Below are 1,124,974 nucleotides of genomic sequence, written 5' to 3' on the forward strand. Positions count from 1 at the left end.
AACCTAAGGACATCGCACACATCCATGCCCAAGGCAGGATTCGAACCTGCGACCGTAGCGGTCGCGCGGTTCCAGACTGTAGCGCCTAGAACCGCTCGCCCACCCCGGCCGGCTGGTTTTCCAGTCGTTAGGGTTCAACCGATGTCACGAGCCAAGCAGAGGCGCTGCAGGCGATGTCGTGCTGTTAGCAAAGGCACTCGCGTCGGTCGTCTGCTGTAATTGCTCATTAACGCCACATTTCGCCGCACTGTCCTAACGGATAAGTTCGTCGTGCGTATCACACTGACTTCTGCGGTTATTTCACGCAGTGTTGCTTTTCTGTTAGCGCTGACAACTCTACGCAAACGCCGCTGCTATCTACATCTATATACATTCTCCGCAAGCCACCGCACGGTGAGTGGCGGAGGGTACCCTGTACCACTACTTGTCATTTACTTTCCTGTTCCACTCGCAGATAGAGGGAGGGAAAAACGACTGTCTATATGATGTCTCCGTATGAGCCCTAATTTCTCGGATCTTATCTTCGCGGTCCCTACGTACAATGTAAAGGTGATTACAATTAAAGTTAAACTTTCAAACCGCTCTAGAAATAACACCACTGGTCAGAATGACGTCAAATTGCAACCGGAATATTATCGGAGAAGGGGGAAAACGTATGGCAGAAGAAAAATAAATAGTTATAAATTGTAGCAATATGTGGCGCTGTAAGCATCATAATTTAATAGTGGCTGACTACAAATGACAAACGAATCATACAACAATGCCTAAGGTTTACGTTTGACGTTAGACAAACTGTACTACTCAGTGTGCATGGGTGTTCAGGTGTGATACTGTTAGTACGTTAGCCCATCCACCACAGCAAGGTCATGTCACATCATATGGGAAAAATCGGTTTTTAATTGTCCTGAGGCCAAAAACCGCATAAAAAGCATCATTCACATCGGCTTTTAATTGTCCTGAGGCTAAAAACCGCATAAAAATCATCAATAACATCGGTTTTTAATTATTCTGATGCCAAAAACCACATAAAAAGCATCACTCAAAATCAAATCGGATTATTAATTTCCGTGTGACTGGCGCAAAATATGTTCAATATACTGCCTACCGTTTTCTGCAACAAGTTGAAATCGAGAAACATCATGTTCCACAACTCATCAAAGTGTTTCCGGGGTCATGTTCAGAATGTGTTGCGCAATGCGTGCCTTCAATGCAGATAAATTTGCAATCAGAACACTGAACACAACACCTTTCAGATAGCCCCACAGCCAGAAGTCACACGGATTAAGATCAGGTGGTCGGGACGGCCAGGCTGTAGGGAAATGGCGGCTGATGATTCTAGCATTTCCGAAATGGAGCTTCAGCAGCTGCTTAACTGTGTTTACAATGTGCGGAGGTGCGCCATCTTGCATAAAAATTATCCCATCCACACATTCACGCTGTTGGACATCTGAAATGACGTGGTTGTGCAAAAGATACTCAAAGCGTTTACGAGTGACAGTGCAGGTATCAGAACCGGTAACACCTGTCTCTTCGAAAAAAATATGGCCCTATGATAAATGATGCCATGAACCCCAACCACACAGTGACCTTTTCAGGACGAAGTGGTGTTGGTTGATTTGCGTTTGGATTTTCCGTAGCCCATATTCGACAATTCTGTGTATTGACATATCTTGTCAGATAGAAGTGGGCTTCGTCTGTCCACAAAATCTTCCACAGCCAATCATTGTCCACTACCATGCGAGCAAGAAATTCTAAATCAAAGGTCTCTCTTGCTGGCAGGTGAACAGGAAGCAACTCGTGCACATGGATGATTTTGAACAGATAGCAAAGAAGGATGTTTCGTAGGATCTTACACACCATGTTCATGGGTACGAACCATGTTCGGGCAGTTCTACATGCACAATATGTTTGTACACCACCACTCGTCTCCTCCTGCACAGCTGTGGCCACTGCTTCCACTGGCGTCGAGTCAATTCGTTTCCTCCCTCTACCATGTTGCACAACAAAAGAACCCGTCTTTTCGAACTTTCGAATCATTTTATCCAGACCCAAGGCAGTCATCGGACCAACGCCTTTTTTCAAACCGTTCAATGTCCGGAACTCCTGCAGAGCGAAGTGTGCACAGTCATCATTCTTGTATACAGCTTTACAAGCAGAGCGCGATCCTGCTTTGAGACAGTCACGGCGAACGTCGCAGACGCGAAAGGAGGGAAAGCCGTGTACCCGGCGTGTTTATACTAACTTCAATGGATCGTGCGCATGACAGGTATTTTCATTTACGTATTCTGACACATACAGCGCCATCTGTTGATCAGTTTTCACACTATTTTGTTTTCTTCTGTCATACATTTACCCCCTTCTCCGGTAATATTCCGTAGCAATTTGACGTCATTCTGACCAGTGGTGTTATTTCTACAGCGTTTTGAAAGTTTAATTATAATCACCCTGTATGTTGGTGGCAGTAGAATCGTTCAGCAGTCAGCTTCAAATACACTTTCTCTAAATTTCCCAATAGTGTTTGTCTAAAAGAACGTCACCTTCGCTCCCGGGATTACCATTTGATTTCCCGAAGCAACTCCATAACACATGTGTTGTTCAAACCTACAGGTAACAAATCTAGCAGCCCACCTCTGAATTGCTCCTATGTCTTCCTTCAATCCGACTTGGCACGCACCCAAACACTCGAGCAGTACTCAATAACAGGTCGCTCCAGCATCCTGTATGCGTTTCCTTTACAGGTGAACCACTCTTTCCTAAAATTCTCCCAATAAACCGACGTCGACCATTCGCTTTCTCTCCCATAGTTCTCACATGCTCGTTCAACCTCATATCGCTTTGCAACGTTACGTCCTTATATCTAAACGACTTGACTGTGTCAAACGGGTCACTAGCAATGTTGTATCCGAACATTACAGGTTTGATCTTCCTACTGATCCGCGTTAACATGGTCGTTATGTAAAGGCCGACGGCCACTGCGTTGTTCATGGTGAGATGTAATGCCTGAAATGTGGCATTCGTGACACACTCTTGACACAGAGGATCTCTGAATATTGAAGTCCCATCGATTCCCGAAATGGAATGCCACTTGCGTCTAGCTCCAGCTACCATTCCGCGTTGAAAGTCTGTTAATTCGCGTCGTGCGGTCATAATCGTGTAGGAAACCTTTTCACATGAATCACCTGAGTACAAATAACAGCTCCGCCAATGCACTGCCCTTTTATACATTCCGCACGCGGTGCTACCGCCATTTGTATACAGGGTGTTACAAAAAGGTAGGGCCAAACTTTCAGGAAACATTCCTCACACACAAATAAAGAAAAGATGTTAAGTGAACATGCGTCCGGAAACGCTTAATTTCCATGTTAGAGCTCATTTTAGTTTCGTCAGTATGTACGGTACTTCCTCGATTCACCGCCAGTTGGCCCAATTGAAGGAAGGTAATGTTGACTTCGGTGCTTGTGTTGACATGCGACTCATTGCTCTACAGTACTAGCATCAAGCACATCAGTACGTAGCATCAACAGGTTAGTGTTCATCACGAACGTGATTTTGCAGTCAGTGCAATGTTTACAAATGCGGAGTTGGCAGATGCCCATTTGATGCATGGATTAGCACGGGGCAATAGCCGTGGCGCGGTACGTTTGTATCGAGACAGATTTCCAGAACGAAGGTGTCCCGACAGGAAGACGTTCGAAGCAATTGAGCGGCGTCTTAGGGAGCACGGAACATTCCAGCCTATGACTCGCGACTGGGGAAGACCTAGAACGACGAGAACACCTGCAATGGACGTGGCAATTCTTCGTGCAGTTGACGATAACCGTAATGTCAGCGTCAGAGAAGTTGCTGCTGTACAAGGTAACGTTGACCACGTCACTGTATGGACAGTGCCACGGGAGAACCAGTTGTTTCCGCACCATGTACAGCGTGTGCAGGCACTATCAGCAGCTGATTGGCCTCCACGGGTACACTTCTGCGAATGGTTCATCTAACAATGTGTCAATCCTCATTTCAGTGCAAATGTTCTCTTTACGGATGAGGCTTCATTCCAACGTGATCAAACTGTAAATTTTCACAATCAACATGTGTGGGCTGACGAGAATCCGCACGCAATTGTGCAATCACGTCATCAACACAGATTTTCTGTGAACGTTTGGGAAGGCATTGTTGGTGATGTCTTGATTGGGACCCATGTTCTTCCACCTACGCTCAATGGAGCACGTTACCATGATTTCATACGGGATACTCTACCTGTGCTGCTAGAACATGTACCTTTACAAGTACGACACAACATGTGGTTCATGCACGATGGAGCTCCTGCGTCCGCAGCTCGTGGTCGTGCGGTAGCGTTCTCGCTTCCCGCGCCCGGGTTCCCGGGTTCGATTCCCGGCGGGGTCGAGGATTTTCTCTGCCTCGTGAGAACTGGGTGTTGTGTGATGTCCTTAGGTTAGTTAGGTTTAAGTAGTTGTAAGTTCTAGGGGACTGATGACCATGGCTGTCAAGTCCCATAGTGCTCAGAGCCATTTGAATAATTTTTTTGGAGCTCCTGCACATTTCAGTCGAAGTGTTCGTACGCTTCTCAACAACAGATTCGGTGACCGATGGATTGGTAGAGGCGGACCAATTCCATGGCCTCCACGCTCTCCTCACCTAAACCCTCTTGACTTTCATTTATGGGGGCATTTGAAAGCTCTTGTCTACGCAACCCTGGTACCAAATGTAGAGACTCTTCGTGCTCTTATTGTGGACGGCTGTGATACAATACGCCATTCTCCAGGGCTGCATCAGCGCGTCAGGGATTCCATGCTACGAAGGGTGGATGCATGTATCCTCGCTAACGGAGGACATTTTGAACATTTCCTGTGACAAAGTGTTTGAAGTCACGCTGTACGTTCTGTTGCTGTGTGTTTCCATTCCATGATTAATGTGATTTGAGGAGAAGTAATAAAATGAGCTCTAACATGGAAAGTAAGCGTTTCCGGACACATGTCCACATAACATATTTTCTTTCTTTGTGAGTGAGGAATGTTTCCTGAAAGTTTGGCCGTACCTTTTTGTAACACCCTGTATATTCATATCGCTATGCCATGACTTTTGTTACCTCAATGTATAATGTTTTAAACAAAATGTATAGGAAAACAAAATAAACACTTATTGCAACGACGCTCTTCTTACACATAGTAAGTGTTATATATATTCCAGGAGAACATGAAAGAAAGTGATAGTATGCGATTTCGTGGAAGAGAGAAAGAGAGAGAGAGAGAGAGAGAGAGACAGAGGGGGGGGGGGGGGAGAGAGAGAGATAGTGGTTGCTTTAACTATGTTTTTCTCATGTCTACATGAGAAATAAAACGTAACAGTAGCTGCGAAAATCTCTCTCGCACAATCAAATGTACGCGCACTCGCACATACCGACAGCGCAATTCTTCACTGCTCACAGGGTATGTGCTGACAGTTCTACGTGACAGTCTTAAGAGGGAGTGTTTTGTTGTATGGTTGCGTAATAGACTGGTGGTGGTCGGGTCTCAACTGCCCCGTTTACAACACTGCCAACATCGGCAAATAATTACGCGTCGCCGTTACTGAATGCTTTGTGTACTCCACTTTACTTTGTGCTGTGCATGCTTCTGGTTTCTTTTCTTATTTTGAAATGAATGCAGAGACCAATCTTGGTCTGTCACAAGGTTCGAATACGGCTCTCACAATACCAGATGGGATCCGCGATCCATATGATCATTACGTCAGTTCTGCTTTTGCAGCAGCACAGATCACAGACATGGGCTATCAGCCTTGAGAGAGAGAGAGAGAGAGAGAGAGAGAGAGAGAGATGGGCGCCATGGCTTGTCCTCCCGCACCACTCTTCACCCCTCGAACGGCCAGAGTCGTCGTTCGTTTACGTTCGCGGCGTATTGCCAGAATAGTGTTCGATATAACATGACTGCCATTATACGAGAAATAACAGAGCGTGCATAATTATTCGAACTTGTAATCTGGATTTCAGGAAGCTGGATTTTAGGAAGCAAATCTATTCAAATTAACAATATTTAAAACTAAAAGCGTTGTACGCACTAAAAGCAGCAATTCCATGACTTTGGGAAGAGAGCTTCAAAACAATTAGTAGGAATGGCACTGGAAATTCATTCGTCACTCCTTCTTGTTGGTAAATAAATCTGTCGCTCCTGAATTGAAATTTCAATTTTGCACACGAAAGACTTTTTACAGCATAGCAATCCTAAGGCAGTGAGTCGTTATTTTTTCGTAGAGTTTCGTAGAAACGTTTTAATTCTCTTGAGCATAGAAAAGCACCGCTGTGCTTCTGATGTCGATACAGGCATCGTGATTAGCAGTTTCAAAACTTTAACAGTCTCTTCGAAAGTATCGCAAAGCTCATCCTCTAGAATCAGCGAAAGAAAATGAACTGCTGCGGAAACTGCTCTCAACTCAGGCCTAGCATAGAAGACGTCAAGTTCTCCCTTCAACTTTCTTTTCCCCAGAAATTAATATCTGTCCGTAATTTCAAGGGATTTGTCTGAAAAATATGTGATGTATTTGTGAAACTGATTTACGTCAAATAAGTTGGCTGCAATGAGATGTCCACTGAACTGAAAACGTAATTTTATTTCAGAAAGGATGGCGTCGCACACCTCCAAAGCATCTCAACTATTACAATCATCAACAATCCATGGTTTCTTGGCACGCATTGTTTCGTCATTTTCGAAACTAATCCTGTTAATGATAGAGTCAATGTCATCTTTGATGTATTAAAAAGTGTGTCCGCACGTGGCATTATGGTACAGAAAAATGATAGCGAGGAAATTACTTCCTTATACTGCAGTCTTCGTTTATATGAACCAACTTTCACAATAGTAGAGTACAGTTTTATGCTCTCACTTCTTTCAGTGCTTCCATGACACTAAGAAGTTCTTTCCTGTTTTCATAGACTTCATTTACCACTCGCTATTGGTATTTCCACCTCGTGACAGACAGGCAGGGCAAGCTTTTCTGAATAATGATATACAACACTTCTGATCTCTGTGGCCTATTTGAAAAGAAAGAAGAAATAACTGGAATATGTGCAAAAAAGATGCGAGCTTTGCGATTGACAGAGGCTGCTGTGTAGACATAATAAGATTGAACCAGGTGCGCTGACTTATAAAAAATATTGGGGGGGGGGGGGGGGGTGGCATACTGGGTGTATTGCCCGGGAAATTTTCTAAATTTTAAATGAAAAATAGTGAGTTTTAAAGTTTTTGAAAGCATTTTAAAGATCGACATTAGAACCCCGAAAACTGGACTCTCGATAACTCGACACTCTGGGAAACTCGAAAAGCCTAATACATTTTACGGCTTTGAAAAAAGAAACAAAACATAAACACTCACGGTACTCTCGTAAAAAGCTAATTTAATTTACAGTAATAATCATGCTTAAAGATTATTACAGAGCAGTGAATATATAGCTGTGAAAAGACTGAAATTATATTTAAATAAATCCTAATCTATCATTAACAGAATAAAACAAAATATTGCTGTTGCACAGTAATAGCACTTTGATTAATAAGTGAAATAGCTAATTTAAGCTTACTTTGAATAAGGCTCAGGGTTCATTAAATAAAAACAATATCTCAAAGTTAATGCTTTAGTACAGTTAATAAAGTTAATACAGTGTGCTAATACTTTCAGTCAAAAAGTATGTAAATAGCGGGTTTTAATTGGGTCTTCAAAATGGTTCAAATGGCTCTGAGCACTATGGGACTCAACATCTTAGGTCATAAGTCCCCTAGAACTTAGAACTACTTAAACCTAACTAACCTAAGGACATCACACACACCCATGCCCGAGGCAGGATTCGAACCTGCGACCGTAGCAGACCCGCGGCTCCGGACTGCAGCGCCAGAACCGCTAGACCACCGCGGCCGGCAATTGGGTCTTACACCCTAAAAATATTTAATTATTTGAAAATAACTAATACAGCACTATAGTAATATAGTAATACAGTATTAAACTAGTACTAATATTTCGAAACTGAAAATTTAACATTATGTATGTATTTAATTCTCTAATGCCATTATTAGGGCTAGAGTGTCTTTAGAAAGGTGCAAATGTCGACCGTCTGACTGGATTACTGAATATGAAGTCGCTGATGACTGGTCGGATATCCAATTCATCCAAAACATCTCGGTGGGCTTGAAGAACAGCCAAGTTGCTCAATCGCTTCTGTCCCATTGGTGATCGGGGATATGACTTCAGACGTCTAAGGGCGCTAAAAGACCGTTCTGCTGTTGCTGTCGTGATTGGAACTACTTGGAGAAGCTTAATGCACTTCACTACTTCACATAATATTTCTCCAACTGCAGGCTCCTGTGTAATGTACTTTCTTACATCAGGCATGTTTTTTAAGACCAGTTGTTTTTTTATTAACGATATCGGCTAACATATTCATGTGTAAGCGCAGTCTCTCAATGTAGAGGTCATTTTTGAAAAACTCAGTTGATTTTTAGAAATTTGTTTCAGCTCTGTTTACTAAAATCAAGCACTCTTGTTCAACTGCAATGACCTGTTACTGCAAGACTGCACCGTTTCACAAACTTCGATGTAAGTAGCTTTGCAGTATTCTTTTGGGGTTTTGAAAACGTGCGGTGAGCTGGCTTCGTTGTTTTCATACTTCTTTGCTATACTTCGATGCCGAGGATGCGAAGGATCATCAACTTGTGAAGGTTTTTCTTTTAAACACAATTCCCAAAGGTGTTCAAAATTTTCACGCCTTCCATTCAATATACAAATCAAGCCCTCATATATGTTTTTCCAAATCAGCAACACTTAGATGAGGGCATTGGATTTTTTCATTAACATCCTCTACTGAGTTCATTGCATGGCAATAAAGACGTAAAAAGAAATAAGTCTTGAATTGTAACATTGACTCGAGGTAGCCTGCACATTTGTAACCTGCCTCTGTTTTGTCCTCTGCAGAAAATATTTCAAAAAAACTAGAATTTCTTCAAAGTTTTTCAATATTCTCAAGATACTAGAAGCTCGCATAGTCTATCGAGTCGGGCAAAGGGGTCGTAGACAAGCTCGGTCGTTGGTGCTCTCAGAGCGTATCCTTCTGAAAAGTCCCATTCTTTTGTTGGATTCCCTTACGGTGTTTATTAAGTCCTTGGGTAAAGCCGTAATATCCCTCATAGACTTAAGCTGGTGGAGACTGCCTAGAACTGCCAAGTCTAAACTGTGTGCTTTTGGTTGTACATCCAAAACTAACTTCTTTAGTCCTTTGAACTTACCTCTCATATTCGAGGTAGCATCATAGCACTGTCCTCTTAAGTTATCCATTGACAAATCAAGACAAGCAAAAATATCTTTTAAAATACTAAACAGAGTTTGTGATTCAGTGTTGGGGTCTCGCATAAGCCAATAAAGTCTTCATTGATGATTAAGGAATCATCGACAGTATGAATACAAAATGAAACTTGTTCGTGAATCGAAGAATCACTTGTTTCGGCAACCATAATAGAAAAATCTCCAGTCTTCTTGATCTAAGCCAATACCTTTCTCAACACAGACTTTCCTAGTAGATCAATGATCTCGTTTTGAATATCGTGGGAAATCCACTTATACCCTGACCACCCTAAACAATCTTTAAACTTAGGTATGTCATTCTTTCGGAGGTTTACATCTTCGTGGCCTCTAATTGCTAGTCCTTGTCGGCATAGAAATTGCACGGTAGTAAAAATTGTCTCAAGAGCTAAAAGGCCTGTCCTCATATCACTATCTAACTGTTCATTTAATTGGGAGGCCACACTTCGGTTACTGATAGAATTTAGTTTCAGAACACCTTCTTTATGCGTAAACGTATTTTCATGAAGATGGAATTTTCCCACAAGCCTTTTTCCAGTAAGAAAACCCTATAGAAGAAAATGCATTTTCTTTTTTTGAAGAAAATTGTAGGAGATTTTTAGCATCTGCCTCTTTGCAGGTTTTGCAAAAAACTTTTTCGGTAGATGCTTCATATTCTAGCCATGTATATTTGATCAACCAAGACTTCTAAAATGATCTTCCCTTACTGGTTTGTCCAGGTTTCGGCTGTGAACGGTTCTCGCCTGAAGACGACGAAGCAATTGACGACACAATAATTGTTGGAGGTTGACTTGCAGTATCGTCAGCTTCCAAGCGCACCTTTTTGGTGACAAATTTATCCATTGCAAACTTAATTCACAATACACTAAGAGACTAATGTAAACGAATAAGATATAGTCATATAAAATTGCCCACTAGACACTAAAGTCAGAACACTAAACACGTCTGCAGCATGCATTGAACGAAACTATCCACACTGAATGACTGCGACAGCAGGGTGGGCTTTATACAGCTGTGGCGTTGTAATGTCTCGAAGCGTCAAGGCGACGCAAGGTGGAGGGTTCTAGGCACTTTTGCACCAGTCTTTTTAATATCGCCGCGGCCGCAGCGCTGGCCCGCCGGCACCAGACTTTACCTGAGGGTTCGGGTACCGGGACATATTCTGTGTGCCCACAACACCGTAACGCTATCATGATTCACACCACTCGTTTTCAGTTAACCTGCTTAGGCTACTACCATAATAATTATTTGTTTTAACTCATTATTGAATGTATTTTAAAAGGTAACTATCGTCAAAAAGGAAAATGAAAAATTCGAACATAATTTTGTGATTTTACAAAGCATAAAATAAATAATAATTTTGTTAAATTATTCTGGAGGGGGGGGGGGCGGGAGCTCTGCCCCGCCAAACGAATTTTGGAGGTGGCTCAGGCTCCCTCAGGCCCCATGGAGTCGGCGTCTGTGGACTGAACTGATATGTACAACAATGAATGTAGTCTGTATTTGGATATTTATCTGTAATTAAATTTCTGTACCCCATTTGACTTGCCACTCGTAATGTTTGCACAGTCATAACTCTGAGCTATTAGTTTTCCTCGGTCATCGATTAATTAAGGGTTCAGTTTCTTTCAGAATATTCTCTGATATAGTATGAGCATTCTGACTTTCTAGACTAACAATGTTCCAAAATCTTTCAGTAGGTTTTCCCTCGACAATATATCGCAAAACACTAACCAACTGAAATTAGCAAGACACGTGTATGGTTTCATCTGCGATTACTGCAACACAATCCGCACCTTTTACTTCTTTACGAACTTCCTCATGGTACACTTGCAACATGAGCTGCCACAGTTTGTTCCGAACATTTTTAGAAATATCTTTGAACACTGGTGCTTGATTGAGATGAACCTGAAGATCTTTATCCAGTTACGCACTATACTGAACTAGCTCTCGGAAAACCCCATTAATTTGGGAAGCATCAAATGAATCTCGGTCCCTGAGAACCAGTTCCAAAGCGCCACAGAACCGACTACATTTAACAAGTAAATTCAGTATATATCTGTTCTTTTCTACTTGTTAGTAGTGGCTGTCAGTTGTTTGTTTATATTGCGAATCTACTTTCTGCTGAATGTTGGTTTTGCATAGAAGGGAAAGACTCAGAGCATTATTCACGTGCCGCTTTGACGTTTCATTTACTTTCAATTTAGACCAAAGGAAAACAAAAGACAGCACAGTTTTTTTCACAGCCACAAATCCATTTGTTCCTTTGGCAAAATTTTCTGATTGAACATACGGCATCGGCGCAGATTGAGATTCGGTAGAGACCTACCAAATGTTTTTAGTTGAAGTTTTTTACTGAAAGTCCTGTCGCTAAATGGCTTTTTTAATAATTTACTTAGTTTATTCATATTTGTAACTTTCACAGTGAACTCAGTTTTCCCATAAAGAAAACACCCTGCAGACAGCTGTTTTAATTAACTGACCCCACAATGAACTCCAACGGCTTCCGACAGAACTGTATCACAAGAACGTGACGAACATAAACACTGTACTTTTAAAACAGGTGCTCAAGACGTGGTGAATACGTTAGGTTTCTGTTCTGTACCAATAGTCCTGCTGTCGTAAAAGATACAATTATTGAAATAATGCCTCATAGTTTTAGAATCTAACGGCAAAATTACATTCAAATTATATATAACCATTTATAATGATATTTAAGTGTATTATTTTTGTATTCGATTTAATTAAGCATTAATTTACGTTTCCGAATACATTAGCATTAACTTGTAGAGCCGGCCGGGGTGGCCAAGCGGTTAAAGGCGCTACAGTCTGGAGCCGCGCGACCGCTACGGTCGCAGGTTCGAATCCTGCCTCGGGCATGGATGTGTGTGATGTCCTTAGGTTAGTTAGGTTTAAGTAGTTCTAAGTTCTAGGGGACTGATGACCTTAGAAGTTAAGTCCCATAGTGCTCAGAGCCATTTGAACCATTTTTGAACTTGCAGAAAGAACACTGTGTTACAGAAAGTTTGAGCCCCGAAAGCATTCAAACATTGTCGCTAGATGCCAGAAACATGCTTCTGTAGGTCAAGGTCAGTTGTCCTATATACACCTTGTTGTAGGTTCCTGCACTTTACTGCTGTCAGACGGAAGGATCGTAAAGCTCTGAGCCAGAGCAACCTTGGCTCTACCCCTGTCATAGAAGCATGCAGAAACCGACAGTCCAGCGGTTCATACAGTGCTTATGGGCGCAGAATGTGTAAATCTGGAATTGGCTCCAAGTTTCAGAAAACTACCGCGAGAGCGCGCTCGGCTTAACGAACCTCTTCAAATCAAAGAACACATACTTAGGAACAATGTTTTATGCTCAGCTCGTATAGATTTCTCTTTCTTTCTTTTTCATACAAATGGTGCCACGGAACAGCGGCAGAATCCCAGGAGCTGCCCCTGCCGTATGTAGACAATCCCAGGCGTGTCGCTCACAAGACGCATTCCCCATCCTTCAACCCATCCAGTATGTAGGCACGGAAATTGCCAAGGTGCAGTCTGGACCAGTGACAACGAGGAGGAACCGCTGAGGTACACATCAGAGGCAGATTGTGATGTAGGCTGTTGTGAGCCCCCTGCAAGGGCTCGGGAAGAGCCGGTAGACCGGCGCAACAGCCCACAGCTTGTTGGACTGCGTCGCTGAAGGCTTAGCGCGCAGGACGTCTCGTAGGAAGCAATGGCGACGGTTGAGGAGAAATTGGGCTGACTTGCACCTACTGACGAGGGTAGACCTGAAGGCGGCCAATAAGTTTATCAAGAATTCATCCTTTGTTGTCGTCGTTTGTAGCTTCCTTATCGTCTACCACTTATAGGTCCTCGCAGACAACTCAGATATGAGTTTGACGTCGGGTGGAATGGCTCTGTCTTGAGGTGCTGAATTCCGCACCTGCGACACAAAGATTCGAGTTAGGTCGATCCAGTTTGTGGACAGTTATCAGACACAGTGGTGTTAGGTAAACCGTGAGTGACGAAAATGGCTACCAGAAATTTGACGGCCACAGCAGTTTTTATAGACGTCATGCTGGCCAATATGGAAAGGCACCCATCACAGGAGCCACATGGAGCCCAAGATGTTGTCCGAGTAATCTACGTGAACACACTTGCACGGTTGTGACATTAAATTGTAGCGTGGAAGCGTTGACTGGTTCCACACACAGGCTGCACATTCATAGAATGTCTTATAAATTTTTGCATCTGTCGGCGGCCAACGCCTGCACTGTGCCCCAATGCGACTCCTGAAGCAGCTGCTCTGGAAAGATTACCTTGTAGTCTGCCGACACAGTAGCCAAAAGGACTATGTCATTCGGCACAATCAGGCGTTTCTAGGTAGGTGATCCAGCCACCATTCCTGTATTTACGTGAGGACCTGTCGGTGCATTGGATCCTTAGTAGTAGTGGCTCAGAGGAAAACCAAACAGTGACTGCTGTAAAGCTGGGTCTAGCTCAAGGCAAAGTGCTTCTTTAGAGTTTAAATGTTTAAATCAGCATATGGGCCCACTGAAAACCGCGATAAATCATCAGCATTAGAGAACTGCACAATGAAGTAATTACCATCTCAATATTGGAAACTGCTCACGTGGAGCACCCATCTTTGTAACTGTTGTGCAGGTTTTTTTTTTCGGCAGATGGGCACACTGGTCACTGAGGATGAATAGGAGATTTGTTAACAGATGAAATTTTGTGCCTTATAAGAAAACCTTGAATTTTTGAAAACCATAAATGATAATTAAAACATCTTTCTTGAATTGAAAACAATTAATTTGTAGTGTCATTTTTATGCACATGCTATCCGCTACCTCGAGCCATCCTCAGTTTTGTGTGAAAGCACTACTCCAATCTAGTGGTGGCGCTCATCTGCCACCAGCAACAATAGTTTCTTTGTGTTATTCGTGGCCAGACGAGAGGCTTACTTCAAACAATTTTATTCATGAAAAATGTCTTCTACATCTACATCTACATCCATACTCCGCAAGCCACCTGACGGTGTGTGGCAGAGGGTACTTTGAGTACCTCTATCGGTTCTCCCTTCTATTCCAGTCTCGTATTGTTCGTGGAAAGAAGGATTGTCGGTATGCCTCTGTGTGGGCTCTAATCTCTCTGATTTTATCCTCATGGTCTCTTTGCGAGATATACGTAGGAGGGAGCAACATACTGCTTGACTCCTCGGTGAAGGTATGTTCTCGAAACTTCAACAAAAGCCCGTACCGAGCTACTGAGCGTCTCTCTTGCAGAGTCTTCCACTGGAGTTTATCATCCCCATAACGCTTTCGCGATTAAAAATGATCCTGCAAAGAAAGGCGCTGCTCTCCGTTGGATCTTCTCTATCTCTTCTATCAACCCTATCTGGTACGGATCCCACACTGGTGAGAAATATTCAAGCAATGGGCGAACAAGTTTACTGGAACCTACTTCCTTTGTTTTCGGATTGCTTTTCCTTACGATTCTTCCAATGAATCTCAGTCTGGCATCTGCTTTACCGACGATCAACTTTATATGATCATTCCATTTTAAATCACTCCTAATGCCTAATGCCTACTCCCAGATTATTTATGAAATTAACTGCTTCCAGTTGCTGACCTGCTATATTGTATCTAAATGATAAAGGATCTTTCTTTCTATGTATTCGCAGCACATTACACTTGTCTACATTGAGATTCAATTGCCATTCCCTGCACCATGCGTCAATTTGCTGCAGATCCTCCTGCATTTCAGTACAATTTTCCATTGTTACAACCTCTCGATATACCACAGCATCATCTGCAAAAAGCCTCAGTGAACTTCCGATGTTATCCACAAGGTCATTTATGTATATTGTGAATAGCAACGGTCCTTAGACACTCGCCTGAGGCAGACCTGAAATCACTCTCACTTCGGAAGACTTCTCTCCATTGAAAATGACATGCTGCGTTCTGTTATCTAGGAACTCGTCATCCAATCACACAATTGGTCTGATAGTCCATATGCTCTTACTTTGTTCATTAAACGACTGTGGGGAACTGTATCGAAGGCCTTGCGGAAGTCAAGAAACACAGCATCTACCTGTGAACCCGTGTCAATGGCCCTCTGAGTCTCGTGGACGAATAGCGCGAGCTGGGTTTCACACGATCGTCTTTTTCGAAACCCATGCTGATTCCTACAGAGTAGATTTCTAGTCTCCAGAAAAGTCATTATACTCGAACATAATGTGTGTTCCAAAATTCTACAACAGATCGACGTTAGAGGTATAGGTCTATAGTTCTGCACATCTGTTCGACGTCTCTTCTTGAAAACTGGGATGACCTGTGCTCTTTTCCAATCCTAAGAACGCTACGCTCTTCTAGAGGCCTACGGTACACCGCTGTAAGGAGGGGGCCAAGTTCCTTCGCGTACTCAGTGTAAAATCGAACTGGTATCCCATCAGGTCCAGCGGCCTTTCCTCTTTTGAGCGATTTTAATTGTTTTTCTATCCCTCTGTCATCTATTTTGATTCTACCATTTTGTTATCTGTGCGACAATCTAGAGAAGGAACCACAGCGTAGTTTTCCTCTGTGAAACAGCATTGGAAAAAGACATTTAGAATTTCGGCCTTTAGTCTGTCACCCTCCGTTTCAGTACCATTTTGGTCACAGAGTGTCGGGACATTTTGGTTTGATCCACCTACCGCTTTGACATAAGACCAATATTTATTAGGATTTTCTGCCAAGTCAGTACATAGAACTTCACTTTAGAATTCATTGAACGCCTCTCGCATAGCCCTCCTCACACTACATTTCGCTTCGCGTAATTTTTGTTTGCCTGCAAGGCTTTGGTTATGTTTATGTTTGCTGTGAAGTTCCCTTTGCTTCTGCAGCAGTTTTCTAATTCTGTTGTTGTACCACGGTGGCTCTTTTCCATCTCTTACGATCTTGCTTGGCGCATACTCATCTAATGCATATTGTACGATGGTTTTGAATTTTGTCCACTGATCGTCAACACTATCTGTACTTGAGACAAAACTTTTGTGTTGAGCCGTCAAGTACTCTGAAATCTGCTTTTTGTCACTTTTGCTAAACAGAAAAATCTTCCTATCTTTTTTAATATTTTTATTTATGGCTGACATCATCGATACAGAAACCGCTTTATGATCGCTGACACTCAAGCTCCGTATAAATGTTGCACCTTACTTTCTTAGAAAATTTAATGAATGACAAATCTGGATAATTTTAGGAATGAATTTACCATAAGATTGACCTTACTTTAAAATGAGATTTTTAGCTATAGGAAGTTTGACGATTGCCTCAACATATTGTTACGTCGGTTTCTGCCTGATCTCGCTATATATGTGACTCAAGTATTTTACAGTGACGTAAAAGAAGTCTTGAGCTTATAATGACCAGTGTTTTGCAGTTTGTCATCATCTTCTGACTAATGCGGTCCTGTGCCACCCTCTTCATCTCTCAGTTGCAATTGCACACCATGTCCTCAATTATTTATATTCCATTCTCTGCCTTCCCTTATAGTTTTTATCCTCTACAGTTCCCTCAGGTACCATGGAAGTTATTGCTTGATGTCCTAATACATGTCCTGTCATCCTATCCCTCCTTCTTGCCATTGTTTTACACACATTCCTCTCCTTGAAGATTCTTGTCAGCCCACCTAATTTTCAACATCCTTATGTAGCGCCACATCTCAAACGCCTTAACTCTCTTATTTACTGTTTTTCCCACAGATCATGATTCACTTCCACAAAATGCATTGCTTCAAACATCGATTCTCAGAAATTTCTTGTTATAATTAAGTCTGGTATGTGATATTAGTCGACTTCTTTTTGCCGGCAATGCCCTCTTTGCCTGTGCTAGTATGCTCTTCATATCCTCCTCATTTCATCTGTCACACAAAATTTTGCTTTGAGGGTAGGAGAATTCCTCCATTACGTGTACTTCGTGGTCCCCAATCTCGATGTTAACTTTATTGCTTGTATCATTTCTGTCACTCCTCATTGTTTTCGTTTTTATTTGGTTTATTCTCAATCCATAGTGTGTGCACATTGCACTACTCACTCCATTCAACAGGTTCTATAATTTTTAATTTTTCCTCATATTCACTGAGAACAGAATAGTAGTGTCATCAGTGAATCACATCATTATCCTTTCACCGGAATTTTAATCCCATTTCTGAACCTTTATTTTGATTCTGCCATTGCTTATTACACGTATAGATGGACCAGTAGCGGCAAAAGACTGCATCCTTGCCTTCTTGTTATTGTGGTCTTCAGTCCAGAGACTGGTTTGATGCAACTCTTCATGCTACTCTATCCTGTGCAAGCTTGTTCATCTCCCAGTACCTACTGCAGCCTACATCCTTCTGAATCTGCTTAGTGTATTCATCTCTTGGTCTCCCTCTACGATTTTTACCCTCCACGCTGCCCTCCAATACTAAATTGGTGATCCCTTGATGCCTCACAATATGCCCTACCAGCCGATCCCTCCTTCTAGTCAAGTTGTGCCACAAATTTCTCTTCTCTCCTTGCCTTATTCCTTTCTTACTCCACGCACTTCAGTCTTGTCCTTCCATTCTTATTGTTCCACCTTTGTACTTGTACTGGATTGGTGCGTAAGTTGGTAGCGTTTTTCCATGTATTTAATAAACACAACAGATGCACGTAACACAAACTTTAATCATCAGTGCCGGCCGATGTGGCCGAGCGGTTCTAGGAGCTTCAGTCTGGAACCACGCGTCTGCTACGGTCGCAGGTTCGAATCCTGCCTCGGGCATGAATGTGTGTGATGCCTTTAGGTTAGTTAGGTTTAAGTAATTCTAAGTTCTAGGGGACTGATGAGCTCAGATGTTAAGTCCCATAATGCTCAGAGCCATTTCAGCCATTTAGTTATCAGTAATACATCCTCCTTCACTATTTACAACAATCTGCCAACGCTGGGATAAATGTTCGATTCCACAACTGAAGAAATCACGTGTTTTTGAGACGAAAAATTCGTCAAACCATGTTGGGAGCGCCTTTTCAACCAGAACGGAAGTTCTCTGAAGGTTTTTCAAAATGGTTCAAATGGCTCTGAGCACTATGGGACTCAACTGCTGAGGTCATTAGTCCCCTAGAACTTAGAACTAGTTAAACCTAACTAACCTAAGGACATCACAAACATCCATGCCCGAGGCAGGATTCGAACCTGCGACCGTAGCGGTCTTGCGGTTCCAGACTGCAGCGCCTTTAACCGCACGGCTACTTCGGCCGGCGAAGGTTTTTCGATGGAGAGCGGAAAAGGTGAAAATCTGAGGGCTCAAGATCAGGTGACTAAGGTGGATGCGGATTGACTTCCCAACGCAACTCCTGTGTAGTATTTATTTATTTATATTTTTTTTCAGTCTAGTAGAATGCGGACGGGCGTTCTCATGGAGTAGCATCACTGCATGCAGTCTTCCTGGTCGTTGGCATTATCCCATATAAGGCGCAAATGTTTCTGGCTGCCTCCGCTACTGTCACCACTCTATCGAACTCAAACAGAAAAATATGTCGGAAATGTTCCGATTTCTCCATTTGACATTTCATTTTCTAGCGTCTACAGCTCCACTCACTACCTCCAAATGACAAAATGACAATCTGTAAACTCAAATAGCATAAAAGAACTTCAAATGGAACATGACAATCGATAAATAAACCCGTAGCAACGGGAATATCAACATGCAAAACAAAATCTCTGAGAATTCATGCACCAACCTAACATTAACTGTGTGGTACCCATCTTTCCCTATAGCTTAAACCTATTTTCCTAAGAATTTCGAACATATTGCACTATTTTACACTATAGGATGATTTTCCTAGGTCGTTAAATCCTATGAACATGTCTTGATTTTTCTCATCTTGCTTCTGTTATGAAGTGCAACGTCAGAACATCCTCCCTGGTACTTCCACCCTTCCTAACAGACATCTCATGGTCTAGTGGATAGCATTGCTGCGTATAGATCGCGAGGTTCTGAGTTAGATTCCCCCCCCCCCCCCCTGGATCGAAGATTTTCTTCAATCAGAACTGACTGGACAGCTCCAGACGGTGTCTTCCAGCCAATAAAACCACGCCACTTGATTTTCACCCTTCCTAAGGAGAAACTGATCATCAATTTTCTTTTCCATTATTCTTAATATTATTTTTGGCAGCAATTTGGATGCATGAGTTGTGAAGTTGATTGTGCAATGGTTCGTGTATACATTTGCTCTTGCTATCTTCAAAATTGTAAGGATTATATTTTTCCATCTGATGCTATGGTGCCAAACTCATGGATTCTACAAACAAACGTGAATGATCGTTTGGTTGCCAGATCCCCCAATGATTTTAGAATTTATGAAAAAATCCCCCACTGATTTTAGAAATTCTGAAAGAATATTACCCACCTTATTTGACAGCAAGTATTCCAGATTTCTAAAATGGCTCTGAGCACTATGGGACTTAACAGCTATGGTCATCAGTCCCCTAGAACTTAACACTACTTAAACCTAACTAACCTAATTACACCACATAACACCCAGTCATCACGAGGCAGAGAAAATCCCTGACCCCACCGGGAATCGAACACGGGAACCCTGGCGCGGGAAGCGAGAACTTTACCACACGACCACGAGCTGCGGCCTTTCAAGAGTTCTGTTAAACACTAACTCTAATACTGGATTCCCTATTTGAGTCAAATAGACGCTCACTTCTTCTGTCACGTCATCGGAGACTTCCTCTCCCACGTAGAAGCCTTCAATGTACTGTTTCCACCTATCCGCTCTCTCCTTTGCACTTAACAGTGAATTCTTTTTACACTCTTAATGTTGACACTATGTTTACCAGACACTTCTCTAGTAACAGATTCCATTTTTTTCGCCCAAATTGTCTTCCTCTGTTTATTTGTTACCTGGCGTGATTAATTTTCTGTTTATCTGTTCAGGTCTATTACAACTTGCGTTTTATGGACTGAATATAATCTTAAAACTTATCTCCTTGAAAAATGACTTTGTTATAGTTTCTTTAGTTATTTTGAATTTCATGAATGTTGGCATCGCCTGAGCTTCAAAACCGAAACAAAAACCAGCAATAGTAATTTATATTGCTCTTTCTAGCGTCCCCAGTCTGATTCAAGCAGGGTTCAGAGTGTGTTCTTAATCTGTTATAGTTGAATTCTTTTATCTTGGCGGCTCGCGCATGCTCGCCCAGACGCGGGAGATTGCTGCGTTGCCAGTTGCAAACGACGCACGCTCCATGAGAAGCAGCGCCATAGTATATCATATAGTTCGCAAGCTTACGTTTAGGGGGGAGCGCGCAGTTTATGAAGTAAAGCCACCACGGCCGCATTAACCCTTTCGCTGCTACAGAGACGTGCTCCCCGCATTCCGCGCTGTGCGCGATTTTGTCACTGCACTGCTCGCCTGTGCAGACACATGTTGTTCCGACTGCTTTGACACTCTTATCATTCGATTCCACAAAACCTATTTGGCCCAAAAATTAGGGCCGGCCGCGGTGGCCGTGCGTTTCTAGGCGCTCCAGTCCGGAACCGCGCTGCTGCTACGGTCGCAGGTTCGAATCCTGCCTCGGTCATGGGTGTGTGTGATGTCCTTAGGTTAGTTAGGTTTAAGTAGTTCTAAGTTCTAGGGGACTGATGACCACAGCAGTTGAGTCCCATAGTGCTCAGAGCCATTTGAACCAAAAATTAGATTTTTACACATCTTCTTGACTGATACCTTCCCCCCATAAATGACTTAATTTTGTTGCGATGTTCAACGCAGTTATTATGCAGCATTAAATGTAGTAAACCATTGCACGAAATTTTGAAGAGTTTGCAGAGGTAAAAAGTCCATAGAGTATACTTTCCGTATGGTCGATTTTAGTTGCCACAATGTTGAGAATGAAATGTGGACAAGATACCTAAATTTCATATAAAATTTACTGTATAACAATGTCTCATTTAATTTAAGTACCACATAGGTGTCGTATGTAATATTGAGAAATATTCCGTCTTTCGTGAGTGTAACAAAAGTTTTATTTACATCGGGCACGTATGGCTTTATTATAAAGCACTTCAATCAATAAAAAGGAAGTAGACAAAATACATTAAACAAAACTGTGGACTTAGAAAAACATTAGGACTTCAATATACCGTCTATCAGTGAAGTGCTCTGAGCTATGTCAAATGTAATTTTTGTGTGTGGCACACACAAACAGCATTTATTTGCTAAAACACTGATCAGCCGATACAAACGTTGAATATTGTGTTACCGCAGCACAAAACTACGAAAGGTGACTTGGCAATGGAGGATACAAAATACTGTCCACTGAAGATGCTTCAAAAGAGAGAAACGCGTTTGGTCTAAATAAGTCACTTATTACAGTTGCAGAAGTGGAATATGTTTCAATACCATTGGTAAAACTGCGACTGTGGAACAAAAACAAGAAAGAGAACATGAGTACCATTGTGCATGTGCCATAGCTTTCATTGATTGAAGTGCTTTAAAATAAAGCCAAACGCGCCCGGTGTAAATAAAACTTTTATTACAGTCACGAAAGACGGAATATTTCTCAATATTACATACGACACCTATGTGGTAGTTAAATTAAATGAGATATTGTTATACAGTAAATTTTATATGAAATTTAGGTATCTTGTCCACATTTCATTCTCAACATTGTGGCAACTAAAATCGACCATACGGAAAGTATATGCTATGGACTTTTACCTCTGCAAACTCTTCAAAGTTTCGTTCAATGGTTTACTACATTTAATGCTGCACAATAACTGGGTTGAACATCGAAACAAAATTAAGTCATTTATGGGGGGGGGGGAGGGAAGGTATCAGTTAAGAAGATGTGTAAAAATCTAATTTTTGGGCCAAATAGTTTTTGTGAAATCGAATAATAAGTGTGTCAAAGCAGTGGGAACACCATTTGTCTGCACCGGCGAGCAGTCCAGTGATGTCAAAATCGCGCACAGCGCGGAATGCGAGGAGCACGTGACTGCAGCAGCGAAAGGGTCAACGAAGAGACAAAGCACTAGAAATTTCAAAAAATTGCATTCAAACGAATAAAATTCGTGAAGTAAGACACTTCGATATTGTTTTTAAATAAATAAAATATTTAGCATCGCACAAGGTTTGAACTCGTTACCCGTTGCTTATTAACCCAACGCCTTAACCATTACGCAAGCACAGCTCGTTTTGCTATGTACCTCCACAAGGACTGTAACAGGTCACGCAAAATTCCGACAAACACTGTTGGTATGCCTATGAATTACTCGCACTTCGTCGAAGTACAATAGGAAATAAACAATTACCGCTGTTCTTTATTGCAAAAAAGCGGTTCGTGAAATTTATACAAACACCTTTCCTTGCTATCGCCTGAATTAGGAGTATTATTGCTTGTTTGGTTTAATTAATTAATAGAATATGAAGCAATTTGTATAAAGAATGGTTTTTCCAAACTTTCTATAAAACAAAGTTTGCTATCAAGACATTGCTTTTGTTCTATTACTTTATTTATGACTGAACGTTTCTAAAACTGAAGACAGTCGTCCGTGCTCTGCTCTGCAGTCGAGATCTGGCAATGTCGTTCACTGTTCATTGGCTGACTGTATTTTTTGACGTCAGATGCGCAGAACGAACCTAAACTCGGCCGCCAACATAAATGACGCGCACTTTAGTCTTCTCTAGAAAATTGGGTTCAAAATAAAAATGTTTGGTGGTGAAGAAGATCCATTAAAAACTCCTCCATGAAAGATCCATATTCAATTATTAAAAAGTGCTGAAAGTTTAGTGAAATAAATTAGAATCAATCTGAATCTGACTGACCAGTCCTTGAAAATGATGCATATGTACTTTTGGTGTTTTTACATGTGTACTTACACACTATTAATATTTAATGCAGTCTGTTAAATATGTGGAATAGTTATGTACATTTTTGTGTGCTGTATATGTGTATTTTAGTTTTGAAAATATTGTTATAAACGAATAATGAGTCGCCACTCCGGTTTTTACTTTACAAAATCCGGCAACCCTTGGCGACCATTTCTTTTTCAATTTCTTTAAACTTATCTTGCAGACATTTCGCCTTGGCTTCTCTGTCTGCATCGATTACATGAATGTTTAACTGAGATGCTCTGGGAACTTGGAAGGGAATCTAGAACAAAAGCAACGTCATTCTCATGTTATTCTGTTGACTAAACTTGAACAATCAGTGTTTGAGGAATTCTGCTGTCTCCAGCCTATCACTTGCGTAATGATCATTAGACTAATATAATAAATACTGGAATGAGCATCGAAGCAAATGTGCAGTCATTTCACCCTTGCTCATCTATGAAAGTGGCATAGATCTGGTTGGGGAACTTAAAAAACAATCTCTAGGAGAAATTCAACATCATTCTCGTGACACTCTGTTGGGTAAACTTATAGAACAAGTACTCAACGAATACTATGTGACAGTTCTGCTGTCTCCAGAGAATAACTTGCATAATGATTACTAGAAAAGATAATAAATACTGTTCTTTTGTATTGAAGCATATGTCCATTGATTTTCTCCTTTCTCAAAGTACAAATTGAATAGAGCAGATAATTCCTAAAATTAGTATGAAGTATCCTCCATCACACACGTATCTGGGGCTTCCGTAATATATATGTAGATTATACATATGGCAGCTGGCGCAAAAAATAATAATCTATAAGTGTATGAAATATTTGTTTGAGAGGCTATGGTTGCCATCTATTCGCCACTATTCTGTGATGAAAACCCAATTTGCACAGTGCATGAAACTCCTCCAAGTGCATAGAAAAAGAAAAATGAAGGATATAATAGAAGGAAATGAAGATCATACTAGAATAAAATCCGTCTTATACTTTTTCATACTAATATAAAATATAATCTTATTGAAAATCTTTTCTCTTATTCACACACAAGAAAAGAAACTGAATATCTTCAGTGAGCTCACTTATGGGAGAAATTTGCAACAGCTGAAATTGTTGCAGTGGGGCCAATATCATATCAATAATCATATAGTTATAGAGTTGTCTAAATAATATTTTTAAATGTAGGATGTTTCTTGTGATGAGGGAAACTGCAAAAAAAATTGGAGTCATTGTGATTTGGCTTGGCTAAATAAACTTTTCTCCATCGGCAGAACCCATCGCTTTATACAGACAAAAATTGCAGTTTCAAAAAAAAAATAAATAGCACCACTGTTGGAGAGACTGTTATAATTGTGAACACTTTTATGTGTGAAGGCATTTCCAGATGGAGATTAGAATGTGTTGACAACAAAATATAAGGGGCATTCAAATGAAACCCAGTCACTAGTATAAAGCAACGGTAACGATTTTATTAACTCAAAAATGTAGTTATACTGAGAACACATACTCAAAAATTGTCGCCAAAACAGTTGGCACATTTATCCCATTTCGACACTAGCCGGTCGATTCCATCCTTGAAGGAGCTAGTAGGCTGCTGTCGGATCCAGGCCTGGACCCAGTCACACACTTTGTCGTCCATTGCGAATCATCGATGTCCGCGAATAGCTTGTTTTAGAGGTCCAAATACAAGAAAGTCACATGGTGAAAGGTCGGGACTGTACAGTGGATGTTCCAGCGTTTCCCACCGAAACTGCTGCAATGTCGTCTTCATCTCATTGGCTGTGTGTGGGCGAGCAATATCATGCAGGAAGATAACACCATTGGACAACATGCCTCGGCGTTTCGACTTGTGGCTTGATAACGCTGTGCATTGATGGTGGTTCCCCATTCCAGGAACTCGACAAGCAGTGGGCCCTTGTGGCCAAAAAAGGACATCATGACCTTACCAGAACTGGTGTGCATGGCCTTTGATTTCTTTGGAGGTAGTGAAGTCGCATGTTTCCACTGCTTGCTCTGACGCTTGCTTTCCAGTTCAAAATGGTGACACAATGTTTCGTCACCTGTGACAATATGCGACAGAAAGCCGCATTCCTCCTCATGATAACGTTGCAGATGACACAAAGACAGAGCCATTCGACTATTGTGCTGTTCAGTGGTCAGATTTTTCGAAAGTTCAAGTGTTGATGCATTACGGTGTTGAGCGGTGCCCACGCTAATACCCATTAACCGATGGATCTCGTCCACAGTGATTCTGCTGTTGTCCAAGACTAAAGCATTCACTTCTGCAACCAGTTCTGGTGTGATGACACGATGAGCCTGTCCAGGACGAGCATCGTCTTCCAGTGACTCGCGCCCCTCATGGAATCGTTTGCGACATTCCACAACACTTGAACGATTCAGACCGTACTCTCCGTACACAGCCTTCATTCGTCGATACATTTCACGGCCTCCAACTCCCTCCGATGCCAAAAATCGAATCACTCCTCGTTGCTCCTGCTAGCCGACCGCTGGTGGCCGAGCGGTTCTGGCGCTACAGTCTGGAACCGCGCGACCGCTACGGTCGCAGGTTCGAATCCTGCCTCGGGCATGGATGTGTGTGTTGTCCTTAGGTTAGTTAGGTTTAAGTAGTTCTAAGTTCTAGGGGACTTATGACCTCAGCAGTTGAGTCCCATAGTGCTCAGAGCCATTTTGCTCCTGCTAGTTCGGTAGTGGACGATAACTTGTGTGACCACCGTCTTTTCGGCGTAACACCACACTGGCGTTATTCAACGTCAAACGGTGTGCACGTGTCACTCTATCTACTAATATATGGCACCACCATACCCAGCGTTACGTGGTGAACAACTTATGTGTAAGGCAAAGGTAGACGTACTGACAGATTTCATTTGAATTAACCTCATATATTAGATGAGTCATCATTATTGCTCCTTGGTGCTGTTTAATCTTTACAAGTTTTGACGATTTGTTGTATGAAATGGCTAGGTCACATTATATAGAATACATTCACACAGCATTGAAAAATTGTTGTATAGCAGCAGACACAAGTATCTTCGATCAAACTCATAAATGCGATATCTCTACTGGTTGTTGGGTGATTAAAGACCAGTATGACCTGGGAACGTGAATATTACTGAGCTGAGGTTTTCACGGGCATTTTTTGCTACATCTGGTTTAGATTATATTAGATTAGATTTACTTTCATTCCAATTGATCCGTAGTGAGGAGGTCCTCCAGGATGTGGAACATGTCAGAAAAACAACAGTACATGAGAAATATTTACAACTAAAACAAATAAGCTAATGTACCATTCCACAGGTCCCAAGTGGAACGATCGTCATTTTTTAATGAACAGTATATGAAAGTCATTTTACAAATACTAATGCACTGAATTTAAAATAAAAAAGTTTTTTATTTATTTATAAGGTAATAAACATGTAACACAACTACTATAATACTTATTTACAATGTACAATGAACACATTACTGCACTGAAATGGTGCAGAAGTTAGATTGTACTTACACACACACACACACACACACAGACACACTTACAATGAACACACACACACACACACACACACACACACACACACACACACACACACACACACATATATATATATATATATATATATATATATATATATATATATATATATATATATATATATATACAAATCAGTTGGTTTTACTGAGAAATTCATCAATGGAGTAGAAGGAGTCGGCCACGAATAAATCCTTTAGGCTTCTTTAAAACTGAATTTCATTGGTTGTTAAGCTTTTTATGGCTGCTGGCAAGTTATTGAAAATGTGTGTTCCTGAATAATGCACACCTTTTTGTACAAGACTAAGTGACTTTAAATCCTTGTGAAGATTATTCTTATTTCAAGTATTGATTCCATGAATTGAGCTGTTGGTTCGAAAAAGTGATATATTTTTAATGAAAAATTTAATTAAGGAATAAATATATTGGGAAGCAGTAGTTAGTATCCCTAGTTCCCTAAACAGGCTTCTGTAGTATGTTCTTGAGTTCACACCACACATAACTCTTACTGCACGTTTTTGTGCGCGGAAAACTTTAGCTTGGCTTGATGAATTACCACAAAAAATAATCCCATATGACATTATGGAATGAAAGTAAGCATAGTATGCGAGCTTTTTCAGTTTTATATCCCCTTTGTCTGACAAAATTCGCATTGCAAACAGAGATTTGTTAAGACGCTTCAGCAGTTCTGTGGTGTGCTCCGCCCAGTTGAATTTATTATCAAGCTGTAATCCTAAGAATTTAACACTGTCCGCTTCTTCTATCTTCATGTCATCGTATGTTAGACATATACTCGTGGGACACCCTTTACAAGTTCTGAACTGCATGTAGTGTGTTTTTTCAAAGATTAGTGACAAAGAATTGGCTAGGAACCAGTGATTAATGTCCACAAATATTTTATTAGCTGATCTTTCTAAGACTACACTTGATTTGCTATTTATTGCAATGTTTGTATCATCGGTAAACAAAACGAACTTGGCATCTGGTAATGTTACTGATGAAAGGTCATTGATATACTCAAGAAAAAGTATGGTCCCCAAAATGAAACCTTGTGGGACCCCTCATATAATTAGTTCCCAGTTGGATGATGCCTGATAGCTTGATACATGTCTCTTTCCTAATAACACCCTTTGTTTCCTGCCAGAGATATATGATTTGAACCATTTTGCAGCATTTCCTGTTACACTATAATACTCTAATTTACTTAAAAGGATATTGTGATTTATACAGTCAAATGCCTTTGACAGATCACAAAATATACCAGTTGCCTGCAATTTCTTGTTTAATGAATTAAGCACATTTTCACTGTAAGTGTAGATAGCCTTCTCAATATCAGAACCTTTTAGAAATCCAAACTGTGACGTTGGCAGTATGTTATTTGAGATAAGATGGTTATAAAGCCGACTGTACATTACTTTTTCGAAAATTTTTGAGAATGCTGGCAACAGTGAAACTGGATGGAAATTTGATGCTATTTCTTTATCTCCCTTCTTAAACAGTGGCTTTAACTTCAGCATATTTAAGCCATTCAGGAAATATTCCACTAATAAATGACTGTTTACACAGATAGTTTAATATGTTACTTAGCTCAGAATCACATTCTTTAATTAACTTTGTTGATATTTCATCATACCCACTAGATGTTTTTGATTTTAAAGATTTTATGATGGACAGTATTTCTGTTGGCGTAGTGAGGGTCAAATTCATATCATGGAAGTTGCTTGAAATTTCTGATCTGAGGTATTCCATAGCAGCATCTATCGAACCTGATAACCCCATCTTTTCGGTAACATTTATAAAATGTTTATTAAAAAGTTCTGCAACACTATACACATCTGTCACCAATGTAGTGGCTGAGTCTAGTGATTAGTATAAAAATCCAGTGATAAGTTTTATTCTGAGTCTTACTCAAACAAGCTCACATGCAACTTCAGTTTCTACCAGAGGATTTGAGTTTCTTTTCTTCTGTGACAAATATACCACCTCTACTTTCCATTAGATTATCCTTTTGATATAACTTAGATTTACCACAAGAATCTCACTGCTGTCAATCTCAGAAGCACATAGTATTGTGTGAGCTCCATTCTGACACATTAGCATCCAGCATAAAACATTTGTTTACAGAGATAGAAATCCAAAATATAATTTATTTTCTACATCTATATCTTTATTCTGCAAACCATCTTCAGGTGCATGGCAATGGGTATGTCTCATTGTACCTTTTATTTGGACTTTTTCCCATTCCATTCACATATGAAGTGTGGGAAGAATTATCGCATAGAAATTTCTTGGATGACTTGCCATCTCAAATGCAGACAAAATTCCAAACTTTCGATGATATTCGTCATAATATTCAGAAGGGACTAAAACTTCCTGTCGTGAGCTGGCATGTTTTTCCCTTGTATACCCACAGAAGGCCATCTGATTGGGTGGATTACATCATGATGGCGCATCCAGAGGTGGCACACTCTACATCCATAGATTTTGCTTGCACTCTCTATCTAACGTTGTTTGCAGTGCCATCCATCACATCAGGCAGCGAACTGCGAGAAGTATTCCTCCGCGTTTTTTCCTTGTCAAGTGCATGCTTCCATGCATTGCTAAGTGCACAGCTGATGTCTTTATTGAAGTTGTTAACAAAAATTCTAACGCCAAAAACTTCTCTGATCACAGAGTTTTTTCAAACAAAATCTTATGTTTATTTAAAAGGCTGTGTTCTGCAGCCATTGACACTATCTGTTCCACAGGCTACAATACCAACGTGTAGAAAACCTCGAAAATCCTGCTTTTTCTCAAACAAAACAACCTTCTTCACCCCTCTGACACCTCCTCATATCACCCTATCTGCCTTACCTCAGTGTTTAGCAAGGTCTTTTAATCCATCCTCTTCCATCACATCCACCGTCATCTGCATCAATGTCATCTACTTCCTATTACCCAATGTGGGTTCCATCCATCCTTCACTACTGATGATCAACTCTGATATGCACAAACCACCTCCTCCCATACACCTCCTTCAGTATGCTGGTGTCACCAGTTTCCTCACCCTCTGTTCTACACTCCACAAATCCCAACAATCCCTCCAAATCCACCTCAATCACTTTACCAATTTAACCAATGGCTCCTTAAGATCAACTCCTCCAAAGCTCAGGCAATAATTATAGGATGCACTACCTGCACCTTCCATCGCCATGACTTCTACCTTACCACTTATGACCGTACCATCCAGTTAACTAATACACTAAAATACCTCGATTGAAAACTAACGTGAACACACCACCTACAAACCATCCAACAAAAAGTCCCCAATAGACTAAAAGTACTAATCAGCCAAACATGAGGACTACAATTTACGACTGTCCTTCACATGTTCAAATCCCTAAGCTGCACCATCCTTTGCTATGCAAATGTTGCATGGATATCTGCTACTTCCAAGTTCTATAGGTCCCACCAGATCTTTGAATACCATACACTCCACCTCACTTTCCACATCCATTTACCTTTCCCCACAACGATCCTTTACCAGCTCGTCACATTCCCACCTCTCCTCACAATCTACACCATCCACAAACTCGACTCTAATAATCCTGTCGTTCCCCCACTACTTTTCAATCCTCATATGCTGCTGCATGTTTACCAAAGACATATTCCTCCAATCCTCCACTTATACAACCTCCACATTCTCTCCCAAAGAAACTTCAGCCATCCCCCACTCCCAGATCATAAACTCTGCCTTGATATTTACCCATCCTACCAGCTATAGGTCCATCCCACCCAGTCCTTCTCATCAGGGTTTCCTCTCCCTCCCCTTCCCACATTTCCTTACCCCCTTTTTTTCACTTCTGTCTTTCTTTCTCATCCACCTTTTCCCAACAAGTATCAGTGTCACCAATTCCCCCCCTCTACTGCAATCTCTCTTCTGTCTCAACAGCCACTTATATCCCATCGTTGCAATGGATCAGTCCTTCAGCCTTATATCACATCATTCCTACCCTCTCCACCACTCAATCTGTTCCTCTTCAACAACTGACTCCCTATCCCATGCCAGATCCTTCCAATTTCTAGTGATAGGGAAGTGCTTCTTTTATACATGAGTGTTTTGGCAACATGTTGTAAATGTTTTAACGGCGTGCTTATTGTATTTCATTTTATTGTTATTCATTTTATTGTTATTGTTTTAACTACCAGTGCAAAACGTCATCCATCATATATCTCAAAACCTCCCATTTTTTCATCTTTAAATAGTTTTAAATCCTGTGTAGATATCTCTGCTATTTGTTTCTTGTTTTTTCATCTACTTTACAATTTTAATTGCTCCATGATTGAAGCGCAGGTTGTCTGTACCATTGAAATAACACCAATGAAAATAAAAGCCACTGCTGATTTATACAAATACTCTGTGTTTAAAGTGGCATTGATGCTTGACACAATGATTGGAAACTGCCCATACACACTAACCCAAGTAAGTCTTGCCACACTCACAACGAATGTTATTAATTCCTGGTACTCTCAGGTCGAGATTATCTTTAACCGGTCGCAATATTTCTCTAATTTTTCTGGGTGGCCAGAAGATCGGTCTGATCCGTTGCCTGTTTAGGACTCCAACTATCTTGCTAGTTGTTACACTGCAGAACTGAAACCACACTATGTGTTGGTCCTCTTGGCTTGTTTGACTGGCATCACGTCTTGGTTTTCTCAATATTGTTGATCTCATGTCATGGACAGAATACATGTTCCTTCTGAACACTGTCTTCAGATGCTTAATCCCAGAACCCCGTTGGTCCATGTCCGAAATATTTCTGGCCCTGTGTACTAAGGAGTTCAGCACAGGACTCTTCTGAGCTGGATGGTGAAATTTGCACTGGTTGAGATACAGATCTGTATGTGTATGTTTCCTGTACACAGAATGCCTGAGTCGTCCATCTGATTTCTGTTTGACCAACACATCTAAGAAAAGTAACTTCCCATCCTCAACCTCCACTGTAAATCTTATGTTGGGATGCATACCATTAGCTGGCCGGTGTGGCCGAGCGGTTCTTGGCGCTTCAGTCTGGAACCGCGAGACTGCTATGGTCGCAGGTTCGAATCCAGCCTCGGGCATGGATGTGTGTGATGTCCTTAGGTTAGTTAGGTTTAAGTAGTTCTGAGTTCTAGGGGACTGATGACCTCAGATGTTAAGTCACATAGTTCTCAGAGCCATTTGAACCATTTTTCGTAGACCATTCAAATGATCTATGAACTGCTGCAGTTCCTCACTGCCATGTGACCAGATTAAAAATGTATTATCAGCGTATCTGAAGAAGCAAGATGGCTGGAAGGGAGAACTGTTCAACACTCGTTCTTTGAAATGTTCAATGAAAAATTTAGCTACAGCTGGTGACAGTGGCGAACCCATTGCTGTTCCATTAGCCATTTCATTATAATTTCCACCAAGGTGTGCCAAAATAATTTCAAAATTTCTGTGGAGAAATGAGTGACCAACAGTTTTAATGTGTCTTCCACTGGTATCCCCGAAAATGGGGAAACCACATCTAGACTAACCATGATTTCTTTTGGGCCTATCCACATCCGCTTTATGATATCAACAAACGATTGTGAGTTCGTAATATGATGTCTATAGGTGCCAATAGTTTCGTCAGATACTTTGCCAGCCTGTATGTAGGAGAGCCGGTAGCACTAATAATCGGTCATAATAAGATGCTGTCTTTGCATATTTTAGGCAGACTGTACAACCTGCATGGCCTTGGTGCTCTTGGTCTTACATTACTCACTAGTTTATCAGAGAAGCCAGAATTCTTACGTGGCTCCCCTGTCTTTCTGCAGAGTGCTGATGTGGGATCCCATTCAAGAATTCGATATGTACTGTCTACCAATAATAAACCCACTTTATTATGATAATTCTTAGCATTGAGGATAACTGTAGCCTTCTGCTTCTCAGATAGTGAGACAACTAACTCTTCATTCTTCTCCGACGATTTCAGTCCTTGTTTTTCCACTCTGATACTATAGGACTTAGACGACTTGACTGTCGCTAAAATCTGGTTAGTAGCAAGGCTTACCTCATCTGCCGCTTCCTCAGGAAGATACCGAATCGCTTGTTCTACTCCGCTAGTAATCTTGGTCATTGGTAGCTTTTATGGAACTGGAGCAAAGGTCAGCCCTTAACTGATAGGCGAGATGGTTTCCTTGTCAAGATCCTTGTCATAAATGATTGTTTGAATCCGTCTGTGTGCAGTAATTATTCTAATCTTATTCTCATGATCCCTATTTGAGCGATATATAGGGGATTGCAGTATCCTAGAGTCATCATTTAAAGCTGGTCCTTGAAACTTTGTTAATAGACTTTATTGGGACAGTTTATGTCTATCTTCAAGAGTCTTCTAGGTCAGTTCCTTCAGTATCTCTGTGACATTCTCCCACTAATCAAACAAACCTGTGACCATTTGTGCTGTCGCTCTCTATATACCTTCAATATCTCCTGTTAGACCTATTTGGTATAGGTCTCACACACTTGAGCATTATTCTAGAACTGATCACACTAGTGATTTGTAAGCAATCTCCTTTATAGACTGATTGCACTTCCCCAGTATTCTATCAATAAACCGAAATCTATCACTTGCTTTACCCATGACTAAGCCTGTATGGTCATTCCATTTCATATCCCTAACAAAGTGTTGCACCCAAGTATTTGTATGAGTTGGCCAATTCCAACAGTGACTCATTGATATTATAGTCATAGGATACTACAATTTTTTGTTTTGTGAAGTGCAAAATTTTACATTTCTGAACATTTAAAGCAAGTTGTCAATCTTTGTACCACTTTGGAATCTTATCAAGATCTGGCTGATTTTTTGTGGAGCTTCTTCAGATAGTGCTTCATTATAGATAACTGCATCATCTGCAAAAAGTCTGGGGTTACTACTAATATTGTCTGCAAGGTCATTACCATACAACATGAACAGTTTGAATGAGCAGTCTGCTGTTGAAAATCATGCAGTTATGACATGAACAAAAGACATATGAAAGTCATATGCCATAGCTTCCCACAGCTTGTTATGACAAATACTTTGAAATATCTCTGACAAAGATAGGCATTTATAAAAAAAAGGAATCATTCTGTGTGTATACCAATCACTTTCTTATAGTGCAGATACATTTTTAGTAAGTTAAGTATAGACTCACCTCACAAAAATAAGATATTATGTGAATATGCACAAAAAAATCTCTGATGAAATCCCTATCAAAAATATAAACCCCCTTTACAGTTTCTGTATCACAAAGCTGGTCAATATTTCGAGTAGGATAACTAAAAATGCACCATAAGGAGTAGATCATTCACTTACAGAGATAGACATGGGAGCTGTAATGTTTCTGTAAAATGCCTTCTTCTCTCTCAGAATGTTAATCAAATAATAAGAGTAAAACCTGGTTTGAAATAGTTAACCAAACTGCACATCTACAAAAGAGCTTTTTTGAATCAGAAAATATTGGAATTTTTCAAAGACATGTAAACCCATAGTGTGGAAGAAGTACATATGAGGCACAGTGTAGATTCCAAACTCCCTGTGTTCCCCATATCATTTAAGGGGATACGGAATCGGATTTTGGGTTAAAAAATCGAATTTTTTTTTATTAGCGTATTATATTCTGCCATGTTTCCTCTTTAAAATGACGTATCATACATAGCTCTACTACAATTATAACTATTTTATTTTTATATATTTGTGAGATCGGGTATTGCGCTTTAGTTATACACGTCTCTCGTGGCTGACCATGAACTTTTTGGCAGTACCTTTAAAGTGACATGAATTCAAATATCCCGGTTTCCAGCGACTATTTATACACTAGTTGCCCGAAAATGTTTCTCTCTGGTTTCCTCAAGTTACTCTTTGACTTTGTGGCGGGACTGTTTTGTAAACAGTGTGATATAAGAAAGTAGTTGTTGTTGAGTTATTTCGTATTTAGTGCTTCATTTTTCGCAGTGAAAATGCCTAGAGCTAAAGCAAAAGTATTTAAAAAGCGTGTGAACTGGCAAAAGAAAAGAAATAATGATTCATTAGCAAAGCAAAGCAGTTCATCATCATCACTGTTGGAAAATGTGAATCCACTTATTACTGATTTGCCGAACGAACTTACACCAAATGAAAACAGTGCTTCTCATAAAAAACTAAGAGATTTGGAAGAGAAATATAATTTACTTGATAGAGGGAATGAAGTTTTTGAACTCATTGATACGAATATATTGTGTGAAGCTCTTGAAAACAGTTTGTGCTGCAAAAAATGTCATGGAAACGTTTCTCTGAAAGTAGAATCCCATGTTGGCCTGGCTGCCCAGTTTAATTTAATATGCAGTGTTTGTAAATACAGCTGTAAGTTTCCAAGTTCGGTTTCAGTAACTGTAAATAATGGATACATGAAAACTGAACTTTATAGTGTAAATATTAGGTTAGTTTATGGATTGCGAGCAATTGGTAAGGGCAAAGCAGCTGGTGATATGCTATGTGGTGTTCTAAATCTTCCAAGTGCACCTTCAAAGTTTGAAGCTTACAATTATGTACTAGGATCTGCAGTTGAAGATGTAGCACAGAAGTCAATGCAGGTTGCTGTGGAAGAAGCAGTGGAAGAAAATGACGGCAGTCGTGACCTCACAGTGGCGTTTGATGGCACGTGGCAGAAAAGGGGCCACACCTCCAACAATGGTGTTGTAACAGCAACTAGTGTTGATACTGGCAAGGTTATTGATGTTGCAATAATGTCTAAATACTGTAGGTGCACAGGCAGGCTGAAAAATGAACACAGTGATGACTGTATTGCTAATTATTATGGTAGTAGTGGTGGCATGGAGGTTGCTGGGGTGAAGAAAATTTTTCATCGCTCTTCACAGTGGTATAATGTTCGCTATGTCAAATATCTGGGAGATGGTGACTCTAAAGCATTCAAAGAAGTTTTGGAAAGCAAACCATATGGGAACAGTGTAAATATAAGCAAACTTGAATGTATAGGACATGTGCAGAAGAGAATGGGTGCCAGGCTGAGAAGGTTAAAATCAGTTATGAAAGGGAAAAAACTAGATGATGGGAAAACCTTGGATGGCAGAGGAAGATTGACTGATTCCATAATAGACCACATTCAGAACTGCTATGGCCTTGCAATCAGGCAAAATACAGGCAATCTTGAAGAAATGAGGAGAGCTATATGGGCTTTATATTTCCACACCGCATCCACGGATGAGCATCCACAACATGGTTTGTGCCCCAAAGGTGAAAACAGCTGGTGTAAATACAATAGGGGACTAACAACAGGAGAGAAATACATTCACCACCACAGTCTACCATCAGCCATCATGGCAGAAATAAAGCCCATTTTCAGAGATCTGGCTGACAGAAGTCTTCTGATGAAATGTCTTCACGGAAAAACGCAGAACCCCAACGAGTGCTTGAATAGTGTGATATGGCATCGTCTCCCAAAAACAGTGTTTGTCGGAATTAATACACTACATTTTGGTGTGTATGATGCTGTGGCAACCTTCAATCTTGGAAATATAACTAAATGCCAGGTCCTTCAAAAGTTGGGTATGTGTGTTGGTTCCCGTACGGTACGTGCTATGTTCTTTTTAGATCAGCACAGACTAAGGCATGCTGATAATATAATCAAGACATTAGTGAAAAAAGCAAGACAGGTGCAGAGGGGTGCCAAAAGAAGACTTGAAGATGATTATGAAGACTGTGAAGGGGGTATTAGCTACGGATCAGGAATGTTTTAATCTTCTTTCTCCGTTTCCCGTAAGTTTACTTTTTACTTCATCTAGGAACATTATCTCAGGTACTGGTCAACCTAGAAGTCTGAAATTTTTATGACGTAGTGACATAGGTCCCTATTACATACTGCAACAACGATTTTTTAATTACTTGATTTACAAAAGACTTAGGGGTGATAGTCTAGTAAAAAGCGATGGAAAAAATTTACTTAAAAATAAATGTACAATATCTCTGTAAGAAAATACTTTGACAATAAACTGTTGTTTCAGTATTGTTGTAACATATGAATGCACATACAGTAAAATTTTTACCTCTCTGTCTCCAGTAGTTTGTGAGAAAATGTTCCCTATAGTAGGCATATATTAACATTGCGGGGATAGGTGATTCCGTATCCCCTTAAACTGAAAACTGAGCAGATATTTCTAAATGTACTCACATCAGTAACCATGTCCAATAAAACCAAATACGTAACAGTAGATACTATTAAATCTTCTTGTACATTTAAACGTCTCAAATTCATACAAAAATCCCTAGCAAGACAGTATTTCTAAAACTTTATCACAGTTACAAAATAATTACAGGAACGTACTACTTAACACAAATAAGATGTTAAATGGCATAATAAAATTAATAATAAAATAAAGCCAAAGCAATTTGCGAAACCATAAAATAAGAAATAAGGAAAAACAAACAGAAACATAACAACTTCTTAGAAGGAAAGTCTGCATTGGCCATAATTTTGATGGTTTATTGTCAGCAAAATCGATTTTCGATCACATAATGATCATCTTCATTGCTGTAATGTACAAATTAAAGATCATAGGCACTGGTGTCAAGTTATTATCAGTAACCAAAACTATGAAACCATCACAATCAAAGTTATTGTGATCGTTTCATAGCTTTGGTTACTGATAATAACTTGACACCAGTGCCTATGCTATGAAGCTGTGAAACGATCACAATAACTTTGATTGTGATTGTTTCATAGCTTTGGTTACTGATAATAACTTGACACCAGTGCCTATGAGCTTTAATTTGTACACTACAGCACTGAAGATGATCATTATGTGATTGAAAAACGATTTTGCGGTCAATCAACCATGAAAATTTTGGCCAACGCTCACCTTCCTTCTAATTTCACGTATATGGTCGTTGTGCACACAACACTCTAAAGAATATGAACAGGTTAATAAAATATCCATAGGAATGAGCAGATTTTGTGATTGAGTATTTTTCCATTATTGTATGAAAAATATAATAAAAATTCTCAACTACTGTTATAGCTTCTGTAGAAAAAATATTCAGCAACTATGTTGTTGGTATTGACCACTACAGAGCATGTGGCTGGACAGTTACATTGAAAATGAATTAGTCTATCATATATGTAAATTTTATTTAAACCAGGCAAGAGTCATAGCTCCATCAAAGAAAGGTGATACAGAAGAAATAGAAAGTTACAAGCTTGACTATTTCCTGTCACCATCCTCAAAAATAATGGAACCAGTTATGGAAGACAGCCTACTGAGTAACTTGAACAGATACATCCTCCTCCTGAGAGATTTCTTTGGTTTCCTAAGTGGTGAAAGTACCACATCAGCCATAGTACAGTTTACAAATGTGGTATGTTATGGGCTAGACCATAATAACTCCATCACAGGAAAAAATTTAAAACTTTGTGAGGCTCTGGCACCGTTGACCATGAAATTGTACTAAGTAAACTAAAATCAAAAGAAATAAGGTGAATAGGAAATGAGTAGTTCCAATAGTATCTAGAAAATGGGATATAAAGCATAAAAATACCACAGTCCTGAAATAATCCATTTTTGTGAACCTTGTTTTCAAGCCAAGTACACATTAAATTTGTAGTTTCTTATAGTAGTATCTTAAAACCATTATTACTTTTGGTATATCTCAGTTAGGTTTCACACATTGTTACATATGTAGAAAATCGTGATAGAGTAAATGAAACCATTAGCGGTGTATACATTTGGTGCTTACACTATGTATTAAAATTAAATCTAAAGAAAATAGTATTAATTTCAGTTGACAGGGGAAAATAATATTGACAAATTTAAAGCAGCTAATAATCACATAACTTCTATGGAAAACATTAAAATTTTGAGGATACATATTGACTTTTAGTTCAACTGAAATGATTGCTGAAACACAATAGGAAATTTAATACTACTGGAATCCTGTCAGGAAATTGTAGCAGATGTGCTACATACTCACTTATTGCTCTTATGTGGACTTATTCCATAGCTATGTCATAGTTTTATGAGGCAGGGGCAGAACATGCAGAAAACATGGACACAGTTTCCATTGTACAGGAAGAGTTGTAAATATAGTAACTACCTAATACTTTATGAAGTCACTTGCTACAGTTATCAAGAACTTGAAGAACTGTGTAGTAGCCAACAGCTGTAGGAATTATTCTTTATTCTTTACCGATCTCGGTCGTGGCGACTATTGTCAGAGGAAGAACATCAGATTGTTAATCAGTTCAAGTTTCCTTTAGATCAACTTGAAGTCCTCAAAGTTTCGAAACGTTTACGTAACTTTACGTAATACGCCATGACTCTAAATAGCATGAAATTGGTTTCACAATAGCTCGCAACAGTGTATAAAAGAAACAGTTTAATTGAGATCAATCCTCACACTATTTCTTTCCATAACTTGGTGTCTCAGATGGCTTGGTGTGGCCTAGGAATCTCTTTTTCGTCACACTCGTGGGGCTAACTCCATAGTATGACGTAGTTATGCCTGTAACCAAGTAAAAGCTGACAGCAGCAACTGATTCTCCCCCTCTGTGTCGCTGGACCTTGTAAGATAGGTTATTTATCATGAGTTTGAATTTGCCAAATGTGGCTTCTAACCTCCGAATTTCGTTCTCTAGTGCCAATATATTGTAATTTAATCTTAGGGTCCACTGATGGTTTGACATTATCGCATCTGACTGTCGCGGAACAAGACATCACCTGTTGGTGGACGTACCTTGAAGGCTTCCATCACGCTGCAACAGGATTGTTGGCTCATTTTGACGAAACGTCTCGTGTACCTTTTCCCTTTCGTCCTGAACTTGATGCTTTGATCTGGAAATGCTTCTTTTCGCCATGGAATAGGACCATGTGCCTTACACAAGAGGAAGACCTCTTGTTAGTTTGTTATTCTTACTCATAAAGTAAGTGCGTAGTGATGTGTTGGTATAGCAGCAATCATATCTTGTGTTCTTTGCCTTTTTCTCCAGTCCACATTCCTCTTCTGAAGACGTTGCTGACAGCAGAGACATCGTGGGGTGAGTTGGAATCTGCTTTTTGGCGCTGTGACATCATTTCTATCACCTGAAACGGGTCCTGATAACACGTCACAAAGTTCTTTGCCTCTCGTTTTGGTACATATGGCTTGGTGATCATAGCTCATCAGCCTATGTGATACTTAGGTAACACTGCTTTTTTATTATGGGCTCTGAATTGTCGTTCCAAAGCTTTACTGTTCGTGTTTTTCACCTGCCACCAAATAGTTTTTCAGCTTTTAGAGAAATTTTTCACTAACGAAGTATCACTATTGGGGGAGACTTACAAATTTCAGAAGGGGAAGGCATAGTCTGGCCAAAAACCACCTTGTATAGCGATAGCTGTATGCTTCTGTGGATTTTCGAATTATATTCTCTTGTGACGTATGCAACTGAAGTGTCCCAGTTATTGTAATTCATGTTAACGTAGTAGCTTAACATTTTCCAATCGTGTGATGGACACTTGCTGCTCGATCCTTGCACTGTTGGTGCAAAGCACTGGTCCAAAGTTCCTTAATGTTCAGTAATCTGCATAACTGATTCATTAAATCAGGCGTAAAATTTGTTTGTTGGTCAGTTATTATTGTTTCAGTCATTACGAATTTTCGTATCTACAGGTTCACCATTGCATGTGTTTGTTTCTGCGTGTTGGTTTGGTGTAGCTGTCATAGAAACGAAACATAAAAATGATACATTATTGTCAACACATGTTTGTTCAAATGTTTGTTCACATGTTTGGTCAAATGTAGTGCGAGTATCTTTCCCAATCGTTTAAAATTGTTTATCTGGCTTGTGTGATTTATGTAGCATAATTCTGTGGTGACTGAGCTACTGCTGCACAGAATACAATCCTTCACATAATGCATGACATCTTGTCTGTGTGTTATCCACCAGTAATTTTGCGCTACTCTGCATTCCGTTGCCCTGCGATTAGTGCGTCCTGCTTCATTCAGATCGTGGCCTGCCTCAATACCTCATTTCATAGTTTCCCTGATACTACTATGCATAGCCTGCATCTAGTCTTTCTGTACAACACGCCATCTTCCTTGCTGTCTGGCGAACTGCTGACAATCTAGGACATTGCCCTGCACTTCCTTCCAAACATCCTTGTCTATGCCAGTGCATTCCATGGCGCATACCCTGCGACTCAAACTGTTTGCATTTGTGTACCGCTTTCCTGGACAATGTTTACTTCGAAATCAAACTCACTGAGATGCAACACCCATATAGTCAACCTACTAGTTGGATCGTAATGTCCTAATAACCACTTGATTGTTGGATTATCGGTTATTACTTGAAAACATCGTTCGTATAAATAACATCGGAAATACATTATTATAAATATTAAAGGTAGCATTTCTTTCTCAGTTGTTGAACAATTCCTCTACCAAATTAAACTGTCTGGACGCATTCACTATGCAGTTTTCCTGCCCATCTACATCCTTACTCAAAACACAACTTATTGCTAGATTGCTGGAATCACACGACAGTATACATTGTTTCTGGTAATTTCGAAAGGCAAGAACTGGGCTAGACATTATTGAATCTTTCCTTTTTAGGAATTCTACTTCACAATATGGTGACCAATGACACTTTATTCCTTTCCTTAATCGCTGCATGAGTTTTCTTCCAATTTCAGCGAATTTTGGAACATATTTTAGATGAAAAGTGGCGATGCCTAGATATGACTGCAATTCCTTTATTATAGTAGGTGTCGGAAAATGTTTTAAGGGGGCAATAATTCATAGATCGACACAGGCACTGTTTTGGCTTATAATGTGCCCCAAGCAATGAACTTCTTATAAGATGAAATGGCATAGGACCAGGCTAAGGGTTAAATATGTTGCATGTATACTTCAAAAACTTTGCAAAAATGCACCATTTTCTTGTGAATCTCTTTGGAGGACACATCTATATCATCTAAAAAGACCATGATTGATTCATTTTTAATCCCCACAGCATATCACCAAATAATCTCTGGAAAGTAGGTGGTCCCTCTTTCAGCCCAAAAGACATGTTGATAATAACCAGACGGAGTTGAAAATACTGTCTTCAGACGATTTTCAGGCACTACATCTATCTGATGGTACCCACTTTGTAGGTCCATAGCTATGTAATACCAACACTGGTCCACATTATTTTAGATTTGTGTTAAATTTGACATTGGCTAGGCATCTGAAATTTTATTTTTATTTATTTAAGTAACAGTAGTCACAACAGAACTGGTATTATTTCCTGTTGTCTGCTGATGTTTTGGGCATGATGCCAATGGGTGCTGATCAGGGCTATTGCTTGTTGCTATGATTCCATTTTGAAATTATTGACTCATGAAGTCCTCCACAACAGGCTGTAGTTGTTGAAGAACTCGACACAGTTTCTTACAAACCACTGCATAATTTCCAGTAGGTATATGCTGTTGGACTAGAGGCATAGCAGGCAATGGCTGAAGAGGATTAAACAACCTCATGTATTCCTATAAAAGCCTTTCCATGAACTTCTTGTCCTGTCGCTCTAGATGTGCTACTTCCTTTCTTAGAGTGGTCAAATTGACAGACTATTCCGATGTTGTGTAATTTAATATGAAAATCCTGCCCAACTCACCTTCAATTAGTGTTTCTAAATTACGTATTGGTGAACCAAGCGATAGCTGTCCTTCCTCAGGACTAAAATTATCAATACTGAGAGGCACTACTTTGCTGCCTTCACTTTACGTTATGTAAGAAAAACTATAAAATGCAAAACATTTTATCTTATCTGATTCTTCATTTTCAGATAAAAGTTCAATGCAGATTAACTTTTCAATGTCCTCTGGTGTGATATCCCATGAGAAAGGGACCCTGTATATAGTTTAGGTGCCAACTGCTGGCCTAGAGTTGAACCTCACGTCAGTAACGATTATTTATTTTTTTGCCATAAAACAAAGGTGGAACATTGCTTGATTTGATTTGATTTATTGAGCACCCGTTTTATCATGTACAATGATATGGGATTTGTCATATGTTACATACAGAAAAAATGTGAATAACAACATATGATGTAAAAAAATATCATTGAACAATCTGAATTAAATATATGGGCAAAAACAATTATAGCTTACATGATATAAATTTGTAGCAATATAGGACACAAATAAGTTACATATATCTGTGTATAATGGACAGCAACAAGAAACAATGATTATAACACTCTATATTGACAAATTAATTAATTTTTGTGTGTAAATAAAAGAGTCTACCCCATGACACAAGTTTGTATATGAGTGACTGATAAGATAGGTGAAGGCATGCTGTCTTTCTAAAGAATTCATGTATTCATTAACACTGTAAAAACTATTACTAATTAACATTCTTTTGGTTTCACTCTTAAAACTGCTCAGCTTCTGAATCCTTTAAATTTTTAAGGGAAGAGCACTATAGAGAATTTTTGGGTGGTATATTGCACTCTTGATGTACTGGGCTTTCTTAAGCACTTCTCTGTGAAAGTCATTACTCTGTCCTGTTGTACAGTCATGGAACTCACTGTTTAAAGAAGAAAACTGGGGGTGAGACTTCAGAAATCATATACTTTCATAGATGTAAATGGATGGAAGAGTCATGATTTTATATTCCTTGAAAAATTCCCTATGTGTATAGGTGCAGCTCTTTTTTGATCCTTATCGCTCGTCTTTGAATAATAAAAGTGTGTTTTGCCTGACTTGAATTGCCCCAAAATATGACACCATATCGCAAAAGGCTATGCATAAATGCATAATATGCACACAGTACTGTTTGATCACTGCAGCAATTTTTGAGCATTCTAAATACATAGCAACATTTACTTAACTTTTTATTGAGCACATCTATATGCTTGCCCCACTTTAGGTGCTCCTCTAACCAAATTCCTAAGAATTTTGTATTTGGCGTTTGTAGTGTATTCTGTTGGCCCAGCTTCACAGTTATATTGGGCTTCACATTATTTGAAACGTGTCTGTAATTCATCCATAATGTTTTTTTTTTCTCATTCACAAATAAACTGTTGCCCCTGAACCATTTACCTGCTCCAACTGTTGTTGTTTCAGTTTTCCTGTTAAGGTCAGTCTCATTCTGAGCTTTAATAAAGAGACTTGTATCATCAGCAAAAAGTACACAATCAGCTTGTGTTAAATAGTTTGGCAAGTCATTTATAAAGATCAAGAACAACAGGGGTCCCAACACTGAACCTCGGGGCACCCCATAACTAACTTCCTTATAACTGGAAAAGTATAACTTTCCATCATGAACTATTTCTACTTTCTGGCATCTGCCAGATAAGTATGACTTAAACCATGCATGAGCAGTACCACGGACTCCATAGAAACTAAGTTTTTCGAGCAGATGGGCATGTTGTGGTTAGTTTAAATGCTGCTGCTGCTTGCTGATTTTTCGGGTGTCACGGCGTTAGTGTATCACTCTGCATTATCTGGAATCAAGGCAATGACAGGCTGGTGTAAACTGCAATGAGTATGGTGGTAGTTCGTTCTGGTGACTGGTCTGGTTTCATTACATGGAGGGCTGTGAACACAGGAGAGTTACTGCTCCACTCACCATGAGGGTCGCTAACTGATGCCTGGCTGATTCCAGTATGGCCTGATTACTATCCTGGGGCTCCATTTCTGTCTCAGATACACTGCAACATTTTCTGTTGATATTACATACTCAGCATGATGTGTTACATGTGGATATATAACCATCTTGTAACTTTGAAGACTTTCAGTTCATCTAAAGGAAAGATGAACTGCTTATCCTTCTGATGTGCTGCTTTTCCTCTCTGTCATGATCGCCACTATGATCGAAACAAATAAAGAGTATAGAATAATTTGCACATCTGATGGCTAAAATTATAGTAACTATAATAATAATAATAATAATAACAATCATTGGAATAATTTGTTTAAATAGCTGAGGATTCTGACAGCACCATCCGCAAACATCCTAAACTATTATTAATTCTAATACAAGTATTTTTATCTATGTCCTTGGAGCAAGAGATGTATTTAACATACTTTTGCAAAGAAAAATAATGAGCAAATCAAAACAATATTTTCTACCTGAAAACCAAATTGTCCATGGAGATTAAAGAAATAAGTGAAACCCTTCCTGCGTGTATTTTTAAAAAGCCATTTAAAGTAATTCTCTGAAATAATGCTTATTCTATTGCAAAGATTTATTTAGATATCAAAAGGTTGGTACTTGTAAAGAGCAATATGAATGAGTAAGAAAATATATTATACATCAACAGTATAGTACACCATACTGGAGAATTTTAGGGCTAAGATCTGTCTTGGATAGTGCCAAACTTCTTTTGCCTTCGTGAGTGCCTCATCTCCTTCTCTGTAGAGGGAAACTAGTACAATATTATGAACCGACTAAACAAGAAACCACGAAAAAACTAATAGGAAGGGTTTGTGCGAAGTGCACACGGTGTATCCAATGGTCTGCCCTTTGTGCAGCAACTGAGGGAGATTACGCAATGATTCGCGCACATGACTTGTAATCGGGAGGATGGCAGTTAAAATCCGTGTCCAGCCATCGTGATTTAGATTTTCCATTGGTTTTCCTGAAACACCTTAGGTTAATGTTACGATGGTTCCTTTGAAAAGACATGGCTAATTCTCTTCCCTAAAGTATGTTTGTACTCAGTCTGTAATGACTTTTCAGGTCTAATATCATATTATTCTAAAACTAACTGCGGACAAATAAACTACTAAGTTATATTCCTCTGATACCAGGACCTCTTCACTATCTTCACAAGGCATTTTACTTTGGTGTACTGACGCTGTATGCCTCGTACAAACCCACATTAATTTACAGTTAAATTAGCTTCCACTGTCTGCACTACACCCTACAATAAAATCAAGGCCATGTCAAAATCAATAAAAGAATACCAAGAGAACAAGGGTATCAATTATGGGGATTAAACAGGCATTTTTGGTATAATACAGGAAGTAAACGTACCTCTAGTTATAAAATATGTTATTCTACAAATGTGTGAATAAATATGAAACTAGAATAACTTTATACATGAATGGTAGCAGATAGTAACATTCTTGAGGATATTTTAGTAAGAGTAGCATCATCCTGCAGGTACAGTGACCTTATATCGTGAAAAAAGAAACCAGAATGCTAGTTACTGAGTTACCATTGTGGAATACCATTCAAACTCAACCCATTTCGTGAACACTTGAATAAAATATAGATACTCCCTCAAACAAATTTTAATTTCATTAAGTTTCAGGTCTTCACATTTGATTTAAATTTGTGTTTCTCGACATCTAACTTTTTGCTCATTTATCTCAGTTAGATATGTATATTTTATTATAAGACATGACCTAAGAAATTGATATTTGGCACTTTTAAGAATTATTTTCTCTTACGCAAGAATATCCAGAGCTATTAACAATGTATGCGTTAAACTGGTATATCTGCATCAACTTCGCTGATCAGCGATTATAGCTGTTATGTCAATATTTTGTTTGTAGTTTTTCTGCTGGTTGATGTGTTTATTAATATTTGTTTTTGTTAATTGACATTTACTCGCTACTAAAATGGGAACAAGAGCTGCCGCCTGTAAGTGGCGTGGGTAACGTCTTTGTAAGCGCTGTCACCTCCAATGCAGCTTTTAATTAAAAAATAAAACACGCTGTTTGTAAAATCGTCAACTTTAATATTGTTATTAAAATACCTTATTATGTAGCGGCTGAAATTTATGTAGTATTATGTTCAAAATATTGTGATAATTTTGTGTAGTTTATGCGGAGCGCACAATCTGCGTAAAGTTTCTAAAGTAGCGTCTGTACCACCTGGACGTCAATTTCAAATTGATATTTATACGGATTACTGTTTCAGTACTCATACAATGCAGAAGTGCTCTAATATTATTACGTGCCGAGACTCATAAAATTCTAAGACGCCGGGGAAAGACTGTACTTGTTCAGATAAAGTCATAAGCGTATAATAAATACTATTCTATGTGTAGTTCACATTAATGTAAATTAGTGCATATGATGTAAATCAGTGTGGGGTACACATTCACCTATCTTGAGGAACAGTTGTATTTGAAAATAAAAAATTCCCAATATTATCAGTTGTAATATTTCGCATTTATCTCAGTAATCACGTGTGTTAATTACAAATATCTTCGTTATTCATGTGTTTTTTATGGTTCACGTAATTCTAAAGCAGTTATGTCTCATGATTGTAGGAGCCATGTTGTAATTAACTCATGTATTTATGAAATGTATGTTACTTGAGCCATTTCAGTCGATTGAGACAAAACTGTATTTGCCAATCATATGCGATAACATTTTGCAGTTTGGCCGTTCACACTCGTTTTACATTTTATTGTTTTTATGGTATACAGGTGCAGTTTTCCAGTCACTAATAATTGTACAAGAAGTTGGCTTGTAATAGTCATGTTCTCAAAGTGTTCGATAGGTTGGAGGTGCAGTTGTAAAATGTATGAATAAAACTGTTTTTCTTGAAGTTAGATGCAATCTTATATTGTATGAGCTACAAACCCTCTATTATGTATTAAGTGATGCATGTGAGGAGCTATGCTGTGATATACTGTGTATTTGTATTTGCAATCATTTTTTACTAATGCCATAAGGCATCTCTGTGTTCTCCGTCTTGTTTTGTTAGTAAATTTAAACCAAATATGGTTGAGTACTCAGTAAATGTATAGAATCTAGTCATAAAGCTATGCATATGAATTGTGTACCAGTACTTGTTGCTTGGAAATTCACTTTTGCGACACCAGTTTAGGTCATGTTTTGGAAAACCTATTGAATTGAAAATACTGATTATTCTGCAATAGTTGATGCTGTTGTGAGCTTCATTCTGAAGACAGGTTGAATGCAACTCACTACTCTATCCTGCACAAACCTCTTCATGTCTGAATAACTACTGCAACCTGGAGCCATTTATGCATTTGAGCCCGCTTACTGCATTTGTCTCCTAACTTGCTGCTATAATTACACTCTCTCTCTCTCTCTCTCTCTCTCTCTCTCTCTCTCTCTCTTTCCCTCCCTTCCTCTTCCCCCTCTCTCCGTCCTCCATCCATATTTCCATATTTTCACTCCCATAAAATGAGGCACTCCAGGAAAATAGGACTACCTTCAGAAAGACTTTCTAACTCTTAAATTTAACAAATTTCTGTACTTCATAAATGTTTTTCTTGCCATTCCCTGTCTACATTTGATATCCTCTTTACTTTGGGCATCATCATTTATTTTGGTGCCCAAGTAACAACTTTCTGTGATATAAATAACCTAGGTTTGTGTTTATGCAACATTTATGTTTTATGTTGATGATATGACTTATTTTCACTTAAAGAAATGTAGGCTACTATTACTGTTTAAAGATTTTAGAGAAGTTACAAACTCTTTGTGCTTTTCTTAAGTAATTTTCAATCTAGCTCTTTATGTTAGCACTATATTACTGGTTTTATCCAGCTATCACCAGTATGTTGCTGGCTTTCTATAAATCAGTTATATGTGAATGTACTCCAGCCAGACAATTTACTTCAGCTTGTTAAAAGACGATAGGGTGAAGGCTCTAGTTTTGGCCACTACCCCACTTATGGCCACCTTGATGACAAAGGTTAATTTTTAAGCTTCTCTGGAATACCAGCCAGTTCTACTATAGATTATTATAAACTTTGTGAAAGGCTCTATTCATTTGTCTACATAATCATTCTTGTGTCTGTTTTTGTTTGGAGACACCATTTTGTGAAATGATCAGTGTTGCAGAAGCTGGGTTTTGCATAAGTTTTCTTTAAGCAACACATGATCTGTTCTTTTGTATTTTACATGTTTAAATAAAACATCAGAAGAAACTTAATCTGTTCAGAGGTAAGATAAGACATTATATTTTCATTTCTTTTAAGTTTTATATTGCTCAGCCTAAAAACATGTTATCAAAAGTATGTGGCCATTAACAGATCCACATTTAGCCCTGGTTCCGTGTTATGGCCATGCATGTGGCCATAAGTGGAGACATATATGTATCCTGTTTTGGCCACTTCTAAAAACTGATGCAAAAACATCAATATTAGTGTTGTGTCCTACATTACACTAGGCTAATTTTATTTAAATAGGCTTATTAAAATATTTTTGGTAATTTTATATCAATATATACCTCATTGTTAGTATTGTCTTGGCATATCATACTAATTTACCTATGCTTGTAAGATAAAAAATATGCAATAGGCACTATTCAAATATGCAACATTCTTTAACTCCATCTTTGTGCATTATTTATAGGAAAAATGAGTCAACCAAAGAATAAGAAGTTTCAGTATTCTCCCAGCAAAGTTAAAGATGCTCTAAAGGCTATTGATGAGGGAATGAATGTTGCTACTGCAAGCAAGTTGTACAAAGTTCCAAGGACGACATTAAGAAACAAAATTTATGGCGTATCTCCAAAAGAATCTACAGGGCACTGTGGTCCACATTCTGTCTTAGGAGAACAAATTGAAAAAAAATTGGTGGACTGGGTTTTGGACTGTTCTAGCATGGGATTCCCAGTTACTAAAGAAAATCTCTGTGCATCTGTGCAAAAACTTATTGAGAGTGCAGATATGGAAAGTTGTAAGGCTACATTTACCAACAATCGACCTGGAAAAAAGTGGTATTATGGATTTCTTAAGAGACACAAGGTTCTGTCACAAAAACATGCAGAATATGTCAATAGGGCTAGAGGTTCTGTTACAGAAGAGAAAATTAGAAACTGGTTTCACGAAGTGTCCATCACTTTAAATGATATGGATGTCTTAAATGACCCAAATAGAATTTTTAATATGGATGAAACTTCTTTTTTTCTGGCTCCTAAAGGGGAATTAATCATAGGTCCTCGTGGCCGTCATGTTTATGAAGAGTCATGTAACTCTGACAAAGATAACGTTACTACATTGTTTGCAGTGAATGCTACTGGAAAATTTGCTCCTCCCTTAACACTGTTCAAATACGCAAGGATTCCAGCATCATTGGTGAAAGCAGCTCCTCCAAACTGGGGCATTGGAAAAACAGAAAATGGGTGGATGGCAGGTGAAAGTTTTTTTGAGTATATAACAAATGTATTTGATCCGTTCTTGAAAGAAGCTGAAATTCCCCGGCCTGTAGTAATATTTTTAGATGGACACTGCTCTCATTTGACACTTCATTTGAGCAGATATTGTAGGGAAAATCAGATCATTCTAGTTGCTCTCCATCCCAATTCTACACACGTCTTGCAACCATTAGATGTAGCTGTTTTTGGACCTATGAAAAAAATGTGGAAGAAGATTGTTCAGAAATGGCGTTTTGAAAATAATGGCTCTGAAATTTCAAAATCTGATGTACCTTCTGTTCTGTCACAAATTATTACAGAACCTAAAATGGTGGCAAATATTCGTGCTGGTTTCAGGGCAACTGGTCTGTTTCCATTTAATGTGAACAATGTAGATTACAGCAAGATAGTTGTTCGTAGTATACCAGCCTCAACCACAGTTCAGACAAATGAGGAACTTCAGACACATTTCTCATATATAGAAAAGCAAATTGATCCTGTCCTTCTAGATGAGTTCAGAGCAACCAAAAGAAGGAATCATGAGTGGGAAGGAAATCAAGAAGCATTATTACTTTTCAAGTTCTGGAGAAAAATAGCTGATGAGGTTGAAATGCATGGTGCTAGTGGTAACACTGATGACACTCTGACAGATAGCACAGCGCCTCCCTCTGAAGATAATCAAACAGAGAATATTTCACAAAACACAGACAGACTTAATCCTTCATCCATTCAAAATGTTGATAATATTGACATATCATCAACATGCAGCAGCATTTTACAGAATTCAGATATTCCTTCAACGCTCACCAACAGTCTTATTCCTGCAGATATATCAACAACCCCCAATAGTATTTCACATAATTCAGGTACTCCAACATCCAACCACAGTCCATCTTCAGTGTGTATCCAAGTGACACCACCAAAATCATTAGCAACAGTTTTTGAAAGTGTCATCGCTTGGCCAGAACCCAAACAACGAGGCGCAAAGAGAAAGAAAAAACATACACCCACTGTTGTGACTAGTGACAAGTGGGTGGAATATCACGAACTGAAGGAAAAAGAGAAGCAGGAGAAGGAGCAGGAAAAAAGGAAGAGAAAAGCTATGAAGGAGTTAAAGTCCAAAGAGCAGCACTTGGCATTATCTCATGTAAAAAAGGGGAAAACAAGAAACAGACGAGAGTTAAATGATAGGCCAACAAGTTCTTCCGAGGAAGAAGAATGGATGGACAGTGGAAGCAGTTTAGATGACTACGTAGAAGGAGATGAAGATGAAATACCAGAAAATGTGAAACTATCTTCGAGTGAGAATTTGAAAGTAGGGGACTTTATTTTGGCAAAATTTAATTTAACCGGGAATAGAAGAACAAGACCTGCAATTTTAAGTATGTATCTGTTATTTTGAAAGTGCTTTCTGACTCTGAATATGAAATTCAGTGCCTAAAAAGTTCTAATGTTCAGAAAACGTGTTTCGAATACATTGAAAATGATGTTTCGACTATAACAGGTGAAGATATTATAGGGAAACTGCCAGATCCGGTCTTAATGCAAGAAGGACGTTCATTAAAAACAAAGTTCCCTGGTTCCATTGATACTCGTGAGAAATAAACTTGTCTGGAAATTGATTTAAGTAATTACTGGGACAATACTTTGCCTAATGATTATTTTTTCCTGTTCATTCAGTTTCTGTACCTTTTACCTATTTGATGTATGGTTGTTGTCTGTTGTCTTATATACTTGTATAAAGCACAAATTACTTTCTGGCACATGGATTGACAATTATTTTAGCCATAGTTTTATTATAATATGAAGTGGCCATAAGTGGGGAAACAACTGGCCATAGGTAGGGTTAACATGGCCAAAACTGGGGAAATGAGCCATTTATTTTTAAATATTTTTTTCTGCTTTTGTTATACAACTTAGAATATTTGTTTTTACATGGTTGTAATGTGTAGACTTTGAAGCAATAGATACAATTTTTTGAAGTAATTTCTATACTTTTTTCCTATACTAAAAATGTGATGTATCTCGAATTGCCCTTAATGTGGCCATAACTGGGGCCTCGACCCTATTGCATGTAAACTTGGTCAAGAAAACATTCCATTGCCTTACAGTTAGGCCTACGTAGATATTTGTTCGTAATGATAATTTTTAGTCAGTAATAGCAGCTGCTATATTAAAGAACAAAATTTTGGCTGTCAGGTAGTTCTAGAAATTTTCAGATTGGACATATATTGAATATAGGCATCATGAGTTTCCAATGATTCTAGGCTTTCTGTAGTCTGTATTCTACTGTGATACATATTAATAACCAAAAAGGTATAAGTTGCTGTTTAATTTTTAAAGGTTCATTTCTTTGTTGTTATCCAAACAAAATTATTTTACAACATAGGAACCACATATTCAAAAGTTACAATTTCTATGAATAAATATACAGTTGACAACAATCCTATTGATGCTGTCTTCTAACATTTGTTATTATATTGGAATTAATATTAATATTTATTGATCAACCATTGATCATGTACATCGTCTGGGTGTCATCAGGTTTGTACATAATAAGTAAATACGTGTAACTACACACACAAATGATATGCATATACAGTATATAACACAACAAATAACTTGATAGAGAAATCAAGGGAATAAAAATATCTGATGTACTATAGTACTTATACTATTATACAGCTTCCCATTTAACTACAAAAACTGTCAGTAGGCATACATACATTTTGAACATTGGTGTTAATTGCTACCTATTTTGCATTTAGTTTAAATAATCTTTAACTGTATAGCAACGTTTTTGAGGAGATAACCAGGTGATTGCTGTGATGTTTTACAGGTTACTCCTACAAGTCCATTAATTCACACATCTGTTATCGTAGTATATTATCAAATACTTTGCAATAATTTAGGTGACATTTTGTCAGTTATGCCAACATATAATTAGAAAATCGTACTGCATAGTTAGATAAAAAACTTTTATATTTATTTTCTCACTCATCTCTTCTGTTACAGTTACTGCAAAAATTCGGAATCTTCACGATTATCAACTTCGACTTCTGCATGGAATTATGCCTGTGCCATCTGGTGTAGATATTGCCAACACACTGAAATATTTTTCTCAGACATTATTGAGTATGTACCATACTGCATATCATGGAATTTCTTATATGTCAGTGCTTTTGTTGAGTATTAGTAATAAGATGTTAGTGAGCTTACAGTAAAATCTGTCTGTATTGTATGGGTATTATAGAATGAAATGGCAATGATAGCTTTTGGCAATCAGGGATTGAACTTGAAATACAGATATGCTGTGAAAAATTTAACTGCCATTGGCAAGACTTTTGCAGTTACATGTTCGATAGGTTGAAGAGCTGTAGAGGTTATGTCAGTATTTTAAAATAGTCATAAATTACATATAATAATGAATAGATGCTTCTCTGTACAGAATTGAAAGGATAGTATAAATGTGGAAAAGGGGGGAGGAGGAGGGATGAGAATGAGTTATCATGTAGGGAAAAAATGTGACTTTAGATTTGGTTCAATAACAGCCAATTTTATAAGCGTGTAGTGAGTGTTTCGATGTTTTATCTGGATAATATATTCTAGATAACAGTTGGTTTGCTAAATTTAATTACAAAAGACAAAGTGTTTAAAATGAACCATGCTGTTGGTACCCCTACATTGCGGGAGTGGACAGAGGTATTGTTTGCATTTAAAAACTCGTGCAAGAAGTCTTACATACTTATGATAAAACAATCATAACACTTCAAAAAGCAAAAAAATCCTTTTCTAATCATGTTACAGATGAAATTTAGGTATGTAACTGTGTTCCAGTAACAGTCCAGCAGCTCCTAATATCAAGTTGTCAAAGTAGCCACAGGTATGAAATGCAACATAGGAGGTCAGAGTGTAGGGGATCCCTTGATTCTATTTTTTTTTTTCCTTTACAAGTAGTAACTCACTATGACTGTGCCTTCCAAAGGTCCCTGAAACATAGACCTATACCCACCTGTTATTAGCCATCCAGTGTACACAGTAGTACAAGTTCTGATGTAATGGCAAGATCTTTGAAGTTGTTACTAGTTCAACAACAATTTATATGCTCAGGTATGACTTTATATAGCTCCTAAACATTTTGGGAATTAACCTGAGACATAAAAAGAGGTACTTGTAACTTCCAGTGATGAACAGCCAGTGAATAAAATGTCTATACTGGAATCACTGGCCTTTGAAAATCTACAATTGTTTTTGTGGACACGAAGAGCATTTTCAAAAAGTGTGGGAGTTATTGAAGTAACAGTGATGATGATGATGATGATGATGATGATGGACAACAACATCTACATATATAATCCACAAGCCACCGTACGGTGCATGGCAGATGGTATCATGTACCACTACTAGTCATTTCCTTTCCTGTTCCACTCACAAATAGAGCAAGGGAAAAATGACTGTCTGTACGTCTGCATACATGCACAAATGTATTTAATCTTATCTTCATGGTCCTTACACAAAACGTACATTGGAGGCAGTAGAATCAATCTGCAGTCAGCCTCAAATGTTAGGTCTCTAAATTTCTGCAATAGTGCCTCACAAAAAGACCATCGTCTTCTCTCCAGGGATTCCTTTTATACTTCATGAAGCATTTCCATGTTACTTGTGTGCTGATTGAACCTACTGATAACACATCTATCAGCACACCTCTGAATTGCTTCATTGTCTCCCTTTAATCTGCCCTGGTGGGATCCCAAATAATAGAGCAGTACTCAATAATTGGGTACACTAGTGTTCTGTATGCTACCTTCTTTATAAATGAGCCACACTTTCCCAAAATTCTCCCAATAAAACAAAGTTTAACATTCGCCTTCCTAATTACCAGCCTTATGTGCTCATTACATTTCATATCACTTTGCCGCATTATGCCTTGATATTTAATCTATGTGCCTGTGTCAAGCAGCACATTACTAATTCTGTATTCATATTTTACAGGATTGGTTTTCCTACTCATCCACATTAACTTACATTTTCAACATTTAGAAGAAGCTGCCATTGATCACACCCACTAGAAATTCTGTCTAAATCGGATTGTATCCCCCTACAGTCACTAAAGGATGACACCTTCCCATACACCACAGCACCGTCAGCTGTAAATTGCTGTTCACCCTGTCTGCCAGATTGTTTATGTATGTAGAGAACAGGAGTGTTCCTATCACACTTCTTTGTACACTCCTGCTAACACTCTTGTCTCTGATAAACACTTGCTGTCGAGACCAGTGTACTGGGTTCTATTACTTAAAAAAAATATTCAAGCCACTTATGGAAGTGGAAACCTAATCCATATGCACAATCCTTTGTCAGCAGTGTGCAGTGGTGCACCATGTCAAATGCTTTCTGGAAATCAAGGACTATGGAATCTGCCTGTTGCCCTCCATCCATGCTTTGTAGGATATCATGTGAGAAAACGGCAAGCTGATTTTCAAACAAGCAGTGCTGTCTTGATCATCATCATTATCAAAAGAAATTCCACGTACTGCAGCACCATAGATCTGATACAACTTTAACAGGATGTGTGTTGATATCGCAGCTTTTTTATTTACACAGATTGTCAATTGACCTTTCAGTTGAGAATGGATCTGGGTCACATATTTCCATCATACAAAATTGAGATTGTTATTAACCAATGCACCATAAATGTGGCTTTATTCAGTTGTTTTACGCTGATTTTTCAGAACAACTACAAAGTCTTTCAAATATAGCAGAAGGTAATCATCTACCAAATCTAGTGCTACAAATAAGTAATTGTGGGACATAACTTGGAAACAGGTGATAGAGAATATGGCTGCAAGCACCAATAGTAAAAAAGTAAGACTTGATGATAGGGTGGTTCAGAATTAGATGTGGCAAAATAAGCAGATATAAGATATCTGACCAATTTTAAGTATGGACAGGTATTATGTTATCATGCAGGACTCACTGTTCTGTTGTGAAATCTGTGCATGAAAATTGTCAGTACTTAATGACGAAGAGAAAAAAGTGAGAGGGGTCAATTTCATTCACTTCAGTTTTTTTGTAATTTTCGAGTAGTTGAGAAAAAAACTTTAATGGTTAAAGTTTCTGTGGAGTAGTATATCTTGTTAAGTACTATCTGTAGAGATTGTGAAAAATTACATACATAATTATCATTTTACTCAGTGTCCAGTTACAGTGTAGTATGAAACATAAAATAATTTGTTCATAGCACTGCATGCCATTAGTAATCAATTTGTCTATAATCAAATCATCATTGTGGCTTCATTTATTTTGTTTGCAGAGCTGTCTCTTAATTTTGTATCAATTGTATTTAATCTGTTTTTCTTTCAAATAACAGCTGTATTGAAAGATGTGCCTGACTCACCACTTGAGATGTTGAAATGTCAAGAAAAGGATGGGATTCGAATGAGCCTTTATCCCAATCTTGATTATAGGGGTCTCTTTAATGCTGTTGTTCAGCTCGTTGATATTGCACCACTCATACAGTTTGGTCTGCATGGTATGCTACACAAACTCTACATATTCATATTTTTAAATGAGTTTTGATTTTCAAATAGTGAAACAGAACTTATTTCTTTGTGTATTTCAGCATTTGGGCAGGCAATTCTACAGTGTGTGGGCTGTATTTTACCATTTTTGGAACAAGATATGATTGATGCTTTGCCCTATACAGCAGCTTCAACAATTGCTGTTCTCCCATCTACTCTGCATCAAGAGATTGTTAATTCACTATGCTTTTATATACTGCCATTTACAATAAGTAAGTATGTAAAAAAATTTGCTTAAGCTAAAATAAAGACCTGAAGGAAACAGTACATAATTTTCTTTCGTTTAAGTGCCTGTCCAGACTGTACTGTCCCAATTTTAGCAAAGTTATTGCTTTGTGTAATTTGTTAATATGTTGAGAAACAATCTTTTTAATTGTGATTTTTAGTAGTAAAATAATTAGAATAGAAGTTGCTGGATAGGTAATATGCAATTCTTGTACTCGCATTTGCTTGCCTGTGGTATTACTGGGCACTGTACAAATATTTTACTGAGTGAAGATATCTCTCTGCATCCATTAAATTCCTTTTTTTCTTTCTTCATAATACGCTTTTAAGTTAGTTACCTCTCTCTTGACATGAGGGGGAAGGAATAATCACAAGTCTGCTGAATTTAATAAACTTAATGACCATCGAGGTTCTTGTCAAATGGTGTATTGAGTTAAATGGTGCAGTGGTGAGACACTGAACTCATATTATGTAGGAAGGCAACTGAAATCCTTATTTGGCCATCCTGAGTTGGGATGTCCATGATTTCCTGAAATCTTTGTAAGGTGTCTGCCAGGATTGTTTGTTTGAAATGGCCCACTGAATTCCCTTCCTCATGCTACTCTAATCTGAACTTGTGCTCTGTCTCTAAAACCTCAGTGCTGACATGACATTAAATTCTGATCAATTTTCCTTATTTTGCCAAATGATGAACATTTCAGCACCCCCCCCCCCCCCACACACACACACACACATTGCAACACCGTGAAGGTGGCATGGGACAAACATCAGATTAGTATGAAGCATGCTTAGATATGCAAATGATTAGCATTTCCTACAAAGTAGGTGGTAGTAATGCCACCTACATTCTGTCTTTAAGAAAAGATTAAGCTATGGGTTTGTCACTCAGAAGTTGCATTTGAGAGTTGTCTGTTTGTGAGAAGATATTGTAAGTTACTAACAATGTGGTTTATTGTTACACAATAATGCTGCTTATGTTAATCAGGATCCTAGGACTCCTGGAAATGTGGAACCCATCAGTTCAGGAGGGCTCTACTTAAAGCCATGCAGAATCTCAGTAGTCCCATGTGACTAGCACCAGGGAGGACAGATGTTTGTGTGTTCAGCCATGCAGAATTGTGCAACCATGTCACGTACACTGGTATCCAAAATTAAAGCAAAAAATTGCTGTTTCCCTGTCCTGTGTCTAATTCGTGATATAATCATACAAACTCTCAACAGATGTCTGTATGTATGATCCTGTTCTGCATGAAAGACAGCATTCTCGTCAATGGACAATCACACAAACGATAATGTCAGGACACGTATCAAATGAATTAGTGTTTGCCGAGTAGTCCCACATCCACAATCGCTGTGTACACAGTCACAGACAGTGTAGTATGGCACAGAGAAGACACCTACCAGACTCTCTGAGGTAAAGGGCCAGAGGAAGAATGGAAGCAGGCCAGTCACAAACTGATGCGGCCAGATGGCTTAATGTGAATTGTTCTGTTGTTTCTCGGAAGTGGCGATAGTTTATAGAGACCGCAACTTTATCCCAAAGACCAACACAGGGCCAACCATGTACGACATCAGAATGGACCGTTACATGGCTGTAAGGGCATGACAGGTACCTATTATTATTGGCATCTGACCTCATATCATTCACTAGATGTATTATATGGAGGCAAGCGATGCACAGAAGACTTTGGCAGAGTGGCCTTTATTGTTAGGGTACTGCTGTATATGTACCTCTGACATGACTTCACAGAAGCAAGCGTCTAGAGTGGAGTTGTCAACGTGCCTCCTTAACAGTTGAACAGTAGGCCAATGTTCTTTTCACAGGTGAGCCACGATTTGGTCTGAAGAGTGATTCTTGATGGATTCGTATCTGAAGGGAACGTGCAACATGATTTTGGGACCCAAACACTGTGGAAAGAGACCAGTATCAAGGAGAATCCCTAATGGTGTGTGCAGTGATTATGTTGACCACCCAGACACCTCTTTGTGAAATTGTATGGGTGAATCAACAAGATTTAACTGCAGTTGTTGTGATGTGCTGTGGGCCCAGTCTTTGTACTGACGGACTATAATGCCCGAGCTCATAGACCGTGGGCAATTGATGTTTTCTTGGAAACAGAAGATATTTCATACATGGGATGTCCTGCTTGATCTCCCAATATGAATCCAGTAGAGCATGTATGGGATGCACTAGGAAGATGGGTTAAATCGCATCAGCATCTGCCAGTGACTTTCCAAGACTTGCTAGGAGCTCTCCAAGAAGAATGGGCGTTATTGCCTCAACATGAGATTTATGACATCATTCACAGCATTTTCCATCGTTGTCAGGCCTGTATTGCTGCCACAGGTGGTCACACCTCATACTGAGCACAGTAACCAGTTATCGGAATGTCTGTGCAAATCCGTTAAGTTGGGAGAAACAAAGAACATTTTTGTCTACCATTATGCATGTTGTGGTTGCTTACGTTCTTTGTTCTTTACATTGTTTCTGCTTTACTGTTACCTGTTTATATTTTCTGTGGCAAAATAAATGTAACCTTGAAAAATTTCTGTTTGTTTCTTTAATTTTGGACACCAGTATATATTGAGTCAGGAAATGGACTTGTTCACAGCAAGACAAATATCCATTTGTACTGCCAGCAAGGCATCTATTTGTGCCACTTCACTTGTGGTAGCAGAGAGATATGCACCAACAATGGTGCACCGAGCAATAACCCGACAATGGTGCGCCCACCAGTAATACTGGGCACAGTAGTGGCACCATGTCAACTTTTCTGGCAAGTTCCAGTTCTGCATACAGAATCATGATGGTGTGTGGAGACACAAAGGAATATGAATATTCCCAGACGGCATTCTTTATTGTCATATGCCACAGAGTTGAAGTAGCATGAAATGAGATATCTGTATTTGTCATTCAAGCTCAGTTCGACTCCATGCCCAGCTGGCTTAGAGCCATTGTTGGTGATAGTGGTGACAGCTCTGTGTACTAAATTCCACACCTTGTATTATTTTTTAGTTTAGTTTTTTTGTATGTTTAGTTGATTGTATTTGTGACTGCTTGCCATGATGTGGTACATGTCAGTTCCCCATAATCATATACAAGTAAAATTTCATCATTTGCTACCCTTTTTGGCCTTGCAATTTTAGTGGCCAGCATTGTGTGTTCATTGGGACAGTGGGGGGAGGGGTTTGTAATGCATCCACAGCTAAATTTGGCAGACCCCCCCCCCCCTCCTCCTACCTCTTAAATATGTGCTCCCCAACTTTTACAAATGATCTGTGGCAAGTAGTGAATGTTTTACTTTCTAGTGCCCCTTTTTTTAAAATCTTAATCCATCTGGCAGAGAGAGCTGTATCTGAATGATTGTCTTAAGATAGGTACAGTATGAAAACCAAAGTTGAATGTTCTCTATTTGTGAATTATTTTTCAGTTTCCTGTTTTTCTTCAGCTTCAGCAGGACAGCACATCAGTCTACAATTAAGAACTCCTACAATTAAGAGTTTGAAATAGTACACTGAAAGGACATATGTGAAATATTTATTACTGAAAGTCCTTTGTTTAGATTTTAATCATTCATTTCATTTTTTCGCTCGAGATCTTAAAAGTGTGTTCAACCCATCCAGCAATCCCTGACTGTTAGTGTAGATCTGTAACTTTCATATCCTTCTAGAATGTCAGTGATTTTGCAACCCCCTGAAATGAAGAGTTTATGTTGATTTTTAGTAAGGTTATTGTTAATAGTACAGGTACCCTTACATCAGCCCTCTAACTCAGTAATACTTTGAAAATCTTACATGAATCTTTTACAATGTAGACTTGGATTGTTTGATCTACTAACATCCAAGCAGATGTGCGATTATTAGAGACATCACTAATGTTAAATGATTGTAAACAGAAGTAAATATCAAACAAAATAAATCACAATGTCAAGCAAAGTGTAGAGATTTCAATCAGCCAATGATTTAAGCATGAATCCATATTAGATATCTTATATACACATAGCATATCAAGTTCAATCAGTCCAAATGTTCAAATATTGTTCAGTAAAACATCAAAAGCATGAAATGTAAAGTGTGTGGTGTTGTTTGTTGTTGTGGTCTTCAGCCGTGAGACTGGTTTGATGCAGCTCTCCATGCTACTCTATCCTGTGCAAGCTCCTTCATCTCCCAGTACCTACTGCAACCTACATCCTTCTGAATCTGCTTAGTGTATTCATCTCTTGGTCTCCCTCTACGATTTTTACCCTCCACGCTGCCCTCCAATGCTAAATTTGTGATCCCTTGATGCCTCAGGACATGTCCTACCAACCGATTCCTTCTTCTAGTCAATTTGTGCCACAAACTTCTCTTCTCCCCAATCCTATTCAATACCTCCTCATTAGTTACGTGATCTACCCACCTAACCTTCAACATTCTTCTGTAGCACCACATTTCGAAAGCTTCTATTCTCTTCTTGTCCAAACTATTTATTGTCCATGTTTCAAATGATCTGTGGCAAGTAGTGAATGTTTTACTTTCTAGTGCCCCTTTTTTTTAAAATCTTAATCCATCTGGCAGAGAGAGCTGTATCTGAATGATTGTCTTAAGATAGGTAATCACCAGTGTTGTGTAGAACCTGTTGTCAGTGATGTGGAAGGCATATTATACCGTTAGCAGAACCTGTTCTGTTGATGGTGCGAATGGAGCGGTATAAAGTTATGGTGATTCTCGTGTACGACTGTGATGGTCCTATCCTGATGCATTACATTCCTTCACGGCAGACCGTCAGTGCACAGTATTACTGTTCGTTTTTGGAGCATCATCTGTGACCAGCTTTGCAAAAGAAGCGGCGACACTTTCTGCTCAACAGTCAAATGTACACTCCATGCAAATACTTTCAGAAACAACTTCCTGACACTTAAATCTATACTCGATGTTAACAAATTTCTCTTCTTCAGAAACGCTTTCCTTGCCATTGCCAGTCTACATTTTATATCCTCTCTACTTCGACCATCATCAGTTATTTTGCTCCCTAAATAACAAAACTCCTTTACTACCTTAAGTGTCTCATTTCCTAATCTAATTTCCTCAGCATCACCCGACTTAATTCGTCTACATTCCATTATCCTCGTTTGGCTTTTGTTGATGTTCATCTTATATCCTCCTTTCAAGACACTGTCCATTTTGTTCAACTGCTCTTCCAAGTCCTTTGCTGTCTCTGACAGAATTACAATGTCATCGGCGAACCAAAAAGTTTTTATTTCTTCTCCCTGGATTTTAATACCTACTCCAAATTTTTCTTTTGATTCCTTTACTGCTTGCTCAATATACAGATTGAATAACATCGGGGAGAGGCTACAACCATGTCTCACTCCCTTCCCAACCACTGCTTCCCTTTCATGCCCCTCGACTCTTATAACTGCCATCTGGTTTCTGTACAAATTGTAAATAGCCTTTCGCTCCCTGTGTTTTGCCCCTGCCACCTTCAGTGATTATAAAATCATAATTATGGTGTCACAATGTAAATGCACCAACACTTGTTAAAATGTTTACAGAGGTCACACTTCAGAAATATAATGGAACAAGACAGATATGAGATCATATTAATTTCAAGATTTTCTTTTTTTTTCTTTTGAATTGAAAGTTAATGGCTTCAACTACCAATTAAATAATCATGAAAACATATATATTCTGATAAACCTCTCAACAGTCAAATTGTCAAAAAATAACACAAGTAAATAAACCATAACTTCTTTACATGTGATAAATTAAAGTCCCCCACTGCTTTTTTTCTGTCTGTATGTAAAGGCTAATCTCAGGAATGACTGTAGGGATTTTGATATGGTTTTCATTAATGGGTAGACTGCTTTACAAGGAAGGTTTGCATACATAATTTATTACTGCTACACCAGACAAATCTTCCCGCAATAAATAACTTTGTGAAGCCAGGATTCATCACTAGTTTAATATAAATTAAAAACTTCATGCAATTATTTACTACTGTAACCACTTCCTTTGTCTGCAGTCCATTAGTGTGTTCGAGGGCAAATTACAAAGTCTAAACAAAAAATCGTTAACACAGCAGGAATATATTCCTGACAGTTGTTTCAGTGAAATGTAAAACAGTGCAGCTGCTGTTGTATCACTTTTGTTCCTCTGCAACTCACCAGCTGATAGCATCAGGGTGTTGACCTTGTTACTCCTGCTGGTTGAGTGCTTTGCACAGCTCACTATCCATGCGCTGAAGGTAGCAGTGCTCTGGACAACTGCTTTCTGTGACAGTGACACTCACCATCGCACCTGCGACAGACTTGTATCAATATAGTCTCTTGCCAAGAATCTCTTGGGGCACATGCACAGACATTTCTCAGAAAAGACTGTAGTGTTGCACTCTACAATTTATTCTAGTAGCCTCTAGATAAGCCTTATGATGTTACCTTTGGTACTCTACCTAGACATTCTTGCTTAAAAACTAAATAAAATATTATCAAGGTTCAGTACCACTGTACTTGAATATTCATGACTCAAAATATATATACGAGGGTTGGAACTTAAATAGTGGCAACTATTTATTCACAACTGATACAAAAGAGTTACATGTTTGCACGTGCTACTGTCATTCAAAATAATTACCAGTGTTGTGTAGAACCTGTTGTCAGTGATGTGGAAGGCATATTATACCGTTAGCAGAACCTGTTCTGTTGATGGTGCGAATGGAGCAGTATAAAGTTATGGTGATTCTCGTGTACGACTGTGATGGTCCTATCCTGATGCATTACATTCCTTCACGGCAGACCATCAGTGCACAGTATTACTGTTCGTTTTTGGGGCATGATCTGTGACCAGCTTTGCAAAAGAAGCAGCGACACTTTCTGCGCAACCCACCCATCATTTTGCATGACAATATGTGGGCGCATACAGCGCAAGCTGTGGCTGCTCTGTTTGGTCGATGGGACTGGGAAGTACTGTACCATCCACCATACTCCCTGGACCTAAGTCCTTGTGACTCTAATTTGATTCCAAAGATGAAGGAACCACTTCGTGACATTCGCTTCAGAACTGTTCCAGAGATTCAACAGGCAGTAGACTGCCCCATTCTCACCTTCAACAGAACAGGCTCTGCTAACGGTATACTATGCCTTCCATATCGCTGGCAATGTGTTCTACACAACGCTGGTGACTACTTTGAAGGACAGTAACAGGTGCAAACATGTAACTCTTTTGTATTGGTTGTGAATAAATAGTTGCTACTATTTATCCTCAGCAGTTCTCTCCCATTTCTCCTCTTTTAATACTGAGAATGATTCTATTTATTAAAACCAGATGTTAACAACTTATGTAGCTTTCTTTCTGTGACTTCATTCTTTACTTGTTCTGGTTGCAGATGGCTAGAGAGAGTTTTGTCTAACCTGATTTTTATTTTGTGCAGTGGCTCTTTAATTTTGCATAGTAACTTTGAAAACAGCTTCATATTTGAACAGCATATTGCGGAGTTTGTCTTTCAGATCAGCCCCTACTCCAATTTTATGGATTGTGTTAATGATTTCATCTTTCTTACTTAACACGGTTTCTTCTGAACGCTCTTGTACATGGTGTCTTCATGCATTACATCTTGAACCATGTCTTCAGCAATTTGCAGAGTTTGTTTTATTACTTCAGATATTCTGGCAAAGTTGGCATCTCTCATAGCAGTCATCATTCCACAACATGGGATTAGCTCCATAGTCTCATCAGTGTTCATCTCTGGGGCTTCATTAACAAATTTCAAATTTACTCCACACTCTGACATTAAGTCAGCAACTGTAATCGCAGGCTCACAAAGTTGCAAAATCACTATTGTGTCAGCACTGTATTTAGACTTGCCAGTATCAGCTTCCAGTAACACTTATTTCTTAATGGGCTTACATCGTGCTCTATAGCTCGTACAATTTTGAATCCAGAAGTTTATTATAAAAGTTCTTCAAAATTACACTCATTTGACTTCCAAAATCCAGGAGAATACTACTTCTTCTCCATACACCTTTGCTCTACTGATAATGATGACATCCTCTCTTCTCCATAAAATAATTCTTCTTGCTTTCTACTCAGATCTCCTGTCTTGATCACAGTAACTTACTTCTGCTCTGGCATCACCTCTTTGTTTACATGATTTTGATTGTCATAATTTGTTGAAAGTGATTACCCTTTTTGCCAGTTTCTGAAGCTGGTCCTTTTCTGAGTCTAATAATATGTTCTCCAGATTCAATATTTTATCATTATTATTCTCTTGCCAAGGTCTTTGCTGAAATTTGCTTTCTCTGTGGTCATCAAATCTTTCTTGAAGGCGTGCTCAGTGATTCCACTTCTGTCTCTGGTCCTGCTTATGCATTTTTCTGTTATCTCATTTCCAGTTCCATTCTGGAAAATTCTATAATAATAATATTTCTGCTGTGAGTCCCTGACTTTCTCTTCTGTCCTCATTTTCTGTGTATCCAAAAAATTGTCTTGTCTGATCTGCTGTATTGATAATTTTCACACTAACAGTCTTCTTATATCGGAAGATAAACACCTCACAACCCACATCATGACATCATCTTGCTTAAATGATTTATCTAAATACCAGTTCTTGCCTTGACCATCCCAGCAAGCCACATGCATTAGCATGCCCCTTCCAGTATTCAGGGAGGTGCACTGGCCATAGATCGAATCCGCTGAGATGGCTAACAATGAGGTTCGATGTGCCACTCTGCCTCAATATGATTTTTGGGTGGTTTTTCACATCTGACTAGATTTTTTGGTTGGTTGGTTGATTGATTTGGGGGAGTGGACGAAACAGCAAAGTCACCGGTCCCAGTGGATTAGGGAAGGATGTGGAAGGAAGTTGGCCATGCCCTTTCAAAAGAACCATCCCGGCATTTGCTTGAAGCAATGTAGAGAAATCACGGGAAACTAAATCCGGATGGCCTGATGCATGTTTGAACCATCATCCTCCCAAATGTGGGTCCAGTGTGCTAACCACTGACCATCTTGCTCGGTGTGACTAGGTGAATACTGGGCAGGTACCCATGTCCTGCCTCAGTTTCATAATTCATGAACACTTCAAAAACATTAACACACTTTTGCATGGGACAACACTAGACGCGGACTGATGGGGTACACAAAAGCCTGTCTTGGGAGGGTGGAGGGTGGTGACAGAAAGTGCATCTAGCTCCCCTCCACCACTAAAACTTCCAAATACAAATTAACATGCTGAAGCTGTGAAGACATGGGATAAGGGTGGGAAAAAGAAGGAAGACCAGTTCCTGTCTAATTCTGTTTCCAAGGAATCTGTTGATGTTCCAGCAGCTTCTGATCAGTATTCTTTATTATACAGTGAACTGATAATGCTTGTCCTATATGCATCTTGACCATTAATTCATCAAAATTACTGTCTCCAATTCCATGTATGTCATGGTACCATCATCTGTTGCAGTCCAAAGTTGCACACATCTCTAACTGTGCGATTAGCAACATAAGAAATCGTCTGCACCTCTGTTCACAATGGCAGCAACACACTTCTAAAAGTTACAATAAATGCAACAGGATTTACATATACGTGGGACTCGAATCTGTTAAACTGTGTATTCTGTAGGAAGTATGTCTGCCTTTGCTCATCACTGCTTACATCATGGCTGTACATGCACAGCACTGTGATGCACTTCGTCAGCTTTGGTGGTATACTTTGTAATACCTTGGTTCATAGCCAACCACACACACATCTTTTGGTGCACTACACTTGCTCAAGTTCAGACACTGCTTCCTTTTTTCCAGCTCTTTAATCTGTGTATCATTTGTCATTAGCTCACTCTGTTTAGTGACCACTTCCTGCACTTTCAAATTTAGGTTAGTAATCCTTACACCCTCATCTGCACTAGTTTCTTACATTGCTTCAGTATGTTTCACAATTTCAGATTTTATGTTGTTTATTTTGGTAGCTAACTTAGTATGTTTAGCACTCTAGTCAGCCTTGAAATTTGTGAGACCTTATTTCACTTTATCAGCAAAAGTATTTTGGGTTTTTAAAATCACTCTTCTTGGCTTATTAACACATGTTTCCTGGAATAATGATCTCTCTTTCCTTTTTTAAATGCTTAGCTGTGCTTTCCTGAATGCCTTCAAACTGTTCATTGGTACCCTGTTGACTATCCTTGATTTTATTGGAAGACACTCTTGATTGTTAACAATGATGTTCTGAATTTATTTAAACTGTTCATGTGTACTTTTTTGACTTCCTTTCCTAAGACAGTTTAGATTACACAAAAGTACTTGCATCATACTAGAGAAAACATCTAGCACCTGACCGTTCAGTTTTCAGTTTCTATTGCCAAATGTTTGGTAGCAGTGTGGATATCTATTGATCTACTGCTTCCAGCATACTATTCATACAAAAACTAGTGTCATCACTACTATATTCCCCATAATCTGAATGCCTGACTTTTACTTACTTATGTCCTCAACCGAAATTAATTCAACATTTGCAGTATTCACCATCTTGCATTCATCATCCATCTCAGATTTTCTAGAGCGAGACACACAAAGGGGTTCTAGTGTAGCACAACACTTAATCTCTCACAATACTGTTTCAAATAAATACAGCACACTAATGACACTGTACATCACACTTAGCACCAATGCAATGGCATGAAATATTACTCTTTGCCCAAATAAATGTGACACTTAATCTGTCAGCCCATGGGGATGTTCTGGTTATTATTACATAGTAATGTAGGCGTGATGTGGTACAGCATGAAGATTCTGCAATTTTCCTTTCTTCAATACATCCAGATGTGATGAACTAATTCCACATGTACAGTTACTGTTCATGTCTATTGCTTGTTGCTCAATGTCTATTGTTTGTTGCTCACTGTTGGTGTGTAACATCTCTGTTCATTGTTTTCTTCTATTTCATCACTGAAAATTATGGCCCTGGCATGGTCACCACATGTAACCCACCTGTACACCTTTAATCAATTATTTATTTTAAATATAAATGTTCACTCAAGTTTTGCAGCAGTATTGGGCAAGTGAAAGTGGTTCACCACATTAGGTATGCAGTCAGCTATTGGGCTGAACCGTGTGTGTAAATCAACCTGGACACTGCACCGTATGCATATACAGAGCTATATTTAACTATTATTCTCAAATGATAAAAGTCGCTCAAAATTAGTTTCTTATTTCACTCTCTCAGTCCAGCGTCACTCATCCTGCTTAGCCACATAACTCAGTTTCTTTCATATAGTTTCCTTTAAGACTATTTCAGTTATTTAGTTACTTCATCCGAAATTGTTCCAATTTTTATATACTGTTGCCTGTAATCAATTTAGTTTGCAGTGCGCTACCAATGGCTGCCATACTCTTATCTCTCCAAAATCTTGACACTGCTCACAACTTATGATTATTCACAACTAACTTCACATAATTATTTCCCATGAATAGTTAATCACTATCATGATTCAAATACTTCTCCGTACCACTTTTAAGCTATTCATATTTCAAAATTAATCTGCTGTTCACTTCTCCGATCAACAGCCTGATCATCTCCCTTGACCACTAGCCACTGACTGACTTAATCAGGTGTCTTGAAAATGCACACATTCTATCAGAGATTTCCCAACGATTGCCATGAAACTGTAACTTCCAGAACATAAATAATACAGTATGTGATCAAAAGCATCCAGACACCTCCAGAAACATACATTTTTCACATTAGGTGCATTGTGCTGCCACCTACTGCCAGGTACTCCGTATCAGCGACCTCTGTAGTCATTAGACATTGTGAGAGAGCTGAATGGGGTGCTCCGCGGAACTCATGGACTTCGAACATCGTCACGTGATTGGGTGTCACTTGTGTCATACGTCTGCATGCGAAATTTCCACACTCCTTAACATCCCTAGGCCCACTGTTTCCAATGTGAAAGTGAAGTGGAAATGTGAAGGGACACATTTAGCACAAAAGTGTACAGGCCAACCTCGTCTGTTGACTGACAGAGACCGCCAGCAGTTGAAGAGGGTCATAATGTGTAATAGGCAGACATCTATCCAGACCATCACACAGGAATTCCAAACTGCATCGGGATCCACTGCAAGTACTTATCAGTTAGGCAGGAGGTGAGAAAACTGGGATTTCATGGTTGAGCAGCTGCTTATAAGCCACACATCACGCCGGTAAATGCCAAACGATGCCTCACTTGGTGTAAGGAGCATAAACATTGTATGATTGGAGAGTGGAAAAACATTGTGTGGAGTGACGAAGCATGGTACACAATGCGGCGATCCGATGGCAGGGTGTGGGTATGGCGAGTGTCTGGTGAACATCATCTGCCAGCGTGTGTAATGCCAACAATAAAATTCGGAGGCAGTGGTGTTATGATGTGGTCGTATTTTTCATTTGGGGGGGGGGGGGGGGGGCTTGCATGGCACTATCACAGCACAGGCCTACATTGATGTTTTAAGTGCCTTCTTGCTTCCCACTGTTGAAGAGCAATTTGGGGATGGCGATTGCATCTTTCAACACGATCGAACACCTGTTCATAATGCACAGCCTGTGGCGGAGTGATTTCATGTCAATAACATCCCTGTAATGGACTGGCGTGCACAGAGCCCTGACCTGAATCCTATAGAACACCTTTGGGATGTTTTGGAACACCGACTTCGTGCCAGGCCTCACCAACCGGCATCAATACCTCTCCTCAGTGCAGCACTCCATGAAGAATGGGCTGCCATTTCCCAAGAAACCTTCCAGCACATGAATGAACGTAAGCCTGTGAGAATGGAAGGTTTCATTAAGGCTAAGGGTGGGCCAACACCATATTGAATTCCAGCATTACCAGTGGAGGGCACCACTAACTTGTAAGTCATTTTCAGCCAGGTGTCTGGATACTTTTGTTCACATAGTATATCAAAGTCAGCTTAAATGAGTTTCTAACATCTATCATTAGTAAGGATGTCGATGCTGTTACCTGTACATACTGTAGAACTGATTGAAAGTACAAGGTCTCAGGACTTCAAGATAGCTCATGTTAGGGCAATGTCATGTTGTAGTAGAATGGCACAGTACCCTGAAGTTAAGAAAGGATGTTACAACATGCAAGCATCTGATCCAGATACCAATGTCAGAACTGAAAGAAGATATGGAAGGAAGAGCCACAGATACACACATCATCAAAAAGAATGAATTGGGGAGGAATCCAAAGAGTAGCTTTCCTTTGTATGTTTAATACTCTGACCCTGCTTGAATGTATTAAAATAGCATTTATGCTTCTCAACTTTGAACATTATATTCCAAAATCCATGCATATCTGTAAAAGAATGCCTTTGTAGGAGCTCACATAAACTGGAAACATTATGTGATTAAACACCCCACACCTTCTCCAAGAAAATGAATGAGAGTAGCCAATGCAAAACCTCCATTAATGAAGCAAGTCTCCAAATTACCAGACAAGAAAACTCTTTTGATGTCTATGACTCATAAATGGAACTTTTAGTGTAACATGACACTTTGTTAAGATATGCCACTGTGCATTCTTAGGCTCTTCAAGAAATTGAAGATATTCATGTGAATGTAAAGAGGAAAACTATGATTTTAAATTAATTGAACTACAGTGGAACAAAGCACTGTCGCTGGGCTTTTGTTTATGCAAAGCCAAGATATACTCAGGAGCTGCACCTCCCATGGGCATTAGTGGTGAATAGAAATCATCACTTGCTTTGGTGGATGTGTTATTCCATGCAGCCACTGAGGTAAGGTGTTATGGTGGACTGCCAAGGATTAACCAAAGATCCTGCATTAGCAATGAATCTTATGTAAAATGGAATGTAATTGACTTACTCTGTTGTATGCAGACCAAAGAAATGGAGGAGCATGGTGCTCGTTGTAAAGTATGTTGTATTAATTATTAATCAGACAACATATGGTTGGAATGATGGAACTCTGGTTACGGATGCTTTACATTGTCTGAGGAGAAAAACTAGCTCTTTTTCTAGATAATTCATGAAATATCCTGGGAAGAGGATCCAAGCACAGTGAAGAAGATTATTAGCTAGTTGGACCAGCTCATCAAGATAAAGCTACTGCAGTATCAAGAAGATATTAGCAAACAAATTGTGCTCTATTCCAGGAGGATATATGCAACTATATGTTCAATGTCTCCCTTTGAGCACGAGGACTCTACAAGCTTAACACCTGTAACAAGGAACCATCAAGTCTTAAGAGGATTTCACCCATATTTTTGCACTAACTACCAAGATGAGAGGGAAACAGGCTTACACGATTCAGTAAAATATGATCATGGTCAGGACTCATTTTGAAGACATTGCAGCTGTTTGCACAAGGAAGACACCTTTGTGTGTTTCTATAGGAGGCACATTTTTGTGAAATTAGCACATTAGTATCAGAGAAATGACCTTCATAGTGACAGGGTCAAAGATTGGTGGAGTGATTAGTGTAGGAGGGGGAGAGGAGAGGAGTAGTTTTCAAAATTTGAATTTTTTCATGGTTTCCCCAAACCACTCAGATTAATGCCCAGTTTGCTCTTTGAAAAAGACACATCTAGTTTCCTTTCCCATCCTTATCCTGCCCAAGCATGTAATCCATTTCTAATGATATTACTGATGACAGTATGTTATACCAATCTGCCAATCTCCCCCTCCCCCTTTCAGCTCTCTTCCCAAAGACTTGATGTCTGCATTTCATAATGCTACGTCTCTCTTTTCATTAGTACAGTTGCTCACTGTATTATAAGCAGCTGACTTGAGAGTATGTGTCACTGAAGATAATGGTGAGCTCCTTATACTTGCCAACACAATCCTGTAGACATTCATTTATTCATTCGTTCCTTGGAGTTAAACTCTTAAGAACTAAAGAGGGAGCATTGAAGTTCACAGGTACAATAGTCATTAAGTTAATATAACTTTTTCAGTTTGGTTGATTTCCATCATCATCATCAGCAGCAGTAGCTGCTGCTGCTGCTGCTGCTGCTGCTGCTGCTGCTGCTATTTGACATGCACTGCTGAATGAAGATGTCCTCCAGACTTTCCCATATGTTATGACCTGCAGCTACATGCATGCATGTTCCTTTTGCATATTTTCTGATGCAATCTACTGACCTTTCATTAGGTCTTCATCTCAGTCGTTTCTTATCTGTTGATACTGATCAAAGAATTCCTCATTTTGAAGAAAACTGGAATGGAATATTGCACTGCTGGGAAATATAGATTAGTATATCACTGCATTAAAGATGTGACACAATATTCTACTTATTTCAGTAGTGCAGATTTCACTAACTTACTTGAGATACTGTCAGCACCAGTTGAATGTTTACTGTTTAATAAGATAATAATTGTCTTGAGTTTTCCAATAGTCAAAGGAGGGAAGTTCTTTGATCACAAATAAATGTAACTTACTGGTTGAGCATATATATTGTCTTGTGCACAACTGTTGTTTGTATAGTCTGTTTGTACAGTAACAGCTATAACCTCTAATAAACATTTAGCACCCCCTCCTTATAATTAATTTTATCGCTGTTAACATAAAGGAGTATATTGTAGTGACAGTGAACAACTCTCCATTATAGTTGCAATGGCCATTTGTAACTTGCCTTAATAGACACATGGAGTTTACATAAATCCCTCCTCCCATATTATTTTCACAGTATAAAGGTGCTAGGGCATAGCTATAATCTTGGAGAAAGCTGACGGTGGTTGTGGCTTAGGGTTTTGTATAGCATAAAACATACGGATCATTTATCCATTGTAAACTTGCTGCTAGAACTGTAATTTGTTTGTTTTACTTGCCAATCCTCTTATGTTGTGATGAAACATTGTCACAGATTTACTATCCAGCAAATTTCTTCTTCTATTTCCCTAAGAAAGGACACACAAGCTTTGTGTCAGTACTCTTTATTGTTAGCTGCTTTGCTTTTGACAGCTGAGCATGTAAGTTATGTAAATTACCACTTTCAGACTGCTAAAGCCATCAGAGTGCAATAGGTTTCAAGTTTAAAAGGCTTTTGTCATGCTTTTCCTTAATTACTAAATTTAACAGTGCATCTGATACTTATTTACCTGACTTGTGTAGTAATAGGTCATAGTTACTAAACAGATGTGTATGGAAATTGCTGATATCTATTACATATGTATTCTACATCTGCTTTCTGCAAGCCATCTTATGGTGTTTTTCAGAAGGTACTTCTGGTGCCATTTCCTTTTCTACCTATGATGATCAGTTTACAGGTGGTATGTGGGAAGAAGGTTGTAATAAACCTCCATATGAGCTCTAATTTCTCTGATTTTCTTGTGGTCATTTTACAAGACGTATTTGGGAGGAAATAATATGATGCCTAACTCTTCTTAGAATTTCAGCAGTAACTCTCCACCCCATGGGGTACAATGCTTCTTTTATAGTTACTGCCACTGAAGTTCGTTGAGCATTTCTGTAATGCTCCCACTTTGACTAAACAATCCTGTGATGTAAAATACTGCTCATCATTGGTCTTCTGTATCTCATATAGTATTCCAAATCACTACGGGTCTCAACCTGATGAACAGTACTCAAGGACTGGTTGAACAAATGTACTATAATACACATCTTTTCTAAACGAATTACTTTTCCTTTAGATGTTCCCATTGACCAAGGTCTTTTATCTCATTTTCCTGTTTGTTTTATTTGGTCAATCCACTTTATGTTACTCTGGATGGTTACTTCTAGATATTTTATGGTAGTTATTGTTTTTAACCTTATTTTTTTTTTGCCAATAGTCCACTCTAACAGTAGTGGATCACTTGGCTTATGTATGCACTGTACCTTATATTTATGTTCATTGCCAACTCCCTGTCACTGCACCAACTATTGATCCTCTGTAGATCTTCCTGAATATCACTACAATGTTCCGTATATACAACAGCATTGTCCATGAATAGCTCATGAAGCCTCCAGTGTTATCCACTAGATCATTTACATAAACTGTAAACAGTAACAGCCTTGTCACACTTCCTTGGGGTGCTTCCAAAATTACCTTTACATACACCAGTTTTATTCTGTTAAGAATTTCATTTTGAATTCTATCAGTAAGGAAGTCCGGAATCCCATCGCAAATCTGGTATGATACTCAGTAAGCTCATATTTTGTTCACATTCCTCAAATGTTGTTTCTTTAAGTATTTTGAATTTTATAGTTTATTTGAGTGATGGCCTAACTTACAAGGGATTTTTTTTATCAAGTTGTGTCATTTTTGAACATTCACAATAAATATGTTTCTGTAATATTGTAACATTCATTGCATACTACATTGTTTGTGCCACATATCAGTATCATAAATACTTTACATGTTCTGAATTGCAGCCTGTTACATTACTAGTTCATGTAACTTTACACTGGGTTTCGCATTTTCACAAATTTTAACACTATTCAATTTTTTAAATTATTTCTGCCATGTTTCTCCCATAACTATAAAAAAATTAACACGTTTCCATTTTCTGTAGAGTAAATTTTGCTTCTGCAGTGGACAGTGCATTGTTTTAAAACTTCCTAGCAGATTAAAATTGTCATGTATAGATAGCTCAATCAGTAGAGCATTTGCCTGTAAAAGGCAAAGTTTCCTGATTCATGGTCTGGCACATGGCTGTAATCTGCTATGAAGTTTCAAGTCATGCTTGTTTTGTATTTTCATGTTTAAAAGTTGTTAAACTCTTTCCATAGTATGTTGACTATAAGTAACTGAAATGTATTTTCGCAAATTTGAAAATTCAGTGCTGTGGCTTTACACAAATTTTATTTTTAACTGAATCAATGCACCTCAGTCTTGCAGCAATGTTACACAATTCTATACAAGCCATCATCTTCAACTATCACATCCAATGTCAAAGGCCTTGAGTCATTTCCTCTTGTGGTATCTTTCTGGTTTATATTTATCTTTTGTCACTCCCTTCTCAGCATAGCCTATATTCCACACTTTCCTATTTATCCATTTTTCTGTGTTCTGTATTAGAACAACAATGTCGTATTGATTCAAACATCCCTCTAAAGGTTTGCTTGTGTCCTGTATTTTTCTTTCTCTTTCGTTTTAGTTCCCATGGTTAAAAATATGAAAATCCTAACTAATAATCTCACTCCCTTCTTAATATACCATTAACTTCCATGAATTTATGTATTATGTATTTCTGAGTCTCTACAAAGTTGATATGAGGTAATTAACATCTCATCTTTCTCTATTTTCTGTATTTTTCTGAACATCTTTTGCTGTTTTATGTCCTTAGAAGTCCTCTCAATGCACTGAAGTGGCATCTGGTTGTAAGATTTGCACCAGACTGGGAGGTGTATTATTCTTTTTTGATACAAAATTGATCACCAATTAGCATTTCATTTCTCTTTTTTTCTGTGTGTTGTGTTGTTATGTGGCATTCTAAACTAATTTTGTGATGGGTTTTGCATTTATTATTTCCTATCTTCTCAGAACATTTGACAAGTAGGCTGCTTTAATAAAGCTGGTGGCTTGTGTTATGTCATAGACTTGAAATTCCAGAATGAATGAATTTCAAGTTTGTTAATAAATTATTAAATCTCTGTCAATAAATTATTAAATCTCTATCACATAAAAGGGATTGTGAAATGCCTAAGGCAACATATGCATTTGTAGGCTTTCTTTTAACTTACTAGATTTTCGTGGTACAGTATGTGTATGTATTTGGCAGTATGATGTGAAAGAAATCAAATTCATTCAACATCTTTGTTCCAGCAAGAGGAGATGATAACAATGGTGAACAAGAAACATTTGCTCGCCAGTCTGTTGCTGCAATAGTTATGATGATCTTCCAGTACTCAGATAATCCAGGTATGTTTCTTCACTATTACATAATTTATATAATTAAGTAATTAATGAAACTCCTGTAGTTAATGGATACTTGGGTTGCATTTACAGACTTCCTTGAATCACTTGTTGTTAATATTGCACTACTTTTGTCCTCTACCGAGCGAGGTGGCGCAGTGGTTAGCACACTGGACTCGCATTCGGGAGGACGACGGTTCAATCCCGTCTCCGACCATCCTGATTTAGGTTTTCCGTGATTTCCCTAAATCGTTTCAGGCAAATGCCGGGATGGTTCCTTTGAAAGGGCACGGCCGATTTCCTTCCCAATCCTTCCCTAACCCGAGCTTGCGCTCCGTCTCTAATGACCTCGTTGTCGACGGGACGTTAAACACTAACCACCACCTTTTGTCCTCCTCCTGGCAACATTGTAGCATAAATTCAATTTATTGTCACTTGGAAGCTAAATACCAATGGAATAATGCCTATCACAAGAGATATTCATATGCAGAGTATCTTATCTTAAGCTTTTATAAATAAATAAAGCTGAGTATATATATTTACTCTATTGACTTTTGCAATGGAGTCAGTGGTCAACAGGTACATAATTTGGAATCAATCTCTAAAACATATTTCTGCATTCATATTTTTTCTGTGTTTTGGTATGATGCTTTTTGAACAGTCACTTATCTGATGAATGATACTCCATATGCAAGTATCTCATGTATGAAAAGGAAAGTGTGAGACATTGAATATTGCAACTTAAATTTTAAATGGAATCTGCAGCAACATGAACTGAATTTAAAGAAGTAAAAACTATGTTTGAAGGGCCTCAAAATGAATAAGGGCAATGAAAACAATCATTGGATGTAAAGAAGAATGGTTTACCAAATATTTTCACCCCAGGGGGCTCACATCTCTCTTGTGAGCATGGGCTTGGGCACCACGGGGCCCCAGCGCATCCAACTCTACCTCCTCTTCCGTGCTGCAAATCTATACTTCTACTGTTTGTTTCTCCTTTGTGCCTTTCTATTGTATGGTCTTCTTGTTGCTGATCATGCTTGCATTTGGTTTATGATTTTGGACACAATTTTTTTTTTCCAGCACTTCATATAACTTTTCATACTTCACTACATGGTCCCCATTCCTCTTCCAAATTTTATGGAAGTGCAGATAGTGCAGGAAAGGTCACCCAATGCAGTGAACAGTCCACCTTTTGTCCCTTCCTGTCTTCATACCTTTCCTTTCTGGCAAAAGTAATATACCCAAAACCCAACATTGTAGCCATCTCATTGTGGGGTGAGTTGTCACAAGTACCTACACAGTTGCAGTCCCCTGACTACACAGGGATTACCGTATTGGTGTCAGAGCTCGGAAGTCCCCACTTATGCCAAAGAGTATGTGCTCATCATGACTGGGACACAGGGATTCTGGGCAACGGTTAACTGGCCAGGTTGCCGTTGTGTGGGTGGGTGGCACCCATGGGGAGAGCCCCCATTCAGAATGGGTGGCACCAAGGCAGATCACTCGCAAATTAAGCAGCTCAAACTTGGCCTGAGAAGTCTTCTCTGAAGAAAAGGATTACCAGAATGTGGGAATACATGACCCAACAACATTTCTTTCCCTGGCTACGCCATGGGAGGAATGTAGGGCCAAGAGACAAGGGGAGAGATAGTTCCCACAATACTTTGTTTGCTCTAGAACTGACAGGAATTCTGTTTTGGCCACAAAGTCATTATTCTTTGTTGAACATGTTCAGGAAAGGTTTGGAAAAGTAGCAGTAGTTTTGAAAAAGTGGTTCAGTTCTGATTAAACAGCATCCCCCACTCATTTCTGTAACTATCACATCCCATAACAGTCTCAGTGCTGTACAGGGTATCATTTTCCCCCACAACTTCATTTTACAGACCGATGACAAGCTTTGTGGCAATTTACCAATTTAGAGTGACCTGGTGTGCATTTTGTTTGTTGTGTCCAGTAGGGACCAAAGAACAATAAGGTTGATATTGGGGGTCTACATTTTGGGCCATGAAGATGACTAATTGCTTGTAAAGGTCAAAGTGATGGTATATCAGTGCAATGTGAAACCATATGCTCCCCCTCCCATGTGGTGCTAAAAATTCATGAAACTTAGGCACACGTTTTGCTTTGTAATGTCAGCCTCCTCTGTAGGGATTGTGGAAGTCAGTATCGCACAAACACTCCTCGTGCCCCTCCCTCCATCTGTGTCAGCTGTGGGGAGCACCATTTCCCCTGTTCACCGGGCTGACTCATATTTCAGGAGGCCAAGAAGACATATGGTCTTTTATATCCCGTAAATATGACAATGACTTTTGCTGTGGCTACAATGACAACATCCAATCTAGTCACAGAAACCTAGCACAACATGCTTACTACGTCAGGCCCTCATGGCCGCTTGACTGTACCCACTCCGCTGGTGGTTGAGGCCCCTCTCCTAATGTTTCCCCCACACCCACTTTGGGGGCATTGACTCCGCACTCACTGTGAACTTGGATTCCCAACTCCCAGCTGGAGAAGCAACACCCTCTTCCCATGTCTCTCACCAGGAAAGGGTCCCTCGGGATGCTCCCCTCCAAGGATTCTGCTGATCTGCAACCTGATACCAGCCGGTGACTAAAGGAGCCACAGGTTGATGATCATAGGCCTTTGTGTCCCTCCTCTGTCCCTGAAACTAGGACAGACAAGCCCTCTCAGACATCAAAATCTTGAAAGGAGAAGAAGACGAAGTAAGTTCTAGTGGTCCATGCCACAGGAGCCTGCATGTTCTGGTTGTGTACCTGAGACAAAAACTTCCTTGTGGCCCCTTTGGCACTGGATCCCCACCCCCCATACAGCCTGCTTCACAAATGATGTGGATGGATGCTGTATCCTTGCAGCCAGTGTCAGCAGGCAACCATGGGGCATGACCTGCCTCCACAGGATACTGATAGCATGATCCTCCACTAGAAATGTAGTGATTTTTTTCCACCAGCTGGTCAAGCTAAAACTTCTCTCTGTGTTGCCCTCCGGGAAACTTTGTTCTCACCATTGCAAACTGTTACGCTCTATCCTTGATGACCTGTGTGACAGTGGTGGTTTTCCAGTTATCCTCTCCCTTCCTCAGCATCACTCACCTGGACGTCCACCCAGATGGACTCTCAACAATGCTGACTAGGATGACTTTGTCTCTGCTATCACCCGTAGCACCCCATCATGTGGAGGTACTGATGTGATGGTCCAGAGTCCAGTCACAACCATTCTATTGGCAATAGACCTAGCGATCCCCTATTCCACCAGATCCCCCTGTTGGAAGATAGTACCTCAGTGGACTTTAGAAATCACCATGGCCAGTAGAGATCACAGATGGACTCTCCAATGCTATAAGTAGCATCCATGACTGGAGCACTCCATTCCCTTTAAATAGCTTTATTCCCAGGTCCATCACCTAATAAAATGACAGAAACAAGAATGCTGGGAATGGTATGTTACTACCACTGGACAGCATTTGCCTTCTTCCCAGGTTTTGGCAAAGGTTTGACACCTGTAGGGTCACAACTCCCCCACAGGTGTACCTGGCATCTCCCTAAATAGTGTTGTGTATACTAACCCATATGCTGTTGCCAAACATTTTCCTCTGCATTATGCTCGAACCTCTATGTCAGAGAATTACCAGCCTGCATTTTGTATTCTCAAACAGCAGTTGGAGCAGATTCACTTACCTTTCACTACACATTACCTGGAGCCATACAGTGCTCCACTGAGTGAATGCCAATTCCTCAAAGCCCTAGACTTATGCCCTGACATGGACCCAGGGCCAGACCACATCCAGAGCCACATGCTAAAACACCTATCAGTGGGTTGCCAATGACACATCCTTGCCATTTTCAACCATATCTGGAGTGAGTTCCCATCTCAAGCAAGCATGATCATCTTGACACTGAAACTGGGTACACACACTCCTGAGATGGGTGATCAACACCCAGTTAGTCTCACTAATGTTCTCTGCAAATTGCTGGAATGTGTGGTGAGCTGGCAGTGGTGTTGGTACCCTGAGTCTTGGGGTCTTTTTGCTTTTTCCCAAGGCTTTTCATGAAGGCAGTTCTACTGCTGACAGTTTTGTCTGTCTGGAGTCTACTATCTGATCAGCTTTTGCCTAGCATCAACACCTTTTCACGGTGTTCTTCAACTTGCAACAGTATTATGACACTACGTGACGTCATCACGTGAGTGGTGTCTCTGCGGCAGGCTCCCAATTTTTCTCCAGAACTTTTTGTCACACCATACTTTCTGGTTTAAAGTTGGTGCTTCCCACAAAACACCCCATATACAAGAAAATGAGATCCCACAGGGCTCTGTATTGAGAGTGCCCCTTTTTCTAGTGGCTATAATTAGTCTAGCTGCAGCTATGGGGTCTACAGTGTCACCCTCCCTGTATGCTGTTTTGCATTTACTATTGCTCCTCCACTGTAGGTGTTGTTGAACACCAGCTGCAGAGTGCCATATGAAACATGCAATCTTGGGCTCTCAGCCATGGCTCCTGGTTTACAGCTGCCAAGACATGCATCATGCATCATGCATTTCTGTTGCCATAGTACAGTCCATCCACAACCAGAACTCTACCTCAGCAATCAGTTGCTCAGTGTGGTGGAGTCTCATCAGTTTCTGGGGCTGTTCTTCGATGCCTGGTTGACATGACTTACCCATCTTCAAAAACTTAGGCAAATGTCACGGTCACACCTTAATATTCTTTGCTGCCTCAGTGATACCAGCTAGGGAACAGGCCATTCAACAGTTATGCAGCTGCCCGCATCTCATGGTCGTGCGGTAGCGTTCTCGCTTCCCACGCCCGGGTTCCCGGGTTCGATTCCCGGCGGGGTCAGGGATTTTCTCTGCCTTGTGATGGCTGGGTGTTGTGTGCTGTCCTTAGGTTAGTTAGGTTTAAGTAGTTCTAAGTTCTAGGGGACTTATGACCACAGCAGTTGAGTCCCATAGTGCTCAGAGCCATTTGAACCATTTTGAGTTATGCAGCTTTACAGAGCTCTGATTCTGTTCTGTCTAGATTATGGGAGAGTGGCTTATGCCTCATCATCACCTTCAGCATTGCACGTGCTGGACCCGATACATCATTGTGGGGTCTGACTTGCGATAGGTGCTTTTCAGACCAGTCCCATGAACAGCCTACTGGTGGAGGCTGAGGTCCATCCATTATAGATCAGATGCCAAAAAATGCTACTCAACTATGCAATATACATTTGCTGCTCCCCTGAGTGTCTGAACTGTCATGTCCTTTTTCCTGATAGGGGGATCCACCTCCCACAGTAGTGGCCCAGGACTGACGTCATGATCTCAGTTCGTATAGTGTGTCTCATCTAAACTCCAACTTCCCCTACTCTCATCTCTTGTCAGTGAGCAATCATGTACAACCTCATAGTGTATACCCCATCCTCGAATATGTCTCAACCTATCCTTTGGACTGAAAGACTCTGTTGACCCCTTGGTTTTTCACCATTTGTTTCTGGCCATCATTAATGGATTTCCAGGTTCAGAAGTGATATACAGTGACAACTCTATGTTCAGTGGATGAACTGATTTTGCCTACCACACTCAAGATTCATTGAGCTGCACACCCTGCTAAGAAGATGCAGTGTATTCACTGCAGCATTGGTGGCCATCGCTCGAGCCTTCAGTCACATTCATTCTTGCACTGGCGACACTTTCTTAATTGACAGTGACTCCCTTAGTAATCTTCTGGCTATCAACCACTGCTACCCTCAACACCCATTGGTTGTGACTATCCAGGATCTCCTTCCTGACCTCTGTCAAGCTTGATGGTCAGTCGCCTTTGGTCATGTTGGCATCCCATGGAACAAACATGCTGTCTGGCTGGTCAAGTTGGTTACCAGAATACCAACTTTGAAGATTGTGGTACTAGAACTGGCCCTTTACTCAACTCTACTCCACCAATTGTTGGAGGCTTGTAACATAGAATGGTGTGCTCTGATTTATCCAAAACTGTGAGCAACAAAGGGGACCATATCCACGTGGCAGTCTTCCTTCAAACTTCTCTCATGGAATGTGCCATTCTCTGTTGGCTTCACATTGGCCACACTTGGCTGACCAATTGCCATATCCTACAGTGTGAGGACTCAACCCCTGTGTTGGTGTGGTGTCCATAGTCTCCACACAACAATGACAGACAGCTTCAAAACCCCTGCCCCATTTGTTTACTTCTGTACTTTTTTGTCACTGGTACTTTCATTTTGGATGATACGTGGGAAATGTCACTCAGATACCCAAAGCATTTCTTGGTTTCCTGAAAACTTCTTTGGCAGTTTCGTATTGTTTTCTAGTATACAAAGTGTTTAGGAATCTGAAAAATCTATCTCCCTGTGGACATTGAAAAACTGTGACATTCTCCACTGCAATCAAAGTTGAGTAATATTTCTGTAGATCACTAACAATCAACTGCCATCCACAAGTATTAATGACTACTTTAAAATTGTTGCAAAGAGTAACATCAAACACCCAAATACAGAGCATGCTGTTTAGCAGAACAAAGGTTATTATAAAAAATCTGATTCAGTACTTATGCTATATAAGTTCTGTCATCTAAAGCCATCCCATATAAACAGTAAGGGTAAGAACACTCTCTTCTGCAGTTATTACTGTCATGCAATCCATTTGGGTCGGCTCTCCTCTAGTTCCACTGCTTCTCTTGTCTCTGTCCACTTTTCATTTCACTAATCGTTCTCCTTTCTTCATTCCTTCATTCTTCAGGACTTTGTACACCTGCAGTATTATTTGTTTGTTTTATATTCTCTTTGTTTGTTCCTTTACCTTCTTCTTCAGCCTTTTTCCTGGTTTGTCCATTGCTATTTTTCCTGTACCCATATTTTTTGTTTGCTTCCGCTCTTCTGTCTTGGAATCTGCCCCTCCCTTCTCTTTCCTGTAAGAGTTGTCCTTGTATTTGCTTCCATCTGTTCTGCTTTCCACCCCTCTCCATACTCAACACAGCCTTCTGCCATAATCAGATCCCCACCTTTCTTGCCACCTCACTCTCGTCAGCCTACAGTGCCATCTTAACCAGTAACATTGTTACATCAGAAGCCCATGCATGGTCTTTTTGTGAAGAGCAACTATAGTTGAGAAACACACGCAAACAGTTGTGTACTTTTTGTGTGTCTATTCATCCATCATTCAGCCTTTCTTATGATGAGGTGTGGCTTTTCCTCCCAATCATTCTTTGAATTGTCATTAGAGGCATATATAATGTCATCATAAAATAAATCTGCTTGACATTAAAACTTTGTCAGACTATGACTTGAACCTGGAAATTTCATGGCATGTCATTCTTTTATTTGCTCAACAGTAGATTGGTAATTTGTTTGAAATAGAGCATTTTTTAGCATTTAAAGAAACATCTATTTATGTAAAATTTTTCGTTTTCCCCTTGAGTATATATCTTCCTCGATTATGAATTATTATTGTGAGTTGTTTGATTGGAAGTTGAATTGGGCAGTGTTTTTGGATTATTCTAACATAAAAAAAAACTGAAATGACACTTGTGAACTACACTACTGGCCATTAAAATTGCTACACCATGAAGATGATGTGCTACAGACGCGAAATTTAACCAGTAGGAAGAAGGTGCTGTGATATGCAAATGATTAGCTTTTCAGAGCATTCACAGAAGGTTGGCGCCAGTGGCGACACCTACAACGTGCTGACATGAGGAAAGTTTCCAACCAATTTCTGATACACAAACAGCAGTTGACCGGCGTTGCCTGGTGAAACATTGTTGTGATGCCTCATGTAAGGAGGAGAAATGCGTACCATCACATTTCCGACTTTGATAAAAGTCAGATTGTAGCCTATCGCGATTGCGGTTTATCATATCGTGACATTGCTGCTCGCGTTGGTCGACATCCAATGACTGTTAGCAGAATACGGAATCGGTGGGTTCAGGAGGGTAATACGGAATGCCATGCTGGATCCCAACGGCCTTGTATCACTAGCAGGCTAGATGACAGGCATCTTATCCACATAGCTGTAACGGATTGTGCAGCCACGTCTCGATCCCTGAGTCAACAGATGGGGACATTTGCAAGACAACAAACATCTGCACGAACAGTTCGACGTTTGCAGCAACATGGACTATGAGCTCGGAGATCATGGCTGCAGTTACCCTTGATGCTGCATCACAGACAGGAGCACCTGTGATGGTATACTCAATGACAAACCTCGGTGCACGAATGGCAAAACATCATTTTTTCTAATGAATCCAGGCTCTGTTTACAGCATCATGATGTTCACATCCATGTTTGGTAACATCGCGGTGAACGCACATTGGAAGCGTGTATTCGTCGTCACCATACTGGCGTATCACCTGGCATGATGGTATGGAGTGGCATTAGTTACACGTCTCGGACACCTCTTGTTCACATTGACGGCACTTTGAACAGTGGACGTGTTACGACCTGTGGCTCTACCCTTCATTCGATCCCTGTGAAACCCTACATTTCAGCAGGATAATGCACGACCGCATGTTGCAGGTCCTGTACAGAAAATGTTCGACTGCTGCCTTGACCAGCACATTCTCCAGATCTCTCATCAATTTAAAACGTCTGGTCAATGGTGGCTGAGCAACTGGCTTCTCACGATACGCCAGTCACTACTCTTGATGAACTGTGGTATCGTGTTGAAGCTACATGGGCAGCTGTACCTGTACACGCTATCCAAGCTCTGTTTGACTCAATGCCCAGGCGTATCGAGGCCATTATAATGGCCAAAGGTGGTTGTTCTGGGTTCTGATTTCTCAGGATCTATGCTCCCAAATTGCGTCAAAATGTAATCACATGTCAGTTCTGGTATAATATATTTGTCCAATGAATACCTGTTTATCATCTGCACTTCTTCTTGTTGTAGCAATTTTAATGACCAGTAGTGTAAGTAACCAATTCAGGATTTTATGGCAATGCATGGCAAATTATAAGAGGCTTGTGATGAATTCTCTGCTGTACGTAGCCCGCTCAAGGGTTAACACAATGGTGCTTATCCATTAATGTGAAACTTTCACATTATACTGTTTAATACATCATGAAAAACTAACTGGTCATCATGAATATTGTCACATACTAATTTACGCATTATCTCAGAGAAATGCAGCAGTGGCAACATTATGCAGTAACTTGCTTACATGTGGACAGATACTACATAAGAGATGATGTTTCCCTGTCATGGTCATCAGTCCAATGAATTGCATCACTGAAAATGATGAGATCAAAAAATTGTGGCAAGAACCCAGTCAAGATTCATTGCTATGCCAGTGGTTTAAATGGATCCACCATACTTGCTACGTGTGTGACTGACATTCTGTTGGTGAAAGAATCACTGTGATGCGTTAGATTTTCAACAATATGCTCCTTCATACATTTCACAGATTTGCCTTTTGTTGACATCAACAAAAGGCAAACAATGCAGTACCATTCAGTGATTAAAACAAATTATATAATTTATGTTCTATGTTTATTTTGAATAAAAGTAATACACACAGAATAACTATGTTGCAACTTCTTTCTTTGTAACCCTTTTAGAAGTATTTTGGAAAACCCAGAATAACATGATACCATGCAGAAATTCACCTTTTCCAGTGTTTTTATATTTACACAAATGAAGAGAAATGTGGAACAGTGCACACAAATGTCAAAATGCACAGTGGTACTGTTACATTGATCAGTTGAATCCTGTGGCCACTAGAAATGATGGGAAGTGAAATGGCTATAAACTGCAGAGAAAATAAGTAAGGTACTGAGGTTAATCATGAGGATACACATTTGTAGAGGAGGACACTTGTCTTAGAAGACCATTCTAATCTTTATAAAGAACACTGTAATATATGTAAATGAGGTTAATCATAAGGAAACAAGTGAGAGTTTAGGGGACAGCTAAAGATGTCAGCCACAATAAGAATGAAAGTAACCATCCTTTGGCTAACTAACTTGTTTAACAATTGTGTAATACAAGGTGGAATTGCTCGTATATGATGAGGATCTGAGATTATTATTATTAAAAAAGGCAAATATAAATATTCAACTCAAATTTATAGGCTGATTTGTTTGTTAAATACCCGAGGAAAGCTGCTGATATGACTTACATAAGAGACTTACAGCACATAGGTCACTGAAAAGAATGAACGAAAACCAATAGTTTTCTGTAATGGAAAATTGATTTAACTGCACATTTCATATATTATAAGATGCCCAGAGTAAATATGTGATTGGAATGATGATTGATATTAATGCCACATACTATGGAACATAGTGGCCCACTCATTTCTCAGTGTGCACTGGAAGTGCCAAAACAGCTTGAGGGATCGCTGTCATAGTTGAGTAGTGCATTAAACTTCGCTGAAAGCTTTTATAGCTGACAGTGTAACGAAAGGGTTCCATGAAAGTCAAATTATGGTCAGATTTTCTGAAACATGATGACTTAACTGCTTCTGGATGCCATAAGAAATAGCTGTTTTGTTGTCAGAGTCGCCACATACAGAGACAGTCTTACTTTAATAACATCTAGGCAGGTGTGTCAGTTGACACAGTATACTGTGGAATAAATACAGAGGTGGTGCTCTAAAAATAAATTATAAGTAGAAAATATCAAGACATTGTAACTAATGTGGAAAGACAATGTATCCAGAACCAGAAACTCCACTGTAAGACTACATAACAAACTTTATTCAAGCACTGCCTGACAAAAAAGTACCAAAAAGTGGAGAAGGAAACAAAACGAAACATCACAGGTTGAGAGGCAATGTGATGATATTGTAGTGATTAGAAAATTGAGTTAAATTTACAAAGAACTCGGCAGTATGAGCTCGCGTATCAGTATGACATCACACCCTCTGGACTGCGTGAATGCACACACTGATTCCATTGGGAAGAGTGTCAGAAAGCTGTTGTATCCACTCCTGAGGCAAGCTGGTCCACAACAGTTGTAACTGGTCCTTGATATCCGGGGTATTGGCATTGGGACATAATTAACATCCAAGCTACATTTTCTTTTGGGGCAGATCTGGGGTGTCTTGTTGGCCACTGGAATAGCACATCACAGCACAGACAGTTCACAGAGACATGTGTCATATGTGGATGAGAATTGTCATGTTGGAAATGCTGTCACATGAGAGTTAATAAATGAGAACACAGGATGGCTGTACTGTACCATTTTGTTTTCAGAGTTCCCCTCAGCCACTACCAGCCATGACTTGAAGTCATGCCCAATCACTCCCCACACCATGACATCAATAACACTGCTGTGCCTCTCCAAAACGTTGTAATAACAGGATCTCTCACTAGATTGCTGCCATATTTCTCACTAGGTTGCCACCATATTCCATGACAATAATCATCTGGCATAGTGCAGAACCACAAGTCATCACAGAACACAATGCATCACCATCCATCAGTGGTCTGTGCTTTTTGATCGTGGAACCACTCCAAATGCAGCATTGTCTGGTGTTAATGGCAGCCTACACATGGGACAGTAATTCCATAGTCCAGCTGCTGCTATTTTCCGATCAGTGGTGTAGGATGACACAGAATTTTGCAGGGAGTCCATTACTTGTTCTCAGATGGCAGGTGTAGATGTGAAGGGGCCACGATGTACTTGGTGCACAATATGGTGACTCTCCTTTGTGGTGGTCATACAGAACCTTGACAATACCTATGCTTGCCCTCATGTTCCCATGCAGTCTACTATCGGACTATTGCCACATCCAAATGCCACACAAATCTGGATATTGCATGATTTTACCAGTCGGCCAAATGAAGACTCACATTGAATCCACTTTCAAATTCTGTCAGCTGCTGATAATACTGTCTCATATGGGCACGCAGCTTCTCCATGTCCATTGCACTGATCACCCTTCGTCTGAAGTGTTCATGCTCCTTATATGCCCTTGCCGGCCTGGTAACAACACTTTGCGCTGTTGATGTTTTTCCTGTCACAGAGAAATGCAACACCAATCATTTATACTCTTTGCCAATGGTGTGTATGTGTACAAATTTATGTTGACATCAGACCATATCTTCTGGGTGTTTCACTCTTTTTGTCAAGCTGTGTATATTGGGTCTATCTCAATGAAAATTCTCATATAACCACTGAAGTGAAGCAAGTAAAAAACTCTCCCCTGATTTGTGAAAACTATTCATAAAGTAACTTCTGATTTGATATAGCTTTTGTAATAGGAGAGATAGTGGCGCTGCTCTTGTGGTGGAATACACCCCAGACCAGCACGCTGTGACCAGTGGAGAATCAAAGCCATGTCTTTGTCCCTTGCCGAGCCACATGCTTTCAAAATTTGTGTTGCTATCACTGAGTGGAGGTGGTGGAAGACAATGGTGTCATATATTCAAAACTGGGCAAATCATTGTCCAAGATGAAGAGAAAAGTAGTTGACTAAGTATCTTAAATGCAAACCTTATTTGTTTAGTTGATGAAAGGGTTAGAGAAAACCGAAGATTCACAGTCTTTGAGCTTTGTATCCATTTTTTAAGATTAGACATACTCTTCTGCACAAAATGATTACTGAATATTTGGCTACTGGAAATTTAATACCAGGAGGGTGCCTTAACTAATTTCTGATGAACAAAATCCTCAGTGTATGACAACAGCACTGTCCTCTCTTGTGTGTTGCAAAAACTTTCCTCGGCAAAATTGTACAGGAGATGAGAAATGTGTCTAGTATGTGAATGCAGAAACAAAACTTCAGTGAGTGCAGTGGGGCCATACTTGATCACCAGAAAAACCTACAGTGTGTCTTAAAACAATTTCCAGCCTGAAACTCATGGCAGCTGTCTTCTGGGACAGAAGAGGAATTTTGTTAGTAGAGTTATTGGAGAGAAATGCCACAATTATGGCTGAAAGTTACTGTGACACACTAACAAACTTGAGAAGGGCCAGTCAAACAAAACATTGCGTCTTCAGCATGATTTTCCTTCACGACAGCCTCACCCGCATACAGTATGACTTACTGCAACCAAACTGCAAGAGTTCAAATTAGATGGATCACCCTCCCTACAGCACTGATTTGGTGCCTAGTGATTATTATCTCTTCATGCATGTGAGGGAATGACATGGCTCAAAGCATCTGAACATCATTGTTATATGTTGGTTTCAATTGCAATGGCAGAATTCTACAATTGTGGAATTCCAAAGCACATAAAATTCTGTTAAGTATATCTCAGTATCACTGGAAACTATGTGGAAAAATAAATTAGTGTGTGTACTTTCACAGTATCATAAAATAAATCCTGTAATTTCATTTTTTTAAAACTAAACGGAAATTCCTTTATAAATAACCCTCAAACTTTATTGCTACAATAGCAACTGACATTTCTGTTCTCCAGCGCATACAGTTAAAATATTTCATGATGTGATACTGATGGTCATAGCTAGCTTCAGAACAAGCAGCATTTTCAGGGAACCACAATAGAATACAGTAAATCATTAGGAAAATGGCATTCACCAAATGGGAATTTGCAACTGACTGGTGGCCTAATATGATGAAATGCAGGCATATACATTAATTGCTGCTAAGTGTGACAAAGAAAAAAGATTGGCCATCCCACACTAACAAAAGCCATAGTGTACTTTTTGATCAGACATGTGTCTGATCCATATTTTATGTTTAGGGTGTTTGGGCAAAACAAAAACCTATGTCAATGTGGGGCTGGTAAAAACTGCTGAACATATGAAACTTCCTGGCAGATTAAAACTGTGTGCCGGACCGAGACTCGAACTCAGGACCTTTGCCTTTCGCGTGCAAGTGCTCTACCCAAGTTTTAGTCTCAGTCCGGCACACAGTTTTGAAATGTGCCACGAAGTTTCATATCAGTTCACACTCTGCTGCAGAGTGAAAATCTCATTCTGCTGAACATATGGTTTTAAAATGTAGCAACTCAAAAGTAGCCAAAAATCTGCAGAATATTTTGATTTAAGAAAGCATGAGACAATTAAATAGGCAAAAAGCCAAGGTCTTGTAAAAATCCTTGGATAACATGCAAGATATTGAATTTAACTTACGATAGAATAAAATATAAAAGTGAAGCAGGCAAAAGGAATACAGACATAGAAAAATGAGATTAACAGAAAGTGAAAAGTAGGAATGACTAAAGGAGAATTGCAAAGCTGTAGAAGAATGTATGACTGTGTGAAAGATAGATGCTGTCTATATGGGAATAAAAGAGTCTTTTGGAGAAAAGTAAGGTACCTGTATGAATATTAAATAGCTCAGATGGCAAGCCAGTACTAAGTAAAGAAAGGATACTGAACAGTGGAAGGAATATGTCAGAGAGCAACACCAAGGAAATGAAATTGAAATCAATATTATGGAAAGGAACGAAGAAGTAGATGAAGATGAGATAGGAGATTTGATTGTGCAAGAAGAATTTAATGGAGCACTGAGGGACCTAAGATGAACAAGGCACGTGGAAAAAGACAACATTCTCTCATAATTATTGAAATGTTTGAGGGAACATACCATAACAGAGTTATTCCACCTAATATGCAAGATATATGAGACAGGTGAAATAACCTGAGACTTCAAGAAAACTGTAACAATTGCAGTTCCAATGAAGGCAGATGCTAATAGAAGTGAATATTTCTGAACCAACAGTTCAACTATTGCAGGATATTATATGAGAATGGAATGGCAGATAGAAGCTGAACTTGGAAAAGATCAGTTTTGTTTCCGGAGAAATGTAAAAACACACAAGGCAATGCAGACAACTTCTTTCAGGAGAAAAAAATGCAAATCTTCTATTAGCATTTGTAGATCTAGGGAAAGCTTTTGATGATATTGACTGGGATACACTCTTTGAAATGCTGAAAGTAGTAAGAAAAAACTGCAGGGAATGAAAGTTGTTCTGCAACTTGTACAGAAACCAGACTGCAGGTATAAGATGTGAAGGACTTCAAGGGGAAGCAGTAACTTAGAGGAGAGTGTAGCACAGTTGTAGCCTATCCACAATGTTATTCAGTCTGTAAATTGAACAAGCAGTAAAGGTTGTAGATGGTTCCCAGGAAACAGCAAAAGGTAGTGAAGATGTAAAACAAGGAATGATGAAAATGAGAGTACCTTGCAGAAGTAACTTCATTCATGGATAAGTTAAAACTTTAGCTATAAGTCAGGTCAAGTATTAATTTAATGTCTGAATTCTAGATGTATGTTTGCTGTAAATCGTGAGCAAATTTTGTAGTTGCTACAAAAGTTGACAACCTTGTGTAATTATAAATCACCATATAAATCTAGAGGATGAGTCCTCGGAGTTCTCTGCAATAAATAAATAAATTTCTTTCAGATTTTCCATCACTAATGATCACATCATTTATCAGATGTTATACATTTTCTTCATGTCTGCCTCCATCTCTTCCTGGTGAACCAGGAGACTTTTAACACTAACAAACATAGGGGAAAAAATGCTTCATCTACAACTACATGGCTAATCTGCAAATCACACTTAAGTGTCTGGCAGAAGGTTCGTCAAACTACATTAACACTAATTATCTATTATTTCACTCTCGAACAGAGTACAGAAACAAAAAAAACAAACAAACACCTACCTTTTTCAGTGCAAGCTCTGATTTCCCTTATTTTTTATGATTGTCGGTGTCAAAAAATATTTTCCAATTTGGAGGACATAACTGGTGATTTAAATGTAATGAGAAGATTCTGCTACAACACCTTTATTTTAATGATTTCCATCCCAAACCTTGAATTCTATCCATGATGCTCTCTCCCCTATTTCTCAATAATGCAAAACGTACTGCCTTTCTTTGAACTTTCTCAATGTACTCCATTAATCCTATCTGGTAAGGATCCCACACCATGCAGCAGTACTCCAAAAGAGGACAGACAAGAGTAGTGTAAGGCAGTCTCTTTAACTGATCTGTTGCATCTCATAAGTGTGCTGCCAATAAAATGCAGTATTTAGTTTGCCTTCCCCACAACATTTTCTATGTTTTCTTTCCAGTTTAAGTTATTTGCAGTTGTAATTCCAAGGTATTTAGTTGAATTTACAACCTTTAGATTTGATTGATTTATCATGTAACTGAAGTTTAACAGATTCCGTTTAGCACTCATGTGGATGGCCTCACTCTTTTCATTATTTAGGGTCAACTGCCAATTTTTGCACCATATGTGTATCTTATCTAAATCATTTTGCAATTGGTTTTGATCTTCTGATGACTTTACTAGATGATAAATGCTTGCATCATCTGCAAACAATCTAAGACGGCTACTCAGATTGTGTCTTAAATCATATAAGGAACAGCAGAGGGCCTATAACACTACCTTGGGGAACGTCGGAAATCACTTCTGTTTTTCTTGATGACATTCCATCAGTTGCTATGAACTGTGACCTCTCTAACAGGAAATCAGTAATCTAGTTGCATAACTGAGACGATACTCCATAAGCATGCAATTTGATTACTATCCGCTTGTGATGTATGGTGTCAAAAGCCTTCTGGAAATCTAAAAATATGGAATCAGTGTTAAATCCTTTGTCATTAGGATTCAACTCTTTGTATGAGAAATGAACTAGTTGTGTTTCACAAGAATGCTGTTTTCTAAATCTGTGTTGACTGTGTGTGAACAGACTGCTGTCTTTGAGATAATTCGTAATGTTTGAACATGCTATATGTTCCAAAATCCTGCTGCATGTCAGCGTTAATGATATGGGGTGTAATGTAGTGGATTACTCCTGTTGCCTTTCTTGAATATTGATGTGCAACTTCCAGTCTTTGGGTATGGATCTTTTGTTGAGTGACCAGTTGTATATCGTTTTTAAATATGGAGCTATTTCATCAGCATACTCTGAAAGTAAGGTAATTGGTAGACAGTCTCAACCAGAAGACTTGCTTTCATTAAGTGATTCAAGTGGCTTCACTACTCTGAGGTTATCTACTTCTAAGTTACTCATGTTGGCAGCTGTTCTTGATTCGAATTCTGAAATATTTATTTTGTCTTCTTCGGTGGAGGAATTTTGGAAGGCTGTGTCTAATATCGCTGCTTTTGCAGCAGTGTCATCAATAGTACGAGGGTTGTTTTTTAAGTAAGGGCCGTTCGCATGTATAGTCCCGTAGTTCGCGCGGACACCGCAACAAGCCACCGCGCCACTTGCCGGCATCCTTCCCGTCCACACTGATGCAAGTTGCAGCTCTGTAGCTGACGTGTATGCATCGCTGTGCTACTTTATAATGTTTACGATTATTGAATCGCCCGCCGCGTGTGAGATACGGTCAGTGATACGTTTTTTGACCACGAGAAGCCTATCAGCTGCAGAAATTCATCGTCAGTTAACAGAAGTTTATGGCTTGAATGCAATGAGTGAAGGCAAAGTGCGTCAATGGGTTAGAGAGTTTAAAAATGGCCATCAAAACGTCCCTGACGAAGAACGCTTAGGCCGGCCCTTTGTGATCACTGATGATTTGGTGGCTGCAGTCGAAACAAATATTAGTGAGGACAGAAGATTCACAATTTCCACTCTTTCTTTGGAATTTCTACAAGTTTCAAGATCGGTTTTGTACAAAATTGTGTCTGAAAACCTAAACTTTAAGAAACTGTGTTCTCGGTGGGTACCCAGACTCCTCACAGAGGACCACAAAGGGAAGAGATTTGCCACTTCATTGGACTTTTTGATTCGTTACGAGGAAGAAGGGGATGACATGTTGAGTCAAATTGTCACTGGAGATGAAACATGGGTATCCCATATCACTCCCGAAAGCAAGCGACAATCTATGGAATGGCGACACACAACCTCACCCGTCAAGGTCAAAGCCAAACAGACGCTGTCAAAGCGCAAGATTATGGCAACTGTGTTCTGGGACCAGCGCGGTGTTTTGCTAGTGGACTTTATGCCACGAGGAACGACAATCAACTCAGATGCCTACTGTGCAACTCTAAAGAAGCTCCGCAGAGCAATTCAAAGCAAAAGGCGCGGCATGCTGACAAAAGGAGTTTTGCTCCTGCACGATAATGCTAGGGCTCACACCTCTCAAAAGACTCGAGATTTGATTGATTCTTTTGACTGGGAAGTTTTGGACCATGCACCATACAGCCCCGACCTTGCACCAAGCGATTTTCACCTTTTCCGGTACCTGAAACACCATCTTGGCGGGCGGCGTTTCAATGATGACGATGAAGTGAAAGCGGCCATGAACTCTTGGCTGTTGGAGCAGGTAGCCGAATTCTTTGAAGAGGGAATTAAAAACTTTGTTGAACGGTATGACAAGTGCTTAAATAAACAAGGCAACTATGTAGAAAAATAGGTAAAAGTGTGTAGTATCAGAAAATAAAAGTTTTTTTTACAAAAGTATTTGTATCTTTTTTTAAAAATAAAAACGGCCCTTACTTAAAAAACAACCCTCGTATTTCCATTGTTTTTGTGCAGAGAAGGCGTTGACTGTGTCCTGCCACTAGCATACTTTACATATGACCAAAATCTCTTTGGATTTTCTGCCAGGTTTCAAGACAAAGTTTCATTGTGGAAACTATTATAAGCATCTTGCCTTGAAGTCTGTGCAGATTTAGAGTTTCTGTAAAAGATAGCCAATCTAGGGGATTTTACATTCATTTGAATTTGACATTCTTTTTTATTGTTTCTGCAACAGTGTTCTGACCTGTTTTGTGTACCATGGGAGATCAGCTCTGTCGTTTGTTAATTTATTTGGCATAAATCTCTCAATTTCTGTCGATACCATTTCTTCGAATTCAAGCCACATCTGGTCTACACTTGCATTGTTCAGTTGGAAGGAATGGGGATTGTCTCTCAGGAAGGCATTAAGTGAATTTTTATCTTATTTTTTGAATAGATATATTTTTCGTTTATTTTTCATGGCTTTGGGAGTTACGGTATTCAGTCTCACTTAGACAACGCTGTGTTCACTAATCCATGTATCCATTTTGAGGCTCATTATTAGCTTAGGATTCCATTATAATGTCAATTCTTTGCAAGTGTGATAGTTTATGTTCACTGAACATATAGTTTATGTTGATTGAACATATATTTCCATCTCTTAAAATTCTTCCTCATCTACAATACATGATGCAACATTTTATGTAATTTATTAACTCTCTTAATACTTATTATCTTTTCATAAATCATTAGTCATATGCATACAATTATCTTTTCATAAATCATTAGTCATATGCATACAGTCTTCCTGTCTTTTTATTTCTCATTATATGGAAGTCCCTAGATTTGTTCAAGAAAGTTTTAAAATAAAGCAACAATTTTTCTGTGAAATGTGACTTGACTGTTAATTTACAGCATGCCTCCTGTCACTGTTTCATGGATGAGTTTCACTTCAAAAACGAATTTACAAGAGACAATCAAGTTTGTAAAAGACATTTGCATACTGAAAGAAGGTGCGGTTGTTGACATTTACTGTAATGTGAAAATGTTGACTGTTTACTTGATGGACGATCTACTTGATGTTTATTGTTCAACATGTGCTGCTATTCTTAACCTTTTGACTGAGATGAGTAAGACATGGGAGCATTGCCGTGGTGGTGCATTATCATGAGGCTTGGTGTACCCCAGAGTGTGGATACTTTCGAAGCACTTGACATTTGTATTGTCTCTATTTATTTCAGAGTTTGAACAGGCTCTGAGCACTATGGGACTTAACAGCGATGGTCATCAGTCCCCAGAGTTTGAACAGGCACAGGGATAGTTTGGAGTATTTGTTTACACTGCGTACATTCATTTATGATGCATTTTTATTGACCAGCCATTTAAACATGTTTTCATCTAGGATATATCTCTACATCCTGTCAATACTCACTTAAACTAGATTGACCAGGCAGTTAAACATGTTTTCAGCTAGGGTATATCTCTACATCCTGTCAGTACTTGCTTAAACTAGATTATTTACTGCTACTGTTTTTTTTTCTTTCTTTTTCTTTTTGTTAAGTTTCAAAATAAGGAGATGCAAAGGGAGGTTTTTTTTTTTTTTCATTCATTCATTAGAACACTATTTAGTGTCAAGTGCCACCTGTTGGTTTTACAGTAAAGCATTAAATGTGGCAAGTGTCTGCTGATAGAATTGACGTTGACATGGCAGTGAAGCCATGTACTGTAAACTGATGTGTCATTAGTTAGATTTAAAGCAAGTGGTGAAGCACAGGTTTTTTCCGGAAAGTAATACATTGCATTTATTTTTTTTTATTATTTCTCAGATAGGTTCAATAACTTAAAATTCTTTGAAGTATGACCATTCTGCGTCAATACATTTTTTCCAGAGCAATTTCCATGCATCATAAGTTTTCTGGAACTCCTCAATTGGGATGCTGTTCAGGGAAGCCATCAATGTAGCCCGCACATTGTCCACCAACTCGAGATGCTTTCCTTTGAGGTCCGTTATCAGCTGAGGAAACAGAAAAAGTCCTCCAGGGCAAAGTCAGGAGTATAGAGTGGCTGTGGCACTGTTGTCATATTATAGGTCAGGTCGGCCATGAAGAGAAAGCTGGTGTGAGCCTGTGCACTGTTGTGCAGTTTCCACAATGCGCGAAACTCCTTTCAGATGTGAGCAACCCTATGATTCAGTCTCTGGAGCACTGCCTTGTAGAATTGAGGATTGATGGCCTGTTCAGGGGGGTACAAACTCGTGGTGCACTATCCCCTTTGCATTAAAAAAAACAATAAGCATGGACTTGACCCGCCACTTGCTCATGTGAGCCTTTTTCTGGCACTGCGACAATGTCACGTGCCATTCCACACACTACCTCTGTGACTCCAGGTTGTACAGAAAGACCCATGACTCATCCCCAGTGATCACATTGTCCAGGAAATTGAGATCGACTTCACAGAGTTGCATGAGTTCTTCACACACTTCCACTCAGTGTTGCTATTGCATGTCAATCAGAAGTCTGGGCACAAGTTTTGTGCAAATCTTCCGCAAGGCCAAGTCTTCCGATAGTCTCATGAACAACTATTTTCAGCAAGTCAAATATTTTGAACATCAAGTGAACACTCATTCAGTGGTCTGAATTCAGGAACTGGTGCACACGAGACACATGGTTAGCACACTGGACTCGCATTCGGGAGGACGATGGTTCAATCCCGTCTCCAGCCATCCTGATTTAGGTTTTCCGTGATTTCCCTAAATCGTTTCAGGCAAATGCCGGGATGGTTCCATTGAAAGGGCACGGCCGAATTGCTTCCCCCATCCTTCCCTAACCCGAGCTTGCGCTGCATCTCTAATGACCTCGTTGTCGACGGGACGTTAAACACTAACCACCACCACCACCACCACCACCACCACCACCACAACCACACAAGACACATGGTTGTCGGTTCACAATGTTGATGGGCCTCCCAAGGGGTCTCATTGGCAACCTCCTCCAAACATCATGTGACTCCTGTTTGACTGTGACCTGTAAAGGCAATCACCCCCAAAGGCTTGCTTAAGCATTCCAAAAGTTTACAGTGGTGTCTTGTTGAGCTTCATGCAAAAGTATCTAGCATAGCATTGCTCTAAAGCTATCTCCATAATAAATTCAACACAACCACTACATAGAGATTCATGGAAGAAGCCATCCTAACCCTTCAAGAGTACAGAGGCAATTGAGTCACTTACAGCTCAAAAGTTAGTGTGTCCCCCCCTCCCCCACCCCCCCCCCCACCCTCCCCAACTGGTCCAACTGCTTTGCAGCGTATAGTCGCATAACAAAAAATTGCATCACATTACTTTCCGGACACATCCTGTATAATGAGAGTTTACTAGAAGTGCCTCTGTCTAACCATCAAAGAAGTCAATCACAGCTAAGCAGTTAGCAAAGGCGATTCTCAAAACATCTACAGCAGCTAAGTACACTACAGTAATGTAGAAATGAACCACAACTGGGACTCATCACATTTCAGCTGGTGTGCAATTCACTACAGCCATGGTGTTATCTGCATGTAGATACATTCACTGATATGGACTCATGTTTTATAGTTTCTTTGAAATGAATATATCAAAACTTTTTTAAAAAAGGGGAAAGAATTAACTATGTCATTACTTACATAATCTATTTTAATGAAGACAATGGCACTACAAAGTTCCAGTGGAATCTCAAGTCTTCAAACCTAGATGTTTAATCTCAGAACCTAATGGAAAAATGATAGCATGTGAAGAATGTAATGTATTATGGCAGTGCTTAATTCTTGGAGCATATTCTAAGTTCAAACACAATAAATTTCCTTGAGATGTAAAACCTTCTGTCCACAAATCAGCATGAATTTAGAAAGCATTACTCATGCAAAACTCAGCTTGCCATTTTCTCACACAATCTTCTTCAAACCATGGATGAAGGGCAGCAAATTGCATATTTGTAGATTTTTGAAAACTGTTTCGCACAGTGCCCACAGCAGACTGTTAATCAAGGTCTGAGCAGGTGGAATAGGTTCCCAAATATATGAGTGACTTGAAGACTTCTGAAGTAATAGAATCCAGTACATTATTCTGTATGGGGAATGTTTATGAGATACAAGGGTATCATCAGGAGTGGTTCAAGGAAGTGTGATAGGACCACTCTTGTTTCCTATACACGTAAACAATCTGACATATAAGGCAAGCAGCAATCTGTGACTGCTGATGACACTGTAGTGTATGGCAAAGTGTCATTGTTGTGGGACTGCAGGAAGACACAAGATGACTCAGACAGAATTTGTATGTGGTGTAATCAATGCCAGCTTGCCCTAAATGTAGAAAAATTTGAGCTAATTCAGATAAGTAGGAGAAATTATTCTGTAATGTTTGAATATGAGACTAGTGGTGTTGTGCTTGACACAGCTCGATTAAATATCTAGACATAATATTGCAAAGCAATATGAAATGGAATGTGCATGTAATGTCGTGAGTAGATAAGGCAAAGGTCTTTCTATGGTTTATTGGAAGAGTCCTGGGGATGGCTTTGTATGGTTTATTGGAAGAATCCTGGGAAAGTGTAGCTAATATATAAAGGATACTGCATATGCACTGAGGTGACAAAAGTCATGGCACATCAATATACACCTGTACAGATGGTGGTAGTATCGTATACACAAGGTATAAAAGGGCAGTGCATTGGTAGAGCTGTCATTTGTACTAAGGTGATTCATGTGAAAAGGTTTCCAGTGTGATTATGGCTGCATGACAGAAATTAATAGACTTTGAATGCAGAATGATAGTTGGAGCTGGATGCATGGGACATTACATTTCAAAAATCAGTAGAAAATACAATATTCCAAGATCCACAATGTCAAGAGTGTGCCGAGAATACCAAATTTCAGGTATTATCTTTCACCCTGGACAATGCAGTAGCTGGCAATGTGCGACGTACAACCAATGTTGCTTTTAGGACAGTGCAGCGAAATTTAGCGTTAATTGGCTATGGCAGCAGACGATGGATATGAGTGCCTTTGTTAACAAGATGACGACATTTTCAACACCTCTTTCGGGATCATGACCATATCGGTTGTACCTTAGGCGACTGGAAAACTATGGTCTGGTCAGATCAGTACCGATTTCAGTTGGTGAGAGCTGATGGTAGGGTTCAAGTGTGGTGCAGACCCCACGAAGTCATGGACCCAAGTTGTCAAAAAGGCATACAAGCTGGTGGTGGCTCCACTATGGTGTGGGCTGTGGTTACATGGAATGGACTAGATTCTCTGATCCAACTGAACTGATCATTGGCTGGAAATGGTAATGTTTGGCTACTTGGAGACCATTTGCAGCCATTCAACAATTTCTTGTTCCCATGACAATGTGACATGTCTGTGGGCCACAATTGTTCACAGCAGAGTTAAGATCATTCTGGTCAGTTCAAGCAAATGATTTGGCCATCCAGGTCACCAGACACGAATCCCGTCAAAAATTTATGGAAAATTATTGAGAGGTTAGTTAGTGCACAAAGTCCTGCACCAGCAACAATTTCGCAGTTACGGATAGCTATAGAGGCAGCACAGTTCAATATTTCCATAGGGGAGTTCCAACAACTTGTCAAGCCCTTGCCATGTCGAGTTGCTGCACAACACCAGGCAAAAGGAGGTCTGGCACAATATTAAGAGGTATCCTGTGACTTTTGTCACTCAGTGTACAGGCTGTCCCAGAAGGAATGGTCAATGTCAAGGGTATGACAGGGATGATCATTCGGAATGAAAAACTTCATATGGACATAAGCCCTATTTCAAATGGTTTCAGAGCTATAATGCATTTAATGTACTTTGTGTGTCAGGTTTACACATGTAGATATGTACAACCATTAGTAAACATTACAACGTGTATGTTACAAAGTATCAGTTGAAAAATACATGTTTTTAACACATTAACCTCTAAGCATTATCATACATGTCACATTGCAGTTGTTGTACAGTTCATAATAAAAGTTCAAATACCTGCCATCAACTTCAGTGGATCTGTGCACTCGTAGGAGACCACATTGTGTTTCTTGTTGGAATGCCTCTGCACAGTCCCTAATGAAATCAGTAGGGTTCATTACAGGACCTCACATGTTAAGGTTTCATTTGTACATGTCAGACTTCATCCTGCCACATAGAGAGAAGTCTAATGGCATAAGGTCTGGCAATCTTGGCAGCCAATTAATTGTTGGGTGGATAAGGCACATACATGCACACCACTAACCCAAAAGCAAATCTACATTAATGTGTTCTGCCTTGGAAACCATTTGGAATAGGGCATATGCCCATATGAAGTTTTTGCTTGAAATATGCATCCCTATCATATCCCTGAATACTGACCATTCCTCCTGGGACTCCCTGTAGAATACTAATGTGACCCATTCTTGAGTACTGCTTGAGAGTTTGGGATCTCCTCAAGGTCAGTTTAAAAGCAGACGTTGAAGCAGTTCAGAGGTGTGCTGTTAGATTTGTTATCGGTAGGGATGCTTTGTGAACTAAAATGGGGTGCCTGGAGGGAAGACAGTGTTCTTTTCTTGAAATACTGTTAAGGAAATATGGAGAAGCAGCATTTGAGGCTGACTAGAAAATGATTCTCTGGCTGCCAAAATATATTTTGTGTAAGGAATATTTCTACATTGTTTCCCTGTATTTTCTTTGTGATTAATAAGCCTTTGGTCTACAGATGTAGCATAAATGTATGTGTTTCAGTATCTGGGACATGTGTAATTCGTACATCATAAGAGCATGTGACTGAGATCACAGCATATTATCTCAAGTCTTCTCCAATTTCTGTGTTGCTTTGCATATGTGTAATACAGGCAGGCATGAGAAAGATTTTCTAAGTGGACTTAAATGGTTGTAGTCTCTTCTACAACCATGAGTTCATAGTCTCAAACTGAAAAAAATAGTTTTGATATTCTAACCACATTTAACAATAATGAATGCGACACCATAGATTTTCAGATTCACTAATATGCACATTTATTTTCCCCTCAACACAGTATCAAGAAATGACCGGTCTCTAACAATAAATCTTGAAAAATCTGCCCCATTAGCTTTTATCCAAAACAATGCCATTAACCAGCCAAGTACAATACCCTTATATCTTGACATTAGAAACAAAACTCACTTTCAGTGGTAGCTTGTATAACTAGTTCCGTACTGTTGCCGTTACTAAGTTTGTGTTCACAGAACACTGCTGTACAGTTCACGTAGCTCTGTCTAACATAGTTTGATTAATTGTCTGCTAAATGACATTCAATAATTAATGACAGAGATCATATTGAGTCATTCAAAACTGAACAATAGTAGCATGGCACATTAGTGGAATGGATTTTCTGCCTCTGCAGCATAGTGTGCATTGTATGAAACTTCCTGGCATATTAAAACTGGGTACTAGACCAAGACTCAAACTCAGGACCTTTGGCTTTTGCGGGCAAGTACTCTACCTACTGAGCTACCCAAGCATGACTCAAACCCCTCCTAACAGCTTTACCTCCACCACTACCTCATCTCCTAACTTCCAAACTTCACAGAAGTTCTCCTGAATTCATTCTGGAAACATCCTTCCACGCTGTGGATAAGCCACGTCTCCACAATATCCTTTCTTCCAGGATCCAGGAGTGCTAGTCTTGAAAGTTTTGCAGAAGAGTTCATGTGAAGTTTGAAAGGTAGAAGATGTGGCATTGATGGAAAGAAAGCTGTAAAGACAGCTCATGAGTTGTGCTTGGATGGCCCAGTCAGTTGAGCACTTGCCTGCCAAAGGCAAAGGTTGCCAGTTTGAGTCTTGGTCCAGAACACAGTTTTAGTCTACCAGGAAGTTTCACAACACATTAGTTGTTTGTGCACATACATGTCACAAAGAAAACATGCTAATTATTGAACAATTTTCCAAGGCAATACTTTTTATTTTTATTTATTTATTGTTCCGTGGGACCACATTAAGGAGAAGTCTCCATGGTCATGGAATGAGTCAATACATGAAATTATAACACGATTGTAGAAACAGATAAAATGAAATATAACAAATATATTCAGTTGTAGATTGTAGAAACAGATAAAATGAAATATTCAGGTGACAAGTTGTTGGTTTAAATAAAGAAAATCAAGAATGTAACACTGGAATTTGTTTAATTTTTTAGCTCTTCCAGGAGCTCCTCGACAGAATAGAAGGAGTGAGCCATGAGGAAACTCTTCAGTTTAGACTTAAAAGTGTTTGGGCTACTGCTAAGATTTTTGAGTTCTTGTGGTTGCTTATTGAAAATGGATGCAGCAGAATACTGCGCTCCTTTCTGCACAAGAGTCAAGGAAGTGCATTCCACATGCAGATTTGATTTCTGCCTAGTATTAACTGAGTGAAAGCTGCTAACTCTTGGGAATAAGCTAATATTGCTAACAACAAACGACATTAAAGAAAATATATACTGTGAGGGCAATGTCAAAATTCCCAGACTATTGAATTGGGGTCGACAAGAGGTTTTCGAACTTACACCACACATAGCTCGAACGGCCCGTTTTTGAGCCAAAAATATCCTTTTTGAATCAGAAGAATTACCCCAAAAAATAATACCATATGACATAAGCGTATGAAAATATGCGAAGTAGACTACTTTTCGTGTTGAAATGTCACTTATTTCAGATACTGTTCTAATGGTAAATAAAGTGGCATTTAGTTTCTGAACAAGATCCTGAACATGGGCTTTCCACAACAGCTTACTATCTATCCGTACGCCTAGGAACTTGAACTGTTCCGTCTCGCTTATAACATGCCCATTCTGCCTGATTAAAATATCAGTTCTTGTTGAATTGTGAGTTAGAAACTGTAAAAACTGAGTCTTACTGTGATTTAGCATCAAATTATTTTCCACAAGCCACGAACTTATTTTATGAACTACATTATTTGATAATGTTTCAATATTACACACAAGATCCTTCACTACCAAGCTGATGTCATCAGCAAACAGAAATATTTTTGAATCACCTGTAATACTAAAAGGCATATCATTTATATAAATAAGAAACAGCAGTGGCCCCAGCACCGACCCTTGGGGAACGCCCCATTTAACAGTGCCCCATTGGGACTGAACATCATTACCACTCTCAATATTGCGGAGAATTACCTTCTGCTTTCTGTTCTTAAAGTAAAAGGCGAACCAATTGTAAGCTACTCCCCTTACTCCATAATGTTCCAACTTCTGCAATAATATTTTGTGGTCAACACAGTCAAAAGCCTTCGTTAAATCAAAGAAAACACCTAATGTTCGCAACCTTTTATTTAATCCGTCCAAAACCTCACAGAGAAAAGAGACTATAGCATTTTCAGTTGCTAAGCCATTTCTAAAACCAAACTGTACATTTGACAGCAAATTATGTGAATTTAAATGCTCCAGTAACCTTGTATATACAACCCTCTCGATAACTTTAGCAAACACCGATGGCATAGAAATAGGTCTATAATTGTCAACATTATTCCTGTCTCCCTTTTTATAAAGTGGCTTCACTACCGAGTACTTTAATCAGTCAGGGAACCGACCACTCCTAAAGGAAAAGTTACAGATATGGCCAAGTACTGGGCTAACATACATGGAACACTACTTTAGTATTCTGCTAGATACCCCGTCATATCCATGAGAGTTCTTGGTCTTTAGTGATTTAATTATTAACTCAATCTCCCTCTTGTCAGTATCATGGAGGAGCATTTCAGTTAATAGTCTCGGAACACTTTTTTCTAAGAGCGCTATATGATTCCCTGTTGGGACTAGGTTTCTATTTAGTTCATCTGCTATATTCAGAAAGTGATTATTAAATACTGTACATATATGCGACTTATCAGTAACACGGACATTCCCACTACGCACTGTTTCTATATCCTCGACCTGTCTCTGCAGACCAGCCAATTCCTTTACGACTGACCATATGGTTTTAATTTTATCCTGAGACTTAGCTATTCTTGCCATGTGTCAATATTTCCTGATTTTTAAGTATAGCTATAAATGTTCCTATATAGTGAATGGTTTTTCTCTCTCTCTCTCACACACACACACACACACACACACACACTCATGAAAGAGAGCACTGGAGACTATGTACATAGATGTTACTTGTATGAATATGACCTGCAGAGCATTACATAATACACTCATGAAAATTGAAATAAGAACACCGTGAATTCATTGTCCCAGGAAGGGGAAACTTTATTGACACATTCCTGGGGTCAGATACATCACATGATCACACTGACAGAACCACAGGCACATAGACACAGGCAACAGAGCATGCACAATGTCGGCACTAGTACAGTGTATATCCACCTTTCGCAGCAATGCAGGCTGCTATTCTCCCATGGAGATGATCGTAGAGATGCTAGATGTAGTCCTGTGGAACGGCTTGCCATGCCATTTCCACCTGGCGCCTCAGTTGGACCAGCGTTCGTGCTGGACGTGCAGACCGCGTGAGACGACGCTTCATCCAGTCCCAAACATGCTCAATGGGGGACAGATCCGGAGATCTTGCTGGCCAGGGTAGTTGACTTACACCTTCTAGAGCACGTTGGGTGGCACAGGATACATGCGGACGTGCATTGTCCTGTTGGAACAGCAAGTTCCCTTGCCGGTCTAGGAATGGTAGAACGATGGGTTTGATGACGGTTTGGATGTACCGTGCACTATTCAGTGTCCCCTCGACGATCACCAGTGGTGTACGGCCAGTGTAGGAGATCGCTCCCCACACCATGATGCCGGGTGTTGGCCCTGTGTGCCTCAGTCGTATGCAGTCCTGATTGTGGCGCTCACCTGCACGGCGCCAAACACGCATACGACCATCATTGGCACCAAGGCAGAAGCGACTCTCATCGCTGAAGACGACACGTCTCCATTCGTCCCTCCATTCACGCCTGTCGCGACACCACTGGAGGCGGGCTGCACGATGTTGGGGCGTGAGCGGAAGACGGCCTAACGGTGTGCGGGACCGTAGCCCAGCTTCATGGAGATGGTTGCGAATGGTCCTCGCCGATACCCCAGGAGCAACAGTGTCTCTAATTTGCTGGGAAGTGGCGGTGCGGTCCCCTACGGCACTGCGTAGGATCCTACGGCCTTGGCGTGCATCCGTGCGTCGCTGCGGTCCGGTCCCAGGTCGACGGGCACGTGCACCTTCCGCCGACCACTGGCGACAACATCGATGTACTGTGGAGACCTCACGCCCCACGTGTTGAGCAATTCGGCAGTACGTCCACCCGGCCTCCCACATGCCCACTATACGCCCTCGCTCAAAGTCCGTCAACTGCACATACGGTTCACGTCCACGCTGTCGCGGCATGCTACCAGTGTTAAAGACTGCGATGGAGCTCCGTATGCCACGGCAAACTGGCTGACACTGACGGCGGCGGTGCACAAATGCTGCGCAGCTAGCGCCATTCGACGGCCAACACCGCGGTTCCTGGTGTGTCCGCTGTGCCGTGCGTGTGATCATTGCTTGTACAGCCCTCTCGCAGTGTCCGGAGCAAGTATGGTGGGTCTGACACACCGGTGTCAATGTGTTCTTTTTTCCATTTCCAGGAGTGTATATACCGAATGGATGCAAACTTTCATAGAGACTGAGTATTTTTCGGTGGAGGGTAATATTTATAGACTGATGTACAGATATTTTGTGATCTCAGTTAGTTTATAAAACTGCAGAGGAAAAATTTACTAATGTAGATGATGTAATAGATTCCAATAATTATTTGCCTTAACTAAAGGATAGCTGATGAGAAAAGTATAAAAGTTCACAGTACTATTTGATTATCACACTGGAGGCCTCCACGATGGACATCCTATTTACACATACCGTTTTCATGTTCAAAATTTTTCTGATTTACGCAAATTCTTAATTGGAGGTTTAACTGCATGATGAAGAATATTATCTGGTTCAGATAAACTGGGGCAGCAGAGGTATACTGTTGTATCCTGGAATCTAACAGTCATAATGGCTCACTTGGCAGATTTCAATTGTGAATATTATTTAAGTTAATTATTTTTTAGAAAAATGAAACAAATTACCATAAAGAATGAAATCGGGACATTCTAACGAGTGTTGTCAATTCTCTCTGAACTGTTGATAGCTCGTATTAATTTTCATAAAGCATACTGTTGTAATGAGTTTGTTTACTAATTTCTCTTAATTAAAAAGGTTTCAAACAAAGCTAAATGCACCTCTAGTATCAGCAGTTGGTAAATTCTGATGTGAGTAATGAGATTACATAAAATACTTTGTAAATAAGAACTTGATCATTTCGTGTATATGTGATATATGCCATACTTGTACAAGTATAATCAGCTGAATGACAAAGGGGGGGGGGGGGGGGGGGGAATATTAAAGAAGGAGCCGAATGATAGCAAATGGGGTAATTCCACCTTGCCATGTGTCAATAGTTCCTGATTTTTAAGTATAGTTATAAATGTTCCTATATGGTGAATGGTTTTTCTCAGTGTTTTTAATAAGATAATTCACACACACACACACACACACACACACACATGAAAGAGAGCACTGTAGACTATTTCTTAATTGTGTTTCATAATGAGTAGTTAATCATCACATAAATATACTTGTTTTCAGTTTTGTAAAGAAAAAAGAACTAATATTGTTTCTGTAATTAAGTTATGCACAATAAAGTTCACAAATTTGCAGCTCATCATTGCCAGTTGTTGGAATGTTTGATGGCAACAAAGAAGAATGTAGTGAAAGATCTGCTTTGTGTAATAGCATATGGAACTTCAAGTGCTAGGTCATCAGCAGCAAAACTATTATTTTATTATTGGCCAACGTTCAACCCTGTCTTGTTTGATCGAAGAGTTGTTTTGCAGAAAGTTGCAAGTAAGTAATATGGATTTTTACTATCAGATTTAAAACCTGAACTCAAAGAATCTTATTCAAGGCACCTAAGACATGGCATCATTAATGTGTACAAAAACACTTATTGCATGTGCACTTGTGATTTCTCTTTCAGTCTGCATGATATTTTAGCAAATAACTGTTCCATCCATCACAGTTAGACCAGTGCTGTTGAATTGTATCATCTAAGATGCCATTGTTTCTCTTGCTACTTTCCTTTCATTTTCACCACCACCACCACCACCACCACCACCACCACTGCCCTCTTCACCACAGCTGTGACTGCATTTACTATTTGTTTGGCAATTGTTGGCACCAGGTTGATGTTTGTGAAGATTTTGGGCTAGATCTTGGACATGAACTCATTTAAGTTTCTATAGCACTAGTCAGGACACTTTTGAGTGTTTCTCAGGCCCAGAGTCATGTGTAATATGGCTGAAAACAACTATAATATTGTCTGCTATGTATACTTATACAGCTACCATGTTGTGGTCCAAGAAATCTGTTGCTGAATTAAGGATCTCCTAGTTGTCATTTCTGCTAAATAGCCATTGTCATTATTGTGTAACACAATGGTGGATATTGTGGGCTGTAAGAAATGTGTGGCATTTTTAGTCTTCAGATTGGTCTTTGATGTGCAAACCATCTACCTATCTGTGCATTACATACACATACAACATGGTATGTGTCTATTTTCTTAGGGTGTATGTCTTCTTCAAGTACTTGATCATCTGGACGACCCTTTGTCACAAATGCTTCCACTATATTGGGAACTGCTGCCTGGTGCAGACATTCTCATTGGGTTTTTGTATAGATTTCCCAAAATCATTTTAAGCAACTGCTAAGATGATTCATTATAGCAAATGCTAAGATAATTCATAATAATACACCATGGTGATGTATTTGATTATTATTCATATAGTAAGATGACATTTCCATGCCATGTTATGACCCGTTGGAATAAAAATAATATATGCTCTCTCAAAAGTTGTAGCAATTGAATTAATTTATCAAATTTTATATTCCTATGCTAAAGGTCATAATAATGCTGCAAGATGTTTGTCCACTACATATAAACACACTCATTTACTGCTAGCATCATGAAACGACACCAAATAATTTTGATGAGACTGTATAATCTTGGCATTTCAGCAGTGCTTTGGGTTTTTATTCTCATATAATTTGCAAGAGCTTCCTTACAATGGTAAGTTTTTGCTCTTGCTGCACGTAGCTCGTGAGATCAGCAAGTTGGAAGCAAAGATGTTACTGAGGGTACTGGAAAGAATTCAGATTAAAAACTCTTGCAGTTCGCTGATTATGTCACATATTTGTCACCAAACATTTATGTGGCATTCAGAAATATTAATACAAAGCACAATGAGTTAAACAGGAGCAATGCCAGAAGACAGTCTAGTGCTATTGTGAAGCACGTCTACAGCAAGGTTACTGCTGTTCTAGAGACTATCCTTGCAACTGTCCATTAAGTGCAAGATGCATCTGTGGAGTTTCAGTTAACAGAGCCGTGATTATTCTATAGATGATACCAAAAAAGGGCTGTGACTGGTCTGTGCTCTGTACTTTATGGGACACAGGCTACTACCGAAGGCTTGTGGTTTGTAAATAAGTGATACTATACACTGTAAAGAAAAACGTGAAACTTCTTCATAGTACATATGTAATTGACAGTGCCTCTGGGTCTATTTGGGAGGAGGTAGTTGGAGCCTAATTGAGTGTTTTTACTGCATACATGAACAGTCATTAACTACTTCCAAATTTCTTATGCACCAAAATGACACTTGTTCCACATTGGGATGCATCTACTGTAAAAATCATTAGTTTGCATGGTATAAATATTAGTAGACATGGACCAGACTGGAGCGTACTCTTAAACATAAAGTGTGTTTTGTTGCAGTCCATAGACTGTACAGTACACCCCCAAGGTAATTGAGTGGGCAAATGATTTCAGCCATGTTCAGAATGAACTTCTTCATAGTAGCTAATTTTTCCTAGGAGCTCTTGTAAATCTGTGGTACTCTTTTGGTTATGGTAATATGTCTACAGCTTCTAAATAGAACAGTATGAGTGATATGCTCATTGAATTAAGAATATGACGTAGATGTTCTAGTTGTTCTTTAAAGAATGTACATTTTCGGACTGCCTCATGCAGCTTGGAGAAGCTGATTTGCAAATTATTCAAGTGATCATGCTGGTCCTTGCCCATAATAATAATGTTAGGAAGGTAGTTTGCACACTCCAGTTTTTTTACTCCAAAAATTTTTGAAAATGATGGCCGCAGTTGCTATTCTGAAATACAGTATTTTATATCTATATAGGCCAAAGTATGTATTAATAACTGTGAGGTCACAAGAAAGCATCAGGGTAAGAGAAATTGCGAGTAAATTTTGATTTTTAAAAATGTCCACCAGTTGCTAACTCACAGAGCAGATTGTACAGATATGTAATGGGGTATGAATCTACCACTGATGGTGCATTAAGTGGGCAGATACAGCTTAAGATCTTCAAAAACTCGATTTTTCAAAAGTATTATTTTTTATTATGCTTCATACTTCATATTATGGAACTGCAATCAGAGAAAATTCTGATACTAACATGAGAACAGCTATATTGGCTATATGGTGTCATGAATTCTGATTCTGACTCAGTGCATCATTTTTGTCCCAAGGGAAATCATAATGATGTCCATATCATGTGCAATGTCTGGACAAAATGTTGATAGCTATGGGCACAAAAAATACTTGACCAGTTGCAGTGATGGGATCTATCAAGTGTGTGCTTAAAAATTTAGTGGCCACAGAGCTCTTAAAAGATGGTTTGGAGCTAATACACAAAATGTGAATGAGTCACTGAACAGCAAAATTTGGAAAGTTTGTCCCAAGTTTGTTTAATGAACAAAGTAAGAGCATATGGACTATCAGACCAATTGTGTGATTGGATTGAAGAGTTCCTAGATAACAGAACACAGCATGTCGTTCTCAATGGAGAGAAGTCTTCTGAAGTAAAAGTGATTTCAGGTGTGCCACAGGGGAGTGTCGTAGGACCGTCTGCTGTGACAGAGAAAATTCTGATCTGTTTTATTTTGTCTTAGAATCCACTTAAATTCTTACCTTTGTTTATTTCAAATGACTGTGTATTTCCAACAAACAGGGCAAAAAAGTTATGGTGTGATAGATAAAACATGTATATTCATGAAAGCAGAATCAATCAGTAAATATTATTGTGAGTAAAAAATCTTTTGATCTTTTCCTTGAAGTATGTGAATGCTATTATTACTGCTCATATGGACAAGTGACCAGCAGACTGCAGCAGTTAAATATAGAGACTGCATTTCCCAAAGTATTGGCGGGCATAATATTTTTGGCAGATATATATTTCTCTCTGGAGCCACTCCCCGAAGAAATGATGTTGCATCAATAAGTGACTTGGAAATTTACAGTTTCTTTGAAGGATTAAATTTACTATGAGATTTGTTTAAACATCTGTTTTGTGTGTGATTTTAAAATTTGAGGTCTTACAGCAGTTATCGTTGTCTAAAACTGATCTTTCTTTTTCATATTTAGATGACTTTGTTCCATTTGTTTGCCAGCGAGATATGTGTCCCAGTGCAGGGAACGCTGAAGCAGCGAAAGTTTGTTTTGATCATTGCATTTCAATCACGTTTGCCAGTGATAGTCCTCCACCTTTGTATCTTTGCATAGAATGTGCAAATGAAATACACAGGGAACATCCAAATCAAATGTTCTTTGACATATTACATCCAATGCAACAAGTATCAATGACTTGTGAAAACAAGGTAATTTCTGCAAGTGATCTTAAGAACTCTGTACTGTTTTGAAACTCTTAAAATTAATGTTTCTTCCTACAGCTCTCTTTATTCTAGTGCATTAATCAAGCTCTATATTTTAGAATTGCAGAGGTACTGACAAGTATGCTATCTCAATTTGCTTTTCAACTGAATGTGCAAGCTACAATGGAAACCACCCTATAAGATATTGTCAACAGTGCCACAGCATCAGACATAATAATCGCCGAGGAATGGATCATATTGTGCACAAGAGTTTGCCATACATTTGGGATATGGATACCAAAATGAAATCCTATTTGGTGGAAGCAATAGTCAGGTTAGTAACATTATTTTAGTCCTCCCAGAAATTCATTTTAAAACATAAACAATATTTGTGCCATATATTTGTTTACATCTAGTTTGGTTTAATTGTTTGTATGTTCCGTGGATCATACATAATTTTGAGCTTTGCTATGATGAGGAATGAGTCAGTTTTATAATAATAGTACACTTTTCCAATGAAAAATAAATATGACAGTATTCTGACCATTTACAAAAGTGTCTGAAGCTACCTTTTTTTAATTTTTTTTTCTGCATTGAGTGATTTATACATAACTGTGTTCAATTTCTCTCTCTCTCTCTCTCTCTCTCTCTCTCTCTCTCTCTCTCTCTCTCTCTCACACACACACACACACACACACACACACACACACATGCACACACACACACAGTATTGTTGATTGCATAAGCATAACGGTTTCAGAGGCCTTTTTTTTTCACTAAAAACAACAGATCCACTGTCATGGTATGAATAATTCTCAGTAGACCCTTTAGATATAGTTGACATGCTTGCACTCCTGATTGAAAATCTGACCCTGTGTTGCACTATGAAATTTAGAACTAAATTACTTGGTCAATATTGAGTAACTTCCTCAACTGAACTGAATTAGGGACTTATCAAATATACTCAAAGATGTTGCTCAAGGAAACATAGAGTTTCACACTGAAATGTGAGAAGACCTGGATGTACATACCTACAAAATGTTGTTGCCCAAGAACTAAGTGAGAATGGAAAACACGCAGGCCTTTGGTAAGAAATCCAACTTCATGTCTCTCATTTAACTGTATCATTTATCGAGCATGAATTTCTTTCCATATGTAAGACATCATACAGAAACCAATCTTTTGGTACTGGCCAGTAGACAACTCTAGTAAACTTTATGAACATTTGTTGCATAGGCTCATGTAACGTTCTAGCAGATTATATTGGAATTTGATATGCAAGATTTTGTTCCATTAAGAGTGAGGTGTTGCGACCTCGTTGCGGACAGAACTCAAAATATTGCTGTTAATGGAACAAAATCAACAGCTGGAAAGGTAATTTGTGGAGTACCCGAAGGAAGTGTGATAGGACTGTTGTTATTGTGGTCTTCAGTCCAAAGACTGGTTTGATGCAGCTCTCCATGCTACTCTATCCTATGCAAGTCTGTTCATCTCTGAGTGACTACTACAACCTACATCCCTCTGAATCTGCATACTGTATTTATCTCTTGGTATCCCTCTATGATTTTTTGCCTTTCCACACTTCCATCCAATACCAAACTGGTGATCCCTTGATGTCTCAGGATGTGTCCTATCAATCGATCCCTTCTTCTAGTCAGGTTATGCCACAAATTTCTTTTCTCCCAATTCAATTCAGTGCCTCCTCATTAGTTTCGAGGTCTACCCATCTTGACTGTTACTGTATACAGCGTATGTAAATGATCTAGTAGAAAGTGTTGGATGCTATTTAAGACTGTTCACAGATGATACAGTTGTCTGTAACAAAGCAGCAATGCCAGAAGACAGTATTCATTTGCAGAATGACCTGCAGACAATTGATGAATGCTGCTGTCTCTGACCATTGACCCTGAACACAAATAAACAAAACATACTGCACATAAATAAGAAAAAAAAATCCATTCCTGTATAACTACATTATTGATGAGAAACTGCTGGAAACAGTATCTACTGCAAAATATCTAGGAGTAACTATACAGAGTATGGCCACATAAAAGAAATATTAGGAAAAGCAGAGGCTGGAAAAGATTCATAGGAAGAATGTAAGGAAGCGTAACTCATCCACAAAGGAAATGGCATATAAGGTGCTTGTTCAACAAATTCTTGAGTACTGTCAATCAATGGGATCCTTACCAGGTAGGACTGATAGAAGAGATAGACAAGATCCAATGAGGAGCAACACATTTCATCATGGGATCATTTAGTCAGTGTGAGAGCACTATCAAGATGCTCAACAAACTCCATTGGCAGACATTACATCTACATCTACATCCATACTCTGCAAGCCACCTGACGGTGTATGGCGGAGGGTACTTTGAGTACCTCTATCGGTTCTCCCTTCTATTCCAGTCTCGTATTGTTTGTGGAAAGAAAGATTGTTGGTATGCCTCTGTGTGCGCTCTAATCTCTCTCATTTTTATCCTCATGGTCTCTTTGCGAGATATACATAGGAGAGAGCAATATACTGCTTGATTCCTCGGTGAAGGTATGTTCTCGAAACTTCAACAAAAGCCCATACCAAGCTACTGAGCGTCTCTCCTGCAGAGTCTTCCACTGGAGTTTATCTATCATGTCCATAACGCTTTCGCGATTACTAAATGATCCTGTAATGAAGCGCGCTGCTCTCCGTTGGATCTTCTATATCTCTTGTATCAACCCTATCTGGTACAGATCCCACACTGGTGAACAATATTCAAGCAGTGGGCAAACAAGTGTACTGTAACCTACTTCCTTTGTTTTCGGATTGCATTTCCTTAGGATTCTTCCAGTGAATCTCAGTCTGGCATCTGCTTTACCGACGATCAGCTTTATATGATCATTCCATTTTAAATCACTCCTAATGCGTACTCCCAGATAATTTATGGAATTAACTGCTTCCAGTTGCTGACCTGCTATATTGTAGATAAATGATAAGGGATCTTCCTTTCTATGTATTCGCAGCACATTAAACTTGTCTACATTGAGATTCAGTTGCCATTCCCTGCACCATGTGGCAATACGTTGCAGATCCTCCTGCATTTCAGTACAATTTTCCATTGTTATAACCTCTCAATATACCACAGCATCATCCGCAAAAAGCCTCAGTGAACTTCCGATGTTATCCACAAGGTCGTTTATGTATATTGTGAATAGCGACGGTCCTACGACACTCCCCTGCGGCACACCTGAAATCACTTTTACTTCGGAAGACTTCTCTCCATTGAGAATGACATGCTGTGTTCTGTTATCTAGGAACTCTTCAATCCAATCACACAATTGGTCTTATAGTCCATATGCTCTTACTTTGTTCATTAAACGACTGTGGGGAACTGTATCGAACGGCTTTCGGAAGTCAAGAAACACGGCATCTACCTGGGAACCCATGTCTATGGCTCTCTGAGTCTCGTGGACGAATAGTACAAGCTGGGTTTCACACTAGCGTCTTTTTTGAAACCCATGCTGATTCCTACAGAGTAGATTTCTAGTCTCCAGAAAAGTCATTATACTCGAACATAATACGTGTTCCCAAATTCTACAACTGATCGACATTAGAGATATAGGTCTATAGTTCTGCACATCTGTTTGACATCCTTTCTTGAAAACAGGGATGACCTGTGCCCTTTTCCAATCCTTTGGAACGCTATGCTCTTCTAGAGAACTATGGTACACCACTGCAAGAAGGGGGGCAAGTTCCTTCGCATACTCTGTGTAAAATCGAACTGGTATCCCATCAGGTCCAACGGTCTTTCCTCTTTTGAGCGATTTTAATTGTTTCTCTGTCCCTCTGTCATCTATTTCGATATCTACCATTTTGTCATCTGTGTGACAATCAAGAGAAGGAACTACAGTGCGGTCTTCCTCTGTGAAACAGCTTTGGAAAAAGACATTTAGTATCTCGGTCTTTAGTCTGTCATCCTCTGTTTCAGTACCATTTTGGTCAAGAGTGTCTGGACATTTTGTTTTGATCCACCTACCACTTTGACATAAGACCAAAATTTATTAGGATTTTCTGCCTAGTCAGTATATAGAACTTTACTTTTGAATTCATTGAACGCCTCTCGCATAGCACTCCTCACACTACATTTCGCTTCGCGTAATTTTTGTTTGTCTGCAAGGCTTTGGCTATGTTTATGTTTTCTGTGAAGTTCCCCTTGCTTCCGCAGCAGTTTTCTAACTCTTTTGTTGTACCACGGTGGCCCTTTTCCATCTCTTACGATCTTGCTTGGCACATACTAATCTAATGCATATTGTTCGATGGTTTTGAACTTTGTCCACTGATTCTCAACACTATCTGTACTTGAGACAAAACTTTTGTGTTGTGCCATGAAGTACTCTGAAATCTGCTTTTTATCACTTTTGCTAAACAGAAAAATCTTCCTACCTTTTTTAAAATTTCTATTTACGGCTGAAATCATTGATGCAGCAACCGCTTTATGATCGCTGATTCCAATAGTTCGGTTATGTTTGTCACCAGAATGTCTAATATGTTATCACCACAAGTCGGTTCTCTGTTTAACTCCTCATGGTAGTTTTCAGATAATGCACTTAAAAAAAATTTCACTGGATTCTTTGGCCCTGCCAGCCGTTATAAACGTTTGAGTCTCCCAGTCTATATCCGGCAAATTAAAATCTCCACCCAGAACTATAACATGGTCGGGAAATCTACTCAAAATATTTTCCAAATTTTCCTTCAGGTGCTCTGCCACAACAGCTGCTGAGCCAGGGGGCCTATAGAGACATCCAATTACCATGTTTGAGCCTGCTTTAACCATGACCTTCACCCAAATTATTTCACATTTCGGATCTCTGTCAATTTTCTTCGATATTGTTACACTTCTTATCACTATAAACACGCCTCCCCTTTCACTGTCCAGCCTGTCTCTGCGGTATACATTCCAATCTGAGTTTAGAATTTCATTACTGTTTGCATCTGGTTTCAGCCAACTTTCTGTCCCTAGTACTATGTGGGCATTGTGACTTTCTATAGATGCTCCTGCAGTTTACTATTACCACATTAATATTGTTATTCCCTGTTGCGTTTTGCCTACTACTACCTTGTCACGTCTCAGGAGGCATCTTGTTGGGCCTAGGGAGGGAATTCTCTAACCTAAAAGACCCATATGGGCACTCCACATGTACTCTGCTACCCTTGTAGCCACTTCCTGCGTGTAGTGCACTCCTGACATATTCAGGGGGACCCTACATTTCTCCACCCGATAGCAAAGTTCGAGAAATTTGCACCGCACATCTCCACAGAATCATCCAAGCCTTTGGTTTAAGCCTTCCACTCAGCTCCTAACCAGAGGACCGCGATCGGTTCTGGGAACGATACTACAAATAGTTAGCTCAGATTCCACCCTGCGAGTGAGGCTTTCCACCTTCACCAACTGCGCAAACCACCTGTATGAACTGAGGATGACCTCTGAACCCAGAAAACAGGAGTCATTAGTGCCAACATGAGCAACAATTTGCAGTCAGGTGCACCCAGTGCTCTCTATCGCTGCCGGCAGGGCCTCCTCTACATCTCAGATGTGGCAGACAGAGTGAACACTGGCCTTTTTCCCCGACCTTTCCTCTATTTCCCTAAGGGGCTTCATCACCCGCCCAACGTTGGAGCTCCCAATCACTAATAAACCCCTCCCCCCATGTGCCTGCTCAGACCTTGCTGAAGGAGTGGCCACATGTCCACGCACAGGCACAGCGGGCGATGCCACACGGCCAGCCACCACATTGACCCTCCGCCTCGTGTGCCGCCAACGCCACTGAATGCGCCACTTCCCTTGGGGAGAGGGTGGCCCAACCGCGCCCGGTACCCGCGAAGATGTCTCGACAGCAGGGGATGTTGGTGAAGCTTGTAACACCTGGGGTGTACTATGCGACGCACCAGACTCCGCACTGCCGCGACACTCCGAGGCAGCAGCCTGAAGACGACTGTTCGCGGCCGTCAACACATTCAGCTGTTCGCGAACAGTGGCCTGCTCCTCCTGCGTCCATACATAGCAGTCACACATCTTATCCATCCTAAGAAATCAATTTACTGTAGAGAGTTAATCAACATTTAACTAGACTGCTAATTCACTAAAGGCAGCTAATAGCTGACTAAACTGTGATTACTAGACACTTCTTGTTGGAAATAATGAAAATAAGCACTAACTGTCTCTGGACTGTATTCAAAACAAACACTAGCACTACTGGCACTACAGCTGACTAAAGGGACTCTCTCTGACTGTATTCAAAAACAAACTCAAAATCTATGGAACACTATTACTAGCTGAAAAGCAAATATATTTTATCACAGCTATCAACCACTAGTTTCATGGTATGTAGAATAAACTCAAATGTGACAAACTGTGGATCATTATCTATCACTATTCTGAGAAGTAACCCCAGTGTCAAAGATGTTGGTCAAGACCCAGAATGACACATGTGGACCTTATTATCCAGGACACATGTGAGAAGTGGGAGAGAGAGAGCATCCAGCACTACCAGCCACACTGGCATTGTGAATGGTCTAGCATAATTAATGTGCATCTTCTTCCAAGGATGTTCAAATTTTGACCAAGGCAGTAAATGCTACTTGGTTCTCTCTATGTACTTAACCAGATAAGATTTGGAGCACCAACTCCCCTCTTACGCCAGACCCGGGTTTTACAGATCCAGTACTTTTTATCTCACAGTGAAACAAGATTTGATTTTATGTAATGCCATTTGAAATAATAGTACTCATTAATAATTATAAGGGGATGTTCAAAAGATTTCCATTTGAAGTCCGTACACTCCACAATCGGTATGCCAATCAGGCAAAATCACCAAGAGCATTGAGACAATCATCCCACCAATACCACAAAACTAGAAGATAGCCGTTCATTAACACACCTTGTCCTGTTGCATGAAGAGATCCATAACTACCTGCTGCATGTCATCTTCCGACAGGAATTGTCAATGCTTAATGGCCTTTTTTAAGGGACAGAAGTCGTGATAATCACATGGGGACAGATCAGGGCGTTAGGGGGGATGCTCAAGTGTTTCCCTCTTGTATTGACATAACTTCTGCATCATGACATTTGAGATTTGGGGATTGCATTACCATGAAGCTGCATCATCTCTTGGCACACCACTCCACAACAGTGGTTTTTGACTGACATGCTGCCCCATACACATTCCTCATTCTCTGATGGGTGTCTATCGGTGTTTTTCCTTTGGCAGCCAAGAAAAGAATAACAGCATATTGGTCCTGTTTCTACACAATTGGGAATAACATCGCCATAGTTCATGTTTCTTCACTTACTGCACACAATCGCAAAGACACGAATGCCCACTAATCCCTTGCCTACACGGCAGTGCTTATATACCAGCAATAATAATAATAATAATAATAATAATAATAATAATAATACCACACAATATCCACCAGTACATCAATGCAATAGAGCTACATCCAAACATATATATACAACTACAGAAATCAGTAATTATTGATACATGTTCAATTACCCGAAAGTTCCTAAATGCAATATAACACATACCATACAGTTAAAATGAAGTGACGCCTGATCAAGGTCCGCGTCATTTTTCATTTTTTAACCAGACTTAACGTCTGAGAAAGTAAAGAATAATAATAATAATAATAATAATAAAACCCGTGGAGGCCCGGGAAAAGAATAAGCCTCAGGTATGTTCTGCCAGTCGTAAAAGGCGACAAAAAGAACAAAACACTAAAAGGGCTAAGCCCCCTTTTAGTGTGATTAGTTGGTTCAGGACAGAACTAATGAAGCCTCGGACAAGCCCTGTCATGCTCGGGGACGACGCTTGAACCCTATGCCCGTCCACAATGGTAACAACACTGCTAGCCACACGGAAAATGATTTAAATCCAAATAGAGGTGATTTGCAAGATATGCTTCCTGCAACCACCCTAGAAGAAAAACAAAGACAGAGGATGAGATGGTCAGATGAAGTTAACCGTCACCTCATGTTCTGTTATTACCAAGCAACAAACCTAGGAACCAACACAACTGGATACAGATCACAAGTATACACAACATTTATTACCAGATACCCAGAATTAAAATTTTTAACAGAACAATGACTAGCTGATCAGATCCGTGTAATAATAAAAAATAACAGGATACCCCAGTCAGAATTAGAAAACATCAAACAACAAGCAAAACAAATACGGGAAAAAAATAATGTGTAATCAGAAGAAGAAGAAGAAGAAGAAGAAGAAGAAAATACAGTAATGGACTCGAACATCCCAGAGCAAACAAACAAAGAACAACACGCATCAATTAAACAATCAGAGGAAAATGAAATCTTTAGACAGCCACCAGAACAAGCACAAATAGAACACGAAGTGACACACATGTTAGATATAGAAGAAAAATTTCAGCTGACATATATAGAATACAAAGACACAAATAAAGACATTAGACCATTCTTGCATAGACCACCAAATAACCCACAAGTTGAAACAACAGTAACAACTATCAACACAATCATACACAACAAAATAAATGAAAATACAACTATGGAAGTGTTACAACTACTGGTTTATATAGGAGCACTCACTACACTAAATATACCCACTAGGCAGAGATCAGAACCAACCAACAAACAGAAGAAACCCACAAAACCAGCATGGCAACACAGGTTACAGATCAGAATAGAGAAACTGAGAAAAGACATCGGACAGCTAACACAATTTATAAGAAATGAAATATCAGACAAAAAACGAAAAAGGTTAGGTAGAATCTCACAACAAGAAGCGATAGAGCAATTATATGAGAAGAAGCAGAAATTACAAGCATTAGCTAAACGACTTAGAAAATACAAAAAAAGTGAAAATAGAAGGAAACAAAACCAAACATTCAACACAAACCAAAAGAAATTTTACCAGACAATAGATAACACACACATTAAAATAGACAATCCACCAAACATAACAGACATGCGTGGTGGATACAAGCAGAAACAGACACATACAAGATGATACCACAAATTCCTGAAGTGATAATTTAACAACATGAAGTCACCCGAGCAATTAATTCTACGCACAATTGGAAAGCCCCTGGAAAAGATAAAATAGCAAATTTCTGTCTAAAGAAGTTCACCTCAACACATTCACATTTAACTAAATTATTTAACAGTTACATTGCAGACCCATACACAGTCCCTGATACACTTACACAAGGAATAACTTATCTGAAACCTAAAGATCAAGCAGACACAGCAAACCCAGCAAAATATCGCCCCATAACATGCCTACCAACAATATACAAAATATTAACTTCAGTCATTACACAGAAATTAATGACACATACAACACAGAACAAAATTATAAATGAAGAACAAAAAGGCTGCTGCAAAGGAGCATGAGGATGTAAAGAGCAACTAATAATAGATGCAGAAGTGACATATCAAGCTAAAACTAAACAAAGGTCGCTGCACTACGCATATATTGACTACCAAAAAGCTTTTGATAGCGTACCCCACTCATGGTTACTACAGATATTGAAAATATACAAAGTAGATCCTAAATTGATACAGTTCCTAAACATAGTAATGAAAAATTGGAAAACCACACTTAATATCCAAACAAATTCAAATAATATCACATCACAGCCAATACAGATTAAGCGTGGAATATACCAAGGAGACTCATTAAGTCCTTTCTGGTTCTGCCTTGCTCTGAACCCACTATCCAACATGCTAAATAATACAAATTATGGCTATAATATTACTGGAACATACCAACACAAAATCACACATTTGCTATACATGGATGATCTAAAACTACTGGCAGCAACAAATCAACAACTCAACCAATTACTAAAGATAACAGAAGTATTCAGCATTGATATAAATATGGCTTTTGGAACAGACAAATGTAAGAAAAATAGCATAGTCAAGGGAAAATACACTAAACAAGAAGATTACATATTGGTTAACCACAGTGACTGCATAGAAGCGATGGAAAAAACAGATGCCTATAAATATCTAGGATACAGACAAAAAATAGGAATAGATAATACAAATATTAAAGAAGAACTAAAAGAAAAATATAGACAAAGACTAACAAAAATACTGAAAACAGAATTGACAGCAAGAAAAAAGACAAAAGCTATAAATACTTATGCTATACCAATATTAATTCCTACTCATTTGGAGTAGGGAAAAGGAGTAACACAGACCTAGAAGCACTCAATACACTTACACGATCACAATGCCACAAATATAGCATACATCACATACATTCAACAACAGAAAGATTCACATTAAGCAGAAAGGAAGGAGGAAGGGGATTTATTGACATAAAAAAACCTACATTATGGACAGGTAGACAATTTAAGAAAATTCTTTATAGAACGAGCAGAAACTAGCAAAATACACAAAGCAATCACTCATATAAATACATTGGCTACACCATTGCAATTTCATAACTAGTTCTACAACCCTTTAGATCACATAACATCAACAGATACAAAGAAAGTAAATTGGTAAAAGAAAACACTACATGGCAAGCACCCGTATCATCTAACACAGCCACACATCGATCAAGATGCATCCAACACATGGCTAAGAAAAGGCAATATATACAGTGAGACGGAAGGATTCATGATTGCAATACAGGATCAAACAATAAACACCAGATATTACAGCAAGCATATTATTAAAGATCCCAATACCACAACAGATAAATGCAGACTTTGCAAACAATAAATAGAAACAGTAGATCACATCACGAGCAGATGTACAATACTAGCAAATACAGAATACACCAGAAGACATGACAATGTAGCAAAAATAATACATCAACAACTTGCCATACAACATAAGCTAATAAAACAATTCCCACATACAAGTATGCACCACAAAATGTACTGGAGAATGATGAATACAAATTATACTGGAACAGAACCATTATAACAGATAAAACAACACCACATAACTAACCTGACATCATACTCACCAATATACAGAAGAAAACAGGAGAAAAAATTTAAAAATACATCCAACTGGCTGAGGAAGTCAAGGACATTTGGCATCAGGATAAAGTTGACATTATACCAATTATACTATCAACTACAGGAGTCATACCACACAATATCGACCAGTACATCAACGCAATACAGCTACATCCAAACATATATATGCAACTACAGAAATCTGTAATTATTGATACATGTTCAATTACGCAAACGTTCCTAAATGCAATGTAACATATACCGTACAGTTAAAAGGAAGTCATGCTTGATCAAGGTCCGCGTCACTTTCCAGTTTTAACCAGACATACCGTCTGAGAAAGAAAAGAAAGAAATAATAATAATAATAATAATAATAGTAATAGTAGTAGTAGTAGTAGTAGTAGTAGTAGTAGATATATAATGTATTTATGTGTGTACGAAGGTGAGATTTTCTCATGTAACATGTTATAATATTCATTACTTCATCTGTGTTGATACTGCTACTTCGTTTATTCTTTCTGTAAATAGTTCGAAGCATTAGGCAATTCATAACATTCCTTCATCCAATAGCAAGTCATCAGTTTTATAGTTTTCATAAAATAATTTGTTTACATATTTAAAATATGCTTAGGTATTTAAATACTGCATGTCATTAAACTGAACTGATAGCAGCCCACAAAGAACATGCTGACTTGAGTTCTGCCAAGTCTCACTAAGCTATTGGTCTTCATGCGGACAGTAGAAAAACATGTTCTGGGAATCCCGGGTGTTGTGCCAATACAAGTGTATCTGTAGCTGGCGTAGAACAGGTACATAGTTGTGTTTTAATTCGTTAGAGCTACCTGCCTTGAGGAGAATCTCTCATTAATGACACAACAAATGTGGAGGAGGGCGGGGGGCACCCAGAAGGGGAGGAGCACCCAGAAGGGGGGGCACCTTCCACCTCCCCTCACCTACCGCTACCAGAAAGTTTTAAAAATTAGAAGCCTGATTTAGGCCTTTAAACACTATATTTTAAACATTTTCTGACCCTAAATAAAGATGGTATATGTAATTGTTCATATATTTATTTTTATTTTTGTATTAAAATTAATCCAAAATATCATTTTCAATAAGGAAAATTACGTCAGCCTCAACATCACTCACATTTTGAATGAAGTGATGGGCGAATCTGCAGTTGATGACCCTCTGCAGGTCCGCATTTACTAGTGACTGCTGCTTTCTTCATACATTCATTTCTGCCCCATAGAAAGCATCGCCTTTTTGTATTTTTTTAAATTTTTGTTTCACTGCCCTTTTTTATGGTGGCAGCTCATATAACTTGTTGATGACAAACTTTCCAAAAATCAGATAACAAATCTTGTCAGTGTTTTTGTTGTTGTTGCTGTTGTGGAATTGGGAAATGACTTTTTTTTTAATCTATGTCATTGCTTCTGGTGCCAAGCATCAGAGCAATTTTTTGTAGCGCGTTCTGCTTTTGTGTAATATTTTGATAACTATGACTCCAGACATTCCAGAGGCACTTCACTGCCTCACAGAATGTGGCGAATTCATAAATTTTGCTTCTTGTCCATTCTGTTTCACAAATGAACACACATAAAGACAAATTGCAACACTACAGGCAGAGCAAAAACAAACACTACCACTGCATAGTAATGTATGGTGATTGTAGGCCATTGTTCCTTTCTCCTGTACTGATACAGCCATGGAACACTGGTTTTGTGTTGCCAAGATGTTGACAACACGCAAACATTAGTAATCCAGTACTAGCCATGACCAATGTTGCAGGACATGTTTTAAACTCAGTGTAAACGTGCCTTTAGCAAGACATGGTGACAAAATAATTTGTAGACAAGTTCACCGCATACTCGGGAAGCAACTCATTACAGTCTTTAAAACATTTTAGTAGCGTATGATTAGAGTAATGTAAACAGTACTTGTTTGATTTTCGTAATACATCAAATTGTAAAATGTCTATTTCCATAATTTTTAATAAACCCCCTTAACACTGTAAATAAGGCAATAAATCTGTAATAATTGTGGATAGTCCATAATAGTTGGCAGCCATGATTCATATTTAATTTTGAGAGTGGTAATGACTTTTAATATTAACTCACTCCATTGTTCAGAAGTAATTCTGAAGTCCAATTTTCACTGTGTGGGCAGCTTAGCTCCATATAGTCATTTTGGTATGCAACGTACAGTTATAGTAATATATATTTGAGAGTTGAATTGGCTGGCTGCTGAAACTGCTGATCTGGTTCTCACTCATTTGGGTTTCAACAGCCTGTATGCAAACTATCTACTATCTGTGTAGTATATCTATGTCAGTTACATGTTCAGCAGACTGACATTGGTCACATACTACTATTTGTATGCCTTTTCCCTGCAGTTCTCTGGAATTATCCAGTACATATTTCCTCAAGACTCTCAGCTGTCTGCTCAAGTTCATTTATTCCTGCTCGCTGCACCTGACATACATGAGTTTCAAAGTGGCTTTTATTAGTAGCATGATTTGTTCTTCCACATTGCTACATTGCTTACACTGCATGAATGAACTCATAGCATGTTATTCTCTGTGGTGGCCTATAGGATGCTTCTACACAGGGCGGAAATAATGGCACTCTTTTCTGCCATAGTTACAGCTGTTGCCTCTTATCTGTATGTATCAACCCATGGTTCCATCCAAAAATAGAGTGTGATTAAGTTTATGTTGCCAGTAAGCTTGCTTGTTTCTATAAGTCTGAAGATATATTCCTGAAACTGGTGTTGCATATTACACCTTCACACCTTCACTGTGCACTGAGAGATTTCCTTGTTATGTTGTTAGATGGTGCTGAACATAAGACAGGCATAATAGTTTATGCTCCGACATCTATCACGAATTCGGGAGGACGACGGTTCAATCCCGTGTCCGGCCATCCTGATTTAGGTTTTCCGTGATTTCCCTAAATCGCTCCAGGCAAATGCCGGGATGGTTCCTTTCAAAGGGCACGGCCGACTTCCTTCCCTGTCCTTCCCTAATTCGATGAGACCGATGACCGCGCTGTCTGGTCTCCTTCCCCAAACCAACCAATCACGACTTTAGTATAAGGTTTATAATGTGAATTTGGCTCCTGATTAAATCCCTCATTAGTATCTCCACTCCTACAATTCTTGTTTTAATTAATTTCAAGAGTACACAATGATCAAAGTCATTGTTTTTCTGTTTGGCCAAATCACAATTTTTGAAGAAATCATTTGATGTGCTCCATGACTCATGCTCATCAATTACACAGTCTCTCTGAAATTTACGCAGTGGCTTACCACAATTTTTTTCTCAGTGCTTTTTCAGCAGCTTAGGTTTGCAGCATTCTGTTACTAAACTGAATGTAAGGCAGTCTTCCAGATGCCAAATGTTCTGGTATGTCTGGTGTCTCAAGACTATTGGCATGTGGTCCTTCGGTGATCTTGCTGCATCACTCACGTTTTTCTGCTTGGCCTGTTTATCTAGTTTGACTTTGGGCTGAACTATCAGAAACTATCATTATCCTATGCTAGCACTAATAATGCTCTCATGTTTTACACCATTCTTGTTTGATGCAGTCACACACAAAGATTGTGGTGTGAGAGATGAAATATCATCTGTCAGCAAGATACCATTGTATTCGCAGGATATGTAGATGAGCTTTTTTCCAGATAAGATACAGTAGCCCAACAGAAAATGAGAAAGCTGGTTGATGAGAGAAGTTTTAATTGCTATATCCATTTGCTGATGAGCCAGGTGTATGTGATTACTGATGTCACAATTATTGACAAGTGATGTTAGCACACCTACTAAGCCATTGTCACTGTAGATGTACTGGAATCTGTGCAATTCCTGCAAGGCACCTATCTTCCTCCTGGTATAATTGTCTCTTCCTGATCTGAAGGTTACTCCTTCTGAAGTTTCTGGACTGGTCTTTCCGGAGCACTGAGTCAGTCTCCCTGAACTAGCCTAAGTAGCCACTGAATATTCTTCCAGTGGCCAGTACATAGTTTGGTAATTATTTCAATAAAGAGGAAAGTGTTAACAGATGCTATGTAGTCCAGTTCTAACAGTGGTACTGTGTAATTATGGTGTGGAAAAATACCTGACTCAGTGTTTCCAATTTTTGTGGCATTAAGAAATGTAGTGGTTTTGTAAGTAGCACATTATGTGACAACATTCATAGTGCGTTAGGTAGTTGTAATAGTTAAACAACTGGTTAACCTGAACCACACAGATGGGTGGAAACTTTCATCATCTTGGCTGTCAATGGTAAACAGATTGACTTCCCTTGCATAGTTCTCCGATTAGGTAATGATTGCAGGCATTTTAACTGAAGGAGCATGACACAGTGACATGTCTCATCTTCCATTAGGCACTTTGAGACGGCTCCACACCATAGCAGCAGGTTCCACCCTATTCACTGATGTTTCCCAATGTAGATAAAATTGTCATCTAGAAAACACCTTGATGATTACCATTGTGCTCCCATAGTCCAGTCAAAACACTTATCCATGTTGTTCTAGCCATGTGGTAACACAGGCAGACTGGAGCAGCAATATATAGTGCTGTACAGGCAGTAGTTTCACTGTATCATGTAGTAAGTTGTATGGTTTTTAATAGAAATTGCCACATCAGATGAAACAAAACATGCTGAAATTTGAGGCATATCACTGACTATGTTATTTCACTGATTTTGCAGCACTGCATATGCATTTGATGGTGAGTACTTTTTATGATTTTCTATCCACATAGGTGAATTCATAGATAAAACTAAATAAGACTACAGGGATGTCACAAAAATGTTTGAGTGTTTTCCCCTAGGGCTCATTCAAACATACACAATTTTTATTAAAACTTCCTTCATCTGGAGAAACCTAGGATTATATAGAACTACCTAATGATGTTCCAACACAGAAAATTGGTAAAGTTGCTCAGTGATTATCACAGCACACTAGCATTTGGTAGTAACTTGGTTTACCATCCAACCACTCTCATTTGGATTTTCTCGTGGTTTTCATCAACTGTTCGTTTGAAATAGGACTCTGCTGATTTGTTTTCCCATGTCTTGTCCTACCTGACATTGCCTCTAATAATCCTATCATCAGTGAGATGTAAAATCATAATCTTCCTTCATTCTATTCCTGCACAGAAGCTGCTGGGGGACGAATCTCCAGTTTAGGTCTATGAGCTATTTTTATTTTAAGCCAAATGAAATCTTTGTTCAAGTGAATTATAGCTTAAAATGTGTGAAATTTGTCTTTGAGTACAAATTTTATTTTTGGATTCTTAATTTCAGAAATTTATTACCCTTCACTTTTTTTCCTCCAGTTTGTTGAAAGAAGCAAAACCCTTAAGTGTTGAAGTGAACAGAGAAACTTCAGATATCCACACAAAGGCAACATTGTTAAATGTTCTGAATGTAGCAGACAACATACCAGTTGAAGAGAGGCAATTACTTGGACGTTATGGTGTATGGCTTTTAGTGGGACTTTGCACACCAAATGAAACAAAACCTGTTGAGATTCTTGGCAGATTGCTGGCCATGTTATTCCACTGGTTTGATATTACTGCATACTCATTTGATGGTGAGTACTGTTTATGATTTATATTTGTGTATATATGAATTCACAGGTACAAACTGTATACAACTGTAGGACATCAGCTTACCATTCATTTTGAAAATGATTTCATGAGGGACACTTCAAGATGAACAAAGCACCATTTAATCAAGTTAATGGTTACTCTGTGTTGTATAAATGTTCAAACTACAGCTTGATGATTTTGGTGCAGTAGATAAATGATGTAGTAGCTTGTAGGATTGCAGGTAGTATTTGTAGCACTGGTAGATAAAAAAATCTAGATAATTAATGTTGTTATTTTGTACTCAGCAAAATGTTCTTTATCAAAGGCAAGAGTCTCCTGTTATTATTGATAAGTGTGTAAGTTGTTTGTGAATAACAGAAACATGTTTTACATAAGCTCAACAAAGTATTGAAGCAATGTCTGATAGGATATTTGAGGAACTGCATTTTCTTGCACTCCGTGATAAATTTGGTTTCTCTCTTTATATGTAACAGCCCTTTGTTTCATGTAACAATTCAACAATTTTTCAATAAAACCTGAATTAAACACTGGCATTTTGAATTCTGCTATAAATAGTGTTTATTTTCAAGAAACAGACAAGAGGATAACTATGTATAACAAAAATGTCCCATAGGTTATCCAGCCCTCTATATAACCTCACTCAGTTTCTAGACAGTTCACTGCTTCCAGTTCCTGGGGGAATCTAGTAAGACACTGATTGCATACACAATCAAAGGGATCGAAATGAGGTAACACCCGATAGGTATGCAATACACCGAAAGTGCAAGTAATGTGGTGTAAGTCTTAACTGACCAAGGGTACTAGGAAAACTATCATAATCTTTACTTACTTTTCATAGTCAATGACAGTTTTACAACTCTATTTCAGACAGAATAAGATGATAGATTATAATTATAAACAAAGGTTTAATACATATTAGAAAAACAAATTCATTAAAAACAAAATTTAAAGGAAATTTAAGTTAAGAAGATATGTACTTTATGTTCGTTAATGAGATGGTAGTGTGTTGACAGATAACTCATATGCAGTAACTTAATATTCTGTCAAAATAAGTTGTGGATATAGTCAGTAGTAGTGGTCACCTAATGCTTTGCATAGTTATCTAGTTTCAGCATTTCTCCTGACCAACAATTGGAGCATATGGGAAAGTAGGAATTTACTATACTTGCCATATTACAAACTACCATAACAGTGTCAAAAAGTATTTAATGAGTTCTCTGTGAAGACTGATGATTTAAAGGGAGAGTAGCTCAACAATCAGAAAGCTGTACACCATTCGCATGTTCCTTCATTGCATGTTTGCTTAGTGTCATGTGGCTGTGAAAAAAAGTAGAATAACACTAAATATTTAATCCATTCTATTTGTAAATATATCTGGATAATTTTACAGTGTTGACCCATGTTTTTGTTCATTGTGTGAATAATGCATGTGAGAATGAAAAAAGAAACGGTGTTGAAAACAAAACTACTTCCCGATGAAACTTCAGAAGCACAAAGGCAGAGCTTGGACACATTCCAATTAGTGTCCACTAATAGGTGTCCAGATACTGTTGATCAGACAATGTATGAAGCAAATGACAGCAACTTTTTTGCCACCAGCATCCAACGACGACTTACTTTGTGGACTTGCATACATCCTACAGAGAGGAGATTTCCTTGGAATGTATTCAGGCCATCTATTATGATTTCATGTCATGATGTTTAGAGGAGGAGGAGGAGGAGATCAGTGTTTAACGTCCCGTCGACGAGGTCATTAGAGATGGAGCGCAAGCTCAGGTTAGGGAAGGATGGGGAAGGAAATTGGCCGTGCCCTTTCAAAGGATCCATCCCGGCATTTTCCTGAAGCAATTTAGGGAAATCACGGAAAACCTAAATCAGGATGGCCGGAGATGGGATTGAACTGTCGTCCTCCCGAATGCGAGTTCAGTGTGCTAACCACTGCGCCACCTCGCTCAGTCTCATGATGTTTAGAGGCACTGATTTAATCATGTGGGATTTTACACTACACTGACTTCTCAGAGTCTGAGATTTTGTACAATTCTGTAATTATAAATATTTGTATGTTGTCATATACCCTGTCAGTCCAAACAGCTTTGAGACTGGAATAATAAAAAACTAGAGAAACGTTAAGGTTGTGGTTTTGATGGTTCAGTTGTTCTACATATTCTCCACCACTTGTGTAGAATGCGCAGTGTTCATATAACTGTGTAAAACTGTCAGAAAAGTCCTTCTTTAAGATGTTATTCCACTAAGGTGTCATATTGCCTTGAATGTCATTTAACTCATCAAAGAATTGACCCTTCATGTGAATTTCTGCACTTCCATCATTTTGTGGTAGGTTTGTATTGAAAATACCGAGTCTCATCATCCTTGATGATTTTTTTCTATAAAAGAGTTGTCCACATTTTGCATTTCAGTCAAGTCACCGCAGGTGTTCATGCATCATCATTTTTACTCAGGAATCAGTGTGTGTGGAACAAACTTTGCACACACATTTCTCTTCTTTAAAATGTTCTGGGGGTATCTTGAACACCTGATTTAGAGATGTCGCCCCATTGCAATTTGTCACACAATAACATTGACACACTACAGTTGCACGTTGTCAACTGCTCAGCACTGTCAGGAATAAAATCACTGAACTTTTTGGACAGGTGGTGTACACATTCTGTTCATACAAATTGCATGTTTCATTCTTGGTGTTGCAGTTATCACAAACTCTTTTATATAAACCTGTCAATCTTATTCAGGAAGTATGACCAATAAGTGCGTATATTGTAAAAATATCTTGTGTAGCTTGGTTTTGTTACCAACTAACATGCTCAGCTTGTACATAGTTATACAATAAGTAACACACATTAAAGAAAAAAAGAAACTGGTAGTGTCCTCTTTAAATTGTCTCTAATACTGTGTGACACTTGCAATTTTCAGATGCAGCTCTTGGTCTTGATACCTGAACATTTGGAATTCAGTGTTCTGTGGAATTAATGAAGTTGTTTTACCTTTCCTGAAGACAGCTGGAATGCAGTCTTCGGAAGTATCTTCTGTTGCAGGAAACAAGAATATGAAAATGCAGCTTGTTTTGTGACTTACATGTGCAAAATATTGATTCAAACATTAAGTGTTTCAAAGTGTTTTATTATGTTTTCATGGATCACACATTTACCATATCACAGCTTTTCAGGAAGACATATCTCTGTACATTGATAAGTTCAAGTTTGTTAAATCTCTTGTGCTCTGTTAATAATAGAAATGACGTTACTTTTGATGTGTTGCAAAATTCTTGTTATTTGCTTAATTACTATGTGCCAAATAAATTTCCAACGGTGTAGCACTAGAACAGTTTAATAGTGATGTTAGTCAGTACAAGTGTGCTACAACATTGCATGATATTGGCAAATTTGACAAATGTTAGATTATAGATTGTCCTTAGCAGATAACTGCATGATTGTGGAAGTAGTAGCCTGCAAATGTAAATTTATTTTGATATGCAATTTGCTGCAGAAATGAGTCAGTGCATGTGCTATTTGTTGAATATGGATATGAAGGCCATACTGAAAGTCATGAGCAACCAATTGGTAAAATTCCAAGTCCAACAATGTAACAAAAATGACTGCAGGATCCCAATCTACAGACTGTACATCACATGTTGCCATATTACAATATTTAGTGTCTGTCACATGACCACAGGCAGTACTTCTGAAATGGCGTGTTTCGACAGCCAGCTGTCATTGAATTCCTTGTTAAATAGGGAAAATGTGCTGCCGAAATTCACCTCAGACAACAACGTGCCTGTAGAGATGTCTTCTTGGCACCAGCAGTGTTAGGAGTTGAATGAAACATTTCAAAGATGAAAACATGAATATCCAATATAAGCCATATAGTAGTCATCCTTGAACTGCCTTCACAGATTGTAGTAATGGAAGAGTTGATAAGCTCATTGGAGAAGACAGGACGTCACAGTGAATGAAGTAACTGGAAAGAGTTTATGAGCTCATTAGAGAAGATGGTCATGCCACAGTTAATGAAATCACTGCAAAGCTTGCAGTTGGACATGCTACAGTGCAGTGAAATGATTCAAAGCTTATTCTATGGAAAAGTTAGTGCTCAATGGGGCCTTCGTTTATTGACCAAAGACCACAAATGTCAGAGATTTCAAAATGAAGGTGATGATTTTTTGATGAGATTGTGACAGGTCATGAAAGCTGGTTCCATCTTTACAAACCTGATTGAAAATGCCAGAGTATGGAATGACACCACTCGGATTTGCCATTGAAGAAGAAAGCAAAGACAATGCTGTCTGCTGGGAAAGGTATGGGCACTTTCTTCTGAGATGCACTTGATTGTTTTCTGATTGTTTCTCCTGAACCTTGGTGTCCACAGTATCCAGACCATTTTGAAGTTCTGTTGTGCACTGCATGATATATGCCCTGGAAAGAAGATAATCTTGCAACAGAATGACATCCTTCCTCACAGTGCCCGTGTCACTGTGGATAAAGTCAGGACATTTGGGTGGGAAACTCTTCCGTATCCCCCCTACAATCCACTTGGCACTGTGTGACTACCATCTTTTTGGATCTTTGTTAAGGAACAGATGTGAAGCCAACATTATGAGACAGTGTAGTCAAGCAGCACATCAGTGTCTTCAGGAAACTGGAATGGAGTTCTGTTGTAAGTGTATTTTCAAACTTGCAGAACAATGGGGAAAATGAGTGCAAAGAAATGAAGACTGTGTTGAAAAGTGACAGAGAGTACTGTATGTAGATTAAGATGATGATCTTAGTTCGCAAAAAAAAAAAAAAAAAAAAAAAGTGTTGCTCATTACTTTCAGTTTAGCCCTCACACAAGTTGTCACTTTTGTTCAATAAAAAAGCAGTATTAAAAAAATAAATATGTATCTGTCATTAAACTGAAGCCACAGATCCATTCCTTTATGTTTGTCTGTTCATTATAATAATACTATCAAAGCCACAGCAGTAATCCATGTGTGTTTTTTAGAACAGATTTTAATTATTGAAGTTGTCAAAGAAGGCTTATGGTATATGTCAAGGTGACTAAATCTTATGAAAAATGTTTGAAGTCTCAAGTGAACTTCAAGACATGTAATGTGTTTGCTGTGCCATTCACACTTAACAGATTCATGTACAAAGTACAGTTCAGTTTAATGCTTTTTACACAAATTCATATGTAGTATTAATTAGTAGCATGTCATTCATAATGGGCAGCTGTCCAAAGATGCTTGCTTTCCATTTGCTCACTTTTTTGTTGTTGTGAATACATTCAGGCTACAGATTAACCTGACATTTAAAAAATTATGGAAACGCTTTGCGATTTGATACCAATGGGCATATATTTTGATTTTGTACACCACTATAGTGACTAATGACTGGATTAAGGTATTCAGGAGATACTATGTATCAGGCTGTTAACTGTTGGACTAATGGCAAAGTGCCCCCCCCCCTTCCCCCCCCCCTCTCTCTCTCTCTCTCTCTGACACACACACATAGATACTGGGTATCTGGCTGTTAACTGTTGCACTAGCAGCCAAGTGGTCTCCCTCTTTCCCTCCCTCCCTTCCTCCCTCTCTGCCTACAACACCCAACATCCTCCAACATAACTATTTCTTTATGCCATAGCAAATGGACCATTAATCTGCTCCTTCTCATTGTATGAGGTTCCATAAATTTCTGTCTACTTCTGTTATGTGTATTACTTTTCCATTTCATATTTTATATGACACCTTAATTTGTAATATATACCTGTAACACCACATTCCAATTACCTCTCTGAATTTTCAATCAGCTGTACTTCAGTGCTTTGTTCCAGATGTACACTTTCAGATATTTCTCCCCCTCACATACGTCACTGTTTGATTGCAGTACTGATTTTTTTTCTTTTTTTATAGAAGAAGACATTCTTCACTTGTCCCCATCTATGTATGATATTATCCTTGCTTTTGCCACCATAAGTAATCTTGTTTCCCTGATAGGAGACTTTTCAATTATTTTACCACTTTGTATTTCCCAATTTTAAACAAGTTTCTATTCTCCTTTCCACTACTTTCAGTTGATTTTGTTTTGTTTATCCTTAACTCATTATGCACACTATGTGTGTTGTCTGTATTGTCAATGAGATTCTACTGGACTTCTAAACCAGAAAGACAATGACATCTGTTACTTTTAGACATCTGTTTTTGTTTCCTTTACACCTTTTTTTTGTCTTTTATTTATTTATTTATTTATTAATTATTATTATTATTATCTTCTTTCCTTTCGCAGACCTTAGGTCTGGTTAAAAATGCAAAGTGACGTGGACCTTGATCAAGTGTGACTTCCTTTATTATTATTATTATTATTATTATTATTATTATTATTATTCATTCCCTTCATTACTGACTGGATGTACAAATTAAACACCAGTGACAATAACATCCGGCTCTACCTAACTCTTTGTCTTAATATGGTCTTCACTTCCTTGATCTTCCACATTTATTACTCTCACTTCCTTTTTTTAGCTACTGTCTTCTGTTTCTGTTTCTGTATTTATCTTTATAACATTCTGAACATCGTATTCCACTCATAGTACTGGTGGGTTTTACTAGGTTGACAAATGTTCTGACAGTCTCCAGATTTTTCTTTATTGTTTCTTTAAGCACAAAGTAAGTATAATTTTTCTGGTACCTAAAGCTTAACTGAAGTCACATTAATCTTTGTCCAGTATCTCATCAGTTTTCCGTTCTTCTGTATATTGTTTAGTTTGCAGCCTGTGTGTATCGTCACACTATTTCTTTGATATCTCGACATTTGTGTGTTTGTTTCTCCTTTGGAACCATGATGATCATGTTTTCTTGTGAATTTGATGGTAGGTATTCAGTTTCATTAATTTGTAACACTAGATTAAATAACTTCCTAGTTTTTACCCTAAAAATATATCAGAAACTCTTACTACCATGTTTGAAGTCATACCATTCAATACTCATCAGAATTCTGGCTGCTTTATTGTGTCACCATCAATGTCCGCCTCCTCCTCCTCCTCCTCCTCCTCCACCACCACTCTTCAAGACAGCGCTTCTCCATCAGTAACAATATACTTTTTATGTACTCATTCCTTGTATGTGCCATTTTCTGTTTACTTAATAGGTGTTTCCCACCTACATATTTTAGCTTAACATTTTTTTTATTGAGGTAGTGTAGTGCTTAAAATACAGGACTCATGTTTTGAAGAACTAAGAGTTAAATCCTATCTCTGTTATTGATTTAGGTTTTATGCAGTTTCCTTAGATCACTTGAGGTAAATAACAGAGTAGTTCCAAAAAAAAGTTCTGCTTGATTTTATTCTCATCTCATGTCCTATCTGAGCTTGTGCTCTATCTACACTGATGTTACTGTTGATGGTACATTGCAAGATTAACCTTCATAATTTATGATTCTCTAAAATTTCATTTTACCTTCATGCATCCTCGGACAAATGTTCCTTCAACTACCTCACTCTCAGTAGATTTGTGTGTGTTTGCCATCTATTCTGATGTAACCTCTTTGCTTTTATTGTTAATATTATTGTAGACTTCCTACATCATCCTTTGTGTATATCATTATTTTCATCATCATCATCATCAGCAGCAGCAGCAGCAGCCATTTAACATCCTCCACCGGATAAAGGCCTCTTCTGAACATTTCCTTGCATTTTGGGATTTGGTTATAGGCATCCATATTGCTCACGAGTGGCATCTGACCTTTCATTAGTCCATAATGTCTGTATTTTCTTATATCTTGCAATCTGGAAACAAATTCCTTTGGTCCATCTACCATCCATTTGCCTAGCTATATTTGATGCCCACATATTCATTATAGTTATAATTACACCTTCTTCTGCAATTTGTTTCCTAATCCATTTATTTATTTTCTGTCTCTCATACTAATTTCCATCATACATCTCCCATTGCCCGTTGGGCAACTCTCAGTTTTTTTTTTAAAGGATTTCAGTCTAAAAATCCATGACTCACTTTTATGTTTGTTAGCCCCACATTGGGAAGATATTACATTTTGTGCTGGAATTTGTTCTGGTATCCATCTTGGGGAAGTAATTTATGTCAATTAAATTTGTAAAATACAGATAATGTGTTGAAGTGCCCCAAATTGCAGTAAAATTGAAAAATTAAAGTAATGCAATTACATGCAACATTTGTAACAAATAAAATAAAAACATTAGGTGCATCTGCTACAGGAATGTAATGAAGGTACATTAGAATTTCTTTTATTTCCACAAAATGTTTCTATTTTGTACCACAGCTGAACAGCAAATTCTGACTTTTCTATGGACTTGCAATAGTGAGTGGAGGAAGATGGTTTTTCACAGAAGTTAGTTTTCCATGACAAAGCCATATGTCATGTATCAGGAAAGGTGGATTGTCATTATGTGCATGCTTGTGGCACAGAATGTCTACACAGGATTGTGCAACACATTCATGATCTACCTAAAGTTTTACGTAAAATTTTGTGGTATGCTCACTCTGAAAGTTTATAGATATTGTCTCCCTGTTCCCTCAAGAAAACTTGGACTGATTTTGCAGATCTGGACATGCTGCAGCAGTGGCTTATGCCACAATTACAGCAAGACAATGGTGAGTTTATTTTGCAACAAGACGGTGCTCCAACAAACTTTCATTTGTCAATGCCTCAATGGTGAACTGCTTTAACATTGAATTGGACGATTATCCCATCGTGACTTCTCTTCTTCGGTGGCCTCCACAGTCACCTCACCTTACTCCATTAACTTATGGGGTTAAGTAAAAGATCATGTGTTCCTTTGTCCATTGTCACTTATCTGCAAGAAATGCAAGGAAGCATAATTAGTTTGGTTACAGACCTTGACCATGACATTTTGGAACATTTATGCCCGAGTTTGACTATCATTTTGATATTTTCCACATCACTTACAGTGAGTTAAAAACTGGGGGAGATGTTTTAGCCATTGAGATGTGTCTACTTTTTGTAGTTTTTCTGCAGTCATCTTTTGAAACAACGTAGTTACTTATGAATAACACTGCATGAAGGGAACCAACAAAATTATTTATACAGTGTCAGCTGTGGAAGACAATTCCCCATAATTGGAACAAATATTTTGAAGTGGATATAATACAAATGACCATTTGCAAGTCATGAATAAACTAACAAATTGATTTCTCCCCAGTCACTAAAATTATCTCCCTTAACAGAATTAGTAAACAGCATCTTTTGTGAGGAATAATGGTCACTGCATCCATGGCATGATATGGATACATCCTGAGTGGTGCCAAATAGTGAGCATCTCAAGGAATGTGATCAGAAATGACCAGGTTCAGGTGTGGCAAACCTGAGATGTTTCAGCTTTGGGCAGGTCAGCACCATCAGTTTTATATTACCATAAACTATGGGTATACTTAACTAACAACTGTCTGATCTGGCAGTACAACATTGTGTGTGTCAGGGAATGGGGATCTTGTGAGAATGGTAGAAACCTCTATTAAAAATTTTCTCTGTGTCAAGATGTGTTACATGCTGATGAGTTGAACAGCAGTTGAGGCAAATCAGTCATTAACTGGCAACCCCTTGGGCACATGACACACCTCAGTTGTATGAAGGGCAATCATAAAGTTTAAATTTTCACCTCAAAAAATTAAAATTACACAACAAATTTGTTTCTTTGCAGAGACATATCTGCAGTCTCAGTACACATTGAAATCCCACACCACAGTACCATAACATGGCCCTAGAGGAGCAAAAACAAAATGAACCAGCTCATCTCCACTTACCCAGTGGCAATGTCATTTTGTTTAGACCCCTGCAGCAGCATGCTATGGTACTGTGGTGCTGATATTTTATTGTATATGAGGACTGCAGACACATACATACATACATACATACAAATAAAAAATTAATTACATAACTTCATGACTACCCTTAGTATAAGGCTTCCCAGGCAAGCAGGTATTTAGCTGGGTGGACTTTCAATTGCCTTCTGCTCATGAGACATCTATGGAGCATACCAATTTTAAGAACAACATGCCCAGACAAACTGGTGAACTACTGGTCAGCACTCTCACCCATCTCAACAAGAGGTGTTCTGAGGATGACCCTACTGAACACACACATATGATAATAAGGAACAGTTATCATAACAGGATACAGTTGTGTCAAAATGTTTTCCATTATTGTTAAAAGGAAAGAGAATACCTTTGAAAACATGTCCCCATTTTATATACAAAAGTATCTAGATGGTATTATAAGTGGCCTGAAATCAGTTATGAGACTTCTAAATCATACAATGTTGATATAAAATGCCACTTTTCAGCAAGTAAGAAACCTAAAATTTAAGAAACTTAGTGAATATGTCATTGTATGTGGACTGCATAAAACACTTAAATTCCAGGAATGGGGTGGTGAAATATAAGGGACTAATGAACAAAGATTTTGTCAAGTTACCAAAATAATAAGTAGACAAAGATGTTACAAGCATTTGGAACACACTGAAGAAAGTGAATGGCACCCTTGAGAAATCACGTGCTCTCATTTTGAATTCAGTATGCCAGTCATACCGTATTACATTAAAGCTTTTCTTCTCCTTTTCTTTTCCTTTCTTCTTTTTTCCTTTTTTTTTCTTTTGCTGTGAATCTTTATATGCCAAATCCATTGCAATGTTTCAAGTTGCAAAGATTTGGTCATTTCATAGTTGCTTGTAAAGATCATGCAAGTTGGTGGAACTGTGGTCAAGAAGCTCCTGAACCAAGTATAGGATGCACATCTTCACCAGTCTGTGTTAACTGCTAAAACAAACATTCACACTCTAATAATGAGTCCCATCTTCACAGAAGAAAATAAAGTACAAAAAATCAAGGTTGTAAGATGTATGCCATGTGCTGAAGTAAAGAAATAATTTAAAGCCATACAGTCTCCATCATTTCTTACCTCATTTGCATCAGCCTTAATAAAGTCCAATGTTAGTGTATCAACACAGACATGAGCAGTAAATCCCACTGACAGTTGTTGCTGCACAGCCAAACTGCACATTTCTCTAAGCACCAGAGAAGTAGTTACAAAGACTTGAAAGGCTTACAATGGGACACCAATACCCCGAAAAACAAAGATCTCACCTGCAGTGATTGGTCTGATATATAATATCTGCATGTCTGAGTGATGTAGTTGCACACAGGAATAATAGCAAAGTAATTGTTTTTCAAATAAAAAACACCTTCACGACAATACAGCTCTGATGTGAGTTACAGGAAAAGATAACTTGGGCTCAGATTTTTAAGCACCAAACTTGGGGAAATTATTTATTTTTTATGTTCTAAAATACTCAAAATATGTGACAACAAAGTAAAAATACTGAATTATAATTCAGTTTATTTATGTGAACATGAACAATCTGCAATACTCACGAATGCAATTTATGCTACACTTCACTGATAGTGCTGAAGAACTACAATACACAGTGAGATTCATCCTCAAGTTCGCCATCACAAATGATTGGTTATTATCCTGAAACACTGCCTTTTACTGTGAAAATCAATGCTCCGCATCACAAGTTGTCAGTCTGGTAAATTTATAGGTCATATCTCTCTCACTCGCAGCGATATCATCCTTGAGATGACCATCTAACATATTTGAAAATTTTGCACTTAGTTTGAAACCCACTATTGTTTTCAAACACATAATGGAATTAATTTTTAACATCTGTACTGCAAATCAACAAAGATGGTTAAGTTTTTATTCAGTATCAGGAACATCCTGAACTGTTCCTGAAAGAAGGTCCCCCCCCCCCTTTTCAAGTTTGTCAATGGTGCTGCTAAATTAAGACAAGTTTGTGGATGTGTATGCGAAGTTATTTTCTTAACACTGTGTCACTTAACATTTACTGAAGGATTCCAACCAAAGTTACATCATCATTGTCCAGTACGTTGACTACCGAGGCAAAATTTTCTTCATAACACTGGACTACAATAAGCCAAGATCCCCATTGCATTGTTACTGGGGTGGGTGGCAATGGTACATTGGGATTTTTAGTCTTACATACGTGAATCGTTCTTGGCAACTTAATGAACAATCATATCCCATTAGCTACAAATTTATCCTCACTGGGACATACTGCTCTAGTTTCCTTACATAGTCTGTGCAATGCATGTAACGTGGATCATTTTAGAATAACCAACAACAAAACCTGCCTTCTTTATACATCTACATAGCTATCTGCAAGCCACTGTATGGTGTGTGGTGGAGGGTACCCTTTACCACTACTTTCATTTCCTGTCCTATTCCACTTGCAAATAGGGTGAGGAAAAAACAACTCTCTGTATGCCTCTATATGAGCCCTAATTTCTCATATCGTATCTTCATGCTCCTTACGCGCAATTTATGTTGGCGGCAGTAGAATCGTTTGGCATTCAGCTTCAAATGCTGATTCTCTAAATTATCTCAATAGTGTTTTTCGTAAAGAACATTGCCTTCCCTCCAGGGATTCCCATTTGAGATCCCGAAGCAACTCCATAAAACTTAAGTGTTGTTCAGACCCACTGGTAACAAATCTAGAAGCCTGCCTCTGAATTGCTTCAATGTCTTCCTTCAGTCCGACCTTGTATTAATCCCAAACACTCAAGTAGTGCTCAAGAATAGGTCACACCAGCAACCTATATGCTATATCCTTTACAAGTGAACCACTCTTTCCTAAAATTCTCCCAATAAACTGAAATTGACTATTTGTCTTCCCTATCACAGATGTCACATGCTGGTTCTGCCTTATATCATGCTGCAGTATCTGTTATTAACAGTAAAACATTGTTGAACTTCATGCTACATGGTTAAAACTTTGTGTTGCTTAATTAAATAATCTTGCAACTTCTTCGTGGCTCGCTTCAGTCATTTCTTGGCTAGTTAGTGGAAAACACTTCTTTGAAATCACTTCATTACTTTTTTAATACCCCAACAATGACATTTTGAACTTCACTGCCACTAGAGGTCTGAAGTTTCGTCTGACATAACACAGATTTTCTCATTTTGACACATCAACTAACAGACCTGAACTATTTGAAACAGTTAACGCAGAACAGGGAATCAGTGATCGTAAAGCAGTTACTGCATCGATGATTTCAGCTGTAAATAGAAATATTAAAAAGGTAGGAAGATTTTTCTGTTTAGCAAAAGTGACAAAAAGTAGATTTCAGAGTACTTCATGGCTCAACACAAGTTTTATCTCAAGTGCAGTTAGTATTGAGGATCAGTGGACAAAGTTCAAAACCATCATACAATATGCATTAGATGAGTATGTGCCAAGCAAGATCGTAAGAGATGGAAAAGAGCCACCGTGGTACAACAAAAGAGTTAGAAAACTGCTGCGGAAGCAAAGGGAACTTCACAGCAAACATAAACATACCAAAGCCTTGCAGACAAACAAAATTTACGCAAAGTGAAATGTAGTGTGAGGAGTGCTATGCGAGAGGTGTTCAATGAATTCAAAAGTAAAGTTCTATGTACTGACTTGGCAGAAAATCCTAATAAATTTTGGTCTTATGTCAAGGTGGTAGGTAGATCAAAACAAAATGTCCAGACACTCTGTGACCAAAATGGTACTGAAACGGAGGATGACAGACTAAAGGCCGAGATACTAAATGTCTTTTTCCAAAGCCATTTCACAGAGGAAGACTACACTGTAGTTCCTTCTCTAGATTGTTGCACAGATGACAAAATGGTAGATATCAAAATAGATGACAGAGGGATAGAGAAACAATTAAAATCACTCAAAAGAGGAAATGCTGCTGGACCTGTTGGGATACCAGTTCGATTTTACACAGAGTATGCGAAGGAACTTGCCCCCCTTCTTGCAGCAATGTACTGTAAGTCTCTAGAAAAGCATAGCATTCCAAAAGATTGGATAAGGGCACAGGTCATCCCCGTTTTCAAGAAGGAAAGTCAGACAGATGTGCAGAACTGTAGATCTATATCTCTAACGTTGATCAGTTGTAGAATTTTGTAACACGTATTATATTCGAGTATAATGACTTTTCTGGATACTAGAAATCTACTCTGTAGGAATCAGCATGGGTTTCAAAAAAGACAATTGTATGAAACCTAGCTCGCGGTATTCGTCCACAAGACTCAGAGGGCCATAGACACGGGTTCCCAGGTAGATGCCGTGTTTCTTGACATCCGCAAGGCATTTGATACAGTTCCTCACAGTTGTTTAATGAACAAAGTAAGAGCATATGGACTATCAAACCAATTGTGTGATTGGATTGAAGAGTTCCTAGATAACAGAACGCAGCATGTCATTCTCAATGGAGAGAAGTCTTCCAAAGTAAAAGTGATTTCAGGTGTGCCGCAGGAGAGTGTCATAGGACTGTTTCTATTCACAATATATATAAATGACCTTGTGGATAACATCGGAAGTTCACTGAGGCTTTTTGCGGATGGTGCTTTGGTATATCGAGAGATTGTAACAATGGAAAATTGTACTGAAATGCAGGAGGATCTGCAACGAATTGACGTATGGTGCAGGGGATGACAATTGAATCTCAATTTAGACAAGTGTAATGTGCTGCGAATACATAGAAAGAAAGATCCTTTATCATTTAGCTACAATATAGCAGGTCAGCAACTGGAAGCAGTAATTCCATAAATTATCTGGGATTGGGCATTAGGGGTGATTTAAAATGGAATGACCATATAAAATTAATCATCGGTAAAGCAGATGCCAGACTGAGATTCATTGGAATAATCCTAAGGAAATTAAGTCTGAAAGCAAAGGAAGTAGGTTACAGTACACTTTTTCGCCCACTGCCTGAATACTGCTCACCGGTGTGGAATCCGTACCAGATAGGGTTGATAGATGAGATAGAGAAGATCCAATGGAGAGCAGCATGCTTTGTTACAGGATCATTTAGTAATCGCGAAAGCGTTACGGAGATAATAGATAAACCACAGTGGAAGACTCTGCAAGAGAGACGCTCAGTAGCTCAGTACGTGGTTTTGTTGAAATTTCGAGGACATACTTTCACCGAGGAGTCAAGCAATATATTGCTCCCTCCTACGTATATCTGGCGAAGAGACCATGAGGATAAGATCAGAGAGATTAGAGCCCACACAGGGGCATACAGACTGGAATAGAAGGGAGAACCGATAGAGGTACTCAAAGTACCCTCCGCCATACACCGTCAGGTGGCTTGCAGAGTATGGATGTAGATGTAGAAATGAATTTGTTGTAGAGTCCACTGATAAAACTTCCGAAGGTAATTTTTCTTAACATTAAAATGTGATGGTTTGAATATATGTAGAGTAACTTTCTTGACATTGGATTATTTACCTTAGACAGAGGCATGTCATTTAACAAAATGTCCTACATAAATATCCACAATAAACTGAAAATGTATCAGGTGCTGCAGGAGAAAGGAGAACCTGGAACTGTATCACTAATTAGACGTGCCTCCCCCCCCCCCCCCCAAAAAAAAAATGCATTATTCTATGAACCTGCTGCAAGCCAGATAACCAAATGATGATGGTTTCATCAGCTGTGAAATTGAAAGAATATGTTTTTTGCCCTACAGATGTTGTGTAACTTGAGAGTGCTTTTCAGCAGCTGATAAGATGATAAACACACAGCAGCAAGCTGATATGCAGATATGGAATACCATAAACTCTGCATTTAGGGCAGCAGATGTTTATAGATTAGATTCGATTAGATTACATTAATACTTGTTCCATAGATCATGACTACAACACTTTTTAATGATGTGGAACATGTCAGGTTAATAAAAGATGTCTGCACAAGATATTACATTAGACAAAATATTGCATGACACTAATGTTTAAGTTGGTTTTTTCCCCCTCCCTTAATTTACATCTAAAAATTCAGCCAATGTGTAGAATGAGTTGTCATCTAGAAATTCTTTTAATTTATTTTTAAATGTTGGTTGGCTATCTGTCAGGCTTTGATGCTGTTTGGTAGGTGACCAAAGACTTTTGTGGCAGCATAATTTACCCCTTTCTGTGCCAAAGTCAGATTTAACCCTGCATAGTGAAGATCATCCTTTCTCCTGGTGTTATAGCTATGCACACTGCTATTACTTTTGAACTGGGTTGGATTATTAACAACAAATTTCATAAGTGAATATATATACAGTGAGGATTCCTAGATCCTTAAATAGATGTCTGCAGGATGACCGTGGGTGGGATCCAGCAATTATTCTGATTACACGTTTTTGAGCAATGAATACTTTTCTACTCAACGATGAATTACCCCAGAATATGATGCCATATGAAAGCAGTGAATGAAAGTAGGAATAGTAAGCTAATTTACTGAGATTCTTATCACCAAAATTTGCAATAACCCTAATAGCATACGTAGCTGAACTCAGACGTTTCAGCAGACCATCAATGTGTTGCTTCCAGTTTAACCTGTCATCAATGGACACACCTAAAAAGTTTAGAAAATTCTACCTTAGCTACAGACTTCTGTTAAAATTCTATATTTATTACTGGAGTTGTGCCATTTACTGTACGGAACTGTATATACTGTGTTTTATCAAAATTTAAAGAGAGTCCATTTGCTGAGAACCACTTAATAATTTTGTGAAAAACATCATTTACAATTACATCACTTAGTTCTTGGTTTTTGGATGTTATTACTATACTTGTATCATCAGCAAAAAGAACTAACTTTGCATCTTCATCAATGTGGAATGGTAAGTCATTAATGTATATGAAGAACAGTAAAGGACCTAAGACTGAACCCTGTGTGACCCCCGTACTTGATTAGCCCCCAGTTTGAGGAATCAGCTGTTGTTTTAACATTACATGAACCACTTGTTTTAACTTTCTGCATTCTTCCAGTTAATTATGAATTAAACCATTTGTGCACTGCCCTCCTCAAACCATAATGATTTAGCTTATCTAAAAGAATTCCATGATTTACACAATCAAAGGCCTTTGAGAGATCACAAAAAATACCAATGGGTGATGTCCAGTTATTCAGAGCATTTAATATTTGATCAGTGAAAGCGTATATAGCATTTTCTGTTGAAAAGCCTTTCTGAAAACCAAACTGACGTTTTGTTAGTATATTATTAAAACAGTTTCTTCCTTATTCATGTAACATGAAACAGAAATGAAAGAAACTGAAAGACCTAGTATATTTATAAAAAATAATGTGAATGTTATGGGCTTATAACTGAAAAGCAGGTTATTATGGAATTATAGCAAAAATTTTCAAAATATTTATTTGCATTAAAAACTATTCATTTGTCTAAAATAATTGAAATAATTGTGGTGGAAGGTGTGTGATGAAATCCTAGTACACTGCTGCATAATACAAAGCCTGGGTCTACAAGTCAGTGTGTGCCTTAACTGAGGTTTTCAAACCTAGTGCTGGACGGAGGCAGGTTACAGAGGATTTAGGTTCACTATGTAGAGGCTTTACTAAGGAAGATTCCGTGGTTATTGTGGGTGGGCCGGCCAACAGTAATGACATAGATCCGGGATACAGCATAGAGTGTGACCTGGGAAAGATTGCATCAACATCGAGTCATACCATTGTTGGGTTTGTGTCGGTTCTGGAGCTCCACGACCGACCTCATTTGAGCTCTTCCGTCAAGAGAGTTCATTTGGAGTTGGAATGGCTACTTGGATCTGGTGCAGGGTCAAACATTGGTGTGGTTCCTGTTGATTCACTCTGTAGGAGGGACTATACTAGACATGGCCTACACCTCAACAAGAAAGGGAAGGGTAAACTGGCTGGGCTGATAGCAGGAAACTTAAATGGGGGAGGAACTACATCTCATGGTGGAAACTCTTTTTTAGTGTAAGATCAGTGTCCAGTGGGAAACTCAGCCAGGCAAGTACTAAAGATGTTAAAAAAGTTAAAGACACTCACAAAAGTAAAGTGAAAAATAATGTTAGTATATTTCATCAAAATATTGGGGGATTGAAGAATAAAATTGATGAACTTCTGCTTTGTTTAGAAGATATAGAAACTGAGAATGTAATAGTTGTACTATGCCTGTCTGAGCATCACATTGTCACTGATATGCAAAAGGTTAGCATCAATGGGTACAAATTAGCTGCACATGTAAGTAGAGATAATATGATGAGAGGAGGAGTTGCCATATATGTCAAAAGCTTCCACAGTGTAAAAAATTTAGAAACTAAAAAATTTTGTGTAGAGCAACATATGAAAGCATGTGGCACTGAACTTAAACTAAATGATGGCACTTTTATAATTGTAACAGTGTATAGGCCACCCTCAGGGAACTTCCAGCTATTTCTAGAAAACTTGGATGCTTTGTTGTGCTATCTGTCAGACAGGGGGAAGCAAATTATCATTTGACAAACTGCCTATTGGCTTCGGTCTCGGGTTCTTCGGCCGACGTTCATCTAATGATTTTTCTGACGTTTCGCCAGCACGAGTGGCTGGCATTGTCAAAGCTTCACCCTCCATTGCCGGTGGTGAACTGGCCTCAACAATTTTGTAAATTATCATTTGTTGGAATTTCAATGTTGACGCCCTGAAAGAGTGTAATAGGAAGAATGACCTTGTAGTATTACTCAGTTCTTTCAATTTGAGCTCCGTCATTGATTTTCCTACTCGGATAACAAAGAACATCAGTACATTAATAGATAACTTTTTTATAGACCAAGATAAGTTTAAGGACATAAATGCTTATCCTGTTGAGAATGGTCTTTCAGATCATGGTGCACAGCTAGTTACAGTACATGACATAGCTCCATGCAGTATATCAAATCAGACTTTCAAAGCAGTGCATTCAATTAACAATATAAATATTGCAAACTTTAGGGAAAGCCTACAGTAACTAGACTGGGATGAAGTGTATAAGGAACCTGATGCAAACTTTAAATATAACTTATTTCACGATACATTTTTAAGGGTATTTGAAAATTGTTTTCCCAAGAAAATAGTTAAACATAATTCAAAGGAAACATATAAAAAACCATGGCTAACTAAAGGAATAAGAATATCTTGCAACCGTAAAAGAGAACTGTATCTAACAGCAAGAGGGAGTACTGACCCCGAAATTGTTCAATATTATAAAAACTATTGTGCGGTACTAAGAAAAGTTATTAAAACATCCAGAAGCATGTGTATCATGTCTGAGATCAGTAACTCTGATAATAAAATTAAAGCAATTTGGAATATTATTGAAAGGGAAACAGGGCAACCAAGAGCACAGGAAGACTTTAGTGTCATAAACTGAATGACAAGTGTACTAACAAACAATCAGAAATTGAAAATATTTTCAATAATCATTTTTTAAATGTTGTGGAGAAAATAGGATCTAGATCTTCACTAGAAGAGGCAAGGCTACTAATAGAAGAGGCCATACCTGTGCAGTTTGCAACAACTGTAATTCCACCAACGTCTCCCTCTGAAATCAGTAAAATAATAAACTCACTGAAAAGTAAAATCTCTTACAGAATTGATGGCATTTCCAGCAAAGTACTTAAAGCTTGTTCCCCACAGATAAGTAGGATTCTCAGCCACATATGTAATGGCTCTTTGGAGCATGGTGTTTTCCCTGATAGACTGAAATATGCCATTGTAAAACCATTGCATAAAATGGGGGATACGTAGGATGTGAACAACTACCACCCAATCTCTCTTCTGACAGCTCTATCAAAAATTTTTGAGAAAGTAATGTATTCAAGAGTAGCCTCCCATATTTGTAAAAATAAAGTACTAACAAAATGTCAGTTCGGTTTTCAGAAAGGCTTTTCAACAGAAAATGCTATATACGCTTTCACTGATCAAATATTAAATGCTCTGAATAACCGGACATCACCCATTGGTATTTTTTGTGATCTCTCAAAGACCTTTGATTGTGTAAATCATGGAATTCTTTTAGATAAGCTAAATCATTATGGTTTGAGGGGGGCAGTGCACAAATGGTTTAATTCATAATTAACTGGAAGAATGCAGAAAGTTGAAATAAGTGGTTCATGTAATGTTAAAACAACAGCTGATTCCTCAAACTGGGGGAGGCTATCAAGTACGGGGTCCCACAGGGTTCGGTCTTAGGTCCTTTACTGTTCTTCATATACATTAATGACTTACCATTCCACATTGATGAAGATGCAGAGTTAGTTCTTTTTGCTGATGATACAAGTATAGTAATAACATCCAAAAACCAAGAACTAAGTGATGTAATTGTAAATGATGTTTTTCACAAAATTATTAAGTGGTTCTCAGCAAATGGACTCTCTTTAAATTTTGATAAAACACAGTATATACAGTTCCGTACAATAAATGGCACAACTCCAGAAATAAAATAGACTTTGAACAGAAGTTTGTAGCTAAGGTAGAATTTTCTAAACTTTTTAGGTGTGTCCATTGATGACAGGTTAAACTGGAAGCAACACATTGATGGTCTGCTGAAACGTCTGAGTTCAGCTACGTATGCTATTAGGGTTATTGCAAATTTTGGTGATAAGAATCTCAGTAAATTAGCTTACTATTCCTACTTTCATTCACTGCTTTCATATGGCATCATATTCTGGGGTAATTCATCGTTGAGTAGAAAAGTATTCATTGCTCAAAAACGTGTAATCAGAATAATTGCTGGATCCCACCCACGGTCATCCTGCAGACATCTATTTAAGGATCTAGGGATCCTCACTGTATATATATTCACTTATGAAATTTGTTGTTAATAATCCAGCCCAGTTCAAAAGTAATAGCAGTGTGCATAGCTATAACACCAGGAGAAAGGATGATCTTCACTATGCAGGGTTAAATCTGACTTTGGCACAGAAAGGGGTAAATTATGCTGCCACAAAAGTCTTTGGTCATCTACCAAACAGCATCAAAAGCCTGACAGATAGCCAAGTATTAATCTAATCTAATCTAATCTAAAGTCTATCCAGGATTAGTAGCGTTGTCACTGATCAGGAGTAACTCCAAATGAGGAGCCGTGGAGCAGTCAGCACAATAGTACAATGTAACTCTGCATTATGACTGGTCTCTTGGAGGCCGTTCACCCACCTAATTACTGCTGAGGCAGAGGTATATAGCATGGACTATTATTGGCACACGACTTATGTAGGAAACGAGCTTTGTGCTGGCTGTGCCTCATGTCATCGATCAGAATACTGCCAGATGGAAAGAGTAGTGCCTGGTGTGGTGGAAATCTGGGTCCCCAACAGTAATAAGCCACCTTGTCTTTGTTGTTGTGCTGGCTTGGTACCAAGAACTGTTATCCTTGAGCTGGCTTGCTGACATCTGCACAGGAAGTGGGGCATGATGCTAGGGCACCTGCTAGATGCGGGTGTGCTGTGGTTGCTGTCTGATCAGAGTTTAGGTGTGGATACCTCACTTTCAGTGTCAGATCTTCCCCTACCTCTGACCAGAATGGAAAAACTACACCAAAAAGCAAATAAAATGGTTTTAGAGAAGAGACTAAAGCATCAAAGACTAAATAAGCAGCCATTGTCTAGAAATGTACATTGTCAGTAGTTTAAAGGAACTACCAAGACCCCTCTACTCAACCTCTAATGGCCTTGAACTCTTCACTAAGGTGCGAGAGAGAGACAAATGTCTTCAAGAGAAAAATTTTAAAGCTTCTGCTACCCCTATACTATGGAACGGTCACCTACATAGACAAGTGTGAAAAGGCAAATAGGGGAGTGTCAGTAATGTTGTCACAGTATATGTTGTGTCATTTGAGATAACAGTGTGTTTCATTTACTTCCGTGTTTGGGAACTACTGTATAGTGCATTCTTGGGGTCTATCAACCACTTCTCACCACTATTCCTCCTTTTGGGACATATCAGTGCATGTAGTGTCCATTGATACTGTAACTCTATCTGTACAAGAGCTCAAGAGGTAGAGAATCTCCTCAGTTCAGAAAACATTTGCCTCGTCAATACAGGGAAAATAGCACATTGTTGCTCAACAACTCAGCCATTCTCTGCTACTGATCTCTCTCACTTGATCTAAGACCTAGGGACAGTGTTTTAAGGATTGAGTGAGGATACTGGGCTTTTATTTTATAAAAAACTGATTTGTTTGCCATGTCTAAGGGATTTAAAAACACAAGCCCTCAAAGCACTTGACATCACGAAGTGTGTGATTGGGAAGCACTTGGGGACAGGCAATCCTGCTTGCACCAATTTTATAAAAGTTTTATGTCCTTTTGTTTAGCCTGTGTTTGCAAGGTCTGTGAGTCAACACGACTACCACACTTAAGAATACTGGATTCAGTACATCATGAGGGCACCAGGTTGGCTACAGGGTCATACAGGACAAGCCATATACCAATCTTTTATATATAAGCAGGAGAGCCACCAGGCTTGACAAAGGCTGTATGTGGTCCAAACAAGCATTCAAGCTCTTGTCCATTCCAATTTCTTTGGCATTTTATGCAACAATTATCACCAGTGTGATAAACAAAAGCAGCTATAAGATAGCAGCAGTTAAACTTCTAGCAAATTAAATGTGATGAAGTCTGCTTAAAATGTCTTTGGAAAGGATGTGACTCCCTGACGTATAGCTTCCTCCTGAGACATAAAAAAATACTACACTCCTGGAAATTGAAATAAGAACACCGTGAATTCATTGTCCCAGGAAGGGGAAACTTTATTGACACATTCCTGGGGTCAGATACATCACATGATCACACTGACAGAACCACAGGCACATAGACATAGGCAACAGAGCATGCACAATGTCGGCACTAGTACAGTGTATATCCACCTTTTGCAGCAATGCAGGCTGCTATTCTCCCATGGAGACGATCGTAGAGATGCTGGATGTAGTCCTGTGGAACGGCTTGCCATGCCATTTCCACCTGGCGCCTCAGTTGGACCAGCGTTCGTGCCGGACGTGCAGACCGCGTGAGACGACGCTTCATCCAGTCCCAAACATGCGCAATGGGGGACAGATCCGGAGATCTTGCTGGCCAGGGTAGTTGACTTACACCTTCTAGAGCACGTTGGGTGGCACGGGATACATGCGGACGTGCATTGTCCTGTTGGAACAGCAAGTTCCCTTGCCGGTCTAGGAATGGTAGAACGATGAGTTCGATGACGGTTTGGATGTACCGTGCACTATTCAGTGTCCCCTCGACGATCACCAGTGGTGTACGGCCAGTGTAGGAGATCGCTCCCCACACCATGATGCCGGGTGTTGGCCCTGTGTGCCTCGGTCGTATGCAGTCCTGATTGTGGCGCTCACCTGCATGGCGCCAAACACGCATACGACCATCATTGGCACCAAGGCAGAAGCGACTCTCATCGCTGAAGATGACACGTCTCCATTCGTCCCTCCATTCACGCCTGTCGCGACACCACTGGAGGCGGGCTGCACGATGTTGGGGCGTGAGCGGAAGACGGCCTAATGGTGTGCGGGACCATAGCCCAGCTTCATGGAGACGGTTGCGAATGGTCCTCGCCGATACCCCAGGAGCAACAGTGTCCCTAATTTGCTGGGAAGTGGCGGTGCGGTCCCCTACGGCACTGCGTAGGATCCTACGGTCTTGGCATGCATCCGTGCGTCACTGCGGTCCGGTCCCAGGTCGACGGGCACGTGCACCATCCGCCGACCACTGGCGACAACATCGATGTACTGTGGAGACCTCACGCCCCACGTGTTGAGCAATTCGGCGGTACGTCCACCCGGCCTCCTGCATGCCCACTATACGCCCTCGCTCAAAGTCCGTCAACTGCACATACGGTTCACGTCCACGCTGCCGCGGCATGCTACCAGTGTTAAAGACTGCGATGGAGCTCCGTATGCCACGGCAAACTGGCTGACACTGACGGCGGCGGTGCACAAATGCTGCGCAGCTAGCGCCATTCGACGGCCAACACTGCGGTTCCTGGTGTGTCCGCTGTGCCGTGCGTGTGATCATTGCTTGTACAGCCCTCTCGCAGTGTCCGGAGCAAGTATGGTGGGTCTGACACACCGGAGTCAATGTGTTCTTTTTTCCATTTCCAGGAGTGTAGTTTATGATGAATACAGTTCACCATATTCCAACTGATTTTATTTTATATCATAAAAGGAGAGCAGCAGCCAATTTATTAGCGGAACTGCCCACAGTTTTTTGTGATGATGCAATGAGTATGATTCATGTTTTAAGATTTTGCATTGTGTCAGACCTGTCTAAACTGTTAAATAGGAGATTGACAATCTATCTAAAACTTTTAGGTAAGAGAGTTAAGTGCATGCATAGGATGACTGGCTCACCCAGCTATTATGTAAGTGATCAACCAATTGCAATTTCTGCACATGATGTTTTGTGTATTTCTTGTCCCTATATTCATTTTACATCTTAAGGCACAGGCTGTGCCAAGTTGCGAGTGACTATGAGTGTTAATGTGAGAAAGAATGTAAGAAAGTAAATGGGATTTTACCTAGTTTTGAATTGTCTACATTATATAATTTGTAATCAAATGCATCTCATAAAGTATTTTTAAGTGTACTGATAATCATGGTGCCCTAAAATAAAAAGTCAGACATGCTTTTTATTCTCTTTGTTGAATGTGATTCAGAATAGTTGTTTGCAACACCATTATTTCCATAAACCCTATGCCTTTCTAAAAGTGTATCATAATCTGCACAATCTAATGCCTTTGACAGTATGCAGAATACCAGCTGATGATATTTATTTTTTAAGACTGTGATATTTCTTGGGTCAATGTACATATAGCATTTTCAACTAAGCAACCCTTCTGGTTTAGAAACTAAGATGTATTTAGTAAACTCTTTCTGGATCCACCTGATAGATCTAAATTGTACACCAAAATGGAATTAAAAATCAGAACTTTGCCTGTTGCAAACAATGCTTTTACCAACTGAGATATCAGAGTATCAAATCTGTAAGTACATTTCTCTTACTTTCCAGATCTCACAGGAGCTCTCCATCAAACCTTGCTGCACTAGTATTAACAGAGATGTTGTTTCAAAAATGAATGTTTTTGCACACTGCATTGCAGAGTGTTAAAAAATGTTGTTATTCTAGACATCATCTACAACGTGTGAATAATTTCTCCTGCAGACACAGAGTTACTGAATCTATTGAAAAACCTGTGGAAAAAATAGCAATATCAGTATACACTGATGTGCCAAAAGTTGTGGAATATCTCCTAATATCATGCCGGACCTACTTTTTCCAGGTGTAGTGAAGTATTTTGACATGTATGGACTCAACAAGTCGTTGGAAATTCTTTGCAGAAATATTGAGCCATACTGCTTCTATAAATGTCCATAATTGTGGAAGTGTTGCCAGTACAGAATTTTTTGCAAGACCTGACCTCTCAATTACGTCCCATAAATGCTCAAAGAGAATCATGTTGGGCGATCTGGGTGGCAAAATCATTCACTTGAATTGACCAGAATGTACTTCAGACTAATCATGAGCAATTGTGGCCTGCTTATATGGTGCATTGTCATGGGAACAGGAATTTGATGAATGGTTGCAAATGATCTCCAGGTAGCCAAACATAACGATTTCCAGTCAATGATCAGTTCAGTTGGATCCATTTAAACACAACCCACATCATTATGGAGCCATCACCAGCATGCTCAGTGCCTTGGGTCGATGGCTTCATGGTGTGTGCACCAATCTCAAACTTCAGCTGTTACCAACTTAAATCAGGATTTCTCTGACCAGGCTACAGTTTTCTAGTCATCCAGGTTCCAAACAATATGGCCACAATCCTACGAAATACATTGCAGGCAATGTCATGCTGTTAGCAAAGACACTCGCATTGGTCATCTGCTGCCATAGCCCATTAACACCAGATTTCACCACACTTTCCTAAGGGATATATTTGTCATATACCCCACATTGATTTATGTGGTTATCTCATGCAGTGTTGCTGTTCTATGACAGTAATTGATTTTTGAAAACATATTGTAATTGGATAGATAAAAAACCTACTTAAAAGCAGAGACAGGAGAATGCATATATAAAATGTCACAGCTTGCAAGCTTTTGGAGGCAGTGGCTCCTTCTTCTGGCAGAAAGGTTGAAGGGGAAGGAAGAGGAATAAAGGGAAAGGACTGCTGACATTTAGAAAAGGGGTTAGAGTTCAGAAAAGTCACCCAGGTTGGGGTAGACTTACTGAGCTGGGTGAGAAGGGAATTGTTTCCTTCTCATCCCATCTGGTAAGTCTCCCCTGACCCAGAGTTGTGGGTGAACTCTGCCTCTTTTCCTAAACCTTACCAGTCCTTCTCCTTCACCACTCTTCCTTCTCCTTCAACCCTTCAGCAACAAGGAGGAGCCACTGGCTCTGAAAGTTTTGCAAACTGTAACACGTTTTATATGTGTGTTTTCCTGTTGCCACTTGGTGAGTAGATTCTTTATGTATCCAGTTACATTATAGTGTTACTTATTTGTTAGCACTAACAATTCTATGCAAATTTCACTGCTCTTCGTCATTAAGTGAAGGCAGTCATCAACTGTATTGTCCTTGGTGAGAGGTAATTTTGGCATTATTGGCTCGCTCTTGATGCTATGGATCTCAGAATATCGAATTCCCTAACAATTTGCAAAATGGAATGGCCCAGTTGTTTAGCTTCAACAACCAAAAGTGTGTTAATTCTCATTGTGTGGCCATAATCATGTTGGAAACCTTTTTTCATGAATCACCTGAGTTCAAATGACAGCTCCGCCAATGCACTGCCTTTTTATACCTTGTGCACACAATACTACCACCATCTGCATATTATTATCTCATGACTTTTGTCACCTCAGTGTATCCAATGGCATAACACTAACGTTGTTGATGGTATATAGCAGCAACCAGCCACAAATTGGTTTTAGGTTACTTTGTTGAAAAAGTACCATTGCCGGTTTCAAATTGATACAGTTTGTTATGCTTACATACTTTCATCAAAACATGTTACATCATTTTACAAGTGAGTTGCTGTGTGAAATGTGTACCAAGAACATTTATTCTTACAATTTTTCTTGAATGAATCATATGCACAGTTTTTGTACACACACACACACACACACACAGAGAGAGAGAGAGAGAGAGAGAGAAGCACAGAGGCACACATACCTGCCCCCCCCTCTCCCCCCCTCCCTGACACACACATTGGTTGCTGCTGTACACAACCAACAATTTGTATCACGTAACAACCATAGTATTCAATCATACCTTTTTTGACAAAATTGCAATAGCCCTAATGTGTTTATGAATCAGAGTTATCATCAAAATAGATGCTGAAAACTGCATAAACTCACACTCCAAGTGGTTGACCTCCTTTTGTTGAACTCTTTTTTTTTTTCTCTTTATTATAGTTGTTGAGTTCAGGATTCCAGCTTAACTGATGATTTGAACTGGAAATCCATATAACTAGAAATTGAGCTAGAGGACATCATTTGTTATTATGACTCTACTTTGTAAGGCTTAATTATGAATCCCCCCCCCCCCCCCCCCCCCATGAACCATGGACCTTGCCGTTGGTGGGGAGGCTTGCGTGCCTCAGCGATACAGATAGCCGTACCGTAGGTACAACCACAACGGAGGGGTATCTGTTGAGAGGCCAGACAAACGTGTGGTTCCTGAAGAGGGGCAGCAGCCTTTTCAGTAGTTGCAAGGGCAACAGTCTGGATGATTGACTGATCTGGCCTTGTAACAATAACCAAAACGGCCTTGCTGTGCTGGTACTGCGAACGGCTGAAAGCAAGGGGAAACTACGGCCGTAATTTTTCCCGAGGGCATGCAGCTTTACTGTATGATTAAATGATGATGGCGTCCTCTTGGGTAAAATATTCCGGAGGTAAAATAGTCCCCCATTCGGATCTCCGGGCGGGGACTACTCAAGAGGATGTCGTTATCAGGAGGATTAGATGGGTAGATCACGTAACTAATGAGGAGGTATTGAATAGGATTGGGGAGAAGAGAAGTTTGTGGCACAACTTGACCAGAAGAAGGGATCGGTTGGTAGGACATGTTCTGAGGCATCAAGGGATCACCAATTTAGTATTGGAGGGCAGCGTGGAGGGTAAAAATCGTAGGGGGAGACCAAGAGATGAATACACTAAGCAGATTCAGAAGGATGTAGGTTGCAGTAGGTACTGGGAGATGAAGAAGCTTGCACAGGATAGAGTACCATGGAGAGCTGCATCAAACCAGTCTCAGGACTGAAGACCACAACAACAACAACAATTATGAATCAGTCAATGAACCTGTTGTATTAATTAATAGTTACTTTTCACAGCATATTATCAGTGCAGTTATCATAAAATCATGTGTCAACCAGTTATTTCTCACAAGCAGGGCACACTAACATAACTATGTGTTTAAACTTTCATATTTCATGGGGTAGGTGTACATCTACATTTAAACTCTGTAAGGTGCTTTACAGTATGTAACTGAAGTAGATGGTGTACAGGAATCACCCCCCCCCCCACCCCATTCCCCACAGATTATCTAATTTTACCAATTATTTGAGCAGGGTCATTAGTTTCACACTGGAAGCAGTTTTATGAAGCACACCTGAAAGTACGCACACAGCTGAACTTTCTTACCTCAGTAGTGGGTGCTCCTGTTTGTACATACATGTAATGTTCTCACAAATTTCAAAATTTCATAAATAAGTAAGTCTCAGAACCTTTATGATGTTGAAAATTTAAATTATGAATAAGTACAAGTGGTAGGCATGGAACCAGACAGCTGCACATCACTAAAAAATGACTGCAACTACTACACTATGATAGGCAATGGACAGTGTGAGGCATTGCCTCACAAAGCAGTTACCTGCTGTTTTGGAATAGGATGTAGCATTCTGGATATGGATCTAGTCAGTAGCCCTTCGTATGGCAGCTTTGGTGGATCCTCACATTCTGATCACGTTGTCATGTCCTGATCATCAGTGTGATGTTCAAATATAGTTACTTCCAACAAGGCAGCACAACTGTGAGGCAGTTCTCCATGTTCCTTGTGTCAGAAGCCTCTATTGTTGATTTGTGTGTCAGGGCTATGTTAGAAATTCACACAAAGGAAATGGATGACATCTTTGCACTTTATCTCCTCAGTGTTAAGATCATCATCCTCTACTTCATAGGTAATGTCTGACAAGTGATGTAGGATTTAGTACAGTCCAAAGTTTGCTTTAATAATTTTTGGACATCCCAAACTTCCACACAGTCATAAAAATTCAAACTAGGTTGCTTGTGTTCTAACTTACAGGTAGGTGTTTGGCATTATAATGTTTATCATCCTTATCCTAGGCATCCAAGGCCCATAAGTGTGCTAGACATCTTTCTCCTTCACTTCTGTTGATGAGTTATTTGAGGTCATCATTTCCAGCATCATCTGTTGAAATGGAAGCAAAATATGTGTTGTTGATTCAGCCTCTGGAAAAATTGCACGAAACCTGTAGTGTCATGCATTCTTGTGATGTATGTTAATTTCATGACAGACAGTATTTTATCACAGTCTCTCTGTCTGACATCAAGAGAATATCAGCCATCGTATTGTTAAAACATTCTGTGGGGTCATTCATCTACTGATGGTAGGCAGCTGCCATCTGTGAAAAACATTGCATAATGAAATTACTTTTGAACCCAGTATTGACTGAAACACTTTTCCATGATCTGGGATCATTATACATGGAGCTCTATGCTTCAAAATTACGTCTTCTGTAAGAGGCCAGGCAAGTCCCATACCTTTGGCAGTCAGTACAGCCTTCGTGAAGTGTAGTGGGTGAAGTAGTCAGTGAACACTGCTATCCACCTAACAGAGACATAGCCAATGATACCTGCTCCGGATTCTGTTGTGTGTTCACAGAACCCACAAGACCTGATGGTTTAAGTATGATGAAAATACTTCAGTATGAAAACCTATAAATGAGCTGGGAAGAAAAATAACCATTTCCATCCCATTGGTTTATGTTTCTTTTAATGCAATATTTCATGTATTATTCTGAGTTCTTCTCTGATAACTTATTCATTTTCTGAGGCCCCTATGGTCTTCTGTAATACTGAATCTTCCCTTTGTTCAGCTATGATGGTCATTAATTTTGTAATGACTGGGATATCACCAGTGCTGTAAAGTTGTTCCAATGGATTCTGCAATAAGCAATTGGTATCCCTGTGTTTGTATACCACTGTGGCATTGTATTCCCAAAGTTTCAGGGCCCATCTTGCCAGTCATCCTGATGAATCACTCAAACTTGTCAATAAGCATAATGAAGGGCCTGCTATCTAAATAGGTTTGGAACCTATTGGTTGTGGAAACAAATGCAAGGCACTCTTTCTCAGTCATGTAGTAATTCTTCCTGATCTCTGAAAGTATTTTGGATTCCTAAGTACTCACTCATTCACTGTCTTCCTAGATTTGCATGAGAATTGCAACTAACCCATAACCTCTACAATCAGTGTTTATTTCTGTCTCAGTATTCTCATAAAAAAAGTCCCACAGCTGGTAACCATGTCAGCACCCCCTTAAGGGCAGTGGAAAATATTTCTTGTTCCTGCTCCAGAATAAATTGACACCTTCCTGTGGCAGTTCTTGTATTGGTAATACTTTACAACTGAAATCACTCATGAAATGTTTCATCTTGGAGGAAGTCTCTCCCATCATGAATGTACTAAAGAGTTGGAAAAGGTATTATTGCTTGTGCTTTTTCCGGGTCAGAATGGACTGCATTCCTCTTAGCTAGTATCCCAAGATGTTTATTTCATGGACAATGAAGAGGCACTTTCCTGGCTTCAGGCAAAGCTCTATGTCATGGACACAGTTCAGCACAGTTGCCAAGTGCTTTAGATGCTCTTCAAATGTCTTGAGAAAAAAATAATGCCATCCAAATAGTCAAGGCACATTGTCTATTTAAGATGTTGAAACAAGTTGTCCATCATGTATTCAAAGGTGGCTGGAGACCTACACAGATCAATAGAAGCCTTCAGGTCTTATGAAAACAGTCTTCTCCCAAACAGCCTCTTCATATCTGATCTGCCAGTAGCCACACTCCATATCAATATTGGGAGATTCTTCACTCTCATCAGACAGTCTGAGATACCATCAATTCATGACAGTGAGTATACATTATTAGTTATTTTGCTCAGCCACCAATAATCAATGTGTAAATGGTATGTGCCACCTTTCTACTTAATGAGGACACCATGAGGGTACCAAGGCCCCTCTGATGATTTAATAATGTCTTCCATCATATTCCCAACTTTCTCCTGAATTATCTGTTGTTGAGTTGGAGATACCCTATATGATCACTGACTTGTTTTTTTTTTTTTCTTTGTAAGGGGGGGGGGGAGGAGGGACCTCCAGAATTGCTATGGTGTTTGACACTGGATTATGTGGTCTGTTTTGCCCCAAGATCAGGCCTGAATGCACTTGAAAATTGATGCAGAATGGCTAATAGCCTCCAAGACTTTTCATCAGTCAAGCCAGGACCTACTGGCAGGGCATGGTAGAGTCCACCAGTAAGTAGTAGGTAGTGACATTATAAGAAGATTATCCATGAGTAGCACTGAGCTGTTTCTGGACTGTGCGGGTATGCTGAAAAGTAATAGCTCTGAATTTTTTATGTGAAAACTATTAAAGCTTTTCAAATAAAACAAATGTTAATGATGTTATACTTTGTTCTTCGTGTTTACATATTTGTAGCCCTCTGCTGCTAAAGGGCTTTGAATTACAGCATGTAACATGGTGGTGTGTAACATAATTATGTCGGTGAATGAGTAACAGTGTTCTGTAATCGAGTTTTTAATTCAAAGTGTTTATCCACATATGGAGCACCCTCTCCTTCAGTATGAAAATGCCAGACCACAAGCAAGAACTGTGACATCTGCAATAATTTGATGTCGTGGGTTCACTGTCATCGATCATGCTCCATACCGTACTGACTTGGCCCCATCTACTTTTCATCTGTTTCCAAAACTTAAAGAACACAGTCAAGGACTTCAGTTTGATATTAATGAAGTGGTGCAAGCAGTGGCGAGGTTGCCACCATACTGATTATGTTGAGAAATAAAGTAATAGACATGAAGAATAATTATGTAGAATGTTAATGATGTTTGTTTTATGTAAACAACTGTAAAAGCTTTCTCCTAAAAAATTTTGGAGGCATTACTTTTCAGCACATCCTCATAGTTCAGCCATCCCTGTGTACATATCCTTGAGGAGGAATTGTAGTTGTTGGTGGCAGTTGATGACTTAAAGATTTCCTTGACCACCCTTGATGATTATGATCATGACTGCCATATACATTTCTTTTGTGAGGCTGAGTTCTTTTTAACACTCAGTTAGAATTTCACAGTTAATTGAACATCCAGCTGTTGACTAAAACTTTGATTGGTGATGACACTGAGGCAAGTGAATTTTCAATGATAGACAATCACCCAGAACATTCATTGTTGTAGGAGCTTGTTGGAGCAGCTTAATCAGTCTGGAGTTACAATCTTCCACGGCCTGTGACTCTTTCTCATAACCACGAGCAGTCCTACCCAAAGATAACATTGCGAAGATGATGATGTTCGGTTTGTGGGGTGCTCAACTGCGTGATCATCTGTGCTCATACAAAGTCCTAATTTTCACACAGTCCAATTTTTTCGCATTCCAATCTAACCACTGTCACGAGTGATGATAATGATGATGAAATGATGATGACACAAACACCCAGTCCCAGGGCAGAGAAAATCTCCAACCCAGCCAGGAATCGAACCTGAGAGATAACATTGTGGCTTGCTTTCTGGTAAAATGACAAATTCTAATGGCAATGTTCTGTCAGTGATATCTCTTCTTGCAACACAGGTTCCTGTTAGCTGGGCATATTTTCTGTTTGTAGCCTTCAAGGAAAGAAGGAAGGAATATTGGGTTTAATGTTCTGTCGACATTGAGGTCATTAGAGATGGAGCACAAGCTCAGATTTTGTCAAGGATAGGGAAGGAAATAGGCCATGCCCTTTCAAAGGAACCGTCCCAGCATTTTTATGGAGGGATTTAAGGAAATCACAGAAAACCTGAATCTGGATGGCTGGATACAGGTTTGAATTGTTGTCATCCTGAATGTGAGTCCAGTGTGCTAACCATTGTGCCACCTTACAAGGTTTGTAGCTTTCAGCACAATGTCCTTTGAATCATGAAACATATTATTTAATGATTATAAGCATCCAATGTCACAGAAATTGATGTCTGAGAACTGACTAGTGCCTAGACAGATTGGTCATTTATGGTGATGTCAGCAATGGGTGATCTTTATCTGTGGTGGCCTCACCTCCATAGGTGGTCACCACATTTAGTTTTACTGTTTTCAATAACTTTTCAAGTGGCTGGAATCTCTATATGGTGACAGATAACGATTGTGGAACACTGGACACTGATCTTGACCACTGATGGGCTTTTTCCTACAGTTCAGTGACAGTCATCTGCAGTTGTGTGGCATTCATAGAACTGCTATTGTTTGGTATCTTGTAGTGTAATGGGTTGTCAAACACCCTTCTTCCTTCTTTCCTGTAGAATGTGTTATGACCAGGGCATCCATTGAGGAAACATACAATTGTGTGTCCTGTGTTCTCCTAATGCCAATTTTTCCATTAGGCAATAACACTGGTGAGGAAGCTGGTTGTATTATATGTGCCATCAAGATCATTAGATGTTGTCTGACAGTTGCAACATTAGTGTTAGGTTTCCAACTCCATTTCTCCATGTTTTCATCTGCCTTCAAGAGACCAGTGCCAGTGTTCAGTGAACCTGTTATTCAATTAATAATGCTAGTCTCCTCTCACAGAGTTTGTCATTCAGTGTGCTAGTCTTTATCATTTATGTTCCACGTTAGTTATCTCTCCTCTTACTTTTTGCTGTGTTGGTGATACAATGTCTGGATGGTCTTCAATGACTGCAATTGGTACAGCACTCTGAAACCGAACGGTTTAATGAGGTGACTCAATACAGCTGTGAAGACTTTGAAGAACTGCATGTTTGCCATCAGCCGTATGAATTTATTATTTATTTTCTATCAGTTCAACCATAGCAACCAACTCCACAGGAAGAAAAAAAGAGCTATTCATTGAATTGCATATTAATATAATGTACAGCTTTACTTCTCCATGTGAAGATGCTCACTATAACCAAAACTGATAGAAAGTAAATAATAAATGTGTACAGCTGATGGAAAACATGCAATTCTCTTCAAATTTCAAAGTCTGTTGAAAGTCCGTCGGTGTACTCTGTTACATTGACTCAATGTAAAATACACAATTGTCTCTGTAAATTTCAGTCTAACATCTGTCTTTTCCACCACAATATATTTGGAGTCACTCCACCTTCAATCACTCTCTGCAATATTGTCTGAAAGAAACCAAGTTGACACCCAGTTCATAGGGTAATGGGAATGACTGTAAACACATTTCCCATTTACAGTCACTCCCATTAGTTACCACACTGAGTATCAACTTGATTTGGATGGATATTACTCACACAAACTTGATGGTTGTGATGTAAAATGTTAACAGTCCATCCTCTGTGTAGTCAAATAATACTGAGATTTCACATATTAATTCATTTATATCTATGATCAGCTGTCAATCTTTTATCCAATACTGATCGTCTAAAAGTCTTTCTCTATTTTGGAACAATTTCATAGTGCTATATCTTCCGTTTATATTATAACATCATTATAAAACAGCCTCAGAGAGTTATAAACACTGTCATCCATGTCATTTATGTATTTGGTAGATAATATTGGTCCTATTGCCAGTCCCAGAGATACACCAGATGCTATTTTCATTTCTAATGGTATCTTTGCATTCTGTATCTACTTGTACTTACAAAACCCACAAGCCATCATATGGTGCATGGGGAAGGGTATCTTGTGCCACTACTAGTCATTTCAATTTTAGGTTATGCACATATTATTGGTTTGTGGTTGGCAGAACAGGAAGTTGTTCGACTAACTGGCATACACCACACCAACACCATTCAATGATCACCCACAGTCAACAACACCAACTGATAACTACTAACTACAAATTATGGCTCATATGAATGTTGAGAGAGCGCTACAGAACTTTATGTTGCTTTTTTTAGAAGCACCTTGGAATAATATGCAACCATCTTCAGATGATCAGTGCTTCCTCTAGGTATCCATTATGAGCAGTAGTATCAACCTGCACCACCATGATGACAAACAAAATGGCACAGGAAATACCTGGAATGGAACCTGGATCAGTGGCACCAATGAATGCAGGGATTTGTCTGACTCCTGATGATGATTATAAAATATTCCGTGGTATCTGCTGATGTCAACCTGATTTACAATGCTTTGGAATAGTTTAAAACTGGCAACATGTCACCACAGGAACCCTCCTCACACCCTGTATAACCTCGAGGTCCGCTATCAATGAATGAGACAATCATGAGCACCAGCATCTCACAAACCTTATGTCAAGGGGGATCCAAGCACATTAATAATGTGTGAGCTGGAGTAACAGGGTACTGAACATTACAGAGAAGCAGATTTTTGTTTCACAAATGTACAAAGGTGTGCACTTTCAAATTGCTTTGTTACTGTGGATATTGTTTTGCTATTATTTCACAGTAAATATATTTTTTGGTTCCAGAAAGCTTATACTTTCACATGCTCCCCTTGAGTCAAAGTACATACACTTTCACAGAGCTACAGGTGGTGCGATACTTTTTTTTTTTTTTTTGAGTAGTTTTTATTTATGGCTTTCACAGAGTCAGGGAACACAAAATCAACCAGAACTTCACTGTCTATAGCCATATTGATCACATGAATAAATGGACTGAGATTTACATGAATAGTGTTTTCAGATTTTCAGGTTCCTTCCTGCAGAGTTATTGTTTGGCCTTCAAAAATGTCACCATAGGTTGTGTTCCAATGAACTGATATCAGTGAAAGAAGCCTTTAGTTCTGTGTATATGTACAGTGAGCCTTCTTCAAGACTTAAAGAGTCATTATACAATCACATGCAACTTGTCATAAATCCTCTTCCCCACAGTAAACTGTCGCCATAAAAGTCCCAAGTGTTCCATGTGTTCAATATAGAAAATAATGTTTATCCCATCAGTTCCAAAGGCCTTCTTCTATTAAATGACCATAAATTTTTCAGTTCTGCACTTATTTATTACTATAGCTATTGTTTTTGTGCCTGAGCAACATCCCGAGTAAGAACTGTGCTTTTATTTTTTGTGGAGTTCCAGAAGACATAATTTTAATTTTAATATCTCATTTTATCATTGTTGTTTTGGTGACATCATGAACAATGAGTGTTTCGGTCAACAATTTTGATCTGTTGATTAATTTTACTTATAATTTAAACTATTACATTTTGCAATTTGGTGGTGAAGTACTCAGTTTTCAAGTCATTTAACATTTCTTACATATCATTCACCTCTTCTTTCTTGTACTTTGTTCAGCTTTTGTTCAGTGATAAATAATTGATTTTCTTTGAATCTTTCATGACTCTCTCTCTGCTTTTATGGTGACTATCTAACTTTGTTATTTAACCATGGTATGACTTCCCAACCACATGCCATCTTCCAGGGCACAAAGTTACCCAGAACCTAGCCTACAATATTTTCTGAATTTGTGCCACAGATCCCCTGAATTCTACTCCACATGACTAAATATCCACTGCTGGTTTGTCAGGGAGTTTGTAATCATTCTCTTCACACTTATTAAGCTGAAAAATTACCTACCTATCTTAACTTTTCATTCTGCACCAGTGATTGTTGATACTACAAAGAGCTTGAGGTTGCTGTTTCTTATCTATGGGCCTGTTTTTTGCAAGCATGTTTAAACATTTTTCTTAGCTCATCTAACCAACCACTCAAAGTAGTTTTCAGAAGAGAGTTTTAGTACAATGTCACATGATATCATCCCTATAAGTCTATTTAGATGGATGTATCTCTTTGTCTATAGGACGGAAATTGAAGTGTGTTCCTATTGCCCTAACATGATATCAGAATTTGTGTGTGATATTTTTGTGCTTTCCATGCCACTGGTAGCCTGTAGAATCATTCAATTATTACATCTGGCTGATCTTTGACACCCGTATCATCTCACATTCTGATTATTTCTTCCATTGGTCATTTCTGAATGCTTTGTGGTCTCGTGCCAATCTTTCCAGTGAGTATTATATGAGGGTTGGAACTTAAATAGTGGCAACTATTTTTTCACAACTGATACAAAAGAGTTACATGCTTGTACCTGTTACTGTCCTTCATAGTAGTCACCAGCATTGTGTAGAACCCATTGCCAGCGATGTGGAAGGCATAGTATACCATTAGCAGAGCCTGTTCTGTTGATGGTGCGAATGCCACAAAGTGGTTCCTTCATCTTTGGAATCAAATCAAAGTCAGAAGGCCTTAAGTCCAGGGAGTATGGTGGATGGTAAAGTACTTCCCAGTCCCATCAACCGAACAGAGCAGCCACAGCTTGCACTGTATGCTCCCGCGCATTGTCATGCAAAATGATGGATGGGTTGCACAGAAAGTGACGCTGCTTCTTTTGCAAAATGGTCGCAGGTGGTGCTCCAAAAATGAACAGTAATACTGTGCATTGATGGACTGCCATGGAGGAATGTAATACATTAGGATAACACCATCACAGTTGTACAACTTTAGACCACTCCATTTGCACCATCAACAGAACAGGCTCTGCTAACGGTATACTTCACTCTCCACATCATAGGCAATCAGTTCTACACAACGCTAGTGATTACTTTGAAGGACAGTAGAAGGTGCAAACATGTAACTCTTTTGTATCAGTTGTGACTAAATAGTTGCCACTATTTAAGTTCCAACCCTCATATACAAATTTAAAAATTTCTCAGTTATTTACCACCAACTGTAGTTACCTTTCACGTTCTTATATTATGTGTGCATTACTATCTTAAGTGAGGCTACTTCTGGGATGTATCCTGAAGGCTTCTGCAGTTTACTAAAATTAGAACTGTGTTTTTGTTTTCTGCCCTACAAGTACATGCTGTCCCATGTGTAACAAATATAGGCAACCAATTCATGGTACCATGTTGTACTACACCTAACTGTTCATGGGTCTTCAAAGCTGTTTTTCCAACTTAAGAAACACCTTCTCCTGCATGTACACATATTATGCTCTCAAAGTAGCTGCTTGTTTTATATGAAAGGTGGACAAGCTTTCCTGTTTATGAGCCCATACAAGAGTTTGTCACCGTATGGCAGCCAGGGAACCAAGCCAGAGCCAGAATGTAAACTACATAGCAACTCAAGCTGGAAGCTTCCTCACACCCCCTCCCTCCTCCCAGAAAAAAATTCACATTTTTTAATAAAGATTCTCAGGAAAAGCTCAAAATTTTGGCTTTTAGGAGATGTAATCTGACCTAGAGATGGAAGAGTGGCGGTGGTGGTGGCGGGGTGGGGGAAGGTGGGGGTGCTGCTTCTCACAGTATACTCCCTTGAAGATTGTTCTCAGCCATATGTCTGTTCTGCAAGCCTCTTCCCTTCCCTTCTACTCATTCGTTGGATGCCTATTCAGTATTAATATTCATCTTTCCTACATCATCCTGAATATTTCCTGCCAATTGCTCCTTAGTCCTCTTCTTCCATATATTCATCTGTTTTTATAGGGAATATTATCTTAGGTGTCTATTCTTCAAAATTGTTACTGTATGACCAACTCATCCCAGCCTTCTCTTTTTAACATTGTGACAGAATTATAGTGTTTGTTCAGCTCCATAGTTCTTAATTTTTTCTGATCCTCCATTCTGTAGTATCTTCATCAATAATGTTTCCAAAATGGTTCTTAATGTTTTCATTTTGAATAACTATAGCTTTTCTTCATGTTTATTTTTCCCTAAACTTTCAAGATTAAGATCCATATAATATTACCTTTATTATTATAAACTGATATAAGTGAATTTTGAAATAGGGCTGAACATTATTTTTCCTAATTTTGAAATAAGTACAATATGTTTTGTTTGCAGCTGTTAGACAGTCCTATCTCTATATCTCTTCTGTTGTCCATACTGAAGAGACCCATTAAGTTTTTGAAATGGTCAAATATCTTAATGGTTAGTCTGTCTACAGCCAAGGATGAATCAGTTAGCTTCTTCTTACTTATCATCAGCTATTCTGCCATTTTCTTGTTAACATTTAGTCCTATATTTTCAACAATTTTATAGTAGTTTTCCATTACACTGATTAATTTAACACTAGAATTGCTTATCAATGCCACATCATATGGACAGGCAAGTCTAATAATGTTTACACTTTCAAATTGAAACCCACCCAGGTAGCCACACGTGTTAACGCAACTACTTCCTGGACTGTGAGGTATGCCATCCCCAGACCAAATATGCCCAGTAGATTTATGGAGGGGGACTGGTGTGCCAGTCAGCATGGGTGTGGTTTCCGCACAGGCAGAATGGGTAAACTGCTTCTGTCCTGAGGAGGGATGGGGAATAGAAGACTAATGACCTTAACTGTTTGATTTCCTTAAACAAGTACTTTTAATCAGCATCAAATTGAATTTCTTTGGGGTAAATTTTAGTAAAGACAAGGTTAAATTATAAAGGTGAGATGGTTTCTCCTAGTTTCACTCCAATCTGAACATTACAATTTTCAGTGTATCTTACTGGTGTCTTTATTGGACAGAAATTTTCTTCCATACACATTTCAGCTAATGTGATTAATTTTGATGGTATTTCAAATTATCTCATGATCTTTGTCTGTCAGTGTATGCTGCCTTGGTTGAGCTGCACACCATCTGCTTTATGCCTCAATATGGTAGTGACCAGCCAAACCTCTACACTAGTGATACTTTGGTCAAACGACTGAGGACAGACAGACATAAAAGAGCAGGGAAATCATAGTAATAAACTATGGTACACTACAGATTTTATTTTACATAACTGATTTATTCAGCAACATAGAGCTTCCTGCAGAATGGCAGTCCTTAATAAAATAAAATAAAAGTTGATCTGGTAACAATGTCCCATTTGCAATTTAACTAGCACCACATGAGTGATAGTAGTCTCCACTTAATATGTTCAAATTACTAAGTTTGTCTGTATGCCACTTATTCTAACCGCCATCCTCAAATGCATAAACCAAAATACACAGTCTCATGCCCCAACAGCCAAAGTCGTGATTGCAAGCCTATACTCAGAACCTATCACTTGGCTGACCTCCCGATCATGGAAAATACAGGTCTCCTATGGTTGTAACTGAACAGCCACTCTCACATCAGAAAACCAAAATCAGCCCTCTTTCTCAAAGGACCATTACAGAACCTCCATTCTCCCTGCATTATCCAGCAGCTCCCCAGAGCACATCGCCCACCATCATGTCCACCGACGTCACCAAACTTTTGCCAATGGCATCTCAAGTAGCTCCCCACCACATAATGCACTTCTTACAACACTTTGACACATTGTGTTTCATTGAAGTGGAATGAAAATTAACTGGAAATGTAAATGGAATTGGACCACCATTCCTACAGTAATAATAATTCTGTAATTAATTTGTGTATGTTACATGAAACATTATTTGATAGAATGTCTACTAACACTAATTACTATTCATTTAAACATAGATGTATCATTTACATTGACAAGGACATGTGTTTATCACATTTTCAATGAGATACTGGCAAAACAAGGTCAATACACTAAATTAATCTGATGTACTAATAAAAATGTACTGCTTCATTTATATAAGTGTATGTATAGAGTACTTTCTGGTATGACACATTTAATGTACACACTTACTTCTTAACATATTTAATAATGATGTAATTTGCATTGTTACTCATGAAAATCGCTGCTGTGCAATACCATTATCTGATACTATGTCTACCTTGTATGACAGTCTTGCTTGTTATTATAGTGTGTAACCATTTATAGTGTAGAGTCTAGTTATGGCTGTAATTACAGTTGATGTTTGTGTACATAGCGCTGCATTTCTTGGACTCACATATAAACCTTAAACTTACTGAATCAGTATTCCTTGGTTTATTTTAAGTTATTAGAGTGTTTGTTCTGTTCTGAGTCTTGATATTTCCAAACAACATTTAGCTTCAGAAATCTGTTGCTGTTAGTGGTTTTCTTGCCTTTTACCTTTAAGTGCCAACTACTTTACATCAGATGCTTACTCCTCTTAATCCCTCCTTTGTTCACAGGGGCTCATCATGCCTACTTTGGTGGAACCCATTATCATTTACCTAGCCTCCATTCTTGTACACACAGCACAATGAACAGTTTTCTGTAGTAATTCCATGTTGAACACGTTTCCCAAAAGGGAACCATCCCTGGCATTGTTCAACAGCTTAAACTAATGCTTATGCTCCTCCGCTGTCCCACAATTTCCACAACACTTGTTATGGACTGCCTGTTATTGTTCACATTCTGGACATTCCCATAGTAGTGGCCGGCCGTTGTGGCCGAGCGGTTCTAGGCACTTCAGTCCGGAGCCGCGCCGCTGGTACAGTCGCAGGTTCGAATCCTGCCTCGGGCATGTATGTGTGTGATGTCCTTAGGTTAGTTAGGTTTAAGTAGTTATAAGTCTAGGGGACTGATGACCTCAGATGTTAAGTCCCATAGTGCTCAGAGCCATTTGAACCCACAGTAGTGGAATCTTACCTGGATTCTTCAGCTATAAAAAATTACATCCAAAGGCAGCCTGAGGCTATCTCTCCACCCTTGTCATGTTAAAAAACCTCCATTCAGTAGCACCTAGCATACCATTGATGTCAGCATAATTTCTGTCTGTGCCTGACTGGTAGTGTAAATACCTTAAAGTAATGAATAAAGCAGAACTACTAACTATAGACTTATAAAGATCCAGTGCATATAAATATACTATCCTATAATTTAAAGTTAAGTTAATTTGCAATCTACATCTACATCTATATGGATACTCTGCAAATCACATTTAAATGCCTGGCAGAGGGTTCTTCGAACCACCTTCACAATTCTCTATGATTCGAATCTCGTATAGTGCGCATAAAGAATATCTTTCCTGTACGAGGTCTGATTTCCCTTATTTTATCGTGGTGATCACTACTCCCTATGTAGGTCAGTGTCAACAAAATAATTTTGCATTTTGAGGAGAAAGTTGGTGATTGGAATTTTGTGAGAAGATTCCAGCGCATCGAAAAACACCTTTCTTTTAATGATTTCCTGCCCAAATCCTGTACCATTTCTGTGACACTCTCTCCCATATTTCGCAATAATACAAAACATGCTGCTTTCTTTGAACTTTTTCGATGCACTCCGTCAGTCCTACCTGGTAAGGATCCCACACCGCGCAGAAGTATTCTAAAAAAAATGGACAAGCGTAGTGTAGGCAGTCTACTTAGTAAGTCTGTTACATTTTCTAAGTGTCCTGCCAATAAAACGCAGTCTTTGGTTAGCCTTCCCCACAACATTTTCTATGTGTTCCTTCCAATTTAAGTTGTTCGTAATTGTAATATCTAGGTATTTTTGAATTTATGGCTTTTATATTAGACTGATTTATTGTGTAACTGAAGTTTAATGAGTTCCTTTTAGCACTCATGTGGCTGACCTCACTCTTTTTGTTATTTAGGGTCAACTCCCACTTTTCACACCATTCAGATATCTTTTCTAAATCATTTTACAGTTTGTTTTGATCTTATGATGACTTTATTAGGTGATAAACGACAGTGCCATCTGCAAAAAACTGAAGACAGCTGCTCAGACTGTCTCCCAAATCATTTATATAGATAAGGAACAGCAAAGGGCCTATAATACTACCTTGGGAAATGCCAGAATCTTTTGCCTAAAGAGGTGGTAATTTTAGATATTATCATGAAATGTCTTTTATGAAGTCGTGTTTATTTACCCAAATCATTGCTGACTCCCAGATTTTTTAACCTGCACAACACTGAATTCATTGTAGCACTTCACTTATAGCAGCAAATTGGTCACAGCACCTTATTTTGCACCCTCTACTCTTTCCATTTGCACATTTATGGTACTGAATCTGGTACCTGATCTTAAGTACTGTAACCACACATGTGTCACTCTGCACCCAATATCAGCACAAAAGATGTGGCACCTGTCAATACTGAATGACAAAATAGCTACAGAATATTAAGTCTGAATGAATCTCCAAATTTCACACTCTGAACACTTTCCTTAGTGGATCTGACACACATCTTTGATCAGAGGCAATGCAAACCAGCTAATTCTTTGGCAGAACTGCACTTTCATTTATTTTAAATAACCATTTATACCCCTTGGTAACTTTAAACCCAACAAAATGACACTTATAGTTACACACACATATAAACAATTTAATTACATTATCTCTTAATCATGTCTATGTAAATTGATGAATATCTTACTCTTCTCTGACCTCCACATACCTACAATTATGCCATCTGTTTTTAACTACCTCTTGGCACCAAATATTAAGTGCCTCCTCATTCTTCACATACCTTTTAGTGCCATTAAATTCACCATAACACAAAACATTAACATCCCATCACAGTTTTTACTATATTAAACATTTAATACTTAATAATTTTACACATAATTGTATACACATTACATACACCTATGGCCAGTGAAACAGGTCTCCTGTTATTGCCACTAGGGTAATTGTAACATCCAAATGGACCATTTGCTCTTTGCCACTGAGCACCCTGTTGAATTTTATTCTTCCTTTCTACCCTCTTGTTCAAATTTTATCCATTTTTATTATAATTTAGCACTGTTTTATTCTTCATCATAAAAATCTACACCCAGCACAAAACCTTTTATTAACCCTTTCATAATAAAGCAGCTCACTCTGAAATGAAATCAGTTACTTTGAAATTCTACTAATATTTTTTCTGTTACAAGCTTGCTCAACCCAAATGTTGCAGTTCTAATTTTCTACCAGTGACAGAAAAAATTACAAATTTCTTTTTCTTATGCCTATTTTAAAAAAATTCTGACGTGGCTGACACATTGCTCGCAGAATTGATGATCGCATATATTTTCTTGCCACAAACATCAATTTCTGTGACTGGCTGTACATTTTGAGTTTCTTTCTTTCTCCAAACATTTTTCCCTTAATAGATTATTTTCTATCTCTCTTCCACTTTCCATCACTTCCAGTACATTCATCTCATTTGTTCATCTGTCAAACAATCTTCAGCCTTGTTATCTCCCCATTAATTCATTAAGTAATTCCTTCCCTCTTGGTTAACCTTTTCTTGTATCAAGTTCCCTACCTATCTCAGACTTTTCAAAATCCCACATGTGTATATGATGTCCAGTTTTGACTGTATAATCTTCATTCCTCTATAGTGTAATCATCCAGATCTTTTGTACTCCATTCTAATCTGATTTTTCATTCAAAGCCAGCAGTTTGATGACCTCAACAGAATTTAATGTACTTATCTTTTTCTCTGCCATATTAATCTCCATAGCTTTACCCTCTGCACTTAAAATATAATTATTTACCTCACTCTTTTTGTCTTCCTCCAACAACACTTCATTTGATTCCTCTTACCTATCACTTTGAGTATCTCCAGTTGATGACACAAATGCAACATTGCTTTCACCAACATTATTTGTTGTTAAATCTCTATTTATGCTTAAATCTTTGTTGCTACCACAGAGTGTTCCCTCCATTTTAATCAAATTAGGACCTGTTCTCCCCACTTGCTCTAAGGCCTGACACCCAGTATTCATGTCATAGGCATTAACCATGGACATCTCTCCAACTTCACAATTTCTTATAAACAATTCATCATATGTTTCTCTTGCACCTAGCTCCTCTCTCCTTCCATCAAGCACTCTTGCCACCTTAAACTTTTTATTCTCCAAGAATTTTAGTAACATAAGTTTTAAAATTTTCCCATATAACCTCCAATCATTAACGCTGTATTCTGCTTCCTCCTTCATATACCACTCAATATTAATTCTGGGATACATGTCAATAGTTTCCCCATAACTTCTTACTATGTTCTCTGTATCTGACTCAGAACCATTCATTAGTATCTTATCATCATCTCACCTTGCTCTATAGAAATGAATGCTTTGATACCCTCGTTTGATACAGCCTCACCAACCTCATCCACTACTTTATTTTCTGAAATCTCTTCATCACTTTCCTTTGACAATGAATTAATTACATCTGCCAACATACATTCAGTATACATATAGTTGAATCAGCATATGAGTTACTATAACTATCTACTTCAACCTCCCTGGCTACATTACCTGGAACAAAATGGTTCAAATGGCTCTAAGCACTATGGGACTTAACATCTAAGGTCATCAGTCCCCTAGACTTAGAACTACTTAAACCTAACTAACCTAAGGACATCACACACAGCCATGCCCGAGGCAGGATTCGAACCTGCGACCATAGCAGCAGCGCGGTTCTGGACTGAAGCACCTAGAACTGCTCAGCCACAGTGGCCGGCACTGCCTATGTCACAATGAATACTACTATTGGATTTTATGTCAGTTGAGATCATGCTACATTCGATCTCTGCCAAGTTTGTACTGACTTATGGTTTCAAACCTTATACCAAATTTTTCCCCAAAAGTTTTCTACCATTAACCTCTTCTCCCCTAAATTAAACAACTGTTTTTTCCTATTTCCTAGTACATCTTTCACATATATTTCTCTCCCTTTACTCTTACTCTGCTTACAATTTCTCTCTACTTTCATATATTCTTTTAAAATCTCCATCTCCACTACTTCAACTCTGCTTTCTAATTCCTTACATCTGTTTGGATTTGCTGCCCATTAATTCCTTTTCTACACCAGTCTAGATTTCCATCTTCAGACCTCAAATTTGGCAAAATTTAGTTTTCTGGCATCCTGTTGTGGTTATTCTGTTCTTGCATTGTTGCTCCTTCAAACCTTCACTCCCTATTATGATTTATAAAATTTACTTCATGGTTATTCCACTCTGACAGTAGTTTCCATTATTGTTGCTATACCTGTGAAACTGAGTGGACTGATTCCTTTTGACTGGTTAAAATTTCCGTTGTAGTTCTCCTTGCCTTGCCTGCTGCAAAATCCTAGAATTTAACTGTCGAATGTGTTGGACTATGTACTAGGTACCACTGCAACAATTCTGGCAATAATCACTTGAGCACTGTAATTTCAGTTGGAACACCAAGTGATTGAGTTATGTGCATCAGTTTAATCAACTTGTGTACCCAAAGCTCTTTCATTGTTTTACTGCAGTACCTATAAGTCGGTCTATTGAAGAAATCATTTTTGAGTCTTGTCTGTTTCACCACCTCCAGAATTTATTTACAAAACACATCATAGCCATTAAACAAATTTTTCCACAATTGTGCATCTCCTTCTAACTGTCTTTTCACTAGTTTTATTTTTCTCACATCAGGCTTTCTGGTGTGAAACTGTCTTAATATATGGCAAGAAGGTCTATTGGATCAAACTTTCCAGTGTTGGAAAAGCATTTTGAAGTCCCCAGTTCACCTCATGGTACATTTATTACGTGGTTGCCTGATCTGTTGCTAACATATCTAATTTCAGGCTCATCTCCTCCCCACTGATTTTTTCTAATGACCCTTTAGACATCTGCAATTTTTCAGACACATTCTAGAGTGCCACTCATGTTTCCCAACAAGTACTTTCTGCCTCAGCAAACATTTATCTACAACACTTCTCAATTCATCGTGCACCTTTTCCACCTTTAGACCCAGTAACTTTTAACATTGATTTATTTTTTCATCCATGTGCCTACTTTGTCTGTGATTTTGTCCATTTCATTTCTAATTTCTTTTAACTTCCCCTCAATCAAACCCTCTATGCCTGCTTTAATTTTTCCAACTTCAGCTTTTAGCTTATTTTTTAATTTAGTGTTTCCAGCATCTATCTTTGAATTTAGTTCAGTTTTAATTTTTGATATTTCCTCTTTAACTACAGAAATTTCATTTGAAAGATCTGTTTTCATCCCACCATATTAAGTTGTATAGCCCTCATTATTCACAACATCTTATTAATTGAATCTTCCAAATCTAAACTTTCCTGCTATGACTTCAGGTTATCTGACTGACTATTATTCTCCAAATCACAAGTGCTTGATGACTGTTTGAACATGACATCTTCAATTCCAGTCAGTAGGCCTGCGAAGCTAGACACATTGACACTTTTATTACCAGTACCCGTCTTTTATGCCATGATGACTGCCTCTGCTGTGTTGTAAAGGTGCTGCTGACGCTGTCTGCTGCTGATTCTGACGGTGAAGCTCCTGTAGTTGTAGCTGACATCTGGAATATTGGTCTCCACTGCTGAAAAACCATTTCCATCTTCTTCCCTCTTGCACTGTTTCATATTTATGTCAATTTCGTGCACTCCTGCTGTGAGCCCCCATACAAAACTGCCTACACCACTCAGGACCTGGATCGCTGATTCTTGCTTGTAAATTCATTCAGAACTGAATCAATTTAAGACCATATACCAGACAAAGAATACTCCATTTGCAACTTAACTTCCTTGGACTAATGTATGACTCTGTTAGTTAAAACTTGGCTCATAGCTGTCTCAGGGTTGAGTTTTACCCCATCTGCTTTATGCCCCAATATGGCAGTGACCAGCCAAACCACTACACTGGTGATCCCATGGTCATATGGTTAAGGGCTGACATATAACACAATTTGAAAACTATTGAACATAAAAGATCAGGGAAATCACAGGAATAATGTATGCTAGAATCCAGCAAGATAAAGCTTCTTCTGAATGGTGGTCTTTAATGAAATATAATATAAGTTCATCTGGTAAGAATGTCCCATTTGCAATTTAACTGGCACTATATGAGTGATGGTAGTCTCCATTAATATGTTCATACTAAGTGCATTTTTATACCAGTTCTTCCACCACATGCTAAGATGCATAAACCAAAGCCCATGTATAAGGAAACTCAGTCTCATGCTCCAATAGCTGAAGCCACAGTTGCAAGTCTCTGTTCAAAATCTGTCACTTGGCTGCACTTCTGATTGCAAAAACCACAAGTCTCTTATTGCCATAACCAAACATTCACTCTCACAGCCCTCTCTCTTTGGTGGTCATAACATAGTCTCCATTTTCCTTGCATTTTTCAGCAGCTCCCCAGAGCACAACCTTCCGCCACCATGTCCACGAACATCACCAGTGAGCGAATCGCAAGTAGCTCCTTACCATACGATGCACTTTATACAACACTTTGTCACATAGTGTGCAAGCTAAATGGAATGAAAATGAACTGGAAATATAAATGCAAATGGAACTGAACCACTATTCCTCCACTAATAATTTACATATGTTATTAGGAGATTATTTGATACCATGGCTACTGACACTAATTACAATGCCTTTAAACATTGATGTATGAGTTACATAGACAAGGATGTACATTTATTGCATTCTCAATCAAATGCTGTCAACAAAGATAACATGTTAAATTAGTTAGATATACTAATAACTATATACTGCTTCATTTACATGTGTATGTGTGGAGTATTTTCTAGTATGACACACGTAATGTAGACACATCATCATAGCATATTTAATAAGAATGTAATTTTCATTGTTACTCATGATAATGGCTACTGTACAATGCCATTATTCATATTATTTCTACCTTCTGAGGCAGCCTTGTTTGCTAATTAGTGTGTAAATGTTTACAGTGTAGAGTCTAGCTATGCTTGTAATCACAGTTGGTGCTTGTGTACATAACATTGCATTTCTTGGATTCACATATAACTCTTAAGCTTACTACATCAATATTCCTGTTTTATTCTAACTTATTGGAATGTTCATTCTGTTCAGAGTCTTGGTATTTCCAAACAACACTTAGCTCCAGACATCTGTAACTGTTAGTGGCCCTCTAGGGCGGTACTACTTAAGGCCAGACACTCACTCCTGTTAATCCCTCCTTTGTCCATAGCCCCTCATCATGCCTGCCTCAGCAGAACCCATTACTGTTTGCCCAGCCTTCATTCATGTACACAAAGCACAATGAACAGTTTTCTATAGCAATTCCATGGTCAACACATTTCCCAAAAGGAAATCATTCTTGGTGTTCTTCAACAGCTTAAACTAATGATTGTAGTCCTCTGCTTCTCTGGCATTTCCATAACACTTGTTATGAACTGTCTATTATTGTTCACACTTCTAGGCATTCCAACAGCAGAACCTTACGTGTTTTCTCCAGCTTTAACAAATAACTCTCAGCGGAAGCCGAAGGCTTTCTCTCCAGCCTTGCCACGTTACATCAGCATGTGGAAATCCATATTAAATTCCCATGTCTTCTCTGTTATTTGTCTCAGAATGACTAGGTGGTCCAATTGTGTTTTTTAGGAGCAACACTGTTAGTCCCAAATCATTTCTCCAGTCATGGGGGTCAGTATATTTAAAAGTAAAGCTGATATAATTTAATAAGTAACATCAAGTGATGTGATTCTTTTTTAGTTATGGAACTGGTATGGACAGCTGCTATGTAGAGTGCTTTATGTTTCCAACCATTTTTTATCTTTCAGACATCTGTAGGTATAAAACCAACACCACATTATTCTGACTGAAGAGAAATCATGTATGGTGTTCTCAAAGGCTCAGTCTTAGGTCTGTTGTCCTTCCTCACATATGAAAATGATCTTCTGTCTAATATACAACAAGTAGAATTAGTTCCTTTTACAGATGACACTAACATAGTGATCAATCAAGGCATACACACGGCAACAGAAGAAATGGTAAACAAGTTTCTTAAAAGTATCATTGACTGATTTTCTGCAAATGGTCTCACCCTCAATTTTTAAAAGACACCGTATATTCAGTTCTGCACATGTAGGGGTATTACAATGATGATAAGAGTAACATGTTGTGGGGAAATAATAAAAAGAGTGGAAACTTTAAAATTCTTAGGTGTGCACATTGATGAGAATGTAAACTTGCAAAAGCACATTCTGGAACTCCTAAAGCAACTTAGTTCAGCCACATTTGCACTTAGAATGATTACAAATCCAGGCAAAAGACAAAGCAGTAAGTTGATATATTTTGCATATTTTCATTCAATAATGTCATATGGAATATCATTCTTGGGTAACTTATCTTTAAGAAAGAAAGTCTTCATTGCTCAAACACTTGTGAGAATGATATGTCATGTTCGCCTACCCGACAGAAGGCCCTAGCCACACGGCATTTCCATTTTTACCCATGATCATCTTGTAGACACCTGTTTAAGGAATTGGGTTTTCTGACTACTGCCTCACAGTATATTTATTCCCTCATGAAGTTTGTCACAAATAATCCACTACAATCCACAAGGAACAATGATATCCATAATTAAAATACCATAAGGAAAAATGACATTCATAACTCCACATTAAGGTTGTCTTTAGTGCAAAAATGGGTGCACAGTGCTGCAACTTGAAATTTTGATAACTTTCTTAGTGATGTAAATTGTCGGGCAGGCAGCAAAGTAAAATATAAAAAGAAACTGAAAAAGTTTCTTCTTGACATCTCCTATTCCTTACAAGAATTTTTATCATCATGGCATGTTAAAGGTGGTGGTTAGGTATTACTAACTCACATATGTATAATAATAATAATAATAATAATAATAATAATAATTATTATTATTATTATAACAACAAAATCAAAAAGCTTATAAATGTACAGCATATAGCCATATTTACAAATAAATTTGCAACATGAATATAAAATGACTCATTCCACATAATTATGATCTATTATGTAACACGAAACTTGAAACTAACTAACCAACAAACTAACCACAGTGTACACATGTTCACTTTATGATTTTCTAACAGGTCTATGAAGTCAATCAGCATCAAAAGTTTATTAAAATCCAATTTGAAGGGAAATCTCATGCTGGATATTTTAAAGGATGACATTAAGTGCTCTTATACATTTGACAGTACCTTCAGAATTGTCTCACATGGCATATATTGTAGGAAAGTCTTGCCATTTAGTCTCTTATTATGAATGACTTAAGTTATCTCACTCCCCATGAACAGTTTACATCTTACCAATAGTCAGTAAAGTCATCAGGATGATACAACACAATTTGTCCATAATAACAGTCAAAATGATTCAGAATCTTCCTGGGTGATTAACACTGTGTGCTGGACCAAGACTTGAATGCAAGAACTTTGCCTTTCATGGGCAAGTGCTCTACCATCTGAGCTATGCAATCACAACTCACACCCAATCCTCACAGCTTTAGTTCTACCAGTATCTCATCTTCTACTTTCCAAACATCACAGAAGCTCTCCTGCGGACCTTGCAGAAGTAGCACTCCTGGACTGCAGAGTGGAAATCTCATTCTGAAAACACCCCCAGGCTGTGGCTAAGCCATGCCTCCGCAATATCCTTTCTTCTGGGAGTGCTACTTCTGCAAGGTTCACAGGAGAGCTTCTGTGAAGTTTGTAAAGTAGGAGATGATGTACTGGCAGAACTAAAGCTGTGAGGACAGGGTGTGAGTCATGCTTAGGTAGCTCAGATGGTAGAGCACTTGCCCATGAAAGGCAAAGGTCCTGAGTTTGAGTCTCGGTCTGGCACACAGTTTTAATGTGCCAGGAAGTTTCATATCTGTGCACACTCTGCTGCAGAGTGAAAATCTCATTCTAGAAAATGATACCGTTTTTTGACAGTGTAAGTTATGTGAGACAATTAAGAAGGAATTGTCAATTTTATATGAGCAGTTCATGTTACCCATACAAATATTCAGTTTGAGGGTTTCGTTCAAATGGGAACTTTTGACACAGATTTTCTTGATTAGGTATGTATTTTTTCTATTGGATTATTTCTGTTGGAAATGATTTCTGATTCTAGTTGTGATCCTTATTTTTTTACTAGCTCTGCTTAAACAAGGAGATGACTTCTATATTTGTTGTATCATATTTTTTGAATTTAGAGTAGGGTGTCAGAGCATTCAAATTGAGTAGTTGTAAAAAATTTAATGACCATTTATTTTCTGTATCATTTTTCCCCGATTGTTGCTTATAAAATCTTCTCTTTCAGCAAATTTGCTGGAAGTTTTTTCAGTTTTCAGAATCATCTTCATCTTACGAAGATTAAAATTTTTATTTGATTCATCTGTAATACATTTATACTATTGTCTTTTCTTTTATCTCACAATTCATTATGTTTCATGACAAATTTTAACTTATTTTCTGATTGGTGTGATATTATTTCACTATTGGAGTCCTGCTTCCCTTTCATTTCACCTCTCCAACCGTTTTTCTTGACAATTTTGGATAAATTAAACTTTTTTAAGGGCGTTTATATACCCAGTCATATCAGAAGTAATTTCATGTGTATTGTTCTTTAAGTGTCTCCATCTAGTTTCCATATCCCATTATTCATTATGAGATGGTCTCATTGTTATAAGCTTACACTCTAGTTCCTTTGTAAAATTTGCTTTTTCCCCCTTCATCGTGGTTCTATGAGTTATACCTGCTAGCTTTCACACCATTTTTATGTTCTTTCTTTTTCAATCTTACTTTCATTTGTGAAATGATTAAGAGATGGTACAGCCAGTGTCACAATCTGGTCTTCTATAAATTCTCACATAGTTTATACTGTTTTGGGACCTTGTTTGGATAGCTGATTTAACCCTTATCCATTGTGTCATATCCAAGTCCTCCTACATGAATGTGTTTGTGCTGAAATTTTGTGCTGCATAGTGTGAGCTTATTCTTCAAATTTTTAAATAATAGATTATTACTTGAACTTTCCTCATATAATGTAAAATTTTCATAGTAATAATTTATTTCTTGGCAGCCTCACTCTCTGCAAATACCCTGTTCTCTTTTACAATCTTATGTGATAAAACAAAACAAACTGGTCCTATAAATGGAGTCATCACACCTGCTCTGACCAGCCTATCAGCTTGTTCACTACTGTTAAGTCCTAAGTGGCCAGGGACTCACCAGAGGTTTACCCTGTTGCTTTCCCTAGCCTCTCAAGGTTCATGCCATTCTGCAGTGATCTTTGATTTCATTGCAAGGACTGATAGAAATTGAAGAGCTGCTTGGCTGTGTGAATGGATGTAGATGTTATGATCCTTGTAACACTTATGTAAATTCACCTCTGTGCATACTGTGAAAAGAAATATCTCTGCTTAGAATAACATAGCCAGTTTTCCTAGAGAGAGTGCACTCTCCAATTGAGCCTGTGCCCTGTCTACCACAGTTCCAGTACCCTTGTCTGTTTTTTAGGCCACCAGTAACCCAGACTATGACACATGAATGGAATTATGGTTCTTTATTCCACTGCTTCCTGCCTCCTATGGCTATGCAGGAATGTTTATTGAAGCAATTGCAAAGTATTATATGGTCAAACAACACTTCCCTGACCATTCTTATGTTTGCCACATTCATTACATTAATGTGGGATTCTGGAAATCCTAAAGATTTTGAGTTTTTTTCAGTTTTTAACCTGTATGCCTCTGCTGCAGCCTTTACTGTAAGCCAAATATGTAATTGGGGCAAGTCAAGCACAGTCTACTATACTGAAGTGGGAGTACTGCTCAATACATCTGTTATGACTACACAAGCCAATCTCTGCACCTCCTCTATCTCCTAAGCAGCCATCTTAAGAGAAATATGCTAGAATAAAATATAATAGCTATTCTATTACAACACAATGTAGCCCAATAAATTATAAAACGTTTTATTACAGAGGTGTAGATCCAGTGCATGTTGCTGGGACTAAGACCTCATTTTTTCCACAGGCCTTCTGAGGGCACATACAAAGATCTTATGCATTGTGAAATATGTTTTTCATGTGTGGAGTCCATGATAGTTTCACATCCAGGTTTACCCCTAGGTACTTCACTACTACCTTTACTAACAGAATTTTATTGAAGAGCTTAAGATTCCAATATATGTCCTGGATATGTCTCCTTGTGAACAGTACTGCAACAGTTTTCCTGGGATGACTCTTAGATAACATTTGCTATAGCAGTTTTTTTACAATGTTCTGGGTGTATTGTGCCATTGTTATAAGGGTACTTGCAAATGTGCACTGTGTTATTCTGATTAAATCTTCTGTGTATCCCTAGCAAAAGTGGCATCTAGCATTTAACTTTTAAATGAGTTTGTGTACCACTAAGTTCCACAGAAGCAGAGACAAAACCCCACCTTTGGACACTCTCTGGTGGTGTTGATCACCATTTTCACATACATCATGGCAGCTTGTACTCTTTGTCTACTCAGACTAGTCTCAATTCATCTACATATAGTGGTCTTAATGTAATGCTCTTCTGCACCTCTGATCATGGATTTGAAGGTCATATTGCTTAAAACCCCCTCAATACTTGTGTCTTCCTCAATCTTTTCAAAGAGAGCCTTCTCGGCTAGTTGTCCCTGCTGCAAGGTATTGTTAACAAGTTGATATCCTTGTTGGACTACTGCCATCCTGGAAACTGAGACTGCAGTGCTATAGGTCTGCTTCCCTGTTTCCTGACTTGGCTATTTCTGGATATGGGTATCCTAGGAATTGGGAGTAACAGCCACGTCCCTCATTCTCTTATTCCCTGCCTTGGAAGTGGGACTGGTCTGCCAACCCCCTTATGTCTAAAACAGCCGTTTTTGGAGATCTTACATTCAAATCCTTTTAATTCCCTCCATTTGCTCTTACAAAGCTGTTCGTTGTCACCCTATTCTTTTTGTTTGCTTCAAGTTTTCTCCTCTGTGCCCCAGACAAGGCTTTGATATTGATCTGTTCCAACTTCTCTGTGATGTTTTCCACTTCTTGGACTAAGGTGCTACCTGATCTAGTTGCAGAAACAGCCTCCATCATTACTCCACCCAATGTCTGAGTATTTGAGGTATCATCAAGTTCCTCGGTTTTTAAGTTTGTTTCTGTGTTATCCATCTTGATCCCATGACAAATGGTGATATACTAGTTGTCCACACCAGCAGAGCCCCATGCATTGTGTAAGGCTAATAACTCAGGAAGGTTGCCCAGTATCCCTGAGGCACCTTTCATCATGTCTTCCCAAGTACCACACACTGCTGGGCACAGATCATGTCATATCTTGGGTTGGATGAGTACTTTCATTTTGTCCAATTTGTTTGATTTGACACATATGTTCACATGAATTGGATGGCCAAAGAAGGAGTACTTACATCCCCCTCATCTCTAAAAGGATCTACTCTTGCATTGGCAAGCTCCCCAGACAAAAGTACATGCACACATGAGGGGGATTAATATTAAACTGTATAATTAAAAAGTAAAAGTACACTAACTAAAATTCAGAAATTCAAATATAGTAGAATTAAATAAAAATTTATTGAACAAACTAAAGGTTGAAAGAAATGTTTCTTAAAAACTGAAAACTAACAACACCTATTAAGGACCAGAGTTTCATGAGACTCCAATTAAATGATTTTAGTTAGTGAAGTTGCAGGAAAAGGAGCTCAGGCTAAACAATCTAAATGTTTGTTGCAATTTATATAAAGAAACTAGTTTACATGAAATTATAAAGAGAATAGAATTGTTAAATCATTCAAATTCAGACTGTTATGGATATGCATCCATGCACTAGTGTGCAAAACTTAAGGATGAAAGTAACTTTGCATGATGTGTCAATGTGTCACTACTAAGTAATGTAACTTGATGAAACTTCAAACATGCATAGAAAGAAGTGTTATATTATATTACAGTACACTGCAGTACACTACACTAAACTACACTACACTACGCTACAGACGGTAACCGAAAGATATACGCAATGAGACAAAAAGAAAAGACACTTCTGTTCAAAGACAATAATTAAACTAAAGTCACCATGATTTATGAGGGTCTCCTGGACATTACAAAAGGCAAGACATGGCTAATAGGGTGTGTGATCACTACGGCTGGCAATGCGTGCTTGGCAATGTGTTCCCATGCTGACTACAAGGTTCGTAAGGATTTCTTGTGTTAGGCCATTCCATTCCTCCACCAGAATGGTTGGCAACTGCTGGATGGTCATTAGTGAATGTGACTGTGCAGCAATACATCTTCCCAATGCAACCCACACATGTTTGATGGGCTTTAAGTTGGGGGAATGGGCAGGCCAGTCCATTTGCTGAATATACTCTTATTCTAAGAGCTTCTCTACCTGTGCTGTCCAATGTGGTCACGCATCATCATCCATAAAAATGAAGTCAGGGCTGCATGTACCTGTGAAAAGATGCACATCAGGGAAGGAGTACAGTGTCACAATAATGTTGACTAGTGAGTTTACCGCACTCAAATATTTGTAGGTCAGTGGACCTATGGAATATTATGCCTCCCCATGCCATAACACCTGGGCCACCAAAACGATCATGTTCAACAGTGTTACTGAGTGCACTATGTATTCTCACCTCTCACAAGATGAAAGTATTCCAGAAACTATACTCAGACTGGATCTGCTCTCATTTAAGGAAAGCCCACAACTCCATGCCTTGTTGGTCCAGTCTCTATGCTCTTGGCACCAACGCGAAAGGCACCACTGAAGTGCAGGTGTCAATGGAATACAGTATGATGATTGGTGAGAAGAGATACTAGCTCAATGCAGTATCTGTGCCATTATGGTGCATGAGGTTGTGTGTCTTGGAGTCCTGTTAAATACAGTTGCAGTTGCACCCTCTGTTGGACGTGGATTCCTTCTTGCCTGTTCCACAATGTAGCCATCATTTACTGTTGTAGTTGTCTATTGTTTACCACCTCCTCTCTTTCAAGCAGCAGCAGCAGTGCCTGTGCTTTAGAACAATTGCCTTGTGCATTGTACATGAAACAATGTGCGTGTGTTTGTTTTTCTGTTCCATCAACAACCTCATATTGTGGGGCCAGCCCTATTTGGTGCTATAGTCACACTGACTGCACACCATGTGACATCCAACTTTCTGTGCATGAGTGGGAGACCTCTGGTAACATGTTTCTACACTTCATTCATTTCCATCACATAGTTAACATGTTATGGTAGCTTGTCTAGCTCATCCTTAAGTTTTGTAGATCAGTGTGTAACAACTATTATAGAAATCACAGTTAGACAAAGTCATTTATATCTTATGTTCTCCTTGTAGACAATCCATAAAAGCTTTTAGTCCAAAATAAAGTTTGGAGTATATCTCTGAACCAGTTCAGTACCTACACATGATAGATTATTTTTTAAATAAAATTCAGTTGCACAAAATTGAAATTAAAATTGCTATTTACACCTCAGCAACTAAACTACATTCAAATGCTTTGCCTGATATAGTGCCCAGAGAAATCATGCACATATTATTTATTAATTCCAACATATTTGAAAGGTTATTTCTTTTCCGTATGCCATATATTGCACACTTGATATAAAACTTATTCCTTTGCTCATTAACTGTTCATGACAATGTTTCCTTATTCATTTCTGATATGCTTGGTCATAGGATTCAGGATGATAAGGTATACACAAGGTTCACTTTGTGTACTGTATGGCAACACTATGTAAATAACTTATTCAGAAACAGTATTTTGCAAAAACAGAAACTTACTAACTCATTTAACTTAAAAACCATGTAATTTTCTCTGCATTGTATAATGGAATACCAAAACAAACATCAGTGACATAGCACACATAAATGCAGAGAAGAGGAGGACATTTAACCACTGACTCGTGTCACTAGTGCCATTTTTTTTTCTCAAAACAAATCTAACTGATAGTACCTTAATAATATTGTATTCCAGAATTCATACTAACACAAATATGGGTATGCAACTTAAAAAATAGCTCATAGAAGGCTAAGAATGTTTCCCTACAACAATCGCAGCAGTTCTTTGAGTGTTCCTATGATTGCAAAAGGCCGTTCAGTCTGAACTTCATTTCTGTCCTTGTCTGCTCTTTTACTTCTGGAGTGATGCTCATGGCATAAATAATTTGTGTCCCAGAGTCTTGAAGATCCTGCCATAAAATCTGTCACTAACATTTCTCAATAAGAAGAAAGCGAGGGCCATTATGTCTAGCTAATGTGTTAGCCTCCCAAAAGAGTATTAAAAAGTGTGTTCTCAAACATCCAGTGCCTAGTGGGATGGAGTACTATCTTACTGAGATGGAATACATGAGTGCAGATGATGATGATGATGTTTGGTTTGTGGGGCACTCAACTGCTCGATCATCAGTACCCGTACAAAGTCCAAATTTTCACACAGTCCAATTTTTTCACATTCCAATCTAACTGCTGTCGTGAATGATGATGATCAGTATAAAATGATGAGGACAACACAAACACCCAGTCCCTGGGCAGAAAAAATCACCAACCCGGCCGGAATCGAACCCAAGACCCTGTGATCCAGATGCAGCAACGCTAGCCACTAGACCATGAGCTGCAGATGTGAGTGCAGATACATGAGTGCGGATATGTGAGTGCAGATATGTGTGAAGTGGAAAAACATATTCTGTTAGCATATCTAGGTACTTTTAAGCTGCACTAGTCTTTTTTGTAAAGAAATAGGCTTAATTTTAGTTCATATATCAGACAGAAAACTTGATGCTACCCCATGAGTGTTCCCAAATATCATGTGCTTATTACGCCTATTTAATACTGTTGGAATATGAACTGTGGCCTCACTGGTGAACACAATATTTTTCACAAAATCATTGTGTCTGTAAATGTGGTTTACTATGCTGTATGCATACTTGTATCACTATGACTCATCTGTTGTCAGTATCTTCTGCAAGATTTGATCTTATACCATTGCCAGTATCTTATGCTAGGGGTGATATACTGCAGCAACCAGGCAGACTGTCCATTAGAAATATACTATGTGATCATAAGTATCCACACACCTAGCTGAAAATTACTTACAAGTTCATGGAGCCCTCCATCGGTAATGCTGGCATTCAATATGGTGTTGGCCCACCCTTAGCCTTGATGGCAGCTTCTACTCTCACAGGCATACATTCAATCAGGAGCTGTAAGGTTTGTTGGGGAATGGCAGCCCATTCTTCATGGAGTGCTGCCCTGAGAAGAGGTATTGATGTCAGTTGGTGAGGCCTGGCACAAAGTCAGCGTTTCAAAACATCCCAAAAGTGTTCTATAGGATTCAGGTCAGGACTCTGTGCAGACCAGTCCATTACAGGGATGTTACTGTCATGTAACCACTCTGCCACATGTCATGCATTATGAACAGGTGCTCAATTGTGTCGAAAGATGTAGTTACCACCCCCGAATTGCTGTTCAACAGTGGGAAGCAAGAAGGTGCTTAAAACGTCAATGTAGGCCCGTGCTGTGATAGTGCCACATGAAACAACAAGGGGTGCAAGCCCACTCCATGAAAAACATGACCACACCATAACACCGTTGCCTCCAAATTTTACTGTTGGCACTACACACACTGGCATATAACATTCATGGGGCATTCACCATATCCCCACTCTGCCATCAGATTGCCACATTGTGTATCGTGATTTGCCAGTCCACACAATGTTTTTCAACTGTTAAATCATCCAATGTTTATGCTCCTTACACCAAGCAAGGCACCTTTTGGCATTTACCAGTGTGATTTGTGGTTTATGAGCAGCTGCTCTACCATGAAATCCAAGTTTTCTCACCTCCCACCAAACTGTCATAGCACTTAAAGTAGATCCTCATGCAGTTTGGAATTCCTGTGCGATGGTCTGGAGACAAGGTTGGCCTGTTTGCTTCTGTGCTGTACATATCCCTTCACATTTCCACTTCACTATCACATCAGATACAGTGGACCTCAGGATCTTTAGGAGTGTGGAAATCTCGTGTACGGGCCTATGACACAAGTGACACCCAATCACCTGACCATGTTCGAAGTCTGTGAGTTCCGCAGAGTTCCCCATTCTGCTCTCTCACAATGTCTAATGCCTACTGAGGTTGCTGATATGGAGTACCTGGCAGAAGGTGACAGCACAGTGCACTCGATATGAAAAACGTACGTTTTTGGGGGTGTCTGGATACTTTTGCTCACATAGTGTAGGTGATCCTCCTCCTCCTTGCTCTTTTTCCACGCAGTGAAGCACAGTGATTAAGTTACTGGACTAGATCAAAACAGCCTCCCTCTCAGTACAGTAAAATAATACATGTACAATGCAACAAGTTATGAACACGAGACCGAGCGAGGTGGCGCAGTGGTAAGACACTGGACTCGCATTCGGGAGGACGACGGTTCAATCCCGCGTCCGGCCATCCTGATTTAGGTTTTCCGTGATTTCCCTAAATCACTCCAGGCAAATGCCGGGATGGTTCCTCTGAAAGGGCACGGCCGACTTCCTTCCCCATCCTTCCCTACTCCGATGAGACCGATGACCACGCTGTCTGGTCTCCTTCCCCAAACCAACCAACCAACCAACCTATGAACACGATCTGCTGTGCTACTATTCTACAAGGTTTTCAGAAATCCCCATAACTAACTTCTAGGGCTTGGAGAGGGAAGTGAGTAGATAATATTATGAATTGAAACCCAGGTCTGGAAACATACTACCATTTGAAAATATGTTGGTAATTCAACCAGTTTTACAAGTAATTGATTAGGTGTGTGCCAGTACATCACTTGTTTTACAGTTCCACTTGTTAATAGACAAAGAAATTGCCCATGTACTCATTGATGGGTTCTCTTCAATGTGATACAGTACAGACTCTTCCAATGCTGATGGTAAAGGTACACATTCTCAAATCCACTGTGCAATTGTGGCAAAGAGGGTATGGCATGGAGTGGGACATTGTGGAAAATGATCCTACAGGGTGACAATTATTGAACTACACTCCTGGAAATGGAAAAAAGAACACATTGACACCGGTGTGTCAGACCCACCATACTTGCTCCGGACACTGTGAGATGGCTGTACAAGCAATGATCACACGCACGGCACAGCGGACACATCAGGAACCGCAGTGTTGGCCGTCGAATGGCGCTAGCTGCGCAGCATTTGTGCACCGCCACCGTCAGTGTCAGCCAGTTTGCCGTGGCATACGGAGCTCCATCGCAGTCTTTAACACTGGTAGCATGCCGCGACAGCGTGGACGTGAACCGTATGTGCAGTTGACGGACTTTGAGCGAGGGCGTATAGTGGGCATGCGGGAGGCCGGGTGGACGTACCGCCGAATTGCTCAACACGTGGGGCGTGAGGTCTCCACAGTACATCGATGTTGTCGCCAGTGGTCGGCGGAAGGTGCACGTGCCCGTCGACCTGGGACCGGACCACAGCAATGCATGGATGCACGCCAAGACCGTAGGATCCTACGCAGTGCCGTAGGGGACCGCACCGCCACTTCCCAGCAAATTAGGGACACTGTTGCTCCTGGGGTATCGGCGAGGACCATTCGCAACTGTCTCCATGAAGCTGGGCTACGGTCCCGCACACCGTTAGGCCGTCTTCCGCTCACGCCGCAACATCGTGCAGCCCGCCTCCAGTGGTGTCGCGACAGGCGTGAATGGAGGGACGAATGGAGACGTGTCGTCTTCAGCGATGAGAGTCGCTTCTGCCTTGGTGCCAATGATGGTCGTATGCGTGTTTGGCGCCGTGCAGGTGAGCGCCACAATCAGGGCTGCATACGACCGAGGCACACAGGGCCAACACCCGGCATCATGGTGTGGGGAGCGATCTCCTACACTGGCCGTACACCACTGGTGATCGTCGAGGGGACACTGAATAGTGCACGGTACATCCAAACCGTCATCGAACCCATCGTTCTACCATTCCTAGACCGGCAAGGGAACTTGCTGTTCCAACAGGACAATGCACGTATGCATGTATCCCGTGCCACCCAACATGCTCTAGAAGGTGTAAGTCAACTACCCTGGCCAGCAAGATCTCCGGATCTGTCCCCCATTGAGCATGTTTGGGACTGGATGAAGCGTCGTCTCACGCGGTCTGCACGTCCAGCACGAACGCTGGTCCAACTGAGGCGCCAGGTAGAAATGGCATGGCAAGCCGTTCCACAGGACTACATCCAGCATCTCTACGATCGTCTCCATGGGAGAATAGCAGCCTGCATTGCTGCGAAAGGTGGATATACACTGTACTAGTGCCGACATTGTGCATGCTCTGTTGCCTATGTCTATCTGCTGTGGTTCTGTCAGTGTGATCATGTGATGTATCTGACCCCAGGAATGTGTCAATAAAGTTTCCCCTTCCTGGGACAATGAATTCACGGTGTTCTTATTTCAATTTCCAGGAGTGTATATGAAAAAAACATAAATTAGTTACAAACTATTGCGTGTACCTACTTCATTCAACATGTAGACATCACTACATATATTTGGATTTAGATTATGACATATTTGATAGGTCAGCTATCATTGGCAATGATGTGGCACAGACAAATAGTGAAATTCTGCATGACCCGCTGAAGTGTGGAACATCGATGCTGTTGATGACCTCCTGAATGGCTGTTTTCATCTCAGAAATGGTTTTGGGGTTATTGCTGTACACATTGTCTTTAATATAGCCCAACAAAAAGAAGTCACATGTGTTCAGATCTGGATAATATGGTGGCCAATTGAGGCCCATGCAAGTAGTCTCTGGGTACCCCAGGACCAGAATGCAGACCCCAAAGTGCTCCTCCAGGACATCAAACACTCTAGTGCTTTGATGGGGTCAAGCTCCATTTTCCATGAACCACATCTTGACACAATCATGGTCACTTTGGATAATGGGGATGAAATCATCTTCCAAAACCTTCACGTACCATTCAGTAGTCACCATGCCGTCAAGGCACATTGTATCGATTATTCTGTGACTGGACATTGTACGCCATGCAGTCACCTGTTGAGAGTGAAGAGACTTCTCAATCACAAAATGTGAATTCTCAGTCCCCCAAATGTGCCACTTTTTGCTTATTGATGAACCCATCCAAATGAAAGTGGGCTTCATCGCTAAACCAAACCACACATGTGCATACTAATTCCCATCATGCCATGTGACCAACTGTGCAGTTTGAACATCCTAACACAGACCATTCAGAAGTTATTATGATTTTATTTCTTATAGTTCAATAATTGTCCCCCTGTGTCTTCATAAATGTAATGAGCAGCTCTTCCATTACTGTAAATGTCACCATTCAGAAGAATCGTGCCGGTGTATTCTGCAAATGTGTACACAACCATGTTGCTGTAATACTCACAGACATTTGAATGAGGCTTGAACCTAGTCAGAGAGGTAGGCTACATGTCAAATGACATCCATCAATCCGATGTAACCATCCCCCCACCATGACTACCCCATTGCATACATACTTAGCAAACATGTTTTCAAACAGCTGTAGCATGGAAATGATACACTTCCGGACATGGATTCCCATACAAAATTTTATGTGCTCACTCTCCTCTACTTTTTTCTCAAAAAAAGGATGTCAAGGTTTTCTCGATTTTTGTGGTGTGGTCTCAGCTTACATCTTTAGGGAGTAGTACACTGTGTGGCTGACTATGGTTATGAAGTATTTCAATACTTAACTAACTTCATTCTCATAAACAAGAAGAAAATGAACTTAATGACTCTTTTTTTTTAAGGGGGGAGGGGGATATGTTTAAATAAGCGACAAGATGCATTTGGCATTTTTGCTAGTACAGAATTTTGTGTAATTTCTGTTAACAGCTTAAACTCTCCCATATTCTTACTCTTTAATTTTAACAGTTATATAAATTTTAAATCAGTTAAACAATCTCAGAGGCATGTGAGCCAATGAATATATCATGTTTAAAAATCAAAAATAATGCAAACAGGCCCATTATTTAACTGTGATACCATCCTATTACAGAAATGGATGATGACTGACAAAGCTACACACCATGTGCAAGGGAATGAAATCTGTAACAAAGAAATATTCTTAATTGAATCCTTACATCTGACTACAAGTAAGCATGGTGGTTTAGATGTTTAAGAAAAGTCTTTGGGTGGATAAACTTAAAAACACAGATAGTTTAAGTAATATACTAAGATGGGTTTACTGTAAGTCATAATGGGAGGCACCCTACATGGTATACAGTTACTATAAAGAAACTTCTAAAGAAGCAGAGACTACTGCATAACAGGTGTAAAACAAAGCACAGGATTATAGACAGAGATATTGTGAATGAAACACATTTGGCTGTCAATACAGCAATGCGTGAAAGCCTTCAATGACTATCATAGCAGAATATTGTCAAATGATCTTTCACAAAAACCAAAGAAATTCTGGTTGAATGTAAAGGTTGTTAGTGGCACCCAAGTTAGTATCCAGTGCCTAACGATAGATAGAGGAACTGAAATGAAAGATAGCAAAGCAAATCTGAAATGCATAACTCTGCTTTCAAATACTCCTTTACAAAAGAAAGCCCAGGAAATTACCCCAGTTTAATCCTCATATCACTGAAAAGATGAGTGAAACATGTGGTAGTGTCAATGGTGTTGAGAAACAGCTAAAATCATTAAAACTGAACAAAGCTTCAGGACCTGACTGAATCCCTGTCCCATTCTATACTGAATTTCTGGGCGAGTTAGCCCCTCTTCTAACTATAATCTGTCATAGATCCCTTGAATGAAAAACCATGCCAAGTAGTTGGAAGAAAGCACAAGTCACACCAATCTTCAAAAAGGGTAGTAGAAGTCATCCACAAAACAACCATCCAGTATACCAGGTGATAAAAATGTCAGTATAAATTTGAAAACTTAATAAACCACTGAATAATGTAGATTGAGAGGTAAAAATTGACACACATGCTTGGAATGACATGGGGTTTTATTAGAACCAAAAAAAAAAAAAAAAAAAAAAAAAAAGTGTTCACAAAATGTCCAACAGATGGCACTGGACACAAAACGTCAGTGACTGCACATGACAATCGTGTATAAAAGGAGCTGTAATGAGAGAGAGAGAATCAGATGCACCAGCAGTCATAGCATGTTGACGTTACCTGAAATGGCACTTTTAGTGAAGCTGTATTATGAGAATGGGGAATGTGCTAGTTCAGTGTTATGATCCTATCACCATAGGAAGGGGATTCCAATGGGTAAAGGTCCGTTGACAAATGCAGCTGTGGTGAGAATGATTTTGAAGTTCGAAGCCATGGGTGGTTTAGATGATAGACCCCGTAGTGGCTGACCGAGCACAAGGTGCAATACTGCTGAGACAGTTCAGGAAGGAATGGAGACTGTAGCGGGTTTGTCTATGCATGGGGAAGCCAGCACTCATGCAGTCGCATGTCACACCGGCATTCCATACACTACAGTTTGGTTGGCACGTAGGCGTACCCTCCGATGCTATCCGTACAAAATCCATCAGCATCATGAACTGTTACCTGGCGATTTAGTGAAGCGGAGGGCATTTGCAGTGTGGGCATTTGAAAAGATGGCGGAAGATGACGATTGGTTGAGTAACGTGTTGTGGACCAACGAAGCTCATTTCACGCTCCGAGGGTCTGTCAATGCCCAAACTGCAGAATTTTGGCTACCGAAACTCCATTTCAGGATGAGAAAGTCACAGTATGGGTTGTATTTACCACATCTACACTTCTTCGAGGAAATGCATGATTCTAGTTTTGTAACTGCTACCATGACAGGCGAGAGGTATGCCGATGTGTTACAGAATCGCATCATCCCCAGCCTGGCTGAGAAACACCTGCTGGAACGTATGTTGTTTATGTAGGATGGTGCTCCACCCCATATTGCTAGATGCGTGAAAGATCTCTTGCATGCATCGTTTGGTGATGATCATGTGCTCAGCCACCAATTTCGTCATGCTTGTCCGCCCAGGTCCCCAGATCTCAGTCCGTGTGATTATTGGCTTTGGGGTTACCTGAAGTCGAAGGTGTATCGTGATCGACCGACATCTTTAGGGATGCTGAAAGACAAAATCAGATGCCAATGCCTCACCATATCTCCGGACATGCTTTACAGTGCTGTTCGCAACATTATTCCTCGACTACACCTATTGTTGAGGAATGATGTTGGACATATTGAGCATTTCCTGTAAGGAACATCATCTTTGTTTTGCCTTACTTTGTTATGCTAATTATTGCTATTCTGATCAGATGAAGCGCCATTTGTCGGACATTTTTTGAACTTTTGTAATTTTTTGGTAATAAAAACCCATGTCATTGCAAGCATGTGTGTCAATTTGTACCTCTCTATGTACATTATTCCGTGATTTATTCAGTTTGCAAATTTATACTGACTTTTTGATCACCCGGTACTTGACATCAATTTGTTGCAGAATCTTAGAACATAATCTAAGCTCAAATATAATGAGGTATCTTGAACAAAATGGCCTCCTCCATGCCAACCAGTATCGATTATGTAGACATTGATCATGTGTAATGCAACTCAAACTTTTCTCACAAGGGTTCTGGTATAGAGAAAGCTATTTGCGCTTACAGTGAGAATGTACTTAATTCATTAGATAATAAATTAGAGGCTATTGGCATTTTCTGTTACCTGTCAAAAGCCTTTGACTGTGTCAACCACATCATTCTCTTAAGTAAATTAGAATATTATGGTGCCACCGGCAATGCTGCAAAATGGTTTGAGTCTTATCTATCTAACAGGAAACAAAGGGTGTCGTTGCGAAATACCTGTGCAGTAAGCAATCAGTCTTCATCTGACTGGGAATTAATTACATGTGGGGTTCCTCACAGTTCCATCTTGTGTCCATTGCTTTTTCTTGTGTACATTAATGACCTCTCAACTGTTACATTGCCAGATGCTAAGTTTGTTTTGTTTGCAGATGATACAAATATTGCAATAAGTAGCAAGTTAAGTACAGATTTAGAAATAGCTGCTAATAAAATTTTCACTGACATTAATAAGTGGATTAAAGCTAATTCACTGTCATTAAACTTTGAGAAGACCCACTACATGCAGTTCAGAACCTGTAAGAGATTTTCTTCCAGCATGTGAATAACATATGAAGACATGCAGATCGAAGAGGTTGACAGTTTTAAATTTCTGGGATTACTACTCAATAATTTGAAAGTTGTGCAGCATTAGTTGAATTTAGTGAAACTAAACTTCTAATTGCTGTTGTTTATAGGTCCCCTAACTCCGACTTCAGAGCATTTTTGCTTAAGCTAAAGAGGGTTCTTGATTCACTTTGTAGGAAGTACCAGGAAGTAGTTATATGTGGTGACTTCAATATTAATTTTGTACATGATTATGCAAGAAAAAGGATGTTGGTAGATCTCCTAAATTCATATGATCTGATGCAAACTGTGTTTTTTCCAACTAGGGTGCAGGGGAACAGTAGCACAGTCATAGACAATATTTTTATTCATTCTTCATTACTAGATGGGCATTCTGTTAGTAAAAGGGTGAATGGCCTTTCAGACCATGATGCACAAATTTTAACACTAAAAGGTTTTTGTACTCTAACCAATGTCGTATTTATTTACAAACTACATAGGAAAGTTAATCCAACAGCAATAGAGAGTTTTTCAAAACTTGTCAAGGAACAAGAGTGGCATGATGTTTATAGTGCCGATAAAATAGATGATAAATACAATGCTTTCCATAACACATTTCTCATGCTCTTTGAGAGTTGCTTTCCATTAGAACATTCCAAACGGGGTACTAGCAGTAATGGACAGCCCGGTTGGCTGAGTAGTGTGATAAGGATATCATGTAGAATAAAGTGAGAATTATATCAAAATGTTAGAAGTAGTCACAATCAAGCTACAGTAGCCCATTACAAACAGTATTGTAAAGCGCTTAAAAATGTTATTAGCAAGGCAAAAAGTATGTGGTATGCAAATAGAATAGTTAATTCACAGGATAAAATTAAAGCCATATGGTCAGTTGTGAAGGAAGTGTCTGATCAGCAGCACAAGGTTGATGATATAAAGTCAGTTTGCAGTAATAATATTTCTGTTACTGATAAATCAGATATATGTACAGTATTTAACAACCATTTTCTGAGCATTGCTGGTGAATTAAAAAAAAACTTAGTATCTACAGGAAATCATATAAATTTCTTAGCAAATGCCTTTTCGTTATTGCCGTCTGAAATACTAATCTGTGATACAGACAAGAGGGAGATTGAGACTATAATCAAATCACTGAAGACTAAGGACTCTCATGGTTATGAAGGAGTGTCTAGTAGAATATTTAAGTACTGTGCTGCACATGTTAGCCCTGTATTTAGCCATATTTGTAATTTTTCCTTTAGGAATGGTCAGTTTCTTGAGCGATTAAAGTACTCCGTAGTAAAGCCGCTTTATAAAAAGGGAGAAAGGGATAATGTAGATAATTTTAGACCTATTTCTATGCCATCAGTGTTTCCAAAAGTTATCGAAAAGGCTGTGTATGTAAGGTTAATTGATCATTTTATATCACACGATTTGATATCAAATGTACAGTTCGGCTTTAGAAGTCGTTTGACAACTGAAAATGCTATATTCTCTTTTCTCTGTGAGGTACTGGATGGGCTAAACAAATTGTTTCGAACGCTTGGCGTATTTTTTGATTTAACAAAGGCATTTGACTGTGTTGAACACACAGTATTGCTCCAGAAGTTGGACCATTACGGAATAAGGGGAGTAGCTCACAATTGGTTCACCTCTTACTTTATCAACAGGCAGCAAAAGGTCATTATTCACAATGTTGATAATGGCTGTGATGTGGGATCTGAGTGGGGTACTGTCAAGTGGGAGGTGCCCCAGGGATCAGTGTTGGGGCCGCTCCTGTTCCTTATTTACACTCCTGGAAATGGAAAAAAGAACACATTGACACCGGTGTGTCAGACCCACCATACTTGCTCCGGACACTGCGAGAGGGCTGTACAAGCAATGATCACACGCACGGCACAGCGGACACACCAGGAACCGCGGTGTTGGCCGTCGAATGGCGCTAGCTGCGCAGCATTTGTGCACCGCCGCCGTCAGTGTCAGCCAGTTTGCCGTGGCATACAGAGCTCCATCGCAGTCTTTAACAATGGTAGCATGCCGCGACAGCGTGGACGTGAACCGTATGTGCAGTTGACGGACTTTGAGCGAGGGCGTATAGTGGGCATGCGGGAGGCCGGGTGGACGCACCGCCGAATTGCTCAACACGTGGGGCGTGAGGTCTCCACAGTACATCGATGTTGTCGCCAGTGGTCGGCAGAAGGTGCACGTGCCTGTCAACCTGGGACCGGACCGCAGCGACGCACGGATGCACGCCAAGACCGTAGGATCCTACGCAGTGCCGTAGGGGACCACACCGCCACTTCCCAGCAAATTAGGGACACTGTTGCTCCTGGGGTATCGGCGAGGACCATTCGCAACCGTCTCCATGAAGTTGGGCTACGGTCCCGCACACCGTTAGGCCGTCTTCCGCTCACACCCCAACATCGTGCAGCCCGCCTCCAGTGGTGTCGCGACAGGCGTGAATGGAGGGACGAATGGAGACGTGTCATCTTCAGCGATGAGAGTCGCTTCTGCCTTGGTGCCAATGATGGTCGTATGCGTGTTTGGCGCCGTGCAGGTGAGCGCCACAATCAGGACTGCATACGACCGAGGCACACAGGGCCAACACCCGGCATCATGGTGTGGGGAGCGATCTCCTACACTGGCCGTACACCACTGGTGATCGTCGAGGGGACACTGAATAGTGCACGGTACATCCAAACCGTCATCGAACCCATCGTTCTACCATTCCTAGACCGGCAAGGGAACTTGCTGTTCCAACAGGACAATGCACGTCCGCATGTATCCCGTGCCACCCAACGTGCTCTAGAAGGTGTAAGTCAACTACCCTGGCCAGCAAGATCTCCGGATCTGTCCCCCATTGAGCATGTTTGGGACTGGATGAAGCGTCGTCTCACGCGGTCTGCACGTCCAGCACGAAAGCTGGTCCAACTGAGGTGCCAGGTGGAAATGGCATGGCAAGCCGTTTCACAGGACTACATCCAGCATCTCTACGATCGTCTCCATGGGAGAATAGCAGCCTGCATTGCTGCGAAAGGTGGATATACACTGTACTAGTGCCGACATTGTGCATGCTCTGTTGCCTGTGTCTATGTGCCTGTGGTTCTGTCAGTGTGATCATGTGATGTATCTGACCCCAGGAATGTGTCAATAAAGTTTCCCCTTCCTGGGACAATGAATTCACGGTGTTCTTATTTCTATTTCCAGGAGTGTATATAAATGATATGCCCTCTAGTATTATGGGTAACTCTAAAATATTTCTGTTTGCTGATGACACTAGCTTGGTAGTAATGGATGTTGTGTGCAACATTGATTTGGTTTCAAGTAGAGCAGTACATGACCTCAGTTCCTGGCTTGTAGAAAATAAACTAACGTTAAATCACAGTAAGACTCAGTTTTTACAGTTCCTAATACACAATTCAACAAAACCTGACGTTTTAATCTCACAGAACGGGCATATGATTAGTGAAACTGAACAGTTCAAATTCCTAGGTGTTCAGATAGATAGTAAGCTGTCGTGGAAAGCCCACATTCAGGATCTTGTTCAAAGACTTAATACTGCCATTTTCACTATTCAAACGGTATCGAAAGTGAGTGATATTTCGACACGAATGTTAGTCTACTTTGCTTATTTTCATTCACTTATGTCATATGGTATTATGTTTTGGGGTAACTCTTCCCATTCTAGAAGGATATTTTTTGCTCAGAAACGGGTGGTTTGGGCAATAAGAGGTGTAAGTTCACGAACCTCTTGTCGGCCTCTTTTCACGAGTCTGGATATTTTGACATTGGCCTCTCAATATGTATATTCCTTATTGTCGTTTCTTGTTACCAATATTAGTTTATTTCCAAGAATAAGGAGCTTTCACTCAGTTAATACTCGGCAGAAATCAAACCTCCATTTGGATTGGACTTCCTTAACTCTTGTGCAAAAAGGTGTGCAGTATACTGCTGCATCCATTTCAATAAACTGCCACTCGAATTCAAAAATCTTAGCAGTAATCCACGCGCTTTCAAATCGAAACTGAGGAGTTTCCTCATGGGTCACTCCTTCTATTCTGTTGAGGAGTTCTTTGAAAAATTAAGATGATTCTCATTGTATTGCTGATAGCGTTTGCTTAAACTTATGGACTGATTTTCTTTCAGCTTCATGAACATTTATTTTTATCTGTTATTACTTTTTATGTTGTAAGTTCATGTACTGACACGTTCCATGACCTTGGAGATTTGCTCCTCTATTTGGTCCTACGGAACTTGACATTTAAATAAATAAATAACAAATTCAGTTGGGTAGAGTATACTATAGAATTGCTTAAGTGTCTAAATAAGTCTGTACAGGGTTATTACAAATGATTGAAGCGATTTCACAGCTCTACAATAACTTTATTATTTGAGATATTTTAAAAATGCTTTGCACACACATACAAAAACTCAAAAAGTTTTTTTAGGCATTCACAAATGTTTGATATGTGCCCCTTTAGTGATTCGGCAGACATCAAGCCGATAATCAAGTTCCTCGCACACTCGGCGCAGCATGTCCCCATCAATGAGTTCGAAAGCATCGTTGATGTGAGCTTGCAGTTCTGGCATGTTTGTTGGTAGAGGAGGTTTAAATGCTGAATCTTTCACATAACCCCACAGAAAGAAATCGCATGGGGTTAAGTCGGGAGAGCGTGGAGGCCATAACATGATTTGCTGATCATGATCTCCACCATGACCGATCCATCGGTTTTCCAATCTCCTGTTTAAGAAATGCCGAACATCATGATGGAAGTGCGGTGGAGCACCATCCTGTTGAAAGATGAAGTCAGGGCTGTCGGTCTCCAGTTGTGGCATGAGCCAATTTTCCGCGGGCTTCGCGTGAAACTTGCCCGCACGCGTTCAACCGTTTCTTCGCTCACTGCAGGCCAACCCGTTGATTTCCCTTTACAGAGGCATCCAGAAGCTTTAAACTGCACATACCATCGCCAAATGGAGTTAGCAGTTGGTGGATCTTTGTTGAACTTCATCCTGAAGTGTCGTTGCACTGTTATGACTGACTGATGTGAGTGCATTTCAAGCACGACATACGCTTTCTCGGCTCCTGTCGACATTTTGTCTCACTGCGCTCTCGAGCGCTCTGACGACAGAAACCTGAAGTGCGGCTTCAGCCGAACAAAACTTTATGAGTTTTTCTACGTATCTGTAGTGTGTCGTGACCATATGTCAATGAATGGAGCTACAGTGAACTTATGAAATCGCTTCAATCATTTGTAATAGCCCTGTATATGCTGTGAGAATGATGTCAAATGTAGGAGACATAAATATAAAAAAAACTTGCATACTTTACTTACTTTCATTCTATTATGTCATATGGGATCATATTCTGGGGTAACTCATCGAACCGAGCAAAAGTTTTTAGGGTGGAAAATTATGTGATAAGAATCATTTGTGGTGCAAATTCAAGGAACTTTGTAGTCTAACCACTGCTTATCAGTATATTTATTCCTTAATGAAATTTGTTGCAAGTAATTCATCTCTATTTCCAACCAATAGCTCAATACATAGTATCAATACTAGGAATAAGAACAATCTACATAAAGACCTAAAATCACTTACCTTGGTCCAAAAAGGGCTCCAATATTCAGGAACACACAATTTCAATAAATTCCCAGCAACCATTAAAAACTTGGTTTCAGATAAAGTATGGTTTAAGCAGAGTTTGAAAGACTTTTTGATAGGCAACTCCTTCTACTCCATGGATGAATATCTTAACAGAGACTGTTAAGTCAGCTTAAGTAAAAATCTCTGTTAGATTTAATTTTTGACTGCGCTTGGTCACAACAGTCAAGATTAGGTATTTTGTGTATGATAAATTTATTAATAGTGCATAACAGTGTTTCATTCTGACAGCATGTTAATTCTGTAAAAACCAGCTCTTCCAGTTTACTACAATGTATTCACCTATTTTGACAATCTCCTGGCAAATGATCAGGGTAGTAAGTATTATACTCAAATGTTTCTTGTCTTTATGTTGTACTTTCTGACATGTTCCACACCCATGGAAATCATCTCATTTTATGGGTCTAAGGAATGAAAACTGAATCTAATGTAATCTACTCTACATACTAAAAGCTTTGAAAGAAGGCAGTCAGGTAAACACAGTATTTCTTGATTTCTGAAAAGTATTTGACTCAGTACCACACCTACACTTATTGTCAAAAGTTTGATCATATTGGTTATCAAGAGGAGTTTGCAACTGGATTGGGGACTATTTCATAGTGAGGACACAGCGTGTTATCTTGGAGAGTCATCATCAGATGTAGAAGCAACTTTTTATGTGCACAGGGAGGTGTGTTGACCTTGTAGAAAATATTAATAGTAACCTCAGAGTTTTTCCAGTGATGCAGTTACCTGTAATGAATAGACAGAATCATTGAAAGAAACATCTTTTTAGACTAAAAAGTATCCTTATTGTAACACATCTTATTTTTAATTGTTGAGTTATGAGACACTCTTTAGGTTAAAATTACATTTACTCATAATTCTGCATTTCATGTGCAGTGTTTCATTAGACCCTAAAGTGAGAGGGGGTTGCAGTGCTTGACTGATTCCATATTATATTCATGAAGGACACTCATTGTTAGAAGGACCTTTTAAACTGGCTTCTTAACTTGTAGCACAAAGAATAGTGGCAAAATTACATCTGTTGATGTGATGAATGAAGGGCTGAAATTATTTACATGCAGTTTGTACATACATACATTAATACTTATTCCATAGATCATGAATACAACATTTTGTAATGATGTGGAACATCTCACTTTACCATAAGTTTTTATTTACACAAAATAATTAATTTTTTTAGATCACTCTTTCTTCTAGTGTTGTAGCTATGCACTTCACTGTTATTTTTCAATTGGGATGGGTTATTAATAACAAATTTCATAAGTGAATATATGTATTGAAAAGGTGCTGTGAATATCCTGAGTTCCTTAAATAAATGTCAGCAAGGTGATCTTGGGTGGACTCCAGCTATTATTCTGATTACATGCTTTTGTGCAATGAATACTTTCTCTTTTAATGATGAATTGCCCCAAAATATGATGTCATATGAAAGCAGTGAATGGAAATAGCCATAGTAGGCTAATCTACTGATATGTTCATCACCAAAATTTGCAATAACCCTAACAGCATAAGTAGCTGAACCTAACCGTTTCAGCAGATCATCGATGTGTTTCTTCCAGTTCAATTTCTCATCAATGCACACACCCAGAAAGTTTGAATATTCTACCTTAGCAACAGACTTCTGTTCACAATCTATATTTACCAATGGTGTTATGCTATTTACTGTACAGAATTGTATAAACTGTGTTTTCTCAAAATTTAGTCAGAGTCCATTTGCAGACAACCATTTAATAATTCTCTGAAAGACATTATTTACAATTTCCTCAGCTGATTCTTGTTTGTTGGGTGTGATTACTATACTTGTATCATCAGAAAAAAGAACTAGCTTTGCATCTTCATGAATATAGAGTGGCAAGTCATTAATATATATTAAGAACAATGTGGGACCCAAGACTGAACTCTGTGGGACACCATTCTAGGTTCCTCCCCAGTTAGAGGACTCTGCTGATTTTTGCAGACTATCTGTACTGTTAATTTCAACCTTCTGCATTCTTCCAGTTAATTATGAATTAAACTATTTGTGCACTGTCCCACTCATACCACAATACTTAACCTTATCTAGAAGAATTTTATGATTCACACAATCAAAAGCCTTTGAGAGATCACAAAATATTCCAGTTGGTGATGTTTGGTTATTCAATGCATTTAATATTTGATCAGTGAAAGCATATATAGAATTTCTGTTGAAAAGCCTTTCTGAAAATGAAATTGACGTTTTTACAAATATGTGATGCTACTCTCACATACATTACTTTTTCAAGAATTTTGGACAAAGCTGTCAAAAAAAGAGATTGGGCGGTAGTTGTTAGCATCACACTTATCCCCTTTTCTATACAATGGTTTAATAATACCATCTATTTATATGTGTGTGTGATGCCTTCTTGATGTAGAAATATTGTAATTATTCCTTCTTATAATTAACATTTCTTCTGCAACAGAAATCTCTGCATTATACGATGCATGAAATTTGTTTGTATGAACTCTAAAAAATTATGATTAGATTCTCTCAGATTTTATATGAAGAATTACAGTTCTAATCCACTATCACATAGTAAATCTTTCCCATCCCTAAATATTTGTAGATTTTTTATATATGTGTGGTGACCATTGACTACGAAAACAGTAACTTTGAGTTTTGATTTGCACAATTTTTGCCATATATTATTCAATGTCTTTGTTTTTGTGCTGGTTTTTGATTTTGTTTGCATTTCTTGTGATTGTTCTGTAGTTATGTAGTTAAAGTTGTTCTACAGTGTATCTCACATTGGTAATTCCTTCATCATACAACAGAGAGGTAGAATTTATGACATTGGTGAGCCCTATACTAAAACAACTGTCACCAAACTACTTGGTGCAGGCATTATACACCCATCAGATAACAATTGGTTTCCCCCATGCACTTTGTCCAGAGGAAAGGTGGTTCATTTTGTCTGTTCAGTTACTATATATTTCTGAATTCTCACACTATTATAGACAATTGTGTGATCCCACGTATTCAGTGCTCTGCCCAACTGATCAACTGTACTTGAGTGTTCAGTGTCCTGTGAGCTTACCACCGAACACCCATGTTCAAGAGCAACATCTTCATGACTACTGTAATTACTCCTTTTGGACTTTCTGAGTACTGTTTCATGACATACAACCTCAAAAATGCAGCCCAGACTTGGCAGCAGTTTATTGATTATTTATTGTTCAACCTCCAGTTTGCATATGCCTGTTTGGATGATGTCCTGAGGAACGCAAACTGCAGCTAGCTCAAATCCAGGCCACACTAAATAATAATGATGTCAAAATCAACTACAAGAAGTCACAACTAACTCACAACAGTTTTGCTTTCCTAGGCTATACTGTGTCGACTGAGGGCATCCAACCAACATCTGACCATGTTGAGTGCATCCATAACCTTCCTAGACCCACAAACTACCATGAAGTGACAAAATTCCTGGGCATTACAAACTTGTACCATCATGACCTTCCTTATGTTACCTCCATCCAGGCATTGCTTGCTGATATCCTGATTGGAAAAAAATACCTCAGGTGTGAGGGAAGCTCTGTGGACTGATGACATGATCCAAGCATTTAAAGCCCTCAAGTCTGCTCTCAGCCACGCTGTCATGCTGGCACCCCCAGTACCTGATGCCCCCATCTACATCATGGCTGATGTGAGAAATACATCAATAGGTTCAGTTTTTCAATAGCACATTGGTGATGCCATCAAGCCTCTCAGATGTTTCTTCAAAAAAGCTTTTGCCTGCCCAGTTCAAGTGGTCTACATTTGACTGCAAATTCCTCACTGTTTGTGAAGCAGTCAGACACTTCTGTGACAATACTGATTTACTAGCTTTACCAACCATTGGCTACTTACAGGTGCCATCCACAATCCTAGTAAAAGTGCTCCTCCTCAGCATCTGAGGCACATGGAACCAATCAGCCAATATTCTACAGATGTATGCTATATATGCAGTTTTGACAATGTTATTGCTGACTACCTGTCCAGTGTGAACATTACCACATCCCCTATTGAGATTGGCAAGTTGGGCTGCCTGCAAACAGATGACATCAATCTTGCAGACATGCAGACATGCTACAGGACGCAAAATATGCAGACCAGTTGTACTTCTCCCCCTCCAACAAGTGGTATTCAACTCTCTGCATGATCTTGCTCACCAGGCATCAAGGCCACTATGAAACTGGTTACTGAATGATTCATCTGGTCCGAAATTAAGAACAACTGTTGTGACTGGATGCAGGCCTGTATACCTTGCCCGAGAAGTAAATTGGATGTCATGCACAGCCCCCCTAGGACTATCCAGCATCTCCAAAGGACGCCTACATCATGTACACAATGACATTGTCAGCCCCTGCCTTCCTGCAAGGACTTTCAATATATACTCTCATTCATTGACTGAGTAACAAGGTCGGTCAAAGCCATCCCTCTATCCAACATTATGGCTGAGTCATTTGACCATGCTTTTGTCAACTCCTAGATTTTTCACTTTGGTTGCCCCTCATCTATACCACTAGTCAGGGTCACCAATTCAAATGCTCACTATTCACCAAACTATGCAAGTTGTGCAGTGTTGACAAGTTCCACACTACTGTCTACCACGTGCAGAGCAACAGCCTCATGGAGTATTGGCACTGCATCAAAAGGTGACACTCATGTGTCATGGTGGTTTGTGGTGGTCAGTGACACCCCCATGGATCCTCCTAAGAATACATGCCACTCACAAAGAGAACCTACAAGCCTCGCTTGTTGATACCCTCTATGGTGAACTGCTCATCCTTCCTGCCAAGTTCATTGAACATTATAACCTCCCAAACAATGATGGGCTTCCCACTCTAGTTGATCAAGTATGTGAACACATTTTCCACATCCATACTCCTTTGCTGCATTCAGTACCATGAGTGTTTTTCACAAAGGACTCCCCCTCCATTATGCTTCATGACAAACCTGTCTGTGTGTCTCTTCAGCCCCCATACTTACTCCCTCACAAGGTTCTTGACCATGGACAGAACACATTGGACATACTACTAAATGACGGATGCCAGACAGTCCCAGTGAGTAGGGAAAAGCCAGCCTGGTTCTTAACACATGACCTACAGTCACCTGTTTCCTTACATTCACTGGCCATAGTCAACAACACACCCCCATGAGACACAACACTTGAAGTGTATGATGATTTTACCACTCAAAGTGTTGCTCTCCTTCACACCATCCCAAAACATGTCTACTGTCAATGTCGTGTTTACCTGGACGACGTCTCCATCAAGCATCAAGACAGCACTATCTTCATTTCCGCCCTTCTTCTGCCTATGCAAGGCGATGCCTCAACAACTCACATACAGCTATTGAACTCCTCCAAGCTCCCTCCAGACACTGAGCAGGACCTCATAGCAGCCAAAATCTTGGGCGATAGCATCCTGTCTACTGTCATCCCTCTCTGCTGTCCACCACAATAGCTGAATGGTCAGTGTGACAGACTGCCGTCCTAAGTGGCCCGGGTTCGATTCCCGGCTTGGTTGGGGATTTTCTCCACTCGGGGACTGGGTGTTGTCTTCATCATCATTTCATCCCCATCTAGCATGCAGGTCACCCAATGTGGCATCGAATGTAATAAGACCTGCACCAAGGTGGCCGGAACTGCCCTATAAGGGGCTTCCCGGCCAATGATGCCAAACGCTTATTTCCATTTCCATCCCTCTCTGCCGACAGCTCATGGACATACGTCTTGTTGATGAACCTCCTAACTCCCATGTGGGATGGCACATTTGACCACCTACATGGCTTTAAGATTTCACTGAGGACAGCATCTCCAATCCAGTTCCTCCCCCTTTGCTTCAGACCACTTGTGGCGGAGGGGGGGGAGGGGGGCGGGGGAGGCTCTGTGGTGACTACAGGCTGCAACAACAGCAACTTAGATTTTCGACTTGCACACTCTTTGATCTACTTTCTTTGACATCTTTGTCTTTGCACAGGTTTGCTGATTTTTTTACTTCTTGTGCTTGTCCTGCAGTTGCGTGATTAAAGTTATTCTACAGCATATTTTGTGGTGGTGATTTCTACTCCTTGATCATACGACAAAGTAGCAGAATTTACCACATGTAGTTTAGTATTTTGTCATAGCAGAAAAACGTCTGCAGCAATAAATAATAATTGTGAATTGTATATCTAAAATAAAATGAAAGAATCTCTCATTGCCCTTTTATCTAAATTATCAAAATATCTGTATTCTAGAAGCACAAACCTCTTACTATCACTATAAGGGACAATATAAAGAGTAAAATTAGACTTCATTCTTGCAGTACATAAATTAATTTGAATTATAACATTATAGCTTAAGTGTGTGATGAATGTTATGAATATCAAGAGTATCACAGAAAAGCCCTGTAACCAACAGCACCATCAAAATAGTCATATAATTATGAAATATTGAAAGTCTCTTCAGGTTTGCTGCCAGATCCTAAAATCAACTTGACTCAATATTTTGGTGATCCAACTGGTTGCCATCTTCATGGAGAATGCTGCTTCTGCTGATGAGTCCCGCTGAGAACTGATGCCAGGCTGCAAATTGACGTCCTAAATAGGCCACCGTTCAGTACACGACGCATGCGCCACCCATCACAGTTGCTGCCCTCCAAGACTGGGAAGTGGTGCCACCCTTAGTAGAACACTAGCAGCAATGATATATTGCACTCAGGGCCACACCCAAGAGCATTCAATTTTGATGTGAGATAGTACAGGATTCCACGTTCTGCTAAGAGGAAACCCATTGTCTCTGTTGATTAAATTATCCGCCAACCTTATGTCAATCGTCTCTTTATAGACATTGTTCCAAAAACCAGAAATGTTTGCAACTACCACAGTTTCCTCAAATTTCGTACCATGTCCCTCATTGAAACAGTGTTCTGCTACTGCCGATTTTTTTCTGGCTGTTGTAGCCTCGTATGACAGCGATGTTCCACACACCTATCATCAACTGTGCGAATCGAACGGCCAATGTAATCCTTCCCATATTGACACAGAATTTCTTATACACTGGGTTTCCTAAGCCCCAAATCATCTTTGACAGAGCCAAGTTGTGCCCTAATCTTAGAAGGTGGACAGAACACACTCTTAATGTTAAATTTCCTCAAAATTTGTCCAATCTTAAATGATAGGCCTCCAGCATAAGGAAGAAAGGCCACTGATCTATGTTCCTCTTCATGCACCTCTAGAGGTGGTCCAAACTCCATATCCCAATGAATATGCTTCTGGGAGAACCCATTTTCCTTAGAAACAGCCATCAAATGTGCAATTTCTAGGGTTAAGCTGTCCGTGTCAGAAATGACCTATGCTCATCCACCACACCAATGCATTGGCATCCTTAGGACTTTGGTATGCAGAGCATATGCCATTTCTGACACTGACAGGATTTCAACTGCTCCATTTCACCCACTATTCCCAATAGTCCAGATATTTTCTATAAGATTAAGAGTGGATAATTTAGCACACCTGCCATGGTGCAGTCATGTGCCTCAGTGTTTGTCAAACCAGGAATGCACGTAAGCAGCCCTCTGAATATTGCTGTTGTCATAGTGAGGGGAGTATTCACACCACATTCATGAAGATATAGAAGAAAGGACAGCACTTGCTCACCAAAAATGTTGCAATAAAAATCCTGAATCATGTTCATGATAATCTGAATGTGTGGGCCCAAGTCATGGTACAAAAAGCACCGCAAAAAATTGCAGAATTACTTCAGCCTGAACTACAATCTCCACATACAGTGGGTTAAATGCCTCAATGGGCCATTGGTGAACTTTATCTTCTTCTTTTTTATAGTTTTATCCATATTTTCACATTATTGGTATGTTAATGTATGAACTTGGCAATGTTAGTGAAAGAAGGTGGCAAGATACCCCTTTTCCAATTCTCCAAAGTGCCCAGTGTGCTCTTTTAAGAAGATGACATCCCAAAGTCCTTGTTAGCAAACTCACCATTATGATTGGTGAATCAGAACTCTCCAATCAAACAGCAGCAGGAGCACTACCACCAACTTGAACAACGGCAACAATAAACCAGCTGTTACCATGACTGAAGCTTTGATTATTAACAAAATTAAAATTGCATCTCACAATTACACATGGTCTGTCGAGAATAGAAGTATTGGTAACTCCTTTCAGTTTGTTTTTTGTGACACCCACTCCAGTGCCACTCTTTGTTTCTTTGTTAGTAACACTCTTGATAACAGTAGCATGATGACATGCACATCAGCAGCATCCATGGTGTGACGTGGCTCAGTGAAGTTGCCTGTGCAGCAGCCCAGTCCAATCCAGCTTCACATCACATATCACTCTCTCCAATCAGCAAAGCTAGATTAGATTAGATTAGCACTTGTTCGATAGATCATGAGTACGACACTTCGTAATGATGTGGAACATTTCAGGTTAATAAAAGGTGTCTATACAAGATATTACATTAGACAAAATATTACATGACACTCATTTTTTTTGGGAGGGGGTTAGGAAATTACCCACTTACTATATCCAAAAAATTCATCTAATGAGTAGAAGGAGTTGCCATTAAGAAATTATTTTAATTGCCTTTTAAATGCTATATGGCTATCTGTCAGACTTTTGATGCTATTAGGTAAGTGACCAAAGACTTTTGTGGCAGCATAATTTACCCCCTTCTGAGCTGAAGTTAGATTTAACCTTGAGCAGTGAAGATCATCCTTTCTCCTAGTGTTGTAGCCGTGTACACTGCTATTACTTTTGAATTCATTCGGATTGTTAATAACAAATTTCATAAGTGAATATATATATTGTGAGGCTACAGTGAAGATTTCTAGCTCTTTAAATAAGTGTCTGCAGGATGATCTTGGATGAGCTCCAGCAATTATTCTGATTACACACTTTTGTGCAATGATAACTCTTTTACTCAATGATGAGCTACCCCAGAATATGATACCATATGAAAGCATAGAATGAAAATAGGCGTGGTAAGCTGATTTACTCAGATGTATATCGCCAAAATTTGGAATGACCCTAATAGTATAAGTAGCTGAACTCAAACGTTTCAACAGTTCCTCAGTGTGTTTTTTCCAGTTCAACCCCTCATCAATGCATACCCCTAGAAATTTTGAATATTCTACCTTAGCTACCGATTTCTGATCAAAGTCTATATTTATTAATGGGGTCATTCCATTTACTGTGTGGAACTGTATATACTTGTTTTGTCAAAGTTTAATGAGAGCCCATTTGCAGAGAACCACTTAATGATTTTCTGAAAAACATCATTTACAATTTCATCTGTTAATTCTTGTCTGTCGGGTGTGATAGCTATACTTGTTTCATCGGCAAATAGTACCAGATTTGCATCTTCGTGAATATCGAATGGCAAGTCATTAATATATATTAAGAACAGCAGAGGACCCAAGACCGAACCTTGAGGCCCCCCATTCTTGATTGTTCCCCTGTTTGAGAAATCACCAGATTTTGCATATTATGCAAACTGTTTATTTCAACTTTCTGCACTCTTCCAGTTAGGTATGATTTAAACCATTTAAGCACTGTCCCATTCATACCATAGTACTTGAGCTTATCTAGAAGTATTCCATGATTTACACAATCAAAAAACTTTGATACATCACAAAAAATCTCAACGGGTGACTTCCGGTTACTCAGAGCATTTAATATTTCATCAGTGAAAGTATATGTAGCATTTTCCATTGAAAAACCCTTCTGTAAACCAAACTGACATTTTGTTAAAACTTTATTTTTACAAAGGTGTGAAGCCACTCTACAATACATTACTTTTTCAAGAATTTTGGATAAGGCAGTAAGAAGAGAGATTGGGCGGTAGTTGTTGACATCAGACATATCCCCTTTTTTATGCAGTGGTTTAACAATGGCATACTTCAGTCTATCTGGGAAAATACCCTGCTTCAGAGAGCTATTACATATGTGGCTAAGAATCCCACTTATTTCTTGGGAACAAGCTTTTATTATCCTGCTGGAAATGCCATCAATTCCATGTGAGCTTTTATTCTTCAGAGAGTTTATTATCTTCCTAATTTCAGAAGGAGAGGTGGAAGGAATTTCAATTGTATCAAATGGTGTGTGTAAGGCCCCTTCCATTAACTGCCTTGCTTCTTCTAATGAACATTTAGATCCTATTTTCTCTACAACATTTAAAAAATGATTATTCAAAATTTTTTCAGCTTTTGGCTGGTTGTTTATCAAGTTTCCATTTGCTTTGATGGTGATGCCATCATCCTGTACTCTTGGTTGTCCTGTCTCCCTTGTAATAATATTCCGAATTGTTTTGATTTTGTTATCAGAGGTATTAATCTCAGATATGATGCACCTATTTCTGGACTTTTTAATAAGCTTTCTTAATGTAGCACAGTAGTTTTTATAATATTTGGCTGTTTCTGGGTCATTACTCTTTCTTGTTGTTAGATACAGTTCCCTTATGTGGTTACTCTGCTGAGGAGGGCAAGGCCCTGTGTAGGTAACCTGCAAAGAACCATGTTATGTCATTACAGCTCCGTGTTGCGCTATATGCAGTTGAGCCAGTAACCTTATAATACAATGTGACAATTTCAGTGAAACCATTAGCACGAATGAATTCCAGTGTACAAAACCAAAATAAATGTTAAATAGTAACTTGTTTTAAAAGAAAGGCTTCTCCTGAAAATTTATATCACTGAAACTGAAAAACATTTTTGGGTACATAATACGAACTAGATACATTTTTGGAATGCTTATTAATTTGTTCATTTAGTAGATCTATCATGTGAATTAACCAAATGCATCAGCAATTTGTTAGCCTTATGAGAAGAACAGAACATGTACTGCAATTTTTCACTATATGATCAGTCTTATGGAATTGGTATAAATAGAGAAGATACTTGTAACAAATGTTGATCAGCATTAGATTGCAATGAAAAAGAAATGTCTCAGGAAATTCAGTGAAACGGAATGAAAAGGGGTGAATATTTCAGAAGCAAGCTGTCAAAAATGGACAGGCCTACAGCACATGCAACATTTATAGAATTACCACACTCACTACTGATTGGCACACACAAAACAACACATTGTAAAATATTCAGAGTCCATTGATATGTTGATAAAGCAATTAACTGCATATTGTATAATCCACAGTGTTCAAAATTAGTTTATTCCAATGCTAGAACCAAAATAGACCTGTTGGCTGAGCACAGAACATTATTTCTGTAAGTATGTTTATAACCTAAATGAACTACGCCAGTGATTAAATGTTACGCTGTAAAAGAGGGAAAGCAGGAGAATTCAACACTTCAGTTTATTGGACAAGGCTATTCTATTTAACTGTATTTGTTATAGCTGATGTAAAAATATTCCAACACACATGTAAGTAATACCTCTCTTTCCTGTGCCTATATGATTTCAGATCAAATTGAAAGCACATTGGAACGCCTCAAAGTGGACTTTGTTTGTGACTGGTTGTCCCAGCTTCGTACAAGTCACTTCAAAATTTTTGTGTCCTGTCTGTTACCACATCCAGCAGATTATGCAAGAGTTGGTGGTCACTGGTATGTGTAGCAGAAATGGATTATCTGTCATGAATGTCAGAACATTTGGTGTTAAATATCTTATGAAATTACCCTTAATAGCATACTGACATATTATGCTTATGTAGCTACATTTCATGTTCCTGAAAAATATTCTGCCTTGCATTAATTTTCCACAGCATTATTTTAAGTCTCATACATTGGTTTAACTCATTTCTGCTTAAGTATAAGAAATAGAAGTTACATTCTTTAAAATGGTAAGTTTTTGCTCATATTATAGGTAATGTATATTAAATTTATATTTCATTGTGTGAAAAATAGTGTTGTGTGGTTTGAACTAAATGGCCCACCCCAGGTTCACACAAGTAGGGCTAAATATTTGCAGCTGGACAACTTGTCTGTTGCAGTGTTAATTTTAGTGATGAGCCACTATATAGCATTTTGATAAAAACACAGGATAAAAACACGGAATATCAACACTTTCATATAACTTAAATTAATAAAGCAGCAATAAACAGAAAAATTCTCAGAAGGCATGAATGTTATGTGTTCCATATTTGGTGTTTGCAGTAACATCTTGTGTCAATGATAGTCATTACTACAGTCCAATTATAGTGAAGAGCCACCTAATATCATGTAGGGCCCCCATAAGCACACAGAAGTGCAGCAATACAATGTGGCATGGACTCAACTAATGTTTGAAATAGTGCTGGAGGAAACTGACACCATGAATCCTGCAGGGGGTAGAGATCTCTTCTGAACAGCACACTGCAAGGCATCCCAGATATGCTCAATAACATTCATGTCTGGGGAGTTTGGTGGCAAGCAGAAGTGTTTAAGCTCGGAAGAGCGTTCCTTGAGCAATTCTGAGCTTGTGGGGTGTTGCATTGTCCTTCTGAAATTTCCCAAGTCTGTCAGAACACACAATGGACATGAATGGATGTAGATGATCAGACAGGATGCTTACGTATGTGTCATCTGTCAGAGTCGTATCTAGACATATCAGGGGGTCCCACATAACTCCAACTGCACATGCCCCACATCATTACAGAGCCTCCACCAGCTTGAACAGTCCATGCTGACATGCAGGGTCCATAGATTCACAAGGTTGTCTCCATACCGGTACACATTTATCTGCTCAATACAACTTGAAACAAGACTCTTCCAACCAGGCAACATGTTTCCTGTTATCAATAGTCCAATGTTGGTCAAGGGTATATGAGTGGACCTTCTCCAAAAGCCCATACTGATGATGGCTCATTGAATGGTTTAAATGCTGACACTTGTTGATGGCACAGAATTGAAATCTACCGTGATTTGTGGAAAGATTGTACATCTGTCACATTGAAAGATTCTCTTTAGTCTCTTTGGTCCCATTCTTGCAGGATCTTTTTCTGGCTGCAGGGATATTGGAAATTTGAAGTTTTACCAGATTCCTGATATTCACGGTACACTCATGAAATAGTCATATGGGAAAATCCCTACTTCATTGCTACCTGGGAGATGCTGTGCCCCATCACTCAAGTGCTGACTATAACACGACATTCAAACTTACTTAAATCATGATAACCTGCCATTGTAGGAGCAGTAACCAATCTAACAACTGTGCCAGACACTTGTTGACTTATATAGGCATTGCTGAGTGCAGAGTGGTACTGCCTGTTTACATATGTCTGTATTTGAATATTCTTGCCTATACCAGTTTCTTTGATGATTCCCTGTAATATTACTTGACAGCTGAATCTTGACGTGTTGGAGCTGGTTTCTTTCAGTTAGCATATTTAACATCATGCTTGATCTACTTGCCATTGCCAAACTACCACAAAAATTGGTCAGTTCACTTCCAATTGCTTGTCGAGCATGATGTGTTTGGATCCCAAATCATGGTTCTGGAACTTTTATTTTGTATTTCATCACATGTGATAACCACATCAACAACAATGCTCATACACAATGATGCTAATGAAATAAACATATTTCATACACAGCACTAACTAAACACTATTGGATACTTCTGCAGAAGGCGTGATTCAGAGTCACATATAAAATTATCACAATCACAGAGATCAGCTTACATTAGATAAGGTTGGACTGGCGTTGCATGAGGCTGAATTTTTGAAGACTCCAATTCATCATTGAAACTGCATCACCACAACCATAAATATAAATACTGAACCCAGTGTGATGGTGTAGCACAATGGTTAGCATACAAACCTGTCTTGTAGAAGATTGTAGGTTCAAAGGTCATCAAACACAACCTTTTTTTTTTTTTTTAATTTGTAAATCTTGTCAAAAGAGTTTGATTGTTATTTTTATTTAGTTACTTAGTTTAAATGTATTTTTTTATTTGTAAATCACTGAGGTCACGGCTCACACAGAGTGCATCACAGAGTGCAGAGTGCCCCAGAGAGCTACAACACTAAGAAGAATGGCTTCTCCGCTTTTGGCAAGATCAATGTGTAGTTGTTTGGTAAGGATAAGGAAAAGGGAAATATTTTATTTAATTTCTGTAATAATGGGTGAGATCACCCACAATTTTAATTCCTTTTATTTTCTTCCTATCATTCTTTTCTCATTTGAAATCTGCCAGTGTTACCTATAATCTGCAAACAAGTACCAACAAATATTGCTCATTGGTTAGTAACATGACAGCTCATGTAGCCATGGTCAACATAGTTTCAGGTAACCAAAGATTTACAGTTTGCTTTTACCCCTGCAACTGAATTTTTTCTGTCTTGAATTTGGTCATAGAAGTTAGCCTTAATCACCATGACTTTAGTTCTACCACAGATTGTTGACTGTCATTCTCTCAAATACATTCCACATCATGATGTCCTGGTTAGCTTAGGGCATGAATTTAAATTCAGGGCTGCAAAACACTTTGTCTGCATCAGTTTAGTCATTGGTCACTTAAAATCAGCTGTCGGCAGAGTATCTCGCATTTCCAACATACCTTGCTGCAGCCACTTCCAACATTGATCTGTGTTACACATCAACAGAATTTGTGAAGTGATCCACCATGTTTGTGTGTCACGTATAACTGAGCAGTAGCCAGCAGCCAATGAGGCCACACTGTAGCAACAAGTAACAGACATCAAATATCAAGAAATTTTAATCAGACTCTTGCTGCCATGCCAACAGATACACCACACTGCTGTGCCAGTTCAGAGTGAAATTCAAACACTTACCAAACACTCCACTGCAGTGCCAGTATGGTTGGGTCCATTTGACCACAACAGAGTATGGCATGAGCTACAGTCACTTTTTGCTCCATCAGATCCTACACATACCCAACTCAAGACAAGTCCAGAGATTGTGCTGTCCAGGGAAGTTGCTGCACATCTTGTAGAGCCTGTTACATTTCATGGGCAGTGTGGGAGTGAGCATTGTCTTATTGGAACAACACGTCACATACCTGTTGCAAGAATGGTAAAAGAACAGGTCTAACAACATCCTGCACATACTGAGCACTGGTCAGAATCACCTACAGAAGCACCATAGCTGAACAAGAGCTGTAGTTTATTGCACTCTACACCATAAGGCCTGAGTGGGGCCATTGTGTCTTGGCTGCATTCACTCTATGAGACAGCACTCACCAAGTCTATGCTGTACAGGCAAACGACAATGAATTCCATGTTGCCAGAATCTGTTTTCATGATGGAAGACCATGTGGCACCATTCCATCTTCCAAGTGTTCCTCTGATGGCACCAGTTGAGCCATGCATGTTGATGCTGTGGAATGAGTTGAAGATCAGCTAGAAGTGTTGTGTGCCCATAGTCTCACTGCTAATAATTGGTTCACAACAGTTCATGTTGACACATCTGGGTTTAGAAGCCCTCTTATCTGTGACGTGGCAGCTGTATGATCTGCCACTGTTGCCCTTACAGTACGATGATCCCTGTGGGCATCTGTGCAGTGTAGACAGAACCTTGCCTACAGGTGTAATAATCTAACATGATCTCTGATACCAGCATTGTTGCACAACTGGCATAGCATGTCCAACTTGGTGACAATTCTCCAAAATGACCATCCTGCCACTCAGAAGGCTGCTATTTGATCCCTTTCAAACTTACTCAGTCAGCTGTAGGAATCACAGGTGTATCTCCATGGCATGGGTACCTGCTTGCTTCACATGTTTGCACCAGTCAGCCTTCTGCCTGTGACCATTCCCTATTACAAAGTAGATACAGATTGTGTCCAGGTAGCTATGCCATTATGCTATCTGTTGGTGGATGATACTGAAAACATTATCTGTACATTTACTATCCTCCAGGGGGCATCAAAATCAACATATACTGAAAACGTTATCTGTACATTTACTATCCTCCAGGTGGCATCAAAATCAACATATATTTCCAGGTATACAATTTTTTTTCTGGCAGTGTATCTTCTTAAAAATTTCTTCCTCAAATTAAACCCATTGTTAGATACTAGTAGACTTCTTTTCACCAGGAATGCCATCTTCCTACTAGTCTGCTTTTTATGTCCCCCTTGTTTCACCATCAAGTGTCTCATGTGTAATACAGTGTCTTAAAACTGAGAAGTTTTACAACAAGTATCAGTGTTTGATTAAATTGAACAGATTGCTTAACTCATTCTTGTGAGGTGTTATTTAATTTGTTTGTACTGCTATGAAGTATAGCTAACAAGTAAAATTTGAGATTTTAGACTTTCCATTCTTGCTGTTCCTCTTGTATGGTATCCAGATCATTTGAAACTACCAGATCTGGTATCCCAGCCTGGCATGTTTGAAGACCCACTGGGCAGTATGGACATCAATGATTGCCACTCTGCAGCATTGAAGTCATTGGTGTAAGTGCTGCCATAAGCCATGTCTGTCTGGTTGGCCTGTGAGGGCTCATGGCTGGCCTTTAAGGCTAGCAGTGCAGCCTCTCCATCTGTTAGTTGTAATTTCTCTTCATTACCATATAGAGCTTGCTAAACCTTGTTGCCTTTGTTCTAAATTTATTGCAACCTAGTGTTAAATCTTGATTTCCCATTTGGACTTGTTATTCCGCTGTGCTATCTCCACTGTCTGTCGTTCCCTCGTGCTGCCAACCTGTTATTTGCTGGTGACTCACTGGCGATGCTCTTGGCCAATCAGCCAGCCACCATTAGTTCTGAAGTTGACCTCAGAATTGTCCAATTCCAGTCACTATAACTGGTGACAAGGTAAAATTTTATCAGTGTTCCATGGATGCCAAGCTTATGCAACTTGTGGAACAGCAGCAGTAGCAGCAGCTTCTCCTGCAGTATGAACTCCTACATTGGGTGCCAATTAGACCACAACATATCAGATCAATAACTCTGCATATAAAATTTTGTAAACTGTGTATGTACAAGTGAAATCGCAAATACATCACTCACAAGCAGCATGACTGACCAGCAGCAGTTTCAGTAATGGCAGTTCCAACATCAATTTCAACTTTTGTTGGATTGCTTATAGGTTCAGGGTTCCCAACCCATGTAGTCTGGCATCACTTCCCATGTGGACACATATTTTCAGAAGCTGAAACAACACTTCACTGCTTTTCGGTTTTAAAATGACACTTTCCAATATTGCTCTTCCTATCTTGGGCTTCCCCAGAGATATGTTTCTTGCTAAAGAAGTTTGCTACACTCTTGAATCTGGTTGCATTCAGTTTCAAGAAGATGTGTTCACTGCTGTCCAGTTATTATTCTTGATTACATGTGGTCCCATCATACCTCCAGTTCCATTACTACCACAAGAAACCTGATCAGTCATACTGCATGTGAGTGACGTATTTGCGATTTCACTTGTCCAAAAAACATGGTTTCCAAAACTTCATATGCAGATTCACTGATCTAAGATGTGCTCAAATTGGCACCCAGTGTAGAAGTTTGTACTGCAGCTCAAACTGGTCACTCATTTCTTAGACAATGTTTTGAAAATCACACACTCTTTTGAGATCACACAGTCAGAAAATGAACACCTTGTGGCTCAGCCTTTTTCCCACCATCAGCATCATGAGTCATTGACTTCAGATGTCTCCATGGCCTCTGAACAGCTTGTTACACCCTGTTGACATAAGCAGCAGGGTCTCCTGACACGTCCTGACTGCTTCATGGCATACCTGCATGTGGACTGGCCAGATTTATGGACACACTGTGGGAAAGATAGGCCTCTTCACACTGTTCATTTTCATTGTCAATTGTCATTATAGTCGGATGCCTCTGCCACATGCATAATGGGATTGTGCGTGAACTTCAGGCACTTGTTTCTCAGGGTGATCCTTCCACCTCTAAGTTGTTTATCACCCTCATTACTGCAAACCAGGCTGTATGCTTCCAGGTTGACACAAGGGCTACAGTTTCTTTGATGAACCTCCACATGTATGCTTGTCTTGGTTCTCCTGACTTGGTCCTGCCCCCCTGCATGTTGGTTACCTTTTGTGACAATTCGATTCCCCTCCAGGGTCAGTTCTCTGCCACAAACAGGTTTTCCAGTTGATAACTCTATTTGCTGTTGATAGCCACTCTGCTGGTAAAATATTTGGTTTGATACCTTCTCACTGTTTGGATTCTTCATCACTGACAACATTCAACTTGTCCCTTCTAGGGGCTCATTGATTTCTGTACCAACTTTCATGCCTCTGTCTGAACTCAGCCTAGGGTGCACCATGGATTTCCAGGCCCACATCTCCTTACATCATGATGCTGTGCCCCATTTCTGCCATGCGCGACCTCTTCCTCTCTATTTACAGGTGGCCATTAAGCAAGAACTTGATCATCTCCATACTGCTGTAGTAACTGAACCTGTCAAAACTAGTGCTTGGGCCACATTCATGGTGGTAGTCAAGAAACGCAATGGCCCTCCCCATCTGTGCGGAGATTTTAAATCAACTATCATTGCCCAGGTACAAATGGAAACCTCCCCCATCACAGGTCCAGAGGACCTCCTCATGAAGTTTGTTGGAGTTGAATATTTCTGTAAGATAGACAAAGTTGAAGCATATTTGCAGATCCCCCTGGATGAAGAATGCAATGCATTATGGTCATCAATACTCCCTTTGGCTTATAGAATGTAGGTCATTCCCATTTGGTATCACTTCCACTCCAGCAATTTTCCAGAGATATCTGGAGTATTTCACTATGTCCATTTCTGCTTGTACTATTTAGAAAACATAACTGTCAAGGGCACTATGCATCAGGACCACCTGCACAACCTTTGTACCCTCTGAATTACATTGCATGATACAGGACTCAAGTGTCACTTACACAAATGCCAGGTTCTTCAGGGGTAAGTGGAACACCTTGGTCAGTTGCTCAACAGAGATGGTAGTCAGCCCACTGGGCATGACGCTTCTGTCATTGATTGTCTACCCTGCCACCAAAAAACCACAGGAGCTGCAGGCTTTTTTGGGGAAGGTAAATTATTATTCTAAGTCCCTGCTACAGGCAGCCCACATTATGCATCTGCTCAACCATTTACATAAGAAGGATGTCCAGTATAGGTGGACAGCTGTTTGTGAGGATGCTTTCACACAGATGAAGCACCTGTTGTGCTTAGCACCCTGCCTTATGCTATTTACTCCATCATGTCCACTGGTTTTGGCCATGGATGTTTCTCCATATGGTACTGGTGCAATACTGGCACATAGGAATGATGATGGTAGGGAGCAGCTATCTGCCTGTCTGTCAAAGAAGCTGACACCTGCTCAAAAGAACAACTCACAGATTGGGAAAGAGGCTTTGGTGATCGTCTTTGCCATTAAGAAGCTCCACTTTTTTCCTTTTTGTCGCCAAGTTTACCCTCATTGTAGATCACATGCCACTTAGTGGCTCTCCTTGGGCCGCACTCTTGGCTTCTGGAGCAGGTTCCACATTGCCTCCAGTTTCCACATCAGTGAGGAACAATGGTGCACCTTGGATGTGTTTCCAATTATGGCTAATCTCATCACTGTACACATTCTCCACAACCCCATCTTGTGGCATGTGGTGCACTATGTGCTCCATGGGTGGCCCACTTCTATTTCAAAGTCTGCCAATCTCACGCTCCAGGTCTGGGCTCACCTCTCTCACCATATATCTGTCTTCTCCAATGTTCTCCTACTAGATGCAGAGGCAGATAAACACTGTGGCCACACATTCTGCACCTCCTCCATCATGGGCACTGGGATATGTCATGGATGAAGGCAGTTGTGAGACACCATACCTACTGGCTGGGACTGAAAGAGACATGAAGGCCATGGTCTACACCTCTTCTGCTTGTGACTGGCATCAGGCAGCTCCACCCCAGTCTTTCTCCCCCTGACCCACCCTCCATCACCACTGGGATTGCATTCACCTGGGCTTTGTGGACCACTTCCTGGATCTATGTGGTTCATTGTAATGGATGCTCATTTTAACTACCCATACATGGTCATCATGGTGCTCACCACAACTGACACCACTCTCACTGCTAGCATCCAGATTCTTGCCACCAACGGGCTTCCTTGCACCATCAGGTTGAATAATGGGCACCAATTCACAGTGGCAGCATCCAAATGGTTCTGCACTTCCAATGGCAGCCAGCACCTGTTTATTGCACCATTTCACCCCTTCTCCTATAGTGAAATGGAGCATATCATGCATATGTTTAAACAACAGAAGTTGAAAGCAGTGGGCACTTCTATCACCACAGCTGGGCTCACACTGTTTCTCAGCACCTAATGGTCTGTCTTGTTCATGACTGAAGGAGCTCCTCCATGGGCAGCATCCATGTACTCTCCTCCTCCTCCTCCTCGTCCCACAGCTGATGCAATCCCAGACCTGGCATCCCTGTCACTTTCTGCCAGACGCAGCTGTTTATGCACACTTATATGAGTCAAAACCTTCATGGATGCTGGCCACAGTTGTTGCCATCCACAGTCAGTGTCCTATGGTGGTGGAGACTCTGAGGGGTTTGGAGTGCTGGCACACCAACCATCTCCATCCATGCCTACCATCTGTCCCACTGCCACCATGTCAGTCAGTCCAGAAATGCCCATTTTAGCCACGCCCACCAAGGCACAACCTGTGTTCTTGACACCCAGCAGCAGTGCCCAAGCATGTGGGCTTGGAAGTGAAGGCCTCAGAGAAATCTCTGTCCTCTGGACTGTCAGACAAATTACCAAATTGGGCTCTTTAAAGAGCCAAATGACATTTGTATACCTCTGCTCTCATCTTTGTCCTCTCTGTGTCAGATAGCGTTGCTGAGGTTATGGGAGACATCTGCGAAGTGATCACCCGTGTTACTGGAAATACTATTCCTCTTTCTACAGGCCCCCTCCACCATCATCCAGGGTCATGGTGACCAAAGATATTGCAACAGCTAATCAGGGTCATTGAGGGACCCTGCACCATCTCAAGTGACATCCTTCACACACCACCTTCCTCACTTTTAATTGGCTCCACCCTAAGGCTCACTATCTAATTAAACATAATACGAAGGAACACTGTGAATGCTACACCTCCTCCATGAGAACATATGCATCTTCACCCCAAGTGTTGACTAAGCTCTGTAGTCTGCTCAGTTGCTAAAGATCAATAATTGTTCTGAGTCTCTTTCTTCATGGTGTTATTTTCACCATTGCATGAGTCCTTACTGAGCACCTTGCAGTCCACTTTGCAACAGTATTGGCATCCTCTTTTTGGCCATGCATAAAGAAGAATTTGAAAATATCTCCCTATCTTTCAGCCCCATCATGTCCAATTATACACTACTGGCCATTAAAATTGCTACACTAAGACAAAATGCAGATGATAAACAGGTATTCATTGGACAAATATATTATAGTAGAACTGACATGTGATTACATTTTCATGCAATCTGGGTGCATAGATCCTGAGAAATCAGTGCCCAGAACAACCACCTCTGGCCATAATAACGGCCTTGATATGCCTGGGCATTGAGTCAAACAGAGCTTGGATGGCATGTACAGGTACAGCTGCCCGTGCAGCTTCAACACGATACCACAGTTCATCAAGAGTAGTGACTGGCGTATTGTGACAAGCCAGTTGCTCGGCCACCATTGACCAGATGTTTTCAATTGGTGAGAGATCTGGAGAATGTGCTGGCCTGGGCAGCAGTCGAACATTTTCTGTATCCAAAAAGGCCCATACAGGACCTGGAACATGCAGTCTTGCATTATCCTGCTGAAATGTAGGGTTTCACAGGGATCGAATGAAGGGTAGAGCCACAGGTCGTAACACATCTGAAATGTAACATCCACTGTTCAAAGTGTAGTCAATGCGAACAAGAGGTGACCGAGACGTGTAACCAATGGCACCCCATACCATCATGCCGGGTGATACGCCAGTATGGCAATGACAAATACATGCTTCCAATGTGCGTTCACTGCGATGTCGCCAAACACGGATGTGACCATCATGATGCTGTAAACAGAACCTGGATTCATCCAAAAAAATGACTTTTTGCCATTCGTGCACCCAGGTTTGTCATTGAGTACACCATTGCGGGTGCTTCTGTCTGTGATGCAGTGTCAAGGGTAACCACAGCCATGGTCTCTGAGCTGATAGTCCATGCTGCTGCAAACATCATCGAATTGTTCGTGCAGATGGTTGTTGTCTTGCAAACATCCCCATCTGTTGAGTCAGGGATCAAGACGTGGCTGCACAATCCATAACAGTCATGCAGATTAGATGCCTCTCATCTCGACTGCTAGTGATACGAGGCCGTTGGAATCCAGCACAGTGTTCCGTATTACCCTCCTGAACCCACCGATTCCATATTCTGCTAACAGTCATTGGATCTCGACCAATGCGAGCAGCAATGTCACGATACCATAAACCACAATCACAATAGGCTACAATCCGATCTTTATCAAAGTCGGGAAGGTGATGGTACGCATTTCTCCTCCTTACACGAGGCATCACAGCAACGTTTTACCAGGCAATGCTGGTCAACTGCTGTTTGTGTATGAGAAATCAGTTGGAAACTTTCCTTATGTCAGCACGTTGTAGGTGTTGCCACTGGCACCAGCCTAGTGTGAATGGTCTAAAAAGCTAATCATTTGCATATCACAGCATCTTCTTCCTGTCAGTTAAATTTCGCATCTGTAGCATGTCATCTTTGTGGTGTAGCAATTTTAATGGCCAGTTGGCCAGTAGTGTATAATGAAACTTTTAGTGACTGGGAACTGTGGCAGGCTCTCAACCTATTATGTGATATGGCCCCAACTGGACATTTGATTCATAATCAGATAATTCAACACCTACAACAACTCAAAGGCTCAGTCTCTGCAGGGTCTTCAAGTGTCTTTAGCTAGATGGTGTTTTCCCGTCACAACAGTGAGATAGTATCATTGTTTCAATCCTTAAAACAGGCAAAAACCCAACATCCATCACAAGCTACTGACCAGTTTGCCTTACCAACATGGTCTGCAAAGTGCCTGAAAGGACCAACGATTCTTCTGGGGTCTTCAATTTCCAAGGCCTTTTGTTCCCCTGTCAGTGTGGTTCCCAAGAGGTAAATCATATCTCACAATCTGGTTAAGTTAGAACCAGCAATCTGACGGGCTTTTCCTAAACATAACATCTCATTGCAGTCTTTTATGACTATACTCCTATGTAATGCAGAACTGACCACTAGATGTTATGAGAGACTGACCTGCCATTATAAAAGGAGGTAAGGAGTATTATTCTGTCAGTAGAGAAGCAGTAACAGCAGAATGGGTCAATTAACCCTTTGACTGCTATGCGCAACACTGGCGGTCACGCCTCGTGTGCTGCATTTTCGCGCCGCTCACTGTGTGCTGCGTGCTGAATGCTTCTGACGTGCTCGCCACACACAATGCTTCCAACATGCTTTCTGTTTTATGGCTTTCTATTTTGTTCTGGTCTTTGGACTGGCTTTGGAAGAATTGGAGGTATTTATTTACAATATTTAGACTTCATTTTCATGTGAGATGCATTTTTATTATAATGTATATACAAATAAAGATGTTTACAATAGTGATATATTCTACATTCTCTCAAAACAAGGTTTAACAGTTTTTTGTTACTGAAATTGTTTGTGATAAGTTTTGAATCGCGGATAAGCACAAAGAGTTATATTGCATTCCTCACATCACAACTTACTTTGTTTTCTAACACCATTTAGAGCACAGACTATGCATATCTTGTACTTTTCTCTCTGATCTGGTAAATGTGTTGACACGTTTAGTCTTTTAGGGTACTCTGGACATTTAGCACCACCTGATCTCTTGCAATTGACCTAAAAAGTTGCAAAACTTTCTCTAATTACATTGAGATGAAACTTTTTGTACTTCATTTTCGTCCAATATTTCTGGTATAAGCAAAAGGCATTGAACATTGCCATGTCCAAAATATGGGAAAACAATTTCCTGTACCACTACCATGTACTTTCCACTGTTTTTATTAGCATGTCACTTTGGTCAACTAATTCCACTGATACATTTTATTCTATTACCACACTTGGTTTCATTTTCAGATCACCACTCCTCTGACCTCTTTTTGAAGTCAGGTGCATTTCAGCTTTGTGGTACATTGATAGCATCCAGACTTCCTTCTCGCCCTGCCACTTCAGAGCAATTAGCTTCCCTGATTCTGAAGATCAGAAAGTTATTTCTTCTTTCTTCAGTTTCTCCTCCATTACTGGCATTTCCTTCCATGTTCACCTAACAGTACCACATGCGTTTGTCGCTCTATCATACAACCAACAAAATAGGTCTGGACTGATATACCAGTTGTTGACAAACATCATATGTCCTTTCTCCAAATAAGATTGGAGTAATGTGGCTGCTGTATTTCCAGACACTCCCATACCATGATTATCAATCTCTCTCTGTGCCAACATAAATGATAAAAACCAGTGTATAATTTGTCTCACAATCACAAATTACAAAAATTTTAATTTCAAATCTATTTCTCTTTGCTGAAATATATTGCTTTACTTTCAGATGACCTTTGAACAGCATCAGAGATTCGTCTATACACAGTTTATCATAAGGATAGAAAGTTTCCTTGAACATTTTCCAAAAATGTTCTAAAATAGGCTGAATTTTCGACAAGTAATCCCCATTTAGGGGCAAAGTGTTGTTGTGGAAATGTAGTAAATTCAACAGCAAAAACTATCGGTCTCTGGATATTACTTTGGAAAAAATTTGTGCTTCCAACAAGGGATCTGTCAGCTAATATTCACTTAGTTTTAACTTTTTCACTCTAGCCATCAGAAAGAAAGACATTATAAAAACATACATTTCTGACACATTTGTGTCACTCCACTTGTTTATTCTAGAATTTGTCTTTGGTTTGCAATTGTCTGATCGATACATATAATACATACTTGTTTCCTGGCAGATCACTTCAACAATGTCTGTAGTTACAAAATGTCTAAAGAAACAGAGGCAGCTTTCATTTTCACTTACATGAGCTTTCATTCCTGATGAGGATTCATTGAACTGATGCTTCTTTGGATTTATATTTTCACATCTCCATTTGTTTTCTATCATCCTTGTGGGTCACTGTGCATCTTCATTTGAAGATGATGAGCGTTGAATAGAAGTACCCAGCTGCAGAATTCCTCTCAATGTTTTAGGCTTTGCACTAGTAATTACAGATGGAGATGAATGAGAATCAACAATGTCTGTAGATTGTAAACTATTTATAAGAGAATCTTTTTATCTGAATCACTGTCTATTGATGAGCACAGTGATTCTTCAGAGTCACTCTCCGTCAACATCTGTATTATTTCTTCAGAGGTGAGGAGCTTTTTATATGTTATCACAACACATAAATTCACTATGCAAACAGAAGCGAATAATAGGCAACTGATATCTGAACCAAGAATAGAGTCTCGGAGAAAGGCATGAAACAACAGTTCAACAGAAATCACAGTAGCATTATCTGTTGTGTCTACATCAACATCTATATCCATACTCCGCAAGCTACCTGACGGTGTGTGGCGGAGGGTACCCTGAGTACCTCTATCCGTTCTCCCTTCTGTTCCAGTCTCATATTGTTCGTAGAAAGAACGATTGTCGGTATGCTTCTGTGTGGGCTCTAATCTCTCTGATTTTATCCTCATGGTCTCTTCAGGAGATATACATAGGAGGGAGCAATATATTGCTTGACTCTTCGGTGAAGGTATGTTCTCGAAACTTTAACAAAAGCCCGTACCGAGCTACTGAGCGTCTCTCCTGCAGAGTCTTCCACTGGAGTTTATCTATCATCTCTGTAATGCTTTCGCAATTACTAAATGATCCTGTAACGAAGCACACTGCCGTCCGTTGGATCCTCTCTATCTCTTCTATCAATCCTATCTGGTACGGATCCCACACTGCTGATCAGTATTCAAGCAGTGGGCGAACAAGCGTACTGTAACTTACTTCCTTTGCTTTCGGATTGCATTTCCTTAGGATTCTTCCAATGAATCTCAGTCTGGCATCTGCTTTACCGATGATCAACTTTATATGATCATTCCATTTTAAATCGCTCCTAATGCGTACTCCCAGATAATTTATGGAATTAACTGCTTCCAGTTGCTGACCTGCTATTTTGTAGCTAAATGATAAGGGATCTATCTTTCTATGTATTCACAGCACATTACACTTTTCTACATTGAGATTCAATTGCCATTCCCTGCACCATGCGTCAATTCGCTGCAGATCCTCCTGCATTTTAGTACTATTTTCCATTGTTACAACCTCTCGATACACCACAGCATCATCTGCAAAAAGCCTCAGTGAACTTCCGATGTCATCCATAAGGTCATTTATGTATATTCTGAATAGCAAGGGTCCTATGACACTCCCCTGCGGCACACCTGAAATCACTCTTACTTCGGAAGACTTCTCTCCATTGAGAATGACATGCTGCGTTCTGTTATCTAGGAACTCTTCAATCCAATCACACAATTGGTCTGATAGTCCATATTAATCGTACAAGTGCTGTGAGAGTCCAACAAAAGCGCTGACATTGACTTCAATGTAGTCATGTTCTGCATATTGAAATGCCATCTGTTGCAGTTACAGCAAATGATAAGATGTGGTGCTGAAAACAGACAGACATCTTATTCAAGCACAGCTAAAAAATAGGCAAGCGAATGTCTCAGAACTTCTACAGCAGTTGGAAGCACCTGGGGCACAGCAGCGCTCAACTGCTGTGACAGTCAGCCATGCCCAGGGCATGGCACGCTCGGACTGCTGTAGCAGTCAGCCATAATCAAAGGGTTAAGAGAGCTGACTGACTTTGTATATGGACTAGTCACTGGATGTCATCTGAGTAACATATCCATCACAGACAGATCAGCCCTTTTAAAGATGCCCGAGTTGACTGTTTCTCTTGTGACTGTGAAGTGTAAAAGTGAAGGAACAACCACAGATAAACCAAGATTTGATAGAACTCATGTACTGGTGGATACGGTCTCTGAATATTGTGGAGGATGGTTGTAAAATATCACTTGAAATCAGGAGAAGAAATCATGCATTAGTTTCAGAGTTGTTGTTGTTGTTGTGGTCTTCAGTCCTGAGACTGGTTTGATGCAGCTCTCCATGCTACTCTATCCTGTTCAAGCTTCTTTATCTCCCAGTACCTACTGCAACCTCCATCCTTCTGAATCTGCTTAGTGTATTCATCTCTTGGTCTCAGAGTACTTCCAGCAATCCAGCTAGCACAACAACCATGCATAGGGAGTTTTAAAAAAATGGGGTACAGTGCTCGATTAGCCCATTATCACCTACATTTCTGTACTCAATGCTAAATGATACCTGAGGTGGACTGTGAATGACTGGGTGATTTGTAGTGATGAATCACATGATATATCATGGCAGTCTGATGGGAGGGCTTGGGTTTGGTGAATGTCTGAAGAATTTTCTTATCTTTCACATAACCCCACAGCCAGAAGTTACAGGATTAAGATCAGGTGATCTGGATGGCCATGCTGTAGGAAAACAATGGCTGATATTTCTAGAATTTCTGAAATGCCTTTGCAGCAGCTGCTTCACTGGTTGTGCAATGTACAGGGGAGCACCATTTAGCATAAAAAGTATCCTACCCATTCTTCTACGACATGAAGGGTTGGAATGACATTGGTGTGTAAAAGACTCTCACAGCATTTACCAGTGACAATACAGGTGGGTCCTGTTACCCATGAGACTCATCTCCTTGAAAAAATATGGTCCTATGATAAACGATGCCTTCAACCTACATCATACTGTCATCTTTGCAGAATGAAGTGGTATCAAATGATGTGCATGTGGATTTTCCATTGTGCATATTCTGCTATTCTACATATTGACATGTCCTTGGAGATGAAAATTGGCTTTGTCTGTCCACAGAATATTCAATTGCCATTCGTTCTTCACTTCCATGCAAGCAAGAAATTCCAGAGCATATGTTTGTGTTGCTGGCAGTTCAGCAGGAAGTAACTCCTCAATATTGGTGATTTTGTATGGATAGCAATCCAGGATGTTTCATAGAGTTTTATGCACCATGCTTGCAGGTATATCCAATGTTCAGACAATTACCCATGCACTACATGTTTTCACACCATCTTTCATCCCCTCCTGCAATGTTGTGTGGCCACATCTTCAACAGACATTGGATCAACTTCTTCCCGCTTACAGCACCACTATTGGTCAAATTTTCATTGAATATTTTTGTTTCACAACATTTCCTCGTACATCAATAATATGCTGTTTAAATTTCTGATCAGTAGTCCTCTTTCTACAGCATTTTGAAACTGGAACTTTAATAATGGACACCCTGCACTTTCAGCCATTTCTTGGGTTGTTACCAGCATCTTCAGAAAACACTGATGAATGCCTGATGTGCAGCTGACTTACTTTTGTTTTTGAATTCATTGGTCTTCTGCATATGTGGATCTTGGGACTGACAAACTACTTGCATTCCAGTTCCTGTCCATGTAGATGACAGCATTTACATTGCCTAATTGGAGCCACAGTCATGTAAGTGTTTTGAAGTACCAAGTGTCTTAACAAAACAATGTCATGTTGTAACCACAGTCAAGTCCAAATTCAAATACAGACTCATCAGTCAAGTACAACACTTAGCATGGAAATCACATTTATTATGAATACTCACATACAGTCAGAATAATGCAGAACTTACTTCCTGGGCGAAAAGTGTTGCTCCATGTACAAACATGGAATATTCTATAAAATACAAACATTACAAACATAACAAATTTTGAAAGCCTTTGAGAAATGATAAATACTAATTAAAAATGGCTGGTGGTTGGGTTTGGGCTGGTATCCATTAGTATGCCAACCAGCAGTAGTAACGACTGTGCCACACTTGATGTTCACCAACTCACAGAATTTTATTTGCCCTGGATGCATATACGGACTAGTGTTTCCCATCAAACACAGTCCAGACAATCAAGAATAGTGTTCCATGTGCAGAGGTTTGTTCTTTGTAGGTCCAGTATGCCTGTTTCTCTTCTGGAGTCCTGGGAATGGCTTACAATTTTTTGTCTGCATTACAATAGGAGAATCAACATTACAAAAATTTTTCAGTTAGGCCAACACCCTTAGTCTTGCAGGATGACATAAAAGTAGAACTGGATCACCTAAAGGAGTTAAAATTGCTATTCTAAATTCTTTACAACAGACTGGCACCCCCTGTAGTCATTTTCTTGGAAATTAAGTGTAGCATTACATCTTTGTGGGGTCTTCAAATATATGGTAAATACTCAGTCAATTATGGACTCATCCCCTCAAAAATACTGATGAATTATTTTCAAAATTAGCAGAAGTCAGTATCTGTTTAAGGTTGATTTTTTGGAAGCCTGTTTTCAATTTCCTTTGGAGGAAGCTTCCAAAACCATCCCCATATTTATTTAAATACTCCTTATGACCTCTGTCAATATAACATGTTACCTTTTCAGTGCACTAGCAGTCTTTCAGAAATTTCTAGAATGAACTATTGGCAACATTACAAAATGCGTCAACTATTTGGATGATATAGCAGTGACAGCTTAAAGTCAGGAGCATATACTGAGTCTCTAGAAAGTATTTTTATTCCTTTTGAAAGCTGGGTTGAAATGTAGCTTTTAAAAATGCACCTTCTTTCCACCTTGTATTAAGTATGCAGGATATATCCCTAGCTGGGAAGCCCTTAAAACAATACCAGAGAATGTGAGAGCCATTTCACATATTCTAATATCAAACAAAGTACAAGACCTATGGGTTTTTGTTGACAGGACTAAATATTATGTTCAATTTAGTTCCCAAATTGCAGTGGTAGTCTTATTCCCCAAATCGCAATGATTCTCCTAACTGATAACTGTTTGTAGAAAAAAGGAGTCCATTACCAGCTGTCCTCAGATTTTTACTAAGCATTTCTTAAGCTGAAGAAATGTGTCCATACTGCTCATTGCCTGACCTTGTACCAGCTTCTTTTACATCTTTTATTGGCCACAGATGCATCACCGTAGGGCATTGGGGCTGTTCTGTCACTTAAGTACACAAGTGATTCAGCACAACGTATTATGTTCACTTCTGAGTCACTCATCATGACACAAAAATATTATTCCCAATCAGAAAACAGGCTATGGGAACAGGATCAGTAATCAGGATATAGAAAACTTAATTCCCATATATGTCGTAGCTCATATATATTTACACCTGTCACTGCGTCCGTACAGAATGATGTATAACAAAGAACTGAGTAAAGTAAAGTTAAGATGGAGACTCGACAGAGCACTTAGAGTTCACAGATATTAAGTTTCATGGTCAATACAAACTATCAATGCCACACAGCCCCCCCCTCCCCCCCCCCCCCCCCCCCAGTATGGAGTACTACAGACTACAGATGTCCAACGTTGAGGGCGTGCGGGTGTCAACATCAGTGGAAATCGTGAGCATAGGCAGGCCCACCAAGAAATGAAAGCACATAGAGATGCTCGGTCACACTCACACGAGAGTGTGAGGTTGTGTACAATGTTGAGGTGTAAGGGACCGTCCGATGGTGGGACCTCGATATCTGTCAAAAGAATGAGCACTCGGTTATCGAACGTCACTATAGAAACAGCGTTAACTCGGTGCAGCGGCACACTGCAGGAAAAACTGATAGTAGGTGTGCATGTCTCCAACACTGGACGTGAGGGCACAAAACCTGTGCAGGGTGAAACAGGGGGTGGGGTCAGGAAACCAGTGAACGGTGGCAAACAGTCTTCAGCAGAAGAGGTGTGCGGTGAGGCTGATGGAAGCACATCTTCATTCTTGATCAGGGATGGATCTTCTGCAGAGTCTGACTGCAGTGTTGTGAGACCATCAAGGGTCAACAAAAGCACATGCAGAGAAACTGTCTGTGTGCGGTCTTTAATCATGATATCAAAAGTTATGTCCCCCTACCGCAGGACACTGTAGGGGCCAAGATAAGGAGGCTGAAGAGGCTGCCTAACAATATCATCACACAGCATGATGTGTGAGCAGTCAGAGAGTGCGGTGGGAACATAAGTCTTGGGCAGTGAGTGACTGATGGGCGGGTGCAAACACATTTGTTGAAAATGTGTGTGCATCCAGCTAATGAAATTTGGCGAGGGGGGAAGATCATCACTAACCTGTTGAAGAATAAGCTCCCCCAGTAGGACCGGATTCTCACTGAAAACAAATTCAGATATAGTCCCCTGTAGTTCAGGTTTATAGGTCGAGTGTAGACCAAGTATCACCAATGGGAAAGCTTCTGACCAGAGACAATCATGGCATCGAAGGGCTGTCTTGAGGGTGTTGTGCCATCTCTCCACCAACCCATTGCTTTGTGGGTGATACGCGGTAGTGTGTATTTTTTTAATATCGCAAGTATTGCAGAGGATGGTGAAAAGGTAGGATTCAAACTGTCGACCCTGATCGGTGGTGATAGTGGTCGGGCACCCGAAACGAGCGATCCATGAGCCAATGAAAGCCTTGGCTACCATCTTGGCAGTAATGTTAGGGAGAGGGACAGCCTCGACCCAGTGAGGCAAATGGTCGATAGTTGATAAGATATATCTATGGCCCTCTAAAGGAGGAAGAGGCCCAATTAGATCAATATGTATGTGACAGAATCATGCTGCGGGAATGTCGAACTTGCCCAGAGGCGGGGAGGTGTGGCGGCTGACCTTGTTGCGCTGGAAAGCGACGCAGCTGCGTGCCCAGGTTTGACAATCCTGTTTGATATTCTTCCAAACAAAATGTTCTCACCTGAGAAGTGTGGTGGCTCGAACGCCCAGATGGGCTAGGTTATTCAGGGCGTCAAAAACCTGTTGGCGCAGCCCGGGTGGGGGCAAAGGATGTAGGGTGCCGGTGGAAGACTCACACCACACCTCGTCGGAAACGCCAGGAAATTTAGCCTTTGTGGAAACAAGTGACGTTTGTGGGTCTCATAGGAGAGCCTGAGAATCTTCATCAGAAGCTTGGAGGGAGGCCAGATTGGAAAGATCAACAATGCAGGAAACAGCACTGATCCATGAGAAGAAATCCACAGCAACGTTATCTGCACCCTTGATGTAACAGACGTCCATTGTGAATTGAGAAACCAGGTCAAAGTGGCGGTAACGTTGAGGGGGTGGGTCCTCAGGTGGGTTGCAGAACGCTTCTACCAGTGGTTTGTGATCAATGAGGACGAAAAACGAACGCCCCTTGATGTTGGGACGGAAATGTTTGATTGCCTTTTAAACAGCTCTCTATCAAATGCAGAATATTTTCTTTGTGCTGCAGATAGTTTCTTGGAGAAGAAATGAAGGGGAGAAATCATGTCGCCCTTGTGTTGTAGCAACACCGCCCCCACCGCGATGTTGCTGGCGTCCATAGTAATGAATAACTCAGCCGAGGGGTCAAGGGTGGGCAAGTGTCACAGCGTGAGCTAAAGAAGTCTTCAGAGCCTTGAAGGCCTCAAGCATCAGAGCAGTCCAAGAGACGGGTTTGATACCGGAAGTTTGTTTGCCTGATAGCGCATCCGTCAGGGGTGCCTGAACAGCGCTGGTGGAAAGCAGATGGCGACAATAGTAATTGATGGTGCCGAGGAAACGGCATAGCTCTTTGTAAGTAACTGGGGCCGGCAGAGATGTGATAGCCTGCACACGAGATTTGGGAGGCTGTATTCTGTCAGCGAAGAAGGTGTAACCTAGGAAGGAGACTGATGCCTGGCGCAACTGAAACTTGTCTTTGTTGACCCTGACACTGTTGGAGTTCTAGGTCTGGAGGACCACAGACAGATGATTTTCATGTTCCTCCGCTGAGCTGCTGAAAACGAGAATGTCGTCCAGATAAGCATAGTAAAACTCGAACTGTCGCAAGATAGAGTCAATGAAGTGTTGCCACGTTTGTACTGCATTCTGTAGGCCGAACGGCATGAAGTGGAATAAACTGAGTGGCATGATAATAGCCATCTTAGGAATGTCTTCTGGCGCTATGGGAATCTGGTGATAGGCACGTTTATGGTCAGTAACACTGAAAATTGTGACGCCCGACATCATATGAGTGAAGTTATTGATGTTCGGCACTGATGGTACGAGTGTTTAAGCATCTGTAATCGCCGCACATTCAAAAAGATCAGTTGTGTTTGGGGACGAGATGGATTGGTGAAGACCAGTTGCTGTCTGAAGGTTGCAGAACACTTGCTGCCAAAAGTTCATTAATCCACTGCTGGGCTGTGCGCAACTTGACAGGTTTGAGGCATCAGACCTTATGCCAAATAGGAGGGCCAGCAGTGGTAACTATCTTGTGTGTCATTCTATCAGTGACGGAAGAAACTGAGAACTGCACATGAGATTGGTTAACGTCCTGGTGCTAAGTCTTCGGATGAGTAGGGCGCAATGAGGTGTAGTTGTTAGCGCAAGTGGAGAAAGGTAGCACGAAAGTCACATGCATCTTACGGGAGTGCGGCGTAGGCTTGTGTGGAGGGGGTGGGTGTGCGCACAGTGCTGAGCAAAGGAGAACGGGTGGTGACTGTCCACTTTTAACCTTGCACTGGACATCTGGAGCGGACAAGAGCAGCACTGGCGTTGCACATGTGTGCTGCGTCATGTGGCTGGTGAGTGAGAGAGGGGGAATGTTTATCAACACATGCAGTAGCTGTCTGAGAGGTGGGCATGGTCGCAATGCGCATGCGACTGTAATTAGCAGCACTCTTTGAAACACATGGCACTGGATGAGGGGAGCGCAATGAGGGGTTGGAACGTCACACGCAAGTAAAGTTTGTGGAGTAACATGGTGAGAGTTCGAGCTAGGCTCAGCCAAGCAGTCTTGTTTAAGTGGCAGCGCTATGGATTGTAGTTGCAGAAGTGAGGTATGAGCCATGACAAGCTCACTGTAAGTGGATGCGATGCATTGTTTCAGCTTCTCATTATACTAGTGGAGTTGCATCGCCAAGTTGTATTCTGACAGTAGGTCGGTAACGCAGGTCACAATGTTGCCTGTGAGGGCAGAGCACTCAAGTATGATATCGTATGCTGTGGTGGAAACAGGGCAATGAAAATAGGTGCAGGTGCACGGTTTGTGAGTGTTTGTAGGATGGTGGAGCACTGAACCCTGTACAATGTTCAGAGATAGTTCATAATGAGACAAAAATTCCATACTGAGGATAAAAAAAATGTGTGTGAAATCTTATGGGACTCAGTCCCTAAGCTTACACACTACTTAACCTAAATTATCCCAAGCACAAACATACACACACATGCCCGAGGGAGGACTCGAACCCCTGCTGGGACCAGCCGCACAGTCCATGACTGCAGTGTCTTAGACCGCTCGGCTAATCCCACGTGGCTACCGAGGATTGGTTCACCAATGTTGGCAATGTAGAATGTCCACAGAAAATGTAGAGAAGGAGATGGGCTCACCGTAACCTTTACTGAGTCTGAGTTAGGTAACGACGATGCATTGACAGCTCGTAGAAGTGGCTTCGTCTGCGAAGAAGCAGATGGAGCCATTGAAGTAGGTATGATTGACACGTCAGCACCAATGTCGACCAGAAACGCTATACCTGATGCAATGTCAGTCACTTAGAGACGACCACCTGGCCGGTCGGACGAGTGAACGGAGTGTAATGTAAGAGGATGCCTGTTAGGTTCCCTGCAGGTCTCAGCATCTCTTAGTTCCTGCGGTCAGCGTTTGGGTGTTGTAATGGCAACCAACACTTCTTGGCGTCATCGCTGAACACTTTGTGGTACCAGCGGAAAGGGTGAGCAGGGTGAGGAGGAGGTGGAGATTGTGACAGTGGGGGCAGCTTGTCCTCCTTGATTTGTTCTGATAAATAGACTGGTACATAAGGTGCATGCTCGATCCTGGAGTGCTTGGACAGCAGAGAGAGTGAGCCGACGCAGCCAGGTGAAGTAGATGAGGTGATGGCAGAGCGAGCCCTGCCTCTGATGGCCGAAGGTCGGTATGCAGGGGCAGCTGTGCCAACAGACAGTGTGGAATGAACTGGCTGATGTTGCCGCAGCATCAAATACAACTGGTCAGTGATACATAGGTGGGAGCCAATGGACTCAAATGAGTGTGGTAACAGATGGATCTGTAGCTCAAAAGGTAGTTTGGCAGACCACACAGCCCATAGCATGGTGTCAGGCATGGTATGCTTGTTCATGAGCAATTGAAGGCAGCGCCAGAGTTGTGAGGGGGTGCATTCCCCCTGGTGCTCTTCATAGAAAATCTTGATTATTAACTCTTGTGGCGAGCAGGCAAGTAGTTCCATTATAGTCTTCTTTGCAAACTCATATTTTGGTGCAGGCAGCGATGAAAGGAGCAGGTCACAAATCAAATCCAAGTGGTTGTGGAGGTGTGTGATAAGGCAGAGAAACTTTGAGTTGTCGTCAGACACATGATGTAACTCGAACAGATGCTCGACGAGTGCGAATCACGAAGCCGAGTTGTCCTCATATAAGGGTGGTAGCTTTGACAGGCGGCAAGGAGGGGGTAACGATGACACCTTCAGTGCCTCCTGGGGTCTTCTGGGGTAGCAGCTGAACTGAGGTTAAAACAGAGGCCGGCGTGGTAGGTCCAAATTTAAACCAGGTGGGCGAATCTGTAGAGGCAGCAGCTGGCATAGTTGACTGTGTGTCACGAAAACGTAGCGCGGCAAGCACAGACGGAATCATGGAAACGGGCGGATGGATGGCACACGAGGGGGGCGCAGAAACTGGACCGTGAGTGATGAGTGCTGGATGGAAACGACCTGCATCTGGAACAGGCTGAGAGACCGGTGCGGCAGACACAGGTGGTGCTGTGGGAGCAGCAGGCAGTTTGTCGACCGGAAATGGGGACCCCCCAAATGAGGGGAGGGGGGGCAGTGGGGGGGGATTGAGAATGACACCCGTGTGGAAACTATCTGATGCATAATATGCCTGTAGTGCACGTGCCGGGCCACAGAATTTCCTGTCTCTTCGTACTTTCCGTGTCCAAGTTGTTGCCTTCCATAGTTCCCCCCATACCCAGGAGAACGGGGTCCCACAGGACTGTATTGAGTGTATCTCTATTCTTAGTGGCCATTAATGGTCTAGCAGCAGCTGTAGGGCTGGCCGTCTCACCCTCTCTGTATGGAGAAGACTTCAGCATTTCGTACTGCTCCACCAGTAATGGTGTTGCTGAGCGGCGCTTACAGGGAGCCATCTACGAGGCACAGTCATGGGCTCCAGCACACAGTTTCCAGTTTTCGGCCACAAAGTCATGAGTTAAGCACTTCTGTATGAAGTGCTCAATCAGTATTGTGTAATCTGTGTAAACATAAATTAGCTCAAACCATTTCAGATGAGAATAGTTCGAGGTTTTACCGAAGCATTCTCATCTGATATTGGGAGAAATAGGCCATTATCAACTAACACGCTACTTAGACTGTATTACACATCCAAATACAGTATATCACTTCCCTCTACATACTGCAAATTATTTTCACCATGATCATTGTATTAGTTTTCTTTATTTTACTTTGACTTTTGCATTGTATAAATTAAATTCTCATCAACTAGGTAGTAACAAATTATACGGAACCATTTTAACAATTATTAAGCATTCAATTTGCTGTTACCTCAGAGAAATCTTTATATATTATGTGCTTCATATTATTTAAAAAAGCATTAACAACTGTATACCAATAAGATTGTAACAATGAGAAGTCTTTGCTGTTAGATTCAGAAGCATCTGACCCACCTAACATTTCAAGGCGGTGGGTTACTCTGTACTGTTAATGAAACAATATTACAACAAGAATGTGGGCCAGTGAGGCGAGGTAAGGCGTCCATGTTATGTGAAACACTGAATTGGGCATGTAAATTGGACACAACTGGAACAGCATGTGTGCGGAATAGATCTGGCATGGTTTGTAGTAATGGTGGCATTGCACATGGCCCAACAGTAACTGACGTAGCATGCTGGTGGGTGGCTAAACACATGTTCGAAAGGAGATCACTTTGTTCTTGAAACACTCAATTTGAAGAGACACAATTCAAAATATTGTTCAGTTCACATTTCACTGTCAGATGGGCATAATCTGGCGTTGCTAAGGCTGAGTCCATTATTTGCTCTAACAGCAAAGTTGTCAACCATTTCTTTTTATGACACCATGGCCTTCATCTTTTCTAAAGTGTCCCATTATAGAATCAAGATTACAGTCAGTGTTGAGTCATGATTTTGAAGGTTCTGTGCTTCTGTATATTGCAAGCCCTACAGACTGGGAAATTTCTAGAACACAGAACTTGGCCCAGCTACATAGTCAGTGGTCATGGATTGATGAGACTACTGTGCATGTGGCTCAACAACACCAAGCTTGTGAGATGCAGCAACCTGCATTGTCTCAAGTCTATCAGCCCTGTCCTATGCCTAATCAAATGTGGGTTCACACAGATTTTGCAGGTCCTTTAAGTGAAGCCATGTTTTTGATGTTATTAGATGCATGTTTTAATTTCCCATACATCATCAAAATGCAACAGATCACAATGGAGATTATCATTAAGGCGCTGGCCACTATTTATTATGTTCAAGGTGTCCACTATCTCTTGTCACTGATAATGGATGGCAGGTTGCATCTGCTGGTTTTCAGTGGTTTTATACCTAGAATGGAATAAAATAATACTGCACATCTGTTTCACCTTGTTTCTAATGGCATGGCTGAATGTTCTGTATGAACATTTAATATACAGATTGGAGAACTATTAACATTCAGGCCTATTGATTCTGCACTGGTTTCCTTTCCATCCTTTTACCAGGTGATACTGATCCATGATGGAAACCCAGTGGAACTCTTGCATAGATGCCTTCATTATTCCTTCTTATATATTTATTGCAGCCTCCATCAGTACAAGAAGAAGAATCAGCCACACCTTTTAAGGTTGGCATCTCCACTGGACAAATGCCTGGCTGGATAAGTTGCTCTATCACAACCCAGCAAGACTGCCAGCTGGTCCTTGTGGCCACACCTTGAGGCATCCTTAACCAGCATCAGAACTACCTCCATTTCTGTCTTCTGACACAAGACCCATGTCCATATTTGCCATACTGTTGGTAGTAGCCTACATTGACTGCCCAGAGGGCCAACAACAGCTGATTTGGGGTTTGGTTCCAGGAGGACAACCCAGGCAGTGGGTGGCTAACGTTATCAGTTCTCCACCTTTTGTCCATCACCCCTCTTGATGTGGACTTGGACAATAAGCAGGAGGTCCCCTGGTCTGCACTGAATTTGATTTCAGACCCATAGCTTTCTTTGGAATGGGCAGCAAGCTGCAGGCCCAAACAAACATTGCTCCCTGTCTAACTGACACTGGAAATGGGAATGGATTCTTTACTGCAGGCAACATCTGAAGTTAGCAGTGTTTGCAGCACACTACATTCTTCTTCACACTAGCCATGATGGTTCTGGCCCTATGACCTGATTCAAGGGAGAAAGGAACATGTAATCCCTCTGGATGTATTGAAGGATCACTAGATATAATTATGCATACGTCTGGTGATGTTGCTAGGGGTGACACAGTTGATACACCTGCCAGTGCCAGTTTATGTGGAAATACACTTACAGCAGATCTAGTGTTTCTATGAACTGCCACATTCTCATTTGTCAATCAGCCAATGCTTTCAACAAACTCTCCTGTATATCTATTGACAATGACCTTGTGCTACATTGTTTTTTCCCTGACTGTGATATGGACTTTGTTGATACCTAACAACATTCGACTAATGCAGAGATATATCTGTTTACCTAATGCAGACTGTCTTTGTTTGCTATTCAGCTGACAATTGCAATTGTAATGAACAAACCAGCAGCATATGGGTGCACTGTGAGCATGGTTCTTACATGAGTGTTTCCTAGTTAAACCTACCAACAGTGTTCTCCAGCACTGATGTGTGAGTTGTTCAACAAGCATTTAGAGTTCCATATTGACCATGAGGTAACCACTTCCAGAAATCTTATTTGGTGTGTTTCTAGAAGAGTCAGGATCTATTACTTTCTGTCATGTAATCATACATAACAAATATGTGTTGCTGAAAAAGCAGTCTTACAACAGTCAGCAGTGCTCCCTTAGCCATAGACAGCTTGTGGTATCTCCCAGCTTAACAGCACCTGATGGTAGTGCAATCTTTTCCTGGCTTAGGATTTAACTTTAATCTTGAAGACTTTAGGAAATGCCATATTTTTACAATCTTCCTTCTTTTGTCACTTCTATCCACAGTGTGATGAAAATGTGTTTGTTTACTTACAGTAGTTGGGAGTATAGCTGTAATTTCTGCATTTCATGTAAGGTGTCAATAATATGATTTCACAATCATGAATCTGAATCCAATACACACTTGTCACCTCTCCACCAATAGTTACCATATAGCAGAGCTGACCTCTGTCACATGGAGTACTGCAGGATTTTCTTTGGGCCTTGCTTGTAATTTGGTCTTAATCTTTTGATAAAATTCTTCTCTTTTTAGATCACTTTCTAAATTATGTTTGTACATTTTGTCAAGTAAGTCCTTTTCCCCAATATTTCATTCCATGTGAAACAGCAAAAGTAAATGTCATTTCGGTTTTGGGAGGAATAAAATTTTAAAACTTTATTCAGTTTGGCATTTTTCAAAATTTTCTTGAAGTCTAGCCCACTCTTTGTTGCAACTACTAAAATATTGTTAATATATATCATGTTCTCAATTTTAATTTTTTGCTGTCTCGAATCAAATAGATCAGTAAATCATTTCTTTGTCTCATTTCTCTTTTTAGTGTCTCTAGGCCCACAAACATAGTGCTGCTCTGAATTTCTGGTGTACCTTTAATCTGTCCTGGTTGTTGCCTTGGAAGAAGATTCTGGTACTACTTCTTAAAAAGATGGAGAAACATATCCCACTGTTTTCTTAAAAGCTTCTTTTCTCAGTCAAGAGTTTTCCTTCTCCAGTTCTAATTTTTAGTGAAACACTTCTTCTGTTTTTTCAATCCCACCATCCACCTGCAGCTACTTTTTGAAAGTAGCTAAGTTCTCCTCAATAAATTGTATCAGATTATCATAATAGCACTGTGTTGTGTAAATAGTTCCACGCAGTCAGTGCGTACACAACTTTCCCACTAGAGCAGGCCCCGCGAAGCACAACAGCACAGCCGCAGCACTCATCCGTCTCCACACTACGAGATGGCGCTGCCATAGAGCTGGACCAAATTCTGCTTCCACCAATCCGCATATTAATATGTAATGCAGTCAATGAGATTGCTGCTAATGTAGAACCTTTTCTCCTCGCGGATCACACTCGCGCAGTGATATGTGAACATGCGAGGTACTATAACGAGTGTAAAGACCTCAGATTAGTCAGTCTGCATTTGTCTGCACCAGTTTGTACCAGTCTGCATTAGTCTGTACCAGTCTGTACGAGTTCTACATTTGTCTGTACCAGTCTATAGTCAAGTTTCAGTCTGCGCCTAATCAGATTACCATATTCCTGTATATAGCCATGAAGATAAATGTATAGACACTTTTATCAAGTATCAGAGATATATGTGAGAATAAGATTAACGTACCAATACCAAAGGAACTTCAGATTGTCAATTGTAAATAGCATCCAGAACCAAGTTAAGTAATTTTTATGCTTGTTATTATTTTAATAAATGTGTGTGAAAATTAATCAAGTTCTGTTTAAATTTGCTTAGCGTCAATCTGCTGCTCTAAGCGTGCAACTGACATTTCTATCATCTGACCTAATGGCAGAAGATAAACATGCCACGATAAGACCACGAGACATATTGCTGACACTCGCCTACTTCGTTAGAGTGACAAGTCAAATAATCTGATGGTGTGTGTACTGAAGGTCTTACAGTATGCACACCACACACTGTATGCAGTCTCCAGTTATAAGGGTAATAGGAAGTTCTCATACTTCACTACCACCACTGACTTCTTGATTAGACATACTAGCAAATGGCAAAATTCACTCAAAAGAAGAAGCATAGTTGGAATTTACAGATCTCATTGTTGGGAGTACCCCTAAAACAGCTTCTCAGAAACTACACTGAAGAGTAGTTTTGCAGATCTTCAGACAGTTTTTAGAATTATATCTGCAGAGGGGCCAAAACTGTCTGAAACAGCTGGGCAGCTGATAATGCCTGATGCATTGCTTAAGTCCACATACTCCTCCCTCAGCTCACCTGATGTAGCATGAGCTCTGGCTCATGCTCGATACCACAGTGGAGTGATGATATCTCCACACTAGTGGCAACCAATCTCATTTTATACCTTTAATTACTCACACTATATTATTCACTTTTAATAGTGTTTTTAGATAATACACACTAGGATAAATGACACTTCTTGTATTTGTAAGTTCAATCACCAAATGTGAAAAGCTGTATTTGTCAAAGAAAATGTAATTTCAACAGAGAGCCTCTGGTGCCGTGTGCTGCGGAATTTGAATCCCCGCCATACGTCATGGACGTTGAAGACCCCTAGAGGTCTCTGCACCATCACGCTGTAAGCTGTGGCGGCGCACACCTCCTGGCCCACTTTTAGTGTGAAGGCACCAGAGTGGAACACATGGTTCCAGTGGCCAATAGCAGCGCCCCTGATAGACAACTTAAGCCCCTGCCTCTTGCTCAGCCAGCCAATCTAACCTCGCATACTTCTGTGGACACATCGCCTCACATTATACAGCTTACTTACTTTCTTGTTCTGTGTATGAGTGGACATGTTTGTTAGGTTTCTGTGACTCTGTTGTTCAATCTTGTTGTTGTTCGTTCTGTCCTTCGTTGGTCGTGTCCGTCCTCTCCCGTTGTGTTGTTGTTCGCGGGCCTCTCCGCAGGTCCCGCCGCGCTTTCTGTCATTTCAACCCTGCGACCGTCCCAGTTGCTGTTACAACAGAGCCAATAGTAAATCATGACGAACCCAATGGTCGTCTTGCATCCAGTTACCTTGCCATTTCAATACTCAACACACTGTCCACTGAACAGCTGTGATCTAGTGCCACTGTTGTTGTACTAATTAATCTTGATGAACAAGCTGAAATGAGCATACAATCCCTACAAATTGGGAAAAAATTAAGTGATTTCCAGTTTTCACACTATGTTGGGAGGCCTGTAATAAAAATATATTCGCTTGCCATCAGTATACGCAATTTTTGCCACCAGTACTTGTGTGCTTCTGCAACTTTGTGTGAAAGAATGAACAGTATTAAACAGCCATATTGGACATACAGACAAATGAAGTACAACAATTTTTTATTTAACTAAGATCCTCCAAATTAGAGTAGAATTTGCAGATCCCAAAATTTTTTCCATGCTCATTTGTCTAACTGGCTCACCAATCTGCATTCATTGTTTCACATACACTTGTAGAAGCCCATGACTGTTGGTGAACATAGTAAAATAGGCTGACTCAGAATATTTTTTTGACTGCAGCTCTCTCAATTCAATGAGATCTTCTTGGTTTACAAGCCATCTCATTCGAATGATGCAGCTTGTAAACTGAGAAGGTTTTATTGAAGCATGGCAGACAAAAGACTCCAAGGACACAGCTCTCTCAGTTCCCTGATTTTGTCCCTGCTACACTCTTTTATATATTGCTCATAGTGTCATTGGCTCCACCCAGGTGACATTCTTCATCCACCTCTGGTAGGTTTCATGGGATGACTCTGTCATTGGAGATTCTTAGGATCTCTGACAATCACTGATATCAATATTGGCCTTAAACAGAGATACCAAATGCCTCCCCACCTGTAATTAGTGTGTAGAGCCAAAAATGGCCAGGTTTGAATATGGACTGGTGTGATAGAGGGAATATTGGTGCCAGTAACTTAGTGATTGTGTCCACAAGCACCCTGTGTGAGCCTCATTTTACTTCTACTTAATATATGAGCATGATACTTTATACTGGGAACAAATAAACTGTATTTAACAAACTGAAAATGCAAGGTGTTTCCCTGGAGCCTTTCAAAAAGTTTCAGCAATATTTTTAGGTCTTACTCACATGTTGTCCTCTTTACTATGATGCCATATAGATACATTTGCACATTACATTATTCCATGAAGTAACAGCTCCAGATATTTCTGAAATATTGCTGAGAAGATACCACTTCAGATTGGTAGCCTCTTATATTGACATATATTGAGCAGTGTATTAAGAACTAACAACTATTGCAATTCCACATCCAGATGCTGTTGTAAGTCTCTTAAATCTCTTTTAGAAAATCAGCGACTTCCAGTGAGCTTAGTTAGTAAGTACTCTCCATAAAGAATTGGATATAACTCTATGTTAGAGTATGCATTTATCATGGACTTGAAATTGCCACCATTTGGTTTTTTAATAAAAACCATGAGTTTCATCCACTGGCTTGCAATGACCCTCTTATCATGAAGCCTATCTAATTCTGTCTTCGTAGCACCCCCCTTGGTGAAAGGCATTGATTGAGCTCTACAAAACTTAGGAACTGCAGACAGTTTTATAGATATGTGAACAAAAATTCTTTGCTCAGCCTAATGATGCTTCAAACATTTGTTTACAATTAGTGCATAATGACTGTAGATTTTGAAATGGAATTGCTTCTGACATTAGGTATACAAAGCACACAATTTTGAATTCAGCCAAGGTGAAAATGACTAGTCCAAAAATGTTAGTAGCTTTAGACATATCTACTACTAAAAACTTCAGTACACACACTACATTTTTGTACATAGCTGTTTCTGCTAACTGATATCACAGAGAAATATTCTGTTTGCAGCTGAACACTACTTGCCTATGTGTCTCTGCATTTATGGTGACTCAGGCTACCTGTATGTGTGTCTATTGAGCAGTGACAATACAGCTCCCATATCCACTTGAAATAAAACCAACTGACTGTTTATGGTGAGTGTAAGCATCAGCCTATTAAGATTTTCTTGGACTGCTTTCTCCGTTGATGAAATGGCATTGTGATGACGAGCATCAACATGATGTTTTCTGACACACAAAATGCAAGTGTCAATCATTGTTGCAGTAAACACCCACTGCATCTCTGTGGGAGCAGTGACTTTTTTGTGGTCCCTGTCACATTTTAAATATGACTATAGGACTGTCCCTTTATGGATATTTTCATGCAATGCCATGGTCTGGGAGATGCTATGACCAAGGGTATGCAACTGATTCTTGCTCAGTGATGGGAGAGATGAATCAGTAACTACAGTCTTACATCTGTCACAATATAGAAGATGATGGCAACAGAATGTCATTAGATGAGTGATTGATGAAGTGAGGTACTTCACTTACTTCTAACTCATTACTTAATGTATGCTAGGTTGTGACAACTCTCTCAAATGATTTAGAAAATTTGAACATGTCAGCAAAGCTTGGGTCTCAAGTACCCAGTGCTCTAGATGTCACTTCTTTGTCATGAGCTAACCACATAACTGTATCATTAATTAGCAATTCAACATAGAAAATGCTGCACTGTTTACACACAAAGTTATGGCAATGCACTAAACCTTGCAGCCTGCAACCCAAGCTGTTTGTAACATTGGTTAAACTTCAACCTAGATGCCACAATGTGTGTTTGATGACCATAATATTTGGCCAGCTGTTCACAAGGTTCTTGAAATATTAATGAACTGGGTTTGAGAGCAGTCACATATTTGAGACAACTAATCAAAGACAAAAGCAATGAACTTTACTGTTTAGTATGAGGAGTTTTACTTGCAATACAATGGAATTCAGAACATAGTAAATACAACTCCCAGCTCTAGTTAGCTTCATCAAAACAAATGACTGGAGATGTTGCTGTAACCAAAACCACTTAGTTTTGCAGACAAAACAGCCACGCTGAATCAGCATGTAACTCCAGCAGTTGTTGGAGCTGCTGGTGATGCTGCTCCTGCTGTTGCTGGGTCTATTGTCACATTATTTGTTGCTGATGTTGTTGTTGACATTGTTGATGCAGCAAAAGTTGCTGCTGTCAAAGCTCAAGACCTTTGGATGCATGAGTGCAAATGACTGGGAATGAAAATCCTTGTCCCCACTTTTCTATCCATCATTAAGGATGAAATATGTACATCATGCTCAGATTTACTCTATGGTGACTGAGAACCACACCCTTGTGGAACAGAACAATGAAGTTTGGCAATTGTAGAGCGTGAGAGGCAACACACATTGAAGCTTTTGACAAAGCAGAAATCATTGTGAATATATCTTAACATAACCAGAGAAAGATAGTCAAAACAACCCAACTTAATAACCTAAACAAAACCTGTATGTATGTTGTGTACAAGACAGTTTTTTTTGGACCAGCACTATCTGCAGCTCCTGTGCCCTCCTATATACTGGTAACTGCATCACAGGCTTTTTCCAGGTGACATGCTATATCCACCTCTGTCAGGCAGCAATGGTAACTGTCACTGAAAATTATTGGGATCTCTGACAGGATGCTGCACTCAGAATTATCCTTGGGCAGGGATACCAAACCTATCCCCTCTGGAATGAAAATGTAACTTCAGTAGGATGACAAATCTGAGAAGACTGTGTTTCCAAAAATATCTTGTGAAACATTATCTTTATCATTGTTACCTCATGAAATGGCACTAAAATCTTTGACTTGGATGCCTTCATGACTTTCATTCCTCAAACACATAATTCTGTAAACTTAGTATCAATCACTATTAAAAGTATGCCTCACTATTCATCTCTAGGTCTGCTTATGCAGCTCACCTTAAAACCCACATCACATTGAGGCTGTCTAAATTTTTCTAGACAAAACCCTTGCACTTTACTATCCATGATTATCTGAAGCAGGAACTCTTAGATTACACTGTATGGGGGCTATAGAGCTTATCACAGCCAGCAGCTTGGCTGTGCCAATTATTACAGTGGAAAAATCAAATGGATATTCTATCAGTGCATAATCCTACCCAATCACTCATCCAGATGAACTTCAACAGTGGGGAAACAATTCTTCTAAGTAGACTTAGCAGACAGGTATCAGGATGTGATAATTAAACCAACAGTGTTGCGAGTGGTGCAGTACAGGCTGTGTCCATTGCAAGATGCTGAAACATCATAGGTAAGTTCATTAATCGGGGTGCTTACAGAATACACTGAAAAAAATAGTAGTTCCACTTTCTGCAGCCAGATGAAAATATGCTGCTGTAAGCAGTCAGAATGTGAAATGTTTCCTGCTTTGACACCAGTATGCTGTTAATCGCTTGAAGATGCATGTTTATTTCATTTGTGAATTGATCATTGGTGTAAAGGATTAAGAAGGTTAAGTTTTTTGTGGAAAGCACAATGGCTGTTGAGAAGAAACTGGTGCACTGCTGGTAACAGCAGCACAGAATTGTGGGAATATCACTGATAGAAACGGCTACAAAGAGGTCCAATGTGAATAAATGTGCTAAAGAATATGATCAAGAAATTTGAAGAAACAGGCGAATTAGGTGGTGCAGCAGGGAGAGGGAGAGGGCGCATTCCCATTGCAGTTGTTGATGAAGTTACTTTAGCTGTAGTGGATCGTGCAGCATCTGCCTCAAATTCTGCTGCCAGTGCTCAGCCCATGTCATGAGAATTTCTTCCCCCTGGTCAACAATTCAAAAGATTTTGAGGCACATTTACTCTGGTATCCCTAAAAGATTCAGAATGTGCACCATATGAAGCCCCAAGAAAAGCTACAACACTCTGATATTGCCTTTCATTTTTTTTTTGGTGGACATGAAAATTGATAATGTGTGGTTTGGGAACATTCTTTGGATGGACAAGGCACATTTTACTCTGCATAGTGATGTGAAGGCACAGAATTGTTACATATGGGGTTCTACTCCACCATGAGTTGTGCAGGAAAATCCATTGCACCCATCTTATGTGGCTGTGTGATGTGGTTTCACAAGATCCTTCATTCTTAGCCCATTTTTCTTTGAGGTGATGACAGCGAGATGGTAAGTCAGGAGACCATGTTGAACTCATGTTGTAACTTGTAACCGTGTACTAATAAATGTACCAGAACCACTGCTATCATGTGTTTGATCATTCCTTCCCTTTTCTTGCACCCACCCTCCTTCTGACTGCTTACAGTGCCATATTTTCATCTGGGGGCAGAAAGTGGATCTATTATTTTTTTCAACATACTTCGCAAACACACCAATTAATGAATGTACCTATGGGGTTTCAGCACCTGCGATGTATACAGCCTGCACTGCAGCACTCAGAGCACTGTCAGTTTAATTATAATTACCTGGTACATTGAGCTCCTGGTAGACACATTTTTGTGGTACATCACTTTAATAAACACATTATTTGGCCACTATGGATACAAGCTGCTACCTGTTGGGTTTAGATGTTTGTCCCCAATTTTTCAATGCTCTTTGGAGCAACTGTGCCAGGATAGTTAAAATAGTTTAAATTGCCTGGACAAAATCATTGAGACTGGGAAACCTCAATAGGAGCATCTAAAGGACATACAAATGATTTCACAAGAAATAGGTTTGAAACTAAAATAAATGCAGCATTTTGTACCCCTAAAACAGTCAGTTTAATTCACCTACTAAATCAATTATGACATAAATATGTTACATTCAGAATATCTAAAGAATAGAACCCCACTTTTCAGGTACTGAAGCAAAGCTTTCAAACATCACCGTATCTAGCTATGATGCATCCTAAGACAGATGCCATGAGAACACATACGAATTTTGGTACTAATTTGATAAATATCTTGGTTCTATGTAGATAATTTTTGCATAATGCCACAAACCATCCCAGGGGCTACAAATTGTGACCCTATGTGTACAGAAAAACTTTACTGACAGAATTGTGCCCACCAGGGCCCTGCATTGTGGACCTTTTTCACTCAGAAATACCTCACTAATAAGTTGCCCAACAGGCTGGCAACAGGTTATCACTACACGCTCCTCAAGACTACATATACAGGGAATTTCACAAAAGGGTCTTTGGATGATAACCAGGATAAGTAATATTACCTATTGGCATGTCATTACTTGGGGTTTTCAGCTGGTTTAGAAAATTTAATGCTCACTTGCAGCCATGCCCTTAGAACCACAACTTTCTCAATTCAGTCTTCACCCCTTCACCTTCGTGGCACACTACATTGATTCTGATTATGCAGAATCATTCCTCAAATCATTGTACCTTCTTGTCATGGATACACTGTTTAGTTTTCCATATGTGATCAACATGAGACTATACACTACAACAGATCTGTGATCAAGGAATTATCCAAGATTTTTGTAATTAATGGACCACTGCAGACACTTGTGTCTGGTAATGGACTTCTGTTTATTTGTGAGACCTGATATCATCAGATGAGAGGAACACAGTGACTTATATTATTTATCATAAATTTTGAATCATCTTGATCACAATATTGTGATCATGGCAGTTTAAATTTGTAACAGGTCTCAGTTTGTATCACAACAGTTCAAAAACTTTCTAGGACAAAGTAAAATAATCCACTCAAGATCAACTCAGTTTCATCTTCAAACTAATGATGAGGCAGAATGACTTGTCTGCATTATATAAATTTATATGTCTAAAATAATATCCAACTTCATTTCCTCACAATCAGAGCTCAAGATATTTTTATGTACCGGGTGATCAAAAAGTCAGTATAAATTTGAAAACTGAATAAATCACAGAATAATGTAGATAGAGAGGTACAAATTGACACACATGCTTGGAATGACATGGGGTTTTATTAGAACCAAAAAAATACAAAAGTTCACAAAATGTCCGACAGATGGCTCTTCATCTGATCAGAATAGCAATAATTAGCATAACAAAGTAAGACAAAGCAAAGATGTTGTTATTCACAGGAAATGCTCAATATGTCCACCACCATTCCTCAACAATAGCTGTAGTCGAGGAATAATGTTGTGAACAGCACTGTAAAGCACGACCGGAGTTATGGTGAGGCATTGGCGTCGGATGTTGTCTTTCAGCATCCCTAGAGATGTCGGTGGATCACAATACACTTGCGACTTCAGGTAACCCCAAAGCCAATAATCATACAGACTGAGGTCTGGGGACCTGGGAGGCCATGCATGACGAAAGTGGCGGCTGAGCACACGATCATCACCAAACGACGCCATCTGTTGGACATTTTGTGAACTTTGTTTTTGTTTGGTTCTAATAAAACTCCATGTCATTCCAAGCATGTGTGTCAATTTTTACCTCTCTATCTACATTATTCCATGGTTTGTTATGTTTTCAAATTTATACTGACTTTTTGATCACCTGATACATACATTTGTGCATTAGCCAGTGACAGAAGCTAAGCAGAGAGCCTTCATAGCTGGTATCCTTTACACTGCTATTCCTGCTACCTATGTCATCATCATGCTGGTACCTACATTGCCTATTAGCCTTTCACCTGGCTCAGCAGAATGGTATAGATTCTTTGGGAAGTGCCTAGGGTCATCTGCAGTCACAGTAAATGCCTTAGAAGACAGCCTCGTGCATACAGGGCTCAGCAGTGTGCACTGTTTGCAATGCCCCACTGTGGTTATATCAACCACCAATTCCTCCATCTCACATCAAGAACATATGAAAGTTGTCTGTACCTTCTTAGCCATTATGAAAATTGTACCCCTGACATATGTCAGTACCAGACTGCCCTGCACCATTACCAATCAGAGGCATACTCTGCTTGCACACCACTCATACTAGAATCGACCAACACATTTTCAGGTGTTACCTCATTCATTGCTACTCATTCACATGGCACATGAGACATGGACACTCAGCAGATCCCCTAAGACAATGTCATCAATTTGGCCATCGACCTCCCACATTAAGTTAATAGCAATACTGAGATACCATTAGCCGTTACCAATGAAACAAATATCAAGAGAATACTGTCAGTGCACAACAAAGGTCCACACCAGCTGAACAATAATGGGGCTCCATCATCCCTCCCTATGAGCCTATGAAAACTGCTCAACTCCAAATGTCATGAGCACACCACTTAGCTGATGCCAATGGTATTGTTTCTGATGACTCATACAGTTTCATGGTATGACTAAAATGGAGATAGTGCAAATCAATTCTTTGCTGGGCAGTATTGCCAGAACATTATGCACACTACTGGTCTAAATATTCCTGTTTCAGTGAGTGGTATTTCCTGCTGGGCTTTGCCTCTGGGTATTATTCAGTGTTATTTTGTCAAGAGTAATCTGTAGTCACGTGCACACCACTGTAACTGTCACAAGGAACTGTAGGTTATGGAAAGAGTGAGTTGCTGTGGCTGTGTTTGTTCTCCATTTACACCTTTATGGCTATGTCTGTGCTATAACCAAGTGATTGTGTATTTATAATAAATCTTTGGTTCTTCAAACATGATACTGTTTATTTTTATTTTTTATTTTATAAAAAAATTCATAGGGACAGAGCAACTACAGCACCATACTGATTCCATTCTAGTGCTATGAATTTACATGAGGCATATATTATATACTGCTAAGTTATATACTGACGATCTTAATGTTGAGGATCTATATCGAACAAGAATATTTTGTTTTCATTTAAAGTAAAATTAAGTTACTCCATTTTAGCTTTACAGTATATAGTTATTTACCTTTTTTTGTCATTTACATGTATTTTACAGGGACACGCTTGTGTCACGTACAGCTCATCTGAAGGATGGTTTAAATAGGTTATTCTGTCTTGTACCATATGAAGTTATTACCATAGAAATTTGGGATTATATTATGCCACACTGGATGGAAGCTATGGTAAATGATGTCCCAGGAAAAGAACTACCAGAATTAAAAATGCTGCTAAGGTAACTTTTTAAACATTTTATTACACATACCATGCTAGAGAGACAAACATCATAGTAAGTTGGATATTTTTGGGATGTACTGCTTGTTAAATATAACTGAAGAAATTTATCATTCATTATTTTGAGTAATAAATGACTCCTATGAAAGAGGAATCAAACCAGAAGACTTCACACAATGCAGAACCATTACTATACCTAAGCTAGGAAAGGCACCTGACTGCACCAATTATACAAGGTGGTCAGAAACGGTCTGGAAAGCTAGTAATGGTGTTGCAGTGTAGTTGTCCTGAGAAATAATTGTTAAGAAAAGAATTCAATACGTTGTCCTGTTTCCGAGTTAATTAGCATGGAAGTTAGCCACCCAGGCCATTGCATGCGCAAATTCAAGTGGCCTGCCAGAGATTGTGTTGCCAAATTTCTTCTTTGTTTGGTTTCCTGAAACTGAACAAAAGACCAATACAAAAATTGGACGTGGGATACTAGCAAGTCTCAAACCCAAGCCAACGGCTGAGCAGTCTCGTGTGCTGTCATCTACACTAAGAGAACAACAGACACTAATAAATTGAATCTTCAATTTGCATATTCAATGGCCTGATTGGCTAACTTTGATGCTACATAACTCAGAAACAGCACAACATATTCAATTTTTTTCTTGACAGTTATTTATCAGCACAACCTACTCTGCAACACCATTAACAGCTTTTCAGACCGCTTCTGACCACCTTGTCGTATACTGTTGTTGTTATTCCATGCCTCCAAAACACTCTGCATCAGCATCTACATCTATACTCTGCAAACTACGATGAGGTGCATAGCAGAGGGTATGTCCCATTATACCAGTTATTAGGGTATCTTCACATTCCATTCACATATGGAGCATGGGAAGAATGCTTGTTTGAATGCCTCTGTGCATGCAGTAATTATTGTAATCTTATCCTCACAATCCTTATGTGAGCAATATGTAAGGTTTTTAGTACATTCCTAGTGTCATAAGTAATGCCATTTCTTGAAACTTCATTAATAGAATTTCTAGGGATGGGTTATGTCTGTCTTCAAAAATTGTCCACTTCAAGTTGGGACAAGTTGGGATGGAAGGGGATGGATGCAAATGCAGTGTGCAGCTTTTGTAAATTGATAAAAGGAAATGTCTGTAAATATCTGAGAGAAGACCAATTTGGATTTAGAGAAGGCAGAGGAATAAGACAAGCAATTTTGGTCTTGCACATGCTATTGCAGGGAAGGATGGATGTGAATATATGGACTTATTTTACCTTCAATGGCACAGAAAAAACTTTTGACTATGCGAACTGTGAGCAACTCTTTAGATCTATGAAGAAAGTAGGGCTGCACTAGAAGGGTAGAAGAATGATTAAACAAATTTATCAGAACCAAAGCACAAAAATAAACATCAATAAGGTAGAGGAAGTTGCCAGAATTAGAAAAATAGTTGGATAATGATATCCCCTATCTTTGTATAAGGAGTGTTGAAAAGAAAGGTTACAAAACATTCTAACAACCAGATCAATTGAAATTTGCATATCCTATTTTGGGATAATGTAGTGAGACATCTAGTGATGCAAATGTAGTGTCTACCATAGTTGTGTACATGCATGGGCTCATGGGACAGATGAAAAATAGGAACTGTGTGTTCTGTCTGTTTGATGTGTCAGTGCACGTGAGGACATCATGGCATTCACATCGCAAAATTCAATGACTGAGGAGCAGTGAGGTGTTATCCAATTTCTGACTGTGGAAGAAGTTAAACCAACCAATATTCATCACCAGATGGTGGTTGTATACTGGGGAGACTATGCGTCTGACAAGTCAGTGAGAAAGTGGAGTGCCCATCTTCATGAAGGCAAGGAGTGTCTGAGCGATGACCTGAGACTAAGTCATGCAAGCATGGTAACCACGGCTGAACTCATCAATAAGGTGAATGACTTGGTGAGAAGTGATCAGCGTGTCACAATGCTAATGCTGACAGTGATAGTGGGGACCAGTGTTGGAACAAAGTGGTCAATTATGTATGACAAAAAGGGTTCACTGAAGATGTGCACACAGTGGGCTCCAAAGAAGCTCAGTAAACCACAAAAGGAACTGCATATGGCACTAGCACTGTAACACCTGTTCTGGTATCATGAAGACCTGCATTACTGGAGCAGATTGTCACTGGTGATGGGAGCTGTGTCATCACTGTAAGCTAGATCCAAACAGAACAGCATGCGATGGAAGCATGCATCATCACCTCCTCCTAAAAAATTGAAAGCTGTGCCCTCAGCAGGTAAGGTGATGCTCACCATCTTTTTCAACACCCGATGTCCAATATTCATTGAATTCCTTGAGCATGGAAATACCATTAACAGTGACGTATATTGTGAGACACTCCAGAGCCTACAAATGTCCATCAAGAGCAAACAGCCTGGGCTGTTCATGGAGGGAGTCCACAATAATGTGTGTCCACAGATCTCCAAGGCCACATAAAGTGTAATGGGCCAAGTTCAAGTGGGAGCAGCTTAAGCATCACACTCCACAGCCTGGACATGTCACCCTGTGTGTTTGGTCTACTATAAAAACATCTTGAAGTGAAGAAATTCGACTCAGATGACAAACTGAAGGATACAGAAGAAGACTGGCTCCTGTAACAGCCACATGAATTCTGTGAACATGTGATCCTTCATCTTATGAAACAGTGGGATAGTTGCGATCAGACTTTGGTGATCAATTCTGTATAAAGACTTCAAATATACTCACAGTGTTTTTCATCCCTTTTGTTTTGAACACCTCCTCATACTCATTGAGGAAGCTACTCATATCATGAAGGGGAATAAAATTCAGTGGTGGAAGGATACATTGTATCAGATTTGCTGATGACATCATAATAGTTTCAGAGTCCAAAAAAGACATGAATGGAATGCTGTACATCCTACCAGATACTCTTAAATTAAGTGAACAAATGGAAAATGAAAGTAATGGTAGTATAAAAAATATGTAAGAAGTTCAAACCAATTGAAAATTGATGAGGTCAGAACTAATCAGGTGAAACAACAGTTATCTTGGTAGTGTACTGACAGAGGACAATAGGTCCTTAATGGAACTGGAGAGAAGGACTGCATTGGTGAAATAGGCATTTATGAGTAAGAAAACATTTTAACTAGTAAAAACATGAATAAAGACTCACCAAATCCTTTGCAAAATCATCTGTATGGAGTACACTGCTATTTGGGAGTGAAAGTAGAACTCTGAGTAAACTGGAAAGGAACTGACTTGAAGTTGCTGAAATATGGATATGGTGGAAAATGACAACAATTAGCTGGATGGAAAGAAAAACCAACCTAGAAGTCTTAAGGGAAGTCAATGAGGAGAGTAGATTATTCAAGGAGATGGTAAAGAGAAAAATAAAATTTGCTGGACATGTCATACAATACTTCAGTCAATAACATTCTTGAAGGGAAAGTGTTAGGAAAGAAAGTAAGAGGATGGGCTAGAAAGAAGTATTTGGAAGACATGGACAAGAGGATAGGCTGTGACAATTACATGGCACTGAAATGAATGGCCAATGACAGAAGAGAATGGCTGCATCAGCAAGGCATTAGCCTTTATAATATGTATGTATGTACAGATATCTGCTGTTCAAAATATTAGGACACAATGAGAAATACTATCAGAAAAACTAACAAGTGCATTTGTATCCTCATTTATCAATTATACAATGGGTTACACATAAACATGTGACCTAGGTAAACCACATTAATCTATGTCACTCTCCTAACTATAGAGTAATTTTCCTAAAATTACTCTATAACCTACATTCAGTTGCTTAAGAGAATGAATCTTGACCTAGTGATTCTGTCATCTGTATCCCACATGGACACTAGATCTTGAAAGCATTATTCTAGTACTACCTTCATTTGGGAAACTATTGTCAGCATTGTCAAACAAAAGCCATCTCACTTTCACTGCAGACTGTAGATCTGCACTATGGGAACATGCTTGGTGTAAGTGAATGCTGGTGACAGCATGCTTTGGATGTGTAAATACTAGTGGTAGCATATTGCACTGCTCCAGGTGATGCACACACTTTCCTTCAGCAGATGCCATGTGCTCATTTCTGTGTAAGCATTGTGCATGTTCTAGTGCTCTTCGTGGCAAAATTATTTCTTTGCAAATAACTGCATATTGGGAACAAATAAGAATAGTGAATATATTTATGTGATGTTTCTGTTTTGGAATTATTTGCACTATTGCCTGTTGTTTTAAGGTCTTTAACTGCTTAAATGTCCTGTAAAATCAAACTAAAAAATGGTATACCTGTCTGTGAGGAAATCACTCAGTAATATTGTGTTTTTGAGGAGAAACAGGCAAAGCTGTTCCTGTACTCAGGCCTAATGAAACAATAGTATACTATAAATAACATTTTACAGTCCATGTCACCCTCTTATAGATGGATATAAAACAATATAATATGAAACAAAGGTGCCTCAAGCATCCTCAACTACAGGTATTTAAGAATGCTGCCAGTCTCCTTACAAACAGATCCTCTATTCTGTCCTAATTGTAATTGCTTATACTGAGATTTCTCCTGCTGCCATAGTCATATGATATCTAACAGAATTTCAGAAGAGAATGAAAGTGTAAAAAGCTCATATTTCTATGAATAAATAGTATTTATTACTGTATTTCATTTCTAGCAAGTTGGGAGTATTTGGAGTTCTTTCTAATTTGTTTAGAAATAGAGACTTAACAGTTGGACAAACATTTGTATTTATTAACAATTTGTTGAATGAAAAATTTATTATTAATATGTCAATAATGTATTTGAAATATGGTACTTATCATGACAACCAAAAGGGCAACCACATCATTATTCATGATTCTATATCAAGGTTCTACAATGTATAATGATATTACAGTTTCAAAATGAAAAAAATGCTATACCATTTGTAGAGTAAGTGGATCTTAGATTCATGAATTTTCTGCAAAAAAACTAATGTTCATAATTTTGTCTCCATTAAAGGTGGAAAAAACACTATGAATTGCTAAGCCCACATACAGGAGACCCTAATATGCCACTCAACCCTAGTGTTGAACCTATGTCATAGATTCAAAATGAGTGAAATAAGAAACACTCAAGATAAAATCTGTAGCCCTCATGGACCTAGTAAGTGATTTTAGGTGCTGTTTTTGATAGGTTATACAGAAAGCGCAAAGGTTGGTTTTTAATCATTGAATATCAATCATTTCATTGAAATCCACATAGTAAAAATTTTATCCTGAAACCTAAATGACATTCATTTGGTTTCCAGTACATAACCACTACAGCAGGCCCAGTTTAATGGCATCCCATAGCTACACTATTCATAAACACTTGTAATAAACATTCCATTGCAACATAACATAAAAAATAACAACTGTAATCTGCCATAGGCTTTAGAGCTTGTACATGCTGAAGTTAGTATGGATACAGTAATTGTTCATGAAGTACTGGCAAGAAAGAGGGTGACAAATTTTTCACTGGTGCTAATCATAAATTACTGATTCCAGGATTTTTTCAGTAAATGTGGCACATGTGACTCCATTTCAAGCATGAAAATTGAGTAAGGTGTTGCACTGTTCACATATTGGTGTGCTAAGGAATCTCTCATCCTAAGACATGGTAAAAGAAGGCTGAATAGTTTATCAGATGGTATACTGCACATCAATATTTTACAGGATAGAAGGCATGAACTTACAAACTACTTTAATATGCTAATCCATAGCAGAAAATCATATCCACCATATCAGTGAAGTAGTTGACTTCCACTGGAAACAAGTGATGTAAAAGGGAAAGGAAGATGCATTGAACTATTTTTATGTAAAGAGAGAACAGTAACAGTAAGCATAAACATAAAGTCATTTACGTAAATAGATCAGACACAGTGATACATACCCACAGTTGTGGGTAATTTTACTGTGCAGTAACACACACTAATATGACATATTACAATACCACACTAGTGACTGCAGACTACCTAATGATCACAAGGGAAGAAGACACCGATCACTGTAACATGTATCTAGATGTAATGCACAATGCTCTAGTATGATGCACCCAACAAGCATTTTCAAGAAATCAGCAAGTCAGACTCTTATGAGCATGCTGAGTATCATATGAGAACATCAGATGTCAAGCAGCAGCATTACTATAACTGGCTAATCCATTAGACTAAACATCTTCATGTACTATATTTGAATATCATCTCTATCTTTTTCCAAATTTCTAATCTTCTACCAAACTCTTGTATCAATACAATGAATCACATTTCTTCAGAAAGAAACAATAATAATAATGATAGTGACTCTGGAACATTTGTCATGGAGTGTAATAAGGAACCAAGGTGATATGAACATTTAATTATCAATACATTCATGCACACATTACAAATATGGTGTATGTCTATAGCTAAATCTACATCTACATCCATGTCTATAATCTGGTAACCACCTTGAGGTGCATGGCAGAGTGTAGATCCCATTGTACCAGTTATTAGGGTTTCTTCCTGTTCCATTCACGTATGTCGTGCAGGAAAAATGATTGTGTGAATGCCTCAGTGCATATAGTAACTATTCTAATCTTATCTTCATGATTCCTGTGAGAGTGATAAGTAGGGGGTTGTAGTATATTCCTAGAGTAATCATTTAAAACTGGTTCTTGAGACTTTGTTAATAGACTTTCTCAGAATAGTTTACACCAGTCTTCAAGAGTCTTCCAGTTCAGTCCCTTCAGTATCTCTGTGACACTCTTCCACAGATTAACTGGTCACACAAGTGATTTTTAAGCAATCTCCTTTGGTGGCTGAGTGCAAATCTACCAATAAACTGAAGTCTACCACCTGCTTCACCCACAACTGAGCATATGTGATCATTCCATTTCATATCCCTAAAAAATGTTACATCCAGGTATTTGTATGATTTGGCCAATTCCAATAGTGACTCATTGATATTATAGTCATAGGGTACTAAGTTTTTTCATTTTGTGAAGTGCAAAATTTTATATTTCTGAACATTTAAAGCAAATTGGCAATTTCTCACCACTTTGAAATCTTATCAAGATCTGACTGAATATTTATGCAGCTACTTTCAGTTATTACTTCATTATACATAACTGCATCATCTGCAAAAAGCCTGATTTTGCTATTAATATTGTCTGCAAGATCAGTTATATACAACATGAACAGCAAGGGTCCCAACACACTTCCCTGGGGCACACCCAAAGTTACTTCTGCATCTGATAATGATTCTCCATCCAAGATAACATGTTGCGTCCTCCCTGCAAAAAGTTTTTCAATCCAGTCAAAAATTTCAGTTGGCACCCCATATGATCATACTTTTCACAATAAGCATAAGTGTTGTACTGAGCCAAATGCTTTTCAGAAATCAAGAAATACAGCATTTACCTGATTGCCTTGATCTGAAGCTTTCAGTATGTCATGTGAGAAAAGTGTGAGTTGGGTTTCACATGATTGATGTTTTCGAAATCCATGCTGGTTGGCATTGAGGGTGTCATTCTGTTCAAAATACCTCATTATGTTTGAGCTCAGAATATGTTCTAAGACTCTGCAACAAGTCAGTGTCAAATATATTGGACAGTAGTTTTGTGGATCACTTCTACTACCCTTCTCGTAGACAGGTGTGACCTGTGACTTTTTGCAGTAACTGGGCACAGTTCTTTGTTTGACAGATTTATGATAGATTACAGCAATAAAAATGGCTAATCAGCACAAATTCAGCATATAATCTCACAGGGACTCCATTGGGTCATGGAGACTTGTTCACTTTTAACGAATGTTCCTCAACACCACTGACACTAATAGTTATTTCATTTACCTTTTCAGTGCTATGAGGATTAAATTGGAGGAATTATCCTGTGTTTTCCTTTGTAAAGGAACATTTGAAAATTGAGTTAAGCATTTAAGCTTTTGCTTTGCTACCCTCAATTTCAGTTCCTGTCTCACTCACTAGGGACTGCACACTGACTTTCGTACCACTAACAGCCTTTACATATAACCAGACTTTCTTTGGATTCTGTGAAAGATCACTTGACAAACAGATCGAAACAAGATCATTAAAAGCAGGTATAGCATCATATGACTACATCCTGATATGCACTTAAATGTACTGATAAACTACTATTTTTCCCACAGCTTCATCCTCATGTTCATTTGACACTTATACAGAACACACCTCCTTGTCCTCCTCCTCCTCCTTTCTGCACCAACCTCTTTCTAACTCTGTCCATCCATCTCATCCTCCTATTTCTATCTGTCTATCTCCTCCTCCCAACTTTCTCTGTCTTTTCATCTCCTCCTCCCCCTCTCTTTGTCTATTTTATTGACCCACTCTCCCTGACTATGTCTTCCTTTGACAAGCCAACACTGTTCCCACACAATCAATATACTTGTTGTACTGGGCATCCTATGTGCCAGGGGCTGGAAAAGAAAATGTTTTTGCCTCACACACACACACACACACACACACACACACACACACACACACACACAGATATATCTGTGCGTGTGTGTGTATGTTCATTTCATAATGATTTCTTGTTAAACCTTGCATCATATGTACCACTACAATTATCATCATTATTGTACCTTTCTGAAGAAACATGAATTGTTGTATTAACAAGGTGTTTCATCTAATTGTAGAAAAAAAGTGAGTGGAGAGACTTTAACACCATGGGCAGATTTTTTGTCTGCAACATTGACCAGTTGGGCTAATGTCACAAGTTGATGGTCAATGCTCTTGTACGATACTCAACAGGCTCATAAGGCTTTGAATCTCAGTTTCTTTCAAACATTTGAGAACAGCATTGTACTACAGCATCATTTCTTCCATCTCAGTATGTACTACAACTGTGAAAAAATGAGCAAATTCAGTAACCCTTTAGGTGTACGTGTCCCTTGCGAGACTGATGTGTGCTGATTGTACTGTGATGCAGAAAGTCATCAAAACACACTGTTCAAACTGATGATAAATGAATAATGAGATGACTGTGCTCACTACCTCAACCAAATGTCTTTCAGCTCCTAATATAGACAAGTGTTTGAATCACAAATAGTGTGAATTCCTGGACATGTTTTTATTGGAGTTGTTTTTCTTGTTTCAGTGAATACTACAATCCCTCAAAATAACTGATGTTTTTGATTCAACACCCTGTATAAATAATTCTTAAATTAGAGACTGATTTTGAACAATGTATGAAACAATAACCCCCCTCCCATGAACTACGGACCTCGCCATTGGTGGGGAGGCTTGTCTGCCTCAGCGATACAGGTAGCCGTACCATAGGTGCAAACACAATGGAGGGGTATATGTTGAGAGGCCAGGCAAACATGTGGTTCCTGAAGAGAGGCAGCAGCCTTTTCAGTTGTTGCAGGGGCAAAAGTCTGGATGATTAACTGATCTGGCCTTGTAACATTAACCAAAACGGCTTTGCTGTGCTGGTACTGCGAACAGCTGAAAGCAAGGGGAAACTACAACTGTAATTTTTTCTGAGGGCATGCAGCTTTACTGTATGGTTAAATGGTGATTGCATCCTCTTGCGTAAAATATTCTGGAAATAAAATAGTGCCCCATTCGGAACTCCACGTGGGACTACTCAGGAGGACGTCGTTATCAGTAGAAACAAAACTGGTGTTCTACGGATCAGAGTGTCGAATGTCAGAACCCTTAATTGGGTAGGTAGGTTAAAAAAATTTAAAAAGGGAAATGGATAGGTTAAAGTTAGATATAGTGGGAATTAGTGAAGTTCAGTGGCTGGAGGAGCAAGGCTTCTGGTCAGGTGAATACAGGGTTATAAATACAAAATCAAATAGGGATAATGCAGGAGTAGGTTTAATAATGAATAAAAAAAAATAGGAGCACGGGTAAGCTACTACAAACAGCATAGTGGTTGTGTTATTGTAGCCAAGATAGACATGAAGCCCATGCCTACCACAGTAGTACAAGTTTATATGCCAACTAGATCTGCAGATGATGAAGAGATTGAAGAAATGTATGATGAGATGAAAGAAATTATTCAGAGTGTGAAGAGAGCAAAAAATTAATAGTCATTGGGGTCTGGAATTTAATAGTAGGAAAAAGAAAAGAAGAGAAAGTAGTAGGGACTATGGAATGCGGGTAAGGAATGAAAGACGAAGCTGTCTGGTAGAATTTTGTATAGAGCATAACTTATCATAGATAACACTTGGTTCAAGAATCATGAAGGAACGTTGTATACATGGAAAAGGCCCGGAGGCAGTGGAACGTTCCAGATTGATTATATAATGGTAAGACAGAGATTTAGGAACCAGGTTTTAAATTGTAAGACATTTCCAGGCTCAGATGTGGACTCTGATCACAATCTATTGGTTATGAACTTTAGATTAAAACTGAAGAAACTGCAAAAAGGTGGGAATTTAAGGAGATGGGACCTGGATAAAATGAAAGAAGCAGAGGATGTAGAGAGTTTTAGAGAGAGCATTAGGGAACAATTGACAAGAATGGGGGAAAGAAATACACTAGAAGAAGAATGGGTAGCTTTGAGAGATGAAATAGTGAAGGCAACAGAGAGAGGATCAAGTACGTAAAAAGATGAGGGCTAATACAAATCCTTGAGATACAGAAGAGATATTGAATTTAGCTGATAAAATGAGAAAATATAAAAATGCAGTAAAGGAAGCAGGAAAAAAGGAATACAAGCATCTCAGAAATGAGATTGATAGGAAGTGCAAAATGGCTAAGCAGGGATGGCTAGAGGACAAATTTAAGGATGTAGAGGCATATATCAGTAGCGGTAAGATGGATACTGCCTACAGGAAAATTAAAGAGACCTTTGGAGAAAAGAGAAACACTTGCAAGTGTAACAAGAGCTCAGATGGAAAACCAGTTCTAAGCAAAGAAGGGAAAGCAGAAAGGTGGAAGGAATGTATAGAGGTGAATGTATGGTTTCTCGGTGTATACAGCTGGCGAAAAGATCTCGGGCTTCCAGCCACCCGGCTGGAAGCCCGAGAACTCTTCGCCGAGTGTATACATAGGTGATGTACTGGAGGGCAATATTATGGAAATGGAAGAGGTCATAGATGACGATGAAATGGGATATATGATACTGTGTGAAGAGTTTGACAGAGCACTGAAAGACCTAAGTCGAAACAAGGCCCCGGGAGTAGACAACATTCCATTAGAATTACTGATAGCCTTGGGAGAGCAAACACTGAAAAAGCTATACCATTTGGCGAGGAAGATGTATGAGACAGCTGAAATACCCTGAGACTGCAAGGAGAATATAATAATTCCAATCCCAAAGAAAGCAGATGTTGACAGATGTGAAAATTACTGAACGACCAGTTTAATACATCCCAACTACAAAATACTAACATGGAACTCTTTACAGATGAATGGAAGAACTGATAGAAGCTGACCTCATGGAAGATCAGTTTCAATTCTGTAGAAATGTTGGAACACGTGAGGCAATACTGACCCTATGACTTATCTTAGAAGATAGATTAAGAAAAGACAAACCTATGTTTCTAGCATTTGTAGACTTAGAGAAAGCTTCTGATAATGTTGACTGGAATACTCTCTTTCAAATTCTGAAGGTGGCAGGGGTCATATACAGGGAGTGAAAGGCTATTTACAATTTTTACAGAAACCAAACGGCAGTCATAAGAGTCAAGGGGCATGAAAGGGAAGCAGTGGTTGGGAAGGGAGTGAGACAGAGTTGTAGCCTATCCCCGATGTTATTCAATCTGTATATTGAGCAAGCAGTAAAGGAAAGAAAAGAAAAATTTGGAGTAGGAATTAAAAACCATGGAGAAGAAATAAAAATTTTGAGGTTTGCCAATGACATTGTAATTGTCAGAGACAGCAAATGACCTGGAAGAGCAGTTGAATGGAATGGACAGTTTTTGAAAGGAGGGTGTAAGATGAGCATCAACAAAAGCAAAATGAGGATAATGGCATGTAGTCAAATTAAATCAGGTGATGTGAGGGAATTAGAATAGGAAATGAGACACTTAAAGTTGTACATGAGTTTTGCTATCTGGGGAGCAAAATAACTGGTGATGGTCAAAGTAGAGAGTATATAAAATGTAGATTGGCAATGGCAAGGAAAGCATTTCTGAAGAAGAGAAATTAGTTAACACCAAGTATAGATTTAAGTGTGAGGAAGTCTTTTCTCAAAGTATTTGTATGGAGTGTAGCCAGATACAGAAGTGAAACATCGACGATAAGTAGTTTAGACAAGAAGAGAATAGAAGCTTTCAAATTGTGGTGCTACAGAAGAATGCTGAAGATTATATGGGTGGATCACATAACTAATGAGGAGCTACTGAACAGAATTGGGAAGAAGAGGAATTTGTGGAACAACTTGACTGGAAGTAAGGATCGGTTGATAGGACATGTTATGAGGCATCAAGGGATCACCAATTTTGTATTGGATGGCAGCAGGAAGGGTAAAAATCATAGAGGAAGACCAAGACATGAATACACTAAGCAGATTCAGAAGGATGTAGGTTGCACTAGGTACTTGGAGATGAAAAAGCTTGCACAGAATAGAGTAGCACAGAGAGCTGAATCAAACCAATCTCTGGACTGAAGACCACAACAACAACAACATGAAACAATAAGTAACTTATACAAATATATTAATGCTAGCATTCAGATTAATTTAGTCAGAAACATAAACAATAAGTTACATGCTACAACATCTTATGTGTTTAATGTACATGAAAAAATTACATTTCCATCATTATTTTCATTTTCAGCAAAATGCTGGATGCTGATATGAGTCCTCTGGGATTTGATACTAAGAAATTATACCGATTTGTATCAGTTAGATTTAAGAAAACATCAACTCAGGTTCAAGAGCAAGCATTGAACTGGCTGCAGGTAATTATTTTTCATTGGTATTATGTGCAAAATATATTTAAATAATTTTGTTTGTAATGTTTTCTGTCTTACAATTCAGGTTCTAACAATGCTAGAAATAGTGATACCTCTGCATCTTCTGTTCTCAATGTTTTCTGATGGAGTAAGGGTCATGAAGGGAGGAACTAAAGAAGAATCTGACAAACAGATGAAATCATACAAAAATGGAGATACAGGCCGTCACAGTAGCATTTGTAAGTTGTAGCCAGAGATAAACTTAAACACTTATTACATCTTTAATAAATGCCTCTTTTCAGTATCGATATTTTTATATTAAACATGATTATCAAGCTGTGTACTTTCTATGTAATTAGTGGTCTGTATATTTTGTTTTTAAAATTTCTGCGTAGATTTTTCTGTGACTTTTAGTGGTTGCTGCATCTTTTAAGTTCTGTACCTTGTCTGTGAAAACATGGACTTTGATGTGGTGTGGTGGCTTGAATGCCTCAATAATATTGGCAATCCTACAGGAGGTTAAACCACATTGGTTGAGGGTGGGGGGGCTATCTGCAGAGAGACCAGACTAAGCTATAGTTCCTAAAGAGTTGCGTTAGCAACAATCTGGATGGCTGACTGATTTGACCTTGTAACATTAATACATGCAGCCTCGCTATGTTGGTACTGTGAATGGATAAAATCAAGGACAACTACAGTCATTATATTTACCAAGGACATACAGCTCATTAGGAGAAACACATGTAGCATTCTACAGATCAGAGCATAAACTATGATATAAGAGAAACTTTCAGATAGTTAAGGTAGACAAAATGTAATTGTGGTTGGAAACTGGAACTTGATAGTAGGAAAATTAAGAGAAGATAAGTAATTGGAGTAGATGTACTGGCGGAAATGAATGAAAGGAGAAGCTGCTGAGTAGAATTTTACACTGAGCATAATTGAATCACTGCAAAATGAAAGAAACTTCTATATGTGAAGGGACCTGAAGACACCAGTAGGTTTCAGACAAATTATGTAGTGGTAAGACAAAGATTTTGAAATGAGATTATGACCTGCAAAACATTTACAGGGATATATGTGGACTCAGGCCATAATTTATTAGTAGCAAGCTGCATATTGAAACTGATGATATTGCAAAATTTGTTAGAATTAAAAGAGATGGTAACTGGATAACATGAAAGAACCACTAGTTATTGAGATATTGAAAGGGAGCAGTAGGCAACAACTGACTGAAACAGGGGAAAGAATACAATAGAAGATAATTGGATGGCTTTGAGAGATGAAATAGTGAAGACTGTAGAACATAAAATAAGCAATATGGTAATTCCCAGGGCAAATCCTTGGATAACACCTGAGATACTGAGTTTGATTGACAAAAGGAGGAAAATGTATTACAGATAACTAAAAACTAATATTGACAGAAAGCATAAAATTTCATAGGCATATACGTCTATGCTACCTATAGCAAAACTGAAGACATCTTTGGTGTAAAGAGAAGCAACTGTATGAATATCAACAGCTCAAATGCAAGACCAGTACTATGAAAGGGAAGAAGAAAAAAAAAGAAGATGAAGAAGAAGAAGACAGAGATGAAATGGGAGATATGACACCACAAGAAGAATTTTACAGAGCACTGAAAGAAGCACTGTTGGAGAAGACATGATTGCCTCTGAATTATTAAGAACCTTGAGAGAACGTATCATGACAAAACTATTTCACCTAGCATGAAGGCAAAATACCCTGCCCAGCTTCAGTACAGCCACCAGTCAGCTTGTGGTGCAAACTCTGTCTCATGAAATTCTGCTAGACAAGTTCAAGTATTGTGGCATGAGTGGGACAGTGCACAAATGGTTTAATTCATACCTAACTGGAAGAGTGCAGAAAGTTGAAATAAGTAGTTCTCATAACATGCACAGATCAGCACATTCCTCAAACTGGGGAACTATCAAGAATGGGGTTCCACAAGGGTCAGTCTTGGGTCCTTTGTTGTTCTTATTATATATTAATGACGTGCCATTCTATATTCATGAAGAGGCAAAGTTAGTTCTCTTTGCTGATGATACAAGTATAGTAATCACATCTGACAAACAAGAATTAACTGATGAAATTGTCAATGCTGTCTTTCAGAAAATTACTAAGTGGTTCCTTGTAAACGGACTCTCACTGAATTTTGATAAGACACAGTACATACAGTTCCGTACAGTGAATGGTATGACGCCATTAATAAATATAGACCTTAATCAGAAGCATATAGCTAAGGTAGAATATTCCAAATTTTTAGGTGTGTCCATTGATGAGAGATTAATTGGAAGAAACACATTGATGATCTGCTGAAACGTTTGAGTTCAGCTACTTATGCAATAAGGGTCATTGCAAATTTTGGTGATAAACATCTTAGTAAATTAGCTTACTATGCCTATTTTCACTCATTGCTTTCATATGGCATCATATTTTGGGGTAATTCATCACTGAGGAATAATGTATTTATTGCACAAAAGCGTGTAATCAGAATAATAGCTGGAGTCCACCCAAGATCATCCTGCAGACATTTATTTAAGGATCTAGGGATATTCACAGTAGCTTCTCAGTATATATACTCTCTTATGAAATTTGTTATTAACAACCAAACCCAATTCAAAAGTAATAGCAGTGTGCATAACTACAATACTAGGAGAAAGGATGATCTTCACTATTCAAGATTATATCTAACTTTGGCACAGAAAGGGGTGAATTATACTGGCACTAAAGTCTTTGGTCACTTACCAAATAGTATCAAAAGTCTGACAGATGACCAACAAGTATTTAAGAAGAAATTAAAAGAATTTCTGAATGACAACTCCTTCTACTCCATAGAGGAATTTTTAGATATAAATTAAGAAAAAAAATATAAAAAAAATAAAAATAAAAATAAAAAAATAAAGAAAAACAAAAAAACACAAAAAATAAAGTTGTTATATGAACTTAAGTATGTTGTTAAATTAACCTAATTATGTCATGTATTGGAAAATTCGACTCGTTCCACATCATTACGAAATATCATATTCATGATCCATGGAACTTGTATTAATCTAATCTAATCTAATCTAATCACTGTACATGCATGACTTAAAACACTGCACTCAACAAAACATAATCCCAACATGCAAATATAACTTGACATGTTACAATACCTCCATTCAACTCACTCTCATTTAGTGAACAAGATAAGTTAAGAAGCACCAAACTTGATTTGACCCACCAGGAGAGACTTATAAAATTTTGACTAATGAGAATATATACAAATAAAAGTGTAACTTTTTGTGTATTGGCAAGGTCAGCATATGCAGTACATTCTTGTCATCTTAAAACTAACACACATAAATTATGCTTGTGTAACACTTCATAAATTAATGAAATGACAGGTTCTCACACCAAAACTTACATAATACATAAAAATTAATCTAAACTTGAATGTGCCTGTTTTTGTATGATAATGTAACTTTTATATGCAAAAATAACACATTTTAATAAATGGACACTGCATTAAAATTGAGACTCAGTAACTGTACTCCAAATGAGCTTATAAAACACACAAAACAATGAATTTAACAAATATGTTGACACAATGTGCCCTTTTCAGGTCTTAAAATAATCTTTAGCGGTACTCTGCAGCTTGTTCACAATTGACAACTTACATAACATGATCAAAGCACTTCACAAATTTGAATCATTTGAGGTCACAAACAACTTGCTGTGATAGGCAGGCATGTAATTCTTCTGGCAATAGTGAATGTCTTAGTGGAACCAACATTGCTGCTTGCCAGCCAGACCATATTCTATCATAGAAACAATTGAAACCCAATGAGACATTTGATCAAATAATCTAACTGTGTCCCCCATAGATGAGGCTACTAAAAGCCACCCTTGGCAGGCCAAACCCATACAACACAAAATTCATTGTGAGACAGTAGCAGATAGTTGTGCCAAAAACAAAACACTTGGCTACAGTTTTTTTATTTCAAAGCTGTGAGCTGTCTCTGTACTATGATAGAACACCAACCACAACAATGCACACATAAGAAACTTCATTTCACTTGAAACAGTACCTATTAAATGCAAACAAATGACTGAAACAACATATCAGCTGTCTTTTAACATAAATACAATAAAGCATAACTAACTATTGCACAATAAACTGTCAAGGTTAATTAAAAACCACCTCTGCACACCAAAATTAATTCAGAAAATTAATCATGTCAAATTTACACACACTGAATGAACACATAAAAATTTAACACTTTCCCCGCCACCAAAAATTGCTGTCCACAGATGAACAACATCAATATCCACCACACAAACATACCATAGGCTGTTGCTTGTTACTGGATATACAATATCAGTTCCATTACATTTCTGTCGGACCCTTGATGTCCATCTTCTACTTAATCTTATTATTATTATTTATTTATTTATTTATTTATTGTTCCATGGGACCAAATTAAGAAGAAGTCTCCATGGTCATGGAACGAGTCAATACATGAAATTATAACACGATATTAGAAACAGATAAAATGAAATATAAAAAAAAAAACATACTCAGGTGACAAGTCATAAGTTTAAATAAAGAAAATCAACAATGTAACACTGGAATTTGCTTAATTTTTTAGCTCTTCCAGGAGCTCCTCAACAGAATAGAAGGAGTGAGCCATGAGGAAACTCTTCAGTTTAGACTTAAAAGAGTTTGGGCTACTGCTAAGATTTTTGAATTCTTGTGGTAGCTTATTGAAAATGGATGCAGCAAATACTGCACTCCTTTCTGCACAAGAGTCAAGGAAGTGCATTCCACATGCAGATTTGATTTCTGCCTAGTATTAACTGAGTGAAAGCTGCTAACTCTTGGGAATAAGCTAATATTGCTAACAACAAACGACATTAAAGAAAATATATACTGTGAGGGCAATGTCAAAATTCCCAGACTATTGAATTGGGGTCGACAAGAGGTTTTCGAACTTACATCACACATAGCTCGAACAGCCCGTTTTTGAGCCAAAAATATCCTTTTTGAATCAGAAGAATTACCCCAAAAAATAATACCATACGACATAAGCGTATGAAAATATGCGAAGCAGACTACTTTCCGTATTGAAGTGTCACTTATTTCAGATACTGTTCTAATGGTAAATAAAGCAGAATTTAGTTTCTGAACAAGATCCTGGACATGGGCTTTCCACAACAGCTTACTATCTATCCAAATGCCTAGGAACTTGAACTGTTCCGTCTCGCTTATAATATGCCCATTCTGTCTGATCAAAATATCGCATCTTGTTGAATTGTGAGTTAGAAACTGTAGAAACTGAGTCTTACTGTGATTTAGCATCAAATTATTTTCCACAAGCCACGAACTTATTTCATGAACTACATTATTTGATACTGTTTCAATATTACACACAAGATCCTTCACTATCAAGCTGGTGTCATCAGCAAACAGAAATATTTTTGAATCACCTGTAATACTAGAAGGCATATCATTTATATAAATAAGAAACAGCAGTGGCCCCAGCACCGACCCTTGGGGAACGCCCCACTCAACAGTGCCCCATTGGGACTGAACATCACTACCACTCTCAATATTGCGGAGAATTACCTTCTGCTTTCTGTTCTTAAAGTAAAAGGCAAACCAATTGTAAGCTACTCCCCTTACTCCGTAATGGTCCAACTTCTGCAGTAATATTTTTTGGTCAACGCAGTCAAAAGCACGGACATTCCCACTATGCACTGATTCTATATCCTCGACCTGTCTCTGCAGACCAGCCACTTCCTTTACGACTGACCATATGGTTTTAATTTTATCCTGAGACTTAGCTATTCTATCTGCATACCACATACTTTTTGCCTTCCTAATATCATTTTTAGGCACCTTACAATACTATTAGTAATGGGCTGCTGCATTTAGATTTTGACTGTTTCTGACGTTTTGATATAATTGCCACTTTGTTCTACAAGATATTCTTATCCCTCTAGTCAGCCATCCAGGCTGCCTGTTTGTGCTAGTACCCTGTTTTGGACGTTCTAACGGAAAGCAACTTTCAAAGGGCACGAGAAAAGTCTTGAGAAAAGCATTATATTTATCATCTACTCTATCAGTGCTATAAACATCTTGACACTCTTGTTCCTTGATAAGGTTTACAAAGGTCTCTACAGCAAATGGATCAGCTTTCCTAAACAGCTGATGACTATATTTAACACGTGTTGCAGCACAAAAATCTTTTAGAGTTAAAATTTGTGCTTCATGATCTGAAAGGCCATTCAACTTTTTTGCTAACGGATTGCCCTTCTAGTAATGAGTAATGAACAAAAATGTTGTCTATGGTTGTTCTACTGTTCCCTTGCACTCTCGCTGGAAAGAATACGGTTTGCATAAGATTATATGAATTAAGGAGATCTACCAGCATCCTCTTCTTTGCACAATCACCTATACAATTAATATTGAAGTCACCACATATAACTAACTTTTTGTATTTCCTATAAAGTGAACCAAGAACCTCCTCTACCTTTAGCAAAAATGTTGTGAAATCAGAGTCTGGGGATCTATAAATAACAACAGTTAGAAGTTTAGATCCGTTAAATTTAACCATACCTGCACAACATTCAAACACCTTTTCAGTGCAGTACTTTGAAACATCAATTGACTCAAATGGGATGCCGCTTTTCACATACATGGCTACTCCCCCACACCACAAAGAGCTCCTCAAAAAGCTGCCAGCCAACCTGTATCCTGGTAAAGGAAGCCTCTGAATTATCTCCTTATTTAAGAAGTGTTCAGATATACCAATAATTTCAGAGTCAACATCTATAAGCAGTTCACTAAATTTATCTCTAATAGCTTGTATATTTTGATGAAATATACTAATTCCCTCATTACTCGGATACCTAAGCTTTGTCAAAAGTGGTTCCTTTGTTAGAGAGACTTCCCTTAAGCAGGAATGCCTATCAGCTGACTTCAATCTAAAAAAGGTGCAGCTCTAACACCCACTACTGCAGGAATTTTCCCATGAGTGATCCCACCAACCCCACCTATGCTGTCACCTATAAGCTTTGCCAACCTCCTCTTCCCATACCTGTTGAGGTGCAGGCCATGTCTAGTGAAACCCGTCCTGCTGATAGAGTCCACTGACACCATTGAAATGTGACCCATGCTTTCTGTCATCAGTGCACCCCCAAGTCTCATGTTATTACACCTGACGGCAGTATTAAGATGAGGCCAATCATGACGCTGAAACAGTTCCACGAAATGCACATTCGTGTTGCCAGTCTGAGTGGCTATCTTTTCAGGTCACCATCTATGTCATACTCCCCATCCCTATCAATACTATTACCAGCCCCACCCACAATCACTACCTGACCCTAATACTAAAATCCCTACACAACCCCCCTATGTTAACAGTCACATGAGCCAATCCTGCATTAGGCTTCACAATGCTGGTGACCCGGTACTCACTCCCCAGCACTTCCTGCAACTGCTGGCCTACACCTCTGCCATGAGAACTACCTAACAGCAGATCCTTCTTCTTCCTCTTCGACTTTGCAACTGTTCTAGCCACTGTAACTACTGTGGTCTGCTGCATACTTCCTACATCTACAGCTACCAGAGAGTCCTCTCCACTAGACTATGACAGTTGGTCATATCTATTGTAAACACCAATAGTAAAACTATCTGAAAATCTTTTTCTCCCAGCAGATCTCTTGCCAACAGCCAGCTCCCATTCCCCAACCCCCTTCTCCCTCCTCATCCTATCTAGCTCTTCCTGTGTGTTTTTCAACTGCACCTGAAGGGCACAGATCTTACACTCCTGCTCCTCTATCAACTTACTCTTGCTACATAACCTGCAGTTACAGGAGAGGATCTCACCAGAATGCTCACTGGCTTCCCCACTGCATTCCCCCCAGTGAAAATACTTCGAACAAGTCTCACACCACAATCCACTATTCACGAACCTATGGCAAAGCCCACACTTCTCACTCATAGTAAAATTTTACTTTTTCTAGGTTCCGATACTACAATAAGAAGATGTTAAAAACCTGACTACAATAATCACAAACTTACTCTACAAGGGAAGTAACTACTATTATTAACAGTATTAATAAACAACAAATGTGAATATAACAAAAGACTAATACAGAAAGAGAATCAAACGTCTAATGACACAGTAACGAAGCTGAAAACAGTTCCCAAAAGGTTCTTCTGAAATTATTTCACCAGAAAACACAAAAAACTCTTGTTGAAGAATACTTAAGTTCCTAAATAAACCACTATACACAAACAATTAATTAGTACTTAGTTTTCGATGCAATGCTATAGCTGCAACTGGTCAGCGTGGAATGTAAACATAGGTAAGAGGTTACGTTGCTCGATACGAAACACTCACAAATATCAGATCACAACACGTATGTTTCACCAACTGTGTTATCTATATTTAAACTTGCCGCCAATTTCTTCCATGCTTTCTGTTTATCCCATTGTTCAGTCCAATAAACCTTTGGTGAAAACAAACATTGCATGAATATTTGACAAGGAAATATGCTGCCACCAAAATATTCATACACTGCGCAGTGGTGCTGCCGACGTCATCACATCCACCAGCTGCCTAGTGTACAAACTCTGCCTACTCTCACTGCTCGCACACTACTTAAGTGCCGCACTCAGCCTAACAGAACCCCAGAATGCAGATATAACTTGGAATGTCACAACTCCCATAAGGAAACTGGAAATGTATAAATCTTTATCCATACGTGAAGTACCATGAGGTCTATTTAGACGTTTTCCTCTACAGTTCGTAAGACCAAATGACTTTGGATTGCTCTGGAGAGACTTTATTTGTTTCTGTGTAGTAGGAAATGTGTTTAATAAAGTCTTCCAACAAGACCTCTTTTGATGAACAACATTGTATCTGCTGATTGCGTGTCTCCAAGAAGCTGCACCAGTTTCTAGTTTCTTCCAATTGGATTGCTCATTTGGTTCATGGCACTTCATTAAGTACACAGACTGCTCATCATAAGTCAAACAATGATGTTACTTCCACTTTTAAACTAGTTAGTAGGATTACAGATTCAATTCTGGAAACAGACATGAAATAAGATATCCTCAAAATTTTGAATCAGATGCAAGTTATTTCACTCATTGTAATGCACAAAGAGAAGTTAATGCAATCTTATACCATGTGTTGTTGTCAGCATAAAACATTAGTTTCATTTACATCTATTTTATTCCAGTTCCTTTTTATGGGTAGGTCAAGGTAGTGACAGTGCTGTACTCTTCACAAGAAATATAGTATCATTCTATTGCATTACACTAATAAATCAGTCACACAACAGCATTACAGCAATCATATGCAGCATTATTCCACTCATTTCTGTTGGTGTTATTTCAATGTAGCAAACTTCCCCTCTTTTTGGCATGTGTTCCAAACCAGCTTCCTAGAGTCTTTTCCTTTTAGTGTTTTTCCACTAGCAACTGATAATTTTCCTTTTATTTGTATTATTTACATACTTTATTATACTGAGAGTGAGAATTGTGTTTTTGGAGTGAGCCATGTCTGTGGCATACAGCAATGCTCCATTAGACAGTGTGCAAACCATCTGAGTGTGGTTGCTTGTGGTGCTGCACATGGATGGATACCATAAGAACTATTATCACTTGGGCAAAGGAATGAAATAAACAGAACTGTTACACCAGAAACCAAATGTCCAAAAAAATTTGCCACACTTCAAGCTTCAGTGTACTTTTTCCTGCTTCATTGCCTCATTGTGCTGGCACCACTTGATAAAGTAATTTGTTGTGGTGGCATGCTTAAATAGACTGGTTGTCATTTGTCTTATTTTTCCCCTACCTGAATTTTTTTCCAGCTCTTGAGCTTTGCTGTGTTGTTTTCAAGCCACTGATGACTTACAATATCTAAGTATAAGTAGACATTGGTAAGACATGATATATCGTTCCACCAGTAGTATTTAACAGCTTGGTAAAATCGCTTTGGACATTTCTTCAGATCTTCGTCAACATCTCCCAAAAACACTGTTGGATACCTCATGTCCATCTGACTCACTGCCACCTTTTTTAATCCATTACTACCTTGACAATGTGAACCACAGGAGGAATGTACTATTCACACTTGGGTTCCTACCAGTCAAGGTAGTAGGTCATTATAGTCAAAATGGAGGCATGCTAAAGTTCACACCCAGTTTATCCACCAAACTATATCACATAGAATCCAGAATAAAACGCCAGCAATGAGATCAGGGTCACTAACAACAACTGACACTTCACACTGAAAGCATGTTTATTGAGCACACATGTAACTTCAGATGAAACTTAACTGCCTTCCTCAGCAGAGATTGCTCCTATTAATATACACATACGTAGTTATAGCAAATTCCAGTATTATATCAGTAATTAAGTGTTAGAACCTTCAAAAAATTACACATGTTAAATGATAAATATCTGCAGGAGATGGGAAGTTAACTAATAACCTGCATGTCACTAGCCGTCAATTATAACTGCTGTAAAACAGTATACAAAACAAACAGAGCTCAACAATATTACTAGTGTAGTTCAAGGCACATTGACAAGTATTTGAGAACCATTCACTTTTTGTTGTGTAAGTCTGTCACATCAAGGATGAAACCAACATATGACACAGTAACACCATTTTATTCACTTTCTAGCATTTATTCTACATGAACATAAAACAGAATTGACACACATTAGCCACCATAAAATAATACACCTTATTTTTTTATTTTGCAGTGAGTGCCTTCCTTGTCTCAAACCATCCACAGCAATAATCTGCCAACATAGAAGGTAGTCGTTTCCTTTCATATGACACTTCTGTAGTCAAAATGACATTAGAGAACATATCACCAACTTCACCCAGTATGTCACTACAGCATTCTGTAAAGCCTTCCAGAAGTGAGTTAATCAAATGTACCTTCAAAGAAATGTTGCACCATACAGTCTGATATTCTTTTGTCTGTCAATCACCTTTCATTTGTAGTATTTCTATTTTGATAAACTTTTCCATTACCTTCTTGAGACATACCAAAACCCTCTTCCCTTCTGTAGTGAAGTGTATTCCAACCTGTTCATGTTCCAGAATATCTCTGCATTTTGAGTCTACAAATACACATTCCTTTATCTTCCGAGATAAAATGAAAGGGAATTGTTCAGTCAAATATGCAAACCCTGGCTTGATTGATGCATAACATTTCAGAATTGTTTTATTAAGCCAAGTGTGAAGTGGTGGAAGTAGTATATCTTCATGAGCATCCAGAATTTCATGTTGCACTTTTATTTGCCACTTTCCACCCACACTCAGGCCATTCCTTTTTCAGATATTAAGAGTTATGGTACTGACTATTCCACTCACAAAGAAAACATGCTTACTTCATGTATCCCAGTTGTGTTCCCAATAATAAAGCTATTATTTTGAAGTTGCCACATATCTCCATTTTATTTTCATTGTAGTACAATTAATTTAACATATTTTTTGACCTCCAACTCTATTGAAGTTGATGTATGCAACAGGAAGAGAGGACTTTTGTTTTTATTGTGGAGCACACCCCCCTTGAGACATGTTTTCAGCACATCTATAAAATGTCTGTACTCCTGTGCCATAGCCTTAACAATGAAATTTTGTTCAGATTTTATTTTCCCGTGATAACTATTGTTACCCTTGCAGCACAGTTCTACTGAAAAGTATACACTTTAGATGAAGGAAACAAGGTAAATTGCAACTATAATTAATTAAGAATAAATAGTTAACAAATATCAAGAAAACAAACAATTTAGACATAAAAATTAGTTTCATTTCATTTATTTAATGGTATTTAGCTTTTATCACATTCATACAAAATTGATCCACAATTCCAGCTGCTATTTCCATTTTTGCTATTGAATAGCACTTCCAGTGTGTGAGATGTTGCATTACCAAAGTCGAATTTTCATGCGCAAGTTGTGCATGCATTCCCATTGATACTGTCTATCCAGCCATGGCTGCTGAACAACATAGAATTGATAATGAAGGTAATACAGTAATCAGGTCTGCAGTATTTTACTAAATCTATCTATCTGTATTTTTAATTGCTTGAAACTGGTACTGACAATTTATTCAGATAAATTAACATCAGTTTCCCTTAAACCAGAACACCTTTAAATTAACATCAGTTTCCCTTAAACCAGAACACCTTCTCCTAAATCCCAACCATTAGTTAACTTTCCTTCCTTTGCTCTTTTCCTTACTTTCCTTTTTATAGAGAGAGAAGGACAAAAACCATCAAAAGATGATATTAGTTAACATTTTTAATGTATAGTTCTTTTAACAGCTCCAGTTGTGGAAGATGAGTCTGGAAATACATCTGGATTTTCTGATGAAGAATTACCTGCTATGAGACACATTCATTTTGAGACTGATGCAGAACGAAATTTGTCGTGCTGTATTCTGATGCTAGATATCCTCCTTAACCAGGTGAGGATAAACCAATGTTAACAGCACTAATTATTCAAAGGTGGTTTTATCGTAAGCTATTAGCCCAAGAGCATTTAAATATCTTTGACTTGTCATTTTTCATGACAGCTATGCTTGAAAACAATATTTTGATCTTACTTTCATCAATAAATGACCATGACAGTAAAATCAAGGAAATTTGAACTCATATTGAGACAAATGGAAAAATCTTTCTTTCTGAACAATGTATAGATGTATGCTGGTGTCCAAAATTAAAGCAACAAATGGATATTTTGAAAGGTTGCATTTATTTTGTCTCAAAACAAAATAAATATGTGACAGTAATGCAGAACCACTGTAAAGAATACAGAATGTAAAAAACTGCAACATGCATAACAGTATACAAAAATGTTCTTCACTTTTTCCAACTTAACGGATTTGCACGCACATTCCAACAACTGGGTTCTGTGCTCAGTATGGGGTGCAACCACCTCTGGCAGGAACGCAAGCCTGATGATGATGGGGCATGCAGTGAATGATGTTACCAATCTTATGTTGAGGCAATAACTCCTATTCTCCCTGCAGTGCTGCTCACCATCTTGGAGAGGGGTTGATGAATGCTGATGTGATGCAAGCCATCTCCCTAGTGCATCCCAGACATGCTCTATGGGATTCAAATCTGGAGAGCAAGCAGGACACACTATGTGTGCAATATCTTCCATTTCCAAGAAAACACCAAGCACTCATGCTCTATAAAGTGGAGCATTATCATCAATCAATACAAAGCCAGGGCTCACAGCATCTTGCAACAACCACAAATGATGTCCCAATATCTTGTCACAATACATAACAGCAGTTAAACCTTGCCGATTCATCTGTACAGTTTCATTAAGACGGGTTCATGTGGTCAACATAATCCCTGCCAACACCACTAGAGATCCTTCTCAGTATTGGTCTCTTCCCACAATGTTTGGGCCCTGAAATCATGTTCCACATACCCTCCAGATGTTAATCCATTGAGAATCACTCTCCAAACTAAATCGGGTCTCATATGTGAAAACAACATAGTCCCACTGAAACTTCCTGGCAGATTAAAACTGTGTGCCTGACCGAGACTCGAACTCGGGACCTTTGCCTTTCGCGGGCAAGTGCTCTACCAACTGAGCTACCGAAGCACGACTCACGCCCGGTACTCACAGCTTTACTTCCGCCAGTACCTCATCTCCTACCTTCCAAACTTTACAGAAGCTCTCCTGCGAACCATGCAGAACTAGCACTCCTGAAAGAAAGGAGTGCTAGTTCTGCATGGTTCGCAGGAGAGCTTCTGTAAAGTTTGGAAGGTAGGAGACGAGGTACTGGCGGAAGTAAAGCTGTGAGTACCGGGCGTGAGTCGTGCTTCGGTAGCTCAGTTGGTAGAGCACTTGCCCGCGAAAGGCAAAGGTCCCGAGTTCGAGTCTCGGTCGGGCACACAGTTTTAATCTGCCAGGAAGTTTCATATCAGCGCACACTCCGCTGCAGAGTGAAAATCTCATTCTGGAAACATAGTCCCACTGTTTGACCACCCAAGTGGCATGTTGATAACCCCACTCCAGACGTTCCTTCTGTGGAGATGGGTCAGAGGTAGACATACAGCAGGTCTCTGACAATAAAGGCCACTCTGCCAAAGTCTTCTGCACACCATTTGCCTTGATACAGCATGTCCAGTGGATGCTATGAGCTCACATGCCAGTTGCTGTACATTACTAAGGCAGTACTGTCATGACCTTACACCTAAATAATGGTCCTCTCTTCTGAAGTCACAAGTGGTTGGCTGTGCCCTGGTCTTCTGGATACAGTTTCAGTCTGTATAGACTGTTGTCACATCTGAGAAACAACAAACAATTCACACTAAGCCATTGGGCCACATCAGTTTTTGACTGTCCTGCCTCCTTTCTTTTTCTGGCCCTCCACCTCAGACAGTCTGGTAGGCATCTTCTCTGTGCCATACAGCAACGTCTGTGACTGTATACACAGTGATTGTGGATGGGGGGCTATGCAGCAAACACTACCTTGTTACAGAAGTGCCATGACGTCATCATTGGCATGGTTGTCCATTGACCAGAATGTCATCTTCCATGCAGAATATGACCGTACAAACATCTGGTTGACAGTTTGTATGATTATATCATGAGTTAGACATAGGACAGGGAAAGAGCAGTTTATTGCTTTAATTTTGGATGCCAGCATAGATGATTAGGTTTAGTGTGGTAAGCACAGTATAAGGTAAGGTTAAGATATAAGTTCTCCTACTTTATTTATGAGCAGCTACTTACATTTAAACTATGTCTCCATTGCTGCTACGAAATGCTACAGAAATTTATGCTGGGTGTTGCATCTTGCAATACAATAAATTGAAGGGTTAGTAATTATAATAACAATTCTGTCTTGATATTTTGTAAAATCATATAAACAATTAAAACTTTTTCACACCCCCATCTCCCTCTCTCCTTCTACAACCATCATTTGGGAAAATGTGTATCTACATGGAATGCTCTATAGACATGGTGCTATATAGCTTGCATAGGTCTCTGGATCCTTATGATGCCTTAAAGTCAAAAACAGGAGCATTGGATTTACTTCTAAAATTTATTATGTTCAACTAGTATGAGACAGGTCTAATGTCCATCTTTGATGACACTGTAAGTATCCTTATGTCACATGGACAATTCTAGTAGGCCCTGAGTTTACTAAATACTGCTGATGTGACATAAGGATATTTAGAGGGTGCCACTGGAGATAGCCATGAAGCCCAATACCAGTCTATGAAGGCATAGTCAAAAATAATGCCTCAGAATTTTTTATGTGAAAGCTCTTAAACATTTTTAAATAAAACAAATGTTATTAATGTTCTACATCTTTAATCTTCATATTTATGTATTTATTCCTCAACATAGTCACCCTGGCAATGCACACATTCTCCCAAAAAACACTAGTTTGTTGATACCATCACTGTAAAATGTTTGACTTTGCTGATGGAGCCACACCCTCATCTCTGCTTCCACTGCTTAATTACTACCAAATTAAAGGCCTAGAAGCTTTTATTTACGTTTTGGAAACAGATAAAAATTGGATGGATCCAAGTTAGGACTGTATGGAAGATGATTGATGACAGTGAACCCAAAGCATCAGATTGTTGCAGATGCCGCAGCACTCATGTGTGGTCTGGCATTGCCATGCTGATGGAGAGAGTGTCCAGGCATGGACAAACTCCTCAAATTCAAAACTCGATTACATCATGCTGTCTCTCACACACCGATATACGAGGGTTGACTGAAAAGTAATGCCTCCACCTTCCTAACTCTTTAACAGTTGGTAGCATTGGTATGTGGCAGGTACTGGCTTGTTCCCTAGTCTCTTCTCTGCAGCTTCAGTTGGCAGGAAGCCTTAGTATTAACGGTTGTATTGTTACAGTGTAAAATATGGAAACCTGCATGTACGGTTGGTCAATGTGATTTAAGCAATGTGCAGTCATTGAATTCATCAGAGAATGAAAGCAGTTTATGGTGATTGTGGTGATGTGAGTACTGTGCATCTTCATTTTTGTAACATGAGAGGAGTTCCTCACAAATTTCAAGTCTATGTGCATTGATTTCAGGAGTCAGGATCTGGGGTACCCATCATGCACAGGTCTTCCGATAGCCAAGGAAAGCAATAATGTGACCCACACATTTATGTGAAATGCCGATTGTGCTAGCAATTTCTCTCTGAGTGATATGACAACCATCCTGAATCAATCTGTCAACATTTTGCTTGTGAAACTCGGTGGTTGCTGTCACAGGATGTCCAACTCTTTGTTTGTCATGCAGGTCAGATGTTCCTGCCTCAACATCTTTAAGCTTTCTCGCCCAGTGATGCACAGTACTCACATCAACACAATCACCATAAACTGCTTCCATTGTCTGATGAATCTCCTTTGGGGTGACACCGTCTCCTGTCAAGAATTTAATGACTGCATGTTGCTTAAATCGCATTGAGCAACCGTCTGCACAGGGTTCCGTACTTTACACTATAACAACACAACCGTTCAGTGCTAAGGCTTCCTGCCAACTGGAGCTGTAGAGAGGAGCCTACGGAACAAGCCAGTACCTGCCACATACCAATGCTGCCAACTGTTGAAGAGTTACGAAGGTGGAGGCATTACTTTTCAGTCAACCCTCGTAGTTATATTACACACTGCCATGTTGCACACTACAATTCAGAGCCCTCTAGTGGCAGAGGGCTGCAAATATGTAGACATGAAGAATAAAGATGTTTTATTAAAATAGCTTTAAGAGTTTTCACATAAAATATTATGAGACCTTATGTCTCATCAAGCCCTTGTAGCATAATAAATTTTAAAAATAAATCCTATGCAGCTAATGGCAACTTTTAATCATCACAAAGTTCTTGAGATACATGGAATATCTTATTTTCAAAACAACTAACAAGGACAACTTTGGAGTAAGTAGCATGATGATAACTTAACCATAAAACAAATTTGTAATCATATTTTCTAATGATTATTTACATTTATGAAAAGGATAGATTCCTGTTCACCATATAGATGAAATGTTAAGGTGGAGACAGGCATAACAAAAAGACTGTTTCAGCCAAATTCTTCTTCAGAAGACAAACAAAAACACACAAACATTCACACTTTATGCACACAAGACTGCTATCTCTGGCCCCTCTGGCCAGGCTGCAACTGTTGCGTGGAATGAAAGCACCAATCAGGAGTGGGGCAGGGCAGGGAGAGGGATATCAAGAGTATGGGGGCATAAAGAGTAGAGCACTTTCTGGTGGAGCAAGCAGGGACAAGAAGGTGGCAGGACAAGGCTACCAGGGGCAGCATTGGGAGGCTGTGGGGTCCGGGGAGTTGGGACAGAGATGGGGGAGTCGAAGGAAGAGAAGTAACAGAGAGTAGAAAAGACTGGTGAATTCATTGACAAAGAGTGGCACACAGTGAGGGTGAGGGGATATAAATTAGGAGGAGGTCGTAGGACGAAGGGGGCAGAAACTATTGGTTGGGTACAAAAGGTTATTGTAAGCTAAGGCTAGATAATTTCAAGAATGGAGAATGTGTTGGAAGGATAACTCCAGCTGCGCAGTTCATAAAAACTGGCAGTAGAGGGGAGGATCCAGATGGCCCCAGTTGTGAGGCAGCCATTAAAATCAACCATGTTATGTTCTGCTGAATGTTGTGCCACAGGGTGGTCCACTTTGCTCCTTGCCACAGCTTGTTTGTGACATTCATCCTGGTGGACAGATGGTTGGTAACCATCACAATATAAAAGCTGTGCAATGATTGAAGCAGAGCTGATATATGACATGGCTGCTTTTTTGGTGTGGAAGGAATGGAAGCTGTCAAAATGCAGGTAATCTGGGTTTAATGCGACAGAGGAGCAGATGGAGCCATCAGAGAGGAGGAGGTCAGCATCTAGGAAGTGCACACTGTGTAGAGGAGGACCATGTTAAGTGGATGGGAGAGATGGTGTTGAGGTTTTGAAGGTACAAAGATAGGGTGTCTTGGTCCTGAGTCCAGATAATGAAGATATCATCAATTAACTGCGGTTTGTGGTTTTGGGAAGCTACAAAGCTTTCCTTTACATTTTGGGCAGTTGGTTGGAGCTGTTGGCCAATGAGAGCCAAAATTCTTTCAGTGGGGGACACAATAACCAGTTATAATGGGGCATGCACAATTAATGAGTTTGTGGATTTTGGGGGACATGTATAGAAGTTGGGTGTGTGGGGTGTCATGGATGTGAGGAGGGAAATGGATTCAGGTGAGAGATTCTGGAAAGGACCTAAGGCTTTAAGCAGGGATTTGAGGTTATGCTGGACTTCCGGTGAGAGATTCTGAAAAGGGCCTAAAGCATTAAGCAGGGACTGGAGGTTACGTTGGACTTCAGGGTTGGGATTACTCTGGCAGAGTTTATAGGTGGAGGAGTCAGACAATGGCAGAGGCCATCCACCAGGCAGTCACTGCAGTTCGAAATGTCTGTGGTGAGACCCTTGTCTGCAGTTAGGGTGATTGAGTGAGGATGTATTTTGAGGTTGTGTATGATTGTCCTTTTCTCTGTTAACAAGTCGGTGTCCTTTGGAAGGCACTTGGGGAAGGATGGAGAGGCTAAGTGTCAGGTGTAAGGAATTCCTGGAAGGTGACTAGATAACAGTTAGGTGGGAGTGTGGAGGGGTGGAGGATCAAGGTTAGATGGTAGTATGAACTGGGAGATGCAGGGTTCAGTGTTGGGAACAGGTTGTCTCTAGTTGAAGGGATTGGTGACAAAGAAGTGTTTCCATTGCAGCGATTGGGAGAAGGAGAGTAGATCTTTGACAAGTGCAATATGGTTAAAGCTGGGTATAGGGCTGAAACTGCAGCCTTTGAGTAGGGCTGAAATTTCTGTGGGGCTGATGATTTTGGTAGAAAGATTAACAACAGTGTTCCTGAATTGTTTTGGCTCAAGTTTTGGTGGTGTGTTGATAGGGAGTTTCGAGAGATGTGGTAAGGTGAAAATGTCAGCTAGGCATGGTCTGGGTGCTGTGTGGGGTTGAAAAGGAGGAATGCTGTGAGTAGGACAGTGGTTGAATAGTGGTGCCCCAACCCAGCATTATAAACTCAGTACGTTGGATAACTTATGAAGGTAGTGCCTAGAATTCTCTTCTGGGTGCTGGAAAGCAAGGGATATAGTTTCAGAGATGTGATGCCTGTAGTAGGGAATGCATAGTAGCTGTCTCTCTTGCAGGGAGAGTAGAGATGGTTCTTACTTCCTTGTACCATGGATATATGTTTTTGCAATATGATGTTGGTGAGGTGCAGGCATTAGGAAGGGTATTTCCAAAGGAAGAAATTTTTGCTTAGGCAACATTTGAGTAACAGTATGTGAACCTGGGTTCAGCCAGTGAAAGGGATACTTTTATGAATTGGTGCAGAAAACTAGAGCAGGGGTCATTGTGACAAGGACTGTGTTGGGGAAATGGGAGGTGAAGGCATTAGGTGGTTGTGAGAGGACCTGGATAACAGAAAACAATGCGTAAAAATACATACAGACACGCAAAATTACCCACAAACACATAAAAATATTCCAAAATTCGCACCAATACTTGAGAATACACATAAATATACGCAAGAAGATGTGTAAGAAATGTAAAAAGAGATGGAGGGATGGGGGATACGTTAGGTCGAGTTTCACAAGTTTATATGGCACAGGTAAGTGTGGAAAATAACATGTGAAAATATGCAAGAATGATGGCAGAAATGAGATAAGTAGCAATCATTTAATTATCAATAGGAAGAATTTGGGGTATGAGAAGCTGCACCAACAACCCATATGGTCACATAGCCATGTGTTGTGCTTGGATAAAACCATTGATATGGCATGGCTCAGCACAATGAGTAGAGTGATACTTTAGATAATAATAACAAAGAAAAACATCACCAGATTGTGGGATGGAAGGAAAGCTGTTAGGCAAAATCAAACAATTAAAGTCCAGTTTGAAATATCACCAATTATGAGAAGGATATTCACCTTAAAGATGACATGTTGAGTTGCATACTGGCACAACAAGACAGACTGTTGCACACTAAGCTTTCAGCCAAAGCCTTCTTCAAAAAAGAAAGGAAAACACACACATACACACACAGTCACACAAGCTGGCACACCTCACACACACAACATAACAACTATTGCCAGTTGTTCTGGGAAAACTGTGACTATTGTATCAAAATAAAGCAGCAATTGGGAGTAGAGGAAGGAAGAGTGAGCGATAGCAGAGTACGGGTGGGGAAAGAGGAGAGCACTGTCTAGCAGAGCATTCAGCAAATATAAATCTGCAGGACAAGGTTCTTAGGGGCACTATTGGGTGGCTGTGTGGGAGGGGGGGAGGAGGAGGGAGAGAACAGCAAGTGGAGAACGAAAGGAACAGAGAGGGGAAAAGATTGGTGGGTACACAGACAGAGAGCAGTCCTCAGTGAGGATGAGGGGACATGATTTGGTCTATAGGACGAAAAGGGCAGAAACTGTTGGTTGGAAGGTGTAGGGACAGTAAGTTATCCTATCTTCAGGCCACAGTATTTTCACTAGCATAGAATGTGTCATAAGGACACCTTCCATTTGTATAGTTCAGGAAAGCTGGTCATGGGGGGAAGGAGCCAAATGTCTCAGGTTGTGAAGCAGCCATTATAATCAAGCTTGCTATGTTCAGCTGCATGTTGTGCCACAGGGTTGTCCACTTTGCTCTTGGCCACAGTATGGTAGTGACCATTCATCCTGGTGGACAGATCGATGGTGCCGGCCGGAGTGGCCGTGGGGTTTTAGGCGCTACAGTCTGGAACCGAGCGACCGCTACAGTTGCAGGTTTGAATCCTGCCTCAGGCATGGATGTGTGTGATGTCCTTAGGTTAGTTAGGTTTAATTAGTTCTAAGTTCTAGGTGACTAATGACCTCAGAAGTTAAGTTGCATAGTGCTCAGAGCCATTTGAACCATTTGAACAGATCGTTGGTAGTTATAACAATATAAAAAGCTGTGGTATATGACATGGCTGCTTTTACATATGACCCAGCCTCTGGTGGGGAAGGATAAGCCTGTGACAGGACTGGGTGGGTGGATTGGGCAGGTCTTGCACCTAGGTCTTCCACAGGGATATGATACCTGTGCAAGAGGTTGGGTTTGCAAGTAGCGTAGGTACGGACTAGGATGTTGTGGAGGTTGGGTGGGCGACAGATCAGTTCTTCCAGTCCAGGATGGTATTAGGTTATGAAGGGGGCACTCTTTTGAAGCTGGTTCTTGAGGCTGATGGGAGGATTGGGGTTGTGTGGGAATATGAAGTGTGAAATCTGTCTGAGGACTAAGTCTGGGGGATAGTGCCTTATTAGAGATAATCAAAGCCCTGACAAAGAATGTGGTTCAGTTGTTCCAGTTTGGGCCAATATTGGATAATGAGGAGGGCACTCTTATGTAACTGATTCTTGGAGGGTGGGGAATGGAGAAGGATTTGGGGGGGGGGGGGGGGGAGGACTGGGGTGGAGGATGTGGCACAGGAAATCTGTTGGTGTACTAGGTTTGGAGATTAGTGCCTATCTGTGAAAGCCTTCGTGAGACCTTCAACATACTGGGCAAGGGAGTTCTTATCACTACAAATATGACATCCAAGGGTGGCCAGGGGCTGTATGGGAGGGATTCTTTGGTGTGGAAGGGATGGCTGCTGTCGAAATGCAGACACAGAGGTGTGGATGGAGCCATCAGAGGGTTGGAGGTCAACATCCAGGAAGGTGGCCCACTAGATTGAGGAGGAGCAAGTGAAGCATATGGGAGAGAAGATGTTGAGGTTGTGAAGGAGTGATGATGTGGTGTCTTGGCCCTCAGTTGAAATATGTCCCCCATAAGTTATCCAACCTGCTGACATTCTTGTCAACCCCTCATAGTACACAGGCCATACCTAGCTTACCTTTTCACCTTACCACTTCCCTCAAAACTCCCTATCAACACTCCACAGTCAAAACAATCCCAGAGCATTTTTGTTAACCTATCCACCAAATTCCTCAGCCCTACACCAAAATTTAACCACGTTGCATTTTTCATAGCTCTACTCTCCTCCCAACCCGTGAAATGCAGACACTTCTTTGACTCCAGTCCCTCCACCCAGAGCCAACCTAATACCAACACTGAACCCAACCTCTCCTCATCCAGCCATGACCCTATCCTCCCATTCCACCTAACCACCCCTTTGTCTCTTCCATGAATTCCGTATCTGCAACTTCCAAAGAACAATAACCTATCAGCAGAAGAAAGGAAAGCCATACAGTCTCAAAACAGATCCTCACCTAATCATCCTATATGCAGATGTAGGTTCCATCACAGTCGCTATGAATGGCAGTGACTGACTGGCAGAAGGCCTCTGCCAGTTGTCTGACTCCACCTATAAACTCTGCCAGACTGATCCCATCCCAGAAGTCCAACATAACCAACATACCTGTTTAAAGTCTTAGGCCCTCCCCAGAACCACTCTGCTGAATTCATTTCCCTCCTCAACTGCATGACACCTCCCACAGCTACCTCCTACTTGCTCCTAAAAATCCGCAAACCCAACAATTCTGGATGCCCCATTGTGGCTGGTTATTGCACCTCCACTGAAAGAATTTCTGCCCTCATTGACTAGCCTCCAACATCAAGGATACCAACCACTTCCTCCATTCCTGGGTATTGACCACCTCCTTCCTGATGGCTCCATCCAGGTACAAGGGGGACCTCCTTCATCACCTAATACCACCCTGGGCTGGTTCAACTGTTCTGTCATCCACCCAACCTCTAACTTCTACAACATTGTAGGCCATATGTATGCCACTTCCTATCCTAGTCCCTTGCCCAGGTGCAAGACGTGCCTAATCCACCCACTCAGCACGTCCTATTCTAGTCCTGTGATAAGCTTATCCTACCCTATCAGAGGCTAGGCCACCCGTGAAAGTGGCCATTTATTATACCAGCTCTGCTGCAATCATTGCACAGCTTTTTATATTGATGACTACAATCAGCTGTCTGCCATGATGAATGGCAACTGCCAAACTGTGGCCAAGACCAAGTGGACCACCTTGTGGAAAAAATTGTAGCTGAACATAACATGCTTAATTCTAATGGCTGGTTCACAACCTGCACCATTTGGATTCTTTCTTTCCCACCAGCTTTTCTGAACTTTTCAGATGGGAGTTATCCTCAGACCACAGTCTTGAATGTCAAAATTATTTGGCCCCAACTTATGATAACCTACTGTCCACGCACCCTCCATCCAACAGTTTCTGACCCTCTGTCCTATAACCTCCTCTCAGATCATTTTGCCTCATCCTCATTGTGCTCCGCTCTGTGCCAGTGTACCATCCAGTCTTTTCCTCTCTCTGGTCCTATTCTGCTCTCATTCCCCTCCACCACGGCCTCCCAAAGCTGCCCTTCTGCCATTTTGGGCTTATCCTGTCACCTTCTAGTCCCTGCACACTCCACCAGTCAGTGCTCTTCTTTCCCCCCCACACACAACGCACTCTGCTAGTCGTCCACCTTCCCTGCCCCACTCTCAATTGCTGCTTTAGTTCATCAAAATAGTTGCAGTGTATCCAGAATGGCTGGAGATAGCATTGTCATATATGCATCAAGTGTACCTGTTTGTGTGAATGCGTGTGTTTTCCTTTCTTTTCAGAAGAAGCTCTGGCTGAAAGCTTAGTGTGCAACAGTCTCTTTGTTATTCCTGTCTGCAACTAAGTGTGTCATCTTCATGGTGAATAGCAATCTATTCTTTCATAATTGTTGGTATTCCAAACTGGATTTTCAGTTGTTTGACTTTTACATGTAAGAGTCCTTTTAAGATAATATTAAACAACAAAGCTCTGGAAAACATCCTTCATTGTCAACTTTTCTTATGAGTAGACCCACAAGAAAAATTTTATCCAAAGACACACATATTTGGTTAGAATGAGGAGGAAATGAGCTAGAGTTTAAAATATCGTTATCACAAAACACATGATCTACTAGATAAGATAAAGAAATTAAGCTGTAATTATATTGCAGACCAAATCATTTTTGCAGTTACCCACATCATTTACATTTTGAGCAATCGTATGATGTATTGATTTGCAAACACTCACATTGTGCCAGTTTGACTCAAGTATAAAGCATGAGATAGTACTCATGATTCTAAAAGCAATAAAATATTCATTCTTTGTTGTCTTCTTCACAGAATGTGCAGATCATGCTAGCAACATTTTCACATATAAGCTTGCAATTGATCATGTGCCACGTGCACACACACACACACACACACACACACACACACACACACACACACACACAGACTGTGAAACATACATTTTCATGCTTACACCAATACTTCTGCCTGCCAGATAAGGCTTTATTTTGTTATAGATTTTTCATATGTATAACTTTTTATCCATATTCTTCAGAAATTCTTGTCTTGTAATTTTGTTGCGTGAACTAAGTGCGTAAAGAACATGTGAATTTAGAGGACACATTTACCAAATGGAACAATGCTGCTAATTTCAATCTTCTTTTTCTTCTATTAACACCAGAGTTTCTAATTAAATAATCATTAGTGTGAACATCATATTTTACATGGTTATAAAATGTTCCAACTTCTGAATTTTTCTTTCCTTTATCAGGCATTATTGAGATGAGTAGAAGAAATCAGAATTTGTCTGGAATATACTGGGTAAGTCACTAACTTTTACCACCAAGAATAACTCTGAAAGTATGATAGGAGCTGAAAAATGTGTGGAACAAAAGTTGCATGGGACAATGGGGGCCATAATATGACGGTTTTCTGTTGCTAAGTAGGGTAATGTCAGAGGTATGAAGGTCATCTTTGTTTTTTTTTAAATGGGATGCTATAGTTTGGTACTTATTTTCTGACATCAGCTATTGAGACAAATCCAGTGATGTGTAACAGTAAGGTCTTTGAAGGTCAACGAAGGTCAAAAAGGTGGCATGAACGTCCATTTACAGAAAGTGTTCGAAGTGATGACCATTGGTATCAATGCAGTGCTGCAATCTTATTATCATGGATTGAGTGGTATTCCTTATCACATTGGCACTTATTGAAGCACATGTTCTGACAATTCTGTCTCGCATATATTCAGGTGTAGTGGAATGTCTTTATAAACAATGTATTTTATGAATACACACAAGAAAAAATCCAGAGGTTTCAAGTCTGGCAAATGAGCTGGCCATGATACATCTCCTCCATGTCCAATCCAACAATTTGGGAATTGTTTCCGCAACTCATTTCTAGCCATCAGTGAAAAATGTGTCAGACACCCATCGTGTTGATACCACAGTGTGTTCTTTGTTCCTAAAGGTATTTATTCCAATAACAGTCCTAATGTTTCTTGCAGGAATGTGGTGTACTTCCTGCCATTAAGATTTCCTTAGATGAAATAGGGGCCTATAATTCTGTCCTCCAGAATCCCACACCATACATTCACCGACCGTGGTTTCTGGTGTGCAACTTGCCTTAGCCAACATGGATTTTCAGTTGCCCAATAATGCATGTTATGCAAATTAACATTTACATGCTTTGTGAATGTAGCATCATCAGTAAATAGAATCAAATTAATAAATGTGTCATTCCTCTGAATCTGAAATTGAACCCATTGGCAAAATTCAATGCAACGCATACAATCCGTACTAGTTAATTCTTGGTGGAGACTGATATGGTAAGGATGATATTTATGATGATGCAGAACATGAACACTACTACTCTGGCTCATGCCAGATTCCCTTGCAATTTGCCGTGAACTAAAACAAGGATCTCAAACCACAGTGACATAAGTACCAATTTCCGTTTCCTCATTAGTAACTTTCCTTTGCCAGATATGTTTCCCAAATGTTAAAGATCCAGTTGTTCTCAATTTATCATACACATATTTAAATGTATGATGTGTAGGGTGAGTATGTTGAGGATATCTTTCAGCATATAAGTCTCTAGCTCTCACTGAATTTCATTGGCATTCTCCATAAATGAGAAGCATATCCACTTGTTCTTTGAAGGAGTACATCATTCACTTTCACTTGATTCAGTGGTACTAGTCTTACCATTCCTACTAGTGTTGTATTGGGAAACCATTGAATGGTGTTTACCTGTCAATGGCACGTTAGATGGATACGGCGTATTCGCAAATATTACTATTTGCACAATATACGAGAGAGAATTGTCAGAGCATGTGCTTCGATAAGTGCCAATGTGATAAGGAATACCACTCAATCCATGATAAGAAGATTGCAGCACTGCATTAGTGCCAATGGATATCACTTCAAACACTTTCTGTAAATGGACATTCATGCCATCTTTTCAACCTTCGCTGACTTTCAAAGACCTTACTGTTACACATCACCGGATTCATCTCAATACCTGGTATCAGAAAATAAGTACCAAATTATAGCATCCCATTTAAAAAAACAAGGTTGACCTTCATATCTCTGACATGACCCCACCTAGCAACAAAAAACCAACGTCATATTGTGGCCCCCATTGTACCATGCAACATTTGTCCCACAAACTTTTCAGCTACTGTCATACTTTCAGAGTTATTCTAGGTGGCAATAGTTAGTGTCTCACCCTGTATAACATGATTGCTACATCTTCTATAAAACCAAATAGCCTTGAAACGGTGCATCATTGTTTGTTAGACAAATTCTGGAAGAATATGTTTGCAGGAAAAGACCAAACTACGATGTCATCAGTCTCATCAAATTAGGGAAGGACAGGGAAGGAAGTCAGCCATGCCCTTTCAAATGAACCATCCCATATGTGATTTACTCATATATAATGTTCCATGTAATATCAATGTGTTTCTTGCAAGTGGCCCACTGGTGCAACAGTTGTCAATAGTTTCATTGCTTTTAGTACTTTCTATTACAATTGTTTGTTGAAAGGGTCATCTGAATGTATGCCTGTACAAATAACAAATTCCATAAGATAAAATGTTCTGGGTGTACCAAAGCAACTGGCTTTATGCCTATATGGCTGATATTATTGGAATGAACATCGATCTCATTTGCTAGATGGAATGAGATGCTTGTCAGTTGTTATGCACTTTCCAAGAGAATACACCTTCAAATGTTTGTCTTTCAATGCTATGACAAATTCACAGATGTCAGGCCCTTCTACATCCTAAAGATATTTGTAATGGAGATAGGAATCTTTGTAAGTTTTTGTGCATAACAGAAAGCCTACAAATTTTGTAGGAAAGTTCTGGTAGAATATAGATACTTAAGGAATAAAGGAGTCTACTCACCAAGAAGCAGCAGCATTGAGTTGTCAACAGGCATGCATAAAAAATGAAGACAACTTGGTAACTTTCAGAGTAATCCTTTCTAGAGGACACACACACACATACACACACACACACACACACACACACACACACACACACACACACACACATGTCCCTATGCCTATGCCTGCTGCACCCCTAAATGGTGCCTCTGGATGCACAATGCTTGTGCTGCATTGCAGCAGGTGGATTAGATTACGGAGGGGTTGTCAGGTTGGGGTGGGTACGGGGAAAGAGAGAGGTGGGAGGCAGGAAGATGAGTTTGTTGTGAGTGGCTAGTGGGTGAGGGTGGCAGCTGGTTTGCCAATAAATAATGCTAGGCACGTGATGCACAACTGTCAGAGCCAGTGGGGAGAAATGCATGCTGAAGGTGATGTGTGGACATGAATTGAAAGGGGGTGATAGGGTTGAGGAATGGGAAACTGTTGGGTGGAGGATGTGTGGACAGTATGTTACCAGAGACTGAGGTGAGGACAGTTATGTAAGCCAACGATGTGTTGCAAGGACAGTTCCCATCTGTATACTTCAGAGATGTTGGTGGGGGAGGGAAGGATCCAGGGGGTCCGGACAGTGAAGCAACCATTGAAACTGAGAATGATGGCCTCAACTGCATGTTGTGCCACCAGTTGGTCAATTTTATTCTTGGTAACAGTTAGGTGGTGGCCATTCATCCTGTTGGACACCTGGTTGGTAGAGATACTGGCATAAAAAGCTGTGCAGTGTTTGCAGCAGAGTTGGTATGCTTTGACAGGTAGCCTGGCCTCTGATGGTTGGATAAGCCTCTGACAGAACTGGAGTAGGAAGTGTGGTATCGATAGCTAGGATGCCATGGCGTAGCTGCCAGTTTAGTTGGCACTATGATAGACAATGATGACAGTGCCCTCTAGCAGGCGCAGTTCAGCTCTACGAGCACCACTGTAGATTCTCCCGATTTTGATCAAGAGCAGACGGCTGGGACACTTCACATCTCATTGCATCTTTTTGTATCCTGCCTGGAAGGTGGCGTGTGGGTCTGGTCTTGTAAACAGAAAAGTTGGCCGAATGAAGGAAGTGAGTTGGAGCAGGCTAAGGTAATACATGTCGATACTGCAGTATGAACTTAAATCACCTTTATGCTAGCAAGAAGAATACATTACTTTGCAATAAGGTGTGAAGTGTCCCAGCCATCTACTCTTGATCAAAATGGGGAGAATCTACAGTGGTGCTCGTAGAGCTGAACTGTGCCTGCTAGAGGGCGCTGTCGTCGTTGCCTGTCGTAGTGGCAACTTAACTGGCAGCTACGCCATGGCATCCTAGCTATCGATACCACAGGAAGAACTTGGTGGGTGGATTGGGCAGGTCATGCACTGTGTCTTCCACAGGGATATGATCCTTGTGGCAAGTAATTGGTACAGGGATGGACTAGAAAGTTGAATAGGTTGGGTGGAAGATGGAACACCACTTTAGGAGGCATGGGAGGACCTTGGGTAGTATGTACATCATTTCAGGTCCTGTTGATAGATAATCAAAGCCCTGACAAATGATATGGTTCAGTGTTACAGTCCGGGGTGATATTGGGTGAAGAAGGGGCACACACTGCTTTATAGGTGATTCTTGGGGGTTGTGGGAAGATTAGGAGTGCGTAAGATCCTTCCCAACCCTCCTAAAGTGATGTTCCATCACCACTTGCTCACCCTCAACCACTCTTCCCACCTCCCGTCTCTCTCTCCCTCTACCCACACAACCCAAAATAACCCCCACCCCAGTCTAGTCCACCTGTCGAAATGCAGCACTGGCACTGTGCATCCAGACAACATCATGGAAGGGCATAGGCATGCCTGTAAATGTCTGTATGTACATGTGTGTGTGTGTGTTTTCTGTGTGGATTTGTACTCTAGCTCAAGAAAGAGTCAGTCCAGAAGCTAGCAAGTTTGCTAACTTTTCTGTGTGGGCCTGTCAATAACTCATTTTGTTTCAGTCAACGATAGCTTCCATGCTTATTGAGTCCTAATCTGTTTCTACTGTGCCATAATGTTTCACATTAACATAGTGTATTAACAACCAACCAAGAGAGTTTGGAAGGTAAGGCCTCCTAATCAGCCCTCAAATAAAATAAATGCAGTGAGCAATAACATCACACAACTGTATCAAAAGCAAGTTACTATTGTTTACTGAGAAAAGTGCTTATCTCCATATCTACCCACCAGTCCCTTTCACGGATGTCAGATGCTTTGATATTTCCCAGTCCTTCCACGGAGTTTACATAAGCATGAACCTCTCCTTGCAACATCAGGCTGGTGACTCCTACCAACACCTCATCTACCTATGTGAACATTTTCCCTAAACCAGTTGAATTCTGTATGAAAGTGTGGATATTTTTGCTTCCTTTATATGAGAAGGTGGGATCCATTGAATCCATTGCAACATCAATTACAATCTTGGATGGAACCATTTGAGGGAACCCAAGAAATGGGGAAGTGAAGCTAGTTTTGGACACAGTGCTGCTTAGGAGTATCACATTCAGTAATGCCTCATTATGGTGCCTCAGCAGATTTCCATTCCCCATCCAGAGTTGCTCCATCGTAGCTTGCAGCTCTGAATCCATCTCTAGCTGTTCCTGTGACTTGGTGATGGGCATCCCTTTAAATTACACACACCAAACAAACAGAGTGCTTAGAGTGCTTGTTGATTATGCTAATGAATACTTACAGATCGTCATCTGCATATGATATGTGGATTTGATGTGTTATTATGTTTCTGATCTCAGTTTCATGTACTGACCCATTCTGTGATGATAGAGATTTGATCCTCCATTTGGTCATACAGAGCTAAAATAAGAAAAAGGTCTCACTGATATCTCTGGCAGCACTGTGCCCTGGCAGCGACTTCTCCTAAAAAGCAAAGCTCGCAACTTACATCATCTGACTGACAAACAGTGTGACAGCATCAGGCACTGACATGGCAGTGGTACTGCAGGCAGGATGGCACTGGGTCATTATACCCTTAATGTGACCTTGTTCAAAGGAGATAGAGGTGGTGGCCAACTTTGGATGGTCTTGTGCAACTGCAACAGCAGTGGTGGAAGTGGTGGTAGCGACAGCAGCACTGGTTAGCCTGCAGTAGGCAGTTTGGGCCGATGGCACAAAGCGTTCATCCACTGTGCCACATCACAGAGTCAGACGGCCCCGAATGATGGTTTCAAGCACACACGCGTGGATAGTAATATATATGTGGCATCTCAAAGCCAGGAACAGTGTGAATTTGGCATCTCACTTCTGATGCCAGTTTTTGCACCTGCTTGGGGGTGTAGTCAGGATCAGAAAGTGAAGTGAGCTTGTAAGAAGTATACACTACTCACTGCCTTGGTGATGAGAGAAGGTAGCTCTAGTAGCCTCAGACCATTGTTGAAAGAGAAGCGAAATGCAAAGGTAAAGAAGATTAAGCAACATTTAGCATCTGCTCTGACATCAGCTTGGAAGAGAAGAGAAAGCCTTTTTTCACCATTGCTCCAAGAGCCCTCTGTCTCACAGGTCAGGTGATCCTGCAGCATGATTTGACTGGCAGGGTGGCTTTGCTGATGACTATTCAGCCTATTCCACCATGAACTGGTCAATTCTTGTCACATTCACTGAAGGGCGACTGACAAAAAAAGGTGGCCTCTTTGGAAACTTTAAACAAAAGAAAATTTTGTGGTGCCTGGGAAAATACAGCATGAAGGGGAGAAAGAGGAAAATAAAACCCTTATTAATAAATGGCTTCCATCAGCATGAAGGCAGTGAAAAAGAGGAAAGAAGTCCTCATTGATAAATAGCTTCAATCCCACAATGACGTGTGAACTGATTAACAGCTCATGCGAAGAGGCAAAAACGCCTAGCTCAGGAAAGACCATTAGGCAGCTTTTCACAGGAAACATATTTTGAAAATTAATTTAAATATAAACTGCCATAGATCACACATTATTTGATTTGCAGATGCTCACATATGATGAGGAATAATAGTAATAAATCAAATAATATATGACGTGTTCCACTTTATCTGTACATAAATAAGTAATTGTAAGTGTATCTCCCACAGGTAAGGTTTGATTCCTTTTATTTTAAATAATCTGACACTTCTGAGGTAAGAGACTATTCCCTCTACAGGAAATGTGACCTTGATGGTGAGAGCAATAGACAGTCATTAATGGGACATATCACACCTGCCCTATCACCCTCAACACTCACTTATAAGCAGTCACCATGGCTAGTCACGTATGGTCTAATATTACAGTATACTTTATTTATTTAGTATCATATAACAAGCTTAACATCTGTTCACCTGCCCTTACACTGCGCACACTCCGCTGCAGAGTGAAAATCTCATTCAAGCTTAACAGAGAGTTTCTCAGAGATTCAATAAAAGAATTTCCTCATCTATTCCTTGTCAGAGATTTTAATGCCCCCAGCTGTCTCAGGGCTTCACAGACAGGACACAAATATCTTAAACACAGTCCAAGAGACACAGCTCAATTGGACCACATAATCCTTCTCTCCCATAGCCTTCCCATCTGTTCACCTGCCCTTACAGACACTACTCTATGGGAAGTTGGTACTAATCTTTGTTTGAGCAACCACTTTCCAATTTCATTGCACTTCGCAGAAATGGCAGGCCTTGACAGGAAACCTTCAAACTGGGCATTGAGCAGAACAAATTGAACATTGTACAGCCTACTAGTGATATGTGAATGCCCAGATAACATCTGGGAGTGGGCTGATGACATCACAAACGTGATTCACTACACTGCTGGAGCATTCATCCCATAGATCTCAGGAAAAGAAAACAGTCTTCACAATTACGCACACACATGTGTCACCACTGGGGCTCATGTTGAGACCATCAGGTGACAACCTAGCATTATTTTGGATAGAAAAGGCAAAGACTCAACAAACAATTAAAGAAAGTAGATGGAGGTCATAACAAACATTTATAAGTTAAATAAATCATCCCACTCTGGCAACTGGGCATGGGAGTAATTTAGGAAAATATCTGGAAGGAAGGATAGAGATACAGGTGGCAGAAGTACAGCAAAATTATACTGTTTTGGTATCACAATGGCTCATTGTGCAGACAGTGGCAGATTATAACATATAATGTGATACATGGTTACACATTCAAACATGGAGAATGGAAGACTGATTTTTGAATCCACTAACACAGAGATGAAGAATGCATTTCAGGTCCTCTAGTCACTAACAAAGAGATCACTCATTCTCCATGTGACAGAATCTGCCTTCTCGATAGCAAAGAGGACAGTTGTTGGCCCTTAGGAATCCACTATGGAATGCTGCTCCACTATATCCCCACTTCAAAGATATCCTCCTGAAACTTTTTAATAAGATCTCATTTAAGTGAGATTATAACAGCTCTTGGAGGGAAGCTACCATGATCTCTCTCCTAAATACAGGGAAGGATCACAAAACTCCAACTAGTTATCAGAATGTTGCTCTGACCAGCTATATAGGAAAGACTCTTCAACTGATGACCATCAGCCACCTTGTGTAATTCTGAATAAAAGAATCTCTTGTCTTCCTTTCAGTATGGGTTTAGGAGGTAGAATTCCACTCTTGAAAACCTTATTCATGTGGAAACAGCAATGCATGAGAGTTTTCTTTGCAAGCAGTAATTGTCAAATATATTTTTTAGCTAGAAGAGTTTTGTGATATAACATGAAGTCTTATTATCTTACATCAACTCCATGAGCGGGGCTTTTTTTGGCTATCTCCAATTTTTATTGCCATTCTTCCTACAAATTCAATATTTTACATACTGAGAAGTATCTGCCTTCTCATATCATTTTATTTGGGTAGGTGGTGATCCTCAGGGAAGTATTTTAAGTGTTTCCCCCTTCCTTGTTTCTTGAAACAACATTTTGTCCACCACAAAATGTCCTGTAGAACACTTTTTTTCTGTTTTATGTACATCCTCTAATCTTGTAACCACATGTCTCAACTTCAGACAATATTCAAAACGCTGGAGAAATGGGTAAAGAATACTGCTTTTAGGTTTTCATAGACAAAACACTGTGCATTACTTTTAATAGCTCACACCATGACTGTAGCGTGCCTGACAGGCATCTGAGGAACAGCCCTTAATCTTTTGAAAATTTGGTGGTGCCTGGGCCTTACATTTGATGACAGACTTACTTGACACCTGAAAGATCTTAAAGCTAATTCAGTGAGATGATTTGGAATATTAAAATGCTGGAATGGCTAAACTAAGGGGCAGACAGAATGTACTTGCTGCAATTTTATAGAAGTTTTATACATTCTCTTCTCAATTATGGCTGCAGCATATACAGATCTACATACCTAAAATGTTAGATGCATATCATCACAATGGCACTGATTTGGGTACTAAGACTTACCAAAAAAGCACCATTCCCAGCATATTTTCTGAAAAGGGGTGGGGAGTCACATTATCCACCTGGCGGCAGCTCCTCATTCTGCTACATCGCTAAAAATATTGCTCCATTGGCTAGTCATCTGTATACACTCCAGCTGCCCATCTGCATATGGAGCACTCACATATATGATACTCAAACACCACCAACCACTTCAAGATTTGAGCAAAGTAGCTTCTGATAGATTTGGAAATATCATTCATAAGGACTCAGTTGGCCTCCTCTCTAGTTACTGCAAAATCCCAGGATGTTTTTAAAATTAATGGGGTATATTAAGTCCACATTGAAACTCATATTTTAAAAATATATCTATATCAGCTTTTAAATGAGAACAACAATTTTAAAGCTATGCACACAGGTTAGTCTGTGCAGGGGATAATCTAACACATGCAATCATGTTCCCTGACTATGTTTTCAGAATTCATCTTCTGAATGAGTGAGTGCTCTAACTATCACACCAAAATTCATATAAACCTGGAGGTGCTGATCAAGACATTATGTTCTTTACCAGCTCCATTTCCCTGAGTGCTGCACAGTTCAATTAAGACTGGTACATAATAGGCAAAACTGTCTATTGAATCTATGACACTGTTTACCAGGCACAGAGACAATGGAAGGTAGTGGAATTTTACTTGATACATCATTGACATTCAGGGAAATTAAATCTCTGAGAAAGTAGTGAAAGAGCTTTCAGAGGAGGCCATCATAAAGTTTTGTGCCATTCCCCTGTACACAGTTATCACACTGTAAATCCATAAACTGATTTGCTAGTGGGAAAACATATAGCTGGGTAAGAGTTACAATAAGCTGTAACATGTGAAGCTACCTCCATCCCGCAATGAAGCAGAGATGATGATATTATACCCTTGTATGCTGGATACATTCCATTAATGCATGGTTTTCTGCTACAGCATGAGGACCTGCCTGTCTGTCTACATCTACATCTACATCTACATGGTTACTCTGCAATTCACACTTAAGTGCCTGGCAGAGGGTTTATCAAATCATTTTCATACTACTTCTCTACCATTCCTATCTTGAATGGCGAGTAGGAAAAAGGAACACCTAAAACTTTCTGTTCGAGCTCTGATTTCTCTTATTTTATTATGATGATCATTTCTCCCTATGTATGTGGGCGTCAACAAAATATTTTCGCATTCGGAAGAGAAAGTTGGTGACTGAAATTTCGTGAATAGATCTCACTGCAAAGAAAACTGCCTTTGTTTCAGTGACTGCCACTCCAACTTGCATATCATATTAGTGACACTCTCACCCATATTGCACGATAACATTAAACAAGCTGCCCTTCTTTGCACTTTTTCGATGTCCTCCATCAACCCTACCTGGTAAGGATCCCATACCACGCAGAAATATTCCAGCAGAGGATGGACAAATGTAATGTAGGCTGTCTCTTTAGTGGGTATATCGCATATTCTAAGTATTCTGCCAACAAAGCACAGTCTTTGTTTCATCTTCCGCACAATATTATCAATGTGGTCTTTCCAATTTGAGTTGCTCATAATTGTAATTCCTAGGTATTTAGTCCAATTGACAGCCCTTAAATTTGTGCGATTTATCGTATACCCAAAATTTATTAGATTTCTTTTATTACCCATGTGGATGACCTCACACTTTTTTTTGTTTAGTGCCAATTGCCACTTTTCGCACCATACAGAAATTCTCTCTAGATCATTTTGTAATTGGAATTGATCATCTGATGATTCTACTAGACAGTAAATTACAGTGCCATCTGCAAACAATCAAAGGGGGCTGCTCAGATTATCACCTAGATCATTTATGTAAATCACAAACAGCAGAGGGCCTATGACACTATCTTACAGAATGTCAGATATCACTTCTGTTCTACTCGATGATTTACCATCTATCACTACGAACTGTGACCTCTCTGAGAGGAAATCACGAATCCAGTCACACAACTGAGATGATACTCCATATGCACGTAATTTGATTAATAGTCCCTTGTGGGGAATGGTATCGAAAGCCTTCTGGAAATCTAGGAATATGGAATCAATCTGAGATCCCTTGTCGACAGCACCCATTACTTCATGGGAATAAAGAGCTAGCTGTGTTGCACAAGAATAATATTTTCTGAATCCGTGTTGGTAATGTATGAATAAGTCATTTTCTTCAAGGTGATTCATAATGTATATGTACAGTATATGCTCCAAAATCCTACTGCAAATTGAGGTCAGTGATATGGGTCTGTAATTCAATGGGTTACTTCTATTTCCTTTCTTGAATATTGGAGTGACCTGATCTATTTTCCAGTCTTTAGGAATAGACCTTTTGTCAAATGAGTGGTTATTTATGGTTGCTAAGAAAGGCGCTGTTGTGTCTGCATACTCTGAAAGGAATCTGACTGGTATACCATCTGGACCGGAAGACTTTCCTTTCTTAAGTGATTTGAGTTGTTTCGCAACACCTAACATATCTACTTTTATGTCTCTCAGGCTAACAGCTGTTCTGGTTTTGAATTCTGGAATATTTACTTTGTCTTCTTTTGTGAAGGAATTATGGAAAACTGTATTTAGTAACTCTGCTATAGTGACACCATCATCGGTAACATTTCCATTGCTTTCACACAGTGAAAGTATTGACTGTAGTGCTTTTAATGTACTCATTTCAGTGAATTATATTTTAACCTATTGCATATCATATACTGACAAAATAATGGTCCTTGGTATAAATGAGGATCTCTCTCTCAGAGTTAGATGTTGTCAGGCTGAGCAGAGCACATATTTTCAACTTTTGTGGATCACCACTTTCCTTCACTAAAACATTAAGTAAGAGATTTTAGGTGTTGCATAGAGGCTAGCTTATCGTGTCCATTATGTGATTAATGTACATTATAGATTTTATTTTACTCTATGTCAGTAAGTAGTTTTCTTTGTTAATCACAAAGTAAAGGGCCCTAAAGCAAACATCAACAACATTAACACACAGTTTATGCCTCAGATACTGATTGCCTGACTGTTTAGTCCCAAAATACAAATCCACACAGCAAAATTGAACTACAAAATTTGGGGAAAGAGCTCTTGATTGAGGGAACCTAACTGTCTAGATCCCCTTGTCCAATCCATGTGTGCATACCACACAGTTGTTAATACCCCTAAGATAACAGTCATAATAAAAGGTCTGTTCAAAAAATTCTGGAACATTCATAATTTCACACCAGTGGTATGTTGGAGGGAAATGTAGTTGGCATCCCTGCACACACCTGTGTTTAATGTGTAGCTGCTGGAAGTTTCATTGTTGTTTGTCTGTTAGTTATTGTTGAGTGCCATATTGAGTACAACGTTGTGTCACACAGTTTGCGAATTTCGAGGTGGCAGAATTAGAGGAGCATCGTGTCTGCATTAAATTTTGTGTGAAACTCAAGAAAACCTTTACAGAGATACACCAAATGATGCAGAAAGCAAACAGTGATGAGTGCTTAAGCCATACTCAGTGTTACAAATGGTTCACACAGTTTAAAAATGGCCAGATGGAAGTTAAAGATGACCCTCATTCAGGTTGCCCTTCAATGTCTACCAACAATGCTCATGTAATGAATGTCAATGAAATTTTGCACGCTAATTGAAGACAGACTGTCTTTGAGATTGCAGAACAATGTAACAATTAAGTATGATCATTTCATGAAATCCTGACACAGCATCTTGGACTGCATAATTCTGCTGCCAAGTTCATCCCACGGCTGCTGCCAAGTTCATCCCACGAGTCATGAGTCAAGACCAAAAATACCATCACCTTGCAATCTGTGAAGAGGTTTTGGATTGTGCAAATGAGAATGAGATGTTTCTTAAGAGAATTATAACTGGTGATGAGATGTTGGTCTATGGTTATGATGTTGAGACCAAGGTTCACTCTTGACAATGGGTCAGGAAAGGTTCTCTCAAGACCAGAAAAAGGTCATGAGGTCAGGTCAAATGTCAAACCCATGCCGATAGTTTTCTTTGATGTTCAAGGATTAGTTCATCATGAATTCATGCCACAGGAGAAATTGTTAACCAATGGTACTATTGGTTCATGTTGCAACACCTTTGAGAAAGTGTGAGAAGGAAATGGCCTGAATTGTGGCAAGAAAACTCATGGCTCTTGCATCATGATGATGCATGCACACATTCATCCCTGTTAGTGCATGACTATTGCACAAAAAACAAATTACTGTGCTGCCTCATCCTCCATACACACCAAACCTGGCCCCTGTGGACTCTTTTTTTATTTGCAAAGCTGAAACCCCCATTGAAAGTGTGAAGCCTGCAGTGATAGAGGAGATAGAAGAAAAGTCACGGACAGCACTTGACATGATCCAGCAAGAGGCATACCAGGACTGATTCTGGAAGTGGAAATGGCATTGGAAGTGGTGTAACAGTTGTGGAGGAGAGTATTTTGAAGATCATGCACAGTAAGTAAAAGGTAATAGCAGAAATATTGAATAGACATTATATGTCACTTTACAGGGACGAAATATGGGAAGCCTTCTCACAAGCCCTCAATGCAAACTGTGTGAATATTCGAAGTTTTCCACCCTGTGGACCACATGTAAATTGAGTAATTCCACAGTTTTGCCCAAAATAGAATGGGATGCCAACAAGCTATGATGTCATCTTTTGCCATAGAGCTCAATTTTTGTGCATCATAGAGTGGCTTGGGGTAAAAAAACTGTTCTCCCAGCTGTTGTCAGCTTTCCAGACTATGGAACTGCTACTACTAATTCAAATAGCTCCTCAACTGGCTTCATGAGGCTGAGTGCACTCCATTCCAGTCCTCCCATGAAAGAAAAATCTTTGGCAGCACCAGGGATTGAATGTGGGTCCTCAACATGGCAGTAGATCACTCAACTACACAGGTGAACTACCAAATGTAACACTATACATTAAATAGTCATTTGTAAGTGGTATATTCTTTGTGAACTGTCCAGTGTTATGGGTGACACAATGACAAAATGACTGTTATATGATGTTATTTATTAACTGGAAACTTGTAGGCTCTGTTCACACATGATATAAAGACTGATTGTATTGATGTTACGCATTGAGATTCTGAAGCATGCATGTGAGACTACTATGAGCATAACTCTAATGAGCTTTAGCTCTATTCACATGTCTAACAAAACTCTTCAGCCTCCAACAGACTAGCATACCAATTTATGGGATGTCAGATATGCTACTGGAAAATGTGAATTCTCGGACTTTTGGTATTTAGCCTCAGAAGAACTGTGAGTAGTTGACTAAGATTAGGCAAAGCTTCATTTGCTACAGATGTGTAAAGAGAACAGAAGCTTCAAAGTAAAATAAGGCAACACAGTTAATTATTTTATATCCTTAAAATTATGCAAAATTCACAACTACTGTTTATAAAATACTGACTATTGTTACTACAGTAGTACAAGTTTATATGCCAACTAGCTCTGCAGATGATGAAGAAATTGATGAAATGTATGACGAGATAAAAGAAATTATTCAGGTAGTGAAGGGAGACGAAAATTTAATAGTCATGGGTGACTGGAATTCGTCAGTAGGAAAAGGGAGACAAGGAAACGTAGTAGGTGAATATGGATTGGGGGGAAGAAATGAAAGAGGAAGCCACCTTGTAGAATTTTGCACAGAGCATAACTTAATCATAGCTAACACTTGGTTCAAGAATCATAAAAGAAGGTTGTATACCTGGAAAAATCCTGGAGATACTAATAGGTATCAGATAGATTATATAATGGTAAGACAGAGATTTAGGACCCAGGTTTGAAATTGTAAGACATTTCCAGGGGCAGATGTGGATTCTGACCACAATCTATTGATTATGAACTGCAGATTGAAACTGAAGAAACTGCAAAAAGGTGGGAATTTAAGGAGATGGGACCTGGATAAACTGAAAGAACCAGAGGTTGTAGAGAGTTTCAGGGAGAGCATAAGGGAACAATTGACAGGAATGTGGGAAAGAAATACAGTAGAAGAAGAATGGGTAGCTCTGAGGGATGAAGTAGTGAAGGCAGCAGAGGATCAAGTAGGTAAAAAGACGAGGGCTAATAGAAATCCTTGGGTAACAGAAGAAATATTGAATTTAATTGATGAAAGGAGAAAATACAAAAATGCAGTAAATGAAGCAGGCAAAAGGGAATACAAACGTCTCAAAAATGAGATCGACAGAAAGTGCAAAATGGCTAAGCAGGGTTGGCTAGAGGACAAATGTAAGGATGTAGAGGCTTGTCTCACTAGGGGTAAGATAGATACTGCCTACAGGAAAATTAAAGAGAGCTTTGGAGAGAAGAGAACCACTTGTATGAATATCAAGAGCTCAGATGGCAACCCAGTTCTAAGCAAAGAAGGGAAGGCAGAAAGGTGGAAGGAGTATATAGAGGGTTTATACAAGGGTGATGTACTTGAGGACAATATTATGGAAATGGAAGAGGATGTAGATGAAGATGAAATGGGAGATAAGATACTGCGTGAAGAGTTTGACAGAGCACTGAAAGACCTGAGTCGAAACAAGGCCCCGGGAGTAGACAACATTTCATTAGAACTACTGATGGCCTTCGGAGAGCCAGTCATGACAAAACTCTACCATCTGGTGAGCAAGATGTATGAGACAGGCGGAATACCCACAGACTTCAAGAAGAATATAATAATTCCAATCCCAAAGAAGGCAGGTGTTGACAGATGTGAAAATTACCGAACTATCAGTTTAATAAGTCACAGCTGCAAAATACTAACGCGAATTCTTTACAGACGAATGGAAAAACTGGTAGAAGCGGACCTCGGGGAAGATCAGTTTGGATTCCGTAGAAATGTTGGAACACGAGAGGCAATACTAACCTTACGACTTATCTTAGAAGAAAGATTAAGAAAAGGCAAACCTACATTTCTAGCATTTGTAGACTTAGAGAAAGCTTTTGACAACGTTAACTGGAATACTCTCTTTCAAATTCTGAAGGTGGCAGGGGTAAAACACAGGGAGCGAAAGGCTATTTACAATTTGTACAGAAACCAGATGGCAGTTATAAGAGTCGAGGGGCATGAAAGGGAAGCAGTGGTTGGGAAAGGAGTGAGACAGGGTTGCAGCCTCTCCCCGATGTTATTCAATCTGTATATTGAGCAAGCAGTAAAGGAAACAAAAGAAAAATTCGGAGTAGGTATTAAAATTCATGGAGAAGAAGTAAAAACTTTGAGGTTCGCCGATGACATTGTAATTCTGTCAGAGACAGCAAAGGACTTGGAAGAGCAGTTGAACGGAATGGACAGTGTCTTGAAAGGAGGATATAAGATGAATATCAACAAAAGCAAAACGAGGATAATGGAATGTAGTCAAATTAAATCGGGTGATGCTGAGGGAATTAGATTAGGAAATGAGACACTTAAAGTAGTAAAGGAGTTTTGCTATTTAGGGAGTAAAATAACTGATGATGGTCGAAGTAGAGAGGATATAAAATGTAGACTGGCAATGGCAAGGAAATCGTTTCTGAAGAAGAGAAATTTGTTAACATCGAGTATTGATTTAAGTGTCAGGAAGTCGTTTCTAAAAATATTTGTATGGAGTGTAGCCATGTATGGAAGTGAAACATGGACGATAACCAGTTTGGACAAGAAGAGAATAGAAGCTTTCGAAATGTGGTGCTACAGAAGAATGCTGAAGATAAGGTGGGTAGACCACGTAACTAATGAGGAGGTATTGAATAGGATTGGGGAGAAGAGAAGTTTGTGGCACAACTTGACTAGAAGAAGGGATCGGTTGGTAGGACATGTTTTAAGGCATCAAGGGATCACAAATTTAGCATTGGAGGGCAGCGTGGAGGGTAAAAATCGTAGAGGGAGACCAAGAGATCAATACACTAAGCAGATTCATAAGGATGTAGGTTGCAGTAGGTACTGGGAGATGAAGAAGCTTGCACAGGATAGAGTAACATGGAGAGCTGCATCAAACCAGTCTCAGGACTGAAGACCACAACAACAACAACATTGTTACTTCAGTACTTGGCTTTGTTCTCTTTTATAACAATATTTGTTATTACTATTTGACACTTAATTGCAGCAAATATACACATGTTGTCACCTCTGCAGCAGTAGATGCACTAAAAGTGAACTTCTAATTAGCTGTTACTTATACAGCAGCTTTCTATCACTTGAATGATTAAATTTAGTATTGCTTTAAAATATCAATGATCTTTACCTATTTTTATTAATGGATATTTGCATTTGTGTAATATGGCTAGTCAAAAGCTTTGCATCCAGTTTTATTTTCAACCGGAGCCCCATATTCTGTGATATTAATTATCGTTTCTAATATTTGTTTGTAGAAGCTTGTGTCTTAGCATTTTGTCAATAGAAGACAGGTCAATCTAGGTTTCTATGGAATGATAGTTGTGATCATGGAAAGTGGTAAACACACAAATAGCCATTTTAGAAAACATAACAAAAACCTAATTTTATTTGTCATTTTTTTAAATGTTTGATTGTTCTTATGCTGATTTTCAGTTTCCAGAGAATGATATCTTTCACCATTTAATGATGTAATTTAATCAGTATACATTTTATGATGAAAATTTGTTTAAATAAAAAGTGGCTTTTAAAAAAATTTATTTTCAGGTTAATTTATTGACCTCTTTTTGAACTTGTTAGTAAAAATTTATAATTTGTGGAGCTCGATGTTAACAATTTTTTTTAAATTCTCAGTTTCAGAACTCTTTAGTGTGCACTATTTGTATGCTCACAGATGTTTCTAATAGTTGATGAAAGATAGATTACAAGTCTATGAGTTGTTTATCTTAAATATGTTTTAACAGTGAAATTCAAAGTTTTTACAAAGAGGGAGATACGTGTTTCATTATATGAATCCAATAACTATTGACACTATCCTCAATAATATGTAAAGGCAAATATTAATAGGACCATGTTAACAGCTGGAGCTACAGAAGATAGAGCGGCATACAGGAGTGACTGGTGTTCTGTCACAAGATGTGTGCCAACTGCTGAGAGCAATGGTTGCTGTTTCATGGCGTGCTGGTCACACATGTCGTATTGATGATAATGATCAGTGTGTCTTCTGTGAATCATGTGTAATGTGGTACCAACTGGCATTGGAATTAGTCAAGCTGTTTGCACCACAACAGCCTGCCCATCTACCAGATGTGAGTTTTGTTAAATGACCGCAGACTACATAAATCTGTACCTTTAATATATCTGCACTGTATCTGATAAGTGTGATACTGAAATGAAATGGTGTTTTAAACTGTAATCAGTATTTAACAATGGCAAGTCATTTAACTTGTAATAATATCATTGCATGTATTTAATACATCATACAACTAAAGGAAACAGTTTCCATGGCATGGAAAGTTTCTAGGGTAATAGTTATTAATAAACATTTGTTAGAACTTTGTAAGAAATGGTACTATATTGTCAGTTATGTTGTCAAACTCCTGGTATTCTTCATTGGAGGAGGAGAATATTTTTATTATATGTTGAAAATAAATAGTGCTACAGCCTAAGCTTTGTCCAGTATGGAGCAGAAGATACAGCCACCATTGGTTTAGCTGTGAAGTATTTCTCCACTATGTATATACAGATAAACTACTGGAAAAGCAAGGATTACAAAGCTTGCTGGGAAAACTCTGTCTTCATAATACTTGATGCCCTTTATCAGTTAAACTGTATGGAACATAAACTGTGCAACACTCCAATTTTCTTCTAATGTTTGATGGACCACCTGTTTGAGTTTTTCATATCCATTATGTGTCTTTGCTTTCTGAAAGACATGTCATGTTTTCAAAGACATACGAGGAGCATCTAAAGTAGTAAATAACTATGCTGAAATGTATTTAAGCAACAGGCCTTCATTTGCACGAGACATTGTACTCTTTATCACCCAATAAAGAAACGTCTTGGAGCACCTAGTTAATGGAGCTGTAGTCCATAACAATATATAGAAATAAAAACCTTAGTAGGTTTTCCAACTCCTCAGTATATTCATAGTTTCAGAAGTTTACACAAAATGTGCTCCTAATACAGGTACTTCATGAAACATTAGAGTACCAAGGCACAACCACTGCTAGAAATCTACATCTACATCTATATCCATACTCCACAAGCCACCTGACGGGATGTGGCAGAGGGTACCTTGAGTACCTCTATCGGTTCTCCCTTCTATTCCAGTCTTGTATTGTTTGTGGAAAGAAAGATTATTGATATCCCTCTGTGTGGGCTCTAATCTCTCTGATTTTATCCTCATGGTCTCTTCTCAAGATATACATACGAGGGAGCAATATACTGCTTGAGTCCTTGGTGAAGGCATGTTCTTGAAACTTCAACAAAAGCCCGTACCGAGCTACTGAGCATCTCTCTTGCAGAGTCTTCCACTGGAGTTTATCTATCATCTCTGTAACGCTTTTGTGATTACTAAATGATCCTGTAACGAAGTGTGCTGCTCTCCATTGGATCTTCTCTATCTCTTCTATCAACCCTATCTGGTACAGATCCCACACCAGTGAGCAGTATTCAAGCAGTGGGCATCAACTCGTTGCAGATCCTCCTGCATTTCAGTACAATTTTACATTATTACAACCTCTCAATATACTACAGCATCATCCAAAAAAAGCCTCAGTGAACTTCTGATGTTATTTACAAGGTCATTTATATATATTGTGAATAGCAACAGTCCTGTGACACTCCCCAGTGGCACACCTGAAATCACTCTTACTTCAGAAGACTTCTCTCCATTGAGAATGACATGCTGCGTTCTGTTATCTAGGAACTCCTCAATCCAATCACATGATCGGTCTGATAGTCCATATGCTCTTACTTTGTTCATTAAACAACTGTGGGGAACTGTATCAAATGCCTTGCAGAAGTCAAGAAACATGGCATCTACCTGGGAACCCGTGTCCATGGCTCTTTGAGTCTCGTGGGTGAATAGCGCGAGCTGGGTTTCACACTATCATCTTTTTCAAAACCCATGCTGATTCCTACAGAGTAGATTTCTAGTCTCCAGAAAAGTCATTAGACTCAAAGACAATACGTGTCCCGAAATTCTACAACTGATCGATGTTAGAGGTATAGGTCTACAGTTCTGAACATCTGTTCGACATCCCTTCTTGAAAACAGGGATGACATGTGCCCTTTACTAATCTTTTGGAATGCTACGCTCTCCTAGAGACCTATGGTACACCGATGCAAGAAGGGGGGCAAGTTCCTTTGCATACTCTGTGTAAAATTGAACTGGTATCCCATCAGGTCCATCTGCCTTTCCTCTTTTGAATGAGTTTAATTGTTTTTCTAACCCTCTGTCATCTATTTTGATATCTACCATTTTGTCATCTGTGTGACAATCTAGAGAAGGAACTACAGTGCAGTCTTCCTCTGTGAAACAGCTTTGGAAAAAGACATTTAGTATTTCGGCCTTTAGTCTGTCATCCTCTATTTCAGTACCATTTTGGTCACAATGAAATGCTACAAGGGGCATTAGGTTTTGTTGGAACAAGGATCCATAATAATCTTTCTCAGTCCTCAAGGATGTGCTATTATCGTCTGTCATACAGACAAAAATGCCAAGTTAGATCTTCACAGTGTTGCTAGTGGTTATAGGAAAGGTGCAGCTCTAGTGTAAATCATCACACAAACTAAAAACATTATTTGTAACTTTTATGAAATATTCTGTATTTGGAGGAACATAGATGAATTATAAACTTAAATACACAGTATTGATGTCTGGAACATCAGTACTGTGTGTTTAAGTATTTAAGATTATTTATGTTTTCCTCCAAAGTGCTTTCTATAGTTTAGAAGAATTACTATGCAACAGAAAAGGTGGCCTTGAAATTGTCTGAAGGGTTGGTATGTTTCAATCTTAGGAATTCAGTATAGCATTCACCAAGTTAAAAGAAAGAGTTGTGTGGGATTGTTGGCTACGAGGCCCTCAGGGTTAGGTTCAGCTGCCAATCAGAAATGATTTCCTCCTTCATGCACAATGCCTTCTTTCTTTTCAGTGTGTAAGACTGTGGCTTATGTGTGTCTGTTGGGTGTTGATGATTGAGATGGATGTGTATATAGTGGGTGTCATGTTAATGCTGAGGGAAAAGAGACAAGGAAACCTGGTGCCAGAACATTTCCTGGTCATCTCAAACAGCACCAAGAAGATAGCAGAACTTCATGTCCCATCTGACCAATAGCTCACCATCTACAGTGACATACCCTCTCTCCATGAGATGCTGCAGATTGGTGTTGAGTTTACCACAGAACATTTATGCCAAGTCTGATGGTTAGGTACTATACTCCACCACCTCTCCTCCCCTTGTAGATGAATACTGGTGGAGAAAATTTCTTCCACTATGAGAATCTGAACTGGCTAACTTAGGGTTGAGTGCCATCACAAGAAACAAAAAACCTTGGCTGTGAGGGCAGATATTCACTATGGTAATGGATTATGGTTTCTTATGTGCTCAACAAGCCCTAAGGATCAGTTAGGTTAATAGGCAAGATGGACACTAAGGGTTCAGTGAATACACAGAAACTGTCTTTTGAGAAATTATCTAGCCATGGATAATATCCCATCAGTGAAGCTGAGGACCATGAATGAGTTACAGAGAGAAGCAGCTCTCAAAGGAGAATACCAATTAAGGTACTGAGCATTTTGCACACTGAATTACAGTGGAGTAGGCTAGAAATGCATTCTTTATTGTAACATCTACTTTACAGCTAGCCAGCCTGAAGTATTTTAATGATTCACAAATGTTTGATCATTTGGAACTTCTGAAGAAGAGTGACAGAGTTGGACACAGCTCTGATTTATCACAGTTGTAATGATCCATCAACCACTATATAAGCCACTGTATGGAATAACAGAAACAGAAATATGATTTTCAACTAAACTACTCCAATGATATCTCCACTCTTCTGCTTGTAGGTGTCTAGTTTCACTATATTGCAGTTGTCCTGTTAAGGAGGTTTCCGAAGTCAACAACTGGGAATAAGAGGTTAATAGTGTCCACTGCCTACCTTACCCAGTACTCTGTTAGCCACATTGCATCAGCTGCTGATATGCCATAAACTGCATATTTCCATGTGAATGATGTAATTATGAATCACATAGCAATTTGTTCTATGATCTTTGATTATTAGCAAGTTTTTTTACAGTCTACCTTAGCATTAGAGACAATGTTGTGCTGCAACATTTTCCACAGGATTATAGGTGTCTACCAGCTACAAATTAATCCCCTTATGGAACATTTAATTGGATTTTAATGATACACTTTCCATCTACATTGATATCAATGTTAATGTACATGGGAGTCATATTTGTCAAAAGATCTTCCCAGGAAGAATGGGCTACGATACTCCTTGTCATGACATATCTCTACAATAGAGGAAAGTAAATTGCATCATGGTCCATGCCATGGCTGCAAGTACAAACTTACAAGGCCAAAATACAATGGCTGTCTTCTGCCCATTTAAATCTATTTTATCACAGACTAACAAGTTCACCTTGTGGTGTGTTACATTAGGTTTAATGCCTATTCAATAAAGTCCATTGTAAGATAAATTACTAATAACCTATTTTGCCCTATATCAAGTACTGTACTTCTTACTGGATGTTATGTACACAATTGGAATTATGATTATACTAAAAAGACAGAAGCATAGAGACACTGCCCATGTTCTCTAAAAGATGCCGTGTGGCAATCCTCCAGCAGAGACTGGTAACAGCAATCTCAAATGTAGATAACGTGAAGATACAAGTGAGCATATTGACACATCAATGAGAAGGGCTAAGAGTGAACATTGGAATGATGAGGAGAATGTGACTACACAACAAGGGTATATAGGTGCTCATGTACTACCACACAAGCAGATTTGACATGATCCAGAGCCAGGATACTGGAGGCAGGTTTGAAATCATCTCTGAAATTGGAAATAGCTGCTTTCCCAAGACACAGAGCAGTGTTGTAAACCTGCATTATCCACCACAGTTGAGCAGTTATAGTAAAAAGATGGCAACTTGCAGCTTCCAGGATAGATACCAGCCTCCTGCCAGAAGTACTATTTAAACTGTTCTGAAGTATATGAGAATCATCTTGTTGTCATATGTTTGAATGATTCAGGACAAACTTTTGCTGTGTATGAACTAGAGCACTTCCTATTCAAGATGTGCTTGATCTGGAGAAACTTCAGGCAATACCTTTTAAATATGGGAGGTGTCTCACTATTTCTTTATTTATACTTGCTATATAAAGTTTGGTTAAAATAAAATATTATGGAACATAAAAGTATAGTTGCTTCTGCTTCACTTCACATTGAAGCTAAATCATGTAGAAACCTAAGTTTTGAGGATAGGCTGCTGAAACTAGAAGTTGAATCAGTTAATACCAAATGAGACATCAGCAGGCCTTAAAAAGTCTTTAACCATATAAAACTGCAACAGAGACACATGTTTTACATCAGCATTACAAGAAAACAAATTTTTCTGGAGTGGATATTGCTATTTGTTATTAATAAGACAATGAAATACCAAATTATTAACAAAAATATATCCTATAATGTAAGTAAGGTGGTAAAATATTTTTGAAAATAAATGTAATATACTCCTTGGAAATAATACAAAATGATGTCTGCAAACCATTAAAAAACTCAATCATATATAATGACCATTGATTTTAGGCCAGAGGTAAGGACAAAGTTAAAAATAGCTTTTTGAAGGTAATTTTAAATTAAATAGCAAAAGATACAAGGGAGGCTCATTACTGTAAATCTCCATCAAGAAGAAATGTCCATGTGAAAAAATCTCAATAAATATCTTATAAGAGAATGAATATCAAAAGCAACATATAGAATTAAAATGAGATTGATTTTATTCTGCCAAACAGTAAGGAAGGTGTACATGGTGTATGAGTCACAAAACAATTCAGCATAATTAGTATCCTCTGGCTAATTTGATATAGAATATATTACAAACTGAGTTACAAAGAGCACAACCCATGAAAAGAAATTCATAGTCAAACAATGGAAAATCGCAGATGAAATAATGGCAATATTACCAAAGGGATATATTGCAACTCATTGTATGGGAGAGATGCTGAGTCACAGACAGGCACACAAAAAGACTGATATACATGTGAGCTTTCGACCAAAAGACCTTCTTCTAATATAGAAAACACATACACATTCACACTGAAATAAAACTAACAATCAAGTTTAGGTCTCTAGCAAATTAAGGCACTATAAACTAATATCCTCTCCCAGAAATCATTGACCTGCCACTGGGTGGTAGGTTACATGCCTCAAAGATACAGGTGGGAACCATGTCAGAGGGATAACTGTGGGGCGATCAGATTAATTTATGGTTTCTAAAGAGAGGCAGTGGTTTTTCTGGAGTTTGGAACTTCCAGAGGTGGCTCTTCTGATGTATTATTTACTCATCTTGACATGTGTTAGGATATGCTTTTATTTTGACCAGGTTTGAATATCCTATGCTTTTGCTTCAGCCACAAAAATTATATTGTTTCTCCACCTCACTCTGATGCACATTATTTACTGACTAATCTTGCACATAGTTTTATAGGAGTTGCATTGTGATTTGTCACTATCATCACATAGATTTAAGAGCCTGACAAAGTTGTCATGATTTAATGACCACTCATCATTTAATGACATAAGTTGTTACATTTGTGTCACAATGCTAGAAAACAAAAATTTTATCATGCTCAACTAGATTTCATAACCTGACTTACTACACTGGTGATTTCCATTCAGAAACTGCCTGGAGGCATATTTTCTAATACATGAATGAGAGGATGGTGAAATTTTTGGTAAACAGTCAAGAAATCCCAATTTAGACGGTGAAAATTGCATGCAGAAAACATCAATAGTCACAGACATTAATTAACTAAGTTTTATAATTGATTTTTCACAATATAAATTTGTCTCTGTGGGCTGTTGGCTGATTTTATGTGAATTAGACAGTTTGGTCTCAAGATGCCCCTAAGGTATGTTTATTTTTATGTCTAAATATAATACTTGTCAAATATCACAACACTATTGCATTTATACCCCACCGACAAAGAGTTACTGTTAACACATGTTTTGGGGCTTTACCATTTCATCATTTTGCAGAATACCAGTACTATTATCATATACCTCCTCTTCACATTTTGCTTATGCATTACAGAAATTTATAAATTAGGATAGCAGAGAAATATATACTCATTTGTAACAGTTAACATGGTTTCCAATGCTCTCCTGTGGAATGCATTTAACAAGATTATTAATTTTTTTTTCATCTAGCAAGTGGAATGGTACACACCCTGTGTCACTGCTATATCCATTACGCTGTGCTGGTTTGCAGTCTCCTCAAGAGCTTGCAAGTTTCTCAGCCATTATTGCTAAAGCATCTTCTCATTGTTCTCTAGTATGAGTCATATCATTAAATCAAAATTTTTTGCACCATCACTCAGTAATTCTAGCTTTAAATGTTCTTTTTATGTTACTTATGGGCTGTGTCACATTTTGACCAAGATTGTATTTTAGTACAGTATCGATACAGGGTGACGCACCCAACTGTTGCTATGATATTAACACAGAACAGGGTGTTTGTATTTAAATAACAGCACCGTTTGCCCCATCATGATTTTGGTAATAATCAAGCTGTGAAAGGCATAGATAGCATGAATATAGTTGTTGAAATAGGTGCCAGTGTAATCTCACAACATGAAAATCTGAGCTTGCAACAAAGAGTTACGCAGTAGAATTCCAAGCATACAATCAAACTTTGATTACTATAAATACTGTAATTAATTTACAATAAAAGGTTGTTTTTGCTGAACTTACAGAACTGGTAAAATTTAATCATAGTGTATGGTACTACTAATGTCTCTTTCATTGAATAGTGTTCCTAGTAACTGTCTCACGCTAAGTTGATGAGAAATGTCAGCCAATGCATAATGACTTTTTTAAAACAAAAACTAAAAAACATATAGTGGTTTAGAACCTGATATTGAAAGGATACTTATTTATTGGCAGTTCTATAAGGTGCCAGACTTACATGAAATGAAACAAACACAAGAGATTGAAAACAGAGTTGCTCTGACCGAAGTTAAATGTTAACAAGCAAACAGTCTTATGAATATGTTGATTGCTCTCACTTTAAATCACAAACATTTTCCTCTGATAACCTATCAGGAAATATTCTATAAGTAAGCCCTTAAGATATGAAATATAATCTGAAAGTTCTTATGTGTTTTGTATTGATTTACACTTTATTTTTTCCCATCAATCATGGTGCACCATTTGACTCGTTATTATATTTGGTTTGACCACAGGTGGCAGGCTAATCACTAGATATGTAATCCCTGAACAGTATAGCCCATTTTCCTAACTGCTTTCATTGCGTGAGTGGACAACATGTACTGTGATCACCAAGGGCAGTGCAGGCAACATGGTTTCTGTGGAAGAAGGGTGTAAACACTGCAGATATTCACAGTCTATTGGTGGCAGTGTGTGTAGAGTGTGTATGGTTACCAAAAGTCCTCTTTCAAAATGATAATGCTTGTGTTCACAAAAGTTGAAAAACCATGGCTGCCCTTGCTGAAATAGCATTCAAGGTACTGCCAGACCCACTGCATTCACCTGTTATGGTCCCTTCTGGTCACCATCTGTTCAGGGCTATGAAGATTAGATTAGATTAGATTGGTTTTTGTTCCATAGATCCGTGCTGAGGAGATCCTCGTGGAGGTGGAACATGTCAATTTTTTTTTTAAGCTGAACTAACAATACTAATAGTATGAATATATACAATACATCGTTTGTTTCTATTAAAAAATTCGTCAATGGAGTAGAAGGAACCTCAGAGCAGACTTCTCTTCGCAGACTTCAAGGAAATGCAAACAGCTGTTTGCTGTGGTTATGACAGACTCTACAAAATTGGTTCAAGGAGGGCCTATATAAGTTACAGGGGCCAAGTCAATAGAATACGCCAGTTGTGGCACTGCCTGGAATGCTATTTCAGTGATGGCAGCCAGTTTTTTCTGATTCATATGAGGATGAGCACTGACACATTGCAAGAGCACTTTTCATGATGGTGCACACTCTCATCACACTCCCTTCAACTGCCTGTGAATACATGCAGTATTTACACCTGCCTTCCACAGAAACCATGTTGTCAGTGTTGTCCTTGATGATCACACTCCTTGTTGTCCAATATGTAATGACATCAGTTGGGAAATAGGCTATACTGTGCAGGGATTACAGTCCAGTGATTGATTGTCTTGTCACCTATGATTTGATGAAAGTAGTACATACTTGCAACTGTAATGATGAATCAAATGGGACACCATGAATGTTATGAAAAAACAAAGTGTAAGTCAATACTGAATGGCCCTTGTATACACCAGGCAACTTTTTTATTGTTTATTTATATGATTGAACCAGTATCAGGCTACACAACCATATCCAGCTTTTGTGCCATCATAGAATTTCTGTAAATTGTTTGGAAGCTTTGCTTTAACTTGATATGAAGTACTAAAAGCTACAACCTGTGAGGGGACGAAAGTAAATTATACCACTACTGAAGATGGAAATGTAGCCTGATACCAGTCCAGTTCACATAAATAAATTATGAAATAAGCAGCCATATACATTTCATCACCTACTTATGTGCTTAGTGAGAAGACTGTCACATCTTCATAATTAGTCAATAGTCAAGAGATGGCAAACTCATATGAAAATTCATTTTTACTATAGAAGAAAACACTCTTTATGCCTATGCCCCACTACTATTTATTTTACATGTCCTAAGCTTCATGTTACAACTTCATTTTCTAATGTTACTCTATCAGACATGTTACACATATCTTCTGGAACGCTATCAAACAGAAAATCTTCAACCACCAAAGAAATTAAATGGTAATACAAAATATATCAATATCTTATAACATATAACAAAGAAATTAAATGATGATATGGGACACTGATGGTATAACCTGTGATTATATGTTAGTATCTATGAAACAATAACTCTAAAATTGGCATTTCAACATGAAACATAGATAATGTAAAATAAAAAGTTATGAAGCATAGACAAACTCTCTGTTTTCTTATGAATCATTATTATATTTTCCCAGGGACACACAGTCACTATAGTTAAGATGAAAACTCTTCATGTACACACATAAATGAACGTTTTGCATCACCCCTCTCTTTTGAAATTGATAGCATGGAAACCAAAAATTGGCTCTGAGGCATGTATATACACTGAAGAGGCAAAGAAACTAGTACACTCACCTAATATAATGTAGGGTTCCCATGAGCATGCAGGAGTGGAGCAATACAATGTGGCACGGACTCGACCAATGTCTGAAGTAGTGCTGGAGGGAACTGACACCATGAATCCTGCAGCACTGTCCATAAATCTGTAAGAGTATGAGGGGGAGGAGATGTCCTTTGAACTGCACATTGCAAGGCATCGCAGATATGCTCAATAATGTTCATGTCTTGGGAGTCTGGTGGCCAGTGGAAGTTTTTGAGCTTGGAAGAGTGTTCCTGGAGCAATTCTGGATGTGTGGGGCCTCACATTGTCCTCCTGGAATTGCCCAAGTCTGTTGGAACACACAATAGTCATGAATGGATGCTGATGATTGGACAGGATGCTTAAGTATGTGTCACCAGTCAGAATCATATTTAGACATATCAGGGATCTCATATCACTCCAACTGCACATGGCCCACACCACTACAGAGCTTCCACCAACTTCAACAGTCCCGTGCTGACATGCAGGGTCCATGGATTCATGAGGTTGCCTCCATACTCATACATGTCCACCCGCTTGATACAATTTTGAATGAGACTTGTCCAACCAGACAACATGTTTCCAGTCATCAACAGTTCAATGTTGGTGTTGATGGACAGGCATAAAGCTTTGTATCACGCAGTCATCAAGTGTACAAGGGTGGGCCTTTGGCTTCAAAAGCCCATATCAATGATGTTTCATTGAATAGTTGACATGCTGACACTTTTTGATGGCCCAGAATTGAAATCTGCAGCAATTTGCAGAAGGGTTGCACTTCTGTCATGCTGAAAAATTCTCTTCAGTCATTGTTGGTCTCGATCTTGTAAGATCTTTTTCCAGTTGTAACAATGTCAGAGATTTGATGTTTTACCAGATTACTGATATTCATGGTACACTTGTGAAATGGTCATATGGGAAAATCCCCACTACATCACTACCTCAGAGATGCTGTGTCCCATTGCTCATGTGCTGACTACAACACCACATTCAAACTCACTTAAATCTTGATAACCTGCCATTGTAGCAGCAGTAATCAGTCTAACAACTGTGCTAGACACTTGTTGTCATATATAGGTGTTGCCGATGGCAGTGCCATGTTCTGCCTGTTTACATATCTCTGTATCTGAATACACATGCCTATACCAGTTTCTTTGGTGCTTCATTTGCAATGTCTCCAGATCATCAAATCAAATAACAAACTTGTGTAACAACAAAATTCTTTCTTTTGCAATGAGGGTTTTTCATAGCCCTCCTGATCAGTGTCAATACATGGTAAAAAATCACCTTGCACAGATGCAGGCCTGATCCATAATAGTATACCATCAATGAGATTATCAAGCCAGTCCAGGTCCAAACTGTTCCACTCTCCAATAGTGATTGTGTGTGAGTCACACAGAGTATTTGGTCATTGTTCATCTCCAAAAACAGCTTGTTTCAATCAATCTCATAAGTTTGACTGGATTCATTTCCAGGGAACGGGCAGTGCACTCCATTCAGGTGATCCTAGTATGCTGGAGGAATGTGTTCCTGAGAACAGAATGATGAGCAGTCCAGTCATCATCAATAAACATCATCACCAAGATGTTGGCAATATGGTCCCACTATTGGCTACAGAATATCGACCCTGTATTATAGAGCCATGAGATTGGCCTCAGCAACCTCAATCAGTATCTGCTGGCTTCATGTAATTCCACCCCCAAACATCACTCCATCATCTTGTTGCACACATGGTATACAGTGTTTGTACAACATTGTGTTCACCATGGTCATTGGGCCTGGGAATTCCCTTCATGCACTCATCTCCTAACAGTTTGAAGTGATGTATTCAGTCAGTGGTTCCTTTGACTCAAAAATTTTGTGTACCCATTGAACACAGATAGTCCATGTGCAGTAAGTCCTCAGTACTGACTGTCAATCAGAACAGATTACATGTCCACACTGTACCACTTTGACCCCAATGCAAGTGTCAGGCAACTTTCCTGTTAGACTAGCCCTCTGTACATAACATGATGGCATGAACCTGATCATCAGTTGCATGATGTATGTTCAGTCCACTGTTCCACATGATGGCGTGGACCTGATCATCGGTTGCATGATGTATGTTCAGTCTACTGTTCCACATATATTTCTAATGCATACATACTGGTGCTTTACTTTCAACTAAAGCACTGCAATCCATTTGAGTGTGGCATTCTACTCACAGGTAGTGCTCATGGTAACTGTGTGTAGGTTTACAAATAACATCAGGGGTGACCATCTGATTGGCACAGGTGTAGTATGCATGACATACTGGAGTGATGCAATGCTTTTGCTAATATATTTGGTTAAAAATTGATAAAGTCCTTTGATTTGTATATACATTTATTATTTTAATAGAAAGTATTTGTATTCATTTGGTTTTAAATCATAACTGTACATGTTTTAACAGAAAACAAAATAACAATAAAAATGGGCACAGACTGTCTAGAGTAGCTCAAAAAATGAAATAAATTACTTGTGAGTGTTGTAACAGTCAGTGAAGGATGAACTTGTAACAACATTTTTAAATTATTATATTCATAGCTGTCTGAGAGAAGTACAGAAATAAAACATCACTGCAACAACTTTCATATATGCCATTATCACATCTAAACTCACAGAATAAACCATTATTCAGTTGTTTTGTTTCACTGCCAGCTATAAACTGTGGAATACATCAAAACTGAGAGGGTAATGTTGGTTTCTACGATCTTTATTACAGTTTCCAATTGACGAGCAGAATGAAGACTCAAATCAACAACGCAAGAGTCCCCCAGAATTAGAGAAAAAGGCAGAGCCAAAACCTGATGTTGTAATCAATATGCCTATTCCTGACATTCCCAGTGTAGGAGGTGTCCTGGTTCATATGCCACATGTAAGTCAGAAGTCTGCTTTATAGTAATCATTCAAAATATTACTTTAACTTTACGTAACTTTAATCTGGAAGGTGTAAAATATTTCTCTGACTTTATCATATTTTCATATGCACAGTTTAAGTAATTTTTCTAAGTATTAGTTGTATTAAATAAGTTAGTTCTGCATGATTACATCAGTTTCCTTTCTAGTAGAGCAGTCGAGTATTTTATTTCCTAATTTGCATTTTAATTGTTTTAGGTATAATCTCTATTACATATATGTGTCACCATTATAAATATTGGTACAATATGGTTCTATAAATTTCTACACAATTGCATTTTATTTTTATTTTATTTATTTATTTTGTAAATTAACTTATTCTATACATAGCTTTCCCTACAATGTAAGTGACTTCTGTGATTTGTAATAAATATAAGACTTTTTTTTTTTTTACATTTGACCAAGTCTCCCTTATTGTTTGTCTGCAATCAGGAGTATGAAGAGTTTGAGTTACCACAGGAAAATTTGTTCTAGGGTGCTGTGCAGCTATTGTGATATACTGTTTATTTAGGAGATTATAGAAGTACAAAAACTAGTGAACTAATTAAGATCATTATTTAGTATAACAGAACCTGTGCACAGCGAAATTGCTGAAAGAGGGATATGATTAGGGGCCTGAAGCCTGAACTGTATAGACCTATGGACAAAATGGAAACAAGCGTGGATTAATAAAGAGAAATGTTGGAAGTAGAATCAGGAAATAGTGGTTGCTGAAAGAAACCTATTTTTTGCATTGGGCACAAAAAATAGGTGTTCTGATAGTTTAGGAAATGCCTCAGGTAGATGTATCTGTAGCTAATGTTTAGCAGACTGTCGTAAGGAAACTAGTTATGCCAGAGAAACTAGGCAAGAGAAAAAACAATCTGCTGTTAGACAGCATCTAGAAAAGAGCTTTGTACTAGCTGTTGAATGAAATGTTAGGTAAAAAGTACCAGGCCTTTTCTGGCCAAGTGCATACCTTAGCCATGGAACACAGGATGCAGGATGCCAGAAGAATGTTTCTCAAAGGAGGATCATCTTGTGGTAGAGAAGAGGGAAGGGGATTGTATTGGCCAAGTCCAAGGCTACAGTAATGAGGGTGATATAATAAAATTAGCTTTGGAAATAAACTACACAAACGTTAAGTTAATTCTCTTTGTAAGGCGGTATGATTAGAAGTATTTCAACAGCTCTCTGAGAAATGTCTGCTACTGGATCAAATAATGATTTGGGTCCTATCAATACCAATAGCAGGTGGGACTCTACATGCCCAGGCCTTCATCTCAGTGGGAAAGGGTAGGGGAAATTATCTGGACTGATAGGTGAATATGTAAAGGTACTGGCAATCATGGCACTATCCCTATAGTTGTTGCTGTGAGGTAAGCACCATTTTGGAATAAACTCAGAACTACTCAGACCAGCAGTATTAAAATAATTTAGAGCTTTTGATGTTACTGTAAAATTAAAAAGAAAATTAATTTTTTACACCAATATAATAGAGGCTAAAAATAAGATCACGAACATATGATTTGTCTGGGGAAAGTATAACCTAAAATATTTATCTTTCTGAATACCATTGAACAACTGAAGCAAAAATGTGGAATCTTCTTTTGTCTTGGCCTTTACCCTGTATGTTCAGACAGCTGGCATGCACATTTTTAAGATTTGTCATTGTTAGTAGCAGAGGGTGGCTGGATGCTCTTCCTGTCGCCAATCCCTGCCCCTCCCTGTCGGAATTTGTGTACCCCACCTGCCTGCATCTAGCGTTGTCCTACATGAAAGGGTGTGAATGTTTTCTAAATGATTTTGTATCATGTAACTGAAGTGAAACGTGGGTACCAGCCTTGTATTCAAATAGTCAGTTGTAGGAAACCACCTAGAAACCATATCCAGTCAGGCTGCCACAATGGCTCTCTTTATTTATCTACTGGGCAGATTCTATCTGGGGCCAGTGTGCCTCTCTGAATTCCAGAAGTTATGCACTAATGCATGGGGCACACTATGTGGGCCAAAAAGGAATACTGAATATGAATAAATATTTTTGTTAAAATCTGTTAAAATATAAATAAAAATACTTGTTAAAATCCAGTTACTGTATATCAAATATGCAGGAAGTAGGAGTTATTACTTAAACAAATATATGAAAACATTGATATTTTTAGACACAGAACATCTGGCTGGATACAACAGGACATCAGGAGCTTGGAAATTTATACATCAAGTGAGAGCTCCTGCTAAAATTAGAAGAGAAGCTAGAATGACTGCCATTTCAGAGTGTACAATACATTTTAAAGATCTTCTTACAGTGGATAGTGAAGAGTTCTGAGAAAAGTGAAATGGAGATTTATCTTCCGGAAGAGGTGGCTGTCAATGACAGGTCCTTACTATTAATTATTTTAATAAAGTGGTTCAAGAAGATGAAGTACTTGAAGAATGTTAAAATCCAGTTACTGTTTATCTGATATGCAGAAAGTAGGAGTTATTACTTAAACAAATATAGAAAACATTGATATTTTTAGACACAGAACATCTGGTTGGATGCAACAGGACATCAGGAGCTAGACAATTTATACATCATGTGAGAGCTCCTGTATCACCACGATATATAAGACAGGGAACAGGAGAGATCCAACTTATCACAGGGGAATGAGTATAATGGCTTCATTGAGTAGGTTGTTCGGTAGTATAGTAAAGAACAGATTGGGAAATGTTGCACATGTTGTGTCACAGGAACAGTTGACTTTCACTGCTGGGAAAAACTGTGTTGATAACATCTTTTGTATATGCCAGATGTGTCAGAAAATGATCACAAAAATCAAGATCATCATTTGGTTTTGTTGATTCAGATAAAGCCTATGATTCTGTGCCAAGGAAGTTACTATGGACAACACTGGAAAGGTTGGAGTGGATGGTGCATTAATAGAGTTGGTGAAAAGGATGTAGGCCTACCATTAATGCAAGACCATTGTGAAGATAGGTTGTAAGATATCGGAAAGTTTTAAAATGCGTAAAGGATTAAGCCAAGGATGTTCCATGTCACCAATTGTATTTAAGTTGTATTTAGAAGTTTTTCTTGGTTACTGGAATACACAGTGCAGAAGTTTGAATGTGACAATACAGCATCAGAATTTACATTCATTACTATTTGCTGATGATTAAGTGGTTATGGCTCTGGATAATGATGATACCATGTATCAAATGAGAAAGTTAATTGATATATATATAAACAATGAGGATTAACAGTCAATATGGATAAAACAGAATATGTTGTTGTTCAATGTGGGGCAGGTGAGGATTTGTATTTTGAGTTTGGCTGGGTAAGAAATTTGGAAGTGTTCAAAGGATTCTGACATATGGCTCAGAGTGTTGGACATTGAAAGAGAGACAAAGGGGGAAAATTCAGGCTGTTAAAATGGGCAGATTATGGCAGAGCATGAGAGCAAGCTGCTTGGGTTGACTGAGGAATGAAAGTGTAAGAATGAAGTTGGTTAGAGTAGAAGCAGACACAGATAGGACTGATGCTCAAACACTGAGGTGGTATGGACATGTCAGACAGATGGAGATGAATCTACACATGAACACAGTAAATACAAACTTATACAAAGAGGAATGTATCATACTGGAAGTATGTAAGATAACCATTTGCTTTCTTACCTAAAATGCATACCAACATTAAATGCATTTAAAATAAAGTTAGAACAGTTCTTGCTTGAACACTGCTTCTATTCTTTGTCTGAATTTATGGAACATCGTAATAAGTAAACCTCATGTCCCAAATTTCACTACTTGTCAATTCAAAATATAGTTTACGTTGTGCTTATCATGTCATTTGACTTAATAATTGCTATTATCACATGTAGAAGCAATGTAGTACACCAACCTACATTATTATGCATTTTTATTATGTCAACAATGCAGCCAAAATGACTACTGTATTGTAAATTAACTAGATTTACCACTGTCCTATAGCACATGTACAAACAATGTAGGGATGAATTGGTTAAAACAGGGTACTTAATAAAGAAAGTGGCATATGTAATGAACTATGGGTACCAACCCATTGCGTTTTTAATGACTAATTGTCCAAGCTGTCTACTTACAATTGGGCATCAAAAAAATGCATCACAGAAAGAATTTTTTACACTTGTGTCAACTACCCAGCTTCATCAGACTAGTTGTATAAAACAGGGTACTACATTGTAATAAAATAAAAAAAATAAAAAAAAAACTCCATTTACAAACCCTGACAATCACTTCATGTACAAAAATCGCATTTATATGGTTCATCATCATTATCATTAATGCCAGCACACTGTTCATGAGCCCATTCACTATACTTATAATATTTCACCCAGCCTTCTTCAGACTTAGAGTTGGGGAAAAATTCATTACAATAAGTGCAAGCTGTATTATTATCTTCTCCTTCCTCTTCTGACAATGTACTATACTTCCATAATTTTCCAACTTTCCTTGCTTTCTTCTGTCCAACTTTTCTAACTTCAGTAGGCCTAGAACTGTTAGAATGTGGCCCTATTTGAAGTTTCCTTTTGGGAGTCTTCCCCTTTTTCATAGAAGAGTTTAATTCTTCCTTATAAGGTGAACTTGTAATAACAGCTGTCTTTTCTTTTCTTCCTCTTCTTCTATCAGATTTTTGTTCCTTTCTTTAAGCTATCGGCACTGATTTTATGATTTATGGACAGACATGGAAAGCTGAAGTTGAAGGCTTAGGCCTATCCGACTGGGGAGACCCTGGTGTGGTTGGAAAAGATGTTTCTCTGTTTAATGACTCTGAAGTAGGTTCTGGGGGTGGGACATCACCTTTCTCCAATGATGAGTCAGTGTCTGTTGTTTCAGCAGGCTGATACATCCAATCAGGGAAAGTATCTGCATCCAGTGTGAAGACTCCAGTTTTATGGAATGCATTTACAGCAGTCTCAATAGAAGCAGCTTTCATGAATGCTGTCCCATACAGCCCTGCAACTTGACTGATGGTTATCATTCATCCAGGATGACACTGAAGCCATTTTCAAAACTCTTGAGAGTAATAATTACTCAGTGGGGCCATGAATGCAACATCCAGGGGCTGCATTCGGTGGGTGCAGTGTGGGGGGAAGCATAAGATATGAACGTGGTTTTCTCTAGCCATATCAATAAGTTCAATACTCTTTGTGTGTGTTGAATGACCATCCAAGAGTAGAAGAATAGGTTTCTCTGCTGTTGGTTTAGAAAATTCAACAAATCGTTGAAACCACTTCAGGAAAATTTCTTTCTGCATCCATCTGCCAGGGCGATACTCTGCAGTAGATCCTGGCGGAGCATTATGCAGCACTTCAGGCTTGGCTCTTTCTCTAGGGAACACAAACATTGTAGGCATATAAATTCTAGAAGCGCTCATACAGGCTACAGCAGTCACTAAGAAGCCTCTCTCCACAGAAATCAAACCGCCAACTTGACGTTTTCCCCTCAAAGCAAGCACCTTTGATTGCTTATTAGGGACTGTTGTTATTCCTGTCTCATCCATATTATAGACTCTATTGGCTGTAAACTTGTACCTATTATAAAGTTCTAACAGCAAACCAAAGAACTGCTTCACCTCTGCACGGTTAAAGCCCATTGCTCTGGCAAGAGATGTTGGCTCGGCAGAATGCAGGCTTATTTCCAGATTCCTCTTCAAAAATGAATAGAACCAGAATTTACCTGCATCTTCTTCGTCTTGCTGAAATTATGTGGCAAGTTATTTTTCTCTGCCAGTTTGAAAGCAACTCTCTGCACATCATCGATGGTCAATCAAAACAATTTGCTTTCCATTAACAGGATATAGTCATCCAGTTCATTTTCCTGCTCATGATTAAATACAAGTTTGTAACAGCCTAGACCTAAAACAACAACAACAACAATAATAATAACTGCAACAGTTTAATTAATTTCTTCTAAAATAATAAATAGGCCTACCTTTCTTGGTAGCATCCTCTAAACACAGTACACTCTGGGCCTTTTTTACACATGCTTCCAGAGTACTCTGAGGAACCTCAAAGCACTTTGATGATTTCAAATAGCCCATTGTTTGGGCCAAAACTGCCACTACAGCTTCTTTCATACTCTCTTGACTCCATGACTGTCTGTCAGTTTTCCTTTAATAAGACGCCATAATTATGGCATAATTTAAGTTAGAGCCTGTGAATAATAATAATAAAAATAATAACAAATTTTCTAACTGAACAAGCTAAATAAACAATTTGAAAATCGCAAACAACGATTTTTAAATCAGTTCGATAAAACGGGGTACTACCCTGTTTTATCAAACTTAGTCGCACCCTATTTTATCCGACAACGCCATGCTAAGAACAAGTTGATTTCAACAGCCCTTGAGCGGGACAAATGTTTTGAAACACTCAACAATCTGTAGTGCAGGCAAGGTTTAACTTATATCATATTTACTTTATAGTCTTCAAAATAGTGTCTTGCAAATATAAACACACAATTCACAGTTGAATATTACAACATAACACTGTAAAGATATATTTTTTGACTGAGAGAACTCACGGTTGCTTTCATGGACTGCAGCTACTCTGATGAAGGTCATCGAGTGGGGAAGAGGTTACTATGTTTACCGGGAGACGGCAGCACATATCAGACGAGAGGAGTACGATACCCTGTTTCATCAGACCACCCTGTTTTATTAGACTCTCCCCTACTAAAATGATTCTTGGACAAATAAACAAATAATAATGGCTGCAGGGATACTGAGGGCAATTTTGAATAAATATGCTCTGTTTCTCAAACCCAAGAGGTGTAGTTTTTTTAGTGCACAGTTGTTTCATAGGTATACTGATGCAGAATATACACTACCACTATACTGGTAAGCAAACTTGAGTTACAAAAGAGCACTTTTATTTGTCATGTATAACCAATAAAATGTTCAATTTTACACAGTTTAATGCCAGTTGTTTGTGTTCTTAGCCCATTTACCTCTTGGCCGTTAGTGCCAGCTTTTCCGAACTGGATCCTGTACCTTTCATTCAAGTAGCAACTCCTTTTCGCCATGAGGCTGAGTGAACTATTAATTTGCGGTAGGCTACAGGGGACAACATGACAGAAAGTTTTGTCTCTTTTATAACAATAAATAATTTCATTTTCTCAACCTTTTGTTGGAAGGCAAAAATCCCACAATAAGCAACTTTTGTAACACAAAATTCAGAACTTGTGCTACAAAAGTTGCTTCTAACCTCAAAAGCAAGAGTAAAACATTACAAAATGTAATATGGCAGCATATTATATCTATCACATAATATGTTTAGTGTATGTATAAAAAGAAACATGTATTTCAGGACACTGATGATGCTTCCCAAATAAGCGAAATGCATATGGCAATAAACATAGTGCCTTCATTTAGTTGCATAGACGGTACACATCTCCACGAAACTCACACTTGTTTTAGGGTTTCACTATTATCTCCTTTAAACCATTTGATGACACTGGGCCTCTCCTCAGACCTTTCAGTCAGCGACTCTTACTCAGTGCAGCACTGTAATTCTTACCATTCACATACAATAGTTTCAATAACAGCACATGGCTTCTTGATAGCCATACCATTCACTCAAGTTATGGCTTGTCAAATAACAGTAATGTCATACAAACAGTGCACAGAGTCAGATTTGCACCTAGTGGCCACAATTGGAAATAATGTTTTTCTCCAGTGTAAATTGGTGCCATATTAACACATTAGCACATCTATGAAGTTATGCAGCCTTACAATAATTACAACCCACACTGGACCTCCATCAGTAGCTGCACTTTAATTATAACCAATAGGTACTTCTGCTGCCAGACTCAGCTGAAAGACCTAACTGTAAGTCTTAACACTCACTTGATAATTAATGTTGATGGAATCATTTTGGTATGAACTTTGCTTTGTCCAAAAGCACTTATTATTATCAGTTTTTAAATACAACTAAACATTAGGTACTGTATATTCTGTGTATTCTGCATGTTTGAAGGGAATAAAATTATTCTAGCTGTTCATGTTAGCTTAAAAAAGCAGAGCTACAATATGTGGTTATCCTCACATGCCTGAGAGAACACTGTCCCATTCTGTGTGACATATTTTATTTACACCTCATAAAATTATAAGTCAGTTTTCTGTCACCCATATGGCCTCATTTGCATGGAAATAAAATTCAGAAATCAGCACTCATGTGAAAATTTGGAAGACCATTGATTTCTCATGCCACACATAACTTGTACTCAGCGCAGCTAAAGTTACATTGCTTTTTTAAATTTTTAATGAAAGGTACTACATCTTTTTCTTGTCTCATTTATTTCACTGAATTTTAGTTATATTTAGAGAGTTTAACAATTCTGAAGCTCCCCTGGAGTGTGTGAAAATATACATTTATGTTTTTTCTTGAAAATAAGATAGTTGTCACTGATGCATTGTAACTGATCTGAGAGCCCATTGGAACACTTGTTACAGATAATGTCACACTTATCTGAACAGTTATTTTGGATGTGTCTCATAATGTATACCTTTCCTCTGCCTTGTGATTGTTGATGAATACAAGAATTTCTGTTACACACATTCTTGTTGTCAATAATCCTGCTGAATACAGTAAATACAATGTAATCTCAGTGTAATAATTCATGAAATTGTGTAATTAAATATTGTGGGAAACCTTTTGCAGAGACAAATATAATGTTAACAGAGTAACACTGCACAAACTCTATGGCTAAGTTCCTTCAAGTTAATTGTGTCATGTGATTAAAATGGAAATTCTAGACTTTTTTTAAAAAGGTTTTCAAGCGTAACAAATTTGCTGATGGAGGATTTTATTCAGATTTTACAATGAAGTTCAGCTAAAATCTGCTGAAATTCATTGATATGTACTTTCAGTGTGACATTAACAGTCATCAACAGTGTCAGTTTCACTTTTATGGAAACAGAATATCACTCTTATCTAGGCTCATTGGCATCCTTGCTTGTACACATGTAAGTAGAAGGCTTCTGAGTTTCTTATCACTGTTACTGGCTATTCCTTTTGTGTGTTAATGAAAGTAAAACATTAAAGTATTGGACCTGAAAGTATAATGCATGTAGCAGTACTGAACTTTACAGTTCTTTATGGTGTAGCAACTGCATAAATAGAATCTTATAATGTAGTACAACTGTCACACTTTCCACAGATTTAAGACATGGAATGAAAAGAATCATAATTTTCCATGCTTATGATACTTCCAATTTATATCACTTACAGATAATGACAGCAACAGTTGAGACTGTTACAGAACAGCTTGACCTGGCACCAATAATACCGACTGAGAGGGTAGTGGCTGCTGTAGCCAGAGCTGTTACTCTCACTGATACAGATGTTGGTAAGCTTTTAATGTTCTTCAGTGCTTGATATTATGATAAATGTTTCATGTATTTCTAGACTTCTATGTATTATGAGGTAACCTCCACTGAATAAAATATTCTTGGTGAATGTGTCATGTGAAACCTGTATAAAATTCCTGTGTTTTGATAATATCCACCATTGTCTTCATCAGCAAAGAACTGACTGTCAAAGAAGTAACAGAATTCCATAGATATAAATAATGTAGTGGTGCCACCTAAAACCAAAAATTACACCAGTACCAATGATGACATGTCGTCTGCAGGAGGACTGTTCTCATCGCATTGGACAATGTGACACATATTCATCTATAGTCTCTTAGTATCAATCTCTGGGTTCCACACATTACTGACTGTGCTGCCTGTATCTCTTTTAAGGTTATTGATACCTACCCAATATACATAGACTCTTTCATTATGTCAGGCACAGCATTTTAAAGACTAGAGTGGAATTTGTGCCTGGTCAAATGACACTTTTGTGTTAGTTAATAAGGCTATCCTTAGCCTGATTCTTCTACATTTCTATATTTGAAATACTGTGTATATGTGTGTGATGATTTTTTATTCTGTGTATGTGTTATGTTAAATGTAAGTTGTACAATCTTAAATTGTTTGCCTGTTGTGTATTTGAAACAGAGAACTAACAAACAATATTCAGATGTATCTGAAAAAAAAAGCCTAAAACCCACACGCAGGTTGACTGATGTGTATTATAATGCTCATTACTATTCAGCAATCTGAAATGTGTATTCACTGTAGTGTGGGTAAAATCCTAACCTCAAAAGAAACTGCTTGAATCACAGTACTGTCTGAGCTTATTCTGCAGTCTCTTTTCTATAAAGCAGCCTGTCAGGTGTAAGCAAGTCTTCATGTTATTATAATACACACATCACATTCCGAGAGTTCTGAAACCTGTAGAGAAAACTGGAATAGAGATCAACATAAACATCATTTCTGTCCTTTTTATTGCTCATTAAAACCATACATTGCATGTTGTACCACCATACAGCGACACCTTCAGAGGTGGTGGTTCAAACTGCTGTACACACCAGTACCTGTAATACCCAGTAGCATGTCCTCTTGCATTGATGCAGGCCTGTATTCGTCGTGGCATACTATCCACAAGTTCATCAAGGCACTGTTGGTCCAGACAGTTCCACTGCTCAATGGTGATTCATCGTGGATCCCTCAGAGTGGTTGGTGGGTCACATCATCCATAAACAGACCTTTTCAATCTATCCCAGGCATGTTTGATAGGGTTCATGTCTGGAGAACATGCTGGCCACTTTAGTCAAGTGATATCGTTATCCTGAAGGAAGTCATTTGCAAGATTTGCACGATGGGGGCGCAAATTGTCATCCATGATGACAAATGCCTTGCCAAAATGCCAGTGATATGGTTGCACTGTCAGTCAGAGGATGGCATTCATGTATCGTACAGCCATTACAGTGCCTTCCATGACCACCAGCACTGTACGTTGTCCCCACATAATGACACCCCAAAACATCAGGGAACCTCCACCTTGCTGCACTTGCTGGACAGTGAGTCTAAGTGATTCAGCCTGACCGGGTTGCCTCCAAACATGTCTCTGACGATTGTCTGGTTGAAGGCATATGCGACACTCATTGGTGAAGAGAACGTGATGCCAATCCTGAATGGACCATTTGGCGTGTTGTTGGGCCCATCTATACCATGCTTCATGGTGTCGTGATTGCAAAGATGAACCTCGCCATAGACGTCAGGAGTGAAGCTGCGCATCATGTAGCCTATTGCACACAGTTTGAGTCGTAACACGACATCTTGTGGCTGCACAAAAGGCATTATTCAACATGGTGGCATTGCTGTCAGGGTTCCTCCAAGCCATAATTCGTAGGTAGTGGTCATCCACTGCAGAAGTAGCCCTTGAGGGCCTGAGCAAGGCATGTCATCAACAGTTCCTGTCTCTCTGTATCTCCTCCATTTACAAACAACATCGCTTTTGTGCACTCCGAGACGCCTGGACACTTCCCTTGTTGAGAGGCTTTCCTGGCACAAAGTAACAATGCAGATGTGATAAAACCATGGTACTGACCATCTATGCATGGCTGAACTACAGACAACACGAGCTGTGTACCTCCTTCCTGGTGGAATGACTGGAAATGATCAGCTGCTGGACCTCTTCTGTCTAATAGGCACTGCTCATACGTGGTTCTTTACATCTTTGGGCTGGTTTAGTGACATATCTGAATAGTCAAAGGGACTGTGGCTGTGATAAAATATCCACAGTCAATGTCTGTCTTCAGGAGTTCTTCGAACTGGGGTGATATAAAACTTTTTCAATGTGTGTAAATTAAAAATTTAGTGTGCTTTGATCCAGTTAATCACATCTGAAAAATACTATTTCTATGTAATACTACATTTGACAACATGTATGCAGCTTATTTGGTGTGTATGTCTAAATTTTTATTTATTATACAAAAGCCCTAAATTTCTGCCTTTACATTCTTTCATTGTGCTGCATGATAATATATAAAATTTTCATACACACTTCTGTCTTAAATATGATTTCTACTACTCACAATTGTCTCCCAACTTAGCTGTCTTAACACACAGTCTTCATGAAGATATTAATTTCTGACAATCCTTTGCATTTTTGTTAGGTTATGCAAAGTTTGAAGGAAAGTTTCAAAAACTCTTAATCTGGTGTGCCTCTTGTCTTTGTCATGCTGCCTGCTATCATTAAAGCCAGAATGTGACACATGCAAGAGCATTAGGCCTGTCATGAGTAGATACTTTTAGATACACATAAACATTCAGAAAATTGTAATAGCTTTTAAAAATTCACTTTTTTTAAACTGCCTCTCTTAGTTGCATATACACAGACACACAAAGAGCCATTTGTATGGCTACAGAAATACTTGCCATTATTCCAAGCAGAAGGGTGTAGGTAAGAGGAAATGATTGTGGCAACTGGAAAGTGAAGGGGTGATGTTCAGGAGCAAACGGGTGATGTTCAGGAGCAGAGGAGCAGGGAGTAGAAGTCTGTATCTTCAAGGAGGGGGGGGGGGGGGGGGGGGGGAAGGCAGCAGGTGTTCACTAAACTTAAACTCACTCAAGTGTGCCACACTCAGGCATGGTGTCCTCAATGCCTGGAACAAGATCATTGTCATTGAATGAGCCATCAGAGACAGGGCAGTGACTAGACGCTCTGGAGCATTTGCTGCTGTTTTGTTGTGACTATGTTAATCCTGCATTTATAACATGGTGCTGCTTCTAATTTTCCACCAGCCACCAGAATTGTACTGAGATCAATTTAATTATATACACAGATACTCATTGACTACAGTCTGATCACCACCTCTTTGTGACTGATAGGAGAAAAAATGCTTGTGTAAACAGCAACAAAAATTTGGAAACAATTAGTGTCACAGATAAATGAAGTAACCAACATGTTTATACTGATTGTTGATCTCAGAATGAAACCATTAATTCAAATTTATATGCTAAAATCTGCCAACACTGACATGTATGTTGCAACTTAAGAGATTAAACACCTGACTGTCAGAAAACTGTTTCAAAAATTCCTAAATTAAGTGACATTCCAACAGTGTGATTCTTAATCAATTTTCCAGTTACTTTCTTCTAAAAGAAGTGAGTAGTCATCAGCATCATACTTCTCAGTGTCCAGTCAGTGTCAACAAAGTGTAAATCTATCAATATGCAACAGCGTTTTTTTTATTTATTTATTGTTTTTTTTATTGTACTTGTCCACATATCTGCTGCACATGATCAGGTATTCACTCCTACAGGCTCGACACTGGCAGACATCATATCTGCTCTCATTTAATTGTCCTATCTTTCACTGTTGTGTTCTACTGATGTATGATGAGCAGAATGTTGGAGACATTCATCCACTGCAGTTGCAAACTTTTGTCTAATAGCTGGTGAAATCAAGTGGGAAATCTCCTAAATGTTGTAATGTCTCTTGCAGAGGTGCAGCGGTCTCTCCGTGATATTTACAGAAATTTTATAAATCATATAACTCAGTACATATCTCGAAATATCTCTTTATCTTACCGATTATCAAGGCAAAGTAGTTTCAAGCCCAATTATTCCTTGGAGCGTCCATTTACTCCATGGAATAGCTTCTCTGCTATCTATGTTTTCTCTTAGGAAAAAGAATAGAGGACTTCTTGCCGATTAGTCGTAAAAGAACGATGTATATGTATGTATTGTTGAGCTAGTTGCCATCTTGATGAGATTCTGTATGAGAAGGAATTTAATACATGAACTAAACTAAAGTAAGTGTGTTCGCGTATTATTTAACGGATTACTATTATTGACAGTGTCTGCTTACTACGCTGTGTTGCACGGGATCAGTGGGGAATGTCTGATTTACACTGGACGAACCTGCCATTTTGTATGCTCAAGATATCCAGTTACTTTAAATAAATAGGCTAACATGGTCTTACCAGCAGATCTCCGGTCTTCCCCATGTGATCACCGAAAGTAAATAATTATTACAAATGTTTCCAGGAGATCGGTTGACAATTTTCATCGCACCGAGACTTCGAAATTGCTTCACTGCCTTATGGAATTTAAGTTAAGCTTAATTTAATCAGGATAGAACAGTATTGAACTGTGTGAATGTGATAAGCCTGCTTTGTCAATGAAAATTCCCTTAATATACGCATGTTTTTACTATCCTGATCAGTGAAGCTAAATCAGGCCGGTGTGAGAGAGGTTTTTAAATTTTAGATCCCATACAAAATATATTAAAATGTGATACTGGTGTTTATTTGATTTTCTTTCACTGAAACTGGTTATGCTTCAGAACTCAGATTCTGGCATATTGTAAAGACATGTGCCTTCAGATGGCTCATAGTGGAACAGAAAGATAGGAGAGCAGAGCACCTGCAAGGGTACATATAACCAACATGACTTCCATCCTGTTTAGTCACTAGCAAAAATCTTTCCCAAACACTATTAGCATCACCACCTTCCAGATTCGAGGCATATGTTTCAGGACTCTAGCATCAATTTTGCATTTTATTTAGGCTCTAGTTCACACACCATGAAACTGTTGGGGCGGCTGAGCTGTGGTGACATATTCAGACAGCCAGGCCATTCAAACAGAAGATGCCTGATGGAGTGTGAACGAAGCCAAATGCAGCTGTCACCTGTTATTTATTCATATGTTCCATCAGCCATAATTGCAACCTGTCACTGTGGTGTGGAAAAAGTCACTATTACAATTGCACAATGCTTTGTTAGCAAAAAATATGGCAACATACAAACCATTCAAATGATTTTTTAATTTACATGTTGGCCTCCTCCCCCTCCTCCCCACATGCATCCAGTAGTTTGAGGTTGTATATGTCAAATCTCTCTCTCCCTCTCTCTCCTTTTTTTTCTTTCTTTTTTTCTTTTTTTTTTCTTTTTACCACACCACACACACACACACACACACACACACACACACACACACTCACACGCACGCACGCACACATGTGTACACGCGTGCGCACACACACACAAACAAACACACACACACACACACACACACACACACACACACACACACACACACCATACTAAAACATTGAAGTAATCCTTCTAGGGATTAGAATGAAATGTCAAGCAAATATGATTTCATTTTGTGTTTGTAGTTAATTTTATTATCTGTTAAATTTCTTACATTGCTGAGTAGATGATGAAAAAAAAGCAGTAAGCAGCAATGCAACTGAAACAGCTGTTTGTTCTGGTTCACTCAGACACCTGCTGACACTGGTACTCAGGCACCATGAAACAATTCAGTGACAAAGAGCAATCCATCACCCACTGAAGGCTTATGGTTCAATCCACAGAAAACAATAAACACTACACATAATATGTAAATTTATACTTTATTTTTCAAGAAAGTATCTACTGTTAAATAAGTATTGCACTCTTTACTTTGCATTATAGATACACACTGCTTAAAAGTCACATCAACAACACAGAATTTATAGTGGAAAGTTAATGGAAAGTGCATACAAAAACTAGCAGAAAACAAAAACCAACCCTCCAGCTGCCTCTGCCACAAATGATTCCAATTTGGCATTGTCCTCTCATGCTGCCATGATATGCTTCTCTGCCAATGGCTCAACTGTGATTATTTCTTTCCAGTTTTATATATTCACATTATTTACATCTCTTGACTGATCATCAGCCCATACATGCACATAATGAATCAACAATAGTGTCTTTTAATAAACAGAACATCAAAATTCTGACTTACATATCTGTTGTCACAATAACAAAGTTTAAATTCAAAGTTGCCTCTCCAAAGTTTCCACTTATCAGAGGTCAAAATTTCCTTCCCTTTTTTTTTTTTTTTTTTTTTTTTTACCTTGCAAGGTAAAAAAACCTTATCTCTGTCACCCAATACATCTAAAAATAAAACTCATGGTTTTATCGAGAATGTAACACATAGATGTAAAAACCATTACAGTATCTTTGTTGGCTTCCAAAAGCCTGTGTGTCAGTGGACAAACATTTCCTCTGCCAGACACGAACTAACCTGGGCTTAGACAACAAGCCCTTGAACCTTGTGAAAGCAAAACTTGCCATTACATCAACCATTTTAATATTCAGAAGAGAACTCTCAAGAAACTTCAAGATCAGAAATAGCTTTAGACAAACACATGGCCTACTCACATTTGTCTTCAACTACCTACTGGAGCAAGTTATTTGTGAATTGGAGAATTGATTAAGACACTTACAGATGACTATAGACTGAGAGATGGTTACAAGAACAAGTTAGTGTTCAATTGCCTATTCTTTGTAGATGACTTCACACTTTTAGCATCCATGTAAATGAAGCTACCTGCCATCTCTCCTCCCTCAACTATACTGGATCTAAGACAGATTTCATCACAAACATCAGAGCCCTAACATGATCCTGTTTGGTAACACATTAATGCAGAAGACAATTTCCCTCATGTATGTCAGGTAATGGATACCCACAAAAGTCAGTGAAGATATGGCCATGAAGAATAGGTACACAAAAATGGAAACAGGATCCATCTCTGTAAGAACACTTACAAAACTAAATCCCATTCCCTCAAATTAAAACTCTGACATTACAACACCATAGTGTGACCTTCAGAACAGTATGCTTCAGAATGCCTGAACATGGTCTGGAAAAGATTGCTGAGGACACTAAAACTAAAAGATATAAAGACTCTGAGAAAAATCATATCCCAATCAAAGAAGATAGCATATAAAGAATTAGAGGTAACAAGGAACCCTACTGATATCTAGAGTGAACTACAACAGCAATTAGATAGGAAAGAAATTTTCAGTGGTCATAGAGTCAGATTGACAACTGGAGATACAGATCAACCGTAAAAGTGTGCTTGGAAACTGGAATGAAATGGACTCAGGAATGGAAATAAACATCAAGAGTGAGAGGATACTGAGTTAACAGAAAACTTCACTGGAATTAAGAACAATGTGTTCCAATGTAGACCTAAATGGAATATAAAATTAACTAACACAAGTAAGTTGGATTTAAGGTCACAATTAATTACAGTTTTTTTAAATCAGTGGTGACAAATATATTTAAACATCTCAGTCAAACACTGAGTATGCAACAAAATGCCTGTATACTTCAATGACTCACCAACTGCATGACTCATACAGTGAATACCACAACTTCTGTTGTGGGACAGAAGCCTCTCAACAGCCATACTTGTTGGTTGCCCCATAGTGGCTAATAATTTAGTCCCACAACTGTCATGCATGAAGTGCAAGAAGGTTGTTTATGGATCTCTCAAGAGTTGGGACATTTTAATACTTATAAGAATTTTCGTGACTGACAGCAGGCCATGTGGCAGAAAGAATGACACTGCATCACACGGAAACTTGCGGAAAATTTAAAATATGAGGTCTGTTCAAAAAATTCCTGAACTTTGTCCACAAATTTTTTATATGCATGCCTTTTACTTATTGTGCATGGTCATGTCTGAAATATCCTCCTCCACAATTGATACATCCCTCCCAATGCTGTTTCCACTTCCAGAAGCAGTCTTGGTATGCCACTTGCTGGACCATGTGAAGTGCCATCTGCAAATTTTTTTTATCTCATCTATCACTGCAAATCTTCGTCCTTTCAATTGGGTTATCAACATTGGAAATAAAAAAGGAAAGCGCACAATGGCCAAGTCAGGAGGTTACGGATAATGAGGCAGCATGGTGATTTTTTTGTACAATAGTCATGCACCAGCAGGTATGAATGTGCAGGTGCAGTATTGTGATGCAAGAGCCACAAATTGTCCCACCACATTTCAGGCTACTTCCTCCTCACATTTTCTCACAGGCATCGCAACACATTCCAATAGAATCATTGATTAACAGTTTGTCCTAGTGGCATGAATTCAGGATGAACTAGTCTTTCAAACTCTAAGAATACTATCATCACGGCTTTGACAGATGAACTGGACAAGCTATTTTTTAGTCTTGGAAAACCTTTCCTGATCCATTGTGAAGACTGAATATTTGTCTCAACATCATTACCCATCATGACTCACATGTCATCAACATTTATGATTCTCTTAAGGAACATCTTGTTCTCATTTGCACAATCCGAAAGTTCTTCACAGACTGTGAGGCATAGGTCATTTTGGCCTTGACTCAGGAGTGGTGGGATGAACTCGGCAGCAACACGATTACTTTCAGGATGCTGCGTCAGGATTTCGTCACAAGATACAACTTAAATGTTACATTCTTTTGCCCTCTCAGACAGTCAACCTTTGACTGGCATGCACAATTTCATTGACGTTCCTGACTGACTTGGCAGACGTCGAACGGCATTCTGAACGAGGTTCATATTTATATCTGTCTGGTCGTTTTTAAACTGTGTGAACCACTCATAACACTGAGTAGGGCTTAAGTACTGATCACTGTAGGCTTCCTGCATCATTTAGTGTGTCTCTGTAAAGGTTTTCTTGAGTTTCATGCAAAATTTAATTCTGACACTCATTGGTCATTTAATTCTGCCATCTTGAAATTCACAAACTTTGTGACACAACATTCTAATCAGTACAGCACTGAACAATAACTAACAGACATACAGCAATGAAACTATTGTCAGTTATGCATTAAACGCAGGTATGTGCAGGGATGCCAACTGCATTTCACTCCAACACACCATTGGTGTGAAAGTATGAATGTTCCGGAATTTTTTGAACATACCTTGCATACTGGTTTAAACCACAATGTAAGCTGAGAAACAGTGTTTAATAAGTGCAAGTGAATTGAATACAAGGCAGCCTGTAATATTTGACAAGTGATATAATGTGTTTTAATATCAGCATTCACAATATTTTTGGGTCCACTTGTGCACTGTGTGCACTATCTAGATTAGGAAGGCAGGAACTGTTACAGAAAATTTGACAATGATGTACACTGTGAGTGGTGCCATCTATTACATGTTGTTGTAATTAAGGAGATTTCAGCAGTATAACTATGGAAGATCTTAACATGTCCTAATTTTTCTCTTAACATGCATCAACTCTCACTTTGATAGTTTTATGTCTTAATTTGGTGCTAACTCCAAAACATTCACCCTATTCTATGTGATAAATAATGACATGAAATGAAAAAGATATAACTTTTTTTTATTTATGGCATAATTATTTCTTACTGCTTGTTGCTTGCAGTCTTTTTTGGATGGCAGTTTTAGTTTTCTACAAAATTTTTACCCAGGTTTCTGTAGTTTGCAGGAAGCAGCTTTCAATAACATCTCTAAGTTTTTATTGACCTAGAGGTTTTCCGAATTCTGCAAAGAAGGATTTCATTAGTTTGTCACAGGGACAATTGACAATCTAGACATACAAAACATTATTGTATCTAAAAAGAAATTTTATTGACTGCCGAATGTAAATTCTTCCCCTCCAGGTATACATCACAGTTGCACACAGTTTGTTGATGGTGACTACATTCTCAAATCATTGTCTGCATTTACATGGTCCAAGCAATGACATGATAATGAACATTAACATTCAAAACTAATCAAAACCAAGAAATTTTACACAGCTATGACAGGAACCTGAATAAATAATAATGAAATTTGAGTTGCTGGTCTTTTTACCAACAAAATGTTTGAATTACATTAATTTTTATTTTTTTGTATTACCATTTTTCACCTGAGTAAATGTTAGATATTGATTAAGTGCAATGTATGTTAGTTTCCCTACAATACCTGAAATGTAGGAGTTATGGAATTACGTAATATTGTAAATGAAAATGAAATGCCAGTTGTCACAATGAAAGCATCAGAATCTCTCAAAACTGGAAACGCAATACAGCTATGGAGGAAGATGTAGATATATTTGGTTGTTATTAAAAAAAAAAAAAACCTATCTCTCTTTTATTTGTCATGGGTACACACTAGAGGTTGAGACCATCAGTTCTGAGCATATCAATAGTTCATCTGATGTGTTTCTTGCATGTCAGTGCAATGCTGTGGAACTATGGGACACAAGAAATTTTGACACATGCACAGTGAAATTATTCTTACCTATCTAACACATTTTGTCAAAAATTTCAGAATAAGCATCTCAATCAAAATTTTATTATCTAATTTACACAAAAATTTAAATTGTAAAATAAATATATGGGAGATTTTCTAAGCTGAAGCATGTCTCTCTGCAAGTCTGCCATGCTTCATTCCTGCCTGATGTGGTCACGTGCTTTTGATCATTTCTGACAAATTAGATAACAATAAAAGAACGCCATTCGTCAAGGAAACACTTCAGACTCTACTAGTGCCTGCAAATTTCACTCTATAAAAAAACTTTCAGAGTAGTTTGCAGTGATGAAATGGGGAATGTTAATTGTAACAATTAGGTATAGAACATTTTTTTTTGTTAACCTAGGTCAAATACAATTTTTACAGGATTTGTATGTATTTATTATACTTGAATTTCAAAGAAAAACTTTGTAATGAATTTAAAATTTGTGGCAAATGGAAGTATAGTAAACACATGATTTTCTTTGAAATTTGTCATAGATGGTAAATGATGAAATACCAGTAGATTCATTAATTAATTGGGAGGCATGAAGATAGATACTATGATAATGAAAATTCCAGGATGGAATTAATAAATACAAATGAGTTTAGGCAATGACTCACATGCAATTATTTAATGCTTGAGACATAGACAAATGTAATAACACAAAAAATTAGACTATATTTCAAGCTACAGCTTTTGATTTTAAGTATGTACATATGCATACATGTATGTGCATTCCCCCCCTCCCCTACACCCACACACCTGCTTCTGTGACAACACCGTATGTGCGTTTGTGTATGTGTGTGTGCGCGCGCACGTGTGTGCATATGTGTGTGCATATGTGAGTGTGGGAAAGGGGGGGGGGGAGGGGCGCATGTGCATATGCATGCCTGTGTGTGTGTGTGTGTGTGTGTGTGTGCGTGTGTGTGTGTGTGTGTGTGTGTGTGTGTGTGTGTGTGTGTGTGTGAAGTCAATGTAAGCTATGACATTGTGTTATTTCTGACAGAACATTAGAACATTTTCATATTTTTAAATTAGTATAACATGTAGGCCTACATACAACAGATTTTAAGGTACAGTAGTTCTTAAATTTTATAATTTCTAATTCTATTTCACAGCCACAGCCACAGTTCAGGTTGCAAAGCCAACATTGGTTGGAGAAAATGACGAGCCCATTGATACGGGTAAAGAGGAAGAACTATCAGACTTCTGGCACACATCTGTAGGGAAATTTCGTTTTTCTCTTGAAGAACTTCCACAGCAGCTACAGTTTATACATCAATTGTTACAGGTACCACTTATATTAAAATGTGAAACTTTGAACAGATATTTGCACACTGTACATACTTTTAATAATTAAATTTATTCAATTAAACATTTATACAGATCTTCATTATAAAACTATGATATAATAAAGATAGGAATAAATTGTGTTTGCCAAGTAGCATATGATAAGGCAGAAACAAAAGATGACAAAAACACGAGAATTGATGCCAGAGTCTTCTCATCCAGGATAGTGCTAAAAAACCTTGGAGGGTACAAATCTGTTTGATAATTATGAAGTATGCACACTAAATAACAAATGTTGTATTGAAAACAAAATAAATGCAAGGAGGGTCCTAAAAATATACAAACATCCATGATCATGAATTACCTGCGTTCTACAAATGATATAATGAAATTTAGTGTTGGCCCAGTTAAATCCTCCACAGCCATTATGAATGGATGTATCCCCATACTTGAATGCAATTGGTAGTGAGGAAGAAAATTTCATAAGCCAATAAACACTGTATCAGTAACTATAGGCATAAATAATTGTTTATTTTCCTCACTTAATTGTCTTACAGTGAACTTAAAATAATCTTCCTTAAAATGAGTGCTGTTGGTATAAAAATGATTTTCAATATATATTTTTAGTGTCAAATTCAAATGTACATACAACAATATTTTGATTCCAGAATTAAATTTTAACTCTACCATGGAGTGTGCACTGATATGAAACTTCCAGGCAGATTAAAACTGCGTGCTGTACCATGACTCAAACTTGGGATTTTTGCCTCTCACGGGCAAGTGCTCTACCAACTGAGCTACTTAAGTATGACTCATGACCCATCCTCACAGCTTTACTTCTGCCAGTACCTCATCTCCTATCTTCCAGATTTCACTGAAGGTCTCCTGCGAACCTTGCAAGATGAGGACTCTTGGAAGAAAGGATATTGTGGAGACATGGCTTAGCCACAACCTGTGGGATGTTTCCAGAATGAAATTTTCACTCTACAGCGGAGTGTGCACTGATATGAAACTTCCTGGCAGATTAAAATTGTGTACTGGACCCACACACCATTGGGTGGCTTGCGGAGTATAGATGTAGATGTAGACTCCAACTTGGGACATTTGCTTTTTGTGAGCAAGTGCTCTGCTAACAGAGCTACCCAAGCATGGTTCACAACCCGTCCTCTCAGCTTTGCTTCCACCAATACCTCATCTTCTACCTTCCAAACTTCAAAGAAGCTCTCCGGCAAATCTTGCAAACCTAGTACTTCTGGAAGAATGGATATTGTGGATACATGGCTTAGCTGCAGCCTCAGACATGTTTCCAGATAGAAATATTCACACTGCAGTGGAGTGTGCACTGATATGAAACTTCCTGGCAGGATTGCTTCTGTGAAATTTGTAAGGCAGGAGATGAGGTATTTGTGGATGTAAAGCTATGAGGATGGGTTATGAGACATGTTTGGGTAGCTCAGTTGGTAGAGTACATGCCCGTGAAAGACAAAGGTCCAGAGTTTGAGTCTCACTCTGGCACACAGCTTTAATCTGCCAGGAAGTTAAATATTTTGATAACCATACCATTGTAGTGTGAATGATAATAAAATGTTTGAAACTGTTAGAGGAATTTTTGTAATGTGAAGTAATGATATTTGTGCCATATTTCTTCTTATTCCAATTTATTTTCAGTTGTTTTTTGTATATTGTGGAACATAAGTTGCACTTGAGTCAAAACATTAAAATTTACTTTAAATCTTATGTCCAAAGTAATTTTTTCACACACACATTTTGTAGCTTTTTTCGTCTCAATGTTTTGAATTTCTATATTTGATTCATAATCTGTATTGAAAAGCTTCTTATCAGTTAGTTTCTACACCTATATAAACTATCTAATCAAAAGCATCTGGACACCCCTATATAATATGGAATTGACCATCAGTTGGGACCGATGACCTAGTAGTTTGGTCCTTCCCCCCCCCCCCCCCCGCCCCCTCTTTTAAACCAACCAACCAATCATCAGAAGTCATGTGATGTGAAACCACCATTATAAAAGATGGTGGGAAATACTGTGCTGTCAGTAGAGAAGCAGTAACAGCATAATCGGCCAGTCAAGAGAGCTCATGACTTTGAACATGAACTAGTCATTGGATGTCATCTGAGTAACAGATCTATCAGTGGCATTTCAATCCTTCTAAAGTTGCCCAAGTTCACTATTGGTGACGTTACTGTGAAGTGAGAACATGAAGGAGCAACCATAGCTAAACCAAGACCGGACAGATCGCATGTATTGATGGACAGGGCCTGCTGAACATTGGGAGAGTATCAGTAAAAGGGTCCTTTAAATCAGTGGAAGGGATGAATCATGAGTTACAAAGTACTACCAGCATTTCAGCTAGTGCAGTGACTATGCATAGGGAATTAAAAAACATGGGATACAATGGTCGAGCAGTTCTTCATAAACCACACATTTCTGTAGTCAATGTTATGCAGCGTTTTAGGTGGTGTAACAAACAACACCACTGGACAGTGGATGATGGAAATGAGTGATTTGAAGTGATGAATCATGCTATACCTCGTGGCAATACCATAAAAGGGTGTGGGTTTGCGAATACCTGGAGAATTTAATATGCCAGTGTGTGTAGTGCCAACATTGGAGCACAGAAAACTGGTGTTATGGTTTGGGGGTGTTTTTCATGGTTAGGATGCGGCCGCCTTATTGTGCTTAAATAAACACTAAATGTGGAAGGATATGAAAATGTTTTACAACATTGTGCACTATGTACAATATAGGTAAATTTCGAAGACAGTGACTGTATTAGCATGACAATGCATCGTGTTACAAAACACCATCTGTGAAGGAATGTTTTGTGGACGATAACATATCTGAAATGGACAGGCCTGCCCAGAGTTCTGTCCTGAACTCAGTGGAACATCTTTGGGATAGACTGTCAACTTCTGCTGTAAACCCCAGGATCTAACATTGGTACCTTCTCTGGTTTGGGTTCTTAAGGAAGAATGTGCTTTCACTCCTCCACAGACATTCAGACACCTCACTGAAAATGCCCCAGGAGAATTCAAGAAGTCATAAAGGTGAAGTGTGGACACACCCCATTTTAATGTACTCTAATATGTGTCTGGATACTTTTGATCAGATAGTGGGCAGAGGAACAAAAAAGAACAGAAGCATCTGAGATGTGGTGCTACAGAAGAGTGTTGAAAATCAGGTAGACTGGTAAGATAAGGAATGAGGAAGTTCTCTACAGAATCAGCAAAGAAAGGAACAAATGGAAAACATTTGACAGTAAGAAGGGAGTGGATGATAGTAAATGTATTAGTGCATTGGGTAGTAACTGCCTTGGTTAGAGGGAACTGTAGAGTGTAAAAATTCTAGGGGAAGACATGAATACATCCAACAAATAATTGGAGACATAGGGTGCAAGTGCTACTCTGAAATGGAGAGATCAGTGCAGGAGATGAATTCATGGGAGGCCATGTCAAAGCTGACAGAAGACTGGTGACCCAAAAAAGTGTGCATGTAATTTGCATACCACTGTGGATTGTGTGACAGCCAGTGCTTAGCACTGTACCACAAATATTTTTGTCTACTTTTTTATTTTCTATAATCATGATAAGGTTCTGCAGTTTATTTTTAAATTTCTTGTTTTATGCCATCACAGATGTATAATACAGATACAGTCAATATATTACAATATATGTATTTACGTCTGGAGGGCTTCCCTAAGAGCACAGAGACAATACATCTACATTCTTTCTTTTTTAGAGTTAGTATCATGTGAGTTTGTAAATCTGTACTGCTGTGTCTCTAATAAACCATACAAGAAATATGGCTACTTTTGTAAATCTGCACTGCTGTGTGTCTAATAAACCATACAAGAAATATGGCTACTTTATTCGTTCGTTGGTGGAAAACAACATAACAAACTCTGATGTATTTATATTGCACTTTAAGCTAAAATGATCTCCAGTCTAGTGAATCATTTTTGTATCATCCAGTATTGATTACTTATGAGGCATTTTGCAGTTCAACCTCTACAAAGCTATCCCTATTTTACCACTTTTCTGAACCTTTTCGATGGAAGCTGGATTTGTATTTCCCTCTTTAGTTGGGAAACTGTTTGATTCCCACTTAGTTCTAGGTTTCTTCTGTCAGGTGTAACTTTTTTTATCTCGTGCAGTGGTTTCCACATGTAAAAAATGGCAGTTTGCATTGTGATTCTTGCTGCCTTGTATATTTCTGCTTCTCTCTGTCCAAAAAACCACACTTTTCACAACCTGACTCTCTACATCTTACCACTGTACATCTGAAGTGGTATATGTGCTCAACTTATCGAATAACATATAAATCAAATCACTATTGGAATCCAGCACATTTCATTCAGCTTAAATGACTACCTGTCTGAGACAAGATCTACCTCAGATGAAGCCTCCAAATTATTCAACAAAGCAGCAGAGAGATAATGTAGCATTTTTAGACTCATGTGATGTCTATTTCTGGTGCCTTTGATGAGAGGGCTTATTTTAATGACACACCAACCCTGAAGTATTTGGATTTACATAAATAATTAAGGTACTCCATCTCCCATGACAAGAATATATTTATTTCACACTTGCTTATAATTCAGATAGAGATACAGGTTTGGGTCTTTGGATGATTTTGTTTTATTTGATTCTCCTTGTCATATATTTTGAGCTGTTCAAAAACAAAAGTGCTGCTGTGAGCCATCTGTCTCACTCTTTATTACCTGCCAGTTCCTTATCCTCTCTCCTTCCCATACAACTTCCTCCCTCTATGTGGCAATCAGTAACAACTGAGATCCATTCACTGTCTTATTAACTGTTCAGTCTCCAATGGACCCTAAATTTTTATGTATGTTTCTGCTTCTTTGACTTTATGAAATGATTTATTTTTATGAAAAAAAAATGCTATGCTTTGAAGTAGTTTGGATTCAACATGGAACTGAAGGCCCTCCATAAAAGGCTGGGTCAACCTGTTCATATGTCAGCAGAAGGCAAACCACCTTCAATAGGAAGAGGCCTAGAAAAGCATTGTAATGCTGAAGCAATCCTTGAAGTTGAGGAGGGCTGTAGCTTTGTTTTAAGTCTGTCCAATCCATAAACACCTCTCTCAGAACATTTAAACATGTAATTTTAAGAGCATGTCAAAAAACTTCAAAAGCAATAAACCCATACTTTTGAATGCTAATAATATAATAATGCTTAGTATTCATTTTATAGAGCCATGGCAATTATACTCCAGATTGAATGTTTAGATTTTAAAATGTTGTTGACAGTGAGGTAAGTGGAAATGGAGCTGGTTGAAAGTGAGATAAGTAGAAATGGAACAGTATTTCAATTTCAGCAAGGATCAGGTTAAGGATCAACTATGTTCCTGTAGAATGACCCATCTAAGTACATTTAGAGAACTGACAGAATATCTGAATTAGTGTGACTAGGTAGAAATTTGAACCCTCCATAAAATCTGAGTCAGTATTTTAACGTTTATGCTATCTCACATGATGGTCATTATATGGTACCTAGACATCAATGAAATGTGCAAGCAGTTCATTGTCTGACATGGGACACTTTCTTTTATACATGTCAACATTGAGATGAAAACTTATATAAACCCATATCATCTACTGAATGCATAATAATAATAATAATAATAATAATAATAATAATAATAATTAATAAAAGACCAAAAAACTTCTTCACAACTGATATAAAGTTTGGAGCATTCTATTAAAACATGAAATAAGTAAATCAACAGAAGAGAAAAGTGTAATGTTGTATAATTACAGGAAGATACTTGAGACCAGAACCTACGCAAACCACATTAATATATACATATGTAAAATAATCACTAAACTATAATGCTATTGTGTGATGAAACATACCACAAGCATTGGAATTATTCATTCTTTATGGTAATCATACATAGAAAACATTTATTTTCAAAGAAATACAGGAGATCATCCTCTTTGCTGCACCGACACATGAGAACAAGCTGATAATTGGTCCCTTGTGCTAGTAATGTTAATATGCCCTATGGCAAAATTGTGCTATGGTATCCACTGATCCTAAGAGTAGTTACAAATTTAAAGTCCAAGTTAAAGGTTCTATATAAAACCTTATTCAAAGATGTGTCTGTGTGAGGTAGCTTGCAATTATACCTTAGTGAGAAGCTAGTGCATGACTCATAGTAAGCAGGTGATGAAATGGCTTGGGGAGAGAGGAAAGGATGAGTTGTGTGCAAAGACTGGTTATCAATAAGTGTATCATAGACCACCGATATCAGCCCTTCTGTTGCATGCAGCCTTAAAATAAGTAATGCCATTTCATGCAAAGTTACTGCTGACATCTACTATGTTTGGCATCAGTGTTAATGGTCTCTGCAAAAACAGTTAAGAAGGAATGCTGCATTGTCAACTCGGTTGAATGCGCTGGGACATCAGATACATTAGTAGCCAAATTTCAATTTACCTCACTATTCTCTAGTTCATGATGCACTACAAATGTGATAAAATTATTGAGTGTACCTAATAAGTGTAAGATACACATTATAGAATGGAATGTGCATTCAATCTTCCCCAGTCATAATAACATGAAGAAAAATCAGTGATACAGATTCTCACACTGCATAGTGAATTTTATAATAAATTGCACCTTAAAGAATGGATTACACTTTCTACTGCATCTTACTTTATTGACAAAATGACAAAAGAATCAAACATAAAATATCCACAGCAGGATGTACAACATTTTAAACAACATTATATTGTCATCAGAATAGTGAGATAAGTAAAATAAAATTTCCATTACAAAACATATTATGCTCTGAACTTCTTTCTACTTCATAGACCACTTGACAACAAAGTAAATGTTCCATGACAATTACAAACTAATTTTACATTCCATCGCATACCATTTTATTCAGATTTTTCACTGTCACTATTTTCAGAACTGGAATTGCTGGATGTGGGTGCCAGACTGACAATAAATGAATCAATTATTTCATCTCAAACAACTCCTTTCTGGTAATCTTCTTGCACTTTGTCAATGTGACATATGTAATTTTCCTAATCAACAACAGTGATTTTGTTTATTGCTTCATGTACCAGCCTTTCAGTGTCTGCTAGTTTAAATGTAATATTTTTACCTGTCACATATCTCTTCAGTTGTGATCACACCAGTTCTTTGGGATTATAATGGCACCAATAAAGAGGTGACCATGTTGCAGAGCTGGAGAATCAATTCTATATTTTTTACTGCTGCCTTTCGAAATGTTAATGAGCTTCAACAGGTCTGCTCTTGTTTGTTTCAGTATGTCGTATATGGTTACTTTTCAGCCATGAAAGTATATCACTTTTCTCATGTTTCTAGTGAGAGGTATAGCTTGCATTGTCCATAACAATGGCAGGGCATGGATGCAAATAAGGTAACAGCTGATTCTGAAAACATTCTCAAAATGTTTCTGCATTCATTTCAGAATGGTAGTTGAAGTTGGTTTCTGATTTAATTTGGTATGCAAGTTTACTTTGAGACAGAAATCCAGTAACAGCATAACTGTCATGACATATTATAAGATGCCCTCCTTTTCCCACTACAGCTGCGCGGGATTAGCCGAGCGGTCTAATACGCTGCAGTCATGGACTGTGCGGCTGGTCTTGGCGGAGGTTCAAGTCCTCCCTCGGGCATGGGTGTGTTGTTTGTCCTTAGGATAATTTAGGTTAAGGAGTGTGTAAGCTTAGGGACTGATGACCTTAGCAGTTAAGTCCCATAAGATTTCACATACACTTTTTTCACCACTACAACTTTCAAACCATCTTGTCCCTCTGATGTTTGCCAGATAAAATTTGTAGTGTGCTTTTGTAAAAGTAAAGCACAGTTGATGTTTCTTCTGATCTGAGTTCATGCCTTGTTCTTAGAAACATCATTCTAGCAACAACAATATCGCTATGCTCCATTAAAAATTTCTGTCTGTCATTAGATTTTACATGTTTAAATCTGATATTCTTCAATATTCTTTGCATTGACCTAGCCATTCCTTCAAACTCAGTAGCTTCACATATGATGGTGAGCAATTTCGCTGTTGTGGAGAACTCACCTCTTTAATAAAATTCAAAAACTTTTAATCATAAATCATCTTGATCAAAGTTGTCAATTCCTGTCACCCATTTTGGCACACTATGTTTATTCCCTGGAGACCTAAATTCTACTTTTCCACTTGCCTGCTGAAACAGCTTGGCCTCCTGCACAATTCATTTATCAGTTCATACACCAATATCACCACAGGCTGCTGCAATGCATTCCTGCCCTTTTACAATGCCACTGACTGGCTTGCTTGAACTTGCATGTTTGAAGAATGAGTATACTTTAAAAATAAAGTCCCTTGGCTGTTTCTGAAAGATTTGTCACCTTCTGGATGTTTTAGCCATTAGGAGAGAACTCAGAGAACACACACAAAACCAAATCAATAAATCAATCAATCAATCACCAATTTGCATGAAAACATGGTGTAATGCTCAAATATGATGGAAGTTTATACAGTACAGAACGTGGAAACCACTTATGTAACTGACTGGCTAGCTACAAAATTGTCTATTGCACATCTCTGGCCCAGAGGCCATCAATGCTGTTGGGGACTATAGTATTTCTAGTCATTGTATTTGAACATTAAATATAAATCATTAATTGTTAGTGAATATGTTTTATTGTTTCTTTTGGCAAAGCATGAATGTTGGTTGGTTGGTTAGTTTAGGGGGAGGGACCAAACAAGCATGAATGTCTGGAATGACGTACATACAAAAAAGTAAATCAGTCATTAACCTGAAAGTTGGTTTGGACACGAAAGTGCTTCCCTCCAAACTTTGAGTTGACTTACTCAGACAATTAGTGGTGGCCCTAAAGATTAACATTGCCTCTTAATTGCAATTGAACTTGTATTCCTCACATCAGAAAAACATTGCCATTGGTGAAGGAAAGGATAACTGACATAAATAGTTCTTGCACTAGCCAGAGATAAAACCTTCCACATTTGGATTAATAGTCTAGCACTTAGCACTGATCCACCAGACCACACAGAAAAGGTATATTTCTCTTAATTTTGATAAGAAATTGCACCCACAGGTACATGATTCCAAACATAAGAGTTATATTAAGTGTGAATTTAAGGAAATATCATCTGAAACAGATACTTATAGAAATATATGAAAATATATCTGATACAAAATTTATCAAATGACTGAGTGTCCCACCACCTTCCCCTCCCCCACCCCTTGCAGATCTCCCAATCGTAATTCAGTTACAATACTGTCCATTTCAGTAGACCAGATGAGTAAAAATACATTAATTGTTTCATCTTACTTGTGGAGTGGTTGAGATGCATAACTCATACTTGCTAACAGTGAGCTTAAATCACTGCCCACCCATCTCATAATTAAGTTTTCTGTTGTTTCCCTAAATTGCTTAAGGTAAATGCTGTAAAGATTCATTTCAATAGGCAACAGATGATTTCCTTCCACATCCTTATATAGTGGTCAAGCTCCAGGCACCACACTGTCAATGAGACCTTAAATTGTAATACTCCTTTCTATCTTCTGGCCCACCATGAGTCATAGACCAGGATAAGGCATCTCAGTGGTACAGAAAGCTGTACCATAAGTGCAATCACAATGGGGGGAATCTGCAGAGATGCCAGATAAACCTCTACTTCCTGAAGAGGAGCAGCAGCCTTTTCAGTATTTGAAGGGGAAACAATATGTGTGATGGACTGATCTGGTTTTTGTAACATTTAGCAAACATAGACTTGCTATGCTGGACCTGTGAATGGCTGAAAGCAAGGGGAAACTAGAGCTACAATTTTTCTTGACGGTGTGCAGCTCTACTGTATGGCTTAATGATGATGGCATCTTCTTGGATAAAATATTCCAGAGGTAAAATAGTCGCCCATTAGATTTTGATGGTGGGGACTATTTGGGAGGATGTTGTCATTTGAAGTTAGAGTAAATGGGAATTAGTGAAGTGTTGTGACAGGAAGAACATGACTTATGGTTGGGTGAGTATAGAGGTATCAACACAAAATCAAATAGCAGTGTTGCAGGAGTGGGTCTAATAAAGTATAAGAAAATGCTAATGCAGGTAAGCTATGAACAGCATAGTGAATGCATTGTGATAGCCAAGGAAGGAATAAAATCAGTACAGAAAAGTGGCACAAGTTCTGTAGATGATGATGAAATTAAAAGAATGTTTGATGAGATAAATGTAATTATTGACAGAGTTAAAAGAGCAAAAAAAAAAAAAAAATATTGTTAGGGGAGCCTGTAATTCAATAGAAGGAAATTGAAGGAAAGGAAAAAATAATACTGGGTAAACAGCAGAAAAAAATGGTTCAAATGGCTCTGAGCACTATGGGACTTAACATCTATGGTCATCAGTCCCCTAGAACTTAGAACTACTTAAACCTAACTAACCTAAGGACATCACACAACACCCAGTCATCACGAAACAGCAGAAAGGTAGGAACTTAAGGAGGTGGTACCTGGATAAACTAACAGTACCAGAGGTTACAGAGAGTTTCAGATGGTATGATTGACAAGAACAGGGGACAGAAATGCAGTAGAAGAAGAATGGGTAGCTTCGAGAGAAACAATAGTGAAGGCAGCAGAGGATGAAGTAGGTGAAAAGACACAATCCTTAGGTAATACAAGAGATATTGGATTTACTTGATGAAAAAAGAAAATACAAAAATGCAGTAAATGAAGCAGGTGAAAAGGAACACAAACGTCTCAAAAATGAGATCAATAGGAAGTGAAAAATGGCTAAGCAGGGATGGCTAGAGGACAAATGTAAGGATGTAGAAGCATCTATCACTAGGGGTAAGATAGATACTGCCTACAGGAACATTAAAGAGACCTTTGGAGAAAAGAGAATCACCTGTATGAATATCAAGAGCTCAGGTTGAAAATCCCTCCTAAGCAAAGAAGGGAAAGGCAGAATGGTGGAAGGAGTATATAGAGGGTCTATACAAGATTGATGTACTTGAGGGCAATATTATGGAAATGGAAGAGGATGTAGATTAACATCAAATGAGAGATATGATACTGCGTGGAGAATTGGAGAGAGCACTAAAAGTCCTAAGTTAAAACAAGGCCCTGGGAGTAGACAACATTCCAGTAGTACTACTGTTCAGCCTTGCAAGAGCCAGCCATGACAAAACTCTTCCATCTCGTGAACCAGATGTATGAGACAGGCAAAAACCCTCAGACTTCAAGAAAAATGTAATAATTCCAATCCCAATGAAAGCAGGTATTGACAGATGTGAAAATTATTGAAATGTCAGTTTAATAAGTCATGGTTGCAAAACAGTAACACAAATTCTTTACAGAAAAATGGAAAAACTGGTAGAGGTGACCTCAGGAAGAATCAGTTTGGATTCCGTAGAAATGTTGGAACACATGAGGCAATACTGATCCTATGGCTTATCTTAGAAGACAGGCTAAGGAAAGGAATACCTACGTTTCTAGCATTTGTAGTCTTAGAGAAAGCTTTTGTCAATGTTGACTGGAATACTCTCTTTCAAATTCTGAAGATGGAAGGGATAAAATACAGGGAGCAAGAGGTGATTTACAATTTGTACAGAAACCAGATGGCAGTCATAAGAGTCAAGGGCCATGAAAGGGATGCAGTGGTTCAGAAGGGAGTGAGACAGGGCTGTAGCCTATCCTCAATGTTATTCAATCTGCATATTGAGCAAGCAGCAAAGGAAAAGAAAAATTTGGAGTAGGAATTAAAATCCATGGAGAAGAAATAAAAACTTTGAGATTTGCTGACGACTTTGTAATTCTGTCAGAGGCAGCAAAGGACTGGAAGGGCAGATGAATGGGATGAACAGTGTCTTGAAACAAGAATATAAGATGAACATCAACAAAAGCAGAATGAGGATAATGGAATGTAGATGAATTAAATCTGTGCTGTGGGAATTAGATTAGGAAATGAGACACTTAAAGTTGTAGATGAGTTTTGCTATTTGGGGAGCAAAATAACTGACAATATTCAGAGTAGAAAGGATATAAAATGCAGACTATGGCAAGGAAAGTGTTTCTGAAGAAAAGAAATTTGTTAACACCAAGTGTAGATTTAAGTGTCAGAAAGTCTTTTCTGAAAGTATTTATATGGAGTGTAGCCACATATGGAAGTGAAACATGGACAATAAATGGTTTAGACAAGAAGAGAATATAAGCTTTCAAAATGTGGTGCTACAGAAGAATACTGAAGATTAGATGCATAGGTCATGCAACTAATGAGGAGGTACTGAATAGAATTGGAGAGAAGAGGAATTTGTGGCACGACTAGAAGAAGGGATTGGTTGATATTACACATTCTGAGGCACCAAGGGGTCACCAGTTTAGTACTGGAGAGAAGCATGGAGGGTAAAAATTGTAGAGGGAGACCAAGGGATGAATACGCTAGGCAGATTCAGGAGGCTGTAGATTGCAGTAGTTATTTGGAGATGAAGAGTCTTGCGCAGGATAGAGTAGCATGGAGAGCTGCATAAAACCAGTCTCTGGACTGAAGACAACAACAACAACAACAATTGACTGGCATTGTGAACACTTGATTTAAGAATCATACAAGCAGGGTGCATATATGCAAGAGACCTAGAGGCACTTGAAGGTTTCAGACAGGTTATAGGATGGTAAAACAGAGATTTTGAAATGAAATTTTAAACTGCAAAAGAATTCCATGGGTAGATGTAGGCTCTATGATTTATGTGTTATGAACTGCAGATTAAAACTGAAGACATTTCAGAAAATTAGGAAACTAAAGAGATGAGACCTGTTTAAACCGAATGGACCACAGGTTATCTAGAGTTTCACAGTGAGCATTAGGCAATAATTGATGGAAACAGAGAAAAAGAATACAATTGAAGATGAATGGGTACCTCTGTGAGTTTAAATAGTCAAGGCAGCAGAGGGGCAAATAGGTAAAATGAAAATGCCCATTAGTAATCCATGCATAATGTAGGTGATGTAGAATTTAATTCATAAAAGGAGAAAAACAAAATGCACCAAATGAAGTAGGCAAATGAAAATAGATACATATAAAAGTGAGATTGACAGAAAGTGTAAAAGTGGCTTATTGGGTATGACTAGAGTTCATGCTAAGCTATAGAAGCAATAATAACTACGAAAAGATAGAGCCTACCTAGTGAAATATTGAACAGACCTTGTAATATCACTGACCAGGATTTTATCCCAGAAGTCTTGCAGTCTTTTTTTCTGTCCTCCTGGGATTATTTGATTTGATGACAAGTTGTTAAACAGCAAACTCAGCACCACATAAAAAACTTGAGATCTTCTCATATTTATTAACACAAGTAATATTATGATAATCAACTTGTATTCAAGCATTTATACAGGTCATAAGTGAGCACTTCCTCTACATTATGATTGTTTAACAAAGTGATAACAAATTTGCTCTACACTTAAATCATCAAGTTTTTTCGGGAAAATAAAATGCAATTTGATTTGGTTATATAATTACTGCACAGTTTTACTGTTCAGCCCCAGCTTTAACAATCACAGCTACTGTACTGAATCACATTGATAAATACATTGTGATTATTCAACACAAATCGACTTACTTACACATAGTAACTAACTGAATAATGTTAATGAAATAAGTGTGACAAAGATGTTTACTGAATGTGGTCTAAAATGTAATGAAATAAACTGTTATAAACTAGATTGTCATATACTGGTAAACAGTTACTATAGGAAACAGCATAAGGATGGAGGTGTGGCAATCTTTGTGAGAGAACATATTACATGTAATAAACTTGCATTTATTGAGCAGTACAGTGAAGAGGGGATATTAGAAATAAGTGGTATTGCAATTCATCTAAAAGAGATGGAGTCAATATTGTAAAACACAAGTAATACAAATATACAGACACCTTGTACAGATGTAATCCATTTTCTCAACAGCATCAATACCATAATTAGGCAAACTTGTCCCAATGACCTTACTATACGTGGAGACCTTAACATTGATGCAAACTCCGACAGCATGGCTAACATGAAACTTTATTAACTTCATGCAATCTTAGAAATATTGTTACTATGGATACCAAAATCTCAGATTCTAGTTCTACCAGGAAAGATTATGCAATAATTAACAAAACTGCTGAAGACACTGCTAAGCTTAGCAACAGACTTTCATTACTCAGACCACCCTGCACAACAGATAGAATATAGAAAAACAGCTCCTAAAATAATACCAAAAACATTTGAAACAAAACGAGTTATGAGCAATAGTAACATGAACTCTCTGAAAATTAAACTAGCTGAGGAGAAGTGTGATCAAATCTATGATGTGGAAGGATCAGATAACAAAATGGGATGAGTTTTGTAACATCCTATTGAGACACTTTGATTCCTGTTGTCCCATTAAAGACATGCAGACAAGACCAATACACTGTCAGAGTGGAAGAAATAACAAACACAGACTTCCATCCAACCTTGTTAAGCTCAGGTAAAATATTCATGACCTGGATGTCCTGTACAAATTAACAATACTGTAAATTTAAAAAACAAAAATATAACTCAACTAAGAAACCTTTAAAGCAGAACATTCAAACCTTGGAAGACAAGTCCACAGTAATGAAATCTCTTAATCTACAAATGTAAGCAAGATGTTGTGGAAATTGATCAATAAGTATCAAAAAATCTCCACAACTAGGGACACTAAACCCTTATGCATTATACAGGATGGTAATATTATAAAAGAACCCAAAGCATTATGTAACCTTTTTCCTAAACATTTCATAGCTACACTCCTGGAAATTGAAATAAGAACACCGTGAATTCATTGTCCCAGGAAGGGGAAACTTTATTGACACATTCCTGGGGTCAGATACATCACATGATCACACTGACAGAACCACAGGCAACAGAGCATGCACAATGTCGGCACTAGTACAGTGTATATCCACCTTTCGCAGCAATGCAGGCTGCTATTCTCCCATGGAGACGATCGTAGAGATGCTGGATGTAGTCCTGTGGAACGGCTTGCCATGCCATTTCCACCTGGCGCCTCAGTTGGACCAGCGTTCGTGCTGGACGTGCAGACCGCGTGAGACGACGCTTCATCCAGTCCCAAACATGCTCAATGGGGGACAGATCCGGAGATCTTGCTGGCCAGGGTAGTTGACTTACACCTTCTAGAGCACGTTGGGTGGCACGGGATACATGCGGACGTGCATTGTCCTGTTGGAACAGCAAGTTACCTTGCCGGTCTAGGAATGGTAGAACGATGGGTTCGATGACGGTTTGGATGTACCGTGCACTATTCAGTGTCCCCTCGACGATCACCAGTGGTGTACGGCCAGTGTAGGAGATCGCTCCCCACACCATGATGCCGGGTGTTGGCCCTGTGTGCCTCGGTCGTATGCAGTCCTGATTGTGGCGCTCACCTGCACGGCGCCAAACACGCATACGACCATCATTGGCACCAAGGCAGAAGCGACTCTCATCGCTGAAGACGACACATCTCCATTCGTCCCTCCATTCACGCCTGTCGCGACACCACTGGAGGCGGGCTGCATGATGTTGGGGCGTGAGCGGAAGACGGCCTAACGGTGTGCGGGACCGTAGCCCAGCTTCATGGAGACGGTTGCGAATGGTCCTCGCCGATACCCCAGGAGCAACAGTGTCCCTAATTTGCTGGGAAGTGGCGGTGCGGTCCCCTACGGCACTGCGTAGGATCCTACGGTCTTGGCGTGCATCCGTGCGTCGCTGCGGTCCGGTCCCAGGTCGACGGGCACGTGCACCATCCGCCGACCACTGGCGACAACATCGATGTACTGTGGAGACCTCACGCCCCACGTGTTGAGCAATTCGGCGGTACGTCCACCCGGCCTCCCGCATGCCCACTATACGCCCTCGCTCAAAGTCCGTCAACTGCACATACGGTTCACGTCCACGCTGCCGCGGCATGCTACCAGTGTTAAAGACTGCGATGGAGCTCCGTATGCCACGGCAAACTGGCTGACACTGACGGCGGCGGTGCACAAATGCTGCGCAGCTAGCGCCATTCGACGGCCAACACCGCGGTTCCTGGTGTGTCCGCTGTGCCGTGCGTGTGATCATTGCTTGTACAGCCCTCTCGCAGTGTCCGGAGCAAGTATGGTGGGTCTGACACACCGGTGTCAATGTGTTCTTTTTCCATTTCCAGGAGTGTAGAACAGGAAATTCAACACACACTTTATAAATGTACCAAGAAATGCCAAAGCACACCCCTCAAGCAGAATGTAATGAGGTTAAAGAAAATGATATTTCAAAGATAATCCTCATATTAAAGAGCAAGTTATCAGCTGGATGGATGACACATCGAATGTTGTAGTTAAAAAATTCATGTTTGTGATCGCTACCTTTAGTAAGGATTTTGAAATGGTTATCTTTTCTCAGCTCTCTGCTCTTTTTACAAAGAACAAATGTCTAAAAAAACACAGCATCGCTTCAGGAAAGATTTTTGCACAACTACTGCAGTTGCTGAATTTCTCTGTAAAGTGTACACTCTCCTAGACCAAGGTATGAAGACAGTTGGCATATTCTTAGATCTTTCCAAAGCCTTTGACCCAGTCAAGCATTGGTTGCTCATTAAGAAACTGAAGGCTTGCAACATCAAAGACTCATCTATGCAGTTACTGACCATATACTTGACAAATTGCAAACAATGTACTAAACTTTTATCTAAAATGGATAAGAAGGTAATAGATTTCCAATCTTCTATATATAGAGTAATCCAGGGAGTACTGCAGAGATCGATCCTTGGTCCCTTTCTCTTCTTGGTTTATATCAGTGACTTGACACAACCATTCAACTCATATCTAGTAACCTATGCTGATGACATATACCTCTTATTTTATGAAAAAGACTTGGAGACATTACACTCAGTTACAACTAAGAGTGTGGCAGAAATAACCACTTATTTTCTACATCAGGGTCTAAACACCAATGTCAGTAAATCCCAGCTACTAACATTTAAAACAATTGTTTCTCATGAGGCTGAAATAAACAATATTTGTGGTGTTACATCAGCAGAAACCAATAACATTAAATTTAATGGTGTCTATCTGGACAAAAATCTCTGTTGGGTAAACCACATTACTTCTGTGTGTGAGAAAATCCGCAGTAGCTTGTATCTTATGAGCCAGTTGGCAAAAATAGTGCCAGTCCAAACACAAAAAACTGTTAACTATGTAACAATTTATCCATTTCTTAATTATGGTATTGAACTGTGGGGATTGTGTGACAGACCTGCACCTGAACAGAATATTAGTGTTACGGAAAAGTGTGTGAGAAAATCCACAGTAGCTTGTATCTTATGAGCCAGTTGGCAAAAATAGTGCCAGTCCAAACACAAAAAACCATTTAACTATGTAACAATTTATCCATTTCTTAATTATGGTATTGAACTGTGGGGGTTGTGTGACAGACTTGCACCTGAACAGAATATTAGTGTTACGGAAAAGAGCCATTAGGTTAATACATGGACCAAAGTCAGGAGAGTCCTGTCATGAAACCTTTGTACACATAAATGTCTAACAGTATATTCCTGGTATTTGTATTAACTTATTATACTTTTTCAGAATAGTAAAAACAAACCAAATAAGTGCAGTGATACACATAATTATGATACTAGAAGTAAGCGAAATACTTCAGACAGAGGACAAAATTAGAAATAGCTGACAATAGTACATATATTAATGGGCAGATATGGTTCAACAAGCTGCCACAAGCTTTGGAAACTTGTGTTCCAAAGCAGTTTCAAAAGAAGTTAAAAGCATTCTTAGTAAATAAATGTTTATATTCACTCAGTGAATTCTAAGCTATGTGCCCTCTCTTGTAACACATAATATAATTAGAATAGTAAGACAAATGTATGTACCACTACTGTATGTTAGTGCCATCTATAGTAATCTACTCAACCTGTGTATGACGTTTGCAAAAGACATCAGTTTGATGGCCTACACACAAAAAAGTAAATAAATAAATAAATGTCTGCAATTTAGCTGTTTGACATGAACTGAGAACACACTTGCTCACTGAAATTTCATGTTTATGTGGTTTCTACCTATAGCTGATAACTAATATTTCTTTAAAGAGAAATTTTCTGTATAAAATAATGGTTGTACTGTTATCAGCAAGTAAGAAGGTACACAGTGAGTAATAAAGTTTAGGTGGTTGCTGCTTCAATAGAAAATTGAACATTTTAAGTAACTTTTGTAGATGCTCTACATGTAAAACGTAAAACAGAAAATAACATAATCTATTTAAGGAGAGAATTGTAGCAAGTGGGGCTACCGCACCTTTCTACATCTCAATCTTTGGACAGAAGAGAAGCAGCTGTAGAGATATCAAGAGCTTAGATGGCAATCCAGTACCAAGAAAAAGTGTGAAGGCTGAAAGCTGGAAAGAATATATAGAAGAATTTGGAGATTCAGAGGAAGCTTGTTAAAGTGTTGACTTGACTAAACTCTTTGAAATTTTGAAGGTAGGAGGGATAAAATACATAAAGTGAAAGGTTATCTGCAACTTGTACAAAAACCAGACTTCAGTTATAAGGGTTGAAAGATATGAAAGGGAAGTAGTAGTTGAGAAGTGAGTGAGACAGGGCTGTAGCCTGTCCCCATTGTTATTTACTCTGTACATTGAGCAAGGTCTATAGGAAACCAAGAAGAGATTTGGAAAGACAATTAAAGTTCAGAGAAAAGATATAGAATCCTGTACAAACAGAAGAACATGTGACCACGTTGTAATTTCTGTTGGAACCAAGTCCACTAACTTGTCTGAGATAATAAGACTGCTACTGTCCACTAACTCATCTAAGATAATAAGACTGCTACTAAGTCCATGAATATAAATTGTAATATTAGAAAGGTGGTATATTCTTCAGGTGGAGGGATATGCGGTAAGAGTTTGTACAAGAATCACAATCATCATGCTAATTTTATAGAACATTTCTTGAATCCTGTGCTGTACAGTTGAACAAAATAGACTAGCAATCTTAAATTATCCAATTTTTACAGGATCTATTTCCTAAGTTGTAGATTCAAGTGTTAACAAATTCTCTTTGAGTTAAAGTACATAATGTAAATTTTTCTTTATTCTGTGCCATTTATTAGAGATGAAAGTAATAACTTTTGCTTCAGGAATGTTTAATAATGTCAAAAGAATATATGTAATTTTAGACGCGAGGGAGACCTCTCACCAAACAGCCTGGAATCATCAACAGGCACACATAAAAGAGAAAGAAGAAAATGTGCTATCTTTCAAAATCATTCCTTTTTCAAGGTAGAGTGCACACACACACACACACACACACACACACACACACACACACACACACACACACACACACACACCTGTGCCCCTACCTAGACGTCCAATGCCATGATTGTAGTTTGGCAGGTTGGGGGGATGGGATAAGTGTTATGTCAGATAGGGTAGGTAGAGGGAAAGAGAGGCAGGAGAAAGGCAAAGTGATTGGGGGTGGGTAGCTGGTGCTTGAGAGGGGCTAGCCAGATTTCTGGCTAGGTATGCAGGAGGGAGGGCTGGCATCTGTATGGGCTAGGCACATGATGCACAGGTATTGAAGCCAGTGGGGAGCTGTGCATGATGAAGGTGATGTGCACATGTGAATTGGAATGTGATGATAGGGCAGAGTGGGGGGAAACTGTTGTGTGGAAGGTGTAGAGACAGTGGGTTTGTACTCTAGCTCAAGAAAGGATTGATTCTGGAAGCTAACTTCACTATTTGACGAGTGGTCACCTTTACTCCTAACATAACCGCAGTCTACCAGTACTTTCCAAAATAATAAATATGACTGATATGCCAGTTGATGTGCTGTAATACATTCTGTTATAAGATGATATAAATAGGACTGAAGTGTGTGCTCATATACACTTGGATATGCAAGAGTGCAGGACCCAGTTTAAAGTAGGAAAAGTACCTGATCGTGAAACATATTAGGTTTGACACTGATTATATATATATTTTACATTAATAAATAGTGCTGAAAGAAGAATCATTTTTTAAATCTTTTGGCAGAGCAAAAACTAATATGTTAACTTACTCAAATTGCCAGTGAACTGATGAGTATTAGTTTTGTGTTAACTTCTCATTCTAATAGTCCATGTCATTGCATGGGTGACATTTAAATGCCATTGAAAATTAAATGTTTTCACTGTATTTCAAATTCTAAATTATATTAAGAGCCTTCAAAGTCAACTCTATACTGTGCCCCACTCTGAAACTTGCTTATAGACTGACTGATAAACCAGAACATTATGACCGATGACCTACTATTGACATATAGCCGTCGAGATGATAGCAGCGTCACCTGGTGAGCAATGACCGCTAGTCAGACACACAGACAGTGTTCTGTTTATGTGCAGAATGGGAAAGGCGTGCAGTCTATCAGAGTTTGACTGAGGGCAGATTGCAATGGCCTAAAGGCTAACATGATTTCTCAGGGGTTCTAGGAGTGCTGTGATGGGTGCCTTCAAACCAGGGTGAAACCACATCCAGATGTTGTGGGGTTGGGCAGCCACCCCTCATTACAGATGTCAGACATCATAGGCTGAGCATACTGGTCAAACAGGGAAGACTTTAATGGTGGGCAGAGGACAAGTGTGTCTGAACATTCCTAACAATGGGGCTCGGCAGCCATTGACCCATGCATGTGCCAATGTTAATACTTTTACAGTGGAAACTATGACTGAAATTGACATATGACCATCAGCACTGGACATTGGTGCAGTATCTGAGCATTGCATGGTCTTATGAATGCCAATACCTTCTTCATCTACTGCAGAATGGAGAGAAGCAGGTGGCAGCTCCACTATTCTCTGGGGAAAATACATGTGGGCATCCATGGGACCAGTGGAGCTTGTGGAAGGCCCAATGACAGTCAAGGAGTATTGTACACTATTTATAGACCACATACTTCCCTTCATGGTGAACATATTTCCTGACAGTAGCAGCATTTTTCAACAAGATAATGTTCCATGTCACAAGGCCAGGAGTGAGATGGAGTGGTTCGAGGAATATAATGGCAGGCTGCAATTGATATGCTGGTGCCCCACTTGCCAGACCAAAACCTAATCGAACACATCTGGGATGTGAGCTAATTGCCCCTCTCAACAGAATTTAAGGGTGTTAGGTGACTTGTGTGTGCAGATGTGGTGCCAACTCCCTCCAGTGAACTAACAAGGTCTCATTGCCTCCTTGGCACAACGCATTGCTGCTGTTATCCATGCCATAGGTGGACACACCAGCTATTAGGTAGGTGGTAAATAATGTTCTCGCTGATCAGTGTATATATTCTAAAGTGATTATGGGTTGTCTTGCATTTGCCTAGAAGTTTCTTTCCATGTACTGCATAACCTCCTCTACTAATTTCATTTTAGTGTCAGGACTCATTTCTAAATAATCAAGGGTGCCACCATGCACAATCTTGCCAAGCTGCTCTTGGGCAGGGCTCATACACTGGTGATTGGAAACATTATGATCATGTGGTTTATGATATGTTGGTCCAATTTAGGGATCCAGTACAGCAGCAGTTCAGCGTGGCATGGGTTTCACAAGCTCTTTTTGAATATCTGGAAGTATGTGGGATCAGTTGTCTATGCACACACTGTGCAGTTCCCATAAATTATGGGATGGTGGTTTGTGGATACAGAGCTAGTGCCATGTGTTACTATGAGTTCTGATCAGGCAAATTTTATGGCAAAGCTATCAATGTTTTTTCACTATCACACTCCTCAAACCACTGTGAAATGATTCTAGACTTGCAACATGGACAGTTATTCTGTTAGAGGATGTCATCACTGCTGGGGAAGACATCAAGCATGACTGGGTTTGGGTGGTTCACAATAGCATTCACATAGTCCAGAGCTGTAATGGTGCTTTCAGTTACTACCACAGATCACATGGAAGCCCGTATCAATATCCCCATAGCTTAATACTGCCCCTACCAGTTTCGAGCAACCGTCCACCTGGGCTACAGTGTAGCTGGATTTGATCACAGACTTGGTGTAATAAGAAACATGATTCATCTGACTGGGCAACACATTTCCATTTATTCATGGTACAATCTTGATGATCTCATGTCCAATGAAATTGTAACTGACAGTGTCATTGTGTCAATATGGAAACATATAGGGGGCATTCACTGCTGAGCCACATTCAAAGCGGGCCGGAGGGGCCGTACGGTTCTGGGCGCTACAGTCTGGAACCGAGCGACCGCTACGGTCGCAGGTTCGAATCCTGCCTCGGGCATGGATGTGTGTGATGTCCTTAGGTTAGTTAGGTTTAATTAGTTCTAAGTTCCAGGCGACTGATGACCTCAGAAGCTGAGTCGCATAGTGCTCAGAGCCATTTGAACCACATTCAAAAATGTACTCTGAATGGCATATTCTGAAACACTTGTGCCTGCACAAGCATTGTACTTTGTCATCAGATCTATCAGAGATTACTGCCTTTCCTCAATTACATGGCAGGCAAGCCTCTACCCTCCCCATTTTGTGCTTTCATTGTGCTTCAACCACTCTCCACAGATGCTGGTGACAGTAGCACACAAACAGCTGACTAACTGTGTCATTTCAAAGATGCTCATTGCCAAGTGCTGAGGCATAACAATCTGCTGTTTGTTAAAGTCTCATGTCAGTGGATTTCCCCATTAACAGCCTGTGTCATCACTAGAATGATGACCCATTCATGTCTACTCCATTCCTGTATTTTTATTACCTGTCAACATAATGTTTTGGCTCATCAGTGTATTTACAACACTCAGGAATGCATATTTATAATAATTATTTTTGGCAACATAGGAGTTTACCACTGGTGACCCCAATGTAATTGATACCTTTTCTCCAATTGACAGGCATATAGAATGAAATGTCAAATATGGCATTATACTGCTTCCAAATAAATAGGAAATGAATGTTAACATCACATAAAATATCCTGCAAGCACTATTTAAAATAAGATCTGGTTAATACAATAACATTATAAGTAATTTTAAATATGAGTGGACATTTGAGATTGATGCAAAGACCTAAACAAATCATCCAGAAGATCCACCGAATTGGCCATCCAGTACTGTTCCCAAAGAGGCGCATCCTAGGGAAGTTCCTACTAACAGACATGGTCAACACATTTCCCTTCCTTTGTTCATTATTAAGACATATAAAATTAAGAATTTTTTATTGTTTATTTCTTACAGTTATTGTTGTTTTTGTTTTCAATGTAACTTTTATATTGTGGTTTCATAGATTGTCAAGTTTTTATTTTTATTTATTTATTTATTTATTTTTTTGTTTGGTGAATGTTATGATGTGTACCTATGGAGATGCCAAATCCCATCAAATTTTAATAAACAAGTAAAAGAAACCATTGTGAAATAATCATGTAGTGCTGATGAAGATTTCATAAAGCTGAAATGAAGTTGCTGAACTTCAGATTACACCTTATTTAATACCAAATGATGTAAGGCTCCAACTTCATGACAGAGATGGGTAGAATTTCCCAGTAAGCTTGTCAACAGGCATCCATGTGTTCATCTGAATGATAGTTGGCCCTTCCTGGTCCCTACACATTTGGTCTGTACCAGTGAAACTAGGGTCATATGCAAAGTATTTGGGAAATACATAATTTGACTAATAAGTGGAACATGCTGTGAACAAATGAACCATCAAGAGTTAGTTTTGCCCAGTTCACAGAGTCCATTGTCACACATTGCTAAACCATCAAAAGTATAATATTTTATGTTTAACAAGTTTTCAAGTTTGTTGCCATATACTCAGTATTATGTCTTTAGTTGTTTAGCAGTCTTTGTTGAGAAACACTGTGCACTATACAAATCCATCTGAAAAAGGAGGGCACAACCTACAAATTATAAAGTTTTTGCCCAAAAGAGACACTATATATGCATTAACTAATAAAAATTATTGCTCAATTTATCGAAGAACAATATAAAAATGGGAGCTATTTAAATCTATATGTAACATTCCAGGAACTCTTGTTTGAATCCTTTGGTAGTTTAGAACTAACTGTGTGTTTCAGGAAAATTGGTATTATAAGACTTTGTTGCATGCATTACATTCAACTTACAATTACAAGTCATGCATCAAATAAAAGAGCAGTTCCAACAGTTTTGTTTGTATACTTTTGTACATGCACATGCATTGTTTCCTGTGCATCCCATTAGAAAGTGCTAGTAACAATAATGGCTACTAGCGGCCAGATAGCTTGTTGTGTTTTATAGTTTGAAAGGACTCAGTCTGTTTTAGAGTGCTACATGCATTCTGTATTAAGTTCCACAGTAATCCTCCATGTCGTAATAATACCCATAGATGGTATCATCAGTTTGAAAACACTGACTCTCTCTGCAAAGGGAGTAGTACATGACAACAAAGGGTGACTGAAGAACATGTTGAATGAGTCAGAGAGGCTTTCGTGCATAGCCACAGGAAATCAGTTCTGTAGGGTAGTCATGAATTAGCAGTTCCAGTATGTCTATGTGGAGAGAAAAGAGACACCTAGAACTATGTCCTTATCATCTGCAGTTGTTACCCACTCTAAAGCTTACTCCAACTTTGTAAACAATATGTTGCTAAACAAAGACAAGGTATTCTGGATTGTGTCATCTTCAGTGATGAATGAGGACACTCATGAATTTGATTTCAGAATTTCAGAATTCTGAAATGTAGTATAGAGGGTGTAGCAGAAAGCTGACAAAGGCTCAGGAGACAAATACAAGATGAGATGTCAATGACTAACAGGAATGCATGATGTACTCACACTTGCAGACAAAATAGTCTCATATCAATAATTTCAATCAGAAGGGACCTTTGTTTACCCAGAGCTGTACTTCAAGTCAATTCAGCAGCCCTTATTTGTCTGTTGAGAGAATTAGGGTGGCCTACAATCACATGTGATTAATTTCCTGCAATTACACATGTGAAAATTCCTCTTCTTTTAGGTGAACCTCTCCATCCAGGTGGGCAGTTCAGGAATAGATTAAAATAATTTAAATTTCAAATACTGTAAGAATAGGGAAATTGGATAGTGCATTTAGTATCATGCACTAAAATATTAAGGCTTGGGAAACAATGTTAATAATCATAGTATTTACTTAAATGAATGAGGAAGTGGGAATTCAGTTTATGCACTTTGTCTGAGCATCATGCAAAAACAGAAATAGAAATGTTAGATGGTGAAGATTATTAGTTATCAGTTACCTTTTGCAAAAGTAAAATGAGTAGTTTACAACTAGCATTCCACAGGTTCAAAACTGGTACTACTCCTGTGTCTGCTCTGTATAAATAATCTCCCATTTTACACTGATGAGCATAAACATCACTCTTTGCTGATAATGCAACCATCATAATCAAGCACAGTTCATTCAATTCTATAGAAGTGAACAACACCAGTAATGGTACAGCATGGGTAATAAGAAAGACATAAAATTGATTGTTCAAAATTTCTGGGTGTGTATATTTGTCAAAAACTGAATTGAAAATCACTTATTACACATCAGCTCAAATGCTCCAGGTCATCCACATTTTCTCTTTAAGAATTTACTGAGTTTAGTGATGAAAGCATTAGAAAATTAACTTACTCTCTATACTCCCATTCATTTATGTAATATGGAGTAACTTTCTGACACAATTCCATATATAGGCACTAGGTATTCATTGCACAGAAATATACTGAAAAGATAATATCTGATATCTTTCCTTAGACTTAATATAGGCAACTGTTTAAAAAAAATTATGCATATTATAACAGCCTCATAATACAGTTACTTGATTTTGTTGTGAATAATCTGCCAAAATTTCAAAATTAACAATAGCATTTATAAATATCAAATTCACAATTTGGCCTAAATCTTGCACACAAAAGAGGAAGGTATGCACTCATAAAACTGCTGATCGATGGTGAAGTCGTATAGGCTTAAATAGGATTGTAAAAGTATAACCCTTTATTTCTTGAAAATACTTGTGAAGTACATCCTAATGGCTCAGAATTTGTTACATTTAAATATGTACTAAAGTCATGCAAAAATTGGTGACCTCTTAGGTGTATGCTTCCCTTGTTAGTGAAATTTAAATGTTAATGAGAAATTTTTTAGACTACAGTTAAGCTAATATTTAGTTTGTTCTTGGTATGAACTGTTGTTAGATGCAGGCTTTATCAATGACTTGCATTATAAGTATTTCCTTGCATCATGGCTGCTTTAGTATGGCTCAGTGATAGGTACAGATAAAACAAGTTAGTTTGTTTATCATAGCTGTACCATTTACAGCAAGAATTAGGATGGTAAATCCTATGATAAAAATTTGATTGACAGAAGGGATCTACATTGAAGTCACCCAGGGGAAATCTACCTGCCCAATATATCAGCTTCATAGGAGAAGACTTAACTTTAAAAGTTGGAAAAGGTAGTACATTAAAGATTGACAGAAATGTTTAAAGAAAAACATAAGTCAGCAATGCCGATTATTTATTCCTCACTTTCATCTAATCTGTTTACTCAACAACCTTGATTGTGGCACATGAGCTTTCTTTGCAGGGGGGGGGGGGGGGGGGGGAGAAAAAGAAAGAAAGAAATGGAAAATTATAAAGGAGCTGATGACTTTGGCTGTACAGCTTGTGTGAATGAAATTTTGTTATGATGTTCAACACATACTATAAAATCAGTGCAACTTTCAAATGCTTCTATGGCTATCTATATACATTTTTATGAATGTGTTTGTTTGTTCGACAGTTATGCATGTTTCTACATTATACTTCCCAGGCAGAGTACTGGTCACCTTGTTATATACTTATGATTAGCTCAATGGATACTTCAAGTGAGTGCTAAAGAAATTTAATGCACTACATCAGTCTGCAATATTTGTATGTTTATTATCCACCAAGGAAGTGTTATAGACTCCTTGCTGTTCCTAATCAATATAAATGATTTAGGAAAGAATCTGAGCAGCTCTCTTAGATTGTTTACAGATGTTGCTTTCATTAGCCATATTGTAAAGTCATCAGAAGATCAGAACAAATTACAGAATGATTTAGACAAGATATCTGGAAGGTGTGACAAGACACAACTATGAGAAGTGTGATGTTCTCCACATGAGTACCACATTTAAAAATCTTTTGAATTTTGGTTACATGATAAATCATACAAATTTAAAGGCTTTCAGTTTAAGTTAATACACAGACATTATAATTACTAAAAACTTAAACTGGAATCATCACATAGAAAATGTTGTGGAAAGGTGAACCAAAGACTACATTTTACTGTCAGAACACTAAGAACATGCAACAGATCTTCTAAAAATACTACTTTTTAACTATGTTAGTCCATTTTCTACTGGAGTACGTCTGCATGATATGGAGCTCTCACCATATATGATTGCTGGAGGACGTTGCAAAACTTCAAAGAATAGTAGCTCCTTCTGTATTATCATGAAATAGGGATGTCACAGATATTAAATGCAAGTTTATGTGCCAATAATTAAAACAAAGGTGTTTTTCATTGAAGTGAGATCTTCTCACATAATTTCAATCAGCTATGTACACTTTAAAATGCAAAAATAAATTGTTGACTTCCATTTACATAGAGAGAAATGACCTTCATAATAAAATAAGGAAAATCAGCACTTGCATGGAGGGATTTAGATCTTCACTTTCCCGTGTGTTGTTCAAGAGTGGAAAGTTGAGAAATACTGTGAAAGTGGTTCTACGAATCCTCTACCAAGCACTTAAGTGTGAATTGCAGAGTAGTCATGGAGATGTAGATAATTAAAATACATAGTTGAAAACAAATGTATTAAAAGATGATCAGTACTCTGTCCAAAAAGTGTCATGTACATACTTGTGATAATATTTTGTTCTGAAACACAGTCTTCTAATTTCATTGTGATGAAAAATGAATTTAGCTTTATAACCAAGTATAACATGAATTCTTGCAGGAACTTCCAAATACAGAGGAACCAAATATTTTGTATTATATGCTCCAATGTTTGCACATTTTGTGCTTGCACGGTGATGCTTTAACCAAAGCAGCAAAGGACCAGCCAGGTTTCCTCATATGGTGCCAAGAAAATCTTACAATAAAAAAGTAAGTTTAGTAATAAATTTATCAGTGGCCAAGTCAATGCAGCTGATATGGTGACTATGTCAAATTATACATATATACTGTAGATATCAGCTGCTCCAGATATGATGATACATCTCCATGTATAACTGTGGTATGGTTGTCTCTATTGACAAAGCTACACTCATCTCCATAAATTAAGGAATATTTTACAGCTGTGTAAAACATGGTCTGTGGTGACACTGTGTGAACTTAGCTTGGTTGGTAATATATAAATATGTGACATAGTTGACATACCTGTACGAGTTTACTTGTTGTGCCTGCAACTGTTCATTTTCAGCTTAGAAAAGTTGTTCTGTGTGCTCAGCAACCCACTGGTTGCAGTTTCTTCATGTAAATGCTCAGTGTGGCTCAAAAATCTATGAATGGATCCAGGAACAGTGTACTGTTCACATATGGGTTACAGTTTAGTACAATGACTAATTCTAACTGTCTATTCTGCTGTCATGCTACATTAGTAGGGCCCTAATGCCAGTCCAGAACAAATCTTCCAACTTGCCCCATTGTTATAAGTCAATGCCCACTGGCAGCCAATCTTTAATTCTTTTGCATCTTGGTCAATGGAGAAGTTTTAACTCTAACATAAAATCATTTCTCCTTGACAATTCCTTCTATTGCGTGCATGAATTTCTGTTTAAAACCTGTCAGGCCTTAAAAAATTAAAAAAATTAAAAAAAAACTATTTTTAAGTGTAGTGTCTTGTATAGGACTAAAAAAATTAAATGATCACTTGTATTAACACTAAAGATTTTTACATATTTCATAAACTGACTCATTCCATATCATTGCAGTAAAGGTGTCCTTCAAAAGTCTCTGGATCATTAACGAACTAACTGTGAGGTCAATGGAGAATGGTGCTTAATGGAGATTGATAGTCAGTGGAGAGAATGATGGTCAGTGGAGAATGATGATCAATGGAGAGAATGATGGTCAATGGAGAGAATGATTTCAATAGAGAATGATGGTCAATCGAGAAGTTTTAAATCTAACATAAAATCATTTGTCCTGGACAACTCCTTCTACTCCATGAACAAATTCCTTTTTGAAAACTAGTATCCTGTAAAAAATGTAAAAAATTATAAAAAAATAATTTTTAAGTGTTGTGGGTTGAGTATAACTAAAAAATAATACATTCATTTCCATTAACAATTACCATTTATGCATATTTTATAAACTGACTCATTCCACACCACAGGAGCTCAGTATATCAGTTCACCTGATGATGGCGACATGTATGATCGCCGAAATATTGTGCCCGTTGGACACAGTAGACCGGCAGTACACCCGTGGATATTTTGAATACACCAATTAATTGGTTATTGGATAGTGATTGCACAGATCATGTTGTTAATAATGAAAATTATTTTTCTGAGTGCATAAATTTAAATGAGCCCTTGAATGAAAAAATGAAGACGGCAAACTTTTTGCAAGCTATAGAAACAGGAAATATAATTAGTTATTTTCTAGTTTATGATTACATGATTCCAACTGAAATTAAAAATGCATTTCATGTAAAGGACATGAGCATGAATTTGATTAGTTGTGTTAAAATAACAGAAAACACAAAATTATATCCATCAGCTATATCTCTAAGCTAACTACAATAATTTAATTGTGATTGTTTTGAAATAAGGTAGGCTGCATAAAATGACTAATAGACTTTTTAACAAAGAGATTAATTTCAATAGTGTGACTAGTGAGGATAATAAGTCACTAAAGGAGAAGTGGCATTATACACTGGAATATGTATATTTTAACAGTTTGATTATGTTGTGTAAACATCAGTTATCAGATGAATGCCAACAAAATTAGAATCAGATTTTATGAATGTAAATGTCATATTGAAAATGAAATGCGCAATTTACCTTTTGAAAACAACAGAAGCAAAGTGAAAGAAATGGTGGTGGTTAATCATACAGATTTAAATTGGTCTCACTCATTTCACAGTTTGCTTGAAGAAATTTATTTTCCTACTTTTAATTGATGATTATAGTAAAGCAGCTAGCGTCTTCACTATAAAATTTAAAACTCAAGTTTGTGATTGATTTGTGGAATATGTCAATGAAACTGAAACATTAACCAGTAAAATTATGAAGATACTGAAATGTGACAGTAGTAAAGAATATTTAAATTCAGAAGTTTATCAGTTTATAAGATGGCAAGGAATGACTTTAAATATGTTTCCTCCCTATGTACTTGAATTAAATGGTGGAGCTGTAAGATACTACATATCAGTTATTGATATGTCATGATGCTTGTTAGCTGAAGTGAGAGTAGACAGAAGATTTTGGCCTCAAGCAGTTTTCACAGCTATGTAACTTAAAAACAGAACTTTAGCTATTACTGTTGAAAGTATAACTTCTTATGAGATTTTCTTTCAGAGGAAACCTGATTTTAAATATTTAAAGTTGGATAGAAATAGGATATTTGTATGTTTACCAGAACATTTGAGAAAGTCAGACTGGGACTGTAAAGCAGACTTGGGAATGTTGATAAGCTAGAGTGAAGTTGGATACAGAATACTGATTAACAATAGAGTTATCATTGCCAGACATGTTGATTTTACAGAAGAGAATATCAGGTTTATTGATCTAAAGGACCCTGATTAAGGGATCAAACATGGAGTGATTCTGAGTGCAGTGAATCTGTAAATGAGGAAGTGGGAGAAACATGTACTGAAGGGAGTTCAAGCAATGATAAACAAGTATGTGAGTTGAGAAGGTCAACTAGTGTGTCCAAAGATATAAAGATTTTCTCATGAATAACTTCACTTCCATAAAATTGTGTAGTGCTCAGAGACTAGAAATTATGAGGAGGTGATGACTAATAATGAGTCAAAACCTTGGAAATAAGCAATGGATAAAAAAACTGAAAATTTTAATAAAAATAAAATCCTTAAATTTATAACTCAACTAGTAAATGTAAGTGTTCTTGATGTAAAGTGTGTTTTTACAAAGAAATCAGATACTGAAATCTGTAAACTGATATTAGAAAACAGAAAAAAATTGTGAATGATATTTATTCATTAGTTACTGTGATGCACATTTAAACTTTTGTTGTTATATTGTTGTCAAAATGGCTTAATTGTAAAACAAATGGTTGTACATACTGAATTTCTAAAAGGAAAAGTTTTCTCAGAAATTCATGTAAAGCAACCCCCAGAATACAAAGATCAAACAGGCAGAGTTTTAAGTTTTTTAGGCTATTATTTGCTCTGAAAGAAAGTCCTCAAGCATGGTATGATTATTTTAGATGCTAATCTTTCTTGAAAGTAAAGGGAAACTTAAGAAATTAACCTCTGTTGTCCAACTGATTTCAAATGAAATAGTTAGATGAAATAAAGAATTCTCTTAAGGATAAATATTGACTATAATTATGTAAAGAATGTAATGACTCTTAGCCAGGAAAGCTAGATTGAGTCTCAAGCTAAGAAACATAATATTGAGCACTACAATTTTTACAATACACTAATGGAAGTTAACTTAAAATCAGCACCAACACAAGATGCAAGTCATTATATTAAGTACAGGAACTTGGAAGATTTTCTCCTGTACATCAGCTCAGGAACACAGTCAGATATAACCTGGAGGGTAAACTATTTGAGTAGGATTCAAAATTGTTACAATTACACTCACTTTAATTACACTTTGCAAGTACTGAAATATTTGTATCAAATAAGAGGTTTGAAGTTAACACATGGAAGGACTGAAGATATTGATCTCTTAGAGTGTTTTGTAGATGTGGATTTGACAGGTGATTGTTTAGATTATAAGTCTACATCAAGCTATTTGATTTGATTATTTGGAAATCTAAGAAATGAGGAAGTGTTACAAAATCTTCTATTTTTGCTGAGTAGGTAGTATTGTCAGAAGATGTCACTGAGATTAAGTTAATTCTGGATATTTTAAATATTTCCAATGTGAAGTCTGATGAACTTGTTCATGTATATGAAGACAACTCAGGGGCAGTCAGTATTGCTAGATATGGTAAATTTACTAAAATTTCAAAGTATATGGAAGTACACTACCATTTTGTGAATGAATATTATAGGAATGGAATTATAGATATTTGTAAAATAAATTCAGAAAACTATGTAGCAGACATTTTTACTAGATCTTTGAGCAAGAATAAATTTGTAAAATTTCAAGAACTGTAGACTGTAATTTGATTGTGATATAAATAGAAGGAGGCATGTTGGAATATGGTACACTTCCATCAGTGGTATTGACAGTGTTGAGAGGACTCTTAGTAATAATAATAATAATAATATTGTCGTGTGACGAGGGCCTCCCGTCGGGTAGACCGCTTGCCTGGTGCAAGTCTTTCGATTTGACACCACCTTGGCGACTTGCACATCGATGGGCATGAAATGATGATGATTAGGACAAAACAACACCCAGTCCCTGAGTGGAGAAAATCTCTGACCCAGCCGGGAATTGAACCGGGCCCTTAGGATTGACAGTCTGTCACACTGACCACTCTGTAGTAAGTAGATATGTGTATACAACAGTTAGCCAGTTCCGTGCCTTGAGAGTGTTCACAGTGTACAGACCTTCTGTTAACACATATTCCTAACAATTTTAATCGTTTCTTCAATTCAGTCATTACTGTAATGTTCATGATAATAAAATGCATATCATAATTTGGTAAATTGGGTAACTTAACAGGCACCATAAAATTAAGTCTATAATTGAGGACCATTTTAACAAAAATCAATAAATGCAAGATACAGAATGTTACAGGAGAGGTATTTTTTAATTGTCCTCAATATCATGGATTTAATAAATTTCGAAACTATCATACTGTTCTTATGTAGATAGTGGTTCATGAAAGAATAATTTAAGTTCATCACTAATCTCCTTTATTCAGAAAAAATATAGAAATTACAAATTTTTACAAAACTCAAGGTATCCATGTTTTTATGTGTTTTTCTTCTTTAGAGGTACAAATACTTTTACATTTTTATTTGTATCTTTGCAAATGAGTGAGTGAATTTCAAATTTAGGAGCTGTTTTTATGCAGAAACTGATGCTCTATAACTTTCATGAGTTAAGTTACAGGCATTGGAATATGAACGTCACTCACTTTTTGCCCGAACTGGTAAAAATTGGTAGGTAATTCTATGCAAAATTTTATGCTCTATCATTAGGGCGTTTTGGAAATTTTCTGCAGGATATATTGTTTTAGCATTATAAGTGAAAAACTGAAAAAAAGTACTAATACTTCATGGTTTTTTGATCCGCAAAAGTTTAACACTAACCAAAAATCATTGCAAACTCATTTAACTTTTATGTGGGATGCCCAATGTTGATTAAAATTAGTTTCACGTTGTGCATATTTATTGGCCAGCAAAAGTCCAATTTGCCTACAGTAACCATAGTACAGAATTATCCTGGTCAGCTTTTATTTTATTAATATACATGCTGTCCCTAAAATGAAAAAGTTCATTGAGACACAAACAGCCTGTTTTGCTTGTTGTTTCCTTTGTTCTTTCAATATGGTTACAAATTGTATTCAGATATTCGTTTGAGGGTATAGTCATGAAGTTCTCACTCTTTTGACATTTATCTTACACTTTTCAGTACCTGAATTGTTTCAGAATATTCTGAATCTTCTAATGTCCTAATAAGAGCATACTACAACAGCTACTAATCTTGTAGTGAAACAGTATCTGAACATGAAAGAGAATTAAATGGGACAGTATGCATTGTTGTCCAACAAACATTTAATAAGCAGATGTCACATGATTGCCTGACAATAAAAACATTTGAACACCAAGGCTATTAAACTTAAATTTTAAATTTTATGCTCTAAAATTCAAGGGTTGGTTTTGTAGAATCTTGAAAAATGAAGATGTTCAGTTTTGTGAAAGTTGCTACATTCAGGCTGCTTGTAAAACAGCAAATATTCAGTTTTATTATATTTTCTTTTAGCCATTGTGTGAGGCTCATATTAAAGTATCAGAATCTGTTAAGTAACACATTTTGAAAAAAAATGGCGTTTGTTGAATTTTGTTAAAACAGTCCAGAATTTAAACTGCAGCTCTCATGTGTGGCTCTATAAAATCTGACTTTAAAATGCTGATCACTGTATTTCACACTTATTTGCTTGACGCATTCTTTGAAATGCCTCTCCCCTTTTGGCACTAATAATTATCTCATTACTGTGCAACAAGTAATTTTGTATTCGATCAGCAAACAAATACAGCTGTTTGCTAAACCATTCCATGTAATCTGCACTTCAGTACAGTTGAAAACCTGCATATTCATCGCTGTAACTGCAGTGCACGTAAAAAGCTATACTACATGGTTTATGCACAATTTTTGTACTAACCCCCAGTTTCAGTAAGAATTCAGTGTCTGCTTATGTGACAACTACTAGTTTTAATCATGACTTAGATATTATGAAATGATTTTCTGCTTGGAGCATGATACTTCTGACCAGTTTGAACTGTGAACAATCAACTAAATGAGCAACCAGCATGTCTTTAGAATAAAAAGATCATAAACAGCATTCATATTCTTCAATTTGATGCTGATGAGCAGTAATAATATTATGTGCTAGTTTTGAAAGGTTTTTAATCTAGCAGAAATGGTAAATTTCTGTGTTTGCTGCAGGAAGCATTAAGGGAATGAGATGCTTCTCACATTTATCATGTTTCAAAAAATACATCAGAAGCACTGTAAACTTTTCTTCTTTGTTTTCCTCTTCTGTCCATCCTGTAACATCCACTTATGCTGAGAGTACTCAAGACGTAGTAACAGATATATTTACATTGTTTCTCTCAAATATTCTTACATGATTCAATTCATCAGGAAACGATATATTAGCAAAGTTAAATACATCAGAATAAGGAATATAATTAGATGCATTGTCCAGTTTTCTGTGCATTCCCCAATAAAATCGCTTATTTATATTAATGTTAGTGAAAAATTTCATGATTTCTTTTAATGCCCATCTGGAAACTTGAACCTGGAATGTTTTCAGTTTTTCTAAAAGTTGGTCTTTGATTTTGGTTGAATACCATTCACTGATATCATCAGACAGTGATAGAGGCATGTTCTTGGTCTTCATTTACGTTTCCCTATCTTCACCTGGCTTGAGCAGTAGGAATTAACAGACAAGTGAGACGTTCATAGTAAGTGGTCAATTCTACTCCCACACTCTGTTGTTAAAAGCTGGGAGGCATGCAGTAAGAAATGGTTTGGGATCCTTAAACCCATCATGGTTGCCTATTATGCCAGTACATATTTGATTTTTAAGAGCTGAATCCACACTAACCCATTCTAGACTGTCATAATTGATTTTCACGTCATTTGTAGGTGGCTCACACATCATTTATAATTATATCAAGTACTACTTTACTTAGTATCAGTTTGATGCTGACAAAGAATGGTGGCAATGATAACAATAATAATGGCAGTGCTGATGTCCACACAGTTCAGCCTAACAAGGTCATCTTCTCCTTGTGTGGATTGTCAACTGCCATGGCTGCTTGCAGAGTTTCTGCTGCTCAGTCAGGAGGAGGAGTGTGCTAGACTGCAGATTCTCCACTGCTGTCCACAGATTCTTGACTGCTGCTTGCAAATTCTGTAGCAATGAATGAGAAAAATTATGTCTGAGATTAATTCATAGATAAGAAACATATTGTAATGATATATTGTGTAAGCAGAAGATTACTTACTCCCCCCTCCCCCATGTGTCAAATTTCAACTCTTTTATCTCCCTCCATCTGCTGCATATATGAGTTATTGGAGTGTTAATAGTGAAATATATATTTGTCAGACTTACATATTTCAGTTACAAAGGAGCTCACCACATTGTTGATAGCTATGATGATGATGAAGGTGGCAGGTGTGGCAGAGCAGCATCAATGGATAAGCTACAAGTCTTCGTAGTTTGCCACAGTGCTGAGTCAGGAGGCAAAAGTGTGATTACTAAGTAAAAAATGTGATTACTATCCATTATTCTGCAAGTTTTCTATCTCTTTGTTGTGTTGACATTTGCAAGGAACATGATCTCCAAGGCGCAAGCTATCCCAGAAACTCAGTTTCATGGATGTGTACATTGAGTCTCATGCAATGGCAGGGGGAGCTGATGAACAGAACTTGCATCGGTTTTCACCAACAGAGTACAGGAGCTGAATTGGTCAGTTAAAATGAATGTCTCACTTATCTGTTAATTCCTACTGCTCAAGTCAGGTGATGTTAGGACAATGTATATGAAGACAAAGAACATGCCTCTATCTCTGTCTGGTGATATTAGTGAATAGTATTCAACTTCCAAGCCATATCTTATGAGCTGCAACACACTTACCAGCAATTGCTTGTCACCTCCATCTATAAGATAAGTCACCTGGGCACTACTTGCTGCAGTGCCCAGGTGACTCTTCTCTTATAGACTGCTTGCTGCAGTCTTCCAATGTAATACTGCCTTGGCCTATATTTTCAATTATTCTGCAGAAGCAAATACAAATACGATACCCAGAAATAATAAAACATCGCATAAATGGATTTGGTCTCTCTGATCTTGATTCACATGTGTATATGCTACTTGTCTATGATTAATTGTGCCAAACTGATGCAAGCAGATGACAAACTCCAAGGATGAAGCTCTGATACATTTTATAAACATTTTGAATTCAGGGAATAATTTTTTCATTACATTACTTTAAAATTTGTGCGTAATCTCAGACCAATGGTACAGGATGAAACAGAATTTTGCAGAGACTCCATTACTTGTTCTCAGATGATGGCAGGCACAGATGTGAAGGGGTTACAATGTGCTTGGTGTGCAATGTGCAAGGTGTGAACCTTCCTTGTGATGATCAAATTTGGTCAACCAGAACCTTGACAAAATGTTTTCCTGCAATCACACTCCCATGCAATGCAATATTAGGCCTCTGTCACGTCCAGATGCCTCTAAAATCTGGATATTGCACAATTCATTCAGCGAGCCAAATGGAGACACCCTTCAAAATTCTGTCAGGTGCTGATATTGCTGTCTCACACAACTACAAAGAATCTCTATGTCCTTCACAGTGATCATTCAACATCTGACACAGTTCACACCCTTTATATCCAATGCAATCAGAAATTCGTGCATATGAAAAGAAGTGTTTGTGTAAATAGGAATTGCATAGCATTCATGTGATGAGACACCTCAAGGTAGCACTACAGGTATTATTAGCAACAAATTAAGATGCCATTGTACTGGGTAGTAGTCCCATGACAACTGTAGTATTGTGCTGTTTGTTACTTGGTAAACATGTCGTTTTTCAAGAGCAACAACTTTTCGTTGTTCAACAGTTCAACAGTACTTTACCGGTTGTTTATATGCACGTGTTGTAGACACATTATCTAGGAAATGTCCAGATAACACTGTGCCAAACAATTCAACAATACCAAGGTTAATTACCCATGCCCAGGAATGCAGATCAGTTTCAGACATGAAGACGAACAGGAAGCCAACCATTTTAATGATGTTAAACTAGCTGAGGTGAGGAATATGATGCTGCATTGGCTTCCAAAAAGTTCGGAGGGATTGTCAGGCCAATCTCAGATTTCATATGGCAGTGCTCACAAAGCGTTTGAAATATAAAATTTGAGGTATATCATGTTCATAGTATGCAGGAATTGACACCAGAGAAAGAAAAGCATGTAGCTTACTATACATGGTCTCAGTCATATGTTGACATCTATGGAATTGCTGAACTGGCCCAGGTTTTCTTTACTGATGAGGATGATTTAGCCTTATTGGATATATGAATACTCAGAATCCAATGATTAGGTCAACTGGAAATTTACTTACCTTTCACGAAAAACACTTACACTCTCAGAAAATTGGAGTGTGGTTTGCTGCATCACATTGTTGAATTCTGAGCCTATTTTATTTGAACATACAGTGAACTGTGTTGTGTACCACTGCATCATTAGACAGTTTATTTTGCTTCTTGAAGCAGATGTGCATGACTTTTCAATAACCTCGTATCTTATCATGCCCGGTAATAACACCTATGCACTCTGGTGATCTTTCTAACTGTCACATAAAATTATAGCTCTGTCATTTACATACAGACATGAAGTTACATTTACATCAGACCATGTCTTGTGGGTGTTTCACTTTTTTTTGTCAAGCTTTGTATTTTTATGGATTTCTGTCATTTGGTATTTTGAGTTGTATGCCCTAAAGATAAATGCTGGCAAATCCTTTTGTTGCTTTATGAACTGAATAATGTTTTAATTCATTAACCTCCAGATTGATAGAAATAACACAGAGGAGCTTATAGACTATCTTTTTGGGAATTGTAGGCATTAGGGACTAGGTGCCTATCTGCCTACTAATCTGCTAGTGGTGATAGATGTAAGGAAAAGTGAAAAAGTAGCCGAACCTATCTTGTATGTTTCATGTTCTTGTAGTGCTAATATAGATATATATTGTAATTTTAAAATGTGTTTCTTTTGTAGCCTCTGGGACCTCTGCAGTGCTGAACACTCACATATATGTCAAGTATGTGTACCACTTCTACTTCATTGTGTTACACTACCTTCTGGATCTGATGTTTTCTGGCCAATAGTTCAAAGGGAATTCCAAAGTACTGACTGGAGAGTGAGATTTGTGGCAGGTATGTTGAATTCCCTTTTTAAAATATGTGAATTACACTGATAACTACAAATATTCTACATATGTGAGTCTTCTAAAAAGAATAATGTGTATTGTATAACATTATGACAATTCCAAACATACCTTGTGTCAGCATGTTAACTTATTATTCCTAAAAGTGTTCCAACTCAGAAAATCGTATTGTTTTATCTTTCAAGCTCAATATATGTATTCTTAATTTGCTTTAGGGTAGTGAATCTTGGACACCACTTATGGTACAGATGGCTTCTGGTTTTACATACCACTTATGGCTTACCTCAATTCTGAAACCTCAGCACTGTAAAGTCTTCTTATCCACTTCTCAGTGAAGATCTTCTCCCATATGACTTGACACATCAATTCAGAGTAGTTATAGCTTCCCACTTCAACATGTAATACTCTTGAGCCTGGTAGCTACTAGGTGTTCTTTGGATATAGCTCCCAGGCAAAGAGTTATGTCCAGTCATTACTGCTGGTGTATGTATTTGGTTCTAACAGTTATTACAAGCTGCAGCATAGTTGTGTTTACATACACTGCATTACAGGGAGTATACAAATATCTTTTTTTTCTATTTTCAGTCTATGATTATAAAATATAGCATTCATACTATCAATTTTAGTCAATACTAATCATCCTCAGACCACATAAGGATATTTTGCATGACTCTCGGTCTGTACCCCCACAGTGAAACCCTGGACACCCCAGTCTTTACTCAGTAGGTTAAAGTCACATTCAACTAGTATTACATAGGCTGATTATTTACACACTGCTGACCATAGACTCTCTTTGAATGACTCTAGAACTGTCAAAACTGAATTGGGAAGTTGTTAAAAACATGCAAAAACATGCATTTAACTTGGCTTCACCTACACATGTTATATGTGACCACATAACTTCACTGGCACACTTAACTTTGACCTCAATAGAGACAATATATTTGCCAATTGCAATGAACATTCCCCTTCTTATGGCCTCTAATCTGTCTTTTATTATACATTCCATGACTCGCTAAATATCTCAGACCTTTCCACTTCCCGGGTTCCCGGGTTCGATTCCCGGCGGGGTCAGGGATTTTCTCTGCCTCGTGATGACTGGGTGTTGTGTGATGTCCTTAGGTTAGTTAGCTTTAAGTAGTTCTAATTTCTAGGAGACTGATGACCATAGATGTTAAGTCCCATATTGCTCAGAGCCATTTTGAACCTTTCCACTTGAGGTTTCAGCCAGCTTTTGGTTCCAAGAAAAATTTGAGCACGGGAACATTCCTGGGGGAGAGGGGGGGGGGGGAGGCAGTAAATGGGGGCTGTATTATGAATACTTCAACAATTTACTGCTAAAATTATGACAGTTGAAGTGTCTTTATTCTGAATGCCATTTGACTTCCCTTTCTGCATATTGACTGGTGAGTGTTCAACAGAGTACCTCAAACTACTGCGTAGCCAAAAAAACTCTCATGTGCACTCCACAAGTACTCTGCTACCTGAGTAGCTGCCTCCTGTGTGTAGTGCACCCCTGACCTATCAAGGGGAGTCCTACAAATCCCCACACAGTAACACAGGTCTAGAATTCCGCAGCCAAGACCATTAAAGAGTTAATGAAGCCTTTGGTTGAGACCCTCCACCCTGTTCCAAACCAAAGGATCCCAATCAACTCTAGGAACAATACTGCAAATTGTGAGCTGTGCTTGCACCCTCCACGTAAGGCTAGCAGTCATCACCATCACTGCCAGCTGCATGTATGAACTGAGGATATCCTCAGAACCCATGTGACATGCATCGTTGGTGCTGATGTGAGCCACAACTTGCAGATAACTGCACCCTGCACCCTCAATAGCCACAGCCAAGGCCACCTCCATGTCTCAGATGAGGCCCCCTGACAGACATACTGAGTGCACATTGGCTATCTTTCCAGCCATAAATGCTATCTGCCTAAGGAGCTCCACAACTTGCCTAATGTTGGCGCTCCCAGTAACAAGTAAACCCCTCCCTCCGTGTGCCTGCTTGTACCCTGCTGCAGCAGCGGCCACCTATCTACTCACAGGGTGAATGGGTGAGGCTAGGCAGCCAGTCTCCACATTTTCCCCCACCTCGAGCAATGCGAACACATTACCCCACGCCACTCACCCTGCTCTGAGGGTGGATCCACAGTGTCAGGTTCACTAGAAGGTGCCTCAGAAGCAGAGCACATGGACAAAACAAGCCACACCTGAGGTACCCTATGTCACAAGCCAGATTTTTCACCTCACCTACAGCCTTAGGCAGGAGCCTGAAGATGACTGACCATAGACAAAAGCACGTTCAGCTGTTCACAAACTCCTGCATCCGTACACAGCATGCATACATCCTAACCATCCTAGCAAGACCAACTGAAGACGTAAACTACAGAAGCAGACAGAATCCTAGATACACAGTTTGCTGCCCTCCTGATGTCACCAATGGATACTGATGCATTAAGGAGCTATGTACCTGGCTGTTCAGCAAGCAATTATTTTGCTACAGACTTAATGAATTCACCCTTACAAAAACGTGAGATTGAACATCTTAAACAGAATAACATGCACAAAATTTAATAAATGTACTGTGAGGAACAAAAAGAAAAGGATAAACACTTAACTTGCCATCCTGTAGATGTATATCAGCCATGAGCTGTGACTTCATTGACTGCCTTAATAAATGAACGGACAATTGCCTTCAAAACGAAATAAATGAGGAATTATTGCACTACGGTTGGTTGGTTTTGGGGAAGGAGACCAGACAGCGTGGTCATCGGTCTCATCGGATTAGGGAAGGATGGGGAAGGAAGTCGGCCGTGCCCTTTCAGAGGAACCATCCCGGCATTTGCCTGGAGTGATTTAGGGAAATCACTATTGCACTACGACTGAATGACTTTTACACTTACAAAAATGTGAGATTGCACCTCTTAAACAGAAAAACATGGACAAAATTTAATAAATAAAATATGCTATGAAGAAGAAACAGAAAACATAAACACTTAATTTACCACACTGTAAATGTATACCAGCTGAGAACTGTGGCCTTGCTGACTGCCTTACTAAATGAATGAACAGATGCATTCTAAACAAAAAATACAAGCAACTACTGCACTACAGACTGACTGAATTTACACTTTCAAAAACATGATTTAGTTTCTTAAAATGTAAAGAATGAGCATTTTAAGCTGACTGATGAACAATTCTACTACTGCCAACACATATTGCACATTAGAACCACAAAGATAAGATATGAGTAATTAGGGCTCATAAGGAGGCATATAGATAGTTGTTTATCCCTTGATCTATTTGTGAGTGGAACAGGAAGGGAAATGACTAGTAGTTAATCTCCACCATGCTCTGTACAGTGGCTTGCAGAGTACCTATTTAGATGTAGATGAAGATAAAGCTATAGGAGAAGACCAACACAATTATGGACAACAATTTCAAGTACAGATAAGCAGTTTATTCACTGAAATAATTTTTTCATAAATTTTTTCATAAATATGAAAATTGAGACACAAAAGCATGAATGCAGACAGGTGGAATAACATTTAAATAAAATCCAAAATTAAGCTAAAGTTGCATCATCATACAGCATATTTGAGGTCAGCTAGGCTTCATTGAAGAATTTTCCGAATACAGTGCAACCAAAGCCCCTGTATAATAGGAAGCATGATGTGGATGGTGGGCTAAACATAACAGACTATGGCACAGTTATGGTACAGATATCATGTAAGAGTCTCTTTTAAAATGTAAATAAGTGTGTGGCCAGACAGATACTCCTGCAAAAACATGATGCCACATCTTAACACACTATATATTAGAGCACAATGGGAACATAACAGTGCATCTGTACTATAGAACATTTTAAGGATTCTAAGATCACAACAGTACTGACTTAGCTTTTTGCTTAGCAGTTCCATATGTTTCTCCCACCTTAAATGCTTCATCTTGCCATTCTCCTAAAAATTTGTTCTGATGTGTTTAGTGTGTCTGCTGCTATGTTGGTTTATTGTTTGTTTGTCATATAGCTGAAGTTTTTCCAAACTTTTTTTTCTTCACAATTAATCTGTTATCCATAAAATATGTGTTTGCTTCTTCTGTGACTATTGTGACTTTCACCTGTAGGTGACTTTCATTCATAGCTTCAACAAACAGACTTGTGTCATCAGCAAACAATATCGTATTTGCTGCTGATATGCTGCTTGGCATATCATTTATAAATAATAACAATAACAGTGGTCCCAGTATGGGCCCCCATGGTAACATGTACTTGACTCTCTGGTATGCTGATGAGTAATCTCTGCCTGTATCTTGTAGCTCCATCCTTCAACACCTCTTAGAAAAATATGATTTGAACCAGTTGTATGCTACTCCAAAAATCCCTATATGGAATCTATTAATTTTGTCACTAGATAGTATAGGTTACATAGTTTTTGTAAAAAACAGGAATAGCAGTGGGTGTAATGTGTGAGAAGTCACTGAATAATTTTTTCATTTTCAGTTGAGAGAGTTACAGTTATAGCTCGCTTCATGGATTCAACACCTCTACGAAACATTCAGCCACTGCAGTCAGCTCTGGCAAATGCTTTCTGTTACCTTATTTCCAGTATGGATGACGCAAATGTGGAGGTAGCGCAGAGAGCTACTCTATACCTTGGAACTCTTCATGATACTGCTATCAAGGTGAGCTATAGCTGTATCTGACAAGGTACAGTGTAACATTTTCAAAATATAGTGCTTCCATCACATCCATTTCTGACAGCTAGCATAGAACTGACAAAGTATCTTATCTTCAAGCTGTGTAGGTTAATTGCAATCTTATCAAGACCAGATGCATTTTGCTTTATTTTAAGCGTCTTCAAGTGGTCAGGTTTTTTTGTTGTTTATTGCATTATTATTTGTCCTCCATGTGTATGTGTTGAGTTTTGCACACAGCACTTTCACTCCCCTTAACACATTTACACTTTTGTGTTGAGAAGTACCCCCGTCGTCTCCCCATTTTGTGAGGACAGTGATACTTCCCAACATGAAAGTATAAATGTATTTAGTGCAGTGAAAGGGCTGTGTGTAAAAACTCAACACATGCACATGGAAGATGAAGACAAATGCAAAAAACCTGACCATTTCAAGATGCTCTAAAATAAATCAAAACATGTCTGGTCTTAATAAGACTTTTATTACAATTGCTAAATATGGCAGTTAACCTACACAACTTGTATATGTGCAACTGTGGAAAAAAGGTCAAAAAACAAAGAAGACAACATTAGCTTATCTTCACTTCAGATAATCTGAAATCTGTCCCATTAAATTATTGCCTGCTGTCAACATGATAGTTGAATTCAAATTATCTACCCATTACATAATATATACACTGAAAAGTCAAAGAAACTGACACACCTGCCTAATATTGTGTAGGGTTCCTGCGAGCACACGGAAATGCCACAACACAATGTGCCATGGGCTTGACTAATGTCTGAAGTAGTGCTGGTGGGAATTGACACCATGAATCCTGCAGGACTGTCCATAAACCCATAAGAGTATGAGGGAGTAGAGATTTTTTCTGAACAGAAAGTTGCAAGGCAGCCCACATATGCTCAATAATGTTCATGTATGGCAAGATTGGTGGCCAGCAGAAGTGTTTAAATTCAGAAGAGTGTTCCTGGAGTCCTCTGTAGCAATTCTGGAAATAGTGCATGTCACATTGCCCTGCTGGAATTGCCCAAGTCCATCGGAATGCACAATGGACATGAATGGATGCAGGTGATCAGACAGGATGCTTACGTGCCTGTCACCTATCAGAGTCATATCTAGACATATCAGGGATCCCATATCACTCCAACTGCACACACCCCACACCATTACAGTGTCTCCACCAGCTTGAACAGTCCCCTGCTGAAATGCAGGGTCCATGGATTCACGAGGTTGTCTCCATACCTGTACATGTCAGTGTTGACGGGCCCAGGCAAGACATAAAGCTTCATGTCGTGCAGTCATCAAGGGTACACGAGTGGGTCTTCATCTCCAAAAGCCCATATTGATAATGTTTCATTGAATGGTTCACACACTGACTCTTGTTGATGGTCCAGCATTGAGATCTGCAGCATTTGTGGAAGGGTTGCATTTCAGTCACATTGAACGATTCTCTTCAGTCATCGTTGCCCCCATTCTTGCAAGTTCTTTTTCCAGCTGCAGCAATATCAAAGATTTGATGTTTCACGGGAGTCCTGATATTCACAGTACACCTGTGAAATGATCCTATGGGGAAATCCCCACTTCATCGCTACCTTGGAGATGCTGTGTCCCATTGCTCATGCACCGACTATAACACCACTTTCAAACTCACTTAAATCTTGTTAACCTACCATTGTAGCATCAGTAACTGATCTAACAACTATGCCAGACACTTTTTGTCTTATATAGGTTTTGCTGACTACAGGAACCTATTCTGCCTGTTTACATACCTCAGTATTTGAATAACCATGCCCTTAGCAGTTTCTTTGGCACTTCAGTGTATTATTATCTACCATATCAGCAGACAACTTCTCTTCACATTAACATTCAACAGTTCCTGCAAACAGTGTAACAATCAAGAAAACTTCAGAAATAAAATGAGATCTGGAATCCAAATGGTACTGTCATTACAATATAATACAATGATCTTTGATTGAAATGCCTATTATTCAAATCAGTTAAGAGTTCCAGTGTGTTCAAGTTTAAATTGCCTGTTTGGAGAATGTTATCCCTTTTCAGGGCATGTGTTTAACATCATGGGCAAAGTAAATAATTCTGTGAACATCTCAATGAAATGATACAGTGTTGCTTGCAATCTCCTGATTTTCTTATTTCACATTCTGAAAGTCAGGTCTTAGTGTATATTTTCAAACAAATTATTTGAAAATGGATCCTAATACATAAAGTGAATCATACATGTAATTCTACAAATAGAGAATTTCTAGCTGAATATGCAGTTAAAATGCACTCCTTCAATTTTCTGACAATTTTTTTTAAAAAAAAACTTAATTTGCATGTCCCTTACCCTATTACAATCCAAGTAAGTGTACCTTTCCTGTTTATTTATTTATTGGATACACTTTTCATGCTATAATATGAATAACGAAGTACTTTGTTGACTCATAAATTTAGCCAATATAAAAATCATGTTTTCTGTTGAAACATGAAGCAAACATTATTTACATTTTGAAAACAGTGATGTCATTAAAAGCCTTCTAGTTCTTATTGTTACAGTGATTGCCTACTGGATAACACACACTAATTGTAGGTACAACAGGTGACAGGCTTCAGTTCATGGTATGTTACTATGAAAATGCAATCAGTCTACAACAAAGATCGCCTACAAAATACTTGACCCATCCTAGAATACTAGAGTATTAGAATATTGTTCATGTGTGTGTGTGACCCATACCAAACACAACTAACAGGAGACATTGAAAACATACAATAAAGGACAGCACAAATGCTTATAAGTATGTCTGACCAATGGGACAGCATCAAGGAGATGTTGCAATAAATCAGCTGGCATATCTTCAAGAAAGACACAGAATATTCTGTGAAAGTCTACTTACAAAGTTCCAAGAACTATCTGTAAGTGTTGAATCTAGGAGTGTTAAGATTATTTATTTAAGACTACAAAAGACTTATGGAACCTGGTTCACCAGGGATGGACACACCACATCTTACAGCAAATACACTTTCAGTTTTATCAGTCTACAGGTTGAACTGCACTTGCATAACAAAGATAAAATGTATTACATTATACAGATATGACAAAACACTTTGTATATTTATGTTCAGTGTTAACAGAGAATGTACTACAACCCTTTATATACCATTCCCCAAATCACAAAGAGACATTTAGACCAATTACAGCATTCACAGAGTTGTGTAAGCAATCATCCTTGCCACACTTCTTACACAAATGTGTGACTGGAATGAGAAGAGATCCTAATAGTTGATATAATGAGAAATACACTCTGCCATGTACTTCACCTTGGTTTGGAGAGTATAGATGTAGAACTAGATTTAAAAATGAAAGTTGCTCGATGATGTATTTACAACATACATTTTCATAATAAAAATAAAAATATTACATATATTAGTGTTTTCCCATCCAAGAAGAGCATAAGTGATGATCAACATTTATTGTAAAGTACACTCCTGGAAATTGAAATAAGAACACCGTGAATTCATTGTCCCAGGAAGGGGAAACTTTATTGACACATTCCTGGGGTCAGATACATCACATGATCACACTGACAGAACCACAGGCACATAGACACAGGCAACAGAGCATGCACAATGTCGGCACTAGTACAGTGTATATCCACCTTTTGCAGCAATGCAGGCTGCTATTCTCCCATGGAGACGATCGTAGAGATGCTGGATGTAGTCCTGTGGAACGGCTTGCCATGCCATTTCCACCTGGCGCCTCAGTTGGACCAGTGTTCGTGCTGGACGTGCAGACCGCGTGAGACGACGCTTCATCCAGTCCCAAACATGCTCAATGGGGGACAGATCCGGAGATCTTGCTGGCCAGGGTAGTTGACTTACACCTTCTAGAGCATGTTGGGTGGCACGGGATACATGCGGACGTGCATTGTCCTGTTGGAACAGCAAGTTCCCTTGCCGGTCTAGGAATGGTAGAACGATGGGTTCGATGACGGTTTGGATGTACCGTGCACTATTCAGTGTCCCCTCGACGATCACCAGTGGTGTACGGCCAGTGTAGGAGATCGCTCCCCACACCATGATGCCGGGTGTTGGCCCTGTGTGCCTCGGTCGTATGCAGTCCTGATTGTGGCGCTCACCTGCACGGCGCCAAACACGCATACGACCATCATTGGCACCAAGGCAGAAGCGACTCTCATCGCTGAAGACGACACGTCTCCATTCGTCCCTCCATTCACGCCTGTCGCGACACCACTGGAGGCGGGCTGCACGATGTTGGGGTGTGCGGGACCGTAGCCCAGCTTCATGGAGACGGTTGCGAATGGTCCTCGCCGATACCCCAGGAGCAACAGTGTCCCTAATTTGCTGGGAAGTGGCGGTGCGGTCCCCTACGGCACTGCGTAGGATCCTACGGTCTTGGCGTGCATCCGTGCGTCGCTGCGGTCCGGTCCCAGGTCGACGGGCACGTGCACCTTCCGCCGACCACTGGCGACAACATCGATGTACTGTGGAGACCTCACGCCCCAAGTGTTGAGCAATTCGGCGGTACGTCCACCTGGCCTCCCGCATGCCCACTATACGCCCTCGCTCAAAGTCCGTCAACTGCACATACGGTTCACGTCCACGCTGTCGCGGCATGCTACCAGTGTTAAAGACTGCGATGGAGCTCCGTATGCCACGGAAAACTGGCTGACACTGACGGCGGCGGTACACAAATGCTGCGCAGCTAGCGCCATTCGACGGCCAACACCGCGGTTCCTGGTGTGTCCGCTGTGCCGTGCGTGTGATCATTGCTTGTACAGCCCTCTCGCAGTGTCCGGAGCAAGTATGGTGGGTCTGACACACCGGTGTCAATGTGTTCTTTTTTCCATTTCCAGGAGTGTATATGAATGCAGGTACCCATACTGATAGTTTAATTATATGGTTGGAATGAGTCAAGTATTCACAGCTATAGCAAGTGGCACATTTCTCTATTTTCCTTTACAACTTTAAAGATAGAGATACTAACTGAAAATTGTCTGTGGAAGAACATTACATTTGGTCATTTTTTTCTTATAATTTTTTAGAAAATGTTTTTCATGTAGTTAGTTTCTTATGAAGAAAAGTGCTCTCTTAATAAATTTATTGTGTTAAAAATTGGACAGTTGCCTTAAATGTATTCAAATCAAAGCTCATTATTAAATTATAGCAAGAAATATTTCAATATATACACAAATTTTAGATCAATAGGTCTTTCAGTGTAAAACAATTGGCTTAGGCTGTCGTGTATCAATATGTAAACTATTTTATAAATGGTATCAATGTCATTCCATTGTGTGTCACCTACATGTCCTTGATGTAAATCCTCACAGATGTGAAAAGAATGCTACTGAGAATCACTATTATTCAGCATATTTTGATGGTTGTTATTTAATATTGATATCAGATTATAACAATTATAGGATTCAATAACTGTACATTTGAGGACTTCCCCTTGAAAATGAAATATTTTTCTTTGTGAAACAATATTATTTTACCAAAACTAAAACTGCTATTGAAAATATGAATATTTCATAGCACTGTCACAATGAAGGGAATTCTAGTAAACCTCTTGACACCAAGCTCTGTAAATAAATCAGGAACACATAAATCAACTAATGACTGTATAAAATTCTACTATGACTGTACATGCACCCATATACAGAAACAACTTCTATTGTAGAACTTAATCAAAAATACAGATGCACAATGTGTTAATGTAAACAGAAAAATTCAATTTTTTCTGACTATGTTGTTTATTAGACATCTGAAATATATCTGAAGAGGCTAGTGGTGTAATAAAACAGAACTGATTAAACATTCAAACTACCCACCATGTAAAAATTTTGAAGAAATATTTGACCAAGTTTATAACTCATCATCTTCAGATAATGAGTTAAAGTCCTTTAGTAAGTTACCTTTTATAAATTCTGGACTTAACCCCTCCCTTGCCATGGGAACATCAGATGATCGACTTACGTATCTCAATAGCAGTGAGTTCCATGTGGTGGAGTTAGATATAGTAATGAAGATTTTTGGACATTAAGCCCTTGTGGTGCACATCTATTTCATTATTGTTAAATAGGTAGATGAAACTTGGGGCTACAGTGCAATGTTTTAAAATTTGCATGCATCAATGCAACCTGGTGCTGGGCAAAGTAAAAGTGGTCCACAAAAATGACAAAGAGAGACCATCTTTGTTGTTTGTGCAGGCCCCTTTTACTTTACATAACACTCAGTTGCCCTGCTGTCATGCTGCTGCAGGCAAATTTTAAAACATGGTTCTGTAACCACAATTTTATGTATCAGCAATTTTCTTTAAATGAGTAGAGCACACCTTCATTACCTATTGCTTGGCATAGTATTGACAATATTCACTGAATAGTAAATTTTGACTAGGAGTGATGGGTATGCCTATGATCTTTTAATGCTGTAGCACCTGATGATGCAGTCTTAGACTTTGACACTGGTTGTGTTTTAATAAATAACAATTTTACCAGCTAGTAGTGGAATTCTTCCTAACACCGTGACTGTCATCCAGGTTGGAGTCAGAGTCTTTTGAGCTAGAGGTGTCATTCCTACTCCTCTTCTTTGCTGGTGGAACTTTTATCTTCTTTACTTTTTGCCTGCTCAATTCCTTGTGTTTCTGTTGGGCCTATTGCTTTATCAGTTTGAATTTGAATTTTTTCCCTAGAATTTCAGATTCTAGCAACACTTGTAGCAGCACCTTGTTTTGTGATTTTCTTTTCCACCTCCACAATCAGAGAGATTTTATCTAGGTCTTTTGTTGGTGATTGAGCTACCTCTGCACCCATTAGCTCCCCTGGATGTCTTGAAAACTGTTTGAAGGAACACTTCTAAGTTCTCCTCTGGTGGCAGGAGATGCTTGTTTCACTGTTTGCTGTGCTGATTCTGTGGTGATGAGGTAGACATGCTCTGGAAAAGCTGTCATACCAAATGGTATGATCCCAGTTGTCCTAAATCCAGATAAGGTGTTCACTACAGTTGCTGCTTTTGCCCAAGCAGATCCCAACAGTTTGCTGAATTACAGCCTAGTTATTTGTCTGCCAGGGTTATTGTAGATGAAACTGTTAGAAGCAGAGTAGTAAAATGTCTTCAATAATTTGAAGGAACAGTGGACAGGAGGCTGCAGGAAGTGGGTTATATGACCTTGTCAGACTTGACAATATAATATCGTTAGCATCTGCACACTGTGTACACTGACTATGTGGGTATGCCAGGGCTCAAGCACCCACATACATAATCTTGTGGGTGTGTCACACCCACAAAATTTTTAGTATCGAGCAATTACAACACTGAGCTGTAAGTTAAAATTTTTAACATCTGAGACATATCAGTTTGTTTCGGATGTCTTTGTGCAAAGGCAAACAAGCAACACACTACCCTGCTCTTTGCCTGTCTCTGGACAAGTCAGAGGCACTCCCCAGAATAACAATCACACTATACTGTGAATGGGATCCTGTCTTTTCTGCTTGCTTCCATGTTCCCTTACAAATGACACACTACTGTATGCACATTCCACTAATCAGCAATTGTTTTAAAATATCTGCTTAGCAATACTGAGCAATAATAAAGAATAATCCAAGATATAAGGAAGCTGATTGTTGCAGACTACCTCAATAGTTTTTTTTTCCTCCCAACATAAATGCTGTGAGGTTTAAGATTTCAGAGAAATTGTTTTCATGTAATCTGGATTGCTATCATTTTGTTTGTTGAGACAATGGCTTTGAAGGTTGAGGGAGCTTATATTGTAGACTGAAGGGGTATTACCGCAATCATAGCTAGTACAAAGAAGAGAGTCCCCTGACAGTATGTGAGGAGCAAAAACTCTTTGCTCGGCAAAAATTTTCACAGTTTTCAAACATTACAACATTACTGGATACATGTGGAAAGCTGAAACACAATACTGAGTATTGCTCCTATACATTGAATTCAAACAGTTTTCTAGTCACTATGGATATGAAAGAAGGTTGTATACATGGAAGAACCCTGGAGATACTAAAAGGTATCAGATAGATTATATAATGATAAGACAGAGATTTAGGAATCAGGTTTTAAGTTGTAAGACATTTCCAGGGGCAGATGTGGATTCTGATCACAATCTATTGGTTATGAACTGTAGATTAAAACTCAAGAAACTGCAAAAAAAGGGGAATTTAAGGAGATGGGACCTGGATAAACTGAAAGAACCAGAGGTTCTACAGAGTGTCAGGGAGAGCATAAGGGAACAATTGACAGGAATGGGGGAAAGAAATACAGTAGAAGAAGAATGGGTAGCTTTGAGGAACGAAATAGTGAAGGCAGCAGAGGATCAAATAGATAAAAGACGAGGGATAGTAGAAACCCTTAGGTAACAGAAGAAATATTGAATTTAATTGATGAAAGGAGAAAATATAAAAATGCAGTAAATGAAGCAGGCAAAAAGGAATACAAACGTCTCAAAAATGATATCGACAGGCAGTGCAAAATGGCTAAGCAGGGATGGCTAGAGGACAAATGTAAGGATGTAGAGACTTATCTCACTAGGGGTAAGATAGATACTGCCTACAGGGAAATTAAAGAGACCTTCGGAGAAAGGAGAACCACTTGCATGAATATCAAGAGCTTTGGTGGAAACCCAGTTCTAAGCAAAGAAGGGAAAGCAGAAAGGTGGAAGGAGTATATAGATGGTCTATACAAGGGCTATGTACTTGAGGACAATGTTATGGAAATGGAATAGGATGTAGATGAAGATGAAATGGGAGATGTGATACTGCGTGAAGAGTTTGACAGAGCACTGAAAGACCTGAGTCAAAACAAGGCCCCTGGAGTAGACAACATTCCATTAGAACTACCGACAGCCTTGGGAGAGCCAGTCCTGACAAAACCTACCATCTGGTGAGCAAGATGTATGAGACAGGTGAAATACCCTCAGACTTCAAGAAAAATATAATAATTCCAATCCCAAAGAAAGCAGGTGTTGACAGAAGTGAAAATTACCGAACTATCAGTTTAATAAGTCACAGCTGCAAAATACTAACATGAATTCTTTACAGATGAATGGAAAACCTGATAGAAGCCGACCTCGGGGAAGATCAGTTTGCATTCTGTAGAAATGTTGGAACACGTGAGGCAATACTGACCCTACGACTTATCTTAGAAGAAAGAGTAAGGAAAGGCAAACCTAAGTTTCTAGCATTTGTAGACTTAGAGAAAGCTTTTGACAATGTTGATTGGAATACTCTCTTTCAAATTCTGAAGGTGGCAGGTGTCATATACAGGGATAAAAATGCTATTTACAATTTGTACAGAATCCAGTTGGCAGTTATAATAGTCGAGGGGTATGAAAGGGAAGAAGTGGTTGGGAAAGGAGTGAGGCAGGGTTGTAGCCTATCCCCGATGTTATTCAATCTGTATATTGAGCAAGCAGTGAAGGAAACAAAAGAAAAATTCAGAGTAGGTATTAAAATCCATGGAGAAGAAATAAAAACTTTGGGGTTTTGCTGATGACATTGTAATTCTGTCAGAGACAGCAAAAGACTTGGAAGAGCAGTTGAACGGAATGGACAGTGTCTTGAAAGGAGGGTATAAGATTAACATGAACAAAAGTGAAACAAGGATAATGGAATGTAGTCGAATTAAGTCGGGTGATGCTGAGAGAATTAGATTAGGAAATGAGACACTTAAAGTAGTAAAGGAGTTTTGCTATTTGTGGAGCAAAATAACTGATGATGGTCAAAGTAGAGGGGATATAAAATGTAGACTGGCAATGGCAAGGAAAGCGTTTCTGAAGAAGAAAAATTTGTTAACATTGAGTATAGATTTAAATGTCAGGAAGTCGTTTCTGAAAGTATTTGTATGGAGTGTAGCCATGTATGGAACTGAAACGTGGACAATAAATAGTTTAGACAAGAAGACAATAGAAACTTTTGAAATGTGGTGCTACAGAAGAATGCTGAAGATTAGATGGGTAGATCACATAACTGATGAGGAGGTATTGAATAGAATTGGGGAGAAGAGGAGCTTGTGGCACAACTTTACTAGAAGAAGGGATCGGTTGGTAGGACATGTTCTGAGACATCAAGGGATCACCAATTTAGTATTGGAGGGCAGTGTGGAGGGTAAAAATCGTAGAGGGAGACCAAGAGATGAATACACTAAGCAGATTCAGAAGGATGTAGGCTGCAGTAGGTACTGGGAGATGAAGAAGCTTGCACAGGATAGAGTAGCATGGAGAGCTGCACCAAACCAGTCTCAGGACTGAAGACCACAACAACAACATGGGTATGTTCATCATTTGTTTGTTGTCATCATCACAGATGGATTTTAGTAACACCGACAATCTAAAAAGCATGTTCAGTCAAAAAATAAGGAACCTGAGAATGAGTCTTCTGCCAGTTCCTGTACTAAATCAGCAACAAGTGTCAAGAAACTGTCAGGCAGGTCGTACCATGAAGGATGGAAAAACACATTTACTTGGTTTTAATATGACAAAGAATTGAACAAAGTGTTCAGCAGAGTGTGTAAAAACACTTTTGATTCCAGTGTAGTGCTTCTGTCAGCTACTGCTACTTCTGCAGAAAGGGATTCATGTAATGCATTTTTTCAAAATGGATTTTCCCAGTGGCAAAAGCAATTGACCGTTTCAGATTTCATGAAAAATGTAAACTTTACCATTTGCCTGTGACTGCTCTGGCAACTATGAAACAAAGTACTAATGTGTCATTCCTGATCTCAACACATAAATTAGATGGAATGAAAAATGCAGGAAAGGTGATTATAAAGATAATAAGGTCCCTCCAGTTTTTAAGTCATCAAGGAATAGCAATTTCTATTTCTACCTGCTTTAATGAAAGATATGTCAGTTAATGATACACTATACATTTTATGTTAGAGGGTCAGGATTTTTATTATTGCAGGAGGTGGGCCCGTATCATGTAAATTAAGATTTTTGGTCTGTGGGTGTGTCTAAGTACATTTGAACCTGAGTTTGATCTCATTTTTGTTGCTTTTAAGTCATCTGTGTTACCAACTGAACTAGGGAAGTCTCTACATATGCTTATAGTACCGATATATTTTACTTTATCACAGCACAGATTTTTATGACACTCTCAGTGTTCATAAAAGATTATAAATAAAAGGTAAGCGATTTAAAATATATCGAGTGTCCCCAGAAAATATATATTACATTTTGCCATTGATGTGCACCAACAGAAATTTTGGAAGGTTGACGCCTTTGCTGCACACTTGAACATGTACACAATTGTGCAGTGGCAGCCATGCCCATTCAAAATAAGGGGGACCTCCAGCTGTTCTCCTTGGAAGAAAATGATCTCTGAGACAAGCATAAAATATGTCAGAAGTCACGTAGGCAGACTTCTCATTTATCACAACTTGTGATCCAGGTGGCATTCCGTCAGTAAATTCTTGTTTTGTATTTTTCCATTTAAAAATGCAGTAGGGAGGAATGTAAATCTCTTCAGCACTGAAACATGCAGCAGCTGAAATTGTTTTACCTTTTTCAGAACTAGTAATAGTGCTCACACTTTTTTAGCCTCTCTTTTCAGTCCAAGTTTATTATTCAGATGTAAATCACAAAAATGTGACTTGGTTTCCACATTAAATATGATTCTCTCCAACATGGTGAAATAGTTTTCTACTGTTTCCTTATTAATCCTTGCAGATCTGTTTAGTGACACTCCTTCAGGTTTTCTAACTAATAACTTGGGGCTCCATGCCAAGAAACTATCAAGTCATAACCTACTTTATGGTGTTCCTTATGAAAATTATTGAGAATTTTGAGGTTTTCAGCTAATCTTAAAGCCATCAATCAGACTGTCTCTCTATTAGGAGAAAAACTGCTAGACTGCAATATTGTTATGTGCTGCTCCATTTTTCACGGCATCTTCCCCAAGAACAGGTGGTGTCCCAAGATGAACTTTTGACACGTTGCTGGATTCTAATCTTCTTTTTAATTTGGTTGGTGGTACCTGGTATTGTCTGGCAGCTATATTGACAAAAATTGTATGGTTCTTTACAGCACTGTAGGCCTTCTGCAGAGTTTATTCACTTGAACATCCTCTTATGGGACTTGCCTTTCTTTCGTAATGTGTCAGCATTTTTCTGCACAAATAAGAATGCAATATATTTAGCAAGAACCTGTGCTGACATTTAGGTAATTTCAGTGGAAGTTCAGGAGGATGACTGTACATTATAATACTAGCTTGTACCAAACTGTAATAATTAACTGTCTAATGTCAAAAATAAAAGATTATGTAATACAATTAAAAATAAAATCAAAATTTAAAATAAAAGACTAATTATCAATAGAAACTGTCAAAATAATAACCAACATTAAAGGACTAAATTTAGTTATGTCTTCTGTAGTTTTTATTTTTGAAATTATAACAGTTAAAGATCGTGCTCAAAGCCACAATTTTGCTTAAAAGCACTGAACAGATTGTTCAGTCTAGCAGCCCATCTCTACTGAGTTCCCTAGAGAGATGGATCAGGCACTCTTCACATCCCTATTATTAGCAGACACTTCTAACCTCACATCTAGGTTTCTAAGATATGTGACTGAATGAATACTGGATGCTAGTGAGGCTAAACAGGATGATGGGATGGAAAACATTTATTGGAGGGGGAGAGGAACTTTCATGTACCTGAATTCACATTTACATAGTTTATCAATGGAAAAATTGCAAAAAGACATAAGACACACTCAGTTCATCCACTATATTGCTGCAAGACCGCCAGTGGTGCAATCAAGCAGGTTAATTAGAAACTGACAAGCTGGTCCATCTCACCCAGTACTCCATCTCTCCCAGAATTATCCTCCATAACAATCCTACATAACAAATGGCCATCACCAGCAACAGAAACTTTATAAATGTCCCCTGGACTAGATTATCCAAGACCAAAAACAATTTTCACGCATTGGAAAGGTGTTTTTGAGCAAAACACCACAAAGTATAAAGGTACTACCAGACAATAAATTCAAAATTGCGATATAATCCTGGCTATAAATAAAGGCCTTCTACCATGTTGAGGAATTCATATGCAATAGTATAAGATTTAGTTATTTAATTATAATGCAAACTCAGTGCTGTACAGTATAAGCTATGTAATTTTCAAGTGTAAACTGACATTTATAAAAGTTAAATCTATAATATTAAATACTGCTATCTGTGAAGACATAACTTATGCTTGATAATGTCTCATGCAACAGCAGAGTTGTTCAGACTAATAAAAGGATTGTATTTGATTTGATAACCAAACATGAGCTCCTCATTGATCTTTGTTATGCCACTGGAAACATGTTTGTGTAGCTGAGGCTTGAACTTCTTACATATTCTGTTGTTGTTGTGGTCTTCACTCCAAAGACTGGCTTGATGCAGCTCTCCATGCTACTCTGTCCTGTGCAAGCCTCTTCATCTTCAAATAAATGCTTCAACTTACACCTTTTGAACTTGTTTAATGTATCCACCTCTTAGTCTCTATCTACAGCTTTTACCCCCCGCCCCCCACTTTCCCGCAGTACTAAATTGGTGGACCCTACACACCTCAGAATGTGTCCTGTCAACTGATCCCTCCTTTTAGTCAAGTTGTGCCACAAATATTTTTCCTCCCCAATTTGGTTCAGTACCTACTCATTAGTTACATGATCTACCCATATAACCTTCAACATTCTTCTGTAGCACCACAGTTCAAAAGCTTGTATTACATTCTTGTCTGAACAGTTTATTGTTAATGTTCCACTTCCAGACAAGGCTTCACTCCCAACAAATACCTTCCAAATGAGGCTTCCTAATACTGGAATCTACATTTGATGCTAACAAATTTCTCTTCTTTAGAAATGCTTATCTTGCCATTGCCAGTCTTCTTGCTACATCCTCTTTACTTCAACCATCATTAGTTATTTTTCTGCCCAAATAGCAAAACATGTTTACTGCTTTTAGAGTCTTTAATGTTTATCTTTTGTCCTTCTTTCAACACATTTGTCCATTCCATTCAACTGCTCTTCCAGTTCTTTGCTGCCTCTGATAGAATTACAATGTCAATGGCAAACCTTAAACTTTTTATTTCTTCTCTTTGAACTTTAATTCCCAACCCAAATTTTTTCTTTGGTTTCCTTCACTGATTGCTCAATGTACAGACTGAATTACATCAGGAATAAGGCTACAACCCTGTGTCACTCCCTTCTCAACCAGTGCTTCCACTCATGCCCAATGACACTTATAACTGCTGTCTAGTTTCTGTACAAGTTGTTATTCACCCTTTGCTCCCTGTGTATACCCCTGCTGCCTTCAGCATTTTGAAGAGTGTATTAGAGTCAGCATTGTCATAACCTTACTCTAAGTCTAAAAATGCTACAAATGTAGGTTTTGCCTCTCCTAAACCTACCTTCTAAGATAAATTATAGGGTCAGTTCTTCTGTAGAGGATTCATGTTGGTATTTTACAACCATGACTTATTCACACTTGTCAGTACCTGCTCCCTCTGGAATTTGATTTATTATGCTCATTCCTGAAGTCTGATGGTATTCTGCCCATCCCATAAATCTTGCACACTGGGTGGAATAGTTTTGTCATAGCTGGCTCTCCTAAAACTATTAGTAGTTCCAATGGAATGTTGTCTACTCCAGGGGCCTTCATTTGACTTAGATCTTTCAGTGTTCTGTGAAATTCTATTCAATGTCTCATCGTCATCTATGTCCTCTTCCCTTTTTAGAATATTGGCTTAATGTCCTTTTCCGTTGTACAGTCCCCTTATGTACTCCTTTCACTTCTTTGCATAGTACTGGTTTTCCATATGAGGTCTTAATGTTCATACAGCTGCTTCTCTGACCTCCAGAGGCCTCTTTAATTTTCCCACAGACAGTAAAATAGACAGTATCTATCTTTCCCTAATGATATATGCTTCTATATCATTACATTTGTCCTCTAGCCATTTCTATGTAGCCATTTTGAACTTCCTATCAAAATCAGTTTTTAGATATTTGTATCCCCTTTTGCCTGCTTCATTTGCTGCATGTTTATACACACACACACACACACACACACACACACACACACACACACACACACACACACACACACACACACACACACACACACACAAAAAAGTTTTGCATTACCTCGGTTCCGAGAGTTATGGAACCTGTACAGTAAACTGGAACAGAGATCAACATAAACATCATTTCTGCCCTTTTTATTGCTCATAAAAACCATGCATTGCATGTTGTACCACCATACAGCAAGACCTTTAGAGGTGGTGGGCCAGATTGCTGTACACACCAGTACCTTGAACAGGCATTGATGCATGCCTGTATTCATCATGGCATACTATCCACAAGTTCATCAAGGCACTGTTGGTCCAGATTGTCCCACTCCATAATGACAATTCGTGGTAGATCCCTCAGAGTGGTTGGTGGGTTACGTCATCCATAAACAGCCCTTTTCAATCTATCCCAGACATGTTCAATAGGGTTTACATCTAGAGAACATACTGATGACTCTAGTTGAGTGATGTCATTTTCCTGAAGGAAGACATTCACAACATGTGCATGATGGGGGCGTGAATTGTCATCCATGAAGACAAATGCCTCGCCAATATGCTGCTGATATGGTTACACTATTAGTCGGAGGATGGCATTCATGTATTGTACAGCCATTATGGCAACTTCCATGACCACCAGTGGCGTACATCAAACCTACATAATGCCACCCCAAAACAGCAGGGAATCTCCACCTTGCTGCACTTGCTGGACAGTGTGTCTAAGTGGTGCAACCTGACCGTGTTGCCTCCAAACTCGTCTCCAACAATTGTGTGGTTGAAAGCATATGCAACACTTGTCGGTGAAGAAAATGTGATGCCAATCCTGAGTGGTCCATTCAGCATGTTATTGGGCCCATCTGTACCACGCTGCATGATGTCATGGTTGCCAAGATGGACCTCGTTATGGACATCGGGAGTGCAGTTGTGCATCATGCAGCCTATTGTGCACAGTTTGAGTCATAACATGATGTCCTGTGGCTGCACAGAAAGCATTATTCAACATGGTGGCACTGCCATCAGGGTTTCTCCAAGCCATAATCCATAGACAGTGGTGATCCACTGCAGTAGTAGCCCTTGAGTGGCCTGAGCAAGGCATGTCATCAACAGTTCCCGTCTCTCTGTATCCCCTCCATGTCCAAACAACATTCCTTCGGTTCACTCCAAGATGCCTGGACACTTCCCTTGTTGAGGGCCCTTCCTGACACAAAACAATGCGGACATGATCTAACTGTGGTATTGACCATCTAGGCATAGTTTAACTACAGACAACACATGCCGTGTAACTCCTTCCCAGTGGAATGACTGGAACTGATCAGCTGTCAGTCCACCTCTGTCTAATAGGTGCTGCTAAAGGACGGTTGTTTACGTCTTTGGGCGGGTTTAGTGACATCTCTGAACAGTCAAAGCGACTGTGTTTGTGATACAATATCTACAGTCAGCACCTATCTTCAGGAGCTCTGGGAACCAGGGCGATGAAAAATGTTTTTGGTGTGTGTATTTTATCCTTTTATAAGTTAAAATCAGTATCTCCTGTGGTATCCAAGTCCTTCTACTAGGTTTTGTCTTTTTACCTATTTGCTCCTCTGCTGCCTTCACTACTCCATCTCTCAAAGCTACTTATTCGTCTTCTCTGGTATTCGTTTCCCTTACTAAGTTCAGTTCTTTCCTAGTGCTCCCTCTGAAGCTCTCAATAAACTCTGGTGCTTTCAACTTACCCAGTTCCCATCTCCTTAATTCAATACCATTTTGCAATTTTTCAGTGTTTGTCTACAGTTCATAACCAACTAATTGTGGTCAAGATCACATCTGCCCCTGGAAATGAATCAGTTTACAATCTGCTTTCAAAACTTCTGTCTTACCAATACAAAATCAGTCTGAAACCTTTCAATGTCTCCTTGTTTCTTCCACATATACAACTTTCTTTTACTATTCTTGAACCAAGTGACTGCTGGTTAAATTGTGCTCTGTGCAAAATTCGATTACATGGCTTCCATTTTCATTTCTTCCCTCCATTCCATACTCACCTGCTATTTTTCTCTCTCTTTCTTTCCTACTCTAAAATTCCAGTCCCTCATCATAATTAAATTTTTGTCCCCCTAACCACCTGAATAATTTTTTTAATCTCATAATACATTTCTTCAGTCTCTCCATCACGTGCAGAGCTAGTTGGCATACAACCTTCTACTACTATAGTGGGTGTTGGCCTCATGACTGTCTTGGCTAAAATAATGGAATAACTATGCTGTTCATAGTACCTTATCCACATTTCTGTTTTCTTATTCATTATTAAATCTACTCTTGCATTAGCAGTATTTAATTTTGTATTTGTAACCATGCACTCATCTGACCAGAAGTCCTGCTCATCCTATGCCACTGAACTTCACTAGTTCTCACTATATCTATATTCGTCCAATTCATTTCCATTTTTAAGTTTTCTACTCTTCATATCCAATTAAGGGATCTAATGTTCTATACTCCCATCTATAGAATGCAATTTTATTTTTTCTGGTGACTACCCTCTGCTTGGAGATCCAAATGGTGAACTATTTTACCTCCAGAATGTTTTAGCCAAGAGGATGTTATGATCATTTAGCTATACAGTACAGCTACATGTCCTCAGGAAAAGGAATGGCTTTAGTTTCCTCCCAATTTTGCTGTTCACAGTACGAGTACAGAAAGGCTATGTTGGCTGATGTTACTGAATCAGTAAGTCATACAGACTGTTGGCCCTGTAATTCCTGAAACCAGTTTCAGAAATTTTGGGAACCACATGTTTGTCTGGACTTTCAACAGATACCCCTTTATTGTGGTTGCACCTAGTTTACAGCCATCTGTATAGTTGAGGCACACAAGCCTCTCCACCAAGACAAGGTCCCTCATTCATGGGCCATACAGTATTGCAAATTACAACACTCTGATAGAGCCAGATATGCCCGTAATTTTGTGCTGGATAGAATGAGATCTGTTTGTGGTATTTTTTCAGGATCCTACCAATCATTATGATGGATAACACAGAATATGGTAGGAAGATTATACACAATACATCTTCTACCACCAGTTTCTTCTTCTTTTTCTTCATCGTAATCATCTTCATGTTCTATTTCTTGGTGTTTGTTTATTTGTTTGAAAAGCAAATGTTATTTTATTATTTGCACATGTGGACTATCTGTCCGGGCAGTAGGTTTTCACAGGTGCTGCAGCTCATTGGAAAGGCTCTGTTCACTACAAATGGCTTGTGCTCTGTGCACCAGGGTGATGTGGACAGTAAAGTGCTACATGAGATGGTGGGACTTCCAAGCATGGTCAGTTATGAATTAGATTTGTAACAGTGATGTTAGTCCAACAATTCACAAGCATCCATACATTGGATCCTGTCATATTTTATTAGTCATAGTGAATTGCCAAAACAATATGTAATATAATGTATTGAGTTCTGTTGCTCTTTGTGTGTTTTTCATGTTATGATGAGTGAAGTACAACCTCATGTATATAGCTACACAGATGTAATTGAAAAAGTCTTGTGTCTGATGATGAATAGTAACAATCAAAACTGGTAGCAATAATAAAGAAAACAGCTAATGATGGTTCAACATCATTTGCAGTAAATTTTTAGCATTTAGGGAAAAGACTTTTTAGGCAGAAAGCCCTATTATGCCGTCTGCATTCTGGTTTATCAGTATACCCAAATTGGTAGAAGTTCATTTCCTTCCTTCATGCATTCCCTCATTACATGCTGATCAATTCTTGATTTTTTAAAAGGTTTTTATATTAAAACTCCATGTCTCATAGTCATAAATCAAAATAGGTAATACACACTGATTGTAAACATTCAGTTTGCACATATGAAGACATGGAAAAAAAGTATGGTGTTTTTGCAATATCAGTTTCTTCAATGAACTAGTATTTAGATGACAAATCCAGCTTCAGATAATAACTGCCATCATCAAAGAGGATATAATACTGATAGATGGCTTTGAAAAAGATATTATACATAGACAGCGCAATGAAAAAAGAGAGTAGATGCTACTTGTGAAAGTGAAATTGTAGTATACGTGAAAATATATAAGCTTAAGAGTAAATAAATGTAAAAGGGGCTTACCAGAAAATGTTAAGACTCAACACTGAGAAACTTGTGTTGTGTGTGTGTGTGTGTGTGTGTGTGTGTGTGTGTGTGTGTGTGTGTGTGTATGTGTGTGTGTGTGTGTGTGTGCACGCGCACACATGCGCATGTGTATGTGAGTGTGTGTAACTGTTGTGTGTTGTGTATGTTGAGGGGGAGGGACAATGTCAGCCATCAGTTAGAGTTACTGCAGCTGATGCCTGAGTCAGTCTGGCAGGGCCAGAGTCAAACAAATAATAAATATTGCCTGCCATTTCATGTGTGTTGCAAGTGATCTGTTGTCAGAAAACTGGCCACATACCAACTAGTAACTACATTTTATTGTCATGTCTTTCAGTTGAAGAATATCTTATTGAATTTCTGTGCAGTTCTATTATACCAAACTCAACCTAACTTAAATTTGTTAGCTCTGCACAAAAGAAAAGTTCAAAAGGACACTATAACAAGTAAAACTAGTAGAAAATGTTGTGTATTAGGCACATGCTGATTAGTGGACACATTAAACTGCTGAAAAAAAGAACAGTGTTTTGCAGGATGTAGAATTTCTTCAAACAAGAATAACAGTGCCCAAGTATTACCAGGGACGGACAGCTGGCTGAAACCAGATGTCAATAGCTATGAAATTCTAAATTCTGACTGAAATATAAATCACAGTAAGGTGGAACATTGTTGGTAGAGGCATTTTATAGCATTTTTACAAAACATAACAAAAAGATAATATCTAGTGATATTACAACAGGTTCTGAATGCAAAATAATTTGGTGAAAACAAGTGTTAAAGGTGGATCAAATGTGGCCAATGAATGCTTTTATAGACCTTTTGCCTTGGCATCATTAGTGACAGAACAGTTGAGGGAAACTTGGAGAATGAGAGTATTTTACATGATTGTCCTGGTCATATTATAAATCTATGTGAAGATTTTAACTTACCTGCCATAGACTGTGAGACTGAAGTGATTGAGTTGGGTAGTAAATACAGAGAATCATGTGAAATTGTTCTAAGAGCTTTATCTGAAATTACCACGATCAGTTAATCAGAGAACTGACTCATGAAGAAAACATCTTAGACCTGCTGGAGACAAACAGATCCAGAATTTTTGACTCATCATAGAGCATGGAGTCAGTCACCATAAGATTGTTACAGCACCACAAATATGGCTGTAAATAGGAGTAAAAAGAAAGGCAGCAAGATCTTTGTGATTAACAAGAATTACAAGCACTGAGTCCAGATCACCTCAGTGGTCAGCATGAAAATTTCATCTTCAGCACTAACAACATTGAGCGTCAATGGACACAGTTCAAGAGCATTGTACAATATGTATTAGACAGGTATGTACTGAGCAAAATTGTGAGGGAGGAAAAGACATGCTGCGTTTCAACAGCCATGCTAGAAAACTGCTATGAAAGCAAAGAGAGCAACACTGCAAATTTAAATGTAGCCAAACCCTCACTCACAAATACAAACTAAACAAAACCAAAATCATGGTGAGACATGAAGCATTTAATGAGTTTGAAAGTAAAATTCAGTCTAGTGACTTGATAGAAATTCTTAGACATTTTAATGTTATGTTAAAACAGTAAACAGGTCGAAGTCATCTGTCCAGACACTCTGTGACCATAATGACACTGAAATGGAGAATGACAAAGAAAAGGCTAAAGTACTAAACATCTTTTCCCAAAACGGTTTCACAGCTAAAGATTGAACTGTAGTGCCACACAAATGACAAAATGGCTGATATTGAAATAAATGACCACAGGATAGAAAAGCAATTGACATTGCTCAACGGAGGAAAGGCCACTGTACCTAACAGGATATCAGTATGATTTTCCGTAGAGTACAGCAAAGAACTTACTCCTCTTCTAGCAGCAGTGTAGGAGTCTTTGTAGGAGTGAAGTGTTCCTGATGATTGGAGAAAAGCACAGATCATTCCTGTTTTCAAGAAGGGCCATCAAACAGACTCACAAGGTCTATTTCTCTGGCATTGACCAGTTGTAGAAGTTTGGATCACGTCTTATGTTCACATATTATGGCATTCCTGGATGCTCTAAATCTCTATAGTGTCCAAAATGATTTCCAAAAACAATGATCATGTGAAACCCAGCTCACTCTGTTCATCCACAAGAATCAGAAAGCAGTAGATATAGGTTCCCAGGTATATGCTGTGTTCCTTGACTTCTGGAAGGCATTTGATACAATTTTGTACTGCTGCCTAGTGAAAAAAATAGGAGAATATGGTATCTGAGACCAACTATGTGATTGGAGTGAAAAGTTTCTAGCAAAAGAAACACTGAATATCATTTTGAATCAAGAGAAGTCATCAGACATAAAAGTAACTTGAAGCATGTCACAGGGGAGTGATGGGACCACTGTTTTTCACAATATTTATAAATGACCTGGCAGATAACTCTAGAAATTCCATGAGGCTTTTTGCGGATGATGCTGCTGTATATAGGAAAGTCATGATGCTAGAAAATTGAAGTAAAATACAGGAAAAACTGCAGAGGATTGATGCACAAGGAGTGGCAATTGACTTTCAACATAAACGAATGTAACATATTGCAAATACATAAATAGAAAGACCCTTTATTGCATGATAACACAATTGCAGAACAATCACTGGACTCAGTTACCTCCATAAAATATCTAGGAGTATGCGTATGAAGCAGTTTGAAGTGGAACAACCTCACAAAATTAACCATGAGTAAGGCAGATGCCAGACTGAGATTCATTGGAAAAATCCTCAGTAAAAGTAGTCCCTAAAAAAGTAAGTAGCTTACAAAACCCTTATTTGACCAATATTTGAATATTGCTCTTCAGTATGAGATATGTAACAGATAGGGCTGATATAGGAAATAGAGAAGATCCAAAGAAGAGCAGCATCCTTTGTTACAGGTTCATTTGGTAAGCACAAAAGTGTCACAGAAATTATAAATGAATTTCAGTGGCAAATGCTGCAAGAGAGGTGTTCTACATCACTGTGTGGTTTATTGTCAAAAGTTCCAAATGTGTACATTCCTAGAAGACCCAACAAATGTATTGCTTATGCCTCTGGATATCTTGCAAAAAGATCATGAAGATAAAAATCAGAGAAATTCAAACTCATGTGGAGGCTTACCAGCAATTGTTATCCCTGTAAATTATTTGCTACTGGAACAGGAATGAGGGGAAAGTGATGATGGTACACAACACACCCTCTGTGACACACTGCAAAGTGGATTGATAAGAACAAATGTAAATTTAGAAAAGGGGATTTAATAATAGAGGTAATTGTGGTGATTGTTAAGTTTCCTTTCAACTGTGTTACCCAGGATATATCATGATATTCATCTTCAGTTCTTTTAAAATGCCATTTTCTTCAAATACTTACACAAAAAAGAAATACCAAGTTCTGAAAATGAGTATGTTTCTGTCAATCCAATACCACATGGCAGGAAAATAATTTGTGTATCATTATTTGAATAAATATTAATTACAATAAAATTAATGTAATGTGAGAATCCATTAAGATGCATTTTTGTAACAGTTAGCTAATGGTAAATAAAATTGTAGCCATTTAAAATAATTTTTTCAGGCACTTATTTTCTGCCTGGAAGCACAGTTTGACTCTGTGATAGTGGACCGTCCTGTTGTACTGCAGTCTTTATACCAACTTCATAATACACTTAGTGACAGAAGAATCTTAACATGGGAATTTTTCTTAAATCGATTTGATGCTTTATTTTTGGAAGCACAGATCAATCTTGAGAAATCAGGAGACATTTCTTATCTTCGAGGTACGTTTTTCAATCATATTGCTATCTTACAAATGAGTTTAAGGTAGCTCTTTAAAAAAGTCTTTTTGAAGTAAAAGTGTCAGAATGGGAGAGCATTCTGATAAGCTTCCCATACACGGGCCCCAGGTTAAGTAATACTAGGTGTTCCTACAATAAAACACATTTATGTGTAGAAATGTTTTTTAATTACCACCTTCATTACCCATCAACTATTTGCTTATGCTACATTAATGTTGACAAGTGAATGAGTGAAACTGTCCACTCACAATATAGTGAAAGTACAATATAGTGAAAGTGCTCATTAGTTGATAAACACATAAACAAGAACCTGAACACAATAGCTCAGCATACAATCTTTCATTAACATCACCATATTGTGTTTATATTAATTTTTTATAAACAAATTTGACAGAAACATTTATGTTCTGAACCATAAAAAAAAATTTTATTCACATGATGCTTACAGTTAGATGAGTCTCATATATTCTCTTTCATTAACACTATTGTATTATGTTTACATTAATTTTTATATACATTGTTATACAAACATTTATGTTCTGAGCCATAATAGAAAATTCTATCTGCATGATGCTTACAGTTACACCAGTCCCACATATTCTCTTTGATGAAAGTTCAAACACATTGCTGTCCAATAGATAACACCAATAAATATCTAAAAAAGTAGTGTAGCTGAGAAACAATGTAAGAGTTGTTTGGATACTGTGTTCTATATTACAACAGTGAATAAATATTGAATGGTGAATATCAGCTATATGAAACCACAATTACCACATTATATGATAGTCAGATCTTAACGTTGCCTGTTAAATGTTTTCTGGTTACATTACTCATTGGACAGATTCATCATACATTATAACAACCTTTGCTGCATTGTGACTTTGATTTTTATCATCCATTCACTACATAAACTCTTTCATTACAAACCACATAGAAGTGCTTATTTGTTCCAATAATCTCTGTATCATTATCTTTGCAGGTGATCACTAACTGTGCGTATTACCAGCTCATGAGTAGTGTAGAAAGGTGGTGAGAAAGTTGATTCTGACCATGCAACAACCTAATGTTTAGCATGGAACCTGATTTTAAGACGATGTGGAAGTAACATCCTCAGGGTCCTTCATGGTGGCATGTCGGAATAAAATCTTCTCAGTTTTCCATCCATGTCAATTTCAATAAAATTCTCAAGCTTTTGATGGCTATCAATGCCATTGTCATCAGGAGTAAAACTACTGACTACGGGAACTGGCACTATTTTCCACAATTAAGACTGCTGGCACCAATCAGACAGGGCCAAATTGATGTGTGGATGGATGGTGAGTTGTGCAGCTCATAGCAGCTCATACCGAGTGATGACAGGTAGCGCGAGGGAACAGCACCACATCTGAAACTGCTGATCCTGCCTCCCTACAAGCGTTAAGCATCCATTGTTGATTCCTTTCAACATCCAAAGCCCACCCCATGCCCTACTCAGTGTGTACCCCTGGTCTCTGTTAAAATTGTCGAAGTTCATTCTGATCTCAAGTGCCTCTTTTATAATGGAATCTTAGTATGTTGACGCATCAGCCAAGACTCTTGTGTTCTCAAACTGTATTTTGTATCTGTTCTCCAGACAATGTTCAGCTATGAGCTGCACAACTCGCCTTTCAAGAACACTTGATTTTGGCCCTCTCTGATTGGTGCAAGCAGCCATAACCATGGCTATATAAGCAGGAAATCCTGACAGCACTGGCAGTCAGTAGTTTTACTCCTGATAATGATGGCTGAGATAGTCACCAACAGCTTGAGAATTTTATTAAAATTGGCATGGCTTGAAAACCAAAAAGATTTTGTTCATGTGGAAGTAGCATTTGGAACTGCAGTTGCAACAGCAGTAAATGTTGCAACATTTAGCCAGCTGCCAGCCAACAGCAACAACAGTAACAACATCATAAACTGTTGCAGTAGCACTTAGCCAGCCAATAGCATCAGATATTACAACGGCTGCAACAAAAAGAATACAGATAGCTTGTAGGAGTCATATCACCTCCCACTTGCCCTCTTTTTTTTCTTTTCTTCTTTTTTTTCCTCAAAATGGAAAAATTAGGAAACTGACTTACATTATTTTGTTTTTCATTTTGAGGCAAATTCTACAAAATGAAGTAGAAATAATGGTCATGTTCAGGAATTAAAGTTTTTTTAATGGGGATTTTGATTAATATGCTCACAGAACACACATAGTATCATCTAGATTCAAGTTTAGTTAGTGTATCAAGCAGCAGAAGCAAATTTAAGCAGCATGGGCTGCACATCTTGAGGGCTTAGCACACATTTTCCATATAAGTAGTGCGGTACATCTTGCAGGCAAAAGGTAAAATACCATATTCTTGCCCTAGATGGGCCAATCAAGCCCAACTGACCACTGTGTTATCATCTGCCAGTAGTGTCATTGGATGCAGTATGGAGGAGCATGTGTTCAAGCACACCAGTCTCCTGGTCATTGGTAGATTTCTAGATCTTGAAAGAACTATTAATCAGTTGAGCAGCTCCTCAGTTGGCCTCATGAGGCTGAGTGCACCTTGTACCAGTCCTTCCACCAAGGAAATATCCTTGCAGTATTGAGAATCGAACTCGGGTCCTTGACATGGCACTCACTTGCCCTGTTCACTCAGCTACAGAGGCAGAAGAGGTACATATTGTACCAAATCATTAATCCTTGACGTTATCATACTTCTAGCTCTGAATGGGAAAGTGAATGCGAAACATGAATCATCTGACTGAACATTAAATGAAGTTCTAGGAATACTGGAGGCTCATAAAAAACAACTTCATTCTGATCTCTGTTTGTTGGTTACATTACTGTTAAGTACCTTGCTAGAATGTGATATCATATTCATAAATCAACTTATGACTGTAGTCTATATCATTCTCTGTTTTACCAAGCATCTGGTGATCTGGTAGTTGAGTGATGCAGGATGTAGTAATTAGATCAGTAGTTAGCAATTCTTTCTCCTCTAAAGTGGTAGATATGCACAAAAAACTGCTTGGTTCAATGCTTTCCTCTCATCATCTGTGTAAAATGTTTGTAATTTTTTTAAACACATTATGTTTATATAGTTGGCAATAGAGGTGAACTTGGTACTCAGATGGAGACTATTTGGAAGTCGGTTCCAAAAAGCTGTGTTCAAACCTTGTTTATTGTAATGTGTAAAATCTTTCTTGACAGAATATCGTGGAATTAACAACTAGTAAAGTGCAGGTTCAATCAGTTTTTGTTACGTGACAATATTTCCATACTATCTGTGGCTTTATTTTTACTAAAACCATTTTACCACTTTATTTCTATTAAGTTTGGTGGTGAAGATAAATTTTGAAATAAAAACCCTACAACTAAAGGAATTTGTTTCTAATATCATCATTTTTCATTTCTTGTTTAACCATGTTATCCATATCTGCATCTGTTAGCTGTTTCCTATATTTCTTCTTTAGCTGCAAGTAATGTACTGAATATGTTTCCTTTGTCTTATTTTCAATGTTAATTGCAGCCACCAGTTTGTATAGCATATATAACTGTAAAAACTGTTTTCTTCTACACAGATTTAAGAAATACAGATTTAAACAGTGAAGCATTTATGCGAAAGTTGCACCGTGCTCATGAAGCTCTTTCACTACAATGTGATGGCAGTACTATGAGTACAATGAAAACGCTGAGTGCCAGCTTTGGTGCAAAGTGGCCTTATAAACGTACAATGTCTGCACCTGCATCAATTGTTTCAAGAACAGACATTAAGCAAGGTAAATTCATGATGTAAAACAGTTCAGTCAAGTTGTGAATAAGGTTTCTCTATTGGGATAAAACACACATTTTTGTGATACAGCTACTTTTGCTACAATAGGAGTCATATTTAAAATATATAGAAGAAAATCTGTATCAGACTCAACAATAACAAAGCAAAGTAAATGAAATCAAAACTTGCTCTAAGTTTTTAAAAATCAAAAAATTGCCAGAATTCAATATGGTAATCAAGCAGGGAGTAATTAACAGAAAATTTGAATAGAAGTAGATGAAGAATAAAGGAAGTCACCTGATTTGTTATTATATTGGAGACATTTTACTCTGTATAGTCAGTTCTGTATATTACTTTGTGTTAACTTAATAATGAATGATTAGATTTCCTCTTGTAATTTTGTATTAATTGTATGTTGAAATCATTCACAGGGAATAGACATATACTCCCACCTTCACAAGTATGGTGTACCTATTACTGTATCAGAAGTATTTATCTCATATCCTGCTCATAATCAGAAATTGATTTTCTTAGCTTTGTCATAGGGAGAAGAATTTTCACCAAAGAAATATTAGTTTTTCTGCTTTCATTTTTTTATCAGCATTGTTGCTGTGAGAATAGCATCAAATTGAAAAACAACACATTTAGAATTTTTTCTTTTTAACTTTTACAAAAAGTGACAATTGTTTAACACAATGAAACATTTTTCATTACAGTGTTTTTAAATATGCATGTATTTCTGATTTATCTACACAGCATTAAGAAATTCTATGAGCAAGAAATGGTGAGTTTAGAACTGTGTTGTTTGTTTTATTAATGACAGGTTTTAATTATTGTTCGGCAGTACTGTTGATGTTTTAGTTTACTATATAAAGTGAATTTGAAGGGATCTGAGAGTACATTCTTGTAAACACTTCCAATGTCATAAAATTTCAACCATAATCCTGCACAATGGACACATTGCATGCTGGATATATAGTTTGTCTATAGTTTCAGGTGGTTAGTACTAAGCATTGACATTCTTAGTGGTAGAATGGAGTTTAAACTGTGAGTCATTTCTCCATCCAAGTCTATACTTGTTTGCCATTCAATTAATATGGTTCTTATATCAGAAATGTAATTCTGATGTTGAACTCAAATAAGGTATTGATAATGCCATCAGTATTCTCTGGAACATGTTCAATTTGTTTACATCTGGTCAAGAAGGGTATGTTTTGTGAGTGACTACTACTCAATAGTGTCAAACTATCATCTCCCCTTTCACCAGCACTCACTAATCCCTACACCCATCTGTACTGTCAACTTCCACTGCCCACAGATGTGATGATGACTTGTTGTGTCTCCATATTAACATCAATCTGCATGCTATAACTATAGGAGGTTTAAAAAATAATAAACTGTAGTCATTTCTGAGACGAAAGCCCTATCTCTCCAGTCTTCTATGGTTATCTTTTATGAAACTGTGGTAAATCATACAAGTGCCTATTGTGATGAAATGCATACTAACTATCTACTGACTAATCTTATCACATTGTCATGCAGGGTCAAATGATGATTTCTCATCATCATAATGTGACTACATCATAAAGTTTCCAAATGGCAGAAGTGATTGTAATTCATTGGTCATTTAATTTATTTCTCATTGAAATCATGTGATCTTATGTAGACAAGATCACATATTTCATATGTAGTGATATACTCCTCCCCATTCACAAAATGTCTCTTGTTGTTAGTGCTGCATATAATAAATGTTGTCTATTGTTCCTAGGAAACTTATAACATATTCTCTGATTAATGCACAACCAATTGTACCCTAACTGGTAATAAATAATAATGCATACTCATATTGTGATTTAAAATATATAAAAAGAAGAAGAAGGATTTGAGCTTTACATCATATTGATGGTGAGGTCAGCGGCAGCAGTTAGAAAATGTGGTTTCCCACTAACAAATATTTTAATCTGTGCTGATCTGCAGGTGATAGGCAAAATAATATGAACACCTGTACTTACTTGGAAATAGTTTATTAATAAGGGGTTGGACCCCCATTTGCATGTAATATGGCTGCAATTCTTCTCGGAATACTGGCATATAATGATTGTACAGTCTCCAGTGGAATGTTATGTCACTCTTTGATCAGAATCTGTGCTAACTCTTGTAGTGATGAGGGAGACAAAAATCTGCTCCAGAGTCTACACTCCAATACCGCCCACAGGGCTTGGATAATGTCCAAGTCTGAGGACTGTGCTGGCCAGGGGAGACTATGCAGTTCAGTTGCATGCTCCTCATACCACAATTGTATTTTCCTGGCTGTGTGAATGAGTGCATTATCATCCTGAAATATGCCATCATTATTGAGGAACAACATTTGAATCATGGGGTGCACCTGATCACCTAAAATATTCACATAACCGTTGGCTGTAACACTGACTTTGAGAGTAATGATGGGACCAGCAGAATACCATGATGTGGCTGCCCACATCATCACACTTCCACCTCCATGCTCAACCGTCAGAATCAAGGAGTCAGGATTGTACACATTTTTGGCATTTTTTAGATGTAAACCCATCCTGATGCTGGAAATAACGAAACTGTTGATTCATCGGACCATATGACGTGTTTTCAATGATCAGCCGTCCAGGATTTATGCTCCTGTCAACATGTTTTACACTTCTTTGTGTTGGCTGTCATCACTAATAATTCTGATATAGCAACTCATTCATGAATATTTGCTTTATGGAGTTCATGGCAGACAGTGTCAATAGATACAGGGTCTCAAAGATGGCTATTGAGCTCTGCAATCACTTTAGCCATAATAGTTTTGTATCATTTTGACACAATTCATGTTAGCGTATGACAATCTCTGTCATCTAGGTTTGATTTGCACCCACTACTACATTTACATGATGATGTATTTCCATGTTTTGTGTAGGCTGTCATGACTGTTGAAACAGTTGCTCTTGGAATATTTAATAAGTTGGCTGTCTCAGTTACTGATCGGGCCCACACAATTTGCCATTTTTGGAACTCTGTTAGGTCTTTCATTGCACATCAACCACAGCCTCTGAATGCAAATACAAATAGCGTACTACTTGTAAACAACCTTCTCTGATGCCTAGTCCATACTGAACTTGCACAGTTCAGCATGACATGTGCCTTACCCGCAATGTTGACTGTGAAACACAACAATCCCCTCTATTCACATTATTTTGCCTATCACCTGTACTTGTACACATAGCAAAGTTGTACTAATTTTATCAAATCATTTACATGCCCAGGTACATCATGTATGTGTCTATTTATGTGGCACAACTAGAACATGTACTGTAGAAAAAGTAATCTTGCATTTCCGTGCTGTTACTTGTTGAAGTAAAATAACTCATCCGAATATCATAGGTTCAGGTTAAAAAGGTTAAATGTTGTTCTAGCTTGCTAGTGAATGTTGTCAATTATCTATGTGCTCATTTCACTACCATGCAATTTACAACTGTTCATAATACAGTAATAATAGCACAGGTATTTTTAAGAAGTCTTATACTATATATATAAGAATTTATCTGGTACCACAACTGTAATGCAGTGACTAATGGAATTGTGATGTGCCTAAAAACATGGTGATGTGCCGGGGTAAGATGACACAAGATAAAATGGGTTTTATGTTTCAACAGAAACATGTGGAAATATGATGTATTATTGACTCCTCAGGTTTTCTTTCATGTGCTTGAGATCTCTGCAAGGGCACTACAATTTAACAATTAATCTGATCTGGATCTTTTTGCACAGTCATATGAAATAATCATGTTCATGAATATGAGTATTCTGAAGTCATATTTTTTATATGTCATTATTAATGCTGTATATACAAGTCTGGCCAGTATGCATGTGACTGTGTGCTTCATTGTAAATTCTCCACAGAGCTTTTTTGTGTAAAAAAGTCATGTGCCTTTGGTGCTTGTAAATTTATTGCATGTTATTCATAGTGAATGTGAGTCAGTCTCATATTAATCTAAACAGTAGTTTCCTATACTGCTTAACATTACTTAAACAAATTTATGTACATTAAAAAATAATGTAAATATGTTAATACATCATCTTTTTACGAAAGAAAGGGCATGGTGAAGGTGGTGCTAACTGATAATGAAATAAATTTCCCATATGTTGTTAATTTGTCTTTGTTCACTAGTTGCATGAATTACTTAACAGGTTGATGCCCTTTTTTATCATGTTTATAAATGTAAGTCTGATGAAAATAATTTTGTTAATTAGAGAAGGAGAAGGTGTACAACCGCCAGTATTCAGCACCCATCCTCAAGCGCAAGAGTTCCCGATTTGGACTTGGTCAGTTGCTAGAGTCATTTCCCCCCAGTACAAGAATGGCAGGTAGTGTAGCTGTAGTGTGATGAGATTTAAAGTGTCATGCATATCATGGTAATTACAGAATTTTGCCTGTATGTTTGTTCCATCTTTCTCTTGAACTTTTTGTCCTTATGCCTTCTTCAGCCTTCTGTCTTTCAATCACTATCTCCTATACTACCATTATTCAATCACACAACTTCTTTCTCTCATGCTCAACTTCTCTCTCTCTCTCTCTCTCTCTCTCTCTCTCTCCCTTTTCCTTTCCCCTTCTCATCACACATCCAACCTTGTAAATATATATGTATAGATATATACAGGGTTATTACAAATGACTGAAGCGATTTCACAGCTCTACAATAACTTTATTATTTGAGATATTTTCACAATGCTTTGCACACACATACAAAAACTCAAAAAGTTTTTTTTAGGCATTCACAAATGTTCGATATGTGCCCCTTTAGTGATTCGGCAGACATCAAGCCGATAATCAAGTTCCTCCCATACTCAGCGCAGCATGTCCCCATCAATGAGTTCGAAAGCATCGTTGATGAGAGCTCGCAGTTCTGGCACGTTTCTTGGTAGAGGAGGTTTAAACACTGAATCTTTCACATAACCCCACAGAAAGAAATCGCATGGGGTTAAGTCAGGAGAGCGTGGAGGTCATGACATGAATTGCTGATCATGATCTCCACCATGACCGATCCATCGGTTTTCCAATCTCCTGTTTCAGAAATGCCGAACATCATGATGGAAGTGCGGTGGAGCACCATCCTGTTGAAAGATAAAGTCAGCGCTGTCGGTCTCCAGTTGTGGCATGAGCCAATTTTCCAGCATGTCCAGATACACGTGTCCTGTAACATTTTTTTCGCAGAAGAAAAAGGGGCCGTAAACTTTAAACCATGAGATTGCACAAAACACGTTAACTTTTGGTGAATTGCGAATTTGCTGCACGAATGCGTGAGGATTCTCTACCACCCAGATTCGCACATTGTGTCTGTTCACTTCACCATTAAGAAAAAATGTTGCTTCATCACTGAAAACAAGTTCTGCACTGAACGCATCCTCTTCCATGAGCTGTTGCAACCGCACCGAAAATTCAAAGCATTAGACTTTGTCATCGGGTGTCAGGGCTTGTAGCAATTGTAAACGGTAAGGCTTCTGCTTTAGCCTTTTCCGTAAGATTTTCCAAACCGTCGACTGTGGTACATTAAGCTCCCTGCTTACTTTATTCATCGACTTCCACGGGCTACGCGTGAAACTTGCCCACACGCGTTCAACCGCTTCTTCGCTCACTGCAGGCCGACCCATTGATTTCCCCTTACAGAGGCATCCAGAAGCTTTAAACAGCGCATACCATCGACAAATGGAGTTAGCAGTTGGTGGATCTTTGTTGAACTTCGTCCTGAAGTGTCATTGCACTGTTATGACTGACTGATGTGAGTGCATTTCAAGCACGACATACGCTTTCTCGGCTCCTGTCACCATTTTGTCTCACTGCGCTCTCGAGCGCTCTGGCGGCAGAAACCTGAAGTGTGGCTTCAGCCGAACAAAACTTTATGAGTTTTTCTACGTATCTGTAGTGTGTCGTGACCATATGTCAATGAATGGAGCTACAGTGAATTTATGAAATCGCTTCAATCATTTGTAATAGCCCTGTATATATATATATATCTGTGTTATCTCTCTCTGTGTGTATATATATATATAGGGAAACATTCCACGTGGGAAAAATATATCTAAAAATAAAGATGCTGTTACTTACCAAACGAAAGCGTTGGTATGTTGATAGGAGACAATAAAAAATACACAAACACACACACAAATTTCAAGCTTTCGCAACCCAAGGTTGCTTCATCAGGAAAGAGGGAAGGAGAGGGAAAGACAAAAGGATGTGGGTTTTAAGGGAGAGGGTAAGGAGTCATTCCAATCCCGGGAGCGGAAAGACTTACCTTGGGGGGGAAAAGGGACAGGTATACACTCACACACACACACACACACACACATCCATCCGCACATATGCAGACACAAGCAGACATTGTAAAGGCCAATGTCTGCTTGTGTCTGTATATGTGCGGATGGATGTGTGTGTGTGTGTGTGTGTGTGTGTGTGTGTGTGTGTGTGTGTGTGTGTGTGTGTGTGTGTGTGTGTGTGTGTGTGTTTGTGTGTTTTTTATTGTCTCCTATCAACATACCAACGCTTTTGTTTGGTGTGTGTGTCTCTTTGTGTGTGTGTGTGTGTGTGTGTGTGTGTGTGTGTGTGTTTCAGTTGCTGGAAAGTCACACTTGTGAAATTTTTTACGTGCTTCATTTTCTTCTGTTGTCTCTATTTGTGAATACATTATTAAATTATTTAAACCTATGTGCGTTACAATTTAAGCTGTACACACCAGTAATTGAATACACAAACACAAACCTGTAATTCTCCAGACAGTAAAAAAAAACATCAAATAAATCTGGCAAACTGGTCATAAGGAACCTCTAAACAAATAAGATTCTATGTCATTTGTTAACTCTATAAATTTTCTGAAACATAACAGATATTTCAAAACTACATGTAAAAATGAAGTAGTAAAATGTGATTTTGCAAAAGCTTTTGATTTGTATCACTGGTTCTTGTTACAACTGCATTTGGAGGCATGGACCAAGAAAATAAAACTAACACTAACTTTTCCAAGGTGGAACTCCTTCTTCCAGCAAAAGAACAGAAATATTTAGAAGAATTTTCAGGACATTAGAAGGAAAAATCGCCCAGTAGCCTGTATCAAGGGATATTAGCAATGAAATTCTGATATCATACAAACGGGAAAATCTTGAACCACTGCAAGAGGTTGGGAAAGAATGAAATAAATTATGTATAAGGGAAGGTGAGTCTGAAAATAGGAGGACAGATGAAGGAAAAATGAACAACAATAAAAAGGGGAAGGAAAAGCTATTAAAGGCAGAAAATACAAGAAAAGCTATAAAGTACTCAAAATGAAGAAAATGCAACATAAATAAATGCAAAAATGATGGCAGAAATTGAGATAGGAAATGTAAGAAGTGAGAAGGGGGTAGATCATGGCAGGATGGTTGTAGTGTGGTGAGACTCGATGGGTTATTCAAAACCAAAAATCTTTGTAACAGTACCCAACTATTAGTGCATGAGGTATTATAGCTAAAATAAAGGATCCAAATGGTCTGAGATGTAAAGCAGGCAATGAAGTCTTCGTGTTGTGTTGCATGGTGTCTTCTCTTGCAGGATACTTACCAAATAAGGTGGTTGGCATGCTGTACTCAAATTCAGAAAGTTGATGGTGCAGATCTCTGTCTTTTATGTATACTCTGTAATGCCAGTATAGAATCCCTGTCTGTGTTTGTCCTGAATGACAATATAATAGCTGTTATGTAGAAAAAAAATTGAACAGTGGTTGAAAAACACAAGGAATGTGCCATAGGTGAATCTCTCAATGGTCAAGAAGATATTATAAGTGCCAAATGTGGGCATAGGATAAGCCACCCATGAGGATGGTCACAGTATTATGCTTCATGCTATATGCAAAGCAGATTGAAGAGTGGCATTAAGTTTCAACAGGATGTTGTAGAGATGGATTTGTTGATGAGAAGGTGTTAGAGGTATGATGCCTCTCAGATTTGTGGATAGGGTGGTCATTATTTCAAGCCATGACTACAGAAGTCATAGGTCCAGTGGAAAAGATAATCAATACATTTTAGGCTAGGGTAGTATTGTGTAGTGAGAAGAATAATCCTTTGTTATTTTGAGATGATTCAATAATTCTGAGGATGAGTGGTTGAGTGAAACAATGAAATGATTGGCTTTGTTCTGTGTAGTGATGAGGCATCCAAACAGACAAATTTGTTGCAAACACTCAGGTTGTTAGAGGCATTTTTACAGATGGAAGAGGTATCGTATCTTACACTGGAACTAACATTGTTTGTTACTGGATTTGACATGCTTTTCATGAAATTAATTAAGATGTTTTAGAAATATTAATATCTCTGCTACACTATAAGGTCAGAAGAAAAAGATTTTATGAATATTTAGAAATTAGACAAAGGACTGTAATACTGCAGACTTCAGGACATTGTGGTATGAGAGGTACGTGAAAGGTTCTTTTAATGTAGCAATATCCTTTTTTCCGTTGCTGTTGCTCATATCTGTTAGTATGTCTGTCCTCAGATACAAAGTAGTTATTCAGGAGGATAAAACTGAATGCTCTGCGGAACAAACAGGTCTTAGATCTGTTTTAAAGCGTATATTTGCTCAGCAAGCATTTGGGAAGAATTCAACAGTATTCAGATAAAAAATGCCAGTAAATCTGAAGAAAGCAGTATTCGATCAATGCATTCTTCCTGTGATGATGTATGGCTGCAAGACATGGACACTGAACTCATTTACAAAAGGGAAACTTAGGACAGCACAGAGAGCCATGGAGAGATCAATGTTGTGCTATACAAGAAAGGATAGGAAAAGGGCAGATGACATCCAGTCTGTGATGAAGGTTAACGGCATCTTAGAGACAGTAGGTTCCTTGAAATGGCAGTGGGCTGGCCACGTTGCAAGAAGAAAAGACAACAGATGGATAAAGCTAGTACTGGAGTGGAGTCCGAGAGAGCACCGGAGGCCTAGAGGAAGACCACCAGACAGGTGGGACAAAGACATCAAGAAGATCGCTGGTAACACCTGACAGAGAACTGCCCAAGACCGTCCCACTTGGAGAAGACTGCTGAAAGCCTACCTGAATCCATGATTCGAAGAGGCCACATCATTTAATGATTGAATTGGCTGATGGTGATGATGATGATGATGATGATGATGATGATGATGATGATGATTTGGTCAGGAAATAATCACCTGTAAGCAGACCATGTGCATTTATGTAATGGACATATTTTTGCAGAATTTGTAAGTACTGTAATATCCCCAGAACATTTGACTCACCTCAACAAATAAATGTACCTAATTTTATGCAGTATTGTGCTGTCATGGGACATATTAACTAACTTCTGCAACAGACTTGTATGTGAATTTTTAAACTCATTTGAGCCCAATGAAATCTATTTTACATATCATTTTCTGCAAACTACTAATAATGGCAATTTTGACCTTTCTTCCATCTTATTTTTACCATATCTCTGTCACATGGTTCAATTTTTTGTAACTGTTATATTAATACATAATATCCTGCTGCAGAGTACACCCAGAAGCACAGCACACCTTGTTTCTTGCTTTTCTCCTATGGCCACATGGTTTCTTACTCACAACATTCATTCCACAGAACTTAGCAGGTGTTAAGTATTTGTTCCTATCACTCATATTGCCCCATACATACTCTTATCACTCCAGATATCATCTGCGTTCTGTTTACCCATTCTTTCTCTTTGCCATTTCGGTTAACATTGCTATAATTACTTAATGCCTCTTTACACCTTAACTCTGTTTCTATCATTAGTCCAAATGTTTCTTATTTCTCATCTGTTGATTTCTCATTTTTTCAAAATCCTTGTTATGATCATGTGGCTTTTAATTTCCTCCTCTTTCTCTTCTTCAAATTATTATGATATTATGATATTGGATGGCATTCCTAACAATGCTGTGCTTTTCTGCCCATTTATCAGAAGGAAGAGTCTGTGAATGCTAAATTATAGTACCAGTGAATGCAACATGTAAAGGTAAATTTGTGATATGTGTATTTGATTTCAGTTCAATTACTATTTCAGGTTTTAACAGAAATTGGGCACTAATATTTTCTCAAATACCTGACAAAAACCTTCATAAAGCTTCCTTGTTTCAAAACCAGTTAGCCTGTTTTATATTTTGCAAGAACCTTTCTATATTTTGTTCTGACATGTGATTTAGCAAAAAATTATCATAAGTTGTGATATGTCTCTCAAATGGAGGGTTAGCAAATTAGCTTGAAATGCAGTTTTGCATTTTTAACTCATAGTGAATGGATGTTTGGGCTATAATGCTCCATAGACTTATGTGACACCTATGATGTTACTAAATCACCTTGGGGACACCATAGCTACACAGTTTGACTGTTACTTGCAGTTATCTGAGTTGCAACTCATGCAGTACTTGATGGAATACTAAGAAAACTGTAAACTGCAGTCCAACCCAGATGTACAATTAGAGTCATATTTAACTGCCAAAAAGAGGAATGAAGAATGTAAAAGTACTGATATCTGTAGAGACCTTTTCTTTATCAAAGTAACAGAAACAATATATAATTGCTGATAAATGGAAATGGAAATTCAACCAAAATGTGTATGAATATACTATTGCAGGTGTTGTACATGTTATCGCTTCTATTAATGGATGGAGGACGTTGTTTTGATGTCATGTGTTTATTGAAAGGCTAGGGTTATAAATCAATTGGATCCAAATATTAGCAACTCTTTGTAGCTGACTAAAGCAGTTAGAACTTCCAAATAAAAGGATATCAGGGAAGTAAAGATTTTGTTATAATAGATGTAAGTTACTGGACAATCACCTTGAGACCTTCCTCAGAATCAGTTATATGAAAACAGACATGTTGCTTGTTAATTATGAAATATTATAAACAGGAAAGATAGAGTTAACTGTGGTAAGGAAACACTGCAAACCTTGCAGAACTAGCACTCCTGAAAGAAAGGATATTGCGGAGACATGGCTTAGCCACAGCCTGCGGGATGTATCTAGAATGAGGTTTTTACTCTGCAGCAGAGTGTGCACAAATATGAAACTTCCTGGCAGATTAAAACTGTTTGCTGGACTGAGACTCGAACTCAAGACCTTTGCCTTTCCCGGGCAAGTGCTCTACCATCTGAGCTACCCAAGCACGACTCACAACCCGTCCTCACAGCTAGAGATAGTTCCACTCAAAAACTTGGCAGTTGACAATTGTGCCAATATGAGTATAGTTGCAAATAATAAAAATGTAAATATTTACACTTGAATAAATGGAAAACATTTGTCTAAAATTATGTATCCAACCTACATTTGTCTTCTCATCAGCTGAAATAGGGGACATGTCCCCATTTAAATGTACTACTGGACTCTTACTGCAAACAATATTCACTGCATTAAGTGTGACATTTGACATATGCATGCTACACATGCCATAAATATGTTGGGTGTCTGTCTGAAGAAGTACAAATCAACAGCACTTATAAATAGATAGGTGAATAGCATTTCCTCCAATCCCTGCAACCAAGAAGAGCAATGCCATAATCAGTGGGTTGGTTTTCTATCAGCAACACTCTTTGTCATACAATGCAGAGTTTTCATCTGCTGTAAATATGTAACTCCTCAATGTAGCCTCTCAACTTCAATGCAAAGGCTGGCATTGGATCTTTAATCCCCTTCTAATTCTCTCATGATAATCCTTCAAGTAAACTGCCTGAGCAGTTCCAGACACTGTGCAGTTGTAATCATACATGGATCAAATACAGGTTCTGTTAAACGGGAGGATAATGGTTCAATTTGCTCCATATGTCTTGTGGTAAGCACCTTTTAAGTACTGTATGTAATGGCCATCAGCATTGTCTACAAGTTGCCCAGCTTTCCAGAAGTTGGTATTGTATTCATAACATTAAAAATACATGTTTTGTGTTGCAAACACAAGGACTTACCTTCAACACAAGGACTCATCTTCAAGAGAGGAAACATGTTGTTACGTGTTCAAGCAATATCCCATGTGTGGCTGCCCCCATCAGGCACATCCCCAAGTGGTGTATAGGGGAATGTCCTCCAGATATCGAGAGTACCAGGGAAATAAAATACCTGGGACAGACCACAATCTGCAGGTACGAGGGCCAATGGCTTGGAAGAAAGGCAGAGGAGACCCCAATTATCAACTGCTGCCTTGCAGTCAGTACAGGGATCTACGAAGGCTAAGGATGTTCCTCTGAAAATGAAACCATCAACCCTACAAGCTGTAAGAGGCAACACCTCAAATGATTGGGCAAAAGATGAACAATCTTTCCCTGTAAAAATAAATTGTTGCGAATGCTAACAAAGGAATGAGCCGGACAGATATTTTGATGATGACCCCAGCAAACAAAAAAAGGATGAGAGATATGTACATAGGAACAGGGAATATGTGGAGCCTATACCAAGCTGGAGATCTACAGCAGCTGCTAATGCAAATAAACAACTATGGTATAAAACTATTGGCTCTCCTGGAAATTAGATTGAAGGGAAGTGACATAATGGACTCAGGAAATTTCACAGTCTTCTATAGTGGCGGAAATACGAATGTCCTTGGTACAGGTTTTGTGGTCGCTCAAGGACTGAAACATGCTGTAATGCACTTCAAACCAGTCAATGAATGGATGTCCATATTAAGATTAAGAGGAAAATTTTTCAACATAACAATTATAAATGTACATGCACCCACAGAGGAGGCAGATGAACAACAGAAGGATGAGTTTTATAGCAAAGTAGAGCAGTTGTATGAACAGGCTCCTAAACATGATGTTAAGATCTTAATAGGAGACTTGAATGCAAAAATAGGAAAAGAATAGGCTTATCAGCCAACTGTAGGAAAACATAGCCTCCACGAAATTTCAAATGACAATGGAATTAGGATTGTAGATTTTGCTATAAGTAAAAAAAATGACTGTCAGCAGTATATGGTTCCCACGCAAAAGAAACATTGATGTCACCAGATGGACAAACTAGAAATCAGATACACCATATATTGATTGACAGGATGGATGTTAGGAGCCAACACGGAGCTGACTGCAATTCAGACCATCATCTAGTGAGAATTAAGTACAGGCAAAGGATCTTACTACTGAGTAAACAAAAAGGCCACAAACAGAAAATTTTTGACATTAAGAAACTAAAGTCAGAAGAAATACAGAGAGTATATCAGGCAAAAATAGAAGAGGGGATTAAGAACAATACCGACACATCAAATGAACATATGGAAATAATGTGGGAACAATGTGACTATAATCCTTGAGGCAGCTGGGGCGGTTTCGGGACATGTACGGGCTCAAAGGAAGGCAGATTGGTTTGATGAGGAATGTATGTGAAGAATTGAGGAGCATAACATAGCACAAATGAAATTATTTCAGAGATGATCTAGAGCAAATCTGAATGAATATAATGAGAAGCACCTTGTAGCTAAGAGGATTTGCAGAAAGAAGAAAAGAGCACTAGAAAAGAAAAACTTGGAAGAAATTGAACAGCTAGGAGAAAAGAAGCAAGTACGTGAAATGTACCAAAAGATTAATGAAGGAAAGGCTGTTTTTTAAGTCAGAACAAATATACCCTAGTGTCTCCAGTGGAATAACCATCAGGCTTAAAAAAATCTGCCTAATCTTCTGACAACCATCTGTCTGATCTTCTCACAACCAATGTTCTGGCACACATACAATAATATTTTCAGTGTTGGGAAAATGTTATAATATTAGTTTATAATGTAACAAATGCTCACTTTCATTCCAGTAAGTGATTTATTTTTATAGTTTATTGTCAGAAACATTTTGCCTTTCAAGTGTCACTTTTAGCATTACAACCAAGTGCCAGAAGTTTATTACATATTTAGTTACTGACTTTTATCCTAAAAAAGGATTGAATTTTTTAAAAATATTCACACCACTATTTTCACACACACATACACACACACGCACATGCGCGCGCGCACACACACACACACACACACACAGACTCTCTCTCTCTCTCTCTCTCTCTCTCTCTCTCTCTCTCTCTCTCACACACACACACACACACACACACACTCACACAAACACACACACATTTTTATTTCATAGAATCCAGCCGAAATCAGAACCCTCTGCAATCTTAAATACATGAAGGTTTACATTACTAAAGTTTTTATGTGTCTAAAAGTTCTTTGATGCAAAATTTATTACCAAGAATTCAAATTATTATTGCTTTGTCTAAAGTTATCTGTTATATTTCAAAATTTTAGTCCAAAAATGTCATTGCTTTACCATAAAATTGGTTGCCATGAATTCTAACTGTTATTAACGTGCATCAATGAAGCATTCTTAGAAATTATTTGGTCTAGAAATAAAGCACTTGCCTGGAAAACAAAAGGTTTTGGTATCAAACCCTGGGCAGATGGTGGATTTTTTTGCTCTGTCTTTCATCTTGCATTCACCTCTCAGTGTTGTGAAGATATGCAAGAAACATGTCATGGTTTGCATTCCATGTTAAGCTGTAGGTCCCCTTTCCTTGGTCAGATAACTGGTGTTGGTTAGGGACACTGAAGTTGCCAAAGTAATGCCCAATTAGAAGACCTCTAACATGCCATTGAACCACATGAAATTATTATTATCATGCTTTAAATATTGTAGTAATAGTGTAGGGGAATTAATTCAATTTTTGCTGTTGTTGGTCTACTTAAGACTGTAGTCGCATTACAGTCAATTTATTTTGTTATGAATTGATTTGTTTATAATGAAGGACATTGAGAAACTGCATGCTGAGACATTGTGGTCATTATTTTAAATATTTTGAAAATTTACAGATATTCTGCTCATGATTCAGACTATTGATTTCTGAGATATGAAGATTTTTTTACATACTAAGTGAGAACCCATGAGATCATGACATTCACATTGTAGAAAGAAAGTACACAAAATATTAATAAAATTCAAAACAGTTTTTGATTGATTTTTTTTAATTTTATGGCCAGTTTTGATGTATGTGATTATCATTTTAAACTATTCTTCTTAAACTAGTAAACAAAACCAATAAAAAGCTTATAGCTGAGACAGGCACTGTGAATAGAAGTAAAAACACAATAAAACTGTAATAAATACCACTTGCCACCATCATCATACTTAAAGTATACTGTTGGTGACCTTACAATATGGGTGATTTGTGTTTATCTAAGTTTTATTAATTTCTTACATCTTTTTCTATGTCTATCTTGGCTACATATTTCTTTATGTTTTGTGTACTGGTGTAGGAAGACATACACATTTGATGCTGATACCATAGACTGAAACCGGTTATTAAATAAAGAACAAATTTTGCATATGTTCAACATTAATTTTATCAATATTGAATAAATTATTTTTTCAAATACTACAAAAGTACAATAAATACACTCATTTTAAAGTTACAAGAACTTCCATTATTCTTATTCTGAATGTTCTGTGCTGCAGATTAATTTCACCCAAATGAATACACAAACTCTGAATAATAATCTGAAGTCCAAAATTTTCTTGAGAGTGCTGGAACTAATTTTATTCTGCTCAATAAAAATATTGTTGGTTCAATAAGTGAAAACTTATTACTAAATCCACATTAAAATTGCCAATTACTACTGGTTTCCAATGTGGACTCAGTGTATGATATGTTAATTGTATATGTTCTGGTATCTTATTACATACAAAATTCTTGTAGAGTTGTTGTTTTAAATAACATAATATTTTTTCCATAGTCATCTAACCCTCTTCTGAGCATACAGTTTCTGCAGTAATGTGTACACTAAACATTGTTATGGGTAGTGAACATATCAGTAACATCAATGATGTAATATTCTGGTAGGCACCGTGCGGTTAAAGGCGCTGCAGTCTGGAACCGCAAGACCGCTACGGTCGCAGGTTCGAATCCTGCCTCGGGCATGGATGTTTGTCATGTCCTTAGGTTAGTTAGGTTTAACTAGTTCTAAGTTCTAGGGGACTAATGACCTCAGCAGTTGAGTCCCATAGTGCTCAGAGCCATTTGAACCAATCTGGTAGGCAGAAAATGTAAATACAAGTTACATTTTCTCTTTGTCCAGAGTGGCTCTGAGTTTGATTATTTTGATTATCTACATCTATATCTACATAATATACTCTGCAAGCCACAGTATGATGCACAGCAGGAAGTACCCTGTACCACTACTAGTCATTTCCTTTCCTGTTCCACTCCCAAATAGAGCAAGGGAAAATCAACTATCTATGTGCCTCCGAATGAACCCTAATTTCTCGAGTCTTATCTTTGTGATCCTTACACACAATGTATGTTGGTAGCAGTAGAATTGTTCAGCAGTCACCTTCAAATGTTGGTTCTCTAAATTTTCTCAACAGTGTTTCTCAAAAAGTTCCCGAAGCATCTCCATAACACTTATGTGCTGTTCAAGCTTTCCTGTATCAAATCTAGCAGCCTACCACTGAATTGCTTCAATGTCTTCCTTCAATCTGACTTGGTATGGATCCCAAACACTGGAGCATTACTCAAGAATAACTCACACCAGTATCCTCTATGTGGTCTCCGTATCAAGCTTTCCTGTATCAAATCTAGCAACCTACCACTGAATTGCTTCAGTGTCCTCCTTCAATATGACCTGGTATGGATCCCAAACACTGGAGCATTACTCAAGAATAACTCACACCAGTATCCTATATGTGGTCTCTTATTTATTTATTTATTTACAGGTCAATCACTCTTTCCTAAAATGCTCCCACTAAACAGAAGTCGACCATTCACCTACCCTACCACAGTTCTCACATGCTCATCCCATTTCATATCACTTTGCTACATTACACCCAGATATTTAAAAACTTCACTGTAACCAAACATTGCAGGTTTGTCCTTCCTTCTCATCCACATTAACTTACATTCCTCCACATTAGATCTAGCTTCCATTAATAACACAAACTAGAAATTTTGTCTACATCGTCTTCTATCTTCCTACAGTCACTCAACTTTGACACCTTACCATACACACAACACAGTATCATCAGCAAACAACCATAGATTGCTGCCCACCTTGTCCACCGAGTCATTTATGTATATAAAGAACAGCAGGTGTCCTACCACACCTCCCTTGGGCACTCTTGATGATATCCTTGTCTCTGATGAACATTTGCTATCGAGGACAACATGCTGGATTCTATTACTTACGAAGTCTTTGAGCCACCCAAATATTTGGAATTTATTCCATATGCTTATACCTTCATTAACAGCCTACAATGGGGCACTGTGTCACTATTCTTAGTTACTAGATTCTGGCTGTCAAATGCCTTTAAATTACAATTTATTGTTAGAAACTTTTAATTTAGAACAGAGTTGGCCACACAGTGTGCCATGTTATATGTGTGCTGGTTTTGTGGGCTGAGGATCAACCTGTCGTGCTTTTGTCCAGTCCTTCTTGGAAGTACTCGGTACAGCATGACAGTTCATTTAGAACTACCATGTGACACTTTTGGATCAACACAAATCTCTTCAGTTCAGCAGAATTATGGTGTCAGTGCTATTTTCTCTTTGCTATTTGTTCATGGTATGAAGGATGTTCACCTGTCCAGTGGCTGTTTGCTTATAAAGAGACAGACTAGTAATTTATCATCACAAGCATTTAAAACTGAATAGGAATGACATAAGAGAGGGATGAGAATTTGCAATATCTATTATGCAGTTGCATACATCTACACCTACACCTACATCTACGTCTGCATATGTACTCCACAAGGCACATTATGTTGCATGGTGGAGGATACTCTGTACCAGTGTAAGCAGTTTCCTTTTCTGTTCCACTCACAAATAGAACAAGGGAAAAATTACTGTCTATATGCCTCCATATGAGCCCTAATTGCTTGTATCTTATATTTGTTGTCCTTACACAAAATCTACATAGGCAGGCAGTATAATTATTCTGCAGCCAACTTCAGATGCTGCTCCTCTAAATTTTCTCAATAGTTTTTGTTGTAAAGAATGTTGTCTTCTCTCCAGGGATTCCCATCTGAGTTCCCAAAGCATCTCTGTAATACTTGCATATTATTTGAACCTACCAGTAACAAATCTAGCAATCTGCTTCTGTGTTGCTTCAGTGTCTTCTTTTAATCCAACTGCATCCCCCCCCCCCCCTCCACCTCACACCCACCCATCGACCCACCCACCAGCCCACCCACCCACCCACCCACCCACCCACCCACCCACCCACACACACACACACACACACACACACACACACACACACACACACAGAGAGAGAGAGAGAGAGAGAGAGAGAGCTTCCAGTTCACAGTGCTACAGCCTAACTAAGTCTTATTATATGTAAAATACAGGCATAAATTTTTTTCTGAGACAGAAAAACTCATTGACTGTCACTTTTATGGTGATTGCTATTATCACTGCATTGGACAGCTTTCAGTAAAATCTATCTTGTACTTTTTGATTACTTAAGGCCTGATACCTCTTGTTTGATGTCTCTTATGTATAAGCTTTCCGATTGTTATATTGTATTTTTTCTGAAGGAAACGTATTTTGATTTATTATGCATTAAAGTAAATACTATTATTCTGTACAGTTTTTGCTGATCATGAAACGCAGTTAGGTATCCCAACAGTCTCACATAGTAAGAATTCTTGTATTTCTTCCTCAGATGCTAGTGCACAGTTTCTTTCATTGTTCAATAGTTCTAAAACTTCTGGTGCAGTGGTCACTTTTAGTGGCTCAGAGAGGTTAAATTTAGATGAAGCTATGGCTGGATTCCATTCTCCATGGTACTAATTTTTCCAGTTTCCTTTGTGGTATTCATGGAAATGTATTGACTTTTTTATTTTGTGTCAAGTGAAAAAAATCAGCTGGTTCCTTTAATAGACAGACACAATCATAACCCAAGAACTCCAGATGCAAAACTCATTTTGCGTGTATGAAGTTAGAAGCCATTATGTTTCTTATTAATAGTGTATTTTTCCATTTCTTTTTTCATATATTCTGTAAATTGCTTTTGTGTCTTGGATATTATTACCTCTCATCATATCTAGTACAATAATTTCTCTTTTCAGTTGATAAATCTGCAAATGAAAGCAGAATATTGTTTCTCTGACATCAGTAAAGCCTTTGGATGCCATATATACACAATCTTTTGAATGATCCATACATAAAACAAAAGATATCATTTTTTTAACCATAGGAATCTATTGACTTCTTATAATATAATTGGAAAGATAAAAAATCTACTCACCAGGCAGTGGTAGGAGAAAACAAATATAAAAATTAAGGAAATGTGCAAGCTTTAGGAGCCGGTTACTCCTTCCTCTGGTAGAAGGACTGATGGAAGAGGGATGAAGGAAAAGAATTGGTGAGGTCCAGGAAATGGGGAGAGTTGCAGAAATCACCAGATCCCTGCATCAGGGGAGACTTACCAGATGGGATGAGAAGGAAAGGCTGATTGTGCTGCACCAGACAACATTTGTAGGAAAATGGGGTAATAAACAAGACAGAGATTACTGAGAGATCATCACACAAGAGTTAATAACAGTGGAAAGCTAAGTGTATTATACTTGATAGATGACATGGAGGGCAGGGAAAAATAAAAAAATCAAAAAATAAAAGATATATAAAACTAAAATTGGAGTGTAGAAAGGAATAGTTACTGAAAAAAAATGCTGAGACCAAAGAAATTAATCTAAATTAGGGCCAAGTTGACAGGGAGAACCAAGGATATGTTGTAACACCACATCCTATTTGTGGAGTTCTGTGAAATGTGTTGGTGGGAGGGTGGGAGGGGGAGGGGGGAGGGATCCATATGACATGTGTGGTGAAACTGCCACTGAGGTCACAACTATCATGTTGTAGAGAATGCTCTGCAACAGGATATGGTGTGTTCCCAGTATACACTTTGTGTCTATGCTCACTTGTTCTAACTGATAACTTGGTGGTAGTCATATCAATGTAGCAGGCCAAACAGTTTTTACATAAGAACTGGCACATGGCATGTGCCATTTCACAGGTGGCCCTCCCTTTGAAAGCATATGTTTTGCCAGTTACAGGGCTGGTCTAGGGGCCGTAGGGGGATGCATGGGGCAAGTCTTACAGTGCGGATGGTCACAGAGGTAGGAGCTACAGGGTAGGGTAGGCAAATGGATGCAGATGGGGCATAGGGTCTGACTGGGATATTGTGGAGTGAGAATGGGGTGGAGGGGGGGGGGGGGGGGCAAAGCTTATTCTAGTTGCGGTGGGCAAACTGTCAAGTGGAATGGACCTCCTTTCAGGGCATGCTTTTAGCAAGTCACTGCCTCATTGAAGTTGATTAATACATTCAGGACCAGGATAGTACTGAGTGACATGAAGTGTACTCCTATGTTGTCTTTTGGAGGGCTTAGCAGTACCAAGATTGCATGTTATGGCCCAAGAAATCTGCTTTTTAACTAGGGTCATTATGTCCAGTGAAGGCTGAAAGTAGACTTGTGGTGCACTACTGTCAAGAGTCTGCATCTGAATAAATGTCTTGAATGCCAAGGCTGGGGGTTGGGAAAGTTTGACTTGAAAAGGATGGCAATTGTCAAAATGTAAGTACTGTTGTTTGGTGGTTGGTTTAATGTGAATAGAAGTGAATAGCTGACCCTTGGTGGGGATGAGGTCAACATCAAGAAAAAGAGTATGCGATTCAGAATAGGAGCCTGTGAAATTTAATGTTGGCAAAGATGTCATCTACAGTGAGTGCAGGCATTTGCCTGCAGAGTAATAGTTACCATTAGAAATTAAAATTGTAGAGCATCCAAATTTTCATATAACATTTTCTTTATTTTTACATGTTTCACTCAACCAACGCAAGCAATTTCAGAAATTACATAGCCAAGGCCCACATGTTACAGAGATCAGACTATGTATAGCACCTGTATAAATATTAAAATCAATTTTAATTCCTTTTTTCAGCTCTATGTAGTTAATATTTTTAATATAGTAGCTGTTTGCTACCTGTATTGCCAGAGACATGTTGTGTTTTTGTTTTTAATTTTTATATTACTGTAATATTCAGTCTTCAATTTCTTGGATTATTGCCCTCTTTTTCATTAGCTTATAGTTGTACATAGCGAAAGATGGACAGGGACTGTGATTAATGTGTGCAGATGAGTAAGGAACTGCCTGCTGTGTGGAAATAGCTAAAAGCAGCTGCCCTTAGCTGTAGTGAGTTTGAAGCTCATAGGTGAAATCCTATGGCACCTGTGACATTATCTAGAATCATAAATTCAGCCACATCCTCTGATGCATTTTATGTGGCTGGTTTATCTTGATATGAAGTCAAACAGAAGAAATAAGAGCACATGAAAATCTTTGGACCGAAGTCAAGATCTGGGTACTGAGTTGATGGCTGTAAATCAACAAATTTACAATAGCTATAAAGTGAGTTCTTTGCCTTTTGAGAGTGGACTCAATGTTCTTAAAAGATCCATACAAGTGCAGGTTGTTGGTAGAGCAGTCATGGGGATGTCCAGTAATATGCTAGTAAATGTAGTCCTTTATGTAGCTTGCAGTATAGGAAGCATGGCCAATGTGTCAGGTGTCTTGTCTAAGGTATAGAGGAGATTTTTGGTAGTTGTTACAAATATCACTGGAATAACAAACTACACATTGTGGTTTATGTCAGCACAAATGATAACTGCTTCCAGCTTTCAGAGACAATTCTAGGTTCTTCTAGATGGTTGGCTGAGGTGGTAATGCTAACTAGCCTTGCCTAAAAGATGGAAGCATAACATGTGACTTTCAGCATAATTCCAATAGCTGATTAGATCCTCTGATTTGGAGCCAGGAAGAGTGTCCACCAGAAGCTGAAAAAGCACTGTGATGATTTCATAAACACATATATTAACATTTTCTGTCAGATGGAGATTTTTAAGGATGTTCCTTAACAGGTCAGGAGCAGAGTATATACAACATGCCTATGCAAGTATTCCACTGACCCAGTGATTAATTTCGTGCACTATTTGGAAAGAAGATCAGATCAGCCACCATAAGACAGAGAAGAACATTCATAATTGTAGGTCACAAGGAGAAAATGTTGAATACAGGTTTATCCATGATAAGATCATAGAATATGTCACTTACATAAGGTGACCATTTCTGCATAGTGTTAACTGAAACAAAAACTAAATAGCAGAAACATGATAAATTGTTGTTTCAATATGCCTCACAAGGTTAGGAGAAGTTGATCATAAATGCGCAGGTTATTACAGATTCCAAATTCAAAATAGTTCATGTGAAAGTAAGTGTCAGTAGGATCAAATGTGCTAATTGGATGCTTTTGAGGACCACATGCTACATGTAGTTCTAGAATGCCTCAAGGAAAACTTAGAAAATGTTGTATATAAATTTTCTGAGCTATAAAATGGAAGATCTTCACGTGATTAGAACAAGTGACTCATATTATACTAAAATGTTTATTAAAAACTATATTGAAGAATTAGAGAATGAATGCACTAGAGAAAGATCAGAATTCATAGAGCTGAACTTTTCAATCCTTTTAACATAAAGGAAGGAATCAGAGCCAATAAGTGTTAGAACATTGGTGATTTTACATACTAAAAGCTATGTCAAGTGAGGTGCGTAGATAATTCAGCTTAGTCAGTACAACAGGGATCATATTATTATATTACCTGAGCAGGCAACATAAAACATTCATCTCAGTGGCTGGAAATTTGGAGTATCAATAAATAAAATTCAAGAATACTGCACACTCTCCTTCATGTGAGTATGTTCAAAGCAAAGTGGTGGGAAACTGAACAGATCCTCTGTGGTTGAATATCCATGTTAGAAAGTTACTATGAAAGCAAAGAAAGCTTTATTGCAGATTTAAATGAAGGAAAAGGCTTGGTAAGCAAAGGATGTGAATGAAAATAAAATGAGTGCAAGGAAAAGAAAGAAGGAAGACTGGAATTTAATATCTTGTCAATAAGTAGTTCATTATAACTGAAGCACAAAGCTGGATTGGAGAAGGAAATTGGCCCTGTTCTTTACAGTGGAATCCTCCTGGTAATTGCCTCAAATGGTTTGAGGAAACTGCTAGAATACCTAAATCTGGATTTCTAAACAGATTTTTGAAACTGTCCACACAAACGTGATATGAAAGTAACAGTATCTACGACCTAATAAAAAATTCTGTGTGTCTCAGTATTTAAGTCAATAAATGAATCCAGTCACTCAGTAATCATACTTAAACTGACATGAAGGATGATACAGAAAAGGGTAAAATACTACATAAAAATAAAAAAATAAAAAAACTAAATAAAAATACTAAATTCCATCTTCCAAAACAGTTTCACTAAGCAACACTGTAGTGTGGTTTTCTCCTTTGAATCACTGCATGAATTTAAAAGTGACAGTTACTGAGACAAGTGTCATGGGGTACAACATTGTTTAACACCACTCAACTGAGGAAAAGCAAGCAGTATTAATGGTATACCTGCATGGTGGGAAATATGTGTACAGTATTTGGAGTATCTTACTTACCTTCAAGCAGCTTTTTATTGTAGGTTGCTACACTAATGAGCAATTCCAAACTATTGAGTAAAAGGGCACAGGTCATTCACATTTTCTAATAGACATGGATAATGGCATCCAGGTTGCTACCATATTCCTCAACCTCTTAAAGGCATTTGATACAGTAACACACTCCCATCTAGTGAATGAAATAAGACCTTAAGGAATAACAAACCACACTTAATAATTAGAAATAGTCACAACTGTTAAAAATCTTGGAGTCTTATCTGGAGTAGTTTAAAGTGGAATAAGCACATAAAATTACTTGTAAGAAAGGCAAATAATAGACTAACATTCATTTTAGGAATCTTAAGAAAAAGGCTTCACCCACAAAAAAGTAGCTTACAGAACCTTTGTTTAATCAGTTTTTGAATATTGCTCCTTTGCCTGGCATCTTTACCTTTAGTAGGAAGGATTCATAGAAAAGACGAAAATGATCAAATGAAAAAGTATATTTATTTAACAAGCATAAGAGCATCATAAAACAGCTCATCAATTCCTGTGGATGACACTATAAGAGATACGTGTGAACTGCTAAGAGGTTTGCTCTTTAAAATTCTGTGTGTGTATATTTCAGTTAAGGTCAAACAACAGATTACTTTCTTTTGTCATGCAGGATGAACATCCATGATAGAGAAAATATTTAAAAAGGGAAACAAAACAATGCACATATGTTATCTGTATTGTGTGTACTATACATTTACAAATAAATATGTTAAAAGTTGAATTTTTCTCATAGTTAAAATGTAATGGTGTCCTCATGCTTACTGCCATTATACGTGCTGATAGATCCTACTTAAAAATGACAATCGAAGCATGATGGATTGGATGTATCAACATATATAACTCCTCATGCTAATAAGGATGAGGACAATATTACATCATTGTTGTAAAGATAATTCAATCTTGCCATATTTCAGTGTAAATTTATGCCACACACGAGCAAGGTAACATGCACTATAGCTTTTTATAAGTTTACTTTTTGCAATTAGAGCAGAGATGAGGACGATATACATATGAAGTGTTATAATAGAATATATGATTTCATATTTGTATAGGTGAAGAGAAAGGTATACATTCAGAACTGGCATAGTTTGTGCCTAGGCACTACTTAGTTTTTTTCTGGATTATTTGCAATAAGTTTCATAATGCATTGCAAATTTGTAGACTTTTCTGTTTTTATATGTTTATAACTAACATTTCTCTTATAAATTTCAGATGGTCATATTCACTCTTTGGTTGGAACAGATGATGGAAATTTTCTTGGGTTTTTAAATCGTGTCATTAATTTGGAAGAAGCAGATCATGAGACAATGCATCTTCTAATTTTTCTTATGATGCAGTTTCTATCCAGAGCAGACCAGGTATACTGAAATATGCTACATTATATTCTGTTGTAAAATTATATACCAAAAGAGTGATATTTGTCATTTGTCTTTGAATTAATTATCCAATATCTAATATACAGGGGTACTATACACTGAAGTGATAGATGTCATGGGATAGTGATATGCACATATACAGATGGTGTAGTATTGCACACAATGTATAATAGGGCAGTGCATTGGCGGAGTTGTCATTTGTACTCAGATGGTTCATGTAAAAAGACCTTCAAAGTGATTATGGGAATTAACAGATTTTGAACACTGGATCCCTTTGACATTCCATTTTGGAAATTGTTAGGGAATTCAATATTCCAAGATTCACAGTGTCAAGAGCATGCTGAGAATACCAAATTTCAGACATTACCTCTCACAATGGACGACACAGTGGCCAATAGCCTTCACTTAAGATCTGAGAGCAGGGCATTTGCATAGAGTTGTCAGTCTTGACAGACAAGCAACACTCCATGAAACAATTGTAGAAATCAGTGTGGGACATATGATTAATGTATCCAAAAGGATAGTGTGGTGAAATTTGGAAATGGAAATGGCTCTTAGCACTATGGGACTTACCATCTGAGATCATCAGTCCCCTAGAACTTAGAACTACTTAAACCTAACTAACCTAAGGACATCACACACATCCATGCCCGAGGCAGGATTCGAACCTGCGAGCGTAGCGATCACGCAGTTCCAGACTGAAGCGCCTAGAACCGCTCGGCCACTGCGGCCAGCAGTGAAATTTGGTGTTAATGGGCTATGGTAGCAGACAACCAATGCAAGTGCCTTTGCTAACAGCACGGTATTGCGTGCAGTGCCTCTCCTGAGCTCATTGCCATATTGGTTGAACCCTAACTGTGGCCTGGTCAGATGAGTCCCACTTTCAGTTGGTAAGAGCTGATATCAGGGTTTGAGTGTGGTACAGAGCCCATGAAACCATGGGTCCAAGTTGTCAACAAGGAACGTTGCAAGCTGCTGTGTTTACATGAAATGGACTGGGTGCTCTGGTCCAGCTGAACTGATCATTGCGTGGAAATGGTTATGTTTGGCTACTTGGAGACCACTTGCAGCCATTATGGAGTTCATGTAATCAAACAAGGCCAAAATTGTTCATGACTTGCTTTGAAGAAAATTCTGGTCTGCATTGTGCCCACCAGTTGTAATTATATGTGCAGTGCCTTGCCAAAATGGTTACAAAGAAAGACAAGAGATTTTGTGTGTTGAAATATGTGAGGTGTATATCTGTTACAAAGATGGAGTGTGCATTTGGAAGAAATTATGGAAAATACCATAGTAAACTGTGTGGAAGATTTTGTGATGGTGTTTACATTTCAAATTGTACCATCTGCAGCTTGTGCAACAATTAAAACTGTATGATTAAGGCCAATGGCTTCAGTTTTGCATTACAATGCAGGAAGTGCTTGAGGATGAACTTTTCTCCTCCAAGCTGATATCAAATGATGAAGAAACCTTCTATTTATCTTGAAAGGTTAATTGCCACAATGTCAGAGTGTGAGGCACTGAACAATCTCATGAAATTTTGATGCATGAACAAGATTTGCTGTAGGTTAATGTGCAGTGTCACAGATGAAGGTGTTTGGTCCATTTTTCTTCTGTGAGAAATTTCTGATGGGTAGCTCTTACCTTGATATGTTGCAGTTGTGGTTGTTTCCACAACTGACTGCTGATTCTGAAACTCTGATTCTGGAAACCTCTTCATTGGAGCAACAATGTTTGTCGCCACCTACATGGTAAACTTCTGTGTTACTGTACTGGCTGTAGTGGTGAAGATTATGTGACTGTGTTCCTTGGCCTCCTGGGTATAAGAAGTGTTTTACAGCTATGGAGTGGAACAAGTGCATTAAGAAACTTCCTGGCAGATTAAAACTGTGTGCCAGACTGAGACTCGAACTTGGGATCTTTGCTGTGAACCAGGAGAGCTTCTGTTAAGTTTGGAAGGTAGGAGACAATGTACTGGCAGAAGTAAAGCTGTGAGGACAGAGTGTGAGTTGTGCTTGGGTAGCTCAGATGGTAGAGCACTTGCCCGCGAAAGGCAAAGGTCCCAAGTTCAAGTCTCAGTCCAGCACACAGTTTTAATCTGCCAGGAAGTTTCATATCAGTGCACACTCTGCTGCAGAGTGAAAATCTCATTCTGGAAACATCCCCCAGGCTGTGGCTAAGCCATGTCTCTGGTATATCCTTTCTTTCAGGAGTGCTAGTTCTGCTTGGTTCGCAGAAGAGCTTCTGTTTGGTTTGGAAGGTAGGAGACAAGGTACTGGCAGAAGTAAAGCTGTGAGGATGGGGTGTGAGTCATGCTTGGGTAGCTCACATGGTAGAGCACTAGCCCGTGAAAGGCAAAGGTCAGGAGTTCGAGTCTCAGTCCAGCACACAGTTTTAATCTGCCAGGAAGTTTCATATCAGCACACACTCTGCTGCAGAGTGAAAATCTCATTCTGGAAGTACATTAAGAGTTACCTTGTTGGAGATACTATTACATTCTGTATGCAAAAACATTTATTCATTGCAATAATAAAATTATATATGTATTCCTTATGTTGTCTTCATGAAATTCATTTATAAGAAAGTAATAGGTCTCATTAAAAATATAAAAATTCCAAACTCCATTATTAAAGAAAAATTGTGACTGTAATCAAAGAGTTTGTATTCTTCTAAAATCATTGAAAATGAAAACTGAGAATAATATTTATAGTGCATTAATTGCTCAAATCTGTCAACACTCTTATCACATATATAAAGCATCTCTGAATCGATTATAGAATATTACCTGACTTTCTGTCCATTAGATTCACCTTGGGTGAAAGTTGTAGCCAGTTAGAATCTGTACCAGCATCACTCCTGTTGACATTGTTCGAATTTTACATAAAACTGAAGTGAAAAGTATGGCCAAAACACAGAATCCATATTGGCAAATGTCTGATCTACAGGGCTACTATAAATTATTCATTCATTTCCAGAGTTCTATATTTTCTAAAGTGTTTCATGTACAAATATCATTTATGGAGGGAAAGTTTCCAAATCACTTGAAGACAGCAGAAATAAAACCAAGGGTAATGAATATGAAACAGGAAATACCACTCCTGTCAGTCATACAAAAACATTTGAGATTATACTCAAAGCCTCATAGCACTTCTGATGATATATAGCATAATCAATAAAAGCTAATTTGATTTGAAAATGATAAATGTGCCAGAGAAGCAAAAACAGAAAATTACAGACCCCTAGCACTTCTCTCACTTATTTTTAAAAAAGTTTGAGCTTATGCACAAAGCCTCATACTAGTGCAGAAGGTATATGGTGTAATCAAAAAAGTTAATTTGATTTCAAGAATAGTAAGCGTGCCATAGTACTAATCATAGATGTCATTGAGATTTCCATAAACAGTTTAGACTAAGGAAGTGAGTAGCAATATTTATGGGTCTCACAGATGTGTCTGACAGTATGGATCACTAAACATTAGTACAAATGTTAGCCATGTAAGGTATGAGGGAAGCAGAAGAGTAAATTTGATCATATCTCAAAAACAGGGGCTAATACACAGAAATTATAAAATCACCAGCAAAGAGGATAAAATCTAAAGCAAAGACACTATGCTTCTCAGCTCACAGCGACCCATACTTGGCCTAACATTTAATATATTAAACACAGATCACATCTCAAACATTTTTAAATATGACAATATTGTTACTTACAGAGATGAAACAACTCCACTTTGTTTCTCTGCCCACAAGGATCAGTACCTGGCCCAATACACAAATCACATGTCAAGTGCTGTTAATTATGGGAATGTTGTTACTTACACAGATGATACAACTCTATTGTTCAAGGATAATAATACTGAAAGTTTGGAAGTAAATACTTCAGTCCAAATATTTACAGAAATAAATTTACATAATAACACTAATAATACTCTTTATTTAAATGTAAGTTAAAAAAGATCAGAATGAAAATACTAGTATTTATGTTTTATGAATAGAGCAGACTAGATTACATTCTTGAGTATAGACCTGTGCAACTGGGTTCATCTGAATTCTGTGCTTGAAATTAAACTGCAAGAGGACAGTTGGCTACCACCAGCATTGGCTGGTGTGCATTTTTACATTTTACACTGATGACCACACAGAAAAAAACCATATATACTAAATTCCTTAGGATAATAACTGATGAAAGTGTAAACAGGGACAGGCGCACTGAAAATCTAAGTGGAAAAAGCAGCACAAACTTATATGTTGTGCACAAACTCACCCATGTAAAACACATATATTATCAAAATGACATACATTCCACTAATTCACTCTTCATGAAACTATGGTAGATTATGTGCAATATATTTATTTGAATTCTTACACTGGACAAAATTTAATATGTTCCTGCTATTCAAGATACTGAGAAAGAGTAGGGCTTGAGTTAATGATCATGCAGTCCACTTGAAAGAAGATACAAACTGGTTATCCCACCAATTACAGATACTATCTGGATCCTACACTGAATTACTCTATTGGCACTTTGAGCAACAGAAAAATCAATGGACTATGGACTGCGTTAACACTTTTAAAACTGGCCTCAGTCACTGTGGTGTGGGCAACTGGTCTGCTGTTTGTAACACATTTTCTGAAGATCATTGATTTGTAATTCTAAATGCCATGAATTCATGTGATGTGTCATCTGTGTTGATGAAATGTAGATTACCTATCTGTAAAAAGTGTAATAAGAGATATTAACATTAGCAGATATACAGACTGTTTTAGTGACTAATGGTTTTACTCCAAAAAGAAAAACCCTTACACACCGTTTTTAAATATAATTTGCCTGAGTGTGGTATTTTTCGAAACACTGATACATACATTACAACTTGGACACCACCAAGATATTTCTTTTCATCCTGTTTCTCCCTTTGATCTCTTACTGGCAAATGAAAGTAACCCTTCAGATCAAAGTAGTATGGACTGACACAGTGCATCAACATACAATATTCTGTTTTTAGAACAGATAGGTCGTATTTTGAACGTTACATGGTAGCACAATGCAGAGAACCATTCTTGTGCAGACACATGATTACTGATAGAGCAATGGCAGTAATTAATTTTTACACATTACACAAGCCAGATTTGGGCACTATACATCTAATCAACTGCCACTGAACAAGTACTTCTTGTGTTCCATCTCGAATATGTTCTAAGTATTAACACCTCAATCTACATTTCATTTGTAATAATGTTTTGCTGAGTTATCATTGAGCTTTTGTGTTGCGTATAAACTTTGTTGGTCACTGGATTGTCTTAAGACAATGAACTGTTGCTTTTGGACACAGTTACAAATTGGGCACATTTGGGAAAATTTGCCAGAAACAAGCTATCTGGTTTCTAGCCTACTTCTCAAAATTCCACAACTACATTCCAGGATACAGCAAAAATAAAATTTTGGTTTTTCCCCCTCCCCCCTCCCCTTCCCCCAAATCATGTCCCCATCCCTCCATTTCTTGCCATATGAGGGTACATACTCGTAATTCACCCAGTAACACTGACAAATGTGGTCATTCGGATGGTCCATGTGTTATGGTGTGTGGAAGTATATTGCATGGCTGTACTCCAGATCTTTGAAAATTGTACACTAACTGGTCATTGTTATTGCAATACTGTACTCTTTCCCCATGTGCATCATTTCAGGGGTGTATTTGGCCCCCACTCTATTTTTATGGATGACAGTGCATGACAGTGTAGAACTGTGCAGTTGGAAGAGCTCTTGAAATGATAGGATATTCAGTGAATGGACTTTCCTGCCCATTTCCCTGCCTTAAATCCCATTGAGCACATGTGGAATGCATTGGGTACATGTATTTCACCACATCCAAATGCACTCATGACTTTCTAGCAGTTGTCAACTGTGCTGATGGAGGAATGGAATGCCTTACCACATGAACTTCTCAACAACATTGTGCCCATCATGAGAACATACTGCAGTGCACACATTGCCATCTGTGGTGATCACACAGCCTATTAAGAACCATGTCCCACATGTTCTAATGTCCAGGATGAAGTAAACAGCACCGGGTCCCATGTGGGAGAAATTACACCCAGACAGACAACAGAAAATAGGTTTATTAATAACAATAAAAATGCACTCTACTCTGTCCTCAATCATTAATTAATATGAACTCAAAATAGTTTAGCAGTCAAAGTAACTGTCTTCTTTTAACACTTCTGGTAGGATAAGGGAAGGCAAGACAGTTAGGCTGTACATCTAGAATGTCTGATTCACTGACTGTGTGATGAAATCTATGTCTTAAGGACCACAAGATGAGGTGACAGTCTCTGAGCACAATCACAGTAACAAACCACCATGCCCAATTCCAGGAGGCATAGTGTCAAGGGGCCAAGTCTCAGTGCAGGAAGGACAAATATGGCTCATGGCTCCATGTAGGTCTGGAAGTGGCATTCTCCAGTTGGCTAGCTGGATTCAGCTGCTGAATATGGACTTCATAATTGGTGAAAGAAGATGTGGTAAACAGTTTCAGTTTATGTTTATTCTAGCAGCTCCAGATTCCAGTTTCTGATTATCCATCTCCATTGCTAGAGAAAATACAGGAACCAATTAAAATACAGTTATGGTACATAGTTACAGATAAAGTTAACACATTTCAGCCATTAATTAGGATGGTTCCTCTTAGACTATACACTTCTGGAGCTGAAATTCCACTGAGGCTGTTCTTTACAGTTATCTCACAGCTGACTTCAGTATATGCAATACATGTATATGGTGCCCTCTGTTCATGCACCATCCCACAATCACACATTTTATATATGGAGCTGGTTATTTATGTCATCACAAGAATAGCCATTTGAAGGAAATACATTTTCTATCTGTATACAATAGAAGTAGCTACAGTCCTGAGTGATCTTAAAACAGTAAAAAGTTTTACAATCAAGTAATTAATAAAGTGAGCTACTTTGTGTAGATGGCTACTGATATGTACATAATTGCTATTCATATTCCATCATGAAGTTCATCATGTATCACAGAGAGTCTGGGCTTAATCTTGAGGAACAATGTTGAAAAGAGAAATTTTTATCAGGGGTTGGCATATACAAAACTGAATGTCCAAACAGTGATGCGTGTTACATGGGACAGGCTGGCAGATGGTTATAGGTGAAATTTGGGAAATATGTTTCTATGATTTCAAGTGGCCATGGTGAGCCCATGGTGTCCTTAGACATGAGGATGTTGCATCCATGTGATAAGGGTAGGTGTATGGATTTGTTAGAGGATGTCAAGAATTTTTGCTGTCAAGTGTCTCATGGTGGGGCACTGCTCAGTTAGCAGATGACCATGAGAGCTTCTTGGCTTTGGGAGACATTTGAAGACCTGTGGTGGTTGATCAAGAGATGTGGGACATTGACATGAACAATGTAGTTATAGTTATCCACATCCAACACTGTTTGTGAGTAGGCATGTTCTGCGGGCTTCTATAATTGAATTTACATGCATTTGTATGGTTTATCTAATAGTTTACTATTTTTAACATCAATTAATACCATAACAACAAGCATCCTTCTGTTATTTTGGATGTGAAAACACCTTATTCCACATAAGCTCCTTAATTGCTCAGCAACTAGTGTCACTATGCTTGGTAATCAGCTTTAATTTTTCTTTGTTATTAATTAAACTGGAAATATTGTACTTTAAATCAAGACCTATTTGCATCCAGTGTTCGTTTTAGTACTGATAGGAGTGAATAATTATGGAAATTACAACATCTAAGTGGGTGATTAGTTCACATAAACACCTCTAGTTGTACATAATGGTGTATCTAAAACTGTGGTTTTAATATAATCCTCTTTCAACTGCTGTTGTTAAATTGTATAGAAACCAATGGATGGGTAATGTTTGTAGATACATTTATACATGACATACTTCTTTGATATAATTACACACATATCAGTAGTCACCTACATGAAGTGATTCACATTACACATTCACCCAATTTGACTGCAAGGAATTTTTTTCTGTTTTAACATCACTCACAATTCACATCCTTCCTCACCACCAACTGACTAGATTGGGTAGGATATTCCCTGATACTAGTCTTCTTGTTCCTGCTCTCCTTCTTGCACCCCTACATGTTTGTGTATGTAGTTTGGTTGTGTATTTGAGACTTTCATCTGTGTGTTACGTGTGCCATTGAAACTTTCTTCCATGTGTTATTTGCATACTCAAGACTTCCTTCTTTGTGCCATCTGCACATTTGCATCATCAAGATTTCTGGATTTCTGCTCTCTCTCTCTCTCTCTCTCTCTTTGTGTGTGTGTGTGTGTGTGTGTGTGTGTGTGAGTGTGTGTGTGTGTTTGACATCACACATCACCTTATATTGTGGATCACCGTGACTGCCACTGCCTCCATCTTGCTGCCGCTGCCATTACTTACATCACCAATACATCACCCATCAACCACCCTCTCACCACTGACACCACTTCCGCCACCACCAATGCCACCTCTTCCATCTCTTTTTCAGCACCATTGCATCATCCTGGACATTGCTCCTGCCATCCCTGTCATATTGAAGACAATCGCACTGTCTACAATTCCACCATAGCTCATCGCTGTCATCCCAATACTGATTCTGCACTGCTCACTCCAATCAACACCACTCATCACTGTTCGCCATCATGGATCATCTCACAATGTCAATCATCTATACGCGTCCATCCCCTGCTCCTTCTGTCACCACATGGAGTGTGTCATCTAACCCACCTCTGTACATCTATCCTTTCATCCTCTCCAACCCAGCTCAAAAATTCCTCAAACCCAATTCACACACCCTAAAAATCAAAAATTACATGCCAAGCCTCCATATCCAACATATCATCCCAAGAAAAGACTCTATATTACTGAAGTCCCTGAATCCCAGGTTTCACACTGACCTCCTGTCCAAAATTCCTTGCATTACCTTAGGTCCCAAAGCCTGCTTAACAACTCTCACCATACCACCCCATGCTACACAACCCCAAACTTACTGTGATCCTCCCACCTTCACTGCAGTGATCACTAAAGTTGACATTGAGATCACAGGTGAAGAGGTGGAATGTGAACTGAACAACAACCTGAATTTACAAGTTCAAAAATCCCTTTGGATCAACAATGACCTTTCTCCAACTAGCCTCATTTGTGTTTCACTGACTCTGTCAACACCATCAATCTTCTCCTTGAAGCAGGAGCCCTGATATACCACCTTTGCCATATGATTGAACCTTTCAAATCCAATCCTCACTCCTAAAACTGTCAAAAGTGTCTTCACTACAATGATCACCTAACTGCAGATTGTAAAATACCATCCACCTGTCCACACTGCAAAGCCTCCTATTTTGTTAAACAGTGGCCTAATCTTGTTTCCCCTCCTATCTGCAACATTGCAATGATTCCCACCCCACCTAGTATGCAAAATGCAAAGCCAAGCCTCATCAACCAAACTTGAATTCACAGTCCTGATCCATTCCACTCACACATTCAGCTCAACAATTTCCTCCACCCAACCCCCCTGCTTAAGACATCATCAAGTTCATGACAGTCATCCTCTAAAACATTCATCAATTCCAACATCAACACACCCTCCAACAAATCTCTCTTGCTATCCACTCCAAGAACTATCTCAACACCCAAGCCACCAACTCCCACAGTCAGGGCCACCTCGTCTTCACCCAACTTGACACCCTAGTTTAAACCCCTCTAGTCATCACCCTCAAACACCACTCTTATCCTTTATAATGACACGACAGCATCTTATCCTTTATAATGACACAGCAGCACTACAACATCCTGTACCCCAACATCTGCTTCCTACCCCACCAACAAGCATTTTTTAATTCTTATTCTCCTCCAACACAATGTCCACACCTTAATCCTTAATGAAACATTGCTCCAGTCCTATCACACGATCCAAACCTCTCCCTTTATCCTCCACCAAACAGACTATCCCCTTCCCTGGCCAGAGGTGGGGTTGCAGTTGCCCACCACAAGAACATCTCTGTTTGGCCACAACCCTAATACAATACTCCCACTGAACACCTTATCATTACCCAATTCTTCAAAAACCTAATCATTTCCTGTGCCACTATCTACATCTGACCTAATCACCCCACCTCTCTGACTTTCTCATCCACATCAACCATACCTTTTCCACCTTGATTATTCCTGTTGGCCCCAAAAGCTGTAGTAGATCCCCTACAGAACTCCAATGGTGGTGTCAGTTTACAGACTCCCTGCAGATTGACATGGTTCTCATCCCACAACACAGCCATCCTGAAAGCAACACCACTGCAACTGTCATCCTAGCATCTCCCAATCTCCTCTCATACCTCACTGCAGAAATCCTTGTTCCAGTTGGAAGTGGCCATCTACCTGCTCTCCTCACTGTCTCCTACACACTACCTCATCCCCATGTAACCCATCCCAACGTGTATCAAATTCTCCAAGATATCTCTCATGGCAATTGGAATGCCTACCAGAAAGTCTGGAAACCCAGATTGAAAGCCATCCCCTGGCCTTCCAGTAACCTGAGAATATCCCTCATGCCATGTTCTTCCTGAATCAGACCTTATCAGATGCTATATCTACCCACATTCCTGCCAACACCATATATCCTCATTGCCCCACCCCCAACTCACAAGCCCGGCTCCTTCTCCAAGAATCCCGTCCCTTGTACTCCTTCTAGTTGCAGACCTGTGACTGGGATATGCCACTAGTGAATACAGAGAGACATCAGGAATTTATTAAATGTGAAAAAATCTTGAGACTGGCATGAACATGAACCAGACTCTATGCTATAGTTCCCATTAACTCTTCCAAGTTTTGGAAAGCATTCAGTCAACTCACTGGCAGTAACCCCATCCCTCACTACCTGCTTCTCCACAATAACCATCCCTTACCTGACAATCAGAGCAAAGCTGACCACTTTGCATCCTATCTGTCTGACATTTTCTCCATTCCCGATGACCCCCATTTTGATAACTCTCTGTTCCCTACCAACCATGAACACACAAACACCACTATCCCACCCATAGCTCCCAGCTTCCAGTATTTGGACCATACATCACAAATAGAATTAAATACACCAGTCACAGCACATGACATAAAACAAGAATTCCACAAAAAGAAACACAACACTCCACCCAGTTATGGCTGCATTACCTATTAACACCTCAAAGAATGTCCCTCCTCCTTTCTTGTCATCCTTGCCACCCTATACATCACTATCCTCTCCACAGTTTACTGTACTCAACTATGGGAAACCTCCAAAATTCTAGTTTTCACCAAACAACACAAACCTTCTACTGATACCTCCTCTTGCTGCCCCATGTACCTCATTTCAGTGTTTAGCAAGGACTTTGAATCCATACACTTCCACCACACCCATCAACACGTGAAGCAACACCACCTCCACAGCAATGGCTTCCATCCAAATTTCTCCTCTGATGACCAGCCCCTTCACCTCACCCCTCTCCTATCCCACCAAATCAGCGCCCATAAATCAGCTGTTTTTGTCTCTCTTGACCTAGAGAAAGCCTGCAACCATCTCTGCCATTCCTGACTCCTCTTCCAGCTCCAGACATCTGAACTTCCAGTTAACTATGTCTGCCTTTTGCATCACTCCTCTCTAATCACCCATCCTTTGTTGGTATTAACAGTACCATTTCTTGTACCTTCCAACACAGTGTAGGAGTACCCTAAGGCTCTGTCTTCTCTCCTCTCCTTTATCTCCTCTACTCTGGTGATATGCCCAAATCACATCCACTAGCCCACGTCCTGCTGATGACACCACTTTCCTCACCCTCTACCCTACACTCTAAATATCCCAATGATCCATCCAAATCCACCTCAGTCAGTCTACCTCTTGGTGTCACCAATGGCTCCTCAAGATTATCCACTCCAAAACCCAGGAAATACTTATAAGATGAATGGCTCACACCTTCTGTCTCCATGACTTTTACCTTGCCATTTACAAACAGCCTATCCAATTAATTAAAACACTAAAATATCTTGGACTAACACTTGACTGGTAACTAACATAGAAAGCTCACCTACTAACCCTCCAACAGAAAGCCAAAAATACGCCAAAATTACTGACAGCCCAAACATGAAGATTACACCCCTCCAGTATTCTCCACACCTACAAAACCCTGATCCAACCCATCCTCTGCTATGCATATGTTGCATGGATATCTGTCCCATCAATGTTCTGTAACTCCCTCCAAATTCTGGAATGCTACGCACTCCGTCTAACTTTCTACATCTATTTACATTCCTCCCCATGGATTCTCTACCATCTCATCAAATTCCCATCACTTTTTACCCACACTGAACACTTCAGCATTTCTGATAGATTCCAGTAACGCCATCATTTCCCCTGTGATCACCAAACCAAATACGCAGCTGCAATTTTATAAATACTTCACATTGTCCCTATATCTACACACACTGCATATCCTATCCCAATGCAAATTCCACCAATTCCCACTCCCAGACAATGTTTTCTGCCCCAATATTTATCCCCCCCTACCAGCTTTAACTCTTCCTTACCTATCCCACTCCACACCAGGACTCCTCTCTCTTTGTTGTTCTCCATGCATCGCCATCCCTTTCCTCTTGCTACCACTACCCTAACCACACACGAAAGTCCTCCTCACCCTCTGCCTTTCCCACCTTCCACCTCAACCCCTACCTTCATCTCCACAGATATTCCTACGTAACCTACTCCTATCTTTTCTACCCACATCCATCAACCCTATGGAACATAATCCTTCCTGCAGAAATACCTCTCACCCAATGCAGGTCTTTCAGAATTAAGTGAAAGTGCAGTGCTTCAGCAGTTTTTTCCTCAAAATATTTCAACATTCTGTGATGTATTTTCAAAATGTATATATTTTCATTTTTCAGCTGTTCATCTTTCATTTCTTTCATTTTTAATTTGAAATGGTAAAACAATCACGCTGTTTTCTTTCTCATTCTTAATTATGCATTTTTAAATGCCCTTGGCTGAAGAGCAGAATATGTGTACTTCTAACAGCACATACCCTGCCCGTATGGGGTAAGGGGAATGAAACAAAAACAAAGGAAAAAATGCAGTCACAATTGTAATTGCTTCTATTGCGCATGGATAAAAAATGTGTTTCCCAAAAATGGCTATTCTTGTGCTAAGGTAAATAAGCAATTAGATATACAAAATGCATTACTGAAAGATGACACATGTATACAGGGCATCAAGTCATGTATGACATACACTGAGACCATCTGTGAGATAAGTGTAAACAGTGGCCTCAGTGAAGTTTGAACTCTCGATATGTATAGTCCAAGAGGAACTATGCCAAATAATGGCTGAAATGTGTTAACTTTGTCTACTGGTATGTATCATCAAGTTATATGTGAAATTTATACAATTGTACTTTGATATTAACATGTGTATGATTGTATTCTAATTGGTTCCTGTATTTTGTGTAACAATGATGATGGGTACTCAGAAACTGAAATCTGGATCCGCTAGAATAAACATAAACTGAAACTGTTAACTGCATCTTCTTTCACCAATTGGATAACTTAAGCCATAATGCAGTCCATATCCAGCAGTTGAAGCCAGCTCGCCAGCTGGAGAATGCCACTTCCAGACCTACATGGAGCCACGAGCCATATTTGTCCTTCCTGCACTGAGACTTGGCCCCTTGACACTATGCCTCCTGGAATTGGGCATGGTGGTTTGTTACTGTGATTGTGCTCAGAGACTGTCACCTCATCTTGTGGTCCTTAAGACATAGATTTCATCACACAGTCAGTGATCAGACATTCTAGATGTACAGCCTAACTGTCTTGCCTTCCCTTATCCTACCAGAAGTGTTAAAATAAGACAGTTACTTTGACTGCTAAAGGATGTTGTGTTCATGTTAATTATTGATACAGGACAGAGTAGAGTGAATTTATATTATTATTAATAAACCTATTTTCTGTTGTCTGTTTGGGTGTAATTTCTACCACATGGGACCCAGTGCAGTCTACTTCATCCTGGGCATTACAGCATGTGGGACACAGGGGTTGCAATGTGTGCACTGCAACATCCTCTCATGCTGGGCACAATGTTGGTAAGAAGTTCATGTGACAGGGCATTCCATTCCTCCACCAGCACGGTTGACAACTGCGGATAGTCGTCGGTGCATGTGGATGTAATGAAATACATCTATTCAATGCATCCCACATTTGCTTGATGAGATAAAAGTTGCAACTGACACCTATACGTTTATTCACCATCTGAAACAAGTATGACCTCTGAGCACTTACAGGTTCCAGATGGAGTCATATTAAAAAAAGACTTAAGTACTATGTGGCACATGAACACAACATGGACTGCTTGTGGTCATGAGATGTGGCAGAGGCAGTTAGGTCCATTCTAGTTGCACCTCCTGGTGCCACCTGCCTGCTGCCATCTGCTGGCAAGGCAAGCACCCTGAGTCACAGTGGCACTGTCCTGAATTATCCACAACAACACACTTGGTATTGTTATTTTCCTATGGAAGCTGATTTTTTTGGCCAACCTAGCAATTCTACCATGTGTCTGCTCAATGGTGGACAGTTTCCTCCAACATTCAGTGATTGGAACTCTTTCGCTGACTCAACTGACTGCATTTTATGTATTAGCAAATACTATAATTTCATACACCTGAATGCGGGATTTTAAAATATCAAAACTGATCTTGGCTTAAATAAATATTAGCACAGCTGAAGTGGCTCTCTCTAAATTAATTATCATGCCTGTCAGTTCTGGATGTCCTATGTACCAAATCTTGTAAACCCAAGATGATTGTGACTCCCTTCAAGCTACTGACTAAAATATGAGGTGACACTGATGTCACTTGGTACTTAATTTGAGCATCGAATTAGCTCTTCACATCAGTGGTGTCATTTCTGTAGCTAATCAGTTGTTAAGCAAAGTTTGGTAGTGATTATGAACCATGGAGCTATATGTATCCCAGTTCATGATGGTGGATGAAAGAGCCAGTATCTATTTGAAAGCTGATGTGGATAGCATTTGTTACCATTTCTAATGCCAGTAGTCTAGTGGAGGTGGGCAGAACAGCCTGCGCATGGAGGACATCTGGGCTGAGCATATAGTATGCTTCACCCGAGTCAGTGTCCGGCATATGATTGTTTGAAGTTAGCATTGCAGCACTGAAAATGCCAATTCCAGGAATTGAGCTTACCATTCCAAGTAGGACTGTCCATTCTGTTCATAACAACTAAAAAATTTGTACCTGGTCTCTGCCACATGAACTTACAAATCAAAATATTCTAGTGAGCATGTTTTCAAATGTTCCTACATCAAGGGATTCAATTCTACTCCTGGAGTTAACTGCTGCAGGAGGTGATAGACAACAGAAAAGTGCACTGTTGGGTATCACCTGAGATTCCATGGCTGATGGAATGCTGCCCTATAAGGGCAATGTAATTGGCCCATGGTTCTGCATTTATGTCAAACACTGGGAATGCTGATGGTGAGTCCCTGAAGCCCTTCACCATGCAGTCATTGTGAGACATCTGATTGCAAACTTCAGGTGACATGGTTATGGTTACTGTCTTCCCCAACATAGACTCCTGTTCCTGTTGCATGGTCTGTAAAAGGAACTTGGATAGTCATGTCTGTGGTGGTGTGGGTATGCTGAAATGGAAACCTGATGTAAGCATGCTATGTATGTGATAAAAACATGTAAAAACACCATCTACTTGGGGCACAGCACAATATTTCAGCCTAAATTCACAAAAAAATCTCATTGAAAATTGAAGTGCCCCTTGCCACACACAGTGCAGAAGAACACATCCAGCTAGACTACACACAATAGGTTTATTAATAAGAACATAAATGTACATTTATCTGTTCTGAATAACTGCTGTACAAGAACACAAAATAGTTTAGCAGCCAAAGTACTTGTCTCACTTTAACACTTCTGGTAGGATAGGGAAAGGCTATCCAGTTCACCTGGAATGCCTAGTTCACTGTCTGAGTAAGTCTATGTCTTAAGGATCATGAGGTAACATGACACTCTCAGAGCACAATCACAGTAACAGGCTGACATACCCAAGTCCAGGAGGCTGAGTGTCATGAGGCCAAGTCTCAGTATAGCAAGAATAAAGACTGTTTTTGGGCCCACATATTTATTGCATTGGGATTCCTCAGTTGGTGAGCTGGCTTTAACTGCTGGATATGGGCTGTATGATGGCTTGAGTACCAGCTGGTGGATGAATTGGTTGCAGACTATTGGTGGCCACATGATATGGTGGAAGCATAGTGAACCCTAGTAGCTAAACCTTCTTAGGAGTGATGAGCTGCTGCCTGCCAGTGAGGCAAGTACCCTGAGCTATAGTGGTGGCATCTCAATTGTCTTCAATAACACAGGCTCTCATTGTCATGGCCCCTGCACTCTCATATGTAGGCAACCTACAGTGCTCTACTATTATGGCAGTGGGGGATATACCCAAATGTATCACAGGGGAACATTATAAATTGTTGTGACTTTAGTGTAATTATTGACTTTGAATAAAAGTATCATTTCTGTTCTCCTCATTGCATATTTCTTTCAGTTAACTTGTGTACTACACTGTAGCAGTTCTTTTTATATATGGTTCAAGTTTCATCAAGGTATGTTACTAGGCAGTGACACATCATTCAAAAGTTACTTTCATCCTTAGGTTTTTCAAACCATTGTATAAAAAACAATTTTGCACTTCATCACTGCCCACACTAATGACACCCAGTGGTGACTCTTGTATCACAAACAACAATTCTTGCACTAACTCCATTCTGTTTGGAAAACTGATGCCAGGCCTGTCAACATGCAACCGTGCCCCATGAATTTCTTCATGTAGCCCCCATAGTCTGCCTGAATAATTGAGTGACCATCCTCTGATGATGAGTCAGTTTTTGAACTCAGAAGAATGATAAGTTGTTGCAATCATGTTCTATAGATATGACTTTGTTTTAAAGGAATTAATTGTACCCAGTAAGGATACTAATTTTTAAAATAATTCTTTTCCTACTTCTAGTGATTATTCTTATGGACATTTTCTGCAGTTTGAAAATGTGCCCATGTTCTGTGCCTTTGACCCCCAGAAAAGAATCCCATAGCTAAGAATTGAATGTATGTAGGAATAGTACTTCACCACAAGATTTTGTCTCTTATATACAAAACAAATCACTAAGACCATAATATGACACTCAGCATTGTCTGTATTTTCATATTTTGATCCTATGTTAATTGATGTATATGTATTATGAACCTTATTGGACTCAGTACGCTACCTTGAGAAACACCCTTGTTTATACTGGATGTCCCAGGAGGAATGGTCAATATCCAAGAGTACGGCAGGGATGATTATTTGAAGCAGAATGTCTATTAAGCATGGGTTGTAAAATGCATATCCTAAGGGCTGTGAGAACTACTTCATCTTCAATACTGTGAAACAAATCTCTTCTATTGCAGCCACTTTGCTTTCCATATTTTGCACCAAAACAAGAAAAAATGTCCAGTAAACATGGTCTTTAAAGTGCATACCTTGAGACCTATGAGTATTTCTTCGCAGTACTGTGAAACAAATCTCTTCTACTGAACAACTACTCATAACTCTTGAGGTATACATTTTAGAGCCCATGTTTGGTAGACTTTTTTCCTTCAAATGATTGTTCCTATCATATCTCTAAGTACACTCTGTATTTTTCTTTGTCTGACTCATTTAACTAAAAATTCATTAGTAGATCGGTGAACCGTCTCTAACTTTTGCACCCTATTTTCCAGGTAAGACTGAAACCATTTGTTGTATATTCCTCTTACACTCGACTTGTTTACTAGTATTTTAGGGTCAACAATGTCAAAATCTCTCAACAAGTCTAAGAATATGCCTGTAATAAGGTCATCTTTGTCAAGACTTCAACTACTACTCTGGCAAACTCTTTAAAAGCTTAAGTTGTATTTGCCCCATAATGGAAACTGTGCTTCATGAGAAAGAGTGTATTTATTCATGTACCTTATTGGCTACCTTTCACCATCATTCACTTAGTTTTGAGACACAGATGATAGTGAAAGTGGTCCTTTGTTTCCAATACTTTCTGTATTACCTTTCTTTGTAAAGTGCACAACTCGTGTGTATTTTATGTGCTCTGGAACAGCATCTGAACTAAAGGACTCATTTATTATGCTCCTCAATGGGATTTGAGTGCTGAATATGCAGAACAGAGACTGGAACCCGGTCTATTCCTGGTGATCTTTTTTTTCCTCTGTTGTGGAAACAACATCATTATTCATACTGTGCAAGTCATAGTGGGTGTGAGATGTATTTTAGGAATATTTTGTTGCAACTTATCCACAATACCAAAGAAATAGTCATTTACAAAATTTGCCAATTCCTGAGGATTTTCTATTATTATATCCTCATCTTTGAATTGTATATTATTATACTTGTGTATGTCTTTGCCAGTTTTATATTTTATGACATCCCATAATGTTTTGCTTTTGTTTTCTGCATTATATACCATTTTGTTAGTGATTTTTTTTAGTCTTATGGCATCCTCCTATGTAACTGTCTGTGAATGCCTTTGTGAAACCTTCAGCATACCAGGCAAGGTAATTCTTGTCACTGCAGGTATGTCATCCATAGGTGACCAGACTGTATGGGAGGGATTTTTTGTGGTGCGGAAGGGATGGCAGCAGTTGAAATGCAGGTGCTGTTGGTGGTTAGTGGGTGTAATGTGGACAGAGGTTTTGATGGAGTATTCAGAGGAGTGTAGGTCAAATTCCAGTAGGGTGGCATGTTGGGTTGACGAGTACCTAATGAAGTGGAAGGCAGAAAATGTGGTTGAGTCGTGAAGGAATGAGGACAGTGTGTCTTTGCCCTGAGTTCACATCATGAAGATACAATCAATGAACCTGAAACAGACAAGGGGTTGAAAGTTTCAGGAGGCTTGGAAGGTTTCCTGTAGATGGCCCATACACGATTGGCATAGAAGGGTATCATGCAGGTGCCCATGGCTGTGCTGCAGATTGTTTGTTTATCATCCTTTCTACATCTACATCCACATACATACTCTGCAATCCACCATACAGTGTGTGGCAGAGGGTACCTCATACCACAACTAGCATCTTCTCTCCCTGTTCCACTCCCAGACAGAACGAGGGGAAAATCACTGCCTATATGCCTCTGTACGAGCCCTAATCTCTCTTATCTTATCTTTGTGGTCCTTCCGTGAAATGTAAGTTGGCGACAGTAAAATTGTACTGCAGCCAGCCTCAAATGCTGGTTCTCTAAATCTCCTCAGCAACGATTTACGAAAAGAATGCCTCATTTCCTCCAGAGACTCCCACCCGAGTTCCTGAAGCATTTCCGTAACACTCGCATGATGATCAAACCTACCAATAACAAAATCTAGCAGCCCACCTCTGAATTGCTTTTATGTCCTCCCTCAATACGACCTGATATGGATCCCAAACACTCAAGCAGTACTCAAGAATAGGTCGTATTAGTGTTTTATAAGTGGTCTCCTTTACAGATGAACCACATCTTCCCAAAATTCTACTGATGAACCAAAGACGACTATCTGCCTTCCTCAAAACTGCCATTACATGCTTGTCCCACTTCATATCGCTCTGCAATGTTATGCCCAAATATTTAATCAACGTGACTGTGTGAAGCGCTACATTACTAATGGAGTATTCAAACATTACAGGATTCTTTTTCCTATTCATCTGCATTAATTTACATTTATCTATATTTAGAGTTAGCTGCCATTCTTTACACCAACCACAAATCCTGTCCAAGTCATCTTGTATCCTCCTAAAGTCACTCAACGATGACACCTTCCCGTACACCACAACATCATCAGCAAACAGCCGCACATTGCTATCCACCCTATCCAAAAGGTCATTTATGTAGATAGAAAACAACAGCGGACCTACCACACTTCCCTGAGGCATTCCAGATGATACCCTCACCTCCAATGAACACTCACCACACACTTAAGAAGTCTTCGAGCCACTCACATACCTGGGAACCAACCCCATATGCTCGTACCTTAGTTAGGAGTCAGCAGTGGGACACCGAGTCAAACGCTTTCCGGAAATCAAGGAATATGGCATCCGTCTGATACCCTTCATCCATGGTTCGCAAGATATCATGTGAAAAAAGGGTGAGTTGCGTTTCGCAGGAGCGATGCTTTCTAAAGCTGTGCTGATGCATGAACAGCAACTTCTCTGTCTCAAGGAAATTCATTATATTCGAACTGAGAATATGTTCGAGAATCCTGCAACAAACCGATGTTAAGGATATTGGTCTGTAATTTTGAGGATCCATCCTTCTACCCTTCTTATACACAGGCGTCACCTGCGCTTTCTTCCAGTCACTCAGGACCTCACATTGGGCAAGAGATTTGCAATAAATGCAAGCTAAGTCAGGAGCCAATGCAGTAGAGTACTCCCTGTAAAACCGAATTGGAATCCCATCAGGACCTGGTGATTTATTTATTTTCAACCCATTCAGCTGCTTCACAATCCCAGGGATGTCTATCACTATGTCCTCCATATGGAAATCTGTACAAGACTCAAACGGTGCTATGTTTGTACGATCCTCCTGCGTGAAAGATTTTTCAAATGTTAAATTTAAAATTTCTGCTTTTGTTTTGCTGTCTTCCATTGCCAGGCCAGACTGATCAGTGAGTGACTGGATGGAAGCCTTCGACCCGCTTACCGATTTTACATAAGACCAGAATTTCCTTGGGTTTTCAGCAAGATCTTTTGCTAAGGTATGACGGTGGTAGTGGTTGGATGCTTCGCGCATCGCTCTTTTTACAGCAGCACGAATCTCTGCTAACTTTTGCCTGTCCTCATTCTCCTGATCTTTCTTGTACTGTGAGTGCAACTGCCTTTGCTTCCTGAGCATTCTCCGAATTGCGCTGTTAAACCACGGTGGGTCTTTTCTGTCCGTAACCCACTTTTTCAGCACATACTTGTCCAATGCGTGATTTACAATGTGTTTAAAATTTGCCCATAATTCTTCCACGTCCATCGTACCGGAAGTAAATGAAGTCAATTCATTTACTAAGTGGGATGCTAACAACTGCTTATCTGCTCTTTCTAATAAGAATACGCTCCTAGCCTTCTTGACCGACTTTTTAACTTTCATAACCATAGTCGTAATGACAACATCATGATCACTAATCCCTGTCTCAACACTGACACCATTGATGAGGTCTGCTCTGTTTGTGGCTACCAGATCTAAAATATTTCTGTTACGCATTGGCTGTCGATTTAGCTGCTCAAGACAGTTTTCAAAGGAGAAGTAGATCTGTGTCAGTTTATAGTTAGTAAGGTGGTTTTTTTTTGTAATGAACACTATATGAAAGGATCATTTTACAACACTCGTTTACCAATATTGCATTAATGCATTGAATTTAAAATTTAAAAAATGTTTTTTTTATTTATAAGGTAATAAACATATAATAGAACTATTACAATACTTATTTACAATGGAAACATTACTGCACTGAAATGGTGCAGAACTTTGATTGTACTTTATATATATACAGGGTGTCCCATCTATCTTGACCAACCAAAAAACTGTTTGTTCAGATGCAAATTAAAAATGTTTCAAGCAAATGTTTGTTAGCCACCATGGGGACATCAATCACCATGATTGCCTTCATTGTAGTTCTGTTTTTTACAAAGGCATGAACAGCAGTTTGACTTGTTTTAAATGGCACCCTGTATTTTTTATTCCGTAATTCATTTCCTCTCCTAAAGACCTATTCATAAATGTATCACAGTGACTAATTCACTGAAACACAACGTTATTAAATACATAACACAACATTGGCATTGATGCTCCCAGCGCTTAGTGCAGGTACTCAGGGTAATGGAACACATCGACGTGCTGATGTTGACAGAGGACAAATGTAAACATAAGTAGAATGGACACCCATCATTCTGCCACTCATCATCAGTTGAAGAGTTGTATGAGTAGAATGTACACCAATGAAGAAAAGGTAGAAACGCTACTCATCTATGGGGAATGTAAGTTAGCAAAACAGTAATTGCAATACTGTTCTCTTATGTATGGGTACATTTAGTACAGTATTTAGTCCTTTTAAATACTGTTGTGTAGAGTAGGCATGCAGTACAGGCTGTCCTTCCTACAAACTGCATTAACATAACATTTTTTTATCGTTGTTGTTGTTGAAGGCAGGCAAAATGCTATGCAAGCAGCAGAACTGTACAGAGAGCGAAGTCCTGACAAGAAACCACCTTCCTGACATATGTTTTCTCATCTTGTTGCGACACTTCAGGAAACAGGAAGTTTCAACCCATGAAAATGCAATCATTGTAGCACTCGCACAGACGAAGCTGCTGAAGTTACTGTTCTCGCTTCCGTTGCTATGAATCCACATGTGAGCACATGACAGCTTGAACATGAGACTGGCATTCCTGAAACCAGTGTACATCATATTCTTACATGTCACTGGTCCCATGATTACCTACATCAAGAATTGCATGGGGATGATTTCCAGAAACGTGTACAGTTCTATCAGTGGGCACAGCAGCAAATCCTCACCAACCTTATTTCATTAATGGTAGTGTATACGGCACAACATATGCCAACTTCCTCAGATGAATTCTTCCTCCTCTTCTGGATGAAGTACTGCTAAGAACCAGAATGCTGATGTGGTATCAACATGATGGATGTCCAGTACATAATGCCTTGCATGCACGTCATGTTCTGAACCAGAGGTATCTTGCCAGATGGATTGGCCAAGGAGGAACAGTTACTTGGCCTGCTAGCTCTCCTGATTTGAATCCTCTGGACTTTTTTCTTTGGGGATGCGTTAATGATGTTTTCTATTGCGATATTCCAACAACTCCAGAGGACATGCAGGAACGTATCATGCTTGCTTGTAATTCTCTTCAACAGGCAACACTGGAAGCAGTAAATAATTTTCATTCAATGAGTGCTTCAGAATATTGGTGCCCAGGGTCACCACTCTGAGCACCTATGAATGTTCCATTCCTGGGCAATGGTACAGGAGAGTCAAACTCAATTTTGTGTTATGTTTTTACTTTGTTTTCATCTGTTTTCTGACAAGTCCAGCCAATGGACGAGTTTATGATCCCCGGCTCAAAGTCCGTGTTGTGTTATGTAATTAATAACTTTTTGTTTCAGTGAATGGTACACTGTGATACATTTTTGAATAGGTCTTTAGGAGAGGAAATAAATTACTGAATAAAAAATACAGGGCGCCATTTAAAAAAATCATACCACTGTTCATATCTCTGTAAAAAGCAAAGCTAAAATGAAGGCAATCATGCTGATTTATGTCCCCTTGAAGGCTAAAGTACATTTGCTTGAAACATTTTGTAATTTGCATCTGGACAAACAGTTTTTTAGCATGGTCAAGATAAATGGGACACACTGTGTGGAGCTTTTTATGGCTGCTGGCAAGTTATTGAAAATGTGTGTTCCTGAATAATGCACACCTTTTTGTACAAGAGTAAGTGACTTTAAATCTTTGTGAGGATTATTCTTATTTCTAGTGCTGATTCCATTAACTGACCTGTTGGTTAGAAAAAGTGATATATTTTTAATGACAAATTTCATCAAGGAATAAATATATTGGGAAGCTGTAGCTAGTATTCCTAGTTCCCTAAACAGGCCTTTGCAGGATGTTCTTGAGTTCACGCCACATATAACTCTTATTGCACATTTTTGTGGCTGGAAAACCTTAGCTTTGCTTGATGAATTACCCCAAAATAATCCCATAACCATAGTATGCCAGCTTTTTCATTTTTATATCCCCTATGTCTGACAGAATTTTCATTGCAAATAGAGATTTGTTTAGACACTTCAGCAGTTCTGTGGTATGCTCCTCCCAGGTGAGTTTATTATGAAGCTGTAATCCCAAGAATTTAACACTGCCCACTTCTTCTATCTGCATATACTTATGGGACACCACTTATAAGTTCTGAACTACATGTAGTTTGTTTTTTCAAAATTTAGTGACAAAGAATTGGCTAGGAACCAGTGATTAATGTCCACAAATATTTTACTAGCTGATCTTTCTAAGACTACACTCAATTTGCTATTTATAGCAATGTTTTGTATCATCGGCAGACAAAACAAACTTGGCATCTGGTAATGTTACTGATGAAAGGTCATTGTTATACACAAGAAAAAGTAAGGGCCCTAAGATGGAACCTTGTGGGACCCCACATGTAATTTGTTCCCAGTTGGATGATGCGTGATAGCTTAATACATGTCTCTTTCCTAATAACACCCTTTGTTTCCTGCAAGAGATATAAGATTTGAACCATTTTGCTGCATTTCCTGTTACACCATAATATTCTGATTTACTTAAAAGGATATTGTGGTTTACACAGCCAAATGCCTTTGACAGAACACAAAACATACCAGTTGTCTGCAACTTTTTTGTCTAATGAATTAAGTACATTTTCGCTGTAAGTGTAGATAGCCTTTTTAATATCAGAACCCTGTTCGCTGAGTGGTCAGCATGACAGAATGTCTTACCTCATGGTCCTGGTTCAATTCCTGGCTGGTTCAGAGATTTTCTCCACTCAGGGACTGGGTGTTGTGTTGTCCTTATTTTGGTACAAGTGTCCTTCCAGAAAAACTTAAATTTTGCCGTAAAAAAAAAATCGTGTGAAAATTGTAAAGACGAAATCAAGAAACTGAATGAACGCATAACGAGCTTACAGTTCATAATCGGCAGTTTGAAAACGGACATTTCGAAAATACAACAAGAAAATAGTGAACTGAACACGCTAAAACTTGTGCGAGATAGTTCGTCCGTTACGGAAAAGTGGTCAAATGTAAAGTGCAAGAACAGCAAGTCCAAAGTGCAAATTCAGAAAACGTGCGAAAGTTACGCAAGCTTTGTGCACGAAAACACATTTCAAGTACTTTCGATCGCCGATAGTGAAAATGCAACTTACAGTTCGCATGAACGATGGGAAAAACAAAAAGACACTTTGGGGAATAAGGTAAGAGAATAAAATTTACTGACGCACACAACTGTGAAGGAGGTCAATATAAATGTGCCGACCAAAAATTGTGTCGAAGTGTGTAGTAAAACAATACAAAACGATTCGCAAATTGTGAACTCCAATAACAGGAAACTGTTTGTGTTTTCAGACAGCCATGGTCGTGGACTTCCGAGTAAACTAAAAGAAACAACTAAAATATTTTTGTGTGGTATAGTGAAACCGGGAGCCCCACTTAGCGAAATTAAAAAAATGACCGAATCGGCAGAGGCAAAAAATCTGCATGATAAAGACTTCGTTGTACTTATGGGAGGCGCAAACGATGTCTACAAAAATGAAACAGCGAGTGCAACGCGCGATCTTAAACAGTGTCTGAGGAACCTCACTCACACTAACGTAATACTTGTCAATATTCCGCATCGCTATGATCTTGTAAGATGATCATGTGTTAACAGGGAAATAGAAAGTGCCAACAGTCAGTTTGCAAAAATCTGCAGACATTTTAAAAACGTGAAATGCGTTGATATAAGCAGTATTGGACGTAGATTCCACACGCAACACGGACTTCACCTGAATGGCTTGGGGAAGGAATATCTGACAAGCCTGATAACCAGGGTAATAAAAAACCATCAAAATAAATTCAAAACCAAAACGATAATTGCATTGCCATCGCCTGACTCCATAACGAAAACGCTTCAAAAAAATTCATTAGAAACTTCATCAGCAGCAGCAAAACATGTAAAAAAAGACCAAATTTTAACAGAAAGAACAGTGGACATCGATTTCAACAACAAAAGAACTACTGTTCCTCATCAGCCAATTATTTTAGACGAAAATAACAAAAACGAGAAGACTCCAAGTTCCAAGGAAACACAGCAGTAGTGGTAGAACCAACATTTGAAGTGTCAGAAACAGCACCACCATCAACAACAACAAATAAGGCTGTTGGACAGAAGAAATGTTGAGCCTCCTTCTCATCTCAACGATTTTTTATGTGTGGGCCTGAAGAAAAAGAAGGGACAACAGTAGGTAGTGTCAGGTGTCTCCTCTCTCCTGTCTCAAGGCAGACTCCAATGGATTCTCAGTCAGGTAACAGCACTAATAGAATGAAAAAGCAAGAGGAAGCCATCTCTTTCTTTCATCAAAACATAAGGGGCCTCTTAAACAAAACAGATCAACTCCTTATTAACAATAGTGAAAAGGACAGTATAAATAATGCCCAGATTTTGTGCGTAACTGAGCACCATGTTACTGATAAATGTGCCTTGCCATCTATAGTAAGTTATACTTTAGTAACATACTACTGTAGGGAAAGTAAAGATAAAGGTGGAGTAGCAATTTATGTTAAGGATAGTGTAGCATACAAAGCTATAGATATTAAGAAATGTTGTGTGGAACAACAATTCGAGGCATGTGCCACAGAAATAACAACTAAATTCTACCCAATAATAGTGTTGGCTGTCTACAGGGCTCCTTCAGGTGACATAAAAACTTTTCTGCATTCAACGGAACTCCTTCTGTCATGGTTACTTTCAAAAGCGAATGATATTGTAGTATTAGGTGATTTCAATTTAAACTTTTTGACTGAAAATAAGAATAAAATAGACTTTGAGATTGTGATGACCTTACACAATCTGACATCAGTAATAAACTTCCCAACAAGAATTACATCCGAGTGCCAAACTATGATAGACAACATTGTTTTAGATGTAAACAGACATCAGAATTATATTGTCAGGCAGGTTATAAGTGGGCTTTCAGATCATGATGCACAAATTCTCACTATTTATGACGTTAATTTGTTCAAAAAAGAATTTCCTCGATGGAAATTCATAAGAGTAATTAATGAAGAAGCGAAAGGAACTTTCAACCACAGGTTGCAGCAAATGGATTGGTCTTTAGTATATAGCCATGATGATGTTGATACTAAATTTAACTGTTTTATAAATGAATTCTGTGCAGTTTTTGAAGAAATATTTCCCAAGAAATGGGTCAGAAACAGTGCTTCCAATTCTGTATGCAAGCCTTGGATTACAAAAGGTACAAAACAGTCATGTAAAACCAAAAGGGAAACTTATGCTGCAATAAGATTCTGTAAAGATGTAGAAAAATGGGAACACTATAGAATATACTGTAAAATTTTGAAGAAACTAATACAGAAATCAAAAGCCCTTTATTATGAGAAGAAATTAGATAATTCTAATAATAAAATAAAAGCAATTTGGAGCATTGTAAAAAAAGAAACAGGAAGAGATACAACAAGTAAAGAAGATATAAATAATATCAGATATGAAGGTATCCTAGTAGATAACCCCAAAACGGTGGCTGAGATTTTTAATAAACTCTTCCTATCAGTAACTCAACAGATTGGTTGCAAGCCCGATGTTGATGAAGCTGTAACTCTTTGTCAAGCCATATATTCAAACACAATTTCAGAAATGCACCTTAATCCTGTCACTGTAGAAGAAATTCAAAAAATCATCATGTCTCTAAAAAGTACGAATTCTGCAGGGGTTGATAATATATCTAGTAATTTATTGAAATATTCTTGTGTGTGGATAAGGGACATTCTCTGTCATATTTTCAATGCTTCCCTTCAGAAAGGTGTTGTTCCCAGTAGACTTAAGTATGCCATTGTGAAGCCCCTGTACAAAAAGGGTGATAAAGCTGAACTAACTAACTATCGACCTATCTCTTTGCTGACAGCTTTCTCCAAAATTCTAGAAAAGCTAATACATGTAAGAATTACTGATCATCTCATGAAGAACGGAGTTCTCAGCAAGAGCCAGTTTGGCTTTCAAAAGGGCCGTTCAAGAGAAGATGCAGTCTACGCACTTGCAAATAAAGTTCTAGAAACTCTTAATGGTGTCTTCTGTGATTTATCCAAAGCGTTTGACTGTGTTGATCACCAGATTCTCTTGCAAAAAGCAAAATTAGTAGGAATAAGTGGTGTTGCAGGCAGTTGGCTACAGTCATACCTCCAAGACAGAAAACAAAAAGTTGTGTTGAATAGCTCGGGTGGAGTATGTGACACTTCCTCAGATTCTGAATGGAGCTCCATTACATGTGGAGTGCCCCAGGGCTCAATTCTTGGGCCACTATTATTCCTGATTTTTATAAATGATCTACCATCATGTACAAGCCTGCCGTGTAAATTTACATTATTTGCTGATGATACCACAATTTTTATGAGCAGTAGAACAGACAACAATCTTGAGGAACTCATTAATCACATACTCTCAGATATGGTTAATTGGTTCAAGGTGAATGGTCTCTCATTAAATTCCAGTAAGACCAGCTTTATTCAATTCTGTACAAAAACAGAAAAAGAGAGAGAGATAAGTGTGACATGTGGTAATCAACCAATAGTTAGAATGGAAACAACAAAATTTCTTGGAGTGCACATTGACAAGAAAATGAACTGGTCTTCACATATTATTGATCTCTGTAAGAGGCTTAGCTCTGCTACCTATGCTTTACGGGTTTTCACTACATGTGTTGAACCTAACACTGCAGAAGTGGCATATTATGACTACTTTCATTGTCTCATTGAGTACGGAATTATTTTTTGGGGCAACCAGCCATTAGCAAGGAAAGTGTTCATTGCACAGAAGCGAGCTTTAAGAATTATATGTGGATTGCGCCCAAGAGACTCTTGTAGAAATAGTTTTCGTAATCTTAAAATATACACAACTACATGCCAATATATTTTTTCTCTCATGTGTTTTGTTTGTAAAAATATAGATATATTTCAACCAAACAGTAATTATCATGAGCATAACACATGGAGGAAGAATGACATACACAGTGAACTCAGAAATTTGAGCTTGGCACAAAAGGGTGTCCACTACACTGGAGCAAAACTCTTCAATGCTCTTCCTCCCAAAATAAAGACGAAGATTCATAACAATAGTGAGTTTAAGAAAGCTCTAAAAATATTTCTGCTAGAAAAAGCTTTTTACAGTCTAAATGAATTTTTAACTAAATAAATTGTAATATTTCAATATTATATAATACAAGTTGACATAATGCCACTATGAATTTTATTTAACCTGAGCTCTGTATCTGTGTGTTCTCCGTATCTGTTTTCTGTAGTGTTTTAATAATTCTAAGAAAATATGTATTTTCTTTTTCTGTATTGCTGCCCAAAGAATTTACTGTATAAATTTTTATATAATTATGTACTCAAATTTCTGTATATGCTATAAGATTATCAGATTGTATTTGTAAAAAACTGACTCGTTCCACATCCTTGTGTATCCAACACAGTTGGACCTATGGAACACGAAATAAATCAAATCAAATCAAATCAAATCATCATTTCATCCCCATCATCATGCAAGTCATCGAAGTGGCGTCAACTCGAAAGGTGAACGGTCTACCTGACAGGAGGCCCCAGCCACACGGCATTTCCATTTTTCCATCAGAACCCTTTAGAAATCTGAACTGTGACTTTGACAGTATTTTATTGGTGATAAGATGGTTATAAAGTCGATTGTACATTACCTTTTCTAAAATTTTTGAGAATGCTGGCAAAAGTGAAATTGGACGGAAAGTTGGTGCTATTTCTTTATCTCCCTTCTTAAATACTGGCTTAAATTCAGCATATTTCAACCATTCAAGAAATATTCCACTGATAAACAGCTGGTTACAAAGATAGGTTAATATGTTACTTAACTCAGACTCACATTCTTTAATTAATGTTGTTGATGTTTCATCATACCCACTAGATGTTTTGGATTTTAAAGATTTTATGATAGACATTACTTCTGCTGGGGTAGTGAGGGTCAAATTCAAATTATGGAAGTTACTTGAAATGTATGGTCTGAGGTATCCCATGGCAGCATCCACAGAACCTGACAACCCCATATTTTCAGTAACAATTATAAAATGTTCTGCAACACTATACACATCTGTCGCCTATGTATCATTTACTGTTAATGCTTCTTGCCCCTCTTCATGTCTGGTTCTACCAGTCTCCTCCTTCACTATATCCCATATTGTCTTCATTTTGTTATCTGATATGACTATCTTTCCCTTGTAATATATTTGCTTTGATATCCATGTTACAGTCTTTAAAATTTTGCAGTAGTTCTTGTAATGCGCAATAGCATCAACATCAGAACTGTTTCGGATTGACAAATACAGTTTTCTTTTTATTTTACAAGATACCTCTATTCCTTAAGTAATTCATGGCTTCTTTGTAGACTTTGCTCTAACCTTGGTTAGTTTTGGGGGAAAACAGTGTTCAAATAAGGTAAGCACTTTATTAGCAAAAGCATTATATTTTTCATTAATGCCATGAGCACTGTAAACATCACTCTAGTGAATGTCTCTGAGGAGTGTCTTAAAATTATCAGTTTTTGCCTTATCGGTTACCCTCTTGAGTTCAGATTTAACAGATTTTATATCCTGTTCAGTATTAACATTTAACAGAAGAAACTGCATGTCACAGTCTGAGAGGCCATTGACTATTGGTTTTGTAATATAATTTTGATCATTGGCCTTTTCTATAAAGATATTTTCAGTATCCATTTGTGAGCAATTGGCTACTCTAGTTGGGGACTTTACAGTGGGAATTAAGTTGAATGATAATGTTACTAACTCAAATAAGTTCTTATTGGGAGAGTCTTTAAGGAAATCTACATTGAAGCCACCAGCAACCACTATTTCTTTGTTTTTGGCTGTTAAATGGGCCAGAACAGCTTCAAGGTGGTTTATGAACAGATTAAAGTTACTTGCAGGTATTTGATATACACTTAGTATTATGAAGGATTTTTTATGAAATTTAACTTCTGTTGCACATGCTTCCATATTCTGTTCTAGGCAAAATTTATGAATGTCTATGTTCTTAAATTTATGACAGTTCCTTTATCCATTTGTGCTCTACAAAAGTGAGATGCTAACCTAAATCCTGTAACATTTAAAAGTTCTATACCAGTGGTCACATGATGTTCAGAGAGACAGATTATGTTAGCTGGGTTTGAGGACTCTAATTCATCTATGCATATAATTAATTCATTAATTTTATTTCTCAGTCCTCTAATATTTTGACACAATAGAGGTAGGTGACACTAAACATTGACTGAGTTAAAATTGGGTAGAGTTGAAATTTCTGCTGATTGTTGAAAATTCTTAACCAACAGCTGTTTATGCTGATGTAATAATCTAGAATTATGTTTTTGGTTTCTTTCTCAAACTGATGGTTTGTCTCAATCATAACCCCACTTAAAACTTGGTTTCTTTCTGTCCTCCCTACCCTAAAAAAGGGTCTTTTCTGAACCCTGTAACCACTGGTATTTTATCACTCATGACAGTGCCTCCCTCCTTTAACTTTCCTGCTATTCTCCCAGCCAGTGTACCCTTCCCTTTCCTGTTGAGGTGAAGGTCATGCCTAGTATAATCCCACCTATTGAGAGAATCAACAGGAACCACACCAATGTGTGACACTGCACCAAACATAAGCAACTGTTCCAACTCCAAATTAACTCTCCTGACGGAAGAGTTCAAATGAGGTCACTCATGGTGCCCAAGAACAGATACAAACTCAACACTAGTATGCTTCAATGCTGATGCAATCTTTGCCAGTTCACACTCAATACTGTACCCAGGATCTCTGTCAATACTATTACCTGGCCAATCCACTATAACCACAGTGTCTTCCTTAGTGAAATCTTTGCAAAGTGATCCTAAATTCTCTGTCACCTGCTCCAGACCAGCACTAGGTTTAAAAAAATTGTTGACCTGGTATTCTGATCCTACTTCATCCTGCAAAAGTTGGCCAACACCTCTTCCATGGGAACTGCCTAACACCAACACTTTCTTTCTCTTTACTGATTTCCCTACGTTCTTACTTTTCAATTTGGTGTTGAAAGTTTGTTGTGCCCTGTCTACATCTGAAACTGCTTGAGGCTCACCAGCTTCTAACTGATGCAACAGGTCAAATAATGGCAAGTCCATATACATAAGTGATGCTGGTGTACAGGGCAGTGACATGGAGAATGGTGACAAGTGATTCAAAGAGGTTAAGGGGTGGTGATGGTATAGAGATGGTGAAGGAACGTAGTATCTTTAATGTAGGAGGGTAGATTTTGGGCAATTTGTTGGAAGCTTTGGTCAACTAGGAGCCAGTAGCCAGCCAAAGCAGGTTATCCAGGATTGTCATGTTTGTGGATTTTGGGGAGCATGTGGCAGGAGGATGTGCAGCGTGTTGTTCAGGTGAGGAGGAAAATGGACTCATGGGAGAGGTTCTGGGAAGGGTCTAAGAATTTCAGAGTGGATTGGAGGTTATGCTGGACTTCTGTGATGGGATCACTATGACAGAGCTTGTAGGTAGAGGAGTCCGACAATTGGCAGGGACTTTCTGCCAAGTAGTCACTGTGATTCATAACAACAGTGGCTGAAAGGTTGGTGTTCTTATCAGGAGGCCTGGGAAAGGACAGTGAGGCCAAGTTGGAGGTAAGGAATCCCTGGGAGGTAACCATGGGGTGGTTAGGTGGGACAGGTTGGGGGTCACAGTTAGATAGTGGTGTGAACTGGGAGAAGCAGGGTTTAAAGTTTTGATTAGTTTGGCTGTGATTGAATGGATTGGTGGCAAGTGTCCCCCATTGTAGGTATTGGGAGTAGGAAAATAAATCTTTGACAAACCTCATATTGTTAGATGTGGGTGGGAGCTAAAATTAAGGCATTTGGATAGAACTGAATCATCTGTGGGACTGAAGTTTTTGGTGGGAAGTGTAAAAACAGTGTTTTGGATTTGTTTGGGTTCTGAATTTTTTTAAAGGATTGGGAGGGACTTTTGGAGGATGTGGTAAACTGAAAAGGACATCTGGGCAAGGTCTCTGTGCTATGAGTGGTTGACAAGGGGGTTACTGTGGACAGGATGGATTTTGATGGATAGTAGTGCCCCACAGTGGAGGTAGGATGTCGATAGGTTGAACAATTTATGAAAGCAGTGTCTAGAATGCTCTTCCAGGTGTTGGAGTGCAAGGGTTTCATTTCCAGACACGTGGTGTGTGTAGAGATGTTTTCACAGTAACAGTATCTTGTGCAGGGAGCAGTGGTGGCTCTGGGATACCTATGCCATGGATATGTGTTTCTGCAGTTTCAGGTTTGTGAAGGATAGGGACTGGCTAAATCTGAAAAAAAGGTGAAGGTTGTTGTGATAGCATTTAAGGAACACAATGTAGGACAGGGTTTTAGTCATGAAAAGGGATAAAGGGATATTTTTCTGAACTGGTGCATATAGATTGAGCAGGGATCCACTGGGGTGTGGATGGTTTTACAGAAACAGGAAGTGATCTGGAAATGGATGAGTGGAACCGTTAGGTGGTTATAAGGGGAACTGGATAACAGAGCATATGTTTGGGGTTGGAAATCAGGGAAGAGATTCTGCTGAGGACAATAGGAAAGTTTTGCGATGTGAAAATATTTGTTCATGTGTAAGTCACCATCATACATGGGAAAGAAAAAGGAAATACGTAAAATTCCTATTAGGACAATGTATGAGGAGGGATGTGTTGAGGGCAATGTGTGAGGAGGGACATGTGGATTTCAAGGTGAAATGTTGGAATTATTTGCTAGGAAAGTTTTGTAACTGTGATCCTGTTGAGTGGTACATGAACCACTGTGCGGCACAGTCATTATGATCATGACTGGTGCTACAGGGTGACATGAAAGATATGTGAAACCACATTGGTCAGAACTGGTTAAGTGTGTGTGTAACAAAACCAAGAGGGCAAACATAGAAAAAGATGTGGATGCACAATACAGAAAAGACAAAGTAGATGTAAATTACAAGACAGTAATAAAGGGCAGATGATACAAGGCTTAGGATTGAAGGGAATCAATAGGTATGGTAAGACATTTCTGGTAGAATGTAAATAATTTAGGAGTAAAGGAGATCACTCAACAAAAAGAAGAAGTGTTGAGTTGTTGACAGACAAACATGAAAAAAGAAAGAAAACTTGCTGAATTTTCAAGTTATCCTTTCTTGTGCTAGAGTACAAATATACACAGAAAACACAGACATGGATGCATACACATGCACATATCAATGAACTATGCAGATTGGAGTTATCCTTACAACACATCCTTCACTCCCACATTCATCCTGGCCTCAATCTCTGTTCACCAATTGTCTCCATCCCCCCCTCCCCCCCCCCCCCCCACACTCAACAGTTTCTCTTTCCTCTGTCCTGTACCTCCTCCTAATTCAGGTCCCCACATCACCTTCAGCATGCATTACTCCCCATCACACACTCATATGTGTGTGTGTGTGTGTGTGTGTGTGTGTGTGTGTGTGTGTGTGAGAGAGAGAGAGAGAGAGAGAGGTAGAGCATTTTTACTCTAGCTCAAGAAACGATTACTCCAAAACCCAGCAAGTGTTCTTTCTTTTTTTGTATGTGCCCATCAATGACTTTTGGTGAGTGTTCTCCTTTACTCATCCACAACTGTCTGGTGGCAGACATGTTTTCAAATACCTACTGAAGCCCTTGACAACTCTTTCTGTGGCCTAGAAGAATTCTTGAATAAAAATAACTAGTGAATTACAAATTGTTATGTTGCCAGCATATAGCTTAAATATGTATTTTTAAAAGGTTTTTGCAACTTAAACTGATATAACACTTATCATAATTTTAAACTATAAATCAAAGTAACTACACAAAAATAGAGGAATTGTTCTGCAACATTTGTAGTAGTTTCAGTGTAAAGTTAATGTCATTTCTTCGTTTGAAAAGATTAATTTTAATTTTCAGGCTGTTTGATATAAACTGTGTGTCCTCGAAATAACTACTATTGTTCATTTCAATTGAAAACTGTGCTTGTCATTTGCAGTACCTTGTGTTTTGTATTTATTTCATGCTGAAATATTACTTCATTTCCATAGGCTTATCCCAGTGATGAAAAAATTGTAGCAAAGACCCAAAACATTGTTTTGAGGCACTTGTACTTACTGTTGGGATACAATCAGAATGAGAAGGTCTTTCATATTCCACCCCAGAGATTAAGGTAAAATTTCAATTACTTTGTGTGATTTTGTATTTTATTTTGTGTACCTCTTTACCCTTATATATTCTTCTGACCAGAAGCCATTTAATCTGTTGTAACAGTCTGTAAATATATTTTCAAGTGTACAAAGTGCTGAATATTATAACAGTTAATGTGTCATAGCATCTCTTATGTAAAATAATGTTGGAAATGACAATTTGTTATCCATCAAAGGTATTACATACCATCACATTATATATACATGAATACACCCTTATTCAATCACCCTTATTCAATCATGTAACATTGTTCCCTAACCCATCTAGTGAATTTAAAATATGGGTCATACTGGAAGTTAAATTTTAATCTCTACCATGTCTGCACAGTTCAGTGTAAGTCAGAGATAGAGGTTATAGATGTGATTATACATGTACATTTAATCTGTTTGGAAGTTAGTTTTAGACTTCAGTCAAGTGTAAAGTAACAATTAAGCTCAAATGTAAGTGACAGGCGAAACATGTTGCAAATCAGTTATAAGAACTTTCGTTGAAAATTACATATTTTTGAAATCTTATTGATGATGAAAATATACAACTTTGAATATGATAATCAAAAGGCCTGTGTAAAATGCAAATAATGGTTAGAGCATTGAGTGGTCAATAGGCACAAAATGTATTTTGCTAAGCTTTACATTGACGTCAATCTTCAGAGCAAATTAACATAGAGAATACTCTCTCTCTCTCTCTCTCTCTCTCTCTCTCTCTCTCTCTCTCTCTCTCTCTCTCACACACACACACACACACACACACAGAGAGAGAGAGAGAGAGAGAGAGAGAGAAAACATGGAGAGCATGGATGATTACATGATACTGGCAATTCAGCTTGACTTGAGTGAGGAGCTGTCCTGGGTGTAGTGGGTGGAGAGGAGAAATGAGGCACTGTGAATGAGAGATGGGTTGTTGGCTGGGAGGAAGAAGCAGCAAGGGTGCTCCGACATTAGAAACATCTTACTCACAATCTTTCCCATCTCTCCTAAAGTGGTTTGCTGCACACAATCTACAAACAATCCTGGTCCATCTTCATGCCACACCCACTCCAAAATGCTTGTGTCATGGGTCATAGTCCTGTGGAACATTAAGAGCTGTCCCATGCAACCACCTAGCACATCCTATTCTAATCACATTACAGGCATATTCTACCCTTTCAGAAACAATGTCACCTGTGAAGCAGTCTAGTCATATGCAAGCTCTGTTGTAACATTCACACTGCCTATTAAGTGGGCATGACCACCAAACAGTTGTCCATGTGAATGAATGGTCACTACCTAACTGTAGCCAAGAGTGAAGCTGACCAACTCTAGCAAAGATGATACTGAGTACAACAGGGTAGATTTCAATAGTTGCTTTTACCATGATATCAGCTTCACTGAAGAATGTAAATGTGTATTGTCCTTATAACACATTCTTTGATCCCACAATCTTCTTAGCCTTCATCCTGTCTAGCCCATGCCAATCACACACCTCCACTCCCCCCTCCCTCCCCCCCCCCCCCCCAAATCTCACCCCTCACCAATTCCACTCATTCTGTACCCACAGCTCTATCTCCTCCTTCCATTCCACTCTGCTGTTCATTGCACTTACAACTCTCCCAACATATGTCTGAATGAGATCACTGGTGCCATATTCATATCATATCCCATTATTGCCCTTCCTTTCCAGCCATCAGCCACCCCTCCCTCCAAAGCTTCTCCTCATCCCTGGTTCCTGTCTCTTCACAATTGCTCCACACAACACAACCTCTTACCACAGTGAAGCTGCATCACTGCTGCAATGTAATCAGCTGGGAGAATGAAGCTTTGCACATGTCTACAGGTATTTGTGTGTATTTTTTGTAAGTTAGCTCTGAAGAAGATCATTGTGTGAAAACTTAGTAGTACTGTCAGTGTTGTTTATGTGCCTACCCACTGCTCAATGCCTCAGCTGTATGCTGAGTTGCTAGCTTTAGTCCCTTGATTAAATATTTTAGTCTTATTGACAACAGACCTGATTTCTTATGGGGTGTTGACATGCACCCACATGCATGCACGCGCATACACACACACACACACACACACACACACACACACACACACACACACACACACACACACACAATGATTTTATAAGGAATTTGTAGAATAATCTCATACTGAAGAATTTTTTGTAATTACTTCTAAGAACTCTCTTACACTGTAACAGAAGACTAAGACCAGGTGACATATTAGTTTTTGTTTGAATCTAGACAGTGTTTCTAAATTCCTATGCTGCATGAAAGTTTGCTATAAAATGTGCATCCAACTGGCTCAGGATCTGTGTCAATATGTTCATCCAACTATTTCAGGATTATGTTACTTAAGACTATTTGTATACATGTGGTAGTTATCTTTACACCTAGCACATAATTGTTAACTGTTCTGTGGTCAGTTGGTGACAAATTATGTGTTGGCTTCTGCCCTGGATTCTTCAGGCAACATTTGTTTTACAAATTTTCTGACACCAGGATCGCTGAACAAAAACAGATTGCAGCTTAGAACATGTGGATAAATAAATTGTGTGAGTCCAACAATATAACAAAATTCACTGACATGAATGTTCTTGCCATGGACAAGAGCTAAAATTCCCACTTATTCAGGGAAGCCATAGAAATCCACAAATATGACAATAGCTTCAACAATAAAGAGAAAAGCTTCAAGGTGGGTGGATCCTAAATTTCTGTGCTGTAGCAAACAATCATTGTAGGTAACATGGAGAGCACCACAGCAGCAGTGACTGCTAAAAAGCTTTCAGATGTTGGCACCACAGGTACATATAATCTACAGCCACAAGCTTGACTTCAGTCCACCCTCGGCACTGGTGAGTAAAGGTTTCACTATGCCAACCACTCACACTGGAGGAACATCAGAAAAACTGTCGAACAAATGGCTGAAGAACCCAAGACAGAAGCCAACAGGCACTTTGTGTTTTGCATCTACTGCTTTAGTTATGTACATATTTTTTCACTGAAATTACACTGTTAATTTTTAAGAACATAATTATTTCATATGCATACAATGGAGGCACTCTCAGTGTTTGGTATCAGTAAATTTATTTCTGCAGGAATTCCTTGCTGATAGATTTCCAAAGCACCTATCAGCCTTCTTTTATGGTATAAGTACGCTACTTACATTATGTGTATATTAGCTGCACTGTCCCTATGTACTTATACAGTACGGGATGTGTAGATAAATAAGACTTCTTAGTTGAGTGTCATGATCAACAGTTTCTGACATTTTTCTCAGGAGAAATATATTTGTGGGTAATATTTGAACAGATTTTATGTATATGAGTATCCTATGACATTAAAATGTCCACCATCAACCCCAGAAACTTGCTGCAGTAAACTTTTGAAATACCGGAGCCCCCAAGATAAATATCAAGATCATCTGCTTTGAGTGCCCTTTTTGCTTGTATCCCCAAGAAAGTTGCTTTACTTCTATTTATAAAATGGTTGCACCCCCAAAATATTTGTATGCCCTATTTGTCCCTAAACATGTCCTCATTTCTAGATCCTTTGCAGATTCACTGGTGACTGATAGAACTGTGTCATCAACGCTGGTGGCTATTGTTTAAGAGCACAAGATCACCCTGACTTTTGAAACCTTGCTGATTTATTAGTTATTTTTCTTTGAATGCTATTAAATATAATGTAGATGTGGTAATCCAAAATAAATGGCACTAAATATACTGTGCTGTGCTACATTGCTCCTCTAAACTCAGTGAAACTTGTCATCAGAGTCACAAGAACACCTTCGGTTGTACGTGTTTTAAGGAGCTTTTACGGATGCACATCTGGCATGACATAATTGCCTTATAGGTCAAATACATACAGATTTTATAAACAATGTGCACAGTTCACGGCGTGCACAGCTAGCCCTTACCACTCAACTACATGTTTACACCAGTGCCACTAAGTGGTAGCACACTGCAACAGACTTTTATCCCCATTCACTTGGCATATATCCCTCCATATTTGTAGCACATTCCTCAGATATGCCAGTTCACTCACTATGTAGTAAAATTAGATCGGACACCGGTATATGTTATTGTTATACTGATAGAAAAACCTATTTTGTGGGATTCTGAATGAGATACAGTATATTAAGTGTTGGATTTTATCATACAGTAATCTATTTGAGGCACTGAGAACTATAAAGCACATCATCGTCGATTGTGAGACTGTAGCATCTGTTCATGTTTCTGACATCTGTTGATCTTATGGTGGGTCTGGTTTACCTGCACTGTAGACCCACAGTGTATATATGAATAAACATTCACAAAAAGCTGTCTCACTGATTTCTCTGATGTTTACTTAAATGTCAGGTCAAAGACAGTGCGCTTTTGGCCCTTATGGCTCACAGCACCTCATTTTTATTCTATTCAATTGACCAGGTTGGTAGATATTTAATCATTTCTGCAAACAGCAGTTTGCGTTTGGAGTTAGTTGTTAACTGTGCAGGAACCAGCTTTCCTATGCTGTGTCAACATGAGATCTGTTGAATCTGTTTTGAGTGCTTGCAGGAAAGAAAATTACCAGGAAAAGATAGCCACAAAGGAGTTAGGGCCACACAGACCAGATTCATTGTCTGAGAAAATGATGAAATCAAATAAGCATGACTACAAGCAAACATTTAACAAAGAAGTGTGTAATAAGCATAAATTCTTGTGTGAGTGGAATGTAAGAATGACTTATTTTCAGCCTGGAAGTTAATATGTTAACTAATACATGTATTTGGGATCGTCTACATTTGTCTGATAAATGCTTCCACTTACACAAAAATGGGGAGTAGTGAAAGCTTGAATATTATTTCATTCTTGCCATAAATTGTACTTAATTATGTACAGAACTACAAAATTCCACAAAAACTATTCTTTCTTTTTTCAGACAAGTTATGCATATTATTATTATTATTATTGACAGTAACTGAAGTTTTATATATTTGTTGATCCATGACAGTTATACAACAAATGCTATTAATTTTACACACTCATATTTATCTGAATTAAAAACTTTGTGAACGCCCAGAATTTATACTTACATGCTGCCACTGGCCATCAAGATAATGAAAAGGATAGACTCCTACTTCCCATACAGAGAAAATGTTGAGTCGCAAACAGGCACACCGAAAAGATTGCTGTGCTTCTGTGACTGTGTGTGTGTGTGTGTGTGTGTGTGTGTGTGTGTGTGTGTGTGTGGGTGGGTGGGTGTTTTCTAATTCAAAAGAAGGCCTTTTGGCTGAAAGCTCAAATCATTGTACCTGTCTGTGACTTATCTCCTCTGTATGGTGAGTAGCAATCTACGCTTTCCATAATTTTGTTGTTGATCCATCCTGGACTTTCCATTGTTAGAACTGTATTGTCAGCATGCTGAAAGCTGTTTTATTTACAGCTTCAGTGATCATGAATCAACGTGCCCAGATAGTCAGCATGTTAATGCTCAGCCTCCAGGATTCAGGGAAGAACACTTGCCCTGGGCCAGATTTGCCTCACAGTTTAATGATGAGCCACCCAGCCTGGATTTGGTTTTTATGCATTTTCTCTTATCTTAGTAGGTGAATACTGAGCTGGTACCTGCATCAGACACACTACCCAAACATTTAGAAAACTTTCTCACACTTGAATGTGAGACCCACTCTACACTCAGACAAATGAATAGACAAATTTCATTCTGGGAGGAGTGGTGGGATCAGTAAGGACATCTGGCCACCAGCTGTCACTAACATTGCCAAAATTCATCTAAGAAATCCCAACCTCATATAGAGATGGCACAAGGCAAGGAAGGAGAAGAAGAATTGGTTTTTATGAGTCTTTAATTTTCATGATTTCCATAAATATAGTTTTTCGACATACACTAATTTACCAATGACATTACCCAAGTATGCTACATCCTTAACAATAAAGATTGTAAAATTAAAGTGTGTAACAGGATTTTACAACTGTGCCCATGTTATTTAAGAGTGATTTGCTTATTTCAATAGTAAAATGCAACAATTAAAATGAATAAATGTTAGTTAGATCACACATCCTATACAGTATATCCAGCATCAGAATTATTTAAATATTAACCAAACAATTTGCAGAAGTTGCCATTAAGCCACATCACTGTTTCCCTCAGATGTAGTCACATGGCTGTATCAAAAGTTTGTTCTAAATCAATGTCTTTAATTGATGATAGTCACATCAGAATAGTATCAGTACACAAAATTTCAGCACAAATCTTGCAAAATACACAGCCCAATAAAAAAAGTGAAACATTCAGGAGACATTGTCGGAAGTCAATGCAACCTTGTACACACCATCAGTGGGTATGTAAATGGGTTGCACTTCTCTGTGGCAGATAGACTGGGCACCAGAGTGTGTTTGTGTGCTCATGTTTAGTGTTAAGAGGCCTGGTATGGTGCATCACTGTGAAGGATGCAGAGATGCCACATACTCATGTGAGACAGTGTAATCAGTATCAGACAGAGTTTGAAAGGGACCTCATTGTTGGTCTCCATTTGGCTGACTGATCGAATTGTACAATACCTAGATTTTGGGGCATTTGGATATTACAGTGGCCTGATGTTGGAATGCATGGGGGTAGCCATACCCACCAACATCAAAGTTCCATTTGACCACATCTTACCAGCCCAAGAGAGGATCACCATATGGTGCACTGAGCTCATCATACCACTCCACATCTGTACCTGCCATCTGAGAACAAGTAATGGATTCCTTGCAACATTCTATGTCCCCTCACCCCCACAACATTGGTCAGAGACTAGCAACAGTCAGACAAAGCAATTACCACCCTAGTCATCTTACCACCACAACACAGTCAACTATGTTTGGGGTGATGCCTCATCTGGGAAGAATGTACTGCTGCTGAAAGGCATCACAAAGTGTTCAGCAACAAACTGTAGTTCTGCACTACATTGGATGGCCATCATTCGTGAGTATGCAACCTGGGGAGAGGTCCCATTCTTCCAGTTTTTTGGGTAAGCAGAGTGTTGTTACTCCTGGTGTCATGGTGTGGGGATCCATCGGGTAAGACTTCAGTTCATGGCTGGTAGTGATTGAGGGAACTATGGTGGCACAACAATATCTAATGGATGTCCTGTGTCCGCACATGTTATATCTCATGCGATACTGTCGTGGTACATTTTCAACAGGACAATACTCATCCACATATGGCCAATGTCTCTATGAATTGTATGTATGATGTTGAGGCACTCCTGTGGCCAGCAAGATCCTCAGCTCTGTCCCCAATAGAATATAAATTATGTGGGACTAGCATGGACATCAACTTCGTGTCAGTGGATGTCACAGACCAGATACAGCAGTTGTGGATCAGATTGGCCCAGGGGAGTACAAGCATGATGACACCCTTCCCAACTGAATCAGTGCATTCCTCCAGCCCATAGGTGGTTGCATCATTGTTCTGCTAATTAGGCTCATATTGCCAAGTTCTTTGTAAACTTGACTTAAATTTCTGATCACTGAAATAACATTACATACCCTGAAATGATAATTAAATCAAGACCCTAAGTTGCCGACAGGTGTTGATATACATCAACTGGGATAGTTGAAACTGTTTGCCCCAACTGGGACTTGAACCCAGGATCTCCTGCTTAGTTCATTAAATAACAAATTACAAGCAGCAGGTATTTTCTGTGATTTGTCAAAGGCATTTGATTGTGTGAACCACAACATCCTTTTAAATAAATTAGAATTCTATGGTGTCACGGGCAGTGCTGCAAAATGGTTCAAGTCATACCTAGCTAACAGGAAACATAGGGTGTCAGTACAAGGGACTAGTGAATTAAGTCATCAGTCATCATCAGAATGGGAAGAAATTGCATGCGGTGTCCCACAAGGATCCATCGTAGGGCCATTGCTTTTTCTTGTGTACATTAATGATCTCTCATCAGTTACACTGCCAGAAGCAGAGTTCGTTTTGTTTGCAGATGACACAAGTATTGCAATAAATAGTATGTCGAGTGTAGTTCTAGAAAGATCTGCTAATGATATTTTTATGGATATTAATAAATGGTTTAAAGCCAACTCATTGACATTAAACTTTGAAAAGACTCACTACATGCAATTCAGAACCTGTAAGAGGTTTCCACCCAGCATATGCATAAAGTATGAAGAAGAGCAGATAGAAGAGGTTGACAGTCTTAAATTCCTGGGATTACAACTTGATAATAAATTCAGTTGGGAGGAGCACACCACAGAACTGCAGAAATCCCTTAACAAATCTTTATTTGCAATTCGAGTGTTAGCAGACATAGGCGACATAAAAATGAAACAGCTTGCATACTTTGCCTACTTTCATTCCATAATGTCATACGGTATAATATTTTGGGGTAACTCTTCAAGTCAAACAAAAGTTTTCAGAGTCCAAAAGCGTGTAATACATATTATTTGTGGAGTAAATTCACGGACGTCATGTAGAAATCTCTTCAAAGAACTGGGTATACTAACCACTGCCTCTCAGTATATTTACTCCTTAATGAAATTTGTCCTAAATAATATATCTCTTTTTCCAACAAACAGCTCAGTTCATACATACAATACCAGGAACAAAAATGATCTGCACAAAGACTTAAAAGGACTTACTTTAGTTCAAAAAGGGGTCCACTACTCAGGAACACTCATCTTCAATAATTTGCCAGCAAACATAAAAAATTTAGTTACAAATAAAGATCAATTTAAAAGGAGCCTTAAAGACTTACTAGCGGCCAACTCCTTCTACTCCATAGACGAATTTTTTAATAGAAACAAATGATGTATTGTATATATTCATACTATTAGTATTGTTATTTCAGCTAAAAAAAAAAAAAAAAAGTTGACATGTTCCACATCCACGAGGATCTCCTCAGCATGGAGGATAGTGTGACTGCAGGGATTTATCCCTTGCACGCTCCCCGGAAGACCCATATTCCCGACTTAATGTCCATACACTACATTCATAGTGCCCCTGCCCATTACGCACATTACTTGTGGCACACAATCTTACCTAGTCCCTTAAGAGTTCGGGCAATGTGTGTGCATCTGCACATATATCACATACCTTCTTAAACCATGAAGTTTCATTTCATTTCCTCCTCCTTTCTGGGTCCTTCGCCTATTTTGTCCGGCAGTATATTGAAGGCTTACACACAGAATGTCTACATAATTACGAAAATTCAAATAATATGCTGTTGTAGCAATATTCATAGTTGTTATAACCTTTGATCACTAATAAATTGCGTGGATATACAAACGTAGAAACAATAGCGGGTTACATGCTAGCAACTCCGTATCTGTCACCCAACTGCTGTGCCGTGACATGCGGCCGGCGCCGTTCATAGCCAGGTGGCGCTCCCGCGCTCAGCCGAGCTGCGGACCGCCTCTATCGCCGTGTTCGCGTACTGACGTAGCGGCACTTTTAAATCTCGTGGCACTGTCACAACACTTTTCCCCCATTGAAAAGAAAACTCACTTCCTTGGAGACACGGACAGTGCGGAGACATCCATGGCCTCTTGGGAGGCCCCAAGAAGACCCCGCGGAGAAACACGAGAGTATGGTCGAAAATGTCCAGGACGGAAGCTTGTGCGTGGAATGTGCCTCCTGGACGAGATGATGGTTGAAAACTCCAGAGCAGTATCCATAGGTGTCGTGGACCTGGGGGTGTGCTCCAGCGAGATGGGTCCCGGTGAAGGCGGCGTCGCGACTGGGGCCGGTTCCGGCGTACTCGGAAGCGGTAGCGACGCTGGCTGCAGCAACACGCACGGAAGATCAGCAGCAGCGACAGGACTGGCTTCTTGGGCTGGTGGAGGCGAAGGAAGGGGTGGGGGCACCGGCGTGGCCACCACTCGTGGGTGCATCTGGTCGTAATGGCGAACAACCATGCCGTCGTCCGTACGTATTTCACAAAGCCAGCGGCCACGAAGAGCCTTGACCACCCCTGGAATCCATTTATGGCGAGATCCATACCCTCGTGCCCACACGTCGGCGCCCACTGAGTACTTTCCCGCACTAGGGGACACAGTACAAGGCCTGACAGGGTGAAGCAGGTGCAGTAGAGTGCGCGGTTGGTGGCCATGCAAGAGTTCAGCAGGGCTGCGATCACCCAGAGGCGTGAAGCGATAAGAACTCAGAAATTGCAACAGAGCGTCATCTGTGGAAAAATCACTAAGGAATTTTTTCATCTGACTTTTGAAAGTGCGGACAAGGCGCTCGACCTCCCCATTCGATTGCGGATGGAAGGGCGGTGCTGTAACATGATGAATCCCTTGTCCAGTACAAAAATCACGGAAGGCCTGCGAAGAGAACTGAGGGCCATTGTCCGTGACAATCGTGGATGGAAGACCTTCTAGCACAAAGATTTTGGACAAAGTCAGTGTCGTCGCCGCAGTGGTTGGCGACGGACATCGAACAACAACCGGAAACTTCGAGAAGGCGTCAATCAACAGTAGCCAATAAGTGCCGAGGAAGGGTCCGGCAAAGTCAGCGTGCACCCGTTCCCATGGCTGCGCCAGATCAGGCCACGGAGAGGGCATTGTACGGGGTGCAGCCAGTTGTTGAGCACACTGACCACACACAGCGACCATGTGGGCGATGTCCGAATCAATACCGGGCCAATAAACGTACCTGCGGGCCGGGACTTAGTCCGAGAAATCCCCCAATGGCCTTCATGCAATAGTTTGAGAACATCTTTGCGAAGAGAGGCTGGCACCATGACCCGTGGAGATGCGCCATCTGTGGCCAGAAGAACAACACCCTCATGAACAGACAGACGAAGGCGCAAGGCATGGTAGTTGCTAAGGGGATCCGATGCCCGGCCCTTGGTCCTGTCCGGCCAACCCCGTTGAACAAAACCGATCACCTGATGCAGGACCGGGTCCTGCGCAGTAGCCGACGTGACCTGCGAATCTGTAAGTGGAAAACCCTCGACCGCACGACGTTCTTCCTCATCAATGTGGAAACAGAGTAGTTCATCTCGATCGAAAACCAGGTCGGGGCCCATCGGCAAACGCGACAACGCGTCAGCGTTGGTGTGCTGCGCCGTGGGGCAATAGTGAATCTCATAGTGAAAACGAGAAGTATAAGGCCCAACATTGCAGGCGGTGAGCGGCCTTATCCGGAAGCGACGCCGAGGGGCTGAACAGAGAGACCAGCGGCTTGTGGTCGGTGATGAGGTGAAACTTAGAACCATACAAAGAAACGCTGAACTTTTTTAGAGCATAAATGGTAGCGAGTGCCTCCTTTTCGATTTGAGAGTAACGCCGTTGGGCATTGTTGAGGGTCTTGGAAGCATAGGCGATGGGTCTTTCAGACACATCCTCATACCGATGGGCGAGAACAGCCCCTAGGCCATACTGTGACACGTCAGTCACCAGAACCAAGTGCTGACCCGGACGGAATGTGGCAAGACAAGGCGCCGACTGCAAATGAGCCTTCAGGCGGACAAAAGCCTGCTCACACTCGTTGGACCAACAGAAAGGAACGTTTTTGCGTAACAGCTGATGCAGAGGATGAGCCACCGCCGCCGCGGATGGAATGAATTTGTGATGATAAGCAATCTTGCTTAGAAATAAGCAATCTTGCCTAGAAACGCCTGAAGTTCTTTGACCGTAGACGGCCGGGGTAGAGCGGTATTGGCCGCAACGTGCTGATGTAGAGGACGTATACCCTCACGGGACAAGTGGAAACCAAGATACACAATGGAGGGTTGGAAGAACTGTGACTTGTCCAGATTTCACTTCAACCCAGCCGAATGCAGAACCCGAAACAGTGAACGCAAATTGCGAAGGTGCTCCTCAGTGGAGGCCCCCGTGACAACAATGTCATCCAGGTAGTTGATGCAGCCGGGAACGGAATCCGTGAGCTCTTCCAAAAACCGCTGAAAAATGGCCGGCGCGCTAGCAACGCCAAATGGTAACCGCTGGTACTGATACAACCCACAAGGAGTGTTGATGACGAGAAATCCCTTGGAAGATACATCCAACGGCAACTGATGGTACGCCTCCGATAAGTCAAGTTTGGAAAAGAACTGGCCCCCATCGAGCTTGGTAAATAACTCCTCAGGACGGGGAAGAGGATAAGTGTCAATGAGGCTCTGGGCGTTGACAGTGGCTTTAAAATTACCACACAATCACAGACTCCCGTTTGGTTTAGAAACCACCATGATCAGCGATGCCCATTTGCTGGAAGTAACAGGAAGGAGAATCCCTGAAGCCGTTAACCTGTCTATCTCAGCCTTGACAGGTGCATGCAACGCCATCGGAATAGGGCATGCCCGGAAAAACTTAGGGTGAGCTGTAGTAATGTGGGCTTCAAAGTCATAGGCACGACCCAGACCAGCAGAGAACACGGACGAGAATTCAGAACACAATCCATCCAGCTGTTGATACGGAATATCCTCAGATATGAGGTGCACATCATCATCAATGGAGAACCCGAACAACTGGAAAGCACCATAACCGAACAGGTTTCCAGTGCCCGCATGATCCGCCACATAAAACGTGAGGGACCTAACAACAGACTTGTAGGCAGTGGAAGCATCCAAGTGGCCAACGATAGGAATTTTCTGCTTATTATAAGTTCGCAGATTTCGCGTAACTGAAGACAAGGGAGGGGAGCCCAACTCCAAATACGTGTGAGAATTAATGAGAGTTACTGCAGAGCCAGTGTCCACTTGCATGCGAATGTCTTTATCCAGAACACGAACAGTAACAAACAACTTATTGGTTTGAGAAAGCACACAGTTAACATCCATGTCCGATGCCTCATCCTCATCAACAGGAACTTTAGGGGACTGACACACAGAAGCAATGTGGCCTTTTTTCCTACACGAATTACACGTGGCCCAATGTTTTGGACACGCGGCCCTGTCATGCTGTACGAAACAACGTGGACAAGAAGGAAGTGCAGAACGTACCAGCTTCTGTGGTTGCTGTTTTCGCTGCGAGCGTGGCGGCCCAACGCGATGTTGTTGATGCAAGTGAACCACCGCCACATCGTCGTTCCCCTGTGAAACAGGCAAATTGTCCATGTCAAAAGTGGTCTGTACAGCACCTACATCACACCATGCGACTATTTGCGCACCAGCAGCGTGAGACACTTCAAAAGATTGAGCGATGCTTAGAACTTCCGACAACGACGGGTTTGGCAGTTGTAAGGCACGTTGCCAAACTTCTTTATTAGGAGCAAGCTGTAGAATAGCGCCCCTAATCATTGAATAGGCATAAGACTCATGATGAGTGTCCGTGACAAAATGACATTTCCTACTCAGACCGTGTAGTTCTGCCGCCCAAGTCTGGTAAGATTGATGGGGCTGTTTACGACACCGGTAGAACGCCACGCGGGTGGCAACAACATGGGTGTTTTTCCGGTAATAGTTAGATAATAAGTCACACATTTTGTGGAAGGACAGAGAGGCAGGTTCCCGCAGAGGGGCTAACTGAGATAGCAGCTGATAGATCCGTGGGGAAATCCAAGATAGAAATAACGACTTACACATAGGAGCATCGACAACGCCGAAAGCCAAGAAGTGTTGCCGCAAACGCCATGCGGGTGGCAACAACGTGGGTGTTTTTCCGGTAATAGTTAGATAATAAGTCACACATTTCTTGGAAGGACAGAGAGGCAGGTTCCCGCAGAGGGGCTAACTGAGATAGCAGCTGATAGATCCGTAGGGAAATCCAAGATAGAAATAACGACTTACACATAGGAGCGTCGACAACGCCGAAAGCCAAGAAGTGTTGCCGCAAACGCTTCTCATAATCCTCCCAGTCTTCAGCGGCCTCATCGTAAGGAGGGAATAGAGGTGGAGAAGAGAAAGACAGATGATGAGTAAGCGACAGCGACAATGCCTGAATAGCAGCCGTCAGCTGTGTTTGTTGTTCAATGAGTGCTTGCAGAAGCTGTTCCATGTCTGCCCCAACACGAACACACAATTCCCCAACGCAGGAAAAAAAATATCCCATCCTCATCGCCAAAAAGTGTTATAACCTTTGATCACTAATAAATTGCGTGGATATACAAACGTAGAAACAATAGTGGGTTACATGCTACCAACTCCGTATCTGTCACCCAACTGCTGTGCCGTGACATGCGGCCGGTGCCGTTCATAGCCAGGTGGCGCTCCCGCGCTCAGCCGAGCTGCGGACCGCCTCTATCGCCGTGTTCGCCTACTGACGTAGTGGCACTTTAAAATCTCCTGGCACTGTCACAACAATAATCTTACATAACAAGTTACAAAGATGAAATATGGTATAAAAAATAAGTGTCATGTGCCAGCATTTTATACATCAACTGAAATCAGTTGTAGTCCATATTTCTTATAAAACTCACAGTTGCCTGCAGATAGGGACACAGAAAGAAAAGTGAAGGAAAAGATTATAGTGTGCAAGAATGATATGAAGAAAGCAGCACTATAATGGCTTGGAAACCTGTCCTAGTTAAGCAGATAACTTCAAACAAAATCATTTTCCTGAGGATCAAAATATTCATAAACCAAGCACACAGCCCTATATACGACAATATCTAAGCAGAATCAAATAATGTGGAGCCACAACATAAAGGTAATATGGTTGAGCTGAAATCCAAGCTGAACATATTACAACTTAAATCTAAACACAAAACACAAGGCAGCAAAATCTCCAGATCATTTAGTAGACAAAATTTTTAAATTATCCTTCAGAGACAAATCTGTCTACATTACTCAATTACTTAATGATCTATCTCTACTTGTAATTTTTTTATTGCTGTTAACTACAACATCCAGTGTGGTTTTGCTCTTCCAGAATTCCATTCCTACACATCACCTCATTTTTACGTGCCCCATTTTTATCCCTCAGAGACAATCTGTCTTCATTACTCAATTACTTAATGATCTATCTCTACTTGTAATTTTTTTATTGCTGTTAACTACAACATCCAGTGAGGTTTTGCTCTTCCAGAATTCCATTCCTACACATCACCTCATTTTTACGTGCCCCATTTTTCCATGAAGATAACTGACAAATCAAAATTGAGTATATTTTCTATGCAGACACAGTGTTTAAATGAATCATCATTCACTACATGCCCATCTGATTCCCTCAGTTTCTCTATAAATTTACTAACAAATACATTCAGAATACTTCTCAGGCCAGTCTAAAACATTTGTTTCCAAAATTAATTAATATTTGCCAAATTTATTCCTTAAGTTCAAGACTCTTTACATGACTCTCAGTGTTGGAATCACATCCATGAGTCACAGCTTCTTCTCATGAATTTATTTGTTTATTTAGTCACCAGTCTTCTGACTGGTCTGATGTGACCTGCCACAAATTCCTCTCCTGTGACAAACTCTTCTTCTCAGAGCAGCAACTGCAACTTATGTTATGAATTATTTGCTTGATGTATCCAGTCTCTGTCTTCCTCTATGGTTTTTACCCTCTGCAGCTCCCTCTAGTATCATGAAAGTTATTCCCTGATGTCTGAACAAATGTTTGACCATGATATCCCTTCTTCTTGGCAGTGTTTTACATATATTCCTTTCTTTGTCAATTCTACTGAGAATCTCCTCATTCCATACCTTATCAGTCCACCTAATGGATAGCATTCTACTGTAGCACTATATCTCAATTGCTTCAATTCCCTTCTGTTCCAGTTTTCCCATAGAATGCTGTGCTCCAAACATACATTCTCAGGAATTTCTTCCTCAAATTAAGCTTTTGTATGTCCATTCTTATTAGTAGGAGGTCTCAGGGACGATGGCCGTATACTGTCTTGACAAAAAATTAAAGCACCTACAGCCATCCTTATGGTTTTATTTTATTTTGTCGCTACCAGTTTCAACACTTCATTGCGTCATCTTCAGTCTGTTTTTGCTGTGGTACAGGTTGATATGATCCCTATGCATAACCTGTCAGTTGCCAGCATTACTGGATATGCAGAAAATGTGTCAACACTCCAACTATCAACTGCCAGTTGATGGTTAGAGTGCTGACACATTATCTGCATATCCAGTAATGCTGGCAACTGATGGGTTATGCACGGGGATCATATCAACCTGTACCGCATCATAAACAGCCTGAAGATGATGCAATGAAGCATTGAAACTGGTAGTGACAAAATAAAATAAAATCATAAAAATGGCTGTAGGTGTTTTTATTTTTTGTCCTCAAATTAAGATCTGTGTTTAATACTAGAAGTCTTCTCTTGGCCAGGAATGCACTAATCTGCTTTTTATGTCCTCCTCCCTCTGTCCATCATGGGTTATTTTGGTGCCTATGTAGCAGAGTTCTTTAACTTCATCTACTTTGTAATCACCTGTCCTGAAGTTAAGTTTCTTGCTATTCTCATTTCTGCTACTTCTTATTACTTTCATCTTCCCTTCATTTACTCTCAGTCCATATTCCATACTCTTTGACTATTCATTCCATTCAGCACATCCTGTAATTCTTCTTCACTTTCACTGAGGATAGCAATGTCATCAGCCATTCTTATCATTGATATCTTTTCATCTCGAATTTCAATTACACTGTTGAACCTTTCTTTTATTTCTGTCATTGTGTCTTCGATGTATAGATTGAACAGCAGGGGTGAAACACTGCATATCTGTCATACATCCATTTTGATCTGAGCACTTCAGTCTTGATCTTCCACTCTTACTGTTCTCTCTTGGTTCTTGTTCATATTGTATATCACCTGTCTTTCCCTACAATTTATCCTTATTTTTCTCAGAATTTTGAACATCTTTCACCATTTTAGAATGACAAATTATTTTTCTAGATCAACAAATTCTATGAGCATGTCTTGATATTTCTGTACTCTTGTTTCCATTATCAACCGCAATGTCAGAACTGCCTGTCTGGTTATTTTACCCCTACAACCACATTTCAGTCCCCCATGACTATTAGATTTTCGTCTCCCCTTACATACTGAATTATCCCTTCAGTATCCTCATATACTCTCTTTTATCTCTTCATCTGCCATCTGCAGTGTTGGCATGAGTACCTGAACTATTGCTGTTGGTGTTGGTTTGCTGTCGATTCTGATAAGAACAACCACACCACTGAACTGTTCACAGTAACTCTCTCTCTGCCCTGACTTCCAATTCATAATGGAGCCTACTCCCATTATACTATTTTCTGCTGCTGTTGACAATGTCCTATATTCATCTGACCAGAAATCCTTGTCTTCTTTCCATTTCACTTCACTTACCTCCACTATATCTATACTGAGCCTTAACATTTCCCTTTTCAGATTTTCTAGCTTCCCTACAATATTTGAACTTCCAACATTCCATGTCTTGATTTGTAGTACACTGTTGTTTCATTGGTTACTCAGTCTTATTCTCATAGACACCTCGGCACTGGCAGTCCCCTCCTGGAGATCTGAATGGGAGACTTTTCCAGAATCTTTTGCCAATGGAGAGTTCATCATGACACTTTTCTCAGTTACAGGCTACACACCCTGTGGTTACACATTATGTGTCTTTAATGCAATGATTTCTGTTGCCTTCTGCATCCTCATACCATCAATCTTCATTGATTTTTCCACCTTGAGTGGCAGTTTCCCACCCACAGGGCAAGAGAGTGCCCTGAACCTCTGCATACTTTTTCACCCTCTTTGACAAGGCTGTTGGCTGAATGATGGTGACTTCTAATACTGGAAGTATTTGACCACCACTGCTTATGAATTTTATTAAAAATTTAAGTGGTGGTAGATTTGAAACCTGAGCCTTCATTAATATCAAGCTGAAGTCCTCAAAGGGGTGCTTTAATGTTTGGAAATAGGTGAAAATCAAATGGGATAAAGTTGGGACTATATGTAGGATGATAAATGGCAGTGAACACAAGGTGTCTCATTGTTACATATGTCACAGTGCTTGTGTGTTTTTTGGCATTGTCATGCTGAAAGAGATTGTGCTTCAAGTGTGGACAAACACTTTGAATTCATACTTTCAGTTTTCTGAGGATCTCTCATGCATCAACCTAGTTATGGTACACACCACCGCATAACACGCTGCAATTCAGAGCCCTCTAATGGCCAAGGGTTTCATCTTGTCACCGAGTAATATGTATGGCATGTAATACATCAACCAATATTGAGAACAGAATAAAAAATTTGAAGGCATTCCTTTCAGCAAGCCCCCATATATCACAAGGAACAGCTGGTTTTTTTGAAGTATTAGCTATCCTGCTAACTTGACTATTTAAAACTTAGCCCCAGTATGTACAAATTTTGTGTACCCTTTTATTGATATTGAAGTAGTAATGTAGTTTCCGAGAGCCTCTTCTCTTTGGTGGTTTGTATATTGACTTACTAAACTAAACTGATGTCTTTTATTCTTGTTGTTGATGATGAATGGCTGAATTAGTGATTTATTTCTATGTAAATCTTATATAATATGTTTCAGGATGTCACCAGTATTTAATGCATTTTTGGCAAACTTGCCACAATTGTTGGACCAAAATCAACTTATGGGCTGCTCTCTCCTGCCAACATGCCTTATGCTTTTACAGTATTGTCCTTGTCCTCATCATCCAGGAGAATTCCAAGTTCCAGCATATAGCCTATGGTTTCTGGAGCCCCATACACGTCGGTCTTGGCTAATGGCAGTTCTTGTTCTGATGTACAAGGTATCCTAGACTGCTTAAAATATATTAAGATATGTTATTAGTAGTTTTACAAATATTATTTTTATAATGGTATTTCAGCTAAATCCTTTCACATCCAAATTTAACTGCTACATTTTTATACATTATGGATTCTAATTTAGACACAACACATGACTTTAATCAATTTATTATAATACTTCTTATAATTATAGTGTCCATTATTTTTAAAATATATTTTGTGGTGAAGTCTCTTAATTTAACCCTACTGATCAGTTCTTTGTGCCATTACATATATTGCAAAAATGTCTGTGCAAATAGCAACCTTTTCTTTAAGATAACTGTACTGGAAATTTCAAACTGCTTATTGGGAACTACTTCAGAGTAGCCTCATTTCTTCAATTTTCTCTTCCACATACCATATATGTTTCATCTCTCAACCATGGATAGTCATGGTACAGATGATATTTTATCTTCTGTTTACTTAATGACATCTATTTTCATATTTATGAGTTCTACAACTTCCACAAAACAGCATGAGCCACAACATCAATGCCTGCACTAACAGATGCCCTTTCAGTGTTAAAAACATATGATAGTGCACTTACTGTTTGTAACTATGCAGAAAGACATGTTATTGTTAGATTGCATTATTGGCAGTAAACTAATATAAACAGCAACAACTGAAACACTGAAATATATCTGGGAGTAACAGTACAGAGGGATGTAAATGGACTGACTTCCTAAAAATATTTGTAGTGGAAAACAGATTCATTGCAAGAATTTAAGAAAATGGAATTCATTCATGAAATCACATGGTCAATTGATTATTTAATATTTTTTGTTAATTTGGTCTCTTGCTATCAAAGATTAATAGATGAGATATCAAAGATACAAAAAAGAGTAATGCGCTTTACTATGGGATTAATAAGCAGGTGTGAGAACATTATGGAGATGCTCATCAAACTCTAGTGACAGGTGCTACAACAGTGACATTTTACTCAAGGAGAAGGTAACTTAAAATTTGGCGAGTTTATATTCCACGAAAAGTCAAGCACTGTATTACTTCCTCTTGCATACATCTTCCAAAACAACCATATTCAGAAAATAAGAGAACTCAGCTTTTAGGGAAGTTTAATGACAGTTATTCTTTTTGTCGACCAATTCGGAATGGAATACAAAGAAGAGACAATGATACTGGACACTCCAGGACTTGTACCTGTTGTCGAGCAGTCACCCATTTTATTACACTTTATGAAGAAGTTGATAAAATATTAATATATGGAACCTGGATCTGTAATGATTGTACTACTTATTACTGTATTAGAGGGGTATTTTTTTCCATTTCACTGCAAACTTAACTCCTAAAAACTGACCAAAGGGCTGTTTCTGGGTTTCAAATAAATATATTGTTTGCTGTTTGCTTTACTGGTTTAAGTGTTTTGTTAAAAGTTTTTTGTATGTGCACACATATTTAAGGAATGCAAGCTTTGAACTAATTTTTATCTCCATGTGTAGTTTTGTCTTATTAACTCTAGATGCACTAACTCATTTTGATATGTGTGACCTACTTTTTGTGAGCCTTGTTCCATATTGTTACAAAATAGAAGCATTTACTGAATTCAGTATTCAGTTGAAAAATTGTAGTTGCCCTTTGTGGAAGTGTACTTCATGAGTGACCACCTGGTGAGGCTCAGTTTTTTTAATAAATACCTCCATACTTTCTTTTGGTTGAACTAACTGAATTTAATTTTGGCAACTATACAAACTGCACTGATCTCATTACAATTTGTAATTTGATCCTGTTATAAGAACAACATATCCATATTTAGTAGAACTGACTGATTCTTTTCCTATATTGCTGATCAAGTTTCTGAACATAGCCCATGGTTAATAACTGCTGATACACTCATGTTCTCTGTGACAAAGTTTCACACAAATTTTGAAATGTTATATGCATGCCTGTCTCTGAATATTTTCACGTTTTATTCCTGAAGAATCAAGTTAACCAAGTTCACTAGCAATTCTTTTTATTACTATGACCAGTTTCAGCAGATTTGATCATTTGAAAATGGGTCACAATCTGAAACTACTCCTCAAGTGAATAAAAGTAAATTCTTAATGTTGCCTGTTTTTCTATCGTATTGTGGCTATCATGCCTATGTTTATGTGTTCACTATGTTGTTCATAGCAGCTTACCTGCATTTCAGTTCTCTTATTTATTATTAGATCAACTCCTGCATTACCCTACATGTTTTTGTGTCAGTGACACTGTATTCCCCCCTCCTCTCGCTGATGGACTATGGACATAGGCATTGATAGGTTGGTTTGCATGCCTTAGCAATTCAGACAACATACCATATCTGCAACTGCAACATAGGGGTATCCATTGAGAGATCTGACAAAGGGGTGGTTCCTGAAGAGGGGGGAGCAGCCTTTTCAGTAGTTCCAGAGGCAACAATCTGCATGATTGATTGATCTGCCCTAGTAACATCAAACAAAACGTCTTTGCTGTGCTGGTACTGCAACGGCCATTCAGCAGGGAACTTGAGCAGTAATCTTTCCCAAGGCCATGCAGCTCTACTGTATGGTTAAATGATGATTGTGTTGTCTTTGGGTAAAATATTCTGGAGGGAAAATAGTCCCCCATTCAGATATCTGTGTGGGGACTACTCAGGAGGATGTTGTCATCAGGAGAAACAAAACTGGCTTTCTACACATTGGAGCCTGGAATGTTGGATCCCCTAATCGGGCAGGTAGATTAGAAAATATGATAGATGCATAGGTTAAAGTTAGATATAGTGGGAATTAGGGAAGTTTTGGCAGGAAGAACAGTAATTTGGGCCATATAAATACAGGGTTATAAATACAAAATCAAATAGGGGTAATGCAGGACCAGGTTTAATAATGAATAAGAAAATAGGAATGTGAGTAAGTTACTATGAACAGCATAGTGAACACATCATAGACAAGACAGACAAAAAGCCCACACATACCACACTAGTACAAGTTTATATGCCAACTAGCTCTGCAGGTGCTGAAGAGACAGAAGAAATGTATGATAAGATAAAATAATTATGCAGATAGCTAAGGGAAATGAAAATTTTTTGTCATGGGGGACTGGCATATCACAGTAGGAAAAGCAAGGTAAGGAAAAATAATGAGTCAATGTGAACTGGGTGAAAGGAATGAAAGACAAAGCTGCCTGGTAGAATTTTGTGTAGAGCATAATTTAATCATCACTGACACTTGGTTTAAGAATCATGAAAGAAAGTTGTATACATGGAAGAGACCTCATCTACATCTACATGATTACTCTGCTATTCACAATAAAGTGCCTGACAGAGGGTTCGATGAACCACCTTCACGCTATCTTTCTACCGTTCCACTCTCGAATGGAACGCGGGGAAAACAAGTACTTACATTTTTCTGTGTGAGCCCTAATTTCTCTTATTTTATCGTGATGATCATTTCTCACTATGTAGGTGGGTGGCAACAGAATTTCCATGGGCAGAGGTGGACTTTGATAACAATTTATTGTTTATGAACTGTAGATTAATACTGAAGAAATTTCAAAAAGGTAGGAATTTAAAGAGATGGTACCTTGATAAGTTGGCAGAACCAGAGGTTGTCAAGAGTTTCAGAGGGAGCATTAGGCAACAGATGACTAGAATAGATTAAGGGATACATTAAAAGACACATGGGTAGCTTTAAGAGATTAGATACTGAAAGCAGTAGAGAATCAAATAGCTAAAAAGACAATGACTAAAAGAATGTCTAGGACAACATGGGAGATATTGAATTTAATCAATAGAATGAGAAAATATAAAAATGCAGCAAACAAAGTAGGGGAAAAGGAGGACAAACATTTAAAAAATGAGACTGACAGGATGTGCAAAATGGCTAAGCAGGAATGGCTAGAGGACAAATGTAAACATTTAGAAGTATATTTTGTTAGGGAAAAGATAGATACCACCTACTGGAAAATTAAAGAGGCCTTTGCATAAAAGGGAAGCAGCTCTATGAACATCAAGAGCTCAGACGGAAAAACAGTATTAAGCAGAGAAGGAAAGCTGAAAGATTGAAGGAGTGTGTAGAGGGGCTGTACAAGGGAGATGAACTTGGGGCATCATTATAAAAATTGAAGAGAACATAGATGAAGACGATATGAGAGATATGATACTGCAAGAAGAATTTGATAGAGCACTGGAAGATCTAAGTCAAAACAAGGCACTTGGAGTTGACAGTACACTATCAGAACTACTGACAGCCTTGGGAGAGCCATCCATGACAAAATTATTCCATCTGGTGTGCAAGATGTATGAGACAGGTGAAATAACCTCAAACTTCAATAAGAATGTAATAATTCCAGTTCCAAAGAAAGCTGATGCTGACAAGTTTGAATATCACCAAACTGTCAGTTTATAATTCATGGTTGCAGAGTACTAACATGAATTCTTTACATTATAATGCAAACGCTGGTAGATGTCAACTTTGGGGAAGATCACTTTGAAATCTAGAGAAATGTAGGAACATGAAGGCAATACTGAACCTACAGCTTCTCTTCAAAGATAGGTTAAGGAAAAACAAACCTTCATTTATAGCATTTATAGACTTAGACAAAGCTTCTGACAATGTTGACTGGAATACTCTCTTTGGAATTCTTAAGGTAGCAGGGGTAAAATACAGGGAACAAAAGGCTGTATACAACTTGTACAGAAACCAGACGGCAGTTATAAGAGTTCAGTAGCATGAAAGGGGAGCAGTGGTTGAGAAGGACAGGGTTGTAGCCTATACCAGGTATTCAATCCATACATTGAGCAAGTAAAGAAGAAAACCAAAGAAAAATTATGGATAGGAACTATTGTTCTGGAAGAATAAACAAAAACTTTGAGGTTTGCCAACGACATTTGATTTCTGCAAGAGACAGTGAAGCGGGAACATGTTGTATCTCCGATTACAGTCACTCGTGTGCAGTGAACCGGCTTTATCGCCGCACCCACGCACTATGCTCAAGGGACAGGCTTTTTGGCAATAAACGACTATAGCGGTTTCGGGACAGGACACATTTATTTTTCCTACCGTTACAATAAATGACAAATAATATTCTTCGCTAATGTCCGTCAATACAGGTGCGTTGCACTGGCGGCACAGCTCGATCACCGATCCCGGAGGGTATGCACTCCAGTGACGAGCCGTGGCGCGACCGCGTGGACCGAGCGAGACAAAATGCCACGTCACAGAATGTTCTGCTTCTGGCGTGACCAGAGGCGCCGTAACGTCCGCGAAGAAGCGAAAGACACTTTAATGGCGACTGCGTTTACGACCGCGCGTATGCATTTACGGCGGAGTCACGTTGACTCGACGCACGTTGTCCGCGTCGCAAGACCTGGGAGACGTGTGTCGCGTCGCGTCGACTAGCTCGCACTGGTCCGCCTGCTTTTGTCCCCATGCGGTCCGGTGTGCGACGCACCGTTGCCGAAATTCTGCGTAACGGTACAGCTGCCCCTACTTGTGTCGGCAGTGCCGTAGTTCAGCCCTTCGTGCGTTGGACGGTGCTGACGCCACACAGATCCCCCATTGGAGAGCGGAGCTCGGTAGCTGCGAAAACACGGCGATCGTTCAGTGGCGTGCGTATGTTTAAAGTTCGCGCGCTGTGTGATGGCAGTGCGGCAGCTTTGGTGGGGGTCGGTCGGCGTCGGAAGGGTGGCAGCCCAAGATGTCAGCTCGCCGGACTGGCGAGCATGCGGTGGGTGTGTCCTCGCGCTGGCGGCTAGTGACAGCGGCAGCAGGCACTGGCTGCGACCGTCCATAGCGATGCGCATGAAGGCGCGCATTGCAGGTCATTGGTGGTGACGTCTCGAAGGCACTTGCACGAGTGTGTTACCGTCTGGCCTCAACGCCCAACGCGGCGGAGGCAAACGACGCGAACGCGGGTCCAGGAGCTGTGACGAACGCAGGAGACGGTGTCCGGGGCTCGACTGGAGTTACCGGCCGAAGGCACTTGCAGCTGGAGGCCAGGTCTCTACAGCGGACGGCGGTTCGTGGGCGCCGGATTCTGACGGCGTTTGGCGGCTCGGGCGCGTGATTGCCGGTTTGGGTGCCGTGGCCTGCTGGCGACGCAGTACGGCCATTTGAATCGGACGCAGTGGCCGGCGCGCGTGACGTAGTCCACTGGCGGCTGTGGTGGGGGCGACCAGTGCGCCTGTGGTAGGCGCGGTCCGGGCGGCCGTGCCAGTTGCCTGGACGTGGTGGTGGGATGCGCACGTGGCGGCGTGATGACAGCAGGCTGCAGCTGTGCGTCACCGGCGGCTGCGGGTGCGGGTTCCGTCTGACCGCTGGCAGACGGAGTGTCGTCCATGATCAGATCTTCTGCCGGGTCGAAGAAATGCGTGGCTGATGTAGCGGGCAAGACATAGGCTGGTTTGACGCGGTCGACTGACACTGTTGACGGCTTTCCGTTGCACTCGATGACCAGCGTTTTGTCTCCTCGGGCGATCACACGGTTCGGTCCACTGTAGGGCAGTCGGAGAGGTGGCCGTACTGCGTCGGTATGCAACATGTGCGTGCAGCGCTGCAGGTCGGCATGGACGAATATCTTCCCGGTGCCATGCCGCGTCGGTGCGTGCGCTTGGAGGCCAGCCATGTGACTGCGCAGACGTTCCGCCAGAGTAGGTGCCACGGCGTCGCGTGGGAGTCTTACATCTTCGACAAAATCGCCCGGGATTGTCAGAGAATGCCCGTAAACGAGGTCGGCAGGTGACGCACCGATCTCCTCCTTCAGCGTGACTCTCAGGCCAAGCAGCACCAGTGGGAGCGCCTCTGGCCATGATGTGTCTTGGCAGGTTAGAGCGGCTTTGAGAGTCCTGTGGAACCGTTCGACCATGCCATTCGACGCCGGATGGTAGCTGGTTGTCCTGTGTAACTGGGTGCCACACAGTCTGGCGACGTGCGTGAACAACGCGCAGTCAAACTGGCGGCTACGATCAGTTGTCACGTGACTGGGACATCCGAAGCGTGCCACCCAGGTGTCGACGAATGCGGTGGCGACGGTCTCGGCTGTGACGTCCGCGACGGGCGTTGCTTCCGGCCAGCGAGTGAAACGGTCCACCATAGTTAGGAGGTACCACTTGCCTTGTGAGAGAGGAAGCGGGCCGACGAGGTCCACGTGAATGTGCGCAAATCAGCGTGTTGCGTCTGGGAAGGTGCCCACGGGTGCGTGAGTGTGCCTCCCGACTTTGGCGCGCTGACATGTGGTGCAAGTGCGCGCCCATTCGCAACAGTCCTTCCGAAGCCCGGGCCAGACGAAATGCGCAGCCACGAGCGTCGCAGTGATGTTGGTGCCAGGGTGTGACAGTCCGTGGACACGGTCGAAGGCACTGCGCCGGAATTTCTCCGGGAGGAACGGTCGGTGCATGCCGGATGAGGTGTCACACCAAATCTTCCGTGCAGAGCTGGGGACAGGCACCAGCTCCAGTTGCAGGCCGCTGGAAGTGTCGTGACGGAAGCGGTGCAGTTCTCCGTCACTCTCCTGTACTTGGGCCACGTCCTCAAAGTTCACAGGGGGTGAAATAACGGCACACGCTCGGGACAAACAATCGGTGACGATATTGTCTATCCCCAAAATGTGTCGAATGTCAGTCGTGAATTACGACATGTACTCTAACGGCTGGAGTTGGTGCAGTGAACACTTAGTGTGCTTGTTAGCGAACGCGTGTGTAATGGGTTTGTGGTCGGTGAAAATGACGAATTGTCGGGCTTCTGTGGACGGTCGGAAGTATTTCACCGCCGCGTACACTGCAAGCAACTCTCGGTCATAAGCGCTCCAAGCACGTTGCGAATCGGAAAGCTTTTTAGAGAAAAAACCGAGAGGCTGCCTACTCCCGCTGATGCGCTGTTGTAACACCGCACCGATGGTGGCCTGGCTGGCGTCCACGACTACAGCTAAGTCCGCATTATGTACCGGGTGCGCGAGCAGCGTCGCTTCCACGAGATTCCTTTTTGAGTCTGTGAAGCTCTGCTCCATTGCGTCTGTCCAATTCACGAGGGTCTTTCCTTTTGAGGTAGGACCTTGTAACGCCTTAGTCAGCGGCTCTTGCACGGCTGCGGCATTGGGAAGGTGTCGACGATAAAAGTTCAACATGCCGAGGTAACGTCGTAATTCTTTGTGCGTCTGTGGACACGGCATGTTCAGTATTGCCTTCACTTTCTCCGGTAGCGGTGTCGATCCGGTGGGCGTAATTAAATGGCCGAGGAACTCGATTTCCGTCACACCGAACTCACATTTAGCGGGGTTAATAATGATGTCGGCTTCACTCAGGCGCTGGAAGACGGTCGTTAAGTGGGGGTGGTGGAGTTCGGGCAACTTGGAATACACCAGGATGTCGTCGAGGTACGCGAAGCAAAATGGCAAGCCTCGCAAGACGCCATCCAGGAACCGCTGCCAAGTCTGGGCAGCATTCCGAAGACCAAAGGTCATAAACAGGCTTTCGAAAAGCCCAAATGGCGTTACGATGGCTGTTTTTTTGATGTCTTCGGGCGCCACCTGAATTTGGGTGTACGCCTTTGTGCAGTCAAGCTTGCCGAACACCGCGCAGCCCGCCAAGGCGTAGCTGAAGTCCTTAAGGTGTGGGACTGGGTATCGGTCTGTAACCGTTCGCGAATTAAGGGTGCGATAGTCCCCACACGGGCGCCACGAATTGTCTTTTTGGGCACTAAATGCAACGCCTATGACCATGGGCTGCTTGATGGTCGCACGATGCCTTGCCGCAGCATTGCCTCGAACTCTGCCTTTGCTGCTGCGAGTCTGTTCGGCGCGAGTCGACGTGGGCGACACGATGTGGGGGTCCGGGTGTGGTTATTATGTGGTGCACCGTCGAATGTTCGATGTCTCTCGGTGCACCGGCTGGGCGGGTGAGGTCGGGGAATTGTTCAAGAATGTCAGAATATGGTCCGGGTCACTTCACGGCTTTAACACTGTACTATGCAGCCTGCCAGCGCTGTCCCGCTATCTTTAAATTAGTTGTGGCGTCGATGAGCTGGCCGTTTGCGATGTCGGCTAGCAACCCGTAGTGGCCGAGAAAGTCTACGCCCAGGATCGGCTCATTGACGTCGGCCACGGTAAAAGTCCACGAGAACATGCGCCGTAGGCCTAGATCTATATTGTGGCTGTGTGTGCCGTAAGTTTTAATCGTGGAATTGTTCGCCGCTGTAGGGCAGAGCGCCTCGGCCCACCTGCGGTCTCGTAACATAGAACGGGGGAATATCGAGTGGTCCGAACCCGTGTCGACGAGGTACCTCACGCCTGCCCCCCGTTCCGCAACAAACAGACTCTTCGATATCACACTGCAGCCGGGTGCCCCTAGGTCCGGTCACAGCTGGCGTTTGGGTGTGAGCAAGGAGCGCGGCACCTGGTTGCTTCGTTGCCGAAGCGGGCATGGTACCAGCAGTAGCCGCTTTGTGCATGCTGTGACGTCTGTGGGGTACCGTTGGAGCGGCCATCGCTGTGTTGCCGGCTGCACGAGCCGCGCCACCTCTTGCCCGGTCTGCTGCCGCTGCGGTGCGTGCTGCCCTCTTGCTGCGAGCGTGCCAATCGGTCGACTTGCGTCAAGAGAGCTGCCACCTGTGAGGTCAAGTTTTGCACTAGCTGGTGCAGGTCGGCATTCGATGCGGATGCGGGAGGCACGTGCCGCCACGAAGGTGGGAGGACGGAGTCATAAGCTGCCGCAGCTGCGGCGCTAGGCGCCGTTGTCAGCGCGTCGTGCATCCTCTCGGCCAAGTTAGCAACGGTGTCCAGCTGCATCTCCGTCTGTGCAGCTATCACTGTCTGCACCTGAGCTGGGAAGCTGCGCACCCAGATAGTGCGTAACAGCGAATTCGGCACCATATCAGACTGTGCGAGGCTCCGCAAGTGGCGCAGGAACTGCGAGGGCCCCTGATCGACGCATTCCTCTTGCCGCAGCAGTTGGTGCACTCGCTGTTCCTCTGACGACGAAATCCGCCGGATCAGCTCTTCCTTGAGCCGTTTGTAGCTTGACTGCGTCGGCAGGGCGGAGATTATATCCCGCACTTCGGCCACATAGTTCTGGTCCAGCTGCCTCACTACATGCCCAAATTTCGCCAGGTCGCAGGTCACGTGGTTGCTCATAAATACCGCCTCAACCTGGCTGAACCACATTACAGTGTCGTCCTAACCGCCGTCTGCTTCACGTCTGCTGTGCAGCGAGCTACCTTAATTTGAGTATTAACTGTATTTTCCTTACTTGTCACTTCTTCTTCCGTGTGTTTTTGCTTTTAGGAAGCTTTAATTGTCGAGTGCTATTAATAGTGTTCCATAGATTTCGTGTTTGTTTTGAATACAGTCAGAGAGAGTCCCTTTAGTCAACCATAGTGCCAGTAGTGCTAGTGTTTGTTTTCAATACAGTCCAGAGACAGGTCGTGCTATTTTCATTGCTTTCTACAAGAAGTGGCTAGCAATCACAGTTTAGTCAATAATCAGCAGCCTTTAGTGAATTAGCAGTCTAGTTAAAAGTTGATTAACTCTCTTCAGTAAATAGATTCCTTAGGATGGATAGGATGTGTGACTGCTGTGTATGGACGCAGGAGGAGCTGGCCACTGTTCGCGAACATCTGAACGTGTTGATGGCCGCGGTCAGCCATCTTCAGGCTGCTGCCTCGGAGTGTAGCGGCAGTGGGGAGTCTGGTGCGTCGGAAGGTACACCCCAGGTGTTACATGCTTCACCCACTGTCCCTGCTGTCGAGACATCTTCGCAGGTACCGGGTGTGGTTGGGCCACCCTCTCCCCAAGGGGAGTGGCGGGTTCAGCGGCGTTCGCGGCACACGAGGCGGAGGGTCAATGTGGAGGCTGGCCGTGTGGCATCGCCTGCTCTCCCTGTGAGTGGACATGTGGCTGCTCCTTCAGCAAGGTCCGATCAGGAACACAGGGGGAGGGGTTTATTAGTTATTGGGAGCTCCAACGTTAGGCGGGTGATGGAGCCTCTTAGGGAAATAGCGGAAAGGTCGGGGAAGAAGGCCAGTGTTCACTCTGTCTGCTTGCTGGGTGGTCTCATCCGAGACGTGGAGGAGGCCCTACTGGCGGCGATAGAGAGCACTGGGTGCACCCGACTGCAAATTGTTGCTCATGTCGGCACCAATGACTCCTGCCGTCTGGGTTCAGAGGTCATCCTCAGTTCCCAGAACCAATCGCGGTCCTCTGGTTTGGAGCCGAGTGGAAGGCTTAAACCAGAGGCTCAGATGATTTTGCGGAGATCTGGGGTGCAAATTTCTCGACCTCCGCTATCGGGTGGAGAAATGTAGGGTCCCCCTGAATAGGTCAGGCGTGCACTAGACGCCGGAAGCGGCTACAAGGGTAGCGGAGTATGTGTGGAGTGCACATGGGGGTTTTTTAGGTTAGAGAATTCCCTCCCTAGGTCCGACAAGACGCCTCCTGAGACGCGGCAAGGTAGGAGTAGTCCAAATGCAACAGGGAATAACAATATTAATGTGATAATAGTAAACTGCAGGAGCGTCTATAGAAAGGTCCCAGAACTGCTCGCATTAATAAACGGTCACAACGCCCGTGTAGTACTAGGGACAGAAAGTTGGCTGAAACCAGATGTAAACAGTAATGAAATACTAAACTCAGATTGGAATGTATACCGCAGAGACAGGCTGGACAGTGAAGGGGGAGGCGTGTTTATAGCGATAAGAAGTGCAATAGTATCGAAGGAAATTGACGGAGATCCGAAATGTGAAATAATTTGGGTGAAGGTCATGGTTAAAGCAGGACCAGACATGGTAATTGGATGTCTCTTTCGGCCCCCTGGCTCAGCAGCTGTTATGGCTGAGCACCTGAAGGATAATTTGGGTAACATTTCGAGTAGATTTCCCCACCATGTTATAGTTCTGGGTGGAGATTTAAATTGGCCAGATATAGACTGGGAGACTCAAACGTTCATAACGGGTGGCAGGGACAAAGAATCCAGTGAAATTTTTTAAAGTGCTTTATCTGAAAACTACCTTGAGCAGTTAAACAGAGAACCGACTCGTGGCGATAACATATTAGACCTTCTTGTGATAAACAGAGCCAAACTATTTGAAACAGTTAACGCAGAACACGGAATCAGCGATCATAAAGCGGTTACGGCATCGATGATTTCAGCCGTAATTAAAAATATTAAAAAAGGTAGGAAGATTTTTCTGTTTAGCAAAAGTGACAAAAGGTAGAATACAGAGTACCTGACTGCTCAACACAAAAGTTTTGTCTCAAGTACAGATAGTGTTGAGGATCAGTGGACAAAGTTCAAAACCATCGTACAATATGCGTTAGATGAGTATGTGCCAAGCAAGATCGTAAGAGATGGAAAAGAGCCACCGTGGTACAACAACCGAGTTAGAAAACTGTTGCGGAAGCAAAGGGAACTTCACAGCAAACATAAACATAGCCTATGCCTTGCAGACAAACAAAAATTACGCGAAGCAATATGTAGTGTCAGGAGGGCTATGCGAGAGGCGTTCAATGACTTCGAAAGTAAAGTTCTATGTACTGACTTGGCAGAAAATCCTAAGAAATTTTGGTCTTATGTCAAAGCGGTAGGTGGATCAAAACAAAAAGTCCAGACACTCTGTGACCAAAATGGTACTGAAACAGAGGATGACAGACTAAAGGCCGAAATACTAAATGTCTTTTTCCAAAGCTGTTTCACAGAGGAAGAGTGCACTGTAGTTCCTTCTCTAGATTGTCGCACAGATGACAAAATGGTAGATATCGAAATAGACGACAGAAGGATAGAGAAACAATTAAAATCGCTCAAAAGAGGAAAGGCCGCTGGACCTGATGGGATTCCAGTTCGATTTTACACAGAGTACACGAAGGAACTTGCCCCCCTTCTTGCAGCGGTGTACCGTAGGTCTCTAGAAGAGCGTAGCGTTCCAAAGGATTGGAAAAGGGCACAGGTCATCCCCGTTTTCAAGAAGGGACGTCGAACAGATGTGCAGAACTATAGACCTATATCTCTAACTGTGACATCATAAGCGCGTGACTGCGTGTGAGATCGCTCTCTAAGTTTTCATCTATTTTTAGATTTCAGTTATATATTTTAACTGTTTTTGTGATAATATTTACTATATAAGTGACTTATTAGTGGTTTCTTCATTCACCTCTGCATTTCTTGTGTTGTTGCCGGATATTTGTGAGTGTTTCGTATCGAGCAACTTAACCTCTTACCCGTGTTTACATTCCGCGCTGACCAGTTGCAGCTGTAGCGGTGCATCGAAAGCTAAGTACTAATTAATTGTTTGTGTATAGTAATTTATTTAGGAACTTTAGTAGTCTTCAACCGGTGTTCTTGGTGTTTTCCGGTGAAATAACTTCAGAAGAAATTTTTGCGAACTGCTTTCAGTTTCGTTACTGTCATTAGACGTTTGATTTTCTTTCTGTGTTAGTATTTTGTTATATTCTCATTTGTTGTTGATTAATACTGTCAATAATAGTAGTTACTTCCCTTGTAGAGCAAGTTTGTGATTATTGTAGTCAGTTTTTAACATCTTCTTATTGTAGTAGCGGAACTTAGATAAAGTTGTTTTCTTGTTTCAATAATTCTAAAATTTTACCATGAGTGAGAAGTGTGGGCTTTGCCGTAGGTTCGTGAGTAGTGGATTGCGGTGTGAGACTTGTTCGAAGTATTTTCACTGGGGGGAATGCAGTGGGGAAGCCAGTGGGCATTCTGGTGAGATCCTCTCCTGGAACTGCAGGTTATGTAGCAAGAGTAAGTTGATAGAGGAGCAGGAGCGTAAGATCTGTGCCCTTCAGGTGCAGTTGAAAAACGCACAGGAGGAGCTAGATAGGATGAGGAGGGAGAAGGGGGTTGGGGAATGGGAGCTGGCTGTTGGCAAGAGATCTGCTAGGAGAAGAAGATTTTCAGATAGTTTTACTATTGGTGTTTGTAATACACTCCTGGAAATGGAAAAAAGAACACATTGACACCGGTGTGTCAGACCCACCATACTTGCTCCGGACACTGCGAGAGGGCTGTACAAGCAATGATCACACGCACGGCACAGCGGACACACCAGAAACCGCGGTGTCGGCCGTCGAATGGCGCTAGCTGCGCAGCATTTGTGCACCGCCGCCGTCAGTGTCAGCCAGTTTGCCGTGGCATACGGAGCTCCATCGCAGTCTTTAACACTGGTAGCATGCCGCGACAGCGTGGACGTGAACCGTATGTGCAGTTGACGGACTTTGAGCGAGGGCGTTTAGTGGGCATGCGGGAGGCCGGGTGGACGTACCGCCGAATTGCTCAACACGTGGGGCGTGAGGTCTCCACAGTACATCGATGTTGTCGCCAGTGGTCGGCAGAAGGTGCACGTGCCCGTCGACCTGGGACCGGACCGCAGCGACGCACGGATGCTCGCCAAGACAGTAGGATCCTACGCAGTGCCGTAGGGGACCGCACCGCCACTTCCCAGCAAATTAGGGACACTGTTGCTCCTGGGGTATCGGCGAGGACCGTTCGCAACCGTCTCCATGAAGTTGGGCTACGGTCCCGCACACCGTTAGGCCGTCTTCCGCTCACGCCCCAACATCGTGCAGCCCGCCTCCAGTGGTGTCGCGACAGGCGTGAATGGAGGGACGAATGGAGACGTGTCGTCTTCAGCAATGAGAGTCGCTTCTGCCTTGGTGCCAATGATGGTCGTATGCGTGTTTGGCGCCGTGCAGGTGAGCGCCACAATCAGGACTGCATACGACCGAGGCACACAGGGCCAACACCCGGCATCATGGTGTGGGGAGCGATCTCCTACACTGGCCGTACACCACTGGTGATCGTCGAGGGGACACTGAATAGTGCACGGTACATCCAAACCGTCATCGAACCCATCGTTCTACCATTCCTAGACCGGCAAGGGAACTTGCTGTTCCAACAGGACAATGCACGTCCGCATGTATCCCGTGCCACCCAACGTGCTCTAGAAGGTGTAAGTCAACTACCCTGGCCAGCAATATCTCCGGATCTGTCCCCCATTTAGCATGTTTGGGACTGGATGAAGAGTCGTCCCACGCGGTCTGCACGTCCAGCACGAACGCTGGTCCAACTGAGGCGCCAGGTGGAAATGGCATGGCAAGCCGTTCCACAGGACTACATCCAGCATCTCTACGATCGTCTCCATGGGAGAATAGCAGCCTGCATTGCTGCGAAAGGTGGATATACACTGTACTAGTGCCGACATTGTGCATGCTCTGTTGCCTGTGTCTATGTGCCTGTGGTTCTGTCAGTGTGATCATGTGATGTATCTGACCCCAGGAATGTGTCAATAAAGTTTCCCCTTCCTGGGACAATGAATTCACGGTGTTCTTATTTCAATTTCCAGGAGTGTAGATATGACCAACTGTCTGAGTCTAGTGGAGAGGAATCTCTAGTAGCTGTAGATGTAGGAAGTATGCAGCAGACCTCAGCAGTTTCGGTGGCTAGGACAGTTGTAAAGTCTAAGAGAAAGAAGAAGGTTCTGCTGTTAGGTAGTTCTCATGGTAGAGATGTAGGCCAGCAGTTGCAGGACGTTTTGGGGAGTGAGTACCAGGTCACCTGCATTGTGAAGCCTAATGCAGGATTGGCTCAGGTGACTTTTAACATAGGGGGGTTATGTAGGGATTTTACTAAAGAGGATCAGGTAGTGATTGTGGGTGGGGCTGGTAATAGTATTGATAGGGATGGGGAGTATGACATAGATGGTGACCTGGAAAAGATAGCCACTCAGACTGGCAACACGAATGTGCATTTCGTGGAACTGTTTCAGCGTCACGATCGTCCTCATCTTACTACAGCCGTCAGGCGTAATAACATGAGACTTGGGGGTGCGCTGATGACAGATGGCATGAGTCACATTTCAGTGGTGTCGGTGGAGTCTATCAGCAGGACGGGTTTCACTAGACATGGCCTGCACGTCAACAGGTATGGGAAGGGGAGGTTGGCAAAACTTATAGGTGACAGCATAGGTGGGGGTGGTGGGATCACTCATGGGAAAATTCCGGTAGTTGTGGGTGTTAGAGCTGTACCTTTTTTAGATTGAAGTCAGCTGATAGTTATTCCTGCTTAAGGGAAGTCTCTCTAACAAAGAAACCACTTTCGACAAAGCTTGGGTATCTGATTAATGAGGGAATTAGTATATTTCATCAAAATATACAAGGTATTAGAGATAAAGTTAGTGAACTGCTTATAGATGTTGACTCTGAAATTATTGGTATATCTGAACACTTCTTAAATAAGGAGATAATTCAGAGGCTTCCTTTACCAGGATACAGGTTGGCTGGCAGCTTTTCTAGGAGCTCTTTGCGGTGTGGGGGAGTAGCCATGTATGTGAAAAACGGTATCCCATTTGAGTCAATTGATGTTTCAAAGTACTGCACTGAAAAGGTGTTTGAATGTTGTGCAGGTGTGGTTAAATTTAGTGGAGCTAAACTTCTTACTGTTGTTATTTATAGATCCCCAGACTCCGATTTCACAACATTTTTGCTAAAGCTAGACGAGGTTCTTGGTTCACTTTATAGGAAATACAAAAAGTTAGTTATATGTGGTGATGTCAATATTAATTGTATAAGTGATTGTGCAAGGAAAAGGATGCTGGTAGACCTCCTTAATTCATATAATCTTATGCAAACCGTATTCTTTCCAACGAGAGTGCAAGGGAACAGTAGAACAACCATAGACAATATTTTTGTTCATTCGTCATTATTAGACGGGCATTCTGTTAGCAAAAAGGTGAATGGCCTTTCAGATCATGATGGACAAATTTTAAGTCTAAAAGATTTTTGTGCTGCAACACATGTTAAATATAGTTACCAACTTTTTAGGAAAGCCGATCCAGTTGCTGTACAGACTTTTGTAAACCTTATCAAGGAACAAGAGTGGCAAGATGTTTATAGTGCTGATACAGTAGACGATAAATATAATGCTTTCCTCAAGACTTTTCTCGTGCTCTTTGAAAGTTGCTTTCCGTTAGAACGTTCAAAACAGGGTACTAGCACAAACAGGCAGCCTGGGTGGCTGACTAAAGGGATAAGAATATCTTGTAGAACAAAGTGGCAATTATATCAAAACGTTAGAAACAGTCACAATCTAAATGCAGCAGCCCATTACAAACAGTATTGTAAGGTGCTTAAAAAAGTTATTAGGAAGGCAAAAAGTATGTGGTATGCAGATAGAATAGCTAAGTCTCAGGATAAAATTAAAACCATATGGTCAGTCGTAAAGGAAGTGGCTGGTCTGCAGAGACAGGTCGAGAATATAGAATCAGTGCGTAGTGGGGATGTCCGTGTTACTGATAAGTCGCATATATGTACAGTACTTAATAATCACTTTCTGAATATAGCAGGTGAACTAAATAGAAACCTAGTCCCAACAGGGAATCATATAGCGCTCTTAGAAAAAAGTGTTCCGAGACTGTTACCTGAAATGCTCCTCCATGATACTGACAAGAGGGAGATTGAGTTAACAATTAAATCACTAAAGACCAAGAACTCTCATGGATATGATGGGGTATCTAGCAGAATACTGAAGTATTGTTCCACATATGTTAGCTCAGTGCTTAGCCATATCTGTAACTTTTCCTTTAGGAGTGGTCGGTTTCCTGACCAATTAAAGTACTCGGTAGTGAAGCCACTTTATAAAAAGGGAGACAGGGATAATGTTGACAGTTATAGACCTATTTCTATGCCATCGGTGTTTGCTAAAGTTATCGAGAGGTTTGTATATACAAGGTTACTGCAGCATTTAAATTCACATAATTTGCTGTCAAATGTACAGTTTGGTTTTAGAAATGGCTTAACAACTGAAAATGCTATAGTCTCTTTTCTCTGTGAGGTTTTGGACGGATTAAATAAAAGGTTGCGAACGTTAGGTGTTTTCTTTGATTTAACGAAGGCTTTTGACTGTGTTGACCACAAAATATTACTGCAGAAGTTGGAACATTATGGAGTAAGGGGAGTAGCTTACAATTGGTTCGCCTCCTACTTTAAGAACAGAAAGCAGAAAGTAATCCTCTGCAATATTGAGAGTGGTAATGATGTTCAGTCCCAATGGGGCACTGTTAAATGGCGCGTTCCCCAAGGGTCGGTGCTGGGGCCACTGCTGTTTCTTATTTATATAAATGATATGCCTTCTAGTACTACAGGTGATTCAAAAATATTTCTGTTTGCTGATGACACCACCTTGGTAGTGAAGGATCTTGGGTGTAATATTGAAACATTATCAAATAATGTAGTTCATGATATAAGTTCATGGCTTGTGGAAAATAATTTGATGCTAAATCACAGTAAGACTCAGTTTTTACAGTTTCTAACTCACAATTCAACAAGAACTGACATTTTAATCAGACAGAATGGGCATGTTATAAGCGAGACGGAACAGTTCAAGTTCCGAGGCGTACGGATAGATAGTAAGCTGTTGTGGAAATCCCATGTTCAGGATCTTGTTCAGAAACGAAATGCCTCTTTATTTACCATTAGAACAGTATCTGAAATAAGTGACATTTCAACACGAAAAGTAGTATACTTCGCATATTTTCATACGCTTATGTCATATGGTATTATTTTTTGGGGTAATTCTTCTGATTCAAAAAGGGTATTTTTGGCTCAAAAACGGGCTGTTCGAGCTATGTATGGTGTAAGTTCGAAAACCTCTTGTCAACCCCTATTCAATAGTCTGGGAATTTTGACATTGCCCTCACAGTATGTATTTTCTTTAATGTCGTTTGTTGTTAGCAATATTAGCTTATTCCCAAGAGTTAGCAGCTTTCACTCAGTTAATACTAGGCAGAAATCAAATCTGCATGTGGAATGCACTTCCTTGACTCTTGTGCAGAAAGGAGTGCAGTATTCTGCTGCATCCATTTTCAATAAGCTACCACAAGAACTCAAAACTCTTAGCAGTAGCCCAAACACTTTTAAGTCTAAACTGAAGAGTTTCCTCATGGCTCACTCCTTCTATTCTGTCGAGGAGCTCCTGGAAGAGCTAAAAAATTAAGCAAATTCCAGTGTTACTTTCTTGATTTTCTTTATTTAAACTAACGACTTGTCGCCTGAATATGTTTCTTATATTTCATTTCATCTGTTTCTACAATCGTGTTATAATTTCATGTATTGACTCGTTCCATGACCATGGAGACTTCTCCTAAATGTGGTCCCACGGAACAATAAAAAAATAAATAAAAATAAATAAATAACGTCGATCAGTTGTAGAATTTTGGAACACGTATTATGTTCGAGTATAATGACTTTCCTGGAGACTAGAAATCTACTCTGTAGGAATCAGCATGGGTTTCGAAAAAGACGGTCGTGCGAAACCCAGCTCGCGCTATTCGTCCATGAGACTCAGAGGGCCATTGACACGGGTTCACAGGTAGATGCTGTGTTTCTTGACTTCCACAAGGCGTTTGATACAGTTCCCCACAGTCATTTAATGAACAAAGTAAGAGCATATGGACTATCAGACCAATTGTGTGATTGGATTGAAGAGTTCCTAGATAACAGAACGCAGCATGTCATTCTCAATGGAGAGAAGTCTTCCGAAGTAAGAGTGATTTCAGGTGTGCCGCAGGGTAGTGTCATAGGACCATTGCTATTCACAATATACATAAATGACCTTGTGGATGACATCGGAAGTTCACTGAGGCTTTTTGCAGATGATGCTGTGGTGTATTGAGAGGTTGTAACAATGAAAAATTGTACTGAAATGCAGGAGGATCTGCAGCGAATTGACGCATTGTGCAGGGAATGGCAATCGAATCTCAATGTAGACAAGTGTAATGTGCTGCGAATACATAGAAAGATAGATCCCTTATCATTTAGCTACAAAATAGCGGGTCAGCAACTGGAAGCAGTTAATTCCATAAATTATCTGGGAGTACGCATTAGGAGTGATTTAAAATGGAATGATCATATACAGTTGATCGTTGGTAAAGCAGATGCCAGACTGAGATTCATTGGAAGAATCCTAAGGAAATGCAATCCGAAAACAAAGGAAGTAGGTTACAGTACGCTTGTTCGCCAACTGCTTGAATACTGCTCAGGAGTGTGGAATCCGTACCAGATAGGGTTGATAGAAGAGATAGAGAAGATCCAATGGAGAGCAGTGCACTTCGTTACAGGATCATTTAGTAATCACGAAAGCGTTACGGAGATGATAGATAAACTCCAGTGGAAGACTCTGTGGGAGAGACGCTCAGTAGCTCGGTACGGGCTTTTGTTTAAGTTTCGAGAACATACCTTCACCGAAGAGTCAAGCAGTATATTGCTCCCTCCTACGTATATCTCGCGAAGAGACCATGAGGATAAAACCATTAGCCACAGAGATGTTCTCTAGCAAAAGTGTTGTTTCCCAGTGCCTTATCAGTAAATGATGTCTGCAACTAAGCCTGTTTATCTGTTCTAAATCAAATTACCACATTTAATATTCCCAGGTATTTGTATGACATGAATGTCTCAAGTTATTATTCATAAATCTGCAGTTACATTTTTTAATTTCACGAAGGTGACACTTGTTAATAGTTAGTTAATAGTCTTAGTGCCAGGTTGATATATTTTCATAATCAGATTTGGTATTACTGTAAATATCACTGTATAAGTATATGTCATAGAGAATCACAACTGCAAAATATCAGAGAATGAAGCAAGTACTAACCACTAAGTCATAGGCCAACACACACACCCATGCCCGAGGGAGGACTTGAACCTCCGAAGAGGAATATATATTCTTAGTATAAATATCTTATGTAAATGCCCTTGTAGATAGCGTTGGTAGCCCTCTGAGGCTGTTAATGGATGGTGCTATTGTAGTGCAAAGGTTGAATCACTGGAAAATGACTGTAAAGTGTAGGTACACTGAAGTGTCAATGAAACTGGTATAGGCATGCATATTCAAATACAGAGGTATGTAAACATGCAAAATACTGCACTGCAGTCAGTGAGTTTGAAAGTGGTGTTATAGTCTGTTCATGAGCGATGGGAGGCAGCATCTCCGAGGTAGCGATGAAGTGGGGATCTTCCTGTATGACCATTTCATGAGTGCACTGTGAATATCAGGAATCTGGTAAAACATCAAATCTCTGATATTGCTGTGGCCAGAAATAGATTCTGCAAGAATGGAATCAATGACGACTGAGGAGAATCATTCAACGTGGCAGAAGTGCAACCCTTCCTCAAATTACTTTAGATTTCGAAGCTGGACCATCAACAAGTGTCAGCATGTGAATCATTCAATGAAAAATCATTGATATGGGCTTTTGGAGCCCACTCATGTACCCTTGATGACTGCACAAGACAAAGGTTTATGCCTTGTGTGGGGCCCTTGACCACTGACATTGGACTGTTAATGACTGGAAACATGTTACCTGCTCAGTCAAGTCTCATTTCAAATGGTATTGGGCTGATGGACATGTGTGGGTATGGAGACAACCTCATAAATCCATGGACACTGAATGCAAGCAAGGAACTGTTCAAGCTGGTGGAGGCTCTGTAATGGTGTGTGTGTGGGGGGGGGGGGGGGGGGGCGGCAGGGGGGGGGGTGCGGTTTGAGTGATATGGGCCACCTGATACATCTAGATACTACTCTGACAGGTGACACATACATAAGCATCCTGTCTGATTGCCTGCATCCGTTCATGTCCATTGTGTATTCTGACAGACTTGGGCAATTCCGGCAGGACAATGCTACAACCCACACATCCAGAATTGCTACAGAGTGGCTCCAGGAACACTCTTATGGATTTAAACACTTATGCTGGCCACCAAACTCCCCATACATGAACATTATTGAACATATCTGGGATGTCTTGCAACATGCTATTCATTAGAGATTTCTACACCCTTGTACTCTTATGAATTTATGGACAGCCCTGCAGGATTCATGGTGTCAGTTCCCTCCAACACTACTTCACACATTAGTCAGTCCATGCCATGCCATTTTGTGGCAGTTCTGCATGCTTGTTGGAGCCCTACACGATATTAGGCATGTGTACAAATTTCCTTGGCTCTTTAGTGTAGATCTCCAACTGACAAGGGGTTTGTGCAAAGACTGGTACTTGGCACTCAACCTAACATATTGTACTGCAATGCATATAAGTAAAATTGTTTGATTACATCTTGATTCATCAATCAAAGGAATCAGTTATCATAGGCAAACATATATGGGTCCATCCATACAGTGCAGTGTTAGATCAGAAAATTATTCAAAAAGTTGTAGGGAATGCTGATGGCAGACTCTGATTGAACAGAAGGATACTAAGGAGGCACACTACATCCACAAAAACGATGCATGTAAATCTTACAGACAACTGCTTCTTGCATGTTGTCTGTCCACATTTGGAGCTATTCTTTACAAATTTTGATACTGATGCAAAACAATATAGGTGACCATGTCCCAATTCAAGCTGATAGAACAATAACTGTTCAAAACCATGACCACCAATACATTATAGCTTCTAATACAGTAGATTTGGTTAAACATATTTATTCTTCCAACTTATTGTTCATTCCTAATATTGGTGTGCTTCAGCTAGACATATGTAAATATTATTCTCATATCTCAAAACATTCTGTTTGGATTGCCTTTATAATATACCTAGTTTTTAACACAGAGCTGTCATCATTTAAGTTATTGTTATCATTGTACAAGTTGTAAATGGTAACTTTTCTGTTTCCAGTACCAGTATAATCAACCTCCACACAGTGGCCAACTTCAGTCACTTATCAAAATTGTGCTGAATACATTGGACTCACAACATCATCAGTGTCGTCATATACCTGCAACTCTAGTTATGGGAACATTGCCATCTCGTTCTGAAGGTTAGTTTCACTCTTGTATAATGAATTTTTGTTATCTTGTTTATGAGTGGCAATATTCTTGCCAGTAATATTCTTCTCAATGTGTCACTGAATTGTACATCACTCTATTAATGGTTCATCCATTATAAAGGTAAAAGTAAAGTTGTATCAGTAATGCATTACTGGCTGGGATTCCACTTGGGTTTTCAGCCAATTTTAAAAGTTTCCTTATTCACATTTCACTGGCCACAAATTCACTATGAAACCATAAGTGTTTTGTGATTAATGTATCTGTTTCATCTAGGGGATTTTATTGAGTGCTTGTAAATTATGTTGTGTAAAATAGCTTGTGAAACTCAATGTCAGTACTCGCCTTGAGTAATACCAATGAGTCCAATAATATTCATCTTCACACCTGACAAACACTGCTATATTCTTAGAGAGTGTAAATGACACAGAGGAAGAGCTCATGGAATATGCATCACTTTGGAAGGTGCTATGGTGCTGTGCACATCATCACCAATTGTGCATCTGCTGTGTGTCACATAGACTTTGCACCTCTCAACCTATTTCCCATAAAAGGTGCAGCACAGACTGGCAACTGTTTTTTATTCTTGTTACATATGTTATGTTAAATGCTCAGATTGGGCCTCTGTACAAGACTTCACTCTTCACAAACTTTCTATATAAACCTTTTTATCAGTACTAGACTTGATGTGGATTTGTATTGTATTCAGTTTGGTCCATTAATTCTCACATGTACATTACTGCACATTGTATAATCACGTCTTGTTCTTGGTGTTCAGACCATGTCAAATTGGAGTTAAAACTTGAGCTTTCACTTATTGTCACATTTTGTTCAGGTGTTGACTTCCTTTATAGTTTTGTTCAAGCTTGTAGTTCATCAGGTGACATCACTTAGATTTCTAACATCTGCTAGTCATGGAATCTGCTTGGGAAAATGCAAGAAACTAGCCAAGTGGCACTGTGTTTCCCCTCCCACACTGGGCCACAGTTGAGGGACAGAAGTAGAACGGAGACCATCCACAGCATCTCCTATGCTCCAAAGAGTTACAATTTTTGCTTATACTCCTTTGAAGATGCTCTATATCAAGTGCTTGTCTCCAGGCACCACTCAGATTATAACCTTCACCTCTGTTAAAATTGACACTGCACATGCAAATTCCTACCACTCCTTTTAGTACTGAATCTCAGTAAGCTAACCGAGGGAGATGACCTTTGTTTTTCCAAAGTAAACTTTGTGCTCCTGTGTAACACTATATTCCTCTATTGATGATTCCAATTTTTGATCATTGAGATTATTTTATGCTAGGATCCTGCTGGAAAAAATCTTTGATGTCAGTATTGCAGATTGTTTTCATAATCCCGTAATGCCATTGGACTGTCTCCTGGCCCTGCATCATTCAGTGACAGTTCCTCCATACTATCATAGCTATGCATCAGTCACTCTGTGAATGCATTTGTTGCGGATAACAGTTACACACTGGTATTTTGGGAATAGATTATTGTATAGATGTTTGAGTAATGATGAACACAAAAGTCAGAATGCATTTTTACAGACAGTAATTGGTACCAACTGGTATTCCAAAGATTATGAAAGTGATAGAACAAAACTATTTCAATTTGCAGATGTGGGTCATGATTATCTCTATGACTTATTGTTTCATTAGACAGTTTTCTTTTGTTGACTGTTAAAATCTGTCATCATTATCTATTCTGTAACATTTATTACATGTAGCCTGTCTTCCCAGAAACTGCAAGAAATATTGCTGCTCTGCATATAGAGACCCTCCCCCCCCCCCCCCCCCCATTTATCTCTTATTCTTCTATTCCAACTGAGTGAGGTGTTAGAGAGATTAGCACACTAGACTCACATTCAGAAGGTTGACGGTTTCAATTCCAGTCCAGCCATCCAGAGCTAGGTTTCCTGCAATTACACTAAATTACTTAAGGGAAATGCTGGGACATTTCCTTTGAAAAGGGCATGGCTGATTTCCTTCCCCATCCTTTCCTAATCTGAGCCTGTCCTCTGTCTCTAATGACCTCATTGTCAATGACATGTTAAACTCTAATCTACTTACTTACCAGCCTTTTTCTTCTTCTTCTTCTTCTCCTTCTCCTTCTTCTTCTTCTTCGCCATCTCTTGTTCTTCCATTTATTTATTTATTCTTTGGAATTACTTACTGATGAAACAAGAGTCCATTATACCCATATCATTAACAAAAGGATTACTACATATCCTTTAGATAAAGCAACAAGTGGATAATATAATGGAAATAACATGATGTTAGAGATGTCGTTATCAGAAGCTGGAAGTCTGAAACAGAGGTCACATAAACAATCAATTATAGAGAGGGTACAGAATGACTGGAAAACTAAAGGAACAATGGTATTTACTTACTATTTATCTTAATCAGTGATAATATTAGTTGTAATCATGATTGAATTTTATCATGTTGAGAATTTATAGCAAGCCACATGTTTTACTTGGTAAAAAAACTTTCTATAGCCAATTCTTTTTTATTTTTGACAGTGATTTCCACAAATGTAAGTTTCACCTTGTGGTCCTCAAAAATTTTGTTACAGAACATATTCATTGTGAATTAGAACCTTATGCCATGTTGTCATGATGGTGCCACATTTTATCCACCATTATGACAACATGGCATGAGTTTCTAACTCACAATGAATACATTTTTTTAAAAAAATTTTGGAAGACCAGAAGATGACAGTTTCACCTGTCAAAACTGGCTGTCAAAAATAAAAAAGAATGTCTGCGATCATGGCTATAGAAGGTTTTTTACCATGTTTGTAATCATGATAATTATTTTGTGAAAATCAGTGTACATATCCAATGACTCCCCAGTGCAATTAACAGTCCACTTATTCACATGTAATATTTAGACTAATGGTCACTGTGGTTATTAACCTTCTGCTATTTAAGCTAGATAATACTAATTACTGTGCATTCATATGTTTTGAGATTGGTAATCTGTCCTGTCTGTTATGTACAGATCTGAATCAACCATCTTTGGGTGGAGACATAGATGGAGGTGGACAAGGTGGATGTGGATTTAGCAGTGGGAATGGTGGTCTCATCAACATTGGAAGTGGCAACACAGAAAAACTAGATACACCCCCACTATCCCCACTCTTTCCAGAAGAAGTGAATCCTCATATTGCAGTCACCCCTAGAGCTGGGAAAATAACAACACTTCACCATCAAAGGTCTTTGCCTAACTTTGAAATACGACACCATACCAATTTTCCAAGCAAATCATCCAGCTTTGAAAGAAGGATGCCAGAGTCAAGGTACTAATAATACATATAGTGCAGAATCTACAGCTAAATACTGTGCTTGATACATGCCTCACTGGTAGCTTAATAGCGCTGGGCCTATATAACTCACAAAAATTAAGCCTTTTAATGCTGACAATTTAATGTGACCAGTTATTTTAACTACCAATCTTATTAATTTTTATGATGTTTGGTCAGGTGATTGAGAATTTAATAATTAAACTGTAGTACAAAATGCCAATGAAATATGAATTTCCTATTTTGTAAGTAGTGAACATTGTACAGTGTTGCTGTGTATAATTTGTGCCATTTAGTTGATCTGATTTGCAATGACATTACTTTCTGAGAACTAGATGACCAAGCGTAACACCAGCTTAAAAGTCTTTATGGCCACTAATCTCATTCTCACACATTGGAATGTGTCAAAGTGTTCACTCAAGACCCCAGTAAGCCTCTTCATCAACTTCTCACCGTTACCAAACTTGCTGACATACACTGCCAGACAAAAAAACTAAAGCACTCAGAAGATATGGTGATTTTGTACATGTAGACACCATTGGCAGGTATGTAACTGATTAGAGTTGCAAATCTCTGTGGCAGGTAGAATGGCCACCATAGTGTAGTGTTGTCGCCAGGTCTTGTAGGGTATATAAGGAGCAAGAACTGCATCAGATGTTGAGTGATCGCTATGAACAACATGGAGATACTGCTTGCTTACAAGAGACAGTGGTATCAGTATCTGACAGAGTTTGAAAGGGGACATATTTTGTGTCTCCATTTGGGTGGCTGCTCAACTCTTATAATATTTATATTTCTGTGGCATTAGGATGTGACAGTAGCCTGATGTTGGAACTGCATGTGAGCAGTATTGCAGGCATACTAATCATAAAGGTTCCAGTCAACAACATCAGACTACCACAAGGGGGATTGCCCTCTTGTGCATATTTTAAACCCTGCACATCTCCACCTACCACCTAAGGATAAATAATGGACTCTGTGCAACTTTTGTGTCATCCTCACCATTGGTCAGAGACTAGCAGCAGCTGGACTAGGAAATGACAGTCCCATGCGTAAGCTGCTGTTAACATGACAATGCAAGAGGCTGCATCTGAAGTGTTGCTTTGCCCGGGGAGCTTGGGCTTTTGATGTATGGCATCACATTATGGCAGCAACTTCTGGACTTGATGGACATCTTGCATCTCATGTGACAGCTTTGTGGTGCAATTTTTCATTAGAACAATGCTCACCCACAAATAGCATGTGTCTGTGTGAATTGTCTGTGTGATGTTGAGGTACTTACATGACCACCAAGGCCCCTAGCGATCTGTCCATCTGTACCCCATAGAACATACAAGGGGGGACCCAAAAGAAACCGTACCCTTAGGGCACTGCCACTCGTAGATGAAGTGCAGGGTTCTCACACTAGATGGTGTTAGTAGAGACCTTCATGAAACAGCTGTGCAGACATTGTCAGTGTAGAGCTGAACGTGCAAGTGTGGTATTGTGTTTCTCTGACTGTTGGCGGGTTACCTCTGCGAAGTCATTATGGCAAGTTTAAAAGAACAAAGAGTGTGTGTGAAATTTTGTTTCCTGGTTAAAAAAACTGCAACAGAGACACACCAAATGCTTCAGGAAGCTTTCCAGGAGGACGCTATGAGCTGCACACAGGTTTTTGAGTGGTCTGGGCGCTTTAAACGTGGTGAGATGTGTGTTGAAGACCAAGCTCGTTCTGGACACCCTTTAACATCGCAATATGAGTAGAACATTGTAAAGGTCCACCAAAAGAGCAATGAGGATCGTCACCAAACGATTGACCAAATTTCAGCAGAGACAGGAGTCAGTTGGAGCTCATGCCAGTGGATTTTGAGTGAGGATTTGCACATGAGATGTGTTGCTGCTAAATTTGCTCCGCACCTTCTCACACAGGACCAAAAAACCATCTGCATGAATGTGCATCAGGACTTGAAAACAGATATTGCACGTGATCCAGACTTCTTGAACAAAGTCATTACAGGGGATGAGAATTGGTGTTATGGGTATGACCCAGAAACCAAGCAAGTGTCAAGCCAGTGGAGGACTCCAACTCTCCCAGACCAAAAAAAGCAAGGCAAATGAGGTCAAATGTGAAGACAATGATCATTGTCTTTTTTTGATGTTTGTGGAATTGTGCATCGCGAATTCATACCCCCTAGCCAGACTGTTAACCAGCACTTTTATTTGGATGTTTTAAGGTGTCTGCAAGAGGATGTGAGGAGGTAATGCCCGGAACTTTGGCGATCAGGTGACTGGTTTCTGCATCACGACAGCGCTCCGGCACACACGGCCTTACGAGTGACCCACTATTTGGCATCTCAGAGGTGGTCTGTTGTTCGCCACGTTCTGTATTCACCGGACATAGCCCCGTGTGACTTTTTCCTATTACCACAAATGAAAAAAACGCGAAAAGGGGAGCATTATGACGATGTGGAGGCAGTAAAAACAGCTTCTCAAAGGGCACTGGACAATATCAAACTTGAAGAGTACCAAACATGCTTCCAACAGTGGGAAAAAGAGACTTTACAAGTGCATCGCATGTAATGGAGAGTATTTTGAAGGTGACTAAAGTAATTTTGTAAAAAGGTTCATCAATAAATTTTTTATGACAACAATCTGGTTTCTTTTGGGTCCCCCCTCGTACGTGGGACCAGCTTGAACATCAACCCCATCACAGTGCAAATTAAGGACCAATTACAGCTTGCCATAGGGCTCTCTGACAACTGTTTTACATATCGATCTACAAGCTTTCCTGCATTGTACCAATCTCAGAATTCCTGTGAGACCTGCAATCCTTTCTCACCTTTCCTGCCCCATCCTTAACCTGCCTGCCAACATACTCATATTCCTAAGCTCAACCAACTTGCACATCCATTGTAGCTTGTTCCAGAGTTCCCATTGTAAAGTTTTATGCTCTTAAGGACCAATACTTTTAGACTGTTATCCACAGACCAGAAACATGAAATAATTCCCCAGTTGGCTCTCCACAATTTGGATGCCTTTATCACCTATTGTTATCTGTGTCAGCATCAATGCCATCTCCTTGTATACCAACATTTACAATTCAATTACATAGCATTTTCACCATCAAACATTACCTATCTCAAAGTATGGCTGTGTCCAAATTCACCAACTCCTTCCTGGCAACAATAACTATGTACACATCCTCAACCAAAACTTCTTCTTTTTTGAATGCAGAAGCTGCAAAATATTCAACAGCACATGCAGGGGCCTGTTCAGTGGCCAATTAGAATAATGTATAGTATGCTTTCAGAATTCTAATTCCTCCATGTTGTTTGAATTTGCTGATAACATATTTTCTACCTGAATTTGAAGTGCTGAGCTGCAATACAATCATGTTGTATAAAACCAAAAATGCCACACAAATGAATATACTGAAAATAATTATTAGCCACAAATGCTAGCAAAATTCTGCACCTGTGTACTCCTCTTTCTTATTATTTGTGTTGCATTACCTTCTCTGATTTCTTTACAGATCAAAATGGAATAACTTTTTTTTATACAAAATAACAATGAATTCTTTAATACTTAACTGCAGACTAATATTTTTATAATAGCTCATAGGTGTAAATAAATACAAATTTTCTGTTAAACCATTGGTATATTTATCCATTCACACACATTTGTATTTAAGACCAGCAGTTTTAATAAATAATTGGATTTTTTAAAATTCATTCTGACATGAGATCAGTTCAAATACAAGCAACCGACTGTCCAATAGCAATTTTTACAAACATAAATTGTCTGTTCAGGTAAAACATCCCATAGAATAAACACAATTATTTTTAAATAACATAAATAATTTAGCTGACAGTCCTTTCTGTTAACATAGAAATAAAGAAACAAAAAGTGATTATAAACTGTGAGAGTAATCTCCTTCTTGAAGTAGTCTTCTTGCTCATTTCAGAGGGACATAGTAACATGTGCTTGTACGTTCACAAATAGGATTTATTCTCCCAATCACAAATCAGTTTAACTTCTGATTGACAATAAATTCATTAACCAGGTAATAACATGAAGAAACTCTCCTTATGGTTCTGAGTCAAATTCATTTCTGTGTTCTATATAGATCTCCTTAGTTACCAAGTTCTGCAAACATGGAACTTCACTATAGATGGAGCTCTGCAGACTTTGAGCCCCTGCTTGCTTACCTGCTGTGACATCATGATGCCCCCAGAATATCTTCAACATAAATCACCAACTCACCAATCTTGACACAACCTAATTTTCTTTTTCCTATAAGTATTATTACATATATAATACATGTCATCTGTAGGGAGAGGAGTTATGGAGCTGAGTGGCCGTCTCAGGTAAACTTCAGAGGCAAAGTCACACCACTGTCATCTTTTGAGAATTTCTGCAGAACTGAAAACAAATGAGATAACTTGGTACAGGAAAAGTCAAACACAAAATAAAAGAAAAAAAAATCGGATGTAAGGATCAATGTGGATTCTACATTTACTGAATGTGTGAAATGCAGACTTGTGTTTTCATTAATGAGAATTAGCAGATTGTAGACAGAACAAACTAGGTTGATTCAGTGTTTAGTGTCTTGCAGAAAGCAGGAAGTGCAGTCACCCATGTAAAGAAGATTTGCCTGTGAAATATCAGAACATGTATGTGACTTAATAAACACTACCTAGCTAAAAGAAATCAGTATGATCCTCATATTGGAGAGGAAGTAGTGTCCAGCGTACCTCAAAGAAATGTGGTAGGAATACTGTAGTTTATGATGTACTGGGTGTTTCCATGATGATGATACAAAATTTGTTAGATAATGGTGTGTGAAAAATCTGTAACTATAATACAGTGATTGTAAATTACAGTTTCAACCAAAAAATTAAAAAGTTGACAGTCTAAATTACAATATATTATTAATTTTTAATTCCGGTATCCAGTTTTGGTCTGTGTGACTATCTTCAGACCAGAGTCTCAGATAACATGAAGAACTGTACATTGAGCTCCTCTGAGTATCAACTGTTACATGTCACCAGCTGCATAGTATGTTTAGTAATACTACTCATTTAAGACTACTGCTGTTGAATACATGATACTTCTTTATGCCACATGATCTGAACACAGTTTGTCATAAACAAAACCTGATACTTAACATATTATAACACATAAACTCTTTAACTCTGTGCTTTATTAACAAATTCAACATTGCTTTCAAATAACATAGAAATTTTTTCTTGTATTTTAGTTACTCAATTGAAGCAGAAACAACTGAATCAGAACTGGCAGCTATTCCAGAAAGTCCAAAATCTGATAGTACACTTCATGGCAGCATACAGGTAAATTTACATGCCCTTTTTATGGGTATTCCATTACTGTCTCTATAATGATCTAGTGTGCATCTTAATTCAGTATTTTATAACATGACAACTCGAAGGCATCACTAAGAACAAAAATAGAGATAAGTGTATGTTTTAATGATAACAGAATATAATTTATTGTATTGAAAGAATTTACTATAATGTCACATCATTAAATGTGGTAATAAATGAAAGTGCAGTACATAAAAACAATGATTACAAAATCCTGCAATGATTAGAAACACACTTTACATGTTGAAAAATGATGGCAGACAAGGAAGAATCATCCAAACATGGACCTATCCTATGATTACAAAATGAGTGAGTCACAGTCGTCATTTGTCAACTCATACAAATACTCATGTGTAAAAATTTGTGAGGATATGAAACGGAATGATTACTTTGTCTCAGTTTTAGGTGAAGCACATGACAGATGCAGTTCATTGGTGGAATATGAGAGGAATGCAATCAGTCATCATACAAACTGTGCACAGTGCCAGATTTGCACCTGGAGGCCAAAACTGGAACTAATTTTAGTACGGCATTAATCAGTTTTATATTAACACATTAACATATGTACCAAATTTCGCTGCCATATGATAATTACAATCCACACTGGACCTCTGTCAGTTGCTGCACTTTAATTTTAATTGCCCGGTGTATTAGGTTATGATATATCTGATACCCACTAAGTGTTTACTGCATTCCTGGATGCATAGGTTTACTGCTTCTTGATCACCAACTGAAACTACTTTCTAGTTTAAGGCTTAAAACTTTTGCACAATATATGTGAAATACCACAATAAATAATGTGCAATACATAATATTTTGTTAGATGAATTCTATTATTGCAGTTACTTTTCTGATTTCCCGATGGAAGAATGAAGTAATGTGCTAAACAAACCTTCTTCCTTGAAAACTATCTGCCATAAAACTATAGTAAGAGCACGTGATAACACCCAGTCAACTGAAATTCCATAAAAAATAAAACAATAAAAGTTTTGTGACTATATTATGTTTCAAGAGGTGAATTTGTGAGATAATAATCGCAATAGTAGAATAAAAATTAATTTAAAAAATTGACATAGGGATATGCGTAATAGTGGTGTAACTCAATACATTTGTAAAACATCTCAAAATATTTATTTATTTGTTTCTTCACCTTCAAACATTTTACATGTTATTGATCAAAATATTTAGGGGAAAGTTGGTTTAAGTGGTCACCCTAAGGATTATATTTTTCTTTGGCATGTCATAGATCAGCATATGTATTATACATGTATAAACTGTATACATCCCATAAGTATAAAACAGTTATTATTCAAATCCTCATTTTGTGGTGGAAAAGTGAACTGAAGTGAATGTTTCCAAAATGGTCATTTTACGTAGTAGATAGGACAAAGTGCTCAGAGACAGTGAAAAGGAAAAATAAGACTAAAATGAAGTGGTATATGTTCAATAGGGCTTTTGCTTGGATTTCTCATCTAAACTGTGTCAATCAATCCTAGCCTGCCCACTTTTTCCCTTTCTTGAATGGATGTGGTACATCATTATGCTCAGCAATATGAGATGTCAAGTGACATAAATCAGTTTCACATATGCCATAATATCTTCATACCATATGAAAAATATAGTTATGTAGTTCTTCCTCCTGTTCTTGTTGGAATATACATGTGAAATTCTCAAGAAGCTTCTCGTCTTCAGCAGCATGTTGGTTTTTTAAAAGCTCCTCTTTTAAGTGTATTTCTTAAGACATAATATTTTGACTGCTGTAGCAATCAGTATCTTTTCTTTTCTGACAGCATCCAGTCCCTATTGCATAGCTTGGGAATCCCATGATTCTTGTAGTGATTTTCTGAAATAATGTGATGGCATTGTAAATTGCCAGGTTCCTTACTGTACCTACACACTCATTAGTGTGAGTTAGCAATAAGAATGGGTACTGGACTATGTACATATTGAAGGCATGGCTCAATGAGGTCATTGGGTCGAGCCGTACACATCTGTTTTACGTCCAGTAGCAAAAACAGCTAAATAATCTTCATTAAATTATGAACTTATAGTGTAATAAATTAATCACAGAACAGTTATATGAATAAATTAATAATGTCTGCAGCTCGTGGTCTCGAGGTCGCGTTCCTGCTTCCCCAGCACAGGGTCCCGGGTTCAGTTCCCGGCGGGGTTGGGGATTTTCACCTGACTCGAGATGACTGGGTGTTTGTGTTGTCCTCATAATTTCATCATCATTCTTGAAAAATGGTGAGATTGGACTGAGCAACGTTTGGAGTTTTGTACGGGCGCTGATAACGATGCATTTGAGCACCCCACAAACCAAACATCATCATCATAAATTAATAATAAAAAATTTTAGTAGGATCAATGGTCATAAATGATAAAATTTGGAAATTTTACAAATAAATGTAGACAGAAACATGAGTTTAAAGTTGCACAAGTCTAATAATTTGTTCAGAAATGAAGCAAAGTTATACAGAAATGATGGTCCTAAAAATATACTTAACGAAGGTTACAGAATAACAAATAGTGAACAGCAGTTTATATTGAGTAAAATGTAGCAGAAAATGTAATAGAGTTCCCAATATTTTGACAATTCATTGCTAGGTTGAAAGTTACTAGTTGAATTTTACTTCTCATAAGACTGCTTCTTTCATGCCCCAAAAACAGAAGTATTACAGAAAATGGATAGTGTGATTCTCTTGTCAAAAATGTTGAACAGCTCGTTGTGTAAATAATGTAATGAAAAGGTGATGAAAGGAATCTTCACGAAAGGTACGCCAAAATAAACTTAAAATACATCAGTGTATTTATGGACATGTCTCGACTGTTTACATTTTGAAACATCTGAAGTTGAGAAAGCGGTGAAAACAAAAAGCGAAATTATCAAGATATTACAAGGTGTTGAAAAGTGAAGTCTTGACTCTAAAGCAAGAAAATGATAAATTATTATGTAAAAAAGAAAACAGTGTGTCCGAAACTGTGAAACACAAACAAAACAACATTGTGACAATTCGTGTGCATATACTAGCAGTGGAATGAAACATTAAAACGGTGACTCCAGAGAAAAACAAAATGATAAATAACATATGTAAAGTAATATTGTTGGTGGACAGCCATGGTTGTGGACTAGCGGAAATTTTCAACCAGACCACACAACTAAAATCAAGAGATATTACTAAACCAAACACCCCATTTTCTGAAGTAGGGAAGCTAGGACAATCTCCCGATTGTACCAGTCTTAATCAAAATGATTTTGTTGTATTATTCGGAGGGTCAAATGATGTATATAAAAGTAAAACTGAAAAGGTCATACGAAGTCTGAAAAGATGCTTAAGCCACCTTACTCACACAAACGTGGTAGTATGCAATATTCCACATAGATACGACTTACCAAAATTGTCCTGTGTGAACAAAGAAATTACAGGGGCAAATAAACATCTGTTATGAGTATGTAAGCATTTCAGAAACATGGTGACTGTAGACATTAGCAATATTGGTTGAAAATTTCATACTGTCCATGGCCTACATCTTAACTTTTTGGGGAAACAGGCGATAGCCAAACAAATAGTCAATATTGTGTCAGAAAGGCAGAAAAAATCCTCTGATAAAAAGCTGATTATTTGTCGGCATTACCCTCTCAATTGAAGTGCACAGAAAAATTCAGTGGACTGTAAATCAAAACTACAAAGTCATTCTTCATTAGAGGAAACAAAAGAAATGGAAAACAATACAAAAAATATAAACCAATCCAGTGCTACTGAAGAAGTGAATCTGACATCAAAAACATCAAATAATCCTCTGCAGGAGAAAAAGAAGAAAGCAAAATCACCATCTAACAATGACCAACAGAAGAGGAATAAGACAGCAGTTCCAGTGCCGAAAGGGAAGATTACCACCTCACCAGAAGTGAAGTGCTCAGCATCAAAGGGAAACAACAATGTTTCAGCTACAGAGGAGGCATGCAGTAACTCCAGCTCACTTAAGTGATTTTTTTCTGATGGGTGCCATAAAAAGGACAAAAAGTTAAATACAGGACAAGTAAATACCTCAGTCAATACATTAATAATTACACATCAAAACATTCAATCAATAAAAAACAAACCCTTAAACTTACAAGTAGCTATGGAAAGCATTGGTATAAGGCCTACTGTTCTCTGTGTAACTGAAAATTGGCTAAAAAACAATGAAATAACTTGTATAAACTTAGACAATTATAAGTTAGTATCGTACTTTTGGAGAAAGAATTTAAAAAATGGTGGTAGCTGCATATTTGTTAGAGATTGCACCTCCTGCTCTGCAACTGCAATTCCATTGGAAATATATGCAACTGAAAAACATTTTGAGTGTAGTTGTATAAGAACTGAACTGAAAAATGTAACCTATGTAATAATGTCTTTATACAGAGCTCCCAGTGGTGACTTCAGTATGTTCATAAAAAACCTTGGTAAGCTGCTATCACAATTTTGGAAGAACAAGTTAATTTTATGTGGAGACTTGAATATTGACTCCCTATCTGAATCAAAATATAAAACGTAACTAGAGATCTTACTTATAATGTATGGTTTACAAAACACAATTCAAAACTATATGAGAATAGGTATGAACACTCAAACTGCCGTTGATAACATAATTACAAATATTCAGTCTGGCAGATATAATTGCCTAATAGAAGACATGAATTTATCAGATCACAACTCACAGACAGTAATAATAAAAGAAGCAGGGAAATTACATTCCCTCATCTTTATCCCTTACAGAGATATGAGAAGTTCTAACATAACAGACCTAAAGATAAATCTATAAAAGTGGCCAGAAATGTACTTATCTAATAGTGTTAATTATAAATATAACTGTTTCCTAGATATATATTTAAAAATCATTGAAGAGTGTTTGCCAACCAAAACTCAACCAATAAAGAAAAAGCAAGGAAATCTGCCATGGCTAACAAAAGGTCTATTAGTATCCTGTAAGAAGTTGAAACTTCTTCATGCAATTTGGAAAGCTCCAGATATGCCTATTCATTTTGTTGAATATTATAGAGCCTATAAAAAGATTTACAATAAAACTTTAGTAGCTGCAAAAAAACTGTATAATGGAAATATTACACAAGCTCCCAACAAAGTCAAAAGCACTTGGAAGATAATAAATAGAGAAGCAGGAAAGTCATCAGCAAATAACAATAACAGCTTGAGCCTAAAAATCAATAATGTTGTAACAGAAGATCCAATAATCATTAGCAACACTTTCAACCAATATTTTACCAGAATCTGCCAACAACTTACATAGGGTAACAATAGTGATTCTCTGCAATCCCAAAAACTAGTTGAGAATAAACAAAAGTCACCCCTAACTCATGTTACCTTTATCCTCAACTGAACAAGATATAAGAAAAATAATAGAGAAACTAAAAAATAAAGCATCCACAGACATAAATGGACTGTCAAATACAAGTTTGAAGCTAATTATTAGGGAAACTGCTAAACCCCACTGTCACTTAGTCAACTCATGTCTCAAAAAGGAATCAACAACCCAGATAGAATGAAGATTGCCATAGCACTACCACTATTAAAAAAAAAAAAAAAAAGGTGATCACATGTGCCCTGATAATTACAGACCAGTTAGCCTCCTTCCCATTTTGTCAAAGATCCTAAAAATAATAATATTTGTTAGGTTATTGGCACTTTTTGAAAAAAACTCTATCATAAATGGTACAGTTTGGGTTTCAGAAGGAAAAATCTAAAGTGTCAGCTGCATTTGAACTTATTAGTATAATCTCTGCAGTCCTGAATCGAGGCCAAATCCCGGTTGGTGTTTTTTTGTGGTTCAAGATGGCGGCGATTGAGAAGTTTAGTGAATTTGTGCCTCCAGTTATTTCGAATTTTCAAATGTTATCCGGCATCAATAGCAAGAAGATGAACAACAAAAGTGCTTCGTAAAGTTTCAAGTCTAGTGCCATGCAAAAAACTTGCAGTGAAAAATCATCCAGATCAAAATGTAAGTGTGTAACATGTGGAGTCCATCCTGACAAAGCAAAACTAGTTGAAACTATTAATTCGTAGCAACAAATTGTGCGCAGATCCTTGGCAGAAAACAAAGTGTTAGCTGATAGACTCAAATGTCTTGAAAATGATAATAGAAAACTAAAAACCGCCGAGCAGTGCGTAAGTGAATTCGACAGAAATAAAGTGTACACAGTGACCGAAGATTCCGTCGCCATTTCAAGTTTTCCGACACATTCTGGGTGTACCGGTAACGCTAACCATAGCGCAATCATTTCGTCGTCTTTAGTAATAAATTCTCCTGCCGTGCTCCAAAAAACGGTAGGCCTACCTACAATAGATCAAATCGTGCACCATCTGAAAAAAAAGCCTGTTATTAAGCAAAATGTGGAACCTCGCCAGCCAAAACCGTCACTCGTAAACAGAAGCAAGGTAAATTCAACATTCAAGACGATAGTTAATTTAACTAACACCACAAATGCAGCAAGAAGAATAAACGTATGTTTAATGGGTGATGGTCATCTTAGAGGCCTTGCACACGAAATAAAAAGCGTAAACAGTGAAGTAAATGCTTCAGGTTTTATTAAACCTGGCGGTCGTCTTGACCAAGTGCTTTCAACTGAAAACAATATCTCTCGAAAGACAATGCAGGAAGACTTCATTGTAATATGTGGTGGTGCAAATGACGTCGCACACAACGATGGTTTGCATGCTGTTAATGCCCTAAAATCTGCTCTAAACCATCTAAATGACTCAAACGTCATTGTTCTCAATATTCCACACAGGTATGACTTGCCTCAATTCTCGTATGTAAAAAGGGCAGTAGCATATATAAACAGTCAATATGCAGAAATTTGCAACCGTTACGCAAATATACAAATGGTTAACGTGCAACATTTTAGTAGAGATCTTTACACCACTCTCGGCCTTCACCTCAATCGGCGCGGAAAAAGTCACTTAGCGTCCATTATTTGTGAAATAGTCGTAAATGCTAGGAACAACGTATACTCAAAACACACACATTCGAAGAATGAGTGCTCCACAACACAAGAAGACTGCAGGAATGGGTATAGACAGACGACATTGGACAAATGGCTGCTGAAAACACCAGGTAAAGCTGATTCTTCCCAGGCTCCCAGTACATGGAAACAGACCAACTTCAATCAATGGATAGTGAAAAATACCAAACCCACTCTGTCAACTGATATTTCTTTTTTAGTGATAAATGTATAAGTGGTTCTGGTAGGGTGACACGTCCATCAAGCGTTCAACAATCCAAACTCACTTTCAAATTAATTCAGCAGAACTTTCAAAGTCTTGGCAATAAGCACAACGAGTTGGATACCATTGCAGCAATTGACAACCCTGATGTTTTAGTTATAAGTGAACACTGGTACACAGATGAGCTAATTAGTGTATGTAAGCCACTTTCCATGATCTTTTGCTCTGCCTTCAGTAGAAAAGAGAAATGTGGTGGCGGTGTAGCTATCTTTGCAGCCAGTGGTAGTAATTATAGTGTAATAGATGTAAGTGCTTTCAGTATTGAGGGTGTAATAGAACTAGCAGCAATTAATTATAAGTGGGGGAAAGAGAACTTCATTATTATAGGCCTATACAGACCTCCATCTGGTAGCCTAGATAGTTTCTTTGATGTTCTTAATGACCTGTTTGTTGACATTGACAGTAAACACTACAATAAAAATGGCTGGGTTAACATAATACTAACTGGAGATATAAACATTGACTTGCTGTCCAATGGCTCTGTACCTAAAAAAACTAATGCTAATACTAGCTCAATTTAACTTAGCATTTCTGATAAACGAGCCCACTAGAGAGGTCAATAGTGTAAAATCATGCATTGACAACATTATAACTAACATGTCCCACTTTACATGCAGTGCATCAGTTCTGAAGCTTGCCATTTCTGACCACCACGCAGTACAGGTATTGATAGAAGCTGAAAATCTTCATGTCAATAGAAAAGAGAAACAATATGTGACAAAAAGAATGACTAATGACGACAATGTTAAAGATTTCAACAGTTTGCTTCAATGTCTCATGTCCAGAAATGACCTTTACAGTAAATGACTGCAAAAAGATACAAAAAAAACTGGATAAATAATGAAGTAAAAACAGCAAGAGAGAAACTTGGACTTTTCCAATATGCAATGATAAATAATAACAATAATAGACTAAAGATAGAATTTAATAACTATCAGGGTTACTATAAAGATCTTCTGCTAGAAACTAAAAGTAAATATGTAGCCACAATGTTAAGAAACTCTACTAACACAGGTTTAGCTGTTTGGAAAGTAATAAATAGCTTTAGGGATTGTAAGGACAGATCAACAAGTGATTTTACTATAAACCATAAAGGGCATATCATGAAATGTCAATGTCAGATTGCAAATGTTTTTAATGAGTACTTTTCTTCTGTTGGAAAATCTGTCAATGACCATTTTAAGAATCTTCAGCATATATATATAGGGGCATTCCAATCAAACAAACCATATACTTGGCCCCAACCAATAACAAGGAAGTCAAAAACATAGTTATGTCATTAAAAAATACAAAATCAGCAGGCTATGACAGATTGTCTATCAGTACACTGAAAAGATGCATAGACAACATATCTGATGCCATGGCCACAGCAGTAAATGATGTAATTGCATCAGGTAGTTTCCCAGATAGTCTAAAGACAGCACAAGTAACCCCGATTCACAAGAAAGATGATAAATCTAAAATTGAAAACTACCACCCCATCTCAATCTTACCTGCATTTTCTAAGGTAGTTGAGAAAGTTATTTATACTAGACTAATGACATTCCTGAGTCAACACAATTTAATATTTGAAAATCAGAATGGCTTTATGAAAAACAAGTCAACATCAGTAGCATCAGCACAATTAATAGACAAAATAATAACGGCCATAGAGAACAAGGAGTATGTAACAGGAGTGTTCCTTGATCTAGAAAAAGCTTTTGATTGTGTCAACATCACCATATTACTTGACAAGCTGTGGAACCTGGGTATCAGAGGAACTGACTATGAGCTAATAAAATCGTATATGAGCAATAGAAAACAATTTGTCTTGCTTAAAACAAACAGTGGGTCTTACAAATCTAAAATTACTGATATCAGATATGGAGTGCCTCAAGGTTCTGTCTTGGGACCCCTTCTTTTCTTGATTTATGTTAATGATATACAGTATTGTTCTCCTAACTGTACAAAAATATTGTATGCAGATGACACATCAATAGTGTGTAAACACGAAGACTATGAGAGTCTGGAGGTACAATGCAACAGTGTAACTAATGAAATAGTCAAGTATTTTAATGAAAGCTATCTAAATGTAAGTGCTTCAAAGACTGCAATGATGGAATTTAACACAAGGAAACAAATATAATTTGACATGAAATTATCCATAGGAAATGACATTGTAAAAAAGGAAAAATGGACAAAGTTCTTGGGAATTACAATCCAGGACAGCCTCAAATGGGACATGCATATTGATTCCTTAGCATGTAAGCTGTCGAAGAATGTGTTTGCTATAAATATGATTAGCAAATATTGTAAGGAGATGTGTGTACTAAAAATTGCTTATCATGCCCTATTCTCATCAAACTTAAACTATGCTGTAGAAATATGAGATGCAACAACTCAAGCCAGCCTAAGTACATTATTAATACTACAGAAAAAAGTTATCAGAATTATTTGTGGTGCCAAACCTCGAGAATCATGTCGGAATCTGTTCCCAAAATTAGGTGTGCTTACCATTATAGGTGTATACATATTGAAAGTTATATTGCTTGTGAAAACAATAAATCCGAATTTCAACTGTGACCTGCACCAGTATGATAAAAGGCAAAAGTTCAGATACCATGTAAATAGCCACAGAACAGCTTTATATGAAAAAAATGCACTTCATGCTAGGCTGAAGCTAACCAATGCCCCACCAAAAAGCAACCCTTCCTACTAACAAATTAAAAGATCAGCTAAAAAGAATTCTAATTGAAAACCCTTTTTATTCCCTAGACGAGTATTATATCTGTATGAAAAGTGCTTCATAAGTATGTCAAGCTCATAGTTTTAAGTAACCCGCAACTAATACAATGTTGATAAAAACAATATTTGTAATATCGTGATTGTATACTACCAAATGTAAAATCCATCAAAATGTAAAATTTATTAATACAAACAAATCTTTAGTTTGTAGTTTATAAACTGACATATTCAGAAGAATAATCTGTATGATGTCCTGAAACTGTATTATTTCTAGGGATTGTATTTGATGTTGAATAAATATTATTATTATCTAAAGCTTTTGATCTTGTCAATCACCACATATTAATAATGAAGCTACACCACTATGAAATTAGAGGAACTGCTCTTGATATCATAAAATCATTTCTGCAGAACAGAAAACAAGCAGTGGAAGTGTCACACATCAGGGGGACAGCTATCAGAACTACAAGATATAAAACAGGGGGTGCAACATGGTAGTATTCTAGGACCCCTCCTTTTCCTTATATATATATATATATATATATATATATATATATATATATATATATATATATATATATATATATATAGTGTTTTATTCGTCTCATAACATACAATTTCTAATCATATGATTAGTGTACAGGAGACATGCCAAAATAATGGATGACACAACTTAGGCCTAATTGGTACAAAGAATTTGAACATTAATATGATCAGAAATTCCTAGATCTAGACAAAATTTATATCCATCTTCAAATACATAATTCGTTAAAATATTGTCAATGATGTAGCTGACTGAGCATTTTCTCTTGTAGATTCAGAAAAATTTAATTTGAAGTCATATTTTTTTTTATTAAGTCTGTAAATTTTGATACCTCACATGTTTTATTCAACATATTTATGTTGAAATCAGCAGCAACTACAATTTTTTTCCTCTTTTCTTTACTGAGGTATGCTAACAAACTCTGAAATTTATGTAGGAAATGCTCAGTCGCCACCTTCCCTGGGATTCTATAAATTGATATTATAACAACATTTAAGTCCTTTAACTCAACACAGCAACCCTCAAAAATACACTCTTCATTAAAATAATTGAAGTCACATCTTACATGGTAATCTAAATGAGAATGAATGAGTATGCACGAATCTCCTCGTGACTTATTTATCCTACAAAAGCTGGTAGCTACCTTGTAGTTTTATTTAAGATTTTTATGGTATCACTACTAAGCCAGTGTTCATTTAAACAAATTACTTTAACATTTAGAAATTGAAATAAAAAAAACTTGTAGCTCATCTAACTTAGAGCTTCTGTCACATGAGTATTAAGCACTTAAACTATTTATATTACAATGCATTATATAGTTACTACTAAGATCATCAATTTTATTTTTTAAAGACCTAATATTTAATAATGAGCCATCCTCACAAAAGGGTAGGTCTGGATTCTTATGTAACAGCCCATCAGCTTGCTCACTTGGCTTGTACATTTCTTTGTCACTTTGATATTGTGTACTTACATCCATAGTTACATTCTTGATGACGCTGGATCTGGATGGTGCTGAAGTGATTTCCCTGGTGCCAGCCATAAAAAATCACTGTTCCTCTCTGGAGCTTTCCTTGTTCTGGAGCTCACACGTACAGCAGCTTGTTTGTCTTCCAGTATTTTTGGAGCTTGGAAAATTTGTGCTTCATTTCTTTTTGGCTTGAACCATTTCGTAATTTGAGTTTGTTTCCCAGCTTGGATGTTACTTTCTGGCCTATTGGTTTTCAACCATTTCGTGATTTGACAATGATTGATGGCTATATTTTTCGCTGCATGAAAAGAATGCTTTGTTACTTGCAATTGATTTCCACTTGTCCTGGGTACTTCATTGCACCGCGAAATACAAGTAAAATTTGTTCTCATGAGTACCTACATTCCTAATGCATTCAAATGAAGACTGTGAACTGTATGGAGCATTCACTCCAAACTGTTTACACATGACCACCTCAGTAAATCATGATGATGCGGGATATTTACAATGAGTACATTCATGTGAGATAAATTATTGGGGCATTTTCTCAATTCTGTGCTAGCCTTGAACGACTCATTTCTTTATACGTCATTTTATCCTACCAACAATACAACAAAGTCATCCTTACACAAACAAGTTACTTCACATAATTTTGTAAGGTTTTCAGTTCACTTAATGGAGCCCCAGGCTTCACGAAACCATTTGCCCTGTAATTGTATTTTTTCATTGGCACTGTGGCAATTCTGTGGCCATGGGTATTGCCTAACACACATATATTTCCGTATTTTACAATGTTAGCAGTCGGAAGTTAATCGAGCAATGGTTTGTTTACTGATTTACCTTGTAACGTAGACAGTGAATTGATACTCTTTGCAGATGACACAGCAAACATAACCGTGAGACTGAGGTTACAGGAGGCCCTAAGTAAAAGTAATCAACAGTTGAAATGATCACCCACTGGCTTGAAGTGAATAGGTTAATTCTCAATTATGAGAAAACTAATGAAAAACAAGTGAACTAACAAATTTGAAAGAGCTAAATGTAAGAGAATTTGAAAGTGCTAAATTTTTAGGGATCACAGTTGTTTAGGACGGAAAGATCAAATTTCCAATATAAGTAGTAAACTTAGCAGTGCTATTTTTGCTCTGAGAAAAATTAAGCCGCTAATAACTGAAGATGATGTGCACATGGTGTATTTTTCATACTTCAGTGCTATAATGAGCTGTGGTATAGAAATCTGGGCCCACTTGACTGAGGTAATTAAAATTTTCAAATTACAAAAGAGAGCAATTAGAATAATAGGAAACAAAAGACAAGAGATAGTTGCAAGCCTCTGTTCAAATAATATAAGATTCTAACCTTCTACAGCTTGTACATATATATAAAATTCTGCTCCTTGCTTGGGATCATAAAGATAAATTTAACAAAAATGAAGATGTACACCACCACCGCACCAGAAACACCAAGAAATCAAGAATTCCGCAGTGTAACACAACTCAATATGAAAGACGCAGTGGTTATGTGGCAGTAAAGGTTTACAACTCTTTACCACCACACATCACTAATGACAAATTGAAGGATAAGTTCAAACAGTCAATCAAACAACTGCTATTAGAAACCCCTTTATATTCAATCAGACAATTTCTTTCAAACGAAAATAATGAATCAAACAGACTTAGTACACTAAAAGAAAAATGTACACAGGTATACAGAAAAGAAAAAGTAAAATGTGTTAACTACTTAACAGCATTGTTTTATCTTAAGATTTTGTTTTTCTACAGTATTATTGCTGTTAATTTTTTTTATAAATGTAAAGAAAATGGGATCTAGAATACGTATGTGCTACGTGAATGTATTATATCGTATATATAAAATGATGGACACACAGCATAGAATTATTGCAATTATTAAATGTTCTGTAATTTAGGTACATAGGTTATGTATGCCACATAAAATCCATTCCATTTACAGTATCTAAAATTTTGTAACTATGATGTTAATGTCCAGAAATGTTGTGGCTAAAATTTAGTAGTAATCTTAGCAAAACTATAGGTAGAATCAGTAAAAGTAATGTATTTTATTGGAAAACTGACAAGGCAAATATGTTCTTGGACTTACTCCATAGATGTACATCATAAGCTGCTAAATAAATAAATAAATTACAAAACTTTCCAATCACATGATGTATAATATTGAGTGCTACATCCTCCAGTAGCCTGACATCAGAGTAAAAGTCTGCTACTTCTCCCTTGTGCCCAAAAGCACTTCCACTTCCCAGCATTCTCCAATGACCTACTGCTCCCACCAAGGAGGACTTCAGACGGCCCTCACGAAAAACATGACTTTCTTAAAATGTCATTAAATGCACAAAATTGACCACCATTCTAATGCTAAAAGCATTCTAACTAGACTTATTTCAAATAAAAACTTACTTGCTAACATCTCTAATGATATTAAACACAATATTCTTCAATTCTCAACGTAAACACATATGTATCTAGTGCACTCATAATAAAAAACGACAATTGCAGTAGAATAAATGAAATAATGAACATGAAAAACACCATACTACTTCATTTGGTTGTGTGAATGTGGAAGACCCTTTTGGCTCAACGTGTTTGCACAAAAATTACTTAAAACTATTCAATATGCAGGAACTAAAGAATGTACAGTGATTTTGCTTGTTTCAATAATAGCTATGGTGCCATGCTATTATCGAACACCTAGTTGACCTTGCTCACCCACATAATTTAATATGTAATAAGTAACATATTTTGTAGAAATATTATTAATTTCACTGTAATTTCCAACTTCAATGTTTTTATTGTTAAAATTGCCATTGGCATATTATTGGATGCATAACATTACAGTGATTATTTTGATATGCTTAGATTTGCTCTACAATATTTTCTTGAAGCAATCCAGATTATAACCATATTTAAGAATGTCTGTCTATTGTAAGTCTTAAATTCTTGCCTATCTCCTGATTCAGTCACTTTAGAGCAGGTGAGCTGCCAGCATTTCTTCTGTAGCTATTAGTCTAAAGCTCACGAAGTGCATGTGTTAATCCCCCCTTTGTTGCCGACCGCTCAGCCTCACCAGTGTAACTTATGGCCCCAGCCTGGACCCAAAACTCCTCCATCTGAACCAACATTTAGGTCTAACTATGGAATATTTTGATCAGCTTGCAATTTATCCAGCATAAACATCAAGTTATAGTGTCTTAATATACATATGTAATAAAAGAACATAGCTTTTCATCAAGCTGTTAATATACTAATGCCTTAATATACTTATTTTATTAAATACTCTTGTTTTATTATCAATTCTGTTGTCTTGAAACAAGGTAAATACATTTAAAGCTATATGTTCACGCAATGTGTCCACATGGCCACTTTAGCCTGTCAGGTGACTGGCCGCTATGCCTGGTTGGACACTATTATACTTAATATTATCTGAATATGAAATTACAAAGCCAAAAAATTCATAAATATGTGGTTTCAAAGGCTAAAACATATGACATTTTACCATCATTACAGATATTAACTGTCACAATATATATTCTTTAATAGATGCAAAGGAATTTGTCACTTCACTTAGATCAGACGCAGAGAAAATGATAAACATTTCACTGCAGAGGAGTGCTTGAATTTGACACCAGAGAATTCACTGACAAAACCAATTACATCTGTTTGGGGAATTTTAAATGTTTTCCATGAGGCTGCAGCACTCTCCAAGAGAATAAAACTTAGTGGCCACATTACCCACATGACAAAGATAGCCATCCTTACTCTGCATATAAAACTAATAAGAGGGATAGATAAAATTTCGTGATATTTACATAAACAATGCAGAGTTACATATAATGTCGACATCATATATGAAGGAACCTGTTAACAAACCCTTTGATGCTGAGTATTTGTATTTTCTAGTATCCACTGGTGTTACACCCTAGTGTGGTAGTATTTGGTCAGAACTTTGTCAATTAAATTTGTTTCCTCGACACTCTTTTACTGAGTGGTATGCTCTTTTTTATTAAACTATTTTGTTAAAATAATTTTAAATGTACTGTAGAGAACAGAATGGGTGGTTTTTCCAAGTCTGTTTAAAAATCTGAGGTACTATCTGACATACTATCTGACATAATGTAATCAGCACATCACGTGCACTCCTGTTCCAATGCTTCTGACAGCTGTTGTCACTGTAAATTACAAGCATTCAATACTAGATGGCGCGATACAAGGTGCCGACTTGCTAACATCGACAGAACGCGCGCCTGTCAGTCTGATGCTGCTTACAGTGCCGGCCGCACACGCAACCCTTAGCGGTGCGTCTTAATCAAGTTGTGCAGTCCTAGTAAAATTTTATAATGTACAAATATATTTTTATCTTTAATATGAGCACTGTTGCTCTAAACCATTTCATAACTATTTACTCTATGTAAGTATGCTTTCTTTGTCTACTGTACCGTAGCAGTTAGCTATTATGTAATTTTATTACATATGTTTAATTTAATAATTTTTATATTATTCCAAAACTCTGTTATAGGTAATGTAATTTTTTTTACTTTTGATGAAGACTGCCTTAGAGCAGTTGAAACCTAGGTAAAGTTGAAAATTTTTTACCTGTGCAAACGAAGAGCTGTATTTTCAAGTAATATTATAAAAAAATATACTATAGAAGAAATAAGGTTAAATTTATTTAAATTCCCTTTAACACTGAGGAAAAACTGTACATACACAGGCTAGGAACTGTCATAATATTAAATTTGCCACACGAAAACAATTTTTGAGTCAGGGCATTTATCCAATACAAGAATTCCATAGGTAAGAAAGGAGTGGAAAAATGCAAAATATGCTTACACACGTTGCATTTTGCTCACATTATTGCTCAATTTGTACCACAGAGAAGTCTCTCAAGACAGCTTAAAGCAAAATTTTTTTCTGTTTAATTCACCCAGCAGCATTTTTGATCTCTGTAGAAACCTAATAGTTTAATTATTTTGTAATCTTCATTGGAGACACTTACATTGTAAACAGCTTCTTAAGTTTCTTTATCATTAGAAAGTGAACAGTTTGTCCATAACCAATTGGTACATCTATCCACTGCTATTTTATGTCACAGCTCCTCTAGACCATCAGAATGTGTAATTAAAGTTGTATCATCTGTGTACGACACTGCCTCATGCACCAAGAGGGAGAGTAAATTATTAATACAGACTGTGAACAGGGAAGGACCAAGTATTGAACCCTGTGCCTTTTGTAACATGCAAGCAGTCTGAGTCTTGACTGTTTGTAGTTACTAAATGTTCTCTATGACTTTGTAAGATGAGGTCTGAAACCATTTTGTTAGGAGCTAAATAGGTTAATTTGTCTGAAATACTGGTTCATCTGTTTGTGCATATGACATTTTATTATTTTTGATATTACTTGTATGAGAAAAATTCTTACATTATCACACATTGAGGAAGGATAAATCACTAGCTGGTGCTACTTTTAGGTACTATTTTAGGTGAACACAACTGTGACTGCATTTTTTGATCTGGCTTACTGCCAATTTTCTTGAATCAGATTGAGTGTCCATAGGTTGTGGTATCTCAGTTGACTCAGCTACAGCTCTACCTTATCATATTGCCTTAGTTTTCTTATTTTGATTTATCATTAACAATATTTTTAATAACATTACATGGAAATTATGGAAATATACTACACCAAAAAATATTGATTTTCTACTTTTGGTTTTGCATTAGGCTTCTTTTTGAGCCATTACCAAGCTCTGTGCAGTAAATACAACAAAAGTTATTAATTTTTGTAATTTACAACAATATAAATATATTTATATACTCCTCTACATTGAAATATTTTTTGTTTTCTCTACATCCAACATAAGAGAAGAGACAAAGTCCTTTGCATGTATTAAAAATATATATTGTGCTGCAAGGTTTAGCATAGGCATATCTGTTTCATCTCAATGAGACCTTTTATCTGATATCCTTAGTTCTTACATAGCTATAGTGCTTCATGCATTGTCTGTTGTGACTGCAGTTTTAAAATGTACGTTAGGGAGCTGCATACTTCCACAGTGGGTAAAGAGGCCTGCAAACCACACTGCATGTTTCTGGGCAAACTCTGTTACGCCCTATCTTCTTATGTTGACAAACATGTATATTGGAAAATTACTTTGGATAGCCTCATGACAAATACTGTCACTTGCAGGCCAAGCAGTGAGCTATATCCTTGCTTCTTATGCGTGCCTTCTGCTAAACACTTCACAGTGCATGCTGGGTGATCATGGCTACTTTTACACTCATAAATATGCTTGTGTGTGAGATACCACATGGTGCACAAAGAGGCTTATTGTTTTTATTCACTTGTTAGGTAATTTATATTCACTGGTCCTTTTTTAGTGTTACTGAAGGTGCTGTGAAGCAGTTTGTCTAATGAAATTCTGATGCTAGCTATTTCTGAGAGCACCATTTCAAAGAAGTCATATTTTTCTACAACATCCATATTCTCAGACTGCAAGGCCCGATGTGCTATACTGATTTTTCTAATACCTTGTAGGGAATCACTGTAAAGACAACAAAACTGTGTTCTTCACTTTCCTTTTTAAGGCTTGCTTCTAGAGTTCCATCATTATATATGCACATAAACTATTAGGTGGACAAGAAATTTTACAATGTTAAAAAGTACTTATTAAATTGAATTTGTGTGCCCAATTCTTTTCAATCAGTGGTATTAGAGAATGTAATTAATATGGCTACCTCTTAGGAAATATACAGCATGGAAAGTATTTGATGTGTATATTACACACATTCAAACTGTACACAGTGTAATCCCACAGGGTCATATAACACAAAATTCAGTTCAGTTTTTATGGTTAGTTTATGAGTTTCTTTTCAAAGTAAGTGTGATATATAGTACTATGTGCATTTTTGGACAGACTCCTTAGTAGCTTGATACCAAAGTACTGAAGTCCTTTATCAAGTATTGTCTGTCAGAAGGATAATCTTCATACCTTGTTCTTCCTTTGTGTCTTGTGGGTGTGTAAACTAGCATTTGTAATCCACTCTGAACTATCTTTTGTGTTTTTTTGGTATATACAAGGGTAAGTCAATTATTATCTGAAATTTAGATATATTTTTGTTTATTTTGGTAGTACTGTCACCTCATGTTGATGACACATGCTGTGTTCATTTGTTGTTATATCTTTGCAATTTTCAAGGTGCTAGGTTAGTTTTGTTATCACTGCCATGCTGTTAATCATGGCTGCTCTGCTGTCAATTTGCACCAAAGAAGAGCAACGTTCAGTGATCCATTTTTTGTGGTCGGAAGGTGTATCAGGGCCGAAATTTATTGGAGACTTTTGGTACAGTATGGATACAGTGTTTTGCCACAATGGAGTCTCTAGGAATGGATTGAAAAATTGCGAAATGGCCGCACAAGTGTTATGCACAATGAAGGAGCCTGTTTACCGACACAAATGAAGAAACCATTGAACGTTCACGTGAAATGATCCTCTTAGACAGACTATTAACTATTGATGAAGTGGTACATTGTCTGCAGATTAGTCACAGTTCTGCATAGGTAATATCCACAACAGACTTGGGTTTCATAAAGGTTATGCACGATGAGCCCCAAAATAACTCACACAGTTTCATAAACAAATGCACTTGGACATCTGCAAAAAACATTTGGATCGCTATGGTACTGAAGGGGACCACTTCTTAGACAGGATCATTACTGGTGACAAAACATGGATCCATAATTACTAGCTGAAGAGTAAACGCGGAGTATGGAATGGAAACATCCAAATTTGCCATGCAAGAAAAAGTTCAAGACCCAACTGTCTGCAGGAAAACTGATGCTTACAATTTTTTGGGATGCACAAGGTCCTGTACTGGAAGATTATGGGGAAAGGGGCACAACAATAAACAGTGTACATTACAGTGAGATGCTTACTGCCAGCCTGCAATTCGAAGCAAATGCCAAGGATTGCTGTCAAAAGGTGTTGTGTGGTTGCACGACAATGCCTCCCTGCATGTTGATGCTGACAGTACTGAAACGCTCCAGAAACTCAAATTTGAAGTAGTGGATCCTCCTCCACATAGTCCCGATCTTGCCCATTCTGACTATCATTTGTTTGGTCCACTCAAACAGAGAATTAAGGGGCCATCAATTTGCCTCAGACTAACCAGTGAAATATGCAGTGCATTCCTGTCTCGCAGCTCAACAGAGGACCTTCTTTTATGAGGGCATCAGGAACACTGTACAACGATGGACCAAGTTTGTTGAAACACAAGGAGACTATGTCGAAAAATGATGTTCTTGTAAGTTTCCTATTTGATTACAATAAAATTTTATAACTACTTTGTGGATAATAATTGACTTGTTTCAGAAGTCCTTCTCCTTAAAATGATCCTAACTGTGTACTGTTTTTCATCCCATTGTGAACACATTTTTTGTTTCCTGAATGTTGAGTTTCCTTCACTGTCATTCCATACTGCAGACATACAGAGTTATTCTAAATGATGGACCCATTTTCAAAAATTCATATGTATTCATGTAGAAATCCAAAATGAACAACCTAAAGAGGAAGTTTCAAAGTTTTTGCCATGCGGTGGTGTGCTGGCGGTGATGGTTTCAGAAGCAGCCAGTAGAGTTTGCCCAGCAATAGGGCCATCATTCCATTTCACTGTCAGCTGTGAGTGAGACATCAAGTGTGGAGCACAAGGTTATCTGCATTCTTGAGTTCATGAAAAGTGAATGGCAAATTGCAAGGCAGCAGGCATTTTGTACCAATTTCAGTATCCTACCACCAACTTGCAAAAGCATTAGCCATTGGTTTAAGGAATTTAAACAGTCTGGGAGTGTGTGCAAAGGAAAAATCACAGGCTGACCATGTGATTCAGAGGATTATGTCTGGTGGATTCAAGAAAGTTTTCTGCGCAGTCACAGTAAGTCTACCAATGAAGCCAGTCAAGAACTAGGAATACTCCAACCAACTGTGTGGAAAGTTCTGATATGGCATTTGCTGTACAAACCCTACCAATTACAACTTTTATTTATTTTATTTATTTATTTATTTATTTACGTCATGAATCTTTGTGGTACATATACCATACCTTCGGTGATGGACAAAATGATATTACATTAATATACTGTTACATTGGTTTATACATTACATTTATAAATTGTTACATTTTTATATTGCTATATTGTTACATTACATTTTTATATTGTTACAACCAACTTATTTTTCAAGATACTGTGTTACTGAGTAAAAACAGTTTTCCAAGAGATATGATGTTACAGATTTTTTAAAGCTATGGATTTTGTTTATGGCCTTTAGGTTACTTGGCAGCTTACTAAACAAATGTGAACCTGAGTGATATACACCTTTCTTGCACAGTGTGGTATAACAATGATGTCTGTGTATGTCACTATTTGCCCTTGTATGGTGTTCATGTACAGATTTATTTTGAATAAATACATTTCCATTTTTTAGCATGTTTTTTTTTAGGAACATTACAACTTCTAGTATATAGATACATGGTAGGGGTAGAATCCCCAGTTCTTTAAAGAATGGTTTGCATGATTTTCGGCTGTTGGCATTTTTCATTACCCTCACAATCTTTCTTTGTTTCCGGAATGTGGTTATGCAATGAGGAGAATTTCCCCAGAATATGATGCCATATCTTAATAGGGAGTGTATGCAAGCGTAATACACTGCTCTAACTGTTTCAGGACTTGTGTTGTTCCATATAATCCTCATCGCATAAGTCATTTTGGATAGTTTAGAATTTAATGAAGTGATGTGGGAATTCCATTTAAGATTGTCTTGTAAGTAGATGCCAAGAAATTTTGCTTCTGTGACACTGTTAATTCTTTGGTTTTCCATTGACATGTTTGGTTTTAATGGGTTTTTATTTTGTTGTGTATGGAAGTGTAAGACGACGGTTTTTTGAGGGTTTATCAGTAATTTATTCCTCATAAACCACTCTGAGACATTTTCACTTGTGACTTTAGCATTTAAACTTAGAGGCATTTCATTTTCACCTTCAATTAATATGCTTGTGTCATCTGCAAATAGCACTGGTTCGGAGTGTTGAACGTCTAGTGGGAAGTCGTTTATGAAAATTAAGAAGAGAAAGGGACCTAAAATTGAGCCTTGTGGTACACCATGGGTTAATGTGGAAGGTTTCGATTGATAAGCTTGGAGTTTGTTTTTTCCCATGTGTTTTACCTCTGTTATCTGAGAGCGATTTTCTAGGTAGGATTTCAGCCACTCCTGTGGCAGGCCTCTTACACCATACCACTCTAACTTTCTTAGGAGAATTTCATGGTCTATTAGGTCAAATGCTTTTGTTAAATCCAGGAAAATCCCTGTAACATTTTTGTGAGTATCCACTGAATTTAAAATACGATTTATGAGGCTAAAAGTGGCTGTTTCAGTACTCCACTGAGGCCTGAAGCCATGCTGACATCCTGAAATCATTTTTTTTTTTTTTGTTAAAGAAATCAGTTAGTTGTAGCAGAACTAGTTTTTCAATGATTTTTGAAAAACCTGATAGGAGTGACACAGGCCTATAGTTGTGTATGCTCCAAACCCCAATGACAAAGAGAAGTGTCTTGCATTTTGTGGTTATATGCTAGCAAAGATGGAGGATGACGCATTTCTACAACATGTAATTTTTAGCGATGTAGCAACTTTCCACCTTAGTAGAAAAGTCAACAGACACAACGATCACATATGAGGTTTGTAAAATCCACATTTACCATTGCAACATGAAAAGACTCACTGAAGATCAACATGTTCTGTACCGTATCCCGTACAAAGGTTTATGGACCATTTTCCTCTGTGGAAAGAACTGTAACAAATCACATACCTGGACATGTTGGAACAGTGGCTGCTCCCTCAATTTATGTAAGATTCCCAGGACTTCATTTTCCAACAGAATGGAGCTCCACTCCATTGGCACTGTTATGTACGAGGCCTTCTGAATGACTCCCTTCCTCAGCAGTGGATCGGTCGCAGGGGACTTGAGGACCTGGCTTTACACTTCTGACCACCAAGATCTCCTGACCTCTGACCCTATGACTTTTTCTTATTGGGTTATGTGAAGGAAGCTGTTTACATCCTGCCTCTAGCAACTACTCTGAATGCTCTGTAGAACCAGATTACTGCTGCGATGCTCTCAATAACAGCAGATACCCTTTCACTTGTGTGGGACAAGTTTGCCTACCACATCAATGTTTGCCATGCAGCCAACGGTGGCCACATTGAACATTTATAACATTTATGACATTTCTAAATTTTAAATAATTATTAAACCTAGTGAATTACAAATTATTAAATTTCTTATATTGATATCAAACATTATGAAAGGAAACTTTGAAAATTCCTTTTTTCATTGGTATAGGGCTTTCTCATTTTGTATTTGTATTTGAATAAATACAAAGTTTTGAAAATGGGTCCATCATTTAGAATAACCCTGTATTTCAAAGAGCCCATGGCATATTGTGCATGGAAGCTGTTTGTTGATGTATTGGGATACCTGCTTATGATGGAGCTGTGTTTCTTACAGACAGAATTAATTTGCTGTTCCCATTTCAACCCACTGCCCACAGTGATACCTAAGAATGTAATTGATTCTGTTCCTTCCAGCCTTATTTGATCTATCTCTAACTCTATATGCTCAGACCTCTCTCACTAATATTGAACACAAATACATAGATATATGTTGTTTCCTCAAGTTGTTCCACATTTTGGTTACTATTCAATATTGTCATGTCACCTGCGCACAGCATTTTCTTCTCTTTCTCTTGTGCACCTTTGTTGTTTATAAACAGATTAAACAGCAATGTCCAAAATACAAAACCTTACGACACTCTGTTTTGGATGGCTTTGGTTTATGACTGGTATGTGTTCCCAATTGATGCATTCTGTTTCCTGTTGCATGGGTGTATTATATCCACTCTCCTGCTTGTTTTCAAATGCCTTAGCTTTCTAATGTGGCGTCATTATTACAATCATTGTATGTTCAAATAATGAATATGGTGTTCTTGACCTGTACTATGGCATGAAATGTAACTAAATTTGAAAGGACAATGATGAATCACTTCACAAGGGCTACAAAGCAGGAATTGCAATAGTGTATCCAGAAGGAAATAAATAATAGTTAAATGGTGAAAGTAATATCATTTTCATGATTCTACAAGACTGTGGCTTCTAAGAATTAAAAAAATAATGTAGCTATGTGTTCTGAGAACTGCATTAAAGTTTTCTTGGCCTGCTTTTCACTGATCTTATGGATTTTCTTAAGATACAAATTTCATTCCAGTCTCTGGAGGACATCTGCAGAATTTGTAGTTTGAACATAATTCTGATTCACATCATGGCTTCTTACTAACTGATGTTTGATGCTGTGCACCTTGATGCGGGACATGATGTCACTTTTCTTTTTTAATTCCGCAGTGCAGTTTGATCAGTGTTGATTACAGACAACAGTGCCGAAATCATTCATTGTTGGATTACAGGCCACTGGCACATTTTATATTCATATTCAAGAGCCATGTATCATTGAGATACAACATTTCAGTTTAGTAGTATGACAGAAAGTGGAGTATATAATGATTACAATTATGAACCACAAAGACACACTGGGAAATATGTGAGGAAAGAGAGAGACTGGAGAAATAGGCCCACATGACCACCGAGTTTCATAAGTTCTGTTCTGTTGCACTAACTCTTATTTAACATATTAAAATTTTTTTCCATTTTCACTGCACAATGATTTCATTACCTCACACAGCAGAAAATGGGAAACTATTTAATATTTCAATCACTGCTCTAGTGCATGCTGCAGGCCCATCTGAAAAGAAGCTTTTAGAATTACTACCTTATTTAACAGCAAACTATGTCAATAATTTCTTTGGTTGAATATGTAATTGTGATGATTTGTACTTCCATCCTCCTCATGTTTTGTAACCATGAGACTCTTTTTTCATAGGTTTCACATGCATTTGTGAGAACCACCATTTGATATTCTGGAAAGTTTGAAAATAGCTGGAATTGACAAAATAAATGTAGTTTTCATAGAAAACATTAGGCAGTGCTGAAAAACTGAGGTGAAGCCTCTTGTAGCATATAAGCTTCAAGGGAATTTATAATTGCACTCAGTTTGATGAGCTTCTGTGACAGTGTCAATAATGTGTGACAAAGTGGCATCAGTAATTATTTCATAAAATTTGCTTTTTCATTCAAATCAAGACTGATTTCAGACCCATATCTCTTGTACAGATTGCTACAGTCTTATATTATTAAATATGGATACAATGCATGTGTTACTAATGGCATGTCATCTGCTGTTCTGCTGTGTAGGAGATAGTTTTATCATTAGAGGCCCTTTCAATGGATAAAAATTGGTGAAACTGATTAGAAAGCCACTCTTTCTTTATGTGTCTCACATTAATAATTTACAGACAAGAAAATTTATTACCCTATTGTAAATAATAAACACTCTAGATTTTGACTCTACAGTCCTACTTTGCTTGCTCAACTTTTCCCAAAACATAAGTTACATCAAAACATAGTGCCCAAATAGTATTATACAGTGACATTGTGTTGTACAAAACTGAGAGGACAGTCAGGAAAATTTACAACAACTGCCCTGTCATATTTCAATATGATGAAATCTAACTCTTAACTGTAAAAATATACATAACAATTTGTATGTGCCTTCTGCATCCAGGGATCATCTGAAGATGAATGTCTACCAATGGCTGTGGAAAATACAACTACTTACCATCAGAGGAAAGTTATCACACCAGTAAATAATGGAGGCCAATGTTCTCAGGTAATGTAGCAATAATGTTATAAGCAACTTTTGAAGTATTGTGCACAGAATTACTCAGAAAAGAAGCAGTTTTGTAAGAGATATCTAATATAAGAATACTAATTTCCATAATATTGGAAGTATATTTATTGGGGCAAAATATTTTGTATTAACTACAATAGTTATAAATATAATGGAAGTATATGTTTTAACATGATTACCACAAACAGCATATACACCTTTAAGGAGTTTTATAGTTGTGATTCATCATTCAGTGGATGCACATCACTCAAGAAATGTTTCCAGTTATGTTTTGTATCTTTCATAACGCAGTTCAGCACTTCTTTCTGTCAGCAGAAATCTACAATATACATCTCTTCTGAAACTGGAACTATGTGCTGAGGAAAATTCACATAAGACCTTGAAGAGAGCAGAAAAGGTCAAACCACATCAGGCTAATTAGGTTGAAATTTACTGCATTTTGGGGCCATTGTAGATTTGGTTTTCCTTGCGGAAGGCAGGGATGCCAGTGTAGTCATAAGGACAATATGCACAAATCTTTGTATATCCATTCTTCTAGTACAGGGTAACCACACCTGTTGATGTGCACATCATGTGTATTCCCACCATGTGATCCACACCAGATCAGAGCATAATATGGGCTGTGTCAGTGTGAGTGGGTCGGTGCAAAGCGGAGAGCAGAGGTCAGTCTGTTTATTGCCTTAGCTGGCCACCCAGGTCACCTAATCTTTCAGTGTGCAATTACTTTGTGTGAGGAGCCCTCAAGTCTAAGGTGTATTACTACAAACCTCATAGTCTTCAAGAACTACAGCGAAACATTTCAGATGAGACTGCAGCAATTCTAGAAGTCCGCCCTCAGCAACTTCGTGACTAGGGCCGAGAAGTGTCAAGAGATGAATGGTTGTCACATTCAGCATCTGGTATAGTCAAGTTAGTAGTGTATTTCCTTTCCTCTGCTATGTTTCTTCATATCCTGGAACTTTGTTCTCTGGGCCACTTTTATTTTTATTTGATCCACCCTGCAGATGGTTACATGGACTTTGACTGTTCAGGGCAAAATGAAAATGAAAACACCTGCTGCTGTCTTTTTTGCATTTTATTTATTTATGTAACCAGTTTCAGTGTTTGATTACATCATCTTCAGACCCTTGACAACTGTAAACTGGGGGAGTCCAGACTCATGTGCAGTCATAACATGAGCCAATATGAAATAACTCTTGTCCGTAGATCACTGGTTTACATGACACTGTCACTTCATTCATCAACTGAGTCATCGGTCTAATGGGACAGTGATACTGGTTGCATGAATAAATTAAATGCAAGAAAGACAGCAGCAGTTGTTTTAATTTTCATTTGATGTGCAAAAATTGTTTTTGAGTGTTGTGCAGTGAGCTATTTATTGGTAAATTTTCAAATTTACTCTATTAACAAAGACACTTGAACTGCAGTCACAAACAAATTACACAAATGATGACATTATGTGCAAGACAACAACTGTTATACTCACCTGTGCCATACACCAAATACTGCACAAGACTGTCATGCTGTACTGCCACTGTTGAGGAAACAATTAATCAGTTTTGTGATCATGTGGCCACCATAGATTGGGAAAAACTAAACAGTAAGTAATTTTCATACTATTTTCAAATAGTCACAATTACAGAAATATTTCCTTTCATCACATGCCACTAGGCCCATCGGTTGAAGTTTCCATGCCAGGGGGCCCAGGTTTGATTCCCATCTGGGTTGGAGACTGTCTCCACTTAGGGACTGGGTGTTTGTGTTGTCTTCATCATCATCATTTCATCCTGATCAGTGTGCAAGTCGCTGAAGTGGCATCACCTCAAAAGACTTGCACCAGGCAATCAAGTTCTGCCTGCCAGGAGGCCCTCACCATGTGAAATTTTGTTTCATTTTCATCAGTAGAAGTGGGCTTCTGAATCTGTGTTTGAAAAATGAATTCAGATGAACCAGATATTTGATAACTTCAGCTACTCTTAATTTCGCAATTTCATTTTGTTGACATATGTTCCAGAATTTATGAAAACTGTCTCATCCGCATAAACCACTGTTTACGTGGCGTGTTACTGGGTGTTATAAATGTGTAAGATAAGGGATCAATGAGTGGAGCACATTAACACATAACACAGTAACACATAACAGGAAACAGCATTCACACTAGCTTTTGGGCAGTAGCTCCTTTTCCAGCAATAGTACACCCACCCACACACACAGACACCCAAATGCACACTCCCATAGTCACTGTAATTTTATAAACAACAGTGGCCCTGATCTTTGGGGAACACCTTGAGTATTATTTAGAAACCCTAAATTGTAGTTTACAGACTGTTTCAAGTTACAGAGATATAATTAAATAGAAGAGAGATCTCCAAGTCTCTAATGCATCATGGTTTTTCCAGTAAATTTTATTGTTTACAGAATCATATGTTTTATGTGGATCAACCAGTGTGTCTTCAGCAGATATCTATAATTCAGAATAGGTTTGCATAAAACAGCACTGACTGTTGACATCTGGACCTTAAATCATGTAGACACTTAGTTATGATATTATTATTTGACAAATGCATGCATATTTGCTATTGTGTGTAGTATTCAATTATTTGGAAATACTGGGACCAGAAAAACTGCAAAATAATTTTTAATACAGCGCCTGGCGCACTTTGTAGACAGGGAAATAAACACTGTCTTTTCGCACACATTCTATAAATTGACAATTAACAAAATCCAGTCTCTTAATGATAATGTATACTTATACTTCTTTCCAGGTAAAATTTTCTGTATTTTTGCAAATTTTTGGACTTCTTATTTATAGGAGTTGGGGAACTGGGCCTTACAGAAATAACAAACAAAAGATTAAGATCATCTGGGTTATAATTAACATTGTTTGTAGGTTTTTCACAGTTCTTATATCTACCTAATACAGCTTAATGATTGTCCATGCAGTCATATACTTATTATGGGAGTTTTAAATGTAGCATAATTACCTATGGATAATCTAAGTTTTCATGTGTATTGCCTTTTGAGGCCAATATAAGCTGCTTTATCTACTGTCCACTCCCAGCTTAATTATGACAGATAATAAATAACAATATCAATTTCTGATAATAAGGTACAAACCAAATACATAAAGTTCTGTGTTCATGTCTACTTACCGTACTTGTACTATAATTTATAATTATATGACAGGAGGCATTTCTAAGAGAGTGCTGATAAATTTATTGAAGGCATCCTCTATATTTTTGGAAGCACTTTTTTTTTTCAAGTTATTCATTCATTCTTTTATTGTTGTTCGGAGCAATATTGGATACATCAATATATATTTACAATTTACAATTTCAGGGTAAAATACAGTTTGATCAATTGTAACATATTACAATAGACACACACATAATGAATGAAAACACAGACAAAACAGAACTTTATTAATAATTTAAATGACTATTTATAGGCATACAATTTCACTTTCTGCTGCAATCTGTGAGTGTTGATCAAACACAAAAAATGACCTGTCTCACTGACACAGTATGTGGACATTGGTTTAGTAGGGGAAGATGGGGGTAAAGTGGCCACTCTGAGGGGAACTGAATTTTCATCAAACTGTAGTTATTGATAGAAACTTTGCACTTACTCATTTTGACTTTACATCTTATAAGATATCACACCAAATATTTTGAAGTGAAAAAGAAAAAAATATATAGAAACTATATACATTTTTCTGAAGGCTTATATAGTGACAATTTTTCCCAACCACAGCAGATAGTGTGCCCAGCGTCATCACAATAGGATCCCACATTTGTTGTTCTAATTTTGAGACATATATTCTAAGCATCTTGATGCTGTAGTATCTGCAAAAATATCAAGTGACTACAGCAGACCATTTTCAACTGAATTTTTGTATTAGGCCAAACGTAACAGGACAGAGATGGGTTTAAATAATATAAATTAATTAATTCTAAGCTGTCACAAAGAAATAGAATGAGGAATGATATCCTTGTATACAAAATAATTTGGAAATCAAACTGATATACAGTATTTTGTGTGCTTTATGGAAGCAGTGACAATATCATGAAAAGGAAAGATTGTTACTCATGATATATATTTGTTGACCAAAACACATTGTTTGATATTCTAGAACAGTATTACTCTATGTATATTTGAGGTAACAAGAATAATACAAATGACTTACCTTATGTCGAACAACAGATGTTTCAAGATTTTAAATTGTTTGAATTTGATTTTGCACTTGGTGATAGCCTTCCAATATTGTTTTCTCTCTGTCTACCCCCCACCCCCACCCCCCACCACCCCCCCCCCCAACCTCCCTTTTTTGTGCTGAAGCTTAAAAAAAAGAAAAGATAATTGAAGAAAGAGGTCATATGTTAGGCTATCGCTGAAAAAGTCCCACTGTATTATAATACAATATAGATAGTATTAATGGAGTACATCAAGTATGTTCAAAGGAGGGCAGCACATTTTGTATTATTGAGAAATAGGGGAGAGAATGTCATGGACATGATACAGGAGTTGGGGTGAACATGGTTAAAACAAGGCATTTCTCATTGCAGTGGGATCTTCTCATGAAGTTTCAATCACCAACTTTCTCCACCGAATGTGAAAATATTTTGCTGATGACAATCTACATAGGGAGAAATGATCATCATAATAAAATAAGGGAAATCAAAGCTCACATAAAAAGATATAGATGTTCATTTTTTCTGTGCACTGCTCAAGAGTGGAATAACAGAGAATTATTGTGAAGTTGGTTCAATGAATCCTTTGCTGGGCACTTAAGTGTGATTTGCAGTGTCCATGAAGAAATAAATATAGATATAGATAGCAAATGTTGATAAATTAGTCAGTAACACATCTTTAATACAGTATCTACATAAATTATATGGGACATTTTCTTCATTAAAAATACACTACTGCTTACTTTTTAATAGATCTTTGAACATAATATTCGCAACTCATAAACCTGTCTACTGTTAACCCCAGAAAATTTTTGGTCTCAATTTGTGTTATCAGTGGATCCCTAAGCCTAACATTTAGTGTGTCTTCATTTGTTATTATCTTTGGAAGTACTTTCATGTAGGTTAGTTTCTTTTTGGATTTATAAATGGTTTGTACTTAAATATTCACTTATTGTTTCTGTGTCAGTGAGAGTTCTTATTTGTAAACCATTTCTTGAGCTACTGTTTACAATGGAGGGTGTATCATCTGCATATATGATTACAGTTTGTTTTACTGATGCTGCCATTAACACTCACATACAGCTAAAACAGAACTGGACTGAGTGTTGAGCCTTGTGCTATACTGTATTTTACTACTTGAAAATCAGAATAAAAAGTGTCACCTTGCATTTTAATTCTACACTTTGTTCTCTTTTTACAAATAATTTTATTAGACTGACTACTTTCCCCTTATTGCATGTCTACACACTTTATGTAATCGTAGAGTGTAATAGTGTGGCATACAATTTGAATGGTTTCTTATTGATCCAAGACTGCACTGCAAACTTATTTATTTTCTTTTAATTTTCTGATTATATGTGCCATGAAATTTTCTGCTGCTGTTTTTGTGGACTTCTCTTTCCTAAATCCATCCTTTTTTTCAAACATGATATTTTATTGCCCTGTGAATTTTGTAACGCTATTTTTTATAGCTGTTGCTACAGTTTTTAGTGAGATGGGTCTAATCATTATATGTCTTTCTCTTTGTCATTACCCTTATAAAATAGTGCTATTTTAATCTTTATGAGACATATTAGGAGCAGACACTTCTCCATTAGCAAGTTTACTAGGAACATGAGTGGCTTTGTTAAAATCTGTGAGTAGTGTTTTAGTACTTTTTTCAGATATTCCATCTGTTCCCTCTTGTATTTTTGTTTTGCAGTGATCTTATTGTATTTGTAACTTCTGTTTCATTTTATCAAAAAAAAAAAAAAAAAAAAAGACATTTTGTTACTTGTGCAAAACCTGTACTCTTTTTAGCCAGTGCTTAATTTTATTTCATCAATTTCTGAACTATGTTTACATAAAAGTTGTTTAAAGTGGGACACACTTCATGTGAGTCAGTTAGTTATTTCCTCAGTGCAGGAAGTACTATATTCCCACTTTTTGCCTTATTTGATCCATTTCTGTTTGTATTTGTTTAATCAGAATGTCTTAAAATATTTAATGAAGTTCCAATTTGATGTTTATAGTATCTGGATTTTGATTCCATTATCATTCTGCTATATTCTTTCCTCTTATGTCTGTACATCTCAGAGTCTGTTTGATTATTACATTTCCAATATCTTTCATACACATCTGTGTGGTGACTTCCGGTTGAAATTAAAGATTTCCAGCTTTCTTCCAAACCATCGTATCATTGTTATATACAGCCTTCAAGTCCTCTGATCTGGGTAACGTTTCTGGTACGATGAGATGAGCAGGGTGCTCTGAAATGACTGTGTTAATTATGTGTACATTCAGTTTAGTTAAAGGTTTGTTTGTAAAGTGATCTTAAATTATTGTGTTTGATGATTCACTCCTCCTTGTTGGGCTATTTACATGCAGTGTCCGTTTTGTAAAGCTGCTCTGTTTAAGTGTCTTTATATTTAGGTCACCAGCAATGATTAAGTATTGGAAGTCATTAATATCTTTATCAAATAACACTTCAAGTTATGTTATGGAATATTGTATCCTATATATTGTATAGTGATGTATCCTTAAAAACTGAGATTTACCCCCTGAAAAATTGTTTAAGTTGTTGCTGCTTCAAAATACACTTCTGAACAGTTTGTAATTGGCCACTGAACAGACTCACTTATACTGCTAGCCACATGCAATGCTACCCTGTCACCTTTATGATTAGTTCTGCAAAAATATGACATTCTGTTATAACCATGTAAATTCTACATCTTTATTTCATTTTCAGCCAGTACATGCTCCAGCAATATGAAACTATTTGGTAACTCAGCAGCAAGTAACACTTCTATCTCCTCTGCTTCTTCATACATAGTGATCATCCTAATGAAATATTTGGAAATCAAAATTTGTTTCAGTTTCTTTTATATGTTCCATTTGGTCTTCTTTTTTACCTGTGGATATTAGAATTTCTACCCCCTCAGTTGTGCAGCTTACATGTTCCTTAGGGCCCTTCTGTTTTATGACATGGTACCTACTGCTTTTGACAGTAAAAAAGTTCTTCAGATGGCATCCCATGTACAGCATTATTCCAGTTTAGGACATTTGGTTTCTCCTTAAAGCTTTTAATACTCTTTATCATTTAGTAGCTTAGCTTATTCAAGTTCTTCATACTCTTCCTATGAATCTTTATTTGTTAGTTATATACATATACTTACTGGTCTGACAGGTAGTTCAGGTAGTATCATTTACATACGTTTTCAACAAAATTGTCAAAGTAGGAAAGATACATTGCAGGACTGTAATGGCCACCAATGAGATTATGAAATCGCCTATCTGAATTTATTAGCAAGCTGTAAACCCAAGAATTTATCCGTGTCAACTTATCCTATCTGCTTGTTGTCATATTGTAGGCATATACTGATGGAAACCCTCATACAAGTGCTAAACTGCATATAGTGCACTTTCTCAAAGTTTAGTGACAAAGAATTGGCCAGGAACCATTTATCAATGTCCACGAAAGTTTCATTAACAATTCTTTTTAAGACTATATCTGGTTTGCTATTTATTGCAATGTTTGTATCATTTTTAAACAAAACAAACTTGGCATATCATAATGTTACAGATGACAAGTCATTGATATACAGGGTGTTACAAAAAGGTACAGCCAAACTTTCAGGAAACATTCCTCACACACAAATAAATAAAAGATGTTATGTGGACATGTGTCTGGAAACGCTTAATTTCCATGTTAGAGCTCATTTTAGTTTCGTCAGTATGTACTGTACTTCCTCGATTCACCGCCAGTTGGCCCAATTGAAGGAAGGTAATGTTGACTTCATTGCTTGTGTTGACATGCGACTCATTTCTGTGAACGTTTGGGCAGGCATTGTTGGTGATCTCTTGATTGGGCCCCATGTTCTTCCACCTACGCTCAATGTAGCATGTTATCATGATTTCATACAGGATACTCTACCTGTGCTTGTAGAACATGTGCCTTCCCAAGTACAACACAACATGTGGTTCATGCACGATGGAGCTCCTGCACATTTCAGTCCAAGTGTTCGTACGCTTCTCAACAACAGATTCGTTGACCGATGGATTGGTAGAGGCGGACCAATTCCAACTCCTGACCTCAACCCTCTTGACTTTAATTTATGGGAGCATTTGAAAGCTCTTGCCTACGCAACCCCGGTACCAAATGTAGAGACTCTTTGTGCTCGTATTGTGGATGGCTGTGATACAATACACCATCCTCCAGGGCTGCATCAGCGCATCAGGGATTCCATGCGATGGAGGGTGGATGCATGTATCCTCGCTAATGGAGGACATTTTGAACATTTCCTGTAACAAAGTGTTTGAAGTCACACTGGTACGTTCTGTTGCTGTGTGTTTCCATTCCATGATTAATGTGATTTGAAGAGAAGTAATAAAATGAGCTCTAACATGGAAAGTAAGCGTTTCCGGACACATGTCCACATAACATATTTTCTTTCTTTGTGTGTGAGGAATGTTTCCTGAAAGTTTGGCCGTACCTTTTTGTAACACCCTGTATACAACAAAAAGTAAGGGATAAGATGGAACATTGTGGAAACCATATGTAATTAGTTGCAGCTGGATAGTGCCTATTAGTTTCATGCACTTCTGTTTCCCATTGACATCCTTTGTTTCATGCCAGAGATACATGAGTTGAACCAATTTGCAGCATTTCCTGTTACACCATAATATTCTAATTTACATAAAAGGATATTGTGATTCTCACAGTCAAATACATTTGACAGATCATAAAATACTCCAGTAGCCTGTAATTTTTTGACTGATAAATTAAGAACATTACTGCTGTATGTGTAGATGGCACTCTTAGAACCCTTTAAAAATATGAACTGTGACACTAACAATATATTATTTGTTGTCAGGTAGTTAAGAAGCCAGTTGGCTATTACACTTTCTAAAATTTTCAAGAATGATGGCAAAACTGAAATTGGGTGGGAATTTGTCGATACTTCTTTATCTCCTTTATTAACCAAAGACTTAACTTCAGAATATTTCAGTCACTCAGGAAATGTTTCATTAATAAATGACAGGCTGCACAGAAAATGTAAAGTCCACATTGGAACATCAACAATATTGTGAATATTATGAAAAGGATAGATTTCTACTCACCATAAGAATGACACATTGAGTTGCAGACAGGCACAACAAAAAGACATTCTTCAGAAAGTAAAAGGAAAAAACACAACTTTCACAGAAGTAAGCACACTTCATGCACACATGACTGCTATGTCCAGCCACTCTGGGCAAAATACAGGTGTGTTGAATGGAAGCAGCTGTCTGGTGGGGGTAGTGAAGGGGGGGGGGGGTTAAAGGGTACAGATGAGAGTAGAGAATTCAGCACTACATGGTGGAGTGTGCAAGGACTAAATGGTTTCAGGACAAAGCTACCAGGCCCAGCATCTTGAGGCTGTTGTGGAGGGAGGGGGGCAGGGAGCAGAAAAGGAGAGCAGCAGAGAAGGGGAGAAGACTGGTGGGTGTGTTGGTGGAGAGTGGTGTATAATGAGGTTGAGAGGGCATGTACTGGGAAGGGATATGATAGAAGGGGAGTAAACTGATGGGTAGAGGGTGTTGGGATAGTAGGTTATACCGTAGGTTGAGGTAGTGATGATTTTGGGAGCAGAGAAGAGTGGTGGAGGTGAGGATCCAGGTGGTATGGGTTATGAAGCAACAATTGTAATCAGGCAAATTATGTTCAGCTGCATGTCATGCCACTGGGTGGTCCACTTTGTGCTCGAGAACAGTTTGTTGATGACCATTCATCCTGGTGGATGGTTAATTGGTAGTCATATCAATATAAAAAGCTGTTCAACAGTTGTAGCAGAACTGCTATATGGCATGCCTGCTTCCACAGGTGGCCCAGACTCCTGTCACAGGCTTATCATACTGCATCACAAGCCAGACCACCTGTGAAAGGAGCCATGTCATGTGTACATACATACTCCACAAGCCATTGTACAGAGCACAGCAGAAGATACCCTGTAGCATTACTAATCTTTTCCTTTCCTGTTCCACTTGCACATAAACTGAGGGAAAAATAACTATCTAAATGTTTCCATTTGAGCCCTAATTTCTTGTATCTTATCTTTGTGGTCCTTATATGAAATATATGTTGGCAGTAATAGAATGGTTCTGCAGTCAGCTTCAAATGCTCTAAATTTTCTCAGTAGTGTTGATTGAAAAGAATGTTGTCTTCCCTCCTGGGATTTCCATTTAAGTTCCCAAAGCATCTCTGTAATACTAGCGTGTTTTTGGAACTTACTGGTAATGAATCTTGCAGCCTACCTCTGAATTGCATTGATGTCATTCTTTAATCTGTCCTGGCACAGATCCCAAGCACCCTAGCATTACTCAAGAATAGGTGGCAATAGGATCCTATATGTGGCCTTCTGTACAGATGAACCTCACTTTCCTAAAATTCTGCCAATAAACTGAAGTCGACCATTGATCCTCCCTACCACAATCCTCACATGCTCATTCCATTTCATACTGCTTTGCATCATTACACCCAGATTTTAGACAATGCAGCTATATCCAGAAGGAGACTAATAATGCAGTATCTGAACATTAAGGGTTTGGTTTTCCTACATATCTGCATTAACTTAAATTTTTTCACATTTACAGCCAGCTGCCATTCATCACACCAACTAGAAATTTTGCCTAAATCATCTTGTATCCTTCTACAGCCTACAGTCACTCAACAGTTACCTTCCTGTACACCACACCAGAATCAGCAAACAGCTGCAGATTGCTGCCCTCCCCGTGCACCAGGTTATTTATGTATATAGAAAAGAATAGCAACCCTATCACACTTCCCTGGGGTGCTCCTGACAATATGCTTGTCTCTAATGATCACTTACCATTGATAACAACATACTGGGCTCTGTTGCTTAAGAAGTCTTCACGATGCTCACATATCTAGGAACATATTTCATATGCTCATACCTTCATTCACAGCCTGTAGTGGGGTATCGTGTCAAATGACTTTGGAAAATATGGACTTTGCCTGTTGCCCTTCATCCATTGTTCACACTACATAATGTGAGAAAAGGGCAAGCTGAGTTTCACACAGCTGATGCTTTCTGAAACCATACTGATTTGTGGATATAAACTTCTTGGTCTCAAATAAATTTACTATATTCAAATTGAGAATATGTTCAAGAATTTTGCAACAAACCGATGTTAAGGATATTGATCTGTAACTTTGTGGATCCAGTTTTTTGCAATTCTGATAAGAAAAAGTCAGTGCACTTTTTTCCAGTCGCTTGGGACTTTGTGCTGAGTGAGAGATCTGCAATAAATGCAAGATAAGTAAGGGGCCAATGACTAAGAGAACTTTTTGTAAAACTAAATCGGGATTACATCTGGACCTGGCAGATTATTTGTTTTCCACTCATTCAGTTGTTTCTCTGTACCTGAGGTGCTTACTACTATTTCATCCCTATGATAGTTTGGTGATGATCAAACAACAGTATGTTTATGTTTGTAAGACTGTCCTCCATGAATAATTTCTTAAATGTGAAATTTATAACTTCTTTGCTACCTTCAACTGCCACACCAGCTCTGCTGACTACCACCTGGCTGTCCACCAGGATCAATGGCCACTGCCAAACTGTGGCCAAGAACAAAGTGGATCTGCCTTTGGCACAAGATGCAGCTGAACATAACATGCCTGATTATAATGGCTACTTCACAACCCGGACTATCTGGATCCTCCCCTCCACCACCAGCTTTTCTGAAGTGCATGGATGCGAGTTATTCTTACAACACATTATCTACTCCCAAAATCAGCCTGGCCTCAACCTACAGCAGCCCACTGCCCTACACTCTCTCCCCAATGGTTTCAACTCCCGTATTGTATCACCTCCCAATTCACATACCCTCATCCTCATTATACACTGCTCTCTGCCAGTGCACCCACCAGTCTTTTCTCCTTCTCTGCTTCTCTCCTTTTTCGCTGCCCATTCTCCCTCCCTCCCCTAGAGCCTCAAGGTGTTGTGCCTGCCAGCCTTGTCCTGAGACCATGTCGTCCCTGCACTCTCTACCAGGCAGTGCTGACTTCTATCTCCCCCCCCCCCCCCCTTCCGCCTGTAGCCTGCTATCCATCCCCCTTTGCTGCCTCACCCCAGATTGCTGATTCCATCTGACACACTTGCATTCTGCCAGAGTGGCTGGAGATAGTGGTTTTGTGTGCATTAAGTGTGCTTGATTGTGTGAATTGTGTGTGTTGTCCTTTTCCTTTATGAAGGAGACTTCTGCCAAATTCTCAATGTGTAACAGTCTTTTCTGATACAGTAGACGATAAATATAATGCTTTTCTCAAGACTTTTCTCGTGCTCTTTGAAAGCTGCGTTCCATTAGAACATTCAAAACAGGGTACTAGCACAAACAGGCAGCCTGGGTGGCTGACTAGAGGGATAAGAATATCTTGTAGAACAAAGTGGCAATTATATCAAAACGTTAGAAACAGTCAAAATGTAAATGCAGCAGCCCATTACAAACAGTATTGTAAGGTGCTTAAAAATGTTATTAGGAAGGCAAAAAGTATGTGGTATGCAGCTAGAATAGCTAAGTCTCAGGATAAAATTAAAACCATATGGTCAGTCGTAAAGGAAGTGGCTGGTCTGCAGAGACAGGTCGAGGTTCGAAAAATTGTTCAAATGGCTCTGAGCACTATGGGACTTAACATCTATGGTCATCAGTCCCCTAGAACTTAGAACTACTTAAACCTAACTAACCTAAGGACATCACACAACACCCAGTCATCACGAGGCAGAGAAAATCCTTGACCCCGCCGGGAATCGAACCCGGTAACCTGGGCGTGGGAAGCGAGAACTCTACCGCACGACCACGAGCTGCGGACACAGGTCGAGAATATAGAATCAGTGCGTAGTGGGAATGTCCATGTTACTGATAAGTCGCATATATGTACAGTATTTAATAATCACTTTCTGAATATAGCAGGTGAAATAAATAGAAACCTAGTCCCAACACTGAATCATATAGCGCCCTTAGAAAAAAGTGTTCCGAGACTGTTACCTGAAATGCTCCTCCATGATACTGACAAGAGGGAGATTGAGTTAATAATTAAATCACTAAAGACCAAGAACCTCATGGATATGACGGGGTATCTAGCAGAATACTGAAGTATTGTTCCATGTATGTTAGCCCAGTACTTAGCCATATCTGTAACTTTTCCTTTAGGAGTGGTCAGTTTCCTGACCGATTAAAGTACTCGGTAGTGAAGCCACTTCATTAAAAGGGAGACATTGATAATGTTGACAATTTTATACATATTTCTATGCCATCTGTGTTTGCTAAAGTTATCGAGAAGGTTGTATATACAAGGTTACTGGAGCATTTAAATTCACATAATTTGCTGTCAAACGTTCAGTTTGGTTTTAGAAATGGTTTAACAACTGAAAATGCTATATTCTCTTTTCTTTGTGAGGTTTTGGACAGATTAAATAAAAGGTTACGAACACTAGGTGTTTTCTTTGATCTAATGAAGGCTTTTGACTGTGTTGACCACAAAATATTACTGCAGAAGTTGGACCATTATGGAGTAAGGGGAGTAGCTTACAATTGGTTCGCCTCTTACTTTAAGAACAGAAAGCAGAAGGTAATTCTCCGCAATATTGAGCGTGGTAGTGATGTTCAGTCCCAATGGGGCACTGTTAAGTGGGGCGTTCCCCAAGGGTCGGTGCTGGGGCCACTGCTGTTTCTTATTTATATAAATGATGTGCCTTCTAGTATTACAGGTGATTAAAAAATATTTCTGTTTGCTGATGACACTAGCTTGATAGTGAAGGATCGTGTGTGTAATATTGAAACAGTTTCAAATAATGTAGTTCATGAAATAAGTTCGTGGCTTGTGGAAAATAATTTGATGCTAAATCACAGTAAGACTCAGTTTTTACAGTTTCTAACTCACAATTCAACAAGAACCAATATTTTGATCAGACAGAATGGGCATATTATAAGCGAGACGGAACAGTTCAAGTTCCTAGGCGTTCGGATAGATAGTAAGCTGTTGTGGAAAGCCCATGTCCGGGATCTTGTTCAGAAACTAAATGCTGCTTTATTTACCATTAGAACAGTATCTGAAATAAGTGACACTTCAACACGAAAAGTAGTCTACTTCGCATATTTTCATACGCTTACGTCATATGGTATTATTTTTTGGGGTAATTCTTCTGATTCAAAGAGGGTACTTTTGGCTCAAAAACGGGCTGTTCGAGCTATATGTCGTGTAAGTTTGAGAACCTCTTGTCGACCCCTATTCAATAGTTTGGGAATTCTGACATTGCCCTCACAGTATATATTTTCTTTAATGTCGTTTGTTGTTTGCAATATTAGCCTATTCCCAAGAGTTAGCAGCTTTCACTCAGTTAATGCTAGGCAGAAATCCAATCTGCATGTGGAATGCATTTCCTTGACTCTTGTGCAGAAAGGAGTGCAGTATTGTGCTGCATCCATTTTCAATAAGCTACCACAAGAACTCAAAAATCTTAGCAGTAGCCCAAACTCTTTTAAGTCTAAACTGAAGAGTTTCCTCATGGCCCACTCCTTCTGTTCTGTCGAGGAGCTCCTGGAAGAGCTCAAAAATTAAGCAAATTCCAGTGTTACATTGTTGATTTTCTTTATTTAAACTTACGAATTGTCGCCTGAATATGTTTCTTATATTTCATTTTATCTGTTTCTAATATCGTGTTATAATTTCATGTATTGACTCGTTCCATGACCATGGAGACTTCTCCTTAATTTGGTCCCACGGAACAATAAATAAATAAATAAATAAATAAACAGTCTTTTCTGTGTGCCTGTCTGTAACTCAACATGTCTGCTTTATGCTGAGAAGCAATTAGACCTTTTCATTATATTTTAATGTAACTGGAAAAATAAGCCGGCCAGTGTGGCCGTGCAGTTCTAGGCGCTTCAGTCTGGAACCACGTGCCTGCTACAGCCACAGGTTCGAATCCTGCCTCGAGCATGGATGTATGTGATGTCCTTAGGTTAGTTAGGTTTAAGTAGTTCTAAATTCTAGGGGACTGATGACCATAGATGTTAAGTCCCATAGTGCTCAGAGCCATTTGAACCATTTGGAAAAATAAAAAAAAATCTGCTCACCAAGCAGTGGCGGGAGAGTAAACATATGAAGGTGTTTGAATTTGCAAGCTTCCAGAGCCAGTGTCGCCATCTTCTAGCAGTAGGATAAAGAGGTAGGAAGAGGGGTGAAGGAAAATGAGGTTTAGGAAATTGGGTGAGTTCAGGAAAGTCACCCAGAACCCTAGGTCAGGGAAGACTTACCGGACATCCTTCCACTTCAACCCTTCTGCTGGAAGAAGAAGCCACTGGCTCCAAAAGTTTGCAAATTCAAGTACCTTTGTATGTGTATTCTCCTACTTGGTGAATAGATTTTTTTATCTATTCAGTTACATGATATTTTCAAAAACGATTATTTTTGTTGTTATGTTGGCCCATGTGGCCATTAGTCCTTCTTATGTAATCCTCTGTCCATCTTTGTTGCCATCTATCTTGTTCAAACTGTCATCTGTTTTCTACCTTATGTGCGAATATACCCATATATTTATCTATATCACCTATGTTAATCAACATATTGCCCATAAATCTATTCTACTACTGATTGATATGTGCAACACAGGGTCTGTTTCCAAATGTTCACTGAGTTTTATCATTTTTATGCATTACATAAGAGAATAAGATGGAATAATAAGTCCACTTGTTTACTCTTCAGTTTGTCTTTGCCTCAAAATTGGCTAATTAATACATATTGTTATTATTTATTTCCTGGCAAATCTTTCCAACAATTTTTGTATATACAAGAAATCAACAGAAAAATAGACAGCAATCATTTGCATTTATGTGAGCTTTTGGCCATAAACAACGCATTTGTTTTCTGCACATTGTAGGCACTGTAGCAGCAATTATAGATTGTGAATACTGGGAATGAGCATGTGTGCATTTGAAAATCTGTGCAAAAGAATCATCTTTTTCTGAATCTGGCTTTGCTGATGAGTGTATGTGTTATCTCATTGGAAGCCAAAAGGTATTTACACACCATGTTTTGTCTTCAACAGCACTCCATTCTAATGACTGGGTATATCATCAAAGCTAAGTTTTGCCTAAGTCTCAGAACTTCTACAGATGTTGACCACATCACTGGCACATTGACACTGAACTGCTGTTGCAGTCAACTGCACTTAGGACACAGTGTGCTTTGACTGCTGTGACAGTCTACTAGAGGTAAAGGCTAATAGTAACTTCAGACTTTTTGCATACATTGCAGTTATTGATAAGGAAGTACTGTCTGAAACAGTGGAACATATATTCATTCAGAACTTGATAAGATTTCAGAGGACTGGATGCTAACTGGTGAAATGTATTTTTGAACAGTAAACAATTAAGGCCTGATGTGAAATTTGTCTCTAGCTTACTGGGACTGGATTCTAAGATTCCAACTGCTGAAACATGTTTTAGAATGGTAAACAATTAGGACTTAATGTGAAATTTGACTCCAAAAGTTCAAGGCACCCATAAAAAAATATTTCATATTCTTATACTGCTTATGTAGTGATAGTGTGTATGTAGTCACTACCATTTTGAAGATTATAATCAGCAGGAGAGGCACTTGATCTACACAATGTTGTTATTAAGGGTAGGCCGCAAATAGCAAACTGCAAATCTGGAATTGCTATGGTATCAATATGATACTGATTCGCTCCTCACTGCCACAGTTTTAGAAATGTCTTCTGTGTAATGGATGAATTAACTTGTTTCTATCTTTATTATTTGTTTTAAATAGTCAAATGTCAAGGCTGCCAAGCAAATGGCAGTAGTATCAAGAAACTTATTATACTACTTGAAAAGGGTAAAATATATTGAAACTACTAGTTTCTGTACTACTTGATCTACTTTATGGTTCTAGAGTTTCTATTACTCATCTTAAATGCACCAGTCTAAACTACAAATTTTTACTGGCTGTAATAACAAATAAATTGTTTTTAATTGTATGTATGTTTTTCAGAATCTTGCAAATTACAGTGGAAAACAAAATGTACATGGGAACTTAAAACCATTGCTGACATTCAATTCAGGAAATTCTACCCATCAACAATCAAATAAGCCATTTAATAATAGTAACAATTCTGTTGTTACCATGTGTAACTCTTCTGCAGTCACAACTCCTGAATCATATAAGTATGTATAAGTACCAAATCATCATGACAAAATTTCTTCCATTGTACTTCCAACTATAAAAAATCTGTTAGTACTGAACATATTACATGATTTTTCTTGTTATTTGATAATTTCTCAAAATGTTCACTCATATTGTTAAACAATGTTCTCTATTCTGATTTGTTCCTCGTATGACCAGAGGGTGTGGATTTGCCCCTTCTCTTAATATACAAATAGATTTAATGAATTAAATGAAATTTAATTTTTTAGGTTTTGAATTATAACATCTGATGATATTTTTCTGTTGTACAGAGCATGCAGTCACAATAGCACAGAAAATCAGCAGTACAGTTCTATAACCAGATCACTTGGAAAGCAAAAATGCTTGTATGAACTGACAAACATAAACATGCTAGCACAGCAGCTGCCATGGCAAATTGATATTCCCAAGCAGACAGAACGACTTTTGCCTATTGGAACAGCACGCCTTGGTGAGTTCATTTCAAAATGGGAGTTCCACTTTTCAGAACACTTGCGAAATAATTAATAGTTATGTTTATTCCTGATTTTTTTTTTAATGAACACTACAACTTTGTGATACACTGATGTTAGTATTAACAATGATATAATGCATATTGTAAGTCCATCTGTAAAGTTAGTCACTGATATATGAATAATATATCCTATTTCTATTGTGCCACAGCTCTTTGTTGCTTCTCCTAATACTGAATTACATGTTTTTATACTATCTAACTGCTCTATGTATTTTTTTTTTTTTTAAACCGTTTCACATTACCATGCCACAGCTTTCACTACTGCTGTTATTTTCCCATTCTCTACGCATATAGTTAAATACTGACTACATTATGAACAGAGTATACTTGTAATACAGGACAAGTCAGCTTAATCTAATGTCTCAAAATATTTAGCTTGGATATTAAGATGACCACAGCATTGGCATACAAAAAATACATGATAATACAATAAATTACATTTATCTGTAGTTTTATATTAGGTATAAATATTATTTTCATACACTCATTAACCCAGGTAATTACAATATATACATAATGATAATAAAACATTCCCATTTATTTAAAAATATGCTTGTCTACATTTTAAAATTCTTTTTGTACTAAATAATCCTTATTGAGTTTCTGGATTATTTTCTTAGTCATACCATCCCACAGATTCTTAGTTAGATGCTTTAACAATTGTACACATGAGTATCAAGGATTGCCTTCAACAACTCTCATTCTTTGTGGTACACTTCTCAACTGCTCTTTATTTCTTGTGTCATATGAATGGATAGCTGCAGGTTTTTTTGGTAATGTATTGCCTATTATTAGACAAACTATTGTTATATATACACATGGAGGTATGTATGAATGTATGTATGTGAATGTAGGCTTTCCTCGTGTATACTGGTGATGAAATCTTCTCGGGCTTCCATCCGGGTAGCTGCATCGAAAATCCACGACATTTCAATGAGTATCATTCTCATCATCTTATAGCGAAGTGTCATCATCTTCACCAGAAGATGATGAGAATGACACTCATCAAAATGTCGCGGATTTTGTGATGCAGCTACCCAGATGGAAGCCTGAGAAGGTTTCATCAGTGTATGGATGTATGTATGTTCCACATCTCCTCCTAAATTACTGATCAATTTCAACCAGACTTGGACCACATTCAGCTTATTATCTGGAAAGAACACTGAGTGGGTAAGAACCCTCTAGCTCCCATAGGGGTGGAAGTGACACAGAGCTAGATAAAGAGAGGGACAAGACTAGATTGACAGACAGAGATGAGTGGGAGGGAGGGCGGAGGGAGAGGGCTGGACAGAGAGCAATGGGAGAACAAAATGGTCAGAGAAAGTGGGGGGGGGGGGGGGGGGGTGGAGATCAGATGGATAGGGAGAAGGGGTATGAGGAGATGGACAGAGAGAGGCAGGGGAAGTACATCTAATTGACAATTTTTGCAAGAAATTTTTTTCTATGTCTACCTGTTTCTGGGACTTCTTGCTCTTCCATTCAAATATGGTGCAAGGGAAGACTTATTATGGTTCAAATGGCTCTGAGCACTATGGGACTCAACTGCTGAGGTCATTAGTCCCCTAGAACTTAGAACTAGTTAAACCGAACTAACCTAAGGACATCACAAACATCCATGCCCGAGGCAGGATTCGAACCTGCGACCGTAGCGGTCTTGCGGTTCCAGACTGCAGCGCCTTTAACCGCACGGCCACTTCGGCTGGCGACTTATTATGTAAATGCCTCTGTGCATGCTGTAGTTAGTCTAATATTTTCTTTGTGATTCCTGTGGGCATCTGTAAGTTTGACATGTGTCTCCAAAATAATAATATTAATAATAACTTTGCCATTAGAAAGAAAGGCTGAAACTGCAATTTTGAATGAATGTGTGTTGAACTTATAATTTGTAATCAGTTCATTAAAAATTAACATCTTGTGTGTATTCCTAGACACATCAATTAAAGCTTGTTCTTGAACATTTGTAAATTGGTGTTCTTGGGACCGTGTGCATCTCATTTACCTTCAATTGTTTTCCAGTGCAGTTTCTTCAGTATCTCTACAGTACTCTCCCTTGGATCGCATTTCTGTTATTGCTAGTGGAGCTTTCCCACAGAATAATTCCATACTGTAAGTATGGTTCAAAAGGGCCATGGTATACAATACCCACAAGTTGTTTATTGGTATAATGGGGAAGTTGTTTCATAATGCATATTACAGTGTTTAAATTACAGCAGACTTTGTCTAAATATTTTCTCCATTGGAGCTTATTTTCTTACACAGTTTCCAAAAATTTTGCACAGGTACCTTCTTTCAGTCATTTCTCATCTACAGGATGTACATTAATGAAACTGACAAACTGTAGGGATGGGTTCTTAACTGGAAATGGAGGAAGAAAGGTCCTATGAACATGTGCCTGGAAGTGCATTGTTGCCACTTTAGATGGCACTGACAAATGAAATTACCTCTTACCATGTGGCATGTGTTCCTTGTGTGTTGCAGTCTGTATGATTGGTGCAGCATACAGTAACCAGCAGAATGGTCTGGTATTCATATTGGGGACAACCCAAGATGGTGTTTGTGTATGGCCACACAGATGGAAATGCTGAAGAGGTAGAAACCAGTTTTCCATATCTAATGTTCACACAGTCTGCTGCCTCCATGCTCATTTGTCTCTCTGAAATGACCCATGATCACACAAATGCCCAAAAAGGGCTTGAAGTGTTGTGTGATGTGGTGTTCCCAACATGAATACTGGGCCTTCTGCTGCTAATAGTACACTGGGTCAATCACACACCCTGCAACACAATACGGCACATGGTCAGAATAACTTTCATTTACCAGCACTATCTACCATGGCAATGATGCATTTGTAGATGCATGTTCATAGGACCTATTTCCAGTCAGGAATATGTCCCTGCAGTTTGTTGATTTTATTAATGTTCATCCTGTATAAATACACTATTGGTCAAAAGTTTTCGATCACCCTTGATAAGAACCATATATTTTATTTTAATGTGCAAATACATTGTAAAAAGTAAATAGATGAACAAAAGAAGTGTTTTCTCTCGGTTTCATTAAGTAGAATATATTATGGTTTAGATTTTAGCCTCTCCGAAGTATCCACCCTTCACCCACAGAAGAGCTGCACAAACTCTTAGCATTCTGGATGTAAGATTTTGTAGTGCTTTTGCAGATATTTTAATCCAGCATATATGTAAATTATTCTATGTATCTTCAACATTAGACTACCTCATTTTTCTAACCTCTCAATCAAGTGCTTCCTATAAGATTTTAATGGGGTTTAAGCCAGGTGACTGTCTTGGCTAAATCATATTCTTCAGATTCCTACATTTCTCTTTCATACTGACATACCCTCTATACAATTTATAGACATGTTTGGGATCATTGTCCTGCTGCAGCATAAACCCACAATTGGTAAATCTCTTGGCAGGTGGAACTGCTTTGTTGATCACTCTCCTGTGATATCCTTTCTTCTTTAATGTTCCATTAATTCTAACTAGATCACTGAATTTATCACCTACAAAACACCTCCAGATCATGACTGATGTTCCACAATACTTCACCATTTGTATCACACACTGACTCTTCATACATTCTCTACAAAGTCAGTTAACAAACAGTTGGTGATGGCTTCCAAATATTTCATACTTAGATTTGCCTGTGAACAATACCTTAGACCATTGCTGCATGCTCCAGTTTTTATGCTACTGCAACCATTGCTATCTTTTAACCATATTATGTTTGCATATTTAAGATATTTTGCCCACTATGCAGCCCTTCAAACCTTGTTTACAAGGACAGCGTAGCATTGTTGAGAGAGAGATTGGAGCTGCTTGCATACTATGTACTTGCTCACAAATTTCAGGTGTAGTATGAGTCCTCTGATGGTTAATTTGTACTCGCATAAATTGATCTTCCCAGTATGATATTATTCAGGGTCTTACAGATCAAGAAACACTTACATTGTCACCAGTTTGCTTGAACTGTTGCAAAGTATATGCCACTGTAGATTGAACTATGTCAACTTTTCTGCTGCTGCCTTACTAGAATAGTCTTCCTGATACCAAGCTACCATTACAGCACATTTTTCAATTCCGGACTCCTGCTCCTGTCTCATTAGGTGGTAATATGTTATGAACCTCAGCAGGCATACAAACTACTGTATCTATGGTAGCAGAGACAAAATGCGAATTATATTCCTCAATCTATATTTATTGGGAAAAACCAATAATGAGAATATGGCCAATGTCAACAAAGTAGCCTAAATAAAAACACAACTAAGCAAGGAACAAAATATGTATCCCATGTTGCATCCTATAGCAGAAGAATACCAAAATAAAATGTTTTCCTCACAGGTCTCTCACTCGAAACAAAATAGAGTGTGGTTGGCATAGCATTACCACAAAGCTTCCCAGCAAGGCAAGACCATTGTTCCATGACACTCTTGAGCCACATTCCAAAGCTACTACTCATGACGATCCACAACTACCAGTAGACAAGTTGCATGGATGTTGTGGCCAGGATGACAAATCCCTACAAGTCCAGGCAGCGTGTTGAACTGCCTTCTGGCTGGCTGTGTGCTATCTTACAAGATTGGTTGGTGAATGGATCATCTGGGACTAGTTTTGATCATGTGAGTAGCATAGGAAAGTGTTTGACTTGTAGATCGGGAGCTCTGGCACTGATGTTGATCCACAGTTCTTGGGCAATGGGACCTAACGGCCATTGGCTGAGACAAGAGGCTGTGTTTTCATCTCCAGCAGTGGCCTCAGAAATATGTAATAATCTGCTTTGGCTTTACTCACTGTGATGAAGGCATCCCGAATCTCTGTTGTGTCATGTGGGGTGCCAATGTCACAGGCAGACGGGAGAGATGCTGCAGTCTTCCCCAACCCCCCCGCCCCCCCCATCCCCCCCCCCGCCCCTCCAGGAGAAATGTGAAGGCTCATCTCGACGTTGGACCTCAGATCAGCTGTTGATCATAACGCCAGTGCAGCAGGATGTGCTGGATCCACCTCCATAGGTGTAGCTGCAATAGCAGGAGGACCCACCAGGCATACTGCAGGTGGCAGCAGTAGCAGTGGCAATGGACTGGAAGGCAGACAGTGACCTTCCCTGAGGTCAAATAGAAGAGGAGGCAGCGGATAAGCTGGCCCCAAAGCACACTGGCAGCGGAGCTGGTTGCTGTGCTTCTGGTACTCTGTGCCACCTACAAGGGTGACAGTTGCCATGGTGTGGCCAACGAGCTTGGAGACTGTGGCCACGACCCACTAGGGATGGTTTCTGGTGAACACCATCGCCCAAAATGGATCCTGCAGCAAGAAATGAGAGGGATTAAAATGTTTCTGAGCTGGGTGGTGGCGGGGAGGGGGGGGGGGTCAGGAACAGATGGTCATGGGTCATCAATGAGGGTGGCCATGTGAAGTTTTTCTGCCAGGGATGATTCATCCTGGACTGTGGACCAGTAGGTGGTAAGGAAGAATTTGAGAGCATCGTCCAGGGTGTGCTACTGACACACTTTGGCTATCTGTGTCTTAAATGTACAAACAAATCTTTCTGCCAAACCATTGGATGCAGGATGAAATGACACCGTATGGACCAATTGGATGCTGGAAGTAGCATGGAAGGAAGTGAATTCAGCAGAGATAAATTGAGAGCTACTATCAGTTACAATTGTTCCTTGAAGTCCTTGAATGGCAAAGATGTGGGAGAGAGCATGGCTGGTACTTGCAGCTGATGTGGAGGACATGTGGGAGACATATGGGAATCCACTGCCAGTGTCCACTAAGATGAGCCAGGAGAAACCAAGGAAAAGACCTACAAAATCCAGGTGTAAGTGGGATCAAAGGGAAGCAGTTGGAGACCAAGGAAACAGGCAGCAAGTGGACACCAATTGTTGACTTTGACACATAGTACATGATGTCACCATGTGAGTGATGGCAGCATTCATCCCTCTCCAATAAAGAAGTTGGCAGGCAAGGCATTTAATGAGGACGATATGCCAATATCAGACGTGTAAGACCTCCCGCTGGTGCAGGGAGGGTGGCAGCTCAACCTGCAATGATCATTATCCCCAAGAGATGGAGGACACCATCTCCAACTGCCAAGTCATCACACCAGTGCCAGTAAGCTTGTACCTCCGGCTGCATAAGCTGACATGATGTATGACTATCCAAAGTGCTGGGTCATCTGCCATGTGACGTGCAATGCATTTGGTGTACAGAGGTTATGTAGATACCATGATAGTGGTGGTGTCATCCAAGAGGAAATAGGTAACTGGATCAGCTTTGAAGTCTGGGTCCTCCCTCCCCACCACCAACACCCCCCACCACCACTACTCCAGGAGACAAAAGAGAGAAGCTCCATTGGCATGTAGAGTTGTGGCCCAGTATTGAATGTCGTATGAATACTCTGTGAGCAACAATGCCCAGCTTTCGAGGTGGTGAGCAGTCCTCATAGGGATGGCTGAAGTGGCACCGAACAGGGAGACCAAGGACTTGTGATCCATGAACAATGTGAAGCAGCAGCTGTAGACAAAGTCATGGAACTTCTTAAATCCTAAAATGATGGTGAAGGCCTCCTTCTCGATTTGGCTGTAGTTGTGCTGTGCACGTCAGAGAGTTTTGGAGAAAGACAATTCGGCCTTTGTTGCCATTGACAATGTGAGACAAGACAGCTTCCAATCCATAACCCAATGCATCAACTGTTGAGGTGAGAGGTTTGGGCGAAAGCACACTGGTGTAAGGAGGGCTGATTTCAGATGTTGGAATGCCTGATCACAAGCTCGAGACCATCCCCATGGAGTATTTATGTGAAGGAGGAGGTGAAGTGGTTCCGCCACAGCTGAGGCATGGGGAACAAAATTCCTAAAGTAATTCAGCTGTCCAAGGATGGACTTAAGCTGTGAAGTGTCCATTGGTGGTTGAAGCCACCATATAGCTTCACTGTTTTGTGGCAGTGTGTACATAGCTTCCTTGCCAGTTCTGGGGTGGTAGTGCCAGCAATGAAGATGTCATTGAGGTAGTTCCCAGGGACGTCTCAGCTCTGCGTCTCCAAATAGTGTTGGAAAATGTACAGGGTATTTGTGGCCCTGAATGGGAGTCAGTTGTAACAAAAAATCCCAAAAGACATAGTGATGACAAGGATAGACTTCGATGTCTCATGCAAAGCTAGTTGGAGGTAGGTGTCATGAAGTGCAATCGTGGCAAATACTTTTCCGCCCACCTTTTTTGATGGAATGTTGTCAACCTTTGGTATGGGGTAGTTGGCAATAATGGGCCATACATTGAAAGTGGCTTTAAAATTCCCACAAACCTGAAGAGACCCATTCAACTTTTTGGCAATGATGATGGGCGAAGCCCATTGACAAAGGTGCACTAGCATCTGGACTCCATCTTCCAGGTGACAAAGCTCTATCTGCAGCTTATAATGTAGTGAAAATGGTACTGGATGGGCTTTGTGGAACTTTGGAGCCGCTGATGGGAGGAGTTCGATATGGTCTTTGAACTCAGAGACCCCTGGAGAGACGTCAAAAAAGATGTCTGAGAATGAGTCCAGAAGCTCTTGCAACTTAGTGTCCGAATACAAGGTCTTGATAGAAGGTGTGGAATCATGTAGCTCAAGGTCCAGGGAGTGGAAGAGGTCCATCCCTAATGAGCTGGTACCCTTGGAGGCAGTAAGGACTGAAATCCATGTCATGACATCATGCCTGAGGTATTTGATCTGTGCTGCCATGCTGATAACCACTCCTGTAGTTGGAAAATGTTGCTGTAACTCTTCCGAGGGGCTGTGAATGGATGAAGTGGAGCCGATCCCAACTGGTGATGTGCATTCCCATTAATTATGGTGGCTGAGGATCCTGTATCCACATGAAAAAGGAGAGGGGTGCCATTTAGCTGCACTATCAGAACGATAGCCACCATTGTGTCTGAAAAAAGTGACTGTATGTACAAAACCAGTGGAATTTAGTCTGACTCACCCCCTACAGATTCTGGAGGGTCTAATGTATTGTAGTCCAAGGCCATCAACGTTGACAACTGACAGGCTTTGGCGTTATGACCTTATATCCCACAGGCTGTGTAGGTCACCCTCTGGAAATGACAATATCATAGTTGATGCACAACTAAACATTGACTATAAGAGGGCAAATGTTGCTTTTGTGGCCAAAGGTGGGGACCAAGGACCTAGCCCGAGGCGATGGCTGCAGCCTTTGTGGTGGAACCTGGCACTGGTGCTGTTGTTGTGATGTGTGGCAGGCAAACAGCAAAGACATGTACTGGCTATTGGAGTGTGGCAGATGACCAAACTGACTGTTCATGTGTGCTAATAATCGATAAACAAGTTTTGAAGGAAGGATCTTTCAGTTTCAAAAGACCTGTTTGCATGGAGCCATCTGGGGCATGGACAAAAATCATGTCCTGAATGAGATCGAACCATATGACTGCTTGCACTGAGGGTTCCCACTGAAGAACTGACAGTCATAGGAAAGACTTTGAAGAGTAGCAGTCCATTCCCTCTAAGACTGTACTGGGCGTTTCTGGCAACAGAAAAACTTGTGCTGTGCCTGTGTCACGTGTACCTGCAAGTGAAAATAATCCAACAGGCTAGATATAAGTGCATCAGAGGAGAGAGTATGAGGCTCCTTGTTAGGATGAAATTGCTTCAACAGATGATAAATGTCAGAGCCCATATTGGCAAGAAAAAATGCACAACATTCTACACAACTAGTGGCATTATGTGCAATGAAATGGTGTTCCAAATGGGCCATGTAGTTTTCACATGGCTCAGTGGTTTCGGAGTCTGAGTGTGATCTACGCATCAGAACCTCCAAGGATGGGGAGGAGATCACTGAATAATGAGCTCATTTGTTTCTTGCAAGCATTTAAACAGCCCTATGACTCATGCTGAAAGTTTGCCTAAACCTGGAATATCATCTACAATGGAGAAAAACAACTGTAAAAACGCTTGAATATTGAAAAAAACCTACTCATCACCACTGCTGTTTGTGTGGTGGCAGAACAAAATGCAAATGATATTTCTCAGTCTGTTTTTATTAGGAAAAGTCAATAAGCAAGAAAACTGCTGATCTCAAAAAGTAGTGAAAACAAAAAACACAATTTAAGCAAGAAACAAAGTATAGTTCCCATGTTGGATCTTATAACAGAGGAATACCAAAATAAGATGTTTTCCTCACAAGTGTCTCACTCAAGAAAGACTACCAAAGAACAGAAAAAAAAAAACTGCTAGAGATTGGTCAGCACAGTATTACCACAAAGTTGTCCAAGGAACCAGACCACTGTTACATGACACACTTGAGTCACATTTTTCATTCCAACAGCAGCCTTGATCATACTGTAAACATCTGCTTTGGTTTCACTCACTCTGATGAAGGCATCCTGTATCTCTGTTCTGTCTTGGGGGATGCCGATGTCACAGGTGGACAGGACAGATACTGTACAAACCCACTGCTTGTTGCACATAATGTACTGTAAACTAATGTGCAATGATTGCTACACAGACAGCTGAAGGAATGAGGCCTTCTCAAATGAAACTATCTTAGGCAAAGGCACTTCAATGTTGTTGTGGAAACTCTTCAGCAACCATCTATGGAACTACCTGTCAAATACACAACACAGGCCCTTAGTCTTTGCTTCTTTATATTTTTTTATTATCAGCTAATATTCAAAACAAAATCCCTGTTTTAACCTCAAATCCATAGTTGTGATCAAAAACTTTTGACTGGTAGTGCATATCTGTGACCTTCATTTTCTTTGTTATTGAACACAATGAACATGATCTGTTTTATATTTATAATTGAATCATATGGTGTGAGCCATGCACCTTGGTATTTGTTGAAGTAAATGAACTTCTTTCAAGAGTTTCTAGATTTGTTTCTACATTTATTAATGTCATATCATCAGCATACAATATTTTGGTTTTTCTCATTTAGTTCAGTATATTTTATAAAGAGGTTTAACTATGGTGTGCGATACTTACCTTTCTTAACAGCCTTGAATTCAGATTTGCATCCTGATTCCATAGTCTCATGTTGTTTTCTGTTTCCAACTTATGGTATTATCTATTGTGCTGCCTACCCACCCATGACATATATGTTTCAAGTTTTTCAATTAGACCTGGATGGATGGCTGTGTCAAAAGCTTTAGAGAAATACTGACTTATACCAGATATAGAGCTCCATTTGTCTATTGCATCAATAACAAATATTCTTAGGCTATATGTAACTGATTCTGTAGATTTCAATTTTTGGAAACTGTGTTGTACCAGAATCGGAATATTATGTTCCTCCAGGAATCTCATCCATCTACTGAACATCATCACCTCTAATATTTTTGAGAAACCATGTATCAAATTTACTAACCTGTAGTTATTTGGGTGATCTTTGTCACCTTTTTTGTATATTAGCAATACTTTGTTTCTGTTCAATTTTTCTTGAAATGCCCCTTCTCTGAATGAGCAGTTTGCTACATCTGAAAGTGCTTCAGCTATTTCCCCAGTCACATACTCTCCTGTAGACTTAGGATTTTAGTCTCTGGATGGTTTTTATGAGTTTATGTTTTCTCACTGGTTCCATGAACATTGATTGGGATGGTTACTCAAGTGTTCTAGGATGCTCAGACCCCTAATGATTTCTTTCACACTATAATTTTTGTAGAGCGTCTGTGAAATTGTTGTTGAAGATATTAGTAATTTTTGTTCTTTCTGTGATTATGGTGTCAGTTTTAATTATCATAATAAAATTTCAGTTATTTATGGTCTTTTTACTAAATTTATTGTTATATTCGTTCTGCCCTGTAGTAATGATTCTTGTGATTCTTATTTTGGTTTCTGATTCATTGCCCATGTCTTTGGTGTAGTCTCCAGGTGTTATAATGTCTTTCATTTTCAATGTAAATAATAATTATATTAATTTTTCTGGAAATATTGTAATTTTAGCACTTGAAGAACCATATAAGTAGAAAATTCCTAGTTCTTCATTCATTATACTAATAATTTCAAGACCTTTTTCTATGTAAGATGGCAAGTTTATGTATTTACAGTACTCAATATCTTGGAGACTACCCCACTTTGCTTTTGCATATATCAACACTTCTGCCCTTAGTTTTAGGTCTGTGGGAAGAATTAATCAGATGATGGTCTCTTATTATCAGATTGCAAAGTTCTGCTTCATTTAGCCCATACTCAATAACGCATTAAAGATCTGATTCTGTTTTTCTCAGGAGCATGTCTACTTTCAGTATTTGTTGCCTGCGTATTGAATGTTTAGTCACAGGACTTGAATGTCTCTCATTGTTTATGACATAAAAAATCTTTTATACTAGTGGTGTGCACATAAGAAGGCAGGTTCTGGGGCAATGAGCAGTGTACCACATGATGCTTCAGGCAGCAGCATGTCTGACTGGAGCATGCATATTGTGGTAGAACATTTAGCATTGATTTTTTTGTGTTATTTTAGGTATGGTGACAATACTTAGCCACTGTACTCTTCATTGTGGTTGGCATAAAGCAAACACAACAAGCCTTATGTTAAGAAGTGACAGCAAAAGTTTCCCAACCACATAAATTTTTATAGGGAGATTCAGAAGCAGAAACAATGGCTCAGTGTGCCACTTACTGCAGCATTGTCATTTACCAAGGAAGGCAATGTCTGGAGCATGTGATGTGAACAGAAACAGAGAACATACTGGCATGCTGGAAAATATTTTCTATACCTCTTTGTGCTGAATGCCTCAAGCAGCCACCGTCTTACATGTACACCACTACAAACAGTGGATAACTGGTCATAACCTTTACAGTCTTCAGTTGTTTCCTCTCAAATTGTTCTCATTTTCTACAGTATTATTTTAAAGGATTCATTCATTCATTCATTCATTCATTCATTGATAGATTGCTGCTCACCATATATGGGAGATGTTGAGTGAAAGACAAGTACAACAAAAAGAGCACTATACATTTAAGCTTTTGGCCAAAAGGCCTTCTTCCCAAGTAAGGAAACACACACACACACAAAATCCATAGTTGCACACCTCACACATGCATGACCACTGTCTGCAGCTGCTGTGTCTGGCCACTGCAACAAGAGACAGTGGTCATGTGTTTGTGTGCTCCGCTTGTGTGAATGTGTTTGTTTTCTACTTCTGAAGAAAGCCTTTTGGCCAAAAGCTTAAATGTATAGCAGTCTTTTTATTGTGCTCTCTGTGCCTCAGTGTCTCCTCTATACAGTGAGTCACAATCTATCCTTTTCATAATATTGTTGTCACTCCATCCTAAACTTCTATTGTTTGACTTTGTTCTCTTTTTCTCATTGAAGTTGCTGATAATTGCTTTTTGGACTTTAATGAATTTTGTGTGTGTGTGTGTGTGTGTGTGTGTGTGTGTGTGTGTGTGTGTGTGTGTGTGTGTGTGTGCACGCTTGTGCATGTGTGGGGGGGGGGGTATAATTCAGCTGGTTCTGCAGTTACAACATCCTTATCTTCCCCCCCCCCCTTTTTTTTTTTTACAGTGTGATGGTTCCTGTTCTACAGTTAATGCTTCACTAGTTGGTTATATGTTTGAATCTATATGATCTTCCTTGATTTTAGTGTGTGATGGTTGTGTTGCCATATTAAATGTGATAGCATTAAATTTTAATGCTACAACAGTTGGTTCTGCCATCAAATCCATGTGTTTGCTTCCTAGGATCTTGAAGGAGATTCTCTTAGGAATTTGTTTATATCAACTACTGTGACATGGAAGTATTGTTCACTTGCCTCCCCAATGCCTTGCTCAGATGATATATGTCATTATTACCCTCTATCCTGTCCTGTTGACATGGAACTGCACACAGTGCCACCTCTACATCTACATCTGTATAAATACTCCCAAGTTGTGGTGGAGAGTACTTTGTACCTGTACAATTCATTCCTACCCAAAAGTAGACTGAAGGAAAAGTGGCTATCTATATACCTCCACACGAGCCCTAATATCTCTTACCCTATCTTCAAGGTCATTACATAAATGAATGATGATGGCAGTAGAACTGTTTTGCAATAAGCTTCAAGTGCCAGTCCCCTAAATTTTCTCAACAGTGTTCTTTGAAGAAAAGATCATGTTCCCTCCAGGGCTCCCCATTTGAGTTCACAAAGTATCTCTGGAATACTTGCATGTTGATCAAACCTACACAAATCTAGCAGCATGCATCTGAATTCCTTCACTGTCTTCTTTTAATCCAACCTTATTTGGGTTCTAACACTGGGTTGCACTAGTGTTCTATACATAGCCTCCTTTATAGATAAACCACACTTCCCTAAAATTCTCACAATATCCTCAAATAAATGTAGGTGGATACCCACCATAGAATCATTGACAGCAGGGTTGTTGGCTGCCCCTCAAGTGGTAAGCTATGAGCAGAGAAAATTGCTCACGTGGAAAGTTATGATCAGAGAAAATCCCTAACCAATTGTCAAACAGAGAAAGGAAACTCTATTTCCTAGTTCACATTGTGTGTCTCAAAGTCTGTAATCATTCGACCAGATCAACAGATACATTGATATACACAGATTCCCAAGATGACAGAATTTTAGCATGGTGTGACATGCTTATATAACATGTAGATTGAAGTCATGATTTCTACATCGGCTGTTGGTTGTTAAAAACAAATAATTTATTCCATTATGGTTACACTACTGACCAATGTGACCACTTTGCCATTATAAAGTCTGCATATTCATACTTAGCTTTAACATAGCTGTGGACACAGTATATAATTAATTATAATATTTTTAAAAAACTAAAAAAAGTATGTTTTTATACTGCTCTTTAAGGACCCAATTGCTATGTTGACTAGTTGCAAGATGTGTAAAGTCCTCAGCAGTCCCATTGTATCACATATTGTCAACTGCAAAGACAAGATTAGACTGCTTGCAGACACACAGAGCAACATAAGCGCTCATTCCTTCCATGGAATGGGAAGAAACAGTATTGAGTAGTGTATATTTTTGTGGATGTGTATTTTTGCATGTATTCCGTGAGCACATCATAGAGGGATTACAATGTTGTTTGAGTTTTTAATGGAAATGTGCAGTTTGGTGGCCTTCTGAGTGCCATTAGATGAGAATAGCAATGTGCTTGCATCAGATTTCATTTTTTGCTCCATCCTTGTCCACATTCAAAATCTTGGAACAGACTGACTTAAAAATGGCTTCAGGCCCAGTGTCTTATAGCTTTGCAAAAATGACTACTAAAGTTCATATTGTCATGTACATAATTTCAGTAACCTGCAATTAGAATTTTAAATCGCAGATTACTTGAATGGTGCAGAAAAACTATTTTTGCTCTGAACTTTATGTTACAAAAAGCGTTTCAATTGAAAAAAGTCTTCTTGATGGTGAAACTACAAAACAGCTAAATAAACAATACCATACATAGATGTGTTAATTACCTGGAAACTAATGAAGTGGTTATGTTCCTGCCACATTTTGAAAATTAGCTACATGAATACTGTAAGAAATTCTATGGGTTATTTTCCTACCTTTATCAGTAATGTAATAATTACATCTGTTTACATGTCAACAATGTGACTGGGATAGAAAATAATTATGTAAGTTAATTGAACTCAGCCTTAGCAGAACTAGTTACTTGAAATGGTTCAAATTAATTAGGAAATTATCCTGGATAATGTAATTTAGGAAAGTTACTCCTGATCTTATACTCAGAATTAGAGAATGACAGCATTATCTTATAATACATCTCTCACTAACACTAATGATGATTAAGAAAGCTAAAAAATATCATTTAAATAGGCAAATTAGAAATCAAAATGGGAATGAATCCCAGCCTGTTTTGCTACAGATGTATGAGGATGTTTTGAGATTGTATGAAAGTAAATTTCTGAAATGACTGGAATCTGGATTGCTTTCTTCCAAAACTTTCAGAAGGATCCTAACACTGTCCAAAAATCACTTTTGATATTATGAAGTGTGTACAGGTCATAAAAATTTTCTGTATTTTTGCATGAATACATCATGAAACTCAGTATGCATAGATCAGCTCTGAGATAGAGAGAGAGAGAGAGAGAGAGAGAGAGAGAGAACTATGGATATTTACCTGACAGTGCTTCTGTGAGGCAGCTGTAGCCATCAATGTGATAGTCAGAGTTCAACAATAATGTTAGCATCTTACTCTTTTTTTTTTTTCATATTAAGTTCACGTCTATCATAAAACAAGACAAATATATCTTCATCTACATGTACATGGATACTTCGCAAGGCACAGTAAAATGCATGACAGAGGGTACTCTGTGCCACTGTTAGTCATTTCCTTTCCTATTCCTCTTTCAAATGGAGTGAGGGAAAAACAACTGAATATATGCTTCCCTATGAGCCCTAATTTCTCGTATCTTATCTTCATGATCGTTACGTGCAATGTATAATGGTAGCAGTAGAATCATTTGGCAGTCAGTTTCAAAAGCCAGTTCTCTAAGTTTACTCAATAGTGTTTCTCGAAAAGAATGTCACCTTCCCTGAAGTGATTCACATTTGAGTTTCCGAAGCATCTCTGTAACACTTATGTGTTGTTAGATTCTACCAGTAACAAATAAAGCGGACTACCTCTGAATTGCTTTGATGTCATCCTTCAGTCTGATCTGGTACGGATCGCAAACACTTGAACAGTACTCAAGAATAGGTCACACCAGCCTCCACATGCGGTCTCCTATACAGGTGAACCACTAACATTCTTGCAATAAACCGAATTTGGCCATTCACCTTTCCTACCACAGTTCTCACATGCTCATTCCATTTCATAGCGCTTTTCAAAATTATGCCCAGATTTTTAAATGACTTGAATGCGTCAAGCAGGACCCTAGTAATACTGTATCTGAACATTATAGGTTTGTTCTTCCTACTCATCCACATTAAATTACAATTTTCTACATTTAGAGCGAGCTGGCATTCATCACACCAATTAGGAGTATTGTCTAAGTCATAATCACTCAAATTCCATTCTTTACCCTGCATCACAGCATCATCACCAAATGATCACAGATCACTGCCCACCCTGTCCGCAAAATAATTTTTGTATATAGATAACTACAGTGATCTTATCACACTTCCCTGGGGCACTTGTGATGATACCCTTGTCTCTGATGAATACTTACTGTTGAGGACACATACTGGCTTTTATTACTTAAGAAGTTTTCAAGCCACTCACATATCTGTGAACTTATTCCATAACCTTGCACCTTTGGTAACAGCCTGCAATGGGGCATCATGTCAAATGCTTTCGAGGAATCTAGAAATATGGAATCTGTCTGTTTCCCTTCATTCATTATTCACAGTATATCATGAGAGAAAAGGGCAAGCTGAGTTCTACATGAGTGATGCTTTCTAAAATGTGAACATAAGCTTCTCAGTCTCAAGAAAATTTACTATATTTAAAGGTAGAATATGTTCAAGGATTCTGAAGCAAACTAAGTTAGGAATATTGGTCTGTAATTTTGCGGGTCCATTCTTTTACCCTTCTTATATACCGGAGTCACCTGTGCTATTTTCCAGTTGCTTGGGACTTTGTGCTATACAAGAGATGCATGATAAATGCAGGCTAGTTAAGCAGCTAATGGCGTAGAGTACTCTGGGGAAAATTAAATTGAGTTTCCATCTATACCTGGTGGCTTACTTACTTTCAAATCCCTCAGTTGTTTTTCTGCACCAAGGATGCTTATTACTATGTCATCCATATGGGAGTCTGTCCAGTGGTCAAATGATAGTATGTTTGTACAATTCTCCTGTGTGAATGATTTCTAGGATGTTGGAAATCTTCAACTGCCACACCAGACTGTTCAACAAGGGACTGAATGGAAGCCATAGACCAGCTTAGAAATTTTACATAAGACCAGAATCTCCTTGGGTTCTCTGCCAGATCTTTTGCTAAGGTTTGAGGGTGGTAGCTGTTGTACGTTCCACACATAGATCTTTTCATAGATGCGCGAATCTCTACCAGCCTTCACTTGTCGTCATTTGTGCATTCCTTTTTTAACCAAGATTGCAACATCCTCTGCTTCCTCAGAATCCTCTGAACTTCATTATTGAACCATGTTGGGTCTTTTCCAGCCTTTATCCACTTACTAGGCATGTAACTCTCCAGACCATGATTTACAGTCTGCTTAAATTTTGCCCATCATTCCTCTACATCCTTCTTATAGGAACTAAGTGATGTCAATTCACTGTCTTAAGTGAGATGATAACAACTGTTTATCTTCTCTATCTAGCAGAAACCCTCTCCTGGCCTTCTTGATTGACTTATTAACTTTTGTAATTATAGTTGCTATAATGACATCATGATTGATTATCCTCATTTCCATACTGGCATTGTTGATGAGGTCTGACATGTTTGTAGCTATAAGGTAAAAGATATTTCCATTGAATGTGGGCTGCCAATAGCTGCTCAAGACAGTTTTCAGAAAATGTGTTCAAAAGTGTTTCACATGGTTGTCTGTCTGTACCCCCTGCAGTGAATCCATAGACATCCCAGTCTATACTCAGTAGGTTAAAGTCACCTCCAACTAGTATGCACGATCTGGGTATTTATGTGCTATTGACCGTAGACTTCCTTTGAATGACTCTAGAACTGTCACAGTGGAATGGGGTGGCTGGTAAAAAATCCAATGACTATCTTAATTTCAGCTTCACCTGTTATATGTTACCAGATAACTTCAATGTCACAATCAATTTCTGCCTCAATAGAGACAATGTTTTTGTCAACTGCAATGAACCATCCCCCTCCTGTGTCCTCTAATCTGTCTTTGTGATATGTGTTCCATGACTCACTAAATACCTCAAAACTTTCCATTTCAAGTTTCAGCCATCTCTCAGTCCCCAGAATAATTTGAGTGTGAGAACTTTACTGAAGAGCAGTAAATTTGTGGACTTTGATACAAATACTTTGACAGTTTACTGATTTATGAATTCCCTTCCTGCATATCGACTGGTGAGTGTTCATCAGAGCACCTCAGACTATCGCCTAGACTAAAATACCCTCATTTTCACTCCACAAGTACCCTGCTACCCGAGTAGCTGCTTCCTTTTCATAGTGCACCCCTGACCTGTCAAGGGTAGTCATATAAATCCCCAGACAATAACACACATCTAGCAATCTGCAGCCAAGATTAGTACAGAGTTGATGAAGCATTTGGTGGAAACCCTCCACTCAGCTCCAAACCACAGGACTCTAATTAAGTCTGGGAACAATGGTGCAAATTGTGAGCTCTACTTGCACCCCGAGTGTGAGGCCATCAGTCTTAACCACCTCCACCAGCTGACTGTACGAGATGAGGATGGCCTCAGTACCCATGCGATGGGCATTGTTGGTGCCAACGAGAGCTACAACAAGCAGACGACTGCACCCTGCATGCTCAATAGCCGCAGACAAGACTGCCTCCACATTTCAGGTGAGGACCTCCGGCAGACGTATCGAGTGCATGTTGACTTTCTTTCCAGCCCCGATCACTATCCTTCTAAGGGGTTTCATAACATGTCTAATATGGGAGCTTCCAATAACTAGTAAACCTTTTCCTCTATGTGCCTGCTTATACCCTGCTGCATGTGTGGGCATCTGCCCATTCACAGGGTGAATGGGCGAGGCCCAGCAGCCAGGCTTCACACTGGGCCTCCAACTCTAGAGACACGAACACATTACGTACATGAGGGCAGATCCACCATGTTAGGTGCACAAGGCGATATCTCAGAAGCAGAGCCCATGGGCAAAACAAGTGACACTTTAAGTGTCCCATCCAATGTGCCAGACTCTCCACCACCACAACACCCTGAGGCAGCAGTCTGAAGGTGACTGACCATAGCCAAAAGCACACTCAGCTGTTCGAAAACTGTGGCCAGATCCTCCTGCATCTGCAGACAGCATGCATACATCCTACCCGTCCTAGCGAGGCTATCAACAAAAATAATAAATTTTAGAAAATATAATGTAGTTGAATAGATAAAAAATCTACTCAACAAGTGCCAGCAGGAGAAAACATTCATATGGTTAAGAAAATGTGCAAGCTTTCAGGGCAGTGGCTCTTTCTTCTCAGCAGAAGGGTTCACTGGAAAGAAGATGGCTGAGGGAAAATGATTTGTGATGTTAGGAAATTATAAAATGCTGAGAGTTTGGAAAAGTCACCCAGAACTCCGGATCAGGGAAGACTTACCATGTGGTCTGGTAAATCTCCCCTGACCTAGCATTCCGGGCAACCTTTCCAGACTCTCGCCATTTCCTAAACCTTGTCAGTAACTTTCTTTCATTTCTCTTCCTTCCCCTTCAGCCCCTCAGTCAGAAGAAGGAGACACTAGCTTTGAAAACTTACACATTTTCTTAATCCTTATACATGTTTTGTCGCTGGTTGATAAGTAGATTTTTTAGCTGTCCAGTTAAAAAACAAGACAAGCAACACTTCTAATTGCAAACAATGTATGTTTATATTTTCATTGATGTATCTATAAGTGGAATGGGCTTGAAATAAAATGATACCTGTATGTTATAGCCTTCACCATACTGTGCACTATAGGCAACAGTTTTGGAACATAGATAGAGATAAATTACTTTCCTGTGAAGAAATGTTTATGCAACATGGGGGTTGACAAAATAACTTTTTTACAGCAGAATGACACTGGAATTGAAGATTTTACTCTACAATTATTGACATTCTCATTTTGTATATGATGCTCAATATAACTGAACATGTGCAGTATGTTGTTATACATTGTGAATTGGTGCTGCTATTCTGGAAGTATCATGATATCTTTATTACTTTCTAAGTTAATTACGAATACAATTGATCTCATTCACTTTGTTCTTATCTACTGACAATTGTTGTTTTCCTCAAATACATATCATGTGATTGATACTACTTTTTCATCGCAGGTATGTATTGTTTCAAAGAGAGATCATGTACTATCATTGTGAATGAGAAAAAGCTATAAACAACTGTGAATAAAAATATGTTGATTAATATTTTTATTTTTAATATAATTACTAATTTTTTGAAAAATGTTGATTTGCTGTACTGAATATACCTCAATTGCATTGTATTTATGTTATGTAGCTTATTAAATGCTGAAAAGTTGAAGTAATTACTATGTCAAATCCTCACCCTTCAAATAATCAATAAGTATAAGTAAATGGCAGGTATGTTTAATTTACACATGTAGCTGTAGAGTTTGGTTAAAGATGCTTCATGTATTTATTTGTCAGCACATTGGACAGTGGCCTTTAACTCATGACTTTGATGAGAATATGCTTTTGTGTTTGTCTTTGGTTGTTTATTAGAATAGAATGGCATTGTTGTTTTGGTTGTAGTGCCAAAGAATGTGACTTCATCTTTGCAATCTGAAGATACGTATAGCTCTCCTGAGTCACCCTTGTCCAAGATGGATGTAATGACAGTTGGTAAGCATTGCCAACGAATAATATTACACCCATGTGTAATGGTATGATCATCAGCATGGCATTCACACTTTATGTTCATTTGTGTGGTGCATGCTAACAACAAAACCTGCCTTGCATATTTCCCTGCAGAAAGGAAAACAAACAATAAATTTTAATAATAACAGAGCAGCATCTCATAAAAGCGATACGGTTTCCAGTCTTCATTTCATAGTAGTAAATCTTTCTGCTGACTTTCATAGGTATTGTGAATTCTATATTAAAAGAGAGGAGGTGGATTTGAAGTGAATTACTACTTTATTATATTCATTTGTATTAGTGAATTTTTCCAATTTAATTAGTTAAAATCAGGTAACTACTACAGAACCAGTCATATCTCATCTATATAATTGCAAAGCAAGTATTTATTGAAAGTTTTACAACTATTAATTGGATTCAACATATCTGTGAAACATATAATTTCTTTATTACAGTTTTACATAAATATTAATATTTTCTATCATATTTTTAATGTAATATGCAAAAATGAATGAGGTGGACATTTATTTTAGCAATTCTGAAACTGGTTTAAAATTTTTTGAAATTTAACATGCCTATGGCCAAGAACATAGTCATTGACAGCCTGTGTAAATAACGCAAAATAGTTGCCATACCTGTACTGAGAATGATAATCTGTCCCACATATCTTGCACAAAGCATTTTCCCCATTGACAGGAAAGGAGCACAAACTACTCTCATGTAAAAGAAGTCAAGTATTAAAAAAGAAAATGTCCACAATGCTGTTGTCAAAGGTAAACTTACAAATGTTGAAAATGTGAATTAGTAGATGCTTGAAGAAATCCTTGACTCTCTTTCTAATATCAGATTTCTTTCATAAAGACTTTCAAATTACAGCCTGTCAATAAATTAGTTAAAGTCTACCCATTCCTAAAACTGATAAGATTTATGAATCTAAACTACTGACAAAACTTTTAATTCATATTCAGGTTCAGCCACAAGGTAACTGATTTATGCATATTGTGGTTTTTACTATATTTGCCTAGAATAAAGTTTCCTCTTTGAGTGAGTATCAAAAAGAAAAATTAGAAATAAAGTTCATAAACATATACGTGTGTTTACCTTTACTAAATGATCAACATGAATAAATTTCAAAGTGATATTTGTTTGTTTTACAAAATGAATAATTCATTTGCCAAAAGATAACACACGTAGGGCTACTGGAAGAAAAATGGAGAAAGGAGAAGACATAACAAAGTACAGGAAAGAAATAGCTGACAACAATGAATAAAAGGCAAGTTCAAGAGGAGGGAATTATCTGCAAGACTAAATTACAGAGAAAAGAGAAAAAGAAACACCTGTGTAGTAGAAAATGCAAGCCATTCAATATTGAAAAAGAGATAGAAAAATTAAAATAATCCAATTATACACTACATAATTAATTGAGACCTAAAGGAATTACTGGGAAATTAGTGGGAATCAGCAACATATAGGTAGAAAGAAGTTTTGGAATAAGGAATAGCAAAATGACAAGAAGTCCTAAGCAAATGGTAGCTTTAAAATATAGAAGGAAATGTACAGAATCTTGATGTAATATGCAAAGAAATTATAGTGAACACTGTGTGAACTAAAAATCAAAATTCTTTGTGCAATGTTTTCAGGTCATATAATAGTTATCTGTTTGTGTACAAAAGTGGTAATATTATTAATGTTAACTTTTCTCCTGGACAAATAAGATTATTAAGGTTGTTTAATCATAATAAGCATTCCAGACATACTGATTAAATATTGAGTAAATTTCATGATCTAACATAATAGTGTTCTATGCATTCATTCTAATACATGCACTTCAGGAATATGAGCTAACAGTCAAATCATTAAGGATCTAATGTGTCAAAGCTAACTGATATTTCAGGGACATGAAAATTTGATGGAGCAGTGGACAGCTGCACGCAGAGTGTAGATTCAAAGTTTCCACTAAAATGAACAATTATAACATGTTTTGTTCTTCATAAATGGGACTGCACATAAGCCTAAATTGATGTAGTGTTAAAACAGACCTTATTGTTTTCTGGCACACAATAAGTCAACCTGTGAAGTAAAAGGCATGTTTATCAAAATTTATTCAAATTTGGAATATTTCTGACCTTAGCTGCATTCGATATTACCAATTGCTGACACATCAAAACTTGTGCCAGACCAGTACTCAAAATGAGATTTCCCACTTGTCATGTTTGTTCATCTTAACCACATTGATTATCTGAGCATGCTTCCAGGACTGACGCAAACTTCCACTTGTCACGCTGTCTATGAACCCATCACTTGCAACTTTGTTTGGATTCCTGTGACAGGGAAGCAGACATATCCAGCTTAGTATTATGATCTTCATTTAGCTCATTGTGACTTGTAATACTTACAGTCAACAATGGCTAGAGAAACAAACACTGGTGATGGTGAAACTTCCTGGCAGATTAAAACTGTGTGCTGGGCCGAGACTTGAACTCGGGACCTTTGCCTTTCACGGGCAAGTAGTGCACTTGCCCATGAAAGGCAAAGGTCCTGAGTTCGAGTCTCAGCCTGGCACACAGTTTTAATATGCCAGGAAGTTTCTTATCAGCACACACTCCACTGTAGAGTGAAAATCTGATTCTGGGACTGGTGATGATCTTGCAGCTGTACTAAATTTATGAAGTTAATAACCTTCCTGACATTAGCTGCATTATATATGAAGATATTACCTATACTATGTAATCAAAAGTGTCCAGACACCTGGCTGAAAATGACTTACAAGTTCGTGGGGCCCTCCATCAGTAATGTTGGAATTCAATATCGTGTTGTCCCACCCTTAGCCTTGATCACAGCTTCCACTCTCACAGGCATACATTCAATCAGCTACTGGAAGGTTTCTTGGGAAATGGCAGTTCATTCTACATGGAGTGCTGCACTGAGGAGAGGTACCAATGTCATTCGGTGAGGCCTGGCATGAACTCAGCGTTCCAAAACATCCCAAAGGTGCTCTGTAGGATTCAGGTCAGGACTCCGTGCAGGTCAGTCCATTACAGGGATGTTACTGTCATGTAACAACTCTGCTACAAGCCATGCATTATGAACAGAGCCTCGATCATGTTGGAAGATGCAATCGCCATCCCCGAATTATTGTTCAACAGTGGTAAGCAAGAAGGTGCTTAAAACATCAATGTAGGCCTGTGTTATGATAGTGCTACATAAAACAACAAGGGGTTGAAGCCCCCTCCATGAAAAAAATGACCAGACCACAATGCCACCGCCTCCATATTTTACTGTTGGCACTACATACGCTGGAAGATGACGTTCACCGGTCATTCACCATATCCAGACCCTGCCATCGGATCACTACATGGTGTACTATGATTTGTCACTCCACACAACATTTTTCCACCGTTCAATTGTCCAATGTTTATGCTCCTTACACCAAGCAAGGCATCATTTGGCACTTACCGGCATGATGTGTGGCTTATGACCAGCTGCTCGACCATGAAATCCAAGTTTTCTCACCTCCCACTTAACTGTCAAAGTAGTTGCAGTGGATCCTGATGCAGTTTGGAATTCGTGTGTGATGGTCTGGATAAATGCATGCCAATTACTCATTAAAACACTCTTCAACTGACGGCGGTCTCTGTTAGTCAACAGACGATGTCAGCCTGTACGCTTTTGTGCTGTACATGTCCCTTCACGTTTCCACTTTACTATTGCATCAGAAACAGTGGACCTAGGAATGTTTAGGAGTGTGAAAATCTTGCATACAAACGTATGACATGAGTGACACCCAGCCACTTGACCACATTCGAAGCCCATGACATCCACGGAGCACCCCATTCTGCTGTCTTATGATGTCCAATGAGTACTGAGGTCACTGATGTGCAGTACATTGCAGTAGGTGTCAGCACAATGCACCTAATATGAAAAATGTATGTTTTTGGATGTGTCCGGATACTTTTGATCACATAGTGTGCCTATTGATGACACATGAAAGTTTCTGCCAGACCACGACTCAAACATGGATTTGTCACTTGTTTCACTGCTGGAAACATGTTCAGATAGCTGAAGTGGTTAAGGCGACTGACTGTGACAAGCAGGAAAATGGAGTTCGAGTACTGGTGTGGCACAAATTTTCATGTGTCACCAACAGGAAAGAACTTCATACCTAACGCAGTTAGGTTCTGCAATTGCGAATAAATGTTGTAAATTTGGTATAGCTGATAGATCATCACCGATGTCTGTTACTTCAAACATTGTTAAAAATAAGTATTAAAAGTGTTAACTAGCAAGATTACAATTATAATATTAATGTTGAATTCGGTTTGCTCCTTGAAACCCCTGTGGCAGGTATGCAAGTAGAGCTGTGTGTGATGGATTTGTAGATAGCATGACAAATGGAAGTTGTGTCAGTCCTGGAAGCATGCTTGGATAGCTGAAGTGGTTAAGATAACTGCTTGTGACTAGCGGAAATCCAGGATTGAGTCATGGTATGGTAGAAATTTTCATGTGTCACCAGCAGGTCTTTGTATTTAATGCAGCTAATGTAAGAAAGGTTCGGAAATTGTTAATTTCATAAACCTAGTACAAATGCAAGATCATCACCAATGTCTGTTCCTTCAGAAATTGTTAAAAACAGAAGGTATGTATCACAGATGTATTGCTGTATACTACCTTCTTTGCTAAAACATGATTAACTGTGAACTAAGAACTGTGTCAGAACATTCACGGTAGTCTTTTCCACTATTGTTTTGTAAACACTTTGAAACTGTGCTCCATGGTCATGTGGAGCCAGATGGAGATAGTCAGGCAAAAGAGTGAGGGTATTATAATTAGGTGTGAATATGGCCTTTAATTCACGTAAAAAGTAACTTCAATCACAGTGGCTACTTCCTGCTATGTCACAACAAAATTTTATGCCATTTTCTATTGCTTCTATGAAAACAGTATTATTACAGACCTTTCTTCCTAGACAACAGTTCTGACATCTGCTGTAATAAAAAGGTAACTCATCAGTAGGATGAATATTCAGGAACAATTAGTGAGATATATTTTTAAAATATGAAAAATAAAAGAATTTGTTTATAATTTTCATAATGTGATTTAACTACTGTAATAGGTGTTTTCTCAGTTTATTTGAAGTTATGCAGTGCTAAATGTATTGTGAATAACATCGTACACACATCAAAAAAGTTTTGCATCACCCCTGTACCAAGAACTCCTGAAGATAGACTTTGACTGTAGAGCTTGTATCACAGACACAGTGCCTTTGACTGTTCAGAGATGTCACTAAAACTGCCCAAAAATGTAAACAACCATGCATGAGCAGTGCCTATTTGACGGAGGGGGTCTGCCAGCCGATCTGTTCCAGTCATTCCAACAGAAAGGAAGTACACGGCTCATCTACATCTACATGACTACTCTGCAATTCACATTTAAGTGCTTGACAGAGGGTTCGTCGAACCACAATCATACTATCTCTCTACCATTCCACTCCCGAACAGCGCGTGGGAAAAACGAACACCTAAACCTTTCTGTTCGAGCTCTGATTTCTCTTATTTTATTTTGATGCTCATTCCTACCTATGTAGGTTGGGCTCAACAAAATATTTTCACATTCAGAAGAGAAAGTTGATGACTGAAATTTCATAAATAGATCTCGCCGCGACGCAAAACGTCTTTGCTGTAATGACTTCCATTCCAATTCACGTATCATATCTGCCACACTCTCTCCCCTACTACATGATAATACAAAACGAGCTGCCCTTTTTTGCACCCTTTCGATGTCCTCCGTCAATCCCACCTGGTAAGGATCCCACACCGCGCAGCAATATTCTAACAGAGGATGAACGAGTGTAGTGTAAGCTGTCTCTTTAGTGGACATGTTGCATCTTCTAAGTGTCCTGCCAATGAAACACAACCTTTGGCTCGCCTTCCCCACAATATTATCTATGTGGTCTTTCCAACTGAAGTTGTTCGTAATTTTAACACCCAGGTACTTAGTTGAATTGACAGCCTTGAGAATTGTACTATTTATCGAGTAATCGAATTCCAATGGATTTCTTTTGGAACTCGTGTGGATCGCCTCACACTTTTCGTTATTTAGCGTCAACTGCCACCTGACACCATACAGCAATCTTTTCTAAATACTGGTCTTCAGATGACCTTACTAGACGGTAAATTACAGCATCATCTGCGAACAAGCTAGGAGAACTGCTCAGATTGTCACGCAGGTCATTTATATAGATCAGGAACAGCAAAGGTCCCAGGACGCTTCCCTGGGGAACACCTGATATCACTTCAGTTTTACTCAATGATTTGCCATCTATTACTACGAACTGCGACCTTCCTGACAAGAAATCACGAATCCAGTCACACAACTGAGACGATACCCCATAGGCCCGCAGCTTGATTAGAAGTCACTTGTGAGGAATGGTGTCAAAAGCTTTCCGGAAATCTAAAAATACGGAATCAACTTGAGATCCCCTGTCGATAGCGGCCATTACTTCATGCGAATAAAGAGATAGCTGCGTTGCACAAGAACGATGTTTTCTGAAACCATGCCGATTATGTATCAATAGATCGTTCCCTTCGAGGTGATTCATAATGTTTGAATACAGTATATGCTCCAAAACCCTACTGCAATCCGACGTCAATGATATAGCTCTGTAGTTAGATGGATTACTCCTACTACCCTTCTTAAACACTGGTGCGACCTGCGCAATTTTCCAGTCTGTAGGTACAGATCTATCGGTGAGTGAGCGGTTGTATATGAGTGTTAAGTAGGGAGCTATTGTCTCAGCATAATCTGAAAGGAACCTAATCGGTATACAATCTGGACCTGAAGACTTGCCCATATCAAGCGGTTTGAGTTGCTTCGCAAACCCTAAGGTATCTACTTCTAAGAAACTCATGCTAGCAGCTGTTCGTGTTTCAAATTTCGGAAAACTGCATTCAATAACTCCACTTTAGCGGCACAGTCGTCGGTAACAGTACCATCGGCACTGCACAGCGAAGGTATTGACTGCATCTTGCCACTTGTATACTTTACATACAACCAGAATTTCTTCGGATTTTGTCTGTTGTCTGTAATTCAACCATGCCTAGTCAGTTAGTATCATGGTTTGATTGCATCCACATTGTTACTTTGTGCTAGGAAGGGCTCTCAACAAGGGACATGTCCAGGCATCTCGGACTGAACCAAAGCAATATTGTGCGGACGTGGAGAAATACAGAGAGACAGGAACTGTCAATGACATGCATCACTCAGGCCACCCAAGGGCTACAACTGCAGTGGCTGACCACCACATATGGATTATGGCTTGGAGGAACCCTGACAGCAATGCCACTATGTTGAATAACACTTTTTGTGAAGGCACAGGACGTCATGTTATGGCACAAACTGTGCACAGTAGGCTGCATGATGCGCAACTTCACCCCCAATGTACATGGCGAGATCCATCTTTGCAACAACAACACCATGCAGTGCAGTACAGATGGGCCCAAAAACATGCTGAATGGACCGCTCGGGTTTGGAATCACGTTCTCTTCACCAATGAGTATCGCACATGTCTTCAATGAGACAATCATCAGAGACAAGTTTGGAGTCAACACTGTCAGGCTGAATGCCTTAGACACACTGTCCAGTGAGTGTAGCATGGTGGAGGTTCCATGCTGGTTTGGGGTGGCATTATGTGGAGCCGATGTACACTGCTGGTGGTCATGGAAGGTGCCATAATGGCTACACGATACATGAATGCCATCCTCCGACCGATAGTGCAACCATATTGGCACCATACTGGCGAGGCATTCGTCTTCATGGACAACAATTCACATTCCCATCATGCACATCTTGCGAATGACTTCCTTCAGGATAACAACATCACTCGACTAGAGTGGCTAGCATGTTCTCCAGACATGAAACATATCAAGCATGCCAGAGTGGATTGGAAAGGGCTGTTTATGGACAGTGTGACCCACCAACCTTTCTGAAGGATCTATGCTGAATCGCCTTTGAGTAATGGGACAATCTCAACCAACAGTGCCTTGATGAAGTTGTGGATAGTATGCCACGAAGAATACAGACATGCATCAATGCAAGAGGACGTGCTATGTATTAGAGGCACCAGTGTCTATTGCAATCTGGACTGCCACTTTGGAAGGTCTCTCTGTATGGTGGTACAACATGGATGTGTGGTTTTTATTAGCTATAAAAAGAGCAGAAATGATGTTTATGTTGATCCCTATTACAATTTTCTGTGCAGGTTCTGGAATTCTCGGAACCAAGGTGATGCAAAACTTTTTTTGATGTGTTTATAACAAACATCTACTTATGTGTTAAGAAACATATTGCAATTAAATTTCATAGAGAATATGTCTAGAAGAGGATCACTTGTGACCAAGAGTGATGAATAGTTTAATGCATTCTATCTCTCTCAATTACTGGACATTCCACATGTGGATGTCACCAATGAAAACTAAAAGAAGTGGGGAGCCAAACGCAAATGATGTACAACTTCAATACATAATTCTGAATTATTTCATTAAATGAGCCTGGTTCTGTATTTAGAACAAAAACATTACCAAGTGTCATGTCCATCAATAAATCTTTCAGAATCCTACAAGCAGTGAATAAAATAAAATCAGTTAATGTTTGTTAATAATGATCTATCTGATCAAAAAACAAAATAATATGTCTAGTTTGTCATTTATGTAGCTATAAAATTATTACAGAAGACCGAAAAGAGATACAGGAAATAGTAAACCAGCATAAACAAAAATTAATTGATAACATTAATATTGGTATGGAAGATAAGACACTAGCATAATTCTGTCTGAACTATTATCTTTCTGTACTTTTATTTTCTTTAGTCTCTTTCAACCACTGATATTCAAAGCAATCTGCAAAGTACTTCATCAAAATTAGGTCTCATTGTCAAAAAAAAATACTTTTATTAGTATGATTTCTGTAAAAAAAAACTAGATCTCTTCCAAAATCAACTGTCAGCAATGTTTTGTATTGAACTTCTATCTTTGTACTGCAGTTACTTCATCTTCACCTAGCTTACTTTTTCTAATGTAGTCTCAGCTAATTGACATTGATAATCTAAGTATTTTTTCCACTTTCAGTATTTCCATTTCTGTATTCTAAACAGCCCAACATGCAGCCTGCATATTTGATATGGACCACATCTGCTTTTTGTTGTTATAATTTAGCCTCTATGAAGCCTTCATTATTGAAAAAGTAACTATGAAAGTATTGAGATAAAACTACTGTAAAAGAGAAAAAAATGAAATTAAATGCCGTTTGGCTACAGAGGGGGGGAGGCAGGGTGGGGGGAGGGGCAGGGAGAGGGGGGGAGGGAGGGGGGGGGGGAGGTAGGGACATGTTATATGAAATGAATTTTTCTAATACCCCACATAGGTAGTACTGCAAACATATTGGTGGTCAGTATTAAGCAAACAGCTCAATTAGTACACTCTTCAAAAGCAATGAACCTTAAAAAATGATTTTTGTAAAATATTATACGACAGGGTTATCTATTTGAAACCATTTTGAATGGCATCACAGAGAGCATATTGGGTTTCATTTATCTGGTCACTCTGTAACTGGAATGATGATCAAAAAGATGATAAACTAGAAAATACATCTTTCAACACTTTACTGTTGTATCTATCACTGGTTAGGAGATGCATTCTAATATTATGTCCAATGGGGCCCCAAAGCTTGAACCTGATAACATCAAGCCAAAGATGGCATGTATATTGCATTTGGAATAGGTATGGGTGATATTAGAAATACAGTGTTTTGGATACTCATCATAGTGGTAAGATCTATTTCCAGTTATTTCAAGAAGTAAACAACAATTTCTCAATAATGTGAGGAAAATTGCTTGATGCATGATTTTGGTTATAGATAATCATATTGAAGGAATCAGTTGTACAACTTTCTCAGTGTGTTAAACAGTAAATTGTGCATTAATGTCATAACCTGCTTCGAACGAAACCTAACTACAAGAGGTATTCTCAATATAAATCAAATTCCTATGCATGGTACTGTATTTTCTTATACTTTGATACATTGGGAATTACATCAAGTGAATACCTCATCATCTGCATGGCCATTTATATTTACAGATGTAAATCAAACACTAGCTGCATATTCTATGTTGTTCGATTTATGAAATTGATGTTAAAGTGATGTACTGCTCTCCATAATACTAGTAGGTATTCGTTTAATGCTGTCAGTGCATTACATCTTTCCATCATATGGTATTTATGATTAGTTCAATTTTTTGGTGTTTATTTGATTGTTTACCTATTACCTTTCAGTGAGTGCATGTTTAGCAAGTAGGATTAATTTCTGGTATGATATAAAACATATAATGCACTTTTCAGGATCCATATGTTCCTTCTCCACACTGTTCCCTTTCCTTGCAGTTTAATTATGTGGGTTTCATTTAACTTTTTTAGCTATTTATCTCTCTATTACATGTTTGTTTGTGAACTAATCTTTTAGCTGCTAAAATAAAAGAAAATATTTTTACAATGCAAAACATGCATGGTCTGTTTCAGTGTTCATAATTGATTGTATTTTCAGTATGTAGTGACTCTAGTTTCTAAGTTCACACTTTAATGACTCAATTTTTCCATATGTTTTCACATCTCGTCACTCACCAAATAACCCACACAACCTGTAGTTAAATAGTACGTAATTTAAACAAAAATTAATCAAAGGTGAAATCAACATCTGTGATGAAGTACCTTAGTCTTGAACTAAGATCATATAAACCTATACTAAGCGAAATTGCCAAAATAATTCTCTTCATGATGATCCTCCTGGACTGTTTATAAGTCTGTCAATACAGATTTCACAATATGAGAATTTGATTAATGTTCTGTTAATGCTACTCTCTACAACATAGAGGCATCCAATGAAGGCCAACAGTTACTAGAAACAGAACTTTTAAATAAAAACCATATTTTCTGAAGTCAGTTAAAAACGATTTTCACTACTCTATCAGTTGTCATATCAATGACATGTATTGGTATTAGGAACCCATGCACCCACGCACAAACACACACACACACACACACACACACACACACACACACACACACACACATGTTTTCATACTCATGCCACATGAAAATGTGTACATACAGTCTGAGGAGGTGTGGAGATGAGTGTGTAATTCTTCATGTGGATCCAAAACTAAAGGAGACCCTCTAATGCAGTCACTCAGTATAAAGGTAAACTCAAGACAGTCTGCATATCTGTTTCCTTTTAAGTGACTAAATCAAACATAATTTTAAAAAGAAAATAAATAGAATGATATTTGTTTGTAAGTTGTCCATATGTGTGTCAAATCTGAGGAAAACACGTCTAAATTACAGATCACTATAAAATAATGTTTCTGAAATTTTGTACAAGATCATGCATAATTATGATAAAAGGCTCATACCTAAATACAGTTTTTCATCCACTGTGTTACAGTCTTCCACTTACTCTCAAAACAGAGAGGTTGTTTCCTAAATATTCTTTTAAAATTCTGATTGACTCCTGGAATATTTATATCTGTCTCAGTAGCACTTCAGTACAAAATAATTCAGTTAATAGTGTTCTAGATATTATTTTATACACTTCACAACTTTCATTATTATGTACACATGTTTTATATACATACACACATTTTGAACATTGCAGCTATTGCAACATATATTTACATCACAATATACTTTATGTCAAACTGTTTTGTTTTGTATGTTGTTTAGCTGACTTTCTTGATGGTGGTTCAAATAAAACCAAATAATTTTCCTATTTTGCAATAAAAAGACATGGTATTTATGAAATGGGAAAGCTAGTTCTGATTATCTGTCTCAGAACTAAAGTAATTTTTTTGGAGACTTAAAAATGTTTCTCATCACTATAAGACCTTTAATGTATTTCCCAGTTTTTAGTCCGGCTTTTAAGTTCTCACTGGCAATTCCAATATTAAAAAAGGATTTAAGTTGGTAGTATGTAAAAGTGCTGAGGCTTGATTCCATTTTTTTTTTTTTTATTTACCAACCAAATTACTTAGCTGACAGAAAAAGAAATGTATGATATTTCTAAACAAATGGATTTTATCTCATTCTCCATGTTATTCAAACTCTGCTGTTTATAATTTAATGCTGATTATCAGCCTGCAAAAAAAATTTGTCAAATATTAGTTTTAAACATCTCAAGAAAGCCTTGTAGTTATCAGTGCAAAAATATAGTTTGTAATCAAAGCAACAGTGGCTAAATTACTCAGTGACAAGTGTCTGAGTAACAAATGTATTGTTCCTCACAGAATGCACTATGAATAAATCTCATATGGATTGTTACAACACATCCATATGTTTATGATTATATTTAGAAACATTCAGAATAATTCTTGCAGATCATAACACCCTATGAGCCAGGTGGAATGCTAGTGATCACTGGAAAGTTTTTGATGACATATCAGTATTTACTTGAAGATTATTCATTTTTCTGGTATATTTTACTTCTTTGTAAATAATGACTTAAATGAATATAACTGAATGGATAAAAGGTTCAAAAGGGATGAGCATTAGCCAATAGGTAATAGGATGGCAATGAGGTTTGAGGTATTTATTTATTTATTCTTTGCCCATGGACTCCAGCTGAAAATCCAGCTGAGACTAGGAACACGGTTACTTAAAGTAGATGCAAGAAAAGTTTCATAAATGGATGTGTGGAAAGCACAAATAATACTTTTGCAATAAGCAGAAGCTGCTGTGTTGTGTAAAGATTAGGAGTGAGAAGAGAGGTTTAAGACTGATACAGTTGTGGAGTAGCTATTAATAGTAGTCTATGTTAGATTGAGTAATATGCTCTGCGCTTGGTGGTCAGTTTTCTCTGTGAGCTCATTTTGGGAGTGATCATTCATACTGATGGATAAATGATTTGTGGTAAAACCCATAGAAGAACCTGCAAAGCAAATAAGTAGGCTAGACCCATGGCATGGCTCCTTTCACAGATGACTCTGTTACAAAGTGAAATGGTGTTGACATTGTCAAGGATGTTGCACCTTCATAAGGAATGATGTTAATGGGGCACCTACTTCACAATCCTTGATAACATCATTTTGATTTGGAGCCAGTAACAAAATACTTTGTCCTTGTTCCTCCATAACCATCCACCCTATCTATTTTCTTTTGCTCTGTGAGCAATCCTCCCAGACACAAATATTGACTTGTCTCATCACTGTGTAATAACCTTTATCCATATTAAAGTCAGTAATATATCAACTTCGAAAGCTGCAATCCGTTCCACACTAACAATCTTCAGTGTACAGTCTTGTCACCCTGCAGATGGCACATTGGCACTGACGAACAATTTCTCTCCCCATGCTGTAGGCAGTGTCCAGATATTGACTGAAAGGTGAAACAGGTTTATAAACAAACAGGTGTATTCAGATCATTAGTTTATGACTTTGAAAGTTCTCTATAAATTTGTTACTGTAATGGCAAAGTGACATAGACTTCAAGATTGGTTATTGAATTAAGAATAACAGTTACTGAATAAGAATTATACATTTATTGACAGTTTTTTGCATGATTTATCTGTGATGAAAGAATTTTTGGACCACTTTTCATAATTTAATGTCTGCTTGAGTGTACATTATACAGTTTGGTATGGTGCGTGTGAGGGAGACAGACTGCTCAATTCACACATTATATTAGAGTGTTTCAATATTGCAAAATGTCCTATTAAATCATACAGTGATCAGGATATTATATTTGACATTGCTCTAGCACATGAGAATTCGTTACGGTAATACAATAATGCAATAACTTTTGGGCATCAGTGTTTTATGAAAATTGTTTGGTGCCTTACTGTAATAATTTTTCCAAAACTATAGCAGACTGAGAGTTTTGTTTGTTGTATTGACACTATGGCAACACCACAGCTTTTGTTTTACTGATTCATAACTTACCAAAGGAATTTTTACAGTTTATATATCTCTTCCTGCAACAAAAACACATGTGAGTTAACAAATTGGGCCACCTTGAACTGTACTGATTGCCTCTAGAGTGCTGCTTCTGAAGTTTTTGTACTTTTATGTAACTTATAAAATAAATTTATATTAATCCAAAATGTCTCGTATGATATGTTGCATTCATTTCTGCAAATAGTACCAGATGTGGTGGTTCCATGATTTTAAAGCCACTGAAACATGTATGGGCCTTAGTACAAGTTACCAAAATAAAATTTTTGTTTTATTTTTTGTCAATGAAGTAAATTGTTTGAAAGATAAACATACTTTCAACCAAAAGGCTTCCATCAGTGAAAACCCTTTTAATATGGATAATATTCACTGTGGAATTAAAAACTTTAGCAACAATATTCTTAATTTTGAATGAAGTTTCTCCGCCTGGACTGATAGGGTTATCACTGAAGTGACACATTCTTATAACTTTATATCATAACTAATGTTTCACACAACCCACAAGGTGAAAAATACCAGTGTAGCAATCAGGTTCCTCAAATCCTATATATTTTCTCTCTGATAACAGAAAACATACAGATTGTTACAGATTTGCATGGTGCATAACTGAAACTTAATTGTTTTAATTTACTTCAAATGTCATTTGGTCTCGTATATGAAATATGAAAGATGCCTTCATCCACTTGACGCTGAGTAGGGAACTCAAATCATTAAATACATCATTCCATTTGTGTAGCCATGGATAACAAAGAGAAACATACTCTAACACAGTTGTTGAAGAAAAGCTTTAAAAATAAAGAGGTGATCAAAAACATCAAAATAGACTCTGTCAGCAAACATCTGTTTAATTCATCCAACCAGCACATTTTATTCCAGTTCTGACACTATACAGGGTGGTCCATTGATAGTGACCGGGCCAAATATCTCACGAAATAAGCATCAAACAAAAAAACTACAAAGAACAAAATTCATCTAGCTTGAAGGGGGAAACCAGGTGGCGTTATGGTTGGCCCGCTAGATGGCACTGCCATTGGTCAAACGGATATCAACTGAATTTTTTAAAATAGGAACCCCCAAGAAATATGAATGTTTTAGTCAGACCACTTTTTTCGCTTTGTGATAGATGGCGTTGTAATAGTCACAAATGTATAAGTACATGGTATCATGAAACATTCCACCAGTGTGGATGGTATATGCTTCTTGATACATTACCTGTGTTAAAATGGGCCATTTACCAATTGTGTAAAAGGTCGAAATCATGTTGCTGTATGGTTATTGTGATCAAAATGCCCAATGGGTGCTATGTATGCTGCTCGATATCCTGGATGACATCATCCAAGTGTCTGGACCATTTGCCGGACAGTTACATTATTTAAGGAAACAGGAAGTTTTCAGCCATATGTGAAACGTCAACCATGACCTGCAACAAATGATGATGCCCAAGTAGGTGTTTTAGCTACTGTTGCGGCTAATCTGCTCATCAGTAGCTGACAAATTGCGCGAGAATCAGGAATCTCAAAAACATCGGTGTTAAGAATGCTACATCAACATCGATTGTACCCGTACCATGTTTCTATGCACGTAGAATTGCATGCCGACGACTTTGAACATCGTGTACAGTTCTGCCACTGGACACAAAGAAATTGTTTTGCACACATTCTATTTAGTGATGAAATATCATTCACCAACAGTGGTAACGTAAACCGGCATAGTATGCACCATTGGGCAATGGAAAATCCACGATGGCTGTGACAAGTGGAACATCAGCGACCTTGGCGGGTTAGTGTATGGTGCAGCATTATGGGAGGAAGGATAATTGGTCCACATTTTATCGATGGCAATCTAAATGGTGCAATGTATTCTGATTTCCTATGTAATGTTCTACCGATGTTACTACAAGATGTTTCACTGCCTGACAGAATGGTGATGTACTTCCAACATGATGGATGTCCGGCACATGGCTCGTGTGCGGTTGAAGCGGTATTGAGTAGCATATTTCATGACAGGTGGATTGGTCATCGAAGCACCATACCATGGCTCGCTTGTTCACCAGATCTGACATCCCCAAATTTCTTCTGTGGGGAAAGTTGAAGGATATTTGCTATTATGATCCACCGACAATGCCTGACAACATGTGTCAGCACATTGTCAATCCATGTGTGAACATTACGGAAGGCGAACTACTCGCTGTTTAGAGGAATGCCGTTACACGTATTGCCAAATGCATTGAGTTTGATTAACATCATTTTGAACATTTATTACATTAATGTGGTATTTACAGGTAATCATGCTGTAACAGCATGCATTCTCAGAAATGATAAGTTCACAAAGGTATATGTATCACATTGGAACAACTGAAATAAAATGTTCAAATGTACCTACGTTCTGTATTTTAATTAAAAGAAACCTACTTGTTACCAACTGTTCATCTAAAATTGTGAGCCATATGTTTGTGACTATTACAGCGCCATCTATCACAAAGCAAAAAAAGTGGTCCAACTAAAACATTCATATTTCTTTACGTACTACACAAATATGTTATAAAAATGGTGGTTCCTATTTAAAAAAACACAGTTGATATCTATTTGACCTATGGCAGTGCCATCTAGCAGACCAAGCATAGCGCCATCTGGTTTCCCCCTTCAGGCTAGACAAGTTTTGTTCTTTGTAGTTTTTTCATTTGATGCTTATTTCGTGAGATATTTGGCCCGGTCACGATCAATTAACCGCCCTGTATATATGCTGCAATATGTTATAATAGGAATAAGTAACTACAAAAGCACCCATGTCATATATCAACTCTGCTGCAGTTAGGTCACAGCTTTCAATAAAGGCACAGCCGCTATCTAATCAGCCACCCACAGAAATAAGCTTTGCCAAACTGTGCATTCTTCATCAAGTAGAGTGAAGGTGAACCTACAGTATTGCATCAAGTAACACCTCATTTTCATTCTGTATTCTGTTTTGATTCATTGTAATAAAGTGCAATATGATGTCATAAATAGTCTTGTGATACGGTTATTTATACTGAATTAAATGTAGCATGTAAACATGATTTATTGAACATGAAGTTCCATGAAGCACCACAAGTCTCAATAGAATTGCGGACTAGTGAGTTGTGGGTACACTCAACTTGATGCAAATTCATACTGCATACTTAAAACCCTTCCTGCAGTGGGCATGTGTGATGGATAAATCAATTGTGATCCTGAAACATGTCTTCATTGTTTGGGAAATGTTCACTGGCCTCTAGAAGAATGTGATTGCAGAAATTGAAACTTTTCACATTTTTCATTGCAACATTCCTTGGCATGTTCTGTGAACAAGACATTGTCACAAATACAAGCTTACCCGTAATGAAACCTTAAGTAAAAATTATTAACTATTAATTCCTGAGAGCTATGTCACAAAATAAATGTAAGCAGCAACCAACAGTTTCTGACAGCTGAATAATATAAACAAATGTTTCAGAAGAACATGAAACATAATTTAATAACACCAAAATAACTGGACAGCAGTCTTGCTTGGCAGTGTGTGGAGTATAATGTAATTTGCTTAATTTTTGGTGATCAGTGTGTGTGTATCATTTTTATTTTCTCAAACATGGCACATGATTACATTTGAAAAACTCACATCATGCAAAACAAAATGAACACACAGTCCCAGAAATCATAAATCATTGAGAAGTGTCCAGCACTCAGCTTTACAGGTGCTGCAGTAAGCAGAGAGATCTGCAACATACTCAGAAGGTGATTGTAAGACTGCAAATGAGCAGAAGTTCAACAACAGTTTTCACTCAATCTAAAAGAAAAACCCTGCAAAGGTCCTATAGAGTTATAAATCATGTTCTAGTCATGTATGAAGTAGATCATTCAGCAAGGGCATTTGTGCTGTTGAGTTTTGATGAAACTGACTCTTAAGCAAAGAACACTATTTCAAATCCTAATTTACTGAATACTTGCTCTGGTGAAGACCATATTATGTTTCTTCCATTCAGGAATTAGAGAGATGTAAATTTAGAAAGTGTAGCATCATCCCTGCATGTAATAAAATCACCTAAAACCAATCAATAAAAGCTATGCAAGCAGCCGATGTTGATGTTGTGTCAGTTTCTACAGAGAATTTGCAGCACATCAGGCCTCATTTCTGTCCATCATTTACAGCAAATCATTCAAGCTGAAAAGTGTATTACATGATTAGAAACAGATTCCCTTTCTCCAATTTTCAAGAAAAGTATTAGAACTAATTTGCTGATCTACAAAGCTACAGAAAAAGAAATCATCACAAGTTGTGTAGAATTATTTATCATGGTTTCTATGATAATTTTCCTTGGGTGTAACTCGTTCCTGTCTTTGAAGTTAGCATGGATTGCAGAAACAAAAATTAGTGAAAATTAACTAATTCTATTTATTCATAAGATTCATGCTGCTTGCAAGTTTCTTGCCTTTTTTAAGATTTTTGAAACAGTTGGAGACTATTTGATTGTTTGTTCTGCCTTTTTACTGAATTAATGGCTCCCTGTTGTATAGAACCCACAAAACATTGGGCATGCCTTAGACATGTGTAATAGGATAACTGCTAATGGCAAAGTATATAAGTGAATTATTCAACTATGTCAGCAGCTCTTTAATAGTCTTTGTAGCTAATGATGTTATTTATAAAGGATTTCATTTTTGTAATAACTTTTGCAACATTTGCGAAATATTGGTTTTCATATTGTGACTGGACAATTTCTTTCATCAAAAGGAAATGTAAAGTAATGCACATTAGTACATGAAAGTTGCTTGTATAAATGGTGTTTCAGTAATAATTAATAGGAAATATCATTTATATCATTCAAATACCTCTACATGATAACATTGTGTTATATAAAGCTGAATTATCATGTGGCTCTTAGAGTGAGAATAGCAAATATGATTCATTGTTACATTTATGAGGAGATGTAGCTCTCTGTCAAGCAAAAAGTCTACAAGACAATTGTTGTCATCCATCCTCAAGCATTTTTGATGGACCCATATTGGCCATCAATGTCTGAAGGAACAGAAAAAGCTTGGACAGGAGCTGCACATTATTTGATGGATTTATTTTGCCACTAAAAGTATATTGTAGTGGTGTAAAGTGAACACCAATGAGTTTCTTCACTAGAAAGGCACCAAACAACAACTGCAAAGACCACTGCAGCAAAAGTAAAGTTTAGGACTTGTTCAGGCATTCATTCTCCCTGCATAGCAAGTGTAATTGAAATATGAAGGGAAATCTGCATAGTTTTAATTTTGGAGTTGATTTATTATTTTTATCTTGCAGAGCTGTCTACCATAGAAGTCTCCTTCTGTTCTATTCACATCATTGGCCATTATGTATTCAGCCTTTTCAACATTCATTTGGACTGTATGATAGAAGTTGTCCATATCTCAAACCTCACTGCTCTTATTATACATCCACATCTTATTCAGACTATTCAAAGCTACATATTACTCCATTTCCACTACTAAAAGAAATGGAGAAGGTTAAACAAAGGCCACTACTTGTCTCTCATGTCATCAGTTAGTGATAAAATATATTCTAAATTTTTGTGATTAAGTATTCTACTGTTTCCTCGGCATTTGTCCTACCACAACAGAATATTCTGATTTTACTGCCTGATCCCCTCCTTGTTGCCATGATTATGAGTTACCCTAAAGGAGAAAAAATCTTTTGTACCAACTGTTTTTGAATTGTATGAACTTTTTCAATGGTTATATTTCTGAAATGCATATTGAAAGAGGCCCATCAGTCTGTTAATGACTGTGTGAAACCACCTAAAAACAATTCCCAAAGCTGACTAGTGTATACTCCTGCTAGACCAGTATTTTTAAATTCCACACAGATTTGAACTGCGTCTGTCTCACTATCTCTGTCTTTTAACATGTCACTCCTCTTTCTTCTTCTAACTTTTGCTGTATCTTCTATTCAGTCTCAGCAACACTACTTCATTTTTCCAAATTAATGTTTTGTCTTCCATAACTCATGCCTTGTACTACCTGTCTCCTCCTCCCTAAAAAATCATATTTTTCTCTTTGATTTTCGTACATTTTACTCTATTGTTTCTTCTATCTTACTTCAATTCTCATTTGCTCAGCAACACATCAGGCTTGGTCACTCTTCTTTGGTTAATTCCCCGTGCCCTTCAAAAATTTTAGACAGCTGCATCATTTATTTTTATCCTACACCTGTATCTTTCCCTCTTTCATTATTAGACCAACTCACTGATTTCTGAGATTTGTACATTTACCACTCCTCTTCCTTTTACAATGGTGACAAAATAAATAACCTAACTCTGATAAAACAGAATTAAAGTCAGCAAGATCAGTGTTCTGTTTATTCTAGGCTAATCTGTGATTCAAGTAGATAAACAATTTTATCCACCTTCAGTATATTTCCTTAGCTTTCATTTTCTTATGCTAATCACTTTTATTAAATGTCTACAATGTTTCTACTAGTCCACACATTGTGTGTAGTACTTATATGCAATGAAATTGAATTTTAAAATACAAAATTTGTAATTTTTGTATGATCAGTAATGTGACAAATTTGGAATTTATCACTTATAATAGGTTAATGATTGTTTTTTATTAATTTTCTGTGCATATAGGTTCTCCAATGGATATTGACAGTGAAAATAATGTGTCATCAGAAGTAGCATCAACATGCAGTGCATCTCACTTGGAGTTCCCTGTCCCTGAGAGACTACTCCCAGTTGGTCCAAAACAGAAGGACCTTTCATCACTTGTGGAACATGTAAAACACGCGTTAAGTATTGCCTCAGGTACATAACATTCTGTTCCAGCTGTTGTCATTCCCAACATTAAATGTCAAGTGCAAATTATGGGTAAATTCTGTGTAATATCATATGAATGTACCTTCCCCACTTGAGTTGTGAGATTATACTGTCATTGTTGTCAATACCTGTAAGTCTATGAGAATTCATGTTACTATTCTTCATTCTTCTTGTCGCAATTTCACCACAAAACAAAAAATATGACAAATTTAATGTTATTAAATGATAATGAATAAACTATACAATGAATGTAATGACAAATATTTCCATCATGATTGCTTCATTTGAAACATTATGTAAAATAAAGAGATTAGGATTGTCATAGCTCTCAGGTCTAATTTATGATTTTTCTGAGTAATTGCTTTAAAAATGATAGAACATGTAGGTTCCAGAACTTCTACAACTTCCAAATAAATATTACAGCACAGAACTAATTTATTAATTATATCACTGGTACCAATTACTTGCTTGTTAACCTACCATAAAGTGTTTGTCAGTCTAACAGAACTTTCATTTTGCAATTACTTTCTCTCATTTTTATATAATTTCCAAATCAAATTTTATCAAATGTTGTCCATAGGGCTATAAAGTCAATGACATTGTTAGTGTACTCAAATATTTATTGTCTGGTTGGGACAGACTAATTTTTTAACCTTATCTGTTCCATGCAGTTAATGTCCTTTGGATTTTCCCACTATTTCATTGGCAGCTTATCTTTATTCAAGGTCTCTACAATGTTTATTCATTACAGCTTATTGATCAAGTATGGATAATGCTAGATGCAATTCATCTACTTGTTGTTAGTTGCAACCTGTGTAATAGCTTAGTGGTGAACAGTGTCAAAGTGAACAACATTTTGAGAGTGGTGCATTCAGTTTAAGCCTGGTTGAAGATAAATTTTACTTTCATGTCAGTCCATTCAGTGATGGCCGTAAAAGGGAAACAAAGGGTTGTAATGGTAAATTATATGAACATAAGGTGAAGACATAAGGTCCATATATTAACATCCATTGATACTGCTTTATGAAAAGGTAGATTAAAACTGTGTTTTGGACTGGAAATCAAAGCTGGAACCTTGAAGCTAACTTTTGGATTTGAGTCCCATTACAGCATACAGTATTAATCTCCCAGGAAGTTCCAAAACACCACACATGCTTCTGCAGAGTAAAAGATTCCTGAAGCTTCCTGGCAGATTAAAACTGTGCGTCGGGCCGAGACTCGAACTCGGGACCTTTGCCTTTCGCGGGCAAGTGCTCTACCAACTGAGCTACCCAAGCATGACTCAGGCCCCATCCTCACAGCTTTATTTCTGCCAGTACTTTGTCTCCTACCTTCCAAACTTTACAGAAGCTCTCCTGCGAACCTTGCAGAACTAGCACTCCTGAAAGAAAGGATATTGCGGAGACATGGCTTAGCCACAGCTTGGGAGATGTTTCCAGAATGAGATTTTCACTCTGCAGCGGAGTGTGCACTGATATGAAACTTCCTGGTAGATTAAAACTGAGTGCCGGGCCGAGACTCGAACTCGGGACCTTGGCCTTTCGCGGGCACTCCACTGCAGAGTGAAAATCTCATTCTGGTAAATGATTCCTCCTGGTGCTATAGCATGTAAAAAGAGGATATTATTCAATCTTGCATGTGATTCCAAAATTATGTGATACCTATAGTCTTGGATACAAATTTGTAATTCCTACCTTCAGAAATGAGACTGACTGTTTATAACCATTGAACCAAAGCCTTACACTCGTATCCTGGCCTGATGAATTTAAAAGCTTGCCAGAATGCATGGTCCTAGACCACAGCCTCTAGGTGGCACTCCTAAAATTTGCAACCACTCCTGTCACTATTTCAGCACTATGCATGGGCCACACTCCCCGAGCCAGCATATTGTTATTCTACCATGATTTATTCATTGTCCATCCCTCACTGTTGTCTTTTGGTGGTTATGGTGACTCACTGTTGATGCCCTTGGCCAGTCGGCCCGTGTCTCCTGGGCTTGTTAAATTCCAGTTACTACTGTATAATTGGCAACAAGTTATCAGTATCTTACAACCACAAAACTCGTGCAAGTTGTGAAACAGCAACAGTTGCTCCTACAGCAGTTCCAGCAGCAGTTGCAACAGCAAATTGTCTTGTTACAACAGGAAATTCAGCTTTTGTCAGAATTCTTGCATGTTCAGGATTTACACCCCGTCCAGGCTGTGGTTGCTTCCCAGTTGGAGCCCCACCAACCCATGTTTCTGCCATTTAATGACATCAAAGAAGTTTGGGACATGTATTTGCAATTGCTGAAACAGCACATTGCTGCTTTTTGGGTTTCCGATGATACTCTCCAACAGTCGTTCATCCTTTCTTGGCCTTCCATAGAGGCACTTTTCTTACTAAATTAGTTGGCTCTTCTCTCAAATGCAGTTGTACTCACGTTAGAGGAGAAGTGTTCATTGCTGTTGAATTATTAATCACAATGATTCCATGAGGTCATATTGTGCCTCGAGTTCCATCAATATTCCAAGCAATTTGGTCTGTCATGCTGTTTTTGGGTGAAGTATTTTCAAGGACTGAGTCAGCATTGTGATTCCTTGATTCAAGACATGGTGGTCCAATTGGCCATAGTCCAGAAGCATGCACTGCGGCTCTGAAGCGGGACTTCTTCATTGGATGACATTTTTAAAATATGTGCACTCATACGACATCACAAAGAGGCAAATGAATGCCTTATGGCTTGTCCCCATGTAGCAGTGGGTCAACTGCCACCAGCAGGGTGGAATTCCTGTAAATCCTCTCCCACTGACAGCATCATGATTTGTCACTTTTAGACCTGTGAGTGGCCTTTGAGCAACCAGTCATGCCACTTTGGCATAAGCACCCAGGTCTCTCATTTTGTTCTGATTGTTTCACACCTCACAAGCATGTATACTGTCCAGATTACTGGGCTTACTGCACCCATTGTGGAAAAGATGGGCATCTCCAAACTGTCAGGCATCAAGCATTGGGACAGTCAAACCTCACTCCACAGTTGCATCAAGGGACGCTGCAAGACTCCAGGCTGTTGCTACCCAGGGCACTAATTCCACCACCAAGTTGTTTACTGATCTCATGATTGCACATCAGGATGTTCATTTCCCAGTAGAATTAGGTGCAACAGTTTCCCCGATGAATCTCCCAGCATAATCTGATCTGAGTTACCCAGCATTGGTACCACCCTCCCACAAGTTGGTTGCAAATGGCAACAGATCAATTCCCCTCAAGGTACAATTAACAACTACAACAGCATACAAGAGGGTTACACACCCAATAACACTGTTTGTTATCAATAGTCACTCTGCTGGCAAGATTTTCAGCTTGGATGCCTTCTCAATATTTGGTTTCTCAATCACTGTAAAAGTTCAGGTTGTCTCGGACACAGTCCCCTTCCAGGAACTTGATGACCCTTGTGCCTTTTTCTTGCCTCTGTTCGAACTTTGCCTGGGGTGCACCATTTATTTTGTGGTACATAGTTCTCTATGTCCAGATGCAGTGTCCCATTTCTGTTCGGCACATTCACTTCTGGTCTCCCTGCAGACAAATGGTTCAAATGGCTCTGAGCACTATGAGACTTAACATCTGATGTCATCAGTCCCCTAGAACTTAGAACTACTTAAACCTAACTAACCTAAGGACATCACACACATCCATGCCCAGGGCAAGATTCGAACCTGCGACTGTAGCGGTCACGCGGTTCCAGACTGTAGTGCCTAGAACCGCTCGGCCACCCTGGCTGGCCTCCCTGCAGACAGCTGTTAAGCTCAAACTAGATCATGTTCATGAAGCTTTGGTAATTGAACCCGTCAAAATTAGTGCTTGGGCCACACCCCTGTGATGGTTAAGAAATCAAATTGCTCCCTCTGTCTCTGTGGAGATTTTGAGTAAACAAACATGTGGAAACCTACCTCATGCCAGGTCTGGAGAATCTCTTCCCAAAGCTTGTTGTTAGTGAATATTTTTCTATGGTAGACCTTGCCAGTGCTTATTTACAGGTCCCACTAGATGAGGAATCACAATTCATTATGGTCATCATTACACCCTTTTTTTGTACAAATACAAATGAAGGGGTCGGAGAGATATAGTCATAAGCCACATCGAACTAGTTTTGAGATACAGCGAGTTTAAAGTTCCACGGAGGTCTGAAAATGTTTAATACAAAATAGAAACTTTATTTCTACTGCAAACACTTGCTTAATACTTGCGAGGCATGTTGTTAAATAGTCAACTCTCTGCATGCTATAAAATATTAATTTTAGAATGATTCTAATTAAGATGTAGTCAATGGTGGCTTATGACTATATCTCCCAAAAAATTGTTTAAAACATAAAGTATGAATTTGTAAGGATTTATTTTAACTACTCTTACACAGCAAGCAGAATATATAATTTTTACACATTAATATATACAGATCAGATATCTGAGATGTATAAATTACTTTTTTATTGATACAGTTACATCAAGGAAGTTCCTCTACCTCATCATTGTACACATTATTTTCAGTACATGACCGAAAGAAATCTTTATTTGCTTCAGGTATGTATGGCATAAGAGACAGTACATCATCAATTTTTTTCTGGTTAATTGGTAGTGGCTTTCTGTACTTTATTGGCAGCTGATATGGATTTGGTTCGACTAGCCTTCCTTTCTTTTTGACATGAATATCCACTGACATGAAAGCTCCTATGTCTGAATAAGAGTGCTTTAGACTTAGCTTGAAGGGATCTTCAGACTCAAACTTAAATTGAGTAGCTTCACTGAAATGGTGGGGATCTCCAGACGTGGATTCTGTACGCTTTGAGATCAATGTCTTCAGGCTTTCCAAACTTCTGAAGTCTTCTCTTTCCATTTTAGTTACAATGAAATGTTTTGGACTCGCACATTTTATTACTTCTGCCCATTCATCTGGAGTGTACACTATTGGACGTCTGTTTCTTGCATACCGTTCAATGCGACCAAAATCACGATTGCAAGTTGCATGGTGTGACCTACCACAGGGAAGTAATGCTGGACAGAATCAAATCTTTTGGTAGCAACAAGGGACCTTTCCAAAGCAATAATAATCCAATTCTTTGTCTGACCCTTGCAGTTGTCTGTGATTATGTGGAGATGTTTTGTCTGAGGATTAGTTATCTCCAAGTACTTCAATAAGCAGCTCCCAACCTCATCTGAACCCCGTCCTCCATCTTCCTCGCTCCACAGAAACATATAACCCTTATTTGATCCACAGTCATGGATACCATATGTCCATATTTTCCTCTTGTAAAATGCTGGACCAACTGTTAGTTTAGGTGTGGGGAACGTTTGCTGCATATCCATTGCTATCACATGATGCTCTTTCGAATTTTCTTTAGCCAGAGCAGTTAAAGACGCAATCATATTTTGTCCTCTGTCAGCGTTTTTGAGATGCAGTTCATATTGTTGTTTCTTTTCTGTGACTTCTTCTGCACATAATTCTGGGTTATTTATTGCAATTAGAAATCCATCACATTTTGAACAGGTGTCTCTTTTTGGTAATTTGAAGCCTATGTTATATTCAGATACGAAAATTTCTCTGAATTTACTTTCAGATACTGCAGGAACCTGCTTTTCCTTGCAGTATTCTGAGTATTCATCTCGAAATAAGGAATCAGTTGTGAGATCACAATCCAAATACACTTTATTGGGGTTCAGTTGCCTACTGTAATGACATATTTCGGTATGGCGTTGAGAAATTCTCTAACACTTTGTACCGCTTCGTCTTGAAATTTATGTGGGTAGTTTCCATGTTTTCCTGAAAGAAAAAAAAAGATGAGCTTACATCCTCTTCCTAATAGAAATATTTGTATAGTACTCAGTTTGAGTACATCCCTAACTTATAGCACAGAGTAACATACATACCTCTTCCATCTTCTTTTGGCACTGCAAATCCCTGCTTCATTTGATGTTGCAAATTCCTCACTCTTCATGCATGTATCTGTAAGCCATGAACCCTTAGGGAAGCTTCCTTGCAGATCATGACTTCTATTCCGCATACCCTCACATTATAAGAAAATGTAACATCCCTGGATGATATTTTCTTGGAAGCCATTTTTGGATAGCTCTGAAAGAAATTATGACAAATATAACAAAATGAAATAAATAGGCAAAATATTAAACCATTTTTATTTAAATAGTGAACAAACCTCCTCTTTTTCGGTTTCATTTTCATAGAGCTCATCAGGTAAATATTCTGGGCATTAAAGTTTCCTATGTCCCAAAATGAATGAAAAATGTTTTCTTCCTCTCCAAGCAGTTTTGTGAAGCATTTATTTAAACAAGTACAGAGACTTCCTATAGTAGCAGCTTGAACAGTCTTGTGGGTTTTTAAAGACTTATACTGCTAACCAGCATTTCGTCGACGTTTTGCTTTATTTTTCTTCCACTGATCAATATTTCGCTTTCTTTTCCGTGAAGGCTTTGGTTTTTCGGGTGATTCTTCATTTATTCTACTTATTTCAAGCTATAATATGAAGAGCAAAATAGTCTAAGAATTTGTGTGAGATATAGTCATAAGCCACACAAAACAATAAATTTCTCTAAAATCACATTAATGAGAAAATATGTTTTACACATCTTTTGCCTTTGAAACTACATTATTGCACCATTAAGCAGTAATGTAAATGTGCCCATCAAGTTTCATCATTAACACACAGGATGGCTGTCAAATGCGTTGGCAATGTTGAGAGAAACAAAGTCACAAGCCACAGAAAATTAATCGCCAGAAATAAACCGTTTTATATACTAACCGAAACATCATCTGAGCTGGAACTGCTGGTCGATGGATGCCAAGATTCATCACTGACAGGATCCAAAGGGTAAAGCTCTTCACTTCCACTACTGTCTGTGTCAAATATGCGTTGAAGACCCGAAGACGCTTCAGACGTTCCTGACCCACCTGCCATCTTGCCCTGGCTTGTGACTATGTATCTTCTGAAACTACTACCAGATGGCACAGCATAGAACTGCACTCCATCATAGCCTGCCATCTGTTGCAGTAAAATGGAACTTTTTCAACACATTGTGAAGAAGACATTGTTAAGAATGCCGCAACATGAAAAACTCAATTTCGTGAAAGTTGTGGCTTATGACTATATCTCTCCGAGCCCTTCAAATGTTTACCCTTCAGGATCTCTTCTCCTTTGGCAATCATCCAGAGATACCTAGAACAGTGAACTATGTCCATCCCAGCTTTTAGCAATTACCTAGATGACTTAATTATTATGAGTGCTATGTGCTAGGACCACCTGTGCAACCTCTGCAGCACCTGCACTACATCACATGATGCAGGGCTCAAGTGCCACCAACACAAATGCCAGTTTTTCCAGGAGCAAGTGGAATACCTTGGACACTTGCTCAATGAAGACAAGATTCAGCCCACTAACCAAAATTTCTTGACTATTGACACTCTGTGACATTGCCAAAATCTTGCAGGCCTTTTCAGGCAAAGTGAATTATTATTCTAAGTTCTTCCCACAAGCAGCACACATTATGTACCCATTAGCCAGTTACAGAAGAAGGGCATTCAGTTCTGGTGGTGCCTGTGAGCATGCTTTCATGCAACTGAAGTGCCTGTTACACTCAGTGCCTTGCCTTATGCACTTTTCTCCATCACATCCCCTCGTTTTGGCTATTGTCACTTCTACCTATGCCATTGGTGCAGTGCTGATGTACCGTAATGATGATGGTACTGAGCGATTTATCACCTATGTTTCAAAGACACTGACTCCCACTCAAAGAAACTACTCACAGGCTTTGGTGATCATCATTAAAAAATTCCTTTGTACCTTTTTGGGACCAAGTTTTCCCTCATTATTGCAACAGACCTTTGACAGCATTCGTTGGGCCCCACTCTCAGCTTCCAGAGCAGACAGCTCAAAGGTTCCAGCACTGGACTCTTTTCCATAGTTCTTATAATTACACCATTAAGTACAAACCAGGTGTGAAACACAAAAACGCAGGTGCAGTCTCTCATCTACTCTCAGGACCAGACCCACCTTTTGACCAACATGAGATCTCCTGTTTCCACATTGACAGAGAACAACAGTGCACTTTGGACAGGTTTCCTATTGCCGCTACTCACATAACCACTGACATTTGCCATGGCCCTTTCTTATAGCGTGTCAACCACTATGTGCTGCTTGAGTGAGCCACTTACTTTTCAAAATTAACTGATCCAGAACTCTGGGCCTAGGCTTACCTCTCCCATTATATGTCTCTTGTCCCCACTGTTCTCCTGCTATATGCACCATGTTGTCATCCCAACTAACTTATGCTCTCATGTCTAGGATCTCCTTCATTATGGGTACTGGGGTATGTCATGGATGAAACCCCTTGCTAGGCAACATGCCTACTGGCCAGGACTGAACAAAGACATGGAAGGCATGGTGTGCAGCTGTTGTGCCCGTGCCCAACATCAGACTGCTCCACCTCTGTCTCTCAACCCCTGGTCCTGTCCCCATTGTCCCTGGGATCACATTCATTTGGACTTCATTGGTTCCACTTTGGGCTCTATGTGACTCATTTTTGGGGATGCTTACTCCAAATACCCGTATGTGGTTAGCATGGCATCCACCTCTACAGCTGCTATATTCAATGCATTTATCCAGATTTTCACCACTGAAGGGCTTTCCCACACCCTCAATTCAGACAATGCACCCCAGTTCACAGTGATTGTCTTTGAACAGCTCTGCAAAACCAGTGGCATCAAATATATGTTTAGTCCACACTTCCACCCATCCTGTAGTGGAGCAGGTGGCATGAATGTTTAAATAACAAATGTTGAAAACAGTGGACACATCAAACTCACCAGTGGCATGCACAGTGCTCCTGAACACCTTGGGGCCCACACCTGTACCTGACTGCAGCCCAGTGAAAGTACTCCATGGGTGACAGCCACATACCCTCGTCCATCTTCTGACACCACAACCCTTGGAAACCCAGTCCAACATGCTGGACAGTACCAAATGGTTCAAATGGCTCTGAGCACTATGGGACTCAACTTCTGAGGTCATTAGTCCCCTAGAACTTAGAACTAGTTAAACCTAACTAACCTAAGGACATCACAAACATCCACGCCCGTGGCAGGATTCGAACCTGCGACCGTAGCGGTCTTGCGGTTCCAGACTGCAGCGCCTTTAACCGCACGGCCACTTCGGCCGGCGCTGGACAGTACCCTGTCGGTTCAAAGGTCTGGGCAAATTCACGTGGAACAAACTCTACTTGGATGCTGCCTACTGTGGTGGCCATCTGTGGGTGACACCTTATGACAGTTGACATGCCGAGGAGTTAGGAGTATCAGCACACCAACCAACTCTGTCCCCACCTATTGACTGCACCAACATCAGTGGGTCTTATGAATTTGGAGTGCCCGCCCTTGCCAGTCTCTCAACAACATGGGTATGATTTTCACTCCAAGGCTCTGTCAGTGGTTCCTGTGCAGGTAGAGACCTCACCACAGCATCTGTCCATTCAACAGTCATCTCCCGCACCACTGTTCCCCAGCACATTGTTCAACATCCTGGTTTCCTTATCCCTGCTGGCAGAACACCAACCATGCCACTGGTGAACCTTCTGAAACATTTTCGAGTGTGCTTCAGGCCCTAAACACCAATTTTGGAGAGGAGGGATTCGTATCCCAGCTGGACAAATTTGGAAGCCTAGCAGAACACATGGATCTAGATGACAGCCTCTAGGCAGTGTTCCTCAAATTTGCAGACACTGCTATCACTGCCTCAATACTGCACATGGGCCACACACCCCCTGCACCAGACTATCGGTGCTCACAACCATGCTGTAAAGCTAGAAGCACAGGGGCCGTGACCTATCAGGTCTCACACTTGTATCATTCATTGTACTCATTGTTGTTTGGTTCCTTATATTGCTATGTCTAGGCTCTCAACTTGGTTGACTCTCTGTACTTGTTATTCTGCCATATGTTGCTGTTTTTGTCTTGCCGTGGGTTTCAGCTACTCACCATCGATGTCCATCACCAGTCAGCCAATGTGTCCTGGTGTTGTCTGATTCCAGTTACTATATACATATACAGCAACCATGTTATAGAGAATATATACATTTTATGCAGAACTTCACCTACCTGACGGTTTTTTATTTATTATATATTATGTCAAATTATACATGTTCATTTTATTTGGCAATTATGTTTCTGCTTCATGAAAACTGATAACAGTTAGGAAACATTATTGAAGTAAATGTACTCTATTTATTGCTCATCTATTTAACTCACTCCAATCGTTCATTTTTTTACAAAGTGAAGTCCATAATTGCCACATTGTGTAAGCACATGGAGACAGAAAGAATGTTTGTTTGTGTGTGGGGGAGGGGGAGGTGGGCTGGTCACATTTTTTAAGTATATGTAAATTTTGACACTTTACAAATTACTAAAAAAACGTCATCTCAATTAATCTGGGACCAATATGGCATGGAAATGCTCTGCGTTACTGATATTTTGTCACATATAAAATATTGAGCAATCAAATTAGAGACAACCTCCTTGTAATCTATGTAATTTTTACTGTTATGATGGCAATTACACACAATTTTATGGCCTACATAAGACACTAAAGTGATTTGTGAACCATTCTTATCCATCACTGCACAACTACTGTGTGTAATTCATGGAGATTTGTTGGATGTGGGACCAAGGTGTGTGTATGTGTCTTGCTTGATAGTGTCCCATGTGTGCTCAGTATGTTTGAAGGTAGCTGACATGTGGTGGGGCGACAGGGGCTCTCACAGGCACCTTCATGTTCATGCAATGTTTTTTAAATCCATTGTGACATAATTAGGGAGTGATTGGGTTGTGCATTATCTTGCTGAAGGTACAGGTGATCTGTGGATTTCTGTAGGCACACAAATGGGTGCATGTGCTTGCTCTGTTCATTACTGTAGCATTTACCAGTAAGAGATGATTGCAAATAAGCCATCTGTCACATTTACCCTACACACACATCACTGTGGCTTGTGAAACTCGTTGTTCCTGCACAGTGTTGAAGATAGAATGCCCCACATGTCTTGCACCCACCAGCTGACAATGTTATTTTCTTGAACATCCTACATTCGACTCTAATGCCAAAAGCCAGGAGGCAATTAAAAGGTATCCCAGCTTGAGGACAGTTTCCATAAGGGTGGAAAATAATGAAATAAATAGGGAGTGCAGATCAGAAAGGTCACCAAAGTTGTTTCATTAAAATGAGAGTGACATTGCAGGGAGAGTCAATGAAGTACTTCTAGACTTTCAATCTCATATTATTTTTATCTTGCTTGAAGTAACATTTAAATAGAGAAGACGTGCTAATGTTTCATGTAAAGATGTATATGTGATCTGATTACTATGTGAGAAATTCTTTGCTGGTGAGAATAGTGACCATTTATGCCAAATATAATGATTCAGTTTAAAGCACTGGTCAATCAAAACATTGTAGAGAACAAATATTTCAGGACTGTAAAGCATAGGTTGAATTTTCAATAGAAGCTTTGAATTATAGATGCCTACAGGTCTCTCAGTTCAGGCTACTAGTTTTTCCTCCCCAGACATGACACTGTGCTAACCTCCAGGCAGAAGACAGACATCAAATTAGTTTTGTTTGGGGATTTTTTCAATATTTTTATGATACATTTTCTAGGAGAAAAAATTAATGGATCTTCTTTTGTCCTACATCCTGATGTAGAACTAAAACCTTTTCATCTAGAATTCAGGGTGACTGTAACACAATCATGGATACCTTCTCCTTTTATTGTTATCTACTTGAGTAGAATGCTGTGATGATAATTAGTAATAACATGTCTGATCATGACGGGCAAATATTAACACTGAAAGGAATTAATGTAGACTCATAGACTCATAACCCGTTATTGTAAAAAAAAAGAAAAAAAAAGAAGCTTTCTAGATTTTGATCAACTGTCAATTCATACATTTAAAGCTAATCTTGAAGATTACACCTCACATGATGTCTACATCACAGACAACTTGTATGACAAATGTAGTTCAGTCTAACAAAACTTCACCATTCTCTTTGATAGCTCTTCTTCAACTTAAAAATAAAATTTCAATTGCAGACAGAAAATCCATACTAATGAGAGACAGTTTTGGCTTACGAATGGTATTAGAATATCATGTAGCAGAAAATGGAAGTCTTATAATAATATGAAGGATATTTATAGCCTGTTTCAGAGTTTTGTTATAGACAATAGTGCAAATTGCTGAAAAACCTCCTCAGGCTGAAGCAATGAATTGAATCAAAAGACTAGGTAACTTTTAGAACAAACATAATATATAGATGATTTTGAAAGAAGTATCAGGACAACAGGTGTGTACTCAACACGTTAAATATCTCCTATATGACAATAGAACTGTTTGTGATCCCCCAACATTTTGCATATTCTGTAACCACATTCTGTTTACTGATAGCAAGCTTCCTTTTTTTTTTTTAATACATACAAATATGCCAAACTTGTTCAAGCTACTACTCCAGGATGATCATGTCACATGCAGATTGCAGCTACATGAAACAAGCAGAGAGACATTGAATCATGTATAAAACCACCAAAGACTCAAAACTCACAGGGAATAATGAAATATGAAATGGGCTTGTCAAATTCACTGCAACATGCATAATAATTGTACTCAATCACAAGTCTAATGTGTGGTCTGTTTTCAGAGAGATTAAAATACCTATCAGCAAAAGCACTTTCTAAAGTGAAAGAAAGAGGTGTTTTAGATAGTTAGAAACCAATTATCTTTCAATGAATGTTTTTGAAGGTTTTTGAAATGGAAACCAGTTCTGCCCAGGTTTTTATCATGTCAATTGGCAATTGGTGGTCTGTGATGGCCATGTGAGGTGGAATATTATACTCTGTACATTTCTCTATAATTATTTGCTGGATGTATTCCAATCTCTACCTTCCTCTACAGTTTTTGCCCTCTACAGCTTCCTCCAGTATCATGAAAGTTATTCCTTGATGTCGTAACAGATGTCCATCCCAGCTTTTAGCAATTACCTAGATGACTTAATTATTATGGGTGCTATGTGCTAGGACCACCTGTGCAACCTCTGCAGCACCTGCACTACATCACATGATGCAGGGCTCAAGTGCCACCAACACAAATGCCAGTTTTTCCAGGAGCAAGTGGAATACCTTGGACACTTGCTCAATGAAGACAAGATTCAGCCCACTAACCAAAATTTCTTGACTATTGACACTCTGTGACATTGCCAAAATCTTGCAGGCCTTTTCAGGCAAAGTGAATTATTATTCTAAGTTCTTCCCACAAGCAGCACACATTATGTACCCATTAGCCAGTTACAGAAGAAGGGTTCTCCATATATTCCTTTCTTCACCAATTGTGCAGAGAACCTCCTCATTCCTTAGCTTATCAGTCCACCAACTAATTTTCAATATTCTTCTGTAGCACCACATCTCAAATGCTTCCATTCTCTTCTTTTCTAGTTTTTCACAGTCCTTGTTTCACCACCATACAATGCTGTGTTCCAAACATGCATTCTCAGAAATTTCTTCCTCAAATGAAGACCTATGTTTGGTACTAGTAGACTCAGTCTGCTTTTTATGTCCTCCCTGCTCCATATGCCATGGGTTATTTTGCTACCTAGGAAGTAGAATACTTTAACTTCACCTACTTCATGATCATCAGTCCTGATGTTAAGTTTTTCAGTGTTCTCAATTCTGTGACTTCTTATTTCTCCCATCTTTCTTTGATTTACTCCCAGTGCATTTTCCAAACTCATTAGACTGTTTATCCATTCAGCAGATCCTGTAATTCTCATACACTTTCACTGAGGACAGGAATGTCATAATTGAATCTTAACATTGATATCCTTTTACCCGAATTTTAATTCCACTCTTGAACCATTCTTTTATTTCCATCATTGCTTCTTCAATTTTGATTAAACAACCTTCTTAATTCAAGCCCTTCGTTCTTGGTTTTCCACTCTTATTGTTCCCTCTTGGCTCTTGCACATATTGTATATTACCGATATTTCTTATAGCTTATCCCTATTTCTCTCAGGATTTTGAATATCTTGCACCATTTGACAATGTTGAACACTTTTTCCAGTTAGACAAATCCTATGAATGTCTTGATTTTTCTTTAGTCTTACTGCAATTATCAACCACAATGTCAGAACTGCCTGTCTGGTCCTTTACCTGTCCTAATGCCAAACTGATTGTCATCTAACACATTCTCAATTTTCTTTACCATTCTTCTGTATATTATTCTTGTCAGCAATTTGGATGCATTATCTACCAAGCTGAGTGTGAAATAATTCTCACACTTGTCTGCTCTTGCAGTCTTGTGTGAATGATGTTTTTCTGAAAGTTAGATGGAATATCACTAGTCTCATACAGTCTACACACCAACAAGAATAGTTGTTTTGTTGCCATTTCTTCAATGATTCTAGAAATTCTGATGGGGTGTTATCAATCCTTCTGCCTTATTTGATATTAAGTCTTATTAAGCTCTTTAAATTCTGATTCTAATACTCTATCCCCTATCTCTTATAACTGCTGTTTCTTCTTCTGTCATGTCATCAGGACTTCTATATACTCCTTCCACCTATCCACTCTTTCCTCTGCATTTAAAAATAGAACTCTCATTGCACTCTTAATGCTACTGCCCTTTTTTCCCTTTTTTTATTTATTATTATTATTTTTTTTTTTTTTTTAAATTGCACTGAAGGTTGTTTTGACTTTTCTGTATGCTGAGTCAGTCGTTCCGACCGTCATTGCTTTTCTGATTTCTTCACGTTGTTCATGGAGCTATTTTGCCTTAGCTTCCTTCCACTTCCTCTTCATTTCATTCCTAAGTGACTTGTATTTCTGTATCCCTAAATTTCCCTGAACATTTCTGTACTTCCTTCTTTCATCAATCAACTCAAGAATTTCTTCTGTCACCCATGGTTTCTTTACAGTTACCTTCTTTGTATCTGCATTTTTCTTTCCAACTTCCATGATTATCCTTTTAAGAAATGTCCACTCCTCTTCAACTGAACTGCTTACTGAGCTATTCCTTATCACAATATTCATTTCAAACATATCTCTTCATTCCTTAGTACTCTTGTATCCCACTTGTTTGTACATTGATTCTTCCTAACTAGTCTCTTAAACTTCAGCCTACTCTTCATCACTACTAAATTGTGATCTGAGTCCATATCTGCATCTGTTTTCTGAATCTCTGCCAGACCATGATGTAATCAAACTGAAATCTTTCTGTATTTTGCAGGCTTTTCCAAGTATGCCTCCTCCTTTTGTGATTCTTAAATAGAGTTTTGCTATTACTAGCTGAAATTTATTGCAGAATTCAATAAGTCTTTCTCTTTCTCATTCCCAGTGCCAAGCCCATATTCTCCTGTAACCCTTTCTACTACTCCTTCCCCTACAACTGCATTTCAGTCCCCCATGACTGTTAGATCTTCATCTCCCATTATGTACCAAATTACCTTTTCAATATCCTCATATACTTTTTATCTCTTCATCTTGAGCATGTATACCTGAACTATTGTTGTTGGAGTTGGTTTGCTGTCAATTTTGATGAGAGCAACCCTATCACTGAACTGGTCTACATTTCTATTCATAATGAATCCTACTCCTGTCATACCACTTTCTGTTGCTGATGATATTGTCTTATACTCATCTGACCAAAAATCCTTGTCTGCTTTCCCTTTCACGTTATTAACCCCATTATATCTAGCTTAAGCCTTAGCATTTCTCTTTTCATATTTTCTAAGTTCGCTGTCATGTTTGAACTTCTGACATTCTATGCCCCAACTCGTAGATCGTTGTCCTTTTGTCGGTTATTCAATCTCTTTTTCAAGGTCACTTTGCTGTTGGCAATCCCCTTCCAGAGATCCATTTGGGAGACTAGTCTGGAATCTTTTGCCAATGGAGAGACCATCATGACATTTTTTCAATTACAGGCTACATGTCCTGTGGAAACACATTATATGTCTTTAATGCAGTTGTTTAGATTGCCATCTGCATCCTCATGGCATTGTTCATTGCTAATTCTTCCATCTGGCTCTTAAAAGTCAAATTTCTTACTCAGGTGCTGTGTAATGAGTTTTATTAGCAGCTTGTAAAAGATAGATAAAAGAGTAATAGACCTACATTGTCACCTTTTTTGAAGAGGAGAAAGACTTATGAATTTTTCCATGGCTCTGGAATATTTCCTTCCTTATGACAGTTATTTAGTAGGAGTAGGAGCACTTATTGAAGTGTCTCTCATGCAATTTTAAGCATCTCACTCATGATCTGATATTCTCATGGAGTCTTACAATTCTTCTGTAAAAACACAAGCTATATTCAATTCATTTGTATTGACATGTTCCAGTTCTCTCGATCCCACATTTATAATAGATCTTTATGATTCATCTTGCAGGCTTTTCCTTGTGACAGATTGACTGCAGAGCTTCCAATAAAAGTTCTAGACAATTCTTATAATCCTGCCTCTTTCAGTAACAACTTCTCTTTGGCCATTCCCAATTTTGTGAATGATCATCTCAACTTTTGGTTGCCCAGAAAAAGGTCTCCCATGTTCACCTTTTTTTTTTTTTTTCAGTCACTCTTGTGTTTTGTCTTCTCTGATCTCTTTTGATTGCCTTCTTTATGTTTTGTATTTGGGTGAGTCTCTGTCAGTGTTTTTCATTCATTGTATAAGCTATTCTGTTTTTAGGGTGAATTTTGGATTTTTCTGTTTTTGAGTGCACTGACTTCCTCTACCACTGTTCCAGTACTGTTGGTAATTTCTGTCAAGAGTTCAATCTCCTTAACTTTTCTGCTGCTAGTCTCATGTCTAGCAATGGCTGAATTACTTTTTCTTCTTTTTCAGCTCATTTATTGTAGGTTGTATCTTGTTTTTCATCACACATTTTCTCTTGAGTCAAGTTTTAATAAAGTACCTGGTCTATGGTCATTGCCTGTATTGAAGCTATTTATGACTGACACGTGTGTTCATGCAGTATAAATATTCTTTGTTAAGAACTGTCATTATCATTTGCCCTCTCTGTTTTTGTATTCCAGATTCAAAATGTTCAGTGAAGGCAGGGTTGTCTGGGCACTTCATTCTTATGTTGGCATTAAAGCTGCCAAGTATTAAGGAAAATGTGGTGTTTCCAGAATTGATTGCTGTTATCAGATCTTCATAGAACTGTTCTATCTCTTCATCTATTAAGGTGGAAGGGAGTTTGTAGACACAAATTATTTGAAGGCTAATCTTAAAATTCAACTCATGGATCATGCAGATCACTCTGTCTGAAATGGACATGGTCTTGGTGATAAGGTGTTTACATTTGTTGTAAATTAGCAGAACTATGGTACCAATATGCAAAATTACATCCAGTTTATTCTTAATTAGGAGGTGCTACAACTGGATGATAGTAATCACTTTGTCTTTGAGCCTTGTCTCACTGATTCCTAGTTCATGTCTTTCAATGGTCTTCAATTTAAGTGCCAAACAGAGATGTTTTTCACTTCTCATGTTGTGAATATTATATGCTGCAGCATAGAAAGTTTTTTTCAAGTTACTCCTATTCCCTTTTTGTTTAGTTTGTGTTTTCATTTGAATTTTTGTCACCACTAACCTCCCCCCTTTGTAGCAGTTCCGCCTGCTTTGTTTATTTCTTCATTTGTTGTTTGTTGTCCTGGGTGTCGACATACTGTGTCGCTATACTGGCTGAAAAATGGGGTTTATAAAAATGGTTCAAATGGCTCTAAGCACTATGGCACTTAACATCTGAGGTCATTCATCCCCTAGACTTAGAACTACTTAAACCTAACTAACATAAGGACATCACACACATCCCTGCCCGAGGCAGGATTCGAACCTTCGACCGTAGCAGCCGCGTGGTTCTGGACTGAAGTGCCTAGAACTGCTTGGCCACCGTGGCTTGTGGGGGTTGTTATTTGGACACTAAATAATGTAACTCACATGTGCACATTTGCGTTTCATAGTACTTTAATTTCATTATTCACAACCCCCCAATAATACACAGTTATTTGGCCAGTGCACTATTGTTTAACTTTCAATAAGCCTCATTAACAGTTTGCAGGCAAACCTCCACATAGTGCTACAGTAGTTTCCTGTTGAACATCTGCAAACAGTAAAACCTAACCACAAAGTTCACAGTTCTTCTAATAAATTGAACAGTCACTGTCATTGCTTTAACACACAGCCTATTGGTGTTATATTATTTCACTGTTCAGTTGATACATTGTTGTCATTCTAAGCAACACAGTTTCCTCAACTGAAACTCGGCTGTGGACTGACTATCTGGTGACCAAAATTTGGACCCTTATATATCCTCACAATAATAGGTGATGAAACTACACATTGTTCGAAGTTTAATTTACAGAAATTACAATTAAAACTTAACTCATTAAATTAACTGAACACATCGAAAAACTTCATCTTTGTAACAGTTTCTTCTACTACAAGGGTTAAGCCGAATTATTTGTTAAATCATGAAATTAACATATATAGTTATGCAAACAATACTTTTGACAAAACTGTTAATTACTTTGGAATTAATTAAGGTCTGTCTTTGCTAACATATATTCAAATAGATCTAAATAGATCCTTTAAAATTACTATCATTTCATCTTCCAAACATTTATAATTAGTGCAGAATTAATATTTGTTTATATGTCAACAATAGAATTTAAGCTGCAAAACAATTACTGATTTTGCCCTATAATGAAAGATACTAACTAGTAATAGTCAAAATAAATTAGAAAATCAATTACATACATAAACTAAGCACAACATTAGATCTAGTGTTATATTCTTTAAAACTAAGGGCCAAACTTTCTCTTTTATGAAAATACAGATTATACTCACATATGTTAATGTTAATTAAGCCAAAATGAAAAAATTAATTTTAAGGAAGCAGATGACTAAACAAGAGGGGAATTAAAATTATCCCAGCTTGCTTCGTCACACCTTCCCCCACAGAATCCACGAGGCAGACTGACATTTCAGTGTGACATTCTGAGTCTCCATCTCTACTTGCCTGGGATATGCTTGTTTTAAACACTGACCTTTTCATTTAGGGAAAGTTTGTACTTTATCTTATAATGCTAGTTCAATGCAGGGTGACAAGATGTGGAGGGTTCTGTAAGAATTGCAGAACACAGTATGTGATTGAACGAATATTGTGTGGACTATGCTATACTTTTTCATGAGTCATAGTGTTACAAAGTTACATAAAAAATCAGCAGTGGTTCATTTCGCATCTTATACAAAGTTGATCTCCAGTATCAACAAACAGGGAGCATATTTGAATGGTAGATCGCCTTATTTTAATTTTTGACAAAAATGATATTTTGGAAAACGTGGTATACAATGTAAATTATGTAGCATATAGGGTTCTGGATAATATCAGCTCATGGCTTTCAGAGAGCCAATCGTCACCAGAGTAACAGAGTGCACAGAGTTTCTAACATGGAACTCATCTAAAATATATTACATATATTTTATGTTCTTAGTAAGAAAGGTAAATACAAACTTTCAAGAAAGTAACAAATCCAGATATAGATGGTAATGTTCAGAAGTCATAGATGAAAACATCAATGACCATTAAAGTTTGAGCAAGCCTGGAGATATGCACGCATAGCCTAATTTATAGTGCAGTTGGTCATGTAAAGCAGGAAATATGGATTAAAAAGTCCCAATCTAGCACAGACATTCAACTGATGCAACATATTCTGCAGATTCAGATTTATCTCACTGGCCTGCACTTATAACATTTCATGTCACTGGATCTTAATTTATTTCATCCCCACCAGTCCACTCATTTCAATTCAGTACATTTAATTCAAGACAAAGTTGTTTGAGTTACATATTATTCTAACAGCAAAATTTTTCTGTGACTAAATTTTGGTGGATATTTTGGTGCTAGCCTGCAAATAGTATTCACTCAGAAGTATGGAAAGAAATAATCACTTACAGACTTCAAGCCAAATGCTGTTTCATTTAAATAGTTAAGTTCCTTACACATAATTCAAATTGTTAGAACTGTGTAAAAATGTCTAGTCATTGACTTCAGAGGTAATATGAAATATGTTTGCATAAAGAGTGTATTTTTAACAAAACATCAAGTTGTTTAACATGTCATACAAAACACTGAGCTGATTCCAAGTGAACAACCCATCCTTTGCTACAATTTCTCAAAATATTTACCAGACAAGGTGCCACAGTTGTTATCAAACTTGACTCACATTTGGGAACGACAGTTCAAACCCACATCCAGCCATCCTGATTTAGGTTTTCCATGATTTCCCTAAATTGCTTCAGGCTAATGCCAGCCTGATTCCTTGGAAAGGGCATGGCCACCTTCCTTCCCCATCCTTCCCTAATCTGATGGTATCAATGGCCTTGCTGTCTGGTCCCCTCCCTCAAACCAACCAACCAACCAACCAACCAAAATATCTGTACCCAAAAACAACCTTCTAGGTAAGTTGATTGCCAGCTATGATTAAACAGACTGAGAGACCAGCACAGATATAAAAGACAGGACAAAACTTGAATTTTTACTCTTTAGACATTCTTGAGTGCTACAATAATGCCATACCATATAATAATCAAGATTACTGCTAAGGGCTTTATGCTTGAAACAACATATAATTTCGATCAATACAGAGTCAGTTGTGATCAATGACAAGCATACATAATCATTTGACAATCAATTAACTTCAAGGAACAATCAAATTTCAATGCTTAACTAATTAATGTAACTAGAGCCTTATTTTAACTGTCATAGCACATGTTGATTTGGACTCTTAATGTTGCAAAACTGAAGCAATAGAAAAACAAGTTGGCTTAAATCCTGCACACTCTACAAAGCTGACTCATTTTATTGATGTTAGAAGAGACCAAAGGAAAAAGTTCTTACTGCTTCTTGATGAAATAGTGACTTATATTAAACTTACAACTGCTTTATTTATTTGCCAAATGGTCTAACACTTGATACTATTGTACATTTTATTACAGATAAAAGACAATGTCACTAATGAAAAGTAGATAAGACACAGAGTGCAAATATCTTACTTGTATGTCAGGATAGTCTAATGGAGAAACACTTTAATTCCTAAATCCAGTCAACAGCTACTATGATCAGTGTGAGGAAATCCTTTGCATTACCTTCATATTATATGATTTTTCATTTTATTTATTTTACACATGTATCACCATAGGGCCAAACTGAGGAGCAGATTTTCATAGTCATGGAACACATCAATACAGGAGATTTGGTCTGGAGTATGATATTTGACAGATTCACATCTGGAGGGAACATGGAACATGATTTCAGGACCCAAACGTTGTGGAAAGAGAGTGATACTGTGCAGGGTCCCTAATGGTGTGTGCAGGGGTTGTGTTGACCACTCAGACACCTCTTCATGAAATGTAAGGTTAAATCGTCAAGGTATAACTGCTGTCAGGAATCATGACAAGCTCTTAGGACTTCATGTGGGGTTGCTGCGAGGGGAAATTTTCTCAGAAATCAAAGAATTTGCATGCATGGCATGGCCTGCTCACTTTCCTAATTTGAATCTCATAGAGCAAGTCTGGAATACACTAGTGAGATGGATTGCATCACGTTAGCATCCACCAACAACTCTGAAAGATTTGTGAGCAGCTCTGCAGGAAGAATGGGGGTTCTTGCCTCAATATGAGATTGATGACATCATTTACAGCATGCCCGATTGTTGACAGGCCTGTACTTCTGCCAGAGATCGTCACACCCCATACTGAGTGCATTAACCAGTTGTCGGAATGTGCGTCTAAATCTGTTAATCTGTGAAAAAATGAAGAACATATTTTTCTACAGTTGCAGTTGCTTACATTATGTATTCTCTACATTGTTTATACTTCACTATCATCTATTTATACTGTTTTGTGGCAAAATAAATGCAACTTGGCAAATTTTCTGTTTGTTGCTTTTAAGTTTGGAATCCAGTGTATTAGCAATGTGAACAATATCGCACAGGAATTTGTTTAATTATTGTATAGGAACTGCTCAACAGCATGTAATGAGTGAGCCATGAGGAAATTCTTCAATTTAGACTTGAAAGTGCAAGGATTGCTACCAAGATTATTTTCTTTTAATTCTTGTGGTAGCTTGCTGAAAATGGATGCAGCAGAATACTGTGTGCCTTTCTACACAAGACTCTAGGAGGTGCAAACCTAATGCAGAGAGAATTTTTGCCTAGCATGATCCAAGTGAAAGCTGCTAATCCTTGGGAATAGGCTCACATTCTTAGTAATAAGTGATGTTAAAAACATATATATTGGGAGGCCAATGTCACAATTCCCAGACTCCTGAACAGGGATTGACAAGAGGCTTACAAACTTACACCACACACACAGCTCAAGCTGCCCATTTCTGAGCAAAAAATAGCCTTTGTGAATGGGAAGTTACCCAAAATATAACACCATATATCAGAAAGGAACAAAAGTAACCTAATTTTTGGGTTGAACTATCATGTGATGCATATACTGTCCTGATGTAAATATGGCAGCATTCAGTTTTTGAGTAACTTACTGAGCATGGGCATTCCATGAGAGCGCACCATCTATCTAAATACCTAAAGCACTCTGTCTTCAGGCCACTAGTGGCCTACCGGACCATCTGACCACCATGTCATCCTCAGTGGAGGATGTGGATAGGAGTGGCGTGGGGTCAGCACACAGCTCTCCCGATCGTTATGATGATATTCTTGACCGAAGCCGCTACTATTTGGTCGAGTAGCTCCTCAATTTGCATCACGAGGCTGAGTGCACCCCGAAAAATGGCAACACTGCATGGTGGTCTGTATGGTCACCCATCCAAGTGCCAACCACGCCCGACAGTGCTTAACTTCGGTGATCTCACGGGAACTGGTATATTCACTGCGGCAAGGCCGTTGCCTATCTAAATACCTAGGAATTTCAATTGTTTAGACTCACTACTCATATGCCCATTCTTTGTAATTAAATGTCAATTTCAGTTAAAATATATATGTTGCAAACCTATGTCTTTCTGTGATTTAGTATCAATTTATGTTCTTCAAGCCATGAACTTATGTCTTCAACTACACTGTTTCATGCATTGCATGGGTTGATGTCGCATTCAACATCCTTCACGATTGAGCTAACAGTAGCAGTTATAGCACTGATCCTTCAGGCTCCTCCCATTTTAACATGCCCCAGTCAGACACCCCCCCCCCCCCTCCCTCTCTCTTTACTGTGGAGAATGACAGTTTGCTGTCTGTTCTTAAAGTATGAGAGGAACCAATTGTGAGCTACCCCATGTATTCCATTCAGTCACTTAAGTTGTTTTTTCAACATGGTGTTGTGTGTAGACATAGTAGTGAATTGCTCCATTGAATTACTGAATCTAACTAACTTAAATTGTATACTCTATGAAAACCAATGATATAAGATGTTCATATGAGCCCAGTGATACATTTGTGGTCTTACCTAGCTTAAATCTGTTGTACGAATGTGGTTTAACAGACTGTAACCATCAAAAAATTGTGAACACAAAATTAATGCTGGTTTGCAAGAATCTGTGGTAGAAGCACTCAGGAAGGAAATTTCAGTAACAGAAAATTATTTGTGGAATATTAAATCAGTGTTAACATATCTCAACACTGAAGAATATGTGCAGGACAGAAACCAACAGTAAAGATATATTAGACCTAAAAATTTGGCTCATTTGGTATGAAGGACAGAGAAATTTGTGTTGCAAATGAAGAATAAAGTTGATCTTGTGGAGTATCAAGGCTGTAAATCAAAAGGAAAAGGGATGACAAGAAAAACTGGTGATTTGAAAGATAGTGATAAATCTCAAACAAAAGTGGACAAAAAGTTAATCATAATATGACCATGTACAGAAGAAAAATTGCAAAATACATTATTTGAAGATTGACATGGTAGAGGAATCACCAAAATTTTACAAAATGCTCAACAAAGACTTCATACAACTGGCCCTGTCAAACCAGGAATGCCTTCATCTGAAATTCTAAAAAACTATTAAAGTTCCTTACACTGTGGAAGGAAGTGTATTTTGATAGGAGGTGCAGATGGAAAGTAGGAGGGCAATGAGCATTTTAAAAGATAAACTTTGAAGTATCCCACATATTATCTTTGTTGTGGCTGTTCAATGGATGCATGATTTAATGGAAAAATTGTATGTTAATATTGAAATCATGAACACAAACAGGAAACTACAAAAAACTTGTAAATCATTTCCCAAGGCAACTTTCATACCAATTGACAGATCTGTAAGAGAGCCCTTTACAACTCATGGTCTGCACTGAAGTAACAAGGGTAAAGATGCTATGGGCGCCAAAATAATGAAAGTTGTTCTATCAACAAGTAAAGTAAACAGCATCCCAATTTCCTTTCCAGTAGTGGCAAGTTTAGAACATCCAACCATACCTGTGCAGTCAATGAAAGAATCAGCAGGAACACCACCAAAAATTTCAGGCACAGCAACAGTGTTCTTGGAAATTCAAAATGTAGCCTTCAGATCTACTATTACTGTCCCCCTCCATTCATCAGCAATGGTGTCAGAAACTTCATCTTCTGTTGACCTTCCATCTGTGGCCCAAGACCTTTCATCAGTATTAGTCCACCCACAAACTTCAGGAGTGCAAGACCCAGTGGTCCTGATAACTGATTACCTCCTGCTTGATGCTGTTTTGTCCATAACCTCCACACTGCTGTCAACCTCAGGCTCAGTGTTCCTGAGTGAGTCTCCACTGGAAAGTTGGAGCAGTGGAACCTGAGCCACAGTACTCAGTCATTGCACCACTATAGCTGGGATCATGAGACCACTGCCATTCGGTTGGTGTGGCCTGCTTGGGACTTCCCACAGAAAGTCGTGATTTGAGCACACAAAAGAGTGAGTCTTAAGCCTTACTTATTTTGAAACTGCTGTCTTTTTTTATCAGTTCATTTTTCACCTGAAACTCTATAGATTCTTTTAAAACACAATCATAGAATATATTGCCCTATTCTAACAACGTAGTGTCAATGTATTCATGCTACCTTCTTTGAAGATGCAGTGCTCTGTGACACCTGACTTTGACAGAAAATATACTTAGGTCAGACTATCCAGATGATACACAAGATGTGTGGAGCATGGGCATCACACAGATAAAGAGCAACCAAGAAAGTCAGCTTTAGCAGACCACTGTATCTCCAAATGACATAGCATGAATTATGATGCCACCAAGTTGTTAAAACAAATCAACTCATTTAGTGGTTTGGTTTGGAAATTTGGCTACGTGATGAACTGATGAATAAAACCAGCAGTCTCCAAGTATGTAAGGTATAGGACCCAGCCTTTAGTGTGCTCAAACCACAACAAAATTCCATAAGAATAGTCACTCATGCCATGCCAACAGAAGAGCTGAGACCACACCAAATAGACACTCAGCAGTGTCATGGGCTAGCAATAGTGGTGCAGCGACTTAGAGCCACATCTTGGGTCCTGCAGCCATGCTTCCTCTTCCATCTAGCCAGCAGAGATGCACGTGAGTGCTACAGACTATAGGGTACCATATCATGTAAGTCATGTGTTGCATTGGCTATTTAGGATCGGCAAATGTTGATCGTTGACTGCTGAAGAAAATTTATTTAATGTAGTTTATAAAGTAGTGTTGAGGATGCTGTTTCTTTGTAATATGCATGTTACATGAATGTCAATATAGATGGTATTGCTACTGGATGGGGTGATGTTGGCAGCGGCTAATGATTGGCCATATTTCCTGTTTTTAATGTTTCCTCCTTGCAGCAGATTCCCAACTCAGAGTTTTGATGACTTCCATGGAAGAAGAAGGCCATAACAATCCATAAAAGGGTCACAGAACAAAAGAGATTGGAGTTAGTAGGGCTGCAATTAGCTGTGTATATTTGGAATACACTTGTCAAGCAGACAAGGAATTGTTTAAAGTTGTTTCCTGAGTGTAAAAAGTTATTATATACATGTGGTTTATGAAAGAAGAAAAATCCTATCATTTAGTAGTGTGCAGAAAAGCAGTCTATTGTTGAGTTTTCAGCACTCAACAGCATGTCAAAAAGGAGAAGAAGTTAATGGTATGAGGCGTACACAGTCTAGTTGGATGCCGATTTGGAGAGAGAGAGAGAGAGAGAGAGAGATTTTCAAGTCAAGATGCAGGTAATTAAAAAAAAGTGTTTTGACATTAGCAACTAATGTACTTCATTGCTCAGCTAAACTATCACAGAGATACCTGGGAAACATTTCAAGACCTGAGACCAAATTCATGAAGGAAGAAATATATAAGATGATGTCCAGTTTGAGGGAGTCATCAGGACTGCCTGATGATGGCAACAAGTCAGCTTATGAAAGTATCACACCATTTGGATGATGACACCTAGGTTAATTCATTTCAAAATCATCATATACCAGGGAAGACTAAAATTACACATCGAGAATCGGAACATTATAAATGATAGTATGTGTGCTGTAGATTTTTGTGTTTGAAATGTGCCTGAATGAGTTGGTTCAAGTAGTTCACGAGACAAGAAAGATAGTTGGCTCAAGAAACAATACATAAAGAACTATGAAATTAAAATTTATTCTGTACCTCCTTCTGAACAAACATGATTCATCAACTGCTAAAAACTGAATATTCGTATCAGGTTACCAAGGTACCACTAAAAATTGTGGCTGCAGTGATGTAATACTTGTAGTTAGCTGGAGGACATCAATCAATGAGGAGGGGAAACTGTAGTGAACTGTAATGAATACAGAATGATATTTTCACTCTGCAGCAGAGTGAGCACTGATCTGAAACTTCTTGGCAGATTAAAACTGTTTGCCGGATGAGACTCGAATTCAGGATCTTTGCCTTTCGTGGGCAAGTGCTGTACCATCTGAGCTACCCAAGCACAACTCATGCGCCATCCTCACAGCTTTACTTCTGCCAGTACCTTGTCTCCTACCTTCCAAACTTTACAGAAGCTCTCCTGCGAACCTTTCAGGACTAGCACTCCTGAAAGAAAGGATATTGCGGAGACATGGCTTAGCCACAGCCTGGGGGATGTTTCCAGAATGAGATATTCACTCTGCAGCAGAGTGTGCACTGATATGAAACTTCCTGGCAGATTAAAACTGAGTGCCGGACCGAGAACTGAACTCAGGACCTTTGCCCTGCAATGAATAAAGATCATAACATGTAGATAGGTGGTAATATCTATAAAATGAACTGAATGTATCACCATTTTGTATCATGCCTTGATACACTAGCAAGTAACAGTATTTACAAATACATAAAAATATAAGGCTACTTCTTTTAAATTGTAATCTTCCCAATTTGTCCCATGACATGGGTTTCAGTGACAAATTAAACATGTTTTACATATACAAATATGTAACTGCTATAAAATGCTGTCTTTCATGTCTGTAGATGCTTGAATCTAATCTCAAATAGCCATTTATAAGTTTTTACTGATCATTTTAAAACTATCATGACAGCAAATATTTTATGAGTTCTGAGCAGCATTGCTACAGCACCATATTATTATTATTATTATTATTATTATTATTATTACTATTTTTTCTTGTCATCATTAATATTTTTCTTCTGTTGAAATATTTAGATTGCCCAAATACACCAGACTCGAAGTCAACAGAACTTGAAACATTTGCAAGTACTATATATTTGAGACAAGACAGTTTTGAGAAATCAGAAACTCAGGTAATAATTTGGTTTTACTTCTCATAATCAGATACTTTTTTTCTGCTTTGGTGGTTGTAATAATGATACCATCTTAGTGCCCAATTTCTGTTTTCTTGAATGTATTCCTCATGACCTAAGTTCCTGAGCAATTAATCTAGTTTGTAACTGATACATCTATCCATCATGTTATAACAATCATAAAGAGAATATTCTATTGTCTAATTATGTAAAAATTTAGTCTTTTGTTAAGTGTCTAGAAGACTTGTCAACAACAACTAGTAAAACTGCATAATGTGGTAAATTAAAAAATTACTTAAGAGATAGTAAAATATATGTACTGGTACATAATATTAAAATCCTAAAGTTTTATATTAATATTTATAACATATTAGTTTACTGGAAACGAGGATTTTTCATATTATTAGCCTAAGGTAATGCCATCAGCAGTTAAGATTTTTGTTGTTCAGTAACACCATTTCTTCACAAAAATGGAGACCAATTTTCTAAGAAGCCTTGCTACTGTCATACTGGGGAAGTTTCTTTGCTGTAATTTTTATAGTTTGTTCTTCACATTGTGATGTGGAGACTGTGCATAGAGTTTTCATCAGTGAGTGTAACACATTAATTTCTTTTTGTTGTTCCTGGAACTCTATACATAATGAAAATGGTTAACTATGAATAACCATTTTTGCAAGGAATGTTTCATGTTTATACATATATTAGTATTTGTGAAAATTGTAACACCAAGAACAATAGATGCCACTGACGTGAACTTAATACTATAGTTTAAGGAAAATGTCATAGATGTCACTTGTCCAAAGCAGTCACCACCACCAGCCCTTTGAGGAACTCTGGCATTGGGTCTGCTGATTGGGTAACATTCATGATATTATAAGAACGACAGTTCGGTCCTTAAGTACAAACTGATAAATGTGTGTGTAGCTCAGGGTATCACGATTCTATGTGTTTGTAATCATTCTAGCACACAAAATAAAGCACCAGTTCTTTTATCTTCAAGCAGCACTTTCAGTGCAAATTTGGAAGTTATTGCTGCCTTTCTTACTTCATAACTGAGAGCCTGTCAGCTTCATTCTCATGACTTACATGAATTTTATAGAAAGAAATAAGTTTCCCGTTAGTAAAGTACTGTACGGATATGTTTAACTTGTATTGTCTACTGCGCCCAGAGGCCCAGTAGACACTGGTAACTGAATATGTAGCATTGAAGTCTGGTGATGGAAAAGTCTCTGGTTCAAATCTCACACATCATCAGTAAACATGGAACTATTAATCAGCAGATCTTTGGTTCAATGCCACATTAAGACAGTAACTTTTTACCCTCAATTCTAGTAACAGTTTGTTAATGTGAGAGACGCCAAAATGCTCCAGAGTAAGAACTCCATGTTAAACTGACTAAGCTAGTTATAACTTTAAGTTAGTATCCCCTCTTAGTGCCATTTGAGAAGGTACCTTCCCAAAGCCTGACTGACTCCAAACCTTCAACCTCCTTCCTCCAACTATATCCACACCCACAATCAATTACCCCTTGAAGCAGTCACCCACAAACAAATTCATGGTAAGTAATGGGCACCCACATGGCACATCCTATGCCAACCTATTCATGGACTATCTACAGGAATCGTTCCTAACCACCCAGAATACCAAACCCTCACCTGTTTCAGATTCATTGATGACATCTTCATGATCTAGACAAAGGGTGATGGCATCCTGTTCACATTCCTCCAGAACCTAAACCCGTGCTCCTTCATTTGCTTCACCTGATCCCCCTCAGCCCAACAAGCCAACTTCCTCGATGTTGACCTCCACCTCAAGGTTAGCTACACTAGTATATCCATCCACATCAAACTTACCAACCACCAACAATACCTCCACTTCAACAGCTGCCACCCATTCTATATAAAGAAGTCTCTTCTAGACAGTCTAATGACCCAAGGTCTTTGCATCTGTAGTGATGAGCACTCCTCCAAATGTGCCAAGGCTCTCTGAATAATAATTACTCTACCAACCTCAACTAGAAACAGCTCTCCATGCCTTGTCTCTCCAGTCATCTACCACCTCCCACATACCCACTGTCTGACCACAAAGGAGCACTCCTTTCATGACTCAGTACCACACAGGACTGGAGAAATTTAATTACATTCCCTGCTTGGGTTTTGATTATATCTCATCATGCCCTGAACTGAAGAATAACCTCCTTACTATCCTCTCCATGTGTCCCTACAGAGGTATTCCATCACCCACCGAACCTACACAACATTCTTGTCCATCCCTACTCCAAATCACCTCATGGTGTATACCCTCCCAATAGACCTAGATGCAAGGCCTGTCCCCTACATTCTCCCACTGCCATCTACCCCAAACCTTTCACAGGCATTTCCTACCCCATGAAAGTCAGAGCTACCTGTGAAAGTAGCCATCTGATCTATTGTACAAACTAAACTGCAACCACTGTGCCAGTTTCAATGTGGGCATGACAACTAACAAGCTGTCTCTCCACATGAATGGACACCTTGAACTGTGGCCAAGAGACAGCTTGACCACTCATTTGCTGAAGATGTGGCCCAACATGATCTGCTTCACTTCAGTGACTGCTTCACAGCCTGCATAATCTGAACCCTTGTTACCAACATCAGCTTTTCTGGACTGTGCAGGTGGGAACCCTCCAAATAACATAGCCTTCATTCTCACAACCCCCTGACCTCATCCTTCACTGGTCCCTGTCCTCCAGCAACCTATCCCCTTCCCTGCTACTCACACCTTCTATCCCACTAATGCCCTTACAAGTCTCATCCCCTTCCCTAATGCTCTCCTCTACCTAACCACCCAGCAGAGCCTCTTGGTTCTGTACCTAGCAGACTGTCCCTAGGGACTGATGGCCTTTGTAATCTGGTCCCTTCAACCTCCACAAACCAACCAACTGTCCCCACCACAGCCCTGCACAACCCCACTGGCAACACAGCATCCTACCCCACCCGTAAACCTGCTATCGATCCCCATATCCATGCCATGCTTCCTGCTTTCCCCCACCACCCACCTCAGCAGATGGCTGCTCATGCCAGACACAATCACACTCAGGCCCCAGTGCCCTAAGACAGTGCCCATGTGGTTGTCAGTTGTGCTTGTGGGAATGTGTGTGTGTGTTTTCTATTATGGAACAAGAACCTTTTTGTCCAAAAGCTTAAATTTTGAGCAGTCTTTTTCTTTGTGCCTGTTTGTGGCTCAAGGCTTCCTCTATGTGGTGAGTGACAATCTGCCATTTTATTATTTAAGCATAAATTATGATATATATTATGATTTGCAAAATTTAAACCAGCTACACTAATTGATTAACAGATAGTTCCAACAATAAATGCTTAACCCATTTACTGCTGCAGCCATCCTTAGTGCATGCCAAATTGAGTGCTGAATTCTTGTTATCTACCTGCAATGAGTACCTAGAGTTTAGGATAGTATCATGTGCTGTGTGACCCAAGTGGCCAACTTTGCCCTTTGTTGAATATTTCTGTGTGAAATCTTGTTGCTCACATTTCCTTAACATTAAGACAAACTAAATACCATGACTATAAAAAAAAATTTAAACTTTCTGACTCTGAAGCTTCTTAATAAACTGATTACTATAGTGCAAAAATCACAGAGATTTTATAACTGTTTTCCTCTTGAATAATTATTTATTTATAAGTCTTGCAGTTCTCTACATGTGTTATCTATGACAAAATTGTAGTATCATTACAGATTCATTTCTGCTGTCCCCATTTCCTGATCTATAATAAAATTGTTGTATCAGCCCGTTTCCTGGTTGGTTGATAGGTATGTAGCCGATGTAATTCTGCCACATTGGAAACAAAATAGTCCTAACACATGATGGATGAAACATGAACATAAAAAGCAGGTGTTTTCGGGCACAGATGGGCACCCCAGGCCAAAAAAGAGTCTACTAATATCAAATGTCAGCCTTAATTTGAGGAAGAAATTTCTGAGAATGTATGTTTGGAGCAGAGAATTGTATGAAAGTGGATCCTGGACTGTGGGAAAACTGGAAAAGAAGGCAACTGAAGTATTTGCAATGTGCTGCTATGGAAGGCTGCTGAACATTACATAAACAGACAAGATAAAAAATGAGGTTTTCCACAGAATTGGGAAGGAGAAGAACATATGTAAAATATTGACAAAAAGGATGGGCATGATGATAGAGGGTAAAAGCTATTAGGGAAGACTGAGACTGGGCTATACACAACAAATAATTGATGACACTGAGTGCAAGTGCTACTCTTAGATGTAGACATCAGCACAGGAGAGGAATTCATGTGCACACCTATGCATTAGCTCACTTTCCTTTCAGTGTTTCCCAATAAACACATTTGGAAAATGCATCTGAGTAACTATTGAAGGATTCATATCAGCTTCCTCAGTGAACTTATTTTCCAATCTTTTCTTATAGGTTCTTTTTTTTCCCCCGGCAATAGCTGAAACTTTTTTATAGACTTTTTCACACAATTACTGCCTCATGGAGTATATCAGAAATTAAAATGCACATATTCAGAATCTATAAAATGACATTTCTGTACAATTTCACAGTCCTACGCACTGATCAGGAAACATAAATTCCATGTTTACTTCTGCACTGGTCTTCCTGTCAGTTTTTCTTCTATCTCAGCAAGTTGATGCTGCAGGTTGTCACCATCCAAACTTTTCTTGTGGTACACAGCTTGATTGTCAAACATTTTATCAGTTGACAGAAAATGGTTTGTCCTTGTTTCAGTTTTCCTTTTGCATCAGTTCTTACAAGCATTACCACATGTTGTGGTTCTGTGACTGTGAAGTCACAGAAACATATTTGATCTTGAGTACCAGCTTCAGGTTTGAAAGCCTACTTTGTTTCAGTGGAATAAGTAGTTTGAAGGATAGTACCCCTTTCATCAATGAAAAGCTTTTAATGTGAATAAAATTCACTGTGGAATCCCATTAAGTATTTCCCTGAAAATACCCCTAATTTTTAATGAACTTTTCATTGAGTACAGGGAGATTTGTCGCCAAAGTTCAACATTCTGAACTGTTAAATAAAACTAAGCTAGAAGATAATTTTGTAGGAAAGCAAAGGGTGAATGATATTTCCTGCAATACTGCAGTATGCAGCAGTAAAACGTATTTATAAAAATAGAGATAAGCCAGCGACCTATTATTATAGACACATAAACCTCATTCTATCATTTTCATTATCATTTTAGAATGTAGTTTACAAAAGAACACTGAATTTCTTTCCTGACAATAACCTTTGAGCAAGTGCCCAGTTTGGATTCTGTTGAAGATCCTCTACGGAGAAAGCACTTGTTGAAGATCCTCTATAGGGAAGCACTACGTGATTTCTTAAACATTCTTGTCATAGTTTTTGAAAGAAATTTCTGCCATTACTATTCATTTATTTCACACAATCATGATTATGGTATTATAAACCAGTCTAACGTGCAAGTTGAAATGCCACAAAGTGCCTGACATACCCAATTGACAAGTTGTTTTGATGATGACATGTCATTTGGACATGTGAGACACTTTAAATTATATTGCAACTTGCACTTGAGAATGGTTATAAAGTCAAAATAATGATTGTGTGAAGTAACTGAATAGTAATTTACAGTCAAATGGCAGAAATGTCTTTCAAAAAGTTCTATGTGACTGAGGTCCCACATAAAGATAAAATCAGTAGCAGGTGTTATAGAAATAATCATAATAAACTGTTGGAATTTCTGAAACTGTACTAAAGCCTTTGTGTGGATCATAAAATTATCTTAAGGAAATAAAATATTATGTTGTTAATCACATTCATATTAATATGATCATGTTTTCATGTTGGGTTCCTCGTGTCTGTCTTACACCTATGTTTGATATTAATTTAAATCATTGGACACAATATCAGTTGTACTTCTTGTTCTATTAAATTATTTGGTACATTCTGTTCTACTTTTGAGAGCAAAAACTGAAAAGTCGCCCTGGCATTTCCCTAATTTAGACTGTATTTGTAGTATTCGTCATTTGTTGTCTTATTAGTGATGTTTGTAATCACATGTTGTTGTTTTCTTGCACTTTCATAGATAAATATTTACGTAAAGACTTTCAAACAATGGAATGTAACAATATTAGAGAATGAAAGTTGCTACTCACCATATAGCGGAGATGCCGTGTCGCAGATACGCACAACAGAAAGATTCTCACAATTATAGCTTTTGGCCATTAAAGCCTTTGTCAACAATACACACACACACACACACACACACACACACACACACACACAGGTTGACCACACAACTGCAGTCTCAGGCAACTGGAACCGCTGGTGGTTCTGAGACTGCAGTTGGGTGTGCGAGCCACATTTGCATGTGTGTGTGTGTGTGTGTGTGTGTCTGTGTGTGTGTCTATTGTTGACAAAGGCCTTAATGGCCAAAAGCTATAATTGTGAGAATCTTTTCGTTGTGCCTATCTGCGACTCAGCAACTCCACTATATGATGAGCAGCAACATTCCTTCTCTAATATTCTTCCATAAATACTTTGTAATATAGATATATCAGTGCTTTGATTTTGCCACCACTCCTTTGATTGTTGAACAGGAAGAAAAAGTTCTATTGCAATACTTTATTTACAGTAGCCATTCTTTTCCGCACTTATTTCTTATACTTCTTGTGCACACAGAATTTTTGTGTCATTCAATAAGATCTATGATCTCTGAAGCTATTTAGGGAACTTTAACTATTTTTTCAATAATTTTGACTTGTTATAGGGCTTCTAATGCATTTTCTGTCAAATTCTACATAACCATTTTCTCCTTCAGTATCCTGAGTGCTAATTCAAAATCAAATTCATTGTTATACTGTAGATGAATCTTTCCATCAGAATACCCCAGAAACTTTACAATGAACATGCATTAAGTAGAAATTTTATGTTTCTGTCTACTACATAGGTCACCAAAGACCCTACAAACTTTTCAAATATCTACATCCTTTGAATGTACAAATTAATGGATCCATAATCACCAACTTCTCTTATTCCAGCTTCTGCCACTATCAAAGATCATTTTGTTACTTCTCTGTATATTTTTTCACAGTGCTTTCATATTTTCAACATGGGTTTCAATATCAAAACTAATCTGTATTAATTACCTAATTTAAATGAAACTGTAGTCATTTTCATTACAAATAGTTGTTTTTTTCACAGAAAACAACATGGGAAAACTTTGTCTTGGATACTGAAGGTGTATTTCATAACATATTATGACCATTAATGTGTCATCATAGATAATTAGTATTTTATATTTACTGATAAAACATTATCGTTCTTAACATAATTACTCTGGGGCATAAATTGAAGCTTGACACTAGCCTTTAGCCACTGACACTTTTTTTTTTTTTCACCAAACTAAGAGTTTCTCAAGTCAGTAAATGTAAGCTCACAGTGACACTCATGTTTCATGAAATGTAGAGGTCATTTGTAGATGGAACAGAAACACATGTAACATTCATTCTTAACATAAAGAATAAGTAAACAGTCATGGAGAAAAAAATCAGAAAGCTTATGGAGGAAAGAGGTATTATTTTATATGCTTGTGTGTAGTAGAAAATATTAAGTTTTGAAAATGTTCCAGCTTGTGTGTCCTACTGTTTTCTTGTCTTCTTGTACATTTGTATTTGTATTTTACTAATCTCATAACATACATTTACAGATCATCTTATCGTGCTGTACAGGAGACTCGTCAATTTTAGCCTTATGATATACATAATTTCCTCTCACTACTTTTTACCAGTGCAGGTTGATATTGGACACAGTAATATTATTAAATTGTTTTTCTTATGATGTAACAGTACATTATCTATATATATGCATACAATGTCATACACAATGCTGTAATATTAAATAGTCACACTATTCAAATGATGATTTCATCATTTATAAATTACTCAGTTGAATAGTAGCATTTTTCCACCAGGAGATCATATAGTTTTCTCTTCAGTGAACCTATCTCCATGCTCATTACATCACTACCCTTGACTTTATCATAATTTTTCATTCCCATGTACTGGGGTGTCTGTTGGTAGTGTTTTAAGCGGTGTTGTGGAAGCATGAAATGTTCTTTGTGTCTAGTGTTGTACATATGTTTGAAATGGTTTTATTCTGTTAGCTCAGAATTACTATGTAAAAATATGACACGTCTTTGAACTAATAATTGCAGAATTTTCTGCTAAAACTCTCCTAGATCTTCAATAATAGTACAACTGCATTCAATGTCTATAATTTGTATGTTTAGCTGCCTTTGACATTTTCAAATCATGGTATTTCCTACAAGGCTATGTAGGCCTAATGATTGTGAGAACTTATGTATGTGACTCCTCATCAACTGTATACCAGTATTACATATTTAACTTGAACTTCTAAATGCACTGTGAAGTGTAATATTCATATAATTTGATCATTTTGGTCATAAAAGGAAATACTGGTTAGTGTTTTCATTAAATTTAATTCTGGTCTGATGGTTATTCTGTGTTACAGAAATTTTCACATATAGTTCTGTCATAACCTTTCTGAATGTAACCCATAACGAATACAAAATGCTGCTGTTTAGAATTCACGACACTTCTAAAATGACTCAATTGACAGCTGAGGTCTTTCTTTGCACTAATTGACATTTACTTTACACATTAATTGAAAAACACAAGTTTCTTCATGGTAACAGTACTATACTAGGCTCATACTGTAATAGTATATTCTGCTTATGCAGCTACCTCAAATAATTGCATTTCCTCTACCCTCTAGCAATAGTAATACCTAGACAATATGAGGTGTGCCTAAAAAGTATCTGACCTTTGATTTTCCCATGCAAAATAGAGACAACAGTGTGGCGCCACTGTGCACAGTGAAGGAAGAGATATTTATGAGCATGCGTGAATTTTGTCCCCACCTTCCATCATGTCAGTCACTGCCTGTTAGTCGCTGAGTGAGGTGCTACACATGTTCATAACATTACCGATTCTCTCAAGATGACTGAAGATGTTGAGTAAAGATACTGTATCAAATTTTGTGAAAAGGTTGGTGATTCTCAAAACAAAACAGTTCATAAGATTCAGCAGGTGTTTGGAGAAGAAGCAATGGGTGTAATACAAAATAAGGAGTGGTTCAACTGATTCAAAAATGGCCACACATCAGCGGAGAGTGACCAGCATTCTTGCAGGCCCCAAGCTGCTCAGAGTGCAGCTGTTGTTGAGGGTGTGCAAAATTTGTTGATGGCAGATCATCATTTGACCATGTGGGAGATTGCCCAAGAGGTTGTTGTGAGTAAAGATTCGGCACATGGCACATGCAATTTTGCATGATAATTTGAACATGCACTGAGTGGCTGCAAAATTCATGTCCAAGTTGTTGTCGTGGGAACAAAAAGACCCCATTTTTATGTTGCACAGGATCTTCTGGACACCACCAACACTGATCCTGGGTTTCTGCACACTGTGATAACTGGAAATGAGTCATGGGTGTACAAGTAGGACCCAGAAACAAAAAGACAGTTGTCGCAATGGAAGCATCCCGAGTTTCCAAGGGCAAAGAAAGTGTGGCAGGTGCGAGCAAAATCAAGGTGATGCTGACTATCTTCTCTGATGTCCATGGAATTGTGCATCACGAATACACACTGGAAGGACAAACAGTGACAAAGTAGTACTATCAAAATGTTCTCTTGTGGCTCCATGACGCAGTTCAGCGCGAAAGACCAGACATGCGGACTGCGAAAAACTGGCAACTTCATTACGACGATGCCCCCACACATTCATTCCACTTGATCCAAAATTTCTTGGCTGAATATGCAATTACAGCCATTCACCAGCCTCCCTACTCTCCAGACATGGCTCCTTGCAACTTCTGGTTGTTTCCAAAATTGTAGACACCACTGAAAGGATCCTGTTTTGAGAGTAGAGAAGAAATAATGCAGAACATGACAATGGAACTGAACACTGTTCCAAAAGAAGACTTGCAGAGTTGTTTCCAGCAGTGGAAGGATTGGTGGGCTAAGTGTGTGCTAGCACAAGGGGCCTACTTTGAAGGGGATTAGAGTTCCAACCTCGTCAGGTATTCGAAATATTTTTTCTGGCCAAAGGTCAGATAATTTTTAGACAGGCCTCATATGACTTTGTTTGTCTTAATCAGTAATGATTGAAACTGACCGTTGTTCAACTTGCAGTAAAGAAATGTTACTTACATTTTCAAGTGAATAGCGACATCTTTTCATTTAGCAGGACATTAATAGTATGATATTTGAATGTTTTACTTAAACCACAAACCTAATTGGTTTATGACTTTTCTCATCTTTCTTCTTTACTTTTTACACCAGAATTCAACTAACTGTACAAACTGAAGGTATCATCATGTTACTAACAGACAATCCTTTCATAAGCCATCACTAACTTCAAGCTGAAGGAGGTTTTTGGGATATTAGGTAGTTTTATAAAAATGTTACTAAAACTACTATTTGTAATTCTGTTAGAGTTGTGGTCAGAAAAAATCCTTTTTTTGCAGTGACTAGTTTCGAACAAGAGATCCATTATCAAACCATCACCTTTATTGCAAGTATTGACATGTAATACAACCAGTACATTTGCAAATCATCAGAATTTCGTGCCAGACAGCATCATGACATGAGTTTACACATGGTACTAATGATCACAGTTTGTGGCTATTCACATAGGTAGTGGTTGTGCTGTGTATCAATATTTATGATGGAGGTGATGCTCTGATAATGGATGTTATGTTCAAAACTAGCCACCTCAAATAAAGGATTTTTTCTCACCACTGTTTTGACAGAGTTACAAGTAATAGTTTTAATAAAACAAGGGGCTGACCCATTTTTCCTGCATTATGCTGAGGGTTCATAAAAATGCTACTGTTTTTGCAACTTATGCTGATTAATATTAAGTTTACATAATGCTCATTACTGACTTTTAAATTGCTTGAAATTTCAAAGAAAGACAATGTGAACATGAAGGTTCAACACATGTTTCAAAGTTTTTAATGATTACTTAAATTATTCAGTTAGCATAACTGTAGATATAAATTAATAACCATAGCCCTGATGACAGTTATACAGCGTGAGTCCCTAACCATTGCCACCAAGAATAACTCTGAAAGTATGATAGGATCTGAAAAGTTTGTGGGACAGATGTTGCATTAGACAATGGAGGCCATAATATGACGTTGGTTTTTTGTTTCTATGTGGGGTCACTTCAGAGATATAAAGCTCAACTTTAATTTTTTTTAAATGGGATTCTATAGTTTGTACATTTTCTGATAGAGTCTCTCGAGATGAATCCAATGATGTGTAACAGTAAGGTTTTCGAAGGTCACAAATGTGCCATAAATGTCCATTTACAGAAGGTGTTCGAAGTGATGACCACTGGTATCAATGCAGTACTGCAGTCTTTCTATCATGCATTGAGTGGTATTCCTCATCACATTGGCACTTGTTGAACCACATGCTCTGACAATTCTCTCTCACATATCTTCAGGTGTAGTTGGAACGTCTTTATAAACAATGTCTTTTACGAATCCCCACAAGAAAAAATCCATATGTGTCAAGTCTGGTGAACAAGCTAGCCACAGCACATCTCCTCCACACCCAATCCAATGATTTGGGAATTGTCTCTGCAGCTCATTTCTAGCCATCAGCGATAAATGTGCTGGACACCCATTGTGTTGATACCACATTCTGTTCCTTGTTCCTAAAGGTATTTCTTCCAGTAACAGACCTAATGTTTCTTGCAGGAATGTGGTGTAGTTCCTACCACTAAGATTTCCTTTGATGAAATAGGGGCCTATAATTCTGTCCTCCAAAATTCCACACCATACATTCACCGACCACGTTTTTTGGTGTGCAGGTTGCCGCAGCCAACGTGGATTTTCAATTGCCCAATAATGCATGTTATGCAAATTACTATTTCCATGGTTCGTGAATGTAGCCTTGACAGTAAATAAAATCGAATATAAATGTGTCATCCCTCTGAATCTGAAGTTGAGCCCATTGGCAGAATTCAGTGCGACCCATACAATCTGCACCAGTTAATTCTTGGTGGAGGCTGATATGGTAAGGATGATATTTGTTGTGATGCAGAACCCAAACAATACTACTCTGGTTCATGCCAGATTCCCTTGCAATTTGGCACAAACTAACACAAGGACCTCGAACCACAGTGGCAAGATTAGCAATATCCATTTCCTTGTGAGTAACTCTCGTTTGCTGGATATTAAATTTATCATACACAAATTTAAATGTATGACATGTAGGGTTAGTACATTGAGAATATCTTTCGGCATATAAGTCTCTAGCTCTCACTGAAATTTGTTGGAATTCTCCATATATGAGAAGCATATTGAGTTTTTCTTCGAAGGAATACATCATTCACACTCCCTTGATTTGACAGTACTAGTCTTATGGTTCCTATTAGTGTTGTATTGCAAAATCTTTGAATGCTGTTTACATGTCAATGGCACATTAGATGGATACACTGTATTTGGCAAATATTTGCTATTTGCATGATATACGAGACAGAAACTTCCTGGCAGATTAAAACTGTGTGCCCGACTGAGACTCGAACTCGGGACCTTTGCCTTTCGCGGGCAAGTGCTCTACCATCTGAGCTACCAAAGCACGACTCACGCCCGGTACTCACAGCTTTACTTCTGCCAGTATCTCGTCTCCTACCTTCCAAACTTTACAGAAGCTCTCCTGCGAACCTTGCAGAACTAGCACTCCTGAAAGAAAGGATACTGCGGAGACATGGCTTAGCCACAGCCTGGGGGATGTTTCCAGAATGCAAGGTTCGCAGGAGAGCTTCTGTAAAGCTTGGAAGGTAGGAGACGAGATACTGGCAGAAGTAAAGCTGTGAGTACCGGGTGTGAATCGTGCTTTGGTAGTTCAGATGGTAGAGCACTTGCCTGCGAAAGGCAAAGGTCCTGAGTTCGAGTCTCGATCGAGCACACAGTTTTAATCTGATAGGAAGTTTCATATCAGCGCACACTCCACTGCAGAGTGAAAATCTCATTCTGGAAACATCCCCCAGGCTGTGACTAAGCCATGTCTCCGCAGTATCCTTTCTTTCAGGAGTGCTAGTTCTGCAAGATTCGCAGGAGAGCTTCTGTAAAGTTTGGAAGGTAGGAGATGAGATACTGGCAGAAGTAAAGCTGTGAGTACCGGGCGTGAGACTTGCTTCAGTAGCTCAGATGGTAGAGCACTTGCCCGCAAAAGGCAAAGGTCCCGAGTCTCGGTCGGGCACACAGTTTTAATCTGCCAGGAAGTTTCATATCAGCGCACACTCCGCTGCAGAGTGAAAATCTCATTCTGTATACGAGAGAGATTTGTCAGGGCATATGCTTTGATAAGTGCCAAAGTGATAAGGAATACCAATCAATCCATGATAAGAAGATTGCAGCACTGCATTGATACCAATGGTTATCACTTTGAACACCTTCTGTAAATGGAAACGTTTCAGCTACTATCATACTTTTGGTGTTATTCTTGGTGGCGATAGTTAGTGACTCACCCTGTAATTTATTCTACAGAGGCAGTTGAGAATTTGAGCATTAAGGTTCAATTTTGAGTTCTCTCGGTAATAGTTTTGTCCATTCAAAAATGAAATGAAAAAACTTAATGCAAGATAAATTAAAAATGTCACAAGAATTTGAATTTTCCGAGAGAAAAATGCCACCAAATAAAATGTGTATCTGGTAAAAAGAAGAAAAACTTAGAGACATGCGATGGAGGGAGAAGAAGTGATATTGCCAGATTTTAGGAATAGAATATTTATTTAATTACTTACTTACTGCTCCACAACAAGAAATTAGAAGTAGCAGCTGATAAGGAAAATATACATTATGAACAAAACAAACACAGGTATAAAAATAAAAGCTCTGTGGATAAAGAGAGTAACATAACAATTAACTTTGTAAATAACGTTAGTAATGTGTTTAGATTAATAAAGCTATAGGAAATTTTTTAAAAGTTCATGGGAAAAGGGAATAGTAATCAAAACTGAACAATTCAGAATCATATTGTGATGGAAGCAGATAGAGAGAAGATCTAATGCCAGTAACATACAACAGAATCATTTTAAGACTTAAGTGGTTCAGGGAAAGTCACCAGTAAACAGTTGAATTTCAACTTCTCCAAACCTTAACAAATTTTTTGAAAATGATCTGTATGGTTTTTAAAAAATCTGTAAAATCTGTCATAACAGTGACAAGTAAATTGAAGTGTATATTTATAGTAAAAATATAAATAGTTTCACAATGAACAAGAATGTAATGAAAATTATTTTACCAACTATATTAAGCAATATGAATCAACATCTATGGAGATGATAAAGATGGTAAAGTAAATGGCAAACAAGAATTTCATCTGCATTCATGGAAATAAGCCAAAGGTAAAATGATGTTTTGTAGGATCTGAATACAGTAAAACAGCTACCAAATTAGGAACTGCAAAATTACTGTAAGTGCAAAATTCATTATACCTAATATGTCATAGAATCAAAATATAGCAAATATTTCTTTATAAATGTATCAAAAGCAGATGTCAACATAAGTTTCTCCCTGAATCATGTATGTACCTTTGATTTAGGTCATGGGAAATACAAGTTTTGCTCAATCTCTGGGAAAAATTTAGCAAAGCAACAGAGAAAGTAATATTAACTCTGAAATGATTACAGGACTGGATGAAATATGTACTACAGCAAATAATGCAGCTTGTAAAGTAGTTTCTTCTCATCTCCTCACCTTACTAGTGCGTTAATTTAGGAGTTATTAGCCATTTTCATAAATTTATGTGTTCAAAACCACATTAAAGTCAGATTGGAGAGTATTTAGAATAATTTTGTTTCTGATAGAATTGACAAATGTGTAATGATAGAGAAGAAAAAAAAATTACTTTCATATGAATTTTCAGATAGATGGGAAGAATAAATAAAAATGGTACAAGTCAAAATTAAATGAGGTAGTTTATGATAATTCAGAAGAATTGTCATAGGGAAGGCTCCCTATTGTTTGTCTTGATCTTAGGGTTGGAAATTGCTATGCCATGAAAAAGTGGTCATTAAAGCTGTTGGTCTTTATATGTTACAGTGTACTTCACCCACAGCTAATCGAGAAGAGTCTACACATGGAGTAAACCTAAGACGTCTTATCAAACAAGCTGCAGTTGACTCTCCTCCACCACATATACAAGGGGAATTAGAAGACTACCATTCATCATCCCACAGAATTGTACAATATGACAGAAAAACTCAAATAGGTTTGTTCATTTCGTGTGTGTAAATGTTTTCATGTTGCAGTCATTTTCTTCCATTCTGTTGTGATTGCATTTCAAGCTATTTTATTACATATGTACAGGAGATGTTTTATATGGACATCATTTTACAATAGGATAGAAGTGAGAAAGTTAGTATTTTGAAGTTTGCTTCTACAAAAAACTATTAAATGTTACTGTTCTTAAGACCTACCCAACAGCCTTGCTGCAGTGGTGACACTGGTTCCCATCATATCACTGAAGTTAAGTGCTGTTGGGCTATGCTAGTATTTGGATGGTTGACCATCCAGTCTGCTCAATGCTGTTGACAAGTGGGGTGCATTCAGCCCTTGTGGGGCATACTGAGAAGCTACTTGATTGAGAAGTAATGGTTCCAGTCTTGTAAACTGCCATACGGCTGGGAGAGTGGTGTGTTGACCACATGCCTCTCCATGTCTGCATCCAGTGATGCCCGTGGGCTGAGGATAACACAGTAGCTGGTCAGTACCATTGGTCCTTCGTGACCTGTTTGGGCAGAGTTTTTTTTTTTTTTTTTTTTTTTTTAACCTAAAAATAGCATAGAAATAGTCAGAACCATATGTTTCTACTTTCAAAGTCGTTACAGAAATCTAGGGAAAAAACATGTACTTCTTGTGATGTTTGGATTTTAATTTCTGCAGTTGTTACATACCATATATAAACAGTTTTGAAACCTGGAGCACCATGAAGGAACTGTCTAAAATGAAATTGATTCATATTAGATACAAACCAATATACAGTTTTTTTACAATAGTTAGAGTATGATCTAAAACCATTACATACTGAAATCAGAGCCTCAAAATTTTATGGTATGCAATCAAAGAGGGCCTTGATGTCTTCCTGGAAAAACTACCTCCACTCAGTTTTTATGTGAGGCCACAAAGCTACCAAATTTGGTACTGTAGGGCAGTGATGAACAAGTTACAGATCAACCTGTCTCCCAGATATGTTCCACACATTATGTTTGAGGCAAACTTGGAGATCAAGGAAATGATTACAGCCTTGTTTCTTTCAGAATTGCTTTTACATTCCTTGTCAATATGGAAAGCTATTCTACAGCTAAAAAAGTGCCATGTTAAACAGCTTTGATGTGTAGTACCTTAGATTCAAAAATCGTTCTGATATATCACTTACTGTTCAGATCATTCTGAAATAATAGAACCTGACATTGAATATTGTTATCAGAGATGCCCCAAACGCCATACTTGGTACTTGTCCATTATGATATTTGGCAGAATAAGTTTCCAGTTTGCTGTTATCATGGTAGCCTGTAACACATTTGTGGCTGTCACAGACAAACTGTTACAGCAGGTTTCACACAAAACAACTAAGATTGGCACACAGCATGCCATTAACTTTATTCACAATCTCATTACTGTCTGAAGCAATTTTAGTATCTGCTTAATGAAAGCTAACATAGTGATATGTGCGCCACCAGTTTAGCTCACAGTCAGCAGCATTAGACCATAAGTGCAGACAGATCCACACACTTCGCCATGCTGTAACATTGTGGCCACACTGTGGACAAAAAGGTATAATACAGCCTTGTGACAAAGAACAGCAGTTATCCTGTGCTGTAATCACACTGTGTAATTTAGTACCAGTTTCTCATTGTGTATAATGCTCTTCTAATTACTAGCTCAACTAGAGCATTTCTATCATAGCATCACAGCTTGTACAAATAAGTTGTCACTCTTTGACAGTCCCAGTTCTCAAAGAACAAATCATCTACCCCCATTTGAATTCTGACAGGCTGATGTTCCCTCTGCTGTGCTGCCAAAGTATATTGGTGCTTGTTGTCACGTTGCCACTTCATTTCATGACACTTTTTTTTCTATAACACTGACTTTCTCAATCACACAATGGAGGATGTTGGTTGATCTATGTGTATCCTGTTTCTCAAAATGTTCATAATCTGATGCTGATACGTTGTTCTACACATGTGCTTGAATTTTGAATCATTTGTTTCATCTCTTTCTTTCCATTTCAATTTTCAGAAATGTGAATTTAGTTGCTGAAGTGAAAGTAAGTTTTACTGTCATCATTCTTGATAATTTTGTTGGGGCAAATAATAAAAATTTTAAATTTATATTATAAAACATTTCAACCAACGTTTAGCAAGAATTGGCTCCAGAGTATTACAATCTGATTGTATTCCAAATTACATCCTTGTGTACCTTTTCCTTGTGGAAGACAGTGCAAGTGTATGACTCACGGGGGAGTGTAATGGAATTTTGAGAGTCCTGAGCTGGCAGACACTTGAAGATGGACACAAACTACCCAATGAGGAGCATGAAGATTAGGTTAAATTGCATTAGATGTACCTTTTGTTCAAATGAATCAATAGTGAGGAGGTCCTCCAGGACATAAAACATGTCTGAAAAACAAGAAGACACAATAAATATTTACAAATAAAAACAAATATGTTAGTGTATGTTCTACAGATCATAAATGAAGTGGTCCCCATGGATGTGGATTATGTCAGAAAAAATCTTAAACATATTATTGTTTAAGAGGTTGTAAGTAGCTTGTCTCAAAACATGTTAATATTCAGTACACTGAGGTGCATAAGCTAACTCTTAGGGTATGGTAGCCATCCAACATCAAACAGAAAAATTGTATTACAGCACTTATTTACAATGATCATATTGTTGCAATGAATTTGTACATAAAGACAGGATTACACTGGTTATAGCATGCAGAATCATTTATGAGGTAATTCTTACAGTGCTGAATCCAGGGTCACGTGGGAGGAGGCCTTAATATGTGGTGCAACAGGAGGTGGCCTCTGCCATGGACTTCACAGTGGTGTGTGTAATGTAATAATACACTCCTGGAAATGGAAAAAAGAACACATTGACACCAGTGTGTCAGACCCACCATACTTGCTCCGGACACTGCGAGAGGGCTGTACAAGCAATGATCACACGCACGGCACAGCGGACACACCAGGAACCGCGGTGTTGGCCGTCGAATGGCGCTAGCTGCGCAGCATTTGTGCACCGCCGCCGTCAGTGTCAGCCAGTTTGCCGTGGCATACGGAGCTCCATCGCAGTCTTTAACACTGGTAGCATGCCGCGACAGCGTGGACGTGAACCGTATGTGCAGTTGACGGACTTTGAGCGAGGGCGTATAGTGGGCATGCGGGAGGCCGGGTGGACGTACCGCCGAATTGCTCAACACGTGGGGCGTGAGGTCTCCACAGTACATCGATGTTGTCGCCAGTGGTCGGCGGAAGGTGCACGTGCCCGTCGACCTGGGACCGGACCGCAGCGACGCACGGATGCACGCCAAGACCGTAGGATCCTACGCAGTGCCGTAGGGGACCGCACCGCCACTTCCCAGCAAATTAGGGACACTGTTGCTCCTGGGGTATCGGCGAGGACCATTCGCAACCGTCTCCATGAAGCTGGGCTACGGTCCCGCACACCGTTAGGCCGTCTTCCGCTCACGCCCCAACATCGTGCAGCCCGCCTCCAGTGGTGTCGCGACAGGCGTGAATGGAGGGACGAATGGAGACGTGTCGTCTTCAGCGATGAGAGTCGCTTCTGCCTTGGTGCCAATGATGGTCGTATGCGTGTTTGGCGCCGTGCAGGTGAGCGCCACAATCAGGACTGCATACGACCGAGGCACACAGGGCCAACACCCGGCATCATGGTGTGGGGAGCGATCTCCTACACTGGCCGTACACCACTGGTGATCGTCGAGGGGACACTGAATAGTGCACGGTACATCCAAACCGTCATCGAACCCATCGTTCTACCATTCCTAGACCGGCAAGGGAACTTGCTGTTCCAACAGGACAATGCACGTCCGCATGTATCCCGTGCCACCCAACGTGCTCTAGAAGGTGTAAGTCAACTACCCTGGCCAGCAAGATCTCCGGATCTGTCCCCCATTGAGCATGTTTGGGACTGGATGAAGCGTCGTCTCACGCGGTCTGCACGTCCAGCACGAACGCTGGTCCAACTGAGGCGCCAGGTGGAAATGACATGGCAAGCCGTTCCACAGGACTACATCCAGCATCTCTACGATCGTCTCCATGGAAGAATAGCAGCCTGCATTGCTGCGAAAGGTGGATATACACTGTACTAGTGCCGACATTGTGCATGCTCTGTTGCCTGTGTCTATGTACCTGTGGTTCTGTCAGTGTGATCATGTGATGTATCTGACCCCAGGAATGTGTCAATAAAGTTTCCCCTTCCTGGGACAATGAATTCACGGTGTTCTTATTTCAATTTCCAGGAGTGTATATAATAATTATTTGTTTACATCAGGAGAAATAATGTACAAGGTAGAATCTTCAAAATAAAACGAAATAGAGATCATGATAAAATTTCAATGAAGTTATTTGTGCCACCAGTTGTTTATCACTGTAACATTACCTGATTGGCTGAAATATGCTGAAGTTAAACCTCTGTATAAGAAAGAAATACCATCAATCTGACTTCAGATTTAAGTTTCTCCAGAATTCTCAAAAAGTTTAGAAAAAGCACTTAACAACAAGGGTCTTAACCATCTGTCTACAGATAACACTTTGTCACAGCCACTGTTCAGATTTCTAAAGCGTTCTGATATTGAGAAGGTTGTTTGCAAATACAGAGAGAATGTACTTAATTCATTAGATTATAAATTATTGGCTATTGCCACAAAATGGGTCAAATCATACACTATGTGATCAAAAGTATCTGGACACCTGGCTGAAAATGACTTACAAGTTCGTGGCACCCTCCATCGGTAATGCTGGAATTCAGTATGGTGTTGGCCCACTGTTAGCCTTGATGACAGCTTCCACTCTCGCAGGTATTCTTTCAATCAGGTGCTGCAAGGTTTCTTTGGGAATGGCAGCCCATTCTTCATGGAGTGCTGCACTGAGGAGAGGTATCCATGTCAGTCAGAGAGGCCTGGCACGAAGTCAGTGTTCCAACACATCCCAAAGGAGTTCTGTAGGATTCAAGTCAGGACTCTGTGCAGGCCAGTCCATTACAGGAATGTTATCATCATGTAACCACTACACCACAGGCTGTGCATTATGAATAGGTGCTCGATTGTGTTGAACGATGCAATTGCCACCCCTAAATTGCTCTTCAACAGTGGGGAGCAAGAAGGTGGTTAAAACATCAATGTAGGCCTGTACTGTGATAGTGCCACACAAAACAACAAGGGGTTCAAATCTCCTCCACGAAAAACATGACCACACCATAACACCACCACCTCCGAATTTTACTGTTGGCACTACACATGCTGGCAGATGACGTTCACGAGGCATTCACCATATCCAGATCCTGCCATCGGATCATCACATTGTGTGCCATGATTCATAACTCCACACAACATTTTTCCACTGTTCAGTTATCCAATGTTTACGCTCCTTACACCAAGTGAGGTGTCATTTGGCATTTACCAGTGTGATGTGTGGCTTACGAGCAGCCACTCGACCATGAAATCCAAATTTTCTTACTCCTGCCTGTCATAGTACTTGAAGTGTAACCTGATGCAGTTTGGAATTCCTGTGTGATGGTCTGGATAGATGTGTGCCTATTACACATTACGACCCTCTTTAACTGTAAGTGGTCGCTGTCAGTCTACAGACAATGTCTGCCTGTATGCTTTTGTGCTGTATGTGTCCCTTTATCATCATGATGTGTCCCTTTATGTTTCCACTTCACTATCACATTGGGAACAGTGGACCTAGGGATGTTTAGGAGTGTGGAAATCTCATTTACAGACATATGACACAAGCGACACCCAATCACCTGACAACGTTCGAAGTCCGTGAGTTCTGCGGGGCACCTCATGATATCTAATGACTACTGAGCTCACTGATATGTGGTACCTGGCAGTAAAGTCAGAGCACAATGCACCTAATATGAAAAACGTATCTTTTTGGGGGTGTCTGGATACTTTTGATCACATAGTGTATTTCTTTTACAGGAAATAAAGTGTGTCTATTGAAAACTGTCTTGTATTCAGCAGTCAGTCACATGCAAATGGGAGCTAATTACATTCAGTGTTGCACAAGGTTCCCCCTCAGGAGACACCACTTTAACAAAGCTCTATTTGAGTGGGCAAGGGAGCTTGTGTATTCTAATGCAGTGGAGAGTTATGACAGCAATAATGTAACTGCTGGCAGTGTCTCCCAAGATGGGCAGCTCTCCACAGAGGATCTGGACAAAGCGTGTCTCACAGTGCCCTGCCTAGAATTTTATCTATTCCTTTTCCTCTTTGTGATTGTAAGGCAGCAGGCAAAGTCCCCTAAAATTTGGGCAGCAGAAGATCCTTGGTAACCAGAACAACAGTGATGCACATAGGCCTCATTGTGGAGGGATGGATAATGTTACGTAGTCAAGGAGAGTAGGTGTAAAGGGGAAGGCCTTGAAATAGAACCTTGACAGGTGTCCATGCCGTGAGGTGGCAGCCCCACCATGACACTTGGGGCTGTGGGCTGAAAACATGCACCACCAAAAAACTTCAAACTACAGAAATTAAAAGGAGAAGTAGTCAAATGGATCTTAATGATGTGACCTTTTGCCTGAAAAGGAAAACCTGTATTGGATTTTGAAATGTAAAAACATTGAGAGGGGTAGGAGGATTAAGACAGGCCAAAAAGAGTTGGAGATCTATAGACTGGACATATTGGAAGTAAGTGAAATAAGATGGCAAGAATCTGGGAAGCTGAGACACAGAATGGTGGAGTGCTGCTGTATGTAGGAGAGACAGGTGAAGATGCTCCTACTATCTAAAAACTGCAAAATGAGCTTACTGCAGCGGGAATCAGTTTCAGAAAGAATAAAAACTTTGTATTTTAGAACAAATTCGCATAATATCACTGCTATGCACCTACTGAAGTGGCTGAAGGAGAATTAAAAATTGCATTTTATACAGCGTTAAATGGAGTCTTAGGAAAACCAATTGTAGAAACATAAATTTTTAGTGGGAGACTCGAACGCAAAAGTTGTTTGAGGTTATGAAGGACTCCAATACACCATGGGTGTGTACACCATTGGGAATAGAAATGTAAATGTTGAACTGCTGATAGATATGCATGCTGAGCATGACCTGGTCACTGAAGGCGCACTGTTTCCACATCACAACTGCCCAACTGCCATAACAAAATGTGCGTCTCGCCATATCATCTGAAAATCATATATATCACATAGCCATAAGTTGTTAGATTTGATATGCTCTGCTAAATGTCCCAAATAAGATAGGAGCAAATGTTGGAAGTGACCACTACTTACTTTTGGCTGAGTTCTGACTGAATATAGTGGCAAACAGAATCAAGCTCAATCACTGTGTGTGTGTGTGTGTTAAGGCTAAAAGACAAACATATCAAAGAAATATTTGCCCTTGAACTACAAAACAGATTCCAGGTCATCTATAGTGAAAACATTATGCTGGAAGGAAATAACAAATTTGTCTAAGCTTAAAAACAGTCATCTACATTCTGGAGAGAACATATTAGGTTGAAGAAAAGAATGGATTTTTTACGACACGCAAAATGAAATTAGCTGCAGGAAAAAAAAGTTAAATCTTTGTAAGACAAGAGTGCAGAGGATTGAAGTGAATAAGGAATACACAGAGGGAAACAAAAGAGTAAAATTGAGGATAAGGCAAGATAAAAGGAAATAGATAGATGAGCAGTCACAGTTAGCAGAAGAGGCAGAAAGACAGGGCAATCTAAAGGAGCTGTACAACATCACCAAACAACTTTCCATGAAGACATTTAGGCATGAAGGACCAGTTAAGAGCAAGGAAGAGGTGATCATTACAAACCAATGGGAACAGCTGCAGAGATGGGAGGATTATTTGAATGAGCTGTTAAATTGTAAAGACGACGAAGAGGTATACATGAAGGATTTTCCAATGGAAGTTGAAGCACATCACGATATTAATCTGCAGTATCCCACAGTGGATGAAATTAGGTGTGCTTTGAGATGCCAAAAAATGCAAAATCTCCGGCCCTAGGCAGCATAGTACCAGACCAGTTAAAATCCTATATCAATAATACCGTTAAAATGCTCCACTCCTTACCAAAGCATATTTGGCTTGAAGAGAAATCCCTAAAGAAGTGGAAAATTGGATTAATGGTAAAGCTCCAAAAAATGGAAATTTGTCAAATTGTAACAACTGTTATGGTATTACACTGCTTTCAGTGTGCAGTAAAGTTCTCACCATTGTTATTTTAAAGAGGATTGAAGATTCAGTTGAAAATTTTGGCTGTGTAACGAACAGGCCATTTTTTGGGCACAACACAGTTTTGTTGACTTTTTATTGATTCTCTTATGATCATATTAGAGCAAAGCAAAGGATTCCAGTCATTCATTGATTTTGTAAAGGCCTTCAATTCTGTGAAACATTAAGTGCTGTAGCAGGTATTGTGGAAGTATGGTTCACCACAGAAAATTGTAAACATCAACAAAATTCTGTATGGTGGCTACAACTCTCAGTTCATGGAACCAGTACTAGAAATAAGAACAATTTTCTTAAAGATTGAAAGTCATTTACTTTGATCCAGAAAGGTGGCCATTATTCAGGCACACATATTTTAAATAACTTACCAGCAGCCATAAAAACTTTAATGACTACTAGATTTCAGTTTAATAGGAGCTTTAAGATTTATTGTTGACTAATTTGTTCTATTCCATTAACATTTTTTGGTTAGTAGAACTGATTATTGTATATATCATTAGCAATATCAAATAACAGGTGTTTTAAGTAAAATGTGACTCTGAACATTTTCAGTATAGTGGTGTGATAAATTTAATAAGTATTGTACACTGATTTTCTATTAATGATTCATGGTAGCAATACATTATGAATTATAATATGTACCTCTGTTTATTGTACATATACATCATTTGGGACAAGTTTTTATCACTTAAATGGATATTGTTTAAGATTGTTTTGACATATTTGTCATCCATAAGGACAATTTCACTTGGGATCTATGGACAGCACATTAGCATACTTTTTATAATTATTTATTATTTATTTTATTTCATGACTTGTTCTTCATCCTTGAGAATCACATCACTAGGAATCTGTAGAAGAAAAAGTATATACAGTATAAAGTAATTGTGCACTTTCTTCTTGTAGCATTATCACCAGTATGTCAAAAAGTTGTCCAGCTGACACAAAGTTTACATCTCACTATTGAATCATATTGAAAATCATAAATAGCCATGTTATGGTGGTTAGTGTTTATTTTTTATACAAACCATGGAAACCATTTTAATCTACCCTTTTTTTGTAATTTTTCAATGAGGCCTACATTGGTTTGCACACTTTTTTCTCCACTATTCTATAGGTCTGAATGTTTTTTCTGTAAGTCTGAATATTTTTGTGCAGTAGAAGTAAATTCCTGTTGGCCACTTATAATGATGCAGCACTCTCTGAATATCTGCTAGCATACTTTAAGGTTGGCCTTGCCATCATTCTTTACAACCCTCTACATCTCAAAAAGATGCTGCTCAGTAGGATGCACTGCCCTTGCATAGTTTTGATGGCAAATCTGAAACTTGTCATTTCATACTTAGTTCTAGACTTATGATCATGAAACGAGCTTTCAGTACCTGTCACATTATTTACCAAAGGGTCATCTCCTTTATTGCAAAATCTCTTAACTTAGTAGTCTATGATTGATAAATAGGTTCCAAGTGGCACATACTTTTTCATTACCCATTCTTTGAATAATTTTTCAGACTGCACTATGTACTGTTGCAATTTTGGTGCAATTTAGTTCACACAGATCTGTCTGTCTTCACTATTGAACTCCTGAGCTCTTTCCTTGTTGCATAGTGTGGAGATATTTTATGGACAATGGATTTATGTTGTATGTTTATGTTCCTGCCTTTAAAGTGTTTTGCCCATCTCCTAACCCTGCTGAAGCTGATTCATACACCTCTGTATGTATATTAAACCTGACATGAATTTCAATAGCAAATAATTCAATGACAGCAAGTCATTGCAATGGAACTTCAGTGTTGGACATTTTGTAAATATAGCAGTCCACCTGCTTAACTGTGTGGTAAGATGCTTGCCTCCCATACAGCAGGCCCAGGTTCAATTCCCAGCTGGGTTGGAGATTTTCTCAACTCGTGGACTGTGTGTTATGTTGTCCTCATCATCATTTCACCCTCACCACTGGCGCGCAAGTCGCCCAATGTGGTGTTGACTGAAATAAGACTTGCACTTGGCGGCTGAATTTCACCAGGTGGGGCCTCCTGGCCAACAATGCCACATGATCATTTCGTTTCATTTGTAAATATAGCTTGTAGCCACATGATAAAAGTTTATGATGTCACAAATTGACAAATACAGCCTAAAATTTTTTTATATTATGAAAATGCAGTCATTTTCATTACATTGTTAGAATGAAAACTGTAACAAAAGGATGGTCATAGATTTCAGTATGAACTTCATATTTGTAGTTTGACAAAGAGCATCACACAAAAAACAGGCCACTATAATTAATAATTGCTGTTAGAGGCATAATGCTGTTTCTTCCTGGCACAAGGTACTTTAATAACACGTCTTAGGAGCCTTTCTCTTGGATTCTTCTGCAAGTGTCTATTACACATTATATATGAAAACTGAAAAAAACTTTTGCATTAGGGAAGAATAAAATTCATCATCTGCTGTGGGCACTTAGTAACTTTGTTCCCATTGTTCATTCATTAAATTATCTCTGGATAGTGAGAATGGGTCATTGGTCAACATTTATAATTTTTTGTGAAACTATAATTATAATTTCATTCTTAGCTGAAGCTGATTATGTGGGATACTTTATCACTGCCATATGGACCCATACTTGGATGAACCCTTTGATTATTATTTTTTTCTCTATCTTGTCCAGCTGTTCATGAACTCCATTGACTGTATGCACACTTTTGTCCACAGTCTCCAGAGCACTGTAGCTGTTGGAGTCTTCTAGACTAATGGTGGCAAAGGGTTTCTTACCATTCTGTTCACATATGGAGCACAGGAATAATAATTGTTTGAAGGCTTCTTTGTGTGCAGACATTATTCTAACCTTATACTCATGACCTCTATGTGAGCAATACGTAGGGGATTGTATTATATTCTTAGAGTCATCATTTAAAGCCGGTTCTTGAAACTTTGTTAATAGATTTTCTTGGGATAGTTTACTGGTATCTTCAAGAGTCTTCCAGTTCACTTCCTTCAATATCTCGGTCACACTCTCTCCTGGATCAAACAACAAACCTGTGACCTATTGTGCTGCCCTTCTCTGTGTATGCTCAGTATCCAATGTTAGTCCTATTTGATACAGGCCCCACATACTTGAGCAATATTCTACAAATGGCCACATGAGTGATTTGTAAACAATCTCCTTTGTAGACTGATTGCACTTCCCCACTATTCTGCTAATAAACCAAAGTCCACCACCTACTTTACCCACAGCTGAGTCTCTGTGATCATTCCATTTCATATTTCTACAATGTGCTACATCCAGTTATTTGTATGAGTTAGCAGATTCTAACAGTGACTCATTGATATTATAGACATAGGATACTACATTTTTGTTTTGTGAAGTGCATGGTTTTATGTTTCTGAACATTTAAAGCAAATTGCCAATCCTTGCACCACTTTGAAATCTTATCGGGATCTGACTGAATACTTATGCAGCTTCATTCAGATAGTACTTTGTTACAGTAACTGCATCAGCTGCAAAAAGTCTGAGGTTACTATTAATACTGTCTGCAAGGTCATTAATATACAACATGAACAATGAAGGTCCCAACACACTTTCCTGTGGCACACCTGAAGTTACTCCTATGTCTGACAATGTCTCTCTGCGTCCTCCCTACTGAAAAGCCTCCAGTCCAGTCACAAATTTCACTTGATACCCATATTATTGTACTTTTGACAGTAGGTGTAGGTGTGGTACAGAGTCAAATGCTTTTCAAAGATCAGTAAATACTGCTCTACCAGAGTGCCTTGATCTAAGGCTTTCAGTATGTCATGTGATAAAAGTGCAGGTTGGGATTCACATGATTTATGTTTGTGGAATCCATGCTGGTTGGCATTGAGGACATCATTCTGTTCAAGATACTTCATTATGTTTAAGCTCAGAATGTGTTCTAAGATTCTATGACAAATTGATGCCAAGGATCACTCTCGTAGACAGGCGGACCTGCACTTCCCCCCCCCCCCTCCCCCCCCCCTCCCCGCCAAGTTGAGGGACCTATGATACATTATAGTTAGAACAGGGGCTAACTCAGTCACAAATTTAGTATAGAATCTGACAGACCTTCCATTGATTTCAGCTGTTTCTCAACACCACTGGCACAAACATTTATTTCATTCATCTTATCAGTACAAGGAATAAATTGGGACAATTCTGCTGGCTTTTCCTTTGTAAAGGAACATTTGTAAACAGAGTTCAACTTCTCAGCTTTTCCTTTGCTACCCTCAATTTCAGTTTCTGCTTCATTAGCTAGGGACTGGACACTAACTTCAGTGCCACTAGCAGACTTTACATATGACCACAATTTCTTTGGGTTTTGTGAAACATTATTTAGCAATGTTCTGCTACAGTAGTCATATGTATTGCTCTCTTGACAGCCAAACATGTTTCATTCAGCATATCTCTATCTATAGCCCTATGCTTTGTTTTACACCTGTTATGCAATAATCTCTGTTTCTTTAGGAGTTTCTTTACAGTGATTCTATACCTTGGAGGTTCCTGCCCATTATGAAGTTCTACTGGGTACATATGTATCCAGTGGATGGTCAACAGTTCTTTTAAACTTGAACCATAGTTCCTCTATGTGCTTCTGCCCTGTCCTGAAAGTTTCAAGTTCCTCATTGAGATATGACATTACTGATTTTTTATCAAGTTTACTGAACATATATATCTTCCTGCTTGTTTTAGTTGCCTTTTGAACTTTGGTAATCATTGTAGCTACAGCAATTTCGTGGTCACTAATACCAGTTTTGATGTGGAAATCTCGACGAGATCAGGTCTACTCATTGTCATGTTTCACAGGATGTCTTATCATGCCCACCACTAACAAAATTATAATTTTCTAAATTAACTGTTGGATGATTAAACTCTCCACTGATAATTACAGTATGATTTGGGAACTTACACATAAGTGATCTGAATTTTACTCTTAAGTTTTCCGTTATAGGAGAAGATGAGGCTAGTGGATAATAGAAGAATCCAATTATTATATTATGCTCACCCCTGATATTTAGTCTTGCCCAAACAACTTAACATGCAACTTCAATTTCCATCTTGGTGGATCTGAGTTTCTTGTCTACTGTGACAAATACACCACCTCAATTTCACATTTGCCTGTCCTTTTAATATACACTAAATGTTCTCCCAAAATCTCACTGCTATCAATTTCATGTTTCAACCAGTTTTCTGTGCATAGTATTATGTGAGCTTCATTGCTTTTCATGAGTGTTTCAAACTCTGCCACTTTGTTGTGAATGCTTTGGCAGTTTACCATTAGGATTTTAATAGTCTCACTTGCATTGCTGTTGATTGTGGGTCTCAACTGCTATAATTATATCTAAATTGGAATCCAATGGATGCCTGTGTGTGCAGTGACTGTTGAATATTCAAGCTGAAGAAAGAACCTGAGTCATCCACTATCCACAATTTATTGCAGATCTAGATTTCAACTATATCATAGTTATCGTGGGTGCATTCCCATAGAGTCATATAGGACCCAACGTATTAGAGCATAACATATGACAAAATGACATTTTCCTTTACATGGCAGCCATGTAAAGGCTAGCGTTACTTTATCATATGTTATGCTCCGACATGTTGAGGCCTGTAGGACTCTTTGGTAATGAACCAATGATGACTACAATATATTTGAAATCTAGATCTGCAGTAAATTATGGATTCTGTGACTGACTGCTGTCCTTTCTTCAGTTTGCTATATTATGCTTTAGCTACCGCCAGATCAGCTTTGTGTTTTACGCTCAACTGCTCCTACTGCTTGATCATGGAGTGATGAGTACCATTGATACTGCAACAAAGACCAACCTTTTCACTTTCCAACCAGATTGAAGAAACTGTATGGAATCTTCACATTTTAACCATTTCTTATTGCTTCACAGCAATCTCCACATGTTTCCACTCTGATTATATTAATATTACCTAGACAGATTGTTTAGTATATTCTGTTCAGTAAAAAAATTATGTTTATGTGACTTCTTACACTCTTTAATTTAAGCAAAGAATTTAATTATTTTATTTATTTAGTGTATAGCAAAACTACAGACAACTTTGATGCATTTAAAACAGTAAAATAAAATATTTAAAAAACATAAAACTTAACAAACTGGTATGAAACTATATATAGCAATTGAATATTTAGATACATCATTAATTTCACATTTCCATCATAGCTCTGTGGCCTAGGAGCTTAACCAATAAGTAGGCTTTTAAGAAGCCTTCATGACATCATCTTAGTCTCATTTCAATCTTCTTACTGGACACTCATGCTGTCTACCATAGTCACAACCAATCCTGTTTGTGATCCCCCATTTATAAAGGAATGCATTGCATTTTGCATGCCTGGTTCTGATGCAGCTGTAGTGGCCAAACCAAAAAATGACTGGGTTATGACAAATAATTTGATGAGAAATTAGCTTTTTTATATGATTTATGAATGTTACTGAGTTAACAAAATATAAGCTTAACTATTATACTTCAGTTAATGGTATGACACTGATAATAAAGTACATGCTATATTTGGAGAGAGTATTGGTCAGCTACATTAAGACCAGAAGTTAATATTTTGTGCTTTCAAGCAAGAGAGATAAGATTTTAAGGTAAGACTAGCTAATATCTGTAGTTTCCATGGTACTGTTAATTTCAGTACTGACTCATTAAGTAGGATCTTAGATTTCCTGGTAACAAACTGATTCAAAGTTCCCATTTTGGTTAACATACAAAATGGAATCAGTGACTATAGGGCAGTTCTCTAAAGGAAAATTATGAAAGTAGGTATGTATTTTTGGTTATCAAGTGTGAAAAGAAACATTCTGAAAGTTTTGTAAGAGTTTACATCAAACATTCATCTTCAGGACTCAAAATGTGGAATATTAATTAATGAAATTCAGGAGCATTCTACAACATGTCTTTGTTATATTTGTGCCCAACAAGGTTGTTAAGAATTGGGAATACTCAATGAGGTTCAATAATAGTATCAGAAAGTTGCTATTAAAGCAGTGTCAACACAGATTTAAATGAAGCCAAAGCCTTGTTGACAAACAGAAGCTGAATGTGTCCTCAGAGGGTTGAAGTAATGCATGTGTGGAAAGTCAAGTTGGTCAGCTCTTAGCAGTTCTAGTCCACCACATGAGTAGTGAAATCAGATGGTGTAAAAGGTCAGTACCACAAGTGAAACTGCTGGTCCTGGCTCCATACATGTCAAGCATTCATCTTTGCTTTTGTTCCATATCCAAAGTCGGCCTCCATGCCCTACTAAGTGTGTACCTCTGGTCTCTGTTACAATGGTTGCAGATATTCTAATCTTGGCTGGCTCTTTTATAAATGAATCCCAATAACATGATGCATGTGTCAAGACTCTAATCTATACAGTTGTATTTTACATTCATTTTCCAGGAAATACTCAGCTGTGGCCAACTTCTCAAGCTCCCTGTTGAAGTGCTATGTCATATATGTGACTACAGGCTTTCTCAGCATATTCCTATAATGAAATCATCTTGGGTGATCAGTGGTGGTGTCATCTTGTCGCAACATTTCAATGAGTTTTATTCACATCTTCTTCAGGCAAAGTGTTCTGATACTGTGTTCTGTGTATCTGTATAGCTACTAGACCACTCACCTCTTCTATGGGTGGGCCAATCAAGCACCCCCCCCCCCCCTCCCCAGAAGCAGGTGTCACACCCTCACACCCTTGGTGAGGGAACATGGAACAGAAGCCAGAAGCATTGAGGCAGACACCACTGCCTTCACAGGGGATTGTTCCTGTTTCAATTACGTAATTGGAGAATTCCACTCTGTGCTGAGTTGAAACTTGCTATGGCAGTTTATTAGGTTGTGGCACAGACATATTTCCACCACATTGCCAGTTGGGTCTCAGAACCTGTTGACACTGCACAATTTCATCGTTTGTTCAAAACTGAAAGCGTGTTTCTCATTCGTACCATGCTCTGCCACCATGGACTTGTTTGTCTACCCTACTCAAAAGTTTCTGATGGCTTCCAAATGGTGCCATGAGATGCATCGCTGGGTCTATGCAATGCACTGCATCCCACATTCACACCCAACACTGTAAATGCCTGGCATTCATAGTCCTAATCTGTTTTTGGTTGATCCAAGCATGTCTTTAATTTTCTGTGTTGCATGGAAAACAGTTTTTATTTGACGTTTCTCCATTACTCATACAATTTTGGCCATCAGTGGCCCTGCATATGGCAGGACTGCCTCATGTTTGACTTCTTCTTCTTATTCTTTTACTTCATCTTGCGATTTGTCTTCCCTTCTCTTACCTGCTTTTAAGGTACGTCTTATTTGCATCTCATTGTAACCAATTTTGCAAATATTTTCCCACAGATAAGTCATTTGGCAAGTCCTTCATGTTGCAGATGGACCTGGCTCTGTGAACTAAGATGGTTAGTACAGTGTTGTGTTGTGCTGGATGGTGGCAACTCCAATCATTAAGGCAAAGGTCCATGTGTATCTGCTTCCTGTAGACAGAGAGTCCCAATGTCGTATCCAGACTTGTCTTGATGTAATATCTAAGAAAGGCTGGCTTCCAATCTCTTCTATATCCATGACAAACTTGATGATGTTGTCAGTGCCACTGAAATGGCATAGAAACTGCTGCAAGTTTTCCCCACCATGTTGCCAGACCGCAAGTGTGTCAATTATGTATCTGTAGAATGTCTTTCACTTTAGGTGGATGGTATTAAGCACTACATCTCCGAAGTGTTCCATGTATAGATTAGCCATACCCAGAGCTAATGGGGAAACCATTTCAACCCCATCTGCTTGCTCATATATGTTAGGCGAGAGCGAAGGTCCACACGGGACAGTATCTGAATCGGGTGTTTCTCCTATTTGTCAGTGTAGTGTGGCAGCCTTGCATCTTCACTTCAGAGCTTTTATGTTGGAAGAGTCAGGTATGTTGTGTTAGTGGTTTGCACATTGGAGCTTTCAAGATATGAGATGAGTCAGTTTTTTTGAACTTTTGATCTAAGTATTTACCATATAATTGATGGCTGTCTGTCTGCTATAAGAAAATCCCAAAGAATTACTGTACACAACTCATGTTTTAAGATAAGTTGTTAGTTTAACAGGTTGCCATATATGGCAGCTGATACCAGAAGTTCAGAAACCAATTGCCACAGGCCAAATATCCTAGACTTTATTTGGGGAATATGTTCACATGGGTACCTTTGCCCCAAAATGTATGTCTTTTCTTTCATCAGATTTAATACTGAAAATATTTTTATTTAACATATTTAAGGAACCTTAATTTATAGTTCACTGTTTCAGATCAACTGATTCAGTATTAATCCGATTAGTCCAACTTCACATTACAGAAACCATAAGAGAAAAATATTCTCCATGCCATTGTCTTCTAAAACATTAGAGGAGGATAAGAAGCTAATAGAAAATGTATCGTCCACTAGAAATATAGCTAAAAGACTTAGATATAATGAATGCACATTACATAAAGGGTTATGAAGTGACAGTGTTGGGACATTTCGAGAGAGTACTTTCTGAAACAGAGGAAACTGAATTGGTAGAGCACTGTACCAAACTGTATTCTATGTTCTATGACCTTATTTTTAATAACTTCCAACGTTTCAGCATATCAGTTTGCCAAAAGTAATGGTGTAAACTACCCGTTTAATAAAGAAACCCAAGTGACAGGGGAAAACTGGGCTCATTCATTCATTGCTCATCCTAGTTTAAGTTTGAGAGAAGAGTTCCACAGTATCCTCTTCAAAGTGTCCCTCAAGCAGATCTAAGGAATCTTCCAGAGGAACCTGGGTGAAAACTGATGTGTCATCAAAACTTACTCATAAGTTCTTCTCGTCCAAGCATAATCCTTGGTATAACTTTATAAAGTCTGTGGATTTCTTGATGTAGTGTTGTCTGTGACACATAAGATGTTTTAGCAGCTGAGCCAGATATTTGGCTATCCTATATGTCGGCAAGTTAATGGCCGCAGTGGTATGCCTCCCTTATGTGTTTTCAGAAGACTTAGTTTTATATTGCCTCATTGTTTCTGTAGGCTTGTACCAAGGCACCAATGAGAGGATGTTGTTTGGTGGCCAGTATCCTCTTTCTACAACACAAACTGTATGCATATATTTACTGGGTTCTTTATGCATAAAAATAGAAATTTACTTGGCTAAAGATAGTCATTGTGATACAAGCTCTCTGTAATCATCCACGTTACCCTCACGGCTGGTGAAGTACAAAGTCTGCTATGTACACTCCTCTGGTCACTATGTGCTACCTTATTCTAGGGCTGTGACTACAACTTCAGCTCAGTGTGGCAGATGTCTCAGTGACTCGCAGGATAACAGACTGGAACTCACTCGGTGTGACAGACTGGCCCTCTGATCCAAAGCAGCGATCTGAATACTCGTGGCCAAGAGGGCATTAGCGACGCATTTCCTGTGAGTCTGCCATTAGCCTCTATCGATCTTCTTGCACCCTCTATGCTGCATGGTGTGCTGGTGCCAGCTTATGCCAGAACATCCCCCCCTCCCCCCCCAAAACGCCACACCGTTGTCATGCAGTGAGGCTGTGAATAACAATGGGGAGGGAGGCAGGTCACTGGACATAGAGATGGGCTGGGAGCCGTGACTGTAGAGGACGGCATACTCCTGTCCGTACCCTGCCATCTGGCTTGCGAATCAACAGGAATATCCTCTGGGAAACTGCTGGTAGGGAAAACATCCAGGCCTGGGGTGCGTCGTGGGGTGATGACGGTGATGGCGACAGCTATGGCGGGCCCAAGGCTATGGGTTCGGCAAGCAAAGATGGCTGGCGAGGGCACATCGTCCATCCACTCCTCCTGGGGTGCTCTGGTGGCACCAGTGGGTGGCTGCAAAGGCCACATGGTCCCATGAAGCCATGAATCTGGGGGAAGAAAAGCTACAGAATCATGGGGCAAATTACATGTGTGAATTTGGTTCTGGTGGCAGCACTGCAAATCATCGAGACATGCAGTTGAATACATAGAAGAGCCAATGAGCTCCTGGATTATGCCTCTGTCCCAGCACCCTTAGTTGCCATAAGCTCTGAAAAGAAGAAGATTGTGTGACACAAAGCAATACTTGCAGACCATTGGCGGCTCTGGATGCTGTGGTATTTGTTGCAAATGTAGCAGCATCTGATGGCGGCAGCCATGCAGATGTTCCACTGGTGATGGTCCGCCTTGTGGCTGGGAGCAATAGGAGGTGAGAAAGAGTTGCAACGCCTGTTCCCGTGTGTGGATGGTGCGAAGTTTGGCCATCTGTTGCTTGAATGTGCATACAAAGCATTCTGCTTTGCGGTTGGACTGTGGGTGAAACAGAGCACTTGTTAGATGACAAATATCATTGTGTTCACAAAACTGTTCAAAGTCACATGAAGTGAACTGTGCTCCATTGTCCAACACAACTACTTCTGGCAAAATCTTTTACACAAAATATGGAGAACAGTGCTTGAATGGTGCTATGTGATGTGGTACAAACTGTAGGCACCGCAAATGGAAATTTTCTAAAATATTCTATCACTATGAGCCAATGAGTGTTCCAAAATGGTCATGAAAAGTCAATGTGCACTCGTTGCCATGGCGATTGAGCCTTAGCCCAAGCTTACAGTGTCTGGCGGATCTGAATGGTTCTTCCCACATGCATAACACTGTGCTGTCATCTGTTCTATGTGGGCATTCATGCCATGCCACGTACAGTGCTGGCACACTAACTGTTTAGTGTGAACAATTCTCTAATGTCCTTTGTGGAGCAATTGCAACATATCCTTTTGCAACACTTTGGGAGTAAGCACATGCGATTGTCCACTGTCATTTTGAACTAGAATCACACCTTGTTGTACTGAAAGGCTATGCCGATGTGCAAAATATTGACACACAACTGAGTTCTCGATACTGTTCAATGAATGAGGCCAAGACATTCAAATTCAATGCAGCAAAATCTTGAGGACTGAGTCTGCTTGCATTGTCTCTGCTATTTTCCGGAAGTGTAAGGGAAAGTTTCCAGAAATTCAGAGTCCTGCACATCAATTTAGGAACAATATGCAGCAGATGCATCAAAATCAGAGTCTGGCCTAATCAGAAGGCCAGCTAGGGCATCTGCATTACCATGCTTTGCCGTAGGTCTGTACACAATTTCATACTGATAATGCGAAACCAAAAAAGCTCATCTTAGCAATGTTTGAGCAGTGCATATAGGAGCCATCTTTGAGAGATGAAACAAGGATGCAAAGTCTTGTGATCTGTCACTAAATTGAACTTGCAATGATACAAATAGAGATGGAATTTTATGATGAAATATGCCTGGAGAAATTGAAGAATCACAGTGATGGAATTTGGTCACACCATACATAATAGCGAAAGGCTGTTTTTCAATTTGAAAATAATTGCACTGAGTTTGAGTTAACAATTCTGAAGCAGAAGCAATAGGTAATTTGAAAATAATTGCACTAAGTTTGAGTTAACAACTCTGAAGCAAAAGCAATAGGTCTGTCTTGTGTACCAATACTGTGCAAAAGCACGGCACTGATTCTATAGGTACAAGCGTCAACTTGCAAAACTAACAGCATGGCTGGGTCAAAATGCACTGAACATATGTCACTAAGCAAGGCATTTTTGAGTTTCTAAAATGCATCTGGATAATTTTTAGTCCACACAAAAGGTACATGTTTGCAATGCAAGCAATGCAATGGAGTCGCAATCTGAGTGGCATTCGGCATGAACCAAATGTAGTACATCATCTTGCCTAGTACTGAGTACAGTTCAGGCACATTGTGAGGAACAGGCCGGTCATGGATTGCAAGCAAATGAGAGTGTAGGGGGTGCACACCCTGACTGTTTATCACATGACCTAAGTACTGTAGTTCAGTTTGAAAAAAGTCACACTTTTGGAGACGGCACTTGAGTACTGCTTTGTACAACACTCAAAAAGGAGTACACAAACTAACAATGTGTTGCTCTGGCATACAACTTGAGAAGATAATAAAGTCAAGGTAGTTTGAGCAAAATGGCACTTTTGGAGTCAGCTGTTCCAAGTAATGTTGAAACATGGTGGGTGCAGAAGCACTGCTGAAGGGCAAACACAAATATTTGAACAGTCCTAAGTGTGTATTTATGCCACAAACATTTTCTGTGATTGTTCATCCAATGGAATTTGCAAGTAGGCATCACATAAATCTATCTTAGAAAAGTAGTGTCCTGCACAAAGCTTGCCCGTGAGTTCCTCATGGTGAGGTAATGGATAAGTGTCAACTACTGTCTGTGGGTTGACTGTAGACTTGAAGTCAACGAAAATGCGAATGCGACCAATGGCTTATGCAACGAAACGAGAGGACTTGCCCATTGACTAGCTTGAATGGGAGCAATCATACCATTATCTTGCATTTTTTTCAGTTCACTGGCTACTTTGTCTCTTAAAACAATTGGAACAAGGCAGGTCCAAAAAAACTTAGGCTGTGCATTGTCTTCCAATGTAACATGTACTACAAAGTTATTAGCTTTTCCCATTCCTTCTGAAAATAATTCAGGAAATTCCTGAAGCAACCTAGCAAAAGAAAGTGTGGCATACTGTCTTTTGGATCACAAGCCATTATGGGAAGTACGTTGTCGTGGATGCTAAGGCCAAACAAATCAAAGGCATCTAAACTGAAAATGTTCTCACTGTCTCTTGATTTCAACACAGTAAAATTCAATGTCCTAGTGTGAGATTTGTAAGTTTCAGGCAAACTACACTGTCCAGGCAATGGAATTTCCTGTCCGTTGCAAGCAATGAGGTGCTTGCTAGATTTATAAAGGCATGGTGAGCCTAACTGTTCATACGTGACACGATTAAGCAATGTTATTGGGGTGCCTGTGTCTAATTGAAAGTTCACACGCTGGCCAGCAATTTGGAATTAGACAAATAATTTGTTAGAAAGCCATTGCACAGCACTAGCATGAGAGTAAGGCACAACCTTAATCTTACTTTTCTCAGAATCTGTTGCAGGTTCAGAAAACACAATGTTCACTACATTTGCACAAGCCTGTTTTTCTGGGACCAGGAAAAATTGTTGTTTTTGTGCCATTGCAAACAAACTGCTTGGACATGGCCTTTTTTTTCCACACATGTAATACATTGCGTTATATAAGTGCAAGCCGGCCGGTGTGGCCATGTGGTTCTAGGCACTTCAGTCTGGAACCGCATGACCACTATGTTCGCAGGTTCGAATCCTGCCTCGGGCATGGATGTGTGTGATGTCCTTAGATTAGTTAGGTTTAAGTAGTTCTAAGTTCTAGGGGACTGATGACCACAGATGCTAAGTCCCATAGTGCTCAGAGCCATTTGAACCAACCGTAAGGGCAAGCAAAACATCTATGGCAAGACTTCACTAAGTTCACAGGCTTGTTTACATGTCTACATGGCTGTCCTTGTGGCTGTGTATGTGCTTGATGTTGTGGCTGCTTGGAGCAGTCGCAAACAAGGGGCGACTCAACCTGACAAATTGGGGCCTGGTCAAATTTATCGGCCGCTATGGCACCCAAATCATATTGTTCTAAGATCTGCAACACTTGAGGAAGTGATGGATCAGAGTGCTTTAAGATCTGTTCCTGTAATCTGCTACATGGGACATTAAATGTTATAGCATCTCTAATCATCAATTCACTGTAAAAGTTGTCACAAGTACATTTAAATTTACACTTCCCAGTCATGCCTGTTAATTCTGTATACCACTGACAGTATGTCTGTTCTGGCTTTTTCTGCAAGCAAAAGAACTTATATCTGGCTGCAGATACTTGAACTTGGTGGTCATAACATCGAGTTAATGCAGCGATTACTTTGTCATAGCTGAATTCATTGGGATATGCAGTTGGGGACAGTTTTTGTATTAACCTGAACACTGGAGACCCTGCAATCAAAAGAAAGCATAGTAGCTTCACATTACCTTCAACTTGATGAACTGCGCAATGAGCTTTGAACTGTGTTAGGTATTTGAGCCATACCTCTTGTGTCATTAAATTGCCAGAATGCTAGTATGCTGGTCAGTGGCACTAGTTGGGGTTGCCAGTCCGTTGGCTGTTGCTGTTGTGCAGCCGATGCTGCTTGTGCAGCCAGAAGTTGTTGTACCGTCATCAGCAAGGCAGCAATTTGTTGGTTCTGAAACTGAAAAGCTTGTATTAGATCCATTACATTGGCTCTCTGCAGTTCAGGCATGGGGGCAGGGGGTGGAGGCGGCAGGGTAGGGATGGTTTACACAGATACATTATAGCAGAAAAGCAAGCAAAGCCTCTGAAAGAGAAAGTTGATTAGTTCTGTTACTTCCCTCCTGGAATACATGCAAGAACATAATGGGAAATTACCAATGATTACCCCTGCAAGCTAAAACACAAGAGCAACAAGCAAAATCTTCTTCTGAATTATCCTTGTTGCCATCTTTTATTTCATTTTATTGTCTCTGTGGGCTTGTACCAAGGGGAGGATGTAATTTGGTGGCTGGTATCCTCTTTCTGTAATACAAACTGCATGCATATATTAACTGGGTAGTTTATTCATAAAAATAGAAAGTTACTTAACTCAAGATAGTCGTTGTGGTACAATCTCTCTTTAATCATCCACGTTAGCCTCACGGCTGGTGAAGTACAAAGTCCACTATGTACACTCCTCTGGCAACTGTGTGCTGCCTGATTCTGAGCTACAGTTTGTGACTGCAACTCCAGCTCAGTGACTTGCTGGATAACAGTACTTTTTTAGGCTAAGATCACTGTCCAATCATACAACATTGATTGAAATTAAACTTAATAATAAATTCAGACAGGCAGGTACTAGAGTTGTTAAAATATCACAAGATTCTCATAAAAGTACAGTGAAAATTAACGTAAGTATATTGCATCAGAATATTATGGAGTTAAAAAACAAAGTAGATGAGCTTCTTGTGTGTTTATAAGATTTAGAAACTGAGGGTGGAGTACATGTACTATGCCTGTCTGAACATCATATAGTCACAGGTAGGGAAATGGTACATGTAGGTGGAATAAGCTTTCAGCATACATAAGTAGAGTCACTATGGAGACAGGAGAAGTTGCCATATATGTTAAAATCTGTCAGTGTGAAAAATTTGGAAACTAAAAAATTTTGCATATAGCAACATATAGAAGCATGTGCATGCAATCTTAAACTAAATAATGGCACTTTTATAATTGTAGCTGTGTATAGGTCCCCATTGGGAAATTTTCAACTATTTTTGAAAAACTAGGATTCTTTGTTATGCTATCTGTCAGACAGAGGAAAGCAAATTATTGTTTGTGGGGGACTTTAATGTAGATTTTGTGAAAGAGTCTGATGAAAAGCTTGACCTTGAAGTATTTCTTGGCTCTTTCAATTTGACGTCAGTTATTGATTCTCCTACTCAGGTGGTACGGGAAAGCAGCTCACTGATAGCTAGTTCTTTTTGCGGGATGATACAAGTAGAGTAATCACATCCAACAAGCAAGAATCAGCTGTGGAAATTGTAAATAATGTCTTGCAGAAAATTATTAAGGGGTTCTCTGCAAATGGGCTCTCACTAAATTTTGAGAAAACACAGTTTGTACATTTCTGTACAGTAAATGGCATAACACCATTGATAAATACAGACTATAAACAGAATTACGTTGATAAGGCAGAATATTCAAAATTTCTGGGTGTGTGCATTGATGAGAAATTGAATTGGAAGAAACACAGCTACTAATGCTATTAGGCTTACTGCAAATTTTGTTTTTAAACATGTCAGTAAATTAGCCTTCTATGCCTACTTTCATTCACTGCTTTCATATGGCATCATATTTTGGGGCAATTCATCATTAAAGGAGAAAGTATTCATTGCACAAAAGCATATAATCAGAATAATAGCTGGAGCCCACCCAAGATTACCTTGCAGTCATTTATTTAAGGTACTCAGGATATTCACAGTACATTCGCAATAATACATTCACTTATGAAATTTTTCATTAGTAACCCAACCCAATTCAAAAATAACAGTAAAGTGCATAGCTACAACACTAGAGGAAAGGATGATCTTCACTAATCTGGATTAAATTTCACTTTGGCACAGAAAGGGGTGAATTATGCTGCCACAAAAATCTTTGGTCATTTCCCAAATAGCATTAACAGTCTGATAGATAGCCAACCAACATTCAAAAGCAAATTAAAAGAATTTCTGAATGACAACTCCTTTTACTCAATAGATGAATTTTTAAATATGAAGCAGTAACTGTACAAAAAATTACTATTAATTTGTGTAAAGAAAACTTCTGTTAAAGTGACATGTTTCACATCAGTACGAAATGTCAAATTCATCATCTATGGAACAAGGATTAGTGTATGTATGTATGTATGAACTCACTGGGTACAACAGACTGGCCCTCCGGTCTGCGGTGGTGATCCAAATACTGGTGGGCTAGAGGGTGTTGGGGACACATTTCCTGCAAGTCTATTGTTGGTCTCTATCGATCTTCTTGCAACCTCTCTGCCAGCACACACAGCATTGTTGGTTTTGTCTTTCTGCTGTTGAGCCCCTGGCAGCAAGAGAAACTTATCACATTGTTTTCTGGTGGCTTTCTTCTCGTAGAACTCACTGTTTGTGTAAGTGTTGTCATCTGTCCACTCCCAGATAATATTTCAAATCTGGTGGGAAATTCTATGAGCAATTAGAAAGGTTTCACCATTATCGCCACATATGACGAATCTATACATGGAGCACTTCAAAGATGTAGTGCCAAATACTGCCTCTCTAAAGTGAAAGGCATGTTGATGACACGTTTTTTGTGTGGCCACATGGCCAAGATAACCTACAGGACTGCCTATGTCTTCTCAGTGACATTCACGACAGCTGCAAGTTCACCATGGAAATAGAACAGGAAGCAAACCTTCCCTTCTTGGACATTTTGATCAAGAGAAGTCCAGACAGTACACTGGGATGCTCAGACTTGCCATCATCCACCACAATGCAACTCTGTACTAACCACTATAGTACTCAGAGCAAGGTCCAACTGTGACAGAAAGAGCTTGCCAAATGAGTTACAACAACTATGGGAAAGTTTTCACGAAAAGGATTACGAGATGCAAATAAGACATGCCTCAAAGACAGATAAGAGGATATAGGAAAAACCAAAAGAAGAAGAAGAAGAAGCAAACATCTGGGGTTCCTGCCATATGCAGGGCCGCCGACAACCAAGATCATGTTAATAATGGAGAAACATCAATTAAAGACTCTATTCCATGCAACACAAAAAATTAAGGATGTGTTCGGATCGACCAAAGACACTGGCCATATACAGCATTGAGTGTGAACGTGGGTTACACTACATCACACAGACAGAGTGATGCATCTCACAGTGCTGTATGGTACCCATCAGAAACTTTCGACTATGGCAGACAGACAAGTCCATGGTGGCATAGCGTACTATCACTGGGGGGCACACTTTGGATTTTGAACAAACAGAGAAGCTATGTAGTGCACCTGGGTTCTGGGACATGATTGTGAAAGAAGTGGTAGAAATATGTCTGATGATCAACATGATAAACTGAGATAGCGGGTTTCATCTCAGCACAGTGTTGGGTTCTGCAATTACTGCAATACAACATGAATGATGCACTCTGGAGGTGGCAGTGTCTGCAACCTGTTCCCCACCACTGGTGCAGCATCTGCTTCTATAAGCCCACTCACAGGAGAGATCACTGGCCCATCGTCTATATACACTGTGCAACAAATTAAAAGGATCACTTTCTGAAACCCAGGAATTGTCTCACATTCTGACATATAATTTTAAAATTTGCCTCAAAGGTGCTTACAACCCTTCTGGGCATTAGTGCAAAAGTGTGGTGCCCTGCGATATCACCCTCAAACTCAACAATACTTCAAACAACAAGGTGTTGACACATGGGAAAAAAAGCCCAGATCTCAGGAGTTCATGTGAGCTGAATGGTGGGTTAATGGTATCTCACTGTCACCCAGTTTCGCCAGAATTCTGCCTAACTCCGCCATGGTAGTATCACATGATGGGAACATCATCACACCCCCTCCTACCCACATTTCACCCCTTCTTTGGTTGGTTGGTTGATTGAAGGGAGGTACCAAACAGCGAGGTTATCAGTCCCAACGGAAAAAGGGGGAAAGAGACTGCATGTGCCCTTTTAAAGGATCCATCCTGACATTTGCCTGAAGCGAGTTGGGGAAACCACAGAAAACCTAAATCAGGATGGCTGGACACGGGTTTGAACCGTTGTCCTCCAGAATGTGAGTCCAGTGTGGTAAACACTGCACCACCTCACTCAATCACCCATTCTCTTGACGCCTCTGTGATGGAGGTCAGAACTGGGACACCCAGCGTTGAAATCATGTGTTTTTCTTATGGGTGGCCGAGGAAAGCATTTCAGATACACCACCACTGAGAATCGATACAAAAAGGTCTCAAGGGTGGTATAAAGGGCGTCAGTGAAACCATTCCTTCCTTTGGGAAGTTGATTCCCATAAATTTCACGGTCGAAAACGACAGCTTCCAGTACAATGAGCAACAGGACAACATTCTTGGCTAAGTTCGACACTGCTGTCACCCTCTGGGCATTTCAACCCTACTCTAAGGACATTGTGGGACTGCAGCCCCATTTAACTTGATCTGACCCTTTGGAGTGAAGTGCAACAACAGTTTTTGCTCCAGTTTACAGGGTGGAACCAGTATGGGCAGTTCAAAACCATTTGACGAAATCTGAACGTGATCTGAAGCAGCAAAGTTTCTGCTTTTCCACACCTCTTATTTCACGCCCTTCTGCACCAATGCCCAGAAGGGTTGTAAGCACCTATGGTGGAGGTGCTGCAACAATAATATGTGCGTGAATAAAGCTACAAATGGTCTGTCTAAGACTCCCTAGTCCGGCAACACCCTCAGTGCCACCCACAAATGATTGTTGAGCACATTACAAATGCACCTGTCAGAAACTCTGAAACACATTCAGCCTCATGGCTGCTCTGGTGCTGAGGGTTAGGCAACCCATTTGACACCCCTTACATGGGGTTTTCCTGCTTTCAGGCAGTAGAGCAGTTGGGAGGTTGAATTTGTGTCAAAGTATTTCACAGATATATTTGTGATGTGCTCAACAACAGTACATCAGTGGCACCGAGGGTGTTGCCGACTGGGGGTCTTAGAGGGGGACCTTTGCCATTTTATTCATGCACATGTTAATGTTGCACCCCCCCTCCCCCCTCTCACTGTCATCACACCACAGGAGTGAAAAGAACAGAAATGCCATTTGCTGCCACACTACACTCCGAGGGGTTCAGATCATGTTCAATGGGGTTGCAGGGGAAACGCCCAGAATGTGGCATCATTGTCAAACGGTGTCAACATTGTCGTCTTGTCGCACATCAAACTGGAAACTGTCATTTTCGACCACGAAATTTGTGGGAAGTAATGTCCCAAGGGAAGAGATGGTTCCATTGATGTCTCTTATGCCACCCCATGAGGCCTTTTCGTGTCAATTTTGAGCTTTGGTGTGGGTGAAATGTTTTCCTCTGCCACCCATAAGAAAATCACATGATTTTAACACTGGATGTCGCAGTTCTGACCTCAATCACAGAGGAGTGCAAAGAAGGGGCGCAATGCGGGTAAGAGTGAGTATGACAACCTTCCCATACTGTGACACTATGACAGTGGCGTTAAGAAGAATTGTGGTGAAATCTGGTGGCAATGTGACATCATTAACCCAAAACAGCTCACATGAACTTCTGAGCTCTGGACTTTTTTTCGAAAGTACCAACACCTTGCTGTCTGAAGCGGCGCCAAGCCCGAGGGTCCCACATTTTTTCACCATTACAGATGAAAATTGTAGGCACCTTAGAGCCAAATTTCAAAGTTATGTTTTGCAATGGGAGACAATTATGGGGTTTCAAAAACATGATCCTTTGATTTTGTTGAACAGTGTAGATATTCAGAACTCAGCATCCAGACACTTCACCTGAAAAAGATTGGTATGAAACTTATTGAAACTTTACGACAAGATGACTCCACCAGTCGCCTGATCACCAGAGGAAATACACTGATGAGCCAAAACAATTATGACCACCTACTTAATAGCTTGTTTGTCCATATTTGGAATGAAATAAATCACTGACTAATCATGTAGGTGTCATCAGTGTACTGTAAGCAACAAGATGGATACAACATTTCAGATTTGAGAGCCTGTTCCTCAAAGTGCTCCTTGAAGAGGTTCATGGGAGCAGAAAACAGTGGGAATCTCATCACTGTTCTATACATCGTCTCTTAGTATTTGTCACAGTAGGAAATGACAGAACAACTTTTTCTCCCATCCTGTGATGTTTGCCAATATTAGATATTGTTAGTGGAATACAGCAGTGCATTAGACATTTCTTGCATGATGCAGCTGAGGACATAGACTAAGTTCCAGCAGTATCCTGTAGAAATGTAAGCCATCTAAATGTAATATTAGAAAGACTTACACTTATTATGTGACAATGAGAACTTGGTTGTCTTGCCAGTCCGTAAAGGAAATGCCACTGTGGTTCTGAACACTGAACACTACCACCTGAATTTACTAAATTTATACCAGAAGCTTAGTCGTGATATGACAAAGGGGAGGGAAGTTATTAAAAATCTCTGGTATACCACACAAGGTGATGAAGAAGTTAATACCATGTGCCACCAGACTTCCAAGCTATTATAGATTGCTGAAGATGCATGAGGACTGGGTTCCTTTGCTCATTTTTAGTGCAAACAGTATGTCCACCTACAGATTATCAGAACATCTGGGAGGGTTATATCACCCACACTAGGACATTGTGAATAGCATGTTGTTAGCTCACAGACATTTGTTGAGACAGTCAAGAAAATAAATATAGGCCAAAATGAAATAATGGTTAGTCTGGACTTAGTGTCACTGTTTATGAGGGTGCCAGTAAAAGACACAGTGGATCTTATGATCCAACAATTTCCATCTGAGATCATCAAGTTGTTCTCTCACATCATAACAAGAACATACATCTTGTATGATGAAAAATATTGCGAGATTACAGATGGCACAGTGAAGGGATCCCTTGTCTCGCCATCACGAACTTCTTTTTGGAACACTGTAAGGAGCAGGGTCTTATTTCTGTGAAATCTCATCCCTCTTGCTTCCTACAGTATGTTGATGACACCTTCCTGAAGTGTTCTCATGGTGAAAAATGCACTGCAGAAGACCATCAATCACATGAGCAGTGCCCATTTCAACATTAAATTTACTATAGAGATGGAGAGGTATAGCAAGCTCCTGTTGTTTGATGTTTTAGTTGAATGGAACACTCAGTTCCCAGGAAATCAATGCACACTGATGAGTACGTGAATGCCAATAGTTTTCACCACCCTGTACACAAGAAATCAGATATTAACATATTAGTACACAGAACAAAGAATGGTGTTTCTCGTTTTCCATTTTTACTTATGTGTGCATGGACACTCTGGAACATTGCTGTGCATCTCAAACACTCTGCTCGTTTCTGCACAGTTATGCATGGTTTTGCACTGCTCTGTGGCATGTGTTTGTGAGTTGCAAGGTGTTGCACAGCTCAGCGAGTCTGGTGTGGACACAGCTTATAATGTGGAGGATTTAACTGGTTCATCCCCAAGAGGCCCAGACTCACCACAGACACCTGAGCACCAACATGTAATAAGACTTTATGTTCTCTTCTGTTCACTATACTAATCAAGCAACACTCCACCTCTACATACAGTTTGTATTATCGTAACATATTTCACCTTTCACTATTCCACCCATTATTCCCTTAATCTTGCTCCTGGTGTCCCACTTTTCCACATTGTGGTTGGCAACACTCATTTTGCATGTCACCTGCATGTCCACAGTGATAGCACTTTACATCAATAGAGAAGGCTTCAGGATGGCTGGAGTAAGTAGGTAGACCACTGTCAATGCAGATGGTGTTAAGTGTCAGGTAGCATCATGTAGGTACACAGAGCCAGGTGGATTTCCGACAAATTGATAAAAACAGTAAATTATATTTATTCTGAGCAAATGCTACATCAGTCATGGTGTTGCCAGGAAGCAGTCAGCACCCCAAGATGCTGGCTGGTCTCAGTCGGGAAAGACGCTCAGGCCAGCAAATGACCTTAGGTAACAGCCAGCACACGGCACCACCCTGTCGAGTGGGTAGCAGCTGAGGCAAGGTTATTTAGTCAGCATTCTGGCAGTGATTGGAACATCATCAGGCAAGATAGTAGCATGCTACTATGACACACTCCACAGAACTGCCACCTACAGTGAAGTCCTTGGTTCAACTCACAGTACTTGAGTGCTTCCTGCACTGGGTGGTGCAGCTACACAGTGTGATCACACTGTGTAGCTGCACCACCCAGTGCAGGAAGCACTCAAGTACTGTGAGTTGAACCAAGGACCTCATTGTATGTGGCAGTGACAGCAGCCTGCAGGGGCACAGCTGTGGTAGTAGAGTGTGTGTTCACAGGCAGGCAGCGGATTGGCAGCTTGTAAGGTTCGGGTGTGAACCAGGGCCCTCAGGTAGGCACACTGAAGTTGGTAGAAGTCAGTTCAGTTCAACTCAGTTCAATCTCTTTATTCATCCGTTAACAATATATATTGTATGGCTGTAGTAAATTACAATATAATTTCTTATATTTAATTTGTTACAAAAACTTGGATAATAAATATAAGTATTTCATATCAGTATATATAAATAATATTACTTTCCCATGTTCAGATATTCTTCAATGTTATAAAAACTAAATGTTAGTAAAAATTGTTTAAGATCCACCTTGAATTTATGAAATTCTTTAATTTTCTTTATTGTAGAAGGTAATGCACTAAAAGGTATTTTGGGCTGGTAGTTTACCCTTTTTTGATAGAGCACTCCTTTGTGGGTGTCTCTGTCAAAATCATCTCTGTTCCTTGTTTCATGGTTATGAACCTGATTATTTAATGTTGAAAATTCCTGGTGAATTTTCAGAAAGCAGACATATTCATAGTTGTATAACCTAGGAATAGTCATTATTTTCAATTCTTTCAATATTTCCCTGCATGACACTCTACAGAGAACCCCTTTCATTATTCTAATAGCCCTTTTTTGAAGTTTGAAAGCTCGTTTTGCCATACCTGTATTTCCCCAAAAGATCACAATATATCTAAGCAAACTGTTCATTAAGCATAATAGGCACACAGCAGTGATTCAGTGTTGCAACATTCCCAAAGCATTCTTAGCACATAGCAGCATTTACTTAGCTTTTTATTCAAAACGTCTAGATACTTTTCACATCTCATGTGCTCATCCACTCGTATACCTAGGAATTTTTGCATATGAAGCTTTTGCAATAACATAGTTTCCTAACTCAGCTTTTTCTAGCTTTGCTTTTAATATTATTGTCGCTAAACCAGTTTCGCAGGAGAGCTTCTGTAAAGTTTGGAAGGTAGGAGACGAGGTACTGGCAGAAGTAAAGCTGTGAGTACCGGGCGTGAGTCGTGCTTCGGTAGCTCAGTTGGTAGAGCACTTGCCCGCGAAAGGCAAAGGTCCCGAGTTCGAGTCTCGGTCGGGCACACAGTTTTAATCTGCCAGGAAGTTTCAAGACTTGAACCATTTGAAGGCAAGTCCCCGGACCCCATAAAATTTTAGTTTCGTAAACAATAAGTAATGGCTGATTAGATCAAACGCTTTGGATAAATCTAAGAATATCCCCCAGCTTAATTCGTTCTTCTCCAAGGCATTTAGGACCATTTTCATGAATTGGAAGACTGCTGTTTCTGTGGATCTCTTCTTTCTAAACCCATTTTGAGCATTAGTCAGCATTTTATTTTTATTCGTGAAGTCAGGTAGCCTTTCATACATCACTCTTTCAATTACTTTAGAGAAACCTGACACTAATACCACTGGCCTATAGTTATTTATGTCAGCTGTACTATCCTTTTTGTGAAGTGGTTTTATTATCGAGAGTTTTAGTTTTGATGGGAACACCCCTGTCATGAAAGAAGTATTAATAATGTCAGTTAGGTGACTATCTTTACTGGTAGAACTATGTTTGATTACCTTGTCTGGAATTCCATCAGTACCACAAGACATTTTATTTTTTAGGTAATCAATAGCATTTATAACTTCACATTCTGTTACTGGGTACAGAAACATTGTCTTTTCACAAGATGGTACTTTTATGTTTTTGTTGTTTGAATTGCACAGACTTTTAAATAGGTTCAGTGCTACATTTACATAATGTTCAGTGAATAAGTTGGCTATCTGTTGAGCATCTTCTATCACTTTACCCTCACTTTTAATTTTGAAATTATGAGTCTTGGTTTTACATTTTCCTATGCTATTGTTTATAACCTTCCAAATCGATTTTGATTTATTGCTTCCCTTGTTAATGTATGAATCATGTTTGCTGCCTGTAAAACTTTCCTATAGACCCTTCTACATTTCCTGTTGTATGTTTTTATTGTTGTATTTATTTTAGCATGTTTGCTTAGGTTTCTAAGGGTGATTGCTGATTTTTTACTCCCTTGTGTTACCCATGTGTTTCTCTTCTGACTGACTTTAATTCCTTTTAACGGAAATGCTACATCATAGCAATATTTATAATCAGTGAGAAAACTGCCATACTTTTTGTCTGCATCCTTTTTAGCAAACTATTAAATACGATTATGTTGTTTGCATTAATAAGTCTTCTTTGTACATATTTTTCAGTGACTGTGCATTTGTTATTGTTCTCATTTCTTATCATCATTTTTAAAGCCATATGGTCAGAAGAGCCTGTATCTGTTACTTCAATATTGTACTCACAGCTTTGTTTGTTGGTAAATATCTGATCAAGTGTTCTTACAGACCCATCCCCATATCATAATTTCCTGCACAGTAGGTTGCATGTTGTATGTGTTGAACAGATTTAATAATTGTACCTTGTTCTTATTACTTTTGCTAAAATTAATGTTAAAGTCACCAAGAACTATTGTGCATTGTGACCTACCTCTCAATTCATTTAAAAGATCATCTATATAATATAAGAACTGGGTAAAGTCACCTGATGGGGACCTATAGATGCAAGCAATGATAGTCTGACAGACTGTAAGTTCACCAATACAACATTCAAAATCTTTTTCTGCACACTTCATCTTGCTAAGTTTTACCTCTTTAGATTTAACATTACTTCTAACCTAAATGCATACACCTCCACATTTATAAGTGTCCCTGCAAAAGCTACTTATTAAGTCAAAATCTGGTGTATTTGCTGCACAAATCTGAGTGTCCCAAAGCCAGTACTAATTGATACACAGCACAGAAACCTACTTAATATTACAGTTTAAAATTACTTCCAGCTCACTCATTTTGTTGTCTAGTTCTTGTACATTCTGATACAGTAAAGTTAAGCCACCTAGATTTGGTGCACAGCTCACCTTAGTGATCCCTTCAGGTTTTGACCAAGTCTGACATATTTCAGGCTTGGTCAGTCTTACACGTTTCCCCGATCTGGTTCTGAGTTTTGAGACATATGTTCCAAATTGCTGATACAAGATAATTCGTTATTTACCATACTAAGTATTTTTTGGGCCAGCAGTGTCTTTCCTATTCCACTTAGGCCTTGACAATGTCTTGTATGACAAGTTCTTGAGCAGTTACAATTGTCAGAGGGTTCATGGCTACAACTGATACAGTCATTAATAACTAAAAGCATTATATTTTTGAACTATTTGTAAATTGTTTCCATGTACTTATTAGCTTTAGTTATTTCCCTGTTTACACATGATGTTTCAATTAAATTGTAACAATGAGGTATTTTAAATAATATAACATTTGTGTTTGTTAACCTGCCCAGTGTTGTCTTCAGAGCTGTTGTTGCTGCAGCTGTTTCATTATGGTATACATAATTTGAACCACCTATAAGAACTGCAAAGTCACTCCTTGACAAATTACTGCAATCTTCAGTGTTGGTGAGGATCTGGTTGAATCTTGCTCCAGGTTTCAGTATGCTTTCAGTTTTAATGTGGTTTTTTTTTTTTTTTTTTTTTTTTTTTTTTTTTTTTTTTTTTTTTGAGTTGTCAGGGTCTGCATTTTTGTAGCCATCCCTTTTCCAAAACCATCAGAGTAGATTCTGCTGTGTGTTGTTTTTTCTCTTCACATTTCTTGACACTGTGTTCCATCTTGTTCTTTATCTGTTGCATTTGATACATTGTTTGTTTTATTCAATTTCAAAAGAGGCACCATCAAATTTGGGTTGCTGCAAGATTTTTTGCTGTGGTTTTTATTCAATGATTTAAATACATCTGCGCCTTTTGTGCCACAATCCATGTTGTTCTGCTTCATGTGTTTGGCTTCAAATGTAAGTGTGTGAACTTCATTATCTTCAGGTCCATTATAACCAGGATTTTAAAGTAAAACTATGGCCACTCCTAATTAAACACTGCCTCTACAGCATACAGGAATTCCTCGAAAACAACCTGCTTTAAGGAACTGCTATGAGTAACTACACAACAAAAACATCAGATAATGGATCCAAAACTATTGACCTTATATAACATAACTGAATGTAAGTTTTATTGGTATAAATGCTAAATTCTGGTACAGAATAAATATAAGACCTAAGTACATTGCACATTTGATATAAATATGTAATGTTTTTATAGATTCATAGACATATACCTCTTCTTCTAAATCCCTAATATGTAACAAATGACCTGTCCTATATGACAATGTGCATTTCTGTACGGTGTACAATTCAGAGGATCAAAACAAATAAATATATAAATAAAGTATGTTACATACTTTAGGCCTAATAGTTTTCAACCTACATTCATCACAGTCCCAGTTTTTTTATGATTACCTTCTGTCCCTTTAGTGATGGATCTACATTTCCACATTGAAAATGAAATATGTTTCCACATTCCATGCACCCAACACAAATTCTCACAGTTTTCTGGGATTTTCGACAATGTTTATTGGTCCTGTCGCCTGTATTTTTACTACTCAAATTTTCTGTTACCACATCACTGTACAAAGGAGAATTGCATTGTTGTTTTTGTTGCTTAAGTTCATTGTTTTTTTTTTTTTAGTTTTAACCTACGAATTTCAATTAATAGAAATGCTATAATATAATCTTTGCTCTGTAAATTTTCATGCATTTTGTCTTTACCACAATTAAAACAGTATCAAGTCTTTCGTTTTGAACTTACATTTGCACGCTTATAGTGGTAAACTGTTTCACATTTTAGACACATTATTCCTTTTTCGGCGCGTTTTTCACAATAATAGTGGGAAGATGCCCCATTTTCTTGTTCATGTTGATCATTGATGCTGCACACACTAGTTCATCTTTGTATTTTTCAGTGTTCATGTTTCTTCTTTTATCAACTTTTTTAATAATATAGCACTGCAGACAAGTATTATCACAATAAGTACTGATTTTTTCACACATTATGCACTTTCCATAGTAATTTTTCATTTTACTTATGAAGCTATTGCACTCGTCATTTTCATTTGGCACCATCTTTAATAATAGTCAGGCACCAGATGGCCCTTGGCTGGAAGGTACCAGTTCAACTTATGGTGGTATCAGGTCTAGTCACAGCCAGTCATTTCACAGCTAGCAAAAGTGGCAGTTATGGTAGCTCAGCCATTCACATTCATACCAAGCCATCAGTCCTTGTCATGCAGAACAAGGAAATATCCCAGTGCCAGGCCTGGAACACACTGAAATCCAGATTGCTGTGGATGCAGTCTACTTCCATGCTTCCTCTTGCAAAAGCTCACCTGCTTTTGAAGTAGCTTTCAGTCATATGGCTATATAGAAATACTTATAGGAACACCAGATATCAGATTAAGATACATTGGAGTTATTCTAAGGAATATAATTTATTCTTGAAGCATGTAGTTTACTGAATCCTCTTTACAACTATTTGTGAGAACTGTTTGTCAATATGAAACACAAACCAAGTAAGATTAATAGAGGTGATAGAGAACGTTCAAAGAAGAGCAGTAAGATTCATTATCAGTTCCCTTCTCAAGCCTGTTAGTAGGACAGAGATACTAATTTAGCTCCATTGGCAGGTGCTACAAAGCAGCATTCTGTGTTATTAATATATTTACTCTTACAGTTAAGAAAAACTTACATTCCAAGAAGCATCAAGCTATATACAGCTTTCTCCCACATAGATCTCAAAAGAGGGCCATAATAATGTAATCATAAGAATTCAAGTTTATATAGATGCTGTATTTTCACAAACCAAATATTACATTTCCAATCCAAAGAACTCCCCTGAGTGCAGTTCTACTGGCAAATGTGATAGCCTTATGAAATTCTCCAGTCTTCTTTTATTCTGCTTGTAATAACTCTATAGAAACTTGAGACAGAACACACAAGAAGTCTCATAAAAATCTGTATGCTTAGTAATGCCTTTGTTAACTTTCTAAAATACTCAACACTCTTTTGTTCATACTAATCAGGTATTTTCTCTGTAAAAAATTATTCCCTGGCAGCACCTCACACTTTCCTAAGAAATGTCATTTTTGCTGTTTGTAGTTTATTTCTATCATGTTTTTTAACGATCCATGACTCACTACCACACAGAAATTTTTTTTATAAAATTTTAATTTTGTTTCCTCCCATATTTTCTTCTGGAATGTTTTATTTATTATTCTGCATATTGACTGACAATTGTTAATGTTATTTTCTAAGTGTTTGTCCATGTCATAGCTTACATCATATCCTGAGAAATCAAAATTGGAGACCGGCTCAAGTGGTGTATTATCTATTATTATTTTTCAGTGTATGTGGTGTTTCCCATGATATTCAAAGGCTATATTTTCTTTACTCTAATTGATGTAGTTTATACAATGCTTTTTGCAGTTTTTGTTGCTTTCTTGCAAAACTGTAACAGAATCTGCAAGTATAAGGATATTAACATATTTATTTTTATTAATTTGCGTATCCAGATTTATGTCCCTTCTTAATCAAATCATTTATATGTATGTATTAAAGAAGTTTAGCCTTTTCTAAGTCCCTTATTGGTAGTGATTTCTTCAGTTTTATTACTACCAACATTTATTATAATTTTTGTATCCATGTATAAACTTTTTATAGCCTCAAAAAGATGAAGAGGATATCCAGCCTTAGTCAAAATGGCCCATAGTTTTCTTCTGTTCATACTGTCAGTAGCTCTATTTTTTAATCTATTTTTTATTTATGTTGTTGTTGTGGTCTTCAGTCCTGAGACTGGCTTGATGCAGCTCTCCATGCTACTCTATCCTGTGCAAGCTTCTTCATCTCCCAGTACCTACTGCAGCATACATCCTTCTGAATCTGCTTAGTGTATTCATCTCTTGGCCTCCCTCTACGATTTTTACCCTCCAGGCTGCCCTCCAATACTAAATTTGTGATACCTCGACGTCTCAGAACATGTCCTACCAACCGATCCCTTCTTCTAGTCAAGTTATGCCACAGGCTCCTCTTCTCCCCAATGCTATTCAATACCTCCTCATTAGTTATATGATCTACCCATCTAATCTTCAACATTCTTCAATTTTTTTTTAAATTCACTAATCTCCACCACGTCAAGGTTATATCACATTGGATATCAAAAATCGGTTTTTAATTGTCCTGCGGCCAAAAACTGCATAAAAAGAATCAATCACATCGGATTTTGACTGTCCTAAGGCCGAAAACCACATAAGAAGCATCAATGACATCAGTTTTTAGTTGTCCTGAGGCCAAGAACTGCATAAAAAGGACCAATCACACTCGAATCAGATTATTAATTTCCATGTGACTGGCGCAAAACATGTTCAATATGCTGTCCACCGTTTCTTGCAACAAGTTGAAATCAAGAAACAGCATGTTCCAGAACTGATTGAAGTGTTTCCAGGGTCATGTTCAGAAGGTGTTGCACAGTGCATGCCTTCAATGCAGCTAAGTTGCAATCAGAACACTGAACACAACATATTTTCAGATAGCCCCAAAGCCAGAAGTCACACTGATTAAGATCAGGTGATCAGAACAGCCAGGCTGTAGGGAAATGGCGGCTGATAATTCTAGCATTTCCCAAATAGCATTCCAGCAGTTGATTAACTGGATTATAATGTGTGGTAGTACGCCATCTTGCATAAAAGTGATCCATCAACATGTCCAAACTGTTGGAGAGCTGGAATGACGTGGTTGCACAAAAGACACTCGTAACACTTATCAGTGACAGTACAGGTAACAGGACTGGAAGCACCTGTCTCTTCCAAAAAATATGGCCTTATGATAAATAATGTCGTAAAGCCACATCACACAGTGACATTTTCAGGATGGAGTGGTACTGGTCAATTTGCGTGTGGATTTTCTGTTGCCCATATTTGACAATTCTGTTTATTAACATATCCTGTCAGATGGAAGTGGACTTCGTCTATCCATAAAATCTTCCATGGCCAGTCATTGTCCACTTCCATGTGAGCAAGAACTTCTAAAGCAAAGGTCTACCTTGCTGGCAGGTCAACAGGAAGCAACTTGTGCACAAGGGTAATTTTATATGGAGAGCAAAGAATGATGTTTTGTAGGATTTTATGCACCATGCTCACAGCTATGTCCAATGTTCGGGCAATTCTCCATGCACTACAAGTTTGCACACCACCACTCTTCTCCTCCTGCATTGCTGTGACCACTGCTCTCACTTATGTTGAATCAATTTGTTTCCTCCCTCTACCAGGTTGCACACCAAAATAACCCATCTTTTCGACTTTCCAATTCATTTTTTCCAGACCCACAGCAGTCATTGGACCAATGCCTTTTTTCAAACCCTTCAGTGTCCAGAACTTCTGCAGAGTGATGTGTGCACAGTCATCTGTCTTGTAATACATATTTACAAGCAGAGTACAATCCTGCATTGAGACAGTCATGGCGAAGGTCACAGATGTGACAGTAGGAAAAGTCATGTTCAAATGGTTCAAATGGCTCTGAGCACTATGGGACTTAACATCTATGGTCATCAGTCTGCTAGAACTTAGAACTACTTAAACCTTACTAAACTAAGGACATCACAAAACACCCAGTCATCATGAAGCAGAGAAAATCCCTGCTCCCGCCGGGAATCGAACCCGGGAACCCGGGCGCGGGAAGCGAGAATGCTACCGCACGACCACGAGCTGTGGGCGAAAAGTCATGTACCCGGCATGTTTATACTAACTTAAATGTGTGATGCGCATGAACATTTAGTGCCATCTGTTGATCAATTTTCACACTATTTTGTCCTTCCCCCTTCTCTGACAATATTCCATTGCAATTTGATGTCATTCTGACCCGTGCTGTTATTTCTACAGCATTTTGAAAGTTTAACTTAAATTATAATCACCCTGTCTATAGGCTGAAGTGGCAAGTGAAAATTTGTATCAAAGCTGGGAACTGAACCTGCCCACTTGCTAAGCAGGTGCGTTAGCCACTAAGCCACCTTGACACAGTGGTTCACACAAGTGCACAGATTATGCCTCCATCTTTGACCCAAATTCCCCATTTACACACAAATAGAATTGTCGATGTTCTCTATGTTCTGGAATAGCACCTCAGCTATTGTGGAATCCAGCCTGAAACCCAGGGGCAGGTACTTATACAAATGAAACAACACAATTTCAGAGATTTTACTGGTCTCATCCAGATATGATTTTATGTCTATAGACTGAAGTGGTGAGTGAAAATTGAACCAAGGTCTAGAACGATCAACTAATGTAAGAACTGATCAATGGTCTGCGAGGACTAATTTCTCTATGCACATTTTTGTTCATCTTAAGACTGTGAACACAAGACACCATGTCATTTGTACACCACTACAAGAGGATTATTGCAGTGGATTACCAACTGTTTGACAGTATCCCTTTCAAGCATGTATTGAGTCATTGTTTTGATGGTCTCATATGTTACAGCATGATTGGATACAACCTTCACAGAAATAAGTATGGTCTTTAATGCTCTCTAGCACACCTGGTTCCCCACATTCCATTAATATGGACTTGAATTCATTATTATGATATGCAGTGATCCCCATAAACTGGTCTGCTTTCTTGAAAATGTCTTCATTGTTATTCTTGTTCTCCTCTTCAAGGACTCAGCTGAAGTCAATGTTCTCAAAGCCTTGGTAACTAAAATATTGAATTGGTTATTCAGTTGTCATACTCATTACTTCATACAACTGTCCAATAAAAGTGATGCCTGTTCTTTCTTTCCCATATATAAAACTCACTGCATACTTGTCAGAGCAAATTTTTCCTTCTAATTTTTTGAGACAGTTGTCAATTAGACTTTCAGGCTTAGAGCAGATATTGTCCATACCTTCAAGAAGGAAACATGGCAGGAAGCAGCCCTCTGTGCTTAATAGCACTACCCATTTTATCAGTAGCATCAGTCCCCTGAATTCCCATTACTGGCACTAATATCTGAATCTTTGTAAGTGGAAACATCTTTACAAATACATTTGAATCAACTTTTCTATCACTACTTACCACAGACCACACTTTTATTCCAAGGTCTCTAACACAAAAATTGGATGCACAACATCATTTGTAGGTAGTTTAGAGCTCTAATTGCAAAAAGAGGATTATATATCTGCTTTTGAGTGAGGTGCAAGTCAAATCTCATTAATAATTCTGCTGCATCTAGATATAGACCCTAAAGGCTTCACCTTTGTACACAACGTGACTGTCATACTAATGCCACTTTTTTCCTTGCAATGTTTGATTACATTACTTGTAACACATCGTTTGATTATTTCCATTTTCTTTTTAAAATTACTTAATTTATGAACTAAGATATTTTCTGAACCCTCAAAACAATACTCATTATTTAAAATATTTTCTCAGCCCAAGCCTACCCAGTGTTTATACCTAGCGTACATCCCAGCAACCTTTATAAGATAGCATCTCCACTTCTTTGCTAGCTAGATGCTCTGATTCTTTGACCTGATTAATATGATTTAAACATACCAATAGTATCTACTTCATACACTTTTGAATTACACACATGAAAAAAAGTTTTGCATCACCACGATTCCCAGAACTCCCGAAGATAGATGTTGACTGGGGATATTGTATCACAGACACAGTCCATGTGACTGTTCAGAGATGTCACTAAATCTGCCCAAAGATGTAAACAACCATGCATGAGCGGCACCTATTAGACAGAGGGGGTCTGACAGCCAATCAGTTCCAGTCATTCCACCAGGAAGGAGGTACACAGCTTGTGTTGTCTGTAGTTCAACCATGCCTGGACAGTCAATACCCCAGTTTGATCTTGTCCACGTTGTTACTTTGTGCAAGGAAGGGCTCTTAACAAGGGACGTGTTCAGGCATCTTGGAGTGAACCAAAGTGATGTTGTTTGGACTTGGATGAGATACAGAGAGGCAGAAACTGTCGATGACATGCCTCGCTGAGGCAGCCCAATGGCTACTACTGCAGTGAAAGACCACTACCTACAGATTATGGCTCGAAGGAGCCCAGACAGCAACGCCACCTTGTTGAATAGCGCTTTTCGTGCAGCCACAGGACATCATATTATGACTCAAAATGTGTGCAATAGGCTGCATGAAGTGCAACTTCACTCCCAACATCCATGGCGAGGTCCATCTTTGCAACCACAACACCATGTAGTACAGTACAGATGGGCCCAACAACATGCTGAATGGACCACTCAGGATTTGCATCACATTCTCTTCAACGATGAGTATCACATATGCCTTCAACCAGACAATCATGGGAGACGTGTTTGGAGGCAACCCAGTCAGGCTGAATGCCTTAGACACACTGTCCAGTGAGTGCAGCAAGGTGGAGGTTCCCTGCTGTTTTGGGGTGGAATTATATTGTGGCTGACATATGCCTCGAGTGGTCATGGAAGTCACCACAACAGCTGTACGATATGTGAATGCCATCCTCCAACTGATAGTGCAACCATATCGGCAGCGTATTGGCGAGGCATTCATCTTCGTGGATGAAAATTTGTGCCCCCATCGTGCACATCTTGTGAATGACTTCCTCCAGGATAACAACATCACTCGACTAGAGTGGCCAGCATGTTCTCCAGACATGAACCCTATCAGACATGCTTGGGATAGATTGAAAAGGGCTGTTTATGGATGATGTGACCCACCAACCACTCTGAGGGATCTACACCAAATGGCTGCTGATGAGTGGGACAATCTGGACCAACAGTGCCTCGATGAACTTATGGATAGTATGCCACAATGAATACAAGCATGCATCAATGCAAGAGGATGTGCTACTGGGTTTTAGAGGTACCAGTGTGTGCAGCAATCTGAACCACCACCTCTGAAGGTCTCACTGTATGTTGGTACAACATGCAATGTATGGTTTTCATGAGCAATAAAATGGGTGGAAATGATGTTTAGGTTGATCTCAATTCCTATTTTCTGTAGAGGTTCCGGAACTCTTGGAACTTGGGTGATGCAAAACGTTTTTTGATGTGTTTGTTATTGATCTTACTCTGAAATACATTTATAATTTCTATCAAAGTATCCTCCCATTATTGACACATTTCTTAATCCCTTAGGCCTAATGCAGTCAACTAGTATCCATTCATGTACTGTGTTTACCAAGACAGCTTCCATAAAACATGTTGTTAATTGAAACTGCATCTGGGTTTATAACTATTGCTCATCCATTTGCTATAGTGTTTTTTAAAAATTTCAGATACAATCAACAACGGCGTGAAATGATTATCATTCTATATGTGCACATTCTTAATGTTGCCATTCAGCCCATATCTTTCTAATTGACTGAAATGCTATGAACCTTAACAAAGTAGTTTTTTGTTTACCATGTAATAAAACCTCATTAATTAATATTTGTAAAGTAGAAACTACTTGACAATGAATCATCTGGAGGGAAATGTACTACAAGACAAGACACTACATGTCCAAATATATTGAATAATGTTTTGCACAGGGTCCCAGTCCTCTCTTGTTCAATTTGTATATGTCCGATATTCCTCTAACACAATTCAGAATTTTTTCTATGTGAATGACTGGCAAAGCTACCAAACAAAAAGACCTTCAAAACAACTGAAGAAATCCTAATTTCTGATCTAGCTACCTTAAAGCAATACTTCCATAAAATGAGGTGACAACATAAATAAAACAAATGTTGCATGTTTTCATCTGTTCAATAGACTGGCACACAGGGCCCTTGATATCTATTTTAAGGAAGACAAACTTTGTCTTAACAAACATCAAAATTATCTTGGAATCACCTTAGTCAGGACATGTTCATTTAGAGGAGAACTTGATGCAATCACCTGCTAAGCTCAAAAGCAGAAATGTAATACTTCATAAGCTCTGTGGCACTAGCTGGGGATTGTCAGCAGATAGTATTTGAGTATCAGAGCTCAGATTGATGTACGCAACAGCAGAGTACTGTACATATGTCAGGCTTAGTAGTCCATGTGTGAAAAAAATAGATACACTGCTTAACAAATCCATGTGCATTATTAGTGTGTCAACACAATCTACTCCCACATATTTGTTACCTACCCTGAATCACATTCCTTCCACCTTCTGGTCTCAGTTGGAAAGTGTGCTACTATTTGAATATCAGAAGATTGTTGATAGCCATGAACTGCCAATACTGAATGATATATTCTCTATGGAGTGGAAATGACTGAGATCAAGACGTCCTACTATTATCACAGCCAGGGTTCTTAGTGAAGTTAATTCAGTGCCACTGATGAATGGGTGTGCTGCTGGCAACAAAACTGTTCTTCATAATGCCTGAAACTGCACTGTATTCAGGAGAGAGCACCTACATTTGACCAGCCTTGGGCAATTTGGACTGCTTTGAATCACATCCAGATGGGCCATGGAAGATGTGCAGACACTCTCCACAAGTGGGGGAGGCCTTCATCATTATCTTGTGACTGTGGTGCTGAATGATAGACAACTGCTCATGTTGTATGAACTTGTTCTACGTGTGTCTACAAGTGTCCATTTGAAGACTTCCTGACATTAATAAGTAGAATGTTAAACTATATAAAGTACTTTGAAATGCCTGTATGGAATTTCTGACCAAGAGTCCCCTTCTGGGGAATTCACACAGCTGGTGCAATTTTTTTCTATTCCACTTCCATGACTTGAACCTTAATGATGATAGAATGATGGCAAGAACAGCACATTCAAACCCAGTCTTAACTGGAGAAAATCTGCAACTCAGACAAGTATCAAACCCATGGGTCCCATGATCAAAAGTTGGCAACACTAACTACAATACCATAAACTGTGATATAAAAGAGCTTGAAATTTGCCTATAACTCTTGTCATTTGCATTATGTTATGCTGGAGATCTATGCTGACATATTTTGTAATTTTTGTATATTTAACGATATTCTTGTAATTCAAAAAGCCTTAATGTATGCCATATGATAAATAACTAATAATAATGTAAATTAGAATGAAGTTAGATTGAAGTAGTTCTGAAAGACTTTAAAGCTGGGTTTAAATGCTGAAATTACAGATTTCTAAACTTTTACTTCCTTTTCAACAGTTAAAGCAGATGATGATGTATTCACACAGAAGCAGTGGTCAGGGAAAAGTGGAACATTTGCTGCAGGCCAGCGTGTGGCCTCAGATAAACACCAACAGTCTGGACCCTGGTAAGCGGTATTCACTGTGTATATAAAACACTTCCTATTTCCATTAGTTACAAGTCGTCATATGGTCTCTCTTCAGGTGTCGCCCTCAGACATCTGTACTGGATCCTTTAACACAACAAGCATGTCATGCTGAATTCCACCTGAAACAGAGCTCATTCAGAACTGGAGATGAATGTGTTTATGAAAGGTAAGGATCTAGTTCTTTTCTGTTTGTAAGTGAGAAAGTGTTTCTCTTCTTCAGCCTCTCTTCTTTTTTTGTAGACCAGCATGTAGTAGCAATCAAAATGAGGAAAATAAATTAAGTATGCCTATAGTTATGATTTTCGAATTAGGGTAGACCTTGGTCTGAGCACTTCAGTACTGAGTGCTCACTCAGGCAACAGTAGAGGAATTTGGACCAAAATCACGAAAAAAATGAACTTTGGATACACTATATGAATGTCATGTTAAAGTGAATATCACTCTACTCTTGTTTATTATCACATTAATGCATATGTAGATGATTAATCACATAATCATAAAATGGGCAAAACAATGTATAGTATGTCCATATGCCATTCAGGAATATTGTATTTTATTTTCTCTTCAGGTGGAGTCAGATTGGATTCGGCCCATCTCCATCACTTTCATGATTTTTGTTTTAAGACCTGTGAAAAAATGGAATATACTAGTAAATTAAAGGCATACGATCAGTGACAAATAAAGAAAGTGAATGTGACTGAATTAGTACAGCAAATCCTCAAAATAAGTGTAATAGGCATTTATGAAGATTTAAACTGGAAGAAATATATTGTACACCTTTTTAGAGACAACATCCAGCAACTTTTGCACTTAATAATGTTAGTTTTCTACAGATAAACAAAGACTTAAATTGACATGGGTATGGTTACTACAGGCAGGTGTTCTACACAACCAGAAATGAGAATGAGACTTGTCTGTTTATTCATTCTGTCATGTTGTCATAAAAAGCTAAATGATGCTTACACATCAATTTGCATATGTCTCACAGAAGTCCCCCTGATGAAACACACAGGCAGAGAAAAATATATTTTTGTCTGAGATAACATTTATTTATTTTTTTGTCATTTGTGATGTTGATAATCTCAGTATAGATAACCCACTTAATTAATAATGTTAACATGCCTCAAAGATTGTTCATGAGAATATACAGTCAGTTGTAGAAAGATGATTTCTGTTACCTTGTAGTTGTTCATCCCACATGGCATTAAATGTAAAATCTGCCATATGGTGTGTGATATGTACAGGGTATTAAAAAGTATAAAATATTTTGAGAAGTGATACTTTGATACTGTGAAACACATCTCTTCTATTGCAGGCTCCTTGCATTCTGTATTTTTGGAGGTGGTAATATGGACTGAAACAAGAAAAAAATATTGAGTAAACATAGACTCTAAAATGCATACCTTAACTGCAATGAACATTTCATCATCTTTGGTACTGTGAAATGCATTTCTTCTTTCTGAAGTCTCCTTGCTTTCTATGTTTTGGGAGGAGGTAGTATGGACCAAACAAGAAAAAAAATAGAAGAAATGTGTTTCACAGTTGCAAAGATGAACAAGTCTGCATAGCTCTTAAGCATTTTAAAGCCTATGTTTACTGGGCATTTTTCCTGTTTTGGTCTGTACTCCCTAAAATATGGAAAGCAAAGAGTCTCCAGTAGAAGAGACATGTTTCACAGTATCAAAGATCACCAAGTGCTAATAGCTCTTAAGGTATTCACTTTAGATCCCATGTTTTATTAGTCTTTTCTCTTGTTTTGGTAGGTACTACCACATCTCAAAGTATCTAACAGTTTTTAATAACACCCTTTATTTATCGGCACTATCTTTGAAATTTGTAAAATAAATTTTCTTTTAATATAAATTTACATTCAGTTCACTGAAATGGTACTTCAGGAAATATGATTATTTTCTAAGCTGTAAATAAATTTCATTCATTTTCCACTAATTTTCTAAATTTTAATTAAGTGTACAGATTCCACATCAATTTGAAACCATTCTCACAAAATATTTACATGACTCTTACGACATGATACATGCATCCATGCTAGAGACCAGCAAAATTATAAAATATTAGATAAATTTTTGTCATTTATTGATTATTCGTGACTTATCAACCTCAACATTAACAGAAGTATATATAACTAGCAAACCAAGCAATGCTTTATAGTTGCTAAATACAAATGACAATTGAATATATGTCCCAATCTTCTTCTCCCTCCCTCTTCTCTCTCTGTGTCCACCACCTTCCCTCTCTCTCTCTCTCTTTGTCTCCTCCTTTCCCCTTTCTATGCCCGCTTCTTCCCCCAGCCCTCTGTGTCCACCTCCTCTTTCCTCCTCTTTCCTCCTCTCCCTGACATAGAGCCTTGTGTATTGTTATGGCCAATGAAATCTTAATTGGAAGTTAAAGTCCTGTAAAATGAATGGGTAAATTGGTTGGAATATTTGGTATACAGATATAAGAGACCTCTCCTGCTGCTGGATCTGTGAACCAAAAGACGTGCTGCAGTTGTTAGCACACTGGGCTCACATACAGAAGGACAATGGTTCAAATCCACATCTGTCCATCCTGATTTAGGTCCTCCAATATTTCCCCAAATCACTCCAGGCATATGCTGGGATGGTCCCTTTGAAAGGGCATGGCCAATGTACTTCCTCATCCTCGAAATACTCTGAGCTTGTGTTCTTTCTCTAATGACTTCGATTTTGATGGGATGCTCAATCCCAATCTCATTCGCTTCCTTGTATCTGTAGCAGTAGCTCTAATGACAGTGTTTTGCATAGTTTTAATTTGCAAATGGGTGTGACTGCAAAGTTTCAGATGATTCAGATTCTGTTATGAGATTCCAATAATAGGCTGATAAGCCATCAATACAACTTTCCTGTTTTCTGTTAACTGACTGTGAGAAGTAAAACAAGCACATGTAGTTGTGTATACAGCTTTTGATTAAAATTATAAATAAGGAGAAAGGATATACATGGGAGAAACAATTTGTCTAATGATTTAAATGCCCTGCTATCATAGTTAAAACTGACTGCACAAAAGAAACAATACCACACATTTTCACAGCACAGCATGATATAGTGTTCTCTTTCTTTCAGTTGGTTTTAACAGAAAAATGGACATTCTTGTTGAAGTAAATATACAGCCTGTGTCCCTCTCAATCTTTATTACAGTACTGATTAAAAATTTGAAGTAAGCTCAGCAATAAATTTTTGAAATTTTTAGTAACCTTTCCCTATTGTAGGCTATGTCCGTCCAATTGTTTATTAGTACATCATGTAAAACATTGAAGTAAATCAGTGAAGAAATTTTTGAGATTTCTGCTAACAATGTTTCTTCTTTGTGTATTGTTATACATATAATTGTATACTACACATACTAAAGAATATGTAGCCTGTTTCCATCCAAATGTTTATTAGAGTATCATGCAGATCCATCAGAAACTTTTCAAGATTCTGCCTAACAACATTCCCTTGTTATATTATATTTATTTCTGTTTATACATTATATGTATTAAATATATATAGCCCATGACCACCCAAATATTTATTAGAGCATTGTGTAAAGTTTGGAGTAAATTGGTGAAGAACTTTTTGATATTTTTGCTAATAATGTTTCCTATTTATATAGCATTATACATATCTTTATATACCACATATATTTAAAAATGTGTAGCCTCTGGTTGTCTGAATCTGTATTAGAGTATTTTGTAAAACTTTGAATTAAATCCACAAAGAAATTTGTGAGATTTTATTGGTAACAACATTAAACAGTCATTACATAGTAGTGTAGGTTTTATGTATATATTTGTACACTGTATAAATTAAAAAATATATAACCTATGCTTATCCAGACATTTATTATAACATCATGTAACAATATGAATTAAATCAGTCAAGAACTTTTCGAGACTTTTGCTAAAAATGTTAAACTTGGCCTTATATAGTAGTATTGATCTATTGTACATTTGTCTATTTTTGCTGTACTCTGGTGAATTTTTTCACTAATAGATTCTGTCTGTTTCCTATCTATTCATAGGTGTTCTGAATGTGGACTGGTGAAGGAGGAATATAGTGATGAAGAAATGGGCCTTTGCATCATTATTCTGGGAACATTTATACACCGTGAACCAGCTCTTGCAGCACCGTTGCTACCAGAGATACTCAGCATTGTTTCAAAGTAAATTATTCCCAATTTGTAACAATTGTCCTTAAAGTAATTGTCTGTAATGACTTTGAATTGATAAAAAAGTAGTACTAGGAAATTAAGATACATTGGTGACAAACTGCCAGAGCAATGAAACCATAGGGTAATAAATGTGTTCACTGATACTATTCACATTCTTTAAATATTAGAAGAATATGTGTCCCTAAAATGTATGATTTCTTCCACTGTGAACTTGGTTGATTTATTAACATTTTTAACATTTTAACATTTTTTATGCAGGTTGTTTTATATGCCATGGTCTATGTACATGTGCCTATACTACTAAATTCCACATCCAGCCGTAATGCTCTTTAATTTGACCAATGTGCACTATAAACTTGTGTACGCTTGCACCAAAATAATAACATATGTGGACAAGATGTATTAGCGAGGGAACTTAATTGAGGAACAAAGGAGAGTGCTATGTTATTCTGAAGATGAACATTACATAAATTTCAGAATGAGATTTTCACTCTGCAGCGGAGTGTGCGCTGATATGAAACTTCCTGGCAGATTAAAACTGTGTGCCCGACCGAGACTCGAACTCGGGACCTTTGCCTTTCGCGGGCAAGTGCTCTACCACTGAGCTACCGAAGCACGACTCACGACCGCTACTCACAGGTTTACTTCTGCCAGTACCTCGTCTCCTACCTTCCAAACTTTACAGAAGCTCTCCTGGGAACCTTGCAGAACTAGCACTCCTGAAAGAAAGGATATTGCGGAGACATGGCTTAGCCACAGCCTGGGGGATGTTTCCAGAATGAGATTTTCACTCTGCAGCGGAGTGTGCGCTGATATGAAACTTCCTGGCAGATTAAAACTGTGTGCCCGACCGAGACTCGAACTCGGGACCTTTGCCTTTCGCGGGCAAGTGCTCTACCACTGAGCTACCGAAGCACGACTCACGACCGGTACTCACAGGTTTACTTCTGCCAGTACCTCGTCTCCTACCTTCCAAACTTTACAGAAGCTCTCCTGCGAACCTTCGCAGGTTCGCAGGAGAGCTTCTGTAAAGTTTGGAAGGTAGGAGACGAGGTACTGGCAGAAGTAAACCTGTGAGTACCGGTCGTGAGTCGTGCTTCGGTAGCTCAGTGGTAGAGCACTTGCCCGCGAAAGGCAAAGGTCCCGAGTTCGAGTCTCGGTCGGGCACACAGTTTTAATCTGCCAGGAAGTTTCATTACATAAATTTATACATTTTCTCAACAAGTAAAACAAGCATTAAATAACAAAATTACACTAGCTGATATCTGACTGTGTGGATCATGATAATCTTTTAGAATATATTAAATTTGATGGAACTGATTATTTTACAAAGAACTGCTTTGAATCATATTTAAGGAATAAATGCAAGATAATGTGTTGATAATTCAACTTGACAAGAAGAAGGGACTGGTTGGTAGGACATGTTCTGAGTCATCAACCAATCACAAATTTAGCATTGGAGGGCAGCGTAGAGGGTAAAAATCGTAGCGGCAGACCAAGAGATGAATACACTAAGCAGATTCATAAGCATGTAGGTTGCAGTAGGTACTGGGAGATGAAGACGCTTGCACAGGATAGCGTAGCATGGAGAGCTGCATCAAACCAGTCTCAGGACTGAAGACAACAACAACAATTCAAAGATTGTTGGAAAAAGAGAAAATTTTAGTGACTGGAGAGACATTATGAAGGAAGGCCCATAGGACTGAATTTTGAATTCACTCATGTGCATTATATAGGGTGACTTTCCAATGTGTACAGAAAAATAAATGATGTGTACATAATGCTGAAAGAAATTTGAAAGTTATATATCATTTTAAGTAGACTACAATTAACAAGTGAGAAGAACAGAAAACTAGGTAAATTATATACACTGCCAGATGAAAAACATAATGAAGCACCCATAAGGAGAGGAGGAAATAAAATGATACTCCATAGGTTGAAAGGGTATGTAATGTAATTTCAGTGATTATAAAATGAAGTCAAATTCACAGAGAACTTAGCAGTATGAGTCCACTTCTCCATATGGCATTCCACTCCCTGCAGCCTGATTGCATGCATTGATTCAGTTGAGAAAAGTGTCATAAAGTCATTCTATTGACTCCTGAGGCAAGTTGGCCCACAACTGTTGTAGCTGGTCAGTGATATCATGGATACTGGCACTGGGTCTGAGCTGATGTCTAAGTTGGTCCCACAGATGCTCTATCTGTGACAGATCTCAGAATCTTGCTGGCCACTAGAATAACTCAGCATGATTCTGACAGATAATAGAAGCATGTGCTACTTCTGGATGACCATTCTCCTGTGGTTAAATGATGCCGCAATTCTGAAATGTAATGCTTGAGGACGTAGGACATGTGTCACATACTGTTGTACCATTGGTGTTCCCTCAATCTATACCAGCCTCAACCTGATGTCATACCTGATGACTCCCAATACAATGATGCCAGCTGTTATATCCCTGTGCCTCTCCAAAATATTGGAAAACTGGAATTTCTCACCATGTCACTATCTTACTCAACAATCATGGTCATCCATGATAGTGCAGAACTGTGATTCTTTGTTGAACACAATGCAACACCATTCAACAGCAGTCCATGTTTCCTGGTGAGGGCATCACTCCAAACAAAGCCATTTGTGCTGTGATGTTAAGAGCCTATACATGGGACAGTAATTCCCTTGTCCATCTGCTGCTAGTCTCCAGTCATGATAAGGGATGAAGTATGATACAGACTGTTAGAGGGAGTCCATTTCTTGTTCTCAGAGGGCATTTGCAGATGTGAAAGGGTTATGATGTGCTTGTCACACAATATGGTGACCTTCCTTTGTGGTGGTCAGGCAGGTTGACTGGAACCTTGACAACGAATATGCTTGTCCTCCTGCTGCAATGCCATCCAACATCAGTTCAGTGTCACTTCCAAATGTTCCACAAATCTGGATATTGATTCGTTTGACTAGCGAGCCAACTGAAGACTGAAAATAGGTCCTCTTCATACTCTGCCAGGTGCTGGTAACACAGTCTCACTTGAGTATGCTGCATTCCTGTGTCCTTCACAGTGATCACCCAACATCTGATGCTGTTCACACCCATTATATACCCAACCAGACCTAATAAAAAAACTTAATATGAACAACACTAATACAATTTATTGTCCATTCTACCTGTCACAGAGTATTGTAACTCTAATCATTTAAACACCCACTGGTGTTGTGTAAGTATATGAAGTGGACATCTGCACATGTCTTCTGAGTGCTTAACTTTTCTGGCAGTCATTGTATAAAATAATCACATTATAAAGATTCCATAGAGCTGCTTCTTATGGCACTTTGGTCACAAAGTTCGTGAAAAATTTCAGCAGTGAACCAACCAAAAGAAGGATATAACTGTAGATACATCCTACTTTATCCAGGCTTGTCTGGTGACACTACTTGGTGAGCATCTTTGAGCAAATATGGTGTACTTTTCCTTTTACATATCCACTGCATATCAACAATATAAACCAAGAAGTTTCTGACTCAGTTTCTAGTTCTGATATTCATATGCAGCTACTTATTTCGCCACGGGTGGTTTCCAAAACTCATGCCTACAAACAAACAAAAATTGATGTTAATTCATTTTTAATCTATTGGGCAAACAAGAAACTGAAGAGTTTGCTTGGTTGGTTGATTTTAGGTTAATGAACTAACAGCATGCTCAGCAGCCCCTCAGTTTAGGGATAGTTCATCTCGAGTTAGTGATGTCCACGAAGAACGTGTTCTGATAATGAAGGCACATACGAGCAGTAAAATCAGGACCTTGAAGGCAAAACTCATGACAGAGCTTGGAAATAATTTAGGAGTCAGGTCAGTACATAGGTCAGTGGAGGGCTCATCCATGACGAGTGGAACCCTACCCCACATATGACCATGCCAACCCAATGAAGGGCGAAGACAGCTACAGACCAATGAATGCCCTCTAGTTCACAGGTTCAGAATTTTAGAAGTTGGAAGGCTAAAAGCATTATGGACATCAGTTGCACCATCAATAATAAAAACTGGATGAGAGAAAGAGGTAAGACAGCATATGGACATGTTTGGGGCTCTGCATGCAATGGGAGGTGTCCCATCCATAGTCGTCCCACCCTTCATCCATTATAGTCAAGGTGTTAAAGAGCACCCACTATTCAACAGAATGCTAACCCTACTGCAGAAAAATAGGGTGTTTCAGAAAAAGAGGCAAATAACATCTAAAAGCAATTAAAGCAGGGTAAAAGAGGGATGAAAGAGTGAGCTAGTCAGGAAGGCAGGCTCAGCAGTTCCCCAGACCCAGAATGCAGCAGGAGATGTCTCAACCCAGCTACCCTACCCCAAACCGCAAAGGTAGCTTAAAACCTTAGGGTTCAGGCCAGTACATAGGTCAGAGGAGGGCTCATCCATGGCACGTAAAACCCACTTTCATGGAGAAAATGAAGAACCATTCATCCACCCATGAATCACCCACCAATATCAAAGGCAATGAATTAGGAAGATTATGCTAAGCATGGAGAGCCAGAAGGTTGGTACAGTCCACTAGGATATGAGGTACTGTATGTAAGGCTCTGCAGTGTGGGGGTGACTCATTCACAAAATGAAACTATGGGTTGTCCTGGTATGGCCACTGTGGAGGCAACATTGGACAGTAGATTCCTTCCAGGAGGAATGGAAGGAAGAGCATCACGCAGCAAGGGTCTCCTGGATAGTGTGGAACCTATTGGGGAGGGGGGGTGGGGGGGTGGGGAAGGGGGGGGGGGGCAGCAGCCCATCACATGTTATTCGATCTCCAAGTGAATAGAGGTCTTACTTGAACCTGGAAATCCACCACTGGAATCATCAAAATGAATGGAGAGCAACCAATGACTTCTCTAGCCAAACAGTGAGCTGGTGCATTCCATGTGATACCCACATGACATGGGACCAAGAGAAAGACAACCAAGCAGGCAGTATGACTTCTTCTTCAATTTCTTCTTGAAAAAGTTTCTTTTTTAGCAGATGCTCTTTAGTATTTGGTTTCACTTTTAGCTTCTTACCTTTATTTTGTGTTGCCTTACATTGTAGAATATTGACCTTATCTGTTTGTTTTTCTTTGAACTTCCTTTTTTTTATTTAAAGTTCTTCATTTTTCTTTTTTATAGCTGCAGCCAACACATTTTTGCAAGGGCTTGAAGTGATTATAGCAGTCTTTTCTTTTTTACTCCTGGTTTGTTTTTGATTTACACATAGGCAAATGTTTTACATCCTTTGGGCTTATGTGGACTCCACTTGTTGGATTCTCAGAGGGACATTCTTCAGTAGTCGGACACTGAGGGGAACCTTCTCTTGGAGAAGGTTTATCACCTAAAATTTATCACCTAAAATCTGGAGGCACCCTGCACTTGAAGACAGCTCATAATTTCACACAAGATTAGTTTCCCTATCCAAAGGAACATCACTAACCTTAGCTGCAATGTAGTCTTCATTGGTAAACTTGTTAGGGTCCAGAGGAAAAATTCCACACTTTCTAAAGCCATCGACTGCTGTCATTGGAATGGCTGCACAACAAACCACTTCATTCAAGAGTGCACTTATTTGAAACTGTGAAATAGTTCTTTCCTGGATTATTTTGAAGAAATAAGCTTGTGTGTAGAAGGTTTTAAAAGGAGACATGAATTCCACATCCAAAGGTTGGAGTTTGTGACTACATCTACATCTACATCTACATTTATACTCCGCAAGCCACCCAACGGTGTGTGGCGGAGGGCACTTTACGTGCCATTGTTATTACCTCCCTTTTCTGTTCCAGTCGCGTATGGTTCGGGGGAAGAATGACTGTCTGAAAGCCTCCGTGCACGCTCAAATCTCTCTAATTTTACATTTGTGGTCTCCTCAGGAGGTATAAGTAGGGGGAAGCAATAGATTCAATACCTCATCCAGAAACGCACCCTCTCGAAACCTGGCGAGCAAGCTACACCGCGATGCAGAGCGTCTCTCTTGCAGAGTCTGCCACTTGAGTTTGCTAAACATCTCCGTAACGCTATCATGGTTACCAAATAACCCTGTGACGAAACGCGCCGCTCTTCTTTGTATCTTCTCTATCTCCTCCGTCAACCCGATCTGGTACGGATCCCACATTGTTGAGCAATACTCAAGTATAGGTCTAACGAGTGTTTTGTAAACCACCTCCTTTGTTGATGGACTACATTTTATGAGGACTCTCCCAATGAATCTCAACCTGGTTACCCGCCTTACCAACAATTAATTTTATATGATCATTCCACTTCAAATCATTCCGCACGCATACTCCCAGATATTTTACAGAAGTAACTGCTACCAGTGTTTGTTCCGCTATCATATAATCATACAATAATGTATTCGCAATACATTACATTTGTCTATGTTAAGGGTCAGTTGCCACTCCCTGCACCAAGTGCCTATCCGCTGCAGATCTTCCTGCATTTCGCTACAATTTTCTAATGCTGCAACTTCAATGTGGGGTCAAAGCACAAAACAGTCGTATAATTTTCTCTGGTCCTATCAATGAAACCTGTGTGCTTAGCATGGGTAGAGTAACCATCTAAGATTAGTAGAAATGTATCTTGAGCTGTTGATTTTCCATGTTTTAAAAAAATGTTCAAACAAATCCAAAAAACTTCCACTCTGCATCCACCCGCTAGGGTGGCACATAAATTTGTTTCCTGGTGGAACCCCATTTTAAAGTTCAACCTTAATTTATTGCCTAGGGAAGATCACAAAAGGCAGAATGAAATTTCCTCCTGCAGACATGCAGACTGGAAAACTTGACAGCAAACCTCTATCAGCTGAAGTAGTAGCCCTGACTTGTCTTCCTTTGAGTGCAAACACTTTGCTGTTGTTGGACTGGATTGTCTGAATGCCAGTTTCATCTACATTATAAATATGATGAGCAGGTTGAAATCATTTGTCTTGCTGTGTTTTATGGATATCAAAAACCCTGTCTACATTCACCCAATTAAAGATACTGTGCTCTAAAGCACACCACCAGTCTTTGCCTGACATTTCAAACTCTTTGTGCAAATGATGTGGTATTTTGTTATGCTCCATTTCAAAAATGGAGTTAAGGAATTCTTGCTCTTGTTCTTCACTGAATACAGCCCTTAAGCTGCCCATAACCTGTTTACTGCCAACTGCATCTCTATCATCTCTATTTTTCCCTTGAACTGTTTGTTTTATCATATTATATGGGATACTGAATTGTTTTGCTGCTGCTGGAACAGGCCTGTTATCATTCTTTACTGCTTTGATTGGCTTATGCATGGCAATGGCGTTCCCATGTTTGTTGTTCTGTTTTCTGGATGTATTTATTTGGTATCTTGAAGCCCTTGCAAACCCATGTAAAAGAGCAGAATAAGGGATGTTAGTTTTTTGTATAAAACAATTTACAATGCTTTAATTTCAGTTGTTATACTGTGCATAAAATATGGAATTAGCTAATTCTCATTGGGATAAACAAATTGAAAATGAACTATTGAGAGTAGCGGCCATCCATTGGGAAAAGTGGCTGCCTTGTTCACTTTTCCCGACATGTAGCATGGCCACTTTTCCTAATTGGACATCATGTCTGTATCAGTGGTTCACACATGAAACAATACAACTGAATGAAATGGCAGTGACTTATATTTTTAAGCCAAAAGGCACTGTGTAAACCTTGATATCGCAAAAACCTATTGGTCTACATGAAAGTGAAGCATCTAAAGTAATATGACTGACTCACCTTACATCAAATAATTGAAAAACCTAAATATTTTCACAGAAAGATAACAGAGCAAGCTTCCTTAGTTTTGCCACATCTCAGTATGAACAGCACTGTTGAATGGAAACATCAAATAAGTAGGACTTCTTTTCCCAACCTGGCCACTTTCCCCTTCTTTCCCCTACTGTTAGAACTGAAGAAGCCAGATCCCCACTTTGGCAAGCTACAGAGCTAGTTTGAAAGACACCAGTGGCCAGTTGCACACCACAATGATGGACTGGGTCTAAAAATTTCAAAGCTGATGATGTCACTGAGCCATAAACTTGCTAGCCATATTTCAGTCACTATGAGACTAGAGTCCAGTAAATACAGAGATGAGCAGCATTATCTAGATCCCAAGAGGTGTGGACAAGGAAGCAGAGAGTGTTGAGCTTTTGCAGATAGCTTTTGTTGACAAATATGTGGCAGCTAAGTCAACTTTTTATCAAAAAGGAGACCCAAAAAACAGGAGTGTGCAACAACATCCAACTCCTGGGTACCCAAGTTGAGTTCTGAGTCAGGACGGACTGGACTGCAGAGATGCATGACCCATGTTTATTGAGTAGAGAATTGGAAACAATGGAAAAGCGTCCAAGTGGGGGCTATTTGTCTGCTGCCTTATAGCTTGTGTTCAGTTCAGGCTATTGAGTCACAGCTGTACCAAGTGCAAAAGTAATTGTTATAGAGCATAGGGGTGACCAGCAGCCCAACAGAGTAAGTGTGTGACAATCAGTATAGAGCCCTGTGGGAAGCCATTTTCTTAGACCTGTGAAGAGCTGAGTGAAGTACCAACTCAAACCCAGAATAACCACTCAGATAAATACTGATGAATAAAAATCATAAGGGAACATCAAAAGGCCCAGTCATGAAGTATAAGTGAAACGTGATGATGCCAAACTGTGTCTCATGCCTTATGTAGGTCAAAAAAGAGTGTGATAATGTGTTGGTGTTTTGAAAAAGCCTGTCGGATTGCTGTTTCCAACCTAACCAAATCCTCAGTTGTGGATCATCCCTCCCAGAAACCACACTGTTAGTGGACCAGCAATATCTGTGGACAACAGTCCTTTCAAGCAGTTTGCATAGGATGATTTGTGAGGATAATTGGTCAGTAGCTGTAAAAAGACTTTGGGTTTTTGCCTGCCTTCAGGACTGTTGTGCTGATACTACTATCTCCCCATTTTGAAGAGAAAACACATTCTAGCCAGAGAAGGTTGAGTACCCTGAGTAGATGTAGCCTTTGAGTAAGTAACATTCAGGTGTTGGATCATCTGTTTATGAATTGAATCATCACCTGGTGTCATATTGTGAGACAAGGCAAGTGCATGGAGCAGTTCCCAGACATTGAAATGTTCTTTATATCGTTTAGCTTGGCAGGGGGTGAAACATAGGGGGATGGCTTGAACTTGGCATTTCTGCATTATTAAAGTAAGATAAGTAGAGGACGCTGATGTTGAAGGTGGGGTGCATGGTGTTCAGTAAGAACTGACAGTTTGGTACAATGACCATCCAGAAGGTCAAGACCCGGGAGAGTTGATGACCTTTGGCAGCCCATAAGACTACGGAAGTTTGCTCACGTCTGGTAGGAACAGGTATACATTGCCATGGGGAAGATTTAGTGCTCCCAGTATGCATTCTTTATACACTTCATTAGATGGCATTCCTTAATGTGAAGTTGCTTGATACTGAGGAGGACAGGCTGTGAAGAATGCCACTTGAGCTGTTGCAGGGTCCTACAATGATCTTGAGCAGCTGTTGCTGTATCTTTGGTCCATCAAGGCTCTGGCTGGCAATGAAGTGGACCTGTAGGAAGGAGATTTACAGTTCCAGCAGTATGGGTGATAATGTCAGAGATGTCTTGGACAACCTTGCCAATGCATCCTGACAGAGAGGCGTGAAGATAGCAGCAGAGGCATGCAACTATCAGTTGGCTCTGCAAAGCATCCATTGTGGAAGTTGGTCCATATGGCAGTGGATAGGAAGTCACCAAATAGCCAAAATGTTGTTACTGTCACAAAGATCATCATGTAGTGACCAATGTAGTGAAACCACAACATTGAGGGAAGAGATCATTAGGTCCACAGCTGAAAATGTGCCATGGATGGCACCAAAGGTGTAGGAGTACCATAATTGAGGAGATACAGATCATAGTTCGTAAGAAAATGGTCAATCAGAAGGGCCCTATCAGGCTAAATGAGACTTCCTCACATGGGGTGATGTGCACTGAAATCTCCAAGTAGGAGAAAGGGGGGAAAAGTTGCTGGATTAAGGTGGTCAATTCAAAATAAATAAGTGGCCTGCCTGGAAGTAAATAAACTTTATGAATGGGGAGCAATGAGGTCACCTACACCTCTACTGCTATTTCTGTAAATGCTGAAAATGTATGTGAACTCCATATGACCTTTGTTTTTCATTGTGAAATAGCTTAACTACTCTTCATTGAAAAATTGCAAATTATTACCTGAGTTTTTTCATAGGTTATTAATTAACTGGTTGGCAATGACATGAGATCCTATGCTTGGTCCACAACTAATAGTATAAGAAGATATGATTCGACAAGATATAGTTACTCTGTTACATCCATTCTTTATAGTAGCATCTTTGTTGGTCTGTTTTCCCCTCAGATAGTATCACACTACAAGAAGCTGTTTCTGTTGCCCTATTACTGTCAGCAAATCTTCAGCTTTAGAGTAAAAGTAAATATTATAATGATATGGTGTATGCAGCTTACTGCCTGGTCCATAGCCAACATTACCAAACTGTAACTGTTTTAATTTCATTGAGGGGAAACATTTGTCATTCATATTTCACAACATAACATGATGGTTGGCAACTTGTGCCTTCTGTTCATGATATTGTGTAACAAGAAAAACTATGGTTCCCACTTCTGCATCTCATGCAATCAGAGTATACTATCTTGCTATCACAGATTTGTTTTTTGCTTGAGATACTAATAACTGTTGTGCATAAACACTGGCTTCCACCATTTGTGTACTATGTGTAAAATTCTTGTGTTTGTTTTATGATTAAATGTAATATGGCATTCAAGAAACAGTTTTAAACAAGGAGAAGTTTTCCATTTCATGTTTGTTCAGCATGGAAACACCAATTAATAAAATGTTAAATTCCATATTTGTGATTCATTGCTTCATCTTGTGATCATGTTAACATGTAACATTTTCCCTAAAATTTATTCTGTTGTGACTATGTTTCATATTGTGACTTGTTTCATATTGTTGGTGATTGTAAACAAGCCACTTCAAGTCCTCTTAGTCATTTTTTTCTTTTCTTTTTCAGGATAGCTCTCAATGCAACCTACCCATGGCAGGCTGAGACAAATATATATTTACCAGGTGGTGCTATTAGTGTTGCACACCAGTTTCTGAGATGTGTGCTACACCAGCTTGCACCAAATGGTGTATTTGTTCAAATGTTCCAGACTAATGTTGAAGGTATGTTGGGTGGATACTAAACTGGTACATCCACTGCAAATTTAAATTGGGAATATGTAATGCCACTTCATTATTTCAACAGTCCTTAAGTGTTATTTAGTCAACTTTTTTCAGTCATTTTAATGTTTCATATCAAATAATAATCTAATGGGATCTTCAGCTTTCACACAGAAAAATCATATCAATATTGTTTCTTATAATTTGCAACCAAGTAATACACTACTGGAAAATTGTAGCTGGGTTATCAGTGAAAGAAGTAAAGAAAGCCAACATTCTGCAGACACTGTGTACCAACTGAGGTAACTAATACACTTAAATTTTAATTCTGATTTGTACGATATAATTCACCATATAGCTGTCATATCATTTTAATATCCATGGGAAAGATATTCTGCAACATTTTAACTGGTGGGTGCACTGAATTTATTATTTATTCACTTATGTGCTAAAAATCACCCACTGACTCATCTCACTAAATGATACAACTACTGAAATCATTCACAGGTATTATTCAAAGTTTGAATTTATCAATTGACAAAGATACTATGGAACTTTATCTGTCACCCCATTTGCATCTTCATGTTATAGTTCATTAGCATACCAATTACCCTTAAAAGTGACAATTGAAATCTACACAAAAAAATTATGTGAGTAACTACATCTATGTGGCTGATTACCATTGCTACTTTAATCTTGGTAAATTCTTTTCACATGGTTATTTCAGTTGCTGTAGCTACCAGTTTTATTTCTGAGGCACACAATCTTAGCTTCACATGATTGGTGAAGTCAGATTTTCTTTCAGAAGGCTGTCCATTCATTAATGGAAATACATTAATTTCAAAATTATGTATTAAACCACCAACTGGAAGTAAAAGCTGTGATATTTACATGTGACACATACCCTCTCATTAAATTATACAGGATGTATAAAAAAGAATCATCCAGTTTGGCACATCTATATTTCTGAAACTAATAAATGTATACAATGCTTCTGTTTTTTGATAAACAGGAAATTAAAAAAAATTAATCCCTTTTCAGCGATGTTCAGCATGGCCTCCTTTAGATGCACAGCATATGTGCGTTATTCAAATTGTTCCCACACTGCAGTGAGCGTGTCCTGAGTTACAGCTTCCACAGCTGCATTTATGTGGTGTCTTAGTTCATTCATTGTTGTTGTTAACTGAGGCACATAAACAGAGTCTTTTATAAACCCCCATAATAAATAATCACATAAAGTCAGGTCCAGAGACCTTGGAGGCCAGTAATGTAAGGCTGAATCATTTTGTCCAGTGCAACCGATCCATTGCTCAGCAGTCCTTTGATTTAAAAATTCCCACACTTGGAGGGAACTATAACTAGCAAGAACCATGTAAAACTTGAGAGTTTGCTCTTTCCAACAGTACATATTTCAAATGGCATAATAGTTATGATTTTTTTAAAATCAGATGATTCTTTTTGATACATCCTGTACTGTTAAGCAGACTTACATGTAATAAGTATTTTCAACCACAGTTTAATCAAAATAAAAATGAATGATCTTTCTTTGAACATAAAGAATTTCACTGTTTGAGGTAACTGCTACGCAGAGAGTTGACCCACTGAACTTTGGATTGATTAGATTAGATTCAGTTTTCATTCCATAGACCCAAAAAATGAGATGATTCTCATGGGTGTGGAACATGTCAGAAAGTATAACATAAAACAGTTGAATATAATACTTACTACCCTGATTATTTGTCAGGAGATTGTTGAAATAGGTGAATACAATGCGGTAAACTGGAACAGCTAATATTTACCAAATTAACATGCTGTCAGAATGAAACACTGTTATGCAGGCTTAATAAATTTATCATACACAAAATACCTAATCTCGACTGTTGTGACCAAGTGCTGTCAAAACTGAAATCTAACAGACATATTTACTTCAGCTGGCTTAACAGTCTCTGTTAAGATATTCATCCATGGAGTAAATGGAGTTGCCTATCAAAAAGTCTTTCAAACTCTGTTTAAACTGTGCTTTATCTGAAACCAAGTTTTTTATGGTTGCTGGCAATTTATTGAAAATGTTTGTTCCTGAATGTTGGACCCCTTTTTGGACCAAGGTAAAGGATTTTAGGTCTTTATGTACATTGTTCTTATTCCTAGTATTGATACTATGTATTGAGCTATTGGTTGGAAACAGAGGTGTATTACAAGCAACAAATTTCATTAAGGAATAAATATACTGAGAAGCAGTGGTTATAATTCAAAATTCCTTGAACAGGTTTCTACATGATGTTCTTGCTTTTACACCACACGATTTTGAACCCTAAAAACTTTTGCTCAGTTTGATAAGTTGCCCCAGAATATGATCTCATTATATTTATATCTCCTGCATCTGACATCATTCTCACTGCAAATACAGGCATGTAAGCAATAAGGTTAAGATTGCAGCTCAGCTTTTAAACTTGTATTCTTGTTGATAACTGCTGCTGATTCAGTTTACATGGGCATCTATTCACTGATAAATGTAACAAAATGAGAGAAGGGAAGGTAAGAATCTCATTGGCTAAGGGGATTATTATAGGAAATGGTTCACCAACAGTGCAGGTGTAGGTATGTGACAGAGACTAGCAGTCACTAAATCCAGGAGGATTGTTTGACTGAAGGAGATATTGGGAGAATAGTTTCCACCTGTGTAATTAGTATCAGAAAGGGAAGGATCCAGATTCCACAGGTCATGAAGCAGCTTTTGAAACAGACAGATGTTACTGTGACCTACATACACTGCCATGAGACACTCAAATTGGTGTTTAACCACAGTTTGGTGGCAGCCATTCAAATTGAAAGAGAGATGGTGGGTGGTCATGCTGACAAAAAAGTCTGTGCATTACTTACAGTAGACTGATTTATGGTATGTCTGGTTACCCTCTCATTTGATACAGTAGTGCCAAAACTTAAAGAGGATTATGCTTTGTGGACTTATCTTCTGTCTTGTACATGGACCAGAATATTTTTAGATTACTCATTTCAAGGTTACTCATTTCAAGGCACAATAAAGAGAAGTCAAATTCATTGTGACAGTTGTGATTCAGCTGATTTAAAGGTGGCAGACTTGAATGATACTATGTAATAGAGGACTGTTCCTATAGGTCTCATGTGTGAGAGTGGTTGGTGTATTAAGGATGTGGGAGGATATAAAACGGCTGATGTATTTGTGATCCAGATTTGTTTAAATGTTGCTGCAAAGGCTTTGTCGAGGCCTTACATTTCGTAGGAAGGGAATTATTTATCACAGCAGGCATGCTATTTGTGGATGGCCACAACATACAGGAGGGACCTTTAAGTGTCCAAGAGGTGGAAGCCATCAATTGAACTGGAGGTATGTTTTGCAGCCAATGATTTCAGTATAGATGGGTGATTATATGGACACATCTAAGACTTATAGAATGATATCCAAGAAAGTTGCTAACTCAGCCATAAAACACTCAGTGAAATGGATAAATGAGAATTTACAGAGGAATTAAAATAAAGTGTCTTACCCTTGAGTCTAGATCATGAAAATATTAATCAGTTGGTATCAAAAGCAGAGTTCAGAATTTTGAGCACCAGAAATGATTCCTCTAGATGACCAGTGAACAGATTGGTATCCAAGGCTGCCATTTTAACACCCATAGATATGCCACAGATTTGTTTGTATATCTTCTTTCCATTGGGAAAAATAGTTATGGATGAAAAACTTCTGAGTCATATCTGTATGAAAGAATGGTTTGATAGGTCTGCTGTCAGCAAGATGTTGAGAAAGATGGTGTTTGATGACAAGAAGGCCATAGTAGTGAACAAGGAGGGAACAGAAGTAAGGGTCATGATTGGGATGGAATAGGAAATGTTGTAGAGAGGTGAAGGAAAAAGTGGTAATAGTACTTATATCTTTAATGTACGAAACTGATTTGAGGTTAATAGTAGTTAAGTGTTAGTCAGCTGAGTTGGGAATACAATAACCAACTAAAATCGAGAATGCAAGTACGCTAGGTTCATGAATTTAGAGAAGTATATTGTACAGTGGATGTTTGGAGGGTGATGGAATAGGGGATAAAATGAAGTAATTTGAAAGGTTTTGGAATAGACTTAAGCATATGAGCAGGCTTCAAAGACCACAAAAGACTTCAGGAATGGGACCCCTGCAGGAGGGATTGTATGTGTCTGTATCAACTATTTACCAAACTTCTCTGTCAAATAATAACTACAATTCATCAACACAATGATGGAGCCAATACTGTACAGAAGGTGATGATTTAGAGATCAATTTTCACTCGCTATTTTCATGTGCTAAGAGATTGGTATCATTAAGAAAGATACAAGGAAAGGAAGATGAAAGAAGTTTAGAGGTGTGCAATTCTTGGTGGCTTATCAAGAGTAGGTGGGTTGGGTAAATGATATTTAGCAGAGGTATGGACTGATTGAGCTAAAGTTCTATGTGGGATCTGGACCTATTTTGATCTCAAGGGTATGAAGCAAAGAAGTATTTCCATCATGGAATATTATTATTGGGGATCAGATGATACACTAGTCTAGCATTATTGAAATTTTGAATGGTGCAGGAGGGTGATGTCTTCAAACAGAAGTTGAACTTCTGCAGGATTTAGATTTTTGAAGAAATAATAATTAATACGTCTACTTTGTTCCTGAATTCTTTAGGGCCTAGGGAGGATTTTTCTAGAAAATTGTAATGAAACAGGAGAAATAGTCTAATGCCTGGTAGATACAGGAAAAGAGAATGAAGGAGATGAGGGTATCTATGTAGATTACAGTTGTCCTAATGCATAGGAATATTCTGACACAAGAGGAGGAAGTCAGTAAGTAGGATAGTTCCCTTATGAGGCAATCCTATTGAATGAGTGTAAATATTTCAGTCTGAGAGAAAGGTTATGACAATTACATGTTACACCCTATTAATACTTTTCGAAGGCACTGAAGGTAGTCCAGAGATGCTTACACCATTGTGACTACCCCCTCAGCATAGTCCTACATAAACAGATTTCAGTGGCATACAAATATGTGCGTGAAACCTGTCTCTGTGTCTGTTCATGTACCTTAATGCAAGTCTATTGTTGTATCTATGTACTTTTACCAAAACTGGTCCAGAAATTTCTGGCACACGTATAATCTGACAAAGATTTACTTGGATATAAGAAAAATATTTTTTCTTTCTTGGTAATATTAAACTGATGTAAAGAGTGTTAGATTTTTTTATGTTATGCAGTTTCTTTTGCCTTAAAAATAACTTACCAGGCAGAATGACTGCTACTTAAAACATCTGCAAAAAAGTATGGCTGTAAATTTTGTTAAATGTATAATCTCTGAAGATGATAGCATGATCATAAACTTACTGGGTTCAAAAGAGATCATGAACAACCAATAGAATCCAGGACACTGAGACACTTAAAACATTCTATTACAACAAATTTGTAATGGGAAGATTTATGAGCATTGAGTGATGTCCTACTGTGATAGAAAATGAGTCACTGAACAAAGTGTTGAGGTTTACACTTACTGATACTCTTTGTTCTGTATTCGCTGGTTAGACAAATTGTGAACAAGAATTACAGAATCACACAGTCCAAATGTAGTTCAGACGTGAGGCAGTAGCTGTCATCACAAGTACCTGGTATAATATGCAGGTCATATGGAGCACCAATGAAAACTGCCTTTCCTGGTGGAGCACCTACTTTTATCATGCAGGTTAGCCATGGGATCCTTCCAGGTGACACAGCGATTGCCTCAAGGGTGTGACTTCTTTCCGCCACTTGTCTTGCAGCACCCAGTTGCAGCTCACAGTGCTGACTGTGATAAGGGGGTGGTGGGTCAGTTGTCAGCATGAGGGCCAGGAGGACCCCAGCGGGGCTGGGTCCAGGACACCTTACATTTCTCTGTCGAGAACCTCAGGACTGCCAGGAGCAGGCATGGCCATGCATGGAGCAACCACTGTAGATGTGACCATCTTTCCTGGAACTGGAATAGAGAAAGATGGGGGTGCCAGGGTCCACTCCATGACCCTCAGGGCACTGAAGGCCTGGCCAGGCTGAAGAGGTGGGAGAGTGTGAGGTGGTAAGTAGCTGGGGCTGAAGGCACCATCTCCAGCTATTGTGGTGTAGCTGGTTCTGGTGATGTTGCCAAAGATGGCCCCCAGCAGAGACCTCATACATCCGGAGATTCTGAGAGCCATGGACTGTAGGGGGAACCCAGGATGGACAGCAATCAAATGATTGCACCCACACCAGGGTAGTGGGGCTGGGACTGGTGACAGGCCCAAGGCGGTGGTGGTGGTGGGGGGGGGGGGGGGTGTCACCGGGGTTTTCCTTTGAAAACTTTCTTGACTGTGTTGTTCTCCGCCATTCTTTCTACATGTCCCAAAAAACGTAGTCTTTTGCTCTTTATTTCAGACACGATATCTGGTTTGTTGTACAACTCTCTGATCTCCTTATTTTTACTGATTCTCCAAAAATCCCTATCATTCACTGGCCCATAGATTTTCATAAGTATCTTCCTTTACCATCTCAGCAACACTCCTCATCATTTCGTGTCATAGTCCAGGTCTCCAAACCATACATCACCATAGGTCTAACTACTGTACGGTACACCATCAGCTTCAGATTCCTACTAATGCTCCTTGATTTAAACATTTTAACCACTTTAAACACTTTAAGTAGCTCCTGTTACCAGCTGCAATCCTTGCATGTATTTCTTCTCTCATATCATTATTCTCAGTTACCAGTGGCCCAAGATATTTAAAGCTCTCACAGCCCGCATCTCGTGGTCATGCGGTAGCGTTCTCACTTCCCACGCCCGGGTTCCCGGGTTCGATTCCCGGCGGGGTCAGGGATTTTCTCTGCCTCGTGATGGCTGGGTGTTGTGTGCTGTCCTTAGGTTAGTTAGGTTTAAGTAGTTCTAAGTTCTAGGGGACTGATGACCATAGATGTTAAGTCCCATAGTGCTCAGAGCCATTTTTTTAAAGCTCTCACAGCGTTCATATTATTTTCAGTTCAAAGTCATGCTTCTTTCTCCTTCACTATATCTTTTCCTAGATGTTAACATATACTTGATCTTTGATTCATTAATGGTCAGCCCCATCTCTGCACCATATCTTTCTACTTTTTCAAGCTTTTCTCCCAGGTCCTGTTCCCTCCTGGATAACAAATCAATATCATCTGCATATGCAAGCTCCTGAGTCACTATTAAACAGTGTTCCCCTAGGGTCGTTGCTTTGTGTCTTTTGCATTACACTCTCCAAGCTGACATTAAACCGAATAGTGGAGAGCATATCACCCTGCTGCGGTCCTTGTTTAACTTCAAATGCATTTGATAAAGTGCCCTCAATCTTTACTTTGCATACTGTTCTTCTCAAAGTCATTTGAACCAATCTTATAAGTTTGTTATGGACTCCTGCCTCTTGCATTGCCTTCCGAAGTTGATCCTTCTTGATACTATCATAAGTTTGTTTGAAGTCAATGAACAGCACGTGGACATCAATGTTGTACTCATAACATTTTTCAAGGATCTGTCTGATAGTGAAAATCTAGTCTGTAGTGGATCTATTAGTTCTGAAACCACACTGGTAGTCTCCTAGATACTCTTCTACATATGTTCTTAACCATCCAGCCATGATTTTTCCTAATACTTTATATACTATACAGAGTAGTGCAATTCATCTATAATTGATGTATTTTTACCTAAACATGCTTTTAATGATTTGATAATCAAGTCTTTGAATTGCCAAGGAACCAATGTGATTTTACATGAAATAAATGCTGATCTAGTCTTTGTATATGCAGCACTTAAGATTGCAATATGTTATCACTTTCAATTTTTTTCACATGTACATACACACACAGTTCTTCCTGTACTCGCATCAGGTTGGTGCAACTGGATTCTTGTGTCCAAGGCAGTCTTGGCACAATTGTACACCTTCCACATCAGTATACAGCCAGCAGTGCTGTGCCCCCTTCACCAGCCAAGCATATCCTATCAACAAGTTCAAGCAAAAGTCCCCACGAGTGAGTGCTCAATATTTTTTACCCATGACTCCCCAGTGATCAGGATACAGAAACCCTTCCCTGGTTCACTATGTGTCCACTGTGTTTGGATCTCAATTGAGACTTATCAAGGCAACAATACATTTTCTTAAATATGTATTAAAACAGCTGGGTGTTCCCATATATTAATTGATAATACACAAATCATTTTAAATTTTGAGAAGATTCCTTTGCATCCCACAAGGTACCCACAGTACTAATTGACAAATTAACAATTAATTCTGGTTTTTACATCTGCACAAATACCCACCACACTAGATGAACCTAATCCCAGACCCATTGATTTCCATGATTCTAAATCTGAACATTATATTTACATACTGACACAAGAGAGAACAATCAATGCACTGTACATTTCCTTACTCATCTCATCAAAATGCACCATACTTAACCTCCATGAGTTATTTCCCATGTAACAGATGCTTTATTTAATGTTTCCCCACATATATGCATTCATATAGGTATGTTCACATACATAAATCCCTCATAACTCTTCCTTTACCTCTAACAATCATATCATTATATAGACTTTAATTTCCCTTTACGTCAACACATATGCCAATGGTAATAAATATTCACTTCATGTACAGTTGAGTATGTTTTATTCTCTTCATTCACTTTTCAACATACTTCCTTAGCTCAGTTATATTTCACAGACCCAAAGGTCTCTTTGATATTGGGTACATCAGTTTGTAGGCATTGGAATGTGGGCACTGTGTTACTTCAAATGGCCCATGATACAATTCAAATAATTTTTTTGGTTTCCCCATAAATTTCACTGGATTTTTCTATAGTTATGACTAAGACTCTATCTCCCTGTTTAAATTTAACTGTCCTATACTTTCCATCATGTCTCTTCTTTCTTTCAGAACCCTTCTTTAGCAAATGTTGATTAACCAGTGCCTTCCTCTCTTGTTTGGTTCAAAGATTAGCTGAAGGAAGCTCAGTATTCTCTGCTATCAAATTATCAGGTTTTCATCCTATCATTACTTCATATGGAGAGAAACCAGTACCATTACTTTTAACGGTATTTATAAGATCTTCATATACAGCCACATGCACCACCCAAGTAGTGTGTTTTTTGCTGCAGTAAATCTTGCATAACCTACCCAGTTCCCACATGTACCTCTCAGCTGGATTGCTTGCCAGGTGGCACACCGATATCCTTACATATCTAATGTTTGCCCTTTTTATAAATTTCTCCCACACTTTGGAAGTAAATTGTGCTCCATTTCCTGATAAGATCTTTTCAGGCAATTTGACATTCACTATGTAGTCCTTTTCCAGTTTATTAACTGCACTCTTCCTTGTGGCTGTTTTAGAGCATATAGTTTGATATGTTTAGAGAATACATCTACTGCTAATAATATATATTTCAGCCCACCATGACCTTCTGGCAGGGGTCCAAACAAATCAATAGCAGTAAATGGCCTGCTCTACTGGGGCTCATTTTCTGTACATCTCCCTGCATAGCTAGTGTATTAAACTTCACCCTTTGACATCACTCACAAACAACCAGCTGCTTCCTTACTCTTCTAGCCGTGTTATTAAATATGACATATTCATGCATTATTTCTAAACACTTCTGTGCTCTGTAGTGCCCATGGCTGTGATAAATGTGATTAATTAATGTTTCTACCTATTCATCTGGGAAACACAGCTTCCATTCTTCCCTGTCTAAACTTTTTTGCCTAAATAGTATACCCCCATAAATCTTATAATACTGTTTAATGTTGTTGCATTCAAAATTAACTTTAATGAATTTCATTGTTATATCCCCATTTTGGAGCCTGTCTTTGCATATTTTTTCACCCCCTTCTCTTCCTTTACACCTTTTACATACATTATTTGGAACTCTCTCTTAGACTCCTTTTCTTCCTCATACTCTTCCTCGACAATTGGCAGTTGGGACAAGGCATCTGCCATATAGTTGTCTGTCCATTTTATATACTCAATCTGATATCTAAGTTGGTCCAGAAACATGACCCATCTCATTAACTGATTGTTCAACAGTTTACATTCTTAGAGGTAGCTCAAAGATTTATGGTGAGTAAATACAACAAGCTCCCTGCCTTCAAATAAATCCTAAAATTTTGGAAGCCAAATACCACAGCCAATAACTCTTTTCTGATATTCCATAAATTAGTTCATGCATAGATAGCATCCGTCTTGGAAATGCTATAGTTCTTTTCTCCAGCTTTCCATGTATCATTTTCTCCTAGAACAGGACTGAAACTATACCATAATCTGAACTGTCAGATGCAATGCAGAAAGGCAATAATATGTCTGGATAGTATAATGCTTTATTATTAACTAAGCTGCTCTTGATAGCTTCAAATTCCTTATCACACTCAGCAGACCAGCTCCAGTAACATTCTTTTTTACCATCCTACATAGATATGGTGACTCATACTGTAATCACTGATGAATTTGTGATAAAATGTACATAGCCCAATAAATGACTTCAGTTGCTTCCTATTTGTTGGTTTCATGCACTCAGCAATAGGCTTCATCTTCTCGTTGTTAGGTAGTATACTCTCAGAAGTTAACAGAGGATGTGAGAATGACAATTCTAGCTGCAAAATTCACATTTATTCAGGTTAGGAGTCATCCCTTCTTAACTTTGAACACCTCATCCAATATTTGGCTATGTTCCTACCATGAGCTTCTGGTTATCAGTACATCATCAACATGCACAGTAAGTTTTCTCAACAACTCGTATACAAGAATGTGATCTAGTGCACTGATGAACACAGCCACTGATATAAATAATTTAAATTGAACCACTCTAATCATATACGTTCTCCCTTCAAATAAGAAAGCAGTATATCTCCTACTGTCTTCATCTAACCTCACTTGCCAGAAACCATGAGTTAAATCTACATTAGACATGAGCTGTATTTTGTGCAGTTTCCTTGCATCTAACACAATCCTCACAGAACCATCATTCTTTTTGACTATAACAATTGAGTTACTATAATCACTCCTGCCCAACACAATAGCCTTCCAATCTAGCATTTTTTTTTTTTAAATTCTGGCCTTTTCTGCTCCCCTGCCTGCCACAGAAATAGTGAAAGGTTTAATCCAAATTACTTCATGGAGTATTGCCTTTAAATGATATTTAAAATTAACCATTTGCCTTGGCCTATCTGAAAACACATCTTTATATTTACTCAAGAGTTCCCCAAGCTGTGAGCTTTGATCTTTTGACAAATGTTTGATCGCTTTTATTTAATCATTAATTTGTTCTAGAGAACATGCCTCCCCACTATACACAGTCTCCCTTTTTATGTGAGCAATCATTTTACCTCCTGTCAGTTTATTTCTAAATTTAATTCTTTTTCTGCTACTTTTGTCATTAAATTCCAGAACTCTGTCTGTTAGAGTAATGCTGCAACCATATTTACTAAGAAAATTTGTCCTGAGAATAAAGTTCATAGCAAGTTCATGCACCACAAAGCAATCTGTATCAAAATACTGATCCTCAATCTTAAAATCTGATAGAATCTCCATCTTTACTGGCTTGTTATATCCCCCAGTTGCAGTCTTTATTTTAACCTCAGTTACAGTCAACTTCACCAAATCTCTGCTTCTTTTCTGTTGCCAGAATGATTCATATACAGCTGACACACTAGACCCAGAATCTAATAATACAGGACTTTCTACATTGCTCTCTTTGACATTAATAATTGATTGAACTCTTTCAATAACTAACCTCTTTTATTCAATCTCTTCCAAAAGATCTGCTTCAGTGTCTTCCCTGCTGTCTCTGACCATCATATGAACATTCTTATACATATCCTCAAATTCTGTATCTGCACCTTCCTTAAACAATTCTTAACCACTTCCCTTATATGCTGTTCACCCCTTAATTATTCAATTTTCCTTTCCACTTTAAATTTTAACGTATCCCATTTCTCAGGAATTAAAATTTTATGGCTCTTGCCATAAGATATCCCAGTCATTAACATCATACTCAGCTTCCTCTTTTCACATCCAACCACTACTGATATTCTTATTCAAAACCGTCTGACTACCTTTCATAAAAACATGTGTCTCAACTTCTTCATCAGGACAAAATGTAACAACATTTTCATTATTGCAGTCAACCCCAACTTCACTCACTAACTCATCATTACCACAAAAAACATTGTCAGGTGCATCCACTGGTACAATCACAGCATTTTCATATGCATCATTATCTACTGCTTCATCACTTGCACCAGTGGTACATGCACAGTACCAATATTGTCATTAACATCACATGTTCCATTTCGAGCAGGCTCACATAATTAATATCTGAAGAACTTCCTTCATTGCTCATCTCCATGTCCATATACATAACCTGATTACAAATAATTTCATTATTATTTGCTTTGCCCCTCATTTCCACATCAACACCAGTTTCTACTTCTGGTAGAGCAATTGCCTCTGTTTCAAAATTCTCTCTAATCTTCGTTGAAGCTAAAGCCACTCTATTGTCTCCATTAACTTCCATTTCAACCATTTTATTTCTAGCAAACAATTCCCCAATGTAACATCTAGAATCATCATTGTTACATTTTTCATATGGCATGTATCATTAATATTGTCCCTTCTGTTCCAATTACTGTAGTTATTAAACTCTTCTGAGATATCTTCATTACCTATTTTTACATCCATCTTGGATAGAGCTATCTCTTCTTCTTTGTTTCTCACTACAGTTCTCTTCCCTGTTGTAACCTTGTCTGGTCATAGTCTCTGCATATCCTTTAGCCGCCTGTGAAGCTTGAGTGAGGCTGCCATTAGTTTTCTGATGGTCTGACCTGAAACCTTGCACCCTGTGCACTTTCAAGTCTTAACCCTTGCCTTACTTTTCCTCTCCACTTTCAAAATTCTCCCTTGTTTCATTATAACATCCACTATATCTCTGCTGTCTGTCTGTCCAGTTCCTACTGTGATTATTGTGTCCACTCCTACCATCACTCCCTCCATTCCTATGATTTCCATTGAAATTGGTATTGTAATTACCTCTGTCATGATTTCTGTTACTATCTCCCTGCTCAACAAATTTTGGTCTGTAACACGGGCCCTATGAAATCCAGAAACTCTTCTACAGGATCAGTTCCCACTGCAATGATTCTTAAAGTAGAGGTTTGTGTAAGCACCCCTAATGGCCTATCCAAATGTATTTATTTATTTAATTCTCTTGCACAAAATTCCCTCATGCTCTCTTTACCACTCTTATATCCTGACCCATTTGAAAATTTTTTTGTAATCTTACTTGTTTAGCTTGCCCCAGTATTTATTTAAGAACATCATTTCAAAAGTCCTGAAATCACCAAATTGCACTGCATGCTGGTTACCCCATGTTTGAGCTCTCCCTTCTGACAGTCTCTTTACAAATTTAATTTTAGCCAACTCACTCATGCCAGCAACAAAATTATCTTTATATGCAGCCAAGAAATCTATCTTTTCTAATTTCTTACTCAATGTTTCAAAAAATTCATTCAGATCACTTCCTGGCACCCAATCTATTTCTTCCCTTCTTCCTAGTATGTTACCACTACTAATATCTCTCTCTGCACCCTTGTACACCCAACAACTTTGTGAATTATTAATTTCATTGACAAAGGCTGGCTATGAGAAAAATTTACAGTGCAGCCATTGACTGTACTTAACTTGCATTTCCCCAGCCAACATATGCAGCCTCTGCTGCTGTGCATTTTGTCTGATAACAATGTGCTATCACTTGCAACATGCCTTGGGTCATGCAGTGTGAATGTGCCACCTCTGCTCCATGGAGCCGATGCCATGTTGTATCCATGTGATGCTGTGTGAAGAAGGCAACTCAGCAGCTCAGTGGTGATGCTATGCCACCTGAGTTTGTTGCCACTTCTGCTGCTTGGTGCTGATGCAATGTTGCCTGTGTGTGACGCTGTGTAGATGCCGCCTCTGCCACTTGGTGACTTTGACCACATGGACTGCTGTAACAGTGATGTACCAAGCCACCGTCATCTGCCGCTGCTGTTACTAACACATGCTATGATGCTTATTGTCTGCACTAAGTGCTCTATTACTGCTGCCACTGCTTTTACCACTGCCACTCTATACAGAAACTCGGGAGCACCCACACGAACTGCTCATTACAACAGGTTGGATACTGGGACAACGAATCCAAAATATCAATAGAATGAAAATGCAGTCCAATCCAGGATGAGCCAACCCAAATTAAATGCTGTTGCCCATTTACTGGGGCGTGGGTAATGTACAGCCATTAACTTTGAGCTTGGCTTGCTGACGTCAATGGAGGGTGGCCATACATCTACATCTACATCTACATGATTACTCTGCAATTCACATTTAAGTGCCTGGCAGAGGGTTCATCGAACCACAATCATACTATCTCTGTACCATTCCACTCCCGAACAGTGCACGGGAAAAACGAACTCCTAAACCTTTCTGTTCGAGCTCTGATTTCTCTTATTTTATTTTGATGATCATTCCTACCTATGTAGGTTGGGCTCAACAAAATATTTTCGCATTTGGAAGAGAAAGTTGGTGACTGAAATTTCGTAAATAGATCTCGCCACGACGAAAAACGTCTTTGCTTTAATGACTTCGTTCCCAACTTGCGTATCATATCTGCCACACTCTCTCCCCTATTACGTGATAATACAAAACGAGCTACCCTTTTTTGCACCCTTTCGATGTCCTCCGTCAATCCCACCTGGCAAGGATCCCACACCGCACAGCAATATTCTAACAGAGGATGAATGAGTGTAGTGTAAGCTGTCTCTTTAGTGGACTTGTTGCATCTTGTAAGTGTCCTGCCAATGAAACGTAACCTTTGGCTCGCCTTCCCCACAATATTTTCTATGTGGTCTTTCCAACTGAAGTTGTTCGTAATTTGAACACCCAGGTACTTAGTTGAATTGACAGCCTTGAGAATTGTACTATTTATCGAGTAATCGAATTCCAACGGATTTCTTTTGGAACGCATGTGAATCACCTCACACTTTTCGTTATTTAGCGTCAACTGCCACCTGCCACAGCATACAGCAATCTTTTCTAAATCACTTTGCAACTGATACTGGTCTTCGGATGACCTTACTAGACTGTAAATTACAGCATCATCTGTGAACAACCTAAGAGAACTGCTCAGATTGTCACCCGGGTCATTTATATAGATCAGGAACAGCAGAGGTCCCAGGACGCTTCCCTGGGGAACACCTGATATCACTTCAGTTTTACTCAATGATTTGCCGTCTATTACTATGAACTGCGACCTTCCTGACAGGAAATCACGAATCCAGTTGCACAACTGAGATGATACCCCATAGGCCCGCAGCTTGATTAGAAGTCACTTGTGAGAAACGGTGTCAAAAGCTTTCCGGAAATATAGAAATACGGAATCAACTTGAGATCCCCTGTCGATAGCAGCCATTACTTCGTGCGAATAAAGAGCTAGCTGCGTTGCACAAGAACGATTTTTTCTGAAACCATGCTGATTACTTATCAATAGATTGTCCCCTTTGAGGTGATTCATAATGTTTGAATACAGTATATGCTCCAAAACACTACTGCAAACCGACGTCAATGATATAGGTCTGTAGTTCGATGGATTACTCCTACTACCCTTCTTAAACACTGGTGTGACCTGCGCAATTTTCCAATCTGTAGGTACACATCCATCGATGAGCGAGCGGTTGTATATGATTGCTAAGTAGGGAGCTATTGTATCAGTGTAATCTGAATGGAACCTAATCGGTATACAATCTGGACCTGGAGACTTGCCCACTCTTTAGCCCACCAACACATCATAATACTAATACCAAAGCCATATATTAGGAGTGAGACATCAGCGAGTAATTAATAGAAGATGTACTGAAGTAGAATCTGTTGGTCAGAATCCTGATGAATAATAACATTGTTCAAAACAGATTGATTTTAAGTTTTGTGTAAATCCCTTTTAATTGTTTTTAGAGAAGCACAATGTATGCAAATAGTGGCCACAAACAAATAACTTGCTGAATAACTGAACACTGCCTATCGCCAGTGCAAATTTTGGTATTACTTTCTGCAGATGTAGCATTATACCCAGCAGCATGCGCTAAATCACAACATACAAGATCCAGTACATGAAAATAACATTCATAGCATACGTGCCGCCCATAGCATTACCAGCTCCTGATGAAATACCTCACCATCGCTCCAGACACCGGATGACAGGTGAAAGACCATGAGCCCTGCCCCACACACTGATTTAAAGCTTTGGTTACATGACCACTCCTCAATTCAGCACTAATAGTTTCATCCTGAAAACTGTTCATAATTTTCATAGCAGTTTCATATAATTACTTATGATAAAACATATGAAAATCTTTTCAGCCATTTTCCAATCTCTTGACAAACTCATTTATGGATTATTTTAACAATTTTAAACAAATCTGAAACACATAAATCACCAGATTTGGCACCCTAATCAGAACTCTAACTTGACCTATTTTATAAATCACATCTACAATTCAATACACATAGAAAGGTATTAGAATAATAAGGAAATAAACTCATGCTGATAAGATAATTTGTGTCTCTGTGGAGGAGTTCTTAGTTATGACACTTACTTACATAAATAAACTATATTGTTTATAACATTTTTATAGTTGTGTAATTAGAAAAGTAATCTGTTCACTATATTGCAGGCATTTTCCTCTTTCATCTGGTGTATCATGAGTGTGACTTTCATGATCAATTCAGTTGTTACAATTTGCTATGAACAATAATGGTAATATTGTCAGGCATGGATTTATCCCTCAGTGAGCTCATCCCATTTCCACAGTTCCAAAACTGTTATTGGTTTTTCTCTAGCATGCTTGTAATGAGTTTTAATGTAATAAAATCATATTAGTGACGACATTGCAAGTCACACATCACTCCGTATTAGCTTGAGTTGCAACCATGTCACCAGAACACACTCCTCTTCCTACCTAGAAAAACCCCAATGAATGCTGGGCCTCATGGCTTGCTAGCAATCTTCACTTCCACTCAGCTCACCTGTCATAGCTGTGTGACATCTGGCTGCCCCAACAAACATCCATGCCAGCCCACAGCTGACCTGTCAGATTCAGTCTGTCCTGCAGCAGTCAGATCAGCCACTTATGGTGTCACAACCTCTTTGCAACAAGTAATCTTATATTTTCAGAAGTATTTACTTTCTTCACAAAGTAAATTTGTTATGTATACTCCTCAGAGTCCATTAATATTTTTTATCTGAATACCCATACACTCTGTAGCTGGCTTTCAATACAACACCACTCCCTCATGGTTTTACTGCCTCCCATCAGTGAAGAATGATAAAGATCATTGATATAGTTCAGAATGACAGAAGAGCAAGACTGACAATATGAAAAGGAAATTAAGCAATATTGCCAATAACCCGAGTGCCGGGTGATCATGAGTCGCCTAGTATTGCTAAGACTGCAACGTGCTCTGGGGTTTCCACCTCGCAACTCCTATTCTTGGTGCACATATCTCTTTAAGTCAATGACATTTTGTAGTCGTAATGGCTTTCCTGGCATCCAATATTGTAATATGTATGCATATAAATACAGGTTTTTAATTACCATGAATGGATCAATGTTCTCATCAGGAAACTGTTTGACTTCCATGTTAGCTTTCTTATTTTTGTTGTTGTTCTCAGTAAAACTGGATTCCTATTTGAAAGCACATCAGAAGTCCCTAGCATCATGTACCATCTTTCTTTCTGATGCCATTTTCTTAATATTTTCATGAGGTATATTTGCTCTTTGAGCTTGAGCTACATCAACAACAGCCAGCAATTCCTCTAGATGAAACAATAAATTATTGGGCCTTATTTCACACACATACTCACTTGAAGCACTGATAGAACTCACTGAAGCTGAAATCGTTATAGCAACAGAAAGCTGGCTAAAGCAGGAGATAAATTCGACTGAAATTTTTATGGAGGCGCAAACCATGTTCAGAAAGGATGGATTAAATAAAGTAGGTGGTGGTGTGTTTGTGTCTGTTGGTAGTGGTTTATCTTGTAGTGAAGTGGAAATATATAGTTCCTGTGAATTACTATGGGTAGAGGTTATACTCCACAGCCGTACCAAAATGATAATTGGCTCCTTCTACCAACCCCCTGACTCAGATGATATAATAGCTAAACGGTTCAAAGAAAACTTGAATCTCGATACAAATAAGTACCGCACTCATACAGTTATAATTGGTGGAGACTTCAATCTACCCTCGATTTGTTGGCGAAAATACATGTTCAAAGCCAGTGGTAGACAGAAAACATCTTCCAAAATTGTACTAAATGCTTTCTCTGAGAATTACTTTGAACAATTAGTTCATGAGCCCACACAAATTGTAAATTGTTGCGAAAACACACTTGACCTCTTAGCCACAAGTAATCCTGATCTAATAGAGAGCGTCATGATAGATACAGAGATTAGTGAACACAAGGTCATTGTAGCAAAGCTCAAAACCATATCAAGCAAAACCACTAAAAATAAATGCAAAATATATCTATTAAAAAAGCAGATAAAAATTTGCTTTATGCCTTCCTAAAAGAGAGTCTCCATTCCTTCCAAGCTAATTATGTAAGTGTAGACCAGATATGGCTCAAATTCAAAAACATAGTATAGACAGCAATAGATATATTCATACCGCATAAGTTAATAAGAGACGGGACTGATCCACCATGGTACATAAAATGCGTCAGAACACTGCTGCAGAAGCAACGAAGAAAGCATGCCAAATTCAGAAGAACACAAAATCCCCAAGACTGGCTAAGTTTCACGGAAGCTCAAAATTTACTGCTGATATCAATGCAAGATGCTTTTAATAGTTTCCACAATGAAACATTGTCTCAAAATATGGTAGAAAACCCAAAGAGATTCTGGTCGTATGTAAAGTACACCAGTGGCAAAAAACTGTCAATACTGTCACTGCATAATAGCGATGGAAATGTTACCAATGATGGTGCAACTAAAGTGGAGTTTTTAAATACAGTTTTCCATAATTCCTTCACAAAAGAAGATGAAGTAAATATTCCAGAATTCAAAACCAGAACAGCTGTTAGCATGAGTGACATAAAAGTAGATATCTTAGGTGTTGCAAAACAACTCAAATCACTTAAGAAAGGAGGCAAGTCTTCCGGTCCAGATGGTATACCAGTCAGGTTCCTTTCAGAGTATGCAGACACAATAGTGCCTTTCTTAGCAATCATATACAACCACTCACTTGATGATAGGTCTGTTTGTAAAGACTGGAAAGTAGCACAGGTCCCACTAATATTCAAGAAAGGAAATAGGAGTAACCCACTGAATTACAGACCTATATCACTAACCTCAATTTGCAGTAGGGTTTTGGAGCATATACTGTACTCGAACATTATGAATTACCTTGAAGAAAATGACTTATTAATACATAACCAAAATGAATTCAGAAAATGTTGTTCTTGTGCAACACAGCTAGCTCTTTATTCCCATTAAGTAATGAGTGCTGTCAACAAGGGATCTCAGATCGATTCCATATTCCTAGATTTCCAAAAGGTTTTTGATACCATTCCTCACAAGCGACTATTAATCTCTGCCCAAACTCTTTGCCTTTGAATATGTCTGCTTGTGTCTGTATATGTGTGGATGGATATGTGTGTGTGTGTGTGCGAGTGTATACCCATCCTTTTTTCCCCCTAAGGTAAGTCTTTCCGCTCCCTGGATTGGAATGACTCCTTACCATCTCCCTTAAAACCGTCATCCTTTCATCTTTCCCTCTCCTTCCCTCTTTCCTGACGAAGCAACCGTTGGTTGCGAAAGCTTGAATTTTGTGTGTATGTTTGTGTTTGTTTGTGTGTCTATCGATCTGTCAGTGCTTTTGTTTGGTAAGTCACATCATCTTTGTTTTTAGATATATTAATCAAATTACACGCATATGGAGTATCGTCTCAGTTGTGTGACTGGATTAATGATTTTCTCTCAGAGAGGTCACAGTTTGTAGTGATAGACGGTAAATCATCGAATATTACAGAAGTGATATCTGGTGTTCTGCAAGGTAGTGTCATAGGCCCTCTGCTGTTCCTGATTTACATAAATGATCTAGATGATAATCTGAGCAGCCCCCTTAGATTGTTTGCAGATGACACTGTAATTTACTGTCTAGTAAAATAATCAGACGATCAATTCCAATTACAAAATGATCTCGAGAGAATTTCTGTATGGTGTGAAAAGTGGTAATTGGCACTAAACAAAGAAAAGTGCAAGGTCATCCACATGGGTACTAAAAGAAAGCCAATAAATTTTGGGTATACGATAAATTGCACAAATCTAAGGGCTGTCAATTTGACTAAATACCTCGGAATTACAATTACGAACAACTTAAATTGGAGAGACCACATAGATAATATTGTGGGGAAGGCAAAACAAACACTGCACTTAGAAGAGGAGACAAACCCATTAAAGAGACAGCCTAGATTACATCTGTCCGTCCTCTGCTGGAATATTGCTGCACAGTGTGGGATCCTTACCAGGTAGGATTGATAGAGGACATCGAAAAAGTGCAAAAAAAGGGCAGCTCATATCGTTTTATCGTGCAATAGGGGTGTGAGTGTCACTGATATGATATGCAAGTTGGGGTGGCAGTCACTGAAACAAAGGTAGTTTCTTTGCGGCAAAATCTATTTACGAAATTTCAGCCACCAACTTTCTCTTCTGAGTGCAAAAATATTTTGTTGACACCCACCTACATAGGGAGAAATGATCATCATAATAAAATAAGAGAAATCAGAGCTCGAACAGAAAGATTTAGGTGTTCCTTTTTCTCATGTGCCATTCAAGAGTGGAATGGTAGAGAAGTAGTATGAAAATGGTTCGATGAACCCTCTGCCAGGCACTTAAGTGTGAATTGCAGAGTAACCATGTAGATGCAGAAGCAAAGTATATTGCTTCAGGCTTCAGATGGTTCATTACCTCCTCAAACTTTTCTAAGTAGTGCGCCCATGCATTATGTTTTTAATTTCAGTAACTTTGACATAATCTGTTTTTGCCCATGCAGTACGTTTTTGATGGCAATATGTTTGACATAATCTGTTAAGTTCTTTGATAAGTTGCTCGCTCATGTCATGTAGGGAAATATACTGAAATTTTAATTTGTTCAATGTTTTTGCTTTCCAAGCATTCCTTAAATTGCTTTCAGATAAGCTGTGAGCCATTGTCCAATAATATGGTTTTTGTAACATCTATTTTCACACATTAATCTTTCTCAAGTTTATCCACCAGTAATTTTACATTTGCTTTCCTAATAGGGTGGGGTGCATATGTTCCTCACTATCTTGTTACACATGTGCTCAACTAGTGCCATGCACTAGCACGTTGAGGACTGGATCTACAGAATGAAATAACAGACACAGAAATATTCTCACACTTCCTGTTTCAGATCTGGACACCAATACATATAACATATAGTAGGATTACATAGGATAATGTACCAACGTATGTCCCAGAAAACACACTACATCTGTACTTGTGGACACTACTATCTGCATGCACCTGGATCTGACATCCATATCAAAGTGAAACTAAATAATTGCTTGAAAGTGTCCATATCATTTAATATAATACCCTTTGGCATACATGTGATTACAGGGAGGGCTGTCTGTACATGGCTCAGAGAAAGCAGACAACAAACCATGAATGAGTTGCAATGGGTAACATACAGTGGGTGCTCACAGTTTGTGGTATGGACACTGTTTATCACACACAACTCTACCGACAAGGCACTAAGCAAACTATAACATGTGAACATGCTCGTGGCAGTCTACATAACTTAGACCAATAATTCAGCACATAGTTATAACCAGACTGGGCACACGCAGTGTTATCATAATGACAAAACACAATCATGCACTTGTAATACAAGAGGAGGTGAACAAAGTGGCTATGGATGAATTTACTCTAAGCTTAATCACACATGACAGAATGCTGTTACACACTAATACTGTAATGTACATGAAACACAAAGGAAACAGGCAGGCAAAAGGACAACCAATTTCTGAATTTACTCTATAATAATTAACAGTGCCAGCAATGCAATACAATTAAATCCTGTTACTACTGTGGAGAAGAAAATGACTGGTTATTGCTGAAAGTACAGTCGCAAGATGGTGCACACATCCAGCTCTTTGATAATACTCTTGGCAAGAGTGATATGATCCATGAGACTGTCAACATTAATACAGGGGATTCTGTCAGGAAGAGGCAGTAAGCTGTGAAAATGAAGCTACTTGGTGGTGTGTAAGGATTAATTGCAAGACTTGGTCTATATCAAGAGAAAATGAAGCACACTGCCACTAGCCCTCAATAAGGCTTGCAGGTGCCAGCAATTACAGCTCAGCTAAAGCGTGCAATCCTGACTCACCAATGTTGTCTTCACTTCTCTCCTACCTGTCTGTAACACTGTTATGGCAAGCTGTCAAATATTAATTCTTCTAACACAAAACACTCTGGAGTTAACACTCAGAAAAATGTTATCCCGTTTAAATGAAGATGTAACTTGCTTGGTGTTGGCACAGGAAGTGATGGTCAGGGAGCACTTTCTGCCATGTGCCTTTCTGGAAAAAACTCCAAGCTGCAGCAAGAAAGTGCATGGCAGAGAGAGACTCCACTCTTATTTGCAGCCTGATCTGGCACTGTGTGACATGTCATCTGCTGTTGATATCTGTTGAAGCAGATGGATGGTGGATGCCCACACACTGTAATATGTCACCCCAAATTTTTTGATACATCTATCACTACAAAAATATATTCACGCCCCCCCCCCCCCCCCCAAATATGGGTAACAGTTGAAATAGGTCGGCAATAACAGAATCAGGTCTGTTTTTTGCCTCTACATTGTACATTTGGTCTTGTATTATCTTATTATTTGCTCTAACCTTCTGACATCTGTTGCACATTTCTAACCTGTTTGACAAGTGTCACTGCATGTTGTTATATAAAACTGTTTCACGGAGCTTTGCTATACATTTTCTTGCCCCATAGTGACCAAATTTTTTGTGTACGTAGTCAATAAGCAAATCCACGTACTGTTCAGGAAAACATATTTTCCATTGGCTTTCACTTTCCTTCCTCCTTCTGAACAAAATGCTTTTGTGTACCTGATTTTCAGCCCTTTTTATGTATCTTATACACAAATCAAAAAAAGTTTTGCATCACCTCAGTTCTGAGAGTTCCAGTACCTCTACAGAAAATTGGAATAGAGATCAACATAAACATCATTTCCACCCTTTTTATTGCTCATGAAAACCACACACTGCATGTTGTACCACCATATAGTGAGACCTTCAGAGGTGGTGGTCCAGATTGCTGTACACACCAGTACCTCTAATACCCAGTAGCACATCCTCTTGCATTGATGCATGCCTGTATTTGTCATGGCATACTATCCATAAGTTCATCAAGGTACTGTTGGTCCAGATTGTCCCACTCCTCAATGGCGATTAGGCATAGATCCCTCAGAGCAGTTGGTGGGTCACATCGTCCATAAACAGCCCTGCTCAATCTATCCCAGGCATGTTTGATAGGCTTCATGTCTGGAGAACATGCTGGCCACTCTAGTCTAGCAATGTCATTATCCTGAAGGAAGTCATTCACAAGATGTGCATGATGGGAGCGCAAATTGTCATCCGTGAAGACAAATGCCTCCCCAATATGCTGCCGATATGCTTGCACTATTGGTCAGAGGATGGAATTCACATATCGTACAGCCATTACGGTGCCTTGGCATATGTTGGCCCCACATAATGCCACCCCAAAACAGCAGGGAACCCCCACTCTGCTGCACTCACTGGACAGTGTGTTTAAGGCATTCAGCCTGACCAGGTTGCCTCCAAACATGTCTACGACGATTGTCTGGTTGAAGGCATACGCGACACTCATCATTGAAGCATGTTCCTGTGATACAATATCCATAGTCAACATCTATCGTCAGGAGTTCTGGGAACTGGGGTGATGCAGAACTTTTTTCAATGTGTGTATCAGATTGATTTGCTGTAAATATAGAACCCACCTTGTTAATTTCAAGTGGTTAAGTTTACATGTTTCTAAGAAAGTCAGTGCCATGTGGTAACTATAAACAATTACTTTGTATCCCAACAAACATTTCTGAAATTTCTGCAAGCTGAAAATAATAGCTATAGCCTCCTGCTCCGAGATACAATAGTGACTCTCATATTGCTGTAAAGATCTACTTACAAAAGCTTCATCCCCTTCTTTATTCACTTGAAACAACTTCCAGCAATACCAAACCTGCACAATCTGGTGTTAAACAAGATGGCTTAGCAAAATTTGGATGTTGTAGTATTTTGCTGTCTCACAGGGCCTCTCAGCTCCTCAAAAGTACTCTGACAGTCCATTATCCATTTGTCAGGTTCCTTAAGCATGGAGCATTAAATAATTGTCCTGCCAAAAATCTCTGATAGGAACTGAATAAACCAAACACACACCTTAACACCTTCCTTTCAGCAGAAGCTTTGTATTCCCTTAAAACATCAATTTTTTGCAGGGCCTGGAAGAATTCCTTCCCCAGTAATGACATGTCCTAAAAATTTCAATTCCTTTTTTAAGAATTTGGTTTTATCTCAATTTCATTCTCCCTTTTGGAATTACTTCCACAACTTTGTCTAGTAACATGAAATTTTCTTCCAAAGTTAATGTGGAAATTAGAACACTATCAATATATACTGTTATTTTCCTTAGTAATTCATCAGCCAAGACCAGTCACATAGCTCATGAAAATGCACAAACACTTATATTCAGCCCAAAGGATAGGCTACAACTTTGTAATGATTACAATGACCTTCAAACAAGACTGCTGTGTACTTCCTGGATCCCTTAGGAAATGGTAAGTTCCAATAGCCATATGTTAAGTCCATTGATGCAAAGAATTTTGCCACTTTCAGTTTTTCTAACAATCCATCAATGTTTTCAAGTCAGTCACTTTCCAGTAGGTCCATCTTATCCAGAGCCCTAGCATTTTGACAAAAGCCTCACAGGTCCATCTTACTTAAGCCCCAGAGTCAAAGGATTATTGTATACACTTTCAGTTTTTTCAATAATCCTACACTTAAGCGTTTTTTGAATTAAGTCCCTCACAGCTTCCCTATGCTTTTTAATAATTTTTAATGGTTTTTGAGAACCTTCAGATCTCCTTTAACAGTCTAATAATATACACAGTCTCCTACTAATCCTGTATGATCTCAGAAAACCTTCATATGCTTAAGCGAAACCTCTTTTAATTCTCTTGTTTGGTGAAACCTCTCTGAATTCTCTCTTTTGGTGTTTGTTTAATTTGTGAATTTCTCCCACTTTTTCCTGTTCTTTTATTTTTTACTGCAAAAATTCCTCTGGATCCCTCCCCATCTCTTCACCATATCCATTATACCCTTTGAACTCATCCTTTTTTCCTACAATACCTTATAGGGATATTTTTCTCTTTCCTCAGTCATCAGTTTCTTTTTCCTAAAACACAGTAAAGTCACTTTTCTCCCATTTATTTCCAGATTCACAGAATGCTTGTTAAAAATCCAACTTCACTTTATCCTTATTAAAGAAGTCTACATGCACTGCCACATCAATACTTGAACTTGGAATTGCCAGAAAGTTGTGATAAAAATGAATACCATTTATTTTTAAAGGCAACATTACTTTATGTTTAGCAGGTTTCTTTATCTTCCCTGTGGCAACAATTATTTGGATACCTAAAACAAGCATTATTTCCAATGCTTCCTTGTCACGTGAAACATGTAACAATTTCTAACAGCATAAAGATTGCTGCCACTGTCAGCTAAACACTACCATTTATCATATTGTACCAACAAGTTAATTACTAGCTGTCCTGTCTTTTCTTGCTATTGTTGACTTCAGATTATTCCAGTAAATAGTGCACAATTTCCCTTATGTCAAAACCTTCTTCACATCTAGAGGTTGTTCGCCCTCCGGTAGCTGAGTGGTCGGCGTGACAGACTGTCAATCCTAAGGGCCCGGGCTCGATTCCCGGCTGGGTCGGAGTCTTTCTCCATTCAGGGATTGGGTGTTGTGTTGTCCTAATCATCATCATTTCATCCCTATCGACATGCAAGTCACCGAAGTGGCGTCAAATCAAAAGACTTGCACCAGGCGAGTGGTCTGCCCAATGGGAGGCCCTCATCACACGACATTATTATTATGATTATTATCTAGAGGTTACACATGCATTTGTGGGATTCCTCTCACTGCTCATCCTGAATCTGCCCACTAATGACAAATGATAATGCTTCAACAAACCAATCTTCTCTCTCTGAATCTGTTTAAGTTCACTTTCAGCTTTATCTTTTTCCACATTTCCATTAATTGTAGGATCCCTGTTACAGTCATCACCTGTCTGCACAAATCCTCAGTGATCTCCCACACTTCCTCCATATTTCCTTCATTTAGATCCCGCAATCCCTCATTATCTGTGTTCTCCCCTTCTTCCTGACAAGATTCCTCATCTGTTCTACCACACAAGGTTTCCATATAAAGAAGTTACATACGCTGCAGTGTTCACTTCCCTCACCTCTGTGCAAAAACTTGTCAAAGCCACTATTAAACATGCATATTCATGCTTTGCTGGTTTCATTTGCCTCAGTTGTATGCATTTAGTCATTACTTTTAGATTCCATTTCCCTATTGTTAATGTATACAAAAGGCATAGTGACTGCTAGCCATGCTGTCTGTTGTGAAAATCATCATCACATATTGGAGAGAATGGTGTATAAAAAGGTTGTTACTCTCTAGTATTTGGCCTATTTGCATTGCATGAGTTCCTTACCCCCTTCACAATTGTTATTCTGTTTATATTAACATTCTGGTAGGTTTCTACAGTTCCATGCCACCTAAAATTCCTGTTAGCCTGCTCCTCCTCTGCAATAAGTTTTCTACTCTTTCCAAGTAATTAATAAACTTATTAATGTCATTCCTAGGAGAAGCAATAATTTTGTAATTCTGCTTCATAATCAACTTCCCATCTAACCCCATTATAATTTGCTCCATCTCTAATGTATTTATCAAATATGATGCATTCATAACCCACTCTAAGCAAATCTTTTTACACTTTCATTCCTGGAATTGAGCTTTTCTTCTGCCCAGAAACTGTTTCACAATTCCATTTGTTTTTGTCTGTCCCAATATTCTTGCAAAAATGTTTCCTTAAATTTTTCTAATGTGTCACACTGCTCAGTGGCAGTTAAGCCCCATGTCCTAGCGTCTTCCAAAACTTTTGACATAATGAAGCCTATATTTTGGCAATCACTCCATAATCTAGGCAAAGCATTTTCAAAATTGTTTTTGATGCACATTTTCAGATAGATCAAAAAATTGCCTATTATTAATATAAGCAACTTTTGATGATTCAGTAACAAGATTACATTCAACACTGTTAGTACATATTCTAATGTCATACACTACCTTAGACAATCTGTTGTCATACTCATGCAGTCTACTTTCAACTCTCTCAACCTGGTTAGTCAGCTGATCACTAGTTTTCACCACTACCACACAATGAGACACAACATTTACAGGTTTTAAATGGTTTTCACTTTCAGCATTAATCTCACTATCTAAGGCTTTATGTTCATTTTCACAAATAAATTCAACAGAAGCAACTTTCTGCTCAACTTTATGTACATTCTCTTGTAACTGATCTTTCCTTTGCTTCCTTTGTATAGCCACACTTTTAATAACTTCTGTTAATTCACTTTTCACACTTTCTGAGGACTGTTTACATATTTTATTGACTTGAGAAACTCTTTCCTCAGTCTTAGTTTAATAAAATGCAAATCTTTCTCCCACATTTGCTTCAACTCAGAAGCCTGTCATTCTATTTTCTCATTAATTTCAAATTTATAAATTCTAACTTCACCAGCTAAACTACAGATATCTTCTTATTGCTGTCAATTTTTTATGAAGATTACCAATCTATTGTTTAAGCTCACTAGAATAGAAAGCTCACTAGGTTAGTGGTGCATATCTAGTTTCACATCACTAAAATTTTATTCATGTTAAACATTAATCGTTCAAACATTTCTTGCAAGCTTTCTAGTTGACTTTACTCTTGTATAACTCCCTGTTCAGGTTGTTTTACAGGCAATATACCAAATTTGGTATATGTTTCCACAGTTTTTTGTTCATCTACATTAAAATGACTGACATCAAACAAATTAGTATCGACCAAACTCATTCAATTGATTATTGTCAAATTAAAGTGTACTGTACATGCATATCTCAAAGAACAGACACTGTGGATCATCCACAGCTGTACAAAATACTTGAAAACCAACTTGCTGATTGTAAACTCCTTGACATCAGCTGTATTAGGTATAGATCTACCGCCCAGGAGTGACATATGAAAATTTTTACTGGGCCGGCCTTGAACATGGATTTCCTGATAATCATGAGTGGCCATGTTATCCACTTCAGCTATCTGTGCACACTCCTTGGACCAACACAAATTTCCAGATGTCACACTGCCTACATCCTTTTATCATAGGCCACAAAATTCATCACCTAATGCTTCCAACATTACTTCAATGCCTGCAGCAGAGAGAATGAGGCAACAAGGAATCAAGACGAATGTTGTTATTGTCACGTGCCCTCGTAGACTTAGAGTACTTACACATATGTCTGAAAGAAGTGTGATAAAAGGATGTAGACAGTGGGAAATATGGGTTAGAGTCCTCATCCAGCATGAATTTTTGTATGGCACTATTGGGTAATAGATCTATACCTAATACGGTTGATGTGAAGGAATTCACAGCCAGAGAATTAATTTCAAAAGTTAAAATGCTCTCCTGTAGCTGCATTCATTATAACATTCTGTTCTGTTTCTGTCCCAGTGATTGGAGAGAACTGCTGTACATTAACAACTGCAACATCATTATTTCCTTATCCTCCTGCTTGCCTTTGCTTGGGAGTGCGTGGTTTATTGACACTCACACTAAAACTGAACCACATCCTCTTCTTGCAAAACTACAGAAATGTCACTCTTTTCCATAATGGCAAGCCTTTTAATACCAGCCAATACTAGACAAAAGAAGCTTAACTTACTTACAGTCATCTGCTGTATCCACATTTTGTCATCTCTTTGGGTCTCAACTTCAACTTCTGCTACACCAGTTTCCATGCCTCTGTCTGTTGCATATGTCATCCATGCTGTTCTACTCCATTAGCCACTAAATGAAAAATGTGCCACTTTCTCTTACAGTTCTACTGTGCTTCCTCCATTATGTAGATGATGTTTTGCCATCTCCTTCCCATCATAAAGAGACAGTTTTCATTGCATCAGCCTCATTTTTACTTTCTCATGCTGTATACCAAGCTACACTGCCCTCTTCCAGAATCTCACTCATTCACAGTTTCAACATGCTACACTTTTTTTACTTCCTGGGTGGATATGCACTATGTGCAGCTGTGTAGCGTGTTTCCTACACAAGGTTGCCCACCCTCCTATTGGTGATATTCTTCTGCAGCACATACCTTCCCTGAAGTAAATGAGTAATGTTTTTTTGACTGTAAAGCTGTAATAAAAACCAGTCCCACTACGCAAATTACATGGTGCATAATCTGTTCTCAAGTTCCATGTTTTACTAATATTAAATGAGAGAAAGTCTTTGAATGAATATTCTGATATATTCAAAGGATGGAAAAACCAGGATGGCATAATGCCAGTATTATGGAAAGGATAGATTGCTACATGCCATATTGAGGGTATGGTGAGTCGTAGACAAGTGCAACAAAAAGTCTGTTAACCATGTGAGCTATCAGCCGAAAGGCCTTCTTCTATTGCAGAAAACACACCCAAGTTCACACAAGCCCAACTCACACACACATGATCACTGACTCCGGCGACCCATACCAGGCAGTAGTTGGACAGTTGACAGTTGCTTGCTGTTTGGCCTCAGTTGGTTGTAGGGTGTGAGCACATTATCATAAATGTGGCTTACAATTGTGTACTGCATTATGTATGTGTTATAGTTGAATATTAAGTCCACACCTTCTCACAGAACATGCAGATTGGAGACTTGTCTGCTCTGTAAAAGAGCATAGGTCATGATCTGTGGTAGATCTGATGACAGAACACAGTGCCCATGCAGGCACAGGTGTTTTAGAACAAACCATTCATTTCACACTGTTGAACAAGGGGCTCTGCAGTAGACAACTCCTACATGTTGCCAAGTTGATGATATGACAGTTATGATTACAGTGGGCATGGAATCAATGAGATTGGACTATTGATATACAGGTAGTGTCATCTGATTGAATAAATCACATTTCTTTTTACACCAGGTCAATGGTTAAGACTGGATTTGACATCATCCAGGCGAATGGCCGCTTGATTCATATAGCATGCCATGGATGCAAGCCAGTGGGGCCAGTATTATAATAGGAGTGTAAGATGGCAGCTAGAGTAAAAGTTAAGCAAGTGTCCTTCCAGAAAAATGTAAATTTTGCTGTAAAAAAGAAATCGTGTGAAAATTGTAAGGATGAAATTATGAAACTGAATGTATGGATAACGAGCTTACAGTTCATAATCAGTAGCTTGAAAACATATTTTGAAAATACAGCAAGAAAATCGTGAGCTGAACAGGCTAAAACTTGTGCGAGATAGTTCATCCATTACAGAAAAGTGGTCAAATGTGAAGTGCAATAACAGCACGCCCAAAGTGCAAAATCAGAAAACCTGTGAAATTAATGCAAGCTTTGTGCACAAAAACATATTTCAAGTACTTTCAACAACCGATAGTGAAAATTCGACATATAGTTTGTATGAATGATGGGAAAAGCAAAAAGGCACTGTGAATAAGGTAGGAGAAGAAAATTTATTGACAAAAACAAGCGGGAATGAGGTCAGTATAAATGTGCCTACCAAATATTGTGCCAAAGTGTTCAGTAAAACAATAAAAAATGATTCACATATTGTGGACTCCAATAACAGCAAACTGTTTGTGCTTTCAGACAGCCATGGTCATGGACTTGCGAGTAAGCTAAAAGAAACAGCTAAAACATATTTGTGTGGTATAGTGAAACCAGGAGCCCCACATAACTAAATTTAAAAAATTACTGCATCCGCAGATAATGACTTCGTTGTACTTCTGGGAAGTGCAAACGATGTCTACAAAAATGAAACATTGAGTGAACCTGTGATCTTAAACAGTATCTGAGAAACCTCACTCACACAAACATAATAATGGTTGATATTCCACATCACTGTGATCTTGTAAAATGGTCATGTGTCAATATGGAAATAAAAAGTGCCAACAATCAGTTTGCAAAAATTTGCAGATATTTTAAATATGTGAAAAAAGGTTTATATAAGCAATATTGGATGTAGAGTCCACACACAACACAGATTTCATCTGAATGACATGGGGAAAGAATATCCGGCAAACCTGATAACCAAGGACATAAAAAACCACCAAAATAAATTCAAAACCTAAATGATAATTGCATCATCATCGCCAGACTCCATAATGAAAGCACTTCAAAAAGAGGTAAAAGCATTAGAACCACCATCAGCACCAGCAAAGCATGTAAAGAAAGATGAAGTGTTACAAGAAAAAACAGTGGACAGTGATTTGAATGACAAGAGAACTACATTTCCTCATCATCCAAATATTATTTGAGATGAAAATAAGAAAAATGAGAAGACTCCAAGTTCACAAGAAAGCACAGCAGTACTGGGAGAACCAACATTGGAAGTGTCAGAATGTACAAGTATATCATGAAAGGTGCAGGAAACCTGTCCTTCTCAAGGATTTTTGGTATCCCACCAGGACACGGGAATGAATATGACAGCACAAAATGTAAATAAAACTGTAACCAGTTCTCACCTCAAGTCACCTGCAGATTTTAAGCCTAAATATTCAGTGCCTTAGAAATAAATCACTGGAACTTGAGGTAGCAATGAATGGTGCAAACACTGACTGCATGTGCATCATGGAGCATTGGTGCAGCAGTTTTGAAGTAAGTATAATTAATATACATCCATATAAGATGGCAAGTCAGTATTGTAGAAAAAATGCAAAAATCAGAGGTGTGTGTATCTTTACTAAATCAGGTATCAGGTAAAAGAAGATGTGAAGCTGAATCATTGAGTGTGGAAAATAATTTTGAAGCAGCAGCTAGACAGTTGTTTGAAATACAGGGAAAAGTCATAGTCATAGCAATATAAAGACCCCCTACTGGGGATACAGACATATTCATTAATCATTAGAAACACTGCTTAACATTCTTTTTATTGAAGGAGCCACTGTAGTTGTCTATGGGGATTTCAACCTAAATCTTATGATTGAAAGTAGACTAAAAATCAATTCCTAAATCTGTTATGTAGTTTCAATCTGTTTCCACACATACACAAATCCACAAGAATAACTTATAGTACATACAGTCTTGCAGATAATATATTTTCAAATGTACAATGCACAGAAGTAGAAGTAACAAATCCTGATTTATCAGACCATAATGCTCTTGTCCTCAAAATTTCTTCAATGCCACTGCAACAAAAAAAAGTGTACTTCATGTATAAAAGAAAATTTTCCACTGAAAACTGTGTAATATTAACAATTATCCTAACTAGTGAGTGCTGGGCAGAAGTGCTGTCCCTAACAAATATGAATGATGCATATAACAGTTTTTCTTAAATTTTCATGGGATATTTCGAAATGTGCTTTCCAAAGAAGCTGTCAAGAATCACATCACATCACAATACAAAGCCAAGGTCTTGGATCACAGCTGGCATCAAAACTTCTTGTGGAACTCGAAAGAGAATAATTCAAAATTGAAGACATCTACAGATCCACAGTTCATAGAATATGTTAAGAATTACAAGATGTTATACTGAAAAGTAATTGCCAAGGAGAAATTTATAAGTAATGACAACTTAAAAACACAGTCTGATAACAAATCAAAAGCCTTATGTGAAGACCAGGATATCATTCTGAAAACCACAGAAAATTTCAATATTAAAAAAACAAATTTGGCAAATTACAACAACAGTTACTTCACAAATGCAACAACTTCATTAAGCTTGAAATTTAGAAACCAAGAAAAACCTGAATTTCCAAAAGCTGCTTGTAGCATGAGGATAGATCCAACAGACGACATGAAATGTTCAAAGTAATAAAAAGCTTGAAACCTAAAATGTCAGCAGGAGTAGATGAGGTGTCAGTTTATATCATAACAATGGCAGCTGCACAAATCTCAAGGCCCTTGGCATACATAGCCAACTTATCATTTAGTGAAGGAGTGTTTCCGGAAAGGATGAAAATGTCAAAAGTGAAGCCATTATTCAAAAACGGTGACAAGTGTAAGGTAGAAAACTGTGGGCCAATATCCCTCCTTCCAGCATTTTCCAAAATAATAGAAAAATTAATGAAACACATAATCAACAAATATCTAAATTACCATAAGTTACTAAATAGAAATCAGCATGGCTTCCAGGCAGGTAAAAATACAGAAACAGCTATGATGTTATACACTGAACAAATAATCAAAAATCTAGAAAAAGATAACAGCATTGTAGGAATAAATTTAGATCTCTCCAAAGCATTTGACACTGGCAATCATGGCATTCTTTTAGAAAAACTGGAAGCATTAGGTATTCATGGGACAGGGAAAAATTGGTTTGAATCATACCTATAAAACAGAACACAGATTGTAGGACTGATGTCAGATTACTCCAACCACAAAATAAATTTAGTATCAGATGCAAAAACTGTGGAAATAGGAGTGGTTAAGTCAGTATTCTAGGTCCCTTATTGTTCATTATCTACATAAATGACTTTCACACCTCAGACAGAGCAGCAAAGGCAATACTATTTGCAGATGACACTAGTGTGATAATAGGTGCACCAAAGCAAATGCTGCAAACAACTATTGATCAAGTAATAAAGAATGTCCACACTTGGTTCAATTCAAACCATTTGACATGAAATGCAACTAAAAGAAATTATATGCAGTTTGAGAAAATATGTCAAAATGTAAATCTTGATCATTTGTTGGATGACAAGCCCATAGACAGAGTGTCATCATCAAAATTGCTGGGGATTTGTGTAGATGAAAACCTTAATTTTAATGACCACATAATGAAACTTGTGCAGAAACTTAACTCGGCCTGTTTTGCTCTTAGAGTTATTGCAAATGTCTGTACTGCAAAGGGTGCCAGGATGGCATATTTTGGCTATTTTGAGTCTCTTGCAACATACGGAATAATATTTTGGGGTTCCACCACCTGCCGTCTAAAGCTAATCTTTCTGTTACAGAAGAGGGCTATCCGAATAATAACACAGTCATCCACAGACACAATGCAAACCCTTATTCAACAAGCTTAAAGCTCTAACAGTGTGTGTGTTTTATATGTTTGGGCCCACCTTGCAGATTTTCAGACAAATGCTGACTTGCATAACTACAATACTCAAAATAGCACAGCAATTCATACTCAGTGAACAAAAAGAACACACACACCAAGGCATGTGTGCCATATTTGTACAAAACTCTACAACATAGTGCCAGCCAACATCAGAATGTTAGAAGGTAAAAACAGATATAAAGTAGAATTTAAAGAATTTCTACTTGAACAATGTTTTTACTCAGTAAATGACTATTTCGGCCAATAAATAATTCTGATAATGTTTATATTAAGGCAAAACTAAAAACATTGTCTCTTGTCCCTTAAAGTTTCTGTTAATTTTGCATATCTGATGGACAGCTGCTGAGTGTGAAGGGCTTCCTGTTTAGGGTAGACAAAAGTAAAGCCTTGGGGCAAACAGACTATTCAGTTGCAATACTGTTAGTACACATGTATAAAAAGTTGTATTACTGTGTCTTGTCTGACCAAGTATTATTCTTTGTACATTTTTTGTACAATTTTGTATGTCTTATTCTTTGTACTACTTAATGTAAAATTAAAAAAAATATATGAGGGATGTTCACTTGGGGTTCCAAGGAACCTGATACAGCAAATCTGGGACACTTTTAAGATGCCAGCTCTGTGTCCACAAACCAATGACATTTAATTTATGGGAACTGAATGACCTGTGGATAGGCATCTCATGCCACATACTTCCAGAAACCTACCAAGGGTTTGTTGAATCCATGTTTTCCAGAATCACTGATGTGTTCCATTCCAAAATGGGACCAAAACACTATTATCAGGGTGATCATAATTTTGTGGCTCATCACATTGTGCATGCACATGCACACATGTTTGTTTGTGTGTGTGTGTGTGTGTGTGTGTGTGTGTGTGTGTGTGTGAGTGAGAGAGAGAGAGAGAGACAGAGAGAGAGAGAGAGAGAGAGAGAGAGAGTGAGCGAGTGTCTTTCTGCTGTATGATTATTTCCTATGTTACAGAACATCTGAGAATGCAGTTCTTCAAGTCTGTAACTCAAGCACTATTGGACTTCCCTGAACTGAATGTGCTGGCACCACTGCAGCTTTTGTTAGAGGCATTAAATGCTCGCAAGTCTCTTCCCAGTGAAAACCTTGGCACAGTATTGTGGAATGTGGCCTGCTACCTGGATTGCTTGCCTGCAGAAGCAGGTGCAGGACTGTGGGGTGGTCTTTTGAGTCAGCTGGAATTACTGCTACGCCGGCTGTCACTTGGTCTGTCTGTCCTCCCTGACCCTGCTCCTCTTTTGCGAATTGCTTCTGCTGCACTCAGAGCTCCAGGAATTACAACATGCAAGGTTAGTTCAGGCTAAATAAAAGTTGTTATTGCATACCTTAATGTAAGTTCATGATGAGGAGTTGTCAGATACAAAGACATTGCTGACATTAATTAAATCACTGCTTTTTGAAGCTACATATCCAACTTTTATGGCATTGGTATCTTGAAATCCGAAACACTGGAGCTGATAAAATTTTGTTTTTAATCAAGTAACATAGGTACCATCATGAATCACAACTTCAGAAATTTGGAATAAACTAAGATATAAATTAACTGTAGGAAATTACTTCCATTGAAGGAATTTACAGCTAACCGAATTGATCTTATCAACACTATTTTTACTTTAAAATGCTACAAATGAATGCAATACAATTAGCAGAAAAACTGCAGCTTGAAAAAACAATCTTTCCTACCCAGTTATATTAAGAAGCTACAATTTATATATTTGCTTCTGCTTAGCATTCACATGAGTGCACTGATTATTTTTATTTGATCCTATATGTTCTTCACATTAGATGCAGTGTACCTGCAGCTGTTACACTGTGCTGTTACACTGTCCAGTCACATTAATGTGACCCTTTGTCAAAAGCCTGAATAACCACTTTTTTCAGTGTTAACCACTGTAAAACATGCAGGAAGTGAGTCAGTGACATTCTGGAAGGTAACAAGAGAGATGTGGAGCCATGACAACTCCAGTGGTGTGGCCAACTGTGCTAGGTTTCTTGGCTGAGGATCCATGGCACGAACAGCCCAAATGAGATGATCCCACTGATTCTCAATTGGGTTTAAATCCAGGGAGTATGGTGACCAGGGGAGTATGGTAAACTCATCCTGCTGCTCTTCAAATTATGCTCCTACACTGCCAGCTGAATGACTCATTGCATGGTCCTGCTGGTAGATGCCATTCTCCCGAGGAAAAACAAACTGCATGTAGGGGTGGACATGGTCCCAAATGGTAGATGCATACTTGTGTTGATCCATTGTGCCTTCCAGAATGATGATATCACTCAGGGAATGTCCCTCAGCCTGGCAATTGTTGCAGGCTGTTTGCTTTCAGACATTTCATGTTGTACTCGCCAATAGCCATATTTCTGATGGAGCATGAAACATGATCTGAGAAGGCCACCTGTTGGCATCCAGTGGACATCCTGTTGAGGTACTGGCATTCAAATTCCAGCCTTTGTCAGCATGGGTGCATGAACCAGGTGCCTGCTACAAAGGCCCATACGCAGCAACATTTGCTGATCATTTGTTAAGAAGATACTGATAGTAACCCCTTGGTTCATCTGGACAGTCAGTTGTTTCACAGTTGCACATCTATTTGCTCACACATATCTCAGCAACTGCCATTCACCTCTGTCATCTATGGCCTGTGGTTCACCATGTTTGCTTCAGCACTGGTTTTGGATTGTGGGATTTTGCCATACACAGTATACTTTAACTATGACAGCATATGAACAATTTACAAACTTAGCCATTTTGGAAATTCTTGTGCCCTTGGTCTGAAAGTCAATGATTATGCCCTCTTGGAAATAAGATAAATCACTCCATTTCCATATTATGACAACACTGTTTTCTGTGTCCCCCCAACACACTTTATATACCATCCACTACCAGCACTGCCACCAGCTGTCTGTGAGTGGTTATTGCACATTGATGTTGAACATTGATGGTCATCAGATTAATGTGACTAGACTCTGTATAAATAATTCAAATGAGTAACAACTCTAAATGAAAGAAATGTAGTCTGTGTTATGACCAGTTTTTGTTACAAGGTCATTCTCAGGTGTTCAATAACTGCTTAATGCAACAGCTGTCTGATTCTGAATTTACCACTTATTTGCACACTGGTCATTACTAGATTTAAAGCACAGATGGTTTTGTGACAAGACATCTAGTGCTGTTAGTTCTGCAAGAAGACATCTGTTGTGTTAAACAATTCCTGAACACTTGAAAATGAACTAGGGATGCAAAATCTGTATTTTAAGTTGACTGACCTGCCAATAATGTTTCTTGGTTGGCTTCTTCTGTCCAAAGTCGGCTGCAAAGATCTTTACATAATTGTTAAAATAATTGTAGACTGCATTGTTGGTCTATGTTTTTAAGTAAATATCTGTTTATTATCTTTGTCTGTCATAATTATGATCAAATACATACATAAAAAAAGTTTTGAATCACCTCGGTTCCGAGAGTTCTGGAACCTGTATAGAAAATTGGAATAGAGATCAACATAAACATCATTTCTGCACTTTTTATTGCTCATGAAAACCACACATTGCACATTGTACCGCCATACAGCGAGACCTTTGGAGCTGGTGACCCAGGTTGATGTACACACCAGTACCTCTAATACCCAGAAGCACATCCTCTTGAATTGATGGATGCCTGTATTCACTGTGGCATACTATCCACAAGTTCATCAAGGTATTGTTGGTACAGATTGTCCCACTCCTTAATGGCGATTCGGTGTAGAACCCTCAGAGTGGTTGGTGGGTCACATTGTGCGTAAACAGCCCTTTTCAATCTATCTCAGGCATGTTCGACAGGCTTCATGTCTGGAGAACATGCTGGCCACTCTAGTCCAGTGACGTCATTATCCTGAAGGAACTCATTCACAAGATGTGCATGATGAGGGCGCAAATTATCATCCATGAAGAGGAATGCCTCCCCAATATGTTGCCAATATGGTTGCACTATCAGTCAAACGATGGCATTCACATATCGTACAGCCATTATGACGCCTTCCATGACCACCAGCAACACATGTTGGCCCCACATAATGCCACTGCAAAACATCAGGGAACCTCCACCTTGCTGCACTCGCTGGACAGTGTGTCTAAGGCATTCAGCCTGACCAGGTTGCCTCCAAAAATGTCTCCAACGATTGTTTGGTTGAAGGCATATGCGACACTCATCTTTGAAGAGAACGTGATGCCAATCCTATGCTGTCTATTCGGCCTGTTGTCGGGCTCATCTGTACCACGTTGCATGGTATCATGGTTGCAAAGATGGACCTCGCCATGGATGTTGGGAGTGAAGTTGTGCATCATGCAGCCTATTGCGCACAGTTTGAGTTGGCTCTGAGCACTACGGGACTCAACTGCTGTGGTCATCAGTCCCCTAGAACTTTGAACTACTTAAACCTAACTAACCTAAGGACATCACACACATCCATGCCCGAGGCAGGATTCGAACCTGTGACCGTAGCAGTCGCACGGTTCCTGACTGCGCGCCTAGAACCGCGAGACCACCGCGGCCGGCACAGTTTGAGTTGTAACACAACATCCTGTGGCTGCACAAAAAGCATTATTCACCATGGTGGCGTTGCTGTCAGGGTCCCTCCAAGCCAAAATCCATAGGTAGTGGTCATTCACTGCAGTAGTAGCCCTTGGGTGGCCTGAGTGAGACACATCATCGACAGTTCCTGTCTCTGTATTTCCTCCACATCCAAACAACATCGCTTCGGTTGCCTCCAAGACGCCTGGACACTTCTCTTGTTGAGAGCCCTTCCTGGCACAAAGTAACAATGCTAACATGATTGAACTGTGGTATTGACCGTCTACGCATGGTTGAACTACAGACAACATGAGCAATGTATCTCCTTCCTGGTGGAATGACTGGAGCTGATCAACTGTCAGACCCCCTCTCTCTAATAAGCTCTTCTCTTGCATGCTTGTTTACATCTTTGGGCAGGTTTAGTGACATCTCTGAACAGTCAAAAGGCTCTGTGAAACAATATCCACAGTCAATGCCTATCTTCAGGAGTTCTGGGAACTGGGGTGATGCAAAACTTTTTTTGATGTGCGTATATATCAATTTTTGTACATTTCACACAATAGATAAGTTAATCCTCATGCAAGTGGCAGTAATATGTTGTCTACCATCAAGAACTGTTCCATACAAATGATTTATCTGTGTAATTCATTCATATGTTGGTGTATATGCTGATGTCGAACTGTACCTGGCTGAGCCCTGATTGCTTCAACATTACTGGTTGATTTTTCAGCACAGACTCACTTGAAATAATAGTGATTGACACTGAGTTTTATATGCTGATTACCAACTGACTGACATATCAGTGTACTCTTTTAATACTCATGACTGAGTTGGTGTTCCTTGGTACACAATGCTAATTTAAAGATGTGCAAAGGACAGTCTCCACAAAACATTAATATACACAGTTATAACATATGAGATAATTTAGTAGTAAAGGATACAATTCACCCACTAGTAGAAGCGTTGAGCTGTCAACGGGCACACTAAATAGGATAAAAGCTTTGCTAGCTTTCAGACGAACCCTTTAACAAGCTTTAACACACACACACACACACACACACACACACACACACACACACACACACACACACACACACACTTGTGCAGCTACATTATTCGGTGTGCTAAACACAATGTGCTTGGGGCCTGGGCGAGGCTGGGGCAAGGGGTTGTGTTAGGTAGGGTGGTTAGAGGAAAAAAAGAGGTTGGAAGCAGGAGGAGGAGTTGAAGAAGGGCAGCAAGTGGCCCAAATGAAAGCAGAAGGGTGCAGGATGGGACTGCAGAAGAGAGAGACAGCAGTTGCACAAGGGTGAGAGTGGTGGGGAGGGGGGGGAGGTGATTTTTGCCAAACCCATTCTATTTTTAATAAAGCCACATATGGCCCCTGTGGTGAGCTTGGTGAACCTAAATTTTGTGAGCTGTGGACTGGTGAGCACCACCAGACCTCTGTAACCATAAGCTCTGGATATGCTTCAGGAACTACCATGTGGCACAGTGGTAGAACACGTTTCTTCACTTAACTGCATGGGTTGTGGAGATGGTATAAGCCTATATTAAAAAAGGAAACCTTTCTCAAGGTGTGCTACATGCTGATGATATGCATGACTGTTGCAGCAGAACTGTCATAAGTGGGCAACCTCTAGGGACCTGCTGCACCTCATTTGTATAAGGCTTACCCAGCAAGTGAGCCTGCCAGATGGAAACTTACTTCCCTAGCTGCTCATGGGACTTACATTAAACCAAAATCACTATTTCCTATTCCTAGCAGTCTCTATGATCCATTGGGTAAAGTATTAAAACCAAATCCTTAAGAGATCTTGTGTGGCTCCTCCACCTGGGACATTTGTAAATGTAAGGGAAATCAGTAATAGAAACAGACCACACCCTGTGGTAGACAATGTATTTATTATTGTAAATGCATAAAAGATTCCTTTTGAAATCTGTCACCATTCTATATCCATAAAGCTCTAGATGGACTTGCAGGACAGCTTAAATCTATTAAGGGACTGTGCTGTAGTCCACTCCTGACTGAGACACTGAAAGCTACCCAAGGGACCAAGTTGTTAAATGCTAAACTGCTTAGAAAATACAGCCTATGTCGTCAACACTGAGCTGCACACTAGGCTAAATTATTGTAAATGAGTTGTGATATGCCAGGACATTATGATTATACAGGTTAATTATAATTAAAGTTCCAGTTTCAAAGCACTGTAAGAAACAGAATTTCAGCCCAGAATGATGCAAAATTTGAACAGGATATTATTGAACAATGGGGAAATGTTATGGAACCAAAAAAGTTTTAACAAAATTTGCCCCAAAAGTGTCATAATGTAAATGAGTTTGACAAATGGCAGATGAATCACAGTATGATGGCTATGGTGTGAGTTGCACACACTATGTGATCAAAAGTATTCAGATACCCCCAGAAACATACGTTTTTCATATTAGGTGCATTGTGCTACCACCTGCTGACAAGTACTCCGTATCAGCGACCTCAGTAGTCATTAGACATCATGAGAGAATAGAATGGGGCACTCTGCCGAACTCACAGACTTCAAACATGGTCAGGTGACTGCGTGTCACTTGTGTCATATGTCTTACTTGAGATTTCCACACTCCTAAACATCCCTAGAACCACTGTTTCCTATGTGATGTTGAAGTGGAAATGTGAAGAGACACGTACAGAACAAAAGCATACAGGCCGACCTCGTCTGCTGACTGACAGACCGCCAACAGTTGAAGAGTGGTCATAATGTGTAACAGGCAGACATCTATCCAGACCATCACACAGGAATTCCAGACTGCATCAGGATCCACTGCAAGTACTATGACAGTTAGGTGGGAGGTGAGAAAACTTGGATTTCATGGTCAACCAGCTACTTATAAGCCACACATCATGCCGGTAAATGCCAAAGGAGTGTAAACATTGGATGATTGAACAGTGGGAAAATGTTGTGTGGAGTGACGAATCATGGTGCACAATGTGGCGATCTGATGGCAGGGTGTGGGTATGGCAAATACCCAGTAAACATCATCTGCCAGTGTGTGTCATGCCAACAGTAAAATTTGGAGGCAGTGGTGTTATGGTGTGATCGTGTTTTTCATGGAGGGGGCTTGCACCCCTTATTGTTCTGCATGGCACTATCACAGTGCAGGCCTACATTGATGTTTTAAGCACCCTCCTGCTTCCCACTGTTGAATTCGGGAATGGCAATTGCATCTTTCAACAAGAGTGAGCACCTGCTCATAGTGCACGGTGTGTGGCGGTGTGGTTACATGACAATAACATCCCTGCAATGGCCTGGCCTGCACAGAGTCCGGACCTGAATGCTATAGAGACCTTTGGGATGTTTTGGAATGCCGACTTTGTGCCAGGCCTCACTGACTGACATTGGTACCTCTCCTCAGTGCAGTACTCCATGAATAATGGGCTGCCATTTCCCAAGAAACCTTCCAGAACCTGATTGAACATATGCCTGTGAGAGTGGAAGCTGTCATTCAGGTAAGTGTGGGCCAACACCATACTGAATTCCAGCATTACCGATGGAGGATGCCATGACTTGTAAGTCATTTTCAGCCAGGTGTCCGGATACTTTCGATCACATAGTGTACTTTGCAATGTGCATGACCACACAAGTTTGACACTGTTGGTTGCATAAACCCATTCACCATGGAAAGGTCAAACTGCATTTGATGGGAAAAATTGGTTTATAAATGTCCTGAGGTCAAAAACTGCAAAAAAACTACATTGACACCAGTTTTTAATTTTCTTGCACAGATTTGGAAGATGTGTAGTAAGTATAACTCCCATCTACATGCTTCAGAAAAGCTGGTGCCGTGGATAGGGGATCCAGATGAGTTGTGAAACAGCCATTGAAATTGAGCATGTTATTACTCAGCTGCATGTAGTGCAGTGGGTGCTTAACTCTGTTCTTGGTAGCAGTTTAGCGGTGGCCATTCATTCTGGTGGATAGATGTCTGATGGTCATTCCCACATAAAATACTGTACAGAAATTGCAACACAGCCGGTATTTGACATCTACATCTACATATATACCCCACAAGCCACCATATGGTGTGTGGTGGAGGATACTCTGTACCATTTCCTTTCCTGTTCCACTCACAAATAGAGCAAGGGAAAAATGACTGTCTATATACCTCAGTATGAGCCGTATTTTTTCATATATTATCTTTGTGGTCCTTGTGCAAAATCTAAGTTGGCACCAGTATCATCATTCTGCAGTTAGCTTCAAATGCTGGCTCTCTAAATTTTCTCAACAGTGTTCCTCAAAAAGAACATTGCCTTCCCACTGGTGATTTCCATTTGAGTTCTCAAAGCATCTCTGTAATACTTTCCATGTTGCTTGAATCTACCAGTAACAAATCTAGCAGGCTGCCTCTGAATTGCTTCAATGTCTTCCTGTAATTTGACCTTGTATGGATCCCAAACATTCAAGCAGTACACAAAAATAGGTCATGCTGGCATCCTACATGCTGTCTGCTTCACAGATGAACCACACTTTCCTAAAATTCTCCCAATAAAGTGAAGTCAACCATTCACCTTCCCTACCATAATCCTCACATGCTAATTCTATTTCATACTGTGCTGCAGTGTTATGCCCAGATATTTAAACAGTATGACTGTGTCAAGCGGTACACTACTGATGTTGTATCTGAACATCATGGGTTTGTTTTTCCTACTCACCAGAACTAACTTATATTTTTCAATGTATAGAGTAAGCTGCCATTCAGCACACCAACTACATATCTTGTGTGAGCCATCCCGTATCAGTCTACAGTCACTCGTCTTTGAAACCCTCCCATACACCACAGTATCATCAGCAAAAAATCACAGATTGCTGCCCACCCTTTCCACCAGATCATTTATGTACATAGAAAATAACAGCAGTCCTAACACGCTTCCCTGGAGCACTCTTGGTGATACCCTTGCCTCTGAAGAACTCTTGCCATTGAGGAAAATGTACTGGGTTCTATTACTTGAAAAGACTTAGAGCCACTCACATATCTGGGAACCTATTCTGTATGCTCATACCTTCATTAACAGGCTACATTGGGGTGCCATGTCAAATGCTTTTTGGAAGTTTAGATATATGGAATCTGCCTGTCGCCCTTCATCTATAGTTCACAGTATATCAGGTGAGAAAGGGCAAGCTGAGTTTCACATGAGCAATGCTTTCTAAAATCATGCTGATTCATGGACATAAGCTTTTTGGTCTCTAGGAAATTTATTATATTTGAACTCAAAATGTGTTCTAGATTTCTGCAGCAAACTGATGTTAATAATATGGGTCTGTAATTTCGCAGATCCGGTCTGTTACCCTTCTTATGTACAGGAGTCACCTGAAGTTTTTTCCAGTCATTTGGGAATATGCACTGGGTGAGAGAGCCACAATAAATGCAAGCTAAGTAGGGGGCCAATGTCATAGAGCATTCTTTGCAAAAGCAAAATGACCTGGCACTCATCTGTTTTCAACTCTTTCAGTTGGGTTTCTCCACCAAACAAGCTAATTACTATGTTGTCTATGTGGCATACATTGCTGCTATTACAGGTGACCCTGCCTCTGATGGGATAGGATAAGCCTGTGATACAACAGAAGTAGGATGTGCTGGTCAGGTGAATTGAGCAGAGATATGACACCTATGGCAAGGCTTTGGGTGTGTGAGTGGCATAGCCATGGACGATGATGTTGTGTAGGTTGGATCAGTGGGAGTATATCACTTTAGAAGGGGCAGGAATGACTGTGGCAGGATGTTTCTCATTTTTGTGCACAGTGACACATAACCTAAGTCCTAGTGAGGGGGTTCCAGTCTTCAACAGTACTGTATGATGAGACGATGCTCGTTTGCAACTGATTCTTGGAGGTGTTGGAAGGTTTAGTACTTGCTTTCCCACAGTGTGTGAGGATATGGCATGAGAAATATGTTTGCAGGCTATGTTTAGGAAATAGTAACTGTCTGCGAAGGCCTCTGTGAGACCTTCAGTGTACTGCCCAAGGGAATTATCTTCACAACATATATAGTATCCATGGGTTGTTGGGCTATATGGGAGTGATTTGTGGTGTGGAAGTGGTGACACTTGTCAAAACATTGGTACAAACTTCCTTTACCACATTTATGTCACATAATGGCATCCTTCTCTCACAAAGCCTGAGTCGTCCGTCTGTTGTTACTGTTTTATAACTTACATCTTCTTTGTCTCTTCCATATTATTCATCCATATCTTTTACTGTGTGTTCCTTCATGTCTTTGTTATGCACACCATCACCAGCCATGACAAACTTGGTCATGCATGACTTTTGGAGCACCCTACAGCACCAGCTGCAGTTGCTTTGACTGTAGAGCATGTTACCCTCTGAAACGATCATCAGCCAAATCACAGTTACACGTCATCAAGGAACAATTTACTGCATTTCATTTCCTAATCAACTGACCATTGCTCACACATTGCTGTCATAATTATTTTATGCCATTCGCCTCTTTCCTTGAGTGTGACTATGTTTTTGTTTCCTAATCCAGTCCTTATTAAGGCTTCCATTTGTTCATTTCCCACATCTGTTTCACATACACTCCTGGAAATTGAAATAAGAACACCGTGAATTCATTGTCCCAGGAAGGGGAAACTTTATTGACACATTCCTGGGGTCAGATACATCACATGATCACACTGACAGAACCACAGGCACATAGACACAGGCAACAGAGCATGCACAATGTCGGCACTAGTACAGTGTATATCCACCTTTCGCAGCAATGCAGGCTGCTATTCTCCCATGGAGACGATTGTAGAGATGCTGGATGTAGTCCTGTGGAACGGCTTGCCATGCCATTTCCACCTGGCGCCTCAGTTGGACCAGCGTTCGTGCTGGACGTGCAGACCGCGTGAGACGATGCTTCATCCAGTCCCAAACATGCTCAATGGGGGACAGATCCGGAGATCTTGCTGGCCAGGGTAGTTGACTTACACCTTCTAGAGCACGTTGGGTGGCACGGGATACATGCGGACGTGCATTGTCCTGTTGGAACAGCAAGTTCCCTTGCCGGTCTAGGAATGGTAGAACGATGGGTTCGATGACGGTTTGGATGTACCGTGCACTATTCAGTGTCCCCTCGACGATCACCAGTGGTGTACGGCCAGTGTAGGAGATCGCTCCCCACACCATGATGCCGGGTGTTGGCCCTGTGTGCCTCGGTCGTATGCAGTCCTGATTGTGGCGCTCACCTGCACGGCACCAAACACGCATACGACCATCATTGGCACCAAGGCAGAAGCGACTCTCATCGCTGAAGACGACACATCTCCATTCGTCCCTCCATTCACGCCTGTCGCGACACCACTGGAGGCGGGCTGCATGATGTTGGGGCGTGAGCGGAAGACGGCCTAACGGTGTGCGGGACCGTAGCCCAGCTTCATGGAGATGGTTGCGAATGGTCCTCGCCGATACCCCAGGAGCAACAGTGTCCCTAATTTGCTGGGAAGTGGCGGTGCGGTCCCCTACGGCACTGCGTAGGATCCTATGGTCTTGGCGTGCATCCGTGCGTCGCTGCGGTCCGGTCCCAGGTCGACGGGCACGTGCACCTTCCGCCGACCACTGGCGACAACATCGATGTACTGTGGGGACCTCACGCCCCACGTGTTGAGCAATTCGGCAGTACGTCCACCCGGCCTCCCGCATGCCCACTATACGCCCTCGCTCAAAGTCCGTCAACTGCACATACGGTTCACGTCCACGCTGTCGCGGCATGCTACCAGTGTTAAAGACTGCGATGGAGCTCCGTATGCCACGGCAAACTGGCTGACACTGACGGCGGCGGTGCACAAATGCTGCGCAGCTAGCGCCATTCGACGGCCAACACCGCGGTTCCTGGTGTGTCCGCTGTGCCGTGCGTGTGATCATTGCTTGTACAGCCCTCTCGCAGTGTCCGGAGCAAGTATGGTGGGTCTGACACACCGGTGTCAATGTGTTCTTTTTTCCATTTCCAGGAGTGTATTTCTTTTATTTTATTTATTTTCAGCCGGACCTCATCTCCAGCTATCTACATCAGTTCAGAGAGTGCCCTCATCCTTTGCCAATACCTACTCCTACATCCTATTCCTTATCTCCTTATCTGCTCCTAAGCCATGGAATCCTCCCCATTGGCCTACTCATTGCTGTTGATGCAACTTTTCTGTATACTAACATCTCCCATGCCCATGGTCTTGCTGCTATTGAACACTACCTCTCTCAGCACCCTTCTGACTCCAAACCCACTACCTCATTCCTCATGAGCCCATCCAATTACATCCTCACACATAGCTACCACTCCTTTGAGGGGAAGATATATAAATAAATCCACAGCACAGGCTTGGGGCACCTGCATTCCACATTTCTATCCCAATCTGTTTCTGGGCCACCTATAAACAGCCTTCGTAGCCTCCAAAAACCCCAGATCCTATGTTTGGTTCAGGTTCATTGATGATACCTTCATGATCTGGACCTTGGTCCAGGACACACCTTCTCTCCCATTTACTTCTCCTGGTCTTCCTCAACCCAGTGTGCCATCTTCCAGGACAGTTATCTCCGCCTCTTGATGGCCCCATCCATAACTCTGGCCATATCAAGTCCACTAACCCTCAGCAGCAGGCTAGTTGCCCATTGATGGTATATCTGCAGTAATGAGCATTCTCTTTTCCAGTATGCAGAAGGATCTCACAAATATCATCACAGACAGGCACTTTCCCTTAAACCTACTGTGCGAACAGATTTCTCATACCATATCCTCACACATTGTGGTAAAGCAAGTAGAATTAATAGTTAGTGGCAGTGTTACTACAACTGGGAGAGAGTGAGACTACCCTCACTCTCCCCTCATTCTCCACTGATAAGCCAAACACATGAACTACAGTCTGGGCATGCCACAGTACTCTTCTGCAACAGCCTACTAAAAATTCCTGAGAATTTAAAATCATGTCATTTGTTATGAAGATGGTTCAGAAAGAGTTATATGTAATTAATCTTCAGTTTGGACCTCCTCGTTTCAATAGGTTCCACAAAAATTGATACTTTACTAAAGTTTTAAATCTGGTTTGTTTATTTGTCCAAGAATCATTTTAGTACACTGTTTGTACATGTGATATAGGACAGTGGTAAACCTAGTTAATTTACAATACAGTAGTCATTCTGACTTCATTGTTGACATGATTAAAATGCATAATAATATAGGTTTGTGTACCACATTGCTTCTGCATGTGATAATAGCAGTTATTAAGTGAGATGACATGATAAACACAATGTAAACTATATTATGAATTTATAATTAGTAAAATTTGGTAAATGAGGTTTACTTATTATGGTGTTCCATAAATTCAGACAAAGAATAGAAGTGGTCAAGGAAAAACTGTTTTAACTTTATTTTAAATGCATTTAATGTTGGTATGCATTTTAGGTAAGAAGGAAAATGCTTATATAGCATAGCTCCAGTATGATACACTCCTCTTTTGCATAAGTTTGTATTTACTGTGTTCGTGTGTAGGTTCATCTTCAGCCTACTTTCATATGTGTGTGTATCATAGTTGTGTCTGAAGAGAATTTCCTTTTTTAAGATGCCCCTTTTTGTGAAAATTATTACTTTGTATATATACAAGGAAGGCAGCAGCAATATTTTGAGAGTTTTAAAAAGGGATCTACAGGAATCCTTGCATTTAGTTTTTACATCATCCTGATTATCTTTTTCTGTATTTTAAATGTTTTTGTTGAATTTGTGGAATTCCTCCAAAAAATTATTCATTACATAAGTAGCATCTGTATGCTACAATGGTACATTGTCAGCACTGAAGAGCAGCTTGTATTCTGAGTGAGGATCCTAACAGCAGTCTCTTATTTAAATTGTTTAGGTTCACCTCCCACTTCAGATCTGCCTGAACATGAATGCCTTGACATTTTTACTGCAGCCTCCAGCAGATTTTCCTCATTCTGTGATTTAATTAGAATATTAGTGTCATCTGTAAAGAGTACAGTGGTTTCATGAGGCATTTTACTAGCCAAGCCACATATATACAGCAGAAATATCACAGGTCCCAGAACTGACCCTTGTGGGACTCCATACTTGATTTTCTCCTCATCACTGTAAAAACTATTTTTTTTATATTTCACTATCTTTGTGTTTTATTTCTGTACTCTGTTGATGATTACTGAGATATGACTTAATTTTCCCAAGAGAATGCCATGATCAATAACGCCAAAGCCTTTACTTAGTTCCAGAAGTATCCCAGATACATGTTGCTTATCATCCACTGCTTTTAATACTTCATTTAATAAGGCAAAATTTGGTGTCTGAGTTGACTTTCCAGCTCTGAACCCTTGTTGGGAGTCACTTATCAGACTCTCTTTATTTAAGGAAACTGTTATTCTTCTAAGGAACATTTTTTTCCATAATTTTGCTGAAGCCTGACAATACTGAATGTGGCCTATAATTAGTAATATCACCTTCTTATACAAAGGTGTTACTTTTGCAGTCTTTAGATTATTTGGAAACACACCACTCTCAAAAGAAGAATTTACTATGTCTGTTAGTGGTTCCACAATAAATGTTGTGCTAACTTTGATAATAGCATCTGGTACCTAATCAACACCCAGTGAATATTTATTAGGTAATTCTTTTAGGATTCTTGACAGTTCCTCAGGTGTCGCTGGACACATGGGAAATGTATTTGGATGAATTTTTTGATCTGAGTGACTGGCTGGCTGTTTGTCAAGGTGTGTATTTATTAATTTCTGTGCTATATTAAAAAAATATTTGTTGAAAGCACTAGCCACATGTTTGGGGTCAGTTAGTTTACTTTTAGTCATAATCAGCTCAATACTATTGTGGTTAACTGGCCGAGTGCCCATTTCTTTTCTTATATATTGCCAGGTTGCTTTAGTTTCATTCTTGGAGTTACGCAATATTTCGTCATTTTCTAGATTTTTTTGCTTTTGAAATAACTTATGTTAGTATTCTTTTGTAGCTTTTGAAATATGTAGTAAATTCAGGATTAGTATTTTGCTTAGAGCACTCATACAATTCCCTTTAAAATAAATAGAGTGAATAAGATATAATTTTAGGTAAACAACTAGAATTCTCTCAGATACAGATTTATTAGCACTTCGCTTCTACACAAATACAAGTCTGGAGGCTAACTGCCGTTAGCGGCCAACATCCTCCCAAAGCCCTCTCCTCAAAGATAGTACACTTATACACTCAACAAATATCGATATTTATGGCGCTCTACGCCACATAGCCCCCTTCCCCCCCCCCCCCCCCCCCAACCCAGTATGGCGTACGTCCCCATGAATGGGGGGAGGTGGGGTGAGAAGTTAGGAAGGTAATGTACAGTTCTTCCGCGTCAGGCAAAAGCAGTCAACTGGTAGGAGACCGGGAGGTGAAACCCGGTACATCGACGGTGAAGTCAGCAAGCGACGCCAGCGGCTGAAGACAACGTCCCGTCCTAGAGTGTAGGTGTAGCACTTTGCAGCAGGCAGGAGGAGAATCACCTTGCCAGAAGGCCTAACAAAGGCACGTAAATTGCCACACGCAGCACTTGTGCTCAATTTAAAGCAGCGCACCACACAAGTTTCTGCACTTCCTCCCCCAACATTGTCACACATGAGCACCACACACACCGTATCGCCATCTACGACAACAGATAATTTATGTATGTAATCAGGGTGTACATGTGTTGTGAATTCTTGGGTGGCAACTGTACGAGCAATGGTAGGGAGGCAGGGAGGTGTGGGAAAGCCATGGCAGGGGGAAGCATCTGCGAAGAGAGGGGTGGCAGGTGCACTGGACTGCGCAGGCGACAACATCGGGCGATCAGCTGACGGATGAGGGAGCGTGACCGAAGGCAACGAGGAGCCAGTGTGGATTGAACAGCGTGACAAAGAGCTGTCACACGAAGATGGTAACACAATGGTAGAATCCGAGTGGTTGGCAGTTCGACTGCGAGGGCTGTGAGGAGTGAATCCTCAAAAAGGTTGGCCACTCGAATTAGATGTACGCGGAGAAGAAGCAGTGCTTGGCAGAGAAGCACACTGAGGAGAATCAATACCCGAATATATGGTATGAGAAGATGGAAGGCCGCTCGAAGCAGGAGTGGGAGAAATAGGGGCAGAATCAGTGAGGTTCACCTGAGGCTCAATGAAAGCTGGTTTCACTCGGTTGAGTGAGACGGTGGTTACAGAGTCTTTTATGAGGAGATCCATGTCATTCTCGGAGCATTTGATGACCTTGTAAGGACCTGTGTATGGTGACTAAAGCGGGGCTTTGATTGAGTCATCTCTGAGAAACATGTATTCACAAGAGTCTAGCGTGGGCGGTATGTACATGCGCGGAGGTGTATGAGTAGCCGGAGGTGGCGGCTGAATTTTGCTGCAGTGCAAGTGCACTTGCTCGAGAAGTGAAGGGAGTTCAGAGGGCCATGGAAGTGGGGTGGGAGTGAGTAATTCTTCAGGCAAAACCAGAGGTTGGTCATACACAAACTCGGCTACGGAACCCTTGAGGTCTTCCTTGAAAGAACGCACGAAGGCCAAGAATCACGAAGGGCAGTGCTTCTGTCCATAGTGAGTCATGGCAACGCAAGGCAGACTTTAATGCATGATGCCATCGCTCAACAAGCCCATTGCTTTGGGGGTGGTATGCGGAAGTATGAATTTTGACAATACCACACATTTTACATTAGTCAGAGAAAACTGAAGACTCGAATTTTCGTCCCTGGTAAGTGGTGAGGTAAACAGATGGGCCAAATCTAGAGATCCACAAATCTAAGAATGCTCGACTTACTGTCTCAGAGGTAATGTTCAGAATAGGCACAGCCTCAGCCCACTGAGTCATCCTGTCAATAGCTGTAAACAAGTAACGGAAACCCTCAGAGAGGGGCAAAGGGCCTACGAGGTCCAGATGAACATGATGAAACTGGCCTGGCAGTTGGGCAAAACATCCAAGGGGTGGGGAAGTGTGCCTGGAAACTTTGTTCTGTTGACACAACATGCATGCCCTGGCCCAAGACTGACAGTCGCAGCGCATGTCTCTCCACACAAACCGTTCAGATACCAGACGGGTGGAAGCTTTGACACCGGGGTGTGCTAATGTGTGTAATTTGTCAAAGACCTGGCATTGAAAGGGCTTAGGAATGAATGGCCACAACACACCAGTCAATTCATCACACCACACTAAGTCAGATATGCCAGGGAAAGTAGAACGTACCGGTTGGAGAGAGGAGCTGTGGTACAAAATTAACTGCATGGTATCAGGGTCTGCCGATTGCAACCGAGGTAGGTGCGTTAAGTCAATTAAGGTTGTGACAGCACCAACGCGTGAGAGAAAATCAGCAACCACATTGTCCGCTCCTCAGATGTAGCGAATGTCATTTGTACATTGCAAGATGTAATTGATGTGATGAAAGCGTCTTGGAGGCGGATCAGCCACAGGATTTTTTATGGCAGGAACCAACGGCTTGTGATCAGTGAGCACATAGAAATCTCGTGCCTCAACATCAGTTCTGAAGTGTCTTATGGCTTTGTAAACTGCAACTAATTCTCTGTCGAATGCTGAGTATTTCTTCTGCGCGTTGTTTAGCTTTTTTGAGAAAAACTGCAGGGGGGTCGTAACATCATTGTATGAGTGACTCAGTACTGCACCGACAGCATTGTCACTAGCGTCAGTAGCGATAAACATTGTGGCGTCCACATGTGGGTGAGCAATAGTGGCAGCGGAGGCCAACAGCTGTTTGAGTTAGTTAAATGCCTTGTCCATGTCTGGTGTCCATGGGACCTGGCGAGTGCCAGAAATTTGTGGGAGAGCGAGAGCATCTGTGAGAGGAGCCTGCACCGCAGAAATGGCGGGCAAATGTCTACGGTAATAATTAACTGTTCTGATGAACCTGCATAATTCCCTATAGATCTGGGAGCGTGGCATCTCGAGAAAAGGCATGATCTTGTCCTGCGGTGGTGTCAGACCATCCGACGACACAACATAACTTAGGAATGTGACAGATGACTGGTGCAATTGAGTCTTTTTATTGTTCAGTTCAATACCAGCGGCTGCTAAAATATCTGTCACGTCTTGAACACGCTGCTCACTCTATTCCAAAGTAGAAGCAAAAACCAATATGTCGCCCATGTATACGAAACAAAAGTCTAGATGGGATAAAGTTTGATTGATGAAACGCTACCATGTTTGGGGGGCGTTTTTCAACCCAAACGGCATAAATTTGTATTGAAACAGCCTGAAGGGAGTGGTTATGGCAGCCTTTTCAATATCCTCCGGGGCCATAGGAATCTGATGAAATGCGTGCTTACAGTCCAAAACAGTCCGAACTGTCACTCGGCGGAGAGAAAGGAATATGTTTGTTTAGTCTGGGGTAAAACATGGTATTTTGCACAAAATCTAGTGACAACTGATAGTGCTTGGGGAAATCAATTCCGAGAATAGGTTCTTCAATTGTTGACACTAAAAACGTCCACTCCAGCTTGCACTCGGGCGAAAGATTCACAGTATACAGAGTAGAACCCGAACACTGTATGGTAGACAAGTTCACTGCACGAAGTACTGTTTTGTGTGGTTGCACTTTATTGGTTGCTAGGTGTACTGGCAGCAAAGAGACGTCTGCGCCAGTGTCTACCAGAAAACGTACACCTGATTGTAAATCGCGAACATAAACTCGACCACACTTACTGTTGTTGTCTGAAACGGAATGCAACATTGGATGGTGCCTGTTGTTTACATTGCAGGAGGTGGCACCACAGCCTACCTGCAGTTGGACTTTGGGTAAGAACACAGTGACTGGCATTTGCAAGCTTGCTCCCCAAATCTTGCATGGAAGAAACAGTAAGGTTGGGCGGGCCTGTACTCCTGTGGGTAGTTGCTAGATGTCGGAGTATGTGTCCCAGGGTCTTCCACAGAGGCCGATGCACTGTCGTTGCAGGGAGTTGAAGGTGCAGCCACGGCGGCTAGTTTAACAAACTTGTTATTAGCAGCACCAGACAAGGGCGTGGTGTCAGAAAGCTTCTTGGTGCAGTCATGTCCAGAATGCAGTGCACGGAGGTCACGTTGCCTGGCGAAGTACGCTCTGTCGGCGGCGCGTAAACGTTCATTTACTGACCTATCTTCATATGCAGAGATTGCAGTCTGGACAGGCAAAGCAGCTTTTCTGTCCAGATTCCTGCGAGCGTGTCATCAGGCATAACTTGCTCATCGACGAGAAGGCGGATGCACCGACACAGCTGGGACGGAGACCTGTCGCCTAGACACTCTTCGTAGATGAGCTGTCGCACATTTTCTCTCCTGGTTTTCGAGACGCGCTCCAGTATTGTCTGTTTTGCCACAGCATACTTCCCTGCTAGGGGTGGTGCTTTGACCAGATCATAAATTAAATCGACGCGGTCATGAAGATGGTTCATGAGGCAGGCGAAGCGTGCGTCGTTGTCCAAAGCACAGACATTGAATGTTTGCTCAACCAGGTTAAACCAGAACTCCAAGTGAGCGGGTTTGAAGTCTGGTAGTTTTGGCAGATTTGGCACTGCAGTCACTGCGGAGGTGCGCCTATTTCTTTGGATGGAAGTAGAGCATGCAGAAGATAGCGAGTCCGAATTATTGGCGTCCCGTAATGCGGGTATCACGAAATTCACTTGAGGCAAGGGGGGCGGCTGAGAAGCGACGGACACTCGAACAGTGTGAGGATCATAGTCAAAATCTGCATTCTCATTGACATGGTAGCTCGGAGAGAAGCCACAAGTACTTAAGTACGCCGGTGAATGTCCATTATGCACACTGTATTCACTCGACCGTGAGTGGTGGGGCTGGTTGTAGATGTCTGGGTAATTACTGTCCAGCACAGAATTGTTGACTTGATTAGAAGCAACACAAGGATCCCACACATGTCCACTAGGCGGCACACTCGGTGTGATATTTGCTGTTTGGCAAGCATTGAGCACCTGTTGACTTGCTGGCGCGGTAGGATACACACGTGGCGGGAACTGATTCGAGTTTGAATTTACTACTGGATTCCAAAGTAGCAAAACTTCGCTCAACGCCACGAACTGTATTGAATTGTGTGTTTGACACAGGAGTAGGAATGTTCTGAACAACACTCTGTGGAGAACACGTGGTAGGGACTAGGCTAACAAAGCCCGAGTCCACGACCATTGGCGGTTGGAAGAAACTGGCGGCACTCGATGAGTTCCACTGCATTTTCGGGCTGAAGGATTCTGAAGAGTCTTGCGGCATGTCCACTATGATGGCAGGAGTGCTGGAGAGATGTTGCTGAAATCTGGGCGGCGGTGAGTGCTGAAAGGCCATTGTCTGAAGCTGAACAATGGCCCTCGCAATTGCGAAGAAACCCGAACCGGTAGGCGCGTAAATAACCTTCGGGCGGTAACTGGGATGCGTATTACACAAAAAATGGGGTCACCAGTGAGGGAATAAGATATAGTTGTAGGTAAACAACTAGAATTCTCTCAGATACAGATTTTTAGCACTTCACTTCTACACAGATACAAGTCCGGTGGCTAACTGCCGTTAGTGGCCAACATCCTCCCAAAGCCCTCTCCTCAAAGATATCACACTTATACGCTGAACAAATATCGATATTTATGGCGCTCTACACCACAAAATGATATCCTTATCCCTTTTGTAATCCACTTGTTTGTTTTTTGAGTAGAGGTAAACATAGTTATTTTCTTGGGATAGGCCATTTCAAATAGATGTTTGAATGTAGCCGTAAACTTATCATATTTCTCATTGGTCTCATTACAGTCATATACATCTTTCCAACTTTCACCCTTCAGGAGAGAACACATTTTTTGTACTGAAATTCTTTATAGTGTGTTATATTCTACTGGGAATTGAGTGTCCTGAAATATTCATTTCAAGAATTTGAGCATTGTTGTCACTAAAACCCATGTTTACAACTTGTGTGTTGTAGGCATATTTGCACATATGTATCAAGATCTGATCAATATTAAATGCAGAGGTTGGTGTTTCTTGAGTTGGTTCAGTTATCATTGCACTGATGTTGAACAATTATAGTATATTTATAATGTCATCTCTGAATTTATTGGATTTCGAGAAATCAATATTAAAGTCACCACATATAATTATATTTTTCTTGGGACAGTGAATTTCTTCCAAGAGTTCCTCGATGCAATTGTAAAATACATTTTTGTCTCCATTTGGTGACCAGTATACACAAATAATAACTGTACTTTGCCTTGATAGTTCAGCTATAGAGAGCTCTATATCATTTTGACAGGACAGTTTATGGAGTTCAGTTACCCTACTGAATTCTGTATTTTCTCTAACATATACACAGGTACCCCCACGACTCGATATTTTCTAAAAAACGCGCTTGCAAGTTTGAACTGAGCAGTGTATGTTTGCTCTAACATATCGTGTTTGAACCAGTGTTCTGTTAAGCATAGTACATAAAAATCATTTACATCATTTAACATTATTTCTATTTCATTTAGTTTATTCAAGATTGATTAAACATTTTGATGGAGCAATCTAAAATTAGGTACAGGGAGTAAATCATTTCTTGCTTGTCCACTTACCTCAATATTTGAGCTAGTGTACATAGTGGGAAAAGTCCTCATGTTTTCAGGCATGGCATTCATGGTGTGTGACATATGGTTTGCTGGTTCACTGTATGTGGGTTCCTGTCTTTCCTCTGTTGAAATGTTCCCAATTACCACTTTTGTTTGTTCTTTTTCAACCATCTGTCCACCATTAACGAATGCCCTATCGCTGCATTTGATGGGTTGAAATTTAACCTAGTTAAGTGTGTTGTTGTGACTTTCTTTGAGCTTATTTTTTGTTATATACAGCTCCATAATTGTCTGTTTTTTTGTGGGTTGCACTTTCACTTCAAGACTGGCACTTTTTTTCTGATTGTCCATTTGCATATGCTTTTTCCGTGTACCTGTACTTGGTTTTTCAGTTGTCGCCATTTGTATGAAAGAAGCAAGCATATTACAAATGCGAATCTTTCCTTGTTTGTTTATATGTAAGCCATGAGGTGTATATTCATTTCTTTTGAGGCGTTCAATCTGAAACTCACAGATAATCTCTTCCTACAAATGACTGTGGCAGTGTTGATTTTTTTCTAACATAATGTGATTTACAGATCTGATTTTTTTTTCATGTAGACCTTGTGCATCATGTGTAAGCGGTATTGGCTGAATTATTACATTCGTTTCGTGCATGAGTTTAAGTATATATTCCAAAGAATCTATAAGTTTTGTCGAAAATTCTTCCAGAGGTTTTTCAGTGTCATTTGTACCACCAGTAACGATTAATGTATTTGTTAATGGAGAAGTTATCAGTTAATTTGTCCATTTGTTTCACAACTTCCTTAATTGGTGCACCTGGTTTTATAATACTTTGCACAATGAGTTTTTTATCTAATTTGCCTTTTACTATACTCACACAGTTTCTGCCATGACTGACACTTAAAATGAGCACTTTTTCTCCTTTTGTAGCAATTGTTTGAGGCCTAACAGGATGCGAGTTTTCACATGAAACATACATGATAAGAATTTTTCACTGCACCCTGTTCACAATGATGTATTAGTGTTTCTGGACCCTTTAGTTTAATCTTCATAACACTGTTTTCTTCTTGCAACACTTTTTTAACTTTCTTCTTGAACACTTTAGACCACTCATCAGAAAATGACGGAATTTTCAGCGCACTTTCCTTTGTCAGTGGTTCACATTTTGGTGTTTGAAGCTTAGTAATTTCCATTTTTAGTGTACTGATAATAAACTGTAGACTGGATACTCGTTCGTGTAGTTTTGATATTTCGTTCTTACAATTTGCACATGATTTCTTTTTACTGGAAATATTTACATTTTTCCAAGGAGATGTATGACATACTTTGGCACTGAAATCTGAAGACATGAAGTCAAAATTTTAATTAGATTTGTGTTGTGATGTAAGAACATTTTGTAAAATTTCTGCAGAAGTATTTTGCAGGTCATCAGTGTTTTGCCAAAATCCAACATCAACTGAAATTTGAAGCCTCAAGAGTTTAGTATCAAATGTGTTTTTGTATTAAAACATCATATGGAAGATTATACAGTGTTAAGTTCAATATTTACCAAGTTTATCCAAAAACTGTAAATTTTGGCCTAGAATACCATACTTATAAGAGATTATCTACCATTTAGAATTAAGTTATGATATAGATATTACAGCACCATGTTCTGATTAAAAAATAATAAAGATGAACCAATTTCAGCAGATGTATGATTAAGATGTACAGTTCAACAGAAAGCACCATTCAGATTCCAGTGACTACCCCAAGTTTTAATTAAGAAATTGTACAAGTTATGTTATTTGAATAGAGAATCAAAACTTAAATCACATGTTCGTTAAACATTTATCTTCTGTAAGAATAATCAGGAAGTAGATATAATCCCATTTGGGAGAGTTATTAGAAATTTAATGTGACAAGAACGATGATTATCAAGTACATAGTTAGGTGCACTGGCAGTCAATAAATGAGTATCCCATTTGCCATTTGCACCAAGGACACATAGGCAGCCCCATCAGAACATTCAGGGACAGTGTATTGCATCCAATCAGGGAGTGTCAGTCGTTTGAAGCCTTGTTATGTATTCCCTCATGATGGTAGTTGTAACCATGAGCTCTAGTCTCAAATGGCTATATGCAGGAGAACTTTTAAGTTACCATGGGAGATACTGTGGTCATACACTATTCACATTGTATAGAACAGACTTTTCATTTGAATGTCAGACAATTATTTGCATAGTATGATCTGATTTACCAAGTGTTTGTGTGCCACTCGTATTCCAAAACTGCATTTTGGTGGAGCAGTAAACTTTTCATTTTTAGGTGAGCTAAACTGTCTTTGATAGATCTGGTAGATTTTTTATATAGATGGAGTTTGTAGAGCTGTGAGTAGGATCTGGATTCTGAGCTACACTGGGTGCTGGGGAAAGTTAACATTTTAGGTGAAATATTAGGATTTTGTGCAAGTGCTACAAAGGAGATTTGACTATATGGATTCTTTCTTGAAACTTTGGTTAAATAATTTCAGTAGCTACATCCTCATGGCATCACAGTATCAACAGTATCAAGTAAGAATTTTTTTCAGCTATGGAGAGATGAAAGTTTAGACAAGTGGAATGCAGACTAAAGGTAACATATTTTTGACTGTATTTAGGTTACCTACCTCAGTATTCTGCTCAACACATTTAAGGGGTCACTCTTTTGAAACACCATATTTATCTCCTATTCAATGCAAAAGTTTGAAATTTGGCTCAAAAGTGCCTACAGTGTGCCTTTGTAATTGTACAAGGGTGTGGCGCACTAAAATGTCACTCTCAGGCTCAGCGACACTTCATACAGCAAGGTTTCACCACATGCAAAAAAAGGCCAGAGCTCAGAAATGATGCCACCCCTTCCCTTGGGTGGCACTGATTCCCACACATTTTATGGTCAAAAATGGCAGTTCACTGTGTGACGAGCAGCAGGACAACCTTGTTGACAACATTCAATACTGCTGACACCCATCGAGCGGTTCAACCATACTCTAAGGACACTGGGGGCCTGCAAACCCACTGAACATGATCTGACCCCTTTGGAGTGTAGCACAACTGCAACTTTTGCTCTCGTATACTGGATGGAACCACTAGCAACCACTCCAAACCATTTAATGAAATTCTAATGTGATCCAAAGCAGCAAATGGTGTTCATGCCTTATGGCAAAGTATCTGTCTAAGACAACCCAGTTCAGCAACACCAAACACCATCATTGTCATATGCACACTTTCATTGCACACTTTGAAAATGCACCTGTACAGAGGCTTCAACACCCATTCATCTGACTGGTGCTTCGCTGCTATTCTAGAGCCTGCTTGTTCATCTGCAGAATCTAAAGGGTGTCAAGGTGGTTGCCTGCCCTCAGGTGCTAGAGCAGCAGCCAAAGACAACTATTTGAGAATATGTTAGAAAAAAGTAAAGAAGTAGAATGTTAAGTAACTGCTGCATCAAGATACAGACTCAAGAAAAAACTGTTTTAGATGCAGGTTTATAAGTAGAGCATAACTACTGCATTGATTTGGAAATTTTTTAAAATTACTTATAATGATATAAAACAGATGGTTTCCCATTATCTATAAAGAACGATCTTCTTTAGTCATTATTTTTAAGTAAACAATGCTGCAGGTTGCAAGTAATTGGCTTTGTTCAAAGAGAGGTCCAATGTTGATGGTCAGAACTGTTCAGAGCCTTAACATTTATTCAGCAAAAATGTAATTTTTCCTCTGATGCTTTGAAGGGCAAACTACTACTATAAATTAGTTTTGGAATTGTCACATTTCCGCTTATTGACATGTAAATAAAAACCAGCATTGTATGTGATAATAAATTATTGTCAAGCTAGACCAGTAAATAATTAAATGCCTGTATGAATAAATTAGTTAGTTTCTAATTAGATCTTCTTTTTTGTGTTGGGCAGACAAAGGGTGACACAGAAAAATGGGAACATTTCCACAATCCAATAAAACTAAAAGTGATGAAGGAAAGAAATTGCATTCATAGTAATTGAAACCTAACAACTTTGCCATTTACAATACATTTATGGCATTTATCATTTTTTTTAAACTTACATCCTTTAGGTGGCGTCCTCCTGTAGAAATACATTCATGAAATCTGCTGTTGAGATTTCTCATTGACTGCTGTAACATCTCAGCTGGCATACTGTGAACTATATCCCAAATGCTCTGTTTTAACTCAACCAAGGTTCTTGGTTGTGTCGTTTAGACTTCGCTCTTGAGGTAGCCCCACAAGGAAAAATCACAAACGGATAAATCTGTTGATCTAGGGTCCAGAGAATGTTACCAAAATGTGAAATCACATGGTTTCCAAGAAAGTCTTGCACATATGCCATTTATTGCCATGCAGTGTGTGATGTTGCTCCATCATGTTGAAACCAAGTTTCTTGAATGTTTGGAAAGTTGTTCAATGTAGGTGTAATGAAAGTTCATGACATCTCCATGTAATGATTGACATTGACAGTTATTGTGTTTCACTGTTCATTTGCAAAAAAATTCAGTCCAACAATCTCATGTGATGAAACACCACACCATACTGTCACTTTACTAGCGTGCTCATGAACATCAGTAGGATTTGTGTTCTTAAACTTACTCTTGTTATGAACGTCCATCTTCATTTCAGGAGGAAGAGCATTGAAGAGTTTTGTTCCAGTGTAGTGGACACCCTTTTGCGCCAAGCTCAAATTTCTGTCCTTGCTGTGTATGTCATTCTTCCTCCATGTGTTATGCTAATGATAATTACTATTTTGTTGGAATATATCTATATTTTTACACACAAAACACATGAGAGAAAAAAATATATTGGCATGTACAGGGTGTTTCAAAAATGACCGGTATATTTGAAATGGCAATAAAAACTAAACGAGCAGCGATAGAAATACACCGTTTGTTGCAATATGCTTGGGACAACAGTACATTTTCAGGCGGACAAACTTTCGAAATTACAGTAGTTACAATTTTCAACAACAGATGGCGCTGCAAGTGATGTGAAAGATATAGAAGACAACGCAGTCTGTGGGTGCGCCATTCTGTACGTCGTCTTTCTGCTGTAAGCGTGTGCTGTTCACAACGTGCAAGTGTGCTGTAGACAACATGGTTTATTCCTTAGAACAGAGGATTTTTCTGGTGTTGGAATTCCACCGCCTAGAACACAGTGTTGTTGCAACAAGATGAAGTTTTCAACGGAGGTTTAATGTAACCAAAGGACCGAAAAGCGATACAATAAAGGATCTGTTTGAAAAATTTCAACGGACTGGGAACGTGACGGATGAACATGCTGGAAAGGTAGGGCGACCGCATACGGCAACCACAGAGGGCAACACGCAGCTAGTGCAGCAGGTGATCCAACAGCGGCCTCAGGTTTCCGTTCGCCGTGTTGCAGCTGCGGTCCAAATGACGCCAACGTCCATGTATCGTCTCATGCGCCAGAGTTTACACCTCTATCCATACAAAATTCAAACGTGGCAACCCCTCAGCGCCGCTACCATTGCTGCACGAGAGACATTCGCTAACGATATAGTGCACAGGATTGATGAAGGCGATATGCATGTGGGCAGCATTTGGTTTACTGACGAAGCTTATTTTTACCTGGACGGCTTTGTCAATAAACAGAACTGGCGCATATGGGGAACCGAAAAGCCCCATGTTGCAGTCCCATCGTCACTGCATCCTCAAAAAGTACTGGTCTGGGCCGCCATTTCTTCCAAAGGAATCATTGGCCCATTTTTCAGATCCGAAACGATTACTGCATCATGCTATCTGGACATTCTTCGTGAATTTGTGGCGGTACAAACTGCCTTAGATGACACTGCGAACACCTCGTGGTTTATGCAAGATGGTGCCCGGCCACATCGCACGGCCGACGTCTTTAATTTCCTGAATGAATATTTCGATGATCGTGTGATTGCTTTGGGCTATCCGAAACATACAGGAGGCGGCGTGGATTGGCCTCCCTATTCGCCAGACATGAACCCCTGTGACTTCTTTCTGTGGGGACACTTGAAAGACCAGGTGTACCGCCAGAATCCAGAAACAATTGAACAGCTGAAGCAGTACATCTCATCTGCATGTGAAGCCATTCCGCCAGACACGTTGTCAAAGGTTTCGGGTAATTTCATTCAGAGACTACGCCATATTATTGCTACGCATGGTGGATATGTGGAAAATATCATACTATAGAGTTTCCCAGACCGCAGCGCCATCTGTTGTTGAAAATTGTAACTACTGTAATTTCGAAAGTTTGTCTGCCTGAAAATGTACTGTTGTCCCAAGCATATTGCAACAAATGGTGTATTTCTATCGCTGCTCGTTTAGTTTTTATTGCCGTTTCAAATATACCGGTCATTTTTGAAACACCCTGTAGTTGTGTATATTTTAAGTTTTGGAAAGCTATTTCTACATGAGTATCTTGGGCGCAATCCACATATAACTCTTAAAGCTCACTTCTGAACAATGAACACTTTCCTTCCTAATGGCTGGTTGCCCCAAAAAATAATGCTGTATCCAAAGAGTGAGTGAAAATAGCCATAGTATGCCACTTTTGCAGTGTTAGGCTCAACACATGTAGTGACAACCCGTAAAGCATACATAGCAAGCTAAGCTTCTTACAGGGATCTGTTATATGTGAAGACCAGTTCATTTTCTTGTCAATGTGCACTCCAAGAAATTTTATTGTTTCCATTCTTTCTATTGGCTGATTACCACATGTCACACTTATCTCTCTCTCTTTTTCTGTTTTTGTACAGAACTGAATGAAGCTGGTCTTACTGGAATTTAATGAGAGGCTATTCACCTTGGATCAATTAACCACCTCTGAGAGTATGTGATTAATGGATTCCTCACAATTACTATCCGTTCTACTGCTTATAATAATTATGTTATCATCAGCAAATAATGTAAATTTACACGGCAGGCTTGTACATGATGGTAGATCATTTATAAAAATCATGAATAATAGTGGCCCAAGAATTGAGCCCTTAGGCACTCCACATGTAACAGAACTCCATCCAGAATGTGAGGAAACATCACATTATTCATCTGAGCTATTCAAAACAACTTTTTGTTTTCTGTCTTGGAGATACAACTCTAGCCAATTTCCTGCAACGCACCTTATTCCTACTAATTTTGCTTGTTCCAAGAGAATCTGGTGATCAGCACAGTAAAACACATTAGACAAATCACAGAATACACGAGTGCTAGCATTTTCTCATTAAGGGTTTCTGAAAGCTAACTTTGGTGTCACAGACAGCCTTCATATACAGGGTGAGTCACCTAATGTTACCACTGGATCTATTTCGTAAACCACATCAAATACTGACGAACCAATTCCACAGACCGAACGTGAGGAGAGGGGCTAGTGTAATTGTTTAATTCAAACCATACAAGAATGCACGGAAGTATGTTTTTTAATACAAACCTATGTTTTTTTAAATGGAACCATGTTAGTTTTGTTAGCACATCTGAACATATAAACAAATATGTAATCAGTGCCATTTGTTGCATTGTAAAATGTTAATTACATCCGGAGATATTGTAACCTAAAGTTGACGCTTGAAACCTCCGATGTTCAGTTGCGTGTTGTAACAAACACGGGCCACGGTCGGCGAGCAGCATCTGCAGGGACATGTTTACGATGACAACCGTGTTTACGAGTGAGGCTGTAGTGCACTGTTGTGGTTTGGTCTAGCTGCTATTGTTATTCTGCATTCATTTCCGCATGCAGACCAACTGTAGTACACCGTGTTACCAGATGTCTGTGATAGTGTAGTGTTGTAGGAACTGTGACCATGGTGTATTCAAACTCTGAAAAGGTGGAGATGATACTCATCTATGGTGAGTGTCGACAAAATGCAGCTGAAGCCTGCAGGGTATATGCAGAACGGTACCCGGACAGAGAGCATCCAACATGCCGCACATTGCAAAACATCTACCACCAACTGTATGCAACAGGTATGGTCGTAGCACGCAAACGGGTCCATAACAGGCCCGTCACAGGAGAAGCGGCCGCAATTTGTGTGTTAGCTGCTGTTGCCATGAACCCACACATGAGTACACGGGACATTGTGAGAGCTGGTGGACTGAGTCAAAGTAGTGTCATGCGCATACTGCATCATCACCGCTTTCACCCATTCATGTGTCGCTACATCAGCAATTATATGGTGATGACTTTAATCATCGAGTGCAATTCTGTCAATGGGCATTAACAGAGAATGCGTTGCAGTTCTACTTGTTTACCGATGAAGCAGGTTTCACAAACCATGGGGCAGTGAATCTACGGAACACGTATTACTGGTCTGTGGACAATCCTCGCTGGCTCAGACAGGTAGAGCGACAGCGACCGTGGACTGCATATGTATGGTGTGGAATCATTGGCGACCACCTCATTGGTCCTCACTTCATTGCAGGGGCCCAAACAGCTGCAACATACATCGCGTTTCTACAGAATGATCTGCCAACGTTGCTCGAAAATGTCCCACTGGAAACACGTCGACGTATGTGGTATCAGCATGATGGTGCACCTGCACATTCCGCAATTAACACTAGGCTGACCCTTGACAGGTTGTTCGACGGGCGTTTCATAGGACATGGAGGACGCATAAATTGGCCAGCCCGTTCTCCTGATCTTACACCTCTGGACTTCTTTCTGTGGGGTACGTTAAAGGAGAATGTGTACGGTGATGTGCCTACAACCCCAGAGGATATGAAACAACGTATTGTGGCAGCCTGCGGCGACATTACACCAGATGTACTGTGGCATGTACGACATTCATTACGCCAGAGATTGCAATTGTGTGCAGCAAATGATGGCCACCACATTGAACATCTATTGGCCTGACATGTGGGGAGACACTCTATTCCACTCCGTAATTGAAAACGGTAATCACGTGTGTACGTGTACCTCACCCCTCATGGTAATGTACATGTGCATCAGTGAAAAAGACCAATAAAAAGGTGTTAGCATGTGGACGTAATGTGCTGCTCCAGTCTCTTCTGTACCTAAGGTCCATCACCATTCCCTTTGGATCCCTACGTAATTCGGTGCTCTCCGATACACACAATCGAACAGCGGACCGCACCGCCACTTCCCAGCAAATTAGGGACACTGTTGCTCCTGGGGTATCAGAGAGGACCATTCGCAACCGTCTCCATGAAGCTGGGCTACGGTCCCGCACACCGTTAGGCCGTCTTCCGCTCACGCCCCAACATCATGCAGCCCGCCTCCAGTGGTGTCGTGACAGGCGTGAATGGAGGGACGAATGGAGACGTGTCGTCTTCAGCGATGAGAGTCGCTTCTGCCTTGGTGCCAATGATGGTCGTATGCGTGTTTGGCGCCGTGCAGGTGAGCGCCACAATCAGGACTGCATACGACCGAGGCACACAGGGCCAACACCCGGCATCATGGTGTGGGGAGCGATCTCCTACACTGGCCGTACACCACTGGTGATCGTCGAGGGGACACTGAATAGTGCACGGTACATCCAAACCGTCATCGAACCCATCGTTCTACCATTCCTAGACCGGCAAGGGAACTTGCTGTTCCAACAGGACAATGCACGTCCGCATGTATCCCGTGCCACCCAACGTGCTCTAGAAGGTGTACGTCAACTACCCTGGCCAGCAAGATCTCCGGATCTGTCCCCCATTGAGCATGTTTGGGACTGGATGAAGCGTCGTCTCACGCGGTCTGCACGTCCAGCACGAACGCTGGTCCAACTGAGGTGCCAGGTGGAAATGGCATGGCAAGCCGTTCCACAGGACTACATCCAGCATCTCTACGATCGTCTCCATGGGAGAATAGCAGCCTGCATTGCTGCGAAAGGTGGATATACACTGTACTAGTGCCGACATTGTGCATGCTCTGTTGCCTGTGTCTATGTGCCTGTGGTTCTGTCAGTGTGATCATGTGATGTATCTGACCCCAGGAATGTGTCAATAAAGTTTCCCCTTCCTGGGACAATGAATTCACGGTGTTCTTATTTCAATTTCCAGGAGTGTATATCCAGCGGTAATGTTAGGTGACTCACCCTGTATAACCAACATTTTTCTGGGTTTTGTGAGAAATCTTTCAGTAAGATTCTGCTATTTTGCCCTTGAAGACTACTTGCATTACCGTAATGACTGACAAATTTATTTCATTTAGTATTCCTCTATCTATAGCTCTATGGTTTGTTTTACACCTATTATGCAGTAGTCACTGTTTCTTTACAGTAAATGTATGCCACAGAGTGTCCCTCACATCATGAAATATTCTATTAAGTACATGTCTATTCATTGCAAGGTATGTCTTGAGTCTCAGTTTCTTCATATGTTCCTGTCTAAAGGTCCTTTGAGATATGATATGACTGTTCCTAACCAAAGATAACTGTTGTGAGTTCTTTCAGATTTGTCCTGAATGCCTTTTATCTAACTTTCTGAAAATATCACTCTTTCTTCTTGCTCTATTTCCCCTCTGTAGTTTAGTAATCATTGTTGCATAATATGTGAATGAATAAATATCTAAATTAGTAACAATGTACCATACTGAATATGTGACAGTAGAGTTACATAAAACCTGGCCATTACTGAGTAAACATGGTAAGTATCAAAATTAATAATCCTCTATCTGATTTCTCTTAGGGGTTCAGTTACCAGACAACTGCGATATGGCTAATTGGGATCTTCTTATGCAGGAGTTTACTCTCTCTGAGATACCAGAGGGCAACTTCATACAGAGTAGCCATAGTACACTCTGCTGTTCATGTTTTATTGCTTTTGTTTTATTTGACAGATCCTGATAATGACTTGAACTGAAATATTATATTGTGTGTGGTGTACATAGTACAAAGTGCAATCTAGATTAGAGAGTAGTAGAATCTAGAACTAAAACATGTACATCTACATCTACATCCATACTCCACAAGCCACCTGACAATGTGTGGCGGAGGGTACCCTGAGTACCTCTATCAGTTCTCCCTTCTATTTCAGTCTCGTATCGTTCATGGAAAGAAGGATTGTCGGTATGCTTCTGTGTGGGCTCTAATCTCTCTGATTTTATCCTCATGGTCTATTCGCGAGATATACGTAGGAGGGAGCAATATACTGCTTGACTCTTTGGTGAAGGTATGTTCTCGAAACTTTAACAAAAGCCCGTACCGAGCTATTGAGAGTCTCTCCCGCAGAGTCTTCCACTGGAGTTTATCAATCATCTCCGTAACGCTTTCGCAATTACTAAATAATCCTGTAACGAAGCGCGCTGCTCTCCATTGGATCTTCTCTATCTCTTCTATCAACCCTATCTGGTATGGATCCCACACTGCTGAGCAGTATTCAAGCAGTGAGCGAACAAGCGTACTGTAACCTACTTCCTTTGTTTTCGGATTGCATTTCCTTAGGATTCTTCCAATGAATCTCAGTCTGGCATCTGCTTTACCGACGATCAACTTTATATGATCATTCCACTTTAAATCACTCCTAATGTGTACTCCCAGATAATTTATGGAATTAACTGCTTCCAGTTGCTGACCTGCTATTTTGTAGCTAAATGATAAGGGACTATCTTTCTATGTATTCGCAGCACATTACACTTGTCTACATTGAGATTCAATTGCCATTCCCTGCACCATGTATCAATTTGCTGCAGATCCTCCTGCATTTCAGGACAATTTTCCATTGTTACAACCTCTCGATACACCCCAGCATCATCTGCAAAAAGCCTCAGTGAACTTCCGATGTCATCCACAAGGTCATTTATGTATATTGTGAATAGCAACGGTCCTATGACACTACCCTGTGGCACACCTGAAATCACTCTTACTTCGGAAGACTTCTCACCATTGAGAATGACATGCTGCGTTCTGTTATCTAGGAACTCTTCAATCCAATCACACAATTGGTCTGATAGTCCATATGCTCTTACTTTGTTCATTAAATGACTGTGGGGAACTGTATCGAATGCCTTGCGGAAGTCAAGAAACACAGCATCTACCTGTGAACCCGTGTCAATGGCCCTCTTGAGTCTCGTGGACGAATATCGCGAGCTGGGTTTCGCACGACCGTCTTTTTCGAAACCCATTCTGATTCCTACAGAGTAGATTTCTAGTCTCCAGAAAAGTCATTATACTCGAACATAATACGTGTTCCAAAATTCTACAACTGATTGATGTTAGAGATATAGGTCTATAGTTCTGCACATCTGTTCGACATCCCTTCTTGAAAACAGGGATGACCTGTGCCCTTTTCCAATCCTTTGGAATGCTACGCTCTTCTAGAGACCTACGGTACACCGCTGCAAGAAGGGGAGCATCACTTTACATGGAGCAAAAGCTCAGAATCCGACAAAGATGGGGCAGGAACCTTGCTGTGGCCCTTATCAAAGGAGCTTTTCTGGCTTTCACTTGTAGTAATTTAGTAAAAGCATTGAAAATCTAAATCTTGATGACCAGACAGGAATCTGACACCTCTCTTCTGAAGTGGTAGTCCAGTGATTTAAGAGTATATTTTCCTTCCTCATATGAGGTTTATTGCGATATACAGTCTATGACAAGGTGAAGCCCATGAAGCAGATACACTTCAAGGAGAAGTAATAAAAATGTGACTCATGACAGCTCCACTACTGACCAAGTTGCCTGCCACAAGGTAAATTACTGAAACTCTGGAAATGGGCACATCCTGTGAAACCCATTGAAACTTGATTTAGAGAAACATGACCATATTGATGGGTTTTCAAATGCCCTCCACTATTTTTGTTTTAATGTCATGAAACTAACATTGGCATTTCAATATGAATAATATTTTATTCAGTTTACTAGAACTAATACTCACATGGGCATAGCTTACAAATACAAGCTGGGTGAAGACAACAGTTGTAAGAAAACAATCTGTAACTACAGGTATCTATCTCAAGGAACATGATATCCTGGGTTTACAAGCCTTGATGGCTCCTGGCTTGGGACCATGAGGAAACTGGTGCAGCTTTGTGTGGACAGGAAGTGAGGAGAGAGTGAGCATGCAGTAATGAACAGCCTTGGAAATTCCTGGAAGGAAGTTAATGATTAAACCAGCAAGGGCAACTGGCCCACTGATTGCAGTTATATCTTCTTCTAGAGATGAAATATTACTCATAATTTATATAGAAAAATACTAAATCAGTTGTAAGGCACTAAATAATAAATAAAGATAACTAATTCTGAATCTTGACACATCTAGGTCAGTGCAATATTGAACAATGCTACACAAACTCTTGTTTTTAAGAGTGATTGATTTTTATAAGTAATTATTACAAGAATACATTATGCTGCTGGTGAACCAAAAGTGCTGCAGTCACAAACAATATGTTGTACAATGGCTCAACTGTACAATGAATATCTACTAACTCTGAATGACTGTAACTTAAATGGATCTAGAGTACTGGTACTTTATTAAAACAACAGTATTCAATTAAATTAACCAGAAATCAAGACACTCCACAAGTTTTATCATAAGCATATATGTATATATAAGCTATATCCTCATTGAATTAAGTATTACACATTTTTACTGAAACAGGCATCTAAGTAAACAGACCATGGTTTGAATTTGGTGCAAGCTACATAAAAATAAGTGACACATTGTAAAACTACAGGAAAATATTCTCTGATTTAATATCTAATATTTATTTGTGTAATAAGATTTTCTCTCATTTCTTGTTTAAAACCAACTGTACAATGTGGCACTATTTTATGGTTTTTATTGGTGTTATGATTAATACCTGTGTGATAGTAATCAGTATGTTTGAAAGTGACCAGTGAGGGGAGCCACTCCATCTGTTATGTACTTGTAGCATCTCTGGTGCAGAGTGCCCTATCTTTGTGACTTTGATTGTTTGGACTGCTTTGTTCTAGTGTTCACTGTCAGCACATAACATCTTCAACTGCTATATTTGTTATACATGAGTTATTAATAAACGTGTATTGAATACTTAGTGTGTGTTCTCTCTCAACTAATCATACGTGATAACCACAGTGTTGCCCCGACACCATCATCGTCTCATCACAATTATTTTGTGCTTGTTTTCGTCATTTACGAACTACATGTGCCAGCCCACATTATTTCCACCACAACAGTTCTACCAGTGTCTTTCAATGCAAGTGCAACGGGCCCCATTAACTATGCCACTTGTGATCACGAGTGCACAAGTGTACCCAGATTGAATTTGGCTAAAAGTGAACAATTATTTACGTCCAGCCACGCCAGAGGCCACCTAACCTTACTCAATTCAACACGGTTGTCTCCTCATGTGGCAAAAAAACAACAGCCACAACATGGACTGTGCCTGCCACCTAATCACAACGTGGACGACCTTCCAGTTGAAGGTATTGTGGTTTATCCTTCATGTACATCATTACCTTCAGAATGGCTTGACTTGCCGCCAAAGTTCCAGAACTGTGAATTGAACATTTCTGTGCCATACATGGGCTAGCACATTCTAATATACATAGTGTCGCAGGAACACCTCCCTCCCCCCCTCCCCCTTCCCCCATGCCGGCTCGGAGATGCCGGTTACGTCAACCGCGCCGGTTTCCATCACCACCGCACCATGGTTGCACCATGACTGCCTTCCGCCCGCTTTCATAATGGGGCCAGCTGTTCCACCTGCACTGGTTACTGTATGACACTCCCTGTGGCTTCACCGCAACTGCCTCCTGTCCGCTGTTGCAACGGTACCAGCTGTTATACCCACAACGCATTCTTCATCGGGCTTGGAGATTGGACACACCGTGTCGACTTACACATCTGCTCCCTCGGCACTGTGTGCTGCATGCAGCCACCACCCCACACAGTCTTTGGGCGACGCACCGTTCACCGCTACCACACTTCTGGCCTCGGAGGCATCCTGCTCTGCTTGCACCGATCTCTGTGTACTGGTGCTGCCTGAACATGTGTTACCCAGCAGGTTCCTCTAAGATACCTGCTCCTGCTTTGCAAAAGACAGTCGGAAAACATGGTTCACTTCAGTGGACCACCTACTGGACATCCACGGCATTTCGGACTACGATGTCCGTTTTGTCTGCCCGATGAGCCACCTACACCCACATAGACCTCATCAGCAGCTTGCTTCTCTCACTGACCTTCTCGCACAAATATTCAATGGCCAAAGTGCTGCTTATTGAGTGCCTTTCCTGCTCTCCAGCAGAGACTATCCATTACATTATTCACGAGAAGCATCTATACAACTGCACCCCTTTGCAACTTTGGCAGCACATACATGCACTAATCGACAATCAAGCATTACCTGACACAGTCCATTGGCCTTTGTGGATGGTCAAAATGCCTTCAGATCTGCAATTTCATCTACTGTCTCAAGTCGCCGACTCACTCGAGTTTCGATTATGCATGGCAGATCAGGCTTATGTTATCATTCATCAGCTACACCGCCTGTCACAAACAACATCTCCGTCACTCTCAGTTGGCATGCCTGTGCCCCTGGTTCTGCTCCCTGTTGGCAGAGACCAGCGCGCTCACCTCGGTACCTCAGCTGCCAGTCAGGAGCTGCCACCTAGCAGCCTACAGGATGTACTGCCAGCAGGCTACTGAGAACTGCCAACCTCACCTGAGCAGCAACCCGATGAGCTACCAGCCCCAACACAGTCAGCTGCAGACCCCTCCTGCTCTGCACTGCCCTGACGACCTGTGATCGAGTTGGATTTCCTACACCATTATGAACTTTCACCATACCTGCAGGCCGCCACGCTTTGCCACACATCTGGTTCTACAGTTCTGTGCACACACGAGTTCAGCACCACTTGACTCTCCGCCCCCTTGGCTATGCTTTCCACATGCGCATCTTCGGTCGAGCGCATAACGACACGGCTCTCTGATCTGTTGTACATGCCCTTACAGATCAACAAACTCCACACCCAGAACGATGCCTTACACAACTGCCTCACCTCTACCTCTGCCGAATTGTCACTTGCACAGCACACCATTCATCGCTCATCTCCTGCCCCGCAGCGAGGTGGCGCATCACACACCTCTACATCGTTTTCCCACCAACCTGCTCCAGTGTTTAGCATTCCACCGTGTGCTGTTTTCTTTGCACCACTGCGAACAAGTCTCCAAGTTGCATCTGCATGTGCCCCTCCTGATTCTTCATGCCGCGTCACTCCTGCATCTTGCCTTCCATTGCCAAATACAGCCGACACCCTGCCTACACCACAACACCTGGTTCATCAAGGTCAGTGAACCGACATTGCCTGCGGATACCTCATTGATCCTTATTGCCGACCCCCCTACACGAATATCGGCCATCAGTAATGGCACTTGTCATAGGATTTGCACCACAGATGGCCGTCCTGTTCGTTATAAGACCAGGCCCCTTAACACTTCCAAACTTCTGCATGCCAAGGAGATCATTCAGGATCTGTTGGCATCGGGCGTCCTCTGCCCCTCCAATAGCAACTGGTCTTCTCCTATTCACCATGTTCCCAAAAAGGACGGCACCTTACACATGTACTGGGACTACAGGTCCCTTAAGGCCCGCACCATTATCAATAACTACCTCATTCCACCTATCCAGGATTTCACGCAGTTACTCCATGGTTCTACCTTTTTCTCTGTTTTAGTTTGTTCCAAGTCATATCATCAGGTTCCTATATATTCACCGGACATTCTGAAGACAGCCATCATCACACCTTTCAGTCTATTTGGATACTGTTACATGCCTTATGGACTGAAAAATGCTGTGCATACGTGGCAGCAGTTCATTGATTCCATTTGCTCCCTCTGCTTAGATGATATACGTATCTTTTCCTCCTCCGCTGAGGAGTATCAAGTTCACCTCGATGTGGTCCATTCGGCGCTAACTGACAATGCTGCTATGATCAATCATGATAAATATAAACTGCGTTCCACATCCGTTACCTTCCTCTGCCATTCTGTCTCTGCCAACGGCCTCTGACTGATGAGTTCTCATGTCAGAACCATAAACCTTCCTCTCCCTTAGGATTATGCTCAGCTCCGTCTTTTTCTGGGTATGGAAAACTTTTACTGCCGCCATATTCCTCAAGCTGCCTCCGTCCAAATGGCCCTCTCTCTGGCAAAAACACCTCTGGAAAACGGAGAGTGAAGTGGACCAAACCAGTGCTCGACGCTTTTGGTAACCTTAAAACTCCCTTCGCCAAGCCATCACATTTGCACACCATGACCCTGAGGCCTGTGTCTTGATCATGACTGATGCCAGTGACTCAGCTGTGGGCACGGTTTTACAACAGCACACCGCTGGCTCCACTCAACTCCTTCACTTCTTTTCCAAGAAATTGACTAAGAGCTAGTGCAAGTGGTCAGCTTTCGACTGTAAGCTCCTCGCTGTGTACAAGGAGATTAAACACTTTCATAGTGAGCCTTCACGATCTATACAGATCACAAGCCACTTGTAGATGCTATTCATAATCCAGTTAAGGACCTTCCACCGAGGCGTTTCTGCCATATGAACTATATCTATCAGCACTCTTCTAACACATGCTATATCTGTGGCACAGGGAATGTTGTGGCAGACTACCTTTCCTGCATCCTCCTCCTAATGATACTGCAGAACCTGGAGGAACTCACCTGACTACAAGCTGAAGACGATGATATACGGCCAATAATTTCAGACAATAGCTCATTGCTCTCTGTCAGGCCCCATATACTACCTGGTTCAGCAATCCCTGTCCTGTGTGACACCTCTACAGGCACACTTCACCCCCTGGTCTCCACTGCCCTTCATTTTATGGTCTTTAACGCCTTGCACAGCTTTGCTCACTGTGGGTCATGAGCTATGACGCAGTTGGTCATGGAGCGCTTCGACTGGCTTGGTGTGAAGCACGATTGTCACACTTGGAGCCATGCGTGTGTTCCGTGCCAGCACAGCAAGGTCAGTAGGCATGCTCAACCCCCATTGGGCAAGTTTGACATTCCAAAGGGGCGTTTCTGTCATGTCCATATTGACATCGTTGGTCCCCTCCCCCCTTCCAAGGGTTACATGTATATCTTATCAATTATTCACTATGTGACCCGCTGGATCGAGGCGGTCAAACTTATTGACATCACGGCTGAGATTGTTGCCCATTCCTTCGCCTCAGCATGGGTTGCTCGCTTCGGCTGCCCCCTGTCTCTCAAGACTGACCAGAGATGCCAGTTTGAGTCTGCCCTCTTTGCATGACTCTGTGAACTCTGTGGTGTAGCCAAATTTCACACCACGGCTTACCACTCACAGATGAATGACCTGGTCGAGTCGTGGCACTGCACACTCAAGGCCACTCTAATGTGGCATGGAGGCCTATGGTCGGAACCCCTCCCATGGATCCTGCAGGGTATTCACTCAGTCCATAAAGAAGATTTTAACATCTCACTCACCAAGGTTCTATACGGCGAACCCCTCCTTCTTTCCACTGAGTTCGTCAAGGATTCACCATCAGCCGATTCACCATCAGCCACATCCGAGAATCTCCCCACCCTGGTCAAGCAGGTACGCATGCACATCATGCACCTTCGCACCCTCAACTCCCGCCCCCACGCGTCCCCACCTGTGTTCATCCACTAGGGCCTAGCTACGTGCGACTTTGATATGCTGCGGGATGGCACTGTGCGAGCTGCCCTGTAGCCACCTTATTTGGGCCCCCAACTCGTGTTACATCACGGTACGAACATGTTCATCATCCACCTGCACGGACAGCCACAGACTGTGTCTGTTAATCAGCTGAAACTGGCGTGGTCTCTCAACGATCTACCTCCTGACACAACAGTGCTGCCTTTGGCTGATTTGTTTCTGCCTGTGCAGCCATCGGAACCACGGCACTGCTGCACCACCAACACTGCTGCACCCACTTCCCATGCTGTATGCCGCCTACAACTGCCTCATTGGCACCAAGATTACGAATTAGTGTAATGAGCCTTCCCTCCACCATGCTGCACACTACTGGGTGGGATGGGGGCGGGAGGGGGGGGGGGGTTGCTCTGTGGCGTCTCTCGCGCAGAGTGCCCTCTCTTTGTGACTTTGCTTCTTTGGACTGCTTTTTGGCATGTAACATGTTCAACTGCCATAATTGTTATATATGAGTTATTAATAAATGTGTATTGAATACTTAGTGTGTGTTATCTCTCAACTAATCCTAAATGATAACCACATACTGAATTAAGAAAACTCATCTAATTTAAATGATGACCATTTTTCAACTTAAATCTGTAAGTGTTGTGAGCATGACATGTTTATAAATAGGTGACTTTTTGTGCCTAGGATTTCATGTTGGGCAAGATTTTAGAGTATTTGTTAGAAGATGCTGGGTCTTTGCTCACTTTTCACAGGTGTTGAGCTTAGTTTTTGAGTGAAATGTCAGCTGCACAGCTTCAGTAATCAACTTTGAAATTTTATGGGCCATAGAATTTTGAGGAGCATATGGGGCTTTTAACATTTTCATTTTTCTTTCAAGTCCTGTAAACTTTTGTGACTGAAAGACTTAAACTTAGTAAAAGCAATAGCTATATTCATAATTAACTTTTGTGGATGATTAAGCAGCATCACTGATGATTTTTTAATACTATAACATAGTTGGGACTTAGTTATTGGTCTTGCTTTGACTATATTATTTAATTATGGAACCTGCCAGAACTTACCCACTACTGTGACAAACTTAACTGTACTGTTATTTTATTTATTTGAATTTCAGTATGGAAATTCATATACTTGTATTAATAACTTGATGTAGAGCCATCACATCTTTTTGTGATTTGTTTGAATAAATGTGATAACCTTTTTGAACAGAATTAATGATTTACAACAAACTACCTTGTGTTATTCTGGGCAGTAACAGTGTGCCGGGTATTTGAAATGAGATAATCAGATCATTCCCCTTGTGTCTGAAGAAAGTGAATGACTATGGCTAATCGGTAAAAATTGAAGAAACAACAGTTTCTCTATGGGTGTGATATCATATAGAACATATGTATAGCTGATATTGGAATATTACTTAGGTGTATATTTAGACTCCATGTCACATCATATTAACAAAACATGCCTGTACAGAGAAAGGTAGGCTGAGGGAACATAATTGGTTTTCTTTCTTCACCCTTGCAAAAGATGCTTATTTCCTCACATATATTTATGTAGAGAATTCAGGTACCAATGTTCAGGGACATGTTTAACGATATTTTTCAGTCCACCATAAACTGCTACTATATGTTTCATTAGCATAATATATGGTTAATTATAATTCATACAAAGACACAAGCACACTTCTTCCACTTATCCTCAATCTACAGTTTTGGCTGGAAAAATACTTTCTTATATGCTACAGTGAAAAATACACTCCTGGAAATTGAAATAAGAACACCGTGAATTCATTGTCCCAGGAAGTGGAAACTTTATTGACACATTCCTGGGGTCAGATACATCACATGATCACACTGACAGAACCACAGGCACATTGACACAGGCAACAGAGCATGCACAATGTCGGCACTAGTACAGTGTATATCCACCTTTCGCAGCAATGCAGGCTGCTATTCTCCCATGGAGACGATCGTAGAGATGCTGGATGTAGTCCTGTGGAACGGCTTGCCATGCCATTTCCACCTGGCGCCTCAGTTGGACCAGCGTTCGTGCTGGACGTGCAGACCGCGTGAGACGACGCTTCATCCAGTCCCAAACATGCTCAATGGGGGACAGATCTGGAGATCTTGCTGGCCAGGGTAGTTGACTTACACCTTCTAGAGCACGTTGGGTGGCACGGGATACATGCGGACGTGCATTGTCCTGTTGGAACAGCAAGTTCCCTTGCCGGTCTAGGAATGGTAGAACGATGGGTTCGATGATGGTTTGGATGTACCGTGCACTATTCAGTGTCCCCTCGATGATCACCAGTGGTGTACGGCCAGTGTAGGAGATCGCTCCCCACACCATGATGCCGGGTGTTGGCCCTGTGTGCCTCGGTCGTATGCAGTCCTGATTGTGGCGCTCACCTGCACGGCGCCAAACACGCATACGACCATCATTGGCACCAAGGCAGAAGCGACTCTCATCGCTGAAGATGACACGTCTCCATTCGTCCCTCCATTCACGCCTGTCGCGACACCACTGGAGGCGGGCTGCACGATGTTGGGGCGTGAGCGGAAGACGGCCTAACGGTGTGCGGGACCGTAGCCAAGCTTCATGGAGACGGTTGCGAATGGTCCTCGCCGATACCCCAGGAGCAACAGTGTTCCTAATTTGCTGGGAAGTGGCGGTGCAGTCCCCTACGGCACTGCGTAGGATCCTACGGTCTTGGCGTGCATCCGTGCGTCGCTGCGGTCCGGTCCCAGGTCGACGGGCACGTGCACCTTCCGCCGACCACTGGCGACAACATCGATGTACTGTGGAGAGCTCACGCCCCATGTGTTGAGCAATTCGGCGGTACGTCCACCCGGCCTCCCGCATGCCCACTATATGCCCTCGCTCAAAGTCCGTCAACTGCACATACGGTTCACGTCCACGCTGTCGCGGCATGCTACCAGTGTTAAAGACTGCGATGGAGCTCCGTATGCCACGGCAAACTGGCTGACACTGACGGCGGCGGTGCACAAATGCTGCGCAGCTAGCGCCATTCGACGGCCAACACCGCGGTTCCTGGTGTGTCCGCTGTGCCGTGCGTGTGATCATTGCTTGTACAGCCCTCTCGCAGTGTCTGGAGCAAGTATGGTGGGTCTGACACACCGGTGTCAATGTGTTCTTTTTTCCATTTCCAGGAGTGTATGTTTTTGTGTACCTTACACTGAGAGTGCTTTGTAACATACATACACAGAAGTAGATGAAACAGGGACAGTATAGTAGGAGGATTGTAAACTAGACAGGTTTTGTAAATTAGTTACTAATGATGTTGGAAATTACATGATAGATGCACATTTTCTACTTATATTGTGTTGCAAACATTTGTAGTAATTCTTTACTCAATTCATATTATACAGGTACTACCTTTACTTACTTTGTCATCATTCTGTGTTTCATCGCAATTACAACTTTTATTCATGACATTGATATAGATTTTCAATACTGCTGAATCTCATACAATTAATGTTGTTAACATTTTCAGGGTTTGCTTGATCCCTTCTCAAAAGTAGTGAGCTTTGCTATCCAGAATCATGCCATCAAGTATAACAGCTTATTTGACTTGTGCTATCTTTGCAACAGAGCATTTACAAGGGTAAGTCATATTAATAATAATATTATTTATCCTTGTCATTTTATATGTTCTATGTGCACAGTATAAGATCTTGCATGTGTACACCATGTGTACATAGAAATTAGGGAAGAGCAGGGAAATAACACCACATTTTGTTTTGGAATTTGTCAGTGCCATGAACAAATTTGTGGCACCCTGAGTGACCTGGGATTGTTGAACACATATCTTTACCAGAAAAATCAAGATATTATGAACACCTTCAGAGCCATATAAACATTTTCTTAGATCTGCAGCCTGTTGGTAATGCCCCAAGTACCTTGGTAATTTCAACACTCTAACTGCATGTATGAATGCCATGGAATACAGACAGAACAAAACTCCTGTTCTAAGAAAGTAACACATTTTATGATCTTAATGTATATTAAAATACAGACACAGCACGTTTTTTGGAAATGGCATCCAAGTTGGAAAAAAATAAATGAACTTCAGCTTTATGTAAGCCTAGAACTCTGTTGACACTTGTTGCTGGTCCTTTTCTTCACCATATATTTGGCACACACAGAAATATTGTGAAAAAAATATTAAGTTTCTTAAATTAGATGTAAGTGGTCATATGAACTCTTTCACTTGCCATTTTCCAAAATGTAATACATTGATCCTCTGTATCAATGCCCACAAGTAGCGTATTGGTACATTGGTACAATGTTGTCAATGTGGCTAAAAAAATGGTGGCATTTTGCACTTTTTCGTGTGAAATATCTTGAAACAGTTCCTTTTTGTACAGAGTCTGCCCCTGGTAGCTGAGTGGTCAGCGCGACAGACTGTCAATCCTAAGGGCCCGGATTCAATTCCCAGCTGGGTCAGAGATTTTCTCTGCTCAGGGACTGGGTGTTGTGTTGTCCTAATCATCATCATTTCATCCCCATTGACGAGCAAGTTGCCGAAGTGGCATCAAATCGAAAGACTTGCACCAGGTGAGCGGTCTACCCGACAGGAGGCCCTCATCACACGGCATTTCATTTCATTTCATTTGTACAGAGTTCATAACCATTCCACAATTTCCAGTTGACCACCCCTGAATGCAAAGCCTACATCTTTGCTTTTGTCCATACTTCGATCAACGCACAAAATTGTCAGTCACTGTCACAGGAGTTACAGTTTTCTTCTTCTTCTTGACTTTTTGTCCGTCTGAAAGTCAAATCCAAGTTTCCTCTTCTCATAAAAGATCAGTTCATTTCTAGCATTCCCAGTAAGCATTCGCTTACACATTTGCAAAATGACTCATCTGCAAGACTTCCTTGTTTTGTTTACAAGCTGCTTTCATCGTGCTAGAAAAAACAGCATGACAAAATCAAAAGAAACTCCTACACTGGTACCTGATGCTCACATAATTTTTGCACAGTGTCTTGTAAAGATGCAAACTATACAGAGACCACAGAGTGTCACTATATACTTTAATGACTTTGCTAATGCTCAAAAAGTTATGAAACCCATGCTGTAGGATGCACGACACAACATAGTATCCACCAACATTATAGTTATTACAGTTAAAAATATATTGATATGCTTGCTTCAGTTTTAGTATAAACCAGAAATAACATCAAAATTCAATAGAATTTAATTTTTAGCACCACAATTAGAGTGTCATTTTCAAGAACTCATTGCCTCCGTACCCTACTTCTGGTATCGTCCACTATATTACAGTAGTGTATCCTGCTGATGGCAGCACTACTCATCTGAGAAAATGGTGTTATCAGTGTTGCCTAGTATGATGGTATTCCCCCAGTCCCCACTACATATGGCTGGAAATACAGTGGCTCACATTATTGTTTAACATTAAAAAAATGATTAAACTTGTTTGATTACATCTAATATTTGCCCCCAAAACTTTCACGAAACCTTTATGGTTATAGTGACAAGTTATTGATATTCCATCTTATTTGCAGAACTCATACTATGCTTCAAATGTTGCTAATTGCAATAATTTGTTGAAATACACTGAAGAGCCAAAGAAACTGGTACACCTACCTTATATTGTGTAGGGCTCCTGCAAGCACGCAGAAGTTCCACAACACAATGTGGCATAGACTCGACTAATGTCTGAAGTAGTGCTGGAGGGAACTGACACTATGAATCCTGCAGTGCTGTCCATAAATCCATAAGAGTATGAGGGGGTGGAAGCTCTTCTGAACAGCTCATTGCAAGGCATCCCAGATATGCTCAACAATGTTCATGGCTGGGGAGTCTGGTGGACAGTGGAAGTGTTTGAGCTCAGAATAATGTTCCTGCAGCCACTCTGTAGCATTTCTGGATGTGTGGAGTGTCACATTGTCCTGCTGGAATTGCCCAAGATCATGGGAATGCACAATGGACATGAATGAATGCAGGTGATCAGACAGTATGCTTACGTACATGTCACATGTCAGAGTCATATCTAGATGTACCATGGGTCCCGTATCACTCCAACTGCACATGCCCCACACAATTACAGAGCATCCACCATCTTGAACAGTCCCCTGCTGATATGCAGGGCCCATGGATTTATGAAGTTATCTCCAAACATCCACTGAATACGATTCGAAACAAGACTTGTACAAATAGGCAACATGTTTCCTGTCATCAACAGTCCAATGTCGATGTTGATGGGCCCAGGGAAGGCATAAAGCTTCATGTCATTCAATCATCAAGGGTACACATGTGGCCTTTTGGCTCCAAAAGCCCATGTCAATGATGTTTAGTTGAATGGTTCACAACCTGACACTTGTTACTGGCCCACACTAAAATCTGCAGAAATTTGTGGAAGGGTTGCACTTCTGTCATGGTGAACAATTCTCTTCAGTCATTGTTGGTCCCATTCTTGCAGGATCTTTTCTGGCTGCTGCAATGTCAGAGATTTAATGTTTTACCAAATTCCTGATATTCACAGTACACTCGTGAAATGGTCGTACGGGAAAATCCCCATTTCGTCTCTACTTCAGAGATGCTGTGTCCCATCACTTGTGTGTTGACTATAACACCACATTCAAATTCACTTGAATCTTGATAACCTGTCATTGTAGCAACAGTAACCAATCTAATAACTGCAATCTGCACCAACGCTGTATTCTGCCTGCTTACATATCGCTGTATTTGAGTATGTATGCCTATACCAGTTTCTTTGGTGCTTCAGTGTACATTCCAGTAAAATATATATAATGATTCACATTCATAATACTATTTACTACTGACTGGTGCCATTTAATATTTCAACTTAATAATTTTTGTCTTATTTTACTTGTTGAGTATGAAAATATGCAAAGTCTAAAGCAATGAGAAACAAGGAGGGAATATAAATATGCATATGATGATAAATTTCTATTCATCAAATATAAGACATGTTGAGCAGCAGACAAGACTGTAGAGAAGACAGTAACTACTTAAAATTTTGGACAGAACTAAGTCATTCTTCAAAAGTAACAAACCACTTAATTCATTTATGAACATCCAATGTTCTTGTCCAGCACTGTATCCTGACTGGGGTGATAAGTGATCATAGCAGGGGTGGGTAGTGTGGACATGGATGAGGTGTGAAGTAGGAATGGGAAGGAAAAGTAGAAGACCACCTTAAGAAAGACTGTGCCACAGCACAATATGGCAGAGACTTCAGATGGAGTGGCTGGCACCTACACAAGAAGGTAAGTGGTGGTGAGGGTCCCATTAGCTGAAACATTGAGAAAATAGCCCATAGAGGGAATAAAAGAAGTAGAATAAGAGAAAGAGACAAAGACAGGAAAGTACAAGTGAGCTAGCTTGGAAAGAAAAGAATCAGGATGGCTAATATTGAGGCAGAGGGTATCCATTTGGAAAAGGTTGTGACACAGCCATTAATGTCAACCACATCATTTAGAGCATCTTTTCCTATACTGGATGGTTTAATTTTCTCTTGTCAGGAGTTTGCCAGAGGCCACTCATCAAGGTGGCTAGTTGGTTCTTGATAATACATATACACAATGTCTCTGCAGTGGTTGCAACGAAGGTTTTAGATGACATGTCTGCTTTCACATGTGGCCTTTGCTCTGGTAACAAAGAAAATGACAATATACCAGGGATGAAATAGAAGGAGGTGAGACAGACCTTGCTCTTGGGTTCTCCATACGGAAAATACATGTTGCATGGACTTGGGAGCAAGAGTAACGTAGCAGCAGACTAAGAGTGTTGGGTGTATGTGGAGTTAAGGTATACATCTGTTTGTGGGAAAGGTGGAGAGCATGGAAGGTGATCTGCCAAGACATCATTAAAACTTACACCATTATCTTAGGGGATTACTTCTCACTGCAGATGGAGCATCCATGGGTAGCACGCTGTTTTGTTGAGGGGGGAGGTCCTTTTGTTGTGGAATAAATAATATCTATTTTCAGTCTGTGCAGGCTGCAACCACCCACACTAACTCATCTAGGAGGAGACCCTTTAGCACCCAGGGATAGAACAACTGAACACTATAGCCTTCAGGGCTTCAATTATCTCTCCATATGCCCTGAAATTCCTAGTATGCAACTCTCCCCTCCCCGTACCTGGTATTTCACCATACAGCCAATCTATACCGTATCTTTGTCTATCTATTTTTCACTTCTTCCGATTCCCTACCATATGGATCATATTAGAGGTGCAAAGCCTATCCAACACACCAACCTATTACCTTCTATTTGAATCCTATCACTAACATTTCCTGCTTTGTCACAGGCAATGCCATCTCTGAAAACATCCATGGAATCTATCAAAATTACAGTAACCACTGCGTTGTGTCCTGTATGGATATGAATATGAACCAGCTGTACAACAAAATGGATTAGAAGTGCCACACAGTAGTCAAAGGCCAAGGACACTGCCCAGTTGCAGAGCATTGTTTATAACATAATGTGTTTGATTTCAACAACTGCTTCACAATTTGTCCCGTCTGTATTTGCCACCCTTATCCTTCCTCAACATCAACTTTTCACAGTTGTGCAATATATATATTTTCCTCACACAATCTTCTTGACTCTAGCCTCTGTTGTTAACTCTCCCATATCTGCCTCTGCTCCTTTTCTGATTCCTATCAATTCCATCTTCTTGCTTCTGTGAGATTCATACTCCTTCTTTTCTTTATCTGCTTCACCCTAGCTCTGTTATACTTTCAAACAATGGAAAATCCTGAATGGAGTGTAACAATATTATGAAAAGGAAAGTTGCTACTCACCATATAGCAGAGATGCTGAGTCACAGATAGGCACACCAAAAAGACTGTCACAATACAAGCTTTCGGCCATCAACGCACACACACACACATACATGAAAATGCAACTCACACACTCATGACTACAGCCTCTGGTAACTGAAGCCACTTCTGCTGCATTGATGTCTAAGTTTTTTACACTGGCACCATCCTTTCTGACTCCAGCACCTACTGTCTGTACTTTTCCCAATCCATGTAACTCTTTTCACCGTGTGTCTGTTCCATTTACTCAGCACCCACCTCAGCCAAGATAACTATTTCTCTCAACTGAGTTGAAGTGCCAGTTTAGAACTGGGTCTGTGTTTGCATGATTTTGAATGTGTATATTATCTGTGTGTGTGTGAGAGAGGGAGAGAGAGAGAGAGGGGGGGGGGGAGGGAGAGAGAGGGAGAGGGACGGAGGGAGAGGGAGAGAGAGTGTGAGGATGGGAGGGCATTCAGGACATCTAAATGCAAAATTTGATTTGTATGTTCATTTATTGCAGTCATGTTAAGAGTAAACAAAGCACTATTAGCATTTTCTTATGTGTGGGTTTTTGCAGTCTCAGTATGAAAGTTTAGTGAACGTAATTGTTGTTGGTTTCCTGCTCTCATATAGCTGATGGAAAGCTAGTTCCTTAATAGCATCTCAGTTTCTTTTCTCCATCATAAGAAAATATATCCCCATTAGGCAAGATTTGAATGTTGTTGTTGTGGTCTTCAGTACTTCGACCATCATCAGTTATTTGGCTCCCCAAATAGCAAAACTCCTCTACTACTTTAAGTGTCTCATTTCCTAATCTAATTCCCTCAGCATCACCTGACTTAATTTGACTACATTCCATTATCCTCGTTTTGCTTTTGTTGATGTTCATCTTATACCCTCCTTTCAAGACACTGTCCATTCCATTCAACTGCTCTTCCAGGTCCTTTGCTGTCTCTGACAGAATTACAATGTCATCGGCGAACCTCAAAGTTTTTATTTCTTCTCCATGGATTTTAATACCTACTCTGAACTTTTCTTTTGTTTTCTTTATTGCTTGCTCATTATACAGATTGAATAACATTGGGGATAGGCTACAGCCCTGTCTCACTCTGTTCCCAACCACTGCTTCCCTTTCATACCCCTCGACTCTTATAACTGCCATCTGCTTTCTGTACAAATTGTAAATAGCCTTTCGCCCCCTGTATTTTATGCCTGCCACCTTCAGAATTTGAAAGAGAGTATTCCAATCAACATTGTCTAAAGCTTTCTCTAAGTCTACAAATGCTAGAAATGTAGGTTTGCCTTTCCTTAATCTTTCTTCTAAGATAAGTCATAGGGTCAGCATTGCCCCACGTGTTCCAACATTTCTATGGAATCCAAACTGATCTTCCCTGAGGTTGGCTTCTATCAGTTTTTCCATTCGTCTGTAAAGAATTCACATTAGTATTTTGCAGCTGTGACTTATTAAACTGATAGTTCGGTAATTTTCACATCTGTCAACACCTGCTTTCTTTGGGATTGGAATTATTACATTCTTCTTGAAGTCTGAGGGTATTTCACCTGTCTCATACATCCTGCCCACCAGATGGTAGAGTTTTGTCAGGACTGGCTCTCCCAAGGCTGTCAGTAGTTCTAATGGAATGTTATCTACTGCGGGGCCTTGTTTAGACCCAGGTCTTTCAGTGCTCTGTCAAACTCTTCACACAGTATCATATCTCCCATTTCATCTTCATCTACATCCTCTTCCATTTCCATAATATTGTCCTCAAGTACATCGCCCTTGTATAGACCCTCTATATACTCTTTCCACCTTTCTGCTTTCCCTTCTTTGCTTAGAACTGGTTTTCCATCAAAGCTCCTGATATTCATGCAAGTGGTTCTCCTTTCTCCAAAGGTCCCTTTACTTTTCCTATAGGCAGTATCTATCTTACCCCTAGTGAGATAAGCCTCTACATCCTTACATTTGTCCTCTAGCCATCCCTGCTTAGCCATTTTGCACTTCCTGTCAATATCATTTTTGAGACATTTGTATTCCTTTTTTCCTGCTCCATTTACTGCATTTTTATATTTTCTCCTTTCATCAATTAAATTCAATATTTCTTCTGTTATCTAAGGGTTTCTACTAGCCCTCGTCTTTTTACTTATTTGATCTGCTGCCTTCACTATTTCATCCCTCAAAGCTACCCATTCTTCTTCTACTGTATTTCTTTCCCCCCTTCCTGTCAATTGTTTCCTTATGCTCTCCCTGAAACTCTGTACAACCTCTGGTTCTTTCAGTTTATCCCGGTCCCATCTCCTTAAATTCCCACCTTTTTGCAGTTTCTTCAGTTTTAATCTACAGTTCATAACCAGTAGATTGTGGTCGGAGTCCACATCTGCCCCTGGAAATGTCTTACAATTTAAAACCTGGCTCCTAAATCTCTGTCTTACCATTATATAATCTATCTGATACCTTTTGTATCTCCAGGGTTCTTCCATGTATACAACCTTCTTTCATGTTTCTTAAACCAAGTGTTAGCTATGATTAACTTATGCTCTGCGCAAAATTCTAGCAGGCGGCTTCCTCATTCATTTCTTAGTCCCAATCCATATTCACCTACTATGTTTCCTTCTCTCCCTTTTCCTACTCTTGATTTCCAGTCACCCATGACTATTAAATTTTCTTCTCCCTTCACTTCCTGAATAATTTCTTTTATCTCATCATGCATTTCATCAATTTCTTCGTCATCTGCAGAGCTAGTTGGCATACAAACTTGTACTACTGTTGTAGGCATGGGCTTCATGTCTATCTTGGCCACAATAATGTGTTCACTATGCTGTTTGTAGTAGCTTACCTGTACTACTATTTTTTTATTCATTATTAAACCTACTCCTGCATTACCCCTATTTGATTTTGTATTTATAACCCTGTATTCACCTGACCAAAGTCTTGTTCCTCCTGCCAACAAACTTCACTAATTCCCACTATATCTAACTTTAACCTATCCATTTCCCTTTTTAAATTTTCTAACCCACCTGCCCGATTAAGGGCTCTGACATTCCACGTTCCAATCCATAGAACGCCAGTTTTCTTTCTCCTGAGTAGTCCGCGCCCGGAGATCTGAATGGGGGACTATTTTACCTCCGGAATATTTTACCCAAGAGGACGCCATCATCATTTAATCATACAGTAAAGCTGCATGCCCTCGGGAAAAATTACGACCGTAGTTCCCCCTTGCTTTCAGCCGTTTGCAGTACCAGCACAGAAAGGACATTTTGGTTAGTGTTACAAAGCCAGATCAGTCAATCATCCAGACTGTTGCCCCTGCAACTACTGAAAAGGCTGCTGCCCCTCTTCAGGAACCACACATTTGTCTGGCCTCTCAACAGATACCCCTCCATTGTGGTTGCACCTAAGGTACAGCTATCTGCATCATTGAGGCACGCAAGCCTCCCCACCAACGGCGAGGTCCATGGTTCATGGGGGGGAAGAATTGAAACACTGTTTATCAAGTGATAACAACCAAAAAATTCTCAACAAAAAGAAATGGATACAGGAAGGCGTTCTAGAATAACATCAGTCATTAGCATAATATTTTCAATGTTCTGGAGCATACCAGAATACATGTGAGAGCTTGCTACAGTATCTAAGCCATTTGAAGCTAGTGTCTGAAAACAAATGCTACATAAGCAGACCATTAGAAGCTCTCTCAGTAGCATATAATAACTTTGTGCAGCTCATTAATTTAATTTGGTAATTTTTAGATAATGAAGCAAACATCTAGAAAATTGTGGGAATCGAACCATAACCAAACTTTGTTTTCTGCTAACATTTCAGTTTTAAACCATTCAGCCAACATCAAAGCAAGCCATAAAGATTTATGGCTTTCTCCAAAGACCACTGAACAGTTAACAACCAAGATGTTAGCTAAAAACATAGTTTACTTATTGCTGAATTCCTACAATTATATATATATCATGTGTAATACACAGTTAAAATATAAATATTCACAACAAATCAAAGCTCTATGTTTAGTTCGTAGCTGATTTTAAGTCAGGGGGGAAGATCATGTCTTGTCACGTCCAAAGCAACATTTGGGGTCTCAGTTGATGTATTTTTAGATCACACATTGTGCAAAGTTCTTCTGTTTGTCAGTCACTTTTGACTCCATCTCCTTACTCTTCTACTTATTATTATGGTTTCATTTTCATACATACCATCATTGTGCAATCCATGTTCATGCCTCAAGGCTATTTTCTGCTGTGTTCTATAATGTAGTTTTCTTCACTACTTTCTTAGAATTTTCTGCTAATATAGTCTCTCACCTAATAATTTAAGTGCTTTATTTTATCTTTTCTGCAATGTTAGACATCTATGAATTCACTTTATGATAAGTGTATCAATATTTATGTCAAGCTTGACATATTCCATTATCTCTTTTTGTTTGTATGGTTGAAGGAAGAACAAACACTTCACAGAGGAGTTCAGTCTTTGTTTTTACTTTGTTTTATTCAGAATCTAATTCATACAATAATGCAAATTACTTTGAAAATGGAAAGGCCATGATTTGTTGCCTATATCTGTTATGAGATTCTCTGTAAAATTAATCCATTCGTACAGACATTTTTATGTGACTAATAATTTCTCTACAGTAAAGTTTGCTAAACTGCATAAATGATACATATAGCATTATACACTGCCAGAAAAATGCAACATCCATGAGGACAAGATGATTTTATTAGTAAGTAATGTGATAGGTTCATCATTGTAGGTGTATACTATAACAAATTCAGACCAAATGAAACACACATCACAGTGAACAGTGCAGCAGTGCAGGCATGTATTCTTGCATGCATGTGACCAAAAATATTTCGAATGACATCAAGTGACAGGTTGTCGAAGCATCTTGAACCCTTTGTTGCAATTTGGCTATGGTTCCTGCAGACTCTGAAGGAAATGTAAGTTCCTACTTCATCATGTTCCATATGGTTTCAGTTGGTGCGAGATCTGGTGATCTAGGTGGCAATGGCAGTTGCTGTACACCACAAAGAGCACCTTACATTACAGCAGCCTTATGTGGACATGTGTTGTCTTGCTGAAAAAACACATCACCTTCCTGCCAAACAAATGGCAGTAGCATAGGGATAACAACCTGTGCAGTGCAGTGGGCACTGGTTACTTCACCCTGCAAAAACATCAAATGTGACCATAAGCTGTAACTGATAGCTCTCCACACCCTGAGGCCTTGGGTGGATCCTGTATGTCATGGGTTCATTCACTCTGTAATAGGCTGCCCACCAGGTCTACAATGTACACTACTGGCCATTAAAATTGCTACACCAGAAAGATGACGTGCTACAGACGTGAAATTTAACTGACAGGAAAAAGATGCTGTGATATGCAAATGATTAGCTCTTCAGAGCATTCACACAAGGTTGGCGCCAGTGGCGACACCTACAACGTGCTGACATGAGGAAAGTTTGCAACCGATTTCTCATACACAAACAGCAGTTGACCAGCGTTGCCTGGTGAAACATTGTTGTGATGCTTCGTGTAAGGAGGAGAAATGGGTACTATCAAATTTCCGACTTTGATAAAGGTCAGATTGTAGCCTATCCCAATTGCGGTTTATGGTATTGCGACATTGCTGCTCGTGTTGGTCGAGATCCAGTGACTGTTAGCAGTATATGGATTCGATGGGTTCAGGAGGGTAATATGGAATGCCATGCTGGATCCCAACAGTCTTGTATCACTAGCAGTCGAGATGACAGGCATCTTATCCGCATGGCTGTAACAGATCGTGCAGCCAAGAGTCAACAGATGGGGACATTTGCAAGACAACAACCATCTGCACGAACAGTTCAATGACATTTGCAGCAGCATGGACTATCAGCTCAGAGACCATGGCTGCGGTTACCCTTGACGCTGCATCACAGAGAGGAGCACCTGGGATGGTGTACTCAATGATGAACCTGGGTGCACGAATGGCAAAACATCATTTTTTTGGATGAATCCAGGTTCTGTTTACAGCATCATGATGGTCGCGTCCGTGTTTGGCGACATTGCGGTGAATGCACATTGGAAGCATGTATTCGTCATCACCATACTGGCATAACCACCCAGCATGATGTTATGAGGCGCCATTGGTTACACGTCTCGGTCAGCTCTTGTTCGCATTGACGGCACTTTGAACAGTGCACGTTACATTTCAGATGTGTTATGACCCATAGCTCTACCCTTCATTCGATCCCTGCGAAACCCTACATTTTAGCAGGATAATGCACGACCGCATGTTGCAGGTCCTGTACGGGCCTTTCTGGATAGAGAAAATGTTCGACTGCTGCCCTGGCCAGCACATTCTCCAGATCTCTCACCAACTGAAAATGTCTGGTCAATGGTGGCCGAGCAAGTGGCTCGTCACAATACGCCAGTCACTACTCTTGATGAACTGTGGTATTGTGTTGAAGCTGCATGGGCAGCTGTACCTGTACATTCCATCCAAGTTCTGTATGACTCAATGCCCAGGCACATCAAGGCCGTTATTACGGCCAGAGGTGGTCGTTCTGAGTACTGATTTCTCAGGATCTATCCACCAAAATTGCGTGAAAATGTAGTCACATGTCAGTTCTAGTATAATATATTTGTCCAATGAATACCCATTTATCATCTGCATTTCTTCTTGGTGTAGCAATCTTAATAGCCAGTAGTGTAGATTTGTATGTCCATCACTCATGTACAGAAATAACATACTCTCATCACTGAAGACAACAGAGTGCCATTTCGCCATCCAGTCAACTCCATCAGAGTTGCCATGCTTGGCGGTGTCATGGTTTCATTTGCTGTCTGGCCACAGACACACATGTTCTTAGTCCTGCTGCAAATCGTGTAAATCGTGGAATTCTTTTAGAGAAGCTAAATCATTATGGTTTGAGGGGGGCAGTGCACAAATGGTTTAATTCATACTTAACTGGAAGAATGCAGAAAGTTGAAATAAGTGGTTCATGTAATGTTAAATCAACAGCTGATTCCTCAAACTGGGGGGCTATCAAGTACAGGGTCCCACAGGGTTCGGTCTTAGTTCCTTTACTGTTCTTGATATACATTAATGACTTACCATTCCACATTGATAAAGATGAAAAGTTAGTTCTTTTTGCTGATGATACAAGTATAGTAATAACATCCAAAAACCAAGAACTAAGTGATGTAATTGTAAATGATGTTTTTCACAAAATTATTAAGTGGTTCTCAGCAAACGGACTCTCTTTAAATTTTGATAAAACACAGTATATACAGTTCCGTACAGTAAATGGCACAACTCCAGTAATAAATATAGACTTTGAACAGAAGTCTGTAGCTAAGGTAGAATTTTCAAAATTTTTAGGTGTGTCCATTGATGAGAGGTTAAACTGGAAGCAACACATTGATGGTCTGCTGAAACGTCTGAGTTCAGCTACGTATGCTATTGCGGTTATTGCAGATTTTGGTGATAAGGATCTCAGTAAATTAGCTTTCTATGCCTACTTTCATTCACTGCTTTAGTATGGCATCATATTCTGGGGTAATTCATCATTGAGTAGGAAAGTATTCATTGCTCAAAAACGTGTAATCAGAATAATTGCTGGAGCCCACCCACGGTCATCCTGCTGACATCTATTTAAGGATCTAGGGATCCTCACAGTAACCTCACAGTATATACAGGGTGTTTCAAAAATGACCGGTATATTTGAAACGGCAATAAAAACTAAATGAGCAGCGATAGAAATACACTGTTTGTTGTAATATGCTTGGGACAACAGTACATTTTCAGGCAGACAAACTTTCGAAATTACAGTAGTTACAATTTTCAACAACAGATGGCGCTGTGGTCTGGGAAACTCTATAGTATGATATTTGCCACATATTCACCATGCGTAGCAATAATATGGCGTAGTCTCTGAATGAAATTACCCGAAACCTTTGACAACGTGTCTGGCGGAATGGCTTCACATGCAGATGAGATGTACTGCTTCAGCTGTTCAATTGTTTCTGGATTCTGGCGGTACACCTGGTCTTTCAAGTGTCCCCACAGAAAGAAGTCACAGGGGTTCATGTCTGGCGAATAGGGAGGCCAATCCACGCCACCTCCTGTAAGTTTTGGATAGCCCAAAGCAATCACACGATCATCGAAATATTCATTCAGGAAATTAAAGACATCGGCCGTGCCTTGTGGCCGGGCACCATCTTGCATAAACCACAAGGTGTTCGCAGTGTCGTCTAAGGCAGTTTGTACCGCCACAAATTCACGAAGAATGTCCAGATAGCGTGATGCAGTAATCGTTTCGGATCTGAAAAATGGGCCAATGATTCCTTTGGAAGAAATGGCGGCCCAGACCAGTACTTTTTGAGGATGCAGTGACGATGGGACTGCAACATGGGGCTTTTCGGTTCCCCATATGCGCCAGTTCTGTTTATTGACAAAGCCGTCCAGGTAAAAATAAGCTTCGTCAGTAAACCAAATGCTGCCCACATGCATATCGCCGTCATCAATCCTGTGCACTATATCGTTAGCGAATGTCTCTCGTGCAGCAATGGTAGCGGCGCTGAGGGGTTGCCGCGTTTGAATTTTGTATGGATAGAGGTGTAAACTCTGGCGCATGAGACGATACGTGGACGTTGGCATCATTTGGACCGCAGCTGCAACACGGTGAACGGAAACCCAAGGCCGCTGTTGGATCACCTGCTGCACTAGCTGCGCGTTGCCCTCTGTGGTTGCCGTATGCGGTCGCCCTACCTTTCCAGCACGTTCATCCATCACGTTCCCAGTCCGTTGAAATTTTTCAAACAGATCCTGTATTGTATCGCTTTTCGGTCCTTTGGTTACATTAAACCTCCGTTGAAAACACCGTCTTGTTGCAACAACACTGTGTTCTAGGCGGTAGAATTCCAACACCAGAAAAATCCTCTGTTCTAAGGAATAAACCATGTTGTCTACAGCACACTTGCACGTTGTGAACAGCACACACTTACAGCAGAAAGACGACGTACAGAATGGCGCACCCACAGACTGCGTTGTCTTCTATACCTTTCACATCTTTTGCAGCGCCATCTGTTGTTGAAAATTGTAACTACTGTAATTTCGAAAGTTTGACCGCCTGAAAATGTACTGTTGTCCCAAGCATATTGCAACAAACGGTGTATTTCTATCGCTGCTCGTTTAGTTTTTATTGCCGTTTCAAATATACCGGTCATTTTTGAAACACCCTGTATATTCACTTATGAAATTTGTTGTTAATAATCCAACCCAGTTCAAAAGTAATAGCAGTGTGCATAGCTATAACACCAGGAGGAAGGATGATCTTCACTATGCAGGGTTAAATCTGACTTTGGCAGCGAAAGGGGTAAATTATGCTGCCACAAAAGTCTTTGGTCACCTACCAAACAGCATCAAAAGCCTGACAGATAGCCAACCAACATTTAAAAATAAATTAAAAGAATTTCTGGATGACAACTCCTTCTACTCATTGGCTGAATTTTTGGATATAAATTAAGGGAAAAAAACAGCTTAAACATTAGTGTCATGCAATATTTTGTGTACAGATATCTTTTATTAACCTGACACGTTCCTCATCATTATGAAGTAACAAGTATTAATCTAATCTAATCTAATCTAGACAGACAGTTCCCAATGGTCCTCAGTCATACAGCAAGAGCAACATGTGTCCAAATTTCTTTCTTTGATGATGCTCAGTTGGCCACCACTGCTCAAACAATGCACCAATCTCGACATGCATCTGCACAACACAGACATCTAGAACCTGGTCTACAGGTGTGGTAATTTTCCACTGACCACTGCTGAAAGTGGGAAAACACCACCTATACATTTTTCCCCACATGTGCAACAATCTGTAGATGTGTTTATCCAGTTTGCCGCAAGTCCACAATTCGACCCCTTTAAATTGCTGTGGTTATTTAACAGGAAAACATGCTTGTCAGTGGGGCATGATTACACCTAAGGATGAATGTTGCAGTCACTGTTCACCTCTAAATTCAGCACAGTTGTTGTCTGAAAAGAAAAAACGGAGGGGGCACAGAGAAGCCTTCTGAGCATCATCTGGTTGCTGATGATAGTCACAAATGTATCATTAACACTACAACCCCTCATGATGCACATATTATACTTTGGTGCCACTGAATGCAGTCTTCCAAGATGTTGCATTTTTTTCTACCAGTGTAAATCTGTAAAAACCTTAAGGCATCAGTATATTCTCTATATTTATTTGTCTTTTCTTAAAACATTTCTGGAATTTTGGATTTCAGCATACTAATATGCAGTTTTATGTATTTTTACAGGAGAGAGAGAAGCTCATTCTCACACGGATGGTGGTTTTTGAGCTGATCCAAGCTTTAAAATTCAAGACTTCCATTCCAGATTCAAACATTATAATGCTCATTAACTTCGTTCTCCAGGTAAGTAATGTTACATGTAAAATAGAGGGAAAAGTTGTGAGGCTGACTTATCTGGCAGATGGTATACTGTCTATTTACAGTTACCTTTTCTTTCTGTAACATCTTTCCCATTCTCTTTTTACTCATGAGTAACTGAAATAAAAACAACTTCTTATTATCATGTAGCTCTTGTTTCTGCATCATGGCATGGACTCTAAGAAATACTGAGAGCATTAGAAATGCATCCTCATCCATGACTGTTCAGTTATCACATATAGCTCAAAAAGATTAGCTTTAACTGGGTCAAAGCTACCCACATTTCGCTTAATAAACATCTAGCTGTGCTCTATATAACTGAGGTCAACAGACTTTAATGATCACCTTAGCACTTTCATGCCTGTGGAGTGTTCCTCAAACCATTCTTTCACAGTGTGATAGTTATGGGTTGGTACAGTTTCTTCTTGAAGATACATATCACAAAAGTGCAAATGGGACCACCACATAACTTAATAGTAGGTTCATGTGTTGTTTACCATTGTTGCAGCAACAACCCTCCAACCATACTTCAGAACCCTTGGTGTGGTGGAAAAGCTAATAGCCTATGAAATTTTTGTGCTAGAACTAGAACATTGCTGAAACAGCATGGTTCAAGACCCCAGCCTGTCACAGTTGTAAGCTGAATTTCCTCATTCTGTAGCCCAGTGGTCCGCTGCTCATGGTCGTGCGGTAGCGTTCTCACTTCCCGCACCCGGGTTCCCGGGTTCGATTCCCGGCGGGGTCAGGGATTTTCTCTGCCTCATGATGACTGGGTGTTGTGTCATGTCCTTAGGTTAGTTAGGTTTAAGTAGTTCTAAGTTCTAGGGGACTGATGACCATAGATGTTAAGTCCCATAATGCTCAGAGCCCTTTGAACCATTTGTAGCCCAGTGCTGCACTGCCTTGGTCACTTACATGATGGAAGGAAGGTCCCTGTCACAACAAAGCTGGGAAGAGCCACTATAAATACTCACCTCTCAGGCCCTATCAGTACCTTATCTTCAGCTAATGCTGATACCAAGACATACTTCATCAACATCCAGCTGCACATTCCACTAGCTGATGGTCTATGAGCTGCAGATAGGCCTGATGATTCTGGGGCTCAAGCCAATGCCACCAAGAAGGGACCACCTCCAAGATGATTTCATGTGGTTCTGGGCATCTGCAAAGGGTTCTTGGTTCAGGACCTGTACGCCAGCATACCAAATACCTGACTGACTGTCAGAGAGGCCAGCACAGATGGCTGCTGCCTGTCAAACAGCTGACATTACTTCCATGTCTGCAAGGCTACACCAGCTGCTGCCATTTCACTGAGGCAACACTCTTGCAAGCATCCTCATGCTCCTGTGGCCAAGCATGCCACCATGTGCTATGTTGAGCTAGCAGCTGCTGCCCGGGGGTCTCTGCATGCTTCCAAGTTGTTGCCAACAACCTCTGTACAAGTGTCTTACTGAATAAAAAATGTTATCTCTAATTGAGCTCTTTAATTCCAGAACCACTAGTGAGAGGTCATACACATCCTGTTGACCTGCACACACCATCCTGAAACAGCCGTCCTGCCCTTAATAGTATCCACATGCCTGACGCTGTTATACCAGTGACAGATAATGGTAAATAGGTTTGGAGCCCCATTTCATCACTCTCATGATGATAGCTCCACTACCTGCTTGAAAAGCAACCTGTTTGTAAACAGGATGCACTGTTTGCTGTGATTTCTCATATTTTCAAGCACCACCATCAGCATATTGCACCCATGTTAATATCTGTTGCGTGTGACATGTAGCACATAGAGGTATACAAGTAGGGCAGTGTCTACTCTGACCCACAGACAGTAATTGTTTCTGATCTCTATGGCTATTCATTGGTTTCTATTTGTTCAGCATTGAATTGGTGGGTAATGTACTTAACCTGGCATTTCTGTCCGTCATTATTATCTGTGATAGTCAATAACAACTCCTGCCATCAACATATTGTTGCGTACAGCAGCTGAGTCAGGCTGCAGCAGTTCACCCCAAATCATGATTTTCATTGCATATCCTTGGCACAATGTTATGTGAAAATGTAATTACCTATATTACTTCTGAAATGGAATATCTCAGTTATTGGGCACCCACAATCTGTTTACAATAACATGCACTGGTGTTCCATATGCACCCACCCTGAGCTCAGTTATCAAGCTGATAGCCTGTACAATGTCTGTTGATATTCTAGTCAGGTAACACTCCAAATTATTATCTTATAGGTACAATAATGATAGTGATCTTTCCCCAGCATAGTAACTATCTAATTCAATTTTTCAAAAATTTATCTTTTTCACTGAATGAATCAGTAAATTCCTACATGATGTTTCTTGTACATGCGCTTATCAATATTTTCACAACTTATTACTTAGACCAAGAATCATAATGTTTCAATGGTTATAATTTCCATTTAGAATCACATTTGAATGGATGCATAAATCACAGAGATTAACTTTTTTCAAATCAACATTTTGTGCTGCCTATTTCAAAACATTGCTGATGCTTAATTTTTCATGTTCTTAATCTAAAATCAGTTCTCTCTGGTGGAAAATTCAAGCCATTTTTGTGTACTTTCAAATCATTAATAAGTGAATTCTTGAATAAAATCAAATGTCAGACAGAATCATAGTCCTTACTAAAAATAATATTCATTTAATATTCTAAGATAAGTAGGAGAAGGAAACAATACAAAAAACAAGTGGTGCAACAAATAAATTATTCAGGTCTTAACTGATGTGGGTGCAAATTTACTTTTCAATTTTCTTCCTACCCCTGACCCTTTCTTACCCTATCCCATGCAAATGTATGTCAATAAATGTATCTTTATAAAATCCCAAAACACAGATTTCAGTATAGAAACTGCAAATATTCTTTCAGTCCCACAAATCTCATGAAAACAAAATTAGAAAAATAAGTGGCCACATAAAGGAACATAATCAATCTTGATCATGTTGAGCACCACAGCTCTCACCAAAGTTAATGATTAATGAAAAATACCTCAGCCTTATTATTACACATTTATTGTGTTATCACTGATTTTGCTCATAGAACATCTTCAGGCTGCTAAGATGCGGCAGAGTCATGACACAAATGGTCTGGTTGTCATGTGTAATATTAAAGACCAAATCCAAACACAACATTCATAAACATTCTGCTGACCGCCTTGCAGAATATGGCGAGCAGGCAGAGCATGTTGTGTATTGTTTACTGTACAGTAATGTTTATGATCATTGTTTTTAGATTTGGTCTTTAACATTACATATGACAAACAGACAGCACAGCTTGGCTGCCTGAAGATCTTCTGTGAATGAAACTGGTCATAACACAATGGATATTTAATAATACTGCTGAGGTGGTTTTCCTTAATCATTAATAAGCAATAATTCTTCCCATGCTCCATGCATGGATAGAATGATAAGAAACCTTTAAAAAATTCTGTAGTAGACTCTTTGTCATTCACTTCTGTAAGCTGTGGAATGTAGACATAGACGAAGCAATACCTAATATTGAAAATAATTAGCAGTAGTTTAGTTACATTTATGTGAATGTCTTTGACTCACTTTTGGTGTCCATCTTACTACTTCAGATGCGTTCTTTCAGGATGCTGGTAGCTCATTACCAGTGAATATGTTGGTGGAACATTCCTTCCCTGTAGGCCCAGAAGGTGGTCCTGTGTACAACACAAATGCTTCAGAGTGTATGAGACATCACCTTGGAGACTCATTGGAATTCTTAGCTGACTTCCATACACTTAGCAAAGTCAAGGTAATGATGTTGATAACTGGGTAGTTATTTTTTCCTTTCTTTTCATAGCACATACTTTTTTAAATTCATGTACTAGTTTCAGGTGTTAACATTTCAGAATAAGATCTGTATATTTCATTTGTCTCCCATGTGTTATATAAACTCGCTTGGCTCATTTTGCCGTCACTCCATTGATATTGGCATATCTGATTTACAGTGAGGAACACACACTCTGACCAGCCAAAACATTAAGAACTGCTTAAGAGTGTGATTATCCACCTTTGGAATGCAATTCTCCAAGGGCTATCATATGAGAGCTCACAGACAGCTGGAAGCATTACGGCAACTGCACACAATGAGACTGAGTGCCACTTGGTGTGCAACAGGCTTATGATGTGGTAAGGGAAGTCTGTAGGCTGAGCAGAGACAAATGGAAGTCTGAGGCTGGCCCACTCTGTAAAACAGTATAGGAGAGAATCCATGCTACATCTGATGATAGAGTTCAGTGCTGACGTAGGCACAATTGCTTCAGAGTACACTGTTCATTGCACATTGGGGCTCCATTGCAGATGACATCTATGTGTCACCATGTTTACCTGACGACATCATCAGTTTTAATTTCTTTGAGTGTAGGATCATTGAGACTGGATCATGGATCAGTGGAAACATGTCACCTGTCCAGATGAATCATGTTTCTTGTTACACCAGCTCAATGGTCATGTGTGGATATGCTGTCATCAGGCAAATGGCTGTTCAAATTGTGCAACGCACCATGGACATAGGCTGGTGAGGGCGGGATAATGCTATGGGGGACATACATCTTGGCATCCATGGGACCTATGGTAGTAACCCAAGACACCAAAACAGTTGTGGACTGCAGGAACATTATTGTGGATCATGTGTGTCCCTTCATGCTTGATGTCTTTCCTGATGGCAATGGCATATACCAGCAATTTAACAGCCAATGTCACAAGGCCAGACCAGAATCATGCTGAAATGGTTAGTGAACTCATATTGACACCTTGGCTGCAAAATTCGCCTGGTCTGAACTTCATAGAAATCATCTGGGATTGATGAATTCTTCTTGGGTTATCAGCCGAGTGGAGTGGTGGCATCATCTTGTCACAATGTTTTGATGAGTTTTGTACCCATCATCTTCTGGGAAAGTTGCCTTCACCAGAAGATGATGGGTATGAAACTCATCAAAATGTTGCGACAAGATGATGCCACCACTTGGCTGATAAACCGAGAAGAACTTATCAGTGGAATACACCAAGAAAGACTGCAATCGCATGCATCTAGGATGTTACTGGGGGCCAGCTCTGCATGCACAGAACCACAAGCCCATAATTTACAGGAACTGTATGGCCTGTGCATAGACTTCTGTTGCCACATACATCCAGAAATCTACCAAGGACGTGACATGTTTGTGTCACGCAAAATTTCTGCTTTATTAATGATGTTTTTATTTTTATATTGTTTATTTAGCCTGACCAGATTAGGGCCTTAAGATTCTTTCTCACATTTGACCAGGAACAACACATACAGAAAACATTACATTACAATTACAATAATAATAATTTGCGTCATCAATATAAACAATAATTGGCAACAATAATAATAGTATCACTAATAGTAATGATAAACTATTGGAGGCACTAAGAATGCTGTTGATTAGTTATTACATAACAAACTCTGTTATTAATAAAAAGTAATAATTAGCAATAATAATAATGGTAACACTAATAATAATAAAATATGGAGGCATTAAGAATGACGTTGATTAGTTTCGTACTTTAGAAGGCTCATTTGGTATTAGAAGAAGTGGAAGGGGTAATGAAAGAGGGGAAGTTTGAAATGAAAATGACAGTGGCTGTTAGTAAAGAAGAGAATTTCAATAGAGAAATCTATAGACAAGTGGTGGGAAAAGTGATGAGGAGAGAGCGACAATAAGAGTTAGCTGCAGGTAAGAATATGGAAGAGACAGGTATTGTGGTAGAAAGTGAGTCATTAGCTGTCTTTTAAAATTTGAAAGGATTATAATTTCTCTAATAGTTTGAGGAAGGATGTTCCAAAGTCCAGTTCCTGATACAGACAATGACTTAGAGAACACGGCAGTGTTTGGTAGTGGTACAGAGAGGATTTTACTTTGTTGTGAATGATTATTTTTTACTGAATTGTTGAAGAACTAGTTTGTGCAGCCTATCTATCCATATACCTAGGTGCTGTAGATGATAAAATACTTATGGCATGCACGAATAATAGTAGAATTCTGAAAGGAAACTAAAATTGCAGAATTTGACATATATGTTTAAGCAAAGTATGACAAGTTGTTCTTTTGTGCATCACTAAAAGAAATAAATTAGAAACGTTTATAGTATACAGACTAGCACAATCAATTACCTGATATGTCAACAAACAATGGTGTTATGATACATTTATTTTAGATTTCTTTAGACATAGATTGAATATTTGTGTTTAATTCTTTTGATTGATTATGACAGATAATTAATTCATATAGCCATTTAGAATGATCTGAAAAAGTTATCTGCACACAGTATGGTGCTGTAATGTTGCTTTACTGGTAACCTTTCATTTCATTCAACACTGGGCAGCACTATTACATTTGGAAACATAAACTCTGTGGTTTTATTTTATGTCTGCTAAAATTTTCTTGAAATAAGTTTTTACCCTGTTTTGACTCATAAATATCTTAGTTCAACAGGAATTCTTCCAGCATGTGATGTTAAATTCATTTTCAACTAGTGTCTTGTACAGACAAAATGAATACAGAATAAGCTGATACAGCAGCAGAACATTGAACTTGTATCAGTGGTGTAATGGTTCAGATCCACATTTAGTACAACACTGTAAATTTGCTGTGGTTTTCCTAAATCTCTTCTTAAATCTTTTCTCACTAATGTAGTGATAATCTATTGATGAAGTTGAAATCCAATGATTTCTTGCTTCTTTTCCATATAGTTATTAACTTTCTCTAAAAATGTAATTTTTGTGGCATACTAATTGTATGAAACAATTGTCTTCTCCCCTGCTACCATACTGATCTCTATCATCATGTTTCAAACTAAATGTTCTTCATTTTAGAGGTATTCCTCAAGTTTTTCTCTTTATTTGTAGTCTCTTGTGAGATATGATCCAGTGTGCCACTTTCCCTGTACTACCTTCATTTCCATTTTTGGTATGATTGTGCTTCCCTATTCCTCTGATGACACTTACTGGTGCCATTTGATTATTTATTTGTAGCACTATGTCATTCATTTTAACATAGCAAGAATAAAGTTGTGTCTCTTCTGCTTGTTTTTGTTTTATATATCTGGATATTTCCTTCTAGATCTACATCTATGTACATTCTCCACAAGCCAACATATTGTGTTTGACGGAGGGTACCATGTACCATTAGCCATTTCCTTTCTCACTTGCAAATGGAGCGAGGGAAAAACAACTGTATATATTCCTCCGTATGAACCCTAATTGCTCTTATATTGTTTTCATAGTCCTCATGCAAAATGTATGTTGGCAGCAGTAGGATTCTTCTGCAGTCATCTGCAAATGCCTGTTCCTTAAAGTTTCTCAAAAGTCTCTGCAAGAAGTATGTGATCTTCCCACTATAGACACCCATTTGAGTTTATCAAGCATCTGTATATTACTTGAGTGTTGATTGAAACTACTGATAACAATCTTAGCAGCATGCTTCTGAATTACTTTGATATCTTCCTTTAATCTGACCTGGTGAGGATCCCATATTTGCTAGTGGCACTGAAGAGTGAGTCACACAAGTGTAAAGTATAGTCTCCCTTGTAAATGAGCTGCACTTTCCTGAAACTCTCCAAATAAACTGAAGCCTACCGTTCACCTTCCCTACTACCATCCTTACATACTCATTCTATTTCATATTGCTTTGCAGCATTATGCCTGGATATTTAATCAATGTGACTCTATCAAGCAGCACACCACTAATACTATATTCAAACATCACAGAATTGTTTTTCCTACTCCACATTTAGAGCAAGCTGCCATTCATCACACCAAATAGAAATTGTGCCTAAGTCATCATGTATCCTTCTACCATCACTCAACAGTGATACTTTCTGGCATACTACAGCATCATCAGCAAACAGTTGTAGCTTGCTGCTCACAGTATCCATCACGTCATTTATCTATGTCAAGAACAAATTTGATCCAATCACACTTCCCTAGGACACTCCTGATGATAACCCTTATATCAAATTAAAACTCAGTATCATGGACAGTGTACTGGGTTTTATTATTTAAGAAGTCCTTGAGTCAGCCACATAACTGGGAACCTACTCTGCATGCTTGGGCCTTCATTAACAGTCTCCAGTGGGGCATTATATCAAACCAAACAAAACCATACATTTAATCTTAAACAGTTTTATAACATTTTAAGTAGCTTCATTTATTCCTTAATTATTTTTTCTAAATCTTTCTGATTTCTGAAGTAATAATGAGGCAAAGTAAAAGTATATAATACCACATTTTGAAGTTTAGTATTTCTGTAAGTATTTTAAGAAAACAAAATAATGCTCTTTTTTAATTAAGTTGTAAGAGCATAACAGTATGACAACTGTAATTGTTAATACATAACATCATAGTACATACAACTTTGTCTTCCTCTGGTTTGGTGCACTACCTCAACAATGGCATAATGTTTATTGCTTTATCAACAATATAAGGGAGAGATAGCTTGCTATTCACCATAAAGATTACACATTGAATTGCAGACAGGCACAATGAAAAGACACTTATGCATTAGCTTTCAACCAAAGCTTTCTTCAGAAAAGGAAACATGCATACATTCATTGACACAAGCAAGCACACCTCACACAGACATGACCGCCATCTCAGGGCAGCTCAGAGCAGAGCACACTCCAGTCTGAGCTGTCAACGATGGTAATCATGTGTGTGTTAGGTGAGCTTGCTTGTGTGTATGAATGTGTGTGCATTACCTTTTCTAAATAATGCTTTGGCTGAAAGATAATTGATAAGTGTCTTTCCATTGTACCTGTCTGCAGCTCTACGTGTCATCTTGATGGTGGGTAGCAATTTATCTTTTCCTTGTATTGTTGATATTCCAACCTGGAGTTTCCATTGTTTGATTGTTCATCCTTTTATTATTCAAGGACAACTAGTTGTTATGCATGTACATAAATTCTGCAGAACACACACACACAGGCACAAAATGCACAAAAAATAGATTGTTCTAGTACATACAACAGTTAATCCTCAAAAAAGTTGCTGCCGTTCTGTTTTGAGCCCATTCAATTAAGTTTTATATTTTTCTGTAATTAAATATATGGATGTTATGGAAATAGTCATCTTTCCAACTGAAGTGAGGGGATTTAAAAACTTTCCAGCCATATAGGTTTTTCTGTGAAATTTCATGAGAACTTCTATTTATGATCCCACTAGCACATCTGTTATGTCCTCATAGCACACTGCACAAGCATTCCTCCATGCAGTATCTGGCTCTAAACCAGATATAATTGACTTTTGCCATTAGGAAACTTTTTCTTTATGTAAGTGACATCTTTCCATGATTTTACTGAACAAAGTGATTGATCTGATAGACACTGAAGAGGCAAGCTCTCACAATGAATGGCATGCAAAGCAATGAAGGGACTTACTGAGGAATGCATGTACTCAAATAACATCTGTGGAGGGACTTAGGACTTCAGCGTACATGTTCTAAAGATGCCTTCAATAGAGGAGCCCAGTGTACTTTCATCACAAATAAGTGGAAGACTCAGTAATAAGATATCATGTGAGCATTTGATGTGTTCCTCATATCAACATTGCCGTAGTTTGTCCTCATATCTATGTATGTCTAGTAGTCACAAATATATATATTGTGTTCCAGAGCTACTGTAAAGGTATGGCAGCTGGACTGAATGAAGATACACTTGGTGGCGTACTGAAGAGTGGAATTGCACAATTCCTTGCCTTAGAAATCACAAGAGGAAACAGCAGAGACAGCAGAGCAGTGTCAAGATACTTGCCTTGGCTCTACAATGCACCTTCAGCTCTGCAACAAGGGTGTGTAATGCTGACTTGTTTGAAGCATTTCCGTCTCACATTTTTTTCTGTTTGCAGTACTGATATTTGCAGTAGAAGCTATCTTATTTATTGTACTTAGTCTGTGATCATTGTCTTTCATACTGTTGGAGCATTTTACAAAATAAATCATCACTACAAACCATAGAAATGCAAGTGATGAACTAAATCCATGCCTCATTATTACTGAAAACTGCATAAATAAGAGTCCAGTGCAGTGAGAGTAAGTTGAATAATTTACGACCTAAGTAAAAAAATAGTTCTCCTTCCAGTTAGTACAAAAATGTGAACATTTTCCAGCTCTTCAAATCCCACAAAATAATATTTTTTGTGTATATGCTGCTGGCTCTTAAAATAGTAACATCAAATTTCCATGAAGTGTGCTGCTGTATTTTAGTCAATTGGCACAAAGTAGGTAGGAGTGACACTTGTAAATTCTGTACATAAATTAATATTATGCAATCAGTTTTTCATTTATAAATCACATTTGAATGTTAATTGTTTGTGAGAAGATCATGTTATGGTGTTTAATGGGGAGAAATGTCTACCAGCACATGTTAGAATTCAATAGCAGTGGAACTGTGACCTACTGAGACTGCAAGTGATTATTCTGCAGTATTAGCACTCACATTAATTGACATATGATACACTGCCATGCAGGATCTCAATGGCTATGCATGATTAGTGCCCAATAGGACAGACATATTGATCCTCCACCTGTGCAGCATTGTACTGCCACATCAGATAACTTGAGCCTTGTTTGCAGTAGGAGAAGTATCCACATGGACAGCACCACAGACTATCAGCATGGTGTCCATCCTTGTGGCTTCTCTTGACACAGCAGCAGAGACAGGCATGATAAAAAGTATAGTGCACCCAATAAAAGCACTGGAAACAAGAGTGGTACTATGTGGTCTTTTCAAATGAGTCACAATTTTGCTTGTACTATCCCAGTTCACATATATGAGTGTGTGTGGATGTTCTGAGGAGAACAGATGTTGCCACATTTGCATTTGTCATCATCACATGCCCACCACCTAGCGTGATGTTATGGGGTGCCACTGGGTACACAGCAGTATTACCTCTTGTTCATATAGCCAGTAATAATGGACAGCAATCATTACATCTCTGATGCGTTAAGGCCAGCAGATGTACCATGTTTTCAAGGTCTCCATGATATTGCCTTTCAACAAGATAATGCAAGGCTAAATGTCTCCCATCTTATACCAACTTACCACAATACAAAAGAGTTCAACTGGTGCCCTGGTAACTGTGTTCTACGAAACTATAAGCCAATGAAAATATTTGGTCATAGGCTGCAAAAGGCTGGAGCAGCTCTCAGCTGCTCAGCCAGCACTGTGAACTAAATTTTGCACCCTATATGCCTCCAAAGCAACTATGAATTTAATCATGTGTTCTTACTCCTATACTGTATATACACAATAAATAAAATTTTATTATTTGCTGTCTGTCCTGGTGTTTCACTTATAATAGGCAGTAGTGTAATAAAAACAACTTTTAACAGCAACTTTCATATTATCAGTAACGCCATTAATTATCAAATATGGTATAAAGGCCATGCAAAACTACAGTTTTCACATGCCATTCAAAAACATTTCTTTTCAATTCATTAGGTAGTAACGAATGTTGTTCCTATAAATTTATGGCCAACAAGTTACTATCTCTGTCACCAAAAAAGTGTTTTGTTATAAATGAGCATATTCTTATGAACAAACATAATCAATCTATAAATGCTCACAAATTGTACATTAGATCAACATTTTTCTGTGAAGGTTTTGCAGCATCCCTTCGGATAAGACAGATTTTGAAGGTATTTACATTACTCCAAACACTGCCAGGTTGTTGAATTTATTACTTAATGTATTTCCTAAATGTTTAATTCCACTTTTTATAGGTGAGACATCTTAACACATTATTTTAGTTCAGGGTTTTTGCACACCTTCTGTGTCACACTCTGAGATACTTTTCATAAGGCTTTATAAGTTTATTTTGCAAACAGTGACTCTGACATGCCTATATTTATTTCCTCCAGTCATCCATAGCAAAATGAACAAGCTTTTATTTATTGCTAAAATTTCTACAAAACCCATGACAGTGAAAGTGCTTTTGTCTTTGACTTTGACACTATAATTACACCCTCTTGTAGCAAAGATTTCTATGGCATCAGCCATTTTTTGGTAATTTCTGAAGATGTAAAATGACCATGGTGTTTGCTTAACATAAGTTATAGCTGTTAAGGTGTTCAGTATATACTACAAGTTATATATCAGTATATGGAGACAAGTGTTTAAATTAAAAATATGCAAATTATATAACCTTTATTGTTTCATTAACTGATTAAGTCCCTGCACTTAATCTTAGAAAGAGTATCAACCTATGTTTTATCGTCAGCTTAAGTTTAGTTTGCATATCTATCTGTTACAATAGTTCCATTATCAGTAGTTGCTAAGAAGCCATTTCTTTTCTGGCTTACACAATATTAATCAACACTGTTGATATCTACATTTTTCATTTAATGATTCCATAAACAATGCTCACTTTCCACTTTTTCTTGTTGGCAAGGTGCATGTCCAAGCATAAGTAAAGCCATCATCAACTAAAAGATTGATTCAAACACTGCACTGCATTACTAAACATGATACTATTGGAGGAAGCATGGTCTTATATTTCTCCAACATTTGGCTCACTTACTTAGCCAGTTATATGGGGACCCATAGTATAAAATGGACGACAAACCACAATGAAATATAGCATTATTCATATTTTTAATTCATTGACAGAGGTGGAAGAAGTGATTAGTGATAGAAAAACTTCCAAGACCAACAAATAGTTGAAGCATGCCTCTCTTTATTTATACTCTGGCACTTACCTACATAGCAACCAAGCCACGCTAAGCAATGACACCACGTACAAGGTGTTAGTGGTATAAGTGCAGATATTTCTGTTGATGTCTGAGGACAGTGTACTGAATGACATTACATTAGTATTTGCTTCATCTTCAGACCAATAGGTATAGCTGTTATAAATTGTATGTTTTTAGGTTGGTTAGTATTTCCAAGTATGTGTGACGTGAGCAAACCATTCATGTTTATTCCCCCCCCCCCCCCCCCTCCCCAGGAAGTCAGTCAGATATTGAAATGTGGACGTGTGGAGGCAAAACAAATAGTCTATACTGACAGGTGCAATCCACTTCATGGTGCAGTTACAACTGTTCAGAAAACATTTGATGTGTTTGTGGGAAGACTGTTAAACACAGAGAGAAAACAACTAGCACTCTGAAGTGGGTATAAGTTAAGGTAACAGTGACAACAATATCTGTAACACTCTGGATATATTTTCCAGGAACCTTATAATGATATTTATTACAATCCTCAGTTTTATGTCCTGGCAGGTAAATATTTTTCAGTATCCATGGCAGGGAATCCATACCATGTGTAAAACAGATTGTCATGTATGTGGCTGGATGTGTGGGAACTGCAGCAATTGAGAGGTAGAACCAAGGACCAGTGTGTATGTGTGTATCAGAGTGGGTTTGCTGTGATGTTTCTGCTGCTTATGTCACATACACCACATGCCGAAGTGTCCCCGGTTTAAGTAAATAGCCAGGCACTGGCTGCCAGGCAGGTGGTGGCACCCAGTGATGGCATGCCATAATTCTGTACCATCATGTGTCCTTTTTATGGCATCAAGGCCTCTTGCCTAGGCACATGCCATTACACTCTCCTCTCTTCAAAGTATTTTGCTCCCCAGATGTTCTCTGCCACTGTACCTGGAACTACTTAATGCTTTACATTTCATTGACAGCTCATTCAGTTATTGTTTGTTTCACATTAATTTTAGAGTTCCTTTCTGTAGCTCTTCAATGGCTAATCTGATACATGGATACATTTCAAAACTTTCCACAGTCACAGGCTGCTCCTGGAAATTAGCTCCGGCCACAGTGGCCGAGCAGTTCTAGGAACTTCAGTCTGGAAATGTGCAACCGCTATGGTCGCAGGTTCGAATCCTGCCTCGGGCATGGATGTGTGTGATGTCCTTAGGTTAGTTAGGTTTAAGTAGTTCTAAGTTCTAGGGGACTGATGACCACAGATGTTAAGTCCCATAGTGCTCAGAGCCATTTGAACCATTTGATGTGGCCAAGCGGTTCTAGGCACTTCAGTCTGGAAATGCGCGACCGCTACGGTCGCAGGTTCGAATCCTGCCTCGGGCATGGATGTGTGTGATGTCCTTAGGTTAGTTAGGTTTAAGTAGTTCTAAGTTCTAGGGGACTGATGACCTCTGCTGTTAAGTCCCATAGTGCTCAGAGCCATTTGAACAATTTTTTTTTTTTTTTTTTTTTTTTTTTTTTTTTTTTTTTTTTTTTTTTTTTTTTTTTTGGAAATTAGCACTAGTCCAGTAAATATCAGGATAGCTGAGATGTGTTATCATGCTTTGACTTTATTTGTTACATACATGCTTAAGTACACTTTTTAGTTTTTCACTCACTGCTTCCTCTGACTCTCTCCAAGGTATATCACTAAGGAGCCCATAACACACAGTGAAAGACTTTGACAAGTCTGTTAGGCAGTGGTGTCAAACCATCTCATATGGATTGGGTTTTTGGACTTGCAGCAGGAATCCTACCACAGCTACTTCCAATTGACTTCCATAACATTTCGTAACTATTTACTTAAACTTTCCCATAAATTATCCTCCCCAATTCCATATCTAGCTTCATTTATGAATCATTCATCTTCATCAACTTAGCCATCCTACTTCCTACATAACACGTTATCTTAATAGCTTATTATGCCTTAGAGCCACATCATGAAAAAGCACAAAGACTTGGCAAGAAGAACTTGACATGAATTATATATTTAAAAAAGAGGAATCCATGATATAGTAACTGCAGCCACATTTTGAATTATAATGTCTAGAGAAATGTCAATTAAATCCCAAAACTTCTCCTGCCATTCCTGGGAGACTGGTTTGGCATACTGTATTTCATGAGCTTCGTGATACCACTCCTGTATTTATGCAACCACTGATACTCTGCCAGCTACAACCTGTGCCACTTAATTCAACTCCTCTTACTCAAAAATTATTTTCTACTCATCATGTTTCTCTGAAATCTGGTACATTCTTCCATTATTACTGATTCTGACAGTTATCTTAGGTAGAATATCTTCTATCATGCCAATTGAATTTCAAGGGACTACAAGCAGTATAATGACGATGTCATGGCCAATGGCCTATGCAATATCTCAGTGCCCTACTTCACTGTTTTAAGTATGATGTTGCATGGAGGGAAAAAATATTATTATTCTGCCTATGAAATCATCCACAACAGACTTGGGTTTCATAAAGTTTGTGCAAGATGGGTCCCAAAACAACTCACACAGTTGCATTAGCAAATGCACTTAGGCAACTGCAAAAAACATTTGGATCTCTATGGTAATGAAGGGTACAACTTCTAAGACAGGATCATTACTGGTGACGAAAGATGGATCCATCATTATGAGCCGGAGAGTAAACGGGAGAGTATGGAATGGAAACTTCCAAATCTGCCATGCAAGAAAACGTTCAAGACCAAACCGTCCACAGGAAAACTGATGCTTACGGTTTTTTGGGATGCATAAGGTCCAGTACTGGAAAACTATGGGAAAGGGGCACAATAATAAACAGTGTATATTACGGTGAGATATTTACTGTCAGGCTAAAGCCTGCAATTCAAAGCAAATGCCAAGGATTGCTGTCAAAAGGTGTTGTGTTGTTGCACAGCAATGCCCGTCTGGATACTGCTGCCCACACTGCTGAAACACTCGAGAAACTTAAATTTGAAGTACTGGATCATCCTCCGTATAGTCCCAATCTTGCCTCTTCTGACTATCACTTGTTTGGTCCACTCAAACAGGCATTAAGGGGCCATCTGTTTGCCTGGGACGAAGCAGTGAAAGAAGAACAATGGGCCAAGTGCACTGAAACGCAAGGAGACTATGTCGAAAAATGATGTTCTTGTAAGTTTCCTATTTGATTACAATAAAAATTTATAACTACTTTGTGGATAATAATTGACTTACCCTCGTATCTATTAGTTTAGGCCCTTGAAAGACTCCTAAACATATACTTACATGACAGCAATATTTACAAGAAGTTACACCTTCTATCCCATACTACTTACATTTACCTAAACTTCCATAGTATCAATGTGCCACTTCATCTGAACTATTCTCCTTACACTTACTGCTGTAATGCCCTCTTTGGTTGCATGTCCAACATATCATGTCATGTGACTCAGTGCATGGAGATACATAAACTGGCAGGCATTCATACAACTGGTTTCATTGGTTCCTTGGGCCCTTCCCAGGTACCACAACCAAATTTATTCATGACATAATCAAACAGGACAATAGGAAGAGGACAAATCCGGGGACAATAAACACAAGGAACTAACAAGTGGTTATAGATGCATATGCTGCAACTTATTCTTGACTGGATTAGTGATGACTAAACTTCCATTGATCCCCCTTCTGGCACCAAAATGAAGTGGCCCAGTAGGTAATTACTGCTAAAGAGGTACAGATGAGTAATTCTTCAGATTGTAGAGATGGCATTCAGCTCTCCCACTTAGGAATTTGTGAAAATTATTTCTTGTTCCAACAAGCTTAGAGCATTTTCAGGTGTGCATCCTCATCATGTGGTGCACCATGGTCTTGATCTATGTTGTACCTGGTGATCAAAAAGTCAGTATAAATTTGAAAACTGAATAAATCACAGAATAATGTAGATAGAGAGGTAAAAATTGACACACATGCTTGGAATGACATGGGGTTTTATTAGAACCAAAAAAATACAAAAGTTCAAAAAATGTCTGACAGATGGCGCTTCATCTGATCAGAATAGCAATAATTAGCATAACAAAGTAAGACAAAGCAAAGATGATGTTCTTTACAGGAAATTCTCAATATGTCCACCATCATTCCTCAACAATAGCTGTAGTCGAGGAATAATGTTGTGAACAGCACTGTAAAGCATTCCAGAGTTATGGTGAGGCATTGGCGTCTGATGTTGTCTTTCAGCATCCCTAGAGATGTCGGTCAATCATGATACACTTGCAACTTCAGGTAACCCCAAAGCCAATAATCACATGGACTGAGGTCTGGGGACCTGGGAGGCCAAGCATGATGAAAGTGGTGGCTGAACACACGACTATCACCAAACGACGTGCACAAGAGATCTTTCATGTGTCTAGCAATATGGGGTGGAGCACCATCCTGCATAAACATCGTACGTTCCAGCAGGTATTTATCAGCCAGGCTGGGGATGATGGGATTCTGTAACATATCGGCGTACCTCTCACCCGTCACGGTAGCAGTTACAAAACCAGAATCACGCATTTCCTTGAAGAGAAAAGGCCCAATAATGGTAGATGTGGTAAATCCAACCCATTCTGTGACTTTCTTGTCATGCAATGAAGTTTCCACGGCAGTTCTAGGATTTTTGGTAGCCCAAATTCTGCAGTTGTGGGCGTTGACAGACCCTCGTGAAATGAGCTTCGTCGGTCCACAACATGTTACTCAACCAATCGTCATCTTCCGCTGTCTTTTGAAATGCCCACACCACAAATGCCCTCCGCTTCACTAAATCGCCAGGTAACAGTTCATAATGCCGATGGATTTTGTACGGATAGCATCGGAGGGTCCGCCTAAGTGCCAACAAAACAGTAGTGTATGGAATGCCGGTGCGACGTTCGACTGCACAAGCGCTGACTTCCCCATGCATAGATGAACCTGCTGCAGTCTCCATTTCTTCCTGAACTGTCTCAGCAGCATTACACCTTGTGCTCAGTCGGCCACTACAGGGTGTATTGTCTAAACAACCCGTGGCTTCGAACTTCGAAATCATTCTCGCCACAGCTGCATTTGTCAATGGACCTTTACCCATTCAAATCCCCTTCCTATGGCGATAGGATCATAATGCTGAACTAGCACATTCCCCATTCTCATAATACAGCTTCACTAAAAGCACCTTTTCAGGTAACGTCAACATGCTGTGACTGCTGGTGCATCTGATTCTTTCCCTCATTACAGCTCCTTTTATACACAATTGTCATGCTCAGTCACGGACGTTTTGCTGTCCAGCACCATCTGTCGGACATTTTGTGAACACTTCCCCCCCCCCCTCTAATAAAACCCAATGTCATTCCAAGCATGTGGGTCAATTATTACCTCTCTATCTACATTATTCCATGGTTTATTAAGTTTTCGAATTTATACCTACTTTTTGGTCACCCAGTATATGTTCCACAAGAGTGGGTAGATGATCTCACAGACCTGAACAGCAGAGCATTGTCATGACATTAGTAACTGCTATGCTCAATGTGGCCTGAGCATGGAGTTGCTTTCCATGGCAGACATACCTGTACTGTGCTGTGTCAGGTGTTGGCATGGTGGTCTGGGACAACTGGGAAATCTGGGAAAAATGTGGGAATTTTTTCATCTGGGAGAAAGTCAGGAAAACCCAGAAATTTTTCAGAAGTCTGGGAATTTATCATTGTTTTAGTTTTCAGTTAAATTTTTGTAAGTCTGACTGGTAAAAACTGGTACTCTAACAAAAAATATTACTGTATCCTACTACTGCAAAATAATACTGCACCAATAAAACATAAGTGAGAGAAAATTACCAAAATAAGACTTTTAATTGCAAAGGAAATGCATCATTTACAACAACAAAACACTGTGCACACACAAGCGTCTGCCAACAGCAAAATGTGTCAGAGACCTTAGGACAAAGACTATGCAATACTTCGTAACAACAAACTGCTTCTGATGAGTGTGACATCACAACTGTTTACATCAGATTCGTTTGAACAGTTGCCAGTGGGCTCATGTGCATGCCCAGTTCAGTCACATATGAGCTGTACAGTCTCCCGCTTCTCTGGCTACTTGAAGCCGCATGCTAACTGGAAAAAAAATTTCTGGTGTTCCCAAGCTGCCAGATTCATGCATGCACAGAGCAGTCTGAGTCACACTGGGGAGAGGGGTAGTCTCCACATGACCCATGTTTATGTTTAGTGATTTTGCTGTTTCCTCTTTGTGTACAGCTCCCACATCAAATGAAAACAAAATGGATTTCTGTGGCTGCAAGCTATCAAATGAATTAAAATACATTCGCATAATTACAGAAGGTGAAATATATTATTAGTTTCAGTTTTCTGATTTTATTTCATTTCCACATTTTTGGCAGTCAAACAATAATCACCTGGCAGAACAATGAAGTTATTTTTATCAAATGTTAAGAAGTTTGGTTTTATTAATCTTTTCCACTGAAGGAGTCAATTTATTTGAAACAAACCATTTCATTCCACAGTGTAGGCTAGTTCCTACTCTTTTCTGAATTTCAAGTGCAGTTTTCATCTTCTGGCACATATGGAATTTTGCCATAATAAAGAACCAAAAATGAGATAGTACAGTACTGGTACTTCAAGAAAATTTACGTCCCAAAAACCACACTGAGAAGCTTAACATCAGGTTGGGGCCTACTTCACTGTGAATCAGGACATATGAATGTCCACTTCAAGCAGAATTACGCAATTTAGTATGGTTTACAAACTCCCAATCTTCTTGGTGTATCCTCTGATATCCTGTATCTTTTGTGATGTAATATAAGATATCTTAATGCTTAATATGTACTAACATACAAGCTTCCATTGCCATTGTAGCTGCGCAAGTGCGGTAATGCCTACTTTCTGGCACACTCTGGCAACTGCTGAAATGAACTTATTTCTAACAGGTCTTAGGAAAATATTGCAAATGGTCATTTGAACAGCATTACTTTCAAAGTAAACTTCCTTTTACGTTACGTTTGGAATGTGTGATTAATATTTTAAATAACAGAGCATTTGACTCTCATTTAAAACATAACAATTTGAGGACCAGCCACTTAGAAGTATTTCAAGCCTGAAAGACCAGACATTTATGATATTATTTTAAATTTTACTGGCACATTTCTGTGACATATCTTAAAGCGTAACACACACAAAAAAGACCAATATTACATGTGAAAGCTTAGCTTCTATTGTAGCTTATTAATCTTCAAGATCAGTATTATATGTGAAAGTTTAGTTTTCCTTGTAGCTACACTATGTATAGTAATTTAAACCATTAACTTTTCCTATTTTTGTGTTTGCTCTACTTAAGTGCTGTTGCAATTGACTAAAAATATCATGTCCTATGCTCTAAATATTAGCTGTCATCAGCTGGTGAGATCACATGACATGAGCTATGATTTTTTTCTTTCTTCTTTTCTTTTCTGGGTTTCATTTTCTAAAGTGGTGTTAGGAAGATCTATGCCATTGTATAAAACATGAACCATCCAAAGGATTGATAAGTGTAAAGAGTTCCATGGGAAAGTATACTGTCACTTAACACTGAAAAAGTGTATTTTCACCCAGGAAAAAGCATATTTTGTAACTGGGAAATCTGGGAAAAATCTGGAAATATTTTTTCCTTGTCCCTGTATACACTCTGGTTATGCTTTCAGCATGGCACCTGGTACCTGCCCAGCTATGGTGAGTGACTGAGGTGTAAATGTTCAGGGTGTAAGCCCCAGTCCAGCGTGTGGCTGTGACCATGTAGGCTGCAGATTACTCAGCTTGCACCATAGGGTGATGGTATTTTGGTTTCTGCTAAATATGCCAGGTGTCCATTATATGCAGAAGGTGGCTACATGGGCAGTGGACACTGTATGGCATGGACTGGGAAATTTTTTAGGTTAGAATGTCTCAGGAAAACACAAAGATGGCTTCAGTCTCAAAGGGGGCATGTTGAACACAGGAAGAACTTATATCTAGGAACTATTGGTATAACAGTGGTAAATTTTCATAGCTGTGCTGTGAAATTACCAGAGCTGCAAGCACTAATAGAAATCAGTGATGCTGAAACTATTATAGGCACTGAAAGCAGGCCAAAGCCGGAGATGAGTTCAGACAAAATTTTTATGAAGGACCTAACGGTGTTCAGAAGGGATAGGCTAAATACAGTCAGTGGTAGCATGTTGGTTGCTGTTAGTACTAGTTTATCTTGTAGCAAAATTGAAGTAGATAGTTCCTGTGAGTGAGTATGGGTAGACAGCATTCTTGGCAACCAGAACAAAATAATAATTTAATCCTTTTACTGACCTCCCAACTCAGATGATACAATTGCTGAAAGGTTCAAAGAAAACTTGAGTCTAATTACAAACACATACCCGACTCCTACAATTATAGTTGGTGGTGACTTCAATTTACCTTAGGTATGTTGGCGAAAATACATGCTTAAATCCAGAGATCATCTGAAATTGTGCTAAATGCATTCTCTGAAAATTATTTCAAGCAATTAATTCATGAGCCCATTCAAATAGTAAACAGTTGTGGATTCACACTTGACCTCTTAACAGCAAATAATCCTGAACTACTAACGAGCATCGAAAAAAGATACTGGGATAAGTAAACACAGTGTTGTTGTAGCCAGATCATATACCGTAACTCCCAAACCCTCCAGTAGTAAATGAAAAATATATCTAATCAAAAAATGGATAAAAATTCATTTGACACCTTCTTGAGAGACAATCTCCACTTGTTACAAATTAACAATGTAAGTGTAGATCAGATGTGGCTTGAATTCAAAGAAATAGTATGGACAGAAATTGAGAGATTTATACAAAATAAATTAACAAACGATTGACCTGATCTCCCATGGCAGCCAAAACTAGTCAGGAAAATGTTGCAGAAACAATAAAAAGCATGCCAAATTCAAACAAATGCTAAATCTCCAAGATTGACAATCTTTTACAGAAGCTCAAAATTTAGCATGCACATCAATGCAAGATGCATATAATAGTTTCGACAATGAAAACTTGTCTCAAAAAATCCAAAGATATCCTGGTCTTATGTAAAGTATACCAGTGGAAATACACAATAAATGCCTTATCACAGGTGATAGCAAGGGAAATGCTCTTGATGACAGTGCTGCTAAAGTAAAAACAGCCTTCTGAAATTCCTTCACCAATGAAGATGAAGTAAATATTCCAGAATTCGAATCTAGAACAGCTGCCAGCATAAGTAACTTAGAAGTATATATCATCAGCGTAGTGAAGCAACTTAAATTACTTAATAAAAGCAAGCTTTCAGGTCCAGACCATATATTAATTAGGTTTCTTTCAGAGTATACTGATGCAATAGCTTCATACTTAAGAACCATATACAACTCTTCACTGGATGAAAGATCCATACCCATAGATTGGAACATTGCTCAGGTCACACCAATATTCGAGAATGGCAATAGCAGTATTCTAGTAAATTAAAGGCCCATATCATTAACAGCAATATGCAGGAGGATTTTGACTATACAGGGTGGTCCATTGATAGTGACCGGGCCAAATATCTCATGAAATAAGCATCAAATGAAAAAACTACAAAGAATGAAACTCATCTAGCTTGAAGGGGGAAACCAGATGGCACTATGGTTGGCCCGCTAGATGTCACTGCCATAGGTCAAACGGATATCAACTGCATTTTTTAAAATAGGAACCCCCATTTTTATTACATATTTGTGTAGTACCTAAAGAAAGATGAATGTTTTAGTTGGACCACCTTTTTCGCTTTGTGATAGATGGCGTTGTAATAGTCACAAATGTATAAGTATGTGATATCACGTAACATTCCACCAGTGCGGACGGCATTTGCTTCGTGATACATTACCCATGTTAAAATTGACCATTTACCAATTGCCAAAAAGTTGATATCATGTTGATGTATGGCTATTGTGATGAAAATACCCAATGGGCTTGTGCAATGTATACTGCTCTGTATCCGGGATGACATCATCCAAGTGTACGGACCATTCGCCAGATAGTTACGTTATTTAAGGAAACAGGAAGTGTTCAGCCATATGTGAAACATCAACCACAACCTGCAACAAATGATGATGCCCAAGTAGGTGTTTTAGCTGCTGTCATGGCTAACCCGCACATCAGTAGCAGACAAAATGTGCAAGAATCAGGAATCTCAAAAACGTCAGTGATGAGAATGCTACATCAACATCGATTGCACCCGTACCATATTTCTATGCACCTGTAATTGCATGGCGATGGCTTTCAACATCATGCACAGTTCTGCCACTGGGCACAAGAGAAATTACGGGATGATGACAGATTTTTTGCATGCATTCTATTTAGTGACAAAGCATTATTCACCAACAGCAGTAACATAAACCGGCATAATATGCACTATTGGGCAACAGAAAATCCATTATGGCTGCTACAAGTGGAACATCAGCGACCTTGGTGGGTTAATGTATGGTGTGACATTACGGGAGGAAGGATAATTGGCCCCCATTTTATCAAAGGCAATCTAAATGATGCGATGTATGCTGATTTCCTATGTAATGTTCTACCGACGTTACTACAAGATGTTTAACTGCATGACAGAATGGCGATGTACTTCCAACATGATGGATGTCCGGCACATAGCTGGTGTGCAATTGAAACAGTATTGAATAGCATATTTCATGACAGGTGGACTGGTTGTCGAAGCACCATATCATGTCCCGCACGTTCACCGTATCTGACGCCCCAGATTTCTTTCTGTGGGGAAAGTTGAAGGATATTTACTATCGTGATCCACCGACATGCGTCAGGGCATTGTCAATGCATGTGCGAACATTACAGAAGGCGAACTACTTGCTGTTGAGAGGAATGTCGTTACACGTATTGCCAAATGCATTGAGGTTGACAGACATCATTTTAAGCATTTATTGCATTAATGTGGTATTTACAGGTAATCACGCTGTAACAGCATGCATTCTCAGAAATGGTAAGTTCACAAAGGTACATGTATCACACTGGAACAACCAAAATAAAATGTTCAAACATACCTACGTTCTGTATTTTAATTTATAAACCTACCTGTTAGCAACTGTTCATCTAAAATTGTGAGCCATATGTTTGTGTCTGTTACAGCACCATCTATCACAAAGCAAAAAAAGTGGTCCAACTAAAACATTCATATTTCTTTACGTACTACACGAATATGTAATAAAAAATGGGGGGTTTCTATTTTTAAAAAATGCAGTTGATATTCGTTTGACCCATGGCAGCACCATCTAGCGACCCAACCATAGCGCCATCTGGTTTCCCACTTCAAGCTAGACAAGTTTTGTTCTTTGTAGTTTTTTCATTTGACACTTATTTTGTGAGATATTTGGCCTGGTCATGATCAATGGACCATCCTGTATATTGTGTTCAAACATTATGAATCACTTCAAAGAGAAAAATCTATTGAAACATAGTCGACACTATGAGCTCTTTACTCATATGAAGTGCTGAATGCTGTCAACAAGGTATTTCAAATTGATCCCATATTTCTAGATTTCCAGAAGGCTTTTGATACAGTACCTCACAAGTGTCATGTAATCAAATTGCGTGCTTATGGAATATCATCTCAGTTATGTGACAGGATTTGTGATTTCCTGTCAGATAGGCACCATTTGTAGTAATTGATGGAAAGTCATTGAGTAAAACAGAAGTGATTTCTTGCATTTTCCAAGGTAGTGTTATAGGCTCTCCGCTGTTCCTTATCTATATAAATGATTTAGCAGGAAAACTGGGCAGCTGTTTAAGGTTATTTGCAGATGATGCTGTCCTTTACTGTCTAGCAAAGTCACGAGAAGATCAAAATAAATTGCAAAATTATTTAGAAAAGGTATCTGTATGGTGCAAAAATTGGCAGTTGATCCTAAATAATGAAAAGTGTGAGGTCATCCACATGAGTGCTAAAAGTAATCCATTAAATTTTGCTTAGTCAATGTATCTAAAGACAATTAATTCAACTAAATAGCTAGGAATTACAATTATGAATAACTTAAATTGGAAAGAACATGCAGAGAATGTTGTGGCGAAGACAAACTAAAGACTGTGTTTTCTTGACAGAACACTTAGAAGATGCAACAGATTTATTTATTTATTTATTTATTATCATCCCAATGATCACATTTGTGATATAGGATTTGTCAGGGTACATTTTAACAACTATATAATATCTTTACAAAATTTGTATCTATGCTGAATTCATATTAATCTATCTTATGTTTAATACAATATACAACTAATAAGTGTTTTTATAACATAATTTATTATGCACTGATGTAATTTCCTTTGTCACATTAACTGAAACATATATTTTATACAGTTGCGCAGAGATATTCACTTATGCTGTAATAGCATTTGTCAAGCATGTGGTTCTTTAGAACAGTTTTAAATTTATCCTCATTTTCCAGCTCTTTGATATGTTTTGGTAGTGCATTAAAAAGTTTGATGCCTTGATTACATACATGTTTCTGGCTTCGGGTCCTTGTTACAGCTTGTATGTGGAGATCTTCACATTGCCGTGTATCGTAATTATGGAAGTCTGTATTGGTTTTTATTTTGTCCTGATTTCTTTTGATGACCAACAGACATTTCAGAATGTATAATGATTGAATTGTTAAAATTTTCAATGCTTTAAAAAGGGGCCTACAATGTGTTTCAGGTGGGTTGTGGGTCATTATCCGAATAGCACATTTTTGCAATTTGAAAATCTCATTTAGACGACAATTTGTTTTTCCCCAGAATACTATCTCATAGGATGCAATGGACTGAAAATAGCCAAAATATACTAATCTGGTACAGTCATTACTACAAACTCTTGAAATTATTCTAAGCACAAAACATGCTGAATTTAGTTTTAGTGCTAAGTTCACCACATGGTCCTTCCAATTAATCTTCTCATCAATGTGCATACCCAGGAATTTTGCACACTGTACTCTTTCAAGTTGTTTGCCCTCCATGGTGGGATTTAGGTCGTCCTGTTCACTTATTTTTCCATATTGCACATAATTAGTTTTTTTTGCATTCAGTGTTAGCTTGTTAGCGTTAAACCATTTTTGTATATCTTGTAGGACATGGTCCACAGTACTGTGCAATGACTGCTTCATATCACTAACTATTAAACTAGTATCATCAGCAGATAACATGATTCTAGCTTTTCTCTCTGACACCTGAATATCATTAATGTAAATGAGGAACAGCAAGGGGCCTAATACACTTCCTTGGGGTACTCCTACTGTGACCTCCCTTGGATCTGATCTTAGTTTAACTTTTTGATTAATATTTGGTGCTGTAATTTCAACCACCTGCATCCTCTTTTCCAGATAAGACTCAAACCACTTTTTTACCGGTCCTCTGATACCTATAGCCTCAAGCTTTTTCAAAAGTATGCTGTGGTCAACAGTGTCAAAGGCTTTTGACAAATCTAGATTTATTCCAACTACACTATTTCCCTCTCCCAATTTAGTGATTATTTCTTTTGTGTATTCTAGTACAGCTGTTTCGGTACTTCTCCCAGCCTGACATCCATGCTGATTACTGTTTATCAGATTGTGCATATTAAGATAATGTGTGACTCTATATTCCATTAGTATCTCTAAAACTTTAGAGAAAGTTGGGAGGAGTGAGACAGGTCTGTAGTTTTCTATTTTAAGTTTATCACCCTTTTTCAACAGAGGAATGACTTTAGAAATTTTCAGTTTTTGTGGAAACATGCCCTCAGCCATTGACAAGTTTGCTATGTGCGCCAATGGTTTCGCTATCTGATTAGCTGTTTTCTTTACTAATATTATTGGCACCTCATCTACTCCAGCTGACATCTTGGACTTCAGACTTTTAATCACTTTTAAAACTTCCTTTTCGTTTGTTGGAACTGCCATCATACTGCTGGCTGCCTTGGATGCTTCCATCTTAATCTGCTCCCCAAGATTCCTGCTTAATGTCTGGGGTACATTTAAAAAGTAATTATTTATATAATTAGGCATGGCATATTTATCTACCATTTTATTCTCATCTTTTAGAATAATTTCCTTGTCATTGGTAGGTACCCCGGTTTCTTTTCTCACAGTTTCCCATGCTATTTTAGTTTTATTTCTAGACTGTTTTATTTCCATATTATTACTTAATAACTTTGCATTTGCAATTACTCTGCGGTATGTTTTCTATACCTCTTTATATATTCTATAAAATCGATATTTGTACACTCCCTCAACTCTGAATTCAGTTTTTTCATGTTTTCACATGATTTCTTAATTCCAAGAGTCATCCAAGAACTTTACTTTATGTATCCAGTAGACTTGATTCTGGTCAGTTTCTTTGGAAAACACATCTCAAAGTTCATCATATAAATCGATGCAAATACACTATATGCCTCATCTGTACTTGACTGTTTCATAACATCTAACCAATTTTCATTTTCTAAGATACTTATGAACTGATGACAGCTGTCCACAGAGAAGTTTCTTTCGTAAATATTATTTACACCTTTATCTTCCTTTGACCTTAAAGGGATTTCAATGGTGAGAGCATTGTGGTCAGACAATCCTAAATCTATGTTTGTTACCTCTATGTCAGTTTCTGACATATTTGAGAAAATGTTATCTATGAGGCTATTGGAGGTGTTTGTTATTCTAGTTGAATTGTTTATATGTGGTGACATGTTGAAACTCTTTAATATGTCCAAAAATTGCCTTTTTTGTTGACTTTCAACTAGAAGATTAATATTGAAATCACCACAAAGAATAATCACAGTTTCTTTTTTGTAAATAGTATTTAGCAACAATTCTAATTTATCAATAAAGACTTCTATGTTTCCACATGGTGACCTATACACTGTTATGACTATGACTTTTTTCATCAGGCCATATAGCTCGACAGCACCTGCTTCAAAAAACTTTTCAATACTTAAGTTCTCTGCTTCACATCTCTTTTTAAATTCTAACTCTTGTCTAAGGTAAATACCGACTCCACCACCTTTTGAAATTTTCCTACTATAATTATTTGCCAGTTTAAATGGATTAATATGAATACTACTAATTTCTTGGTCCTTACACCAATGTTCAGTAATACACAAGACATCAGGTTGGGTATTACTTACTGCTATTTCAAGTTCACAATATTTGTTCTTGAGGCACTGCACATTTAGAGTCATAATCTTTAGAACAGGGGAGTGAGCACTGGTGGTATTTCTCCTTTCATTTAACACTGTTATCTTGGAGTTTTCATTATGGCTGGATACCAAAAATCCTGTTGTACCACAGGTTTCTTGTTTCTGTTGCTTTTCCTACTTGAAGTGGATGATGCTGACTGATTGTTTATACTAGCTGTGGCAGCTGATGACATTTTAATATTTACAATAGCAGACGATGATGTTTTTAGTGCTTCAGCAAATGTTGCTCTTGTTAAGGTTTTCATTTCTTCTGCTTCTGTCCTTATTTGGAGTGGGATTTTAGGGAACTTTTCTACTGTTATGCGGCTTATTTCTTCTAGTATCTTTTCACCCATCATCTTTTTTCCATAATAGTTCCTGTGCTGTCCATGCCTCGTGAAATGATTTCTCACTGAGCTGTTTGCATCCACAAAAGCTGCACACTTAAAAGTACAGCAGATCTTCCTGAATTTATTATTTGTTGACTTTATTTACACATGATTCCTCGATTAGATCATGTCTATGTGGCACACTTACAATGACAACCTTTGAATTTAGATCTGACAGCTTTTTTAGGGTTGTTTGAAGTGCCCTTGTTGCTATTTGGCTTTCATTTTTGTATATGTCATTTGCTCCACCTATTAGCACACAGCATGTTCCAGTCTTAACTAAGTTTTCACAATTATTTACTATTTCATTAAGGGGAGCACCAGGTTTGACAATCGCTGTTACTCTGAATTGCGACTGCCGATCATTTATTATTTGTGCCACACACTTTGCATGACTATCACCTAATACACAGACTTGATATTTGTTGTTCTCCAGGTGCCCTCGTTCCGTCATTTTTATAGTACACTTTGGAGACACATTTCTCTCGTTAGAACACACAGATGATCTAGATTCACTTTCACTTGTCTTATTTTTTGAGTTCACATTTCGTCCTGTCGTGTCTTTATTACCTGTTTTTCTTTGCACTCTATTTACTGATGATGTCATACCGCCAGAAAGATTTCGTTTACTACTAGCAGAAGTTTTATTTGAAACAAAAATTGCCGGTATGTTTTCATTACACTCATTTTTTAAATCGTCATAATTCCGCTGCTTTATCAGTTCCTCTAACTTATTTACGTAATGATTTGCAAGCACAAGGTCTTGCTGAAGCGATGTAGTAACACTTTCTTCTATGCAGTTATTGTATCTTGACAAAGCTACCATTAGTAGATCACAGCATTCCATGCCACAGTCACATTTCGCATCCCATTCTTCCGTTCCCGCGAAACACTTTGTATGAATCCATTTTTGCGACACTGCACATAACTTGATACCTTTCATGATGTAGTTATTGCACTTTATACAATTTATACTCGATATGTAGCCGTTTACCGTGGAACTATTTATACACACTTCTACACGCGATGCCATCTTGAATCTCCTACCTACCCTATGCTTGTCTGACCTCTTTTGGAGTACTGCTGCATGGTGTGGGATGCTTACCAGATAGGATTAAAGGAGTGCATTGAGAAAGTTCAAAGAATGGCAGCACATTTTGTATTATTGAGAAATAGAGGAGAGAGTGTCACAGACATGATGCAGTATTTTGGATTGATATCATTAAAACAAAAGCATCTCTCATTGCGGCAGAATCTTCTCACAAAATTTCAGTCACCAACTTTCTCCTCTAAATGCAAAAATATTTTGTTGACACTGACCTACATAGGGAGAAACTACCATCACAATAAAATAAGAGAAATCAGAGTTCACACAGAAAGATATAGGTGTTCATTTTTTCTACATGTTGTTCAAGAGTGGAATAATAGAGAATTAATTGTGAAGGTGGTTTGATGAACCCTCTGCCATGCACTTAAGTGTGATTTGCAGAGTATCCATGTAGAAGTAGATGTAGGTATAGAAGGTTGGTGTTGTTGGGTATCCAGTGGTCCAATGGCTGGGAGAGTCTTACTCACCCCTCAGCACATCAATGCTGTGGCTATACGCCCTATTAGGCAATCCAGTCATCATCTATTTCACAGATTTCCTGAATTAATTTGTCTGTTATTCTAAGAAAGATTAATTTAAGCCCATCTGTCCTCATTATTAGCCTTGGTTTCCTGTGATACCTCTTGTGCTATCAATGAAATTTCATTACTTAGCAGTAAAGGTCTTCTTCTAATAGTTTACTTTTAATTGCATCAGTTAGTTAATTCTTCTATGTATATCATTTAAGTTCATGTTGGTAAAAGTTTTTCCATTCAGAGATCATTGTAACTGTAGTATTTTGTTTCACACAACAGATTGCACATGAGATGTATGTGATGACTTTGACCCCGAAAAGGTCTTAGGCCAGATCGTTTTGTCTATAAAGATCTTAGTGTTGTATTTCTTACTACATTCCATGCAGCTTTCATGTTTCCTACTGCAGGAATGATTTTAAATATTTCCCCAATGGTAATAAAGTATGTCATATCTAAAACTCTCATTGTCATCAGGCATTTAGTTTTGTATCAGATGAAGGTAATGAATTTTAAATGTAGAAATTTTGCCTTGGTATATGTACTAGATTTGGAAACTCATATTGTCAGTTGTTCATGACTTGGTGCATTGTCCTTCTGAAAGGGGGCATCTCTTATGATGTGTATAATTCTCAAATGTTGTATCACTTCTGGACAAAGACAATTTTTAAACCAGTCTGTGAACATTGTAGCTGTCATTCAAGACATCTTGTTGGACTTCATTTTTATAGAAAGAGTAGATTTATCAATGTTCATAAACATACAATGATATTTGGAACTGTAGATAAGAAAAGGTTTAGGTCTTAAATGTCCTCTTGCACTTCATTTGCTTTAAATCCAGAAACTTATCTTTTAAAATTAATGTTTAGTAAGGCAAAGGTTTTAATCTTAAACCAATCTTACCAGTATTAAATAGTTCCTCTGGAGTGTAGTCTTGATTTGCTATAGTTTCTTTTAATGTATCTATAAATAAGCTTGCTGAAGTTCCATCAGGAACTTGCTGCATCTTTTCTGAATTTTATATTGTACAATTTATTTTGTTGTTTAAAGCTATGTAGCACTCCTTATATGTGTAACTTTCCTTTGTTAACAGAAGTTTCACAGTCCTTTTTCTGAAATTATTATACAAAAGCTTTGCTTTTGTTCTGACAGTTACAGTAACTGCACCAATTTGTTTGTTATTATTATCTTCTACTTATTTGTACAGAATTTCTTATAGTCTTTCAGATATAGGGTCATAGACATTTCCAGTGATCTTTCCAGAATTAGGGCTGTATTTGTATACAATTGTGTATGGCAGAGCAGTCCTACTCATACTTCAGGACTACAAGAAGAAGCATTGTTACATAATGCTTCACATTGTGTTATCCAAACATTCTCTCTCTCATTCAACATGCACACAGAGCCCATTGTAGAAGTAGGAACAATTATCTGTAGACATAATTATTATTTACAAGCGGATGGGGTTATATGGCACAGTGGCCTTCCAAGATTTTTAGGCTGTATTTGTATAAGAATAAATAAATAAACTACAAATAAAAATTCTGTATTCACTAATATGCGCCACCTTACTTTCTTTCTTTCTTTTTTTTTTTTTTTTTTTTTTTTTTTTTTTTTTTTTTTTTTTTTTTTTTGACATGCATGGAGAACAGGAGTTACTAAGTGCATCATTCAGAATGAGTGGAAGAAAATGGAAGAAATTAATTGGTCCTTCAAATTCAAAATCATGTCAAGCATTTCACAAAATATATCATCATTTATGTTCTAACAGCCTTCTGAGGTGCCATGCCTGAATAAAATCTTCTTGGTTTGCAAGCTGCAACACGTGAGCTTTTGATAGCTGTATTACCATTGTCATCAAGAGTAAAAGCCACTGACTGCTGGAGCTGGCATGGTGCTTTGCGTATAATGGTGTGAGTGCAGCATCTGGAACCTCTCAGAGAGGGCTAAAGTGATGCATGCATGGAAAGACAAGTTGAGCAACTCCTAGTAGCTTTAGTCCACCAGTGACATCAAGTGGCACAAGGGCCTGGCACACCAACTGAAGTAGATTAGATGTACTTTTCATTCCATTTGATCCATAGTGTGGAGATCCTCTGGGATGTGGAACATGTCAGAAAACAAGAATACACAATAAAAATTTACAAAATAATAACAAATATGTACCTTCCACAGATCCCAAATGAAATTGCCCTTATGGATGTGGAATCAGTCAAAAAAACTATTATAAATCTTGAGCCTATTTACATTTAAAAGGATATATAACTTTTCACCAAATATTAAATGTTCAATACACTTAGTTGCATATGATAATTCTTAGGCTGTTGGAGCAATGCAGCATCAAATAAAAAATAAAATAAAAAACATCTCAGTGCACTTATTTGCAATGATTCCATTAATGCTCAAAATTTATACAGAACGAAGACTGTACACAATATTCACATTAGGTGGTATTATTAATAAGATAATGCATCAATCAATTCTGCTCAGAAATTCATCTGTGGAGTAGGAGATGGCCACCAATAAATCCTTTATTAGTTAAAGTTTTTGTAGCTACTGGTACTGCACACAATGTTCACATTAAGTGATATTATTAGTAATGTACACACATCAATCAATTCTGCTAAGAAATTCGTCTGTGGAGTAAGAATTGGCCACCAACAAATCCTTTAGACTCTTCTCAGACTGAACTTTATTATTAGTTAAACATTTGATGGCTACTGGGACTGTACACAGTGTTCATATTGGGTGATATTATTAGTAACACATTGAAAATGTATTTTGCTGAACAGTGGACACGTTTATGAACCAAAATAAGTGACTATAACCTTTGTGGAAGTTATTCTACTGATTCCATGAACTGAGCTGTTGGTTTGGAAAACAGATATTTTTTAATAAAAAATTTCATTCAGGAATAAATATACACTACTGGCCATTAAAATTGCTACACAAAGAAGAAACGCAGGTGATAAACGGGTATTCATTGGACAAATATATTATACTAGAACTGACATGTGATTACATTTTCACGCAATTTTGGTGCATAGATCCTGAGAAATCAGTACTCAGAACGACCACCTCTGGCCGTAATAACGGCCTTGATGCGCCTGGGCATTGAGTCATACAGAGCTTGGATGGCGTGTACAGGTACAGCTGCCCATGAAGCTTCAACACCATACCACAGTTCATCAAGAGTAGTGACTGGCATATTGTGACGAGCCAGTTGCTCGGCCACCATTGACCAGACATTTTCAATTGGTGAGAGATGTGGAGAACGTGTTGGCCAAGGCAGCAGTCGAACATTTTCTGTAGCCAGAAAGGCCTGTACAGGACCTGCAACATACGGTCATGCATTATGCTGCTGAAATTTAGGGTTTCGCAGGGATCGAATGAAGGGTAGAGGCCGGCCACGGTGGTCTCGCGGTTCTAGGCGCGCAGTCCAGAACCGTGCGACTGCTACGGTCGCAGGTTCGAATCCTGCCTCGGGCATGGATGTGTGTGATGTCCTTAGGTTAGTTAGGTTTAAGTAGTTCTAAGTTCTAGGGGACTGATGACCACAGCAGTTGAGTCCCATAGTGCTCAGAGCCATTTGAACCATTTTTTTGAAGGGTAGAGCCCCGGGTAGCAACACATCTGAAATGTAATGTCCACTGTTCAAAGTGCCATCAATGCGAGCAAGAGGTGACCGAGACATGTAACCAATGGCACCCCATACCATCACTCTAGGTGATACGCCAGTATGGTGATGACAAATACACGCTTCCAATGTGCGTTCACTGTGATGTCGCCAAACATGGATGCAACCATCTTGATAATGGAAACAGAGCCTGGATTCATCCAAAAAAGTGATGTTTTGCCATTTGTGTACCCAGGTTCATCATTGAGTACCCCATGGCAGGAGCTCCTGTCTGTGATGCAGTGTCAAGGGTAACCACAGACATGGTCTCCGAGCTGATAGTCCATGCTGCTACAAACGTCGTCGAACTGTTCATGCAGATGGTTGTTGTCTTGCAAACGTCCCCATCTGTTGACTCAGGGATCAAGACGTGGCTGCATGATCCATTACAGCAGTGCGGATAAGATGCCTGTCATCTCGACTGCTAGTGATACAAGGCCATTGGGATCCAGCACGGCATTCCATATTACCCTCCTGAACCCACCGATTCCATATTCTGCTAACAGTCATTAGATCTCGACCAACGCGAGCAGCAATGTCGCGATACGATAAACCGCAATCGCAATAGGCTACAATCCGACCTTTATCAAAGTCGGAAACATGATGGTATGCATTTTTCCTCATTACACGAAGCATCACAACAACGTTTCACCAGATAATGCTTGTCAACTGCTGTTTGTGTATGAGAAATCAGTTGGAAACTTTCCTCACGTCAGCACGTTGTAGGTGCCGCCACCAGCGCCAACCTTGTGTGAATGCTCTGAAAAGCTAATCATTTGCATATCACAGCATCTTCTTCCTGTCGGTTAAATTTCACGTCTGTAGCATGTCATCTTCATGGTGTAGCAATTTTAATGGCCAGTAGTGTATTAGGAAGCAGTATTTAGTATCCCCAGTTCCGTAAAGAGCCCTCTGTGGGATGTTCTTGAATCCACACCACAATGAATTCATATTTCTTGTTTTTGGGTTCAGAAGATTTTAGCTTGGCTTGATGAGTTACCCCAGAAAATAATCCTGTATGACAATATGGAACGAAAGTAAGCATAGTAAGGTAGCTTTTTTACTTTTATGTTCGTATGTTTGACATCATCTGCATAGCAAGTAGAGATTTGGTTTGGCACTTTATCTCCTTTCTGACACAAATGCTTAACTTCAACATATTTCAAGCATTCAGGAAATGTTCCACTAATGAAAGACTGGTTACATGATGACCTTAAAATATCACTAAACACAGAGGCACATTTTTTAATCAACTATGTTGATATATTATCATATCCACAAGAACTTTTTTTGTTTTAAGGATTTTATGGTGAACATTACTTCTAATGGTATTGTGATGGTCATACTCATATTAAACAATGGAAATCCAGGATGGAATGTAACAGTATAATGAGAAGGAAAGTTGCTACTCAGCATATAGATAAGATGCTGAGTCGCAGATAGGCACAACAAAAAGACTCTCACTATTAAAGCTTTCAGCGATTAAAGCCTTTGTCAATACTAGACACACACACACACACACAAGCAAACAAACAAACACAACTCACACACACAACTGCAGGCTCAGTCAAAACTGTGGAGAGTCAGTGAAGCAAATGGTTAGTATCTATTATATAGGAGGGTAGGTTCCAGGTAATAGACTGAATGTTATGGTCTACATCTGTGTCAATACAGAAAATTTTTCTTATCCCTACATCTACTACATCTACATTTATACTCCGCAAGCCACCCAATGGTGTGTGGCGGAGGGCACTTTACGTGCCACTGTCATTACCTCCCTTTCCTGTTCCGGTCGCGTATGGTTCGCGGGAAGAACGACTGTCTGAAAGCCTCCGTGCGCGCTCCAATCTCTCTAATTTTACATTCGTGATCTCCTCGGGAGGTATAAGTAGGGGAAAGCAATATATTCGATACCTCATCCAGAAACGCACCCTCTCGAAACCTGGCGAGCAAGCTACACCACGATGCAGAGCGCCTCTCTTGCAGAGTCTGCCACTTGAGTTTATTAAACATCTCCGTAACGGTATCACGGTTACCAAATAACCCTGTGACGAAACGCGCCGCTCTTCTTTGGATCTTCTCTATCTCCTCCGTCAACCCGATCTGGTACGGATCCCACACTGATGAGCAATACTCAAGTATAGGTCGAACGAGTGTTTTGTAAGCCACCTCCTTTGTTGATGGACTACATTTTCTAAGCACTCTCCCAATGAATCTCAACCTGGTACCTGCCTTACCAACAATTAATTTTATATGATCATTCCACTTCAAATCGTTCCGCACGCATACTCCCAGATATTTTACAGAAGTAACTGCTACCAGTGTTTGTTCCGCTATCATATAATCATACAATAAAGGATCCTTCTTTCTATGTATTCGCAACACATTACATTTGTCTATGTTAAGGGACAGTTGCCACTCCCTGCACCAAGTGCCTATCCACTGCAGATCTTCCTGCATTTCGCTACAATTTTCTAATGCTGCAACTTCTCTGTATACTACAGCATCATCCGCGAAAAGCCGCATGGAACTTCCGACACTATCTACTAGGTCATTTATATATATTGTGAAAAGCAATGGTCCCATAACACTCCCCTGTGGCACGCCAGAGGTTACTTTAACGTCTGTAGACGTCTCTCCATTGATAACAACATGCTGTGTTCTGTTTGCTAAAAACTCTTCAATCCAGCCACACAGCTGGTCTGATATTCCGTAGGCTCTTACTTTGTTTATCAGGCGACAGTGCGGAACTGTATCGAATGCCTTCCGGAAGTCAAGAAAAATAGCATCTACCTGGGAGCCTGTATCTAATATTTTCTGGGTCTCATGAAAAAATAACGCGAGTTGGGTCTCACACGATCGCTGTTTCCGGAATCCATGTTGATTCCTACATAGTAGATTCTGGGTTTCCAAAAACGACATGATACTCGAGCAAAAAACATGTTCTAAAATTCTACAACAGATCGACGTCAGAGATATAGGTTTATAGTTTTGCGCATCTGCTCGACGACCCTTCTTGAAGACTGGGACTACCTGTGCTCTTTTCCAATCATTTGGAACCCTCCGTTCCTCTAGAGACTTGCGGTACACGGCTGTTAGAAGGGGGGCAAGTTCTTTCGCGTACTCTGTGTAGAATCGAATTGGTATCCCATCAGGCCCAGTGGACTTTCCTCTGTTCAGTGATTCCAGTTGCTTTTCTATTCCTTGGACACTTATTTCGATGTCAGCCATTTTTTCGTTTGTGCGAGGATTTAGAGAAGGAACTGCAGTGCGGTCTTCCTCTGTGAAACAGCTTTGGAAAAAGGTGTTTAGTATTTCAGCTTTACGCATGTCATCCTCTGTTTCAATGCCATCATCATCCCAGAGTGTCTGGATATGCTGTTTCGAGCCACTTACTGATTTAACGTAAGACCAGAACTTCCTAGGATTTTCTGTCAAGTCGGTACATAGAATTTTACTTTCGAATTCACTGAACGCTTCTCGCATAGCCCTCCTTACGCTAACTTTGACATCGTTTAGCTTCTGTTTGTCTGAGAGGTTTTGGCTGCATTTGAACTTGGAGTGAAGCTCTCTTTGCTTTCGCAGTAGTTTCCTAACTTCGTTGTTGTACCACGGTGGGTTTTTCCCGTCCCTCACAGTTTTACTCGGCACGTGCCTGTCTAAAACACATTTTACGATTGCCTTGAACTTTTTCCATAAACACTCAACATTGTCAGTGTCGGAACAGAAATTTTCGTTTTGATCTGTTAGGTAGTCTGAAATCTGCCTTCTATTACTCTTGCTAAACAGATAAACTTCCTCCCTTTTTTTATATTCCTATTAACTTCCATATTCAGGGATGCTGCAACGGCCTTATGATCACTGATTCCCTGTTCTGCACTTACAGAGTCGAAAAGTTCGGGTCTGTTTGTTATCAGTAGGTCCAAGATGTTATCTCCACGAGTCGGTTCTCTGTTTAATTGCTCGAGGTAATTTTCGGATAGTGCACTCAGTATAATGTCACTCGATGCTCTGTCCCTACCACCCATCCTAAACATCTGAGTGTCCCAGTCTATATCTGGTAAATTGAAATCTCCACCTAAGACTATAACATGCTGAGGAAATTTATGTGAAATGTATTCCAAATTTTCTCTCAGTTGTTCTGCCACTAACGCTGCTGAGTCAGGAGGTCGGTAAAAGGAGCCAATTATTAACCTAGCTCGCTTGTTGAGTGTAACCTCCACCCATAATAATTCACGGGAACTATCCACTTCTACTTCACTACAGGATAAACTACTACTAACAGTGACGAACACTCCACCACCGGTTGCATGCAATCTATCCTTCCTAAACACCGTCTGTACCTTTGTAAAAATTTCGGCAGAATTTATCTCTGGCTTAAGCCAGCTTTCTGTACCTATAACGATTTCAGCTTCGGTGCTTTCTATCAGCGCTTTAAGTTCCGGTACTTTACCAACGCAGCTTCGACAGTTGACAATTACAATACCGATTGCTGCTTGGTCCCCGCATTTTCTGACTTTGCCCCGCACCCGTTGAGGCTGTTGCCCTTTCTGTACTTGCCCAAGGCCATCTAACCTAAAAAAACCGCCCAGCCCACGCCACACAACCCCTGCTACCCGTGTAGCCGCTTGTTGCGTGTAGTGGACTCCTGACCTATCCAGCGGAACCCGAAACCCCACCACCCTATGGCGCAAGTCGAGGAATCTGCAGCCCACATGGTCGCAGAACCGTCTCAGCCTCTGATTCAGACCCTCCACTCGGCTCTGTACCAAAGGTCCGCAGTCAGTCCTGTCGACGATGCTGCAGATGGTGAGCTCTGCTTTCATCCCGCTAGCAAGACTGGCAGTCTTCACCAAATCAGATAGCCGCCGGAAGCCAGAGAGGATTTCCTCCGATCCATAGCGACACACATCATTGGTGCCGACATGAGCGACCACCTGCAGATGGGTGCACCCTGTACCCTTCATGGCATCCGGAAGGACCCTTTCCACATCTGGAATGACTCCCCCCGGTATGCACACGGAGTGCACATTGGTTTTCTTCCCCTCTCTTGCTGCCATTTCCCTAAGGGGCCCCATTACGCAGCTGATGTTGGAGCTCCCAACTACCAGTAAGCCCACCCTCTGCGACCGCCCGGATCTTGCAGACTGAGGGGCAACCTCTGGAACAGAACAGGCAGCCATGTCAGGCCGAAGATCAGTATCAGCCTGAGACAGAGCCTGAAACCGGTTCGTCAGACAAACTGGAGAGGCCTTCCGTTCGCCCTCCGGAATGTCTTTCACCCCCTGCCACACCTTGAGACGACCTCCCACTCTACCACAGGTGAGGGATCAGCCTCAATGCAGGCAGTATCCCGGGCAACCACAGTCGTAGTCCGATCGGGGGATGCGTGGGACGAGCTGGCCGTCCCCGACAAACCCCCATCCGGACCCCCACAGTGATGCCCATTGGCAACAGCCTCAAGCTGTGTGACCGAAGCCAACACTGCTTGTAGCTGGGAGCAAAGGGATGCCAACTCAGCCTGCATCCGAACACCGCAGTTGCAGTCCCTATCCATGCTAAAAACTGTTTTGCAAAGAACGTCTGAACTAATCTACAGAGAGCGCAAACAAATCGACAAAATTTAAACGGTTATTAAAATACAAGATTGCCTAGTAAATGCAGTAATGCTGCTACTTGCGCACTGCTGACACACTGCTCGACAGCGGAAGGAGACTATGCGATTTTACACTATTCAGGTACTAAAACGCGATGCTACAACTCTCAAATACTATAATACGCCCAAAATTTATGAATTAAACAATGCAAGTACCAAAAACACGCAAAGAAATTAAGAATTAAACTATGTAAGAAATGAGTGAGCTAGGAGTATACGACTTGCTGCTGCAGCTGCTTATCCAAAGGCGGCAGGGAGCACACTGACTGTGACCAACCGACACTGGCCGTTCAAAACAAAAACAGAAGACAAACGACTACGCGAATTTACACTATTCAGGTACTAAAACGCGATGCTACAACTCTCAAATACTATAATACACCCAAAATTTATGTATCAAACAATGCAAGTACCAAAAACACGCAAAGAAATTAAGAATTAAACTATGTAAGAAATGAGTGAGCTAGGAGTATACGACTTGCTGCTGCAGCTGCTTATCCAACGGCGGCAGATCCCAGTCCCTTATACTGTTCCTGCATTGTTGCTTGGCTCATGGGATCCCACCTAATGGTCTTATCATCAAATTAACCATCTTGGGCTGCCACCTCTCCTTCCACAATGACTCCCACCTGTTCAGATTCTGTCAATCCTTAGCCCTCACCAACACAGTCCTGCAAAACCGTATCAACCAAGCCCATAAATCCTTGCAGTACCTTCTCTCCATATGCAAAATTCTCCTGTTATGCAATCCCAAATTCCTGGAACTCATAACACACGGTGAAATTCTTGCCTTCCAGAACTTGAGTAACAAGCACAATCTACCTCAAAAAGCTCTCCATCCTGCTCACTTCCTACTCCCACCTTGGAGTACCACTGTCCACCACCTCTACAACAACCTCCAAACCTCCCCCACATCCTCTCATACCTGACAAATCCTCTCTCGCATACCTACTACATTTACCCTGCCCTCCAAAACTCCCTCCCACCACCACACAGAATCCAGAACCTAAACAGACCCACAACATGGTCATGAACCTTTCCTCCAGAAGCCTTAGCCCCACAGAGATATCAGTCTTTTTCAAAGGCCTCACCTTTTGCCCCACTCCCAAATTCAGTAATGCAGAACTTGTTAAAGACCTTCAGTGGAAACACTTTTTCACCTCCAACCCTACCTATCAGACTCAACCAAAGACCAATATTGAACCTTGCCTAACTCAGTTCACTCCTCCATTCAACTGTGATCCACCCCCACTGACCCCAAACCATCCCCTTTTAACTTTTCAGAGTTTCTTGATCTCGAACCTTGCCTCACCATCATTCCCCAAATCCATCAACATGCAAACTAACCTTACATCTGCAGAAATAACCGCAGTCCACCATCTAAAAACTGATCCCGTCCTTATAATCCTACCTGCAGACAAAGGCTGTTGTTTTGAACCGCAATGATTTCCTGGTGGAAGGACTCAACCAGCTGTCATATACTTTTACCTACAAACCTTGCCACAGTGACCCCATTCCAGTAATACAGTAGGATTTCCAGCCACTACTCAAATCCTTAGGCCCATCCCAGAACCTCTCCCCAGAGTCCATCTCTCTAATCACCCCTACCACTCCTCACACTCCTACCTTCTACAGGCTTCCTAACATCCCTAAACCTAACCACCCAGAATGCCCCATTGTGGCTGGTTACCGTGCGCCCACTGAGAGAATCTCTGCTCTCATAGACCAACACATTCAGCCTATTACCCCGAACCTACCCTCCTCTATAAAAGATACCAACCATTTCCTCCACCGACTCTCCAATGTCCCTGTCCCTTTTCCAGACATTGCCCTGCTCATCACTAGTGATGCAACTTCCCTGTACACTAACATTCCTAATGCCCATGGCCTCACTGCTTTGTACACAACCTTTCCCAATGCCCGATGGATACCAAACCAACAATCTCCTTCCTAGTCGCCTTGACCAACTATATCTTTACCCACAATTACTTCTCCTTTAAAGACATTATCTACAAACAAATCAGAGGTACAGCTATGGGCATCAGCATGGCACCATCCTATGCCAACCTATACATGGGCCATCTAGAGGAATCATTCTTAAAAACCCAGAATCCTAAACCCCTAACCTGGTTAAGATTCATTGATGACATCTTTGCTATCTGGATCAAAGGTGAGGACATCCTATCCACATTCTTCCAGAACATCAACAACTTCTCCCCCATTTGCTTCACTGGGTCCTACACAACCCAACAAGCCACCTTCCTCGATGTTGTCCTCCACCTCAAAGATGGCTACATCAGTACCTCCATCCATATCAAATCTGCTAACCACCAGCAATACTTCCACTTCAACAGCTGCCACCCATTCCATACCAAGAAGTCCCTTCCATACAGCCTAGCCACCCATAATCATCACATCTTCAGTGACAAGCAGTCCCTCTTGAAATATACCTAGGGTCCCACTGAGCCTTCACTGACCATAATTATCCTCCCAACCTTCAACAAAAACAAATCTCCTGGGCCTTATCTTTCCAGTCTCCCACCACCTCCCAAAGTCCCACCGTCCAGCCACAGGGGAGCTTTCCCCTCATAACTTAGTACCACACAGGACTGGAGCAACTAAATCACATTCTTTGCCAGGGGTCAATTACCTCTGTTCATGCCCTAAAATGAGAAATGTCCTGCGTGCTACCCTTCCAACCCTGCCTACAGTCGTACCCACTGTCCACTGAACCTACACAATATACTTGTCCACCCTTGCACTACCCCTGCTCACAATCCCTTACCTCATGGCTCATATCCGTGTAATAAACCTAGATGCAAGACCTGCCCCATACATTCTCCCACCACCACCTACTCCAGTCCGGTCACTAACGTCACCTATGCTATCAAAGGCAGGGCTACCTGTGAAACCAGTCATGTGGTCTACAAGCTAAGCTGCATCCACTGTGCTGCATTCTATGTAGGCTGTCTGTCCACATGAACAGCCACTGACAAACTGTGGCCAAGAAACAAATGGAGCATCATGTTGCTGAACACACTGACAAACATGATATCCTTCATTTCAATGATTGCTTCACAGCCTTTGCCACATGGATCCTTCCCACCAACACCAGCTTTTCTGAATTGTGCAGATGGGAACTTTCCCTGCAATACATCCTACATTCCCATTACCTTCCTGGCCTCAACCTTCATTAGTCACTGTCATCACCCATACAGCCCCTTCCCTGTTCCAATTCCATCACTACATTGCCGTCATTCCACCACCACACCCAGTCTCTTTATTTCTCTCCTTCTTTTCTGCTACTTCTCCCCCTCCCCCTCCCCACCTCCCCCAACCATCATCTGACCTGCAGCACTTCACTGTCCACCATCCTCCACCATACTATTCCTCCCCCTCCCCACCCCAGCCTCCTCCTTGCCTCCACCCAGTCGCAACTCCCATCATGATCTGGCGCTGCTGCTCGCAGTGTGGTTTCTGTTTCAGTTGCCTGATAATGCAGTCATGTGTGTGAGTTGCATGTGCGTGAGTGTGTGTGTGTGTGCACATATGTGTGTCTAGTGTTGACGAAGGCCTTAATAGCCAAAAGCTTTAATTGTGAGAGTCTTCGTTGTGCCTAAGTGTGACTCAGCATCTCTGCAACATGGTGAGTAGCAACTTTCCTTGTAATAATATCATCATGTTAATATTATTGTCATTATTTGTAGTGACTGGTCTGAGATATTTCCTCGCAGCATCTACTGAACCTGACAACCCCATCTTTTGCATAACAGTTGTGAAGTGCATATTGAAAAGTTCAGCAACAGTGCACACATCTGTTACCCATGTATCATTTACTCTTAATGATTTGTGCTCCTCTTTTTCTTTGGTTCTACCAGTCTCTTCCTTCACTATATCCCATATTGTCTTTATTTTGTTTTCTGAAGTGATTATCCTTCTCTAATAATGCATTTGCTTTGATATTCGTATTACTATCTTCAATATTTTGCTGTATTTTTTACAATGATTTATAGCATTTACTTCAGAGATGTTTCCAACTGATAGATATAGCTTCCTTTTGGTCTTACAGGATACCTTTATTCCTTGAGTAATCCATGTCTTTTTTATAGACTCTGGTTTAACCTGGGTTAGTTTTGGGGAAAAACAGTTTTCAAATAAGTTAAGAACATTATTAATAGAAGTGTTGTATTTCTCATTCATGCTATGAGCATTATACACATCATTCCAGTTTATGCCTTTGATGAGTTTCCTAAAACAATCAATTTTTGACTTACTGATTACCCTCTTGAACGCACATTTAGTAGAGTTTATACCCTGATCAGTATTAATATTTAGCTAAAGAAACTGCATGTCATGGTCTGGGAGGCTACTTATTATTGGGTTTATAATATAGTTTTGTTCATTAACATTACTATAAAGATATGATCAATGGCCATCTTTGAGTCCTTAGCTATTCTAGTGGGAAAGTTAACAGTATAAATTAAGTTGAATGACAATGCTACTGAGTGCAGTAAGTTCTTACATGAAGAGTTTTGAATAAAATCTACTTTAAAATCACCAGTAACCACTAATTCCATGTTTTCTGCTGTTAAATAGGCCAATAGAGCTTCAGAGTTATTTATGAACAGATTAAAATTACCTGCTGGTACTCAGTTTACACTTACTGTTATGAATGGATTGTTACAAAATTCTACTTCTGTTGCACATGCTTCCATATGCTACTCTAGGCAAAATTTGTGAATGTCTATTACATATATATATATATATATATATATATTGGCCACGACATCTTGGTAGATGATTGTTGCAGTGCTGAGGCAGGAGCAGTGGTAGCATTGCAAAGCTTTTTCTGCCTTCATCTATCTAACAAGCCTTCATCATGCTTCGACATTCCAGATGATATATAATAACGCCACTCTGGTCTCATGCTAGCCCGTGCCTCCCATCTGTTTGTGTCAATTCCAAAGCTCTCTATATCTCATTTACAGGAGTCCTTGAACCTCAATACAGGACGTCCTACAGGTCTTTTGGCTATAGAGATCTCTCCAAGCATCACCTCACGTGGCAATCTGTCAGGATCCATACGGTGGACGTGTCCCAGCCAGCGGAGTCATCTCTGCTTCAAGATAGCTGAAATACTGTTGCAGTTAGTTTTAGATAGCACTGCTTCATTGGTCACTCGGTTCTTCCACGTTACTCCGAGGATGGATCTCAGGTACCGCATGTGGAAAGCATTAAGGTGACATTCTTGTTTGGCATAGGTAGTCCATGTTTCTGATGCATACAAAAGGATGCTGAGGACGCAGGTTTGATATACAAGAATTTTGGTGGTCAAAGAGAGTTTGTTGTTTGTCCAAACACGTGTAGAGAGTTTGCCAAAAGTTGTCGCAGCTCTTCCAATGTGAGCATCAATTACCTTGTCAACAGACATGTTTGATTCTATAGTAGATCTAAGATAGCAGAAGTCTATGTTATTACATTTATGGCAATAACTGATGAATGTGGCAATTTCTCCATTGTCCAGTTCTGCCCTCAAAAAGTGAGAAGCTAACCTAAATCCTGAAACACGTAACACATTTTCACCAGTCGTCACATGATGTTCAGAGATACAGACTATGTCAGCTGGATTGGATGACTTAATCATCAATGCAGATAAGTAGTTCATTAATATTACTTCTTAGCCCTCCAGTATTTTGATGCACTAGAGGTAGTTGTATTTAACATTGACTGATATAAAACTTGGTGGAAATAAAATGTCTGCTGATTGATGAAAATTTTTAACCAACAGCTGTGTTTGTTGATCCACTGTGCCAGAATTATGTTGTTTAGTTTCTTTCTTGAACTGAAGGTTCATTTCAATCCTGAACTCTCTTGGAACTCGACTTCTTTCTTTTGTACCTATCCCTGAAAAAAAAAGAGGCTGCTCCAATACCTGTAACCACTGGTATTTTATCACTCTGAAACTGCTGCTCCTGCCTCTGTACAAGTGCAAGCATCTGTCTTCACTTTCACTCGATACCCAAAGCCTGCCCCCATGCCCTACTAACTGTGTACCCCTGGCCTTGGTTAAAATGGTTGTGGTTGATTCTAATCTTTGTAGTCTCCTTTAGAATGAAATCCCAATAAAATGATGTGTGAGCCAAGAATCATGTCTTTTCAAATTATATTTTATGTCAGTTTTCCAGGCACTGTTCATATATGGCTGACTTCTCAAGATCTCTTTGTTTAATGGGTCACTTTTTCTCATTACAATGCTCAGCAATACTGGAAATAGTTTGACAAAAAATGCTGCCACATTCACAGCGGTCATATACACACTGGGCACTGAAAGAGCTATGTTGTCTTTAATGTGGAATAATTTACCTTGTATTTTGGAGGTGGCTAGAACACTGGTCTTCTGAAGAAATATTTCTCCACAACTTTCAAACAGAATATTTTATTAGTGGATTCATCTACTGTATTATATCAATGATATACATATTGGCCACATACATAATTGTGCCAGTATAATTAAATTAAAAAGGAATTGGGAATATTTAAGATCAGCATTTGACTAGACACTGTGAGGAATGATGAGTTTCTATTGTGTCAAAATGTACTGTAATTTGATGAGATCATTATCACTGTTTTTTTAAGCAATGCATCCAAATAGTACCAGATGGTTATTATTTTCATTTTCTTCTTTAACAATTATTTCAGATATTCTCCTTATGGGACAAGTTTGTCAATTGAAAATTTCATTTTCTCTCACTGTACTTGAAAAATGACATTGCAGTATCATTGCCACTTACATAAGTCATTTTTGGTCAGTCACAGCTCCAGGCATTTGCTGCATAATACATCCACATTAAAAACACACAACCCTACAATTGAGACTATGTCATTTGTTAAACATAGTTGACACCATATCAGTAAATACACTGGAAATATCCCAACAGACCAAGTGTACAAATATTATAGAAACATAATTACAGGCACCTTGAGATTAGAGATGTGTAGAAAATTATTATGTTTGAAAAGACCTATTATATGGTCAGAAAAATATTGAATAAAAACTTATGGAACTACATAAAATAACTGTACAATTAATTTCTGTAGTAATAGAATGAAGCAATATCTAGTTCACAATGTTAAACATTAATGGGACTAATGGAAACTAAAAACAAAAGCATCATTTCAGAATTTACAAGAAAAAATCAAACGCACATGTCCTATACAAAAGGTTTGTTTAATTAACACTTCTACAGTTGTGTTTTTCTTTTTCTCACTGATCCATTGTTCTTTGATGTAGGCAGTTGCAGTTGTTGTGGACATCAGCCTTCTGGCTGATACAAACAGTTGTAATCTGAATCTTACAAAACAGAAAATTAAAAATGTTGCCCTTAGTGATTAACACACTTTTAAAATCTCCATTGCTGCTGAAATTTCACTGTTAATTTCCTTCTTGCCCTGCTGGGTTTCCTTGCATGCAGAATTGAGAACTACCTTATTGTGTTCCCTTCAAATGCTCTCATTTTCTATTGTCTTTTTCTCTGTTTTATCTAATAAAGGAACCTTGGGTTTCAAAAGTTTTTTGTTTGTGTGTTTGCTTGTCAGTACCTAATGAATGTAAGTCTTTTCTAGCTTTATTAAGATATAATTTAATTTTTGATTCTGTTTTGTCAGTTCTTGTTACTCAACATCACATTAATTTACTGTTCCTTCTGAACATACTACTTATATTTTATGTATTGAAGTGAAAAGTTTGTGAGAGATTTCAATTTTTCTCAGGCCTCGTGAATTTATTGAGTGTGTTGGTCACATACGCTTACTTTCATGGCTTCTATTGGGAGCACTGACCCACACTGCACTACATAGTGGATCAGTGACAAGTCACACTCCTTGTCAACCAGTACCACAAGAAGCCTCCTGCCACATTGCTGACCACATCCAAGTCATTATGGCAGGTTTTGCCGAGCAATCAAAAGCATCAGTTTTGCATATGTCTTCTCTTTTCCATGCCTTCATTCTTTGTCAGGTATGTATAGTGAGCACACACTGCAATGTCTAAGATGTGCTGCTGTCAGGTAAGTTTGTTGTATAGCTTTAACAGTTAAATAATATTGCTATCTTTTTGCAGTTCAATTCCAAAGCTTTTTAAAAAGAAATAAAAATGTAGCAATGACAAAGAAATGATTCATAGTCATTTAATTGGAGATTTCAACTGTATTTTAAAGTATCAGTAATATGTACTATATTCAGGGAGGTGTAGAGGGTATCAGATAGATTATGATTTTAATACAAATTCCTCTTCAGAAGTGTACCTTTTCTGTTCTTTCAAAACAAACATGTAAGGTAACATGTTCCATTCATCTTTATCTGCTGTGTGAAACAGCAATAGCATTTAACTGTGACTCTGATATTTATTAAATTTGTAACTAACTAACTAATATGCTAATCATGGCTGGGGCTAACCACTGTCATAATGATGAAAAGTGGTCCAGATCATACGTGCATGACACTAAATGTGTAATGTGACACATGCAGGGTGTTAAAAGAAAGTATTCCATATTTTGAGAGGTGGTAGTGTAGACCAAAAGAAGACAAAAATGTCCAGTAAAATGCATACCTTAAGAGCTATGAGCACTTGTTTATCTTCACTAATGTGTAACACATATCATCCAGTGAAAGCTATGTCAAATTGCCTACAGAATGCAGTACACAAATGAGGACACTTTCCTTTATTACTATGCATGGATACAGCATGCAGTAAACATCTGTTAGTGTTGTTACTGTTCACTGGCAAATAGAAGCAACTGTCAAGCCTGTATTCTGAAAAAGTACCCAGAATGCAGGGTGCCATCTGGACAGTTATCCAGCCATGTTTTCCAGTGACTAGCAGGCAAGTTCCGTACCTTCAACAATGGCAGATCATGGCAGAATTCACACCACTCTTATTTACGATATTTTGTGGCTGAATGCTTCTAGTTATTACTGTTAACATATAACAATCACTAACTCACTGTTCTGGCATAATGATAAGTGACAGCATGAAGATGAAGAATGCAAGAGCAGAGAAGGCTGTGAGATGTCAGCCGATAGCCTGCTGACCAGGACCGCATCATGACAGGAGCACCCTCTAGCCAAAGAGAATATAAGCGCTGCTCCTGCCAGCCAGTCGCATAGTACTAGACGGACATTAGTAGCACAGTACTAGACTGGTTATAGCAGAGAGGCCTAGATGAACAGTAATATTAACAATAGCAGTTATTAGTGATCCATATTCATTGCTTGTATGGACATTGTCTACAGGAAAAGACATTGACTGTTTGCATGTTGCCCATCGCTTGCGACAGCATTGTAATTCAAAGTTAAGTATTGTCAATCTTCTTATTTGTAATAAAAACTATTAATGTTATTTGCTTGAATTGTTGAATAGCTATCCAAGAGTGCAGAATCCTTTAGGCACCGTATAAGCAATGAGTTGGCAGGACCACACACTCACATCCTTAAAACTGATAATATAAAATTTCTAGTGCCAGGTGAGGTTTGGAGGTAGTGTACAAATATAAAAATCTATTTTATGAATGCCACAAATGTGTTGGTATATTTGGAGTGTTTTAACCTAATGAATCACATTTCACAGTCTCATGAGAGCACTGTGTCTGGAAACGAGTTGTTGAATTGTGTGGGGGACATGAAATGGTTGAATGCTACCAGTTATTACTGTTATTCATAGCTCTGCTGTGAAGGAGCAAGTATTGCAACAAGTGGAAGAAGATCCTGGAATTACAATACACAGAATTTCAGCATCTATTGGTATTAGTCATCCTCTAGTCTGGGCGATCCTTTATGAGCAGTCACTATAGCCCTTTCATGTACAACATATCCAAGCCCTTTGGCCACAAGAAAAGCCAGCCAGGATGCAGTTCTGCCAATAGCCATTGGAGAACTATGGTGAAGACCCATTTTTCACAACAAAGATACTTTTCAGAGACAATACCGATTTCACAGCACATGGGATTGTCAATTTTCATAACCAGCATATGTGGCCTGATACAAATCCAGTGGACAATGGAAGATGCAAGGCATCAGCACCAATATTCATTTAATGTATGGGCAGGAATTATTGGTGTAAACTAACAGCCTCTTACATCTTCAGTTCCTATCAAATAACTTACCTTTCCTGCTAGAGAAGGTACCTCAAATTTTGGAGGACAACAGTTCAAACCCATGCTGATTTCCCTAAATCAGGTGCCAGGATGATTCCTTTGAAAGGGTGCATCCGACTTCCTTCCCCATCCTTGACAAAATCCAAGCTTGTACTCTGTCTCTAATGACCTCATTGTTGACCATATGTTAAACCCAATCTTCCTTTCCTTAGAAGAGGTACCATTCTAATAATGGCGGAAATGTGGTTCATGCAAGTGGTGCACCAGCCCATTTCCTCCTAAATGTCTGAGAACGTCTCACATGGACATTTAATGGGCAATGGATTAGTCCAGGAGGTCCAGTACATTGGCCAGTGCATTCTGCCAATCTTCATATTTTGGTTATTGGGCCACTTGAGATCTTTAGTATATGCAAGCCCTCATTAATGATGTAAAAACAATACAGGAATGTACCATCAATGCCTGCCAGCAGATATATAACCGACTTAGAATATTTAAGAGAGTCTGTGTTTTCCTATGATGTCAGACAGAAGCCTGCCTTACTATGAATGGACACTATATTATTAATGACTCACAAGTGCAGTTCATATGTAATGGCAAGCAAATTACATCAGAAATGCTGCTGTTTTGTAGTAACAGAATAATATCTTCTCATTTGTTTACTGCATTATGTAGATTGTTCATAATAGCAAAGAGCTTGCAGTAGGAGAGATATGCTTCACAGAAGTAAAGATGAACAAAGTATGCATTTTAAAACCCATCTCTACTGAACACTTTTCTCTTGTTTTTGTCCATGCTACCACCATGGATTTTTTAAGCACCCTATATCCACTGAACGTTTTTTTGTGCATGTATACACTAGTTGCCACAATAGTAGGTAATGCAATAATTACTGGAGTTACATTAAATTACTATTACTCATTTACTTGGCAGACACATAGAGTGAAATGCATGGGTATTCCTCTGCTGCTTTTGCATCTCCTTTGCCCTTGTATATAATATGTTTGGTCACTGTATAATCCATTTCAGGAAATCCATGTGTGCTCTTTAAAATAAATGTTGATTATATGTACAAAATTTACTGCATAGATCCCTAAGAGTCTGTCTCCATCCAACCCAAACAAACTTTCTTGCATTATGGGGCTCTAGTTACCTGTAACTTTGATGATCCTCTCTCCCTTTTCTTTTGTCCACATTTATAGTTTTCTAAAGGCAGCTTTTTCATAGGGCATCTCATTTGTTGTTACAGCATGTACTTGTATTAGACATATTAATTTGTATTGCCTTTAATCTTTCACAAGTAGGTTGTTAATTCTGAGAACTGGATTATTGAAGTTTCTTTCCTTACAATAATTCCATTTGTTTTCTTCCACTGACTTGACATTAGACAAAAAATTATCCAATTTGAAGTTTCATAGACTCATCTGTTGTAGGTTACTGTAGTTAAAATGTTCATTTGCAGGTTTACCATTTCCCATCTGATAATGTTTAATTTCTTGAGACCCATATGCAGTATTGTGTTATGTAGCAAATATATTTGGTAAGACAAGTTCTGGTAGAATGTAAATAATTTAGGACCAAAGGACACCAAAGCTTCTACTATTCAGTGAATGGTCTCCTTTGCTTGTAAACTATGATTACAGCAAATAAATTAGCATTCTTTGAGAAACTTAAAATGCTCTGTTAATTAATGAACCTTTTGGCACTAGGATCACACTTCAAAGCAGCATCCAGTTCTGTCCCAGGCACTTTTAAGGCTGCTTCCAGCTGTGAAATGCACTAATCCAATGATGTGCTTATTTCTCTTTCCATTCTCCAGCACATTTATTTAAACATGGAGGACATTTTCCATTTTTGTCTCTGATATTTTATATCTCTTGCTGGAGATCATAAAAACACTTTGGAACACAGTTATCTCTGCAGTTAATATTGGTATGCTGTACAGACAATGTTGAAAAGTTCTAACTAAAAATGGAAATAGTGTTCACACTAGAAACTGAAAATATTTTGTGACTTTTTAAATTCTTTTGCCTGTGTAAACCATGATATCTTCACATAAAAAATTAGAATCTACAAACATACTCTGAAAACCACTGTGAAGTTCATGGCAGAGGATACTTCTCATTGTATCACGTATTAGGTTTTCTTCCCATTCCAGTCACACATGCAGTAATTGTTCTTGAAACTTTGTAAGTAGTCTTTTGTGGGATAGTTAATGTCTGCCTTTAAGTACCTGTCTGTTCAAGTTTTTCATTATTTCCGTGATGCTGCCCTGTGATCATTTGTGACACCCTTCTTTGTATATATTCAGTATCTCCTGTTAGCCATATATGTTATGGGTTCCACACTTGAGCAGCATTCTGGGATGGATTGGGTGAATGTATTTTTTAGCAATCTTCTTTGTAGACTGATTTCATTTACTTTGTATCCTACTAATGAACCAAAGCCTGTCTCTTGCTTTACATTCTATGTAATCATTCCATTTCTGATGTTATGTTGGTAATTTGGCACCTTACTTCATCTTTGCTGCAAGCATAAATGAGGTGGTGGACTATCTTTAAGGAATATCCCAATATTTTTCTACAATATAATGCTGTTGTGTGAATAGAAGTATTTTGAATAATGTAATTGTCATTTATTCAGATCATCACATTCCAACATGCTCTATGCCCAGGGCAGTAAATCTGTGCAGTTATCTATGTATGTTATGCTGACAGGATTATATATAACTGGACATGCATATTAGGTTATGTGACCACATTGTTTGTGATACTTAGTATGGTTTACCATTACATGATTAAGTGCATGTGAATTCAGGTTTCCAGAAAGTCTTCAAATTTGTCAATATTATGAGTAGTATACATTGCTGCTCACCATAAAGATGACTTGTTGCATTGCATACAGGCACAATAAAAAGACTGTCACAAAACCTCAATGTTTAACAGTCTTTTCATTGTGCTTATCTACAACTCAATGTGTCATTGTGAAGTATGATGTAATGTTCAATTAATAAGTGAAAGGAAAGTAAATGTTATTTTCAATACACAAGATATATCTTCTATCAGAAATAATCTATTTGTCCCTGGCTTGGCTTGTTCTCAGTTTCTGCTTCGGTTAAGAAAGGCATAAATGTTTTTGGCAAACGTGGGTGTAAGATGTTCAAAATGGGTTAGTTACTTTGTTCTGAGTCGGAATCAAATAGCATTTATAACTAAAAAATGTTGAACCTGTGTCAGCTGAATATGCTCTAGCTGTTAGTAAAATTAGTAACACTGAAGGCTTATGGCATCCTAGACTTATTCATCTTGGGCTTGGCACTTTCTCCAGAGGCAAGACAGAGTGAAGGGATGAAGTCGGAGGGTTGTGATTCTGAACCTGTTGACAAGTATAACTCATGTTTGCTTGGTAAGATGTGTAAATTTTCATTTAATATGGCTGGAAGACAAAGGACAACTGAGATACGTGACTTGGTGCATGTCGATTTGTGTGGTCACATGGAGCAAATATCACATTATGTGGTTAAGTACATGTATGTACTAGCGAATGATGATTGCAGAAGAACATTCTCTTTTCCTCAGTGGTATCGATCAAACATTTGGTTGGGGTTGAGCATTAGATTATTGTGCTGTATAGTGTAAAAAAGAATGGTGCTGTAGAAAGGATAAGAGATCAATTTGTGAGATGCCATGATGCATGTCATTTGATTCTGGTCTGCATAAGCAATATAGGGCAGAGGCATGCAAATGGCTGTATACATGAAGAACCTTGTTCCACATAGAGCACATAAAAGTAAGACATCACAGGAGTTATGGAAGGGTAAAGTATCTTCTCTGAGCCATTTAAAAGTGTTTGGTTCTCAAGCCTTTATGCATATACCAGTTAAAAAGAGGACAAAGTGGGATACCAAGGCTAGGGAACTACTTTTGTAGGTTACAATGAAATGACTAAAGGTTAAAAACTAGCTGATACCCAGAAACTCAAGAAAACTCTTAAAATCAGGAGTGTTGGTTCTCAAGAGAATGAGTGCAGGACTGCCAGTACCAGGGCACCAGCCGTAAGTGAAGATTACTGTGTGTTCTGGTCAAGTGAACAGCATGCTGAATGCTGTGAGACAGAGGATGCAGTGAAAGTCGTTAGCACTGGGAGTGACAGTACAAACACAGATCAAGACAGGGACTACATCTCAGATGCTCAACCAGTGGTGGACACAGAGGAATCTGACATGCTTCTGATTTAACCTAATGTTCCAGAAGGTGATTAGCCATTCATAGAGTCAGCTCATGTGCAGGAACCCAAGGAGTACCCAGATTATGTCACCTATTTTGTAAGTAATTTTTCCAGTTTTGGAGAAAATTCTGTGAACCTGAATGATAGCATGTTAAGGAGTGAGAGAGGAGACTAGATAAAAGCCTTGATAGAAGAAATAAAGTGTTAACAGAATAATGGTGTTTGGGAACTTATGGACACACTATTTCTTTAAATCTTTGTGTAATTTTAGTAAAAATTTTTAAGATCAGATGGCACTTATCTGTAATTAAGGAACAATATTCATAACTGAAGTTTCAGAGAATATGTGCAACTGTTCAAATATGACTATCACAACGTCCATTCTTGGTGACTGAAGTAGCCCCCATAACATTAGTCATGTCAGTGCTTTTGGTTTTTTCTGTATGAATTTCATTTACTAACCAATTAGTACTATAATTATTATTCCCTGAAGTAATCCTACATAGTGTTCTGATGGCAATGTAAACATATGCATATATATGAAGGATTATTTGTAATAGTTGAAAAACAATGGCCAGTTTTTTTATGAGATATAACATTATGATTTAAAAATCAATGTAATGTGTGGTTTTATTCCTTAAGTATGAGATTATTGTACTGTGTATGGTGAAGTCTATTAATCAAATCATATGGAATATCATTGTACATCTCCTGGCAGAAAACACATGAAGTGTACTAGAAAGCTTAGGTTTTCCACAAGTATTCCACCAGTGCTCATACACAGAAAAACAGGATCATCATCAGCGCATTTCAAAGGAAAATTAACTGTGAACATCATTTCATGACCTACTTAAATTCATAAGTAATGTTTTGTAAACCCATTTAACTGTACAGGGTGTTTCTGTAAGAGAATGCAGAAATGTAATAGGACATAGAGAATGCTCCACTGAACAGCTCCACTGAATATAACACATTCATGAACAATGTCAGTACCATGTTTGAAAACTGTTTTCCTCTAAAAGTTCCTCAAATTAAACAGAAGTCTATAATAAAACCATGGATTACACAAGGAATAAAGATTTCCTGTAAGACAAAAAGAAAATGTATCTGTCGACCAAGAATAGCTCCAATGCTGATGATTTAGCTAAATACTGTAAAACATTTAAAAAAAGTAATTCAGACATCTAAACAAATGCACTATGAGCTGAAGATAGCAATGTCAGGGAACAAAATAAAAACAATATGGGATATAGTGAAAGAGCAGACTGGTAGAACCAGAAAGGAACAGGAGCAAATAGCACTAAGGGTAGATGACACATTAGTAACTGATGGGCATAGTGTGGCAAATCTATTTAACAAGTACTTTATATCCGTTACTGATAGAATGGGACTTTCAGGATCAGTAAATAAAGCCCTTGAATATCTGAAACTAGCCTTCACAAATAGCTTCAAGTACATGAATATATCACTCACTTCACCAAAAGAAATAACTTCCATAATAAAATCTTTAAAAACAAAGCATTCTAGTGGGTACGATGAAATATCAACAAAGTTAATTAAGGCACGTTCTTGTGAGTTTAGTACAATTCTAAGTTACTTGTGTAACCAGTCAATTATAACTGGGACATTTCCTGACTGGCTAACATATGCAGATGTTAAGCCTGTATTCAAGAAAGGGGATAAAGAGATACCATCAAACTACAGACCGATTTCACTTTTGCCAGTATTCTCAAAAATTTTAGAAAAAGTAATGTACAGGCAGCTGCTCAACCATCTGACCACAAATAACATATTATCAAGAACACAGTTTGGATTTCTGAAGGGTTCTGATATCGAGAAGGCTATTTACACCTACAGTGAAAATGTACTTAATTCATTAAATAACAAATTACAAGCAGCGGGTATTTTCTGTGATTTGTCAAAGGCATTTGATTGTGTGAACCACAACATCCTTTTAAGTAAATTAGAATTCTATGGTGTCACGGGCAGTGCTGCAAAATGGTTCAAGTCATACCTCACTAACAGGAAACAAAGGTGTCAGTGCAAGGGACTAGTGAATCAAGTAATCAATCATCATCAGAATGGGAAGAAATTACATGTGGTGTCCCACAAGGATCCATCTTAGGGCCATTGCTTTTTCTTGTGTACATTAATGATCTCTCATCAGTTACACTGCCAGAAGCAGAGTTCGTTTTGTTTGCAGATGACACAAGTATTGCAATAAATAGTATGTCAAGTGTAGTTCTAGAAAGATCTGCTAATGATATTTTCATGGGTATTAATAAATGGTTTAAAGCCAACTCACTGACATTAAACTTCGAAAAGACTCACTATATGCAATTCAGAACCTGTAAGAGATTTCCACCCAGCATATGCATAAAATACGAAGAAGAGCAGATAGACAAGGTTGACAGTCTTAAATTCCTGGGATTACAACTTGATAATAAATTCAGTTGGGAAGAGCACACCACAGAACTGCAGAAACGCCTTAACAAATCTGTATTTGCAATTCGAGTGTTAGCAGACATAGGCGACATAAAAATGAAAAAGCTTGCATACTTTGCCTACTTTCATTCCATAATGTCATATGGTATAATATTTTGGGGTAACTCTTCAAGTCAAACAAAAGTTTTCAGAGTCCAAAAGCGTGTAATGCGTATTATTTGTGGAGTAAATTCACGGACGTCCTGTAGAAACCTCTTCAAAGAACTGGGTATACTAACTACTGCCTCTCAGTATATTTACTCATTAATGAAATTTGCCCTAAATAATATATATCTTTTTCCAACAAACAGCTCAGTTCATACATACAATACCAGGAACAAAAATGATCTGCACAAGGACTTAAAAGCACTTACTTTAGTTCAAAAAGGGGTCCACTACTCAGGAACACTCATCTTCAATAATTTGCCAGTAAACATAAAAAATTTAGTTACAAATAAAGATCAGTTTAAAAGGAGCCTGAAAGACTTACTAGTGGCCAACTCCTTCTACTCCATTGACGAATTTTTTAATAGAAACAAATGATGTATTGTATATATTCATACTATTTGTATGGTTATTTCAGCTTAAAAAAAATAAAATAAATTGACATGTTCCACATCCATGAGGATCTCCTCAGCACTGATCTACGAAACGAAAAACTAATCTAATCTAATCTAATCTAACAATTTGAGGTAGGGAACCTGTGGTTGGAGAAGCCAGCTTAAGGGGATATGGAAATAAACTTGTCTACCACTTTGTCTTGAATTACTGTTTTCCAGCTTATTTACAACTAACATGCATACAAGTTTACATATGCTGTGCTGTTTATTTACATGTACATTCTTTATTTCCTGCAAGACAATAAGGAAGACAAGTCTGATTACTCCGAAGTCATGATGCAGGTTTTGTTTACTTGAGGTTTGTGCGAAGAGTAGCACCTGATTTGTTGGAGAATGTACCCTTGCCTGTTCATCAGAGGACGTGAATATAACATAATGGTGCACTACCTCAGTTCAGTGTGGATGTCCACAATGTCTCACTGCTGTATTTCCTGGTCACTGGATTGGAAGGGCAGGCCCTATTCCATGGCCTGCAAGGTCATCTGACCTGAATCCGCTTGATTATTTTCTATGGGGATATCTAAAGTCACTTGTGTACGAGACCCCAGTGGATACAGAGATGCAATTAGTTGCAAAAATTGGAGCTGTCTGTGATGTGTTTCAAAACATACCAGGGGTATTTGTCAGGGTGCATCAGAATCTTGTTCGCTAAAGTCATGCTTGCATTGAGGTTGATGGCCATCAGTTTCAGCACATTTTGTAAGATACAGTACAAATGGTATGTCCATTGTGTCAATGATGTATTTGCAGTTAACTGTAACTAATGTGAATAAAAAAAGTACAGAGTAATGTGATTTTATGCCTATTATCTCCTTAGGCTCTCTTCTCCAACCCCAGGTTTCATACCTCAAATCATTCAGTACTGCATCCTCTATGTCATGTTAAATTTTTGCATGCTCTTATGGAAACACCCTGTATAATGTTTCTAAATTCAAAATAACAAGTGAAATGAATGTTGTTTAAAAATATGCATACACTGAAATGACAAAAGTCATGGAATACCTCATAATATAATGTCAGACCTCCTTTTGGCTGGTACACTGCAGCAACTCGACACAGCATGGACTTATCAAGTCGTTGGAAATCCTGTGCAGCAATACTGAGCAATGCTGCCTCTATAGCCATCCATAATTGCAAAAGTGTTGCCAGTGCAGGATTTTGTGCATGAACTGACCTCTCAATTATGTCTCACAAATATTTGATTGTATTCATGTTGGGTGACCCAGGTAGCCAAATCATTCACCCAGACTGTCCAGAATGTTCTTCAAACCAATTTCAAACAGTTGTGTCCCACTTACATGGTGCATTATCATCCATAAAAAATTCCATCATTGAACAGCTGCAAGTTGTTTCCAAGTAGCCAAACTTAACCATTTCCAGACAATTACCAGTTCAGTTGGACCAGAGGACCCAGGCCATTCCATGTAAACACAGCCCACACCATAATGGAGCCACCACCAGCTAGCACAGTGCCTTGTTGACAGCCTGGGTCCACTCGAACCCTACCATCAGTTCTTATCAACTGAAATTGAGCTCATCTGACCAGGCCATTGTTTTCCAGTCATCTAGGGTTCAATTGATATGGCCACAAGCCCAGGGGAGGTGCTGCAGGCAATGTTGTGCTGTTAGCAAAGGCACTTGTGTCAGTTGTCTGCTGCTGTAGCATATTAATGCCAGAATTCGTTGCAATGTACTAATGGATAATGTTTACACATACATCCCACATTGACCAAGCCATGGTTTTCCAGTCATCTAGGGTTCAACTGATATGGCCACAAGCCCAGGGGAAGTGCTGGAGGCAATGTTGCGCTGTTAGCAAAGGCACTCGTGTCAGTTGTCTGCTGCCATAGCCCATTAATGCCAGATTTTGTCGCAATGTACTAATGGATATGTTTGCACATACATCCCACATTGATTTCTGTGGTTATCTCATGCAGTATTACTTTTTTATTAGCACTGACAATTCTACACAAATTGCACTTCTCTTGGTCATTAAGTGAAGGTCATCAGCAAATGAGATGTCCATGGTGAGAGGTAAAGCATGAAATTTAGCATTCTTTGCACAGTCTTGACACTGTGGAACTCAGAATATTGAATTCCCTAATGATTTCTGAAATGGAATGTCCCGTGTGTCTAGCTCCAACTACCATTCCACATTCAAAGTTGTTAATTCCCATTGTCTGGCCATAATCACATCAGAAACCTTTTCACATATATCACCTGAGTACAAATGACAGCTCTGGCAATACACTTCTCTTTTATATCTTGTGTATGTGATACTACTGGAATCTGTATATGTGCATATTGCTATCCCATGACCCTTGCCACCTCTGTGTATATTTTCATCACGTAAAGCACACTTTTATTGATCATAAAGAAATATGCAATACGTGTAGTTCCAGGAGCCTGATCATCAAACTTTTCTGTTGCCTTCAGTACACTAGTAAAGATATTGTGTCATATCTGTCCTAGCTGTATTGTCCTACACAGAAAATACAGTAGTCAAATCAACATTTTAAAATGATTTTTTAAAGAATTTCTTTGGACTGTAAGTAATCCATCATGACTACCAGTTCACCTATTTTCCATAAAGAAGACACTTTGAGTTGCAGACAGGCACAATTAAAAGACACTTACATAAAGCTTTCGGCCATGGCCTTCATCAGTAAAAAACACACACACACCATTCACACACACAAGCAAGCACACCTCATGCACACACTACCATCAACTGCAGCATCTCAGACTGGAATGCAACTATCATGTGGGATTCAAGCAGCAGGGAAGGGGAAAGGATAATAGTGTACATGTGGGGAGAGAGACAGATGCTGTCAGGTTTAGAGAGCAGGCACTATACTGCCAACAGGCACAGTGCCAGGAGGTTGTGGGGCAGGCAGGTGGGGAAAAAAGGGGCAAAACTGAAGAGGAGCAGCAAAGGATGGGCAGACATGTTGGCAGAGGACTGCAAATAAAGGGGAGGAAGATGATAATTGGGGGGAAATGATAGGACAGAGGAGATGGAAACTGTTGGGTGGAGATTGTGGAGACAGTGTGTTAACATGGGTTGAGTTCAGGAAAATTACGGGAGAAGAGAATGTGTTGTAAGGATAACTCCCATCTGCGCAGTTCAGAAAATCTGCTGATGCTTGGAAGGATCCAAATGGCTCATGTAGCGAAGCAGCCATTGAAATCAAGTGTGTTATGTTCAGCTGCAAGTTGTGCCACAGGGTGGTCTACTTTTCTCATGGCCACAGTTTGGCAGTGGCCATTCATCCTGGTAGACAGCTAGTTGGTGGACATACCAATATACAAAGCTGTGCAATGATTGCAGCAGAGTTGGCAAATGAATGGCTGATTCACAGGTAGCCCAGCCCTTGATGGGGTAGGATAAACCTGTAACAGGACTGGAATAGGAAGTGCTGGATGGGTAGATTTGACAGGTTTTGCACCTGGGTCTTCCATGGGAATATGGTCCCTGTTGCAAGGGGTTGGGACTGTGAGTGGCATAGGGATAGACCAGAATGTTGTGGAGGTTGGCTGAGCAAGAGAACACCACTTTAGGAAGGGTGGGAAGTATCTTGGGTAAGAAGTCCCTCATTTCCGGATATGATGATAGGTAATCAAAGCCCTTGCTATGGATGTGGTTCAGTTCTTCCAGTCTGGGGTGGTACTGGGTGATGAAGGGGACACTCTCTTGTGGCTGGTTCTTGGGGTTTGTGGGAGGATTGAGGGCGTGAGGGGAAATGGCATGGGAGATCTGTTTGCAGACTAGGTCTGGAGGTTAGCGCCTGTCTGTGAAGGCCTTGGTTGGCCCCTCAGCATATAAAACAAGGGAGTTTTTGTCACTGCAGGTATGCCGTTTCCAGGTGGCCAGACTGTAAGGGAGGGATTTTTAGTGTGAAAGGAGAGCTGTCAGAATGCAGGTACTTTAGGTGGTTGGTGGGTTTAATGTGGAGAGAGGTGCAGCCAGAGCCATTAGAGAAGAGGAGGTCTACATCTAGGGAGGTGGCATGCTGGGTTGAGGAGGACCACATGAATCAGATGGGAGAGAAGGTGTTGAGGTGGGTGTCTCAGCTCTGAGTCCTGATCATGAAGGTATCATCAATGAACCTGAAACAGACTAGGTGTTTTGAAAGGTTAGGAAAGTCTCCTCTAGGTGGCCCATAAAAAGCTTGGCATAGGAAGGTGCCATGTGGGTGACCATGGCTGCATTTCAGATTTGTTTATATACCTTCCCTTCAAACAAGAAGTATTCCTGGCTAGGATAAAGTTAGTAAGGTGTATGAGGAATGAGGTCCTGGGTTCGGAGACTGCAGAACGTTGAGAAATGTGGTGCACAATAGCAGTAAGACCATGTGCATGAAGGATATTGGTGTATAAGAAGGTGGCATCAACAGCAATGAGTAGGGATACTGGAGGTAAAGGGGTGGGGATGGTGGAAAGTCGGTGAAGGAAGTGGTTGGTGTCTTTGACGTGGGAGGCTAGATTATGGACAATTGGTTGGAAGTGTTGGTGAATGAGGGCTGAAATTCTGTCAGTGGGGGCACAATAACCAGCCAGAATGGGGCATCCAGGATTGTTGGGTTTGTGGATTTGGGAAGCATGTAGAAGGTGGGTGTGCAGGGTGTCATGGGGGTGAAGAGGAAAATGGATTCTTGGGAGACGTTCTGGGAAGGGCCTAAGCCTTTAAGCAGGGACTGGAGTTTGTGTTGGACTTCTGTAATGGGATCATTCTGGCAGAGTTTATAAGTGGAAGAGTCAGATAATTGGCAGAAGCATTCTGCCAGGTTGTCACTGTGATTTATAACAATAGTGGTGGATCCTTTGTCTGCAAGTAGGATGACTAGGTCAGGAGTCATTTTTGGTTGTGTGTGGCCATTCTTTCCTCTGCTGATAGGTTGGTGTTCTGAGGAAGCGACCTGGGGAAGAATGGTGAGGCTAAATTGCAGGTAAGGAATTCCTGGAAGGTGATCAGCATTTGGTTAGGTGGGAGGGGAGGGGGGGGGGTGGCATCACGGTTGTATGGTGGTATGAAATGGGAAGAGACTGGTTTCAGTGTTGGAATTGGAGTTGTTTTGGTTGGAGGGATTGGCAACAAAGGAATGCTTCCATTGCATGGATTGGGAGAAGGAGAGTAGGTCTTTGATAAGTCCAGTAGGATTAAATTTGGGTGTAGGGCTAAAGGTGAGGCCTTTCAATAGGACTTAAACTTCTGTGGAGCTGAGGGTTTTGGTGGAAAGGTTAACAACAATGTCACAGGAATGTTTTGCATGTCGGTTTGGTGGAGAGTTGGTAGGGAGTTTTAGGGAATGTGACAAGTTGAAGAGGTCAGCTAGGAAGGTTTAGCTGCTATGATGCGTGGATGAGGAGGAACACTGTTGGTGCGATAGGGGTTGGATAGTGGTGCCCCAAGGTGCCAGTAGGATGTCAGCAGCCCAGATAACTTACCAAGGTGGTGTCTGGAATGCTCCTCCAGGTGCTGGAGAGCAAAGGATTCAATTTCAGAGATGTGATTATGGAATAAGTATTCCAAACTAGTAGTATATTGTGGATGAAGCAGAGGTGGTTCTGGGATACCTGCGCCTTGGAGATGTGTTTTTGCAGTACCACATTTGTTAAGACAAGAAATTGGCATAATCAGAAAAGGAGTGGGTCATTGTGTAAGGAGGGGTGGGATCCAGAGAAAGGAATTTTTACAGTTAGGGCATTTGGAAGGACTCCATGGTTTAGGCAGCATTTGAGAAATAAGATGAGGGACTGGTTTTTATCCAGGGAAAGGGATACTCTTCTAAACTTATGCAGAAAGATGGACCAAGGATCCATTTTGGCAGGAATGGTCTAAAGGAAATGGGATTGACACAGAAATGGGCAAAATAAGTGTTGATATTTGTGACAGGAGCATCTAAGTGAGAAGATGCATAAAAAATATGTAAAGGCATGTAAAAACATGCACAGGTATGCAAAAAATGCTCAGATATGTAAAAATATGCACAAATACATAAAAATGCATGAAACCACATGAAAATATGCACAAATACATACGTACAGGAACAAGGGTTAAAGTAAACGATGAGGTAGATGAGGTATATGTGTGTGTGTGTGTGTGTGTGTGTGTGTGTGTGTGTTATGAGAGAGGGAGGGAGGATGGTTTAGGTCGAGGATCAAGCCGCTGGTGAAGTATCAGTGCAGCAGCAGTGCAGTAGCGAGTCGCATATTTAGCTTTCACATTTGTTTTGTAGTTTGATTCTTAATTTCTTTCCGAGTGTTTGTGCACTTGCATATTTAATTACATAAAATCCTTGCATATTCTCATATTTGAGAGGAGTAATATTGCTTATTGATAGCCGTAGAGTATAAATTCACGGAGTTGTTAGATCTTACAAGGGAACCTCCCCATCGCACCCCCCTCAGATTTAGTTATAAGTTGGCACAGTGAATAGGCCTTGAAAAACTGAACACAGATCAATCTAGAAAACAGGAAGAAGTTGTATGGAACTATGAAAAAAATAAGCAAAATATACAAACTGAATAGTCCACGCGTAAGATATGCGACATAAAGGAAAGAGAATGAAGGAGCGCCGTGGTCTCAGGGTTAGCGTGCGCAGCTGCGGAATGAAAGGTCCTTGGTTCAAGTCTTCCCTGGAGTGAAAATTTTAATTTTTTATTTTCAGTTTATGTGACAAAGTCTTATGTTTTCATCACTTTTTTGGGAGTGATTATCACTCCCACAAGAAAACCTAAATCTGGCAAGGTAGAAGAATCTTTTTACCCATTCGCCAAGTGTACAAGTTAGGTGGGTCGACAACATATTCCTGTCATGTGACGCACATGCCGTCACCAGTGTCGTATAGAATATATCAGACGTGTTTTCCTGTGGAGGAATCGGTTGACCTATGACCTCGCGATCAAATGTTTTCGGTTCCCATTGGAGAGGAACGTCCTTTCGTCTACTAATCGCACGGTTTTGCGGTGCGGTCGTAAACCACAGACACTAAACTTATTACAGTGAACAGAGACATCAATGAACGAACGGACAGATCATAACTTTGCGAAAATAAAATTTTTACTCAACGGAAGACTTGAACCAAGGACCCCCTCGTTCCGCATCCGCTTACGCTAACCACGGGACCACGGCACTCGTGTACTCACACTATCCTTGATTTTGCCTATCTTGCACACGGACTACTCAGTTTGTATATTTTGATTATTTTTTTCATAGTTCCACACAACTTCTTCCTGTTTTCTCGATTGATCTGTGTTCAGTTTTTCAAGGCCTATCCACTTTGCCAACTTACAACTAAATCTGACGGGGGTGCGATGGGGAGGTTCCCTTGTTAGCAGTTGGATGGATAGGGTGTGTGCGTGCTGTGTGCATGTGCAGGAGGAACTGGCCGCTGTTCGCGCGCAGCTGAGCATGCTGCTGGCCACGGTCAGCTGCCTTCGAGTCAGAAGGCCAATGTGGAGGTGGCCGGCTGGCCTCGCCCATTCATCCTGTCAGTGGGCAGGTGGCCGCTCCTTCAGCAGGGCCTGAGCAGGCACACGGGGGCAAAGGCTTGCTGGTTATTAGGAGCTCCAACGTTAGGCAGGTGATGGAGCCCCTTAGGGAAATAGCGTACGGGGCTGGAAAGAAATCCAACGTGCACTTGGTTTGTCTGCCGGGGGGCCTCATCCAAGATGTGGAGGTGGCCTTGCCTGGGGCTATCGAGCGTACGGGGTGCAGTCATCTGCAAGTAGTTGCTCACGTCGGCACCAATGATGCCTGTCGCTTGGGTTCTGAGGTGATCCTCAGTTCGTACGGGTGGCTGGCAGATTTGGTGAAGACCGCTGGCCTCACATGCGGGGTGCAAGCAGAGCTCTCTATTTGCAGCATCGTTCCCAGAGTGGATCGGGATCCTTTGGTTTGGAGCCGATTGGAGGCTCTCAACCTGAGGCTTTGTCGACTTTGACGGTCTTGGCTGCAGATTTCTAGACTTGCACAATTGGGTGGGGAATTGTAGGATGCCCCTAGATAGGTCAGGGGTGCACTACACAAAGGGTAGCAGAGTACTTGTGACGTGCACATGGAGGTTTTTTAGGCTAAGCAGTAGTGCGAGGTGTCCTGATGAACACCCACCAGTCGACGTGCAGGCAGGGAAATCAGGACGCGCTCTGTGTAAATACACTTACGCTATCAAGAAATTATCAGTAAATTTTCAGAGTGTTCGGAATAAAGTTCCTGAATTTACTGCCCTCCAGGAAGCATGTGGTGCGCAAATTATTCTTGGGACTGAGACCTGGCTGAACCCTGAAATAGTTCTGAAATATTTAGTGAGGGTTGGATGGTGTATCGGAAAGACAGAGTAGACAGCGTAGGAGCTGGTGTCTTCATTGCAGTTGACAAAAATATTGTGTCTACTGAGGTCGAAGTAGAGTGTGATTGTGAAGTTATCTGGACACGTTTAACAGGGCTAGGAGAAATAAAGTTAATTGTTAGGTGTTATTACTGGCCACCAGGTTCCACCATGAATCATTCAAAGGGAGTCTACACTGTATCGCAGAAGTACCCGGATCATGCTATATTAGTCAGAGGCGACTTCAACCTACCTAGTATAGACTGGAATGTCTATGGATTCATTACAGGTGGTACAGACAAGCCATCATGTGAATTACTTTTGAACACATTATCCAAAAACTGTCTTGAGCACCTAAATCGACAGCCAACGTGTAATCGAAATATTTTAGATCTGGTAGCCACGAACAGACCAGACCTCATTGACGGTGTCAGTGTTGAGACAGGGATTAGTGATCATGATGTTGTCATTATGACTATGGTTACAAAAGTAAAAAGTTGGTCAAGAAGGCTAGGAGAGTACTCTTACTAGAAAGAGCAGATAAGCAGTTGTTAGCATCCCACTTAGTAAATGAACTGACTTCATTTATTTCCGGTACGATGGACATGGAAGAATTATGGGCAAATTTTAAACACAGTGTAAATCATGCATTTGACAAGTATGTGCCGATAAAGTGGGTTACGGCCAGAAAAGACCCACTGTGGTTTAACAGCGCAATTCGGAGAATGCTCAGGAAGCAACGACAGTTGCACTCACGGTACAAGAAAGATCGGGAGATTGAGAACAGGCAAAAGTTAGTAGAGATTCGTGCTGCTGTAAAAAGAGCAATGCACGAAGCATTCAACAACTACCACTGTGATACCTTAGCAAAAGATCTTGCTGAAAACCCAAGGAAATTCTTGTCTTACGTAAAATCGGAAAGTGGGTAGAAGGCTTCCATCCAGTCACTCACTGATCATTCTGGCCTGGCAATGGAAGACAGCAAAACGAAAGCTGAAATTTTAAATTTAGCTCTTGAGAACTCTTTCACGCAGGAGGATCGTACAAACATACTGCCATTTGAGTCTCGTACAGATTCCCGTATGGAGGACATAGTGATAGACATCCCTGGGGTTGTGAAGCAGCTGAATGGGTTGAAAATAAATAAGTCACCAGGTCCTGATGGGATTCCAGTTTGGTTTTACAGAGAGTACTCTACTGCATTGGCTCCTTACTTAGCTTGCATTTATCACGAATCTCTTGCCCAACGTAAAGTCCCGAGCGACTGGAAAAAAGCGCAGGTGACGCCTGTATATAAGAAGGGTAGAAGGACGGATCCTCAAAATTACAGACCAATACCCTTAACATCAGTTTGTTGCAGGATTCTCAAACATATTCTCAGTTCGAATATAATGAATTTCCTTGAGACAGAGAAGTTCCTGTCCATACATCAGCACAGCTTTAGAAAGCATCGCTCCTGCGAAACGTAACTCGCCCTTTTTTCACATGATATCTTGCGATCCATGGATGAAGGGTATCAGACAGATGCCATATTCCTTGACTTCCGTAAAGCGTTTGATTCGGTGCCCCACTACAGACTCCTAACTAAGGCACAAGCATATGGGATTGGTTCCCAAGTATGTGAGTGGCTCGAAGACTTCTTAGGTAATATAACCCAGTACATTGTCCTCGATGGTGAGTGTTCATCGGAGGTGAGGGTATTGTCTGGAGTGCCCCAGGGAAGTGTGGTAGGTCCGCTGTTGTTTTCTATCTACATAAATGATCTTTCGGATAGGGTGGATAGCAATGTGCGTCTGTTTGCTGATGATGCTGTGGTGTACGGGAAGGTGTCATCGTTGAGTGACTGTAGGAGGATACAAGATGACTTGGACAGGATTTGAGATTGGTGTAAAGAATGGCAGCTAACTTTAAATATAGGTAAATGTAAATGAATGCAGATGAATAGGAAAAAGAATCCTGTAATATTTGAATACTCCATTAGTAGTGTAGTGCTTGACACAGTCACATCGATTAAATATTTGGGCATAACATTGCAGAGCGATATGAAGGGGGACAAGCACGTAATGGCAGTTGTGGGGAAGGTGGATAGTCGTCTTCGGTTCATTGGTAGAATTTTGGGAAGATGTTGTTCATCTGTAAAGGAGACTGCTTATAAAACACTAATACGACCTATTCTTGAGTACTGCTCGAGTATTTGGAATCCCTATCAGGTCGGATTGAGGGAGGACATAGAAGCAATTCAGAGGCGGGCTTGCTAGATTTGTTACTGGTAGGTTTGATCATCATGCAAGTGTTACGGAAATGCTTCAGGAACTCACGTGGGGGTCTCTAGAGGAAAGGAGGCGTTCTTTTACGTGAATTGCTACTGAGGAAATTTAGAGAACCAGCATTTGAGGGTGACTGCAGTACAATTTTACTGCCGCCAACTTACATTTCGCAGAAAGACCACAAAGATAAGATAAGAGAGATTAGGGCTCATACAGAGGCATATAGGCAGTCATTTTTCCCTCGTTCTGTTTGAGAGTGGAACAGGGAGAGAAGATGCTAGTTGTGGTATGAGGTACCCTCCGCCACACACCGAATGGTGGATTGCGGAGTATGTGTGTAGATGTAGATGTAGTGTGGCACAGGCAGGTATGGAAAACAAAATGCTTAAGTACGTCAGGATGAGGGATGAAGTGGGATCAAGGGAATAAATATAACTATCAGATGAAAGAATCTGGATCATCAGAAGTCCCTCAACACCTGTGAAAGCAACCATGTCATTTATCAGCTATGCTGCCATCATTGTACAGCTTTTTATATTGGTATGACTACCAACCAGCTGTCTACCTGGATGAACAGCCACTGCCAGACTGTGGCAAAACATGCAGCTGAACATAACACACTTGATTTCAATGACTGCTTCAGTAACTGAGCCATCTGGATCCTTCACTCCACCACCAGCTTTCCTGAACTGTGCAGATGAGAGTTATACTTAGAACACATTCTCTGCTCCCATAATTACTGTGGCCTCAACCTATCATAACATACTGTCCCAGCACCCTCCACTCAAAAGTTTCCACCCCCTTTATCCTGTCATCTCCTCCCCATCTCATCTCCCACCCTGTTTATTTGCAGGCCTCTGCCAACACATCCACCCATTTTCCCTCATTCCTTTCCTTTTTTGATCCGAAAAGGATGCCCTAAAACCTCCTGACACTGCACAGACAGCATTCGTCTCTCTCCCCATCCATACAATACTATCCCTTCCCCTTCCCCACCCTCTCCAGATTGCTTCCTGCATCACACGTGATAGATGAATTCCAGCCTGAGACACTGAAGTTGCCAGTCATTGTGCATGGGATGTGCTTGCTTGTATGTGTGAATGGTGTGAGTGCCTATCTTTTACTGTTGAAAGCTGTGGTTGAAAACTTTATGTAAGTGTCTTTTAATTGTGCCTGTCTGCAACCTGACGTGTTTTCGTTATGGTAAGCAGTAGAACTTCCTACATTGTTGACATTCCTACCTTTAGTTTACACTGTTTCATTTTTACCAAATGGTTTTCTTCCATCCTGCAACCCTGTAATGTTTTCCTTTGTTACTCTTCACTACAGCATTACTCTTGTCAGTGTCTGATCTTTCTATTCTTTCTTTGTGTTTCTTCACCACACCTACCTCCGAGCCACACTGCATCCATGATCATGTGCACACAACACAGACTCTGTGACTCCAAAGATTGTTGATGCAGTAACAAATGCCCCAGATTCTTTCCTCTGATAGCTATATTTATTCCATTGAGCCCACTTCATCCCTCATCCCAATTTACTTAAGCATTCTGTTTTCCACACATAACCTTTCCACATGAACTTTTGATCCTTGACCTGAAAAATCCTCCCTCCCTCTCTCTTCACTTATCGCAACACACACACACACACACACACACACACACACACACACACCCCTCATCATTTATTTCACCCATGTTTCTGCACAGTTTCAACATATTTGTGCATATTTTTAGGTATCTGTGTGTTACTTTGCATACTTGTGCACGTTTCTGAGTGCCTTTACATATTTTTTGCGCATCTTTTCACTTAGAAGCTCCTGTCTCAAATATAAACACCTCTTTTGCCCATTTCTGTTCAATTACCATTTCCTTTACACCATTCCTGCCACAATGGACCCTTGGTCCATCTTTCTGCATTAGTTTAAAAGAGTATCACTACTCATCACTGTTGATGCAACCCCACTATTCACCAACATCCCTCATGTCCATGTTATTCTGTTATTAAACACTACCATTCCCAACGTCCTTCAGACTCAAAACCCACTACCTCATTCCTCATACACCTAACTTTATACTAACCCAGAACTATTTCTCATTTGAAGGAAAGGTAAATAAATAAATCTGCAGCACAATTATGGGCACCTACATACACCCTCCTATGCCAATCTTTTTATGGGTCATCTAGAGGAGACCTTCCTAGCCTCCCAAAACATCAAACCCCTAGCCTGGTTCAGCTTCACTGATGATATCTTCATGATGTGGATTCAGGGCCATGATGCCCTATCTTTGTTCCTTCACAACCTCAACACTTTCTCTCCTATCCACTCCATGTTGTCCTCCCCGACCAGTGTGCCACCTTCCTAGATGTTGACCTCCTCCTCACTGATGGCTCAATCCACACTTCTATCCACATGAAACCCACCAACCACAAACAGTACCTACATTTTGTCAGCTCTCATCCCTTTCACACCAAAAAATCCCTCCCATAAAGACTGGCCACCTGAGAACGGCATATCTACAGTGACAAAAACTCTCTTGCTCAGTGTGCTGAGGGTCTCACCAAGACCTTCACAGACAGGCGCTGTCCCCTATACCTAGTCCACAAACAGATGGCATGGGAGCATGCCATTTCCCCTCACACCCTCAATCCTCTGACAAACCCCAAGAACCAGCCACAAAGGAGTGTGCCCTCCATCACCCAGTGCCACCACAGACTGGAACAACTGAACCAAATCCTTCGCCAGGACTTTAATTACCTATCATCATACCCTGAAATGTATGACTTCCTACCCAAGATACTTCCCACCTTTCCTAAAGTGGTGTTCTCTTGCCCACCCAATCTCCACAACATCCTAGTCCATCCCTATGCCACTCACAATCCTAACCACATGCAACAAGGATCATACCCCTGTGGAAGACCCAGGTGCAAAACGTGCCCAGTCCACCCACCCAACACTTCCTATTCCAGTCCTGTTATGGGTTTATCCTATCCCATCAGGGGTTGGGCCACCTGTGTAAACAGCTCTGCTGCAGTCACTGCACAGCTTTTTATATTGGTATGACTACCAACTAGCTGTCTGTCGAGATGAATGGCAAGGAGTAAAGTAGACCACCCTGTGGCACAATATGCAGCTGAACATAACACACTTGATTTCAATGGCTGCTTCACTACCTGAACCATCTGTATCCTTCCCTCCACCACCAGCTTTTCTGAACTGTGTAGATGGGAGTTATCCTTACAACACATTCACCGCTCCCGTAATTGTCCTGACCTCAACCTATGGTAACATACTGTCCCCACACCCTCCATCCAACAGTTTCCAGCCCCTCTGTCCTATCATCTCCTCCCCATTCTCATCTCCCATCCTGTTTATTTACAGCCCTCTGTCAACACATCCACCCATCCTTCCCTGCTCCTCTTCTTTCTTTCTCCTTTTTTCCCCACCTGCCTGCCCCACAACCTCCTGACGCTGTGCCTGTTGGCAGTCTAGTCCCTGCTCTCTCCAGCAGGCAGTGTTCGTCACTGTCCTCATCGGCACACTACTATCCTTTCCTCTCTTGTCCCTGCTCCAGATTACTGCTTGCATCCCATGTGATAGTTGCATTCCAGTCCGAGATGCTGGAGTTCATCAATATGTGTGCATGAGGTGTGCTTGCTTGTGTGTGTGTGTGTGTGTGTGTGTGTGTGTGTGTGTGTGTGTGTGTGTGTGTGTGTGTGTGTGTGTCTCTTCACTTGTTGAAGGCAGTAACCAAAAGCTTTATGTTAGTATCTTTTAATTGTGCCTGTCTGCTACTTGAAGTGTCTTCTTTATGATAAATAGCAATCTGTCTTTTTCTACATTGTTGATATCCCTACCTGGGGTTTCCATCATTTGAGTTCACCTATTTTCTAATTCTGTAGAATTTATTTGCAAATTTCAACAAAACTTGTAAATATTTGGTTAATAAACATTTACATTCAGATACTGACTGTGGCAGAAAATTTTATTTTTGTTAATTTTTATCATTATTTTGAGTCATGTTATATGAAGTAAAGAATCCACACTAATAACTACAACCACTAAATATGATAAAGTATATCAAAATTAATGCTCATAGTGCTCAAACAAATAGGTCATCCATAAGGAAGTTAATTTCAGTAACAGTTCAATAAAAATAGAAACCCTAGTATCTATTATACATAGTTCTTTCAGGATAGATCACTATTCACCACACAGAAGAAGCATTGAGCAGTAGACAGGCAGGTAAGAAAGGAAAATTAAATTATTCAGAGAGCTCACAACAACAACAACAAACAAACACACACACACACACACACACACACACACACACACACACACACACACACAAAAGCCACTTTCTTCTTCACAGCTGTATTCAGCTCTTGCTGCAGTATTCTTCTTCTGCAGCTTCTGCTTCTTCTTTTTAATTCACTTTATAAAAATTTACTATGTGCTTGTGTGTGTGTGTGTGTGTGTGTGTGTGTGTGTGTGTGGGCATGCGCGCTCGCGCGTGCGTGTGCACGCGCACTTTTGTGCATGTGGATGGGTCGGTGGGTGAGTGTGGGTTTGGTATTGCCTTGCTCATGTCCCATATTTATGAAGTATCTCATCTAAATGTCCAGCTAGAAATGTCTTTAATTGCATGCCTACAGCCTCACTCCTTTCCTAATCAGTGACTAGTGATTTACCTGAGATAAATATTTATATTTAAGCCTGGAGTCTCCATCAGTTTTAAATGTAGGACAAACCAATTTAAAATTCAAGTCAAGGGATACAAATTGAGGAAGAGTAGTTAGTTGAAAATTATTTGCATTTACTGAAATTATTTAAAATACATATTTATCTAATCACTGGTATTAGTTCCTTTTTGAAGCTAATATCATTGTTGTTGTGGTCTTCAGTCCAGAGACTGGTTTGATGCAGCTCTCCATGCTACATGCAAGCTTCTTGATCTCCCAGTACCTACTGAAACTTATATTATTTTGAATCTGCTTACTGTATTCATCTCTTGGTCTCCCTCTACGATTTTTACCCTCCATTCTGCCCTTCAATACTAAATTGGTGATCCCTTGATGCCTCAGAACATGTCCTACCAACCGATCCCTTCTTCTAGTCAAGTTGTGCGACAAATTTCTCTTCTCCCCAATTCTATTCAGTACGTCCTCATCTAATCTTCGGCATTCTTCTGTAGCACTACATTTTGAAAGCTTCTATTCTCTTCTTGTTTAAACTATTTACCATCCATGTTTCATTTCCATACATGGCAACACTCCATACAAATACTTTCAGAAACGACTTCCTGAAACTTAAATCTGTACTCAATGTTAACAAATTTCTCTTTTTCAGAAACGCTTTCCTTGCCATTGCCAGTCTACACTTTATATCCCCTCTACTTTTACCATCATCAGTTATTTTACTCCCTATATAGCAAAACTCATTTACTACTTTAAGTGTGTCATTTCCTAATCTAATTCTCTCAGCATCACACAATTTAATTTCACTTCATTCCATTATCCTCATTTTGCTTTTGTTGATGTTCATCTTATATCCTCCTTTCAAGACACTGTCCATTCCGTTCAACTGCTCTTTAAGGTCCTGTGCTGTCTCTGACAGAATCACAATGTCATTGGCAAACCTCAAAGTTTTTATTTCTTCTCCATGGATTTTAATTCCTACTCAAATTTTTCTTTTGTTACCTTTACTGCTTGCTCAATATACAGATTGAACAACATCAGGGATAGGCTACAACCCTGTCTCACTCCCTTCCTAACCACTGCTTCCCTTTCATGCTACTTGACTCTTATAACTGCCATCTGGTTTCTGTACAAATTGTAAATAGCCTTTTGCTCCCCATATTTGACCCCTGCCACCTTCAGAATTTGAAAGAGAGTATTCCAGTTAACATTGTCAAAAGCTTTCTCTAAGTCTACAAATGCTAGAAACATAGGTATGCCTTTCCTTAATCTATCATCTAAGATAAGTCTTGGGGTCAGTATAGCCTCACGTGTTCCAACATTTCTACGGAATCAAAACTCATCTTCCCCGAGTTCAGCTTCTACCACATTTTCCATTCATTTGTAAAGAATTTGTGTTAGTATTTTTCAGCCGTGACTTATTAAACTGATAGTCTGGTAATTTTCACACCTGTCAACACCTGCTTTCTTTGGGATTGGAATTATTATATTCTTCTTGAAGTCTGAGGGTATTTTGACTGTCTCATACATCTTCCTCACCAGGTGGTTGGGTTTTGTCAGGGGTGGCTCTCCCAAGGCTATCAGGAGTTCTAATGGAATGTTGTCTACTGCCGGGGCCTTGTTTCGACTTAGATCTTTCAGTGCTGTGTCATACTCTTCACGCAGTATCATATCACCCATTTCATCTTCATCTGTGTCCTCTTCCATTTCCATAATATTCTCCTCAAGAACATCGCCCTTGTATAGACCCTCTATGTACTCCTTCCACCTTTCTGCTTACCCTTCTTTGCTTAGAACTGGGTTTCCATCTGAGTTCTTGATATTCGTGCAAGTGGTTCTCTCTTCTCTAAAGGTCTCTTTAATTTTCCTGTAGGCAGTATCTATCTCACCCCTAGTGATATATGCCTCTACAGCCTTACATTTGTCCTCTATCCATCCCTGCTTAGCCATTTTGCACTTCCTGTTGATCTTGTATTTGATATGTTTATATTCCTTTTTGCCTGCTTCATTTACTGCATTTTTGTATTTTCTCCTTTCATCAGTTAAATTCAGTATTTCTTCTGTTACCCAAGGATTTCTACTAGCCCTCATCTTTTTACCTACTTGATCCTCTGCTGCCTTCACTATTTCATCTCTCAAAGCTACCCATTACTCTTCTACTGTATTTCTTTCCCCCATTCTTGTCAATCGTTCCCTAATGCTCTGCCTGAAACTCTCTACAACTTCTGGTTCTTTCAGTTTATCGATGTCCCATCTCCTTAAATTTCCATCTTTTTGTAGTTTGTTCAGTTTTAATCTACAAGCTAATATCATAATGACATAAATATTGAAAAATAAAAGATAACACTGGCAAAATCTTATATGTGAACATTATCTTTCAGTTGTGGACTGTATACTTGGAGCAAATTGCGTCACATAACTTGCCAAGTAGTGAAGCTCATTCATTGACCATGAGCATCTTATTTGACTTCTGGGGTAAGGTTACGCCATGTATACTGCATCTTGTGGCCCATTCTAAAGTGGTGAGTGCAGAATAAATTACAAAACCTTACAGATGTTATGTAATGCATTTAAATGTTGCATGAGCGTAATTACATCTCTTAGTAACTATTCTAAACTATATTTCTTGTATTTACATTATAATGAACTTACCAGTTTTTTGTTTTACTTTGCATCCGGTAGAATAATTTGAATTGTAATCTGAGTGTTTGCAAATGGAGTTGTTATTTTAAGGTCATTTTAGATTTCAGTAAATGTTAATGAAATTTAAAACACTCGTTCTTACTTAAATCTCATATGTACAATAACTTGTGAATGTGAAAGAGATCTCTGAGCAAAGTCTTCCATTTGAAAATCTAGTTCCTAAAACAAACGTTCATCATTGTTACCTTTGCCCTACATTGTTTTTTTATTTTTCTGATCTTATATTAGACTTGTTTTTCTATAGAATTTTGTTTCAGATAGAAATGTCAATTACCACTGCCTGAGTGATGCATGTGTCAACAAATGTTGACCTTCTCCACTTACAGAACTATTTTACATGGTAATAAACACTGCTGTGCTACCAAGTCACTCCTTGAATATAAGAGGAACATCTTTTCTCCAACACACTTTTTGTTTCATCTACATTATCCTGAATTCCTTATCCTATCTTTCTCCTCCTCTTCCCAAAGCTCACTATAGGAACTAGCTACTAAATCCTTGCTAACAATCACACTTTAAATCTTATTGTTTTTCTCCCACAGCACACTGTCCCCTCATATTTATAGAGAAAGTCTGTACTATCAGTCAAGTTCATGGAAAGACCTGGAATTGCCCAAAAAAGGATTGCTTCACAGTTTCTTATCCACATTCACTTCTAAAATTAGTTTCTTCCTTACAGGTTTACTTAAACTACCTATAGCATTCCTCATCTTTGTACGTGGCACAGAGGACTCTTCTGTCTTCTCATGTTTAATAGTTTATAAAAAGATTCAGCAGTTCCCACAATCTCCTCCACTTTAAGTTTAATTACAGACTGGGGCTTTACAGTGGTAGCTTGAGATATGTGTTTCATTCAAAAAATCCTCTCTTATATCATGAATGCACTATTTACTCTCCCATCTGTATTTCCTGTTCTTAGTCCTGTTCCTTCTGCAGCCTACTGTCCCATCTCTGGCTACAGCTGAGGAAAATTTCAGTTTTCCTGACTATGTTCTGGCCACTCTGTTCTGCAAGATTTATTAAGGAATGCTCTCTCTTTAGTTCTGCACTTCTTATTGTTTCTTTGGTAGTTGTTCCTTTGATAATTATTTGTGCTACCATACCTGCCCTTCTTGTCACATCAATTACTTTTATCTCTCCTTTGATTTTCTGTCCTCATTAGGCCTCTCCTGTCTCTGATTAAAATTCTATGGCTGGTTGTTTACTCGTGTGAATTTTTATATTAATACTTGATACAGTTTTTCAATGTAAGCTAATGATTTTCAGCTGAATCAGTCAGACTGTGAATCAGCTCCAACTACAGCTGTTCTGACAGTGTTCATTTTTAACATAATGATATCAGTTAAAATACTTAGCAGACTATCAAAATGAATTAGTTCTAGCAATTCTTCATGATAAAAGTCTTGCCTGAACTGTATACTGAGAATTTAAAAGTTTGTTCTTCGGGTGGCATTCTTTCACTTGGCTCCAATACTTATGGAAGAACAGCTGTTCAGACATCTTTTATGATATGAAATCAACTGAATGCTGATTTGCCAGGGTTTCTGCAAGACCTTCTAGCAGCCTTTTAATACATTTTACCTTAACATCATCATCCATCCTGAATGAAACTGTCTTTATAAGATGCAAGGGATTCAACAGCATGATACCTATTCTTGCAGGATAAAAACTTAAAGTTTGTGTGTGGCATACTAGGAAAATGCACATTTGCCTGAGCACAATTTAATTCTAATTATATAGATTAACATTTCAAACTTCTTTTGAAGATCATCAATGCTGCTAACTATTTCTTACCTTAAAACTAATTTAATTTCCTCATTACATATCTGAACATTTCCATATACCTCTGCCAGAACTTCCCCAGCTGAAACTTAATGAGGATCTAACGGCCGCCTGCATAAACTAATTTCCCCTTGAAGCACTATTTTCACTGAATCTGTTTTTGTATCCAGTCTCTCTTCAGCTGCTCCCATCTTAACTCTAATTTTCTCAATCATTATTTTATTTCCCTCTATAGCTTCATACTATTTTTTCCCTAAGTTATCTTTCGTATCCCTCAGTTCACCACTAAACTTCTCTAGTTCACCTCTGAATTCAGATTTTAGGCCTTCTATTTCACCACTTGGACTCCCTAGTGACACATTTCTCTGTTACATTGCATTGCTCAGTACAGTTGTCTAAGCAACCTCTGTTTCTACGCCCATTTTACTTAGACATTTAACACAACTGATGTTGCATTGTCCAAAGCACTCATGTGACCATATTGGCTGTTGACTGTTACTACGTATAGACTGTACATATGTGACAGAGTCTGGCACTGCCTGCAAAATCATTAGATATTTACCTATCCCTGTAAACTTTCTAAGTCCAGAAGTATGCACCACAAAAACTAAGTTAAAAGTGAAAAACTAAGTTAAAAGTGAGCACGAATTATTCAGAGTTCAAAGTCTCATTGAAAAAACTTCAGAGAATCCATCAGAGTCAACACTGTGCAGCTAATGTGCAATGCATGTCATGAACTGCTACCATACCTGCCCTTCTTGTCACATCAATTACTATTATCTCTCCTTTGATTTTCTGTCCTCATTAGGCCTCTCCTGAAACTTAATGAGGATCTAATGGCTGCCTGCATAAACTAATTTCCCCTTGAAGCACTATTTTCACTGAATCTGTTTTTGTATCCAGTCTCTCTTCAGCTGCTCCCATCTTAACTCTAATTTTCTCAATCATTATTTTATTTCCCTCTATAGCTTCATACTATTTTTTCCCTAAGTTATCTTTCGTATCCCTCAGTTCACCACTAAACTTCTCTAGTTCACCTCTGAATTCAGATTTTAGGCCTTCTATTTCACCACTTGGACTCCCTAGTGACACATTTCTCTGTTACATTGCATTGCTCAGTACAGTTGTCTAAGCAACCTCTGTTTCTACGCCCATTTTACTTAGACATCTTTTATGATATGAAATCAACTGAATCTGTATCTGCACCCATGTCCCAGCATTCTTTTATAGCCAAGGTTGGTAGCTGTAATGTTGTCAGCTTCCATTAAAATTATATTTGGTGTCGTACTCAGATTTATCATATTTTATATAGGCATCTGACATATGCATGGAATTTTGCCAGACATTTTGCTTATGTAATCAGAATTGAGGTATTATTAATAGTATTCAAATAATCTTAAAAAGAATTAGTAGATTTCTTGACATATTTACTAATGACAAAGAAAACATCACTATTTACTATGTAGCACTATTATTTTATTGTTTCATGAGAAACGGCAGATCACTAGCTTTTATGTGGTGTGTGTTACTGGGACTGGAATCTGTTTTTATGATCTATTTTTGATGATCAAAACCCAATAGCTGACTTCTAGAGCTTGATTATGTGCACCATGTGTTGTGGCATGTCAATCACTCCATCTCTAATGCTAGTTTTACTTGCTGGTTTGGCATTACCTGTGTTTATTTTATCTATGCTATTTTTGTTGTAAGGAACTACCAAAAATTTAATGATACACAAGAAATTCATTATTTTTGTCTATAAATTGTTTAAAATCAGCAAATCTGCTACAGTATTCTTATTCTTCATTACTTTCCTTTAATTTGACATATCATTTGTGTCCCTGCTGCACATATTAACAAAGTTATGAATTTTTAATTTTGTCTGCCTTTAATGCTCTGTAACTCTTGAACCAATAAAATTATCACTTTCTACCAGGCCTAATTTTCTTTACCTCCTTGAGACTTTTTATTTACATATCACAGTAGTATGTAAATCAATCAGCACATTCACTTTCCTTGTTAGAATTGCGCTTTTTCACTTTCACTGGAGCTTTACTGGCCCAGGTAAATGTTTGGCAGACAATAACCATGCTAGTTATTTCCTGTAGCTCTAGATAACTTCTTTCCCCTCTTTCTGAGTCAGTCTCTGTATCTGCCCACTTGTTTTGGACAGACAAATGACCAGTCCTTCATCTTGGCCAGTTCCTCATTTCTGGTATGCACGTCACCTGTCTGTCAGATTCGTGTGAGTGGTGCAGTGTCTCCCTCTCAGCTAGGGTCACATTCACTTGCTGTTGTGCACATAGCCTTGAGAGCTGCCATCTTGCATGAGGTAGAAGACGATATGGCATGCTGACAAACTTGACAGAATGTTTATATTAAGGATCACAGCAAGCGGTGAAATACAATAGAGGGCAAATTTTAGCTGCCTATTCAGAGAGCTATTTATGATGATGTAATATGGGGGGAAGGGGTTAGAGCTTCTGAAGGCGTAGATGTAAACATGAGAATTTTTGAAACTGAATCTGATTCAGGTCTTATGAAAAACATCAATAGCCTACTGTATAAAGGAAATGTGCTACAATTAACCTAATCATACTAGGAACATTCTGGTAGAATGTAAATAATTAAAGAGTAAAGAAGGCCCCTCCTCAAATATCAGAAACACTGATTTGTCAACAGGCACACACAAAAAGAAATAAAACATTTTTGATAGAAACAATATAATGAAAAGGGATAGTTGCTACTCATCATATAGTGGAGATGCTGAGTTACAGATAGGCACAACAAAAAGACTGTCAGAAGTTGAGCTTTTAGTCAACAAGGCCTTTGCCGAAAACAAACACACACACACACACACACACACACACACACACACACACACATGACCACAGTACCTGGCAGCTGAATCCATACTGTGAGCAACAGCGCATGATGGGAGGGTCAACTGGGTGGTGGGGGTAAGGAGGAGGCTGCGGTGGGGAGGAGGGGGAATATCAGGGTAGGGCTGTGGGATGGCAAAGTGCTGCTTGTGGGAGTATGCAGGAACAAGGTGGAGAGAGAGTGGACAGCTAAGTGCAGTCAGGAGGTATGATGGAGGGTGGGGGAGGGGGTTAGTGGACAAAGAGAGAAGTAAAAAGCCTGGGTGTGTTGGTGGAATAGAGAGCTGTGTAGTGCTGGAATGGGAACAGGAAAGGGGCTACATGGGAAGGACAATGACTAATGAAGTTTGAGGCCAGGAAGGTTACATGAGCATAGGATATATTGCAGGGAGATTTCCCACCTGGGTGGTTCAGAAAAGCTGGTGTTGGTGGGAAGGATCCACATGGTACAGGCTGTGAAGCACTTCTTGAAATGAAGAACATCGTGTTGGGAAGCATGCTCAGCAACAAGATCAATCAATCAATCTCTTTATTCATTTGTTAACAATATACATTGTATGGATGTAGTCAATTACGATATAGTTTCTTATCTTTAATTTGTTTCAAAAACTTGGATAATATATATATATATATATATATATATATATATATATATATATATATATATATATATATATATATATATAACAGAGGGAAACATTCCATGTGGAAAAAATATATCTAAAAAGAAAGATGATGAGACTTACCAAACAAAAGCGCTGGCAGGTCGATAGACACACAAACAAACACAAATATACACACAAAATTCAAGCTTTCGCAACAAACTGTTGCCTCATCAGGAAAGAGGGAAGGAGAGGGAAAGACGAAAGGATGTGGGTTTTAAGGGAGAGGGTAAGGAGTCATTCCAATCCCGGGAGCGGATATATATATATATATATATATATATATATATATATATATATATATATATATATATATATATATATATATATATTACTTTTCCATATTCAGATATTCTTCAATGCTATAAAAACTATGTGTTAGTAAAATTTAAGATCTGCCTTTAATTTATGAAATTCTTTAATTTTCTTTATTGCAGAAGGCAATGCACTAAAAAGTATTTTGGGCTGGTAGTTTACCCTTTTTTGGTAGAGCACTCCTTTGTGGGTGTCTCTGTGAAAATCATCTCTGTTCCTTGTTTCATGGTTATGAACCTGATTATTTAATGTTGAAAATTCCTGGTGCGTTTTCAGAAAGTATACACATTCATACATGTTTAAGCTAGGAAAAGTCATTATTTTAAATTCTTTAAATATTTCCATGTATGACACTATACAGGGAACTCCTTTCATTTTTCTAACAGCCCTTTTTTGAAGTTTGAAAGCTTGTTTTGCCATACCTGTATTTCCCCAGAAGATCACACCATATCTAACCAAACTGTTCATGTAAGCATAATAGGATGGCCCAGCTGTTTCTTGGCCACAGTTTGTCAGTGGCCATTCCTGTGAACAGACAGCTTGTTGGTTGTGATGTCCGTGTAGAATGCAACACAGTGATTGCAGCTTATCTTATACATCACATCACTGGTTTCACAGGTAGCCCTACCTTTGATGGGATAGGTGATGTTTGTGACCAGACTGGCCTTCGCAGGCCATAATTACCCTCCCAGCCTTGTACAAAATCAGAACTCCCATGCCTTATCTTTCCAGTCACCCACCACCTCCCAAAGTCACTCCATCCCACCACGGAAGAGCATTCCCCTTGTAACTCAGTACCAACTGAATTACGTTCTCCACCAGGGTTTCGACTGACTCTTGTTGTGTCCTGAAATGAGAACTGTCGTACCCACTATCCTTCCTATCCCTTTCACAATGGTATTTCATCATCCACCAAACCTTCACAGTAACCTCATCCATCCCTACACAACCCCTGCTCCCAACCCCTTGCATCATGGCTCATATCCCTGGAATAGAGCTACATGCAAGACCTGTCCCATACCTCCTCCCACCATCACCTATCTATTCTGTTCATAAACATCACCTACCCCATCAAAGGCAGGGCTACCTGTGAAACCAGTCATGTGATCTACAAGCTAAGCTGCAACCACTGTGTTTCATTCTACATGGGTATGACAACCAACAAGCTGTCTGTCTGCATGAGTGGCCACTGACAAACTGTGGCCAAGAAACAGGTGGACCACCCTGTTGCTGAGCATGCCACCCAAAATGACATTCTTCATTTTAATGCTGCTTCACAGCCTGTGCCATCTGGATCCTTCTGACTTGCCCATGTGGCAACTCTCCCTGCAATATATCCTATGTTCTCGTAACCCTCCTGGCCTCAACCTTCATTAGTCATTGTCATTCCCATGTAGCCCCTTTCCTGTCCCCATTCAAGCACTACACAGCTCTCTACTCCACCAACACACCCAGGCTTTTTACTTCTCTCTTTGTCCACTAACCCCCTCCCCCACCCTCCATCATACCTCCTGACTGCACTTAGCTGTCCATTCTCTCTCCTTCTTGTTCCTGCATACTCCCACAAGTGGCACTTTGCCATCCCCCAGTCCTACCCTGCTATCCCCCCTCCTCCCCTCCACAGCCTCCTCCTTACTCCCACCACCCAGTTGCCTCTCCCATCATGTGCTGCTGCTCACAGTCTCGCTTCAGCTGCCAGAGTCTGTGGTCATGCATGTATGAGTTGCATTTGCGTGAGTGTGTTTGTGTATGTTGTCTATTTTTGACAAAGGCCTTGTTGGCTGAAAGCTCACTTTCTGACAGCCTTTTTGTTGTGCCTGTCTGCAACTCAGCATCTCCACTAAATGGTGAGTAGCAGCTATCCTTGTCATAATATTCTTACATCCCATCCCGGATTTTCCACTGTTTGATTTTTGAAAGAAAAACAGTCTAGGTTGCAGGGGAAAGAATACTTTTATCAATGCATTTCACTCTTCTGGGGCATCATTAGAAAATTTTAATGTACTGGAAAATTTTGCATTTGTCACATCTATGTAGGGGGGGGAGGGGAGGGGGGATTGTGTGTACCTTAACATGTTCACGCTAGCATGTACAAGTGGTGACTCACACTAGATACTCCTACTGGGTGACATGAACTACTGGTGGCTCACACTCAACTCTACCAATTATGTTACCAACAATACACTAACCTATAATGTATTACCTATCAGCTAGGTGCAATGAACAGTTGTGAATACAGTATTGTATGACATTCCAAAAAGAAAGATTTTGGAGCAAGTGAGATATCACATAATTCTTCATTGATTTAGTGTAAATTCATTTTATGAGACCTCTCAGTATTTTAAACGAATCAGCTTTCAAAATAAAAGGTAAATATAATAAAATAATAGGTTAGGGTATTGAATATGACCATTGCCCCACAGAAAGAAACAGGGTTAGCAGCACCATCACATGCAGGAAAACTTTAATATGTGTGCTGCCCTAGAGCAAGAAACACAAGTCTCAGTGCCAGTGTGATTAAATGAAACACATTGGAGTCAGCTGAAAAGTAGTGTTGAAATATGACCACATTTATTAGTTTTGAAACTACATATCATAATCTGTACACTAAGCAGTAACTCATTCCAATCAGACTCATTTGCTAGCTTTCAGAGCCAATCCTTACTTAAGCTAGAGTACAAATACACATACAAAACACACACACACACACACACACACACACACACACACACACACACACACACACACACACACACACATGCTCACCTGTGTCCCTACATAGTGCCGGCCGGATGCACAACATATGAGTATTACGGAGATACTTTGTAAACTCAAATGGGAATCCCTGGAGGGAAGACTACATTCTTTTTGCAGAACACTATTGAGAAAATTTAGAGAACAGGCATCTGCGGCTGACTGCAGAATGATTCTACCACCACCACCATACATTTCGCATAAGAACCATGAAGATAACATAACAGAGATTGGAACTTGTAGAGAGGAGTATAGGCAACCGTTTTTGCCTCATTCTATTTGCAAGTGGAAGAGGAAACAAAATTACTAGTAGTGGTACAAGGTACATCTATATATACATAGATACTCCGCAAATCAGTGTACATTGCATGGCAGAGGGTACCCCGTACCACTCTTAGTCATTTCCTTTCCTGTTCTACTCACAAACAAAGTGAGGAAAAAACTGCTGTCTGTATGCATCTGTATGAGCACTCTCATATCTTATCTTTGTAGTCCTTACATGCAATGGCTGTTGGCGGCCATGCACCATATGGGGACTTATAGCATACATACATAATGTAGCTGAGACCCCGGACATTATCTTCACAATTTGTATAAGTCATTTGTCTCTCTTTCTAATGTGTGTCATAATAATGGACTGGCAAATAAGCAAGCCATTTTCAAAAGCTTTGCCATGGTCAGTCATTGATAGGCAGAACACCATGCACCTGGTGAACACAATAAAGACACATGAACAGCCTGTGAAGTGCCCTCAGTGTACTGTGAAATATGTTAGGCATCACAGTGATGTCTTACATGCTTATACAGGGATCTTTCTGTTCAGGCACTCAAGCAAATCAAGTATGGTGGTCCACAATCTGTGATACTACAGATCCTGTCTCAACAACACAATGATTAACAGCAGCAAATATGGAACTACAGCTTCTTCTGTTTGCAAACACATTTTTGTCCAATAACATTTGCATGGCTGTACATAAAAGTCACATCTGCCTGTTCTGGATATGAATATCCCATGTTGGTTAAATGGATCACTTAGCACACTGCTACTAGTCAAATGAAAAATAAGTGCATCAGCAGGTTGACTTGTATGGATGTGACTATTCAGATATGTATAGAAATGAGTTTTAATTATTGGTTACAAACTTCAGTTATTGGATTATATTGAGTGTCCTTGAATACACTGATCTTAAATTTTCATTACAATTCAAAAATTAAGTATCTTTTGATGTATGTTGGTGTGGACTTTTATTCTTGTTTTGGTGTGAGAAATATGCCTCTAGGGTTTATAAAGTTCTACTAATGGTTTCTGTAGATCACCCCAGACTTTGATGAGCATTTTTAATGTTTATTTCCTGTTTCTCCATTAAGAAGTGCTATTAACTAACACAGATTATATTTTATTGACATCTGTCATAATTGTTTTAGTTGTTCTGATTTTATTTTTATTTCAGGTTTTCAGTTTTCAAAGTCAAACAGATGTTGTTAGTATAGAAATAAAAATATCTGTTGTAAAAATGTTTCCCAATTTGTGTTCTAAGATTTTGATCATTTTGCTGAAAACGTTCTGGATATAATCAAATTAGGATAAAATTTCACGTCATGAAGTTAACCTTCCAATAGGCGCGCCTCCTAATTGGACAAGGGCGGTCGCACGGATCTCACAGATACCACATGTTGTTAATAAACTTTATGTCTTCTTAAACATTAAATTTTTATGATAAAAGTAATACTGGGTATTATCAGTGGGTTATACAAATAAAAGCAACATAATAAAGTTATGTTTCCAAACGTACATTTTCTTCCCACACCTTCTCGAGGTACAGATACTTACTTTCCGTGTACAAATGTCAAATTTATACAGAATTATGCTTGAAATTTTGGTTTCTCAATACACTAAAGTTATTTAGAAGCTGAATTATTATCAATGCAGACATTTTTGAATGCTGTAAGCAAATAAACTGCTGCTGTTGGTGTTCTTCTTCTGCGTGCAACACATTTAAAACTTTTGAATGGAGGTTTCCAGTCTCTTTAGTACTTCTCCTATTTACGTGTTCCTGCACAAGTTCATTCGAAAGGTATCCGAGATATTTTCTTCTCTTGAGATTATCACTGGTGTTTCCTTTCCAGGTTATAAATGAATTTATGGCAGCAATGTTCATCATCGGAAAAAAACACCACCACAAGCCATCACTTTTTGTTTCTCATAATGTTGAAAGACCTACAAAATTTGTTGACAGTGTCAATGCTTCCTTTTGTGTGACTAAAAACTTATAATTTCTGGTTTCTTGAGATACCTGTTCCTTCATCAATTTTTCCATCATTGTGAAGGCTGGATATCAACAAAACATTCTTGTACTTTTTTGGCATGTATGAAACAAGTGTTGCCTCTTTGAGAAAACCAAACAGACTTGAGGGGGGTGAATTCTGGAGGAATCTGAGGCTTATTTTTATATAATATACCAATGTATGAAATTTTTTATGTGAATTACTTTACCAAATTGTAATCCATAAACCACAAATTCTTCAAACATAATTCTCATAGGAGCTAGGTGGTCAGTTTTTCTTCGTTCTCCTTCTGTTTCCTCATCATCTGAATGAATAGATTGCATTAAAAACTGAAATCTTTTTATACTCATGATGGCTAGGAAGTCATCCATCTGCCATAAGTAGTCGAGATTCAGATGATTCATGTGGTACACCCCAGCAAGATAAAGCAGCCCAAATAAAGCTTTCATTTCCAGTGTGTCTGTCTGTTGAGCATCCCTTTAATGAGAATAGTTGCCTTGCAGTATAAGAATAAATTTGTTTGTATTTTCTGCAATACATTGAATCATTGTGTCAGAGATGAGGCATTTCCATGAATCTAGAATATTAGTCATGTTTTTTGCAGGTCTGATTACTATGGGCAGATGTAGTAAAATATTTTGTTTACCTCATCTTTGTCTGTTCCTTGGCTTTTTTGTGCCATGACCAAACCTTGATTATTTTTTTTTTATTTTTCCTTTGAACAGCTTGAAATGTCAATGTGGCACTCTCATCTCTGTTGTTTTCTGAGCTGGACTGAGCACTCAGTTCCATATCAGAATCTCCATCTCTTTCTGATATGTGCTCTTCTTTATCATTGTCACTGTCCTCTATAAAACTGTTGTCTTGATCATCCTCATCATCAGTATCACACAGAATTGCATTTATCACAGCATCAACATCCAAAGGATTTTTTAAATTATACATCTCTTTGTCCCCCATTGTACCTAAGAAATAAATATGAAACAAAACTCAATAAATAACATGAAACAAGCATTGAAGGTTGCACGTATCTGGCACATACAATTTAGTTTAATTTCGTTGTCAATTCAAGACACATGTAAATTCACCATGTACACTTCTTTAAATTATTAATAAGCACTAAACATTTAACAATAAATAATGGAAAATGGAAAGATAAAATCTTACACGGAGAGTTGCACATATTCCTCAGATACAAAACACGTGTTACCAGCTTGCTGTTTACCACAGCAGGCAGCAGCCAGGACTGAAGTAGGGTGGCATTGAAAGAGGAGGCTAGAACAAAGGGGGATTTCCCTCCCTCCCACTTTCCAAGAAAAGGTAACAAACATTGTCACTGCGTATCTGACACATACACACACCTATCTGAAGGTTAAAAAGAGATATAAATAATCATATTATGATAACAATAGGATGTACATAACACATACTTATGACATCATGTGTACCTTTCAGGTAACATAGTTATCTTCCAAAAAAAATATTGAATGTACAGCTATCAATCTCTTGGAATATAATCATAACTCAAATTATATAATAAATGGCGAATTTAGAAACTCCACACTCCTTTTGGGTAGATAAACTTCAATAGTGCTTGTATGCATTCATAATTTTTCATAGTCTACTTGTAATTTGACAGAATAGGTTTTTTAGCACAGTAACAAGTCTAATATAAAATGTTTCTTCACCATACGTAAATAACAGATCAGTTGAATAATGACAGTAATTTTAAAATCATTCAGTATCAAGATACAAATAATGACACTAATTGAAATTAAGATGTAAAGCTGTTACCATGCAACAGATTCCATAATTTTCAGCTATTAACTGATGTTCAATGCAAAACAGGTTTGCAAATGTCTGGGAGACAGTTTGAAAACTTGTGTAGGCCCCTATTGTGTAGTTGATAGCTGGAAATCACTATCCATTAAAATATTCCTAGCCTTATATTTATTAACGTATGATACTCATTGAAAAATACTGCAAAAGAAACATCATACATTAAAATTAATTCCTCATTTTTTATGACAGCATAGATAAGAGCAACACTGTTTTGATGTATGAAAATGTTATGTCTTCCCCAACTGAAGTTTACTGCAATTAATTAAAGATTATTTTAAACTGGATCTGTTTCACATTTATTTGCAAAACGTTTTCTGCAGCCATTCTGGAAATATGGATACATACGTTTTTACATTTTGGTTGTTATAGATTAAAAACATTGTTTCTTTATAAAGATGGTGTGCAATTTACTTACAGTGTTTCTGCAAACCACTGTTTTTTCCATCAATGTTAGCAAAGGTTTCCAATGGCCTTGTCACAGTGGTAACATCAGTTCCCGTCAGACCAATGTAGTTAAGCACTGTCAGGCTGGGCTAGCATGTTGGGGTGACCATCCTGCGTGCAGAGTGCTGCCGGCAAGCAGGGTGCATTCAGCCCTTGTGAGGCAAACTGACCAGCTACATGCATGAGAAGTAGCAGCTCTAGTGTTGTAAACTGACGTATGGCTGGGAGAGTGGTGTGCTGCCCACATGCCCCTCCATATCCACATACAGTGCCACCTGTGGGATGAGGATGACACAGCAACCAGTCTATAGCATTGGGCTGTTATGACCTGTTTGGATGAAGTCTAGTTTAGTTAGCAGAGGTTGAGGATGAATGAAACTTTGTTGCATACATACGCTTGACAGTTTTTGCCTTTTTCAAAGCACTTTCTTGTATGCTGCATTGGCGTTATTTGCACTTCACCTCACTTTACAAATAGAACTGTAGTTACATGTGTTCTGCTTTCAGCACAGAGAGAGAGAGAGAGAGAGAGAGAGAGAGAGAGAGAGTGCACATGTGTGTGTGTGTGTGTGTGTATATATGTGTGTTGAGGAGGGAGGAAGAGAGAGAAGAGAGAGAGAGAGAGAGAGAGAGAGAGAGAGAGAGAGAGAGAGAGAGAGAGAGAGAGGGATGTATTCATGTAGAGAACATGTATTCCAATATACCAACAACTGAAACAATAATCTTTATTGGACAAAATCTTAAGACATACAGTACACTTCCATGTGAATACATCAAAGAAACAGTCAAGCTGCTAGAGCCAATAATAGAACAGAACTATTTCCAGTTCCATAATGATTTCTATTTATATAGTGAAGGATTATCATTAGGATCCCCAGTGTCTGGAATCATAGTAAGCATTTTTATGGACCATATAGAACAGGTCATATTTTTTAAAAATTGTGCCAAATAGGTACAACATCCTATACTGGATCAGGTGTATGGATGACACCTTTTGCCTGATAAATCAACCAAGCAATAAAATTGACCAGTTACTTAAATTCTGTTCGTGATAAGCTAAATTTTACAATAGAAAAAGAGCAAAATATGCAGTTAATTTCGTGGACCTTGCCGCAAAGAACCATTAAAACCAGCACACATTTCACATATGCCAAAAACTGTCAACAAAAGACACAATTATACATAAGACATAAACTCATCTTAATTGTCAAAAACAAGCAGCACTTATATACATACTCCCTAGACTACACACGGTACCATTAGACATGGACAACTACCAAAAATGAATACATAGTACAAATAGCCACAATCAAATTGTACAAAGAAAACTTACTTCTGCATCTATACTCCACAAGCCACCCTAGAGTGCATGGTGGAGGGTACCACTACCTGTCATCTCCTTTCCTGTTCTACTTGCAAATGGAACAGGGGAAGAATGGCTGTCTAAAGGCCTTCTTAAGAGCCCTAATTTCTCACATCTTACATGAAACGCATGTTTTCAGCAATAGACTTATTCTGCAGTCAGCCTCAAATGCTGATTCTCTAAATTTCCACCATACTGCCTCCCAAAAAGAGCATTATCTTCCCACCTAGGATTGCCGTTTGGGTTCATGAAGCATCTCTGTAATATTTGCATGCTGATCAAACCTACTAGTAACAAATCTAACGGCATCCCTTTGAATTGTTTGAATGTTTTCCTTTAATCTGGTATGCTGGGGATCCCAAACAATTGAACAGCACTCAATAATAGGGTGCAATAGAACTCTGTATGCCATCTCCTTTGCAGATGAACCACACTTTCTCAAAATTCTCCCAATAAAACAAAATCAACCATTTGCCTTCCACACTACCAACCTGTCATTTTCATTCCATTTCATACCACTTTACAATGTTACACCTAGATATTTAATCAAGGTGGCTGTGTCAAGCAGCACCTTGCTAATGCTGTATTCAAGCATTAAAGGATTGTTTTTTGTACTCATCTGTATTCACTTACTTTTTCTACATTTAGAGCAAGCTGCAATTCAACACATAAATTAGAAATTCTGTGTAAGACATCTTGTATCCTCCTACAGACACTCAATTATGACAGTATCACCAGCAAACAGCCATAAATTGCTGGTTTCCCTATACATCATATCATGCATGTATATAGAGTGTGGTCCTATCACAATTCCGTGGGGCATTCCTGATTATAACCTTGTGTCTGATCAACACTTGCCTTTGGGGACAATGTACTGGGTTATATTATTTAAAAATTCTCTGAGCCACTCACATATCTGGGAACCTAATCCTTATGCTTGTAACTTCCTCAGCAGTTTACATTGGGTCACCATGTCAAATGCTTTCCAGAAATTTAGGAATATAGAATGTGCCTGTTGCCCTCCATCCATGGTTTGTAAAATATCATGTGAGAAAAGGGCAAGCTGAGTCTTTTACAAGTGATGCTTTCTAAATCCTTGCTCATTTGCTGACTGAGTGTCCATTCTTTCTGATATGGCTGAAAGAACAGAGACCATTTTGATCCAGCAGACATCATGAACTAAGACACAAAGGAATTACTGACATTGGCTGCAAGTGGACATTGATTGAAATCAATGGGGAAAGATGAAAATTTGTGCTGGACCAGGATTTGAACACAGATCTCCTTCTTACTTGGCAGATGCTCTGACCACTAAGCCATCCAGACACAGCAAGCACTGCAACTGCACAGACACCCTACCACACTTATTTATTTATTTAGTCCTTCAAATCCTATATGTATAGAATATATACAAGGATATTGGACATGGTTAGGTATTTACAAGATAAAATACAGTTTGTATTGCAATCTTAAGGACTAGATATTGAAGTAATTTAGCACAGATTCATAAATACAACAAACATTACAGGCAACATACAAATTAGAATATTAATAATGCATCTTTATTTTTGTTGTTTGGCTTTTATATATTCTGTCAGACTGTAAAAGCAATGATCAATTAAATATGCCTTTACTTCAGCCTTAAAACTACAGAGTTTACCTATTGATTTAATATGTTTAGGTAGATTATTGAAAATCTTTATCCCAGTATGTAGTGTGCCTTTTTGGCACAATGATGTTCTCACCCGTTTCACATGAAGGTCAGATTTTTGCCTTGTATTGTGTGCATGTATATCTTCATTTTTTAATAAGATATCTGGGTGTCTATTGATATATTGTTTGATGAAAACTGATGTTTCATAGATAAAAATGCAAGGAAGAGGAAGAACTGACAGTTTCTTGAATATGGGTCTGCACGATTTCGTATTGTTTACCCCTTCAATAATTCTTAGTATTCTCTTTTGCATCCTGAAAAGTTTAATATTTGTTGTTGTATTGCCCCAGAAGATTATGCCATATTTAATTACAGAATGCACATAGGAGTAGTATACATTTAACAGGCTGGCTTTGCTGCAACAAGTTTTTAAGATCCGTATCATGTAACAGGTTTTGCTTAGTTTTCTTTGCAAATATTCAATATGTACCGCCCATTTTGTGTTGTTCTGGAGCCAGAGTCCCAGAAATTTAGTGCTGTCAACACTTTCAAGAACTCTGTCCCTAAGTTCTATTTCTATGTTTGGGTGGTGTCTTCCTTTTACATTATAGAAATTCAGTGCTACTGTCTTTTCTTTGTTTATAATTAGCTTGTTGTAGCTGAACCACTGTTCTACACTGTTCATTGTTTGGATAGCGGAGTCTTTTAGTTTTTCTTCTGTTTTACCACTAATAAGGAAGCTCGTATCGTCTGCAAATTGGAGGGTAGTTTGGCAATACTTATTGTACATAAGATCGTTGACATAGAGGAGAAACAGAATGGGTCCTAATACTGATCCTTGAGGGACACCATATTTCACATTTTCATATCCTGAATAGTAGTAGCTGATTTTGTTATGATCAGTATATTGCACTTCAACCACCTGTTTGCGACCACATAGGTATGTCTTGAGCCACTCATTGGATATACCTCTAATTCCTAACTGGTCAAGCTTCTGCAGTAGGGCACTATGGTCAATGACGTCAAAAGCTTTAGATAAATCAAGACATATGCCTGTCACAAACTCACCTGCATCCAGTTTAGTATAGATTTCATTAAGAAATTCAAATATTGCACTTTCAGTTGAATAGCCTTTCCTGAAGCCATGCTGTGAAGGAGAGAGAATCTTATTTTTATTTAGGAAATCAGACAATCTCTTATAAAAAACTTTTTCTAAAATTTTAGAAAATACAGGCAGTAGGGCTATTGGTCTATAATTTGAAACACATTCTGGATTTCCTTTTTTGAACAGTGGTTTCAGCTTTGCTGTTTTTAAGCATGAAGGGAAGGTTCCTGATGCCAGTGAGCTGTTGCACAAATGTGTCAAGGGTTCAGCTAAGGCAAGACAGCATTTTTTAATAATTGCATCTGGTATTCCATCAATTCCACATGAGTAGCCTGTTTTCAAGGTTTTTATAACTGATAAAATTTCTTCAGAATTTGTGGGTGAAAGGAACAAAGATGTAGACACATTTCTCACACTATTGCATGTTGGAGGTGATATTTTGTTGTGTTCTTCCAGTCCACTCACCAACTGTTCACTTACGTTTGCAAAATATTTGTTGAAGGTCCCTGCAATTTCTGTTGGGCAAGAAATCATTTGTCCTTCATAACATAAGTTCACATTTTTATATTGTTTAGTTTCACTTGTTGTTTGATTTTTTATAACTTCCCATATAGTTTTAGATTTGTTTTTTGAGTTTTCAATGTATTTGTCATTTGCCATTGTTTTAGCTTTCCTTACAACATTTTTGAGGATCCTCTTGTAATTCTTCAGGTACAAATGAAATTCATGAGGCATGTTCTGTGTCTTTGCTATATCGTGTAATCTTCTTTTCTCTGCACAAGATATTCTAATACCTATTGTAATCCATTTGTTCTTCTTGAAGTTAGGTTGACATTTTTGCTTTTTTAATGGAAATGCAGCTTCAAAGTATGACATGAAGATTTCCATGAATTTTTCAAACTTTTTGTTAGTATTCTCACAGGTATACACTTCATACCAAGTTTCTTCACTTAGTCTCTGTACAAAAAGGTTTATTTGTTTGTTAGTGAATTTCCTTGCTTCTTTTACAAGTTCCTCTTTCTCAGTTGTTTCACTTGGGGTGTGCAAAGCAATAAACTGTGCATAGTGATCACTGAAGCCAGTATTAAGATTTCCGGCACATAAATTGTGATTTACATTTGTGTTTATTAATATCTGATCAATTGTTGAGCTAGTTTTTGGTGTAACTCTTGTAGGAGAGTCTATGGTGGCTTTTATGTTATATGTTTCCAGTAGGGTCATCAAGCTTTGCTGGTCTTTTGAGATTTCTTGAAAATCAATGTTAAAATCTCCACATATGATCACTGTTTTGTTGAAGTTTTTTATAGTATTTAAAGCTGCTTCTAGTTGGTGACAGAAATCATTTAAGTTCCCATCAGGGCTCCTATATACACAGATGATTATTAATTTTAATGCAGAGAGTTCAACTGCGGATACTTCAAAAATTTTCTCTTCAGCTAACAGTTCAATGCATTTTATGTTACAATAATCAATGCCACTTTTAACAAATATACATGACCCTCCATGACTGGATGTAATTCTAGAAAATGATGAAGAAAGATTGAAGTCTGCAAGTTTTGTGACTGACATTGCATCTTTAGGCAGCCAGTGTTCAGTTATACACACTACAGAAACGTTTTTTAGCTCATCAGTACATAAAATTTCAACTTCACTTAATTTGTTTAGCAATGATTGGACATTTTGATGAATCAGCATGAAATTAAAGGGTTTGTTAGGCTTTGGGATATTGTTAGACTTTGGCATATTTAATTGATCACTTACCTTTACCCTGTCCCATCAGACCCAAATTCTCAACTTATCCATACTACTAATGTAGTGCGACTTGCTGACTATCCCCATTACTCATGGCATTTTGCTGATTTCCATAAGAGTTTGAGCCTGATGTGCATCTGCACTGAAGAGATCATTGGCCATCTCACCTGAATTTTGTCTATACACATGATGCCTGAATTTTTATATCAGGCAAGATGGCCAACTATCTCTTCAGTACAGAGGCACATGAGGCCTGAATGCTTACAGAAATTGGGAAAATATCTCAAGTAATGAGGATAATGGGCAGGGGCACTACATTAGTAGTGCGTGGATAAGTTGAGAATTTGGATCTTATGGGAGGTGTGCTAGAGTAGTCAATGCAATTACAATGACCACTGTGTCTGGATGCTTAATGGCCAGAGCATCTTCCTAGTAAGAAGGAGACCTGGATTCAAATCCAATTCTGGCACAAATTTTCAAATTTCCCCATTGATTTCAATCAGTGCCCACTCACAGCCAATGTCAGTAATTCCTTTGTATCTTAGAAGCTTTTCTGTCTCAAGGAAATTTACTATATTCAAACTGAGAATGTTTTCAAGAAATTTGCAACAAATTGATATTAAGGATATTGGTCTGTAATTTTGTAGACCCATTCTCCTACCCTCCCTCTGTACAGGAGTCACCAGTACTTTTCTCCAGTCACTTGGGACTTTGCAGTAAATGATAGATTTGTGATAAATGAAAGTTAAGTAAAGGGCCAGTGCCATAGAGTATGCTCTGTAAAACCAAATTGGGATTACATCTGGATCTTGCAACTCTTTTGGTTGCACCTTTATGCCAGGGATGCCTATTTCTATGTCTTCCATGTTTGGGTCTGTGTGACAGTCAAATGATTGTATATCTGTATGATACTCCTGTGTGAATGGTTTCTTAAATGTGAAATTTAAAACTTCATCTTTCCTTTTGCTGTTTTCTATTGCCACATCAGACTGGTTGATGAGTTACTGGATAGAAGCCTTTGATCTGCTTGGTGATGTTACATATGATCAGAATTATCTCAGGTTCTCAGCAATGTCTTTCTCTAATGTATGATGATGGAAGCTGTTGTATCCTTTGCACATTGATCTTCTTATGGACACACAAATTTCTACTAACTTTGCCTGTTAACATTTGCACATTCTTTTTTGAACCAAAAGTGCAACAGTCTCTGTTCCCTCAGCATTTTCCAAATCTGATTATTAGATCATGGAGGGTCCTTTCCATCCTTAATACACTTACTTGGCACATACGTCTCCAGAGCACAATTTACAGTCAGTTTAAATTTTACCCATAATTCCTCTACATCTGTCATATTGGTGCAAAATTATGAACATTCATTGTCTAAATGGGATGCTAACAACAGCTGTTCTGCTTTTTCTTGCACAAATATACTCCATACTGTCTTGACAGATTTAGTAACCATTGTCACAAAGATGACATCATGACCATTAATCCCTGTCTCTATGCTGACACTGTCTGTAAGTCCAGGCCTGTTTGTAGTTACAAGGTCAAAAATATTTCCAATGTGTGTGCATTGTCTAACTAGTCATTCAAGTTGTATTTGTAAAACATGTTCAAAAATACTTCACAAGACTGTCTGTCTGTCTGTACCACCTGCAGTGTATCCATCAGTCTATATACTGTAGATTAAAGTAACCTCCAACTAATACTACATGATCTGGGTATTTCTTTGTTACTGTGTGTAGATATTCCTTGAATAATTCTGCAGCTCTTATGGTGGATCTAGGTGGCTGGTAACATCTGATAATTAACTAGAGTTCACCTGGACTTTCTCCTCATGTCCAGATAACTTCACCAAGTAACAAAGCTAAACAACAAAAATCTAGAAACAGGAAAAAGCAAACCCCCATCTTTCATCAACAAAAGGGCAGAACCCCACACAAGCAAACATTCAAGACACAAACAGCAACAACACAGTGTGAGAAAGAAATGGAAAAGAAAATATGGTAATCAGTGATGTAAAACCACAAATACACACAAAGAATAAGCAGTATTTTCAAAACAATAAGGCATAAAAATAGCCCACCAACCCTATAGTTCAATTCAAAAGTACTTTCCAAAAACAATAGGGATAACTGACCCATGTGTGAAAACAGGAATATACCAACTGAAAACTAATAAACATGACAGAAGATACATTGGTCAAACCAAAAGGATATTTGACACCATATACAAAGAACATGTAAGAGCATGGAAGTATAGGATGAAACAGTCAACTTTTGGTGAACACTTACACCAACATCAACATAAAATTACCATCAGAGACACAGACATGGGAATTATATGGATAAACATCAACAAAAAATACCTCTTCACCATACAAGAAAACTACCACATTCAGAAACTGTAACAGAAAAGAAACAATTCATAAATGATAATACCAACCTGAAAAACCACACACTGTTTAAACTAATTGACCATTTAATACAATAACACTTAATAATAATAATAATAATAATAATAATAATAATAATTTTATTGTCTTTAAGCCATTACAGCAATAGACAAAGTCATAAATATAATGCGATACAGTACAGTACATGCTATAGAAGGACAGAATTGTTAAGAACTTTACAGTTTAATATCACAGGTCATGAAATCGTTTACATTGTAGAATGGGTTTACAACTAACCAGTCATAAAGGGTTTGTTTGTATTGTTGCCCTGGTAAATTTTGTATACCTTGTGGAAGTTTGTTAAATAATTTGTGGCCCATAAGTTCATAACTTTTAACTGATTTTGACAGTCTATGGTAGGGCGTATAGATAGAGCTGTTTGTACTAGTGCTGTAACAATGTATATTTGCCCTGCGTTTTACTTTAGGTAAGTTCTTTTTTGTGTAGATTAAAACATAATAAATATATAGCTTTATCACTGTCATGATTTTTTGTTGAGTAAACAAAGGTTTACAATTAGCCTTGTATGGTGAGCCTGTAATTATCCTAATAGCTTTCTTTTGCAGCAATAGTATATCATGCACACAAGTGGAGTTTCCCCATAAAATAATGCCATAGGATATGATGCTTTGGAAAAATGAGTAGTAAGATACTCTAACATAATTTTTAGGTACACAGTGCATTAATCGCCTTAACAAATAGATTACCCTAGAGAATTTACCGCTAATATACTTAATATGTGGATTCCAAGAAAGTTTATCATCCAAATATACCCCCAAAAATTTAACACAACTAGGATCATCTGCTGGAAACTTGTCTTTTAAACTAAATACCATCTGCTGGGTTTTGCTTTCATTAAGCAAGAACCCATTTGCTTTAAACCAGAGTGAAGCTTGCTCAATTGTCTCTGTAACACATGTTTTAAGGCTATTAAGATCATTACTGCTGTTCAGAAACGTTGTATCATCAGCATAGAGTACTGTTCTGGATTTGATAAATGATGGCAGGTCATTTATCATTATTAGGGAAAGGAAAGGGCCCAGCACGGATCCCTGCGGAACACCTACCTCAACTTGTTCTATACTGGACATTTCTTTACCAACACAGACGGCTTGCTTACGGTTTTGTAAATATGATCTTAATAGCTTAAGGCTGTTACCTTTAACACCATAAAAGTCCATTTTTTCGAGTAGTAGTGTATGTTCTACACAGTCAAAGGCTTTGCTTAGGTCACAAAAAGTCACTTGGGCAAAGCATTTATCTTCAAATACTTGATGGATGTATTTAACAACATTGTCTATGGCATCAATGGTTGACAGGTTTTTCCTAAAGCCATACTGTGATCCACTTATTAATCCTATGTTATCAAAGTAAACAGATAATTGTTGGTAAATTATGCATTCTAGAACTTTTGAGAAAACTGGGACTATGGATATTGGCCTGTAACTTGAGACATCTTTTTTATCTCCTTTTTTATGTACTGGAACTACCCTAGACAGTTTAAGCTCATCAGGGAAAAAACCCTCCAGTATACACTTGTTTATACAATATGTTAGGGGGTACACTATACAGTCCATTACTTTCTTAAGCATGTTACAAGACAGGTCATATATGTCTACACTGTCTGATGATTTTAACTGCTTCACTATTCTTAACACAAAACCAGGTGCAACCTCAGAAAAATTGAAGGTACTTGTGTTTGTTGATGACCTAGCAATATTTTTTGACAGTAACTGTGATGAGCTGAGTTCAGGTTTAATTATAGCACTTCCTACTTCCTCAACTGATTTAATAAAAAAGTCATTAAATTCCTGAGGAGAGATACTAATTTTGTCACTTCTTTTATCTTTGGCGACACTATTTATTAGAGTCCATGCTGCTTTGCACTTATTGGTGGATTTCTCAATACTTCTGAGATTGTGTGCTTGTTTGGCTTCAACAATTGCTTTTTTGTACTCATTCCTAGATTTAACATAGGCTAGTTTAGCATGGTTGGTTTTCAGATTTTTATAAATATTGTACAACAACATAACTTGATTTTTCATAGTAGACAGCTGTTTTGTATACCATGGATTTTGTCTATTTGGAACTTTTGCTTTTAGGACTCTGTCAGTTACTTTGCATTTCTTTATTGGTATGCAGTCATTAAAGTGTCCCAAAAATGCTTTGAGAAACCTATCAAATAGTACCTTTGCTGGCACATAATTGCTTAGAGTATAATGTGTCTCATCATAACACAGGCCAAACCAATCTCTGTTAGAAAGGGACGTACGAAACCTGTCAATTTTCTCATCTGTGACTGGTCTAGTGACCACAACTTCTGGGACAAGCTTATTTACATAACTCTTATCAAGAGGGAACCTACTTGTATAATTTAAAGATACTGAATCATGATCAGAATATGGAAATACTGTCAAAAAACATGATTCTTCTGTTGTTTTAAAATTTACAAAAATATTGTCAAGACATGCATGTTCTCTTATAGGTTTGTTATTGACTGAATGTAAGTTGTACTGTCTTAGTAGGTTTTGGAGTTCAGTGGCAGTACGTTTTTGTGTTGTGACATCGAATTCAGCATTCACATCTCCACCTATCATCATCATCATCATCATCATCATCATCATCATCATCATCAGCCAATTCAATCATTAAATGATGTGGCCTCTTCGAGTTGTGGATTCAGGTAGGTTTTCAGCAGTCTTCTCCAAGTGGGACGGTCTTGGGCAGTTCTCTGCCAGGTGTTACCAGTGATCTTCTTGATGTCTTTGTCCCATCTGTCTGGTGGTCTTACTCTAGGCCTCCGGTGCTCCCTCGGACTCCACTCCAGTACTAGCTTCATCCATCTGTTGTCTTTTCTTCTTGCGATGTGGCCAGCCCACTGCCATTTCAAGGAACCTACTGTCTCTAAGATGTCATTAACCTTCGTCACAGACCGGATGTCATCTGCCCTTTTCCTGTCCTTTCTTGTATATCCCAGCATTGATCTCTCCACGGCTCTCTGTGCTGTCCTAAGTTTCCCTTTTGTAAATGAGTTCAGTGTCCATGTCTCGCAGCCATACGTCATCACAGGAAGAATGCATTGATCAAATACTGCTTTCTTCAAATTTACTGGCATTTTTGATCTGAACACTTTTGAATTCTTCCCAAATGCTTGCCAGCCAAGCTTGATGCGTCGATAGATTTCTGGCCTTATGTCTCCCTCCATATTTATAATCTGGCCAAGGTAGACATATTCACTGACCTCTTCTAGCAGACTGTCCTTGACCTTCACATCTCCAGCTGGGACCCATTTGTTGGACATTACTTTTGTTCTGGAAAGGTTCATGTTCAAGCCAACCAGCTGACATTCCGATGCAAGATCTGTAACTAAGTTTTGGAGCTCTGCGAAGTCTTTGGCCAGTAAGGCAATATCAACAGCAAATCTCAAGTTGGTAAGCCTTCTTCCATTAATTCTAATTCCCTTACCTTCCCACCTCAACTTTGACATAGCCATTTCCAATACAGCAGAGAACAGTTTTGGGGAGATGGGATCACCTTGCTTGACACCCCTCATGATGCGGAATTCTTGAGTTGATTCGCCGATGTTAACATAAGCTGAAGAATTCTCGTAGATTTTCCTGAGCACTTCAATGTATGCTGCTCCCACTCCTTGCTCACTCAAAGCTTGGAGGACAGCTACATGGCTAACGGAGTCAAATGCCTTTTCAAAGTCAACAAAGGCAATGCAGAGAGGCAGTTGGTATTCATTCGTTCTGCTTATCACTTCACTAATGGTCAGAATGTGGTCAATAGTGCTAAAATTGCTTCGGAATCCTGCTTGTTCTATAGGTTGGGCTGAGTCTAGGGTGGAACTAATTCGGTTTAACAAGATCTTTGTGAAAATTTTGTACAAAATTGAGAGAAAGCTGATAGGACGGTAGTTTTTAATATTGTGAATACTTCCTTTCTTGTGTATCAATATAATCATAGCCTTGTTCCACGATAATGGGATTGAAACGTAGTGCAGGCAGGAAGTAAATACTTTTGCCAAGTGATTTATTGTTACCTCTCCTGCCAGTTTGAGGATGTCAACGCTGAGCTCATCATCACCTGGCACTGTTCCCTTCTTCATGGTATCTAGAGCACACTTGACTTCTCCACCTATCACAATATCATAATGTATCCATCTAGTATTTGTAAGTACATGTAACAGCAGGTCCAGTTTTTCTAAAAATACATTGGTTATACCCTTAGGTGACCTGTACAGGGAAATTACAACTAACTTAAAACTGTCTATTACTATACCAGCAGCTTCAAAGTTCTGTTCATCACACAGAAAATCTAGATCTAATCTATTGAATGTACCGCTAAGTGACTTGTTAACATATATTGCCACACCACCTCTTAAATGCAATTTTCAGCAGTAGCTACTGGCTAGAATATAATTATCAAATTTAATAAATGTAAGTTCACTCTCACTAGCCCAGTGTTCACTTAAACAAAAGATATCAAACCTATTTTCTAATCCAAAGTCATTGACAATAAATTCTTTATCCCTTACTCCTTCAATGTTAAGATAACAGATTATAAAATCAAACCTGTCTTTCTTTACAGATGCACTATTTTGCTGAGAGGCTATTAAATCTTTGGCACTTTTTATCTTATGGGCTTCTTCCCCTTGCTGCCTTCTACTTAAAAATCATTTAGACGTAATGGAGGTACAGTTTTCCGTTTGCCCGCTACACTTGATACTGCTTCTACTCCTGGAGGTCTCTTCGCATCTTCTTGTTCATGGCATGATCTAAGTGGCTGGGTTCCCACTGTAGGTAGTTCAAATGTTGCTGCAGAATGGACAGCTGGATCACCTGTTGGTACACTTGTTGCTGAATATGCTGCCACTTTTGCTGTTTCTGCTATCTTAGTTCCTGAATGAGGTGTTCTACCTGTTGTAACTGTAGTTACAGCTTCCTCTCTCCCAGCACATTCTTTTGTAATCAGTGATACCTGATGTTGTGTTACTGCTGCAACTGGAGTACATGGTAGGGAAGATACTTTGCAGGCGTCCTTTACCAGTGGTAGTGGAATAGGATCACTTTTCTTACATCTAGGAGAAACAATATCCACTACCATTTTGATCTTTTGACTGAGCAGCCATTTGCCCCATTTATTTAAATGCATACCATGTGTTGTGAAGTGCTGTCTTTCAAGATCGTCAATACTGAGGAAAAAAGCATTTGAAGTGGTCTTGCAGATCTTTTTATACATCCTGTTTGCTTTTTGGATTTCTCTGTTCACACAAGAAGATTCAGTAAGGTCATGTCTGTGTGGAATGCCTACAACAATAACTTTTTGATCCTCTGTTGTACGTAGCGCATCTCTTAGCGCTCTGTTTGCTACTACTAGTTCATTCTTATATACATCGTTTGCACCGCCCAATATTACAATGCATTCACTTTGTGTCACGTGATTATTGTTTTTATAGTTTCTCAAAACTTCTTTTAGGCCTGCTCCAGGTTTCACAACACTTGTCACATTGAGATCCTGCTGGAAACAAAGAATTCCTGCAATTCCTCTTCCGTGGTTGTCAGCAAGCAAAACTGTAGGCCTACTAAACAGTCAGACCTCCACATATTTCACCCACTCACTACCACCCACTAGTCAGGCCTCATTCACCACTACCATCTCCTCCCAGTTTCTCTTTTATGATCATTATCCTCCAAAGATTCAAACCACAACTCTCAACCCAACCCCTCCCCCCAAGCCCCACCATATCTCTGCTGAACATATGTCAAGTTTTAAGAGAAGTTAGGATTTAGCCAAACCTTTAGTTTGAGGAAGAAACCAAAAAACATATTTCTAGCTTATTACATCAGCATAAACAGATGTTTAAGAATTTTCAACAATCAGCAGAAATTTCAACTCTACCCAATTTTAAATCAGTCAATTTGAAGTGTCAGTTATCTTTATTGCGTCAAAATATTCAAGGACTGAGAAATAAAATTAATGATTTAATTATGTGCATAGATGACATAATCTGCCTCTCTGAACATCATGTGACCACTGGTATAGAACTTTTAAGTGTTACAGGATTTAGGTTAGCATCTCACTTTTGTACAGCACAAATGGATAAAGGGACTGTCAGGAACTGTCGTAAATTTAAGAACATAGACATTCATAAATTTTGCCTAGAACAGCATATGGAAGCATGTGCAACAGAATTAGAATTTCACAAAAAATCCTTCATAATATTAAGTGTATATTGAGCACCTGCAGTTAACCTTAATCTGTTAATAAACCACCATGAAGCTGTACTGGCCCATTTAACAACCAAAAACAAAGAAACAGTGATTGCTGGTGACTTCAATGTAGATTACCTTAAAGACTCTCCCAATAAGAACTTAACTGAGTTAGTAACACTATCATTCAACTTAATTCCCACTGTAAAGTTCCCCACTAGGGTAGCCTATTGTTCACAAACAGCCATTGATAATATCTTTACAGAAAAGTCCAATGAACAAAATTATACTGCAAAACCAATAGTCAGTTGCCTCTCAGACCATGACATGCAGTCCCTTCTGTTGAATGTTAATACAGAACAGGATATAAAATCTGTTAAATCTGAGCCCAAGAGTGTAATCAATAAGCCAAAAAATTATTATTTTAGGACACTCCTCAGAGACATTCACTGGAGTGATGTTTACAGTCCTCATGGCATGAATGAAAAATATAACACTTTTGCTAATAAAGTGCTTACCTTATTTGAACACTGTTTTCTCCCAAAACTAACCAAGGTTAGAGCAAAGTCTACAAAGAAGCCATGAATTACTCAAGGAATAGAGGTATCTTGTAAAATAAAAAGAAAACTGTATTTGTCAATCCGAAACAGTTCTGATGTTGATGCTATTGCACATTACAAGAACTACTGCAAAATTTTAAAGACTGTAACACGGATATCAAAGCAAATATATTACAAGGGAAAGATAGTCATATCAGATAACAAAATGAAGACAATATGGGATATAGTGAAGGAGGAGACTGGTAGAACCAGACATGAAGAGGGGCAAGAAGCATTAACAGTAAATGATACATAGGCGACAGATGTGTTTAGTGTTGCAGAACATTTTATAATTGTTACTGAAAATATGAGGTTGTCAGGTTCTGTAGATGCTGCTATGGAATACCTCAGACCAGCCATTTCAAGTAACTTCAATAATATGAATTTGACCCTCACTACTCCAGCAGAAATAATGTCCATCATAAAATCTTTAAGCTCAAAAACATCTAGTGGGTATGATGAAATATCAACAAAGTTAATTAAAGAATGTGATTCTGAGTTGAGTAACATATTAATCTATCTGTGTAACCATTCATTTAACCAGTCAAGTTAAGCTACTACTTTAAGAACGGAGATAAAGAAATAGCATCAAATTTCTGTCCAATTTCACTTTTGCCAGCATTCTCAAAAATTTTAGAAAAGATAATGTACAATTGGCTTTATAACCATCTTATCACAAATAACGTACTGTCAACGTCACAGTTAAGATTTCTAAAGCGTTCTGATATTGAGAAGGCTATCTACACTTACAGTGAAAATGTTCTTAATTTATTAGACAAAAAATTGCAGGCAACTGGTATATTTTGTGATCTGTCAAAGGAATTTGACTGCATAAATCACAATACCCTTTTAAGTAAATTAGAATGTTATGGTGTAATGGGAAATGCTGCAAAATGGTTCAAATCTTATATCTCTGCCAGGTAACAAAGAGTATTATTAGGAAAGAGACATATATTAAGCTATCAGGCATCATCCAACTGGGAACCAATTACATGTGGGGTCCCACAAGGTTCCATCTTAGGGCCCTTACTTTTTCTTGTGTATATCAATGACCTTTCATCAGTAACATTACCAGATGCCAAGTTCATTTTGTTTGCCGATGATACAAACATTGCACTAAATAGCAAATCAAGTGTAGTCCTAGAAAGATCGGCTAATAAAATATTTGTGGACATTAATCACTGGTTCCTAGGCAATTCTTTGTCACTAAACTTTGCAAAAACACACTACATGCAGTTCAGAACTTGTAAGGGGTGTCCCACGAGTATATGCCTAACATGTGATGACAAGCAGATAGAAGAAGTGGACAGTGTCAAATTCTTGGGATTACAGTTTGATAATAAATTCAACCGGGAGGAGCACACAACAGAACTGCTGAAAGGTCTTAACAAATCTCTATTTGCAAAGCAAAATTGTGTCAGACATAGGGGATATAAAAATGAAAAAGCTGGCATACTATGCTTACTTTCATTCCATAATGTCATATGGGATTATTTTTTGGGGTAATTCATCAAGCCATGCTAAAGTTTTCCAGGCACACAAGTGAGCAATAAGAGTTATATGTGGTGTGAACTCAAGAACATCCTGCAGAAGCCTGTTTAGGGAACTAGGGGTACTAATTCCTTAACGAAATTTGTCATTAAAAATATATCACTTTTTCAAACCAACAGCTCAATTCATGGAATCAGTACTGGAAATAAGAATAATCTTCACAAGGATTTAAAGTCACTTACTCTTGTACAAAAAGGTGTGCATTATTCAGTAACACACATTTTCAATAACTTGCCAGCAACCATAAAAAGCTTAACAACCAATGAAATTCAGTGTAAGAGAAAACTAAAGGATTTATTGGTGGCCAAATCCTTCTACTCCATTGATGAATTTCTCAGTAGAACCAATTTGTGTGTGTGTGTGTGTGACTGTCTATATATATGTTGTAGTCCTATATGTTTATTACCTTATAAATAAATAAAAAACTTTTTTTTTTAATTTTAAATTCGGTGCATTAATGTGATCTTAGTAAATGAGTGTTTGTAAAATGATTGTTTCCTATAGTGTTCATTAAAAAAATGATCATTCCACTTGGGTCCTGTGGAAGGTACATTAGCTCATTTGTTTCAGTTGTACATATTTGTCATGTATTATTTATTTATTTACTTATTTATTTATTTAGCATCCAATAGATCACACATGTGAAATAGGATTTGTCGTTTGATTACACGTAACACATAACAACACATACACATAATAAATTGACAAACATACACAAACAGCAAACAAATTACATACACATAGTACATAAGTAGTGTACAAGAACTTATTACCCAAAAAACAAAAGTATGTGTTCATGATAAACAATTTTAGAACATGAACTATGCCTCATACACAAAACGTATTACGGATATACACAAAACATATTACGGATATTTAACAGATTTTTCCTAAGTACCATAATTACAAAGTTGAAAACATCATTAAATTAGTTTTAATTTTTTAAAAATAAGTACAGCTTTCAATCCACAGTCTGAGACAGGTATTCATTTACACTGTAGTAGCATTTTTCCATCAAGTATTTTTTTACTTCATGCTTGAAATTATTTTTGCCTTTCAATTCTTTAATTTGAGGTGGAAGTGTATTTAAAAGCTTTATTCCTAAGTGGCTATCATGTTTCTGACTTCTAGTTTTTGCTACATATGGAATGTGCAAGTCTTTACAATGCCTTGTATTGTGATCATGGTAGCTTGAGTTGTTCTGGAGATCGCAGTTATTTTTACTTATCATTTCCAGGCATTTAAAAATATATATTGATGGTATTGTAAGTATCTTTAGTTGTCTGAATAAGGGTCTACAGTGAGTTTGTGGTGGGCTGTGTGTCATGATACGAATAGCTCTTTTTTGCATAATAAAAATGTTATTTAGTATTGACCTGGTTTTTCCCCAAAAACTTATGCCATAGCTTGCAACTGATTGGAAATAACTAAAGTACACTGCTCTAATACATTCTTTGCTGCATACCTTGGATATTATTCTTAAGGCAAAACATGCTAAGCTAAGTTTCTGAGTAAGATATACACTGTGTTCATTCCAGTTTAAATCTTGGTCAATTCGCATTCCCAGAAACTTTATGGTGCACACTTTTTCTATTTGTTTGCTATCTAGCATAAGGCACATATTTTCCACTTGACACTTACTTCCATGCTGCATAAAGTTTGTTTTCTTTATATTTAACGTCAGCTTATTTGAATAAAACCATTACTGTATGTATGAGAGCATTTTCTCTGCTGTAGTACACAATGATTCTTTTATATCACTAATTACAATACTCGTGTCATCTGCGAATAGTATAATTTTGGCTGAGCTGTCTGGAGCGTGTATATCATTGATATAAATTAGAAATAACAATGGGCCCAGAATGCTGCCCTGTGGAACACCTATTTCAATTTGTTTTGGTTCAGATATGAGTTTAAAATTGTGAAGATTGTTGGATGACCTCAGCTCAACAACTTGTGACCTGTTTTGCAGATAAGATTCAAACCATTTTTTAACAGTACCCCTGATGCCTATTGCCTATTGTTATATATATACAAGGTGAGGCAGCTAAGTCATAACACCCATTGTATCTCCCCAACAAAGATGCCATTTGGACAGTGAATTGCAGTGACTGGGCCTATTTGAATTCGTCACAATTCGTGTTTGTGCTATTTTTTATTACAGAGGTATGAGGCCAACTTTGGTTTTTTCAAATCAAACTCTATGTTGAATTTACCGTAACATGATGGTTTTAAAAAGACGGTTTCAAATATGTGTATATTATAATATTTAGGCAAATAGTTTATGTAACACAGATATATTCTCATATTGTGTTCATCCTTTGAAGTGGCATTGTCCAATGTGACCTTTCCTTTTGTGCAGAGTACATGGTAAACGTTGCGAGTCCATCCTTACACAAACACACCCATTTACTCAACAATAGTATTATATACTGCGATATTTTGCACAAAAATTATTTGATGGAGTCACGCAAATATTATTCAGTTATTTCACAACTGTGATACCAAAGTAGTAGACAACATACAGTATTAAATTACTAGAAGATTTTAATATATTTTAAGTAACAGAAATACAAATGTGAATGACGAGGCCCTTATTCATCACAATTATTTCGTATGTATTTGTTTTTTATTTGAAAATATTTACTATTGATCACAATACGAAGAAAATACACACAAAGATGCAAAATACATACTATGCATGATACAATACTAAACTGAAGCATGTGCTCAAAATGCTTCCCCTCTCCTGCAATGTACATTTATAGTTGCCGTTCGAATGATTTGTGAATGGCTGCGAGGATGTCACATGAGATATCAGCGCACGCTTCGATGATATGTTGCTTCATATCATCTGGCATAGTTGGTATTTGAACATACACTTTATGTTTGATTGCTCCCCACAGAAAAAAATTAAGGGAGGGTCAAATCAGAAGACCGGGCTGGCCACTTCACTTCAGCACGTCGTCCCATTCGACAAACCGGGAACTTTTCATTTAACAGCTCTGTAGCTACACGGGAAGAGTGAGCAAGGCAGCCGTCATGTTGAAACCACATGAACTGATGTGTAGTTAGTGGTACCCCTTCCAGCAAAATGGGCAGAACGTTTTGCAGAAACTGTGCATAGTTATTGCCATTTAATATACCAACAATCCAGGAAATTTTCATTTAGCAGCTCTGTAGCCCCACGGGAAGAGTGAGCAGAACAGCCATCATGTTGGAACCACATGCACTGACGTGTAGTTAGTGGTACCTCTTCCAGCGAAATGGGCAGAATGTTTCACAGGAATTGTGCATAGTTATTGCCATTCAGTATACCCGGAATGAAGTACATCCCCACAATGACATTTCTGACGATGCTGCACCACACGTTCACACTCCACGGTTGCTGATGCTGTACCTGTCAAAGCCAATGAGGCTTCTCTATTGACCAGTAATGCATATTATGCAAATTCAAATTACCGTGGTTGGTGAAAGTCTCATCATCAGTAAAAAGCACCCGTTGAAAAAATGTTGGATCATCTTGTAGGCACTGCAGAGCAAACTGGCAAAATTCCTGGTGCTGTTCAAAATCCACACCAGTGAGTGCTTGATGTAATGAGAGGTGAAACAGGTGAAATCTATGCCAGTGGAATATGCATTGAACACTTCTCTGACTTATACCACATTCCGAGGCGATACGTTGTAACGAAACAGTAGGGGCGTTATGTGTGAACGCTAGAACGCTGTCTTCATGTACCTCACCAGCTGCAGTTTTCTGCCTTGTCCACTGTATGGCATTCCATTATCCCTATTCAAGTAGCTTCTTGAAAATATGTGCAAGAAGCTCGTGCATAGGAGGCTCACGATCAGGATACAGCTCTCCATATTGCTTTATTGCTCTAACAGCATTTCTTCTGCTTTCACCATACACTAGAAGTATATATAACTTTTCTTCGTTGGTGTACATGTCTGCTCCAAGGAACTGTGACAGAAATGCGATGTCTCATTACCCCAGCAGCACATTTATACCCTTTTCTCCAGCTACCTCGTGTATCACCTTGCGGCGTTATCGAGAAGCAGGAAAACAATGCCTTCACTGTTAAGTTCCTCAGTGGTCAACAGGAAAGGTCATATTGGACAATGCTGCTTTAAGGGACGAACACAATACGAGAACATATCTGTGTCTCAAAAACTATTTGCCTAAATATTATGATATTCACATATTTCAAACCGTCTTTTTAAGTCCATCATGTTATGCTAAAATTTAACATAGGGTTCCATTTAAAAAAACCAAAGATGGCCTCATATGTCTGTAATAAAAAATAGCACAAACATGAAATGTGATGTATCCAAGTAGCCCCTGTCCCTGCAATTCACTGTCCAAAGGGCACCTTTGTATCTATTATGGTTGGTGAGATATAAGGGATGTTATGACTTAGCTGCCTCACCCTGTGTGTGTGTGTGTGTGTGTGTGTGTGTGTGTGTGTGTGTGTGTGTGTGTGTGTGTGTGTGTGTGTCGACAGTGCTCATGATCTACACAAAAAATAAATGAACAAATATAAACACTGTAATACTGTGCTGAGAGCAGAACACGTGTAACCGCAAGTGTATATGTACAACGAAGTTTCTGCTGATCTCAGCCTCTGCTACCAACGAAGGGAAACAACCAGAATATAGCAATGGAAACTACAAGTTGGAATATCAACAACATAGGGAAAGACAGACTGGTACTCACTGTAAGGTGACATTTTGAGTCGCAGACGGGCACAATGAAAAGACACTTAAACATCAGCTTTCAGCCAAATTCTTCTTCAGAAAAGGAAACACATACACATTCATTCACACAAGCAACCACACCTCACACATACATGACCACCATATCCTGACATACTTTTAGTTTTATCCATATGAGAATAAATATTAGGTATTGACAGATCATGCAGCAATGAAGTGGTTGTTAGGTTTGAAGGATGAATCAGGCAGACTTACACATGGGCATTACAGCTAAGTGAGGTTGACTTTGAAGTGATTCAAAAACTGAGTAAGAACCATGGTATTTTAGATAGGGGGCATATGATGATGTATTACCTGGGCATGGAGGTCATAGAACCACAGACAAAAGAGTAACAGAATGTTAGTGTTGGAGAACAAGGAAACAATATGTAGATCAGTGTGTAAAAAATTCTGTGTCATGTGCACAATGTGAAGATTTAAGTCATCAATGAGTCATGCCACAAAGGTTGCCAGAGACAACTAAGACTTAAAAGATAACAGGAATGGGTATTTTAGCATATTTTATCCAGACACCAGTGGGAAACTGCTACATTCTGACTATTATAGATCATTTTTCCTGATGTATGGCATTGATCACTACTCCAAACCAACAAATCAATAGGTGGACAGGATAGTGTGTGTGATGGTAAATAATTAGCTGCTAAAGTTCAGAGTTCCAGAAATGCTAATCCCAGACCAGTGCACCAACTTCATGTCAGAGCTGACAAAGCAGTTATATCACTAGTTACATGTTTGCAAACTGCAAACTAGCCTATTATCCATGGGCTAATAGAAAGTTGGAATGCAGGATAAGTAAGATGCTGAGATATTACTTCAATAGCCACAATAATGACTGGGATCTTTTCTTATCATAGATGGTAGCAGCTTATAATTCAAAAATATATGACAACACAGGTCTGTCACCATATGAGATAGTGTATGGAAGCAAAGTACCTCCACCATATGAGGTTATCAAACCAAAGATGGGAAAGAATGGGAAACCTGTATGGAACTTCACTAGGGTATTGAAGGAGTTATGGAAGCGAGTGCAAAAGGTGAACACCAAGACCCTTGAATGCCAGGAAAGAATGGGGCATCGTAATAATACATTACAAGAATGTTAGTTAGGGCAATGGGTAACGTTGACAAGCCCGTATACCCAGGAAGGTAAGACAAAGAATTTCATCACTCAGTATCAACATTCATACCAAGTTGTTGAAATGCCATTGCCAGTACATGTCAAATTACAGTTACCTATGCATATGACTATTGTGTATGTGGGGTGCTTTCATCCTTTTAAAGGTGCACCAGAAACATTGCTGCAGGTGGTAGCATTAATCTCTAGGAGGAATGTAGGGGGTAAGAAGATGAATAGGGAACCAGAAGCACTCATTGAAGCCACATGCAAAATTCCATTCACATTAAGGTCTTAGAAAGAGGGGAGCATAATAATGTGTTTTATTTTTAAGTGAACTGGCAAGATTCTGTTACAAAATGACATCAGGTGACATAACTGGAGTTTTGCATATACTTGATAGTGTATTTCCAGGTGTGGATCATGTACATTGGATATTCTAAACAGGGGAAGGAAGAGTAATTGCAGCTACCTTTTCCCAGGCAGCATCACCAGAATCATAGATTGGATAATGAAGAATTTTGTGTGTGTGAATTTTTGGTGATGATGGTAATTATGGGGTTCTTTATGGTATTCTGAATGTACATTTTTTGTGATTTGTGGTAGCAGTATGTTTTTTCCATGTTTGCAATATGTAGTGGATTATGTTGTAGACTTCTGGTATCTGAAGTGATTTTGTCTTGTCGTATATCACACTGATTGGAATATTGGAGATTAATCATGTAGTGCCTTTAGGTGACTTTTGTATGATGATTAGTAAGGGATTTATATGATTTATGGCACATTGAGGATTTCCCTGTTGTTATATGTAGAGGACTATACAGGATCTAGGAGAATCACTGTTAACAGTTATATTTCATTCTGAATTTTTTATTTTTTCTCAGTTATTTGTCTTGTTAGTATGGGGCTTTGGGAGATTGCTCATTTTGATTTGTTTCACTTGTCAGTGTACTTAAGATGAGATTTGTTTTGGTGTAACTGATTATGTAGATGGGCATATGGTGACATACTATCCTTACTGTGGAAGTAACAGAAAGAGAATGGGTTTGTGTGTGAGCCTGACCCAAGTGATCAAGAGTGTTACAGAACCATGTGAGGTGCAGTTATTTCTAGGGGGAGCAGAGCAAAAGGATAACCATGGGATGTGCTGGCACTGCAACCCTATTTTCAAAAAGCAGAGCTACATTAGATATAGTCAACGTATGAGCATGAGGTGGTTGTTGCAAGTCATTATGAGCAAGATCAACCAAGGGGTACAGTATGACTACAGCTGCAAGGCAGTGGTTTGTTAATCAATGGTACAACTTATGACATATCTGGACCAACGTTTCATCTCCTGGATACCACAACTGGTACTATCATTGTGAATATGGGGTAATACTTATTGTACTATCCAGATAAACTACTGACCCATCTCAATGACACCACTGAATATGACCTTCTTCACTCACTGCACAAGTTAATAGCAACTCAAAAAGAAGGGATGAATGTGGAGCAGATGCTCACACATGCAACAGTACCATAATAATTGGCCCCACAGAGTTTTGATGATAAGTGTTTCAGTTTTGGGTACCACTGTAGTTTTAACTCTTCCTAGTGCAGCCTGTATCTATTTAAGGAGAAAAACTGCTCTCCCACCTGTGAGCCCATTACACTAGCTACCTGTTGACTGAGTCAACCTTGGGAAGTAAGAATTGGCTGAGTAAATAGCCAATGGACATTTTGGTTCAATCTGAATTACAGTAAAGAAAATCTAATATGTAAGGTGCAAAAAGTGAGTTGAGACCTTTTCCAGAAGGATGGACACTCTGTGATCTGGTGGAACAGATCTTCCAAAGAGAGGACACAGACTGCACCACAGATTTGTTTAGCCTAGCAGGAGAGACCCCTGACTGACTACACACCACAGATGGAGATGACCGACATCTTTGAAGTAATGTACTCCGGTCACATATTTCATATTGCTTTTTCATTTGACAACACAGTCTTCACACTATTGACATTTTCAAAATACTAAAACTGATTATTGCAGATAATTTGTAGGAGTAGACTTAAGGTGCATTGTTGCACTCTTTTTTATTATGCTCAGGCTACTTGAGCATTGTAAATCTATACATTTACAGCTGTGTTCTCTTTGACAGACATATTGACATGAAACTCTTTAACAGTGATGAAATACATAGCTATAACATCAGAACAACTGATTAACAGACAACCTACACTGATGAGCCAAAACATTAGGACCACTACCATCCATAATACTGAATGCTACATGGTGAACTTTCAGGCAAGTGATGCAGTAAGGAAAGTATATAAGCAGAGCACAGGTGAACTGGGAATTATTCTTGCAATGATACAGGCCACAAATGGGAAAATTCACAGACATAAGTAACTTTAACTTAAGGCATATTGTTATGGCTCAGGACCTGAGAATGAGCATCTCAGAAGCACCAAAGCTAGTTGGCTTTTAACATGCTACTGTCATGAGCATCTACAGAAAATGGTTGAAGTATAGTGAAACTGCAAGTAGGTGACCAGGTGTTGGACATCTGTACCTCATCATGGAATATGGAGGTCAGAGGCTTGCCAACCCTGTAGCAGGTCTGATGCAGATTACAGTATTGGTGCAGGCACAAATGCTATGAAGCACACTGTTTAGCACACCGTGGAACATAGGGCTCCAGAGTGGTTGACCTCTATATGTCACTATGTTGATCCAATGACATGCAGTGGGTTGGAAAGACATTGAGATTAGACCGTGGATCGATGGAAACATACCTCCTGGTTAGATGAATTACATTAATATTCACTGCACCTCGGATGTAGGATGGCAGGGAGTATTGTGCTATGGAGAATGTTCACTTAGACCTCCATGGGGCCTGTGGAAGTAGTCAAAAACGCCATGACAGCACAGCTGTGGACTGCATGAGCATTATTGATACACGTGTGCTTGATGTCTCCCCTGATGGCCATGTTATCTTCCAGCAGGACTACTATTTGTCTCACAAGGCCAGAATCATACTACAGTGGTTTGAGGAGTGTGATACTGCACACACATTGACACCTTGGCCATGAAATTTGCCTGATCTTAACCTGATGGAACACACCTGGGATCTTATCAGGCACTAGCTTCACACCCACAAACCACTCACCTGTAATTTACAGTAGTTGCATGACTTGTACGTAGACATCTGGTGTCATATACACTCAGAACTCTACTAAGGACTTGTCAAAGCCACGCCATACACATCTGCTGCTGTGTTGTGTTCCAACACACTATTAAGCAAATGGTCATAATGCTTTTTCTCATCCATGTATTTTACAGTACAATAGGATTTTATGAACTAAACAATGCAGATATCATTTTGTAAGATAGTAACTGTACTTATGGTCTTAATTATTCTGCTTATGTGCTGTTGTTATTAGCTTCACAGATGATAAGTGTATTCATTGTCTTATTAGCTCATCCTGTATATCTATTTATATTAATTTATTAATTGTATTTAAATGCTTGACTAATTACTTTACTCAGTGTTCTAGCATATATTGTATTTAGTACATGTTTGTATATTAACAGTATTTATGAATAATATTCACTGTCATGTTGATTTTAATCATGTACCAAAGACAACGCTTATCTTACTTCATGCGATAAATGGCTAAAAGGAATCCTGATTCTGGTCCAGAGTGACTACATGCAAACATTTTGTGGTCATTCACTCATAGACACAAGTGGTCTTCATATCTGAAAACTACACCATGTGATCATAAGTGTCCGGACACATGGCTGAAAATGACTTACAAGTTCATGGTTCCCTCCATCAGTAATGCTGGAATTGAATATGTTGTTGGCCCACACTTAGTCTTGATTACAGATTCCACTCTTGTAGCTATACATTCAGTCAGGTGCTGGAAGGTTTCTTGGGGAATGCCAGCCCATTCTTCACAGAGTGCTGCACTGAGGAGAGGTATTGATGGCGATCAGTGAGGCCTGGTACGAAATCGGCTTTCCAAAACATTTCAAAGGTGTTCTGTAGGATTCAGGTCAGGAATCTGTGCAGGCCAATCTGATTACAGGGATGTTATTGTCATGTAACCACTCCGCCACAGGCTGTGTATTATGAAAAGGTGTGCGATCATATTGAAAGATGCAATCGCCATCCCTGATTTGCTCTTCAATGCTGGGAAGCAAGAAGGTGCTTAAAACCTCAATGTAGGCCTGTGCTGTGACAGTGCCATGCAAAACAACAAGGGGCGCAAGCCCCCTCCATGAAAAATATGACCACATCATAACACCACCACCTCCGAATTTTACTGTTGGCACTACACATGCTGGCAGATGACATTCTCCGGGCATTCGCCATACCCACAACCTGCCATCAGATTGCCTCATTGTGTACCATGATTCTTCACTCCACACAACATTTTTCCACTGTTCAGTCATCCACTGTTTTATGCTCCTTAGACCAAGCAAGGTGTCGTTTGGCATTTACCAGTGTGATATGTGGCTTATGAGCAGCCACTTGACCATGAAATCCAAGTTTCCTCACCTCCCGCCTAACTGTCATAGTACTTGCAGCAGATTCTGATGCAATTTGGAATTCCCATGTGATGGTGTGGATAGATGTCTGCATATCATGCATTACAACCATCTTCAACAGTTGGAGGTTTCTGTCAGTCAACAGACGAGGTCAGCATGTATGCTTTTGTGCTGTATGTGTCCCTTCAAGTTTCCACTTCACTATCACATCAGAAAGAGTGGACCAAGGGATGTTTAGGAGTGGGGAAATCTTGCATACAGACATGTGACACAAGTGACACCCAGTCACCTGACCACATTCGAAGTCCGTGAGTTCCGCAGAGTGACCCAGTCTGCTCTCTCATGATGTCTAATGACTACGGAGGTTGCTGATATGGAGTACCTGGCAGTAGGTGGCAGCACAATGCACCTAATATGAAAAACATATGTTTTTGGTGGTGTCCGGATACTTTTGATGACAGTGTATGTGCTCCCACTCTGTATCTTGCCATGGCCTCTTGACAAGATGACATTCCAATCCTTACTGGTCATTGTGGCTGTCTGAAAGGTGTTGTGGTGGGGGTCAATGTGACCTTAACCAATTGTCACTGAAACATTTTACAATGGCATGACTGGTTGTAGGAAGGTTCAAAACCTCCAGTTAATGCTGTCTGCTTTCTCTGATCCCTTTCTTCTAATACAGTATGGTAGTCACACCTGCACATCACATGTATTCCACAATTTTCCAAAAGATCACACTGTTTCCTTAAAGTTGCATGCTGTGGATTTATACTTCAGCTGATATCATGTGTGAATCTTCCTCTACAGTATTTTCCACTTGCCATGTTTCTAGCATGATATATACATTCTCAGTTGTGACATCTGTCTTATAATATGTGTTGTCACTTGTTTAAACAATCCTGCCTTTTCTATAGCTATATAAAACTTGTTGCTGTTTCAGTTGGCAGAAATGGTCAATTTACATTTTCTAAGCCTCCTAGAAGCTCTTCTTGAATGCAACTCTGCTGTTTTGAGTAAACTTCTGCCAATTTGGAGTCCTGTTCTGTTTGCTTATCATATCCAGGTAAGAGTAAAAAAAATTGTATTATTTGACTTTCTACATTCGTTGAGATAATGCTGCATTTACAGTTCTCTCAATGCATTTCTTTAATTTTGCCAGATAATCTTCAAACTTGTGGTGTATCGCTGATGACTCGTATGAAGTCCAATATTTTCATTCACACCTTGCAACCAGTTATTTGAGTTTCCTGTAGTAATTAGTGCTTATTGCTATTTCCATATTTCACAGCTTCCAGGACATCTGCATGTTCGCCTTCAGGGATGTCGTAACTTTCCACCTGTGGTCACACCAGCAATGCCACCTCCAGATGAGACTCATTCCTTGAGTAACATAGTCCTTCTGCGATGGCTTCAGCGGCTTCAGTTTAAGATGGGACAAATAGAGTTGCAGTCATCTGCAGCAACACAGTTCTACTCTGCATAACAAGGTTCTGCAACAGCTTTACAGCAGACCATTTTCCAAAAGATATTCAGATCAACTCAGTGAATCTACTGGATAACTGCACCTAGTATTTCAGTTCCACAAAGCAGCCTTTGGCCAATAGATACCATTAAAAGTGGTGTTCATAAAACACAACAGTTTTGTGAGAGTTTATAGCAACTGCACATGAAACATCAGTTGTAGTGCATGGGACACTTTTTGTCTTGAGATTAATTTAAAATATCTTACAAAATTTACTGTTTGCCATTACATCTCAGTATACACAGTATTTTATAAATGAGAGTCAAATTTAAAGAACAAAAAGGTATAAAGTAAAAGTTAAAATAAGTATTGAACTAGATTGTTTAAAAAGCCTTCTCTAGAAAATAATACTACTCACACATTGCTTGTATGAAAAGAATGGCTAAGATTTTTGTGATCGTGGATTTAAAAAATTGTGTTCCATCCATCACATAAAGCTAAAATATTAAATATTCACATTGTACTAGCTATTCATATTGTAGTTTTTATATATGAGAATAAATCTGTTGTTACACAGAAGGAACAGGGAACCAATTCATTACTAGTGCCACTTCTCTCACAAAAATCTCGTCACTGTCACGACAACAGAAGGGTACACTTGCTTTTTTGTTATCTTTCCACCCAGAAATCAAGATCTTTTCCCAGCCCAGATGGACTCTTGTGCATAGATTCATTATTACTAGTATGTTTCTTTGATGCTGAATTGCTTTATATGAAAGAAACTAAAAATGTTCCATCTCTGATTCCATAGCAAGAATTTGGCTGTCATATTAAACATGCAGTCAGTTAGATAACTACAGCTGTAGCACCACAACCAGTAATAACATTGATAATTTTCATTTTTTGTACTCATATGTATTTATTTTAAATGGCTATATGAAATACCTGTGAATTTTTATCTCAGCTACTTACTTGTTGCTTGATCATATAGGATATTTTTATGTAAGTTGTGTAATGTAAGCCCATTCTTTCTTTAAAATAGCAATATATTAAAAGCATTTTGTACCATTTAATTATAGGTGACTGCACACATATAGATGTAGTATTCTGTCACAATTCAAAATCTCTTACCTGCTATAAAAAAAAACAGTGCTTTAAGTCTGAAATTCCGACTTACATTCATATATCACTTACTTTCACAATACTTCACTTTATCTCAGAAAAACTCAATCAAAATTTATTTATTTGCTCCATGCAACTTATAATGTACATATAAAAAAGATACAGGACAACAAAAATATATGCTGAACAAGAGCCAAATATAAAAAGAAGTTATATGCATAGTTGAACACTATGCATATAATATTTCTAGAAAAATTGTCTATTAATTAAATTATACAATGACCCATGTACTTTGATTTCTGAGTACCTTATTTATGAACATGGTTTTTGCAGCATTTCCTATTAAAACGAAAACATAGTGCTAAGAATAAATAGCAAACTACCAGTGCATACAGGAAATTAACAATTTACAGCACTTCTTGAATTGTGTCAGACTCATCAAACATGAAACTTTTCATGGAAAGTAGGAAATAATGCAAAACCTGATAATTATAATAGAAAAATAATAAAATAGTGGACATAAGCATAAACAGGGTAATAAATATTTTTCAGCAGAAACTTAAAATATTCCAGATTCATGAGACATGGAACCATTCATTGGTCAAACACTAAAGGAAAGAGATTCAAAGACAAGGCAAAAATATGAGATAATACAATAACCACTACAAGTGCCCTAGAAAAGGAAAACATTTTAAAGCAAATGTTGGAACTGCCTTTTGTTTGAATATTTTTACTATGCTTGGTGAGGAAGATGATACACAAACTCAGCCATTTGGGACATTCTATTGTGTGGCTGCTGTGTTCTCACAGAAAGCATGGACAATCTTGTAAATCGGTAGCTTCAGTCCAGTAGTTGCAGCTTAATTTCCTATATTAGGGACAACAACCACTTCTTTTCCATAATTCGTTCTCCATTAGTACCAGGTGCTTTGCTGTCACTGTGAATTCCACCTGCCTATGCTAACCATCTCCTTGTTCCCACTGAACATTATTTCCTTCAACATTCAGTCAACTCCAAACCTCCTTCCTTGTTACTATGTCAACTGCAATTTCATGAATAGTGCCTTCTCTTTCAGAAGCGAGATTTACAAAAGGTCTATGATACAACGTGTGTCCTTACATTGCTTATTCCTGTGATAACATTCTACAAATAGCTTCATCCTTTGTCTAGTTCCAATTCTCTGAAAACTGAGATTTTTTCATGCTTCAGTTGGGGTCCTAGTCTTGAGTGAATGTTCCTCAAAATTCATACAAATCCTTCACTTGCTGCATGACAACATGAGCACTACTGTCCTCAACAATTAAAGTGGATGCAGAGAATCTTTTAAAATAAAAACAGGAATTAAGCAAGGGTATGCAAGAATTGCTCTTATCTTGTTTTCAATATTTGTTGGACCTTGACTACACCCTTTGAAAGAAAGCTATCATCAGAAGTTTCAGTAGTGTGCAGGATGGGTGGTAGGATTTTCATTTTTAGTAGACTGAGAGCTATGACTTAGTTGATCACAAATTCCTTCATCGAACTCCAGTATGCAGATTATAATGTGACTAACTCAGAGCCCGCCATGCAATTTTGAACATATTCATAAATGACCATCTGTCTATATTATAACAGCAGGAAAGCTTACATCTTACATTAACCTTCACTATATATCAACTGTACAGATATGGTCATAACACTCAGTGGTGAAATCCTGCACTGTGTTGAGTACTTTCCTTACTGTAGTAGTCATCTCGTGACTAATCCAAATATTGTTGCTGAAATACAGTATTGCATAATGTCAGAGGTTCCATGAGGCTTTCCACAGATGATGTTTTTTTATACTGAGAAGTCACAGTGCTAGAAAATTGTAGAGAGCTGCAGGAAGACTTGTGGAGGACTTACAATTGATTCAGGGATTGGCAGTTGACTCTCTACAAATGTAATGTGTTGTTCATAAACAGACAGAAAGACACAATTTTTTATGATTACATGACTGTAGAACAAGTACTGGAAGCACTGACATCCATAAAATATCAAGCAGTATGCTTAAAGAACAATTTTTTTATTTTTTTTTTTATTTATTTATTTATTTCGTATTCCATTAATCCGTATTGTGATAAATCACAAGGATGTGGAATGAGTCATGATTACATACAACAGATATAATACACATATATAAAATGACAAAAATGTACCATAAGATTATGAATAAGTTTGTAGGTTAAAATCAAATCAAAGGTATAGCTCAAGTAATATAAAACAATACCTAAAAAGGAAATATAGTACATTTTCCAAATTAAACAAATAATACACATATATAAAATGACAAAAATGTACCATAAGATTATGAACAAGTTTGTAGGTTAAAATCAAATCAAAGGTATAGCTCAAGTAATATAAAACAATACCTAAAAAGGAAATATAGTACATTTTCCAAATTAAACAGTTAATGTGATCTATAGCAAACAAATTTTTATCAGTATAAAAAATCATTGCTTTATCTGTAGATACTCATCAAGAGAATAGAAGGAATTTACCATTAGGTATTCTCTCAATTTACATTTAAAAGTAGGTAAGACATTAATGTGATCTTTAATACCTGATGGAAGGGAGTTGAAAATTTTTGTGGCTGAATAATGAACACCTTTCTGAACAAGACTTAAATGTTTCAGATCCCTGTGTAGATCATTTTTAGACCTAGTATTATGATCATGACATTCACTATTAGTTTTAAAAAGAGATAGGTTGTTAGAAACAAAAATCATCAAAGAAAATATGAATTGAGAGGTAAGTGTTAATATTTGTAACTTATGAAACAGACTTCTGCAAGAATATCTTGGATGAACACCACTCATGATTCTAACAGCTCTCTTCTGTGCAGTAAATATTTTTTTGGCTAAAGGCTTGTTGCCCCAAAATATTATGCCATACGACATGATAGAATGAAAATAACCAAAGTAGGCAGCTTTAGTAGCGTCCTCATCACCAATGGGGGTGATTACACGCAGAGCATAAGTTGCCACACTGAGCCTTCTATGTAGGTCTAAGATATGCTCAGACCAGTTCAGCTTGCCATCAATTAGAATGCCCAAGAACTTAGATGATTCACAGTGTAGTATATTTTGGTTACCACAGTTTAAGTGGCATACTTCATTTTCTTGTTGAGATGTGTGAAGTTGCATATACTGACTTTTCTGAATGTTTAGAGTTAGTCCATTGCACTTAAACCAGTGTAGGATGTCAACGAGTACAGCATTACATTTATTTTCTAGGTCACTGTTAGTTCGACTTTCAAGCAGAATAGTGGTGTCATCGGCAAAAAGAGTAAATTTACACTCGGTGTCTGTGCAAAGTGGGAGATCATTGATGAAGATAAGGAAAAGCAAAGGTCCTAGGATGGACCCCTGAGGCACACCACACTTTAATGTGCCCCAATCAGAAGAAATGGGACTATCATTGGCACCATTAATTATCACCTTCTGTTTTCTGTTTTGCAGATATGATTCTATCCATCTACCAATGCTACCTCGCAAGCCATAAAAATTAGCCTTATGTAAGAGAATGTTGTGGTCCACACAGTCAAAGGCCTTAGACAAGTCACAAAAAATTCCAATAGGTGACATTTTATTATTTATTGACTCTAAAATTTCATTTGTGAGAGAAAAAATAGCCTGCTCAGTTGATCTACCTTTTTGGAAACCAAACTGGTTTCTGTTGAGTATGTTGTGGCTGTTAAGATGTTCTACAATTCTTGTATACATTAGTTTCTCTAATACTTTTGAGAAACTACTTAGTAGTGATATTGGACGGTAGTTAGATAAATTAGTTTTGTCACCCTTCTTGAAAAGTGGTTTCACAACGGCAAGCTTTAGTCTCTCTGGGACAACACCTTGCTGGATAGACTCATTAAAAATGTGACACAGGACTTGACATATGTGGTCACTACAATGCTTCAGTATTTTTGGTGAAATGTTGTCAATACCAGTGGAATTTTTATTTTTTAAGGCCTTGATGGTATTTTTAACTTCAGTAATAGTAACTGGGGCAATACAAATTGGGTCATACGTGTTAGGGTTAGCTCTATGTAATAAATGCGTAGCAGCATTTAAGGAACCGTTACAACCTACTTGTTCTGCTGCAGTTATGAAGTGATTGTTGAATATGTTGGAAACTGTTACAGGATTATGAATAACCTCATCCTTATAGCTTATCTCTGTGGTATTAACATTCTTGTTACTCTTGCCACACTCTCTCTTTATAACATTCCAAACTGCTTTTATTTTGTTCTCAGATTTATCAATTTCAGACTTAATATACAGGCTCTTGGATTTGTTTATCACCCTTTTTAAAATTTTACAATATAACTTAAAATGAGACCTTTCAAGGGGATCATTTGATACTCTTAGTGAGGCATGTAACTCCCTCTTAGTCCTGCAAGAAATTTTTATACCTCCAGTAATCCATGGTTTACTGGAAGAAACCTCATTGTTCTTTCTGACAGTTTTTTTTGGGAAAGCCATTTCAAATACAGATATAAATTCATTTAAAAAAAGGTTAAATTTATCATTAACATCTGATGTGCTGTACACTGGCTCCCAATCTATCTGTGACAAATAGTCGTTAAAGGCAGACACAGTTTCAGTGTTTATACATCTATAGGACCTATAGGTGTGGGAGATTTTATTGCACAAACTGATGTTATTTACTTTCAGAAGTTGTCCATCATGGTCAGACAGGCCATAAATTACTTTGCTCACACTAGCACTGTTGACTCTATTCTTGTCAATGAAAATATTATCTAGAAGGCTCTTGCAATTTTCTGTAACTCTAGTGGGCCAGGTAACCATCGCAGCCAAGTTGTAAGAATTCATTAAGTGGTCCAGGTCAGTTTTGAGGTTGTTATCAGTTAAGAAGTTGACATTAAAGTCACCTACAATTATTAAGTTTCTAGTTTTAGAGAACAATTTGGTCAAAAGAGATTCTAACTTATTCATAAAGATGCAAAACTTCCCTGCTGGAGCTCTGTAAATTGCAAGCACAGTAAGTAACATGTCCTTTGCAGAAATTTCAGTCCCGCAAACTTCAAAATGTTGATCTACACAATACTTACTTAGATCTAAAGATTTATAAATGATTTTACTGTCTATATAAATTACAGCACCACCTTTCTCCTTACTTGTTCTGCAGTAATGAGTAGCTAGATCATACCCATCAAGCTGCAGCCCATCAATTCCAACTGTTACATGATGCTCAGTAAGGCATAAAACATGAGGACGGTCAACAGTGTCCATGTCCCCTAAATTTACAGATAAAAACTCTAATTTACTTTTGAGACTTCTGATATTTTGATGAAGAATAATAAGATTCTTATAGCTACCTCTACTGTCCTTCTGCTGGTCTGCTTGTCCATTAACACCGTTAGTCCCCGTTGCACACAAAACTGTGTTGGATACATTAAGACCTATGTCGCAGCTGGAGATTTGTTCACTAGATGTCGTTGGCGAGGTCGGGTGGGTGCTGGCCATAAAAAATCACTGTTTCTTTTTGGAATTCTTCTTTCTCTCTTAGAAAATCGTGGATTACCTTTTATCCTTGGAGATACTGCATCGGAATTATTTTCCAGTCCTTGAGGTTCTTTGGGTGGAACTTCATCATATGGTATTAATATGTCATTGGCAGTGACAGGGTGAGACACAGCTATACATCTGTTTCTTGTATTCACATTGGTTCCCTGTCTATCTTGGCATGAATTGGTTTCTACAGTACCGGTACAAAATCTGACCTTTCTTGCAGAGCTGGTTGTAAGTGTTTTTACTACATCACACCGTTTCCATGGGTTTGATACTGATGAAGCAATGTTCCTGCACAGTCTGAGCTTTCCTGTTTTGTTCAGGTGTAGTCCATGATTTAATGTGGAATGGCCACATTAAACTAATTTCAGGTAATGTAAATCCCAGACTGAGATTCATTGAAAGAATCCTCAATAAGTGTTTCCACCCACAAAGGAGGTAGCTTATAAAATCCTCGTTCAAACAATACTTCAGTATTACTCATAGGCCTAGGATCCATTCCAGACAGGATTGATAGAGGAAGTAGAGAAGATCCAAAGAAGAGTAGTGCATTTCATTATAGCTTCATTTATCAAATGCAAAACCATCATGGAGATGCTCAGCCAACTCCAATGGCAGACACTGCAAGAGACACATTTGGCTTCACAGTGTAGTTTACTGAAAAAATTCTGAAAGCATACATTTCTAAATATTTTAAGTAGTGGTTGCTCCCTCCTATTTATATATTGCAAAAATACAATGGAGATAAAATTAGAGAGATTTGATCTTGCATGGAGGTTCTTCCCACAAAATTCTCAGCTGGAACAGGAGAGGTGGTAACTGACAGTGGCACACATAATATCCTCCACCACACACCTCATGGTGGTTTCTGGAATTCTAATGCAGCTTTTGGCCATTTTCAGGAGAAGGTCTTCAACAACCATGACCTCAGCACTCTGACCAAACTCCTTGTCTATGAGACAATCATTATATAGACTCTCACTCACAGTTGTCAGGCATGGATCACCTATAGAATGGGAAACAGATTGTCAGTGCTGCTTCAGAAGACTTCTGAATGTGAAATGGCAAGACCAACATAACAATATTGGTATCCTGGAGGAAACAAATGCTATTGATCTTTGATGGGGTGGACATATTATCTGCCTGCCAGACAGATATCTATCAAAACAAATAATGTGTCCCCAACTCAACATGGATGATGAAAACAAGGAAGACAAATGAATGGTACAAAGCTGTTCTGAAGTTATAATTTTGAAAATGCCAAATCAGCATTAGCAATTGGGAAACCACTGCTTCTGATTATCTGACATGGCATCAGACCATTTACAATGTCTCACAATACTTCAAACAGCAATGACAGAGACTACAACCAGATAAACTGAACCACAGAAAATAATGATAAAACCTCATTAAAAACATTTTGCAGCAATCTGTGGCTGGTATTGACAGGATATGCCCTCACTGTAGTAGAAAACGTGGTGTCAGGATTGGTCTTACCTTTTCATGAATTCATAGAAGAAAATGATCCTCGTGGAAAGAAAAAAGAAAAAATATCTTTTTAGTAAGCCATTGCCTATGACAATGAGAAACTTGACTGTGGAACAGGTCAGAACTTCCTCAAGTATGTCATTCACATTAGACCCTAATTTAAAAACTGGCATATTATCCAATACAATCCTTATGTCATCAGCAAACATTGTGAAATTATTTAAATTATTTATTTTGCTGGTGTGTAGGGGCAGGACATTCACACAACAGCAAGGTCCCAAGCACAGAACCCTCAGAGTCTCAGTTCCATATTGTGCCCAACTCTGAGGTCACTGCATGTTTGAATGTGCAATCTGAAACATATGTTAATTCACTATCTTCTGCCATCTGTCTTGAAGGTATGGTTTTAATCAGTTACCTACAGGGCCTGTGATTCCATAAGCCAGGCCACCTCTAAGGGTATCTTGTGATGTACCCAAGAGAAAGATCACATGAGACACCGATTGACAATTTTTACTATTTAAGAATACTAATAGATCATTGGCAAATTAGACGATTGCTTGATCCATAGGAACCACTTTCTGAAAAACCAAACAGTCAAGCATTACTGCTGTTTAGGTTTCCGAAGTGTACCAGTATTATGTTATATGCAGCTTTTTAAAGAACATTCAAAAATATGATTTAAAGCAATATGGGATGATAGTTTGCAACACTTGTTGGATCCCCAGTGTTGTGAAGAGGCCTAATAACATCATATTGCACTCTTTCTGGAACAACTACTTGTTATTTGGACATGGTACAAATATGAGCCAAAACTTTGCATTTTTCACTGAAACATGCATTAAGCACATTGCTGGAAATGTAATTTATACCAGTGGAGGTTTTACTTTTCAATGATTATGTGATTTTCCTTATTTTATCAACTATCACAGGGGATACACGTCTTTGGCTGTCTGTTTAAGTAGAGTTACATTTTTGTATATCTGCAGCTTTGTCTGCAGAACCATTTCACAGGCATGTGTGACTGTAACCTTCCCAACATGTTATGTGCCTTAGAAAAAGACAAATTTTGACTTACTGTAAAGAAGAAACATCAAGTTGCAGACAGGCACAATTAAAAGACACTTACGTATAGCTTTTGGCCACAGCCTTCATCAGTAAAGGAGAGACACATGCACCATTCACATACACAGGCAAACACACTTTATACACACACGAGTGCCAACTCCAGCATCTCAGGCTGGAAAGCATTCCACCAACCAGCTGTCTACTAGGGCTGAATGGTGTAAAATTTGAAATTTTCCCAGTGAATCAACTGTTCAAAAAGATTTCGGGCTTGCAGCCGGTTGTCATAAACTTCATTGCATGATATTTCGGCAGGACAATGGCCAGCCATCTTCAGGTGAACCCAACTAGGACTGACAAAGACATTCTGCCCTCCGTCTTATATAATGTGCTGATAGTACTGCCACGCATGCATTGCAGTCGCGGAGAGACAAGGGCCACACTGCCCAACGACAGTGCCCTCGCTGGTGGAAGTTCAATACTCAACTGCCATTGGTATTGTCGCTGGCCACAGCTATCAAAGTATTGTGGCGTCTTCGCCTTGAGCAAATTTGGGAGATGATGAGGTTCCATGCGTTATTCAATTGGTAACCACTGTCACGTTTCATTGGTTCATTAGATTTGCTGCAATGCATATTTCAATGGATTCTTTGATAATGGAGCCCCAAACAGTTGTTGCTGTGGCCAAAATCGAAGTTTTGTTGTACTCCATTGAATGTCCGTTAGGAATACAATGTTCTGCAATTGCAGACTTACTGGATTGCAGTAGGCGAGTGAAACATTGATGTTCTGTACATTGCTCTTCCACTGTACGCGTTGTCTGTCCTATATAGGGCATACCACATTGACACGGTATTCTGTAAATTCCCGCCTTCTGCAGTAACAAAACATCCTTCACCGATCCCAGCAAATCCAAAATCTTAGAAGGCGGATGAAAAACCACTTTCACATGAAAATTATTAAGAATCCTCGCTATCTTGAAGGAGATATTTCCAACAAAGGGAAGAAAAGCTAGGGACTTGGCTGGCACGTTCTCCTCTTTATCTACTTCCCGGTTCCTGGCTCTAATTGAGAAGGCTCTGTTAATTTGCCGGGTCGAGTATCCCAGCAAATTAACAGAGCCTTCTCAATTAGAGCCAGTGGAGAATGTCTTTGTCAGTCCTCATTCGGTTCACCTTAAGATGGCTGGCAGTTGTTCTGCCGAAATATCGTGCAATAAAGTTTACAACGACTGTCTGCAAGCCCGAAATCTTTTTGGACAGGATGAATGGCCACTGACAAACTGTGGCCAAGAGCAAAGTTGACTGGACTCGCATTCGGGAGGACGACAGTTCAATCTCGCGTCTGGCCATCCTGATTTAGGTTTTCCGTGATTTCCCTAAATCGCTCCAGGCAAATGCCGGGATGGTTCCTTTGAAAGGGCACAGCCAACTTCCTTCCCTGTCCTTCCCTAATCTGATGAGACCGATGACCTCGCTGTCTGGTCTCCTCCCCCAAACAACCCAACCCAAAACAAAGTCGACCATCCTGTGGCACAAGATACAGCTGAACATAACACTCTTGATTTCAATGGCTGCTTCACTACCTTAGTCATCTGGACCCTTCCCTCCACCACCAGCTTTTCTGAACTACGCAGATGTAATTTAGCCTTACAACACATTCTCTGCTCCCATAATTATCCCAGCCTCAACCTGCAGCAACATACCATCCGCACACCCTCCACCCAAGTTTCCACCCACTCTCTCCTATCATCTCCTCCCCATTCTCATCTCCCACTATGTTTATTTGCAGACCTCTGGCAACACATCCACCTGTCTTTCCCCACTCATATGCTTTTTTGCACTTTTTTCCCCACCTTCCTACCCTACAAGCTCCTGACACTGCCTTTTGCCAGTCAAGTACCTGCTCTCTACACTAGACAGTGTTGGTCTCTCTACCCACCCATACACTACTATCCCTTCCCCTTCCCTGCCTCCTCTAGATTGCTGCCTGCATCCCACATGATAGTTCCATTGTGGACTGAGATGCTGGATTTGGCAATCATGCTTCCTGTGTGTGTGAATGGTGTGTGTGTGTGTGTGTGTGTGTGTGTGTGTGTGTGTGCGTGCGTGCGTGCGTGCGTGCGTGCGTGTGTGTGTGTCTTTTGCTGATGAAGGCTGTGGCTGAGAACTATATGTAAGTGTCTTTTAATTGTGACTGTCTACAACTTCACATGTCTTCTTTATGGCAAGTAGTAATCTGTATTTTGCTACATTGTTGGTATTCCTACTTGGAGTTTCCATTGCTTAATTATAAGCCTGTTAGGTTATCTTCTTCTGATCATTGTTAAATTCTTCAAATAGTTAGTAATTATTCAAAACAAATATGTCAGGTTTACTTTTTAGTTCATTTAGATTCACTGTTTTGAAAACAATTTGCACTATCTCCAAGTAAAAAGTAGTAGTCCCTGAAAGAATACAATATGCTGCACTTAGACCTTTTCACAACATAAGGTGATCAGCTGCAGTCCATACATTGACGTATATTGAAAAACAGATTAGTAACTGACATAGGCCCTAAGGAGCCTAGCAAAATTTTACAAGTGGTCTTTCATAACTAAAGAAAGTGGTTAAATATTACAGACAATCGAACAAGTTTCCATTTGAGAGCACAGCTGCAGCATATATCCAATGTAACATCACTCCAATTCTGGTACATCAGTACCGATATGTAGACAAGGAATTCATGTGACATTCATGTCTTTCGACGTGCATTCTGTTGGTTCCCCCCCCCCCCCCCCCCTCCTGAATGACAGAACCTGGTAGACATCCACCAGAGAATGAAGAATTTATACAGGGAATGGTACACCAAGTTCTGGGCTGGACACCATTCGACACAAGATGTCAGTCGATCTGGGAGGCCAGTAAAGATTTCCTTGTTGTTATAGCACCCTCAGTTTTTTCCCCTGGGTGCCTAGGGTCTGTACGTGAGTAGGCTGTCATTGTGATTCTATGTTTCATGTAGTCATCCTCAGTGTCATCCAGCTGAAATGGGAACAGTGTATCCATTGTTGTTTCAGCCTCATGACAATGAGGCAGATAGAACAGTGTGAAACGTGTAGTGTCTTACCTTGCTGAGTATATGTAAATGTCACAATGGGCAGTATCATATCACAATATCTTATTAACGAGTTCTTTGAGGCCATTCATTTTGGGTGGTAGGCAGTTATCCTGTGGGTGATGTCACAACTTGAAATTACCTCTGATAGTAGTCTCCACTGGAAAAGTTTTCCATGATCACAGATCATCACACTGGGTGAGTGGATTGAACATATATGTGGTGCTTGCATGGGGGGATAACTAATGATACTATGGACAACAATGAAAAAATATTTGATGTAATACCTCAATGTGGAGTACCTGATACTACTTGTTGTTGATTGTGACTTTGTAGTGACGGAAATCTTGTGTTGTTCACAGGATGTCAGAATACATTAAAAAAAAATTGTCCTACCCTTATAGAAAATTTAGGCTATTAAGCTTGATAAGTAAAATACTGAAGACAACAGTGTCACAGGTCTTGCTGAAATCTGATAGCATATGGTAATTTCATCTTGTTTGTTCATAGCTAACTATAGATTTTTTTTACATTTGATGAAGAGTTGAGATGTTTGGGGAAGCCTGATTGCTACTCATGTAGTAGATTATTTTTTGTTAAGTAGTTGGTAGTTTGAGATTGTGGTTTATGTGTTTTAAAACTTTGGGTAGTGCCAAAGACAAATGAGGTGGTAGTTGCAGGATGCTGTGACAGTAGTTTTGATTGGTGGCTTGACAAGTCTCTGTTCCCAGGCAGTCAGGGGATGGTGGCAGATGATTGTTACTTTGAGCAGGAGAGGGTTATTAATGAACATAAATAGCATAGTTAGGAAGTCATGCTTATTAGGTGTTGTTACAGTATGTGCAGTAAATTTTGTATGGTATTTACTGTAACAATCACAAAAAATAATTCTGCACTCGATACCATTTTCTCTCCAAAATAATAAGTATTATTTTGTTTGTGGTCCAGTAATGCTCCCAATAATGTGGTGTATAGGTTCAGCTTTTCACCCATGGCAATGGTACAACTGCGGCTTTTGCTTTTATCTTATTTATTCCTGGACCACACAATTTATTCCATATTACAGCTGCTCTTTGTGTGTTGTGTGTCATGGTTTCAGGATGTCAAAGTTCAACATTACTCACAGACTCAGATCCATATCTGCCTGAAGGTAACATGATTTTACTTGAGATGAGACATTGGTTTTTATGTCTTGTGGGTTGCATCTCTGAGATTTGTGAGCCATTTAGTTCATCCATGATCCAAGGTGCAGATTTCAGTTTTCTATTTCTGATGATGATAAAAAGTATGTGCAGTGGAACCTCACTTTACAAGCACCTCCCATAATGTACAATTCTTGTAATGAGGAAAACAAATTGTAAAGAAGTGACTCACTTAATGAATGATGTTTCTCATAATGAGTGACAATGATCTTTAGTACATACTGCAGTCTGGGTTTAGTGCTCTTTCTGCTATCATCTTACTGCAGCTTTTGATCACACATTCTTCTAAACTTGTGTTCACACAGTGTTCTTTTTTTTATCTAAATTTTAATAACCTTCATAAATATGTCCCCAGAGGCTAAAAGCTGGCCATAAGAGAAAGAAAATGAACTTAGAAATGAAATGTAAAATCATTGAAAAACTTGAATGTGGTTTGAGCATTGCTGATTTAGCATGCACATACAATCAGTCTACATCAACTATTTGCACTGTCCTCAAGAACAAGGACAAAATTAAGAAGATGATGCTTCAAAGGGAGTGACAAGAATATGTAAACAATGGTTTCATATTCTGGATGATGTCGAAAACTTGCACCTTATATGAATACATGAAAAGCAGTTGCAATGCGACTTATTAACAACATACCTTGTGAGAAGATGAGAATGATTTTCGCTGACCTTGTTAAGAAGATGCCAGGATCAACAGTAGCCAAAGAGGTGTTTAAGATAAGCTGGGGGTAGTTCGAGAAGTTTAAAAGAAGTACCAGCATCCACAGTGTTGTGAGGCACAGCAAAGCGGCCAGCACCAACACACAGCAGAGAACTTCATCAGCAATTTCAAGATGCTCAGAGATTCTAAGGGTTATCTTCTGCAATAGGTTTTTAACCATGACATATGGGTCTGTTCTGGAAAAAGATGCTAAAGCATACCTGTATAACAGCAGAGGAGAATGCATTTCTGGTCACAAGCCAATGAAAGACCATCTCAAATTGCTGTTCTGTGCCACTGCAACGGGGATTGAAAAATTAAATTGCTGCTTGTTTACAATTCAGAAACTCCAAGAAGTGTAAAGTCCAGAAAAGCAAGTTAAATGTGATGTGGAGGTGCAAAAAGAAGGCTTGGGTGACACATGATCTTTTTTGTAATTGGATCAATGAAGTGTTTGGTCCTTCAGTGAAAAAATATTTGCTTGAATAAATGGCATGAATAAGATAGAACTTTTAGTGTTTTTTCTGCATGGGATGCATTATTGTATTTTACATTAATTTATATGGGATAAATTGTTTCGATTAAGGAGTGTATTGCACTATGAGTAAGATTCTGGAATGAATTATGCTTGCTATGCAATGTTCCACTGTATGATGTCATTGTAATGATGTGTCAATTAAATTAATAGAAATTGTTATTTGTATTCACGTTAAAACTCTGCTAGCACAGCAAATCTGTGATTGACAACAGTTCTACAGATTTTGAAGAACAAAATTTTATGGTATGGTCAAAGGACTCTTAAAGATTTTTGCAGCTAGGAGTAAATTTTCACAGCTTGTTGGAATTTATGGTTATTATATATATCTACAGATTCAATAATGCTCACCTAAATTATGATACTTTTCTACAAAAATTTTAATGTGTTTTTTGTTATATATGTTATAAACTCTGGGTGTGAAAAACTGGATCATCAGGCTGCCCTCTTCTACAGATGTAATATACACAGTTTTCAGGGACTGTGCTTTGAACCCTATCACACATTTCTCAAGCACATTTCTGATTAGTTTTATGCATTAAGTCCAGCTCTGATGAGAGAAGACATAACTGCATAGCCTGTTAATGTGATCTACTAATAAACTAATGTAATGCTTTGTGTGTTTTAAAAACTCAAGGCTACACCATGTTCTGAATTTCTCAAACTAACTGGGTAACAGATTTGAGTAATATTATTTTTGTTAACATATGTAATAAAAAAGAGATGGAACCATTCCGTAATCAAACATTTATTTTTTTAATGAAATTAGAGTGTATTCAAGAAGAAAAATGGATGAGAAGCAGAAACATTTGTTACCCAAGTTTAATGAATCCACTGAAGCTGGAAAATTCAAATAAGCCATTACATACATAATCGGAGCACTTTTAGAGATTTTATGTGAAAGAGTACTGTGCAAAACACCAGAAAAATATTAAATTAATAATATCATTATTTACTGTAGTCAGACACAGTAATAGAATAAATGTTATTACCCTAAAGAATGACTATTTAGCAAAAGGGTAAAATCTTCTAGTTCACTGCATCACATCACATTCCTCTTGAATTTCTTCTATATAATAGACGTTTTGAACTATTTGCTGGGATATTCTTCAGGATCTTCTTGTGCTCACAATTAGTTTTTCTACTAATGGAAGTTTCCTCAAAACATTTTGTTGGGAAAAAATGAGAGCATATGGGCAACAAAAGGATATCAAAACTTGTAGACTAAAAAGCCCTTAATAGTAAGACATTGTCATAACTAGTATCAATAGGATACATAATCCTTTCCAAAGAGAAGCAGAAAGTACCAACTAAAGTTTTGTTGGTTTTTAACACTTTCATTATTTTTTATATATTTTAATTTATCAAACAAAATATAGTTAGTGAGGTACTACTTGTTTGCAATGAACTGTCAATACTGAAACTAACAGCAAATTACTTAACCATGCCTAGCCCTCCCCCCATCTGGACTCCACAATCCATGGGTTCAATGATCTACTTCTTTTCTGTGAAATTCGAACACCTGTCCTTCTTTGAAGTCATTTCTAAAACTAATTTATATACTGTGGTAAGTTGCACTTTGTTGAGGAAACAGAGCAGTGTAGTGAAGAGTTGAATGATGTAACAGTTATCTGAACAAGTGACAAAGAAATTTGAACTGCAGTGTGTTATGTTTGAGTTATAATGGGTTTGTCATGACAATTGCTTTGATTTATCAAGTGTACATAATATTTCTTTGATTTATGGTGTGTGTGTGTGTGTGTGTGTGTGTGTGTGTGTGTGTGTGTGTGTGTGTTGAAATAAATGAGTGAAATTATGTTTGGAAGTATATATTTGACACAACTGAGTATAATACCTCCTTTTGTGTGAGTGGGGGAGAAATATTTTTTCCACTAAGCAGCTACTAAAATTTATTTATTTGTATACCAGTTCTGCAGCATTAAAACCATGTTTCCTTTAAAGAGACTATGGTTTCAAATCATCTCAAAATATTTGGAGAACTGTGTTTCTCACGTAGTTCTACTGTAATGGTTTTACCAATGTTAAAAAACTGAAAGAACAGTACTCAGATTAACCTCAAGTAATATAGAGTGGTAATGTAGTTACCCACATTTATTTATATAATTGTATTATGTGATTTCTGACCGTTTTTAGGTAATCTTGTACTTTCATGTGATTTTATTTAGTACAGAAATGTCCTGTTGGCAATTGTTAAATGCATATTAAATCAATAACCCACTAAAGATATCCTACAGCCTACGTTTCAGACATTGATTTTTTTTCCTGGATGTCAAAATCTGTGATACTAAATATTTTATTTTCTTGTAAGTATTGGGAGTTCCTAGCATTTGCGTTATTATTAACAAAGTGGTTTCATGCTTTGATAATTTCATGAGGTATTAAATAATGGACATTATATTACTAAAGTCATTTTATCCTGTTTCCAGACTAATGTTTTGTTAGATATGTTTGTATTTCATAAACCTAGCTCACAGTAATAATTCTTTGGATGCAAAGTAGGAAATCATTTATTAAGTACTGTTAACACATTGACCAATTGATGCTGTGAAATACCATAGTTCAGTGTCATTCGCAAATGCATCAACTTTATAAAAACAGAAGTGAATGTTTTAAAAACTTCCTTCATCACTGTTCATGTCAGGTTTAGTGCCCAAATATATAGAATGAGTTAAAGTTCTACTATCTTTTGTAGCAATCACATTCTTTTACACTGAGGTAACAAAAGTCATGTGATAGTGATATGCATGGATACAGATGACAGTACTATCGCATACACAAGCTAGAAAAGGGCAATACATTGGAGGAGCTGTCATTTGTATTCATGTGATTCATGTGAAAAGCTTTCCAGTGTGATTATGGTTGTATGACAGGAATTAACATACTCTGAATGCGGAATGCTAATTGGGGCTAGGCACATGGGACATTCCATTTTGAAAATCATTAGGGAATTCAATATTCTGAGATCCATAGTGTCAAGAGTGTGCTTAGAATACCAAATTTCAGGCATTACCTCTCACCATGGACAATGCAGTGGCTGACACCCTCCACTTAACGACAAGAGCAGTGGTGTTTTTGTAGAATTGTCAGTAGTAACAGACAAGCAACATTACATCAATTAACCATAGAAATCAATGTGGGATGTACAACAAATGTTTGCTTTAGGACAGTGTGGCAAAATTTGCCATTATTGGGCTACGGCAGCAGGCAACCAGTGCAAATGCCTTTGGTAATGGCACATCGCCTGCAGCACTTCTTCAAGGCTCGTTACTGTCTTGGTTGGATCCCAGGTGATTTAAAACTGTGGCCTGGTCATATGAGTCCTGGTTTCAGCTCGTAAGAGCTGATGGCAGGGTTATAGTGTTGAGCAGCCCCTCAAAGCTGTGGACCCAAGTTGCAAGAACACACCGTGCAAGCCGGTGATGGCTCCAAAATGGTGTGGGCTGTTTTTACATGGAATGGAGTGGGTCCTGGTTATGTTTGACTACTTGGAGACCATTTGCAGCAATTCATGGACAACAAACGAATTTTTATGACTGACACTGTGCAATGTCACTGGTCGACAATCTTTCGCGATGGGTTTCAAGAACATTCTTGACAATTCAAGCAAATGATTTGGTCACCCAGATTGCCCACCATGGATTCCATTGAACATTTATGGCACATAATTGAGAGGTCAGTTTATGCATAAAATCATGCTCCAGTAACACTTTTGCAATTGTGGGTGGCTACAGAGGCAGCATGGCTCAATATTTCTGCAGTGGACTTCCAACGACTTATTGAATCCATGCCACATCAAGTTGCTGCACTACGCTTGGGCATAAGGAGGTCTGACACAATGTTAGGAGGTATATCGACTTTTGTCAATTAGTATATTTTTGGTATAGGTTTCTGCTGCAGTATTGATTCATTTACTCGTAATGATTACAAAGTTAGACAATCAGCCTGTTTCAGCATTTTTGCCATTTACGAGCATATCTGTGCCCATTTTAGTTTCTATGTCTGTGTATGACACATTATACTTGTGTCTTAGCTGGTATGATGCAGCCAATACTGTATCTTGTAGCATAAGTATCAGTTAGCGTGAAATATAATTTCCGTTGTAAACATACAGCACTTTTGGAGCCGGAGTTCATAAAAAGCTGTCAAAAGTAATTTTATCAAGATCACAAAAACAAAGGTGCTTAGAAAGAATGCAATCGTAACGTACCAGAAAGATAACTGATGCTTACACTCAAAGATGCAGCTATGATGTAAGCATAATGTGCCATATCCAGTCACAGACACTAACATAGGCATAGGGAACAATATTATACTTATTAAACCATCTGTAAGGGTATGCTTAATAATGCCAAAAATGAGCTTGTAGTGTAACTTTGTAATCACTACGACTAAATAAATCAGTGGTGCAGCAGAAATCTCTGTCAAAAATAATATGTCATTCCTTGACTTCAGGCATACTGTGGGACCACAAAAAAAGATAATGTGATCAGATTAATTACATTAGTAGTGAGTGTGCATAACTGAAGTAACTTCCACTGTTAAATTTTATTGCATTCTCTTAATTTTTATGCAAACAATGTGGGAGTGTGGTACTTCCACATAAATATCCTTTATTGGTTTATTCGGCATTTACTTCACCAAAAAAAAAAAAAAAAAAAAAAAATTAGTAAACAGGAGAAAACCATGAAGAAAATACTGAAGTTACAGAACCAGCCAGCTGCACACAGAGTAATATATTGCACACAAACTAAATGAACAACTAAATGAAACTTTATAGCTCCCTTAATTCGCCGACAGATAGTGCTTAGCGCTGCCTTTTGTCGTTGCAGAGCTTTAAATTCCTAAAGTTGTGGTATTCTTTTTGAATCACCCTGTATTACAGGGTACAAATTGACTTATGATACATGATACATACAAAAAATAATAATAATAATTTTGTGAGGTATAATTAGCTTATATTAAACATCAGTAGTTCCCAATTATAGTTATTTCTTTAACACTGATTTCTGTTACTAGTTCTTTTTATGATGCATGAGGTATATCACTCACAGGATGAACTTTTGAGCACTATTTGCTAATGTAGTCAGCTACACTATAAAATTCTCCTTGTATCAGGAACTTTTTTAGAGTTGTGGGTAATGTTTTCTCAGTTTTGAGGTCTTGTAATTTCCTTGGCATAGCTTGTATTAACTTGATGCAAGAGTATGTGGGTTCCTTTTCAAAAATTGTAAGTCTATGTGGAATGCACCGCAGTTGTTTTCTGTTCCTTGTGTTGTATGTATGAACAATCTCATTAGTATCCAGTTTTGTGTGATCACGTAATGTACTCACAATGGTCTTGAATATATACAATGATGGAAATGTTAGAATGTTTAGTTCTTTGAAACAAGTTTTACACATTTCTTTTTGCTTCTTTTTCAATATAATTTGAATGGCTTGCTTCTGTAATGTGAATATTCTCTTCATTCCTGTGATAGTTTTTTGCTATCTCTGTGTCTCTCTTCCCATATTAATGTTAAAATCACCACATATTACACAATCTTTCATTTTGTTTTTTTCTAGTAGAATGGAGGAAAGGATTTATTTTGCCACTTGGTGATCGGTACATACAGAATACTCTTAACTCATTGTAGATCATACCTGTAATTTCAAAATCTGTTTCTTTGCAATTTGGTAAATTTTTGTGTGTATCATTCATACTACTATCATAATTCTCTGCTGTTTGGACAAATATTGCTACTCCTCCACCTCTATATTTTGATCTGCAGAAATAGTTTACAAGAACATAATTTTTTATAGTAAGACTGCAAATTTCATTTTCTTTTAAGCCGTTTTCACTAATACACAATGTCTGGGAATATTTAATTTGCCAGTAGTTCTACTTCTAGTTTTTTATTACTCATGTATTGCAGATTTTGATGCAAAATTCTGAGCTTAATTTCTTTTTGCTTACTAATAAAATTCTCAGTCTCTATTTGATTAGCATATTCATGTTTCTTGCCATTAATATTTAACTTCCAGTTTTTTGCTTCTCTTGGCTGTACCATGAAAAATCATCTCCCAAATGTTGAAACATAATCTTTCTTCTTTCTAAAGTTCTCATGGGCACTGATTCATTAGGCTTCCCTTTATCCCTTTGTGCAGCAGTTTGCTGCTGTTCTTCATCTTTATTGCTTTTGCATTTTGGGCTTAGTTCCAGTAATATATGCTCATCTTCTGCAGTGAGTTTTGGGTTTTTATTTAGTGTCCTTGTTTCTATTGTGTATATGTTACAATTCAGCTCAGTCTTATTAGGCCTAGCTATCTTTTGTTGCAATAGTTTTGCCTTTCAGATTAATTTGTGATGATATTGCTTTTTCTGGTGTTGGATATTTTGGATTTTGAATTGGTTCTATCATTTCTACTATGGAGCTCTCAAAATTCACCACTTTTTGGTTTTCAATTACTGTCTTCATTTATACTGTGGATAGGCATGCATATTCAAATACAGAGATATACAAACAGACAAAATACGGCACTGCGGTAGGCAATGCCTACATAAGACGACAAGTGTCTGATGCAGTTGTTAGATCAGTTCCTACTGCTACAATGGCAGGTTATCAAGATTTAAGTGAGTTTGAACATGGTGTTATATTTGACACACAAGCCATGGGACACAGCATCTCTGAGGTAATGATGAAGTAGGAATTTTTCCACATGATCATTTCACGAGTGTACCGTGGATATCAGAAATCTAGTAAAACATCAAATCTCTGATATTGCTGCATCCGGAAAAAGATCCTGCAAGAATGGGAACAACAACAACTGAAGAGAATCATTCAACATGACATAAGTGCAACTCATCCACAAATTGCTGCAGATTTCAATTCTGGGCCATCAACAAGTGTCAGTGTGTGGACCATTCAATGAAACATCATCAATATGGGCTTTTGGAGCCAAAGGCCCACTTGTATACCCTTCATGACTGCACAACACAAAGCTTTACAGTATCTCTACAGGTGGTATTATTTAGAGGGTTTCCTCCAGCACTAGAAACCAAATAATTTTGCAGAAGTCAGCCTATTCCACTCAATCAAACCAAGTAACATTTGTGAAAACAAACCAAGGAGTCATTGTTGCAGTATGGATTGACAGTCATTTAATTCTGATGCAATGAGTCCACTTTCATTATAGTTTGGCATAGGCACTTCATTTAATGAGCTTTATATGATTATTGTGTGTCTTTTAAATATACGTAAGTGTGCATGTGGAAAGTGAGTATTATGTGTGCCCATTGGTGAAATGCACTGAGTATCTAAACTTGGATTATATGTGATACTGGCAGAGAATAGAAATCCCACCTGTCACATGGTTGGAATGATTCTAACAAAATGACAAAAGTTACATTTTATGTTTTCCTTCAACAATTCTAAAACTGTGCCTTCTAGCAAACATATTTCCCAGTGCAAAATTAAGGTACATCGAATTTCCTACAAAAAGGGTCCCATTTATTTTTTCTCTATGACTAATAGTTTCTGCATTACAGGAGATAAAAATCACAGACTGTTATTAGAAACAGTGCTTTAATGGTATAAAATTTATGTTGACTGTTAAATGGAGTCAGTTAAAAACAAATATTAAATGTATGTAGCGTGTCTAAGTGCCATGGATCTGAGCCATACTAAGGGATAAATAGTGTTCTGGGTGGGAGGGGGGGGGGGGCGGAACAGAATGGAGGGTAAAAGCTCAAGGGAAGGTAGGTCACTGAATTGTAGTCATGCAAATCTCTCTTTCACAGGTCTGCAAAATGAAGAGCAAGCTGGCAGTTCCTCATTCCCTCTACTACACTTCATCACTAAAATCAACTGGAAGGGAGGGGTGGGGCAGAGCTTATTTTCCACAAAGTGTGTTAGCACTACATTGAATACAGATGTGAGTTGTTAATAATAGAAACACAAGAAACGCATATGGACAGATTCAACCTAAATCTCTGATCACTTTTCTACACTGCCACAGAGGAAATTGACTCTTAGTCATCCTGTAGGGCAGCTGTAGCATTCTTCCAGGAGAGGCATCTTCCTCTACAATGAGCACTGCTTGCTTTTTATTTCTAGGACAGACTATACTTGTGCAGAATTTTCTCTCCAGCTCTCTTATGGGAGTAGACAAAATAACTTCACTGAGGTCATGATTATACAGGGTGAGTCACCTAAAACTTGCACCGCAAATATTGTGGAAATGGAGACTGTTATTGATGTGTTGTTTTAATAGAACTGATTGGTAGTAAGAGAACTGCTCTCATGCACATAGTCATGTCGTACCCCTCCCCATCCAGCTCCTACCCCCCCCCCCCCACCCCCCTCCTCGACTTACCTGGATGATTAACTGATTAACTGTTCAGTTGCAGCATATTGCCTGGCCTTCCCACACCACTGTATTTAGTGTTCACCTAGGGAATCAAATGCACGAGTACACAAATAGTTTTAGTTTCCATGATAGAGTCATTAATCCATTTATGATTCACTTTTCCCACAGTGTGTGTTTACAAGAAGATTCTATCATATTAGTCAAAAACACACCACATACTATGCACATCATGTGACAAATGGATATACAATGTATCCATCACAGAAAGGAGGTGACAATTGTAGTGTGACCCAACAGTGTATATCACACCAATGTGAAAATTCGTACCACAAGTAGATTTAGTGTATATCACTTAAGTGTATATACATAATGAATAATGACTAACTGCCTAAAGAATAACCTGCAAGATGTCATTGGATATAGTTTCTATTTTGCTTCACGATAAAATGCTTTTAGTAAAGGAATGAAATCCTCTTCAATGTTTCAACCTTGCCTCATTCATTGGTATTATTACTTAAACCTACAGTGAGCAGATAGGGCAACACTACTCTAGGCCCTAGCAGACAGGAGTACTTCTTGTAAGCAAAAGCCGTATCTCCTCCAGTGCCTATAAAAACAATAAAGAGTATGAAGGAAGAGGGTCACCAGATCACATCCTTGGCCTGTTCAAAGACCTGGTCATTAAATAAAAACTGTTGTCATCCTCATACAATGATCTAAATCTATTGGTTTGTCACCAAATTTTACCACAATTAACTCTTAACAGTCATATGACAAAAGATAAACACATCAAAACTTACTAAAATATTGGTCTTATTGCAATCAAATCTTGAAATCCTTAGTTCCTGATATGGTTTTTGTATTAGCCTTTAAGGGGTCATATCAGCAAAGTGACGTGCTGCTGGACTACATGGCACATTAGTACTGTTGTTGCACATAATAGGCCTTTAATTTTAGAATAGGGACTTGTCATCTCCTCCTCCCCCTCCTCCTCGTCTTCCTCCTCCTCACAGTCTTGTTACATAGGTTTGGTTTATCTGACCTTGAGGCACCATTTTGTTTGGGGTATGCACATTGTTAGACCAATCTCCATCTTCTTTATATACTTTTAAACAAATGTCTGCCAAGTGGCTAGAGACTTAAGTCATCTGGTCTACATAAGATGAGTCATCTAGTCTGCATAAAATGTAACCATACCATCTTTGTCTGAAAACAGTACCCATTACGGATCAGATTGCAGGTTCCAAACTACCCCTTATATATTCATTAAGGATCTTGTCCTTAAGGATGATCCCACTTGAGACATCACAGTTAATGCATCTCCTTTGAGTGTACTTTTTGCTCATATCTCTTCTCTGTGACCTATACCTCACTGCCATAAATCATTGTAGGACTAATAGCTCTTCTGTATACTTTCTCTTGATTTGGTTCCTTTTAATTGGACAGAGACCTGAAAAGATCAATCCTACCTAATTCTGTATTCTGTTGTAGTTGTGCTGATGGTCATACCAGCACTCTAATGCCTCTCACCACTTCTCCAACAACTCTTGACTGTTTTGTTCGTCTTATATCAATACCATGTCATCAGCTTACAAAATATTCTGGTGACTTTTATAGTGAGGTACTCTGATAATTCATAATAATATTAAACAGGAGTGGCTACTAGAGTTCTGTATAGATATACTCCAACATTTACATTGAAACTCTCCCATTGTCCTTCTGGACCCCAGACATGCATACTAACATTATTGTACATATTTGCAAAATGCTCACATAATGTTCAGGTACATCGTGTTCTTAAGCATGCCATATTAACAACAGAAGTATGCAGTCAAAGGCTTTTCTAGACCAGTAAATCACAGCCACAGATTTACCCTTACCCATTGCCATTCTTACAGCATTTACTTTGTGTGGCGCCTTTGCCTAGACAGAAACAATATTACTTCTCTGTTCCTTCTCCTATCCTTCCTCCGCTTCAGCAGTTTAGCTTACTCTTTTTCTTCTTCCTCCCTGTGTGCTCCTGAAGGCCGGTTCATCCATCTGACATGTAACAATTTAATGGGTAAAGCATAATTCCCAGCCCTGGGTCGACAGGTAGGGTTTGCATGTATTCCCTGGTACAGGCCAGGCCCAGGGAGGGGTGATTGCCTAAGCTGTTACCTTCCCAAATTGCCAATTGATCCCTCTTTCAGGTGTTCAGGAGATGTGACCTGGGGTGTGAACAATCATTTAAGGTGTGTACGACCTCCCTCTGAGTGGAGAGGGGGGGGGGGGCAGTTGGAAGGAGTGCACCATCAGAGATGCTGGCAATTGTGGGGGATTTTCTTGCACTGAGCCAAAAATCTTCTTCACCGTCTATGTCTACTAAACATAAATAGAATGAGGCTAACGATTCAAAGATGCTGGTTGAGCTTACTAAGCAAGCCTGTGACAAAATGTGCTATTATTCTTCAAATCTTCTCTCCTTTCTCTACCAGTCCTGCCTCATAAGGGTCTCGTACTGAAGAGAAATACTCAGGCGTACAAGGCAGAAACGCAACTGCTTTCAGTCCATTCTTCTGTCCGTGAGCACTGTAATCTGACAACTTTTTCCCATTGAAATCGCGAGAATAAGTGGAGCAATAATAAGTGGAGCATAAGTGGAACGAATTAGCAGATGTTTTTAACTTGGCGGAGGCATCTCTTACACATCGAAATCAGGTTCATTCAATTGCTGTAGATCGGAGACTGGAAGACTCGTGAGAATAAGGCAAGTAAACAATACTCTGACGAAAGGGGATTTTAGGGGTGAGCCCTATACCGTTTCTTCTATGTATTGTGGGCAAACATATTACAACCTCTTTCATACGTCTCGTGTAGTGATTGCAATGAGAAAATTAGGGCCTAATACGAAGGCTTGCACAAAGCGATGATCAGCAGTTCTCGTTAAATAAGATACAATATTCTCCCATGAGTTTTGTGGACCTATAAATGGATGGAATGACGTCTTAATAGGTAGACTAACACTAATTTCTCGTATCTTATTTTCGCGGTCTTTATGCAAAATGTACATTAACAGCAGTAGAATCCTTCTGTGGTCAGCTTCAAATGTCGGTTCTGAATAGTGTTCTTCGAAAAGAACATTGTCTTCCTTCAAGGGGTTCTCAACTGAGTTCTCAAAACATTCACCCACTAATTTGGCGGCTGCCAATAGGAACACTTCTATAGGGCTGTATGCTGAAGGAAACCTAGGCCTTCAGACTCTTACATGTGTGGGATGTGGCGGTCAGCAGACAGGTATTTTGTTATTGCTCACTGTGTCAGCTTTTCTGGAATATTTCGAAAACACATCTCAGAATGTTTCGGTTTGCCAGAGGGATGGGGGGAAGCATATTGTTCAACATCCTGGTATTCACCCCAACACATTTAAGTGCCCAGTCCTCCTGAGAAGAACAGAACTACTTTTGTGAGCCTGGAATAATTAACAGCTGGCTGCCACCGCGAGTGATGGGTTACAGGTACCGAGACTCCCCATCTCCTTACGATCCAAGAAAAAGTCCGCAATAGATGCTGCCTCCCGAAACTCCTCTTCAGCTGGACACGGGGACAGCATCCTTCCACCATCCTTCACATCTACAAAACCTTGATCCGCCCATCCTTTATTATGCCAGCATCTCCTGGATTTCTGCTCCTCCCAGATTCTATAAAGCCCTCCAAATCCTTGAACGCCATGCACTCTGCCTCCTGTCCCCCACACAGATCCTCTACGACCTCATCCCGATCCTACATCTTCTTCTTTTACTCGAACACATCCACACCCTGTACATCGTCCGCAGACTCGAACCCCCCCATCTCCTGGTATCTTCTATCCTCTCTACCCCCAGCCCATTTCTGTGTCTTTACCATTGTGTCCCCCCCTCTCTCCATCTCCACACCCTCCACCTTCTTTCCCGAGGCAACTTCCGGCACCTATCCCTCCCGCATGATGAGCTTCACCATGATATCTACCCCTCTTACCAACTCTAGTTCTACCTTCCCCTCTCCCACTCCTCAGGGATCACTCTGCCCTCCTCTTCCATTCCCCTGAGTGGTTTTCCTCGCTCCTCCACTCCCTCCCTTTCCTGCACACCCCTTCTGTTTCTCTGTGCTCCCTCCTGACTTGTCTTACCTCTCCGTCTCCCACCGCACCCATCTACTGCCCTTAGTGCGCTCCCTGACCCACTTTCTTTTCATCCCAACCCCTAGAGCCCCCCTCCCCCACTGTCCTTTCTTGTCCCCTCGTTTCCCTTCTCACAGGCCTCTCCTCCCTTGGCAAGTCCCTCCCGGCCGGTTTTATTCTTTGTTGTGTGTGCTCTGTCCTGTGCAGTGGTTTTAAAGTGTCATCGTTCTGAAATGTATTAATAGTGTGCCCAACTTTTCACTTGTGCACGTGACTTCAGTGTATTTTACGTGCTCTGCAAATCGCCATCTGTGTTTATTATCTTTATGTGGACTTTTTAAACTGTTCAATAATGAACATCTCCATGTAAGTGTATATTTTAAGCCCCACTGTCTCCCCTTGTTATGTTGTTATGTCCCCTTTTTATTGCCTTTTACGTGTATCATTTCATCTTTTTATTTATACTGTCACTTGGCTGAAGAGCAACGGAGAGTGCCACTGACAGTCCTTCTGTGATCATATGGGGCTGGGGAATGAAATTACAATAAAGGAAAAAAAACAGACACAGTGAGAAAGTGGGTTGCTGTTCTAATAGTATTATTACTCGTCCTTATGTTCTTCCCAGCAGCAGCTATTCACATATAGAGCAGCAGGAGGCTACTCCCCTGTACTTCAGTTACAGCTTGCACTCCTGTGATTACTTCCCATGTAGGGGTATTGGCTAGACTGGCTGGAGCAACTCTTTAGTGCTCTCTGCTAGACTAATAGAGAAAATATCCGCTCCACATCCAACAGTTATTGACAAATGTGGCATAAGCTACTGTCTAGCGGCAACTGAAATTGTTTAAATAAAGAATATTCCACTCTACATACAAAATGAAGACTTATTTCCATCCTAAACAGCGGCCCAGCACAGAGTGAGTCTTCCCAGATGGGGGAGGTGAGAGGAGAGGGCCAACAGCGCCCTGTGGTGGTGTTGTGAACTAGGTCAGTTGGTCTTCAAATATCGAAGTGATCACAAAATTTGATATTCCCTCTAATAAATTTAAATTTCCCTTCATTTTTTGAATTTCCCCTCCAAAATTTCAGTTTCCCAGGATTTCCAGGGGAGGGGAAAGGGACGTACATGCCGGCTAGGGAAAACCCATGATATTATCAGGTGATTGGGCTAATTAACTGATCAATTAATTAATGTGCATAATTAATTTGATATCAGAATTGCACACATGCTCTCATCACCTCACTAATATCGGTATTTCACAGCTACTAAAGCTAAATAGTGACTGCACAACTCTGCCTTATTCAAGAATACTTATGTTACGACAATTAGCCTTCAAGACTATGAATTCACTGGTGAAAGAGAATGTTACTGCTTACAAAACGTTTCAGTGGGTGAAATCACAAAATGTTTCTAATGTGCTTTTGGTTATTTATATGAAAAGTTGTTACCACTTGAATGCTCTTGATTACTAAAAGTTCCCTGCTCACTTTGTATGCACAGACTCAATTTGCTTAAAATGAATGAACTCATTTCAAAGTATGAACCCTGCTTTAAGCACTGTAAGTCAAATACGCAATGACAGATTGATGGACCACCATCAATTAAGATGTATTCTGTTAGAAGTATAGGTGAAATGACTAGTAATAAATAATGATGTCTGTTCCATAGTCACAACAGCCAAGTAAGATGTTACAATTTTTTAATAACCTATAGCTTTACTTCATGGTTTCTATTATGATGAACATAGACACTTCATACTGAAATATGTTGCATTCGTAGTATACACAGAAGATGCCAGGATAATAGAGACACTCTCAGGCAGCATTGCATCACTGTGTTCTTTCTAGGATGTGAAATGTAGTAGTAGTACGAGGCTTGGAACTTTACAATTGCCAACTATTTGTTTACATGTTTCAAAGTTTTACTGAGCTTCAAAGTAGTCACCAGCATTGTGTATAACCTGTTTCCAGTGATGTGGAAGTCGTAGGATAATCTTAGCAGTGCCAGTTGAGTTGTCAGTTCGAGTGGCGCGGTCTATTGCCTGACGAATTTGTAGGAATTCTGAAGCGAATGCCATGAAGTGTTTCCTTCAGTTTAGAAATCAAGTTTAGCTCACGAAGGCTTAAGTCAGGGGAATGCAGTAGGTGGTATACCACTTAGCAGCCCCATCAGTCAAACAAATTAGTAATAGCTTGTACTGTACGTGCTTGAGCATTGTCCTGCAAAATGATAGTCAGGTCTGCAGAAAGTGTCCTCACTTCTGTCTCTATGCTGTTCATTTTTGGAACACAACCTACAACCAGCTTAGAGACAGAAGTGATGACACTTTCTACAGGGCCTGCCCATCATTTTGCAGGACAATGCTCAAGCACGTACAGTGCAAGCTGTTACTGATTTGTTTGACTGATGGGGCTGGTGAGTGCTATACTACCTACAGCACTCCCATGACTTAAGCCCTCGTGAGTTAAACTCGATTTCTAAATTGACGGAACCACTTCACGGCATTTGCTTTAGAACTGCTACAAATTCGTCGGGCAATAGACCGCGCCACTTGAACTGTCAACACAAATGGCGCTGCTAAGAATATCCTACGGCTTCCACATCGCTGGCAATGGGTTATGCACAATGCTGGTGACTGCTCTGAAGGTCAGTAAAACTTTGAAATACGTGTCTATTTTGTACAAGCAGTAAATAAATAGTTGCTACTATTAAAGTTCCAACCTTCATAGTAGTAGCTTTATTCATCCGTAGATCTCTTTTTACAAGGATATAGGACATGTCAAAGTATTTACAAATTTAGACCAATTTAAAGTAAGCTAAATGTGGAGGAGAAAAAAAGGTTGTCGCGAAATTCACTGGTATCCCCTATAAACGTATGATGATGTCACTTCGACTATTCGACCATCATATACATCAAGGGGAAGGAGAAGATGGCATGGATGCACCGAATCTTACGTTCGCTGCTATTCAAGACCCAGAATTCTACAGGTTTCCTGCTCTCCATCGACTCAGGAAGATGTGTGAAAATTGTGTTGCAGTGTCTGCTTATGAAAATGTAAAATTACTTTTAGCTGGATGACAAATAAATGAATTTTTACCTCACAATCTGTGTATGACTTTTCTTCAACCTGTTCCCACTTTGGTTGGTTTTCTTCAAGTACTGGCGATATAATTTTAGACATGTTTGCTATATGTCTTTGGAAGTGGACATGGTCATGTGTCTCCTGCTCCCGTAAGCCAATTCGTGCTGCACAATAGGAGTAATCCCATGCATCCTTTCTGTATATTTTATTATCTTCCATATTGAACTTCACCTTCATTGTCAAAACCAATGTCATTTGTGTCCTGAACATCATTTATATACACAAAGCAATAGGGGAAGGGCGTTTTTTGTAAATAATAACCACAAAGACATTCATTTATTCAATTAATACAGATACAATTTTATTTTTGAGATAAAGTTCCATTCTTGAGATAGAAATTTAGTTCTTGAGGTACAGATCAGTTCTTAAGGTGAAGTTCACTTCATGACATACAATTTGGCTCTGATATCTCAATTCATAGATGCTTTTAACTTATATACTATTACTAATAACAAGGAAAAAACAAACCTCTCAACAGTAAAACTGACTGAGAATATTTTTACATTTTTTCCAGTAGCACTAAATGGGAATATTTTACAATTGTTTTATAAATCTTCGCTAAAAACTAATGCAGAGATACTTTTTTACTACAGTTTAATTTCATAGTCCCAACAGCATACACTGTACAATAATTCTGATGGACTGTCAGCTATATACGCTTAAAAACTAATTAGTCTTTGACAGCTAGTGCCATGTGAAACTTTAAACACTATCTTATTTACATGACACACATTGTACATAGATATATTTACATGTGTGTACATAGTACACCCATGCTGGTAAATAATTATTTAGATGATATATATTTGCTTATGCTTTTATACATTTCTTAATACATTTTACTTTTTTAACTTTTCTCACAGCGCACACACACACACACACACACACACACACACACACACACAGACTCTCTCTCTCTCTCTCTCTCTCTCTCTCTCTCTCTCTCTCTCTCTCACACACACTCTCTCTCTCTCTCTCTCTCTCTCTCACACACACACACACACACACACACACACACACACACACACACAATGAGGCGACAGGCCGATTTTAGACTGCAGCACAGTGTACACCTCATGTCGTCTCGATTGAATACTAGATTTCCATACCATACGCAGTGGCTGCGGTGAAGCACTGTGAACACCATTGTCAGGCACTGCAAATAGTGTTTGATAGAGGGATCTCAATATCATATGGTTCACACCATTAGCCTGTCTCTGGGTGTCGCCTTCCAACCTGCAATAAACATACATTTTTGATTACAGACCCACAAACACAATCAGCAGTGCATTCACCTCATCTTTCATACGGTCGATAAACTTCTTGTTCTGTGAATAAACCAACTGAGTTATTGGCCATGTACGACAACATGTGGAATTCATTACCATGGTACCTCATTAATTCATATTGACTGCAGTTCATCACCCAATATATGATGCTGTCTGTATCCATATGATGTATTTAGGATCAGTGGAATGAGGTATCACAAACTCCTAATGAAAGCAGCATGTGTGGAATTTGGACAGGTTTAGTATGCACATCTCCGCACAGATAGGTCTCGTGAAATCTACTGCTACCTTTGCCATCCCCACAGCAACAAGTTCTCAATTAATGTTGTGACACATTTAAAATTTGATCTGACAGTGCATTCTATCACTCCCCAAAGCCCATCCCATTTGGTGTTGATCAAAATTTCACGATATTCCCTCAAATTGACCATTGTTTTGCAGAAAATTTATTTATTCACTAATTTTAAAAACTCATTCTCAAAGTCACTCATTGTGGAAGCTCTCTGCCTCAGGTTCAATTCTCAAAGTCACTCATTGTGGAAGCTCTCTGCCTCAGATTCAAGTCAATATACTCCTTCATCCAGAGGGACTGCTTGAAGGAGATAGCCCATGTGATTCTAACCAGCTTCATCCAGAATCTGAGATACTGTTGGAGAATACAAAATGAATCATATATCTCCACTTATTCCCCAGCGTTGTTATCGGTTATTTTGGGGTGAAGTCTCCTCACCAGACTAGTTGCTCTGGACACAGTGGCAAATCATGCAAATTAATATGGTATTTGAGTTCTGTCTTCACAACATACCCCACATCAGAATCAACCAACATACCCCCCTTGATTTTTCCACCTGATTCCCTTGATTCATCTTCGGGCACTTGTCGAAACTCCTCAATCAGCAGTGATTGTTGCATGGTGTGCCCATGTGTTATTTACATCCAGATACATGACGTAACTCAAATCAAGGGATGCCCTGAACCTGTCACCCATCTGTGAGATATTTGCCTTGGTGTGCCTATGGACACATTGGCCAAGTCCACCATACATCTCTCGCTCAAAGAAAATAAGCATGTCGGTATCGGTCAGTAGTTCAATGCTGCACTTCATTTTCTTGAGCATAGCATCCCAGGATAACCCAGGTGCTGTGTAATAAAATACAGGATCCAGAGATTATGTGGCCATGCATAGACTCCGGAATTTCTTGGAAACATCCAAAAGCAATCCCACGTCTGTGTTCTCTTGAAGTCATGCGAACTCTCCTAAAGAGATGATGCTGAATTCCTGCCAGACGTTCTCAGCATGCTCATAATCTGCATCTGACATTGGATCACCTGTGAGGTTACTGCAGAATGCAGTTACGTCAGATAGCCTGGTTTCATTGAGTTTTGCTGTAGTATCCAGATACTCATACAGGAAACTCCATTTCCTAGTCACAAGTTGAAACTTTTCCTCATGGGGAAATGCAGTTCGAGTGATGTGCATACCCTCCTGAGGTAGAGTTTCAACGAGTTTCTGGAGTGGCCCCTGGATAAAATGTAGCGAGTGAAGGAAGCGGAGCATAATTCTTGGTGTCGCTCGTTTGGAGAATGAAGCATATTACTCGACGTTCTCAGCCAGGACACTGACATAATTTTTCTCCCACCCAAAATAAGCTAAGTGATCAATAAGAAAGTGAGCGTCATACCAGCTTTAATTATGGAGGAAAACGGGATGTGCCTTGCTAACTGGTACTTCAAATTGCATGTATTGTGAGCTGCGCCACAGAACTTACCCTAATGACAGTGGTACCTATGAGGATTTTCAGCTTTTTTATCTAACAGCAGCCCACTGATACGGCAGTCAACCGGGTTATTGTACAAACCTTCATTCTCCTTTGCTTTGGTCATGGGAAGGTTGTTGCTGTAAAGCTTATCAACCTTCCATGAAAGTTTTTCGAGCTCATTGAGAAGCCAAACAGCAGGATTATTCCCAAAATAAGATTTGAAATGGTTGAGACTTGAATCATAGTATGATAAAATTTGGTATGCTGCCACATATGGTATGTGTTTTTCTGTGAAGGTAGTATTTGAAGCTTTGGGTCATCTTCACAGCAGGTCACAGGAGCGAGGAGGCATTCAAAGTTGGCATACACTACAAATGGGTATCACTCCCGATGATGAGCATTTTTAAACTTAATGAATTTGTTTTCCTCTGTAGGCATAATAACAGGTACCTGATCCTTGAAAGCGCAGTCGACTAGATGCTTTGTAAATACTCGCTTTTGGAAAAATAATTCAAACATCTTAAGCAAATATGCTTTACACATGATTGGTTGACAATTGTCAGGAAAGGAGATGGGACATGACTTTGATCCAAACGTAATGATAATTGCCTTTCTCCTTACTTTTCTCATCGGAGAATAAGAGCATATTTACATCAATCTTACACTCATCAGCAAATTTTGAGAAATGGAGGGGGCCGACAATTATATACTTGTTCTGCTCATCTGACTAGCATTTCTCCAGGCCATAGACATGAACCAATACTCCGATATTCTGAGCCTCAAATTTAGGTACATCCTGGATCTTAATGGGAAATATTTGATACGATCAAAGTTATAACACTTACGAACATCGATACCTTTGCCATATCAAGATGAGCACTGTGAATCTTTTGGGTAATCTCTCTCACAAGCCAGAATGGACCATGCAAAATTAGCCAGATCGGTTTTATTTTGGACATTAATGCATGCCTTCTTATCAGCTATATCCTTAGGGAGCTTCATATAGCTAGACCCTCCTTTTACTGGATCATAGATGTGTGTATGTATGTCAAGGTGTAGTATTTGGCTGAGCACTGTAGCTGACACTGTAACTTAAATCTTGGAAAACCAGGCCAGTATAGCTCTCAAGGTGGATTCATGAAACCACTCGGTGATTGATGTGTTCCGTGCTATCACGAGAACGAAGACTTGTGTCTTCAACAGCAGAGGTGGCTCCAGGGGGGGATTAGGGGGTGGGGGTTGGCGTGGGGGGTGGTGCAACAGTTCAATGCACAGCACTGCACCACATCTAATGGTGGGACATCACAGATCATTAACAACCTTGAGGAGTTCTGTTTCCATGAGAGGAAGACATACTCTTAGAAACCCACCAGGGTCGCAACACCCTCCAGCCGGATTCTGAATCCTAGTGAAGAAGATTCACTCCTCAAAGGTGTCTGCAGTCACTGAGTATTCTAACTGCAACATAGTGTCACTGACCTAAAGTCTTTCACTAAAAGAACAGGTGAAGGAGCTGCCACTAGCCACAGAATCATTGCTATTACTAATACTACTACAACTACATGATAAAGCTGCTTGTGGTGAGGTTTAGAGAGGTATGTGACCTACCTTGCGAGATCGGCGAGGACAAGAAGGTAGAGAAGAAGGAGATACTGCGGTATCAGACCAGTGTGAGCAGCCTGGCTGCGGCTGCTGCTGCAGCCCTGAACCACTTGCTGGAGGGAAAGTGACCCATGGATGTCAGAGCGGTGCTGGGGCGGCAAGAGTGGGGCAGTGGTGGCGGCAGCAGCGGCGGTGGCAGCCGCAGTTTCCTGCATGGCGACGAGGTCCGTCTTACATGGCGAAAAATGCCTCACCCGGCCCCACTTTGGCAAAACAATCTCCACCGTCCTCAGTACCTCCGCTATGGTGTATTGCGGGAATTGTTCCCCTGATGCAGCCACTGCAGAAGAGAGAGATAATAAGGAAAATTAACTACAACATTCCAGACATCGGCAGCTGCTGCTGCTACAAGGAAAGAAATAACACTATTATTATTTGTAAGTAGACTGAGTACATTCATATACATTGAAGAGCCAAAGAAACTGGTACACCTGCCTAATATCACATAGGGCCCCAGCGAGCACGCAGAAGTGCAACATGACGTGGCATGGAGAGAACTGACAGCTTGAATCCTGCAGGGTTGTCCATAAATCCGTAAGAGCACGAGGGGATGGAGATCCCTTCTGACAACATGTTGCAAGGCATCCCTCACATACTCAATAATTTTCATATGTGGTGCGTTTGGTGGCCAGCGGAAGTGTTTAAACTCAGAAAAGTGTTCCTGGAGCCACTCTGTAGCAATTCTGGACTTGTGGGGTGTCACATTGTCCTGCTGGAATTCCCAAAGTCCATAGGAATGCACAATGGACATGAATGGATGCAGGTGATCAGACAGGATGCTTATGTATGTGTCACCTGTCAGAGTCGTATCTAGACATATCAGGGGTCCCACATCACTCCAACTGCACATGCCTCACAGCATTACAAAGCCTTCAACAGCTTGAACAGTTCCCTGCTGACACGCAGGGTCCATGGATTCATGAGGTTGTCTCATACTCATACACGTCCATCAGTTCAATGCAGTTTGAAATGAGACCTGTCCGACCAGACAAAATGTTTCCAGTCATCAACAGTCCAATGTCGGTGTTGAAAGGCCCAGGTAAGGTGTAAAGCTTTGTGTTGCGCAGTCGTCAAGAGTACATGAGTGGGCCTTCAGCTCCGAAAACCCATATCGATGATGTTTTGTTGAATGGTCCACACTCTGATATTTTGCTGCCTCTGGATCTCGGGGTCCCAAGTTCGATTCTTGACCGGGGTTGGGGATTTTCTCTTCTTGGGGATTGGGTGTTTGTGTTGTCCTCGCCATTTCATCATCATCATCGTCATTCATGACAGTGGCTGGATGGGACTGTGTAAAAATTTGACTGCATAAAAATTGGGACTTTGTGTGGACACTGATCACCATTCAGTTGAGCACCCCAAAAACCAAACATCATCATCAAACGCTGGCACTTGTTGATGGTGCACCATTGAAATCTGCAGCAATTTGTGGAAGGGTTGCACTTCTGTCACGTTGAACGATTCTCTTCAGTCGTTGTTGATCCTGTTCTTGCAGGATCTTTTTCCGGCCGCAGTGATGTCGGAGATTTGATGTTTTACCAGATTTCTGATATCCTCAGTACACTCGTCAAATGATCATACGGAAAAACCCCATTTCATCGTTACCTCGAAGATGCTGTGTCCCATCGCCCATGTGCCGACTATAACATAACGTTCAAACTCACTTAAATCTTGATAACTTGTCATTGTAGCAGCAGTAAACGATCAACAACTGCGCCAGACAAATTTATATAGGCGTTGCCTTCCACAATGCCGTATTCTGCCTGTTTACATATCTCTGTATTTGAATACGCATGCCTATATCAGTTTTCTTTGGCACTTCAGTGTAAATTAACTATTTCAAACTGGCTCCTTGGCATCTCCCTCACATCATCCAACAGCTTCTCACGCCGATGAAGGTCTTTCTCCATCTCCTCCACCCACTGTGGCATTTTGTCCTCGCCTGAGTTGGGGAAAAGCCATCTGTCCATCTCACTTATATCACCTAAAACCACATATTAATTTTTGTTAATATTAAAAACATATACACATGCAAAAAACTACTAGAAAAAAACATATTTTAAAATATACACTTACAGGAGATCTGTAATGGCTCCTGCTTATCCTCGACACATACCCCTCTCTGTTCCTCTTCTTCTGCCAGGAAATCGTCTACAACAACAATAAAGAATATCCACCATATTACATATACGACGAATTTTTTGTCAAACAGCAACATATTACGTATACACAGTACTACGAAGAAGAAAATACTGAACCAATAAGACGATATTTACTTGATATTAATAAAAAATTCTTAGGGGAAGAAAAAGTTACAGTTATCGATTTTTGTCCCTAAAAATCGTCTAAACTAGTAAAGAATATGCAACATATTATATATACAAGAAAAGTGTTTAGAAAGAAATTATGTATACTATGGTGAGGAAGAAAAATTATATATATATATATATATATATATATATATATATATATATATATATATAATGCTACGATATTGCTGTTGCTGCTGCTGTTGTTTTTCAGCACCCAGATCGTCAATTATCTGCTGGACAAGTGCTGAAACAATAAGAAAGTTACATTTATCTATTTTGGTCCCTCGAAATCATCTACAACAACTTCAGACACGTTGTCGCAACTGTGAAGATGAAGAAAGAAATATGCACTTACGACGCTATAACTGCTGCTACTGCTGGCGCTGATACATCTCAGCACTTTGTTCATCAGCTATTCGGTGGATATGCGCTGAAACAATAAGACGACATGTGTTCAATAGTACGAAATTCTTAGTAAAAAACAAGTTGCAGTTTCTGATTTGAATCTGTACTTAAACAGGTTATGCTCCATCCTCCTCTAACGATCTCTGCCGCTTTCCGTCACTGGCAATACTGCTGCTTGATGCCGGTGAACGCTTCATTTTTGGTCAGGACGAACAACCTAACGATTAACGCACACGAGCGAGAACAAGGAAATCGACCTTACGCAACGGCGATAAAGATGAAGGCAGAATGAGACTGGGAATCCTCAGTCACTCTCATCTAATACTTTCCCCTCTTTGGGGAAGTGTGTGGGGGAGTTTGTAGCCTTACGGCTTTTACTCCACTTTGCACTTGTGTGTGCGTTTATTTCTGTGATTTTTGTTTGTCTGCGTGATGTGATGATTGTTCTGTTTGTGTCTGGTACTTGTCGAGGGTTGGCGAGATGATTGATGTTATGGGGAAGGGAGAAGGATCAATAATTGGGTATAGGGATTTTCTCTTCGACTTAGTCGTCGAAGATCGTCATTGGGCGTTTGTGCTTGTCGCGGGACATGGCATACTGACCTAGGGAGTGTATGAGGACGTTTTCTGACCTGGAAGAGCCTTCATAGAAGGCCCTTGCCAGATCTTGGAAATGCTCTTTTAGGAGTGGGATTTCAGCTGCGGCGTGCAGATCGTGAATAGGGAATCCGAGGGGTAGACGCAGAGCCCTCCTGAAGGTGTGGTTCTGCAGCTTCTGAAGTTTGTCCAGGTGCTGCTTCGCCGCATATACCCAGACGGGGCATGCGTACCCCGTTACTGGCTGTATCAGGGCCTGATTTACATTCACACCCACAGAGCAGGGAAGGGAACTGCTTGAGTTTAGGATTGGGTATAGGATGGACATTCTGGCACAGACCTTCCTGTGGACCTCGTCTATCTAGGGTTTCCACATAAGACGAGAGCCAAGGTTATGCTAAGGTACTTGGCAGTTCTGCACCAGGGGAGTTGGGTTCAGTTTGGGTGAAGGTAGGGGGGGGGGGGGGGGGGCGTTGAGGAGGTCCACGCCTTCCAAGCCTCCAGGCGATCAGCATAGCCTGTGTCTTTTCAGAATTGATGGTAATGCGCCAGCGACAGGCCCAAGTTTCTGTGTCATCTGGGGTTTCCACATAAGACGAGAGCCAAGTTTATGCCAAGGTACTTGGCAGTTCTGCACCAGGGGAGTTGGGTTCAGTTTGGGTGAAGGTAGAGGAGGGGGGGGGGCGTTGAGTTTCTGTGTCGTCTAGAACCCTTTGTAGCCTACGGATGACCAGGTCCTTATTCGCATTTTGTATGTAGAAGGCTGTGTCATCTGTGTACTGTGCTGTGTGCACCAGGGGAGCCGTTGGTGTGTCTGCAGTGTACAGACTGTACAAAACGGGCCCTAGAACCGATCCTTGTGGCACCCCAGCACGAATATGCTTTTTGGTGGAGGTGGCGGTTTCTACTTCGACAGAGAAAGTCCTATTCGTGAGATAGCTTTTGATCTGCTTAACTATGCTTCCAGGGAACCCTTGTGAGTATAACTTGTAGAGTAGCCCTCTATGCCATACTGAGTCAAAGGTTTTGGCTATGTCTAGTAGCACTGTCCCGCACTAGCCTCTGTGGTTGAAGCCCTCTGTGGCTGCTTCTACCACTCTCATGATCTGTTGTGGGGCAGAGTGGTTCTGCCGGAATCTGAATTGGAAATCTAGCAGAAGTTGCTCTCTGGTAATATGTTCCTGTATGGGCTTTAGCAGGAGGTGCTCATAGATCTTGCTGAGAGTTGGTAAGAGGCTAATCGGCCTGTAGTGCTGCGGGAATAGAGGGTCTTTCCCTGGTTTGTGTATCGCGACCACACGTTGAAGACATTCGCGAAGTGTGCGATCGCCAAGGTTGGAAGGTTTTTAACAAAGTGATTGGTGACACTGTGGTGTCCCGGCGACTTTTTTATGGGGAGGGACCTAATTACTTTTGCCACATCCTTGGGGGAGAAAAGTGTGGGTTCGTCCTCTGGGTCCTCCTCAGCATTGAGGAAGATGACCAGTTGACGACGGACTATGTTCTTCATCCTGGGGTTCTGCCACTTGAAACTGGTTCTCGAAGGAGTCAGCGAGGGCGTTGGCCTTTTCAGCATGGCTCTAGGCCAGACCCCACTCGCCGTGCAGTGGCGGCATCCTAGTGCGTCTTTTTGTGAATTGCTCGGTTGCTTCCTATAGTGTGTGATCGTCTACTTCGAGAGCTGTGAGGCGGTTTTGCCATTGCTGGTTCTGTGCTCATTGAGCACGACCTTCAGCTCTCTCTGTAGACGATTGAGCAGCCTCCTGGTGGCTTTATTTCTGGTGATCTTCCACTCTTTTGCCACTCTGTTCTTATGTCGATTTTGAGCTAGCAAATGTTCCGGGAGCTATATTTGGGGGGTGGCCCGTCCCTTTACAGGGGGTGTGGCCTCTTCCGCTGCTTGCAAGATGGAACCTGTTAGATGGTGTAGCGCTTGTTCTACTGTTTCAGCAGTAGGTGGCGGAGCGCGAGCGATATCAGAGGCGGTATCGCTCCCAGTCTGTACATTTGTAAGACGTCTGGTACCGTGGGAGTGCTACCCATTCTCACACATCGATCTCTAGAATCAGTGGGTTGTGTTCGGAGGACATTCTGTTGACTGTCCTTGCGGCCACAAACCCCGCGATCCTCCTAGTGAGGGCTACGTCTAACACGTCGGGCGTACCCCCATTTTTTGGAAAGTTCGAAGTGGTGGTCGCGTGCTAGTCGTTGCAGTTTGGCGCCTGCTCTGTAGGTTACTCTAGAGTTCCAATCTAGGTGTTTGGCATTGAAGTCACCTCCTATTATACACTACCGGCCATTAAAATTGCTACACCACGAAGAGGATGTGCTACAGACGCGAAATTTAACCGACAGGAAGGAGATGCTGTGATATGCAAATGATTAGCTTTTCAGAGCATTCACACAAGGTTGGCGCCGGTGGCGACACCTACAACTTTAAATGTTATTTTTTCACTAAGATTTTCGTATTGTTGCAGTATATGTCGTGTATACATATTTTCTTTCAAAAAATTTTATTGTTTACATAACATGATGTTGATGTAGTTGATTTTGAGGATAAAAACCGATAAAACGTGCTGACATGAGGAAAGTTTCCAACCGATTTATCATACACAAACAGTAGTTGACCAGCGTTGCTTGGTGAAACGTTGTTGTGATGCCTCGTGTAAGGAGGAGAAATCACGTTTCCGACTTTGATAAAGGTCGGATTAATTACATATACACGGATTGTAGCCTATCGCGATTGCGGTTTATCGTACCGTGACATTGCTGTTCGCGTTGATCGAGATTCAATGACCGTTAGCAGAATATGGAATCGGTGGGTTCAGGGGGGTAATACGGAACGCCGTGCTGGATCCCAACGGCCTCGTATCACTAGCAGTCGAGATGACAGGCATCTTATCTGCATGGCTGTAACGGATCGTGCAGCCACATCTCCATCCCTGAGTCAACAGCGATATGGTTTAGGCCTTGGCACCTGAAGCACTGCACCGTCTTGTTTTTGCGGCACAGTGGCGCGGTGGTGACAGGCACAGCCAAGACCATTTTTATCTCCCTTTTGTTTTGAGGTATATCAGGAAGTGTGACCTGGAATAGGGGACACTCACTTTCAACTTTGCCCATCTGTTGGACAGCTCTGACGACGTACCCCTATGCAGTCAAGTCTGTTTTGATTGCCTGGGGGACAGTCCTCTTGGGAGATCTCTGATTATAATATTTTTGTTGCGTGTTTTTGTTGTAGGGGACGTGTAGTGGGGAATGTTTTAGTTTGTGAGAAATGTTTAGACTGTGTTGTAGTGTTCCAATGTGTGAAGTGTTATTTTTATTTTGTTACCACCAGCAGGTTTTGCCTTAAAATTGTCTCCGCTGATTTCCGATTTTAACAGCTCGAAGAGTTCCTCGTTATTCCGAGGAAACTCTGCGACAATCGGAGGGAGTTGGTGGGTGACTTGTTTCTGTGTTTGTGTTTCTGTCGTGTTGTTTTGTGTTGTCTCTGGCTCACCAGCGACCACCTGAAACCTGTTCAGGGTGGGTTCCACTCTCCGGGGCGCAGGAAGCCTCGGCTGGCGAAAGGTTTTCTTCGCCAACACGAAACCATCCAAATCCTGCCCAGTTACGTGGTTCCCTTCCAGAGCGATGGTTTCCTGTTTCCCTCCCAGGGCGACTATAGGTGCTGCCAGGGACGCACTCTCCTTAGAGGGTGAGGGAGTGGTTGTGGTAGTGGTGATGGTACGTTTCTTGCTCTTAGGGTGCTTGTCCTTGTGGTCCTCCTTTACACGCCGCTGTTTGGATGAGGTGGACATGTGTGGGGGCGATTTAAGGTATTTGGATTGGGTGCAGGGTTGGGTCGAGGCAGTGGGTTTGCAGAGGATTTCGTTCGGCAGACGGGTCGTCTGCTTGCTTTTACTCAGGGATGCAATGTAGTCTGGTAGGTTGTTGGTGGCGTTGGCAAGTAGGAGCCGACTTATGACAAGACGAGTAGGGGCGGGATCGCAAGTACTGACTATGTATGTCGATGTCGGCGTTTTGTGTGTTACAGCATTAGGTGCTTTTCTCGCCATGTCCGGGGCGGAAAAGGGGGCTGCTGCCAAGGGGGTGACAGTTACAGCCATTGTTGTCACTGTTAGGTTGCTTGACTGCATTTCTGGCCCTACTGCGCTGATGGACGCGGAGGGCTGGACGGCGGCGACGGAAACCTTCTCCTTGGTTCCGCGGCCGGCTTCCAGGTCCTGGCTCACAATTTATCTAACCTTATGGGGAGCAGACACTGGCTCTGCGGCAGCTGGGGCACTGGAAACGGCCGACGACGCGGCCCGCGGCAACAACAAGACGCGCCTTCTGTCAACAGCGGTAGAACGCTTCGACCCCAAGGCACCACTGGAGCTCGACATCCCGCAAAACGAAAAGAAACACAACAATTTTGCTGTCAGGCGTCGCTAAACAAAATATCCTGCTCTCCGTAATCGCTTACTGCAGACCTTTAATAAAAGCAACTCCGAGGGTTCTCCTGATTTGTCACCAGTGCAAGCGGGGTCCTATGGCTGACAGTGCGCGAGTTAGAGGAACAGATGTTCAACCTTTAACTGCCACTCAGCGAGTGAGACTGGAAATGGAGGGGGCAGGGTTTACATACCTTCACTGATTCAGTGTCAGCCAACAGGAACTCAGTATTCTGGAACGCTGAGCCAATAGGAGCGCAGTATTCTGAGACAAAAAAAAAAGTGTGTGAAATCTTATGGGACTTAACTGCTAAGGTCATCAATCCGTAAGCTTACACACTATTTAACCTAAATTATCCTAAGGACAAACACACGCACCCATGCCCGAGGGGGGACTCGAACCTCCACCCGGACCAGCCGCACAGTCCATGACTGCAGCGCCTTAGACCACTCGACGAATCCCTCGTGGCATTCTGAGACACCTTGGTCTGATGCTGCAGCCGGGAGTAGCCACTTGAGGTGGTAAATAAATTTAATTACATATACACAGTACTATTGAGATGAAAAAAATAATGGATATATATTCTGAAACAATACGAAATTCTTAGTGAAAAGAAAAGAAGTAACGTTTTATCGGTTTTTATCCTCAAAATCAACTACATCAACATCATGTTATGTAAACAATAAAATTTTTTGAAAGAAAATATGTATACACGACATATACTGCAACAATACGAAAATCTTAGTGAAAAAATAACATTTAAAGTTTTGGTCCCTCAAAATCATCTACAACAACCTTAGACTTGTTGGTCACAACATATGACACATATGATGAAAAATATGTATATCACTTATGATTGTACTGCTGTTGCTGCTGCAGTTGCCGGCACTGCTGTTGCTGTTCCCGCTGGTGCAACTGCAGCCACTGCTGTTGCTGCTGGTACAGGTGCAACCACAGTTGTTGCTGATGCTGCTGGTATTGCACCTCTGCTACTTTTGCTGCTACTGCTGTTGCTGTTGCTGCAGCTGTTGCCTCTTGGTCTTTTCTTTTACCCGCTGGATGTATGTTGAAACAATAAGATATATATTCAGAACGAAATTCTTTCAAAATGGCTCTGAGCACTATGGGACTCAACTGCTGTGGTCATAAGTCCCCTAGAACTTAGAACTACTTAAACCTAACTAACCTAAGGACAGCACACAACATCCAGCCATCACGAGGCAGAGAAAATCCCTGACCCCGCCGGGAATCGAACCCGGGAACCCGGGCGTGGACGAAATTCTTTGTGAAAAAAAAGTTACAGTTATCGATTTTGATCCCTCAAAATCATCTACAGACCCGTTGGCACACCAGTACTACAAAGATGGAATATATGCTTCTAATGCTGCCGCTGCTGCAGCTGCTGCCACTGCCTCTGCTGTTGCACCTCTGCTATCACACCATCCACCACTCTGTGGATACATGTTCTACATCTACATCTACATCCATACTCCGCTAGCCACCTGACGGTGTGTGGCGGAGGGTACCTTGAGAAACTCTATCGGTTCTCACTTCTATTCCAGTCTCATATTGTTCGTGGAAAGAAAGATTGTCGGTATGGCTCTGTGTGGGGCTCTAATCTCTCTGATTTTAACCTCATGGTCTCTTCGCGAGATATACGTAGGACGGAGCAATATACTGCTTGACTCCTCGGTGAAGGTATGTCCTCGAAACTTCAACAAAAGGCCGTAACGAGCTACTGAGCGTCTCTCTTGCAGAGTCTTCCACTGGAGTTTATCTATCATCTCCGTACCGCTTTCGCGATTAAAAATGATTCTGCAAAGAAGGGTGCTGCTCTCCATTGAATCTTCTCTATCTCTTCTACCAACCCTATCTGGTATGGATCCCACACCGGTGAGCAGTATTCGAGCAGTGGGCGAACAAGTGTACTGTAACCAACTTCCTTTGTTTTCAGACTGCATTTCCTTAGGATTCTTCCAATGAATCTCAGTCTGACATTTGCTTTACCGACGATTAATTTTATATGGTCTTTCCATTTTAAATCACTGCTAATGCCTACTCCCAGATAACTTATGGAATTAACTGCTTCCAGTTGCTGACCTGCTATATTGTAGCTAAATGATATGCGATCTTTCTTTCTATGTATTCGCAGCACATTACACTTGCTTATATCGAGATTCAACTGCCATTCCCTACACCATGCGTCAATTCGTTGCAGATCCTCCTGCATTTCAGTAGAATTTTCCATTGTTACATCCTCTCAATACACTACAGCATCATCCACAAAAAGCCTCAGTGAGCTTCCGATGTTATCCACAAGTTCATTTATGTATATTGTGAATAGCAATGGTCCTGCGACACTCCCCTGCGACACACCTGAAATCACTCTTACTTCGGAAGACATGCTGCGTTCTGTTATCTAGGAACTCTTCAATCCAATCACACAATTAGTCTGATACGCCATATGCTCTTACTTTGTTCATTAAACGACTGTGGGGAACTGTATGAAACGCCTTGCGGAAGTCAAGAAACTCAGAATCTACCTGGGAACCCGTGTCCATGGCCCTCTGAGCCTCGTGGACGAATACCGCGAGCTGGGTTTCAGACAATCTCTTTTTCGGAACCCATGCTGATTCCTACAGAGTAGATTTCTAGTCTCCAGGAAAGTCATTACACTCGAACATAATACGTATACCAAAATTCTACAACTGATCGACGTTAGAGATATAGGTCTATAGTTCTGCAAATCTGTTCGATGTCCCCTCTTGAAAACGGGGATGACCTGTGAAATTTTCCAATCTTTGGAATGCTACGCTCTTCTAGAGACCTACAGTACACCGCTGCAAGAAGGGGGGCAAGTTCCTTCGCGTACTCTGTGTAAAATCGAACTGGTATCCCATCAGGTCCAGCGACCTTTCCTCTTTTGAGCGACTTTAATTGTTTTTCCATCCCTCTGTCATCTATTTCGATATCTACCATTTTGTCATCTGTGCGACAATCTAGAGAAGGAACTACAGTGCAGTCTTCCTCTGTGAAACAATTTTGGAAAAAGACATTTAGTATTTCGACCTTTAGTCTGTCATCCTCTGTTTCAGTACAATTTTGGTCACAGAGTGCCTGGACATTTTGTTTTGATCCACCTAACACTCTGACGTAAGACAAAAATTTCGTAGGATTTTCTATCATGTCAGTACATAGAACTTTACTTTCGATTTCGTTGAATGCCTCTCGCATAGCTCCCCTCACACTACATTTCGCTTCGTGTAAGTTTTGTTTGTCTCCAAGGCTTTGGTTATTTTATGTTTGCTGTGAAGTTCCCTTTGCTTCCGTAGCAGTCTTCTAACTCGGTTGTTGTACCATAATGGCTATTTTCCATCTCTTACGATCTTGCATGGCACGTATTCATCTAATGTATATTGTACGATGGTTTTTAACTTCGTCCACTGATCCTCAACACTGTCTGTACTTGAGATGAAACTTTTGTGTTGAGCCGTCAAGTACTCTGAAATCAGCTTTTTGTCACTTTTGCTAAACAGAAAAATCTTCCTACCTTTTTTAATATTTCTATTTACGGCTGTAATCACCTATGCTGTAACCGCTTTATGATCGCTGATTCCCTGTTCTGCGTTAACTGTTTCAAATACTTCGGGTCTGTTTGTCACCAGAATGTCTAATATGTTATCACCACAAGTCGGTTCTCTGTTTAACTGCTCAAGGTAGTTTTCAGACAATACACATAAAAAAAAAATTCACTGGATTCTTTGTCCCTGCCACCCATTATAAACGTCTGCGTCTTCCAGCCCATATCTGGTAAATTAAAATCTCCACCCAAAACTATAACATGGTCGGAAAATCTACTCGAAATATTTTCCAAATTTTCCTTCAGGTGTTCTGCCACAACAGCTGCTGAGCCAGGGGGCCTATAGAGACATCCAATTACCATGTTTCAGCCTGCTTTAACCGTGACCTTCACCCAAATTATTTCACATTTCGTATCTGCATCAATTTCCTTCGATACTATTGCACTTTTTATCGCAATAAACATGCCTCCCCCTTCACTGTCCAGCCTGTCTCTGCAGTATACATTCCAATCTGAGATTAGTATTTCATTACTGTTTACATCTGGTTTCAGCCAACTTTCCGTCCCTAGTACTATGTGGGCATTGTGACCGTTTATCAATTAGAGCAGTTCTGGGAGCTTTCTGTAGATGCTCCTGTAGTTTACTATTACTACATTAATATTGTCATTCCCTGTTGCGTTTTGCCCACTGCTACCTTGTCGCATCTCAGGAGGCGTTTTGTCGGGCCTAGGGGTGGGAATTCTCTAACCCAAAAAAAACCACATGTGCATTCCACACGTACTCCACTACCCTTGTAGCCGCTTCCTGCGTGTAGTGCACGCCTGACCTATTCAGGGGGACCCTACATTTCTCCACCCAATGCGGAGGTCGAGACATTTGCACCCCTATCTCCGCAGAATCGTCTGAGCCTGTGGTTTAAGCCTTCCACTCGGCTCCACACCAGAGGACCGCGATAAGTTCTGGGAACGGCACAATAAATAGTTAGCTCAGATTCCACCCTGCGAGCTAGGTTTTCCGCCTTCACCAACTGTGCCAACCGCCTATATGAACTGAGGATGACCTCTGAACCCAGACGGCAGGGGTCTTTGGTGCCGACATGAGCAACAATTTGCAATTGGGTGCACCCAGTGCTCTCTATCGCCGCCGGCAGGGCCTCCTCCACATCTCGGATGAGACCCCCCAGCAAGCAGACAGAGTGAACACTGGCCTTCTTCCCTGACTTTTCCGCTATTTCCCTAAGGGGCTCCATCACCTGCCTAACATTGGAGCTCCCAATCACTAATAAACGCCTCCCCCCCCCCTGTGCCTGCTCAGACCTTGCTGAAGGAGCGGCCACATGTCCACTCACAGGCAGAGCGGGCGATGCCACACGGCCAGCCTCCACATTGACCCTCTGCCTCATGCGATGCGAACGCAGTTGAACCCGCCACTCCCCTTGGGGTGAGGGTGGCCTAACCACGCCTGGTACCTGCGAAGATGTCTCAACAGCAGGGACCGTGAGTGAAGCATGTAACACCTGGTGTGTACCATGCAACGCATTAGACTCCCCACTGCCGCTACACTCCGAGGCAGCAGCCTGAAGACGGCTGACTGTGGCCGTCAGCACGTTCAGTTGTTCGTGAACAGTGGCCAGCTCCTCCTGGGTCCATACACCAGACACACATCCTATCCATCCTAAGAAATCAACAATTTACTGTAGAGAGTTAAGTAATCAACTTTTAACTAGACTGCTAATTCACTAAAGGCGGCTAATAGCTGACTAAACTGTGGTTACTAGACACTTCTTGTTGGAAACAATAAGACAAAATTTATTCAATGTTATGAAATTCTTAGTGAAGAAAAAAGTTGTAGTTTTCTATTTGAATCTGTAGTTATTGAGCAATTCTCCATCCTCATCCTCTCTCTGCCTTGGCCGCTTGCTACTGCCACTGACAGTAACGTTGCTGCTATTGCCATGCTTCATTTTTCACCTACACAGGTAACATGCATGGAAATAAGGAACAAACTGTCGATTAACGTACATGAGCAAGAACCAGACGATCCACCTCACACTACAGTGGTTGACTACAGAATGAGGGCGACTGGGGGTGGGGTGGCCTTCATATGTCCTCTGCCCCCTCCACCCACCACTTCCCCCAGGGAGCCAATAGGAACGCAGAATCAGCCCACCTGCTGATGAATGCTGGTCTGATTGTGCTCGACAGGTCGGTGCCGGTTTGAGCCCCCTGGAAATGTCTATGCTTGTGTGCGTGCACAGCCTGTGTCCTACTGGTTGTGGGGTTCTGTTATTCGACAAAACCGAATGTTATATTAAATTTAAGTAATTCTCCCCTCATTTCACGAGAACTATACATTCAGCTTCCTATGTATCTAGGGTTGCCATAATTTCTGTCTGACAAACCGGGACATTTCTCTCAAATTGACTAAAAATGGACGTAATTTGGGAAGGAGAAATCGGGACAAAGCGGACTACGTCTCTTAAGATGGGAGCAAATGCTGCTTTCAGTTGCGAACAGTTGCAGCTATACCAAAAACAATGGAACTCTGAAAGACCATTGCATATTTGTTTGACAGTGGCGGGCACTAACAATGATTTCACAGTTACTGTTGATTTTCTCATGCCCAACGTCACATATATTTTTTTTTTTTTTAACTTCGGAAACATTAAAATTTTTGAGCCTAGTGTGAAAGTATAGTTCACTGATTTCAAAGATATAACGATGTTTAACGGTATGACAGCACACTGCTAATTTCGCCGCTGTTACTAATTGATCTTGTTTGACTGATTTGAAACAAAGTAACTATGCATTTCTTTAAGTGCTTCCAGAGTGAACGTTTGATTTGTACTTTATGTTAGCTAAATGGTCCTTAATATCTGATCTTCACCATCTGCAATGGTATCATAGCACTTAAAAATTACACATTCTGCTTCATAGCCACGCCTCCCTGGTTTTATGAAAAACCATTCATCTGAATATTTTCCTTGGCATCAACACTTCCTCTTCGGCATTTTGAGTTCACTTTTTACATTCAAATACTTTCATAAAAAATTAACCATGACACGACTCAGAGAAACAGTGAATCACGTTGCTGCAAACCTTAAACTAAACTTAGATAAGGGACACTGATGGTGGTCCATCAATCTGGCATCGCACATTCGTGTCATGGTGCTTAAAGCAGGGCTCATACTTTGAAATGAGTTCATCCCTTTTAAACATGTCAGGTAGCAAATAAAATCTGTACGATGGATATCATATAATAACGGTACAAGTTGTGTAGGAAACATGTAGTAATTAAGAGCGTTCACATGGTGACGACTCTTAAACAGTTTCATACATATAGATATAGAGAGCACATTACACACATTTAAAGACACTATTAGTTATGCATAGCCACCTATGGCGATATAGCATATACCCATAAGCGACAACATTGGTAAGTCCGTGCAAATCAGCAATATTGACAGGATATGCCAACCGCTATTAAAGCCGACCAACAGGCTACAGCAGGGAAGCCGACAAGCTCGCACGCTAAGGCACAAACAAACCACCAAAACTACCCTACACTGTCAATCCGATATACGACCTATCGGACACTAAATGATGATGAACCCAACTGTTTCAGGCATGCTGATGCTTACCGAGAAAACAACACCGGTACCCAGCTGCAGCTGCCGAGTAAACCGCTCCATAACGTGAAAGGTATCCACCAGTACGATACCCACTACTAACAAAGCCTACCCTTGCATGACCTGTCGCAGGCAACAAGAAAACCGCTACTGCTCTTACAACCCGACCCAACTGTCGCAGAGGTTTCTTTCCCATGGCTCTTGACTTGGCACTTTTTTCTTCTGCCCTTTAAACCGCTACCCTTTGTTCAACATTAAACCCAATCTATCTCCAGATAAGCACGTGTTAATAGTTAATTATAACCAGACGTACGCAAACATCGCAGTACCCACATCCTGCGAGACTTTCCTTAGTGAAAACTAAGCAATATGCAGAGATGGCAGCAGACCCACCCTAAAACAATTACACACGTTTCTTGAGTTCACCCGCTCAAACACGTTGTGAGCAGTAACATTCTCTTTTTCCAGCGAATCCATAGTCCTCAACGCTGACTGTCGTAACATATTGAGGAAGCAAGGGCACTAGAATATTTTTTTCTAATGTGTGGCTTCAGCTCTGTTCTTCAATAAGCAGAGTTGTGCAGTCACTGTCCGACTTTAATAGCGATAACTAAAGCATGACCTCACTTTCCACAATACACTTACTACCACTCCTCAAATTTACTATCACAATTATGCCATTACCTTATTCACGGACATCCTGCACACACGTGAGGTTGAATAACTGAATGATGGATTCATAGTGATTGTCTATTGTACGTTTGGAATAAGTGAGTCTTTGCATTCAAGCCGATCAGAGGTTTCTACACTCCTGGAAATGGAAAAAAGAACACATTGACACCGGTGTGTCAGACCCACCACACTCGCTCCGGACACTGCGAGAGGGCAGTACAAGCAATGATCACACGCACGGCACAGCGGACACACCAGGAACCGCGGTGTTGGCCGTCGAATGGCGCTAGCTGCGCAGCATTTGTGCACCGCCGCCGTCAGTGTCAGCCAGTTTGCCGTGGCATACGGAGCTCCATCGCAGTCTTTAACACTGGTAGCATGCCGCGACAGCGTGGACGTGAACCGTATGTGCAGTTGACGGACTTTGAGCGAGGGCGTATAGTGGGCATGCGGGAGGCCGGGTGGACGTACCGCCGAATTGCTCGACACGTGGGGCGTGAGGTCTCCACAGTACATCGATGTTGTCGCCAGTGGTCGGCGGAAGGTGCACGTGCCCGTCGACCTGGGACCGGACCGCAGCGACGCACGGATGCACGCCAAGACCGTAGGATCCTACGCAGTGCCGTAGGGGACCGCACCGCCACTTCCCAGCAAATTAGGGACACTATTGCTCCTGGGGTATCGGCGAGGACCATTCGCAACCGTCTCCATGAAGCTGGGCTACGGTCCCGCACACCGTTAGGCCGTCTTCCGCTCACGCCCCAACATCGTGCAGCCCGCCTCCAGTGGTGTCGCGACAGGCGTGAATGGAGGGACGAATGGAGACGTGTCGTCTTCAGCGATGAGAGTCGCTTCTGCCTTGGTGCCAATGATGGTCGTATGCGTGTTTGGCGCCGTGCAGGTGAGCGCCACAATCAGGACTGCATACGACCGAGGCACACAGGGCCAACACCCGGCATCATGGTGTGGGGAGCGATCTCCTACACTGGCCGTACACCACTGGTGATCGTCGAGGGGACACTGAATAGTGCACGGTACATCCAAACCGTCATCGAACCCATCGTTCTACCATTCCTAGACCGGCAAGGGAACTTGCTGTTCCAACAGGACAATGCACGTCCGCATGTATCCCGTGCCACCCAACGTGCTCTAGAAGGTGTAAGTCAACTACCCTGGCCAGCAAGATCTCCGGATCTGTCCCCCATTGAGCATGTTTGGGACTGGATGAAGCGTCGTCTCACGCGGTCTGCACGTCCAGCACGAACGCTGGTCCAACTGAGGCGCCAGGTGGAAATGGCATGGCAAGCCGTTCCACAGGACTACATCCAGCATCTCTACGATCGTCTCCATGGGAGAATAGCAGCCTGCATTGCTGCGAAAGGTGGATATACACTGTACTAGTGCCGACATTGTGCATGCTCTGTTGCCTGTGTCTATGTGCCTGTGGTTCTGTCAGTGTGATCATGTGATGTATCTGACCCCAGGAATGTGTCAATAAAGTTTCCCCTTCCTGGGACAATGAATTCACGGTGTTCTTATTTCAATTTCCAGGAGTGTATATAACATGGTATTCCTTTCCAAAACTTCAGCTCCCACACGCACACATGTTATAAGATCTAAACAAGTATGTATCATTATGTCGCCCTGCCTCACACATGTACCAACCAAATCTTTGTATGATACTCTGACAGGCTCTTTTGTTTTTTCGTAACAAACACAATTTTGCCAGCTGCAACAATAGATCCGCCTCGCGGTGATCTTCATCCTGCTTCGAAGTGTTAAACAGGTGTAGTGCTTAGCATCAGAAACTTAAAATGAGCTTAGAGTAGACACAGAACAGTTTTGTGGTTTCTTCACCCATTTGCTTGGCCCCTGAAAATTAATTCCGAACGGACATACCCTAGTATATATTGCACTCGGAATGATTTCTTAGTCAGGATAAATTTCTGTGATCTGGGTGGTAGGTCTAGGGTGCTATGCATAGAATGCACTGACACAAACCCCGACTTGGCGATCTGTATATACATAAGATGTCACTGCGTGTTGGCTGGATTTACAAGTATCAAAAATACGAAAAGGTTTTGTGGAAGTGGCGAAATCGATAAAATAAAAAAAGATGCTAGGGCATTTTTAAACTGTGATTATATCCTTTATTCATCAATTAATATGTGACGGCGGGAGGCCTTTTAGCTACTGGGCAGTGCGGAAACGACACCCACCTGCCGAGAGTGGATATATTACAATTTTTTATACACTTATAAATGATAGTCAGAAATGTTATACTGTTGTCCTGTCGACTGCGATGTTGATTACAGTACACCAACCCGTACTGGTGATGTTTTTCCAATCCTTTTGTCCATGGGAGCCCTTATATAAACGATAACTACACTGCTTGTCTGAAATGCATATATGTTGCAGTGTAAAGTTACTGTGGCTAATGTTCTGGCATGTGCAAAGAAAATGGCTGTGTCTAGTCGTAAGATAGAAATTTTACATGGAAAATTATGTGCGCTATAGATATTGATATTTCAACGTGAGATGCATTCCAGAACCACAGCTGTCAAGATGAGACATTTCCAGTGCGTCGCTCAGTGTCAGATTGCAGCAGCAATCTTAATATGTAATTGTCATTACACTGATAAAAGATGTGCCTGGTTCCCAATATATTTGTGTGTCTAGAGATAGTCGTAGAAAGCGTAGTAGCAAACAAACAGGTCGGGGCTGGAAACAGTAATGCCTTTGTTTCAGGCTAGTGGTGGTCCATCCTTTGTACACCAGTTCAGAGAGTCTGAGAAAGCTTCCAATCTGTAATGGCTTATGACGATTTGGCTCGAAGCTCCCTCTGGTTGGATGAATAGTGAACTAGTACCTAGTTTGCACTGAGCCACCTTCAGAAGAAGAAGATTCAATATGACGAGTGTTGGCACCGGGAGTATTGATAGCATTCGAACTCCTACCACTCAGATCCTCCTGGGCGGAGGACCCTCCACTGCTGGTAGGCCTCTCTCTGTGGCTGACATGCACTTCTGCAGCTGCGGCCATGGCAGCCATGGGCCTCGTATAGGGCGGTAGTTTTCTGCGGTCTCTGAGCATTGGTTGCAGCATTGTGCACTGCGTGTGGACGTCCATAAAGCGAGTACGTGGGATGTAAGAGTGCTTCCAGCAATCTCAGACATCTAGCCGTTAATGGATCATGTTTCTCAAAACAACATTTGTTGTTGTTACTATCATATCACGCGGTAGACCCTTTCCTCCCTCCTTCTTTGTCTTGGTGTAGCTGAGAGAACCAGTCAACTTAGGAATTCTGTAGTACTTTTAAAAAGAAAATACACTTAGCAGGTCTGTAGTCAGGAACTCCATAACTGTGACAGTATAAATTTATCTCGGAATTTGAAATTTCAACTATCATTTCGTACATCACCACTTCCAGTTGAGATATCAAATAATAATAGGTTTGGGTTATTTAATGAAATTTCTCGTGAAAAACATAATACTATTTTTATGCACACAAACCACTATGCAGTGTTGATATTTTTATTTCGAGTAGTTTTAAACTGTGTGTGTGTGTGTGTGTGTGTGTGTGTGTGTGTGTGTGAAGCAAATTGTTTAAACGTTTATATTAACGATTTAATTAATATTTCCTATGGAACATATTCAAAGGCAACATTTGTGACATCTTCGAGAGATGATATTCCACACCAGATTTAACATCTCGTGTTCAATGACAAGTGCACCCCAAAGAAAGTGCGCCAGGAACGCTGGGACAGTTTATAGTCCATGAAAGAAATAAAAAGTGTAATTCAAATATCCCATGTTAGTTGCTATGTCATCTGCAAAGTAAACTACAGCTCTCTCTCCCTGTCTCCCTCACCCTGTATACAATATTTAGTTCTGATCTTTTTTAAAGTGTATCCCGAGTCAGCCTGCTAGTAGTTTTGTAACATCGTCAATTAGTGTGTGTGTGTGTGTGTGTGTGTGTGTGTTTGAATGAGTGAAATAGCTACCGTATCTGCCTTATATCCCCTACATCACGATCATGTGACAGGAAATTAATTATTTATTAACTTCAGCAGTATTTCTGGATCTGAAAGGAAGATAGCTCTCATGCGCTCTGGTATCTGACAGGTTGATTCATGCATACAGACCACTTGAGATGACAGAGGACGCCAACAGGTTGTGTGCTTTTGTTCCAGGTATTAGCACCGTAATTCATGGGGCTGTGGAGCAGCTGACAGCTGACAACAGTGCAGCGAGCAGGCTGGTATTTCCAAGTCCCTCTAGGGCGTCCCGAATCTGGGCAATCTGCATGGGTAGCGAGACGCAAGAAACTTTTTCAGATATGTTTAAGCACACTGTCACAGAGTAACTACGTTTCTCTTACGGAATTGGAATGGAAAAAAGCGCCCCAATTATTTAAATATTCCACACCCAGCAATCGATTTACTGACAATTTTTTTTAAATAAACTGTATTCCATACATCTTATGTATCCCATTAATTGGTTAAATAAACAATATTCCACACATTGTCTAAATTGTTTAGGCAATATTCCGTACACTGCAATCAATTTCCACCAATCAGTCAATATTTCCAGAATGGAGGGACAAGGAAAAGTAAAGGATATCGATTTAATTAATTAGCCAATCAAATTGATAGAGTGGTAGGAGAGAGGCTATACAATAACCTGAAGCAGCTCATGAATGCCGAAAGGGCCACAATTGAGCTATTTCCCACATATTCTTTTCAATCAATTTAATTAATTAGTCAATTAATTTGACACAAGAAGGGGTGCCAGATTTCTGAGAGGAGTGGGGGAGGGGTAGGAGTGACATGGACAACCACCTAACTGAACAACAGGTTAAGGACGGATTATCCCCAGGGGGGTCATAATCAGCTTAGCAGAACAGTACGTTAAGGACCTGTCAGTCAGAAGAGAACAACAGATTTGCCCCTGAATGTCCCTGATGTAGGCACTAACAAATTGTGCTCATGGCGCTATTACCCTAATAATATGGGGAAGAAGGAGTCAGAGGAATAACATTTCATTAGGAAAGCTTGGTTCAACTGGCCCTGATTGATAGAACCATGTCATGCCCCTTGCCAGGGTCTTGGTGAAGACCTTAATAGCACCGACAGTGGAGGAGGAGGAGATCACTGTTTAACATCCCATCAACAACAAGATCCTTAGAGACAGAGCACAAGGTCTAATTAGGGAATTATGCAGGAGGAAATCAGCCATGCCGTTTCAAAGAAACCATACCAGCATTTGCCCTGAACGATTAAGGGAAATCAAGGAAAACCTAAATCTGGATTCCCAGACGTAGGTTTGAACCATCATCCTCCCAAATGAGAGTCCAGTGTGCTATCCACTGTGCTACCTTGCTCAGTAGTTCAATTTCAGAATGGTGAAGCTGGTGGAAGATGCACCTTTTCTCCTTGGGGGACAAATAGCGACTGTACTCCAGTCAGCGTCTGACTCATAGTGAGTGGTTGATTTTAGGCTGGGTAACCTACTGCCTATGTAGAAATTAATGGGATACTATCATAGAAATTTCCCAAGCAGTACATGGTATACCTCTGACCGTGAAAGAGTCAGGAGTTAAAACCTCCCGTCTCTCAGATCTCTGGGAGGGGAACACATTGAGAGAAAACGTATATGAAAGGAACAAAGAGAAAATGAAGAAAGGAAAGATAAAGATAGGAACATGGAAGCCCACACTCAGCTTCAAGGAGGGAAACTTGAAAATGCAAAGCAGGAGACGAAAAGGAACTGATTAGATGCACTTGGCACATGGGAAGTAATATGGGGAAAGACTAGACAGGTAAAAACTGGACATTATAAACTTTTCTACTCAGGGGAAATCAAGAATGGTGAAAAAGGAGTAGGAATACTTTTACTAAAGAAACTAAAAAATGAGGTAATAAAGGTGCAATATGTTCGGAAGATGTGGTATTAATGCAGGTATACATGCTGACCAGCTGGCTTAGAGATGAAAAGTTGGAAGAATATCATGAGAAGATTCAAGAGCTTATCGAGAAAGAAAGTAGAAACGCCTGCATTATCATTATTAGGAACGTAAATACTGTGGTGGGCGAAGGAAGAAATGTAGATACAGTGGGAAATTTGGATTAGGGATAAGAAATAAGAGAGGGAACAAGTAATTAGTTTCTGCAAAGAAAACTTACTGGCAGTGGGTAACACATTATTTGAAAATCATAAAAGGAGACATTATACATGGATCTCAAATTTGAATAGAGAAAGGTATCAACTAGACTAGATTCTGACACAAAACAAGTTTGGGAACAGTCTGAAGGATGTCAAAGCTTACACAGGAGTAGACATAAGCTCAGACTAAAACCTCGTAGTGGGAGATATATAAGTGAAGTTGAAGAAAGTGTGGAGAGGTAAAGCAAAAGAAAGATTAAACTTGGAAATATTCAAGGAGAATGTGTAAATGACAAATAGGTAAAAATGAGGAAAGGACTCACGAACTCTGCCAAAGAAGTACTAGGAATTGAAGTCTCCAAACGTATCAGGAAAGAATGGATAACAGAAAACATGTTGACAAAGATGGAAAAAAGGAGAAAATCGAAAAATGTAGAAAATGAAAAAGGCAAAAAGTGATACAAGAAATGAATAATGAATTAAGAAGATAAACTGAAGAAGCAAGAGAGAGAGAGAGAGAGAGATGAATGAAAAGGTAATGGGAAAAAATAGATTAAATGCAGAGAGAAAGAAATATTGAAATGATGTACAGATTAGAGGGAGACAGTTTTTGAAGGTAAAAGAAGGAAGACTAGCATGGAAATAGAAAAAGTGGATAGTACATTAGCTGAAGAACCACAGGAGGTTCTGGGCAGATGTCAAGAACATACAGAATGTCTGTATAAGATGGATCAAATTCCAACTGAAATCAAGCTTTAACAGGGAGAATGTGAACCAGAAGATGGAAAGGTGTTCAGTATCTTGGAAGCAGAAGTAGAAAACGCATTGAAGGAGATGAAAAATTGGAAGATAACTTCCCAGCAGAAATGTTGAAGAGTTTGGAAAATGGGGGAAAGAAGGAAATAGTCTACATTTGTAGTCAGATATATGACAAAGTCATGTCTTGCAATGGTAACGATACCAATTAAAGAAAAGATGAATACCAAAAAATGTGAAGAGCAGAAGACTAGCAGCCTAATTTCTCATGCAGCTAAAGTATTGCTGAGAGTGCTGAGTAGAAGGCCATTTGGCAAGTTGAATAGCTGGATTGGGAAGGAACTATTTAGATTTGGAAGAGTAAAAGGAACAAGATATGCTACTAGACAGATAAGAATCATAGGGGAAAGATGGATTGACACAAGATAGAAATACACACATCAAAAAAAGGTTTGCATCACCTCAGTTCCGAGAGCTCCGGAACCTGTACAAAAACTGGAATAGAGATCAACATAAACATCATTTGTGCCCTTTTTATTGCTCATGAAAACCACATATTGCATGTTGTACCACCATACAGTGAGACCTTCAGAGATGGTAATCCATATTGCTGTACACACCGGTACCTCTAACACCCAGTAGCACGCCCTCTTGGATCGATACATGCCTGTATTTGTGGTGGCATACTATCAACAAGTTCATCAAGGCACTGTTGGTCCATATTGTCCCACTCCTCAACTTCGATTGGAAGGAGTGGTAGAAAAGGTTGTTGCCTCTCCCCTTTAACGTTCAGATTACACCTGGAAGAGATTATATCGAATGACTTGGATGGAAAAAGAGGAATCTATATTGATAGACAGAGAATAGAATGTATACGATTTGCTGATGAGATAGCGGCAGAAAGTGAACGAAATATAAATAAAATGCTAAATGATCTGAATGATGCTTGTGTGGAATATGGGATGAAAACACAGCAAAAACAAAGAGTATGGTGATCAGTAAAGGAAAGATATGGGCACATATTAAGTTAGGACAAGTTGTTAGAAGCCAAGTAAGAGCATTTAAATATTTTGGAAGTACAATTACTGAAGGCTTGAGATATCATCGCATTGCTAAAGCGGAGGAGGCATTCAATAGAAAGATTATTATGTGGCAAACTAGATAATGATCTGAGAAAAAGACTTGGCAAATGTTTTGTCTGGAGTGTGGCACTCTATGGGGCAGAAACATGGACAGTGAGACGAGAGAATGAGGAAAGGCTAGAAGTATTTGAGATGTGGATATGGAGGAGAATGGAGAGGATAAATCAGATGGAAAGAGTAAGTAACGAAAGTGTGTTGGAAAGTGTCTGTGAGAGAGGGAGACTGCTGCGGGTTACAAGAAAAAGGAAGAAGAACTGGATGGCACATTCTATGAGACAGGAGTGCCTTTTAATAGATGCTTTCGAAGGTCTAGTTCATAGGAGGAAACTGGGAAGAAAGAGGAGATAAAAGATGATAGACGGCATAAAGGTAATGAAAATTATATGAACCTGAAGAGGTTGACAGAAGACGGAGAACATGGAAAGTTACCACGTGAAAACCTGCCATTGGGCAGAAGACTGATGATACTTTCTGTTTTCTTTCGAAGGTATTTTATTGCATAGATCGTATTACTGATTCAGAAAAGCTTGTGTTTCATGAAGTCATAGAATTAAACACAGTTGAGCTGAAACATACTTAACAAACAGAATGCAAAAAGTTGTACTGAATGATTCATACAATGTTGAAAGGAGAGAAAAGTTTGATGATTGGGGAGAAATCACTTAGTCCCACAAGGTGCAATTCTGAGGCCACTCCTATTCCTTAAACCTAAGTATGACCTTCCACTTAACAGTCATCAAGCAGAATTGATACTTTGTGCAGACAATATTAGCGTTATAATAGAGCCCATTAGAGAGAAAACGACAGATGAGATTGTTAATGATGTTTTTCAAAGAATTATTAAGTGGTTCTCTGAAAATGAACTCTCACTTAACTTTGAGGAAATATGTTATGTTCAGTTGTGTACAACAAATAGACACATACCTACAACTGATGTAGCACATGGACAGGAGTCAGTAAATGGGATAGAATGTTCCAAATTTTAGGTTGTATATATTGATGGAAACTTGGAATGGAAGAAGCATGTTACTGAGATGCCCAAATGATCAAGTTCAGCTACTTTTGCTCTTTGTATAATTGCTAGCCTTGGAAACAAACTAATCAACCTTATAACATATTTTACATGTTTCCACTCAATGTCTTATGGAGTAATTTTGTGAGGTATCTCAACACTTAGAAAGTGAGGAGTAAGAATAATATTTTTACCCACAGTCACCCTTTAGGCACCTCTTTAAGGAGTTAAGCATTTTAACTCAACCATTACAATTCATATAGTCCCTAATAAAATTCTTCATAAATGATCCATAAGGACTTCAGAAGAATAGTGACATCCATACCTACAACACTAGAGGAAAAAATAACCTTTATCACACATTATAGCTGTCGGTGGGTCAGAATGGAGTCCAAGAGGCACCAACAATAAGTTTTGATCACTTGTCCAATGATATAAAATGTCTGACAGCTGGCAAAGAAGATTTTGTACGTAGCCCAAAGTAATTTCTCCTGGACAACTCCTTCTATTCCATGGGCGAATTTGTATCTAAGAACTGACAGCATGTACAAAAATCCAATTTTTAGCAGTAGTTGCTTAATTAGGAATAAAAATATCATATTCATTGATGTCAACACTAATCACGTGTACTATATCCTGTAAACCGACTCTTTTCACAACATTTCGATAAAAGAACCGTTCAAACAATCTACTGAACGTGTAACTAACAACCAAAGAATTGATCACAACTAACCAGTCAACCAGCCACTTTATATGCACGAATCTCATGTGATCTATTATATTATCTGGAATTTCCATGCGATCAGCTACCTATCGGTCAACTGATTCACACATATGCCAGCTACGAAGGGATCGCATGCTCATACGACGGATCACTCCGATCATGTGTTGGGCACTTTCAGTGAGCCACTGAGCCCTTTGCATAGATGCCAAAGGTCTAAAAGTTATCCAGCGCTCTCAATGCTATTGTCATAGTGTGCGGGGAGGTTAGAACAGTGAACTGAATACTGAGCTGGAATCGAACATCCTTGTTCTTGTGATACCGAGGAACGATACAAGCATGGGGGTAGAATAGGGGAGATGGCGCTACAGACTTACGCTGCACGTTGTTTTGAAGCCAGCGGGCGGGGCCTGCCGCCATCTTGGATCACCCAAAACATTAGCAGACGACTGTTTACAATTGCTTCTTGTTCGTTATTTCGTCGTGTGCACGCGATATTCGTGTTATATAGAAAATGTTACACTGTTTGAGTGAACAACAAAGCATAAGGAACGCAACTTCAAAGGTTTTTCTGGTCTTAAATGCGCATTCGATACAGTAATACGACACGAAAATATGACGCTTCTGGCCTCAGTACTGTAATTCCTTTTTGTTTATATACTTCGAATAACCGAGAAGAGAAGTATGTGCTATGAAAAGCGTGTTTTCGTAATTCATTTCTACTCACTTTCATTGTGTTTGTGTCGCTAATTGATAAAGCCAGAACTCCAAAAGCAATGATTGATAGTTTAGAGGCACTTATTTGATTTCGTTGTATTTTCAAGTCAAATGCAAAATTTAAATGTTCCAGTTTGCAAGAAACTTGCCTCGTTTCCTTTGGTGTCCCATAGATGTCTGCAGGGATGATATAAACAAGCCAGCTGTCATGCCAACAAAGTGAAAGATTCGTTAAATTACGAAGGAAAAGAACTGAATTTAAGATTGTCAGGCCCATTGTAGTTTACACATCCGCTTTGTTTTTAACTTGTACCTACCAAATGACATTCAGTGTGGCAAATAACAGCAATTTACAGGGTAACACGACAACACAGTGATTAATGTAATGATGTAAGCCTAGTCTTAGATAGGGAACTTTGCTTTAACAAATATGTAACCCTTTAAGTACTTATAATTTAACCACTGTAACAAGTGTTCTACACATTTTATTGAAGATTTAATTAACTAAATGTAGTTACATTACTTTTATGTTAAATTCTTGCATTTTAAAACATTAAGTCCCCATTTCCAGGATATTTCTTGCCAGGACTTTTCGGTTACTTGGGAATAACCAAACAATGAAAACCAAGTGTATTGCTCACCTCCAGAGAGCTGTTCGCGTTGGATTGATACGAAATCTAAAGTCAAATCACAGAAATAAGACCATACTGTAAAACTTTATGGTGCATCAGAATTTCAAGTATATATAAGAAAATAGCGCTTAAATAAGCCCACTTACGAATGAAATGTGATTTGTTTAAAGTTTAGACAACAATCAGAACGATTAGTACACCCGTAAGCGACGTAAGCCGGCATTTTTTATCAAAACACTTCATGACTACACGGAATCAAACCACCAGAAGGGAATGTTTTGGGGTAGCTAACATGGCGGATCTTCACTTGGGTCGGCTTCAAGTTTGTGACGTCATGACAACTCCTTATTTTTACCTCCATGGATACAAGGAATTGCAGAGTCTAATATCTTTGCGGCGAGTCTATTCAGATGTAAAGTCTTTGGTTCCTTGTTTTATTTGTTCTTCGTATGACGTGTAACCTGTGTTTACAAACACAAGTATTTGATTAATGTCACGTTACTAAGTAAGTGTTTATTGTTGGGGCGACTCATTTTTCTCAAGTGAGTAAACATGCCAGTGGAAAGCGACGTGTATTCTCCACCTGTTTCATTGTATAATCTGTCATTCGACAGCAACGAATTTTTGAAGGTGAAGTACTGACAGTATAATTGTATTTCATAGTTGCTGAATATATCATAATTTCGAAATAAATAAGTTTCTAGTAATTTTTATTCACATAGAAATCATTCTCCGTCGATGAGTATCTTCAAGAGCACCGTAATAAGACCAGTTTGGAAACACTGAGAGATGATTTGGGAATATACCTAAGGATTTTACGATCGTCGATGATTGAACTCATAAACAAAGACTATGCAGATTTTGTAAATCTGTCTAGTAACCTCATCGGCCTCGATAGAGCTATAAATGGCATGCAGTTTCCGCTTGGACAGCTGAAAGAAGAAATTGTTGTAAGTATGATGTTGCTTGCCAGTTAGTGTAAGAGGGAATTAATTCTATAAATTCTCTTAACGTATACACACATATAGTCAACTCATTGAAGTCGTTCCCAATCGCTCAGCGCTGGATTTGTTTGCCTATGGAAAACGTTATTGTATAAACGTAATAGAAACATTATATCTGTTATTAACAAGAGACCTGTCTGCAATAATCATTGAAATATCACAGACAGATCTACTGTGCCATTGGAATACCACATTCCGTATGTGATCCAGTCGTGTATCTCTTCACTGTGTTACAAGGTATGTGTCTTTTTTTGTTAGTGGATCAATGTGTCAGGTGCAACAACGGTAGATATCATAAAGCCTTCAGGAAGGAAAGAAGGGTGGGGGAGGGGAGCAGCAAAATCCTGCGTGAGCTGTACATCATTTCTGGCGAAATTTAAGGAGACTTAGGAATTCCACAGAGGAGTCACTTGTTGCCAGTTCTGCTGAGCTGCAGCAGTTACTTATAAATACTGTAGAAATCGTGAGTACAGAAAAAGGAAATCTAAATTTTTTTGTGCTAAATTAGTGGAAACTTTCCTATCCAATTACTAAATATTAACACTTTCAAGCTAAGGTTGAAATAAATTTGCTTGGATTAGATTCAGTTTTGTTCCATAGGCCGAAAAAAAATGAGATGATTCTTGTGGGTGTGGAACATGTCAGAAAGTGTAAACTTAGACATTTGAATATAATACTTGCTACCCTTATCATTTCTCAAGAGATTGTCAAAATAGGTCAATTCCTTACAGTAAACTGGAACTGCTAATATTTGCAAAATTAATACACTGTCAGACTGAAACATTGTTATGCACTTTTAATAAATTTATCACACACAAAATACCTAATCATGACTGTTGTGACCAAGTGTTGTAAAACTGAACTCTAACTGACACTTTTACTTAAGCTGGTCTAACAGTCCCTGTTATGATATGCATGTATAGAGCAGAAGGAGTTGCCTATCAAAAAGTCTTCCAAACTCTGTTTAAACTGTGCTTTATCTGAAACCAAGTTTTTAATGGTTGCTGGCAGTGTATTGAAAATGTGTCTTCCTGAATATTGGACCCATTTTTGGACCAAGGAAAGTGATTTTATGTGTGTATACTTCTCACAAACATACATAGAAAATGATTTTCATGAATTACTTTTGTATAAAAGAATAAAAATATTTGTTTATTAGCTAAATATTTGTTATTCTAACTATCAACTGCAATTTGCGATTACAGAAGTGTCTGATTTCACCCGTCTACTTTGACCCATTAAGTCATCAATATGATGGAAATCGCTATTCTAAGTGTCTGCAGTATGGTGCCTATGACATCACTACACACACACACATGGCAACAATACCAACATATGTATAAGTAAGACAATAACATCTCCCTCCAAAAATACAATCACACTAATGGGACAACGCGGGAAATTGGAGGTTTTAGGGTGAGGACAATCTAAATATAACAGTAAAAAAATGCACCACAATCCCAAACCACACAAAATGATGAAAAAAAAATTACAACATTCTGCTACACCAACAAAATCTATAGGAGTCAGACATTGCCCTTTACCTACAAGGGTAATCCCAAAAGTAAGGTCTCCTTTTTTTTTTTAATAAGTTCATAGGCCTGTTTATTTCTACAATAGTTGACATCAGTTTACAGCTTGAACAATTAGCTGTTTTTCGACATAATCACCATTTCTGTCTATGCATTTTTGTAGACGATGTGGCAGTTTTTGTATGCCCATGTCATACCAGCTCGCCACCATGCTGTTCAGAAAGTTGTAAACCTCTCCTGTCACCTACTGATCGGAGCTGAATCACTGGGACCATAATTAACGCTGACAGGCACTGTGAGACTCTGAAAAAACTCAAACAGTCAATTCAGAACCGGAGCAAAGGCACACACATTCTCCATGACAATGCTTGTCAACACATCGCTCGGCAAACCGTTGCTCTCCTGCAATAGTTTGAGTGGAACGTAATGACCCACCCACCTGTAGTCCTGACTTGGCGCCCAGTGACTATCACCTGTTCCCTAGGTTAAAAGAACATTTGGCCAAAAAGCAATTCAGCTCTGACGACGAGGTGAAAGAAGAGGTTCATAACTTTCTGAACAGCATGGCAGCAAGCTGGTATGGCATGGCCATACAAAAACTGCCACAGCGTCTACAAAAATGTATCAACAGAAATGGTGATTATGCCAAAAAATAGCTAAATGTTCAAGCTGTAAACTGATGTAAAGCGTTGTAGAAATAAACAGGTCTCTGTACTTATAAAAAATAGGAGACCTTACTTTTAGGATTACCCTCGTATATAGTTCAACCACAGCTGATGATACCAAAACACCACCTACAGCTAAAAACTACAAAAATTGGTATTGGACATTTCCCTTGACTGCAACTGACGATAACAATACACCAATACCTACACCTGAAACTACGAAAATTTGAATCGGTCATTTCTCTTGACCTACATAGGTTAGCCACAATTATTGATACCAAAAAACCAACACCTACGACTACGAAAAAACAAAAATAAAAACAAAAAACAAAACCACAACACCTCAATATAAAAATCAAATATCCCTACATAAATTAAAAGACATTCAGTATGCCATAAATAAACAAAACATCACAACTTGAGAAGAATAGGCACAAAATAACAATTACTTACCACCAACAAATTCCTATGCTGCAAACTAAGTCCCCCCGCCTCCTCCCCCCCCCCCCCACACACACACACACATGCCCGCATGTACACACACGCCCCCACATGTACCCATCCCTGGTCTGAGACAACGGTACTCTGATCAACCTCATGTTCTTGCGACATATACTACACTTCATAATGTCAGCAATCAGTCCAAATAACTGGATTAATTTAATAATGGACAACATGTCCTCCCCGATCTCCAGCCGTGATATTGATACCTAACAACAGAAGCCACACAATTAATTAAATGTCTTAACACACCTTAAAGAGCAATCCAGCAATGCCAAAAAAAAAAAAAAAAAAAAAAAAAAAAAAAAAAAAAAAAAAAAAAAAAAAAAGATAACTCACTGGGAAAGCTTCCAAACCTGACGTTCCTAACTACAAACACTGCCAACAATTTCACACATCCAACACCAAGGCTCAAATGAACCCGATTCAACATATTACACACACCAGCGGAGGGCACCATCAGACACAACAAGACGACATCTGCAAACACAACCAGCTCATAAACGCCATGCCGTAATGACATCACGCACCGTAACACCCTTATGTCATGGGCCAAAGCAGACGGGTGGAATCGGACGCTTCCATTGACCCGAAATTTTTTAATTGTTTTTATACATAGCAGTTCAGTTACTACATTATGACTTTGCCTCAATTCATGATCCTTGAAGAAAACCAAACCCATGTTTATGCTGTCAGAAATGTGTTTATCCTCCTCCTTGCCAGGCATTGGTGGGACACTCACCTACAGTTTAGGATTTCTGGCTTTATTTATCGTTCTGGTTCGAACTAAAAATTTTGAAGAAATTTGAATTGTGTGTCCAATAGGCAATCATAATCAACAGTGCTGATATTCCAGAAGGAATAACCTGTCTTCAAGTTTCACTTTGACCTAGAAAAATCTTGTACTTTATATAGTCTTAAGTCCTGTTCTTGCAATTAACACACTAAATTCTCCAAAAGTCTGTCAGGGTCAATAGCTAGGTTCACTTACCCTACACGGAATAAACTGCAATTAGACTCCTTTGTGCTGTGACACCTTTAAACTTTCTATTTTAACTGGTGGTTTTACAACTAATTGCTCACTACTCACTTGGACTCAGATATGGCTAATTTTGTGTTTTAATTTAAGAAGGAGACCAGAACAGACATTCACTCATTCACCCATCTACACATTTACACTTTGAATAATTGCGAATCTTGGGGAGAGACAAATGAGTAAGTTGACATATTTTGCATTTTTTCATTCATTAATGTCGTATGGAATAATGTTCTGGAGTAATTCATCTTTAAGAAAGAAAGTGTTTATTGTTCAAAAAACACAATGTAAGAATATTATTTCATGCACTTCCATGATCATCTTGTAGACTTACGCGTAAGGAGTAGGACATCATGACTACTACTTTGTAGTGTATTGATTTCCTCGTGAAATTTGTTGTAAATCATCCACAGTAGTTCAAAGGGAACAATGATGTATGTAATTGCAATACCAGAAGAAAAAATGACATTCATTACATCACATTGAGGTTGTCTTTAGCAAAACATGGGGTGCACAATGCTGCAACAAAAATTTTGATAACTTACCCAGTGATATAAAATGTCTGACAAATGGCAAAGTAAAATTTGAAAATAAACTGAAAAAGTTTCTCCTTGACAACTCTGTCCAATCCACAGAAGAATTTCTATTACTGCAATGTGTAAAAGGTGATGGCTAGGAATTACTAACTCACATATGTAAGTTTTCTCTCTCTCTCTCTCTCTCTCTCTCTCTCTCTCTCTCTCTCTCTCTCACACACACACACACACACACACACACACACACACATCAAACATACAAAATTGTGGTACCTGAAAACCAGAAATCATTTAAAATTAAATATAAGAAAGATCTACAAATGTTTGATGGCAGTAGCTAAAATTAAGAAAATTGAAGATGGAAATATTTAATTAGTCTAATGTTGAGCAATAAATTTTAATGATGTGGAATGAATCATTTTACATTCATATTGAAAATTATTTTGTAAATATGGGTACATGCAGAACATCCAGCAGGTAGTTTATTATTATTATTATTATTATTATTATTATTATTATTATTCTTTACTTTCTCAGATGTTAAGTCTGGTTAAAAATGGAAAGTGACGCGGAACTTGATCAAGCGTCACTTCCTTTTAACTGTATGGTATGTGTTATATTGCATTTAGGAACTTTCGGGTAATTGCACATGTATCAATAATTACTGATTTCTGTAGTTGTATATATAAGTTTGGATGTAGCTGTATTGCATTGATGTACTGGTGGATATAGTGTGGTATGACTCCTGTAGTTGGTAGTATAATTGGTATAATGTCAACTTTATCCTGATGCCACATATCCTTGACTTCCTCAGCCAGTTGGATGTATTTTTCAATTTTTTCTCCTGTTTTCTTCTGTATATTTGTTGTATTGGTATGGATATTTCGATTAGTTGTGTTAATTTCTTCTTTTTATTGGTGAGTATGATGTCAGGTTTGTTATGTGGTGTTCTTTTATCTGTTATAATGGTTCTGTTCCAGTATAATTTGAATTCATCATTCTCCAGTACATTTTGTGGTGCATACTTGTATGTGGGAACGTGTTGTTTTATAAGTTTATGTTGTAAGGCAAGCTGCTGATGTATTATTTTTGCTACATTGTCATGTCTTCTGGGGTATTCTGTATTTGCTAGTATTGTACATCCGCTTGTGATGTGATCTACTGTTTCTATTTGTTGTTTGCAAAGTCTGCAGTTATCTGTTGTGGTATTGGGATCTTTAATAATATGCTTGCTTTAATATCTGGTGTTTATTGTTTGATCCTGTATTGCAATCATGAATCCTTCCGTCTCACTGTATATATTGCCTTTTCTTAGCCATGTGTTGGATGCGTCTTGATCGATGTGTGGCTGTGTTAAATGATACGGGTGCTTGCCATGTAGTGTTTTCTTTTTCCAATTTATTTTCTTCGTGTCTGTTGATGTTATGTGATCTAAAGGGTTGTAGAAGTGGTTATGAAATTGCAATGGTGTAGCCGATGTATTTATATGAGTGATTGCTTTGTGTATTTTGCTAGTTTCTGCTCATTCTATAAAGAATTTTCTTAAATTGTCTACCTGTCCATAATGTAGGTTTTTTATGTCGATAAATCCCCTTCCTCCTTCCTTTCTGCTTAATGTGAATCTTTCTGTTGCTGAATGTATGTGATGTATTCTATATTTGTGGCATTGTGATCGTGTAAGTGTATTGAGCGCTTCTAGGTCTGTGTTACTCCATTTCACTACTCCAAATGAGTAGGTCAATATTGGTATAGCATAAGTATTTATAGCTTTTGTCTTGTTTCTTGCTGTCAGTTCTGTTTTCAGTATTTTTGTTAGTCTTTGTCTATATTTTTCTTTTAGTTCTTCTTTAATATTTGTATTATCTATTCCTATTTTTTGTCTGTATCCTAGATATTTATAGGCATCTGTTTTTTCCATCGCTTCTATGCAGTCGCTGTGGTTATCCAGTATGTAATCTTCTTGTTTAGTGTGTTTTCCCTTGACTATGCTATTTTTCTTACATTTGTCTGTTGCAAAAGCCATATTTATATCATTGCTGAATACTTCTGTTATCTTTAGTAATTGGTTGAGTTGTTGATTTGTTGCTGCCAGTAGTTTTAGATCATCCATGTATAGCAAATGTGTGATTTTGTGTGGGTATGTTCCAGTAATATTGTATCCATAATTTGTATTATTTAGCATGTTGGATAGTGGGTTCAGGGCAAGGCAGAACCAGAAAGGACTTAATGAGTCTCCTTGGTATATTCCACGCTTAATCTGTATTGTCTGTGATGTGATATTATTTGAATTTGTTTGAATATTAAGTGTGGTTTTCCAATTTTTCATTACTATGTTTAGGAGCTGTATCAATTTAGGATCTACTTTGTATATTTCCAATATTTGTAGTAACCATGAGTGGGGTACACTATCAAAAGCTTTTTGGTAATCAATGTATGCGTAGTGTAGCGACCTTTGTTTAGTTTTAGCTTGATATGTCACTTCTGCATCTATTATCAGTTGCTCTTTACATCCTCGTGCTCCTTTGCAGCAGCCTTTTTGTTCTTCATTTATAATTTTGTTCTGTGTTGTATGTGTCATTAATTTCTGTGTAATGACTGAAGTTAATATTTTGTATATTGTTGGTAGGCATGTTATGGGGCGATATTTAGCTGGGTTTGCTGTGTCTGCTTGATCTTTAGGTTTCAGATAAGTTATTCCATGTGTAAGTGTATCAGGGAATGTGTATGGGTCTGCAATGTAACTGTTAAATAATTTAGTTAGATGTGAATGTGTTGCGGTGAACTTCTTTAGCCAGAAATTTGCTATTTTATCTTTTCCAGGGGCTTTCCAATTGTGAGTAGAATTAATTGCTTGGGTGACTTCATGTTGCAAAATTATCACTTCACGCATTTGTGGTATCATCTTGTATGTGTCTGTTTCTGCTTGTATCCACCGTGCATGCCTGTTATGTTGTACCGGGTTTGACCATATGTTGCTCCAGAAGTGTTCCATGTCTGTTATATTTGGTGGATTGTCTATTTTAATGTGTGTGTTATCTATTGTCTGGTAAAATTTCTTTTGGTTTGTGTTGAATGTTTGGTTTTGTTTCCTTCTATTTTCACTTTTTTTGTATCTTCTAAGTTGTTTGGCCAATGCTTGTAATTTCTGTTTCTTTTCATCTAATTGCTCTATCGCTTCTTGTTGTGAGATTTTACCTAACCTTTTTGGTTTTTTTGTGACATTTCATTTCTTATAAATTGTGTTAGCTGTCCGATGTCCTTTCTCAGTTTTTCTATTCTGATCTGTAGCCTGTGTTGCCATGCTGGTTTTGTGGGTTTCTTCTGTGTGTTGGTTGGTTCTGATCTCTGCCTAGTGTGTATATTTAGTGTAGTGAGTGCTCCTATATAAACCAGTAGTTGTAACTCTTCCATAGTTGTGTTTTCATTTATTTTGTTGTGTATGATTGTGTTGATAGTTTTTATTGTTGTTTCGACTTGTGGGTTACTTGGCAGTCTATGCAAGAATGGTCTAATGTCTGTATTTGTGTCTTTGTATTCCATATATGTCACCTGAAATTTTTCTTCTATATCTAACATGTGTGTCACTTCGTGTTCTATTTGTGCTTGTTCTGGTGGCTGTCTTTAAGATTTCGTTTTCCTCTGATTGTTTAATTGATGCGTGTTGTTCTTTGTTTGTTTGCTCTGGGATGTTTGAGTCCATTACTGTATTTTCTTCTTCTTCTGATTGCACATTATTTTGTTCCAGTATTTGTTGTACTTGTTGTTTGATGTTTTCTGATTCTGACTGGGGTATCCTGTTATTTTTGATTATTACACGGATCTGATCAGCTAGTCGTTGTTCTGTTAAAAATTTTAATTCTGGGTATCTGGTAATAAATGTTGTGTATACTTGTGATCTGTATCCAGTTGTGTTGGTTCCTAGGTTTGTTGCTTGGTAATAACAGAACATGAGGTGTTGATTAACTTCATCTGACCATCTCATCCTCTGCCTTTGTTTTCCTTCTAGGGTGGTTGCAGGAAGCATATCCTGCAAAACACCTCTATTTGGATTTAAATCATTTTCCAGTTGGCTAGCAGTGTCGTTACCATTGTGGGCGGGCATAGGGTTCAAGCGTCGTCCCCGACCATGACGGCGCTTGTCCGAGGCTTCTTTAGTTCTGTCCTGAACCAACTAATCACACTAAAAGGGGGGTTAGCCCTATTAGTGGTTTGTTCTTTTCGTCGCCTTTTACGACTGGCAGAACATACCGGAGGCCTATTCTTTTCCCGGGCCTCCACGGGGATTATTATTATTATTATTATTATTATTATTATTATTATTATTATTGCTATCACTATTATTGTAATTATACAGAGGTAGCTTCGTAATTCCTGACTTCTCTGCATAACTACTAAAGTTCACTAATATACTCTGCTTATCAAAAAAGTTATTCCAGTCACAAAACGGTTCAAAAACTGCCACAATTTATTTTACTTGTCTTTGATCTACTGTAGCCTGAAAATATGTAAAGACAAACCACTTGAAATTGCAATAGGATGTTGAGCACATCAATTTGTGTATGTAATCTGAATATCCCCCTTTACACTTTGTTTTAATTTGATGCTATCTTAAATTTGCTCAAAACTGTAGCAGAAGTTATATGATATTTTCCTGTCCCTCACTGAAAGCCCCCACAAACCTAGTACGTTTTGATGTTTTAACCAAAGTTTTTCATAACTTATTTTCATTCTGTGTAGAGCAACGGTGCAAAATTTCTTTCAAAATGGAGTACTAGGGACGGAAAGTTGGCTGAAACCAGATGTAAACAGTAATGAAATTCTAAACTCAGATTGGAATGTATACTGCAGAGACATGCTGGACAGTGAAAGGGGAGGTGTGTTTATAGCGATAAGAAGTGCAATAGTATCGAATCAAATTGACGGAGATCTGAAATGTGAAATAATTTGGGTGAAGGTCATGGTTAAAGCAGGCTCAAACATGGTAATTGGATGTCTCTATAGGCCCCCTGGCTCAGCAGCTGTTGTGGCAGAACACCTGAAGGAAAATTTGGAAAATATTTCGAGTAGATTTCCCAACCATGTTATAGTTTTGGGTGGAGATTTTAATTTACCAGATATAGACTGGGAGACTGAAACTTTTATAATGGGTGGCAGAGACAAAGAAACCAGTGAAATTTTTTTAAGTGCATTGTCTGAAAACTACCTTGCACAGTTAAACAGAGAACCGAGCCGTGGCGATAACATATTAGACCTTCTGGTGACAAACAGACCCGAAGTATTTGAAACAGTTAACGCAGAACAGGGAATCAGCGATCATAAAGCGGTTACAGCATAGGTGATTACAGCCGTAAATAGAAATATTAAAAAAGGTAGGAAGATTTTTCTGTTTAGCAAAAGTGACAAAAAGCTGATTTCAGAGTACTTGATGGCTCAACACAAAAGTTTTCTCTCAAGTACAGATGGTGTTGAGGATCAGTGGACGAAGTTCAAAACCATCATACAATATACATTAGATGAATACGTGCCATGCAAGATCGTAAGAGATGGAAAAGAGCCAACGTGGTACAACAGCCGAGTTAGAAGACTGCTACGGAACCAAAGAGAACTTCATAGCAAACATAAACATAGCCAAAGCCTTGCAGACAGACAAAAATTACACAAAGCGAAATGTAGTGTGAGGAGGGCTATGCGAGAGGCATTCAACGAAATCGAAAGTAAAGTTCTACTATGTACTGACGTGATAGAAAATCCTACGAAATTTTTGTCTTATTTCAGAGTGATAGGTGGATCAAAATGTAATGTCCAGACACTCTGTGACCAAAATTGTACTGAAACAGAGGATGACAGACTAAAGGCCGAAATACAAAATGTCTTTTTCCAAAGCTGTTTCACAGAGGAAGAGTGTACTGTAGTTCCTTCTCTAGATTGTTGCACAGATGACAAAATGGTAGATATCGAAATAGATGACAGAGGGATAGAAAAACAATTAAAATCGCTCAAAAGAGGAAAGGTCGCTGGACCTGATGGAATACCAGTTCGATTTTACACAGAGTACGTGAAGGAACTTGCCCTCCTTCTTGCAGCGGTGTACCGTAGGTCTCTAGAAGAGCATAGTATTCCAAAAGATTGGAAAATTGCACAGGTCATCCCCGTTTTCAAGAAGGGACGTCGAACAGTTGTGCAAAACTATAGTCGTATATCTCTAATGTCGATCAGTTGTAGAATTATGTTCGAGTTTAATGACTTTCCTGGAGACTAGAAATCTACTCTGTAGGAATCAGCATGGGTTTCGAAAAAGACGATCGTGTGAAACCCATCTCGCGGTATTCGTCCACGAGACTCAGAGAGCCATGGAGATGGGTTCCCAGGTAGATTCCATGTTTTTTGACTTCCGCAAGGTGTTTGATACAGTTCCCCACAGTCGTTTAATGAACAAAGTGAGAGCATATGCACTATCAGACCAAATGTGTGATTGGATTGAAGAGTTCCTAGATAACAGGACGCAGCATGTCATTCTCAATGGAGAGAAGTCTTCCGAAGTAAGAGTGATTTTAGGTGTGCCACAGGGGAGTGTCATAGGACCATTGCTATTCACAATATATATAAATGACCTTGTGGATAACATCGGAAGTTCACTGAGGCTTTTTGTGGATAATGCTGTAGTGTATTGAGAGGTTGTAACAATGGAAAATTGTGCTGAAATGCAGGAGGATCTGCAACGAATTGATGCATGGTGCAGGGAATGGCAATTGAATCTCAATGTAGACAAGTGTAATGTGCTGCGAATACTTAGAAAGAAAGAAGATCCTTTATCATATAGCTACAATAAAGCAGGTCAGCCATCAACTGGAAGCAGTTAATTCCATAAGTTATCTGGGAGTAGGCATTAGCAGTGATTTAAAATGGAATGACCATATAAAATTAATTGTCGGAAAAGCAGATGCCAGACTGAGATTCATTGGAAGAATCGTAAGTAAATGCAATCCGAAAACAAAGGAATTAGTTACACTACACTTGTTTGCCCACTGCTTGAATACTGTTCACCGGTGTGGGATCCGTACCAGATATAGTTGATAGAAGAGATAGTGAAGATCCAAAGGAGAGCAGCACCCTTCTTTGCAGAATCATTTTTAATCGCGAAAGCGGTATGGGGATGATAGATAAACTCCAGTGGAAGACTCTGCAAGAGAGACGCTCAGTAGCTTGGTACGGGCTTTTGTTGAAGTTTTGAGAACATACCTTTACCGAGGGGTCAAGCAGTATATTGCTCCCTTCTACGTATATCTCGCGAAGAGACCATGAGGAAAAATCAGAGAGGTTATAGGCCACACAGAGGCATAACGACAATCTTTCTTTCCACGAACAATACGAGACTGGAGTAGGAGGGAGAACTGATAGAGGTACTCAAGGTACCCACCGCCACACACCGTCAGGTGGCTTGCGGAGTATGAACATAGATGTAGATGTAGAGTTGGTTAGGGGTAGATAATTCCAAAAATTAGTGCAGTTGATGTGGAATGACCATGCTGATTTAGACATAAGAGTGAATTTTTCTCAAGAAGGCTCACAGACTAATTAATTTCAAAAGGAAATACTGTACAATAGATGAAGCTGTAAGTGTCTTTGCAACATTGCATTACTCTAGATCATACTCCCTTCCCTCTTTCATAAAACGTATGGTCACTGAACTAGTGCCGGCCGGGGTGGCCGAGCGGTTGTTCTAGTCAATACAGTCTGGAACCGTGCGACCGATACGGTCACAGGTTCAAATGCTGCCTCGGGCATGGGTGTGTGTGATGTCCTTAGGTTAGTTAGGTATAAGTAGTTCTAAGTTCTGGGGGACTGATGACCTCAGAAGTTAAGTCCCATAGTGCTCAGAGCCATTTGAACTGAACTAATTATAAGTGTTTGTATTTTACCACAAAATGCGTCATGTTGTAGTTGAGTGATAACTGCTTTATCTTGTGTATAGTTTCAAAACACGGTGAAGGCATGGGTAAGAAACCGAAGGCTTTATGACCATTGTTGGTAATCATGAACATTCCTGGGTATCCAGTTAAGTGCATTTTTACAAGAATATACATTTCTGCCGTGTAGAAGAAATGCAGTTTGACGAGGTATAATTGTTAAGCTGAACCATCCCCATGAATAAGAGCGAGCAATTGTGTCAACATGTCAGTAAAAGGCAACAGGACAAGTGGTGAAGTACAAATACCCAATACTTTTGAGCTCACAAACCTCAAAACTAGCAGCAGACATTATGATAATAAATGAGAGAAAATATTCTCTCTGGCCAAAAGACAGACAAGATTGTACACATTCGGTATTAGACAACTTTATCATGTACTGTTATGTGATAGATCATACATTGAGGGGCCTCCAAAAAGCAGAATTAAGAGTATTTTGAAGTGATCTTTAGGCGTTATATTTTCCTAAAGTTAGAGGAAACACAGGGAAACTGATGTGTTATTCAGCACAATCAAAACCACAAGAAATTATCAAGTTTGATGTGTTTTTCCCTACTTTAACTGATACTGAACCAGTGGGAAACACTTTACCTGCCGTGGATTGGTATAAGTTGATACTTTCTTTCCGGTGTGACACCAGGGCAGTCCGGTGTTGGAAAGAGTAGAGGCAGCCCAAACAAGTGACTAAGACAGACTAACAGGCTGGTGGAACAGAAAGTATTTTGTGGGCAGTGTGACATCCTGTACTCATAACTAGGAGCACCAGGTCACTTCAATTATAGGTTAATTTGATACTGAATTTTATTATGTGTTAGTATTTAATTGCATAAACAATCAAAATTAGCCCGGCTTCTATGATGCTGTAAATATAACTGATTATTTGGCATCAACCGTGCATTTTCTTTTTGACATTGGAACTTCAATTTTACGTTGTTCAATTTTACTTTTTTTGTGGTTCTACACCATAAATTCACAGCCCCTGTGAAAACCCATAAGATCAATGCTAAAAATTCCCAGATTTTACATTTCTTCCTAACAAAGTTTACGTCTTTTCTAAGTTCTTACTCGACTTCGTCCTGTTTCTTCCTATTGACATTTGATGTGACTAAATGAGTTATAAGTGGCACAAAAGACAGATGGTTCGCACCATGGGTGTTGGCGGCGTCAAGGGAATATTTTAGGCCATTGTGGAGAGGGGAGATGTGAAAGGGGAAATGATCAGTGTTGCCAGCACAACTTGCAACATTTAGCTTCATGGCACAATTATGATGCAACTAATTCTAGGTTGCAGCAGTAATGGAAAAACAAGACGGTAGATGCAAAGTGTTCCAGACTGAGCCAATACGTGACGAAGGAGCCCAGACATCAGCCTTTCTTGTGCCATTCAAACCCAGTCGTTTTGCCTGTATTTCTGATGTACTGTATTCAGTAATAATATCAATCAACAACATTTTAAATTCAGACACAGTCTTGAAGAATATGCTCAGTCATAATCAAAGAAATGTCACCCATTTCTGGCAAGTGAACTTTTATCACATGTTGACTTGTTAAGCCACCCAATAGCCAGCGCAGTCAGCTCACCACATTAACTCACATTAACTCACATAAAATGAGCTCGGCTACTGGATGTGTGGAGAGGGAAGTCGCCCGTCAGTTACCGGAGTTCTGGTAGGTGTTGTTGTTGTGGTCTTCAGTCCTGAGACTGGTTGATGCAGCTCTCCATGCTACTCTATCCTGTGCAAGCTTCTTTGACTCCCAGTTACTACTGCAACCTACATCCTTCTGAATCTGCTTGGTGTATTCGTCTGTTAATCTCCCTTTACGATTTTTACCCTCCACGCTGCCCTCCAATACTAAATTGGTCATCCCTTGATGCCTCAGATCATGTCCTACCAACCGATCCCTTCTTCTGGTTAAGTTGTGCCACAAACTCCTCTTCTCCCCAATTCTATTCAATACTTCCTCATTAGTTATGTGATCTACCCATCTAATCTTCAGCATTCTTCTGTAGCACCACATTTCGAAAGCTTCTATTCTCTTCCTGTCCAAACTATTTATCATCCATGTTTCACTTCCATACATGGCTACACTCCATACAAATACTTTCAGAAACGACTTCCTGACACTTAAATCTATACTCGATGTTAACAAATTTCTCTTCTTCAGAAATGCTTTCCTTGCCATTGCCAGTCTACATTTGATATCCTCTCTACTTCGACCATCATGAGTTATTTTGCTCCCCAAAGACCATAACTCCTTTACTATTTGTAGAGCCTCATTTCCTAATCTAATTCCCTCACCATCACCCGACTTAATTCGACTACATTCCATTATCCTTGTTTTGCTTTAGTTGATGTTCATCTTGTATCCTCCTTTCAAGACACTGTCCATTCCATTCGGCTGCTCTTCCAGGTCCTTTGCTGTCTCTGACAGAATTACAATGTCATCGGCGAACCTCAAAGTTTTTATTTCATCTCCATGGATTTTAATTCCTACTCCAAATTTTTCTTTTGTTTCCTTTACTGCTTGCTCAATATTCAGATTGAATAACATCAGGGATAGGCTACAACCCTGTCTCACTCCCTTCCCAACCACTGCTTCCCTTTCATGTCTCTCGACTCTTATAACTGCTATCTGTTTTCTCTACAAATTGTAAATAGCCTTTCACTCCCTGTATTTTACCAATGCCACCTTTAGAATTTGAAAGAGATTATTCCAGTCACCATTGTCAAATGCTTTCTCTAAGTCTACAAATGCTAGAAACATAGGTTTGCCTTTTCTTAATCTTTCTCCTAAGGTAAGTCATAGGGTCAAAATTGCCTCACGTGTTCCAATATTTCTGTGGAATCCAAACTGATCTTCCCCAAGGTCAGCTTCTACCAGTTTTTCCATTCGTCTGTAAAGAATTCGCGCTAGTATTTTGCAGCCGTGGCTTATTAAACTGATAGTTCGGTAATTTTCACACCTGTCAGCACTTGCTTTCTTTGGGATTGGAATTATTATATTCTTCTTGAGGTCTGAGGATATTTCGCCTGTCTCATACATCTTGCTCACCAGATGGTAGAGTTTTGTCAGGACTGGCTCTCCCAAGGCTGTCAGTAGTTCTAATGGAATGTTGTCTACTCCTGGGGCCTTGTTTCAACTCAGGTCTTTCAGTGCTCTGTCAAACTCTTCACGCAGTATGGTATCTCCCATTTCATCTTCATTTACATCCTCTTGTGCTTCCATAATATTGTCCTCAAGAACATCGCCCTTGTATAGACCCCTCTATATACTCCTTCCACCTTTCTGCTTACCCTTCTTTGCTTAGAACTGGGTTTCCATCTGAGCTCTTGATATTCATACAAGTGGTTCTCTTTTCTCCAAAGGTCTCTTTAATTTTCCTGTAGGCAGTATCTATCTTACCCCTAGTGAGATAAGCCTCTACATCCTTACATTTATCCTCTAGCCATCCCTGCTTAGCCATTTTGCACTTCCTGTTGATCTCATTTTTGAGATGTTTGTATTCCTTTTTGCCTGCTTCATTTACTGCATTTTTATATTTTGTCCTTTCATCAATTAAATTTCATATATCTTCTGTTACCCAAGGATTTCTATTAGCCCTGGTCTTTGTACCTACTTGATCCTCTGCTGCCTTCACTACTTCATCTCTCACAGATACCCATTCATCTTCTACTGTATTTCTTTCCCCCATTCCTGTCAATTGTTCCCTTATGCTCTCCGTGAAACTCTGTTCAACCTCTGGTGTAGTCAGTTTATCCAGGTTCCGTCTCCTTAAATTCCCACCTTTTTGCCGTTTCTTCAGTTTTAATCTACAGTTCATAACCAGTAGATTTTGGTCAGAGTCCACATCTGCCCCTGGAAATGTCTTACAATTTAAAACCTGGTTCCTAAATCTCTGTCTTACCATTATATAATCTATCTGATACCTTCTAGTATCTCCAGGATTCTTCCATGTATACAACCTCCTTTTATGATTCTTGAACCAAGTGTTAGCTATGATTAAGTTATGCTCTGTGCAAAATTCTACCAGGTGGCTTCCTCTGTCATTTCTTACCCCCAATCCATATTCACCTACTACGTTTCCTTGTCTCCCTTTTCCTACTGACGAATTCCAGTCACCCATGACTATTAAATTTTCGTCTCCCTTCACAATCTGAATAATTTCTTTTATTTCATCACACATTCAATTTCTTCGTCATCTGCAGAGCTAGTTGGCATATAAACTTGTACTACTGTAGTAGGCGTGGGCTTCGTATCTATCTTGGCCACAATAATGCGTTCACTATGCTGTTTGTAGTAGCTTACCCGCACTCCTATTGTTTTATTCATTATTAAACCGACTCCTGCATTACCCCTATTTGATTTTGTGTTTATAACCCTGTAGTCACCTGACCAGAAGTCTTGTTCCTCCTGCCACCGAACTTCACTAATTCCCACTATATCTAACTTTAACCTATCCATTTCCCTTTTTAAATTTTCTAACCTACCTGCCCGATTAAGAGATCTGACATTCCACGCTCCGATCCGTAGAACGCCAGTTTTCTTTCTGCTGATAGCGACATCCTCTTGAGTAGTCCCCGCCCGGAGGTCCGAATGTGGGACTATTTTACCTGTGGAATATTTTACCCAAGAGGACGCCATCATCATTTAACCATACAGCAAATCTGCATGCCCTCGGGAAAAATTATGACTGTAGTTCCCCCTTCCTTTTAGCCATTTGCAGTACCAGCACAGAAAGGCCATTTTGGTTAGTGTTACAAGGCCAGATCAGTCAATCATCCAGACTGTTGCCCCTGCAACTACTGAAAACGCTGCTGCCCCTCTTCAGGAACCACATGTTTGTCTGGCCTCTCAACAGATACCCTTCCATTTTGGTTGCACCTACGGTACAGTTATCTGTATCGCTGACTCACGCAAGCCTCCCCACCAACGGCAAGGTCCATGGTTCATGGGGGGGGGGGGGGGCTGGAGGGGGTGGTGGTATGAAAGCATTTTGTGAAGTGCTGAAAATATACTTTTCATGCAGGTGATGTGCTATGATGGAGATTTCACATGGAAATAGTACAATGGTTTTGCGATAGCACATTTTAAAGAATTTCATATTGAAAGCTGACCTGATGCAGTTGCAAGAACTACATACACTACTCAGGTATATACTTTGTAACCCACACACTGTAGATTGGCAGCAGTGATAGAGGACGTGAAGTGAAACTGTAGCACCTGAGTTTTCTTTCACATTTACGTTTTACACAGTGTACAGAAATTCACTGAGCTGACATCTGATAAGCATGTAATGTTAATTGTTTTTCTTATCAAAACTAAAATAACAATTTAATGGTGGTGAGCATATGAGGTGTGTTTCGTAAGAAAAGCTATAAACAATAACAGCAGTGGTGACAAAGTATACCTACATCATTAAGCAGATGTCCCCGTTTATGCTTGTGGTTTAACCTCTTAGCTGCTGCGATGGTTTTAGTTTAATTCAACATGTTCATAAATTTTTGCTTTTTTTCTGGGTGAGCACAAAAGACAATCTCTCAAAAATGTGTGTTTTTGACGTATAATTTGTTGTTGTAGCTTGTTGGAAAACAGCTTGATTACCTTATATGTAGACACCAATTTCAGTTTTTTGATGAGTTTTTACTTGTTACACATCTGTGATTTTTTAAGAACTGATGAATGTCATTACCACAAATTATTGTGTAAACATTGTATTGTGCATTTAATTTCCTTCACTTAGACAGATTTTATGCAAAGTATTAGAGAGGATTGCAGTTTTTAATCATATATGCCAATTACATGTGTTTTTTCTTATATTTTGGGGGTTTCTAACATTTTCGTTGATTGTGCATTTTCCTCAGTTTTGCATTTTGTAAGTCTGGACCATACGGAAACATAAACTAGGGGTTTCACTGTAGATCTAAAAATTTCTGCTTCCTCTAAATTGATAGCAATTGAATGACATCAGCTAGTATTGACTGATTTCTGATCACTGTCAACTACAGCTTGCAAACAACACTGTGTTTAGTGCATCTGCTCTTACATAATCAGAATTAAGAGGTGGAGGCAACAATTGCTGAAATGTTAGCTGTAGTTGAATTGGAAATAATCTTATTTACTGATGTGTTAAATCCATTGAACACAGTTTTCAATTCTACCTGAAGTTAGTGGTGACTGAAAAGGAATACAAACTGGTCAACAGCATTTGATTACCATCAATTCAGCTACTCCCATCAGCCTCCTTACCAATAGTACTCTTTAAAAGTCCACATAGAGTACAATGAGTTCATTTTAATTCTCATTATGTAATACCTGTTGTTAGCAATAAAGACTAAATTCCAACTGAAATAGTATCTCTCTTTTCATGCAGCAGGTAAAGATTGCTTTAGAAGAAGCTCTGAATGGTGTAACAGATCTACTGAAGTGCCGCCACGATGTATTTGTGAAGAAGTTGTGCCTGCAGAATCTGATTAATGTTGAATTCTTTTTAAGTAAATTTGGCTATGTACTTGACTCAGAAGAAACACCTCATAAATATTTTCTGGATCCAGATTTCACAGAACGAGTTGCATCAGAATATAACAAGCTGTTGTTTTCTATTTCACAGTGTGAGGTTTATTTAACTAATTTACACTCAAAGGTAAATCTTTTGAAAACCATTTATGATACGTACTATTTCTTTTTTCATAGATTGTAGTGCTGTCTGTATTATTATTATTTTCATGCTAGTATCAACTATTCTGTATTGATAGAAAGAAATATGGATTACTGATAGCTTGCAGTCACATTTCTGTATATGTTTGCTTTGCAGTTTTTGCACATGCTCCACACACTAAATAGATTGAATGACTTCCCTTTTGTGTATGTTAGTTGAAGAAAATAAATAGATTGAATGTGAATGCCATTACGTTTTTTCAGTATAAGTCAGATAGATAAAATAACTTTTCTAAGACTGGCAGTCAGATAGATAAAATAACTTTTCTAAGACTGGCATCATTTGTTTAACAGTGTAACATGTAAAACTATATTATATTATTTTCAGTAAAAGGTGTTCATTAAACATGGAGCACACGCTTGAATTGGATAAGGGCAGGATAACAGATAAGCTGTGTCCTTGTCAAAAGAACCATCCCAGCATATGCAATGTAGAGTGCCCAAGGAACTTTATAAATCTGAGTGGCTAGTCAAGGATATGATTCACACTTCTGTCAAATCTAAATCCAGTACTTTAGCTAGTTGGACACAGTGACTAATATTTCTTTTTAACACCATATCCAGAACGCTAATTACCATCTGGCTCGAAGTAGCAGTTGAAGTAAGGAAATCAGATACTTAAACATGATAAATCTAGATATTTAAAACTATGTTCTTGTCTACTAAAAGAGGAAAGCAATATATGATAAGATAACAGGAAAATGTTTGCAGAAACATGGATCAAGTTGAAATCTGAAAGCAGGAAACAGAAGTCAGAATGTTTCTCTCTTGATGATGTCCAGCTACTATTTGTGTTGCTCTTAACCCAGGCTCTTGCATGAATTTCCTTCCACTCTTGTACCTTTCAACACATATTCCCTTATCACATATAGTTTTATCTCCATGCGAGGGACTAACCATTATCAAACACTCATAGTTAATTGTATGATTGACCTGTTGTTACTCCTGTGTTCCAGCAGTTGGTAAGTGTATTTTATTCTGTTATTGTTGGAAATTAATGCCTCCTATCCTTACTCTCATAAAATATTGTAATACTGTGTGACATTTGACACTGCTGCCAAAGTTTTGAGCTACAGTCCTAGCGTCTCCTGTTGAAATGCAAGGTTGCACCGTAGTATGTAGAACATGGCTAACACTGACATACATATTATAATTCCTAAATTATGAAAGTGAAATGCTAATTTACATTCATAAAAAACTGGAGACTGTTGTTTGGAGGTGCCACATTAGATATCAGCACAGTTAGATGCAATGTTTGTTGCTTTAGGGAAGCTACAGAGGAAATACTATCAAGTAATTGAAAGCAGGTGGTTGGTCACCACTGCAGTGGCTATGTGAAAGATCAGTGACAGCACCTGTGCCAAATACCAGGTAACAGCTGAAGGAGTCAGTCACAGATTTTTCATTGTTCTAGGCAGTGTGAGTACCATATTGATTTACTACATTACTAAAAAGATTGTGCACACAGAGTGCTGTGAATGACTGAGCAGACTAACAAGACTAGAAAAACAGTAGGCAAAAACTTAATGCACCTCTCCATAATTGAAGGTGAGTGGTGGAATATAAGACATATGTTCATATTTTTGAATCGGAATCAGAAAGACAGGTGTCATTCTAGAAGAAGAAAAAAAAATGAATTTTCAGGGAAATGGCGATGGATGGCATATAGGATCAGGAAGACATTGCTGTCAGCAAGTTGAATATTAAAACACGTCATCATTAAGTTTCTGATGTCATATTTTAACTGTTAGTTTATCATCTGCTTCATTCCTTATTATAAAATAGGTGTGTTTTTGACCTAAACTCACTGTCTGTTGTTGCCATGACCCTCTTAGGTATTAGTAACCAATATATTAGCATTTTATTGAATACATACACTTTTTGTGTTATGCATTGTGGCACTAGTGAAGTCAAATATGGGGTATGCCATTTCTCAGAGTTTAAAAAATGTTTCAGCCTAACTGTATTACATTAGAATATGACAAATAAATATAATCATCTACTTATTTAGAAGGAATGCATTATACACTAAATGTTATTGTAGGTTATGAGAATAGGTTACAGTGCAAAGAAGGAAGCTGCTGTAAGACATTATGCAAAATACAAGAAAGAGTTCATTAAGCTTCAGGTCTTAAATTTGGCATATAATTATTTTTCAGTTTTGTTGTGTTTCCTTTTTTTCCTATATTTAATAGAAATTTTTATGTCAAGCCCTGAACACACACTAGTTTATCACATACACATATTAACACAACTTGTAATTGTTTGCCATTTGTATTACTAGACTAAAGTGATGGTTGATTTCAAGTTTCATTTGTTGTATTAATACTGAAGACTATTTTAAATTAATTTTATAACAACTTGCTGATATTGGTCTATAACACCAGTTTATTTTTTAGGCTGTACCTGTACAAAACAATGAAATGTGTTTCTGTCTGAAAGAGAGCATGGGAAAACTGAGGAAGTTTGAAACATTCTTGTTTATTGGCTTTTGTCATTCAGAAATATCTTTATAGAGTCCCATAACTGAAATAGTGGTCAGTGAAATCATATGTTGAATTAAAAGAAAGTCAAGGAAATTAAAGTACTACAGAAGATTCACAATATTTTTCATTGTTGTTCATGTAATATTTTAAGTTTTTTTTTTTTTTTTTTTTTTGTGTCTTGGGTCATGTTTCCCAAATAATTACAAGTTTTTAATTGTGTTAATTTTAAGATATTGGGAGTCTTTCAATTATTTGCACATTCCTGTACATATTAGAGAAGAATTATCTGAGTTGCTACATGCTATATATACTGTAGAGGAAACTCAGTTATTCATGCATAGATTTCCATGTGTGACTTGCAAATCAACCATTTTTAACAAAGTTAAGAAGCTGTATTTTAATTGTAATATTTCTCTTGTGTCACTCATTAACTTTTTCCAGAAAACAAGCAGAATATCTGAAGCCATGATGTTGGGCCTGGATGATATGTTTTTGAAGAGTTTGAAAATGAAAGACATGAGTTCCATTGCACGTTGCTTAAGAACCTATGCAGCATTAGACAAAGTACATGAAGCAGAAATGTTGTATCGTAAGAACATGGTTGCACCAGCTATTTCAAGTGTTATAAGTGAAACAGCAATGGAATCCAATATAATGGGCCTGAATGGTGTTTATAACAGATTACTAGACTTTGTAAAGGTTGACATGAGTAATCTTTTAGAACTCACCAAACTCACCAGAAGGTATGATAACTCTCTCTCTCTCTCTCTCTCTCTCTCTCTCTCTCTCTCTCTCCCTCCCCCCTCCCCCCTCCCTCTCCCTCTTCCTTCCCCCTCCCTCCTGCCTTCCCCCTCCCACCTCATGCCCTACACCCCCTCCGCACTTCCCTTACTTCCTTATCCTTCCTCCTTTTCTCTCTTCTGATTTCATCTCAAATTAATGTGTCAATAAAAGAATGCTTGCACATTGGGATTACACATTTGGAAATACATTTGATGCACAGATCAGTCAACCATGCCTGATAAGACTGCACTGGTTATTTGTAACAGTGTTGAAAATGCAACCTTTTTTACATTGTGTGGTATATCTGCATATAAATACAAAAACTCTACAAATGGTAGTGTTGTATGATTTACTAACAGTGATCAGTGAACCAAAGTGCAGTAATATTTTTCATTGTAACAATGAAATGTTTTCATATTTTTGAGCCACAGTCGTGTAATAATGTTTGAGTGATATTACCGCAATTTGACTGTACAGTCAGATGGCAGAAATATCATTCAAACAATGAAATGTATTTCATAGTCAGCACGAAGTAACTTTTACAAGTACACAACAGCCATTGTGAAATATGCAGGAACTTATCAGCAATATTATTCATTCTTTATATTCATGTTTCAGTTCTTAATGTTTGTTTCAAAAATATGGCATCAGGCAGGAAGCCTTCTCCCTATTGACACACCAATAAAATATCTCATTTCTCTTTCCTTTCTTTCTGGACATGGCATATCATTTTGTAGAGTATTTCTTGAATGAAGATAGCACCATTTTTGAGAAGCAGCCTCCCTGGAGCCAGGTTAGTTTCCCGTTGTTAAATATAATACTAAAAGGAGAAATGATTTATACTATCTATCACTTCTAGTTAGTGTGGTACAGGAAGGATGAGGTATTCAGACATAAATATCCGTGACCACTTACCCCGTAGAGTGATGTAAGGAATTTAATAGATAATAAAATTAACTTCAATCAAATTCTGAAAACATATCTGCTGGACAAAGCCTTATGTTTTTCATATTTCGTTTTCATCTGCATGGTGTCACAGTCTTTCCTCCCTGCAGTGTAACCATTCTCACATGCAGGAAACTCCTTACCAACACATACTCGTCATTTAAAAAATAATTTATCTAAAAGTTAAGTCCACATGCACCTGTCTCTTTGGTACAACCAGTGCCCTTGTCGAGCAAATCTTAATAAAGTTCTAACACAATTCATACTGAAGTTTGTCATGATGTCCTTACCGTAAACAGTATAATTATATTGATGAAATTCCATAAGTATCCAGAGTTGCTTCTGCATGTATTGGTAAGTAGCCAGATAGTGGTGCACACGTCAGAAAAACGGGAGAGAAACGATGATGACGCAAGGCAGGAAAACTGCCTGCAGATGGGACTCAGACCCACACCAAAGTCAAGCAACAGGGCTGACTGAACAGCGGACCTGACACAGCAAGAGCAAGTCAATAACAAACTATGCAACAAACTTTCGACACAATGCTGTCAACGGGTAAAGTACAAGCCACCATCCAAATAGAGACCGAAGAGGAAAACCAGTACCAAAGCGAAGTTGTAGATGAGCAGTCAGTAGTGCAGTGGAGACTGCTATCAGATGAAGTAAATGACTGACTAAGCGGTCGAGGTGCGACGGTATTTATGTCAGCCATGAGGGACACTATTGGCTGGTGTATTCATGTGGTGAGATGGAGGCGCACTCACTAGGTGTGTGCAGTGGTGTGGCAACACTGCCCTCTATCGTCCATCAAGGCCCATTTGCTGCAGCCTGATACCAGAGCTTCCATCTGTAATCTTTCACATTAAATCAACTTCTCTTCAACGAAATGTGCTGAATCCATTCCCATCTTCCTTACCAAAGTGCAAGAGATTTATCAACACAGATATGTTGTTTGGAAGTGTAGGAGAAATTTGACATGAGATGTTGAACAGATTTTTATGCAGCTTCTTTTTGAACACAAGAGTTTCAAATGTGGAATTATGTACAAAATGGAGGCTTTTTAGTATAAGATAGGTTGTATGCTCTTTGCACAAGTTTTGAGAAATAAAACTGGATCTTGGATTCAGGTTGTTCCCAGGTTTGTATAAAATTCCTTTGCAAATTAATAATCTGATCAGTTCCTTTGTTTCCTGAACATTTATTTCAGTCAAGCTCCTAGTACAAAAAATGGCTCCATGTTGGAATGTGATGTCAGATTCTGACAGTTGGGTGTATCTCTTCAGCCACATTCTTCTGAATTTTTCAAAATATTACATCATATTATCTTCATTTTCAAGAGTCCACCTACACATCACTAGTACCAATGTACGGTATAACCCTGGTTAACTGAAATAAAGAGGGGAACCTGTTCCAGTTAACAGTTTTTTCAGTTAAGCCATAGACATCTGATATGTGCTACAGTATTTTGCATTGTATGTATTTTTGAAAATTTTGAAGCAAAAGAAATCTCTTTTCAGGGTGCACTTAAATTCTTATGAAAGTTAAAATTACAGCATTATGATTAGCGTAAATTAATATACAGTGCACTGTACATCATTGTTTATAACATAGCACAAAAATACACTTGCAGTGGAAAGAAACAAAGACTCCAGTGCATTAGTGTTAGAAATGTAGCTTTGTTTAGACTGGTGAGTCAGTGGGTGTTTTTTGGATTCATTTCATATAACCCAGGGTTTGGTTGACCCCAGTTCGGCTAACCCGGGTTTTACTGTACATAGATTTTGAATGCATGACCCCATGACATTCAAAAGGTATTATCACTGTTTGCAGCTAATTTTTCTCTTCATACAATGTCATGTCACCATTGAATTCTTCCCCCCCCCCCCCCCTCCCCCCCACATTGTCAGGTCAGCCATCAAAAGGCAAATTAAATATTTATTTGGAGAATTAGTCATTCACAGCAAGATATTCATTGTTGCATATCCTTCTGTTGTGATGTGCAGCCTCCCCCCCCCCCCCCCCTTTTCCCTGACACACACACACACACACACACACACACACACTGTCCATATTATTATTATACAACCACTACAATATTGATCAGACAGCCACACCAAACATGGTCATCAATAAAAATGACTTGCACATTACACAACAGAGTCCATTCTAGCAACTATGTGAGTGAAGGTAATGTGGAAAGCAATTTCATTTTGGGAACAAAATATGAGGAAATAAAAATTTTGTCGTACCGTGAGGAAATAAAATGTAGACAAACATGATCATAGTACACTCATGTCCAAGGGGTCTTTGAGATCCTTGAAACAATGTCAATAATGCATGTGCTAATAGGTATACCGGTAAAACCATGACATGTTGAACAGTTATTTGATTAAAAATCATACTGGAAAACTAATTGTGGTCTACAGGTAATGCTACATGGTTCAAATGGCTCTAAGCACTATGGGACTTAACATCTGAGGTCATAAGTCCCCTAGACTTAGAACTACATAAACCTAACTAACCTAAGCACATCACACACATCCATGCCCGAGGCAGGATTCGAACCTGCCACCATAGCAGCAGCACAGTTCTGGACTGAAGCACCTAGAACCGCTCGGCCACAGCGGCCGGCTAATGCTACATGTAGTGTCTCTTCATTGATTGACATTGTCAGTACAAATTGTGAAGCCGTTGCATGCCAGTATAAGATTCACAGCATCTGTCCAGACTGTGGAACAAGACAACAAGCATGGCCTGTAGTAACACATCATTTTGATATGTAAAACCATCTCAGTTTCAGCAGTTGGCACTTCGGCAAGATAATGACCCTGAGTGTGGGTTGTTACACATGGCAAACTTGACCATACTCTTGTTAAATATTTTTCTTTCTTTAACACTTTCGAGACGAGCGACGTAGCTTCTACGTCGGTCCGACAGTACCCCAAAAAGACCATCGACGTAGCTCCTACGTCGGCTGATTATCAGCGACGTTAACGACTCCCAGCGCATGACTTTCATATTCGGTAGGTTTAAAAGTATTCTCTGGTTATCCTAGTACCGAGAAAAAATTATAGATGGCAGCATATGTCACTGTTGGAGGTGGTACAGGAGTACATTTTGAGACATTTGCTTTGCCGCGCTCACGCTCGACCTACAACAGGCGCGCGGCAGTTCGAAACTTTAGATTGTTGTCGGCTGATAGCTTTACGCTTTATTTTTGTCATGGCCTTGTGAGATGAAGAAGTAGAGTTTTTATTGAACAATAGTGGTTCAGAATTAGATGAAGAAATTGCAGATTTTGACATTAGTGATAGTAAGCTATTTTTTGTCCGAATTTCCCATAATTCTGTGGTTTGATTGCTGGTGAGAAAAAAGATAATTTTTACAAATTTTCTTATAGATGAAAACGATCCCTCGGACAGTGAACCGTCAGAAAGACCGGAAGATGAGGCTGTTGACATCGTTGGCACAACAAACACAACTGGTCATTGCAATTTGCCATATTCTTCTGGCCAGTGGACAGATGATGATACAATCACTCCCCAGCTTCCTGTTTTTTCTGAATCCTGTGGAATTCAAGATGGGATTGACCAACATTCTTCAGTGTTTGATTGTTTCACGTACTTTTTCGATGAAGAACTGGTGAGACTGATCAAACGAGAGACAAACCGCTACGGTAGAATGACAATAGAGACGCTAAGTGCTACAGGAAAACTGAAGCCTCAGTCAGTGTGGTGTAAGTGGACAACAGTGAAACTCGGTGAACTGTATAAATTTTTTGGTATTATTTTGCATATGTGCCTAGTCAAGAAACCAAAACTGTCTAACTCTCTCTCTCTCTCTCTCTCTCTCTCTCTCTCTCTCTCTCTCTCTCTCTATCTATTCGTTTAGTCGGTTCCGACTCTTCGTGACCCCATGAACCAAATCACGCCACTTTTTCCTGTCTTGCACATTCTCCCGTAGACCTTCCAGGTTGGAACACATTGCTTCCGTGATGCCATCGATCCATCTCATCCTCTGACGTCCTCTTCTTCTAGTTCCTTCAATCTTCCCCAGCATTAATGTTTTTTCCAGCGAGGCATGCCTTCGCATTGTGTGTCCAAAGTAGGTCAGCTTTTGTTTTAACATTAGACCTTCCAGGGAGAAATCTGGTTTAATTTGCTCCAATATTGATCTGTTGGTTCTCTTTGCAGTCCATGGAACTCTAAGAAGTTTCCTCCAACACCACAATTCGAACGAGTCAATTCTTCGCCGTTCAGCATTTCTAATGGTCCAGGTCTCACATCCATACATCACAACTGGAAAGACCATAGCCCTCACAATACGGATCTTTGTTGCTAGTGTTATATCTTTGGACCTTATAACCTTGTCAAGGTTTGACATCGCCTGTCTACCGAGCAACAGGTGTCTCCGGATTTCATGGCTGCAGTCGCCGTCAGCAGAGATCTGGGAACCGAGATAACTGAATGTGGTCACTACCTCCATGGTTTCTCCTGCTATATCCCATGAATTGGTAGGTGTAGTTGCCATAATTTTCGTTTTCTTCACATCCAGCATAAGACCGGCCTTTTCACTTTCGTCTTTCACCTTCAGTAAGAGTGTTCTCAATTCTTCTTCACTTTCTGCCAACAGGATCGTATCATCCGCGTACCTGAGGTTGTTTACATTTATTCCAGCTATTTTAATTCCTGTTTCTCCTTCATCTAGCCTCACATTCCTCATAACATGTTCTGCATACAGATTGAATAAGTACGGTGACAGTATGCAGCCTTGCCGGACCCGTTTCTGAATCTTTAACCATTTCGTTGTTCCATACATAGTTCTCACCGTGGCTTCTTGGTCAAGGTATAAACTCCGTATCAGATGAATGAGGTGATCTGGTACACCCATTTTTTTCAGTACGTTCCATAATTTGTTGTGATCGACGCAGTCAAAAGCTTTGGCGTAGTCAATAAAGCAGAGGTACACATCTTTCTGGAATTCTCTCGCTTTTTCCATAATCCACCGAATGTTAGCAATTTGATCTCTAGTTCCTCTTCCTTTCCTAAATCCAGCTTGTTCTTCTGGTAGCTCTTGATCTAGATATTGGCTAAGTCTATTTTGTAAGATTTTCAACATAACTTTGCTAGCATGTGAAATAAGTGCGATTGTTTGGTAATCTGAGCATCCTTTAGAACTTTTCTTCTTTGGAATGGGGATGAATACTGATCTTTTCCAGTCTTCTGGCCACTGCTGTGTGATCCATATTTTTTGACATATTGAATGCAGCACTTTCACTGCATCCTTTCCAGTGACTTTAAACAATTCTGCTGCTATTTCATCATGTCCACTAGTTTTGTTATCAGCCATATTTTCAAGGGCCCACTGGATTTCACTCTCCAAAATATGTGGCTCTAGTTCTAAATTAACATTAACATCAGCAGTAGGAGCCCTGTCATGATGCAGTTCTTTTTTGTATAGGTCTTCTACATATTCTGCCCATCTTTCCTTAACATCCTCTGCTTCACTCAGATCTTTCCCGTTTCTATCTTTTATCATTCCAATTTTTGCCTGGAATTTTCCTTTAATTTCTCTAATTTTCTTATAAAGATCTCTTGTCTTCCCCATTCCGTTACTATCTTCAACTTCCTTGCACTGTTCATTAAAGAATATATTTTTATCTCTTCTAGCTAATTTCTGAAAATCTTTATTTAATTCAAACTGTCTAACTACTGGTCAACAAATCCCGTGTTGCAGTCCTCATTTGCGGCTAAGTGCCTGCCAAGAGATAGATTTTTGTCAATTCTACGAATGCAACATATATTCCAAAAAACCAGGTAGGTCACAATCCTATTCATAAGGTAAGACCTATATTCGACAGATGTGTGACCCAAAGTGGAAAGGCTTACAAGCCAGGCAAAAATATTATTATAGATGAAGGCATTTGCCCTTTTCGTGGTAGACTAAGTTTTAGAGTGTATATGAAAAATAAGCCTAATAAATATGGTGTAAAATTTTTTATGCTATGTGAAAGTGAAAGTGGGTACATCCTGAACTGTGAAATTTATTCTGGGAAACAGTCTAATGCCGATAACAGCATTTTACACATTGTAGACAGATTGTGTCATTCATTTCATAATAAAGGTCACACATTGTACATGGACCGATTTTACACCAGCGCTGATTTACTGTATTATTTATGGGTGAAAAGAACTAAGACAGTTGGTACTGTGCAGAAAAATAGGAAAGGACTACCAAGGGATCTTGTTGGCCAGAAATTGAAAAAATATGAACTTTCGTTTCACAGACGAGATCACTTACTGATTGTAAAATGGAACGACAACAGAGGCGTTTTTCTTTTGACAACAAAGCATAAAATGACGGCAACAAATGTCAGTGTAAAAACTAAATTTGGAATGGTGGAAAAAATGAAGCCAGACTGTGTTTTGGACTACAATAGTAAAAAAGCTGGTGTGGATCATAGCGACCAGCTAGTGGAAAAAAGTTTCTTTCACATTTTCATGCTCATGACTGTAAATTCATACATTTTGTACAAAACGTCGCGAAATACAAGCAAACATCTGGTTGAATACATTACTGAGTTTGCAGAGAACTTGGCTCACAAAGGTGGCCTCTTAGACTCATGCACTTCTCAGAATAGTTCACCCATCAACAGACTAAGCGGAAGACATTTTCCAAAATTAATTCCAGCCGCAAAATTGTGTAAGTGGCCTCAGAGAAGGTGCAAAGTACGCGCAGAAACAAGCAAGGCCAGATATGGTAAAGTTTCAAGGAAAGACACGCGATATTATTGTGAAACCTGTGACGTAGGGCTTTGTTTTCCAAAATGTTTCGAAATATTTCATACAAAAGCCAATGTAACTGTGTGATTATTAATAAAATAAAAGTTCATATTTCAACAGTTATTCATTTAAAACTAACAACTTCAATCCTATGTCCCTTAGAGGTCCTAAAACCTAAAAAAAATTTTTTTTTTCACTGTGAAAACAGCATACTCCCAAATTAATATACAACCCTTGTCACTAACGTAAATGTTTATTTCTTTGCAATACTCTGAAGGGAATGGACGTAGTTTCTAAATGCAAAAGAACAATCTACTTTCTGTATAGAATCTGCTGTAGAAAATTCAGAAAAACTGTGAAATCGCTCAGTACCAGCCGGTTGAGCGTCTACACTCACGCTCAGTACTCAACTTGTTAAATTTTCTCCACAGCAGTGAGAATGTGCTACATGCAACATTTTTACTTCCAGACCACATTGCAGTGACTATGGTCGGCATGTAATCTGCCAGTATGTTCACTTTACAGTCCCATTTCGTACAGATGGAATATTCTGTGCATAATGCACACAGAATGCAGTCCCAACTACTTCAAATAAAGTGTTGACAGACACAGTATTTGTAAGCACTCTTGGAAGCTTTCTGCTAACCATCTATGTCACATGTTTCTATGTTGCCCTGCACAGTTTACTGCACACATTGTCATCATGACCCAGTGTTGTTTCATTGATGTCAATGATTCTTTAATTTATGGTCACAAGTGTTCTGTGATGTCATGTAACAAGAATATATAGGTTGTTATGTTCAGTTAACTACTGCTTATTTTTGTATAATTATTTCTTTCTTATTGAGTTTACAGAGCTCTGTACATTTTAAATGTAATTTAATTTTTGTGCATACATGTTTCCAGATTTCCAGCTGTAAAGAGTTTCAGTTTTGTCTTGAACAGTTTTTGGCCTGAAGTTGAAGAGAGGCTTGAAATGAATTTATCATCTATATTTGCTCCAGGGAATCCAGATTTGTTTTATAAGGTTTGTTGATTTTGCTGTTGAATTTACACTGTGATTGAGTCAAGGTATTTATATATTTAAAATAAAGAACTTTAATGTCAGATTTTAATTTAATTGATTTTAGCATTTTTCAGAAACTGAGATGTTTATGAAAAAGTTGGAGTACTTCTGTGGAGTGGAAGGGGACATAAGTAAATTCCACAGTCACCCACAGTACCAGTCCTTCATAAACAAATGGAATTTATCCATATATTTTCAGATCAGGTAATACAATATATATATTTGGGTTACATATATGTAAAGATTGTTGTGTTTTTGGGTTAAAAGGAGACCATTTGCTGAAAGGCACAAGTGTTGAGTTGCACACACAAAAGAAAGAAAACTTGTTAGCTTTTGGAGTTACCTGGAGTTATCCTTTGACATGGTAACATAAAAAAAAGAAACACACACACACACCTATGCCCGTGCCCCTACATCGTGCCAGCTGAACTAACAGTGCCAATGCTTCTTTTCAGCAGACAGGGTTGTGGTGGGGGGTAGTGTCGGTTGTGGTGGGTAGAGCGAGTGGGAGAGTGAGTTGGGATGGCAGCTAGCAGCTCGGCGTGAGATGGCCAGTTTGCTGGCTAGGAATGTGAGAGGGAGGGGTGGCACGTATAAGGGTTGGCACAATTTTAGAGGCCGGTGGGAAACAACGCATGCTGAAGGCAATGTGGGGACATGCATTGAGAGGAGGTGACAGGATGGACGAAGGGAAAATTGTTGGGTGGAGGGTCAAGGTACACTGTGTTACCTGAGATTGTGGCCAGACAACAGGAGTGGAGAATGCGTTGTAAGAATAACTCCCATCTGCATAGTTCAGAGAAACTGGTGATGGAGGGAAGGATCCAGATGGCTCAGGTTGTGAAGGAGCCATTGAAATTGAGCACGTTGTGTTCAGTTGGATATCGTGCCACAGGATGGTCAACTTTATTCTTGAAAACAGTTTGGCATTGGCCATTCATCCTGTCGAGCAGTTGGTTGGTAGTCATACCAACATAAAAAGCTGTGCAGTGTTTGCAGCAGATTCGGTACATGACATGCCTGCTTTCACAGGTGGCCCGGCCTGTGATGGAATAGGATAAGCCTGTGACAGGACAGATGGAGGTGGTGCTGTGTGGGTGGATTGTGCAGGTCTTGCAACAGGAATATGATCCCTGTGGCCAGGGACTGGAAGTGGCATCAGGATGGACTGGGATGTTGTGTAAATTGGCAGGCGATGGAACAGCACTTTAGGAGAGGTGGGAAGGATCTTATGTAAGATGTCCCTCATTTCAGGCCAGGGTGGTAGATAATGAAAGCCCTGGTGAAGTATATGGTTCAGTTGTTCCCGTATAGGATGATGTTGGGTGATGAGAGGGCACTCCTTTATAGCTGATTCTTGGGGGTGGTGGGAGGATTGGGAGTATGTGAGGGTATGGCATGGCAAATCTCTTTGTGAACTGAATTTGGGGAGTATTGCCTGTCTGTGAAGGCCTTTGTGAGGCCTTCCGCATACTGGGCACAGGAATTCTCATCACTGCAGATACATCATCCACAGGTGGCTAGGCTGTGTGGGAGGGAATTTTTGGTGTGGAAGGGATGGCAGCTGTCAGAATGCAGTTACTGTTGGTGGTTATTGGGTTTAATGTGGACAGCGGTGTAGATGGAGCCATCGGAGAGGTGGAGCTGGCTATTGTGCTTCCATTGAAAGAATTTCTGCTCTTGTTGACCAACACCTCAGCCAATTGCCTGAAACTTAACCTCCCACATCAAAGATACTGACCACTTGCCCACTTACCGACTTTCCACCATCTCCACCCCTTTACCTTCTGAATCCTTACTCATCACTGTTCATGCCATCTCCCTATGCAGCAACATCCCTCATGCTGACGTCCTTGCCTCTATCGACCACTATCTCTTCCAATGCCCTTCATACTCTAAACCAACCGCCTCCTTCCTTATACACCTTACCAACTATATCATATCCCACAATTACTTTTCCTTTGAAGGGAAGGTTTACAAAAAAAAATCTGCAACACAGCCATGGGCATCCGCATGATACCCACTTATGCCAACCTGTTTATGGGTCATCTAGGGGAAGCCTTCCTAGCCTCCCATACTCCCAACACCTAGTCTAATTCAGGTTCATTGATGATACTGTCAGGATCTGGACTTAGGACCAGAGTGTCCTATGCACATTCCTTCTCAACCTTACCACCTTTTCTGCCATCTGCTTCACCTGGTTGGCCTCCTACCAAACTCATCACCTTTGCTTGATGTTGACCTCCACCTCTCTGATGGCTTCATCCACTCCAAAGTCCACATTAAACACATTAACAAACAACAGTACCTGCATTTTGGCAGCTGCCATCCTTTACACACCAAAAAATCCCTCCCATACAATCTAGCCACCCATGGCCGACATCTGCTGTGGTGAGAATTCCTTTGCCCAGTATGCTGAAGGACTCACAAAGGCTTTCACAGACAGGCAATACCCCCCCCCTCCCCCCCCCCCCCCCCCCCGCGCCGCAAACCCAGTCCACAAAGAGATTTACTGCACCATATCCCTCTAGCAGACCTAGTTGCAAGATCTGCCCAATCCACCCACTCAGCATTTGCTACTCCAATCCTGTCACAGGCTTATCTTATTCCGTCAGAGGCCAGGCTGCATACAAAAACAGCCATTCATGTATCAGTTCTGCTGCAAACACTGCACGGGTATGTTGGTATGACTACCAGCCAGATGTCCGCCAAGATGAATGGTCATTGCCAAACTGTTGTCAAGAACAAAGTTGACCACCTGGCAGCACAACATGCAGGTGATCACAACATGCTCAATTTCAAAGGCTGCTTCAAACCATCTGGATCCTTCCGTCCCCTGCCAGCTTCTCTGAACTATACGTATCATTATGGTAGTTATCCTTACAACACATCCTCCACTCCCGTAATTGTCCTGGCCTCAATATCAGGTAACCTACTGTATTTGCACCCGCCACCCAACAGTTTCACCTTCCTCCATCCTGTCACCTCCTCCCAACTCATGTCCTCACATCGCCTTCAGCATGTGTTGCTTCCCACTAGTCGCTACATTGTGCCTGCCTCTATACCTGCCACCCCTCTCTCCTGTATTCCTAGCCAGCAAACTGGCGCTCTCCCGGCGAGCCAATAGTCATCCACACCCAGTCCCTCTCCCTGCCTCCACCTCCCCTTCTCCCTCCCCTCCCTCTCCCTCTCCCCCTTCCTCTCACCTCCCCCCCCCCCTCTCCCTCCCTCTCCCTCTACCCACCACACCTGAAACTACCCCCACCATAACCAGTCTGCCTGCTGAAAAATAGCATTGGCACTGTTAGTCCAGCCATCACCACGTAGAGGCATAAGTGTGTGTGTGTGTGTGTGTGTGTGTGTGTGTGTGTGTGTTTACTCTAGCTCATCAAAGAATAACTCTAAAAGCTAGTAAGCTTTTTCTTTTTTCTTTTGTGTGGGCCTATTGACAACTTAATACTTCTGCCTTTCAGTGAGTGGTCTCCTAAAATCCAAAAGTATTTACATTCTTCGAATAGGTTTGTACAACATTTAGAGATTGCTTCAATTATTACATACCACAGAATATACCATTACATAATTACTGCCATTCTGCTGTGGAAATTAGCATGGGTAGATCATATTGTGTGCATTTGATGCAGTATAAAATTATGTCACAGGTACCTGTAATTGAAAGAAATGTTTTGGTTCACTGTGTGTTCATATAATGAGAGAGTTATTTATTTAAGTAACTTTGACAAATTAAAGAGTGTAATGACTGGTGTTCTCAAAAACATATAATGTGAATGGCAATTACTCATTGTTTTCTGTAAAACTGATGACAAAAAGTCTAGAAGATTATAAAGCATTTAGTATCAATTCCTTGTACAGAAATATGAATATTGAAAGCTTCTCTGCTCTCTATAGTATAAAAAATTGTAATCTTTGTTACAACTAACAGTGGGTTGTAATCTTGGGGAAAAACGTAAAAGTTTTTGCACACACCACTTGCACGACTCCAGAGCCGATGGTTTAACTTGAATCACTCGTGGCATGGAATTAACAGTTACTGTTGCAGTGGGCGTGGGTATTTTGTGATTGGAAATTGAAACAATGGTAAAAGAAATTTCTGGTCAAATGTATTGTGCTTCCTGTTCCAACATCTCACAGATTGTTTTCCTGATACATTGTCTTCTGGGAGACTACGTGATACGAGGAGCGACCAAAATGTAACTAGAATTCCATTCCTACTGGTGGAGAGGAGGTAATGACTGATTTTCCTATTAAGTGCCACATTTCGCACTGGTTTTAATCAGTTGACCATGCAACTGTTTATTTGGAGTACTTATTTTCACAAATACTTTTCTCATGTTCAGAATTTTCGAGTTCAGGCAAAAAAGCCTACTAATATCAAGATTTTCTCAAAAATCATTATAGTTGAGATTTAGTGCCCCGAGTGTGACACAGAAATCAGTCAGTTTTCAAAATGTTGGAATACTGCTTAATCACCGTAATCAAAGGAATCAGAACAGATTAAAACTAGTGTGAAAACACTTTTTTACACACAAAGGGGATAGTTCAGTATGAATTTATTTCCTGAGGTACCACAGTTAATGAGGTTAACAGGCATTACTACTTTCAATTGTTAAAGGAATTTCGTGTGGTACTGCTACAAAAATTCCCCATTTTGTGGTGATCAAAGGACTGGTTAATTCACCGTGACAGTGCTTCTGGTCATACAGGATTGACTGTCAGTCTGTTTTTGACTGTAACCGAAGTGTGGTTTGAGATCCATCCTACACAATTTTTCTTGTTAATTACAGTTAAAATGAACAACAATTGGAATGTTTTCAGGACATAGTTCAGATGAGCCAAAAATTATTTAATACATGGAATAGTTAATACACTGCAAGAAGACACATCAACAGGTAAATTCCGTATCTTCCTGTGTGCAATCTCTGGGATCTCTAGCTGTCACAAAATGTGCTATAAAACTGTGGGCTGCATAATTGTTACTGCAAAGAACTTGGATGACTTCATGTCTGATGTCCCCCTCCTCCCAACGTCTCCCCCAAGTCAATATATTATTAGATGAGTGGTCATAATTTTGTAGCTGATAAGTGCTCAACTGAAATGCTTAACTCGTTAAAATTTTCTTTGGAGCTATTCAAATTTATATTTGTATATATACTGGCTAGTGGGTAGCAGTTTCACCTACTTTTTAATTCTTTCTTTGTTGTCCTCGGTGTTGACGTACTGCGTTGCCACACTGGCTGAAAAATTTGGGTTTTTAATGTGGACACTGACTACTGTAAATAATGTAGCCAACAGGTACACATTTGTGTTTCCCTGTAGTTTACTTTCACTTTGCAACCCCCCCCCCCCCCCCCCCCCCCAATAATACACAGTTATAGATGTATGGCCAGTGTACATTTCTTTAAACTTTTCATAAGCCTCATTAATAGTTTGCAGGCTAACCGCCACATACTGCTACAATAGTTTTCTGTTGAACATCTATGAGCAATAAAAACATAACCACATAGTTCACAGTCCTTCAAATAAGTTGAACAGTCACTGTCATTTCTTTAACACATGGCCTATTGGTGAAACACTTATTTCACTGTTGATACGTTGTTTTCATTCTAAGCAACATAGGTTCCTTGACTGAAATTCGGCCATGGACTAACTGTCTTGTGACCAAAAATTGGGCCCTTATATATCATCACAATAATAGGTACTGAAACTACACATTGTTCAAAGTTTAATTTACAGAAATTACAATTAAAACTTAACTCATTAAATTAACTGAATCCATTGAAAAATTGGTTCCTTTTAACAGTTTCTTGTGCTATGAGGGTTAAGCCGAATTATTTGTTTAAATCATGAAATTAACATATATAATTATGTAAACAATACTTTTGAGAAAACTGTTAATTACTTTGGAATTAATTAAGGTCTGGCTTTGCTAATATGTTTTTGAATAGAGCCAAATAAATACTTTAAGAATACTATTAGTTGTTCCTCCAAATGTTTATAACTAGTACACAGTTTATATCTGTATATACATCAAATAGAATTTAACTTACTAAACAATCACTGATTTCTCTCTATAATAAAAGATACTAACTAGGAATAGTCTAAATAAATTATAAAATCAATTACATACATAAAACTAAGCACAAAATTAGATCTGGTGTTGTATTCTTTAAAACTGAGGGCCAACGTTTCTCCATTATGAAAATATAGATTATACTCATGTATGTTAATGGTAATTAGTTCAAAAATGAAAAAAACAATTTTAGTAGGCAGATGGCAAAAGCAAGAGGGGAATTAAATATATTCCAGTTTGCTTCTTCTCTAGCAATTCAGTGAAAACTGTTGACACATATCATTAGACATAGATTCCACAAATGATATAAATCTCTTTATTTAAATTTTCACTTTGTGACTGTGCTGCCCACCCATTCCATTCACAAAAGTCTCTGTTTTCATACATTACACATACATAGCTACATATGCCATCTGAGGGCTCTCAGCCACTAATGGCTAGGTTAAGGTTTGTTGAACTTGGGGTTCCTGTGCTGCAGGCTGAACAGTTCCGCAAGTCATCTGTTACCGTTAAACAGTGTATACTTCTGAGCATCTGTTGACTTGAAAAGTGGAATATTGTACATGAGTAGAATTGTGTGTGTGTGTGTGTGTGTGTGTGTGTGTGTGTGTGTGTGTGTGTTAGAGAGGGAGAGAGCGGGGGTGGGGGGAAAGTAATTTCTTCTTCTCATTCTTCACTTCATGTATAAGGCAAATTTCTGTTATGGTGCTCCATCTCGTGTATGGTCATCCTGCATCATTTCTTCTTCACTTCATTCATAATTGAGAACCTTTTCAGGAACTCTTTCTGTAACCATATGATCTACATTTTCCTTCAGTTTTTATTTTAAGTCATATATTCCTTAATCTTTCCTTATATCTTCTTTTCTTGTACAATCTTCCCTTGTACATCCTTCTGCTCATCTTAGAAATCTCATTTCTGGAGCCTGTATTGTACTTTCTTTGTGTCTTGTCCATGTTTCACTTCCATAAATAAGTGTTAGTAATGCTATGTTTAATAAAACTTCCGCTGGGTTTCTTTCTTGGCTTTATTTTGCAAACATTTTATGATCATTACACATGTAGAAGTAAATTTATTTAATTTTTGGTCCATGTCGTGGGTATATTAGTAAGCAACATCACATCCTAGATATTTAAAATGTTTTAACTTACTCCGAGATTTTATTATCTAAAACTATTTTAGATCTTACTGGTTGTCTGCACTGAAATACCATTACTTTCATTTTATCTACAGCTTTCTCCCATCCCCTGCTTTTTCTCTTACGACTCCCCCACCCATTCTCTTCCTCCAGTCCCTGTACATGACTTTTTACAGCAGAGTGCAAGAACACACATGTTGGTAACTCTAAAACTGCCACTGCGTTATTTGATTTTGATGAAACTTGTCAAAATGGAAAACAAATTACTATGTCAAAAAGCTGCTGAACTCTTAATATGTCATGACAGGTGAATGAGGATTCTGTTATATTAAGGTCAATGGCTGTGCACTATGTACCAGCAGGTAGTATCGCTTGCTGCTGATTGCAGTTTATCATTCTTCAATATTTCTGCTCATGTTGGTCATGACCCACAAGTGCCGTATAAATATGGAATCAGTAGATCCTTGAGGGCTGTAGTCAGTGCCATGCACAGTATCGATGGCCACAAGTAATTAGTGCCCAAGAGGAAGGACACAGTTTTCACTCGGTGATGCATGATCACACAGCCACATCCTGTTCCTTGGCTCAGGAAATGGACCCATCAACAACATTTTATTTTCAGATGAATCCCAGTTCTGAATACAGCACCATGAGGGACACATGTGTATGCGGAGGCTCGGAGAAGACCGAACATTGCCAGATTGCATTTGTCACTGTATGGGCTGGCAGCCAGTGTGATGGTATGGGATTTCATAGGGTACACAGATAGATGGTAATTTGGACATCAGTCATTACATTTCTGATATACTAAGGTCAATGGCTGTGCACTGTCAACAATATTACTTGAGAGACTGCATGTTGCCTGTGCTGTTGCAACCTGCCTCAGTGTGGATGGTGTTTGGCTGTTGTCCTGAGTGGCATGTTCTGCAGGTGTGTCACCTTCTGAAAACATCAGGTCACAGAATGCCGAGAGACTGGCCTGCCATTACTCACTGGCCATTATGATTGATGAACTCCGACATCGAGTTGATGCAGTATGGAATGATATACCTGTATCTGTCATCCAGACTCAGTTCACTGAATGCCCAGCTGAGTTATTTCACTGGTCATGGGGTCTAGTGTGATGTCTTTGACACTCCAAATGAAATGGAATGTACTGTTGTCAGTTGATACTGGCATCCAAATAATGAAGATAGTTTACATGCTTAGTTCTCCCCAGAAAATAATGGAAACGATGGCTTTTAATAACAGTTACAGGTCAGATGTTTTTCATAGTGCCTATATTGTTATGAAGATAGGGAATCTCTGAAAAGTGCCTAACCAAGGCTTGGAATCAGTAGCCATGCCTTTCAAGGCAGCTAGGTAGCTTTCTAGTGGAAAAACAAAGATGAATAGTCAATGTTGTTGAGGTGCATAACATACTTAATTTCATTACTTGCTATGGCACAATAGGGACTAAAACAGAAGAGTTAACGGAAAGATGAGCACATGTGGGGAGTTACAGTGCTAAAATCATTATGAACAAAAATTGTATGCTAAGAAAAGCCACAGTATTTATTTAACCTTTATTTCATTACCCAAAAGAAAATATCACAATCTTTCAATACTTCATAACCCTGAATGTTGAGCCAAACTGGCAATAGTCAGAAAGCAGTCAACATGTTAGAGATGCTTGCTGAAAAATTACTGGAGCTTTAAGGACAGTTCAAAGGATCTTAGACCATCTACAGTAAATTTTTTGCATGTAATTTGAGTAGCAGATAAAACTGTTTTAAACAGAATGAAAAAGCTCAGTGGTTCACTGCTGTTAACACATTGTTTACAAACATTTAATAATGCACTTAAAATTGTTGTTCTCAGTCAAGTACTTGGATCACAAACTTTTTCACTACCCACTTCTGTGTAACTGAAATCAGTTGGCACCATTTATCTGATCCCATCAAAGTAATCAGTAACAGCATGTTCTTGGTACTTACTGACACTCTATCATAAAATAGGTGTTAAGTGAACATAATTCCTTTACAAATGTTTCTAATGTTACATTTATCGAGAATGAAAAATTAATATCTCTGAAAACATGGCTATGGAAAATCATAAACTTTTTGCTGCAAGCTAGGGTGTGAGCATGGATGCTACTCACATCTCTTCCACACACTCTTCCTTACTGTGCAGCCTGCCGTTGGTGGTGTAGTGAAATATGCCAACTGAGGTATTGATTATACAGAATTGATCTTGGTGATGGAGTAGATTCTGCCCTGGCATTAATGGTTTTCCTTTGTCAGTACAGCTTTGACAGAAGATAGGCAGCTGCAAAGTGTGTCAGGTTTTGGCATACAGGATCAACTATGCCGAAAATGGTAGTGTATTGATAGCCAATAGATTTTACACATCTGATGTTTATTGAGGGAGCATCAAAAAGTAGAGGGCATACCCATATCATCCAACCCATTCCGTTGCTCTTCCTACATTGTCAGGGAAACATTTTCTTCTAGCAGGGAGATGTCCATGCACACATATTTTGCATTAGGCAACAAACTCTTTCCCTCCCATGAGACACAGCCTTATTGAAGGCACCTTCAGTGACGGGTGGGAGTGACTGCAAGCTCCAGTGAAGTTGACGACTATAGGACTATACCAGTAGCATAGCAATTGTCAAGGTCACCCAAGCCAGACAGGCCTGGACAGAGGAATGAAATGAATCATGTCTCACACAGGGCAGGGGGGGGGGGGGGGGGTTTGATAGGCATTGGGAAACCATCATTGTAGGGGAGTAAACCCCAAGGGAAAATGCTGGTCCTCCAGATTGGGGGTTGGGCGAGGGGCTAACAATCTCATCTCATAAAATGGAATTTTTGCAGATACCACACATTGGTCTCAGAAGGTTACAGATACAGTATGATGATGTGTGATGAAGCAGGCTGGGATATTTTTAATTCCCCTCTTGTTTCACCATCTGCCTACTTAAATTTGTTTTTTTAATTTTCAACTAATGATCATTAACATACTTGAATGTAATCTGTATTTTCATAAAATAGAAAGGTTGGCCCTCAGTTTTAAAGACTATAACACCAGATCTAATTTTGTGCTTAGTTTTAGATATGTAATTGATTTTCTAATTTATTTTGACTATTCCTGGTTAGTATCTTTTATTATAGGGTGAAATCACTAATTATTTTGTAACTCAAAATTCTGTTGTTGACATATAAACAAATATAAATTCTGTAATAATTATAAACATTTGGAAGACAACATACTAGTAATCTTAAAGTATCTATTTAGCTCTCTTCAAAAACATGTTAGCAAAGCCAGCCCATAATTAATTACAAAGTAATTAACAGTTTTGTCAAAAGTGTTGTTTGCATAACTATATTTGTTAATTTCATGATTTAAACAAATAATTCGGCCTAACTCTCGTAGTAGATGAAACTGTTAACAAGACAGAATTTTTCAATCTATTCAGTTAATTTAAAGAGTTAAGCTTTAATTGTAATTTCTGTAAATTTAACTTCAAACAATGTATAGTTTCAGTACCTATTATTGTGAAGATATATAAGGGCCCAATATTTGGTCCTGAGACAGTCAGTCCACGGCCAAGTTTCAGACAAGAAACCTGTGTTGGTTAGAACAACAACAATGCTTCAAATTGACTGTGGAATAAGTGTTAAACAATTAGGCCATGTGTAAAAACAGTAACAGTGTCTGCTCCACCTTTCTATTCTTCAAGAACTGTGAACTTTGTGGTTAGGCTTTGCTGTTCGTAGATGTTCAACAGGGAACTATTGTAGCAGTATGTGGAGGTTTGCCTGCAAACTATTAATGAGGCTTATCCACAGTTAAACAATAGCACACTGGCCATATAGCTGTGTATTATTAGGTGCTTGTGAACAGTGAAATGAAAGTACTGTGCAACGCAACTGTGCACCTGTCGGCTTCATTATTTACAGTAGTCAATATCAGAATCCACAACCCAATTTTCAGCCAGTGTAGCAACGCAGTACGTCGACACAGAGGACAAGAAATGAAGAAATAAATAAAGCAGGCAGAACTGCTACGCCTGGTGAGGAAAAAGGTTAAGGAGAAGGAAAATGGATATTATGTTAGCCATGTGGAATGTGAGGACATTTAAGAGACCTGGCAAATGGCAAGAAATTAGAGAAGAAGTGGATAAGTATAGAGGAAAAATAGTGGCACCACAAGAAACATGATGGAAGGAACAGGGAGTGATAGTATCGGGGTAACATATACTCAGTGGTGGCTGCTGTGTAAGAGCAAAATAGCATGCGAACACTCTAACTTTCAACACCTTGTGGATTTATTGATTATTTTTCTTTGAATGCTGTTAAAAATAACATAGATGCTTCAACATGAAAGATATGGCACCTAAATCTACCATGCTATTGCTCCTATAGACTCCGTGAAACTTGGCAACAGGGTCATGATCATACCTTCAGTTGTGCATGTTTTAAGGAGCTTTTGCACATGCGCAACTCACATGGTGTAATCACCTTATGGGCCAAATACATACAGGTTTGATAAACAATGTGCACTGTTCACGATGTGCACTTCTAGCCCTTGCCACTCAACTAGAGGTTTACTTCAGTGCCAATGGGTGGCAGTATGCTGTAACAGACTTTTATCCCCGTTTGCTTGACATAAATTCTGCTAGATGATAGCACACTCTTCAGATATGCTAATTCACTCACTATATACTGTAGTAAAATTACATCAAATGTCAGTATATGTTAAAGTTGTACCAACAGTAAACCTAGTTTATGGGTTTCTGAATGAGTTATAGTATATTAACTTATGAATTTTATCATCAGTAATGCATCTGAGGCACTGACAATGAAAACTCCCCCTCAGATTTAGTGCTAAGAGGGCCCAGTGAACAGCCCGTCAAAAACTGAACACAAATCAAGCATGAAAATAGGAAGAGGGTGTACTGAACTGTGAAAAAAAAAGCAAAATAGAAACAGTGAATTGCCCAAGGACAAGAAGTGCAGTTATAGAAAAAGTGAGCAGAGCAGTGACATCATGGTTAAGTGCTTACAGGTTGGACTGCAACGCGGTCGACCCTTGTTCGAAACTCTGTCATGCCAATTTTTTTCTGCTGTATTCAAATTTGTGTCTGTGTCATGATGTGATGTCTGTTTGCAACAGCAAGGTGAAAGGATGCGACCAGTAATGACAATTGATTCTGGATTCTGCACAACTCCTCTATTAGCAACCCAAAGTAAGTGGCTGTCAAGTGGGAACCACAAACGTTTGATGACAAGGCAACAAGTCAACCAAATCCTCCACTGCAAAACATGTCTGGTTTGTCATACATGGCATTAGTGACACTATTTGTGTCATATGGTGGGAATCTCTTACCGATGCACCTAATTTGTAGCCTGGTGAGTGAGTGAGATATGCCTCCTTGCCCAATTTAGGTGTTCATGTGAATGTGATCAGGGGAAATGATGAAAAAATGATAGTTTTTCACATAAGCTGCAACAAATGTACACAGCAGTTTCACGATCACACAGTTTCTCTGTGCTATGTAACATATGTTTTTATTGGTTTTGAAGTTGCGTTCCGTTTTGGAAGTTTTGACTGTTGAATTCATTTGTTGTAATATAGTTGACACCCATTTATTTTTTATGTTCATTTCTGTGAGATGTCTATGTGGTAGCTCGCGTGCTCTCACAATTCTCACATTTACTTACAATGTTAAAATATTTTTACCACATGACTCATATTCTATATCGAGTCTATAGTATGACAACTGCTAATACTACAAAAAGACAACAAACATTTCAGTGACTGGATGGACAGTTCACAATGTTATGAAAAAAAATGTAATTGCCATGAGGTAGTTTTGAACATGGCTCGCACGCCAAACAGTCTATCACTGTGACCACTTAACCACGATGCCGCGACTGTTTTCTTTCATTCAATATTGCACTTGTTAAGCTTGAATCATTTACTGTTCCTATTTTTCCACAGTTCACTACAATGTCTTCTTGTTTTCATGCTTGATCTGTGTTCAATTTTTGGCTAGCTATCCACCGGGCCATCTTACCACTAAATCTGAGTGGGGTGCGATGGGGAGTTTCCCTTGTCAGAATCATAAGGGCCTAAAGTACATCACCGTTGATTGTGAGAGTGTAGCATTTATTCTTGCTTTTGAAATCTGTCGATCTTATGGTGAGTCAGGTTTATCTGCGCTGTAGGCCCACATTGCATATATGAAAATTCATGAAAAGCTATATCACTGGTTTCTCTGATATTTGCGTAAATGTGTGATTGATGATAATGTGCTGTAGGCCCTTATGAATCTGAAAACCTCATTTGTATTCTCGTCAATTGACCATGTTGGTAGACGTTACTACACGAGTTTCATCATTTCGACAAACGGCACTTTGTGTTTGGAGTTGGTTATTTTACTGTGCGGGAATCAGCTTTCATGCGCAGTTTAAACATGAACTATGTTGAATCTATATTAAATGCTACCAGAAAAGTAAAGCTGTGAGGATGGGTCGTGAGTTGTGCTTGAGTAGCTCAGTCGGCAGAGAACTTACCCATGAAAGGCAAAGTTCCCGAGTTCGAGTCTCAGTCTGGCACACAGGTTTAATCTGCCAGGAAGTTTCATATCAACATACACTTTGCTGCAGCGTGAAAATCTCATTCTGAGAACAGAAAAGTAAATTACCAAGAAAAGTTAGCCGCAAAGGAACTAGAGCCTCCAAGAACAGATCTGTTGATTGAGAGAGTGACGAAATCAAATAAGTGTGACTAAAAGTGAACAAGGAAAGTATACTGTTAGCACAGGTTGCAGTGTGGGTGCAGCATAAGAATATCTAATTTTCAGTCCAGAGGTAAATTCGTGATCTGATACATCTCTTAGGGATCTTGTACATTTGTCCAAAAAAATGGAAAAGCGTGAAAACTCCCACTTCCACAAAAAATGCAAAATGGAGAGTTTCAAAAGCTTACACATTATTTCATTATTGCCCTAAACCATACTTAATCATGTACAAAACAACAAAATTCCACAAAAACAATTCTTTCTTGTGTCAGATAAGTTCTACATATTATTATTATTATTATTATTATTATTATTGGCAATGGCTGTAGTTGTATAAATTTGTTGGTAAGTGAAATTGTTGTACAGCAGATGCTATTAATTTCACACTCTGAGACTGATCTGAATCTAAAAATTTGTGAACATCCATAATGTATGTTCACAAGCCGCCACTGCATATACTGATGTGTAGTGGAGAACGTAAAGGGCCATCATGGTACTGGCTTTCTTATGCATTGTGCAGTGAAGGCAGATGTAATTAGTTTCACAGCAATTTGTGATAGGATGTGCCCTTTTAGACCAGGGGCAAAAATTTTTTAATGTTACAATGATTTCTACTACAGAGGATGCAGATGAAGATGAGAAGGATGCTTTTTACTCCAAACTGGGGGAGGAAATGAGTAAAGTTCAAAGTTGTGATGTGAAAATGATACATGGGAATCTGAATGCAAAAATAGCAAAATAAGAAGTGTATAGAAACATAAAAGAAGAAGAAAGCCAGCATGAAGTCAGTAATGATAACAGACTAAGGCTGATAGACTTTGGCAGAGGGAAGAGGATGATGATAATGATAAAAAGCACATGAAATCCAATGCCAGATATTATGAAGTGCAGTTGGGTATCCCTGGACAGAGTTACGAGAAACCATATAGGCCATGTAATTATAGATAAATGGCACACATCAGACATTATGGAAGTTCGTAGCTGTAGAGGGGAATCTGAGACACAGATCATTACTTAGTGTGAATCAGATATAGACAGGAGATAGAGCTGGTGAGAAACAGAAAGGGTAGGGGAAAAGTGAAATACAATACAGAAAGTCTTCAAATTAAAGAAAAGTAAGAAGAATACAAGAATAAATAAGAAGTGCTTTTTATGAAAAGGAAGAACATGGAAGATAGGGGGACATGGAAACTAAATGTGGGATGCTAAAACAGCCATCAGTGTAGACGTGGAGGGTAGAATACAAAAAACAGTAAAATGGATCAAATGGGGAGTGTTCACTGGTGTCCAAGAGATAAATCAAGCAAGGCAAAGAATACTGGGAAAAGAAAAAAAAGAAAAAGAAAAAAGGCTAGCTGCAGAAGAATATTGAAAGCAGAAGAAAAGAACGGATAAGTTATGCAGGGTGACAGAAAGGCAATATGAAAGGAGGAAGATAAAGCAGTTTGACAAAATGAGGGAAAATAATGAGATATGAAAGTTCTATGAATGATCTAGAGAACTGAAGAGAGAACTCCAACTGAGAGCAGTCTTGTGTAAGGATGAAGATGGTAACCTAATTCTAGATAAAAGGAAAGCTTTGGACAGAGAGAAAGCCTTGAATGAGGAATAGGAGGAACAGAATTTGAAATTGGAATTTGAAGTAGAAACAGAGGAGCAGGAAGTCAAACCACCAGACTTAGAGGGAGGGAATAATGCAATTAAAAACTTAAAAAATAATAAAGCAACATGAGAAGAATGCATAGAGGTTGATGATTGTCATGATTTGGCAAATTTAGATTATTTCAACTTCATGAGCACATGCACTCCTTGTCACTATAGCTGTCAGTCAATCTGAGGAAGGGAATTAGTGTGCACTATCTATCAGTGCATCATGTTAATGTCATTTTATGGATTATCATATTTAGCTGGTGGTGGTTCATGTTTTTTGAGGTGGAAATGGGGGACCAGCCTAGCATTCGTCTAAATTAGTGTGAAAAATTACCAGACCAGTGGCCTTTTGCCTGCTACATAGATTTGATTCAGATCTGACCCACCCAAATCCCTGTCTCTCGAGATAGTTTGCTGCACATTAAGCTATATGAGTCTAGTAGTGCTATGTTCCAATTCTTTTGCTTCCATTTTACTGTTGTTTTATTTCATTTTATGTTTTTCACAAAAATGTTTTATATGAAATTCAATGGGCAGTCTGTTTTTGTCAGAAGTGCTCAAAATGAGGATGTAGAACAAGATAATTTTCTGTAAGTTACCTCTTGTGTTATCAACAAAATAAAATAATTCTCTCACATGAAACAATGACATCCCTGCATCTTTGATAGCATATAGCTTCACAGAAAGAAACTAGATGAAGTTTGCCAATGAACTAGTTCAATTCAGTTAACTTTTTGTCCTTCACAAGATGACCAACTTCACAGCATTAATATTATTGATATTAAATCCAAATAATAAAGTGAAGGTAAATTTCTTCGGTCAGCTTTGTAGTAGTAAGACATACCTCATTGTTCAGTGATAATATATCACTTTAATATTCACTGTACGTGTTAAAACACACAGCAGGCTCTTTACACAGACTCCCTGTAAGCTGAAACATGTGCTAACAATTTCTAGAGAAATTGACTTCGAAATATTTTGGAAATTGGGAAGGAATGTAAAGTATAGGAAGTATTGTCTGTTCAAAGTTGCTGCCAATGGGATATTAATGAACTGAAACAGTAGAATGGAATGAACAAAAAATGTAAGTTGTATGTATAGCATTGCAGGAAGGTCTGCCGTAATTCATTTCCTCTATGAAAGCTACAAGATGTTGTATAGATAACACAAAATGTATATATTATAAAAGTTTTGCCACTTAACATGTTGAAAAAGAAAACATTGAGAAGTACATGTGAGTTAGTGAATTAACCTTTGTTCTTCTTTCTTAGTCATCTTTATGAAGAATGAATATATTTAGTGCATTCAAATGTTCAGTAACAACATTTTAATTTAATGAACTAACATCATATTTATGATGTCTTTTTCCTTGTATGATAATTAGTGCCATGTGCAAATAGTTTAATTTTATTTACCAGTCATAAATATTCACTGGCAATAACATTGTAAACTTCAGTTCATAAAAAGAATTATACATTAATATAATTACTTATTTTTATTGAAGAGTGCTAATGTGATAACTACAAAAGCCACACTTGTGGGGAGGCAGCGTAGAATATCACATAAGTTATTTTTCGGGTATACTAAGAAGATGTTTGTAAACAACAGATAAGATGGAATGAAATATTGTCATGACATGTGTTTTGTCACAGGTTTCAGGAGATTGGGGGTCCTGTGGAATTTATTTTAGGTGGTGACAGAAATCTTGCATTTTCAACAGCAAATAACTCCAGTTTGAAACTTGTGGCATCTGAAACAGTTTGGAACAACATTAACAGGTGTTGGTCTGATGGCATTTTTCTGAAGCAACTAACACACAAGTAAGAGCTCTCTTGATATAAAATCTGATCATGAAAGTGCCAACAACTTTTGAAAGGGAAGAAGAATAAGAACAAGGTGAATTTGCAAATTGTCATAGGAGTGGCTGTATCACTACACAGAAAATTTTGAACATTTATTTCTGTAAATCCTATCTTGGGGGAATTTTATTCTTTTACTTACATTTCTTTTTGCATGTAGTCATCAAATGATGACTTTTGAAAACATCATAGTATGTACATATAATATGTATAACATTTGTGTTCAAAGGTTTACTACATATTATAATTATGTACAAAGGTCACTGTGTAACATATATAACTTAAAAAATCATATCTGTGAACACACACATTTATTTACAAGAAAAGATTATAATTTTTTTTTAATTCCTGCCCAGGCATGCTCTTATGGATTCTAGCAATTTGTTATACAACACTGAGCCCCTGATATATGTTCTGGGATCTATTCTTTTTAATTTTGTTTTTGTCTGTAGTAACTGTGCTTACTACTTGTGTTGTAGATCGTAACATTTGGGTGTGCCACTCTGATGGTCTACAGAAAAAGTGATAAGTCTGTATACATCAAAGGAGTATACAGTTAGATATTTGTTTCGAATAAGAGCATCATGATAGGTCTCATGTATGCCAGACCACATAGCAGCTTAATAGCTCTCTTTAGTGGCACTAGTATTGTTCCAGTGTACTTCAGCAGCACAGCCCCATAGTTCTATCCCATAATTTATGAATCGGAAACTGACCCATAGAATGCTGTTTTCAGCATTGTGTTACCTACTGTTTTGGACAGCTGTCTATGCAAGTGTAATTCACTGCATATTTTACTGCATACATATTTAATACAGTTTTCCCATCAAAGATTACTGCATACATACATACATACATAACATAATTTTCCCATCAAATAATGCCATCCAAGTGCGGACCAAGGAATTTACAGTCTTTGTTGTCTGTGTATGAGATTCCACAAATATTTCCTTTACATCTGTGGCATGAGTTGCCTGCTTTGACCTTCTACAATTCTTACTTTGTAGTATTGATATTTACACCCTGGTTACAAAAATATTTAGTCACTTCAGATTTCCCATGTGTTGACGAATGAGTTACCTTCTCCTTGTTATCTCCATAAATCAACAGAGAAGTGTCATCAATATAAGTAATTACATGGGAATTTGTAAGTTGTACAATATCATTTAGACATACATGAGAAATAGAAATAGTCCCAGTTTTGACACTTACGATACATGCCACAGTTCTGTTTCTGGCATAGACTGTAAGTTGAATTTTCTCACCCTATTTTGATAGCTTATGTTCGTGCATTGTTTACAGTTTTAAGGTATGTAGGTAGGAGTAAAACAGATATGTGTCTGACATTGCGTGCCCTCAGTTTCTGAAAAAGCAGTGCATGGTTGACCAAATTGAATGCCTTTATAAGATCTAAAAATTTGCCCAATGTATTCTTCCCTTCATCTAGATAGCTATAGACTTTGTGCAAAAATCCTGTAACAGCTGTTATACTGCTGTGTTTTTTTAATCTGTGTTGGGTTTCTGAGCAGAGAAGGCACTAAGCTGTGCAAAAATCACTGACTCAGAAATCTCACTAAATGTGAGAATCAGTGATACTGGTCTGTAGTTTGATGCTTCCTCCTTTGATCCTTTTTTATAATTGGTCTGACTATGCTTCTTTTCAGTGCACTGGGAAACATAACTTCTTTGACACCACAATTGACAAGATCTATAATTGGTGTAACCAAAATGTTAACCCAGTATTTAATTAATTTACTGTGCAAGGACCATCCTAAACACTTGAGTGTAACTGTAGAATCATTTTGCTTATCTCTTGTTTTATTACTTCCTAAAATTTAAAGCCTTTATCTATCGTGTACCAATGTACAGAGTTGGTAAGTGGACCTGTGTTTAGAGTTATAGCACCAGTTAGCGAAATAAAGTGCCTGTTAGGAATACTATAAAAAGTAGTTACACCATGCTACCTCTTTTGTAGGACACTTCTCCAAGATACCCATATACTCCAGAATAGTTTTTTGATCTTCATGTCTGATATTCATTGATACCCATTTTGTGTTTTTACCTGTTTTACAATATTTGTTTATGAGGTGCCAGAAGGCATTTCATACATTTACTGGCTGTGCTGCTGTGCTGTTGATTGGACTTGTTTTCCAAGATTTAGGGGTTTTGATTTCTTGGTACTGATATTTTTTCTTTGAAAATATACATTACAGATGACTTACACAGTCTGTAGACATTATGGATATTCTGTGTGAACTTCACTAATATAGATGTTAGTTTTTTAATCTGACTCTTTTTTTCAGTTGATTGAGAGTCAAGTATGTTGTTATTATTTTAATTGGACAACAAGAGTCAAAATAGCTCAACAGAATTGTAAAGCATTCGTCACATTTACTATTTTCTCCTTCTTAGTGTCAGACACTGTCCCAGTTCTCTGTAGCTAGTATATTTTTGACTGTGATCATGTTTGTAGTGTTTAGGATTTGTTTATGCTGAATTAATTTTGTGATTTCTGGAGGACCGGCATTTAAGTAATCAGTTTGCTGGAAATAATAGTCAGAGTAATGGAATGATATGTTTCTGAACTTAACAGCATTTTTATCATATTTGCTGGTTATTAAATAGGGTATCCTGCTGGAAGCTATATGTGGTATCCTGATGTTTGAAGTTAGTACAAATCACCCTTTACCGTAAGGTCATTGGATTGAGTTTGGCCAACTATCCTATTAAGACTGGTGGGTGATAGATACTCATCAGTTTGTGCTTCATTGTGTTTTTTATGAAACCTTCAAGTGAACCTTCTCTACAATACTGTTCAAGAAATGTCAGTTATTTTACATTACTGTACTGCTTAACACAAAGGAGCATCCAACCTTCTTTCTGATGCTGCCTACAATAACTACTTACTAGGATTATCTGTCTAATTACTTATTTCATTGTGCTTTAAGCCATGTTCTGTTATTTCCAAAACATGGATTATATTGATCTATGAATGCGTACAACAACTGTAATTTATTTCTTAAGTGCTGTACGTGTAAACTTTTATAGTTAGAATTTTCTGTATAATGGCCGTCCTGTCTGATATCTTTCGTAAAAAGGCCCATGTTTGAAACGTGGGCACCATTTTAACTGTGCATTGCTTGTAGTGGACATGTGATGTTTGCCAATTTCTTTAAGAGTTTCTGTGTGCCAGTTACTTCCCAAGACAATTGAAATGAAGTCTATGTGCTGTGTGGAACCTGTGACTCATGTCACTAACATCACAACATTTTTTTTTGAAATGTTTGATTAATTTTGAAAACTGTTCATTAGCCACAACAATTTCTCTGTTTATGTATGACCAAGATGGTAAATCATGATGCAGAATGTTCGCAAAAACTAGGTTAGTATGAATCAGTTTGCTCAGGCAGTTCTTGATTCCCAGAAGGTTACGAAGTTTTCTTTGTGCACACATTATTAGAGATGCTGAACAGAGCAACAAAATTGTTTAATGGTAATTCATCAATTTCTATAGTGTTTGCAGCCTTGCTAACTTCTGATAAGCCCTATGCTTGACAAAAATTGTTGCCTTTGCAATTGCCACATCATAATACAAGATGCAATACTGTGTGTGTGGTTGCCTGTGAGAATCACAAGCTTCCCCAAATGATGAGTCGGAATAAATGAAACAGAAAGCAAATTTTGTAGTTTCTGAGAAAATAATGAATTAATCACAAACCTCTTCTGATTCTAAACAAGGAATCTATGGGTGTTGAAGCATGATTTTTAAGATTTTCTATTCCACATTATCCAGTCATATTTTATGTTTACTGAATATTACCTTCTTATTACTTTTCATTTTATATTCCATAATGCATATCTGTTGACTTGTCACTAACTTTCCTCTTGTAGTAGTACTCTCAATTTACAGTATATTCCTATTGGCAACAGTAACTCGAGAGTGTGTAGGTGGTGCTTCAGACAATACAGATGCAAACATAAATGCAGATGAGTGCCTCTTGCATAAATAGTGTATCTTCCCTGCAAATGAGAACTGTCTCAAGTTACCAGTACATAATATTCACTGTAAGTTTTTTGATCGTATTGTTTGCTTTAACTGTTTGGTAGGGGAGGAGGAATGAGACAAGTTGTCATAACAATAAACTGTGTGTGTCAGCTGCTAGGTGCCTGCAGCAATAAGACCAGTCAGCCACAGCTTCATTGTGTGTGGTATCCTTGTGTGGAAGATCATCATTTGACTTTCAGAGTAAATGCTGTTCTGGACTGACTACCCAGTCCTATGGTCCAGACAGCTCACTAATACTGGCATAATGCTGGATGTAACAAACTGTAATCACATTGGGGGAATTTTTCACCACCAAACTGTGATCAAAGTGATGATGTGATAATGAAAACCCCCTGCAACAGACCTACACAAGTAGCTGATAAAAGAGATCATACAGTGGCTATCACCTACACTTATGCAACAGTTGTAGCAGCTGCTGTACAAGAAGGAGCTAGGAGATAGAAAACAATTTCAATTCACACACAACCTTCACCTGTTGGTGGATTCAGAAGTGCTCATTGGATTTCTGCGCTCCCTGTGGATGTTGTGCTTGACAGAAATGCTCCACACCTTACTGCCAATGACATATGCACTGTAGTTGAACAAGCTTGTAGCATATGTGGCCTGTTTACCATGTGCTATGTGTCATATAAGCATGCTACAGAGGACTTAACATTGCAGCTAGGTTAGCTCACATGACAGGTTGCGTAGAAAAGATGGAGAAGCACACCCACAACACAAAGGAAAAGGGAATACACCACTTTTTACAGACTCCGCAGCACATGATTGTCACTCGAGCCAGACTGGGGGAAGTGTTTCTACCATATAATCTTAGGAGGCAGTATATTAATGTAGATAACTGTGCTCACAGTTGGGATTGGGAAATGCTAGTCGCAGCTGGCCACAACTGAAGAGCAGCCTATGGCTAGGTGACGAGGCTTGCAGAGATATTTTGAATGGCACTTTGTGGTCACTGACATTACATACTCAAGTGTAGGCCTGGATTTTCTGTCATTGTATGATCCTAACCCTGTTGTGTGATGTAGTTGTGTCTTGGGCAACTTCAATACTTATGAATGACCAGCTGATCCAGTGCATTAAATTGACCCTGCATTTCCATGCAGGACCACATCCATTTTACACCTATTAATGAAAGTTTCATCTTTTTGTGGCCATGATTGCATGGGAACCACACACTTTGACGTTCACCAGTAATGATGCTTTTATTATGTCGCTGAATATTGAACGTGAACAGCAGGTAAAGTGGAAACCTGTCTACACAAGAAAATAAAAGTCATTGCTTGATACTAAGAAAATAAAAGTCACTGCTAGACAGGTCCACCTGTAAGGTTAACACTGCATCCCACCAATAGGAAGTTCTCACATCCTTGTTTCTCGAGCTCCCTCGGCACCTTTTTCAGATGCTTCAGCCTATTCTCTGGGTGAGGTTCTGCTGCAGCATGACAACTGAGCCTGAGAACTGTTAGGTTTTCTCCAAAAAGCTGACAGAAAACAGTGATCTTCACTACCATTGTATACAGAGCCCTTGCATGCCTAAGAGGCTGTAAAACATTTTAGGTTATGGTTGAAGATCACGTCTTCACCCAGTGCACCAACTGTCAACTGCTGATGTTCACATTTTCACAATTCTGGAACAACTATCTGCCACTTCCTGGCAGATTAAAACTGTGTGCCCGACCGAGACTTGAACTCGGGACCTTACCTTTCGCGGGCAAGTGCTCTACCATCTGAGCTACCGAAGCACGACTCACGCCCGGTACTCACAGCTTTACTTCTGCCAGTATCTCGTCTCCTACCTTCCAAACTTTACAGAAGCTCTCCTGCGAACCTTGCAGAACTAGCACTCCTGAAAGAAAGGATATAGCGGAGACATGGGTTAGCCACAGCCTGGGGGATGTTTCCAGAATGAGATTTTCACTCTGCGGCGGAGTGTGCGCTGATATGAAACTTCCTGGTTGATTAAAACTGTGTGCCCGACCGAGACTCGAACTCGGGACCTTTGCCTTTCGCGGGCAAGTGCTCTACCATCTGAGCTACCGAAGCACGACTCACGCCCGGTCCTCACAGCTTTACTTCTGCCAGTATCTCGTCTCCTACCTTCCAAACTTTACAGAAGCTCTCCTGCGAACCTTGCAGAACTAGCACTCCTGAAAGAAAGGATATAGTGGAGACCTGGCTTAGCCACAGCCTGGGGGATGTTTCCAGAATGAGATTTTCACTCTGCAGCGGAGTGTGCGCTGATATGAAACTTCCTGGCAGGTTAAAACTGTGTGCCCGACCGAGACTCGAACTCAGGACCTTTGCCTTTCGCGGGCAAGTGCTCTACCATCTGAGCTACCAGAAGCACGACTCACGCCCGGTCCCCACAGCTTTGGTAGAGCACTTGCCCGCGAAAGGCAAAGGTCCCGAGTTCGAGTCTCGGTCGGGCACACAGTTTTAATCTGCCAGGAAGTTTCATATCAGCGCACACTCCATTGCAGAGTGAAAATCTCATTCTGGAACTATCTGCCAGTCCAGCGGAATCCACTGCGAGGCACTGATGTAGTAGGCTTCTATGATGAAGCCACTGGCTGGCTCAGGCTGTATGTATTTCCATCACAATGCCACAACGTATTCAAGTCCTTGCATGGTCTAAGTCATCCAGCCAACTACAACAGGAGAGCCTTGATGACACAGCCCTTATATGCCCTAGTGTGCAGAAAGATTGCTCTTCATTGACCCAGGAATGCGTCCTGTTCTGAAAGTGCAAACTGCACCTCTCAAAAACTTTGTTACTTCCAAGACATGTATTACTCCCCAGCAAAGGGGTCTTGTTGACTCTTTACTAGTTTCTCACAACTTCCGCTATTGCCTGAGAGTCATCAACATGTTCATGAGATGGCTGGAAGTTTTGCCACTGCAAGAACAAACATCAGAAAGCTGGATACATGTCTTCAGCTTTGTTTGGATAGTGCGTTTTGGCTGCCCAAAACAAGTGACATCCGACCAACGTCACCAATAAGAAGTGGAGGTGTTCTGTATCATGGTGTGATTGTATGACTTTCACCTCAGAGGAGTGACATCACACCATGCTGTTTCTAATGACATGGTAGAAAGCCTTCACCATTTACTTAATGTTCTGCGATCAGACCTTGGCGGACACACGCACACTAGTAATGCTTGGAGTATGGAATGTGCTGAAGGGCTGACTAGTGTCTGAGGCAGGTCTCATGTACAGCAAGCCTATGCAGTTGCAGATGAGTTCCTTCTTCCATCTGTCACACCTGCCTACACGATACCTGGATTCATTACAAACATTCATAAGGTGATGGAAGAGCTGCAGTCTACATCTGCCTGATACCACAACAAATAAGCTATATTTGTAAAGTGTCCACCATAGGTATTACACAAGTAAACAGCCCAGGTATAAACAAATGAACAAAGTTTATTTGAATGTAGAGAAACATAATTCAACTTAATAATGACAGATCATGGGAATCATGAAACAAATTAAACTCACTTGGTTAAGCACAAACAGTCTTTCAGTACTTGGAAGGAGAAAACAAAGTGTTATAGTTCTGAACTATCTTAGTAAAGGAAAAACCCACATGAAGTCAACTGAGTAGGACATAAAAATAGTTCAACTGTCTGGTAATGAGGAAAACAAAGTGATGTACTAAGCCTTGGCTGTGAAAGATAGGAATCCAGCTCTGATCATAAATTGTTAACACACTTCAGATAAACATTTTTGGAGTAAAGCTCTTGAGTATCTTAGAAAAATAACTAAGTCTGTTCAAAGTTCACAACACATTTGTGATAATGGCAAAGTCCAATAGAAACTAAATCTAACAACATAGTCCGGCAAGAAACAGCTAGATTCTGAGTTTCAAAGAAGAATGTTCTATGTCTGGTGAGGCCGAACAACTGGCAGTCTCATAAATATTATGGCAGGTTTTGTAAAGAGGCCACACTGCAGGATCCAGGATGAGGAGACTGGCTCATACAGTGATACCAGCGTAGTGACAACCCCAGACTGAGCTCCTGATTGTGAAAATGCAGTAAGCATCTGGCACCTGGTCCAGGAAGCTCCCTCTGTGGGAACTCACTGCCCAGGACCCATGCATCACCCTAAATACAGCCATTGGTGCCAGGATATATTCAGTCTTGCTTCATGTCACATGGCTGCTGTAAGATATAGGTCTGTGGTGCCAGTGGTCTCTGCTGGAGCTTTGATCACCAACTGGCAAGTGTGTGTGTCACGATAGCCCCAAATATCTTCTGCAAGGAAGCAGGCTGCCTATGTAACTGGGATGTAGTTTGGGTTGTAGGCTGGGTAAGCAAAAGGTCTAACCATAGCAATTTGTTTTCACAGACATAACCACACATCTTTGTGAGCCAAGGCCCCTTGCATAAAGCTTCAGAGATGCCTTACCAAGGCCCCTGCTTGGCTATTGAGTGTGGTGAGAGGACACTGACTTTACAGATAAAAGGGGAAAAGAAAATCGTGTCCATCGATCTTTGTGAACCAGCATACGAGAGTACTGACAAATTGCTGAATCACAGGCCACTACTGTACGGGCCTACGTTCACCCCCCACCATCAGCAACTCACCTGGCAGCTGCCACACAGCCAGACCCAGGTGCTGCACCACACTAGATGTCAACAGAAGAAGGAACAACTGTGACAATGTGATGTGGACAATGAGAGCAGTTCCAACTGAACCCATAGGCGATTTCAAAAACTGACAATTGTTTTTTGATGACTACTGGTTTTTTATAAACTCGTTATTAGCCAAGGTCACATATTGGAAATTTCATAACTGGTTTTGACCATTGCCAGTCATATTCAGATCAAAATATACACAGCAGTATTGGCTGTTGACAATGCAAAGGTATGTCAGCTTCAACTCGTAGTTGTAATATTTATAAATCATAAGTACAGACAAGCATTTTCATCGTGCCTTTCAAAGTAACAAACCTAATAGCCAAGCTGTCTGTTGACAGTGACAGGCAAAGCCATAAATCCCTTGAAGAAAAAAAATTCCTAGCAGTTGGACGAAAGCTCAGGTCACATTCATCTAGAAGAAGGGCAGCAGAACTAACCTGTTTGAGACAAACAGATCTGTTTGCCGATCTGCCCATGCGAGCTAGCTCATGCTCATGTCTCAGCAGTGGGCAACCAGACGGTGTAGGGCGAGTGATGAAGGGTGAAGGGGATGGGAGCGGAGGGATGTATTGGAGAAACTCATTGAGGAGTCCATTCTACGACCACTAATGTTGGTTCTATGGAGATATCATAGCTAACACTTGGTTCAAATGGCTCTGAGCACTATGGGACTGCTGTGGTCATAAGTCCCCTAGAACTTAGAACTACCTAAACCTAACTAACCTAAGGACAGCACACAACACCCAGCCATCACGAGGCAGAGAAAATCCCTGACCCCGCCGGGAATCGAACCCGGGAACCCGGGCGTGGGAAGCGAGAACGCTACCGCACGACCTAACACTTGGTTCAAGAATCATGAAAGAAGGTTGTATACATGGAATAACCCTGGAGATACTAGAAGATATCAGATAGATTATATAATGGTAAGACAGAGATTTAGGAACCAGGTTTTAAATTGTAAGACATTTCCAGTGGCAGATGTGGACTCTGACCACAATCTATTGGTTATGAACTGTAGATTAAAACTGAAGAAACTGCAAAAAGGTGGGAATTTGAGGAGATGGGACCTGGATAAACTGAAAGAACCAGGGGTTGTAGATAGTTTCGGGAAGAGCATAAAGGAACAATTGACAAGAAGGGGGGAAAGAAATACAGTAGAAGAAGAATGGATAGCTTTGAGGGATGAAGTGGTGAAGGCAGCAGAGTATAAAGTAGGTAAAAAGACGAGGGCTAGTAGAAATCCTTGGGTGACAGAAGAAATACTGAATTTAATTGATGAAAGGAGAAAATATAAAAATGCAGTAAATGAAGCAGGCAAAAAGGAATACAAACATCTCAAAAATGAGATCGACAGGAAGTGCAAAATGGCTAAACAGGGATGGCTAAAGGACAAATATAAGGATGTAGAGGCTTACCTCACTAAGGGTAAGGTAGATACTGCCTACAGGAAAATTAAAGAGACCTTTGGAGAAAAGAGAACCACATGTATGAATATCAAGGGCTCAGATGGAAGCAAAGAAGGGAAAGTAGAAAGGTGGAAGGAGTATATAGAGGGACTATACAAGGGCAATGTTCTTGAGGACAATATTATGGAAATGGAAGAGGATGTAGATGAAGATGAAATGGGAGATATGATACTGCGTGAAGAATTTGATAGAGCACTGAAAGACCTAAGTCGAAACAAGGCGCCGGGAGTAGACAACATTCCATTAGAACTACTGACGGCCTTGGGCGAGCCAGTCATGACAAAACTCTACCATCTGGTGAGCAAAATGTATGAGACAGGCGAAATACCCTCAGACTTCAAGAAAAATATAATAATTCCAATCCCAAAGAAAGCAGGTGTTGACAGATGTGAAAATTACCGAACTGTCAGTTTAATAAGTCACGGCTGCAAAATACTAACGCGAATTCTGTACAGACGAATGGAAAAACTGGTAGAAGCCGACCTCGGGGAAGATCAGTTCGGATTCCGTAGAAACATGGGAACATGTGAGGCAATACTGACCCTATGACTTATCTTAGAAGCTAGATTAAGAAAAGGCAAACCTACGTTTATAGCATTTGTAGACTTGGAGAAAGCTTTTGACAATGTTGACTGGAATAATCTCTTTCAAATTCTGAAGGTGGCAGGGGTAAAATACAGGTAGCAAAAGGCTATTTACAATTTGTACAGAAACCAGATGGCAGTTATAAGAATCGAGGGACATGAAAGGGAAGCAGTGGTTGGGAAGGGAGTGAGACAGGGTTGCAGCCTCTCCCCGATGTTATTCAATCTGTATATTGAGCAAGCAGTAAAGGAAACAAAAGAAAAATTCGGAATAGGTATTAAAATCCATGGAGAAGAAATAAAAACTTTAAGGTTCGCCGATTACATTGTAATTCTGTCAGAGACAGCAAAGGACTTGCAAGAGCAGTTGAATGGAATGGACAGTGTATTGAAGAGAGGATATAAGATGAACATCAACTAAAGCAAAATGAGGATAATGGAATGTAGTCAAATTAAGTCAGGTGATGCTGAGGGAATTAGATTAGGAAATGAGACATTTAAAGTTGTAAAGGAGTTTGGCTATTTGGGGAGCAAAGTAACTGATGATGGTCGAACTAGAGAGGATATCAAATGTAGACTGGCAATGGCAAGGAAAGCGTTTCTGAAGAAGAGAAATTTGTTAACATCGAGTATAGATTTAAATGTCAGGAAGTCGTTTCTGAAAGTATTTGTATGGAGTGTAGCCATGTATGGAAGTGAAACATGGACGATAAATAGTTTGGACAAGAAGAGAATAGAAGCCTTTGAAATGTGGTGCTACAGAAGAATGCTGAAGATTAGATGGGTAGATCACATAACTAATGAGGAAGTATTGAATAGGATTGGGGAGAAGAGGAGTTTGTGGCACAACTTGACAAGAAGAAGGGATCGGTTGGTAGGACATGTTCTGAGGCATCAAGGGATCACCAATTTAGTATTGGAGGGCAGTGTGGAGGGTAAAAATCATAGAGGGAGACCAAGAGATGAATACACTAAACAGATTCAGAAGGATGTAGGCTGCAGTATGTATTGGGAGATGAAGAAGCTTGCACAGGGTAGAGTAGCATGGAGAGCTGCATCAAACCAGTCTCAGGACTGAAGACCACAACAACAACATGGAGATATAGTGCTTTATGGTGGTTAATTACTCCCTTTCATTGCAAATTTATTTTCTAGAATGTTGCAGTGATGAGAAATGACAACAAAATGAAACTTAAATTTCTTTTAATTGATGAAGTGAAGAACGTGGCACATCTAAGTATGAAATGTGACATTTTTTGTGATTGATGCTGCCTTACGATGAATATCATTTTCAGATGATTTTCATGATCTCCTATTTTAAGCTTTTAAGTTGAAGTGTGTCAGTGAGCTTCTGAGTTTTCATTCTCATCATTGTGGAAAGCAGTTACTCATATGAGTATGTAGGTCCAAACATTGATGTAACTGTAGCTGCACTTAAAAAGTCATGGAAATATATATTGAGGAAAATTTTCATACAAATCTTTGAGAGTTATTTTATAATGAAACTTGTGATGTGGCTCTGTTTGCTATCTGCTCATGCGAGCTGGCTCATGCTCGTGCCTCAGCAGTGAGCAACAGGCTGGTGTCGGGCATAAGAACAGTGGTTGTGAAAAGATTCAACTGCAGGGACCAGAGGTGAATGTCATGCCTTGTCAATTACAACTGATTTCAAATTGCTGCTGCCAGTGAATGCAGGTCCATCTCAAGGAGTTTTTGAGCAAACACTGTGAAGGGAATTGTGTGCTTTGAATATTTGGAGTTGTGTACCTTGCAAAAGGTCATTGCTCACAGCAGTTTATAAAGTTGCATGTTTTCAGTGGGCCAAACAATAACAAAAATGGTCAGTACCTGACTGGAGAAGTGTATTATAGTCAGACAATTGGTGACTGTCGCTTTTCAAATTATGGAAGGTGGAGTGCACCAGTGACCCAATGAAGAATTTAACCCATTATGTGTGCAGAGTGTAGTTCAGGGTGGAGGTGATTCTTTATTATTATTATTATTAGTATTAGTATTTTCTTGCTATGTGGTGGCCCACTCATTCAGTGTACCGTGAACATGAATCAAGAAGTTTATTTCATTCTTGGTGACCAAGTGTTGCATTTTCTTCTACATCTTTTCGATGAATATGGTGTGGACATTCTCAATTCTCACCTTCCAAGTTGACAGTAGCTGTGTCACAGGGCTGCATACACATGTTCCTGGTTTGATAAACATGCAGGTACCCTATAACACCTCGACTGGCCTGTTAAATCACTCATACAGAATCCCATGGAATATGCATGGAACATTTGGAACAGCAGGTGAAATGTGGCGTTGAACGTCCCTGCGGTCAGGTAGCTCTATGGGATCTAATCATCAGTGTGTGGCTTGAGCTGAATGTGGTGTGCCTGAAGGAACTTGTGGACTTTCTTCCTCACTAAATTGAGGCCATTATCAAGGTCCGAAACTCCTGAGTGTGACTGATCTTTTATCAAATTTGCTTATTTGATACTCTAATAATCAACATGATTAGTACAGGCTGTGAAGGATAAAAATTAGATAAACTTGGATGAATTATCCTTTGCTGTTTCAGGTTTTGGAAATTAAATCTACTGATCCTTGCAAGATACAACTTTTGGATTAGTGCAGTATTACATAAGGTAAGTTTGTTGTGTGAACAGATTTTTGCAGTAAGAGGAGACATTTTGTCTAAAACTAAAATTTTGAAACTTACTGTAAATAACAGTGATATCTCTCTCTCTCTCTCTCTCTCTCTCTCTCTCTCTCTCTCTCTCTCTCTCTCTGTGTGTGTGTGTGTGTGTGTGTGAGAGAGAGAGAGAGAGAGAGAGAGAGAGAGAGAGAGAGAGGAGAGAGGGGGGGGGGGAGGGGGGGTTAGTATTATGAACTATCTAGTTCCTGTGCATATGATTTATTTAAAGCTGTTCTGTATAACATTTTTGGTAAATAGGGCATTGCACATCGCACTAAAATATGAATAAGAAAACATTATGATTTATTAGCATTCTGTTCAAGGTTAACAAACAGAACACTTTTGTTTATTACAAGAGTTCTGTAAAAACGTAGTCCGTGTGCACATGAAATTGCACCTAAAAGTATTATTTTCTGTTGTTCTAGTAAATGGGAATCTTATTAAGCCCACCAGATGGAAGAGATTGAAGGTACCCACAACTGTACTGTTAGAGTTGTAAAGTGTCACACAGAGATACTCTGGAAATTCAGATTGATGTCTTTGGGTGGTGGATTCTTCTCATGGAAAGGGATTAGCTACCTTATATGGGAATTGTTATAGTCAGGGGACTATAAGAGTGGAGAGAGGAGCAGTAGCATTTCAGAAACTGTGTTATGGCTAGGTAAAGGCAAATTTCTTTTGTATGGGGACAGGTAGAAAGAGTGAGAACACATGGTGAGGTTTGAAGGTGCATCAGTACTCAATGCTTTGTTTATGGTTGTACACGGTGGCCAACACTTTTTTTTTCCAACAGTCTCTGCCACTGTCATTAACACCAAGTTTAGACAATTTAGCACTTGCTGAAATTGGGATAAAGCCAAGTACAGAGCAGAGAATCTTGATATATTGCCTTTCTTAGTGCAGAATATTTAGCCTGTGCTCCTCTGTAACAAAGTAAATGACTGTCTTTGTCATCATCATCACCATCATCATATAACAACTTCGTATATGATTAGGTTTATGCAGTGCTCCAGAACAAATAACTTGAAAAATTGCAAAGTGCCTGTGCCAGAAGCTGTACGTGGACATATGTTTTCATATAATAGTCACTCTTCCTTACATTTTGGTTTATTCCCATTTGTTTTTCTGTGAACACTGGCATTAACAGTTTTTTGTTAGTGTAAAAAGTGCTATAAGGAACATTCTCTGTTCATCTCTGAAGCTGCTAAGTGAGATTTATTTATCTTATGTTCATATTATAAAAATTTTAATTGTCGGTGAAAAATGGTCAGAATTGGATTGATAACAGCATATTCTCTTGGTCACTGAAATTATATATGAGTTTACAGTGATGCCTAGAAAAAATTATTTTCTGTTTCACAACTTGTAGTAATTCTTGCAGTTGGCTACGTAATGTTACTAGAAATTGGTTATTCAAAGATATTTTCAGTACATCATATGCACATTGCCTCTTAGCCTAATCTTTCTGTGAGTTCTTCCTGAAAAACAATTCTTTCTTGTTATGGATTTTCTTCATGAAGTTTATCAGCAGTTAAATATTTATCAACTGAAATCTGTTTCTTATTCTATCTCTAATAACCTTGTAACAGATAGAACATTAATCCCATACCTTCCTTTCAACTTCCCCTCTTTTGCATTATCATTTGAACTATGTCACTGATTATGAAATACAAACTTCAGATCTTGCTATTGTCATTAGCAGCCTTCTGAATGCACTTTATGAGGTTTTCTTTCACATTTTGCATAGTCATACCCTCTTCCTCACAAACATAAAAGTGTTTACAATACATTTTGGCTGCAGTTTTACTTTTCGAATGCAGAGAACATAACACAACATGAATTTTGAACTACGCAGGACTTGATTTTGTGAACTGCAGTACATGCAGGAATGAAGTCCATGATGAAAAATCATCTTTTCTCAAATTTATTTTAGCTTTACTCTGACTGTTATAACCTTTAATCACTAATAAATTGCGTGGATATACAAAAGTAGAAACACGAGCGGGTTACATGCTACTAACTCTGTATCTGTCATTCGACTGCCATGCCGTGACATGCGGCCGGCGCCGTTCATAGCCAGGTGGCGCTCCCGCGCTCGGCCGAGCTGCGGAGCGCCTCTATCGCCATGTTCGCGTACTGACGTAGCGGCATTTTTAAATCTCGTGGCACTGTCACAACACTTTTCCCCCCTTTGAAAAAAAAAAAAAAAAAAAAAAAAAAAAAACACTCACTTCCTTGGAGACACGGACAGTGCGGAGACATCCATGGCCTCTTGGGAGGCCCAGAGAAGATCCCGCAGAGAAACACGAGAGTATGGTCGAAAGTGTCCAGGACGGAAGCTTGCACGTGGAACGTGCCTCCTGGAAGAGATGATGGGTGAAAACTCCGGAGCAGCATCCATAGGTGTCGTGGACCTGGGGGTGTGCTCCAGCGAGATGGGTCCCGGAGAAGGCTGCGTCGCGACTGGGGCCGGTTCCGGCGTACTCAGAAGCGGTAGCGACGTCGGCTGCAGCAACACGCACGGAAGATCAGCAGCAGCGACAGGACTGGCTTCTCGGGCTGGTGGAGGCGAAAGAAGGGGCGGTGGCACCGGCATGGCCACCACTCGTGGGCGCATCTGGTCGTAATGGCGAACAACCATGCCGTCGTCCGTACGTATTTCACAAAGCCGGCGGCCGCGAAGAGCCTGGACCACCCCTGGAATCCATTTAGGGCGAGATCCATACCCTTGTGCCCACACGTTGGCGACCACCGAGTATTTTCCTGCACTAGGGGACACAGTACAAGGCCTGACAGGGTGAAGCAGGTGCAGTAGAGTGCGCGGTTGGCGGCCATGCAAGAGTTCAGCAGGGCTGCGATCACCCAGAGGTGTGAAGCGATAAGAACTCAGAAATTACAACAGAGCGTCATCTGTGGAAAAATCACTAAGGAATTTTTTCATCTGGCTTTTGAAAGTGCGGACAAGGCGCTCGACTTGCCCATTCGATTGCGGATGGAAGGGCGGTGCTGTAACATGATGAATCCCTTGTCCAGTACAAAAATCACGGAAGGCCTGCGAAGAGAACTGAGGGCCATTGTCTGTGACAATCGTGGATGGAAGACCTTCGAGCGCAAAGATTTTGGACAAAGCTAGCGTCGCCGCCACAGTGGTGGGCGACGGACATCGAACAACAAACGGAAACTTCGAGAAGGCGTCAATCAACAGTAGCCAATAAGTGCCGAGGAAGGGGCCGGCAAAGTCAGCGTGCACTCGTGCCCACGGCTGCGCCGGATCAGGCCACGGAGAGGGCATTGTACGGGGTGCAGCCAGTTGTTGAGCACACTGACCACACGCAGCGACCATGTGGGCGATGTCCGAATCAATACCGGGCCAATAAACGTGCCTGCGGGCCAGGGACTTAGTCCGAGAAATCCCCCAATGGCCTTCATGCAATAGTTTGAGAACATCTTTGCGAAGAGAGGCTGGCACCACAACCCGTGGAGATGCGCCATCCGTGGCCAGAAGAACAACACCCTCACGAACAGACAGACAAAGGCGCAAGGCATGGTAGTTGCGAAGGTGATCCGATGCCCGGCCCTTTGTCCTGTCCGGCCAACCCCGTTGAACAAAACCGATCACCTGATGCAGGACCTGGTCCCGCGCAGTAGCCGACGCGACCTGCGAACCTGTAAGTGGAAAACCCTCGACCGCACGACGTTCTTCCTCATCAATGTGGAAACAGAGTAGTTCATCTCGATCGAAAACCGGGTCGGGGCCCATCGGCAAACGCGACAACGCGTCAGTGTTGGCGTGCTGGGCCGTGGGGCGATAGTGAGTCTCATAGTGAAAACGAGACAAGTATAAGGCCCAACGTTGCAGGCGGTGAGCTGCCTTATCCGGAAGCGACGCCGAGGGGCTGAACAGAGAGACCAGCAGCTTGTGGTCGGTGATGAGGTGAAACTTAGAACCATACAAAAACACGCTGAACTTTTTTAGAGCATAAATGATAGCGAGCGCCTCCTTTTCGATTTGAGAGTAACGCCGTTGAGCATCGTTGAGGGTCTTGGAAGCGTAGGCGATAGGTCGTTCCGACCCATCCTCATACCGATGGGCGAGAACAGCGCCTAGGCCATACTGTGACGCGTCAGTCGCCAGAACCAAGTGCTGACCTGGACGGAATGTGGCAAGACAAGGCGCCGACTGCAAATGAGCCTTCAGGCGGACAAAAGCCTGCTCACACTCGTCGGACCAACAGAAAGGAACGTTTTTGCGTAACAGCTGATGCAGAGGATGAGCCACCGCTGCCGTGGATGGAAAGAATTTGTGATAATAAGCAACCGTGCCTAGAAACGCCTGAAGTTCTTTGACCGTAGACGGCTGGGGTGGAGCGGTAATGGCCGCAACGTGCTGTCTTAGAGGACGTATACCCTCATGGGACAAGTGGAAACCAAGATACACAATGGAGGGTTGGAAGAACTGTGACTTGTCCAGATTGCACTTCAACCCAGCTGAATGCAGAATCCGAAACAGTGAACGCAAATTGCGAAGGTGCTCCTCAGTGGAGGCCCCCGTGACAACAATGTCATCCAGGTAGTTGATGCAGCCGGGAACGGAAGCCGTGTGCTGTTCCAAAAACCGCTGAAAAATGGCCGGCGCACTAGTGACGCCAAATGGTAACCGCTGGTACTGATACAACCCACAAGGAGTGTTGATGACGAGAAATTCCTTGGAAGATGCATCCAACGGCAACTGATGGTACGCCTCCGATAAGTCAAGTTTGGAAAAGAACTGGCCCCCAGCGAGCTTGGTAAATAACTCCCCAGGACGGGGAAGAGGATAAGTGTCAATGAGGCTCTGAGCGTTGACAGTGGCTTTAAAATCACCACACAATCGCAGACTTCCGTTTGGTTTAGAAACCACCACGATGGGCGATGCCCATTCGCTGGAGGTAACAGGAAGGAGAATCCCCGAAGCTGTTAACCTGTCTATCTCAGCTTTGACAGGTGCACGCAACGCCATCGGAATAGGGCATGCCCGAAAAAACTTAGGGCGAGCTGTAGGTTTAAGAGTAATGTGGGCTTCAAAATCCTTGGCACGACCCAGACCAGCAGAGAACACGGACGAGAATTCAGAACACAAGCCATCCAGCTGTTGATACGGAATATCCTCAGATATGAGGTGCACATCATCATCAATGGAGAACCCGAACAACTGGAAAGCATCATAACCGAACAGGTTTTCAGTGCCCGCATGATCCACCACATAAAACGTGAGGGGCCTAACAACAGACTTGTAGGCAGTGGAAGCATCAAACTGGCCAACGATAGGAATTTTCTGCTTATTATAAGTTCGTAGATTTCGTGTAACTGGAGACAAGGGAGGGGAGCCCAACTCCAAATACGTGCGAGAATTAATGAGAGTTACTGCAGAGCCAGTGTCCACTTGCATGCGAATGTCTTTATCCAGAACACGAGCAGTAACAAACAATTTATTTGTTTGAGAAAGCACACAGTTAACATCCATGTCCGATGCCTCATCCTCGTCGACAGGAACTTTAGGGGACTGACACACAGAAGCAATGTGGCCTTTTTTCCTACATGAATTATACGTGGCCCAACGTTTTGGACACGCGGCCCTGTCATGCTGTACGAAACAACGTGGACAAGAAGGAAGTGCAGAACGAACCTGCTTCTGTGGTTGCTGTTTTCGCTGCGAGCGTGGCGGCCCAACGCGACGTTGTTGACGCGAGTGCACCGCCGCCACATCGTCGTTCCCCTGTGAAACAGGCAAATTGTCCGCGTCGAAAGTGGTTTGTACAGTGCCTACATCACACCACGCGTCTATTTGCGCACCAGCAGCGTGAGACACTTCAAAAGATTGAGCGATGCTGAGAACTTCCGACAACGACGGGTTTGGCAATTGTAAGGCACGTTGCCGAACTTCTTTATCAGGAGCAAGCCATAGAATAGCGTCCCTAACCATTGAATCAGCATAAGACTCGTAATGAGTGTCCGTGACAAACTGACATTTCCAACTCAGACCGTGTAGTTCCACCGCCCAAGCCCGGTAAGATTGATGGGGCTGTTTACAACACCGGTAGAACGCCACGCGGGCGGCAACGACGTGGGTGTTTTTTCGGTAATAGGTAGACAATAATTCACACATTTCTTGGAAGGACAGAGAGGCAGGTTCCCGCAGAGGGGCTAACTGAGATAGCAGCTGATAGATCCGTGGGGAAATCCAAGATATAAATAACGACTTACACATAGGAGCGTCGACAACGCCGAAAGCCAAGAAGTGTTGCCGCAAACACTTGTCATAATCCTCCCAGTCTTCAGCGGCCTCGTCGTAAGGAGGGAACGGAGGCGGAGAAGAGGAAGACAGACGATGAGTAAGCGACGTCGACAACACCTGAATAGCAGCCGTCAGCTGTGTTTGTTGGGCCTGAATAGCAGCCATCAGCTATGTTTGTTGTTCAATGAGCGCTTGCATAAGCTGTTCCATGTCTGCCCCGACACGAACACACAATTCCACAACGCAGGAAAAAAAATATCCCATCCTCGTCGCCAAAAAGTGTTATAACCTTTAATCACTAATAAATTGCGTGGATATACAAAAGTAGAAACACGAGCGGGTTACATGCTACTAACTCCGTATCTGTCATTTGACTGCCGTGCCGTGACATGCGGCCGGCGCCGTTCATAGCCAGGTGGCGCTCCCGCGCTCGGCCGAGCTGCGGAGCGCCTCTATCGCCGTGTTCGCGTACTGACATAGCGGCACTTTTAAATCTCGTGGCACTGTCACAACACTGACTTTGCAAATATTGCTTATAGTTCAAATGTTAATCTCAAACGGTGCTCTATTGTGAAGTTACAAACATATTAAAGGCTAAAAGATCCCATATAGTAACATTTGTGGAAAATTATTTAGTGAAACTAAGTTTGTAGAATTGTGTGCTACCTTAATAAAATAAATAATCACATTTTGAAGGACTTACACAACCAAGGTCAGCTTGCTTTGTTGTCAGAATACTACTTATTTTTATTATTTCTGTGCTTGGTGGGGAGGAGAATAGTTACCAGTACTGAAATTTATCAGAAAATTGGTACGAATAACTAAGATAACTAACTATAATTTTGTGTACAGATAGGTGGAGGGGCCTCTTCATGACTGAATACATTTATATCTTCATACCAATGATTAGCTTGTCCTGTGGAAGACCACTAACAACAAAAGTCAATTTTGACCAGATTAAATTATAAAGTATTAGTGCACACTGTAGGAAAATAATTTTATTGCATTTTTGCATCCCTCTTTGAATTTTGCATTTTCTGACATTAACAGATTAACACAAAGTGGAAGCTGCATTCTAAGTAGTTTCTGAAGAGGAAAAGAAGTGTAAACCACAAGTCACAGCTTCTATAAATGAAGATACAAATGCCTATTAGACCACACTATTGGAAGGTGTGCTGCAGAATAAACCTCCATGTTGTGTTGTTACATACCTGCAGTTGTGTACATGGAATAAAGGGTTCATTAACTGTCTTATAACATACACTAATATACACTGAAATGCCAAAGAAACTGTTATAGTCACATGTATTCAAATACAGAGATATGTAAACAGGCAGAATATGGAGCTGTGGTCAGCAACACGTATATAAGACAACAAGTGTCTGGCTCAGTTGTTAGGTTGCTACAATGGCAGGTTATCAAAATTTAAGTGAGTCTGAACATGATGTAATAGTTGGTGCATGAGTGATGGGGCACAGCATCTCCAAGGTAGTGATGAAATGGGGATATTCCCATATGACCATTTCACGACTGTACCATGAATATCAGGAATCCGGCAAAACATCAAAGCTGTGACATCACTGTGGCCAGAAGAAGATCCTGCAAGAACAGGACCAATGATGACTGAAGAGAATTGTTCGGCATGACAGAAGTGCAGCCCTTCCGCAAATTGCTGTAGATTTCAGTGCTGACCATCAGCAAGTGTCAGCACGTGAACCATTCAACAAAACATCATTGATATGGGATTTCAGAGTCGAAGGCCCACTCGTGCACCCTTGATGACTGCACGACACAAAGCTTTACGCATCGCCTGGGCCCATCAACATTGAATTGGACTGTTGATGACTGGAAACATGTTGCCTGGTTGGATGAGTCTCGTTTCAAATTGTATTGAGTGGGTGGATGCGTATGGGTATGGAGTCAGCCTCATGGATCCATGGACCCTGCATGTCAGCAGGGGACTGTTCAAGCTGGTGGAGGCTCTGTGACGGTGTGGGGCGTGTGCAATTGGAGTGATATGGGACCCCTGATACATCTAGATAAGACTCTGACAGGTGATACATATGTAAGCATCCTGTCTGATCACCTGAATGCATTCATGTCCAGTGTGCATTCCAACGGACTTGGGCAATTCCGTCAGGACACTGCGACACCCCACACATTCAGAATTGCTACATAGTGACACCAGGAACATTTTTCTGAGTTTAAACACTTCTGCTGGCCCCCAAACTCTCCAGACATGAACATTATTGAGGGTATCTTGGATGCCTTGCAATTTGCTGTTCAGAAGAGATATCCACCCACTTGTACTCTTACAGATTTATGGCCAGCCCTGAGAGATTTGTAATGTCAGTTCCCTCCACCACTACATCAGACATTAGTTGAGTGCGTGCCACGTCGTGTTTCGGTACTTCTGCATGCTCGTGGGGGCCCTACACAATATTAGGCAGGTATACCAGTTTCTTTAGTTCTTCAATGTAGAATACATATGCTAAGTAATTATCATAGACACAGAATTAACATTAATGGTTTCCTGTAGTAAATGTTTTTGGAGGGAATACCTCTTAGCAATTCTGCTTCATAGTGCATACACGCGTGCTTTCCAGGTACACAATTCTCTTCAATTTGCAAACTTTTAGTTTTTTCCACACACAATTTGTGCTTTATCCACCTAAGATTTGAGTATTACAATACTTTGACATTATATTCTACTTTTATGCAGTGGCCATTAAGTGTGGAAAGTGCTGGAATTGCTTCAACATCCACTGTTAAGGAAGCGCATGAAAAAAGCGCAGTACAGAGCCTCCAGTATCTTGTGTGTCTGTACAATGATATTGAAAAACTGATAGAAATGCTTCCTAGTCTCCAGAGCATTGTCATGAGCAAAGCAACACAAATATCACAAGAAGCTCAGAAAATATTTGAAAGTAAGTGATAAATTTATATACAGGTAACCTAATATAGTATTTATAATAATATAAGGAAAAGGAGAGAATGCTACTCATCATAAAAATGACACATTGAGTTGCAGACAGGCACAATGAAAAGACTGTGAAACATTTATCTTTCAGCCAGTGTTCTCTTCATAAAAGAAAACACACACCTCACGCACGGATGACCGCCTTCTATAGCAGCTTGGACCAGAATGCATTCCAGTGTGTGTGTGTGTGTGTGTGTGTGTGTGTTTTCTTCTGTGAAGAAGGTTTTGGCTAAAAGCTAAATGTGTAATAGTCTTTTTGTTGTGCCCCTCTGCAACTGAACATGTCATCTTTATGATGAGAAGCAATCTATCCTGATAATGTTGATATTCCAAACTGGAGTTTCTGTTGTCTAAAATAGCATTTCTTACATCACAGTTTGAACACGGACACCCTTACTGTTTCATAAGTAGTAGAATACTCTTAAGTATAGTCAGATTAAGTTCTGAATTTATTCTTGTGTGTATGCATGAGTGCATGCGGCTGCATGCATCCCCCCTTCCCCCCCTCCTCTCTCTCTCTCTCTCTCTCTCTCTCACACACACACACACACACACACACACACACACACACACACACACACACACAGAGAGAGAGAGAGAGAGAGAGAGAGAGAGAGAGAGAGAATGAATTTGGAAACTATAAGGTAATTTTTATTACCATGTACTCTGAAAAAAAAGTTCATGCTTAACTTCATATTGCAGGGAGCCAGCATTCAAGCCAAGAGCAGTTGAAACAGCAGCTTCCGAAAGTCACACAAGAGATAGTGAATGCAGTAAGCCATCAGAGTATATTACAGCTCAAACAAGTTAATGATATACCTCGACTCTACAGACGCACTAATCGAGAGGTTCCTACCAAGGCATGTTCATATGTTCTTCAGATGTTAACTCCACCGACACAGTTTTGTGCAGCTAGTGCTTCTTCAGTGTCTCCTAAGCTGCTTGATCACTGGTTATTGCTTATATTCTCAGCTATTACAAAGCAGTAAGTTAATTTTACAACATTCACAGCATTTATTCCAGCAACTGTGGTCTAGTTGTCTGTTATCATGTGGTGTGCAGATTTAAGAAAATGCTTAAACCATGAACTTATATTAATTGAATAGTTTCCATTCAGGAGGGAAATGTTTGTAGTTTTCATTCATGAAACACATTGAATTAAGGATGGAACCAGTTTATGGTTCCACTCAGTTCTGTCCATTTAATGAGCTAGGTGGTACAGTGATAAGACATTGGATTCTTGATCAGGTTGATGGTAGTTCAAGTCTCTGTCTGGCCCTCTGAGTTTAAGTTTCCTGTAAATCCTGTAATTTTCGTAAATTCTTTATGGTGAAAACCGAGATGGATATTTTGAAAGAGCATGGCCAATTTCCTTCCTCTATCTAAGCTTTTGGTCTGTCTATAACAATCTCATCATTGACACACAGCTAAACCCTAACCTTCCTTACTTCCTTTCCTTCCCAAGTTCCCAATTCATTAATGAGACCTGAATTATGTGTAACATGTGGAACCAAGGCCAAGACAATCTGTACCCATTCCTCTACAGTCTTAACACCTTCTCTCCTATTCATTTGCATGCCACCTTTCTGGGTTTTGACCTACACCTTTTTACGGTAGCTTTAAAACCTTCTCCCAAATAAAGCCCACCAACCATCAAGAGTACCCCCACTTCAATAGCTTTTATCCTTTCCACACTAAAAACTCTTAAAGTGTAGCTGCCCAGCGATGACGCATTTACAGCGACAAGAAATCCATTGCCCACTATACTGAAGATCTTATTAAGCTCTCCTTCAAACCTATACCTCCCTTCTCATATCCACACATGCTCCAAATTCTTCAACCATTTTCATGAGCCAGTTGCAATGGATCATGTTCCTCATTATCAGATATCACCATGGGCTCTAACAACCTAACCACATTGTTCACTATGTCTTCGATTCCTGTTATGGTGCACTGAAATGAGGAACATACTGCCAAAAATGCTATGCAATTCTCAAAACAGTATTTTATCACCTACTGAGTCTATGAGTACCAAATACCACATGGGTCATATCCCTGTGGAAGACCCAAGTACAAGATTTGTCCTGTATACCCACCAAGCACATCCTGTCCCAGTCTTGTCACAGACAAATACCACCCTATCCAAGGCAGAGTCACCTGTGTAAGCAGTCTTGCCAAATTCCAGCTCTGCTCCAATTTCTGAATGAGTGACAACCATCCAATTGAGGCCAAAACAAATTTGACCACCCAGTGGCATAGCATGACATACTACTCAGCTCACCATGCTCATCTTCATTGGCTAATTCACAACCTGTGCCATTAGACCCCACCCCCCTCTCCAAATTACAATCATCTGTGAATTATACAGATGGGAAGTGTTCTAACAACACATCCTTTGATCCCACAAATCCCTCGACCTCAATCTTTGCCGGCCCCTAACCCACGTCCACTTCCACCCCTGTCTCTTATGAGTTCCTACCTCACTCCATTAATCCACACCCTTACTGGTCTCTCCTCAGTCTAATTTTCCATATTCAACTTCCCCTGCCCATGCCAGGGCAGGACCAACAGTACCAAAATCTTTTGCTGCCTCTCCCTCCCAGTCATCAGTCTCCCTTCCGCCACATCTCACTTTCCCACCCCTTCTCCTAGTTCCTGTCACTCCTCTCTGCCAAAAACAGCCCCTCACCCTAGTTGAGCTGCAGAACAAGAACAATGTGGCTGACGAGGGTACAATTTCTCTATCTCTCTTTCTCTTTCTGTGTGTGTGTGGGGGGGGGGGGGGTCAGTCAGTCTGTCAATCAATCAGAGACAACTTTCAGGAAGGACATTGTTCGAAAGTATTGTATAATTTATTCTTGTTATCTCGTTTATGTTCCTGTCAGCCGCACAATACCTCAACTATACAGTGAGTGGCTACCTTTACCCTTTCCGCTAACTGTGTGAAAGTTTCATAATCCAATCCAGGCATATGCTAACCTTTTCTCTTTGAGAAATCTGTAATTCTTGATTCCAGAAGAAGCATCTGTGTTTGTCAGAAGAATAAAATTGTAGTTTTGTGAAAATAAAGTCCTGAGGTACACTATCTGATCAGAAGTATCCAGACACTCCTATGTAGTGCAAAGTTGACCAGTGGATGTCATATATGGTGGATCTGTCAGTATAAAAGGAAGCTTGACAATAGAGAAGCAGTAACAGCAGAATGGGTTGATCAGAAGAGCTCAGTGACTTTGAACTTAGACCAGTAATTGGATGTCACCTGAGTAACAGAGTCACAAGGGACATTTCAACTCTAGTAAAGCTGTCTAAGTCAACTGTTGGTGATGCGATTGTGATTGTGAAGTGGAAGCACAAAGGGACAACACAGCTAATTCCAGACCAGGGTGACCTCATATACTGATGGAAAGGACCATTGAGTATTGCGGGGCTGATTCTAAAAAAATCACAGGAAATCAGTGGGAAGAATCACTTGCGAATTCCAAAATTCTACCACCAGTCCAGTTAACCCCGTGACCGTGTTTAGAGACTTAAATCGAATGGAGTACAATGTTCAAGCAACTTCTCAAAAGCACACATTTCCGTAGTCAGTGTTAAGTGACACTTGAGGAGGTATGTCGAGCTATGCCACTGGACAGTGGATTACTGGAGAGAAGTGATTTGGAGTGATGACTCGAACTTTACCCTCAGGTTATCTGATGGAAAGGGTGGTGTTTGGCAAATGCCTGGAGAACATAACATGCCGTCGCAAGTAGTGCTAACAGTGAGGTACAGAGGAGGTGGTGTTACGGTATAGGAATGTTCTTTGTGGTTAAGGTGTGGTCTTCTCATTGTGTTTGAGAGAACAATAAATGCGGAAGGATATGAACACATTTTATGGCAGGCTGTAACCCCCTACAGTAGAGGAATAGTTCGGAGACAATGATTGATTGTATGAGCGTGAGAGTGCACATAAAGCAGCATCCCTGAGGCAGTGACTTGTGAACGATAACACTCATAGTGTACTGGCCTGCTGAGAGTCCCAATCTGAGCCCAATGGAGCACCTTTGGGATGAGTTTGAACATTGACTTCACTGCAGACCCCAGCTTCCAACATCAGTATCGTCTCTGGTTTCAGCCCTTGAGGAAGAATGGGTTGCCATTCATCCACAGGCATTCAGACATCAGAAAGTGTCCCCAGCAGAGTTCTAGCCATCATAAAGGTGGGGTGTGGAAATATCCTATATTAATGTACACTAATAGGTGCCCAGATACTTTTGATCAGATAGTGTATGCTTAGATAAGGCAGTTCTTGACCTTCAAGATCATATGTCAGTCTAGAAATTCTGCTCTAGCACAAACTTATAACCTTTCATCAATGATAAACCTACTCAAGGAATAACTTAATTTTAATATAAGATGTCCATTTCTTTTATAATTTGTATTGTTTACTGTTCTTTCTCATGCCAGACCCAAGGACGTAAAACATTCGTGACTATAATTAGTAGAGATGATAAAATACATAGCCAGTGGATGGACTTTGATCTGTAATTTTTTAAATTTATTCATTTTTTTGTTGTTTTCTCAGGAAGTTGCCATATTTCATCTCTTTTACACTGTTATGTTGCAGATATTTTATAGCTGTCAGTGATGTGTTAACATCTGTGCAGAAAACTGAAGAAAGCCTTCGTCGGCTGAAGAAAATTAGAGATAGATCTACATCAGCAAATATTGTCGAGGGAAGAGGAATTGGTGATGATGATAAAATCAGACTACAGCTTGCCCTTGATGTAAGGACTTTCTGTGGAGAGGTAATTATCAAAGGAGTACAATGATGTGACATCATAACTTTATTAAACAGCAAAATGAAGTTCATTTCAAACTGTTAAAGTGCAAAACCGTGCTTGCCATTAGTTTTGCTTAATGCATTGAGAATCAAGGAATTTCTGATGAAATTGACAATGTGACAGAACAAACATGGTGCTTGGTAACTATGCTTACGGCTTAGGGAGGAGATGCTTGTTCAAACTGCTGGACTCTGACTAATCGAGAAAGCATGATGATAAGTCCGGTGTAGCATTATGTATACATCATGACTGATAAATTACAATGCATTGTGGAAATGACATTTTGAAGACGAATCAGATTTCTTTACATTCAGCAAATGTAAACAGCTTACTTTTGATACATCTGAGTGTGCCTTCTTTTCCAAGGAAGTATTGTGTGCAGAGATGGATAGTCTGAGGAGAAATAACATTATAGATAATCCTGCTATCCCTCCACTCAAGATCTCAACTGTTAGAGTGCTACTACAATAAACTGCTGAATTTTTAGAATTGTCAGGTATTATTTAATGGTAGAAACAGTAAGGGAAGAGGTACTATAACAAGTTGACAAATACCAGTTATATGCTTTAATAAATATTTGAATAAAATTTTACGTATTGTCCAGAAAGTCAGTGTAAGTGCAGTTGCAGTGTCACAGCTGCGTCAATGGAATTTTGCACATGTTACCAAAGTAATTTAAAAGAAATTTACATTTTTCATAGAAAAATAATAAAGTGACAATTTTGCCTGCTTCTTGCAGACAACAAAACATCTTTTGCAGAAGCTCATAGACAGAGTTAACTGAAGGTTCTTTATGAACATATCATTGAGGGACTTGTAAGATAAATTTACGGCTCTAAAAGAATAGTCAGACATGGTAAACATGTGGCAGAAGTTTTCTAGGCTCAAGACAATCTTCAACCCCCGTAAAAGATACACTATATGAGCAAAAGTACATGAACACCTATTAGTGGACATTAATATTGGATATCCACCCTTCACATTTATGACAGCTAGAACTCTTCTGGGGACACTTTTAGTGAGGTATCTGAATGTCTGTTGAGCCCATTATTCCTCAAAAGCCAAAAACCAGGTCAAGTAGTGTGTTGGACTCTTGGGTCTGAGATGAAGTCAACATTTTGACTCATCACAAAGGTGTTCCATTGGGCTAAGGTCAAGATTCTGGGCATGTTAGTCCATTTTGGGAGTGTTATTGTTTACAAACCACTGCTTCACAGATGTTGCTTTACAGTAGACTGCATTGTTTTGCTGATACAAACAATCGTATTCTCCAAACTGTTCCTCCTCTATTGTGTTCATATCTTTCCACGTTTATCATTTTCTTAAGCACAGTAAGGGGACTACACCATAACCTTAAAAAATATCCCCATACCGAAGCGCCACTTCCTGTGTACATCACCGTTTACATTACACGTGATGGCAGGCAACATTCTCCAGGCAGTTGCCAAACCCAAACTAGGGACAGGAAAAACTGACCAGTCAAAACCGATATAAGTATTTTAGTTCTGAATAACTGGTATTTTTCATTATTTACTAATAACCAGGTAAAAAACTGGCATATTTGCCATAGCAGCAGTCCTAAATTTTTTGGTTTATAATTTTTTTTTACATATGAGTAATGTTTGTTCATAAAATTTCCATTGATTTGAAACATTGGGTTATTATAAAAAATGGGGAAAAGCAGTCAGTGCTATTTTAATATCAACTCTTGTCAGTTAGAAACTAACAATAAATCAGTATAGCTGTACTGTAACAATAATGTACCCATTGCTGTGTGGTATGGCCTATAAGAGGTACAAATGTACATGCAGTGTGCAAGACTTGTCCTCATCTGACCTATTTGGTAGTTTCTTGCTGTTGTCCTTGGACACACTTTGTATTTCAGAATGGCACCTTTCCTAGTTTGGAAGTACAAGAGGCAGTCAAATGAAAACTGAACACCCACCACAACTGGACCATGGAATGGTTCCATTCAAAAGTAGTTACCACACTTTTTAAGACATTTATTCCACTGGGAGATGGGACAATCAGTTCCTGTTTCATAGAACGTGGTTGGTCAATGATGGACCCACAATCGCACCCACTCTTGCACTTCCTTGTCTGATTGAAACTGACATCCATGCATGTCTTTCTTCAGGTCGCCAAAGATGAGAAAATCACACAGTGAAAGATCCGGGCTGTACTGAGGATGTTGCAGTGTTTTCCAAACAAATCAGTGAAGTGTATCCTTCATTGGCAGTATGGGCATTATCATTCAACAGAACGATTCTATCTGACAGCATTCTAACAGCCAGGGCAAGTGACAATGCCAACAGTAGAAATATCCCACATCTCCCCCGCCAAAGAAATCCAAAGCTGTTCACACAAGTTCCTGTAAGGTCATGGTGACCTCTGTCTTCGACTCTCATTGAAGTCCTTGAGCGTGTAACCACAATTAATGCACAACACTATGAAGACACTTTGCAGAAACTGCAATGGGCCATTACGTCAAAACGCACAGGAATGCTCTCGGATGGAATCATCCTGTTGCATGATAATGCCCACCACCACACTGCCAATCTGACAAGGGCTATGCTTCAGTGATTTGATTGGGAAACACTCCAACATCCTCTGTACAGCCTGGATCTTTCGGTGTGTGATTTTCACATCTTTGGGAATCTGAAGAAAGACATGCATGAATTTCAGTTTCAGTCAGATGACGAAGTGCAAGAGTGGGTGCGATTGTGGATCTGTCACTGGCCGACCATGTTGTATGAAACAGGAATTGATTGTCTCATCTCCCAGTGGGATAAATGTCTTAACGTGTGTCGTGATTACTTTTGAATGGAACCATTCCCTGGCCCCATTGTGCCTGGTGTTTGGTTTACATTTGAGTACCCCTTCTGTGTTTCAAAGTGTACCAGCAATGAAGAACAGTGCTCCATTTGCTTTAAAAGATTAAAAACAGAAGGGTCACAACAAACTTGCGACATCATACAAGAATGAAACATCCACAATGTCCCTTTGAAGAGAAGGTAAATTTAAACGATATACCTATAATTTTATTGACATGCTATCAATTTGGGATGATACCGGTAACTAAGTCTTTAATTTTATGGTTGCAGTGGGGTTAAAAATTGATTCAGTGTGAAAATGATGATGCAGGAAAGTCATCAACTTGTGATCTTTCACTGTCTTTGTCGCCCCGCTTGTCTCCTTTATCTTTGCCATCTTTATTGGATACACTGAGACCAATTTGTGCCACCTCATATTGATCAAGATCTCCTATTCCTTTGCCTTCATTAGAATTTTTCAATCTTTGTTTGAAGTCTATGTTTGTTGGTGGAAATAATAGAAATAAAAAAATATATATCAGTTATTTCGGAAACTGGTTATTTTCGGCAGCTTCTGGTTAAACTGGGGACAAAAGAAAGTTGTGTAACTGAAAACCAGTTCTCAAAGTATTTTATATTCTGGACATCTGCAGCTGTGGATAGGCATCATGATAATAAGAATTCCGCTGACAGCTGGGTAAGTCGTGTATCAATAAAACAACAGCTTTACCAGCTGTTAAAGGAATTCTTCTTAACATCATGAAAACCAACTGTTTCAGCTATAGCCACCATCCCTAACCCAAACCCTTTCATCAGATTGCCACAGGGTATAGCATGATTCATCACTCCAAATCACTTATTTCCAGCCGTCCACTGTCCAATTGCATCACTCTTTACACCACCTCATGTACTGCTTAGCACTGACTACAGAAATGTGTGACTTACGAGGAGCTGATCGACCATTGTAACCAATTCTTTTTAACTCCCTAACAAGGTCATTGTGCTAGGTGGAATGCTGGTAGCTTTTTGGAACTCACAAGTGATTTTTTTTCCACTGATTTCTTGTGATTTTTTAATACAACCCTCTGCAATTCTTGATGGTCCCTATTCATCTGTTCATGAGCTCAACCTGGTTGTGGTTTAGCTGTGGTTGTTCCTTTTCATTTCTACTTCACAGTCACACGACCAGTGGACAGCTTGGAGAGCCTTAGAAGGTTTGAGATGTCCCTGATGGATTTGTTACTCAGGTGACATCCCATGACTAGTCCATGTTTGAATTCACTGAGCTGTCCTGACTGACCTGTTCTGCTGCTACTGCTTATATACTGTCAACACATTAATACAATAATCCCCAGCTCCTTTTATACTGGTGGTCCACCCCTCATGACATCCAATGATCAAGTCCACATTACATAGGGTTGTCTGTATACTTTTAATCAGATAGTGTATAAACGAGGCGTGTTTTTTAAGTAAGTACCATTTTGAAATTAAAAAAAGACGTGCTAAGATATCTCAATAATTTTATTTTTGCATGAAAGCCTGTACCTTAATCTACTTTTCTACATAAGTTCCATCAATATTGAGGCACTTGTCATAACGTTGTACCAGTTTTTGAATACCCTCCTCATAGAAGTCTGCCGCCTGACTTGTTAACCACTGCATCACCACTGTTTTGACTTTGTCATCGTCTTGAAGACGCTGACCGCCTAGGTGTTTCTTCAAGTGCAGGAACAGATGGTAGTCACTGGGCGCAAGATCGGGGCTGTACAGAGGATGATCTAGAGTTTCCCAGCGAAAAGATGTGATGAGATCTTTGGTCTGATTCACCACATGCGGACGGGCATTGTCTCGCAGCAAAACAATGCCCTTGCTCAACTTGCCACGTCTTTTGTTCTGAATCAAACCGTGCAGATTGTGCAATGTCTTACAGTAAGCTGCTGCATTCATTGTCTCATTATGAGACAGAAATTCCACAAGCAATACTCCTTTTCTGTCCCAAAAAACTGTGCACATGATTTTCCGGGCAGAAATTGTTTGCTTAAACTTCACTTTACTGGGTGCATCTGAATGCTGCGATTCCGTGGATTGTTGCTTTGATTCTGGTGTGATGTGGGCCACCCATGTTTCATCGTTCATAGCAATTTGGCTTAAGAAATCATCACCGTCATTGTGATACCGCTCAAGGAAAGTCAATGCACTGTCTAAATGTTTGGTTTTGTGAGCATCCGTCAACATTTTCGGTACCCAATGTGTGCACAATTTTTGGTAATTCAAATGCTTGGTCACAGTGCCATACAAAACACTACGAGAAACATTAGGAAAGTCATCCTGCAAGGAGGAAATCGTAAAGCGTTTGTTTTCCCTCACCTTATTGTGCACTTCCTGCACCAAACTTTCGTTAACGACCGAAGGACGCCCACTCCGTTGTTCATCATGCACATTTGTGCGGCCATCTTTAAATGCTCTCACCCACTTTCTTACCATTCCATCACTCATAATGTTTCTCCGTAAACTGCACAGATCTCACGATGAATATCGATCGCTTTTAGGCCTTTAGCACTAAGAAATCTTAAACAGCCCGTACTTCACAGTCGGCGGGACTCACGATTATCGGAGGCATCTTAAACACTCGGTACACAACGTAAACAAGGAAGAATCAGACTGTAATAGTGTCAGTGCGTAGACAACAGATGTTGGTACCCAGTGCGCATGCGCAAAACACCGACTGCAGCGCTGTGGCCGTGGTGTGGCTAAACGGTACTTACTTAAAAAAACACGCCTCGTAAAAAAAAAAAAAAAAAAGAAAAAAAAAAGTGGAGACTGTTGACATAGCTCGAGTTCACAGGCCATGCACTGAGTATTACTGAATAGTGTGGCATAGCATACTGAGAAGATAATAGGAGTCTTTTTCTGATGACACAAGTTGATATGTTATTGTATGATTCAGAATTGTGGCAAAAGCAGATAAACAGAGCTATGCTGCATCACTCCCAATAGAACTTGGGCTGTTCATCAGCTAGAATGGTACAAGATATGCAGGACGTGCTCCTTCTCTTATAGGGGTAAGAAAAGGAAATAATTTTCTGTTGAGTCCTAGGACATGTAGGCATCCAGAGAAAAGAAATTGCTGATGTGACTGCCAAGGAAGTTTGATCCTTCCACCTCCTGATCTATGTTCAGTCCCCCTACAAGCTTTTACCACATACATGACCCAATTTTTCAATCATTTTTTATGTGCCTATTGACAACTCAACATTTCTTTTATTCTCTTCTTTTTTTTTGTGTGTGTGTGTGTGTGTGGGGGGGGGGGGGGGGACTTCCAGATTTACACATTCTGGCAAGAGGCTAGATTACAACATTGGACCTGCATGTTGCATGCCAGCAAATAACTGTCACACCACCGTGGATGACCCACAGTCTTCAGCTCTGTTGTCCTTCCAGTGAAAACAGCAATCTGCAGCACCACAGCCTTTTTCTGAGATGATTACATACTCCTGGCTGGAATCTTGTCAGAGTTCCATATATGGCAGAAGTTAAGCATTCCATAGTCATATTCTCACAAACGGAGTACAACTATGACATTCAAAGAAAATAATTTTTGAGACCATTTCTCATGGAGAAAAATAGGGGTCTGCCTAAATACTTTAAAAATGGATTAGAAGCAGTCTTGACTGCAATAAATATATGTAATCCATTTTTAAATTCAAAGATAGCTTCTCCGACCAAGACTATCTGATCACAGAGTAGGTCTTCAGGTAGCTGAGTTTTTAATAATATTGTAATCCTTGGCTTTGCATGTAATATCCAGCAAAAAATATAGGATTCTGTAGGGCCTAAGGACAAGTTCAACAATTATTATGATAATTGTATGGGTGTAAAAATTCATACTCCACTCTATAAGATACTGAACAATGTTTGATGTTTTGATACTCTTGGTCTATAGTCTTGTTGTTCAAGGTTTGTGTGTGGGCCACTTGTTATGCTTTTTCAGTTTTATTTTAAGTAATCATTCTGAATATTATCCGGTAGAAACAAAAATAAGATGTTCATTGTCAATTTGGCCTTGTGACAGTGGAACAGAAAGAGCATAATGAAATGTACACTATCTGACAAAAACAGTGAAGCACCTAAAAGGGGAGAAGAAGACAAAATGAAGCTTCACAGGTTGAGAGGGTATGTGATATTATTTCAGTGATTACAAAACTGAGTCAAATTTACTAAGAACTTGGCAGTATGAGTCCACATATCAACATGATGTTGCATCCTCTCTGGCCTAGATGCATGCACTGATTCAGTTGGGAAGGTTGTCATAAAGCCATTGTATCCTCTCCTGAGGCAAGCTAGCCAACTGTTGTAACTGAATACTGTCACTGGAATGGATGTGATGTCCAAGCTGGTCCATCATGTGTTCTTTTGATGACAGGTGCTGGGATTGTGCTAGCCAAAAGTGTACCTCAACATCGTGCAGACAGTCCATGCGGGGACGAGCATTCTCCTGTTGAAAAATGGCACAACAATACGGTCACATAATGGTTGACACGTGAGGATGTAGGACGCCCGTGATGTAACGCGTGTTGTTCGAGTTCCCTCGATCACACCAACACCAGTCTGAAGTCATACCCAATGGCCACCCATACCGTGACACCAGAAGTAACACCACTGTGACTCTTAAAAATGCTGGAAGAATGGGACCTCTCCCAAGGTCACTGCCGTACTCGTTGACAGTGGTCATCCTGGGTAGTGCAGACTACAATGTGACACCATTCATCAGCAGTCCATGCTTCCTGACCACAACAACACTAAATATAGCCTTTTGTGTTGTGGTGTTAATGGCAGCCTACCAATGGAATGGTAATTCCTTAGTCTGGCTGCTGCTAGTCTCTGATGATTTGGGATGACACAAAACGTTGCAGGCAGTCCGTTACGTGTTCTCAAATTGGGAGTCCATTACTTGTTCTCAAGTGGCAGGCATAGATGTGAAGGGGCTACACTTTTCTTAGTGCACAATATGGTGATCCCCCTTGTAGTGGTCAGATATGGTTGGCTGGAAACGTGACAACTAATATGCCTGCCTTCACATTCCTGTGCATTCCAACATTGGACCACTGTCTCATCCGAATGCACCACAAATCTGGATATTGTATGATTCAGCCAGCTGGCCAAATGGAGACCCACAATTAGGACCCCTTTAAACTCTGGCGGGTGCTGACAATACTGTCTCTCACAATTATGTAGTGTATCTGTGTCCTTCACAGTGATCACTCAACATCTGACACTGTTCACACCCTTCATATATCTTATGAGGCCTGGTAACAACACTAAAACATGAACAACACGAGTGCACTCTGGTGGCCATTCTACGTGTCACAGAGAATTCCAGCTCTGATCATTTACATGCCTGCCATTGGTGTGAATTTATATGAAGTTACACTTACATCTGATCACTTCTTGTGTGCGCTTCCCCTTTTTGTTAGTCAGCGTATATTTATTGCAATGGCAGTCATAGGTACACTTTCTTCAATTACACAAAAAGTAAAAATAATAAATAATTTTGTGTGTGTGTGTGTTTTAACAAAATAATATTGTTTTTAACAAAATGATAAAAACAAAAGGAAAATTTGATTGAGAAAACTATGAAATTATGGAACAGAAGTGCTGTACAATACCTATCTTCAGGAGGTAAAATTAATTATACGTATATCTGTTGTCACAATAGGTGGGACATTCTCATCCCGGTGTCTGATTGACTGGCCCTTCCAATTTCAGTTTCCGTACCTCTTCCGCTGTACGTGAAATTTGTATTGGAATCAAACACAGCAGTTTAAATCTTGTTGGAAAGTATCCCTACGCAACTTAATAAAATAATCACAAAAATTTAACTGAAGTTGAGGGCATGAGGACAGGCATATTGGGTACTGCACAATGAATAATGTTCTCAGGGGTTTAAGAAAGACAACAGGTTTATTCAAATAACTGAATTACAACATGAATGACTGAATGGTCTCAAAATATAATAGATTAGTCATTTGCTGATATGGTAACACTAAATACAACACCGCACAAGAATAGGTTCTGTAGTGGTGACTTGCCCAAAAAGTAAATGCTCTACAAATGTTCCAGTAAGTATAGAACACAAAACCGAGTGTCACTACTTCATTGCTGAGTATTCACCTGCGTGAACACAATTTTCACCAACACAATGTGCAGGCTCAGATGTCTCTCATGGGAGAAATGGCCAGGGCAAGAACCAGAGAAATGGAACACAGTTATCACATGAATGTACCAGCTGTGATGGGTGTGAGCTTGAAATTCAGTTATTATCCACATCTTGACAACCCCAGGGTTCCTGAGCTGGGGACTGGTAAGTACCACCAATCCCCTGTCACTGTAAGCTCTGGGCATGCTTCATCTACCATTCTACAGTGTGGCAGTGAAATGTTGTGTGTCTCAGGAAAGGGGGTCTTGGCTTGACTGTCTGGATTGTGAGGATTGTAAAAATCTCTTTAAAAAAAACCCTCAGCCTCAAGGTGTGCTGCGCATCGATGAGATGCTTGGCTGTTGAGGTGTAACAGCCATTAGTGGGCAACCTCTGGGGAAACTACAGAGCCTCATTTGTTTAAGGCTTACCTAGGCACATGGGGCTGTGTCTAGGTGGACTTTTATTTCCCTACCTGATAGCGAGACCAAGATGTATCCTTCAAAATTTTCTCGTCCTCCTTCACGCGGAAAGGGTGGACCACTAATAAGTACCAACACCCAATGTAACAAGAGGGCTTGTGTAGCCAATCCTCCTGACTCAGATATTATACAGAGTTCCTTAGTACATAATAACAGAATGCACACTGCTGGTCAGAATGTGTTTTTGATTGTCAAGTGAAAAGAGAGCAGCTTTGGGAAGGTTTTACATTTTTATATACAGAAAGGTTTAGAGGGTGTCACAGGTACTCTGAAATCAGTGAAGTGATTGTGTAATGGCATGCTGTTGGTTGCAACTGCAAGTTCCCAACAAGTCACCAACCACCGGAAAGCTAAGTCCCTTGGGGAATATGCCATAGAAATGGAGCTCCACAATAGCTTGAACTGTAGCAAAGGTGTTGTGACCTGTAGAGATCTGTTCGACATTCCCAAGGAGGAATTGAAGGATGATTGGGTTTAGAAAGGGGTCACTGATGTGCAAAATATATTGAAAAGGGTGAATGGAGATCTCATAAAATCTGATTCGTTCATCCTTACATTCAGTAGCATATAACTCCCAAAGCATATCAAGGCAGTTTTCGTTCATCTAAGCATACAGCCATATGTCCCCAAACCAGTGCGCTGTTTTCAGTGTCAGCGCCTTGGGCACACCACCGTAGGATGTAAGGGTGAAACCACTTGTGACAAAAGTGGCAAGATAACCCATGATGAAGTTGGATTCTCCTCCCCTCCAAAATGTGTAACTTGCTCTGGGAATCATCCTGTCTTGTCTGGAGTAGCGTTTGCAGTGTCTTCCATGAAGAATGGAAGCTGCAGGCTATTAAGACATGGAAACGCATCCCATATGGAGAGGCCAAGAAGATCTATTAGGTCATGCAGCCTCCCACATTCACTACATCTTTTGCTTCGCCCTTGAAAAGCCTGTTTTGACAGCCAGTGCTTCTACACAAATGGAGGTTGCTAGTGTCAACACTAGTACCTGTGTTTTTCAGTGCACATATCAAGCTGCAGTTCTTTCAGAGCCCATAGCCCCTCAGAGAACATCAGATAAAGCGATAGTTGCCACCACTTCATACATTGCAATACCTACAAAGGCAGAGCCCAATAAAAAATACTGCATTGCCTCCACCACTGCTGCGATACCTCCTCCAAAACCCTTCCAGTCTAACAAAAGCAAATGGGTAGCTTCTACAACAGACAAGAACAGACAATAAATCTGATGTCCGTGTCATTTGACTTGATGCTCTGCTGATTCTGCTTCAGAGCCAATGGACTGTGAAGTCTGCCTGGAGCAACCATCTTGCCCAAAGGCTGAACCTCCATCTGTTGTGGGCTCCCCACCATACTACAGTGGAAGATGAATGGGTTCGGGACTCATGTACAGGAACTGAAACTCCTGGCACAGGCACTACCCCTTTGCTTGTGTTTACAGGAAACATATTTCAAGAGTCACTGATGCCCCTGTGCTCTGTGCTACGGGGCTATGCTCTCCACCAAAAGGATATTACTGGGGATGGAACCAAGAGGGGTCTTCCTGTGTTTGTCAATAAAACACACCATTCCTCTGCTGTCTCCTTGGTTACTGACCTACAAACAGTAGCTGTTGTAGTTCATGTGGATCAGAAGGTCACTATCTGTTCCCTGTCTTTACCTCTCCAGGTTGCAATAGACTCTGAAGCTCTTGTAGGCCTTATTGAATGCTTCCCCTCTCCCCCATCTGTTTCTCCTGCTGGGTAATTTCAGTGCCCACACTGTATTACGGGGCTCAAACTATACTAGCCCCAGGGGCCAAGTCTGAAGGACCTTGTGAGCTGTGCATCCTCAACGGAGGCAATCCCACTCATTTCTTGGCTGCTACTGGGTCACCCTCAGCCATCAACCTCTCATTCTGCTCCCCAGCGCGTGCAGACTCAGCACAGTGGGAAACAACTGATGACCTTCATTCCATTGACCATGTCTGACTGTGGATCCACCTAATGGACAGAGGATTAATTGAACAGAAGCCATCAAAATGGATGATCAGCAAGGTTAACTGGGTGCTGTTCAGCCCGCTGGCTGTGCTTGAACACTGCAACAGTTTCCAGGAATGTGTGGACCACATCACACATGTGCTGTTGACCTATCCATCCCAAAGTGTTCATGTCATCATAGCAGGCAAACTGTTCCTTGGTGGACAGATGAGTGCTGTTCTGCAATCGAGGACAGGCATGTAGCTCTCGGACAGTTTAAATGCCGACCGACGCAGACAACCTCATAGCCTTTCACATTATTAAGGAGAGCAAGAAGTGGTTGTGGCAAGCATTCCTATAATTTATCAACCATTTTACTTGTTCTACTTAAGGACTGGAAGCCATTGGGAGGATTTCTGGTAAACACATTCGCTTACCAATAGCAGCAGTGCTGGGACAGGGGTGTCTCCAGACAACACCTGGAGACATCACTCAGGTGCTGGCCAAGCATTTTGCAAAAACTACTTCTAATGCAAGCCAGGATCAGGCGTTTCGTCAAAACAGTGTGGATGGAGAGAGGGGCAAGTTGGACTTCAGATCCAATAATTCTGAGTCCTTCAACTCACCTTTCTCCATTTGGGAACTGGAATCAGCACTGTCTGAGACTTGTGACACTGCACCTAGGCGCAACCAAATCGACTACTGCATGCTTCAACATTTGCCAGTGGCATCAAAGGAAGTCCTCCTCAAATTTTTAATCCTATGTGGCAGACAGGTAACATCCCCAACTCATGGAGGGAGGGAATTCGGATACCTCTCCTCAAACCAGTATCTCCAAGTAGTTACAAAAGTATTGCCTTAACGAGCTGTGTAGGAAAGGCCCTGGAGCGAATTGTTAATCGTCATCTCATCTGGTGGTTAGAGTTTGGGCAACTCCTTAGCCACTCTCAGTGTGGATGCTGGAGGTTTTGGTCCACTGTCGACAAACTGACACTACTAGAGGTGGCTATTCAGCAGTCCTTCCTACGTAAATGTCAATATGTTGACATATTCTTTGTATTCTTTGATATCTGTTATGCGTATGACACTACTTGGAGACACAGTATTCTCTTGCAACTGCATCAATGGGGCTTTTGTAGCCGCGTCCCCATCTTCCTATGGTCCTTTCTGTCTCAGCAGCCCGAGTTGGTGTCCCTCAAGGCAGTGTTTTAAATGTCACCTTCCTTGCCATAGCCATAAACTGTGTCAAGTCTATGGTAAGGTGTCCTGTACAGTGCTGCTTATTTGTGGACGATTTGTTCCTCCTCCAGTGTTGCAACAGTCAGCCATCAGTGTGTGTGTGTGGGGGGGGGGGGGGGGGGGCACACGCATGCGCATTCTAATTGTTCATGTCATATTTTTAATTTACCTGACTTGCATAAGAGGGACTCCATCCTACATTTTAGAGACTGAGTGTGGTTTCTGGGCCTCATTTTTTACTCCAAATTGTTGTGGTTGACACACCTGTGAGAACCCTCAAGGCACTGAACATCATAAAATGCCATGGGCACAGACAGGTCTTGGGGAGTGGACAGGGCACATCTTCTCCAGGTTTATAGGGTTTTCATATGTTCATGGCCAGACTATGGGTGCATGGTGTAAGGATCAGCGAGGTCTTCTTATTTTAAAATCATTGGCGCTGTTCATATGAGGGGATTCAGCTGGCCATGGGTGCTTGTAGGATCAGTCCCATAGCAAGTCTCTGTGCTGAGGGTGAGGAACTGCCACTCACCATCTTGTGGCAGCTCCTCATGGTGCATCAGCCATGTAAGTTTCCCCCCCTGCGGGTTCGGGGGTTAGAATAGGCCCGCGGTATTCCTGCCTGTCGTAAGAGGCGACTAAAAGGAGTCTCAAATGTTTCGGCCTTATGTGATGGTCCCCTCTCGAGTTTGACCTCCATCTTTCTAAATTATTCCGAAGAGCGAGCCAATTGAGGAAGGGCGCCTTACATGGTGCGCTGTATCCGTCGTGCATTGAGACCTTTAGCCGACTTTTTCATCGTTGCAATGGTGTCCCGCTCATTTTCCATCTCTTGGGCGAGGATACGTCACTGGGTGCGATTACCACGCTGCACTCTGCAGTGTTGCTTTTAACTGCGACGACGACCTTGGACATTTTTGCACCTAAGATCCAGCACGGTAGCCAGTCCGTTGTGGTGGGGCCGCCATGTACCCTGTTCGTTGTAGCCCCCTGACAACACAGGGAGCGCTCTACTGATGCCTGTGCTGTTAACTCCCCACGTATGCCAAGGAGTAGATGCCCGTCTCCCTGGGGCATCAGGACTCCCGGCAATGGCCATCCTGCCAGGTGGCTATTGCTGCGGCTGGGTGGCGCCCGTGGGGAGGGCCCTTGGACGGAGTAGGTGGCATCAGGGCGGATGACCCGCAATGAAGCGTGGTACATCATCTCTCGCTGGCGGCCGTGGGGAGGGCCCTTGGTCGGAGTAGGTGGCATCAGGGCAGATGACCCGCAATGAAGCGTGGTACATCATCTCTCGCTGGCGGCCAGCCGCCAGCAGTCTCTAAGCGTTCTCGGGCTCAATTTAATGCTCAAAAGTACGATCCGAAAACATTCCCCTCTCTGGCCATGCCGTGGGAGGAGCGTAAGTCTCAGGATGGATGTAATAGTTATTCGCCCCGATTCTTAGTTTGCACGAGAGCTGATGGGGAGTCTTTTCTATCCACAAAGCCTCAGTTCTTCGTCGAGCATTTAGAGGACAAGTTTGGGGAGGTGGAGGGCTTGTCCAAATACGCTCTGGGCAGTAATGATACAAACGGCATCCTCCGCCCAGTCACGCAGGTTACTTGCTTGTGACAAGTTGGGGGATGTTCACATTACCATTACACCACATAAGAGTTTAAATATGGTCCAGGGAGTTATTTTCCATAGGGACCTACTTTTGCAGTCTGATGACGAGCTGTGCGCCAACTTAGAGCGTAGAGGTGTTCATTTCGTCCGGCGCGTTCATCGGGGTCCGAAGGACAATCAGGTTGCTACCGGTGCCTTCATCTTGGCCTTCGAGGGTTATACATTACCGGAGAAGGTCAAGGTGATGGTCTACCGTTGTGACGTCTAGCCCTATATACCTCCCCTGATGCGGTGCTTTAAGTGCTGGAAGTTCGGCCATATGTCTTCCCGCTGCACTTCCAGCCTCACATGTCGAGATTGCGGACGCACATCACATCCCAATACTCCATGTGCCCCGCCTCCCATCTGTGTCAACTGCGGAGAGCATCATTCACCTTGCTCGCCTGACTGCAAAGTCTTTCAGAAAGAGTGCAAAATCATGAAATATAAGACCCTGGACCGGCTGACCTATACTGAGGCCAAAAGGAAATATGACAGACTCCATCCTGTGAGAATGACATCTTCTTATGCAGCTGCTACAACAACTGTGCTAGCCCCATCAGTTTCAAGACTTCCAGCCAGCTCGATGAGCAGTACGACTCCTCCTGCCCCCTTGCCCGTGGGGGGCTCTACCCAACCGGTTGCTCCTGCACCACCTACCTCAGGAGCAACATCCTCCCACCCATCGGGGACGTCCATCCCCGCTTCTCAGCCGGAGAAGCGTCTAAATTCTTTGGCTACTCTCGCCCGTAAGGGTTCCCTTGGGACCCTCCCTTCCCAGGGTTCCACCAGCGGGAAGGATGACGGCCGACAGTGGCATAAGTCCTCACCAGTGGCTGGGCGTAGGGCTTCACGATCCTCCTCCGTCCCGGAGACTGAATCGGTGAAGCCTTCTGAGCCGGTGAAACCCAAGGTTCAGCGAGAGAAGTCCAAGAGAAAGACCTCTAAGGCCAAAGAAATTGCGGTGGCACCGACCCCACCGCACCCTTCGAGCTCTGCGTCTGAGGATGAGGTCGAGATTCTGGCGTCCGCTGAGGACCTTCATCTCACCGGTCCCTCAGACGCCATGGATGTCACTCGCACGGGTACTGAATCGGTGGCAGTGAGTGAACAAGCGGCGTAAATTGCCTTCCCAGTCCTTTCACGCCTTTCTCAGCCATGGACAATATCATCCTCCAGTGGAACTGCAGCGGTTTCTTCCACCATCTAGCTGAGCTCTGACGACTTATCAGCCTTCACCCTTTCTTCTGCATTGCTCTTCAGGAAACTTGGTTTCCAGCAATGCGAACCACTGCCCTCCGTGGCTATCGGGGTTATTATAAGAACCGGGCAGCTTATGAAAGGGTGTCTGGTGGCATCTGCCTCTGTGTCCTTCACACTCTGCACAGCGAGTCTGCCCCTCTCCAAACACCTTTAGAGGCTGTCACTGTTCGGGTGTCGATGCCACAGGCTGTTACCGTCTGCAGTCTTTACCTTCCACCGGATGGTGATGTCTCGCAGCATGTCCTGGCTGCGCTGATAGCCCAATTGCCGCCACCTTTCTTGTTACTGGGCGACTTCAACGCCCATAACCCTCTGTGGGGTGGGTCGGTGGCAACAGGTCGGGGCGCCACCGTTGAGCATCTATTAGCACAGCTTGATCTTTCACTTTTAAATGATGGTTCCTCTACACACTTTAGTGTGGCGCATGGCACGTACTCCGCCATCGACCTTTCGATCTGCAGCCCTAGCCCCTTACCGTCTGTCCAGTGGAGTGTGCATGACGACCTGTGTGGTAGTGACCACTTTCCGATCTTTCTGTCACTACCACAGCGTCACTCTTCTGGACGCCCTAGCAGATGGGCTATGAATAAGGCTGACTGGGTCTTGTTCTCCTCCACTGGCGCTATTGAGCCTCTCTCTAATGATGACATTGATGCGGTGGTTCAATCGGTCACCACCGGCATCGTTACTGCCGCCGAATCTGCCATTCCCCGTTCTTCTGGGTCCCCTCGGCGGCGGACTGTGCCTTGGTGGTCACCTGAGATCGCTGAAGCGATTAAAGATCGTCGGTGGGCACTACAGCGTCACAAGCGACATCCATCCATAGACCACCTTATCGCCTTCAAACGGCTGCATGCACGAGCCTGCCGCCTTATCCGCCAAGGCAAGCAGGAGTGCTTGGAGCGGTATGTGTCCACCATTGGCCTCCATGTCACTCCATCGCAGGTCTGGGCCAAGATTCGACGCGTCTACGGCTATCGGACCCCTGTCAGCGTCCCTGCACTCTCACTGAATGGAGCAGTTTGTACAGACTCTGCCGAAATAGCCAACAGCTTGGCAGAGCATTTTGCTCTTAGTTCCGCTTCTTCCAATTACCCACTGGCCTTCCGCTCCATTAAAGAGTGGATGGAACGTCGGAGCCTTTCGTTTCGCACCCACCATCCAGAATCGTACAGTGTTCCATTCAGTGAGTGGGAACTCCGCAGTGCCCTTGCCGCTTGTCCTGATACCGCTCCTGGGCCAGATAGCATCCACTGCCAGATGCTGAAACACCTTTCAGTGGACTGCCAGCGACGGCTCCTCGACCTTTACAACCGTATTTGGGTCGAGGGTGAGTTTCCGTCGCAATGGCGGGAAAGTATCGTTATCCCTATTCTGAAACCTGGGAAGAACCCTTTGGAGGTGGACAGCTACCGTCCCATTAGCCTCACCAACGTTCTTTGCAAGTTGCTTGAACGGATGGTGAGCCGACGGTTGAACTGGGTACTGGAGTCACGGGGCCTTCTGGCGCCATCTCAGGGTGGGTTCCGTAAAGGCCGCTCCGCCGCCGACAATCTGGTGAGCCTGGAGTCGGCCATCCGTACTGCCTTTGCCCGCCGTCAGCACCTGGTCGCTGTCTTATTCGAGATGCGGAAGGCGTACGATACGACACGGCATCATCACATCCTTTCTACGCTTCATGGATGGGGTCTTCGGGGCCCTCTGCCGATCTTTATCCGCAATTTTCTGTCGTATCGTACCTTCCGCGTGCAAGTCGCGGCCTCCCATAGTTCCTCCCGCGTCCAGGAGAACGGTGTGCCCCAGGGATCTGTTTTAAGTGTCTGCCTGTTTTTAATAGCCAGTAACGGGCTCGCTGCGGCGGTGGGGACGTCTGTCTCAGCGTCCCTGTACGCTGACGACTTCTGCCTTTACTACAGCTCTACTGGCATTGCAGCTGTTGAACGTCGGCTACAGGGTGCAATCCGCAAGGCGCAGTCTTGGGCTGTAGCGCATGGTTTTCAGTTTTTGGCTGCCAAGACCCGCGTTATGCATTTCTGCCGGCGCCGAACAGTCCATCCTGAGCTGCAGCTTTATCTTGCCGACGAGCTCCTTGCTGTGGTGGAGACCTACAGGTTTTTGGGTGTAGTTTTTGTTGCCCGGCTGACTTGGCTGCCTCATATTCGGCAGCTTAAACAGGCGTGTTGGCGGCATCTAAATGCTCTGAGATGGTTGAGCCACGCCCGCTGGGGCGCCAACCGATCTAGCCTGTTGCGGCTCTACCAGGCGTTAATCCAGTCCCGCCTGGATTATGGGAGCCTGGCTTATGGCTCAGCATCCCCATCTGCGTTGCGGGTGCTGGACCCAATCCTCCACAGCGGGATACGCCTAGCCGCTGGTACTTTCCGTACCAGCCCTGTGGACAGCATACTAGTGGAGGCAGGTGTCCCTCCCCTGCGGTTACGGCGCCAATGTTTGCTGGCCGCTTATGCTGCCCATGTTTTTAGCTTGCCCGGGCATCCAAACTATCGTCTCCTGTTCCCGCAATCGGGCATCCATCTGCCAGACCATCGGCCCCGGTCAGGTTGTGCGATCGCGGTCCGCGTCAAAGAGCTTCTCTCCGGGCTTAGGGTTTTCACTGTTCCAACTCCTTTTCGGGCCACTTTGCGTACACACCCATGGTGTGTTCCTCGCCCTTGCCTTTGGCTCGACTTGGCACAGGGCCTCAAGAACTCAGTCCCTCCAGAGGCCTTCCGCCGCCGCTTTTATGCCATCCTGGCTACGTATTAGGGCTCTGGAGTTGTATACACTGACGGTTCGATGGTTGCTGGTCGTGTCGGTTATGCGCTAACTCTAGGGGACCATTCCGAACAACGTTCCTTGCCGGACGGCTGCAGCGTTTACACTGCTGAGCTGGTCGCCATCTTTCGTGCCCTAGAGTATATCCGCTCCTGCTCAGGTGAGTCCTTCGTTATCTGTAGCGATTCCCTGAGCGGTTTCCGAGCTCTCGACCAGTGTTTCCCTCGTTCTCGTCTGGTGATGGCTATCCATGAGTCCCTGCATACTCTTGCCCATTGCGGCCGCTCTGTGGTCTTTGTGTGGACCCCCCCGGTCATGTCGGTATCCCGGGCAATGAACATGTTGACCACCTGGTGAAAGAGGCCACGAGTAAACCACCTCTGAATGTTGGCCTCCCAGAGACTGATTTGCGGGCAGTCCTCCGCCGAAAAGTTTTTGCGCTTTGGGACGCTGAATGGCGCGATCGGATCACGCCCAGTAAACTCCGTGCCATTAAGGAGACGACGACTGTGTGGCAGTCATCCATGCGAGCCACCCGCAGGGACTCAGTCGTCCTTTGTCGGCTCCGCATTGGCCACACCTGACTGACGCACAGTTATTTACTGTGTCGTGAGGCTCCACCTCTTTGTCATTGTGGGGCGTCCTTGACGGTGGTCCATATTCTGTTGGAGTGTGCCCTTTTAACTGTGCTCAGGCAGACTTTTGCGCTGCCTGATACGCTCCCTGCGCTTTTAACTGACGACTCTGCCATAGCGGACTTGGTTTTGCGTTTTATTCGGGCAGGGGGATTTTATCGCTTGATGTAAGTGTGTGTGTTTTTGTGTTGATTCTGGCCTGTGGCCTACGATTTTAGTCTGCTTTTTTAATGTGTTTCTCGGTGGTTGGCTTTTCCCTTTCTTCTCTATGGTCGGCCAACCACCGTCACACTCGGTGTGATTTTAATTTGATTTGTCTGTTCTTTGTCGGAGTATTTCTAGTCCTGTTTCATCTGCCGCCTTTCCTGTTGTTCGTTTTTTAGTCTCTTTTGGTGGTTTTTGTTTTTTTGGAACAAGGGACCGATGACCGTAGCAGTCTGGTCCCTTTAACCCCACAAACCAACCAACCAACCATGTAAGTTCCTCACAGCTCAGTTTTAACCCACATACTATACTGTTGCTTGTCCGCCTCTGGAACACCTTTTCTCCAACCGTCCATGAGCCACAATGCCAGTTGGGATCCGCATGCATCATAAGCTGGAGTCATTCTGTTTAGAGCAAGTGCAACCCCAAATCCAGAGTTTTAACTGTCTGCTGCCCTGGGTACTGCAGAGGCCTAGAGTAATTTTAGATTTGGTGCTGTGAGAGATTAGGTGAGAGACTGCACTCCTGCTTATGTTTTTAATTCAATATTTTCTGACATTTTATATGACCTCCACAACTATGTAGCTGCCTTTACGGGTGGGTTTTAGCAGTAGGCCTCCGCTGGTTGCTGTGTTGTGTTCCTGGATCATGTCATCAAGGTCCTGCTGCTTCAGTACTTTACTGTCTTTGACACACAATTATATGCAGTCTTGGGAGCACTGGAGCAGATGAGACATTCTTCCAGTGCTACATTTCTTGTCTGTTCCGATTCTCTGAGTGCCCTTCACTCTCTGCAACATTTGTACCCAGCAGATAAAGTCACCCACAACATCCAGGATGCCCTCCTCCCAACTATGACGACTTGGGAAGGAGGTGTCTTTCTGCTGGGTACCAGCATACTGCAGGGAACAAAAGGACAGATCTTAGCAGCCAAGGAGGCCTGTTGTGATCCTCAGTTATTTCAGTGTTCCATCCCTTTGCATGGTATAGGCTTGCTGTTGAGCTCCGGAGTCTTGCATTGGTGGGAGGACGAGTTGCTGGAAGTGACAGACGATAAGCTTCATCCAGTAAAGTCCACAGAGCTGCCTTGGTGTTCCTCCTTCCAGCCACGATGACAGGGTGACGTCCTCCTTACATGTTTTCACATAGGCCACAGCCCTACGGTGCCTGGGTTCTTGCTCTGGCAAGAGGGCCCTCCAATGCGTGGTGCTTGTAGTATACAGATCACTGTGTGACATATTTTATTGGACTGTGTTTTATTTTCTGACCAGCGAGCTGTGGCAGATTTTCCAATGGATTTGCCCTCTATTTTAAGTAACCTTCAAATCAATGTTGTTCGACTTTTAAAGTTTTGTGAATTGTCCAACATTTTCCCTATGATTTTAATGTGTTAACAGGGTGACTGGCTCACCCAAATTTTTTTTGAAAGTGGTGAGCCAGTGATGTTTGCCTGTGCCTTTCTTTCAGCTCCTTTGTCATTATACTTATGTTTTAATTTCATGTATAGCTACTTTTACTCTTTTTCCATTGTTTTAGTGCATGTGGGATAGAGTGATCAGTTTGATTGCATGAATGAGGAACAATTTTAGAAATTTTATTCACATTCGTTTGTTTTAATGAGTGTAAAGACACTGAATAACTTGCCATTGAGCGCCCATAACACACACACACACACACACACACACACACACACACACGGGCACAAACGCCTGCGGAAATGCCTTGTGGCATGAACCACTGTTTTACATATGTAGCTGTGTTGTGGGAATAGAGGTGGCATGGGTGAGTCTCAGTACTTTGCTGCAAGCATCTCAGATACGAAGTGTGAAAGCACATTGTGCACCCGTCAGTGTGTGTGTGTGTGTGTGTGTGTGTGTGTGTGTGTGTGTGTGTGTGTGTGCGCGCGCGCGCTCGCTCGCACGTACTGAGGCGCACCATGGGGCCTCCACGCAGGACCCACCCCCACACACCGTCCCTCTCCACCCTCACAGAGATCGAAGGAGGAGAAAGGTGGTGACAACAGAGGTTGGTACCAGTGGGAAGGGGAGGAGACCATGTTGTACCAAAGGTGAGTTGTGGTGGTGTTGATGATGCGGGTACAGATCGTGGGTGCAGGACTCAGAACGCTGGGTGTGAGGTAGGAGGGGTGGCTGGTTGTAAGTATTGTCAGACCAATGTATGACAGGGAGGGCCAGCAAGGTGCTGGCCACAAGCATGAGCAATGTGTCAGGTAGCAGTGCACACTGTGAAGGTGCTAGGACAGGTTGGCTGGAACAACAGGGTGAAGGGATGCCACTCTGAGAGTGAATCACTAGTGCCTTTGGCATGAGGTTGGGTGCCAGTAGGTCCAGGACAAGGTGCTGCAGTGTGTGAAATAACACTGCTGTGAGAATGGTGGAGGTAGCAGGGATGGTGGGGCAACATGGACACAGTCAGCTATTGGCAGCAGTAGAGGCGAAATCACTGCATCAGGCTTAGGCTGCAACAGAGAAAGAGGGGCTGGGGCATGAGTGTGCCAGATGTCGGGGATGCTGGCACTTGTGTTGGCAGCTGGTGGGTTGGGATCAGTGCTGATGCTGGTGAGCTTAGTAGGTTTATGACAATGTCCTAAGCAGTGGTGCAGTGGGCTGGCATCTTTTGGGGAGGGGGGGGGGGGAGGGCAGAGATAGGCAGGGGGAGAGTAGTACCAACAGCAAAGGTGCTTCAAGTGGTGTCGGTGTGGTGCCACCATGGGTGGCAGCAGATGTCTGTTGGGTATTAACGAGAATGGGGTCAGGTTGAATGGTGTGAGGTCAGGCAGCTTATAGTCGGGCTTGAGCCCATCAATTGTGGTGCTGGTACGTGTGCCGTGGAGATGGAGGAACATCTTGGGGTCCCACTTCAGAACCCAGTGTTGGCTGGTGAGCATTTATGCACAGTATTACTTTGGTTAGCAAGACTAGGTTGCTATGAATGAAGGTCCTGTATTCACCACGGCATTGAGGGGGAGGGTGTCTCGCAAGTGAGCCATGCAGTCCTGCAAGCTGTGGATGAACTCGGACATGACATCACCTGCAGGCGGGTTGGTGGGCTCCAGGAAATAACCCGGAACAGCAGCTGGCTAGCTGTGACCAGGTCAGTGGTTGATGTCTCCACATTGGTCTCATGAGTGACATAAATGCCAAGAAGTACCAGTGCAGTCTACCTGCTGGTGTGGTTGGCAATGCTATCAGAGGAAGGCAGATGGCTGCTGATGTTCACGTGAATGTGGGCCCAGGTCTTGTAGCCCCTCTGAACACCTGGCCACACAAAATGCTGTATCACTAGATTAGATTAGATTAGATTAGATTAATACTAGTTCCATGGATCATGAATACGATATTTCGTAATGATGTGGAACGAGTCGAATTTTCCAATACATGACATAATTAGGTTAATTTAACAACATACTTAAGTTAATATAACAACTTTATTTTATTGTGTTTTTTTGTTTTTCTTTATTTTTTATTTTTTATTTTTTTTCTTAATTTATATCTAAAAATTCCTCTATGGAGTAGAAGGAGTTGTCATTCAGAAATTCTTTTAATTTCTTCTTAAATACTTGTTGGTTATCTGTCAGACTTTTGATACTATTTGGTAAGTGACCAAAGACTTTAGTGCCAGTATAATTCACCCCTTTCTGTGCCAAAGTTAGATTTAATCTTGAATAGTGAAGATCATCCTTTCTCCTAGTATTGTAGTTATGCACACTGCTATTACTTTTGAATTGGGTTTGGTTGTTAATAACAAATTTCATAAGAGAGTATATATATTGAGAAGCTACTGTGAATATCCCTAGATCCTTAAATAAATGTCTGCAGGATGATCTTGGGAGGACTCCAGCTATTATTCTGATTACACGCTTTTGTGCAATAAATACTTTATTCATCAGTGATGAATTACCCCAAAATATGATGCCATATGAAAGCAATGAGTGAAAATAGGCGTAGTAAGCTAATTTACTAAGATGTTTATCACCAAAATTTGCAATGACCCTTATTGCATAAGTAGCTGAACTCAAACATTTCAGCAGATCATCAATGTGTTTCTTCCAATTTAATCTCTCATCAATGGACACACCTAAAAATTTGCAATATTCTACCTTAGCTATATGCTTCTGATTAAGGTCTATATTTATTAATGGCGTCATACCATTCACTGTACGGAACTGTATGTACTGTGTCTTATCAAAATTCATTGAGAGTCCGTTTACAAGGAACCACTTAGTAATTTTCTGAAAGACAGTATTGACAATTTCATCAGTTAATTCTTGTTTGTCAGGTGTGATTACTATACTTGTATCATCAGCAAAGAGAACTAACTTTGCCTCTTCATGAATATAGAATGGCAAGTCATTAATATATAATAAGAACAACAAAGGACCCAAGACTGACCCTTGTGGAACCCCATTCTTGATACTTCCCCAGTTTGAGGAATGTGCTGATCTTTGCATGTTACGAGAACTACCTATTTCTACTTTCTGCACTCTTCCAGTTAGGTACGAATTAAACCATTTGTGCACTGTCCCACTCATGCCACAATACTTGAGCTTGTCTAGCAGAATTTCATGATTTACACAATCAAAAGCCTTTGAGAGATCACAAAAAATCCCAATGGGTGGTGTTCGGTTATTCAGATCATTCAAAATTTGACTGGTGAAAGCATATATGGCATTTTCTGTTGAAAAACCTTTCTGGAAACCAAACTGACATTTTGTTAGTACTTCATTTTTACAGATATGTGAAGATACTCTTGAATACATTACTTTCTCAAAAATTTTGGATAAAGCTGTTAGAAGGGAGATTGGACGGTAATTGTTGACATCAGATCTATCCCCCTTTTTATGCAAAGGTATAACAATAGCATATTTCAGTCTATCAGGGAAAATGCCCTGTTCCAGAGAGCTATTACACAGGTGGCTGAGAATCTTACTTATCTGTTGAGAACAAGCTTTTAGTATTTTGCTGGAAATGCCATCAATTCCATGCGAGTTTTTGCTTTTAAGCAAGTTTATTATTTTCCTAATTTCAGAGGGAGAAGTGGGTGAGATTTCAATTGTATCAAATTGCATAGGTATGGCCTCTTCCATTAACAGCCTAGCATCTTCTAATGAACACCTGGATCCTACTATATCCACAACATTTAGAAAATGATTATTAAAAATATTTTCAACTTCTGACTGTTTGTTCATAAAGTTTTCATTCAATTTGATGGTAATACTGTCTTACTCTGCTCTTGATTGACCTGTTTCTCTTTTAATAATATTCCAAATTGTTTTAATTTTATTATCAGAGTTGCTGATTTCAGACATGATACACATACTCCTGGATTTTTTAATAACTTTTCTTAATATAACACAGTAGTTTTTATAATTTTTGATAGTTTCTGGGTCACTACTCTTTCTTGCTGTCAGATACATTTCCCTTTTCCGGTTACAAGATATTTTTATACCCTTAGTAAGCCATGGTTTGTTACAAGGTTTCTTACGAGTATATTTAACTATTTTCTTGGGGAAGCAGTTTTCAAATGCATTTACAAAAATGTCATGAAATAAATTATATTTTAAATTGGCATCAGGTTCACGGTACACCTCATACCAGTCTAACTGCTGTAGGCTTTCCCTGAAATTTGCAATTGTTAAATCGTTGACTGGACGTACTACTTTGGAGGACTGTTTAGTATTGCTGAATGGAGCTATGTCATATATTGTAACTAGCTGTGCACCATGATCAGAAAGACCATTCTCAACAGGCTGAGCATTTATCTGGTTAAACTTATCTTGGTCTATAAAGAAGTTATCTATCAGTGAGCTGCTATCCTTTACCACCCGAGTAGGAAAATCAATAACGGGTGTCAAATTGAAAGAACCGAGTAATATTTCAAGGTCATTTTTCCTATTACCCTCTTTCAGAGAATCTACATTGAAGTCCCCACAAATAATAATTTGCTTCCCCCTGTCTGACAGATAGCACAACAAGGAGTCCAAATTTTTCAGAAATAGATGAAAATTTCCTGATGGGGACCTATATACAGTTACAATTATAAATGTGCCTTTATTTAATTTAAGCTCACAGGCACATGCTTCTATATGTTTCTCTACACAAAACTTTTTTGTTTCTATACTTTTTGCACAATGATAACTTTTGACATATATGGCAACTCCTCCTTTCTCCATATTTTCTCTCATTACATGTGCAGAGAGCTTATATCCACTTACATTTACCTTATCCATATCAGTAACAATGTGATGCTCAGACAGGCATAGTATATCTATTTCATTCTCAGCTTCTAAATCTTCTAAACAAACCAGAAGCTCATCTACTTTATTCTTTAAACTCCCAATATTTTGATGAAATATACTTACATTATTTTTAATTATACTTTTATGAGAACCTTTCCTTATTCTAACATTTGCAGTACTCTCCTGTCTGAGTTTCTCATTGTGCTTAGGCCTAGTTCCTATACCAGTGGTCACACGGTGTTCAGAGAGGCAGATTATGTCAACTGGGTTGGGTGACTTTAATTCATCAATGCAATTACCTAGGACTGAGATACAACTTGGTGGAGATAAAATTTCTGGTGATTGGTGAAAATTTATAATTGATAGCTGTGATTGGTGATCCAATGTGCTAGAATTGTGCTGTTTAATTTCTTTCCTAAACTGAAGATTTGTTTCAATCCTGACCTCTCGTAGAACTTGGCATCTTTCTGTCTTACCTATCCTAAAAAAGGTGCTGCTCCAACACCTGTAACCACTGGTATTTTACCATTCATGGCAGTGCCTCCCCCCCCTTAAATTTCCTGCTATTACCCCAGCCAGTTTCCCCTTCCCTTTCCTGTTGAGATGTAGGCCGTGCCTGGTATAGTCCCACCTACTGAGATAATCAACAGGAACCACACCAATATGAGCCTCCGCACCCGACCCAAGCAGCCGTTCCAACTCCAAATTAACTCTCCCAACAGAAGAGTTCAAATGAGGCCGGTCATGGCGTCTCAGGACAGATACAAATTCAACATTGGTGTGTCTCGATGCCGACGCAATCTTTACCAGGTCACACTCTATACTGTACCCGGGATCTCTGTCGATGCTGTTCCCTGGCCCTCCCACAATAACCACGGTGTCTTCCCTGGTAAATCCTTTACAGAGTGAACCTAAATCCTCTGTCACCTGATCCAGACTAGCACTTGGTTTGAAAAAATTTGTGACCTGGTATTCTGGTCCTAATTCCTCCTGCAGAAGTTGGCCTACACCTCTGGCATGAGAACTGCCTAACAACAAAACTTTCTTCCTTTTCGATGACTTTCCTACATTCTTTTTCAATTTCCTATTGAAAGTTTGTTGTGTCCTGTCTACACCTACCTCTGCTTGAGGCTCATCAGTTTCTAACTGAAGCAACAGGTCAAACTTATTTTTGACATTCACCACAAAACTGTCAGACTTAGTTCTAGGCCTGTTCCTTCTGCTACCTCTGGCCCCTTCCCACCTCTCTTTGCCCTTCTCCCTCCTTAACCTGTCCAGATCTTCCCTAGCCTGTTCTAGCTCAGCCTGAAGGGCAGCAATTTTCCCCTCCTGTTCCACTATCTTCCTATCTCTGCTGCAAATCCTACATAACCACTGATGAGCCTGATCCACTTTCCCAACACCCACGCCACTGCAATCCCCCCAGTGAAAAAAACTACTACATCCATCACACCAAACCCCGGAACTAACAATTCTACGGCAAGTCAGGCACTTCTCACTCATGGCAAAAATAATACTTTAGCTAGAATAAATCAATTAAATTACCGAAAATCAGAAAAGACGTTACAAGAATTAAGCCTATTCACAAATGTATATAAGCAAGTTTCTGATTTAAAATTCCGCTGTTTTTCTGAGATCTGTATTAAAACAATGAAGGTATACGCTATTTATTATATATTTCACTCGACTGAATGAAAAAAGGACAATTAAACGAGGTACTTTAACTTTGATTCTCCAAAAACGTTACGAGAATTAGGCCTATAAAAAATTTTATATAGGCAAGTTTCTGATATAAAGTTACACTGTTTTTCTGAAATCTGTATTAAAACAATGAAGTTATACGCTATTTACGGTAGTTTACTTATTTGTTACCGAGAAACTAGTTAAATTACCGTGAAACAATAAACAAACACGTTTACAGAATTTAAGCCTAAGCGCGACTTCGCGAAGTTACGATCTTTTCGTGTTTTCTGAAAAAATACGCAAAGAAAAGTCAAACCTTTAATGGCAAGACTAAACGATACACTAATGCACGTATTTAATTTGTTGTCGGCGTAAAACTAAAATATATTCCTGTCTAAATCACTTAACTTTCTGGAAATGGTTTCTGGCGTCACTTACTCGGCGGCCATCTAGAGTGGTCGAAATGTGCACACTGGGGTTTTTGAGGTTGTTTAACTAGTTGAATGCTGCCTTGCAGAAGGCAGCAGATAGGAACAGGCATGGTGAGCCAATGGATATGCTACGCCAGATACTGCTGTCTGAGCCAGGGGTCAACATACATTGAGGCAGTGGCTGAAAGTGACACCTAACCAAGGGCAGACAAGTTTTGAGTTGTACTTCTGGTTAGTATTGAGTACCTGATAGTCAAGGGATGAAGTGATGGTGCAGGTGCAGCTGAAACAGTCAGTGATGACATTGCCAATCATGGCAACATGACTTATGTTGGTGATAAACTCAGAGATTAGCAACTTGCCGAAACTTACATGGGGAGCACTGGTCAGTGTCTTTCGAGAGGGCAAACATTATAGGCTTGTGGTCGATGAAGAATGTGAAGTGAGAGACCTTCACTGATGGCCAAAAGTATTTGATTGCCTTGTAGATGACAAGGAGCTCTTGTCGTATGCACTCCAGTGGCATTGTGTGGCAAAGGGCTTGCAGGAGAAAAAAATGAGTGGCTGTCAGGTGTCACTGACATACTCCTGTGCAGGATAGCACCAGTGACCATCTGGCTGGTATCAACCATGATGGAAAGTGGGATGGTGGGGTGGGGCTAGATGAGCAGAGTAGCATTTGCCAAGTCATACGTGGCAGCAGCAAAGCTGTTTTCCATTTGGGGCATCCATGGCACTGACTTGTTCTCCTTTGTTTTGAAATCAGCACCGATCGGCTCCTGCATAGTACTGACAGCCCATAGGTGTCGGTGGACAAAGTTTAACAAGCTGAGAAAACAGCAGAGGTCCTTCAAATTCTCAGGGCATGGGAAACTGAGGATGTCTTGCACTTTGTTGGACAGTGGGTGAGAGCTGGCAGCGGAGGTGGTCTGGCTCAGGAGTACCACCTTGCTGACACCAAAAATGCACTTAGCTGTGTTGACAGGGATGCCGGTTTCCTGGAGGTTCTCAAAGATTATGCAGAGGTGCTTTCCATTTTCTTATGCATTGTGCAGAAATCAAGGATGTCATCTAAATAGGGGAAGCATTAGTTCAAGCCTTGCAAGGTGCCATCCAGGAAACACTGCCGCATTTGGGCAGCATTACAGAGAGCAAAGGTCATAAAGGCACTCTCATGCAAGCCAAAGGGTTCATAGTGGCAGTGTTCTGGTTGTCCTTATGTGAGACAGGGATCTGGGAAAAGCCTTGGTGCAGTCAAACTTGTTGAAGATTGTAGCTTCTGCCAGCACATTGTTGTAGCAGCGTAGGAGTGGCACAAGATACCAGGCAGGAATGGTGCTGGAGTTTAGCACCTGGTAATTGCCCCATGGGCACCATCTGTTCTTGCCAAGGTGGAGAGTGGATGCCTACGGGCTCTTCAAAGTGTGCAGCACACTGGCAGTGACCAGGTTGTCAAACTCTGCCTTGACAATTTTGCAACCTTGACCTTTTCTGGTGGTAGGGGTGATGGTCAGCAGAAAAAGGGACGTCTGAAAGTTAAGCATAATCATGAAAAGAGGACATACTGCCTTATCAGTATGTCAGAAGGGTTACTGAACAAGCTACAGTTTAATCACAAGACATTTGACATACAACAGTGCCCAAAACAGACTGTTAAAAAAATCTGATAGCTAAGATGAACATTTGCAAGAAAATAAAATAACTAGGAAATAAGAAGAATAAACTGTTAATATGTGATATGGTTACCCCTAATAACCATACATGCTGCACTGTGACAGTAAGATGTTTCAAGGACTCTCTTGACGGTCGACCCCATTCCTCAGAAGAGCAATGTGGAGGTCTGGGGGTGTCCTTGGTGGAGGCTGACAGGATGCTGTTCATCTCCCTAATGCGTCCCAGGCATGTTTTATATGATTCAGGCCTTTGCTGTCCACTCCATGCAATGGATATTGTCATCTTAAATTCATTCACCGGAGCAACTCGATGCGGCGAGCACTATCATATGTAAAGAGAAAGTGTGGACCAATTGCACCTTTGAAATGGTGAATGTATGGTAGTAGCACCTCATCTCTGTAGCTGAGTGTTTAAAGTAGTCCTTTGACCACCAACGAAGATGTGCAGCTCCATATGGTCATTCATCATAATGTCACCCTATAGCATAATGCCATCACCATCAAACCAGTCTCTTCCTACAATGCTCCTGGGGTTGCATTGGCTCTCAGGTTCTCTCCAGCATAATATGCAACGAAAACTGTTTTGTAAACTGAAATTGGATTTACTGTAAAGAGCACATTCCTCCCATCATTCATGGTCCATTTTGATGTTGCTGACTCCACAATACATGGGCCTGTCTCTGTGCTGTAGTGAGTGGAATGCACATGTCCTGCTGTTCTGAACCTCTGATACATAGTTTGTCAGCAAACATCATTTCCTGAGGCAGATGCAAGCTTTGCAACCATGCAGCCAATTGTCTTGCAGGTGTACTCTGATTTTGTCAGACAGTTATGGCCTGATATCAATCCTGCTGTGGAAGACAAACATCTCCCATGTCTTGAAACCATCGTCAGAACCTCAAAATGACACTGGCACATCCAAGGATAGTGAGATTTCGGTCTGTCTCTGGCCTGCTTCCAGGTAGCCCAGTATTCTGCCCTGCATAACAGGTTCCAGATGGCGTCTTTGTGGCATTATGTTGTCAGCTTCAGCAAGAGATTACACTCCGATCACTATGAATCGACAAAAAAGACTGAGACGTGCATTGTTTGTGTTTACCTTTCAGTTACACCACTGTTCACAGCAGGGAATACTCCTTTCCTATACAAAGCAGGGGTTGTAGGTAAATATTTATGGTGACGTTGGGTGATTACTCACCTTTTCTCTTTTTATTTTCGTGTTTTTGTGATTATGCTTAACTTTTGGACATTAGTGTATAAAGAAAGTTGTTGAAAGAATTTGAAAGAAATGCCATTCAGATACAAAATAGTGCTTGGTAGTAATCATCATATGATTTTTAAAGATCTCATATTAATCTCTACTGGTCTCTTTATAAGATTTTTGGTGAACTTGTCAGTCATATTTTTGTGATATTAAGTAACTTACAGCAGCTCCCCCTCCCCCTCCCTCTCCCTCTCCCCCTCCCCCCTCCCTAAGTTGTTGTTATATTTGCCATATTATGCCATTGTTTGTTTTTCAGGTTGAAAATAAGGGCCTAAACAGATCAGAAGTTGAAAAACTGGAAGAACTTATTAACCTCGTTGAAGAGGCCACACTTAAATCTGAAAAATGACCATCAGTCCAGTGAATAGAACAGAAAATACATGTGTCAGATGAAATGTAACTTATATTAAGAAAGATGTAAAATTAACGTTTCAAAGATTGAAGTTATGGCTTTAATAAAGAAAATTGAGAAATATATTGTAATGAAAATTTTTCTGCATCACACACACAATATTTACTATTTTTAATAGTCATGAGATTAACGAGATATCTTAATCAGTTGTTACACAATGAAATATCTATAATCCCACGTATATACCACTTAGTTGACAATATCTATGACAGACCTAATTATTCCACTTTAGAACATGAATTGGCTTGCCATACACATCCTCTTGCACCAGCTCTTGGAAAACATGTTTGTCCAATAATATTGACAAATGGAGTGACACGTAAATGGCACTGTGTGTTAAAAATGCATCTGTGGCAGGCCTGGATAAGATTTTTGCTATTGGCAAGCACTTGCACTTTGGGAGTGCAGTCAATCCTGCTCAGCACTGGAGCTTCCACCAGCACTGCACTATTTCGAGGAGGTGTGTAATAGAGACAGCTATATGCCACAGGTTGCACAAGTGGGAAACATTGGAAGATATGATTGCAACACAGATTTTCAATCTTTCTACCAAAGCAATAAATTTAATACTTAGTTAAGTGAATATATTATATAGTGTTATTATGAGGAGTGAAACTAAACATCCTTTTTGCTAAACAAAACACTTTACATACTTACACATAACATTAGTTGTAATGTTTATAAATTTACACTTATTCCAATAATATGATGTGTAATAGATCTGAAACTATGGTTCCTGATACAGCCAAATGAGGGGAGTTATGAAGCGTAAAATCTGTTAAACCCAGATGTTGGCCAGATCGTCAATTTCATAATCGGAGTGCGTGAGGGGGGAAAGGGGGGGGGGAGACAGTAACACATCTACACACACACACATGCTAACCCAACATCAGACATCAAAATAACTTTGACAGCTTGCCTGTGCCCTCAAGGGTATTACTCTTGGTGCAACACTTTATTAAAGTCTTGTAAATTCGTGGATTGCACAAACAGGCCATACAGCCAGGTGCTACCCTATTGGTCTATCAGCTCAAGTTGGAATTAATGGCATAGCAACAGCTAAAAGCAAGAACTGTCTTAACAAGTAAATTGAAATTAGTCTTCAGTCTTAAAAATCCTTGGAATCTCTTTGGGAACTAATGATGAAAAATGTAATGATATTACAATGCGTGTTTTTTCCAGCTCATAATAGTGTGATGACATGTCAAGCACACTGGTGTTCAAGTGATATGAAAGAGCGAAAAAATTCCCATTTCACACTGAATGATGTGTTTCTGTGGTTTCTCCACTTCCTCCCCCCCCCCCTCCCGCCTCCCCCTTCCTCCCACCACACGGACACAGTAGCATTCCTAATGCAGACTAGAAATCAAATTTAACACAACTGGTTTACCTAGCAGATTGCTTGGCATGTAACAAGGCAACCGTCTTGCTCTAGTCGCATCTGGCTGCAGTCTTCCTTTTCCTCCTCACCCTTCTTCAGCCCCACTTACTGCTGTGTTGGGAGTGTTAGGTAGGTGTGCAGCCAGAGACCTCGCACCAATGGTGTGCTCATCTACTTTTGCTCTTTGTGTAATTGCTTATCTTTGAAACAAATTAATCAACCTCCTGATATATTTTGCATATTTGTACTCAATAATGTTTTACAGAATTCTAATTTTTTATGTAACTCATTACTTAGGAAAAAAAAGTATTGACTGTACAAAAATGAGCAATAAAAATAATATTTGGTGTTCACCCACAGTCATCCTGTAGCCTCCTCTCCAATTTCTGACCATTTGCCCAATAATGTAAAATGTCTGACAGGTGGCAAAGCAAATTTTAAACCTAACCTAAAATTATTTTTCCTGAACAACTCATTTAATTCCAATTCAATTGTGAGACACAACCACAAAACATTCTTTATATGTGGCTGTGACATCTACCTCTGGTGTTGTGTTCTGGTCTTCAGGTGTTGACCTATTGCTTGTTGTTGCCAAATGCCATATTAACTTCCACCTGTAATTTGTCCCAGCTCCTGAGCTTTTCCTCATTGTTGTCGAACCCCTGCTGGGCTTTATTGCCCAAGTAAAAGCAGAAATTCGTGAGACACAGTGTTTGACCCTATCTATTGAATTTTCTGACATGATCACATTATCCAATTGAATCCTACCCAGGATCTTTCAAACCTCTGTTGGATGCTCAATGTACATTTGACCCACTTAAGCTTTGGTATCCGTTGGTACCTTGGTAATGAGGACCATCTGAGGAATGTATTGTTTGTGTTTGATTCCTACCGGTGAAGGCAACAGCTCTTGTGTAGCCGTATGGGAGCTATGGCAACGTTGTTGTCTGAGATATCCAATGTCACCACCAAACTGTCTCATGTAGAATTCAGTAACAAACACCATTTACAAGAGCAGTTTCAGTAGTGTGTGCTTCTACAGGGTGATTCCTTGATGATGTTACAAACTTTCAGGAATGATGGAGAAGGGTAAATGTATCAAGGGACCCTGGTCCAGAAAGTACAGATTCAAAAGTACAAACAAAAATCATTCTGATATCTCTGGCAATAGAATACATGTAACGGTACTGTTGTTGCTAAGGTTGTAGGGTAGGCAACTTTCAGAGGTTATAGTATGGATCAAATCAAGGAAAAAATGTGTAGCAAACATGGGCTTTAAAATGGATACCTTAAGAGCTATGAGCACTTTTCCACCTTTGCTACTGTGGAACTCATCTCTTCTACTGGACAAGTGCCCATAGCTCTTAAGGTACGTATTTTGGAGCCCATCTTTATCAGACCTTTTTTCTTGTTTTGGTATCTATTATGACCTCTGGAAGTTGCCTACCCACAATCATATTATCAACAGTACTGGTACATGTATTTCACTGTCAGTGGAGGCAGGACAATTTTCACTTATAACATACCACAGACCCATACCTCAAACTGATACATTTACTCTCCTCCATCATCCCTAAAACTTTGTATCATCACAATCACCTTGCGTACGTGGAATGTTATATCAAATTACAATATTTCATAAACAAGTAAATACCACAATGTTTTAGTAATAAAATGTCAAATCCTAAATAACTGTAGGAGGCGAGAATCAAACCAATGATTAAATGTTGCCAGCAGCAACTATAACCTCTACACCACAATACATGATTCACAACATGTGGCAATATTAAAAGTTCGGGTGGTACAGCTAGTCACCAGAGTTAAAATTATAGTAATAACTTTATGAGATTCTTTATTACAGTAACTTCTTGTTTCTGTAGTGCATTGAGGACTTGAAATAATTTGCTACATAAATTGATACATGATCTTACCACTATCTCAAAGAAGGCCATTTGAAGTTTTGATTTTGACATTTCATTCAGTTGTGCTGTGGTATGGCTGTCACCTTTATGGCCTTGCTGCAGTGTGAGATGTAACTACCAGATTAGGAGATTTACATAATGCAAGTCCCGATATCGGTGCCGTACAGGAGTCGGTGATACACTTTTCGTTTGTGCTGTACAGTACGATTACTCAAAACATCATACTGTACTTTTATTATGTTTATCTGTATTTTGTGTTTGTGCTTCTTACTTTCACACATATTAAATGTTATTTAAGATCATTTAAAGAAGATTACTAAACTACAAAAATTTAGAGATGTTAACTTCTAGTAAACAATATTAGGAAAAGGATAGATTGCTACTCACTGTAAAGATGACCTGTTGAGTTGCAGACAGTCACAACAAAAAGCATGTTACACATTGTAGCTTTCAACCAAAGCCTTCTTCAGCAAAGGAAACACACATTCACATAGGCAAGCACACCTCAAGCACACATGATCACTACCACCAGCAGCTCTGATCACAGAACCAGGAGCTGCCGGTGGTAGCGGTAATGTATGCATGAGGTATGCATGGTGTGTTTTCTGTGCTGAAGAAGGTTCTGGCTGAAAGCTGTAATGTGTAACAGTTTTTTTGTTGTGCCTATCACCAGCTCAATGGGTCATCTTTACAGTAAGTAGCAAATATATTAATATTGTTGATATTCCAACCTGGAGTTTCCATTGTTTAAACTTTGAGTATACACATTTCAGTTCAGTCTATTTATTCGTTTTAATGTCACCGCAATTATTTGATTCAACCTTTTGACAAAAATATGTGTCACTGAATTTTCTAGAAAATAATGTAGTTCAAGATGGGTGCACATTCAATATATAGCACTTAAACATTTGAAATATTATCAGCTTAATTACTTTAAAAACATTTCTGCTTGTGAAATAATAGTGCCTTCATCTTGGATATCTTTAAATGAAGGCAAGTGGAATCTATAAATATTTTTTTCCATAAAATTAATGTCTTCACATTCCATTATTCAGATATCAAATTTTACAAATTTTTCAGAAGAAGAAGATAATGTTTAAAAAAACAGTTTTCTCAGATTTTTATGTCATTATACAGAATATGTAATCCTCATACTGGGAATTACACGACTATGTAATTTTCCATTATAAATTTGCAAATGTATTGTTGACAGTAATACCTGTCATTATTATTTGCGTATGTAAGGGGTAACGCTATGAACACAAAAGTTCCATTTCTTTACGATGTTTTTTTATGCACGGTCCATGTCAGTCTTAAGTTGATAACAGATATATGATATTGTGACATGGATATCAGCGTCATATTTCATAGTTCGTAAAAGTTACCACACCCCTCCCCAAAATATGGCAATGAGCTGATTACATGAAGAAGTCTTTAAAAATTCTACATATTACTCCTGTCAAAACATGATGTGCTGAATTATTTTTTTTAATTAACAGGACTGTTCAACAGTATATTTTATTATTGACTGGAGAGTCTGTTACGGACGTCAGTTCACAAGTGAGATGAAGGTTTTCTTTATGGAGAGTGCATTGTCATCATTCAATAGCACACACTAATCATTGCAAGTACTATTCATATTACATGTGAAGGATGAACTCAGCAGATAGAAGGTAGCAGTAAAAACTTCAAACATTACCATTTGAGATGCCAGTAAAATGATGTATTTATGTTCAGTGTTAGTGGAGGAAATGACAGTTGCTTCTGTGCAGTTGGCTTCTTACTGCATTTAACTTACTCTGGGAAGTTTGCTATCAGATCTCTGATGAGATGCTGCTCAGTAACTACGAGACACAAAATTCCTTGGTTAGCGGCTGGCAGTTCAATCGCCTAATCATATTCTGCTGTTTCTGCAGCAGCTATGTGCCAATACTCACTAACTATATCTGCCAAAGAGCTAATTAATTCATGTTGTCAGATATCTGAAACTTTGTATTAAGTGTGCTCCAGCAATGAAGATTTCCATAGTTATCAAAAATGTTTAAAGATTAGAGCATCCTGGAATATAAGAATGTACTAGTTACTATGGTTGATAAGAATCATTCTTATCTGTTTCATCACTTGAATATGTATGTGGGTATTGCAGTTAGGTTGTGAAGCATATTTTTTTGCTGCCTTATTATCCTGCAACTTTCTAAACTCTAGATAAACTTGCAGTATTGTTACTGTTGTATTATTTAAAGTTTATCTCCATTATTGAGGGTGAAATTTATTGGCACATGCCTATGAGCACATTACTCCAACTATGTCAGCTTGTTGCACATTCCTTAACTGGATAAGAGGACTTGTTAACCATGTTACTTTTCCTGCTCCAGTACGTGGTTTGATAGTTGTATTCTGACAGTTTTAGCTTTATTTTCATGTTACTGGAGGAAATATTTCCAGTGCTGCTGAGACTTGCAGCAGTTGATGGTCAGTGCACTCAGTAAATAGCATCTGAAATACCAGCAGATAATTCTTTTGGAAGTGTGTTCTAATTTTGTTTCTGCTGGTGTCCTATGACGTTCCCCAATTATATTGAGCTCTGGCTTACATCTATGATTGTTTCTGATGCACTTTATGTGCATATTTATTCCTGTATTATCCCTTTAATCCATCAACACTTCTTCCTGTTTACTCTGCATAGGTTTCCCATTCCACCAAGCAGATTTCCCACTTCACAATCAGAAGTAACCTCAGAGTAAAATACCATATATCCTCAAATAATCTGTGTCCTCGAATAATACGTGCACCCTAATTTTGAGGGAGGGATTTTTTTTCTTTAATTTGTTTCATTTACAAAAAAAAAAAAAAATTAAAAAAAAAATAAAAAAAAAAAGTTCTAATGTAATAATGTATTCAATATTGCATATAATATCAATTGGTTTGAAGAAATGTGTCATAATCTTCACATGCTGTTGTACAGGTTAATAAATCATTAAAACGCAACCAGTTCAGTGGCGTGCAGCTGGCCGGCTGGCGGGCCTGCCGACTTGCCCATTAGCTGGGTGGCTGGCCTGGGAGCATTATCTGCGCCATCAGGGACTCTGGGCCTACCTACAATAGGAAAAAAAGTGAATTACCATGTTTAAGAATTTAATGTTGATATATGCAATAAAATATTTTAGTCAATACATATGCTCCCTTGCCTCTCTATTCATCATCACTTTCACTGTCATCACTAGTGGGAGAATAACTGTTGTCTTCACCATCTTCACATAGAGCATCGTCCTCTTCTCCATCCAGTGAATTTGTGATACCACATTTTTGAAGGATTTTTTCCACCAGTGGGCAGAATGGAGTCCCAGGCACTTTTCACCCACACACAAATCTGGCCATTTGATTTTTCCACTCGGTCCATTGCGTGTATCACTGTTTAAGTGCAGTTTTGAATGGCCAATTTATACACACATCTAGTGGCTGTAGGATGGATGTTAGAGGTCCAGGGATAGTGATCAAGTCAGTTTTCCATTTTTGTAATTTGTCTCATAGTTCCTTAGTTGTATGTCTTCTGAAGCTGCCCAGGACCAACATGTTACGTAAATTCAGTAACACATCAGATCGACGTTGCCAAACATGCATCACCCAGTCAATCATAAGGTCACTGTCCATCCACACTTTCAGATTCGCTCTCACTAGTATGCCTTTCACTGATATTTTTGGAATGTTTTTCCTTTTAAATATCATGTGAAGTGGTAGTTTTCGTCTATCGCCAATTACACACAACATCACTGTACACCTTTGTTTCTCACTGCCGCTAGTTTGTATCATGATGCTAGACTCTCCTTTCCTGTTCACAGTGTTATTGAGCGGCATCTCAAAATAGACTGGCATTTGATCTGTGTTACCAATTTATATAGGACTCTTCGTGTAACAGATTTATCACGTAATGATGAATGTGCACTATTTCTTTCCTCATAATCACTGGGATGCCATTGAGCAATGGTAGTTTTCCTCCAGAATTCTAATCCATTTCAGTTGAAAAACCTTGATAGCCAGCCCTGGCTTGCTTTGAAACTGGTAATGCCTAGTTCTTTGGCTAAAGTCAGTGCTTTAAATTGGCTCACTTCACTTGTCACCGTGCATCTGTATTGTCACTTCTCATCTACATAACCGCAGAGCCTTTTTTTTAGATCAAGATGCTTTGCTTTTTGGCTGCAAAATGCCTGGTAATTACTGCTAGTTTCTTGAAGCCGCATTTTGTTTTTCCACCAGTCATAAGCACAACTCTCGCTCACGCCGTACTTTCTTTTCGCTGCACAGTTTCCAATGTTCTTGGCTTCTTCAATAATTTTCAGTTTTTCTCAAGTATTGTACAAGCGATAACAAGAACTTGTAGCCATAATTAACAAGTTTTAAGATGTCAATACTTCACTTCTATCGTGCTACTGACGTGTTACAGACTGAGCCCACAACAATGGGATGTGTTGTTGGAGGCAGAGCAGTTTCAATGTAGTTTCGAATAATCTGCACAGCCCAGTTTTTCATCGTTAAATTCAGGAAAAAACATGCGGATTATTTGAGTATATATGGTATGTACTATATCATCAGCTTATGCACAATTCCCAGTTAGTATACCTTATGTTTATGAATGGGCTTGCTTGTTAAGCCCTCTCTCTCAGGCGTGTTTCCTGGTGATGCAGGTTGGCTAACCACTAACTGTAAGTGCATTGTTGTGCATAATGTCCATCCAGTTACATTGTGTGAATAGTACTGTTTGTATGCCATATGTTTCCCTGCAGTTTTCATGAAATGATTCTGTGTCTGTTTCCCCACATTCCTGCTCAATATATGCATGAAGTTGCTCTGAAGGAAGAATTCATGTGTAGCATGACTCATTCTCCTAGTACATGTACTCCTTGTGGGCATGCTCACAGTATAATGTTAACTGTTGCAGTGTTTGGTGACTATATTCACAATGGCTGATATTTGTTTTATGGGCACAAGGCCATGGTCTAAGGCATAATTCTCTGCCTAATATTTTGTCTTCCAATGCTGGAGACATCATCAGAGCATTTAACGACTCAGAAAGCTGTTGTAGTCTCAAATAAGCTCAGAAAACAGAACTGTTTATATGCAACTATGCAATGTCCAGTTAATGACGTCATCAGACCTCTGCCTAAGATTGCAGAGTCACTCCAGAGTATGTTATGGAGCTTGCAGTGGGGACGAATTGGCTCAGTTTGTGTTATTTAGCACTAAGGCCCACAACTTGTCTAATTTCAATCCTCCTTCCTTTCTGTTAGGCAAGAATTATGCCATGGACCACAACCTTATGCCCACAAAACAGCTATCAGCAATAAAGCAAATACTGGCCATGAAAGCCTGCATTGTATGATCTATTCACAGGGTTCCTCAGCAGCAGTGATAGTGCAATCTGTTCTCACTGCACCCAAGAATTTATAATTCCTTGTACAGTGCAGCATGACTAGATTTGTCTATGAGTGCTAGGCTAACTGTGAACCCGTTTTTATCTGTAATTCCTCAGACTCATGAAAGTAGTGTTACACTATAACCTCTACTGCTGCCTCTTTGGAGATTTCCTCACTGTAGAAATGCATTGCTCTTAAGTCATATAATCTGTTGTTTGAAGTCTATTATAATTTTCTAGGAGACTGTGAAGGTTGGTCCATTCTACTAATATTAGATAGATCTTTATGTTCCACTTTCTGAAGCAGTTCAATTGCTAAATTGCAATTGCTCAAGGTCTCAGTTAACTAACTCCAAAGCGCATCACACAGCTGGGGATTAACATCATCAACTCTCTGATGTTTGCACAATGGCTTGTGCTATCTTTATCATTTGGTGGCCCCTCAGGAGCTCTGGTTTTCGGCATGCTCTCAGGTTGATTACTTGGCAGGTCAGTGACCCAAATGCTAAGTGATCTGTGGTGGTGGTCCACATTAGCATGTGAGTGCTGATAAATATTGTCATTGCAACTTCTTTCACTTTAGTCATATGTCTGGATTGATGTCCCAGGAATGGTTTCTGTCCCATACCCTCAGACGTCAAGAAGAATATAATTATTCCAATTCCAAAGAAAGCAGGTGTTGATAGGTGTGAAAATTACTGGACTATCAGTTTAATAAGTCACTGCTGCAAAATACTAATACAAATTCTTTACAGACAAAGCCGACCTCAGAGAAGAACAGTTTGGATTTGGTAGAAATGTTGGAACACATGAGGCAATACTGACCATACGACTTATCTTAGAAGATAGATTAAGTAAAGACAAACCTACGTTTTTAGCATTTGTAGACTTCGAAAAAGCTTTTGACAATGTTGACTGAAATACTCTCTTTCAGATTCTGAAGGTGGCAGGAATCAAATAAACGGAGTGAAAGGCTATTTACAATTTGTACATAAACCAGATGGCAGTTATAATAGTCGAGGTGCATGAAGGGAAGCAGTGGTTTGGAAGGGAGTGAGACAGTCCTATCCCATATGTTATTCGATCTGTGTACTGAGCAAGCAGTAAAGGAAACAAAAGAAAAAATTGGAGTAGGAATTAAAATCCATGGGGAAGAAATAAAAACTTTGATGCCGACAACATTGCAATTCTGTCAGAGGCAGCAAAGGACCTAGAAGAGCAGTTGAACAGAATGGACAGTGTCTTGAAAGGAGGATATAAGATGAACATCAGCAAACACAAAATGAGGATAAAGGAATGTAGTCATATTAAATCTGGTGATGCTGAGGGAATGAGATTAGGAAATGAGACACTTATAGTAGTAGATGAGTTTTGCTATTTTGGGAGCAAAACAATTGATGATGGTCAAAGTAGAAAGGATATAAAATGTAGACTGGCAATTGCAAGGAAAGCATTTCTGAAGAAGAGAAATTTGTTAACATTGAGTATAGATTTAAGGGTCAGGAAGTCGTTTCTAAAAGTATTTGTATGGAGTGTAGCCATGTATGGAAGTGAAACATGGACGATAAATAGTTTAAACAACAAGAGAATAGAAGCTTTCAAAATGTGTTACAGAAGAATGCTGAATATTAGATGGGTAGATCGTGTAACTGATGAGGAGGTACTGCATAGAGTTGGGGAGAAGAGGAATTTGTGGCACAACTTGACTACAAGAAGGGATCAGTTGGTAGGACACATTATGAGGCATCAAGGGATCATCAATTTAGTATTGGAGGGAAGTGCAGAGGGTACAAATCGTAGAGGGAGACCAAGGCATGAATACACTAAACAGATTCAGAGGGAGGTTGCAGTAGTTATTTGGAGATGATGATGCTTGCACAGGATAGAGTAGCATGGAGAGCTGCATCAAACCAGTCTCTGGACTGAAGACCACAACAACAATAACAAGCAGTATTAAAAGTATCACAGCCCACTTATGAGATAATTTTGTAGTCCACTACTGTAGCATGCATCAAAGAGCATACAAGAGGGATATATGCATTTTGGAATGGAGTGACTGAGGTTGTAACAGTTAGTTTCTGTAATACACCCTCCAAACCTATATGTGAGGAAGTATCTTGTACATATACAGTAGACAAGACTCAGAATAAGTTTTGAAATTCCAAGAAACAAATAGTTTAATATGTTCAAGAATGCAGTGCCTTCTGTGACTTGGCAAATTTAAAACTCTTCAATAGCCATTGTGACAATTGCCTCTAACCCTGGGTTAGGGTTGAATCATGACACTCAGTTCCACATAGAGACTAGCAATGGTTTTGTATGGCAGAGATCTGGAACTGACTGAGCATTAGGAGTTACTACTGGATAGCGAGTGGCAACTCCTCAACTTCATCACAGAGGCTTGGGTATTGCTGGATCTGTAGGAACATGTTGCCAGCTTTATACCCTCGCAATAAATGGTATTATTTCTCTGATTTTCTTAACAGTATGTAAAACATCATAATTTACATTGTATGTCATTTTAAAATGCTGGCAACTGCAGCCAAACTTCCACATTTTGAAAGAAATAATCCGCATTGGCTGTAGAATAGTTTTTATTGCAGTAACTATGACCGTAACTAACTGCCTTACAACCACTCCCCATCATTCAAATCATGTTGTAATCACATAGACTGCTAAAAGCTGTAGTCCTTATTTAAAATGGAGAGAGTAGCAGAACCCAGTAAATAAGAAGAGCCTTACCGCATAACCTTCTTTTTATTTTGTAAGTAAGTACTAGCACGTTTAGTGTGTTATTTGTTTACAACATGATGTGAATGATGGGGAGCAGCTCTAAGCCAGTTAAAGATACCTTTAAGCAATGGCCTAGTGAAAAGAATCCTTTTCACCTGAGGATGCATCTTCTAGTGGTGCAAAACCGGTTGTGACTTTTACTAAAAAGTATTCTACAGCTAAATTGTATGGGTGGTTTTCTGTAAAAAGATTATCTCCACAGAAAAAAAAAACAAAAGATTGAAACTTCTGTAAATTTTTGACATTATTAAACATGTAAAACAGGACACCAGCTTAGTTTCCAATGGTCAAACACAATTACTATGCAGATACTAGATTACAATAGTAAATTCAGTTTCATTTTTTATCTTTTGTCTCATGTAATAATTTACACATAAGATAAAAAGCCTTGACTTTTGTTAAATGTAACAGTCTGTGCATAACATGAAAAAGTAACATTTTTCCTTTGTAAGCACTCTGTATTTTGTCATTTTACCCATCATCTGTATAAGTTGCATGTCATTTTGTGTTTGATTGTGACATTCACTTATAACCTGACTAAAAGCCGTTTCATAATCAAATAAATAATGTTTTGCAGAACATTGGGAAAGTGTTTGTTTCTTTTTAATATTACTGCCATGTTCTGTCAGGCATCGATGGACAATTCGGTTAATGTTAACAATTTAGGTTACTTTAAAATTAGAATTACCTCTATAATACAATAGTCTCTCGTAATGTTAAGTTATATCATTGCCTTGCACTTAAATTACATTAAATATATATCTCTGACTTCCTTCCACATTCCAAAAATCATGGTCTGTGGGATCCATGGATTAAAACTAATGTAATATTTTGAGCCATACAGCTCACTGTCTGCAACAAATTCAACCATTGTGAGGAATGGGCAGAGGAGTATTTTATAAAAACACTGAGGACTTTTTGGTCCAAATCGTCTGCTGTTAACAGATAAGTGGGAGCATATCCTGGTGACAAATGCTTTAGCCCTGTTCTCACCATGGTCATGCTGTCCAGTGTTCCAGTGGTGCAACTTTTTACATACACCATTCACATTTGTGTTGACATGTTAATTTTTTGTAGTAGTTACTTCACTGAAGTAGCAAGTTGACTGAAAAATGAGGCACTTTCCATGCCTCCTTAAACACCTTTTCTGCTTTGCAAAATGTTACACATTTGATCCCTTCAATTTCCTGGAGTGTCTTCTCCTCCAGGTGAATGGGACAAATACTATTCCAGGCAGCATGGCTCTCAGTGCAATTAACACTTTGTGGTGCAGATTAGCATGAGATGCAAGACTTATGAGCAGCTTTGTCATGATTTATGCATGCTGCCCTACCATTATGTGCCAGTATAATGTGTCTGGAAAGCTGACCCCTAAACATTTTAAAGCCTTTGATATTCTGGAAGACTTATGTTGAAATTCAACAAAAATGACAATCACCTGCAGTTAACCATTAACTTCCAATGTAATGTAGCATTTGCCAGTTAAACACTCCCTCCCCCTTTCTCCTTTTCTTTCTGGAAATTCTTCCTTAAGTTCACTGCTGTCTAAATCCCTTACTAAAATTAATGATGATGTGCAATTTTGCCAAAATAGGATATTCTCCAAGTAATTTTTATTCTGCAGCAGTGCAGCTTGATGCAATGTCACTGTTACCACTAGTGAAGTCCCAGTTCAGAGACTTCTCACCAAGTTTAGGATTCCTCCTATTCTGTAGAGTGCTTTCTGTATTTTTTTTAGTGTACCATTTTCTCTTTATATGACTCAAAATATATTCTGACAATTGATGTGTAGTTTGTTACTGTTGCCTAGTTGGATTTTGATGTTAAAGCTACACAGCAGCTAACCCAAGCAGCTGCGACTGTTTTAATAAAAATTATGTCCATCATAGAAGTTCCACATGTCCACATGGAGCTGGGGAAATAAAAGTTGACTTGACAAAACCCCAGAGGTTGCCTTTCACATTAACAACCATCTGACCAACATTGCACACTGAGGTTTGCAGCACCCTCACAAACCAGGAGTTTCTTACAAAACACAAATTTCCATTCTACCATCGACTCTGGTCATGGAAACATGACAAAAAAAAACAGAAAACACATGTGACATATCAACCGTTACAAATACATCGAGCATTACAACTCAAACTATTGTTGTCATAAATAATGCAAAGGGTTTTCTTCTGATAACAGGTTGGTTTTATTCAGGATTCAAATAAATATATTATTTCTCACTCTTTTTGGCTACAAAACCCATTTCTCAACATAATCTCCATTCAATGTGATGGCTTTACACCACCTTACTGGGAGGGGCTTGTATGCCTACATGGTACCACTCTACTAATCGACGTCATAGCCCACATCTTGCTTCATCAATAACCTCCCCATCATACATGTACTGCTTCCCATGGCTTTTTATTTGGCCAAAAAGATAGAAATCAGAATGTACGGAATGTGGACTGTAGAGTGTATGGGGAAGGACAACAGTCCAATCAAGTTTAGTTGAGTTCCACTCAGGTGTGCACACTTATGTGAGGCCTTGCATTGTCATGGAGAAGGAGAAGTTTGTTTGCATTTTTATGGTGACAAACATGCTGAACTTGTTTCTTCAGTTTCCTGAGGGAAGCACAACACACTTCAGAGTGGATCATTGCATCATAAGGGAGGACATCAAACAGCATAACCCCTTAAGAGTCCTAGCACCATCACCGTGAATTTACCAGCTGAGAGTATGGCTTTGAACTTTTTCTTTGGAGAAGAGGTGCTGTGATGCTACTCCATGGATTGCCATTTTGTTTCCAGTTCAAAGTGACGAGTCCATGTTTCATTGCCTGTGATGATGTTCGACAAAAAATTGTCACAATCAGCCTCGTAGAGTGCAAGCAACTGTGCACAGATGGTCCTTAACTGCTCTTTATGGTCTTGTGAGTGGCAGTGAGGAACCCAACAAGCACACACCTTTGAGTACCCTAACAGGTGTAGGAATGTATCAGCGCTACCAACAGAGATGTCCAGCTGTGCAGCGAGGTGTTTGTGACCTGTTGGTCACCTCACATGAGTGTGTCAAAATGTTCTAACGTTGCAGGAGTCACAGCTGCATGTGCCCGTCCAGCACGCGGGATATCGGACAGGTTTGCATGACCTTGTTGCGACAATGACAGATGCCTTATGCAATGACTCACTGTGCTTTTGTTCCCTGCCAGGTTTCTGTAGACAGTCTACAAGCACCTATGAATATCTGTGATATTCTGGTTTTCTGTCACAAAAAACCCAATGACAGCTCTCTGGTTGGAATGCACCTTCATTACAGATACCATTTTCAAGGCTATACATAGCACTGCCACCCATCAGCACTTCACTTCATGGAACTATAGAAGCTGAAGGTGAAATATTCCATGTCTCACAACAAATTCTGAATTTTTTCAGCCGAAATTGGCCAAGAAAAAGTTTTACATTACTTACTGAACACACACCTTGTAGTTAGTATTCAATCTGAAAATGGTCATTTGGAAGCTTTCCAGGTAATGATACATGAGTCTGGAAGGCATTTTCGGTTAATAAGGTAACAGATATTTTTCAAAAGGTACAATTTATGAATGTGAGTACAAATAAGGTAGTGACTTTGAACATTAGGAGGAGAGACAAATTACAAGCTAATGAATGTGTACAGTATGAACAATTACAACTGCAACACCAGCAAGGATAGCAAATAAAATTTTACATGTGGTGCATATGAAATATAGTAGGATGAATACTTGATTAAATTTGTAGGTAAGTTGAGGATGTACAGAATGTGAAATTTAGTGCACAGAGCTGCTACCCTGGAGTAAAAAAGGCTTTAGCCATCCCAACTGCCAAGTGAAACTGAGCTTGGATGACAGGCATGGGTACATCATTTCTTGCAGCTTCAAATCTATGGCAGAGTTCATCAGTCATAGTGGCTGAAGAGTGATGGCATAGCAGTGCCTCAGCAACACATGCCCATTTGTTTTCAGTGTGTGAGGGAACTGCAGTACCTGCTAGCTGGGGCAACAGTTGAACTCTGTCTGTATCAATCTACATCAGGACAGCATGGGCAACACGCAGTCTTGCATTGTCTAGTCCCCAGATAGAGCACAATTACTGGCCTTAACACATCAGAAATATAACACCTACTGTACTCAATGGTATCTCACACCATTATTCCAGCTGCTAAGCCAATATGATGACAACAAATGTAATCCAGCAAGGTTCTTTCTCCTTGGAGGCTCCACACATGGATATGTGCAGTGTGATGCTGTATTCAGAACTGGAACTCACCTGAAAACATGATGTGGTGCCACTCCTGTGTCCATTGTTGTCATTTTTGAAGCACCTCTGCCTGCTGTTGAGTCAAGGAAAACAGAAACAATGGTCACTGTGCTGACTGTCCTCAGTGCTCCAGATGTCATCACACTGCCTATTATAATAATTATCTTCCTGCACACAAGCCCATTTTCTGACTTGAGGTATGTGACACACAGCTGCGCGATCTTGCATGGGTGAGTGACCAATATGTCCATTCTCTTGGGAGCAAGTCTCACAGGGCCATTAAGATTGTACATGATATTGAGTATGGCCCTCCTGAGCTCACTGACTCCATATTCGTATAACACCTGTGGAATCCTGATGACATGAGCTGCCAAACAACAGTAAACTGCAGTCTCGATTGGCCACAATCCTGCTGCTGAGGAATTCTGACACTTGCCAACAGACACTTCTCTTGCTTACATAAGACATGACATGATCTCCTCACAAACAACATTCAAATATGATTTCTGAATGAGAAAACCATTGTACAGTCTTTGTTTGTATACAGAATGTAGATGGTACCACTTTCACCTACTTTTTGTGGTTGCATGAAATTTTAACCATTTGGGTAACTGAAAATGTAGAACTCTTCATGCCATTTTGACATCTGTTGCATGCTACCTTCATGATGTTGCAATTTTGATGGCTAGCAGTATATTTGCATGGTGTAAAGTGCAGTGCAGTGTGGATGAAATAAGTTTTCTTCTGCATGATACCTGTAATATCATATTTTTTCAAAATCTTTCTTGTCTTTAGACAATAGAAACACAGGGTCTAAAAGCCAGTGAATCAGTCCTGTTAAAAGCACTTTTTTTACTATGATTTGATTGTAGCTTCATCTCTATACTTCAGGAAAACAAATTATAGTAACATAATATTATCACATTACATGGGGTCATAAGTGGAGTCAAATTATTGTAACATAATATTATCACATTACATGGGGTCATAAGTGGATTACTATAGCATTAAAAGCATTCCTTTCTAGTAAGAAAAGTATACCAATCAAGAGGCAAGCCTCAGTACTTTATTGACTAGCAACTAGACTTGCCTCAGCACTCGTTATTTGACATGCATCATTTCTTGATTTTTCTGTTCAGTATAGTTTCGGTGTATGTACCTGACTGTTGCACAAGTACAGTTCACACACTGGTCACTGTGTTATGCAATGATGGGAAAAATACACTTGTTTATTTTTCCCATGGCACTGTGCAGTGGAATTGCATTTGTAGTTCCAGTAAATTCTGTTCTACAATCATGAAGGGAGAGTGTGTGAAAAATGATAAATTACTTGAGTACTCTTATAGTTTTCCTGAAAACGATGTCTCAGCACTAAAATTGTTTAGCAGAAATCACAATCAAAGTTTAAGTCCTACACAGCATCAAATGCAATGCAACATGTCAGTGTTTGAGTCTATGTGGGAAGAGCCCTTCAGAGGAACTTAAAATAACAAAGTTCTCAAGTTTTTAGCTGAGTGAGTTCATCAAAAAAGTGCCGGTTAGAAATCGGAAAACTTTATATGAGAGCAACTCACTTCGAAAAAAAAAAGATCATATTACTTGAAATATTATGTGACAACAGTCCTCTTGACATACCAGTCCCATACCAAATATAACAAATACTTCATTGTAAACAGATTAAGCTGTCACTGTCTAAAGATACACTGCATAGTTACTGAACAGGTAAATATTTGCTGTTGGTTTCTGTGGTTGGATGGTCAACATACGTACTTTCCATAGAGAGGCCTGCCCTCTGTAGGATGTGCATATGCCTGGCTAGACAACTGTGTATGACAAAATATGATTACGTTCTGTCAGTTTCCTACACTAGAGACAATGGTGTGTTGACTACAGATACATGGCCATGTCCATTGGGAGGGATGATAAAACTGTTGGCAATGTAGCAGCTCAATGGCAGCATCATCTGCCCACTAACTAGTAGTGGCTTTGATGTGGCATTCCTGGTTTCTGGGAAGTACATGAAGGATAATTACTGGCAATATGAGAACTCTTCTCTGTAGTTTTCATACCCCTGATTAATCACAATAGTGCATTTTTAATGCAATACCATAGGAAATTGTAGCAACTGCACACTATCTGTTGGGGAATATTATTCATAGCCCTCTTATATTGACTCTGCTTGCAGAAGATTTTGTCTTGTAATTCCATTGGTCACACATACCTTTACTTTGAGAGATGATGTCTGCAAGACAATCAGCAATACAAAATTAAATTATTTGAGAATTATTTTAATAAGTTACCAATTACAACAAAATGTTATGTTGCAACTCATTCCTTATCCAGAATATTAGCTTGGGTATTTCAGGAGGAATAGTAAATATTCTAGGAAGTGGCAGTATAGACTAATGTGTTAAAACATTCTATTTAAGATGTGTCCAATTTTTATTGGTTACAGATATGCAACCAGGAAGTACATGTAAGTTTTCATTTCACTTGTCAGTACTCCATCTTCTATGGGTTTATCAATCAGTTGTCTTTTTCATTTTGTAGTCCATGTTGTGAGGCTGTACTTGAGTTTACATGACAGAATTTGTCAACTATGATTGTGATTTATTGGTCAATTCTGCTGTTTCAGTTATACACATCTTACATATTAACAAATTCTGAGTATCCCAAAATGATATTTTTGTACAGGCTTTGTAATGGAAATGCTGCTGTGTTTGCAGAAAATATTCTAGACAATTGTATAACCACAGTTTACTGACTCAAGAGTATTTATTCATGTTTTCACTAAACTGCATGAGACTGGTACAATGCCCAGCAGTCAAATTTCATCTGAATATACAAATGAATAGTTTGTGGATGTAGTTAGTAGAACATATTGTGATATTCAGTCAGTAGAACATATTGCTTCAGCAAGCACATAAAGAATTTCTACATGTATCAATGTTCCACATACAAGAATATGGTATATGTTATGTATGCATGACCTCCATCCTTATCATTTACAATGGATACAGCATCTCCAAGAAGGAGATGGAATTTTGTCATTGGCTAATTGAAAATTACTAATGCCATTAATACTGTTTACTGGTGAAGTCACTACCACCTGTGATGGTATCAGCAACACATGTAACTCTCATGAGTGGTCTGACAAAAACCCACATGGCTTGTGAAAACATATTTTCAAGACCAATTCTTTGTAGATGTGTGGTGTGATATGCTAAACAATCAGATGATGAGCCTGTTTCATTAACTGCATCATCTTATAGGGCCTCATTGCCTATACTTTCTTGAAAATAAGCTTCCAGCATTATTGGAAGAGGTTCCTATGACTACAAGATTGGATGTGTTCTTTCAAAATGATTGGGGCTTGGAGACCCTAATCAGCAAGCAAAAATGTAGTTGCCAAGGAGAGACTCTGCAGTAAGTTGATGACAACTTATACTGCCAGGCAGTATTTGTGTATGCCAATGACTGTATGATAATGGTATAAGGGCCATAAGACAACTCACAGGGCTCATTCTCTTTCTGTGGGCTCCAAATGATTTGGATGACTTGATTCTACTCATTATCCTCATATTGTGAATATCATGATCCTATTAATATATGTAAGGTAACATTATTTGTTTCTTTTTAATATTTACAATGATTTGAGAACTGGATTGCAAGCTGTGTGTATTTTATTGTAACACATTATCTCTGCATATACAACATTATGATTAAGGTTAAATTGATTAGACCTAGCACAAGTTAAGGGATCAGAAATTAATGTCTGCTGTCTTATTTTATTTATTTATTTATTTATTTTCCACATTGTTGAAACCATAACTGTGCATTACTGACAAGAATGACACCAGTGCCATCTACTATGGGTACCAGAAGTCTTTTGAAAGGCAACTGTGATTCACAGGAATTGCTGAAGTGGTGGTGGTTGTGTGTGTGTGTGTGTGTGTGTGTGTGTGTGTGATTTTGTGGGATACAAGTCATGATAAAAAATTTGTTTTTTTACCTATGGTTATAGAATACAGGGTGTACATAAAATCTGGGAACACTTTCAATTATTTATTGCACAAGAACCAAACAACCAAATGTTGTACAGATATGATACATATGTCATTGTGATCATTTTGATGAGAAACCCTGAAAGTGGTAGTGTCAAATTCCTCTCAAGAATTTATAAAAACTGGATATACCTGTTCACCTGCATCTACTATTTGGAAAATTGGTCTTCATTGTTCTTCAGTAGAGATGCTTGTTTCAGTACCTCTCATTTGTGTGTGTGTATGATAGTCTAACAGAGATAGGGCAGTAGCCTCCACTGTGAACACATTTTTGACTACTGAATTTAATATTTCAACTTTTTGTCTGTTGATTGTTTTTCTACAGCAGGTTGATTCATACAATGTGCTGGAAGGTTTGTAATCCACTGATTCCATATAGGATCAGTTTCCGAGTCTTTTCTGATAGATCTTACACCAGGATCTGACAGAGGAATTTATTGTAGATTTGTCATATAGCCCTTTTTATGCATGCATATTTTGCCACTAACTTTTCTCTGCCAGTTTCCCTATATACTTTTTAGCAATGAGAACATAACAAAATGTACCTGTTTTGGCTCCATTATCCAAATGGTACAAATCAGAACACATTTTTTTTAACATATTTAATTACAGAGTAATTTGAGGTATGTTTGAGCTTTATTTGCTACCTTTTATTAATTTAATTCGAACATATTTAGTTACAGGGTGATTTACAGTAAATTTGACCTTTATTCATAATTCAAAATGTATTGTATTATGACTATAAGTTTTCAGTTTGTCTTTTTTAAGTAGGGTACCAGTGACTTTTATATTGGTTCTACCAACCGCAAACGTTCTCCTAAATTATTTGAGAATGTTTTCACTTTTGGCGACAGTCAGTGCAGTGAAATTAAATGAACTGATCATATGGCATTGTTAGCCAGGATGTCCCAATCGGGTATGGCTGGCAAAAGCAAGTCTTATTTCATTCGGCGCCACATGGGGCGACTTGTGGCCAATGATGAGGATGAAATGATGTTGAGGACAACACAACACCCAGTCCACGGGTGGAGAAAATGTCTGACCCAGCTGGGCCCAGTGCATGGGAGGCAAGCACATTACCACCCAGCTAAGCAGGCAGACACTCAGTGCGGTAAAGTCAGTATGACAGCTGATCTTTATCTCTCTCGTGAAATAAAGATCAGGTCTGCTTGTAGCCTCTGAGATGTGGGTTGTCAGACAAGCTCTTTGACTCTGTTGTCTGATAACTTGTTCAGTATTACTTCACTGTTGGATAACTGGGGTAGGTTAGACATACCCAAGTTGTTGAAATGCCATCCCATTGAGAGATTTGCAGCAGTCCATTCAGCCATATGAACTTATTATTACTTCACAAGGCTGTTTGTCCTTAATGCTACTAGCAACATAGGCATAATTTTCCAGTTAATATTTGGCAAATTAAAATCACCTGCAACTGCTACCACATAATTCAGGAAGAGACATCCAACTTTAACAGTTTAATAAACAGGCTATGGCAGAGTACTTAATCAACATTGGTCACTCTATGCTGTATGACAATGTCAAAATTCTAACACCAATTTCTTAACTCTAGGAACTTGGTGCTGAAGGAAGTAGCAGAAATTGTTTATCTAAGTATTTAATTAACTGACGTTCTGGCTTCAGCCTGATCAAAGTGTGGAAGCTAGCAATGTGTGAGATTAATTCCCTAACATGTTGCTATAGTGTAATATTATACTGACTCACCAATATCCCAGCATGGATTGGGTGCCACCCACAGATTCAGTTAATAGAAAGCTGTTTGTTGCTGATCATCATCACAGACCCTTGAGTATTCTGTGACCACAACTACTGGGTAACTTTTACGTGTAATATAATTAGGCCTTAATAAGTGTGCTGTAGCTTCGGTCTGTCAGCCAAAAGATATATGGCCAAAACAGTAGTTGATCTAAATGAAGCAAGTAACAGAAACAAGTTTTTATTCTTACGTGAGGTTGAACTTTTTTTAAAAAAAAGCAGCATCACCTTTCATATGACCCACCATTGTATTTGCGTTATCACATACAAACGAAATTAAATTTTTCCAGGTAATTCCTTTTCTTTGCAGCTGGTCATTCAAGAGATTAAACTTTCCTTCACCAGTATTTAAAACTGATCTTTTCCTGTTTAACATCAAGGTAAGTAAGAACAATTGGATACACTTTAACATCTTTAGTGTCTGTGCTACTATCACTTGCAAGAGAAAAGGTGTGTACTTTTAAATATTATACTTCATTCTGTGTTCCAGATTACGACAAATGCAGCTATTTTAGTTCTACAACAACTGTATTTTTTAGCAATCTGAGAATCATGACACATTCTTTTGAACAACTGTGAAGTATGATCTGCACAAGAAATTGAACGGCCATGTTCAACAATAAATGAAATAAAAAGCATTTCTGCAGTGGTGACAGCCATCCCTATCAGTTTTTATTCCAAATTATGACAATGGTGTCAGTTAGGTCTACATGTACGTTAGACAAAACATGATGTTGGTAATCATCACGACCACCCCCAGTGTGCTTTATAGAAATGCCTTGTGAATACACTGTACGAAACACAGGTTGGTATGATTTATTAGATTTTATCAAATGTGGCCATTCTATACTACACTGTTTCTGAAATTTCTGTCCAGTTCTACATTTTTTTTGTAACAGTACCATCCACTGCATTAACACTTTCGTATTTCCCAGTACTACTATCTGAATTTTCTACAGTACTTAGGCCTATTTTTACTTTTTTATTGTGATTGTTTTTCACTTTCCTTCTTAATTCAATCAACATATGTAAATCCATGACTATTGGTACTCAGAACATGTACAGAAGCCTCCATCTTATTATTGTTTTCACTTTTATTTCAGACATCATTTTCACTGATAATTTCTCATTATCATTTGTATTGTGCTGTGTTTACAGAAACTTAACAGTGGCTGAAGGAAAAAAAAAAAGACACCCAATGCCTTGCATTTTTGAGAAAGCAACTAAAAAGTTGCTAATACTATATGAACAGTGTTCTTGAATTCTAACCACTAAACAAACAACATCACAAAATTACAAAAAATTCAATTGTCTACAATAATATGTGCTTGGCACAGTAAAAGGGAGGGAGAGAGGAGGGAGGAGAGGGAGGGGGAGGGAGGGGAAGAGGGGATGGAGGGGGAGGGAGGGAGAGGGTACGGAGGGGAAGGGGTAGGGAGGGAGGGGAATGGGGTAGGGATGGCGGGAGAGAGGAGTAGGGAGGGAGGGGGAGGAGGTGGGAGGCGGAGGAGGTGGGAGGGGGAGGGGAGAAATGAAAGCAGATGGCCATTACTTTAAGTGTCAGTGTGTTGTGTATTATTGATTATGGATAGATAGGTAAATTGCATATCTTGTGACATCAGCTAGTCAGAAAAAACAGCAAGAGCTTACAGATGAATGCCTTGAACCTTCTGACGTCACTTGGTACAAAGGCAATTTTATTCCTACCCTTTAAGCTGACATGCACAGAACAGAAAATTTTCACCGTTACTCAGCATAAACTATCTTAGTAAGATGTAGTAATAAAATCATACATAGACAGGTTTACTATGTACTCAGGAAGGAAATCATTACAATCCATAAAACTTTTAGTAGCATATGATTAGGGAAATTTGAACAAATTGTGGTTATAAATCTGTAACAATTAGTTGGCACTCCTGGGTGTGTAGTGCTATTTAATCGGATATCAATAACTCATTAGGGAATAAAAAATCCAGGATGGAATAATGACAATACTATGAAAAGGATAGATTGCTACTCTCCATATAATGGAGGTACTGAGTCGTGGACATGCACAACAAAAAGACTGCTAAACATGTCAGCTTTTGGCCAAAAGTACTCCTCCTGATTCTCTCCCCCCCACCACACACACACACACACACACACGACCTTTAGACTGGACTGGTAGTCTGGCCTCAGAGATGGTGGTCGTGTGTGCACGTGTGTGTGTGTGTGTGTGTGTGTGTGTGTGTGTGAGAGAGAGAGAGAGAGAGAGAGAGAGAGAGAGAGTTGTGTTTGCGCGCATGTGTGGTCTAATTCACTAATTCAGAAGACGGCATTTTTTTGATAGCTTACTCATTTGACATTCTTTTTGTTGTGCCTGTCTATGACTCAACATCTCCCCTGAATGCTATCAATCTGTTTTTCCATAATATTAAACATCATCTACATGCAAATGATATAAGGAAGTTATTGAAGACACTAAAATTATTGTGCCTATACTCAAACTGGACTCTAATCTATCAAAAGTCAGGAACATCGTGTGTTGGAAAGACATTGGACAGATAAGTATAGTAAAGGTCAGTATGGTAGCTAGAAACACAAAATATTTCTAGCAACATAGTTCAAGTTTAGAATGGTAAAGAAATCATAAACAATTTTATCCAATTTAGTGTTAATATCTCATATGCCTCTTACAACGAAAACATCACAGAAGCCTACATTAATGTAAAAGTGCATATGTTGACATACATACTCCATTTGCAGTTCTTCAAAAATTTATACATGGTATATGGAGTTGCCTGAATCCCAGATTACATTATTTACATAATGGATCTTCACATGTACACCCCATCTCTTATGCACATTCTTCAATATGCAGATGTCTGCATTTATACGGTCTGCTAATCTCAGGGTCAAAGGAAGAGCTGAAAAGGCTGATAAAGGCCATTAATAAATAGCTTTTCAACAATGAGGTATTAATATCAGCAGAGGAATTATCAGTTGTTCCATTTCTAAAGAAGGTAATATAACTTAATACTTTGTCACATGAATCTGGATTTCAGACTACAGTAACTGATAAAAAGTATCTCGACATTTATTACTGGATACTAATATTGACTGTGTATGTACCCTTTGCCTTAATGCTGGCTTCAATTCTGCTGGGAACACTTTCAATGATGATCTGAATGTATCTGGTGGCAGGGCAGCTCATTCTTCCTCAAGAGCTGAAACGAGAGAAGGTAGTGATGTTGGTCGCTGGGGTCTGAAGTGAAGTCTGAGCTCTAATTCATCACAAAGGTGATATACAGGGTTCAGGTCTGGACACCGGGCAGGCCAGTCCATTTCAAGTGTGTTCTTGCCAACAAACTACTGTCTTACAAATTCTGCTTTACGACAGGTGCCATTGTCGTGTTCATACAATCCTCCTCCATCATCATCATCATCATCATCATCATCATCATCATCATCATCATCATTTAACTGTTCCTCTACTGTAGTGCTTTCTTAAACACAATAAGGGACCACACCATAATCACAAAAAACTCCCTCATATCTTAACACCACCTCCTCCTCACTTCGCTACTGGCACAATACATCATGGCAAGTAACGTTCTCCAGACATTCACCAAACACAAAACCCTACCTAATATTGCTAAAAGGTATAGTGTGAGTCATACCTCCGAATCACTCATTCCCATTCATCCACGGGACAGTGGCATCGTTCTTTACACCAACTCAAGGGTCACTTAACATGGATTACAGACGTGTGTGACTCATTAGGAGCTGCTCGACCATTGTATCCCATTCTTTTTAACTCCCTACACACAGTCACTGTGCTACCAGGTTTGCTGCTAGTATTCTGGAACTCGTGAGTGATTCCTCTTGCTGATTTCATGTGACTTTTTTCAACCACCCTCCGCAATGCTTGCCTGTTCCTGTCCTTCAGTAGATGAGATCCGCCTTGTCCTGGTTTAGCTGTGTCTGTTCCTTCAGGTTTCCATTTCACAATTACATCACCACAAGTTAACTTGGCAGCTTTAGAATGGTTGAAACGCCTGATGGATTTGTTCATCAGGTGACAGCCAACACCTAGTTCACTTTTGAAGTCAATGTGTCTCCTGACTGACCCATTCTGCTGACAACACAAGACTCCCCACCTTCTTTTATACTGATGAGTTCTCCTCTCATGACATTTAGTGGTCTGTTCTGCATTACATAGGAAAGTCTGTATACTTTTAATCAGATAGTGCATTTGCAACAACACCGTTATTCAGCTTCCTGGGAGTGACATTTGATATCTAGTTCAGCTGAATGTCCTATACCAATCTTGTAATCAGGAAATGTGAATTGGCATTTAATGTTATTCAACCCATCTTATGAATAAGATGGAGAATGCACTCCAACATTTTGCTTGTTATATATGGGGCACTTATCATATGTAGAATAGATTTTATACCATTAATCCTACTGAGACCTGCCTAAAAAAGTTAACCGAATTTCAGTATACAAGGTACCCAGTGAAGGAGTCCCTGATTTCAAAATTAAATACCTCTAAAACTAAGATCAACAGAAGAGTGCAACAAAAATGGTGTTCATTGTGAAAGCTGCTGACAGATGGTGCTGTATACTGTGCAGCTCATACAGTATTTTGCACAACTAAACTCATTCTCTGCATGCAGTCATTGTAGTCCCATCACAATCTTTTTGAAATTTACACCACTCACAGTATGGAGGTTGGGCAAATGAACAATGAATTTTCCTATCACAAACTGTGGAGTCTCAGCAGAAATGGTTTCAGATCCACACAGATCAAAGATTCAAGCTCATCCAATATGGTGGGATGGTTCTTGTAGACAATGTGCCCTAAAAGGAGTCAGATTGGGCAAATATGGAGGCCAATCTATCTCTGTGCCAGTAAATTTGCAACACAAAGTGAAACACTTGGTCGGCATAGTGTGGACCGGCCCCATCTTCATTTCTCACATTAAAAAAGGATCAATAATCCATATGTTGCAAACTGCAGCCCAAACAGAAACTCTGGGGGAATACAGTAGTTTTGCCTCACAAAAATAGGGATTTTCAGAACCCCAAAATCACCAGCTTTGTTTATCCACGACTCCATGCAGGTGGAAATGTGCTTCAGCTGAGAAACAGATGCAGCAAACGCCAAATCCTTAATTATCAATCATTGTGAGAACCTGGTTCAAAAACTCGGCCCTCTATCGCACATCTTGTACAGGTATGGCCTGGTATGGTGGCTTTGGATTCTGAATGGAAACATACATGCTCTATCTCATTATTTTCTGTATTCTGGATCGTTTTAAACCAGTCTCTGCCGCATTTATTCAGATGGATTTTGCAGAATAATTCCAGAAACCATGGCGACCTTTTCAAGAGTAATTTAGTTTACCTGGGGCCAACATTCCCCATCTGAGCATCAGCCATGCTGCCTATCCACTGGAATTTGGCGATGAGTTTGTGAAGGGTTTTTGCATCGTGTCCTTTTACAACATTAAATTGTGTTTGAAAACTGTCTTGTTGCCACAGCACTCTATTCTAACCTGTGATATTCCAGTACCAGAAAAACACATTGTTTAATGGAATACACGATTTCAACATCTTCCTTCGGTACATTAATCTTCTTTCACATTTCTGCGGTGGAACTGATTACACTGAGCTGCAGTGCACTATTTATAGGCACTATGTAGTGTTATTACAGCGCCATCTGGTAGCAGCTTTTCAACTATTTCAAAACGTCTTTATAAAATTCTTACAGCTTTGGCAATAAACATACCCTTTGTTGCACTCATCTACCGATTTTAATTTTTGAAATATGTTATTTTGAAATATGGGAATCCATCACTGGACACCTTGTGGATGTGAAAGTACAAGTCTTGGAACAATAAGGGGTATACCTACAAATTCACAGATAATACAGGCATCAGAGAACTAGCTGAACTGATAAAGAGAGTGGTTATCCGGTAAGTCCCTTCTTTCTGACTCGCAGTTATAGAACATCTAGCTTATGCAAAAATATGGGCATTCGTAGCTATGCTAAGTCAATAACAAATTAACATATAACTATAAGCATTGTATTACTTTTATATGGCATGGCTTCATATACCACAGTCAATTGTGAAGCTATGATATATATCAACTCATAATGGAAACTGAAGAATTTCAAGATCCCTGTCCCATTTAAGATTTTTTTAAATACTACAAAATATATGGCCATGTCATTTTCCATTTCATACAGAGTTTTCTAAAAGAAAAACTGAAAGTCATAGAGGACCTGCAAGAAGCTGTAACAGAAGCAATGAAATTTGTTAGAATGAGTTTGGTAGTTAAAATCATGAGCTTGGTGGTGCCAGTGTCTGTAGCAAATTCTCTTGAAGGCACTGTTGCAAGAGAAAGAAGCTATTCCATTTTAAAAATAGTGAAGGAGCATAAGGAATGAAGGAAGTACAATAAAGCATTAGAATTTGTTTGCACAAAATCTTATTTGGAGAACATCAGCAACTGAGAAACATGACAACTGAATAAAAAATCCATTTCAGTTGTAGCTAATGTTCTTTTTATTGCATGACTAGTTCAGAGGCTTTATAGCTTCTTAATCATGTTCCATCCAAGAAACTGGTAAGTCATAGGTGTATGGTAGGTGGGCCAATTAATCACAATGGATCAAACACTCACTTATTTGACATGAGCTAACAGGGTAAAGTGAACGAGGTGTTTGACTCGCCACGTTGTCTGCTTGTGTAATAAATAATAAAAAAAAAGGGTAGATTAACTACAAGTGAAGTGGATTTCAATTCAGTTACCAGATTTTGCTTCGATTTAAACTCATTAACTGATAATGTGAAAGATGCGTAGATGACAAAAGGAAGCATTCAATAATGAGTTGAATAAACCTGGAGAGAGAGAGAGAGAGAGAGAGAGAGAGAGAGAGAGAGAGAGAGACTGAGTGTACATATATGTACATATACAAAACAAAAAACAGGGCTGCATAAATTCAAAACTGGATATGAATGGTAGGAGGTACGGATCATACCAAAAATCAATAGTGGGTGGTGGTGAGCAGAGCTACAACCTCCAACAATAAGTACAGCCCACTTTACGTAGGATGGCACTTCTGTACATAGAGGTGGAGCTATAGGGAAGCATGGAGGGGATGGAGGCTTGGGCATGGATGTCTACATCTACATCTACATTCATACTCCGCAAGCCACCCAACGGTGTGTGGCGGAGGGCACTTTACGTGCCACTGTCATTACCTCCCTTTCCTGTTCCAGTCGCGTATGGTTCGCGGGAAGAACGACTGTCTGAAAGCCTCCGTGCGCGCTCGAATCTATCTAATTTTACATTCGTGGTCTCCTCGGGAGGTATAAGTAGCGGGAAGCAATATACTCGATACCTCATCCAGAAACGCACCCTCTCGAAACCTGGCGAGCAAGCTACACCGCGATGCAGAGCGCCTCTCTTGCAGAGTCTGCCACTTGAGTTTATTAAACATCTCCGTAACGCTATCACGGTTACCAAATAACCCTGTGACGAAACGCGCCGCTCTTCTTTGGATCTTCTCTATCTCCTCCGTCAACCCGATCTGGTACGGATCCCACAGCAGAGTGTGGGCATACGAAGTCTGTGTTGCCAAACTATGTTGCTGTGGACAACAATCAGGTTCATTTGCCTTCAATACAACGTATTATATGTTCAAATCTATGATTGAATAATACATTTTAAAACCAGTTTCGATAATTTGTCTCAATGAGAGAAATCTTTCTTACGGCTCCACAGCAATTGTCTGTGTGATGTTGGAAGGCGAGAACAATTGATACAGCAATGTGAAGACCTAAATTACATTTTTTCTCAAAACAACAATAATCTAAAATAGTTGCAATAATTGCCACTTCAGACTCAAACCGAAATCATTATATTTGTTTGACAACTGCTTCCCCCCCCCCCCCCCCCCCAATCTGATTTTTTAAATGTGTATAATGCACATGCGTGGCTGTGTTTCACTGCAGTTCAATGTAAATCACTAGGTGTAAAAGAGAATTAGTGGTAGCAAACATTTGTGCAAAATACGATTGTAAAAATTGTCAGTATATTGTCATATATTTTGGTGTCAACAGGCATTATGAGTTTAAACTAACTCATTCTACATTACAGTGGGAAAACGCATTTATGATCCATTGGAAAAGCTTACAACTTACCATCTTCTGTGAATAACTTGACAGAATGCTGGCAGATAACGTCAAAAACCACTGATATCTCAACAGGTAACTGTCCCTTTCATTTTAAGGCATTTTCCAATTCGAGCCATGAAAATGACAGGGGTTTACATGTTGAAATACTGGAGTTTTTGACGAATTTATCCAACCACCATATCACGAGTAATACAACAGGCTGGGAAAAGCTTAACTTCTCCTTTAACAATGTGTTGAACATTACAGTCTGAATACTTCACAGGCTACACATTCCTAATCAATAAAAGCTAGGAAGTTCTCGGGTACAGTGCACACAATTGACATGTTGACAAAAATGTTTTTAAACCATGAGTCTTTAAAACAACGAAAGATCATTACTTTACTTTGTTCCAAAGTGTACATCATAATACTATCAGCTATCTGAGTCCATGTACAAACCATCTGATAGTAAATCTAGGATGATACGCACAATCTTCCATCTTCACCTCCCTGTGAGAGTCTTATTTCTGAAACTTTTCAGCGTGACACACACAGTGTGCCCAAGCTGAAAGGGGATGCTGTCTATTGCTTCATGCACAAGCCTTTCAGTGTCTTATCTTGAATGTGGTTTTTTTTCTGTTTTCACATAGCTTGTAACCTGTGTGACCACACTCACAAGCAAGAAAGTCAAATTTGTACATTCTATTGCGTGACTTTTATAAATTAATGAGCTGCTGGAGTTCAGCATGAGCTTGGCTTATATTGTCCGGAATATTTTCAGTTTTCAGCCAGAGCACAATATCCCCTTTTCTTGATCTTTTCTCTGTAACAGCTGAATGACAACTGGTACGGTAATTACAATGACTGACTTCGAAGCTAGGTATGGCAAGAACTGTTTAGAGAATCACTTCTTGGAAGTGACAGCATTCATTTCTGAATGGTAGTCACTACTGTTTTTCTTACACTGAAAAGAAAGTTTACTCTCAGGAACCATATCAGAAGAACAGCCAGCATGCAGAATAAGTATCTGAGAAACTTTTCCTAAGCGAACTTTAAAACCACCAGTATCATCATTCATTTTCCAGCAGGTATTCATGGAATGATTCTGATTCACCGATGTTTCATCAAGGAAATATGTTCTAGAACTACTTTTCTGATTAATCCTATCTGCTGTGAATCCCACACTTGACAGCAATACTCAAGAGGAGGAGTGTAAGTAGTCTCTTTAGCAGACCTGTTGCATTTTCTAAGTGTTCCACCAATAAATCATCGCTTTAAAGTCAGTACCGCCATTAAACTGTTGTTTACTTACTGTGTTACATTTACACTTACACAATCATGATTTCGGCTTCAAAGTGCCATTATCAAGTGTCTTCTGAAAGCAGATTAGACAATAACAACGAAATACAAACAAGTGACAATCGATATTTGTAATGCTTACTTATGAGTGTAATAAATTGCCTAAGATGGTATACTGTCATATTAAAATACTCTATTAGACACATTGTCTAAGAGTCGATATTTCTGGCAGAGCCAACTTGCTTTGTTTCACTACTGAGTACACCATCTTGGCTGAATGACAGCTGGCTAAGTGTCAAATTGTCTTGGTCAAAGAAATTCCTGTTACAAGCAGGTGACCTTTTTTAGTCTTTGGACTCAGTGTCCAAAGGAAAGGTTAGGAGCAATTTATTTTCTTTGGTAGTTGTTACATCTTTGCAGTACCTGTTTATCTTAGTATACAACGAAGTTGCCTGCTCATAAACATGAACAGTAACAAACCTCTTTATAATATTCGCTGCATCCATAAATATAAAAGTCCAGCTAGACATGACGTTTAAAGTACAGTTTAGGTAGGAGGTAAATATACAGTTTTGTATGTGAAATTAACACATGGCCAACTCTAAGTTGTGTAATTTTGCATCAATTCAGAATTAATACAATACAGTGCAATTACTTATTCTACTCACTCATTAATTAACCAGTGAGGTTTGAAGCCAATATTTATGATGTACGTATCATCAGGCATGTAAATCCTGTTATATGTGTTGGAACATTACTTAGGAATAAGTACAAACAACACAGATATGTGAAACATGTTCAGGTACCGCACGCCGCGGAATTTGAATCCCCGCCAGACGTCATGGACGTCGAAGACCCATAGAGGTCTCTCTACCATCTTGCCGTAAGCTGTGGCGGCACGCGCCTGCTGGCCCACTTTTAGAGTGAGGGCGCTACAGTGGAACACGTGGGTGCAGCAGCCAATAGCGGTGTCCTCGATCAAGTACTTAAGCGCTTTCCTGTCGCTCAGCCTGCCAGTCTAACCTTTCGTGCGTCTCAGGACATATCGTCTTGTATTAGATAGCGTATTGACTTTCGTGTTGCTTTACGAGTCGATGTGGTTGTCTTGTTAGGTTCGTGACTCTGTTGTCTGTTCTTGTTTTGTGTCATAAGCTCCTTCATTGGTCGTGTCCGTCCTCTCCCGCTGTTGTTGTTGTTGTTGTTGTTGTTGTTGTTGTTGTTGTTAGTGGGCCGCTCCGCGGGTCCCGCTACATTTCCGTCACTACAACCCCGCTACCGTTCCGGTCGCCATTACTACACATGTCATGTATATAAAAGCAATTAAGCAAATAAAAGAACCAAAAGATTTCATGTTAAACATCACATTTTAATTTAACATAAAGAGCAGGGATATCCTAGTATTTGTTAATGGTTGATGAGATACTATTACAAACTAAGTGCACCGTGGTGTTGATACATATGGCTGTAATCTTGGTGCTATAAATCTTATTTATATGTTATAGTAGTGCAACCTTATTTATATGACATAAAGATGACCTAGTAATGTTAACAACCTGATCAGCCACCACATATGAATGCCCCAAGTGGCTTAAATCCTATTTCTTAACAACAGAGATAAATGTAACATTATTGATCATATTTCTTAGAGAGGTAACAAACAATTGATAAGAAACACAAGGTGTAGAATGTAGAATCATTCACTGGAGACTGTAGGCATGTGGAGTGGAAATGTGACGGGGGGGGGGGGGGGGGGGGGTGTGTTAAAATGACTAATGAAATGAAGAAGAAGCTATTATAGTGGGGTGGGGAACAAAAGGGTAACTAACAAAGAAATAAGAATAAAAATGTGAAGTGAATGATCTTTTATAAATTAAAATACACCTACGGTAAATGGGCACTTTTAAATGTTAAAGCTAGCACCAAATATAGCATGTGTTAGGGCATTGTGTGGGAATGGTGTGTCCAAAGTGAAGGTATGACTTAAGTGTGTATCAGCATATTCTCTGTGTGGATTCCTAAATCCTAGTATTTTATGTATTAAATAGTTGTGATACTAAAATTTATTCCATAAATTTAATAAAATAAAAGGTTTTATTGAGACTTAATCAGTTTGTCCTTTAGTTAGTGGTAGAAGTTCAGGGTAGGGTAAGAAGAGGGGTAATGATTCCGCATAAAAGTAGTATATCTCAGAGTGAGGGTGGGGTTAGTGAATCAGTGGTTATCAATCATCCCTGATAGGGATGATAGGCATGTAAACAATACAACTCCCATCAGGGATAATTGCTAACCACGGATTCACTAACCCCTCCCTCACTCTGAGACATACTACTTTCATGAGGTATCAATACCCCTCTTCATACCTCATTCCCACACAATCTTTGACACATATTAAAGCAATCATAAGTACTCCTTTTATTACAGGTGCATCCAATTATGATATAATATATTTCATTTATTAACAGATTACTCACAGGAAACTTCTATCATTACTCTTTGGTTAAGCCTCACCCCCCTCTCCCCGCCCCTCCCACTCCCACACCCCTCTTACAATACTCCCTTTTCTTCATTTACCCAGATCTCTACATCGTATTGTGTGTTAGTATTTTTATTTTTGAGTAGATATGATTTGAATATACCAATCACTACCACCAACGTTTTCCTCCCCCTCCTCTCTTCCTTTTAATATAATTCACAGTGATTCCATAGTGCTTCTACATTGTGAATTTCTATTTGTGGACTATTCCTTTGACAGTACACAAGGTGGAATATTTATGTCTTTTCCCCCGTTTTTATTTTTATAACATTCTCCCCTTCCTATTCTCTACGTTATTAGGGTGTAATTCACATTGTGACGCATGATTCCTCTATACTTCAGCATCCCCCCACCCCATCAGAGATTATTGCTAACCATTGATTCACTAACCCCTTCCTCCCTCTGAGACATACTACTTTTATGAGGAATCAATATCCCTCTTCATACCTCACCCCGAACTTCTACCACTAACCAAAGGACTCACTGAGAACGTCTCAATAAAACCTTTTATTTTATTAAATTTATGGAATAAATTTTAGTATCACAAATATTTAATACATAAAATACTAGGATATATGAAGCCACACAGAGAATATACTGATACACACTTAAGCCATACCTTCACTTTGGACACATCATTCCCACACAATGCCCTAACATATGCTATATTTGGTCCTAGCTTTAACATTTTGTCATTCAC

The 1,124,974-nt window shown here is 39.3% G+C and overlaps 2 protein-coding genes and 1 non-coding gene across 3 annotated transcripts; 2 read left to right on the forward strand and 1 right to left on the reverse strand.

The window, feature by feature from the left end:
• The first annotated feature begins 46,292 nt into the window (after nt 1-46,292).
• On the forward strand, nt 46,293-921,642 carry LOC126248502 (protein unc-79 homolog). Its single transcript, XM_049949540.1, has 51 exons — nt 46,293-46,408; nt 52,904-53,023; nt 56,259-56,420; nt 56,511-56,681; nt 75,423-75,518; nt 106,598-106,783; nt 110,380-110,612; nt 110,726-110,940; nt 126,944-127,200; nt 171,532-171,537; nt 211,099-211,240; nt 250,208-250,384; nt 263,170-263,293; nt 263,373-263,526; nt 275,645-275,787; nt 305,948-306,175; nt 319,058-319,210; nt 328,482-328,599; nt 340,275-340,447; nt 368,486-368,634; nt 379,137-379,294; nt 383,806-383,987; nt 406,760-406,961; nt 410,556-410,753; nt 415,013-415,126; nt 435,534-435,679; nt 470,669-470,790; nt 489,224-489,446; nt 512,112-512,253; nt 515,268-515,565; nt 520,808-520,898; nt 546,206-546,310; nt 563,558-563,730; nt 564,022-564,200; nt 584,610-584,699; nt 605,336-605,509; nt 633,204-633,301; nt 648,444-648,612; nt 694,401-694,509; nt 694,586-694,696; nt 698,572-698,712; nt 709,775-709,929; nt 745,427-745,761; nt 788,690-788,800; nt 804,304-804,420; nt 808,056-808,220; nt 814,099-814,274; nt 851,453-851,699; nt 878,841-878,981; nt 920,194-920,316; nt 920,542-921,642. Exons 1-51 carry the CDS (start codon nt 46,387-46,389, stop codon nt 920,734-920,736), a joined length of 8,019 nt encoding a protein of 2,672 aa, XP_049805497.1. The 5' UTR covers nt 46,293-46,386; the 3' UTR covers nt 920,737-921,642.
• On the reverse strand, nt 606,724-606,798 carry Trnas-cga (transfer RNA serine (anticodon CGA)). Its single transcript has one exon. It is a non-coding gene; the product is annotated as a tRNA-Ser (tRNA).
• A 61,365-nt stretch (nt 921,643-983,007) lies between the features above and the next one.
• Nucleotides 983,008-1,090,704, forward strand: LOC126248503 (conserved oligomeric Golgi complex subunit 2). Its single transcript, XM_049949541.1, has 12 exons — nt 983,008-983,254; nt 983,347-983,574; nt 1,002,239-1,002,508; nt 1,005,510-1,005,811; nt 1,014,485-1,014,605; nt 1,014,709-1,014,848; nt 1,031,963-1,032,130; nt 1,045,505-1,045,571; nt 1,054,618-1,054,822; nt 1,055,578-1,055,860; nt 1,059,482-1,059,662; nt 1,090,486-1,090,704. Exons 1-12 carry the CDS (start codon nt 983,177-983,179, stop codon nt 1,090,576-1,090,578), a joined length of 2,136 nt encoding a protein of 711 aa, XP_049805498.1. The 5' UTR covers nt 983,008-983,176; the 3' UTR covers nt 1,090,579-1,090,704.
• Nucleotides 1,090,705-1,124,974: the final 34,270 nt, after the last annotated feature.

This window comes from Schistocerca nitens, chromosome 3 (genome assembly GCF_023898315.1).
Source record: "Schistocerca nitens isolate TAMUIC-IGC-003100 chromosome 3, iqSchNite1.1, whole genome shotgun sequence".
NCBI classification, from domain to species: Eukaryota; Metazoa; Arthropoda; class Insecta; order Orthoptera; family Acrididae; genus Schistocerca; species Schistocerca nitens.

What these genes read in the sequence shown, in the direction of transcription:
- LOC126248503 (XM_049949541.1), top strand. Translation starts at nt 983,177, where the DNA reads ATGCCAGTGGAAAGCGACGTGTATTCTCCACCTGTTTCATTGTATAAT. An exon ending in CTCACCAAACTCACCAGAAG is followed by an intron (nt 1,005,812 to 1,014,484) that starts GTATGATAACTC and finishes ACATGTTTCCAG; the next exon opens with ATTTCCAGCTGTAAAGAGTT. An exon ending in CTGAAGCAACTAACACACAA is followed by an intron (nt 1,032,131 to 1,045,504) that starts GTAAGAGCTCTC and finishes TTGCTGTTTCAG; the next exon opens with GTTTTGGAAATTAAATCTAC.
- LOC126248502 (XM_049949540.1), top strand. Translation starts at nt 46,387, where the DNA reads ATGGGAACAAGAGCTGCCGCCT. An exon ending in CGCGTTAAGTATTGCCTCAG is followed by an intron (nt 605,510 to 633,203) that starts GTACATAACATT and finishes TGAAATATTTAG; the next exon opens with ATTGCCCAAATACACCAGAC. An exon ending in TTGTGGCCCATTCTAAAGTG is followed by an intron (nt 878,982 to 920,193) that starts GTGAGTGCAGAA and finishes TTGCTGTTTCAG; the next exon opens with TTGGCAGAAATGGTCAATTT.